This window comes from Ursus arctos, unplaced genomic scaffold, assembly GCF_023065955.2.
Source record: "Ursus arctos isolate Adak ecotype North America unplaced genomic scaffold, UrsArc2.0 scaffold_4, whole genome shotgun sequence".
In the NCBI taxonomy this organism is placed as follows: Eukaryota; Metazoa; Chordata; class Mammalia; order Carnivora; family Ursidae; genus Ursus; species Ursus arctos.
The window spans coordinates 51,893,455-53,046,887 of record NW_026623056.1 but is presented as its reverse complement, the minus strand read 5'-3'; the positions used below and the strand labels follow the sequence as shown (position 1 = coordinate 53,046,887).

The window sequence follows — 1,153,433 nt, the reverse complement described above, 5'->3', positions numbered from 1 at the left end:
GAAGCTCTTACTCTGGTATCAAATAATATTAATTCAGTATTTTAATTTGAAACAACATAAGTAGCAGATTTGGGTATCATTTCTTTGGTTATATCAAACAATTTTTGTGCGTAGTCATAAAGGTTATAAATCACCAAAATAGCATTTAGTAGTAATTTGTTAAACTCAAATGACTGAAAATTTAACATAATATATTAAATTTAGATTTCACATTAATAAGTGTGAAATAAGTAGATTAGTTATAAAAATATATTGATCACCTAACAAAAAGGAAAGCTTTGCTACTATTCCATCACTAAAGATGCTTTTGACACATTAAAACTGAAGAAAAATTCTTTCATTCTGAAGAGCTTATCATTGATTTCCTTTGTCAGCCTTTTCAGTTCAGGTTTTTCCCAAACCTCCATAAAGCAATAATTGATATCAAAGGGATTCCTTTTGGTGCCAAAAGTCAGCTATCAAACATATGGCTTTGCCGTGTAAATATGTAATTAACTTTTTTTTTCCTTAAAGCATCACAGAAACACATAGCAGTAGTTACTATATATTTTTGAGCATTTATAAATTCTAGAATATTTTAAGGAAATGTAACTGACAAATTATGCCTCTCTTTTAGTAGTTCTTTTCATGTTCCAATTATTTGGATTATGAAGAAAAACACTTCATTGTAAGAGCTTCCAATGTACTCAAGTGGAAATATATTGTAATGAAAAAGATAAGTCCACATGTTATGAATTGGTAACAGCTGTTCCACTTTCATCCTATGGGATGACAGAGGAACAGAAACTGGAACACCTTGATGAATATTAAGATGCTAAGAAATAGAATACTGGCACAATAATTCTAAAAGTATTGAATTCTTTATGGTAATATCATTAAACCTAATGGCAGAGTGATAAGATACCACACCACACATTACGCTTCCCTGAAAATTGAAAAATGTCAATCAATCTAATAGTGTATATGTGTATGTACCTAGGTAGTTTCAATTTCTTTGAGTTATTTTACTGAATTAGGGAGGTGTCCCAAAACATTATAGCTACAGTCTTAGCAAGGGCATATGTGTAAAACTTAACATCAGCCAATAAAAGTCTTTTCTAAAAGCTGAAATAGATTTTAGTTAGGGTCTTTATCATGTAATATAATAGCTAAAATTGTATACCCAATGAAACAAGGTGCTTCAAGAAGTACAGAAAATTACATATTATGCTTTTTTTATGAAGTAGTCTTGTGCTATAGGCCCAATAAAATTTGCATCTGCCTAACAATAGCTATGAAGCTTTGGTATTTAAGGGCACAGGATTTTAAGCCAGATGCCAAGAGCCAAATTCAAATTTTACCATCAACTAGTTGTGTAACTTACTGAAAGTAATTTAAACATTCTATGCCAAAGTTTAATCATCAACAGTAGTATGGAGATTTATCATGCTAAGTATCATTAACCTCATCTGGTACATTGTGATTACTCAAATATTAGGAGTAACACTTCCAGCTGTAGGGGACATGGATTGAGTAAAACTTAAAAAGATGATATCTTGGGTAGATTTTATGAAAACATTATAAAGACCTTCAGTTGTAGATTTTGGATTTTTGGTAAGACAACTAGTAATCACAGAATATTTTAGGTTAGGCAAATGTTATCATTTGACTTGATGTCAGAAAGAAAATTCAATGAATTTATAAGAAAACTTTGGATTACAGTATAGTTATAAGAGAATTATAACTAGACATCTGGAATTTGATTGCTTGATATCAAATTAATTTAAGCCAAGGGCAGTAAGGACTCGCTTTAAGAAGAAAAGAGATGAACGGCAAAGGAAGGCCAGGGGTTTGTTATGCACCAGTATGAGCAGGATTTGATGACCAGGTATGAACAGAATAGCCAAATATAAGGCTTACCTTAAGATTTAGTAATTAGGAAAACAACAGTCCATTAACAGAGTCAGCAAGTGTATGGAAAGAAAAACTGGGCTAAATGGAAAGAAATAACTTAAAGGTAGCTAGTTTTATGCACATGGTCTTCTAATGAGAAGATTCTAGATAATATTTTTTCTAGTGTGACTAGCAAGTAAATAATTTTAAACTATTATATGTATGTATCTCCCTGGAAATAAAAATTAATTTTTTTTCCGATGAAGAATTTAAGAATGATGTTAAAGCCCACCCTTCCAAATATTAATATGATTAAAGTTATAGTAAAAAGCACAATGTCAATTTTTTATTATTTAGTGTTATGTCAACTCTAGCATTTTTAGCTGTATCATTTTAACTTTAACTTTTCGTCATAACTTGATCTCTTGTAATTCCCTCAGCCATCATTATAACCAAGCAAATGTCATTTTAATTATTTTTCTGTCACTACAAGTGATCTTAAACAAATAGTACCATAATGTTTATTGATCTAAAATTTCAATTTATTATGAAGACAGGCATTTATATAACATGGCATTTAAATATATAAACAATTTTATTAATGCTCTCACTGGGGGCATCCAGGTAGAGTAAAGATGAGATAAAATATGTTTAATTTTTACATTGGGAAATATTCCACTGTGTCCTCTCTACTCGTTCTAGTTATGAAATAGTTGGGTTGAGTATGGATAAGTTAACAAGTCATTTTATTTTATTATTTTAATTTTTATTTTATTTTTTATTTTATATTATTGACAAGTCATTTTAGAAAAAAAATTCAAACTGTAATGTCAGGGAAGTGTTCAAGGAGAAGATTGAACTTATAGGCAGTCTTGTAGGAGGACATATTGGAGATAGGCAGACAAAAAGGAAAAAAAATAATTTGGACAGAGGAAATGTGTATATTTAAAAAAAATGAGTATTTCTACCATTGCAGAACTATTACATAACACTATTGTTGGAATAGAGTATTTGGGTGGGAAAATACTGGGGTATAAAATCAAAAAGTGCACTGGGTTAAGAAGAACCTTGAATGATACCGTACTTATCAATCCTGTCCATCGTTGTTGCTATTTATAAGGGAGTTTCCCAAGGATTAGTCTAATTCTGTCATGGTTCACATTCAGTGTGACTCTTCATGCAGCCACATACACAGAAGGTATTCAAAAACCCTCACCTTGTTTTAGGAGAATTTACGATAATCCAGGGTTCTGGACCAATTGGTGTTTGAAAAATGATGAATTGGTGGAGTAAAGTGCAGGCAAAACTCAGAAACAAGTCATCTTCTGAGTTCCTTCCATTCATCTCTTTTTCTTCTGAAATTGATATCCTTGCCCTTATCCTCCTTCTCCCACTGTTTCTGGTGGCCATTTTGGTTTGTCTTACCTACTTTTCCAAGGAATAACTTATTTTAATTACCGAAAGGAGAAAAATGATCCCAATGGAAAGTCTACTATTTTGGTACTAAAATGGATAGATTTTTTGAATTCTTATTTTATTGAAAAATATGTCTCAGTATAAAAGTGACAGAGAAGAAGAAAAGGGGCGTATACATAGAACTATGCAATGAATATACCAAGATATAACCCTGTTTCAGTATTATAATAAGATTAGACTTTATCCTCTATGTAAGGAATGATTCTTTGTCCTAGGTTGTATAATGTCCTTACCCCTAAATGATGTCCTGAAAAATCCTGAGAACCTGTATATGTTATCTTACATGTCAAAAAAAGACTTTGCAATTGGATGTGATTAGCTAAAGGATGTTGAGATAGGAAAATTATCTAAGATTATTGGTGTAGGCCCAATGTGATCACATGGGTCATTGTAATAAGAGACAAGGTCATAACTGGAGAAAAAATGTTATGACAACAGAAGCAGAAAAAGAGAGAGAATTTAGAAGATGCTAGTCTAATTCCTTTAGAGATAAAGGAAGGGACCACAAACCAAAGAAGGCAGGCAGACTCTAGAAGCTAGAAAAGGCAATGGAACGTATTCTCCTCTAGAGCCTAGGGAGGAAATTCGATCCTGCTGACTATTTTAGACTTCCGACCTTCAGAATTATAAAAGAGCTGGCAAGGGAGAACATCTATAATTAGGTAGAGATTAAGAGGCTGTTATGAAGTTATCAATGTGGGATTGTGAAATCCTAGACTAAAGGAATTACCAATCAAATAGCAAGAAAGGGTTAGTTATAAGAAAATTTTGGATGGAATACAAATTATTTTTAGTGCTAAAGAAAAAGAAACAGTTTAAAACATATCCTTGGTTTGGGTTTTGAGCATGGGTGAATAGGATTACATAACTGAAAAATAGAAATTGCAGAAAACAATTGTGATTGGGGTTAAAATTGGTGAGTTTAGCTCTCTGCTAAAGATTCACAGATCACAATTCACAGATTCAGTTGAGTGATAACTCACTCATTTATGTATGTCATGTCATATTAGGATAAAAAATAATGGTCAATACTGTTTCAGGTAATCATAAAATATTGAAGTTGAAGGGGCACCTGGGTGGCTGAGTCAGCTAAGTATCCGACTCTTCGTTTTGGATCAGGTCATGATCTCTGGGTCATGAGATTGAGTTCAGTGTCGCGCTCCAGGCTCCACACTCAGCAGAGAGTCTGCTTGTGATTCTCTTTCTCTCTCTCTCCCTACCCCTCCCCACTCTCAAATAAATAAATAAATAAATAAATAAATAAATAAATAAATCTTTAGAAAATATTGAAATTGAAGATGGTATTTGAGTATTAAGAAAATTCACCAAAGATTTCTCTATATTTTCCAACTCATCCTGTGCTCTTTATAAATGCCAAAGACAATGATACTTTCATTTTACTTGGTTTCTATTTTAAGAGAGGCAATATGTATAATCCCAAAATAGTCATAAAAATTATAAGATTGCAAGATATATATTTACTGTATACTCATCTAGTCCATGAAGGTATAGGATTTGATTTAAATTCCTTAATGCTCAGGTGAGTCCACAATGCTTTCTTAACTATTATCCAAATGTGCCTAAGTCTTATTTTAATGTACAATCAATAAAAAGCTCCATTATAAAGGGACACTGGCTGGCTCAGTCAGTGGAGTGTGCTGCTCTTGATCTTGGGGTTGTGGGTTTGGGCCCCACATTGGGTGTAGAGTTTATTTAAATATAAAAATTTTTAAAAAGCTCCATTATAAAAATAAATCCAAAATAAACCTCAAAAAATATTTTAAAGGGAATATAAATAATATAACAATTTCTTTTTATAATAATTTTTATTATGTTATGTTAGTCACCATACAGTACATCCCTAGTTTTTGATGTAATGTTCCATGATTCATTACTTGCAATATAACAATTTCTTACATACCTAATGTCTTATTCCAATAATGCATTTATAAATGCATGAACTACAAAACAATTTTTTTACAGTATTACTTGCAAATGAAAATATAAGTATGCCTAATCTTATCCAAATATCTGAATGTATATTATTTATATTAAATCTCAAATTCACATTTGTCCTTTTCGTGTTATTCAATACAATAACATTTATTACATTCTCAGTGATTATCAGGATTCCTTTTCAATTACTTATCACATAATAACTATATAGACTCTTTTCTATCAGAAACCTTAACACCAATGCATATAAAGAGGTTGATTTTCAAATTGTTTTAAAAGAAAAATATTTAAAATAGTGGGATTATAGGCATTTAACTTTGCAAAATTAAATATGAAATAAATGTTTGCTACTTTTAGAAGGGATACATAGGCATTTATCAGAATGTTCATTAACTTTCTGTATTGTTTTCTTTTATGAAACTGCTTAGCAATCCCCAATGCAACTAATTCTAGCTTTCCACTAAAATTATCTAGAAAGAAGAGGAAAATAAGACACCAAAAATAGTACTGAAAATTTCTATTGAAATATTATCCAAATTTAGAGTGAGATTTCAGAATAATTTGGATTGAATACTGATTTTTTATACCCAGGCTTCTCCTCACCATAAAGAAGTTACCAATGATTAAGAAAAAGCTAGCAATCTAACATTTGTTTTAAAACATTAAAAAATAATTTAGAGGGGCACCTGGGTGGTTCAGTCAGTTAAACATCTGCCTTGGGCTCAGGTCATGATTCCAGGGTCCTGGGATTAAGCCCCACGTTGAGCTTCCTGCTCAGCAGGGAGGCTGCTTCTCCCTATGTCTCTCCCCCTGCTTGTGCTCTGTCTCTCACTCCGTCTCTCTCAAACAAATAAATAAATACATCTTTTTAAAAAGGAATTTAGAGAAATTACAGCAAATTTTATTTTTTCCATCCCATCTCCTTCCTCACTTCCCTCCTCAAATTAATGGCCTTCAGTGCTTTCATGACAATTGTTTTGGCCCATGAAGAAGATCATACCAAAGTACCCACAGAGAAGAAATAAATCAATTAAGTCTTTAAATAAATTTTAGAAACATAATGAGACAACTAGATTTTTAAAAGCTGAGTTTTTATGGGTACATTAATTCAGTGTTTGCTCCTTAGTCTGAGTTTTAAGTATCAAGATTTAGGGGGCGTCTGGGTGGCTCAGTCGTTAAGCATCTGCCTTTGGCTCAGGGCGTGATCCTGGCGTTCTGGGATCGAGCTCCACGTCAGCCTTTCCCACTGGGAGCCTGCTTCTTCCTCTCCCACTCCTCCTGATTGTGTTCCCTCTCTCACTGGCTGTCTCTCTCTCTGTCAAATGAATAAATAAAAATCTTAAAAAAAATTTAACGAACAAAAGGAGCTGTATAAAAAGTCTACCTACAATCCTAATTAACTCAGGAAAGTATGGTAGAAGAACAAGAGTACATTTGCCCTGGGAAATTCCTGATTCAAGATTGGACTTGGGGAGCCAGAAACAAAGCAGTGGGGATGTGTATAGATAGACTAGATTTATGGAACTGGACTTCAAGAGACAACTTATACAAGAACAGGAGAGATATTGAACAAGACATTAAACTTAGAAGAAAGGTCAGCTTTCCAACATGGGGGAAGATATATATATTTTTAAATATGGCATGAGATCACTCTGGTGGGTTAGAAAAGATATTTAATGTTAGTATAGGTTCCCTGCCACCTCATCCCCTTAGATTAAAGTCCTTAAGTGGGCTACTCTCACTTGAGAGCCTACCTAATATTAGCAAATTGATCACAACCTTATTTATTTATTTGTTTGTTTGTTTTTATAAATACTATCTTTTATTTCCTCAACAAAGCCCTCTAACAGTGACTCTCTCAGCTTTTAAGGCCCACATTTTCTACAAGGATGAAACTCATAGCTCTTGGCATTGTCTAATTTACTTGACCAAAGAATTACAACTATAAACCAAAGCTTCCTGCTCATCCCTTTACGTGCTGACCTACCTCAGGTCTACGGTGGGAGGGCAATGAAATGATGGGGGAGGACAGACAACCAGTTGTATGCGTGAGATGCAGAAGCACCGACATTAAGGGAGTAAAAGCTTTGGGTTGGGGCTCAGAAGATGCATCCCAGATGTACTTATTAGACAAAACAGGTCACCTTCTCACACTTTACAGGCCTGGGCTTCCACCTCTTCTGCTCCAGCATGAAACAGAGGGTTGTTTTTCCCAGAGGCACTGCCAGCCCAGGGTCCTAGGAGCCCATGGATTGGCCTCTGTCACATTTTAAATGCCACCTCATGAAGAGCAGCATTTGACAATAGAAATTACCCAGTGGTGTGCTCACTTTGGCAGCACACACACTAAAATTGGAATGCTAGAGAGAAGATTGGCATGGCCCCCCATGCAAGGATGACATGCAAATTTGTGAAGCATTCCATTAAAAAAAGAAAGGAAAGAAAAGAGAAAGAAAGAAAGAAAGAAAGAAAGAAAGAAAGAAAGAAAGAAAGAAAGAAATTACCCAGTGGTGTGAAGTCAGGCTCATGCTGCCCATCTCCACACTGCTTTCTGTGAATCCTGCCCTCCCCCCCCCCACCACACATGTGATTGCAACTTTATATATAAAGAAAATATAGTGTGACCAAATAGTTTATACAAAGTATGCAAAAATCAAGAAATTGAATGCACCAAGCACCAAGTTATTAATGTAGAGCCTCAAAGGACATCTTGAATCAACAAAGCATAGGTCATGGTCTTTAAATGACACAACAGACAATTGGATTTAGTCTAAGTCTCTTACAAACATGTGCAGCCACCATGCCTTCATGTCAGTGTCAGTACTTTCATATATGGCAGAGAAATTAAACTATCTCTTTACAATCACTGTTACTTGGAGTTACTTCTGGTATATGCAGCCAAAATTAAAACTAATTAATATGTGTAGAGGCAACATTATTTTCTATTTGACTTCTCTACCACAGAATTTTAAAAACAATTTTATTTATATTAATTAATTAATTACTCATAAAATAAATATACATAAAAATAAAAACTATTTTTACAAATAAAAATTATTGCAAATCAGTGGCTAAATATCAATATCCTGATGAAAAATATATATGAATAGATTTTAAAAAAAGAAAAGACAATGTATATGAAAGTATACAAAGATAATTTTAATATATTAGCATTTAACACAGTATACAATGATAAGTCAATCATATCTCAAAACATGGAAGAAAAAATAGATGAAAAAATTTTAAAAATTAATTGAGGTAGTGTATACCATATTTTGGAAACGATCATCTCTCACTGATGATTGGAATGTGATCAGTATAGTATTTTGCAAGAAGAATTTGTTAACATGTATTGAAACCATTCAAATACGAATAATATTTGAATCAGCAATTCAAGTTCCATAATTTATGTTTTATACTTTATTTTCATAATTGTAGACTTTCTCTTTTTTTTTTAAGATTTTATTTTATTTATTTGACAGAGAGACAGCCAGCGAGAGAGGGAACACAAGCAGGGGGAGTGGGAGAGGAAGAAGCAGGCTCCCAGTGGAGGAGTCTGATGTAGGGCTCAACCCCAGAACGCTGGGATCACGCCGTGAGCCGAAGGCAGACACTTAAGGACTGAGCCACCCAGGCACCCCGATTTTCTCTTTCTTTTTGGTGTTTCAGGTTCTCCAGGCATGTGTATTGTGCAAGTACAACTCAGAAGCCCAATTTTGTTTTTTCCATAACCCAATAATTTATCAGAATACTTTTCTTTTGGATGAATTCAGCTAATCTTCCATTATTAATGGCAACACTTGTTTTCATGTTTTGTGTTGTTTCATACCCTTGTTCAGATGTGTACAGATTCCTTATCAAATATTGAACAAATATAACCTCTTTACCTTTCCTGCCATCTTTGTTTTTCATAATTGTAAGCCTTACCAATCAAACATCTATCAGAGTTAGAAGAATCAAGTTAATTAGAAGTTACAGAGACAATGAAATTCCAAATAGTAAGCATGTTTTCTCTTCTTAACACCTCCCTCAAATTTATCCCTCCGCCATACTTGGAAAATACTCATATAAGTAATTCTTTGATAGAGAAAAAGGTAAGGTGAGTTGGTAATATATACCATAATTTCACTGGAAGCCAACCCATTACACATTACTTCAGCCGGGACATAACCTGAGAACCAGAAAAGCATAAGCCCTGGATACATTGTAGGCTAAACCCCAGCTTTCCCCCTTGACACAATGGTTTATGTGCCACTTTTCTTGTAGGGTCTCTCAACATTGAAATGAAATGTTCATAGTATCTTTGTGTGTTCTTTATTAGTAAACTTTACTTAAGATCAATAAGCACACTATATTAATAAAAATGGCATGAATGAAAATGTATTGATACCTTGAGTGTATTTATTCCATAAACTTGGAACCTATAAAATTAATCAAATAGAAAGAAATATTAAGAAAACTAAGTTTCTGCATATTAGAGATGTTAACTATCATCTCTTTTACAATAATAAAACAGCCAAAAGTGTTTTCCACATAAAAATGGATGGACTTATTGTTTAATACTACTGTATGATAAGGAAACTACACTTAGTTACATACATAAATATTTTCATTCATTGTGAAAACATATGGGATATATGCCTTCAATTTAGACTCCCCCAAATTAAAGATAGGACAGCAGTCATAAGAATATCACTGCATCATTTATACTGCCTTGTTTGCTAATGGGTCAATTTTGAGAGTGTTTCCATTTTTAAAAAATCACCAAGATAGAAAAAATTGCTTGGTATTCTATTTATATTCACCAACTTCTTTAATAAAATTGAGAGTAGCCAATGTTTATTTAAATGATAATAAATAAACATACTATATATTTTAACTATGACAGAATAAAAAATGGGTAAAAAAATTGGGTTTTGATATTGCTATTGTATTTGTTGCCTAAGAAAGTTACATATTACTATGTTAAAAGTATAGAGCCTCGTACATTTAGGCTTTCACAAAAGCTGTGGATACAGATCTGTCACTCTTCTTGACATAGCACTGACAACAGGCCTATCCCACAGAGTGATGAAAACCTAATGCAATAAGAATTTCTAATCTCCCTGCAATCACATATTCTTTCCTTGAAGCTCTGCCAGGAAGTGTTTCCTTTGAGAACAATGCTCAAACTTTTCATTACAGAACTCAAAACCACTTAAACTCGTAGAATTTTAGATACCCACATTTGCATTAAACTTGAAAGTTTGGAGTTGAATTCAGATGGGGGGGGGTCCTCTAAATCTTAACTAAGAAATTACCACCACTTTTTTTCTGTCTTGAAAATTAAATGCTCCATGGATGGAGATCATTGGTTTTTTATCAAGTTTGATTTAGCTTTCCCATTTCTTTTGGGATGCTATGCTTTTGTGGGATGTCATGAATACCTGAGTAAAAGGCAAGAATACAGACAGGAAAACTTGCTTAGGGCTCATTGTTGATAGGGAAAGTATGTGCCTGAATGTGTGTGTGTGTGTTTATGTATGTGAGTTTATGTGTGTGTGTCTATATACTTATCATTCTGTAGAAATTGATTTACCCACTATATTATTAGGGGATAACATTTAAGATTTATTGTCTTTTTTGAGATTGCTTGAGTACATTCAGAGAAAATGTTGAGCTCTTCTTAAAAAACTCTTGAAAACAAACTGAACTAAACCCATGTTTAACATGTTTCTGTCTGCCCTGAAAATCCTAATGGAAAGTGACTTTTAGGAAGTTATCATTCGGAAAAATAAATAAATAAATAAATAAATAAATAAATAAATAAGAGCTTCTTTTGTAAAAATCCAACACTGCAAATGAAAAATTAAAACTTATCCCCATTTCCTCAAGGAATCACTCAGTTTTTTTTTACCTTAGTTTCCAAAACAATATTATAGATCAAGGGTCATTACAATTGTTCTGTAAAAAGCTAACTAACAAATATTTTTACACTTTGTGGGTCAAATGTCTCCATTCCACCTACCCAACTGTGCATGAAAGCAGAATGGTTATATGAAGCTTTATTTAAAAAACAGGAGGTGAGCTATATTTGGTCTGTGGGCTCTAGTTTGTCAATCTTTGTCTTAAAGTATGAACATATACAAATTAAGGTGTGAAATCTAAATATTTTCGATTAATAATAGATTAAAGTATGCATGTATAATAAAATCTATTCTTATTAATGATTATGTATATTCACATTGAAGCCTGTTGGTCTGAAAATGATTCATTAATATTTTTGACATTCACTGAAAATCACTATTTATAACAATATTTCCATTTCATTTTTTAGAAAAGATAAAAGAGCAGAACAATGTAGATGGAGCTAGAGTGTATTATGCTAAGTGAAATAAGTCAGTCAGACAAAGACAAATATATGATTTCACTCATGTGGAATTTAAGAAACAAAACACATGAACATGTGGAAGGAAAAAAAGAGAGAGGCAAATCATAAAATAGACAACTATATAGAACAGACAGAGGATTGTTGGAGGGCAGGTGGGCAAGGGGATGGGTTAAATGAATGATGGGTATTAAGGAGGCCGCTTGTGATGAGCACTATGTGTTATATGTAAGTGATGAATCACTAAATTCTACTCCTGAAACCAATATTACATAGTATGTTAGCTAACTAGAATTTAAATAAATACTTTAAAAAATAAAATAATAAAATAAAATAAAACAAAATAAAATAAAATTGAATGAATAAAAAAGAATGATTACTTTTATTAGTTACTTTTTCTGCACTGAGGGTGAAAACAAGGAAAATTTCTCTCTCAAGATCTTATATTCTAAACGTAATATGAACTAGAACTGTTAAAATAGAAATGTATACCAAATACAACAAAAACAGAAAATGTAGGAAATAAATTAATCTGTGAAAGGCAGAAACGCTTACAAGACTAGTTACATCTGTAGTGGGATTGTTCATTCTCTTCTTATCACACAGCAATTCAAAGGCATAAGAATGTAATCATGCTTTTTGGATTTATTGAATAATAGTACATTCTAGAGCAAGGAGACCACATAGCAAACATATTTGTTTCAGTATGTCAAATAAGATTGTTACGGGTATGATTTAATTCAATGGTGGGTGAATGAAGAATAATGACCTATGAAAAATATCCAGGTAGTAAAAATTAATAGAAGTTAATGCCTTATTAGATATGTATGTTGCAATGGTGAAGGACAGTAGTAGTCCAAAAAAACTTGAGGACTGTAACTGGGGTGACTAAATGAACTGGCTTATCATAAACTTAGATTTTAATATAAGAAGGAGGAGACACAAGTAGTTGATAATTTAGAACAACATATAGCTGAGATTCTTATAGCTATTTATGGAAAGGCCATTGGGTCATTAAAATTAAGTGTTTGGGAAAGATAAGCAGCCTTTTATTTATTTATTTATTTATTTATTTATTTATTTATTTATTATTTATTTGACAGAGATAGAGACAGCCAGCGAGAGAGAGGGAACACAGGCAGGGGGAGTGGGAGAGGAAGAAGCAGGCTCATAGTGGAGGAGCCTGATGTGGGGCTTGATCCCATAACGCCGGGATCACGCCCTGAGCCGAAGGCAGACGCTTAACCGCTATGCCACCCAGGCGCCCCAAGCAGCCTTTTAAATACCAGTGATGCATCCCTAATCACATACTCCAGAAATTATCTCATTAAACAAGTGAACTGGATCATAAACGTATTATGTCCGTATTAAAATCACAGTTTTGGAAAGACTTATGTGAACATTTAGATGGATGTACTTCACAATTCTATCAATTATATATTATTATTTTTTAATTTAAATGCATATTTTGCAGTTAACTTATTCATGAATATTCTGAGATGTCTACTTCTTCAAAATTGATTCAATTATAAGAGTCATATAAAGGTGGAAAATAGTTTTATGGTTTTTCATAACATCACCTACCCCAAGGTCAATTTTTTCATCATTTATAATTATCATTTCAGGGATTCAGTTAAGTAATTGCTTGAATACATGCATGAAAGAAGAAGAACTTTAAAATATTTTAGTCCTTTGAAGGTATCCATCTGTCCAGTACTTATGAATAAATGGAATAGTCTCTTAGTAAAACAAGTACAGAGTTCAGGATCCTTAATTTTCAAAAAGCAACATTATTTATTTTTCTGCAACCTGTTACTCAGAAAACATAAACATCACTTCAGTGAGAAACATTGACTATATTTGTCTTTGATAACTTCTGGTAACATCAAGTATCATTTATTTGCCATGAACCTATTCTGATACTTCAGAAGATACAAAAAATTGTAATGATAATTTGACAATTATCTCTCCAGTTGTGTTGAACTATGTAATTAAATCAATCTATATCATCAGAATGCTGCATAATTATGTTATTTCACCATTTCATCTTCTCCATACTTGACATTCTAATCCACTACTGCACTGGTTTTCTTAATAATAAAAATTGCAAATATTTATTCAAAATTAATGATGTGACAGATGTTTGGCTCAACCTTTGCATTAATTAACTCATAACTCTCCAAAATCAGTTGTTTCATCTCTAGAGGTATGGAAAGATTTCTAAAGAAAATGTGTCTTGCATAATTTTAAAGGATTCAACTCCAGGTACACAACCTTCAAATATAATAGTCTCTAAAACTGTTATTTCTTTAAGCATCTATATTCATGCTCATTCCCCTATCTTCTCTGCTCTTTCACAATGAATCTTTCCCATATTATGGGTGGAATAGCAGAATTTGCCACTGATCATTAACCCTACAGATTCACAAACAGGAGATTTCAAAAAACTTGTTTTTATATTGAGAAATGAGAATATAGTAGCAAACTACTGATTAAAATAAGTTTCCAAATAAGATAATGTGCATTTATTGTTTTTAAAACATTTTGAAGAGAGACCTAAAAATTGTCAGCTAATATTATTAAAAATAATAATTGAGCACTAGAAAGAGCTTTTCTCCCACTACACATAAAACAAATTTAGATACTCAACAAAATCATAACTTTTCCTTAACTCATTAAAGAGTTAAAGTCCTAGGAAGAAATCTATCCAGAAATTGAAATAAAGGCCATATTCTGTCAAGGAGAGGTGGGTGGCAAGCATTTACTCATCTGGGGTAGAGCATTGGAGGAAGAGATGCAAGACACCATAAAAGCTGGTAAGAACAATGCAGCCAAAATTGTTAACAAATTGATAAAGGTTGAAGGCAGGCTAGTGTGAGGCTTTAGAAACCCTTGGAGGCACAGACAAAAGGGAAATTCATACTCACTCACAGCCTCCTCTCCACAAACCTCACCACTTAGAAGAAACTTAGAAATCCTCCTTCTTGGTGCAGACCTGGGAGAGAATACCATCAGCCACTGCGGGGTAAAGAACAAGCTACAGCTCGTATCCTTCACTAACATTTTCCCTACAGAGCCTTAAAGCATGAGTCAGCAAACTCTGTCACCCTAAAAGCAGTGTGGAAAGATCTATTTGACTGACAGGAGGATAAAACAAAATACTTCTGCTGCTTGGAAGGGGCAGAAAACCCTCTTTGGACCAGATAATTGGAGGTATTCAACCATTGTGTAGGTGCAGGGTAAACTAGAGCCCCTTTGCCAAGACTCAAGAGACATGGGCTGTAAATACATCTGAGGCTGAATGAAACAGAAAACACCTTACCCCAAAATGCCTAGCAAGCACCAGGAAGCATGCAATAGCAGTCTACCACCAGTGGCAAGACAAGAGAAAGAAGAGAGAATCTTTCTGAAGAGTGAGCTCGTAAGGAAAGCCTAAAGTAAAGGATAAAAAGGGAACATTAAGTAAAACTCTCCAGCAATGAGCCCCCAACTAAAGCACAAAGTAAAGCTAGAGGATTTTAATTTGGTGGTATACTGAGGATAATCATATAAACAACCAAATCCATACCCAGAAAATCTCATTTGTGGTATTCTCCAGCTAAAGTGTCACTTAAAGGGGGTCCCTGAGTAGCTTAGTCAGCTAGGTGTCCAACTTGGTGTTGGATCAGATCTTGATCTCAGGGTCATAGGATGGAGTCCCATGAAGGGCTCTGTGCTCATCATGGAGTCTGCTTGAGATTCTTTCCCCTCTGCTCATGCACTCTCTCTCTCTAAAATAAATAAATAAATAAAATAAAATCTTAAAAAAAATACATAGATAGATGATAGAGATAGATAATAGAAAGATAGATAGATAGATAGATAGATAGATAGATAGATAGATAGATAGATAGATGATAGATAGATAGAGGATAGATAGATAAAGTGTTATGTAATGGTTTAGTCTAGATACCCAGGACATTAATGATCCATTACAGAGAGCTGGAATTGAGAGAAACTCTGTGTGTCTTAAAGGTTAATGGATCAAATCCAGCTTGGCTATATGCTTTAGCCAGTACTTGAGTGATTATAGTCAGTTAGTAAACTCAAGCAAAGAGTGACTAAGGAGGCAAATATGGTATTAAGTTAGAAGCCTTAGACATAAAAAGATTTAAAATTTCCTGAGACCATTTTTAGAGAAAATAAAATAAGAAAATAAATAAAGAATGCAGGTCAAAGCACAATCTATGATCTTGTCCCAAGGACCTTGGGTGGAGGTGGTTTCCTTTTGAAGGCCATTTGCTTTCAAGGGATGGGAGTAAGAATCTCTGCTTGGGTTCTAGAAGTGGGGACAATTTTCCAGTACTCTGAGTATTATTTATGCCTCTTTAATTGAGAGAGATGAATCCAAGGACAAATTCCTTTAGTTATCACTGCCTTATTGCTATCAATACCTGACGGAGTTCTTTCCACAAGGATGTGAAACTTTACTCTGATGTTTTCTCCAAAAGACCAGATTTGGGTTTTAGGTCATTCACAATTGCTTATGAGAAGATTGAATAGAGATTATTAGCGTATCTTGAAAAGAAGTCAAGGTGTATTGGATGACTCCTCACAATATCTGTCTATGTCTACCTGTTACAGTGTGGAGTATAGATTCAGGAGTGATATTCCTAAATGCATAGGCCAATCTGTCACTAACTCATAGGGATTGGATCTCACTGTCATTAAATCACAGACAGACAATAACATATTAAACTAGAACTTAATAATAGAAAGATATTTAAAAGGTCCCATATATTAAAAATATATTTCTAAATAATTATTTGATCAAAGAGTAAATAGAATATTAAATTTGAATTATATAAAAATACAAGTGCAGTGTATTAAAATTTGTGATGTGAATTTAAATGACAGCAGTAAATGCTTACTTAAAAGAGAGGCCTCATGGGGCGCCTGGGTGGCACAGCGGTTAAGTGTCTGCCTTCGGCTCAGGGTGTGATCCCGGCGTTGTGGGATCGAGCCCCACATCAGGCTCCTCCGCTATGAGCCTGCTTCTTCCTCTCCCACTCCCCCTGCTTGTGTTCCCTCTCTCGCTGGCTGTCTCTATCCTGTCGAATAAATAAAAAAATAAAAATAAAAATAAAAGAGAGGCCTCATATTAATGACCTAAGCTTATTTAAAATCTATAAGAAAATAGGAGTAAATTAGCCCCAGAACAAACAGAGGGAAAGAAATATTAAAGAACAGTCTATTAATGAAACTAAAAACTAAAAAAAAGACCAAAAAAAAAAAAAAAAAACACCAAACAAACCACCTAGGGAATCAATGAGACCAAAAGCAGATTTTGAAAAAACCACCAAAATTGATAAAATTCTCATCATAGTGAACAGAAAAACATACATACATAAATTACAAATATTAGGAAGGAAAGAGGAGAAATCACATCATACTTTACCATATTACCGTATTACCAATATTAAAAGTATAATAAGGAAATATTAGAAATTTATGTCCATAAATTTGAATATTTAGACATGGTATAATTATTGAAAGATCCAAACTAGTAATCATCATTCAAGAAAAAGTAATAATCTGAATAGTTTTATATTTGTTAAATATATTGTATGTGTAATTAAAAATGTTCAAACTAAGAAAATCCCAGGGCTTTCTGGTGAATTTCACCAAAATTTTATTTATTTATGTATTTATGTATTTATTTATTTATTTATTTATTTATTTTTAAAGTTTTTGTTTAAATTCCATTAGTTAAAATACATTGTAATCTTCATTTCAGGTGTGCGATATAGTGATTCAGTGCTTTCATATAACACCCAGTGCTCATTACATGTGCCCTCCTTAATCCTCATTACCTATTTAACCCATTCCCTTACCCACCTCCCCTCTGGTAACCATCAGTTTGTTCTTTATAGTTAAGAGTCTGGTTTTTGGTTTGCCCCTCTCTCTCTTTTCTTTCCCTTTTCTAATTTGTTTGATTTCTTAAATTTCACATATAAGGAAATCATATGGTATTTTTCTCTGACTGACCTATTTCACTTAGCATAATACTCTCTAGCTCCATCTATGTCATTGCAAATGAAAAGATGTCATTCCTTTCTTATGGCTGAGTAATATTCCATTACCACTTCCTCCTTTATCCATGCATCATTTGATGGACACTTGGACTGTTTCCATAATTTGGTTATTGTAGATAATGCTGCTATAAACATTAGGGTGCATGTATCACTTTGAATTAGTATTTTTATATTTTGGGGGTAACTATCCAGTAGTGCCATTGCTGGATTGTAGGGAAATTCTATTTTTAACTTTTCGAGGACCCTCTGTACTGTTTTCCAGAGTTGCTATACTAGTTTGCATTCCCACCAACAGTGTAAGAGGGTTCCCCTTTCTCCACATCCTCCCCAACACCTGTTTTTTCTTCTGTTGTTGATTTTATCCATTCTGACATGTGTGAGGTGATATCTCATTGTAGTTTTGACTTATATTTCCCTGATGATGAGAGATGCTGAGCATTTTTTCATGTGTCTGTTGATCATCTGTATGTTTTCTTTGAAAAATGTCTATCCATGTCTTCTGCCCATGTTTTAATTGAATTTTACCAAAGATGTAAAGAAGAAACAGTACCAATCTACACAAACTCTTCCAGAAAACAAAAGAGGAAAGACTCATTTTCCAAATTATTTCAACAGACTACCATTTGCTTAATTCAAAACTCAATGACCTAATGAGAAAAAAATATATAGACTAATGTCTTTCATGAAAAAACATACAAAATTCTTCACTAAAATAGAACAATATATAAAACATAAGATCCAGCAATACGTAAAAAGTACAACATAATACATCATAGCCAATTTTAGTTTATCCCAGGACTGTAAGGCTGGTTCAACATTTGAAAATCAAACAATGTACATTACCATATTAACAGACAAAAATGAAAACACATATCTTAATAGATACAGCAAAGTTCTCTAACAAAACTCAACATTTATCCATGATAAACACTCTAAGGAAACTAGGCATAGAAGAAAATATCCTCAACCTGATAAACAGTATCAAAAACAATAAAACACACACACACACTACATTGAATGTCACAACTAAATGTGAAAAACTAAGCTTAAAACAAGGTGAGGATGTATAGTTTTCCATATCATTACTGGAGGTCCTAATCTGTGCAATCATGCAAGAAACATAAATACAAGGAGCACATACTGGAAAGAAAAAAAAATAAAATCCTCTATTCACAGATAACATGTCTATCTATGTAGAAAATGCCACAGAACCTACAAAAAAAAAGTTATTCGAACTAATAAGTAAATTTAAAAATGTCAGCATTGCAAGGTGATTATGCCAAAATCAATTATATTTTAAATACTAATTGAAAACTTAAAATTTTATTTTACAATTTTACATAATACAAAAATATGAAATAGTTATAAGTCTATTAAGATATGTACAAAGATCTGTATGCTGGAAAGTACAAAACACTGATGAAAAAAATCAAGAGACCTAAATAAATAGAGATATGTACTATGTTCATGGAGTGAAAGTCTCCACATTGTGAAGGTGGAAATGTTATCAATCTGAACTATAGATATATTACAATCCCAATAAAAATGCAGGCTGAATTTCTTTTTATAGAAATCAACGATTTCTTCTAAAGGAACTAGAATAGGCAAAATATATTGAAAAAAGTTATAGGCCTTAAACTACATTATTTCAGTATATAATTGAAAGCTGTAATAGACAGTTTGTATTGGCAAAAGGATACACATATAGATCAATAGAAGAGAATAAAGAGTATAGAAATAAATCCTTACATGTGGTCGACTGATTTCCAACAATTTTGCCAAATTCTGTCAAGGATGCAGAGTAACTGAAACTCTCATACACTGCAAGTGGGAATGCAAAATAATACAATCACTTTGAAAACAATTTAAATGTTAATTAAAAATTAAACATCCACCTAACATATGACCTAACAATTCCTCTTCTAAATATTAATCAAGTGAAATGAAATTTTATGATCACAAAAATCTTGTATGACAATGTTTGTAGCAGATTTAGTAATAATTGCCAAAAATTGCAAACAAACCAAATACCCTTCAACTGGTTAATGGATAAACCATTAAGGTACGTCCATAAAACAGGATTACTCAATAACAGAAGCAGCAAACTACTGATACATGCAACATAATTGAATCTCAAATATATTGCGTTGAATGACAGAAGTCAGACTAAAAAAGGCTGTATATGGTATGATCCATTTATATGACACATAGGAAAAGGCAAAACTTTACATTAAGAAACAGATCAGTGCTTGTCATGGTCTGTGATTAGGGGAATATATTACCTACAAAAGTGCGCAGGGAAATTTGTGGGGGTGAAGGATACAGTTGTTCTATATCTTGTAGTGGTGGTTACATGACAGTGTATGTTTTTCAACACCCACAGAACTATACACTAAAACCAGTGAAATGTTACAATCTGTAAATTATGCTTCAATTAAAAATTTAAAAAATAATATTCATTGATAAACTAATATGTGAGCTTGGAAAAAGTCATGGAAGGAATTCAGAGAATTATGTGCTGTTGCTATAATGAAATCCCTTTCATTTCCATCGACTTATTTATTTGAATGTTTCTTAGTGCTTACATTATAAAATAAAATATAGCAAACAGAATTTTACCTAAATCCATCTCCCAGAATTAAGTGATAATTAGTCGTGAATGCATGAGTTAATTGTGAAGCACAAGTTTTACTTCATCTATTCATTAACAGATGTATTTCCAAATAAAGTTTATTTATGTGCAATGTTTATCAAAAAAGCAATATATTAACAATGTGAATATGTTAACGTCAATGATGCAAAAGAAATTATCTTGTATTTGAGTTTGCTTTTAAAATAAGCTTATATATAATTATTATATATGATTATTAATATAGCAATATTTAAATAATATGCAATATTATGCATTGATAGCAATATATACAATATAGAATACAGAAGGTATAACAGTGTTGTCCATATTATACATCACTGTATCATATTCTTTTCAAATTTATGATATATTAATATATACATTTTAATGTATACAATAAATATATATTACTATATAAATACTAATTATATTATTTGTCACTATATCAATAGAAAGACATACTATCATAATAAGTGAGAGTATTAATCATAAAATATGACATTAGGATAAAATTTTATTGAAAGAGCGGAATGCAAGAACAAATTCAATTTTGAAATTAAAGCAAAAAAAAATCAAAACAAAAGCAGAGGATTAGAGAATTGATTGATTTGACCATTATCACTTAGTTGGTAGTGGACAATGCCAGAGTAATCCAGATCTATGTAATACTACATTCATGTTCTCATGTTCTTCTCTGATATACTGGCAGAGTTTTCACAAACAATCTATATAGAAAACATACATAAATGTAGGTACTTTTGTTTTTTGTAGCTAAAAATGTTCTTATCAATGATATGCTTTGCCTTATCTTCCAATGCATCTTACATAAAAAGTCCTTCACTGCTAATTCTTTTCAGAGTTGACCTGAGTAAAATATTTTCCTGTCTTAATCAAAGTGTTGCCTCTACTTGGCTTCCTTTTTTTTTTTTTTAATTAGCATACAATTGAGGTTATGTAAACTTTCATTTTCTTCTTTGCCTTTTCTTATAGGAAATTTGACGTGAAACATAAAGATAAGTTGCTAACAACTGCTTCAGTTTGAGTTGTGGATGTTCCTCGCTGTATAGATATTTAATACATGCATGTACGTCCTTCTGTATTTGAAAGACTTATAAGAGACATACATAGTGTCTTATTTGATAGATTTTAATTAATTATTACATAATCTATAAAGGAAGTATTCTTTTATACTTTAAATGGTAAATAATATCAAAACTACTTTTCAATATTCTTTATAAAATGACCGTTTAATTTATCCATATTGCTAGGTCAATTTTATGTTGAAGTTTAACGATAGACTACTTCAAATTATTTTGGAAGTGGAAAACAAATAAGAAAATAAAAGACCTTGTGACCCTTAAACTACAACTGAAATTTGAAGCCTTGAAAGTGGGTAGAAGGAGAGAAAATACTTTGTTTTCAACATTATTTTGATTTGTTGTAAATATGATGTACGGATCATAATATGCTATTACAATAGGCTGAAATGAAATCTGTTGGTTTATGTCAAATTTGAATTTCAAAAATAGACCACTTGCTGAATGTTGGAAGTTGATATGAAACAAATGTAGAAAGGTCTTTCTAAATGTCAAAGCTATTCTTTTCAAACTAAAATTAGATTAGTTTAGCTCATTAATAAACTGATGACATTTTGCACAGCAACAATTTGTGTATGGTATCAAAGTCTCCAGTGCGTCAAGAAGTAGAAATATAATTTTCTGGTTTTTTTTAAAAAGTGAATCATTATATTACATATTAATTGCCTCTTAAATACTTACTTGAATAATAAAGAAGTTCCAAAGGCAATAATTTCTTAAAGCTACATATCCCTAACCATAAACTGTGACAGAAAATAACCATTAGTAAAAGCAAAAATAATGTTTAGGGGAACTTTAGATTTCTTGTATTGATTCCTTTTTTGGAGAGATTCTAGAATTATTATTTTTCATATATTCAAAAGCATTCTGAATTAATTTGCTTTTATTTCCCAACTGTTTTAAAAAGCATGTAAAGCGAAAGCTGTGAACATTAGTTAAATTCATCATGGCTTGTTTCACCATTTGCACACTTTGACCAAAAATTACATATCACACGCATCTTAATTGAAAAGTGGAAAGATTTTGACATAAGCGTTATACAAAACATCCCTGGGACTTTATATAATGTTATTATTTTAATTCATTTTCATAAAATATAATTGATATTTTAGTCATTTTGTCCTACTGAATTTATTATTTTTAGGAGAAATCCATTATCCCAATATAACTTAGAGTTTTTAGGAAGAAACAATTTTTTTCTCCATTAATCAACCTAAAACTTTATTATTGCAAAAGCAGATGATTTTTCTAAGAAAAGCTTTTATAGAATGTAGCTAATTTCTGGGATAAAATAATGACAAGAGAATCAGAAGGTAAGAAAGTGACTTAAAGGTCATCCAGAACATCTCAAAGGAGCTAATGACTTTACAGGCATTTTCCCCTCAAGTGAAATCAACCTCTAATTGATCCACACATTTGTGTGCACTTGATACAAAATAATCATTCCTATCTCTGTTGTGTAAATGACAATCTTGCCTTTTATGCTTCTAAACATTCCAAAAAAAAAAAAAAAAAAACCACAACCCAACAACAACCTGTATGTGAATCAACCATATATTTTATTTTTTATTTTTCTAATTTTTTGTTATTTTTTAAATAATTTTTATTATGTTATGTTGAATCAACTATATATTTTAGACCATAACTTTCATTAGATTTCTTATTTCAAATGCCTATAGTTACAGTGATTACTTATCATATTCTATGATTATGAATTTTCTTACAGATAGTTGTAGCTGAATTTGGTTTATTATTTTTCTATGCCATATCTATGTGTAACCTAAATGTCTATCAAAGGCCACCTCCACTTAATGTATCTGGAAAGAGAGGAGGACCCAAATGGTACTATCTACTAGATGAGTGTTTTCCAAACTTTCTGTCCTTTTCTACAAGTGGTCATTGGTATTTATAATGTTCATTATGGCATAGACAAAGAGACTCAAGGTTTATTAGGCTCAATGTCACTACTTACACAAATGTCCCCTGAGGTTAGAGAAGAAAAAACTTAGAGCAGGTTACACTTCCCTTTATGATTACTTTTCTCACTTCCATGAGCATATAAACTTTTTCAGGTGTTCAGACCGCATATAACCACTCAAAGGAGAAAAAATTAACATTATGTGTAAAATGTGAGGTGTCTTTGAGAAAAAATAAGTGAGGTGTCTACCCCACCCTAATAATAAAAGGTAAAGACCTTCAAAGAATAAAAACTTGAAAAAGCTGCTCTCTTGGGTCACTCTGTGGATTCTAACTTTATCTTCTGGCCCTAAGGTTTGCACCTATCTGCAAAGCATGCTTTTCTTTAACCTCAGTGTGACTTTCACTACCCGTAAGAGTTGGTCTTAACCTTAAATCCATCACCTGGAAAGGTAGAAGGTAATTATTCTTAAAAGAATTGATCCAAAGATTCCAGAGAGAGAAAAAAAGTTTGTGGTCTTTGGAACAGAGATCAAAACTGTCAGGACGGTGAGGGAGAATGGAGGAGAATTTGGCACTGCATATTTTACAGAAGAGTTCCAACTGGGCCCCATGGTCTAAAGGGGGTATACAGTAAGAAAATCTCAAGATTTATTTCCTTTGGGGTCTTCCCACCAGGCTGATTTGCAACTACCTTTTCTTATTCTTTGATTATTCATCAGGATTAATTTTAAACACATACACACACACATTTGTGTAGATACTTATGGATGCCTCAGAAATATTGCAATTTATACCATATTGAAGATAATAATTTTTTTATAGAGGGATTATAGCTGACCATGCTCACAACAGAAGTAATATTTAACATTGTTATGCATGGCAATTAGATATCAATAAATTGTTTTATAAATCTTCCAACAATTATCTAAAAATGTAGTATTTCTCTCTACTCATTCAAATCTGGTTTCATAAAATTCAGTCACTATCGAAAATATAGCCATCTGGGGGTGCCTGGATGGCTCAGTTGGTTAAGTGTCTGCCTTCCGATCAGGTCATGATTCCAGGATCCTGGGATGGAGACCCACGTCAGGCTCCCCGCTCAGCTGGAAGTCTGCTTCTCCCTCTGTGCCTTTCCCCTGCTCATGCTCTCTCTCTCACTTGCTCTCTCTCTTGAGTAAATAAATAAAATCTGAAAAAAAATATACAGCCATCTGTTTAAGATTTATAGGTTGATGTTTTAAATGCCTATTTTCTATGAGGAATACTAGCTAATTATGGAAACTATTTTTTTCTTAATTTGTTTTCTAGGTTGTTACCTCATTTACCAAGAGAATGTTGATTCCAACACAATGGTTAAGGATACAAGCTTTATATGGAATAGCGTAGATTTAAATACTTTCTCTTCCACTTACTGTTCTAGTTCAGAGCTTCCATGAGGCAGTGGGTGGGAGGGTAGGGGAAGGCTTATATTGCTGCTGAAAATACATGGATGACTAGATAAACTAATATTCTATTTTTGTAGTTTATCGGTGAGGATTTGATCACAGAAATAGAACCATGAGTAATGGTATAAAATAGAGGATTGACTATGGAGATTTGACCTTATAATATGTAGCCTTACAAATCATTACACAGATTACAGTCATTTCTTCTTCTTTAGGTGCTGGGTCTGAGGTCTGGTGAGCAAATGGCTACGAAAGATGAATGTGAAATGGGGAATAGCAAGGACAAATGGAACAGGCAAGGAAGAGCTAGAGCCTGCGCCACAGTCTCATTGCCTCCCAGACTCTAGACTCATGTTACAGGTGACCTGCAAGAGAAGCTTTCATCACAGAGATAAGCACCTGTACTGGGATCCAAATAAAATGAAGGAAGAGATCCAGCAGGACAAGGAGAAGCTGAGAGCCTGGATACTGCTGCCGCAGGTTTGCATACCCTGACCTAGGACTCAGAAAAGCTAAAGGAATAAGTCCAGTGGGAACTGGAGGAGCTATAAGGTGAGCTGCTGTCCCATGACAACCAAGCGAGCTAGCAGATCAGTGACAATGTGCACAAACTGTAACAGCACATAGTATCTTGCACCAACCTTCGGAGCATAAGAAGAATATGGTGTACAAATAATGCACAAAATGTCTTTTGTGGCACATACTATCCTGAAACTATACAGCAAAAGTTATTTCTACAAAATGCAGTTCTGGTTCAACTAGGTGACACATTTTAAAGGTGTCACAGCCTACACTATTTCAACATGCCATCTATATACTCATTGTTTAAAACATACTTCTAAATAAAGACAACAATGAAATCACACTTCCAGATAACACCAATACAACTATCTGCTGCAAACTAAAAGCAAGCTAACTCTCCTCCCAAAAGAACATTCAGATTTTTTATGTATCTTTGGTGATTATTAACTCAGCCTCTGAAGGGGTTGCTAAGCAGCCAGTGCTGTAACTGAGTTTTAAAAAGTCATTTCATGGCTGATTCTAGGGCTGGTCAGCAAAAATACGGGATGAGCTTGGAGCATCTTATAGTATAAGAAAGAAAGAAAGTGCTAAAAATACAAACACAAAAATGTGAGGGCATGTCAAACAACCCAGGTGCTTACAGGAAAGAGCTCCCAGTGGCCAGTGTAATAATTTAAATGAAAATTGTAATGCTGGAGTATAGCCTATAGTATAAGAAGAATATACACGAGTTCATACGATTATAAATAAATGGTTAAATGAATGAATCTATGGAGAGAAGGGAGAATTTTTCTGGAAAGAATAATATATGTAGATACTCTCTCCTCCAGATGGTGAATCTTATCTCCCAGAACTTTATGGTGGGCCAGATATAAGCTGGAATATAGAAAAGAAAAATAGTAACTTTACAGTAGGGAAATCTTCAGACATTATCTTAACCAAACGATCAAACTTAACCTCACCATGATGTCACATAGACGTCATGTGCTCCCGATATGATGTAAGAACAAGGGTACTCCATTTCTGTAACAATCTTTACCACAACCTGTAACTCCACTCTAATTATGACAAGAACATCAGACCAGCCCAAAATGAGAGTGCTTCTACAAGATAAACGACCAGTACTGTTTTTCAGTGCCAAGGAACACTGAGAAACTGTCACGGAAGAGATTAAGGAGACATGACAACTAATTGTAATGTAGTAACCTGTGTTGGATACTTGGTGGGGGGTGGGAAGGGGAAGGACATTAATGGAACTGCTGATGAAATCCAAATAAAGTCTGGAGTTTAGTTCATTATAAATGTACCAATATTGATTTCTTCGTTTTGACAAATGCATCATAGTAATGTGACACAATAACATCAACTGAATGTTACATTAACTGAAACTGAAACTGGCTGAAGGATATACAAGAACTCTCTGTACTATCTTTGCACCTTTTCGGTAAATCTAAAATGTACCAATAAAAATTTTATTAAAAAAGTAGGCATGCCCTGATTCTATTAGGGTAGCTAATTCACAGTGATAAGAACATGGTAAAACCCATAAGCAGGAGCCCCTTGTCAGTTTGTTTGTGGTCAGAAGTAGTACTGTGAGAATAGCATGATTGTAACACATTCTAGAGATCTGCAGGTGGTGGTTTGGGCAGAAGCACTGAGAGTAAAGAGGGCAAATCCATATTACATAAGGGTCTATTCCATGAGGATGAAAGGGTTCATAGGTAATTAGTCCACTACCAGGTTATACCAGAATTATGCCATATTGAGAAGTCACCTTTGGTCCCTCCAGTTGACAGGCTAGGCAGGCAGTGATTCTAACCAGACAAACCCGAATGACTGCAAATCCATGCTGTTAAACCCATGTGCCTACTGGATCCCTGTTGCCAGGACAACTTTATTCTTAGGCTTATTGAGCACGGACATTATTGGCTGAGGAAAATAGCTTACTGATACCTACAAAATGGGTTATCCTATACACTTGAGTATAAGATCCTTGTTTACTGATATTTGTCTTTGATGAATATTCACATTAGATACAAATATCACCATACCCTTTTGGAAAGTTCTATCTACATACCTATTTCCCTCATTTTCTAATTATGTTCTTTCCATATAATTGGCCATTCAGCCAAACCATTAGCCGTTGTGTATGATGCAGGGTAAATCTATACCTCTATCTCATCTTCTGTGGAAAATAAATAACACCTTGTACTACTTGTTCTACCCACTGAGAGGATTTTGCCTCACCAGAGCCACTTAAGTGTGTTGCATAGTGCCTTAGCTGTACACTTTCATATGCTATCAATAAATCAGAACCATTATTCTCCGTGAATCTATAGAGGCGGTTGATAGGGAATATGCTATGTAGAAAGAATGAGAACCATTTGCTTCTGGGCAACATGCTCAGAAATTCTGTGCCTTCAACTCTTGCTTGAAATCACACTCATATATACAATATGCAGTTGATAATGCAGTGCTGTTAGCAAACTCAACATTATGGGTTGGTGTGTTATACAAAATACAGTTCATAATGGACATCTTAGATTGCATATTAACGCGGAGGCCCATAATCTAGCATCAACTATTATACTCAAGACCCAGAACAGCTACATCACCACAGGAATTTGTCATGGAGCCCTTTGAATATATACTTTTAGAAAGACACAATTTCCGATAGTGATAAAAGTTATTGTGATAAATTAGAATATACTTCCTGGAAGTACAATACTTTATTGAGCAATATTAATGAAGATCTGAATAAAGGAAAGTATATACGTTGAACATGGAAATGAAGACTCACAATTTTAAATATGACAATTACCTCACATCAATCTAAAACTTCAATGCAAATCCAACATAAGGTCCTTCAGAGTTTTGTCTGTTTTGTACATTGAATGTGGCAAAACTGATTCTCTAATTTATATGGGAAAATAAAATCTAAGAACAAAAAGTATAATTTTTAAGAAATATAACAAGTTTTCAGGACTTGCACTGTTAGATATTAACACCAAGTGTACTTAGCTGGTTCAGTCAGTAGAGCATGCAACTCTTGATCTCAGTGTTGTGAGTTCAAGCCCCACAATGGGCATGGAGCCTATTTAAAAAAAATTAAATTAAAATTTAAAAAATGACAGAATATATTCACCATGCACAAATCCCAATCCATAACATGTAATATTTGAATTGGTATTATCACATATCATAAATATACTTAATACATTAAAGCATTATACTGGTTCTTAATTCATCACATATACTTAATACATTTAAGTATTATACTGGTTCTTAATTCATTAAAGTAGTATACTGATTTGTCAGATTTTCCTGTTAAGGTTATGCTAGTTTTCTAATTGAGCAGGATCCCAATTTTTCCAAATATTTTATTATAAATAGTAATATATTATATCAAGATCATTTTTAGCATCTATTAATAAGATCATTAAATTTTCTAATTGACTTAAGATGTGAAATATTATACCAGTACATTGCCTAATTTTATACCTCTTTGAACTCCTGAAGTGTTTTATTTAGTTACAGTAGGAAATTATTTTTTAATGAGCTATTGACTAAAATTTTCTTTTTTGGTTAGGGTTTTTATATAATAAGCAGTATTGAACTAAATTTTTTCTACATCTGATGTTTTCTAACAGAGAAATTCTACGTTTATAAAATATATTCAGGAGTTTTCTTTGTTTTTATGTAATTTGAAAAATAATATAGCATGAAATATCTATGAACTTTGAAATCTGAAATAACACACTATTATTCTTTCACTATTTCTTTCTCCTTTTTAAATTCAATTTGGAAATAAATCTTTCCTTCCAAGGCATCCATTTCATCCTGTACAATTTATGAGTGGTATGTATGGCCCAGTTTGTAAAATTTTTCTGATGTTTGAACTAGGATATAGTTTTTATTTTACACTAATAAATTCAATAAATAACTACTAATTCAACTATACAATTATAACAATCAAGATTTCTACATACTAGGGTGTCTGGTGGCTCACTTGGTTAAGCGTCTGCCTTCCGCTCAGGTCATGATCCCAGGGTCCTGGGATCGAGCCCCACATCAGGCTCCTTGCTTGCCTCTACCTCTCCCACTGCTCCCTACTCATGCTCTCTCTCTCTCTCTATCTCAAATAAATAAATAAAATCTTTAAAAATAAGATTTCTATATGCACAGGTATTTGCTCTCTTTAATCTATAAAAGAAGATGAATGTCATATTAAAATTTCTTTTTTTTTTTTTATTTTTAAAGATTTTATTTATTTATTTGACAGAGAGAGACAGCCAGCGAGAGAGGGAACACAGCAGGGGGAGTGGTAGAGGAAGAAGCAGGCTCACAGCAGAGGAGCCTGATGTGGGACTCGATCCCGGCACGCCAGGATCACGCCCTGAGCCGAAGGCAGACGCTTTAACGGCTGCGCTACCCAGGCGCCCCATATTAAAATTTCTAACACTTTCTTTGGTTTCTACTTGGTTTTGATTTGTATATGATAGATGGTGCCTAAAGAATATAAATAATATTTACATAATTGACCTTTTTCTCAAAATAAATTGACCATCTATTTCTGTTTAATGATTATTGCCCTGTATTCTAGTATCACTATAACAATATTTCTTTATGTTTGTGCACTTGGCTTATAAATCTTTATTCATATCATCATATTTGACCTTTCTTTTTATGATGTATTCTCTTGTAAAGTGCACATAGATAAATTTTTTAATTGAAACTGACAGTCATTGATTTAAAGGTTATTAATAAGGTTATTCACTACAGTGATTACATATATTTTCATGGCTTATATGTTTGATAGTCAGCCATATTAGTATGTACACTCTGTTCTATCATCTTTGTCCTATGCTTGATATTACTAATAAGAAATAATTTGGGAACAGAATAGAAAACCCAGAATAAACCCACAATTATATGGCCAATTAATCTTCAACAAAGCAGGAAAGAATACCCAATGGGAAAAAAACAGTCTCTTCAACAAATGGTGTTGGGAAACCGGTCGGCTACACACAAAGGACTGAAACTTACACCATATTCAAAACTAAACTAAAAATGGATTAAAGACCTAAATGTGAGACCTGAAACCACAAAATTCTAGAAGAAAGCATAGGCGGTAATGTCTCTGACATTGGCTGTAGCAACATTTTACTAGATATGTCTCCTGAGGCAAGGGAAATAAAAGCAAAAATACACTATTGGGACTACATCAAAATAAAAAGCTTCTGCACAGTGAAAGAAATAATCAACAACAGTAAAAGGCAACCTACTGAATGGGAGAAGATATTTGCAAATGACATTGCAGGTAAAGACTGGCAGCCAAGATCTGTAAAGAAATTCTCAAACTCAACACACAAAAAAAATATAGTCCAATTAAAAAATGGGCAGAAGATGGGAACAGATATTTCCCCAAAGAAGACACCCAGATGGCCAAATGACACATGAAAAGATGCTCGACATCACTCATCATCAGGGAAATGTAAATCAAAACTGCAATGAGATATCACTTCACACTTTGTCAGAATGGCTAAAATCACCAACACAAGAAACAACAGGTGTTTTGCAATGATGTGCAGAAAAGGGAACCCTCTTGAACTATTGGTGGGAATGCAAACTGGTGCAGCCACTGTGGAAACTGCTATGGAGGTTCCCCAGAACATTAGAAATAGAACTACCCCCCAAATATAAAAACATTAATTTAAAGGGACACATGCACCCCTATGTTTATAGCAGCATTATTTACAATTACCAAATTATGGAAGCAGCCCAACTGTGCATCAACTGATGAAAGGATAAAGATGCGGGGTGTGTGTGTGTGTGTGTGTGTGTGTGTGTGTGTACATTATTCAGCATAAAAAAGGATGAAATCTTGCCATTGGCAAGGACATGGATGGGGCTAGGATATAATACTAACCAAAATTAGTCAGTAAGAGAAAGACAAATACCATATGGTTTCACTCATATGTGGAATTTAAGAAATAAAACAAATGAGCAAAGGAAAAAGAGAGAGGAAGGCAAACCAAGAAACAGACTCTTAACTGCAGAGAACAAACTGATGGTTACCGGAGAGGAGATGGGTGGGGGGATGGGTTAAATAAGTGATGGGGATTAAGCAGGGCACTCGTGGTGAGCACCAGGTAATTTATGGAATTGCTGAATCACTATATTGTACACCCGAAACTAATATAACACTGTATGTTAAGTATATTGGAATTAAAACTTTTCAAAAAAGAAATGATTTGATCTCATGTACTGACTCCAGTCATTTGCTTGTGCTTTCATGGAATGCTATGTCGAGAAGGATTCTGAAGAAATGAATGGATGAATACCTGAGTTACTACACCAGACAAGCAATACAAACTATTTGACTTGCTGGCTAAGTGTAGGGAAATCTGAAACGGGTGTTGGAGATGCAAGAGTACAAATATTAGTTAAGGCCACAAGACCAGTGGAAGCTTTCAGCAGACAAGGTAGCTTGGTTTGATTACCTTCTTTAAATATCTTATTAGAATTCCAACATGTCACTCTTTTAAGAATCCAAATTGCATCCCAGCATTTGAGGATCAAATTATGGCAGCATTTTCTCACAGAAGATTCAGGTATAATAAGAAGGTGGTATGAGTTTTGAATAGTGCAGGTATAGTCTATATACTTCTCAACATTTGGTCAGCCCTAGTTTCCCATTGGCCTCGGCCAATTAGTGTATTTCTTGGCTAATGATAAATGCCACAGTTGAAATCCTTATAACCATTGTCATTGGCTCTATATCTAACACCACTGCCTCTCATACTGTTTCCATGGCAAGAGTCAGGTTTCAGTACAACTGTCACTATCACAACAAAGTTGGAAGTCACTGAAACTCTAGCGTCAAGGTCTGACAAACCCAACTCAAGATGTGCTGAATAACATAATCCTGAATCAGGGGATTTCTGTCTGCTAAGAGAGGCCAGATAACAGGAGTCAGATATGGTGAAGTTAAAGTGTCACAAGGTAGACGTTTAACACTGAGAGGCAGAGATAAAAAAGAGCCTGCAGATTATTTGCTCTTTCTTCTGGTCCACATGGATGGTTCTGAGGTCTCATCAAGGAAGACAAAGGTGACCAAGAAAACAACTAAGTTTTATATGACTGTTTCATATGAGTCTTTCATATGAGTACTTTTTATTCTGGTAACAGTATGAGTCTGGGATGAACTTAATAATACAATGCACTGTATTTTCTCTCCTTCTTAAATTATAATACTTCCTTTCTTCAATCACTCTTGCTTCACTGGATTGTAACCAAGAAAGATGAAGCACGTGAGTTTTGCCTTAAGTCAGGTTTTAGGGAACCTATGTGAAGACAGTTGAGTGCTCAAAAAATGAAACTTTGGTTAGATATTTATTTATTTACTTACTTACTTATTTATTTATTTTCATTTCAGAGGTAGAATTTAGTGATTCATCAGGTGCATACAGTACCCAGTGCTCATTACTTCAAGTGCCCTCCTTAATGCCCATCACCATTTACCCCATCCCTCCCATGGCCTCCCAGCAACCCTCAGTTTATTTCCTATAGTTAAGAGTCTCTTACAGTTTGCTTCCCTCTCTGTTTTCATCTTATTTTTAGATATATTTTATTTATTTATTTAAGATTTTGTTTATTCATTTGAGGGAAGAGAGAGAGAGAAAGAGCACACAAAAGCAGGTGGGAGGGGCAGAGGGAGTGGGAGAGGGACAAGCAGACTCCCTGCTGAGCAGGGAGCTTGATGCAGTGCTTAATCCCAGGACCCTGAGATCATAACCTGAGCCAAGGACAGAAGCTTAACCAACTGAGCCACCCAGGCACCCTGGGTGATATTTATTTTTAAATTCAAATATTCTTATTTCAAATTTCTACACTTGATTTCAGCCAAAAGACTGAGAAGCAATCTTATCTCAAATTTCTAAAATTATCTCTTTATTTCTGATGTGTTTCTATTGCATTTTGCTTATTATATTTAATTATACCACACTTTTTAAATACATTTCCTACTTTTGCTTAAAGGATCTATCCTATCATCAATGAGTATCACCACTACTGCATTCACTCTCTTATTTCTAAGTTTGTTTAACTTTCTAATTGTTGCTACAATATAGTGATCCATAAAAAAATATAAATCTCATTGAGATTGTGTGAAGCTATGAGATAATATATAAATGAAGTAATATATTAGCACAGAGCATGGCACATAATAAGCACTCCATAAATTTAGATACCATTTTTTTTTCTATTTCCATTTGTGCTAGGCTAAAGATGTCTCCCCCACCAGAATATCAGGCACTAATCCCCAGAACCTGTGGCTATTATATTATATAGCAAAAGATGTTATTAAATTAAGGATCTTGATAAGGGATAGTATCCTGGAATATCTGAGTGGACTGAAAATGCAATCCCATGTGTCCTCATAAGAGAGAGCAAAGGGAAATTTCACAAAAATGGACAAGAAGACACAAACAGGAGACAGCAATGTGGCAATGGAGATATAGATTAAAATGATACAAGCATATACAAGTTAAAGAATGACAGCAACCACAAGAAGCCACAAGTGGCAAGGAACAGATTTCTCTAGAGCCTCCAGAGGAAGCACAATGCTTTGGACACCTTGATTTTGGGCCAGCGATACTGATTTCAACTTTTGGTGCCCAGAGCTTTGAGAGAATAAATTTATTTTGTTCTAAGACTCCAGTTCTAGAAAAAACCATTAAAGTATAACAATAGATGCACTATCTATAACATGGTAATCAGACTTTTAAGATAGATTTTCTTTATTCTTTTAACAAAAATTTTTTAAGTAGCAATGATGTTCAGTTTTCTGTGGAGTTACATGTGTGGAATTAAAGACAAGTATAATCAGGTTTTTTAGGCCATATTTAGCAGTAATGATAGAAATGGAAACTTCCTAAATTTATCAGGGTAACCTCTCTTGAATAGCTCAAGATATAGTCTCAGAATCCTTGACAGGGCATCCAAGAAAACCATTATCAAGTGATAAAAGTCAGCACACATATATGACCTATGTACTATCTTAAGCAAAAAATTGTAAAATGTGAAAATAAAAGAAAGTAAAATTACTATATTTTTCTCACTAGAGGTTTTGTTCTAATTTTATTCTGACTTTACTACCCTTAATTCTTTAAGTTTCTCTCAGTCATTGAGGTTAAAACAGTAAAAAAAAACAAAAAACAAAAAACAAAAAAAAACCTTTTCTGGAAAGATGCGTCATTGATGTACTGTTTTGTTGAATACTTGGAATTATCTTTCCGGTTTCTAATGAATGATGTCTTGGCTGAATATGCATTTCTAGGGAAATGATATCTTCTTCTGGAATTAAGATACTATATCATTATTTCTTATGTTAAGAATTGCGGAAAATTAACTATTCAGCCTGAATTTTATTCCTTTATATAAACTATATTTGCTTTTAAAAAAATTTCACTTTATTGGGTTCATTATAGTGAATATTGTCTTAATTACAGGAGACGTCAAAAAAAACCCCAAATACTCTGTGTATCATGTGGATATATGAACATTGTGAATCCTAAATCTATAGGCTTGTATAAAACTGAATATTAAGTAATGAAGGGAGAATTTTAGGTAAAATCTGCTATATTTTGTTCAAAGCTTATGGTTTGAATATATATTATGTTATGGTCACAACATAATATAGTGATTAAGATTCTGAAGCTAAGTTCTCTTCATTTGTATTGCTCTTCTGCAACTTACTAATTATGTCTCAATATTCTCAATATTTATTGTAATATTTAACGCATGGAAAGCACTTACAATATTCCCTGAAAACATAAGAAACTTTCACTAACTTTTATTGGTCTTTTACTGTTATGCCAACCTTGAATTTCTGGGAAATTATCTTGGAGGGGAGGGACAGAGGGAAAGGGAGAGGGAGATAGAGAATCCCAAGCAGGCTCAATGCCCAGCATCCTTAGGGCTCGATTTCACAACCCTGAGATCCTTACCTGAGCAGAATTCAAGTGTCAGGTGCATAACCAACTGAGACACCCAGGTACCCCCTGGGAAAATTTTTTTTTGTTTTATTGCCCAGAAGTGTAAGTTTTATTTATCAATACACTACAGAGCTGAGGCATGGTATTGTTGCTTCCAAGAGTTTGAGAGGCAGGAGAAACAAATCTACTCAGTCATGATATAGTATCCTTTTTCTAGCTTGTTTGGCTTGTTAATATCTTTAAAAGACTTTTGCCAATAATCATAAGGATTATTGGTCTGTAATTTTATTTTTGTAATGATTTGTCAGATTTTCCTATTAAGGTTATGCTAGTTTTCTAATCGAGTAGGGAAATATTTCCTCCTTTTCTACTTGAAGAAAAAAAAATAAGATTAATGCCATTTCTTACTTGAAGAAAAAAGTTAAGATTAATGTCATTTCTTACTTGGATGTTTGATGGAATATATCAGAGAAGGCCTCTGGGCCTGAAGTTTTCTTTTAGAAAGCTTTTTAGTAATAAATTAAATTTATTCAACAGGTACAGATCTATTCATACTTTGTCTTGCATACTTCTTATAAATTATATTTTCAACAAATTTAAACATTTGTATAAGTTGTCAAATTGTTGACATGAGGTTCTTGTATAGTATTCTGTGATTATCATTTTAATGACTGTACAATCTTTGCTGACAATAGCTTTATTTTATTCAGGCTAATGTTCATTTGGGTTTTCTGTGGGGGAAATTGTCAATTTTGTCAATATTTTCAAAGAATCAGTATTGGCTTTGTTAATTTATTTTCAGTCTTTTATCTATTGCATTAGTTTCTGCTCTTATCTTCATTATTTTCTTCCTTCTACTTGTTTTTGTAAGTTTTCTCTCTCCTGTTGTACCATAAGGTAAAATTTTAGGACACTGATTTTCAAACATTTCTTTCTCTAATATAAGCACTTAAAACTACAGCTTTTCCTCTAAACCCTGTTTTAGCTGCATCCTAACAAATTTTCGTACAAATGCATTCTCATACCAGCTCCTTCTTTTATGGTTGCACAATGAAATTATTATATACATAACTTTATGAGAAATGTCACCTCTGCTTCCCTTCCTGCCTTAAAGGAAACTTTCTTTCTTTGGCCCTGTTGCCCTACCCTGTTCCATTTGGATTGTACTCCCTGCAATGTCTCCATAATGTGGAGTTTTGTCTTGGCAGGGTATTGAGTTGTTACTTTAGAGTGTTTACAGGGTTCAACTGTTCCTACACTCTAACTCCTGCATTACTCATAAAATTAATCTGGAATAACTCTTTCTGGTTTTCATTGCTTTTTCAGATTGCCCCAACATACTTCCCAGTAAACAGACATTTCAGCAGAAGTCATGTTTAGTTCTTTGTGTTTCTTTCCATAGATACTGACACAATCTAAGTCTTGCAGCTGCCAGTGGCTCATTCCCCACTCACTGGTATTAATGGGTCTGCCGCAGTATATTCTGCCACCAAGTTTTGCTCCAGATATTGTCAAAGGATCTTAGTTTTACTATCCTAGCAGCTTTGTTTGTTTTTATTGGAGAATTTGGAAAAAGAAAATGAAGCAATAACTATGACCATGTCATCCCCATCTTCTCTAAACCCTTTCTTTCTGTAACTCCTTTTTTTTTTTTTAAGATTTTATTTATTTATTTGAGAGAAAGAAAGAGAAGCAGCTTCCTCATTGGGCAGAGAGCCCAATGTGGGACTTGATTCCAGGACCCTGAGATCATGACCTGAGCTGAAGGCAGACGCTTAACTGGCTGAGCCACCCAGGCAACTCTTCTCATAATGCTTTTTATCCCATTTTTATATAACTGACATTTATGCATCTATGAGTTATTTTATAAATTATCTTATAATCTACAGCTATTAAAATGGATATAGATTTTAATATACATAGGGCAAAAAATTTTAATTATTCCAAAGAGTAGTCATCTGGTAACAGATCAATTTCTAATCTTCCCCAAGAATATGAAATACATATTTAATAAGCTTACTGCATTTCAGCTTCTTTTGAACGTAAAACCTAGATGTCAGATGTATAAAATATTTACAGTGTCAGCTTTGTTTTATACAAGTACCTTGACAAGGTTTTTCAGGGAATTTTCTAGGTAAACCATAACATTGATTTTGTAACAAGTATACAGCACAGAATAATTTCTGAAACTAATACCTACTCGTTTCAATGTAGCAGAAAATCAGTTGGGTCAGTGATGATGCAAAATAAATAAACTGTGAAAACAAAATGGTTTCCCTGCATTGGGTCTTAACTGCCGTTAGGGTTTTACATGTTTTGTTAAATTGAAATTTCATACAGTAAGAATAACTCCTGATAGCTCTGTAGCTTCCTAATCCCATGCTTTTCTGATAACGTCCTTTCTAGAATAGGAAAAAAAAAGAGAAGTTAATTGCTTAAAGTCTGAAAAATGCTTTTCTTTGAACTCAATGAAGCACAAAGATAAATAGTGTATTACTAAAGGGAATTTAGCTCTATTTACTACTGCTTGTAGTGTGAAATTGGCTGTTTGTGATCTCTAAAGACTTGCTTTCTTTTCAAAACATTGTATGCTAGCTCTGACTATAGAGAAAGATGAAAATGTAAAAAGAATTTAGATTAAGGGACATTCCTTTAGTTAAACAGTTTTTAAATGGTTCTGTTTTGGTGTTTTGGTGTTGTGGATTTTATAAAAACCTTAATTGATGGCTTCCCAAGTAATAATATACTCTAGTATATTTCACCATGTCTTTTTTTCCCATTCTTTCATTTATCATCCATATACTTATTTAATGATTATTTATTGTGCTGCATTTTTTTTGTTTTCATTGTCTATGTGTATTTTGAAAAATTTTAACTAAGAATATACAATCTCTTTAAAATCAGTATTTAGTTTTATCACAACCCTCTAGCCTCTAAACATGGCTCTTGACACGATTTAGAGCCGAAAATATATTTTCATATGGTTTTGTCATTGAGAAAAACACAAAATGTGTTTTACAAATAATATAAAAATCTTACACAGCTGAAATATGTTTTGAAGTATTTATTTTACTATATAACAAGAATGATCTTAGAGGGGCGCCTGGGTAGCACAGTCATTAGGCGTCTGCCTTCGGCTCAGGGTGTGATTCCCGCATTCTGGAATCGAGTCCCACATCGGGCTCCTCCGCTGGGAGCCTGCTTCTTCCTCTCCCAGTCCCCCTGCTTGTGTTTCCTCTCTCGCTGCTGTCTATCTCTGTCAAAAAATAAATAAATAAATAAATAAATAAATAAATAAATAAAATCTATCTTTATATATATTTAAAAAAAAGAATGATCTTAGAGTACTTATGTACGTTTTTCTGTGAATTCTAAGTTGGTGATAGATATATATATAAGATATATATATATAACATATATATATATTTAATTAACCATGGAGATAGGAAATCAGTAGATTACATCTTTTTAACCATCTGTATATTGGTATTCCATCAAGTGCAAGATTAAATGTTATTCCCTTTAGCTTAATGTTGCATTATTGTGTCACTCTTTTTAGTTCCTTGAAGAAAAGAATTTACCACCTTTCTTTGTTGTCCAATGTTTCTTAGGAAAAAATTTAAATACATAAAAAAGTTAAAGGACTGATACAAAGGTCAAACACTATTTTATACATATACATATATATATAATGACTATCAGGTTTATATTTGTCTATAGGTAGGTTGACTTATTTGAAAGCAAATTTCAGAGCTAAGGTGTACATAAAATGAGTTGCTTCTGCCCATGATTGAATAACTGACATCTCCTACAAGCAAGACTTTATGCTAGGCATAATACAATATAACTACTGAAAATCAGTGCAAGTTTAATTTAACATATTAAATTGGTAATTATGAATATATAATTCAAATTTTAATACTACCTTCACAGGTATGACATAGTCCTAAAAAATAGCTCCTGTTTATTATTTAAACCCCTAAGACATTCTTTTATGCCTAATCATCATCACCTATTCCTAACTATCTAAATTCTAATGTCTGATGAAAAAAATCTATGATTCATCCATAGAACTCGACTTCTTCTGTTTCCTGTATCATATATACTTGCTAGAATTTATTTCAAATATTAAAAACTTATATTGAACAGCTTTGCTTTGTCTCATAAGTTATTATCTACTTTATGGTGAAAATGAACTTAACAAAATCAATTTATAAATAGTGGAGAAAATACATAATAATATATACTTACAGGCATTGAAATGGGACAAGTGCATCCACCTATGCAAGGTATCAATTTGAGTACATTTCCAACTGTAAGAATTCATTATATTGCATTGAGAAAGAGCCATTCAAATGTCAACTTCTCTTAAACTCAGAAGCTGAGTAGTTCCTAAGAGATTTGACAGAAGTGGGTAAAAGAGATAAACAAAATCAAACAGACACACAAAAAAAGTCACAATCAGGCAGCCTATAAATATTATTGGAAAAAAAAATCTAGGTCACTGAAGAAGTATATTTTCTTTAGGGTACTGAGTCGTATTTCTATTTCTCAGTGGTTATAACAAATAATGATAATAAGGAATACATGCATTACCCAAAGAATCCATTAATTTTCACAAATAAATTTGGAGTACTATACTAAATAAATTTTAAGATGTGGATTACATAAAATCAACTTAAATTTCCAACCTTGAATAAAACTGTCAAACCAAATAGAAATTCAAAATAACAACTATAAAAAAAGAAAACAAAGTAATTATAGAATCAAGTGTACTTTTGCTTATCATACTATGTTACAGAAAACATTTATTTAAGAATAAACAGATGGGAAGGCAGAATCTCAACAAACCTGGTGGGACAAGAAACACTTAAGTTTTAGTCATTATTTTTCTAGCAATTATTCCAAGGCATGTTTTATTTTTTTTTTATTTTTTTATTATTTTTTAAAGATTTTATTTATTTATTTGACAGAGATAGAGACAGCCAGCGAGAGAGGGAACACAAGCAGGGGGAGTGGGAGAGGAAGAAGCAGGCTCATAGCGGAGGAGCCTGACGTGGGGCTCGATCCCACAACGGCGGGATCACGCCCTGAGCCGAAGGCAGATGCTTAACCACTGTGCCACCCAGGCGCCCCGGCATGTTTTATTTTTAACACAGTAGTTTTCATGTTTAGTGATTTCTTATTCTTTTTTACTGGGAATTTGGAACACTGAGCTTCAATCTTCTTCCACTGAATAACAAAGCTGATTAGCCAATCATTTCAATAAGAAGTATAAAACATGGAAATTCTTTTTATGTAATCAAATGTGTGGGAAGAATTCAATGTCTGTGGTAATGGATGGTACATTTTGTTTTTAAAAATTTAGGAAGCCATAAGATGAACATGTCCGGTCAAAGTTCAGGAAATGTGTGCTATGGAAAAGCTGGCTTTAACTGAGGTAATCAGATACATGCATTTATACATGCTTCCATATGTAACACTGAGGAATACAATTTAACTGGAAATTGGAATTAAAAAAGGAAAAAATAGAACCGAGCTGGATTTTGAATCTGAACCATATCTTGTTCATTTTTTCTCTTCAAAAGAGGAAAATTTTAAAGAAGAGTTATTTTAAGCTAAAGAAACTATCAAATTGAAAAACTCAGCCACTGAGGAAGAACAATTTTCCCTGAACAGAGAACTGTGCTTTGTCCACGCTGGATGTATGATTTGGGGGGGGTGTGTGTGTGTGTGTGTATCTAAGATCTGCACTGTAAATATAGACATAGGAGACCATTGGATTTGAAGAAAGATACCACCAGTACAGAGAAAGAATGACCGAAAAACAGAATGGAAAGTAGTGTCAAAAGTTAAAAAGGGAACCATATATGATATAACAGAAAAATAACTTTGAAACATTTGAGTTAAGTGTCCAGTATATAAACATCCATGTGATTTCAGGCTGTTTTTACTGAGAATCACAGACACGCTAAGAGGTGCAACCACCTATCAAATGCATATGTCTTCTTTCTGCAACATTCCTGCTTTATATTTGAAAACCTTTGGTGATACCAACTTGTCACTCCTCCACCCTTTCCAGTAGGATGGAAAACAACTGTCTTCATGGATTGCCAAAAATTGGTTAGTTTCTATAAGAAAGATTCAAAACAAGCTGAAAGACGGTGCCATCACACGGAAAAGTCTGAATCTTTGAGAAGACAGGTGTTTCAAATTACACATACAAAAGTTTTTGCAACTCTCCATATTCAGGTGTGTCTGTTTTCCACCTCTACTGTTACTCACTGTATTAGGTTCTCCAGAAAAAGAGAACCAACAGAATGTGTGTACATGTACACAAACACAGAGCAGGGCGGTTTGGGGCGGGGGGCAGATATATTAAAGTGGTTCGTGCAATTGCGAGGCTGGCAAGTCTATAACACACAGGCTGGAGACCAGGAAAGACTCAATGCAGCATTTCAGGACTAAAGGCCATCTGCTGGTAGAATTCCTTCATTTTCGAGAAAAGGTCAGTTTTTGTTCTATTAAGACCTTCAGTGATTTGGACGAGGTCCACCAACATTATGGATAGTATCTGCTTTACTCAAAAGTCCACAGATTTAAACATTAATCTCATTCAAAATACACCTTATAGAAACATCCAGAAAAATCTTTGATCAAGTATCTGGGCAACATGCCAGCCAAACTGACATAATATTAACCATCGCACTCCTCTTATTCCACTTATTATCTTTCAGAATCATAATTATATGAATAGGGGAGTTCGATCTATTATTTAGTAGATTTGGAATATAATTGAGAGTTGTTATTCTAAGATAATGTTTTTTATCTTTTTCCCAACAGCTCAAACCCTCAAAGCATGCCAAAGAGGAAAACTAAAAGTGGTGTCCTGATATCTGCACTCTTATTTACTCAACAGAACAGGAAAGCACATCAGGACAACACTGGCCATCTTATTTTTCTTTGGGTCATACTTTGACTCACATTTGTGTGATTTCCTTCATATAATTAAACTGGGGAGATAAAGTAATGGATCTCAATCTTCTTACAGAGTTAGAGAATCTTTTTGTTTTTTCTACACCTTAATATCCTTTTCAATTTTTTCATTTTTCTCCTTAAACTCTCTTATGCTAGCTACCATTAAAACACAACATATTGTTTCTCCTTCTTCGTTACTGATTAATACTTAATATGTGCTAGTCCTGTCTTCTCTAATTTCTAAAGATTGAAGTATCTCAGAATTTAATCATGAGTCTCCTCTTCTCACTCATCACTTCCTTCATAAGAAATCTCTTTTATTGCCATCATTTAAAATTCCATCTACAGAGTAATTCTAACATTACTAGAGCCAGAATTATCTGTGCTTCTATGCACCATACCCACAAAAACAATAGCACACTTGATGTCAGCACTTGGTCATCTCATAAATATCTTAAACTTAACATGTTCGCACATTAAAAATGCTTCTTGGGGCACCTGGGTGGCTTCTGACTCTTGGTTTCTGCTGGGGTCATGATCTCAGGGGTGGTGGGATCAAGCCCTGCATTGGGCTCTGCCCTCAGAATTGGGTCTGCTTCAAGATTCTCTCCCTCTGCCCCTCCCCCCACTCAGGCATGTGTGCTCTCTCTAAAATAAATAAATCTTAAAAACAAATCTCCAGTCTCCCAAACTTCAAATAGATGCTTCATTTACTAGCTAGTGAAACATATTCTTGACACCTCTTCTTCATTTCCCCACATTCAAACCAACACCAACTTTCCCTGAGTTTCTACATCAGTTTATAGATAATAATGATAAATTACCACAAACTTAAGGGCTTAAACAAAACAAATGTATTCTGTTACAGTTCTGGAGGTCAGAAGTCTAAATGAAGTTTCTGGAGGCCGGAAGTCTAAAATCAAGGTGTTGGCAAGCCTGTGTTGCCTCTAAACACTTCATAGAATTCATTTCCTTGCCTTTTCCAGCTTCTAGAGGCTGCCTGCATTCCTTGGTGGGTGGCCCCTTCTGTATCTTCCAGGCTAGCCTTGCAGCATCTCAAATCTCTCTCACCTCTGCTTTCATCATCAATCACCTTCTCTGACTCTGTCTCTCTTGCCTCCGTCTTTTCCTTAATAGGACTCTTGTGAGTTAATCCAATAATTGACTGAACCGCCCAGATAATCCTAGATAATGTTCCCTCTCAAGATCCTTAACTCAATCAGGTCTACAAAAACTCTTCTACTATGTAAACTACCATATTCACAACTGCCAGGAAATAGGATGCAGACGTCTGGTGGGGACGCATTATCCAGTCCACCACAGTCCCTCCGAAATATTTCTCTATCTCTCCTCTTTGTTCCTTTTTACTTATATTTTCCAAGTCCAAGATACCACCACCTTTTCCTGGAATGACACTGGTTTCTGGTTACCATTATTAATTCTTCTAGCACATTTCCCACTTAGTGACCACAATTGGTCTCATTAAAGAAAAATATGATCACCTTACCCTGCTTAAAACTTCTTAACAGCTTGCCATTGCATTTAGGAAAAATTCTGTGAACTTCACCGTGGTTTTGCATAATCTGGCTTCTACTGAAAATCTCATACTTCATCTAATGCTCCTGCTCCCTTAATCACTACACAACAGCTACCTGCCTTCCCATTTAGCCAAACTCATTATATGTTTTTGCAAATGTTTTTACTCTGTAATGTCTTCCCTTGACTCTTTATAATGCAATATGGTAGTGCACAATCTATATTATAAAAACATAATGAAATTACAAGGTCTATATTATCCAGGAGATTTATACCTATAACTTAAACTGTATAGTACTTTGAAAAGAGCTCCAAATGTTTTCCATGTTTCTTCTTTCTTTAAGTTCATTTCAACGCAAACGTAAATCTTCTATAGCAGCACTTTGTCTTCTGTCTTAACAGATGAGCCATTCATCTGCCTTTGTTTTCAGATTCATTCTCCATTCCTCACTTACTGTCCCGTATGGTATAGAAAATCATTCTCCTGATTGCTTTGCAAACTACTTTCCAGCTCTATTAAGTCAATCAGCAGTCCTGGTGGATGTATTGGAGGACAAGAGGAAGGAGAAGCTAAGGTGTTCTTATGCATTACATTGGATAGCATGTTTGGCAGAGACTGAGTCTTCTCCATGGTTCTAGCTTCTATATTTAGCATCTCCATTATATGATGTTTCTGCCAGGTATGTTTCTAACTTCAGTTGTATGACACCAGATCCTGATTTCTGTTAACATTACGTGCTCCTCTTGTTCTTCTAACCATAGGGATAAAGACAGCTTCATTACTGATCATATAAGTTAGGGTTCTCCAGAGAAACAAAATCAATAGAATGTATATACACATAAAATGGATATTTTATATATATATATATATATATATATATATATATATATAATGCATGTATATATACATATATATGTGACATGAATACACAAGGGTATATATAACAGGGGATATATGTATATCCCCATAAAGGCTGACAAATCCCAAGATCTGCAGGTTGAGTTGACAAGCTCGAGATCCACTAGAACCAATTGTATTGTTCCAGTCTGTCTGAAGGCCTGGAGCCATGAAACTCAGAAAGAACCAATGTTTCAGTCCAAAGGCAGGAAAGAACTACTGTCTTATTCAAAGGCCATCAGGCAGGAAGAATTCTCTCCTACTTAGGGGAGGGTCAGTCTTTCCGCTCTATCCAGGCCATCAACTAATTGGGTGAGGCCCACCAGTTTAGTTAGGGCAATCTGCTTTACTATCTACCAATTTAAATGTTAATCTCATTTAAAAACACCCTCACAGAAACACCCATTATAATGGGTCCTTTGTGGCTCAGTCAAGTTGACACACAAAATTAACTATCATACTGCTATTAGTTATTTTTTGGTTTCCCTCACCTTATACTCTTTGTATTTGCACGTCTTCTTTCACAAGGAAAAAAAAGGATTACCTGATTTAATTCTTCATTTTTACAAATATAGAATAGTTTTAATTTTCCTGAATAGATCTTGACAGATACAACAGGTTTCCTTTTAAAACGGGTAATTTCCCCTTCCGTATGTTCTAATTACCACCAGCATCTATATTTACCATAATTTATTCACCCTTTTGAAAATGATCCATAATTTGTAAATAAGTGTATAAACATTATTTACTCCTCTTCCCAATTATTTTCTTTGGCAAATCAAGGTATACATTTATGCATTCATTGCCCTTTCCCTCAATGTCCCTTCTTTCTAAAGGAACATTTTGTGTATTTTAGGTTAGGACTCAAGAAACCTTTCTAAATAGTTTCTTTCCTTTTTTCAAAAAAGTCTATTCCTCTGTTCATAAATTGTCTTATCAAGACAGTTGTTTTATAAATTAATGAGTGATTGCTAAGAAAAGTAGCGTAAGTTTTTCTAATAAACTGCTAAGTTCATACACCAAAGACTTGCAAAACCTTAAGTGTTGTTTTATGATAGTATTGTTTTGTTTGAAGAAATGTCTACAAATAAAATTCAGACATGGTAAAACTAGCATCCTAAATTATGTGTTTTGAAATGATTCAGATATAGTTAAATAGAAAAAATTACTCTTTTAATAATACACTTTATCAAAAGAAACTTACAAACAATAAATTAGTGCTATATGTTAAATACATGTAGAATGTGAGTTAGTAAATACAATAAAGAAATGTGATAAAGTTTGGGTTGGCCAGAAAGCTTCTAATTGTCAATGATCAAAACCGTAGTTTTAGTAAGAATTTACTTTGTATCAGGAAGAGGTCACTCATGTTTGAAGTTCAAAAAAGCAATTTTGTATATAAAACAGTCTGAATAGCATGGGATCCAGAAAACAGATTTAACTAGATGTTATCTATAAACAGCAAACATCCAGAATCCTTCTCACAATTAGTAGAGGGCCCACCTGGAACTCTGTTGGGAAGCCTCTTTGTAAATAAAATTCTATAGTAACCTGGTGATTCATAATTATCACATAAAATAAACTCATGTGGAATTGCAATATCATCTTCTAGGCTTAATGTTTTTCAGATTAAATTGTTTATTAGAGATATAGCTAAGCCCAGATGGGCAGGAAAATAGCTGTAGTTCTATAAATACCTCTCCTTATATAAAAGGGTTAAACACTCCTCAAATACTAACGCCTTATGATAGAAATACAGAGTTAAATCTAAAACCAAATCTATTAATATTTGAATAGAAATAATTTGCTCCTTGTACAATTATAAGATTATTGAAAAAAAATTTTTTTAATATTTTAGGTAATTTAGACCATCTTAAAGACTCCCTATAAGTTTTCTATAAAATGTTTTATGAGATACTAACATGATTGGAACATCTATTTTTCTGACAATTGAATGAAATTATCTGATATCAGTAAATCTGATTACTAATTAAATATATTAATATTAATCAGATTTTTTCATTTCTTGACTAATGAGAAATTTTTAATTAAGCTTTTACTTTCTTACTGATTTGAGCACCATTTTTTCCAAGCACATCCTCTAAGGATTATTTGAATACCTGCCATCATATCTACCTTTCTAGTTTCATGTTAATCTTCCTAAAATCAGGGAGCATCCAATGCTCCACAATTCCCATACAATAAGTACAAATTTTCAGTGATTTCTACCATGGGAAATAATTCTTCCCATTCCATATAATCTGTTTCCTCTTCAACTTTTGCTTATCCTCTATCTCTTTATCCAGTTTTGAACCAGGAGTCTTTGTGAGACATATGATAACCAGGCCTATCTCCATCCTTTTCCTTTCCTACAGAGTACCTGACACCTGCTGGCTACATCATGTTCAGATTTTATATCTTAACCCAGTTATGGTTGCAGTAAAATATGAAAATTAGTAAAAGCGAGTCTCCTTGTACTGTCCTGAAGAAATTTGCATCTAGAAGATGAGAAAATAACCTCATATAGGAAGCAATATGAAAAATATTTAAAATAATAGAAAAGTGGTTGACAATGTGTGCCCTGTATGCCCTAAAGAAGCTCAAAAAAAGTTCAAAGAACAAGACAGTTATTTCCTTCTACTTCCAAAAGAAAATCAAAATTTAGATTGACCAAGAAAGGAGTTCAGTTCTAAATAAGGAAGAAAGTGTGTGTGTACATTGTTAAGGAAGGGATATGTATTCAAATACCCACAGTTAAAAGGTAACTGGCAACCAGTTACATGCCCAAATACCTTCTTCCAGCACCCAAATAGTTAAGTGGCATCTAACTAAGCAGTCTTTTATTTTCACATCTAGTCTAAACATTATTATCTAACAATTCACTTCCTATAAAATATCATCACTATGAGTCAAGCTTTGATTGGGCTACTGAAAGCCAGTTAAAAGATTCACTGTTGATACATATTGTCAATTTGCCTCTCAAATATGTTTTATAAAATAGGGATGATTTTGCATTTGATGATGACTTTTTAGATACAACTTCAAAAAACAATCAATGAAAGAAATAGATTAGACTTCATTAAAATTAAAACTTCTATTCTGTGAAGATGTTGTCAAGAGAATGAGAAGACAAGCCGCAGACCAGGAGAAAACATTTGCACAAGGCATATCTGATAAAAGGCTATTATCCAAAATATAAAAAGAACCATGAAAATTTAACAATAAGAAAATAAAAATCCTAATTTAAAAAGTGGGCAAAAGATCTGAACGGATGCCTGACAAAGAAGATATACAGATGTCAAGTAAGCATATGAAAAGAAGCTCAACATCAGATGTCATTAGGGAATGACAAATTGAAACAATACTGAGATACCACTACACACCTACTAGAATGATCAAAAACTGAAACATTTACAACACCAAGTGCTAGCGAGAATATGGAGCAACAGGAACAATGTTCACACAAAAACCTACACACAGATGTTTAGAGTAGTTTTATTCATAATTGCCAAGACTTGAAAGCAACCAAGAGGTTCTTCAATAAGTGAATGGATAAATAAACTGTGATATATCCAGACAATGGAATATTATTCAGGGTTGAAAAAATGATCTACCAATCCATGAAAAGACATGGAGGAAACTTAAATGCACATTACTAACTGAAAAAAGTCAATCTGAAAATATTACATACTACATGATTCTAACTATAGAGCTTTTTGAAAAAGACAAAACTATGGAGACAGTTAAAAAAAAATTAGTAGTTTCCAAAGGTTAGGAGGGAATAAGAACCCAGAAGTTTTTAGGGCAGTGAAAATACGCTCTGGGATACTATATAGGTGAATGCATGTCATTTGTCAAAACCCACAGAATATGCAACACAAAGAATGAACCCTAATGTAAACTACAGACTTGGATGATAATGAAGTGTCACTGTAGCCTCATCATTTGTAACAAATATACCACTTTAGTGTAAGATATTGATAGTGGGGGAGGCTCTCAATGTGTGGGGTTAGGAGGAATGTGGCAAGTCTTGATTTGGCTGTGAACTTAAAACTGTTTTAAAAATAAAGTCTATTTTAAAAAATTAGACCCAAACTAAGTGAGTTACTATCTCCACATACTGAACTCTCTAGTGTGATTTTTCTTGAAATATATGGACTATTGATAAAAAAAAAAAGTCATAATTATTAAGGCATTCAATTTATGATTTCGGCCTAACCAAATGGTGACTGATATGTGTGAACGAAATGTAAATGCATTAAAAAAAAAGAGAGAGAGGGAACCAAACCATAAAACTGACTCTTAACTATACAGAACAAACTGAAAGTTGCTGGAGGGGACATAGGCAGGCAGATAGGCTAAATGGGTGATGGATATTAAGGAGCGCACTTGTTGTGATGAGCATTGAGTGTTGCGTAAATGATGAATCACTAAATTCTACTCCTGGAACTGATATTACACTATATGTTTACTAACTGGAATTTAAATAAAAACTTGAAACTAAAAAAAAAAAAAAATTAAATGCATTTTTAGAAATAAATGTTCCAAATAGCTAGTCACTATGAAAATAAATTAAACTAATAATATCCAAGTCACACATTGTAATTTTGATAAAAAGAAATATAGAACCAGTTTGTTATTGTTTGTGTTTTCATGGATTGATGCTAAATATTTGTTTGTTTTTTCTTATTAAGACATTTATTCTTAGTTTGTGTTTGGTCTACTTTCATAGTTTTCCCTTGGAATATGATTAACATTTTGTTATCCATACACTTCTACTATATCTGTATTTATTGTTATTGATCCATTTTGTCAAAAGAAAGTAATTCATAGTTGGGCTTGCTTTTCCATGAGTGCTTTTTCCTTTTCTATTGTTTCCTTTTCTCTCATCACTCCCATTGTTTTGTTTTTTCCTTTGTAATCTGAATTTGTATATTCAGTTGTTCTGCAAAACTTTCCCTTCCTCTCTCTCTCTCTCTTTCTTTCTTTCTCCTATTACAATGGTTCAAGTACTTCTGTGTCATCTGTCCAATCAAGAAAATTATGAATCGTACTTAGAGGACTCCAGTGCAATGGGTGAGTCCTTACCCAAACATGCCATTTAGTCCAATCTGTTAACAAGCCTGTGCAATCTACTAGAATTTCTGATTAGCTTCTTTTTTTTAAAAGATTTTATTTATTTATTTATTTATTTATTTATTTATTTATTTATTTATTATTTGACAGAGAGAGAGAGAAAGAGAGCACAAGAAGGGGGAGCAGCAGAGGGAAAGGGAGAAGAAGGCTCTGTGCCAAGCAGGGAACCCGATGTGGGACTCGATCCCAGGACCCTGGGATCATGACCTGAGCTGATGGCAGACACTTAACAGACTGAGCCACCCAGCCGTCGCTCTGAATAGCTTCTAATGGAAACATAAATAAAAGTGGACAGACCAGGATTATCAGCTTTCTGAGGAATATCTGTAATATAAAAGAAAGAGAATAAAACCAGCAAGTAGAAGCAATGGAATTCTAAGTAAATAGATTTAATTTAGAAAGGAAAATAAAATTCTAAATAAATATATAACTAATATCACTCTACTGAAAGGGTATATGTTGAGCATATACGCAACATCAGTGATGTTCTAATAAAGCAACAAAGAGAGTCAAAAAGAATTAGAAATTAGAAGCAGGGCAGCAAAAATAAAACATTAATAGAATGAGGACCTCCATTTCCAAGAAGAAGGAGCTGATACACATTTTCTTATTCTACCCTCTAAATACAAATGAAAAGTCTGAATATTACCTAAAAGAAAAATATAAGAAACCATTGACAGGTGGACAGAAGATGAAGGAATCTAGGCCCCCAAAAGCAATATGGTAGGGACTTTTCTTTCTTTTTGCCTCCTATACTTCAGATTTGATACTGACGAAAGTGGAAATTCAGAATTGGGAACAAACTAAAAAAAATTTTAAAGCCCCAACAAAGCCAAAAGATCTGGGAAGTGGTGGTGCAGAATATTTTTAAGAATAACTTTTAAGAATAACTGTTCTAGCTAGCTAAATACCACAGGAGGAAAAACGGTGTCTCTGTTTATAGCCATACCAGCAAAGACTAAGGAGGAAGATTAGACTTCCACACTTACCAGGCTGTAACAAGGAGCCCGAATCCCCTCACCTCCAAGTATGGTGTCAGTGAAGGTAGAGTGGAGAGCTAGGACTTTCATCCCCAGTGGGCTATAACAAGATACTGAGGAACCAGTAGAGATCATGTAGAAGCCTAGATTGCCCCCCACGTCTGGGAGAAAGGAGGGGTACTTCCCTTTCCCTCTGGGGTCATGTCAGAGGGATCTAAAGAATGTGCCCTCACCATTATCCAGTCCTAAGAAGATCAGTTCCACCGTGACTCCTCCCTCTGGTGTCAGGGAAGGTCATGTGGAGACCTATAATGAGGCACTCCTAAACTTCCCAGTAAGGGAACTGTGGGAAGAGGCCTAGTGGTAGGCCAGAATTCTTATCTCACTGATCAATAATGAGGACCCCTCCCTTAAGGTGTCAATAGAGGCCAAGTAGGTAAACTAGCCTTCTACCACCACTTGGCAGTAATAGGGTAGTTACCGCTGCCAGAGATGTGACAGAGAGACCAGCTAAAACAGAAAGGTTAGGGGTGCCTGGGTGGAGCAGTCGTTAAGCGTCTGCCTTCGGCTCAGGGCGTGATCCCAGCATTCCGGTGTTCTGGGATCAAGCCCCATATCAGGCTTCTCTGTTGGGAGCCTGCTTCTTCCTCTCCCACTCCCCCTGCTTGTGTTCCCTCTCTCGCTGGCTGTCTCTCTCTGTCAAATAAATAAAAATAAAAATCTTAAAATAATAAAATAAAATAAAATAAAATAAAATAAAATAAAATAAAATAAATAAAACAGAAAGTTTAAATAAAATCCAGAGTTTTATAACACCCAAATGTCCAGATTTCAATTAAAAATTATTTATCAGACACCAGGAAGATCTCAAACTATAATTTTTTAAAAAGCCACAATCAATTATATATAAACACTAAGATGACAATAAGATTAGAATTATCTGACAAAGATTTTAAAGCAGCTATCATAAAAATGCTTCAGTGAGCATTTATGAACATGCTGGAAACAAATGAAAAAAAAATAGAAAGTCTCAGTAAGGAAGTGTATTATATAAAGAACAAAATGAAAATAAAATAACTGACAAACTAAATTTTAAAAATCTCAAAGGATGGGTTCAATGGCAAAATGAAGAAAACAAAATAAACAATAAGTAAATTGGAAGCTATAACAAAGGGAATCATCCAATCTGAACAATAGAGATAAAAATAGAGGGGAAAAAATGAAACAGACACAGAGATCTGTGAAACTATAACAAAAGATCTAACATTTGTGTTGTTAAAATCTCAGAAGAAGAATGGTAAGAGGACGGGGCTGATAATGTCCTGAATAAATCACGGCTGAAAACTTCCTGAATTTAGCAAGAAATGCAAACCTACAGGTTTAAGAAGTGAGCAAACCCCAAACAAGATAAACCCAAAGAAATCCATCATAGTTCAAGACGAATCATAGTCAAACTTCCAAAAACTAAAATAAAAAGTCGAGAGCAGCAAGATGGAAATGCCTCCTAATAAAGGAGTAGCATTTCAAGTAACAGCAGATTCTTCTTTAGAACTATGGAGAAAGTATCATCAGAGACAGAGAAGTAAGTGACATAACATCTTTCAAGTGCTGAAAGAGAAAAACTAATAGATATTTTAGAAAGAAAGAACAGAGACTAGGGAGTGGGTAGTTATTTGAATAAGTAGTTGAGATGTGTACAATGCGGAAGGAAATGTATGAAACTTTAAGGAGCTCTGAGCAGCTGGGACAGTGAATGTAAAATTATCAACATTAGGCCTAACAGGGCAAAATGTAGAACAAAAAAATAAGAGGAAAATTCTAAATCCTTCCACAAAAAAGAAAGAAGTTTCATATGTCAATGATCAGATATCAGAAGAGCATGAGTTTTCGACACCTATTTTCAGCATCTGTGCCAAAACAAGTAGCTGTATTTCATTTAATGTTTCAAAATAAACAAACAAAAAATTTCAATCACATAAGAATAATAAGCTCACTCAGAAATTAGCCTTCTTAAAATTGCAATTTTTAAAGACCCTTAACCTAAAGTATTATACAGTGTAAATATCTTATAGTTTATTTTTAAATATGGAATTAATATTGTAAATAAGCAATGAGTTATTTTGCACTTTGTAAACATTAGGCGTTTGCTTTATTTGTCAGAAATAAGGTAAATTTGAATATTAAAAAGGTAACAGGTATGATGAAAAATTACTATGACATTTACCCTTGGCAAACAAAGGTAAAGAATACTATTAAAATCAATCGGACGATCAATTCTTATACAGCTATTAGAAAAATAAAAATCTATCAGTTGGAGATAAATGTCATGTCCTAAGGAAGCAAAAAAACATACAATGGTTGAACTTAGTTTATTTTGACTTTATAATTAGTCTTGGGAGCCGAAATTAATGGATTACACTAAAGAAGCCCAAACAAATGCTTAGTCTTAAAGGGACTAAACATAGTTGATAATTAACAGACCAAATAGAGGCCAAAAGACATAGAGCAGAGGTACAAGTGTAAATGACATAGCAATACATTAACATTTTCTTATTTTATATTTATCGTTGCAGTGATAATATTATTGGCTACAGTTCATTTATTTTGCAGGAAACATGTACTCATTCAATAAGAGAACAGCACTGAACATAACTTCATTTAACACTGTTTCAATGATATAACAAAATGAATAGAGAATGTTCTTACTACTATATTATCTGTCTATTCTTTTTGCTGATTTTCCTTTCAAGAATACCTCGTGTTGCTTTAAACACAGACATACATGTATACATACACACATCAACAGATTAACTTACTGAACAATGCAATTGAATTATTGGGAAAATGTTTGCAAATTCTATATTTCATAAAGGGTTAATATCCAAAATATACAAAGAACTCACACAATTCAGTAGTAAAGAAGAAACAGTCTAATTTAAAAATTAGCAGGATATTTGAATAAGCATTTTCCCAAAGAAGACACACAGATGGTCAAAGGCACATGAAAAGATGTTCAACATCACTAATCATTAGAGAGATATAAATCAAAACCACAATGTGATATCACCTCACATCTGTTAGAAAGGCTATTATCAAAAAGATAAGAAATAAGTGTTGGTGAGGATGTAAAAAAATAGTGAACTATTTTGTACTCTTGGTATGAATGTAAATTGGTGCACACACTATGGAAAATAGTCCAGAAGTTGTTCAAAAAATTAAAAATAGGGGCGCCTGGGTGATTCATTCAGTTAATCGGCTGGCTCTTGATTTCGACTCAAGTCATGATCCTAGGGCCCAGTGTCTGGCTCTGAGCTCAGTGAGGAGTCTGCTCCTTCTCCCTCTGCCCCTCCCTCTGCTCTCTCTCTCTCTCTCTCTGTCTGGCAAATAAATAAATCTTTTTAAAAAATTACAAAATAGAACTACCATATGTTCTAGCAATTCAATTTCTGGATATTTATCCAAAGACAATGAAAATACTAATTTGAAAAGATATATGCACCCCCACATTCATTGCTGCACTCTTTGCAGTAACCAAGATGAGGAAAAACAACTTAAGTGTCCATCAGTGGATAGATTGATAAAGAAATTGTGTGCGTGTGTGTATAAGAATAGTCTCTCTCATATGTAGAATTAAAAAAAAAAAGCTCATAGATACATAGACACCGATTGGTGGTTGTCAGAAGTGGGGGAATATGAGGTGGGAAAATAAGTGAAGGGGGTAAAAAAAAACTTGCATGTCTTTGGCAAAGAAAGGAAGAAGAAAGAAAGAAAGAAAGAAAGAAAGAAAGAAAGAAAGAAAGAAAGAAAGGAAGGAAGGAAGGAAGGAAGGAAGGAAGGAAGGAAGGAAGGAAAGAAAAGAAAAGAAAAGAAAAGAAAAGAAAAGAAAAGAAGAAAAGGAAAGGAAAGGAAAGGAAAGGAAAGGAAAGGAAAGGAAAGGAAAAGAAAAGGAAAAAGAAAAAGAGGAAGGAAGAAGAGGGAGGGAGGAAGGAAGGAAGAGAAAAAAATAAGAAACCTAGCATTGCATTTCTTCCTCTGCTTTGAATGTTTTTAACTAACTGATGCTTCAGTTGTGAAAAAGTTATCTATTGGTTTGTCAAATGATTTTAACAACTAGAATTTCAAATAAAATATAAGGGCAACAACCACTCTTCACATTTAACTTTTTGTTATTAATAAAAAAAAAGAATACTTGGTGATGCTTTAAATACAGACATAAGTGTACACACACACACACACACACACCCATAGATCAACTTACTGAACAGTGTAATTGCCATGACATATTCCTCACTCACTTTTTTGTTTCAGAGGAGCAAACTATATAAAAAGAAACCTATTATTAAGCCTTAAAAAATAAATAGTAGTGTATCTTCAAAGTTGACTTTCCTGGGATTATTGATTCTGGTTATAAAAGGAAAAAGAGAGAGTAATAACACACTTTTTGTGCCAATACTGCAATAGTCAACAAGATATACCGCACGCTTTTTTGTTTCGGAATGTTTTTTCATGTCTTTTTTCCATGTCATGGTCAACGGAATTGGCTGGCATAGCTCAGAGAGTCAGGGATTCAAATTTGAAAGCACACTGCACAGCTAGGAATCAATGTTGCCTGGGCAAGAGGATAGGAGGAACCCGATGAAGGAATTCACTCTAAGGAAAAAGTACTTAGAATCTCACAGATTTGGTTCATGATCATTATGTCAAAGTTGAGAAGAAGGATAATTCAAACAGTCAAAAGTGTTTATTGTCTCCATGTCTGTCCTCTAGATAAGTTTTCATGGGCGCATATTTCCGTCACAATGTAAGAATTCCGTATAAACGGAAATAAAAGAAGAAAAACCAAGATTCGGCACTTTGAGTGTTGATGCATCATCACTATTGGTATTAGTAGATTCACTACCTGTGAGAGACTTCTAAACTCAGGCATAGGCATCCTCAACATCAACCGGAAACAGCTGCATCACTACCTTAAATGGATATTCGTGCCACTGTTACCATTGTTACCATCAACATCAGCAGCATGAAAGAACGATTCTGCCTCTGTAGCCTCACACAGAAGACCTAAGGAGTGACAGATATACAGGTATTTCCACATTTTGAAAGCCTGTGTTACACCACTTCGCTTCTATGGAAGACCTACGTTAGTACTTGTTTTCCTTAACTGAAGGAAAGCTGAAGAGGATTTTGATTTTATGAAAAGGAGTGAAAGCAAAAATAGCATTCAGCATTCGTTTTGCAACAAGCCCTTATAGAGGCAGTGCACATCCAAGCAGCAAGAGTGGCCCCGCCAGGCTCCTTCCCCAGAAACTGCACTCAGCATCTCAGCATCAAGCTGCCATAGTTTTCAACTGTGTCAGTTGAGTATCTGGGCTTTATCTTGATTTATTTTGTGCATCTGTGAACAAGATGTGTCCTAAGGTATCAGAAAAGCCTAAGAGAGGTTATTTTGGGGGTTGGGGAACACTCAGACATTTTTCCATATAAATTAATGGTAATTGCTTCCACACTTTATGCTATTTTGGCTTATGAAAGTTTTCATAGGAACGATCTACTTTCAGATAGCAGGGGAAATCTGTAATATGGCAGGTGAGAAAACTAGATCATGAAGCACAGGTGAGTTATGGTTACAAGTTTCTAGGAACAATTTGTAATATTATCTCCTAACTGATACGTACTGGGAATAAAAAGGAGTACAGTGAAAAATTTGAGAAACCTGGATTTGTTACCTGGTTCATTAAATAAGAGCAACGATTAACAACTTTACTTGGAAAAAAATTTCATGTTTTCTTGAGCAGTCAGTGAAAAGTATGACTTCATTACCCAAAATGTACCTGAACATCAGAAAAGATCTGAAATACATAGTAATTATAAACTGGTCAAGATAACCAAGGAGGAGGCTTAGCTCAAAGAAAAGTATATCAAAATGACTCTATCATAATGATATTGTTACCCAGTAAAAAAGGCATTCTTTTTTCTTTCTTTTTTATTTTACTGGGGGGGGGGGGCAGCCAAGTGTTAGAATTCTAGGAATATATTACAAAATAAAACATTAGTAACAAAGCATATATATATATATAATGTTCTCATGTGGTAAAGCATTTCAAATCTGTTTAGTAGTGCACAGATATGAAATGTTTCACTGGCTTTCCAAATCTTTGAATTATCAACTCTGTTCTGTTAACACAAGAAATGACCATATGTTATAACTGTGAACTTTTAAGAATAAAACTGGCTTCCACCCTGCTTATCCCCAACTCAGTCACATACATATGACAGGCTACTTTCTGTTACATACCCCCATCCTTGCCAGTGTCAACCTAGCAATCATAGATATTTTCTTAAGCATCTTTCTAAAGGACTAATGCTGGGCTGATAAAGACAAAAAAAAATTGAACTGCACATATTCATATCATTTTGACCTGAGCTAAATTAGTAATCATACCTTAAAGGTTTCATCATTTCCAAGGTCTCTGCTACACAATTGTTATTTGTGTTATATTATTCTTATTTTCTTCATATTATATTGGTGAAATAACAAAATAACAGACTATTAAAGCATTTATCCATCCACCTTTCATTCAAAATAGATTCATAGAGCTTTGAAGTTTTATGAAACAATTACTTTGTTCAGGTGTTCATACAAAATATAAGTTGAAAACATATATATTAGTTTTACTGTCATAAATATGCTCTGGAAAGAGATAAATCAGCAAGTATATCTGGATACATTTTATAAATTATGGACTATTTCATATATAAAGTGTTGATCTCACTCATATCTCTATTTGCAAAGAAAGATGAGAAATGTTGTTCTTTAATCTTCAAAATAAAATGCAATAAATCACAAGGAAGCTTGTGCAATGTTAACAAAATTTTGTGATTTTAGATAAATTAGATAAAAATTTCTGAATAAATTTCATCAGAAATTTGAACTATATTTTGGTGGTATTTATTTTTAAATCTCTGACAGCAAACTCATAACCACTTTCTACTCCTAATCATAATGTGCCCAATCTTTTAAATGCCAGACTAAGTTTCAATGAACCACATCAAAATAAAATGGCATTAGTTTGAATTCTGACCCTAAGGAAATGCCCTTAAAATGTGATTTTAGGAGCTTCCCCTCATTAGTTTAATGAGTGCTACTGCACTTTGTCTCAGTTGACTCTTTTCATAAATAACTCCTGCCCAGCTTAACCCTTTCTTGAACTACCCTTCAATCATTTGCAGGCAGTTAGTGGCTTTAACTCCTATTTTTGTCACTGATGATTAGTACATACCGCTGAGCTTAGCCAATTAAGCAATGATATATTTTCATGAATCACCAATTTCAATCACAGTATATGCTAAAGGAAAACATTATTTTTTATATACTTCATTACACCACAAAGTTACCAGTTTTAATATTTAAGTTTTGGGACTTTCCCATATATTGTAAAAAGATGGCTATTTGTATGTTTATTCTTTTACATCTTACAGGAGTATAGACAAAGTGATTTCAAAAGATTCATAAAAAATTCCATTCTTTCCTACTTCGATGTATCAATAACTCTTATCAAAAATATACTGTATTTTTATCATGTCCAAATTCAATATATGTGTTGGAAAATGCCAACATTTTCACACAATGCAAATATCATAAAAAAATCTAAAGGTTCTTGCAATGAAAGTTTAAACACGTGGCTTTTTGAAGCAATGACCACATTTTATTTACTCTTACTAATTTGCCCAATAAGACTAGAACCAATACTTTATGCACCTTTATTTTATGGAAACTGAGTATAAAAAGAATATAGATTGGCAGAGCATTTAAGGTGACATTTGAGAAAGAAATAAAGAACAAACAGCATGAGGACAGAAAGAGTTTGGATACTGAGGGAAAATAAAACATATTTAGGTAGAGAATGTAAGCAAGGGATAAAATGGTAGCAATTGAACAGGTAGGCCAGTTGAATCTCACTGATCATGATACGTAGTTTAGTTTTTTTCTTTTTTTGTTTATTTGTTTGTTGTTGTTTCAAATATTTTATTACTTATTTTAGAAAGAGATAGAGAGCATGAGCAGGGTGAGGAGCAGAGGGAGAGAGACAAGCAGGGCTCAATCCCACAACCCTAAGATCATGACCTGAGCCAAAATCAAGAGTTGGACACCCAACTCACTGAGCCACCAGGTGCCCCTAGTTTTTTCTTTTAATCCAATGAAAATCCATTGAATAGGATAATAACATAAATTGATTAACATTCTACAAATATTTTAGGGAATATCTAAATGTAATTATTTCCCTGTGATTTTATTTTGGGAAATGGTCCATAGGACTTCAGGAGAAATGTTAAGATGGCCTGGATGAATTAGAAGGTTGGAGAAATGGCAAGCATAGAAACAGCAAAACAAAACAAAATAGAAAACCAGCCTGAAAGGTTACTACAGTATATAAGAAATGAGATCATGATAAATGATACTTTGGCCTATCATGGTGGCATCAGAAATAGATAGAAATGGATAGATTTAAAAAATATTTTTAAAGTAATGACAGAGGATTTGCTAGTAGGTTGAATTTGGAAATGAGAAAAAAACTCAAGTATGACTCATAGATTTTGTTGTGAGCAATTGTGTGGTGACACTTATGAGGTGTTCGTTCTTTCCATGCATTTCATACAAAAAAAGTTTAACTTGACATTTCTTTAAATAAAAATAGAACAGAGAAAATAAGTTTTGGGGAACAAAATGAGATAATTTATTTTATTTTTCTGTATTCTAAAATGATCAGAACGAGAACAATATGATCTGATATGATGATACTCAGATTCAGTTTATTCTGATGGAATTATCATATCTCAATTAGCACAGTTGAGTTAGCTAGAAAACAAATAAATGTATCTATATACAATGGATGTAAATCTGTCAAGTTTTTTCAGTCACACATTCAATCATTTTATATTGAGAATCCAATAATCATGTGGTTCTTTCCATTAATTACTGAATTTGTATTGCTCTAAGAAATTTGCAATTACCTTTAGGTTATTATTTTTCTCATGTTTCCAAATAGGGAGAAATCACAGGTGCCAAGAGGTATTTAATTTTAAGTGGGGAATCATGAGGGAGAAACAAGAGCTGCTAGTTGGAAAAAGAATAGAAATCAATTATAAAGTTAAATGTTAATGCACTTAAGTAGAGGAGATACAGAGGAAAGTCAGAGACGAAGAAGGAAATGCAAAATTTTTAAAGAGCATGGCGATGGGCAGTTAGCAGCAGTCAGGTTTCACACACAAAAAGATGTAGACTATAACGATGATGTGCCAAAATGACAGGTGTGACAGGCACAAATCAGTAATGGAGATATTTAGAGAGGTGTATTATAGCTGTAGGCAAAATTTTGAAATAGGCCAAGTTGGTTTCCAGTGCCCTTTCACCTCCCTTCCAGCATCCCTGGGTCCAACTTGAAGCACTCAGTGCCCTCAGCCTGACCTCTTGATATATATGCTTTCCCTGTTCCGATGTCCATGCAAGTCAGCAATTTTTGGTCAACACTCCATAACTGATGCAGTAAATTTACCTAGCTTCTGTTACATTCATTCATGCCCCGACCCTTTCATGACCAACTAATTCAGGAATGTACACCTATTGTTGCTAAAAGCTGCATGTGTTAGCAATCTAAACATCTTATTTCTGTCAGGCTTCACATATCCAGAGACAAAATAATAACTGGTCTTAAAGAATGATGATTAGAGCAGGATATGAGAACAGAATGTCAATCTAGCTGGTGAGATTATCTGTAGCAGGCTGGCTTTTGGAGAATGCAGGAATTATATCAGCTAGATGTTTGCTGAGTATACATGTACATAACAGTAACCAATAAAATATCATCATATTCCATTGTGTACCTGTCCAATTAAGGACAATTTATGGCAAAGGTGTAATTTGTAAGTTCTACTTTTTCAATAGTCTATCTGTGGTAAAATGAATTAATGAAAAACACAGCAATAGAAAGGATTAGTAGAAATTTTCCTAAGGATAATCAAAGTATATTCAGAACTTTTAAGAAAAACTTCATTTGTACTAATCCAAATGTATCATTTTAGTAAAGATCATATTTTACACTGAAACCATTTATTTAATAACATGTATTTACCAAGCAAGCATGTAATTCCAAGTTTATTTTCTCCAACTATTGTAACATAATAACCAACACTGAGACACATGTGCATAATTGAATAAATAAAATAAAATCGTACGTCAATACCTTACAGAATAACACATTATGTTGTGCTAAGAAACCCTGTAAATACTATTACTGTGCAAATCAAAATATAATTAAATCACACCTTTAAAAATGCATTGTATATGGATTTCAATATAGTAGTGAAGAAAACAGACATTATTAAATAAGTAAATAAAATTTTCATTAACTGTAGCAAAATAGAATAAATATGTTAAATATTTGACAAACTATAATGACAAAGTCAACATAACCATTATATAAATTAGCCTTATCTTTATCAATAAATTCTTTTTTTAAAATCATAATAATTTAGTTTTAAAATTGAATTGTCCAATTAGTTTGAGTTCTTTATTATTTAAATGGTTCTACAAAATATAAAGCTATAGTACATATTTAGTCCTTAGAAACTGTTTCTTACAAAATTTAACGTATTATTCAGATAAGCGTTTACATAAGCCTCAGTGATCTATTCATAATAAATGAAAAACAGGGGAGTGGGGTGGGAGAGAAAGAAGGAGCTTGTGTAGTGGCAGATAGTGTGTGATATAATTTGCAAAGGAGAGAAATACTTCTTAAAGTAGTGTGTGATCTAGATAAGGATATTTCCAAGCAAAGTGTTGAATGTGCCACCTACTTTCTTCTTGGTTATAGTAACATGTGAGAGAATGATTTTTAAAAAGAAAAAAAAAAAAAAAGATTTGTTGAACATAAGGGAACAACTATCTCCAGGTTTGAAAATTCCCAGGCTCTCCAGGTGGCAAAACACATTAAAATTAAGCAGTTTCATCTGAGCAGAACAAAATCCAAGGCACATTCAGGAAAACACATTGTATTAATTTTCTATTTCTGCTGTAACAAATTACCACAAACATAGAGCTTTTAAACAATACAAATTTATTATCTTACATTTTGGAGGTCAGAAGTCCAAAATGGGTCTTACAGGACTGAAATCATGGTGTCACCAATGCTGCATTTCTTCTGGGAGCTCTACGAGATAATCTGTTCCTTGATTTTTTTAGCGTCTAGAGCTGTCCACTGTTCTTGCTCATAATAGCTACATCACTCTGACTTCTCGTTATGTCATCACATCCCCTTTTCTGAACCTGACCCTTCCAGATATTTTATAAAAACCTGCATTATTACACTGGGCCTACCAATATAATCCAGGATAATCTCCCTATCTCAAAATGTTTCACTTAATCATGTCTGCAAAGTCCCTTTTGCCATGTCAAGTAAGATAGTCACAGGTTTCAGGGACTGAGACAAGGACATTTTTGCAAGGTGTTATTCTGTTGTCTATTAATATACAGTCTAATAATAAAACCAAGGATCTGACTGTTAAATCCTTTGTTAAAATCTCAAGCACACCTAGGGCAATGCCTCTGACAACTGATATGACAAGTAGTAGCTTCTAAGAATGCAAGGCAGTATTGCTCAGCAGCCTAAGCAGAAGCACATGTGGAAATGTATTGATCTTAAAGTGATTTGCAGGTGTGGCTTTTGTTTAGTGAATTTAACCCAATAACATTCACAAAAGACCCATTAGAGTTTTAAGAGAATTGCATTGTACTGCCAGCTTAAACTGAAAGAGACAGTGACAGAACCAGATGAAAAAATTCTACCAACAATGCAGAAGGGTTTTCTTTTCTCCATATCCTCACCAATACTTGATATATCTCATTTTCTTGATGGTGGCCATTCTAACATGTATGAAGTAATATTTCACTGTGGTTTTGATTTGCATTTCCATGGTGATTAGTGATTTTGAACATCTTTCCACGCACCTGTCAGCCATTTAGGTGTCTTCTTTGGGAAAACGTCTATTCAGTTCCTCTGCCCATTTTTAAATTCAATTGTTTGGTTTTGTTGTTGTTGTTATTGAGTTGTATTAGATCCAAATATATTTTGGACATTAACCCCTTATCCAATATATGAATTGTAAATATTTTCTTCCATTCTGTAGGTTGTCTTTTTATATTTTTTTTTTTTTTTTTTTTTTTGCTATGCAAAAGCTTCTTAGCTTGATACATGTGATGAGCTAGAGGTGTTAGCTATGGCAGTGGTGGTAATCATATTGCAATGTATAAATGTGCCAAATCAACATGTTGCACATCTTAAATTTACACCATGTTATATGTCAGTTATATCTCAATTTTAAAAAAGAAAAAAGTCTGTTGGAAACAAAAAATTCTGTAGGTAGTAAGCAAAATGAAGAAAGCCCCTCAGCAGCAAACATGGGCTATATTTCATATAAAAGGAGAAATTACTCAGAGAACAATTCCTAAAGCCATAGTATATCATTCTCAAACTTTTGAGCCCTAATCTAGGAAAGGGTAATATGTATCATTCTGGATTTCAGAAAGGAACAGTAAAGCGTTGTGTGTTTCCCATTTTCTCCCTTTATTAATAAGAATGTCTATGGCAGTAATTCTTTGCCTACTCCACTATTGTATGTTGAGTTTATGGGGGACAGGATGGAGTGGTGCAAATAACTTGTGTCCTTAGGTCACAAATCCTCAGATCAAGAGGACTTGCACTCTAAGGACCATACCTGAGATGTTTCAACCATACCTGAGCCTGATTTCAAAGACAAGATCCTGTATTTGAGCTGACGATGAAAATAGATGTGAATTTGGGGAAGGGGACTTTGGATAAAAACGATTTTGCATGAGAGGTGGACATGCAGGCGTGAATCAGTGGGAGGCCAAAAGATGGATTGAGTTTACCATTCTCCAATCAGTCTCACCTCCTTGTATTTACATGTGTGTGTAGTTCCTTCCCTCATTGAGCAAGACTGATTTGTGGGCCAATTAGATATTGCGGACATGATGCTATGTGACTTCTGAGCATAGGTCAAAAAATACATTAAAACTTCTGCTTTCATCTCTTGAATCACTCACTCTGGGATAATGCATCCAACATGCCATAAGGACATTGAAGCAGTCCTGTACAGAGGTCCACTTGTGGAGGAACCGGGACCTCTCACCAACAACAACACCAACTTGCTAATCAGATACATGAGTAAACTTTGTAGTGGATTTTTCAGCCCTAGGTCAATCCAGAAGAAGACTATAGCCTTGGTTAATGTCAGTGAGCAATAGGCCAACCCAATTGAATAACTGCTCAGACAAGATGCTTTAGACTTGCAAAAATTATGAGGGATAATAAATGTTTATCATTATCTTAAGTCACTGGTTTTGAATAATTTATTATACAGTCATAAATAACAGACCATGCAGTTTTGTCTCAAGATGAAAAAGTGTAATTTTATTTCCCATTATGATTTTCACCAGTTTTTGTGCATGCACATAAGTAAGCAATTCCATTATATTTCCCTCATAACAGAGATATAACTCATGCCAGAAAACTATTTTATATGGCATAATAATGTTCTCTGACTTCAGCAGTCCTACCACAAAAATCTCCTTATTTCGAACATGTAAGGACATGTGATGACCAGTTTCATGTCCTTGCTTTATACAAAGCTTCAGTTTCAGAAAACAATTGTTTTTGATATATATTCAACTACAGTTCTATTTTCTCTTATCCAAATAAAATGTACAATTCTAGTAATGATGTCCTCCAACATGTGACTCAACTAATTTCTATAGTATGTACCTCTAGCCAAGGGTGAACTAGCTTCCACTAACTCTCTAGTTAAACATAAACAGATTCAGAGCACCTGGGTGGCCCAGTCAGTAAGCATCTGCCTTTGGCTCAAGTCATGATCCCAGGATCCTGGGATCGATCCCCACTTCAGGCTCCCTGCTTAGTGGGGAGCCTGCTTCTCCCTTTCCTTGGGGCTTGTGCTCCCTCTCACTCTCAAATAAATAACAGATAAAATCTTTAAACAATAAAATATAAACAGATTCATCAAGTATCTATCAAAGAAAAATAGAAAGAAGGCCACTCTGCAGCACACACAAGTATATTTCTTGAAAATGGAGAAATTACTCAGAGGCCAGGTACAAGAGCTACAGCGTATCATTTCCAGATTTTGAGCCCTAATCAATGAATTTCAAAATGCTGCGTTCAGAGAAGATTTCCCATCTTACCTTTTTATTGTTGCAGTATACCTGAAATGAACTGTACTCTCCCACTTAAGAAACCTGAGCTTATCATGTTTTTTAACAGTCGGTAGATGCTTCACTGATGATACTAGTAAGAAAACTGTAACTTCTATTATTTTCAATTTTATCCATTGAGTATGTCTAGGAGAAGTTGAGGTAATAGAAGAGTTGATGGAATGATCTAGGATTCATGAGATTTCACTGCACATCAAATTTCAGAAACCATCAAATTATTTGCTTTAAGATATAACATTTAAAAAAATTTATAACATGCTTATATTATTTGCTTTGTAGGCAAATGCCAGGAATTAGAATGAGTACAATAAATTTCAATTTGTGAAAACAGGATTTTAAAGTTGGTAGTAGAATTTATATGAAAATGAATTTTTACTGTCTGCATATTGCACAAATGTTTATATAATATGTTAATTAAGGAGGGTTTCAAGGCAACAATATGAATACTGTTGATTTTCCTATCTTTTTTAAAGGCTCAATTATCTCACATAAAACATGAAGAAAAAGTAGAATTTTCTCCTGTAGTTCCTATGAGAATTAAAGAATTTGATGTTTGTAGCCTAATGTTAAAGTAGAATTTTAAATAAGAAAGGTAAAACCCGTTAGTTAGTTCCAGAATCCTCATATCCTTTAGTATTTCACAGTCCAAAGTTTTGCCCTAAATCTTCTAGACACTGACTTTTCTCACAAACTAAGAATATTTCTGTTTCTTAGGGATTGACCTGCTTTTTTAAAAAAATATTCTGGATTGACATATAAATCACATGCCAAATTATCCATAATCAAGAACTGCAAAGTTATATTTTCAAAGGAAATCTGGACGTAAGTTTTCCTGCTAGAAAATTTTCTCTTTGTGGGTATTTTATATGAGCAGTCAATCTGCAAACAAAAATTTATTTGGGGAGAATAGAATCTGAGTAAATGGAGATAGTAGAATAATCTGAAATTTTATTATCATCAGGCTTACAAATTCTAAGGCTTCCATCTGGAAAATCAGAATGTATTTGCCACAGCAAGCAAAAAGGTCAAGTTCTTGGTCCAGGGCACAATATTTTGGCACACATTTTATATTGACAAATTTAGTTTTCTTTCTTCTGTGATTATTGAGTGGGAAATTGAGATCATTCTGTGTACTCAATGTCGTATCTGGAATCAGAATTATTGGGTAACAAATGATTAACATAAATTTTTAAAAACTCTAAATACTGATCAACATTTTCTAGACATTTACTCTTTCAGAGATCAAACTTGAATATAATCTGAAATGTTTTTTTCTGTTTTGTATGTAAGCTGGTAGCTTTTGCACAGTTGTATGTTGGTAATTTTTTCCTTTATCATTGTAACTCGAAATATAGTGCATGATTCTCTTTTCACTAATTTTGTCTAGATTCAGTAAGCACTTTAGGGATAGCAACCAAAGTAATTTATCAGATCAGGAAGTTGCTTTTCTTCTATTATATTTGATTTTTTTCCCCTTATGCTACTAGGCTAATATAAGTTTGTGCCTTTTTTTCTTTATCCCCAAGGCCAACCATCTCATTCTTAGAAAGTTTGTGTTATTGGCCTTACTCTTGATATTCCAGGGGAGGTTCTCAAAATGTCCTGAGAATCACTGTTGCAGTTTTCCTCAGTGTGTTCTTTCCAGCCTCTGAAGTGAATGGATCATAATTTTGCTATTATATTTTCAATCGTGTTTTAGTTTCTCCACTTTCACTGAAATACCTGTATCTCAATAGGATATTATAAATCTTTGGTCTGCTATCATTCTTCCAGATGTTGCTTTATGACTTCTCACTTTAGCTTCATAGAGGTGTCATTTCCTTACACCTTTTTAAGAATATAAATCTAGTATCTCTAATTATTTTTCCTTTATTTGATCAATTTTCAGCAGCTGTTCCTACAAATCTGTAATACGTATTTTCTTTTATTTTTCAAAATATAGTCTACATTCTGGATTTTTAAAAAAATTTTTTGCTTATCTTTGATAAAATATAGGGCCAAACAGACCCAATGTTTGCCAAGGAAGAAAAAATGAGACTATTCCTCTGCTATTGCCACTATTCATCTGGTGCTTATAGCATCCTGCTCTCCAATCTACAGCCTGAGATGGATGAATACATCTCTTAACATAAAGCCTGACATCTTCAGTACCTTTATTCAGGACAAGTCTCCCAGACTGGGGTGCTATTGCTTCACTAAGGCCTGCCTTTTAGATATTTTAATTTGAAAATATATTGCCCTATAGCTCCCTTAGATTTTGTTTTTGGTTATAAATCTTAGGTGGTGGAGCTTTAACTCCCAGAAGAAAACCATGGCCAGCAGTACCTACTCAACATTCTGATAGATTGAATATAAGTGAGGAAGTCTCAGAAAGTTTTTGGAAAGGTATAAACTGCTAAGTATGAAAGTGTACTTTATTTCTAGTTGCCCAGGTTTTACAGTAGGCAAAATAGGGCATCTCTAAACTAGAAAGCCGCCATCTGCTGGGAAGGTTTGAGGCTTTGTAGCTAATTCCAGGGAAACCATGCTTCCCTGATGGCCATTGTAACATCTATGAGTCACTAGTTACATGTTACTTGTTTTTACCCAGTGAAAAGTCTCAGATTTTGGAAATAGATTGGCCATAGTCTTAGTTTTCACCAATTTAATTGTATCATTTTCAGTTGTGTTATTTTTCCTGACAAATAGGTATTTTTCTGGGTTATTAAGAGAAAACACACTAGGAATTCATAAAAATATCTTGCAAACCATTGATTAAACTTCAATTCTTGAAAATTTCACTAACAGTAGGATTCTTATGCATTTGCCTGAGCCATTTTCTTTGTTTTATATTAGCTGACAAAATTGAGTCGATATCAGCTTTCCAAAAGTAGGCAGCACCAATATTTCTAAATAGTTAACTAGTAAATAACTTGCATAGTAGGCTTAAAAGCTGAAAGATCTATTTAAACAAAGTTTATACCAGAGATATCTATTTATCTAGAGAAAATGCATCAGTCATGAGCCAATTACCAAGCTTTTTTTAAGCCAGACTTAAAATTGAAGTGCCCATAAAGATCGATTAATTGGAAATGACATCTACAATATTCTGCAATACTTCTGATGAACTTCTATTCAATATTTTTAAATATTTTTATATATAATGAATATTCATGCCCTTTAAAAGACAGCAATGAATTTAACTCACTGTTTTGTTCACTGATATATTCCCACAGACTAGAAATGTGCTCAGTAGATATTTGGTGAAAGAATAATTCTATAGACCATATGGATTATATGACAAAATCATTCTCACTAGGTCAGTGCTAGACAAGAGTGATTTGCTGCCTGATAGATGACCCTAAGTTTCTTTGGGGGAGACCTACAGGGGAAACTATTTTCATAATAATACTAAGGCATTACTTGCCTTTTTTTCACTATGCTAACATTTACACTGATGGTCCAAAAGCAATGGTGGGTGAAATTTTTGGCAATGACACCAAACTGCACTAATTGTCACTGCATTCTTCAACGTCATCCACTTACAGGAAAATAAATGCCAGTTTCACCTTTGAAATGTCTACTAAAACATTGTCATTAATTTTATTCAGTTTAGTACACATCTTTTAAAATATTTTATATGATAAAACGGGAAGAATACATAAAACACATATTTTTTTTTCTTTGTAGCATCATTGTTCTTGAAACGACTGACAAATCAGTTATTCAGGTTTGGTATTGCAGGGGATAGTAAATTAAAATATAGCAATAATATCAATATTTGTCAACATTAATGAAAGTAAAAGAAAATATAGGACAATATCCAAATCCAAAAAAAGAATATGGTATATGCTAAAGATAAAATTTCAAGATCATCTTTTTTTAAAGATTTATTTATTTATTTTAGAGAGAAAGAGAGAGAGAGAGCATGCAAGTGGGGGGAGGGACAGAGGGAGAGAATCTTCAAGCAGAGTCCTCACTATGCACTGAACCAACCTCACAACCCATGAGATCACCGCCTGAGCCAAAACTAAGAGTCAGACGCTTAGCCAACTGAGCCACCCAGGTGCCCCCATGTAAATAATTTTAAATATCTTGTTAACCACATAGAAGAAGGCTCTTGTAAAATTGTTTTCTAACTTAGAAACAAGTTAAGGTCTACAATAAGATCTGCTTATCAAAATTATGGAATATTAAGACTATTAGTATACATACAACCTTACAAAATGAAAATGTAGTTATATGCTTCTTGATAGAGAAAGAGTATTTATTTATTTAGTAAATATTTAGTAATAAATGCAGATTATAGAACAGAGTGTGTTGTGATGCCAGTAGTGTATCAACACAAAATCATGGGGAAAATATCTGCAAGAGTTTATACAAAATAATAGGAGTGCTTACTTTGTGTGATTGGATTTAGGGTGATGAGGGTTTTTTTTCTTTTGTTTTTCTTATCTGTATTCCCTGATTTATTTTTAATATAAGAATGACTTAGTCTTGGTTAATAACTATGTAGGGTGAATAGAAGAGTACATATTCAAAGAATTTCAGTGTCTGGTTTCCTCAATCTTGTGAATCCTAGGCAGTTGAGAAGAAGGTGTGGTAGCAAAAATTTTGAAGACTTTTTTGGTAGACTTGATGTACTCGTGAAAACCTTAATTGAACTCTGCATTTTGGGGCTTCATTATAATCACATGATTAGCTAATGTTTTAATTGGCAAAAACAATTTTCCTTCATTTCCTAGGAGAATAGTCATCAAATATAATAATGAATGGAAGAATGGCACTCATAAAGACAGATAGGCTAATCAACCAGTAGGAGTTTTCTTAATGTCTATTAGGTGTTCATTACTTTCCCATCAAAACATTGTTTTTCTGAAATCTGAGAGGAGGCGTGCCCTAAGGTTGCTGAAAATTATGTGTGTTGCTAAGTGTTTCACAGAATACAATATGAAAAGATGTCAAACAGCTCCTTCTCCCTGATGAACATCCTCTTTTAAAGGTAATGTAACCTGAAATGATTATTTTCCTTAAGTTGTACACTGGTGTGCATTAAATAATATAATTTCTGTCAATTGCTAAAATAATCTCTATAACTTTAGGTATTTCTAAGGAAAATGAATTATTCCATAGAAGAACCATGTTGTTTAAGGGACTTTTATTCAGATATACTTGTCTCCTCCTTACATGAGTCTAGCTATGTTCTGAAAAAAGAGATAAGGCTGTGATTATATTCCTCAAACCAAATAATGAGAAATACATTCAGACAATGGGCAGCATGACTGAAATTGAGGTGGCCTCATCACTCTATTTATGGCCAACCATCCAAATCCAACACGATTTTCCAAATTATTCCAAAATATTTTGAGATATTTTCAAATGGGGCTGGAATTATTATAAAACAATGTGAGTGGGAAGAAGGGACACCCTAAAACCTCTCCCTTGTCCTTTATTCCCTAAAAAACATAGAGTTGGTATAGAGTTAAAATTATAATATCTGTTTTTGCCTTCAACCTAGAAACTGTGTACCTGTGACTGTGATCTAGTTTGGGCGACTAAGAGCTGGCTTGGGTCAGAAAGGTTAAGACGGACAAATATATTTTTGCGGCAAGTAGTATTTTCCTAGCAAGAGGTAAGTAAAAGCCTGGATGACAAATAAAATGTTCAGCAATTATATGAACTATAACCCTTCACAGTCAGAAACTACAATGACAAGCTTTCATATCCCGAGGGCTTGTCTCACTCAAGAGGAGGGTAGTGAGCAGACATTTCAAAATTAGAGTTCAGTTAATTAGATGACCACCATTTGTCTAATTAGGGAGCATATCTTGAGAGCAATGGATATAGAAATGGGAATAGAAGAAAGGTAATTTTTCCTATTTAAAGGTAAATTTATCATTTGAGAAAAATACATTCTCAAGGAAAACAAAAGTATAAAGTTGTAATGCGGATGCAAGAAAAATGTTTAAGAAATTAAGAATGCGGGGCGCCTGGGTGGCACAGCGGTTAAGCGTCTGCCTTCGGCTCAGGGCGTGATCTCGGCGTTCTGGGATCAAGCCCCACATCAGGCTCGTCCACTGGGAACCTGCTTCTTCCTCTCCCACTCCCCCTGCTTGTGTTCCCTCTCTCGCTGGCTGTCTCTATCCTGTCGAATAAATAAATAAAATCTTTAAAAAAAAAAAAAATTAAGAATGCTTTTAAATATCAATGCTGACCATTGGAACATCTTCAACTGGTAAGGAATACATAGTACAAGTAGACAGGATATAGAACAAGAGGATTTTTAAAAAATCATTTCCTAATATAATGAAGTCATGAGAGAGCATAATATAGTAGGAAGGGCAAAATCTGAGAGTGAAAAACCAGTATACCATTATTCTAGGCTGTGCCACTAACTCGTTTTGAAAATTTAGCCCAGGATTTCTTTTTGAGTCTCAAAGCTTTCCTCTATTACAGCATTAAATGGTAGGAGTAGATAACTTCATAGCCTCTGAATTTTTTTTTTATGAATGCCTGTGTTTGTCACTAAAATAAAAACATTTTTTTCTCCAATTATGTTATTATTAAGATAATTTTTGAATTTCTTAGATAAGAGAACTTAAAAGTTAATTATAATCTACAACTCAATATTTAATATAATATGATCTTTAATGTTTATAACATACAAATACAGTATGAGGAGATGATGAAGTGTCAAAATAGACCTAAACACAAGCACTTTTTTCATGAGGCCACTATAATGTCCCCTTAAACTTTTAAATTCAGTTTTCAATCCTCCTTCTTACAAATGATGCTGATGGAAACATATGTGTTTTGTGTTTAAACTTTTAATAAGTATAACAATGGAAGTGTAAGACCAAAAAGTAGGTCACTAACTACATTTACTTGGTATATCACAACTCTATATGTTATATTAAAGTATGATGACAATTGTATTAGGAGATAAAAAGCTAAACAATGGCTTCTAAATTTCATAGCTTATCAAAAACCTTTAAAAATAGATTGATTAAAGAGTAGGCAACTTCTCAAGTTATTATGAGTATCTAACATTTAATTAATATGATACTCTACCTTAAAATATTTTCTTTTCAAAAATTTTTAAAAGGTTTATTTATATAAGAGAGAGAAAGAGCATGCATGGTGGGGAGGAGCAGAGAGAGAGGGAGAGAGAAACTAAAGCCAACTTTGCTAAGCTTGGAGCCCAACACTGACCTCGATCTCACTACCCTTGAGAACAGGACCTGAGCCAAAAATGTGAGTTGGAAGCTGAACCAACTAAGCCACCCAGGCACCCCAACCCTAAAATGTTTTCTAAAGAAAATTTATTTATCATATGCTTTATCATAAAATGAAAAAATTACTGTAGGTATAAAGATGATAATAAATTCCAACTAATAAACTTTTATTATTATACTTAAAGCTAAATTAATCAATTCAAAAACAAGTTTCTTAAAATATTTCCATTTTTATAAGAAGAATCTCAATCTCTATGCATCAGATTAAAAAAACAGAGACAGAATATAATTCATTACACTTAAGAAATATCTTAATGTCACATTTTTTTTAAAGATTTTATTTATTTATTCGACAGAAATAGAGACAGCCAGCGAGAGAGGGAACACAAGCAGGGGGAGTGGGAGAGGAAGAAGCAGGCTCATAGCGGAAGAGCCTGATGTGGGGCTCAATCCCAGAATGCCGGGATCACACCCTGAGCCGAAGGCAGACACTTAACCGCTGTTCCACCCAGGCGCCCCTTACTGTCACATTTGAGGAGGTTTTACATCATTATTAGGAGTTCAGTCTTGGGGCACCTGGGTGGCTCAGTCAGTTAAGCCACTGACCCTTGGTTTCAGTTCAAGTCATGATCCCAGGGTTGGGAAATCAAGCCCCATGTCAGACTCCACGCTCAGCGGGGAGTCTGCTTCAGAGTCTCTTCTCCCTCTCCCTCTGCTCCTCCACTCCCCGCTCACTCTCTCTCTCAAATAAAAATTACTTAAATCTTGGGGTGCCTGAGTTGGTCAGTTGGTTAAGCATCTGCCTTTGGCTTGGGTCATGATCTCAGGGTCCTGGGATCGAGCCCTGCATCAGGCTCCCCGCTCAGTGGAGAGCCTTCTTCTTCCTCCCCCTCTGTCTCCCAGGTTGTGGTCTCACTCTCTCTCTGTCAATTAAATAAATAAAATCTTCAAAAAAAAAAAATTCCTTAAATCTTAAGAAAACAAAAAAGAGTTCAGTTTCTGGTGTCATATTGTTGGCTTAAACTTAGCTCTAATATTTACTACTATGTGATCGTAGATTAATTATATAACCTCTCTGCCTTGGTTTCCTCAGGATGCTAGTAATATCATATAACTCTATTATTCTGTTGCAAAGTACCCCAAACTGGGTGGCTTAGAACAATAGACATTTGTTGTCTTATAGTTCTGGAGGCAAGAAGTCCAAAATCAAGGAGTCAGTAGGGCTGTGCTCCCTCCAGAGGCCAAGGAAGGATGTGGTCCAGGGCTCCCTGTTAGTTTCTGGTAGTTCCTTGACGATAGCAGCAAAACTGCCGCCTGCACAGGTTGTTCTCCCCGCGTGCCAGAATGTCTCTTCATATGGTGTTATTTTATAAACACCAGTCATCATTGGATTAGGGGTCCATCCTGCTCTAGAATGGCATCTAAACCTAATTATATTGCAACAACCGATTTCCAAATAAGGTCACATTCTGAGGTACTGAGGGTTAAAACTTCAAGCCATGAATTTATGAGAGGGTCACAATTCAACACACAACAAACTCATGGGGATGTTGTAATCATAAAATGGCAATGCATAAATACCTATACATTTATATAGGAGAACATTGGCATGTGGAAAGCACCCAGTTGAAAATATGAGCAGGCCTCTACTTTTCACAGACAACCAGAAATCAATTATGGTATCCAAGCAATGAAACAGTAAGAGACAAACATCCGTTTCTCTTAATCTCTATGAAAATCATCCGAATCTGCATCACCATTTTTTTTAACCCATAACCTACTACACCTCTTGCTATCTCCCTACTTTTATCTATACAGAGTTTCCTATACAAAAAGCAATGAGAGTAATATTTTTAAAACTTAAGTCAAATCATGACCATTCCACTACTTAAATTCATGCAATGGTTCTTGCCACACTAAGAAAAAAATCAGGTTTCCCACCATGCTCTACAGGGCCCTTCATGAATGGTCCTTACATTACATCCCCCACTTTATCTCAGATTTTTGCTAAAAGCATACTAATATCACCTTTGTGACTCAAAAATGCTCTTGTTAACTCAAAAACTTCTCAGCTGTGACTTTACATGCGTATTTTTATTTCGGTCTTTACACAGCTGACTTTTCCACCCTCAGATTTCGGTTCAAACGTCCAATCTAATAAGCATTGTTCCTAGAGTCTTAGAATTAGCAATAGATAAGATTTATTGACCACTTATTATCTAGTAGCTCTCCATGCTCTATTTTAATTGAATCCAGTACAACACTACAGGTTACATTCTCTTGTTGTTGCCATTTCACTGATGATAAAGCTGAGGCTTCCTTAGATTATTAACCAAGTTCCATGGTAGCCCCCGTACTCAAACTCAGATATTCTGGACCAAAGCTTGTATTGTATCAATGAGTATTGGATACTAACTTTTAGTTACAAGAAGAAGGTTAATTTGGTATTTTCTCATTGAAGAAGATGCCAGAGGTTCTGAAAAACTGGTACAGAATTTGCAAATCATAGTTTAGGGGCTTTAAGTGTAGGAGTAGACAATTTTATATACCTCAGTAATTTTAAAGGTATTTTATTTAAAAGAATGCAATAACATCTATAATTAACTCTTGAGCATTAAGAAAAAGTTTTCATTGGTACATTTTCTCCATAAAGGCATAAAATAGTGCAATTTTAGAAAAAAGCCTATGTTAAAATAAATGCTAAATTTGGTGCTTATAGGAAAATGTTCAGATAACTTGATAGTTACTCCATTCCCTGATTTTAAAAAAAGGAGTGAATAAAATGTTTGCCAGTTCAAGATCAAACTCGCTTTTGTAAATGTGTTTTCCTCTAAAATCATTCACATGACATAGCTCACGTGATAGCATCTTGTGAGAAATACAAATGTTAGGAAGAGGAAATCCAGATCCAGATTCAACATCTGCAATGGAAAGTAATGCAAGGGGTTTTTTTGTTTGTTTTTCTTGTTTTTTTTTTTTTTTTAAGGCATAATAATGTCATTAACATTTGACTCTATTTAATGTTTCTAAAAGAATACACATTGAGATAACAATTTGTCCTGCAATATATAGTAAAGACAGATACCTAATTATGGTTAATATAGAAGTAGAATTTTAAAGTACTAAGTAACACAAGTGTGTAGGAAACACAATGAAAGACATATTCTTTGTTAATTAGGAAAGAACGTATTGTAAGACTTTACTTTCCTAACATAACCTGCTTAGGTTCCAAGAGTCAGAACTCATCCCACAGTATGCAATTTTAACAACATCAAAGATCTTTAAAATCTGTAGCCAGAACATGTTGATCAAACTGGTTCAACTTATATAAACCCAGTTCCGCAATTTCATAGGAATCTAAGGTAAACAAGGAAAGGTGCGCTTGCTTTCCTTCTAATAAAATTATGTTATTTAATTTTATTTCAGAACTTGTTCTCTTATCCTTGAGAGTATGGATTATTAAAACATATTTTATTTTGTTGTATTTGTAAAATAATGTCAAAGTATGGCTCTTTCTAAGGAACATAATCATTAGAAGGGATGTTTGGTCCTATTGAAATTTCCTGGTAACTTTCCTACTAAACATAATCATAGCCTTGTTTTTTTTTTAGAAATATGTATTTCTTTCCTTGTTGTTATTACCATTTGGCAGTTCTTAGAAAAGCTACAAACTCATGTCTTGCCAAGTAGGTACTGACAGTGTAAAGCTAGACCTACACCAGTTCAGATTGCTGTTGTTATTGGCACAGCTGAAAGAGTAATATCCTGAGTTTTCAGCTGAAGTAATAAGCTTTTACAAATATATTTATGACTATATATTCCATTGCCAATTTTGTTTTCTCTTGATCCTTCTCAGCAACCTTATTACAATACGGTAGCAGTGACCTTTATTTAGATTAAAGTCGTCAGGGAGTTGAAGCTTGCAACAATTTTACGATCTTTTAAAATGGGAAATCTTCCTTTTATTGAAAGGCCCCATGGGCAAATCATGGAAAACAAATGCAATTCCGAAAACTATTTCATTGATGGGATTTTAATGACAATGTTTGATATCTATTTGAAGGGAGTTAGTCAGCATATCTACTCAGTTTGTGAAAGTCAGAGGGGAAGAGCACCCATAGCAGACAGTCCAGCTTTCAGTCCCAGAGAGGGTCATGAGGGACTGAAAAGAATGAGTTTGTGAAAATGGCAATGTCAAAATGGAAAATAAAGTACTTCCCTTAATGGTATGCAATACCATCCTTACTGATCTAAAGGAGACAAGAGGTGGGTTATAAAGTAGACTAAATTCTGAGATGTCTTCTATTTCCTCCACAGTCTTTTCATCAGTGCTGGAATCCTTATAAAAATCGGTACAGAAGACCTTGGTGAACAGTCATGCCCACACTTTGCAATATTAAATTTATCCACCTCTATATTTCCTTCTTGGTGAAGACTGGGGAAGTACAACGAAATAAAACTAAGCATAGTATCAGTGTTTTTATAGACAAACGACATAAGGAATACTTTCTGAACTGGATACTGCCAGTTAGAAAAAAAAATCATGGCCTATAGAATTGTCTAAACTGAAGTTTTTCGTGGAATAACCATGGATTAATCAAATTTAAACATCTCAAATAAGCAGCAGCATACTGTTACCTCTCATAGGTGTTTCAAAGAGAACTATCAAATGATAATTCACCCATTCAGAACTCAAGTATGGCTTCCTTCATCATGGCTGAAATTTAAGGAGGAAAATTTAGCCTAATAATTATACTTAGAAATATATTTACATTCTATAATTAAAATTAATCAGTTCTTCTTCTAACAGCAATTGATGGCATGATGAGCTCAATTAGAATACAGTGGTTGTCAGAAGAGTAATTTATTATGGATAATCCACAGTGTGGATATTATAGTGTCAGAAACAAATTTTATTAAATATTGTTGAGTGATGTTGTCTACTGCAGGCAAAAGATCCACTTCAGTGGGTGGAAAATCATTCATAGTCTTCTGTCAATGTCTTTGTTATCAATGTTTAGCTTAGGAAAAAAACAAAGTTCTAGCTTGCTGTCAAGAGGCAGGTTTATTTTCTGAGGCAAATCACTTAACCTCTTTAAACTCAAACATCCGTATAAAATGCACGGGTTGTCTACTTGAACTCTACAGCTCTGCCAGTTACTAAGGACTCAGAAATAAATAAATCAGATTTTGCCCTTATGCTATTCACAGACTGGAGAATGGCAGAGATGTAGACATTTGCAATCCACTGTACAATCTAAGCTAAACAATGTAAGCAAAGAGTTGTGAGAGGGAAGAGGTGTAATGATGCAGAGCGTGTGATCTAAGCGCATCCCGGTAAAAAAGGATTGGTGATATTTTTGCCACTAATGACAAATTTGTTTGCAAATTGACACACATTTCAAAACTTACACAATGAAAATTTGAAATAGCTCTTTTCAGCAACAGGCTTCTCAAATATACACACCAATATTCTACATCTGACCATTTTGCCATATCTTTGCAGGCATAGCATGTATGTAATAGTACTATCTGTTAAAGAGTTGGTTAGTCCTATCTTAGTAGATGTTTAATAATTAGGGAGTGAAACCATTACACAATGAGTTCCTAAAATGACTTTATTACTGTGGTTTAAAAAAATCTGGCTGTTGTCAAGTATTTCCAGTTTTAAAAATACAGAAAATGTGTTTATATGATTAAAAGAATATCAAAAAAGAATGACAGTTAAGTCAGTTCTTAAATGGTGGGCATGATTTGAACTTGCAGAATGGAAGTAAAATGTGATGCAAAAGGGAATTGTGAGGTACAGCTAGCAACAGTGTGGGTGAATATAAAAGTAATTTTGAGTTTGTACTGGGCCGGTGGCTATCAAGGAATTGCATAAGTGAATCTTTGAAACCCGGACGTGTTGCCCCCATAGAAATAATTTAATTAATTTTAATTATTTAATATTTAAATGATATAATTTAAATAATTAAGTACTTAATTATTTTAATTATATTATAGTTGTAACTTAAAATTATACCCTAAAACACAAGTACCGAAACATATCAAATACTGTAATTCAAGGCCTCATTAACTCAAGAGCTTCTAATAAAAGTTTTAAGTATTTTCTTCCCAGCATCTCCAGCTCCAAAAGCAAGTTTAAATGTAAATAATTAACACTGTGGTAGGTTTAAGGTTGATATGGTGAAGATGATAGAACATGTAAATATTGGGTGGGTGCTGGCATTAGCAGTATTCATTAAAAAATTACTTTGATTTTTACCTGTTTTGATATACTGCTAGACCATCATTCCAGCTACTATATTGGTGATCTGATATACAATCGAAGAGAAACCTATTTGTTCCTAGATGAAAAAAAATTGTAATTGGGCCCAAAGAACTAAGGTTCCTCATCAGAATTGCATGCTTAAGACCAAAAAGACAAGCATTCTGATTCCAATTAATTATCTCTTCATCCTCATTTAGTGCCTGCCTTTCATGTCAAGTGTACCTTTGACATAATCTCTGACAAAAGAATGAAGAGATTTTAATGAGGAGAATCCCTGTAGGATTTTACCTTGTGAAATATGGCTACCTGCTTTCACCTATTCAAATCGAGCATGCACTGTTGTGTGCCTCTGTGCAAAGGGATGATATAAATTTGGCAAAAAAAGTCGCGTAAGACCATAACAATCTAACTCAGGTCCAAAGACAGGAAGTTTACTGCAGTTGGTAGGGAGAGGTAAAACTCCAGAAAGGACAGGTGTTTTAGAAAACAGTCTCCAAAGCAGCAGTCAAGCCGGAATATGATAACCTCCCTGCTGAAGGCCATAAAAGTCAAGAAGGCACCCTCTAGGCCCAACCCAGGCAGAGGGACCTGCCAAAAACGGCAGAATGGGAAAGCTGACAAGTGTGTTTGGTGCTCTGTGCAGATTTATTCGGCGGAACCTAGAAAATAAAAATAGTGACTAGAAGAGAATGGTTGTGTGCATAAGCCACAATTGTAGGACTGATTATTACAAGTTAGAAATAGAGGGACTGAACATTTTTGGTACACATATCAGCAAGTGATTAATCTAGTTGAGGACCTGAAGTAAATAATTCATACAAAAACATAGTAATTCAAAATTAGGAAAATTAAAAAGTAAGTCAGGACAAAGAAACTACTCTCCAGTTTAAACTTTACTTTAGGCCAGGCATTCTAGTAATCTGGCTCTATCTATATATAGATATACTGGTTACGCATGTATGGCTGTATGTGTGCATATACAGACCCATCGATACAAATATAGGCAACTGATGAGTACAATGTATGAATGACATATACACGTATATACATGTGCATATGTGTATATATATGGTATGTGTATCTATACACACACACACACCCAAGTGTATCTGTACTCATGGTAACCATACTGTCTTATTTTAAGATAGGAGCAACCAGAATATATATTAAAGAGGAATCAACTGTTATCCCAGATTCTCACAACCAATAAAATATTGATTTTTTTCACATCTCCTAACTTAAATTGCTTCACTGTCATTTAGCAAACTTGTTTATTTTTTGTGGCTTGCAATTGTTTATGTGCTTTTCCTATTTCCCCTGGAGTTAGGAACTGTAAATTCCTTAAATATCACTTAATCTTATTCACCTCTGCATCCCACCTGTCTTGCTTGTTTCCCTGGGAAGAGTGGGTTCTGGCAAATTCTTTTCATAGCCCAAGTTGGTCAAATTCCTGAAACACAAAAAGAACGTTCCTGTTGTATTCGTTTCCTAGAGCTGCCCGTAACATAGTACCACAAACTGATTGGTTTAAAACACAGAATTTTATTTTCTCTGGAGGCTAGAAGTCTGAAATCAAGTGTCAGCACTGCCTTGCTCCCCGTGAAGACTCTAGGCACCCTGGACATTCCTTAGCTTGTGGTAGCATCACTCCAATCTCTGCTTCCATCTTCACGTGGCCTTTTTCCTTGTGTATCTGTGTCCTTTCCTGTTCTTATAAGGACACAGGTCATTGTATTTAAAGTCACTCTAAATCCAGAATGATTTAATCTCCAGATAAGGTCACATTCTGAGGTTCCAGGTAAGCATGAATTTGGGCAGGACACTATTCAACCCACTGCACAAATAGGAATGTTCCTATTTGAAAGTCAGTAAGTGCATCATTTCTTCATCCAACAAATATTGATTGAGCTTATGATGAATCAGGTGAAGGAAAATACCAGTGAACCCAACAGGCGGCCCTCCGCTCTCAAGGCGCTTCTCACTTTAGTGGAGTGGAGGGAGGAACAGCAAATATACTTAGGCAGACAGAAGGACGGATACATCTACATGGAAGTATACAGAGAGAGACAGATACAGCAAAAGAAGTAGAGTTAGAGCAGAGAGGTGACGAGTGCAGAAGAAAAATAGAGCAAGATAAGGAAAATGAACATTGCATCATTAAGGTTCTACTTCTTGGATTTGTGTTAGCAAAGTCTATATAAGCCTTTAAGTCACACTTTGAAACAGAGTCAGTCTGTTTAACCTAGTATTACTGTAACTTCAGTGGCTCTTCAAAATGAATTCTTCTAATTCTCAGAAGACCCTTTTGTGCAATGAGGTATGGTAAATATATGAAAGAGTTATAATTTTTAATATTTATTCTTGAGGAAAGAAAGATTTTGGCATGCTATTTTCAATGACCTTCCATGAAAACTAATAGAAGGTTTTTAAAGAAATGTAGTTCAAAAAGAAAGGAGTCACTAAGAGTGGTAGAGACAAATCACAAATTTCCCTTTTAATAACTATGATGTTTAGATTCAGCTTCTTTATTTAAAACTGGGTACAGAATAGATCCTTCAATAGATGGTTCTGAGAATTAAATGAGATAGTGTCTGTGGGGTGGTCACCTAGCACATCATCCAGATCATAGTAGGTTTTAAACAAATGTTAGTTGAATCTGAATACCTTTTTACTCTTTCTCTTAATATTTATCATAAAAATGTAATACAATCTTTGCTATCATCATAGCACCATTGGCTGTTTTATTATAATTGAATTGAATGTATGTCTTTGCCTAAAAGAATTTTTATTAAGAAAACCTGAAAGAGGCCAGAAAAATAGCATTCTCCATTAAAGTGTACTTTCCAGGCTCTCTTTTAAATTATTTTAACCTATTGAATTCAAGTCTTCCTCTTAACTATCTAATGGTATTCCTCTATGAGTTAAACATATTACGAGGTAAATTATTTTAATGCAGTAGGCCGTTTTATCATCTCTCCAGGAAATTAATTCGCCATACAAATGTCATGCACTGCCTCTTCTGATAGTCGCAAGCAAACGGATACTGGGTAGCATCCTCAGTAGTGCCCCCATACTATGATAAGTAGCTTGTTTGTGAATCATGTGCGTAATCAGAAGAAACAGCTGCATTAATTTGAGGATGGGGGATGGTGCCAGTCTACTTTTAAAATTGTGTCAGTCCTTTAGACTGAAAAACTGCTTTTGATTAAGAGTGAATGTTTCTCTCCCATCTCAACTGCTTTTGCTCTAATCAACCTGATGCCAATTCTTTTATTTTTAATTCAAGTCTCGGTATTCCTCTATTTACTGTCAAGAGATTTGGATGAAGTATCTGCTCCTTTTGCAAGAACAAACCTGTAAGAGTACTTTCCTTAGTTTGTCATGTAGTATTTAATAATTCCCTCCTTGAATTTAGAGTTTCTTGAAATGGGCTGAAATCTAAAAATATTTCTGGCAGAAGCAGTTATACCAGACATCTTAATTATTATGTTTCCAAGGAAATGACAGGCTATGTAAGGGAAGCTGACATGTCTCCCTGCAGCTATGTGCTTTTTATATTGGAACTTGAGGCTATTATAAATTACCTAGGCCTGAGACTGGCATGAGCACAAAGCCTCAGATACAAACCAGCTGCCACATCATGAAGCTGGTGTTAACCCCTTCAGATTTCCCCCTTTTTGCCTTGTGGTACAGTGGCCAAATACAACACTTCCAGGAGCATACAGATTTCTAAAAGGGCAGTAAAAATACTTCGTTGTCTCATTTTCCCTATTTTCTTGAACGCTTGCTGTTTATTGTCTGCCCGCTGTTGGAATCATTCCTGAGGATCCAATCGAAGAGGAGAATGGAGTAAGCTGGAGGTGAAGAGGTTGGGATCCGAGGAGTGCAGAAGGTTGGCAGTTGTTCTGTAGGGCTAATGCTCTTGACAACTATTGTTTGATTTGAGTCCCTGCCTACTCTGCTGAATGCCATGTTTCCACATCAGGAAAGGAACTTGATCTTTGCACCTGCTGCCTCCTTGTCAGAGGGGAGGGGAGAAACATGTGCGCCATCTTTAAGTTAAGCAGCTGATAAAACAGCACTGCACAGTAAATGGAACAGAGCAAACATGTTAAGCTGTTTCCAGTTGGGAAGGTCTTTTGAATTGTACTGCCATGCTCTTTTAGCTTGGTTCTTGAATTTGGGCCACTTCAGTAAGTATTATTCCATTGCTAAAATCCTCAGCCAAGTCCAAGTCCTGCTGCTAAGGACTGAAAAGGCAGTAATTAGCAAAATTGTCATTCTCCAAATACAGGGAAGGATCAAATGGGGCCCACTTAACTTTGTGTTATTAAGCCTCTAGGATTATGTGACTGATCTATTTCATTCATAAAATGAAAATAATGCTATGTATTTTTTACAAACGTATTTGTAAAATGCTTTGTTATCTATTGAGAGAAAACACTGTAACATTATAAATGCCAAAAGACTTTGGAGATATCAGGAAATGGGCTAGAGCCTGGTTTTGGATCTAACACGTCCTTTCTATATTGCCTTGGATATATTTTAATGTCTGTTTTTCACCAAAAACTGTAAGACAAACAAACAAACAAACAGAAAAACATAACACAAACAAACCAAAAATCCAGACATGGTATGCCCTGCCAACTTCATTCTGCAGTTGCAAAAATCAAATGAGAGGAAAAACGTGACAGTGGTTGAAAGATTGTTCAGTACTATAAAATGTACATTTTTATCAGCATTTCATGGACTTTCTTTTATTGTTAGAAATTGCTCTGGGAACACAAATTGGCAAACACTGTATGGATGAAATAATGAGTGGTATGATTTTGGTAACAAGTACCTACTTGATTAATCTAGAGGAGAAGGACCTTCATTCACAATAGAGCGTCTTGTTGGTCTCTCATTACAAATAAAATCCAGTGAAATCCATCAGGATACTGACAGAAGCTGTTAGTAGGGATTCCTGCTTATAGACAGCTGAGTCTGATTGATGAGTTTAGAAGTCCAGCCTCTACACTGCGTCTTATGTTTTATAGGTAGTTCATCTTAGCATAAGCCTTAGACATAAGGGAATATTATTTTCAAATAAGATTATTAACAAAATTATACAAATATGTCATTATAATCAATAATACTTCTTTGCATTCATGTAATATTTTTTTCATTATGTAGACTATTTAGTTTTTTACCCCAGACAATTTCAAGATGATTTCAATATTACCAATGATTTATGCACTTACTAGAATTAAATATTCTCATTGCTAATTATAGTACAGGTAATAAAAATCTTGATTATAAAAATAAGAAAAAATTACCATGTAAAATCATTTTAAAATATATTTAACTAGTCAATTCTTAATTGGGAGATAATAAAACATATCCAGTATAAATATTTCTATCATTTTTTGAAAAAATAAAATATCAAGTACCAGGTAGATTGCACGTTCTGAAACTGGATATCAATCTCAAAACCCAGTCCTTCGCACTTGCTGTGATTCACTTGTAGCAAGGTCACGCGTCACCTTCTCTGAGCCAATGCACCTATTCCCCAGTTGCTGTGAGTGATAATGGCTAATGGCTCACAGACTTCCCCCTCTTTGGAAAGTTGTCCTTGGCAAAATAGAACCTGCCTCATCTGATAGGTTTTGCCCACCCAGAGGAAACACAACCAATGACTGACTAAAAGGGGAACACAAAATCCCAGTCCACTCGCCAGAAGATGGGATCAATTTTGTGTTACAATTCATGCAATTTAGAATTCAGCTGAGACCACATCCTTGCAAAGCTTTCCAATGTGTCATCCTGCTTTCTTTCATTGATAAATCTTGTGCTCCCAAATATTTGTCTCAGTTTCTGCTTCTAGGGAACCCACCCTAAAACAGTTGTTGGTACCAGGATTGGCCCTAAGAAGCAGACTCCAGGGATTCTAAAGTTTGTTCTCTTGCCAGCTAGTGAACAATGAGAATCCTGGCACTCCATAGTTGGATCTCGATGTTTCTTCAGATCCTATACAATGCAGGGGCGCCTGGGCGGCTCAGCCATTAAGCGTCTGCCTTCGGCTCAGGTCATGATCCCAGGGTCCTGCGATCGAGCCCCACATGGGGCTCCCTGCTCTGCGGGAAGCCTGCTTATCCCTCTCACACTCCCCCTGCTTGTGTCCCCTCTCTCGCTGTCTCTCTGTCAAATAAACAAATAAAATCTTAAAAAAAAAAAATCCTATAGAATGCAATTGCTGAGATACTTACTGTGGTGCCCTGGGGGAGAGAAAGGAGATGAACTGGCTTATCTCTGACATGAGAGAGGTCCAGGGCAAATGACGGTTATAAGTAAGGACTGCTAAACTGGGTGCCTATCATGGAGTAATACCAAAGCTTTGAAAAGAGAAGATTACCAGCTTAAGCAATTAAATACCAGTTAAAAGAAAAGTGTGAGAGCCAGGGGACCTCCAAGGAAGCATTTTAAGTTAACTTCATAGAGTACAGCCTGAAGGCAGCTAAAATGTGGACCAGGATCAGGACCCAATCTTAAGAGTAGCAGAAATGTAGACAATTTTAAAATCACAGATTTGGCAAGTGTCCAAGTATCCAGGACCTTGATAAGAAAGGAGAGGGAAGCTTGGGGTTGGAGAGATTTTCCTGAGCCTTTTAAGATGTAGAAATTGTCAAACCGTTCTCATTAGGAAAAAGCGCTCTCCCTTCTTAAAAATTATTGTAAACTTCATATGAGGACGTGTCTCACCAAATGCTTTCCAGCTTAGGATATGCTCCTATGTGCCCTCCTGCTCACCAAACTAATCACTAGCATGGCGTGCCTGGGGAAGGACTAAGCCAGTATGGAAGGGAAGGTATTACGAACTCTGCAAGCCATAAGTTCTGGCTGGTAGGTACCAACAGGAACCAGAGACATATGCCTAGGAGTGGATAATGAGGCTTCTGGAACAAGGGTGGCATAATAGAAAATTGAATATGTGAGAGTTTATCAATAAGGGGACCTTCTTTATGACATAAGATTTAGCACCCTGGCAAGAGCCCCAAATTCAAATTCCTAGAATGCTCATGGTTTGATTTTTGAGTGTCAGCCCTCCTTCATTATCTACAATTTGAATCCATGAAACCCTGGTAGCACTTCAGAGTTAGGTCTCTGCTTGATCCTCTTCCAATTTGATTTGTCATCTCTGTGACCCATTTCACCTTCCGCACACCGTATCAGAGGTTTCTCGCCTGCACACCTCTTTTCTATTAGCAAGAATGCTGGCTTTAACACAGTAAAAATGAATGCATTTTTATACTTATGAGCCAGGCATTGCAATGTCACCCTATAATGGCTGCCAATGGTCCAATGCCCACAGTTCTTATATGGTTCCCAAGTTTGCTTTAGAACCTGCTTGACAGATCCCACGGGATCAGGGACTGCTGCTAGCATTATCACTACCACATGATCTGTTTATCATCCTCTGCTGGAGAATGATTACCCCTTATGTTCTACTGAGCTGGTGCCTCCTCCAAACTATCTGATATCTCTGGATCTTATTTATAAACAATATTGTTAAGAGAAGTTTCTTCCTTGTTCAGGCAGAAAAAAATAGCTCTCTGAGCAAAGGCTCAGTAATATCACAAGCTTGACGAGTTATTCCTGGTTTTGAGGCTGGTTAATACTCCATTTCATTCCTCTGCATGTTATGCCCAGAGCCAAGTACCTGGAGAGAGTATACATCAAACAGTATAAAAACTGTGATATGGAAGCCTGAAGGTAGGTGCCATGGGCAGGCTAATAATTAGATTTATTCTGAAATAGATATTCTTTCATTATTTTTCCATATTATACTGAATGTATTCAATATTTTAAGAATGGAAAGAACTCAATATATATAAATAAAAACTATATTTAGAAATAAATTTAATTATTAACTCATAATTGATTCATAGAAAAATATCATAAAAAATTAGTAAAACATTTCACATTTCTGGAATACCTGATTATTCCCATTTGTGTGTGTGTGTGTGTGTGTGTGTGTGTGTGTGTAAATGTGTATGTATTTATTGTAGCTGAAGCATTTCCATTTTCTTTTTGCAGGTTAAATAAAGAATTGCTTATAAAACCTACCGTTAAATGGCACTGTATTGTAATCCATTCCCTTGATGTTTTAAAAACCTTTATATATAGTCACCATAGGCAGTTACCTGTCTGCTCTACCCAATCAGCAGGCTCAGGATTAAATGGCTTACAAAAGATGTAAAAGAAAATAGAAAATCTAAGAAAATCTTGAGGAACCTCCATACTGTTTTCCCTTTCTCCACAGTTGTTCATGTATCCAGCCCAATTATTTTTTATAAATGTTCCCCATTGTTGAATTTTTTTATTAGAAGAGAGTAAATTATTTAAAGATTATAAATTACCCAGAAGTGTATTAGTGATTCAATAAATACAATGACTTTTATTTACATATACAAAAAATATATTAAATGAGAACTTGCTTGAATAATTGTAAGGTGAATTTGCCTTCTGCATTTTTAGAGTATTGTTAAAGCTTCTGGTTCAGCAGCTGTTATTGTTACAGTCATTCATCTTTTCCTCACTGCAGTTTTACTCTTCATCAATAAGGGACTGAATATAGTTTCCCCAAAACAATACTGAATTTTAATACCTTGGTTTATAAAATCTATATAGGAATAAGTAGGAAAAAATTTTAAGTAAAGTTTTCTATGAAAATATAACATGCATAAAGAGTACACGAACAAGAAGTGTGCATATACATGAATTATGACGAAACTAATACACCCAGTTAACCTCCAAACATGATAGAAAACAGACAATTATCTATATTTCAGAAGTTTCTCATGTAAACCATCCAATGACCTCCATCTTTCCTCTCCAAAGCTTAATCATATTTTGACTTCTAATATCACAGACATTTTTATCTACTTTTGAATTTTAAATAAATAAAGTTTATGTCTAGGTAATTTCACTCAACAATTTCTTTGGAAGACTGATCCATGTTTTTGTATGTAGTAGTTCATTTTTATATATTATTGTATCATATCCCACTGACTATATAATTATATATTCTTCTCTAGATGAACATTTGGTTGGTTTCATCTTCAGCTATTACAAAAGTATGCTGCTATGAACATTTCTGCACATGATTTTAGTGGCCATTTGTATGCATTACTCTCATGAATATACATAGGAGTACTAAGTGAATTTTGAAAAAATTTAGTATACAAAGTTAAAATACATAAATCTATTGCATTTCTCTGTACTAGCAACAAAAACTACAGGATGAATATTTTTTTAAAAACTCGTATGATGCCATCAAAACCAAAGTAGTTTGGAATGCATTCTTCTTTAAAGATGAGTTAGACCCACACTGAACTATAAAATATCACTAAAGGAAATTAAAGAAGATCTAAAAAAAGAAGGGATACACATGTTCATAAATTAGAAACTGGTATTTTTTAACTGTCAATTCTCTGAAAATTTCTTTATATAGTAAAAGCAACTCCAAAACTCATCTCAGCAGTACTTATTTTTTTTAGAAATTTTAAATTTTAATCTAAAATGTACACAAAATGCAAAAAAAAAAAACCCCACCAGACTATAAATAGCATTCTTGAAAAAGAACAAATTTGAAGGTCTTATATTACCTGTCTTCAAACATAGTACAAAGCTACTATAACCAAGCTACTGTCATAAGGGTCAACAGGTAAAGAACCCAGGACTAGATCCAGACTCATACAATTCATCGATTTGTAACAAAAGTATAAAATTATCCAATGAGAAAAGGAAAAATTTCTTTTGTTTGTTTTTCTTTTCATTTTTGTGCTTCTTTTTTTCCCCCCAAATATTGATTTAAATTCTAGTTAGTTAACATACAGTGCAATATTGGTTTCAGGAGTAGAATTCGGTGACTCATCACTTACAAACAACACCCAGTGCTCATCACAAGATCACAAGTGCCCTCCTTAATCCCCATCATCCGTTTAGCCCATCTCCTCATCCACCACCCCTCCAGTAACCATCAGTTTGTTCTCTATAGATAAGAGTCTGTTTTTTGGTTGGCTTCTCTTTTTCTCCCTTATGTTCATTTGCTTTGATTCTTAAATTCCAAATTTTAAATTTTATAGCTGAGTAATATATATATATATAAATATATATTATATATATTATATATTAATATATATATTATATATATAATAGATAGATGATAGATAGATAGATAGATGATAGATAATGTCACTATAAATGTCAGGGTACATGGATTCCCTCCAATCAGTGTTTTTGTATCTTTTGGGTAAATACCTGGTAGTGCAATTGCCAGATCATAGGATAGTTCTATTTTTAACATTTTGAGGAACCTCCATACTGTTTTCCAGAGTGGCTGTACCAGGTTGTATTCCCACCAACATTGTAAGAGGGGTCCCCTTTCTCCCCATCTTTACCAACATCTATTCCTAATTTAAGCAAATCTGAGAGGCGTGAGGTGATATCTCATTTTAGTTTTGATTTGTATTTCCCTGATGGTTAGTGATGTTGAGCATCTTTTCATGTGTCTGTTGGCCGTTTGTATGTCTTCTTTGGAGAAATGTCTATTCATGTCTTCTGCCCATTTTTAAATTAGATGATTCATTTTTTGAGTGTTGAGTCTTATAAGTTCTTTATATGTTTTGGATACTAACCCTTTATTGGATATGTCATTTGCAAATATATTCTCTTATTCTGTAAATTGCCCCTTGGTTTTGTTGATTAGTTCCTTAACTGTGCAGAGCTTTTCATTTTGATGTGGCCTCAATAGTTTATTTTTGCTTTTGTTTCCTCTGACTCAGGAGACAGATCTAGTGTGAAGCTGCTACTGCGAATGTCGAAGAGGTTACTGCCTATGTCTCCTCTAGGATTTTGATGGTTTCTAGTCTCCCATTTAGGTCTTTCATCCATTTTGAATTTATTTTTGTGTATGATATAAGAAAGTGGCTGGTTTCATTCTTTTGCATGTTGCTGTCCAGTTTTCCCAACACCATTTACTGAAAAGACCATCTTTTTCCCACTGGATAGTCACTTATGCTTTGTCAGAAATTAACTGATCATATAGTTGTGGGTCCATTTCTGGGTTTCTATTCCACCAACTATGTGTCTGTTTTTGTGCTAGTACTTATATTGTCTTCTTCACCACAGCTTTAGTAATGCAACTTGAAGTCCAGAATTGTGATTCCTCCAGCTTTGCTTTCCTTTTTCAAGGCTGCTTTGCCTATTTGGGTTTTTTTGTGGTTTCTATACGAACTTTAGGATTGTTTGTCTAGCTCTGAAAAATGCTGGTGATATTTTGATAAGGATTGCATTAAATGTGTAGACTGCTTTGAGTAGTGCATTTGTTCTTCTAATCCATGATCATGGAATGGTTTTTCATTTCTTTGTGTCATCTTCAGTTTCCTTCATAAGTGTTTTATGGTTTTCAGAATACAGATCTTTTACCTCTTTTGTTAGGTTTATTTCTAGGTATCTTATGATTTTGGGTGCAGTTGTAAATGGGATTGATTCCTTGATTTCACCTTCTGCTGCTTCATTATTTGTGAATAGAAATACAACAGATTACTGTACATTGATTTTGTATGCTACATCCTCACTGAATTTGTATATCAGTTCTAGCAATTTTTTGGTGGAGTCTTTTGGTTTTTCTATATAGAGTATCATGTCATCTGCAAATAGTGAAAGTTTGACTTCTTCCTTGCTGATTTGGTTGCCTTTTATTTCTTTTTGTTTTCTGATTGCTGAGACTAGGACTTCCAGTACTATGTTAAATAACAGTGGTGAGAGTGAACGGTCTTGCTCCTGGCCATACACGGAAAGCTCTCAGTTTTTCCCCACTGAGGATGATATTAGCTGTGGGTTTTTCATATATGGCCTTTATTATACTGAGATGTGTTCCTTCTAATCCTACTTTGTTGATGGTTTTTATCATGAGTGGATGTTGTACTCTGTCTTGTTTTTACTGCATCTATTGACAAGATCATATGGTTCTTATTCTTTCTTTTATTAATGTGGTGTATCACGTTGATTGACTTGTGAATATTGAACCACCCTTGCAGCCCAGGAATAAATCCCACTTGATTGTGTTGAATAATTCTTTTAATGTCCTGTTGGATTCAATTTCCTAGCATTTTATGGAGAATTTTTGCAGCCATATTCATCAGGGATATTGGCCTGTAATTCTCTTTTTTAGTGGAGTCTTTGTCTGGTTTTGTTATCAGGGTAACTTTGGCCCTATGGAATGAATTTGGAAGTCTTCCTTCCATTTCTTCTTTTTTTGGAATATTTTGAGAAGACTAGGTACTAACTCTTCTTTAAACATTTGGTAGAAGTTCCCTAGAAAGCCATCTGGCCCTGGACTTTTGTTTGTTGGGAGATTTTTGATTACTGATTCAATTTCTTTGCTGATTATGGGTCTGTTCAAGTTTTCTACTTCTTCCTGTTTCAGTTTTGGTAGTTTATAGGTTTCTAGGAATTTATCCATTTCTTCTAGGTTGTGCGATTTGTTGACATACAATTTTTCATAATATTCTCTTATAATTGTTCATATTTCTGTGGTGTTGGTTGTTATTTCTCATCTCGCATTTGTGTTTTTATTTATTTGGGTACTTTCTCTTTTTGATAAGTCTGACTGGGGTTTAAAATTTTACTAAGTTTTTTTCAGAGAACCAGATCCTGCTTTCATTGATCTGTTCTACTATTTTCTTAGTTTCTATATCATTTATTTCTGCAAATAATATTTATTATTTCCCTTCTTCTGCTGGCTTTAGACATTGTTTGTTGTTCTTTTTCTAGTTACTTTAGGTGTAAGGTTAGGTTACATATTTCAGATTTTTCTTGCTTCTTCAGGTAGGCCTGTAATGCAATATACTTCCCACATATGACTTCTCTTGCTGCATCCCAAAGGTGGTTTGGAACCACCTATTTTCATTTTCGTTTGTTTCCATGTATTTTTTAATTTCTTCTTGGATTCCTTGGTTGACCCATTCATTCTTTAGTAGCATGTTGTTTAAACTCCATGTATTTGTGGTCTTTCCAATTTTTTTCTTGTGCTTGACTTCTAGTTTCATGGAGTTGTGGCCAGAAAATATGCATGGTATGATCTCAATCTTTTTGTACTTGTTGAGGCCTGATCTGTGACAGAGTATCTGGTCTTTTCTGGAGATTGTCCCATGTGCACTTGAAAAGAACACAAATTCTGCTGCTTTAGGATAAAATGTTCTGAATATCTGTTAAGTCCAAGTGGTCCAGTGTGTCATTCAAAGCCATTATTCCTTGTTGATTTTCTGCTTACATGATTTATCCATTGATTTAAGTGGGGTATTAAAGTCCCCTACTATTATTGTATTATTATCAATGAATCCTTTTATGTTATATATATATTTGGGTGCTCCCATATTGGGGGCAGAAGTATTTAGAATTGTTAGATTATCTTGTTGGGTAGTACCCTTCATTATGATATAGTGCCCTTCTCCATCTCTTGTTATAGTCTTTGCTTTAAAATTTAGTTTCTCTTATATAAGTAGGGCTACTCCGTCTTTCTTTTGACATCCATTTGCATGAAAAATATTTCTCCACCCCCTCACTCTCAATCTTCAGGTGTCTCTAGGTTTCCAATGAGTCCTTTGTAGGCAGCATATGGATGGGTCTTGTTTGTTTTTTTTTTTTTTTTTTTTCCATTCTGACACCCTACATCTTTTGATTGGAATGTTTAGTACATTTACATTCAGGGTAAGTATTGATAGATGTGTATTTAGTGCCATTTTATTATTTCTTTTGTCATCGCTTTTGGAGATTTTCTCTGTTCCTTTCTAGTCTTTGTCACTTTTGATCTTTCCTTTCCCACTCAAAGAGTCCCTTGTAATATTTCTTGCAGGGCTGGTTTAGTGGTCACAAACTATTTTAGTTTTTGTTTGTCTAGGAAACTTTTTTTAATCTCTCCTTCTATTCTCAATAAAATACTAGCTGGATAGAGTATTTTTGGCTGCAGATTTTCCCATTCAGTTTGTTAAATATATCATGACACTCCATTCTGGGTTGCCAAGTTTCTGTGGAGAGATCTGCAGCTAAACTTATTGGTCTTCCCTGGTAAGTTAGGGATTTCTTTTGTCTTGCTGCTTTTAGGATTTTTTCTTTATTGCTATATTTTGCAAATTTAATTACAGTATGTCTTGGTGTTGGCTTGCTTTTGTTGATTTTGATGGGAGTTCTCTGTGCCTCCTGGATTTGGATGTATATTTCCTTCCCCAAATTAGAAAAGTTTCCAGCTATTATTTCCTCAAATAAATTTTCTGCCTTCTTTTCTCTCTCTTCTTTTTCTGGGACTCCTATGATACAAATGCTATTACATTTGATGGACACTACGTTCCCTAAATCTATATTCATGATCCATAATTCTTTCTTTTGTTCAGTTTCATTATTTTCCATTATTTTATCTTCTATATCACTCATTCATTTCTCTGCTACTTCCATCCATGTGTTCATTACATCCAGTCTGTTTTGAATCTCAGTTATTGCATTTTTCATTTCTGTTTTTAACTCTTTTATCTCCATGGTAAGGGCCTCCCTGAAGTCTTCCATTCTTTTCTCAAGCCTTATGATTGTCGTTTTAAGTACTTCATCAGGCATATTACTTATATCTGTTTTGATTAGATTTCTGACTATAACCTTTTCTTGTTTTTTTCATTTGGGATGAATTCCTCCACCATGGCATTTTGTCTAAGTCTCTGTCTTCTCTGTGTTAGAAAAGCCTGTTCTGTTTCCTGCTCCTGAGAGTAATGGCTTTATGAATAAGAGGTCATATGCTGTCCAATCCTGGAGTTTCTGGGAAAGTCTCTGATGTGTGCTGTGTGGGTTCTGATGTTGTGTTGTGGCTGCTCTATACTTCAGGCCAGTTATCTGAAGAGGCTTTTCTTGCCTGTAGTGGGAAGTGTTTGGATCTTGGCAGGTGTGTTTGTGCTTATGCTGAGGAGCAGGGAAGGGGAGCAGGGAAGGGAAATGATGCCTACTGGGGTTTTCTTGTCCCCAGAAAGGCATCTTTGAGAATGCCACCTCTCACAGATATGCTCCAAGAAGAGTGAAGAATCTCTCTCCTGTGAGTCTTAGGCAGTCCTCAAATTGCACAGACTGCCCCTGGTTGCTTGCCTGTCTTCTCTCCAGGAGCAGGGCAGGGCCCTAGAACTCTATCACAGCCAACCCCACTGACCTTTAAAACACCAGTCTTCAAGCCCCACTGGTTGCAAAAAGTCATGAAAATCAGCCATTCTTGTTTTCCCTGCCAACAGCTTTGGGAAAGTGTTATCCCTGTGTGATTCCCTCTGTACTACTCTCTCTTGTGCCTTTCTCTATGACCAGGGCTCCCTCCCCTCCACAGCACCCATGATCCCTTTATCCCCCAAACCAGTCTCTGCACTTCCTAACTTCCTTTATACAGCCTCTTTCTCCCTCTAGCTGTAGTTTGTTCTGTCAGTCGTCAGGTCAATTTCTTGGGTATTCAGAATGATTTGATAGCTATGTAGTTGTTTTTTGGAGATGAGATGAGCCTAGGGTCCTCCACCATTTTACCTCCCCCCACCACCTGGAAAGTTTTTCTCAAAAAGATGCCAGAATAGTTGAATGTTCATTAGAAAAAATTTAACTTCTTAATCTTTCTCACACCTTATAGCAAATTTAATTTAAAATGAGCCATATCTATGCATAAAAGCTAAAACCATGAGGTTACAAGAGAAAAGATTTCTCAAAAAAATATATTTTGACTTAAGTAAATGAAAAAAAAATTAGATCATAGAAAGCAATAACCATAAAAGAAAAATTGATAAACTGGATATCATCAGGTTTAAAAACATCTTCTCACCTAGAATATATTACCAACTCCTGAAACTCAATAATAAAAAGACAACTCAATAAAGATGGGCAAAATTTTGAACAGATATTTCACAAAAAAACATGCAACATACAAGAAAGGTCAAAAACATGTTTTAAAATCCTTAATATCATCAGGGAAACTCAACGTAGAACCAGGATAAGCTATCACTACAAAATTTCCCCTTCATGAATGCTTGTGAACTTCCTCCTTATGAATTTTCACTTTAGATTCAATGTTGAAATCAGGAGGATCCCAGGCTATTTTCTGAAACTCTTTTTCTACATTAGTCCCTTCTCTCTGTTATTCTCTCCCATAAATTCCAGGCCTCAGTTATTACAAAATGGATTTCCATATCTGTCACACAGAATACAATTTGAAGTTTGACTTTACCAAACATAGGCAAGAAGTGGAAAATAAAAAATATCATCCATTTTTGGGGGTAATGTAAAATGATGCAAACACTTGGATAAAGTTCAGGCTGACAGATGAAGAGCCACAGGTGCAAAGCATGTGCTCTCCTCTTCCACTTCTGCCCCAGGGTAACTCCTAGACTCAATACATACATTGGCATTGTGGGTACAGCCCCCTCTCCCCATGGAGAAAGGCTGCCATGACAGTTCCAGTACAAACCTTGTGGGTTCAAAAACTCCCCCTCCCAACCTGTGGGAGGAGTCCCCTAAATGATACGAAGCAGTCTCCATTAGAGACCTCTCCACTGTACATCACATTCCCAGCCCAGAAAGACAATAAATATCCAATCCCCAAACAACCTAGGGCCAATTCCATCTAGGAGAACCTACCTGCTCTCCCACCTTGAGAGTGTACTTTCCCTTTAATAAGCTGCTTTGTGCTTGCTATTTCCTTTGGCTATCTTTATTCTAGAGTGAATCCCCATGTAAAACTCCTTGTGGGGAATCCAAGGACCAGAGACCTCCACTCAACACAACACAGACTCTCCCACCACTAATAGTTACATATTACAGAATAAAAGATCAGTAACCTTGAAAACATAACAGTCTCAGTGGCCCTCAGGACAGTATTAAGCCACCTAACATACATATATTTGGGGTAAAAAAGGAAAGAAATGTGGAAAGAAAACATTTTTTTGAAAAAGTCTCACAAATTTTCCATATTGAGGCAAATTTTAGACCTACACATCCAAGAATGTCAATGAAACCCAAGCAGGACAAATAAAAAACTCTACTAGAGCACATTAAAATCCAATTGCTGAGCACCACTGATTAAAAAAAAAAAAAAAATCTGAGGGTGCCTGGGTGGCTCAGCTGGTTAGGTGTCTGCCTTTGGCTCAGGTCATGATCCCAGGGTCCTGGGATTGAACCCCACATCAGACTTCCTGCTTAGTGGGGGTCTGCTTCTCCCTTTCTCTCTGCCCCTTTCCCCACTCATGCTTTCTTGTTCTCTCTCTGAAATAAATAAATAAAATATTTTTAAAAATCTGAAAAGTAGCCAGGGTAAAGAGATGTATTATATACAGAGAACAACAACAACAACAAAATTAGAAAAAACCCAGAATCTTTATCAGAAATTAAAGAGACATGAAAATGGAACAAAACCATTAAAGTACATACTGAAGGACAAATATTAAAATGAACTAAAATGCTATACCTAGCAAAAATACTTTTCAAAATTGAAAGTGAAATAAAGATGGTTTCAGAAAAACTAATGCTTAGAAAAGTCATCAAAGGTAGATTCTGAACTACAAGAACATAAATGAAGTTTTTCAGATTGTAAGGAAATGATAAAACTTTGGTTTCACCACCGACATGTAAGCAACTTAAAGTTGTCACACCCACTCTTACAAGAAGAAAAAGAGGAGCAAACTGAAATCAATATTACTTGGGCTTATCAAAAAATTAGGCTTATAAGAGCAAATCACCATCTGAAATCTGAAGAGACAGGCAAATATAGAGAATCACAACTGAGATCAGTTTACCTGAAACTGAAGCCTCTTGGGCCATAAAGTGAGAGGAACCGTTAAATGGTAGTTTTGATCAATTAGTGGAAGCTGAGTGTGAGACTGAGAAAATCCTGGGGACTGCAGTTTTAGGGAGTCTCTCAACTTTCATGGGTTTTACCTCCATGTTCCCCACCAAGCTATCATAGTAAAGACCTGAGAAAGAGCTCCTTATGGCCTTGGGAGGAAGAGGTAAATCTTAATCATTGTAAAATTTAAAAAAAAATTAAAGAAAATATCCCTGCGCATTCTCCTTAAAAAGTTCTATACTCCAAAAAAGATTTTAACAGAGCCTCATCCACATGGAGGAGAAAAGAGAATTCCACACACCCTATCCTCTCTAACCTTACTATCTCACCCAAAGGAAGAGAGCAAAAAAAAGGTATACCACTGAGTAGGTCACAGCCAAGAAACACAGGTACATCAAAACACTGAGACTGTATAATCATAATTATATAGATTATGTCCCCTCTCTCATTTTACCACCACACCAACAGAGCCCCAGTAATGAAAATAGCAGACTGCAAACAACGAGCATTTTTTTAGAATGTCGCTCAACTGGGATTTATCTTAGGTTTTTCTAATGATTACATAGGAGCTAAGACAACCACAGAGAAAAAGCGCCATTTTTATTACATCATATCGAAAGTTATCATGATTTATCTCTAGTTGAGGTTGTGTTTGTCAGGTGTCTCTACTGTAAAGCTACTCTTTTTTCTTCCTTTCTGTACTAGACTATTTAGAACATGCTTAGCCCACTTTTAAGGAGTGGTAAGTTACGCCTCACCCCCTCGAGGGCAGAATATCTACATAAATTGTATGTAGAGTTGTGTATATACATATATAAATTGTATGTATTTTCTTCTACGTACAATATCTGTCTCCTTTCCCATACATATTTATTTATTCAGTAATTTAAGTATATCAGTGTGGACTCATATTTATTTTGTATTTTGGCTTACAGTTTTGCAGTAACTGATTTTACCTTACCTATCCAATCATATCTCCTAATTATACAACAGAAGCCTTTTCCATGAGCAGAGTAAATCTTTAAAATGCTATCAATATCTATCAAGGTCACATTAGCTGTCCATGCTCTTTTTCACATCCAAATGTCCTCATAGATCTTCTATGCCAATAAAAATACATCATTTCTTAAAGATTTATTTCATTTCTTAAAATTTTCCCCAATTCCTCAATGTATCATCTTCTTCCATCTACAAACTAATTTTTCTTTCTCTGAATTCCTATGGAATTTCCACTTTACTGTACTTGGAAGTTACTCGGTCCCACCTTTTAATTTTTCTTAGATAATTCCTTTATACTTATTTTTAAAACTAGATCAAAACCCCTAGGATTTCCAAATCATTTTTTTTACATACCACACATGAGACAGAGCTGATGATGAACATAGGAAAAAGAGGAGGAGACTATGTTTATGAAAATATGATCATGAAGCTTTGAACAGCAAATTGCATTATTGTTGTCAACTATTCAGTCTTCCTTCTTTATAGGCAGATAATACAATCCTACTCCCATTGACTTCAATCATTAATTGCTTTTCTTTTGCACAATTACCTTGTGTTAGCTACTGGGAGATGTATGCCGCATCCAAGCAGACATTTTATTTATTTTTATTTTTTTAAAAGATTCTTTATTTATTTATTTGACACAGAGAGAGCACAAGCAGGGGGAGCAGCAGAGGAAGAGGGAGCAGCAGAGGAAAAGGGAGGAGTAGGCTCTGCGCTGAGCACAGAGTCCGATGTGGGGCTCGATCCCAAGACCCCGGGATCATGACCTCAGCCAAAGGCAGACGCTTAACTGACTGAGCCACCCAGGCATGCCATCCAAGCAGATATTTTAGGAGACATTGCAAGTTTCCACCTGCTCTTTTGTTCCTATGACCTGGGCTATGGGACGAACATGTCCCAGAAAGCTCTGTCCATTGGGGCAGTAAAATATGAAGGTATATTGTGCAGACCCCAATCTGGACTGCATCCCAAAGCAAAGTCATAGCAAACAAAACTTCAATGAGAAATATCTATTTGATGTTGTAAATCATCAAGAATTTTAGGTTGTTTATTTTATAGCATGACCTAGCAATATCTAATAGACTCAACTCCAGCATTTAGAAGACATGAATAGGCACTCTTCCGAAATAGACATCCAGATGGCTAACAGACACGTGAAAAGATGCTCAAAATCACTCATCATCAGGGAAATACAAATCAAAACCATGATGAGATACCACCTCACACCTGTCAGGATGGCTAAAATTAACAACACAAGACACAACAGGTATTGGCAAGGACGCAGAGAAGGGGGAACAATCTTGCACTTTTGGTGGGAATGCAAGCTGGTATAGCCACTCTGGAAAGCAATATGTTAAAACATTTTAACGAAATGTTAAAAATAGAAATACCCTACTATCCAGCAATTGCACTACTAGATATTTACCTAAAGGATACAAAAATACAGATTTGAAGGGATACATGCACCCCAATGTTTATAGCAGCATTATCAACAACAGCCAAACAATGGAGAGAGCCCAAATGTCCATCAACTGATGAATGGATAAAGAAGATGTGGTATAAATACAATGAACTATCAGCCATCAAAAAGAATGAAATCTTGCCATTCGCAACGACATGGTTTGGAGCTAGAGTGTATTAAGCTAAATGAAATAAGTTGGAGAAAGACAAATACCATATGATCTCATATGTGGAATTTAAGAAAAAAAAAAAACAGATGAACATATGGGAAAGGGGAAAAGAAGAAAAAGAAAGAGGGGAAACAAGCCATAGGAGACTCTTAATCATAGGGAACAAACTGAGGGTTGATGGAGAGAGGTAGGTGGGGGATGGGCTAGACAGGTAATGGGTATTAAGAAGGGCACCTGTTATGATGAGTACTGGGTGTTGTATGTAAGTAATGAATCACTGACTTCCACTCCAGAAACCAATATTGTGCTATATGTTTACTACCTAAAATTTAAATTATAAAATTTTAAAGTTAAAAAAAGTCCTTGAAGAAAACAACTTTTAAAAGCACATTTTCTTCATCCATATATAGGGTAAAACAAGTCCATCCTGATGTAGATACTTAGGAATTGTCGTGAAAAGCATCAGGTGAGATTTTTAAAAGTGTGGTGACTCTTTTGATTTCGTTTTTGACATAATGATTTAGTTTTGACATATGTAAAATTCTTAAAGTAGTTCATGCCCTGAAGCAAATATTTCAAGAAGTTTAAAGATAAAACACATAAATTATAGAAAACTATACAACTCATTTATTATTTAGATGGTATTGAGAACCCAATAATATTATCTTAATTTGACTTAAATTTTTGTTTGAAGGGTCAAGGAAATTTCAGATTATGAATTCAAACCCAATTCTCAGTTAAGTATCTTATTCCTTTATTCTATTGACTCTGTCTTTTCCAGAGTAATAGATGTTAAATTGTGTATGAGAGGCAATATTGGCCATTGTTAATGACATATCTTGAACCACTTTGCCTTCACAGTCTGCTTTGAATTTCCTACAGAAGAATGCCCCAAATCATATATAATTATTAGGAGAATTAGAGATTTAGGGGCGCCTGGGTGGCTCAGTCATTAAGCATCTACCTTCCGCTCAGGGCGTGATCCTGGCATTCTGGAATCGAGTCCCGCATCAGGCTCCTCCGCTGGGAGCCTGCTTCTTCCTCTCCCGCTCCCCCTGCTTGTGTTCCCTCTCTCGCTGGCTGTCTCTCTGTCAAATAAATAAATAAAATCTTTTTTTTAAAAAAGGAGAATTAGAGATTTAATCATGTGTTTTTCATTATATTTAGCTTTTTAATACACATTTTCATAGCACTTGGCCAGTACAACACTATGATCAAGAAAATTATAAGATTTACCAAATTCTGCCACACCAATTTAAAAAAGAAGCAATACAGTAATAAATGAGAACCCTATATAGCTAAAGGTCAACACTGTTTCTTAATGGCAGACATTTTTAAAGGTATGGTGGTAAGCAAACTGATATAATTTATTATTAACTTCCATAGAAGCTTCCTTTCTTCAAGATTTAGATTTTTTAATTGCATATTAAATATGATTTGCAGTGTTAGCTGAGATCACACCAACATCTTTGGTGGTATTTATTCAAGAGATGACCTATTACACATTTTTGTAAATAACCAGTTGATCCCCATGATATTTTTTTTTATCTTAAGCAGCTTAAAAATCTAAGGCCCAGAAGAAAACATTATTAAAAGAATCTTTTCCTAGGAAAATAAGGATATCACACTTAACAAAAGCAAGGTTGTGCCACATTTTTTAATCATGAGGTTGAAAGTCTAACAATTTGTAAATAAAACAATTATATCAATTTACAAATTTATCTAACATTTAAAAAATTTCCCCAGAAAGTGATTATATCTAATGTAGCTATCTCTATTTATTCTTGTCGGCAAGGAATACGTGACCCACTAAGTATATATTAAGCAGGGAGATTGCACTTTGATGTAGAAAGAATGAGAGACAAATATTCCTTCTATCAGTAGAGATACAATTTAATTGTCCTCCTAAAATCAATTCTTATTTTGAATCTGTTAGAAATTCATAAAGTTTTAGCAATATTAATCATTCAGTAAGACTGATATATAATCTTTTAGTTCACTTTACCTGCATCATTTAGCTCACTTTACATGAAAACCAGAAGAAATAAAATGTAATGTCCCTGCATATATGAAGTATGACAAAGATTTTTTGTTTGACCAAACTTTAGTTAGGCCCCTGAACCTTCTCCTAGGCTCATCTATCTGTTCATTTCCTTGTAAAATCTAGTTGTAGCAAGAAGCCTGATAAGTCAGTTTAATCGGAAGCCCTCACTTTCCACACCTGATTACCCTGGCTACCTGAACAGGTTCCTCACCCTCCACATCTCCAAGGCGATGTCTGATCACTCTGGCCTGTCCTCAACAAGAATCCTGTTAGGTCAGCTCAGTCAGAACCCCCCTTATCCCTGCTGTTTCCTAATTTTCTATTCACTGACCACCCTGAACGCGGCTCCTTAGCTATAAATACCCACTTGCTTATGCTGCATTTGGCATTGAGCCCAGTCTCTGTCCCCCACTGTAATCTCATCGCTGAGGTTTCTATACCTGTTGCAATGGTCCTGAATAAAATCTGCCTCACTATCTTTAACAAGTGTCATTGAAAACATTTTTCTTCAACAAATTTATGAAATACATATATACCTACACATAATTGATATATCTATTATAAAATTATTCCGTGTAAAGAATTAAAAATATTATCTTGCCCATACTGAAAAAGAATAATAGATCTAAATAAGTCATTAATTCGATGACAAATATCAATTAAGCACTTTCTATGAGGCACTGTACTGAGTTTATTAACAAAGATTCATCAATAAATGAAACCAATAAAGAGCTCTTTGAAGCAATATTATTCATAGAATGTTTTTTAGACCACCTATAATTCTTCATAAAAATGTAAACTAGATGTCACATATTACACGTATTATGTCTGCATTTTGGTTTTATAATCTCAAGAATACAGGTGATTCAAAGGTGCCCTAAAGTTTCAGAAACACTACGGTAATTTTGAAAACTCAGAGATGCTGATTCATAAAATAGGAGAATGACTCTAGTTATCTACGTTTCTAACAACACCCTGGTGATTCTAACACAGGTAATCAATGGAATACACTTTGTCCACAAGACTAACATAGCACAACAAAGATTTCTGTTAACTCCAAGACGTATTTGTTATCTCCCCAGTTTCTCTTCTATATTCTTCGCCCTCACTGTTAGCATATCTTAAGGCCACAGAATTCTAATTACCTGGAATTGAAAAACTGGTACAGATTTTTAAGCGTTAGATAGTCTTATGTCATTAGCAGAAATACAGAAGTCATGCAAAATTATTTTTACCATAAATTTTGGTACAACGGTTCAGTTATATTCTAGAGACAGAGCTGGGGCACCAAAACACTGCACCTTTTCCAAGTGCATTCTTGCTTATGGACGGTGACTTATAAGCCCATCATAAAAATCAACATCTATGGTGAATCTGCTGCAATCAAACCTCCATGGAATACTACAGATGATGATCATCCTTCTTCAACTTCTTCATTTTAAAGATGAAAAAATAGGGTGCCTGGGTGGCACAGCGGTTAAGCATCTGCCTTTGGCTCAGGGCGTATCCTGGTGTTCTGGGATCGAGCCCTGCACCAGGCTCCTCTGCTGGGAGCCTGCTTCTTCCTCTCCCACTCCCCCTGCTGTGTTCCCTCTCTCGCTGGCTGTCTCTATCTCTGTCAAATAAATAAACAAAATCTTTAAAAAATAATAATAAAAAAATAAAGATGAAAAAATAGATTATAGAGATTTTTAATTATTCAGAGAGGCACAGGCTTAATCTTATATAATAAACTGAATCTACAATCTACTCAGAACAATATTTTCAATTTGGAAATGACTCTTGGTTTCCTCAAATCTGTTAGATTTTCTTCACTTTTGCTATTGTCATAAGGATTCTAAATGCATTTCTAAGAAGTATTATTACGTATTCTATCAATCAGCTTTAGTTTCATAATAAACTCTAAAAGTGAGTGGCTATTATTTTCTCTTGAAATACAGAATTTTATTTAGAAACTGTTTAAAGTAGAAAAAAACTCTGTCAAGAAAGATCAGGTGGAAAATGGGTTCCCAATAAAATGGAATTTTAGGGCAACAAAAGTCTAAAACGCCAGAAAAGAGAAATACCATCACCGTTCTTTTTAACAATGGCTAGTTACTTGCATTTCTTGGCATTGTCAGTCACTGAATCTGCGTATTCCTCTGAATTACACAGAAAGCATACACTACACCACAATTGTATCATAAAATTCCTGTTTTCTACACACATTTTAGGACAAACTACCACCAGGCACAAATCAATACAAATACATCAGGTGCTGAATAATCTCAGTAGTGAGTAACACACATTTTGCAGATTTCTGCCAAACAAAGGAACTGAATAGGCTAGAGGTGAAGCAAATTAGGACGAGTTGAGGAATGAAATATTTTAAATATTAATAATTAATTCAGACACGGCACTGTATTTTCTGGAAAAGAAAATTAACATTTAGTAACACGCTAATGAATTTTCCCTCCAAAGAGATTAGTGCACTTGCAAAGCATTGCAATAATAGTGGAGGGCTGTGGACGGGAGGTACTGAGAACACCCAGCCTTACAGATCCCGAGGTAGCAATGGCCTTCACTTGTCACTCTGTCTGCCATAGATCCAGAAAGAACTTGCAGTGTGACCACCTGCCTGCTGAACGTATACTCTAAGCCGCAAACTTTAAGACAAAGAGGACTCTCCGGTTAGCAAGGGGAGCAGAGAAAAGATACAATGTAAACTTAAAAGACAGTAAAATGGGACACAACCCCCATTCAAATCCCAGAGACGCGCGTGTAAGTTTCCAAAAGTAGTTGTTAGATTTCAAAACTGGAAACACCTCGCTTCCCAAAAAACACAACACAGAACTTTCAGGGATAACTGGAAAAATAGAGTAATGTTCAATGAAATTCAATCTCTTCAACTCAAATTTATCTCAGGGCTTGAAACACACCCTCTATTCACACAGGCAACAATGCCATGTATTTCTTGAAGCAGGGATAAGATTGGTCAAGGACATCAGATAGCTTTACAGAGCAACTTTGTTTAAAGGATTTTTTATTTATTTTTAAGTAATCTCTACACCCAACATGGGGCTCAAACTCACAACCCAAAGATCAAGAGTCACATGCCAGGCGCCCCTACAGAGCAAAATTTTAAACTTTCTTTTCGGACCAAGGTCTAGGCCTGTGAGGATTCAAGCGGCCCTGGAAGGATTGTGAACAGCAGATTCCAAAGGTCCAGAGATCTGGCCCCTCCTTCCCAGACACAATGTCAAATACATAAAATCTCCGGTCATGTTACATTTTATATTTTGAAATAGGGAAACACTCAAATACTCTTAAGGCGTTTACTCATTAAAACGTTCTCCGCCAAGATTTCACATTAGCTTAAAATTCAAATCAGCCTTTACTTATCAGTAGGAGCTCTCCACCTCAGTGTATTACATAAAAACACCTTCTCTGGCAATCACTGTTACCAGCGACCACCGACGAGCCCCACGGTCAGCCTCTTTGTTCCCTACGTGAATGTTAATACCGCCCTGCTACAAAACTCCTAACTCAAACTCGGAAAAGGAGTAAAACTTCTGCAAAGTGCGCTTTAAGAAGAGGTACTACTTTTTTGCTGAAGGAAAGAAACCCGTGAGTCCTCTAAGAATAACAAAAGGGAGTGTTTTATACTTGAGCGCGTGATTTGGAGGGAAGAATTCACATGTTGCTCTGCTGGCCCAGGCTGTTGACACTCTTCTTGTTCCTCCTGTGGGTCCCCTTCTTCAGGTATCACAAAGCAGTGGGCTCTGGCATACAGAATGTGCCCAGTCCTCTGCAATACAGAGTTGTTTTCACCCTCGTTCTCCTGGCAAATCAATTCAATGTTCCTTAGCTTCCCAAAGTCGAAATCTCTCTTCCTCAAAGTCTTTGACAGTAAGTTTCCACACATTGACCTGCTGCATGAATTCAGCCACTTCGTCATCCCTGTTGCCCACACCAGGATTCTTTCACACCACACACGGGCAGGCCTCCAGGGTTGCAGTCGTTCTGTGTGTGGCAGTGGGCCTCCGTGGAGCTCACTGCTAGAGCCGAGAGGTTTCTTTGGTTTGTTCAGAGCCAGAGCAACAAGAGAGGGACCGACTGGCGTTTCTTCACCTTGTCTGGCAGCTACAGGGTCATAGTCTTTTCCATTACAGTTCGCATCAGAAAACTTCTTGAACCACTGAACGAATTCGAAATTGTCCTGAAGCTTCCGTTTTACTAATTTGTCCACAGGAATTATTTTGTCAACGCCCATTCTTTTAAAATCTGCTTGTAGCATTTTCAAGTTTTGGATGTACTCGTGTTCTAGCATAGCCTGGAACTTCATTTTCTTCACGGCAACGGAGCCAGGGAGCAGCACGTCCATAAACTGACAATAGGCAGCCCTTGAACACAACTGCTCAACCTTCGTCAGATTCAGCTGCAGAGAGACTCATTGATCCAGGTCGGCAAGTTATGGGGACTCAGGTTATCACCGGTGACTGACGATGAGTCTACGTTGGCTCACTGCCTTCTTCGGCTCTCAGCAGGACGGCATCCGCTGCTCGCTGCTCGTGCCCGTTTTAGTTCAGTCTTTGGTTTAAACCTCCCGATCTGCCTACCAGCCCATGCGATAACCTCACACGCACTCCCCTTCCCTGCCCCGTTGCACACCAACCTACCTAAAAGTGAGTGCTTTAAAGATCAAAAGTTTATTGGCTAATCATTCTGTGGGGTAGCAAGTTGTCTTGGGCTCTGATACTCTCAGCTGGGCTCACTCTGGTACCTGCAGTCAGTTCCTAGTGCGATGGAGAACTGGTTGATTGTCCCTTAGGGCACATTTATTTTCTGTGGGGCCTCCTGTCTTCCAGTAGGCTAAAGGGTAAAAAAGGAAAAGGAGTTAATGGAGCCTGGAGTCAATTAATACAGCTCTCTCATGTGTAGCCTTAGTAGGATGTAATAACTGCAACAAAGTTTGAATTGGGAGATATACCCAATCTTTATTCTCTTAACCTCATACTTCATGCCAGTGCCTGTTAGCCAAAGCAAACAGGGGTCAAAGGGCAAGAATGCCCATGTAATGTCAGCCTTGTGGGAATAAAGAACAGGGCAAAGAAAGGTCGTCTATCCAGAATATGACAAACAGAGTAAATAGCATAGAGCTTATAAACTTGTTTATTGTTGTTTTAATGGTTATTACGAAGATGAAAATTTGAATCTTGACTTATTCTGGTCTAAGTTAACCACAACTTTTGTGCTTTATTCCAGACAGAGCAAGAAATTTCAGGCACTTCCCCTCTCTTTGTCCTTCCCAATTTCTATGCACTGTTCTTATGCATTTTAATTGTGTATTTAAACTCATCAACACTTTATCATTATCACTGTTTTGATAGAAGCAATATTTATTTGGACTCACCAATATATTTAGGCTTAATTTCTGCCTGTATCTCCTAGCTTCTATACCCTCACTGTTTAAAGAGCAATATTCGGTGTTTTCTTTAGCTCAGCTCTACTATGGTAAATTATTTCAAGTTTTGTGTATCTGTAAATGCGTTCTTTCATATTCATTCTGAAATAATTTTTTTCTAGCTTTAAATTCCTAGATTGACAGTTATTTTACTTCAGCACTTAAAAAATATAATTTGTCTTTTAGCTTTTATCATCGTTGTTGAGAAAATAGACTTAAGTTCTGTTGTTGTTTCTTTGAAGGTATTATGTTGTTGTTTTTCTCTAGGGGCATGTTAAAATTTCTTTTGTCTTTGCTTTTCTGCAATTTTACTCTATTGTGTTACTATATAGATAAATTTTTAAAAATTTTACTTTGGAGTCTTGGATTTTCTTTAACATATGGCTTATTGTCTTCATCAGTTTTGGAAATTTTCAGCCATTACCTCTTCAAAATTTTGTTACCACATTCTTTCTCTTCTCCTTCTGAGACTCTATAAACGCATCCCATCACAGATTCTTACCACATTCAAGAGGAAGGGACCATAAAATGTGTCTATACCAGAGCGGGAATCTTGAAGGACATCTTGCAATTCTAGCTATCACCAAGAGCAATATTCTTAACAGTTCTGGCAACATCATTACTTTCCATCCTGTAGTTTTAATAAGCTACTATTATGTTCAATACTAGTGACTTAACATCTGTATTTTTTTCTAGAAGAGAGAAGGATATTCTAATGGTAGAATTCCCTTTTAATGAGAACTACTGTTACTAAATTAGAACAAAAATAGGGTAAATTAATACACTTTTGTACGAAATCATATGTAGTAAGAAATGTAAGAAACTATTTTGGATAACAAGAGGAATGAAATTTCTTCCATGTCACTAAATAAATTACAACTTCAGAACTGATAAAATTTTTAACGATTACTAAGTTCTATATATTCAATATGTGGATAATACCAATCACTCTCTCATTTTCCCTACGCCTTACATTTGAGTATGCTTAGTGTAGAAAAAGTGTATCAGGGAGAAGGGAAGGGTAGAGGAGATACTGAAATATGGTGACTTGATAGAAGCTTGTATTAGAGTACTCATTTTTTTTTCCTTAAGGGAAAAATAGAAATTACAGAAAGAAGTCAAATAATGTAAATATTTATTGGTTGCCTACTACTTGTCATAGTGGTCTTTTACTGATTACTTTTGTAAGTGACACAACTGTGACTATAAAATGGTCAACCAATATCACTCAGAACTTGTGCAACATCATTCAACATTATTCCTTGTCACCATCCATCATAGCATCCATGAATCATCTGTATAGTAATCAAGTTGTTTCTCTTTCTCACAAAGTAGACTAAAATCCATCCTATAACCCCTAGTAAAACCACAAGGCAGTGATTATTCTCCCCGGTCTTGTACATAGAAGCCAACACAATCTATTCATTAATTCTTGATCAGCAACAATAAACTCCAGCACCATTTACAGTCATCTTTCCAAATGTTCTTTCATTTTTGCTTTTGGGTTTGACCCCCTATAATTCAATCCAGTTTTACCTATCATCACCCAGCCTTTGCTTATTGTTCTCTGATTTGTCTTCCTTCTTCTGCTGGATTTGCATGCTAATTGCAGATTCCCAGCCTTGATTTGGGGTTCCTCAAGGCTTTTGTTTCAGAGCTTTTCTCTTTTCATTCCTGGTGGCCACAGATAGACCCTCCCAATAAATATTAATTTTAACTTTCTGTGGAATGATGCTTTGTTTTAGGGAATAATTCCTTTATTTGCTCCGTTTGGGTTGGGATGGTCCCATGACTAGGTATATTTTAGAAACTCTTAATATTGATATAAAGCAATAAATGTAATTAGGGATTCATTAAACAAATCTGTTTTCAGAACTTTGAATTCATTTTTGTTATTAAGATAATTTTAAATGAAATAGAATCACAGTGATCCAACACAAATGACAGTCTGTCAATACAAATACGCTTATTACATGTTATAGATGTTTATATAAATATACAAGTATAACGTTAACTTTCTCTTGTTTTTGTCCTTGTGTTTTTGTCTTGTTTTTGTCTACCCAATAAAATGTTACACACATCGTATCATGCTGATATTGCTCTTGCTTTTTAAGCTATTAAGAATTCCCTTGGCCACTGTTAGGTGGTATAATGATTGAACTTTAAATAGATATTTAATTTGGGGCTCTAATAACAGGTTTGGAGGTAAAATATCATATTATGAAGAGTTACAAGGTACAAAACAGGTATGGCATTCAGATTTTACAATTACCTCTCCTGAGGATAAGGAAGTTCAGAAAAATTTTAATATTCAGTTTTTTTGTCTTTAAGATCTACTTTAATTTCAAGTGTGTAAAGCAGCTGCTATCCTTTCCATTTTATTACAGTATATAGAATATAGTAAAAAGGATACAGTACAAGAGAACCAGGATCTTGTTGGTTATATACACGCGAGTTGAATCTTACATGATAGAGGCATTCAACATACACCCACATTTCAATTGTTCTGTCTTGCAAATTAAATATCTCATTTCAAATCACCTTAGCCATTTCAGGTCATGAGTTCTGATTCACAGTTACCAATATGACCTCATCTATGAACACAAAAAGTTGACTTGTAAATACCAATTCACGTATGAATATTATATCACTTATTAGAAAGTAATCCAGAATTTGTAGGTTGTCTATGTAACAAATTCATTTCAGAATATAGAACTAGAAAAATATTAAGATATTTCTGCATTAGTATAGAATAACAGTAAGAAGAGAAGAATTATCTCAGTTAGACTGTCATCATTTCTTTGTAATCCATGACTGATAGAAATTTCACAATACTTAAACATTTTACCATTTGCTGTCCTTATGGAGTAAGAAAAAGATAGTGTCTAAGAACTAGTTCCCCCAGATAAAAAATTATTACAATTTATAGCATATTTTGGTGGAAATATTGAAATTTGAGGGTAAAAATGCTTGTGTTCTTGTCCTAATTCTATGTCTGTGATTTCAATCAAATCATTTGATGAACTTCAGTTCTTTCACATTTGTAAAGTTATGTAATTATTTTTTACTTTACTAATTAACCTTGTAAGCTTTGGGAATCAAATGAAATAATGTACATAAAATTACTTTGTATACAATAATTCTAATAAATTTAGCTATAACTATTTTTAATATTATAAAAATTATATTATACCACTTCTTAAGACATGTTAATAAGCCTTAATTCAATATATTTGTGAAAAACATTGTCATTAATAACAATTATTTTTCCGTCTGTTGAAGGAATCTATTATATGACCAGTACCTACCATTTCCTAGATCCTTTTAGTTATTATCTAAATCAATATTTAGATTTGTTTGGTAAACTGTATTGTATACATTTTACAAGGAAAGAAATTGAGACCTAGACGAAAAAGTAGTTTGTCCAAGGAGCACAAATAATAACATCCAGAACCTACATTTACTTCCTGTTTTTGAATTTGAATTCTCTGAGTTTGAAGTGAAAAGCCTTGAGACACCCACTTCTGCCTCACTAATTTACTAATTGAAATGGAATAAACAGGTCTTATGCAAACAACTGAAAGTAAATGTTAAGACTTAGAAATTCCATTATAAATCAGGCATCATTCATATTTTATGAAAGTCCATGTGTATACATTCTGTATATATGAAGAATCATCAACTCTGCAAAATAATGCCCTATTCAACAGGGAATTGCCATTTTAAAAGAATGGTACTGTTTCCCTGAACATGCAATCAAAATGTGTAAGTTAGCTTGGGGAAAGGCTACTTCAGGTCAAGAAACCCCAGAAGCCTTAAGCTAATTAGTATTTACTTGTTCCACTAAGTGGCATTGACAGGCACAATTTATTGGCTGCATAAAGATAGAAAAGAAAAAAAAAAACTAGTAATGGAAGAAAATAAGAGAAGCTATCAATACCTACTAGCCTCAATGTCAATAGTTTTCAACCCAACTTCTAAAAGACGCATTTATAATAATATAGGACATTTTGATATGTCTAATGAGCCCCATCTAATGTAAAAATGCTGGAAGTTTTGCTTCACTTTTTTGTTCTTTGTCAAATCAAATAACATGTGCAAAATACATGTTTAAATTCTATCCCTTACCGAAATCTAAATCTACGGTTCACATAAATTCAGAATCTCATTTTAACCTTGTATCAAACCCCATTTCTCCATCTCCATCTTTTAGTTGCCATATATGCGATTATCAGGGTAGATTGATTTGACCAGGTTTACGGATGAATTCCTAGATGATTAAATGCAGTATGTACCTTGAGGAAATAATAAAACAGAATCAGATGGGGTGCAAGCCTTAGGAGAAGGTTATGGTAAAAGTTAAGGAGGATACATGAAAACACCAATGATATCACAAGAGTCATAGTTGAAATAAAGGTGTTGCTGAGTGGCTCAGTCAGTTACATGTTCACCTCTTGGTTTTGGCTCAGGTCATGATCTCAGCGTCATGGGATTGAGCCCCACGTCAGGCCCCACAATCAGTGTAGAATCTGCTTCAGATTCTCTCCCTCTCCTTCTGCCTGGCCCCTGCTCAAATAAACAAACAAATCTTAAAAAAAAATAAAATAAAATAAACTGAACCAAGACTACTTACTCAAAATCCAATATTCCTTTAAGTACCTCCAGTTGTAAAGACATTTCCTGTTATTATTGAAATGTCCCTACTAATGTTGATAGAGATTTGGATTTGACAGACCTAACAGACTCAGATGAGTCTCAGTTCTTTTACTCTATCTCACCCGCACGATCATCCTGGTAACGTCAGTTTTCTAGTACCTCACGTACATGTTGCTGGCAAAAATCATAAAATCACGTAAAAGCATTCACACAAACTAAATTCTACTATCTTTGTACTCAAATTCCAAGGCCCAGTCTAGTAACACTTTAATCACCTGGCTGTGGATTACCCATCGTGCAGATTTTCTGTTACATGGTTATATCTTTGGCTAGTTTCAGTAATATTCTCTTCTCTTAGTGGGTTTAGTGTTTACTGTTAAAAAGATCTCATCATAAAGTTAACCTCTTTTTTTAGCAACTGACCTTTCTTTTATTGGAGGTAACCCAGAGCAAGTTCTATAGCAAACATGGAGGTAAATTGACAATAAATCATGTTAGAGACATGAACTATGGACAGGAACTAAAATAGCATTAATTCATAGAAACTTAAGATAGCCAGGGAGGCTGGGGGTTATGTATTCTAAAGCAAAAATCCTCTTCATGACCTTCCTGACAAGGGACTATTATAGGTTTTCTCTTTGAAAGATATCTTTTTTATTCCACAGCAGGATGAGGAAATTTCAAAAAGAATCTATTAACTGTTGTAGAGAGATTGCCTTCTAAAAGATACAATCCCAGCTCTCTAAATTCTATGCCACTCCTGGCAGAAATGTGGCAAATATGGCTTTGTGGGTTTCTATGAACAGCTTTTATTGGAGAGGTTAAGCCATTGTTCATCCATGACTCTAAATCCTCTCAAAATGAACACATGCTTCTGAATTGATCTTTAGTCAGTCATGTATCCTAGCCTCTTCTACTTTAAAAAAATCCATGACCTTCCCAGGGTGCATATCAGCATAGAGTAATGTTTCTTTCATATATGATTTTATACATTTTAAGAAAAGTATACATTCAGAACAGACTTTTAAATGCATGGGAACTAAGTCAACTTATTCTCATAAAATTTCTATTCCTTTTAGCTTTAAAAACTTATTTATATTTTATATACATTCAAATATGGATTGGAAGTTAAAATAAAAATTATTTTATATAAGAATTTTACTTTTCACAACATCCTCAGCATGAAAAAAAGAATGTTGTCTCTGAGAAAAGCAGAACTCTGCTCAGAGTGGTTCAAATTCAACCTCTCAAGGTCTAACATGTGTTTTCTAGAGAAAGAGAGACCTGTGAATAGAAACTTAAAAAATGCTATTTTCGGGGTGCCTGGGTAGCGCAGTCGTTGGGCGGCTGCCTTCGGCTCAAGGCGTGATCCTGGCGTTGCAGGATCGAGTCCCACATCGGGCTCCTCCGCTGGGAGCCTGCTTCTTCCTCTCCCACTCCCCCTGCTTGTGTTCCCTCTCTCGCTGGCTGTCTCTCTCTGTCAAAATAAATAAATAAAATCTTTAAAAAAAAAAAAAAAAGATGCTATTCTCAAGGGTGCCTGGGTGGCTTAGTTGGTTAAGTGTCTGCCTTCAGCTCAAGGCATGATCCTAGGGTCCTGGGATGAAGCTCTGCATCAGGCTCCTTGCTCAGCAGGGAACCTGCTTCTCCCTCTCCCTCTGCCTGCTGCTCCCCTTGCTTGTGCGCTCTCTCTCTCTCTCTGACAAATAAATAAATAAAATCTTTAAAAAGAGAGATTATATTTTCAGATAAAAATGCTATAAAATCCCTGGTGTAAAATTTTTAGTCTATTTTTTCAGCAAAATAAAAATAAGAAAGATGCTGTTTTTCCACATTGTCATATTTAGTAGACACTTTAAGGACTTTAATTCAGCAGCAGCATCTATTGAGTCTGTTGTATCCCATGCGAGCTAACAGATTAGTTTCATAAACTCACCTGGGTCACTCAATTTCTGAATAATCAGAAATATTGTAGAAAATATCAGTAAGGTCCTAAAGAAACAGGTGGAGATTATAAGCAAGAAATATGAGCTACTTACGCTACAGAAACTCAATTTTTACTAAAGCCTAGTGTGGCCGATGTTACATATAAACATTACAAAGAGCATTAGCCTTTGTAACTTTTTCTTCCGCAAAGTCAGATATTTCCCTGTGAATATCCCTTCAGTTGGTAAAACTATAAAATGACTTTTGCAAAGTGCTCTGAACTGGTCTTATACATATAGGGTTAATAAATGATAGCTATTAATATATAACATGAGGAGTTTGCATGGTATTTTAAGAAGTTTGTACAGTGGAATCTTTAGGAAGATCACCATCGCAGGAACAAGGAAGCTGGACAAAGGGAAAGCAAGACAAGCAATAGGGAAGTCAGTTATGAGGGTATTTGAGTCCTTAGGTAGAAAAAAAAATAGGGTAATGTGTAGAGTTCTGGGGAGAGTTTGCAAGGCAAATTCAAGAACCAGTTGGGAAATCGAATCAATAGAACCTGTTGACAGTTATCACACTGAACAACATTTGCCAGGGGCTGTCATGCATAATTTTCTCAAATTTCTCAGTCTAGCATGGAAAATATAAATACAGATAGTTATAAATATGTGACATTATGCAAAGAAGTCATGAGACAATATAGCAGACACTGTAAATTCCATGCCTTTATCAGCTCAACCCATCTAAGTTCAGCTACAGCTATGGTCCAAAGTATCCAGCAGGCTGATAGCTTCATCTGATATCCTTTGCCTCAAGACTTCCAGCACTTTGGGAGCTTACTCCACCTAACACTGCAGGCTCAAGGTGAAAATGGGGAATTAACACACCAACACCAGAAGAAGCCTCAACCAGTAGGAGCTGGTATTGGTAGTCCTGTTTTCCATTGGGACCATTGTGATGTCCATCCCATAGGGAGTCTCAGAGTGTCCCCATTGTTATTGCAGCCCTGTTTCCCACACTGGTAAAATGACTGACCCATTCTTTTCCTTACTTCATTGTCTCACTTTACCACTCATTTGTGCTTCCTAAGACTACTTCCCAAATTAAGAAGCTGCATTTGTCTCTGTTTCACCATCTTTTTTACTTTGGTTGAGGGGTGAAAGGCTTACAAAGTAAGAGAGTTGGAATGAGAGGTGGCATTAGAGGGCAGTCTTCAGAATGAGCTTTGGGAATTGTGTCACTTGGTCAGATGTCAACAAGGACTACACTGCTGTGGTAAATGGGGTGGTGACAACCCCTGGCATGGTGCTCACCTTTGGCATGGTGCAGCTTCCCAAGTGACTAAGATCCTCACCATGGTAGACAGGGATGAACTACGGTGGAAGCACACTGGCATATACAGATTCTCCAGCCCCTGAAAAACATGAGACAATAAAAAGCATGGTGGAGCTGACTGGTATTTTCTGGACAAGTCTTAACAAGGAAAACAAACAATAAGCTAGCCTCCTCTTGGGGAAGAAGATCACTGACATTTACTTGGAAGAGATGAATATATGTAAAGCCGTTAAATGGAACTGACAAAAGCAAACATTTCAATAGTACAAGTGAGAAGCATCACTGTGTTGGGGAGAACTATAAGCAATTCCTTGTAGGCTAGAGTGAAGGGGTTGGTGACAAATCTGGTCAAGGTGTCCAAGGCCAGATCAAGGAGGCTTTTATGTGCCATTTTAAGAAGCTTGGATTTAATCCTATAGGTAACATGGAGTGATTCTTGAAGGCTTTCATAACTCTACCAAACCCGGAAAATGATGTGACTATTTTATCAATTTTTTCAAGAATAGAACATAACATGTACCATTATAGATGCATAGGAAAGCAGTTAATTTTTTATATTTAATGAATGCTTAAGGACATTAGGGCTTACTTCTTACAGAAACCTATCTGAGAAAAGCTGAAGGTGTCATATTGGAGCTTACTACTGCTTTAGTTTTAAATATGCTACTGTTTACTTAAACTTGGATTCTTTGATGTTAATATCAAATTGAATGGGACAATGTATTTTTCATTCACCATTGTTCAGAGAGAGGATCAAACTAGACTCCCGGAGACAAAATAGAATTCTTAACAAAAATATCTTACATACGTCATGAAAGATTACTGTACTGTCTGAAATAACGAGGAAGGAGTTCATGTCTGCTATTCCTTTTTAATTTTGCATCTGACCTTCAAGACAACAACTCATACACAAAACATAGTTTCTTAAATCATGTTCAATTTTAGTTCTTTAAAATCGAATTTTTGGTTGTGAATTGAAAGTTGGAATTTTGTCCCAAAATTATGCAGCAAATGAGAAATTTGGTTTTCTCTTTGATTTCTGGTTTTCTCAGTGGCTATACAAATTGGTTAACCAGAAACTTTGAATAAGGAACAACAGGATGACATTGTTATTGTTAAAAGAATTTTAATTTTAGATATGAATGTTGAATATAACTGTAACTAAATTTGCAAACTTTTTGTTAATCAACAGGTGAATGTATGGTCTCTCTGATTCCATGCTAGTTATTTAAACATTATGCTAAAATATTATGTTAAGTAAGTTAGTAGCTACGTGTAGAACAATAAAATTTATATTTCACTTATTTATTTATTTATAACTCATTTTTAATTACATTTTTATAAACTAATAAGAAGGAAATTATTGGATCCACACCAGAAACAAAGTGTACATAAAACAGTATTATATTCAAAACTCTTTTTTCTATGATTAAGAGACTAAATTAAAAAATAAGATGAAGACTGTATTTCTTATTTTTTCTTTCCTTTGTATTTATGTGTGTGGCTAGGTTCTAACAAATGAAAGCTGTCATATATTTCTGTGTCTATCTGGTTTACCTCCTTTTGACTTCTTCTTCTTCATCCCTATCTTCCTACCCTTCCTTCCCAACCTCAATCACACCACCCCACCATCCCACCCCCTCACCATGAAACAGTCAGTTGGAAGGAGCCTGAGTCTATGAGGACTTTATGGAATAGAACCATTGTATAAAATCTTCAGTTATGAAAGAAATAAGCATCTCTCTTCTTTAAGCTACTGTTACTTTTAGTTTTATGTAAAGTTTAGCTTCACAGAATCTTAACTTGATATAAAACACCTCAAAGAATTATTGTGGAAATTAAATAATATGTATTTAGCATGCAGCCTTTTATTTGGTAAATGTTATTTAAATGTTGCTTCTTTTAATAGTTGCTTAAAACTTCGGGGCGCCTGGGTGGCACAGCAGTTAAGCATCTGCCTTCAGCTCAGGGCGTGGTCCCGGCGTTATGGGATCGAGCCCCACATCAGGCTCCTCCGCTGGGAGGCTGCTTCTTCCTCTCCCACTCCCCCTGCTTGTTTTCCCTCTCTCGCTGGCTGTCTCTATCTCTGTCGAATAAATAAATAAAATCTTTAAAAAAAAAAAAACAACTATTTATGTGAGTCCAAGAAAAAGAGGCCAATTTAAGAAACATTTATTGATAAACCTCTCTTTCTAAGCCTTGAAGTAAAGGACAGAGAGCCAAGCTTCTACTCTTAATCAAAAAAAAAAAAAAAAAAAAAAAAAAAACAACTTTGGTTGGGAGTAAATACTGGAATAATTATACGAAAACAATAACTTAATCAACTTTCCACAATTCAGTTATAAACTAGGTAATTCTGTATGCATTAAGAGGAGTTTCAGGCAATCATTGTTTCACAGACAATTTGTCTGCAATTTAAAATTCTAGAACAAACTTTGTAGACCAACCGGCTGCAATCACTTTTTACAACAAAAGACTTTGTCAGATGTATATACCTCTTTGATTGATTATAGAATTTGACATTTGAAAATATTTTCTTCTGACCCTCAATTTTAGACCAATAATAAAACTAGCTGTTGACTTTCAAATTCAAATTCAAGCATTAAAGATTCTCCTTCAAATAAAAGCTATAACAATATATTTAAAGCAAGTGTTTTTCTTCTGAAAGATTGATTTCAAAAGATGAAATTCTTCCTCATATATAAGTCACAGATCTACTTGCAACAATATACTATAGTAACCCCCAAAATTCAAGATTGCAAATTTTAAGCATTTGCTGAATTTTCCCATATAACAGGTTTTTCATGGTCTTATGCTGTTTGAGTGCCAATTGCCAACGGAAGTCAGAGAATGTAGTTTGGACCCCGCTTTTGTTTATATTTATTATTATGCTCTACTTATAGTAAGTGCCCGGTATTCATTTTATTATAGGATCATCAGTTTCTTCAAAAATAAAGTGCAACCAGCCAAAATTTACTCTTAATTAAAATTCCAAATTTATGATATTCAAGTCAATGATTATATTTTTTCCATTGGAAATGATGTATTTGTCAATAAATCTTTTAAGGTAATGGTCCAAGGCAAACAAAATGATCAGATTAGGTGGGACACTTATTCCTCTTTATTAACCTTTAACTAAACATATTGTAGTTAGTGTTAATTGATAGTTTAGACTACTGTTTAGCTTTTATAGTCAAACTAAAATTTCAAAGCTTTTCCAAGTAAACACCCCTATTAAAGTTTATAAGGTGACATAAACTCTGTAATAATAAAAATATAAAATGATAAAATATCTAAAATATGTGTATTTTGACCTAAAATATGTTAAAAATACTTGAATTTTTATGGGTTTTTTTTTTCCTGCTAAGAATAAGCAACAAAAAAATGTCTAGGAGACATATACAAATAAGAAAAATATCAAAGAATCTAAGATCAGTTTATTCCAGTAAGTCTGGTGATTTTATGAACAAACTGAATTACACATTTGTTAATTCCCTATCCAACAAAATATTTGAAAGTGTTTTTGAATCTTTCAAGGTAGGCTCAGGTCATTTTTAAATACTGATATGTTTTTTTAAAAGCTTAGAAAGTAACATTTTATCATTTGCTTTCAGCAACATTTCCATTCTCAGAGACAAAGAAATGTAAATACTTTTAAAAGGACTTTAAAATGCATATTGATTATATGTGATCATAATAAATATTAGCAAAATATAGTCATAGATTTTTTCCATTGTATAAGAAATTGTTATTTTAAAATTCAGCCAAATTAAAAATCTGTCTCTTCTCTAATTTTGATCCCTTCTACCTCAAACTTCCTATTTTAAGAGGGTTTGAAAAACAATGAAAGGGGCTATTTCGATTTTTTTTAAAGATTTTTTTTTTATTTGAAAGAAAGCAAGCACAAGCAAGGGGAAGGGGCAGAGGGACAGAGAGAAGCAGACTCCCCGCTGAGTGGGGAGTCTGACTTGGGACTTGATTCCAGGACCCCAGGACCATGACCCGAGCCAAGGGCAGACGCTTAGCCAACTGATATACCCAGGCTATTTTGATTTCTGGTTGGATTCTACACAGTGGTGTATCAGAGTGAACATAAGGTTCAACCCTCTTTACCCAACAACATATGAACTTCTTTCTTCCAGAATTTTGAGGTTGTTGAGAATAAAAGATAAACCTGGCACCATGTAAACTTTTCAACTTCCTTGTTAGAATAAAAAAAAAAAAGAAAGAAAGAAAGAAAAGGGGATTACACTTCCAACTGCTTGTGTAAAAATGTATCCAAAACAGCAATGGGAAAAGAATGGTGAGATATATAAAAATATAGAGGGTATGAATAATAGCAAATAGGTAACAAGAACATTCCTTCAAATCAAACAGAATAAAAGATACGATTAGTAAGTACATTTTAATTTCTTGAACATAATATGCCTCTCCATTTTAACATTATTTTAGAACTGAGTATTTCAAGTCATTAAATAAAAGGAAGGAGGAAGAAAGTCTCATTTATAAATCTGATTTTGTGCTGTGTATTTATTTTATTTTTATTTTATTTTATTTATTATTGTTCTACAATAATGCTATATATGAAGAAAATGGCCAAGATCTTTCTAACTCTAAAGTCAGGGATCATGACCACAGTTCTGTGCTATCTTAAACATACTCACGTGCTTGCATGACACTTTGCAGAGTTTCATTGTGCCACTACTAACCCTCTAAACTCGAATTTTACATTATTATTACACCCAATTTTAGAAAGATGAAACACCCCCAGGGGTGCTAAATGACTTTTCTGAGTTTATCAAGGTAAATATCCAGGATTTCTGTTTTTCCACTTATTTAAGGGTTTTAATCATTTTATGTTGAATATCATTATAGGACTTTTGCTCTATGACTTGTTACTAGGCATGTATATTGTGACAGAAAATTACATACAATTTAAATGACTATTTTAGGGGCGCCTGGGTGGCACAGTCGTTAAGCATCTGCCTTCAGCTCAGGGCGTGATCCCAGCGTTGTGGGATCAAGCCCCACAGCAGGCTCCTCCACTAGGAGCCTGCTTCCTCTCCCACTCCCCCTGCTTGTGTTCCCTCTCTCACTGGCTGTCTCTCTCTGCCAAGTTAATAAATAAAAAATCTTTAAAAAAATAAAAAATAAAAAAATAAATGACTATTTTAGATACTTTCTTCCTTCAAAAAATAAAATAAATAAATGAGTATTTTAGAAAATAAAACTAAGAAAATGGGCAAATATAAAAAATATAGAAAAAATTATTAATGGCATTACTAGTCCAACTAAACCAAATTGTTATTAATATTTTACTGCATTCCCATTTTTCTGTTCCTATTTTATTTCTAATCATACTAGAGTAACATTTTGGGTTTTTTATTTTTAAATATTATTATTGATGTATAGTTGAAACAATGTTATATTAGAGTCAGGTGTACAACACAGTGATTCAGTAACTGTGTATGTTATGGTATGCTCACCACAAGTATAGCTATCATCTATCACCATACAACACGATCACAATAGCATTGACTATATTCCCTATGCTGTAACCTTTATTCCAATAGTATTCATCCCATAATTGGAAACCTGTATCTTTCCAGGATTTTTTTTTTAACAATTTCAAGTGTATTCTTTTCTCCTCAGTGAGATTTTTCTCTTCAATATATAACTTGTTGAAAAGAAAACAAGTATTCATTTACATAGCTTATTTTAACATGTCTTCATAAAAGGGATGTTAAATATTTTTTTGGTAGAGGGCATTCATTCTATTAGTCTCCAACGTGTGACAATGTTTTGCTTATCTACCATATTATTTTTAATAAATGAAATCATGAATAATACTCAAATGTTGCTTCAAATAAAGCTGTCCTTTGTTTATTATATTCCAAAAATAATAATAAACTTCATTAATTACAGACATTGTTACAAACATCTTAGAACAACACAAGTCACTTGTTATATGGGAGACTTTTTACTATTCTCTAATAAAAACTTTAAAAGCTGAACTTTGGAGCATAAATCCTTCAGAGTAATTCTTGATTCTTATCCACATCTATTTGAACTTTTTTATGTCAACTTTCTCTGTTTGTTTTATTTTATATGTTGTCTTAGATAGACTCTCAATGTGTGATGAGAACTTCATTCTCTGTTTAAACTGGAAAGAAAAATGCTTCTCTAGGTAATAAAAGAGATCCACTGCTAGGCTGTGTTTTCTCTGACCAGTGTTATGGCCGTGGCTGACCAGATGACTGATTGCCTAGTTTGACTGATATATCATAGCCCGACTATTAGGTCACAGTGGAGGGAGAAATTATAAAAACAGCCTGTTTTCTTAAATGGGATTAGTTTATTTTAGCTCTTTTTTTTTTAATCTATTGTCCTTCTACTCTTTAACTATGGAAATTAAAAGTTAATCTTAAAATTAGAGTCAGTTCATATAAGTAACAATATAAAATGAACCCTTCAGCATTTAGAATTAACTGTTACATAACCCCTTTAATTCTGCTTGTTGATGTATTCATTTTTAAGCAAGTCTTTCTCTTTTGGTCTTCCGTGGCTCTCTTTCTGGATGACCAAAAGTTCCCACAGTCATCCTCAGATTACGGACTAGATTTCCTTATTATATTTCCTTTTTTTTTTTTTTTTTTGCAAAAATAACATTTTTTAAAATTTTTCATATATTGCTTCTTTATGTTAAATGAGCTCAACTATTACAAAAAATTTAAGAATTAACTTTAACATCTCCTTCAATAGTACTGTATTAAGATTTTCACAATTAACATTCTAGAATAAACCTTTTATATATTTTAATGTATGTGCATATATGTATTTGTGTGTGTGTGTGTATGTGTGTGTGTAAATTTTCCAATCTGAAGCAACTCAACTTTTAATCATATAGTAATGTGTACATACATTTATGTTTATTTTGTTCACTTTTCACTTTACAGAAGTGGGATTTTTTTTTCCATTTTGGCGTAGTGAAGGCATTAGGGGTCATATAATATTTCACTGAGTGGATAAACCAGGATTTATTCAAGCATCTGTTAATGAATGGACATTCACTATGTTTCCAGATTTTGCCTGTATCGATAATGCTGTAATAATCATTGTTTTGTACATATTCTTATGTTTTGGTGTTTTTATCTATGAAGCAGATTTCACAAGTATGTTTGTTGGGTCAAAATATGTGTATTTATAAAAATATATATTAAGAAGCTCTTTTCCAAAATGACTAAAATTTGCATTCCTAATAAGTAATCTATGAGTTTATTCATTTGTCATGCCACTCAACATAAACTATTTTAATATTATTTATTCCTTCATGCATCGATGCATGTATTTATTTATGCTTTAGGTTAATCTGATGAGTGAAAATAATATCTCATTGTTTCTTTAATGTGCAATTCCCTAATTACTGGTAAATTTGAGCATTTATTCACATATTTGTGAATATAGATATTCTTTTTATTGAAATGCTTGTTTCTATACTTTCCCACTCTTCCATTATCTTTTCCTAATTAATCTGTTATAATTTGTTATAATTTGTTATAATTTGTTATAAAGTGTAGATGTTATCTTTTTATTTGCTGTATTATCTGAAAATATTCTAATTTGAAGTTTCTGAATTATTTTATATTGTATATTTCCAAATAAATTTTAATTGTCACCAAACTTATCTCTCAGAGTTACATGTATTAGCTAAAATTACCTATCACTGCTAAAATCTTAAGATGTTTATTTTATACCTACTCCTTTAATTAAATCTGACAACTGAAACTACTTACCTGAAATTTCATTTTGTTTGTGGTTTGTTGTAGACATGAATTTTTTCTTCCTGGTAAATAACCAATTATTATGGTCCCATTTATTATGTAAACTCACTTCTCTCTGATCAATTGAAATACAAACTTGGTCATATAATAAATCCTCATATATAATCAGATCAAATAGTCAACACTTTTCTATATTCTTAATCTACTTTTCTCTTCATAATGCAATATCTTTATATTTTAAATGTGGGTAGATTTACTGCAATATATAATATCTGGTAAGCTCCCCACATTTTTCAACTTTTTCATCGAGTTAATACATATTATCAGATATTTCTCCTTCCATATAAAATTCAACATTGTAATGTAATATAAAATCCATTGTTGTCATTATGTTTGAATTAGAATTAAATTGATCAAATAATAATTTAGGAAATAGTCACATTAAGTCTTTCTAAGGATATTTATATACACATCATTTATTTGGAAGTTCTAATAGAATTAAATGGCTACTATTACTATAAGTGAAGTTCTTAGAATCTGTACTTCAAATTCTATTGCACATCCCCATATTGGGACAGATCCTGAAAACCTCTAAGGTCATGGGTCAGCTCAGCCCTGATCAATGGGAATCACTAGGTTTCAAATGTTATACGTCAGGAATTTTCTGAAGATGTAAGAACCTGTTCCCCCAAAACACTATTGGTCTAAAATGTGATGAATGATTCAATGATGGCAAAATAAAAATCATCTCTTGTGCTCATGAATAGACACATGAGCATGTGAAGAGGGTACTCTAAATGTTCATAAGTTATTAGATAAGCATTTCACTGGTAACTGAACTTAGAATTTCCATGAGAAAGGAGTTCTTGTTTTAAACATATTATGGGGATTATACTAAAGCTATTTTAATATGCGGGCTAACAACTGGTTAAAGAGATCTCATTCAAAATTTTTGGTTATAACAAAATATTTTTACTAAAATTATTTGTTGGATCACTGGTGGATCTAACTGAGTTGGGTCAAACTCAGATTGGTTGAATGAAAACGCTTTATATATCCTTCAACTCTCCCTATGTTTCTCTTAAAGAATTGCAATAATTATCCATTAAGAATTTTTCTAACTTCATAGCCAAATATACCCTTGACACTCTACGCCTTTTACTTAATGTTATCTGCAAGATTGTAATAAAAATTTTCATTTCCTCCTAAGAAAATGGTGAAAATCTTAAAATCTGACTGGCTTGTGAAGAGTCTCTATGCCAATCAAGTCCATATTTTTCTTCATCTTATAATCCACATCGTGTGAATTGTCTGTTTTTGTGCCTCAATAACTATTTAATCAATTAAATTTAAATTTAATAGTGAGTAGTTCTTTTGTATGAAAAGAGTAGATTTCTGGATTAGTGAAAGTTTCATTTTGCTATGGTTTAAGTTTATATAATATGGGAATTTGAGAGATATAAAATTTTAAGTAACCCTATCTACAAAAATAAAAAACACTCCATTTGTTAGATATTAGTCTCTGGAGCTAGATAGGTTCTCATTAATACTTCTCTAGTTACAAGCCATTAGACCTTGGACAAATTAGTTATTTTTTGTGCCTTCAATTTTCTTATACTGAGGATTAAATGAGTTAGCCACACAGGTAATTCCTTATAAGATTGCCAGTATGTTAGTTATCATTATTGTTTTTACCTGAATTTTGAATCGTTAACTAAGAATTGCACTTACAAACACATGTAGACACAGGTGCAATAATTTACATCTATCCAATCAAGAAGCAGTCATGTCCTATTATCAAACCAGGGTTTCTTGTTTTCTTTTCCAATTCACTTTCACACACTGCGGCAGCCAAGTTCTATTTGTGTATATGACATATTTAAAAAAAATCAAGCTTTTGAGAATGTCATGTTGAGGGAATGGTTATGAGTCTGGACATCTGAAGTTTTTATCTTTTTTGGGAGAGATAGTATATATTTTACTCAACCATCACTACTTCAGTGCTTATTATGTTCCAGGCTCTATACTATGCTCTGGGAAGAACTGATAAAGTTCGGTCCCATTTATAAAATAAGAGTTTAGATTAAATAACTGCCAACGATCACTCTTCTACCTCCCAAACTAGAATAGTTTATGTGTATTATATCAAACTAAAGCTTTGAATACTTACAGTATGGCTATGGGGGAAATTAATCTCATTAATAAATTAATCTTATTATAAATTATCCTATTTTAAAAACAGTCTAGTAATGTATATGTATGCATTTATGTATATGGGTATATACACACATATATAATAACATGTAAATATATATAAAATACGTAAATGTATATATTTTTCCCATAAGGCAATTTCCACAATTCAAGACAATATTTCCTAAGTATAATAAGCACGTATTAATTGACCAAACTTTATGGGTTTGAATGTTGGCTCCATGAGTTAATAGATGTGTGACTTTGGCCAATTCTTTTCATTTCTTTTGCCTCCAGTTACTAAATATAAAGCACTGGAAACATTATCTGAAGTATAATAAGTGTTTTGTAAGTGTTAGCTCACATATTTTCATTACACTTAAATAAATTTGATCAATCTATTAATTTCCACTCTGTCCTGATAAAGGTTGCAACAGGTAAACACAACCATATCTTCCTATCTTCTTGATCTAAACAAAACTGATCAAGAAAAATCATGACTAAAAAAAAAAAGAAAGAAAAAGAAAAAATCATGCACTAAGTTCTCACTACTCTAGATCTTCTATTGTCTAATTTAAAAGATTAACAGAAAGGTCCCCATGCTTGAGATAAGACTCTTCTTTTCCTAGGAAGAATCAAGATTGAGTCCTACATATTCAGATAAGACCTTACCTACCCACGTCTCCTATATTTATCTGCAGGAGTCTAGTCACATTCCTTTCCCTCACTAACTTTGCCTCAATTTGTCTTATCACTGGTGATACAAGTATCCACATAAACGATTCTTCCAGCATTTTGATCATTAGTACTTGAGCTCTCTCATCCCATTGTATTTTTCCTCCGGCTTTAATTACCCATTCTCTCCTATGGTTATACACTGTATTTCATGATTACCACTAAATGGAACCGTCTCTATAAGCCCAATTTCAACTGTCTCAACTTCTAACCATTACCACCTGTCTGTCCAGATCACTCTTTCTGGTACCCTAACTCCAATACAACTTTCACCCTGATGCTAAGGTCTGTTAATCCTCTCAACTTTTCATCATTTTTTCTTCCCTTTATATCTTTCCTTCTCCTTTTCTGGCTTACAATTCATGAAAAACTTTTATAAGTATTATCTTGCATGTCCATTAAATTGTCATTTCTTTATAATCATGGAAGAAAATTCAATCCTGATTTAACTCATTGTCCTCTGGTTCTTAACCTATCCCCACACAGCTGAAAATAGCTGGAAAAAACACAACCACCTTGACACATGGTTAAAACCATAACATAAATCTCAAATTAATCCTCAGTGCTGCTTGGCAATTGAATTACATTTGTCTAATCCATCCACCCTCTTCATATCTTGACCATTACTCATACTTTATACATTCTTTTCAAACATCAACCATCTATTCCCTATCTTCAATCTAAACTTCTTAATGCCTAAGAAAATCAAAGCAATAAGAAAATATAAGGTTCCACTTTCACATCCCTAGCATCTTTTCATACCTGTGTCCATTTTTCTGAATTCTCTCTGTCACTCAAATTGAACTGTTCATTGGTGCCTAAAGCCAATATATTTTCTTTACCTTTTCATTCTCTCTTTCACAGGATTCTGGGAATTCTGTCATCTCTACTACACAATCACATTTTTCATAGGTGTATCAACATGTTATTTTTCCCATCTTAAAAAAAAAAAAACCATCTCTAAAACTTATCCTTCAGTGACCCACCATCTCTCTCTAGCCCTTTTATGTGAACACTCCTTAAATGAGTGCTCTATACCTTTGCTATTCAAAGACTTGTTCTTGAACCAACACCATTACCATTATCTACAAAATTGTTAGAAGTGCAGAATTTGGACTTCCCAGACCAACTGAATCAGGATCTATATTTTAACAAAATTCCCAGGTGATTTATATGTACATTAAAGTTTAAGAAGCATTGGTTTATTCTTCTGTCCAATTTTATTTTTCCATTCTCAAATCCGTCCATTCAAGATTTCACTCTGAGAGCTTCACTGAGCGTCAATAATCCACTGTGACAATTCTGGAGCCCTGTTGATGTTGTGGGAAGATGAATCAGATAGGATGTGTTCCATAGTCTTCTTATTAAATCTAAGTGTTTCAAGAGGGCTGTGTCTCAGCTGTGACTTTCACAAGTGTTTCTCCTATGTATAGCTCTGTTTCTCACTCCTTAGGTGTTACAGAAAGACTAGAGGGTACTACAGTGTGAGGAATAGCTCTTTCCCAGCTGGAATAAGGGTCTGGTAAAGTCTTACCACTAAAGAATAGGTCTTTGTCATGGAGAATATTCTGGGCTTAATTCATAATAATTACTCTCCCCATACCTTTGCCAGAGCTATGAAAGTATCTTTTTGGATCTTCACTGAGAACCTAGTGTGTTCCTAGAAGTTAAACCAATGAGAGTTTGGGACTCCCCTTAAGACCCCATGCCCAGGATATTCCCAGACTCAGGCTAGTCCACACTGAACCTCCAGCAACTGACCAAAATTACCATTTTCTGGATCCACTGGCTTTTGTTCCAGGTAACCAGATATCACCTATGATTCTCTATGTCTCTCAATATGTCGTAGATGATGATTGCCCTGAAACCTCAGTTCTCTGATGATTTTAAGAAAAATAATTGATTTTCTACTTGCCCAGCTTTCTATTGTTGCAAGGATGGGTGTGACAGCTTCCAAGTTCTTTATATGCTGAAGCAGAAACCAAAAGTATCCTTATCACTTATTACTGATTCTTTTTTCTACTGAACTCTACATGTTGGAGAACAGTAATGCTATCTTTCTTCTTTACTCAGTGAGCCGCTCATGCCTTGGAAAATGCTAAAGAAACTCAATAACTGGGGTGCCTGGGTGGCTCAATCGGTTAAGTGTTTGCCTTTGGCTTGGGTCATGATCTCAGGATTGAGCTGCGCATCAGACTCCCTGCTCAGTGGGGCGTTTGCTTCTCCCTCTCCCTCTGCCCCTCCCCCTATCCATGTGGTTTCTCCCTCTCTCTCTCTCAAATAAATAAGTAAAATCTTTTTTTAAAGAAATTCAATAGTTATCTGTTGAATGTATTTATAGAATGAATTAATAAATGAAAACTGAACACTTCAAAAAGATGTTACTTTCACAAAGAATTTTTAAAGCAAAAAATTCTATTTGAATTCCACTTTTTAAATAATTAGATAAGAATCTCAATGGAGTTAAAATCATTCATGGTCTTGTGGAAAAATTATTTTAAGTCAAGATTTATTATTTTAACTAACTCCGTTTAGCTAATATAGCATCTTAAATGCTATTTCTAAATGTGTTTGTGTTTTTATTAATAATTGCCAAAGTCCATAGGTAATATATGAATCACTGGGAAATATAGTCTTTTTGGAGCTGGATCTACTAATTTTTCATGCTACAGAAAGGCCAGTTGGTCATAGACTGCCTATTCTTTATCTTATTTTGAACTATTTGTATAAAGTAATACAACGTTTTTCTTTAGATCACACTCTCAGTCTTGGAGTAAATTTTCTACCTCTTAGAAAAAGTTTTTATGGGTTTATAGTTGTCTTTCTAGGATCTTTCGTTCTCTTGCCCAACTTTGAACCTGTCTAGTGTGTGTTATTGGTGGAAGTGATTCTTAAGCCATAATATTGTTCAGAAAACACCTAAGTGAATTGGGAAGAATATTGGTTTTGTACTTTCAAGCCTGTTTTAAAAAGTTGACTTTCCCTCTGGGTACTTGAATAACCTTGAACAAATTGTTATTAAACCTGTAAACTTCATTGGCCTGCACTGTTAGAAGGAATAGCGTTATTTGCTTGATGTTTTGGTTCTAAGTGGAGTATCTCGTGTTAGAGGATGCTCGATAAAATACAGCGTACATCCTTTTCTTCCTCTTTGACGGCAGCACGTGAGGCTTATTTACCTCTTAACTATTTGTATTTGGGAGAGATGGTTTTCTACTTTAGGGAGGACAACTGCCTACTCTATCCAGGCTTCAAAGAAGGTTGGCTGAAATTCTGTAAATTAATTTTCCTCTGGTACCCAGCCCCTAAATTCAATTTTACTAAATAATTAATTTGTATCATTAGATACTAGCTCAAGGGGTAAAACAACAAAATCACACCAAAGTTTAACAATTAAACAAAATTCTAGTTTACTATAAGAAACCTAAATATTATGCCAGAACTGTTGAAAAGTATATGTTGATAGGAGGCAAAATCAGTTGTTGAGCTAACAGGGGCACCTGGGTGGCTCAGTCAATTAAGTGTCTGCCTTGGGCTCAGGCCATGATTCTGGGGTCCTGGGATCAAGTCCCTCATCAGGCCCTACTATGTGGGGAAACTGTTTCTCTCTCTCTCTCTCATGAATAAATAATTTTTTAAACAAGTATTGAGCTAACAGTCAATAAAAATGAATAGATTATGTATCTTTGTGTCTCCATTTTAACTAAGAACTTGAAACTAACTTTCTAGGTGTTTTGGCTCCTTGGGCAGAATGGCAGAATTTGGGTAACTGTTTCATGCTTTTTTTTTTTAAATCTATGTTGACTAGCTACTTTCTGAAACTTATTTTGTTTTCAAATAATATTCGCTAAAGTCAAAAAGTTTGTCATTTTTAAATTCATTATAATACTGAGGCAATATCAAAGCCATGTTTCAGATCATCACTATAAAGTCAGTTACACGTCCAAATGAGAAATTTGTTATATATTGCTTAAAATAATTTCACAATCAATGGAAATCTAATCTCCAAAGCCCCAAATAAACCATAGGCACACTATACATTCATTTGATTATGCACACTGCAAGTATTAATTTTAAAAAGTGGCTGCTTTAACCATGCTGGTAACAATAACTTAGGTAATGAACACTGGCTTTTCTTTATAGAAAGGTTTTTTTTTTTTTTAGAACTCAAATTCACTATATATTAATACAAAATTATATATTAGGCATTGTTTCTCAGTCTGTATTTCAAATGTGTTGTTTTTGTTCCTTTGCCCTGCATTTCTTATTCCCCTCACTTTCTGATTCCATCCAATTGGTAACCTCATAATTACCTCTAAAACTAACCTCCTCTCCAGCTCCACTGCTCCTGCCTTAATTCAATCTTACATTGATTTTTCCTAAGAACAATTTTAATGTCATCCTAATTAATGTATTTCTATCTAATATTTTTCTAGTAATTCTTTCACATAATATTAGAGTCATCATTATGAAATCCAAAAACCTTCATCCCTTATTTCAAATTACTTTTTTGGCTGATTTTCAGTTCTCAGAATGAGGCATGGATTTTCAGAATCACATAATATTTTTCTTCCTAGTGTTTTCCCACTTTAATATTAAATAGTTTAAGGTCCAGTTCAGATGTCACATCCAAATATAAGCCTTCTCTGATTCCCAGGAAGATTTTTTCTCTTGTCATATACTATACTGGATTGGCTGACCTTGGTCATATTACTTAAGCTTTATAACTTGTAAAACGTATGAAATAGATGTAAATATGTTATAAAAGTGTCTGGAACTTAGTATGAACTATGTCATACTAACTTCGTTGTTATTATTATTATCATTATCATTATTATATTTGTTATAGCATCATTTTGTTGGTGTGTATTTCCCACTAAGCTGTTATATTCCTAAATTTGGGAATAAGTCATCTTTTTGATCTATAAAATCAATCACAATGCTTGCATTCAAGTGTCCAGAAATATATGAAAATGAATAAAGGAAAACTAATGATTTAACACCAACTAAGAAGAAATTATGCAGGGAGAGAGTGGTGAAACATGGGATTTCACCCTGAGTGAGGGGACATAACAGTGACTCCGTGCCATACTTCAAGATTTGGAGAAATTGGTAAAGGAAGCATTCCCTGGGGAGAAAAAGGGAAAGGAAAAAGGATTCAAAAAAAGTTTAACAGTGGTCATTTTGCCAGAAACTGGCATCCTCAGTAAAAAAAAGGGAAAAAAAGAGAATTATTGTATTAGTAATCTATTAATCTATCAGAGTATGGTAACAGACCTCAAAATTTATTAGTTTGAAATAATCAAAATGTATTTTTACTAATGATTCTGTAGGATGACTGCGTTCAGCTGCACGGTATTGTTGCAAGTTATATTTGCTGAAGTCACTCTGATGAAGTCACCTAAAAAATGCCCGGGGATGGACTATCCAAGAGAGCTTCATTCTTAGGTCTGGCCCAGTTTGGAGTGCTAGAATATCTAGAATCTGGCTGGTTCTTTCTCTCTGTCTCTCTCTCTCTGCTCTCCGCCTGTCTCTTTCCTTGACCTCCCATTATTCATTAGTCTAAACCAATCTTCTTTACATGGTGCCCAGATCCCAACAGGATGAAATCTATAAGACCTCTTAAGACCTAGGTGGAAAAGTCACACAGGGTAACTTCTATTGCATTTCATTGGCCAAAACAAAGCCTAAGGACCAGCCTAGGTTCATAGGAAGAGAAATATCCTCCATCTATTCATGGGAGCAATGGCATACTACTACCAGGTAGAAGGTATTGTTGGTGGCCATCATTGCAGATGTCATCTTTTTGGCAGCAGAAAATCACACCTGTTGTGATAGATATTTATTTTAGGGGAGGTGAAGATGATGACGGAGCATTGTGAATTTCTTTCTTTCAAGTTTTTTTTTTAAATAGTTCCGAAAATTCTTTCTTGAGTGTAACTGCCAAGTAATTATACATGGTCAACCATTTTATATAAAATATTTAGAACATAGAAAAAAATTACACGTAATAGTTGAGATAAACTTTCAGACCTTTGATGTTTGTCCGTGTCATTCCTCGTTGTAGCTGCATAAAGTCTCATCCCAAATGTCTAATTACATCTCTCCTCCTAGATCACATGAATAAACTACTCCAAATTACCCAAAGGTACCCAGCACACTCCTTCATGGACCACATAAATATTTATTAGTATATATGATTTTATATATGATGTATTTAGCTAATTAGTTTTGAATTCATTCGGTTGATCAAGTACTGTAGAATCCAGTTTGACACTCCTTCGGAAATGGACTGAGTACAGTTGGCTGAACCCACATCAGGTCTGGCAAAGAGCAATAGAATTGCTGCTATAACTAATAGAATGGCTGCTTCTGAGAAAGTAAACACCTGAGATCTCATTTGTCATTTTCAATGAAATGTTTATGTCCAATGCCATAATTAAAGTGCTGTTGATAAATAGTTATTGAGATATATTAGAATTTGAGTTGGTAAAATCTCTCAAGTTTTTCCCCATTGGTCAAGTGGAATTGTCAAGATGCAAATAGATAGACTATAGGAGAAGCACAGTCTCTCAATAATCGTATATTCGCTCAATACAACTAATCTATTCGGCTTGTTCTGCCATAGAGTAAAACAATTACAGTGAAGGAAATTCACACCACTAAAGTAACAGGGACTTAATCAGTGGTGAGTAAATGACCTGTAGGCAAGAAAAGTCCAGATACAGCAGTAGCTACAACATAACAAGAGCTACAAATTTTGAGAGCAAGAGAAAAGAAAATTAGGGAAGAAAAAAAGTGAAGAAGTATAGTTTAACATAGTTTTGTCACAGAAATGTAAGCTTCTACAGTAACATTTAAAAACATGAAAAATGTATGATGGTATGGCACCTACAGGAACACGGAAAAACAAGCAAACAGAACAAGGAACAGATGTTCTGTACAAAATGGCATAAAAATTAAATAATTATTAAACACAAGATTGGTAATATAACATAACTGATACAATCTAGATTTCCTATGTAGGTTGCCCTATAACCAAAGTACACCAGAACATTCCCAGAAAACAATTATGGTCTGTCCATTTCAAATAGACCTTTCAGCACAGACCTTGAATAGATTTTATTTTCCTAGGTGGCACTAGTACTAGGCTTTCATTTCATCATAAACACATTTTGAAAGGTTGAAACACTTTTTGTTACTATTTTGTCATCACTATCATCTGACAAGCACCAGTGACTTTCAATGTTTCTTCCACACCCCTTTCTAGTTCTCTATCTAAAGTATTAAAGTTTTCTGAAATTCAAGCTATATTGAACAAGTCATTTTTCTTTCTGTTCTTTCATTTCAAAGATAGTATGAAATGCTGAGAATATAAAGACTTTAGAATAAAAGAGAAATGGCTTTGAATCCTTAACACTTACTGGTATTTAATTTCTTACCATCATACTATGATGCCCTTATTTACAGTTTTAGGTACAAAAAAATCTCAATCTTCACCTTCACCCAGTGATCCAACGAATATAATTAGGTCTTTTAAGTGGTGAAGAAAATTCAGGCCCCTTTCTCCTCCTTATTCGGCCAAAGTCATTCAGGTGTTTATACAAAGACAAATGTCATTTTATCTGTTTCTCGTTGTTTGAACCATGATTTAGAATAGTCACTTCCTGAAAATTTGGAAGTTCATAATTACTACCATAAGCAGGTGGTTCGGAGTGAAGTTCTGCATTGCTGGGATAGTCACAAAGCTGGAGGCGTCCAGAATGTTGACCGTCTAGAGAAATTTCCCTCAAATGCTGCTATTGTCTTTCTCTAGTCAGGTAAAGATCACCCTGGGTGTTCCTGCCCTAAGTCCAGCACTGATTTCTCCTGTTATAGCATAGAAGTGGAACTTCGCTCTGCCTTTTGAGATTGGTAGACATCTCAGCTACCAATAAACTCCCCCATGCTGCTGCAGGTGTTACCAAAGGCAGTAATTGTTGAAAATATGATATTTGGATATAATTTTCTGTCCAACACTATAATGGCTGTGAGCAATGAGTAAGTTGCCATCACTGCTATCAGTGTCCTACAGAAACCTCATTATACCTCAACATAAACAAGACTATTGCATAATAAAATTGCTTAGAATATTAAGAGTTTTAACCTTTTGTCTTCACCGACTCAGTTATTTTCACAAAGCACATTCCTTCTCAGAGAAGGACTGGTCAGGCAAAGTTCTGAGGTCTGCTTAATTTCCACAGTGAATTTATCCAAAGGTCATTTGATTGCATGTTTCCCTCCATTGCCTTTGGCTTTACTGACAGATTTCTGAAACTAAATTTCAGGAACCAGTGATTATATACCAAGACCATTCCTGCTCATATTTTCCCTGTATGCTTCATGGAAGCTTGATTCTTTCTACTCCAAAAAGCTCAAAAATTTGTGTTCTTAAAGTTTCTTTCAAGTTTTCACTTCCTCAACAACACTTCTACACTAACATCATTAGAGCCTCCACCATCATTTTCAGCAGCAGCAGCTAAGGAAGCAGCTGTCATTATCTCTACAATAGTGATCAGGGCAGATATGTTTATGATCTCTCAACTCTAGCAGTCATACTTTGTTCATACAATATACTTTGTTCAAGATGCTAATAGCCTTAGATTCATCAGACAATGGGCTTTCTAGTATAAAATCAATGTTTTCTAATTAAAAAGTATTTTTAGGATAAAAATGAAGTAAATAGCAGTGATTATTTTTAAAATTATTTTTTTTCACTTTTTGTACATCTTTTCATTCACTTAACATTCACTTTTAATTCACATTTTCAATATTTTTTCCTTTCTAATTGCCTTACTTATATAGTGGCTTATTCTTCATAATAATGATTCAGTAAGTCATATGTTGACACATTAACAATGATACTATGCCAATTAATAAGTCCTTTTTTCTCATGTAGAAGAGTAAAATAAGGATCTCTTTTATGTTTTAAGACAACCAAATTCCAATACATGTAAAGGGGACAAAACATTTTATAAGCCCCCTATAAATTTTAGAAATAATAATTATTCAAAATTTTATGTATTCCCCTGCTAATCTTGTGTGATTTCTAGAACAAAATGGTTTTTCTCCCAAATATGTCATCAGTGAATAATCATTTCGAATGGTATATCATCATACACAATTTAACTACTTAAAAGCATAAAGAATAAACATTTATGGTTCCATTATGGCTTGAGAAAATCAAATGCATTCAAAGTAGATTAAAATAAACTTTTAGAAATAATTCTTGTGGTAATTTGTTTCTTTTCTTAACAATATAATGTGTATAAAACAGCACTATCTGTTCTGTTTCACATTCCAAACTCTAGAAGATTTTAGGGAAGCCATCTACAAATGCTAATATGGCAGGAAATTAGAATAGTTTCCTTTCTATAAATATTTTAGTGCATTTCTTGTATTTTAAAGCGTATGGTCTGGCTATAAATACACTTTGTATATACCACAAAATTAGCTCTTTTATGAGCATGGTCTTTGAGAAAGATTCATCTTACTGTGAAAGAGATTTCCATTTTCAAGTGAGGGCTTCTATTTTGAAGAATAGCACATGGATTTTGGAAAACACAATAACATTGGTTCTCTATAGTGTACTTGGTTACATATTTAAAGACCAAAGGAGATGGACCATGTATAATCAGTTAAGTATGTACTCCAGCTATTATAAAAACAGAAGGAAAATGAAAAGTTTTGTGATTTTCTTATCAATGTGTAATTTAATTATTCATTTTGAACATGCATCAATAAGCACTGTCATTCTCTGGGGTCAAATTGTGTTTCAAACAAGAAAATATGTTCTATTTTATTTTTAAATGACACTTAAGGATCTAGCACTCCTTTTCATAGAGCTCAACCATGCACAATAGCAGGAAATAACAATAACAAGGCAAACCTCACTAAAGTGCCGAATGTTCAGGTTTTATGGAATAATAGTACATTTAGCTCCCATTTCATAACAAAGGCTCTTGAAAAGTCAGTATGACATTGAACATTTGGAGAGAGGAAAGGAGTAGAGCAAAATACAAGATTTTGTTGAAAATTTTTGTGTGATTTTTTTTTTGCTAACACCAATTTAGAAAGTCCTGTAACATGGTGGTATGTGAAGCTTCTTTCAATAACAAAAAAGTAAAACTATATCTATTGTTCAACATTAAAGCTCTCCATCCCTTCAGAGAACGTCAAGGTTATTTTTTGTTCTGTTTATTTTCCTTTGTTTTACAGTTTTGTTTCACTAACAGGTAAAACTTTATTTCTGGTCTCAATGGCAAAGACTTGAAGTTTCTAAATTATAATAAAATCCTAACAGTTCCAAATCAGTTTTCTCATGCCAAGAAGCAAAACAAAATAAAACATTCTATCTATTGTAATCAACTCTGCACTTAGTGTCCATAAATCAGAACCTTGCCAAAAAAGAACTGGAATTTTTGTGTTCCATTCACATTCTGTTATGAAAACTTACCAGAGCATATACCCTTATAAAATGTTATTTTATTTGATATAATTCAATTTATGAACAAACAAAAGTCTACCATTATAATTACAGAGCATGATCTTCAAGAGGTTATCAATTGGGAAATATTCCAAACATTATAACATTACAGGAATATATCTCCCAGTCAGCAGGGAAGTTTAGCCTAGGCACATTCTCTTCACTATATGCATGCAGAGATAAAAGAAGTGTTATTTCTTTGAATAAAGGCAACGAAGCTAACACGAATGGCTACCTCAATTACCAGGTGATTTGGGGATGAACTATGAAAGAATATACAGCAAAAGGTGCTATCCTCTCGTAGGAGGACAAGTTACTATTAATCTTGAGAATATGTATGTAAACAATCATAACTACCTAAAGGGATGTATAGGGTAGAATTTCTGTCTTTTTATTTTTTTATTGGATTGTCTACAATGCACACTGTAATCTGATTCAGTGCTTATTCGATAATAAAAGTTTTCCTTTCCTAAAAAAACCAAACCAAAACAAAACAAAAAAAACCTTACAGGAATAAAGATTATGTAAGAGCAAATCATGCTACTTGCTGATTTAAAATAATATTTTCATATTTGATACAAATATTTGTTTCCAGAATAACACAAAATAGAAAAAGAAATCTGAATAAAATGTTACTCTCTGTTCAGGAGCTCTTCAAAATCCATGTACCTATCCTATACAGTTAAGTTTAAGACCTCTGTTTTAGAGCTTTGCCATGTATGCTTTTTCAAACCAAGATCTCTGAAAAAAGGAGCTGCCTTCCCTGGTTAGCTTTATTTAGAACTTCAATTTGGCCTAAAATAGACAGTTACAGCTTTGGGGTTAGAAAAAAATGTCAATTCACCCAAACCCAGTGTGTTTTTTCACTAAAATTTTTATTGGTTTGTTTTAGTATATTTTAATAGCAAAGTTGGAGAAACAGCACAAAAAAACAACATTAGAACAAATATTGCAAGAAACAGCTCAGAAAATCATAGAAAATAAATTGAATTAAATCAAAAAACAATGAACAAACAAAAATTTGTTACAGTTAATATGAAATTTGCTATTTAAAGAATAACCATTTTAACATTGAATTTCTAAAACTTATTTCCTTAAACATTATATTGGTATTTCATTTTCATGATCCTACATTTATATTTAAAAGTCTTGCAAAAATTGAAACTGAAAGAATCCTCATCTGCTCCTTATTTTTTGCATTGCAACCATCTATACAGGTATAGAACTCCATGAGTTTTATTTATTTTTTTTAATGGAATGTTAAAACTTCCAATAAAAAAGACATCGCTACTATAATTATTCAACAGTAAATATTTCCTTTCTGACCATGCTTTATGGCCACTGTCAGTTGCAGGAACCTAAATAAACCTATGGCTTTTTCAGTTTGGCAAAGAAGCTCAATGAATAGAGCCTTCAGACATACACAAATAACACTGTGAATTCAACTGCAATGGTTCTGATCCACTTCCACTGTCCCCTGACCTGGAAATGGCTCCTTCTTCCATCACAAGCAAGGTTTTGCTTACACTTAAGATAATCTTGAACATGATACAAATGGCTTGCAAGGAATGTATGGACTGGTTCATTTTGGTTAGAATTATATTCAACTTCTAACTAAGAAACCAAAATAACAGTGTCTTTTAAAAAATTAGAAATGTATTTAACTCTCATATTCATGTACATATTTTAGAGTCTATATGTAAAATTCTGTCCTGTCAGGAAGATTCCTGGCTCCTTCTGACTTTTTTCTCCATAATGCATGGCCTCTTGGTCCATCTAGTTCAAAAAAGCTCTTCCAGTTCTAGCTATTACATCAACATTCCAGAAAAAAGGAAGAAGAGATAAGAAAGGGCACAACTTTATAGACACATTACAGAATTGGCACACATTACCTCTGTTTAAATTCCAATGACTTGAACAGAGCCACATCGAGGCATAGAGCTAAGAGATGTAACCTTTACACAGCTAAGTACCAAGATGAAAATTGAGAATCCTACCACAGGTATTCTTCTCCAATTATTTTCCCAATTGAAGAAAGCTCATCTTCTGCAAAATTCCTCTTAAAAGATAAGAGATCACAGTAATTCCTGTGTTCTTGCCTATAATAAAAACTGATCTTCTGGAGACTTGTTAAATGAGGACATCTTGGAAGGTTATTCAATTCTTGGCGTATGTTTTAGTGCCCTTGAGTTCCTTGAAAATGCCTCTCCATTTTTCTCCAGCTTTATATGTTGCTGTCAAAGTTTTGATGTCAACTTGATTTTTTTCTCCTTTGTTAATTAATACAACTTTTCACCTTGACCAACTCATAAAATTAAATCTTTACCTTTAAGTTCCAAAAGTTTTACTTGTATATTTTGAAGTAGACTCTCATATCAAATTTCTCAGAGACAAAGGGCTCTGAGGAATCGTTAGATGAAAAGATCCAGGATCACTTAGCTACCCCTGTGTGTAAAGACAACCCAGAAAAACTTATGAAATGGACTGTGCATGAACAGGAAATGAAATTTTATTATTTTAACACACTAAGATTTGGGTTCACTATCATTAATGATATATCAATCTACCCTGACATATCAAAATTGAGCAAATTTATTTCAAAGACTAAAAATATGAAAATATGTACTCTGAAGAGGCAACACAAGCAACAAAATTTCACAAAGAAAAAGGAAACTGCTATTGAATATTCCTTATGAACATAGATGCAAAAACTGTTAATGAAACATTCCATATAAAATCCAACATATGAAAGGGATATGTTTCAACAAGTGGCAATTTCTCCAGGAATGGAAAGTTGATTTGATGTTAAAATATCAAAAAAAATATAATCCATCATATTAATAGAATAAGGAAGAAAACCCATGAGATAGATTTATGGATAGAGAAAAAGAATTTGAACAAAACGAAGAAAAGGAAATTTCTCAACCTGATAAAAGGCATATACAAAAACCTACAAGTAACAACATACTTGACTGTGAAAGAATGAATGAATGGCTTTCTCCTAGGATTGGAACCAAAGAAAGGTTGTGGCCTTTCATGAAGTCCATGAAACACTTTTTTGCAGGTTCCAACAGTGTAATTAAGCAAGAAAAAAAAATAAAAGAATTGAAAAAAAAATTGAAAATGCAATGCTATCTATATATGGTCCCCACTTCCCCCAACACACATGCCTTTACAAGCTTAGTGTGATAAAAGCTTTACTCCAGGTAGGTAAAGCTAAGGAGACAGCTTTCCCAAGTTCTCAGTAAAGGTCTATGGTTTCACCCTGAAGAATAAGGCCACCAGCATCTCACACATCCCTCCCATCTCTATATTTTAGAATCCCTATAACAGCCATTTGCAGCCAAAAAGACTAGTGTTCCTTTCTCCACCTAGCTTCCATTCAAAGGACAGAAGCTCTACCCATTGCATGATAGGATGAGAGCACTAGAGCCCAATCACCTCTACTTCAGCTCCCTGTGAGATAGAGATTCCTTGCCAAAAGGGGCAAGTCAAGACCAGGTGGCAAGACCCCACACCTGACATGTAGATTATGGTTATCAACTGGGAGAATTATAACACAAAGATTCTGCTAGTGGGGAAAGGCAGATTTTAGGAGCAGACAGCTCCACAGCTCCAAGAGTTCTAAACTAATTTCAGAACTTGGAGAACTCATGCCCTAAGGGCATTGTTGAAAACACTGGAAATCGTAGAGGTGAGAAATTAAAGGGAGGCTGGTAGTTCCAAGGTATTTTAGCAATAAGAAAAGTGGTAGAACAAATAAAAGTTTAATACGGACAACCAGGGAAAAGAAATGAAGAGTCTTCTTGGGGTTCAAAGAAAGCCTGAAATTGGCAATACTATCTCTGAAAAAGGATCTAAGTTTAATTAAATCAGACTGTGAAGTATGATATTGTGATTTATCATAAGAAATATATATTTGGTCTTTATCCTATTTTCTGACACAGAGCTTTTAAAACCTAAAATTTCCTAAATTATGAGAGTGAAAAGGGATCTCTTGTTATGTTAATGAGGTTACTTTTGGAGAGCTCCTAAGGATGAGGGCTGGTTGCTAATAAAGCAATTAGAAGGTTGGAATTTCATTCCCACCCTGGGACCTGCAGGGAAAGGAAAGGGATTGAAGATTGAATTCAGTCACCAATGACCAATGATTTATTCAACCATGGCTTTGTAATAAAGTCTCCATAAATACCCAAAAGGACAGGGTTAAAAGAGCTTACAGGTTAGTGAACACATGGAGATACAAGGAAAATGGGGTGCCCAGAGAAAGCAGAGAAGCTCAGCCCTTTTCCCATACCTTGTCCTATGGATCTTTTCCATCTGGCTGTTCCTGAGTTATACAATTTTTAATAAATCTGTGATCTAACAAGTAAAATGTTTCTCTTGCATTCTGTGAACCATTCTAACAAATTAATTGAAACCTCTGATCTATAGCAGGTAGATCAGAAGCACAGGTGACAACCTGAACTTGTGACTGGAGTCTTAAGTGTGTGTGTGTGTGTGTGTGTGTGTGTGTGTATAGGGGAGTGTTTGGGAGGGCGATGGCAGGCACTCTGTGAGAGAGTCTGCATTGTTTGAGTGAAATTCTTTGGAATTGAACAAAATATACACAGGATCTATACACGAATTATAAAATCTTGATGAAAGACTTCAAAGATCTAAATAAATGGAGAGAAATGCCATGATCATGGATTGGAACATAATATTATTAAGATTATCATTCTTGCTAACTTGACCAGTAGATTCAATGCAATTCCAATCAAAATCCATGCAAAGTATTTTATAGATACTGAAATACTGATTTTAAAGTTTAAATGGGAAGGGACAAGACCCAGCATGCAGAAATAAAAAATAACAATGTTGGAAGACTGACACTGTATAACTTCAGTATCTATTATAAAGTGATAGTAATCAACACAGCATGGTGTTGGTGAAAGACTAAGTGCATAGATCAATGGAACAGAATAGACTGCTGAGAAGTAGACCCATACAAATACAGTCCGTTGATCTTTGACAAAGGAATAAGGCAATGTAACAGAGAAAGGACAGTCTTTTCAACAAACAGTGGTAGAACATGAAAGAAGGAAAGAAAGAGAAAGAGAGTGGGGAGGGATGGGAGGGAAGAAGGAAAAAAGAAGGAAGGCGGTAAGGAAGGAAAAGAAAAAGAAAAGAAATCTAAATACAGACTCTACACCTTTCACAAAAATTAGCTCAAAATGGATCAAAGACCTAAATGTAAAATGCAAAATATATTCATCTAGAAGAGAACATAAAAGTAAATGATTTTGGTTTTGGTGATTGGTATTTAGATGCAGCATCAAAAGGACAATCTATTTTTTAAAAATGATAAATTGCAGGACACCTGGGTGGCTCAGTCACTCAAGTGTCTGCCTTCAGCTTAGGTCATGATCCCAGGATCCTGGGATTGAGTCCCACGTCAGGGTCCTTGCTCAGTGGGGAGCCTGCATCTCCCTCTGCCTGCTGTTCCCCTGCTTGTGCTCTCTCTCTCTCTCTCTGAAAAATAAAATATTTTAAAAAATGGATAAATTGGACTTTAGTGAATGAAAGTAAAAACCTTTGTTCTGCCTAACACTGAACAAAAAGACAAGGCAATAACTGGGAGAAAATATTTGTAAAACACCTCCTATAGAGGACTTTTATTCAAAATATGAAAAGAACTCTTAAAACTCAACAAAAGTAAACAAACAATCCAGTTTTTTTAATGGACAAAATATCTGAACAGATGTCTCCAAAAGAATATGTGGCAAGCATGGCAAACAAATACATGAAAACACATTTAACATTATTTGTCAGTAGGAAATAGCAAATTAAAATAATGTGTTGGGTATTAAGGAGGGCATGTGTGGTGATGAGCACTGGGTGCTATACACAGCTAATGAATCATTGAACACTACATCAAAAACTAATGATGTACTAAATGCTGGCTAACTGAACATAATAAGAAAAAAAATAAAAATAAATTAAAATAAATAAATAAATAAAGTGACACCACTACATAACTTTAAGAATGGCTAACATCCAACCAAAAATTGACAATACCAAATGTTTTTGAGGATTTGGAGCAACAGGAGCTCTCAGTCATTGCTGACAGACATACAAAATGGTACAGCTAATTCGGACAATTGAAGACAATTTCACGGTTTCTTGCAAAGCTAAACATAGTCATACCGAATGATCCAGCAATAATTCTTCCAGGTATTTAACCAATTGAGTTGAAACTTCTTCCCACACAAACCTAGATGTGAATGTTTGTAGCAATATTATTCATAGTTGCCAAAGGCTGGAAGCAACCAAGTTATACTTCAATAGATGAATGGATAAATAAATTATTATACATCCATATAATGGAATTTTATTCAATAATAAAAATAAACTATAAGCCATGAAAAATATAGATGCATCTTAAATGCATATTGCTAACTGAAAAGAGCCAGCCAGAAAATACAACATACTATATGACTCTAATTATGTTAATTTCTGGAAAAAGCAAAACTATAGAGTTAAAAAAAAATCAGTGGGTGTCAAAGATTTGGGTTTAGAAGTAAGGGAGAGTTGAATAAGTGAAATACAGGGGACTTCTGACAGTGAAACTATTCTAGATGGTACTGCAATGAAGAATGCATGACATTATGCATTTGTCAAAACCCATGGAACTTTACAGCACACAGTGTGAACCTAAATGTGTGCAATTATTTAGGAAGTTGAAGGATCCCAAGATCGAATGAAGAATGTAACCCAGCAAGCTAAGTGTATTTTATATGTATGAAACAGCCTTACTGAAGAGGTCAGGGCATGTGCACAGGGAGATGCGGTGACACAAGTAACTTTGGAAACGAGTGGGTAAAAGAAACTGTAAAAAAGCACTATATTCTAGCTGATAAAGTTTTTCCCATGGAGAGCAATTCCTATACTGCCATATATATATATGCTGAAATTGAGCAGATAAGCAAATGTATGGTGAATGGAGGAAGTCAGGTTCTTACTGTTGAAGTGGGAATTTATAGATAAACAAAAAGAGGCTAGAACCATTCACAAGGTAACAGATTATAGTTGTAACCATCAGTATGAATTCATATTCAGCTTAATACAGATGCAGATGGTTAAAAAAGAAATATTTATATGTATGTGTGTATACACATGTTAATATACACACATGTATCTTCTGTCAGCTGAGTTGGTCTGGAAGCAAGGAAACCCCAGTAGCAAAGAGTATACATAATACCCGCATCTTTGTTTCTCATACCATTCCCCAGGAAAAGAAACCAAGCTCCTTGGACAAGTGGCTGACTCTAGGACATGAGCAGGAAATATAAGTGATGAGACTGCAACATCTTGCTGAGTCAGATCAAAAACCAAATAAACAAACCTATATTTATGGGGTGTGAAAAAGACACAGGAGCAGAAAGGAACATTTCCCAATGGCCAAAGTTGCAACATTTGAGCAACAAAATAAAGGAATGTTAAGGTAGAACCTAAAGTATAAAATAAACATCCATAAGTCCATATTCAACTGATATACATAAATGATTGAATATATAAATAAATGGAATAGAAAAGACAAATCTCCCATGCAAAAGAGTTCTGAATAATTTATGAAAACTACATGTAATGTAGTATCCTAAATGGGATCCTAGATCAGAAAAAGGAACAGGAGGTATAAACTAAAATAATCTGAATAAAGTATCAGTCATAATTAAAGATAGTATATCAAAACTGATTCACTAATTGTAACAAATATATCATATTAATACAAAATGTTAATAACAGAAAAAACTAGATGTAGAATATTCAAGAACTCTATACTATCTCTTAATTGTCCTGTAAATTTAAAACTATCCTCAAATGTGTCAGTTTAAAAGATAAGAAAGACTGGAAAAAGATATCACAAAGACATTAATTTTAGAAAAGCAAGAGTGGTTATATTAATATCACATAAAATATAAATTCAATTTATTTCGGACAGTTACATTTATGAATAAAGCTCAAGAAATGAAAAATATAAGGACATTATGACTTTGCTTCATGCTCTCTATTCACTAGAATCTCTTCTATATACTACCTTGAAATCAACAAATTACCTCCATAACATGTTTCCACATTACGTTGAAATTCTAAAGGTTAGATTTCATGATGAAATGTTCATTTCCCCATGTATTCTCTCTTTTATGTTCTTGCAAATTTTCCAAGAAAAATGCCTGAGGCTCATGCATTCAGAGAAAATAAAAGCTGAAATACTGGGAATTTGAAGCAAAATTGGCTATTTTATGTGAAAGAGTAAAAACTTAGTTTCCCATTTGCAGCAAGATATTTCTTACACTCAAAACTCAAGAAAAAGGAATTATCTGAGTGCAGAAGCCATGGAAAATGATAACAAAGTCAACAATTTTTTAAAAACCCTTTTTAACCTATTCACATATAAGATTATCATATTACAATTTTTCTCACATTAAATATGGCGCTAAAGGTTATTGCAACAGCCAGCCAAGAGATAATTCAAATCGGTATACTATGTCCTTGTGTCTCCTCAAGATATTATGGCATTATTTTTCATTTCCTTTTATAAATTACTGGAAAAAATATTTTAACATCATTTTGTTTAATGATTAGCAGCTTCCAATAGGTCTTTGTCCCATAAGAAACTATTCCCCATTTCTACTTTAATAAGTAAAAATAAAATAACTTGTCTATAATTACCTAGATTTGATATTTCTGTCAATAGGTGAATGTGTTTTTTAAAAATCAGTATCAGTATGTTCAAGTGTAAATCAACACGAATGGTATAATCTCATTCATTTTATTTAAAATATCATTGCTTCATGAATTATTGATATTTAATCAATGTAAATTTGAGTTTCTTTAAAGAATGGGCATTCTTCTTACATTAACTCTTAGTTGAATACTCTGCTCTATGGTGCAAGCTGAAATTATACTCTGAAGTCCTCTCACTGTGACGGTCTCACCATGTGAACACGCTGAAGCCTCCCATCCATCGACTCTCAGGAATTTTCTTATGTCCTCCTACCAATTCCAGTTTTCCTAAATTCAATAATTTAATAAGTAAATAAAATTTACTTAATTTACAATGACAGTAATATGAAAAAGGAAGTAACAAAATAAGCCAGAAATATGAAAATGTACATGGAGAGTTATCATAAAAATCCATTAAGAGACGTAAAGAAGGATAAAATAAGTATATAAAAAACATTCTGTACGATATTTCAAAGGAAGGAACATAAATTCCCAACAAATTAGTGTGGAAATCCATTGTGATGCTTATCAGAATTCATTTTGTTTATTTTCTTGTTTTGCTTAGTTTAACTTTTATTTTTCTAGATTTTTGGAAACTTAATAAATGAGTATGAGATTTTATCTAGTAAAATAAATATTTGTAAATGCCAGGAAATTTATTTTTTATATGTTGTAAAGGGGTCATACTACATGAGCTACTAAAAAAGTATTATAGAATTACACTCATTAAAATTGAGTAGTAATGGATCATAATTAGATTTAACTGAAGTAATCAGTAATTAATTTCAAGTAAAATGAGTATTCATTACCCACTAAGTAGTATGTCACTGAATTCTTTTTCAGTTCCAAATGATTGATACAAAATGACTCAAACAAAAGTTAAGGATAACTCAAACAAAAGGTTAAGGTTGACTAAAGGCAGGGTTTAGAGGGTGCTCAAACTATATCTTATGCCCCCAAGAAAAGATTTCCTATCTCTCTTTCTCATCTCCTATCTCCTCGCATAACTCTCCTTATTCAGCCAGTTTTCCATTTAAGATAGATATTGTAGCATGATATCCTATTCCCTTTCTCATTTAAGTTCAGTTGGAAAATCATAAGAATTTCTTTCCCAGAATATTTAGCAAAAAAAGTATGTCATTTTGATCAAATGGCAACACTGAGACCAATTAATGTGCTAATTGACAGAAACCTGGTTCATTTGTTCTATAGATACAGTTTGGAGGTAGGGTTTTACTAGTAAGTCATACAAATTAAGTATTCTCCATGTGGCTGTTTCCTAAAATAATTTCTGTCCCTATAAATGACATGTCTAGCTTTTTAATTCATACATTCTAATTTTCAAGTTTAATTTTATTATTTAATTGTTAAAGAGTAAAAAGGCTGAATTTCTCTCATGAAGAGAATGTTACAGGAAAAACCGGCATCCAAAATGAAGGGGGCTATATTTGTTTTGACATTTCTTCTATAAATAGAGCAATGGGTAAATACAGAAAAAATTTGGTGGTTGGAAGTAGAGAGAATATTTGCTTAAGGACCTAATCAGGAAGAAAGATTACATAATGGAAGTAAAGAGGAAATGATGAGGTAAAAATCTTGAAAGAAAGAGTGAAAGGTACTGAGAAACTAAATCAGTACATGATGGAGTTGATAGTCCTCTTGAAACTGGAGAACAAAAATTGTCGTATCTAAGCGCTTTATTATTAGTTATATTATTTTATCCAAAAGTAACTTTGAGTTACTACCTTGGAGTGTTTGCAGTCTGTTCTACAAACCCTGAACAGCTAAACAAGTGGGTAGAAAAGGCAATAGAATGGAGTATAATAGCACAGACATTAATTGATGTCATAGGTGATGGGATCTGCGCTGGATAGAAAAGAAAAAGAAATTTGAAATGAAATAACACATAGAAAAGGAATTGGAGATCTTGGTGGAACTGAAAAGATGGTTATTAATATTGAGAAAGTGATAGAGCAGCAAAACTTTGTTCAAAGAAAGTAATATTGATTTCACAGCTGGAGAGACTTCAGGAAATGAATTCTGTGTTGTGACCATGGGAATGAGCTTGTTAAAGTGACATGTGAGTAAAGACCATTCAAATTTAACTGGAATGTGTGTAAGTTTTAATGTGTCTTCTCCGGGCTTACCCAAGTTTACCCAATGTTGTAATGGAATGGTTCTATGAGTACGGGTCAGAAGAATTTGATCTATCCCTAGATTCCTCATGATCTGTTTTCCAATAACAGACTTGGAAACACTAAACTGGTGTTTAAACTTTCATTCATGTATGTGATAACTCACCCACTCATTCTTTAAAAAACACCATTAAGGATCTTATTTGTCAGGCGTTGTTATATACATGAGTGATATAAAAATATGACATGGTCCCTGTCTCAAAGAACAAAATGTATAGTATGGACATTATTATGGAAGAGGACACAAGACACCATGGGAGAAAGATGAGAGAGTAGAAGCTACGGATGGGATATCATAGGAAAGCTCCATTCTCTAAAGTAACTGAAGGAAAAGAGAGGAAGAAAAATAGATGTTTTACTCCCCAAAAATCTTCTAGGGATGGGCTTTAAAACCACCAATTAAGATGAAACCCATAATCCTCTTAATCAAAGGGAAAAGAAAATGCTTTGACTCTCTGAAACTATCCTAATCAGGAAAATTACTGGAACTTCTCTGATTAATACCATATTCAAATGATTATTAACAAGGAGCAATGTGGTGCATTAGCATAAAAATTTGAAATACTAAATTCAATGTATTTTTATATTCTTAGAGATGAATATGGGAATTTACAGGATTTATATCTGGGAACATCAATTTAACTCAAACTTAAATGCTGACATATGCTATAAAAACTATTAGTAAAATAATCCGTATAATTCTAGAACATGTATGTTACTCTTCATTTGCAGTATTTTTCATCTACTGTGTTATTCAAAGAATGATAAAAAGTTATCCCAACCAAGAAATCATGAATACTTTAACATGTAATTTCTAATTTTACATGAACTGAGGAGACCTTCCAAATCTAGCTATTATGCATTTATGCAAACTTTTCATTTACTAGTGTTCATGTCTGTAAATCAGCTTGTCTTTGCTACGCTAAGAATAATAAATTGTACCCAAACTTTGTTTGCTGCTAAGATCCAGACATCTCTGGATATGTTTAATTATCATTATGGGAGCTTCTGTTTATACAGAGGTCTTAGGATAGAAATAGATAGATGAACTTAGCCTAATATCAAGCCTTAGTGTTCTGAGTTAAAGAGAAATTCTGTGTATGATACAGTAATTATCCTACAGATTTATTATTTGGCTTAGCAGTCAATGGAGTTATCCCTCAGTCCTATGGCAGGTAGAGAACAGGAGTGAAAAGCTGAAAAAAAATATATACAAAACTCTTTAAAACCTTTGGGTATACTCAGAACTTTTTTGAGATCTTTCTAATAATATAATTAAAAAAGAAAGAAAAAATACTTCCCCATATACCTTTCAAGATAAGTAGGTTATGCTTTGTAACAGATTAAATACAGAAATCAGTATGATGTGAATTGGGTAGTCTTTGTTCAATTTACAACTAGAATACTTGGATCATATGATCTCCTGGGTCACAATGTTGGGGAAGAGAAGAGGCCTGAAAGAAGGCATACTAGCTCTCAACAGTCTTGGCCCAGAAGTGCCTCTTATGACCTCCACTCTTAATTCAGTTGCAGTTTCTCAACTAACTTCAGGGGAAGCTAGGAAGTGAGGTGCTCTCAGGAGCCCAGAACCTCAATCAAGCAAGCAAGCAAGGAAGAAAGCAGAATTTGGTGAAAGCTGGCCTCATACCAACCTGTCACATTGATGCAGATTAATGTCTACTGTCAGCATTAGCTGTCGGGGTGTCGGCAGTGTTTCCCAGGGTGCAGTGGGTACTAGGTTAGCAGGGAGCCAGTGGCAGAGATTAAAGTACAAAGCTGAGCACCACTGGAGTAACAGCTGAGCTCTGCAGGAGCAGCCATACCTCCAGGAGGAAGGGAGACATCCCCCTCCAACAGACACAGAGTGGCCCACAGAAGAAAAATTCAGATGCCTGGACTATGAACCACAAGGAGTCTAATCAGCACAAGCAGACTTGTAAGGGATCTCCCAATATGAAATTAATGAAAATATGCCAGAGAGGAATGGAGATAAAGTTACCCATTTACTTTGTGCTTTCTCGTATTTCTACTTTGGTTCAATTTTTTAAGTAGTCCTACTTTTAATTCTCAGTTTGGTACCATCAAAATAAAAGTATTGGAATTTTAAAGTTTTTATTGGTGAACTTAAGATGAGTCAGATTTAGGCAGTTTATCTTTGAATTTCCAGCTTGGAATGCTCTTGTTGTATTCTATTCTATTATGTTCTGCAAATATTTGTTGCTTCTTTTTGTGTGGAAAGCATTACTAAAGGCACTGAAGGAAATAGAAAGTTAAATAAATGTTTCTTCCCCCAAGGAAACTCAGACAAATAGAACAGTGAGTTAAATTCACAAAGAATTATGAAACAAAACAAAGAATGGTAAGTGCAGTAAATGTGGTACAGTGATGTAGGAAATGAACAAAGAGAACACATCTAGTTTGGGAGGAAAGAAAAACTGAAAGCCAATCTTCTAAAAAAAAAATTATCCTCTCTTTACATTCCCATCCTAACAATTCTCATGAATTTAAACATAAACTTTGTAGGAATTAACAAATCAGTTCCTGACCTCTCTAACCCCAGATAATCCCCCACTTCCTGTTGGACACATCCTCCTGACTGCTACTAGCACCACTGTTCTTCCAGTCAAACTGGCTTATAACCAATTTGTTATTAACTTTCCATTATGTCTCATTTTCTATATTCAATTAATTGAATTCACTTTTTCCCCTTTATACTCTACCTTATCATAATTTGGCATTACCTCCCTGCCGTATCTTACTGTAGTATTATTTCTCTCTGTGCTCCGTGGTTCCTCTCTTCATGCTCCCTCTTGATGCATCCTACAGCACGGCAGTCAGCCACCAATTTGCCCTTTCAATGCCCTATCCTCTCTTTACCAAATGGAATGTTAAATTATTCAGAATCTATTTGGTTTACCATGCTTTATCCTATCTAATGTTACACTGTTTTGCTTGTTTCTTTTATTATTAGCCCCACATATATTTATCTGCCTAAAGGCAGGAACTGTGATTGACAATACCTTGCACTTATTAGGTACATTCGGAGCTGAAAAGAATTCTCTAAACCACCACTTGACATTGAAAGAGAAAGTATGAAGCCAAAGCAAAAGATGCCAAAATACTTTTTAAACAGTTTCTTCAATATTCTTGATTGTATAATTTAAGTAATTATAATTAGATAATTGATTGTATCGGTGGTGTATTTCCAATTTAGTATATTTCTCATTGATAATACTTCGTAATAATACAATTTACTAGAATGATAGACTTGGTCTCCAGAAAAAAAAAAAAAAAAAAAAAAAAGGAATTTTTCTACTTAGACCCGATAGTTTCTTCCGGCCCTTCAAAATTATAGAAGTTCTAGAAATAGAAAAAATATTCCTACTTACCACTTTATAACAAAGAAATGTTGTAACATTATTAGCTCTAGGACAGCTTGCCGAGTCCCATCAGACCTTTAGGAAAGGTCAAATTATTTATACATTATTTTATGCTCCAATACTAGTAATAGGTTAAGGGGAAACAACTATTTAAGAAAAAAAATAGACCTTTTAAAGATCTCGAGTGGAAGTACTGCCAAGGAAAAAAATTATGGGATCATAGAACTCTAGTAAAAATGTCAACTTGCCTGTTTCAGTGTTTTATACATTGGTTAGTAGTTGTGCCAGGATATCTTTTCACAATGGAAAAGAATAAATTATGCCACCATTATGTGAAATATATGGACCCCCACAGAGAATGCTTTCCTTTATAGATCCTGGAGCACTGCGGCCTCAGTTCAGCTCATAAAACATGGAACTGTCAAAACATCTTATGATTAGTAGAGAGGTCTATTTTGAGTATTTCAGGGGGGAGTACTTGGTTTATTATTCAGAGTAAAGATAATATTTCAAGAGAAAATGTCTAATACTGGCAACAATAAAATTATGTTGTATGATGTTATATATTGTCTTTTTGGCAGAAAGTAGGTTCATTCATTGTCTCTCTCTAAACATATTTAAAATTTTATGAGATTATTATAACAATATAAAACACAAAAGCCTAAATTACCAAAGCTTTTAGTTTATAAAAAAATGAAGAATTCCTTTTATCTGGGTTCATGATGTTAACCACTTTAAGACACTATAATTAAAGGATGTTATAATTGATAGTTCATACATATATATGTATATATACATATATACACACACACACACACACACACACATAAAAAAATCACTATTCAGTCAAAAGTCAGTAACAGGTAGAAGTTGACAGTGGCAGGGACTCTGTCAAAGCAATGGACAGGATCCTAAATGAAGAACTGGCATCAAAGAGAGCTATAGGGACCCACTTATTCCTTAACATACAAATATTTCTGGAACACCAACTGGGTACATTTCACTTCTTGAGGTAGTAGGGAAAGAGTAGTAAATAAAACAAACAAAAAAATGCATTCTTAATGGGGCTTACATGGCACTGAAGAGAAAGTAAACAAACTTAAAAATATATACTAAATATCTGGCAATAATAATACTGAAAAGAAATAGAGCTGGCTAAAGGATAGATGACTTTCTATTAGTCCCTGTGAGTCAGGGATGCTGGAGGGGACTGGAAGACTAGAGAAGGAAGCAAGGTCAGGCTCTTTTCTTCCTGTTTCTAATAGCATGAGCTTAACAGTGGTTGTTTATCCTGTAGTGACGATTGAAACCACCAGCAGCAGCTGATCCCAGTTTGTTGTCTTTCCAACAATCCCAGAAAAGGTCTCCTTGGGTCCCCTCAGAGACAACAGTACCACAACTAGCATCTTCTACATGGTCCTGTCCTCACATGGCCCCTTATAACAAAGAAATGTTGTAACATTATTAGCTCTAGGACAGCTTGCCGAGTCCCATCAGACCTTTAGGAAAGGTCAAAATTATTTATACATTATTTTATGCTCCAATATCAGTAATAGGTTAAGGGGAATGGATCCTGGAGCACTGCGGCCTCAGTTCAGCTCATAAAACATGGAACTGTCAAAACATCTTACGATTAGTAGAGAGGTCTATTTGGAGTATTTCAGGGGGAGTACTGGGTTTATTATTCAGAGTAAAGATAATATTTCAAGGGAAAATGTCTAATACTGGCAACAATAAAATTATGTTGTATGATGTTATATATTGTCTTTTTGGCAGAAAGTAGGTTCATTCATGATCTCTCTCTAAACATATTTAAAATTTTATGAGATTAACTTCAGAACACTAGGACCAGCCAAACAAGTCTGAGATCTGTAAGTCTGAGATCTAGCTTCCTGGTGTCCTCCCCTTTGCTTTTAACTTTTAATAATTCCGAACTTTCCCATTAGTACCACAACCCCAGCAGGAAAAGCTGCTTTCTGAAGTTACTACCTCCATGATATCTCAGGATTATTTTTTTGGCCTTTCTTTTGGTTCTTCAAAATCTAGTTAACATTCTTTCATTTTTTCATATTACATTCACAAAGTTAAAATAACTGGAGCTACTTCTGTCTTCTAACTGGACCTTCACTGATATACTTCTAAAACAAACATATAATTCCCAGTTGCTCCCTGTGTATATGTATACACACAAATATGCATACAAATGCACAAAGACAAAGACACACACACACTTGCACACAAGGTTGCCTCTTCCAGGGCTCTCTATCTCAATTCACACCATCATACAACCAGTTTTGCAAAGAAAAACCAGGACATTTTTCCTGAACACTTTACTCCCACTAAAATGGTTAATTTTCCATGGGGCACCTGGGTGGCTCAGTCGTTAAGCATCTGCCTTCAGCTCAGGGCGTGATCCTGGCGTTCTGGGATGGAGCCGCACATCAGGCTCCTCCCCTGGGAGACTGCCTCTTTCTCTCCCACTCCCCCTGCTTGTGTTCTCTCTCTCCCTGGCTGTCTCTCTCTCTCTGTAAAATAAATAAATAAAATCTAAAAAAAAAATTAAAAAATGGTTAATTTTCCTCTTAAATATCACTAAACTCATTTTTTCTTTATCTTTATTCCCACTTCACTAATGTATGCCTCCCATTTATATATGCTCCGCACTGTCCTTTACCTGGTTCACAGTAATGGCAACCCAGTTAGATGCTTTTATTCACTCTATATCTATCTTTAATCCATAATGAAGCCATTTAATTACCTAAATTCCGTTAATGTAATCCTCCTCAATCCTCACTCCCTTCCTTATGATACAAACTTAAATCTTTAACATCATCTCTAAAAACTTGCAGCATCTGATCCTTGCTCATCACTGCCAGTTCATCCTTCAAAATGTCCTACCTACATTTTGTACTTCACCATGCTTAATCTTCACTTGATTTCTAGATTGTTCCAGGCATCATTCAGGGATTCTGTATATGCTGATTCTTCTGCCTGGAATGCACTTCAATTTTTAAATGCTCAACTAATTATCCATAACTTTATCCTGCATATCTTAGCTCAAATGCTTCTTCCACATTGAAGCCTTTTCTGAATCCCCTCATTACCTTTAGACTTCCTGTTAAAGTCTCTCATAATATCACATATATTTCTTCTCATTCCTACTCATTTCTCTCTGTTCTAAGTCTCTAGATTTGAGTCCTTAGTCTCTGCATGGAGCAGACTGAGCTGAAATGCCAGGAAATTAATTCCTCAGAAAAAAAACCCAAACGATGAAAGTTGGTGGTTAAATAAATCCACTTTTTTGCCCTCAGGTTGGACAACACTTATATTTTGAAACCTCCCAGAGATCTTCAACAAGAGTACATCAAAATTGTCCGTAATCAGAATCTGCTCATTAATCTAACCAACATGCTCTCCCCTTCTTTTTTCTCAGTCTGTCATTCCAGTATCAGTATTTCCTTTGAGCATCTTGCAAATAAACCACTTGCACTCAAATCTTTGTCTCAAGTTTGAGTCAGAAAGAATGTAAAACTAAGACATTAGCTACTGTGGGGTCTTTGCACAAATGTCAGGATGTTGTTGGTAGTCAGTTCACACTAAAAGTAATACCATAAATATTGATGGGAATCTCTGCTTGCGTGAAAAATACTTTAAAGAGGTGATGCTCAACTACAGGTGATTCTGCCTCCCAGGGGACAGTTGGCCATGTTTGGAAACACTTTCCATTGTCACCACTAGTTGGGGAACTACTAACATATACTAAGTATAGGTCAGGAATGCTGCTAAACATTCCACCATACATACACACAACATTCTGCTCAAAATGTTAATAGCGTTGTGTAAAGCAAGCCCTTCTTTAAGTAATATGACTGGGAGTCAATCATATTGCTGAGGTATTCACAAATCAATAGCTTTAAAATGATTGTATTAGAAAAGAAAGGTTTAAAATCAAATACCTTAAGTCTTTCCTTAAGAAGATTAATAAAATTATATCCAAATAACATTAACAAAGCCAAATTTTCTCTTTTAAATATATAAACAAAATTAATAATCACTTAGCTCTAATGATCAAGAGAATAAGAGCAATAACTAAAATTAGTAATACCCAGAATGAAATCAGGGCTATCATTATATCTCCTGTAGACATTAAAAAGCTAGTAGATAAATATTAGGAAAATCTCTATTCCAAAAACATTTTGATATTAAATGAAATGGAAATTTTTTCCCAATGCAATTTATAAACATTGTTATATGAGGAAATAGAAAATCAGAGTACCCAAGTTACTATTTAAGAAAATGTACTTGCTATCAAACATGATCATATAAAGAAAACTCCAGGTCCACATGATTTCACTGATGAATTCTAACCAGCATGTCTTAAACAAATTTCACTAATAGAACAGACTCCAGAAAATAGAAGATACGGAAACACCACCAAACTTATTACGTGAGATCAATATTACCTAATACCAAAATGTTAACAGACATTAATTTTTTTTCAATTGCAGGCTGATATCCCTCATGAATGTTGATGCAGAACTACTTAACAAAATAATAACCAAAAAAAACCAGTAAAAAATAAAAAAGATAACAAACCATGAAGCCAAGTCTGCTTTAACATTTGAAAATCTGTGCTCGTGAGGCATACCATTAAGAGAGTAAAAGGGAAAAGTCATATAGCCATTGAAGTAAATTAAGAAAAAGAATTTGTCAAAATGCATTATCTATGCATGAGAAAAATTCACTCTTAAGAACAGATAAAGCTTCCTTCCTTTGATAAATAACCATTCATGTAAAACTTACAGACAATATCACAATTAAAAGTTAAATGTTGAATAATTCTCCTCCCATAACCAAAAACAAAGCAAGGATGTCTGTTCTCAGCACTTTTGTTCAGCCCTGTATCGGAGTCCTTAGGCATTTCAATTAAGCAAGAAAAAGAAGTAAAAGGCAATCTTAAAAAAGAAAGAAAACAGAACTCTCCCTTCTACGGTTAGCAATTGTTTATGAGGTAAATCTTGAAAATTAATAAAACTGCTGCTAAAATAAATAAGTGAATTGAACATTGTCATGGGATACATGATCCACACAAAAATAAAAACTTTGTACTTACTTTCAGTATCTAACAATTGGAAAATAGATGATTTTTAAATTTCCATTTACAAGTAGTACCCCCCAAAAACATAAAATACTTAGCAATATATTTAATCAACCATATCTGAGATCTCTACACTGAAAAAAACAAGACATTCCTAAGAGAAATTAATGACAACAAACAAATGGAGAGGTGTGCCGTGCTCAAAGGCCAGTAGGCACAATATACTTCAGATACAAATTCCAAATTGATCTATAGATGTAACACTATCCCAAACATCTCAACAGATTTTTCCCCAAGTATTCAATGAACTGATCCTCCAAATTTGCAAGCATAAAAAGGAATATTAAAACAATCCTTTTAAAAAAAAGGATGAAGTTAGAGGACTTATACTGCGCTTTAAGACCTGTTGTAAAGCTATAGTAATAGAGACAATGTGGCCCCAGCATAAAAATTGACAACTAGGTCACTAGAAAAGAATAGGGAGACCAGAACTATATCCACATTTTTATAGTCATTTGGGGGTTTTTTCAGCTTTATTGAGATATAACCGACATACAACACTATGTAAGTTTTAAGGTTTACAGCTTGTTGGTTTGATATGCATATGCTTCAAAATGATTGCTGCCACAGTGTTGCTAACAACTCCATTTTGTCACGTAATTACCATTTCTTTTGTGTGTATGTTTGATGAGAACACTTAAGATCTACCCTAGTAGCTACTTCCAAGTATATAACTCAGAATTATTAACTATAATGACCTGTTGTACATCAGTTCCCTAAAACGTACTTATTTTAAAGCTGGAGCTTGTATCTTTGATGAACATCTCCCCATCTCCCCAGGTATTTGTTTTTTTAGCAAAGATGCCACACAATACAATTATTTAAAGAAAAGAGTTTACAACAAGTAGTGCTGCAACTATAGAATATATGTAAAATAAAAATGAACCTTGACTCATAACTAAGGCCATAAGCAACAATATGAAATGGGTCATAAATCTGAAAGTTAAGTCTATAAAGCATTTATTTATTTATTTATTTATTTATTTATTTATTTATTTAAGAGAGAGAGAGTGTGGAACCTGATGCAGGGCTCCATCTGACAGCCCTGAAATCATGAACTGTGCCAAAATCAAGAGTTGGATGCCTAACCAACTGAGCCACCCAGGCACCCCAAATCTGTAAAGCTTTTAGAAGAAAGTGTATGAGAGAAGCACCTGGTGGCTCAGTTGGTTAAGTGTCTGTCTTCAGTTCAGGTCATGATCCCAGGGTTCTGTGATCAAGACCCACATCAAGCTCCCCGCTCAGCAGGGAGCCGGCTTCTCCCTCTCCCTCTGCCTGCTGCTCTTTCTGCTTGCACTCTCTCTCTCTCTGTCAAATAAATAAAATCTTTAAAAAAAAAAGTGAATGAGAATGTCTTAGCTATTGAGAATAGGCAAAAGTCTATGAGAGAGAACTCAAAGTGATAACATTAAAAGATAACATTAAGAAAATGAAAGATAATCCAAAGACTGGGGAAAATGTTCACAAAATACAGAGTTGATAAAAGGTTGGTATCTAGGATATATAAAAAGGTCTATACACCTCAAAATTTTTTTAAAAAGAAAAAATTATTGTGATAAATACCTCAGAAGGAAGAACATACACATCGTCAATAAATATCTAAAAAATGCTCTACCGCATTTGTTATGAGAGAAATAAAAAATAAACCCACAATGAGATCTCACTGCACACCGATCAGACAGTCAAAAAATAAAAGCAGACTAACATCACTAAATATTGGCAAGGATGTGGAGCAATCAGAACTCTCATATATCATTGTTAGAACTGGAAAATGTCAAACCACATTTAGAGCAAGTCTGGCAGTTTCTTTTTAAATTTTTTTTTTCAAAACCCTAACTAAAGCAAAACAATCACACTAACAAAAAGCCGTTATCTTATGTTACAGAAATTCCAGTCCTAGGTATTTACTCAAAGAATGTGAAACACATAATCCCAAAAGATTTTTACAGGGTTGTTCCTCGCAACTTTATTCAAAATAACAAAACACTGGAAACATTCTAGGTGTCCATCAACAGAAAAATGGTTAACATAGCTAAAATGGCTAAACAACTATGATGTATTCATACAGTGGAATATTATCAGGAATATAAAAGAACAGACTATTGATACATGCAACAAACAGGATCAATACACAAAATATGTTGCATGCTCTATTAACTAAAACTGTATAGCACTGGCACATGAACAGACAAGCAGATTGTTGGAATAGAGTAAAGGTCCAGAAAAAGATACAAGTATATATAGAAATTTATTAGATATCTTATGCTAAAGGTGGCATTTCAAATTAATAACTCAAAGAAGGACATTTTAATAAATGGTACAGGGACAATTGGTTAGCCATTTGAAAAAAGATAAAATTAGATCCATACTTCACCACCATACTCAAGAACTTAATTCCAAATGGATCGTCAATTTAAACATAAAAAAAAAAAAGGAGCGTACAAGTACTAGTAGAAAACCTATATGAATTCATCTTTAATTTCAGCATCAGGAAAAGACTTTCTAACCATAAGTCAAAAGTCAGAGACCTAGAACTGGCAGCAAATTTTACTACAACAAAACAAAACAAGAAAACCCACCATAAACAAAGTCAAAAGACAACTGACAAACTTGAAAGTATATATTGCAAGCGTGCAATAAATACATACCACAGATGAAGGGTTAATAGTCCTAATATGTAAAGAACTCTTAAAAGTTGAGAACACTCGATCAAATACCCAATAGAAAATTTGGAGGCAGATATAAAAACAATTCGTATTAAAGGTATAAAAATAGGGGCTCCTGGGTGGCTCAGTTGGTCAAGCATGCACCTTCAGCTCAAGTCATGATCCTGGAGTCCTGGGTTCAAGCCCTGCATCAGGTTCAGGGAGCCTGCTTCTCCCTCTCCCTCTGCCTGTCACTCCTCCTGCTTGTGCTCACTCTCTCTGTGTCAAATAAATAAATAAATAAAATCTTTAAATAAATAAATAAATGTATAAAAATAGCCCTAAACATGTGTAAAGATATTTATTATCACTCACAGAGAAATATAAATGAAAACATCAACAAGACAGCATTTCTCGTTTATCAGGTTGATGAAAATTAAGAATGACATCCTGTTCTGTTGACAAGGCTATGGGAAACCTGACACTCTCATACCTTGCAGTTAGGAAGGTAATTCTAGAACCCTCTGGAAAGAAATTTCCAATAAACTAACACAATTATATAAACACTTATGTGTATTTTTTGATCCAGAATTCTCATTTCTAAGGATTTACTCTGTTTATACACACCTTCAAGAGAAAAATGCATATATACAAGGCTATTCATTGCAGCATTATTTATAATTTAAAAATTTTGAAAAGAATAAAAATGCCCACACCCAGAAAAATGGTTAAACTATGGAACACACACAATAGAGTATTACACACCTGTAAAAAGGATGAAGACTATCTCTACATACAAATGTGGAGTGGGGTCCAAGATAGATATATTGTTAAATAGAGAAGCAAAATACAAATTCACGTGTGTAATGGGCTAGCTTTCATGTAAGAAAAAAAGGAAGTAATAAAATATATGTCTATCTGCTCACTAATGAAAAAAAGATGACAGGAAGAAATTAAACTGATTGCCTGAAGGGTGTGAGTGAAAACTGGGTAGGAAGACTGGGGAATGCAAACAGGATTATTTTATCTTTTCCTCACTTAAGTATACGTAATTAATAATCATAGTTTTCTATACAAAATCTAGGAGCAAACCAATTATTAACTAAATGTACTTTCTCTTTTCATCTGCTAATATGATAACACATATTCCAAACAGAAAGTAGAGTTTACCTTCCTTATTTATCTTCTCTGTCTTAAGTAAATCTTTAAATGTCTGTTTGACTTTACTGAGATATTTTAGTTTTCTTTTTTTTTTTTCTAGAAACCTCAATTCATTCCTTATAGTTTTATGGCAAAAATTGCTTCCCTAGTCTGTCTTACTTTTACAAAATATGGATTTTTAAATAAAGGCTCTGGAGTCAGACTCCCGAGTTTGAACACCGGCTATTACATAGGACCTTTGTTTTCTTCATATGGTGTTTGGAAGATAAGTTAAATGATATGCAAACTACCTAATACTCAGGAAAAGTACCCAGAAAATGGTTTTCCTGTCCTTCCACATTCCTTACATACCTTAAAGAGTTAAATAAGTGTAGGAATCTCAGCAGACTTGATCACTAAATTATTGCCTGGATTCTTTAAGTAAAATTCATTGGATATTTTTTTAAATTGTAGTTATTTTGTCCTAACAAAATAATTTGATTGAAAATATGATAATTGAGAAAATTCTTAAATATTAAAGCCAGTATCAGTTGTGTTTAATCAAGTTTTTAAAAGAGCACAGAACAGAATGTTTAATAAAGAGAACTTTCCAAAGATGTTTAAGTTTTACTTCCTATTTGGTCAAGTTTTTAAAATTTTTCTTTTTTTTAGTAAGAGCAGACTCAACTCTGAGAGATTATAATTTGTGTCCACATCTATTTCACAAATTCCTTCATTCTTAGGTCAGTAATGACCACTACTTGTGAAAGAATATAACCACTCTTAGTAAATCACCTGACTTTATATGCACACTTTAAGAACATGCTCTTAAGGTGCTTCTTCAATATTTCAAGTGGGATTTAAGTCTACTGCTCCTCAAGTAAGCAAATAGTCACTTGACAACTGAGATTACTTTTATGGACATTTCATTTTCGGCTAAGTCTTACACATCTGTTCTACTCACAGAACACAATTTCAAAATGATCATAATTCAGAATTTGACCATAAAAGAGTAAGAATAAGTAACTTAAATGTATCCATATGACCTTTGTTCAATGCAACATATATTTATAAATCTTCCTCGGGTTTAAGGTGTAAATTCTGATATATGTTCTCTTTATGTGTAAATCAGATTCACCATAAAAGAGTCCTATGATCATTACATATTCGTAACTACCCAAACATCAGTGTAAGATTACACCTAAGATCAAATTTATTAAAAATGAACTACCCAAAAATGCAGAAAAATTAATCATTCTTTGATCTTTCTCTTGTCTATAGCATCATAAAAAGAGGCTGATTCACATCACCAAAGGGAAAAAAATAATTGAGATGACAATGATCCTTTAGCCAATAAGACTTCAGTCTGCAATGGCACTTACACAAATTGAATTGTTCTAAAATTTAATTTGTAATATAATGATTTCTGAGAGATGAATACTTCATTTAAGCTATGTTAATTAACTACAGAATTTTGCCAGTAACCAACTGAATGAGTAAGTGATGAGATTAATATTTTTTTCATGTATAAAGCTGCTTCTACAAATTTTAAAAGGTATATACTTCTAAGTATTTTCTGCTTCCTAGAAGGAGTTTAATCACATATTGTAGCCAAATCCCTTCAATAACATGGAAAATAGTTTTTCATTATTTAGTCTTCACCTGTAACAGCCATCTGTTCAACTAGAATTCTACTCCCATATGCAATAGATGTTTTCCTCTCAAGTATAAAGTTAGCAACATGCCACTTCATGTTTTCAGGGAGTATAACAAACCATGCAGCACATTAAAATCATAAAAACATGTTTCATATCTAAGAATAACACATTACCAATGATATTATGAGGAGCTCAATGACATTTTAAACATCAGGCAAACCTAACTAATAATTGTGTGTGTGTGTTGAATGGTTTCAAAATATTTTTTTTAAAGATTTTATTTATTTATTTGACAGAGAGAAAGACAGCCAGCGAGAGAGGGAACACAGAAGGGGGAATGGGAAAGGAAGAAGCAGGCTCCCGGCGTAGGCACCCAATGTGGGGCTCAATCCCAGAACTCCGGGATCACGCCCTGAGTTAAAGGCAGACACTTAACAACTGAGCCACCCAGGCATCCCCCAAAATATTTTTGAAAACTTAAATTCTATGGATGATTTTATTGATAGATGGATATTATAGACTTTAACCTGGAATTTAGCTCATCTTTGTGAGATGGAAAATAGTGATTTATATACATCTGAACTTACGAATATAGGAATCAAAGTATAAATAAAATCATCATTTCTGAGGTATAGAAGAAACCTCTAAAACTTCTTTTTTTTTTAAGATTTTATTTATCTAGAGAAAGAGAGTGCACGTGCAAGTGTGCACATGCAAGCATGGGGGAAGAGGGACAAAGAGAGAGGGAGAGAGAAAATCTTAAGCAGACTCCATGCTGAGCATGGAGCCCAATGCTAGCTTGATTTCATGACCCTGAGATCATGACCTGAGCCCAAATCAGGAGTGGGATACTTAACTGACTGAGTCACCCAGGCACCCCAGGAACGTCTGAAACTTCTAACATAATTCTCAATTCAAAGTTTCCATCCAGGGGCGCCTGGGTGGCTCAGTTGTTAAGCGTCTGCCTTCAGCTCAGGGAGTGATCCCAGGGTCCTGGGATCAAGCCCCACGTCCGGCTCCTCTGCTGGGAGCCTGCTTCTTCCTCCCCCACTCCCCCTGCCTGTGCTCCTTCTCTCACTGGCTGTCTCTCTCTCCGTCAAATAAATAAATAAAATCTTTAAAAAAAAAAAAAATTTACATCCAGTCTGGAATATCTCCAACAAGTATTTAACAAGCCTGTTTATGAACCTGGATATATAGGAACCTTATCTTTCCAGCCAGTCAGAGCATGATTGTGTAAAGCTTAATTTTTGAAAGCACAGATATGACATTCAAATCTTAGTCACACAATATGTAAATGCATGTTAAATTGAGTAAACTTTTCTTTATTATAAAAGTGGGAATGTACTTAATATTGTCATTATTCATTATCCAAATAAATATGACAGATATATATGCCTACAAAAGGAGGCTTTGTGATTGGTCAAAAGCATAGACGGGCTTTTTCTATTCTTGTGAGGATTCAATGTGTAAGAAAAGTTACACAAGCTGTCCTCAATTTATAGGACAGTTGTTTTTAATTCCTCCAAGAATTGGGTTCCAATCTGAATGATATCAAGTTTGCTGACCCACCCATCTGACTACATTATCTTCAATTTGCTTCTTTATATCAGGAAAAAGATCTTTAACTGAGATAGAAATCAAGAGATTTCTATGTTCTAGATTTAGAGCTGTTTATCTTTGGAACGTTTTTCCTTCCCTCTCAGTGCATAGTTTCATTTTAGCTTAGGGGAGATGTCCAAAAAAAAAAAAAAAATTCCTATCAGGCTTTATTCAACTTTATTCAGCTTCCAATTTGGCCAACTTCTGACTATAGCATTACTTAAAAAAAAAAAAAAAAAAAAAAAAAAAAAGTCTTTTCAAATATCTTGTCACGTTTCAGCCAGGACCCAAAGCAAATATTCCTGTCGGTATTGAACAACAACAAAAGATATTACCTTCCCAAGATCCAGAGCTACTCCCAAAAATAGCTGAAAGAAAGAAAGACTTAGAAAATCTGCCAGAGAGCTGGCAACAGTTGGTAGGACCCTAGCGGCAAATGAACTGCAACCCTCATTTCTGTCCAGCCATATTTTGGGGGTCCCCAACCTAAGAGTGGACCTGCCTGTGCACACAGGAATGGATGATGTGCATGACCCAGACAGGCAGAAAACTAAGCCAAGTTCTCAGTACGTTAAATGAAACAAATAAGAAGGAAATAGCTGCCCCTGAGAGAGAAAGGATCAATCCCAAGACCAAATTTAAAAGAGTCTAGGTTTGGAAAGGAAAGGATTTGAAATTTTACTTTCCTTTCTTGACCTGGCACTTCAGAGATCTGAAAGAACTAACTCTGGTAGAAATTCTGACCTTTCCCTGGCTTCTGCTAGCTTTCTCAAGATTTCATCTGCAGGCACCTGAGCATGTGGGTTTAAAGTAGAGAATACAGCCCAGATATTTACCAGAATTTGCAAAATTTTCCATTAATTTTAATTTTAGTTTTCTCCCTGGCTGTAAGGAAGTAACTGGTAGCAGTTCACCAGTGAATCTCTCAGAGTTCCTACCAACCCTAGGAGGGGCTCATATGAGGATCACCTTTGAGGGTAGATATGAGGGCATCTGAGTTGGTGTAGAAAGATTTGACAAAATGATCAAGGACAATCACATATAGGAAGATTCAATATCATAAATAAAATAACATGTCTGCAAAATGAATCTTTAACTTCTGTCCCTTCTATTATCTTTGTAGAATTTGAATTTTGATACTGAAATTATTGGGGGGGAAACTATGATTTTTTTTAGAAATATGTCAGGTTAATTCTCAGCAATCCAGAAAGGTCTTTCATGCTGCCTTCATTTTTCAATGCATCCTTTATTTCTGTGAGTATCTGGTATCCCTCTAATATATTGCTTATTTGTATTTAAGTTGGCCTGAATTGTTATCATTTCTGTAACTCAGAGAATTTTAATTAATACACTTATTCGAGTTCAAACTATTCATTTAAGTGCCTATTGCTCAATTTCCTTACCTATAAGAAGATATTGCTGAATATTTTCCAAGTTTCCCTCAAGCACTCAGAACCTTTTTTTCTCCTCTCTATTATATATATGCAAAGGACAATATATGTTCATTTTCCTAGCGTCCTAGTTGATTGCAAATGAGACACCAATTTCTGGGCTGGTGTTTTGATTATGGACTCCTAGGAGTGTGTGACAGGAGAGGTCCAAATGTTTTAGGTTTCTGGTCTCGGAGTTGTTGCAGCTGTGATACCACTAACTTAGTGGACTTTTGTTTACTGTTTTATAGTCTCTTCAGATTAGAAAGACAATTCAGACAGAGGATCAGTAAAATGAGTGCTCAAGTAAAGTAGGATAGAGGGGAGTAGTGTGAGTCACATCACTTTTATATAGTCTTTTGTTTTAGGGTACCTCCTGCGTCTTTAATTTTTTGTTAGCCTTTTACAATGAATTTTTTAATGAAGCTATTTTTGAATATTGAAGCCTCTTGGATGTTTCTGCATGCCAATTAAAATAGGTTTCCTACTCTGTTGATTGATTTGAGAAACCTTGCTTTCAAGTGCTCTTCTTACATAAACAATCCTACCTAATTGGAAGGTTCCCTGTAATGACCATTGTAATTCTAGATTGTCTTAGTAAGATTTTGCATTTTTGTAGATATCTACAGCTTTCAGGGCCACAGTCCTTAGACATAAAATAAGCAGCTGTGCCAGAATGTAGAGCACCTAATGCTTTGAAACTTGAAAATCCCATTTCATTAGCTAAGCCTTGGATCTCTGGAAGCCAAATTCATACCTAAGGGAGATGGGTCCCTGGCTTGGGGATTTTGTGGTGTTTTGTAGTACAGTGAGACCTCTTTGCATGGAAATTTTCTTGAGTTTGGTGGGTGACTAAATGTCAATCTAACCTGTTCCATAACCAACTTATTCTAGCACAGAAATCTAAGAGGTAGGTGGTGAGCCCTCTAACAGCTTGTAAGTGCTCACCCATACCCAACAATTTAGCAGCTTTGGCTTCCAAGGTACACATTAGAAAAAGATCTGCTATTCCTATCACAAGATTTATTTATAGATTTGTAGTGGCAGACGCCCTGACAGCTTTTAATGTCTGACTTGTACCTGGTTAAATTTTGATTATGATGGTCAAAACATTCTGATTTCTTGTCTTATTTCCCCAAGTCCCCCAGTGATTTATGATGTAGCCTTACCTCGAGGCTTTGTGAGTCACCTAACAACTGACACCCATTACAGACATTGGATTTCCTTCTTGATTCCCCTAATGGCTGCCTCCCAGCACAGACTCCCAATATAATTATCCCCAGGACCTTTTCAGGATGACCAGAACCTTTCTGAGAGTTATTAAACTACAGAGCCTTTTTAGGGTCCCAGAGTCTTTCTAGTAATCTTTCTAGGAACGATATATGTATATATATATAAATGTTTCAAATAAAGTTTGTTTGTATTAGAACTGCAAGCAAGGAAGCAGAGCTCAAATCTGAGAGTGCCTTACCCACAGCCTTCAGTAATGATGACAGGGAAATCAAACTTAAAATGTTCACTAGGCACGACACCTGTGTATCCAGTTGTCCTGTAGGCTGTTAGAGGCCAGTTTCAGATCCAATTCCTTATCACCAAAAACTGTTAAAAAATAATTAGAGACAATTTAGATGATATAAACAAACTTTATTTAACATTCAGGAAGTGGACAGTCTCCTTTCAGAGAACTGCAAAATGGGGCAGAAGGCAGGAAGCTTTATAGGATGAAGAATAAGGAACAAGAAGAAGACAGACAGAAAATATCTAACTGGAGGAGCTGCATAGTCAATCCTCTTTGGAGTGAAAAAATCCAGAGCTGGCTTGTGTTTGGGGACTGGATGGACGGAAATACTGTGTTTCTGGTAAAGCAGAGTATTTATAGGGACAAGAAAGTTAACTAAGTTTTGATTTGCTGATGAGACCAGCACTCTGGGCAGGAGCAGTTCCATTTTGAGCCTAGAAATGTATCTCAACCCTATCAACAAAAGCAAATGATTCTTAGTCAAGAAGGAAAACCTAAAGAAACAAGAAAATATATATGAAAAATGGAACACACATAAGGAATCTCTTCACAAAGATAATACCACGATTACATAATATATTACAGAGGTAATATTGAAAGTTTAAAAAATGGATAAACCCTAACTTATTCAAAACATTGATTTACTATTTTAAAAGACAAGTAAATTACAGGTATTTTTATGTATCTAGTTTAATCAATGGTAATAACAGAAAAAAGGCATTTGTGGTGGATAATTTTTTGTATCAATTTGATTATACCACAGAGTTCCCAGACATTTTATCACATATTATTCTGGAGGTGTCTGTGAGTGTGTTTTGGAATGAGATTAATACTTAAATCAGTAAACTGAGTAAAGCAGACTGTCCTCCCTAATGTGGGTAGCTTTCACCAATCATCTAAAGGACTGAATAGACCAAAAAAGCTACCCCTCCCCCAAGTAAGAGAGAATTCCTCCTGACTGCCTTTGAACTGAGACCTCAGCTTTCAACTCTGAAACACCAGCTCATCCTGAGCCTCAAGCCCGGACTGAACTCCAGTGTTGGCTTTCCTGATTTCAGTAAACAGACTAATAAACTACACTAAAAGATAGAAAAAACCAGTATCATAAAGATAATCATAAAGATAAAACGAATCTTTAACTTCTGTTACTGCTATTACCTTTGTAGCATTTGAATTTTGATCCTAAAATTATTGGGGAAGAGAAGGAAACTAGGATTTCTTTAGAAATATGTCAGATTAATTCTTAGCAATCCAGAAAGGTCTTTCATGCTGCCTTCATTTTTCAATGCATTCTTTATTTCTGTGACTCTCTAGTATCCTTCTAATATATTGCTTCTTTATGTTTAGGTTGGTCTGAATTGTTATTATTGCTGTAACTCAGATAATTTTAATTAATATATTTGTTTGAGTTCAAACTATTCATTTAAGTATCTATGACTCAATTTCCTCACTTATAAAAAGAAATTTTACTGAGTATTTTCTAAGTTTCCGTCAAGCATTCAGAATCTTTTTCCCCCTGTGTTATATATATGCAAAGGGCAATATATTCTTTCTTTTAAATAAAAAACATCTCTCTTAGAAGAATTAAAACTACTTGCTAAGTGCATCCATTATCTCTGGTGTAGTAGGCAGTCTTATAAATCCCACTACACTGAACCCAAGTTATTTGCCTTTCACATATGAGTGACATGTATGTTTAGGGCTTTTCTAAGACTATACAACAAAACACTGCTGAAGAATACAACAGTACTTAATGCTGGCTGTAAAATCACCGTAGCAACAGAGCCCAGATCCAGCCCTGAAGGCTTTTTCAAAGCATGCATTGTTTCCAAGATCAGTAGCCAAAACTACCCATTTTTATCTGGAGAAGAATTCTAGGAGAATAAAAAAGAAATTAAATAGATTTTGTTATGCTCTGTTGAAAAAAAAAAATTGGCAACACTAATGTCACCAGTGGAAAAGTAAACTCAAAATTTTAGTTGGACGTCAAAATGAACATTTGTTTTCTTTCTTGAATAACAAGTTTTTGTTTGCAAACTAAGTCTTCCTTTTGTATTAAAATAAGTCCTGAAAAGTTTTAAAAATCCGAAAAACAAATATAAGCACAAAAAGGAAGTATAAATGATACACAGTCCTCTCCATGACTCCGATATTTATTGCTTTAATTATTTTTCTTTTTGAAGAAATGACACAACCTTTTGAAATGTCTAGGTTAAGGTTTGTAGTTCCAAGAATTATTATATTTACATGTGGAGGATTTCATTATTCAAAAGTTTTAAAAGTATATCTAATAATTACTTAAATGTGAATCTGTAGTTTTATTTACATTAGTCTCTGACAAGGAATTCTTTACTCCAAAGCTAAATACTCACTTAGAAAAATGTAATGAAAGCAGTAAGAAAGCAAGACATTAATAAGCTGACACATCTTCAGTGATAAACAGCAGCCAAACATATATATTTAGCAGAGAATAATCTCCTTATTATTCGCTTATTAGCTTATCCAATGTAAATCCTTTTTACTTTTAATTTAACTTATAAAGAAATCTGGGCTGATTCCTAGGACTTTAAAATTTTGTAAAATTTCTGCTTTAATGCCTTATTAAGCTATTTAGATATTTTAAGCTTCTATTTCTCTTCCTACCAGCACCAATTAAGAGATGCAAATGTAATTTACACTTCTTTATTAGCGTTCACATATAGACACTACTTACTGAATGCACTGCCTGGAAATTAATGCTTCAAAGGGCATTCTTTTGTCAACTCTATTGAATCACTGTGTATTCACTTTAATTGAGAACGTCTAATAAATATCATAAAAAGTGAAACATTGAGAGATGCTCTGGTTTTATGTTGTTTCCAAAAGATTAAACACACACACACACACACACACACACACACACACACAAACACACACAAAGCATTGATAATTTAGTGTGTCTCTTCAAAAGAATAACTACTCGGTATTTCAGATCAAATTGTTATGCAAAGATTTTTAAGTCTCTGGTTTATGGTGAGCAAGAAGGAGCCCATTACAGCTTTATCCTTGACACAGCATATCTGGATTATCAAGCATCCTGCAAAAATACCACAATTACATTGTGCTATAATAAATCTCAACTTCATCAATAATAGCCCCAAATCCATGGATGCAATAAGTGTCATAAAGACTTTAGAACCTGGCTTTCTTTAACTCATGCAAATGCTCTTGCCAAGATGTCTTTGAATTGAATACCTTATTATTAATTAGTATTTTTATATAAGTAAAATGTAAGACAGTGAGATAGAATCGTTAGCTCACTTGAAATTTCTAAAGTATTCATCTCTTCTCAGTGAAATTTTGACACTATTATATGACCCTAATGTTTATCTAAGTGTTCCACTTTTCTTGTAAATGTAGTTTCCTATTTTAAGTTTGAGTAAAAACCCTAAAGTTCTATTATAAATAGTGATTTCTGTTTAGAGAGCATGTATTTTAAATGGAAGCTAGATGACAGGAGGAAACCATTTAACCATTTATCTTTTCATTTGAAAATATTAATGGAATTCTGTGTGCTAACTCTGATAGGCACATAGTTTCCATGGAAAGATGAAAAAGAGAAAAAGGAATTTCTCCCTTGAAGTAGATATTATATATATGTGTTACTCAGTATCATTCATAGAGCTGGGTGCCATCATTTAAAAGCAAAATCTGAAAGTTTTAAATAATATAGATTTTTACTATGGTTTTCATTGAAAGAGTAGAGTTTATAAGGCTCATTACATATCAAATGTTCTTAAAAATCTTTTTTTTTTTTTCAAATATTTCTTTCTTTCTTTCCAGTATTTCCAACTTATAGCAATTACTAAAACTATTTCTCTTTCATACCGGTACAGTTCATTAGTTGCCACATTGCTACAGATCAAAGCCCTCCTTCATCTTCTCTCTTGGTATATATATATCCAAAACCTGACAAATACTACCTGCCAAGTACAGACTCTGGAAAATATGGATTTCCTTCCACTCTACCGATTTTCTTGTGAGACTAAGACACCTCTACCATCATAATATCCTCATTACTCACAAGGTCTGGGAAATACAATTCCATGTAATAGAAATTTGGAAACATTTGATGAAGCAGTTGGCTTACTGAATGCTGATATTTTCTATACAGCAAACATGTGGTCCTGTGACTTCCTATGTATGTGACTGGCCTTGTTCTTATATTGGCATTAATAGAGTCAACTCCACAATTCTGTGTGCTCCTACATGAAGAAGAAACCAGTTCGAAGGCACTATACCTACTCTGACTTCCATATCCCCATAAGCAAAACGGAAGTCAGAGTGCCTGGATTTCATTTATTTTGAGTAAGACAACAGTTGCTTGGCTGCATTCCTGCAGCAGTGGAAGTGAAGACAAGCATAAGAGATCTGCTTTTACCTGGTGAACTTCTCTTTCCTGCCCCAACCAACAACCACTCTTGCAGCCTCATATCCACGTCTCATTTTGGGCTCATGGGAACTTCCCTCTTCATGCAAATTAGTCTAGTCATTGGCCGCCAAAGGGACCTGGTCCACACAGCCCTGACTCCCAATCTCACATCTCCCGAACTTCTCACCCTTGTCACTCTCCCTCTTGTAACTCAACAGTCCTTCATAACCAGAATCACTTCCGTTTTCAACTTATTTGATATTATCTTCACTGTCCTTCTTGCTTTTAACCAAGAACTGGCTCTATCTTATGAACCACAGGGACCCTCTCAAGTTAAATTATCTTTAAAGAATGGTCATTTTTATACATCATTATGGTGTCCAAATCATTCTTCTTCCCTCCTCCCCAGAATTCCAGTTTCAAGTTACATGTTACTCTGCTTACTTCAATCATAATATTTAGTGATATCACATATCTACATAGATGACCTTCTAATACTCCGGAAGTCTTCAGAAAACATTTAATACTCATAAAAACCCTATGAGGTAGGGGCGCCTGGGTAGCGCAGTCTTTACGCGTCTGCCTTCGGCTCAGGGCGTGATCCTGGTGTTCCGGGATCGAGTCCAACATCGGGCTCCTCCGCTGGGAGCCTGCTTCTTCCTCTCCCACTCCCCTGCTGTGTTCCCTCTCTCGCTGGCTGTCTCTCTGTCAAATAAATAAATAAAATCTTAAAAAAAAAAAAAAAAAAACCTATGAGGTAAATCCCTGAAAAGTGAAATTCCCTGAAAGCACTATTTATTCTGAATTTCCAGTTACTCTCCTTCACTTCTCTGTTAAATCAATTCCAAGATTGATTTTCCTCTTCTCCACAACATGATGTTGACAAATGTTCATCTCCAGTCAGACCCTTCACTCTTGAATTTAAGGAATATATGCAACTAATTATCTAGCACTCTTATGGACATCTCAAATTCACCAGGGCTAAAATTCTTACCCCATCCTGCTCTTCACATGACTGTCACATCATAATAAATGGCAAGTTTATACTTTTAGTTGCTCAGGTCAAAACTCCAGAAGTAATTTTTGATCCTTTTCTTTTTCTCACAGCTTTTACCCAAGCCATTAACCTACCCTTTTAGCAGAGTTTTCCAAATATAAAGATCATGACCAGTTCTTATCACCTCCAACACTATCACACTAGTATATGTATGGTCACCATAAAGTTACTATCTCAAATGATACACTTTGAGGAATGAGAAACTAGGAATTATTCACCAGAAAAAAACAAGAATAAACTAGGACTTTTCCACCAAAGTAAGTCATTGTGGTCAAAGGTTTTCACCCTGGATCGAAGCCACCATCAAATTCTAGCCTATGTAGTTGCAGTAGCCTCCTAACTGATACCTCTGTCCCCTCTACAGTTAATTACCACCCCCACTTACAATGTAAGCCAGTCACATCTCTTCTCTGCTTAGGACCATTCAGTGGTTTCCCACCTCCGTCAGACTTAAATCCAAAATTCAACAATTGCCTAAAGGAACAGATGATCTATCTAGCCACCACCACCCTCCCACTACCTCTTTAACCTCATTTTCTTTGCTTGTTTAATACTGCTGTAGCCATACTTTCACCTAATGATAGAACATGCCAGGTCATTGTACTTGCTGATCACTCTGCTTGAAATGCTTTCTCCAGATATTCCCTGGCTTCCTCCTTCACTTCCTCCTTCATTCTCTGCTCAAATGTTACTTCAATACAAACTGTTTAAAAAATAGCAACCCCAATTCTCTCTCTATTTCTGATTTGTGTTTTCCATTAACACTTAACACCATCTGATGTATTATAGTATACTTAATTATTTATTGTCAGTACCCCTCCCCCCACTGTTACGTAAGTTCTACGAGATCGGTCATTATTGTCTTTTTTAAAAATAATAAATTTCCAAAACTCAGATGAAGTTCTGGTATATATTAGGGACTTGATAAGGATTTGTTAAATAATTTGATAAATAAACAAGACTCAGTAGAAATTTGATCCAAGAAAAATGGAAAAGATTTCTGCAAGTATTTCCATATTCAATGTGTTTGATATTCATTAAGTCAGACCTATCCCTTATAAATGCCCAGAGCCTTACACCTAAATTCTTCTCAAGAAGGGCATAGCCAATAAAAATCAAAGTTGATGTTTCTGCTTTCATTAAGAAAAAGTTAACTCATTTTGATAGTCTGGACAAATCTTTTTCCAAAAGGATTACAAATTACTTATATAAATACTCTATTCTCAAGGAGGTAGAACATAACTCCCCACTCCATATGTGGACTATGCCTAGTAACTTCCTCCCAAAGAGTACAGTATGGAAATGGGGGAAAAGCATAATTTTACAGCAGAGAAACTTGACACACACCACCTTAGCCAGGCAATCAAAATTAACATCAACAATATTGGGTAATTTAATTGAATATAACCTTCATATGATATGATGAAAATAACATTTTATGACTGTGGTCTTTCTTTGAAAAACCCATAGTTCTATACTCTAATCATGATAAAAACATCAGATAAATGCTAGTTGAGAGACATTCTACAAAATATCTGACCACTACACTTCAAAATTGTCAGGGTCATCGAAAACCAAAGAGAAATAGTTATAGTCACAGGAATCTAAAAATACATTAAGACTAAATGTAATGTAGGATCCTGGATGGGATCCTGGAACAGAAAAAGAACACTAGGTAAAACTAAGGAAATCTGTGAAAGTGATGAACTTTGGTCCTTTAAATATTATTAAATAATAATGTATAAATATTAGTTCATTAATTGTGACAAATGTTAATAGTACAGGAAATTGAGTGTGGCATATATGGGAGCTCTCTCTATTATCTTTGCAACTTTTCTATAAATCTGAAATTATTCTAAAATTAAAAGTATATTAAACGTACAATACATTATAATTTTTATATATTAATATTGTCATTCTTTTAAAAAGTTATCTATTCCAAACTTGATACTTCATCCAAAGTTCACACAACAATGATTTAGAGCAGTGCTTTTCAATAGAACTTTCTGAGATGATGGAAATGTCCTAACTCTGCACTACCCAATATGGTACCCAGAAGCCAGATGTGACTATTAAACATTTGAAAGATGCCTAATATGACTGAGAAATTTAATTTTTAATTGTGCTTAATTTGTATTACCACTAAAGAAAATTATCCCATATATGTAGCTATTACATTTTAAATGGTGCAGATATAATCAATTATACATTGGTCACAGAAGTTTTGAAGTTAGCATGATTTACTAGATCTAGTGTTAATTCTGGTGTTGTTTTGTTGTTTTACTTTACAGGAATAATGGCTTATTTTCCTATAATATACAAAAAAATTACAGATATACATCTGCCTTAAATCATTAGCTCTTATGCAAAAATAGCCTAACATAGAAAATAATATTTACTTCTGAATTGGTATAAAGGTGATTATTAAAACTGTGAAAATACTTCTATATTCTACAGTGTTATATACCTGGTCAATATAAAGTTGACAAGAGAAAAGAAAAATTAGATAAATATACAACTGGGCTTTCAGTTATAAAAAGGAAAAACAAGGATCAAATTTATTAATACATGTATGGAAGTCATTTAATATCTCCAGCTCTCAATAGGTCCATGACACAGTTCAAAAAGATTAGGAATAGAGAGAATGCTTGCTGAAAAGAGTTTCAAACGATAAGAAAGACATACCTGAATTTGTACAGACCATATCTTTATTAGGGGGCAGGCATATAACCCTTGAAGACATTCTAATGTAAATAAATACTACAAGAGCAAAATGCTAGGAATGCGCAATAGAAATACTTCATAACAGACATACAGGTGGTGTTTCCAATAGCTATGATTTTTATCGTATTCTAATTTAAAGTGATTTGTTAAAAAGTTAGCAGCATTTCCCTGAATATAACAAATTTTAGAAAAGTGATCATTCTTTTTATCTCCCTTCCAGTGCATACTTAAATTTTTAGTAGCCCATACTGGAAAATAGATAAAATTCAATGGTGCATTCTATGGTTGTATCTACATTGAGCAAAGGTTACTATTATAGTCAAACAACTACTATTATAGTCAAGTCATCACTTCTTTTTCTACGGAATTTGAATAAACGAGCCCTGAAGAATAGTTCTTGAGTGAATTTTATTAAAGATTAGTTTTCTAGTGATTTTTTTTATTGCAAGATCTCTCTAGTGTTTGCTCTTCTGACATCTTTCCATGCCTGAAATTTTGAAAGAAAATCTAATATATTCTCAGTTCAGAATATCATAACTTTCTCACCCTCTCCTGTGGTTAAAACATATTATTCATTTAAGGTCAGCATTATGAACATAATCGAAAATATGAGACCTGGGAACAATGATGTGAACCAACTATAAAATATATCAAAAGCAAGAATAGGCATATTTATCTCCTAGGAAAGTCAGTTTTTATTAAACTATCTGCAGAGGTACTAGTATATATATTTTTTCTTCCTTTAACAAATCAGTATTTTTTCACTATTACCTTTTCATTATTAATTTCGTTTATTATTTGTGGATGTCCTACCACTTAGAACAAGCAATTGCTAGGTAATTGTAAGGTATTTTTGCCTTGGAATAAAACTAATTTCAATGAATTAAAGTTTTTGTCATTAGTTTCAATTAAATGGATATTTATATTTAAATAAGAATCATTCTTAATATACAGTTACAATGATTCTCTTTCAACTTAACCAGATATTTTATAATAATTCAAGTGCAAACATAATTTAAGCACACATTTTCCTTGCTATTATTGATAACTTTTCAATAAGAATCCAGCATAAATCAATCTCAATGTACAACTATTAATCCAATAAAGGTTAAACTTTATGTATTCAATACATTTTGCTCTAACTCAAATTATAGCATTCCAGGATGACAGAGGAAAAATGAGGCTAAATACAGTAATTATGTTTTCTTCTCTACTAATTTGAATTGACATTTAATGTGACTAATCATAAAAGTAAAACATCAATAATAGCAATATTAAAATTAAAGGAAATAAGCAACAACCAATTTATTTCATTCAAAGATAAAAACTGAATTTATTACACCAACTTTGCCATCACTTACAAACTCAAAATAATGTTCTGTGGCAAAAAAATTGACTCAAAATTGAACAAATTACATTTATTCCATAGTTCATAGACTACAACTTCCAGCCCTCTAAATTAGGATAACTTGGAATAGTTTGCTAGAATTACCTCCACAGATTTTCAGGGAAATTGAATTCAGGAGATAATAAAAATATTTTTAAAACAGGAGGAATAACTGACCAAACCAAAGAGAGACAAGCCATAGAGAGACTAGAGGTGCCTGGCATTAATTCTTTCATTGCTGGATAGAAGGGCAGTTCTATGAGACGGGCCAGATGGCTTGGAGTTAATACTGAAATAGTTCAATATTTGAACAATCAATATGGCTACAAAAGTGTAAATCACCCAAACATAAGTTCTGTTTCTAACACAACCCTACTTCGTGGATGTGCCTATTCCAAAACTCAAGTCTACAAAAAGGGTCTCTCACAAGGGTCTGCCACAGATGTTAAAGAACTTGAGTATTGACAGCAAAAGCATTCAAAGTTATGTATCTTTCAGGCCCATGGGTTCTATGGGCAGGGTAGGATTTTTTTTTTTTTAATTGCCCTTTCCAAATTTCCTTTAGGACAGTGACTTGTACTACTTTATTTATTTTTTATTTTTTATCATTTTTTTTTAGTTGCTGTAATTTCTACATCACTTTCCATATGAATGCTCCAAAGCTCAAATACTTCAATTAAATATTGAGCTGATTTGATCTGCTATTAAAGCAATTTGACTGTCCCAGTGTTTTGGGTCCATCCATGCCGCTGTTCTCAGGAGTTTTAATGTCTTACCAGGACTTTATATACTTTAGGACTTCTCTTCTACTTCAGTTCCCTTCTAAGAGCTTGGTGATAAACAGCATTTTATGAAGTGTGATTGTAGTATGTATCAATAGCATTTTGCTAAAGGACAATACATTTTTTATTTTTGCTATACCTGCTTACCATTTGCCTTTCCATCTAGAATGTGAGCTCATTGAGCCAGACACTTCTCTTTGATTCCCAATCACTTAGAACAATATTTGACACATAGGCATCCTATATATATTCATAACAAATGAATGAAAAAAAAAACCTCCACAAGAATCAATCTACAAAATGGCTTCCATAATAGCAATCCACTTAAACTTTATTCTCAAAGATAAATAATAATCTTCTTTATGTATGTATTTTTAAAAGCAAATAATCAGGGGTGACTGGGTGGCTCAGTTGGTTAAGCAGCTGCCTTCAGCTCAGGTCATCATCCCAGGGTCCTGGGATCGAGCCCCACATTGGGCTCTCTGCTCAGTGTGAGCCTGCTTCTCCCTCTCCTGCCACTCCCCTTGTTTGTACTCTTTCTCTCTGTCACATAAATAAATAAAATATTTTAAAAAAATAAAAAATAAAAACAAATAATCAATCATCAAAAAACAAGAAAAACTTCCCTTGGTCCTCAGCCCACTTCATGTCTCCAACCACATCTTCATCTCCTTCCCTTGCCACTTATTCCTATTATTATCCCTTTGCTTCCATAACACAAATTCCTCTCTTTCTCTCTCAATACCTCTCTCTTCTACTCCTTTCCTGTTTTTCATCCTCTCTTAACTTCCTGACTCTGGGCAATTTTTAATAGTTTCTTTTCCTCTGCTTGACATCAAGTTGCAAATGCTCTGCTAAACTCGCTCTTTCATTGTGCTTCATTTTCTTGCCTTAACTATTGTGGTCATACCCTAAGTTCCCAGACTGCAGTGTGTCTTGAACTGATGATCATTTCAGTGACTTACTAGACTTACCAAGCTAAGCACATTGCATTTAATTTATTGTTGTTTGGGAATACAAAGCAAGATGCAAAATCAGAAATCTGAGCCAATGCCACTTTCAAAGAGATCAAAAAAAAAAAAAAAGAATAGAATACATAAAATAATTGAACTATTACAGAAAACAAAATATGTAAAATAAAATGTATAAGCTACACACTAAAAAATACATGGTTAAAAAAGAATTATAAAATAGTGACTAACCATGAAGTAAGAAATGTGGAGATATAAAGAGATGAAAAATAGATGAGAAGAGACTCTTGAACATAGGCATATGGCTAACTAATAGAATTTTCAGAAGAAAAGAGAGAATGAAGAAAAGTAAGTGTTGAGGAAATCATGACAGAACTTTCCAGAATTGAAAAATATATGATTCTCAGATTAACAACAACAACAACAAAAGCACTGATGTTCAAAATAGGATTTTAAAAAATCCACTTTAGAAGTTGGATGTTTTTAAAAATAGATTTTTTTCTTTAATGAAAAAACAAACAAGAAATTTTCAAAGTCAATGCCATTAGTGGCCAAATTCTTCATAGCATTATTAAATACTACCTAAAATTAACAATTAGATTCAGTTAGGCTCTCAGAGAAGCCACTATATACATGTTAAGCTGTCTGCTTCTAATGTCAGCAGCACAGATTCACACCCCTGCTCCACCATTTACCAACTGTGTAGCCATGAGAATATAACTTAAACTCTCGCAGCTTCAGTTGTATCAATTATAAGATGGGGATATTCATAGTATCTACATTAATAAAGTTATTAGGAAGATAAAATTATATATGTGGCACAGTATCACGAGAAAAAAGGTCCATAAGAAGTATTAGCAATTCTTATTTTAAAATGATTTTTATCTATAAAAATTAAGTATACCCTTCATTAACTTTTAGTAACTCATGAATCATATGTAAAGCAGAATATTTATAACTTTCTAAATTTTGTTTTTTTATAATTAAATAACTATATGATGTTTCATCCAATATTAAGTATATAATTTATTCAGATCAGGACCTTCTGAGAGTAAAGGGGGAGGTTATTAATGATTATACCAGAACTATCATGGAATAACTCTGCACTTTCCAAAGAAAGCAAGTTGTGTGATCACTTTATCCACAATAAAATTGGTTTTCAATCATGAATTTTACATAGCTAGATTGAATCCTGTAATCATACAGAAATTGGTGCCTCTGAAATAGAGGAGCAGACCCCATCGGTGCCATATCTACATCTGCCACTAAATTGAATTCATTGAAGAGATAACAATTTATACTCTCTTCACATCCCAAAATATAATGCTATGTCTGCCTAATTCCAGTCCTGCTGAAATTATAGAATTCTTTAACTCAATGGGAACACTTCTCACAAATTCATATTGTATTCTTAATACCTTAAGAACCATTCTATTACCGTAGACTCATTCCTTGTTTGGTGCTAATCTAGAAGCAATATCAAATGCAACAGAGAGTGAATTGAAAACTTCTTTTGAAAAAAGTTACCATACAATTAGAAAGAAACCACGTAAAATCTTTTTCACTAATCATTGAGAATGTACTTCTTTAATGTTTCTAACTCTTCAAATTTGAAATGCTGAGTAAAGCTGAAATTTCAACCTGATAGATTTTTAAAGTAATTTGGACAGTAAATTAACTTTGTTTGAATTCCATTTCCCCAGGATAGAGATACATCAGTTATTTTTTTAAAAGTCTAAATGATATAAAATTGAACAAGGTATTTTGCTCATTAAACAATGCAAATAAAGATTTGTAAATTTTGGCAAGAATAAATCAATGAAGACAATTTAATTTAATTAACTTTGCTAAAATATAACTTTGGTCCTAGGTCATACTTGACTTTTACACTGATCAACTTACTTAGATTAACATATTGCTGCTTTTTCCTTTCCTTGTAATCAGCAAAGCATAATATTAGTGGATGCATTTTATAAAAATTATCTGCTTAAATAATTCATGAGTATTTAAATAATCAAAAAAATGAAATAGGAAATTTATTCAATAAATATTTTCAGTCTTCTAAAACTCAAAGGAACTACAATATGATGCATGCCTCTTTCCTACAGTGAAGCAAACAAACCCTTTATAACAAACATGATAAACAGAATCACCTGTCCATAGAGGAATGGCCCAGAATGGACCTATACCACAGTAAAACTTACTAAATATGTGTATTGAAAAGACAACTGTGGGGACGCCTGGATGGCTCAATCGGTTAAGCGGCTGCCTTCAGTTCAGGTCATGATCCCAGCGTCCTGGGGTGGAGCCCCACATTGGGCTCCTTGCTCAGCAGGAAGCCTGCTTCTTCCTTTCCCTCTGCCTTCCTCTTCCCCTGCTGTGCTTTCTCTCTGTCTCTCTCTCTGTCAAAGCAATAAATAAAAATCTTTAAAAAAAAAAAAAAGAAAGAAAGACAAATGTGTTTTCTCTGGCTATTGGAAAGAAGTAATACTAGAATGCACTGAATGGATATGAATCTCTAACCATGTCAACGATAAAAATTTATAGATGTGAACTGAGAATAAGAGGAGTGAAAGAAGAATTGGACAAATGGGTCTCTTCAGGGGAAAGGTTGTCATTCTGAAAGTACCTGGATTTGAGAATAAAGTCTCTTCATGCCCAGTTAGTGAGTAAGGAGTAGAACTTAAAAGGAGCCCCTTGTGGATTCCTCAAACAACATTGGACTGCATATAACTTGAGATGAAAAATGACCTCTATTTTGCAAAACATATAATGTGTTCATTGTGATGGTCAGCTGACATTAATAGTATGGGCTGTTCTTTGTAATAGCTCTTTCTTGTCATCAGTATTAGAGTCCGAGTAAGAGACCGATGGGTCAACCACAGATAGTGTTCCATTTGAAATATTCATACTTACTGAGAGAATTTAAAAACTAAGGAGGTGGATGGAAGAAGCAAAAATTTCAGAAGGAAAATCTTGATGTGGTATATGGCAGGGACTGGGAATGGGAACATGCTCATAAAATTCATTTTGTTCTTTCTAGACACAGGTAGATTTATATTTCCTACCTTCTTTTGCAATTAAATGTGTCCAAAGAGAAGTTCCAGTCAATAGTGTATGAGTAGAAGTGGGAAAACCACGTCTAAGTCAGACCCTAAAAAACAGATATACAGTAGTGCATCCTTTTTACATTTCCAACACCTTTATACAGAACAGTGGCATATGCTAAAAATGGTAGAACCACAAGATGGAAATGACTGAGTCTCTGTCTCATGACTTGGAAGAGGAAAGCCACAGGCCAAACAAAAACTCTCATTTGGGCCTTTACAAGAATGACAAATTAATTTCTATGATGTTCAAGACATTGTTTATGTTCAGGTTTATTTACTACTGCACAATGGTCACCTGAATAATACAAAAGTTGTGTTTGGAAAGTGGAGTGCTTCAACTGATTTTACTCACCCCTCTTCTTCTTTGAAAATAAGCTATTGGATTTGACCATTAAGTAGTCATAAAAGAAGAGTTCAGGAATTAAATACTGGTATTGGGTGCAGGGAGGATTTTTTTTTTTTTGCAAAAAGTTCTATAGTCTGGAAATATAACTAAGAATTTAACCATACAGGAAGGCAAGAATAATAAAAAACCTTGATTTGTCTTTATTTTTAGAATAAAGACAGCTTGAAAGCATTTATAGTCCATGGAAATGAACAAATATAGAGGGAAAAAGTTATGTTATACAAGAAGGAAGGATAAAATTGATTAAGCAATGAATTGGGTTATGCAAAATTGGTAGCTCTGGCATGGTAGGAGAAATGTTAGACATAGAAAAGAAGTAAAGATGAGCAAAAATACATATACATATTCATATACAAATATATATACATGTATAATGTAGGAAGTGAAGATATGGCTGGAGATTCTTGGAGATATATGAGGCTTGAGGAATACACAATACAGAGTATAAAAAGAGGCGTGCCTGTGTGGCTCAGTTGGTTAAGAGTCTGTCTTCAGCTCAAGTCATGCTCCTGGGGTCCTGGGATCAAGCCCCGCATCAGGCTCCCAGCTCAGTAAGGAGTCTGCTTCCCCACTGCCCCTCCCCCTACTCATGATCTCTCTCTCTCTCTCTCTCTCTCTCTCACCCTTTCCCTCTCAAATAAATAAATAAAGTCTTTTTTAAAAAAGAGTATAAAGAGAGCAGAATAGGAAAAGCTCAACATATTCAATGCACTAAACAAAACTGCAAAACGTAACTTTGCAATGCAATGGACATTTTTGAGTTAAAAAATGTAATAAGCTATCATGGTTTTGTTTTTAAAATAAATTTATACTCTAGTGTGTATTAGTCTTCTGCCAAATACCATACATTATATCATCAAAGAAGCAAAATCGCAGTCAAAAATGGCAGATTATATTAGCATACATTTTATGTCAAATATATTTCACTGCATTCTAATTCTTTGAAAATTCATAATGTATATATAGATTATACTATAGCTCTCAGTTAACCAAACTAATTCCAATTTACTATTCTGTGTGAACAAGAGTTTACTGTGCATTAAAATGCATAACTAATCTGATTCAATGGTCTATGAAAATGTCAATTATTTTCGGAACAAGCTTGAGGAATGTAGACTGAGGAATGTAGTCGCCTCAAGGACTTTATAATTGTAGACATATTCTGGGAAATGTACTTGTAAATTCATAGTTCAAAATTGCTCATGTTTTTAAGACTCATACTGATGCACCTAGAGAGTAAGAATGAGTGGATAGTTTTCAAGAATTAGATCAAATACCTTAGTACTTGCAATATACCCTAAAGGCAAATATTTTCATCATAATGCTCCTAAACTCACAACATAATTTTTTATTTCCTGTCTATCATTTCCTTTCCTGTAGAATTGTTTTGGAAATAGAATTTTTCTTATACATAACCTCTGTAATCATGGCATTAGTCATTGTATATGCCCTTAATAAAATATTTTAAAATTATCCAATAAATCTTTTCTCAAATGTATATATGTGTTGCTGTTTTCTAAATCTCTCAAAATAATCTAGGAAATTAATTACTTAATAATTTAAAATACGTATACAGAACAGCATATAGAATTTGTCAAGTAGATTATGTCTTATCACACATATTTTTATTTTAGAACTATGAAGCTGTGATTCCTTTCTAGTTAGTTTTGTATAACTTCCAGGAAAATTGCAAATTTCCCCTTGGTTATCTCTGAGGCATATAACCTATTATTCTAAAAATGAAGTTGTAAAGATATTGAATTAAAATGCCAATTCTTCAAGTATGGGTAAGGTTTTTGGGTATCGGGATATTTCTCTAGCTATGACTACATATTGGAAAATGTTTTAAAAGAGAACAAACGTGTTTTGAAAGTATATGAATCTGAGCAGCAGTACCTCCAACGGAGTGTGTTCCCCTAGAGAAATATGTCAGGGGCATGCTTCTCCCAAACTGTTCTCTTTGTTATATGAAATAGAGATTTCCCCACCAAAATACTGTCTTTCTCTAATCTAAACAATTAGAATGATCTGCCTTTTCCCTCAAACGAACAGCACAAATGCTTGACAACAGCATGTGTGAATTTGAATCAACGACTCAAGAAAATGCCTCAGCAGTTGTCCTAAACAAACTTTCCAAAGTCCTATAACACTCTATTAATTGCATAAAGACAGTTATCTTCTCCGGGCACCTGGGTGGCTCAGTCAGTTAAGCATCTGCTTTCTACTCAGGTCATGATCTCGGGATCCTGGGATGGAGCCCCCACATAGGGCTCCCTGCTCAGTGGGGAGCCTGCTTCTCCCTCTCCCTCTGCACCGCCCCACCTGCCCCCACTTGTGCTCTCTCTCTCTCAAATAAATAAATAAAATCTTAAAAAAAAATTAGTTGTCTTCTCTTCATCTTAAACAATCAAGAGACTACTGGTGTATAGCCATTTGAACAGAAACACTTTTTAAGCTAATATGGAAGAGGTTAGGAGACTAAGGATTTTTAATGGTAAAACACAGAACTGCTTCAATATAGCTACAACATTCTCCTGTCTAGGAGAATTTCTCTAGAGAAATTCTCTAGAAAGAGAAATTCTTTCTGATTTACAATTTATATTTACATAGCATAGACAAGGCACATGGGTCAACTTCCTTCAGAACCTTACATCACTGTGTGCACACTTTACATCCATTTAAAAAATCGTGTAAATATAACCTGAAAAGCCCTGTATATTATCATAAAATACATTAAGTATCATATTATGAACAGTTACTAGGTTCTAGAATCAACAGACATAAATCCTGTTTCTGGTTTTTGATAATTATGTAACTTATCTTCAGTTTCCTATTACTAAATTGCAGTACTCATATAAAATAAGATATAAATGAATGTTTAACCTCCTACAATATGTTAGTTGCAGATATTACAACAGGGTTTACATATTAGCCAATTTACCTATCCCAATTGCTTCGTTTGATGAAAATTAAATAGGAAATATTTATAGCAATATGCAAATGTGTTTATTTGAATGACCAGACCTTTAAAAAGATAAGGATCTCCTCCTGTACTGTAACTTAATTTGCTCTAACTATAATTTGGTAACTTAGAAGAGCTAATCAGATAGCTAGAAAATGTATGTGTCTGTGTATATTAAAACATTTTCCTTTGCCAAAGTCCCCTACTTATTTTTACTTAATGGTTATCAGGCAAAATTTTAAAAATAGATTGTAAAACTTCTAACATATTTCATGCATTTTCTAAAACATTATATTTTTTTCATTTGTTCTGTTGAGTATCTACTATACTTCAATCAAGGTCTACTCCTAAAAGAGAAGAGAAACATAAAGCATTTATCTGGAAAATTTAATCCCAGAAGAATTTGACTACACTATTCAATAATGTATTCTATTTTTCCCCCATCATCTCTGTCCTCCTCTATCCTCTTAGCAATGTCCACATGTAACACACCTCTGTGGATACACCAATATCCAGTTTTAAGACAATTCTGTTTAAGCATAATGCAAAAGGAAGCCTCCTACACACCAACCCTGTGCTTTTAATTTAAGTTCACTCCCTCAATCTAAAGGCTGGTAAATTAGCTTTGACTCAAGGCTCCTAAGCACCTATCACAATGGACGTCGCACTGCCCTGTGGGTCTGGCTCCAGCCATATCCAGTCTGTGCTTCACTCAGTCCCTGGCTCCAGTCCCTGGTTCAGCTCCCAGTTGCAGTACTCCACACTCCCTTTATTCCATCATTCATTCCTGTTCGTTGCAATTTTATACCAATTTCCCACCCTGTTGACTATCTGGTAGTTCTGCCCAGTAGACCAATCACTCTCCAGATACAAAGCTAATGTACCTCAATTACTTCCCACTAGGCTTTCTCTCTCAATGCCTTAGTTTTGTCTCGATATTCCACTTTTGTCTCTGGATCTGTTTTTAACAAATGGATTCATCAGAAATTACTTTCTCTTCACATTTTGCTCCCCGTGATGATAAACTGGACTTGCCTCAGCTGTGCCCTGCCTTATTTCACATTGTCCATCCCAGTTGCAGCGGTGGCTCTTTCTTTTCTCCACCTTAGACTTCATGTTCCATCTCCTTTGCCTGTCCTAAAGCTGCTGGCTTTTCTCCTTTTTATTATCTAGTGCTGCTGATGACCCATCATAGCTGTGCCACCTTCTTTAGCTTTAGTTTTGAGAGAAATTCTTTCTGATTTACAATTTATATTTACATTTATTTTGATTTGTGTAGATACTGCAATTGAGTCCTTCCTTAATATTTTAATTACTTTCATAAAGAATGTATATTGGAATAAAATACTCTAAAAATCAATGTAATCCAATCTCATAAACTAATGTAATGTAATGTATCTTCAACACAACTCATTTCACGGTCGTGCAACTGGGCAGGAGCACAGACACACCATGATGAGGATTCCATGTTTGGTTTAATGCTATGCTGTCACTATCTTGAAATTCATTTTTTTTAAAAGCTTTAATGCATTTATTTGAGAGAGAAAGAGCACAAGCAGGGGAAGGGGCAGAGAGAGAAGTAGACTCCCCACTGAGCAGGGAGCCCCAGGTGGGGTTTGATCCCAGGCCCCCAAGATCATGACCTGAGCCGAAGAGAGATGCTTAACTTACTGAGCCACCTAGGCACTCCACTGTCTTGAAATTCTTAATAATTTCATGTTTAAACTTGTGTTTTGAAGTGAATTCCAGTGGAACAAAGGACAATGCACATAAGTAGAGAGGTTACTTGTAATACGCATGTCTGCTGTTCTTTGTCACCCTATTCCCGTATAATATCTGAGGTCCCCATAGCACAGAATTCCTCTGGAATCATGACACATGGGACTTCAGTGAGTCTCAGAGTGACTAAAAGATAAGCCTGCTTCGTCTATAACCCAGAGAGGCCACACTTTTCATCTGAACCAGAATTTGCTCCAAATACAGAAAAGCAAAGGCAGGTTAAGGAACACTGATGACAGAGGAATCCTTTCTTACTTGTATAGTTATTTCTCCCTATTAGCCAGCTACTTATGCCAACGATGATCACACAGAAGGAAAGGGAAAGATGGGCAACCCATAGTTCCTTTGCTTGTCAGTTCTTCCTTACTTTCCAGTAAGCTGCAGGTAGAGGTCCTAAGTAAAATCTGCATATATCAAGGAGTGAAATGAAAACAGTTTAGTGCAGCCTTTTCACTATTGTGGTAGAATGAAGTACATAGGCACGTACAAGGTATGATACATAAATGGTGTAATTTCAGAAATTCCGCGTATGAATTCGATGTTCTAAAATTTGCATTTAAAACTAGACAACTAGACTTGCACACTATAAAGATCGATGGTAAAATCCATACTAATGACATATATATATATATATATATATATATTTTTTTTTTTTTTCTTACTTGGAAATTAAGTAAAAGCACCAAGATAGGTCAAGGGAAAGACTATGGAAGAAATTGTAAAGTTTCAAATTGTACCTTTAATGGAATTTTTTCCTTCTTTTTAAGCAAATGACCCTCTGTTTTCATTTTGCACTGGATCTCTCGAACAATGCTGCCAGCCCTGATCCTTAGTAACACGTTTGAATGTGCTACTCAGTCTGCAGCTGATTAATCTTCTTGTATTTTTAGTGGTCACAATATATTGATTACAAGAGTAAGTTTATTTTGCTTCTTCTCTGGGGATGTCCACAGTTGACAAACATATACTTGTTGGTTTCTATCCTCTCTTTTATTTTCATCTTCCTTCCCCCTCCCCCAGTAGACTACTATATAAAGCTTAGCAGTGTTTCTCCTTGATCAATGAGATGTCTCCCTTTTCCAACAACATTTTCTATAGCAGACTCTGTTCCCCAGGGACTTAAATACATTGATGTTTCTATTCTGCTATTTTTCTTCATTTAGTATCTCATCCTTAGAGAGCACAAGAGGATAAATAGATTGTTTATCCAGGTGTGGTATGACTGTTGTTACACATACAACATGCTGACTCTCTGTACCCTTCCTATACTCACTGGGATAAAGTAAAAAAATATCCCAGTATATGTTTCTCTGCTGTTTCTTTCCAAGTGTTTATTGCTGACTTTTCCTCTATCTATATAAATAATCTCACAGATACCTGTAGGTTTAGAGTAAAAATTAGGTTCTAGAATGGACTTCTTATCAGGTGGCCTTGGCTTCACCTTTCTGATCCTGGGAAGATCCATGCTGTATAAGTCTTGTCCTTGGGATATGACTTTTAAAATGAAATTAATTTTCCCCACTATTCTCCACTTAAATTTCAGCATTTCACATGGCAATTGTAAGATGTTTTGAAAGGTTTTTTAACATGCATCATCTGGTATCTGCAGTTTGTCTGTTACTGCATTTATATTAGAGTAGTATTTGAAACATTTGTTTAAAACTTAACATGTTGTGCCTTATGGATACATAAAAATAAATTAAGAAAGGAAAGAATATTAAATAGCAAATAAAATTTTCTAAAAGCATTATAAAACTTTTTTTGGTCTTATTAACCAAAAGATAAAATTAGTTTCTGAAATGTGTATATTTCTCAATTATATTAAATTTTTAGAGTGACCTCTACAGTATATAGTAGATCATGCAGTTAACCCCAAAGAGACAGTGAAATAAACTTACATAATATTTTAAAAATTTAAAAAGTAGAAAAATATACCTATTGAGTAAAATAAAATAGTGTAACTGGTATTTCCTCAGAATGTATGATTTTTTTCCAATTATTTTAATAGTTGAATTTTATATCACACTATAAAAGACAGAGTACTGTGGCAGGTTCTAAGAGAAGGTTATAGATAACCAGCCTAGCTAGGCTGTAATCCAAGCTCCACCACTTTGAGTGCAGTAAGAATTAAGCAGAGTATTGAATTCGCTGTGCCTCAGCTTCCTCATCAGAATATAGGATACTAGAGCTGATCTCATAGGTAGCTTACATTTTCTAAGCTGGGCTATGTTAGCTGGGCTAACATTTCTGAAGTGCTTAGAACAATTACAGGTATATAGGAATTGTTAGATGTGTTCGGGTTTGTAAAATTTAAGATTAATGTACTTTATGGTACTAATAATACTTTTTATGCCTAAATATATCATCAGAAACCGGTAAATAGAAATAACTCCAAAAACTGGTGAGCCTATGAGAAAATGGCATTCAGATACTGTTTCTGGTGATATCAAGATTTTATATTTGTGAACTCATTTTTCCATAGAATTTTAGCACCTGCCTAAATGCACAATGTAGGCACAATATATGTAAATTTAATGTTTTGCAAGCACACAAAAAGTTAATTTCAATTTTAATTCAATTACCTAAATATTTGTAATATAAAGAAACAGAATGCCAAAGAAGCCTTTAGAAAAGGTAGCTGAACCATGAGTCATAAGGCTGATACATGTTGCACCTAATAATATTAAAATATAAGCCAGTCCAGTATTGACTTATTGCTAAACTGTTTGCCTAGTTATGCTGATTTCTAGATAGTTTTGTCATAACCAAAGACTGACCCAGCTGATCAAGGGAATATTCTGAAACTGATTTCCAAATCCATATAAAATCATATACCATCAAATTGATTTTGTTTGCTTGGTTGTTTTTTTTTTAAGATTTTAAAAATTTGTTTATTTATTTATTTGCCAGAAAGAGAGATTACACAAGCAAGGGGAGTGGCAGGCAGAGGAAGAAGCAGGCTCCCTGCTGAGCAAGGAGTCCAATGCAGGACTACTGGGATCATGACCTGAGCCAAAGGCAGATGCTTAACTCACTGAGCCACCCAGGCATCCCTGGTTTTGTTTTCGTTTTTATGCAAAAGTAACTAAACCTATAGAGTAAATAAAGGGGTCCATTTTTAAATTAATAATTTTGCGTATTGCTAAATAATATTGCTAAGATAAATTGAATACATATATAGTTTTAGAATTTTTTTAGTAGAGAAATCAGATGGGGAATTGGAAAAATTTCCTTCACTACTGAAGTCCTAACATAGAGACTTTTGCTGGACATTCTGAAGTCTAGACATTCTGAAGTCTAGACATTCTGAACAATTTTTCAAACTTGACTATAATTTTATGTCCCAATTCTTTTACATAAGCTGTTTCAGATTGTCTTCTGTTCAAAATCCAAATTAAAGCTTAATTCAAATGTTGTCTCTTGTCTGAAGTCATGATGATCCTATTTTCAAAATGAATCTTTCTCTGAGTTGTATTGCCTCTTCAATTTTTCAGTTTTTTTCTGCGAACGTTTTGTCTTATGTCAGAAGGACTTTCCTATGACAGAGGTAAAAATTTATTCTTCAATCTTTGGAATTATAGAAGAAAATATAAGGGCCCTAAATATATTCTAATTTTTTCCTCAAATACTGTAGATTTTTTTAAATCTATGTTTTGATACTTGTTGAAATTAAGAACTCATTTTAATGTTTCTATAAATAAGTTAAGAATTGTCCCAATTTTAAAAAAAGAATTATTCCCATTTTACTAATTAAATATTCCATCATTTTCCTCAATTTGAAAGCCACTATTACTACATACTAAATGTTCATCTACTCGTGTGTTTATGTCTTGATTTTCTGTAATGCTGCACTGCTTGATTTGTCCTTCAGTTCTGATACTGTTTTCATTACAATACTTGAAAGTTTTTTTGATAGCTGGGAGGAAAAGTTCAAGTACTTTCACTCTTTCCAGCCTTGCATTATCTTCTCTCTACAATTAGTCTGGCATATACTTGCTGACAATCATACTTCTATCTACAGATGTAAGAAGTATTCAAGACTCTGTTAAATTTCCAAAAAAGAAACTGTTGCAACTTGGATTGGGAGAGTAACAACTTTATAGACTAACATGGATCACAACTGGTATCTTTAAAAGTTTTGTATCTTTTAAATTGGTTTATATTTCTATTCACTTAGAACTACTTTTATTTCTTTCAATGTGCTTTACAATTTTACCCATAAAGGTCCTATGCATTTCTTATTGGGTATATTGCTAGACATTCCATAATTTTTTCTCAATTGTTTTGGGATCTCTATTCTATTACATTTTCTAATTGGTTACTCTTGTAGTGTAGGAACACTATTGATTTTCTTATTTTGATCTTGTTTCTGGCCACCCCACTAGACCATCTTAAATCACATTGTTAGCTGAGTATATTGAGTTTTCTATGGAAACAAGCACATCATCTGAAAATAATTATAATTTTAACTTTCTCTTTCCAATATTTACACTTCACATGTCTTTTCCTTTCCTTAAAGTATCTGTGAGGAACTCCACTATCATCTTGAATGTTAGTAAAAACAGTTGCATCTTTTTCTTACTCCTGACTTTAATTAGAATGATTCTATTTGACAAATACACTTAATGTAAATTTCAGCTATGTATGTTTTCTCAAAATTGTGGAAGTTTATTTATATTCTTTCTTTCTTCTTTCTTTCTTTCTTTCTTTCTTTCTTTCTTTCTTTCTTTCTTCTTTCTTCTTTTCCATTCTGGTGGATATGAAATATGTCATTATGGTTTTAATTTGCATTTTTATGATGACTAATGATGTTTCCAAATGACTAATGAACACCTTTTCATGTACTTTTTGGTCATCCTTATATCTTCCTTTTTTAATTGAGACATAATTGACATATAACATTATATTATTTTCAGATGTACAACATGGTTCAAAATATGTATATATTACAAAATGATCACCACAAAAAAGTATAATTAACATCCATCACCACACATTGTTATTTTTTTTCTTATGATGAGAACTTTTAAGATCTACTCTCTTAGCAACTTTAAATATACGATATCATTAACTATAGTCACCATGATGTATATACATTATATCCCCCAAATTTCTTATTTTATATCTGTAGATTTGTACCTTTTGGGGCGCCTGGGTGGTGCAGTCGTTAAGCATCTGCCTTTGGCTCAGTGCGTGATCCTGGCATTATGGGATTGAGCCCCACATCAGGCTCCTCCGCTATGAGCCTGCTTCTTCCTCTCCCACTCCCCCTGCTTGTGTTCCCTCTCTTGCTGGCTGTCTCTGTCTCTGTCAAATAAATAAATAAAATCTTAAAAAAAAAAAAAAAAGATTTGTACCTTTTGACTACCTTCACTCATTTCCCACCCCCCAGGCTGTGGGAACCACCAATCTATCCCTGTATCTATTAGATTTTGTTCTTATTGCTGTTTTTAGATTCCACATATGATTGAGATCATATGGCATTTGTCTTTCTCTGTCTGACTTATTTCACTCAGCATAATTCCCTCAAAGTCCTTCCATGTTATGGTATGGCAGGATTTTCTCTTTTTTTATGTCTGATTCATTGTATATATGTATATATACTACATCTTCTCTATCCATTCATTCATCACTGTACACCTAGATTGTTTCTATGTCTTAGATGTGGTGCTGCCGTGCATATGAGGGTGCAGATATCTTTTTGAGTTAGTGTTTATACTGCCTTCTGACAAATACCAGAATTGGAATAGCTGGATACTATACAGTAGTTCTATTTTTCAAGTTTTTGAAGAACCCTTTTTTTTTTTTTAAGATTTTATTTATTTATTAGACAGAGATAGAGAGCCAGTGAGAGAGGGAACACAAGCAGGGGAGTGGGAGAGGAAGAAGCAGGCTCATAGTGGAGGAGCCTGACGTGGGGCTCGATCCCATAACGCCGGGATCACGCCCTGAGCCGAAGGCAGACGCTTAACCGCTGTGCCACCCAGGCACCCCGTTGTTTTTTTTTTTTTTTTTTTTTAAGATTTATTTATTTATTTATTTGACAGAGAGAGACAGCCAGCGAGAGAGGGAACACAAGCAGGGAGAGTGGGAGAGAAAGAAGCAGGCTCCCAGAGGAAGAGCCTGACGTGGGGCTTGATCCCAGAACCCTGGGACCACGCCCTGAGCCGAAGGCAGATGCATAACGACTGAGCCACTCAGGCGCCCCAGAATCCTTGTTTCTTAGAGCACTACCAATGTACCTTGAATTCTGTTACTGTCTTGGGAAATCCATGAAATTTATCAAGTTTTATGCTTTTAATCCCTTCTGCAGTGGATTACATTAATAACACCTTCTAATATGGGTCGATCTTGCATTTCAGATAAATGCTTACTTCTTCAGGATACAGTTTTCTTTTAAAGTATTCTTAATGTGAATCTGAGGATACTTTATTTAGGAATGTTGAGACTATATATACAAATTAATTTTATCTATATTTTAATTTTCTTTTGCTATCTTTGTAGAGTTTTCAGAGTTTTCATAGCTTAAAAAAATAACTGATTAAGTTTCCAACTTTTCCATTCTTTAAAACATTTTTACATTGTGAACTATCTTTTTTTAAAAGTAATCTGGATGTGTAAATCATTATAATCCTTATGTTTTTATAAAGATTATATTTTTATAAACTTTTAATTTCTTTCACTTATTACTTTATACCTATTTTTCTCTCTGAAAAAGCTGGATTGTATATTTTCTCATGAAAATATTTATTTCCTAGTGTTTTGCATAGATAAAAATTTTATACAAATAATAGGAAAAACTCTGATAAATTTTAAATAATCTCTACTTGTAGATATACTTTGTTTTTTCCCCAGTTTTATTGAGATATAATTGACATTTAACATTGTGTAAGATTAAGGTATACAATCTGATGATTTGATACACATGTATATTGTAAAATTATCACCAAAATAAGGTTAATTAACACATCTATCACCTCACATAATTACGATTTTTGTGTTTGGTAAGGACATTTAAGATTTTGTTTGTGGAGAGAGCATTTAAGATTTACTCCCTTAGCAATTTTAAAGTATGTAATTCAGTAGTGCAAGCTATAGTCACCTAGATGAAAATTGGATCCCCAGAATTTATTCATCTTATAACTGGAGTTTGCTCCCTTTGACCAATACTTTCTCATTTCCCCCACTCCCAGTCCCTGGAGACCACCATTCCACTCTCTGTATGAATTTGGCTTTATTTCACAGTCTACATGTAAATGAGATCTACAGTATTTGCTTTACTCTGTCTGACTTACTTCTCTTAGCATAATGCCCTCAAAACCCATCCATGTTGTCACAAATGGCAAGATTTCCTTTTTTTTTTTTTTTAGGCTGAAAACATTCAAATATATATATATATATATATATATATATATATATATATATATATTGCTTCTTTATCCATTCCTCTGTTAAAGAACACATAGATTGTTTCCATGTCTCAGCTATTGTAAATAATGCCTCAGTAAACATGGGGGTGCAGATATCTTTGAGACAGTGATTTCATTTCCTTTAGATATATACTCAGAAATGAGATTGCTAGATCATATGATAGCTTTACTTTTAACTTCTTGAGGAAAGTCCATACTGTTTTCCACAGTGGATGTACCAATTTACATACCCACCAACAGTGCACTAGGATTCCCTTTACTCCACATCCTCACCAACACTTACTATCTTGTTTTTCATAGTAGTCATCCTGTCAGGTGTGAAGTAACATCTCATTGCGGCTCTGATTTGCATTTCTCCGATAATCAGGTGTTGATCATCATTCCATGCACTTGCTGGACATTTGGATGTCTGCCTTCTTTGAAAAAAATGTTTCCAGGCCCTCTCCCCACTTTTTAATTGAATTATTTGTGGTTCTTTACAATTGAGTTATGAGTTCCTTATATATTTTGGATATTAACACCTTATCTGGTATATGGTCCACAAATATTTTCTCCCATTTCAGAGCTGTTTTTTCATTTTACTTAGGCAAATGCTACACTGATTTTGCTGCCTGTGTCAGAATGTTAATAAGGAAACTCAAGGTCTGTGTTGGGACTATAACCAGATGAGTCCTCCAGATAAAGCTATTTGGGGAAATATTCATGGGCCCTAAAATGTGGAACACACAATGTCAATGCTATGCAATGACACAAGAGTCAGCAACCAAGAGAAGAAAGAATATTCAAAAAAGGTAAATCTCTCTTATAATACCAAATAAGGAGTGTTCTTCCACCCACAAATTCCTCTTGGAAAATAATTTACTTCTTTCTTTTTTAAAACCACTTCTAGAAACCTACAAAAATATCTCAAATGCATTAACATGATACATACAAAATTCTTACAATACAGTCTCCCAAGATCATGGTTTCCTTCAGCTGATTTTCCCTACTTCCTCCTGCTTCACCATGGCAAATTGTTTGCAAAATTGTCACCGTAACTTAGTATCTCATCCTCATTTTTAAAAAGTCATCTATACTGACTCAAGTTCGGTCATGTGATTGCTTCGGGTGCTGGGACTTTAAAATAAACACAAGGATAAACAGAAATATGAAAGTTCTTGAACGTTGGAGACTGCCCTGTCTTGTATTTGAAACTAGCCACAACATAAAGTGTAGTTACACCAGAAAAGTTCACTGAGGAACTTCTTCCAAAAACTCTCATCTACATCTGGGCTTGATTTAGATGATGAATTCATAAGATTCAACTTTTAAAGGAGGGGGAATACATTTTTCACATGAAAGAGATAAAAAAGAGTGCATCCAGAGAGTGAAATGAGACATATTGCTCACAAGATGGCCATCATAATTCATCTTCTTGCTCTATGCCCTTGGGCATTTATTCTCACCGACTCTGCGATTGGCTATGTGACTTGCTTTGGTCAATGGGACTATATTAAATGGGACACAAGGAGAAACGAAGAATGTTTCCTCAGTGGCCCTGCCTCTCTTGTAGCATGGGAAATGCAATCACCATGTGAAATATTCAAGACATCCATAAGAAATAAGAGAGTTCACCTAAGACTAAACAAAACCTTAGGAACCCAAGAGCTAATTACAGCTGCTTGAGTGAGCTAGGCAAGGTCATTAGAGGAATGGCCCAGCTAAACTCAGACCAAATTCCCAAACCAAAGAATCATGAGTCGATAAATGATGGTTGTTTTAAGCCACTAAATTTTGGGATGCTTTTTTATTTTTATTTTTTTTTAAAGATTTTATTTATTTATTTATTAGAGAGAGAGACAGCCAGCGAGAGAGGGAACACAGGCAGGGGGAGTGGGAGAGGAAGAAGCAGGCTCCCAGCGGAGGAGCCTGATACGGGGCTCGATCCCATAGCCGGGATCACGCCCTGAGCCAAAGGCAGACGCTTAATGACTGAGCCACCCAGGCGCCCCTGGGATGCTTTTTTAAACAGCAAAAGCTAATCGATGTAACCCAAACTCTATACTTCACCTTGGCTAGTCCATAGTATAACCCTGACAATAACTGCAATTAGAGACTAGCTTTGTGTCTTTATGAAAAACAAGAATTATATACAGCATTTCTATTATTTTGGACTTATTCCTGAAAAAATAATTTAACAATAAACATTTTACACATAACTGGAGAAAATACAATCTCCTAAAATCGCTTTTATGGACACTAATTTTTAATGCTCTGTATTTCCTTTTTAATTAATGGTAATTGAAAATGTTTCATACTGAGAAAATGTATGACAATTTACAGTAAAGTCAATGAATAAACAGATCTTTAAAAAAATAAACGCAGTGCTATTTCTCCAATAGCTGGTAAACAGTCACATAGATTTCCACACATCTATTGGATTTTCTAAGAAAACAAGTTACCATAGCAACTCTAAAAATAATATATATTTTAGACTATTACTAGTCACTAATATTTCTTCAAATATGAATATGTGTATAAATACATCAACTCATGATTAAACCTACCGATTCATAATAACTTATGTTTTAACATCTGTAACTTTGCTGCTTTTGAAATAAACACAATATCCTGAACCAAATATTTTAATCTTTTCAACTAAAAAAACAAGTATCTAGAAATCCAGCTATATAATTGATCCCAGAACCCTAATGTTATACAAAAACTCCACTGATTCTACTATCTCCATATCAAATATTGAAAGAAGGTTTCAGACATGCAAAAAAAATATATTAAATAGGAATCCTTAATAAATATGTGAGAACCTGGACCCCAATTCCCACTTCTCAACCATTAGTTAATGAAAAAGAGACAGCAACAAGTATAGATGTAGGCAAAGAAGCAACCCCAGTACTGTAACTCCAATTCCCTATTGTTGAATACAAGAAGTTGAAAAAATGGTGTCTTAGAATCCTCAGGTCTGGACTTAATGACTGAAAAGTACCTTCAAAATTGTTCTAGGGGGCTCTTCTTGGTTGGACAAAGGGTTTTCCAAAGGTTTAAATATGGATTTAAACTATTGATATGGTCTCCTAACCATTCTTCTTGTCTATAGCACTTCCCAAACAGTCCATTCTCAAATTGTCATCAGGATTGTTTTCCAGAACTTTTATCATACCAGGCACATCTCAGGCTTCAAAAGTGTTCCTACTTCTCCACTGTCTGTATGATAACGTATACACTGTCCTTACCACAGTGAAGAACCCAACTCCTGCTTATAAAACTCTATGTGATTTTTCAGGCCCAAACATAGGCAATTGCAAGGACTTTACCTGGCAGGCCTCACAAAAGAAAGCTGCTTCTGCCTACCCCAACCACCACTACCACCGCGTGCCAAACTTGGAGCACAGCCAAAGCACTGCAGTCCCTGAAGGAACTTTCAGTCAAAGATTCAGCCTCTACCCTCCCCTCCCATGACTGGTCACACTCTTTGCAGCCCTGCATTCCTAGCTCAAGTGTCTTCATCCTAGATCTCTTTGGTAAGGCCTTGGGCCAACATCCTTTTCAGGAACCTCTGCAGAGATCTCCTTATGGGGAAGAGTAGAGAGAAAACTTGCAGATATTTTCCTCTACTCTGACCCAATACCCAATAATTTTCCACTCCAAACCCTCCGCTCTCATCCTTCCCCTGACTTTAGGAGTCTTTTGTTGGGGCTCCCTTGACAGTGAGATGAACCCCTCCCACATCTGCACTGATTCACCTGACCCTTGACCTGTGTACCATTCCATGGGGGAAAATGGAACAGAGGGAGTCCACAATTTCTCTAGTTTTAGCTTCTTGCTTACATCATCACAATAAGTGATTAAAAGCTTAACTCTTTCATTTTGGCTTGTAGCTTTAATCCTTTAACCAGCTACTCAGATACCTGACAGCTCAACTCTCTTGCTTTCAGCTCAGTTGAGCACCAGACACATGAAGCTCAGCCTTCCAAAGTTTGCACCAATATATCTTCAGGGTACCTTTCCCATCCACAACTCCTGCCGTACCTGAAACTCAGCCACACTGTACTTGCACCAGTCTCCACTCTTATCTTTTCTTTTTTTAAAAAAAGATTTTATTTATTTATTTGGGAGAGCACAAGCTGGGGAGAGGGGTAGAAGAAGAAGCGGACTCCCCACTGAGCAGGGAGTCTAACGTAAGGCTCCCTCCCAAGACCCCGGGATCCTGACCTGAGCTGAAGGCAGAGGCTTAACCAACTGAGCCACCCAGGCGCACCCACTTTTATCCTTTCTAACTCAATTGTTTTGAACAATTCTTTGTCTAGAACTCTCTCTTTCTCCCTGCCACTGAATAGGGGTTACTTTTATGCTTTCTCAGATCTTGTAAGAGCTTAACCACAAGTTTATACATACCAGGTTATATTGCACTTTATATGTCCACGTATTTCTTCTTTTAATAATGATTGAGCTCTTGGCAGTCACGGACTGAAACACATTTTTGTTTATATTTCTGGTTCCTAACCCAGGGTTTTGCACATCAAGGGTGCTTGCTAAAAACTGTAGATCCTTAATGAAGATTCTTAGATTTCATCATAAAAGTAAATTAAAACTTGTGTTTAGTAATGTGTTGAACATGAAGATGATTGGAGTAAGGAGGAACACTTGATTTTGATTATTTAAAACATCTGTGTTAAGCATATGTGAATTTGAATTAGTTTTGCTCACTCAGATTGTTATATAAAATTATAGTTCTGACATTCCTGTGAATGAATATAATTGAAAAGCTACACAGTGAAAAACCCTTCCCCTGTTAAAGAATTTCTATAATGCAGGTAATACCCAGTAGAAAATGAACTGAGGGCTGAATTTCACACATCAATGCTATGAATATTGCTGAAATAAAGCATGATATTCATAAAGACTTTGTTTAAAAAAATAGTGTTTTTTTTATTTTTTTGTAAGTAAAATAATTAAAATTATAACTTTTAGTCTCAACAATATAAAGTAGTTTTGACAAACTTTTGGTGTTATGTAAAGCCAAAACTTATGCTAAAATAAAATGTAATCAACTCTACTTTACTTTTCGTTTTTAAATAAAAGAAACATGGACAGGGATTTTTTTTTTTTTTATTCCTGTACACTGAACCATTGTCACATTTCTCTTACGCCAAACCCTATGCATTTGGTTCTTAGTCTCAAACCTCATAATTTTTTCTCTCACTTTAAGATTTTGATATATTCTAATATTTTTAATGTTTTCTGTCCTTACCACTCTATTTAGTTCTATCTATTCCTCTTTTCCTCTCCTCTTTTGTGCTCAATATGTAGATAATCAGTTACATTTTGGAAAATCACACATGATTATACAAGGTGATATTTTTATGTAAAAGCTTATGTTATTGGAATGGCTTTTTTTAGCCAACCTGATAATAAATTTCCTGTTACAATCTGAAATAGTTTTAAAGTTATATCATATAGGAAAATATATTCTCTTCCACATTTGCCATTTCTGGTTTTTGCATGTGATTCTAACACTTGTTCTTTCACTTAGCTAATATTTACTGATCACGAAGTGTAAAGTCAGGAATGTTGTTAAAAAAAAATACTGTTCTCAAAAGTTTCAAGTTTAGGAAGCTAAAATCTGCATAGTGAATATTTGTCACACCATGATAAGTACAACTCAAAAAAGAAGGACCTTGGCCTCCAAGTCCTCCTGAGGCCTGAAGGATGCACTGAAGGTTGTCAGTCACTGAATATGAATCCCCTAGCACCTTCCAGACCCCAGACTAGTTGTTAGGTATCCAATGGTAAACAAAGCCAACATGTTTCCTACAGGTTGAGCTGGAATATTTATCTGCAAAGATGGAAGATAAAAGAAAAAGAAAATCAAGACCAAGGCAAGGACACATTCAGAGTTGTGGAGCCAATGCAAAGTATGGTATATACAGAAAAGAGAAAGATCTTTTTTGCTTCTGTCTGTTTTGTCTTTGTTTCTTTCTGGGCGGTGGGGAGCTTGGAGCATGACAGGACCCCTAGGTAGATGCAAGGGGGAAAAAACTGGAGAAGTATTCAGTAAGCAGTTCTTAAAAGTTTCTCTAGGGTGAAGGAAATAGTTGGGTTTTTTCCCTTACTGGCAGTCAGCAGTTTGGACTACTGGTGCAAACTTGATAAGCAGAGTGAAAGAGAGATGAGATCAAAGATGGGACAGTCATAGTCCAGGACAGGACAGTTCAGGCGTCGTACACACACGCATCTCATAGTTCCTAGTGCTCCCCTGGACCAACCAAACTCAGCTGCAGTATAACAAACACTACAAAAAAAAAAAAAAAGTTAAATAAGAATTGTACAATTAGTTTGACTTTTTTTTTTTCCCTGAATGGGTAAAACTGACTTTCAAATTGATTTGAAATATATTGCCTTAGAGTGAGTCATCTCGTTTCGGGTTTGGGTCTATCTAATTGTTCATTCTTTTTTTTTTTAAGATTTTATTTATTTATTTGACAGAGATAAAGACAGCCAGCAAGAGAGGGAACACAGCAGGGGGAGTGGGAGAGAGAGAAGCAGGCTCATAGCGGAGGAGCCTGATGTGGGGCTCAATCCCATAACGCCGGGATCACACCTGAGTCGAAGGCAGACGCTTAACCGCTGTGCCACCCAGGCGCCCCAGGTCTATCTAATTGTTCATTCTTGATTCACTCAGCAAATATGCTTTAAGCCCTTACTATATGATGGTCTTTGTTTTTCATGTTGAATCTTCAGCTAAGGCTGAAATGGAAGTAAGATAACTAAACAAAATATATAGTGTATCAGATACTGATGTTTTCTAAAGAAAAAAATAAATCAGGAAAGGAGAGAGAAATTGCAGTGATGAGGGTATAATATTTTAGACAGAGATGGAGAGGGAAGGTGTTGCTGTGGATACAACTTTAAAACCTGAAGGCAAAGAGGGAGTGAAATGTGGATACTGGGGAGAAATGCATTTCAGGCATATGAAAGAGCAAGGAGCAAATGTCCTGACTCCTGAGCTGGCCTGGCAAGCACAAAGGAATAGTAATAAGGACAACAGGACAGGAACAGGATGGAGGAAAGGGGGCAGATTTTTATCTAATTTACAGTAGTCCTCTCTTATCGGCAGTTTCCGTTATCCACAGACAACTGTGATCCAGAAGGAGATGACAAGGTGTCAGAATAGTAGCCTAATGCTAGGTCACAATGTCTACATCATTCACCTCACTTCAGCTCATCATATGAGCATTTTGTAAAAAGATTTTATGTATTTATTTGAGAGAGACAGAGCACGAGTGGGAGAGAGGGGTTGGGCAGAGGGAGAAACAGACTCCCTGCTGAGCAGGGAGCCCAATCTGGGGCTAGATGGCAGGACCCTGGGATCATGACCTGAGCCGAAGGCAGACACTTAACCAACTGAGCCTCCCAGGCGCCCCATCATCACATGAACATTTTATCATCACAAAAAGGTGACTATACTACAGTAAGATATTTTAAGAGAGAACACATTCACATAACTTTTATTATAGCATATTGTTATAATTTCTCTATTTTTGTATTAGTTATTATTGCTAATCTTTTACTGTGCCAAATTTATAAATTAAACTTCATCATAGGTGTGTACATATAGGAAAAAACATAGTATACATAGGGTTTTGGTACTATCCGTGGTTTCAGGCATCCCCTGGAGGTGTTGGGCCCCATTCCCATGGGTGGGGGCTATGCTATATATGCAAACTCACTGTAGAGTTTGAGCAGGAACGATGTCATCTACCCTGACAGAATTACACTAGCAAGGGTGTTGCGTGTAGACAAAAGGAACGAAGGTGGATGTAGGAAGAAGTAGAAAACTATTACAATACGACTACAGGCAAAAGATGAGGGTGGCTCAGACCAAAGTTAAAGAAATGCAAGGATGCAGAAAAGGCTATTTTCATCAATGTAAGTAGCCAACTTGAATAATAAAGTCCAAAAATCCGATTAAGTGGCTATATTGATAACATTCAGAGAAATAATTATGAGCCCTATGTCACTTTCCATGAGAATGGTCTAAAAACATTACTCCTCTTCTTCACTTAGAAACTATATAGGAGAAGTTAGGCTAGGCAGTTGGTAAAGTTAGGCTTTGTGATTTATCGATACAATGAGAGAAACCCTTCCCCCCTTTTTATTTAAAATAACTACCAAATACAAAATAAAAAGTTGAGTCATGAAAAGATGGCTTCCAGAATGATAAGAAATGAAGGCATCCAGAATCACAGAGGCTGTGTTACAGGTCATAGGCTGTCCAGTGCAGAAGGAGAAGCAGGGACTCGAGCCAGACTAACTGGGCTTTATGACTCTCTGCTGTATGACTTTGGAAAAGTGACATAGCATCCCCTTTTAAATGGAGGTAATTATGACCCACAGCAGAGGGCTGGCAGGACTAAGCAAGTTAATATATGAAACCATTAGAACAATGTCTGGAACATGGAAATAGCCACTTGACTGTTACCTAGAATTTTATCTTTCCTGAGGCTAAAGAGAAAAGCCTCATTGTTTAATTCATTATTTTCTTCTGGGATTCAATTTATATTAGACCCCAGAAGAACACTATCCCTAAAGCACAGGCTAATTTAGCAAAAGAGGAATTTAGGACTAAATTGCTTGAATTCAGAGATCTCACTGGAGCAAACTACAGTATGGAGTTGCATAAAAATTTCCAAAATATATGAAATGAGAGTAATAATGAATAAAGTATTTAGACCAGTATCAGTAGTAAATACTCAATAAGTACCTGTTTAATGAATTATGTTTCATAATTTCTTAATTTTATTTAATATATACATCCATAAGACATTGATTTGATATTAAAAACTCATTCTGCTCTTAGATTCTCAAATAAATGATTTACTATAGGTTTTTTTAAAGATTTTATTTATCTATTTGACAGAGAGAGAGAGCGTGCAAAAGCAGGGGGAGGGGCAGAGGGAGAGGGAGAAACAGACTCTTAGCCCTACGCAGGGCTTGATTCCGGAACCCCAGGATTATAACCTGAGCTGAAGGCAGATGCTTAACTGACTGCTCCACTCAGCTGTCCCACTATAGATTTTTTTTTTCCTTAAAACTTAACACTATGGGAGTTGATTCTATCAAATAAACAAAACTACTAGTTTAATGTAGTCTCAAAAGGTGTGACTGATATAGTATTTATACTGGACTTAAAATGGAATAATGTTTTAATGTGTTTATTGATTCTGATTTAAGAAATGGAACTGTAATATTAGAGAAGTTGGAAATACAGTCTTTTATTAGATGTCACACGCATCTGGTTCATGCTGATTTTTCTTTGGCTCTATAATGACTATGAGTTTAGAACCGAAGCAGGGAAACATCTGTTTAGATTCTATGTAGTTTCAAAGTGTCATGTTCCCACGAGCAGACTAAATGTACTTTTGTCTAAATTGTTATTTGTTTTTCCATTCTTTGAGCAGTAAAGCAACATGTTGGGTACCTTTAGAAGATAGTTAGAATGTTGCATAGTTAGAAAACTACATGGTACTCATATCACTTATTATTTACTTTTATAATTAACTTCATATGCAATAATTTCAGTTGGCTTTCAAATAAAAAGTTAACTAGAAGAGACAAACTAATAGAAAAGGCATTTCTACACTTCACTCTTGTCATGGAATCACTTAGGACGTGTTTACGTTAGCAGTCTAAAGTACGGCTGAGCCACTGATTTATAAAAATAAATTTGTAACTAGAAAACTGTAAGAAAATCAGATACTATGGCTCTCTGGAATAACTTTTAAGAATTTACTCTGGGTTTTGTTGCTTTTATTTATGCAAAAGAGAAGGCCCTTTTGGGCATTTAACAGAACCGATTTGATATTTATACAAATATTTATATTTCCTAAAACCTTAATCTCACCTTAAAATAATTATTCTGGTGATTGCACTTCAGTATTGTAGTTATCATAGTTAAAGATAAAAAACTGGCAGAAGTTTAGAAAAGGAAAGAAAAATACCAAATTTATACATAAAACACTTGATATTTACATCTATTGTCATTTAGAATATTTTTTTTTATATAAATCGGTTTGTCTTACCTTCATCATTCTGCCAAAAAAAATACAGGCTATTAAAATTCCCACATAGTTTGAAATTTGCATATTTATATTTATAATTACTGATTCAAACTCTATTTATATTTTCACATATCTTCACTTGCATGGAAAACAGAAGCATATCTAAGTTAACAAATTACATCATTCACACCAGAGCTATATGCAAAACTCTCTTACAGTGATTTTTTTTTTTTTTTGGCTTCTAATGAAATTAGTAATTTTTGATGTGGAGAAAAAAGGCAAAAGAAATATAGAAAAAATTAACTTGCCTTTGCAGCCCACTGACAAGTACTTAAGATAGGCAGGGTGAACTTCCACAGGAACTCAACTGCCTCAATGTTAATAATTTGCTCAACTGCCTCAATGTTAATAATTTGCTAGAGGAAAAAGGCAACCTTAGCTTGACATTAGCGGAACCGCCAGGATCATGTCTAAGCCTTCTTTTACTATAAAATCCCTTTGAAAACTTCCCTCCGCCAAGATATATGCTAACAATCATCCTCCAAGCATATGGCCACTGATACACATCTGAAGGATCTCAGGACTAAGGTTTTACGAGACAATAGTAAAATGACCCCTCAAAGTCCTGGAAAACTTGCTTCCAACTTCTCTAATCCCCTTCCAACTGGAAAGTATACAATCAGTTGCTCCTCACAATCCCAGGGCAGTTCTTTCTGCCCATGGGTCCTGTCCCCGTGCTTTAAAAAACCACCTTTTTTGCACCAAAGACATCTCAAGAACTCTCTCGACCATTCATAACCAAATCCCAACATTTCATATCAATTCTTATTTCACTTTAGCCCTATCTACAAATAAACATCAAAATTATTGTAGAGGGGATCAATTTATGACATGACAGTATAAAGAAGTGCTGTTGACCCACTTCTCAATGAAACTGATGAAAGCTTAAAAAAAAAAATACAACCACTTAAAGTCTCTGACAATGGTCCTAATGGTGATCATCAAGTGAAGGAATATTGGTTCATCAATATCTTTTTTCCCCATTTTTAAAAATTTAAATTCAATTAATTAACATATAATGTATCATTGGTTTCAGAAGTAGAGGTCGGTGATTCATCAGTCATATATAATAATACCCAGGGCTCATTACATCACATGCTCTCCTTAATGTCTATCACCCAGTTACCCATTCCCCAACCTCCCTCCCCTCCAGCAACCCTTAGTTTGTTTCCCATGATAAACAGTCTCTTATCGCTTGTCTCCCTCTCTGGATTTGTCTTGTTTTATTTTTACCTCTCTTCCCCTATGATCCTCTGTATTGTTTCTTAAATTCTACATATCAGTGAGAATATATGACAATTGTCTTTCTCTGATTGACTTATTTCAGTTAGCATAATACCCTCTAGTTCCATCCACCTTGTTGCAAATGGCTAGATTTCATTTTTTATGGCAGAGTAATATTCCATTGTATGTATATACCACATCATTATTATCCATTCATCTGTTAATGGAATCTAGGCACTTTCCATAGTTTGGTTATTGTGGACATTGCTGCTATAAACATTGGGGTGCAAGTGTCTCTTCAGATCACTATATTTGTATCCTTGGGGTAAACACCAAGTAGTGCAATTGCTGGGTCATAGGGTAGCTTTATTTTCAACTTTTTGAGGGACCTCCATACTGTTTTCCAGAGTGCCTACACCAGCTTGCATTCCCACCAACAGTGTAAGGAGGGTTCCCCTTTCTCCACATCCTCACCAACATCTGTCATTTTCTGACTTGTTAATTTTAGGTATTCTGACTGGTGTAAGGTGGTATCTCATTGTGGTTTTGATTTGTATTTCCCTGATGCCAAGTGATGTGGAACATTTTTTCATGTGACTGTTGGCCATTCGGATATCTTCTTTGGAGAAATGTCTGTCCATCTCTTCCGCCCATTTCTTGATTGGATTATTTGTTCTTTCGGTGTTGAGTTTGATAAATTCTTTATAGATCTTGGATACTAGCCCTACATCTAATATGTCATTTGCAAATATCTTCTTCCATTCTGTCAGTTGTATTTTGGTTTTCTCAACGTTTCCTTTGCCGTGCAAAAACTTTTTATCTTGATGAAGACCCAATAGTTCATTTTTGCCTTTGTTTCCCTTGCATTTGGAGACATGTCTAGCAAGAAGTTGCTGCAGCCAAGGTGACAGAAATTGCTGCCTGTGTTCTCTTCTAGCATTTTGGTGGAATCACATCTCACATTTAGGTCTTTCATCATCTATTTTTGTGTATGATGTAAGGAAATGGTCCAATTTCATTCTTCTGCATGTGGCTGTCCAATTTTCCCAATACAATTTGTTGAAGAGACTGTCTTTTTTCCATTCAATATTCTTTCCTGCTTTGTCAAAGATCAGTTGAACATAGAGTTGAGGGTCCATTTCCAGGTTTTCTATTCTGTTCCATTGATTTATGCATCTGTTTTTGTGCCAGTACCATACCGTCTTGATGATTTTAACTTTGTAATAGAGTTTGAAGTCTGACATTGTGATGCCACCAGTTTTGGTTTTCTTTTTCAACACTCATTTGACTATTTGGGGGTCTTTTCTGGTTCCATATTAATTTTAAGATTATTTTTCCAGCTCTGTGAAAAAAGTTGATGGTATTTTGACAGTAATTACACTGAATGTATAGATTGCTCTAGGTAGCATAGACATTTTAACAAAATTTGTTTTTCCAATCTATGAGCATGGGACATTTTTCCATTTATTTGTGTCTCTCTCAATTTCTTTAATGAGTGTTCTATAGTTTTCTGAATACAGATCCTTTCCCTCTTTGGTTAGGTTTACTCCTAGGTATCTTAGGTTTTTTGGTGCAGTTGTGAATGGGATCAACTCCTTAATTTCTTTTTCTTCTGTCTCATTGTTAGTCTATAAAATGCAATTGACTTCTGTGCATTGATTTTATATCCTGCCACTATGCTGAATTCCTATATGAGTTCTAGCAGTTTTGGGGTGGAATCATTTGGGTTTTCCATATAGAGTATCATGTCATCTGCAAGGAGTGAGAGCTTGACTTCTTCTTTGACAATTCAGATGCCTTTTATTTCTTTTTGCTGTCTGATTGCTGAGGCTAGGACTTCTAGTACTATGTTGAACAACAGTGGTAAGAGTGGACATCCCTGCCATGTTCCTGACCTTAGGGGAAAAGCTCTCAGTTTTTCCCCATTAAGAGTGAAATTCGCTGTGGGCTTTACACAGATGGGTTTTATGATATTGAGGTATGTTCCCTCTATCAGTACACTATGAAGAGTTTTAATCAAGAAAGGATGCTGTACTTTGTCAAGTGCTTTTTCTGCATCTATTGAAGGGATCATATGGTTCTTGTCCTTTCTTTTATTCATGTAGTGTATCACATTGATTGATCTGATAATGTTGAACCACCCTTGCAACCCAGGAATAAATCTCACTTGGTCATGATGAATAATCCTTTTAATGTACTGTTGGATCCTATTGGCTAGGATCTTGTTGAGAATTTTTGGATCCATGTTCATTAGGGGTATTGGTCTGTAAATCTCCTTTTTGGTGGGATCTGTTGTCTGTTTTGGGGATCAAGGTAATGCTGGCCTCATAGAAAGAGTTTGGAAGTTCTCCTTCTATTTCTATTTTTTAAAACAGCTTCAGAAGAATGGTTTTAATTCTTCTTTAAATGTTTGGTAGAATTCCCCTGGGAAACCATCCAGCCCTGGACTCTTGTTTGTTGGGAGATTTTTGATTTCCCCTTCAATTTCCTTGCTGGTTATGGGTCTGTTTAAGTTTTCTATTTCTTCCTGTTTCAGTTTTGGTAGTTTATATGTCTCTGGGAATGTATCCATTTCTTCCAGATTGCCTAATTTCTTGGCATATGGTTATGCATAATATGTTCTTATAATTGTTTGTATTTCTTCAGTGTTGGTTGTGATCTCTCCTCTTTCATTCATGATTTTATTTATTTGGGTCCTTTCCCTTTTCTTTTTGATAAGTTTGGTCAGGGTTTTATCAATCTTTTTTTTTTTTTAAGATTTTATTTATTTGACAGAGAGAGAGACAGCCAGCAAGAGAGGGAATAGAAGCAGGGGGAGTGGGAGAGGAAGAACAGGCTCCCAGCTGAGGAGCCTGATGCAGGGCTCGATCCCAGAATGTCGGGATCATGCCCTGAGCCAAAGGCAGACGCTTAACGACTGCATCACCCAGGCGCCCCATGGGTTTATCAATCTTATTAATTCTTTCAGAGAAACAGCTCCAGTTTTGTTGATCTGTTCTACTGTTCTTTTGGTTTCTATTTCATTGATTTCTGCTCTAATCTTCATTATTTCTCTTCTGCTGGGTTTAGGCTTTATTTGCTGTTCCTTCTCCAACTCCTTTAGGTGTAAGCTTAGGCTGTGCATTTGAAACCTTTCTTGTTTCTTGAGAAAGGCTTGTAGTGTTATCTACTTCCTTCTTAGGACCACCTTTGTTTCATCCCAAAGGGTTTGAACAGTTGTGTTTTCATTTTCATTTGTTTCCATGAATTTTTTTAAATTCTTCTTTAATTTTCTTGTTGATCCATTCATTCTTTAGTAGGATGCTCTTTAGTGTCCACGTATTTGAATTCTTTCCAAATTTCCTCTTGTGATTGAGCTCCAGTTTCAAAGCACTGTGGTCCAAAAACATGCAGGAAATTATCCTAATCTTTTGGTACTGATTGAGACCTGATTTGTGACCCAGTGTATGATCTATTTTGGAGAATGTTCCATATGCACTCGAGAAGAATGTGTATTCTCTTGCTTTTTTGGGGGTGGAATGTTAGATCTGTGAAGTCAATCTGGTCCAGTGTGTCATTCAAAGCCTTTGTTTCTCTGTTGATCTTCTGCTTAGATGATCTGTCCATTGCAGTGAGTGAGGTGCTAATGTCCCCTACTATTATTGTATTATTATTGATGTGTTTCTTTAATTTTATTAGTTGGCTTATATAATTGGCTGCTTCCATGTTAGGGGTATAAATATTTACAATTGTTAGATCTTCTTGTTGTATAGAGTCTTTAATTATGATATAGTGTCCTTCTTCATCTCTTTTTACAGTCTTTGGTTTAAAATCTAATTTGTTTGATATAAGGATTGCCACCCCAGCTTTCTTTTGATGTCCATTAGCATGATAAATGGTTTTTCACTCCCTCACTTTCATTTTGGAGGTGTCTTTATGTCTAAAATGAGTCTTTTGCAGATAGCAAATCCATGGGTCTCGCTTTTTTATCCATTCAGATACCTTCTGTCTTTCGATTGGGGCATTTAGCCCATTTACAGTCAGAGTAGCTAGATATGAATTTAGTGTCACTGCATTACATGTAAAGTGACTGTTTCTGTATATTGTTTCTGTTCCTTTCTGGTCTATGTTACTTTTGGGCTCCCACTTTGCTTAAAGGATCCCTTTCAATATTTCTTGTAGGGCTGGTTTGGTGATCACAAATTCTTTTTGTTTCTGTTTGTCCTGGAAGCTTTTTATCACTCCTTCTGTTTTGAGTGACATCCTAGCTAGATAAAGTATTCTTGGCTGCATATTTTTCTCATTTAGCACTCTGAATATGTCATGCCAGTCATTTCTGGCCTATCAGACCTCTGTGGATAGGTCTTCTGGCAGTCTAATGTTTCTACTCTTGTAGGTTACAGACCTCTTGCCCAGAGCTGTTTTCAGGAGTTTTGCTTTGTCTCTGAAATTTGCAAGTTTCACTATGATTTGTCCGGGTGTTGTCGATTTTTATCGATTTTACAGGGGATTCTCTGTGCCTCCTGGATTTTTATGCCATTCCTTCCCCAGATTAGGGAAGTTCTCGGCTGTAACTTGCTCCAATATACCTTCTGCCCCTCTCTCTTTCTGTCCTCTTCTTCTGGGATCCCTATTATTCTACTATTATTCTGCTTTATGGTATCACTTATCTCTTGAATTCTCCCCTTGTGATCCAGTAGCTGTTTATCTCTTTTTCTCAGTTTCTTTATTCTGCATCATTTTGTGTTCATCACTAATTATCTCTTCTGCCTCATTTGTCCTAGTAGTTAGAGCCTCCATTTTTTATTACATCTCATTGATAGCCTTTTTGATTTTGATTTGGTTAGATTTTAGTTCTTTTATTTCTTCAGAAAGGGATTCTCTAATGTCTTCTATCCTTTTTTCAAGCCCAGTTATATCTTTGTAATTGTTACTCTGAACTTTAGTTCTGACATCTTACTTATGTCCATGCTGATTAGGTTCCTGGCAGTCAGTACTGCCTTTTGTTCTCTTTTGAGATGAGTTTTTCTGTCTTGTCATTCTGTCCAGAGAATAGTTGAACTCGGAGAACAAAATACCAAAATGGCAACAATGACCACAAAGAAATATACACTAAACAAATCAGAGGAGACCTGAAGCTTAAAAAAGAAAAAATTTTTAAAAAGAAAAGAAAAAAAAAAAAAAGAAAAGGAGAGAAAATAATCATACAGGTGAACAGAATAGATCAATACACTGGATCCTGTGTGTATTTTGGTCTGTTAGAAAACTAGATCCCAAAATTGTAAGGAAAGAAAAACTTATATATGTACAAAAATAAAATCAAATACAATGAAAGGGTAGAATATAACTGTAAAAATGAAAATTAAAAGACAAGGAAAAACAAGAGAAAAAAACAACAACAACAAAAAGGAAGGGATATAAACAGACCGGTGAAGAGAACAGAGCAATACACTATATCCTGAGTGTATTTTGGACAGTTTGTCAGAAGAAACTACATCTCAAAATTGTAAAGAAAGAAAAACTTTATATATATATATATATATATATATATATATATATATATATACAAAAATAAAATTAAATACATTGAAAAGATGCAATGTAACTGTAAAGATGAAAATTAAAAAAAAAAACTTTAACAGAAGAAAAAAAATACAAGGAAGAAGGAAGAAAAAAAGAGAGAGAAAGAGAATATGATCAGACAGATGAATAGAACAGAACCATACACAAGATTTTGGGTGTATTTTGGTCTGTTAGAAGAAATTACATCCCAAAATTGTAAAGAGAGAAAACACATATATATACAAAAATAAAATTATATACAATGAAGGGATAGAATGTAATGGTAAAAATGAAAATTAAAAAAGATTTTAAAAGATTTGATAAAATAAGAAATTGGTTAAAAAAGGAAAGAGAAAAAAATAAAAAATTAATTAAAATTAAAAGACTAAAGAATCATTAACTCTACGTGCTGTATTCCCCTAGGGCTGGAGTTTCATGGTTCTCATTGTTCAGTAAACTTGTTCTTGGCTGGAGGTTCTTGCTGATCTTCTGGGGGAGGGGCTTTTTGCTTTGATTCTCATGTGTCTTTGCCCCGGGTACAATTGCACCACCCTTGCCAGAGGGCCAGGCTAAGTAATCTGCTCTGGTTTGCTCTGTGTGGCTTCTGCTCCGTGAAGGTTTTCTGTCAGCTTTAGAGGATGAGAATGAAAATGGCAGCCTCTCAATCTCTGGTCCCAGAGCTGAAAGCTTGGGGCCCCACTCCTCAGTGTGCCCTCAGGGTAAAGCAGGCAATCACTCCATCTCCCTGGTCTCAGTCCGCACTCTGTGCTCACCCGTCCTGTGACAGAGCGTTTCTATCTCAGGCATGCGACCCCAACTATGAGTCTCCAAACCCTGCAGACTCCTGTGGTGTTGTCCCACGCTACTCCTCCCAGGGGAGGAAGGGAGATCTCACTGGTTCTGCCACTAGTTAGGCCCCTGTTCAGAGAGCTGTCGCCCAACCATGCCATGATTCATGGTTTATGGCAACCTTGAGCTGAGAGCCCACTCCTGGCCTCACCGTTTGCAGCCAGCTTCCCCAATCTGATACCTGAGAGCTCTGCTGCACTCAGGCACCCCTGGTCTTTCTGTGACCCAGAGGATCCTGAGACCACACTGTCCCAGCTAGGGTTCCACCCCACACTTAGCCACCTGAGCGATGTCCCTCACCAGAGCAATCTTCTAAAAGTTCCAATTTTGTGCTCAGGTGCTCTATCACTTGACAGTAGCCAGCTGATGGAGGCTCCCTCCACCTGCAGTTTATCTTCCCATATATCATCTTGGATTCACTTCTCTGAACCTCATACCTTGCAGAAAATGGTCACTTTTGTATTTCCAGAATTGCAGCTATTCTTTTCTTAGATCTCCAGTTGAGCTTACAGGTGTTCAGAGTGATTTCATAGCTATGTAGCTAAATTGCTGCGACCAGACGAAACTAAGGTCTCCTACTCCTCCACCATCTTGGACTCCTTCCCTTTGTTCATAAACATGTATGAAAATGTGTTAAGAAAGGCATAGCCATGTGGTATTGGAACCAAGAGCAATCTCCCAACACGATGAGGTGGAAGAGACACCACTCCAGATTGCTGCAGTCAAAAACATAGGTCTCCCTCTATCTCTGGCACCTGAATGGAGGACTTCCTTAAAGGGAGGAATAAGACATCAGCATTTCTCATCCTGCCCCCAGCTATCTGTTCCTAAAGCTAAATCCTAAGGGAGTGCAGCTGAGAAGTGGGACACTTGTGGAACACAGGCTCTACTTTGTATGGATGATGCTGAGAATACAGAGTTTCTAATGATTATTACCCTGACTCCTGATAGTTGTTTCATGTCACAAAAGGCAAGTGAGAGAACTCAGGGTTCTGCTCCCCCCAGCTCTATCACTGGGCTCCTAGAGCAGGGAGGTCACTGAGAGAGAAACTTGCTATTATCCCCATCCTTTGTTACAGAATTTTGGCTCAGAGACTTTCCCTGGAGGTAAAAACAGAGCATAAAATATACAAGTTTCTAATCTCTTCCTGAAGGAACTGACTTCATTTACAATAGAGAGTGAAGAAGTTCAAGTCTAAAAGTATTCTTAGTACCAATGGAGGTTATGGTGAAAGGCAATTGGGAAGAGATTCAAGATACAGGCTAAACTGTAGGTGGAACAGGTTTCAGAATATCTATCAGGGAATAAAACAGGTGAGAGGAAGTCTCCCAGGTTCAGAACAAAATCAAACATTGACCCAAGAAACTATTGCTTCAAAGAAACCTTAATTTGGTTGAATTAGTATGTATAGTAATTTATGCCCTAAGGCATGTTGAAAACAATATAGCAATAGTTGGTAATTAGTTGGAGTTTAACACCTGGTGTGGCCAGGGAAAGAAAGAGAATCCTATTAACGCCACATCCATCCCAAGGTGACTATTGGCATGCCCAAATGTGCAATTCCATGAGGAACTACCTGAGGGTCTGAACACTGTGTGGTAGAGGTTGGGGGGAGGAGCGGGCAGAATAGAGTTCACTAAAATAATCCAGTCATTGAACAAATAATCAAGTTAATAAAAATAATAATCCTTCAGGGGGAGAGGGACCAGGGCCCAGAGTTGCTCTAATATATTATCTATAATGTGCAGTTTCCCCCAAAATTCATCAGACATATAACCTACAACCCATACACTAAAAAACAAAACAAAAAAACCCCAAAACAAAACAAACAAACAAAAAACACATGAGACAGACCAGATGTCAGAATTATCAGAAAAAGATTTTCAAGTAACCATTATAAATATGTTCACAAAGGGGTGCCTGGGTGGCTCAGGCGTTAAGCGTCTGCCTTCGGCTCAGGGCATGATGCCCACGTTCTGGGGTCGAGCCCCACATCGAGCTCCTCCGCTGAGAGCCTGCTTCTTCCTCTCCCACTCCCCCTGCTTGTGTTCCCTCTCTCGCTGTCTCGTTCTCTGTCAAATATACAAATAAAATCTTCAAAAAAAAAATTCTTAAAAATAAATAAATAAATTCACAGAACTAAAAATAAATAAATAACAAAAAACCATGATCGATGAAGTAAAGTACACTGATAATGTAGCATCAAATAGAGAGTATCAATAAAGAGATAAGAATTATAAAAAAAGAACCAAATGCAAATTATACAGTTGAAAAGTTACAAGAAATGAAAATAAAAATTCACTAGAGAGGTTAAAGAGCAAATTTAAATTGGCCAAAGAAAGAACAAGTGCACTTTAAGAGAGATTAATAGAAGTTATGCCAACGAAGAGAGAGACATGGGACATCAACAAGAACAACAACGTGCATGGAATGGCAATGCGGGAGCAAGAGGCAAGCTGAGGGCTGGCTAACTGACACCCAGCAAGCCCCTTGCCCCGGGTAGAATATGTGTAACATTCCTCAGGCACTCCCAGCTGCCCAAGAACAAAGGAAGGGGGAAAACAAATTTCAAATGATAGAGATCACAGTCAAGAAGGACAAGAATCTCCAGCAGCTTGCAACTGTCTTAATGATTTACAAGAAAAAGCAATCTTACCAATAGCCAGACCTCCAGAAGTCTATAGACTCAATTTCCTGGGGCCCTAATGTCACCCTCCCCTTCACCGGATACAAAATCTTACATAATCAGTCACTTCACACACTTAATATGTAGTTCTTTCTACCCACGGGTCCTGTCCACCTTTTTTGCAAGGAAAACATCTCAAGAATTCTTTCTTGACCATTTGCTCCCAAACCCCACGCCAAATCACATCATTGGGAACAGCAGAAGGAAAGGAGAGAGCAGGGAGGGGAAAAAAAACTCAAAGAAATTATGGCTGAACCATACCCAAATTTAGTGAAAAATGATTATCTACACATCCAGGAAGCTCAAAGACTACAGATAGCATAAGCACAAAGCCACCCACAAACGGATACATAATAACAAAAATTCTGAAAGTCAAACACAAGAAGAAAATCTTGAAAATTGTGTAATTTCTTCACAAAACTCTTTTTGTCTCCAAAAGATCACAGGGATAGAAGTCAAAGTTCTGACTTCAAGTGTGAACTTGCCATTTATTTTTTTTCTTTTCTTTCTTTTTTTTTTTTAATTTTTTTTATTATATTACGTTAGGCACCATACAGTACATCCCCGGTTTCCGATGTAAAGTTCGATGATTCATTAGTTGCGTATAACACCCAGTGCACCATGCAATACGTGCCCTCCTTACTACCCATCACCAGTCTATCCCATTCCCCCACCCCCTCCCCCCGAGGCCCTCAGTTTGTTTCTCAGAGTCCAGAGTCTCTGGAACTTGCCATTTACTAACCAGGTGAGCTTTAGCAATTACTCAGCGTCTCTGAGTCGCCAGTGTCCTTATGTTTTAAGCAAACAAAAAACAGTTTTAGACTCAATGATTTAATATATGTGAAAGCCTTTTGAAAATAACAGTCGTAAGCAAATATAAAATGTTTTTTTAAGAGAACACGTTATGGGAACTAAAACTAAGCAACTAGATTATTCCAATTCACCTTTTAGAATTGCTTCACTCTACAGAACCCAGCCTAATCAAGACAACTGGCAAAAATAAAGAAGGCCATTTTCTGTGTTGTAAAAATTATTATTCTTTTTTTAAAAAGACACAGTTTGCACATCAGTACAGGCAAAGAAAATGTATTAGTGATAGTTGAACAAGCACTAGATCAATAAGCTCTAAATCAAGCATTTGAGGGTTTATTAAGAATGTTAATATTACCAATGCAATTATAGAACATGCCAGAGGTTTCTGAAAAGCTGTTCTTATATTCATGTTGATCAGTTTCTTTAGAAGAGAAGCATACATTTTTGTATATAAAACTAGTAAGAAAAATAAACACTATTCTGAATAAACATAATTTATATTGATAATACTTTGAGATTAACTTACTATTACCCATAGAAGTGACTTGCTATGACCTATGTTTAATGTATATATAAAAATTTGGGATAGAGATGAAATAGTGATGGAGACGCTGATTCATAAACACAAACTAGGTTATAGTTTCTTAGAATTGCTGGAAATCATGATTCTGTTTGGGCAAAATAACCAAAAGCTTACAGAGATGGTTTTAATTCTGATAGAGACATAGTTTTAATTTTTTATTTCCTGAGAACAGTGTGATGTGTTTTTGGAATGTTGGTAAGGTCCAGAGCCAACGGCCTAGAAAGAATTCTTGAGACATCTTTGGTGCAAAAAGGTGGTTTTAGTGAACCACTGGGACAGGACCCATGGGCTGGAAGAGCTGCTGCCAACCGCTGCCCGCTGCCCGCTGCCAGGATTGTGAGGAGCAAGGGATCATACTCTGGGGTTGGGGTGAAGAGAGAAACTGCCCAGGGCAGGCCCAGGCCGGGAGGCCCCAGAAGATGGAAAGTTACTAACAATAAGCTAGAGATAACCGGAAGCCCTACTGGGAGCAAGAGATAACCAACCCTTTCTGCCTCTGTAAACAGGCTTCCCCGCTGCAGGCTCCCTGCACTGCTGTTCCTGCCTAAAGCAGCCTGCACTCCCCCAGTGCAAACCCACCTACCAGCAGTCAGCACAGCCCTTGGAGCCTGACTACCTGCAGTGCCCTATAAAAGCTCTGTAACCCCATTGCCCGGGGCCCAGAATTTGGAGCAGGAGCTCATCTGGGCCCGCCAGCGTAAAATGAATCCGAGTTCTCCTACTTCTCCGAGCGTCACTTGGTCTCTCACCGGTCTGATTCTTATTTTTCTGCAACAGGGGGAAGTAAAGATAAGGGAAGTTCCAAAAGGACATTCATATCCTGAAGAAGACTCACAGGATCTTGGAGGCCTCGCTATTGTCAAGTTAAGGTTGTTTTGCCCTGTGACAAGGCATTAATATTAAGACAGTTGGGAGCTCCTGGAGGAATGTATTTGTCAATGGGCTACAGGTTATAAGGATATTTAATTTTATCTACATTCCCTTCTCCCTTTTTCCCCCCACATCAAGTGTACCAGCAATGTTTGTGAATAAAAGTAAAAGAGACTTAAAAAAGTTTTTGAGGGGGTTAGGATTTTTCCTTACACAAAAAGGAATTTGGACATAGACTGTTCCATTCATTCCATTCATGCAGTCTCTTAACAATACCATGAGGGTTCTACATTTTTCTCTCCGTCTTCTTTTCCGGTATCTTTTGTACTATGGTTGCAAGCAGAATTCTCCAGCCCCTAGAATGAAGACTGATGAAGAATTTCAGAAGCAGGGATGGTGTGGGGCCAGAAATAAGTGGGACTTTTATCTCATTTATCAGTGAGAGTAAGAAAAGTATCTATAGGCCTCTCAAGCTGACCTCCCCTTACATGTCCTACTAATATGCCAGGACTGGAACTCACATGGGAGACATGAAAAATTTCAACTAATGTCCTTAACAAAAAGTTTCTGCCAACAACTCAAAGATTATATAATTTGTTCACAGATGTTCAGTGCTCTTATTCGAAGAGTATTTGCACTTTTCCATCCCTTTGAACGCAATCATTTTTTGACCCACTGCCAGGTGATTTGTAGTAGGAGAATTCTTCCCAGGCCCAGTGAAGTGGGGCTTGCCCATATTAGTTTTTATCAATGGAAAGATGGACTGAACATCTGATCAGAGTTGTAAAAGGCATCAACATAATCTGGCCTATTTCTCTTGTAATTTTTCTGGATAAATACATGGAATACAAATTAGTTTATTACTTAATATTAGCAGAAAATTTTAGATTAACTTCTTAAATATCAATAAGCCAATGCTTAAAACTACATGTAATTCTTATAAACAGTCACTAATTATCACCTGACTACAGTACGTCCTAGGGGAGGCATCCCCATCCAGTTGAACTCTAAGGAAATACATCTAGGTACTTAGTACAGATAGAATATGGCTGACAGAACCACAAGGCCATCCATACCAGCTCCCTTTCTGAGGGGCATTTGTTCAGGGTGGAGAGAGACACTCAAAGTTTGGGTAAGAGAGTGGTGAAGGAAAGTCATTGAGTGCAGTGGCTGAACTGTTTATGATGGTAATTCTGGGACAGTCTATGAAGTATTTCTCCCACCTGTCCTCATGGTAGGAATTAAGTCTTGCTCCAACTGGCAGCTTGTTCTCATTATGGCCAGGAGGCAGAGAGCAAGCTGAGAAATTCTAGGACATAAATGTTAATACAGTCAGAAGCATCATGATCCTAATTGAGGCATTGTCAGAAAACCTGGGAGTAAAGACACTTTACGAATATAACCTTGTGTTCTTAAAACGCAGGCTTGTTTAGAGGCAAGGGCCTTTATCAGATGACCTCCTAAATAACTACCTACCTTGAACTATTTTTGATTTACTATAGTCTGTACCTTCAAATTACCTCGCATTCTCAATGCCTCGTTCTAGATAACTTAAGAACATCTGGAATAATGGGGTTCTAAATTACTGAAGCTGGAGAGCAAGGTTCTTGTCTCATGGAGTCGAAGAATGAATCTCATGGCCAAAGGAGAGCTAGTAAAGTGACAGAGTTATTAAGCAAGGATACAGAAAAAGCTCTCAGGAGTGAGAGAGGACCCAACAGGATTGCCACTGAGGGCTTTTAGTGTTGGTCTTTATTGAAGGCTGACTAGGGAACTTAAATCCTTTTAACATCTCTATTGATAGGCCATTGAGTAAGATTAGTGATAACATCTTTAATGGCTTACTTCCATTTTTTGGGGGGAGGGGTCAGGTAATTCTTTGTTGGTCAAAAATAGTTGTTATAACAAGACCCCACCTCTGATACCTAGGACAGGATGGTCTGATTTGTTTCCTTACTTCTGGTTTCCTTACACCTTGGCATTTTTGGCATTTCTGTGAGCCTGCTCCTGTAGCTCCCTACCTATCTCTCCCTACGTAGCCCCGCCTGTGCCTTACTCATTACCGTGAAGGTATTACTTTATTCCTTGGAAATATATACTCCTTGGTAAATTCTATTAAATTATTCCTCAGTCGACTATATTCATTTAATGTTGATAAATACTAAGATTAAACTATGTATGTTGTAATATTATTTTAAAATTGTAAACATTTAAAAATAAATATTTATAAGAACACCGAAAGGAAAAAGGAAACAAAAGGTTGAAAGCAACAGTAACAACAGAACCTTTATAAGTTTTTGATGAATTTATCAGATGCATGTAATACGTTCAAATGAACTACATGTATTTGACATAGATACGCTGTGTAAAATCTTGGCTAACTAAAAGTATAGTTATATAAAGGCTGAATAAAAATGGCCTACCCAGGGGCACCTGGGTGGCTGTCAGTTAAGCATCTGCCTTCAGTTCAGATCATGATCCCAGGGTCCTGGGATCGAGCTCCATGTTGGGGGGGGGAGGATCCCTACTCAGCAGGGAGCCTGTTTCTCCCTCTCCCTCTGCCTCCCACTCCCCCTGCTTGTGTGCTCTCTCTTTCTGTCAAATAAATAAGTAAAATCTTTTTTAAAAAAATAAAGGTCTACCCAGAGTAACAAGTATCATTACAGAAATCCTATGTATCAGGAAGAAATAGCCAGCATTGTTTTTTTCTATTACAAGGACATTTTTCCTGTCAAGTCAATCATAATAAATTTGAGATAATATATATAAATCTACAAGTCCTTTATTTCATAGGAAAGGAACTATCTGTGAGGTTCAGTAAAACTTCAAGGATGTTGATCAATGTAATGGTCTAATTCACTACGTGTCTCTTTTGTTTTTCATTTACATTTGAATGTGTAACATCTTAGACTCTTCTGCCAGTTCTCACTGAATTAGATAATTTTGCTTATGGAAACATGATGATAATTATAAAAATAACTATTATAGCAAGTGTCTAACCTCAGAAAAATATTTAATGAGATGCTTCTGATTTGTATCAATACTTTATTTGCCTTAGGAAATAGGATTTTTTGGGGGGGCACCTGGGTGGCTCAGTCGTTGGGCATCTGCCTTCAGCTCTGGGTGTGATCCCAGAGTCCTGGGGTCGAGTCCCACATCAGGCTCCTCCGCTGGGAGCCTGCTTCTTCCTCTCCCACTCCCCCTGCCTGTGTTCCCTCTCTCGCTGGCTGTCTTTATCTCTGTCGAATAAATAAATAAAATCTTTAAAAAAAAATAGGATTTTTTTGGTAGTGATGATGAGTTGCAAATTTTATTCAGCATTTTATTCTGAAAAATTCTTTGCTCCCTATTTATTCTAATATGTGTCTAGGGAACAATATGTTGAAGAGTAAGAATATAATATATGGGTTTGAGGAAGAGATAAAGATCATACAGGTCTTGTTTGTAACAAAAGAAAATAATGTATCAAAGTGTGACTAAATCAATAACTAATTGTAATATATTCATTTTATAACAAGTAAATATAATACTTTACAACTGCAACTAGTCACCTGTGCACCATTATAAATTAGTTAGAACCATAAATCCACTAACTTGATGGTTCTTATCGATTTTCTTTACTGACAGATTGGTAGCCTGACTATAATCTATTTAGTCATTGTCAGTGATAAAATATTCAAGTAAAACAGCTTATATGATGCAAATTTTGCTTTATTACTTAAATTTGAAAGTAGAAGTTTTTGTTGCCTTATTAGGAGGAGCAATAGAACAAAATGGTATAAAAATTACAGATACATTTAGAGGCACCTGGGTGGCTCAGTTGGTTAAGTGTTAACTCTTGATTTTGGCTCAGGTCATAATCTCAGGGTCATGAGATGGAGCCCCTTGTAGAGTTCTGCACTCAGCAGGGAGTCTGCTTGAGATTCTCTCTCCCTCTGCTTCTTTTAAAATAAATCTTGGGGGCTCGGGGATGGGATAACAGGGTGATGGGCATTAAGGAGAACATGTGGTGATGAGCACTGGGTGTTATATGAAACTAATGAATCAGTGAACACAACATTAAAAACTAATGATGTAATATATGCTGGCTAACTGAACATAATAAAAAAAGAAAAGAAAAAATAAATCTTTAAAAAAATTGAATAGATCTTGTAAAATAAATAAATTTTTTTTAAAAAATGACAATTACACTTAAAATACATCATATATATCTTAATATATTGGTGCTAATGAAGATCTCTGGAAGCTTGGTTATTCTTCTAAAATCACCATCATTTGAGTGTAGAATTTTTAAAAGGCATGAGATTAAACTGTGTCTGAAAATAAAAGTAAAAATTAATGTATCTATATATTATACTAATTTAGCAGGGTTTTGTTTTGTTTTGTTTTGTTTTGTTTTATTTTCCCATGACTATAACTAGCATTCACTTTAGCCACAGGCCCGGTTGGTGATCTCAGTGATAAATATCATTGCATCACACATCTCACTTTCATCCCTTATCCTTGGTATCATTGATCTAATCATCTCTCCAAAGAAAGCCAAGTGGACAGTTTTCTATTTTAACAAATGTGGAATAAAATCACTAAATGTTATTTATTTCAGAGCCGAAGTTTGAGGTTATGCTTTATGCAACAAAACCATAGTCTTACAGCACAAATAAACATTGGAAAGCTGCTCACACACATGCAGACACAAAAACCCTGCAGCGCTGAGTTCTGTGTGTAAGGAGAGTATATACAGAAGACGAGCTCACTGTTACGTGAAGACCAAATCAGAAAGGCCTTTGAATGGCTCACCAAGGTGTTTAGGCCTCATTTTTCAGGCAATGGGAAGCAGCAGAAGATTTTTAAAGCACTGTAGTGAGAAAACAATCTAATCTTAAAAGATTACCCTGCCAGAGTATTAATAGATGAATTAAAGATGATAGAGGATAGAGGTTCGAGACAAAGACTGGAAATGATGCTGAGGAACGTATTCCGTGAAAGAGTTTGAGATGATGAACTGAAGCATGAGAGTGTGGGGAGACAAGTATAAAGAAATATAGAGACGAGATTTCACAGGAGAAAGTAACTGAATGGATGTGGTGATACAAGGAAGAAGCTGCCTAGTCAGACACTTGGCTGCTGCATTTTTGGTTCTTGGTCACACATAATCTCTGTTGTTGACATTCCTTTCGAGCAAGCAGGGATTGAGGTGGAGACCCTGGAGCCAAACCCCTCAATGATTCAAAGAAGTGATTTGGAAATTAGTAGCTGTTGGAAGGTAGAAAAATAGTAGTATAATGAGACAATTTAATCTTCTATTGGAGGGATTTTTAAACAAAGGAGAAGTAAAACTGATTGGAAAATGCTACAAAGAGCCAGAAGAATCTTTTTAATATGTTTTTTTCATGATATGGGAATACAACACAGAATCTTCCATTTCTAAAGTGCAGTGAGAGTTTCAAAGATAAATAGGGGGAGAGCATAAAAATTCTAGGAAAAGTTTATGTTAGGATATTTATTGACAACTGAATATATTTGTTAAGTGTATAAGTGAAATAATTAGACACTAATTCAGAAGATGGGTGATAGTCTATAGCAGGTGTACTCAACCGTGTCCATTTGGCCATCCATCGGACATTTGGCAAAATCTGGAGGCACTTTAAAAGAAATTATTTATTTGAGAGAGAGAGCACAAGCAGGGGGAGGAGCAGAGGGAGAGGGAGAAGCAAGGCTCCCCACTGAGCAGGGAGCCTGATATGGGGCTTGATCCCAGGACCCTGGGATCATGACCTGAGCCAAAGGCAGATGCTCAACCAACTGAGCCACCCAGGTGTCCTGGAGGCATTAGTTGTCACAGCTGGGGCCCAAGTATAGGGGAGGTGCTAATGGCATCTACTGAGTAGAGGCCAGGATGTTGATAAATACTCTACAGGGCAATCCCCCACAAAAAATAATAATCTGGCCTAAAGTACCAATACTGCCAAAATTGAGAAAACCTAGCCTGGGGATTAGTTTGGTAGCTGTAGATGAAAATCAAGACAGGAAGAAGTGGTCTGAGAGACTGAAGCAAAAAGAGAATGGAATTAAAAGCCTCAAAAGAATTGTTCTTTTTGGACCTTGTCCACCTCAAATTCAATCCTAATTTAAGTGATTTTCTGAAGCATAGGGGAAAGCTTTGTGTCAGTTTTTTAATAAGTGCTTTAAAACTTTTTTTGCATGTTGAATTTCACAATACCTTAATTTTTTTGTTTGTTTGTTTTGGTTTGTTTAATAATGGTCACTGCCCCAGGATAAACCACTCAATTTCAGAAGAAATAAAGGATAAGAATTAACATTTACTGAGGTTTACACTCTTAACATGGGCCTCATCATTTATTTTCACATCACTGATAACCTGTCGACGAGAAAATTTAAGTAGTATTTTATTTTTCCCAAGAAGTTAATAAATGTTGGTGCTGCAGTTTGGTCTCAAATCTGACTAAAAAGCCTATATTCTTTTACTGAAATCATAATGTGTGTTAAAACACTTCTCCAACATAAAAAACAGATTGCTAAATTAAAATGTTAGCAAGGGGCACCTAAGTAGCTCAGTCAGGTAAGCAGCTGACTCCTGATTTTGGCTCAGGTCATGATTTCAGGGTCCTGGGATGGAGCCCTGCATCAGGCTCCGTGCTCAGAATGGAGTCTGCTTGGGATTCTCTCTCTCCCTCTTCCTCTGCCCCTCCCCCAGCTCACAGTCACACTCTTAAAGTAAAGTAAAATAAAATAATAAAATAAAATTTTAAAAAATGCTAGCAAAATCCTGGTATAGCTATTGAATGATAAAGAGAATTGAAATAATCCATCCTAGAGTAAATGGGGTTTCATCTTAAGGGCTAAGAATGGGTTTGAAAAATATTCTGAAAATCTTGGTTCAATACAGTAGGGAGCTGCCTTACTCCTAAACTGAAAGGACTACTGAGACAAATGGGTATGGTTTCTTTTCCCATTGTATTTGTGTTTGCATCCCTCAGGTTCCCAATCTCCATTATGTTGAACGTCCCAAATCGTGAAATTGATTTGAGGTTCCGAAGACTCTTGCATTTGGCATTAACAACACAAAGATTCTACAACCCCCTGAACACTTGCATACACACACACATAGAGAGCTTCCTGGAGAAGTTCCTCATTATTTCCACCTTCCCTCGCTGTCCTTTTTAATTAATTAATTAATTTATTACATTTTATTCTCATATCTCACTCTCAGTCCTTTCTTCCACGCTCTAGGCAATGACCTTAATAGTTTTATGTATATCTTCTGGCTTATAGACGTTCTTTAAAATACATGTTGTATTTTGAGCATGAAATTAAACTTACATAATTGGTATTGCGTTTTGCATCCCATTTTGTTTTTTGCTGTTTTCATTAAAGACTATGTGTCTTATTTTGTGTACAACTGGAAAACACATAATTCAGTTGTTTCAAACCTCTGCATAATACTCACTCTAAGGGTTGAAATTAGGACAATTTCCCTGCAGATGGACTTTTAACTTACGGAAAGTACAAATGATAGAACAGTGAACATCTGTACATGTGCTCATTTATGGTATTGCATTAGAATTTCTACTAAATACTACCCAGGAGTAGAATACTTACTGAATAAGTCCTAGCGAGGAGATGCATCTAGTGTGACTTGGTAGGTGCAAGAGTTTGTTCCAAAATGAAATGCAAAATTGCAGGATCCGGGATTACTTATAATGCTCTATCCCCACACACTTGGCATTATCCAGATTTCTGATGTTTTTCAGGCTTAGAGGTAAAGAGATATTACGTGGTTATTTTAATTATCACTTCCTTAATTATATTCAATATTTTGAGATTCCACTTCCGTGAATTTCTACAAATAACTTTTGACAATTTTTCTATTGTTGTTCCTGCCCTCTGTTTTCTAATTTGTAAACATCCCATTTAGATTGCAGATACTAATCCCTTCTTAGTTTCAGACAGTATATATATCTTTCTATTCTCTACCTATTAACTTTTTCCATAATGTTCATGATGCACTTTGTTAAATAAAACTTTCGAATTTTAAATTAATTAATTTTTGCTTATGGTTTCAACTGCTTTTTAAGAAATTTATTTTTTTTTAAGATTTTATTTATTTATTTGACAGAGATAGGGACAGCCAGTGAGAGAGGGAACACAAGCAGGGGGAGTGGGAGAGGAAGAAGCAGGCTCATAGTGGAGGAGCCTGACGTGGGGCTCGATCCTCTAACGCCGGGATCACGCCCTGAGCCGAACGGAGACGCTTAACCGCTGTGCCACCCAGGCGCCCCAGAAATTTATTGAAGTATAAAATGCATACAGGAAAAATGACAGTCTATTCAATAAAGATACTGGGAAAAATGGAAGACCATATGGAAAAATATGAACCTCTTTTTACACAAAAGTTAAAGTGGATCGTTTACCAAAAGTAAAATGCAAAACTATAAAATTTCAAGGAGAATATGTAGGAGAAAATCTGTGTAGCCTTCCGTTTAGTTATGAGTTTTTAGGCACAACACAAAAAGCAAAATGTATGAAAGAAAAAGTTGGTAAATTGGACTTTATTACAATTACAAATGTTTGTTCTGTGAAAACACTGTTAAGAGAATCAAGAGAAGCCATGGACTGGGAGAAATATTTGAAAACCCCGTATCTGAAAGAAAGTAATTCTATCCAGAATACACAAGGACCTCTTTTAATCAACAATAAGAAAAACAACCCAATAAGAAAAAATTGGGCAAAAGATCTGAAAACATACCTCATCAAAAAAACTGTACAGTTAGTAAATAAGCATATGAAAGGATGCTCAACATCATATATCATTAGGGAAGTTTAAATTAAAACAACAATGGCATACCACTACATATCGATTATGATGGCTAAATTGCAAAAACTTGACAAAACCAATTGCTGGTGAGAATTCGAAGCAACATGCCACTTTAGAAGATAGTTTGGCAGTGCTTATAAACCTAAATATAATCTTATCATGTGAGCCAACAATTTCACTCTTAGGTAACTGCCTAACTGATTTGAAAACTTATGACCACACTAAAACCCACATGAGAACGTAATAACCAAAATAATAATAACCAAAATCTGTAAGCCACCATGATTACCTTCAACAGGTTAATTAATAAACAATTTTGGTATATCCATACAGTGGACTACATTCAGTAAGAAAAAAGACTTAGCTAACAATCTGTGCAACATCATTAATGAATCTTCAATTCATATTGCCAAGAGAAAGATGCCAGTCTGAAAAAGCTACATGTTGTTTGATTCCAATTGTATGACATACCAGAAGAATAAAATTAGGGAGAAGATAAAATGATCAGTGCTTGTCAAGGGATTGGGGTGAGAGTGGTGAATACATAAATCACAGAGGATTTCTTAGGGTGATGAAACTATTCTGTATGATCCATTATAGTAGTGGACACATGACTCTATGCATTTGTAAAAACCCACTTCATAGCACAAAGAGTGAAACAAAACTTTTAAAAATCATTTGGGAGTCCAGTGAATCCCAGGATCACTACAGGAACTCATCATGCTTCATTTAAGTCAATACCCCTACATCCCTAAAAATAAAAACCATTATTTCTATCTGGTGATCTGGTGTCATTTTTCTTCTGTCTTAAGGACTTCTAAGATTTGTAAGGACTTAATATTTCTTGTAGGGTGGATCTGTTGGTGATGAATTCTTTCAGGTTTTGTATGTCTGAAAAAGTCTTTATTTTACCTTTGTTTTTGAAAGATATTTTGCTGCTTGGAATTTGTGGCTGGTTTTGTTTTGTTTTTCAGTACTTTAAATAACTGTCTTCTGACTTGCATTGTTTTTGATGATAAATCTGTTGCCAACTTTATCTTCGCATAACATGTCCTTACTTTTTAGCTGCTTTAAGATTTTTCTTTATCAGTGGTTTTATTTGATTTTTTAAAAGAATTTATTTATTTATTTATTTATTTATTTATTTATTATTTGAGAGAGAGGGAGCACACAAGCAGGGGGAGGAGCAGAGGGAGAAGCAGACCTCCCACTGAGAAAGGAGCCTGATGTGGGACTTGATTCCTGGACCTTGTGATCATGACCTGAGCCAAAGGCTGACACTTAACCAACTGAGCCACCCAGGCATCCTTATCAGTGGTTTTAAACAATTTGATCATGATGTGCCTTGTGTAGTTAAATTCCTTTCTCTTGTGCTTAGATTCATTGAGCTTCTTAGTTTTTGAGTTTAAAATTTTCAGCACCTTTGGGAATATTTCAACATTATTTCTCTAAACATTTTTTTTTCCTGTTCCTCCCTCTCCTTTCTCTCCTCCAATTACACATATATTATTAGGTCAGTTAAAGTTGTCCCATAGCTCACTAATACTCATTTTTAAAAATTCTGTTTTTCTCTACATATTTAAGTTTTCATAGTTTTTGTTGCTTATGATGTGATGTCATGTCATCCACTAATTCTATCCAGTGTTTTTTCATCTCATATATTGTAGTTTTCATCTCTAACAATTGATTCGGAATTTCTTTTTTTATTTTCAATGGCCCTACCTAACTCTTTGAACATATGGAATACAATTATATTAGGTGTAAATGTCCTTGTCTGCTGATTCTAACATTTCTTAGTTCTAGCACTGGGTTGGTTTTAGTTGATTTGGGGCTGATTGTGTTGCATTTTACTGCTGCTTTGCGTGTTTGGTAAGCATAACTGGATGTCAGACAAGCAGAATCCTAACCTTGTTGCATTCTATATAATTTCTCATTCATATAAATACTCTTGCGCTTAGTCCTGTGTTGCAGAAAAGTTACTTGGAAAAACTTTTTATCTATTTCATTCTTACTTTTAAAACTTGTTACTAATGACTTGAACAGAATTTAGTTGAAGACTAGTTATTTCCCACTATGGATGCAAAATTATTCTGAGTACTTGACTAAATTTGTCTGTGAATTATAAGACTTTTGAGCCTGGTATCATTTCTTGATAAAATATTTGGAAGAATTCATAAGGGAATCTGCCTTACTCTGTTCAGGCTGTTATAACAAAAATACCACAGACTAAGTGGCTCAAACAGTGAACATTCCATTTTTCACAGATCTGGAGGCTAGAAAGTCCAAGATTGAAGTGTCAACAAATTTGGTGTCTGGTAAGAGCCCACCTCCTGGTTTTTAGATGGCTTCTTCTCCCTGTGTCCTCACATGCCACAAGGGTTGAGAGAGCTCTCTGAGGTCTCTTTTATAAGGGCCTCAATCCATTTATAAGGTGCCCACTTTAAGTGACCTAATCACCTTCCAAAGGTCCCACCTCCCAATACCATCATTTTAGAGGTTAGGATTTCAACAAATAAATTTTGGGAGGACACCAATATTCAGTCCGTAACAGAATCCATCTAGGCCTGTATTTTATTTTTGGTTTAGTTTTTGCACAAAATTATGCATTAAATTATGAATTTAATTTAGTTAAATATATAAGATAATCAGATTTTATAGGTTTCTCACACATAAATGTTAGCTAATTCTGATTTCACAATAAAAGTATCTGTAACACACAAGAAAGTGTAAGCCACTATGAGCAGAAGACAGCAGAAATATAATAAACAACAGATTTAGGTTTTTTATTAATAGCAAAGACTAAATAGTCAAAGCAGACCCATACAAATCATAGATTTTACCTAACACCTAACTTTACTAAGAACTCAACATAGATAAGCACTAAGTATAGACAAAACTTCATTTGGAAGGAACCTGAAACTCTCAGATACAACTTGCAAGAGTGTTCCCTTTCTCCTGTATTATACTGTATTTTGTTTTTGGATTAACAGGCCAGTTTTAAACAAGGTATGTGAAAAATTTTCTCAAGGAAATTCATTTTGGTCTGGAGGCATCTCTGCTTTACTCTCTCTTGTTACACAGATAAATAATTTGGCTATCCATAATCTATAAATTCATAAATGTATATTTTATTGATAATAAAAAATAAAGATTAAATATATTCTGCTAATATATTTTTCTAATAAATACCATTAAATTGTTTTTAAAGATTTCTGGTCAAAGTCACTGATATTTTACAAGGTAGTCTGGTCGAGGCCATTCATTTTCTTAGATATTCAAGTAGGGAAGGAGTGAGTTGGAGGACCACTATGAACCCTTTCTTTCTGAGGGAAATACAGATTTTCAATTTGGACTATAAAATACAATCACCTAGAGAATAATTTAACAATAATATGGCCAGTTTGAATATATGTTGTAGAGTTAAATACATACCTTACAATCCCATGATTTTACTCTATAAACAAGTGAGTTCTCACACATGTACAGAAGGAGATATGCACAAGAGTATTAGAGCAGGACTGTTTGTAAATAGAAAAACCATATTATATAAACTGCTGAACAAAAAGGAAGAACAAAGTAAAGAGCTTAATAAAACTTACTGTTCAATGAAAAGGAATAGAGTTAAATGCATTTTGAGATAGACATACAAGTTATACTATATAGTAGTAAAAGTGAATGAAACAGAGCTATATGTATAAACATGAATAAATATCACAAAACATCATATTATGCAAACAACAAGTTGAAAAATGCATACAGTGTATCTAGTCATACAAAAAAATGCAGCATTGCAGAATGTATAGGGATCTGTACATATATAAAAAATTACAAAGAAATGTATGTGAATTATAAACACCAAATCTGTGGTTTTAGCTATGTCTAGGTGGGAGAGAAAGAAATGTCTTCAGAAGGGCTAAAACATATTTGAAAATTGTATTATTAAGAAAAATAATGGGCCTTTTTCCTGGATTATAAGTAATCTATACTTAAATTTTAAATGTTGTTACCATACATTTTTTATAAACTAAAAGGATAAAAACTTGTCTGTGAGGAGGCATAACTGTCAAAAAACAAACATTGTGATGGTCCCCATTAAATTATAATAAATTATATGAAAAATAAAAATCCTACAATTCACTAGTTTAAAATCATAAAGGAGTTAGTTTATAATCCAATGAGGACAAAGGAATGGGGGAATTCACAAAAGTAAACAGATAGAGGATATCTGATAAATAGAGTACAGATAATCACAAAAATAAGGAATATTTTTATCTACTAGGATACATTAAGGAAATCAAAAGTGACAGCAAAGGCCTGTGTTGGACACACTCTTCTACACTACTGTACACAGTGTAGAGAATATAAGAAGAAAGAAAGAAAGAAAGAAAGAAAGAAAGAAAGAAAGAAAGAAAGAGAAAGAAAGAAAGAAGGAAGAAAAGAGAAGAAAGAAAGAGAAAAAGAAAATAGGCTGGATGGAACAGAAATAATTCCTTTAGTTTTAGCTAGATATGGATTTCATCAATTTCTTGATTTGATAACATCCTTGGCACCATGTGTCAATATTACATTAACAAAATAGAAAATCATTATATATTGTTCTCTATCTATGGTGCAGAACAAATCATTCTCACCTAATTTTTAAATATCTTTACAAATTTCCAATTTAAGCAATCTCTTCCCATAGTGTTTAGAAGAGATCTGAACTAGTTGATTAAGACTAAAATCTGAAGTCAAGGTACCGGTGCCAACAGTGGGCAGTCCAAGTAACCCAGTAAGCACTGATGCTTAAAGCAGCATTTCCCACATTGTAATGAGTGTCCCTATAGCTGCTAACGATTATTCCTGTCTTTATTTTTTTTAATATTTTATTTACTTATTTGTCAGAGAGAGAGAGAGCACAAGCAATGCGAGCAGCAGGCAGAGGGAGAAGCAGGCTCCTCACTGAGCAGGCAGCCAATGCAGGAAGATTCCAGGACCCCAGGATCATGACCTGAGCCGAAGGCAGAAGCTTAACCAACTGAGCCACCCAGGCATCCCAATTATTCCTATCTTTAAAAAGGATTTTGGCCACATGCATTTAGGAAATTTGGGTTAAACCAGTTTTGTTTTGGGATACAAGAATTCTTGAAACCTTTTGTATGCTAACTCATTTTAGGAATTAGTGAGTATAGGATAACTCACCAAGAGCATGTGTGTTTCCCAAACCTATTTTATAATGGAAACTGTTTTTATTAGTCCCCTATTAACCTCTGAATTTTGTCTTAAAGTTTACTTCTAACTGGATGTAGACATGCATTAACATACCAAATATTTTAAAAATTAATGAAATTACAAAATAATGACCTTTATAGCCACTAAGATATTTATGTAAAATGTTGTATTTCAGCTTGCACTCAAAGTAAAAATAACAGCTTACCCTTATCTAACATTTTTAACAAAATGAAGCATTTCATCTCTTTCAAACATCTGAATGTTAGCATTATTTCTTTAGCCTAAGTTTAACTTGAGCTTGTAGAGAAATAAGATAAGGTATGAAGAACTTTTCACCTGCTAGAACAATGAAATAGACCACACTGAGAAACAGAATTCTCTGTTGCTGAACCTTTTTCAAACAGCAGCTGAATGGTTCCCTCTAAGATATATAAAGAGTATTCTTGCATTGGGTAATCCCGAAAGTACATTCAATGTCTTGGTGTTCATAGGTGACAAGAGGTCATAAAGAAATTGGGTATCTACTTTGTTAATAAGGGTCTAAGTCAGGAAATGATCGGAAGCCATTCAACCAGACGATTATTAAGTCTTTTCTCAGCTTGAATGTCTCTGCAAAAATTTACCTTAGTGTTTGCATTATACAGTAATGACATAAAACTTACATACCCACAGGGCTTAGGTTGCTTTAAATGTATTCAAATCCTAGACATAGCTGTTTTACTGTCACATAGAAAGATCTCAAACAAGACTAAACCATTCATTCTGAAGTTGCCTAAGTATAAGAAATGCTTAGGTCTCCATAATAGGTTCAGGAGGCTTTTTACATAATCTTTGAGGAATGTGTTTAAATTTCTGGAAAGATAATTGACTACCTCCATCATAGCAGCATATCTCATTTAGATGAACCAAGCTATAAGGAGTAGCATTGTTTAAAATTACCCTGGAGTGAAAAAGCTATTGCAGTGAAACACAGTGCTATTAGTTTTGAGAACTAACATTGAATATTGGTACAGTCATGTGGATAAATGAGGCAGACATGAAAAAGCACAATTAAGGAAATAGTAAGAAAGGTAATAACTAATGATTTATGGTAAGTCAGCGTAATGTCATGAATTTTAGCATTATGAGTAAATAAATGAAGTTGAAAATAACAACAGAAATCTTTGGTATTCTTCCATTTATAAAATAGATTTTTTAAAATAAATAAGGTCAATTGCCTAGAGGCAGACTCTTGCAGTAACATACCTTACATACCCTTACCCAGAAAAGGAAGATTTATTAACATATCCATACACAGGTTTGTAGTAGCAAGAAATAGAAAAGGTGAAGTAGAATTGTAGCCGTCACACATACAGATTTTACCATCATCATCTCCACACTCTAGAGATGATTACAGAAAGAGTTTTCTTTTTCCTTACATCTATTTAGTCTGAGCGCAGTAGTCCAAGAGCTGCTAGAATAGCCTGACTTTTCTTTCTAAAGAATGTAATAATAAATTGTGGATAAAAGAAACAAAGTAATGTGGATAGAGGGGACCTGGGGAAAACAAGATATAACCTGCACATGTGGCTCACATAGGATTTGAGAGGAAAATAATCACATGCAATAAATGCCTGTTGGAGAGCAAAGAGCAATGGACTTACTTTTCCCAATTTTAAAATAAGAATGAGAAGGATTGCACAAATAAATTTTAAAGCATTTTCTTCTTTTTTGTTTTAATTCTAAGTTCTTTCTTCAAATTACAATGGTCTTTATGTGTGAGTATGTAGGTGTGTGTATGTGTGTGCTCTCTCTTGCTGAAATATTCCAAGAACTAAATATACTTAGGGTATTAAGAGTGCTGCATCCAATTCTAATGTGTACAGGGGTTTTTCCCCACACCAAGGACTTCTCTGACACCAGCTGAATTCAACTCAGAGAACTGAATTGAATACCCAGAGATAACTTCAGATCCCACAGGTTAAGGGCTCAGTTCTGCAAGACAGCACCCTCCTCCCACACCACCACACACACACACATTTCAGACACCAATCACAAATTCAGGTTGTCACTTGTGTTTCTGACCTACCAGCTGTAGATTGGAGGTTCCAACAACTCCCTTCTTAGGTTCAATTGATTTGTTAGGGCAACTCCCAGAACTCAGAGAAACATTTTACTTACTAGATTACCAGTTTATTATCGAAGGATATAACGCAGGAACAGCCAGATGGAAGAGATACATAGAGCAAAGTATGGGAAAAGGCCTCAGAGCTTCCATGCTCTGTCCTGTTGAGTCATTCTCCCAGCCTCTCCATGTGTTTACCAATTTGGAAGCTCTCAGAAGCCTCTCATTTTGGAGGCTCAGTTACCTAGGCATGACTTTAAACTCCAGCCCTTCTTTCCTCCCTGGGAATCAGGGGGATGGGACTAAAAGTTCCAACTCTAATCACCATTGGTTTCCCTGACAACCAGCCCAATCCTTAGGTGCAGTCCAAAAGTTTCCTTATTCACATAACAAAAGACGCGTTCATCATTCTCTTCACTTAGGAAATTCCAAGGATTTTAGGAGCTCTGTGCCAGAAATGGGGATAAAGATCTAATATGTATTTCTTATTATAAATCAAATTATTGCAGGTATACCAAATCCATTTGGTATTAGGTAGAATGTAAATAAATTAAAGACATTTCAACCTTTAAAAAGCCATGCTACAAGGTTCAGTTAATCTGTGTTAGATGATTTAGGCAATGGTCAATGAGTGATTTATATACACTTGTTAAATTTTACACATATTTTTGAAGATAATTAAACCCTTAAATACCTAAAGTAGAAGAGAGACTTATTTTTCTGTAGGGAAAAAAAAAAGTTCTAGATATGATCTTAAGAACACAGTCTTTCCAATCTAGGTGGCTCCAGACATACCTAGTTAGCGTTTTTCTCCCAAGGAAAGGATGTAGCTAATATTCCAGGAAATAATGTTCCTTAGGCTCAACTTCAAGGATCTAATCTTTCATCCTCGTAGAAAACCAGAGAAATAGTGTAAAGTCTCTGTGCTGCATTCTCTCTAGAAAAATGGATTACCAACAAACAATAGTCCAGGTATAAGATCAGAGAAATGAATTTTTACGGTGCTCTCTCCTTGACAGCACATCAGCCCCCCATTACAGTATGGCTAACGTCTTACTGGTAGTTGTCCCCAAATGTTGTCACATCAGAAATACGGGGATCGCCACGCATTGGTTAATTATCTTCTAAAATCCAACCAAAGGAGACTCTAATTTATATAAGCTGTTTCTGCAGGAATGTGCTTGGACACATGGCATATCTAAACACATATTGATTGGATTGTACTGACCAGTCCCTTGTTAACTCTGAGTATACATGTTCAATTAAATTATGCTGACCAGCTGAAGCCCGAAGTTAGAATAGCAATATTTCTATTTGCAAAAGGAAATAAAAACTCTGTAAGGATAAAATCCTATATATACTGCTATCTAATTTAATTTCCTTCATTCTGAATAATGTTAAATATTCACTATCTGAATTTATTAAATCTGAAATTTAAGAAATATACTATACAACCCTTAAAGAGCCTTTTAATGTATTCTATGTCTGGAACTACAAATGTTTTAAAAGATTGGTCCATAAGTATGCGATCTTTAACATAATGCCATCTCTCCCCCACTATTATCTTAAAGTATATTGTTGGCAGGTTATTGGTAGGGTAACTGAGATTGGTGCACTACAGTTCAATCTTTGCTAATGTTTGCCCTAAATCTTTGATTTCCAAAACTACTTAGCTCACTGACCCTACTCTAATGGTCATAGACACATAAAAGTAATATACACTTGTTCTTTGGGATCTCATTTACTAGGACAAACTTGCTGACCATATCATTCTCTTCCTGTTACATTTTATTATATTTAAGTTTCAATAGTATACTTTAAATTCCTATTAATTAAGCTTGATACTTTTTTTCTGATACAACTGTCTCACCTTCTGAACATTATTACCCAACACAGTTTGCTATCTAGAGAGATTTAATGCTCAGTAGTTAAAAGCGGGAACTTTGAAATCAAATAATCTAACTTCTCCATTTTATCCTCCTAACTGAACTATTGTGCAAATTAAACCCATGTTAAAATACGGGCATACTGAAAGTGTTCAATAAATATGTTGTTGTTTTATTACTTACAAAGAGGACTATTTAGGACTAAATATATTAGAGAGAGTGTAGTCTTCAAATAGTTCAATTTAATTGAGTTCCATTTTGTTGCTTGATGCCAAAACCCCAGATGATAATAAAATATTGGTTTTACTACTATTTGACTTCCTAATCATTTCCATATGCATATATTTATCAGTATATATTTCCAGTATAACACACATTCCACAACAGCACAGAATTTTTGATCATTGCACATCCGCAACATCTGAAAGTTGCTGCATATACTGGAATATTGATAAATATTTCATTAAATAAGAAATAATTGTTTTTCCTAAGAAACTTGCATGTAGTATGGGTGGTCAGGCCTAGAAAAAACTCAGGACACTCCTAGGTGACAAGAAATTTGGGCCTTCCTGCTTTTTCTTCACAAAAGAGTATCATAAAACCATCTGATAACATTCCAACTCAACCTGATGAAGAGATACATAAATGGATGTAGATGTTTGCTAAAATTCAACCAAGGTTTAATATTGGGTGGTAAAAATAAAAGTTAGATTTTTTTTTTTTTGGTTTAGTGATACTTTTTCTAGTTTCTACAACAGGCAAAAATTACCTTTTTCAATAAAAAAAAATATATTTTAATGAGTTAAAAGATAGACAATTATTAATTAGTTATTTAACAGACTCTAAAATTTTAAAAAGTAAACACTGAAATGTGTTGCTATATTTTTTGTTTGTCAGATATGTGGAATTGAGATAATATTTGGTATCCAGGATATTGAGAACACTCAGTAGTCCACATGTCTCACAATACAGATCCTCCAGGTAGAAAAGAATATGCCATGTGGCAACATATCATTGACTACCTGATGGTATTCTTTCCCCAAAGTCACTGGATTCTTTTCTAGAATATATGAGGAACATCATTTGATAAGATTAGACATGACGGAGCAACACCTACCCTTTCCTTCCACGCCCACATTCCTTGCACAAATGACAGTTACATGAGTGAAAGGAAACCAGTATGAGGAAAGGGAAAGCAAATGAGAAAAAAAGAATCCCTCTCTAAAACTTAGCATGTAAGTAGCTAATTTGCACAATGATTTCTTTCTACATTGGGAAATCCTGTGAACTGAAACAAGTCATGATTATTTAAACCCTTCTAACACACAAAGAAGAAATCATCCCAAAATGGTGGATGCAAAATATCTTGCCATTAACCCACGTATATCATGTCTCCCCTTTCTTTAAAAGGAAGGATATAGGAAATTGGAAGAAATTCAAGTCTGCAGTCCATTGTTCTTTATATTTCTGTTAAAGCATTGAAGTATTTCTGTTAAAGCATTGTGTATTTTGTGTTTACTTGAATATTACCTATTTTTTCACTAAAATATAAGCACCATAAAGGCAGACTATGACTTAAAATATATTTAATAATTATTTGTCAAATAAGCTTCTTCAATTAACAAGAATAACATGAATTTAATGACTAGTAAGCTTATAGAGTTCTTTATATGTACTTATATAAATGAGTGTGTGTGGGTGTGGGTGTGTGTAAAAGATCCTCATAATTCAGCCTTCAACATGGCCTATGATGATGGACTACATGACCATTCTTTCATTTGTCCTCTCTTACACTGATACTGCAGCTATAACCCTTCTAGAGTTCTGTAGACCATATACTATACTTCTAAGCTTATGCTATAACAGCCATGTGCTAGCTCACTGACTTCATATGATATTCATGGTTCTATTGCTGCAAGATGAAGATAAATGTGTATCTTACATGTGTTGGCTATAAATCTCTCTTGTTCTTTATCTCCTTCTGCTTTCACTAATCAAAACAGAGAAGTACCACAAATCTGTGAATGCTTTTTCTCTTTAGTCAATCTAGAATCCTTTGCCATAGTGCTTTCATATTATAATAAAGACTTTTATGCCTTATTTTTAAAAATTTTTGTTACTGCGGTCATTCCCTTATTTTAGATTTCATTCAAATTAATATCATAAGCAAAATATTCCCTTTCTTATTTTATGTTCACTGTTATGATCTATCTTAACTTTGCAAGGAAACTTTTGATACTTTAATATGGATAATACTGCAATGAATATCATTGTTTATTTTTGTACAACAGTAATAAAAGAAATTCTATTCAAGAGCATTTGCATAAAAGCAGCAGGAGAACTTCAATGTATTGTTAATAATAAGCATAAAAAAATAAACTTAAAATCTCCTCCATAAAACAATCTAGGCCAGAAAAACACAATATGGACATACCTACCTTACACCAATAATTAACTTTGTTAACTATATAACTTGGATATAACTAGTAACTTGTATACTATACAACGAAAACACATCATGCTAAATTCTTTCTCTGATAAAACAATGATATACTTTATTATTTGGAAATGTTATCTAACTATAGATAACATTGACATGAATGTCAAAGCTTAAAGAAGTACAATTTCAAATGACTTTCTAAGCACTTTAAATTCAATTTATTTCAGTTATTTTTCTACCATGTTTACCATTACTTTTTTAATGCTTTATGTTAAAAATACACTATATTGCCACGATGTGTATAAGCATAATGATTTTCAGAGATAGCCATGTAAAAACCAATAAAATTAAATCAATGTTTTCATAGTGAAAAATTAAGAAAATAACAAGCCCTGAAGAGATACTTTGTTAAAAGATTCTAACTAATTGGACATAACTATGATTTTACAGAGGCATTTATATAATAACATCAATAACAAACAAAATTATTTTATACTATTGACAAATAACTCAATAAACTTATTTCAAAAATCAGTTTAATATATTTTCTCAATCACATAATTTCATTTAAAATAGAAAAATGAATGAATTTGGTATTTTGATATTTTTATTAACAAAAATTATAATGTAACATGATTAATGACTGATTCAGTTAAATATAGGCATTGTTACGATTTCTTTACAATATTATACACCAAATATAAGTTCAATCTGAAAGTATATGTAAACTTTGAATAAGGTATTATATAGGCATTTTGTCATAACTGCTTTTGAGCCATCGGTGACCAAAGGTTTTTGCAGACTAGGCATTAGATTTACACAGACCCAGCTAGCTGCACTTTTGTTCTTCAGTCTGTTTGAAGGAAGAATGTTGTTTTAGAGTAATATTAAGTTATAATATCAGACTACATGCCTCAGCAGAATATTGATTTTTTTTTTTTTTTTTACAAAAACAAATAGTATTGACATCTGGTTTTAGCTCTGACATGTGAAGACCTTGGAAGTCATCACTCCCCTCTTACAGCCAAGCAAAAGCTGAACAAACTAAAAATCAATGACTCTAATTAGACTCATCTGAGAATTGAGGTCACAGGATAAAACCCAAACCAATATCTGTAGAGACAGGAAAATACAAAGAAGCACAGGCTACATTAGCTTATCAGAAGTCACTAGAACCAAACTGGTGGAAATGCCTAAATGATAACTGAAAGCTGATTCTTTGAAAGGACGTATAAATTTGACAAACCTCTAGCTAGGCCAGCCAAAATAAAAAGAGAGAAGATCCAAATTACCAGTATTAGAAATGAAAGATTTATGATTACTAGTGATTCATGAACATCAAAATGATAATAAAGAAATATTATAAACAGCTCTATGCTTGCAAATTTGATAATTTGACAATTCTTGAAAGAAACAACTATCAAAGCTCACACAAGGACAAATAGATAATCTGAATAGGTCTGAATATCTCAAAGAAATAAAATCTATAATTAATATCCTTTAAAAAGAAAAGCCTATATGGATTCACTGGTGAATACTACCAAATATGTAAGTACAGTTCTCTACAATCTCTTCTAGCAAATAGAAGCAGAAGGAACATTCCTTAATTCAGTCAATTGCCCAAATACCAAAACCAGATAAAGATAATACATATGAGAGAGAAAAATTACAGACCTATATCTCTCATGAACATAGATACTAAACAAAATATTAGCAAACTGAATCCAATAATACGTAAAGAGTTATACCAAATAGAATGACCAAATAGAATTCATTCCAATTATGCAAAGTTATTTCAACATTTTAAAATTCATTAATGTAATTCACAGTATCAGTAGGTTAAAGAAAAAAATGCATATGATCATATGCAGAAAAAGCACTTAACAAAATCCAACACCCGCTTATAACAAAGACTGAGCAAACAGGGGCTGGAGGGGAACTTCTTCAACTTGATAAAGGTCGCACAGAAAAATCTTACCTGCTAACAGTGTATTTAATGGTGAAAAGCTGTATGTTTTCCTCTAAGATTCGGGAGGACAAGACAAAGGAGAACTCCTCTCACTACTGTTTTTAAACAGTGTAATGAAAATCCTGGCTGGTAAAATAAAACAAGAGGGTAGAATATAAGGTATACAGCTTCGAAGGAAGAAATAAAATTGTGTTTGTTCACAGATTATATCTTTGTTTATTAAAAAAATCCCAAAGAATCAACAACAACAACACAAATTCTGGCACTAAGAAGTAATTATAACAATATTAGAGGCTGCAAGGTTAATATACCAAAGACAATTGCTTTCTTATATACCAGTAACGAACACTTGGAATTTGAAAGTAATGTGAGTACTTTCAATACTTCAGCATTACAATATCTCTCAGAGGTCTACTGAGACCTCCTTCCAACTCTATGTCACAGGGGATCCAGGAGGAGACCTTGGAGAGGTCTTCTACTGCTGGAGTAGAAGAGACAGGTTATGATCACTACCCTCTATCTCTGGATCAGTGGCTCTCCATTAAGGGAGATTTGTCTCCCAGTGAACATTTGGCAATGTCTGGAGACATTTCTGGTTATCAGAACTGGTTCAAAGGGTACTACTGGTGTTTAGTGGCGAGAGAACAGATATTCTGCTTAACATCCTACAATGCACAAGACAGCCTCCAGGCCCCCCAGCAAAGAATTGTCTGGTCCAAAATAATGACAAAAAACTCTGTTCTCCATAGATACACGTGCCCAACTCACACTTAAACTAGATGGTTTCAACCAAAGTGAGAGGAAAGATTTGGGGTTGCCTGAGAGATAGTGATAGATCCAATCACACTGGAATAAATTAAAATAAATTTAAAGTTTAAATTTAAAAATAATAATATACATATCATTTTAATATAATAGATATATTCATGTAATATTCACCACAGAGAAAATGAGGGCATTTTGCTTATTTTTACAAAAGAAAAGTAAGCAAATAATTTTTAGTAAAATTAAACCAAAATTGAAATCATGATGCTTACATATCAATTTTATTTTAGGCAGAGGTATTCACATAGTTTATCCCTTGGCGATAGGAACTTGAATGTATCTTTCAAGAGGAAGAAAAAGTACATTTTCAGGGTTGTCTTTGTCATTTATCAATAAAACTGGTATTGCCTTTGCTTTGGGATTTTTAAAATTTTTTTTAGAATTTTGGGGCACTTGGGTGGCTCAGTCAGTTGAGCATCTGCCTTTGGCTCAGTCATGATCCTGGGGTCTTGGAATTGAGCCCCACATCATGTTCCCTGCTCAGCTTCTCAGTCTCCCTCTGCTGCCCCCCCTGCTCGTACTCTCTCTCTCTCTCTCAAATAATTAAATAAAAAAACAATCTTAAAAATTTTTTTAGAATTTTGATAAAAAGCAATAGCCAGAGAGCTATTTTCTAAGAAAAACCCACTTTCATTTTTAAAATGTTTAATCAAAGAGTTGTAAGGCTGCTAATAAATTAAATAAACATAGAATGTGTTGAGGATCTCACTATCTACCCATCTCTCTCTTTTTTTTTTGTGAATCCCCGTAATTAGAGAGGGTTATGTGGCTGGCACTCCAGATATAGTAAGACATTGCTTCCAGCTAGGGACTAGTGATTTCAAATGTGATAGATCTGTCACTAAATTTCAAAATGGGATTCAAAAAGCAGGAAGAGCGTCAAACTGTAACAGTGATGACCTGTCTCCAGCGAAAATAAGGAGCATATTGAATTGCTTATTTAAAATGCTGAGGGATACTGGGTGATATATAGAATTGTTAAGTCACTGTGTATACCTGAAAGTAACATAACACTGTATGTTAACTCTATTGGAATTAAAATAGAAACTTAATTTAAAAATGTAGAAGAAAAGTAAATTTGATTGCCTTGATTTGTTTTCTCATTTTATGCAGAGATTTATAAAGGGAAAGCTAATATCTTGCTTGGAAAAGATCTTTAAGACACTCTATAAATGATTAAACATTTAAAAACTATGTGATCACTTTTCAGAGTATACATTTTTAATTGAGGAGCAAAATTATATTTCACATTTCTAATGCTAGGAAAAAACTAAAATTACTACATGATTGTCAGAAACAATAAATCCAAGTTTTTGTGCTCAAAATAGGTCATGACACTGCTTTCAAGAAGCATAAGAAGCAGAAACAGTGATAATTAAACAAATGAGACATATTACACAAAACTCAGTTGGTTAAAGTGTTCTTCAATGTTGTATTTTCCCTTTATTTTCCAAAATTCAAGAGCATATTTGGCTGATTTCATTTCAGTACAGTGCTGATAGATTCTTTGATATCAAAGTTTGTATATGTCTTGTTTTAAAAACTTAAGAGTCTCTGAATGTCTTAAATTTCAGCAGGTTTTAGGCTCATTTTTAACTTAAAGTATTTGAAAATTTAACACACAATTATCAAATTATAATTATGTTTAAAAGAATGCATTACTTAAATCTAATACAATAATCATTAAGTTTTTAAAAAATGAAATCAGAATGTAAATTATATTTTCTTAGACTAAAAAGAATCTTCAGCTCTATGAGTATAAAGAAAATAATGCCAATTTCTTTTTTCTTACACTCCCTCCTCCCCACTCCAAGCTTCTTATTAAATTGAATTTAAGGAGACATAACATTTACTTACATTATTCATGTGAGTTTAAACCTTGGCCTTCTTTTACTAGCTGTGTGAAATTGATCCCTTTAGTTAAATCAACTTTTCTAAGACTCATGTTTCTCAACAATCACATTGAAATAATAATAGTACCCATACCTTAGGATTGACTACATGAAACATGGTACATAATGTAAAGGTCTTTGCAAGTAAGCATGGGTCCTACTGGCATTTTGGTAACACCTGAACTCAGCTTGCTCTGCTAATATCCATGGTCCAGGTTTTGGAAGTTCATTTAATTAATATCATGTTCAGAAACTTGTCCAGGGCCTGAAGTTGATCCTGCCCTGATAGGTTCAGTTCCGCTCCGGATCAAATCTTACTATGGAAACTTCGTATAGCCTCTGCGGCAGTCACTTACTGTTTGCCGTGTTAGGCCTAAAGGAAGGCCTGCTAGAGTTTTACTCAGCTATCTTCCCATATTCATCCATACACTAGAAATGTGGTCAAGTTAAACTCCTTCTCTTCCCCTGCTGAACCATGGTTCGAAGGCAATATTTTGGTGCTGGCACACCTCCTACTGAATTGGGGTAGGAGGTATTGGTAGGGAAACCAAATATGTCATACCTTCCAACAGTTCAAAACATGAATAAGGACAAAAGGATCTGGGAGGTGCATCTCCACATCTATCCCTGTGTACCCCTTGCATCATAGGATCGACTCCATACATATTCAGAAAGCAGGTCTATCTCACATGCCAGGGTCCAAGCTTTTCCTATTCAGAGCCCTGACTGCGGTGTAATTGACTTGCCTTGTTTGAGCATTTTGCCTTCTCAGTTGTTGGGCATTTAACCACTTGGTCTTTTAGGTCCTGTACTTGATATTTGGCTTTCTCTGCTCTGCCATAGAGATGATAAGATTGCTTTATAGGCAACCAAATAGACCTCTGGCTTTCATAGTTGGCTTTTGGTTGCTTGTCACCTCAGCTCTTTTCTTCCTAAATGGAGCATCAGTGGCCCTTAGCCATAGTCACCCCGTCCGGTTATCCTTACACCTGCTAGTTCCTCCCTAAGTCGTAGCACCTGATCTTCACCTGTGCTAATGTAGTCCCCCCTTCCCTGGTATGCCCTCCCAGTTTACCACTGGTAAAGCATTAACTGCCACCTTTCTGGAGGAATGTCCTTGACTTGCCACCAGTGATGTGTCCTCACTGTCTGCAGGTTGCTGAGTGAGCTAGCCCCAGTGCTCCATCTTATGACCTTACTTGGACCCCATTTCTGGGTTCTCCAGGAGCCGAGATAGAGCTTGGTATTCAAAGTGTTTATTAAGGATCAACTTGTTTGAAAGGGAGAAGAGGAAAAACCTGGCTATGGAAGTCATTGAATTGCAATTAAGCCTCACAAAACCGCAAAGAACTTGGCAAGGAGCTCTGGAGTGAGTAATGCCCACCAGAGCGTCATATCAGGCCCAAATCCCTGGCACTTTTTACCTTCACCTTGCTCAGTCAATAAATACGGTCTCAAAAATGATGTGACCTGAAACTGAGGCAGCTCCTGAAGGAGCAAAGAGCTAAAGTCTCCCTGCTGAAGATGCTGTAGCTTAGTGACAACTTCATCCTTAAAGAGATGCCTCTGGGAAGCTCCTGTCTGTGTCCACCACGGAACTCATGGGTTGTGTTTTTTGTTTTTTTGTTTTTGTTTTTGTTTGTTTTTGGAGGGGGGCTCAATAAGTACATGTGTACAGAGATAAGTAGATTTTTGCTTTTAATATTTGTCATTTCAATTTCTGGAAATTCTGGTCATCTTTACCATTTAAATCAAATGCCAGCTTTCTAAACCTTCTTCAGCCTCTTAAATTAATCTAGTCTTTCTTATTTATGCCTTCACACATGAACATTGTCTTCCTCTGCCATACTTGTAATGAGATTATGGACTAACAAGGACAATACTTGTGAGAAATTGCTTTATATAATTTGCTTACTAGACATTTGAGCACTGATGTCCTCCTATGTTGCGAACAGAAAAATCACTCTAAACAGAACCAACCCAGTTGTACCAGGGAGATGGGATGGATATCACCAGAACTATGTAGTCATTCCATCACATTAAAAATAGTAACTTAAGCACTTCTGAAAAACCATATATTGAAAACTCTCCATCTTTACTAGAGTGACTCTTTATGAAGGAGATAAAATGGCAAGTAAATAGAATTCACTGGAACAAAACACAACATAAACCAAATTAACTGATATTTCCCTCAAAATTAGTCACAAAGTATATTCTAGAAATATATTGGTAGTAAGAAATGAACACAGTAAAGATAATAGCATTATCTTAATTTTTATTAATGATATAACTAGGAATGGAGTTCATTATCAGCAAATTAGCTATTTTCAAGAAAAATATTTCCTGTAAATTCTTTGATTTCCTCCAGTAATTTCTTTAATCATGAGATATGGTAGTATTTACACTGGTCATTTCAATTCATCAGTGGGAATTATTTTGAGTATTTACAAAAACCACCTTTACTCCATACATTCAGAAACTCACAATTCTTTCTGAAAGAATGACCTAACAATACAACTAACAATTTTTTCCACCAAAAGCCCCATGATCTGAACCACTGATTTACTAAGCCCCCTATGCTAGAAATCAAATCACTTAGGGTGTTCACTTGTGTCCTCACATGTTTTAATAAAGATGATATATTAGTAGATTCATCAAGTATGAATACACATCACTTTCTTTGGATAAGGGCACAGATTGCCTCCTTGTGAGGCAGTAATTGTGTCCAAGACTATAGCCTTTCTCATGAGAGAGATTTCAGGGTTTAGTAAAGACAGATTTTGCCAGCTGTCACTTAAGGCTTCCTGGGTGAATGCAGTAAGGGTTTCTATAAATGCTGTAACATCCTCCAGGCCAATAAAAGGAACAAAGAAGGTGGCCAAATGACTGTACTGGTGGAAAACAGAATGTGCTTATCTGGCCTTAAGGAGAGGGAGATTGGCAATTGTGGTTACTGTAGGGCAGATTCTTGCCTGTGCCCAGAAAAAATCCAGGGTTCAGTAGCACACCACCCAGGTGGAAGGCATGGCCAAAGATTTGTGCCACACAACACTGGATTCCATTACGGGCCACCCAGTAAATGCCTGGATAGGGACACCAGTCAGTGCCAAACCAGATGCTATCTTTCATGTGACAGAATAACTACATAGTCCCAGCAATATCCATCCCATATTCCCAGTACAATTGAGTTGGTTCTGTTCAGAGTGATTTTTCTGTTCCCAACATGGGATTGCCTGGGATCTTAAATGTCTATAACCCAAAATAAGCCACATGAATCCATCCCACATCTGGGTATAGCCACCCATGTTCTAATGGTGCTATTTTTAGGATCTTTCCAGTCACCATTTTGACAAGCTGCCTGTGTAGTTTGATTGACAGAAAAAGAATACCAGTATTGGTGATAGTGTGCATGCCACAGGCCAGGCCAGTTTTCTGGATCAGTATTGGTAATATCAGACAAATTAAGAATGCTAGTCCTAGCTCATTCTTTACTGGGGTTAATGTAGAGCATGAAATCAGCCATAATACCTGGTTTGCTAAAATGTAACACAGAGGCCGCTGGGGGAGATGAAAGGTTTCAGAGAAGGGCATAGGCCTTTGGAATGCCAAGACCTGAGTGACCCCTCTGCCGTTGGAATGCCGCAGAAAGTTGCCTTCCCTGAAGCTTCTGATTCCAAACAACCACCCTGTGATCTAAGAGATGTCTGCATTGTCCCTTAGTCTATGTTTAGCAGAACTCGTAGAACAGGTAAAACACGCAGATGACCATATTGTATCTTTCCCATAAATAGATCCTCCCAGTTTCAGTAAGATGCCTTGTCACGTCATGCTCTTGAGAAACAGTGATAAGGATTTGTGATTATCCTGAAGGACCAATAAAAGTGGGAGCAAAGAAGAGAAAAGGGTCTTCACCTCTGAACTTTGACCCCCTTGCCATCTCCACTCTTTCACAGAAAAGTTTGGAGTCATCTTTCATCCATCGGTACGGGGATTGCTGGCCATCCCAGCAATTCTTCCTTAATGTACCTTTAGTGCCTTCCAGTTCCCTCCCTGGAATAGTGATACCCATCATGGTAATCCTGATGAGCCAGAAAAGGGCAGGTGCCCACAATGATTCCTTTGCCAGGTATATAATTGGGTCCATTATAGAAAGATATTTCCATCAGCTGCTCATCCCATGACTAGGTGTTATAGGAGCAGCAGAAATCTAAAAATTCCAAATATTTGAAAAGGCAGATATTTAGTAGGAAATTATTTGGGAAACTCTTCCCCTTCTGTAAGAATTACACTCATAGCCTGATCCTTTGATGCCAATGTAGCTGCAGCTTTAGGAATTTTACCTGGTTGTATATACCACGCATGTTGGTTGTAGGAGGCAGCACTGGCAGGCAAGAGAAGATGGACTGGGGGCAGGACATGTCAAACCTGGACCCACCTTGTCTCCTCTTTCAGTGGTGTGTGTGTATTTCAAGTATAGAGTGTTCCAGCAGGTCCAGTTTGCAGAAGGACGACAGGATCCCAGTGCGGACTGTGTAGTTCCTCTTCACTCAGGGGTGCAAAGTAAATCACCCCTTTCAGCAGGATGTCCCAATCCAAATTCCAGTAAATAACACCCTTCCCAGACATGAGGGGCTTGGTGTTCTCAGCAGCATAGCACATTCATCTATAGTGAAAGTCAGGGCAATGGCTGTCTCTCATGACTTCCATACCTTTATAGGAATGGATGTCTTGGTAGGGGTCCCCAGTCTGGCATATGGGGCAGCAGGCCCTACTGGTTGATTATTCAAATGTATTAAAGACTGAGATAGTACTTTAGTCCACCTGGTCAAGGTAGTTTTACCTGTTTGTAATTAAATGTGACCCCTGTATCTCTACATGGTATTTAACTCTCTAATCCCCTAATAGTGGCTGCTTGGTTAATGTGGAGACTGGGGAAAGCTTGGGTTAGGCGAGGCACAGTGTCTACACAACCGAGGCATATTTAGAATTCTCTCTTGATGGAAGGGGGCCAATATAATCAATTTGCCAATCCTTTGCTGGTTGGGAATTTCAGTGGATGGCCCCAGGCTCCTTTGGCAGTTGTCTTGGGTGCTATTTAGAGCATACAGGATATGCTATTATTACATTAACCAAGTCACTGCTTTTCAAGAGCAATCCAACATCCCTGACAATATGCCATCTCATCCAAGCTCTATGATGGCCACTCTTCCTATGTACTCAACTGCTATATCTACTGAAGGGGCAGCTACATCAATAAACTCAGTGGGCATATATTTTCTCATCATGAACATGCCCTGAATTGGGGGCTGCCCTGCTGGCTGGGGTTGTTACTGTGCTTTTGCTTTTCTTTGTGTTAGGGGTCAGATAGCATAAGGCGCTTTGTCCTTTTCACTGTTATCACCACAATATCCTCCTCTTCACTCTCCCCACTTTCCTAGTAATTCTACCTGTTAGCATCTCAATCAGGCTTTGTTATAAGCACTCAGATCTTAATCCCTTCTTTGCCCCAGTGCACTGTGCACAGTTCTTTGAACAAGTGCATCAAACCAGTTGGTATTTTCGGGGTGTCCCATACTCACACAGTAATCCATAAGCATCTAACATACAGGCCACCCTTCCTTACATAAAATGTTGATGGCCAACTTGAGATTTCCTTAATGAACACCTCTTTCCCAAGACCCATTTCTTTGATCTCCTGGCTGGCTTGCCAATTGTTGGCAGTTCCCCACGTGGAATCCAAAACTGGCCACTGTAAACAGAGGGCAAGGGGTATTAAAGAAAGAAGTAGACTACTCCAGAGTGGTAGGTGGTAGTTTTAATAACCAAATGAATTCATATATTAGGCTTGTCTTGGGTTGCCACAAGATGAGTAGATCTCTGCCTCCAACTTGCTAAAATCATGAGTTTATATAGAGACCTTAATAAGGTTCAGTTACATATACAGTCCAGATATTCTCAACCTCAAGGCTGCATCCTTGAAGAGCCTCCTGGTGTGAGAATAGTAGGCAGAATGTACATTCCAGGGACAAGGAGGGGGTAAAGACCCTCTGATTGCCTGGGTCCAGCCTGCAGGGCAACCAGAGGTCATGTCCTCTCAATGATCCCTCCAACATGCACAGAGTATGATTGTAAAGACAAAGTAAGACAATGGTTACAAAATACTGAGCACAAAGCCTAGCATACAGGAAACACTCCAGACCAGGTCTTTTTGTGAAGTATTTATTACTTCATCTCTAATAATCCCTGCCCACTGATATCTCCCTTATTCAGGCTGTAATATCTATTGTCCTAGGAGACTACTACTAAAGGACTTGGTATAATTTTACCAAAGCAAAGGCATTAAATTATTGTACTTTAACATGAATTATTAAAAGCCAGGACCAGATGTAAGGCAGAAAGGTTTGGAAAAATGCTTACCATACCAGTGTTTCTCACCTGAAAGAATGTAAAAGCTACCATGAGAATGGATAGGAAAAGAAGCTGGAAGGCAAGCAAAGTATTAGAGGTCTGTTAAAGTCTTTGGGAAGCTGAGATTGAAGGGAACCAGTGCCGTCCTCCCATCTGGACCTTTGGGAGGCAGCAGTTTCACTAGTCGCTGTTCCATTCCAGGGGCACTAAAATCGAGCTGCTCATGTACAGGCTGAAGCCGGAGCAGGGAGAGGCTATCCTTGTGAACATCCTGGGAGCATGTTGTTGTTGTTGTTGTTTTAAGATCTTCTTTATTTATTTGACAAAGAGAGAGAGAGAGCACAAGCAGGGGGAGGGGGAGGGAGAAGCAAGAGCCCGATGTGGGGCTCAATGTGGGGCTCGATCCCATGACTCTGGGATCACAACCTGAGCCGAAGGCAGACAACCGCTTGAGCCACCCAGGCACCCCTGGAGCACAGAGTTTCAGAGAGCAGTCAAATATTTCTGATTTCTGAAGAAATGAATAGATGTAAGTTGAAAGGAATAAAGTGCCTCTAGACTGAAAGGATCTCACAATTAAAATGAGAAAAAGAACGAAGAGTGGCCCATTTGGGCTATATATATGCAGGGCTGGTTAAGAGCAGAGACATCCCAATGCGTGCTAGCTGGATTTGTAAGCGTGGCTAATAAACTCTTAACCAACATAATGTCATAAAGCTATCTTAGATCAATAAATCTTAAAGGTAATCTGGTTATGGGAACTAAATAACAGCCATAGTATAAATATAAATATAAAAATATACATATAAAATTCCAAGTTTACTTGAAATTGACCAAAATTAGGTATTTTTCCTTAAAACATTGCCACATTTTTACATATCTGAAATTTGAGGTCTCCAGTTGTGAATCTAGGTCACTAAATAATAATTATTATTTTGATTATTAATTAACAGTCATGTCAGAAATCCAACAGAGTTTTTTAAACGCAGAGAAGCACAGATTTTTAGAATGATCTTATTTAGATATAGCAACATGGTTCTTTCCCTCATATTGAAAAATTAGTAATCTCATTAGTCTCTCCCAATGAGCTCTAGCATGAAGGAAGATTTACTTAAAAGCAGAGAACGGGATCCTGTAGCATGAAAGCAATCTAACATCAAATTTAGCACTGCAATTAAGTAACAAAGCACTGATTGGTCCCTGGAGTAGCATACACACATAGATTATGTGTCAGGATTGAAACATGGGCAAACCTAAGAAGGTTTATACCACAATATAGCCACAGCACCTGGCATGCCAAAATTAGTTAACTTAAAAAGATCTGTGGTTGGAATTAATTTATTTAAATTATTTTATGTTTCTCTTTGTGCATGTCATTCAATAACAAGAAAAATCATTTTATTAAATGAAAAAAAAATCTGACATAATACATGAACTATTAAAATGAATAAATTCTATACTTATCTCATTTGCCTAAGGATAATATATAAGCTGTAAGTACTACATTTGATTTCTCTGTTAATCTGTATAATTTGTGGACCAGACAAACATATATTATCAATAGTAAATTTTGAAGCAGAAATGTCTTCCAGAGAATATATAGTACATTATATACATTTAAAGGGTTGATTCTGTTGAGACTTGAATCCTACCAGCTATGCTGCTTCAGGGACTGAATAACTAGCACCACATCAAACAACAGCACAAAGACTATTTCCTAGTTGCCCCACACAGACTACACAGTGTTTTCTAATAACAAATTATACTCAACAATGTATGTCTGGAGCCAGCCGCCACTTGGCCCTGATTTTGTGACCCAGTAGGGAGTCAGGCTTATGTATAATAGAGATATGAGATCTCTCCAAACCCTCCCAGACATTTCCTTATGTCTCTCAATTCCTGGTTACCTGCTGTGCTGACTAATTTACTATTCAGTTCCTCATTTCATATCAATATCTCATCAAAAATACTAATATCATTCACAGGCTACATCTTACAGGATGCAAATGACCATATCTGTGCAATGAGCTTTCCACTTTGAGATTTCAGCCATTCCATGATATTAAAATATAGGGCAGGATTTTCTTACTGTATTTTGTGTGACTGTCCAGTACAGATTAATTTTTCCTTGGTATGTTCCCACATTGGCCTAAACTATTGAATTCACAAATAGAGAAATTTTTATTTTATAGTTCATAAAACCATAAGTACTTAGCTATTTTTATTCATTTTTCAGATGATTTGAAGGAACAAAATACCAAGTGCCTTAAACAATAAAGGGTGTTTACTAGCTTTGTTAACTAAAAAGACCAGATGTAGGTCAGGTTTCAAAGTTTGATCTGAGATCCACCTTAAATTCTCTGTGATAATGCCTATTCTGAATTGCGCATGGTGACAAGATATGTGGCATTAGCCTAACTGACTTAGACCAATAAGGACCCAACTCTGAAGTTGAGGGTGGGGTTAACTCTACCTAATCACTTATATAATTTAGTAGAGAAGAGTAAAATGTTGGGGTCTACCCAACATCTATTCATAGCTTATAAACCTATGATGGTTTATGAAGGTATTTAGACATACAGAATTTATAGGAAGGTATATTAACCTTTTGAAATGCCTGAGCAATTACAAAACCAATTCATTTTCTACCCAAAAAGAGACAACCTGAAGTTTTGAATACTTATGCCTTTATGCTCAAGTCCAGACTCCCCAGGGATATTCCATTCTTTTTTGTCAGGCCCTCTTCATGTGCATCTTTATGGCCTAGTGATATGTCATATGGTTAAATGAAGGTTTATCTTCCTACAACATTTGCATTATCCCATGACAATAATTACATGACTAATAGATCAACTTTGGAAATGAGAATAATTATGGAGAATATATAGAGTCTATTGGCTAAAACACACATTTTAGCTAGACAGTAATACAAAGATTCTGCTCTGGAAGTTTAGTGAGTTTTTTGGTCATTCTGGCAGCTTCCAGTTTTGCTTTCTGAAAGAATAGCTCTTGTTTACTGTTTTCCATATCCATAGCTGGTATAGGCACAGGCACAGTGGTTTTCTGGGGACTGGATCGATTTAACAATCCTCATATTAAAAGAGTTCTTTAATCCAAGAAATGGAAATAATCCTCCAGCTTGCATCACTCTTGCTTGAAGATATTTTAGCAATGTAGTCTGCTATGCTAAGATGAAATTACTTTCTCCCTTTCTTTACTCCTTGTTTTATCTGTGCACTTTGTCACGTGACTTTGCAGGTCCTTCCACGTGAGGCAGTGTACATATATTCATACCTCACTAATTTGGTACAGTCATATGACTTGATTGACCAATGCTATGTTGGTAGACATGATTCAAATAGAGGATTGAAATGTGTCTAACTATTTGAACTTGCTTTCTGGTGCTTCCCCCCACCATCATGAAATCATACCTTAAAAAGTCCATTGATCACAGAAGGATAATCAAGACAGAAACCCGTGGCTTGGAGACAACCCAGCTGAGCCTAGCTTACATCTGCCTTATCCAAGCCAAACCACAGAGATGTGAGTGAGAAATAAAGGCTTTTTATTGTATGCTACAGAGTTTGAAACTGTTTTCTTACAAAGGATTATTGAGGATATAGATGGCAGTGACAAAATTGGTACCCAGAAGTGGAGTACCGTCACACCAAAAATGTTAAATAGATAGCATTGTCTGTGGGGCCAGAAAAGGGGAAAGTAATGGTTGTAGAAGATTAAAACTTAGAAAAAAAACTTAAAAGATTTTTTAATGTATTGTTGGGTTCAGTTTGGTATATTTTGATGAGGATTTTTGCATCTATATTCATGAGAGATATTGGCTTATAATCCTCTTTCTTTGTGGTACCTTTATCTGGGTTTTGGTATCAGGATGATACTGTTTCATACATTGAATCTGGAAGTTTTCCTTCCATTTCTATTTTTGTACTAGTTTGAGAAGAATCAGTATTAACTCTATAACATTTTAAATGTTTGATAGAATTCACCTGTGAAGTCATCTAGTCCTGGATTTTTGTTTTTGGTGAGTTTATGATTGCTGATTCAATTTCATTGCTGGTAATTGTTTTGTTCAAATTTTCTATTTCTTCCTGTTTTAGTTTTGGTAGGTTATATGTTTCTAGGAACTTACACATTTCTTCTAAATTGTTCAATTTTTTGGCATATAGGTTTTCATAATATTCTGTTACAATTATCTGTATTTCTGTGGTGTTGGTTGTTATTTCTCCTCTTTTATTAGTGATTTTGTTGATTTGGGTCCTCTCTCTCTCTCTTTCTCTCTCTTTTTTTATGAGTCTTTCTAGAGGTTTATACATGATCAAGTGACACTTATTCCCAGGATGGAAGGGTGGTTCGATATTTGCAAAACAATTAATGTGATATGTTACATCAATAAGAGTGAGGATAAAAACCATATGATCATTTCAATAGATTCAGAAAAAGCATTTGACAAAGTACATCTTCCATTCATGATAAAACCTTCAGCAAAATAGATCTAGAGGGAACATACTTTAACATAATAAAGACCTTATATGAAAAACCCACAGTCACTATCATACTCAATGAAGAAAATACTGAGATCTTTTCCTCCAAGGTCAGGAGCAAGACAAGGATGTCCACTTTCACCAATTTTATTCAACATGGTACTGGAAGTCCTAGCCACAGCAATTAGACAACGTAAAGCAATAAAAGGCATCCAAATTTGTACAGAAGTAAAACTCTATTTACAGATGACATAATACTATATATAGAAAATTCTAAAGACTCCACCAAAAAAACTACTAGAACTGATGTATGAATTCAGTAAAGTTGTAGGATACAAAATCAATGTACAGAAAAAGAAGAAGAAGAAGAAGAAGAAGAAGAAGAAGAAGAAGAAGAAGAAGAAGAAGAAGAAGAAGAAGAAAACTGGTGATATCACTATTCCAGATTTCAAGTTGTATTACAAAGTGGTAGTAATTAGGACAGTATGGTACTGGCATAAAAATAGACACATAGGTCAATGGAATAGAACAGAAAACCCAGAAATAAAGCCACAATTGTATGGTCAATATAACTTCAACAAAGGAGGAATGAATATGCAATTTGGAAAAAGTCTTTTCAAAAAATGGTGCTGGGAAAACTGGACCAGCCACATGCAAAAGAATGCAACTGGACCACTTCATTATACCATATATAAAAATAAATTCAAATGGAATAAAGGCCTAAAGATGATACCTGAAACCATAAAAATCCTTGACAAGAGCATAGGCAGTAATCTCTCTGACATCAGCTGTAGCAACATTTTTCTAGGTATGTCTCCTAACTCCAGGGGAGGTTGGTGGGAGCAGGGGTGGAATAGGGTATGAGGATTAAAGAGTACACTTATCATGATAAAAAATAAAATAAAATGTTAAAAACTTACAAACTGAAGAAATAGAGACTTCTGTTATATAATGGCCAAACATTTGTAACAGCTATCACCCACAACAAATTGGAAAACAAGAAATATACCTAATGATCTTGTGGCCTTGCAGAAGAGGATTACCAGGAAGAATGTTGAAAGCTAGCTTCTATAGCTGTATTTGATAAACTAAATAAATAAATAGGAACAAGTTCTGTGGGAAAATGGCCAGCTTGTAAACAAAATTGAGAGAAAATGTAGAAGTCTCAGAAATCTGGAACCTGGCAGGTTGGAAAATAAAAAAGACTTAATTTAATATAAATACTGGAGGTATAGTTCAAATCAAAGGTGGTGTGGCCATCCCTTCTAAGAGAATTCAAGTGGTGCTACTTGGATCTGGTTCTCCAGAGCAGACTATGAGTTAAAGTTTCAGGGTAAGTGATTTATCAAGGAAGTGCTTTCAGCAAAAAGTAGCAAGGAAGTGTAGAAAGTAAAATAATGGAATGGATGAAACCAAGCAGGATACAATTTTCAGTCTCAGATTTATCCTGATATCATCCTCTATGCATAAATCAGCCTTTTGAAGTTGGTTTCATTTCAAGGCAAGGGATTGGGCTTTTGTATGCCACTGAAATATGAAAAAATCTGTTATACCACATAAATTTAGATTAGGTTGAGTAACATATTTACTTCAAAATTTGGTACCAATTGGTTATCAATTCCATCACATGATACCCAAACGAAAGCTAGTGCTCCCGTTGATTTATTGTCCCTGAATCTACTATTAACAAATTTCAATGTTCTAATAATCTCTCCTATAGTCATTTTAACCATCATTGAAAAATCTAAGAGAAAGTACAATATTTGGAATAGAAGTAGATTGTTCTTTCCCTGCCTCAACTCATAAATTCTGCTATCTATTATCTCCATGCACTTGCTTCCATGTATCTTGTTTGGAGCAGAAACAAGCTGGTCCATACCTACTCATTCCAAATTCTGGGCTTGCAGCCATTTGGTGATTATAGTCCTTAAGCAAAAAGTGCTCTCTTAGTGATGTTAGAAATACTGCTTTGTGTGAGGTTAAATATCTTTCTTCATAAAGTCTAAATCAAGTTACCCCAAACCCTAATTTTCTGAATTTTTCTGAGGGTCCTGTTCAATATTGTATTATATGATTCAACAAGACCCACAGATTATGGAAAAATAATGCCATCATGACTATTGTGGCTTTAGTAAAGTAGTAACGTGATCAAAGGAGAGAATTTTTTAGAAGATTTTATTTATTTATTTATTAGAGAGAGAATAAGAGAGTGAGCATGAGCGGAGGGGTGGGTAGAGGGAGAGGGAGAAGCAGACTACCAGCTGAGCAGGGAGCCCGATGTAGGGCTCCACCCTGGCACCCTGAGATCATGACCTGAGCTGAAGGCAGATGTTTAACCGACTGAGCCACCCAGGTGCCCTCAAAGGAGAGAATATTAAAAGATAAAGTCAGATATATGAGTTTTGTGGGGAAAATGGGGAGGAGTAGTGTTGCCAAATAAATGAAAACCATCCAGTTAAATTTGAATTTCAGATAAATGAAAACTTTTTAGTATTAGTATATCCCGAATATTATATAAAATATATATATATATATATACATATTTAAATTCTTGTTTATCTGAAACTCAAATTTAACCGAGAGTCTATTTTCTTTGTTGTTTTGTTTTGTTTTTGCTAACTTAACAACCCTGGGGAGGCAGGGGGGATGGTGATGAAAGGGCATATTTTGTTGACTATTATAGCCATGTCAAGGTCTTAGTCTTCTACTTTAAGTGAGATGAAAAACAATGAATGGTTTTAATCTAAGAAAAGACGTAGGCTGTCTTCCATTTTCAAAGAATTTTTCTGGCTATAGTTAGGAATAGCCTGAAAGGGAAAAATGATGGAAGCACAGAGAAATGTTAGCAGAATTCTCCAGCAATTCAGGCAATAAGTGAATTGTATGAATGTTAATAGTGCTAAGTGGGTGATTCTGGATTTATTTTGAAGGTGATATAGTCAGGGTATGCTAATGGATTAGTGATGAAGTATAAAAGAAGACAAAGATGGATACAGTGGGGTTTCCCGCCCCCTTGCCAACTGGAAGAAATGAGTTCCCATATGCTGAGATGAGAAAGATTGCAGGAGATACAAGTTTGGTAGATGAAATGGGTAGTTCTATTCTGGACATGTTAAGTTTGATAAATTTAATGTACATCCAAGTGGAGCACACAGTTGGATCTGAGGAGAGATGACCAGGATGAAAATAAATATTTGAAAATAATATGCTTATAAATGATATTTTGATATTTAAAGCCACCAAACTAAGTATGATCATATTCACAATTATTTGGGAGGTTATGGCTCATCCTCCTGAGCCAAAATTTATACTTGTTATCCTGAAGCATGCTGAGATCTGACACTAGTTATTGGTCAAATAGCCACAAAAGGTAGTTGGTTTTAAGAAAAATATGTGTTCTCCTTGCCAAGAAACAGCCCTAGTGAGATTACTCTGAAGTCTTCAATAAGGGAGGCTTAGTATCCTCAGAACATTGCTATAAAAAAATTTCTGGTGAATTTATAAATTATCTATGAGATAAAGAAATTTGGTACCAGGGAAATAGCAGCTCTACCAAAACTGATAGTTCTAACTAAGATCTCATTAATATGTAATATCTCTCATAAACTGAGCTTCAAGAAGACATTGATTTTACCTTAAAATGTTTCTCCACTGTTTATAAATTTGAGACAGTAACTGTTTTAGAGCAGACAAAGTAGCAATAATTCATGCTGTTATATTAATATAATTTTCACCTGTGCTTTAATGATGTGTAGTTTTATACCCTGAGAACTATGATCCTTCTGTGCTAGTTTTTACCTGGTCCAAACGCCTCTAACTTTATTATATTTTCATATGCCAAAGAGGAAAAAAAACCTTAAAAATGTAATTACATCATTAAAATTCAAAATTATGATTTTAACCAACTTCAGGCACTTAACAAATCAATAATATTCAAGTAAATTCATGATGATAATATACCCCTGGTAACAAATATCTGAACCAAAATTCCCTAAGGTTCCGTAGGTTATTGATCATGAATCTCTGAAACAGTCTTAAGTTTAAGAAATATTGAAAATATAGGAACTAGATATTTTTTTTTCTACTACTTCTCAAAGTCTGCAGCATGGTAATGTTCTCTGTGAACCTGAAAATTTTCTGAGATTTATTTGGATGTTATTTGTAGCACACACTTTAGGAAGAAACCTTCTCTGGATATATACTGTTGATTATGTATATTTTGCAAGCAGATTACTAAAGCAAAATTGCAAAAACTAATAAAGGAGAGGAAGTTGTTTTTTAAAATATTGATCTATGGGCCATACTAATACTCAACTGTGATATGCAAAGAGACAAGATATAGATAGATAAGTAGATAAATACAGAGACAGACATGTAGATAAGGATATACTGATTATTAAAACAATGGAGTGTGATCGTAGCTATAGTATCAGAAAATAAAAAAGAACCATGTTTAACTTAGTATAGAAAATTTATACTGTGTGTTTATATTTTGAATATGGTACATAACTTGACCTACAGTATACGTGAAATTGGGATGTGACAATAGAATTTTAATGTTCAAAAAAATCACAGGTTATTCCCATTGTACCTTGCAATAGGGAAATGATCTTTATGATATCTCTAACAAGTTATTATTCACTCTTTATCATAACAATATACTACATAAAGCATATATTAACATGCTTAAGTGCATACATTGTTAGTAACACAAATCTGAGCTTAAATTTCAAATACAGCTTGAACTTGGTTATATAAACATTAGTTTCTTTACTAAAATATAAATAATAGTATATACTCATACAGCATTTTAGAGGATTAAATGACAAACTATATAAAGTACAGAACTTTAAACAAGTTCTAACACATATTTAATACTACTATGACTCTTATTAGCATTTCTATGAAATGATAGAGCAGTACCTAGAGTTTCCACCATTCTTCCCAAATCTCTCAAATTAAATTAGAAAACTAATTTACAAAGAATGTTATTAAATAACTGGAAATAGATGTAGCTAACATTATCAACTTACAACTTCATACCTTATTCTAAGGGACTTATGTATATTAACTCATATAGTTACTGCATACTATTGTTATGTCCATTTTACCTGTGAGAAAACTGAGGCACAAAGATATTACCAAACTCCAAAAAAGTAGTAAATGGCAGAGCTAGAAATTGAACCAGCAGCTATTAGGCTCCAGGATATCTGATCTTTATTCTTATCATATGCTGTCTCTCTAGCTATAGACAGATGACAGGTAGATTACATGGCTTACTAAAAAATATAAATGAATTAGAGAATGAGATGAAATAGATGAGAGAACAGGGGTGGGAGAGACTTGGCCAAGAAACATGAGTGTGTGACTCATCTAATATAGAGTGAAGAGTGATAACAGACCTAAACAAAGCCTTTACCAACAGATGGGAGATTGGTAAGTAAGGCTGGGGGCAAAGAGGTAGTCAGAGAAAAGATATATAACTAGTGCTCAGAATTTCATAGCGGGGCAGATCTCATAGCTTTCACGCTCTACCTGGAATGTGTCTGTTTAATAGGGTATAACACTAGGTTACCAAAATAAGTTACCAATAAGTATTTGAATCATGTGATACCTTCTCTTAAGTCTGATTCCATTAATTCATCATTTTAACATTCAGTGCCTATTGTAACTAGGCATTACTGGATACACTTGCAATATAGTGATAACCCAGGCAGAGGGGTTGATTTTCTAAAACACTCTACAGTTTGTACAACTATTGGAAAAAGTCAATTCCTCCACCCTTGAGCCCACTTGGTAGACATCAAATAAGTACTCAGAGGCATTCATCCAAATAGGAAAAAGGACATATTTCTGATCATTTGGAAAATGAATCTAAGGTGGGGGGGTGAGTAAGACATGCAGGGAGAGTGCCAGAAATTAGTCTTTTTATGCATAAATGCCTTCAACCATCCCTTCACTTCCAGAAAGGCCCCTACAACTCCTGAAAGCTCAAAGGAGACTGAGATTTTACTCATTCTCCACTCGGAGATAAGAAATTATGACACAATTAAAAATTCTCATTTCTCCTTGAAGCCTGTACATGAAGGGCCAGTTCCCATGAAAGTGGGAGGTTATAAACCAAGAGGAAAGATACGAAAGCCATCTTACATCTCAACTCATTTATAATGCCCCAAAGATTTCTGGGGAAGGTTTTAAATACCCATACACAAAACCTGTCCACATTAAAGAGATATTACATATCCTCCATTAAAACACTACTCAATTTTACATCATCCTTCAAAGATTTGCTACGTATTAGAAAGTATTTTAAACCTGCAAAGAATTTATAGCAGAGCAAGAGTATAATCTTGATGTGGATCAAAATGGACCTGCTTGATGCAGATGTAAATAGAAATAAGAAGTAACCTAACCGTGATAGGCATGAAAATCCCTGGGCATTTCATTTTACTCACAGGGGAAAACAGGAGTTGTCACAACCCTGGACTGACCTAATAGAGCTGGACACTCGGGAAAGGGAGAGGAATGGCCAGGATGCCCATTTCATGCTTGACACAAGGGGAAAAACAAATTATCTCCAGCATAATTGACACTGAGCAGGACAGAAACCATGGAGAGGCTTTTCATCTTGGTAAGAATTTGGTCATGATCAAAGCACCACTGTGGGGAGCAAAAGCATGAGAGATAGTGCCCAGAACATACCATAACCGCCTCCACCATAATTCTCTAGGGGTGGCTGTGCAAGCATCTGCTAAGTATTTATTAAAGTATGAGAGTAAAGGACACTCTAGTGACATTTTTATAGCACTCATGAAGCTAAAATATAAAGCCTGTAATATTTATCTAGTGCAATTTATAAATACATTTTTTATAATCCCAAACAATTGAGAAGCTTGGCAGCCAGTAAGCTCAATTTGAAAAAGACAGTTTTAGCTAAGAAATGCTTTTAATCATTAAAAAAGTTTACAACTTCGTAAATTTGGGCTGCTTATCTAAATCATCTGAAATTTTTGCAAGTATGGCTTTCCTAAATATAAAATATTCTTCCCACTACTGCACTTTATCTTATTATAGTAGCTGGAAATGTATTTTATTTTATAAGAACAACCATTTTATCTGTACCAACGCTATGAAATATCTTGAATTGACCCCTGTATTGAATTTATAAAATGTTTTTCATTTTTGTAATTGATTGAAATTTTAAAATCATAGCCATGTTGAGATTTTACACCCCATAGAATTTGTGTAGAAAAAAGTTGAGAGTTCTGCAGTTTTGTTAACTCTCAGAATCTAGATCCAAATGTTAGCTTAATTAGTGAGTTTGGCAAATCTTATTATAGTTACTGTAGTAGAAAATGTCTTAAACATATGATAAGTGGGCCCAATAGATATTTTAAAATGACAAAATATCTAATATAAGAAACATTTCCATAATCTGAAAAGAACGACCCATTCTGGTTTAAGCACAAATATATTCACTCATTTGTCTGTGCATTCAAGTTACATACATACATACATTCATTTAACAGATATTTATTGAGCAGATAAAGTGTTTTAATGTGCCCTGGATAAAAAAGGTAAATAATAGACAGTAATTGTTCTTCTGAACTCAGTGTGGAAGAGAGAGAAACATACCCCCTGGTTGACATTCTGTGGGTTATCATTTCATACTAGCCAACAATCATGAAGTGAGAAAAAAAAAGCCTTTAATTCCTGATTTAGACATTTCCTACTTGTGTGGCTCTGGTTAAGTTACTCAAACTTTCTAAGTTTTAGTTTCCTCTTCTATTAGAGAAGTTTCCTCTGCTTTTAAATAGTTACAATAATATTACTTAAGGATTATAAAGATTAGATGAAATAATTTATGTAAACTATAACAATACTAGCCTAATAGTTGTTTTTATTAATTTATACACAATGAGAAATCCAGTAGTACAGTGGTCAATTTGAATGTAGTGATTATTCTGCTCAATTATACCACTATTACCATGGAATAAAAATATACACATTTATTGCTACTTCATAGTTTTGCTTCCCATACTACAAAAAATGAAAGATTGATAAGCACTATTAAAAGCTAAAATTAAAGTAACAGCTAATTGAAAAATTAACACATTTTATACGTGAAACATTAGACACTCTGGAAAAGACAAGCTGGGTCCGTACACAAGATAGCACAAGGTATCTGTGGCTGACGCTGTTCATTAGAGTTTATGGCTTTGGAATCCTTTCACGTCACACTCCTTTTCGTATACACTGATCTTATAATGATGCAGTGGTCTTTATAATTGAAAGAAATTATAATTTCTTGGGTGGTCCCATAATTGAAAGAAAAAGTACATATAAAGTCACAGAACATTTTCCTCACCTTTTTGTTGTAAGAATGATATTTAAACTAGTCCCATTTATGTGTCGAGCATCTGATCCTTTTTTTACTGACATAGGTGAATATATTCGGGTTTATTTCTGCTTCTTCACATGTATTCACTTACGCATAATGATTTATAGCCCAAGATTAAAAACATGTTATATTTCATGTCATCAAACTATTATTCTTAAAGTTAAAAACATCTATTCTTTCATACTATTTTTCGATGAAACATCAATTTCTATCAATTTCTAAAAACAACAACAACAACCTAGTAAGATAGATAAAATAAAGACCCCTAAAAGGGGATCAAGGAGGGGCAAAGAAAGAATAATGACAGCAGTAAGAATCCCCTTGATGATGAAGGAGTGCAGCAGAAGGTGAGCGTAGCTGGGTACTTGCTCGGACAGCTTTTGTTGTCTCTTAGGAGCTGGAATCTGAGAGTACTTAGAGGTTGATCACCATTGCTACAGAAAACACACATTTTGCAAAGAGCTAGGATTTCCTAAGCACCATGCAGCATAGAATTAGGTCTTGAAAATGTTAATTTTTATTAGGTTACAAGTCACTGAAGCCAAGAAACTTGGTGGGAGATGACACACTTAGCTCACTAATCCAAGGAAATACTGCACAAACCAAGCTTCAAACCTCTGTGTTCATATCTCTATTCAAGATTTCGGATTACCAGGAACCAGGCTGAAGGAGGTTGTAGCAGGAGTTTTCTGCTGGGTCATTCTTATATCTTGTCGTAACTTGGGGGTGGGTCCCATTAACATGTGGCTGCCAGAGGCACCAGGAGTGTTTTTCTAGGGAAGAAAAGGGAATTGTTAAACACCTAGATGCTATCCTAAATGGCAGTTACTATAGAACTGGCAGTGTTTAATCAATTGATCAATTTTACCATCTTCAGACCAAGAGGCAAGAATAAGAAAAGATGTTGTATACAGAAAAATAACTTCCTCTCTGTAACTCAGATCCCATGCATTCCCAGAATGTGTGCACATGAAGTTCTACTTAAGTACTGAAATAGCTATAAATATTTGGTACATATATTAGGGTACTGGTTAGGCTGCTTTAAACAGGGGTGATATATACTAGTCACTTCAATTAAATAGTAGTTTATTTCTAATGTTATAGTTTTATTTCTTTTATTTTTTCTTTTATTTTTAAAATTGTTTTGGAGAGAGAGAAGCTGAGCCCAACATGGGGTTCAATCTCATGACCTTAAGTTCATGACCTGAGTTGAAATCAAGAGTCAGATGCTTAACCCACTGAGCCACCCAGGCTCCCCATTACAGTATTATTTCTAATGGTAGAGTACAACAGTAAGTGACCCAGACATATTAGAGTAGCACTGTCATCTTCAGGGTATGACTTCCATGTCTGGATCCAAGCAAGCTACTCCTTTTTTTATCACCTGACAACTAAGGAGATGGGAAAAAGGAATTAAGAAGCACATGCTTATTCCTTTTAAGGAGATCTGATGATGGCTGAAAGCACTTCTGTTCATTTCTCCTGATCAAAACTTAATAAAATGTCCACACCTAAAATGCACGAGAAGCTGAAAAACTGTGTCTAATTCGGTCAACCATGTGGCCCATTTATAACTATTGTTACGGAAAAATGGAAGACTGGGTGTTGATGACAACAAACAAGCTGTCACAAAACTTTAAAGAAGCTCAGAAATGAGGCCGGCAAAATAAATTACGAATTGAAATCGTAACAAAGACATAACAAGGTCAGAACTATGAAAACTTAATAATTCTCAAATAACCAAAGTGGCATGGGATTTTCCAAAAACAGAGTCCCCAAGTTACAACAGAGATTTCAAGCATTTGTTGAATCCCAAATTCCTGGAGTGAATGTAAAAAAGTCTCAGTTTCTTTTGACTCTGAAAAATAGTAAAAAAAAAACAACCACAACATATGATTTTGATCTAATTTGATGCTTACAGCAAAAGCTCATGAATATAACAGTTACAATACAGATCCAGCTTTTTTAAGTACTTATGTTTTTCAATTTTGGTTTTAAATGATAATATTTCCTAAAGCTTATTATTATAGGAGTGATTTTTATTTGTATTAAAAACTACTATTGATAGTATTTTAAGTTTCATCAAGGAGAATTCAAGATTAATGCGTTAACTAAGCCTTTACGCCCATATAGATCCTCCCCATCTAGTGGCAGCTTCTTGAATTACATGGGGTGTCCTTTAAGAAAAGCAACATTCAAACCATGCAGTATGCAAAATATAATTCTTCTTGAGTTATATTTATTTATCATAGAATCTTATCAGACACTTCTGGAAATAGAAGTGCCATATGTCTCATTGGTTAAATGGCAATAGATAATTTGCTTTTGGAGTTACCTATGTGTACGTGTATGCATATGATAACTGTCCACATTAAAGAAAATATGACTAGGTATTTCAATCATATATTAAAAACCAAATATTCCACACTGGATACAGAGTGTTATCTCTAAGACACCTCCGCTATTCCAATCAGATGTGACTACTGGAGACAATAATCAACAAAGATTATCCACACAGGACAAAAACAAGGAAATTTAATTGGCTGGCTGAAATACTGGATCCACTTACGTATTTGATTATTTACTTATGTCATTAAATTAAATATATATTGATTGTATTTTATGTATATACTCACAATAATTCATTTTGTTTTATGGTTTAAAATCAAATTCCATCTTTATGGACTTACTGTTCAAATTGTTCCAGCTTTGATCATGAGGAGTTTCTCATGGTTGTCTTCTGTGTTCTATCAACAGGTATCCATTTTTATTAAGATTTTCCATACTTTGTGGCCAACATATTTGAAGATCATATTATATTTTCCCTGCCTGAGCCCTGGAATCAACTAGTTCTTAAAAAAATCCATGGTTCCTTTTATTGGAGAATGGTGTTTAAAACCAAATCTGGGAGCAAGGTATGCTCATTACTGGGAGTCATTGCCTCTATATGCTTTCAGTGGACCTAGCCTGGAAATATATTCATGTACACTAAGCATAAGCACACATCTATACTTCTTTATCTACCTGCCTTCCTATCTATCTACGTCCCTATCCATCTATTCATGAGACACATAATTACTAACTAGATTACAGCATTTATGTTCAGTGCTTTTTGTAATTAGGTTTCCAGTCAAGATACTGGTTTCCAAATTTAATAAAGTTATTTGTTTTCTTCCCCATCTACTTCAGTATGGTTTTGTTTTTACCTTTTAATCTAGTTAGGTTTATTTTTTAGTGTTCATATTCTGTTTTTATTCTCCCCATATCCTGGTTGGTTTTGTTTGTTTATTTGGAAAGATACAAAGAATTATGAGACACATTACTATGGTTCTAAGATTCAGAGCCGTACAAAATGATATACTCAGAGAAATGTCACTTCCTCCTCATTGCTATTATCCTGATCTTATCTCCTTTTTTTAAAAATCCTTTTCATACAACTTCTAATAGAATGTACATATAGAAATCACCTGAAATGTCCATTGCTTTAAAGAAAATTTATACTTTCAGTTCTTATATAATATATATTATACACACACATACACTTACAGAGAGAGAAAGAGCTCCTGTACATTTATTTCATCTCAAATTCACCACAGTTTGTACTTTCATGTTTTCGAATGAGCAAGCTGATCAGAATAGTTGATAACAACAAGTGTGAGTCTGTTTTACCTGAACAGTCTAGGGCTTGGTGAAAACAAACCCAAAGCCACAGTAGAAGTATATCCTAAATATTTCATAAGACATATTTACCGTTACAATATTTTGTTGCTTATCTGAAATTTAAATTTAACTAGGTGTTCTGCATTTTATGTGATAGCCCTATCTGAGCAGGGCAGAACTGGATCAGGTCAGAAGGTGACATTTCACGCACACCTAAAGGTACAGAGTAAGAGTCAAAGGTTCTACACAAACAGGGAGCTTGAACACATTCTAATGAATATATGCATGGAAGTTGTTTTCTTTTATTGCTATAAACTCATAAATATCTTAAAGTTTCAACATAGTTTCTGGCAAAGCCTATGAAAATCCAGGAATCAGGGGAAGCCTCCCTGACTGGTTCCTATCACTGCCCGTATGCTTTGTAGTAAGACCGGGCTCAAAGATCAGGAACAATTATGAGAGGCAGTGTGGAAGCTGCTTTAGTTGCCTACAGGGTTTGGAGTTAGGGAGGAAAAAAGCAGTGTCTAGCACTGGTAAACAGAGGATTGAGTTGCTGGTCTCAGCCCCTTTCCTCTGTAGAGAAAAGGGTTCAGGGCATCTCAGTGGGGAAAGTTTCAGAATCAGAAAAACCTCACTTGGTTGGATCTGTAAACTGAAATTTAGGAAAAGAAAGAACAGGATCCAGGCGCATATTCTTAAAGGAGTTTTTCTTTGATTTTTTCCATTTGGAATTTTTTTGGTGATGTTTTGGTATTCCTATCAGAATCATATTCAGAGAAAAAAATTATCTACCATTTGAGAAAGGGAGAGAATAGCTACAAAAATGGTATAGGAATAGCGAGCGGTATGAGTGAAAGTCATAAAATAGGATAATTTTCAGAGGGCAACAAAAGTTGCTGTCTTCTGTATTCATCCCTCAATTATATTTTGCCACTAGAGCTTGTGTTACAGTACAAATGGAAAAATATTACTAAGTGCATGCATTTGTTGTCCTAGTTTATGAAAGATCATCAGTGTTTTCAAATTCTGCATAAGTAAAAGTAAATTATTTAACCAAATTATGTGGGGAAATAGCAAAGAAAAAAGGAACATAATTATGTTTAATGTATTCTCCAAGGTAAAGCATAGTAATTTGTTTCTTGTACTTGTAGTACATAGGGCTATTTCTAATAGGTTTTCTTCTAGGTATTTATCTGCCAATCTCCAACTCATTAACACTAGTTATTAATATTTGATATGGAAGCAAAAGCTTGAATTTGTAACGTAATTTAAACCAGATATTAGCCAGTATTTATGCATTTCACAAAGTATCGGCCGTATGTAAAAGGGCAGTACATACAGGGCTGTGCAAACTGACCAGGACTAAAGGGTCTTACTAACAATGGAGAAAACTATAATACATAATCCCAAGATCTTTAAAAATGCTCATCAAAACATTAAAAACTTTCTTAAAAATAGTAAAACTGATATTTATTTTGTACACTGTAAAACAGTAGAATCATGAAGAATTAAAGTGTTTTTATTTCTCTGTAAAAAAACACATCAGAAGTTTGAACAGTGCTTCCTTCTTCTCATGTATCTTACAATATGGAGCAAGTATCTTTTCTATGACTTGGAAAACTGCCTTCCTCCTAAGTTTTGATCAACTTCCAGCGTTTATCCTTTCTACTTTCAATGTCATGAAATATCTCCAAAGTTCCTTTAAATGTGAAGTTTTTGGCCAGTGTCAGTTCCTCTGAAACACTGTGATCCTTTTCATCACAAACACTTCCCTCATTTACACTGATGAATTTGCCTCACTAAATTCTCTTAGAGGCTCTCTCAAGCTTTTCTAGAATTTCATTTACACGAGATTCTAACTCTACTTCCAGCGTTACCACTTTTTGTTTCTTTACTGCATTTTTATCTTTTGATTATCCATCTTTGTAAAATGTCATCTGAGTTTATCAGGGAATACAAAGAGGCCATGTGACTATAGTTTTGCTTTCTGTGTGTGAACTGAATAACGCACACACACTGGCCAATCGCTGACAGACCCTGAAAGAAGTGACGTGATTGGTCGCTGATTCTGATGTGCGACAATTATTTCCATGGAGATTTGTGGGCTGAAGAGGTAGGAGCAAAGTTGGTACTTTACTTGATGACTCACAGTTAATACACCGTAGTAACTGAAATTTGAATCATGTTGTCAACAGTCTGGGGTTAGTTAACTCAAGTGTGGTGAATGAAATTTGTTCATCTCAAAATTGGAAAGCTAGGATTGTATCTACTGCAACCAGAATTAGGCTGGTTGTTAAATTTAGTTGGCAGTGAAGGCTTCTCTCATTGATCAGGGGGCTCAGCAGAGTTAACAACACAAGGCTAACTTAGAAAGGACTTAGCTTTGCCATAAGCCTCAAAAGCACCCCCAAACACACACCAGTACCCAAATACAAAATATAACTGAAAATAGCATGCTTATCATGTAAACACGACTTCAAGACCAGTGCCCTTGTTGCTCTGACCATATAGACACACATAATCTTCTCATTTACAGATATTCCTCTATATCAGATGCTATCAGTGATTAAGCCCAAGATAGAAAAAAATTACTTTATAGAGACCAGCATTCAACTGGAACTTTGAGTTCATCAGTGTCTCAATAATCAGCAAACAGTGCTTCTACTTTCTCTCCACAAAACTGTTGGCCTATGAGTCTGCCAGCTCATGTCCCTTATTATTGTCATTATCCATAATTATTGGCATAATTTGGCATAATATCTAATCCCATCATACCATATTGCACTTTGGTCCTATAGAGATCACATCCGTTCCTCCAACTCAGAATTGTTCCTTACCTATCTGAGCCCTCATGCTCTGTCACATGGGCTCTCTGTTCTAAATACTAAGGAATTTGCCAAATTGTGTGTGAATAATATGTTCACATTATATACAACCATAGTTATGTACATTTCTTCTACCAGTTCATTCTCCTTCCACGAGGAAAATAACAAATAACGTAAAAATGAAAATATATATACATATTTATATATAAAATAACTTATTAATATACATATTTATATATAAAATAACTTATTAATACATATAATGTATTTTATATATAAATATATATAATATTATGTATATTCTGAAAATTTATAGAGAATTTACAAAGCCTGAAAGAAAGTTCTTAGCATAAAACAAGTTTTAATGGAGGAGAGATAAAAGACATCTTTCCCCAAACCATGGATCCTTTAAATTTTTTTTTTCTATGAAAACAAGAAAACGTATTTTGTCTTGTGGCAGATACTAAAACTCTGTGGTTATGATCTATAGGAAAAGAAAGCCCTAAAAAACTTATTCTCAGTAGTCAGGAGCTAATGTTAAGTTCCTTTATCTGACATTACCAGAGTTCAAAGATTGTTGTAAATGTCAGTAATCAAATCTACAAAGGATGTCTCTGAGGATGGGATTAGGAAGCAAACCCATCCTGAAGCCAACTGTTAACCTCAAATTATCCTTTTATACTCCAGCAAAACATCAAGGAGATTAGAATCAAGGAAAAACCATGCTAATTGATACTTACTAATAAAGGTCAGCCACAAGAAGTAATTAGACCTCTATGAAAGCCCTGGGGGCCTAATCCTCTGCCTGCGTTGCAGTCTCCAACTGGAAGCTTTTAGAAGACACTGCCTCACTGTGAGTGAGGGGCATCCACAGGCTGTGATAACATGAAAGTGTTGAAGATTAGCAAAGCCAGGCATGAGGATATGGAATTGGGAGAGAAGCAAGTAGGACATAAGAGGAAAGAATCAGCAAGTACACCAGAGCATCATTTTCAAGTTAAGATCAAGTGAGGAGTTAAATCTCAATGTCATAGTCAGATGGGAACAGACAAAATTTTAGAACCAAATGACTCATTTGGAGTGAAGAATTTTCAGTTAACATGCTGAGCCATGTAATCATGAGATATGTAAGAGAACCATCTGACCAAAGTTTGGATATTAAGCCACAAGACTTGAGCTAGTGTTAGATGTCTAGAGCATGTATTTTCCCACAGCACGTCTCTTCTAAAGACTTACGATTCAGACTCTTTACCCTTCTTTCTTTTCCCTCAAATTAAAAGCATGTTATAAAATACAACATATAAAATAAAAGTACACTCTGATCACCAACAGTTTTGGAAACACTCTGCCCTTGGGCAGTGAAATATTTGATTTCCAAAGACAATGCCTCCATGAATTCAGAGGCTCTGTGGTGGACATTTAGTTATGAAAATTATTTCGTTCCCTCACATTCTTGGGTATTTGTAGTTAAATAAGGCCTAAAGAGTTTGTTCTATGTGGCCATAGTGAAATTTCCACTTCACTCAAGTAACATAGATCATTACCCTTCCTTCCTTCAGTCCTTCATTCAAAGATAATTATTGGTGACCTACAATGTGGCAAGAGCTTTATTTTCTATTTATTAAAAATACAAATATATGGGGAGCCTGGGTAGCGCAGTCGTTAAGCGTCTGCCTTCGGCTCAGAGCGTGATCCCGGTGTTCCGGGATCGAGTCCCACATCGGGCTCCTCTGCTGGGAGCCTGATTCTTCCTCTCCCACTCCCCTGCTGTGTTCCCTCTCTCGCTGGCTGTCTCTCTGTCACATAAATAAATAAAATCTTAAAAGAAAAAAAAAAGAAATACAAATATAAATAAGAAAGAGTTCCTACTTTTAAGAGTTTAGATTCCAGAGAATCTCAAAAGATGGCAGGGAGATGGAAGCTGAAGATTCTAAGATCTACTTTTGATTGTATTAAAGTATAGACTCAAATATTTATTCTTTCTAGAGAGGCAATTCCAGTAGAAGTTGGTAAATATCCTTAGCTTCATACAGGCAGAAACTTTTTGCAAATCGTGTCAATCAGCACATAACATTATTAGATATGGGTTTAAAAGAAGATAGTGTTCAGGATATTGTGGACTGTACAAAATTGTCTGGTGTGGTTATTGATCTTCACAATTGCAGTATATGGTAATGATATTGTATAATATCAGGGTTGGCATTATTTTATTTATATTTATTTTTTGTATTTTATTGTGTATATATTTATGTGACTATATATTTATATGTATTATATTTTGTAATGTATTTTATTCATTTGATTCAAATTTCTTGTAGTCTACTTACTTAGTGGATGTAAGTTTTCCAATGTCAAAAAGAAGGTAGTCATTTTTTCCATTTTATTCTTTGCTATATTTCTAATATTTGCAATTTAATAGATGCACAATAAGTATTTGTTGACTATTGTTTCATATAACAGCAGGAGTAGGGGTCTAATACTGGATTTTTCTTACCCTCTACCTGACAATGCTATATTCAGAGAAGTGCATCTTTGAAAGGTAAAATCACAAGTACTGTCTATGATTTGACACACTTATTTTATTAGCCCATGGAAAATTACCATGCCTCCAATAGCCATATGGGATATAAACATGAAGGAAAATACACCATTTTGTGGAGAGATTAAAATTTTATTGTGTTATTATTGCTTGATAATGACAGTTATCCTATACAGAAGTGTTTTTTGCAATGAGAGACATGTGCATAAGTTTGACGTGCATTAAATACTGAAACACGTAGACAAAAATTATCCAAGCATCTATCAATCTTCTGATTAAATCAAAGATAATGTCAGTGTACTGTTATTAAGCCTTTTGTACCTCACTTATACTTGCTAATCTCCTTTTTTCAAAAATTTTATTTATTTAATTTGAGAGAGAGAGAACATGAGCAGGGGAAGGGACACAGAGAGAAGCAGACTCACTGCTGCTCAGAAAGCCTGTTGGAGGGCTTGATCCCAGAACCCTGGAATCATGACCTGAGCTGACTGAGCCACCCAGGCACCCCGCTAATCTGTTAATCTCCTTTTATGGAAGAGAAAGCAAGCTTTGCTATTACAGCATTTGTTAGGCAACAATATTTGACTGGAATTTTAAAATCTTGTTTGTTTTGAATTTATTTTGCATAGATACCTTCTATTATAGTAAGTGATAATGTTTTAAAAATAATGATACAAAGTTTTAAAAAAATTATGTTTAAAAAAGTTGATTTAGTCAAAACTAAACAGCCTGACAGGAAGTAATTGCATGTGGTTAAAGTTGTAAAGATGATATGAAAAAAGACTGAAATTTGGAAAACACCAATTGAAGTCCAAGGAAATAGAATTGCTTTATTATTTGCTTGAAGCATAATGGAGATATCAAGACCAGAGCTTGACCTGACCTTAGAATCAAGGTCTTCATAATGGTGTATTAAGATCACAAAGAGATTGTCCTAGAAGGAATTTCTAATTCCTCTTCCCCAATCTCTGCAGCTCACATGGCTTGCTCAAACAACAAATTTATTGTCTTCGACTTTCTTAAGATTTTCTTATCTTGATTGCCTGCCTGGTCTGATCTGTGACCATTGTGATTATCTACCGGTTTTCATCCTTCAATTCTGACTCTGAGACCAATACATTCTAACTTGCTCCTGAACTCCAGCTTTACTATAATTTTTCCACATCTTTGTAATGCCTTGGGCTAATTTCCTCCGAAGAATAATACAGGTCCTGTGTTTTCAAACATACTACATACATTCTGCCTAGGTGGAGTTCTTTACGTTTATAAAGATGCAACCAGGGAGACAATTCTGTTATGTTATATACCTCTCTTCAGAAATGGATTTACCCTGACAGCAATGAAATCTAAATATCACCAGTGAAGACAGCTTTCAAAGCCATGTACCTAATTGTTTTCCAGAATTTTGTGTTCTTTTCTAATAAGACAGCAAGCAACATTACATAAACTTCAGGCCACATAAAATGTGGATTGATGCCAGCTGCAACTATAACAATAAGAACAATTTAGTAATTTCTGAAGCCAATGTATAAGAATATATCAACTATACTTCAAATAAATAAATGAGTAAATAAATACAAATTTCAAAAAGAATGATTCAGGCATATTAGTAAAATAACAAAACATTTGTAAAGAAATGATGGGGACAATTATAGCTTGAACACTGAGGACTGAAAGTACCTACCCTCTCACAAAGCATATTTTCTGTAATAACATGATTAGTCCATTACCTTCACTAGCATAATTTTACTATTCTATAAGACTCTTATCCAGGTAAACATACTTATTGTTTAGTAGAGGAACTTCATGAAAGACCCATAAATGCTTCAATATAAACCATCAATCGTTTATATCATTAAGATTCTTTGAACCCTCAGCCCCAAAAGCCTTACGTTGCTGTTACTACCAATCTTAGACTGATATATCCTGATTCTTACACAATCCTAATCAATCTCCCTCACTCTTCACATTGAAATACTACCTTAAATCAAACTGTAAATACTCAGTAAAGTAGAATCTTGCCTACCCTTTATGGGACATTTGCCCAGTTCTGTTGAGATGTTTTTCTCCCTTACTATAGTAAGCAATGAACTCAAATCTTTTTTTTTTTTTCTTCCAAATCTGTCTTATGAGCAGACTGTGTTGGGAAGCCAGCATACAACAGCTTACAAGCCCTTTTATGTATACATATACCTGCAAATAATCATTTTAGCTGTAAACTTCTCTAAGTTATGGCCACATCAATGATTAAGAGAATATATAATTTGATAATAGAATATATATATACAATGATAAGAAAATATATATAAATTTATATATATAAATATAAACAGATAAGTCCAACCTGGTGGTATCCATGGTTACCTTCATTGAGTTTTTTCGTCATCCTTTGGAAGATAGAAATCAGAATTTTAACATTTAAGCACTGAATCTGAATTTTCTGCAATTTTTAAAATTCCTTCTGAAAATATGTGGTCTTCTGAAAGTAACATTTGGTTATTTTCTATGGGAAACAAATGGAGCTGAGTGAATTTTTGGAATTGATTAAATGTGATTATGTGCAGTATTTCCTTTTTTTTTTTTTTTCCATCAGATCTCAAGTAAGAGTCTTAAATGACTGAGCTTTAATCCCAGAGATAGGCGAGACAGAAGGTCAAGTAAAGAATTCTCTGGTCCGCATTTTCAGTTTATTCAATCTAGTTTCTAAATATTTGTGACTCCTTCTCCTTATTTTCCCTATCAAATGCAATGCTAGTTGCAATGACAATGGCTCAAGTCTGCATAAAAGGAAAAGGAGACAGCATGATGACACTACAAAAATAATTATTTATTATTTGAAAATAATTCATTCATCTCCATTGACACAGAGACAGAGCAGAAGCCCTCCACCCCATTTCGCTTTTGCAGCCACAATATCCTGCTTCTTCTTTTCCGCTCTTGTTGGCCCTGATGTTCGTTTAAACCAATTTCATTTTTGCAACAGTATGTTTGATAATTATGTGGGGAGGTAAGAAAGACGATGCATGAAAATCGAGGACCCTGCATTTAAATAGCTTCCTCGGGGATGCATGCAAGAGTAATAATCTTGGTAATAGTTCATATTTGTGATATTTGCTTTCAAGATTGGACATAATATATTACCAGAGAGGTAGAAAGAAAAGACCAATAAAGGGTAAGGATCAATTTGTTGGAGAAAATGAGAAATGTGAAGAATCTCAGGTTATGTCAAAAAAATACGTCCTGAATCTTCTATCGGCAGCTCTTTATGAGCTAACCATTTACTTTTGACCTTTCCTGAGGGGAGATATGTAATCTTTGCTTAAAGAAATGTGGAGGCTGGCATCCTCCTGGCTGACCTGCACGTACAGCTGGGCAAGCACAGCCTGGCCTCGTCCACCTGAGAGCTGTTTCAGATGTGACTGCAAGGGGCGGGCATCTTTGGGTTTGGAATGCACAACACAGGGATCAAACACGACATCTATTCACATGATGGCACTGACCCTGTTGACACCCGTGGGACCATTCTTGAGTGCTCCAAGTTTAGCAACACAGAGGTGTTCCAGGCAGTGCAGGTGCACCTGGGCTGCCTTGGTCAATCTCATCATCACCCTGCAGTGTGTGCCCCAGTTCTACTTGCAGGAGATCTCCCTCCCCTCAATCCTGAAAGAGGTTCTTGACAACCTGGACAGCCACCTGAAGAAATCTGAATACTTTCACTTCCTTTGGTTCTCACACAGTGAGAACATCAGCATCATCTACTGGGACCACGCCAAAAAGCCCCCCTTCTCTTCAGCCAACTGGTTTTGGGACTATGCCATCAGATTCTATTTACTGAAGTTCTTGCTCTGGATCAGTTCCTTCTGCTGGGCCTTTGTCAGCCTGATCAACCGCTTCTTCTTCTAGCTCCTGTTCATCAGGAAGGAGAGTAGCAACGTCAGCCACAAGATCTTCACCCATGAGTGCTGCTTCAAGCAGCATGTCCAGGACAGGGCCATCCCCAGATAGAAGACCAAGGAGACCCTGCTGGAACTGAAAGCCATCCTGGAGACCTGCCCCAAATGATGGCTCACTACCCCATAGAGGCACTTCATCTCCGGGAGATGATATCTTGCTGAGTTCCTGCTTCCAGAGGGACAGCTGCTACATGAACATCATTATGTGCAGACCCTATGGCAAGGAAGTATCACAGCTGGACTACTGTCTGGCCTAGGAGATCATCATGAAGACAGTGAGGGGCAAGCCCCATTGGGCTAAGGCCCACAAATCTGCCTGGAGGGACTTAGAAAATGTATCTAGCCTCTTCGTAGTTCTGTGCCATCTGAGAAAGCTGGGATGTTCCTGAATGGTATCTGAAGGTGTTCTACAGAAGAAGAAACCAAAAATAAATTGAGCCTGCCCCATTCTAACCCCAGGCCCACCTCCAATTAGGTTGAAGGCTCAATGTCCCACTGGCCTGGTGGGTAATATTACCTCTTTCTGCGGGCCTTCTGCTGCAGCACTCACAGCTGCTCCTACCCACAGTGATGAGCCTGGACCTGGACAGGTCTCCCTGCCCTCCTACGTCCTTTCTCCTCACAACAACCCCATGCAAGGAAGAGCACCCAAGTCCCTATTTGCATTTCCATGTGGCAGCTCCTTTTCCTGAACCTATAATCACCACAATTTTTTTTCCCAGGAAATAGAGAAACCCCAAAATGTTATGCTTCTTTAAGGGGCCAGGGATTCAGTCATTCACAGGTTCACCTGCCAGCTAGGTGTCTGTGGCTCGGGGACCCCATTAAAGGGTTTGGGCACAGTAGTCATTTGTAAAGTGCTCTCCCTCCTTTCACACATGAGGGTTTTTCAAATGCTCAGGTGAGTGCCCACCTGCCCTGGGACTGCCTTTTTCCAGTTTCTACCTGAGTTTCTACCTCTCATAGCCTGACCTTCAAATATGTCTTTTGCAGGGGTTATTTGAGGAGTGGGATTCTCTTTGCCTTCTTTTAAATAAAGACCAAGAATTGAAAAAAAAAAAACTTGTAATATCAAAAATTTCAAAATAAACAAAACCAAACATAAAATAGGCTTGTATAGCAAAAAATATAAAGGAAAAATTATAGAGGAAAATGATTTTTCTAGATTTTTTCCAAAGAAATGAGTAGGCATACATCAAGTGATTACACCTTCATATAAGTATGCTAATATTATATAGTAAAAATAGCCAGTGTGAAAGACTGTCTGTTTCTATCTTAGTCTGTTTTAGATTGTAAGTTCTAACAGGTCAAAATCTTTGAATTCTCCAAGTTAGTTCAATGTGCACTAGAATATTGAAATATGTGACAAAAGCATGAGCTAAGATATTCATTTTCAATTAGAGATATTATCCTACAATTTGCTCTTTTAGAAGGTTGTGTCACTAAAATACATGTATTTGTATTGATTTGTATGCTTCACTCTGAGTTAGGCATTTGAAATTGCAAATTTACTTCTTTATCTCTTGTTACTGCTCAAATTAAAACATTTATTAGCATAATCAACAATCCAACACAAGAGAAAAAGGTTTTTCTTAGAACAAGTTTGTTTCTTGTTGGAGTGATCTGTAAGTCATATTCCAATATTCCAAATGCTTAAAACTACGTCCCCCCCCCCCCACAGCATCATTGCATGGCAGTATCATAGTGCTCTTCATCCTATTAAGGAAAAAAATGGTTCACAAGTGACAAAAACAACAAAATAAACCTCGTCAGCTGTCTCTGCAGAAGATAAAAATCAGGAAATAATTGTCTCTTAAGTGTTTTTTCCTCATAGTCTTGATGTATCCCCCAGAATGTGTGTAATATCAATATTTTCCCTCTTCATGAAAGTTGAGGGACAGATGATTTTCACCACTGCTTCTCTCCTTGCTTGCAAATATTTGGAGGAGGAAATATAACTCATTTTGAAAGTCTTTTGGATGGCAGCCTTTCTATTTTCAAAGAAAATACTGGAGTCACCAAACCTGAGACTATGGATTTGGATTTCAACTTATCAATTAGAGAACCATTCATTTCTTGATTCCACTACAGCAGCCAGATACCAGATCTCAGAAGACCATGCAGCAATGCTGAAAGAAGGAAAATGCTATACTTCCAGTCTGCAAAGGCCAACAAAAATTGAGACTATATATTCACTGATATATAAAGTTATTCCTGCTGAAACAAGGTCCTTTCCACTAAAAAAATCACAGTTCTCTCTTTTGACACATTTGGAATTATTACTTTGCTTTTAGGGAATCATGTCCTGGAACAGGGGCGATCAGTCAAATAAAAATACTTCTCCTAGGATCACACAAATCTTTTCGTTTACATAAATCAATATCATTCTATCAATGTCTCATTTGGAAAGGATCAAAAGAACTCTTTTGCTAAAGTCAAAGGAGTGACTTAGGACAAAATTTTTACAGTGGATTTTCTGTCAAATGTCAACACCATACAAAGAGGGAAGGAATCCTGACACAGTGGTTTGTCCAGCCACAACCCACATGAAATTAATTCACACCTTGGGAAAGAGCCTAAGTTTCCAGTCCACCACTGGTACATACAGCACCCTGGAATAATTTCAACACTTCCCACCTTGGAGCAAATAATGTTCCCCAGAGGGACATGGCTTTGGAAGCAGTGAGCTACAAGTCAGCCTTCTCTAGTTCTCTCAGCCAGGTACCTTTGTGCTATTAATAAACAGTACAACCATATGTGATAGCCTTGGGCCCAACAAGCAGCTTTGCCTCATCTGTGCTGATGGAACTCTTCTTGTGTGTGTTTGATCCGGGCCCATTGTATTGGAGAGTTGTGTTAGTTAGGTACAGAATATATGAACTATATTTCTATATAGACCAAGTAACTTTTATGTGTGTCACTCTCCTTATGAAGAATTTCATTAGTATAAATCTAGATGTAAATCATTACTACAATACTTTTATTAAAAATTATCTTAATACCTGCTTATGATTTAAAATTGACTTATAAGATTAATATGAGCTCCCAATAGTACTATTAGTTATTAAGACAAAAATCAATAGGGTCTACAAAAATAGAAAAAATAATAAAATAGTAAATTATGTCAATCAGGTATGCTCACTTATAAAATTATATTGGTTTATACTTTTATATATATATAAACTATCACTTTATCTTGTCTCAATATCCAGATGAGTGATCTAGTCACAAAGTCAGACCTCATGAAGATAATCAGCTGCTGTGTGCCATCAACACAAATGGTATTTATTATCAAGAAGACAATTCTAGATGTACATAATGTAGTGTCATTCAGAACATAATGTCAACTATCTGAATTACTTGTGGCAAAACCTTCTTTGCTGATACATCTGTAATCAAGGGACCTTTGACACTTGCGCTCAATCTCAGCTGATGTTTTGAAAAAATTCAAAACTTCTATAATTTATTTCTCCACATACTCCTTCTTTCCACTTTATGGCAGCCAGAACATGACTAGACCTTCAGATAAAACTCCCAGGAATTTACATATTAAAGAAATAATTCATAATACAAAAATGATAGTCAAAGAATGACTCAATAGGATGACTATGGCAAAAGTATGGCCAGCATGGAGTTGACAGTTTGGCAACATTGACTGCCCACCCAGCCAAGCATCCAAAACACTATTCCTTGGCTATTTGTGCAAACTAGATTCTGAGATTCTTGTCATTTTCTGAGCCCAATTCTCTTGCTTTTCCACTGATTCCTGAGCTATTTGATATCCCTTCAATAAATTCATTTTTTGCTGAGTTCAAACAGAATTGGTTTCTATTGTTCTCAACCAGGAATTCTGAGTGATACAGGCAACATAGAAGGAATTATATCAGTGAGCGACTTTTATTCCCTGGGACATTTTTATTCACAGTGCTGCTCTAATAACTATATAGCTTTATAAAAATGCCTTGAATAGTCATAATGAAATTTTCAGGTTGGGAGAATTTGCTAATGGTCAATATTTGCTGAAATCCTGAGAGAGTTCTCCAAGGTTCTGCCTCTTCAATCTGAGAAACCTAATGACATTTCTGTTCTCAATTCTGAAGTGATAGACAGCTATACCAGAGTATAGCATGTTTAAAATTATAAAATTTTCCAATATGTTATTCCGTATATTTTTATTCAAAAGTTAATTTTGGTTTTTATGAATGTAATATAACTCACACAAGCATGATTTGGACAAATAATCCATTTTCTAATCAACCACCAAATACCATTATTTTCCATTAATTTATAACACATGGCTTAACTACAATAATAATGCATGTGTTTTTATACACTAAATGTGAATTCAGATCAACATAAATTAATAATTTGAAGGGTGTTTTATCAGAAATGATGTCCAAAATTCTACTCTGTGTTAAAACAAGCTTCCACATTATCTATCTGAGTAAAGTTAACTCAACATTGTACAGAAGTAGAACACAGTCAAAACTTCTAGAGTATGTGTATTGCTTGGCAATCTAACTCCTAGAATAAAATACCTGTTGGTCATTAAGTAAGAAGAGAGGAGAGCACAGACTTGCCTTAAACATATATATGTATGTATTTTTTTTAAAGATTTTATTTATTTATTTGACAGAGACAGCCAGCGAGAGAGGGAACACAAGCAGGGAGAGTGGGACAGGAAGAAGCAGGCTCCTAGCGGAGGAGCCTGATGTGGGGCTCGATCGCAGAACGCCAGGATCACGCCCTGAGCCAAAGGCAGACACATAACGACTGCGCCACCCAGGCACCCCTGTGTGTATATTTTTAATTGGAATTGACTTATCCCAGAACAGAGACCTCTCTATAAAACATAACCACAATTAAGCTTTTCTAAACATTACTAAATGCTCACCATGATAAATGTATTGACTATATTCCCTATGCTGTACTCTTCATTTCTGTGACCTATTTACTTTATAACTGGAAGTTTGTACCTCTAATCCCCTTCACCTTTTTTACTATATACTATTGACTATTTTACGTTTTTTGAAAAAGATTCATTTATTTGAGAGAGAGATTGGGGAGGGGCAGAGGGAGAAGGAGAAACTTAAGCAGAATCCATCCTGAGCATGGAGCGCAACACAGGACTTGATCTCATGACACTGAGACCATGACCTGAGCTGAAACCAAGAGTTGTATGCTTAACCAACTGTGCCACCCAGGTGCTCCTTGACTATTTTACTTTTTCATAATTTTATAGTAGCTCATTAGGAGAGCAAGGCTGTTTGAGAGTAATCATGTAGACGTATTTGTGAAAGAGCTAGTATATATGAAATAACTGTGATTAGATACTTATAGTATAATAACTATCCAAAAGTACAATTGCCTGCTATATAGGTCCAATTAAAATACTGTCATCTAAACGGTGGACCTGCATGATATTCTCTAGAATATCAAGATATTCAAGATCCTTTCTATGTATATTGTGCCTACCATACTAAAGAGCAAGAGATTAGCATAGTCTTAAAGCTATGTGTTCGATGTAAATGTAAACTGCCTTAGATCCTCCTCCTTGACCAGTATCAAAAGTAATACATTTTCCAGATCAACAGGACAAATCAAGTACCAGAGGCTATGTTGGTCTGTCCTAGTAAAGATACCACCTCCTCACAGAGACTGATTACACTAACCTTGGTTCAATTTATGGTAGTCCATTAACAGTGACCATGGTCCCTATGGTTTTCTCAGGAGTTATAACAGTGAATTAAAATTTTTATGAGGGATGCCTTCTTTAAATAATTGAGAGTAGCACCTGCATGCCTTAAATTTTTGAGTGTGTCATATACTTTTCTGCTTCTACCTAGGTTCTAATATGGTTCCTTATTTACTATCTTGTCCAGTAGCAACAGAGTCACATGCTTCTTCGCAGACTTTCCTTCTGTAATAGCTCTTACTTTACAAGACAGAGAACCAATTCAAGTAGCCTGCTAGCCAATAATTATATCCAGCCTGATTTTGTACTCTGGAACACAGCAAGTGACTATAATATGGATCTGTGTCCTATAAGACCCACTATGATATGAACTGGGGCCAGGTTGTCATTAATAATCTAGACTTTTTACAACCTCACTTTAACAAGGGGCTATGATAGCCTTTTGTGTTCTCTGTTGTCAATGTCAACTGAACATCCAGTATCCAAAGACCTTAAAAAGATATTGGTATCCCTCTTTCCCTTATATATGTCTAGTTTTTCCTATGAATATATTTAGGCCCATTTGGCAAAGCTTTGGGTGAGTAACTACTGAATAAGCTTATATGGCATTTCAGCCTTCTACTTCAATGGTGATGGCTTCCCTTTTAATCAATGGGCTTTATGTCTAAGAACTAACTCAGTTCTGGAAAATAATAGAGTGTGATTTTCTATTTTGATGTCTGACATCAATCTTGTGTTTGTCTCGATCACTTTGGGTTACTTAAGTCAAGCAACATACTTCATGACTGTTCATCTGTCTTGTCCTTAGGAACTCCTAGCTAATGGCAAGGCCTTTCTGACCTTATAGCCCTTATGCAATTATTCCCAGGTCCATATTCTCTAGGACTTCCTAGAGAATATAATCAAATGGTATAGTCTCTGGTGTTGTATATAAATCAATTCTATCAAGTTTAATTTTCTGAACCTTTTGAGCTCTTCCTCAGTACACTACCAAGGCAGTTCTGCAATCCACCTATTTAACCAGAAGTCTTCTTTTTTTTTTCAATCTAAATTTCCAATTGTCCCATTTCAACAGCTAACAGCATATAAATAGACAACATGTTCTTTTGCCAGAGTTATTGGAGAATTTTAAAAATCTGTCTTTTTTCCAGCTCTATATTCTTTTCTCTCTGGTCCAGTATCTATAAGGCATATTCCCTAACACGTTATGGTGGTTATTGCCAGTATGTTAGCCAAATGCCACAGCCCTTTCACTGAATGATCATTTTCTTCCAGCAGCAGTGATAGCACTCCTCTCTAAAGGTTTTATAAACATTTAACTAGTTATCACACTAGAAACAATGCAAACAGTCTGAGGTAACATATGAGGAACACAAGCATCATCATGTAAGGTATCCACTTCATGTGAAGCCTTTGCTTAATTTCAACCAATGGGCAGATTTTCCTTAATGAGCAAAGATTTATGATCCCATGCCTTAAGAAGTATTAAAAGCTTCCTTTTACCTATCTTGTATATATCCTGGGTAGTATTGGTCCCAGTGGAATTAGATACACACGGAACAGACTTGAACCCACTCACAGCTTGGAGCTGAGCTACTCAAGCCTAGATCAGATGAGTTGCAAGCAACTCACAGACTAATGTGTGTAAAATTAAATGGTTTGCACTCAGATCTCCTGAGTTTGGGAATGGCTTGTCATGCAGCAATATTGTTACAACAGCTGACTGTTATAGAATAGTATTCACTTCAGAAACTGAGCCATTAAATTAGTATATATCATTTCATATTTTCTCCCAAGAGTCTGGTTATGTTCTTATTTTAATATTTGCCAAACAAATGTGTCTATAAATCTTGAACACAGCATCTGTAGTTGTTGTTTATAAGAAGTACTATTCCCATAAAAATTAATTTTCAACCAGCATATATTACAACAGAATGAGAGTACAGCAATGATTTTTCCTAACTTGTTTTAGATTCTGACCAAATAACTAACCAACCAAAAAAAGAACTAAATAGATGGATGAGTGAATGAATGACTGGGTGGAATGTAAAAGAACTTTGTTTCTCTATAGACTTGCTTTTAAGTGTTGATCTACAGCTATTTAGTTTGTTCATTTTAGCAGACTGTGTAACTCAATGAGATACCATTTTCCAACTCTATAACAGGAATAATCATACCAACTTCCCCAGAAGTGGTGTGATGTTATAATGAGATATATATATAAATTTGCATATCACATTACATATCACAGAATCTGGAAAGCAACAGGCGTTCAATCAATGCAGGATTTCCCCCCCTTCTCTTACCCCTCCTATCACTATGTTTAAGGAAGAATAATACTAAACACTGGTATTTATATTATGACTATCTTCATAATCTTTGTTCCCTTAAGAAGAGAGAGAACATACATAGTCATTTTGATACCCCTATCTTAATTTTTGTTAGACTTGTCTAGATATATTTTTAGTATGCTGTGCTGGCTTGTCTTATATGTATGAATAATTTGGGAAATCAAGATTCTTAAGAAAGTTACAAGGAAACCATCCACGTGCTGAATGCCAAAATGACAGATATTCTAGAAATGTGCACATGGATGTTTATTTTGAAGTATTTAGGAGGGTTTTTTTGGCACTTTACATTGTGAAATATTAATCCGATTTTGCATGTTTTAAAAGACATTTTGGATAAACAATGGATATAAAATTGAAATGGAAACTCTAGCCAGGAGTCTAAAAGGACATTTTAAAAAGTGATTATCCATTAATTTAGCTTTTATAAGCGTTGAAAATAGAATAAAATTTTTGAAAACAAGCAAAATTACTGGTGTAGACACTTGTTGGTTCTTCCCTGACATAGTTTCTCTCCTCTCCCACCACTGATATTCGGATTTCCTATTGACAAACTCACTTTTTCGTACTCAGCCACCGGATTTGAAAGATTGTCCCCACCCTCAGTTCCAGAAAGGGGAGAGAATGAGGTTTTTGAGTGGTTTTAGCCTATCAGCAGATTATGCTACTAAGGCAACCAAGGAAATCTTTACTGGTGCTTATAGGAGAAAAAAAATTTCTTCTTTTTAGGAAGTCACTGCAATAGACTCTCACTACATGGGAAAGAGGATTTGACCTGGAGTATTCTTTTGTGAACCCAGGATAAACCTGCATGAAAATGGAATGAACCCAGAGAAAACAGAACCAAGAAGTTGAGAAGGAGGGACTGAGCCCTGGTCATATGTCTTGAGTCTGGATCTAGTCTTACCTGAGGTCAGAGGTTTCCCTGGACTTTTAAGTTTGTTTTTTTTTTTTTTTTAAGATTTTATTTATTTATTTGACAGAGATAGAGACAGCCAGCGAGAGAGGGAACACAAGCAGGGGGAGTGGGAGAGGAAGAAGCAGGCTCCCAGCAGAGCAGGGAGCCCAATGGGGGGCTCGATCCAAGGGACCTGGTATCACGCCCTGAGCCAAAGGCAGACGCTTAACGACTGAGCCACCCAGGCGCCTCTGGACTTTTAAGTTTTCTAAACCAATAAATCTGAGGCTTGTTTTCTGTATCTTGCCGCATAAAGCATACCGACTGATTTTTTTTTAAAGAAGCAACTTATTTATTTTTTAAATAATTACGTAAACTTTTTGTAGTCATTTTGAGAAACTCAACATAACATATAAATCTGTTTCTGGAATCTTTTCTGTGTGTGAATTCTGCTTTTGCTGTTTGATAGTTGACCTTGGATAAGTATCTCAGTTGACGTGCTATAACAAAATATACAGACTGAGTGGCTTAGAAAGAAGAAAAAAAATATTTCTCACAGTTCTAGAGGCTAGAAGGGGAGATCAGGGTACTAGCATAGTTAGGTTCTGGTGAAGGCCTTCTTCTGGATTGCAGACTGCTGACTTCTGGTTGTTTCCTCACATGGTGGAAAGAGAGCAAGCTAGTTCTCTGGCCTCTTATTATAAGGGCACTGATCACATTCATGAGAGCTCTGCTGTCATGATATGATTACCTTCCAAAGGCTCTACCTCTAATACCTCTAATACGCCAGGGATTAGATTTCAAGATTTGAATTTTGGGGGGACAAAAACATTCAGTACATAACAGTTAGTAAATGAATATATGTGGTCATCAGTTTTTCCATGTATATCATAGAGATAAAAGTACCTGCATCACAGGGTAGGGTTAAATAAGCTAGTATATGTAAAGCACTAATAAGATATGGTATATAGCACATCCAATAACTGGTAGCTATTATAATTATCATTGCTTTTAATAATTAGAACAATGTTTTACCGTATATATTGAAAATCTTTTGATTGAATTTCTACATAACGTGAGCATAACATATTCTCTTTAAATAAGATAAAATGTTAAAATAGATATCAATCCAAATATTCAAAAATTTCAACTATAAAAATTCAGTGAACCACCAAAGGAATTTAAAAAAAATTTCTTAGCAAGACTATTGTATCATCAATACAGGAATATGTTAACAATAAGTAACTTCACTGGGTTGCACACATAAAAGTCTCAATATAAGGAAAAAGTGAATTCCTGAAAAGTTATTAGTGATTCTGTATATTGCATTGACGTACATATTAGTAAAAGGCAGGCTAGGGTATATTGAAGCAATTTCAAAATATCATGGGCTAAAGCAAACAAAAGTTAGATTCTTGAATTTTCAACAACTTTTTACTGGCCCACACAACTCCCTAGGTCAATTGTCCTCTATAAGGTGACTTAGCAAATTAGTTTGTTTTGATCTCATAGCTTGAGAATTTCAGTGAAAGTCCAACACACTAGTTACAGTGAGGAAAAAGAAAAATTAGGAAAATGTCACTTCCACTTTCATTATATATTTCATAACTAAGCACATGATCCTACCTAATAGCAAAGCACCTAAGAAATTCAGTCTCGCTTATGCCACAGAAAGAAAGGAGAATGGGATAGTTTCAGCACTAATTTACATCTATGAATTAAAAGTAAAAATGAAATTATTTATAATCTCTAATGAAAATGCAATGTTTTATACACTACAATAAAAAGCTCATAATTTTAGAATTACAAATTAAACATGATCAATATAAATATGAATGAATAATCCTATATCTGAAAATACCATAATTTGTCTTGAAGAAGGTGTAGCTTAGCTGCCTAAGCTAGAGTCACTATTGCTTAGAAATTTGCTATCATCTTTCCACCCTTAATCTTTTTTGATTAACTGTTTTATTGTACCTTTCACAATTCTCTTCTTTCTTTCCTTTTTCAGATTTTATTTATTTATTCCTCTCTCAGAAAGAGAGACAGAAATAGCACAAGCAAGGGGAGCAGCAGGCAGAAGGAGAAGCAGGCTCTCTGCTGAGCAGGGAGCCCGATGTGGAACTCAATCCCAGGACCCTGGGATCATGACCTAAGCTGAAGGTGGATGCTTAACTGACTGAACCACCCAGGCGCCCCAGACAATTTGCTTATTTCTTAAAAGAGGTTTCCTTCAAAATCTTTGAGCCACAATATCTGATAAAATTGTTTTAATTTTTTTATTAGAACCTCTCTGGGAAGGCATCAACACTACAGATTAAATCAGTAAATTCTAAGACACAATAAAAGATGTGTAGTTCATTATCATAACTGAGAAACAAGAACAAGAAGTGATAGGTAATCCTGGAGCAAAAGAGGTCATGCTCTGAACTCCTTGGCATCTAGGATTCTACAAGAATGAGTACTTTTTCTATCTGTTGGTCTCAAATATACACTTAACAACAACCACAGTCAAAGAGGTTTTTCTTCTGACCATAGCTCTAACCTCTAATTTGGCCTGGAGAAGAGTTGATGAAAGCTGAAAACTCTTAGCTTGAGGTTTCCATTACCAATTTCAAATTCATTATTTACTCAGAATTCCTTTAAAAACATTTGAGTCCCAAAATGATTGAGTCCCAATATGGGACAGAGTCACTGAAAATTTTATTAACTTCAATTATTTTATAATAATTGCAACACCTATAACGTCATCTCAGTTCAAAGAATAAAAAGCACACTAGAATAATGTCTTTAATTTTCTTTTTAGCATCCACACTCTAAAAAATATATATATTTACTATCACAGTTTTCTAGAAGAGACAATTACGACACAATTATTTTCCTTTTTATTTATATATTTTTTTAAAGACAATGAATACATAGTTTAAATTTATCCTCAGTCAAAGATAGGACAGAGTCAATGTTTGACTGATGAAATCTTCCTTCATCAATTGACAATGTGACACCAAAACTCTAAAGCAAAAATTGGAACATTGATTCTGTATAGTTATTGTTACTGACAATGACAGGAAGGTATATAATACAGAATAAATATTTTTATAGTGAAAGGAATAAAATACTAGAATTTTTTCAGAAATATGGAGGCTTGAGTTTGACATGAATGAGTAATCCCCCCTCTGTAACATAAAACAGTAGCCAGAGGAGGAAAGCTAATAACACAGGAAGGCTTTTTACAATAATAAAAAATTATTGCAAATGACAGAAAACTCAACATTTTAAAAGTCTTTAATGAAAATACCAGTGTTAGCAAAACTGTGGAAGAAACAGAACTCTCATGTATTGCTGCTAAAAGTGTGGATTGTTACAACCATTAGAGAAAATTGTCAGCAACTACTAAAGCCGAAAATGTACCTATCTTTTGACCTGGTAATTACATGCCTAGGTATGCTCCCAACAGAAGTGCATACATATGTTCACTGAAAAACAAGTTCCACTATGTTTATAGAGCATAACTATAAATAATAGCCTCCAACAGAAGCTACCTAAATGCTTATCAGCAGAAAAGTAGATGAATAAACTGTGGTATATTCACACAATGGAATCCAGAATATCAACAAGAATAAACAAACTATAACCATACATGACAATATTAATGCAGCTCACAAGCAAAATACTGAACCAAAGAATCCCAGACCAAAAAATTCACATACATTCCATTTATATAAATAATTATTAATCTACACTGTTAGACTACAGGACAGTGGTTACCCTTGGATGTTACTGATTAACTAGTAGGGAGCATAAGAGAAGCTTCTGGAGTAATAAATGTTCTATTTCTTGATCTAGACTCAAGTTACACAAATTTGTTCAGATTGTGAAAATTCATTTTTTGTGAAAATTCATTATTTATGATATTTTAAAAATTAGTTTTTAAACCCTTTAGGAAAAGAGTATTGGTTTACAAACTGACCCCTGTACATGGAGGGAAGGAGAGACCAAAGAAGGGGCAGACCACTCCATTAGTAGGTGACAGTTTTAACAATCAAGGAAACTTACTTTTGAATTCTGTCTTCCGCAGCCTGGAGATGAGTAGATCTCCACCCCTGCTCATGAGAATCTTAAAAGTTTATACAGAGGCCTTAACTAGGTTTAGGTGCACATACCATTCAGATGGTCTCAACAATATTTTACTCTCTCAAGGCTGTGTCCTTGAAAACAGCTCCTGCTGTGGGAATGGTGGGCAGAACATATATTCCCAGGGCAGGGGAAGGGTCAAGAGGAGCTTCTGAATGTTTTGTCTGGATTGGCTCATGGGTCAACCAGTGGTGACATGCTCTTGAGGACTTTTTTCAACAAAGAGGCATTTATTATGTCACATAATCAAAAACTTCAGATGTAACACAGGCTTCAGATGACCTGTTTCTCGGGTACGCAAATTACACCCATTTTTCAGCTGTTTTCTCTTCTGTGTTGATTTGTAGTCTATGCATGACGTGAAGAGGACTTCCTGCCATTCTAGATCTTTCTTTGAAATACAAATTCAGTGGCAAAATAAATTTCTCATTTCACAAAATTGCCTTATGCCTAAACAGACTGTACTTTACTCTGTGACCATTCTTTGAGCCAATCAATAGAGCAACCCTGGGCACCTGGGTGGATCAGTTGGTTCAGCAGCCTGCTCAGGTCATGATCTCAGGGTTGTGAGATCCAGGCCTCTGTGGGGCTCCCTGCTGGCTGTAGAGCCTGCTTAAGATTCTCTCTCTCTCCCTTTGCCTCTCCCCCTCCTCAAAAAAGAAAAAAAAAAAAAAAGAGCTAACCAAAATAGAATGTGCTGATGACTACTGTTTCAGTCAAATTACTTGGACTGAAAAGTGGGAAAGAGGGAAAGAGATTTTCTATCTATAAAAACAAACAGCCAAACATTTCTGGTTTCTTAACAAAAATAGAGTGAATGGATGCCGTGCATCAGAGGTCAAGATAACTCTCAAACAATAGAGAGCAGGTTTGGTTTGACCTTGAGGAGCCTGGAGGACCATGAATAGCTGCTTTGGTGGGTTGAGTTGTTCCCAATTCCTGTGGTGGCTGATGTAAGCTAGCAAGGATGATTATTGCCTCTGATGTCATTGTGTTTGAAAACATGAGCAAGCAAAGAAACCAGTGAGAAAATAAAAAACACAGGAGGAAACAAAGAAGAGCCATCTCACAAGAAGTCGAACTAATGGAAGTGCCAAATGAGATAAATAAAGTAATAGAGTCTCTCAAAGACACCAAATATAAAACAATTTGTGGGGAAACAACAACAAAACAAAATGGATTTTCAATTTAAATTTTTCAATAGTTAAACTAAAAAAAAAATAGTTATGGTTGAAAGTTAACTTGACCAGGAATATCTACTGAAAGAAATACAAAATATAGGAAGAGTATAAATGACAAAAATCAGTAATGAAAAGATGAGTTATTGAGGGCATAGACAAGAGAATTCTCACCTTATAAAAGGAGTCCTGAAATTAAAAAAAAAAAAAAAAGGAAGTGATAGAAGAGACGTGATATTTAGAAAAATGAAGAAATTTTCTTTTATTTAAAGAAAGATTTGTTCCTGAAGATTGACAAGACTCCCTAGGTCCCAGGGAGGATTTATTAAAAAGGTCATTTACTTAGATATATTCTAGTGAAAATTTTGAATTCCAACAGTAAATATAAAATCTTATAAGCTTCAAAAAGAGCAAGTAACTTTTAAAGGAAAGAGACTGACTAAATCTGACTTATTTATAACATTAAAACTTATCAGTCAATGAAATATAATCTACTGAGACCAAAGCAGTCATACTCAACTTACCATTCACCTGTCAGGGAAAAGAAATGATATTTTCAGATAGAAATGGATTTAGAATATATATCACCCATGTGTTCTGAAGAAAAAAATTATGAAAATACAACAACCAAGTGACAATTAAATCAGAACTAAGATATTATAAAAGATGAGGATAATATTGAGGAAAGAGTGGTAAGTAATGACTTACAATTTACATAATTGACTCTAAATGGATAATGTTATGATGATTGGGAAATTGTAATTGGGCTGTAAAATAAGGTTTCTTAAAGAAATGAGACAAATTGTGAGGGAAACCCTAAAACTAAATCAACAAAATCCAGGACCATGAAGCTATAAAGAGTGGAAAAGGAATAAAAGCATTTTAACTGTCACATCTAGAAAAAGGATATGTGACAGAAACTGTTCGAAACTACCCAATATCCATTTTACTTCTCTTCCTTAGTAATAGATACGCAATGTTACTCATGGCATGATGTATCCAATAAAACATGACATTTTCTGCCATGTCTTGTAGATGGAAGAGCTCTGTGACCAAATGCTAAGCAATAGATACATGCGGAGGTTTTGGTGTGATGGCTAGGCGGCTACTAAATGGTTGCTGACTGAACTGGGATAGAGGAAGGCCCATTTTGCCTTCTCTCTTTCTCTTCCTTGATGCCTGGGACATGAATTTAATGGCTACAAGTCCTTGAAAAAAACACTAGAGAGTCAAATTAAAAATACACAGCCATGGGCACACATGTACCTGTGTGTATAAAAGGAGAAAGAAAATACCAGCAGCAATATGAAAGAGGAACTTATACAAATTATGAAAGACTAATGCATATCATTGGCAAGAAAAATAAATAAAATCTAGGAGATATGGATTATTTACATGCAAGCTATAGAAGATCAAAATTGGCCAGGAAGTAGAAATCATAAACATATTGTAGGAGAAACTATAAAAGTGATTAAATGTTGAAAGACCAGATCAATGTATTATTTTAAAACCCATTTTTACTGCAGCATTTTTTCTAGTTAAAAATGAAAGGAAACATCCTAAATATCCATTTATAGAAGAGTGGTTAGATAAACTATAGCACATTCATATTATGAAATATTATGTAACTCTTAAACAAAATGATTTATATCTCTATTGATGAGATCAGATTTAAATGAAGTATGGTGTGAGCAAAGCAGTTTGTAGTATTGTATTAAGAAAATATTAATTAATTTTATTTCATTTTGTTTAATATTATCAAATAGCATAACTGTGCATTGATAATAACAATACTGGTTTTCATGAGACACTGAATCCAATAGATTCATAAAAGATTTAGGGAATAAATAGAGGCAGAAAGGAAACATACTTAAGAGACAACTGTATTTGTTTTCTTTTCTGCAGTGACAAATTATCACAAAGTTAATGACTTAAAACCATAGAAATTTTCTCTTTTATAGTTCTGGAGATCAGAAATTTAAAATCAAGATATTATCAGAGCTATATTCATTTTAGAGCCTTCAGGAAAGAATCTATTTCCATGTCTTTTCTAGTGTCTAAAGGCAATCTGCATTTCCTGACCCATGGCGCCTTTCTTCATCTTGAAACCACATCACACCAAGCTCTGGTTTAGACATCATATCTCATTTTTCTGTCTTTGATCTTCCTGTCTACCCTTGTTATTACATCAAGTACACCCAGATATCCCAGAATAATCTCCACATCTCAAGATCTTTAACTTCATCAAAGGTGCAAAGTTTCTTTTACAATAGAAGTTACGTATTTAAAGGATCTCTATATTAGGATGTGGACATGTTTAGAGGGCCATTCTTTAGCCTACCAGATTTATTAATAACTTCATTGCATTAATACAGTACATATTATACAATAATACAACAATATTCCCTAGCCTAAAATTATTAGTAAATCTACTTTTTTTCTACTAAGCTGGGAAATTCTATGTAATTTGAGTATTATATACTCAAGCTACAAATGAAGTCAGAATATATAGTTAGAGCAATGTTTTTGCTCTAAAAAACTAAAAATAAATATTCTTCTAACAGAAACATTAAATAAAAACAATTATAGTCATATAGGTGATTCAAAAAACAAAGAGGAAAAGAAACTAGTTCAGCATATTTTCTAATTAATTGTGCATAATAAAGGGAAAATAACTAGTAAACTAGCAAATGCAAATTAAGTGTAAAATTTCTACCCTTCACTGAAATTATGGTATGACATGAAAGCCACCTTAATCATGTTAATTACATGTCTAAGTATATTTTGATTGACTAGAGAGAGAGTATATAACTTTAAATGCATCTAAGACTTTAATTTTAAGGAAAAGACAATCTTCACTTAACACATCAAGTAAAATTTGTAATTGTTATTATTTGTAAGATTTATATTAATAGTTAAACAAATAAATATTTTTATTACAAAATTCAAAACCATAATCAAACTGCTAAATACAGAAGTAAATTATATGATGTTTTAGTAAAATGAGAGGGAGATCCTTTCATCAAGCACCTTGCTTATAATTCTTCTGTTGATATCTTCCATCAGGAAATATAATACATAGACTGACAATTTTGCTGTTGGAAAAAGACTGGTGGTTATTCAAGTAAATGTCTTCACTTTACAAATCAGCAGAATAAAGCATAGAATTCATTGATTTATTCAAGACATGCCACTAGTTAGTATGAGAGAAAAAAAAATCTCAAATTATAATGAAGGACTCATATAATAGAAATATTTTATTTTTGAGCATATCATAAAATCCCATTGTAACACATTAGTGTTACATATGTGTCTGGGGAGTTAGTTTATAGAATTGTTTTATTCTATATTAATCAAGAGATTTTTCTCATATAATAGTTGATTTATGTCATGAAAAATGTCAAAGTGGCAAGCTAATCACCTCTTAATTAAAAAAAAGTCTGTTTATATGCTAAATAACATTAAATTTTACAATAGCCATTTATAATTTCATAGAAAATGAATTATACATGACAAAACATTTAAACAACATATATAGCCCCAAAATGGTTCAATGTGTGATGTTGATGTTAAATATTGCAATTGCCTTGATAATTGCCGTGTATTTAGAAAAGTATTATCCAGGGGCTCCTGGGTGGCACAGCGGTTAGGCGTCTGCCTTCGGCTCAGGGCGTGATCCCGGCGTTACGGGATCGAGCCCCACGTCAGGCTCCTCCACTATGAGCCTGCTTCTTCCTCTCCCACTCCCCCTGCTTGTGTTCTCTCTCTCGCTGGCTGTCTCTATCTCTGTCAAATAAATAAATAAAATCTTTAAAAAAAAAAAAGAAAGAAAAGTATTATCCATAAGCAATGGATATGTAACATATCACAATTGTTTTATTTATTAATTCCTTATGCTTAATGAAATGTCATTTTACAGATTGAGAAAGTTGTTTCATTGATTTGCTATAAATGTTCACTATGACAGAATAAAAATGTAAACTTTTGCAATGAAATAAATGCTTTTGTAGTAATGAAAAACCAACTAGAAGATGATCACTGTATATAAAATATTCTCATGATGGGTGTCTTTTAAGTAATCCTTTGGGCAATATCAAAATACATATGTTCAATACATGTAACTGAGAGACTTGGTAGTTAATTTTAAATTAAACTATCTAAAGTTTGTTTGTGATACTTTTGTACAAATAAAAGTATCTGATCCATTCAAAAAGTGTTTTTAATTCCTCATAAATATGTTATCTACCAATATTTGAATTGATTGTATAGTTTTGTAATTTTATTGACTTTATTGTTTGATATAGTCCAAAATGTCTAAGACATTAAAAAGATCCTTTAGTAGAAATAAATTTCATACAAAGGAAATCATTATGATTAACTTTGTAAGTTAAATCACTAGCTTAGTTTATGTTATCATAAGACACAATTAGGAAGAAAACCAATTTTCTCTTCGTCGTATGATTCAGAATTGTTCTGAAAAATATATTGTTGCATTACTTTTTCCTCTGAAATTTGAACCATTTTTCTTGAGCCTATTCCTTTAAGCCCAGATGAATATGTTAAAACAACTAATTATATAACACCTCATTATTGAGTATTTAAGCTGGAATGAGATACAACAAAAAATAGAATCAGTTTGTGAAGAAGAAGAATAAGGAAGAAAAGGGGAGTGTAAAATGGAAGAGGATGAAGAAGAAGAAAGTTGGGGTGAAATTCACTAATAGATTATAGATTGGGAGAAATTGATTAACTGATATTTTTACTTTTCAACTAATGATATCAACATTGTGTCAAGAAAGGCAAAGTCAATTCTCTCAAATCATTTGTACATAACATACTGCTTTTTAACAGATCTCAATAATTATTTATATAATTTATTTTATTTATTTATTTGTAATTCAGTGCAAAATGTTGAAAAATCTCATTCAGATATAATGCATAATAAATTGAATGAACTAACAATTGATATAGCAACATATAGCTGTCAAGGACAAAATGCATACATTGGAATGTATTTGTCAAAACCTGTCCCCACGATAAATTCAGATGTATTGTACTTCTTATAAACACTCATAATCTGTGAAGTGAATCTCTCCTGCCCTGCTTTATGGATCCCTCTCTTTACTCAATGATTCCTTATTACTGTGACCCCCCAAAGCTACAAATTTCTGTATCTCTAAAATGAATTTAATAATAGTTACTATTTCAGGAGGAGTTTTAAAGATTAAATAAGTCATGTGTATGAAGAATTTAACATCATATATGGTAGCTATGATATATTTAACAATTTTTTTCTACTTAATACCTAAGAATAAATTCAGCTGTTTGTATAGTTTCTGAGATTAGTAGATATTTGAAATTTCATTAGCCAGTGTAATGATGTGAAAAATATACCCAATTAAAACAATGAATAAACATATGTAAACCCATAGATAGATGATTGATGGACAGATAGAGTTGGGCTTTGTCCAAATGGGCTTTGCTGTTTCTTTTGAATCTTAGAGATGCTCTATCAAATATAGAAATAGCATTAGCAACTCAGCATCCATTAATGTAATATAACTCTTCTTAAAATTTTTAGTGAAATATTTATCTTGTTTTGTTTTCTTATTATAACTTTTAAGTGAACAACTTTTCATTTTCCTGTAACTATTTTATAATGAACTGAAAATAAAATGGGAATAAATATATAGAAAATTCCTTTAAACTCATTGAGAGCTCAAATGTTATCAAAAGACTCTTATATTCAAATTTATTTTCTAAGGGAATCTCTTTAAATTCAAGTATATTTGTATAAATTTGTTGTTAGTCCTCTCATAAGAATACCTCTCAAAACAATAATGTTTGAATAATTTTAGTAATTGGCATTGATTTCATCTTAGAAAGCAGTGTTAAAGTGACTTATTTCAAGTACAGTTCTCAGATTTGGGACAATTTAATGTACCAAAATTGTAACATCACTTGGTCTTGAAGGATTCTAAGCCCTAAAAGAGTGAATTCAATTTTCAAAAGTTCTTAACTTAAGGTCCCAGGGAGTATTGGGAAAAAAAATATATTATTGAAGTTACATAGCTGGTCAATTTTTAAATAAACATTTTTAGGAACATTTTAGATTTATAGAAAAATCGTTCAGATCATATGGCTAGATCTTATATACCCAACACCCAGTTTTTCTTACTATCAACATCTTACATTAACATGGTACATTTATTACAATTAAGAAACCAATGTTGATAAATAGATATTCTTATTTATTTATTTATTTAAAAGATTTATTTATTTAAGAGAGACAGAGAGAGTGTGAGTGGGGAGAGGGTTCAAGGGAGAGAAACTGAAGTAGACTCCCCACTGAGCACGGAGCCTGACAAGGGGCTCCATCCAGGACCCTGAGATCATGATGTGAGCCAAAATCAAGAGTTGGACGCTCAACTCACTGAGCCACCCAGGTGCCCCAATAAATAGATATTTTTAACTAAAGTCTACATATTGTCAGATTTCCTTAGTTTTTATCTTTTTTTTAATTGTTTTCATTTAACCCCAGGATCCATCCAGGATGCCACACTGCATTAAATTGTCTTGTCTCTCTAGGCTCCTCTTAGTTGTGAGAGCCCAATTCTTGATATTTTCAACTGATATTCTAAACATCTGATTTTTAAAAATTTTACTCTTTAAATACATTTTTCCTTTTGGGATATTAAAATTTATAGGAGTAGAAATACATTAATATTCTTAGGAGTATTTGGGGGACCCTACTCCATATTGATCTTGTCTTTAAGATTCTACCAATTAAATCTCAAATTTATTTTGTCCAAACCATTCTTCACACAAATATCTGTGCCACTGAAAATTAATTAATATTCTTACCTTTTAATTCAGGCTAGTTCCGTTATTTTGTTTCTTGAATTTTTCTTGAAATTTCTCTTGAAATTTTTACTGTCCCTGATGAAGAAATAACACAGAAATTATTTCTAAATTATCCATGGACACAGATACATCTCATTACAATACAATAGTATTTGTATTGGAATATAATACAGATTCCTATTGAATCTGTCTCAGTTCTAAGTGCAGAAAACTGAGTGAAAACACTTATTTTTGGTAAAGGTCATTCAAGAATTTGCCCCTTCATAGAATATGTTATACAGGACACATAACAGGAAGAAGGGCTTAAATTTGGATGATTGGCATAAAAAATCACTATGGAAATATCTTTGCAAACAAGTACATTGATTAAAAAAATGTAAATTTGTTAAAATAGATTTACATATAACTTTATAATAAAATGTGGTGGTCTCTAATAAAAACAATTCTCTAATGGCTGAAAGAGTTGAAGAAGTACACAAAATCATCTAAATTATTGCCTCTATTAGACATTGCACCAAAAATTTCAGCCTAAAATTTGTAGAAAAATATAATTAAAAATTCCTGGGAAATAGCACCATACCCAAGAAGGTCCAACATCTGGAGAAAAAAGCAATATGAACAATCAGAATATATTCACCATAGAATCAAACTGTTGAAAAGAATTATTTGAATAAAAATATAATAATTCTTAAGGAATTACAAATATACATAAACACGCATACAGATTTCCACATCTTTATAAATAGCTTCTATAGCTGATATCTAACTTTTTATAACAAATAATCACAATGTTATTTTAAACACCATTTCAAGAAGTCATTATAACTTTGATTTCAAAATCAAATTAAAATAGTACAAAAAATAGGGGCGCCTGGGTGGCACAGCGGTTAATCGTCTGCCTTCGGCTCAGGGCGTGATCCCGGCGTTATGGGATCGAGTCCCACATCAGGCTCTTCCGTTATGAGCCTGCTTCTTCCTCTCCCACTCCCCCTGCTTGTGTTCCCTCTCTCGCTGGCTGTCTCTATCTCTGTCGAATAAATAAATAAAATCTTTAAAAAAAAAATAAAAAATAAAATAGTACAAAAAATAAAACTACCAATCTCACCAATGAACATACATTAAAAATATTAAATAAAACTTTAGGAAATTAAATACAGTAATTTATTTTAAAAAATATTATTCTAAGACCCTCACAAACAGTTGTCATATTAATGGCAGGTAGCACCTCTGGAACATGTGTCTTCTATTTTGGTAATTTCTCACATTACATAATCCAAATCTCCATTTAGAAAGCAGAAGTTACCTGCCAGCCTCCCTTCTTTCCACCTGATTCAAAATCAAAAATACATAGAGGCCACTGTCCTCCGGGGCCGGGAGGGTGCGAGAAGAGATTTCAAGTTCTAGAGTCAAAGGTGCCTGAAGTCCTGGCAGTAAGTTCCTTTTTCGGTGTCATCCAAACATATTTTTCTTCCTCTGTGTCTGTGTCCAGCTGCATTGGACTTGCACCTGTCAGCAGTATGTTGATAAAGTTTGTTCATTTTTCAGTCTGAGAAGCTCTGAACCCTACTGGAGATATACTGAATTGCTGATATACTACAATAAATCCATTTTTTGCTTAAACTATTTAGAAGTGCTGTTTGCAGGAAAGAATCATGACTGACACAGTTTATAACAGTATTTCTGTATTTCAAAATTGTAGCAATATATCAGTAGATATAGTTCATCAACAAATTAAGAGACAAACATGATTATTAAACCTGTGCCAAAATAATACTGGATTATAGGATAAATGTCACTGAAGACATGTGCAATAAAAACCTAAATAGCATGTAGCTAGACTTTTTACCAAAATTTAATGACAATGCAGTCCAGGGACGCTATCTTATAGATGTACCAGCAGTCCATAAGGATATATCCATAAAGATATATACTGTAGTGTATTCATAATGATAAAAAATTGCAAGCAAAGTGAATGTCCCTTAATAAGAAAATGGTTAAGTAAATGATTTTTTTATCTCAGACATGTAATATTATGAAGCTATTACAAAGAACGACAATTCTAGTTGATTTGAAATGATTCCATCAGTTATTGTTGCGTGAAAATAGAAAGACACAGATTAAAGTGTTACAATACAATCTTAGTTTTTAAAATCAAAACATGACCAAAGCATATTCCATGTATATAATATATACATAAACATGTGTATAAGTTTACAGGAGCCAAAAGGAGAGAAGGAAAGAATAAACACTTGGTTCTTAGCATGGGTTAGAGCTTTGTCAGGGACATGATCAGATTAATGGCGGGAGCAGTTGTGCTTGGAGTAGATAGAGGACATCAGGAGAAAGTTTTCAGAAAGGAAAAGCAGAGAGATAAAACACAGAAACAAAAGAAAGCTAATATCAAAACAAAGCAGCATGTATGATATGACTCCTGTTACGTTATTTGCATGCATGAAAATGAAAGACACAGTTTCTTTATAGCATAAACATATGGAGGTAAATATCATGAGAGATTCTAAAGTGGAGAGATGTGCCTGAAGGGAATGGGCCATGGTAGGGAAGGATCACCACAGAATTACCATTCATTGCTGATTTTTTGTTGTTCATTTGTTTTGTGTGAGAATGAGAGAGTTCTATTCTCCCAGAGCTGAAACCTATGTTCTGCTATGTTCTAAAAATGTAGTTTTATGTGAACGGAATAGAGCTTGGGGAAGTAAAAAGAGGACCAGATTCTTTGGAAATCAAAAAAACCTTAGGAGAGCTTTTACCTGAACCAGGAATGAAACAGCTGTTTACGTTTTAACTTCGTACATATTTACAGAGAATAATTCTCTTGTCAGGGTACCCTGAATCGTGGTCCAAGTGAAGATGACCACCCTAAAGTCTGTCCATGAAACCAGGGAATGGAGAGAAAAAGTTTGTTGGTTGGTTTGTTTGTTTGTTTGTTTGTTTTAAGAGTTTTATTTTGGACTTTACTATTAAATTTCAAATTCCTCAAATTCACAGGCAAAACAAGCATAAACTTATGAAATGTGATCTAAATTTCAAAATAGTTTTTTAAAAATTTTTTTGAAAGACTTTATTTATTTGAAAGAGAGAGACAGAGAGAGAGGGCACAGAGGTAGAAGCAGGCTCCCCACTGAGAGAGAGCCCGATGTGGGACTCGATCCCAGGACCCTGAGACCATGACCTGAGCTGAAGGCAGAGGTTTAACCCACTGAGCCACTCAGGTGCCCAATAGCTTTGTTTTTTAATTGAGATATAATTGGCACATAACATTATATTAGTTTCAGGTGTACAACGTTATGATTTGATATTTGAATATATGTGAAATGATCACTAAATAAGTCTGGTTAATATCCATCGCCACACACATTTGCAGTTCTTTTCTTATGATGAGAACTTTTAAAATCTACTCTACTAGCAATGTCTCTTTAGCAACTATTTCTTTTTATTGTTTTTTGTTGTTGTTTTTAGCCTTTAATGCCATTTGACAATTTAAAGTAGATACATCTATTGCACTAATAAAGTAAATTAATACAAAATAGAATTAAAAAGGAAAATCAAATGCTTTTCATGTGGGCCCTTTGTCTTGTTTTAATGTCTTTTCTCTATTTAATTGGTTACTCAGAAACATAAACCAAGAAAAAGAAGTTATAGAAAAAAATCAGGCTCACAATATTAAGAATATTTCAATTTTTACCTTTTTAACTACACTGAAAAAGTAACATACACACACAACTTTTTTTTTTTTTTTGGCAGAAAACATGTAGTAAGCCCAGCAACTGTTTTTACACTTCAAAATATTTTTCTAGCTAAGCAAACTACACTTTCGCATAATTTCTGTTTATTTTTAACAATATATGCTTTATCATTCAACTATCTCACATGCCATGCCATCTCCTTCCTTCAAGCTTTCCTGGATCTTCTAAATACGTACTTAGTCTTTTTTTTTTTTTTTTTTTTGTAAAGCCCTATAGAACATTGCTTACACCTATACTTAGAATTCAACATATTATCACAGACAGCAATTTAGTCTTTATTCCTTTGCTGAATACTCTCCTTTTGTCCCTGTAGATTCACCTTCTTCTACCCTGAAGACTGCTCTGTCAGTGAGCTGCAGAATGGGAAGCCCTAGCAGATAAGGAGGGGGAAAAAAGAGAGGTATTTTTCCTTTCCTCTATGGGGGTCATTTTTGGCTGGCTATATTCCTTGACCTTAGATCACTGCTCCTTTCCAGATTGTCTCCTTCATTGGACTCTATCCTTCTTTAATTGCTTCTTCTCTTCCTTACTGCACTCCTGAGTTACTCACCTTGAGGTTTTTCTATATTAGGCCCACTACTTTTTTTAAAAGTAGCTTCATGAATTAAATATCAATTTATCCTAATTTGAGTATGTTATCTCTTCAATGCCTTCAATGTAGTAGATACTTAATAAATATGAAATCAATTGTTTCAGATATCATCCTGAGATGACTATATTACAGAGAATTCCACGCATTACATATAATCTTAAAAGAACCACTGATTTAATCTTCATTTAACCTACTGTGGAAGTATGTTAAGAGTTTATTTTGATACTACAGTGCTTCCAAACTGAAAAAATAAGGCAAAGCTCCCTAAAACACTTTAAAGAGGTCCCTTTTTAGCAATAGATCATACACAATACAAACTATTGAAGGATTGTTTCCTAACACATTTTTCATTACTTAAAATTGAGTGTGAGGTATAATAATTCTTAATAATACAATAAATACCAATTATTGTGAAATAATGTCTATAGAAGTAAGATGAATCAATGCAGGAAAATAGTTTTTATTTTTCATAAAATGTTGAAATTCTAAATCCAGAAATCATTACGTGGCATTTTCGATTTAATACACTTTACTCTTACATTTTCTACTGATGCTTCTGAAAGACACTTCTGATAATACAAGTCCCTCTAGTGGCATCTGAAGTGAAATTTGTAATATAAGTAAAAAGTCATTGTTCTTAGTACTTAGAGAATACATTAAGAAATTTAAAAATTTATTGATCAAATTTATTTAGAAGTTAGGGTGCCATCGGTCATTTATTTGTTGCAATGTTGATTCATTGTGATATAGGATATATGTGCATAATGTTACATGTTTATTTAGTGACAGAACATGGGGTTCAAGCATAGTTTTATCTAATGGTTTTTACTACACATTCCCTTAAAATAAAATGGTTTAAAAATGAAGACAAGCAACCAGAAAATTTTGACAGCTAATTCTAAACTGACAAGTAGAAGGGCAATTCTAAGTTGTGAGAAGGTGAATGGGTCAAAAAGAGGTTTTTAATCTCTGGAATTCTAATGTAATTAAATTGACTCTCACTCTGTCCCATATTTTTCTTTTTAACCAGATGATAATGTCTTACTGAAAAGTAAATTGATAAATATCTTGTTTCATTTGAAAATGAAATTTGAAATTTGATCACTTAGCTTACTGTATTTATAATGATTATTCACTCTCTGATTTCTATTGAAATTATGTGAGATACTTCATAGTAAGCAATGTCATTCCACATCAAGATTGAAAATAAAATATACAAAATTTATATAAAAGTACATTTCCTACTATAATCCTGATTTTTAGTCTATAAAACCAATATAAAGAAGCATAGTTGCATAGGAGTTGGGGAACACCTATTTTGGAATTTTTACCCCCAATTTTCCCAGAGAAAACTACAAAATATCAAAATATTGACAATTCTACTTTATTTCTATTTTAATTTAGGTGTAATCTCTGAACTGTAATCATAGTATTAGTATTCATATTTCTAGATCTGGTTAATATTTTAATATTATGTGTTTATAAAAGCAAATTTAATATTTGTCCTTTGCTGACCTCAAACTGGCACTTCTTTTAGGCAATAAAAAAATAATTCTAGTATTTCCATGCTATTGTCTAATTTAATCTACCCTTGTGATGCTAGCTCTTTCTCTATACTTGGGATCAAATCTCAGACAAGACTCCGAGTTAGCTCCTAGTCACAAAAACATTCTCATTTGACTGTAAAAAATCTGATACAGATTGTCCCTGGATGGGACAGATGCTTAAAGCTGACTTTTCCCCTTGAGAGCATTTTCATGGACATAGAACAGGTAGGGCATAGAGATCCTACATGGCTAGTGATCTTTCCCTAAAGTGTCTTTGATTGATGTGCATCTTCTCTGGCTGTTAGCAGATAATTTCCTCCTTCTTCTCTGGACTTTTAGCATTACAAATCCAACCTCTCTGCAGTCATCTCCCAGAACATCCAGGTGGCCATTTTGTTTTGTGGGAAATGCTCACATTTAACTTGCTATCCTTGGAAGTGCAGAGATTCTCAAACCTCAGCTTTTATTCAGCTGACCCAAGCTGCTTCAGCAGACCTTTCAACCTTTAGATACCAGATTATTGTTTTCAATAAGACCATCAGTCTCTCTATTTTTGAAACCCATACCCATTTCCTTGAAAAGGAGGGAAAGCATACATTTGACAGAATACAGTGATGACAACCTCCTGTCACTTACTTTTTTCTACCTTATATTCCCCAAACTGTAGGTGTTAAAATTCACCACTTGTATTGACCAGAAACTGTGTAAGCTGGAAAAATAAAGATTATCGGCCTCCAGTTGAAACAAGCCCACACTGGGGGAGAAGGAGTACTTTAACTTCAGATGAATTTCCAAGATTTTGAAAATCATTCTCAGCTCATTACTCACACAAATATCTTTTGAGAAGAGTCTGTTCAAATGTTTGTTCATATTTTAATATTAGATTGTCTTCTTATAACTAGTTTTTCATATATCATAGATTTAATTCCTTTGTCATATATGACTGTAAATATTTTCTTTCAGTTAATGCCTTACCTTTTCAATTCTTAAGGATGTTTTTCAAAGAACTGAAGTTGGTTTTTTTTTTTTAATTTTTTTAAAGATTTTATTTATTTGAGAGAGAGAGAGTGAGGGAGCACAAGCAAGGGTAAGCAGCAGAGGGAAGGGGAGAAGCAGACTCTCCCGCTGAGCAGGGAGCCTGACACAGGGCTCGATCCTAGGACCCTTGGACCATGACCTGAGCTGAAGATAGTCGCTTAACCAACCGAACCACCCAGGTACCCCAGAACAAAAGGGTTTTTTGTGGGTTTCTTTGATGATGTCTAATTTATCAGATTTTTTCTCTTTCATGTTAAGTTTATTGTGTCTGCTATAAAATTCTTTATGTTTTCCAATCTTGTCCCTACACATCAAATCTTTAGGATGTCAGCTAGAAACTTTATAGGTTTATTTTTTATTTTCATGCCTATGACTTATTAAGAATTAAGTTTTGTATATAAAGTCAAGGATAAGATTTGTTCATTTTCATATGAGTATTCAGTTGTTCTAGTACTCATTTTTGAAAAAAAATAAAACTATCATTCCCCACTGAGTAACCTTGGTAACTGTCAAAATTCAATTGTTCATATATGTATGGGTCTATTTCTATTTACCTTATTTCATTAATCTCTATTTACATTTATGCCAACATCATAGTCTCTTGGCTTACAGTATGTCTTAAAGTCACTCTTTTAGAAATGGATACTGTCCCTGCCCATGACTCCAGAGCTGTGGCACAGAAATTTTGCCCAATGAGAAAGAAAGACTGTATAAACAGAGTTTATTTAAATCTCTCCCCAAAGGAACTGATTTTATTTGGAACATAGTGTGGGGAATTTCAAGCCTAAAGTTCTCTCAGAAATCAATGCATATTTTGAAGATAAGTAATTAAGAGGTGTATTAGTAGATCTATGAGAGCAACAAGGTAAACCTTAGGTAAGCCAGCTATTTTATCAGAAAGAACAAGAGAAAGAGACTTCTGAGAAAATCTTTCCTGGTATCAGAACAAACCTCAAAGATTTACTTCTAGAACTACCCTGGCAAAGCATTTTTATATTTATATTTATTCAGATCACATTGTATATATCAGGACACTTTTGAAAATAATAAATCAATCAGCAACAATTAGTATAGCCAAACAGCTGGGTGTGATACCTACTGAGGCACACAGCTTAACAGAGAGATCAAGGAAAGGAACAAAGAGCTCTGCAAAAGCCATTGTCATCTCAGGATAACTAAGTACATGCCCAGGCTGAGCCTTCTAAGGAGTGACATCAGAAGCTTCAAATTGAAGGGTAAATAAACTTCATTATAATAGTCCAACTAAGTTACTAGAAACAAACAAAGCCCCAAAGTAGGATACTCAGTAACTAGAGTTGCTACAATATATCAACTGAAATGTCCAGTTGTCAACCAAAAATTGTGGGCCAAGCAAAGACACAGAAAAATGGGGCCCATATACAGGGGAATAAAAACAGGCAACAGAAATCATCTAGGAAAGGGACATGATGTTGGAGTTAGAAGATGAAAGCTTCAAAGCAGCTATTACAATTATGTTCAAAGAAACTATGCTTAATGAAGCAAAGGAGGATATGATGACACTATGTCATAAATAGAGAATAACAATAAAAACATAGAAATTATTTTTTAAAAAAGGACTCAGTGAAAATCCAGGAGTTGAAGAGTAAAATAATTTAAATAAACAATTCAGTAGGGAAGTGCCTGGCTGGCTCAGCTGGTGGAGATTGCAGCTCTTGATATTGGGGTTGTGAATTCGAGCCCCACATTGGATGCAGATATTATTTCTTAAAAGAATTCACTAGGAAGATCAAGATTTCAACTGTTTGAAGAAGAATCACCAAACATGCAGATTGACTGATAAAGATTAAGAACAGAGAAAAAAAGAATGAAGAAAAATGAAAAAATCCACAGAGAAATGTGGGACCCTATTAAGTGCACCACCAAAGCCCTAAGAGGAATACCAGAAGAGAGTAGAGAGCAGAAAAAATGGTCAAAGAAATAATGACTGACACACCTCAGATCTGTTGAAAATCATTAATCTGCATACCCAGGAATCTCAACAAATTCCATTTAGGATAAGCACAAAGACAGCTATACTTAGACACATAGTAAACAATTTAAAAGACAGAGAAAATCTTGAAAGAGCAAGAGAAAAATGACTTATTACATACAAAGGAACCGCAAAAAGATTAACAGCCAGTTTCTTATCACAAATTATGGAGGTCAGAGATAACGGAATATCTTTTTAAAGTACAAAAAAAACTGTCCACCAAAAATCTTATATCTAGCAAAACTATCTCTCAAAAAAAAAAAAAATGAAGGCAAAATACAGACATTTCCAGATAAATGAAAACATGGACTATTCATTACTAGCAAACTTTCCTTGAAAGAAATAATAAAGGAAGCTTTTTAAGCTGAAAGAGTCACCAGACAGAATTTGAATCCACACACAAAATACAAAAGTACCTTGAAAGGTAATTAAATAATTAGAAAAGAAAATATTAATGCATATTTCTTCCATTTTCTCTAAAGTGTTTTAAAAACAATTGCATGAAATAATATGTATTATTAAGCCTATAACATATAAAAATGTAATAAATTTGACAATAACAGCACAAAGGAGACAATTGTGAGCAAAGTTGCTTTAGAGTAAGAGGATGATGCCAGGTTATAATTTGCACCCATAGGAGTATATGGGAATAATGATTCTGTATTTCACTGTAATTAAATTATTATAAAAATGAAGTAGATTCTAATAAGACTGTATGTGGGCCTTAGAACAACCACTAAGAAAATAGCTCAAAAATATTTTTTAAAAATCATTAAAAGAATATATTATACTAGAAAATATTCACTTAATGCAAAAGAGCAACAAAGGGACAGAAAAACATGAAACATATAGAAAACAAAATATAAAATAGTGGATGTAAATCCAACTATATCAATTACAACATTAAATATGAATAGATTAAACAATCCAAACAAAACACAGAAATTGTCAAACTGGATAAAAAAGAAAGATCCAACTACATGCTGTTTACCACAGAGATCCTTTAGATTCAAAGCTACAAATAGCTGGAAGTAAAAAGATATATGTAAACAACAACTATAACAAACCTGGAGTGGCTGGCTATATTAATATCAGACAAAATAAACTTTAGGTCAGAAAGTGTTAATATGTATAAAAAGGGATATTTTATAATGGTAAGTGTGTCAATCCATTGGGAAGACATAACAATAAAAAATATATATGCACTAATAACAGAGCCCCAAAATACATGAAGCAAAAAGCAAAACTGACAGATTTATAGGAAGAAATAGACATTTCAACAGTAACTGTTAGAGACTTTAATACACCATTTCAATAAAGGCCAGAAAAATTGTGTAGAAGATCAATAACAACTTTATAAACCAAGTAGACCCAATAGACATCTAATAACAATAACAGCAGAATACACATTTTTCTCAAGTAAACATGGAATATTTTCCAGGATAGACAATATACTAAGCTATAAAACAAGCCTCAGTACATTTAAAAGAATTGAAAACATATAAAATATGTCTTTAACCACAATGGGATCAAATTCAAAACAGCAACAAAACAAATTGGGGGAATTCCAAATATGTGGAAATTCACACATTCCTAAATGTCAAATGCATTAAACAAAATAAATCAAAATAGAAATTAGAAGACACATTGATATGAATGAAAATGAAGACAAAGTATCACAATTTATGGGATGAGGCTAAAACGGTACTTAAAGAAAAAATTATAGCTGAAATGCCCATATTAAAAGATTGTAAAAAGGTGTTTCACCTCAATATGATGGAAAAAGAAGAGCAAACTAAACCTACTGCAAATAGAGGAAAGGAAATAATAATTTAAGATATGAGCAGATATTAATAAGAAGATAGAAGAACAATAGATAAAAAGCAGTAAACCCAAAATTTGGTTCTTTGAAAAGATCAATAAAACTGACAAATTTTTAGGTAGACTTACCAAGGAAGAAGGAAAGAAAACTCAAATTACTAAGAACAGGAATAAAAATAGAGGACGTTAGTACCAATTTTACAGAAACAAAAAAAAAAATTATGAAGGATAATATAATCTACTATATGACAATAATTTAGATAACTTAGATTAAATAAGCAAATTCCTAGAAAGACTCAAATTATAGAAACTGATTCAAGAAGAAATGAATTATCTAAAGCAACCTAAAATAAGTAAAGATATTGAACAAGTAACTTAAAAACTTCCCACAAGACAAGCCCAGGCACAGATGGCTTCACTGAAGAATTCTGCCAAAGTTTTAAGAAGAATTAATGACAGTTCTTCACAAACTCTTCCAGTAAATAGAAGAGGGAACACTTCCCAACTCATACTATGAGGCCACTATTTCCCTGAACCCTAAAGCAAACAAAGACAACACAAGGAAATAAGACTACAAGCCAATACCTCTGATGAATATAGATGCAAAATTCCTCAATAAAATATTTATAAACCAAATCCAGCAACAAATAAAGAGAATTATACACCATGACTGGTGTAATTTATCCCAGGAATACAAGTTTGATTTAAAATCCGAAAATCAATTAATCCAATTCACTATTTTAGTAGAGGATATAAACCACATGTCATTTTAATAGACACAGAAAAAGCATTTGACAAGATGTAATATCATTTTATGGTAAAAACACTCTGTATAGTATAAAGTGCCCCTTCCCTGTGTCAGGAAAAAAATCCCAGGATTTCAGCCTCCACCTACTCTCTGGGCTGGGTAACTTTGGGCAGTGCAAAAGCTATACAAAGCTATAAAACCATCATGCCTGTAGTCTGGTTAGAGACCTAAATATGTTGGAAAGATTCGACTGAAGCAACAGACGTATGCTTTGCATGGTATGCTTTCTGTGCTATGGAATACCTAAGGCACTAACTGAATAAAGATATCCCTATAGAATTTTCCATGTCCCGGAGTAGACCTGGAGTAGCAGAATGAGTTCCAGGCATCCAGGAGTAACAGGGGCATAGTTCAGAGAGCCACCATTACCAATAGGATCTTTAGGAAAACAATAAGGATTGGGTTATCTAAAACCATAATGGACAGACAAATTAAAAAAAAACCAAATAGAGGGTATTTCGTCTGAAGCTGGTGTGAACTAGTAACACTGAAGCTAGACTCCCTAACCCCAACACTGAGATTTGATGTCCCTAATGACTACCAACAACAATAACAAAATCTGTTGACAAATAAAAGTCATAACCCTGGAGAAAGGTGTGTGGAGATCCCTTAAATAAATAATGAGGTGATATTTCTGACAAAATGGAAACCTGAAATTAAAATTAATTTGAGTGATAAGAAAATGGTGTATTTCTTGAACTTGAGTTTGTGGAATTAGATGCGTATTTGCTAACTTAGAATAACAGATGCCATAAATACTTTCATAGCCAGGCCCTGAAAAGAGTTCTAGAAAATTACCTTGCTTGACTGACATTTCTACCACCCAGCAAAGTAATATCTGAAATACTGAGAAATAGTTGAATATGATACATCTGAAACGATTTTAGAGAGCTCTGTAAAAATTAACAGGATAACACTAGTATTGACTTGGATAAACTTTGGGAAATAAATTGAATAACTGGCTAGATCTTAACCTTAACATTTTCAACGTTATTGACATTGTAACCATCCAGACTTCACAATATACTGGATCATTCTGCTTAACTTTCACCTGATTACCCACACAATGGCAAATGCTCACTTCTCTCTATGAAAGTTAGAAAACTAGCATTATTGCCAGTATTCACTTTCCTAACTCAATGAAAACCTTATCCCTAAGGCATCCCAGTCTGTTGTTGATCACCTCACCTGATCCTAATCTCATCACTCATGAATTGTCATTCATTTCATCTTTATGCCATTCAGTTACTCCTTTTTCAAATGTACCATGAAGACTATATTTTCCTCCATTCTAGGGACAAATACTCTACATTATTATCTTTATGAGTTAAGATTGTCCTAACTTGGTAATATTAATAAAAATCACTGTGGGATCACACAACCTTAAGATTCAAAAGCAAAATATTGCATTTTATGATCCCAATGGGTTTATTTATTATTTTAGTAAACTTACCAATAATTAAGCTCCTTGCCTGAGATGCAGCACAGAGTAAAAAAATCTGACCTTCTAAACTTCCATTAATGCTTTTTCAAGTTGTCTACAATAACCAAGGCATTAATAATATGAAGTTTTTATGTGTAAAATCTAATTGTTAAAAGTCAATTCTGAAATATTTGGTTTCAATAACGGAATATATTCTTCTCAAGCCCGAAGAAACTTGCTGACAAGTTGGCCTGGTTGTATCTTCTATACCCATTATCTACAAGAGCGTTGTTTACTCCACTAATGAGCACAGAGAGCCAGCAGATGTGTAGAACCATTTGGCTGCTTCTAAACTTTATATCCATATTGCAAGAATCCATTAGCTGAAAATAATTTTTAGAAACTTAAATGTCAGAATCCTGCCAATGCTTCATCCATAGGAAATCTAGAATTGGAAGATCCCATTGTTAAAAAAAATATTTCTCCCTGAAAAGCAGCTGAAAAGATGAAGCACCATCTGAAATATTCACACGGCATCATCAATATCATAGTTAATACCTTTAAATTTTGCCAGCATTCTTTAACTTAAAATATTGAATAATTTCACCTGTGTATCATCAGCTCTTTCAGTGACTGGAGGTGGGAGTGACAGAGAGGAAGATTTGTAGCTTATATCTTCATAGGCCTTATCATAATTAGGTTTTCTATGGAAGTCACAGGGTAGCAAGCAGAAAACTACCCTCAGTTTTCTGCTCCTGATCCAAACTTATCGTAATCCACTATTTCTTTAAGTGCTTGGGAATGTTTTAAACTATTTTCTAGGAAAATTTCTGCTTCACGAACTCTTCTGATCTAACAGGATAAAGAATAGGACAGGCATTCACTTGAGAGATAATGTACATCAGACTTCTAAACGGCATGGTAAGACGTTAACTCTACCACCTGGATATTATTTTGAACCATATTTATAGTTAATCATGTAAAATACAGCACTCCAATTACTTGTGTTAATTATATCGGACTGACCGAAAATTGGTCCTTGTCATAAACTCTCATGGAATATTCATAATGGAGAAAATTCTCTTTAAGGGGCACCTTTTTCTTTCTTTCTTTTTTTAAATGTTTTTTTATTATATTATGTTAGTCACCATACAGTACATCCCTGGTTTTTTATGTAAATTTCGATGATTCATTAGTTGCGTATAACACCCAGTGCACCATGCAATACGTGCCCTCTCCACCACCCATCACCAGCCTATCCCATTCCCCCACCCCCCTCCCCTCTGAAGCCCTCAGTTTGTTTCTCAGAGTCCATAGTCTCTCATGCTTCATTCCCTAAGGAGCACCTTTTTCTTCTCTGTTTTGTACTAGGATCTTTATAATATTGTTAGGCCAACACAAAGCTACTTACCTAACTGCATTATCAGAGTTATACAGACATACATTTTCTAAATTATAATCTAATTACATGACGTTGGTGTCTTTTATGTGATGAGACAAGAAACATCCATTTGAAGATTGATTCAGTACCTCTTTATTTTACAAAAACATATTGAGGGCCTACTGAATGCCACATACACTGTATAGGGGCTGGGAATAAAAAGTCAAACAACCAAGGTCAGATGCCCCTATGAAATTTCAGCTTAATTAGACAAATAGACATATACATTGTTAAAATATATAAATACGCAAGTTGGTATATGCAGGGATTGTGATATGTCTGTGGTGCTATGGGAGTACAGAGATGGACCCCTTAATACTGTACTAGAATACAGTTTCAATTATGTTACCTAATATCCCTTATACATGGGAATCATGTTTATTTCTCCTAGAAGTCAATGAAGGAAAGTGAATTTATTTCCACAGAGAAATTTTATGCTTTATTTCATTGTATTATGAGAGCTAGATAGCCTAAAGTAATTTGTCTTTTCATTTTGACTTCAATTCATTGCTGTAACTCATACTAAGTGTCTGATACAGTTTTAAAATATCTTGTCCAAATTAGCTTTTAATGTTTACCTTGTAAATGCCTTGTATTACACGTTTTTGATTGTGCAATTTTAAAGCAGCAAGGGTAGGGGTTAAAAGGTAATCTATTTTAATCCCCTAAAGTTTCAAAGGGATTAATTTAGGCCTCTAGATTGTGAACCAAGATTACATATCTGGTTCCTTGTGGAATTTATATTAGAACGTGGTCACCTGAATCTTAGTGCCTTGCTTTAGTTATGTCATCTTTCTAGAAGATAAAATATAAATAGATGGTGACAAATCAGAAAATGAGAAATGGATGAAGGGAGGAAGAAAAGAAATGAAGGAAGAAGGAAAAGAAAGGCAAGAAATTAGAAAGGGTTTAAAATTAAGTTTTCTCAAAATTTAGATATAAAATTTTAAAAAATGCAAAAGTCAAAAATCTCACCATAAGCGGAAAATAGTATTCTCAGAGAGACATAGACATAACCCAAATTCAAATAAAATTTATAAAATGAAGCAAAACATGTATCTTTCTTCAGGATCATTGATATAGGATATATTTTAAGTTGTAAACATGAACAAGCCTATTTGTCCAGACACTTGAAAAAAACAAAGAGAATCAGTTACCTCCTTTGCAACATTTCCTAAAATAGATTGGTGTTTTAAGGCCTAAGTGCTAACAGCTCAGGCCTCTGCATTAGCAACTTAACATCTAGCTCACTATGGGTTCTTGATTCATGAGGAGAAACAGTTTATTAATTAATATAATTTAAATTCCTCCCTAAAGTATTTATAAACTGAAAAACATGATTTTGTGTGTTTGTCACTCTGAGTTGTAAATCAGGAAAGCAGCATCATCTGCTTACAATTAAATAGGGGTAAACCTGTCATGCATGTCATGATTTTTTTGACCAAAACACCACCTCAGCTTTATATCAGTTTGTTACTGTTTGGAGAAAAAATTCACATACCTTGGATACCAAACAATGTGATCACTGAGAATTGTTTCTGTTTTCTATTGCTGCATAACAAACTGCCAAAATATTAGTGATGTGAAACAGTCTATTATTCTTTCAATTTATTGAAACAATTTTATATATGCTTATTGTGTATTATTATCTATGGTCCTATGGGTTGATTGGGCTCAGCTGGCAATCTTTTTCTCAGGGTCTCTCATGCAGCTGGGGCTGGAATCTTCTTACAGATTAACTGGGGCCAAACAACAAAGATGGCTCACCTACATGACTGGCAGTTGATACTTTACCTGGGAGCTCTGCTGGAGCTGTGAACCAGCACACTACAATGGCCTCTCCATGTGACTTGGGCTTCTTATAGTATGGTAGGCCATGTTCCAAGAAGGAGAATCCCAAACATTCTAAGAGGCCCAGGAAGAAACCAAAAGGCTTCTTTCGATCTAGTCTCAGATGTTCCAGATAATATTTCAATTGCATTCTAATGGTTCAAATTACTACAGCCAGTCTAGATTCAAGGGGATGGGTAATTAAATTCTACCTTTTGATGTGAGGAAGGAATTGATAGCAGCCATCTTTGGATATTATGTTCCCAAAGAGGTCTCACACAAGTAAAAACTCACCCACTGAGTGCATGGGATGGGCTACAGGGGACACATCACACCAAAACATCCTTCAATCAGCAATTACAGAGCTGTTCAAGTGTGTAAAAAAATTAGGATTTAAATGCACATGTGCCCACAAGTTTTGCTCTAAAGAACCCAGTAAATATGAATTTACACTTCATATTTTAAAAATAAATTATTATATCCTGTTTACTTTCCCTTTAAAGAACCTCAACATTGCTCTTTTAATATAATGGAAATGAAACAGAAATCAGTTAATTATTAACTTTTTTCTTTAGTCATTGTATTTTTCTTAATTACCTTTGTATTTTCATTATTGACCACTTATTTTCGATTATAAGAAGACTGTCGAGATAACTATTAGCTGACATAAAACTGTCACTGAAAAAAGATATATTAAGCCTATATTCTGTACAATGCTGATATTAAAAACAGATTGATGAACATCCCTTTTTGCACATATGGGTTTTATTTACCATATACTATTAAGTTTATCTGAATGTTTTCTCAGGTGCAAAGCTAGAAATAACATGAAGTATAATCATATTGTACATCCCAGAGAGATTTTATTACATTAGTATTTTAAGAACAACCCATCATATTTTACACAGCTGCCCAGCAAACAGTAATACCTTCAGTCATAATAACACTTCCTTTGCTTAGTTATCTTGAAGATCTGCTGTCCATATTAATATTTTTATCTTCCAAACATTGATAGAAAATCACAATACCTTAGGTTCACATTATTTGAATCCAAGGGTGTTATCAGTTATTGTTAAGAACATCATAAGTCTCTGTATAAGAAAATGTTTTTTGGTAGGCAATTCTATTAGAATTCTCTTTTTCTGCATCATACACCTACAAATAGTCTCACTTGGTCATGCTATCTTCCCTTTTATTAATTATTAGCAAATGTATGAACCCTTAAAATGAAAATTAGCATGGCTATTACTATTAATTTATGAAACTAGCTAAATTTTATCTTATTGTTTTATTGGCATGATATTAACAGAGTTGTTGTTTTCCATTAAATTCAAAACATTTCCACAAATGCTTGCAAACCATTTGAATGAATCCCAGAAAGGGATAACTTTTAGATTGCTTTGGATATTCTTCTAATGCTTCTGTTGTTATCAAGTAACCATCTGAGGACTTTTGTTCCAATTCTTCAACAGGATAACGTCACACCTATGGACCTGCAACTCTAACAACAATGCAGAAGTCATATAACCTCAGTTGCAGCATCTGGGACTTATCAAGGTCTATTCCAAATTTCATAGATCAACTCTAGCATAAAGTGATGTCTTGATACATGTGAACCAGTTACTACCTGAAAGAAGTTATTATTGTCCTACTAGGCATCACCTAATCTGGAAGGAGATGGTGAGGCAGGGATTTCAACAGAAAATCAGCAAGATCAGAACAGAAGTTCCATTTCTGAAAAAGAAATTACAAGACTTTGAGCAAATTGGTTGGGAAGTCTGTTGTTGAATATTCTGTATTAATCTGACTGGGTATTTTTTGTTGGGATTGAAGTTTATCAGAGGATGCATGTTTTCTGTCCTTGCTAGCAAAAAAAGAATAAAAGTGTGTAATTTCACAGATGTATTATTAACAGACCATTGACTGGACAGAAATATGGATGAATTTCTGGAAGACTGATAGGCCAGAACAAAGTAAGCCACATGTAAATGGTGTGTTAAACATATGACTCATGTGATGCCATCTAAATAAAGATCTACTTTGATTTCTTCCTGTCTCTTTCATTTTTTTCCAGTGGGGAAGAAAATCTTTCCCAGCACTATAAATCTGGGCATATCCCCTGAGTATTCTGTTTTAGACAGGGGATAGTCAGTTAACCTCATAATTGTAAACTCAATTTAGAATACAGAATCTCCATCAAAATACTAATTAAATACTAATTAATTCAAGAGTATAATTTCTTACAACATTTTTCTCCTCCTCTAAGTCTACTTTTTTAAACCCTGAGAAGCTACCTGTTTTTAGGTTGAGTGATATAGTTGGTTTCTACTTTCTTTCATATTCAAGGCTTTCCACATTAGCTGTGGTTTGATCTTTGAGGGAAAAAATTTAAAGGGATAGGAAAATTTTTACTTGCATTGGTGACTTCCTTGTTTCTGGTTCTGGCAGAGGTTTAACATTGATTTTTTTTTTCCTTTATCATGAGTTGCTATTGTAAATTTTTTTAGATTTTTCACATCTGTGGCCATCTTTCTCATGCCATTCCTTTGAACTGAAAAGAGGCATCTCTATTTCAATTGGACCCTTATAACTCATTCAATATTATCTATAAACCTAGTGTTTATCTCCCAGTTTTAAGACTTTATTTTTTAAAGCAGCTTTAGGTTCACAATAAAATTGAGGGAAGGTACAGAGATTTTCCATATACCTTTTCCCCCACACTAATGTATAATGGCATGTATCCATTATTATGGTACCAGAAAGAGTATTTTCACTGCCTTAAAAATTCTCTGTGCCCCATCTACTTATTCCTCCCCACCCAGGAATCCCTGGTAGCCACTGATCTTTTCACTATCTCCACAGTTTTGCTTTTTCCAGAATGTCATTTGGTTGGAATCATACAGTATGTAGACTTTTCAGATAGGCTCCCATGTCCATGTCGTTTCATAGCTTGATAGCTCATTTATTTTTAGTGCTGAGTAATATTCCATTGTCTGGATCTACCAAAATTTATTTATTCATTCATCTACTTAAGGAAATCTTTGTTGTTCTCAGTTTTGGCAATTATGAATAAAACTGCTATAAACTGGTGCAGGTTTTTGTGTGGACATAAATTATCAACTACTTTAGGTAAACATCAAGGAGCACAATTGCTGGATCATATCTTAAGAGTATGCTTAGTTTTGTAAGAAACTGCCGAAGTGTTTCTTCCAAGTGTACCATTTTGCATTGCCACCCCTGTTCCTATTGTTCCACATCCTCACCAGGATTTGGTATTTTCAGTGTTCTAGATTTTGGTGATTCTGACAGGGGTGTAATGGTATCTCCTTGTTTTTTTAATTTGCATTTCCTTGATGACATACCTCCTGTTTTTTACTGCTGGAGTTCTTCAGCCTTTTACTGTCTCTTGAGACTGAATTCAAAATGGCCTGATTGAATATTCATTCTCATATGTCCCATTCATTCCTTGCTCAACAAATTGAGGTTCAGGCTGCTCCCACTAAAGACCTCTTCTTATTTTCACAAACTACTTAGGCTTTCTCAGGCATGATATATTTTTCAAAACGACCACAAGATCTTGCAGCACACATGCTCTTCTTACGTTATATTCATATTCCTTCAACTGAGATGTGGGGACTACATTCTCTGAAGAAGCCTGAAGCATGGTGGAGAGGTCAAGTGTAGAGTTCTTCTGTAAATGCACATAATAATCTGGTTTTGCTCTATCTTGGAATCTATTCACTGTCAAAATGTGAATTTTAACATTTGTTGCACACAGTATAAAGCATCCATATAAGTTTGGAGCAAAGATGAGAGATGTTCCTCCTGCAAGGCTCCAGAGACAGGCTTTATACCACTCCCACAGAGTGACCAATGATAGCAATATATGTCCCAGGACAAATTCAGGGGCCCATCACTAAAGAAATAGAATTGAATTTCTGGAGAGGACAAGGGTAAAAAAATGGGTTTTTCTTTCCTCAGAGTAAAGGGTTTATTATTCTGGGATGAGGATGGATCCAAGTCTAAGTAGACTGACTGCTTCCTGCCCAAAGTAAACTTTTGGTCAACCCTTCAATGTTGAAGAGAGACCTGATTTACAAAGAGAATTAATATAACAGATATCCACACTAGCTAATTTTATTAATTATTACTTCATTTAGAAATATGAACAAGAGCAAAAATAACTAGACTTTTAAAAATGTTTTTATTTAAATCCCAGTTAGTTAACATACAGTGTAATATTAGTTTCAGATGTACAATATAATGATTCACCCCTTCCATACAGCACCTGCTGCTCATCACAAGTGCACTCCTTAAGCCATATTACATATTTAACCCATCCTGCCCAACCACTTTCCCTCTGGTAACCATCACTTTGTTCTCTATAGTTAAGATTCTATTTCTTGGTTTCCCTTTCTCTTTTTTCTTTTTTCTCTCTTTTTTTTTTCTTATTTGTATTGTTTCTAAAATTCCACATATGAGTGAACTCATATGGTAATTTGTCTTTCTCTGACTGACTTATTTTGTTTAGCATAGTACTTTCTAGCTGCAACCATGTCATTGCAAATGGCAAGATTTCATTCTTTTTTACGGCTGAGTGATGTTCCATTGTATATGTGCACCATCTCTTCTTTATCCATTCACCAGTCGATGGACACTTGGGCTGTTTACCCAATTTGGCTATTGTAGATAATGCTGCCATAAACATTGGGGTGGATGTATCCCTTTGAATTAGTATCTTCATATCCTTTGGGTAAATACTTAGTAGTGCAATTGCTGGATCATAGGGTAGTTCTATTTTCAACTTTTTGAGGAACCTCCATACTATTTTCCACAGTGGCTGCACCAGTTTGCATTCCCACCAACAGTACAGGAGGGTTCCCCTTACTCCACATCTTTGCCAACACCTGTTGTTTCTTGGTGTTGTTGATTTTAGCCATTCCAACAAATGTGAGGTGATATCTCATTGTAGTTTTGATTTGCATTTATCTGATGATAAGTGATGATGAACATCTTTCTATGTGTCCATTGGCCATCTGTATTTCTTCTTTGGAAAAATGTCTGTTCGTGTATTCTGCCCATTTTTTAATTGGATTATTTTGGGGGGGGTTGTTAGGTTTGTTAATTCTTTATGTATTTTGGATACCAAGCTTTTATCAGATAAGTCATTTACAAATATTTTCTCCCATTCTGTAGGTTGCCTTTTAGTTTTGTTGATTGTTTCCTTTACTGTGCAGAAGCTTTTTATTTTGATGGAGTCCCAAATTTGTTTTTGCTTTTGTTTCCCTTACCTCATTAGACATGTGTAGAAAGAAGTTGCTACCAACTAGTCTTTTATGGAAAGTGAATCTCCACTTCTACACTGTCCCCCAAAAAAGAGTAAGTTAATTAAACAAAGCTGCCAACACAGGAAAAAGGAGGTATTTAAGACTGTATAATAGTTATTCTTCTAATGAACTGTGTTTGCCTGACCAGCATCCTTTTTTTTTCTTCTTTGAGAACCATCCCTCTATTGCTTTCAACTTGCATGGTTCTCATAGTGATTAACTTACCCCCTGGTATTAGGAATAGATATGTGAACCAGTTCTAAGCAGTGAGAATTCTGAATCACTCTGGCAATGGTAATTTGTTAAAATTTGTCCACATGAACAAAATTGAGCTAGTAATAGCCAGTGAGTGTCATTCTCCTTTTCTGCTTAAGTCAGTTGGAAACAGGTTTCTGTCATTTGAAACCAAAGAAGTCTGATTCATAGATCACTCATCAATATCAAAGAAAATATTACTGTATAAAACAAATAACAAAACTGAACTTTTATTAAAAGAGAGTAATCAGATACTCAGAAAGAGTTTTGGGAATTAATATGATTAAATTTTTCCAGTAACAGGAAGTACAGCCAATAAGTTCTTCAAAATTTGGCCAAGTAGAAAAAGGACTGGAAAATAGAAAAGAAAAATTAATAGACATAAAAAAGCAAACCAGGAAGTCTAAAATCTACATAACAGTATACCAAGATAGAAAACAAATAAAAAGAACGATTACCCAACATTTGCAGCAATATGGATGGGCCTGGAGGAGATCATGCTAAGTGAAATAAGTCAAGCAGAGAAAGACAATTATCATATGGTTTCACTCATTTATGGAACAAAAGAAATAGCAGAGAGATCAGTAGGAGAAGGAAGGGAAGAATGAAGGGGGGGTAAACAGAAGGGGAAATGAACCATGAGAGACTATGGACTCTGGGAAATAAACTGAGGGCTTCAGAGGGGAGGTGGTGGGGGACTGGGCTAGCCCGGTGATGGGTATTAAGGAAGGCACATATTGCATGGTGCACTGGGTGTTATACACAAATAATGAATCGTGGAACATTGCATCAAAAACTGGGGATGTACTGTATGGTGACTAACATAACATAATAAAAAATTACTATAAAAAATAATTCCACCTGAAAAAAAAGAAAACAAATAAAAGTACGTCTGAATATAAATAGTGAAATAATATTTTCCAAAGACAAATACAGCTCTTATTTTTATTTTTTTTAATAATTTTTTTTTAAAGATTTTATTTATTTATTCGACAGAGATAGAGACAGCCAGCGAGAGAGGGAACACAAGCAGGGGGAGTGGGAGAGGAAGAAGCAGGCTCATAGCGGAGGAGCCTGATGTGGGGCTCGATCCCAGAATGCTGAGATCACGCCCTGAGCCGAAGGCAGACACTCAACCGCTGTGCCACCCAGGCGCCCCAATCAGCTCTTATTTTTAAAAATAGACTTTATTTTTTAGAGCAGTTTTAAGTTTACAGAAAAATTGTACAGAAAGTACAGAGCATTTCCACTTTTCTCCCTCCCCTGGCACATAGTTTCTTCTATTATTGACATCTTGCATTAGTATAATACATTTATTACAATTGATGAGCCAATATCAATACATTACTATAGACTCATAGTTTATATTAAAGTTCACTTTTTTGTTGTTGTACAGTTCTATGGGTTTTGATAAATGCAAAAATGTGCCATTATTATTATTTTTTTATTTTGAAAGCTTTCATAAAAGCTTAGCATGAGGAACAATTAAGAAGAAAAATATAATTCTAAACAGACTATTTTGAATTTAAGCACATCAAATATAATTGGAAGATCCTTACAGTTTTCAGAAAGAGAGAAAAATGGAGGTCAGGGTCATTGAAATGAAAATCGTTAACATCAAATATCTTATTAGCAATCATAGGTGACAATGGAGAATGATTGTAAAATTCTTCTAAGAAACAATTTTTGACCTACAATTATACACTCAGCCAAACTGTAAGAGAATAATAAAAATTTTCTGACATGTTAGAGTATAATAATTTTAAAAAATAGTCAGCTTGTATCTCATATGTTCTTTCTAAAGAAATAAGCTAAATTGGTGATGGACTAGGAAAAAATATTTTAGGCCAAATGGAAATATTATTATTAAATTTAAATATTAAAACAAAGAATTGAAATATTTTTAAAAGTCCAGCTTAACAATTGTTTATCTATCCCAGAAATAGGTCAGTGCTAGATAAAATCTTACTGATGATTTAAAGAGGATAATCTTTATCAACAAGGAATAAATACCTTGTAATTTGAAAAACAAATAGTCAAACAAAACATTGAATTCTAAAGGCATTTGACAAAGTAATACACAGAATGATACTGTAAAATTAATGAAGTCCTAGAGAAGTTTTCATTTAATCTGAGCCACTAGACCATTATGCTGGCTCAGGATTAGTCCTTAAGATTCATTTCATTCCCCATAGATGTAATCATCAATGTTTCAGCAAATAATATTTATATAATACTATAATGAACAGAGTTTATTATCATAACTGACACAGAAAATATGGAAGACTTAATCATAGTTACTAAACAGAAAGTATACGTTTTAATTAAACCTTTGTGTTGTAAAACAATAATGGTAGTGGTAATGATCATAATAAGAATAATAATGTTATATTTGACAAAGTTATGGTAAGTAGAGAGAGAAATGTAAAAGGATATAGACTGCTCACTTCAAAACCTTGAAATTTGGGGAGTGAAGAGGTGCTGTAAATAAAGAAGAATTAAAGATCAATGGTGAATTAAATACTTTAACAGCATACGGAGACAGAGAAAAATAGTTAAGTTAGTGTAGGTGAGCTTAATTCCACATTTCATAGTGGGGAGTTAGAAGATGGTTTTTAAATGTGATAAATCAAAAAAAAAAAAAAAAAAAAGGAATGACGTTTCACCTAGAGCTGTACTACCCAATACAATAGTCACTAAACCACATGTATCCAATAAATTTACATTGGTTAAAATTAAATGAAATAAAAATGTATTTCCAAGTTACATATTTCAAGAGCTCAATAGTCACATATGGCCAGTGGCTACCCTATTTAGGCAATGCAGAATAGAACATTTTTCTCATCTTGGAAAGTTCTATTGGAAAACACCAATCTAGAGTAATGAAATTGAATACTAGAAAACTAAAACAGAAATAGGTGGGTTAAGTCCAAGGATTGGCACTTAGAGCTGAAAATTGTTAGAGATTTTTTTATTTTATATATAACTGGGAAATTTGGATCTGTATTTCTATATAGCTATATTACTTTTAAAATAACACAATGACTATAATACAAAAATGAATAATCAATACTCTGTCACAAAAATGCTCGTTATTAATTTTTAATAAATTAGATTTCACTTAAAACTACACAAATAAGTAATGATAGAGATCAGGAAATACTCGGTATTAGCCAAAAAACAGGTTGAATGCAAAGAATATGAGCAAATACTGTGCTATTTATTACCTGTGTAACTCTGGATAGTTTATCTTTCAAGCCTCACATTCTTAAATGCATATCATTGGTGCTGGTATTGTTGAATTGTTGGCTGTTGATAAAATAGACCAGCATGGCTCCAATTTCACATATCATAAAAAAGATTCTTTCACATTGTTTTTTGAAAGGCAAATAAAGAAAAAATTGAGTTATCAGATTAGTTGTGTGTCTGAAAGGAGGGATAGTGCACAAAGGAAATACTTAAAGACAGGATAAAAGAAATGGATTCTTTTAAATTATTTTGCATTTTTGCCTAGAATTTACAATTTAGGGAATTATTGTCTTATTTCTGTCATTGTAGCATATTAAGACTTTCTTTAGGAAAAGAATTGTGCTTTTTTCCCCATCAGGTAATATTACAAAATAATTTTATATACTAAAAATACCAATTCATTTCAACACTTTGAAATTCTGCATCAATATTATATATGTTAATAATACTGAATAGTTTTTGAAAATCATGCAACCTACCAAAATCCTATTTGGCTTACAATATTTTCATCATCTATCTCATGTACCAAGGCCTTTCTTTCCTAGTTATTTTCATATCTTTTTATGTAATCCACGTCACAAGACAATTTGTATATAAATAAATCCTAAATTCTTTAAAATCAAGCAACCAGTGGAGAAATTGAAATGCAACATAAATTTGAATGCATGATCCAACTTCAACCATGTTAAGAGTATGTATTTGAGAAGGGTAAGGTTAAGATGCTTGAAATGCCCTAAAACAACAATAGTAATTACATTACAGTAGTACAATAAAAGAGAGTTATTTTTCTTTTCAATTTCCACATATTCTATTATATTGTTATGCTACTTTTAAAATTTAAAAGGATAAGTTAAAAAGATAAATATGTTTTACCTTTGCAACAAAGTGTATCAATTGACTCAAATGTCCTTTTGATTTTTGGCATAAATGTAACCATTTTCATAATGGCAAGAGGGTAAAATACTCAGGTACTTTATCCTTGAGGTTGTTTTTTTTTTTTTTTTTTTTTAAAGCCTCTCATTCACATATAGTACATTTGTGAAATGGTCTTTACACTCACACAGAATATTAACATTTAATATAATCCTCCTATTTGTTCTTTCTGGCTGAAAATTAGGGATTATTTTCGATGAGGATTTGAGTTCCTCATTTTTGGTGGTGTTTAAAGTATATTGAATGTGGATTACTCAGTCCCTGCCTAGTTGATAAATACATGATAAACTCATATCTAGCTTTAGAAATGATCATTTCTTCAGTAGGAGAGTTGATGCTGGGCTAGGACAACACAGTAACATAAAAGATGAATATGTTTTGATGAATCATGAGACATATGACTAATTTATGTAAGGTTCAAAGTTAGTTTTTCTCATTTTTTATGAAAATAAATGTATTCTAAACTAATTCTTGAATTAACAATTTCATTATGCATTTGTGTATAGTTTCAGAACATAGAATTAATGATGTATTTAAAGATTTGGAGTGATTCGATCTGATTTTCTGGAAGAAGAATGAGGACAGAAATCTAGGTATGATTTGAGAAAAGACAAAGTTACTTCAGAAAATATACAGTTGGGAAGCTAGAAATATTGCTTCAAAGTCTCTTCAATAGCTCAGTTTATGGTTTGAATAGACTTTTAAAAATATACATTTGTTTTCTGTCTAATTAGGCACTTCAGCCATTTCTAGGCACTAATGAGATAGCGTGAACCACCATTCAAATCATTAGGAAGTCTATTCTTTCTATCTTCAAAGTATATGGGAAATCCATCCACTTTCTCCTCTCTGTCAACATCCTAAGACAAACTGCTATTAGCTCACTCCAGAATTACTGCCAAAACCTCCTATTTCTTCTCTCTGTTAATGTTCTTGCTGACATTGTAATTATTCTAAAATGTAATAATTATTGCTCTGCCTCTTACTAGCTTGTAATCTATATGCTTTGGCTTCATCATTTGTAAATGGGTACAATAAAAGTACCTACCTTATAGGGCTGTGAATGTTAATGGACTAACATGTATAGTGTATTTAGAACAGTGTGAGACATACAATAGGCACTTAGTACATACTAACCCTAGAATGTAAGTTCTGTGAGAGCAAACTTTTTTGTCCATTTTGTTCATCACTTTAATACTCAGTGCCTAGAGAAAGATGCATTCATGGAATGCAAAACATAAATATGAGTTAGTAGCATTGGGAGACAGGTGCCATTTAAGAGAAAGATCTTAAGAAAAAAGAAAAATTATCCTGCAAGAGTCAGCAAGTGTAAATGTTGGGCCATGAGAAAGAAGAATGAGGTCATTTGGGAACAGTCAAAATTGGGAAGGAGATTCACTGAAAATACTCCACAAACTGAACTTAATTTTATAGAATTAGATAAATTTTACATAGATAGATACACAGATAAATGGAAATAAGTATGTACATGCTTGTGTATATTTGGGTCAACATGCAAGGATACAAGAGAGGCAGAATAGCAATGAAAGTCATAGCTTTCAGATTCAGGTTGCTTGGGTTCACATCCTTGCTTTACCACTTACTGGCCAGGTAACTGTGGCAAGTTCTGTGTGCCAGCTTTCTAATCTATAAAATAAGGATAATAAAAGCAACAACTTCAGAGTGTTGTTTTGAGTATTAATGGAATTCCTATTTATAATTAGTATTTATAATTATTATCCGAAATTATTGTTGGTACTTGGATAGTACTGGCACATAGTAAATATTATGTAACTGCTTTCTAAGTAACAGAAAAAATAATACTTTTTAGGGGTGCCTGGGTGGCACAGTGGTTAAGCGTCTGCCTTTGGCTCAGAGTGTGATCCCGGCGTTGTGGGATCGAGCCCCACATCAGGCTCCTCTGCTATGAGCCTGCTTCTTCCTCTCCCATTCCCCCTGCTTGTGTTCCCTCTCTCGCTGGCTGACTCTGTCTCTGTCAAATAAATAAATAAATAATCTTAAAAAAAAAAAAAGAAAAAATAATACTTTTTAATTATAGTTCAAGATTTCTTTAGGAGATGACATTTTTATTGGATTTTTTTTTCTTTTTTCTTTTTTTCTTTCTTTCTTTTTTTTTTTTTTTTTTTTTTGCTTTGGTGCTTATGACAAATTAAAGTTACTGAAAGATAGCATCAAGTGACAAACAGGATATGATATAAATGAAACAGTGGTAAACAGATTCTCAGGCTTTCCTAAGAATCCTCATATTTTAAAAAAATCTACCAACATGAAAACGGGATCCTGCCAATATTTTTACATGCAAATCTAAAATTAAAGAGGAGAAAGAAAAAAACCCAAAACACGAAGACAAACATATTATAGCATCTAAAGGCAAGGCAAAAATCTTCCTGCTTCTTTAACAAATCTCTGGGTAAGGTTATTAGTTTTGGAACCTCCACTACTGTTATTGAGTCTCTCCGGTCACTGTAATTTTGTGAAATTCTGGCCGTGCAACAGTCACAGTAGGCATAGCGGGGTTGATGGCAGCTCCTGAGCCTTTATTAAAATTGTAGCATACAAGATTAGGCACACTGGGCCAGTAATTCTATTCAGAATTGAAATAATTTTAAATATTATGGATTTCTATCAAGGTGACTATTTTTAATGTCTTCTGATCAACTCAATGTTATATAAAAAAAGCACATCATGTCAGGCTAGCTTTGAAGACAGTATAAGTACATGTACCAGCAGAGTTATTGTTCAAAGTGTGCTTCATTTTTGTTCATGATAAACATGACTGTGTGTGACAGAATCGCTGTAGGAAGAATAGGCTGTTCTTGTAAAAAAGGCATACTGTGTGCATTCAAGGTTTATATGGTTTTCAAATCCCTTTCTTATTTCCCCCAATCATAAACATGGAAGTATTGAAAACAAAACGAGAGAGAGAGAGAATAAACCAATATCTATAATCATATATATATAACATGTGCTATCGAATGTGGTAGCCACTGCCACACATTTAATTTTAAATTTATTAACGTTAAGAAAAACTAAAAATTCATTTCCTCAGTGATACTAGACTATATTCAAACACTGAAAAGCTCTGTGTGGATGTGGCTATTGGCTACTGTATTGAACAACACAGATATATAGTATCTCTCACATCTCACTAAGTCCTACTAGGCAGCAATAATATAGCATCTGTTTTGGATAAATCACATATAAGCTTGATATTTTATTTGAAAATTGTACATATTCTCAATGAACAAGAAACTTAATTTTTTTCCATTGGATTGAAAATACTCAAAAATAAGCATGAATATACTTCCAATTTCTTATATATTTTAAACCATGATGCACAATAAATCAGGAAGAAATAAATCAAGAATAGTCTTTGACTATATATTAACAATAATCAAAGTTAACCTAGTGTTTATGTTTGCTTTCATTAATATATAAAATTTTATTTTTACCTCTAAAAATAGCAAAGATATTACAATCAAATTCCAAATACTATGAACATCAGTATACTTCTAATACTATGGACCATGAATCGAATTTAATAGTGGGATGCTTAGAGGAGTCTCACATGGGCTCCAAATTGGGGTTTACATCCTGAGTAGCACAAGTCCATTTTCGTAACAACTCAGAATGGGCACATCATATATGTAATATATGTTATTCACACATAATAAGTTATAAAGTTATAATGACTCAAGTATTTAATGATCTTAAGCAAACAGAAAAAGGGCAAGTAGGTACTATTTTTTAGTTGAAATAAGTAAGATTTCAATTATCTTTAATGAAAAGATTAATAAAGATGGTAAATTTGACTAAAAAATATAATTAGTATTTAAATACAATTATTTATTTTTATTTTTTATTTTTTTGTAGAGATGTAAAAGAAGCATTCTCTGCTCTAAAAACTGCTCAAGGTTCTTGGGAAGGCTGTATATGTGTTCAAACTTAGGCAAAAATATGAAGGACCATACGTTGTCAAATGATTGGTATAAGTGAAGTTACATATAATTTTTAACCATATAATAATTATAAGATGATACTGAAAAATGTTTATATTCCATGTAAACATTTAACAGCCATAGTAAAGAAACACACTATGATTAAAATGATGTGGAACCCCTGACATAAAAGGTAAATATTAGGCATGTTAAGTTTTCACTGGGTTGTTATAGGTCACTTGGAAATATAACAAGACGTCATTCAGGAATTGTTATTGTATTTTTTAAAAAGTTTAATATACACCAAAAAAAACAGAATTTCAAAAATGCAAACATGGTATCTACCTTCAAACTAAACTGAAATATTATAAGAAACATTTTTACAAAAAGAACCTTACTTACAAAATCCAGTTTGAGATGCATTAATCACTTCTTTTCATCTGACACTTCTAATCTACCTCTAATTTGTAGTAAGAAAACATGTTTTGCATTATTTGTATCAAGATAATTAAAATGTTTAGCTGATAATGATTATTAACATGGATAATATTATTAATAAATTTAACATTTAACTATTTGACATACCCAAGAATTTGTATTACAAAACCTAGCTTTGTCTTTTCCTGAAGCAGGGCATGAATGTCTTAATTCATGTATAATAGAAGACAAAATAGATTAAGGCTGTTTTGATAGACTAATGCTAATACCTGTATAGAAATTAATAACAGTATTCCTGTGATATTTTTATCTTATTTGTTCTGATGGAAATAGGTGTATTTCAACATATAAAGGCTTTTTAAAGGTAGTTTTACTTCTATCATAGCTGTTCTCTTTTTGATATTTAGAATATGCTCTTTAATGATATTTATTATTATTCAATAAAAACGAAGTTTTTCATTCAACTGGTCATGAAAGATAAATTGAATTAAAATGTTACTAATAAAACTGAAATAAATTAAATAATTAAAAAAATTCTCTACATAATTTAGCTAAAATTAATTTTTGTCAATACTTGATACCACACAGACTGTTGAGTAAATCTCATTAAAAAGGCAGGTAAGTTTAATCTGGTTGACTCATTTGGCCATTCTGCATAACCTTTAGTTTTGTATTTGCCAGTAGTAAAACTTCTTGAGTTAGCTTTCAGAGGATAAACCAATCCTTACCAAAAGTTTAAGCAAAAGTAGTAATGTTAGAGATCCATGTCTTAAAGGGTGAGGGTATGATTCCTTTCCTCTTATTTAACTATAATAATTTGAAACTCCACTATAGGATAAGAGAATGCTTTGTATTGGAAAAATTCATATGTCTGTAACTTTAATATAATATAAACTTCTGATGGTTACGAACTAAATCCAAGTAATTTTTGTACCTTCCCCATAATGCTTAGCGCAGATACACGTGGAAATCTCACTTGGTAAATGTTACTGAATTAGAAAAGTACTAGAGAGAAGGCTTTCATTGAATTACAAACACAATCACACACATTTTTATATATCTATACTTAACACATGTATGATGTATGTATATATTTGTACATATATTTTATTATAAAGTGTAATATAACACAAAAATACAATGCAACATCACAGCAGAATAAATCATCGTGTTTATCTAGCCTCAAGTTGATTCTTTTTTTTCTGTGAAGTTTTTAGGACTTGATATGCTAACAATAAAGTAAAATCCCAGCACTGTTTTGAATGTCTTCTTGCAGAAAAGTATCCTAATATCACCTCCTAATATCAAAGAAAAATTTCTGAAGTGTGTTTTCCTTCTGATTACATATTTTGTTAAAGGAAAAAGCTTCAAATTAACTGTATTTGACTTTATGGATTTTTTTTTTATTTTAGTGGTCCACATGGTGAAACATAAAACTTAAGCTTTTAATGAATTTATACTTTAAAGTCGATGACATGACAGCAATAATAGTTTGCAGCATGTCTCTAAATTTTATATTAACAAAAAAGACTTGGACTAATTATACCTATTCAAAGTTCTAAACTAATATTTTAAGACCTGATGTTTTGACATACCTGAGAATCAACATTCTTTATTTATGTTGCTTCTACCTTGACCTTAGAAAATGCAAATTACAGATATAAATGGATTAATTTACTCTTCTACAAGAATAAAATACCTAAGACTTTCTCAAGCCTTGAAACATGCTGAGTATTAAACATGATAATCCTTCTTTTTTTCCTCAAAGGGATTAATTGCAGGTTAAGTCTTCTCTTTCATCTTTTTAAAAAGCAAACAGTATTTGTGAATACTATTATTTCTATTATAAATGAAAGCTTAGACTAGTTTTAGTGTTATATATATATTTTTAATTGAACTGTGGTTGACATACAATATTATATTAGTTTTAAGTGTACAACAAAGTGAGTCGACACTTTATATACATTATGAAATGTTCACCAGGATGAGTGTAGTTACCATCCATCAGCATACAAAGTTCTTACAATATTATTGACTATACTCCCTATGCTGTACTTCTCATCCCTGTGATTTATTTATTTTATAAGTGGAAGTTTGTACCTCTTAATCCCCTTTACCTCATATATTCTTTATTTAATGAAATTTTAATCATTTAATCATTCTTACCTGAATCCGGACCAGGTGTATATACCATATATCATGAAGAACAGCAGTCTGAGAGAATACAAAAGAATTCTGAATATACTACTGAAAAATGAGACATGAATGCTTTTCTGAATATGGGTATGATTCAAACAGACAAGTGCAGATAAATCTACATGAATATTGCATCTAGTTCACTGAGTGGCTTATAATTTTGAAACTGTCACATGTAGCAGATATATCAACACTGTTAGAAAATCAAAAAGGAAGTACATTTTTGTTAAGTGAAATTGCTTCTACCTCATATAAGATAACCATGACTATATTTTAAATAAAAACTTAGCTTCTAAAAAATTATTTTTACTTATATTATCAACTCTTCTCTAAGAGAAGAGAACTGAGCACATAAAAGAGCTCAAAAAATATTTGAGAATGAATATCCATATATACATTGTGTGTGTGTGTATGTGTATATAGAAATATGTGTGTTTATATATACGTATACTGTATAACACAATGGTCAAAGAGTTATAGTCATTCTTTTGGAATCTCAGTTTAGTCAAAGGTCATGATAATTATATTTTCATTCATGTTCTTTGAGATGAGGTTTTACTTAAGAGGTCATTATCTTCTAGACTTGCAATTGAGAATATCTAAATATATATGCGATCAACAATATCTAAATATTAAAGTATATTTTTATTTTAATATTGATAAAAATCTTGTAATTTTTTTTCCTTAAAAACCAAAACTAGAATGTGACTATCAATTACCTGACCAGGTAAGTAATATATGTCACGCTTCACTATGACTTATTTAAACAAACAAAAATTGTGAATTGTAGATGAATTGTAGGTAAAGATAGAAATCCAGTTTAAAAATTGAAATCTAACTTTAAAAAGGTCATGAAAATATAGTGTTTGACAGTAAATGAAAAGATTGGGCAAAATATCAGTATAACGAATCATTAACACTTCTAACAACATTTATTTAGACATAACAACTTATATTATAATGCAGCCTTTTAACTTCACAGTTTGCAAATTATAAACTGAGTCTGCAAATGCCCATGCGGTCAGTCACTATTAGTTAAGAGTGGTAAAATCAGTAGTAAAATCAAATTTTACTCCTTTAAGTACCAATACATAAACTCCATACTTGGTTATCTTTTCAGAAGTGATTTGCATACATTTAAATTGGCGTGGACACCTTTAAAGAGAGGCAGTGTTTGAATTCGTAAGGAGAGTTAAAGTACAGTCACCAATCGGAAACCTTCCTTACATCCTCAAAATCACTTGCATTTCACATTTCTCTCCACGCAGCTGAAGTAAACGTGGGGCCTCTTTTTTTTCTGTTCTCTCCGCTTTCAGTTATTTTAAGCCAATAACTGAACTTCAACTACCATACATGACACAAACGTCTCAGCGTGGAAACACATCGAATGGGAGGATTCCTTCTCTTCCAGAATTCTGTAAGCGTCGAACGCTGACCCTTTGCTCCTCGATCTACTATGTCCCCAAGACTTGCCACTGTGCCATTTCCCTCCCGTTGCCCTCTGTCCACTTTGAAAATATCGTTCTACCCTCTATAATACCGCTCCTTTCTCTTCTCGGTTCAGCTTTCTCCATTGCCATAAATATTTCTTTAAAATACTCAGAGTTTTGAGGTGGGCTTTTCAACCTCACTCGACTGTGACAGAAAGAAAATGATGATGCTAATAATAATAACAGCTAATAAACTATAACAGAACGCCCACACTAGCGATATGGGTTATTCGGCGCCACCCCCCCCCCCAAAAAAAAAACACCTCAAGTTTAGTCTGAGAGCATTCCTCCTTCCTTTTTCCTTCCTTGCGTGAGGAGTCGCCTCCACCTGCGAGCAGTGGAGGCATTTTTGTTGTCGACTAACCCCCTCTAGCGCCGAACTGGTAGCATCCGAGCCGCGACTGCCGGGCGGGCCGAGCGCAGGGCTTGGCGGAGCTCAGGAGAGCTGGCGGTTCCGGCCCTGCCCTCTGCGCCCGCCTCGGCCGCGGGGCGAGGGCGCAAGGGCCACGGACACGAGACCTCTTTCTGTTAGCACTGCGTGTTGTCCCGGCCCTGCGCTGAGACGCGTGATCCCACCAAGTAGCCAGTGAGTCTGCGGCTTCCCACCGACCCGAGCGCAGGGAGGGAGGAGGTGCCGCGAGGGGGCGGCTTGCGTGGGGAGAGCAGTCCGTTCGCCGCGCACTCGGCGCCGCCGTGGACGTTGCTGCGCGCCGCTCAGCCCTCGGGCTGCTCGGAGCGCACAGTCCGACGCCGCCACGCCGGGGGCACGCCAGGGGCGCTCCGGGCCCGGGAATCCCAGCGCCCACGACTGCGACAATGCTCGTGACCTCCACCGCGAAGTCACCGCCGCACGGCGACGCGAAGACTTCAGTGAGCCCCGGCGCCCGCCCGTATCCAGCCTGATGTGACTCTCCTCAGCTGCTTGCTCTTTTTGATTTACTAGGACTCGAAGCAGCGGAGGCGGCCACAAAGTTGACGCGCTCGCCCTCGTGGGCAAGTTTGGGCCATCCGAGCTGTGGAGTGGTTAGGTTGGCGGCCGCTGCCAGGCTCGCCCCAGACCGGGAGCGCTTGGCCACAGCACTCACCCCCTCCAGCGGCGGAAATATGAAGTCAGAGGGAAGCGGTGTCAGGGGCTGACTAGCCCTAAAGCGCTCGGCGCTGCTGCCGGGAAATGGGGAGCAAAGTGTTTGGGGGACTAAGTCCGGCCTCAGAGATGCTCCGAAAGCGGCTGCCAAGGCCGAGGCGCACCGCTCACGCGGCGGAGTTGGAAATGTCCGCTGTGCAAGCCGCTGTCGTCGCCACCTAGGCGAGGGGCTGGGGGCGCAGCCCGTACGTAGCTCGCTCGGACCACTCGCGACCCCGCGGAGCCACCTCGTTTGCTCGGCTCTGGCCACACCGGCCGGAGGAGAGCCCGCGGTTCCCCCGCCGCTTCACAGCTGCTGTGCCTCTTCTTTTGGCTCTCCAAGTGCCCACCTCAGTCCGGAGAGGCGCTCGGGCCGCCTGAACTGCCCGCCGCACCTGGTCGTCCCTCCCCCTACTCCCCCCGTGAGGCGCCCTCCTCCGCCCCTCGCTCCCCTCCCCCAAACCACAGCCCGAGCTCGCTCCTGCGCGCGCGCTCTCCCGGGCCCAAGTGAATAGTCCTCGCGCGAGCGGGACACGGTGGTGGATGCAATTCCGCTCGCTTACAGCAGCCAGGAGCTCCCTGGCGCCGCAGGCAGCGTCCTCCTCCGAAGCAGCTGCGCCTGCACCTGGGCAGCCTGGACCTTCGTGCCCTGCCCCCGGGGCCTCGCGCGGGGGGCGCCCCGGGACACCTCCTGCGGACCGGGTGGAGGAGGAAGAGGCGGAGGAAGAAGACGTGGACCGGGACCCCTACCCTACGCAAAACACCTGGCCCCGCTGCTGTCACTTCTCTTTAAGTGAGAGAAGAAGAGAGCCGGGGAGAGTCATGGGGGGCTGCGAAGTCCGGGAATTTCTTTTGCAATTTGGTTTCTTCTTGCCTTTGCTGACAGCTTGGCCAGGCGACTGCAGTCACGTCTCCAACAACCAAGGTAAGGGACAGGGCGGAGAAGGGGGTGGGGGCGGGAGGAGGCCGGTGCTCTGAGGACCGGTGCATTGGTCGCCTCCAGGTAACTTCGTCCCGGGGTAGGCTTCCCCGGGCTCACCACAGGAAAGGTCGAGAATGTCCCCTTACTAGAGCGCCTGGACAGGCGACCTCAGGAGTTGCGGTCCCTTTGGCTCCCATATGTCTTTAAACGGATGCGTGGGCATCAGCAGCAGTTGGGTCCCACCGCTCGCGGTCGCGGGACCGCTCCCCGCGGCGCTGTCTCCACAGGAGGTCAGGCTCTGTGGCACGGGTTTAATGGACTTCTGGCTCTTCGCGGTTGCTCACAGCACGGTAACATGTAGGTTCTCACTTGCCTTCATGAAAGCACATAGCTCCGCTGTACTCTGTGACCAGATACCAACCTTTTGCCTGCGGTAGCTATGCTGCCCTCGCCCAGCCGCAGCCACCTTACCCCATCCAGACCGAATGTGGACTTGTTTGAAATTATTCCTGGACCAGATGCCCAGATTTTTGTGGTTTCTTTCTTGAGATGGTAGGGGTGGGGGTGGGGCGCGGGGAGACAAACGTTAAGTGTGAATTTCCAAGTTGTGAATATCCTATTCATAAAGTCGAGTCACTGACACATTTTTTCTTAGGAAGAAGACTTTGTTTCAATAGGTAAAGTGGTAAAGTGAAACTGAATAGTATGTGAAAAGTGAGTCAGGTTTACCGAATGGGAAGCACTGGGAATTCTTGAACATTTTATTTCTATTCAACAATCTTTATAAGACATATCTTACTGGATTTCTGCTACGAATATTTAAGGATCTATAAAAATATCACCTGCATAATCTAAATTTCTTGAACTAAGCGGCGAACAACCATAAAAGTTTTCCAGCATGTACCTGGCTGGATGCTCTCATTGGCGCTGTGATGACCATCAATATGTCACCTGTTATGTCACACTTTTCTAAAGACCTCAAATGTAAAACTTTATAGTTACCATTTAATGTGTAAGTCCTCGAAATAATTTGCAGATATAAAAATGGAGGTCAGATGACATGGAAGTGTGCACTTGCTTTGTGAGGATGAGAAGGTTAAAGGAGAAGGCAAGTAAAACAACACACCCTTCTTTTTTGTCATAAACGTATGACCATTTTATTTTACTTGGAAAGATAATTATTCAGAATCAGTATTCAGTTCTTATTTATACAGCTGGTACCTTTTCCCTAATTATTTGTGTGGTTTTTTTTTCCTGCCAGATTGCAATCACAAATGCATATGTAAATTTGGAAATCATACATAACTCTCATGCCTTAGAAGATATATCAAATAAGTGCCACCCAAAGTGCCATACTTGCCTGTGGTGGTGTATTACCTCCACACACACATTCCTCATCTGTTTTCAAGGGCTATTGGCATTACATATTGAAGGGGTAGTTACTTAATATACCTCTGTGAAAATAGAAGATTGTAAAAGATAACATAAAATTATTTACTTGCACTTTTTTTTGCAGGGAGAGAAAAACAAGTTTTAATAATCAGAAAGTCAAACATTTATATTGTGCTATATGTTAGTATTTAGTATGTTAATACACATCTCTTTAGTAGCCTCATTAAAAAGAGAGTTGTTTACTAGAAATCTTTAACAGTTATTTCCATGCAATAATTTCCCTAAATCAACATTTAGTTTCTCACTAAGTGTCTATGATATACCACTTACCATCCTAGGCCCTGGGGAAACTTACATAAGTAAAACACGTATCAGAATCTTCAAACGACTAAAGTGTCATTCTACCAAAATGTGTCAAGTGTTAAAGTATGACCTTTCACATATTCATATTAAATTTAAGGGCATAGAGGAGTTATTTGTTAACCTCTTGCAATAATTTTTATTTGTTTATTGTAATGACTTTTCCATACTTTTTAAAGACATCTTACCTAAAATATTTACCAAATATATATAATTTGTGTGTTTTTATTAGTTAGCTTAATTTAATGTCTGTGAATGAATATTACTCGGTTTACCCATTCATGAAGTAGGATCATTAAAGATAGACCACTTAAACTCTCAATTTGAGTTCTCATTATTGTAATGGAAACACAAGCTATGCATAAGATTACGCTTGACTAATATAGTACCTAAAGGCTAAGTTGGGTAAAATTTCGAGGAGTTCTTCAGCACAAGAATGTAGAGAAAATATGCTCAGATATTTTTATTGGCACAAATGATTGCTTATAAAATGCTTTATACAGCCTGAACTCATAGTGATTAGAAATTATGCCTTATGATATTTTGGGATAACTTTTGAATACTGAAATCATCACACTAATGGTTAATAAAATGTCAAACTTCAGAACATTATTATTAACACGTTGGAGATATTTTCTTAGTTTGTAGTTTCATAAATAACATGAATCAAAACATACCTTACCGATTTTTAAACATTGAAAACATGGGGTATTACAGTGTGTATACAATATAAAAATAATGTAAAATATAAATTACATTTGGTATACACATGATAGTAAGTATTAGTAATATGATTACTATTTAATTTTAGGAGATAGCATTTGTTTTCCTAGTAACTTGTCTTAAGAGTTAATGGAATTTATGTTTTAGTTTTCAAATTTGAGGGTAAAATTTCATTTTTATATAACTTGTTTTCTGATTAAGGATATTCGCAAATTTTTTAATGTTATTTACCTGTTTTTACCAAATTATATAAAATCCTTCATGGTTGAAATGAATAGATTACCTTCTTCCCCTCTCCTGTTTTCCATACTTAGGCAGGGTAAAATGATGATAATGACAAAAAAGTGAACTACCTCATTTTTAACATGGTGCTTAACAAGGTACTGAGAGTAAGTTGACTATAGGAAGCATCTCTTGTCCTTTAACTGGCTCTGAACTCTGCACTGTAAAGACAAAATAAATCAATTTGACTCTTTCTTCCTATTACCTAAACCTCCTTGAATCGATCAGAAAGTAGAGTTGCTTCCTAGATCACTTCATCTGATTAAGTAAGTGAAAACATGATTTGTGTTCAAATTTCTCTTATTCCATTAATTTTCCCTCTATTTAAAACCACAATATTTATTAAGTGTTGCCAATTTTCATTTAAAAATAACAGATTTTACCTTCTCTCTATATAAGCTTTTATTTCTGTACTGCACATTTAGGTGAATATAAAGCATAATCTTGTTTCATATGTAAGTAACCATGTATATCAATTACAGTGGTTGGTAGCCACCAGGGGTCCATTTATTCAAAGATACTCTGCTTTAGCAAATAATACTGTATAGCCTAAAAGAGTTGATTTATTTGTTCAGGTCATGTTTCCAAAAATAATCAGATACTAAAATAATTCATTCAAGCAAAATATGGTTTGCATACAAGAGTCTAGTGAACTCATTTTATTACCAACGTTGTGTGAATTCTTTTGGTGTTTTTCCATGGAACTCAGGGCAAATTAAGTAAACAAGAAAAACAGTAGTCTGACTTGTTAGTTTCATTGAATTTATTAATTTGAATGAATTGAATGTAAAATCTACTGAGTTGTATGTGAATACAGGTTAGCATACCTGAGCAGAAAAATATCTCCTTAATAAAATTCATAGCCTAAAATTAGTTCAACTTCCATAAGTATTGTTCATGAATTATAAAACTAAATATTGTTCTTATATTTATAGAAAGGGACTAATTGAAAATTTTTCAGAAAGTTCAAGTGAACTTTACTGAAAATATTAAAAACTTTGCTAAATGAGAGAAACTGGATGATTTACAAAGTATATATCTAAAAGACATTTCACTAAGATAAAATTTTTAGGGATAAACTATTCATAGTTGTAAAAGTGCAAGAGATTGTAATCACATGCCTTCTTAATTAACTATAGGTATAAAAATAACCTACAAGGTAGTTTTATCATATATTTACAAATTAATAAGTCATTGTACAATTAGTCATTATAATTAGTACTCAACGTAGAAAGATAAAATGTCATTGATATAAATTGATCCTGTAAGTATTGTTTGCTCTGGGTTTGGGATAAAAGTATATCTAAAAACTTTTTAATGTGCAAAAATTATACAGTGTTCTTTAAGAATCTCTTCAAACCAGAAGTAACATGAATAAAGCAGTTTTATTTGGATATTCTTAAGAGGAACAATATATATCTAAGGTATAAGACAAAATTAATGTTTATATCTTTTAATTTTTTTATATTTTCCAACTTTTCTGTATGAATTTCCTTTACTTTTCTGTTACAAAATTAAATGTTAAGTAAAATAGAGTAGAAATCCTTTTGTTTCTTCACTAATCATTGCCGTATAAACTAGTACAAAAAGCATTATAGATTTCTTGTATTCCTTCTCCCAATCCTTTTTCCCCATCACAGGCACCATGTCTCAGTCAGTCTCTCTCTTCACACACCTGAGTACTTCTGACTACATACTGCCTTTGTCCCAAATGGTGAAAGAATAGATTGTATTTTTATCCTGTACATCAACCAGACTCTAGCAGTAATAGAAGTTTTTTCCTTGTCTTTGACTCAACACTTTTTGGGGAATATAAATATGGTGGAGATCAATACATATAGTTAAGTAATCAAAATGAGTTGACTTTGCCCAAAGTACAGTCAATTATAATTAAGCTAAACTTATACATAGGATTAAATTGTTTATACACCTATCATGTTCTTTTTTTTAAATAAAAATGCATATTTAATGTGTGCAACATATTTGATATGCTGGGCCTATCGCATTTTGGTCAATTTGCAATTTCACTAGAGTGGGAGGTGACATTCGAGCCACATTCTAGGGAGGAGAAAGCTGATCCTAGATTGGGAAGAATTGCATTCTCGGTATAGGGAACTGCCTGGGCAGTGATCTTGAAGGGAAATGAGCTTGACACATTTGAAGAAATGTGTACAGTGTGACTGGAGCTTACTGAACACGGAAGAGTAACATAATGTAAGGTTTGAAAAATGGTTAGGAACCAGATCCCACAGAAAAGAAAAGGAGTCATGGTAAGGAGTTGTGTTTTAATATTATTCTAGGTAAAATGGGAAACTGTTGAGAGATTTTAGCCAATTTTCATTTTTAAGAGCATTATGGCTAGTGAGCAAAAAGGTAATTGGAAGATGGCAAGAGTAGAATTAGGAGTCTTGCAGTTGTTCAGGAGAGGGATTATGTTGGCCTGGCTTAGAGTAGTGGTAGCAGAGGTGGAGAAAAAAAGATGGATTGGAGGTATACTTGGGAAGTAGAGTATATGGGACCATCTTATCTTTACAGAGAAGTAAAAGTAGATACTCAACATTTATATCATTTTTCCCCTGTGGGTCCCAAACAAGTTTTTCATTACTCCCCGTAAAAATTACCTTGCTATAAGTACTGATAATTGATGTGGGATATGAAGGATGGAGTGAAATACCCATTTTCTACTTTATTCAGCACCAACCATGATTTGAAATATAATCTTAATAGTACGGTTTTGCTATTTCAAGTGGTTGTACATAATGTACATTCATATGGGATCAAATGACATTTGTTAATGCATTTCTGACGTAACTTTCCATATATAGTTATTTCTTGTCAAGAGAGGATAATGGCACGAGTGGGGACATCTTCACAAAGCAGTATAGTAACCCAACAGAATCTAGTTTTTAGCTAAAAAGAGCAATATTTAGAAGTTTGGCTTATGCACCAGTTTTATTCTTCTTTGTTAGGATCAGATTATTGGTATTGGAAACAAAAAAAATCTAAGTGATACTAGATCTAAAATAGGCGTGTTTCAGATATTTTCCATCAGTCTTTTTTTGCCTGCATTTTGTTAAAATGAAGGGAAACGTATGTTCAGAAGTTTCTAAGAGACACAGAAAATGAGATTTTAGGTTATATGACATTCTTGGGGGCAGAAATGAGGGAACAGGCCTTCCACTAAATAATAGTAAATTTCATGTCATTTAAAAGATTTCCCTGACTAGTTAATTACCATTACTTCGAGTTGTCTTTTAATAATATTGAGTGCCATTATTAAACATATAGAAGCATAGAAAGTCCTAACTTAACAATCATATACTTACTGTATACTTAGCAAATTTATACTCTTCATTTAAACATTTCTAGATATTTTAAAATATACATTCAAAATAGTAAATCTTACATTTTACTTTAGTGCTTAGAATGTTCTGAAAAATGCTATTTTTATAGTTATTTCTGTTTGATAAACGTTTTGACTTCTTATGGAATCTACAACTTCAGTTTTCAATGGTAGATATTCTAAAACTGAATGGAAACATCCACTCTTAAACATGTATTTATCAAAGGCCTATTATTTGATAGGTAGTGTACTTACCATATGTAAGGGTTCAAGGAGAAGTTTCCTTCCTGGAAGATATGATCCAATAATGAGTTTCCAGTCTCTTTCCAGATCTGGCAAGAAAAATTTGTTTCTTTAAAATTAGATACAAAATCAAGTAGAAAAACTTTAAAACACATTTGGTATGTGATAATATATAACAGTACTGATGATAAGACCTCATAATATAGAACATTTATGTACCACTTATTTCAAAGTAATATCTAATATTACATTTTATTTCAAAGTTAAGTCACTCAACAATTGCATATTAAGCATTTTAGGAATTATGCTAGGTTCTGAGGCTACAATGATGATTATCATACAGTCTGTTCTTTAGAAAATCAATCTGGTCTGTTGATGTTTGTATATCCTTGAATCATCTTTAATTACTTGATGATTTTTATAAGATTAATAATTTTACAGTAAATGGGATTATGAAAGAGAAGGAAAGGAGAAAAGAAATACTACCAAGTTTTTATGCATTTTATTTAGGATTGTTTCACAAGAATCTTCTAATTTTTTATGATGGGTATATATTTAATTATATGAAGAGAAAACATAAATGTGAATCTTAAAAATATATTCAGGGTACAAAATATATTTCACATATGTAATGGCTTTCCATGGACTGACATGTGGAGTGAGCTTTTGTTCAAAAGATATTAGATTAGCATATTTTGATGTGTTTATTTAAGGTGGATTAATTGTTAAAACCTAATTTATGTTGAAGATGCAAGTTTCCAGTATGAAAAAGCAACAAGCATACCTTTTAATTGAACTTTGTAGTTAAGAATTGAGGTTAAAGTGTGTATTTTCAGTCCATGTCCTGAAAAATACATTTAGCTACTTTCTTAAGATACAGCTGAGTCCTCTAGCTGTTGGCCTGTTTGATAACCTGTTCTTGGTTATAAATGAGAAGTCATCGCTCTTCCTCCTATTTCATTTCATAACTTTAGGTGTAAAAGTCATACTTACTTTCTGATCATGGGAGATATAAGATAACAGCTCCTTAAAAACTGGATGTTCAGGAGGTGGAAATAATTAATGTTATTTTTCTCTTATAACGTTAAGTATCTTTGTGAATATCTGGAGCTGATAAAAAGTAAGCATATGTGTAAATATATACATTACTTATTCATTTATTATGTTAAGTTAAAAATAACAGTAGGATAATTATATTTTCTTTAAGGTTGGCTATAATGTATTATGATACTTATATTTTGTGGTACATGAATACTGCAATGAGAAACACTTTCTTAGTACATAAGGAATAATATCTAGAATAAGGAAAAACATTTGCCCACAATTTTTTAAAAAATCAACATATCAAAATTTGCCTATCTATGATGATTATTAATAGGTATACTTTAAGCAATTTAATGAAGATAAATACTTTGTGTACTAAGAAATGAAAAGGCATTACATTTATGTATTCCAGATAAGAATTATCAGAAACTAATAAACGATTGCCCTAAATTTGAGTTGAATTATATCTTAATATCACTTTAATTTTTACTTTAAAAGGCAGAAATTTGTTCCTTGTGTTGCTGACAGATGATATTTTAATATTGCTGAAGATAATAGAAATTAAATGTATAGAGAATTTAAAATGTGCAGAGACCAATAAATGTTATTCTAAAAATGGATAGTTTAGATAACTGAAATTTACTTATAAATATGATGCAGTTGCTAGGTAGCTGTACAGATACCAAAATGAAAGAAAAATAGAGCTAGAAGAAAGAGCTGAATTATGGTACTATTAAAAATTGAACCTGTTTGGTAAAGGAGTCTCTCATTATATATCTTGCGTAAAATTCTGGTTTAAGATTCCTTGATCTCTGCAAGCATGGAAGTATCCATTGATGAGAATCTTAGCTAAAACTTAAACCCAAAACTGCAAATTTCCTTCCACATGCCCTCTGGATTTAAGGAATACTTGGATAATGTTTATTTTGTGAATGCAAGTGAAAATAATTCGTAGTTGCCATTAAGTATGACAGGAAATAGCTGAGCAAACTAGTAGATAGCATTTTACAAAATCATAAGAGTTTTGTCAGTTTCCAAAATTAAATAAAATCTATACATTGGTCTGCTTCTTAACAATTAGTATATCTCACCGAAAAACCAAGAGTGTAATAGGACAATTTTAGGATACTAGAACGTTTAGTGAGGAAGTTTCACTCTTACCTTGGCTATTTTATATGGACAGTTGAGGGAGGGGCCAGTCAGAAAGAGATCTCAATTTTTTCTGAAAAAGAAACCCAAAATTTCAGAAGTATATATTGTTGGTATAATATATTGCTTAATATAGCTCAAAATAAGTAAAAATTAACTTGCTCTAATTTTATTGTTATATTTATGACACTATATTAGAGCAAAAAGGTACTTATGGTAGGTACAATAACTTACTGTCTTACATTGTTATAGTATAATAACTTTATTTTATAGGTTAGAAAAACTGTAGTTCATCCAGGTTATTAAAAATATCAGTTTGGTTCTTTAATAAAAATTAGATGTGTAAGAATCTTTATAATATTCACTAGTTTATGATCAGAAATCTATGTATGCATTGTTTTTTCAAGAACTCTATTACCTAGTAAAGCAGAATTAAAATTTAAGAATTTATTTTAAAGGTTAGATTTCTAAAGTTTTAACATGCTTATTAAAGCTAAATGAAGTTTCTTTTTTTCCTAAAAATGCAACCAAGCCTTAAAATCAGTTAAAATTGTTAGCCTGTTTCTATAATAAAGTTCTCAAATTCTTTTTCATTGCAATATAGCAATAGTTACCTTTGGGTTTTTTATTAGTTCATTTTTATTTTTATTACTTAGATATAAACACTTCATTTCTTAATCTATATGGTTTGTTTATGTATTTTTTCTAGAATTCTCAAACTAGTCCAACAATAAGAATACATTCATCCAATTTTTAAATGAAATATATTGATACAATTTTTTTTCACTGTGCTGGGCACAGAAAATACAAAGGCAAGTCATTGCCAGGAAGCTCTGAAAGACTAAGGTTTAACTAATTAGGCTATTTCTATGTCAGTGAATAATTAAAATGTTAATTTATATATCAAAGTAATATGGATTAGTTGTTGCATAGATAAGTTCACATCTATGTACTATTGTTTACAGAGATGAAAAGATAAAAGTACTGTTGTATGAATTAATATATGGAGACACTGAGAACAAATATTCATTCAGTATATTGGCCATGACTTTGTGTGACTGCCAGAAGTAAGATAAGTAAGATCTGCCTCCTGACCTTTAAGGCAGTGTTATGAAATGGAAGATATATTCCTGACAGTTAAACGTCAGCAATATATTATTGCAAAGATAAAATGAAGGGAAATAACATAAAATTTTGTAAACAAATCTTGAGTTACACATGGAAAATGAAAATGAGCCTCACATTTATCAGGATTCATCATCCTGAATATATGAAACATTTAATAAGAGAATTAAAATGAATAACTCCTTCAGAGACCTCAATTTTTAAGTTACGTTGAATATTCTGTGCTTAAAGAATAAAGTTTATTCTGCATGTAAATACAAAGTAAATATCCAAGAAAGTAATGTCTTACATTGAAAATAGAACTTTGAAGTAAGTGGTACAACTTGGCTTTTTCTTGAAAAGTTTTATCCGGTTCTTTAAAAAATATATTTAATGATGGTAGCTGCTTTTACCAAGAAAACCCCACAAAATCTAAATTTTAATGGATTTTATGTGATTTTGTCTACTGGATATTTTACCTTTAGAAGAAGGTAGAATTGGCAATACGTGTATGGTTTACATTATATTTAATTTAAAAATTAAAATCTTTCTACTGGTTCTTGCCATCTCCTACCATGTTAATTTCTTATTTTATTATAATTCTCTTTTCTAACTCTGTTAAATGTTTTTAGCAGTGTTTCATAACTTTGAAAATGCTGGTATTCCTTAATATCTTTCTTGAGAAATTTAGGTAAATTGCTGTTTGATCGATCCTGTATTTTCTATTTGAAAAATGTGCCCGTAGAAACACATAGAGATAGAAATTGCTGCCAGAACTTGATATTTTTAAACAGAGAAAAATCAATAGCAGATTATCCATGATTAGCTGTTGACATTTAGATTTGTACATTTAGAATGTCAAAAGCTCTGAAAACTATCAATTTAGTTCCTAAATTACAATAATATTCTTATTTTCAAATCTAACGTTTTATGGTTCTCATCCTCCCTCCAATATAAAGGTGTACTTAAAAAAAAATAATTGAAATGATTACAGATGTCTTTACAAATGGGATTTTAATTGATTAATTGAAAAAATTAGAGATCTGCCAATAAATCTAATGGATTACCTATATCTTTGCATGCATCTATGTTTATTGTTGTTATTATTACAACATGCTGGTGCAGGCATTATTTCTATCTGATGAAAATAAATATCTTTTTAAGGCATACTATAATTGGTTTAATATATTTCTTCTCCTTAAAAGAGTCATTATGTGATACCTGGAATATGGTTACAGCTGTGTCACAAAAATTATTTTAATTCTATGCCAGAGTATATATCATAAGTCTTTAAAATATTTTTTCCCATGAAAGATGATTAACCTAGGCTGTTGGAATCTGACTTTTTGCCAGACTCTACTACATTGATGATATTTTTCGAGGCTTAATATCTTCATTGTTAAAGAGTATGGCTTTATATACACTGCACCACACACACATAATGCTTATAACATGAATCCCATTCTCCAAATGCACCACTAGCTTGGTGGAAAGTTCTATTCCTGATGTGGTACCGGGATTTACAAAGCTTATATGGTACCTGTAAAACTAAGGAAAAAACCCACAAATTTCCTCTTTAATATATTTGTTCCTGATATATTAATTCCCCAAGTCCAAGATGATTCTGTTCAGTGCAGTTGCTCTCAACTTCCAACTCAAAAATTTTACTTAATTCCATTTCAGTGTAAAAATGGGAACTATTCCATGTGCATTGGTTATGTTTAATTTATCTCTTAGCTGTTAAATTGGAATGATTATGATTTTTTGTTATGTCTAAGTTCTTTATATGCTGTTTACACATGTCATGTTAACTTCCAAGTATTTCCCTTAAGTTGTCATTAAATAAGTGTATTACTGTTTGGATATCAAGATTGGCTTTAACCTCCCAAATTCCCCGGCTTGCCATTCCTTTTCCTCTAAGATTTGCTTCTGAAGATTCATGCACACATTGATCAATGTTGCACGCATGCACAAGAGTGGCGGATACTTACCTACGTATAGTCGGAAAAGAGGGCAAGTGAAAGGTAGGCTCAGGCAGAGGAATGTTTATGGAATGGAGTGAGGCTGACACAAAAGCAGGTTCATGTGTATTTACTGCAAGTGTGACTTTATCTTGAATCCACACGTACATATACAATCTCCTAATATTGTCTAGCTCTAAAAAACTTCTCCTTGGGTGGAAAAGGCTAGGAAACTGTTGAAAGGGGGCTAAGAATTTGAATAAGAGCTGAGGCTAGATCTTTAGCTAAAAGCAAGAAGTTTTCCTTCCCCAGCTCTCATTTCTCAACAGTTAATATTTTTGAAGGAGTTTACAGTTTTATGGAATTATGTCTATTGATCTTTTTCTCAGTTAATTTTCTGAGTTCTTTTTTTTTTAATGTGTGGAGAATCTTTGCACATCCTATTTAACTGTATTTTCTAGATATGTTATGGCTTCAGGTTAGTATATGATGCCTCTGAGGATTTTATGACAACAAACATTTCTTTTGAAGATATAAAATTTTCTAGAAAGCAATTAAGCAGAATATTGAAACATATTCATACACTCAGATCCATTAATTCTACTTTCATGAATTTAGATTCTAGGGAAATGCATCAAGACAGGCTAACATTTATATACGACAATTTTTTTCTCGGTTTTATTTATAAAACTGAAAAATTGGAATCAAAGTAAATGCCCCCAAATAGGAGAATCTTTATAGAGACTTAACTTCCTTTATTTGGAAAAACTTCTTGAATGAGGGCATGTGAATCAACAGGAGTCCCAAATTCCTCTGTGTGGGAGAATGGAAAAGCTTGTTTCACTACTAAAGAGAATGTGGGAGATATGGTAGGAGAATCAGAAAAGAAGGCTTACAAGAGAAACAGACCAATGGAGAATCTGAGGTCAGTTGAGAGTAGTCAAGAGGGCAGTTTAAAAATAATGGTGACCGCCCTTCTAGTTGAAGTTGTTTGCATGACTGAGGTCTAAACGGATCCCCCCATCTTCACCACAATTTTATCAAAATCTGTTTTACTCCAGAAAAATGAGAATGGAAAATAGAAGTAAAAATTGTCTGAGGAGAGAAGAACAGTTAGGTCACCACCACCCCCCAAAATAAAAACCTGAAGATACAAGGTTTAGCTATTCAGCTAAATGAGGTTCCCCAGGAACTTGGCCCTATCCTTGTAGGCAGTTAAGAACAGCAGCTGGGTCAGGAATTTTCTTCCCATCTAGTCCTAAATGAGTTTCTAATCCCTTCAGAGGAGGCAGCATGGATCCATCCAACATAACAGCATTCCCACAGAAAATTCATAGAGGGCAAAGAATTTAGAAAAGGAAAGAAACAACACTTCCTGTGTTTGCCATGTGTGCTATTTCTCTTATCAGGGAATACAGATCAAATGTATAAGAAATGGATTTTAGAGAAGTAAAAGGAAAATGGAATCTTGTTTTGTATGCTTTAAACACACTAGCTTCACTTTCACTTTTATGAGTGCATACAATAGATTGGCCACCTGTTCTTTGCTCATGGAAATGAGCCCTAAAGTCAGGGATTTGGCTATAGTTTCCAGCCGAAGTGAAAATGGGGAATATCTTAGCAGAAATGAAGGAAGAGGGCTCTGTTTGCCTTCACCCCCTTTTTCCTGGATGATAAACACTATATGATTTCCTAACACCCCTATAGCTCCATCATGCTGAGTTTTCAAACACATTTTGCAGTGACAGCCACCAATCCTATTTTCTCCCTGCTGCCTGATATCCAGCCAAGAGCTGACTTTACATGCTCTCTGATTTTTAGCAACCAGAGGATTAATTTGATCACATGCTATCACTGACAAATGACTCTCTAGCAAGGGTATATTTTGAATGGCAACATTTCCAGATTTGGAGAAAATGTAAAATAATAGTAATAATAATAATAATAATAATAATAATGATTCATACAAACTGGTTGGGATTACCAGGGTCAGGAAATAGATCCCTGCATCATCTCATAAGCAAAGCTTCAGACTCAGATTATATTTTTGGCTATGTTTTGGAGGTTGCAAACTATCCCAGCCCAGCTTTATAGTGGTTATAAAAGAGGGCACACTGTGGCATGCACACCACTTTCTCTTAGGCTAATAATTGTCATTTGTTTATCAAGAATAATATTGCTTAAAAGTTATAAATGTCCCTTTTTAAAAACACTTGATGGAGTGGTGGCATCATTGCTTTCAGTTTTGGCAAATTTATGAGGGGAAAAAGAGTCCACATAGTACAAAAAGAAAGGAATACAATTAAATACAGTTATTTCCTTTTACTCTAGGCTGTTTAATTCCTGTCAGTAATCTGTGCCCTTAAGCACTGTGTGATGCTCCCTTTCTAATAAAACCCTACTAGAAATAGCTGGATTAGAAGGAGTCTTGTGTCCTTCAGAAGTACTCAAAGGAAGAGAGGTGTGGTCATTTGCTTGCTCTCCTGTTCTTGGAAACTATTGATAATTTTTAAGCATATTGGCAATTAACGTCTATTTCTTCTTAAAACTAAGTATATGGTAGTCCATTGCAGTGTGAGAGCTATCCTTCTAATCTCGTGGGGAAATAAAGATAGCGTCTGCTTCCTGTCACCTTGTTCTTTCCAACATGGTGATTTGATGATTGAAATCCTGTATTAAGGGGTGCCTGAGTGGCTCAGTTAGTTGAGCATCCAACTCTTCCTTTTGGCTCAGGTCATGATCTCATGGGTCTTGAGATAAAGCCTTGCCTGGGGCTTCGCGCTCAGCAGGGAGTCCATGTGAAGATTCTCTCCTTCTGCCCCTCCCCCCACTTGCTCTCTCTAAAATAAATAAATCTTTAAAAAAAAAAGAAATCCTGTATTAAATGCTTATGGCTGTCATACATAGGAAATGGAATATATTTGAAATAAATATGTTAAGCTTGAGTTACTATATTTCATGTAAAAGCTTAAAAATAGTTTACTTAGCTATTACTGTAACTCTTATAACCTGTTAGCAGATATTTCCACTCTGTCTACACACATGCACAGCCTGAAACACAATGCTATTTGCTCTATAAACTTTTTTTCACTAGCGTGCAATGGTTCACATAATTCCAAGTATCTCATTTTAGTGCCGTAATGAAAAGAACTATAAATTTAAAGTGCGTGTACATTTTTATCTTTTTGACTGTATTTCAGTTCATATTACATTAAGTATTCCAAATATAACCTGCTTGAGCCTGTAGTTATTAGGAAAATCAGTTCTAATTTAAGTTCAAAATAAATGGATAGCATCTTTGTGCTTAAAGAGGATATTTCTCTGAAAAACTCAAGCATGTTTTACATTCAGCAGTCTCTCCCATTAATGCACATATAAAAATGTATCTCCAGTTGATGGAGGATTTGACATACTAGGAAAAATAAAGAAAAAGACCAAATGCTTTTCAACTATGTATATTAATTAAATTCTATTACTTCATCTCTTGTATTCCACCTCTCTAAGGTGAGTAAGCAGCATAAATTACTGCACTTATTTTACTAATAGAATTTATATGGACGTTAAGTTACTTGGCAAAGCTGATAGACCAAATTAGTAACTACAAAAGAAAAGAAAGCAGATCTTAAGCCTGTTAGATCAGTGTACTTTCTAAATGGGAAGGAGAATTTCAAGTAACATCTACAGTATTAAAAATGCAAAGATATTAAATTTAAATATTGTTTCTTAATATTAATGTCTTGAAAATGTTTAAAATCACTGGACCTATATCTCTAATAAAATAATGATAATTTGTATTAAAAGAATAGAAGGATTGTTTGGAAAAAAAATCTTTATAAAGAATCCCTGGATGGGCTGCCTGGCTGGCTCAGTTGGTAGAGCATGTGATTCTTAATCTCAGGGTACTGAGTTCAAGCCCTATGTTGGACATGGAGCCTACTTTTAAAAAAAGTTCCTGGATTATACAACTTTTTTTTTTATTAGCAGTTAATAGTATGAATTTAATGATATTTTTATTTTCATTTTCTTTATATATTTTTGTTGCTATTTATTATTTGTTTCTCTGTTTACTAATTTGTCTTGATATGTTTAAGCCATCTGTATAAGCAGTCTTGATTAATGAGCAATAATGATGACTTAAGTACCAAATGAGAAGCTGAATACTTTGAGTCTTCAGTTCCTGGTGCTCCTCCACATGGGTTACTTTTCATTTTCCTTTAAATCAGACCTAGCATAGCGGCTATTGAAGAATTGCTGCAGAGCTTGTTCAAGTGACAGATTGATGAGCCTACCATCAATGAATTGGATTTAGTGTTTGAGGTACAGTTTAAGACTATTTATTTCTAATAAGTACCCGACAAAATTTAGATGGAAATGGTTTGAGAAACCCCAACTTAGAGATCCCCATCAACATCCATTCTAGTTCTTTGTTTGCAAGCAGTAGGAATTAAAGTTAGCTAAAATAAGCAGAAAAGAAATTTTAAAGATGTTGGATAATCCACAGAATCAAAGAATCCTAGAAAACAAACTTTAGAAGAAGATAGGAACCAAGGCAGCACCTGGGATATAGGCATCAGGAATTATTAGCCTCATTGGGTTGAATTGATTTCAGCCTTTTTTTTCCCCCTGTGGTTTTATTATTCAGCTAAAAATCTTATCCTTGCAAGAGTCCGATTGGCCTTGATTGTGACATGAACACCAGCATCATTGAAAGAGTAGAACCCTTTGATTGACAACATTACCATGACAGGACACTATGTGGGACAACTAATTTCTTAAAAATGCTGTCACTAAGGTCAGGAACATGACAGGGATGTCCACTATCACCACTGTTGTTCAACATAATACTAGATGTCCTAGCCTCAGCAATCAGACAACAAAAAGAAATAAAAGGCATCCGAATTGGCAAAGAAGAAGTCAAACTCTCACTCTTCACAAATGATATACTTTATGTAGAAAACCCAAAAGACTCCACCCCAAAATTGCTTGAACTCATACAGGAATTCAGCAATGTGGCATGATATAAAATCAATGCACAAAAATCAGTTGGATTTCTATATACTAACGATGAGACAGAAGAAAGAGAAATTAAGGAGTCTTTCCCATTTACAGTTGCACCAAAACGCATAAAATACCTAGGAATAAACATAACCAAAGAGGCAAAGGATCTGTACTCAGAAAACTATAGAACAGTCATGAAAGAAATTGAGGAAGACACAAAGAAATGGAAACACATTCCATGTTCATGGATTGGAAGAACAAATATTGCAAAATGTCTGTGCTACCTAGAGCAACCTGTACATTCAATGAAATTCCTATCAAAATACCATCAACTTTTTCCACAGAGCTGGAACAAATAATCCTAAAATTTGTATGGAACCAGAAGAGACCCCAAAGAGTCAAAGGAATGTTGAAAAAGAAAACCAAAGCTGGTGATGTCACAGTGCTGGACTTCAAGCTCTATTACAAGGCTGCAGTTATCAAGACAGTATGGTATTGGCACAAAAATAGACACATAGATCAGTGGAACAGAATAGGGGGATGGAGCAACTGGGTGGTGGACATTAAGAAGCGCATGTGATATAATGAGCATTGGGTATTGTATAAGACTGATGAATCACTGAACTCTACCTCCGAAACTAATAATACACTATATGTTAACTGAAATTAAATTTTTAGAAAAATTTTTTAAAAATTAAAAAAATGCTGTCATTAAAACAAGTGGAATGAATAATGGTAACCAAAACAGCACATGTCTAATCACTGGTCATGTGGTATAATTATCCAAATAACTTAAAAAATTTTTTTAGCTCTTCTGTAACCCTCAGTTTGTTTCCTGGAGCCCAGAGTCTCTCATGGTTTGTCTCTCTCTCTCATTTCTTCCCATTTAGCTTTCCCTCCCTTCCCCTGCAGTCCTCCACTATTCCTTATGTTCCACATATGAGTGAAACCATACGATAATTGTCTTTCTCCGATTGACTTATTTCACCTAGCATAATCCCCTCCGGTTCCATTCATGTAAATACAAATGGTGGGTATTGATCCTTTAGGATGGCTGAGTAATATTCCATTGTATGTGTATACCACATCTTCTTTATCCATTCATCTGTTGAAGGGCATCTCAGCTCCTTCCACAGTTTGGCTATTGTGGACATTGCTGCTATGAACATTGGGGTGCATGTGCCCCCCCCTTTTTTTTTTACTACATCTATATCTTTGGGGCAAATACCTAGTAGTGCAATTGTTGGGTTGTAGGGTAGCTCTATTTTTAACGTCTTGAGGAACCTCCATACTGTTTTCCAGAGTGGCTGTACCAGCTTGCATTCTCACCAAGAATGTAAGAGAGTTCCCCTTTCTCCACATCCCTGCCAACACTTGTTGTTTCCTATCTTGGTAATTTGTCCATTCTAACTGGTATAAGCTGGTATTTCATTGTGCTTTTGATTTGTATTTCCCTGATGGCTAGTGATGTTGAACATTTTTTCATGTGTCTGTTAGCCATTTGTATGTCTTCTTTGGAGAAGTGTCTGTTCATGTCTTCTGCCTGTTTCTTGACTGGATTATTTGTTTTTTGGGTGTTGAGTTTGAGAAGTTCTTTATAGATTTTGGATACCAGTCCTTTATCTGTAATGTCATTTGAAAATATCTTCTCCCATTCCGTGGATTGCCTATTAGTTTTGTTGACTGTTCCCTTTGCTGTGCAAAAGCTTTTTATCTTAATGAAGTCCGAAAAGTTCATTTTGCTTTTGTTTCCTTTGCCTTTAGAGACGTGTCTTGAAGGAAGTTGCTGCAGCCAATGTCAAAGAGGTTACTGCCTATGTTCTGCCCTAGGATTTTGATGGATTCCTGTCTCACATTGAGGTCTTTCATCCATTTTGAGTTTATCTTTGTGTATGGAGTAAGAGAATGGACTAGTTTCATTCTTCTGCATGTGGTTGTCCAGTTTTTCCAGCACCATTTATTGAAGAGACTGTCTTTTTTCCATTGGATGTTCTTTCCTGCTTTGTCAAAGATTAGTTGACCATAGGGAGGGGGGTGGGAGGATGGGGTAACTGGGTGATGGGTATTATCAAGGAGAGCGTGTGTTGTGATGAGCACTGGGTATTATATGCAACTAATGAATCATTGAACACTGTATCAAAACTTATGATGTACTATATACTGGTTAACTGAAAATAATTAAAAAATAATAAAAAATTTAGCCCTTACACTAGAAACTTAATTATGAAGTAAATACAGGTTTATATACTTAGAGTCTATAGAGTTTGCAGGTTCACAGAAGGAAAATTAGGCATCATTTTTGCTACTGCCTTCAATAGAGTATTATTAATTTAGGGGGCATATTTTAATAGAGTCATGAAGCCAGTCTCCCAAAAGGATAATTTGTTTGCTTTTATCTAAGTACGATTTGAAACATCCCTTGTTATGAAAGCTGTCATTCTGCAGTATAGAAGACAAGTAAATGTATAGGTGGCCTGAACTAATCTTTGCTTTACAAGACATTTGATTTTTAGTGAATTGTTTAGTGCTGTGTCCAAACTTTCAGTGTGTTAAAATATTGTACAATATTTTGGTCATTACCATTTGCCTGATTAACATGAGAAAATTTGTAACGCAAAGTATTGTGCCCAATATTGATCCAAACTACAGAACAAAATTGATATGCTTCTAAGCCTTGTATTTTTAAAATATCCAGGAACTGGCATTTAAGGAGCTTGGATTTTAAAATTGTTAGTGTTTGATTTTAAAATAATTACTTTTCTATGGACCATTTTCTCAGAAATAGCTGCTCAGTGATATAAACTGAGTTTTTGAGTGTGTGCTTCTTGCTGGGAACCATACTAAGTACTTTAACATATTCAATTATGTAATCCTCACAACAATCCATAATGTAAACATTATCATTATCATCCCCATTTTATAGGTGAGAAAATCAGGACAAAGAATAGGTTAAGTAACTTGGCACAGTGTTAGTGGGTGTTAGTTACAGAGTGTGAAGGGTTCATTTGTGTACCCCCCAAAATTCATATGTTTAAGTCTTAACCCCATAGTGCCTCAGAATATGACTTTTTTTTTCCAAATAGGATTCTTTATTTATTTATTTTATTTTTTTATTTTTAAAATTTTTTATTATGTTATGTTAGTTACCATACAGTACATCCTTAGTTTTTGATGTAGTGTTCCATGATTCATTGTTTGCATATAATACCCAGTGCTTCATGTAATATGTGCCCTCCTTAATACCCATCACCGGCCTATCCCAATCCACCCCCCCCCAAAGCCCTCAGTTTGTTTCCCAGAGCCCATAGTCTTTTGTGTTTCATTCCCCCTTCTGTTCCCCCCCTTCATTCTTCCCTTCCTTCTCCTACCGATCTCCCTGCTATTTCTTATGTTCCATAAATGTGTGAAACCATATAATTGTCTTTCTCTGCTTGACTTATTTCACTTAGCGTAATCTCCTCCAGTCCCGTCCATGTTGCTGTAATGTTGGATAATCGTTGTTTCTGATGGCTGAGTAATATTCCATTGTATATATGGACCACATCTTCTTTATCCATTCATCTGTTGAAGGGCATCTCTGCTCCTTCCACAATTTAGCTATTGTGGACAATGCTGCTATGAACATTGGGGTGCATATGGCCCTTCTTTTCACTACGTCTGTACCTTTGGGGTAAATACCCAGTAGTGCAATTGCTGGGTCATAGGGTAGCTCTATTTTTAACTTTTTGAGGGACCTCCACACTGTTTTCCAAAGTGGCTGTACCAACTTGCATTCCCACCAACAGTGGAAGAGGGTTCCCCTTTTCCACATCCTCTCCAATATTTGTTGTTTCTTGCCTTGTCCATTTTCGCCATTCTAACTGGTGTAAGGTGGTATCTCAATGTGGTTTTGATTTGATTTCCCTAATGGCTAATGATTTTGAACATTTTGTCATGTGTCTGTTAGCCATTTGTATGTTTTCATTGGAAAGGTCTCTGTTCATATCTTCTGCCCATTTTTTTGATTTGATTATTTGTTTCTCATGTATTGAGTTTGAGAAGTTCTTTGTAGATCTTGGATACCAGTCTTTTATCTGTAGTGTCATTTGCAAATATCTTCTCCCATTCCATGGGCTGCCTCTTGGTGTTTTTGACTGTTTCCTTTGCTGTGCAGAAGCGTTTTATCTTGATGAAGTCCCACAAGTTCTTGCAGACATAATCAGTTAAGATGAAGTTATACTGGTATAGGGTGGGCCCCTAATTCAATGTAGCTGTGTCCTAATAAGAGGAAATTTGGACATATACATGTACACAGGGAGAAGCTATGTAAAGATGAAGGCAGATATTGGAGTTACACGTCTATAAGGCAAGGAACACCACAGATTGCCAGCAAATTACCAGAAGTTAGGAAAGGGCCATGAAACATACTCTCTGGCAGCTCTCCCAAGGAACCAACCTTGCTGACATCTCCATCTCAGAATTCTGGCCCCCAGAACTAGCATAATACATTTATGTTATTCTAAGCTTCCCATTGTGAACTTCCCAGGAGACTAACAGAGTAAAGGATTTGAATTTAGACATCATGGCTCCCAAGTTTATGTTCTTCACCAGCACATTATATTGTCTTCCGAAGGGTGAAAGAATTGAATAAATACATCATCTCTTAGCATGTGAAAGAGGTCTAGACTACCAAAGCTAATCTAGACTAAGAGGGCTGGTAACATTTCTTTGGAGTTTGAAGTGCCTCTTTGCAAGGACATCAGATGAGAAAGGAGCCTGAAGTACAATTTACCTTCAAAACTGATAACAACAAAGAAACAATAACTGATTAAATATGGCTGGGAAAAAGCATGATCTGAGAATTTAATTATAAATTTATCTAAATTAAGTTTATTTAATACATAAAAAAGTATCCTTCTTACTAAATGTCTAGGGAAAGATAGAAAATCTTCAGGAAGATCTCCATTGTTGTTGTTTGACTGATAATTGTTTTTACATATCTCAGCTTACATAGAGTATGACTTTTGCATAAACCTAGGCCTTGATTACTAGTGAATTAAGCAGGAAAAAATGTAGAAGAAAAATATGATTCTTATTCTACAAACAGTAATGGAGAATATGCATGGCCTTCTGCCCATAACTTTTTCTAATTAAAACTGACAGCTGTGGAATAAAGAACAAGTCACGCATAACCTATGTTTCTTCTGTTCAGAAATAAATGCAATGAAAGGCAAAATGAGAGTTAGAAGTAGGAAGTACTTAGAAGGTGTATTGATACCTCAACTCTGAAATAGTAGAACTGATAATGAAAAGCTCAAAATATCAGAATGCTCTGAATTGCCAAGAATAGAAAGATAAAGGTCTAGAAAACTTGATTTTTTTTCCTTCCAAGAGATTAAAGATGAATTAGGGGAGTTTTATGCTTGTATCCAGTAAAGGAGATGGTAGTTTATAGAGCAGAGATAGCTTATTATTTAAGTTTCATCAGCAAGGTGCTTGATTTGTATCTCCTTATATTTATTTTTTACTTTGTTCAGAGCTGCATAATCAAATAAGCCTGAGACTGAATCCCAGTCCTGTGTTTCATTAAGAATTAGTTTCTTGGGGGCACCTGGGTGGCTGTCAGTTAAGTGTCCAACTTGTGATTTTGGCTCAGGTCATGATCTCACGGTTTTGAGACTGAGCCCTGTATTGGGCTTTGCACCGGGCATGAAGCCTGCTTAAGATTCTCCCCATCCCCCTCTGTATCAGCCCCCCCCCCAAAAAAAACCTCTTTAAACAATAAGAGTAGGTTTCTTGGAAACTGGCTTAATCATTTGGCCTTGCTTTAACCATTTATAAAATAGCAAAAGGAACACCTTATTAGTTTTGAGAATTTATAGATGTGCCTGACTACACAATCACAATTATATAATAGCTAATATTAATCAAGTTATTAGTATGTTTTAAGGAGTTTAGTGCATTATTTCATACCATCCTCTCATCTGAATTAGAAAGTAGGCCATATTGTGTATTCACATTCAACATTTGAAGAAACTAAGTCAGGGTTTGGGGAGTTTGCTCAAGGTCACAAGCTAATAAATTATCTAAAGATTCTGGAATCAAATCTAGATCACTACTTTTGAAATAACACACACAGTGTTTATTAAATATATTACTAGTGTCTCTGTATCAAGAATACTATGAGTAAACTTAGTTCTTTGTGAATTTACTAATAGGAAGAGACAGTCAAATGGCTGGAGACAACTTGCTATAGCTGTGGTGATGGAAATATGTGCAAGTTATCAGTTGCTTCAAAAGAAGAGATGGTCACATCTACTTTCAGGCATTAAGAAGGATTTTATATAAGCAGTGAAGCTGCAGCTGAGTGTTGAAATATAAGTTCCTATTCATCAAGTGATTAGTGACTACAAATCATTCCAGACAGAGGAAGTAACAAGTACAAGGGAATGGAGAACACATATGATAGCATTTTGTGGGGGACCAGTGAACAGTTAGGAAAGGTAGAAACTATGAAAAAGAGTGAGGCAGGAGACTAAGGAAGAAAAATAGATGGGAGTCTGGACATGAAGGGCCTTGAATGCTGTGCTAAGTGGTTTGTACTTTGTCATGAGAACCCAGAAGTTCTTAACCCTGGCTGTTCATCAAAATCACATTGGGGGCTTTTGAAAAAAATATCCAAATATAATGAATTTTTAACATCTTTCTTCCTACTCTTTTTAAGACTCATTAAGCATGTAGTAGGCTCCTAATAAATATTGGTTGATTGATCTTAGTAGTTAGCTTTTATTAGCTATTACAGCCACCTCAGAAATATTTTTAGTTATTTCAGTGAGCGATGTGAAGGGAATTTTTCTTCATTAGTAAAAAGTTACCTTTTTATAGGGATGTTCAAGAATAAAAGAAAGAAGATATTAAATTAATTATGACCCAATAGCTATCAATGTGATATGTTGATGTATTTATTGATGATTTACTGAGAAATAGCCAAAGGGTACATTATTTTGTGAGCTGCACATTCATGTATTCTTACCCTACGCATACCATATTCGCATGATATAAAACACACCGACTGCTTTTTTTCTGTGATCTTGAAGCTGACAATCTAGTTATTTCCCTATTTCAACTTATAATAAAGAATCAATGTATTAGCTATTTTTTAAAAATAATCCTACATGCAGATTTAGCTTGTCGTTAGTGCTTCAAACAGAAAAAAATGAAACTAATGTAAAAGTTACCTGGGAATAAAAAGAAAAATTATTCAGTTTTACATATAAAGAGATTGTAATAAGTCACTAAGTCCTAACAATCAATATAAAAAGCTGAACAGACTGAAAAATAAACTCCTCTTGGATCTATAAAAGAGGGAAGGGATACAGAGCAAGTTGCTGCCCCCAAGATTGGAGGGAGAGGTTCTCAGAGCACAGACTCATGTCTGGCTGTCAAGAAAAAAAAAAAAAAAAATACGAGGTATACCAAAAGGCAAAAAACACAATTTGAAGAGACATAGCAAACATCAGAAGCAGACATTGTTGGAATTATCAAATCAGGATATTTTTTCTTTTGTGTTTTAATTTAAATTCCAGTTAGTTAGCATATAATGTAATATTAGTTTCAAGAGTAGAACTCAGTGACTTTTCACTAACATGTAACACCCAGTGCTGATCACCAGTGCCCTCCAATACCCATCACCCATTTAACCCATTCCCTCACCCTCCTCCCCTCCAGCAACCCTCAGTTTGTTCTCTATGGTTAAGAGTCTCTTTTATGGTTTGCCTCTCTTTTTTTCTTCTCTATGTTCATCTGTTTTGTTTCTTAAATTCAAACGAAGAATTTAAAACAACTATGATTAATATGCTAAAGGTTCTAATGGATTAATTATACAGCATGCAAGAACAGATGGGCAATGTAAGCAGAGATGGAAATCCTAAGAATGAGAAAAAAAGATATGCTAAAGATAAAAAAAGAGAAACAACAAACACAGAAATAAAGAATCCCTTTAATGAGCTTATTGTTAGACTGGAAACAGAAGAAAGCTCTGAACTAGAGGATCTATCAATAGAATCCCGAAAAAATCCCCAGAATATGTAAATACTTATGGAAAAACTACAAAAGGTGCAACATACACATAATGGGAATGCCAGAAAGAGAAGAGAGAAAGGAACAGATGGAATATTTGAAGTAATAATGTTTAAGAATTTCTTCCAAATTAATGTCAGATACCAAACCATAGATCCAGGAAGCTCAAAGAATACCATGTAGGATAAATGCCAAAATGATGATGATGATGATGATGATGATGATGATGGAGAAGAAGAAGAAGGAGAAGGAGAAGGAGAGGGAGAGGGAGAGGAAGAAGGAGAAGGAGAAGGAGAAGAAGAAAAGAAGAAGAAGAAGAAGAAGAAGAAGAAGAAGAAGAAGAAGAAGAAGAGGAGCAACAACAACAACAAGAAACAACAACACTGAGACATATTATTTTCAAACTACAGAAAATCAAAGAGAAAGAAAATATCTGAAAGAAGCCAGAGGCAAAAAATAACTCACCCATAATGGAACTAAGATAAGAATCATATCTGTCTTCTTCTCAGAACAAGTAAGAACGGAGCAGGATGAAATATTTAAAGTGTTAAAAGAAAACACCACCAACCTATAATCCCGTACCCTCTGAAATTTCTTTTTTTTTTTAATTGAAAGTGAAAGAAAAAGACGTTCTCAGACAAAAACTGAGAGAATTTGTTGCCAGTAAACCTTCCTTGCAATAAAATTTAAAAGCTCTTTAGAGAGAAGGAAAATGCTGTACATCAGAAACTTGGATTTACATAAAGTAAGGTAGAGCATCAAAGAAGGAATAAGTGAAGGTAAAATAAAAACTTTTATTTTTCTTGTACTTGATCTAACAGAAAACAGTTCAGTTCTTCAAAACAATTATAGCAACACTGTATTCTATTATATATATGCACATATGTTTTTATTATATACTACTGTATATGTAATTGTGTATATTCCTGTATGCATATATATAAGTGAAATAAATGACAGCAATAGTACATGGGTCAGGGGAGGAAGTAGGATTATTTTGTAATTATAAGGTACTCTTCCTACAAAGAGGTATTGTTTAATTTGAAAGTGGACTTGCGTTAGTTATAAATGTATATTTCAAACTCAAGGGCAACCACTAAAAAAAGTAAAAAAAAAATGTTTAACTGATACACTAATAAAGGAGAGAAAATAGAATGATAAAAAAGCTTAATCAAAATCACAAAAGACAGAAAAAGAGTGAGGACAAAAATAGGAACAAAGAACAAGAGCAACAAATAGAAGACAGCAATGAGCATTTGATATTAATCTGATTATATCAGTAATCACATTGAACATCAGTGATCTAAATGGAGCAGCTAAAAGTGATTACTGCAGTTGATCAAAAAATAAGATACAACTATATGTCCTCTTCAAGAAAACCACTTTAAATATAAAGAAACAATGGAGTAAAAGTAAGTGGATGGAGAAAAAGATACCATTCTAACATTAATAAAAAATATGAATAGTTATGCCAATTTCAGACAGAACAGACTTCATGGCAAGGGATGTTAGGGATAAAGAAGAGCATTACATAATGATAAAGGGATCAGTTCTCCAAGAAACTCTCTCCAAGAATTCCTGAACATGTATGTGCCTGACAACAAAGGATCAAACTTTGTAAGGCAAAAATCGGTGGAACTGCTGGGAGAAATAGATGACTACACTACCATAGCTGGAGTCTTCTTCAGTATCCCTCTATCAGAAATGGACAGGTCCAGCAGGCAGAAAATCAGTAAGGACATAGTTGAACTCAACAAAACTATCAATGAACTAGATATAATTGACATCAGTAGACTACTTCATCCAACAATAGCAGAGTACATATTCTTCTCAGGCTCACATGGAACATTCAGCAAGGTAGACCCAATTCTGGACCATAACACACTTTAACAAATTTAAAAGAGCAGAAATCATACAATCTCTGTTTAGACAATGGGATCAAACTAGAAATTAACAGAAAGATAACTGGAAAATCCCAAAATACATGCTATAAATAACACACTAACCAAGACTGAATCATAAAGAAATAGAAAATCAGAAGAGAGCAGTTGATATTAAGGAAATTGAGTCAGTAATCAAAAACCTCCCAACAAAGAAAAGTCCAGGACCAGATAGCTTCACTGATGAATTCTACCAAATATTTAAGGAATAGTAATACCAATCCTTCTCAAATTCCTCTGAAAAATAGGAGGGAACATTTCCAATCTCAATTTATGAGGCCAGTATTACCCTGATGCCAAAACCAGTCAAGGACACTACAAGGAAAGAAAATCGCAAGCAAATATTTCTGGTGAACATAGATGCAAAAATTTTTAACAAAATACTAGCAAAACAAATTCAGCAGTACATTAAAAAGGTCATACACCATGATCAAGTGGGATTTATTCCAGGGATATAAAAATGGTTCAACATTTAGAAATCAATGAATATGATACACTGCATTAAAAAATGAAGGATAAAAATCATATGATCATCTCTATAGATGCAGAAAAAGTACTTGACGAAAAGTCAACATCCATTCGTGATAAAAACTCTCAACAAATTGGGTATAGAGGGAACATACCTCAACACAGTAAATACCATATATGATTAAGCCCACAGTGGCAAAAAGTTGAAAACGATTCCTTTAAGATCAGAAGCAAAATAAGGATGCCCACTCTCACCATTGTATTCAACATAGTAGTGGAAATCCTAGTCAGAGCAATTAGTCAAGTAAAAGAAATACATTCAAATCAGAAAGGAAGGAGTAAAATTATCTTTATTTGCAGATGACACGTTATTATATATAGAAAACTCTAAAGACTCCACCAAAAATTGTTAGAACTACTAACCAAATACAGTAAAATTACAGGATGCAAAACCAGTATGCAAAAATCGGATGCATTTTTATACATTGACAACAAACTGTCAGGAAGAGAAACTAAGAAAATAATCCCATTTACAATTGCATCAGAAGGAATAAAATACCTAGAAACAAATTTAACCAAGGAGGTGAAAGATCTATACACTGAACACTATAAGACCTTGGTGAATGGAATTTAAGAAGACACAAATAAATGGAAGGATACTTTGCGTTCATGGGTTGGAAAAATTAATATTCTTAAAATATCCATACCACCGAAAGTAATCTACAGGTTTAGTGTAATCCCTATCAAAACATCAATGTCATTTTCATTGAAATAGAGAAACAGTCCCCAAAACAAAAGACTGAATAGCAAAAGCAATCTTGAGAAAGAAGATCAAATATGAAGGTGTTACCTTCCCTGATTTCAGACTATATTACAAAGCCTTAGTAATCCAAACAGAATGGTATTGGCATAAAAACACACACACAGATCAATGATACAGAATCAAGAGCCCAGAAATTAACCCATGCATATGTAGTCAATTTATGACATAGGAGCCAAGAATATACAGTGGGGAAAGAAGAGTTTCTTCAATAAATGCTGGGGAAATTTGACAACCACATGCAGGAGAATTTAAGTGGACCCCTCTCTTATATCATACACAAAAATCAACTCAGGATGGATTTAAGACTTAAATATAAAACCCGTATGGTAAATCTCCTAGAAGAAAACATATGGGTTAACCTCCTTGACATCAATCTTGGCAATGATTTTTTGAATTTGATACCGAAAGCAAAGACAACAAAAGCAAAATAACAAGTGGGACTACATCAAACTAAAAGGCTTCTGCACAGCAAAGGAAACCATCAAAATGAAAAGGCAACCTGATGGAATGTGAAAAAATATTTGCAAATCATTTATTTGATAAAAGGTTAATTTCCAAAATATATAAGGAACTCACATAACCAGCAAAACCACACACAATCCTATTAAAAATAGGGAGAGGAAGTGAATAGACATTTGTCCAAAGAAGTATAAATGGCCAAAAAGTATATGAAAAGATGCTCTAAATCACTAATCATCATGGTAGTGCAAATCAAAACCACAATGAGCTATCACCTCATACCTGTTATAATGGCTGTCATCAAAAAGACAAGAAATAACATGTGTTCACAAGGATATGGAGAAAAGGGAACCCTTGTTCACTGTTTGTAGGAATGTACATTGGTGTAGCCAGTATGGAAAGAGTATAGAACGTCCTCAAAAAATTTAAAATAGAACTACCACATGATCCAGCAATCCTACTTCCAGGAATTTGTCCGAAGGAAATGAAAACAGGATATCAAAGAGATATCTGTACTCCTTGTCCATTGCAGCATTAATCACAGTAGTCAAGATATAAAAATAACCTAAGTGTCTGTCAACAGATGAATAGATAACAAAGATAAGGTGTGTGTATATATGCAATGTAATATTATTCAGCCATGAGAAAGAATATGAGAATGAAAAAGAAGGAAATCTAGCCATTTGAGGCAACATGGATGGACCTTGAGGGCATTATGCTAAGTTAAGCCAGATAGAGAAAGGCAAATATTGCATGATATTGCTTGTATATGGAATCTTAATAAAAAAAAAAAACTTAAACAGAGTGAAGAAAAGTGGTGGACAAAGGTGGGAAGTTGGGGGAGTTGGGGAGAGGTTTGTAAAAGTATACAAACTGTTAGCTACAGGATGAATTAGGCTTGAGGATCTAACGTGTAACATGGTGACTATAGTGGATAACAGTGAACTTTATAATTGAAATTTGCTAAGAGAGTAGAACTTAGATATTCTCATAAAAAATATACGAGGTGGTGGATGTGTTAATTAACTAGTTGGAAGTAATCCTTTCACAATGCATATAAGATATCAAATTATCTATCATGATGTATCACATTTTAAAATATTTTATAATTTTATTTATCAATTGAACCTCAGTAGAGCAGAGAGAAAAAAAAAAACTGAAAGTGTAGTAATTGACTTATAGCAAAAATTATGTGTTGACCTTAAACATAGATCTAATAACAAGCTGCTTTCATTCAAGTATTGTTTCCCTCTGTATTTTCAAATATATGGTACATCTATATATTATATCTGAGGTATGTTTTATTCTCCATAATATAAAAGTGCTAACTAGGAAAAAATTTGTATTTTTATTATAAAAGTTTTCTCTTTGAGTCAAAGTATTTTTATTCAATTAAAAAGTTTTAATATTAATATAAAATTTTAACTTACAAGTGGTATGTTTTTAAAAATTGGGCTTTTTTGATATTTTAATCATAGAAATATAGCTATAACTGATATTTTGATTTCTTAATGTAATCCTGTCCTTTCTTTGTATTGTTTATATTTGTATTGATTTATTTGGGCAACTGGGTATATAAAATAGGAATTTAGAGGTAGATGGAAAGCCAGAAATCACTAGCAAAACTCTGTAATTTTGATTTGAGTGAAATGAGACTGAAAAATATTAACTGACTTGTCCATAGTCATTTAGCAGTTATTGGCAAAATGAATACTAGAACCTCTACAACACACTGAAACTTCCATATAAGAAATAAAATGGATTTTCATTGATTTTCCTAACAAGTGTGATGGGATAGACCCTGTCATTTATAATTGGAGATACACAGCTTTGGGGATGAAAACTATACAAAAAATGTTGCTGAGAATTTCACAGTATTAAGGGAAAATAAGTGTTGATGATTATTTCTCACACTGCTTGTATAAAATTTATCTCATTCTATATTATGGAGGTAAATTCTATAGGAAGAAATTCAATCTAGAGACTGATTAAAATAAACTTCTACTATGTGAGCTGTGCAGCAGTTGACAAAGCAGTTTTGATCTCTTTTTCCATAAACAGAATAGTCTTATCCTCTCTCATTCCCTAAAGTTACACAATCACTTTTCTTAGTTATGGTTCTGGTGCATGAACAACTATCAGGAAAAACCATTTAGGCAATTAATATTTAACCCAGATTTTGCTAATTTATTGAAATCATGGGAAAACCTATGAATAGTTTAAGGAAGTAAAAACCCTTTTCCCAGGCACCACACAGACTAATTAGGTTGGGTAGCTGATACTGGCCTTTTTGTGGCCATGGGCAATTATATCCATCTCTTTGAGTTACAGTTTTCTCCTTGGTAAAGTGCTGATAATCCTTGAAGTTTCATTTTAATTTGTTGTTGTAATAAAATATTGTTTGTCAAAATGTTTTTTAAAATGTGAAGTGCTACACAATTGTATTATTTCGTTACTGTTGATCAGCAGTTTTGGAGGACCTTTATGCAATGTCGATCAAGTCATTTGATCATTCGTTCCACATTTACCGGACAAACACTAATTGAATTCCAGAAACCATGACTCATGTTGACATTAAAAAGATGAACTGTCTTGCCTCTCTTTCAAGTCAAGAGGAAGAATGGTAGGAGAGGGAGGGACAGGTGAGCCAGTTGTGTTCAGGTACTATCACCATGATTGTGCCTGGGCGTACTTCAGCCTAGCTGCAGCACACGACAGTGTGCATTGGTCTGTGCTCTTAAGGTAATATACTGGTCCTAGATTATCAAATTGATACATTGTAAAAGGGGAAAGGAAGTCTAAGCTTCTGCATAGATTATACAAACTTAATGTCCTTTAAATCCTGGGAGGTAAGTACTATTACTGTGCCCTTTTTTAATAAATGAGGAAACTGAGGTATAGTGAGGATAAATAATTTATCAAAAACCACTCAGATAGGATGAAAACATAAAAAGCAATGTGTGAAAGCATCCAGATTGGGCAATATAAAATGTGGAGGCCAAGAGGAATTCATTGGCATGAAGATAAAGGGAGCAGTGACTTTTCATATCTGCTGTTGTACAGCAAGTACAAGGAAGATGCCCTGCATCTTCAAATTGTAATCTAGAAACAGATGGGAATAGCTTCTTTAATTAAGCTCAGATTTCTTGAGCACAGAATGGAGAAATATTAAATTAGTAATTAAATATGGTAAATATTTTCTAGTAGAAAAATGCACACGATTTCTTGGAAGATGAAGAAGGGTGGTGTGCCTTACTCTGTATGGAGGAATCAACAAAAGCTTTTCACAAGAAATGCTTGTAATTTGTATGTGTGTGTGTGTTTGTGTGTATGTGTATGTGTTTTTTGTGTGTGTTTGTGTGGTGAAATCCATATAACATAAAACTATATTAACCATTTTTAAGTGTACAGTTCAGTGGTATTAACTGCAGTCATAATATTGTGCAACCATCACCACCACTTATTTCCTGAAATTTTCACCTTGCCGAACTGAAACTTTGTATCCATTGAATAGTAACTCACCATTACCCCTCCCTATTACCCTTCAGCAGCTCCTGAAAACCATCATTCTACTATGTTTATTTCTTTTTAAAAATCTCCCCTTTTTCCCCCATGCCCCAGCCTTTGGTAACCACTGTTTTATTTTATTGTTACTATGTGTTCAGCTTTTTTTTTTTTCCTCCCCACATATAAGTGAGATTATACGGTTATTTGCCTTTCTCTGCCTGGCTTATTTCACTTGGCATAATATCCTCCAAATTCATACATGTCATCGCAACTGTTGGATCTCCTATTTTAAGGCTGAATAATATTCCATTGTTTATATGTACACCAACATTTTTTAATGAACACCTTCTTTATCCACTCATCCATTGATGAACATTTAACTCTTTCCGTATCTTGACCATTGTGAATGATGCTGCAATGAACAAGGGATTGCCAATATCTCTTCAAGATAGTGATTTTATTTTCTTGGGATGTATACCCAGAAGGGCAATTGCCGGATCATATAGTAATTTTTTTTTTAAGGGAAAACTCTATGTCATTTTCCATAATGGCTATACCAATTTACATTCTCACTAACAATGTACAGAGGTTCCCTTTTCTCCCCATCCTTTCCAACACTTATCTTTTTATTTCCTGATATGAGGTGATCTCATTGTGGTTTTGATTTGCATTTCTTAGTGATTGGTGATGTTGAGCATCTTTCAAATACCTGCTGCCATTTGTATGTCTTCTTTAGAAAAATTCTTTTCAGGACCTTTGACTTTTCTTTCATTGAATATTTGGTTTTTCTTGCTATTGAGTTCTATCCTTATATATTTTGGATATTCACTTCCCATATATGGTTTGCAGATGTTTCCTCCCATTCCATAGGTTGTCTTTCATTTTGTTGAGAGTTTCCTTTGCTGTGCAGAAACTTTCGTTTGGTGTAGTCCCACTTGTTTATTTTTGCTTTTGTTGTTTGTGCTTTAGGTGTTAATAGTCAAAAAAGCACTGCTATGACCAATTTCAAGGAGTTTTTTTTCTGTTTTCTTCTAGTTTTCAGTTTCGGGTGTTATGTTTAAGACTTTAATCTTTTAGTTGATTTTTGTGTATGGTTAAGATAGGGGTCCAATTTTATTCTTTTGCATGTGGGTATCCAGTTTTCCAACACCATTTACTGAAGAGACTAGCCTTTCCTGTTATGTATTCTTGGCACCTTTGTTGAAAATCAGTTGACTGTATATTTGTGGGGTTTTTGTAGACTCTCTATTCTGTTCCATGATCTATGTGTCTGTTTTTATGTGCAGAGTTTTGAATGACATTTTTTATGATGAGGGAGAGTCAGCAGAGAAGAGCTTTTCCAAAAGATTGAAGAGGCTATTCTAAGACATGGAGCTAAAGAGCTTGGTATTTCTGTGAAAAAGCAACTAATTTGGTATAGTTGACTCGGGGGGTGGGGGGGGGGGAAGGATTGGAGATAGAGGACAAATTGAAAAATGAGGCGATTCTGAGCTTTTTTTTAGATCAGCGTGCTTCAATAATATTCTACTTTCGTACCCTTTTCGTAATGTTATGGTATCTCTAATACCTTTAAATAATTGCTCATTTAAGAATTTTTGGTGTAATATGACAACTTCAGATAAAGATATTTTATTTAGATTGTTATAAAAGTATAGTAAAATTAACTTATAATTAAATAAAAGTATAAGGCAGAGTTTCACTTCAAAAAAACCCTGCAGTATAGTTGACATATAATGTTCTGTTAGTTTCAAGTGTATGACATAGTGATTTGACAGTTCTATACTTTATGCTATGTTCACCACAATAAGTGTAGTTACCATCTGTCACATATAACATTATCACAATATTGTTAATTATATTTCATCTTTTTGTTTGATAATTAATACATACTTTAAAATTATTTAATGAATAATTATGATCTATATATAATTCAAAAGTATATTTTAATATATCAGTTAAAATGCATCTACTTAATATAGTATAAAAATCTCTTAATATTTTGATATTTGAAATTTATCAAATTTTCACTAAAATTCTCTGTGGCTGATTTTTATGATGTTCATATTCTAGTTCTACATGATGAAATAAATAAGAGGTGAAATTGCAGTTTACGTACTTATCTGCAAATAACACATTTTGTGTGTTGAAAACCTCCCTCAAATAAATCATCATATACAATTTTTACCCCACATTTTATCTTTTTTTAAAAAAAGATTTTATTTATTTATTTGAGAGAGAGCACGCACATGAGAGAGCACAAGCAGGGTGGGGTGTTGCAGAGGGGCAGAGGGAGAGAAAGAAGCAGACTCCCCTCTAAGCAGGGAGCTTGATGTGGGGCTTGATCCCTGGACCCTGGGATCATGACCTGAGCCTAAGGCAGATGCATAACTGACTGAGCCACCTAGCCCCCCCCCCATTTTATTTTTTTAACATAACTACATCAGTATTTTTCATAGTTCCTCCTTTAGCTGGTCATCACTTATGGGATATTTAGTATTTAATATGTGATATTTAATATATGTGACTGTGAATGAGCAATTTCATATATCTGTGGAGCCTAAGAGAAAGGTTGGTTGAGTGATTGCTTTATCTCTATAAACTGCCATTAATTTGCATCCCTGTGGTTTTCATTTTAAAGGGAAAATTTTGAATCATTTTATCTATTAACTTTTTAAAAAAGCAACTGGAAAGCCAAAATTAAAAGTTTTCATTTGGACATTTAATACTTAGAATCAGAGACCCAAGAGTTTTAGTTAGAAAACATTGTAATTGATTAGAAATCATTCTTAGAGTTTAAGAAATAAAGAGTCTATAATGTAGGGGCGCCTGGGTGGCACAGCGGTTAAGCGTCTGCCTTCGGCTCAGGGCGTGATCCCGGCGTTCTGGGATTGAGCCCCACATGAGGCTCCTCCGCTATGAGCCTGCTTCTTCCTCTCCCACTCCCCCTGCTTGTGTTCCCTCTCTCGCTGGCTGTCTCTATCTCTGTCAAATAAATAAATAAAATCTTAAAAAAAAAAAAAAGAGTCTATAATGTAATTAATATTTTAGAATGCTCTTTCTGGAAGTGATTTAAATGTTGTGGAGACTAGAGCCAGTGGTGTCAGTTAAAAAATAGTTGCAATAGACTAGGTAAGAGGAAACCATGACTTGTAAGAACTTTGTAAGCTCAAGATTTGATACCTTGGTCCTAATGGTTGGGTTGGGTTGGGTTGTTGATTTTGTAGGCACTTACTAGGCAATGGTTGGCACAGTAGTGAAATGATTGGCAGGTGTTAAGGGGGATAAGAGTGAAATAATCCAGCTTTATTTAAAAAATGATTATTCTGGTCCCTGAATGAACAGTGTTTGGAGAGGGCAAGAATTGATAATGGGGACACTAGTTAGGACACTATTGCTGTTATTCAGGGGAAATGATGGTAATTTGGACTAGAGCAGGGGCAATGAGTGTTGAGAGTGGATATGGATGTGAGAGGATCTTATACCAGCCAGTGAGTCCTCCAGGTCAGAAGTAATGTGTGACTTAGCTCACAGCTGATTGGCCAGAGTGAATTATGTTGTTGGGGCCCAACCATAAAGGGATAAGAAACACAAATTGTACCATGTGCCTGGAAGTTGAGATCTATATATATTTTGTGAGCAGCAATAATGATTTCCTTAGTTTGTCCTTCTGGTAACTGAATACCTGACTCATTCTGCCTCTTGTCAACAAAATACACACTCACCTTGTGGTGTTTGGGAAATCTATTATTTCTCCACTTCTAATTTGTTCAGAATTATCCCTTTCTCTTCACCTACACTGTCAAGGGAGATTCCCCAAAGGTACTGCTATTTTTATCTTTATTAACAAGTGTGTCAGTGGTCCAAACTACTCTTGCAGAAAGTTTAAAATGCCTTGTTATTCTAAACATTGGACCCATTGTTGTGAGCAATACTGATAGCAGCATTGTTTTACAGATCTGAGTGGAAAGTGCAGATCATAGAATTGGTGGCAGAGGGATGACTAGGGGCATGAATTGCTTGCGGGCTGACTGCTGCCTGTGTATGGGATGATGGTAATGATTTCTTTCCCTAACTCAGATTGATCCATTCTTATGGGTGAAGGTAGAATATTGAGGAGGGCAGGAAAAGTAACAATTCAGAAGAAAGGAGAATGGAACCTTGATTACTGGGTAGTATTTTGGGTGGGACAAATCAGAACTTTTTCAAATTGAGTCATTAGAATGACTGTTTAGAGGAGAAAAAAGGAAAAGTACTTCTTTTGGCCTCATGTGGCAATCAAATCAACAACACTGAATTTTAAAAAAAATCAACTTTTATTCTAAGTTTCAGGGAAAACTATAAAAGTAAAAACAAAAATTATGGTAGTAATTAATGTCATTTTTATAATATTCCTGGCTCTCTTTTTCAGGCATGTAGTAGGATTGCATTTCTTAGCCACCTTTGGTTGGGTGAGGCCATGTGGCTAGTTCTGTCTAATGAGTATAGATCAGAAGTGATGTGTGTATTGCATTAAGTGCCAGGTAACACTCTCTAGAGGCTCATTTTCCCTCTTCCATGTCAATGATCACTTTGATGGCTTCTCATTCATCCTTGAATTCTAACTACCATGAGTAGAGCCTCCCTCCAAGATAACAGTGGAGCTTATTGAACTTTTGGAGTTTTTTTCCTACATCATAGCCTCTTTTAGCCTATTTTAAGTATACCTAACAATAGTATATATTGGCATACTTTTTGATCTTTCTAATATGTAAAACTTAGCATTACACTTTTATTTTTATTTATGAGGAATATTTAATATCAGATGCTGGCAGCAGTGCCATGAGAGCACTGAACCTGCTGCTTTTGCCACTACCACTGAAATTCTGCCTATGCTTCCTACCATCACTCACTCCAGGTTAAAAGTCTTGGGCTGGAAACATTCCATTGAGTGCTCTTAGGTCATGGTGCCTGTGAACCACTGCCAGGAAGCCATATAGCTGCCCTCCTTCAGAGTCTCTGGTGAGGGGCAACCTCCCATCTAGCCTGAGATTTCTCCCCAAAAGGAAGATAAGCTATGGGCAAAGGCAATACTCCAGGTCTGAGAGCATAGGCATGAAAATGTCATCTCAGGAAATCTTAAAGCAGGAAGAAACCAGCAGTGCTATCAGTGTCATACAGGAAAATGGGGACCCTTATCCCAGGCCTCAGCATGAATTAATGTTTACACCAGCAAGAAGTAAGATTATGTCTACTAAAGCAAGAATAGGTGTTAGCTGACCTTTCCTTGGTGTGTTATCTTCTTGTAATCTATGTGGAAAGACAGCAATAGAGAAAAAAATTAAAGGTGATATAGCTCTCTCCAGATGATTCTATCTGGGAGGTTACACTTTCTCCAAAGTGTTGCTCCCCATCCTAACCCCTAATTGTTTTTTTAGCACTACATTTTAACTCTAATCTTATAAACAAACTTAGATTATTATCTTATTCCTTTAAAATACAATGTAAATTTCATTTTTATGCTAACATTCTCTCAGTAATTAATCCATTGCATATGGTGATGGTATTCAGACCTTTAAGGGTTTATTGCATCTTAATTGGTTTTACTTTCCTTTTAAGAAAATCTTTAATTTTATTCAAGTTGTACTTTCCTAATATTGTACTGTTTTTCAATATAATTGGAGAGAATTCCCCAGAAAATAAAATTAGCAACTTCACTTTGTTCAGGTTGGAATGTTATGTCTCCAACATTTTTATTTATTTAACATCTTGAGTTGAGGGTGGTTTGGTTTGCATGGAATAGCTGTTTACTCTGATATATATTTTTAAATGTTTATGTCAGCCAGTTTTCAACTCAATTATCTTTAAAATTTGGTGCAATCATAAAATATAAAGTGGTGTTCTCTATCAAAACCCTAATTAAAAAAAAATAAAAGTGCTTTTATCATAGTAGAATTCATACTTAGCTTCTACTGAACATCTCTGTCCATGTGTAAGAATTTCCTTTGTGTAAGTCAATACACATTCTCTGTCATTTTCAACTTGTCAGAGTAGAGCTGTCAGTACCTAGGATTGTCACTGATCTTGTATTTTAGCTAATGAGAATATAATGTGGAGAGGTTGAATTGGACAAAATATTTTGACCAAGCTGCTGTTATCATTACCTATTAACCTGAGTTTTGTTTTGCTTTGTTTTTTGTTTTTTGTTGTTTTCTGTTTGTTTTGTTTTTTAATCTTGCAAGAATAAGGATTCAGTGCTTAGTTTTTCACTACTAACGAACTCTTGGGGCACCTGGGTGGCTCAGTCTGTTAGGCGTCTGCCTCTGTCTCAGGTCATGATCCCACGCTCCTGGATTGTACCCCGTGTCAGACTCCCTGATCACTGGGGAGCCTGCTTCTCCCTCTTTTCTCCCTGTGCAGCTCCCGCTGCTTGTGCTCTCTCTTTCTATATCAAATAAATGAATAAAATCGTTAAAAAAAAAGTACATTAATGAAAATACTTGGGGATGGGATAGCTGAGAGCATACGTGAAGACGTATGTGAAGACATATGAATGTCTGTATGATGTATGTTGTTTGAAACACATGTTCATTTAAATAATACTCTGATAGATTGGGGATATTTATAGAACTTTTTCTTTACCGAAGTCAGATTTAGTTTTGGTTAGTTAGGAATAGAAGGATGTTTGTCAATTTTATGAGGCAATTCTGTCAGCGAGGTGGCAGTGAGCAAGTAGAAAGGGTAGTAATAAAGTTGGGTTTTAATCTTTAGAAATCATGAACTCTTTTTTCTAGCAAGGGAAATTTGATTGTGAGTGTTCAGAATAAAGGGATTACATTGGAGTGAGGAACAAGGGATGTTTGCGAGTACAATTATCACTTGGATTGACAACCAGCTAAAATAGACTATCTTGAGGGCATATGAATTACCACTTTGAACATACCCTGGCCATTGCCTTTGTTTATGTGACACATTGATAAAAATGTGTACTTTAACAATAACAATACTTAAACATAATAAGAAATTTTATTTTTTTGTCCACTTCTCTAAATTTTACTTTTCATTATTTTTAATTTTTAATTTTTTTTATTTTTAAAGATTTTATTTATTTATGTGACAGTGAGATAGCCAGCGAGAGAGGGAACACAGCAGGGGGAGTGGGAGAGGAAGAAGCAGGCTCCCAGCGGAGGAGCCCGATGTGGGACTCAATCCCAGAACGCCGGGATCACGCCCTGAGCTGAAGGCAGATGCTTCACGACTGCGCTACCCAGGCGCCCCACTTTTCATTATTTTTTAAAGAGGAAACCAGTGTTGCTCAGTAGATATGCTTCATGTGAACGTATACATATTTATATAAAATGCACAAAGTGTATTGGAATCATATGCTTTTCCACTCAGTCCTTCTTTGCTTGAACCTTGACTCATTTGAGTCCCATGTGTCAGTATACTTCCCATTCAGGAGGCTAGGAGTAGTCTTGACTTAATAGAAAAGGTTCAGTAATCTTTAACACTGCAGCAAAGATTACTGTATTAGGTTAGTCTTGTATATTAGGTTAATCTTGTATATTCATACTAATCTCTAGGTTTCTCTGTTTTTCCCTAAGGTCAAATTTTGGACTAGTGATGGAAGCTCTGTGCTTGGCTCCTTACTTGTATCTATAAGCTTGATCCTCAACTAGTGTCTGTGGTCTGCGCTGAATACCTATAGTTAAACTTACCGTGACTGGCCCTGTGACTAGACACAAAAATGTATGTCACAAATTATTCTTCTGACCTTCTCATTTAATTCATATTTAAATTGAGACTAGCCTCTGGATATATATTACGCTCTATAATTATGCTTTGACATTCACTGTTTTTACCTCATAAAGATATAGGTCTTGCTTTATCTGGCTTATCATATAGAGACATCAAATATGATGAAGCCTTTATGAGAAATTACAAATTGAGTTTATGTAGGTATAATGAAAAATATCTAGAAGAAGATTGGGATATTTGGAAAATATTTTTTGTTTAAAAGATTACATTTAAAAATATCTGATTTTGAGTGATCGTAAAATATCTTTGTATATGAAGCCTGAGTTACTACTATACCAAAAGCTATTTTGCTATTATTGGTTTATTTACTTTTAGAAAATATTTATTTATTTGTTTTAGAGGGAGAGAGAGAGCATTTGCGGGGAGAGGGGCAGAGGGAAAGGGAGAGAAATCTGCAAGCAAATTCCCCACTGAGCGTGGAGCCCCAGGACTCTGAGATCATGACCTGAGCTGAAATCAAGAGTCAGACACTTAACCGACTTGAGCAACCCAGGTGCTGCAGTTTACTTTTTTAAGGGAAAGTTAATTGACTATCTGGGTTATGATTAGCCAGTTCAGAGTTGTGGAACAATTTTTATCAAAAAATAATAAATTTATGATGAAATGTGTGTCAGATCAGCCCATGAAGAATAAATAAAAGTAATTTCTCTAAGCAACTGTGGGATACATCTGATGATAATTCCAACAGAACTTGACCTGTGAAAAAGTGAAAGGCAAATATAAAATAGAACATGGAGGGAAGACGTATGGTGCATGAAAGAAATCAAGACAGGTAGTAAGAAAGGAGGAACACCAATTAAAATAAAATCAACCAAGTTGATTCTAGCTGATCTTCAGTTCATCCAATGTGAGTGAGACCAAATAATTAAATGAGATATAAAGCATAGGCTAATTAAAAGAAATGTACATTCAGTGAAGGTGCATCTATTCATTATATTCTCTACTGTCTCCATAGCACTTAGCACAAAAACTGGTATAAAGGCGAGACAAATGTTTTTGAATAAATGAGTGAAATTTTTTTAAATGAGGAAAGCCTAACTTTAAGAAAGTAGCTTTTATGATCAAAAAAGAAAATTTATTTCCATGTCTTAATGGATTTCTCTTCTTTAGATAGTATGATTAAATGGCAGCATGTAAAAAAAATATAAGTTATCCAATGAAGACATACAAATGGCTAACAGACACATGAAAAAATGTTCGAAATCATTAGCCATCAAGGAAATTCAAATCAAAACCACACTGAGATACCACCTTACGCCAGTTAGAATGGAAAAAATAGACAAGGCAAGAAACAACAATAGTTGGAGAGGATGTGGAGAAAGGGGATCCCTCCTACATTGTTGGTGGGAATGCAAGTTGGTACAGCCACTCTGGAAAACAGTGTGGAGGTCCCTTAAAAAGTTAAAAATTGAGCTACCCTATGATCCAGCCATTGCACTACTGGGTGTTTACCCCAAAGATACAGACGTAGTGAAGAGAAGGGCCATATGCACCCCAATGTTCATAGCAGCAATGTCCACAATAGCTAAATCGTGGAAGGAGCTGAGATGCCCTTCAACAGATGACTGGATTAAGAAGTTGTGGTCCATATATACAATGGAATATTACTCAGCTATCAGTAAGAACGAGTTCTCAACATTTGCTACAACATGGACGGCACTGGAGGAGATAATGCTAAGTGAAATAAGTCAAGCAGAGAAAGACAACTATCATATGATTTCTCTCATCTATGGAACATAAGAACTAGGATGATTGGTAGGGGAAGAAAGGGATAAAGAAAGGGGGGGTAATCAGAAGGGGGAATGAAACATGAGAGACTATGGACTATGAGAAACAAACTGAGGGCCTCAGAGGGGAGGGGGGTGGGGGAATGGGATAGACCGGTGATGGGTAGTAAGGAGGGCACGTATTGCATGGTGCACTGGGTGTTATACACAACTAATGAATCATCGAGCCTTACATCGGAAACCGGGGATGTACTGTATGGTGACTAACATAATATAATAAAAAATCATTAAAAAAAAAAAAAAAGAAATATGGTAAGGCCCAGTAGGGAAGTTTCCAGGAATAAATGAAATTTATAGAAAAAAAATATAAGTTACATTTATCCAAATGTAATCAATCTGTTAGAATTCAAGGTGGAGGTGTAAAGGAGATTTATTTAATTTGGTAAGCAGTTGTGTTAGGATTAGTCACCTGCTGTGTCCAATTAACTTTCAGCAGTGTAGTTCAGGTGCTATAATACAAAGACAGTGTCTGGCTGAAAATGAAAATAAACTCATGCCTCTAATGTTGATGCCTCTCTGCCGATGTTGGTTCAGATGTTTCGGTGATTGCTCTCAGTGGATTTCTAACACATCTTTTGCCTTATTTCCCTATTTGTTTTGCCTGCCCTAACTTTCTGACCACCATCAATGAATTCTCATTGTGAATTTCTAATCTTTATCCAGAGCGAAAACTATTATCGCATCATTTCATAAGGTCTTCCTTGATTTGAGTTAACCAGGAAAAGGAAACCTAGCACATTTCTGTATAACCTTCATAGATCATAGGTTAAGGAATTTGTTGGTGTAAAGGGTAAAGTTCTACTGGACACACTGAATTTGTAGCATCTGTTCTGTTCTCCTGATTCAGAACTGGCTCTACTTTGCAGTTCCAATATATATTGTGAATTACAGGGCTAGCTAAACTTGTGCTGCTACAAAAAATAGAGTATTGCTTCTCTTAAGAAGAAACATACCCTTTTAGAACTGAGTGAACATGTCCTGCTTAAATAAATAGATATGGGAGTATGAATTATAGTCCATGAGATGATGAAACATTTAACAGAAGATTCTTGAACTCTAGGATTATAGCCTGTATGAAAAGAAAATTCTATAAGAACTTCTTTTTGCCAAGTATATTAGGTGGGAAATTATATGAAAAACTGCAATATTTATGTACTTTTAGACATCTTAGAACTGTATAGTATCTTAGGAAGCCAAAATATAATTTTACCCCAAAAGATATACAATAAATTTATTGCAAGCCACTTACAACTTGATTTGACTGAGTAATATAGGGGCAAGTATAGTGGAAGGAGTCATGTTATTCATTTAGTACACATTATTGATTGCTTATTAGATAGTATATCAAATGTCAGTGTTAAGAAGATGGGAAATTTTGCTGAGATATGTTTCATAACACGGGTTTTCTTGGATATAAAAAATAAAGGCAACTTTGAAGTACTATTAGCAATAGGAAATATATTTATTCATTCCACATGAGTATGGAATTTAAAAAAATCATCTTTCAAGTTGGTTTTATTTTTACATGTACATGGGCGAACATTCTTATGTGAACATATATTTCATTAAATTTGTGTTGCAAGTCAGATTTTTTTTAAAGATTTTATTTATTTGAGAGAGACAGAGATAGTGACAGAGATAGTGAGAGAGAGCATGAGCAGGGAGGAGAGGGAGAAGCAGGCTCCCGCTGAGCAGGGAACCCAACATGGGGCTTGATCCCAGAACCCCAGGATCATGACCTGAACCAAAGGCAGGCATTTGACTGAACCACTCAGGCACCCCTGCAAGTCAGATTTTACTATTAGTTTTTAATATTTGTTTTTAGCTTTTCTCCCTTATTGAAATTTTACTAATGTGTATTAAAATTCTAAACAGATGATAATGATCATAGATTGTTACCAATTATTTTTAATATTTCTACTTTAATGAAAATTTGGTTCTAATTTTTATCTAAGAATACCCAAGAAAATATATTAAAATAAAGATTTGTGAAAACTATTAGTGACCACATTAAATTTTATCTGAAAATTCAATTGACATGCTTTACTATGCTATATAATACTTAATGGTTTTAAAAGGTATTTAAGAATTTCTTGAGATGGATAAATTGGTCATTTTTATATCCTTAAAAAATAAGATGTATTTTAAGCCAGACTAGACTGCATTTGTTGTTACTATTCTTAGATCATCTGAATAGCTTTATTATGTTTCTTTTTTTTTCTTTTTTTTAATGTTTTTGTATTATATTATGTTAGTCACCATACAGTACATCCCTGGTTTTTGATGTAAAGTTCGATGTTTCATTAGTTGCGTATAACACCCAGTGCACCATGCAATATGTGCCCTCCTTACTACCCATCACCAGCCTATCCCATTCCCCCACCCCCCTCCCCTCTGAAGCCCTCAGTTTGTTTCTCAGAGTCCATAGTCTCTCGTGCTTCATTCCCCCTTCTGATAAGAAAGGGGGGGGGAGCAATCAGAAGGGGGAATGAAGCTTTATTATGTTACTTATAAACATTTCCAAGATTCATAACCCTGTTTAGACACATTAAAAAATATTGGTGTTCATTTTATTTTATTTTTTAAAGATTTATTCATTTTTTAGAGACAGAGAGCATGCACAAGTGGGAGGAGGGGCAGAGGGAAAGGGTGAGAGAAAGCTTCTCAAGCAGACTCCATGCTGATCATGAAGCCCAATTAGGGGCTGGATCTCATGACCCTGAGATCATGACCTGAGCCCAAACCAAGAGTTGGACGCTTAACTGACTGAGCCACCCAGGCGTCCTGGTGATTTTAAATGGTGTAACTGTGATTTTGCTTTCTGGACTACACAACACACACTTAACTACTTTTCCCAGAACAATTTTGAGAAATGGAAATTTCCTAGGAGAAAATATATGCTTATCAAAAGTTAGGGCTGTCTTCTTGAGCAGCCTTCAAAGCTGAAGTAAATAAAACATGAAGTTTAGCTTCCCAGCAGGCTTTAATTCACAAATTGCTGACCAAATACTAATGTCCATAGCCTTCTGTCATAAGATTTGTTCATTACCTTGGTCCAGTTGCTTAGATTAGGTGTGAAATATTATAAAAATCAAAGGGAAATGCTTTAAAAAGTGCCAGTTTAAGTATTTTATTGTTCAATAGAAATGTGAATGACTCTGGCTGAGTAGTTATTCATTTCACACTGTGGGAGATTAGGCAGTAAATAGGACTCCTTATAAAATCAATTAAATTTTAAATCAAGTTTCATGATATTTATTTCTAAAATTTTAAATAAATATAAAGTTAATTATTTTGTTGGGTTTATGTTAGAAAGGACCTGTATAAAATAATGTAAACTTTTACATCTTGCTGTGTTAATTTTTTATAGCTGCTTGTTAGAGTCCTTAAATCAGAAAACCAACAGTGAAGGATCCCTCTAAAATCTCTGTCTTAAATATCACGTTTTCTCTGTCACTTTTCTTGCACTACAGCCTGCTCCATTTCCTGTTCTCTTAAATTTCCTGTTCTCTTCCTTGATAAGATCTGAGAGGCCTTAGCCTAGTGGTTAGGTCCTTGAGCTTTAAAGCAAGACCAGCTGGCATTAAATTCAAATGTTTGTGCCTCTTAATGGCTTTGCTTCCTGGAGTACATTTGTTTCTTTACCTCTTCGGGACTTTGCTTTCTTAACTGGTAAAGTGGAGGTAGTAATAGGAACTTGAAAAAAAAAAGCTTGAAATAAATAACAAATAAGGTTATTCATGTAAAACATGCTTAGCCAAGTGTTTGACTCATAGGAATCATTCAACAAATGTTAGCTAAAATTATTATATTCTAATACAGGATTTTAAAACAAGACTTGTAAACTCATCTGAAATTCCAAAGCCAAGAACAATATTTACCAAGACCTACATACATGGAAGTGAAGTATTAGACCATCCCCTTTGCATCTCATGGCTAAAGGTTTTTAAGAACCTATTTTTCTAGCATTAGAGTTGACCAGTTTCAAGTATTGTAAGTGATTAAGTTGGGGGAGATTGGAAGGAATTGCATTTGTGGGTTACAGAAGGGATGCTTTAGTGCAGGAGGCATTAAAGGGACAACCTAAAGGTTAATATATGTTCAGTATAATCTGGAAGGGGGCGTATAGGATAGTAGAAGAGACTGTGACAAGGTGGCCTGAGACAAGAGAGCAGAGGCAGAGACAGGGCTGCACCAGAAGGGAACTACAGAGACTAGTGGGTGGGGGTCAATGTGTGGACCATTAAGAAAAGAACTGTTCTGGAACCTTTTAGAAAGGGTATTGCCTGGTGGTTTCTGCGTAGGATGATGATATAAACTAGGAGCTGAGGAGGAAGTTGAAAATAATTAACTGGAAGAGACAGTGTTTTCTTAGAATTGGAATTTCCAAGTATGAGAATTTCCATAAAATGGTCATTTAAGGTAAAGTCACTTTTGACCATCTTCTAGTCCCAGAGAGCACCAAAGCCAGATGAAGACTGAACTGAGCCAGTCATGAAAAACTGTACCCTTCTCTACTTAATTGCTTGGCTTGACCCCAGTGAGTCAGAAATAGCAGTCAGTGAGTGACAGATTATGAAGGAAATCTAAACACATATTCTTTCTGTACTGTAAGCTTCCAGGCCTTAAGCAAAATCAAATTGATGGAGAAGTGCAAAGTTTTATGGATTTTGAGTTTGATTATTTTTCTTGAACTAAATATTTAACATTTTTGAAATACAACATATTATGACTAAAATGGCATGGCAGAGTAATGTTACCTGTTTGAGATTTCACTGGTGTATGGGATAAAACTAGCTCACAGAAATGTTTTTGAAGGGTGGGTGGCAGAAAATTAAAATCAAATAAAATTATACATAAAATAAACCTAACAAATAGATACATAAACTAAAATAAAAATATAAATAAAATTCAGTTCTTTCAATGAAATCATCTCTTAATACACGTATGCTCTTAACTATATGTAGTTACAGGAGATACACATCTTGCTGCCCTCTGGAAGCACAAATGCTGGTTATGGGAATGTAATTTTATGGTGTATTAGGAAAAACAGTATACCTGGTGAGAGATAAAGATTTTTTTATTGAAGTATAGTTGGCATAGAATATTATATTAGTTACAGTTGTACAACATAATGGTCAGCATTTATTATACATTGCAAAATGATCCCACCAATAAGTGTAGCTACCATCTGTCTCTGTACAAAGTTATTAAAATATTATTGAGTATATTCCCTATGCTGTACTTTACATTCCTGCGACCTATTTATTTTATAACTGGAAGTTTGTACTTCTTAATCTCCCTCACTTATTTCACCCGTTCTCCTCACACCCCTCCCCTTTGGCAATCTCCAGTTCTCTGTATTTATGAGTCTGTTTCTATTTTGTTTTGTTTATTTCATTTTTTAGATTCCACGTATAAGTGAAATCATACAATGTCTTTCTCTGACTTATTTCACTTAGCTTACTACCCTCTCAAGGTCCATCCTTGTTTACACAAATGGCAAGATTTCATTCTTATAGTTGAATGGTATTATGTTGTGTATACATACCATGTCTTCTTTATCCATTCATCTATTGATGGACACCTAGGTTGCTCCCATATATTGGCTATTGTAAATAATGCTGCAATGAACATAAGGGTGCACATATCTTTTCAAATTAGTGGGTTTTTCTTTTCCTTTGGGTAAATACCCAGACGGGAATTGCTGGATATTATGACAGGTTTTTTAATTTTTGGAGGAACCTCCGTACTGTTTTCCATAGTGGCTACATCAGTTTACATTCCCAGCATAAATGCATGATGGTTTCCTTTTCTCTACATTCTCACCAACGCTTGCTGTTTCTTGTCTTTTTGATACTAGCTGTTATGACAGGTGGGAAGTGATATCTCATTGTGGTTTTGATTTTTATTTCCCTGATGATTTGTGATGTTGAGAATCCTTTCACGTGTTTGTTGGCCATCTATATGTATTATTTGGGAAAATGTCTATTCAGCCTATTTTTTAATTGACTGTTTTGTTTTTTTTTGGTGTTGAGTTGTATGAGTTCTTATATATTTTGGGTGTTAATCTCTTGTCAGGCGATATTAACCCCTTCTATCATTTGCAAATATCTTCTCCCATTCAGTAGTCACCTTTTCATTTTGTTGATGATTTTCTTCATTGTGCAAAAGTTTTTAGTTTGATACTGAATGCAGTGTTTATCTTTGCTTTTGTTTCCTTGGAAGGAGGCAGATCTAAAAAAAATTTAGGGGTGCCTGGGTGACTCAGTCGATTAAATGTCTGCCTCAGCTCAGGTCATGATCCCATGGCCCTGGGATTAAGCCCTGCATCCAGCTCCCTGATCAGTGGGGAGTCTGTTTCTCCCTCTCCCTCTTCCCCTCCCCCCATTCATGCTTGTTCTCTGTTTCTGTCTCAAATAAATAAATGAAATCTTTAAAAAAATAAAAAAATTTAAAAATTAAAAAATTTGATAAGACTGATATCTAAGAGTTTCTTGCCCTTTTTTTGGCATTGCAGAAATATTTATTAATCAATTAATACATAGTGTATTTATTATTTATAACATTATATAACATATACTGCTATTTATTACAATAATATGCCCTCTAATGGTAGCCTATCATATTTTTATTAAAATATAAAAATAAAGCATGCAGTAAGTAAACAAGTGAATAATAACAAGAGTACCAATAGTCCTGCCTTTTTTTTTAAAGGAGTGTTATGGTTTCAGGTCTCCCATTTAAATCTTTAAATCATTTTGAGTTTATTTTTGTGCATGGTATAAGGAAGTGGTCCAGTTTCATTCTTTTGCACATAGCTGTTTAGTTTTCTCAATGCTATTTATTGAGGAGACTGTCTTGTCCTCATTGTGTATTCTTGCCTTTGTCATAGATTAATTGACCATGTAAGTGTGGGATTTTTTCTGGGCTCCCTGTCCTGTACTTTTTATGTATGTGTCTGTTTTGTGCCAGTACTATACCATTTTGATTACTATAGCTTTGTAGTATAGTTCAAAGTCAGGGAGCATGATACACCTCCAGCTTTGCTCTTCTTTCTCAAGATTGTTTTGGCTATTTGGGGTCTTTTGTGGTTCCACACAAATTTTAGAATTATTCCAGTTTTGTGAAAAATGACAGTGGTATTTTGATAGAGATTGCATTGAATCTACAGATTTTTGGGGGTAGCATGGACATTTTAACAATATTAATTCTTCCAACCCATGAACATGGTGTATCTTTCCATTTATTTGTTTCTTCCACAAGTTCTTCAGTATTTTACAGTTTTCAGAGTACAGGTCTTTTACCTCCTTGGTTGAATTTATTTCAAGGTATTTTATTCTTTTTGATGCAGATGTGATAGGGATTGTTTTCTTAATTTTTCTCTTTTTTTTTAAAGATTTTATTTTTTTACTTGAGAGAGAGAGTGGGAGAGAGAGCAAGCATGCACAAATGGGGGGAGGGGCAGAGGGAGAGGGAGAAGCAGGCTCCCTGCTGAGCCTGATGCAGGGGCTCCATCCCAGGACCCTGGGATCATGACCTGAGCCAAAGGCAGACACTTAACCTCCTGAGCCACCCAGGTGCCTCTTAATTTCTCTTTCTGGTAGCTCATTTTTACTGTATAGAAATGCAGCTGATTTCTGAGTATTAATTTTGTGTTCTGCAACATTACTGAATTCTTTTATTAGTTTGAATGATTTTTAATGGGGCTGTATGGTTTTTTTAAAAAGTAATATGTCACCTGCAAATAGTGACAGTTTTACATCTTCCTTACCAATGTGGGTGCCCTTCCTTCTTTCCTCCCTTCCTCCCTTCCTCCCTTCCTCCCCTCCCTTCCCCTCTCCTCTTCTCTTCTCCCTTCCCATCCCTTCCCTTCCCTTTGGTTCCTTCAATTCCTTCCTTTCCTCCTCCTCCTCCTCCTCCTCCTCCTTCTCCTCCTCCTCCTCCTCCTCCTCCTTCTCCTCCTCCTCCTTCTTTTTCTTCTTCTTCTTCTTCTTTTTTTTTTTTTTTTTGATCTGATTGCTGATTCCACCTGTTGAGTAAATGTGGTGAAAAATGGGCATCCTTGTTCTGTTCCTGATCTTAGAGGTAAAGCTTTCAGCTTTTTATTACTGAGTATGATTTTAGTTGTGGTTTTGTCACATTGCCTTTATTATGTTGAGGTATGTTCCCCTCTGTAGCCACTTTGTTGAGAGTTTTTATCATAAATGGATGTTGAATTTTGTCAAATTTTTTTTCTGCATCTGTTGTGCATCATATAATTTTATCCTTCATTTTGTTAATATGGTGCATTATATTGATTGATTTGCAGATAGTGAACCATCCTTGCATCTTGGAATAAATCCCACATGATCATGGTGTATGATTCTTTTACTGTATTGTTGAACTCAGCATGCTAATATTTTGTTGAGAGTTTTTGCATTTATGTTCATCAAGGATACTAGCCTATAATTTGCCTTTTTTTGTGATGTCCTTGTCTGGTTTTGGTATGAGGGTAATACTGGCCTAATAGAATATATTTGGAAGCATTCCTTAGTCTTCAATTTTTTGGAATAGTTTGAGAAGGATAGGTGTTAACTCTTCTTGTAATGTTTGGTAGAATTCACCTATGACAACGTTTGATTTGTAGGAATTTTTTGATTACTGATTTAATTACATTACTAGTAATCAGTCTGGTTTTCTATTTCTTCCTGGCTTATCTTGGAAGATTGTATGTTTATAGGAATTTATCCACTTATTCTAGAGTATCCAATTTGTTGGCTTATAATTGTTCATAGTGGTTTCATAATATATTTATATTTCTGTGATAACAGTTGTAACTTTGCTTTCATTTCTGATTTTATTTGGGCTCTCTCTTTTTTTTTCCTCTTGAAGAGTCTGTCTCAAGGTTTATCAATTTTCTTTATCTTTTTAAAGAACCAGCTCTTGGTTTCACTGATCATTTCTGTTTTCTCGGTCTCTGTTTATTTCCCCTGTGATCTTTATTATTTCCTTCCTTCTACTAACTTTGGGCTTTTTTTGTTCTTCTGTTTCTAATTCCTTTTAGGTATAAGATTAGATTGTTTATTTAAGATTTAAGGTGGGCCTGTAACACTAAACTTCTTCTCTTAGAACTGCTTTTGCTGCATCCCATCAGTTTTAGAACATTGTATTTCTGTTTTCATTTGCCTCGAGGTATTTTTGATTTCCTCTTTTATTTCTTTGTAGACCCATTGGCTGTTTAGTAGCATGTTGTTTAGACTCCACATCTTTGTGTTTTCCTTTTTTAAAATTGATTTCTAGCTTCATATTGTTGTGGTCAGAAAAGATTGTTGTGATTTCAGTCTTTAAATTTATTGTGAGTTGTTTTGTGGCCTAACACATGATCTATCATAGCTAATATTCCATGTGCACCTGAAAAAAATATGTATTTTTCTGTTTTTGGATGGAATGTTTTGTATATATCTATTAAGTACACATGGTGTAATGTGTTATTTAGGCCACTGTTTCCATATTGATTTTCTGTCTGGATGATCTATGATGTAAGTGGAATGTTAAAGTCTTCTACTGTTGCTGCATTATTGTCAGTTTCTCCTTTTAAGTCTGTTAATATTTGCTTGACATATTTAGGTCCCCCTATGTTGGGTACATATTTACAAAAATACAACTATCTTCTTGTTGGATTGACTCCTTTATGTTATATAACGCCCTCTTCATCTCTTGTTACAATCTTTGTTTTAAAGTCTATTTCTTCTGATATAAATATTGTTACAGCAGCTTTCTCTTTTGTTTTTATTTGCCCAGAATATCTTTTTCTATCTCTTCACTTTTAGTCTGTATGTGTCTTTAGGTTTGAAGTGAGACTCTTGTATGCAGCATATAGATGGGTCTTGGTTTCTTTATATTTTAAAATTTTTTATCCATTCAGTCAGCCAGCCCATGTCTTTTGATTGTAGTGCTTAGTCAGTTTACATTGAAAGTAATTATTCATAGGTAGACACTTAACTGCATTTTATTGTTTTCTGGCTGTTTTGTAATTCTCTGTTTCTTTCTTCTCTTTCTCTCTTGTGATTTGATGACTTCTTTGGTGTTGTATTTGTCTTCCTTTCATTATTTTTTGTGTATATGCTATAGGTTTTTGCTTTGTGGTCACCATGAGTTCATATATAACAGCCTATTTATATATTTATATATTTTAAGTTGATGGTCACTGAAATTTAAACACCCTCTAAAAGCACAACATTTTTTACCCTTACACCACATTTTATGTTTTTGACATCATTTTTTACATCATTTTTTTTTGTGTGCATACCTTATGTAGTTATTATAGATATACTTAACTGACTGAGCCACTGAAGCACCCCGGTAGATATACTTGTCTGTATTACTTTTGTACTTCAGTTTTGTAAGTGGTTGATCCACTACTTTTACTGTATGCTTGCTTTTACAAGTAAGATTTATTTTCTTTCATAATTTTCTATACCTTTGTTATGGCCATTTATTTATATATTTGAAGTATAATTAACATACTGTGTTATACTGTTTTCAGGTGTATGATATAATGATTCAGCAATTCTACACATTGCTAAGTGCTCATCAAGATAAGTGTACTCTGGATCCCCTTTATCTCATATACATACATACACATATACATACATACCACATCTTCTTTATCCATTCATTTATTGATGGACACTTGGGTTGCTTCCATATTTTGGCTATTGTAAATAATGCTGCAATAAACATAGGGGTGGATATATCTTTTCAAATGATTGTTTTCATTTTGGGCGGTAGATATCCAGTAGTAGAATTATTAGATCATATGGTAATTCTATTATTAATTTTTTGAGAAACCTCCATTCTATTTTCCACAATGGCTGCACCAATTCGCATCCCCACCAAAAGTGAGTGGGGATTCCTTTTTCTCCACATCCTTGCCAACGCTTATGATTACTTGTGATTTTAATTTTCAACATTTTTACAGGTGTGGGGTCGTATCTTATTGTAGTTTTAATTCGCATTTCCCTGATGATGAGTGATGTGGAGCATCTTTTCATGTGTCTTTTGGCCATTTGTATGTCTTCTTTGGAAAAATGTCTATTTAGGTCTGCCCATTTTTTAAAGATTTATTTGAGAGAGAGAGAGCAGGAATGTGTGTGAGTGGGGGGAAAGGAGCAGAGGGAGAGAATCTCCAAGAGACTCCCTGCTGAGTGCAGAGCCAGAGAGCTCAATCCCAGGACCCTGAGATCATGACCTGAGTTGAAATCAAGAGTCAGTTGCATAACCAACTGAGCCACCCAGGTGCCCTTCTTCTGCCCATTTTTAATCATATTGTTTGGGGGTTTTTTTGGGTGTTGCATTGTGTAAGGTCTTTATATGTTTTGCATATTAACCCCTTATTGGATATATCATTTACAGATATCTTTTCCCATTCAGTAGATTGCCTTGCATTTTGTTGATGGTTTCCTTTACTGTGCAAAAACTTTTTATTTTGATTTAGTCCTAATAGTTATTTTTGTTTTTATTTCTTTTGCTGGAGGAGACATACCTAGAAAAATGTTTCCACGGCTGATGACAAAGTGATTACTGCCTGTTTTCTTCTATGAATTTTTATGATTTCAGGTCTCCTTAATCTATTTTGAGTTTATTTTTGTGTTACGGTATAAGAAAGTGGTTCTCTTTCATTCTTCTGCATGGAGCTATCCAGTTTTTTTCCAGCACCATTTGTTGAAGAGACTGTCTTTTCCCTATTGTATATTTTTGCCTCTTTTGTCATAGATTAATTGATCATATACACATGGGTTTGTTTCTGGGCTCTCTATTCTATTGCATTGATCTATGTATCCGTTTTTGGGCCTGTATTATACTGTTTTGATTACTACAGCTTTGCAGTATATCTTGAAAATGGAATTGTGATACCTCTAGCTTTGTTATTCCTTCTAAAGATTGCTTTGGCTTTTGTGGTTCTACACAAATTTTAGTATTATTTGTTCTGGTTCTGTGAAAAATGTTATTTTGATAAGAATTGCATTAAATCTGTAGATTGGTTTCGGCAGTATGAATATTTTTTCAGTTATTGGTTCCTCCAATCCATAAGCATGGAATATCTTTCCTTTGTGTCATGTTCAATTTTTTCCATCACTGTTTATGATTTTCAGAGTATGATTCTTTTACCTTCTTGGTTAAATTTATTCCTAGGTGTTTCATTATTTGGGGCCTTTTAATTTTGGTTTAAAGAAGACACTTTAACATTTCTTGTAAGTTTGGTTTAGTGGTGATGAACTCCTTTAACTTTTGTTTGTCTTGTGAAATGGAGGTTGGTTGGGGGGTTATTTATTTATTTATTTATTTATTTTTCTTTCAGCACTTTGAATATATTGTGCCATTCCTTTCTGGCCTGCAAAATTTCTGCTAAAAAATCAGCTGGATAGTCTTATGGGGTTCCCTTATAAATAACTAGTTGCTTTTTTCTTGCTGTTTATAAGATTCTCTTTAATTTTCAACATTTTTTTTGTCTTGATGTGGACCTCTTTGGGTTCATCTTGTTTGGGACTCCGTTTCCTTCCCCAGGTTAAGGACGTTTTCAGCTATTATTTTTTTCAAATAAGTTTTCTGCCCCATTTCTTTCCTCTTTTTCCCTCTGGAACCCCTGTAATGTGAATGTTCATATGCTTGATGTTATTCTAGGTTTTCCTTTAACTCTCCTCATTTCAAAAATTATTTTTCCTTTTTTGCTGGTCAGGTTGGGTGATTTTCACTACCCTGTCTTTCAGATGAATGATCCAGTATTCTTCATCCTGTAATATGGTTGATTTCCTCTAGTGTACTTTTGTTTCAGTTACTGTATTCTTTATGTCTGATTGTTTCTTTTTTATATTTTCTTTATCTTTGTTGACATACTGTGTTCATTTGTTCTTTTCCCAAGTTTGATGAGCATCTTTATGACCATTGCTCTGAACTCTTTATCAGGTAGATTGCTTATCTCTATTTTATTTAATTATTTTTCTGAGGTTTTGTCTCATTCTTTGCTTTAGAACATATTTTTCCAATGCCTCATTTTGCTGGATTCTCTGTTTCTGTGGTTGACATATATCAGTTTCATTTCCTGATCCTCAAGGTGTAGCTTTATGTAGAAGGTGTCCTATGGAACCCAGAAACACAATTCCCCCTCCCCGTCACCAGAGCCAGGTGCCCCAGGGCTGTCCTCTGTGTTGGCTCTGTGAACCCTCTTGTTGTGGTTAGACTGCAGCTGCTCCACATACACTGGTGAACGGGGCTGGTCCTTCTCAAGTAGAGTCTCTTTGGGGAGTTGTTGGTCCAGGCTGAGGTGCCTACTGGGTGCATCAGGGTAGAGCTTGCTTTGGCAGGGGGTACTGGTTCCAATCATGGCCATGCTCTGGGGGTTTGGCGGGGTGGGAACCCTTGGGGTAGCCCAGATCCAGACAAAACTGCCTACCAGGTGGGTGGTGGGTCAGGAGCCAGTTGCATGGGGAAGGTGCTAGATCTAGATGAGGTTGCCTACTGGGTGTGGTGGGAGGAAATTGCTCTGTGGGGGAAGGGTTATAGTCCTTGCTGAGGTCATCCATTGATTATGGCATGGCAGGAGATATTTTGGAGGGGCATTTGTTGGGTGGGTATGTTAGGAGGGGCAGGTCTACAGGAGAACAATGGGGAGGAATGAGTAGAGCTGGAAAGATAGATGGAGAGTGTTAGAAATGGCACCTATCAGTGTAGGGCCAGCTAAGAAGGAGAGTATGAAAAATAGAGCATGCCAGCACTTCCATTTCTGGGGGAAGTTCCTACAGATCCTTGCTTCTCTGACACATGCCGTAAAATTGCTCAATAAATCTCCTTCATATATGGTCCAGGATCTTTTCAAACTGCTGCCGCTGTGCTGGGTCTTGGAGTGAGTATGTAGCCCTTTAAGAGTAGAGTTTCAGTTTACTGTAGCCCTCTGGTTCTCCTGCAGCTAAGCCCTGCTGATTTTCAGAGCCAGATTTGACAGGGTCTTGTGTTCCCAATGCAGATCCCCAGGGTGGAGTGCCCAGCATAAGGCTTATACCCTTTGCTCCCCAAGGGGGACCTCTAGTTTGTGATATGCCTCCCACTTTTGGGTTGCTGTGCTGGAGGTGTGGGTCCTGACTAGATCATATCTTTGCCCTTTCTACTCATCTGTGTGGCTTTTCCTTTATGTCTTTAGTTGTGAAAAAGCTGTTCTTCTAGTCTTCAGGTTCATTCTGAGTTTTTCTATATGCAGTTGTAGTTTTGGTGTGTCTGTGGAAAGAAGTGAGCTCAGGATCTTCCTACTCTGACATTTTGATCTTCAGCTCAGATATGGATTTTAATCTGGTGGTAACACTAACTACCTGAGTGACCTTTCATAACTCTTCTCACATTTCTGGGTCCTATATTCCACACCCATGATATGAAGTTATATGTAAATAATATAAACTGACATATGGTAAGTTTCTAAGGAGAAGCAAAAATTAGCTGGGATACTAAGTATATTTAGAGGGAGTAGAGTTCACCATGGGAGAATTTTTTATGCTAAGGCTATTATTATTTCTCATTTAGACTCTTAATGATAGCCTTCTGATAGGTCATTCTACTAGGTCCTAGAAAAAGGTTGCTGAACAAGGTGACTCTGGTCTCTAAACTTACGAAACTTATTCTCTTCTGGGAAATAAATGATTGAATACTTACAGTAAATAGTTACATGCTTTTCAGTTATAAAATATGCATTAGTCTAAGGATGCCCATTAAACATGACACTTCCCCATCATTAGGTAAAAGAGGTCAGGAGAGCCTCCAACAAGAACTGCCATGTAAACTGAGATGAAGGGTGAGTAGGTAATCACCAGGGTGAGATGATATTAGTTTGTAAGAAGGTCCCCCAAATTTGAGGTTTTTGAAAACATAATATAAATTCAGTAAGGCCTAGAGCACTGGAGTTGAGGGATAGAGTGCTAAGAAAAAGGCTTGAGATGAATGTCAAGATCCAGTATGACATGTTGGCCACTTGAGAGTTGCTCAGAATTTTTGTTGAATTTACGGAATACTGGAGAAGATGTCATCTTAAAGAGAAATATAATAAAGGCTTAAGTGAAGAAATACATACTTGCAAATTCTGTTTTGTTCCTTAAATTGACTCAATGTTTTATCTCATTCCCATTATTTATGCTGGTCTGGTAGGAACATTTCCTTGTAATGTGTGACATTTTGGAGTTGACCTGGAGCAACTAGAGTATTAATCTTCTAGAAAAACTATCAATTCCGGTTATTATCAACATGGGTCCAATACTGTGTCAAGAGAATGTTCATCGAAGTTTAATCTTTTGGATAGGATGAATTCAAAATTGTTTCCTTGTCACTTGGTTTCATGAGTTTGGGTCAGTTTACAAAAAGTTCTCACTCTATTTTTAAGAATTTTATGTGGTACAGTATATTATTTAGTTTTTGAAGTATTTTGTTCATCTCACAAAACATTTCCTAATGCAAAATGGTTTATGTTCCTCTGACCTGTTCCACTCCATTTCATATATACTCGAGTCCCTTGCATAGTTTTTGGGTTTACTAAATACTCAATAGATGGTTGGTAAAAGTGATGATGAGGAAGCAAATGACTATGGTGTTTCTCACATCAGTAGCTTACTTATCTGGGATTGGGGCCTTAGGCAAAACTATCCCTACTGATTATTGTCAGTTTGGCTCCCCTGTTTAAAAAAGAAAGGACCCTTTCCCCAGTAATAATGTGAAATCTTGCAGGGGCTTCCATACTGCCTTATGTCCACAGTTTGCTTCTCTAAGACACAAAGGCATGTTATCAAAATTTGTAACTATATCTTAGAGCATATTAGGTATGGAGATTTATTAATAATCTGTCTTATTTTCTGAGGTTTCAATATATCTAGTCTCTAATAAAAATAAATTTACTGGAAGCTTGAATTTACCTGAAAACCCAATGAAAAAGGGAGGCTCTATAAAATTGTGGTATCATTCTGGCCACTTCAAGATGAAAGTGTCAAATCAGTAGGATTCTTATATTTAACTTCAAAGATGTTCTAGCAACTTCTATAGCTTTTAAAATGCATTTTAATGCTATTTGATGTTCCTTTCCTTAGCCATTCTTCAATTCCAGTGGCCATAATACATCAACTTTTCTTTATCAGGAGCACCAACTGATTTATTTTATTGTGCATAGATAATTCCTCTTGTTCATAGGTGTTTTTCCCTTACCTTTGAGTATATTCTTTCAGATTAGTTATTTACATATTATTAATTATAAGATTATATATATAACTGATATGAAAAGAATATGCTCGACTACTTCAAATATACTTTATTTTATATATATAAAATCTGTTCTATTTGGTTTCCACTGAAATTTTTTTTTGCTTAAATACTTGATACTCCTATATCACTATGATTTCATTTCAGTAGTAATTTTTGTTCTTTCCCATAAGATCAGGGTTTCAGGATTATTGTTGTGACTTTGTCAGTGCTTCAACTCTGCTCTAGTAATTTCTTTTGTAACAATCTGATAGAAAAGCACAAAGTTCTTTTATTATTTATTGCTTTTGGTCCATTGGATTTATAATCACAGGACCTTAGCTACTCCCTCTCCAATGTACTCCAATGTACTTTATAGGTACTGAAAGTGTACTATATATTTTCTTTGTGTACTCTGTGTTGTCCATTTTTATTGACATTCTGAGCCATTTACTAACTGTGGCATAATATGTATCTAGTGTTTCTAAATTTCTCATTTATTTATTCTCATTTTTCTAATCTGTTTAATTATTCATTTGTAAAATAATCAATATTCAGGAAGATTGTGGGGGTTAAAATATATGGTTTTGGTCTTCAAGGATTTTAGATTATATGGAAGAACAGTTACACAAAGAAAAACTTATATTGTAGTAAAATAAAGTAAGATAATTACTGTTTGTGAAGTATGTACAGATTTCAATGGCACATGAGAATAAGAGCATCTACATCATTGGGGGATGAATTTAGGAAGGTTCTATAAGAAATCACATTTAGGCTAAGCCATAAGTGATGCCTAGGAGTCTTTTTCCAGGACCTTTCCAGTAAGAAAGGAATAGGATGAAATGTAGAGAGGTGAGAGGATGATGGGAGTTTGAGTATTACCAGTATATCAGAGTAACGTAGAGTAGGAATAGGGTACTGCCGAAGAAGTAGGACAGATAGATGAGATCAAGCCAGGAAGTGTTTTGCATGCAGTGAAAAGGATTATCTTAAAAGGCAGCAGTTACTTTACAGTGTTTTCTTGAACATTTACCATAGAATGTTAGAGCATATTCAGTGACAAAGAAGTTCTAGCACCAAAAAAATGAGAGAAATACTGGGTTAAAAATACTGAGCAATACCTTATTTCATGTCTTCTCCAGTTCATTGTTATATACTTCACATCATGAATCTAAAAGGAATATAGAAAATAGTTCCACTCTATAATCATGACTCTCTTTTTAGAGGCTTTCTGTGAGCCTAAAATCTAAATTAGATTCATAGCATTTCTCATAACATAGTTATATATTTATTTTATATTTTGTGTATTTTCTGTTTTTCACATTAGATTATAATAACCCTGAAGACATGGGCTATGTTTATTTTGATTCACCTTTATACTCAGAATCTGATAGAATGTTAATGTATATATTATGAAGAAATAAGTGCACATTTATAGCAAATATTTTGGGAGAATTTTCTAAGTGATAAGGTGAACCACTGAGGAATTTTGAACAAAGAATGGAAAAATCAGATCCCTGAGGCTGCATTGTAGAAGTTAAATGAGAGGAAAAAGACCAAGGGACCCTGGTCCAGTTGAGAGATGAAATAGGTAGCAAATAGAAAAACTGATAGATTTGAAGATGATTTGGGAAGTTTAGTGTGTTGGTTCTCTACTGCTCTTGTAATAAATTACCTTCAATTTTGTGGCTTAAAAAACAAAAACTTATTCTTACCATTTTGTAAGTTAGAAATGGGACATGGATCTCTTTAGGCTAAAATCAAGGTGTCAGGGACGCCTGGATGACTCAGTCGGTTAAGCATCTGCCTTTGGCTCAGGTCATGATCCCAGGGTCCTGGGATTGAGTCCCACATCAGGCTCCTTGCTCAGTGGGAAATCTGCTTCTCCCTCCTACTACTGCTCCCCCTGCTTGTGTGCTCTCTCTCTCTCTGACAAATAAATAAATAAAATCTTTAAAAAAAGAAAGAAAGAAAGAAAGAAAGAAAGAAAGAAAGAAAAGAAAGCAAGCAAGCAAGCAAGCAAGCAAGCAACTTATAAAATCAAGGTGTCAGTGGGACGGTGTTCCTTTCTGGAGGCTGTAGGGAGGAATCCATTTCCTTGCCCTTTCCAGCTTCTGGAGACTACCCACATTCCTTGGCTCATGTTTACCTTCCTCCATCTTCAAGTCAGCAAGGTTGTATTTCTCTCTGTCTTTCTTCTGTAGTCACAACTTCCTCTGACTCTTTTCTACTTTTAAGTACCTTTATTGATTATTACATTGGAATAATTACATACTGGATAATCTGGGATAGTCTCCCTATCTTAAGGTCAGATGATTAGCAACCTAATTCTATCTGCAACCTTAATTTCCCTTGCTATGTAACATAGCATATTCACACATTTCTGGAATTAGGACATGAACAAATTTGGTGGTGGTGGGGTATCATCATTTTGCCTACAACATATGGTTTGCAAAATGATAGATGAGCAGTGATGGATGAATCAAGGATTGGATACAGATTCCTAATTTGTGTATTTGGGCAGAGGCTGGGTATCAATAACTCAAGTCAGGAAATTAGGAGGTGGTATCTGTTCATGGGAAAATAATCAAGTCAGATGTGTACTTGTTAAGTTTGAGGGGTATTGGAAGTGTTAATCAAGAAGATATGGCTACCAGTTGACCCATGACCTGGCTCTGGGTAATCAGAGGCTTCTCATCCTGTCTTCTGTCCTTGGAATATACAGTTCTGCCTACCATTCTTGCAGTGGAAGCTGTTCCAAAGATACAGCCTGGAGAGAGTGAGATGTTGTTGAGACCATCTGAATGGTACACATGAGTGGAACCAGTTGAGGCTTCTACAAACTTAAGATCTGGCAGGCAGGTGTGGAGGTACACTCATGTTGTGGCTGGCTACACAAGGCTTTTAAGCAAGTTCCATCCATTGTGTATTAAAACCTGCCACCTACCAATCTGAAATGTTTTCCCTCTCTTTCTTTGGTCTGTCCTTGCCTTCCATGTACAGCAGCCAGTTTGTGAAGAGGTAAGGGACCTCTGAACTGTGTCTGATGCATTAAAGAGATTTATGCTGGAGATACTGTTTTGAAGATTGATAACATTGAAATAATAGTTGAAACCCTCAAACTGATGTTTTTTTCTGAAAAGCTTGAAGACAGAGAAAACAAGAAGTAACAGATTCCTGAGAACATACAATCGTGCATTTTTCAGAATATGGCAGTTTTGGATTATATGATCAAATAATGTCATCGAGGAGTAAGCTATTAAGTTTCTCAGAAAATTTCTACATTGACTAATCAATGGTTTTAAGTTTTTTAAAACTCTTCTCATTCTTGGTTGATGAAAACATGGACTGCAGTAAAGAGCGGTCTGAGACCAAAATAATCTGTCTAACCAGTTGTGGACTCTATGCCTAAAAGTTTAGATTCTAAAATCGTGCAGCATGGTCACAAATGTTATTCTCTGTCCTTATTTGAAACCATATAAAATTCAGCACTTGGGATTTATTTTACTCACATGGAAGAATCTTTCTTGGGAAAAAACAAACATACAAACACATACTACTTCATAATTAATGAGAGTCTACACATAGAACCAGTTTTCTTTCCAAAAAATAAAAATTAGTCCTTCCAAAATTTAGCCGATAGTAGATAGGCTACAACTATGGAGACTCTAATATACCGTATAAATAATGTTTGAATAGTGGCTTAAAAAACAAAAATTTATTCTTCTCAATTTATAAGTTAGAAATGGGGCATAGATCTTTTTAGGCTAACTAAATGCCCAAGTTACAATAAGTTGGCAATATGTATGTTTGAAAAACAACTTTTTAGAAGTAAAAAATTTCTTACTGTCTTCGGCACTATTCAAAGTTAGGAGCTTTAAAATGGGTAGGTAAAATTGTTAATTCCTTTCATGGAAATAGAGGATTGAAAAGCAAAACAGGGTTACTCCTTTCCAGTAATTTAGTACTTTCCTAGAAATCTTTGATCTATAATTTAGTCTCTTGAATGTGTTTACCTGCAAGGAAAGAGATTCCCTGGGGAGATAAATCATCAGTGAATAAATCATCCTTATTTATAAATTAGTCTCCTGTATGTCTGATTAGCAGGAATCAATCTCCTAAAATATGATCATTCCTCCTTGGAAGGATAAAAACTCTTCTCAGTCATGGCAGCTGAGGATGGAGTTTAGATCCTAATGACCTCACCAAAAGAATTTCTCAACACTTTGTATTTCTTACCATAATCCATGTCTTGGGTAGCAATAAATTAAAATTCATCAATGTCTTATGAAAGCCTGGATCTGCTTTCTTATATTTAATTACGCTTGGGAAACCTGTGTCGGATAAAATAGTCTCCATTTGCCTAAATGTTAAAGTGCCATTATCATCATTATTGCATTTATTTTATTGCACAAGATCCTGATGATAAACACTTTCACAATAGCACTTAATGACTTGCCTTCCCTTCAGGATAATGATGATAATGCCTATTTTTTGTTGGTTTTTTTTTTCTTTTATTTTTTCTGCCAACAATTAAGTGTCCATCTGTCATTCTTTTCTATATACTGAAGCCACGCTGCTCTTGGCATGGGTCAGATTTGTAAATGTTTCATTTATGAACCATTCCTCTTCCTGACTCGTCTGCAGTGCAGAAATATGCCACAAAAGATCAGCTGTCTTACAGTTCATGTGCCTCTAAATCTGGCATCACATTTGCTCTGTCATTTCCTCAGTAGTGTCAGTAGGAAGTTGTCCTACATAATTCTCATGACTTTATTTATCAAATAATTATGCTAAGAGCTGTTTTATGTGTAAATAATATGACAACTAGTTGTCTTTATATTTCGTCTTCGTATTTTTCCTGCCCATTTCTCTCATTACAGACTATTCTCTTCCACAGGCAATATTACTTACTAAAATCCTCAGTACAATTCAATTTAGTGATTCAGGAGACAACACACATTTCTTAGGCAGCCAAGGATGATGAAATTATGGTAAAAGGGTTAAAAATTACATTTTATTTAAATTAGTCTTTTGCAGCATCTCTCCCAAAATATGTATTATTGTATGAACTGATTATCAAGTTTTATGACATGACAATCATGTTTCATAAGCAGCTGACTGTTTAAGTGTTCATGGACAGTTTAGTTAGCTGCTGTAGAGAAGAGTCTTCAGTTGGCAATTTGGCTGTATCTTTTTTAGAGATTAAAGCTAGAGTATGGATGATATTTCTGGAAGTAGCTGGAGAGAGTTGATCGGGAAATTTAAGGAAAAAAAAAAAATACTGCTCTTAGCTTTCTCTTAGAAGACTCTTGTAGTAGATCAACTAACAAGAGAAACTCAAAGGACAAAGAAGAGACAATCATGACCCATGACGCAATAAGCAAACTTGTGTGTTATTCTTGTTTTCACATACTAAGTCTTGCATGCTACCTGGAAAGAGTGGCTAAAAAGATCAGAGTCTGTCAAGAGCCTGATTGGGGTGGATACTAAAAATTAGAGAATTGCTTGGTTCATGGCAGAGCAATTCCCAACAATTGGTAGAACAAGAATTATGACTTGGCTAAGTCTACACAGGCACACAATATAATCTAAACAGAGGGTAATTTCTTTGGATATGATGGAAGTTGGAGTTTTAGAAGTTCTTTTTCGATGCAGTTCTATGAGGAATTGCTTATGTGATATGATTTTAGCTATGCCACGAAAGAGTCCCAAGTTCACTGTCACCCAAAGGGTGCTGTAATCAATTCAAATTTAAGTTGGATAAATAAATAATGTAGGAAGGGATAAGGGGAAATGAGTATTCATAAGCACATTTGTGTGCTATTTTAGTGAAAATGTTTTCTTGATGAGTGTTTTCAGTGGGGCAGCAGAGATAAGAAGGGATCGTTTGAACACTGTGCACTGTAAGAGTTGGAGATAGATGCCTGAGAGCAAGCAATTGAAGGGCACTCTTTGATGAAAGGATTGGGGCAGGGTGGAGCAGAGAAAAGGACTACAAAAGTTACAGAAAGTGTTTGTCTCCTAACAGTCCATTCTCTGCTCAGAACAAATGCCTACTTTGATTTTATTATTCCGAAGACCACTTTGTTCCTTAACTACCTCTTAGAGGGCCATTGACCTTCTACCTTAAAAAATAAGCACAACGGCCACTTAAATTTTGTCCAGTGCCTGCCTTCCCACTAATCCTGCACTGCCTTTTCAGTAGTTGGTTAAGAATGTTTTTTCCCAAGATGTGAGTTTTTTGCCCATGTTCCCTTCCATTCATCTGTTCATTCGTTCATTTATTCATTTTATTCAACAAATATACACACACAGCCCCTGCCCTTGAGGAGCTCGTATTGTATTGGCAGAACTAATTTTTAAATTAAATATTGATAATTATACCTTTTTAAAAAGATTTTATTAATTTAGAGAGAGAGTGAGAGAGAGTGAGCATGTGACTGAGGAGGGGAGCAGAGGAGAGGGAGAGAGATAATCTTCAGCAGACTCTGCGCTGAGCACAGAGCCTGAGGTGGGGCTCTATCCCAGGACTCTGAGATTATGACATGAGCTGAACGGAGAGTTGGAGGCTCAACTGACCTAGCCACCCAGGCGCCCTCATAAATTATATCTTGATTTGGCTATAATTTCAATGGACAAAAGGAGAATATTGTCCTTTCCAAGTTTTTTAATATATGTTTTTCAAAATTTTAACGATACAGTTATGATTTTTTTTACCTGATAATATTTTATAGCTGATGACTAAAGCTTGGATTAGTAAATGTTTACTTCTAGTAATGTGTACTTCAGTTTTTTAATTTCTTACTTTAAGTAAAACAGTATCTTCTGATAAATTTAGCAGATACTTCTTGTATTTGGGATTATTTTGGAAAGTATTTTTCAGGTAGAAAATTATTATTTCCCTTACTGTTGACTACTGGGATATATTTCTAAAATCTATTCATCTTTGGCACATCTATAGAAACTGAGATAAATGGTCCAATTACTGACAGTTTTATGGAGATGTTTATATGCTATTGGATGTTTGCCCTTTTGAAACAGCAGTTTAATTCTACACATTCTTCTAAATAGCTGCAACCTTTTCTGTACCTTCTGAATAAGGGCATTTTAAGCTTTTTTGCTATATATGTTTGAATAAACTGTGGCATGTGAGTTGACACAAAAATCCTAAAAGGGGGAGTGAAAAAATGACATCAACTACTCCTTGAGGCTACACATAGTATCTTATAAACTTCCTATACCCTGCAATAGCTATATAGCATCTTAAATATAACAGACTCAATAAATGTTGAAATAATGTCAAAATGTCTTAAAGTAAAATCAAGTAACATTTTTGTGACGACATATGTCCTAATGAAGGAAGTTAAAAACGATTTCCATTATGTCCTTGTAAGTGCAGGGGAGGAAAAAAACAATATTGCAAGGGAGAAAAAAAAATTCCCTTCCATATTCCAGGGGAAAAAAAGAAGTCTTTCTTTTACTCATATACTTTTTCTTATACTCTAGTAAAACTCATTATTTCTTTCTCAATGCAGAGCCAGTATTATTTCTTTTTAGAGTAATGGTTTCAATAATTTTTTTAGACTGTTCTTCCATCATGTAGAAATAGTTTTACATTGAGATGGCCATTATACTGTAGATAAGACTAGATAAGACTTTCAAATAAGTAGTCATAATCTGTTTTTACCAGAGCTATAAAAACAATATTTAAGTGCATTTAAAACCTTGAGTTTCATAATATTCTTCCAAGAAAAAAAAAAGTGTCCAAGCCATGGAAAACAAGTGAAAAATATAAGAAAAGAAAGTGCTAGAAAGGCAAGAAGCATCTCTGATGCTGTGTAAGTGGTGGGGAGAAGGTTCAATGGTTTGGGCTAATTGGGGAATATGTAGTAAATGTTAGTTTCTGTGACAGATGAAAAAAATCACATTTATTAAATGTATGGCTAGCAAATCTAAAACCAAAGCCAAATAGTCTTTCCTACCTATTTAATCTCTGTGTAATTGAAACGAATGGAAATAATACAGGTCTTACACAACACTACCTCATTTACAGATCAAAGTGCTGAAGATGCCAAAATGGAAGAATCATATTTGCTATTAATTGGGAACATGCCAAATTTCCTTTTTTTTTAATCTATAGAAATAACTGAACAGTTTGATGGGGAAAACATAACTTGTGGGGTGACTCACTGATAAGTCTTACCTTACTCAGGAGCCCAGGGGTGCACCTGTCATTTGGTGACTTTATCATGGATCAGATCCACATCTGGGTTCTCCTTGGGTCTATGGGGTAAACTTTCCTGTCTTAATGGCAAGCTTTAAAAGTAATTTAAAATTGAAGCAAACAGAGCTGTGTCATGCAGGATAATGATATAGAGGTTCTTTTGAGCAAATTAGGAAGGTGCGGAAGTGAGGATGAACACTACTAGTTATATTTTTAATCAACTGCTATTGATAAGGTTTTCAATGAAGGTTCTTAACTCCAAGCATAACTTGCCTTCTAAGTAGCAAACTAGCTTGAATTTTTTGCTTTTCTCTCTATTTAAGGTGATAATGAAGGAAAATAATTTCTGGTTACTATAGCTTATTTTTCTATCAGAACTAAAAAAGAATGATCTGTTTTCCAGAAGGGACAGAGGCAGAGAGGTTTGAACGTGCTTTCTGAAAAAGATACCATTTTCTAGTAGAGTGGAAAGCTGAAGGGTATGAGTTCAAAAGTTCTAGCCTTGATTTTATTCTCTAAATTTGAGAAAGCTGTTTAATGTCACTGTGTTCATGTTACTTTATCTTTCAAATAGGATTTTCCAAACTCTCACAAGGGGTAGAAATATTAATCATGAACAATACCTATATTAAAAATTGGCAGGCAACCACAGAATTAAGAAAGGCATGATAAAACAAAATGCTGTAAGGACACCTAATGAACAAATATTGATCTCAGTTTCTAGGTAAAAGTAGTTTCGCTATTTTTAAGAAGGGGTGATTCTCTTTGGAAAATGTTGGCTTAAAATAATACCAATACACATAGGGGGATACTAGGGGTAAACATAATAATCCTGTGTTTATTTAAAGCAATCTGTGTTCGATTTTTTTAGGAATTAAATATTGATTCTGACTTTGTGCAAGGGTAGATACCCATAGTTATACAGATCTGGAAATTGCAGCTGTGATTTTTATCAATCAAAAATATGCAATTATGTCAAAACTGAATCATTTAATGCCATAACGTGAATTCAGTTTAAAGCAGGATCTAAACAGGATGACATTCAAATAGAAAAGTGCTAAAATATAGAAATAATATATGTATATATACGTGTATATATATGTATATATACGTGTATATATATGTATATATACGTGTATATATACATATATATACACATACATATGTATGCACATGTTTATCTATAATTTGAAGTATTCTAAACCACACACAATTTTCCTATTAACTTTTAGAAATAAATTTCTATGTTATATCTGGTCATGATGTCAAAAATACTCCCTTTGTTTATTAACTAGTTAGTTTGGAGCTATGGGGGTTAGTAGGGTATGTTACAGTCAGTGAAACATGACTGGAATTAACTATCAAAAGCCTCTACTACTATGTTGTTATTAAGTAACTTAGTAACTTTACCTCTCTGGAATTTATTTGTGAAGTAAAGGCTCTAAATTGAATGAGTATAAGAAGAAATGCCTTGTTCTTTTTCACATGAAGTCTACTAGAAAATATTGGTAAATCTTTGGGCTCAGTTCACATGCCATTAACTTGAATTTTTACAACAAAATTATCCTAAAAGAATAAATACTTTCTTAGTGGGTTGATTGATCTCTTTTGCTTAATTTGTCAAAATAATGTACAAATAAAGTCCTGTCCTTTTTCTTATTGTGCAGTTGGAGTAAAGATGACCTATTGTATACTATAAACCTATATGCTGTTTTAAAACAAATATCTCTTAAGCTTATTAAAAGGGATGTAGATAAAGACTTGATAAATTATTCAAGGGCAAGAAATTAGCATTGAGCTTTTTAATCTTAGGTACTCATTAGTCTCATTTAATCCAGTACTATCAATCTTGTCTTTATCATTTAATACCTTCCTTTAGAACATAATGAAATTTTATTATAATTTCCAAAAGAATGAATAAAGGGAGTACTAAAAAATTAAAGATATTTTCAGAGAGAAATACAATATGCTGGAAATTTATTTCTAAAAGTAGGAAAATTGTGTGTGGTTTAGCAAACATATTCTATGCATTATGTTGCTTATTAAACAAAACAAACATATTTTCAAAACTTTATTTTGATACCACCAACCTACTACTCCTTACACTTATTTTTGATTTATCCAATTTCTTATCGATTATATGAATAATTATATTTTCATATGTATCCTTATCTAAATAATAGGTATTAATCGTGCTGTATTTAAAAGCTTGCCATTAAATTAAATATAAAGTATTGACTTTTTACTGAAGTTAATGTCAACATAGTGTTTTTTTTCCTTTTTAAGTTTAACAGTGTTTTTGCACTCTGGTAGGTAGGGACGAGATAACTCTTGTTTAAAGCCAGCAGGAGGAGCTCTCACCTTGCTGGGTTCCATGCAATTAGTGTGCCTGAAAGGCCTGAATTTGTGGGGGTTTTAAATATGAAACAAATAGTAAAATTTAAACATTTATCACGTGTAATGGTATTAAAAATCTCAAATGCCTTAGTTTTATTTTAATATCAGTTTATCATTCACTTGTCAGGAATGCACATTTGAAATTTTACTGTTCTTATGAATTTTTAAAAGTTATGATTTCAGTTTAGAGAGGAAAATAAGGCAATTATATAAATCTTGCTTCTTGATGCTAATAAATAAAAAAAATTCTAGATCTACACTTTTGTAGGTAGATACATATTTTCCTTTTTTGTTTGTTTTGAAATGAATATACTTCACAGTTTATAAATGGTAAGTATTGAGAACCAAGCAGTCTAATAGTGTTTTAGAAAAAAATATCTGTATCAGCTAATCAATTAATTCATTTGCCAGTCTATGAAAAATGAATCTGTGTTGGTAATCTTCAATATTAGAGATTTTTGAACACTCTGCTCCAATAAACCCCTTGATTTAAATGGTGTGATTTGTATGTAGTACTGATAAAATTTCTGTAGAAGACATTGATGAGAAAACTAGGATAAAAGATTTTGGACCAGCAAAAGAAATAGTAATGTTTCTCTGCAACTATAAAAGTAAGAACGAGGGATGGGGCGCCTGGGTGGCTCAGTCGTTAAGTGTCTGCCTTCGGCTCAGGGCTTGATCCCGGAGTTCTGGGATCCAGCCCCACATCAGGCTCTTCCACTGGGAGCCTGCTTCTTCCTCCCACTCCCCCTGCTTGTGTTCCCTCTCTCGCTGGCTGTCTCTCTCTCTGTCAAATAAATAAATAAAATCTTTAAAAAAAAAAAAAAAGGGTGAAAAGGAGGCTTTAAAAAAAAAAAAAAGTAAGAATGAGAGGCAAACCAAGAAACAGACTCTTAACCACAGAGAGCAAACTGATGGTGACCAGAGGGGAGGTGGGTGGGGGATGGGTGAAATAGGTGATGGGGATAAAGATGTACACTTGCTGTGATGAGCACCCAGTGTTGTATGGAAGTGTTGAATCACTGCATTATACACCTGAAACTAATAATACACTGTGTGTAAACTGACTGGAATTCAAATAAAAACTTTTATAAAGGGTAAGAAGAAAAACACTTAAAAAATTTAAAGGTTTTAAATGTTTTACAAAGGACATTCTAGCATCAGTCTCCTTGGTTGGAATCCAAATCTGTTTCTGATCTCAAGGAAAACTACTTAACCTTTCTGAGGCTCAGTTTTTTGATCTGTTAATTGGGTATTTAAAAAAAGAAACAACTTATAGGACAATGTGGAGATTACTTGAAGAAGAAAATCCATAGAAAGTTCTTCCTACAGTGACTGTGAATTAGTATCATTATTTTGCCAGCCTGCAGGGAAATAATGATGTATTTCAAAAGTATAAATGTGCTCAGTGGGTTACATTGAACTTCTGAGTACCCAAAACTCTGTACTGGTCTTTAATACTTCTGATTTCTTTTCAGTAGCATATACCCAAAATGAAAATAACTTTCATTTGAAAATGAGATAAACTTATAGCTTTGAATATTTGTTATAATGATATCTTCAGCTTTTTTATCTAAAATGTGAGGTTATTTTTGTTACACTGAATGAACCCAAATGCCATCAAAATTTTTGTATAATTGGTGTGTATGAGAATGTATATATGTGTGTGTATGATATATATGTATACACACACACACACACAGACAGACACACACATCATCCTTATTGTACTTTCTTTTACTTCCAGGCTTGTTAGAATTGTATGTTAATAGAAAGTAAAGGAAACTATAAAGAAACACTTTTAAAAAGCTCTAGCCCTTTATGTGTCCTTTTTTCTCTTTAGGTGATGTTAGCAGCCATTGAAAACCATTAGCTAAATATATTAATTTGTTAGGAGTAGAAAATGGGATAGCCTAATTCAGTCATTCCTTCTTCATTTATTACCTTAACTATTTCAGTAAGAGAAATGTTCCTTCATTAACTATTTCTTTATTCATAAGTAGTTTATATAGAAAAAGCAAAATAAATGTTTTATTGTTTTCAGATTATTTACCAGTTTTTAAAGTAATGCTTTCCTAGTATTCTGCAAAAGTTATCAGCAGGTATATTTTATCATTATGAATCATTACGAATGCATTAACCTTGTGTGTATGATCAGATTATCCATTTTTGACCAGTGGAAGCCTATGAAAGTTGGTTCCCAATTCTTTTTGACATGACCCTAGTAGACATTGGTATGTTCCTTGTAACTTTATAAAAAATAAAAATAAATGGAACTTGAATCTGATCAAGCTACTAGATCTACCAATTTAAAGAAAATAAAGGGAATGGGGAAGCATGTTCAATGGTATCTCACCAGTAGAAAAAGCTAGAATGTGGGACAAAATAACCTAGTTTTTTCAGTAAATTTGATTGCAAGTAGTGAAAAAGATAACTGGCTAGTCATTAAGGAAATATATTAAAACAACAATGAGATACCATTACACACCTCTTGGAATGCCTTAAAAAAAAAAAAACTGGACAATGCCAAATCCTGCTGAGGATGTGAAGCAACTGGAAAACTATATTCTGCTAATGCTATTTTGGAATACGGTTGGCCAGTTTCTTAAAAATAAACATTCTCAGGACTCCTGGGTGGCTCAGATGGTTAAGCATCTGCCTTTGGCTCAGGTCATGATCCCAAAATCCTGGGATGGAGTCCCACATCAGCCTCCTTACTCAGTAGGGACTCTGATTCTCCCTCTGCCTGTCACTTCCCCTACTTACGCACTCTTCCCCTCTCTCTCTGACAAATAAATAAAATCTTTAAAAAAAAAAAAAAAAAAAGCATTCTCCCTATAGCCCAGGAATCCCTATTTACCATGGGGAAGTAAAAGCATAGGTTCATATAAAAATCTATACATGAAAGTTTATACTGGTTTTATTTATAACATCCCCAACTGGAAATAGCTCATATTTGCCTCACGTAGGGAATTCCATATAATAGAATACTTTCAACAGTAAAAAGTAACTATTGGTACATGCAATAACATAGATGAATCTCAAATGCATTATGCTACGTGAAAGAACCAGGCTCAAAGTCTTCATGCTATGTGATATCATTGATTTGACATTTTGGGAAAGGCAAAATCTTGGGACAGAAATTAGATTAGTGGTTGCCAATGGCTGAGCTGCGCAGGGATTCACCGTAAAGGATCACAAGGGAAATTTTGGGGTCGATGGAAGTATTCCATAGCTTGATTGTAGCAGTGGTTACATGGATGTGCGTTTGTCACAATTCATAGAAATGTATATTTAAAAAGGGTGATTTTTATTATTGTAAGTAAATCATACCTCAGTAACTCTAACTTAAAAAAAAGTTAATGGGGGAAGTTATAGATTAAAAAAGCAAAGAACAATGTCAGCTCACTGCAATGAATAACACTTATTTGAAACTTGATTTTTCTGTTCAAGTAAGTTGAGACAATAGGGATATTAAACACTGGGTATTTGATGACATTAAGGAATTACTACTTATAGTAATAAATTAAGATATTGTCGCTGTCTTAAAAGGAGTCTTTATCATAGAAATATATACCGAAATTTTTATGGATGATTATTACTGGAATTTACTTCAAAGAAATTCTGCAGTGGGAGACAGTAGGTAAAGATACATAGATGAAGTAAAATTGACTATAAGTTGGTAATTATTGAACCTGGATGATGAGTACATGAGGGTTCATTTTACTGTTTTTTCTGCATTCTAAATATGTTCGAGAATTTTCCACAATAAAATTTAAATAATTACAGCTCCCTTTTACAAATGTATATTTAGTAAACTGATTTTAACAGTACTGAAGGAATATTCTACAATGAGTAATTAGAGTTCATCTCAGAAATTGATGTATGGTTTCGTACTTAAAAATTAAAGCATAGTGATTCAAATAAGAAAAACCACAGAATCCTTACAATAGACACCAAATAACATACCTTCAGTGGAACTTTTTTAAACTACACAAATAGAAAACTCCACTTTCTTGACTATGTGAAGATCTAAAACTCATGATGAAATACCAAAGCATTGTTTCTCAGAGTGGGATCCATGGCCTACTGGCATCTAGGGGACTTGAAGGTAGTAGTTAAAAATAAAGATCTGAATCATGGGCCCTACACATTTACCTACTGGTAGCACCACAAAAATCCTCCCCATTTGATCTCTGTATTTCCAACCTCATTTCTGTCCTCCTAGTTCCCCAAATCATCCCCACTCCTAATCCTGACCCCAGCAACTGGTTATAGCTCAGTTACTTTCTTCTAGTTATAGCTCATTTACTTTATTCTAAAAGTAAACCATTTGTTTCTTATCACATCTGATTGAAAGACCCCTTCACCCTAGGTCAGCTCAAATTGCATCTCCTTTGTGAAATTCTCCCAGACCTCCCTACTAACCTATATAATCCTCCATTTTAAAATTTAACAGAATATGTTCTAATCATTTGTTTTTATGTCTGCCTTTTGACCGGATTTTGAGTAACTTTTGCTTTTGCCTCAGATGTCAGTATACCCACACATACAATAATACTGTACTCTATACTTTAAGGATAGTAGGTTTATTTAAAATGAGTTGTTTTCATACTTTGCAAATCATATATAAGGGCATTTAATAACATAAAAGAAGCTACAGAAGCCTCCCTTAACACAGTTTTTCTTTCTTTAATATGGTATAGAAAAACTATATATGAAAGTGGTGGGGAAAGCAAAGGTGATTATTTCATTGTTGGTCCACGATTTGACCCCCTATTCACGCAGGCCAAGAGACTGCAGAAAGAAGCAGACCACTCCAAATTGGTAGGTGGGAGGGCTCATAAGCAAGGGAACTTACTTGTCTTGGGCAGCTGCAAGATTTCCACACCCATCCACCAGAATCTTAAAGTTTACATAGAAGCCTTAACTGAGTTCAGTCATGTATGCTATCCAGGTGGTCTCAACAACATGTTACTCTCTCAAGGCTATGTCCTTGGAACAGCTCCCACTATGGAAACAGTAGGCAGAGCTTACATTCTGAGGATGGGGGAGGGAAGTGAAACCTATTGCCTGGTTTCAGCTCAAGGGTCAACTGGCAGTCACATCATCTGGATTACCTCCATCAACATTTATCAGTTTTAAAAGCCAGCTATTAAAAATGGCTGTTAATTCTGTTGCTCAGTTATCTATTTTATTTAGCATTGTTAAACACAAATTACATATTTTGAAAATAAGTTATAACCACCTAATGTATTTTATCATTACTTAATATTATTATTATGTTAGTATTTAATATACACAGTTAATTTTAAAGTAAGTAATGCAGCATATTAAAACTAATGCAATAGTAGTAAAGGCAGTTGACATTAATGATTTAAATAACATTTTTGCATCAATTGAGAAATTCATGTAAGTTTTTGTGTTTTTTTTTTAAATTTAATTCCAGTTGTGTTGCTTGATACAACAACAGTGCTGGGAGAGCTAGGATGGAAAACATATCCATTAAATGGGGTAAGTTTAATTATGTTTTTAAAATTTTCATCCTTGCTAGGTTTTTTAGGACCTATTATAATAGTTAAAGGAACAGTGGATTTGGCCTCTAGTTAGTATGAATTTTAGCATATAACTAAAATCCCATAGAAAAGATTAAAATACAATTAGAACTTGTAATCAATGAGAATGTTGTATAAAAACCTTTGCTTTCTTTTAAATTAGTCTTTCTTTAATATAGTGTTTATATATAGTAACATGAGACCGTCTCCCATATAAATGTTTTCTCATAGAAAAAATTTCTGTGTGTAAGTTCAAGGCAGTTTTTTATATATAGGTCTATTAAATTTGGTAACCTCAGTGAGTATTTGTCCATAAACAAACTTTAGATTATCTTAAGTGGATTTTACAGATATTAACAATTTGATTTTTATTAGAAAATATGAGTGTACTAAAGTAGTATGTGTTTTTTGAACTTGACAAAAAGAAATATTATGATTAGGTTTCTGTTAGCTGAGAGTTCTTGCTTTTGAAAGGCATGTGTAATTTAAGGGTGTGTAATTTACAAACTACAATTTTTCAAGTACTGATACCATTTTAGCTGTGGTTATAATTGCTTTTTAATATGGTTTAATGTATTTTGCATCATTTTGATGTTGCAATGTATTTCTACTTCTTTTTTTAAATTTCGAGTTAAAATAAAAGGGTGGTTTTTGAAGCTTTTTATTTAGATTTTGTCTAATTAAGCAGAATTTTCAGTAATGGAGGTAGTCAGCTGTTATTCAGATATACTTGGGTTAGCTTTTCTTCCTTTTTTTAGAAATTGTATTTTTCTCATTCATCAGATTCTTAGTTGATATTTTTGCATCACTTTTTCCATTACATCTGCAGATTTAAATCTAAAAGAAGTTGACTGAAAATGTTTTATTTTTTAGAATCATTCAAATAATTGTTTAAATTTGACCTTTTATAGCAACAGTTACTCGTTTAATGTGTGTTTTCAACTATAAATTTCTGTGAAGAGTTTAATCTTCCTTTTTTCAACAGGCTATTTGTTTCTTTAAATTTGTTTTATAGACTGATTTTATTTTTTCTTAAATTTTCATTTTTTTCTCATAAAGCTCATCAATTTCTGAAAATACATCTTTGTATCTTTATACATTCATCATCTTATTTTCATTAAACATCAGTATTTATTGAGTGTATTAAGCATGTCAAATTTATTAGTTACTTTCAAGAAATGAATGAAACATTTTTTTAAAATTCTCTTCCAAGATATATATACATGTTTCCTTTCTCAGTATACAAAGTAATTTATAAGAACTTATAAAGTGTATAAGCACTACTTTTCCATTGTTTGAAAAAAATGACAAAAAATATTAGTGATTATATTATCACTGGCCTCATGTAGTTATAGCCGGATAATCGTGTGAGGAACAGAAGGAGTTACATCCCTGCTCCAGCGACTGGAGTTTTCTTGATCAGGCTGCATTTCAAAGCAAACTGGTAAGGAGGAGACACAGGGACTTACAGAGTTATAAATAAACTTACTGCTATTGTTTTTTTTACTGATCTTGTCATAGGTGTTGTGAAAGGGAGATTTTTTTTCCCTTACTATTTCTGGTTTATGATTTAGAGAAGGTGCGAAATTGTCTGAAAAGTAATGCTTACCCAATAGTTTTCTATTTGCAGACACGGCACTAAGAATTTTACACTTTATTTTTATGGTAGCCTGAAGAGGTATATCTTAGTTCTGTTTCCCAGTCGGAGAAACCTCTCCTTAAAGAGTATAAGGAACAGCAAGTTATAGGCTAAGTAGTGAGTGATGGGATTTAATTCAAGCTAAGTTATTTCTGACTAAAGCCTGCCTCTTTATCATGGGACTGGTAACAGAGAGGAGCATTGGAAACTTCATGAAAGGCCAATTACTTATGTTGTTATTTGCATACTTGATTCAGATTTCTTTTCTCCCCTTGATAAACATAGTACTTGACTGAGATGAACATTTTGGACACCAGCCACGGATTTGCAGGAGGAAAGAGAGAAAGAAAAAAGGAAGGAGAATACAGGAGAAATAATACAGGAGAAAATAAGTAGGATAGAATAAGGTGAAAAAGGAAGAGGTGGTTAATACTTATCAAGCATTTACCATATGCTGGGCTTTGTTCAGAGCAGTTTATTCACATGAGTCCTAGAAATCAAGAGTAATTTTACCGAATTGAAAGATATGGAAATCGAGACTCAGGTACATTACATAACCTTTACAAGGTCACAGAGCTAGGAATTAGTGCAGCAAAAATTCTAAGCCAAGCAGATACTAATCTTTAACATACATGTGAGCTTTTTATTTCCTGTAAGATTCAACCATGTAAATATAAAGGCCGGTGACCAATATGTATAAACTACAGAAGGAAAAACTGCACAGGGATTCAGACATTAAGACGTAAATTGAATGCTCAGTTACCTTGGAATGCCACTGTTGGAATGAGCTATATTACTTTTAGATTACCCCTCAAATAGTAGTGCATACATAGCAAATGAAAGCAGTAGGAATACTTGAAAATGAGAGCATATGGGCATAGTTTATAATAGATACAGATGAAGCTACATGAATTAGGTGAAACAAAGGTGAATCCAGGGAAAAAATAAAATGGATAGATGATTTACGTAAGTTTTAAAGGAAACATACAGTTTCAGTTTCTCTTTGAGTGAAGTGGGTATATTACCGATAAGAATGACATTTACTTAATACTCCTTATAGGTTAAAACACGTAAGGAAATAATCAGTAAGGGTGAAAGACTTTGAAAAAGTCTCTAAAAATGGTGAGAATGAAAATCATCTAGACATCTGTATTAGTTAAATAATTTAAAATCTATAGAAACTGTTAATCAGTTTATAACATTTTAAAAAGAATATTTATTGAGCACTTTCACATCTTAGAAACTCTGAGAATCATTATTCCCAAGTTACAAATGATGAAGCAGAGATTCAGAGTGTTTAAGTAATACATCCAAGTTTATATAGCTACTAAATGAAAAACTTGAGGGTTAAACTTTGTTCCACCCGTGTCTGAGAAATGTTGCAATATTCACAAAATCCTTCACATATGCAAAGATAAGGGGGGCTATCACTGTTTTGATTTCTTCCACTTAAGCCCTATACTTTAGAAGTATATTCTGTTAGAACAAACTATAGTGTTGCTGATCACTAATGTCTTAGAAATTATTCAGCACTTAATGTCCATAATGTTCCTAGTAACCAAGTAAAATGAAATTTTAAAGTCTTTCTATTAAATCTGTACAAAAACATTTATAATCCAATGAATAGCAGTATTTGGGTACCTTAGAAATATTTTTTGGGGGGTGCCTGAGTAGGGCTTTCACTTAAATGTCCAAATCTTGGTTTTGACTCAGGTCACGATCTTACGGTTGTGAGATTGAGCCCTGCATCGGGCTCTGCACTCAGCATGGAGTCTGCTTGAGACTCTCTCTCTCTCCTTCTCTCTCTCTTTCTTTCTCTCTCTCAAATAAGTAAATAAATCTTTTTTTAAAAGATTTTTTGTGTTTCAGTTTATAACATTTAAACTACCATTTATATCTGTATATTAAAATTGTAATTATATCTGTTTGAAATTGTATGACTTTTTTCAGGTTGTCAGGTTTATTGAGCCATGCTAATATGAATGGCTATTTTAACTAAAGTTGATTTTTTTTCAGAGACACTAATTCAGTTGGTTTTACAAATATGCCATGGGTAAAAAAGACAGCTAGATGATAAATTTGGCAAGTAATTGGTATTGCTCTGAATGTTTTCTAGGAATAACTTTTCCATTGATAAAATTTTTTTCTATAAAGACTTCAAGTAAGAAACATTTTTGAAATTATATACTATATAAAATGTGTGATTTAATAAATGACTTTATAGTTTTTTTGTTTTTTACTTAAAACAGCCATTCCACCAGTAGTACGCTGATGTAGTTACAGCAGTACACATTTACAGTGTCTGTGAATAAAACCATTACTGGTTATTTGAGTAGGAGGTAAGCACCTCTATGGTTAGAAAACGTGGAACATAGATGAGTGTGTAGTCAAGCAAATGTCTACTTAGGCTTGCAAAAATGAAAAAGAAATGTATATATTTACTGAAATGCTTCCTTGTCAACTCATTTGCACCAACACTTAAAATATGTGATGTCCAGAATTCAATTTAACAAACTTCCATTTTATGCTCTTTGTGCCAAGTACCTTGTTAAGTGCTTACATTGCTCCAGAGGCCTCATAGTATAGAGATCATTCTGCACAATCACAAGGTCAGAGTGTTTTCAGGTAGTTTTGCATAATGGTTTATGAAAGAATAATGAATGGAGGGATTAATTCTGGTTAGGGAAAATTGGTAGTAAGATGTGACATTTGCTCTTTCTGATAAACTGTGAAGGAATCCCATATGGGCTGGACAAGAGGGTGGAAAGCATCTGTTAGGCAAAGAAAAAAACTTGAGGAAAGGCACAGCATTCTTAAATGTGTGATTAAGTCTTGGGAATGTTGAAAATAATGGTGGTTGGAGTGTTGGTTTTGTGGGAAATAAGACAGTGATTATAGCCTAACCAAATTGTGGAAGACTTAGAATTTCAGTGTCTTAATTGACTTATATAGTGTGTAGTTCAGCCCAAGTAAATAGAAGTAAAAGTAAAAACTTTCTGGATTCAGTTAAACAAACAAACAAAAAGTATTAAAGTTTTCTTTTGTTTTATATAATAATGTAGACCTGTGGAAATGAAAGGCACCTTAGAAAATTGTTATGAAAAGGATATTCAAAATATAAGTAATATGACATTATTGATATATTGAGAAGGGAGTGAAATTGAATACTTATACTTGCATATATAATGAAGCTTGATTTTAGAAAAGAATGAATATATCAAAGGTTTTGGTAACCAGTGGTTATAATTCTTAACACTGTGCTTTCATGGTCTAATGTCAAGAATTTTATGTCTACATAATTTAAAACTCTTAAGAGCTTTATCCTATAAGCATCCCTTCCATCCTTGATCTGTCAATGTAATACACTAACATAATAAAATTATGATGATACAGCAGAGTTGCTAATAGTGCCATGATAATCAATGAAAGAATGCTGCATGAATAAAAATTTTCACATTAACACTATAGAAGTTGTTAGTGAATACTGAAGAAATGTTTTCATAAATATTAAGCATAGGCATATGCCCTGGATTTTTCATTTGCTATAAATAACTAATACCTGGTTAATACTAAATCTTACTCCTTGCAAAACTGAAAGACCTATTTAATTTTGAAAATCTCCTGGGAAGAAGATAGTCTTTAAGATGTCATGCCATTTTAATGCTAAGGAGAAAAAAAGAAACATGAAAGATACTGTTCATGCAATAACTTTGTACAAAAGAAGAAATTAAAAAATATATATATTTCTTGAGTTTGTTTTCATAGTCTGAAAAGGTGTTAAAGAAAAATTATATAAATTTTCTTGAAACATTTACTCATGTTTACTCATTTCCTTTGATATTTTCATTCCAATTTGGTTTTAGTCAATATATAATATTGTAGATGAAAGAGAATAATTCAAGAAGATCTGTAGTTGAATGTGACATTCAAAATCCTTAATAGGCATTACAGATTGGGTCCCATTCAATGCCAAATAGCAGTGGGGTATGTCACATTGGGGCACCCTGGCTCAATATTAATTCTGACTAATAAAAAGTAACTGCTACTCACCAGAAAAATGAAAGACTTCATAATATAAAAAAGGAATTCCATGATTAAAACTTACATTATTTTCTTTGAGCTTTTTAAATTATTTTTGATACTACTTAAGATGTAATAGCCATGTGGCTTTTTTGTTTTGATACTGTAATTGAAAAGATAAATGACTGTTTGGGTAGCTGCATACTGATTATTAACAGTACTTATACCTAATAAAATCTGATAGTTAAAAGAAAACATTTCATAATAATAATAATAATTCCATAAGGTATTATTTGGTTTTACTTAATATTATAAATACTTAATGTTGATACAAAGAACTTGTTTTTTAAGCACTCCATCAATTCGCTTGAAATATTTTCACTATTTATTTTTATTCATAGTAATATTTTTAGCAAGAAAATGAAAGGTTTGCTTATCCCAGATATTTTTCACCCTACCCTCTTGTTTTGGCTACTTGTATACATGGTAGATCAGATCTTTGTTACAAAGTTGTAGTGGACATAGATATAGGGACTCCAATACTCAAAATCAAGCTTCCTTTTCAACAGTGAAGTACACTTTAATAAAAAGAATTAAGAGAAAACTGAATGCTAGTAGAAAAAAAGTGCCTTTGGATATTAAGTTGTATTTTATATTAATTATGCCAATTACAGATTAGAAAACTCTTTCTCAGATGGCATATATTGATTTCAAATATCATGTATATATTTTTTGCGTGTTGTGGCTTAGATGATCTTTGGGGTTTGAATAATGCAAGATGATACAAGATATGTGATCTTATCTGTTAAGCATAGTGAATTGGTATTAGGAAATTTACCCTGAAGTAGTTGGAATAGTGATACAGGTCATTCATGTCTAAATAAAACTATAAATGAACATAGTAATTCAGTTGCTAATGATTTTTATAATAAAAAATGATTTTTATAATGAAAGAGTCTTATTTACAATTAAACTGTGTGGAAAGGTACTGTATTCCATGTATTAGAGACCATAATTTCATAATATCATTGTTCCAAAGTTGAAAAACCAAAGATAGAATGGAATACCTACTGATAATTAATTTCCTTTTTTGTTTGTAATTTCTGTATTTCATATAATAGGAACCAATTTATCATAGCAGTAGACTTTAGTATAGCATTTTGATTCATTTTATAATACATTGAAGTTATCCAAAACTTACATGTATGTGTTCAAATTCTGAAAATACAAGTTTTGGTTATAACATCTGTTAAGAATGGATTGTTTCAGTTACTGCTTTCAAAACTGATATCTAAATAGTTTTTCTTTTGAGAAACTTCTCAACTTATGTCATAGTTTCTAAATATCCATCATATTAATTTCATATTGTTTCACATTTGAAAGAAATTGCTCTTCAGTTTTGGAAGTTTCTATTGTCATATCCTCAAACTCAGAGATTCTTTTTTTTTTTTTTTTTTTTTTTGAGAGAGAGAGAGTGCACAGGAGTGGGGGGGGAGGGGCAAAGGAAGAGGGTGAGAGAGAGAATGTTCAGCAGGCTTCACACCCAGTGTGAAGTACAATGCAGGGTTCAATCTCATGATCCTGACTGAGATCATGACCTGAGCCAAAACCAAGAGTCAGACACTTAACCGACTGAGCTACACAGGAACCCCAAGGGATTCTTTCTCAATTATGCCCAGTCTGTTAATGAGCCCTTCAGAAGCATTTCTCATTTCTGTTACATCGTTCTTGATCTCTTCTATTTCTTTTTGATTCATTTTAGGGTTCCTGTTTCTCTACTTCCATTGCCCATCAGTATTTGCACATAGTCTTCTTTATCTATTGAAGCCCTTAGCATATTAATCATAACTTTAAAAAATTCCTGGTCTGATAATTCCAATATTCCTGTCATATCTAATGACTCTGGTTCTAATTCTTTTTCAGTCTCTTCAACTAGTGTTTTCAGTTTTGCCTTTCAGTACATCTTGTAATTTGTTACTGAAAGGTAGACATGATGTCTGGGTAAAAGAAACTGAGGTCAGTGGGCCTTTGTAATATGGTAGTGAGGTGTAGGGAGGTAGGGGAAGTGTTCTCCAGTCCTATAATTGGGCCTCTTTCTTTTGGTGGGCCTGTGCCTCTGGACTCTGAACTTCACCATTAGATGGGTTAGCATGGCCAGAGGCAGCTGGAGTTGGGTATATTCCTCCTCCTACATGGAAGGCTAGAGCCTGCTGGAGCTGAGTATTTTTCTTCCTTCAAGTAGGTTAGGCTCTGATAAAATAGTTTCTCCTGGGGGCAGGCCTTGTTAGGAAGAGCTGAATGCTCTGGCATATTTTGAAGTGGTTCCTTACATCTTCAACTCTCACAGACATTATATAATTGGCTGAAACATTTGCTTAAACCGTTTTGCAAATTATGATTTTACTTAATTTTTCCTGCCTTCTGATTTTATGCAATGAATGGTCTAAATTTTTTGCTTTCCCTTCATTATCAGTAGTGGTTGGCTTTATTTTCAAGTTCATTTAATCTAGAAAATAAATCAAATTTTCATGCCTCTGTTTACCTGACATTATTGCTATTATTCTTTACAAATCAGTAAAGGAAGACTTCAGAGCTTTCCTGTGGTGTGCAGGTTGAGTAGTAAACCATGACACTCCTGGGAACTCTTAGAAATTTAGTTCTGTGTATCTTGGTTTCACAGGAGACCCAATGAAAATTTCTGTCTCAGAATGTTCAAATTATTAATGTCATGGGTCTGCAATAAGAACTGTGCTTAAACATTTTATATACTTTTTAATTTAGTCCTACTAATATCTATGTGAAGTAAATATCTTTAGTAACATTTTTACATGAGAAAAACATTTTATACTGAGAAAAAATCATATAACCTACCTAAGTTTGTGGTGATATTGACGGAAGGAGGTATTAAAGCCAGGGTAGCTCAATCCCAAAGCCAGGATTATTTGTCATTCAGTGTACCTACAACCATGGATTGGTTTCAACATCACAATTGATGCTGTGGAGGGTAAAAAATAACCTATAAGGTTGTTCAAGTGCAGTCTTAATCTAGTTACAGTGTTGTTAGAATGACACAGATGTTGTTTAAAAACATATGTAGTTTTTTGAAAAGTGCTGATAAAAAGATAAATTCGTCTTTGAAGACCAAAGGATATCCCAAAGCAAAGGATGGTTAATTATTAAATACAGCTTTTCAGTTAGTGGCATAAGAATATTTGGTGCATGTTTAGATTATTATTTTTTTGATCTTCAAACTTATATTGTATTACATCTGCAGTGCCTCCATTGGCCAAATCAAATCATAAAAAGAACCCAATGGGAGGGCACTGCAAAGTTGTATGACAAATGGCACAAGTATAGGAAGAGGTGAAAGATTGAGGACAATAATAGCATACTTAATAGTACGAATCTGGCATACATGCATGCTTAAATGGCATAAATATATGTCAAAAGATTTAAGTAGTATATCCAGGTGATTGCAGAATTCAGTCTATAGATGCATTTACAAGGCTTTTATTTTTATTTTTTTTAATTCTGTACACTTTATTTCTTCATTGTTTCTACCTTTGAATTCTTTTGCTCTTAGGGTACTTTTTAAATTTTCTTTTTTCTTTTTCTTTCTTTTTTTTGATATTTTTTCTCTTGGAAAGAACTAGAGAAATATTCCTTTAGTGTATTTTGGGGGGGATTATCCCTTTGTGTCTCATATCTTTATACATGTTGTAAGCCAATTAGGTGTAAAATATGGAGTAATGTAATAAAAAATAACCTCATAGAAATAAGTTTATTATAAATGTTAGAGAAAAAAATAAGAGAAATGTTAGAGTTTCTTTTAATAGAAACTGTCTTTTAATAGAAGTAAATTGACCCAGAGGCTTATTGAAGGTTATCCATTATGGTTAGTGTCCTACTCCCTTAACCATATCTTATTGGGACAGAGGTGCTCACCTCATCAAAAGACATCCAGTTCATTGCCTAACCAGCTACCTCTCACCTCTTATGTATGATTTCCTTTAATGACTAAACTAACCAGATTCCTTTTTAGGAATTTAGGAATTTCCTTACAGGAAAACAACAATCTAAAACTTCTTCCATAAAGATACAGTGAAAAATACATAGAAAAGGATTAGAGCAGAGGGGCTGTAATAAATCAAACTCATGTGCAAGTGCAAGTTCTAAGAGAGCAGAAAATAGTAGCAGTTAAAGGAGAGTTAAAGGAGCAGAAGAGGAGAACATAGCACATGCAGAGAAAAAGCCATGAGAAAAAGAGTGGGGTCTTCAGCACTTGTGCAGCTGACCAGGTTGCTGCTAAATATCCAGATCCAGTTACTGGGTATTCTTAAATGAATTCCCTTACTTGAGCTATCTAATTGTAAAGGCAGATTGCAAACCTGATGATGACACTGGTGGTGGTGGCAGCGGCAGCAGTGGCAGCAAAAACAAGGCAGTGAAACACTGACATTGTTTTAAGACTGGCCAGGAAACATGAAATCCGTGGAAGGTAGAATTTCCTTGAAGGGAACACAGCAATATGAATTATCCAGAGCTGTAAGCCCTCTTTTATCAACTCATGCATGGAGAAATGATCTCCCCTGTGTGTAGGCAATGTGAGGAGACCCGTGAATGAATATGCACAGTTTATAAGAATGCATAAATTTTAAAATATTTAATATCTGAGCAACTGTGATTTCTTTTTTTTCCCAAGTTTTTATTTAAATTCTGGTTAGTTAACATACAGTGTAATATTAGTTTCAGGTGTAGAATTTAGGATTCATCACTTACATACAACACCCAGTGCTCATCACAAGTGCCCTCCTTAATATCCATCACCCATTTAACCCATCCCCCCATCCACCTCCCCTCCAGCAACCCTCAATTTGTTCTCTATAGTTAAGAGTCTGTCTTGGTTTGCCTCTCTTTTTTCCCTCTCCATGTTCATTTGTTTCATTTCTTAAATTCCACATATGAGTGAAATAATACACTATTTGTCTTTCTCTGACTTATTTTGCTTAGTATTATACTCTCTGGCTCCATCCACATTATTGCAAATGGCAAGATTTCCTTCTTTTTTATGGCTGAGTAATATTCCATTATATACATATGTTTATACCACATTATTTTAACCAGAATTATTTGAGATATTTACAAACTATTTCATTTATAAACAGAGAGTCTATATCTAAATCTAAAGCAGGCCCAATGCAAAAGCTAAATTCTCTTATAAACTCTAAGAGATTTTTGGTAAAGTATGTAACAACTAGATGAAATATAATAGGCCAGATATTCTTATAAGTTTGTTTGTATTTTAAGTAATTGACTCATCCTTAACCCTACAGCCAATCACCAAATCCTGTTGATTCTACCTCCTTAAAGCTCTTTCAAATCATTCTCTATCATTACTGCATCAGTTTGACTCCTCATCATTTCTTCTTCAAATCACCATGGATGTGTTTTAAATTATCCACTTGCTTTAGGTTTTTCTCCAGCGCCTTCCACCAACCTTTCCAACCCATCCTTCGTCTTGTGGCCAGAACTGATCTGAAATTAAAGATCTATTCTTGTCCCTATTTCACCCCAACTCCCCTTATCTACAATTTACCTGCAGCCCACAGCTGCTTCTCCATTTTTACCTTCTGATATTCTCTGCCCTTCAGCCATTCCTGCCTTCCAGCTTTTTCTACAGAGACTTTTGCAGTTTCTTCTATGTAATTTGTTCTCTTTTTCTGTATATAAGACCATGCGGTTGAGTTTATCTAGAAAGTTCTCTTGCCAACCAATCTTATTTTCTCTGGGTTTTTCCTATTGGATTTAAAAGCAAAGATTTTCCATCTTTTCTGGGGAAACTTATACTGCAGAACATTGAATTAGGAAACTCCTTTTTTGGGAATACCTAGAACTCAGTGCATATCACAGCATTTATTTCACTATATTTAAATATCTGTCTCCTACCAGATTGTGAACTCTCAAGTGGATTAGGTGTGTCATCTGTATCTGAATTAGGCAATACAGTGATTGCCATATGACAGATGTTGGATAAAAGTTGGTTGGATAGCTAAATATACAAGTAGCAAATTATTTTAGATAAGATATTGGTTAAAGGCTGCATTTTGCAACTCTCATTGGGCCTGAAACAGTTCGTTATAATCTTTGGGCCGAATCATCTGTGAAGAAAAGACTAAATGGTTGTGAAAATTGAACTGAGCTCTTATTCAGCATTGGATTGAGTACAGGGAGAGTTTATACACTTACTCTCATTTTTGTATTTTAGACAATCCAATCCATTTTCTCATTATCAGTTTTCTTTCACTAAAATTAAAGTTGAAAAGTGGGTGGGAAAAATACTTACCTATGAAATAAAGGCTATAAAAGAGCTTAAAAGCTATTTAAGCAACCCCAATCAGGACTTAATATACTTTCAAAGAATTAATGACTGGTTTAGAACAGTTGATGATCTGAATCACATCTGGGAAGTATTAACCCCAGATGGTTATTAATCCTGTGCTTTGTTATTAAAGATGAGGATAAAAAATAGAGCATATGGATTTTTAATGGTTGATAGATGGACTGCAAATTTTAGAAATTTATATTAACCAGTCAAGCTTCAAAAAGCAGAGGTCAGCATTAAATGTTAAATAGGTTTTTGTAATCTGTATTCCATGCAATTAGTATTTTGAATTAATGTACCATTCATAGTAAGCAAAATAGGTGCTTAAAATGGTTTAACTTTGTTTTATTTTAGCAAAGCAAAATCTGTTGTGCCCATAAATGTAATACTTATCTTAGTCTTCATCTCCCCCATAATTAGGTAGCAATGTATAGCAAAATATTTCAGTGTAATTTAAAAAGTCCTTCAAATAAAAGCATGAAACTAGGATTTAAATACATATACACAAGCATACACACACATTTTTTTCCTTTGAATGTTCACTCATTCTATAGACCACATTTGGAGACATAAAATTAAACTGTATTGTTGATTCAGATTGCTCAATTTAATAATTTTATTCATTTAATCAAATTATATGCTTTCCTTAAATGCAATGCTTTCTGATGCTCATTAGAAGGGATTTCTTCATAGTTGCTATTAAGAAATGCTCTAAGAAATACCCACATTGGGGTGCCTGGGTATCTCAGTCAGTTAAGCATCTGCCTTCAGCTCAGGCATGATCCTGGAGTCCTGGGATTCAGCCCAGTGTCCAGGGAGCAAGCCCAGAGCCCTGTGTTGGGCTCTTTGTTATTAAAGAGCTCAGTGGGGACTCTGCTTTTCTCTCTGCTTCCCCCCCCTCATTCTCTCTCTTTCACTCTAATAAATAAGTAAAATCTTTAAAAAAAAAAAAAAAGAAAAATACACATTATAGATCTTACAATAAAAAAATAGGTGCAGAAAACATTTAATAGTTATTTTTTACTCTATTTAAAAACACCGTATAATTGCTTGGATGATCAGTCCTGCTTTGCCTGGAATGCCCTGGTTTGTTGTTGTTGTTGTTGTTGTTGTTGTTGTCCTAGACTCATTATTAATTGTGTCCCATTCATTTTTAAAAGTTTCCTTGTTTGTATGGCTAACATTCAGGCAATGTCAACTGCATTACAAATAATGCCCAAGTGTATAATTTAAACACAAAAGAATATTATTCCCGCTGTCGTAATAGTCTAAAGTGAGTATTTGCAGTTGTCAGGAATTCCTCATCCTTTTCTCCATGGAGAGGATAATCCTTCTTCTTAAAAGTTCAGAAGTGGCACATAGTATGTCTCCTCATATTTCATTGGCTACAACCCATTCACATTATTATACGCAATTACAGGGGAAGCAGAAAATGTAAGTTAGCCTGGAAAGAAGAGACAATGGATTTTAGTTGAATGGAGTAAACTACATTGTCATATAATATCCATTCTCCTTTTTTACTCTCATTAACAGAACCTTTATTTTGAAGCAGCAGTATATCCAACTAAAAAACTCTGAAGTTTCTAGTGTATTTTGCAGCCAATTGTGAACCAAACATTATGTTCTAGCCAATGAGATGTAAATGGAGGTGTAAATGGAGATGCTTTGTGGTATTTCTAGGCTGCTTAAAATTAGCTCTGTCAACTTGAGGTCAAACCTTTTTGATTGATGCATTCCCCCTTTTGCTATCTAGAATGCAGATATGATGTCTAGAGCTTCCAGCCATCTTGAACCTCAAGGTGAACTTGAGGATGAGATCACATGTCAGAATGATGAAGTTGCATATTATACAACCATTAAAATTATATTTATATTGTAGACATAAATAACATTGGAATATTCTCTTACATAATACTGAGTGAAATAAAGAACAAAAATTTCTAATCTTAATTTTAAACTGTGCTAGAACAAAAAATCATGAAAGGAAATAAAACAATAAAACCACTTATTAAGAATGTTTTTCTCTAAGTCATGAGAATATAGATTATTTGGTTTTTCATTCACATTTTGTTTTTTGCAAAATTCTCTACAATAGGTAACTATTTCTTTTATTACTAAAAAAGAAAACATTTGTTAAATATATATTTATGTTCGAAGATGTATTTTATTAATTTGTAATTACTCTGTAATTTTAGAAGTATTTAGTGTGATTTAGTATCGATATTTTCCCAACAATCATAAATGTTATCAGGAAATGACTTCAAGTTACCTCTGAAATCTGGAGTTAATATATAAAATTAATATATACTATATGTATGTAGAAAAATAGCTTAAAAACTTACTGTATGCTTCCTGAGATTAAAAAGAGGGAAGAATAAGCAGAATGTGGTTTTATTAGGTATTTAAGAGATGTTACCCATAACTGATATAAAAAATATAAAAAATAGGAAAGACTTGATACAAATGATAGAAATTGTGATTCAAAAAAGAAATTGGTTCAGAGAGAAAAGAATTGCCAGTGTTTATTCAACCAAGTCATTAATTTGTCTTTCTATCTATCCATCCATTTAGCAACCATTTATTATAAGCTATGTTCTTGGCTATACGACTAACATATTAAGCAAGGATATGGTCCTTGTCCTTAAAACCAGTGGTAGGAGATAGATATTATTCAATAATCGCAAAATATGGTAGATGTAAGATTTTAAATCTGATAAGTATAAATGTTATGAAGGAGAGATGCTATTGGAGTTTATAATAAGGGATATGATCTGGTCAGGAAAATCAGAAAAGGGCTTCCCTAAGTGACAGTGGAGGGGAAACAGAGAGTAAGTATGCTGGCAGGAGAAAAGAAGGAAAGAAAGCACTTCTCAGGATGTGGGAACAGAATTTGCAAGTCACATGAGACTAAATGAGTGGGGGTCTTTGTGAGTAGAGGTCAGAGTGAGAGAGAGATACAAACAGAGAGAGAGGTTGGGAAGGAGACAGGTTAAGCAAAAAGATAGAAGCAAAAGGTAGGTCAAGCAAGAAGAGATAGAAGGTGAAAGAGGCTGTCAGTATTATTTACAAACAAGGCCTTGTAGGCCATGGCGAGGCATGTTATCATTATCCTAATCTCAATGTAAATTTATTGGACTTTAGTAAGTAGATTTACATTTTGAAAAGATCACTCATGTTGAATGTAGGCCAAGTAGTTAGAAAGCTTCAAGCCAGGGACAGGGACTTAACAGGCTAGTTTTAGGGTAGTATTATTGTGAATATGGCTGAGAAGCTATCACTATCTAATGCCATTAAATATTATCACATGTCTGCTGGCTATGATTTGTCTGTCTAGATATAGAAAAGTTTATATCATTCCAATAATGGTTTCTCCCATATATAATATTACTAAATGATGGTTTCCAATAGCTTTTTAAGATTTGAAATCTCTGAGCATCCAATCAATTATAATCCATTACCAAAGAGTAGGAATAAAATTTGAATGGTGAAAAACACATAAAGTAAACCTTCACAAATACTGCCTACCTTATTACTACTTGATCCCCGGTATCTAACATTAATTTCTAGCACAAAGTAACAGTTAGTAAATATTAGTTTAAGAGAAAAACTGAATAAACTGATGTATTATTTTTAGTATGTATTAGCATTATTATGGAAAAACATACTTCATAAATTTTCACTTGCAGAGCAGTTAATATGGTATTAGCTTTGTGCTTTATTTATACTGATATATTACCTATCATTGCATTTAAGGCCTTATAAGACTGTATTATTATTATTTCAGTGAAAATCTAAAAAGCAGATAAAGCTTTCCTTAGATGAGAACTATAAATATACACTTAAAAGTGTGCTGTTCATAAAATTCCTTATTTCATTAAAGATCCATTTTCAGCATTCTGCCTTTGTAAAAGAAATGAGGATAAAATTCAATGAATATAATGTCAATATACAAAAATCAATTTTATTTCTGTACACTATCAACATAAAATAAATATTTTTAAAGTATCATTTTTAGTAACACCAAAAACTATAAATACTTAGACATAAATCCAAGAAAATATATGCAAGAACACTTTATATTGGTAACCACAAATAGTCTTTAGAGAAAATAAAAACTTACAGAAATGCAAAGTATATATATTTATGGGTTGAAAGAATCAGTATTATATGATAGAAATTAACCATCTTAGAGTGAATTATTCAGTGCAACCATCACAATATTATGCAACCATCCCTTCTATCTAGTTCCAAAACATTTTTGTAACCTCAAAAGGAAGCCCTCCCCCAGCACTGGCAAGAAGCAATCTTTCTGTCTCTCCGGATTTACCTATTTTGGATACCTCATAGAAATAGTATCATCCCATATGTGACCTTTAGTGTCTAGCTTCTTTAACTTAATATAATGTTTCTGAGTTTCATTCATGAGCTTCATCTATGTAGCATGTACCAGAGCTTCATTCCTTATTATGGCTGAGTAATACTTCATTGTATGTGTATATAACAATTGTTTATTCATTCATCCATTGATGGGCATTTAGACTGTTTCTACTTTTTAGTTGTTGGTAATAGCTCTGCTGTGCATGTACATATATTTAAGTATCTGTTTTCAATCCTGTGAGGTATGTCCTTAGCAATGGAATTGTTAGGTCATATGGTAGTTTTATGTCTAACCCACAGTGGCTGAAACATTTTACATTTTCTTCTGTGATGTTACAAGGGTTCTAGTTCCTCCACGTCCTCATCAACACTTGTCATTTTCCATTTAGTTTTCTTTTGTGTGTGTGTGTGGACATTGATAAGCAAATTCTAAATTTTTTTACAAAATCAAAGGATAGCCTAGAAAATCTGGATGATAAAACATTGAGACATTTATAAAACAAAACATCAAAACTAATTATAATGTATAGTAATTAATACAGTATGATATTGGTACAAGTATAGACAAATTGGACTAATAGACTAGAAAATTTAAAAATAGATACACCATGTATTAGATTACCTGATTTATAATCAGTTTACATTGCAGTAATATAAGAAAAATATTTTTCCAATAAATGGTTCTGGGATCAATTGAATATCTATATGGGAAAAAAATGTATCTTGAGCCTTCATACCATACACAGAAATGGGCTAGAGCTCTAGATGTGAAAGATAAAATTATAAAGCTTTCAAAAGGAAATCTTTATGAGCTTTAAGTTGGCAAATATTTATTAAATGTGACACCAAATTTGATGAATAAACAAAAATGTAAATTGAAGTGTATTCAGAACTTTCATTATTGAAAGAAACCATTAAAAATGGGAAAAAGTTGGGGCACCTGGGTGGCTCAGTCAGTTAAGTGTCCAACTCTTGATTTTAGCTCAGGTCATGATCTCAGGGTTGTGAAATCAAGCCCCACGTTGGGCTCTGTGCTCAGTGGGGGGTCTACTTGAGAATCTCTCTCCCTCTCTCTTTGCCTCTCCCCCCACACATGCTATCTCTCTTTCTCTCTCAAATAAATAAGTCTTTTAAAAAAATGGGAAAAGGCAACTTCCAGGTTGGAAGAAGGTATCTGTAATACAGCCACCTAACAAAGGATTCATCTGCAGAATATATATTTTAAAAAACTTCCTACAAACCAACAAGAAGACACTTGACAGGAAAGAAAAATGTGCAAAAGGCTGGAATGGGTATTGGAGAAACAAGATAGCCAAATAATCAATAGACATATGAAAAGGAGTTCGATTTCTTCAAAATGCATCAGAAAATGAAACTTGAGATAGATAGAGGGATTGATAGATGATTTTAAAAAGGTGTAGTAGAATGTTAAAGTACCAAAGTGGTGGATATATGGCTGTTCATTGTAAAGGTCTTTGAACTTTTTTGTGTGTTCATTGTTATAGTAGAAATGTTGGAATAATAATAGCATAGTGAGTTTTTAATATATACATAACAGAATGGGTAAAATGTTTTAAAAGTCAGGTTTTAGAAAGGATTTGGACTCATATACTACTAGTATGAAAATTGTTATAACTACTTTGGAGAACTGTTCGCTAATTTCTACCAAATTTTAACACCCATTTCCTACCACCCTACCTCTAGATATAAATGGAACAGAACTGTGTAACATGTTCACCAAGAGATAGGAATGAACACAAATGTCAGTCAAGAGTAAAATAAATAAATTGTGTTCTAGACCCAAAACGCAATTCTACAAAGCAATAAAAATGAACAGCAGAATGGATGAATCTCAAAATATGTTGTTGAATGAGAGAAACTAGAAACCAAGGAGTATATACCATGTGATTGCATGGATATAAGATTCAAAACAGGCAAAGTTAATCCATAATATTAAAAGTCAGGATAGTAGGGACATGAGGCAAAAGAATGGCTTCTAAGATGCTGGTAATAGTCTGTTTTTGAATTGGATGATGGCCACATGGATCTGTTCACTTGGTGAAAAATCCCTTGATCTGTACATTTAGCTGTACACTTGGTTCTATTCCCTGGGAGAAATTCCCTGGTTTGTTTTGTTCTGTGATCTCTGGCTCTGCCCTTGAGCAAGTTTTTTCTCATCCATAAGCACAACAGAGATGTCTTGTGAGGTACACAGGTTTCATAGTCTACTGGTGTAGTGTTAGAGGCTCACTGCTTTAGAGCCATGAAGACTTACTCATTGCAGGTATATCATTTATTTGAAGCACTGGGTGCTTATATGCAACTAATGAATCACTGAACACTACAACAAAAACTTATGATGTACTACATGCTGGCTAACTGAACATAATAAAAAAAAAAGAAAACAACATTTTCTTTTAAACTCTTAGGCTTACTTAGGTCAGTTTCTTGTTTGAGTAGCTACAACCAATGATCTCAAATAGATGGTACATCATAGAAAGGGGAGAATTCACATCCGCACACTCCTCTGTCATAGTTTTGGCCTAAATGTGACATATCCCTTCTTATTGTGCATTCACCAGAACTAGTCACATGCCCTTGGCTAATTTCAGTGGGAGTCAGATACGTAGGGAAGCTCATGAAATGACTGTTGAGCATTGTTTCTCTGTAACATCCTGTCATTCTCAGAATTTACTTTTAATGTGAAGACTCATGGGTTTTTTTTTTTTTTTTAGTTGTTTTTTTATCCTCTTGAAGAAAATTCACAACTATTATCTTCTCAGGTATTCTATTTTCTTGTCATAGGACAAATACTAGAACCTTTCAATCTATTCTCTGTATTTCTTAGCAGGTCTGTCATAATTTTAAATTCTTTCAGTAAATCAGGATAAGTTACTAGTATTATGTTTCAATGTAAATTACAATATGTTAATCATTTTTGTCCAGTCTAGTGAGTAGCCTGTCTCCTGATTTCATATCAGTTAGTATATGTGTGAGTCTGTGCATATTTATGATAATTTCTTTTTGTAATCCTTACCTTTTATTTCATTTCACTTTGTTTTTGCCTACTCCTACATTTATTTTTATTCTTCTTATAATGAAAGTTATTCCATCATTTATATCAGTGACATCTTAAACATATTTATAAATCTTTTTAGACTATACTGTGAATCTACTTTCATCCATGTTTACTTTGTGCTGTTGTGTTTTATTGACTCATCCTTGGCATTTGATTTCTTCAGCTTGGTTCAATTCTTTGTTGCCAAACTGGGCCAGCATATTGCTCAGCAACTATGTCTGTTTTTAGCTTCCTTTCCTGTGTTGAAGTGGGCATGGAAATAGTGTGAAAAGTCAGGCTTCCAGCAGTAAGCCTGGCCTCTGTCTTCAGCCTCATGTGAATGATTTTCAGTTCTTTGCCCTGCCCGAAGAGTTAAATTACCAGCCACCAGTGCTTGCTTTCACACCAAGGTCTCAGCAGCCCTGTGAAATCAGGTCTCCGTATTGCTTTGTACCATTGTTCACTTTTTCTTCCAAGGAGTTCTTAACTTGTTTTTTGCCTTGGCTATGATTGTCTAGTCTTATATTTTATTTATGACTTTTCTATGTTGAACAGAGATGGGTCATCAAAGCAAGGAATTATGATATCATCTTGGCCAGAAATTCAACATAACAAAAGTTGACTCTTCACTTACCTGATGAATAGAGTACCTTTTATATAACTGTTAATGTTTTGTAAGCTTTTTCATTTATCTATTAAGATTGAATAGTTTTTAAGCACAAGTCATCTATTTAAAATTTTAGAACCAGCCCTTTTTCCAAAAGGCATTCAAGCTTGTATTTTTTTAAAAGTGTAAACAATGTTTCTGTCCTTTGTCTTGTTAGTTATTAAAAAACTACCACGAAATTAAAATAGCAATTTCCCCAATTACATTCATAGCATTTCAGGGGAAAAAAAGTCATATAGAAATACTTGTTACGGTTTCATTGGAATAACAAAATAGTATGATTTTTAGAAATGTAGTTTACTCTCAGTCACCAAGAAAATTTCTACAAATACCAAAACAAAGTTTTTGTGCAAGTACCAATTCCATCCAATGCCATTTACCTTTATTTTTTGTGTTTTATACTAAGCTTCAGGTGAATTCTCTCTCTGTTTATCAGATTTCTTAATATTGAATAGTGATTTTGCTGTATGTTTGTTAGCAGACCAAATTGCTTCTCATGCAGCTGTTGACCCATTATCTAATTCGCTTTCAAGCAGATCTTGGCAGGTGCTAGAACCAGATCACACTGGATAAAGAAGGAAGACAAGCTACTCTTTGCTTCTGGTTCTTCAGGTGTATACCTAGGAAGCAGAGAGGATGTTATTCAACCAGAAGTGCTTCTTTCTGTTTCTCAGTCCTGGACTGTCTCTTCTGTTCACAGACTCACTCTCTCTTTAGAAAAGCAGTCTTTACTCAATGTCTTCAAAATGTGCTCTTTTGCAGCCTTTTCCCTCTATATAAAACTAAATGTATCATTTGTCCCTGACCAGATGTTAACAAACATAATCATAAATTCTGATATGGCTACATATATAGAAAGAACAGCAAAGTAAAGGGGGAGGGATGCCAATTAAAATTAAAACATAGTGTAGTGACTTCATTGTGTAAGAATTTTTCCAAATGGGTTCCAAAATTCACAATTTTTTTGTTAGTGTGCTGATTCACGTTGTGAATGATGTAATAGAAATCTTAACAAATTTTGGCATCTCGGTATATAAAGTTTGGTAATTTCTCCCTTTGTCCGTAGAAGGTATAGCATGGGGGAATGAACTAGTCTTCCTTGGTAAACTAGCCATGCTTCCACTTAGTGCTAGGCGGTTCTCAAGATAAAACATTTTCCCCTCAATCCATAATTTTTTAACCCTAAAACCTTAAGACTTCAAAACCTAAAATGAATGAAAAGGAAAACTATTAGTTTTATAAACTTTAACATTACTTGGGTTTTAAGAAATCAGTGTTGTTGTGGTTACTTGTTTGGAAGTAAATATTGCTAAAGAAGGAAAACATCTGTTGAAACTAATGGTACATAATTGATATTTAACTCTTTACTAGGGCATTGACTAGAAGTGAAGTGCTGCCTTTGCATGTGTTATTTTTTTATATTCATTATCCAAACTATTGTTAATATCAAAGCATTGACATGTGCCTACATAATTATTTAATATTTGTAATGTGACTTAAATATTGTTATTGGGACCCATGCTAAGGATAAGATATAGATTTATATTGAAATGGGAAAAATATAGCTAATAGAAGAAATCTGTCATTGCATGAAAAGTAGAGAAAGATAAGATTCCCAACCACAGTAATACCTTCTAGTCTTCATCTCCTGGCCCTGACTTACCACCTCTTACCATCTGGGAATTCAGAGTAACCACTTAAAGGTTCAAAGGATTCTCCTATTCCCAGGATTTCCCCATTAACAAATTACTCAAATAACATGTATGACCAGTGAATCTTTGTTTCTATAAGTAAGAAACATAATTTATTAGACAATTTCAGTGCCCAGTTATGACAAGTTAAAAGTACAGCCTAATCAGGAATTATTACTATATATTATAGCATCTATTATATCATGTATTAGTTTCCTAGGGTTTCTGTGACAAATTTCTACCAAATGGTGCCTTAAAACAACAGGAATTTATTTTATTTTCTCATGATTCTAGAGACCAGAAGTCTAAAATCAAGGTGCTGGCAATGCCATGTTTCCTCCAAAGATTCTAGGAAAGAACCCTTCCTTGTGTCTTCCAAGCTTCTGGTGTTTGCCAGGTAGTCTTCGGCATCCCTGGGCTTATAACTGCATTTCTCCACTTTCTGCCTCTGTCTTTGCATGGCTGTCTTCCCTGTGTGTGTGTCTGTGTCTTCTTACAAGGACACAAGTCATTGGATTACAAAATATTTGGATTAACTTGAGTGCATCTAAAAAATTACATCTCTGTTTCAAAATGAGGTCATATTAACAGGTTCTAGACGGACATGAAGTTTGGTTGGGGGAGAGGCACTGTTCAACCCATTACATGTCAGCATATTAATTTTCATAGTGGTGTAAAGGGTATACTCATGATTTAAAGTAGAGCAATGTGACAAATACAGAGACTGATTTAATATGAAGTCAGTACTGTTGTTCAGGGTCTGTCTCTTTCTTCGAGGTTAACATCTGACATTTTGAATAAGTTCATTCTCATTGAGGAGTAGTTGGAATCCTAACAATATTTGATAGTTATTCACTGGTAGAATAATTGCCCTGTGTCTTCTGTCTTTTAATATTTCTTTATAAGCAGAGTCCTGTTGCCATGGAGGATTCTGTCTTGAGTGAAATCTGAAGAAACAGTTAACAGACAATAAAGGAACAAAGGGATTTGAGAAATTTGCAAATGTTTTTTGTAATTTCAGTAAATAATCTTAATTCATAATTTAGATATGGCTTCCAACAGCCCTTATATAGATCTTGAAAAAGTTTCTGAAATGAGAGAAATATTTAATCATTTTCTATTAACTTGTAGTGGTTTTATAAGTGTTTCCCATTGTCAGACTTTGGTCTGCTCTATACTGTGAATCAATGGCAGTTAAAGTAAATTATTATCCAAACTGTTTTTCTTTTGGAAATGAAGCGAGCAGTATTAATAATTACTCTAGGACAATAGTAACAACAGTGCATTCAGTCTTGCTAACTATTTACCAACCTACTGATCTCTTTATTGGTAATTGGAATAATTGTGTCTCTCACATGCCTCTACATAGAAAAAAGTAATGATCAAACATAGCTTCTCTCAGTTTTAGTTAATATTTCATAGTCCTTGAACTAAGGAGGAAGATGGTATTAATTTAGTAAGAGTGTGCAAATTGGTGTTACCTGTTTTGCATAACTCCACAGAGGGAAAAAACATATAATTTGGAGGAAAATCTAAAAGCTACTGTCTATTTAATTTAAAATTTCACGTGTAACATATAACATAGTATTCTTATATACATGTCTTTTTTATCCCAAGTGCTTGGATTACTGCAAATGAAATTAAATGGTATTGAATATCATTAGATTATCATTGTAAATGTTCTGAAGGAGATTTAACATTTTTTAAAGCACCATAATCTTGGTGACACCTTTTTTTGGGGAGAAGGATCAGAATTTTCTTTTTAGGATCCTCAATTTTAAATAACTTCGAATTCAGTTATGGAAATTCATCTGTTGAGTCTTATTTATAATGTAGATATGTAGAAAGATAGAAACTTCAGGAATATGTGTTTCGGTGTTCAGTTAGAAGAAAAAGGAAAAAACAGGAAGAAGGAAGAAGATAGTGAATACAGTGAACATAAGAATATAGGAATTGGGGAAAGAAAGAGACAGGACTTTTGAGGACTAGAGCATATGGCTGTAATAGCAAGCATGGAAAGAAATGTTTGGTGTTTGGAGTTGTTTATTATCTACAGAACGTTACTGACTAAGAAGCTTTACATGGTGTGCTTTTGCCACAGCGATAGGCTCTGGCATGTGCCAGTGCGATTAAGCATCCTATTCATCTCTGTCAGTCGTGGCCCTTCAAAGACTGATTTCAAAGAATTGCCTGTTATGAGAGGGAGGACATGAGGAAACATTTGAAAGAACAAGTGATTAATGGCATCATTACTGAGTCCTGTAGCTATTATGCAAAACCTACAGTGTTTGTGTGAGCAAAATGGAAAAAACTGAAATATCCTTGGATTTCCACATTCTGAATCTTTGACCCAAAATGCATTAACATAACAGGCTACAGGTTGAAGATAAACTTGACTGCCTGGATAAATAGGAAGTGGTGATCAGTGCTGATCCTAACTACACATTTGACTGGGAGTAAAAAAGAACTAATGTTATTTTTGTTGCATGAATTATGACATTTGTTGGCTAGAGGCAGCATATTAGGGGAGGCTAAACCTCATGGAAAATGAGACCTTATCAATTCATGAGACTCTCATCAGCCAAGAGATGCTGGAGCTCTCTGCCATGGACACCATAGGTTAACTCAGCCGTATTCATGTGGCTTGCAGCAGGCCTAAATGTTTGAGTATGCAGATGAGGGAGCAGCACATATACTGGCTGTCAAAGAAGAAAAGAGATACATACCTGCAGACTTAGGAGTAGCCATGATGTGTATATGATTGAACGAAAAAAGCTGTTTCAGGACTTTTTGTCTAATGCTACCTCAAAACAGTGCCTACAGGGGCACCTGGGTGGCTCAGTAGGATAAGCCTCTGACTTCAGCTCCGGTCATGATCTCAGGATGCCTTGGATCGAGCTCTGCGTTGGTCTCTGTGCTTAGCAAAGAGCCAGCTTGTCCCTCTCCCTGTGCCCTCTCCCTGCTTGTGTGCTCTCTCTCTCTTTCACATAAATAAATAAAATCTTTAAAAAAAAAAGTACCTACAAAAATTATTGGCACCATAAATGTATGCACAATATACATACAATCATAGAAAAATATTTGGCGAGTGACTTCCAGTTGGTTATATTGTGGTAATCCCAATTATCTCCCAGATTCAGAATTGGATTGAGAGGACTCTGGAAGAAGATGACTTTTATGTTTTTATTTTATATCCCTTTGTAAAAAAAAAAAAAAAGTAGAATTATACATGATATTCACGTACATTTATTTTTGTTATACTTTTATTTTTAACTTTTTTATATCACATTCATTTTTTGTGCTTTTATATAAAGCAAGGAAAATGAGTTTCTAAAAAGGCGCAATCATTGAGGTACCTGGGTGGCTCAGTCAGTTAAATGTTCGACTCTTGATTTTGGCTCAGGTCATAATCACAGGGTCTTGAGATTGAGCCCCACTTTGGGCTCTGTGCTCAGCAGAGTCTGCTTAAGATTCTCTCCCTGTCCTTCTGCCCCTCCACCCCCCCACTCTCTCTCTAATAGATAAATAAATAAAAATAAAATGGGACAATTATTAAAATTTTGGTTGTCATGACAGATAGAATAAAAATAAAATCACATGATTTGTAACTTAAACTCACATTGAGGGAACCACAACAGCCTTCCTGTGTTGCCAATGGATGAAAATGGTGTCTTGTTCCTTAGGGGAAAAAAGTAGAGGGGAATGTGTTACAAAATTCCTGTTGCCAAGAGAGCAAAAAGGATAGATCATGCTTCATTTTTTGGCTAAAAGTCTGCAAGCATAATTATGATTTTTAAGAGTTTCCAAGTAACCATTAGCCACCCTCCAACAAGTCAAAGAAATTGTATTATAAACTGTTTGTATATGCAGTCATATCCACGAATTATTCATTAGTGTGTCTATTCTGCCAAACACATATTAAATATGAAGGTTAAAAAGTATCAAAAGAAAGGTTGAACATTGTCCTGGAGGGTATTTTTTTATTTTTATTTTTATTCCATTTAGTTAACATGCAGTATAATATTAGTTTCAGGTGTGTGATATACCAATCCAACAATTCCATACGTCACTCAGTGCTTATCACAAGTGCACCCCTTAACCCTATCACCTATTTAACCAATCACTCCACCCACCCCGCCCCCCGGTAACCATCAGTTTGTTCTCTATAGCTAAGAGTCTCTTTCTTGGTTTGTCTCTCGCTCTCTCTATCTTTTTTACCCTTTGGCCATTTGTTTCTTAAATTCCATGTAGGATTAAATTATATATATTTGTCTTTCTCTGATTGACTTATTTCACTTAGCATAATACTCTCCAGCTCCACCTATGTTGTTGCAAATGGCAAGATTTCATTCATTTTATGGCTGGATAATATTCCATTGTATGTATACCACATCATTTTTATCCATTTATCAATAAAATGACAGTTGTGCTGCTTTCATATCTTAGCTATTGTAGATAATGCTGCTATAAACGTAGGGATGCATGTATCCCTTTGAATTCTTGTTTGTGTATTCTTTGGGTAAACACCCAGTAGTACAATTGCTGGATTATAGGGTAGTTCTATTTTTAGCTTTTTGAGGACCTCCATGCAGTTTTCCACAGTGGCTGCACCAGTTTGCATTTCCACCAACAGGGCAAGAGGATTCCCCTTTTTCCACATCCTCACCAACACCTATTGTTTCTTGTGTTGTTGATTTTAGCCATTCTGACAAGTGGGACATGGTATTGCATTGTAGTTTTTATTTGTATTTCTCTGATGATGATTGATGTTGAACATCTATCTTTTCATGTGCCTGTTGACCATCTGGATGTCTTCTTTGGAGAAATCTCTGTTCATGGCTTCTGCCCATTTTAAATTAGGTTATTTGTTTTTTTGGGTGTTGAGTTGTCTAACCCTTTATCAGATATGTCATTTGCAAATATCTTCTCCCATTCTGTAGGTTGCATTTTTTGTTTCCTTCACTGTGCAAGAGCTTTTTATTTTGATGTAATCTAAATAGTTTTATTTTTTCCTTTGTTTCCCTTGCCTCAGAGGACTTATCTAGAGAAAAAAGTTGCTACAGCTGATGTCAGAGAAGTTATTGCTTATACTTTTCTAAGATTTTTATGGTTTCAGGTCTCACATTTAGGTCTTTAATCAATTTTGAGTTTATTTTTGTTTATGGTGTAAGAAAGTGGTCCAGTTCCATTCTTCTGCATGTTGCTGTCCAGTTTCCCCAATATCATTTGTTGAAAATACTGTCTTTTTCCCATTGGATATTCTTTCCTGCTTTGCTGAAGATTAATTGACCATATAATTGCAGGTTTGTTTCTGGGTTTTCTATTCTGTTCTATTGATCGATGTGTCTATTTTTGTCCAGTACTGTACTGTTTTGATTGCTACAGCTTTGTAATATAACTTGAAGCCTGGAATTGTGATGCCTCCAGCTTTGCTTCTCTGTTTCAATATAGCTTTAGTCATTTTGTTCTTTTGTGGTTCCATACAAATTTTAAGATTGTTACAGTTCTGTGAAAAATGCTGTTGGTATTTTGCTAGAGATTGCATTAAATGGGTAGATTGCTTTGGGCAGTATAGACATTTTAACAGTGTTACCCCAATTCCTGAGCATGGAATGTCTTTCCGTTTCTTTGCATCTTCGGTTTCTCTCATCAGTGTTTTTTAGTTTTCTGAGTACAAATCTTTCACCTCTTTGATTAGGTTTATTCCTAAGTATCTTATTATTTTTGGTACAATTTTAAATGGGATTGTTTTTTTAATTTCTCTTTCCGCTGCTTCATTATTGGTGTATAGAAATGCAACAGATTTCTGTTTGTTGATTTTGTATCCTGCAACTTTACTAAATTTGTTTATCGGTTCTAGCAGTTTTTGGTGGAGTCTTTGGGTTCTCTGTATATAGTATCATGTCATCAGCAAATAGTGAAAGATTTACTTCTTCCTTGCTGATTTGGATGTCTTCTATTTCTTTTAGTTGTATGATTGCTGTGACTAGGACTTCCAGTACTATGTTGAATAAAAGTGATAAGAATAGACATCCTTGTCTTGTTCCTGATCTTAAAGGATAGCTCTGTTTTTCCCCATTAAGGATGATTGATTTTAGCTGAGGGTTTTTCATATATGCCTTTATTATCATGAATGGATGTTGTACTTTGTCAAATGCTTTTTCTGCGTCTATTGAAATGATCATATGGTTATTACCTTTTCTGTTATTACCTTTTCTGATATATCACGTTGATTGATTTGCAAATATTGAACCACCCTTGCAACCCAGGAATAAATCCCACTTCATCTTGGTGGATGATTTTTTAATGTATTATTGGATCCAGTTTGCTAGTATTTTGTTGAGGATTTTTATATCTGTGTGCATCAGAGATATTGGCCTGTAGTTCTCTTTTTTAGTGGTGTCTTTACCTGGTTTTGGTATCAGGGTAATGCTGGCCTCATAGAATGAGTTTGAAAGTTTTCCTTTTCTATTTTTTTTGAATAGTTTGAGAAGAATAGGTATTAACTCTTCTTTAAATGTTTCATAGAATTCACTTGTGAAGCCATCTGGTCCTGGACTTTTGTTTGCTGGGAGTTTTTTGATTACTGATTCAATTTCTTTGCTGGTTATTGGTCTGTTGAATTTTTCCATTTCTTCCTGTTTCCAATTTGGTAGGTTATATGTTTCTAGGAATTTATCCATTTCTCCTTAGTCATCCAAATCATTGGGATATATTTTTTCACAATATTCTCTTATGATTATATTTCTGTGGTGTGGGTTGTTATTTTTCCTCTCTCATTTGTGCTTTTATTTATTTGAGTCCTTTCTCTTTTTTTATTGATAATTCTGCCTAGAAGTTTATGATAATGTTATCGATTTTTTCAAAGAACCAGCCCCTGGTTCATTGATCTGTAATTTTTTTTAGCTTCTATATCATTTATTACTGCTGTAATCTTTATTATTTCCTTCCTTCTGCTGATTTTAGGTTTCGTTTGTTGTTCTTTTTCTAGTTCCTTTGGGTGTAAGTCCTGGAAGGTATTTTTTATTTGTTGTACTTACATGTAACTATGTATGGAGACTTAAAGACATCACTGTTATTTCCTACAGAGAGTGGGATGATTATGCCAACATCACAAAACATATTGCTAATTTAATATGTCAGAGTATTATATTACCAATAGGACAGAAGATGGGAAAAGACCATGGAAAGGGCTAGGGCAGTGGAAACCTCTTGGCATTGTTTAGCACCTTGTGAGATTGCTACATTGGAAGAGTGACCATATTTGCTGTTCAACTGAGCAGCTATTTGGCAGAAAGTTATTTTTAAAGCAACGGGTTAGTCTTGTCTAGTAGGAACACAAAAACCTCTCTAAGTAATTCTAACACAGGAATTAAAATAGGAAATTGTTTTCAAACATGTTGGAAGGAATGGAGGCATAAAAGATGGGAGTAAATATGCTTAAAGATCAGTTATTGCAGGAAACTACTATTACCTCTAGGACTGGAGGGGCAAAAAAAAGTGATTATCCAGAGTCCCGTGACGGAATGAGGCTGTGGCCACTTCTTTTGTTGAAACTCCTGACCGTCCATTTTTCAGCAAGCCAGGAGTCACACATCTACTGATACTGCCGGAATTTTGGCGAGCACGAGCTGGCCGAAGCTCTTGGATTCATCTGTAATGTGGCTGGTGTCCACTTCAGTTGCTGCTGCTGCATTGCCTCTTGCCAGAGCCGGTGAAGCTGTGCTGCTGGGGACTGCTGGACTTCCCGTCCTCTGCTGCCAGGGCCAAAAGCAGATTAGGGGAGCAACAATGCCTTTTCTCCTTTTAATCTCCTACCAGTGTCTCTCACTGACAGGATCCAAATGGAAGTTAGGCAGTGACCGATTCTGGGAGATTGCCACTACTTTGCTAATTATATTAATTAATTTAACAAATAGATGTGGAACATTTGCTGTGTGTCAGATATATTTTAAATGCTGGGGACTCAACAATGAACAAAACAGATGAAACCCTGGCCTCTGTGGTGCTTACATTGAAGCAGAGAGAGAAAGGAAATAATTGCCTATGTAAGTTACTATAAAAGTGGTGATAGTGCTAAATAAAGTAACGAGAGAAGAGTGACAGACCAATGGTGAAATGCTGCTGGAGTTGGAACATATCTCACTGATAACATTTGAGGAAAACTGAAAAAGAAAAAAAGGATGGTGAGCCATGTGGATATCAGAAGGGAGACTCTTGTTAGGAGAGGTATCATCTAGTGCAAAGCCTTTCAAGTTTGGATGATTCACAAGGATAAGGAAAAAACATGGGAGCTGGTATAGCTAGTGCGAAAGGGCAAGAGTGTGAGGTATCATTACCCCCCCCCCTGCATTAATAACAAGTAACCCATTTGACTCAGATGTTCTATGGAACTCTTTTTGAAAAGCTCTTTTCAGAAGGTATGCAGAAATTTATAGTTATTTGTCAGGTTTCCAAAACTAGCAGTACTTCTAAATTTGATGTACAGGATGTTCATGAAGTTCCTGCCAAATAGCTCTCAAAAAAATGAAAACCATAATATTTTACTTGTCAAATTAAAATTGTAAACGGACAATAACACTGACAAAAGAGCATTAAAACTAGTGTTCGTATTCATGCTAATAGCACTGTATATATTGGAAAGCAGATAGGTACCACAAACCATAACCAGTAACTTTCTTACTTAGTATTACCATTTATGAGAATCTCGACTAGGGGATGCACAAAGTACATGTGACATATGCTTGAAGATGTTAATTGCCTAGTTATTTAACATTTCTAAAAGAACAAAGAAAAATGGCTTTAGAATTCAAAGTACATTAATATTTATGATAGTACAAATAGTTTCACTAAATCATAGATGTTTTATAGTGACTTGGGTCTATTAAGAACCCCAGGGTCTTAAGATTTTTCCTGTTCTGTGAATAATTTTATAGGAATATTTAGTTTTAAAATTCTTTGAAAATTATTTTAAATAGGATATAGAATGTTCTTCCTTTGTTTAAATTTTTTAACTGCAATTTTAATGTTCAGAATTATTAGTCTGAGCATAGAGGACTGAATTCACCTAATTAGGTGTGAAAATACAGATTTTTAAAAAAACATATGGAATATTATCATATCTTTCTACAAGGAAAATAAATACAAAATTAAATTAAAAGTTGTTAACTAAACTAAGTATTTTGCAGTTCTGTGAACACTGGATTCTAGAATGGTAAATATACTTGAACCAAAATACCTTAGGTGTTTTGCTACTTGTAGAAAAACTTGTATCTTATAGAAAAGCTTATAGCATGTAGGAAAGAAGACTGTTAATTATTCTCATCAGGTTTTACTCACTATTATAGGAATCACCAAGAGTGGCAGTCTCTACAGATGCTAGAGAAGCGAAATTGGTTTTAACTTACCATATGGATCTTTTAAATATAGTGAACTTTTACTCTACAAGAGTTATGACTTCTATCATAGATTACTTACATTGTGTAGAATCTCATATTTAAAATGTTTTAATTATAATAATTTTGTAAATACATAGTTAACATACGTGGGGATGTGTATGTGCGTGCTCACATGTATGCACACGCACACACACTTATAGATTAGTACCTCAGAATTCAAAATTACATCTTGTAAAATCTGAACATGATAGGTCTTCTGAGTATAAATCATACTAAGAAATCATTGAGAAACCCTAGTGAATTACCCCCAAAAAATATTATTTTTCCCTTAAAAAAAAAAAAAAAGCTGAATTGTCCAGATTCATTTACCAAGTGATTGCTAGGCATAAGTGTAAGAGAGAGAGGTGGCAGGCAATACAACTTCCATTCCCCCTACTTTCTCTCTCTCTCTCTCTTTTTGTTTTTACTTTTATTTCTGCAGATCCTGCAGTCTCAGATTTCCACTCTGTTCTGACCAACACTGTATGTGAAGTGGGTCAAGTGTCAACCATCTTTGGTAAGTTTCACTGAAGCCCAGGCTTTTATCTTCCCTGGTTCTCAGTTCCTTTAATTCCTGGACCCCTATTCCTCAAGCTCTAACACCTGCTTCACAATGTATCAAGACCCTCTTGTCTCACTTGTTTACTCATTGAGCATTTGGAACGTTTTGACCACAAGGGAACTCATATCAAAGCTATTCCAGTTCATACATCCCAACATGCCATGTGCCCTTGTGCTCTGTCATATCTTTTTTATTCTTTTTAAAGAATATCTTTGTGTCCTTTGCACCTTTGTCTACAGTTTCTAGTTACAACATTTGTTCTTTGTCTTAGTTTTCTATGCTGCTTCTTGTGGTCTTCAAGACTACATAGCAGCAGCAAAATTCTACAGTAGTTGGCTTAGAGCAACCATTGAATTAGGAGGTAAGGAGCTTTCAAGATTTATTTTTCTTGAGAAAGTTTAGAGTACAGAAAGGTAGTGCAGAATTTGGATCACTGAAAATAGAGAAGCTAGGTCGTGGGAAGGTTGGTGATAAGAGAAAGGACAAAGGGGTTTCTGGAAGGATAAGATTATCAGGTCTGGGTTTGTAGGACAGTGAGATAAATGACTCCTGGATTCCTGGTAGGAGTGGTAGGCAGCAAAAGAGGAAGGAATTGGATACTGAGGAAATGGGTCTACTTTGGGTTTATAAATATTCTAACTTCTTGCCACTTTTTTTACTCTTGATGGAATCTGACGGAAGGTGATAATTATAAGATCTGTAGGAGTAAAATAAAAATAGTAATAAAATTACAAATTATGTGTCTCTGATTTCTATGATGAATCACTCATTAAAATATGTTTAACACTTTCTTGAGAATTTACTATAGATACCTTGAATGCAAATATTTGAGGGTTGACCACTTGAATAATTCACCTTATCTCCTTATTAATATTAATTGTGCATCTGTTGTGTTCAAGGAATTGTTACAGATGTTATATACTCTACTGAAAAAAATGTTTACTTTTATTTCTTTTTATTCCAATTATCTGTTCATTATGAATATGGAATAGTTGCAAATAAGATATATTAGCTTCTGATGTCGTGCAGCTATTTCTAAACTTTTATCTATTTTTGATAAGGGAAATATTTTGATATTTTCCTCCTGCTGTTGTTTTATAATTACCTTATTTTTTTCATTTTTTGTTTGCATTGATATAGAATCCTTTGTTTGCATTGATACACTTAACTTAGTATCTTGTATATTCAATAAAAGATGTCAGGTTCAAGAGCATATACGGCGGGGCACCTGGGTGGCACAGCGGTTAAGCGTCTGCCTTCGGCTCAGGGCGTGATCCTGGCATTATGGTATCGAGCCCCACATCAGGCTCTTCTGCTATGAGCCTGCTTCTTCCTCTCCCACTCCCCCTGCTTGTGTTCCCTCTCTTGCTGGCTGTCTCTATCTCTGTCAAATGAATAAATAAAATCTTAAAAAAAAAAAAAACAGAGCACATACAGGGATATTTCATGTTTTTTACTTTCTGTAATTAATGATTATTTTATTATTAATTTTAAGATATCCAGTAGTGCCTCCCTAAAGTCATATATTTGGTATAACTTAACAAAATGGTATACAGTATATTTTGAGATATACAACCTTGAGCAAATGTCAAAATACAGTATCAAACAAGTTTTTTTTTTTTTTTTGCTTTCTCTTCTATTGGTCTGTAATTCATAATTTCATTCCAAATACTTTCTATTTTCTTCTGCGAATACAGGAATAAAATTCAATAACCAAAGAATTTTGCAAAATGTATCAGATCTTCCACCAGAGGTTTTCCATGTCCGATCACCAGTGATAGAGTGTGGTAAAATAAAATTCTGGCTTATATAGCTTTTTTATAAGACTGAATTTTCTGTTGCATGTTTCTCATACTTTGTGTACTGGGATAGCTTATTTTTAGTTCTTAGCTGAGGTCCATAGGTAGTATAAAAATTATATTTCTTCATTTTTTTATTCAGATTTTAGCAATTTCACTTCATATTCTGAGATAACAATATTATTAATTAAATGAGTCAATGAAGTACAATAGAATCTAGGGACAGCTGGGTGGGAGAGTTGGTTGGATATGAGATTGTTGTAGAGAAGGAGAAGTAAGCATTTGAGTTGTTTTTAAAATTTTACAATAAAGCCAACATTTTTCCTGTATTCTTATTGTTGTAAACTGTTGATGACTTTGAAAGCAAAAGCTATTTGAGTTTATTTGGAGGCTCTAAAATGAAAGGATCATCTTAATCCAGTCTTAAGGGGATGGCTTTGTTGACATTAATCTACTATGAGCTAGAAAGAAAGTTTTCAGAGATTGTAAAGTAATTGAAACACTGGGAAAGATAAAAAACAGGAGCCAAAGGTTTCTCTTGCTTTATATTGATTCAGTTAGTGACCCATACAGTCTTCAAGATTTCAGCAATAGATGTAGAAAGGTGTAGACAGACTTTTGATGGCAGATAGGATATTTTTTCATGTTCCTTTAACTGATTGTTTTTTGTTCTGTTCTTAAATTAAATAGTCTAGAGAATTTTTCAGAACAGAGCTAAATTATATATTAACTTCCTGAAGAATTAGTTTTTAAACTAATTTGGTTAGTGTAGATGAGAATTATTTGGGTATTAAAAAAAAACCCAATAATTATTTAAAAATTTCTTAGTCTGGCCCACTAGATTCATAATCTTTGAATTAGTTTTTAAAAAAAGGACCATTGAAAAATTCTGGCATAAAAATATAATATGAATTTTCACAAATATCTTTACTTGTTTGATTAATATTTATTCTTTTCTGCTATCTTCCTCCCACTGACATTTGGGAATGGCTAATATCCACATGTAAGATCTTAAACCAAATGTATAGTGTATGTATGTTTGTAATAAAAATAACAATATATCTGTCATTTTTCTTACCAAGTTTATTTATATTTTACCTCTTTCCAGGAAAGATATGAGGCAACTGATCATAACACTATGCTTTCTATGTAAATTAATTTATAACTTTGAAAATAAATATGGAATAACTTTTTAATGTATTCTAAATATTACTACATCTTAAGAAGCCTACACAGTAACTTTTATGTTGAGGGTACTCAATATATATTTTTTATGTAAATGAATGGAATGAAGTCAAAAGACATTATAGATCTCCAGTGAATTGTATAACTCAACAGTTATATAACTGGAATATCATGGCCTAAAGTCTCACTTTCTTTAACAGGAAACTGTGGATGGGAGTTATGAATGTTGATTTTGCTGCAGTGTATGCTTACTCTTGAACAAGATTTTGTGTGTGTCCGGGCATATATTTCTTCAACCGTATAATGTGGGAATTGGTCTAGACATAATCTAAGTTTCCACCCTTCCATCTGGTGTCTGTGAATAGCCCATTTGGGCTTATACCCTCCCATAAATAGTTAGGTTATTGATTACTGAGTATGCCTAACTCAATTCTTATACTGAGCTAAAATCTGTCTTCCTAAGTTTTGTGTTGTTTATAAGTGCTGAGTGTGCCTTCAGTATATTCATAAAAATCATTGATGAAAATGGTTTGCAGAACTGGAGAGGACATTGTGTTATGGTTACTTTTTTTAACAACAAGAACAAAAATTTGTCAATCCATTTTTAATCAGTACCTTTTGGACATGGCCATTCAATTAGTAGTAGTTAAATAATCGTCCTTGGGTTCCACCAACATTTTTCCATTGTGCACAGAAGGACATCACAGAAACTTGACAGATGCCTTCAAAGTCCTAATCCATTTTGATGGCTGCATATTCTGAGAAGGAAGGAAGTATGAAAGGAGGGAGTAAGGAAAGAAGGAATTCATTTACATAGATAAGACTTACTATTAGAAAATCCATAGGGTTCTTCTTTTTTAAGATTTTATTTGTTTATTAGAGAGAGAGAGAGCACATGAGCAAGGGGAGCAGCAGAAGGAGAGGGAGAAGTAGACTCCCCACTGAGCAGGGAGCTGGACTTGGGGCTCAATCCCAGGACCCTGTGATCATGACCTGAGTCGAAGGCAGATGCTTAACGGACTGAGCCACCCAGGAGTCCCCATAGGGTTCTTTATATGCAAGAATTTTGCTTTGCAAATATGATTCCCTCTACATGTTCAGGTTCTCCATGTGTAAGTCATGAACCAATTACCAATCAATAGTGGAAACAACAAATATATCCTAATGAAATTTATAGGCTAGGAAGAGATAGAGAAAAGTGAAAAGGGAATTCCAATATTGTGAGATAAATGTGTTGATGTGAAAAATACTGGGTCCTGTGAAAAAAATAGGGGAAACACCAACCCTAGTCATAGAGGTTAAGTAAAGCTTCTTAGAAAAAATAGCATATAATTGGAGACCTGAAGTTTGGGTGGGATTTACCCAGGCAAAAAGTGGAAAGGCAAAATTTTTTTAGAAATAATCAGAAGTCCTTAAGCAAGAGTGTGCACAGTGATTTAAAGAAAGGAAATATGGTTGAGTATTCTAGCAGCATGGTTTTTGAGAGAGGGAAAAACAGTATAAGATGGAACTAGAGAATATCCAAGAAGAGTTTTAAAAAAAAATTTTATTTATTTTTATTTTTATATTTTTATTTTTTTAAAAGATTTTTATTTATTTATTTGACACAGAGAGAGACAGCCAGCGAGAGAGGGAACACAAGCAGGGGGAGTGGGAGAGAAAGTAGGCTTCCAGCAGAGGAGCCTGATGTGGGGCTTGATCCCAGAACGCTGGGATCACGCCCTGAGCTGAAGGCAGACGCTTAACGACTGAGCCACCCAGGCACCCGTAAAATTTTTTTTATTGAAGTATAATTAACATATGATGTTATATTAGTCATAGGTGTACAAAATATCAATTCATCAATTACATATGTTACTCAGTACTCATCACGATAAGGATAGTCACCATCTATTACCATACAACCTAACAATATTATTTACTATATTTCCTATGCTAAGCTTTTTATCTGTGTGACTTATTTATTTTATAACTGAAAGTTTGTACCGCTTAATTCCCTTCATGTAAATTCCACCCATCACCCCACTCACTTCCCATCTGTCAGCCAGGAGTTTGTTTTCTGTATTTAAGAGTCTAGGGATTTTGTCTGTTTCTCCTTTTGTTTTGTTCTTTGGATTCCACATATAAATAAAATCATATGTATTTGTCTTTCTCTGACTTATTTCTCTTAGCATAGTACCCTCTAAGTCCACCCATGTTGTCACAAATAGCAAGATCCTATTCTTTTTAATGGCCAAGTAATATTTCATTGTATACGTGTGTGTGTGTGTGTGTGTGTGTGTGTGCGCGTGTGTGTGTGACATCTTCTTTGTCTATTCATCTGTGTATCTATCTATCTATCTATCTATCTATCTATCTATCATGGACACTTCTGATGCTTCCATATGTTTATCTATCTATCTGTCTATTTGTCATGGGCAGTTCTGATGCTTCCATATGTTGGCTGTTGTAAATAATGCTGTAGTAAGCATAGGTGTGTATGTATCTTTTCAAATTAGTGTTTTTGTTTTCTTTGGGTAAATACCCAGTAGTGGAATTACTGGATCATATGGTATTTCATTCTATAATTTTTTTATTCAAGTATAATTTAAATACAGTGTTATATTACTTTCAGGTGTACAATATAACATATAATATGTATTTTAATAGATTTAATATATCTTTAATTCTTTGAGGAACCTCCAATACTGTTTCTCACAGTGGCTGCATGAATTTATATTCCCATCAGTGGTGCACAGGGCTCCTTTTTTTCTGCATTCTCACCAATTCTTACTATTTCTTGTATTTTTGATTCCAGCCATTCTGACAATATAAGGTGGTAGCTCATTATGGTTTTGATTTCCATTTTTCTGATGTTGAGTGATGTTGAGCATCTTTTCATGTGTCTGTTGGCCATCTGTATGTCTTTGGAAAAATGACTGTGCCCATTTTTAATCAGATTATTATTATTATTTGTTGTTGTTGTTTTGGTGTTGAGTTATAGAAGTTCTTTACACATTTTGGCTATTAACTCTTACGGGATGTATCATTTGCAAATATCTTCTCCCATTCAGTAGGTTGCCTTTTTGTTTGTTGATGGTTTTCTTCACTGTGCAAAAGCTTTTCATATTGGTGTGGTCCCAATAGTTTATTTTGTTTTTGTTTTTCTTACCTAAAGAGACATAGCTAGAAAATGTTGCTATGGCTGCTGTCAAAGAAATTACTGCATGTTTTCTTCTAGGAATTTTATGATCTCAGGTTTCACATTTAGTTCTTTAATCTATTTTGAGGTGTGTGGTTTTTTTTTGTTTGTTTGTTTGTTTGTTTGTTTTTTGTGCTAATGATGTGAAAATGTGGTCATGTTTCATTCTTTTGAATGTGACTGTCCAGTTTTTCTAGAAACATTTATTGAAGAGACTGTCTTTTCCCCATTGTATGTTCTTGCCTCCTTTGTCATCGAGTAATTGACCATATATAAGTGTGAGTTTATTTCTGGGCTCTCTCTTATTCCCCTGATCTGTGTGTCTGTTTTTGTGCCAATACCATAGTGTTTTGATTATTACAGCTTTGTAGTACAGCTTGAAATCTAGGATTGTGTTTTGAAAGGCCTTGTATATGTTACATTAAAGATTATGGATTTCATTCTAAGGGAGTGACACAGTCCAATTTACATAAGGAAGGTCACTGTGGCTGCAGACCCTGCTCTGTCTTACTGCGTATTGCATACTTTAAAACTTTTAGTAGGGGAGAATTTCCTAATTTCCCAAACCTGATCCTATCCCCCTTGCATATGTTCTTTAGCACTGTGCACTTTGCCTGCAGAGTGCATGTTATAATTATAATAGGATAATAAATTATGGGATTAGATGTCCATTGTCATAATCTCTGGGTCATAGTCTCTGAGATAGTAGAGACCAAACTGTCTGGTATATTGCTGTGTATCATCAGCATGTCTCTGTACCTTTTATGTAGTAGGTGGTCAATAAGCATTTTTTGAATGAATGATCTATAGGGATTTAAGTACCATGAATAAGAATAACTTAGTTAAAGAGAACCAAAAATCAGTGATGATTTTAATCTCTTTTCTTCCTCATTCTTATTTCCCTAATAAGACAAACATTTGTTAAGGACTTTGCTGTGCCAAGTGTTGTGATAGAAACTAAGGAAGATAAGTGATGTGGTTGGTATGTGAATAATAAATATTTTAAAAATTAATGGCTACAATTCAGGCAAGGTGTATTGTAGAAGTACAATCAGCAATATTAAATAAACAACTAAAGGTATAGATTTCTTCCTCTTATTACAACTTAAAAAAATGTTTTATCTTGTATAGATCTCTTATATACCTGAAGCTGCCTGTTAACTTTCAAATGTTGTTTTATACCCAAATAGAAAGAATTGCCTGAGTAGAGCTTCTTTTAGAGTATAATTACAGACTTGCTGTTAGTGATTTGTTAACAAAGATAAAACAGTAGTCTAAGATTTTAGGAGATATTGATAAATTGGAAATAGCTACCTTTTTGCTGTTCTTAAAAATCTACTTATGTTTTTTGATCAATGATAAGTTAAGTGCTCATCTATTCAGGAAAGTTTTAAATTATGTAAAAATAAAATGTATTTTAGCTGCAAAAGTGAATATAATTTGAGACACTGTTTGTAATTGTTTTTCAAAAGGCCATTCTAGTTATGAAAAGCAGCCACAAATGTACTGATAAACGTACTTAAACTCAAAAGGATCTGTGTAGAATTTTGGCTTCCAAAGCAAATATTGAATTGAAAATTTTCTGGCAAAATTATTTTCAGCTCTTAAATTTATCATTTGTGGCTTAAAAAGAATAGGAATTGTAGAGAACCCAACTCAGTGAAATTTATGCAGTGTGTAAAGAACCTACTTCATAATTTTCGGCAGAGTTGAATGGCAACATGTCAGTTTAGTAGAGAAACCCCTAGCAAAAGTTATAGGTATTAACCAGAAAGAAAAGAAAGTTGGGAGAATCTTGTTTGCCAGGGAAATAAGATTTATAAATATTCTGGAATAAAGTTCTCTGTTTTGATTCCCCTGCCCGCACTCTTTCTGATATTGAAATAGAAATTAAAAGTATGTTGAAGAAGATTATCTGAATTCTTTTGTGAGATTGTGAGAAAGTTGTGAGGTAAAAAAAAAAAAAATTCAATTGACCAAAATTACGTATACAAATTAGTGAAAAACAGTGTTTAGAAACAAAACCTTTAGATAGGTAATTCAATTGGATCATTTTTGTCGTTAGTATTTAAACATTAAATATGGGTACTATGGATTGAATCTGAAAGTTTATGAAATTATGGGCACATTAAGCCATCAGGTTTTTAAAAACTGCAGAACTGTGAAGAAATAAGATATGTCTTCTTTAAAGGAAAATGAAGGAAAAGGAAGTAAAAGTCAGCCATAATAGCTACCAATTATAGTTTGATGAAAGGAAAATGTCACATATATTCAAGTATTTGTTTCTTTATATTGCTTTAAAATTGAGCATTCGTAAGTAATGAATCATTGAACACTACATCAGAAACTAATGATGTACTATATGTTGGCTAATTGAATTTAAAGCAAAAAAATTCTATTAAAAACAAAAAAATGAGCATTCCTTTATTTGTGTGTTTTAATTATTTACATTTTAGTATTAATAAGAAGCTTTTTTTTCCCTGTAAGTAGTACATAAGTAATTTAGGCAAATGCAGTGTATCTGTACCTGAGAAAACTGTTGTTCCCTAATGAAAGTTATGGAATTACTGACTTAATGTACAGGAGTGGTTAAATTGTTATTGTTTGGCTAGAATGGGAAGCTATTAGGGGAATAAATTCCATCTACTATGTACCTAATACTTCACATTTATTTTGAAATTAATTCGTATAAAAATTCTTTTATTAATTGCTATTCTCATTTTATAGATAAGGAAACTAAAGCTTATAAAGTATAAGAAAATTTCTTTTTTTTTTTTTTTTACAATTTTATTTATTTGAGAGAGAGCATGAGCAGGGGGAAAACATGAACAGGGGGAGAGCACAAGCAGGGGTGGGGGTGAGAGGGTGAGGCGAGTGCAGAGCAGGAGCTAGCATAAGGAGAGGCAGACTCCCTGCTGAGCAGGGAGCCCAACCCTGGGATCATAACCTGAGCTGAAGGCAGACACTAAATTCACTGAGCCACCCAGGTACCTCAGTATAAGGAAATTTCTTACATAATACCAGCATTTTTTTTTTCCAGGGAGTCAAGATTTAAATAAAAATCATGTCTCACCTTAATCCATGTTCTTCCCTTTACACTACAATAGCCCTCCCACATGGTGTTGATAATGGTAACAATTGCAGCAGCAATAGTAATAATAATAGTAAAAGCATACATTTACTGGGCTTACTGTGTTCCAGACATGTCCCCAGAACATTGTATACGTTAATTCCATTTAATTTGAAAAAGAACTCTAAGAGGGACGCCTGGGTTGCTCAGGCGGCTGAGCTTCCAACTCTTGATTTCAGCTCAGGTAATGATCTCAGGGTTGTGAAATCAAACCCCACATTGGGCTCTGCAATCAGGGGGCAGTCTGCTTGAGATTCTCTCTCTCCTTCTGCCCCTCCACCCCCACGCATGCTTGTGCTCTCTCTCTCTCTCTAAAATAAATGAATAAATCTTTAAAAGAAAAAGGACTCTATGAAATTTATCCTGTCCTAGTTTTACAGGTGAGAAGAAGTAATTAGGAAATAGGAGAAACCACCATTGTACAATATGTGTAGGTTTATGTGATCCTAGAGATGCAGGTAGTGAAATGCAGGCCTTTAATAAATTAAAATTTTATAATACTTTGTATTTCAATGTGGTTTTAAATATATGTCATCCTTTTAATAATTTATGGTTTAAAAATGCTGATAATTGAGTCCTTGAAAAGGTTATAAAGTATTCAAGTCCTAAGGAAAGAGAAATGCAGAATAGACCTATTCATATTTGTGGCTGGGTAAAAGAATGATGTGGGTATATTTGAACTTCTTAGTCCCAGGGTTGCCTAAAAGGCATAATTAAATTTGCTTTTTGATTTAGGAGTTTGAGAATAGAACTTCAGGGAACCAGTCCACATTGGTCATCTGTAAACATGTGTCTAACTGGAGATAGAAATGGTGATTTTGATCTCTGTAGGGGTGAAAGGAATAAAAACATAATTGATAATTCTCTTAATTGAAGTGCAGGGAGTAGTTGAAATCCTCTCATAGGCTTTTCCTTATATCATCTTTACCACATTTGGTAAAAGTAGCATAGTAGTGTTATTGGTATTACTTGATAGGTTAATAAATATCCTGCTGTACTTACAAAAGTTCTGAGGGGGGAAAATGTATGGAGTAGTCTTGAGAGGATCTTAGAAGAAACAATGAGTTCCAGTGTGGAATAGTTGAAATTAAGTTGGGTCTAACATGGCAGAATGCATAAAAGACTGTCTTTTGATTAAAAAACTTAATACTACCTGAGGAGACTATTATTATTACAGGTCTCCAGAATCAGGGGGTCAGTAAGTTCAAAACATTGGGCAATCAGAAGATATAAGAACACCCCCCTCAAATTGCAAAGACCCAATAACTCAATAAAATTTGCAAAATGAGAAATCAATATGTTTTATTAATTAACTTGTGTAACCTCATACTTAGTAATCTTCAAAAATGTGGAAGATTTAGTATTTGTGAATATCTACAGTGCCATTAAGTCTTCAAATTTTAAAATTGCAGGTAAAGAATTATTTCCGATAGGACTCCTTTGATTCTCTCCTATATGGTATCTTTCAAAGGTTTTTTTGCCATAGACAGTGTAATTTTTACATTGCAATCCAGTATTTTAGAAAGTCATAAAAATAATACTTATCCTTATTACTTTCTATTTTACTTTTTCTAGTCTCTCCTACCCCTCCCGCTGCCTCCATCTCCTGTCCCTCTTTTCTTTTCCCCCATCTTGGTAGTCATGGCCCACTATATTATTTTTATGATCCAGTCATGATTGAGATTTGCAGTGCATGGAGATTGGAGCACAAAGAGATTATGAGTTACAGAGAATTATTACTAAATTTGCATATATGCTAGAGGTTAAAAAAGGTTTAAGGGAAAAACAACAAATGGTATATTTTTCCAAATGGATAAACTTGCATTTTAAATTTAAATATTAAATATTTACAGTCTAATGTTATGAAAACATGAAAGTATCCTTTTAACTCATTACCTTTAAGATTTTGAAAGTTGTGCTATGATGGAACACAACTATATCACATATACTTATATGTAAAATGGATAGTCAGTATGTAAAACGTGTATTATACATATACATGTATTTAATGGATAGTTAATATATAAATGGATAGTTAATATATAAAAGCATTGCCTCATGGCTAAAATTTCTTTGCCCATTCAGTGATGGAAGGCAAAGTGCAAGACAGCAAGGAGATATGAGTACGTATTAAAAATCATGTACAGTATGAGTTTATATTTTGGGACCTTACTTTATAAGGCTTTTTGAAATTGTATTTTAATAGAATTTTAAATAATTCATATTTGGATTTCATGTTTTGTTAGTAAAAACAAATAGGCATTTCACATTATAAACATGGATTGAAGTGTGTATAAAACATAAATGAAGGTACCACCCTAATTTAAAAAAATTAGATATCAGATGCTTGGGGTCTATTTATGGAATCTAGAAATAAGTCAAACATGTTCTAGCAACTCTTTTAAAAGAGATTTTGAAACAGCATTTTGTACAGGTTCCCATTAAGAAGGTTAATGTTTGAGCTGATAAAGCAAATGACCAGAACCCTACAATGAGAAATCATTTCTACCCTACTAGGAAGCAATGTTTATGACTGTAAAACTTTTAAATTACTTATTATACTATCACTGAAACTATGGTATTTTATGGAATGTGTGACAGGAAAGGTGGAAAGCTAGTCAACTAGTTTAAAATCTTAAAAAATAATTGAATATTTCATAGAGTTAGGCGAAAGTTGTCTTGATTTTATGAAATGTGCTTTCAGAAAAAAAAAAGCATTTTTAGAGATAGTTTAATTCAATCTATTATACAGTCTTTCTTTGAATTATATTGCAAGTTATTTAGTAATATTTCTTTTTTTTTTTTTTGATGTTTAGATTCTAGCTTATATGTGAGGGATGACCAAAAGCAATTGTAGTGATTTGAAAGCATAGTATATTACTTTTGATTCATTATTTTATTTCACATTCTTACATACTTAAGTTTCTGACAAATAAATTTCTATTGGGGGAGAGAAGTTTCTTTAGTTTTAATACTACATAATGAATTTAAAGTGTTCTTGAACTAAGTTTTTAAATAAATCAAATACATAAACAAGGAAATATTACTTTAATAAGACATATGTCACAATTTCTTAATATTGGCTGGGAAATTTTATAGTTAACATAAAACAAAATCTAAGTTATCCCTCTTCATTCTACTACATTATTAATAAATAAGATATGGCAACAATAGAATATGGCCATTTTTAATAACTATGTATTTGACAAAATGTCTGTTCTTTGCAGGGTTTAAGGATGTGTTGTATTTTCTGCATTAATATCAACACTAAATATTTAGATAATCCATTAGAATACTACAATTATCATGATTTCTCTCATCTATGGAGCATAAGAACTCAGAAGATCGGTAGGGGAAGAAAGGGATAAAGAAAGGGGGGGGTAATCAAAAGGGGGAATGAAGCATGAGAGACTAAGGACTCTGAGAAACAAACTGAGGGCTTCAGAGGGGAGGGGAGTGGGGGAATGGGATAGGCTGGTGATAGGTAGTAAGGAGGGCACGTATTGCATGGTGCACTGGGTGTTATACGCAACTAATGAATCATCGAACTTTACGTCAAAAACCAGGGATGTACTGTATGGTGACTAACATAATATAATTAAAAAAATTTAAAAAAAAGAATACTACTGTGCAAACCAGGAGAAATTTGAAGTATGAATTTCAAAGTTAGAGAATCTTTTCAGGAATGACAAAAGCTCATAGATTCAAGTTTGAGAACAAGGATTAAATTTACACGTCTATACATAAAATACATAAAAAAGAAGATTTAAGAAGAATTCAATTAAAGTTTGTGGCAGGATAATAGATTCCATATAAATTCATAAAAGTACATTAATATTATCTACAAAGGAATGTTATGTTACCTGTTGCTTAAAATGATTCATTTCGGCACTTCATTTAATTTAGCTTTAGGGAATTTTTTATATTTATGTCTATTTCAATAAGAGAAACTATCTTTTTACAGTCTACCGAGGCAGGGTTTTTAATTGACTGTAATAACTTTTAGGTATTGGATACTATTTAAAGTCTCATAGATGTCTAAAAGCCTATGCCTATGGCCAAAGTAGAAATGTGTGTCCATATCTAATAATACTTTTCTTAATATTTCTTCATTTGACAAATCACTTTGCTGCAAGCTCTTTGTGTTAATAAGTACATTGTGGATTTTTTTCCCTTTATTTTACATTCTGTGTTGTCTTAGTATTATACTACTTTATAGAAGAAGAAAAGGAGTGCATACAAATCATACTACGTCTCTGAGTCTAAATCTGTAATTTGTAAAGCTCTCCTTTGGTAATTACCCACTTATTTGATTTAAATACTCATTAAAAAATAAATTTTTAACTAGTAGTATGTGTAACAGCTAAAACCATAAAGCTTCTAGGAAACAAAAACAACAGGAGAATACATGACCTAGAAGTAGGCAAAGATTTCCTAAGGACTACTCAAACTACTTGCATTACAAATTAAGTTAAGGAGACAAGGGAAAAGACAACAGAAGTTGATTTTGTCTTTTGCTTCTCATCATAATAAATGTTTGGTGGAAGAAAATAGTAAAAAAACTTGCCAGAATAGTTTTGTGTTACATAAATTTTCTTTATCAATAAGTGGCATGTTTTCCTATGACAAAAGATGTTTAAACTTAAACTTTAAATTAAAATCAAATTAATTGATGTAAAAGGTGATTAAGTGATGGAAAAATGCACAAGATTTAAGGGTATAATTTTCATCTACCTATCATAAATTCTAAGATTCCCTTTCATTACACTACAGTATAGAGAAAGTAGCAGAAAATATTGAACAAAATGAAAACATGCTTAAATTTATTCATTCATTCAGTTCACAGTATATTTAGTGAATGTTTATTTAGTTCCAAAGACCTGCTCTTCAGGAGTTTTTAAGTTTCTCTTGAGCAATTAAATTATATTTACAAAGACAAACCAGCAAACACATTTCCACATAGAAAACTATCCTTGTGTTGATAGGTAGACATTTCTTTTGCAATTTAATTACTCCAGAGACCTTTGAGGAAGACTTCCTGTATGGTTTTCTTTATGATTGTGTGTGTATATGCTATATTACATTTTAGTATGCATATAAATTTAGTATGCATATAAATTTTAAAATATCAAAAATGCATATAGTTGTGCTTTCAGGAAGACCTCCCATTTTTTAAAAAATAAAAATAGCTCCATAAAATGGCTTCAACTTAAATAAAATTTCTTGTTCTCTGTAATAGAAACTTTTAAATAGTTAAAACATAAATTGTAGAATAAAAAGAATTTGTTTCAGTTTTGAGTAGAATTTGAAGTGCTAATTTATGTCAGCTTTAAGAGAAAGAAAGCTTTACTTAATTCAAGATTTTATGGATTACAAAAGGGCATTAACTTTAGCCATCTTTTGTCCAGGTTCTTTAAGAACATTATCTATATAAGAAAAAGAAATTAATTCTGATACAAATATCCAACAAAACTGTAATTTGTTTGGATTAATTATGTTTTACTTTAAGGTTAAGGATTATACATATAATTTTATCTAAAAAACCAGAAAAATATATAGTAAAAACTCACTGATGACAGTGTTATATGTGATTGTAATTTTCTTTGTGATTAGCACTACAATGAGAATTTTACTCTATAAAAGTGATTAACATTATGTGATAATTGAAAATCAGTGAGCACTTTTTTTCTTTTCCAGATCATACATAAATAGAAGGATGTATTAGTTAACTACATATATCATTTTGCATTTTACTTTTTGTATTATTACAGTTTTTTTTTAAGTATGTATATGTTTGGTTAAACTTTTTAAGCTTCAAAAATATCCAGAAAAATTGAATGTATCATTTCTAAAATCATATATTTTATGATTATTATTTTTCTCCAAATGTAAAATAATTATGATTTTAATGAATTGGCACTGGCTATTGTCTCAATGCCTTCATAAAGCTCTTCAATTAGGATAACTAAAGAACTAAATAAATTAATTTACAGATATGATTTTGAAATTTATTGAAAAGTCATAACTGTTAATGCACTGTGTGTCTATTTGTGATAACATAGAAATCAGGTTAATGGAGCTTCTGTTGGTCAAGATTATGAAAAAAAAAAAAAAGACTAAAGTTGATTGAAACATATTAAGTCTACCTTGATGTGAGGGAGAAAACAGAAAAAAAAGTCTTATTATTTGATAACTATTTTACCAACTCCTTACTCTGAAAATATGCAATTTAAGAAAAGAATTAAGCATTTATGCTCATTTTCTTATAACAACTCTATTTCTGGGTAACCAGTCGCAGTTTATGAGGGACAGCTCTTCATTACAGAAAATGCCTCCAACTAAATAAAGAATAGTAGTATTAGAAAAATCACCATTTTTCAAAACTTAATGGAATATTTAATTCAGCATATGTCAAGGGATATTAAAATCACCACATAAAATATTTGGGGTAACAAATTGTTCAGATTAAAAAAAATAAAGTCATAATTAAATACAAGATATAGACCTGTATTGGATATATCAGTATATTTGAAAATAGACTATATCTGTATATAAAATTAAAGAATCAATGTTAGTTTTATTAAGTACTATAATGGTATGATGGTTATGTAGGAAAATATATCTTTAAAAGAGCCTGACTAAAGTATTTATAAGTTAAATGTTATGATGTCTGAAATTTTCAAAAAAATAAAATGATAAAAAAGGCTATCTGTAATTAAATCTGAGTGATATACCTCATCCAAATTTATATCCTCCCTTATCTTTTGTATTTTAGGGGAAAGTTTTCCAAATAAAATATTTTAAAAACTATTATAGAGTGTACATTAATTATCTAGCTTACCTTTTGCATTTTATTACTTTATCAAAAGTCTATAAAAAGAAAACCTTTTTCCTAGTATTTAACGTATTTCACATTACTAAAACCACATGAATTAGAAATAAGGAAAAAATGATGAATGTTTAATAGGATTAATCTGCTGTATTTAGAAGGAAATTAAATTGCCTTAGTATATCTCCCTCTACTAATGATATATTTAATTATTGGATCTCCAAGTTTTAAAAGTTGCAGACTTTCCTTTGTTATTCATCTATTATTAAATTTCTTTAACTAAAGACATCAAAAACTCTAATTTAAATATTTTTATACTTTTAGAATCTACACTTTACCACAGACAGATATCTTGATAGCAAATAGTACAGCTTCTTAGAATTCCACTAGCTCTATGTTCGTTTTTAAATTTCTCCAATTGAAATTAGTTATGTTGTAATGTAATTTGCTTGTAATTCTACAGTTTCATTAGCACTTTGCAAAAAGTGGGAAAACAGGAAAGATTCAGGATCAAGACACAGATCATTATGACAGTACAAGTGTATTTAGGACATGGAAGTTTTTTGGAAGAGAAGAATTTAGTGTGGAATTATAGGGATAAAGACTTTATGACTATAAAGTTTAAATTGAAATTGGAGGAAAGTTAAATATGTGAAAAAAGTAATTGTGGATTGATGAGTCAGACAAGGAAGGGAGTATAGATATTTGTTTCTATTTTGGGGTATCATAAATAATACTGTGATGATCGTTTTGTTATACAAAGGGAAATGGCCAGACAATAGTTGTCATTCTTTTTCTTTTCTTTTCTTCTCCCTTTTTTTTTTTTTTTATTGTAGAGAGAGAGAGCAGGGAGGGGCAGAGGGAGAGGGAGAGAGAAAATCCCAAGCAAGCACCACACTAGGCGGAGGCCTGGCACCTGATGCAGGGCTCAATCTCAGGACCCTGAGATCTTAACCTGAGCAGAAACCAAGAGTTGGATGCTTATCTGACTGAGCCACCCAGGTGCCCCCCAGTTGTCATTCTTTATAAGAAATGGCTTTATTACTGTAGTATTTTGTGACGAATTTTTTATAACAATTAAGAAATAGGCTCTGAAGTAGTATTTTAATGTAGAGAACAAACAAGTTTAAGATTTTTACATTAAAAGTCATATTACTTGTTAATATTTTTACAAATATCTGAATATTATGGCATTTTCTTTCCCATACATCCCATTCTTCTGTATACGTTAGTATACAGTGTGGATTTAGTGTGGATTATTTCTATTAACTGGCATTTCACTGATTCCTTTTCTGTTTTGTCCAGTATGTTTTTAATCTCAACTAACGGATTTTTTATTTCAGATATTGCATTGTTCAGTTGTTCATTGTTCATTGTTGCATTGTTCAATTCCAGAATTATTTCTTAGTTGCTGTCTGGTTAGTCTATTTATTTCAATTGACAGATTTTTCTCTTGATACTGTGCCTCATTTTCTTGTTTTTTCACATGTTTAATAAGTTTTCTTGTACACTGGGCATTATGGATGATATATTTTAGAGACTCTGGATATTGCAATTTTCTTCTGAAAACTTTTGAATTTTCTTCTAGCAGGCAGTTTAAATTACTCGCAGATTACCTTGTTTTTTGAGATGCTTAAGGTTTTAGGCTTTGTTAGAGAGAATCCAATCCCTTAGTCTGTCAACAAGGAGAGCCAGAATATTTACAAAGTCTGAATTTGTTGAGACTTAACTGGGAACTCACCTCCCTTGGGGTGGGCAGCTGCTAAAATCTCTACTAAGCTCTTTCAAGCTTTCTGTTGTTTTCCTCTGAGCTTCTTTTAGCCTTGCTTGGAACAAGGGCAGTTAGAGTGGTATCTACGCGCAGCTTTTGGACTCCGCCTTCTTTGACTCTCCACAGTCACAACCCCCAGCCCTAATTTCCAGCTGCTCTGAAAGCCAGATTTCTCCATAGGGTTTCAATAACTGCAGCTTTCTACTTGAGCTCTTTCTATCCCCTTCCAGCTGCTCCACCCCCTATATTAGAGACAGAGGATGCCCTCAGTATAGATGGGGTGTCTAAAATCTGACACAGCACCAATGTAATACTTTTCTTTCAAGAATCTCATCTCCTTTAGTTTCTCCCTCCCGTAAGTTTCTTCCAGTTCTCTCCCCAGAATTTATTCTTATTTTTAGCAGAAGACAGTTCATCATAAGCTAAGCTGCCTATATCAGAGGCGGAAAATACCTCCTTATAGTTTTTTTAAGCCTTTCTAACCAACTCATATCTAACAGTAAAATTTAAAACCATGGACCTGTGAAATTTTATTTATCTTTTAAAATTTGTTTTGTCACTCTTATGAGGCTTATTTTTGAGGTCACCTTCCCCTTACTTGCCATCCTGTCATAGCTTCGTTATGTTTACCTTCTGCCAATATTATATGTAGATATTCATATATGTATATAAACATATATATCATATAAGAATAAGATATATATATATGTATATATATCTTAGATATATCTCTCTATATATACATATATATGTATATATATCTCTAATTTCTTCTTTTCTGGACAGTTCTGGGTATCTTTAATATCATGCTATACAAGCAAACAAAATTTAATCTTAGAACATTTTTCTGCTTTATTTTTAAGCCAGAAAACCAGTTCACCAGGAGTTCACTGGAGTTGTTCTAGGATGGTATATTTAGAGTAGAAGATTCCAGGGTTCCGGGGATATTGCTGCACCCCATCAGCAGTATCCTAATAGGGACAAAAGGTGGGGATGGATTGATGGCCTTTCATACCTTAGACTTAAGGACCTAACTATGTGTACACGTGAAAGCATCTCAAAACCAGCAAGCACTTTTATAAACTCTTACCCCTACCTATTACTAAACTTAGAATCTGTCTATTGAGTTATATTTGGAAATTTACTGAGGGAATCCCAGTATTTGCAATGGCTACTCAATAGAAAACTGCAGTTTTTCTACCATAAGTCTCTCCCATTGCCATGTATTATACTTTTCACTACAGGCCAATGTTATCTAAAGTGTACACTGGAGAGAAATGTCCCATGACCTGTTTCACCAAAAATGGAAGCATATAGCATACCATTCCTGATAGGTATTCCTAAGTTAAAATAGCATTTTAAAGACTGAAATAGTTTTAATTACAAAAATAAATCATCTAACACAAGCATGCACACAACATTTAAATTTGATTCTTAGGCTTCCCAAAATTTGTTGCACTGAAGAATTGTTTTGTTATTACAGTTTTCTCATTTCTACCTGCTGCTATGCAAAATTATTTTGTGTGTCTTCACTAAATTCAGGTTAGGGGCACCTGGGTGGTTTAGATGGTTAAGCATCTGCCTTCAGCTCAGGTCATGATCTCAGGGTCCTGGAATCAAGCCCTGTGTCAGGCTCCCTGCTCAGCAAGGAGCCTGTTTCTCCCCCTCTCTCTGCTTCTGCCTTTCCTGCTCGTGCACTTGCTCTCTCTCTCAAATGAATAAATAAAATCTTTATAAATAAACAAATAAATAAATAAATAAAATTCAGGTTGGCCTCAGTCCATTTAACCTTACTAGTTGTCTTCTATTCATTCTTCATTGCTCTCTAAGCTAATTAGATACAGGGAACTTTAAAACCCTTTATTTAATAACTAAATAATTGTATTAATCTTTATTTATCCTGTGATGAAGTTTGTAATTAACGGTGTTCATGAGCTTGCTACCATTGTTTTGCTTTATTTGCTTACTCATCTTAATACTTTGAGGATCCATTTACTTAGAAAATTTCACCTTTTTTCTTTAAACCGCAGTTTGTACTTCATCTCTTATAAGGTACTGCCTTACATCTCCCAAACAATTTTATATTTAATAATTAGAATTTATCTAATATTAATTGTGTGTGTGTGATATCTACCTAGTTATTTGATATTATCATCTTCCAAGTAGACAAAAGGAATTTGACATTTTTTTCCTGTTATAGCACCTGTGGCTTTTGAACCCTGTATTTCATTACTAAATTATGGAAAATGAAGTTTTTACTAGTTTCACCTCTATAATATGCCTAGTTTATCTGTTATACCTTTGAAAAAGTTTCTCTTATGCTGTGCTTTTGATCAGCAGCCAAAATTTTCCCTGGTTCATTTTTTTCTTTCATACTTTGCCTTTTTCAATTTTGAATTCTCCTTGCTTATGTAAAGTGACAACCTGTTGGCCAGAAATTTGTGAAAATTAAACTAATTTTACTATTATTGTATATTTTAACTTTGATACCTTCATATTTAAAAGATATATTTAATATTGAATACTTCATGAACACTTGGGAACTCTGATGAACTCTTATTTTTGTAGATATCTTGTAAAGATTTCATTTGCTTATGTTACAGCTGATCTTGAAGAAATGCGCCTTCTATTTTGTAGGGTTTTAGTCACAGCAAGCTGTCTCTGAGCACACTTTTCAGTTTCACAGGTTTTCTTATTGTTCATAATTGGGTGTTCTGTTTATTATTTCTTTAAGTCTTTGTAGTATCTATTGGTGAACATTTTCATCTTAGAAATTTCTGTCATTAAATCATAGGTTCCCCCTACAATATTGTACTGTTCATGCTAAATTATTAATAGAGTTTTTCTATCAAAATGTGAAATACATTTTCCTGTTTTTTAATGAGTTTTTTTCCACAGGGAGAAATAAATTTGTACATACTTAAGCCACAAAGACAGTTGTTTGTAAATAGAATACCTCTCTTTGACTATTTTGATTTTTAACTCAAATTTAATTCACAGAAGTCAAGATTAATTTGTATCAGATTTCCCTTCCTTGAAGCTTTGGTCTTCATTTTTGTTTTTAGAGTTTACTCTTAAGGATCAATTCTAATTTTATCCTGGCATTATTATTAAAGAAATTATATTAACATATTTATTTTTTTAAATCTTAGTTGTAAATTATCATTTGTTTTTTAAAATCAGCTTTTAACTGTGGTTTTAAAATAACCAAATACAGATTTCTAAAAAATCTGACAAAGTATATCAAGCAGAAATAGACATTTCTACTGATTTTGTGTTTCAGTAAGCAAACTACATATTGTGTAACTATAATTTCACTGTATGTGTATGTCATAATCATATGGTAAGTGGGTATAAGAATATTTATAAAAATTAATTTGTAACATTTACATTATTTTACAGTGCTTTCAAGTATTAGTGAGGTTTAGGTAAAGTTATAAATTTAAGAACGGGCAATTGGAAAGGCAAATGAAATTGAAATAAGTGTTAACAAATTAAAGACCATAAAACAATCAGATAATTCAATGTCTTTTTCCTAAAGGTCTATCTATCTTAAATATGAAAACATGGGATAGGAAAAAAAGTCCTCTAACTATGATAACTTTAAATATTATCTTTGCTCCTAGCACTATAAGAGTCTTCTCCATTGCTTGTTTTTTTAATATTCTAGCACCATAAAAAACGGTAATACTGTTTATATCCACTCAGTTGTATTACAGAAATTCAAATATTGGTTCTCTAATATCCATCCAAGCCTTGTAAAGTTTAATCCAGTAACACTGAGTATTTAGATTAATGGTTACTGTTTTAGCAACATCTCTTCTTTAAATATTTATTACTATGTTCATTTTCACTAAACCAGAAGATACTACATAAGCAGCATTTTATGGATTTTAGAAAACAACTATAACTAAATCATCAATAGTTTTACTACATGTCAGGTAGTTAATGCTGGGGAAGAATCAAATCAAAATATATTTCTCATGTTGTAACTAATTATGCTGATCGTTTCAACAAATTAAAGATGATATATATCTGCCAACATGCAGTCTTATTTTTTTCACTCAAAATTAGTAATATAATTAGTGATATTTTCATTTTTGGTGAACACAAATATATAACTATTTCATATATATGTGACATAAATATCTTAAACTCTTCTATTAGTACACATGGAAATAATTCTTATTTATACTCATTAAACAATGCATTTCATTTTTCTGGACTGTACAAGAGCAATATAATATTTAAATATTTTTTAAAATCTAGCTTATAAGGATAGCATATCAAAAGACATATTGTCCTAAAGCATCATATTTCATTTTGTATAAAGGATACCATCCTAAATAGTTCCGTTTTCCTTAGAAATCATTTTTATGTTTGTGTAGTTCTAAGGATGCTTCTGATCCGACTCACACAAGCATATTTTCAAATATAGCCTGATTTGAATTAATGCAGTATAATTATATTTTTCTTGAGGATATTGTTAATTTTACATGGGAGGACTCATTAGTGAAAATGAATACTTATGTCATACCATAGAACACCTTCACCATGAAAAGTTGCTAAAACAGTATGGAAAAAAACCTCCTAAGGAAAATTTGATATAGCTTTCCTATGCTTTTCCAGACCTATTTTCAACACTGCTAAAAGGGGGGAAAATTCGAGAACGCACTGAAGAGACCACCTCACCAGACCCTGATGTTACTTCTCCTCTGGATGTACATGCTGCAGCTCCATAGGAGCCAGGTTGGAAAAGTTTCTAGGAAAACAACATATTCCTTAATAACATATATTTTTAAGTAGAAAGATTTTTTTCTATGGCAGTTTGTCTTTTTAGGCCCCAGAGTTAAGTACATGAAAAAGTCTATACTTTTAGTTTGAACTTCACATTTATTTCTTAATTGTTATTAAAAAATACATATATCCGTGACGAACATCTGGCTTCTCGAAAATATTTTTGGAAATGTAATGGTTTTAAAGCATGCAAAATTAGCTAATTAAAAAATCACGATTCTGTTTTATACATACTATAAAAATATCAAGCTGTTATTAATCCATTATACTAGAGTTTGAAGTTAAATGATTATAAAAATGTATATCAACTTTTTCAAGCACTTCTGTATATACTACGTAAATGAGGAGGTAGTTTCTATATGGTCTTTTTTCTATACCTCAAGCTCTATATTTATTATTGTTCTTGAGTCTAAGTGAAAGTTCAAAGGTAATTAAATATTCATATAATGTTGTTAATTCTCTATACTTGGGAGGACTCTGGAGAGACAGGTCAGCGAGTTAGCAAAACAACCTTAAAAGGGCATTTTTTAAAGACTAATTTCAAAACCTAAATTTCAAATTTTGTGTATTTTGAAATATAATGACTCTCCGCTCAGATTATTGAAATGCATTGCAGTAAAGAGGGATGATAGTAATTTCATGAATAGAGGTTGCACATGGTAATTGTAACTGACGTATTTTTTTTAAAACATAGTTATTTGCTTCTTGGCCTTTTGGCTAAATCAAATGTAGTGTCTGTTCTTATAAGCTTAATATCTGATATGTCCTCTGAGTAAGTGGGTTTTTGGAGCAGGGAGGTGGAATAGTAGCTTGCTCCATCCATTTCCATCCATTGACCTGGTATTGCAGTACTTCCAGGAATCGTGTACCTCTACACCATACACATCAAACCACAGTCAAGACTTTTAAAAGATATAGTTAAGTGACTATAGCAATAATAAAAAATATGCAAATGAAGACTGAAAAACATAATTTATGGGAACATAATAAATGAAGTTAATTTTTAAATAAAAGATATAAGAAAAGCAATATTTATACCACTGACAATTTAATTCTGAAATGATAAGTGCACAAAAAGTAGGAATTATCTTTGCATGTGTATAAGAGCTAATTGTTATAGTAGTATATATTTACATGTCTGCTCAATCCAAGCGTGACACTTCTAAAGTTTAAGACACCTAATTGTTTAGATTTTTTTCTTTTTCATTTTTCACAGAAAAATTCACTTTTTCACAGAAAAATCTGTACTCGATTTATAGCCTTTATCACATTTGCTTTGTATTATCATTATTATTTCAGAGAAGTGTGTTTTATTGCTCTTATTCTTCTTTCCCTAATGTTCAGTTATAAACTCCTTGATAGAAGTGATTGTATCTCAATATATCATTATTTCTGTCTCCTATGAGGTTCGATAAATTGATTTTAAAATATTAATTACATAGCAAGTTTGTCGATAGAACTAAATGTACAAGGTCAGACATTAAAAAAATATATTCTTGGTGGGGTACCTGGATGGATAAGTCGATTAAGTGTCTGACTCTTGATTTTGGCTCAGGTCATGATCTTAGGGGTTGTGAGATTGAGCCACCCATCGGGCTCCACACTGGGCTGGGTGTGGAGCCTGCTTAAGATTCTCTCTCTCTCCCTCTCCTCTTTCCCCCTTCCCTTACTTAAAAAAACAAAACAAAACAACCCGAAAAACTTGGCAAAAAAATATGCTTTATAGATAAAATAGGCTATTGGTTCCTAATACTTTGTATTTACTAATTTCAGAAGCATTTATAAATCCATCTGCCTGGAAACTGTAAAGCAACTTTGGCATATGTGGCTAATGTCTTTTCTTACTGGCCTAACACATTGCTAATTTGGACAGACTAGAATGGTGGTCCAAATTGTATTTTAAAAAATTCCAACTTTTTCATGTTGTATTGAGTAAACACTCAATGAGAATGAACTGATTAGTTATCAGTCTAAATAAAGTCAGCAATAATAAACATAACACTAAAGTAAGAAATAACATGGACTTCTTTATTTTTTATAAATGAGAGCACTGTTGGCAATTTAGCTGGTCTAAGTTCTGTACAGTATGGATCAGCAAAACTGAAAAGAGACAGGCAACAATTGTTAAGATAAAAATGGACCAAGAACAAAATTTTCTGACAGACTGACATAGAGAAAAAACAATGTCATTAATCCTGTTAATAAATAATTTTAATTGAAGTGGTAAACATTTTTTTTTCAGTCAAGAAGAAAGGGTCATAAATAGATCAGATTTAGGAGTTCATAGTGACAGGTGAAGTTGAGCAATAGTGCTATAAATAAGTGCTCCCAATAAATGAAGCAAATCTCTGGAGAAATTGTATGAAAGGATTATAGTCCTTTAAAAACAGTCAGGGGAGTAAGAGATAATTTAGTTCAAACCTCTCATTTTGTCTCATATATCTTTATGTGAGTATACACCTATGTGTGTCTCTCTATATATACACACGTATGTGTGCATACACACATCATATTAAAAATCGTAGGGAAAAGATGGGCTAGCAGCCTATATTTTCCTGGGGAATACACTATAAAAATTTACTGTTAAATTAAAATAAAGGAGAAAACAAAAGTGAATTTAAGATTTTGGAAATTATCATTGAAATGTAAGAAAGGTGAATCATGTAATTCATGATGCATATTCTCTAATATTAATAATGTTAATCTAGTGCATCATCAGTTATATTATATACGTCAGCATATAAATATTGCTGCCATATGTTCATCCCTCTTCAGGTACTACACGTTTCTCTAAAAATATTTCCTTGAAAAAATATCTGTATGTTGTCTTCATTACTTCTCCATCTAAGAGCTGTCTGTATTTCCCATCTTTTCTCACAAAACCATTCCACTTTTGTCCAACCATTCTGCCAGAACAACCCAACTCAAGATCACCTACAATGCTCACATTGTGAAATTTGGAAGTCAATTTTCAGCCTTCATCTTATTTGAGTTATCAATAGCATTAATCAAATATAATAGCTACCCTCTTTTTTGAAACAATTATGTCAGTTGGTTTCTATAACATCACTCTATTTTGGTTCTTTTCTTACCTTTTCTATTTTCTTGGTTGATTTCTCCTCCAAGGATCAGTAATTTGATTCTTATATTGCCATTTACTCTTCATGTGGTTTTATTCAGCCTCGAGATTTTATATTAACTGAATCCTGAACATATATTCCAGCCTAGATTTCTCCTCTGAACTCAGACTTGTACATCCAGAATTGTGCCTGCTCAACTGGGATGTCTGTCAGGCATCTTATATAACATATCCAAATCTGAACTCCTTATTAACCCACCTCAACCTGTTCCTTCCACAGTGATCATTGTTTCACCAAATGGAGATCCCAGTATTCCAGTAACTCTAGACAAAAACTTGTTTTTCTTGACTACACTTTTTCTCAAACTTTATAATGGGTTCAATGGCAAATTTCTGTGGCTTTCCTTTAAAAGTATATTCATATTTTTTTTCTTTTAAAATGAAATTTTAATTTTATTTATTTATTTTTAAGTTTTTATTGAAATTCCAGTTAACATACAGTCTTAGTTTCAGGTGTATTATATAGTGATTCAACACTTCCTTACAACACCCAGTACTCATCATAACAAGTGCATTCGTTTATCCCCAACACCTATTTAACCAGTCCCCCAACCTACCTCCCTTCTGGTAACCATCAATCTGTTTTCTATAGTTAAGAATCTGTTTCTTGATTGCCTTTTAAAACTGTTACTCTAACCACTCTGGTCCATGATACCATCCCCTTTCCCTTGGATTAATAGAATAGCCCTAAATAGATTTTGTGATTCTATGTTTATCATCTGCCCCAAGAGTCTGGTTTCCTTTATAGACCTGTGTTGTCCAGTATGGAGCCCCAGAGTGGATGGATTCCCTGAAATAAAATAGTCTTCACTTACCCCGTGTTTTCTGAATTGCACATCTGGACAAATTGAATGAGCCCCTAACTCATATATGACCAAGGCTAATTTATTTTATAATGCAGTATTTCATAAAGTGGCTGTGTTAATTTACATTTTACCAGCAATGGATAAGAGTTCCTGTTATTTCACATTTTTATATACAACTTTATATCTTCACATCACATATAATAATAATTAATTTTAGACTACTTAACTTTTACCAGGCCAGTGGATATAAAGAAATAATTTCAGGGTATTTTTAATTTGCATTTCCTGTTCATTTATGAGAGTGAGTTTCTTTTCATATTTATTAGCTATTCTTTTCTCCTTTTTTGTTCAAGTATTTTGCTCTTTTCATTTTATGTTTTCTTTTTCTTGTTGATTTTTGAGAATTCATTATATAGGTTTTGAATATGTATTCTGAACATATTTATTACTTACATATGTTGCAAGTATTTAAAGTTTATAATTTGTCACTTTGTAGTTATCTTCAAAATATAGAAGCTTTATATTTTAATGTAATCATATATGCATTTTTCCACTTTTGTATTTGTATTTCTTTTTTTTAAAGATTTTATTTATTAGAGAGAGAGAGAGAGAGGACACGAGCTGGGGGGAGGAGCGGAAGGAGAGAGAGAGAGAAAGAAGCAGACTCCCTGCCGAGCAGGAAGCTCGATGGGAGCTCCATCCTGGGACCCAGAGATCATGACCTAAGCCAAAGGCAGATGCTTAACCAACTGAGCCACCCAAGCACCCCTGTATTTGTATTTCTTACAGAAATTATACATGTTAGCAATAAAATACTCAAATAATAGCAAAGTCCATGAAGCAAAATATGAAGTTTTTAGCTCCCACTTCCTCTCTAAAGGAAGTTAACTATTTCCTTAGAGTTAACTGCTAATTAAAACTTGATATTGCTGACAGAAAATGAACAAAACTTTTGGACTTAGAGAGAGAGAGAGCTTCATTCTAGCCCAAGTTAGGACAGCTGCCCAGGATACACAGTTTTCACAAATAAGAGAGTTATGTACATTTTTTATATAAAAAGTTACAAATTATTAGACAAAGAACTTTTCAGAAAGTTGAGACCTTATCTTAAATTTCTAGTATATGCAGGGCTTTACTTTAACATATACATATACTTTCTAGTATATGCAGGACTTTAATCTTATGGGGGTCAGGAAAGTTTCTTACTTTTTCTTCTTTTCTGTTCAGAATGCTCCTTTTGGTTACTTTCTTGAAGCAGATTTACAGCCTCTGCTTGGGGCAGAAATAGAGCCCGTGGTTTGAGGTTCCATGGAGTCATTTTGACTTTGCTAAGTGATAATGTATAGCTTCCCTGGGAACAGGAGCAGGCCCACAATTAAAAAGTTGAATGTTTCCCTTATCAGTATCTATCTTTCCAGGCCTTTAAAAAAATAAAAATGGTCCAGTTCTACAAATTTTTATGAAATTTTCTTTGCTCTCACTTGAAAATATGTCATTGGCAACCTTCTATATTAGCATGTGCTGACCTATCTCATACTTGCCATTTTCTCTTTCTCTTATACCCCACCACATATCCAAATCATTAGCAAGTCCTATCAGGTCAGTCTTAAAATATATCTAGTATCATTTCATTTACTGCTGCTATTATAGTCTAGACACTATCTCCTCTCATTTGAACTATTTTAATAGCATATTAACTGTTGTCCCTCCCTCACTTTCCTTCTGCAGCCTATTATCCAGATAGCAACCAGAATGACCCACTTAAAATATAAGCCAGATCTCATCATTTCTCATGACAAAACCTTCCAGTCATTTGAAATCTTATTAAGAGCAAAAGTCAAAATCCTCACTACAGCCTGCTTGAGTCTTAGTGATCTTTCTTCTCAGCTATCTCTTTGAACTCATTTCTTACCTCTGCCACCCTTACACACTGAACTCTAGTCACACCGGCCCCTTGCTGTTTCTCAAATAAGTTACACTTGCTCCCAACTCATGCCCTTTGATTTATTTCCTCTTCCTTTAATGCTCTTCTCCCATATTTCTTCTTGTCTTGCCCCCTCAGTTAAGTTTCAAATATCAGTTGATTATCTTCTATAAAAGAACACCTGTCTTATTCACTCACAGTTCCCTTACCTTATTTCACTTTATTTTTCTCTATAGAACATTTCACCGATGATATTTCATGTTTCCTCTTAATTTTCTTTAAAACAAACTATCACCTAATAAATATTCTGTGAAAGCAGAATTTGTCTTACATTTTCACTCGTGTGTGTCCTAAATAGAACACGATCTGCCACATAACAGGTTCTTAATACATATTTATTGAATGAATTATTGAATGATTTGAATGATTAATGAGCTATATTAACAATTCTGTGTAGAGTACAGATGAACTGTAATTTGCCCATTGACCTATTGTAGACACTTTGTCTCTAATTTTTCACTCATAGCAGTACTTTTCAGTGAACATTCTTGTATTTCTATAGCATATTTCTAAAAGCAGACATACTATATCAAAGGGTATAAAACTTTAAATTTGATGTGTGACAAGGTGACCTTCAAAAAGATGGATTATATCTATCTTTACAATACTATCTTTATCCAGGGACTTACTATGTCTGTTACATTTATTCAGGTTTCCATGTATTTTAATAAGTTTTATTCATACATGTGAATAGACTTGGTATTTATTCATACTGTTTATGGTTTTTTCAGTGTCTATGCAGGAAATATTTAAGGTATTTAGTACTGCATATTTTCCAATTAGGCAGAAGGGAAGCAGTTCTTGTATGTGAAGAATTTCCACTTAAGTTGTGGAAGTTAAGATTGGTTCTGTTTACTACATGTATAAGTATTCCCAGCCTTTTTTTTTTTTTTTTTTTTGGACTCATTTTTGGTAAACTTCAAGATTAATGACAAAAGGAATATGTGACCTAAGAAAAAGATATTGTGATGTGCATTTATAGAAGCAGGCAGAAATTTTAAGAAATAAGGGTTCAGGTTGGTACTTTTTATTGAATAATCTTTATTTTAACCTTCACAGACAGAATTCAATGATTTAAAAGGATATATAATGAACAACACTCACCTTATTATCCATGTTACTAAGTCTCGTATTTCCCACCTTCTTACACATTATGCTAATGACTTTTCAGATGGATGCACTTTAATTAAAATATAGGAGTCATTCGGAAAGTGTTACAAGTAAGAGAAATACAAACTGTGCTTGTGTGATATGAAAAATGCTTTGAAGAAATGCTGAAGAATCATTCGCCGGTATCTCTAAGGGATACAAATGTTTAAAACACATGCTTTTCTCATAGTTATGTGAATCAGTATTCAGTAGGAAGTGGAGTAAACATGTCCTCTACATTTCTGAGCAAATGTTTTAGCAGGTTAGTGTCAAAGGTTGCTAAATGGAAAAATGTTCTATGCTGTAAAAAGAACACGAAAATAAATTTTAGAGCATTTTTCAATACATATGCATTTCTTTACAAGTGTCTTCCTAAACCTTCTGAAGAAATAACAATTCAGACACACAGAAATGGCTTAGAGATTGGTAATTAGAAGTAAAATTTCTCTTCTTGAAGTTTATTAAGAAACTGCTAATAAGAGGTTACATAGGTGATAGTAACTAATCCTGATGAGTGAATCAGAAAGTTTAAGCATATCCAGATAGCTATGACCCATTGAACTGACTAGATGGCTTCTAACCCAGCATAACTCAAATGAATACAAATAATGCACTTAGCCCAAAGCTGGAAAATAACTAGGATAACCCCAAAACACAGGTTTTTGAGGTTCTGGGAAGAAATCTGATGGAATTTGTTGCCTTTTTTAATTCCTTCTAGCTGAGTGCTATGACTTTGGAATGAAAAGATATATTAAGTAAACAGCAGGTTACAGAGCTTAGGATTCTATACAGAGGGGTTCTTGGGAAGTTAGATGACACGCTTTGCAAAGATCTGAATGAATTAATTTAGCAGGAGAATTTTCCTTATGATCAAGATGGCATTAAAATAAAATTTAATAAAAAGGAAGAAAAAGTTGTCCAGATAATTCCACGTACCCAGTATAAGAGAGAAAATAAAAGGTGTAGAAAATCTGAATCACAGTGATGAGAAAAGTAAAAACTGAATGAAATAAAATACTTAGAGACTTAACAGTTAGTATATTGAACAGAGCAGGAATAATGCGCAGAGTGATTTGAAAAATGACAAGGAGTCATTAAAAGTATTTTGGATAATAGCAATGCAATGGCATTTGGGATGAAAACTTATTACCCAAAAGGGAGAAAAATCTGTGAAGTGGTAGCATATTTAGAGAATATAAAAAGGAGAAAAAATAAGTGTTGGCAATGGCTAAGGATATTACCATAGTATACACAGAGATTCTCAATTTAATTTTGAAAATTTGAACCAAATAAAGATACAAAATGGGGCCTCTGTCTTCTGGATCTTTTCACATATGCAGAGCCATGCTTTACTTAATTTTAATGACACTCTCCTATTTCACAGTGTAAAGAGTCTGTAATTGGGAATACATCATAGACTCGAGAACCTTGTAACTACAAAGAATAATAGAAGTTATTAAATTTTAATCCCTTGTTAAATTCCTGTCAACATAGCAATAAAAGGTGTTGTGAAAATAATGGAATCTTTGGGAGTAAATAAATAAGTTACATTGGAATTTTCACTGGTTAAATGAAACAAAGGGGTTGGAAAAAGTAACAATTTATTTCTGTTAATTTTTACTTAAAGAAAACTCTAATGATGCACATGCAGGGGCTGTCCCCCAAAACTGTGCTACTGCACCAAAAAAAGTAGAGAAAATGTAAAAAACCTGTGCCTCATAACAACTAGTTTAAGACAGTCTGAAATCTCAGCCATGGGGCTTTATAAGTCTGTATTCTATTGTTCTCCAATAATGTGACTCATCTACTCATTGAATATTAGATTTCTCCATTCTTTAGTATTATGTTTCCATTAAGATTTTGATTTTTTAAGTTTGGCTGTTTTCTAGTTCACTGATTTTAGAATATGTGAATCAAATTCTATAAGACTTTATCTCCTTACATGTAAAATGTAGATAATAATATTACCCACCTTGTAAGATTTTTGTGAAGACTAAGGTGATATTGCATGTAAAGTCTTAATACCATGGTTGTGCTCATTCAATAAATACTAGTAATAATGTTGATCAATACTTTAATAATATTGGTAATGATATTTATTGAATGATTTAGATTTTCTTGTACTGGCATTTTGCATGGCATTCTTACTATATGTTTGTTGGAGGAAGAGATGCATGATAATGGACCATTAACATGAAGTATACATTGTTATTTCTCTTGTTAAAATTCAGTCTTTGTATTCATATTAGTGAGTCTCCCCCAATAATTGTTTTATATTTTTAAAGGGTCATTTTTGCTCCACTATGATTACTAAATGGATCATGAAGGGGCAAAAGTGAAAGTAGGGAAACTAGTTGGATGACAATTGCAATAGCACCAGTTAGAGATGAGGATGGTTTGAACTAAGTTGTTGGCAACACAGATGGAGAAAAATTGGTGTATGTTGGATATGTTTGGAAAGTTAAGTTAATGTGACTAGGTATCAAATTGTGCGTCAGATATGAGGGGAAAAATAAGTGAAGGATCACTCCTAAACTTTTGTCTTGACTACCTGTAGATTATGGTTGCATTTGCTAAGATGAGTGAGACTGGCAGAAGAGCAGAAGGGGGGAAGTGTAGAATGAAGAGTTCTTCAACCATGTTTTGTGATGTATATTAGACATCTAAGTAACTGTGTCAAAAAGGCTATTGTATATATGAGTTTGGGATTTAGTGGAGAGGTCAGGGTTCTAGATGTAAATTTGGAAATTATTGGTGTGAAGATGATATTTAAAGTCACCAGACTGGTTGAGATTACCTAGTGAGAGAGTGTAGACTTAAGGTAGTAGTGGGAATAACTCATAGTTTCAGTTTCTCCCAGTATCTAATCCCTTTATAAACTAAACTTCCACATTGTTCTCATAGTCTTTATAATCACTCTATATAATAAACTTTCAGATTTAGTTCCAAATGCCAACTGGTCCTCCCACCCATAACTCACCCTGCATTCCATGTTTTTTAGTTCAAATTTCTAAAAAGGAATATCTGACCTACATCAATATAATGGTTCATGACAATTAAGTTGAGGGCTTACTTTCCTTCACTAATCTGGGTGACTTTCCTCTAGACTAGGAACCAATATTTTCAATATATACCACGTATTAGGTCATGCTATGCATTGTACATGAGTTATCTCATTAAATGATTGAAATAAGCTAATTGATAAATACCTTTAATTTTATTACATTAAGAAATGAGAGTCAAAATAATTTCCCAGATCACAAAGCTTGTAAATTATGGAGTTGGGATTTGAAAACAAACCTAAATTTGTTTAACATAACTCCAAACAAACATAACTCCAAAGTCTAAATTTAAGAACAAAAAGTTATAAGGACTTAAGTCCTGAGCTGCTTTCAGCCACGTTTATCTGTCTGTGAACAAACTCCACAGACAATAAGGTGGAAAAAGCCAATAAACAAACACTGGAGAATAGGACTGAAAATTCTAACATTTGAGTTTGGGAGTCCATTCTTCCCTATGTCCCTGCCTTTTCTGTGGTGCTATAGAAACCAGTCAATTCCACCTTTTTATTTAAGATTGTTCAACCGGACTGTGTTAAATAATATAGACATGCTGTACAACGGAGAAAGGGATGAATATTATTATTAAACACATTTATCAATGAATATGTTATTTAATAATAAGGATATAATTAACATATTGTAAAACTCATCCATTCTAAGTGTACAACTCAGTGACTGATATAGTCATGGAGCTGTGCAACCATCATTTCAAAGTTTAGATCCCATTCATCACCCCAAAGGAAACCCTCTACCCTCAGTAATTCCTCCTTATGCCCTCATGCCCTTCTCAGCTTATCTCACCGCAACCTCCATCAGTAGGCAAACATTCATCTACTTTTTTTTTCTATAGATTTGCCTATTCTGGACATTTCAGATAAATGGAATCATACAATATATGTGATGTTTTGTGACTGGTTTCTTTTTCTTAGCATAATGTTTTCAAGCACAATGTTCTCAAGATTTATCCATGTTATAGCATTTTTTAATTCATTTAGCATTAATTTATTCTTTTTTATTGTCAAATACTATTCAATTATATAGATATACTACATTTTATTTATCCATTCTCCTGTTGGTAGATATTTATTTCCTCCACTTTTGGCTAGTATGATAATGCTGCTATGAACATTCATTTGTAAGGTTTTGTGTGAAAGTGTGTTTTCATTTTTCTTGGGTATGTATCTAAGAATAGAATTGCTGGCTCACATGATAACTCTATGTTTAACATTTGAAAAACTGCCACACTGTTTTCTAAAGCGTCCATGCCACTTTATATTCCCACCAGCAATATATGAGGCTTTCAATTTCTCCACATTTTCACCAGCATTGATTGTCTGTCCTTTTGCTTATATCCATCCTGGTGGGTGTGAGACAGTTTCACATTTTGGTTTTGATCTGTGTTACCCTAATGATTAGTGATTTGAGAGCTTTTCATGTGCTTATTAGCCTTTGTCTGTTTCCTTTGAGAAATTTCTGTTTAAATCCTTTGCCTATTTTTTATTTGGGTTGTCTTTTAGTTGTCTAATCGGAAGAGTTTTTTTACACTGGATACAAGTCCCTTATTGTTTATATGATTTACAAATAGTGTCTTCCACTTGGTGGGCTGTTACTTTCTTCCTATATTACTTGCAGCACACGAATTTTTAATTTTGAAATCCAAATTATCTGGTTTTTCTTTTGTATCTTGTTCCTTTGGTTTCATATCTAAGAAACAACTGATTAATCCAAAGTCACAGAGATTTACTCCTGTGTTTTCTTTTAAGATTCTTAATAGCTTTAGCTCTTATATTTAGGTCTATGGATCATTTTGCATTAATTTTTGCATACAGTATGAGAAAGGGATCCAACTTCATTCTTTTGCATGTAGGTATACAGTTGGCCTGAATATTATGTTTTTTTCAGCAGTAAATATGTTGCTCATGAAACAGGGGGCAAAACTCTAATGGGGGTGATTAGAGAACCTTTAATATGTAGCATTTGTGGATTTCCTGAAGTATAAGTAGAATTTGGATCAGTAGAGATGTAGTAGGGGAGAGAATGACAGGCATAGGTGGAAAAGGGAAAGGAGCAAAAAAGTTAAAATAGCTATTTCATTTCGGCAAGGTTTGGAGAGATCTTAGAACCCAAATATCAACAGTCTCTGAGATAATAGTTCAAGTACAAGAAATGCCTTTGGGAGGTACCTTGGCTTTATCTGCCACTGGAGGCAAGTGAACTGTTATATTTGTAAACCAATTTTCTACAAACCTTTGGTTAAGGACTGCTTGGAGTGTGTGTTAATTCCCCAGAGCTTGTGGTACCCCCTCTGGTATTTTAGATACTTTTCTCAAGGGACTTGGCCTGCTATTTAGTTGATGGGCTTGAGGTATATGTAGGGCAGAATGTGGGTCTGGGATAGTAATTTCACTGTCAGCACTGATATTAGCTTTGATGTGTTCTGGTCTTGAAATTCTTTGGTTTTGAGGTCCAGCAGTGCTGTCATTAGTGTCTCAGCTATCTCATGTTTTGGAACATCATGATCTTTTAGCCAGTGCCACACATCCTTGTGTGTCCATTTCCTCTGGTTGCTATTCTAGCCTGGCTGCCCATTTTGACACTTAGAACAGTTATGTCCACCTTTCACCTTACATTTAAGTGTTGCTATCTGTCCTCTGCTATTCCAAATAAGCACACCTCCAACTGCACTTTCAAGTCTGGTCTATAAATCACAACCTGAGTTTCCCAAGACAGGGCTGTTCTCGTTAGCACATTCCCTTTTGCTGGAGGGAAGTGTGTCTTTAGGGCCATCCCAGGAATATAATCAATTGGTGGATTCTTTAGTGTTGTTTTAATGCTAGTGTTGTATACTTATCTCTCTGAAGTTTTGATCCCCTCATCAAAACTTGGCACAGGTATTTTTACCTTTTTTACTTTAGATTATTATCACCCCCTCTGCCAATTCCTGCTTCAAAGAAGTATCCTAACATCTGGACAGCATGTAATGACTGCCCTAGTTGTCATTAAATTCTGGGTTATAGGTGAATGGTCCTATATCAATCAACTCTCTTTTATCTGGCCTTATGTTCTGCCTTCCCTTGTCCAATAGTCTTGAGATCCATTCCCAAGCATCGTTTCACAGTTCCTGCTTATACATATTAGCCCTTGCAGTTCTTTTGATCAGTAATCCCTTCCCTCCCAATGAAGGGAGAGTACTTCTATAGTTGAGTTACACTGAGAATTAACTGTACTTGTTGGCCTACAAGCCTTGAAAAGGCAGAGAGAGAGATCTTGAAGAAAGCTGGCCAGATATTTACCTGAGACAAGGCCACTGCATGTCTCCCAGGCAAAGGGAGGAGGTTGTCCTTTAGCAAAGGCGAATGAGCCACTTCTCCAGACCCACACTTTTTAGAGAAATCTGGGGATTCAAGTTCTCAAATATTTCCATCCCTCTCCATTTCTGAGTCTTAGATCTTTCCATGTACTTGCCTGACTTTATGCAAGAGACATAACGAGGCTGTGAATTCATTCTTCTCTGCAGTTTGGTTTCTTGCACAGGCAGATCCTAAGCTTGGTTTGCATCCCTAACTGCTTTTCCACTGTAGGAGACTAGTGTACCTATAAGTGCTATTTTTAAAAAGTCCTTTTATTTCACTCCATGCTCTGAGTTGGGTGTTGGCTGAGTTGTGTATATCATTTTTTTTTCAGTGCATTGATTGCATTTAACAATAATCACTCTTTTTATAATTACCTTTGCTACTGCAGTGTCACTTGAATCCTGGAGGTATTACATAAACTAATCCAACCCCTCCACCTTATGATATCCTAGTTCACCACAGGTAAGAATGTTAGCAATTTAGATATTCTGGAATTCTAGGGGTTATCACTGTTCCGCTTACTGCCAGTAGTGGAATCCTTGTTGCCATTTGACCAGTGAGTAATCCATTTACTGAATCATTTTTTGTACCAACTAACTTCATTGCAGTTCCTCTATAAGCTAATGTTTATAGGTAGTTTTTTTGGGGTCAGAGTTGAGAAGGAAAAGTGATATAGAAAAAGGATGGTAGGAATAAAGCAATAATAAACTTTATTAAGCTAGTTAATACCGTGGATAACTGAAGCTTAATACCTACTGGGACATTTAGGAAAACAGTATAAAACACATTTCAAAGCTTAAATTCGATGAGTTATTTGCTGAGGGCTTTTCCCCTAGGGATGTTAATTTCTCAGCACTTCTGACCTGATGTGTACACAGACAGAGCTTCTGTAGTTTTGGGGAATTAAAAAAAACAACCCTCATGCACAAAGTTGATGTTAGAACATTCTGAACGGTCAGAGGAAATGGGCAGAGCACTGACAGCATCTGCTACAGGGAAGAAGAAAAATTAAGGTTAATTAATGTCAGGGTTCAAGATGCTGGCTTAGGAAGATTCTGAACTTACTTCCTCGCACAGACACAACAAGTATGTAGCTATATGTGGACTAATTCCCTCTGAAAAGAACCTGAGAACTAGCTGAACACCTGCTCCATAACAAAAGATAAAAGGGACTACATCAAAATGGGTAGGAGAGTCAGAGACATACTCTCAGCAGAAACCCCGTGCTCAGTGTGGCTGCCCACAATGGGGAGGGATCTCAAAAAATACAAATAAATACAAATGGAGCTTCTCCCTAAGGAGAAAAAGGTTTATGTCCCATACGAGGCAACCCAACCCTGCACCAGAGAGAGGAGCCCCTGAAATGTCTTATTTTAAAAACCAATGAGGATTATGTTCAAGGAAAATGTAGTGCTGTAGGGAACAAAGATTTTGCTTTTAAAGGGCTCACATGCAGACCTGCTCACTCTGGGACACAGCACAAAAAGCAGCAGTTTGTCAAGAACCTAGACCATAGGTGAAGGAGATTTACTTGCTAAACTTAAAGCATCTGCCGGAGGGGCACAAGTCTGTTGGAACTTTCTCTGAGGATGAAACACTGGTAGATGCTGTCTTTATAGTCTCCCCCTACCTTGCTGGTACCAGCACTCTCAGGCATCATTTTTTTTACCCTCCTAGTAGCGCTGGGTGAACAGCCCCACCTCTACCGCCACCCTACTTGTGCTGCTCTGATGGACACACAGGCCTACCCTAACCACTTGCACAGCCCTGACAGATATAGCAGGTGAGCAGCCCTGCCCACCCCCCTACCACCACCACCACTTTTACAACCCTGCCTGAGCCAATGGGCATGTGCAGCCACAGAGGAAATGTCCTTTGAGTGCTAGGCTCATGTTGCCAAGGAGGGTTGTGATTTTTAAACTCCATGGGTCTGAAATAACTGGGGAGACAGCTCAAGAGACAATGAAGAACTAAAGTAAGGTTAAAAGATTAGGTGCATGCCTTACATAGAACCACTCCTTCAAAAAGGGAGAGGAATAGTTGTTGCACATAATACGTGGAAGCATAGAGAATGAAGCAAAATGAGGAAACAAACAAACATGTTGCAGCTGAAGGAAGAAGATAAAACTACACACACATACACACAGACACACACACACAAACCTTAATTAAACAGAGATAAGTAATTTACTTTGTAAAGAGTTCAAAGTAATAGTTATAAAGATGCTCACTGAAGTTGGGGGAAGAATGGATGAACACACTGAACACTTCAACAGAGGGATAGAAAATAAAAACAAAGTACCAAACAACTCAAAATGTTGAAGAATAACTGAACTGAAAAATACACTAGAGAGTTTCAACAGCAGACTAGATGATGCAGAACAGCAGACCAGTGACTTGGAAGAAAGGGCAGTAGAAATCACTCAAATAGAAAAGAAAAAAAAAAAGAATTAAAAAAAAATGAGGGTAGCTTAGAGATCTGTGGGACTAAAGTGAGTGTACTAACATTTGCGTTATAAGGGTCCCAGAAGAAGAAGAAGAGGGAGATAAAGGGGCAGAAAACTTACAAGAGGAACTAATGGCTGAAAACTTCCCTAACCCGGGGAAGGAAACAGACATCCAGTTCAGGAACCAAAGAGAGTCCCAAACAAGATGAACCCAAGAGATCCAGTCAAGTCATATTATAATTAAAATGTCAAAAGTTATCAAGATCTTAAAAGCAGCAAAGGAAAACAACTGGTTGTATACAACGAAAACCCCATAAAATCATGACCTGATTTTTCAGCAGAAACTTTGAAGGCCAGAAGAAAGTGGTATGATACATTCAAAGTGCTGAAAGGAAAAAAAAAATTCCAACCAGAATACTCTACCTTGGAAGATTATCATTCAGTAATGAAGAAAAGATAAAGAGTTCCTTAGACAAGTAAAAGCTAAGGGAGTTTATCACCACTGAACTGACCTTATACGAATTATTAAAGGGAATTCCTTAAGCTAGAAAGAAAAGGCCCTAAAGAGAAATAAAAAAAATTAGGAGAGAAAAAAAATCTCACTGCAAAAGGTAAAACAAAACAAAACAAAACAAAACAAAACAAAAACCAAGAAGACAGTAGGGTAGCCTAACCACTTATAAACCTAGTATGAAGGTTAAAAGACATAGTTGGTAACTAGTAAAATCAACTGTAACTACAATAATTTGGTAAGGGATACACAAAGTAAAAAGATGTAAAAGGTGACAGCAAAAACATAAAACATGGAGGGGGATGGAATAAAAATGTAGTGCTTTCAGAATGCGGTTGAACTTAAGTGACCATTAAAATAGACTACTATATATAGGTTATTTTATAGGAATCTCATGGTAACCACAAACCGAAAACCTTTAATAGAAACATACAAAAAATGAGAAAGGAATCTAAACATAATACTAAATGAAGTCATTAAATAACAAAGAGACAAGAGAAGAAGAAAGGAGCAGAGAAAAACTAAAAAATACAAACAGAAAACAATTAACAAAATGGCAATAAGTACCTACCTATTAATAATTATCTTAAATACAAATGGACTAAATGCTCTAGTAAAAAGACATAGGGTGGTTGAGTGGATGAAAAAACAAGACCCATTCATATGTTTCCTACAGGAGACTTATTTTAGATCTTAAAGACATACACAGACTGAAAGCAGAGAGGTGGAAAATGATGTTCTGTGCAAATGGAAACAAAAAGAACGGGGGAGCAATAATTAAACAAAATAGATTTTAAAACAAAGACTATAACACAAGACAAAAAAAGAGCATTACATAATGATAAAGACATCAGTTCAGCAAGAGGATATAACATTTGTAAATATTTATGCACTCAACATAGGAGAACCTAAATATATACAACAATTATTAACAGACCTTCAGAGAGAAATTGACAGCAATACAATAATAGTAGGTGACTTTAATACCCCACTGATATCAATGGATAAATCATCTAGACAGAACATCAATAAGAAATTTTTAGCCTTAAACACATTAGACCAGATGGATTTAATAGGTATATACAGAACACGCTGTATAAAAAACACCAGAATACGTGTTCTTTTTAGAATGTTCTCTAGGAAATATCACGTTAGGCCACAAAATACGTTTCAATAAATTTAAGAAGATTGAAATTACATTAAGCATCTTTTCTGACCACAATGTTATGAAACTAGAAATCAATTACAAAGAATAAAATTGGGGAAAAAATCAAACACTCGGAAACTAGACAATATGCTGCTAAATGACAGTGGGTTAATGAAGATATCAAAGAGGAAATCAACAAATACCTTGAGAAATGTAAATGGAAACACAACATTCCAAACACTGTGGATGCAGCAAAGGAAATTCTAAGAGGAAAGTTCATAGCAGTATAGGACTACTTCAAGAAATAAGAAAGATTTCAAATACACAATTTAACTTTACACCTAAAGGAAGTAGAAAAAGAAACAAATGAAGTCCAAAGTTAATAGAAGGAAGGATATAATAAATGCTGAAATGGAAATAAATGGGATAGAGACTCAAAAAACAATAGAAAAGATCAATGAAACTAAGAGCTGTTTCTTTGAAAAGATAAACAAAATTGACAAACCTTTAGCCATACTCATCAAGAAAAAAAAAGAGAGGGCCCAAATAAATAAAATCAGAGATAAAAAAGAAGTTAAAACTGATACTAAAGGAAAATAAAAGATCATAAGAGACTACTGTGAATATGCCAACAAATTGGAAACCCTAAAAAAATGAATAAATTCCTGGAAACACACAGTCTTCTAAAACTGAATCATAAAGAAATAGAAAATCTGAATAGACCAACTACTAGTAATGAAATTGAATCAAAAGTCTTCTAGCAAACGAAAGTCCAGGACCAGATGGCTTCACAGGTGAATTCTACCAAAAATTCAAAGATTTCATACCTATCTGTCTTAAATTGGTATGAAAAAATTAAAGACTTACTTTTCAGTGCCAGCACTGTGCTTATCCCAAGATACCACAAAAAAAGAAACCTACGCACCAATATCCCAGATGAACACAGATGCAGAAAATCCCAAGATATTTGCAAACCAAATTCAGCAGAACATTCAAAGGATCGTATACCATGATCAAGTGCTATTTATTCCAGGGATATAAGAATGGTTCAACATCTGCAAATTAACCAATATGATGCACCACATACAAATGAAGGGTAAAAATCATATGATTATCTAAATAGATGCAGAAAAAACTTTTGACAAAATTCAACAGCCATTTATGATAAAAACTCTCAATAAAGTAGGTGTGGACAGAATGTACCACAACATAATAAAGGCCATATATGACAAACCTACAGCTAATAACATCAAGCTCAAAGATGAAAGCTTAACGTTTTTTTCTCTAAGATCAGGAACAAGACAAGGATGCCTATTCTTACCACTTTAATTTAGCGTAATATTGGAAATTCTATCCACAACAATTAAGAGAAAGAAAGAAAAGACATCCAAATTGGGAAGGAAGATATAAAACTCATTACTTGGCAGTTGATTTGACAATATATATAGAAAACCCTAAAGAAACCACCAGAAAACTTAGAACTGATAAATGAATTCAATAAAGTTGCAGCATATACAATTAATATGCACAAATCTATTATGTTTCTATAAACTAATCCTGAACAATTAGGAAGAGAAATTAAGAAAACAATCTCATTTACAGTAACAAAAAGAATAAAATACCTTGGAATAAATTTAATCAAAGAGGCGAAAGACCTGTACTTGGAGACTGTAGGACACTGATGAAAGAAAATGAAGATGACACAAATAAGGGGAAAGGTAAATGGTGCTCATGGATTGAAAGAATTAATATTGTTCAAATGTTCATACTGCATAAAGCAATTTACATATTCAATGCAATCTATCTCAAAATACCAATAGTATTTTTCACAGAGTTAAACAAATAGTCCTGAAATTTGTATGGAATCACAAAAGTCCACAGATAGTTAAAGCAGTTTGAGAAAGAGGAACAAAACTGGAGATGTCATGCTCACTAATTCAAACTATACTACAGAGCTGTAGTAATAAAAATATGGTACTGGAACAAAAGGAGACCTGAAGATCAATGGAATAGTGTGGAGAGCTCAGAAAAAAACCCACACATATATTATCAATTAATCTACAACAAAGGAGGCAAGAGTATATAATATATATAAAATAGTATATAAGAAAAGACAATCTCTTCAATAAATGGTATTGGAAAAGTGGGACAGCTTCATGCAAAAAAAAGTGAAAATCTATAAGCTGCTATGTTATACCACATATAAAAATTACCTCAAAATGGATTAAAGATTTGAAAGAAAGACCTGAAAATTTATAAAATTTATAGGAGAAGACAAAGGCAGTAAGCTCCTTGACATGGGTCTTAGTGATATTTTCTGGACCAGACTCCCACCGGCAAGGTCATGGAAAGCAAACAAACAAATGGGACTACATCAAATCGAAAAGCCTTTGCACAGTGAAGGAAACTATCAACAAAACTAAAAGGCATCCGCCTGAATGGGAGCAAATATTTGCAAATCATATATCTGATAAGGGGCTAATATCCAAAATATATAAAGAACTCACATAATTCAACAGCAAAGAAAATCTGATTTAAAAAATGGGCAGAATATTAAATAGACATTTTTCCAGGGAAGACAGATAACCAACAGGCACCTGAGAAGATGCTCAACATCACTAGTTGTTGGGAAAATGCAAATCAAAACCACAGTCAAATATCCCCTCAAACCTGTCAGAATGGCTAGTATTCAAACAAACAAACAAATAAAAAACAACAGGAAATAACAAGTTGAAGATGTGGGAACAGATGAAGATGTGGGAACCCTTGTGCACTGTCAGTAGGAATGTAAGTTGATGGAGGCCCTATGGAAAACAGAATGGAAGTTGCTCAAAAAATTAAAAATAAAAATACCATGTGATCCAGCAATTCCACTTCCAGATATTCATTCAAAGAAAATGAAAACACAAATTTGAAAAGATATATGCACTCCTATGTTTATTGTAGCTTTATTTACATAGCTAGGATATGGAAGCAACCTCAGTGTCATATAGATGAATAGATAAGGATGTGCGCACATGCATGCTCACCAGCTCTCTCTCTCTCTTTATACACGTGTGTGTGTGTGTATGTGTGTGTGTGTGTGTGTGTATAATGGAATATTAGTCATAAAAAGAACAAAATCTTGCCATTTGCTATTTGCAGCAACATGGAAGGACCTTGATGGTATTACATTAAGTGAAATAAATCATACAGGGAAAACCAATACTGTTTGATTTCACTTATATGTAGCATCTAAAAAAACAAATGAATAAGCAAAACAAAAGTAGACTCATAGATATAGAGAACAGATGATAGTTGCCGGAGGAGATCGGGGATAGGGGGTGGGCAGAATGGGTGATGGGAATCAAGAGGTATAAATTTCTAGTTTATAAGATAAATTAGTCATGGGGATGAATTGTATAGCATGGGGAATATGGACAGTAGTACTCTTAACTTTGTATGGTAACAGATGATAACTAGACTTCCGGTGATCATTTTGTAATGTGTATAAATATTGAACGACTATGTTATATACCTGAAACCAACATAATAATGTATGTAAATTATACCTGAATAGAAAGAAATTGAGTCAGATCTAAAGGGCATCGAATGCCATTTAATGAAGTATTTATTCTTGATTATCTCTTGAGTAAAAAAGTTACACAGACGTAGATTGGGGAACAGAGACTTAATTGGGTAGTGCAGTGGATGGGGAATGTGACATGATGATATTCCTCCTATTTCAGTTCTGATCAGGACTTACACTCAGTTCTAATACTAAAGTCACATTTAGAAGGCTTCACTAGATAGAATAGCATTCTGGGTGTATTTCAGCAGTGATACTTCCAGATAAAATGAGATTCCATTCTTAAAAAAATTGGGAACTTAGAATGCAGACAAATATTCCCAAGCTTACTTTTCTGTTTTCCATTGTGAAGATTCACAGAAAATTTTACACTCACTTTTTTTTAATTTTAATTTTTTTTAATTTTGGTCCCTTTTATTTAATCTTTAATATGTTACCCTCACTTTTAAATATAAATATTTTGTTTTAGCTAAAGCAAATTGGCCTTATTCTAGTAGAATCAACTTTGTGTGGAGAGAGGCAACATGGTCGATACCTGTGTTTCCTAGTTAACTGCGTTTTTGTCAATGACAAGGGACAGAAATCATATGCATAAAGAAAAAAAAAACAAATGAAAAAAGAAGAAAGTGCTGAGGAGCACTTTTTGGAATAATTTGAAACCCACGTAGAAACAGAAGAGTAAAAGCTAGGAAAGGAAAATGTTTTTATACCTTAATCACTAATCTAGTAATAGTTGCATTAATTTGTCATCTCTGCATAGAACACCAATAGGCAGAGTCAAAATAGGCTGAGTCAGGTCTCCACCCACTCATACAAACTCCTGCAAATCCTTGGCCACTTCACCTATTTCTGGGATATTTCCTCAGAAACTCTCCCTTACAGCTAAGGTTGAGGATTTTGTTACTGAGTCTACTGTAGGTTGGCTTTCTCTTTCTTTTGGAGGAATTCTCTACTGATTTTCACAGGTTATTGCAACAAATCTAGCGAAAAGGCTTCTGTAGGGTACGGCAGATTGCCAGACATGTTTGGGTATTTCTGTGTCTATAACGTAGACAACTTAAGTTCATGTCCAGAAAACTCAACACCTGTCACACAGCAGAGTTCTGGTGTTTCCTCCTTGTTAAACAAAAGTGAAGAGATGTGCAAAAATATCAAGTAGTCGGAGAGAATAGTATAGTTTAAACAGTGATCTCTCCTACACATGTTTATGTAAAATGAAAAACAGCATCTGTGGTAATCAGTATATATAAGCCTCTAGCTTTGGATAAAATAATACTCTCATATTTCCAAGATATTATAACCCTGTTGCCCAATTTGTCAAGATTTGGAAGAACCATTCTTTTCATGTGTCTCTTTAACATGTTTCTCTCCCAGATCTCCAAATTTTTAGAATGGTTTATTCCTGTATAAAAAACGAGAGACTCTTGACTTTGGGAAGCAAACTGAGCAGTTGCTGGAGGGGAGGTGGGTAGGGGAGTAGAGCAACAGGGTGATGGGCATCAAAGAGGGCACGTGATGTGATGAACACTGGATGTTATATGCAGCTGATGAATTATTGAACACTACATCTGAAACTAATGATGTACTTACATGTTGGCTAATTGAATTTAAATAAAATTTTAGAAAATTAGAAATGAGATGTTAAATCTTCTTACTTTCTGGAAGAGAGGAGCCTCTTGGAAGAACCGAATTATGGTTTCCTCTTAATTCTGACTACTTACTTAAATGACACATTATCATCATTACTCTATGTAAGTCCTCTCTTCCTTTATTTATTTAATCCCGCTTCCTATTCATATTCCTATTCTTTTACCATAGACTATTCTGTTGTATTTGAGGTGAAAACCTTTAATTTGTATATGTTCTTAGACATGTAAATTATCATATGAATATGTTATTTGGTTTTCATAATGATAATATACCATAGATCTCATTTTGATCCTATTTTTTATCAGCCCTATGTTTTAAGATCTGTCTTTGTTGCTCAATGTACATTTACTCTTTCAGTACTAACTGCTGTGAACATAGTATGTCGCTGTTTGGTTCCACTACATTTTACTTAACTCTAGTGATTACCTCTAACTTCCAATTACCATAAATCATGCTATGATGAACATACTTATACATTTCAAGTTATGGACCTGAATATTTCAGTGTGGTTTGTGTATTTGTGAATGTGTGTATGCATGTACATGTCTTAGGGTATACACATACTTAAAGTGTCACGAGATTGTCCTTTGTAGTAGCCGCAAGAATCTGCTTCCTCATCAACAATGTATGAAGTTTCTTCCTTGCCTACCTCCTGACAATACTTGAAAAGATAGAGCTTTTTCATTTTTGTCAGTCTTAATGAATCTAAAATGTTATTTCAGTGCTGTTTCAGTTTCTTTAAGTTTTAATAAGTTTGTGAATCTTTTCATATACTTGGCATTATTCTGTGTCCTCAGGTATTTTTTTATTGGGGTTGCTGGTTTTCTATTATTGATTTGCAAGAATTTTTATGTAGTCTGGATATTGTAAGTATTATCACTGCAAAAAATATATCCAGTTCTGTCACCTACCAATTTTGACCATGGTGTCCTTTGCTGAGTAGAAATCCTTATTTTTACATAATCAAATTTGCCAGTTTTTCACTTTATATTTTGTACTTTAGATTATTGTAAAAGAAGTCTTTCCCGAGCACAAAGATATTTGTTTACACTATATGTTAACTTTGAAGTTTTGCCTTTCATATTTAGATCAGTTGTCTTTGGGGATCAACATTTTTATGAGAGATTACGTAGAAATCCAATTTTATTTTTCTTCATATATTGAGTGAGTTTTCTACTGAACAGTCCATCAATTGCACTGTGATTGTGTATACACCCATTGTTTGATATTTACTTCCCATATGAATGTGGTCTTTGAACTCTGTATTGTTTCATGATCCATTTGCCTGTTGCTGTGCTAATGTACGAAATTTTATGACTGTGGAATTATAGTATATTGCAATATCAATAGGGCAAGTCACCACTCTAAGACCTTTTTTTTTTTAAAATAATTTAAGTAAGTGTTCTTGAAATGTTATCCTTTCCTATATGTTCTAGAATGTTACTGAGTTTCCTAAAGGTAATGAGCTAGTAGTATTTATATTATAATTCAATTTAATTTATAGATAAATGTGAGTAAAATTGAGATCTTTACCCTATTAAAGCATTCCTTCACTATCACAGAGTGTCGTGTCCCATCCAAGAGCATTAGATGCTTTTTATTTATTTATTCAGAACTTCTTTGAGACCTTCACAGGGAGCCACCTGGCAAAGCAAAAATGTGATTCCAAGGGTCCCAGTCCTAGTACCACAAAGCAAAGTACAGAGGGTTACCTCTAAAGCTGAGAGGCAATACTTAATAATGGCTCAGATAAGAATGAACTGTTCTTCAAATTTGGTTGAATTTATTTATATCCATTAGACTAAGGATTTGAGGCATTGGCATTTCTGCTCTCAACTTTGACCCATATTTCTGTTGTTGCTGTTGCTATTACTTTTTTTTTAGGAGAGTAATTTGTTGATATTTTGTAGTAAATAAGATTGTTCTATTTTTATTATCGGGAGTATATGAATTAATTAGAATTAAATAGGAACACTTTTGAAACTAGGCTTGGAAACTATTTTCAATAATAATTTTGTGCTGACACATGGAATATAGATTCCATTCCATATATAAGCATAAAATTATGGAAAATTTAAAAATTCATAAATCATGAAAAGGAAAGTAAAATTAACTAATTCCCTTTTTGAGAAATAACTCCTGCACTGTTATTCCAGGGTTTTTTTTTTAAAGATTTTATTTATTTATTTGACAGAGAGAGATAGCACAAGCAGGGGGATCTGTGTGGGTACCTGTACTTTCTCTGTGAATATGTGAATATATATGTAAATACACACATTATTATTATATAATATTTTGTTGGGTTAAATAACATATAATATATAATAAATTCTATAAAAATTATTATATATTATATATGTATATATATTTTCAAAATGGGAGCTATAGTTAACTCATTTTATTTTTAATTTTAATTTTTAAGCATATTTGTTTTTTAGAAGTTTTTATTTTAATTCCTGTTAGTTAATATACAGTGTTATATTAGTTACAGGTATATACTGTAGTGATTGAACAACTCCATATATCACCTGCAACTACTAGGGCACTCTATAATTACCATCACCAATTTAACACTCCCCCCCCCCCAATCTCTGGTAACTGTCAGTTTGGTTCTCCATAATTAGGTCGATTTCTTGATTTGTCTCTTTTTTCTCTTTGCTCATTTGTTTCTTAAATTCCACGTGAGTGAAATCATATCTCTGACTGACTTATTTCACTTAAGATTATACCTTCTAGCTTTGTCCATGTTGTAACAAATGGCAAGATTTCATTCTTTTTTATGGCTGAATAATATTCCATTATATATTATTTAGTAAATATCACATCTTCTTTATCTTCTTAATATTTCTTTTTTCATTTTTTTCATTTTTTATTATGTTATGTTAGTCACCATACAGTATATCCTTAGTTTTTGATGAGGCGTTCCATGATTCATTGTTTGCGTATAACATCCAGTGCTCCATGCGATACGTGCCATCCTTAATATCCATCACTGGCCTATCCCAATCCCCCACCCCTCTCCTTTCTGAAGCCCTCAGTTTGTTTCCCAGAGTCCATAGTCTCTCGTGGTTCATTCGCCCTTCTGTTTATCCTCCCTTCATTCTTCCCTTCCTTCTCCTACCGATCTCCCTGCTATTTCTCATGTTCCATAAATGAGTGAAACCAAATGATAATTTTCATTATCTGCTTGACTTATTTCACTTAGCATAATCTCCTCCAGTCCCATCCATGTTCCTGTAAATGTTGTGTAATCGTTCTTTCTGATGGCTAATATTCCGTTGTATATATGGACCACATCTTCTTCATCCATTTGTCTATTGAAGGACATCTCGTCTCCTTCCACAATTTAGCTATTGTGGACAATGCTGCTATGAACATTGGGGTGCATATGGCCCTTCTTTTCACTATGTCTGTATCATTGGGATAAATACCCATTAGTGCAATTGCTCTATTTTTAACTTTTTGAGGGACCTGCACACTGTTTTCCAAAGTGGCTGTACCAACTTGCATTCCCACCAACAGTGGAAGAGGGTTTCCCTTTCTCCACATCCTCTCCAACATTTGTTATTTCTTGCCTTGTCAATTTTTGCCATTCTAACTGGCATAAGGTGGTATCTCAATGTGGTTTTGATTTGAATTTCCCTGATGGCTAATGATTTTGAACATTTTTTCATGTGTCTGTTAGCCATTTGTGTGTCTCATTGGAAAAGTGTCTGTTCATATCTTCTGCCCGTTTTTTGATTTGATTATTTGTTTCTCATGTATTGAGTTTGAGAAGTTCTTTATAGATCTTGGATACCAGCCTTTTATCTGTGGTGTCATTTGCAAATATCTTCTCCCATTCTGTGGGTTGCCTCTTTGTTTTGATGACTGTTTCCTTTGCTGTGCAGAACTCCCGCAAGTTCATTTTTTCTTTTGTTTCTCTTGCCTTTGGAGATGTGTCATGAAAGAAGTTGCTGTGGCCAGTGTCAAAGAGGTTACAGCCTATGTTGTTCTCTATGATTTTGATGGATTCCTGTCTCACATGGAGGTCTTTCATCCATTTGGAGTTTATCTTTGTGTATGGTGTGAGAGAGTGGTCAAGTTTCATTCTTTTGCATATAGCTGTCCAATTTTCCCAGCACCATTTATTGAAGAGATTGTCTTTTTTCCACTGGATATTTTTTTCCTGCTTTGTCAAAGATTAGTTGACCATAGAGCTGAGGGTCCATTTCTGAAGTCTCTATTCTGTTCCATTGATCTATGTGTCTGTTTTTGTGCCAGTACCATGCTGTCTTGGTGATCCCAGCTTTGTAGTATAGCTTGAAATCTGGCAACGTGATGCCCCCAGCTTTGTTTTTCCTTTTCAACAATTTCTTGGCGATTCGGGGTCTTTTCTGGTTCCATACAAATTTTAGGATTGTTTATTCCAGCTCTTTGAAAAATGTCATTGGTATTTTGATTGGGATGGCATTGAAAGTGTAGATTGCTCTGGGTAGCATAGACATTTTAACTATGTTTATTCTTCCGATCCATGAGCATGGAATGTTTTTCCATCTTTTTGTGTCTTCTTCAATGTCTTTCAACAGTGATCTGTGGTTTCTAGAATATAGATCCTTTACCTCTCTGGCTAAGTTAATTCTGAGATATCGTATGATTTTTGGTGCTATTGTAAATGGAATCGATTCCCTAATTCCTCTTTTTTCAGTGTCATTGTTCATGTATAGAAATGTAACTGATTTCTGAGCATTGATTTTGTATCCCGCCACATTACTGAATTGTTCTGAGTTCTAGTAATTTGGGAGTGGAGTCCTTTGGGTTTTCCATATAGAGTATCATGTCATCTGCGAAGAGAGACTGTTTGACTTCTTCTTTGCCGATTTGAATACCTTTTATCCCTTTTTGTTATCTGATTGCTGTTGCAAGGACTTCTAGTACTATGTTAAACAATAATGGTGAGAGTGGGCATCCTTGTCCTGTTCCTGATCTTAAGGGAAAGGCTTCCAGCTTTTCCCCATTGAGAATGATATTCACCGTAGGTTTTTCATAGATGGCTTTTATGAAATTGAGGAATGTACCCTTTATCCCTACACTCTGAAGGGTTTTAATCAGGAAAGGATGCTGTATTTTGTCAAATGCTTTTTCTGCATCAATTGAGAGGATCATATGGTTCTCGACTCTCTTCTTGTTGATGTGATCTATCACACTGATCGATTTGCGAATGTTGAACCACCCTTGTATTCCAGGGATGAATCCCACTTGGTCATGATGGATAATCCTTTTAATGTACTGTTGGATCCTATTAGCTAGGATCTTATTGAGAATTTTGGCATCCATATTCATGAGGGATATCGGTCTGTAATTCTCCTTTTTGATGGGGTCTTTACCTGGTTTGGGGATAAAGGTAATACTGGCCTCATAGAATGAGTTTGGTAGTTTTCCTTCTATTTCTATTTTTTGAAACAGCTTCAGGAGAATAGGTATTATTTCTTCTTTGAATGTTTGGTAGAATTCCCTGGGGAATCTGTCAGGCCCTGGACTCTTGTTTTTGGGGAGGTTTTTGATCACTGCTTCAATCTCTTCATAATTAATCAGTCTGTTTAAATAATCAATTTCTTCCTGTTTCAGACTTGATGGTTTATAGGTTTCCAGGAAGGCATGCATTTCTTCCAGGTTGTTTAATTTATTAGCATATAGTTGTTGATAATAGTTTCTAATGATTGTTTCTATTTTCTTGGTGTTGGTCATTATCTCTCCCCTTTCATTCATAATTTTATTAATTTGGGTCCTTTCTCTACTCTTTTGAAAAAGTCTGGCCAGTGGCTTATCAATCTTATTTATTCTTTCAAAGAAACAGCTTCTAGTTTTGTTGATCTGCTCTACTGTGCTCCTGGTTTCTAATTCATTGATCTCTGCTCTAGTCTTGATCAACTGCCTTCTCATGTGTGGGTTAAGCCTGTTCTTCTGTTCCAGCTCCAGCTTCTTGAGGTGAGAATATAAAAACTGCATTTTAGATTTTTCTATTCTTCTGAGTGAGGTTTTGATGCCTATGTATTTTCCTCTTAGTTCCACCTTTGCAGTGTCCCATAGGTTTTGGACCGATGTGTTTTTGTTCTCATTGGTTTCCATAAATTGCTTAAGTTCTTCTTTAATTCCTTGGTTTACCTAATCATTCTTAAGCAGGATGGTTCTTAGTTTCCAAGTGTTTGAGTTTCTTCTAAATTTTTCCTTGTGATTGAGTTCCACTTTCAAAGCATTGTGGTCTGAGAATATGCAGGGAATAATCTCAGTCTTTTAGTATCAGTTGAGACCTGTTTTGTGACTCAGTATATGGTCTATTCTGGAGAAAGTTCCATGTGCATTAGAAAAGAATGAGCATTCTGTTGTTCTGGGGTGTAGTGTTCTGTATATATCTATGAGGTCCATCTGGTCCAGTATGTCATTCAAAGCTCTTGTTTCTTTTTTGATTTTCTGCTTAGGTGATCTGTCTATTGCTGAGAGTGGAGTGTTGAGGTCCCCTACTATTAACATATTATTATCTATATGGCTCTTTATTCTGGTTAAGAGTTGGCTTGTGTATCTAGCTGCTCCCCTGTTGGGGGCATAGATATTTATAATTGTTATATCCACTTGTTGGATACATCCTTTAAGAATAATATAGTGTCCATCTGTATCTCTAACTACAGTCTTTAGTTTAAAATCTAATCTGTCCGATATGAGAATTGCTATCCCAGCTTTCTTTTGAGGTCCGTTGGCATGAAAAATGGTTCTCCATCCCTTCACGTTCAGTCAAGATGTATCTTTAGGTTCAAAATGAGTCTCTTGTAGACAGCATATGGATGGGTCATGTCTTTTTAACCAATCTGCAACCCTGTGGCATTTTATGGGAGCATTTAGGCCATTCACATTGAGAGTGATTATTGAGAGATATGATTTCAATGATGGCATGCTGCCTGTGAAGTCTTTGTTTCTATATATTGTAAATGTCTGTTTTGTATCACTCTTGGGGTCTTTTTACTTTCATAGAACCCCCCTTAGTATTTCTTGTAGGGCTGGGTTGGTGGTCACATATTCTTTCAGTTTCTGCTGGTCTTGGAAGGTCCCTGTCTCTCCAACAATTCTGAATGACAGCCTTGCTGGATAAAGGATCCTTGGATGCATTTTCTTCTCATTTAGTGCTCCGAATATGTCTTGCCAGGTTTTTCTGTCTTGCCAGGTCTCTGTAGACAGGTCTGACGTTATTCTGATGTTCTTCCCTCTGTAGGTGAGGATTTTCTTCCCCCTGGCCGCTTTCAAGATTTTATCCTTGGATCTAAGATTTGCGAATTGTACTATTATGTGACGTGGTGTTGGTCTGTTCTCATTAATCTTGGGAGGGGTCCTCTCTGCCTCTTGGACACAAATGCTTGTTTCCTTCGCCAGATTAGGAAAGTTCTCAGCTACAATTTGTTCAAATAGCTCTTCTAGACCTCTCTCTTTCTCCACCCCCTTGAGGATGCCGATGATTCTGACATTGGAGCATTTCATTGAGTCAGTAATCTCCAGTAATCTACATTCTTGAGATTGGATTTTTTAAGCCAAGTTCTCATTTTTTCCTTCTTTTCTATCATCCCATCTTCCAACTCACTAATTCGTTTTTCTGCCTCATTTACCCTGGCCGTCCGAGCATCCAGTTTAGACTGCATTTGATTCATAGCATTTTTTAATTTCTGCCAGATTCACTCTCATTTCTTCCCTTAGAAATTCTATATTCTTGTTAATATTTTCGTTAATATTTTTTTCAAGCCTACACATCATCTTGACCATTGTTACTCTGAACTCCATTTCTGATAATTTGGTTATATCCATATCCATTAGTTCTGTGGCAGAGGCCACAGTCTCTCTTTCTTCCCTTTGTTGGGGATGCCTCCGCCTTGTCATTCTGATGAGGAGTGGTTGCAGGGATGTACAGAGCCCAAATTATTGACCAGGACCCAAACAATGTGCACTTGTTTTATAGGGACCTTAGGGATGTGGGCTTCTTGATTTTTCAGCCTGCCTTCTGGGTGAGGGGCCTGCTGCGCTGATACTCAGGCAACCCTGTTTGGGTAGAGTCACCCTGCCCCTGCGAGGGGGTTGGGGATGGGCACAATGTGAGCTAGTATTTCCTGGCTTTTGTTCTCTGGCGATTTTCCCTGGTTGTTTTCTGTGACTCTTCTGAGAGTCAGAGCAGCAGTGGCCATATCCAAGCCTCTGTCTCAGAACAGAGATCACAGTCTGCTCACCACTGAGCTTTCCTGGCCACTTTAACTGTGTTTCTATAGGTGCTGCTACAAATCCTGCAGCGTCCCGAGTCATGCACCCCATAGCCGCTCTCCCAGTCCTTGCTCCCAGGGCTGGCAGGTCTCTGTCCCTTGTGCTTCTAATACCGCTAGTTGCCTCTGGTTCCCGCATGTGCTTCTGAGCTCCTTGTTTCACTGTGGTTTGAGTGAGTGCTCCGGAGCTCTGGTTTTCAGTCTGGTTGCGTGCTCTGGAGCTCCCAGTCTCAGTCTGTTTTCTCGGAGGCCACCAGTCCCAGAGTCCGGTGCTCCCCAGTGCAGGAGGCTACTGCTTCTTGGCGCCTGAGCGCCTCGGCTCCCTCCCCCTTCCGTTTATCTTCTGATACCTGTGCACGGCTTCACGGCTCCCCGCTTCATACCTCAATACTCAGGGCCGGAGATGTTCGTTTGTAGAGATTCAGATGTATCTTCCTACATCTCAGGCTGATTTTGTGGATGTTCAGGATGATCTGGTAGATATCCAGCTCAATTCAGGGGAACAGCTGAAAAAAGGTTCCCCCGCTCCTCTGCAATCTTTCTCTCCTCCAATATCACATCTTCTTTATCCATTCATCAATCGATGGACACTTGGGCTGCTTATATGATTTGGCTGTTGTAAATAAAACTGCTACAAATAAGGGTGCATGTATCCCTTTGAATTACTGTTTCTGTATTCTTTGGGTAAATACCTAGTAGTGGGATTGCTGGATCATAGGATAGTTCTATTTTTAAGTTTTTGAGGAACCTCACACTGTTTTCCAGAATGGCTGCATCAGTTTGCATTCCCACCAACAGTACAAGAGGATTCCCCTTTCTCCATATCAGGGAAATGGTGGCCTCATAGAATGAATTTACAAATTTTCCTTCCTTTTCTGTTTTTTGGAATAGTTTGAGAAGAATACATATTAACACTTTTTAAATGAAGCCGGTGAAGCCATCTGGTCCTGGACTTTTGTTTTTTTGGGGAGTTTTTTGATAACTGATTCAATTTCCTTGCTGGTTATTGGTCTATTCAAATTTTCTGTTTCATCCTGTTTCAGTTTTGGTCATTTATATGTTTCTAGGAATTTATGTTTCTTCTAGATTGTCCAATTTGCTGGCATATAGTGTTTCAGAATATTTGTTTATAATTTTATTTTTGTGTTGTTACTTCACCTGTCTCTCCTTTTTTTTTGATAAGCCATGGCTAGAGATTTATCAATTTTATGGATTTTTTTCAAAGAACCATGTCCTGGTTTCATTGATCTGTTCTATTGGTTTTTTTTTTTTCTTTTTTTCTTTAGTTCCTATATCATTTATTTCTGTTCTCATCTTTGTTACTTCCTTTCTTCTGCTGATTTTAAGTTTTGATTGTTGTTCTTTTTTTTTTTTTAGTGATGTCTTTTTTTCTGGTTGTTGTTCTTTTTCTAGCTCCTTTATGTGTAAGTTTAGGTTATTCATTTGAGATTTTTCTTGCTTCTCGAGGCAGACCTGTGTTGCTATAAACTTCCCTTTTAACACTGCTTTTGCTATATCCCAAAGTTTTTGGATCATTGTTTTCAAACAACATTCATTGTTTGTTTCATTTCATTTTCCAGGTTGCCCCATTCATTGTTTAGTAACTTGTTATTTAACTTCCATATATTTGCGGTCTTTCCAGATTTTTTTCTTGTGGTTGACTTATAGTTTTATAGCATTGTGGTCAGAAAAGATGCATGGTATGATTTCGATCTTGAATTGCTACGGCTTGTTTGTGGGCTAATATGGACCTATTCTGGAAAATGTTCCATGTGCACTTAAGAAGAATGTGTAGTCTCTCCTTTAGGATAGAATCTTCTGAATATATATTAATCCATCTTTGCAGTGTATCCTTCAAGGCATTGTTTAATTATTGATTTTGTGTTTAGATGGTCTGTCTGTTGATGTAAGTGAGTTTAAAATCTCCTACTATTATTGTCGATTTTTTTTCTTTTTATTATTGACCGTTGTATGTATTTGGGTGCTCCCATCTTGGGTGCATAAGTATTTATAATTACTATATCTTCTTGTTGGATTGGCTCCCTTCATATATATATATATATATGTTCCATCTTTGTGTCTTATTACAGTCTTTGTTTTAAATTCTATTTTGTCTGATATAAGTGTTGCTACTTGGCTTTCTTTTGACAGCCATTGCATGATAAATTTTTCTCCATCCCCTCACTTTCAATCTGTAGGTGTCTTTAGGTCTAAAATGACTCTTCTGTAGGCAGCATATAGGTGGGTCATGTTTTTTTTTACCCATTCTGTCACCCTGTGTCTTTTGACTGGAGCATTTAGTCCATTTACATTCAAAGTACTTATTGGTAGATACATATTTATTGCCCATTTATTATTGTTTTGTGATCATTACTGGATATTGCTACTGGAAGAGAGGCTCTGCAATACTCCCAAGTGGGGAGACAGAGTGTGAGCAGGGGTTTGGGCAGGTCTTCTGGGGGAGGGGACCTGCCACGCTGGGACTGAGGCACTTCTGCCCAAGTGTGGGGGAGTGGTGCTTTGTATAAGCAAGTTAGACAGGAAGTGTCACTGCCATGCTGGTTCCAGTAGGGGCTCTGTGCTTATGTAGGGGAGTTGGGAGGCAAATGGCAGATAACCAGTTTCTTTGTTCCTGAAGGGGTCTCTCAGTGAACACTGTCCTTCTGGGATGCTGTCTGAGAAGAGTGAATAACCTCCCCACTCTGTGACCCAGGTGCTCTTCAGATCACTGTTTCCATGTTCGTGTCCATGGGTTGTTTGTCTGCTTTCTCTGCAAGAGCAGCACAATGCCCTCCAGGCTGGATCCCAGCCAGCTCACTGACGTTTATGCCCCACTGGTTGCCAGAAGTTACAAAATTTGGTCCTTCCCGTTTTGCAAGCCAGTTGTTACGGGGATTCATTTTCCCTGTGTGCTTGCCTGTGTGCTAGTGTGTTTCTTGCCCTTCTCTGAGACCACAGCTCCCTCCCCACCACAGTGGCTTTGTCTCCCAAACTGCCTCCACACTTCTTGCTTTCTTTGATGTGGCATCTTTTCTGCTTTTAGTTGTGGAGTTTGTTCTGCCAGTTTTGAAGTCAATTTCTGGTTATTTAGGATGATTTGATATTTATCTAGTTATATTCACCGGTCAGGGTGAGTCTACAGACCTCGTACTCCGCCACCATCTTCCAGCCTAGTTAACTTGTTTTATAATTCAATTTTTCCACTTAATATATCATGGATATTTTTCTAAGCCATTAAATGTTCTTTCCAAAATGAATTTTAATAATTAAATGGCATTCTTTCATTTCACTATTGCACAGTTGTTTTTTAAACCTTATTAGGATAAAATTCTAGGAGTGGAATTGCTAGATCCCTGGGTTACATACTTTCTTAGAATTCTTAAATATATTACCAAGTTTTTCATATTGGTACCCATCAGGCCAGTATTTTTTCTGGGAAGTCCTTTTACTCCTAACTTTTTAGTGTTATGTTGTATTAGTTGTTACTCTTATTAGCAACATGCAGTTGTGTGACAGTTACTCTTTCGTGTGGGTTGTGTATGTCTTAGTTTTTGGAAGATAGTTTGTGTTACCAAGTAGTTTTATATATTTTTTGTATTTAAATTTGGAAACAGAGGTGACAGAGTTGGGCTGAACACTCTAAATAGTGAAAGAAATTAATGTGCTTGAAGAAAATTTGAAAGAGGGACTGTGGGTTACAGTTAGATTTTGTTTATTATAAAATCCAGGAATCTTTATTTTTAAAGTAGATATTTAACAGTTACTGTTTGATAACTGACATGTATATTTTTGTCTTCTGTACCTTCTATTTATATGCTGGTTTATGATTTTTTTCTTTTCACTCCCCTTATGGCTTTTTTTTTCTGGAATTTTTTCTATCTTCTGCTTTACTCTATTTCTGTTTTCTCAGACGAATAGGTTCATTGATTATTTTCTATTGACTTATAAGCTGTTGCATTTGCTTTAAATTATTACTCTAAATATTGACTATTTTAAGATCTTTTAAGTAAATGTTAGAGATGATGCTAACTTTGAATGTAAGCTTTTAACTGTGGGAATCATATCTATTTAAGTATATGTAGTAACTAGCTTAATTCTATGTCCTTTTGATTTTTATCTACTTAGGAAATATGTAATGTTTTGCCTACTGGGTTTATGAATTATATATTTTCATAGAAAGAATGTAATATAAGCAAACACAGAGACATGTTTACATTTTCGTGTATTTCAAGAGTGTATCCATATAAAAATATTTCATAAATTTTTCTTGATAATACCCTTATGTTCTTCTGTGTCTTAAAAATACTTAAGTAATCAGAAGTATACATGATAATTAACATCCAATCATTTTTGTCTTTTACAAAGCACCTAAGTACAGAAGCACCTAAGTTCATTGAGTCCATATAATATATTTCAGAGCTGAAAGATTTATGTTCCCAACATGACCTTAAAATTCTGTGTGATGCATCATAAGTTTTATTACTATGCTAACAGCAATTTTAGTTTATTATTCTGTAGAATATAATATGTGATATTCAGGGATACTTTTTCTTTGAAGTTTGCAAGGTGAATGGTTGTTAAGCATTGTTATTTAGTTAGCTTCAAATATTATTTTGCTTTTTTTTTCTTTGTCCTAAGAAAAGATTAATGGACATTTTCTAAAGGTTGTTTGAAATAACAGGGTAAGTTTATTACACTGTCTGGCTTATTGCACAGTAATGATCGTGTCAGATCCTATATAAAGGCATGCAGTTCTTTTAAATAGTTTTACAGAAAGGATATAATACATGTAAACTATACCGTAGGTCGTTAATAATTTGAAAGATTAAAAATAGGGTGTAGGGGAAAATTCTCAGCTTGTCGCAGCAATGTAAAACTTTCCTTCTAATTACTACTAACTTGTTATTCTAAAATAATTTTTTAATAATGGGAAATCAGTCCCACAGAGTTATTTGAAAAGAATAGTGCCTGTGCTTTTATACTTTTTCCACTCTATAGGCACTTATATGCTGTGTTTAAGAATCATTGAATACAAATATGCAAAATTAATGAGTGTAAACTATTATAATTTTATTCAAGTCAGACATTCATGTATGGCACATGTAATTTATATCTTTACACCAGTTAATTAATGCAGACAAGTGTGTTTGAAGCCACTGGAGTGGCAGATGATCATTAGACATAGTTTTACATGTAGGACTTTGATGTCAAGTTTTGACCTACCAGGAGCCATTCCCTTGGAAATGTAGTCCTGGATAGAGTTTTAGTTTTAATTGAATTGTGGAGGTCTAATATATTTTGAAAAAAACAGTCAAAATCGATATTTTTGTGAAGTGTTAAACAACATATGGACCAGAACATAAACTAAGAAGATATGTACAGAATCATCTTCTTACTTTGGAATGATCTCTACAAATTTATTTTACACATTACATGTCTATAATAAGAAAACACTCTTCTCCAGATTTCCACATGAAGACTGTGCCTCTGCCCACATTGGCACTGCAGCAGAACTTTTCTTGTCATAGCTGCCATAACTTCTCTGTTAACAAATCCAGGAGATATAGGGCTGTCTTTATTATACTGGACCTTTCAGCAGCATTTGATATGCTTAAATACTTTCTCTTTCATTTATCATTTTCTTCTCTATGTGTACAGAACACCACTCTCTTGGAGAAGTTTCTTCTCCCAACTTGCATTCACATACACAGTTTGAATATTCATTTATTTCATACTTTGTGTTTGTAAGAATTACCAATTCATAATTTAATATACTTAAATATTTTATCTTTCAGTTAAAATAGAAAACTAATCAGAACCAGGGTGACAGACTTTATGAGTAATTGGAGCAATGTTAGATGGCTGGACTGCGTCAGTGAGTAGTCCTTTTTATATGAAAGTCCTTCTCTATTGAAGGATACCTTCTAAGCAGCCTGGGTATTATTTCAGAGTTCACTCTCTCTTCTAGTGCAGACACATATTCCTGATACCATTTTCCTTTCCTCCCTCCCTCTTGAAAACATACACACACATATAGAAACAGAGTACCTCTCATTTGTGAACCTGAGTCTTCATCCTAACTTAAAATTTTGTGTACTAGCATAATGCTGGCTGATTCATCTGATGTTTGCAGGCTTCAGTTAAGTCATCTGATATTTTTATGTTCAGCCAAGTCATTATGAAAGCTCTAAAATAAGTTGATTAGTTTAGGAGATTGCTCAAAATGTGTATATCTCTCAATAATGTGTGATATTTAGAATCCTGATTTAAGAAGTAATAGGTCTCCCATTAGTGGACACATTCAGAATTGGTTTAGAATTCAAGCCTTCTGTTATTCATGTATACATTCAACAGATACATAGAACCTACTGTAATCCTGGAGTTGTATCCCCTGGGACTAAGGATAGAGTGATGAACAAAACAAAGTGCCTGCCCTCACAGAGAATACAAGCTACCTAACTTTGTTTTAGTTCAAAGGCTCCATAGGGACCAATAGGACTTTTCAGATACTTGTGGTATTGACGCTTCTATTTTCTTTGTAAACTTAAAGAAGTCAACTCTCTCCCTTTCATAAAGCGTCCTCATACATAAAACCAGGAATTTTATATGTTTTCTATATTTACAAAGTCCTCTGGAAACTAGTAAGGTATTCATGTATTGTTGAATATAAGACAGAGTAATTAAGATGAATATTTACCATATCTTTATTATAGAAATCATATGTAAATATGATATTTACAGCATCTTCATTGCAAGGGAAAAATCTCAACTTTTTATATCAATTAAGGCTTCAGACATTCAGAAGATAGACTCTAAGAATTTTTAATCTTCGTATGACAATTTTTTATGGGAAGAATAATTTCTTCTTAATGGAAATTATCTTTTTTTCCTATAATATTTTGATCCTGCTAATAGGACAAATGCACCAAAAATAATAAATTTATTTATAAAACTTACATAGTCTCAGCAGTTGTCTTCTAGACATGCCATTGATTTGTTCTTTTTTTATGAAGTATCTTTGTAGTGCTAATAAAAAAGTTTTATGTTTGCCCAAAGTGAAATAGAAATGTATCTGCACATGATACATTTTGCTTCTTGCTTTATTCTCTGAAAGTAGTTATCATTTAAATGCAGAGCCTTCACTTTTTTGCTGCAAAAACGGATTTATGTTATTAACTACATGCCTAGCAGCAGAATTCAGGGTACTAATTTTCTAAGTTTATGTCAGTATATTGACTCAAAGTGAATATTTAAGTGTTTCTGAGGAAAATATCATATTAGAATAAGAAGGCCCCTTTAACAAGCTTTCCTCTGATTGAGGATATTAGATGCTTATGATTTAAAAATTAAGCCACTACAACGTTACGTAGAGATGCCTATGAGCATTCGACAACTTTAGTTTATTTGGATTATGCAAGGTAAGAGGTAGAATGTTTGGAACAAATCAAATATGTGCCATTTTGCCAAATGAAGGCTTGTCTTCATTCTCAGCTCTTCTATTTTTATCATTCTCAGAATGATGCTGAAGGTTTTCCTCCCGTCTCCCTTTCTCATTTAAATTTAGCTCAATCTTGAGGAATAATTAGTTACAGCCACATCATACTACAAAACACTTGGTAACAAGGTATACATGGAAAGTGAGAATTAGAGGTTTATCATGATTTTTTTGTTTGTTTTACTTTACTCTATCTTTAGATTATCTTTTACCTTTAGATTATCTTTACTCTATCTTTAGATTATCTTTCAGAAGTCTGAAAATAGGCTATCTCATTTCTTTATTAATTAATCAACTGCCAGTGTAATGGTAGCTAACTCAAAAAGCCTTTGCTCTTTTGGATTCTATATCTTTGAAATGATCTTTTGTTATATTCTATTTTCTTTGTATATCTTTTCTTTGTGTATTTATCAAAACCGCATTTTAAAGAAATAAATCAAGAAAAAATATTTGTCACCACATATTTATCTCCCTTTTAGCTTATAGCTGGGATCTGTTGCAGATGGAGGCAGAAATAAATTTAAGACTTTTACTAATTTTAATGTTAGAGTGTCTAGTAGTATTGTAGTATGTGATTTTTTAAAAGGCAGAGAAAAAAGGGAAGAGAGAAAAACAATTTCATATGCATATAAATAAGTACTTATTCATTTGGAAGGTACAGGTTAAAGGTGAAATCCAAAATATTTCTTTTATAGCTATTCATTCTTGAGTGTTTTTAGAGTGCATACTTCCCTAGTCCCTACAATCAGCATATTTAACTTTGGTTTTTACTGATTTTTTTCTTTTTTTCCATAAAGCAGACCAGCCCTGAAGCTGTTTAGGGTCCTAAGGTATCTAGGATATGACCTTTCCCCCTCCCTTTTCTGTCTGGAGATACAAAGGTGAGCATGTTAGTATGAGGACAATTCTCTTCTCTTCCTACAAGTTTTCTTGAACTATGGTTTTTGAGTAAGTAATCAGAACTTAACTACTGCTATTTGAAATTATAATTAGCTTACCAACAGCCTTTTCTATGGTGAGAAACACACTATCTGCTTTTATTTTAAAATCTTAGGATTTATATTTGAAATAAATGTTTACATTCCTGAAGAATTCCTAAGGTTTTCAGAGTGAAGAAAGTATAAATTTGAAAGATTTACATCAGCAGTTTAGATGTTTGGGTCAACTTACCAGCAAATTGTCTGAGTATTCTTGCCTAGAAAGGCTATTTGATTTCCTTATTTTGTTCTCTGAGAAAAGAAAGAAATCAGATTCCACAATGACTGTAGTTGCTTTAAGAATTAATTTCCCTGTTCTAATTTTCTGTGCCCAAAAGGAATCCAGCTTTTTGGCCTAGTTTATTTAGCTTGCTATGGAAACAAAAATTTGCGCTGTGTGGGTGGGGATGGGTTTTTAGAGAACATCAGGCATAAATGGATTAAGTACTGTTCATAGCTCTTTAGACTTCCTGTCACTTCTAAGAAACATTCACTTTAAATGAGGCTGCCCAAGAGATCCATCAGTGGAGAAATATTCTTAGGTGCCATAAAGCACTAAGTCGTGTGTGTGTGTGTGTGTGTGTGTGTGTGTGTGTGTGTGTGTATACATACATACATATATATTTCTGAAGACCATATTATGATTAAAACATCATACCATGTCTATATCTGCTTATGTTAATATTTTTAGTAAACTTCATAGTCTTTTAGATCTTATACCAATATTGAATGTATATTCTTGTTTTAATTAGATTCAAATTTAAAAATCTAATTTCAGTTGCTTTCAATATTTTTGGGTAAGATGAAATTTAACAGTTGATCTGTTCTAAGTATTTTGGTACTCAAATCTAATTCTGACTTCTTTCTTAAAAATTAAAGAGAGAAGAAATACTACTGACCATTGAATATCACAAATTTAACCCAGAAAATGATGAACCATTTTTTTTAAAGAATCTTACAGAGTGTCTTTGAGAAGAACCACCAGTTCTCATTCTCTGTGTATATTTTGTCATTTCCTCGTCCCTTGATTCAGATAACTTTTGATTCAGCGAATGTATGTTATACTGTTCTCATTCCTGACCTTTCTTTTCATCTAAACATTTTTTCTCCAAACCCATACATTTTTAAATAAAGATATGAAATGATTTCAGAATTTTTTTTGTCACAAGAGGTGATTTTTGTCACAAGAGGCAATTTAGTTTAATCTCATATTTTGGGAGAATTGGTTGTGGTGAGCCTGGTTAATACTTTTTATTAATATGAAGGGCTATTGTGTGAAGGTGTTAAAATATAATTACTCAAACAGAGTTTATTGAGAAAAAGCTCCATACTTCTATATGAGCAGGTAGAGGAAGCAGTGTAGGCCATAATAACTAACATGCATTTCTTGAGAAACAAAATCAGTTCTGATTAGAAAATTTTCTAAAATTGGAATAATCCTTGATTGAGTACCTCAGAGGTTCTCCAATGGGTAAAATCCTTAGAATTTTGGATACTGATTTTGGTGGTTTACAGATTTTATTATTTGCTTCTTTTTTCACTGCTTATATTCTGAAGGGTTAGTTTGCCTTTAAAATGAGCAATGATAGTGCTGGTTTGCCTTAAATTTAAGTGTAAGAGTTAGATAAGACCCATGATCACTAGGATGAAAAACATTTAGGTGGGTAATTGCATGTATCTTCATGAGATTATTAGATAATTCCTATGTTTATCAAGGGTGTTTTGCAAAATTATATCCACAGTTCCAAAGGAATTTACTGTTTCTCCTGGAAAATATCATATGAATTTCAAGTTAGCAACTTATAAATGAAATTTTTAGATGCAGATTGTTTTTAAGGTTGCATGATAACATAAATTCTTTCTTTGTGGAAATGTACAGTAGATATTAAAAGTGGTTAGTGTCATAACTGTCCTGTAGACTGAAGAAAGTAGCCATTCTATTGGAAACTGCTAATTGAAATTCAACTAGTCTTGATTAAGTGACTCTTTACAGCCAATTAAAGTAAGAAACTGCAAACAGGGTGTGTTAAATAATCTTATTATAAATCACTGAAGTATGGTATTAAGAAATAAAATACTTAATCACTATAGAAAACAGTTTATTATTTCCAGAATACTTGAATAGAAATGAAAAACTATGATGACTCGCATGTTCTCCCAAAAAGGCTATAAAATTACCAGAATGTTTTTTTTTCTTTTGAAAATTATCACTATTACTATACAAATAAAATACAATTACATTCTCAATTTATAATTTGGAATTATCAATATTTAGATATGTAAATACTGACAATGCCAATTTATTTCAAGGTACTTAGAGATTTTTATTAAATCTGTAAAAAGGGATAAACAGTTTTCCTATGCAAATAAATGGCAGAATGCTCAATGTCAACATGTAGAAGTGAAGATAATGCAGTGATGCAGCTCAAAGTAAAAGCCCAAGTGCTTAAAATGCTTATAAAGGCTTTATTTTTGTCCTTTCTCTCTCTGTCCTGTTACCTAGTGTGCTTCCAGTGCCCATTCATACTGTTCCTAAGATGTACCTGTATACTCCTGACTAAGTGTCTTTGTACTTACTATTTCTTCTTGGCAAGGCTCGCTCCTTCACCTCCATGGCATTGCTTAAATGTCACCACCTCAGAAGGCATTTTCTGGCCACCCTATTTAAAATGGCAACCCTCTTCTCCATTTCCCTGCCTTAATCTTTCCCATTGTACTTTCTACCATATTTTTCAATTTACTTATTTACAGTTTTTATTGTCTCTCCTCATTCGAAGTAAGCTCCATAAAAGCAGGGTTCAGCTAGTTCACTGCTATATTCCCAGTGTCCAGAATAGTGTCTCATAAATATTTCTTGAATAAATCTATGGCCTTATTTATGTCTATTTTCTGTCAGAGAGACATGTAAATATTTAATTGAATACTGCTAAATATATCTCAATTTGTGGCAAATTGGATATGAAGGCAAGTGGTAACCACAGTGTGTTCGTCATCAGTCTATTTATTTTGATCATATAATGGATGCTATTTTACATTCATATAATGTGCCAGGAACTATTTACATTGCTTTACGTATATTAAGTAACTTATACCTTACAAAACCCCTGTGAAACGTACTATTATCAGCTGCATTTTACAATTAAGGAAACAGTTTAAATTAAGTAGCCCTTGATCATTACAACTAATATGTAGGAAAGCAAGGTTAACAGCAGGACAGTTGGTATGTCCAGAAGCTACATTGTTAACCAGAGGTTCATGGTTAAAATCCTGCTGCATTGTTGCTTTGAATAGCTTTATTCATATCCTTTTTATTTATATTTCTTTGCTAAAACAGAAAATTTTGGAAGTAATCACATCTGTTTAACCACTATGGTTGTATAATCATTTGATTTATTTTTTTTCTTCTTGCAGTGGGATGCTATCACTGAAATGGATGAACACAATAGGCCCATTCACACGTACCAGGTATGCAATGTAATGGAACCAAACCAAAACAACTGGCTTCGTACAAACTGGATCTCCCGTGATGCTGCTCAGAAAATTTATGTGGAAATGAAGTTTACATTGAGGGATTGTAACAGCATCCCATGGGTTTTGGGGACTTGCAAAGAAACATTTAATCTGTATTATGTGGAATCAGATGAGTCCCATGGAATTAAATTCAAGCCAAGCCAGTATACAAAGATTGACACAATTGCTGCTGATGAAAGTTTTACCCAGATGGATTTGGGTGATCGTATCCTGAAACTAAACACGGAAATTCGTGAGGTGGGGCCTATAGAAAGGAAAGGATTTTATCTGGCTTTTCAAGACATTGGGGCATGCATTGCCCTGGTCTCAGTCCGTGTTTTCTACAAAAAGTGCCCCTTCACTGTTCGTAACTTGGCTATGTTTCCTGACACTATCCCAAGGGTTGATTCTTCTTCTTTGGTTGAAGTAAGGGGCTCTTGTGTGAAGAGTGCAGAAGAACGTGATACTCCTAAATTGTATTGTGGAGCTGATGGAGATTGGCTGGTTCCCCTTGGAAGGTGTATCTGCAGTACAGGATATGAAGAAATCGAAGGTTCTTGTCACGGTAAGAAAGAAACATTAGATTTATCATGCATTTAAATGACGTTTTTAAAAGGTAAATTTGTTTTACATTTATTTACAAATAATACATTTTCAACTGCTATTACTGGTAGAATTGATTGTGGAAGAAATTATTAACTGTAAGATAATTTCTTAGTATTTTGCCTCCTAGGAAGGGTATATGAAAATGTAAAATAAATTGTATACTATGACGTGTTTCTCCATATTGACTTTAGTAAAGTAGCTAAGCCATATGAATGGCTGTATTCACCTAATTTTTATAAAGTAAAGCAACATCATAGCAGACGCAAAAAACAGAAGGGATTCAAAGTGGACGTTTGCTCAACTTTCATGTTTGATGACTTACAGAGAATGTGGCATTTAAAGATAGTTTGAAAATAATTCTTTCTTTCATGTTGAATTGTGGTAATTGAATAGTACCTAGATAAGATGAAGTTATATTTAAATAAGTGAGGAATTCACATATGTTTAAAAAACATACAGGATAGTTTATGTGGGTGTTATGTGTTTGGTGATTGAATACTGACTGTGTTAGAGCTTAATTTATCTTTTGCTACTATTTTTCAAGACTTATTTGGGAGAGAGAAAGCGCATCTAAGCATGCGCACGGACAAACACGCATGTGTGCACATATGCACCTCAGGGAGGGGCAAAGGGAGAGGGAGAGACAGTTAGGATCCTGGACTCGGAGATCACGACCTGAGCTGAAACCAAGAGTTGGACGCTTAACAGACTGTGCCACCCGGGTGCCCCTATCTTTTGCTACTTAGTATGTACAATTTCCTGACGTATAATAAGTTACCTTTTAGTTGTTGTAAATAGTAGTATTTGTGTAAGATCTGTCAGGAAATATTAACACAATGCTAATTAAGTTTAGAACCATATCTTTCACATTGTTATTATAATCAAATACCTATAATTTTCAAGATGGAAGATTTTTTTTCTTTATATGTGAATCATTTTGTGAGAGCTTATTAATCTAATAAATTTATGCATTTAAAAAATTTTGCATAAAGAATATACATCAGTTCTGGTTTGATTTACTTGGAATCAAAACACAAATATAGAAATGAAATTATGGCTTGATAAATAGTAACATAATACAGATACTTCCCTCTTAATGGTAGATGATTTATAAGTTTGTTTTCTGTAGCACCATATTGAATTTATTGACTTCTTTGTTGGTGCTATATTCATGTTCTTTAACAAGGACAAATAAGAATAAATAAGAAAAATAGGGAAAAACATACTCGTCATCAAAAATACATGTGAATTTTTAAAGGTTTTATCTATTTATAAAACACTTGGGTTTTTGAATATTGAAACTCAGTAGAGTTTCCAATGATGGTTATGTTTGGTTGTTTAAAAATATTAATATTTGCATAGAATCTGTATTATAATTTTTATAAAGCATGAACCAGCTTTCCTCTACTATTTAATTACTAAAAAATGTTTCATTACGGTTTATCAATATAGATTGAATTCAAAAGTTTTATTCAACCATAACAAAGATTTAGAATGGAATAATGAGAAATGATTCTTTGAGGGGGATTTATAAAACATTTCTATACATTGGAAAATAAACTAAAGAAAAATTAATATATGTGAATAATCAGTGGGATTAAGAGGATAATAAGAGCTGAGGATAAAACATTACACATACTAACCAAGTAGTTTTACCACATTTGAAATTAGGTAGAAGCTGGGCATGAATATTGGTAAAATCAATAAAGATTTTAAATATGCAAAGAATAATTCTCAGAAAGTGTGATTAGCTTTTATTAAATATTTGTATTTTTATGACATTAATCACAGAATAAGAGGTAGTGACAATTATTGATGGCTAGATGTTTTCTCTTAATATGTTTACTCTGTGAATTTCGTTCTTATTTATATGCCTTAAAATTCTTTCATTTTTTGGATAAGGATGATTTTGGACAAATGATAATCATTATCATCTTGTGTAGAGCTACTGGTGTACTCATCTGTTTTTATGGCTTGTTATCTTTATTTTAATTTATTTGATTATAGAAACATGAGAGAGTGAGTACTTTACAAATGTTCATCATCTTCTTGTAGTGGATGGCAGAAATTGGAAGAATTAAGCTTGAATTCTAAATCCATGGCTTATTAACTTTGAAATCACAGTTTCCTTATCCATAAATAAAGTAGTGGTTCTAATCAACTCATGATAAAGTATATGGAGAACTAATAAAAACACGCCTTTCTGCTTGGTTCCAATTTAATACAATAAATTGCTATTTACAAACACAGGGGAAGCCAGAGTGGATGTAGAGACCTCATTTTTAGAAAAAAAAGTGTCTTGCAATACCACCAGTCGTCATTTCAGAGTACTTATTTAAGTATCTATTTTTAATGTTTTGTATTGCTTTTTTATTTCCTTTGATAATAATTTTTATCAGATTCTATTGCCATCTGTCAACAACTCATTTCACAACCAAATCTCTGAATTACATGTAAGCTAAATGGCCAATTATTTGGAACTTATATGAATAAAATCATAGCTCAAATATTATATGGTCACATATATAATGTGAGGGGTGTGTGTGTGTGTGTGTAATTGGAGAAGAAAAAACAGTAGCTCTGTATCATTTCTTCTGGTCTGTTTTGTTAGAACATTTAATTTATTTAAGCTATTAACATTTTTGAGTACCTACTTATCTGTTAATCACTTTGGTAAGTGGTAGAGATAAATACAAATAAACCTTATGTTTCAGTTATCTATTGTTATTGAGATAAAAGAGCCCAAAACTTACTAGCTTAAAACCACACTGATTTATGATTTCTCAGGGCTCAACTGGGTAGTTCTTTTGCTTTAGGGTAAGCAAAGGTCACTAGTGCAACTGAATTCAGCTGTGAGGTTGACCAGAGCTAGAATGTCTAAGATGAGCTCTCATCTTCCAGAATTTCTTTGTATGTGGTATCTCATCATTTAAAAATCTGGTCTAAGATTTTTTACAGTATAGTGGCTGCCTTAAGAGGGAGTTTTTCACATGGCCAAATAGAGTGAGTATATGAGGGGGTGCCATACAAGGGGGTGAATACCTGGATGTATGTTTATAGAGAGCTGCCAATGTGATAGTGTACCTTAGTCCACTCTGGAGTGTCATGATTAATGTCCCTCCTTCATGCACAAAACTCCACATCCTCCCAAACATTTATTCCATTATGTCATCATGTTAAGTCCAGACGAGCACCATTAAAATTCAGGTCCAGATGTAAATGAGGCTTCATAGCTCAAGTTCCTCTTGACACGAACAACTGAGAACTAACAAGCTAAGTTATTATTCCTCACACACACAGTACACATGGGATAGGGACAGAATAACTGTAAAAGATTCTCCCACTCCTTAGGGCTAGGAACACAGCAGTCACTGGTCCATTGTGATTCTGAAATCCAGATGGATGTTGTCACCATCTCTTATAATAAGGGCAGGGAATGCTCTTTGATTGGATCCTGGTTCTACTCCCTGGGATTGGTTCTCTGTGGTTCTTGGCTTCCTTCTGTGGTTCTTGGGTAGGCCCTCTGAGTCATCCCATTCCTTCCTTCCTTCTTCCCTTCCTTCTTTCCTTCCTATTTATCTTTTTATTTATTTTCATCCTCCTTATTTATAAGAACTATGTATATGTCTGCTTCACCAGGGCTGTCAGATAAAGGAGGAGTATTTTAAAAATATGTGTATAATCAAGGGTAAGAAATTTATTGATATGAATGATCATAAGGCACTGAGAACCAAGCTCTACTTAGTACTTAAAGGCACTATAGCACACTATTGGTATACCTACAGAGTGCTTCGTTTCTTCTCATTTCTGTGAAATAGGAAAGGTTTCTTCAGGATGGGTTGCAGTAGATCTGGTTGCTTTAGATCTGGAAAGTCCTAAAAAAATATCTTTATCTGCCTTCGGCTCAGGGCTCAGTTCATGATCCCAGGGTACTGGGATCGAGCCCCACATCAGGCTCTCTGCTCAGCAGCCCCACATCAGCTTGCTTCTGCCACTCCCTCTGCCATTCCCCCTGCTGTGCTCTCTCACTCACTCTCTCTTTCTCTCTTAAATAAATAAAATCTTTAAAATATATCTTTATCCCTCATTTTATAAATCAGGATACTAATTTACTGAGAACAGACTTTTATTCCCTGGGGCCACTCAGAAATTGATACTAGACTAAGAACTAAAGCCTAAATATCTTTTAGTCTGGTGTTTGTGTTTTCCCTCCCTATTTCCATCTTTTCTCTTGTTCCTCAATTTTCTCTTTCTGCTTCTCTTTCATTTCCTCATTCCAGGCATCCATACCTTTATCTTGATTATTTAACTTTTCCTGCCTATCCACCAGTGCAGAGGAACCCTAAGTTATTGATCACTCATTAGGCTCTTTTTGTCTGTGTTTATTTTTTGGAATCTGATATGAACACAATTAGAACAGAATCTACATGTCTTGTCTGAAATTCAGGCTACTGAGAATAATGTAAAAATATATGGACTTACTGGAGCTTTGATGTAAAATATGATAAATAGGAAACATTATAATGAGGTTTTAGGGATTTTGATAACTTACTTGAATGGATTTGAGAACTCTTGATCTGCTATGTAACAAAAACACAATAAGCTGGTTTAAAATAGAATTAATCTGTGTTTACCCATACTATCAATATGTTATGATTAATGTGTATTTATTTGAATTTAAATAATTTATCATTATATTTTATCCTAAAAGTTGTACTACTGAATGTTAGAACATGTGATTCATTTCTCTGTAATATTGTGAAGGCATATCTAACTAGATACAAATTCTAGAAGCGTAGAAGAGAGAGGTTCTCTTATTCTTGCTATCAGGTTTAAATAGACATAAATATTACATTAAGCAGATATGCTAAAATTTAAAATCAAACACAGTAATTTAGGTTATTCTGTTATATGTAATAAGCAGTGTTTTATGCTTGGCTCAAGTCTCAACTTATTTTTCATAACTATTTTAATTTTATCTCATAGGTTTATAATTAAAACTATCATACTTGGGCATATTGGTATTACAGATTTTATTTTTTTAATTGTCTTAATCTATTCCATGAAGGATTTAAGTTAAAAAATAATGTTGATTCATAAAACATTAATTTATATCAAATAGTCTTTCACTGCTATATATATTTAAGAATATTTTAACACTATGGAAGAAATAGTTGGAAACAATTAACATGAAAAAATTGAATGCAGTTTTGTTCAGTTGTGAGTTTTGAAGTGACATGAATGTCTAATAAATTTCTCTTCGGTATTAATTGAAAATAAACCTCATTAAGACAGTGGCACTGTACTTAGAGATAATAGTTAGAGTTTGGGTTTTTACACCTGCTGGGAATATAATATACGCACATATATACATACATACTGCAAGGATATATTCTTTTTTTTCTTTTTTAAAGATTCTATCTATTTATTTGACAGAGAGAGACAGTCAGCGAGAGAGGGCCCGCAAGCAGGGGGAGTGGGAGAGGAAGAAGCAGGCTCCCAGGGGAGCAGGGAGCCCGATGCGGGGCTCAATCCCAGGACCCCGGGGATCATGCTCTGGGCCCAAGGCAGACGCTTAATGACTGAGCCACCCAGGCACCCCATATTCTTCAAACCTTTAAGGATCACATAATATATTTTACCAAATTAACACTTGACTATGGGAAAATAAAATTTCTGAAACATTGAGGATTTTTTAAAAACTCTTCCTCTTTCTAGGTATATGCTTTTATTTATTTATTTTTCTCTAGTGCTGCTTTAAGATTCAGGAGGAAAGGATGGTAGCGGTTCTCAAACCATTGCATTATTGTTCACAGAGGTGAATGAGATACACAGGGCCTTTGGTGACATAGCTATTGATTTGAGTTCCTGAAGAGTGTTGTTATTAAGGCTTCATGGCTCTGTCCTCTGCTGCAGTTCAGAAACACTTATGCTCTGTGTTTATGATCTTCTGTCTAATCATGTTATCAGAGATGATTGTGGAAGCAGGGAGCATAAAGAAATTTTGAGACACCAAGATTGCTGGCATTAAATAAAGGGGTTTGAGGATATGATGGAAAGCCAAAAGGTGAGATTGGGATCAGAATAAAAGGGCATACTTATTGGCCCAAATAGTATTTTCACTTTCTAAAGGTTCTCAAAACTAAATATAAGCTCTTACAATATAACCTTCAATTCCAAATAAAGCTGCTTTTTCATGAAGCAATTCCTGACTTTCATCCAGCTTCAGAAGAATATGAAATCAAGAGGCTCCAAGGAGTCTAAAAATAGAAAGTATTATTTCCAAGAAAGACAGAGTAAAGTTAAATAATTATATTTTGTTCTTTGTCACAATTTTAAAAATAGGTTAAAACATAAGCTGGCTTGAAATGATCATTTTTAGTATATTATTTTAACCAAATTTTAACTTCAATTTTAGTACCTGTGTTACTCTCTGCTGACTTAAATGCTAAGACTCATATTTCTATAGAGGCTATCCTTAATTTTTAAAAATTACTTTCTTAACACAAATATTTCAAAAAGAAGATAAAATTATTTAGCATCTCCATTCACTTTTCAAACATGGTATGCCATGCCACCCACTGAATTTGCTACCAGTTTTGAAATTTAGTACTGGCTTTTAAAGAAACAAATTAAGAAGTTTATAAAGTCAACACTTAGAGACACCAAGATATGTTAGGTTTTTATGCTGGCTATTTTTTTCTCTTATTACCTCCTGTTACCTGCGCTCAACATTCTATTTGCTGAGATATATTTTTTGATAGATCTTTTGACAAGGTGTTGTAAGTATTTAAACTCTCTATTTAGTGGATATCTAAAAATATCTTTATTTTAACCTTCTTTTTCAAAAATTGTTTATTTGGGTACAGAATACTAGGTGTTTATTATTTTTCTCAACATTCTAAAAATATTATTTCCCTGTCCATGAGAATCTATTGAAACCATAGTTGCTAATGTTCTTCTGACTAATTCTCATTACTTGAGAATTAGATTCCATATATTTGGTCTTCGGTTACATCATGATGTAACTGGTGTGCCTTTCTTTTTACCTGATTCACATTTTTTTAAACTAAGAAAGTGTGTGTTACATTTTTCTGTTCTCTGTTTCTAGAATACCTATTAGATATTTGTTAGAGACTTTCAATATCCTTTTTGTCTCTGATTTTTTTTTAATATTTTAACTTTAGCACTAATTTCCAGGTTATGAATTTTCACTCTGACTACACCTAGTTAAGTTTATCTCATCTATTGAGTTATTTTTATCTTCACTGATTTTTGCTATTCATTTTTTTCATTTCTTGCTTTTTTTAAATTTCTGCCTGGTTTATTTCATAATTTTTCTCTTTTATAGATGTTATTTTATTCTTTAAGGATCTTAATTGCACAAATTAATTTTTAAAGCAATTCTGTCTAAATTAATCTCCTGATCTTAATTCATTGGCTGTTTTTTAAGCATTAGGGTCAATTGTGTATGTACTTTGGAATTGTTACTTATAGTCTAACTTGTTTTCTGTTTCTGTGTCTTTTTTTTTTTTTTTTAATTTGGAGATTTTATAGTTGTACTAATTCTGCTCACTGAGGCCTTATATAGAGCAAACTTAAGGGCACTAATAAATTTACCAAAGAATTCATGTTGGTATTCCTGATTGATAGGAGTTCCACCCAATGCAATGATTCAGGGGTGTAGCTTTCTTGCATTTAGCGAACCAACCTATCTCTTAAGAGTTTTGTAGTTATCTGTGTCCAGCCCAGAAATTGTAAAAGGAGATTGAAGAAGGCACATGTGCTTTTTAACCAACTCAGATGTGAAGAGACACATCATTTCTTTTCACATATCAGCAGTGAGAACTAGTTATATGGTCACAACCACCTGCAGATAGGGAGGGATAAGATGTTAAATGCTGTCCCTGTTTCAGTAGTAGTCACTTTCCAACAATGGTTCTCTGTCATGGAAGAGGAAGCCCCAATTTTTGTAAATACTCTGTCATGTCTGTAATAATCTGCCATTTCACCCACAATACCTGTATGTTCATCCTCATGTATCTGGTAATACAGAATTTTTTCCATCAGGTTAAAATATGTCTTCTTGTCAACTGGTAATGCACAGATTGAGTGAAACGCCACCTACCCCTAACAAAGTATATAGTGTTTGAAATAAATAGAAAACTCCCATTGAGAAAAGAGAGTAAACACAGCCATAGCAATGATGGGCAGTCATTGTGAAGAACCTCGGAACAGATATGACATTAAATTCACAGAGACACTCTTACCCATTGTTCTTGATGGCCATTGACTCCACTATCTGTGAGCTTCTTTTATCCTACTGACAATTTCTGAAGTAGCTATTGGTGGCCAAACAGCTTTCATACCTGTTTTATGATAATCGGTTTTGAGAGCTTGAGGGTCTACGACCATAGCACCCTGAACATGCCCGATCTCGTCTGAGAGCTTGAGGATCATTTTATAGCTATAGACTCTTTTAGACCAGACTCATGATTTGTTGGCAATAAAATTTACTAAAACTCAAAGTAGACTTTTAATCTATTTGTCAATTCCATGTGCCAAAACTACACATAGAAGTCCACACCCCAATGTTCTTTCTTAGACATAATTTTCAAGTGTGTCTTATTTATTAATGTATCTACTTGCTGCTTCATTCACATGCTTCTCTCAACTTAATGGCAACTAAATTGAGGTCATTATAAAATAGGATTGAATAGATCTTAGACACGGAGCTGACTCTCTTTGTTTAACTATGATGTCTTAATTTGTTTTTGGTGCTCAAGATGTTCTTTTCTTACTTTTGTCTCCATTTGAAGGGACAGAAATCATCTTTTTATAATCCTGAATGTTCTATACTCATCTATTCCTTTTTTTTTTTTTTTTTTAAATTTTCAATCCAACTAGTATTGCTTGAGCTCATCTGTTCCTGGAACTATCTCATTAGATGCATCAAGTTTCAGTCAACACAAAGAAATTAGCACTTGACCTGCCTTCCAAGTTATTGCAGATAAAACTTTACCAAGAAAGTTACTACTGTATAAAGTAGGTTTCCATCAGTCTAGTCTCCTATTACAGTTTTACATATCATTTGCCTTCTGACTGTTAAGCTAATGCCACATGTTTTAGGTTTTTGTTTTGGGTATGTGCCAATTGAAAAAGATATATATTTTTAAGAGGATATATATGTATATTTAAAAGCTGAGAACACAAAATTCCAAATTCTAAGCCTCAACATGTAGTTTATTTTTCACTTACATTAGAATCTGAGGTGTTCCTGGTTGCTGACTGCTTTCCTTCATACAGAGAATAGTAGAATTCTACAGTTTCCACTTGCAGCTTCATTATCACATATGGCTTTATAGTTATCTGTATCCAATGAGTGGGAGAAGGAGAGCATATAGAGTGCATACCTTTTCCTTAAGAGTTTTGGCATACAAGTGACTTAAAAGTTTTACCCACAGTTGCCACACTTGTAAAAATTATATAATCCATAGAGTAAAAGCTTTTTAGTGTGAATTTTAATATTAAGCTATGTATGTCCAGTACATATAATCAGGATTTTTTTATCAACAGATAAGCAAAAGCTATGTAACAATGTTACATCAAACCAAATAAAAACTGAGCTAATCATGTTAAAGTAAACATTAAAAGAAAAGTTACTCCAGGGCGCCTGGGTGGCTCAGTTGGTTAAGCATCTGCCTTGGGCTCAGATCTTGATCTCAGGTCCAGGGATCAAGCCCCGAATGGGCTTGCTGCTCAGCAGGGAGCCTACTTCTCCCTCTGCCCCTCCTTCCCACTTCCTCCTGCACTCTCTCTCTCAAAAAAATAAATAAAATCTTAAAAAAAAAAGAGAGAGAGAAAGAAAGAAAAGTTACTTGAATAAATCCAAACCTATTTTCTTTTCATGGAAAAAAATAGGATTAAACTATTTTGAAGGGGCTGATTATTTCTACTTCGCATCCACAAATAGCAGAGAATATTCAGGATAAACCTCCCACTGGAATATTATGTAGTGCATTGAAGACATAATGACAAAATTTTACCAGAGAAGAAAAAGATCACACTTTTCATTTTATAGAAATACAATGTAATAATAAAATATTGTATTTATTAAATCTGTACATAATTCAGAGTAAATCATATTCCAAGCATCGTAACAACTATAAATAGTAAAATTATAATATCATACATCTTAAAATTTAGGAATAATTTTATGTTATAAATTTTTTCATTATATATTCATAGCTGGCATTGGAACTACAGAGGTATGATTGACTGTATTCTCCATATGAACAAAAGTGTAGTAATTTGCATTTTCAGATATTTACATATTTAAGCTCTAGGGAAGTATATTTCAAAGGACAACATAATTCTAAGAAAAACAAGCATCAAAGGAAACACGATGCAGAAAAAGGAGTGGGTAAAACAAGGTAGAACAAGGTATCTGATATAAATACATTTAATATGTTTACTTTGGTGTAAAATATCTTGTGATCCTTTGTGAGAAAGGCATTCTTGATTTCATTTATTATAGCAGTTACTATAATTACCTGGGAGTTAGTTATAAACTCAAATACACATTGTGATGATAGGGGGAGACATCCTTAATATTTTGAGTCCTTTGAAATAATGACGTAGAATTAAATAGATAACTGGTGTTCTAGCCTTTTAAAGAATAAGTCTTTTATTGTACTTGATTTTTTCTTTTTTACATATAATACTATACAGTAGAAAAGTTTAGTAATGACATAGCTTCCTATCATGATTCTGTATGAACAATAAACTTTGATAACCAGTTACTATTTTCAATCTGAGCTTAGGACAAACTATCTGTTTTCAGAATGAGCTCCAATAAATAAGGAATATAGTATTTAGTCTCAGTTTTACAGGGAACTGTAGAGTGGTGATAAATTTAAAGGGATGGAGATTTCCGATTGCCAGTTGCTATATACAAGGACTATCACCATATAAAGAAGCATGCAGTACCAAAATTGATGGGAACTCTGGGAGCATAAAAACAAGCTCTGCTTTCTCTTCAGCGGTGGACAAGGAGAAAGCATGATTTATTCCTGTTATTTGACAGCATCAAAAGTGACTACTATAAAAAGTCATGAAAACCTCTTGAAAGATGCAAACCCTGTTTCTTTGGACAGAGATAAACAACCATTGTTTTGGATAGAATTCTTTAAATAGAACTGTAATTTATTTGTCTTTTTATTAAGGTGACTAGGATCCTTATTTCTTTGTTTTATTTCTATTCCTGTTTTAAAGTTAACTACAATTCAGGGTGGGTGATTTTTTACCCTACCACAGTGAAAAAGCTTATAATCTTTAGTGCTATGTTGACCAATTAAATACTTTTAATAAAATTAATTATAAAGATTTTAATTGGTAAAACTTTGAGATGGCAATGACTATGGATTATGTGAGAGCTTTCCTAAAGATTTTTTATAAATTTACTAATTGCATTATGACCAAGAGCATACTCTTCTTGAAGTTTAATTATATGTGGCTACATTCACAAGTAATTACAGATTGCTTAATGTGAACTAATTTGCCATGCATATGAAATACTATATTTAATTGTATACTTTCCTAAATTTTTCTGTAAATATCATACATTAATTAGATAATATTTTTATTCATAATGGTTGCTAAATTTTTTTAAAAGTTCTTTGGCATCTATTGAGGTGACCATAAAATTTCTCTATAAACCTATTTAGGGGTTATAATAATATATCTCCTTAGATGACCCATCTTTGATTCAATAAAGTAGTGTTATGTGGTCTTGATGCATTTATTACTTTAATGTTGAATTATACATTTTTCTTTAATTTTTAAAATGTTGGCAAGAGGATATTCTGCCTAATGCAATGAAGTACAAATGTATTTTGAGTGATGTAAAGAACAAAATAATTCTTGGATGAGAAACTGTGTTCCTGAATGAGAAACTTAAATATTTGGAAGATATAAATGTTAACTTAGAATTTTGAACAAATCACACTCAAAATTCTTAGAAATCATTGTTTTAGTCACTTTGAACTCAGTAGAAATAATTATAAGTTTTACATGAAATAATAAATGGAATGACATATGGATTATTTGAAAAGAATAGTAAAGGTGAGCAAGAACCCTGGCAGATATTAAAATAGATCAAGGGAAAATATTTAAAATATGTAGTATTAACTCCCAAAGAAAATTATTTGTCACTGGTACCAAGTAGAAATGGAAAAAATAGACTAAATTACATGAAATAGTTCAATCTGTGATAAAATAGAATTCACTAATGGGGAAAATAGGTGGGTTAATAAATACAATAGTTCTTACTTAATAGGGGTTGAAATTGGGGAGGGGAGAGCATTAATGATTTGGGTGTAGGACCCGCACTACCACTTCTTACTAAGTCCCCAAGAGTTTCTTAACTGTTGAGATCATCTATCTTTAGAATGTGTGTAATTAACCTCCACTGTACTTTAGTTTAGGGAATCTGTGGAAACAGGAGTCCCACAGAGAATTTCTTGCTACAGTAAAATGAAACCTAGGGCAAAGTTACAACTAAAAGATGCTGATTTGTAAGACACAAATTAGGATTTTCATGGAAATTCACAATTATGCTGAAACAGTATTTTTTGAAGAATTTAAAAAAGGCAAAAGAGTAACATTACTAAAGTATGAAAGGATGAGACATTATAGCCAAAATTGTTTTTGTTTTTCATTTGTTTTTTTAAGACGGCATCATCTAGGTATTAAATATGAAGTTTGGTCAATCAAAGGAAAATCTTAGATTATTTTTGATATTGTTAAAGAAAAAATTATCAGACACTTGTTAAAGAACTATAAGGCAGACTTGATTTGAGGGACTACTACAAAGGAGTTTTGCAGAAGAGGAGAGGAATTGAGCTCAACTATGAACTCAACAAAGAAAAGTGGAAATTTATAGCCAAGCAGTAGGGTGGAGGTCAGCAGATGGAAAATTACTAAGAGGAAACATCACAGGTAAGGGATGATTCCAGCTGAACTGATCTGCAGGATTCTTGCTAATGCAGCAGACTAGGGTGATCAGATATCAGGAGATAAGGAAGTGGCCAAATACTGAGGTTGAGGGATTCTCTCTAAATTTAAGACTTAACAAAATGCTTGTGAAAACTAGACTGTATGAACAGAAACAAAGCCCATAGCTGGGTCTAGTTGAGCAGAGGGCTTAAAGCAGCCTGACTAAAAGTTAGGTCAAGAAGAGAGACTGTCAGTATCACATAATACCCTATAGTAGGGATTGACAAGCTATAACCTGCCTGCTTGGCATCCCAGCCCATTTTTGTAAAGTTTTTTTGGAGAACAGCCAAGATTGTTCATTTATATTGTCTGTCACTGCTTTTAAGCTACAAGAACAGAGTTGAGTAGTTGCTTCAGATACCATATGGCCTATAAACCTAAAATATATATTTTTTTACAGATAATGTTTGCAAACCCCTTTCCTATAGGCAGATTAATGTGTCCTTGAGAAACATAAGTAAAATTATCAAACTTGTCCTTTTTGTTACTGAAACCCAAGTTCAGCTGCCCATCATTCAAAAGGCCAATACTCAAGAGAAGAGTTTTGATTGGAAAGGAATATGAATTTTATTCAGGAGGCTGGCCACCTGGGGAGAGGGCCAAATGCCAACTACAGAGGTTTCTGCCTGGCCTAGGGTTTTTTTTTAAAGGAGTTTAGAGTAGTTAATAAAGGGAGTACAGTGGTCTGTAACATTTCTTGATTATGTGCAGACTCGATTGTGCCAACTACAGATGTTATCTCAGTGCTTGAAGGTTGTGCAAGGGGGTCTGGTTCCTTAGTGCCTGGGGGTTGTGCAGAGGTGCTCTGTTCTTTCTAGAAAGCATGCGTGATCTATAGATACACAGAAAAAGGTTAATCAACCACGTAGGCTAAGGGTGCTTGCTAAAGCTCAAGGATGGCTAGGTTGGCCAGAGGGGCAGAGGCTGCTTCATTTTGAGCCACTTATTAGGGTATAACATTTTTGCAATTAAGCATAGAATAAAACCTCTAGTGGAACTGTTTTCCTCCAAAGTTAGCCATCTTTTTATTCAGTCGTTTATTGAAGCATCTGTGCCAAGGAATATAATTTCAAAAGCATTCATAGGGGATTTCATATTGATCTATTTTGAGAAACAGAGTTAGATTTTTATTAAAATCCAGAAATATCTGAGAGATAAGATCAGTTAGTAAAATATGTAGGATGTGTGTGTGTGTGTGTGTGTGTGTGTGTGTGTGTGTGTTTGCACTAGAGGAGTATTGGTTCAGTGTTGACTTTTGGTTTTTAAATCCTTTCTCAAGAACTCTCTTTGATACCAGCTTCTTAATCTCACTTAGCAATATCTTGACTAGTTGCCATACTAGACACTGAAAATGTATTTGTTAAAAATTAGTGAGTTGATAGTTTATATTCTTGTATAAAATAATATGCAGGAGCAAATGATAAGTAAAATTCAGATTGTCTTTTATTTAAAAATTACAAGAAAACAGATTTTATGTGAACTATAAGATTCAATTTCCAGGAGGTTCCCATTTTTTCTCCTTACTTTCAGACTTTATTGAACTTTCAGCAATGTTGGATATGTGTTTATTAATGTAGGCCATAACCTTAACATTTATTGCATACCTATTACATCCTGGGAACTGTGAATTGTTGTGAATTACTGAGATCTCTGCAGCTCAATACATGCAGACCTTGCCATACAATACTGTTTAAATAATTGAGCTGTTGCTTTTACACTTACACAAAGCCCACAATTTTATATATTTTGCTTGTTATGTTATAAAATATATTTAGAATGAGTATTTAAAAAAATTCTCCCCAATTTTTGATAATTCTGAAGAAGTGTCTTTTTACAAAGATAAAATAAAAATACTAATATACTAAAATACACAATAAATTATACTGGTTTAAGGTGTAGTAAAAACATTGGTTTTCAGCTAAAGTAATAGTTTTAAATTATAAAGCCTGTTTGTACAATGCTTTATGTATGCATATGAATTTTTTGGGATATATATATCTTCAATAGTGCCCCCTTGCAAATTTATTATTACTGTATTTTGTCATTCATTTATTTTTATGTTTCTCTTTCTTGCTGTCTACCCTCTACCTATCTCTCTTATTTATGCCTTTGAAGAAATCAACATAAGCTGCATAATGAATATTTTATCATTATGTTCATTATATTTGAAATTTCTTATACTATGTACCTAATTAAATTTTTCCATAGAATTTTGATTACATTTATATCGTTCGTATTCTTGTCTTTTAATATAGCTAGATATAGATAGATATTCTAGTCATTTATTATAATTCACCACGACTAAAGATTTGGAAAAATCATTTGGCATTTAATCTTAAAATGTATTTTCAGTATTTCAGGGTGAGCATTATCATCTACTTTCTGAGGAATGTCAGTCTACCTCGTGCTATTCACTGTTTGAATAGAATCTTGCTCCTCAAATAGAAGAGCTCTTCCTTTCCTTTCCTTTTCCCTCCCTCCTCCATCTCTCCCCCAACTCTTCGACTCTTCTCTCTCTCCCTTCCTCCCTTCTTTTAATAATGTCCTGGAGTAAATACACAAAAACTTGGTTGGAAGAAATGGAGAAATAATTGTTTAATACATGGCTTTCTGTTAAGATTCTTTTTTGTGTGTATACCTGGCATTCTTAAAAAGGGACTGTGATCTTTGAACTGTAGTTATTAGTGATACTTACACAATTTAATGGTCTGACTGCTAAATGGGAAACATATCATACAATTCTGCCTATTAATGAAACATTGGAGAGAATCTAGCATCGCATCTGAAATGTATCTTTAAATGAACATTACTTCAAAGGTATGATCAAAGTATGTAAGAATTCCTAAAGGAGATAGCAATGCTTTTTTGAGAGAATTCCTCTCAATGTGATAACAATGATTGTTTATTTATTTACTGTCTGGTGGCCATGGAGTAGTAGTATTTCATGAAAAATGTCTTAATTTTGCCATGACAATTTGAAGTCCCACGTGGCCAGCATTTCAAAGTTCGTCTTACATACTTATTCATAAACATGATTGAGGTGTTAATTCTAGTTAAAATGATGCCTAGTTCATTAGTAGGTCTAATGAAGCCTCCAAGGATAAGTAAATCAAAATTGAAGATTATTGACAGAAGTTTTATTATTAGAGAAAAAGCAATTACCAAATCATTGGCTTTGTTGGTTATTTTCACTCCTTTTCATGGAAAATCTTCGTAAAAGTTAGGAGTTAAAAAAGAAAATATCATAAAACATCAAAAGCATTGTAGAAGAAAATCTTACTACTTATGAAACCTCATGTTGTGAGACAGGCAAGGGTGATGTTTGTTAAATGGGAAAAATTAGTGCAAAGATAAAAACTCAAAATTATTTTTTTTCCAGCTCTGCCACTAAAGAAGTTCTAAAAAATATCAGTGGAACTTCTCCCCAGAAACATTACGTACATCTATATTCTTTCCTGAAATATCTGGGAGGGCTTGGATTACAGCTGAATTCATTTCTTAAGACAGAGGACCATCAGGCTCTGTCTGGACCATCTTAAATGCCAAAATAAAGATGCTTTTATTGTGTTTTATTTAGTGTTATAAGGACAAAAATGTCATTCAAGCTCTTCCCATCTCCAAGTTGTAACAATTATAATGTTAAAAGAAAATACATATATCTTATATAATTAATTATATATATTTATCTATAATATAATATAAATTATATAATAACATAATATATATATAATTAATTAAAATAAGTTGTGTTTGTGAAAGGCTATGAGTTCATGATGATAATCAAAAGAGATAAGTTAAAATAACCACATGTAGAATGGAAGGGGCCAGGGAGAGGAGTGGACACTGCTAGCAAGGATGGTGCTGGAGAGCATGGTCCCACATCCAAAAAGTGCAATTCCCCAAGTACCTTAAGTGGCTCTGAGTCACTGAGAGCATTACTGGGCTCACTTTACTCACAGAAACAGGCATTTTTTTTTTTTTTAAACTAGAGAACAGCAAGGTTTGGAATTGCAGTCCCACAGGACTGCAAGATAAGAAGAAAGAAACAGACAGAAACTATAAAAACAACCAGAAAACAATTAACAAAATAGCAATAAATACGTATCTGTCAACGATTAAATGTAAGTGGACTAAATTTTCCAATCAAAGGACATAGGGTGGATTAATGGATGAGAAAATAAGATCCATCTATATGCTGCCAACAAAAGACTCACTTTGAATATAAGGACATGCAAACTGAAAGTGAAGTGATGGGAAAAAAAAAATGTTTCATGCAAATAGAAACCAAAAGAAAGCTGAAGTAGCTAAATTTACATCAGACAAAATAGACTTTAAAACAAAGATTATAATGAAAGACAAAGATGGGCACTACATAATAGTAAAGGGGTTAATCCAACAAGAAGTTATGGCAATTATAAATATTTATATGCCAACATAAAAACACCTAAATGCATAAAGCAAATATTAACAGACCTAAGGGGAGAAATTGAAAGCAATAAAATAGTAGTAAGGGACTTAATAAATATAGACAGAACATTCCTTTAAAAATAGCAGAAAAACCTTCTTTTCAGGTGTACATGGAACATTCTCCAGGATAGATCATATGTTAGGCCACAAATCAAGTCTCAATAAATTTAAGAAGATTAAAATCATATTCAGCATCTGTTCCAACAATGTTATGAAGCTAGAAATCAATCTCAAGAAGAAAACTGGAAAGCTCACAAATATATGGAGATGAAGCAACATGCTACTGAACAATCAGTGGGTCAACAGAGAAATCAAAGCAGAAATACAAAAAATACCTTGAGCAAATGAAAATGGAAATACAGCATACCAAAATCTATGGGATGCAGCAAAAGTAGTTACAAGATGGTAGTTTATTGCAATATAGGCCTGCCTCAAGAAACAAGAAAAATCTCAATCTAAGCTTACATGGGGAGCCTCGGTGGCTTAGTCAGTTAAGTGTCTGCCTTTGGCACAGGTCATGATACTGTAGTCCCAGGATAAAGTCCTACAATGGACTCTCTGCTCAGCAGGGAGTCTGCTGCTCCCTCCGACCCTCCCTCCTCTCATGCTTTCTCTCTATTATTCTCTCTCTCTCAAATAAATAAAGTCTTGAAAAAAAATTTTTAAATAAACTTAAAGAAACTAGAAAAAGAACAAATGAATCTCAAAGTTAGTAGAAGGAAGGAAATAATAAAGATAAGAGTGGAAATAAATGAAATAGAGACTGAAATAAAAAGTAGGAAGGACAATGAACCTAAGAACTGGTTCTTTGAAAAGATAAACAAATTTGACAGACCTTTAGCCAAGAAGGAAAAGGAAGGAAGGAAGGAAGGAAGGAAGGAAGGAAAGAAGGAAGGAAGGAAGGAAGGAAGGAAGGAAGGAAGGACCCAAATAAATAAAACCAGAAACAAAAGAAAAGTTATAAATGATATCACAGGAATACAAAGTTCCATAAGAGACTAGTATGAAAAAATATTTGCCAACTTCAACAACCTGAAGAAATGGAAAAATTCCTAGAAACATGCAATCTTCCAAGATTGACTCATGAAGAAACAGTGAATCTGAATAGAATAGTTACTAGTTAGGGTAATTGAATCAACAATCAAAAACATTCCAACAAACAAAAGTCCAGGACAAGACAGCTTCACTGGTGAATTCTACCAAACATTCAAAGATTTAATATCTATTCTTCTCAAACTCTTCCAAAACATTGAAGAGATGGGAATATTCCCAAACTTATTTTATGAGGCCGGTCTTTCCTTGATACTAAAACCAGACAAGGGCATCACAAAGAAAGAAAATTATAGGCTAATATCCCTAGTGAACACAGATACAAAATTTCTTAATAAAATATTAGTAAACTGAATTCAGAAATACATTAAAAGGCTTATACACCATAATCAAGTGGGATTTTTTCTGGAGATTTAAGGAGGGTTCAACATCTGCAAATCAATCAACGTGGTACACCACATCAACAAAATGAGGGATAAAAATAATGATTTTCTCAATAGATTCAGAAAAAAACATTTGACAAAATTCAGCAGCCATTTATGATAAAAACTCTCAACAAAATAGGTATAGACAGAATGAACCCCAAATAAGAAAGGCTGTATATGACAAGCCCATAGCTAACTTAACAGTGAAAAATTGAAATCTTTTCTTTTAAGATTAGGAACAAGAAAAGGATGCCCCTTCTTATCATGTTTATTCAACATAGTATTGGAAGTTCTAGCCAGAGCAATTAAGCGTAAAAAAGAAAAGGCATCTAAATTGGAAAGGAAGAGGTAAAACTCACTTTTGTGGATGACATGATTTTATATATAGAAAACCCAAAAGACCACCAAAAACTGTTAAAACTAATAAATGAATTAAGTGAAGCTGCAGAACACAAAATCAATATACAAAAATCTGTTGCATTTTTATACCCTAAAAATGAACTATCAGAAAGAGAAATTAGTAAAACAATTTAGTTTACAATTGTGTCAAAAAAAAAAAATACCTAGGAATAAACTTCTCCAAAGAGGTGAAAGATCTGTACACTGAAAAGTGTAAGACTTTGTTGAAAGAAATTGAGGAAGACTCAAATAAATGGAAAAATATTCCATGCTTATGGAGAAGAAATAATATTGTTTAAATATCCATATTACCCAAAACAACCTACAGATTTAATGCTATCTCTTTGATAATGCAATATCATAATTTTAAAGGCATTTTTTATTAAATGAGAGCAAACAACCTTAAAATTTGTATGGAATTCTTTTGTGAAAGACCTCAGAGAGCCAAAGCAATTTGAGAAAGAATAAATCTGGAGACATTATTCTCCCTGATTTCAAGCTATATTAGTAAGCTATAGTAATTGAAATAGCATGATATTGGCATAAAAACAGACACAAAGATCAGTGGGACAGAGAGCCCAGAAATAAACCCGTCCATATATGGTCAATTAATTTTTGACAGAGGTGGTAAGAATGTATCATGGGGAAAGGATAGTATCTAAAATAAGTTACGTTCGGAAAACTGGACAACCACATACAAAAGAATGAAACTGGATTGCTTTCCTACACCGTACACAAAAATTAGCTTAACATGAATTAAACACTTGAATGTAAGACCTGAAATCATAAAACTAGAGGAAAACATATGCAGTAAGCTCCTTGATATTGGTCTTAGCGATATTTATTTGGATCTTCCTCCAAAGGCAATGGAAACAAAAGCAAAAATAAACACTTAGAACTACATTAAGCTAAAAAGCTTCTGCACAGTGAAAAAAACCATCAACAAAATGAAAAGGCAGCTTACTAAATGGGAAGAGATATTTGCAAATCATACATCCAGTAAAGGGTTAATATCCAATATATAAGGAATTCATACACTCAATAATACCAAACAATCCTATTTGAAAAATGGGCAGAGGATCTGAAAATAGACATTTTTTCAAAGAAGACATACAGATGACCAACATGCACATGAAAGATGCTCAGTATCACTAATCATTTGGGAAATGCAAATCAAAAATCACAATGAGATATTACCTCATACCTGTCAGAATGGTTTTTATCAAAAGGACAAGAAGTAACAAGTCTTGTTGAGAATGTGGAGGAAGGGGAACTCTTGTGCATTGTTTATGGGTATGTTAATTTGTTTCCTGTATGTGGACAACAATGTGAAAGGTTCTCAAAAAACTGAAAATACAACTACTTATAATCCAGCAATTCCACTTCTAGGTGTTTATCTGAAGAAATAAAAACACTAATTGAAAAGAAATATTTACCCCTGTGTTCACTACAGCATTATTTATAGTAGCCATGATATAGAAATAACCTAAATGTCCATTGAAGGGTGAATGGATAAAGATGTGGTACATGTATCCAATGGAATACTACCCAGCCATAAAAAATGAAACCTTACTGTTTATGACAACATGAATGGACCATGAGGGTATTAAGCTATGTGAAATAAGTCAGACAGAGAAAGATTCTGTAGATTTCTCTTAAGTGTGGAATCTAAAAAACAAATGAACAAACCCTAAAGTAGATACAGAGAACAGATGGGTGGTTGCTAGATGAGAGAGAGGCTATTGAGGGGGTTAAATGGGTGAAGGGGATTAAGAGGCACAATCTTCAAGTTATAAATAAGTAGCAGGAATATGATGTACAGCATGGTGATTATAGTTAATGATATTGTATTGCAAACTTGAAAGATCCTAAGAAAGTAAATCCTAAATATTACTATCACAAGAAAAAAAAAATTTGCAACTTTGTAGGGTGACAGATGGTAACTAGACTTATTGTGATCATTTCCCATTGTATACAAGTGTTGAATTGTTATGCCATACACCTGAAACTAATGTTATATATCAGTTGTACTTCAATCAAAAATAAAGATTTACCATCTTAGAAAAATGATGTTAATTGCATTCTCAGGATAAAATCCCTAGGATAAAATCCCTCTGTCATGATTTAATATCTTTTGTAAATATGGTTGCATTTCATTTCCTAAAATTTTTTAGAGTTATTGCATCCATGTACCTTAGGGCTATTGACTTGTAATTGTCTTTTCTTTTACTATTTCTGTCTGGTTTTGGTATCATATTAATATTGAATTATAGAATGCATTGGTTGGTATCTCCTACTTTTCAATATTTTCAAAGTTTTTGTTCAGAATAGGTCTTATTTATTGTTTTTTAAATATTTGGTAGACTAGTGAAGCCATTTGCGTATGGATGTTATTTTCTTATATACATATGTTGATCATCACTCAACTAAGTACTCAAGGGGTCCCTCTGCAAATCTTAGAGTTTTGTCTTTTTTCACCAATCTCCTCTCCAGTTATATATATGTACATATATGTAAATATGTATATGCATATATATGTATATAAACACATATATCTGTATATTATGGATATGGATATACACATATTTATTACATTTTCATTTTTTGTAATAAGTCTGTGTCTATCATAATTAGTTATACACTTTTTAAAAAATTTGAGAGAGTGCACACGCATGCTAGTGGGGGGAGGGGCAGAAGGAGAGACATCTCCAGCAGACTCCCCACTGAGCACACAGCCTGTCACAGGGCTTGATCTCACAATCCTGAGATCATGACCTGAGCCGAAATCAAGAGTTGGATGCTTAACTGACTGAGCCATGCAGGAGCCCCAATTAGTTATACACTTTTTAAAAATCTGTGTTATTAGAGAAGGGTGAATACAGGTGTGATATATGAATATCGGTGTGACAAATTGAATTATTGTCCTCAATTCTTAACTCCTTGTATTTAAGCTCAGTCCCTCATAACAGAATAAGAACCTAAGGTAAAGTTGCCACTTCCGAGTCTACATCTCACAAGGCCTAGCTTGGGTTTTGTTCGTTTTCTTGCACCTTTGCCAATACCATGAAAAGCTAGTATTTGCTGGTGTAGACTGAACCTAGACTATAATGAGGAGCCAAACCCAGCCAGATCTACAGATTGAAGCAGAGTCACCCTGCCAAGTCCAGGCTAGATCAAATGATCTCAGCAAAACCCCAGAATAAACACTAAGAGATGAATAATATAGATATAGCCATATCTATTGGCAATAATAAGATATGAATGCATACAAAAAGCTAATATATCTGGTCATTATCTCAAAATGACAGGATAACACATCATATAACCCTGGCCAAACTAGAAAAATATATCATTCTAGGGCAGTCCAGTTTACAATAACCTGAAATGGGCCTGCACAGCACTCAGTTTGTTGGAACATGGATAAAGGGTCAGGGAAATGCAGGAGGGAGAGACAAAACTATAACAATTAATGCTGACAAGGATAGAAACCAAAGAATTATATTATTGTTTTCAGTCATTGGGTCCTGAAGTGAGAAATACATATTCTGTTATCTAGACTTATGGAAAAAAGCTCTGTGCCGTCCATAGGAGAGGTTTCACAAGGCGAGATTGACACTCGTCTGATATGGTAACTTCTAGTCACGTGGATAAGAAGTTACTTGCCGAAGGAGATCTGATGAAAGTATTAAGACTCACCTTTAGGGTTTATTTTTTAAATTGTCTTTATGTAATTTGAATATAATCTTTATACAAGTTTGTGTTTAAGTCATTGTCAACAAAACATTTCTCTATTTTAATGAACCATGAGCTGGCATAGATATCTAAGTCTTGTGGTTCCTGTTTGACTGTTAGAATGAGTAAGTTTGCAGCCAGAGTGGACAAAAGCAGGAAACTGACTTTTTATTTTTCTCATTAATTCATCAGCAAGTTCCATAGATCCTACCTTCAAAATTTACCCCAAATCTCTTCCCTCCTCTTGATCACTGTAAACTTCGTAGGTCAAATCTGGACTGGAATAGCCTAACAGTTCCATGTTTGAACTCCAATAGTCCATTTTCCTAGGAGCAGCTGGTCTTGTCTTTTATCTTTCATTAACTTTATGGTATCTTTAAAATAAAATTCCAATTCATGGTCTGGTCTGGTAGTCCTTCCCTGCCCCCATGATCTAGCCCCTTGCCTATCTCTGCAGCTTCATCTCCTACCTTTGCCATACTTCATGTGCGTACATTCCTACTCACATCACTTGATTTGTAGAACTCCCCAAACTGCTTCTTTCTTTAGGGTCTTTGCATTATTTGTTTTCTCTGTCTTAAGTATCTCCCTTTCTATATTATTCTTCTAGGGCTGCCATGATAAATCACCACAGAATAGGTGGCTCACACAGCAAGAATTTATTTTCTCATAGTTTTAGAGGCTGAGAATCCAAGATCAGGTTGCCAAAAGAACTGGTTTCTGGTGCGACATATCTTCTTGGCTTGCAGATGGTTATTTTCTTGCTGTGTCCTCACATGGCCTTTTCGCTATGCATGTACACTCCTAATGTCTCTTCCAACAGGAACATCAGTATTATTTTACTAGGGGCCTACCCTTATGACTTCACCTCCCCTTAGTAACCTTCTTGAAGGCTCTATTTCCAAATACAGTCACATTGGGGGTTAGGGCTTCAACTCATGAATTTGGAGGACACAATTCAGACTATAACACCTTCTCTCCTTCCCCTACCATTTAGATCATAGCACGGCTGATGACTTTCTATAGATCTTATTTCCAATATCACTTCTTCAGAGAGTTCCTCCTTGGCTGTGGTTTATCCCCAGTGTAACATAACAGTACAGGAACGGATATATCTTACTCTGTTCACTCATCACTAAGATCACATGTAATTAGAATTTTTCTTGGTGCATATGAGGCATTGAAAAAACATCCGTTGAATGAATCTGTCTTTCCAATGTGCAGGTTTATGGGGCAGCATAATTATTCCTGGGTGTGCTACACACTTGAATAATACATTTATTGTGCCATTTCTCAGAGATAGAATGAGCTTCATGATCCATACTGTTATCCAGCAAGATAGAACACAATAATGTTATTCTAAGTGTATCATTGAATAGAGTAACTAGTTTATTGAGGAGTTACAATCTATTATTACTTAAATAAGATAATTGTTTTACTTTTTTCCAGTAATTGCTCCTAGCTGTGTTATAATGGAACGTCTCCCCTTTTTTCCTCACTTGGGGGCTCTTCTTGACTCTTTCTTGGACAGATACCATAACTATTCACTTGGGTTATTAGTTTATTCTATTACTTATTCATTTTAAAATGTCAATTTTGGTTATTAGTTTATTCTATTACTTGGGTTATTTATTCTATTATTCATTTTAAAATGTCAATCTCAAATTCCAATCAAAGCTTTTCTACACATTCCATCTGTGCAGACAGCTCTTGTGCTTTGAGAGTACTGGGGTGTGGGTTGGCTTCCAGACACCCCTTTTCTCTCCCACTTGTAGATAACCAGCTCCATCTGTAATATGTCAGGAGCAGAGAAATGTGTTTTTACAGGACTCAATGAGATTGCAGTCTTCTTTTGGTTGGTTGTTGCTGCTGCTTAGGCTGATACTCACACTAGATAGCCTCTCTGTAGCTGGCCTCTCAGGGCTAGTGTTTCCCCCGTGTGCTGTGTGCTTTCCTCTGAGAGTTATGTCATTGGTGTCCCATTTCTAGGATCACTGAAAAGGCAGATCAAGATTCAGCTTCAATTTTTTTTTTAAAGATTTTATTTGAGAAAGAGAGAGAGCATGAGTGCAGGGGGAGGGGCAGACAGAGAGAGAAAAGCAGGCTCCCTGCTGAGCAGGGAGCTGGACTCGATCCCAGCACCCAGAGATCATGACCTGAGCTAAAGCCAGACGCTTCACCAACTGAGCCACGCAGGTGCCCCTCATTTTTTTTTTTTTTTTTTTTTTTTTTTAAGATTTTATTTATTTATGTGACAGAGAGACAGCCAGCGAGAGAGGGAACACAGCAGGGGAGTGGGAGAGGAAGAAGCAGGCTCCCGGAGGAGCCTGATGTGGGACTCGATCCCGGAACGCCGGGATCACGCCCTGAGTCGAAGGCAGACGCTTTAACGACTGCGCTACCCAGGCGCCCCTACCTCATTTTTTTTTATCTCTTTATTCTTCACTAAACCTCCAAAAGACTACTTGTTAGGTGGAATAACTATATTGTACACCTGAAACTAATATTACACTCTATGTTAACTAACTGAAATTTAAATAAAAACTTAAAAAAAAAAAGAGTACTTGGGGGCGCCTGGGTGGCACAGCGGTTAAGCGTCTGCCTGCGGCTCAGGGCGTGATCCCGGCGTTGTGGGATCGAGCCCCACATCAGGCTCCTCCGCTATGAGCCTGCTTCTTCCTCTCCCACTCCCCCTGCTTGTGTTCCCTCTCTCGCTGGCTGTCTCTATCTCTGTCAAATAAATAAATAAAATCTTTAAAAAAAAAAAAAAAAGAGTACTTGTTAAGGTGGCTTTTCCTTGTGGTAACTTGCTTGAGTGGGTATTAGCGGGTCTGCTTAAGTTCAGGAGACATATATATGCGTGCCATCCAAGGAAAGCTCATATCCTTGCTTTATCAAAGAATAGGAAGACAGGTTACACATTAGAGCTTCTTGTCTCAGCACCTCCCTCCCTCTATTTTGGTCATTCTTTTCACGGGTGGGCAGCATTAAACCGTCTATGGACCCGAGGGCTCACCAACGTTTTAGAAGAGGGAATAGATCTGATTTAATAGATTAGAGGGGATATTTTAGGCTTTTTAACCTGTATTTTAAGGATATTTAATGTTACATTTATGAAGGATTCTTTTGACTGCCTCACTTCACATTACCCCCAAAGACCACTCTTTTTCATCACTCATTATTGTTGGGATGACTAAGGGCATTGAAACTGGTAAATCCTGATAATCCAATTTTTGAGGTAGCTGGCCCCAAATGTTAAAGTTTGTGAGTTAAGAGTATATTCCTAGAAATGATGAAATCCCAGTTGGCCCTTTGTTGGAATTTCTGGCTGTGGAAAAATTCCCATTTAACATTACATTACAGTAGCATTTTACAGCCTAATAGGCTTTATAGTATATATCTTACCTAAAATGAGTATATGAAAAAGTTCTCTACTTTTTCTCATTTTCTATTTTTATTTTACTTGTAGTTATTCATACTTACAAGTTTTGTAAGATTAAGTTATATAAAATATTTTTATATTTTTCCTTTTTAATTTGTAATTTACATATTAAACATTTTACATGTTTTAGTTTACACTTTAATTTTATTTTGCCGTTATATCTATTTTTTTCAAATTTGAATTTCTTAGAAGGAATTCCTCATAATCAGAACCCTATTTAGATTTCAAGGACTTTTATTCTTATATTACTTATTTTTATTTTTATAATTTGTCTTCTAAAACTCATTTTTCATGTTCTGATATTACTACATATTAACTTGGTGAAATGTTAGATATAATATAAACAAGCAGAATTAAAAACTATTGTCAGGGGCGCCTGGGTGGCTCAGTTGTTAAGTGTCTGCCTTTAGCTCAGGGCATGATCCCAGAGTCCTGGGATGGAGCCCCACATCAGGCTCCTCTGCTGGGAGCCTGCTTTTTCCTCTCCCACACCCCCTGCTTGTGTTCCCTCTCTCGCTGGCTGTCCCTATCTGTCAAATAAATAAATAAAATCTTAAAAAAAAAAAAAACTTGTCAGAAAATACATTTTTCAATTTTGTATTATATAACCTTTAGAAGTAAATTCTTAGGGTTTTTAAGAACTTTTTTATAGTGTTTCTCTTAAAGTTATTTTCTACTTATATTCATTTAGATAAAAATCCTCAAATAGAGAAATATCTCATTTTCTCTGCTAAGGAGTTATAAAATTCAATTATTCATAAAGACAAATATCAGCCTGAGTAAAGAATCATCTGTAAGACTAGCAGAATGAATCTATTGCAACATTTACACTTTATACCCTGAAATTGATTTTTTATACATTTTAATGTAGGCAGTATTTTGCATTTGAGTGCATTACATCAGAAAGTAAAATGTCAAAGCTTATCCCTCTCAGAGTTCACAGTCTCCTCTCTCTCTCTCTTTCTCTCTCTCTCTCTCTCTGGTAGTTAGAGGAATTCTCTTATGAGACTATCTGGCGGTCAGTTCATTTCTCATTCCTTTAGATCAGAAATTTGCATATCAAAATCATGATACAAGTAAACATACTCTATCACGGTCCCATCTGGTTTTCTCATTCTACCGAGACCTAGTGTAGGAAAAAAGCAGTAGATGGGAGAAGACAGCTAATTTTTCAACTATATGACATTTTCTTTCAATGGCAAAATATACAAATATTGGCCATATGTTTAAAATTTTACTTCTTTGAAACCGTTAGAGCCAAAATATTGATCTCTGTCATGGGTAGGGGGTGGTAAGGTGTAATTAGCAGGGCCTCCAGTACAGCTTGCAATGATTTCATATAAGGAGCATTATCATTTTTATTACTATAAACTTATAAGCATTATAAATAAATTCATTTTTAGGCTTTAGAATTAGCACACATTCTGACATATTTTATTTCTCACTGATCTGAAAAAAAAGTCTAAAATTAAACATCTTAAATTTTCAAACATGAAGAGTTTGAACAAAGCATGAAATAAACACAGGATTGTTTATTGTTTATGTTTTTTTTTTCTTTGAGGATCTAAAACTTAAAATCTAAAATATAAAAAAATCTAGTCCAAATTTTCAAAGTTCAAGTTATTGTTTAAAAGATTCATTTAACTCACTTCCTCTGCAAGCCAAGTGTTACATTCAGAGATACCAAATAAGACACAGTCTTTGCCAGCAAAGAGTTAACATTTGCAGAGCTGCTCACTAATTGCTTCCTATCTTTTCTTCCAATTTTAGTGTTCGATTATTTTCTCAGTGACTAGATTCTGATTGTTTTGTTTGAAAAACTGTCTAAAAAACCTAGAAACCAAAACCACACCAGTATTTAATGACAAGTTTTCTGGTTTCTGAAATCACTGCAAAATAGTTTTTTTTTTTCTTACTACAAGCCTTTGTAAGAAATTGGTTACGTCTTAATTGGAAATGTTTCTTCCATAGGTATAATTTTAAAGCAAGGCAGTATAGTTTAGTGATGAGGTATGGAGGCTCTGGAGTGAATGAGTTCAAAGTTCAGTTCTGCCACTCACAGAGGAAAGAAGCTATTCAACCATTATAAGCCAGGGGAGAAAGCAGTGACTGTCATGTGGTTTTGTGAGTATTAAAAGAGATAATGTATATACAGGATTTAGCATAGTCTCCCTGACATTATAAGTATTTACTATGTTAGTTGTTATTGTTATGCAAATTTTCAAAAAAAAAGTTTTAACAAAAAATAATTTAAAACAGGGGAAGAGGGAAAGAGAGATTAAATGAGTGAGTGAGTTGGAACTAAAGAGAGAGGATTGGGGAAAAAATGACATTAGTGGTTTGAAACTGGGCAGAGAAACTTTTTATCTACTTCTGACAAGTGAAGGTGTTGATGCTGCTTGAAGAATATTGGTCTCAGTAGAATTTTAGCTATTTTTGGTCTGTTAAGAATTGGCATGAATAAACATTAACAGGTTAATGAAACCTCTGTCTGAAAATAAGTGAATCCAGTTGCTTGTTTAATGTACCAAAACCCAACCTTCTAATGCTTTATAATGTTCTCAGTTCCTGTTAAAACTGTGAGGATTTCCTTCCGTCCCAGAGGTATACTGCCTTTAAAGAAAGTCTATTTTTATTAACATCCCTTTGCGGCCATAACTACTATTATGCGGTAGAGTAAAATATCTTGCTGATGACCCATTTCTGTTTCTAATAGTTCTTAATCAAGAATGATATGTAATATAGACACAAATTTCTTTCCTCCATACTTACTCTTAATTCCCATATCCTGATCCCCAAAGTGGAATTAGGTGTCTAGAATTCCAGTTAAAGCTGTAAGTGGCCACATTTTTTTTTTTTTTTTACTACCTAGCATTTTAAACATGTTTAACATCATTTCAGAGTTTTGATTAAGTTTTATTTTGGTATTCCAAAATGGAATATAAAAAAAGAATGTGGGGGTGCCTGGGTGGCTTAGCCGGTTAAGTGTCAGCTCAGGTCTTGATCTCGCTGGGCATAGAGCCTACTCAAAAAAAAAAAAAAAAAAAAAAAAAAAAAAAAAAAAAAAAAGAGAAAGAGAGAGAGAGAGAGAATTTAGAGAGGATATGGAGGTAGGATTAATGATGTTTGATTGTTCTCTCCATCAAGGAATGATTAAAGGAACTGGTTTATTTTACATAGGGAAAAAAAAGCTGAAGAAGTGATTTAGTGACTATAGAGAGAGCAGAACTAAACTGCGGCTTTCATTCCCTGGGTGAACTTGTGGAACTTATTTAACCACTTTAAGCAACGGTTTCCTAGGTTGCAAGATGAAGATAATACTTCTCCTTTATGAGTGTTGGAAGGCTTAAATGAGACAGTATAGATTAAATGTGAAATACAGTATCTGGTAATAAGGGGAGCTCAGCAAAAATGTCTTTCTTTCTTTGGTCTTTTTTATAGATAATGTGGTCACTGTGAATATCAAAATAGGAAATCATAGTTGTGATTACCCAAACCTTCAGGATTATTGTGCTATAATGGTTAGCTGTGGAGTATTTCCTGCTCCCCCTTATTCTCTAAAGAAAAAAAAAATGAAAAATTGATTTTTTTTCTGGAGCAATTAAAATGTTCTTTACAATTCAGTTACTTCTAAAAGTTTTAAGCTTAAAAGTAATGATGACAATTTTCCATTTTATTAAAACTGTATTGTTTATAGATGTTATTTGATTTTATGTTCTCAAAAGTGCTGAACTGAAAACAGTGTAAGTTAAATGTAGTTTCTTATATAAGTGAACACAACCAATTAATAAAGTATTTGTATTCTAATAGATCATAATTAAACATAAACTTATGTCATTTAGTGATTTTGTTTAATTCTTGAACTGATAAAGCTTTTTCCTTAAGTCTGAGCACTTACCTCAGATCAATGTCTTTTTGTTCCCCTTTAATTGAGTGTTATAGAGTCAAACATTTAAAAATAAATAAAATACTGCAGTTTTACAAAATAAAAACAAAAATAAAGACTAGAAAATTGATTCCCATATGTCACAAGTAGAGCTATATTACACTTCTTGAAAATTACAGTAAAACTCGAGAATGCATGGAACATCCTACTTCACTTTTTGACTGAATGTGGACAGAAGAATGAGTAAATATTTACTTCCCTTAAAGTACTGAATTATCTAAATGTAAATATGATTGTATAATTTTATAAAAGTATTTTACAAATTTCATTCTTATGGCCTCTAATTTAGTATTTAGTTACTATAAGAGGGGAAAGTAGTAACATCTTGTTATTTTAAAAATACTAAAATTCCATCTGATATCTTTAATGAAAATTTAATAATGGCATATATTGGAAAAGATTCAAAAGTAAATGAGAAAAAGACTGAAGATAATTTATATAAGAGAAATACTGATACTAAATTCTCAAAAATTATAATGCTAAATGAAAGAAGTTGGGAGAGTACATACTAAAGCACAAAGAATACATAATGATATATGAATTTTTAGAGTGTAAAGTATTCTATTCTGATAGAAGCAAACTGGGGGTTAACTTGGGGCCAAGAAGGATGAATTGCAAGGAGGCACAGAAATCAGTAGGCATGATGATAAGATTTTGTAACTCTGTTATGGTGGTTTCATCAAATAGCACACTTTAATTGGCTGTAGTTCATTTTACAGAAATTATATCTCATTAAAGTTGTTTTTTTAAAAAAGAACAAAGACAGTAGTTTCGCTTCACTAGTTTTGAAGTAAATAAATATAAGAAATATAAGGCACTATTTTTTTGCGAATTGACTAAAACATGAAAGATAAACCAAACAACAATAATGGTATCATTTAAATCTAGCAAGGATGTGATGACTATGGCAATGTTAATTGGTCACACTTTTGAATAAGCAACTTGGCAATGCATTTCCAGGGTCATGAAAAATGTCCCCATCCACTGACATATCAGTTCCACGACCATGAAATTTTCAGTGGGAAAATCCAGAAAGATAAAGTGATAAACAAAAAGACTTTCTTTTTAGAGTAGGTTATTTAGTGGTTTTGAATCTTAGTCCAAATATTTATGTAATAAATATCTCTTCCTTTCTTTTCCTCACGTCAATCTAATTCTATTCTTGAACCACCTTTCTACTGAAGAGGTAGGAATTCAACCTGAAGTTGTTATTACTGACTTCACCCAGTTGTGCCAAGTTGCTGAAACCTAACTCAATACCTGTGAATCAGGGACACCCCTCAAATTATCTGCCATTGTTCTGCACTGGACTACATCCTGGGCTGTACCATTCGGGGGACTGCTACTTCGTGATACTCTCTGTGCAAGGCTGTCTTTGGAGGGAATGAGGCACCCTCTGCCTAGAAGCTAGCCTCTTTGGCACCCAGATAGCCACCCATTTGATGTCTTACTGTCATTGAGAGTTAGAACCATGGAACAAAGCTTATATCCCCCCATGACTTCTGCAACCCCTTTCAGTCTTCTAACATCTTTCCAACCCCCTTCTTGCCCCTAAAAGTTCTCCTAACTTCCCTTCCCCTTCCAGAGCTTCTGGTATAGTCTTTTCAATGAGTTTGGCTGCTTCTTACATCTTGGGTATTGAGATGTGTGTAGTGCCTAATTATTACCTCTTAAATTACCATGACAGATTCATTTTACTGAAAAATTATAAGCAAACTAAATATCTAATAGTCAAGGAATGAGTTAGAAAAGTATCCATTAGATGAAATATTATGGTTATGTTAAATTTTAGAAATTGAAGCCAAATAGAAACTTGTATAATGCAACTATAAATATGATTTCATAAGAATCATGTATATTTATTACGATGAGAGTATTATGGGAATTTTCCCATCTTTTTAAATTACGAAATTGTGTGTGTGTGTGTGTGTGTGTGTGTGTGTGTGTGATTTATTAGGAAAAGTACATGTGCATTATTTAACATAAAAAAATATGATGTGGCCAATTTAAATCCAAAGTGCTAGAAAATACTGATGAACAGTAGTTACTAGGTTATCCATATTACGAAAGTTGTGCAGAGTAGAAGGAGGGACTGAGAAACCTGGAAGAAAAGTTAAGGGGTTCTTAGGAATGTGGCAGTTCCTCTACCAAAGAACATGGAAAATCCTAAACTAGGAGTTATGTGAGGAGGCCACCAGAGACTCAGTGCATGTTTTCACTAAGGATCATATGAACTGGCTTTAGGAAACAACAATTTAAGTTTCAAGTTGCATATTTAATCACAGTGATTGTAGTTAAAATGTTCTAAGTGTGCACTCATGTTAATCTAAGTTGAAGAAAACTTGTAGATAATTATATGTACAAAATTTAACCTAGGAAAAATTGCAAAAGTTAATTTTAATGGCCTATGTGAAAAGGTGGTCATTGTGTCACCACAAATAAACAATGTAGTAACATCTTCAATTCATCACCACATATATCATGAATTTTTAACTTCAATTCTAGAAGTGATAGTCAAAACAGATTATTCAAAAATCACTAGTGAGCAAACAAATAAAAACATTCTGATTTTAACCATAAAAAGTAGTAGATTATATGATGGTGCTTGGCTGAATACAGTACGGTAAGACTGAACATATTTTTTAGAAAATTTAACATATTCTTGACTTAATAACTAAAATATAAGATTGTGAGAACTGTCAAGTCAGACCAAGACAAAACCAAACCCTTAATTTCTAAAAAAAAATAAAATAAAAATGGAATACAAGTGAAAAATCCGAGTTATTAATATGGAAATAGCATTGAGGTTCAATGAAACTGCACTAGAAAAGAGTCCCAAGTCAAAGCTGGATAGTTCTAAGAACACACAGAAACTTGCTATTTTGCCTAGTTACCTCCCAAAATTTTAATACATATTTTTTGAAGTAATGAGATCTTGATGATAAAAAATATATATATATACAAGTATCTATGGTGGCTTTATAAATCAAATAACATTTTCTAAGAATTATTATAAACTAAAACAATTTTTTTAAAACTCTGACTTTGGATTTCAGGGGGTTTACTTTAGTTGTTGTCTTATATCATTTTTAAACTTATTGACCACAATTCTCTTCCTTTATATCATTCGATAATATTGTATCCTAAGTCTACAGTCCAATCCTTCTACACTGGCACTTTAAGAACAAAAAACACTTTCTCGGCAAGTTTTAATCGAGCATTCTTTTCCTAACTAACATAATCAAGTTGCTCCAGCTGTTAAAATGAAAATATAATTCATTTCTGAATTATAATTTCATGTTTGTATGAAAAAAATCATCTGATCCTAGCATTGAGCTTTGTACTTCTTGACCCCCAATGAGATGTTAATGTGAACAGATAGAGCAAACTAAAGGGTTTTACGATCTTCATAATGATCAGTGCCGTGACTGTACATGATCACAACCTCAATATTTTCATTTTTTTATTGACTTAATATATGAAGTTATTTGTTGTCCATGAAAACACCATTTAGTATAATGTGAATAGTTCATCTAATTTTCTAAATAGAAGTTTGTCTTTCTATTAGAATCTCTTTTAATTTCTGCATGCAGCAAATGTGTTGTTTTAAAAGCATGATCCCTTGCTTGAAGTCACCTACAGAAACATTTAGAAGTCAGCTGTGTCTGAACAGATGGGTTTTCTTTTTACTTTTCCCTTACCTGATTGCTTTAAATCTTTCAGATTTAGCTATTAATTTTGGTAGATTACTTGCATCAGTTGTTTTCAAAGTGGCATAAGCAGTCTACTAAAAATAATATGCACACGCACAGAGTACTGATTTTTAGTATCAAATTGGATTGTTCATGGAACTACAATATGAACAGTTACATGCAGAGGTTCTCTTGTTTTTCATTTTGAACTTTTCTGGAACATCAGCAACTAGGGTTCCTCAATATACGGTTTGGAAACTTCGTTGATCATTGTTGTACAGTATGCCTGTTAAAAATGCTTTTGAAAGAAATAGAATTACGGCCATATCTTCACATGCAGCTATATTTTCAGAGTATAATATCAGATTTCTAAGAAGAATTTAAGAGTAAATGTAAACTCCATTCTTTTTTTTAACACCCGTTTCTTGTTTTGCTTTCAATTAAGATTTAGAGTGTCCACAAAATCCCTTAGAAACAAGTGAAATGATCCTTTATGTAGTTAATTTCTAGAGGTCCAAAGCACTCCAGCCCCCTCCCCCCCAAGAAGAGCATAAGCATTCCAACACTTTTCACTGTTATTTTGGCTTATCTTTCCCAGGTTACTTTTCCCATACCTTCCTCCTCCCTTTTTCTGATGCTAGAGCAAGCACTTTACCTTTTCAGCAATTCAAGTCCCTCAGTGGGATGCTTTGCAGATAAAATTTCTCTTTTGTATTGAATACACAGTGAAGAGGTAAGCTCTAGAGGTATATAATTTTTATAGTCACTAGCACTTTTTACATGATGCCCTTTTATCATCCTTCTCTTTCTTAATATCTCCCCAAACGTATTTTGAAACAGTGATATGCCTTTTCTAGTATTGTAAGTATTACTTGTTCTTTGGTATTTAATATTTGATTCATGTATCTAGAAATCTTATGATAACAGCCCTTAAGATTCCATTTTAAAAAAGGAATACATTTATTTAAAGGAATAGATTGTGCCTTAATAAAAGTCTTCTCTATTTTTAGTTCTGTTGTTGGCAATTTAGCCTTCAAAATTACATGATTTTTGTAGCATAATCCATATTCCAAAATAACTTTCTTTATATTTTCGGGGCACCTGAGTAGCTCAGTCGGTTAAGAGTCCAACTCTTGATTTCGGCTCAGGTCATGATCTCAGGGTCCTGAAAGCCTCTGCATCATGGCAGGCTCCCTACTCATCAGGGAGCCTGCTTCTCCCCCTGCCCCTCACCTCCCTGATTGTGCTCTCTCTCTCTCTCAAATACATAAATAAAATCTTTAAAAAATAATTTTCCTTATATTTTCAACTTCTTATGTATAAAGATGGGTTTTTCTTCATTTGTTGTCAGAGATTTCTACTTTTAGAGTTATATCTATTTTTCAGTCACTTGCTATGTGTCTGAATTTTTCTTCACTTGTTATGACAAAATATATGATAATGCTTTGATTTATTCCTTACTGTATTTCAGTAATTGGACTGATTTTAAAAATAAAGTGTGAATTATGTCATTAAGTTTTTTATCACTTTCTGAGAGATTTTTGTTCTATTTCTTTCATAAGACATTTGTCCTAGAAATAAAATCATTTTGTTATGTACAGAATTAGATACATCAATTTATTTTGCCAGTGGTGTTGATTAGTTACAGAATCTAGTCACTACATAGAATATAGTATCAGGCTGACCTGGGTGCAAATCCAAATATGCAACTTCTTGGTTTATGACTTTGAGCAGGACAAAAATTTTATAGCTTACTTTTTCATTTATTTAGTAGGAATAACAATAGTATCCATCTCATCAGCCTAGGGAGTATTGAATATAATAATAACTTCAAAGGTATCAACATGATTATAAGCTGATGTAGCAAACACCAAAAAGATGCTAGCTAGTACTATCCCCATTATTAATTAGGTGATTCTCCTAATGGTGAGCAGAGCAAAGTCATTATTCAAAACTGAGTCTTCAGTGTTTTTACATTTTAATCTTTTGTGTGTATGTGTCTGAGTGTGATTTCCTTACCTAATTTGAAAAGATGTCATTGACAAGTAAATCATTTTTTCTGTCCTCTAGCTAGGAGGGTCTTCACTCCCATAAGGATCTCCTTTGCATATATAAAGCAGGATTCAATGGGTAAAGGCTTGGTTTTAGAGTGAAAGTCCTAGATTTCATTCTGGGCAGTATGCTGCACTGGAGTTTTCTCTTGAACTAATCATTTAATCTTTTACATTTAATTTTGTCATCATAAAATAGGGATAAATAATAATCTTGTTAGATGAGCATTTAAATGAAAAAATGTATGTACTAGGACTGTAGAAACTTTGTCCAAATCCCATTTACTAAGCAAGTGCAACTGTCCTTTAACTGCTGAATATTGGCCACTAATAGCTCACAGCTGCCCCTTCTCCATGAATTGTCCTTGGCTGGGAGCTGCTTGGTCAGGGAAGTTATATCTGCGGCAAACCTCTGGAGAAACCCATAGCAATTCATGCATTGGCAAGGGGTTTCAAAAGGCCATACCTCTTCCCTTGAAGTAAGAAAAAGTCTGATATAATACACATTCTATAACTCCTTGTAGGATTCAACTAAAGCAAGATTGCGAGACTACATCCTTTCATAGCTCTTTTCCCTGTCCTATTCAGATTCTTCTGCTTTCTTTGGAAACACATTCACAGTACGTTACATGTGTCTAAATCTTTGTCTTAGACTTTGCTTCTGGAAAGTAGACTTAATCAGATATATGTGAAATGCTCTGCCATACTGTCATGGTAAACACTTTTTGAAGATAAAACAATAAACCAGCAGGAGGTTTTTACAGAATACCTCCAATACTGAGATTTCTTAAATAACCAAAGTATTTAAACTTTTTAAAAAAATTAAAACTGCCTCAGAATTAAAAACTGTATTTAAACAAACTAAATGTTAGATTCCTTAACCAAATTTATTGAAGTACCTGCAATGTGCCATATCTGTGCTAGTTACTAAGGGGGGAAAAAAGATAAATAAGACAGACATGGTCCCTGTCTTCAAGGACCTTGTATTTCCATAAGAAAGTTATACACACACACACACACACACACACACACACACACGTACATGAAAATCATAGTAACTCTTGAAATTTTCTATGAAATATAAAACCAAGAAATAGAGAAAAAGGTAGGTAGTAGAATATTAAAGGTGTAGGTAGTTTTGTCTGATTTCAAGTATTTCTCAATTTTGAGCATTTTCTTTTTAGTTTCATATCCTGAAGAAATAGGATGGTTTTAAATGGGTGTTTATACACAACTCACTTGTAGCAGATATTAAAGAGTTAAGACAAAAAGTGGCAGCTGTTTGCTACAAGTTTACAGCTTTTGATCCTGGCTGTTTTGTTGCAGCCAGGGGACATTTTGAAGTAAGCTGTTAGGCACTAAGTCCTTGTAATATAATTGGATACTGAGCAAATTGCAGCCTCAGAGTGTGCCCTGGTAACCTTTATACTACTAAGTTCAATAAAACTGCAGAAGACGATGAAGAGGAAACATGACTCAGAAAAGAGAAAGAGAACAGAACAGCCTAATATTTGATCAGCCTGTTGTTTGATACTATAGATTCCAGTGGGAAGGAATAGTAGTTAAAAAGAGAACCACAGCTGTTAATGATAATAATAATAATGCTTTATTACAAATATATACATTTGTCAACACTTAATTCTTGACATCCATTTGGAAAGGTAGATCTAAGCATTCTCAACTCATATTTTCTTGATTATTAATAATTTTCAGATACTATCCAATTGGGTCTCAAATAAGTGTGTGGAGATACAAATTAAAATATTCATCATATAAATGAGCTAATAGTATACAATGGGAATTCTGATAAGGACTTAAATAATATTCTAAATGTTGGTCATATTTCATAACAAAACAACTTTATTTTGTCTGAGATCTTATATCAAAATAGGTTGTTAAAGTAAGCAACAAACAAAAGATACTAGATTTTGATTAAGGTGTGCAAGCCATTTTCAATTTATCATGGCCTTTGCTCTTAAGGATAGAAAAGCTTATTATGAATTCTTCATGTTATGGGAACTGGAACTCCTTGGAGTGTTTTCTATATTATTATTTCAACTCTCTTTCTCTGATCAATCCTAATTGATTTTAACATGGTTATAAAGATCCAAGGATTCTTGTTCTCCCTGGAGATGATTCCTGAAATAAAATAATTTAATTCTTTGGCTGTGTCAAATCCTTTGGAGATAATTTATTTTATAATCAGTAACACCAAAGAAGTGATACAGTTGTTTACCACAGAGTGGGAAAATTAAATTAACTGTTTGTTCTCTGCATCTTACTTGTATTTTATGTATGACTATGGATTCAAAATTTCATTGGTAAATACATTGTATTTCTGATGTTTAAATCATTTAGTGCTGACAGTTTTGGAAGGGATATAACACCAAAGGACTGTTGACTCAAGAATTCAAATAACCTATTCGGATAACTTTCTTATTTTCTTTTCCTCCTTCTCTAATTGCTTCTTGTTTCTACTTTTGCTTGTTCATAAAAAGTGGAGATGAATTAACATACTATCTTTAGTTTCTTTTCTCTGTACCAAGAGTTCTTAGGCAATAGCATCCAAATAGATGAATCAGTCACTGTTGGACTGACTGATTCTCTCCCTGCTCCTCTGCAATCCTACAGAATTACATTCATACCTCCTTTAGGGTATTTGTTCCATGTTTTTGTGTTGTTAATTGCTCCCTGACCATTAATCCTTGAAATACCTTGAAATACAGATACCCTCCCGGTTCTTGCCAATCCTTGTTCCTCTGATTTAATGCTTGAGGATTGCAAATGGAACTGAGAATTTTGAGTGGATTGGACATTACTCCCGGAAGCCCTGGATACTTCCTTGTAATGATGGATGTGTAATGGGTGTGATGTGAATTATATCATTTGGGAGAACTCTGCCCTGTTAAAACCCAGATATAGACCTTCTAGGAGAGGATGCCCTTTTCCATGACCACCTCTTCCCAAATCTGACCCTTTATCTGACTTCATTTCAGTCCTGATGTTTGCCTTTTCATTTACTGAATGAGTTGGTATATTACATCTTAGGGAGCACAAACTTTAATGGCCCTGGACATATAAATAAGTCAGACTCATTCAGGGTCTAATGTCAAAGATTCCAGGTCCCTCTCCTGAGTTGGTCTATCTCTTCTCTCATTTTACTTGAATTCTTGTTATTTTATACCACTTCACTCCCATGACTGAAGAGGAGTATGCCCGTTGCTAACATTTGTTACACATCTCCATGTCTCTGAACTCTGTAGGACTAGAAAATCAAGGCTAAGTGTTTGTCTTCCTGTAGATCCATTCTTGGGTCCAGCTATTAGAGAACTCCCCTGCTTTCAAGCAGGCAAGGTTACTCAGCAGGAGGGACTGTGAACTTCTTGAATCTCAGACTAGGCTCCGAGTAGAAAAACGTACACTTGTCTACATCCAAATACGAGCAGTAAGATCAGATGTACTGCCCTGTGTACAATCAGATCAAACTACAATCTTGACAACCCCTTTACTCCTCACATTCTCTGCAGCAGGCAATCTAGGGCCTGGTGTGATGACTTGGTCTAGCAGTGTAGATCTCTCTGCCAGCTTGATCTCAGCAGGCGAGCCCTCAGAGCAGACAGTAGGTAGCAGAAAGGTAGCTGTAATAGCAGACTGGCAAAGTGAAGCAACTCCCTGCTGCAACCACTGACTCACATGAATACTGCTTTGATCTTGTATTTCATCCTTTTTGTCTAATCCTAAAACTTTTTTTTTTTCCATATAGCAGGCTGGTCTTTTATACATTGTTTTTTAAATTCCTTCATATATGGAGTTAACCCAAGAGTCTCATCTTCTAGAAAATCATGAGCCAAAGGCAAGATCGCTCAGGCCTCAGTCCTATGTTAGAATCAGAGGGAGGTTGTAATATCTCAGCAGCAGTTCTGCAGACAGGGCAACTCTCCCTTGGCAGGGGCAGCCAGTCAGCTGTGTCTACCCAGATCAGAGCCGCCTGCTCTCCCCTTTTGGAACTTTGTTTAGCCATATGTCCTAGAGGAATACTCTAATCCTCTGAGCAGGAATATAATAGACATTTGTAAAATATAAGTGAGTCATTCTGTGTCAAGAACCCAGGAATACCTTTCCAAGAATAGAGGTATTTTCCATGCTGGTGCTCCTCAACAAACACTGGGAGAGCCCTAACTGACCTTATACCAAACTGCAGGAGCTACAGTGAAATGCCCCTTTATAAAGCAGGCTCTTCACCTGGATCACTTCACTTCCACCCCCACACCCTGGGTGAGTTGTTTACTCCGGTTATGACTCTTTCATTTATCCTTATATCCATTGCTTTTTCCAGTGTCCAGTCAAAATAAGAATCATCTAAATTTAGCAAGTATAAAAATCCAAACCTTTATTATAAGATCTATATAGATATTTCCAAGCCTTTTTAATATCCTGGAACATGAAAATATGTCTGTTTGGTACTCTGGAGTCAACATGCCTCTGTTTCTAGAGGTGACTGATCCCAAAGGATGCCCCCAGGCCCTGCCAAAAAGCCCTGATGGCTGAAGGGATCAGGATCAACACTGGTTGGAAGTTCCTGGTTTATATAAACAATACTCACTTCCTTAGCATGACATTCATGCCTTTTCACAGACTATTTCCTTACATCATCTCACTACTTTTTTGAAGTACCCTACTCTCCAGCTACATATAGTCTCCATACATTTGTAATAGTTTTAAGGTCCATATATTTGCAGATGTTTTAAGCTCCATACATTTGCTTTCTGCACATGGAATACCTGCCCAGTCTTTCTTCGTCTCACAAAGTCCTACTTAGCCTTTAGGATTTAGCCAAATATTCATAACCTATCTTTTGGAGAAAGATTTAGCCATTCCTTCTTTGTTTCTTTAGCATTTTGCTCATAACAGCATCTTAAAATGTTTCACATTGAATATAATTATTTCTTTGTTACTCATTCTGAGCAAGAAAATGAAATTAACTTTCGATTAATCAACTTCTATATGCCAAGTATGGTGCTTTGTGCTTTTATATACATGACTGAATTTAATCCTCTAAATTATGTAAGTTGTGTTGTCTCAAAACAGTTTTCCTAAGGTGAAGGGTCTGTAAGTGATGAAGAAGGGATGTTCTGAGACTTCACTGGCAATGCCCTCTTACCAACACAGTTCTTTACAATGCAACCTAACAAGAAGATGTCAGTTAAAATGCTTAATGAGTAAAAGAAGGAAGGAAAGAAGATAGTAAAGGATCAATAAAGCAAACCCATTACAAACTACCCATCAAAAACCTCTGGGCTTCTATGTAATACACAGACTTAATCAGCTTTCGACTTTCAAATAATTGTTGGACTATACTTTAGGGATACAGTAAATATAATGAAAAATTGGAGTAAACAACAAAGTGTTTGGTGGCTCTACCTTTTTTTAATTAAAGTGTATATATTACATCCTTAATGCCCATCATCCATTTAGCCCATTCCCCGTCCACCTCCCCTCCAGCAACTCTCAGTTTGTTTCTCATAGTTATGAGTCACTTATGGTTTGCCTACATCTCTGTTTTTGTCTAATTTTTTTTCCTTCCCTTCCCCTATGTTCATCTGTTTAGCTTCTTAAATTCCACATATAAGTGAAATCATGATATTTGTCTTTCTCTGACTGACTTAGCATAATACATTCTGGTTCCTTCAACATTGTTGCAAATGGCAAGATTTCATTCTTTTTGAAGACAGAGTAATATTTCATTATATATGTGGAATATATATATGTATATATGTATGTATATACATTTGAATATATACAGTATTCCATTATATATATATATATATATATATATATATATATATATATATGCAATATATATGTGTCTGTGTGTGTGTATGTATGTGTGTGTGTATCACTTCTTCTTTATCCATTCATCAGTCAATGGACTTCTGGGCTCTTTCCATAGTTTGGCTACTCCTGATATAAACATTGGGGTGCATGTATCCCTTGAACTCATCATTTTTGTATCCTTTGGATAAATACCTAGTAGTACAATTGCTGGGTTGCAGAGTAGTTCTATTTTTAACTTTTTGAGGAAGCTCCATAACTGTTTTCTGGAGTAGGTGCACCAGTTTGCATTCCCACCAGTAATACAAAAGGGTCCCCCTTTCTCCTCATCCTCGCCAAATTTGTTGTTTTGGAGTTCTTAATTTTAGCCATTCTGATAGGTGTGAGGTGGTATCTCATTGTGGTTTTGATTTGTATTTCCCTGATGATGAATGATGTTGAGCACTTTTTAATGTGTCTGTTAGCCGTTCGTATGTCTTTGTTCAAGAAATGTCTGTTCATGTCTTCTGCCCATTTCTTAACTGAATTATTTATTTTTGGGTGTTAATTTTGATGAGTTCTTTATAGATTCTGGATATTAACCCTTTATCTGACATGTCATTTGCAAATATCTTCTCCCATTCTGTCCATTGCTTTTTAGTTTTATTGATAGTTTCCTTTGTAGAGCAGAAGCCCTTTATCTTGATGAGGTCCCAATAGTTCATTTTTGCTTTTGTTTCCCTTACCTCTGGAGACATGTCTAGTAAGAAATTACTGCAGCGGAGGTCAAAGAGGTTGCTGACTGTTTTGTCATCTAGGATTTTAATGGTTTCTTATCTTACATTTAAGTCTATCATCCATTTTGAATTTATTTTTGTGTATGATATAAGAAAGTGGTCCATTTTCATTCTTCTTCATGTCGCTGTCCAGTTTTCACAGCACCATTTGTTGAAGAGACTGTCCTTATTCCATTGGATATTCTTTCCTGCATTGTCAAAGATTAGTTTACCATATAGTTATGGGTCCATTTCTGGGTTCTCTATTCTGTTCCATTGATCTGTGTGTCTGTTTTTGTGCCAGTACCATACTATCTTGATGATTACAGCTTTGTAATATAGGTTGAAGTTTGGGGTTGTGATGCCTCCTGCTCTTTTTTTTTTTTTTTTTTTTTCAACATTACTTTAGCTATTTGAGGTCTTTTCTGTTTCCATGCAAATTCAGATTGTTTATTTTAGTTCTGTTAAAAATGCTGGTGCTATTTTGATTGGGAGTACATTGAGTGTATAGATTGCTTTGGGTAGTATAGATAAAGATAAAGAGATAATTCTGAAAGCAGCTAGGGACAAAAGGTCCTTAACCTACAAGGGTAGACATGTAAGGTTAGTAGCAGACCTGTCCTCAGAAACTTGACAGGCCAGAAAAAGATGGCATGATATATTCAACATGCTAAATGGGAAAAATATGCAGCCTAGAATACTATATCCAACAAAACTGTCATTCAGAGTAGAAGGAGCGAGAGTTTCCAAGATAAGCAAAAACTAAGGGAGTTCATGAACACTAAACCAACCAAGAAATATTAAAGGAGACCCTTTTGGAAAGACCAAAAGCAACAAAGACTAGAAAGGAACAGAGGTAATCTACCTGAACAGCGACTTTACAGGTAATGGTACTAAATTTATATTTATCAATAATTACTCTGAAAGTAAATGGACTCAATGTTCCAATCAAAAGACATAGGATGTCAGAATGGATAAAAAAAATAAGACACGTCTATATGCTGCTTACAAGAGACTTATTTTAGACCCAAAGACATCTCTAGATTGAAAGTGAGGGAGTGGAGAACCATCTGTCATGCCAATGAGCATTAAAAGAGAGCTGGAGTAGCCATACTTATATCAGACAAGCTAGATTTTAAACCAAAGACTATAATGAGAGTTGAAGAAGGGCAATATATCATAATAAAGGGGTCTATCCAACAAGAAGTTGTAAATATTGTAAATATTGATTTATTATAAATCAATTAATAGCAAACTTAAAGAAACTCATTGATAATAATACAATAATAGTAGGAGACTTTAACATCCCACTCACAGCAATGGACAGATCATCTAAGCAAAAGATCAACAAAGAAACAATGGCTTTGAATGACACACTGGACCAGATGGCCTTAACAGATATATTCAGAACATTTCATCCTAGGAATTCTTTTAAAAAGAACTTTTCTCATGTGGATAAACTTATAGATGAATCCTTTGTTGTGAATAAATTTATCTAATTTGAATATGTTGAAGTTTAATATGTAGTTATGGATATATTTCAATATCTAATATTGTATGAATTGCATATAATTTATTCCATGGCTAAATTTGGATGCAAACATTTTAGTAAATTATGCTATTTTTAAGATTTAATGTGATATCTAAAACATGTGGTGATAATTAAATTCAGTAATGCATAGTTAAAAAATGTAGATTGTCTTTCTCAAATGTACAATTTTAAAGAAAATATCTAATAGTGATCTTTCATACCCTGTAGAGTTCAATCAAGATTATTTTCCTGGCAGATGGCTACATGCAAAGCTAATTACAATATGATTAAGAAGGGTTAGAATGTCACAAAATGATAAATTACTGTAAATAAGATAGAGAAAAAATCACATAGTCAACATTTTTCTGACATAGCCTTTCTGTGAAAGGTATGAAGCACTAGTTTGTTTTATTTCATTTTCCTTTGACTTCTTTGATTTTTCTTCTTCTCAATAAAAAGATGGGTAGTCTAATACTCAAAATAATAATATCATAAGTAACACAGAAAAATAGAGATAAATCTATCGTAAAATTCTAAGATGCCCAACTTCATTGTTTTCTGATTAAAAAGGAATACAGATGCTTTTTTAGAAATTTTATGAATGACGAATAGTAAAAAACCAGGTTACCTATAGTCCTATTACACAAAGACAATATGTTTTGTCTGTACATTTTTTAAATATTTATAATGTAAAATGACCATGTGTTTATCAGCAGTATTTGACTTACTCCCTTTCTTGAAAGAAGATGGGTATAGATGTATTTATATGTGAGTACCTGTGATGATGGATAATCTCTTTTGATTGAGTTAATTTCAGTAATAAAATAAGACAGGGTAACTATCTGAGAGTGATAGGAGATGGAAATGTTGGAGATTTGAAAACATAGACAGTATGAAATAGACATCCAGGAATCTGGAAATGAATGTACTAGGGGAGCACAATGTGATTTCTGCAAAGTGTTAAAATCTTTAAGAAGGTAAAATTCCATTTTATGCAAATTCTTCCATTGATTAAAAAAAGGGACTTTTCCTAAAGCAAATATAACCTTAATACTAAATCTACACACGAGTAGTATAAAAAAGGAGAGATCAAGCCATTTTCATATTTGAACAAAGACATCACAGTCCTAAAGAAAACTGGAGACTGAGTACAACAATGTGGAAAAAGTAATACAGTATGACCTAGTTGGTTTTATCTCAGGTATTCAAGGATATTTTAACATAAAAATCTTTTAATGTAATTCATTGCCTTAGCAGGTTAAAGGAGAAATATGATCATCTCAGTAGATGCAGGAAAATCCTTTGATAAGATTCAACACCTATTCATGATAAAGACCAGTGGCATAGGAGGAATAGAATGGAATATTAACACAAAAAAAGAATTTTTGAATCAAAAACATGCTTTATTGTGAAACTCTAGAAAAGTGAAAGACTTGACACGATACCCACTGTCTTTATTTTGTCCTGCATTTTGCTAGATCCACTCATTCTAAAGATAGAAAACATTTAAAAGTGGAAAGAAAAAATAAAGGTTGCTATTATTCAGCAATATTGTTATCTGTATAGGAAATCCAGCATAATAGAGCAATAATCTATACAAATCCATAAGAGCTCAGCAATATCACTGAACACAATCAGTTTACAAAAACAAGTATTGTTTCTACCTACCAACCAGAAACAATTAGAAATTATAATTGAAAGGAAGATTCCATTTTTATATCATCAAAAACTATGGGAATTCTAGGAGAAGATTAACAAAAAGTCCTGCAAAAATTTTAGAAAATAATTATAAAATTTTATTTAAAGTGTGCCTGGGTGACTCAGTTGGTTAAGCAGCCAACCCTTGGTTTTGGTTCAGGTTATGATCTCAGGTTCATGAGATCCAGCCCCACACTGAGCTCCACACTATGGGTGGAGCCTGCTTAAGGTTCTCTCTCTCTCTCCTTCTCTTTCTCCCCCTACCCGCGTCCACTCATGCACTCTCTCTCTCTAAAAAAAAAATTAAAAAAACTGTAAAGAAAACTGTTGAACATAATGATTTAATCATTATATAAAGTTCTTTAAGAATATAAGAAACCATTTAAAAAGTAAAAACACTATCCACATTCTAATTGAAGAGATTTGTAGCTCATATCACATGCCTGAAGTCTAGAGGTAGGAAAACTATACAGATTACTAAAATAAATAAATAAATAAATAAATAAATAAATAAATAAATAAATAAATAAATAAATCTGCAGTGCAATGTACTTGAATCTAGTATTAGTAATATAGTAGGATGGGTTATTAAATAATTGGTTTGTCTCATGTCAGTTGTAAGGAAAGAAGCAGTAGTCACTGGGAATATAAATTCACTAAAAACAAGGATTATCAAGGTAACTTAATTTTCCTTCTGAAGGAGTTACTGGAGAAATGCTATAGTTGGTATCAATTTCAGCAAGATGCTTGGCAGTCATTCACAATAGTCTTATAAACAAATGAAGAAATAATCAAGTTTTAGGACTGCTGAATTGTGGATCAATGTCTACTTTAATGGAATTCTCTAATGGTTGTTCCTAAGCCTTGCTCATAGAAATATCATGTTTTAGCTTGATCAATACAGTTGATAATGATATAAAACATGTTTTGTTAAAGTCAAAAAGAAAAAAATATGAAACATATAAATAATTCAATAAAACAAGCATAATGACTACCTAAGATGAGGATTTACTTAGGTAAAGAGCTTGTAAATTAATATGTAAGCTAAGACAAGTAGATTTAGTTGTGCTATGGCTTAATTTGTTGAAAGGAGAAAATTATTTTTGGCTGGGAGAATAAAATACTAAGAATGTGGTAACTGATTGTAGTGCCTTAATGGTAAGGTAGAGTTTCATAAGCAGGACTGGAGTAAGAGCTGTTGCAGGTGGAGGAAACTGTCTATGAGCAAAGGCATAGAGGTGAGAAATTATGAGATGTAGTCACAAATGGCTTGAATATGACATCTAGGGATCAAATTAAAGGAATCTTGAATGCCATATTATGGAGTTGGTGCTTTATTTGTTAAACAATGGCAGTGAAGGTAATTGAACATAAAGATTATTCTTACAGCAGGATGGTTGTAGGATTTATTGAATTGGTTAGAGATCTTGTGAAGAAAACAGTAATTCCAGTAAAATATAATGTCATTCTGAGCTGTGACATCAGTGGTAGATGGGATTGATGGAAGAAAACCTGTAGGGATCAATTCATTAGAATTCTGATATTTATACATGGGAAATTCATTCATTTGACAAATACTTATTGATTGGCAAATACTGAAAATAAAACAGTGAACAAAATCAGGCAAAAATCTCTACTCTCAAAGAGCTTACTTCTAGTGCGGACAGACAGGTAATGAACAAAAAACACAAATGTAATATATAATAAGTTAGAAAATAGATTTTATAGAGAGAAACAAAGCAGTGAAGAGGGGATAGGAAGTGTGGTGATGACGGGAGTGAGAAATTTTATACAAGGTGATCAGAAATGGCCTCATTGTGTGGGAGATATTTGAGTGAAGACATGAAGAGGGTGAAGGAAGCAGGTAGAGGAATATCTTGAGGACAGTTTTTCCTAATAGAAGGAGTGGCAAAAACAGATGCCCTGAGGCAGAAGTATTTCGGAAGAACCTGGGGGGCTATTGGGGCTAGGAGGATTGAATAAATGGGAGATAAAATCTGGAAGGTACTAGATAGCTGTCTCCTGTATAAAACCAGAGTAAGGGCTTTGTTTTTCACTCAGTGGGAGATAGGAGCCATTGGACAGCTTTGATCAAGGAAGTGTCATGATCTGACTTGTATGTTAACAGGACTCTCCTGGCTACTGTGTTGAAAATAGATTGAGGCAAACAAATTGGAAATAGGGAGATCAGTTATAAGATTACTAGAATAAACACTGGGAGCAGTGAAACATTATCCTGCCAATTTAAGTTGGAGAAAGTATGGCTGTCAATGGGTGAATCCAACAAAGCAATTAAGAGGAATGGCAGATTTTTGGTGAAGATAACAATGCTGGTGTTGGGACAGGTTGAATTTTAAGTGCTGATAATGCTTTCAAATGGATTTATTAATCTAGATTTAGAAGTCATCTGTGGTCAGGGATTATTGGTCAGGACAAAAATTTTTGAAAAATGTACTTTAGTAAAAAAACATTGAAATTTCAAAGGAGTTAAAAGAAGATCATTAAGGGTAAGGAAAACTATCTTTAAGTCATTTGAAAACTGTCAGACAGAGGTCACATCAGATATTTTCTTCTGCTAATCTCCCTTTCGTTGACAAGTGATCTAGGGCACTGGACTCAGCCTAGGTCAGCTATGAGTCACAGCATCACTGAGATGTTGGGATGAGAACCCTCCAAATAAGTGTTAAATACAAATGACTCCAGGAAGAGAGAGACTCTGGATACGAAAGCAAATATCACATCCAAGAGATCTTGGTTAGTGAGATTTGAAGCGGAAGGTGAGAAACAGACATGCCAGAAGTTATTCATTTATCAATTAGTAGATAGACTCAGTTACTTTTTATCTGCTCTTGGACTACATGGGACTTGGGCTGGGATGTGTGTCAGAACGTTAAAAGGCACAGCCAGTAGTAAGGCTAGAGGAGACTATAAAGCTGAAATATGTGGGTTATTAGAAAAGTTCATTTGCATACCAGGAAGGACACGTTTCCCCAAAATGGAGTATGTTGCTTTGAGAAGCATTAAAAATTACCATTAAGCTGAAATGGGGGACCCCGCATTGGAGAGGTTTTTCTAAGTGGAAATTCAAGCCAAGGGAAGGTAATAGTGGTAATGATCTCATATTACTCTCCAATTCTAAAAATATATGATTAGGATACTGATACTTATTATTTGGAGCACAAAGATTTCCTGTGATAACTGCTGCTTTTTATGATTCTTCCTTTATTTGTCTGTTTATAACTTCTCGCAGCCTTAGACAGAAGAAACTAAAAGATTGCTGCTCATTTGTTGGGTACTACCCATGCGGAGGACTTTGCCATGGAGGCATCAGTATTCTATATTTCAGCCTGACTTTTTAGGAATAAAGTAGACTTAATAATGTGATCCTCAGCAAAACCTTGGAATTCACTCAATAAATTTATGTACTAATACAGAACTTGAATTTACTTAGCCCTAGTATGAAGAATCCTTTTGAATGAGGCTTCTATTGATTGAAAATATGGATCTTGTCAGAAAGAATAAGTTTATCCAGGAAACATGTCCTATGATACTATTTCAGACAGGCTTGTCAGGACCCTCAGAGTATTGTGGAAATTGAGAATGGCAATACCCTACTGGAGGCAATCTGTTAAACAATTAATAAGCTATGTATCACTCATTCGTTTATCACTAAATAGCCTGAATAATTTTATTTCTGCTGACAAAATATCTTAAAAATGACATGGGGCATGTAGAGTTTGGGAAGTATCTCTAGAGAGCTGCCTTTTTTTTCTCTGATAAATTGAAAAAAGAAATACTTATTAAATCTCTTCTTTAAAGCACTATAATATGTGTGTTTATGTGTGGCCCAGGGTTTCTGGTGCTGACGGCCTGGCCCCTGCTCTCTAGGAGTTGCTATTTTGTAGAAGAGGTAAAAATGTATGTAATGATTATAACACAACATATACTATATGTTAGATGCCATATAAGTGATGTACAATGTTATGGGAAATGTGATATGCATGTCACCTACATCAGAATAAACTACAATACTTTTTAAAAATAAAGATCCCTTGGTCCTATCTAATCTAAAGCCATAAAAAACAAAATTCCTGGCGTGAGATTTAGGGATGTATATTTTTAAAGCTCATTGGATATTAGATATGGCACCCAAACAATACTTGGTAGTTTCCTGCAAGAAAATCCACTTCCAGTTTTTCTCAATTCAGTCAAGTTCATTAATCCAGTTAGTGGTCTCAGTCTTGGCTTCACATGCAGTGAGTTGGAAAGCTTTACCAGTGCTTAGGTCTCACCCACAGAGATTCTGGAATTATTCCAGTTTGCAGCCTGGGCATTGGGATTACACACAGCCAAACATAGCAGATGATGTATTTCAAACGTTATAGCCTGTTTATAAGGCCATTCATGACATACATCTTACAATCTATCTGCTAGCCTTAGTGAATACTTGCAGACTTCAAAATGATGATGATGTTAATAATATAATAGTGACAGTCAACATTTATTTTGTTATTAGGTGCCAAGTATTCATTTGTTTAATCCCCATAAAAATACAGTGAGGTAAATTGCTGTCATAATTCCCATTTTACAGATGAGAAACAGAGCTAAAGTGACTTTCCTAAAGACACACAGTTAGTAAATGACAAAATTGCCTTTTGAACTCAAGTAGTCTGGACATAGAGTGCTCACTATTAATACTAGGTCATCTGCACATGTGTTATATGCCATTCTCATATCGTTGAACTATGTCATATGTGTTTACACTGCCTTGAAATACCTTCCTCCAACCTCTTATATGGTGATTTTTCACCATTTTCAGTTCGCATCTTAAATGTCACCTCCTACAAGATGTTTTCCCTACCTCCCTACCGTGAGAGTTGATATTCCTATTGTAGCTGTTGTCAGAGTCTTTTATTTACTTATTCATTTGGTCTGACACATTGGTGTGAGCTCCTTGAGGGAAGGGAGTGTGCTGTTTTTATTGTTCCCTTAACAATGTCTAGAATGTAATAACTATTCAATACATATTGACTGAGTGATTAAATGGGGGAATGCATCACTGAATGTATGGGATAGCAAGAGTGTGTTTTAGTCTCATAAGTAAGTTAAGTTAATTTAATTGATTAAGAGGCAAAGCCAAAAATGTGTCAGAAGACATTATAAAGCTGCTTGAATTCCTGAATGAGGTGTTTGAATTTCATTTGAAGTTAGTGGGGGACTATTGAGGATTTTAAGGAAGATAAGCATATGATACATCTTATTTCCACAAAGAGGACTTAAAAAAAATTACATGGACCAACTGGGAAATCCTGTAAATAAGTCTTATCATTCCACATCATCCTGGGTACAATTTTATCTCTATCCAGGGAGGCCTACCTCCGTCTAACCAAAGTCAAACATGCAATGATTTGTCGTGGGGGATGGAAGTGAGCAAAATCTGAGGAATGAAGGAATGGTGCTAAGCCCATATCCAAGAGGTGGGATAAGGCCATAAAGTGTAAAGGGAGTTGCAGTCCAGTGGTCAGGAAAGCAGGGCATGTGTTGCAAGAGAAGTATGAGTAATTCAGAACAGAAGTCAGGAAAACTGACCAGGAAAAAGGTTTACATTTAGCTGATGCTTGTTGAGTGGTAAAGAGGAGAGCCTGGAGGTTTAAGGAACCCAGAATTACTAGTAACAATGAAAAAAGTGTTTTCTAGACCTGGCAGTAGTGTGCAAGATAGTCTAGAGCAAGGATGGGCAATCTGGAGAGCTAAGAATGATTTTTAGTTTTAAATGGATGGAAAAAAAATTAAAGATTTATTTATTTTTTATTTATTTACTTATTTATTTATTTAGAGAGAATGGGGGGAAGGGCAGAGAGAAAGGGAAAGAAAAATGTCAAGCAGACTCCCCACTGAGTGCAGAGCCCCACATGGGGCTCTCTCTCACAACCGACCCTGAGATCATGACCTGAGACGAAATCAAGAGTCAGATGCTTAACCGACTGAGCCACTCAGGCACCCCCCAAAAAATTCTAAAGAATATTCATGACATGTGAAAATTATACACAATTCAGGTTTGGGTGAACATAAATACAGTTGTATTGGGATACAACCATGATCATTCATTTAAGTATTACTTATGGCTCTTTGGATTGCACTACAGTGGCAGAGGTCTTATAGCAGAGACACATATCACCCACAAAGCATCAAACATTATCTCGCCCTTCACAGAAAAAGTGTGATAAGACTGGAAAACTTAAAAGTGAAATCGATTAGGAATCTTACTTAGGATATTACAATAGTCTAGGAATGAAATAATAAAGATATTTTTTCATGTAGTCTTTTAAAGTTGAATTTTTTGAAAGTAATGTCATCTCAGGGAATAAATTGGAAGGGTGTGGGGGCATAAGAGAATAGTTAAGAGTGGACTGTTATGATTAGGGTAAGGGTTTTGTATAGAGTAGACATGTGGGTGAGTCTGGTCTGGAGAAGGACTAGGAAGTTGAATTTGAGCAGAGCTCCAAGACCAGGAATACAGATTGCTTTGGAATGGGAACATTTTGTTAGTATGAAGATAGAACCAATGTATGAGCCAGAATTGGACTTCAAGGAGAGGATAGGGATTAGTTTCTTGACCACAGTAAGCATTCAATTATTAAATTGACTAAACTAGAACTGATAGGGCAGACAAGCAATGGAGAGTAAGGCACTAAGACCCAAGAAAGGCAATGCAAAAGTGAGTATGTCCCAGGGAACCTAGATTCAGGGTCTAGCAGCTGTCAGCCTTAATACTGAGCTCCTATATCCTATACAATTTGCATTTGCCAAGACACTCAATGCACTTCCACATATGTTACTTTATTTAAACCCCTTACAACTCATCTGGTAATATAGGTTAGATTTTCCCTTCCATTTTACATTTATCGTAATGGAAAATCACGAGTATCTCTCCAGACACAGATTTATCATTAGGGTCCCTCATTTTCATGGGTCCTATCCCAGGCCCTAGTGTCTTTATCTTAAAGGAAATCTCAAATTATCTAATTTCAGGATTAATAAAACCTTGATCTGCCCTTGTGTTTTACCTAACCTAGATGGAAGTGGTTGGGGCTGAAACTTCAAATCCAGTGTTTTTTCTGTTACACCTTGCTGCCCACTGGCTGTCTTTTGTATTTTTCATGGCTTGGAGGTAACCAATTCCTGTGGGGCTCACACTACAGATGAAATGACAAAATTCTAAGCAACCAGCAGATGGAAAAATGCATGTAGACAGGGAAAGCAGCAGTTCCTGACATAATATTTGACAACCAAAAGCAGATGAAAAAACTGCCTGCATCCCTAAAAATAAACGTTGCACTAAGGCCTGCAAATTTAATATTCCTTTAGAATGATTTGTTACATGAATGGCTAAAACTAGGTTTCCAGATGCCCTCTGTTATTCGCAAACACATAATTATTTTGAGGCTACGAACATAAATAATAGTATAGAGCAAAGAATGTTTAGGTTAGCTTACAAAACAACATCTCTATTCCACTTCCATTTATTTTCCCTTTAAAACAATTTAATAATTGCATCATTACAGAATGGTATAAAATATGACAGAATAGTCACTGAACTGATTTAAGCAACTGCTTAAATAAGGGAAGGCATAAATGTTCACTTCGTTACAAGTAGTTTTTTATTATGTAACAAAATGAGAGTAAAATGTTTGCATTTCATTTTGAAGAAATTCTTGAATGTGACAACTATCAATGATATGAAAGAAATACATCTTCTAATTAGTACTTCAGAAAGGTATTATTCTCAGAAAAACAAAATCCTTTTCTGATTCTTACCTCACATTTATCATTTTATTTATATGACATTTAATTCTAGTTTCTTTGTGTTTTGTTCAAGAAAGATATTTCGGTCTCCATAAAAATCTATTCACATGTGTCTGTGCATGTGTCTTCTGCCCATGTTTGTGTGTGTATTAAATGTTTCCAGATTTCAGGGTACCTGGATGGCTCAGTCAATTAAGCATCTGACTCTTGATTTCAACTCAGGTCATGATTTCAGGGCCCTGGGATTGAGCCCTGCTTTGGGCTCTGCACTGGGCATGAAGCCTGCTTGGGATTCTCTCTTTCGCTCTCCTTCTGTTGTCCTCCCCTCCCCCTGTGCACATGTGCACACGTGTGTGCATGCGCTCTCTTTCTCTCACTTTCAAAAAAAAAGTTTTTTCAGCTCTCACTGTGACTGAGTAGCAATTGTGACTATTTTTTTTCTTTCTTTCAAAAATCTTTCAAGGATAATAAGACTTTTACCTCCTCTTCCTGTTGCCCTGTCCACCATTTTCCATTTGTGTTACCCTATTTCCTCCCTCTTTGGGAAATAATGAGGATGATTCTGCTTAACTGTGTTTCTGAAAAACTGAATCTAAATTGCATATATACTTACATGATTCTAAGTAGTTGAACAGGAACTGGCTGACACATTTAATTTACTTTGCTTTTATAAAATGTTGCAGAATAACTCTTAAAAAGCACCAAACCAGAGAAATAGTTTAGGGTGACCTTCAACAGAACGATTTGGGTTACTTGTTAAAAATGCAAGTTCCTATGTCCTAGCCAAAACCTCCTAAACTCGAACATCTGAGGTTGTAGACTAGGGACAGGCATTTTTAGCAGACTTCTCAAGTGATTCTTATTCACATGAAAGTTTGAGAATATAGGCTTATATATAGCCTTACCTTATTTAAGTCCTAGGAGTGTTGCAAATGGATTATGATGCAGTTGCTAAGAATAAAAGGATATTCTTCATCCATAGAGGGAACTTGGGAAATCTTAGTTTTAAAACCTCTAGCTAATTAAGATTCATGAGTAGAAATGGTTTGTTTATAGAAAGACTTTTGCCTGGGTCATTAATTTTTAGAAAGGTTTATAATCTTTCAGGAATTCGATTCATCTGGAAATACACATGGGTTTGCAAACTGACACTAAAATGAACAGCTGAGTGCTTGAGTATGCTAAGAGACATTAAGGAAACAGAATGAGTTGTTAGATAAAATGTAATGTTGGGGAAAAACTGTCCTCCAGGCATCTATTTCCTTATAAAATGCTTGAAAATGATTTTTTCTAATAACAAATCATCTATGCAGTTTTTTTAAGACTGTAATTATACTAAATATCACTCTCATATTTTTTTCCCTTAGTGTTCCTTTGATTTCTCTATTTTTAAATAAAAATAATGTATTTCCTAAGGGATGACAATAATGAAAAATTGTAATACTTAAAAATATAGCAAAGGTTAAGAATAGAGCACTCCAGAAAAGTCAGTTTTGCATTTTTAACTTGGGAAAGTTTTGATATGACATAATAAAATATGATATTTTAATTTGCAAATTTATTTAATTTCCTATGCAACAGAAGGCATATTCTGTACTTACAGTATGTTTTTCCTAGAATTATTAACACTTTCTTTTACAAAAGACATTTGATGTTACTGTAACCAGAATACCACTCCTCCAGCACCTCAATCATTTACAGAAAACTGAGATCAGTACTTCATACAAATATTTGGAAATATTCATCTCATGAGAACTAATATCATCAGCAGAGTAGATGATCTCAAAACTTTGAGTACTTAAAACTACCTTAAATCCATTTTCGTTATTGTGTAATCCAATATGTCTGGGATAGTCAAAATTTACACCTGTTATTTACACCAGGTGTAAAAATTTACATCAGCCTCCTTAATAGTAGTGCCCCCTTCACTCCCAGTAAACTGATATAGATAATAAGTTTTATGCTGATTCTAAATTTGACATTTTTATGTACTGGTAGGTAAAAGCCATTTCTCCCATTTAAACATTTTCACAAAGTCTTTCCTTTATCACCATCTTATTATAGGTGGCAGAAGCACTACCACAAGAGATGAGGGGGTAGCTCTCCCAGCTTGACCTTCTCCCTCAATTTGGAGATGTTTGTGCTCACAAGTGTCATTTCTTGTTGGGTCCTAGCCTCTTGTGTTGCATAGCACCCTCCCAGAATTGGAAAAAATATCTAGAAAGAAGTGTGCTACTGCTATTCTGATAAAAGGAGAATTTCTTGGACCTGGATCCGGTATCAACAGAGCCCTGTGTCAATACTGCACCAGTACTACTACCAATATAAAAAGAGTGAAAGTATTTTAGCCCAGTGGTTGAAAACTTAGCCTCTGGAGTTAAACAGATCTGAATTTGCAAACCGGCATCCTCATTTACTTGCTATGTGATCTTGGACAACTCATTCAGCCTGTCTAAGCTTTGCTTTCTCTGTAAGTGGGGATATTAAAAGCCCTTTCTTCCTTTCCTCACAGGTCTGTTGTGAGGGATGATTGCATTAAGATATTTATCACAGTGTAGTATACATAGTACATCTTATTTTGACTGATACTGCCACCACCACAACTACTGCTATCAATACTCTTGCTTCCTCCAGATAAATTATACACTTCTCATAGGAAAATAGAAGAAACATCCTAAAGACAAAAGGGATATACATGACCACACTCCCTACCTGTTGCCTTGGTCAAAGATTGAAAAAAATGCAGGAAGTTAACCCATTCATATATTCAATCAACAAATACTGCTATGAGCTAGAAATAATAAAAAAGAAAAGAATAGTGACCAAAATATTATTTTACTTTAAACACCCTTCTTTTCAACTGGATGTCCAGGATACTTCATCACAATTATTTTTAACTATCCACCCACCTTTTTCTTTCTGCATACATATTAATATTTAAAATAGAGAACTTTGATAACTATATCTTATCTCATCCTGCCTAATGAAGGCAGTATTAGGAACAATCCGTTATCAGTTACGTGTTAGTGGCCTCACTTGGGCTCACTCAGGGTGGCTGCATACAGCAGAGAGATCACCTGGGGACTGGGCTCAGCTGAGGAGGTTGGGGTAGCTGGGTCTTTTGAGAATGCAGTCTTTCCTTCCAAGAAAGCATTATATGGCAACAGCAGTGCTCCCGGAGGGCAAATCCCAACATGAAGGGATATGTTAGGCCTCTGCTTAGGTCATGTTTGATGATGTCACATTGTTCAAAGCAAATCAGATGACCAAGCCCAGAGTCACTGTGTGAGAAAAATACAAAAAGTAGAAGTATCAGGAGGGTTAATACATTGAGAGTCATTAATATAAGTACCTGCCTCAACTATCACATAGTAATTTTTTTGACAGAATGGAAATGCCCCAATATGCACATAAGAGTAAGTTACTTTCAACTATTATTATAGCTGAGCTAGATATTAATTCCTTCATCTACTTGAGGCGTGAAAGAATTTCTTGTCTGATTTCTTAGAATGGAAGGGAGAATTGAGCATTCTTATAATGCAGCCTTAAATTTAGACCCCAAGCCTTAATCATTGATAAGCACTAATGTTTCTATCTCTGTACAAAAAGCAAGATGAATTATCTAGTTTTATTCTGTTCTTGTGCTTATTATATGTTGTACTCTCATTTTTTCCTAAATAACGGTATTGACTTTTCTATGGATTTCCTATTTTAATTTAAACAATGTTTGAATCACATATTTTAGTTGTAAGAAAATTAGAATAATTTGTAGTATTAAAATGCATTGCAGCAGAAATATTGGTAATGATTTTAACTGTCACCCTAAAATTTGATAATCTGGATTTGTTCTTAAAAACATTGCCATATACCTCTACATGCAGAAAGGTATGCATGTCATTGTTTTTAATATAGGTATTCAAATGATCAAGGGATAATTTTTGACGGCCTTACTAAATCAATAGCTTAACTTCTCTTATATAAAAGGCCAAATAAGTCACATACTGACTTTCTCTTTAATCATTTTTAGCTTGAAACTGGACTTTTAAAAATCATTTAAAGATCTGTGAATCAATTCAGCTGGTTTAAAGAATGAACTAATAAAGGTAGCTTGAGCAAGTCTTCTTAGTGACATATCAATACAATTGTTTTTATATTTTCATATTTGAAATGATTTCCCCAAAACACAAAGTCCTCAGAATAATGCTGGAAAGAAAATGTCTGATCTTAACTGAAATCTAACCTCAAGAGCTTGGGTTTTTCATTTTATAATGGGATGAGGGGTTGGTGGGGAGGAAGAATTATCTCTGTCTGAACAGTGAAGTCTTTAGATCAAATACAAGGAATAGGAGATAAAAAGATAAGCCTTAAGTAAAATATACAAAAGTGAAGCAAGTGGAGTATAAGGAAACTATTGTTTTCATGACTGTAGTGGCAAAGAGAAGGGACCCCAGAAGACAGGGAAGCAAATAAATACCCCTGTCCAATTTTCAGAGTTGTTGATCCTGGTATCTGAGAATCAAATTTTTCCTCTCAAATGGCTTTTCTTTATAATAATAGCCTATGCAAGGTAAAACCAGCTGTCTCAGAGGAAAACACATTTCTTTCTCTTGCATTCCAAATACTTTCATTTAAAAGCAAACCTTGGACACCTTAGGGCAATCCTGTCTCTTGGGGAAGATAATCATTTTAGGATTTCATAAAAGTGTAACATCCATTGCAATTCCTGCAAGATGTTTCACTAGTACAGGGTCTTATTTTTTCAGTCATTAAAATGAATACATTCTTTCAGGTTTATTCTCATCAAGAGTGTTATTATGTTGGGAGCACAGGAAGATCTCACTTTTTACCTACATGCATTTCTGAAAACTAAAAAAAAATTAGGTCATCACAAATTGGCTCATATTTTCACCTTAACAATTTGATTGTTGGAAGTTTTATTCCTGATCCAGAGTTTAGCACCAGATGTAACTAAAAATAATTGATAGACTATTTAGATTGTAATAAATATTCATAATTATTGAAATTAATTTCCATAAAATTCATACCATAAAATAGACAAATGTGATGAATATATCTATGGTAAAATAAGAACTCATATTTATCGAACATTCCTGTGTTCAGAATAGTATGTACAATACTTTTATTATATCATTGAGTCTTCTGTTAGATGTTATCCTCTTATTATAGATGAGAAAACTGGAAGTTAAATAACCAATATGGAGTTGATAGGAATACCTGAATTAATGATCTTAAGTACCTTATTATACTCTGTGGCTTACAATTTAGGAAAACTAATATATTACAGAGTATATATACAGAACATAAAATACTTTCATCATTTCACCAAATAAGCATACATTATTATAATAAGAACTTATATGTAATTAACCACAGTTTTGCTGCCCTTCTAGAAGGAAAAAATACCCTGGAATAGAGAAGCAGATAATGGTGGCTTGGGTAGATTAGAGATTCCAATAGAATGAAGAGTGTGGAAACTTGGTAACAGACATTAGAAAATTATATGAAGAAGTAGCTAAAGGTTTTTGTCTAGGACCCAAACCCCAAGAAATGAGGTAATAGGAATTAGATGTGGAATGTGGATTTCAGAACAGGTAGACATAGACAGGAATCAGATGTAGGGCAAGAATTCATCCAGAATGGGAACTGTGTAAGCTCCCTTCTCAGCAATAGGACTAAGATCAGAATGCAGTTGAGAAAGAGATTCAGAGTGGGGAAAAGGAAGAGCAGTGAACTGGAGAGCCACATGAAGGTCACACTGCCTCTGCCACAGTACATGGTCTTATCCAAGACTCTGCAAAAGACAGAATCTGTGCTTTGGGCTCAGAGTCTTCTTCCTCTTGTCCTTTACCCTAAAGAAACCCAAAGAAGCTCGATAAGTTGCAAGGAAAGCTCAGTCCTGTGTGTCTGGATGCTGATAGAGTTGGAAAGCATTCCCAAAGAACAACGTAAGATCAGTTAAAAATGGAAATGACTCTGCCACTCTGTTTACGGCGAGGGGAGGTGGGGAAAGTACAAGGAGATGAGAAGGTGAAAAGAAAGAAAACTGAGCTTTGGATACCCCATCTCTGGAAGTCAGTACTTCCTGGGAAGGAGCCAAGATTAGACAGGAAATAGGAAAGAAAAAAGTAATTCATTTTAACAACCTTTTAAATGCTTCCACTATGTACTGTGTACTCTGCTGGGTGGTGGAAATACAGATCAGAAAATGTACATTGTCTGCCTTTATAATGCTCCTGATCTAGTTGAGGAGGTAGAGACGTATACCAAAAATCATATGGAGGTGCTCTAGGAATCATGTAGAGGTAGTCATAGGATGAATGGGTAAAGAAAAGAAGGACACTAGTTCAGCCTTAGTCCTTGGGGAGTGGAGAGGGGAAAGGAGGTGAAGACTCGCAGAGAATATATTCTGGGTTGAGTCTTGAAAGTTGAATAAGAATTACACAGGTGTATAATGAAGACTAGGTATTCCAGGAAGGCAGAATGACAAATAAAACATCCTGTAGTTCTGATGTAGCCTAGTATATTTAGGAATTGAAAAGATGGCATTGATGGATGTGTTAGTCGGGATCCAATCAGGAGACAAAAAACACAATAATTTGGACAGGAAAAGTTTAATATGAAGCATTATTAACTATAACAGGATTTGAATAAGTAGGGATTCTCTAGTAAGTAAGAGAGCTGTAAAGGAATAGCTGATGTAGGGAGTAGCTGCCACTCCTAGAGCTGGGGGGAAACTCCTAATAAAATTCCTCCCCTTCCCTGAGCCCTGTTCCTCCAGTGCTGAGATCCAGGCCTTGCTAGAGAGGGCATGGCTGTGGATAAATTACTGCATGGCAGAGAAGTTGCTGGAATGCTGAGCTGATGGAATTTGCTGAAAATTTTCCCTCTGAAACTTTACCACAAATTGGTCCTCTAAAGTATCAAAGAAAGGTGTTCACAAAGAAATATCTCACAAGGCTTCCAAACTACCTAGGGGAACATGGGGGAAATGCTGGCTGCTGCTGGCCATTGTGTACTATGAGGGCCAAGTGCTGGAAAAGCTCTCTAGGCTGTAAGAAGCTGATGCTGGACAAGGAAACTTCTAGCACTGTAAGAGCCTAAAGTTGCAACAGGTCCTGGACAAGTTGCATACCTACTAGGAACAGTCCAGAGCATATACCAGAACCAGGAATGAAAACCCCTTCCTCCTCTAGTGCTTCTGCATCACCCTGTACTGACAAAGATTAACTTCATCACAGCTGGTAAGGAAAACTTAAAGGGCTCAGCTTCATTTTCAGAAAGCAAACAATGAAGAATGAAATTTGAAGCTGAAGGGCAATAAATGGATAATGGCAAAATGGATTACATAATGCTTGGAGAAATTGTGACTGGTGTTGGAGAAGGAAGCCAAGGTCAGGTGATTACGTTCACACGGAAAAAGCAAGGGCTTAGGGAAAACCGTAGTCCATATTCTATAATGTATGAAAGAATCTTGGCTCTGGTTCCAGCACCTTATGAAAATAGGTACCCAAATGCTAAATTTCTGCATAAATCTTGAGACGGTAGAGTGTAATCCAAAGAAGAAAACTTATACTTGAAATTTGTCATGGAATTAGTTCTATTTTCCTTTGTCAATTCATATGGAATCCTCAATTTCTTAGAACCATGTGTGGCATAATACAAATATCAGATTTTACCATGACTTGGGCCACATAGTATAAATAAAATGAGCAATGATTAAAGGTCAAATTTTCAGAAAAGCTCAACCCCAGCCAACAATTCTAAACAGATTCTTTTCTAACAAAATACTCCCCAAAAGCCAACTCCCCTTCCTTCCTGGGATTTATCTTAATTTATAATTATATAGTAATACACAGTATTTGATTGAACCTGTATTCCCCACTAACCTGGAAGCTTCAAGAGGAAAGAGACTATTTTTGCTCTCTGAGTAGGTTGCGTAATGCTTGGCACATATTAGGACATCAATAATAAATGCTTCTTGAATGTGTAGTTGAACAAATCATTTTAGATTTTGCTGTGATTGTCTTGATAACCCAGAAAATTTTCTGTCTGTTCTTCTCAGTCCCATTCAGATAAGAACATCTTCATTAGTCTCATTTAAGTCTGGAGAGCTTTTGATACCAAGAAGTGATGCTTGTCAAGGGTTTTACTATTTAGGTTTCTTTCCCTTTTTCTTTTTAAGATTTTATTTGTTTATTTGAGAGAGAGAGAGAGTGCACTAGGGGTACGGGGTGCACAGAAGGAAAGGGAGAAGCAGACTCCCGGCTGAGCAGGGAGCCCCTGAGCCCACTGCAGGGCTCCATCCCAGGACACCAAACTCAGATGTTTAACCAGTTGAGCCACCCAGACACTCCATTATTTAGGTTTTTAAAATTACCTATCAAGCATTTTTATTTCCTCCTTATTCTCCACGTTGTTGTTACCTCTGCTTCAGCACTGCGCAGCTCCCTTTCCTCCAGCCACACTGGTTTCACTGTGATTGCTGTGTTAGGCTTCCTCTTTTAATGGCTGTTCTCTTCCTGGAAAGCAAAGAAATGGGAAGGAGAAAAGGCTTGATTAAATTATCCATTTTTTTTCATAGTTGTTTACTGCTACAACCTATTCACAATAGATACAGTCACAATTTAGGTAAAGTATATTTGAGTTTGAAAAATTTACTGCCAATCGAAAATATATATCTGGTATGAAAATTAATACCTTGAGTTGTGACCGTCAAAATTCTTTGAACTAATGGGCCTTTACAGGGAGTGCATTATTCGGAATAGTTTAACATATGCAAACAATGCACAAGGAGATTCATAAAGCTATAAAATTATTCTAAGCCAGAACAAAATTTCCCTGATCCTTAAAGAGATTTAGCTATTAATTTTTAAATGCTGAACATAGTTGACATTTCAAATTGAATTGTTACTGAAATAATCAGATCGAATTTCTTGGTTAAATGTTGAAAGTAGAGCCCATGAAATATGCATGTTACCAGATCAAGGCAAAGGGACTTTCTTCTGAATACATGATTTTTATTTAGATAAAATGTTAGATGCTTTTTATTTAGAAATAAAATAATCTCTTTAGAGTAAGATATGCTTACTCTTTTAAAAAAAATTCTACTGTATGGAACTCAAGGGGTTTATGCAGTGTTTATTCTATAGTTAATTTACTGTGTATCCACTCCTTTTGAGAAACAGTTTCTAACATCAAGATAATTAGACTCTGATGGTTAATACTGGGAAGATACACTGTCCGAAGGCATTGTCACATGTCAGTAATATTTCCCAAGACTAAATTTCTCTAAGTGTGGTATGTATACCTTTGTTGTCACATTAAGTACGTTTATGTGGTACATGGATGAACATTTTATAATTTTGTTCCATTTTTAATTTTGTATGCCTGCTTTCCACTCTATTCAGAGAATATACTAGTTTATGTTTGAGTAACCATATAAAGTTTACTTTTTATATAAATATAAGTTTGCTAAAGCAACATTTTTAAAAAACACATATAATAATACATATGGAACACAGATGTTCACAATCATAAAGTGATTCTCTAGGACTAATGTTTGAGAAACAACTAAAAATTCTCATGGTAGGTGTTCAATAAATATTTGTTGAATGTATGAATAAATGAGTAATTGTCGTTTTAGAACTTTATAGTTCTAATAAACAGAATCAAGGAGGAAGTATATTTAGTGTATTTATTTTTCTAGCTAATTCTTTACAATCTATTCCTAATCAGGAATGTTTCTCCACCTACCATTGTCAAAATGCCTCATTTTCAAGGAACTTCTACACAGTTTGTTCTGCCAGTGGGATCTCTCTTGTAGAATTAAGAATTAAGAAAATATGACATTTACAAAGTAATTTCAAAAGTGAAAATTTATTTAATAAAAACTAGATGTAGGGATTGCTCAATACGTGAATTATAAAGTTACTTTCAAATATATTTGAATATCAAAAAATCACTTATACTGTTGACTTCAGTTATAAAACAGACTGTATGTCCTGGGATTTCTAGGTTTTAGGAATCTTAGGAAATGGAAGGATTTGATAAAATATTCCCAGGTGAATCATGCTAGTGTTCCAATTGGGATAAGTTTCTGTTGATAAGACACAAGAGAAGGAGATAGTTTTACCTTATCAAAACAGAAGTCTGTGGCTCCTGCTTTTTCATACATTTTGCAGTAAGCTGACTCATTGGAGCCTTCTCAGCATGTCCAGTCAGCTATGTCGGGACTGCAGAGATTTTAGGGTATAGATTACTTACAAGTATGTGTTTTCATTTTCATTAGTTTTGATGAAACTAATTCAAAAATCAAGTTTTTATATGTCTGAGCTCTCAATGTTTTCTGAAGTATGAACCAAATCAGTGTAGTAGGCAGACTCATCCAGGGATTAAAAGACAGAATATGGAGCAGAGACCTAGTTTAGCAATTTATTAGGCCAAGAGGGAAAGTTTGCCTTTGTTTTTTGCATCAGGACATCTGAGAATGGTATTTAACACTGTAGAGTTCTCTATACAGACTATTTCTTCTTTAGTGTACATCTTCATGTTGGAATTCTTCCCTTTTTTGTCACTTTCAGTAAATAATGATAAATTTCAAAAGTGTGCATTTAATTTATGCCAACTACCAATGTCCACCTGATTTAGCAAAACCCTAAGTAGCAAACTCTACATCATAAATTTACATCATGTAATCTCTTGAATGTTAAATTTGTTCAAATATTTATTCAGCATTTGCCGTGCACTAGGTAATATCATGTTGCATCAGAAATACAAATATGAACAAGATATAATTTGTGATCTATGGAGCTTCAAATTCAGGAGGGGAAGCTAATGTCTTCCATCTTATACATTTTAATTGCAAAATGAGACAAAAGAAACTGTGTGCTAATAATGTATTTTCTATATATAATTATAATAACAGTGTTTCTAAAGAGTGCAGCCTACTTCTGTTTCTCCAACATCCCTAGCTCTTTCAGAACATGTGGTCTTGTTCTTGCTCTTTCCTTTTCCTGCAGTGCTCTGCTATGGATGTGGCATGATGGACAGTCATCATTCTTATCTCAGACCACAGGTCAGGAAAACTTCCCTTGACTGTCTGATCTGAAAGAGCTTTCCTCCTACCCCACTACTCACTCCATTGTATCTCTTGGTTCTCTTAAGAACTTCTATCATAAACCAAGGTTACCTTTGTCATATGTGTTGTTTGTTTATTGTGTGTGTCTCTTGATTACCATATAATTCTAGGAGGGTGGATACTGTGGGCTTGGAATATCACACTAAATAAATACCAGTTAATTAATGAATGAGAAAAATTATATAATGTGTATTCAGTATTTTATAGTTGGCAATGTGCTTGGCTAAATGAATTCATAACATGCATCATTTTCCTAAAATGGGGCTGCTATGTCAGAGAAGAGGACTTGGAATTAGGGGAATTGGGATGAGGGGAGGTCATAGGGGCTACCAAAGCACTTGTGTTCTCTGAAACAAAGGAAATCAAACTTGACCTCTTGGTACACTGGTTTGTCTACATCAGTTGTGAGGCACATTAAAATCAGTGTAATGTTAATAATAAATGATTGATGTTTATGAATGACTTTCTTATAAAATATTGTAGAGCTAACAGTATTATCTCTACAATGTCCTTCACGTATTCCTGTGTGGGAGAAAAAGAGGTATTACAAGAATCAGTATAGCATCAGTGACTATTTCTCAGGATGTTAATATGATGATGATTTTGAATTACTATAATGTTTTTACCCTAAAATTTTTTTGACATTTTAAGAATAATTTATATATGTTTCTGGGAATGTTTTGTGCACAGTAGGAGTATCTTGCGTGTATGTCAGAATAGAAAACAGTTTGAGAGCTGCTGCTGAAAGTTACCTTTGTAGGGAAACAGGTTTTCTGAGTAGGCTCAATAACTTAAGCTATAATTTTGTTGAGGGGAGAGATGATCAGTGTGTCTTTGTGTCCACAGTGTCTTATCAATGTCTAATACACTGAATATGAGCTCAAAGTAATCTGTCAAATAATAGAATTGATTAATAAAATAGGTAAGTGATATGATTTAACTGGCATAACAAGACCCTATGAGACATTTGAAATCAATTGACAGAATTAACTTTGGTAGTCTAAACTTTTAAAAAGTGATTATGGTGATTATTTTCTCCAAGTACCCCATCATTAATTTAGGCATCTCCCACTAGAAAAATGGGATTAGATCTACTCTTTGTTAATGACTCCAGCAAGGTGGGGAGATTTTCCTGAGTAGGTATTGTGGTTTATAATAACCTAAGCCATTCTTTCCAAACTTAATATACACTCCTATTCCTTCTTTGGCTTATACCCTTTTCACTCCCTACCATTCTCTACTCCCACAATAAAAATAATTGAAGTAAATGATGTTATTTATAGGAGTTTCTTTCCCCTCCAGCCCTTAGGGACTGTTATGTGTTGAATTGTGCCCCACATAAAGATGATGAAGTCCTAATCCCTATTACATGTGAATATGACCTAATTTGGAAATAGGATCTTTACAAATGAGCAAGTTAAAATAAGATCATTAGGATGGGCCTTAATCCAGTATGACCCATGTTCTTATAGAAAAAGGATTTAGACATAAAGAGGGAGGACAGTGTGAAGACACAAGGAGAACACTGTCTATAAGCCAAGTATCTAAGAGGGAGACATGGAACGGATTGTCCATTATAGCCCTTAGAGGGAACCAGCCCAGAGCTCCTTGGTAGCTCAGTCAGTTAAGTGTCTGCCTTTGGCTCAGGTCATGATCCCAGGGTGCTCCCTACTGGTCAGGGAGTTTGTTTCTCCCTCCTCCTCTGCACCCCGCCCCTCACGTGCTCTCTCTTGATCTCTCTCTCTCTCAAATAAATAAAATCTTTAAAAATTTTTTAAAAAAAATTTAAAAAGAAGGCACCAACCCTTCAGACATCTTGATTTTGGACTTCTAGTCTCTAGAGCTGTGAGACAATCTATTTTGGTTGTTTAAGTCACCCAGTTTTTGATGCTTTGCTACAGCAGCCGTAGGAAACTAACTAGTGAAGGGACAGAAATTAATTGAGAATCATGGGTTAGGTAATATAATAACTGATTGGAATAATTTAAAAATATTTAGTTAGTTATTAGCAAATACTTTATTTTGATATAAATTACTATAGACAATGTGGAGAAGAATGCCAGGAAATATAATCTGCCCACAAGGGGCAGCTTGTTGCCTCAATGTCAACTGTTATCAAACACTAATTAATTTAACCTTAGATTTTCCCATTGGGCAGGGTGCCAGTCTGCACTTAAATTAACCATGAATTTTTTTCTTGGGTTCAGGAACTTACTGTGATGTGTGTTTTGCTCTCAGCATATGGGTCTTTTACTCCAGGCTTCAGATTAACTTTGACATCAAAAGCCCTATAACTCCTTGCAAAATAGTAAAGCAATGTCCCCTCTTCTATTATCCTATCTTCTGTTATCTCTTTATGAGGAGAGACTGCTTTCTCTTTTACATAGGGCACTCCATGCCACATGTGATGTAGATTTATAGCCAACATAAAAAACTATGAATGTCTGATATTACCTCTGCTATATGAGAGTGTCATTTTTCCCTCGCTCAGTACAAGGAATCATTGGCAGCTGAATCGTGTATCTTTCATCAAATACATTCATTCACTCAACTTCATGTTTCTTTTTGATAAATGCCATATGAAGTGAAAATAATTTCTATGTTGAAAATGCTGTAACCTCTCCCTTAATTTCTCCATAATCTGGTTTCTTTTGGTTATTACCTGTTTTATTTCTGAACATTTAAAATGGCTGTCAAACAAGAGATTTGAAGAAAAGAATATAGACTTATTTCTTGAAATCAAGGCTAACCGAAACATCTCTTACACTCAAATCGGAACTTCTAACCATTAGAAAGATTCCTTTGCTTAAAGGCAAATACTACTTGAAGGAGACTCACGAACAGGTGGTATCAGGAAGGAAAAAAATTAACTTATTTAGTCCTATTAGTTTCCTAGGATCACCATATATTTAGATCAAAACCAGGAATAAATATAGTCTAAAGTAAGTACTATGGACTGAATGTCGCTCCTCAAAATTCCTATGTTGAAGCTCTAATCCCCAGTGTGATGGCACTGGGAGGTAGGGACTTTGGGAGATGGGTAATTATGTCATGAAGGTGAATCCCTTATGAACGGGCTTGGTGCTCTTATAAAAAGATAGGGGAGAGATGGTCTCATTCTCTCTATGTATGGGAATTCAGCATGAAGGTTACTATAGACCAGGAGAGGGCCCTCACCAAGAGCCTGACCATGCTGGCACCTTGATCTCATCCTTTTAGCCTCCAGAACTGTAAGAAATGAAAAGCCATCCAGTCTTTGGTTTTCTGTGATAGCAGCCCGAACTGACTAAGATAGCAAAGGAACCAAGAAAGACATTGTCCTCTTCTTATTGCTGAAAAGAAACTTCAGAGATTTTGCCACACAATAGATTCTGTTTTAGGAACATTTACACAACTGATCTTGTTATGTTAGAAAGATGCTACTTTACTTTGCACAGGGGGAGCTGCATCTAATAATTTCTGTTAATATCATGGCGATTGATTAAACTTTTTAGAAAATTTTTTTAAATGTTAGTAATAGCTGCTCTTTATAAAACAAAATCCAAATAATTCAGAAGGGCATATTGTAAAATAAAATATTTCTCTTTCATCTTCATATGACCCTATATCTCTCTCATAGAGATAAAAATTGCTGAGATTTTTTGGAATATCCTTTGGAAAATATTCTATGCACATGTAAGTGTATGTAAGAAAGATTATTGCTGTTAATAATCCATTTATGCATAAGCATACTTGCCTCCCCTTTGGTGATTGTTTAAAGTATTATTTTAAAGCAAAACGTAGGGCAGAATCAGAAAAGGAAAAATCAGTATCTCACTATTAGATTAATTTACATTTATTTGAATCCTAGCAAAATTGTGTTTTCAACATGTTTATTGGCGATTTATATTTTTCTTTTATGGGTGCCTGTTCATGCACTTTATTCATTTGCCTATTATTGATTTTTTTATTGTATAGTGAAAAATATGTACTATTTTATGTGAATTGAAACAAAGTATAAATATATACATTTTAAACTTGGGTCCGTTTCCAAAGTGTACAATATATATTTGCATTTTATGAGGGTGCATCATTTATTTTGCCAGTCTCCCTCTTGAAAGGCATTTAAATTGTTTCCTTTTTCCCCTTCCTATTGCAGATATAAAAAAAATCAACACACTTGACTTTGTGCACTTATTTGATTACCTGTGTATAATATTAGTGAAATTGTAATTGGTATGTCAGTGAGTACGTGCATTTCAGATTTTGATAGATATTTCAAGTTGTTCTTCCAGAAATTGACAGCAGATTACATCCCAATAGCGGTATTAGAGCATGCTTGTTTTTCCATACCTTAAGCAACCTTTAAACACCATGATGTATCTTATTCTTGAATAACTCACTAATTTAAAGTGGTGGGTTAGTGATGTTTTCATTTTTAAAAGTAGGAGTATGATTGATCTTGAGATATTTTTCTTTTAATTTAAATAAAACAGACTCACAAATTCCTCTTTTGAGTAATTACTCCTGTAGAGTCACAGGATTTATTTTAATTTTATGCAAAGAGAAGAAAAATCTCAAAACTTTTATTTTTTTCTTACACCTTTAAGGAAGCAGAGATAAATATGATTACTGAGATTAACAAATAATGGAAAACAGTAAAGCAGAGTTGCAAAGTTTTAGAAATTTTCTTTACACAACTCACAGCATTATTCTCTGAATTCTATCTAAAAATGGTTCTCAGTCCAAATAAAACTTCCAAGTCCTGTGTAATGATTGGTAACAGAAAAGGGTTATACATTTTCATACACATCTCCATAATGGACTGGAGAGTACAGTAGACACTTTTGGGATGTTCTCAATATACCACATTATCAGGACATATTTCATGATATAGAATAGTTTCTTTTCTGCACCTTTGGGGGAAAAAAGTTTTTTTTTCCTTAGTTTTCAGAAAATTAGGCAAAATACCAGAATTACATTTATATAGAAGGGGGGAAATGAAAACAATTCTGGGAGGCTTAAATTATACATAATCAAGAAGGGCAAAAGAGAATTTTAACATAGGAAGTATGAAACATGATCTTTTACATCTATGTTGCTCTTGCCTGTTTGAATTTTTTGCTCATTTAAAAATTAAAGGTAATATTGATATGTATGTTAGGAAAACTGGGTAATTACATGTCACATGTTCCAAGTTGTTTTTTCTAATTTTTCACTTGGACTTTGATTTTTGTAGTTCATATTTTTACTACTGCAGTAATTTCAATTTTTATGGGGTTGTGTGCCACACTTTTAAAGGCAATAATGATATGTCTAACTTTTAGGAAATGTATAGCACTTTATCTTATATTTTCCTATTCCCGAATGAATACTAAAGATTTTCAGTTTAACATTTATTATTAAAAAACATAACATGTATAGTGAATAGCAAGCTATACTTCTCCCCTTTTACTTTTATTACAAAGGGTCAGTTAATTTACCAATGCATATTATCTGCCACATTTTAAAGATAATATAGTCTTCCATATATATATATATTCATAACATTGCAGCTAATGAAATAATGTGACCTTCTGAGACATGGTCATAAAATGGATAAAAACTCGGTGGTACTGAAAGTGATCATTTTGTAACTGAAGCTGCAACAGCTTAATCTGTATGCTTTTGTCCGGGGCTTTGGGTCAGGAGAAGATCAATGGCAGGATATGGAGGCTTTAATATTTGGTATTTTCTTTGTAATGAGTCATTTTTCCAAACAAAACTTACCTCAGAAAATATTTTTTTTCATTTAAAACCAAAAATCTCTCTAGAGTTGCCTCTATTACTGTTTTTGCAAGAGGCATCCAGAAGAGAATATTCCAAGAAGGTATACAATGAATCTAAACTCAGGTTGTATAAAAACGTGTAATAATAGTAAGAATAGAAATTACAGGGTCTATAGAAATACAGTTGATGACCTCTAGGCATTTCATAAATTGAACCACAAAAAACAGTTCACACTGAGAAATGAACATTCTCCCAAACGGTCAATTTAAGAATATGTAGTGTTCATGTGTAAGGCATAGACATATACATTTATAGGCTTAATTTTATCATTTGTGACAAAAATACATAGACATATGCATTGTATATATTTTATAGTTATATTTTCTGTATATGGTGAGAAACAGGCTTAAAAAATAATGACCTCCTTATTTTATAAAAACTGGAGGTGTTTTATTGTAGTTTTGTGCCACTATTTTTATTAAAATAAAATTACATTTTTATTAAAAAGTAGAGGGGTTTTGCTGCGGCTTTGTTTTATTTTCCTCAATAAAATGCCACTATCATATATAGAAAGAAAACATTTCTGTCACATTGGCACTAAAAAGAAGGCCTAAAAAGCAGAATTCAGAATACTCTTGATCTAATCAGGATTTCAGCAGATATTAATGTAGAATTAATATCTCTACATTATTATCAATGATGTTAATTATTGGGTCTATTGAAATAAAACACAAGCTTACAAAGAATTTTGAAATATCTTGTGAAAATTATAAGAAAAGTTAAAAATAAATTATAGCTTTAAAGATGAACAGTTAAAGATTTTAATATGTAAAGGGCTTTTATAGACTATTTTAAAACACTACTTTCCCAATAGAAAATCAGGCAAAGGACAAAAACAGTAGTTCAAACAAGCTTAAAAAAATAAAAGCAGCTATTATGTATAATAAAAATGCTCAAATTCACTATAATCAAATATAAATTAATACCCATTGAGATACGTATTTTTCCTTTTCAAGCTAATGCGTATTTTTTTAATGATTATATTTTTATTTCTGGGCAGAGTATATTGAAACTAACACACTTCTATACTTCTAATGTGAGTAGGCATTGAAACAGTGATTTCGGGACAGTATAGTTCTGTGCCAGGATAGCAAGAGACCTTCAGTAGTTCATATACTTTAACCATGTGATTCTACTTCTACTCTAAGGATATATGCACACACAGAGTTTAGAACTTATGTTTACTATAATACTATTTTAAAAGAAAAAAAGAAATTATCTGTATGTCCAGAATAATAAATTATCAAGATTATGAAATTTCATGCATATTTTTTTAAAATAGATTTTAAAAATCATATTTAAAAAAAATTTTTAAATGCTGCTTACATCTTGATAAAAGAAAATTTTAGGGAGGAAAATTTATGTATAAAATCTATTTTAAAATTTGCATCAAAAATTCTGAAAAAATCATATTAGGTGTTTACCTTTGTGTTTTGAGATATTATGTAATTATTTCACATTGTATACATTATTTATTTTCAGCTTTCAGAATGAGTACATATTATTTTTAGTATTTGAAAAATACAGAAATACTATTATAAAAACTTCATGTATTAAATATGGGATTCGCACATGTAGAAAGCAGAAAATAGTTTATTGATTTCATTTGATTTTTAATATCATTTATGTATAATGACATATACATAACTATAATGTATATAATAATTGTAATCATAATGTGTATAACCATATAATTCTTTTTACATAAATATATACAACTAAAGTAAAAATATTCACTAAATAGAAATTACTTTTTACCATTTTTTTAATATTTAGCTATTTTATTTTTTTCTTTTTCAAGTTTTTAATTAAATTCCAGTTAGTTTACATACAATGTAATATTAGTTTCAGGTCTAGCATTTAGTTATTTATCATTACATACATGACCCAGTGCTCATCACAAGTGCCCTCCTTAATCTCCATCACCCATTTAATGCTTCCAGTCCCCGACCCCACGCACAGCCCACCTCTTCTCCAGTAACCCTCAGTTTGTTCACTGTAGTTAAGAGTCTGTTTTCTGGTACTTTTTACCATTTTTAAACTGTTTGCAGTATCAGTTTGTCAGCTATATTCAATTTTTCCCCTGCTTTCATTTATCAGTATCATATATTGTTAGGGTGTTGACCATGCATATAGTCCTTTTAAAACTTTAATTTAGAAAACCTGTATTCAATTTCAACACAATGAATTTACAGCTTGTCACATTAGTATAAAATTCTATTTATGTTTATTGATTTTGTCCAAAATCTGTCAGTTGTTTATGAGAATGGGTGACCATGCATGTAGCATCTGTAAAATAAAAATACTCATGAAAACTTACTCTAATCTTTGGCGTGTGGCACAATCAGTAAGTATCTTTATTTTTTCTTTTATCTTCTGTCAAAACTGCCACTACATACCATTAAATTTATTCAGTATTGACCAACAACTTTTTTCACATTTTTAAAAATGTAATAAGCGTTTATAGTCTTCTATAACTGTATGTTGAGAGCAGTCTGGTAAAATTTAAAAGCTCTCACTGCCTCACTTTTCTTCTCATGTTACAAATATTTGAATTAGAAAATGCTTTGGCTTTATGCTCTATAATAAAATATCTCCAAATCCCTTTTTGTCCATTCTAATTTAATATTCCATTCTATAACTCAGATCTACCACATGAGAGCAAATCATTTCAAGTCCAGCTAATTCATGTCATGAGAATTAATAATTATTTTGTGCTCAACCTCCTTTAATTTATTTCAACAAGTGTCTTTTATGAAGATAGATGCTGTCTCAAATCTACTTTTCCTACCATTACCATACTTCTTTGGAAACACGTTTCTACTTCCACTTTTCTATCTCTGCCTGGCCATTCCTAATTTATATCTTCATCATGAGTCTTTTACTAAAACTATTCCTCAATGTGACAGTGAGTTCATGGCTGATCTCAGTAACAGCCTCCCAATACACACTTCTTTTTAAGAATAAAGACTGTTGAGGGCGCCTGGGTAGTGCAGTCATTAAGTGTCTGCCTTTGGTTCAGGGCGTGATTCAGGCTTGGCTTTCGGGATCGAGTCCCACATCGGGCTCCTCCGCTGGGAGCCTGCTTCTTCCTCTCCCACTCCCCTGCTATGTTCCCTCTCTCGCTGGCTGTCTCTCTGTCACATAAATAAATAAAATCTTCAAAAAAAAAAAAAGAATAAAGACTGTTGACTTTTAATAATCGAAGATCATTATCCAATTGTTCATTTCGTTTCTCTTTAGAATTTGCTTCTTGGTCACTTATCTTTTTCAAATGACAAACTTATTATGTTTGTCATTTATACTTCTACAAAACTTAAGAAACATGGCATAACAAAAGTTATCCTTAATCTCTTACCTTTGTATTTCTGCCTGCCACCTTTCTCTGTAGTGCTTTTATTCGGCTATACTTATGTTCATAATTCTAGGGTCTTCTTTCTATTCCTAAACATTTTCATTCAACCAAAATCTATACGTATGTTCAGTACTACCCACAAACGAATGTTTACCACCACTTTAAATCTTTCAAATATAAAGTTCCAGCCTTTCCACTTTTAAATTTGTTCAACAATCATGTTCAAATCTTCAAATATAAGTACACAAAGATAATCACAGAATCAATACTTGTGATCGTTAGATGAAAAAGATCTAAGAATTTCTCAAAAGAAAAATAAGAAAATTATTGTACAGGCATACATTGAATTCTGTTCAGCCATTAAAAACAAACAAACAAAAAACAAGGTAAATCTAAAGTTGAAAGCTGCCCACGATATGGAGCAAAGTGAAAAAACAAGTAACATAACAGTATAACTAGTATGAATCCATTATTGTTTAAAATAGAAATTGTATGTGTGCATTATGTGTTTGTAGTGGGTATAAATGCATATAAAAATGTCTGACAGATGCACGTCAAACTTTAAAATGCTTCTTCAAGGGCTTAAATAGGAATGGCCTTTTTTTAGAGTTCTTAAAAATACATATGGATATATGTACACATATCCATATATATGCTTTTAACATAGATGTATTAACATAGACACAAGAGATCCTATTATATTTATAGTAAGGAGAAAAAAATTCATTAGAATAAATTCTCTCTCTTTTTATCTATAGTATCCCTATGGAAGAAATTTTATCCTACTTTTCATCCGTTGCAAAATCAGTTGCTAAATTTATTTGCATCATTCACAACAAAAATGGCAAAACCAAATATCTGATTGTTTTCAGGTTAGCATTCTCTGTATAGTTCTTATACGGTGTATACACACACTCTGTCTCATATACTCACACACTTCTGCCCCAGAATAACACAAACTCTTGCAATTTTTCATTATTATACTAGAAATGTTTTCTGTGGAAGTTCGCTGCCTTTTGCTTTCTGCACAAGGTTCTTTTGTCACTGAGTCTAATACAATTGCAGGCTGTACTTTAAATTTGTCTAGACATCCTTCATTCTTTGAAGTTATCATTCTTATTATCTGAGATACCTCTCAGTTTCTGTTTGCCAATCATTTGCTTTTCCAAACAATACTCATTCCATCAAAAAACTTTCCCAGCTACTCCCAGTTAGTTCCAGTTATGTGATTTGTGCTTTCTTTGTCCTTATTTATATGTATTTTGAGAGTGTTCTATTTTAATCCGTTTTCCAGATGATCTTGTCCTGTTTTCTTTTTTGATTGTAAATTCTTTCATTCTAATTTAAAATTCCGTTTCTTAATCAAATGTATGTTGTTATATTTATAGGCAATGTTTATTATAGGATATTTTTTAAAAATCTTTTATTAGTTCATAAGATGCTCTAGAGCATAGACTTTCTGAAATAGATGACAGTAACTCCATAGTGTCTGACATAGTTTTGTGTGCTCATGACCACAGGAGAGAGATGTGATAATAATACAATAAGTGTGAGAGTAATGTATATACCACATTTCTTGGCTGTCATTATTTTTAAAACCTTACTTATCTAAGTATCACAAAGACCACTTGTAAATCTAATGGTACTTAAGAAAGCTCTTAAAATCATTAGTAAGATAATGTATTTCATGATTTGAGTAGTTACACAGAAATACTTTTAGCACTTCAAAATTTTATGAATAGTACCAGTTTACCATTAAAATATTTTAAGATCACAAGACACATGATTGCTTCAAAATATTCTACTTTGAAATGACTTCCAATAACACTTTTTAACTCACTCTGGCACTCATAGCATGACCAAAGAAATCAAAATTGTATAAAGAAATAGTTCTTTCACCAGACAACAATTTGCACATGTTATATATATGGTCAGAATATGAAAGTTTAATTCTACTGTTAAACATAATTTCACAAACTCAGTCCTCGGAAATACATGTCCTCTACTTGCCACCTCTCTTTTACTCTTAGAAAGTGATAGTTTGAGTTCTGGAGTTAAAGAACTTTGACAAACTGAGTCATGCAATTTGTATCAAACTTGAGGTGATGATGCTATAAACATAAAGTGACATAGCACACGGCCAGCATGCTCGTGCACGTGATTCTTTGAGAGAATGGCTGCATATGACCTTAAGGAAGTTACTTTGAGTGTACTGAAGAGTATCTAGTGTTCTGTGACATATACCTTCTATGAGTCAGATATCACAGATGCTTGTTGATAGCCTAATATATTTCACAGATTTACATTTCATGTATAGACCATTTGAGTGTTATCAAAACAAATTTGCTATACAAATTCAGGTAAAGCAGAGTGATAGTATGAGTTATATATTACGATTGGATTTATTGTTTCTGTTACATTTATACTTTACTATTTATTGTAGGCCTCAGAAACACAATTGAGCATTGATTTTATTTTTATTTCTTAAAATACTTTTCGTCTCCTTTTAGTTAGCCAGACTGAATGTATTTCTTTCATATCAATAAAATAAATCAAGTCCTTTCTTTGAAATTGGTAGAATAAAATTCCCGTTTGATAGCTATGTATATCATCATATACATATTATAAACTAAAATTATTTTAACATTCTTTGGAAATTATTGGATTAGTGCATAATTAATATGTAGTAACTATCTTAAAATCTTGAGCTATAATATTGTCTTCATGCTGAAGGTTAATACTTCTGTGTGTAACAAAAGGTTTCATCTTTTTCAGTGTTTATATTCAATTCTATTTACGTGCCAAACAAGCATTCCTCAAATTATCATTGATCTATACTGAACTTACTATAAAAATTTTTGATTCATTGATTTTAAACAATATTGAATTTTATAGTAATGCAAATATTAAACTTTATATATAGTTTATCAAGTTTTTAATTTAGTTGTACAATATTAAATTTATTGTCTTACTCTCCTTACTGATACACTTAGAAAATGGAAAGGTTATTAAGTTACATGGGCTTACTAGGAAATATAAATATAAATATATGTACAAACACATAGACATACATACATATATGCATACCTACATTGGCAGTTGAATATAGTCCAATAGAAGAACAGACTTATGTTTTGTTTTCCTGTGGGCATGTTGCAAAGGAGCCTTGCCTTCTAGCCAGCCCTGCCCTTGCTGGAGGGCAAACTTTAATGGCTCTTTTTAGGGATGTCTAACCTTTGGGAAGAAAAAGACCTGGATGGCTTAAAAGAGCAAGAATTGTGCTGGCCCCAGATGAGATGGATTTTTGGAAATTGAGGGCAGTGGTGCAGGAGCGCCTGTGCATGGAGTCTCTGCAGCAGGCCCTGAAAGAGCATCATGGAGATACTTCTGATGGAGGTGTGTTTCGACTCAAATTCAGGAGCTTGGGAATGACAGCAAAGGTTCCACTGAGTAAATTTATTCTAAGAAAGTAGGCAAGATGATCAGACTAAGGAGACATCGATAATGAAAATCTCAGTTGCACCGAAAACTCATCTTTTTCCCCAAGGTTTCTGGACTATGAAAGAAACTAGAGACACTTTATGACCTTCACAAAGGGGAAAGAGCCTGCCAGGTATGCAGGTGAAGTATTCTGAGCCAAATTTAATTGATTTAGAAAATGGAAAACTATAAGTTTAAGTTATTTTTCACCTGAGTACTGGGATACAAATTGATACACATTGCAAGGGTCTGCATAGTCAAGTGGAATGTGTTGATTATTTCATCAGAGCTTCATCTCAGATAATGGTAATGAGTAGTCACTCACCTATGTTCATTCCCTCCAGACCAAAATGGAGTTTTAACTAGCAAGATAAACTCAATGCAATCATTATTGGCATAGCTTTTATTGATTGAATGCTGACCAGTCCAAAGCAATTTTAAATTACCTGTTTCCTTATTTCCCATTAAAACCTTTTTCAGTTGAGGAAACATGTTCAGAGAAGTTAAGTCATTTCTGAGGTCACAGAATTCGTGAGTGGAAGCCCTAGGATTTGAGTTGAAGTTTATGTGACTTTTAAGTTCATATTGGAATTTCAGTCACTATAACTTGTTAGATGATCTTTTTTAGATTTTATTATTTATTTGACAGAGAAAGCATGAGCATAAGCAGGGGGAGCAGCAGAGGGAACAGGAGAAGCAGGCTCCCCATTGAGCAGGAAGCTAGATATGGGGCTCAGTTCCAGGACCCTGGGATCATGACCTGAGCCGAAGGCAGACACTTAACCGACTGAGCCACCCAGGCACCCCCTTGCTGGACAATTGATCTCATCAGCGTTTTTTTGGTCAATACTAAGCAAGGATCATACATAGAAGATCATTCAGGCTTGTTGGAACTCACCTGTCTCTATTCCTAGATACCTGGAGCTGTTCTGTTGGCCTGGTCTGTCAGGAGCTCTGGAGAAGCACGCCTGAACTCTAGCTGCATGGCTAGCATGTACTTTCCCACTTCATTTCTGCCAGTCTTGTTTTTTCACATCTCTGCATCTGATGGACACAGATTTCTTGGAACACACAGTGCGTTTCTTTTTAGTCTCTCTGCCTTTAGTTTTAGCTTCTCTATTCCTCCTGCTCTTCTGGATTGTTCCCCACCTTAGATCTCAGTGTCTGCTTGGGAGAGCACTGGGTTTTCTCCATCCCTTTTTGCTTTGATCGTCAGTCCCTAACATCTCTTCCCAGTGTCTGTGTCCTTGGATTCCCTCAAATGCTAAACACCAGCTCATGCCATCAACATTGGTTTGTTCAACATTACATATGGAAATGGTCTTAGCTAAAATCAATATCTATCTGTGATATGTCAGATACTAAGAAAGTTTGGGAAATGGATTGTTGATGGTTTAGCACAACATCTTTCCAAGGGTGGATTCGGTATGTTTTATAGCCAGTAAGGTATGGAATAGATGCTGGCTTTAGTAGTAGTGTCCTTGACACCTTCTTTTTTTTTTTTTTAATTTTTTATTATGTTATGTTAGTCACCATACAGTACATCCTTTGTTTTTGATGTAGTGTTCCATGATTCATTGTTTGCTTGCATATAACATCCAGTGCTCCATGCAATACATGCCGTCCTTAATACCCATCACTGGCTTATCCCAATCCCCCACCCCGCTCCCCTCTGAAACCCTCAGTTTGTTTCCCAGAGCCCATAGTCTCTCGTGGTTCATTCCCCCTTCTGTTTACCCCCCCCTTCATTCTTCCCTTCCTTCTCCTACCAATTTCCCTGCTATTCCTTATGTTCCATAAATGAGTGAAACCATATGATAATTGTCTTTCTCTGCTTGATTTATTCCACTTAGCATAATCTCCTCCAGTCCCATCCATGTTGCTCAAATGTTGGGTAATTGTTCTTTCTGATGGCTAAGTAATATTCCATTGTATATATGGACCACATCTTCTTTATCCATTCATCTGTTGAAGGGCATCTCGGCTCCTTCTACAGTTTAGCTATTGTGGACAAAGCAACTATGAACATTGGGGTGCATATGGCCCTTCTCTTCACTATGTCTGTATCTTTGGGGTAAATACCCAGTAGTGCAATTGCGGGGTCATAGGGTAGGTCTATTTTTAACTTTTTGAAGGACCTGCACACTGTTTTCCAAAGTGGCTGTACCAACTTGCATTCCCACCAACAGTGGAAGAGGGTTTCCCATTCTCCACATCCTCTCCAACATTTATTGTTTCTTGCCTTGTCAATTTTTGCCATTCTAACTGGCGTAAGGTGGTATCTCAATGTGGTTTTGATTTGAATTTCCCTGATGACTAATGATTTTGAACATTTTTTCATGTGTCTGTTAGCCATTTGTGTGTCTTCATTGGAAAAGTGTCTGTTCATATCTTCTGCCCATTTTTTGATTTGATTATTTGTTTCTCATGTATTGAGTTTGAGAAGTTCTTTATAGATCTTGGATACCAGCCTTTTATCTGTAGCTTCATTTGTAAATATCTTCTCCCATTCTGTGGGGGTTGCCTTTGTTGTGATGACTGTTTCCTTGGCTGTGCAGAAACTTTTTATCTTGATGAAGTCCCACAAGTTCATTTTTTCTTTTGTTTCTCTTGCCTTTGGAGATGTGTCATGAAAGAAGTTGCTGTGGCCAGTGTCAAAGAGGTTACAGCCTATGTTGTCCTCTATGATTTTGATGGATTCCTGTCTCACATGGAGGTCTTTCATCCATTTGGAGTCTATCTTTGTGTATGGTGTGAGAGAGTGGTCAAGTTTCATTCTTTTGCATGTAGCCATCCAATTTTCCCAGCACCATTTATTGAAGAGACTGTCTTTTTTCCACTGGATGTTTTTTCCTGCTTTGTCAAAGATTAGTTGACCATAAGTCAAGGGTCCATTTCTGGGTTCTCTATTCTGTTCCATTGGTCTATGTGTCTGTTTTTGTGCCAGTACCATGCTGTCTTGGTGATCCCAGATTTGTAGTATAGCTTGAAATCAGGCAACGTGATGCCCCCAGCTTTGTTTTTCTTTTTCAACATTTCCTTGGTGATTCAGGGTCTTTTCTGGTTCCATACAAATTTTAAGATTGTTTGTTCCAGCTCTTTGAAAAATGTCATTGGTATTTTGATCACGATGGTGCTGAAAGTGTAGATTGCTCTGGGTAGCATAGACATTTTAACTATGTTTATTCTTCCAATCCACGGGCATGGAATGTTTTTCCAACTTTTTGTGTCTTCTTCAATGTCTTTCATCAGTGTTCTGTAGTTTCTGAAATATAGATCCTTTACCTCTCTGGTTAAGTTAATTCCGAGATATCTTATGATTTTTGGTGCTATTGTAAATGGAATCGATTTCCTAATTTCTCTTTCTTCAGTCTCATTGTTCATGTATAGAAATGCAACTGATTTCTAAGCATTAGTTTTGTATCCTGCCACATTACTGAATTGTTCTATGAGTTCTAGTAATTTGGGGGTGGAGTCGTTTGGGTTTTCCATGTAAAGTATCATGTCATCTGCAAAGAGAGAGAGTTTGACTTCTTCTTTGCCAATTTGAATACCTTTTATTCTTTTTTGTTGTCTGATTGCCGTTGCTAGGACTTCTAGTACTATGTTGAACAATAATGGCGGGAGTTTGACACCTTCTTCTATCCCAGGGTTATTTGCTGGATCTTGGAGAAGTTAGAAAAAAGGGAAACCAGGGTAGACACCAGTGTAGCAGAGTGGTAACTCGTGAAGTTTGGACACCAGGCATTTACTAATTGGTAAAGAAGTACTTCATGCTTTACCAACCTGTAATGTTGTACTAGTGAGTGCTTGGCTCAATATAAGCTCTGACTCTTATCATCTGAAAAACAAACAATTTAAAAATTATTATTAAAAACAATAAATATCAAACCTGCTAACGAGATGCTGAGTAGTATATGATCTCTTCACAGTCCACTTTTCTAAGTATTGATGGCATAATTTAATTTTTACAAATTTAAATAGTACTTGAGTCATTGGTCTACAGACTTATTTTTCTGTAGTAACTTTTATCCAGTGATGTTTCTAATGCTGGAGTGTCAATAATCTGACACTCTTGAAAAATAGGTTTCCCTTAACTCCCCTACAAAATGAGAATTTTAGAGTCTCAGAAATGTATCATTTTCTACTTCTGTACATTGTTTTCAAAGAGAACTACCCAAAACAAATGGAGGTCAAAACTATTCAGACCTATTGTTTGGATCCGAATATCAGACGTATCTGAATATCAGCTTAGAACCCTGTGATGTGCAAATGGTAATAAAATCTGTCACTATTCACAGCCTCCACAGCAGGGTCAGCTTCCCTCTTAGGAATTTCCAGAAGTAGAAAAGTAACTTTTCTAGAGCATTTGGTAAACCCATCAAACTACAACCACTTCGAAAGTTCAGTGATTCATGTTTTTATGACCTCCCTAGCTTCAAAAACTGATGTAAAACTGATGCAATGCTGGTTTAATTGAAAACACACAGTGAGATTATTTTCACCACTTCCTGAGTAAGGAACAGAGCAATATAAATTATATTGAAATTTTGTCTGTGTGTTTAATTGCTGAGTAGAGTACTGCAATTGATAGTTTAAGTACTAATTATTTTAATGTAATTATATTTAATTATTGTAATTGCTATTCATATCTTATGTCCTAATAGACATCAAGGGCCTTTTTCACAAAATTATTATGTTCTCTTCATGCTAGAAAGCGGAATAGGGAATTTATCTTAGTTTGGTTGAAACAAGCTATTTGCTACTTCATTTATTTCAAAATGAAATAAGTTACTAATTCTTTTGCCTTTTTGGTTAGATTATTTGATGAGGACATTTTATAACAAGTGCTGTGAAACCCTTTGAAATAAAAACAAAATAGTGTGGATTCTTTGTATGTGAATCATGGCTTTGAACATTGTATATACATTTACTTGTAGATCACACTATAAATTCACATCTTTTTTTCTCCTGTCAGGCATTACAGTATAAAGAGGTGGTTAGACATTGTGAATTTCTTTGTTTACTCTCAATTTATAATGTGCAGCAATATATTCAGCTCAGTAAGTGTGTAAATTATAGTATATACAAGATTTGAAAATTCAAGAAATGGAAGGGAAAAGGCATTCTACAGTAACTAAAAAATAAATTCTAATTTATTGCCTCATATGACCTGAGTTTAATTTGTTTACATTTCACAAGGGAAACACCTATTTACCATGTTCTCTTTGATATAGTACATATAAAGCTGAAATATTGTGTTTCAGCTTGGATAATGGAGTCATTATCTCAATTTTAAACATTCTGTACCTGAAATTGGGATTCATGATGGACTCATTGGCTAAACAAAATTACCACAAGTGAAAACAGTTTCTAGAAACTTAAGGACTTGAAACTTACTTTTAAAATTGATTTCTTAGATAATATGGGGAAGAGAAGTTGGGGAAATTAGAAATATTATACTTCTAGAACCAAGAAAAATATAAAATTATATGTTACAGTGAATAAAAGAGTTAGATGTTTGTAACACCTGGCAAAAGCCACTAATAATTATAATAATCTCTAACATTTATGGTGTACTTAGCAGGTGCAGCCATTTGCCAAAAACTTCACATGTATTATTATATTCAATCCTCACAACAGCCCTGTGATTAAAACATTGCTCTTTTTCCATTTTACTGGGACAACAGACACAAATACACTGTCCCAAGAAAATTGAGCTATATAGTTTCCTATTTTGACCAAATTTCAGATAGTGGAATTATTTGCAAAACAGATTGTCCCTTGATCTCCCCGTCAAAATGTGAAAATAGTCTTAGAAGTCTTTGTCATTTTCCACTCGACACATGGTTTCCAAAGAAAGCTACCCAAACTAGTGGAAATCAACAACATTAAGACCTTTTCTACTATGGACCAGAGTGTCATAACCATAAGAATGGACAAAAATCTAAGGAAAACTATGTACACTGGATCATGTTTTTCAGATGGGCACAGTCAGAGCCAGCGTTGCCCTCAGAATCTAAGTCAGTTGGACTATGCAGAGCAAGAGTACAACTACTTGTGTTCTATTGCGTAATGACCCCGTGGTGTTGGGAAATGTATTGTCTCTCTAACCTTCAGCTTTTCATTCTGTAGGACTAAGCTAATACCTGTGTTAAAGAATTATTGTAAAGATTAAAGGAAAAGAATGGCCATATTCTGCTTAGTGTGGACCCATTACACCCTCATGGAATAGTAGCTACATTTAGTATTTCAATATTTTAATGATATAGGCTATATATTGTTATTTCTGGATGGTTTTCAGTCTGGTTGTCATAGCATCACTTGTGGTACTTTAAGAAAAACAAGAAATGCGGGGCGCCTGGGTGGCTAGCTCAGTTAAGCGTCTGCCTTGGGCTCAGGTCATCATCACAGGGTCCTGGATTGAGCCCACGTTGGGCTCCCTGCTCAGAGGGGAGTTTGCTTCTCCCTGTCCCTCTGCCCCTCGCCCCTCATGCTCGAGTGTGCATGCTCTCTCTCTCTTTCAAAGAAAATCTTTTAAAAAAAATGTAAACCTTTAAAAAAGAGAATTGCCTAGGTTCTTTCTTTTTAGCTTCTGAGTTAGTGCTGTGGTGTGCTGGGGGGGGGGGGGGGTGGGGAGGGGAAGGACCAGTTCATTATGATGGGGGATCCACTATCAGGAAATCTTGTCTCTCAGAACACTCTGAAAAAAATGCGTTTTTTTTTTTTTTAATGTATTATTTGGGCAGCAAGGTTTTGTGTGTTTGTTTTTTAATCATCACCACCACCACATTTAACTAAATGAATTATAAATAAAACTTACCCAGAAAGGCAGAGCTTTGATTTTACAAACCCTTACCACATTATTCTTCCTTTAATTTAGTATGTATAAATCCACATCTTGTTCTTATGCCAAGCAATGGGGATTTCATTGCTGGAATGGGAGTGATGACAGCAGATAGTTATAGACAAAATATTAATATTAATACTCAAATGAGATCAGATAGCTTCTATAAATTGTCTTGGAGGATAAGACTTAGACTTAAGCAAGAAGAGACCTGATACTTCTCCTTACTTACAAATTTTGGGGTCTGTTTTACTAAATGAATTTTGTAGGCAAAAGTATGTCTACAAAGGTGTCTGAGTCAATTTTTTTCAACATATCTATTATTGTCATCATCATCGTTAATTCTTTAAGAGTTACTAACATTCTTTTCTAGAGATACATAAAAAGCTTGTTACTAATGTTATTGGTGCTTTGTTCTGTTTGCAGTGTGACTCCTTTGTGGAAGAAAATATATTATAATATTAAGCAATTCATTCAGATCTGTCTGGGAACATCAGGAGAACATATAAGGGCCAACATGGATCTTGGAATCAGACAAGTTTAGGTTCTTTTTCTGTTTCACAAATAACTGGCTATACTAGTTAGAGTTATACTGTGGGGAAAATAAAATACCAAATGTCTGTAGCTTAACACTATAGAAATATACTGCATCTATACTACACAAAATTATTTAAGGCCCCACCATCTCATAGCTCCACATTCATTGTAGGGCCTCAAGATATTCCTCATCCAGTTGGTAGACAGGGTAAATTAACATGAAGAAGGCCCACTAGCTTATTAAATCTCTTTTTTTGGGGGGGTTCATAAACTGATTTATTAGTTTCAAGTATAAAAAATAGTGATTCAACAATTCCATCCATCACCCAGTGCTCATCACAGCAGGTGCACTCCTTCATCCCATCACCTATTTAACCCATCCTCCACACACCTCCCCTCTTGTAACCATCAGTTCTCTACAGTTGAGAGTCTGTTTCTTGATTTCTCTTTTTCTCTCTCATCTCTTTGCTCATTTGTTTTGTTTCTTAAATTACATGTGTGAGTGAAATAAGATGGTATTTGTCTTTCTCTGACTTATTTTGCTTATTAGCATTACATTCTCTAGCTCCATCCATGTCATCACAAATGACACAATTTTATTCTTTTTATGGCTAAATAATATTCCATTTCATATATATATTATATGTATAATTTATATATATATATATATATATATATATATATATATATATATATATATATAATATATATTCCATATATATTTCATTATATATTCCCCACCTCTTCTTTATCTGTTCATCAGTCAATAGATATTTGGACTGCTTCTGTAATTTGACTATTGTAAATAATGCTGTTATAACATAGGGGTGCATGTATCCCTTTGAATTACTGTTTTTGTATTTTGGGGTAAATATCCAAGAGTACAATTGCTAGATTGTAGGGTAGTTCTATTTTTAAACTTTTGAGGAACTTCCATAGTGCTTTCTGTAGTGGTTGTACCAGTTTGCATTCCCACCAATAGTACAAGAGTGTTCCTTTTTGCCCACATCCTCATCAGTATCTGTTGTTTCTTGTGTTATTGATTTTAGCCATTCTGGCAGATATGAGGTGATAGCTCATTGTAGTTTTGATTTCCCTTATGGTAAGTGATGAGGAGCATCTTTTCATGTGTCTTGGCTATCTGGATGTCTTCCTTAGAGAAATATCTGTTCATATGTCCTGTCCATTTTTTAATTATACTTTTTTTGGTGTTGAGTTTGATAATTTCTTTATAGATTTTGGATCCTAACCCTTTATCAGATATGTCATTTGAAGATATCTTCTCCCATTCTTTAGATTGCCTTTAGTTTTATTGTTTGTTTCCTTTGCTGTGCAGAAGCTTTATATTTTGATGTAGTCCCCATAGTTTATTTTTGCTTTTGTTTCCCTTGCCTCAGGAGACCTATCTAGAAAAAAGTTGCTACATCCAGTGTCAAAAAGGTCACTGCCTGTTTTCTCTTCTAGGATTTTTTATGGTTTCAGGTCTCACATTTAGGTCTTCAATCCATTTTGAATTTATTTTTGTGTATGGTGTAAGAAAATAGTGAAATTTCATTCTTTTGTATGTAGCTGCCCAGTTCTCCCAACAGCATTTGATGAAGAGACTGTTACTTCCCCATTAATATTCTTTCCTGCTTTGTCAAAGATTAATTGACCATAGAGTTTTGGGTTTATTTCTGGGTTTTCTATTTTATTCTATTGATCTACGTGTCTGTTTCTGTGGCAGTACATACTATTTTGATTATTACAGCTTTATAATATAACTTGAAGTCTGGAATTGTGATGCCTCCAGCTTTGCTTTTCTTTTTCAAGGTTGCTTTGGCCATTCAGGGTCTTTTGTGGTTCCACACAGATTTTAGAATTGTTTGTTCTGGTTCTATGAAAAAAATGCTGTTGGTTGATAGGGATTGTATTACATGTGTACCTTGCTTTGGGTAGTATAAACATTTTAACAAAATTTGTGCTTCCAGTCCATGATCATGGAATGTCTTTCTGTTACTTTTTGTCTACTTCAATTTATTTCATCAGTGTTTTATGATTTTCAGAGTACAGGTCTTTCACCTCCTTGGTTAGGTTTATTCCTAGGTATCTTATCATTTTTGGTGCAATTATAAATAGGATTGTTTTGTTAATATCTCATTCTGCTGATTCATTATTGGTGTATAGAAATGCAAAAGATTTCTGTACATTAGTTTTGTAACCTGCAACTTTACTGAATTTTTTTTATCAGTTCTAGCAGTTTTTTGAGGGAGTCTTTGGATTTTCTTTTTGTAGTATCAAGTCATGCGCAAATAGTGAAAGTTTGCCTTCTTCCTTGCCAACTTGGATGCCTTTCATTTCTTTTTGTTGCCTGATTGCTTAGCTAGGCCTTCCATTATTATGTTGAATAAAAGTGGTGAGAGTAGACATTCTTATCTTATTCCTTACTGTAGAGGAAGAGCTTTCAGATTTTGCCCATTAAAGCTGATGTTAACTATGGGTTTTTCATATATGATTTTTATTATGTTGAGGTATGTTCTCTCAAAACCTACTTTGTTGAGGTTTTTTATCATGAATGCATGTTGTACTTTGTCAAATGCTTTTTCTGTGTCTATGAAATGATCATATGGTTCTTTTCTTTCCTCTTACTGATTTGATGTATCACATTGATTTGCAAATACTCCTTGCAACCCAGGAATAAATTCCACTTGATCATGGTGAATGATTTCTTTTTTGGATTCAGTTTGCTAGTATTTTACTGAAGATTTTTGCATCTTTGTTCATCAGGGATATTGGCCTGTAATTCTCTTTTTTAGTGGTGCTTTTATCTGGTTTTGGTTTCAGGGTAATGCTGTCCTCATAGAATGATTTCAGAAGTTTTCCTTCCTTTTCTATTTTTTGGAATAGTATGAAAAGACTAGGTATTAACTCTTCTTTAAATGTGTGATAGAATTCTTCCATGAAGCCATCTGGTCCTGGACTTCTGTTTTTTGATAACTGATTCAATCTCCTTGCTGGTATGTTCAAATTTGCTGTTTCATCCTGTTTCATTTTTGTCAGTTCATATGTTTCTAGGAATTTATCCATTTCTTTTAGGTTGCTAGTTTGTTGGCATATAGTTTTTCAAAATATTCTCTTATATTTGTTTGTATTTCTGTGGTGTTGGTTGTTATTTCTTCTCTCTCATTTGTGATTTTATTTATTTGAGTCCTTTCTCTTTTTTTCTTGACAAGTCTGGCTAGAAGCTTATCAATTTTATTGATCTTTTCAAAGATCCAGCTCCTGGTTTCATTGACTGTTCTGGGTTGGTTTTTTGTTTGTTTGTTTGTTTGTTTTGTTTTTTTTGTTTTTTTTATTTTCTGGTTTCAATATATTTTATTTTTGCTCTAATTTTTGTTATTTCCTTTTATCTGCTGGTTTGGGTTTTGTTTGTTGTTATTTTTTTAACTCCTTTAGATGTAAGGTGAGGTTGTTTATTTGAGATTTTTTCTTGCTTCTTGAGGTAGACTGTATTGCTATAAACTTCTTTCTTAGAACCACTTTTGCTGCATCCCAAAGGTTTTGGACCATTGTGTTTCATTTTCATTTGTTTCTGTGTACTTTTCTACTTTTTCTTTTATTTCTTTGTTTACCCATTCATTGTTTAGTAGCATGTTATTTAACCTCCATGTATATGTTGTCTTTCCAGATTTTATTTTATTATTTTATTTTATTTTATTTTATTTTATTATTTTATTTTATTTTTTTGTGGTTGACTTCTAGTTTCATAGTATTGTGGTCAGAAGAGTTGCATGGTATGACTTCAATCTTTTTAATTTATTGAGGCTTGTTTTGTGGGCTAATACATGATCTATTTTGGAATATGTTCCATGTGCATTTAAAAAGAATGTCTATTTCTCTCTTTTAGGATGGAATGTTCTGAAAGTATTTGTTAAATCCATCTGTTTTGGTGTGTCATTCAAAGCCATCGTTTCCTTGTTGATTTTCTGTTTAGATGATCTATTGATGTAAGTGGGGTGTTAAAATCATCTGCTATTATTGTATTATTATCAATTATTTCCTTTTTGTTTGCCATAAACTGTTTTACACATTTGGTTGCTCTGATATTGTGTATATAAATATTTACAACTGTTACATCTTCCTTTTGGATTATCCCTTTATTATTATATAGTGCCCTTCTTTGTCTCTTGTTACAGTCTTTGTTTTAAAGTCGTTTGTTCAATGTAACTATTGCTACTCTAGCTTTCTATTGACAGCCATTTGCATGATAGATCTTTCTCCATCCCCTTACTTTCAATGTAGGTGTCTTTAGGACTAAAATGAGTTTCTTATAGGCAGCGTATAGATGGTTCTTATTTTTTTATCCATTCTGTCACCCTATGTCTTTGGAGCATTTAGTCCATTTACATCCAAAGTAATTATTGATAGACATGTATTTATTGCCATTTTATTACTTGTTTTGTGGTTATTACTGAAGATTTTCTCTGATCCTTTGTTGTCTTTCTCTCTTTCATGGTTTGCTGATTTTCTTTAGTGATATATTTGGATTTCTTTCTCTTTATTCTTTGTATATTTATTAGTGATTTTTGTTATATAGTTACTATTAAGTTTGTGTATAACCTCTTCTGCATATATTCAGTCTATATTAAGTGGATGCTTGCTTTACTTTGAACCATCCTTTACTCCTCTTCTTCCCACATTTTAGATGTATGTTTTTATATTTTATATCTGTTATTTTGTGAACTCCTTGATTGCTTTTTACAGAAATATTCATTTACTGCTTTTTTGTTTCCTAACTTCATACTGTCACTTTGGATCTCTCCTTCCACTCAAAGAGTCCCCTTTAATATTTCTTGCAGGGCTCGTTTAGTGGTCATGAACTCGTTTAGTTTTTGTTTGGCTGGGAAACACTTTATCTCTCTTTGTGTTATGATGATAGCCTTGCTGGATACAGTATTCTTGACTGCAGATTTTTCTCACTCAGCACTTTGATTATATCATGCCACACTCTTATGACTTGGAAAGTTTCTACTGAAAAATCTGCTGATAGACTTACGGGTTCTCTTGTATGTTACTATCTTCTTTTGTCTTGCTGCTTTTAATTTTTTTTCTTTATCACTGTATATTGCCATTTTAATTACAATATGTCTTGGTGTAGATCTGCTTTTGTTGATTTTATTGAGGGTTCTCTGTTCTTTCTGGATTTGGATGTCTGTTTCCTTCTCCAGCTCAAGGAAGTTTTCAGCCATTATTTCTTCACATAACTTTTCTGCCTACCTTTCTCTCTTCCTCTTCTTCTGGATTCCTATAAAACAAATGTTATTACATTTGATGGAGTCAGTGAGTTCCCTCTGTTATCATTTTGCATAATTATTTTTTTTCTCTTTTTTTCAGCTTGATTGCTTTCCATTACTACATCTTCTAGGTCATTAATTTATTCCTCTGCTTCTTCCAGCCTGCTTTTCATTCCATCAAGTGTGTTTCTCATTTTTTTTATAGAGCCCTTTTTCTCTCCTATGTTATTCCTTATCTCTGTGATAAGGGTCTCACTGATGCCTTCCATTCTTTTTTCAAGTCCAGTGAGTATCCTTATGATAATTGCTTTAAATACTCCATCAGACATGTTACTTTTATTTGTTTCACTTAGATTTCTGGCCATGGCCTTGTCCTGTTCATTCGTTTGAGATAAATTATTCTGTCTTCTCATTCTGTCAAAGTCTCTGCCTGTTTCTGTGTGTCAATAAAGTCAGCTACATCTCTTGTTCTTGATAGTAACGGCCTTATGAAGAAGAGATCATGTAATGTTGCCATGTAGTATAGCATGTTCCCCAGGGCCGGGCCCTTTTCCTTCAGGCAAGTCTTCTGCAGAGGCCCTTTTTGCTTGTTGTGGGCATGGTTTGGTCCCTGGCATGAATGTGGCCCATTTTAACTAGTTGCACTCTGGTCTGCTTGTAAAATGAGACTTGTCATCACCACTGCTGGAACTGAGTCTCCGCAAAACTCCCCAGTTGGGAGATGCAGTTGGAGTAGGAGTTTGGGCAGGTCTTCTGAGGGAGGGGGCCCGTTGTGCTGAGACTGAGGCAAGGGAGACTGGGAAGGGTGGTTCTACCACAGCATGGGGAGTGAAGTTTGGTATAAGCATTTTAGGTAGTGAGTATAGGCTCTGTGCATATGCTGAGGGGTGGGAGAGGGAAATGGTGCCTGCCAGTTCCTTTGTTCCTGGAGGGGTCTCTCTGTGAATGCTGTGTCTCTGGGATGCACTATAAAATGTGCAAATAACCTCCTCTATGTGCCCCAGGAGCTCCTCAGATCACTGTTTCCAGGCTGTATGGCTGCAGGTTGTTTACCTACCCTTTCTCAAAAAGCAGCACAATGTCCTCCAGTCTCTATCCCTCCCATGCCTGTTGATCTTTAAAACTCCAGGCTTTTGGGGTGCCTGGATGGCGTAGTCGTTAAGCGTCTGCCTCTGGCTCAGGGCATGATCCCAGCATTCTGGGATTGAGCCCCACATCAGGCTCCTCCACTGGGAGCCTGCTTCTTCCTCTCCCACTCCCCCTGCTTGTGTTCCCTCTCTCGCTGGCTGTCTCTCTCTGTCAAAATAAATAAAATCTTTTTAAAAAATAAATAAAATAAAATAAAATAAAATAAAATGAAATAAAATAAAATAAAATAAAATACTCCAGGCTTTAAGCCCTGATAGTTGCCAGAAGTCATGAAATTCAGCCACTCTCACTTTCCATGTCAATTGCTATGGGCTTTCATTTTCCCCTGCACACTCCCCTGTGTGCTAGTCTGTCTCTTGCTCTTCTCCATGACTACAGCTCCCTCCCTACCACAGCAGCCATGATTCATTTATTTCCCAAATCTTATCTCTGTACTTCCTACCTTCTTAAACTTCCTACCTACCTCTTCTCTACCTTTAGTTGTGGAGTTGTTCTGCCAGTCTTCAAGTCAATTTCTGCGGTATTTAGGATCATTTGAGTCATGGGACATGGTGAGCCCAGGGTCCTTCCACTCTGCCAGTATCTTCCAATCAGACCCATTTATTAAATATCTTGACCTAGAATTGACACAATCACCCTCATTCATTGGCAAGAATCAGTCAACATACCTACCTTCATAAAAAGGGGAGCTTAGAAATAAAATCCCTAGTTGTAAAGCTACTTCCTATCTTCAGTAATACATTTTGAAAAGGGGAGTAAAAATTTTTGGTGCATATCCAGGCATCTTACCAAGCTAACTGTATGACTCAAAAAAAATGAATTTCTGTAATTGTGATTCCTCATAGAAAAAAGAGAATAATACCTCTGAAAGATCAGTAATGAAGATTAAAGAATAAGGTACATAAAGTATTTGATATATGGTCAGGCATAATATGAACTCTTAATATATGGGGCGTGCTATAATCATTTTCATCATCGTGTGCTCCATGCTCCATATACATAAGATGATCACTTACTCTTCTCTCTCTCTTTAGTGATGTAATATTTCTATCCCATTTATTATAAATAGTGAGTAAATCTCATAATTTTATAAAGTTACAACTATTTGTGTCCTTATTTTATGAGCATTCTTTCCCACAGGCTTAGTAATACCAAATGGATTCTTTTTACGGCTAAGGGCTCTGTCAGGAGCTACTTTTCTGGAACTGAAAAATGGCCCTTTTTGATCAATAACTATGCAGCTTTAGACAGGACATGTGATATCCAAAGGAGTGCCCTCTGGGCTTGGCCAGACCACCCTCGATGATGATGACTCTTGCAGCATTGGAAAACCTATGCCTGTCATAATATAAGGACTGCTTTGTAGCATCAAATTGATTTAGGCTTTCAGTAAAGTTTCTTTTATTCTGGGTTCTAAAATATATGCCTGCTGTTAACACTTTGCTACATTGATTATGTTAGATTTATCTTCATATCTGTAAACTGCATAGCATCTTTTTATTTTCATATGGAAGTTTTAAAATGCTGGAGCAAATCATCAGATAGTTTCTGTTATTAGAACTCTGGCAATAAATATTTCTAAAACATTAGACAAAAGAGTCAGTGACTTGAATAGAGTTGAATATTCTGATCACAATATCAAAAGTAAACAGTAACTTTTAATCACTTTCCACTCTCATTATAGTTCCTGTCATAACAACTATTTTCTCAGTTTTTTAATGGAAGAACAAGCAAGCAACAATTTAATGTCAATTGTCCTAGTCTCTTAAAGATTGCAATGTCACATTAGTTTAACTTCAATCAAAGTTTATAAATATTAGTGCTAAGCAGTTATTTATCTTGAGTTATTAACATTTCTCAGTTATTAAAATCCAGTTACTTCTTTAATGTTTCAATGATTGAAATATAAACAAGGAATAGAAGAAAATGTCAAGTGTATCTTATTCTGATTAGTAGTATAATTGTAAAGTTCTTTTAGCCTTGCTACATAAACTATTATTTTAGCTTTTACATTTTAAAAGGCTTCAACGTTTTTATGGGCAAGATTGGCAGGAAGAAAATATTTGGGGAGACAGGAAAAGAAATAGAAGCTGAGGTATTATAAACATTAAAAATAAAGAGGATGGCCTTCAGTAAATAAATGTGATATAATGTAAAAGGTAAAGGATTCTGATGGGGCACCTGGGTGGCTGGTCATTAAGCGTCTGCCTTCGGCTCAGGGCATGATCCTGCCATTCTGGGATAGAGCACCAAATCAGTCTCCTCTGCTGGGAGCCTGCTTCTTCCTCTCCCACTCCCCCTGCTTGTGTTCCCTCTCTCACTGGCTGTCTCTCTCTCTGTGTCAAATAAATAAATAAATAAAATCTTAAAAAAAAAAAAAAGGTAAAGGATTTTGGGTAAAGGGACCTGATTTCTAGGTCTGACTTTTCCTACCAGTGCAGGTATGTCAGTTCCTGAATAAAAAATTTATAATTTGGAGGTCTGTTTTCTTATCTTCCAAATGGGGACAAAAGTGATCCCCATTCTTCATGATTAGTATTTAATTTCAAAATTGAGTATGAGAAAAGGCTGCCATTAAAATCAATAAAAACCTGGTTAGTCAAAAACATTATCGTGTCCTAATAAAAGTAGAATTTTTTGTGGGGAAAAAAACAAACCAAAGCACAACTTCCTACTTCTCATACTGTGGTTCCCCTCTCCACCATTCTTTATATAATTATGTGGCACAGGCTGATAATATTTCCCATTATTCCAACTCTCCTTAGACTAATGAAATCCCTGATTTTTAGCTGGGCTTATTGCTACTGAAAATAATAACTACATTCCCTTGCCTCCATAGCTACGTGTGGCCAGGTAACTGAGTTTTGGCTAACAAAATGTGAGAGAAAGTGCTGTGCATAAATTCTTGGATACATCCTTTGAGCTTGCTTCAAACCTTAATGTGCATCATAATCACTTGTTAAAAAAACAAACGGGGAGGGGGCACTTGAGTGGCTCAGTCAGTTAAGCCTCCAGCTCTTGATTTTGACTAAGGTCATGATCTCAGGGTCCTGAGATTGAGCCCCCTGTCAGGCTTCATGCTCAGCAGGGAGTCTGCATGAGATTTTCTCCCTCTTTCTCTCCACCTGCTTGAGAACTCTCTCACGCACTCTCACTTTCTCTCTCTCAAATAAATAAATCTTAAAAACGAACAAACAAAAAACAGCTGGGTACTATCTCAGAGTTACAGATTGAGTAAGTCTGGAGAGGAGCTTGAGAATTTGTATTTCTAGATCGGACTCCCTCCCCTCCCCAGCACCAGTGATCCCTTTCTCCCCCAAACCATGTCTCTGTACTTCCTACCTTCCTCTATGTGGCCCCTTTTCTCCCTCTAGCTGTGGAGTTTGTTCTCAGTCCACAGGTTGAGTTCTTGGGTATTCAGAATGTTTTGATAGTTACCTAGTTGTGTTTGAGGGATGAGAGGAGCCTAGGGTCCTCCTACTATACCACCAATTAGCTTCCCCACTGAGAATTTGCGTTTCTAACAGGTAGCTAGGTCATGCTGCTGCTGCTAGTCCAACAGCTACACTTTGGGAATCTCTACCTTCTTGTCCTTTCTTCCACTGTAATGCTTGGAACATGAATGTGATGGCTAGTGCTGTATCTGGATCCATAAACTTGAGGGTCTCATCCTACAAATACAGTTAAGAAAGCTGGAAGCCTGCTTCCAGAAAACTGCAGAGCTACTCTATCAACTATGAATTGCCTACATGTATATTTTTCCGTGAGAGAGAAATAACTTTCTTAATTGTTAACTTGTATTTTTTTATTAAATTCAAACAAACCTAATTCTTAATAATGAAATGTATTAAATAAAATTGAATCATCACTCTCCCCCTTTCCTATACTTAAGTTTCTGACAGTGGTCAGTGTCAGTCTTTCACCCAAACACTTGTGTACTATCAGGGAACTTTAAGCCTAATACCTGTTCCAAAACTGAGGACTGAGGACCCAATATGAAATTCATTATATAGTGATTAAGACATCTTTGAGCTGGTGTAATGGGTTTTGATTGAATTCCTGTTATTTCTAACTTTGGCTTAATAAAATGATTTTATATGTATCTGATTATATGGAGAAAATGTATTTGTAAAATGTGTGTTTGTGTGTTTATATTTACCCTAAGGAGATACAAATATATCTTTGTACTTGAGTATTGAATTTTTGTAGCAAAGCTATATTTAGAGTAGTTTAAAAGTATGTTATTGTATACATATATTTTAAACCTATGAGCATTTTGTAGCAGTACATAAACATGTTCAAGGGTAATGATTAATAATGAGATTTACTGACTTCATAAGTTTTGAGAGTGTTTGACCTTTAACCTCATGCCTTATGATTTTCTAAACCACTGACTATAACTCAAAAGAAGACTATAACCTGTCATGGGTTATGCTGACCAAGGCATTTAAATTCTCAGTGAGACATGTAAGAATAGACAGTATATTCAGGTATTTTTAAATGCTAAAATCATTGGTAAACTTTGGTCTTTTTTGCACGATCTTACATTTCTTAAGGTTTGAATAATCAGGAGTAGTTTTAATGTTAAAAATGTCTATTTTAATTGAAAATTGAAAGCCAGAAACTAGTACTTAATTCAATATAAAGGATTTAGAGTAAGCTGCTACTTTTGTATGCTAATTTAGACCTATATTGAGAAAAAGAAACAAGTCAAATAAAACCTTTATCATCTGTTAACCAACTTTTTAAATTATAAGTAACTCAAGATTAAATTCCCACATCTTTTAGTGTTTTTCTTCAGTGTAGTTCCCTGAAAATACGTACAGTCATAAATAATCGCTTATATGAAAACTCAAATTCCAATAGAAAAAAATCCACCTTTCAGACATTTCACTAGTGTTTCTCACTAAAGCAGTTATATTTTGATATAATGAGAACAAACAAAGAAAAAGAGAAAATATAGTTTAAGAAGCTATAAGAATTCTTTATAGTATAAGTATTGAGTATTCAAAGTTATATATGTGTTTTACGAAGAATTAGGTGATTTATAAAACTAACATATAAATAGGGATGCCTGGGTGGCTCAGTCCTGTAAACATAGGACTCTTGATTTCAGCTCAGGTCATGATCTCAGGGTTTGAAGATCAAGCCCCTTGCAGGCAGGCTCCGTGCTCAGCAGGGAGTCTGCTTGAGATTTTTCTCTCTCTCCCTCTCCCTCTGCAACCCCCCCGCCCCATTCATGGGCACATGCTCTCTCTCTCTCAAATTAAGAAATAAATATTGTAAAAGAATAACATACATAAATCAGTAATAAAAGAGAAATAAAAATATATAAAAGGAAAAAGAAAGCAAAGTATAAGCTTTCAAAAAATGATATAAAGAATAATTTAAATGACTGAACCATCAAGATTGACATCATTGTTATATTTTGTTCCTTGGTAGTCAAAGCAAACAGGTCATAACCAGTTACATAATTGTCATTATTTTTCTTCTGGGAAAGGAGATATACTAGCACTTAAAAAAAAAAAAAAAAGAAGAAGAAAAAAAGAAAAGCTCCAAATTAAAAGCATTGAATTTGAAAACCAGAAAAAAAATTGGAGATGTTAAAATGTTACTTGTAGCTGAGTGACCATTTCAATATAGATAAAATCACATTGGTTCTTTTTTTATAATGAAATTACCAGGTGACACTTTTAATTTATTACTTTATAAAATAGTTATTTGATTAAAATTTACATCTTTACTGCCAGACTGGAAGATTCTAAGTTCTGAAGTATGTCTTGTATTTTGTGACACATATGTCAAATGTCAAACATGTGTTTACAATAGATAGATGTTTTTTTTTTTTTTTTTTAAAGATTTTATTTATTTATTTGACAGACATAGAGACAGCCAGCGAGAGAGGGAACACAAGCAGGGGGAGTGGGAGAGGAAGAAGCAGGCTCATAGCAGAGGAGCCTGATGTGGGGCTCGATCCCATAACACTAGGATCACGCCCTGAGCCGAAGGCAGACGCCCAACCGCTGTGCCACCCAGGCGCCCCATGATGTTTTTGAGTAACTGATGAATTATCAAAGTTTATGCTAAGAAATATTTTCATTACATATCAGATAAACGAGAAGAATGCATACAGCTAATATGTCTAAAATGAAAATTCAGTTTAGGCAGTGGTTATTAAATTAGATTTGTGGATGTGGATGATATCGTTAAAGATGCCACATTTCCCTTCCTGTCAAATTAATATTTTCCAATAACAGTGTAAAATAAATCTTAAGTTTAAGAATTTGAATTTGGAAAACTAATACGTAATATTAACAATGTATTTAGGAATTTTCCAAGTGTTTCATATATAGAAATTAGCATATTTCTCGCAAAAATCTTTTGAGATGGCATCATTACTATCTTCATTTGGTGGATATGGTCACTGATGTGCAGAAATATCACGTTTACATAGCGAGCAAGTGGTAGAGCCAAGGATTGAATCAAGTCTGATTCCAGGGTATATGCTGTAATAGGTCTTTATTCCAGACCTCTAAAGCATCTAAATAATTCACATTATTTTTTGCATTTATTTCAAATTATTTGGATGTTACTCAATTTCTAGGACTGTTGGAAATTACAAACTTAAATTTTTGACTTAATTTTTGATTTGTAGGATTACTTAAATCTTCCTGCTTTTTTACATTACCTTTCTTATGCATTACACCTGGGTAGGCAACACAATTTATGGAAGAAACAAAACAATTCCAGGCAAAGTAGGGCAAGATAAATTAAAACAGGGAGCTGAGTAGATTTTAAACATGACTCAGTTGATGTCATATGATTATGGTATATTATGTGAAATATCTTTGCTTAAGTTATGATGAAAAAGTAGTTGGGCCTCTTAAGACTGTTTCTAGGGTTGCTTATGATAAGTCAGTAAGGTGGGAAAAGATCATACTTTTGCTATAGATCTATGAAAGGAATGAGTTATCTGGAACACCTTGGAGGCTACATCATAATTTATAATAGTAGATTTTACTATATTTATCAGGAAAATAGAGATATAATTGTTATGTTGTTCTGTCCACCACTGATAAATCTGTTTGCTGCTGTTTGATGATTGCTAACAAATTGGTGGCTTCTGCTGTCGGCATTACTATCAGAGTGCAGTTCTATTATATTCTCATTAACATAATGATAAAATTAACATTAAGAAAACACTTTCAGTAAGAATTTATGAGATTCTGTGCAATTAAGCATGTAACAATATGGACAGAAAATTTGCAGAAGGCTATATAATAATAAAAATTTAAAAAAATATATTTGTAGAAGTAGTCAGTGACCTGAGACTTTAGACTGTTGATTGCTGGCTTGTTGATATGTTAATGTGAAGTAATTATTCCAGTGAATTGAAGCTGAAAGTCAACATGTATATTCATTAATTTAGTTTAAGCTTCCTTATTGTTAATCACAGTTGGGGAATCTATTTTCAGCAAACTGATCCACAACTTTCCCATCATGCTTTGCCAACCATAATATTTAAACATTCTCTCCTGTCAACTTTATGATTTCTAAGAAATGCTTTTTTGATTATTTAAAATGTTTAACACTTGTTTGTCTTTAAGAACCAATTTTTGTCAGAAATCTGTTTAATATTGCATGTAATTTGTGTTTTGGTATTCACAAATATTTTTTTTTTCCGTAAGGATGTTTATTTATTGAAGCATTAGAAATTTCTTAATAAGTATCTCTTACCAATCAGATAGTGTATTATGTCAAAAACAATGCTATGTGTTCATCTAATTCTCTTTTTTTCTCCTCTTTATCACCTATCTGGATGAAATTTTCCAGCATGCTTACAGCTGGGTGGGTCATGTAATTTTTCTGGCCTCTAAGAAGATTAAAGCAGTATATACCACTTCCAGGCTTGACCCATTAAGTGGCTTTCCATATTATCTGCCAGGCTCTCTCTTATCTTTCATCTCACATCCTAATGACAAAAATCCAGTGGAGAACTCCATGGCACCAAGAGTATGGAGAAGCACAAGATCAAAGTAGCTTAGATCCTTGAATGGTCATATGAAACAGAGTTCCTCTACTGACTACACTGAACTGTGAAGTGACTGAGAAATAAACCTTTGGGGTTACCAAAGAAATTGGTATAAAAAATGAGTATAGAAAATTCACCATCCTTATATCTTTATATCTTTGGATCTACCAACTGCCTTGCCCATTCTAGGTACTCAAAGATTGAATGAATGGATGAATGAAAGCACTAGTCTCATATCACACTACTTTTCAGGGTTCTGTATATATTAATACTATATTTTATATAAGTAAATATTGACAACTATATGACAGTTTCATTGAGATGTATTTTATATGTGTGTGGGTGGGGGTGGGCATGGAATCTGCCTGAACAGCCAAGAAGTTAATAATAATGAGAAGAGCAATTTCATCTGGCTTTCTCAAACTGGTTTTCTAACCGGGGTCCCTACATCCATTCCTATTTTCTTCCACACCCAAGTGTTCTTGGATGACACTGTATATTTTTGTTTTATACCACTTTCCTCATTTGACTCCTTTGTTCAAGATAATGTGTTGTTTTCCTGTTGTCCACTGGATCAAGTCCATACTTCTCTACTTTTATTGAAAGGCCTTTCATAAATTGAGCCTATTTTCTCTCTAACTCCCATAAGATTAGTTCTTTGTAATTGGCTGAACCTCATGTCTGTTTCCAATACTGATTGTCCTAACCCTGTTTGCATGCTTTTGATTATGCTGTTTTTGCTCAGGAATGCTAATCTCCAATCTTATCCAATCTTATTTCATGTTCATATAGTCCCTAAGGATTTCCTTGATTCTGACAGATTATGAAGGCTGAATTTCTAGACAGTAAATAGAGTCTATACATTATTTGTCATTTAATTCATTTAATGAATGTTATCTTTTGGTGTTCCTCCTTTTTTTTTTTTTTATTTTATTCCCTCAAGTAGATTGTAAGTTCTTTCAGCCAAGGGATCTCATTTTACTTGTTGCAGGTCATTCCCTTTAAAGTGAATTACGTATTGTATATTTTAAACATTTTTTTTTACGGCTTACGTTCTCAGGTTTTCAAATAAAACTACATGATACTTTTCAAGTGCCAGAACTGTTATTGTACATAAGAGACCTAAGTTTCCCTCACTAAGTTTGGCCTCATTCAAAACATAGCAGGATACCTTTTCTTGTCTCTGAAACCTTTATAATTCTAGCTGGTACTTCACATATCATGTGGTGCAGACCTAGGTAAATTGCATGCTAGGTAAAAGCTGCCATGGTGTTACCCACAACAGGAAGTAGTAAGAAAGGAGTGTTAGTGGAAAGTCAGTGGCAAGCTCAGTAGGAAATGGAACACATGAAAACAATATGCTTGTTATTATCAATAGTTAAAACCAACTAGATAGCAAGTGTTCCCATTTAAAATCAATCAATGAATGTCAAAATAAGCTTAGTCAGCATGAACCATTGATATTTGCAGATTTTGTTCATTCTAACTCTAGTATAGGATTGTACAGGAAACAACAATGAAGGAGCTTTAGGAAATGGCACAACTTCATTGCATTTATAGACCCTATATGTCTATTTCTTCAAAATATGGCCATATTGCCAAGAAGGAAAGCAAATACATAGGAAAAGAACACAATGCTTGGACCAAAATACATGTGTGATGCTGCATTACATGACATTGTAGACTCATGAGATCTAAGAGTTAAAAGGAGTCTTTTTCAATAAGCTTACTCTCCCACTCCATACAACTGTGACAAAATCACTGCTTGAGAGGACACAAGCAGAGAATTCACCATCTTATGACTACGGTAGGCTATCCCATTTTTAAATAGTTTTCTTCCATAAGCTATCCCAAGAATGGTGAGTAGACAGGGTAAAAATTAGCAAACTAGTGAATTTCTGGTATAGCTCTTACCCCATTTGGGATTTGACTTCTCCAAATACTCTAGGTTATTTCTGGAAATTTCTAAGAGTTCACATGGATGTGCTCTGAGGACTCTTTTTCATGTGAGCAATATTGTAGTCAACATTTTCCTTTCTGCTCTAACTTCCAGTGTTGATGTCTAAGGCTCTGATGAATACCAAATATAGGAGCCATTCCAGTGGCAATTATAACATTCCTAGAGCTGAGCATAGGGCAACCAGGATGACAGATGACAAGTCAATACTCATAACCACCTCTTTGTCCTATTGCACTTGGTACAATAATTTTAAGGAAGTGTAACTATTGATTTATTGTCAAGCTTTTCCTTTAAATTATGAGATGACTGAGATCAAGAAATATGATTTATTTGATTTAGTTCACAAATATTTGTTGAATGAATGAACAATTCTCATCTTCTGTCCTTAGCCAAAATTAGGCAATACTCACTTTTCTTTGGGTGAGTTCTTTTTCCAGAAAAGGCTGCCTAATCAAACATGTAAATGGAGCTCTTGCAGTCTAGCTTTTTGTAGACATGCATGGCTCAAATTTAGGGTGAAGGCTGTTTTGGCTTAAGGTAAAAGGTAGATTTATAAAGTTAGTTTTGGTGTAAAATAAAACCATTTCCCATGGGCCTAGTTCAGTCCAGTGGAGCTAAATAGAATAAAACTTTTACTCTTGTTGGCGAAGAATAGTGGTATTAGCATCTCAAATATATAGCTTCATGAACACTTTCAAGTTAAATTTTAAGAAGACTTGGAAAAATAGTTGTCAATAATGCTATTACTTGTAGTTTAAAAAGTGAAGATGCTAGGAGCTATTACTTTTTCAGCTTTTATAAAGTATGGGGAAGGAAGCTAGGAGCAAGTCATGAGAAGCAGAGACCTTGGAGATGGGGATGTCAAGAAGATGTGTAGCATTCATTCATTCATTTACTGCAGAATATTTATTGAGCAAAGGTAAGGTACTGTGACAGATGCCAACAGCAGTGAACTGGATGGACAAATGCTCCTGACCTTATGAAGCATATGGTCTAGTGGAGGAGAGACAAAAAGTTATAATTATTTCAAATCATTAATGACAGTTGTGATAAGTACAGACGCGATCATATGGTAACCTAACAGTTTCAAACAAAACAATCATTGGCACTGAAGGGCTCGTGTATATGGGAAGCATCATGTGGAGAAACATATCTTAGATCAATAGAAAATGAAATTTTAGGAGACATTAAGGAACATTGAAATATCCTTCATTACATTTCTTCTTGAGGAAATGGAAAGGTAAAGTAACCTTATTTTAATGTTTACCTATATGAGATAGATACTTTACATGTTGATTACATTTTCAGTTAACACTATTCAGTGCAAAGGTGGAATTACCTTCATGCGTGGGAATTAAAGCGAATAAAATATTTGTAGGTGGGGGTGGATGATGGGCACAAATTACTTAGACATGGTAATGGTACTACCTCCATGACAGTAATTTGCCACTTACAAAACTCTGTCTTAGGAGAAATGTCAGATAACTGCCCACAGTTACACGGCTAAATGGCAGCTGGAAATCAAACTCAACTCTATCTGATTGTTGTGTCTGACTCACTTTCTTTTAAAAAATTTTTTCCATGTTAAACCACATTGTTCCAGATTTCACTCATTACTGTTGTTGATTTAAATTAGAAACGCAGAAATATTAGATCACCAATGTAAGCTCTTCATTTTACAGAAGAGGAAATTGGAATTCAGAGAGATAATGTGACTTGCTCTGAATCTTACTAAGATTAGATTAGAGTTGTCATAATTTGTAGGAATATATGATTACTATGTATATTTATATTTAAATGGTTTATATGGTAGTAAGAAGGCAACGTTTTTCCTGGAAATTTTATTATTGGAGACTTTAGAAAAAGGTTTGGAGAGAGCTTTACATAGAAAAATGATACCATTTAGTGTGCTTCTGCAACTGTTAGCGGAAACTCCCCCAAACTCAGGTAGGGATTAAAGTCTCTGAGTTACACACCTAGAGATTTTCATCATGTACAGACTTAGAGGTTATGTACAGCAGCAATGATAATCCACTTATAAAGGTGGAATTTTCATGTGAGAAAATTTAATTTTTATTCATGAATTTCTTTGTATGTTATAAAATATATCCTTTGAATTAAGGTCTTAGGATCTATTATTGCAATGTTCATTTGTTGTGAGTGAATTTTTAAAAAATTATATTTGACATGTACCTAGTTAAGTACTTGTTTTCAGCTTTTAGCATAATAAGCAATATGTGCTATCATAGCTTCAATTTTCCTGCCAAGTAGAGAGTGACAGCTGTGTGGCAATATGTAATGCATATTTTCATCTACAGATAAATTGGAAGGAAGGAAAAACAGCTTCTGGGTGGGCAGGTCACCATCATTTAAATGAATCGTTAAAATTATATTTTTCCCTAGAAACAAAAATGTAATTGCGTTTCTGGTTAGATGCACACTGAAAGACCTTATTTATATTATTGTAACATATTTTCTTGCAATTTACAATTTTCCCAAGATCCTTTGGATTCTTTCATTTTGTTACTCTTTTTCATTCAAGCAATATGCACTTATTTCTTAGAAAAGCTCCATGATATTTGCTTAAATTTATCCCTGAAGGACAGAATTGCTCAGTACATAACATTGTAAGTGAGACCTTGTTCTTCCACATTCATCTGATTGGCAAGCGAGGGAATTTAAGCTTTAACTAGACTGCCACTTAAGGAAGATTCTCATGCTCATCTTGACTGAAGAAAGGTTATAGCCCCAGATTCAGTATTTTAAATATGCTATATTTTAAATTAGTTTCAAAGTAAAAGAAGAAATTTTGTTTGTTTATTCCTTGTTTCCATTTTGTAATTTTAAATTTTATCACTAATTGAGATACCCTTCCCTGACTCCAAGAAGGTATTAGAGTGCCTAATATATTTCCACATCATGTTTTTAATATTCCCTCACCAATATTTCACTTTACAATATGTGATTTGTAAAGATATGGCATTCATTTGATGATTTGCATGAATAGCAAACAAAATTTTAATCTCTGTGTTTTCCTACTCTTGTGTATAAGTGATTTTTTTGTTATTTTATGTGTTGGCATGTCTTTGTTTTAAAACTTCTAAAAGGTTAGCTTGGGATAATAACTTAGGTGAAAGCTATTGCTTACAAAAACAGCACAACTATTCATGAGATCTTTGATATTCTGAGTAAATTTAATTCCACTTTGGAGTTGAATGATATCATTTGCAATTAAAAGAGTATTAGAGAAATAAGTCCATTATCTTTGGTGATCATTTCTACAATATTTAGGCCTATCAGAGTAATCACATTTGGGGACACTAACCAGATTTGGGGACTTTAGAGAGGAGGAGAAAAGCTAAGTGCTCTTTCTCCAGCTTAAGATTTGAGAATTGTATTGGTTCGAAGTTGGTAGGAGTTTCCGTCATTCCCTAAGTGCATGAAGAAGTTAACTTTGTATGTGAAGCTGAATCAACGTAGTCTATCTTTCTGGCGGAAACAATACACCATAGGGGAGTTTCGTCTAGCCTAGTCTGATGCTTTACTAAACATTTGAGAATTTTCTTTGCCTAAGCAATATTTCATAGGTCTTTTTTCAGAAAACTCGGGTATGGATCTGTGTCCCTTTTATATGGGTTTCTTAATGCATGTTTCTGTCAGGACTTTTTTCCCCTTCTCTTAAAGTTTGCACCATAAAGCTAATACTGCTGTCTGCCCCAACCATCATTACAAATAACTGACAGGACAGCTTCTGTATTTCTTTAATGATTCACATGAAAATTGTTGTTTTTCTCTATATCCAGTCATATTTGTGAACCTCAGAGTTCAACATCCTAGCTTACTGTCCTTATACATCTAACATACTTCACTTGCTTTTAGTTACTCATTCCAAAACAGCTATCGATTGGAGTCTCCACTATGCATCAAGCCCTTGTCTCACCTACTTTTGCTTCCCTTAGGCTCAGCAATATCCTATAGATAATGATTATCTAGAATGGTTATATTTCTACATCATTATGCTCCGAAAATTACCTGTATAAACCATTGCTTTGAATTTTAGTAATCCTATCTGAGGTCAGATTTCCTGGAAATAGACCTAGAAGCAACATTTGCATTCAGGACATTTACTAGGGAGTCCTCCAAGGAACAACACCTGTGAGGGAGTGAGGGAAGTATGACTGGGTGGATGCAGAAGCTAAATTGAGATGCATTTGCAAAAGTGGCTTCAAACAGATTGCTGTGGAACTAAAACGGCCATTTAGAATTGTCCCTAATTGAGACAAGAGGATCCCTTTTGTTCCCCTCATAAACAAACCATTGATATGAGCTGACACCACACCTTGTATGAGCAGCTCCTCCTTTTCTCAAGCAAAGTTCACAAAGAGATACTCAACTGTGTTCCATCAGCAGCCAACACTCTTTGCAGCTGATGTAATGAAGGGCTCAGTCCACAGAGGGGTCTGTGTGGCGTACTATAGTACCTACACAAAACATCTTCCCTGGCTTTTCTCTTTTATCCATCTGGAAGTAATACCAATCAAAGTCAGTCCCTCCCCTCCCCTCTCCTCCCCTCCCCTTCCCTTCCCCTCCACTCCCATCCTTCTCTCTGTTTTTGTATCCCCCTCCCCTAACCCCCATAGCATTTCATCTATATTTCTGTTGTGACATTTATTGCATTTTATATTTTATTATAGTTTATCTAGTGTATATAAGTTAAATCATAACTATAAGGTGTGGGTACTTTTAAGGTAGAGGCTGTTCTAACTATTTTCTATTGCCATGTGCATACAGTTAAACCTTTTAAAAAATATCTAGTGGAGGGGCTGCCTGCGTGGCTCAGTTGGTTGAGCTTTCAGCTGGGTCATGATCCCAGGATCTAGGGTTGAGCCCCTGCATCCAGCTCCCTGCTCAGTGGGGAGACTGCTTCTTCCTCTCCCTCTGCTGCTTCCCCTGCTTGTGCTCTCTCACTCTCTCTCTGTCAAATAAAATCTTCAAAAAAATATATATCTAATGGAAAAATGTTCCATAGACTTGTTCTTCATAATTTACCTCTAAAGAAAATAAAACATATGTATCTAGAAAATAAAACATATATAAAACATATATATCTAGAGTCATGAGAGATATAAGAGATTTAATCACTTTTTATTTCATTTATAGATCAAGTCTAGGCATTCTCTACCCTAGAATTCTGCAGAAATATTATTGGTTTTTTTTTTTTTTTTAAAGATTTTATTTATTTGACAGAGATAGAGACAGCCAGCGAGAGAGGGAACACAAGCAGGGGGAGTGGGAGAGGAAGAGGCAGGCTCATAGCGGAAGAGCCTGATGTGGGGCTCGAACCCAGATCGCCGGGATCACGCCCTGAGCTGAAGGCAGACGCTTAACCGCTGTGCCACCCAGGCGCCCCAAAATATTATTGGTTTTGTGTGTGGTATCTTGGGACAGATGGCCAGTTCCTGATCACCATGAGGAGGTGATTACTACTTCTATCATAACATCTGCTGCTATTATGCTATTCATTCAGAATATAAAAGTGAAAACTGGATGTAGCAAAAGCAGTATTGTCACAGAGGAGCTCCTTGATGAACAAGGTCCCTTGCCCTCCGTACCTTCAATTACATTATATAAACCTGAACCATATTTAGAAGAGCTTGTCACATCAGCTACTTTTTAATAATGATTAAACTTAATTTACATCAAAAGGAATCTAAAAATTTCGCTATGGACTTTTCAAGTAATAACAAATGGCTATTTTATAAATTGGTATGGAAAATTCCTTGCAATTAAAGATTTTACTTTTACCAGCAAATACAGCTGAATTTAATATACATTAAAATTGTTGATTAATTTCAAATGTCTCTTCTCATGGTTACATCACAACAAAATCTTATATATTAAGAGCATCTGTGTAGATTATTGTCTGCTGTTTTATTATTTTACAATTTCAGAAATGTACTTTGATGATTCTAGGTTTAGTATAATTTTATTTTCAAATTGTCTCTTCTCAGCAAATAACAAATGATAATCACTAGGGTCCTTTATCTTCTCGTTTAAGATATATTTAATATTCTTATACCTCTATAGCTTATAATTTTCTTCATTGATTAAGATCATAAGAGAAAAATATCTTTTTAAATTAGGAATCCACTTACTCATTTAAAAACCATTTTGGAGCTGTTTTGTATACATCTGGGATTGAAAAATGAATAGGATGCTTTTTTTCCCAAATTCTCATAAGTGTGTGGAAGATGCTTACATACATGTGCATCTAATGCAATTGGATAAAAGCTCTCTGGCACTGTGAAGAATGCTATTGGGAGCACTGAAAATAGAACTAATTCTTAACAGATTTACTAGAAGATGAAGCGAATGAAGGAGGTTGTGTTTGAGCTGATCCTTGTCAGATAAGCCTGATTTCTGATCTACATAGAGTATGCATGAAAAATATTTCCAGTATAGCTGGAAAATGGGCTACATGACTTGTAGTAGAACATGACAGGGGCCAAATTAAGGTCAGGTATTAAACAGGGTTAAAATAATTTTACCTATAATTAACAGATAACTATTTAAGGATTTTGTTTTGTTTTGTTTTGTGTTGTTTTTGAGAAAGGGAATGACTTAATCATATCTTTATTTCAGAAAGGAAGTTTTGATTGTATGTATAGGATACATTATCAATGGAAGTCTAAATGAGAGGCAATTTAAATAATCCAGGGATGGAATCATTGCACTATGAATGAAGGCAAGGAAAACTGTCAGGTATTTATTGCCAGCCAGATAAAGAAAATGTAGGAGAGGAGAAGTGGGGCATTTACTGGAGTTTCTAGCTTGACTGACTGAGTGAATGATGATAGAGTAATTAATATAAGGTATTCAGAAGAAGGAATTGAGAGTGGGAGGAAATATTAATTCACCTTTGAAATGTTGTCATCTTCCATGTGACTTTGGCACAACCGGATCTGTTTATTCTGTAGGAAGCTGCAAATTTGCATGTGTAACTCAACATCATGAATGGGAATGCTGAGGGGGTGGAGCAGGATGGAAAAAAAGAGAATGAGAATAAAGATTAAAAAAAGAGTGAGGACTCCTATCATATTCTTTGTGGGCATATGTCCCTTTACATAGTTGCAGTCATTGTATGCACTCGTTTAACATTATGCCCTAAGTATTTTCTCATTTTGTTATAGAATGAAAGGCCTTTTAGGATGCTGGAGTTAACTATATTATAGTGGCAGTGCCTCTATATTTTATCTAAATGTATCAAATAACTACTTATAAAAGGCACTTTTAAACAGAATCACCCTATTACCTAACTCCCTGAAAAAGAATCACAGTATCTAATGGTCTAGTTTCAGAAGATGATCAATTATATAAAAAGTTTTTGAGTTTTGGCCCAAAGGCAAACAGGAGGTGAGTCAGCACTGAAACTTTTCTTCTCAATTTCCTTTCATTTGTAAGATTTTCTTGTGCAGTGAGAGCATATAGAGTAAAAGGGGAAAAACTAGGAAACCTATTACTTTCATGTATCCAATTTAAAAATGCTAGCTAATTTTAAATATCTTATTTTTGATTAGAGGATCATGCTCTTTAAATCAGGGTTGCATTCTTGACTATGTTCATTTGCAATCAACTACATGTGTATATCTCATAAGATTTAGAAATTAATTGGTCACAAGGAGAAGCCAAGAGTTAGGTGAATGGCACAGCATAATTATTTTTAAAAAGACATTAAAATGTATTTCCTACATTTGGTAGTCACTTCATATACAAAGAACCATGTATTATTTAATATTATGTTCATCTCCTTTCGTGTTTGGCACAATGTTAGAACACAATGTCTCTTTAAAATTTTCTATGAAAGAAGCATTATGTGTTATAAACTTCATTTTGATCTCCAAATACTGTATCAAAAAAGTAGGATGCTAAGAGTTCAAATTCATTAATTTGAATAAAATTGTTAAAAGATTATACTGGATTAAGATTTAATTTTAAGTTAGTGGTCCAGAGCAATTTTATATACAAAGGATTATTTCAGTCTTCTGTTTCTTTCAAACCCATTTCAGAGTACCTGTCAACTTCTGATTCAGATGCTGTGTAGACTCAGTATGCATATTACTAAGATGTGCACTGGAATATCATTTATCTTCTTTTCTCATACTTAAGCTTTCTGCCTCAGTTTTGGAACCCTGTCAGTCATAAATATTCTAGAACCAGAGATTCTTTTAGTTAAAAAATACATTAAAACTACCTAGTCCAAACACCTGCCTAACGGGTACAGGACACTTCACAAATGTTCATTCAGCTTGTGCTAAATCTCCCAGAAACTAGCAATTCCCTCTCTTTTGAAGTACGTCAGTATAAAGATCTTGTCTAATATAAATCTTCTCTTGCCTTAATATGTTAGTTCCTTTTCTGTTTTGGTGGGGTAGTGGCTTCTAGTTTCCCCACCACATTCATTTCAGTTTGAGTACCCAGATCCATTTGAATGGTGTGAAACCCGTAGGTTTTAGAATCATATACATATGACTTTAAGTACTATTTCTAAACTTTAGTACCTGTGATCTTGGGAAATTAAGTTCTCTAACATTCAGTTTTCTCATCTATAAAATGGCAATAGCAACTAATATTTTGAAGAGGTTGTGAGAATTAAACATGAAAGTGTCTAAAATATTTCCAGGGGCGCCTGGGTGGCTCAGCCGTTAAGCATCTGCCTTCAGCTCAGGTTATGATCCCAGGGTTCTGGAATTGAGCCCCGCATTGGGCTTCCTGTTCCGCAGGAAGCCGCTTCTCCCCTCCCACTCCCCTTGCTTGTGTTCCCTCTCTCGCTGTCTCTCTCTGTCAAATAAATAAATAAAACCTTTTAAAAATAAATTAAATTAAATTAAAAAATAAAATATTTCTGCACAATACCCTCATTGTTTAATACATTTTCATTTCCTTTTCTAACCTTTTATGGTCACTGGTAGATCAATACTATCACTTCAAGTATTCTAGATATGACTAAGTAATACAAAGATTGCATTAGCTTTTTGGCAGTCTCATGCTATTTATTCACAAGGAGCTGTCAAGGAAAATTATAAATCCTTTTAGTACAAGAGTTGCTAGCTTTCATATCACCCTCATGTATACATTTTTTTTCTCTTTTTTACATTATAATTGGTATAATGCTTTATGGTAGAGTCTGCCTGTGGTTCCAACTTGTTAAGCAGTCTTTTGGAACCCTAATCATTTAGCCCATGTATCTATCAGCTAGGTTCCCAAATTTGTCTTCTGTGGGTTTGATGATAATTCCCCCTGAATCAGTAATGAAACACTGAAACTAGGTGGGGGAGCATGTGCAAGCCAGGCTACCAGGAAACTAGGCACCAACCCATTACTCTGCACCTTTCATTCTTGCACCTACTTCCAATTCCTCTCACCTTAGCAACATCGAACATATTTCTTTATCTGCATATCATATGCAAAGTTACCATGAGGAAAAATCAGCAACTGCCTTGCTGAAAAACAGAATGATTATACCTGTTCATTCCTCTGGGCACAGTTCAGGACCATCAGCTAGTGGGCCAGTGATGATAGGTGGCAGTGTCTCCAAGAAGACCAGGAGCAGGTACAATAAAAAGCTGAGCCCAGAATCACAATCCTTATGAGATTTCAGACATCAAAATCATAGAAACACTGTATCAGCTACAAGAGCAGGGCTAAAATCCAGAGAAAAATCAGGTAGCGGTGAAGAAATGAAATGATTCTGAGTGATTATTATTAATGGAGAAAAAGAAGTATTTTTGCTTTTCCTATGTAAATGGAATTATCTGAATTTGTGAAAAGGGAAGAAGCAGAATGAACATGCATACATAGTTTCCCATATTTTTGTAGTAGTTTAGTTATTGACTCTACTTTGAATCAGGGAAAGTGTTTGGCTGTCAAATGATCTTTGGTAAGACCAGGTTGATTCTTTGTTTGCTACCCTTACTCTGCAGAAGCTCTTAACCATTCCACTTGTAGGAAATTTCATTCAGGATCAACATAAAGCCAGTTGAAGGCTGAGACTCATTTGCTCACTGCAAGTGTTGCAGCCTTGTCCCCAGTCTCACTATTTCCCAGGGGTCGTTGATGAAATCAATGTATGAGACTCACACACACATCTCCATGTAACACTGCGATGTACTTAGTCTGTGTAAGAAAACTCCAACTAAATTAGAGTAGTTAGATACCTGCTTAAAATCCCTTACCCATTTGGGATTCAAATTCCTTTTTTGTCAGTATGTCAGATATTTCTTTTGGGTTCAAAAAATGTTCTTTCTATATGAAACAAAATACTAATTTAGATACTTCTTTTGCATTTCATAAAATTAGTGCTTTGATGAAGTAGACATCCTGTTTTTAGTTTATAATTTGTATAATTTTAAAATCATAGCACAGTTCTTGTTTTCTTAGAAATAGTAATTCTTCTTAGAAACTGGGTACAGGTGAGTTTTATAAAACTTAATGTGCAAATGTTATATGTTTTTATAAAAAAAGGTTTATAAAACCTTGTGTGGATATTGCTTGTACTGTTTAGTCACTCAACTTTGCATGATTATGAAAGTGCAGAAGCATGAAAATTAGTAATTGCCCAGGCAATTTAGACAGACAAAAAGATAATGAACTGACTCAAATCTGCTAGACAAACAGCTAACATGTAGAATGGGTTTAAAAAGTGAAATATCTTGGTTAAAAACCATGATTGTTTACTAAAAGAGTATTATTATTCATTGCCATGTTTATGTTAACGGACAATTCATAGGTCGTGAGATTTGTCTCATAACTTATCTTTAAGCTGACCTAAAAACAAATGTGTTTAAAGAATGTTATTTTCTGTGTCATAACACCATGACTCTATGATCTGGTGGGATTAGTGAATACAATTATTAGTTTTTACTATCACTAACCAAATAGCGTTTTCAGCATTCATGATATATTAATTAGTAAGTATAAACATACCACAGTACATTGGCCCCAAATGATTTTATAGTATAAATTTTAAAAACCACTGGCTTCTAAATAATATTTAACATGTGAAAGATGCAATTATTCTAAATTGAGATGATAAATACCTCTTCTTAAATGCTTATCAGTTTGGAATTTTATAAATCACAAAATAGATTCAGAGATGTTATATCCTGCCAAGATCATGTAACTATTGAGAGAAAAGGGAGTTAAACCAAAGTCCATATTCTTTTCAGTATAATAAACTGCTACAAATAGAAGATATACCCATCTCCCTTGTTACCAATTTAAAGAGTCCTGATGATCTCACCCAACTTCACAATGTCCTAAGAAAGTAGTTTCCAATTTTTTGAGATATAAACACCTTAGCAAATCTGATAGAGAGCTATGTACCCTTGCTCCAGAAAATTCACAAATGCCCATTCACAAGCTGGATTTAGTAGCGGCCTGCTGAGCAGTTACCCAAAGTGCTATTGGAAGAGTAGCGCTAACATGACACTAGGAGTATGTTGAGATAGAGAAGGATTGCTCTAAGAGAGTTCTTCTTAGCAATAATCCTGTATATAGCTGGAAAAATTACTTTCATAATTCTTGGGAAAGGAGAGGGGATGTCAAAGATTTAGGCCACATTGGTGCATACTCCTGCCTTTTAAGTGGATCCAGTTACTGTGGTCAGCTTCAGGAATCTAAATACAAACCGATTTTCCACATTTATTTGTCCTCTTGGCTGGGTGCCATTGTGACCAGATCTAGAGACCTTGCCCAAGGGCTGAAGCCCGGGTAGCAACAGAAGGCTTTATAACTGGCCTCTCAAGAGGTTGGATTCAGTTAACAGCAAGATTCAATATTTACTGAAAGGATTATACTAGGTTAGGGCAGCAATCCAGGACAGAAGATAAAGGATGACTGTTGCTGCCAGTGCTTCATTTCTTTACTTTCCCTGAAGCAGAGTAATCTGTCCCGGCTCCACAATAATGCTGCACAGATATATTGAGAATATATTGAAGGACACCAAATCATCAGCCTACTCTACTTTTCAAACTCTCTGGGATGTTTAGGAGTATTGGTCTGAACTGCACATTTATTAAATATTTTCTATACACTTTCAAGGAGTTTACAACCAAGTGATGCTTACAGATGTTGCTATGTCTTTCTTCACGAATTATTTATTCAGTGAGAACATAGTATGTGCCAGGAATTAAACTTGTTTCCAGATATGTCTTCAATAACAAGTGGAATAATTAACATATTTGATAATATTAGACTTAGGTTATAAAGTAGAAATTATTTTAAAATTCACATGAATGTCTCATTGAAAAGAAAAGAGAAAAAAAAACGGTGAATAGAAACTTATTTGGTCCTCTCTCATTTTGAGCTATTCTCAATTGCTTCTCTGATGTCATCAAGCTTTGTGCTTATACGAAGAATCAGCTTGAATTTTGTGTGTCTCTGTACTTAACAGTATCATCTCTCTGACACATAATCATAAATGAAATGCTTAGGCATTCAATTGAATTTACACATATTTTTTTAAAAATCAGACTTTTAATGGATTTCAGAATGACTGGCTGTTATACATCATGTTGATTTGGTAAGCTTGGAAATCTATTGATTTTATGTGTTCCAATTTTCTACTGAGTGGTTAATCCTTTTATAAAACAAAATGTATTTCAGTGGGAAGAAAGAAAGCAGTATAAATATCTTTAGGCTGACGAAATTCTCCTAGCATCAAAGAAATTGAGTGATTCATTATTAGCTTGCATACAGCATTTCATTGATGGATACCCAGCAATGATAAAAGGCTAAAAGACTGTAAGAGAGTGTTTCATCCAGATAGAAGATATATGGTTTATGTAACCAATAGCCTTAAAAGCCACTAAGGAATGGTGTTAATTGTTTAAAATTATTTATATATGAGCCTGTAAAAGTGGAAAGCGCATAATAAAATCATATAGTTAAATAAAAAATATATATGTATAAAGTATATATGTTATATATTATTAAAGTAAATCCTACCATTTGTAAAAATAAAAGGTATGATGATGTTATTTGATGTTGTATTTGGAAAAATATTTATAACTATCTTATTTATATTTCTTTGAATACAAACCATTATTCTTATTTATATGTAGATTTTTCCCAGAATATTTTTCTTTTATCTGATTTAGAAATAACTGTAAGATATGCTGCTTTAAAGTTTGATATCAAAAGGAATGCTAATGTTTGCGGTTATCATTTCATCATTTATCCAAGAGCAAATGAAAATCACAAATTGGGTATAAACTCACAATATTTTTGATAGTTTAAACATGTAAAATAATAGCACATGTAGCTAATACCACTAGTTATGTTTATACTTGGATTGCAATGGAAGGTTCTTCTCTTTAAAAATTCAGTAATATATTTAAAAATTCACATGTGCAGCCATAATATACTTCCATAGCTAACTATTTATGTGTACAATGTCCTAGCTTCTCATATTCTTTTTTCTCCTTGTATAATGGTATTCCAAGAAAGGAGTTCAGTCCGCCTTAAATAGCACTCAGATTTTGGATATATATTGCCCAACTTTATTGCCATAAATACCAGAGTCTCCTTTCTTTAAGTTTAGCAACCCATAAGGTATAGGCTAATCCAATGAGATAACTCCTTGAAATATTGAAACTAAGAGCATAGTCATTGAAATGTTAACCGATGTAGAGATGGGGCTGGGATTCTCAGGCATGTGAATAAAGGTAAATCAGTATAGAAAGCAGTCTTCAAGGAGAATCAGGATAGATCAAACATAGAGAGAGAAAGGGTCAATAGACCATCGTGGCCTAAGCAATAGTGTACTGAAGTCACCTTATCCCATTTCGCAGGAACCAGTTGCTAAATTTTAGGGTATTTTTGCAGGCAGGTTGACTTCAACTGGTAGTTTGAAATCTGCCATGGTGTTATATTTACACCATGGAACCTGGCAAACCCCCCAGATCAGAGCTTCCCTGTCCCTCAGAGCTGGTGGTTATACATTTAGCCAACACTGACAATGCCACAAACACTGACAGACAGAGAGCAAGCAGAAGAGTAGTTCTCTACATGACTGACAGGTTCCTAGTTCCCAGTTCTAAATCCTTGCTTTATGTCTGTGAAATGCTTTGATAGCTTTCTAAGAAACCCCACATTTATGTTTATTTTATTTTATTTTAAGATTTTATTTCTTTATTTGTCAGAGAGAGAGACAGAGAGCACACAAGCAGGGAGAATGCCAGGCAGAGAGAGAAGCAGGCAGATGGAGAAACATGCTCCCTGCTCAGGGGCTGGAACCAGGACCCTGGGATCATGATCTGAGCCAAAAGCAGAGGCTTAACTAAATGAGCCACCCAGGCATTCCTATGTTATGCTCATTTTACATAGTTTGTACACACACACACACTTGGACCAAGATGCCTTAGAAAAGGAGTATCCCAAATAATCAACTAATTGCCACAATTCTATTCAATATAAATGGAAGATGTAATTTATCATATGTGAAATGTCTTATATGTACACATGTGTAAGTCTCTATGCTTCCTTATTGACCTCGTATAATTTAGATTCAGCCCCACCTAACATTGAATGGCAACTCTATTGTATCATGATGAGACATTTCTTCATGTGCGTTTTATTGTTAATCTGTTCATCACCAAGAGAAAATTTAAGGAGGGAGGAATAAAGAGGATGAATGTAGTATCCCAAATGATAATAGAGTATTTTATTAAGGACTCTGTTCTCTTTAATAGAGTGCTGAAGCCAATTTCTACCATCACAGGCATAAGGAGAAGTTGGATTTGATAGGTTGGAAAGTCAGCCCGATTTTTTTTAAAAAAAGGAAAAAAGAATGATGCCAATAACTTGGTTTGCCTTTCTGGATTTTTCCAAGTCTTGCTTTCATACCACTCCCTCTATGTCTTTTAGATTAAAGTTAGTAAATGTTTTGTCACAAATTACCTTAAAAAGACTGTATTTAGACATTATTTTGAGGAGAGGCCAGCACTCTCCATTCTCCCTGTTCTATTACCACAGCTAAGGTTCTGGGTACAGATAAAATGTAAAATTCAGAGATACTGAGACAATACTATTGATCTTGGCAAGACATATGCAAACTTATGTGCTTGATCCTAGGAGTTACTAAAGCCCAGTAACCACGGCAGGTCCTGTCTTTACTGACCTCAGAAGTTTTAAAGTTAAGGTATCAAATGTCAGCAAGGGACATTACCAGTACCAGATCTACCTTTTGACTTGCTGGAAGCATCTTTACTAAAATAAAGTGACTGACCCACTTTTTAAAGGCTTTGCAAATCTTAATTGGGAGCAGCTTGACCCCTCCAAGTGCCAAAGGAAGAATTTTACCTCATTAGAAGAAGTCCAGCTGTATTGCTTAGAAAAATTCAGGGTGTCATAAAGGACTCTTGGAAAAGGACATGCCTTTGGGCTATCAGATTTAAAGACAGAAGAAACCATTGTTCTGCCTCGTTTTGTGTTTTGTTGGTTTTTTTTTTTTAAATGCCACCAGAAGAGACTATTATTTCCCTCTTTGAACTTAAAGTCAAATGATGTTTTAGGGCAAGTGTTAACCTTTAGCTGAGAAAATATTTAGTTTGGATATTTATTGAAACACGGTTCTATTGATTGTTTCTGGCAAAACGCATAAAGTACAGAACATAGAAGGATTCCTATAGAAGTTGACCCAATTTGACAAGGCTGTTTTTTTCCCCAGTTATATTAGTATGAAATTGTAATTCTCTACTACTATATAAATAAGTAGAAATTTTTCTAGAAAATTTAAGATCACATCTGTTATTGGGTTACTTTTTTCCATTAATGCAATAATATGGGCAGGTATTCATTAGAAAGCAACATGGAACAGTATAATTTGTCTTTGGGCTTGTAAGAATTTAAGGCAGATTACTTTTTGGTATGGTAATTATTCTCAATTTAAAGTAGGTATCCAGTTATTCTTTCCTTCTTCCAAGAGAAATAGAAAAATGAATATAAAGCTCTTATAGTTATGTTGATAAATAAATGATTAAAGTGAAAAAAGTATTTTCAGACAGTATTACTTAAATATGTAAGTGGTTAAGTTTTAATTATTAGTGGAATCACAGGCTGCTGATCAATTGGCCCAGAAATTAGCTCCCCCACCTCACACACACAGACACACACCTCTTTCACTGAATTTCAGACCCAGTTATAAATGCTTTCAGATTGTTTTACAGTATTCACTCCAGTTGTAATAAGGACATAAGTAAAGGCTATTGATGTAGTTCATCTTTGTAGAAGACTGAGAAACGGCTTCAATCAGAGTCACACTTCCCACTGTGCTTTGATTTAGTGAATGGGTTACAAAATGAGACTTATTCAAGATCAAATGGCAAGCAGGCTTGCATCCCAGGGCTGTGATTATATGACTAAAGTCTATCTTAGTGCAGGCATGGGATTTCCTACAACTTTAGAAGACAACTTTTTTTAGCCTTCACAGTATTGCTGGTCTCTTAAACTTTTGAAAAGGCGCCGGGGATTCTTTCCTTGACCCAGGCTTGAGATTTATTGATTTAGATCCGGTGGCCACGTTAACAAGTTATTACCCCCACCTGATTCTAATAGCCAGGGGATTGCAGTTCTGTTTTCTCTGAGCCCACCACAGAGGACTGGCAGCTTGGAGCACAGTCCATGCATGCTAACTCCAGGTGTGAGACTTTATCTGGCATTCCCTGAGTGCTGAAGAAAACAGTAATTTTCTTGCTTTTCTGAACAGCTTTTCAGTCCAAACACGAAAGAAAAAAAAATCCAAGATTGCTTTATTTTTTGCATTTAGCACAAATGACAATACAATTTCACAAAACTACCTCCAAATAATTACATAAAAAACATAGTAAGAAATAATTAACTCCTCACTACTAAACAATTTTCTCCTGGGAATCAAGATACTGTTAAGAAAGAGACACTGTTAAGAAATACTCCTTTTTTATTTTTTTTGACATAAAACATGCCTTATAGAGTTGATGCATCTGGAGTAAATCACATATAAATCAATAAGGGATGAAGGGTACGGAGTCCAGGGATGTATTTATATTTTAATGTTGTTACTGTTTTCAAATTCTACTATGGAGTTTTCTAAAGAACTGTCTGACAAGTCCATTCATTGAACACCCTGACTTCATAACAGACAGTGTTTTCCATCATCAGCTCATTTGTGTCCTCTGCCCATAGCTCAGGGTCACAAAGTTGGTGCATCTGGCAGATAAGCTTATAGAGGTAGAGAAAAAGACATAGTGTAATCATGTCAGCCTGTCAAATGTCTGGCTCAAAAGAACAAAAGACAGACTGGCCAGCTTTAATTGACCCAGAAATAGTTTGGGTTTTTGTTTGTTTGTTTGTTTTTGTTTTGGTTTGGTTTTTTGTTTTTCTAATCTGAAATCCCTCTCAGGAGAAAAAACTTTAAAAATCTGGTTGTTGGTTGCTATTATTAAAACACTCAAAAAATGAGTATTTCCAGTTTATTGAGGACTCATGATGTGCAGAGGCCCTTCCATTTTTACTCTTTACATCAGTTCTTTCTAAAATATTTTCAAACTTAGTTTGTAAGTTCATCAGTGTCTGCGTCTATATTTAAAGGGACCTTCCAGTTCCTTATATAATGTTTGGACTTCTATTACAGGGCATCATTTTTTTGTTGTTGTTGTTTTACATTACTATTAGGACATAATATAATAAAAAAATATTAGAAAAAAAGAAGGTATCTGTAAATACCTCAGACACCAAAGCCACTTGGTGTGAAAGATAATTTATTTGATGTTAAACTCTCTACAATGGTCACCTCAGTCTCCTGCAGGTACTGGCATGAGTGGCTGAAGCTTGTTATGATGTGGCCATCTGCAAGAAATATTTTTAAGAAAGAAAAAATTATGACACTTGTTAAAGATGGTAAGACAAACTATTCAAGGAGCATTATTGTGATAGGAATGCTGGGGTTTACTACAATGGGGTTTTGTAATAGGAGAGAGAAATTGGGTTCAACTCCAAATAGCATAAAGAAAAGTGGGAATTCATAGCCCAGGAGAGGGTCGGGAATTTAGTAGATGGGAAATTATTAAGGGGAAACATCACGGAAGGATTCCGGCTAAAGGCAGGGTCAAGGTGATCATATGTCACCTGGAGGATGGTGTAGGATGAGGAAAATGATCAGACATTGAAGATGATCAGATACGGAGGGTGGGGAGTTCTGGTTAAATTGACTTAGCAAGATTCTTGCTAAAATTGGACAGGGGGAGCCCAAAAGTTGGGGACTAATTGAGAAGAGAATTCAGAGAAGCCTGAGTAGAGTTTGGTGACATAAAGAAACTTTGTTGATATGGCACACGAAAAGATGGAGGATTACTTCCCATGACACTCAAATCACTGCTACTAGGTTTTTATAAATGTTCCATCTGTTTTTGCATTGCATTCTGTACTAAGGGACAGTGGAAATTAGTCCTTACCTGTGTCAAAAAGTATTTGAATTAATACAGGATAACCAAATTAAATACATCAGAACTGAAACTAGTATGTACATCCAGTTCTGATGTTTAAATGATCCATACTAGTTTATTGAAAATCAGTTCATTAAGAACATAAAGAAGAGGATGAGCCAAGGGAGGAGGCATAAGAAAAAGCAAAAAAAGCTGAAGATGTAGTTGAGAAAAATTAAAACTAAAACAATGACACACAAAAATAATAATAGAGAAAAGTACCATTCTGTAATAATCTTGAGAAAGGATATGACATTCTATAATTTACTTTGCCTCTACGCCCCTCTGTTGGGTTATACTACTTGATAATTAACTTGTTGGATATAGAAAAAGTCTAAACTCCAAATACCAAAAAATACAGACTTTTATTTAGATATTTTTACACTTTCTTCTATACATGAATTTTTATGTCCCCATTGGAATCACCAAACTATAATTATTCAGAGATAATTTCCTGAGTGTCTATTTTGTGCAAAGGTACAGCGGTAAATTATGCATTAACAATGTGCAGTGAAACTATAATGGAACTTCAAGGTCTGTCATTTGATCAAAATGAATATTATTTGGTGTCTGTCAAAGTGGATTTTGTTAGTGAAATTATTTCTTTTCCTTGAGTGGTAGTACATGGAAACTATCACTAATTTCCTGAACCAACCTTTGTTATTTTCTTGTCAGGTTATGCTTATGTCTGCAAGTATTCTGTTTACCCTTCCTACATTTTATCAACATGTCGAGTTTTTTTCTTTTTCTTCATTTGTTCTCTACCTGCCATCTGTCAAACTGAATTTACAATTCTTCTACATATACATGGTTATATATAATTTGCCTTTATTGTAAATTGATTTGGCCATAATTCAGATATAATATAATTTTTATAGAATCCTATTAACTTTTTTGTTTTGTTAACAACTATGCCATATTTGATTATACAGGTATTTCTAGTTGACTCAAATTTTCTGACTCTGTCTTGAATGCTACTTTGTCATCCTTCTATTTCAGTTAAAATATACCCATTATCTTAGATAGATTTTACAACATGAATTTCAAAATTTTCACTCACATATATCCTAATTTATCAGTTTCCTTGCGTATTCATGTATCATTCCAGCTTGACAAATTCTTTAGCTATTCTCATGACAATATGGACAATAATTAATTCATCTGACATTAGGGGAACATTAAGGAATATAGACATGAACAATGCTATGACTACATACAGCTTCTAATAAAACTGTCTCTTCTAGGCAGTGTGTGCATCCCGAGAACTGTTAAGAGTGAAAGTATTTCAGTTATCCTCCCTGTGATTTGCCCTGGTTATAGCCAAACTGCCTTTTTTTCTACTGAAAAGGGCTAAATTTGTTTCTGAGAGGATATATTGCTGAAGTTTATTGTTACCATGATTATTTTATTACAACCATTCATATGCCACTTAATTTACACAAAGTGATGTTTAATCATTTGGTAGTTAATTCTTTCATGTTTCCATGGGGGGAAAATCAATAGCACAGTTTATTTACACCTGTGAAACTGTGATACTGGAATGGCAGATTAAAATTACCATAGCAGAGGAGAAAAAGAACTAGTATTTCGAGAAACCGTATTATGTAAATTAATACCCAAATGTGTGTTTTGCTTAATTTTTAGACACATATGAAGTAAAATACACAGAAGTCTCCATTATATGAATGTAATAGTAGTGTCATATATGTAGGAATTTTAAAAATACAAATGAAAGCAATAATATATATGTAAGTTTGTATAAATATGGATAGATAGATGAGAGAAAATAGATCACTAGGTAATATGTACTTGTCAGTATCCCCAAAGAACTGTATAAAAATAAAAACAGATCAAGCCTACTTAAAATATTTCTTAGTCATAATAATGATTAAATTGAACTACAGCAAGAATCTAACTATAATACTAAATTTTTGGTGACAGATTCCATAGTAAAATGATTAAGTTAAAGATGAGATAGGAAAAATCTGTGAATTTTATAATATTTATTTATTTTTGCACAGTGTTATCACAGAAATATAGTTCCTTTCTTCCTCTGAGAGAGAACAATCATGTACACATGACCTTATTTGCAAATGGAAAGCTAAAAATGACCCATCTAGATGCCTGGTGTAATATCTAGGACATCTGCCAGGATATTGGCAGCAAACAGATAACGGATCAGAAAAGTTTCATTTCAGTCAAGGCATGTGGAGTTATTGTACTCTTATTGCTAAAAATAATAAGCAAGAGAGATGCTTTCTTATCAAGGATGTGGCTGTCTGCTTATACATTAGTATATAGGCTGTGTGTCAGCAAATCAGCCTCTGGAGGTAAACAGGCTGTGGTGGTTTCAATTATAATATAAATGACCTGCCATGTTAAGAAACAAACTGAGGGCTTCAGAGGGGAGGGGGGTGGGGGAATGGGATAGACTGGTGATGGGCAGTAAGGAGGGCACGTATTTTATGGTGCACTGGGTGTTACACGCAACTAATGAATCATCGAACTTTACATCAGAAACCAGGGATGTACTGTATGGAGACTAACATAATATAATAAAAAAACATTAAAAAAAAAAAAACTGATATGTTTTCCACCAAAGATTTTAAAAAATTAGGCAAATTTAAAATGTATAAAAACTATACATTACATGATACTAGAACAATGTAATTTTACCCATGTGTCAAAAATCTGTGAATGCCAATGTACTATGCAAAGAAGCTAGCCCTCAAAACAGTTCAATAATAGTGAAAGAAAAAACTATATATAAATATATGTTTAATTAGTTAAAGAGTTAGCAAACTAATCAGAGCCTTTGCTTTATAGAGCCGCCATCCATATTGTAATCATATTTATTAATTCATAAAACAGATAATGGATAAGCACTTGCCAATGTGTCAGGGACTATTTCAGGACCTTGAAATACATGCAGTACTTTCCAAGAGAAGTACTTTCCAAAGTACAGGAGGTGGAAAACTGTTAAATCATTCACTCAACCTATTGCCTTTCTTAATTTCTTAATCTGCTGCTGTATTAAAAAGCCTTGTATTTGTCTAGGTAGTTGGTTCCTTTCATAATGGTTTTTAAGGATATACTGACATGTTTTCTTGCTCAAAACAATCTCTCACCTGCTTATTTCCCTGCCTTAAATGGTGCAGTAAATAAGTATTCTCTAAAATCATAGCACACCTTGCAGGACTTGACACATCAATCTCTTATCAATTATATCCTACAATCCCTAAGATATTAGTTTATCAGCTTACTTTACTCTTAGCTAATTGAGAATACAAAGCTGAGCAAAGGCACAATTACACAACATCGGCATCACCTGGAGAGTGTGGGCGTGAGTGAAACATTGTCATGTAGAAAAGTAGATAAATGGATACTCAAAGTAAATTTACAGAGAGTAATCAATGTATCCTTTCTCCCAGGGCTAAGCTTGCTGTTGAGTTCAATAGGTATAAAATAACAAAATAGAGAAAATATTATTTGCCCTTGAGAATATTATACCATAGCCACTCAAGGCAAGTTTTCCTTCTTGTAGCACAGTAACATTATAAAATCACACACACACACACACACACACACACGCACACACAGAGGCAAAGTTTTAAAGTAGAATATTAAATAATGAGCCCATAAACACTGACAGAATAGAGAAAATATTACTGATGTTCTTAAGTCTTCCAGTGATTGGTAAAGGTTGAGACTTATATTAAAAGATAGTAGACATATTGTAGAGGCATGATATCCAGTGGGAGTGAGCAGCCAGTTTACTGTGACTGAAATAGAGAGGTGGATAAAGTGGAAAGTAATTTCTGTTGAGCCTGGAATACTGGAGTACTGGAATAAGTTATGTATGTTTGGCGAGGTCAACTTTTGACAAAGTTGCTCAAATCTTAAGTAACAAATTTTAAAGCATTTTCAGATTGAATGAGTAAATTGGTTTAAGGTAATTATGACTAAATTTTTCAGATGTTCTTACCTGCTTTGTCTTCTGTTTTCCTAGAAAAAATAAGTTATCAGAATCCTTATTAAATATGTAGGAAAAAGTACAGTTGACAAAAATGTTCAGAATGACTCTGAAGACTCTAAGTATTTACATTAAGTGTTAGAAGATGGAGTTACAATTATCAGGAAATATACCTATGTCTAATGCCAATTTGCAAACAAATCATAATGTATTTTGTAAAATATCTCTGAATATACAGACTAAGTCTTGGAATGGCATAATGGTGTTCCCTTTTGGAACTTGTAGTAAAATTTTTAATATTAGTAATTGAGACTTTAACAGTACAAAAATGATTAGAATGCCATAGGAATGCCTATACCACCTAGGAGATCAAAGAGGTCAGAAGTGTCTTCTCTAATAATGAGTTTAATTTTTTTCCAAGAGGGAATTCTAAACTTTATCTTTTTAAGTGTATCAGCATAACTGAAGCTGTTAATTCTATAGTAGATAAATGATACTGAGTATGATATGTAAAATTCTATTAGCAGCTCAGAGGGTGATTTTAGAAAAGTAACCTTATATTTGAACTAAAGAAAATTGCTTTTGCCCTGGTTTGTTTTCATGAAATTATCTCTCTCTCTCTCTCTCTCTCTCTCTCACACACACACACTGCAGAAAATAACTAGTCAGATATCAGTTAAAAACAAATGAAGAATGAGTTCATATAGGTTTATATTTCATATGCATTATATTTAGTTATCCAAATGAGGTTCTCCCACTGGATAGGTGTTTTATCAACATAAGAAATTAACAACTCTTTTAGTAGAATTCCATTTCTGAAGCTATATATTTAGACTGTTTCTTTGATATTTTTTCAGACAGAACTATTTTTTGATACTTCAAAGAATAAGATAGATCAGTGGTTTCTAAGTCTAGATAAATGTTAGAATCATACAAGGAACCTTAGAAAATACTGATATCTGTGTCCCACACCCAGGAGATTCTGAGATAATTGATGATGTGAGTGTCTTAGACATTGTATATTCACAAATCTACCCCAGTGATTCTTTTTTTTTTTTTTTAAGATTTTATTTATTTATTTGACAGAGATAGAGACAGCCAGCGAGAGAGGGAACAAGAGCAGGGGGAGTGGGAGAGGAAGAAGCAGGCTCATAGCAGAGGAGCCTGATGTGGGGCTCGATCCCATAACGCCGGAATCACGCCCTGAGCCAAAGGCAGAGACGCTTAACCGCTGTGCCACCCAGGCACCCCTACCCCAGTGATTCTTGAGTGCTGACAGGACTGCGAACAATTAAGAGAAATCAAGTATCATGTATTCTGAAAAGCAGGTAAATATTTGGAAGAACTTAATATTGAATTTGATTTTAAGATAATAAACCAAGTGATATTATCTATTATTAAAATGATTTCCCTTAATACTACTTTTATGCATATTTTTATCACTAAAAACTGAAAAATCAACAAATACATCCTGAGTTAGGAAGAAAAAATCACTGCATTATAAGAAAATGTATTAATATAATGAAAAAAAGTAAAATAAAATATCAAATTTACTGATTTTTTTACTATATTTAATTAAATAAAAAGAAATTAAGAACTAGGCTACAATGAGAATAAAGGAAGAAAGAAATTTGAAATAATAGTACTGAATAAGTAATGACCCACTTATTTGAATTTATGTGTATATGTTAAAAGAGGTTTCAACTTAACTGAGCACATGAATCACAATTTTAAATATTTAGATTTATTATTTTATAAAATAACAACTTTAAATGTTTAATCAGACATTTAAGAAAAAAAATTGAATGACATGTTTACTGATGTTTCACAGAGCTTAGTATTGCATTTGAGATGAAAACACATCAGTCTTTATAGCTTTTCACTTACCAAAATACAAATGACTAATTCATTTTGCTGTCTTATGGATTAAGTTTACCAAAATACAAATGACTAATTCATTTTACCATCTTATGGATTATTTAGTTTGTCCAAAAATACATTTTTGAACTGTGTAAAAACATAAAAAAGAAATGGGAAAAATAAATGTTGGCTTTGTCTTTTGCATTTCATAAGAAATTGGGTGTAAAATAAGTACTTCTGTTATTTCCCAATAAGTCAGGAGAGAGTGCAATCAGAAAGGTAAAACTTGCATGACACTTAAAAACTTGAAAAGACACGTATTTGTGTTTATTCAGCCTATGCCCAGCACTCAGGAGGATATGAATGACACTTGCATTCAAAACTTGGCTTTTTCAGTAATGAGCTGCATGAAGCTGAGAAAAATCACTTAATCTATGCAAGCCTATAAATTTCAGATCCAGTTAAAATTTCTAATCCTAGATCCTAAAACTTTATTGATTGTATCTCAGCACCCACCCACCCTCTACCCCCTGTCATTTCTCTTTGGAACCATCGCCATCAGAAAATTTGAAAAATCATTTCAAAATTTTTCCTTACACACCAATAGCAGGTATTGAAAAGTAAACTCTGATTACTAAGTGAAACTTGGAGAAAATTCACCCAAACTTCAATTTTTGTTCATTCATTCTTAAAATATTTAAGATATAAGATACTTAATAAGTGTAAGGGTCTGTTAGAGCCATGAGTCTTGAACTTTAAAGTGAATTCAAGGGGTGCCTGGGTGGCTCAGACGGTTGAGCCTCTGCCTTTGGCTCAGGTCATAATCCTGGGGTCCAGGGGTCAAGCCCCAAATCGGGCTCCCTGCGCAGCAGGAAGCCTGCTTCTCCCTCTCCCTCTGCCTGCCACTCCTCCTGCTTCTGTGCACAGTATCTCTCTCTCTCTCTCTCTCTCTCTCTCTGTTAAATAAATAAATAAAATCTTAAAAATAAATAAATAAAGTGAATTCAGGTTACCCAGGAATCTTGTTAAAAATGCAGATTCTGATTCAGAATGTCTTAGGTGTGACCGGAGAGTCTACATTGCTAACAAATTACCCAGGTGATGCCAATGCTTTTGATTCTTTTACCTTATCTTAAGCAGCAGGATATAAAAGGCCGTGTGGATAAGTAGACACCCTGAGGGAACTTTTTTATAAAATTCAACTAGATCCCAAATGAAATGCAAGTACACGCACACACATCCTCAAAGGGGGATTAAAGTGATCTCAGTTGAGTAGTATCCAGAGACTCCCTGAAGAATCATTTGTGCATTTCTATTTAGGAAAGCATTCCCAGTTATGCCTTTAGGATTCCCACAGATGACATTCAATGAAATGTGGGCTCTTAAACTGAAAGTATTCAAAATTCATAGAACCAAGCTATCATGAGTCAGCAGAAATAAAAATAAAAATCAAGCAAACCTACATGGACAATGGCCTAGATAATATATAAAATACCTGAAGAACGTAAAGACGTATTTTTTTTAAAGCAAGATGTGGTCCATATATACAATGGAATATTACTCAGCCATCAGAAAGAAAGATTACACAACATTTGCAGCAACATGGACGGGACTGGAGGAGATTATGCTAAGTGAAATAAGTCAAGCAGAGAAAGACAATTATCATATGGTTTCACTCATTTATGGAACATAAGAAATAGGAAGATCGGTAGGAGAAGGAAGGGAAGAATGAAAGGGGGGTAAAGAGAAGGGGGAATGAACCATGAGAGACTATGGACTCTGGGAAACAAACTGAGGGCTTCAGAGAGGAGGGGGGTGGGGGATTGGGATAGGCCAGTGATGGGTAATAAGGAGGGCACATACTGCATGGTGCACTGGGTGTTATATACAAATAATGAATCATGAACATTGCATCAAAAACTGGGGATATACCATATGGTGACTAATATAACAAAATAAAAATTATTAAAAAAAAAAAAAAAACAGGGATGCCTGGGTAGCTAAGTCAGTTAAGTGTCTGCCTTCAGCTCAGGTCATGATCCCAGGGTCCTGGGATAGAGCCCTGCATTGGGCTCCCTGCCCAGAGGGGATCCTACTTCTCCCTCTCCATCCGCCTCTTCCCTCTGCTTGTGCTCTCTCTCTCTTTCCTTCAAATAAATAAATAAATAAATCTTTGTTTAAAAAACTTAAAAAAAGCAAGATTAAAATAAAAGCTCAATAAATAGGTTGAATAACAGAATAAGATAAATAGAGAAGTGAATGGGAGATAGATTTGAATAAATTTCTCAGAATGTAACACAGACAGGTAAGTAAATTAATACAGAGACATATAGAGCAGAATGAGAAGTTATACTATCTAACTATATAGTGTCCCAGAAGTACAGAATGTAGTAATTAAAAGTACTTAAAGGCATAATGACTAAGTATTTTCCATAATTGATTAAAGATACAAATCAACAGATTCAGGAAGCTTCTTATATAAAAAGCAAAATAAGTATACACAGATGCACTGAGAAGAAATTCACACCAAAGAGAGATCTTCAAAGTTATCCAGAGAGGAAAAGTGCATATCATCTACAAAAGAATGACTATGGACAGATAGGAAACTTCTAAAAGCTTTAATGTAAGCCAGACATGCACAGAATGATATATTCAAAGTACTAAGTGAAAATAACCATCAGTCCATTATTTATTATGCAGCAATATCTTTAAAGTGGTAGGATTAAATAAAGATACTTTCATATAAAAAATACATGAATTATGACACCAACATTTCTTCATTCATGGAATTTGTGATGGTATTCTTCAAGAAGATGATAAATCATATTGGAAAGGACACCCTGAAAAAATAACATAAAAATATCCAAATCTTAATCTTAGTCATGATTATATGTAATAAAATACCATCAAAAGAATTCCTGTATTACATGAAAAGAATTCTATCTGGAATGTAAATATTCTTTAAAATTTTTAAAAATAAAATTTAAAATATAAAAATATCAATACATAAAAGTAATTTAAAATTTTATATGTTATATAAATCAAAATTTATGAATTCAGTGTGGAGACAGGTGGCAAAGACTCACCCACTTTTCAGATTACCTGGAGGGCTGCAATTTAAAATATGTTCCTGCCTTTTGTACGAGTTCAGAAAGTTCCTGCATCTTGCTCTTTTGGGTCTCAGATTCTCTATTTCTTACAATCTCTCTGCCTTGTGGTTGCTTATTCTACAGTTTGTAGAGTTGGCTTTTACTTGCCAAAAATGTAGTCTACAGTCAGATAGCTTGGATTCAAATCTGGATCTAACTTTTGAACTTGGACAATTTACTCTCCCTTTTTCAATTTACACATCTGTAAAATGGAGATAGTAATTGAATCTACAAAATTGAGGTTGTTTTGAGGATTAATTGAGGTGTAATAACATGCTAGTACTCAGAACAGCCCCTGAAATATGACAAATGCTCAATACTGTTTTCTTTAAGTCATGATATTTCAATGTCTTTAACATAGAAATTAATTTAGCAAAAGTTTATAAAACTATAATGGTATTTTATTGTGAAAAAGGAGTTAAATCGTTTTCCAAGTGCCAGTAGTAGAATAGGTCTAGAAACATGTTTTACTTACTATCTACTTCTTCATCTACATCTTTATGAGTAAGAAAAACTACCTGCATTCTTATGTTTCAGCACTTATTAATAATCAAATAATAACTTCCTTAAAATATAAAACAGTTACAAAATCAATTTAAAAATATTGTGTAAAGGTGGTTACAGATTGTACCATATTATTTTATGGTGATATATCACAGGGAAGAAGTTTTCACTGTATCTGGTCCAATTCTGTTGTGCGCCTTGGAGAAGGTACTAAGAGAGCTGCTCATAGAGCTACCACACAAGCCTGCCAAATTCAGATAGCAAAATTATTTTTTGAACAGTTCAAAATAGTATTCACCAAAAAGTAGCATGTTCTAGAAGTATTACAATCTTATAAACATGGTATCATTATTCTCCATGGTTTAGTCAATGGTTTACTTTGTGTGATATTAGAGAATATTTTTCTAGTGTCCCCATCAATAATAAGTGTTAGAGAACTTCCCATTTTTGTCAGCAGAGTGGGTATAGGTGGTCTCATGCTTACTTTACTTTAAATTTCTCTGATGAACAGTGAGTTTAAGTATCTTCTCTTTTTTGGAATTGTTTTTCTATATTTTCATTTAATACACTTCACATTTAAAATTACATGCAGAAACTTTAAAACATATAGGTAGGTAGGTAGGTTTATAGAAAGAAACCAGCCCCTATCACCCCCACCTCATGTCTTACCCCAGTATCTGGAGACAATCATTTTTCTCTTTTTAAGCATTTTTTCTAGGTTTTTATCTGCATATATTTAAATAAAATATATATGCCACAATCTCAATTTTAGACATTATTTATCTATTATAGTAGATTAACACTTGCAGTTAATTTTCCTTTTCCCTCCTCAAATGTTGCTAAATCCATACTCAGTATTTCTGTTGTTATAATGCTATAAATATTATTGTTCACTGCTGGACCATATAATTAATGTACAAGGAAATGAAAATTTTTCTTCTATTTTTTTCTAAACTGGAATTAACAATCTCTTCATATCTTTTTTAGTGTATCTTTTTTTAAACATGAAAGTAATTTACCTGCATATCCTGTGTGCTATATTTTAATAAAATTTTTTCCTAAATAGCTCATATATTATATTTCTTCTTTTTTCCCCTGTAAACTTTTCTTCTGTGGATCCCATTTTGTTTTTGCTTTTGTTTTAATGTCCACTGAACAGTTGCTCTCTTAAGACTACCTTTTGCTCATTCTTGGGTTTCCTTTGCCTTTTTTCTCTGATGAATCCCGGTTTTGAAATGTTATGTAGAGCATTTTTCTGTGTTAATACTCTTCTATTTTTATGGTCTGTATTTTCTCAAAGCTTCTTGAGTTCCTGAGAAAGAAAGTTATGAAACATAAATGTTTAGTCTTTGTATATCTGTGTTTATACATAGAATGCTGTATTGAATAGGAATAAAAAACATCCTTTTAACTTAATGTTAAGTTTATTTTTTTCCTTAAATTTTATTTTACTTTGAAAATGTATTCACTGTATATGGTAAATAAAATCAAGCAATAGAGACAGATGTGAATGAAATGTAACTCTCCCACTCTGAATTTTTAATGCATGAAGGAACTTACTCTAAATTTTCATTTGTTTTTCCAATTTAATTATATCTTACAGGTCTTTAGTAGTATGTAGAATATAACCCTCATTCTAATGCATCTTCAGATCAGGCCATTGTCAAGAAATTCTTGACAATTTAATTCAAAATTAAATTGGTCAGTACTTTCCAGATATTCTGTGCTTTTAGATTTGATTTTCTCCATGATCCAAATGGGTTTTATTTTTCAACTTTTTAAACAAGAACATTTTTAATGTTTAAAATGCTTATTTAGAGTTTTGGTTGCCCGTTTTCCTTGCATATGAATTTTTCTTATCTATTTTTATTTCTCTTGATTTTTCTAATTTTAATTTTAAGATAGCATCTTTAGCTTTGGGAAATGACAACAGTAAATAAAACATTTTAACGTAATATGCTAATGTCCTATTTTGTGTTTATATTGCCACTTCTTCTCATTTTAACAAAGGGCATTTCTTTTTAAAGTAAGTTGTAATTGGAAGAATTTGACAATTTCTAATTAGCCATGGAATTCTACTGCATAGGTCTTTTATTTTGTATCAAACCACATTTATTGAAGGATTTATTTTTTAAATGTGAAGGTTGTTTTTGTTAGCTGAAATAAATCCATCAAAGTGATTTGTTTTTAAAAAGCAGTATTTTGGGTGCAAACAGTAGCTTAAAAGAGAATAGCAAAGTGCAACATATAAAAACTTGAGCACTTTCCAACAATTCCAGCAATGTGTTGGTTGTAAAATTCTTGTTATCTGCTTTTTACCAAGTCGGAAGATTTCTAGTACACTTTGGTGAATTTTCTAGCACTGTGATCTGTTTTTAATGGAAACTCTCTTTGGTTATTTGAAGCATTGCTGTGGAGTACATGAAAAACATAGTGGTAAAATGGTGAAGTGTGCAAAAGTTGCTAAATACTAGTTTTTCCATAATTTTATTCCTCTTAAAGATTTTTGAATTGGCTCATTCTCATATATTAGCAAATTTGTTCCAAAACATTTAGCTTAAGATATAATGTCCTATATATTCTTTTGATTGTTCATTTAAAATTAACAAGTATAAACATCCTGTGAAAAGTTATTTTAAAATAATATATCTGTATTGACTGACATTGTTTATAGCTTTGGCACTGTTCACTTTTTCTGCTTTTCGAATCCCTGTCCTTGAATATTGAGCCTCCTTCCTGGTTTCTGTGAAAAAGTTTTCTTGGTTTTACTCTACTCTTCCTTGGCATTCTTTCTTAGTATCCATTGCCGGTTAGTCTACTTCCACCCATGCATTAAATGCGGGTGCTTTCTGAGAGTTCCACCAACAGCCTTCATTTCTCATTCTATATGCTGCTAGAGAATATCATCTAGTTTTATTAGTTTCAATACCATCTATATGATAATGCCTCCCAAACTGTATTCCCAGCCTCTTTCCTTAGCTCTGTTTCCAATAATCACCAGCCTATTGGGCATTTCTACATTATGTGCTCAAACTCAGGCATTTACACTCGATCTGTTCAAAACTGAAATAATTCTCCCATCTCCCTACCCCCAAATTCTTTGCCTCTTATATTCCTTATCTTAGACAACTCACACCAGTAAGTCACCTCATCAGCTAAGTAGAAATTCAAAAGTGATACTTCTGTCCTCTTATTCTCTTACTTTTCGTATTCAATTTTATACATGTCTGGCAGATTCTACCTCTTTTAAAAGTTATTTTAGTTAGATTAGTTCCTAATCTCATTATTTTGATTATACTAGCAGTTTTCTGATAATTTCCTGCTTCTAGTTCCTTCTACCTCCAGTTTGCTTTCCACATTGCTGCCCAGATATTCTTTCTAAAATGCAAAGAAGTTTAAAAGGAAATGAAAAGAAAAAAATTGCAATATGTGGAATGACGTAACTTGCTCTGTTAATAAACTGAAAAATGCAAATCGTATTTGTTAAGCTGTTACTTAAAATCAGTAGGGAAAATAATCCTCTCTTAGCCTTCCATCTTCATTGCAATAAAATCCAAAAGACATTGTCAAAGCTTGCTAGTAGTAGGTAGCATCATAGGCTCCAGCCACACTAAAATATTTGCTTCCTTTCATAGAACTCTTTTTGTCTACTTCTTTCCCTGGTGAAACTTCTATAAAGTTCATTCTACAAAACTTATCTTGGATGTTACCTCTTATGACTGAACAGATATTTTTTTAATATATTTTTCAATTGAGTGAAATGCAGATAATATTTATAAAGGTGATGAGATATATTAGAACACATTTGATTATTTTATAGTTATAGGTATCTGCCTTTGTGGATGTTACAGTCTCTGTGTGTCTCTGACATTAACTCCCACCCAGTCTGCCACACTCTCTATGATAATTTTTTATTTATTTGATTATCCCCTTCCTTGACTATGTCCTCCCTGAGGAAAGACACTGCATGTTTTATTTTTATGTTCTCTCTGCAGAGCACAAGTCCAGGCACAAAGTAGGCATTCATTAAATACTTGATGATTTAAAGAATCACTCTCATCCTGATTAAATTTCTTCTTACAAAGCTATTTGACTAGTAGAGAAAATTGTAATAAGCCTTTCTGGAAGGACAACTGCCTTTTTATTAACGAAATAAAATGTTCATTCACTTGTTCATTCATGCCAATGATTAGTTATGTAACAATTATACTTCACCAAAACTATACAAACATGCATCAAATTGATAGGATTAAAAAGCAACTGTGAAAGCCCATATTGGGGACATTCTACAGAATATCTAACCAGTAACTCCCTGAGACTGTCAAGGAAAGTCTGACAAACTGTCACAGACCAGGAGTGACATGACAACGAAATGCAATGTGGCAACCAAGTTTGGATCCTAGAAAGAAACTGAAAAACTAGTAGAATCCAAATAGAGTCTGATAGTAAATAGTAATGTACTAACATCAGTTTCTTAGTTTTGACAGATGGACTATGGTAAGATGCACTATGGTATAAGTGTGTTGACATAGGAAACTAGGTGAGGGTATATGAAAACTAACTTTCCATACTATATTTGCAACTTTTGTATAAATCTAAAATTATTCCAAAATAAAAGTTTATTTTCAAAAATGCAATTATAACTTAACAAATTGCTTAATTGTTAAAGTAATACAATATACAGATTTTCTAAAGAATATGAGCACTGAGAACACTTGCAATAAAAACATATTTCAATTTTTAAAAATGCGATCTTTTTCAAAATTTTAGTGGGAAGTTGTAACTGTTAAAAATGCAATTTTTCTTTTATTATAAGGTACTTGCTGTAAGATTGATTTTAAATTGAGGTGATCTAAATGCTTTTATGATCACATACTACAGTGTTAATGATCTGTTTTATATCAAAATTTGAAGACATTATTTTTCACCTGTTTTTGTCAAAATTTTGTGTAAAACTCTGACCTTGAAATCAATGGAAATTCATACTGACTTTTCTCTACCTAAATATTATGGACCATTTTCAATTTTTATATTTTTAAAATCCCTCACAGCAAAATATGTTTGAGCAATTGGTCTTTTCATCTATTACAAAAATAAAACATCCATTTTCGGATATCAGGGGACTTATTTGAGGGGTGGGCAAGCATACATTTGTTTTTCCCTTTTATTAATGTTTTGCTGGAGGGCAAATGTCAATGTAGCCACTTTCATTTTTTTTACCCCTCTTGCTGAAAGCTCCTGTAGGGAAATTCTGCACATGGGTTTCTTTGATGGTTCTTTTCATTTTTATCTCCTGCTGTGACTTTGACAGTCAGACTGGCAGTAGAAGACAGAAATAAAAGAAGAAGCCTTAAAGAAATGTTATAGCCTCGTGCTGTGAATTTAGAAGATGACAGGGTTTTTTGGCTTGCTTCCTCTGGCCCATGACTAAAAGAAGAACTGTCACCAGGTTACAGTGCTAAGGGGAAGTAATGAGAACATATTTTCTCATGCAGGCTACCTAGAGGACTTTGATGCTCATGGCCCGCCCAAGTCAATATGAAACCCTGAGGCTAAAAACTGCTGAGGCTGGATCTAAAACCACATTACTGGAAAAGAGGCTTGACAATTCTCTATGTACAGCTTCCACAGAGTAGACTGTAATAAGCATTCATTCATGATAATGGCATGTAAATTTACCTTTCACACCATTGCAACAGCAAAAGTCTGTGATCGGTCAGTTTGTCTATCCCTACTATAGATAATGTATTCTTAAAAAGAAATGATGAAATCAGTGTGGTGGGTTTGACCTTCTCATTTTCTGTAGAAAGGCATTTCCAACTCTTTGTTAACCAGCAAGGGATTACTATTTCCATTAATGAGGATCCTTAGGGCCATGCAATAGCTAATAATACTTCTAATTAGAAAATTCAAGAATTGCCTATGAAAAGATTTCAAAATGTGAAATTCTTTAAGCTTATAATAAATCTTGAGAAATAGTATTAGCCTCTGATGGATATAAAATGATCAAATTTATCTTTTTAAGTAAAATGATATAAAGTGATCAAATTTATCATTTTAAAAACATATTTTTAGGTAAAATGTGATTAATTTTTAAAGGATTTGGTCCATAAGAATGATATATATTTATCTTTAATTAGAAGGATTAATATGCTCTCTTTCAACTGAAATGTAGTCAACCTTGTTGATTTTTTGGGAAAGTTTAAAAATGTATTTGTAAAACAGATTCTAGAATTTCATGAAATTACATACATATACACATTCATATATATATATGTATATATATATATTTAAATGTATGTTGTAAAAAGCAAAATGGGATGTTGTCCTTTACATATTAAAATATGCAAATCAAAATTTGAAACTGCAAAAATGTAAAATATGTTCCACAAAAAGATGAAATATTATCTCCTGAATATAAATTTTTTAGAGTTGGGAGCTATGCAAAGTTAAAGAGAACACAGTCTACTCAAGACTGCCCTTACAAGTTCAGAGGTTCTCCAAACCACCATCACCTTAAAAATCACTGGAGAGATTCACAGAAATCACTGAAAGCTGCTATACTCATGATCAGAGTTTATTACACCTAAAGGATACAGACTAAGATCAGACAAGAGAAAAATGGCCTAATAGAGTCCAGGAAAGTTCCAAACATGGAGATTCCATTTGTCCTATCTCCAAGGAGTCAAGACATCATTACCTTCCCAGTATCACTGGGTTACAGTACACACAGGGTATTGCCAATAAAGGATGATCACCCAATTTTGATGTCTAGAGTTTTAACTGGGGCTCTATCACATAGGCATGATTGATTTTCAGTGTGACTCATATCAGTCTTCACTCCCAGTGGATGTCAGCTAATACCAGGTGACCCAAAGCCCACCCTAAATCACATTGTAACTGGCTGGCTGGCCCAAGGCCCCCACGTAAAGGTACTCCTGTCAAGCAGGGCATTATAAAGACTTAAAGATAACCTCTCAGAGACCAGGTACAAAGGCCAGATCTCATTTTGTGTAAGGCTAAATTCTTTGCCACAGGACTTAATAAGTGTGTGTTCATGTTGCTTCTGTCTTACTTTTTTAAAGTCACTAGTATATTCACAGCTCAGAACAAAGCATATTGACTGATTTTTTAGTTTATCTGATAACAGAATTTATTCATCCTTTTTTTGCTACTTAAGTGTCTTTAATTCCAAGGGTGCCTGAGTGGCTCAGTCATTAAGCATCTGCCTTCGGCTCAGGGTGTGATCCTGGAATTCTGGGATCGAGCCCCATGTCAGGCTCTTCCGCTGGGAGCCTGCTTCTTTCTCTCCCACTCCCCCTGCTTGTGTTCCCTCTCTCTCTGGCTGTCTCTCTCTGTTAAATAAATAAAATCTTAAAAAAAAAGTGTCTTTAATTCCAATATATATATATATATATTCATATTTGTCAAAGATGATAGAAACTCTCCTTAGAAAGGTTTTGAATAACCGTACCAAATTCTGTGAATTTAACTCCCATCTTCAAACTTTAGGAGTGTTCAATTCTGACTTATAATTTATTCTTATAAGAAGTCAACATTTCCCTCCTGAGTTATGATGAACTCTGGTATAGAAGCAATAAAGTAATTATCTTTTCTACTAGTCTTAAAAAAAAGCAATATAACAAGAAACAGTCTCTTTTTCTAGTTATAAATTTGATCTGCAGACTAAATAAAAGCACAGAAGCCTTCATGAATATGGTGATTATTTGAATGTAATTTTCACTACCACGTCCTAATTCAGGCCTTCACTACTGGGAGACAATTCCCTATGGATCTCTCATGTTTCTGCACATCTTTTAAGCTGTCTTTGTTTTGGACTACCTTTTCAAGGACGTTTGTATAGTTAACAGCCTTGGATGAAAAAGAATGCATCTCTCCAGAGCGTAGAGCAGCTTTGTTTACTTTACAGTATAATAAAGTTCATCTAACTCTGGACGAAGTTTTGTCAGCCTTACTGCTTTATATAAAAGATTTAGTTTCCTTTCCTATAATGCAGCCCACTGAGTATGTATATGCCACCTATCTTTGTGGGAATTGGGGCTTAACAAAACAACACAGATACTGGTATTGGATACCTCTGTTGCTGTTAGCAATAAAGTCCTTTGCCTCTGATCCAGGAGTCTCTTGTCTTTTGCCAATGTTCATAAAACTGTGGCAGACAAATATGTAAGCTTGCAAGTAGGATAAGTCTCAGCCCCTTCATAGTTCCTGACACTCAGATCCTCTTTCCTCAGTCATTAAGAGTGTTTCCGTTTAGTCTTAATTTCTGACCTCTTTAACTCATCATAATATACCACTGATCATGTCCACTTTTGACTCAAATCTCATGGCTACTCATTGCTTACTGATTAAGTATAAATTTTAATTAATTCACTAACTTATTCATTTATCAAAAATCTTAAAGCATTTATGACTCAGTTTTTAGGCACCCGTGATAAATGATGGGCAAGTTAGTTATGCAACTGGTCCCCATAAGCTTGAGGATAATTGCAATGCATTAAGCTGGAACACTCCAGTATTTTGCCTTCCTTGTCTTATTTTATATTTTTCTCCTCAAAGAACCTATATTCCGGCAACCTGGATTGAACCCCAAAATAGATCCCCTGACTTCCATCCCTGTGCTTTTGTCCATTCCTATACCTAAAGTACTGTGCTTCTGGATCTACACCTATTAAAAACCATGCTCTACATCCCCTTTTAATAACAATTTCTTTATAAATATTTCCCTTTTAACTTTACTTAGAAATGATCTTTGCATTTGTCTCCTTTTATATGTCACTCATTTATACTGTAACCATTAAATCCATTCCTTTATCTTGTACCCGATAATGTCCACTTGAGGAAATATAAAATATCCCGTGTATCTTTTATGCCTTGCATTGCTTCCTACTTAGTAGGTGCTCAATAAAATTGGAGTAAGAGACTAAATACAGGCATGAGAAATACCCAAAGTCTCACAAGCCAAGCCAGAAATTTTCTTTAACTACCATCATCTGCCAACCAAATGCAACTTATAGATATACTTTCTCCCTTCAAACTTGGCCATGTGAGCACGAGCAACACAAAGGATAGGTCTGCTGATCTGAGTTTAGCACTGTCTGGGCCTTATTTACATCATTTTTAAGAACTAGATAAACATTTTAATTAGAAATTTCTGCCTTACTGAGAAGCCTCAGAGCTCCTGACAAGTAATAAATAACCTAAAACATAAATCTAGACAATCATTGCATGAGAAGTTCCATGCCAAAAAGTGAAATAATTTATTTCCATTTAAATCAATAAAAATAAATATAACTGTGACATCATTATTAAAATTACTATAATTCATATTGAAAAGATTCTACAATTAATGTAAATTATGATTAATTTACATTAATTTTATAATATAACAATTATACGATTATATTTTGTATGTTTATTAATAAATAAAACTTATTGCCTACTGTGTGTCAAACATTATTCACTGCTTTATATACTCACAGTATCTTCAATAGGTAGATTCTATTATTATTTCCATATGTAATGTGAAAAAGGAAATTAAAATCTAGAGACATTAAGTAGCTTGCCTGGGGACACAAGTAACCTTTGAAAATTAATGGCCATAAATATGGAGAAACAAGATATCAAGAATCAAGTTTTATTTAGGAAGTATGTTCTTTTACAAAAGCTGTGTTTCATTAAGTATAATCCTTGACAAGAGAAGCAGAGAAGAGTTATGCTAACAGATTTTTCAGGGGTGTTTCTCCCAAGGTTCATTAAATTAGAGAAGAAAAATAATAGTTTGTATTAACAGAGTTTGTATTGATAAAATTCACTACTGCAACAGTTCTATCTCTTTAGCATTTTTTGAAGTTTTTATTTAAATTCTAGTTAGTTAACATATAGTATAATATTAGTTTCAGGTGTACAATATAGTAATTCAACACTTCCATACATCACCCAGTACTCATCACAGCAAGTACCGTCCTTAATGCCCATTACCTATTTAACCTGTCCCCTCCTCCTTTTGGTATGATTAGTTTGTTCTCTATAGTTAAGAGTCTGTTTCTTGGTTTCCCCCTTGCCCCCTTTCTCTCTCTCTTTTTTTCTCCCTTTGGTGCATTTGTTTCTTAAATTCCATATTATCAGTGAAATCATATGGTATTTGTCTTTCTCTGACTGACTTATTTCACTTAGCACAATACTCTAGCTCCATCCATGCCGTTGTGCAAGTGGAAAGATTTCATTCTTTTTTATGGCTGAGTGATATTTCACTGTATGTGTGTGTGTGTACACACACACACCACCTCTTCTTTATCCATTCATCAGTTGATGGACATTTTCCATAATTTGGCTATTGTTGATAATGAAGCTATAAACATCAGGTGTGTGTGTCCCATTCAATTAGTATTTTTGTATCCTTTGGGTAAGTACTTAGTAGTGCATTTGCTGAGTTGTAGGGTAGTTTCTATTCTTAACTTTTTGAGGAACCTGTATATTGTTTTTCAGCAGGGCTGCACCAGTTTGCATTGCCACCACCAGTGTAAAATGGTTCCCTTTTCTCCATATCATCACCAATCTGTTGTGTCCTGTTAATTTTAGCCATCCAGACAGGTATGAGGTGATATCTCATTGTAGTTTTGATTTGTATTTCTCTGATGATGAGTGATGTTGAGCATCGTTTCATGTGTCTGTTAACCATCTGTATTTCTTCTTGGGAGAAATGTCTGTTCATGTCTTTTGCCCATTTCTTAACTGGATTATTTGTTTTTTGGGTGTAGAGTTTGATAAGTTCTTTATAGATTTTGGATGCTAATCTTTTATCAGATATGTAATTTGCAAATATCATTTCCCATTCTGAAGGTTGCATTTTAATTTTGTTGATTGTTTCCTGTGCTGTGCAGAAGTTTTTATCTTGATAAAGTCCCCATAGTTCATTTTTGCTTTTGTTTCCCTTGCCTCCAGAGTTATGTCTAGCAAGCAGTTGCCATGGCTGATGTCATAGAGCTTGCTGCCTGTGTTCTCCTCTAGGGTTTTGGTGGTCCTGTCTTGCATTTAGGTCTTTCATCCATTTTGAATTTATTTTTTAATGTTGGTCGTTATTTCTCCTGTTTCATCTGTGAAAGCAGAAATAAATGATATAGAAACAAAAAAAAAACACAATAGAACAGAGCAATGAAAACAGGAGCTGGTTCTCTGAAAAAATTTAAAAAATGATTAACCTCTAGCCAAACTTATCAAAAAGAAAAGAGAAAGGACCCAAATAAAATCACACCTCCACAAACAATCTTTATTGGGTGCCCTCTAGATTGGCAGTTCAAGAGACATAATCCTTACATCACATGGGATGAATGATGCTGTAGCCATCTGAATTAGTTTAGGCAATTGAACTAAAATACACATGATTCATTCACGTTATTAGACCACATTTGAATATGTAAAATAGATGACTATATAAGGAAATCAACCTAGTTCTATATAAGATGCATTTGAAATAGAGTTTATACGGCATTGCACTGTTCTACATGTTTTCTCAGGAATTTTAATACTTTGAGGTTTTATTTTTTTTATTTATTTTTTTTAAGATTTTATTTATTTATGTGACAGAGAGACAGCCAGTGAGAGAGGGGAACACAGCAGGGGAGTGGGAGAGGAAGAAGCAGGCTCCCAGCAGAGGAGCCCGATGTGGGACTTGATCCTGGAACGCTGGGATCACGCCCTGAGCCGAAGGCAGACGCTTAACCACTGTGCCACCCAGGCGCCCCTACTTTGAGGTTTTAATACTATGGTTAACTTTTTTAAATAGCTGAGGGAAATTTTTTTCCTCATCTTAAAATAAGAATAAATAAACATTAAGTAAAGATTATTTTAAGGGGCCAAAAAAGGTAGTATTAAGAAAGAAAATTCCAACTTCTAGTGTTGCACTGTATTAACAATACTGTCAGGTTCTCTTTTTTGTTAGAGTGAAGAGCTTAAACCCAAACCTAAATGACCTAGGTGGACTCTGTCCCTTGGCAGTATGCCTAACAGAATCTTCCAGAAGTCATTCAATTTTTCTGAGACCCATCCTACTTATTGAATAAGCAGCATAGTAATGCCCTTCCCAAATAACTTGGATGATTAGAAATAAACTTCATAATAAAGATGAAAATTGCCCAATACAAAAATATTGTAGTACTGTATAGTCATTTTCTATTTCTGCCATAAAAATATTCACAAATTTAGAAGCTTTAAACAACACAAATTTTTAATATCTTAGTCCTATTACATCAAAAGTCCAGGTTGATTGGACTGGTTTCTTGGCTCTGTGTTGCATAAAGTTAAAAACAAAGTGTTGGCTGGCTTGGGTCTTATTGAAAAGCTCTAGGAGGAGCTGGAATACTTCCAGCTCATTCAGGTTGTGGGCAGAATTCAGTTCCTTGTAGTTGTAGGACTGACGTTTCATTAACCTGACTACAAAGGTGGGACTGCCCTTAGTTCCTGTCAGACTTGAGTGTTTACATTTAGGATCCTACATCTCAGAGCCAGCAACAGCATGTCAAATCCTTCTTATACTTGGAAGCTCTCTGACTGCCCCTTATGCCACCATTTTCCTATGCCTTCTCCACTCTCTATCTCTTATGCTTCCAGCTAGAGAAAGTCCTCTACTTTGAAGGGCTCATGTGATTAGATTAGGTACACTCAAATAGATGGATAATCCAGAGCAACTCCTTATTTTAAGGTCTGTGGACTTAATTATATCTGCAAAATCCCTTATAGCGTGTTACCTTATAACATATTCATAAGTTCTGAGGATTAGGGCATCAACATTTTTGGGATGCCACTTTCTGCCTACCGTATACTGTAATACAAATGTGAAGCTATTTTATTAGTTTTTGAACGGAAATAGGAGAATGAACTTGGAGGATTTAAACAATATTGATCACAGTCAAGGGAGTATTAATTTTAAGACTGGAGTGACTGAACAACTTTTAATCCAACATGAGTTTAATACAAAATCTTATCGAATGCTTGAAAAAAAGTGGTCTTGTGGGATAAATGGTCACAGCTGTAGCAGATTCCATATTAGAGACTAATTCTTAACATTTTTTTTATTTTTATTTTTTAAAGATTTTTATTTATTTATTTGACAGAGATAGAGACAGCCAGCGAAAGAGGGAACACAAGCAGGGGGAGTGGGAGACAAAGAAGCAGGTTCATAGCGGAGGAGCCTGATGTGGGGCTCGATCCCATAATGCCGGGATCACGCCCTGAGCCGAAGGCAGACGCTTAACCGCTGTGCCACCCAGGCGCCCCTTAACATTTTTGATACAAATAAATATACTTAACAAAAATTTCCCTGAAAATGTAATTTAATAAAACTAATGTTAATTAAGCAGATGATATAAATATATCATTTATTATCTGTTGTGATTTACTTTGATTAACAGAGCTCATGATCTTAATTTAAAACACCCTTGATTAATGTCAGGTCAAAATGTTAGAACTGAGTATCAGAGGTATAATGAAATGAAATGTTGATAAATTTATTTATTAGTAAATGTATGTCATAGCTAAAACTACATATATGCACTTACATGCAGGCAGATTTGCATATATGCAGACAAATTTGTTTCCATATGGTTTTTAGTTATACTGGCATTAACAGAAATGCTTTATTTATATTTTAAGTTATGTAATAGGGAAAAGGTCATCCACACTTCTTACTATTTAAGAGCATGATGTTTTACTCTTATCTGTTTTTAATGTCAATTTAATATTTTTTTATTAAGGGAAGGGATTGAGTAGGACCATTTCCATTTTGGTATTCCAGTGTTTTAAAATACAGCCCTATTTTCACAAACATTTTAAATGTATTTTCTTTTGTTAAAGATGAAGAACGTTAGTGAAAAAATTAATGAAATTAGTAGCTGTGTGCTTAATATTTAGCACAGCAACTTAAAGAGTTACCACTATTCTTGCATGAGACAGTTTCCTCTTGAGGAAGAATAGAGCTTATTTTTGAAGTAGAAAAAACTATATTTCTGTTGCAACAGAGTGAATGTCTCAGCATCCATGATGTAACCATATAATTTATAGAGAAAAGATTAAGTTCTAGAGTGTTCATCAAGTCCTGCAATCTTATTCAATCAGTATAACTTTATATTATCACAAACATATTACCATGAAGATAGGAAATGCTGGCTTATTATAGTGAACATTAGTCTTTATAAAATAACACGTATTATTACTCAAGTTTCCAGATGTTGAGAAATTACAAATTTTATTACTTGCAGATAATACCTATTTTAAGAATGAGATATTTATTGTAAGGAATTAGCTCATGTGCTTATGGAGGCAAAGAAGTTTGAAAATCTGCAGTTGGCAAGCTGGAGACACATGAGAGCCAATGGTATGGTATTCAAGTTCAAAGGCTTGAACCATGAGTGATAACGGTTTAAGTTCCAGTCCAAAAGACAATAGATTCAAGACCCAAGAAGAACTAATATTTTAGTCAGAGTCAGAAGGCTGGAAAAGACCCAGCATCCCATTTCAAGCAGCCAGGGAGGAGGAGTTCCCTTTAACTCAGCCTTTTTGTTCTGTTCATATCTTCAATTGATTGGATAAGACCTACCCATATTAGGATGGGCAATCTTCTTTACTCAGTCTACTGATTCAAAATCTTAACTCATCCAGAAACACCCTCACAGACACACCCAGAATAATGTTTGACCAAATGACTGGGCACCTCATAACCCAGGAAAATTGAAACATAACCATCACAGGTCTACCCCTTATTAACTTGGCACTCATACACTCTTAATCTCCATATATAGATAATAATGAGGTCATAATTTCACCTAACACTCTGTATACATCCCAAAATACACTTACCCCTTTCCCAGAAGAGGAAATAAAGTCCTTGAGTGATATTTACTCTTCTTCTTTATATTGCATAACTTAAATACTACCATGTAAAGTCAATATATTTTGTTACATGGTAAGAGAATAAGAGATCTAAGAAACAAAGATATTTGCTATACATAGACACATATTCATTACAAAATAATGAGGAAACACTCATGATAATTATAGTCCTTGTTTCTGTAACTTTTCCCATGGTCATAATATTTATAACTACTTTGTTATACTACCTATTCTGTATTCCTTTTGTTTCAGCAAGAATCTCAGCTGATTGGAGTTCTTTACCTGGTGGGATGACCCAAGCCTTCATTCCTGGAGTCTGGGCCATCAATAGTCCTGCCTGGGTGGGATTGTTGTAGTTTTCCATTGACTTTAATCACAGGGCATGGCAATACTTTGGGATTCCTAAGGGATCTCCTGTATTCCAAGCTTATTCTTTCTTACATCCTTTGTGGAGTAGTAGTCCAATTTTCCCTTGGTAGTCAGGATCAATTACCCCAGCCAGCACAGTAACTCCCTTCCTTGCCTGTTGATGGAGAGGTGTGAGGAGCCTGAAGTGGCTGGGCTGTTATCTTAACTTCTAGTTCAGTGAAATCATTGCTGTGTTTCCTAGTATAAGCATTCCTCCTTTTGGAACTAAGACTTCTAGGTTAGTAGAGCATCAGGTTGTAGGAACAGAAAACAAACATTTTTGCTAGTAGGTCACTAGGGATAATAATGAGTTGTACCACTCCCATTCCTAGGCTCATTTCTAGCTGTGGGAGAAACAGCATCATATTTTGGATGCTGATTCAGAGTATTGACACCCTTCTGGACAGCCTGCAAGGTATTACCATCTAGCTGGTACTGTAACTGAGTTTCCAAAAGGCCATTCCGCTGTTTTATCAAGCCATTCAGAGAGGTCTAACCACATACCTTTCCCTAAATTTTCTTGTCACTAATTTTCTAATCATGCACCTTCCAACGTCCCTGACTACCCGGTCAAAACATTAACCACAGCCCATGAATCAGACAGCTGGCCATTTTTCTTTCCAATGAAGTGAAATCCAGGTACACTCTCCTTCAGGGTTGTGTCCTTTACTACTGTCCTTCAGTGATATCCCAGAAAAGGTCTGTAGTGCTATAGCTGTCCACTTTCGGGTGGTGCCTGCACATCATAAAAACCAGGCTCTAGTTTTCTCTTCTTCTGTCAACTGATTGTAGGGAACTCTTCATTGGGCCATAGGTGCAACCTAGGACAGATAAGGCAGTGTATCAGGAGCAGGAACCATGGGCATTTGGGTCACTCTTTGTGTAACTTTGCCTTCAGGACCTTCTCAGACGTGGCATATATGTTATCACTTTGATTTTATGACAGAGTGTTGCTGTACACATCCAACTTTATGGCTTGGTAGGTCAGATAACACTCATTTCCTGATGGTCAGCTCGGAATGCATGGTCACATGGTGGTTCATGTTTAAGGATTCAGTCTCTAATAAGGCCTAGTATCAGAACAAGAGCTGTTTCTTAAAGGAGGAGTAATGATTCAGAGGATGGTTGGATATTGTTCCAAAATCCTAAGGGCCTGCACTGTGTTTTTCCTGAAGGGACCTGCCAAAGACTCCAAACAGCATCCCTACCTGCCACTAACACTTCATGCACCATTGGATCTGCTTAATCGTATGACCCAAGTGGTAGAACAATTCACAGTAGTCCGGATCCATTGCAGAGGCTTTTCTTGTCTGCACCCCACTCAAAACAAGCTGCTTTTGAGTCACTAAGTAAATGGTCTGGAGTAACACATGCCAGTGAGGCAAATGTGGGACCAGATGCAAAAACTTACCCTTAACATTAAAGGGAATATCTTAACATTCCCTGCAACACCACTGGATCCCTAGAAATTTCACTGAGGTAGAAGGCCCCCGAACTTTTGTCAGATTTATTTTTTACCCTTTAAAGTCCCTTACCAGTAAGTCTAGAATAGTTGCAGCTTTTGGCTTAGTAGGTCCTGTCAGCATAATATCATCAATGTAATGGCCAGTGTGATATCTTGTGGAAGAGAAAAGCTATCAAGATTCCTTCAAAGTAAATTATGACTATGCACTGCTGGCCTTGCCAGATGAAAGCTAACTGCTTCAGGTGGACCTTACTGACAGGGATGGAGAAGAAGGCATTTAGCAGATCAATAGCTGCATATCAGATACTGGGGATGTATCATTTTGCTCAAGCATTAAAACCATATCTGGTACAGTAGCTGCAACTGGAGTCATCACCTGGTTAAGTTTAGCCTAATCCATTGTCATTCTCTAAGATCCATCTGTCTTCTGCACAGTGTTACCGGGAGAATTTGAATTGAGGGTGTTGTGGGAATCAGCACCCCCATATCTTCCAAGTCCTTGATGGTGGCAGTAATCTCTGCAGTTCCTCCAAGAATGCAGTATTGTTTTTGGTTTACTATTTTCCTAGGTGGAGGCAGTTCTAGTGGCTTCCACTTGGCCTTTCCCACCATAATGGCCGTAGCTTCACAGGTCAGGGAGCTAATGTGGGAATTCCACCAGTTGCTAAATATATTTATTCCAATTATGTATTTTGGAATTGAGGAAATAACCACAGGAAAGGTTTGGGGTGCCCCTAGGCCCACTGTGAGATAGACCTCAGCTAAAATTCCATTGATCCCTTGACCTATATAAGCCCCTCCTCTGATGGATGAACCACAGTGATGTTTTGGGTCTCTTGGTATTAATGTTAGTTCATAACCAGTTGTCCAGTGCTCCCCCAAATGTCTGATAATTTCTATTCTCCAATTCACAGTTATCCTGGTAAAAGGCCACAGATCCCTTTAGGAAAGTCTGGGAGAAAGATTAATAATATAAATTTTTGGCAGTGCACCAGGGTCTTCCCTCCAGGGGACCTATCCTCCCCTTCATTCTAAGGGTTCTGGGTCTGTAAAGTGGCTCAGGGGTGGGAATTGATTGAGGGATTATGACTCTTTTTTTTTTATGATTCAGGCTAGACTTTTGTTCGTTTGACCTAGAATTTTTCTGATTATACAGATCAATAAGAATTTAATAGGTTTCCTATCTGTTTCCCTTCTAGGAATATATGGTCAACTATCAAAAAGTCTGTGAGAGTCACACTTTTCTAATTGCTGCTTTGACTTTGCTGTCCATTATAGTAACTACTCCTACCTTGATTTGGCAGTTGAGTGATGCCACTCAGCCCCTGACACCAAAGGGATCCAACCTCTTCCATTGCATTTATGTTTCCCAATTCAGTGATTGCAGTTCTTACTGTAAGGTTTGCCTACAGAGTAGAGTGATGAGAGATCATTTCAAAGGATGTTGGGCTCTTCTCACAAATTTATTTCTCATAGTCATGGTGAAAGGTATGTTTTCTAGACCTTTCCATTATTGGCATGTAGGTCTTAAATGACAAATTCACTCTACCATTCCAGTCTCCCTTTGCCTTTGAATTCCTTCCTATGCGTTAAACCAAGGCCATTCTGACATTTCCAGCTTGCTCACTCTGGGCCATGTGTTGGTCCATGTTTCAACCAACCAAACAGAGCCCTTTGAAACTTGCTGAGCTGTAAATTCAGAATTTTTGAGTAAGCCTATATCAATAAAGTTAACCTAACACAACATTATGTTCCACAATTATCCCACATTCTTTACATTTATTCTTACAGTGTTCCCCAGATTTCTGTTTGTATAAATCAGAAAGTTCAAGTAGTTCTTTGGAGTATAGTATACCTTGTCATGGGTCACACTTTTACCTCACCTCTAGGGTCCTCCTGAGTTTTGAGTACAGTTACAGGTCTAGAAGGAAAGAAGGATGGTGAGGGTGGGTCCTGAGGAGACTCTGCATTGTCTTGCACAGCAACTGATTTGGGGTAAGCCATTATAGTTTCCTCAGGCAGTTCAGGGTTAATTTCCTCAGATGCAGGTGGGGAGGATACTCCCCATGGGAGTGTAGAGGCCTTTCACTGGCAAAGAAGACAGCAGAATTTAAAGGTTCAGTGTCCCCAGCTCTTCAGGGTCTTTCTACACATCCCTATTCCAACTTACAGTATCCCATATTTTTTTCCCAATCAGTGCCCTAATTTGAACAGAAGATATTCATTAAGGCTAGGAGTTCAACCTGCATTGTAATTGAGGCAGTGATAGGGTAAGATTCTGAATTTTACTTTCAGTAATCTCAGCATTGCAGGTAGAGGAGTTAAGACTCTGAGGGCTCACATAGAAGCTTTCAGGTCATTTATGTAGTACTAGAGCTGGGAATTTAAATTTCTGAGCTCATCTTTTTCTCTCCCCATTTTGTCTAATGACATTAGGAACAACTAGCCATTGTATTTGCCAAAAATATTCAAAGTATCATATAATGACAACTCAGACCTTTGCTTCTTATAATTAGTTGCTTATGAGTATCCAGTGGAGATGTTTTTGCATATCTCCATGGCCAGATCAATGCTCTCTCTACTACTAGAAATAGTAGTTTTTAAAACCTAATCAAATCATTTCTTGTGTCTGTATGTTCCCACAGAGCCCATTTGGACATAAATTCAGGCATTAGTAAATACAGATAACCAGTACTTCTTGTGGATCTCATTCTAGGAACTATACATTTTTTTGGTCACCCAAACTTACCATCTTACTATTTTTTTCTTTATAAACAATAAGTCATACAATTTAATCCAAATTCTGAAAGTAATACTACAGCAGATATGTATCCTATTTCTGAATTTAACATATTTCTGTTAAAATGCATTACCCGTTACATATGCCTTGTTTTCATGGCAGCTCTTACCTGACACGTATATAGCATATCAAGTAAAATGGGTTTTTTGGACCAAACATCACTGAAATCACCATACAGTCATTTTTTTATATTAATAAACTAATAAATATGCTTGCACTAGTAAAGTATCTACTATTTGATGTGAATTTTGCCACTTAGGACATTAATGAGAATAACATAACTTCATAAACTTCTTTTTAAACATTGAATATGTGTCTATTAACTTTTTTTCTAGTATTGTTTTGGGTCTGCTTGTATCTGAGTCCTCTTCTTAAATGGTAGAGCCTACTTCTGTAGAGATGTTGAAATGCTAGGTTTTGGCTTCTCAAGATTCCTTCTCAGCTGGAGTATGGCATGATGTAAGTTCTGAAGAAGAAATTGGCCAGGCAGCTAAATCTGATTTCCAGAGAAAGCAGAAGCAGCAATTCTATTGGCAGTATCTAGTGACCCATGTTGGTGGTGCTGGTGTTTCACACTGTGACATCTCATGTCCAGGTCTAGTTAGAAGTTTGGAAGACATTCTGTGCTGTGGTGTTGGACGGTGGCCTCTGAATCCAGTTCAGTCTCCCAAAGATTCTGTGATCTACACAATATTCTTTTGTTAAATTATTGTTCTGCTTGTATCAACCACATTCTGTCACAGCACTGACTAAGCCCACTCCACACACATTAATAGAAATTGTGTAAAATGACCTATATAAATATTATCATCATTGACCATTATTTTGGATGATTTTGTTACATGTTTTGCACAGACCGTTCAATTTCTGTAAGTTTAACTACTTGTGTTGCTTACTTTCTTTCTTCCTCTGTGACCTTTTAGTGTTATTGTTTCCCTTAAAGTCACAAAAGAAGTACAGGCTTGGTTTAAATACTATTTAAAATTGAAAACTGGAAACACTAAGTATTTGGTCTTGAGGATATATTGTATTCATGTGGTGTATATTGCTAGTTTGGGAGACAATCTTCTCTTCATAATGAAGTAATTAACTCTACTCTTAGTTTCTCTCCTCTCACAAACAATTAGTTGTCAGATCCTATTGGCTCTTTCATGATGCCATTCGCATATCTTTATTCCTACTACCACCATCCTATCTGAGGGCCTTATTAACTCTTTCTGGAACTTTAATGACTCTTTATTTCTTCAATCAGTTCTGCCTTCAGTCCACTGTGAGGCTGACTGAATCTTACAAGAACAGACCTCTTGGCAATAATCTTTATTTCTCACCACTGCCAGCTAACTTGAATATGAAATCCATAGCTTAACAGGTAAGACACTATGGCCTCAGTTCACCTTCTAAAACACATTTGTTGCTGCTCTCCTACATATACAAAGCTAGAGCAAAACTGGCCATTTTATTCTTAATTAAATGGTGTTTTTATTTTTGTATTTGCATCATTTCGCTTGTGCTGTTACCACTGGCTGTTACCTCCTTATACCTGACCTGTATAGTCTTTTCCTTGGAGATAACCATCTGCACACCAAGATCTCCTCAAATGTCTCTTGACTCTCCAACAAAATATAACCTTCCTGTCCTCTGAAATTTCACAAGAGTTTGCCTAAAATCTACTTCAAGGATTCATAATGGATTATATTTCCAATATCAGATTGCACACATTTTTTTAAAGATCTTATTTATTTATTAGAGAGAGAATGAGAAAGAGAGAGAGAGAGAGAGAGAAGGAGCACAAGCAGGGGGAGGGGCAGAAGGAGAAGCAGACTCTCCACAGAACAGGAAGCTTCATGCAGGGCTCAATCCCAGAACCTCGAGATTATGACCTGAGCCCAAAGCAGACACTTAATTGACTGAGCCACCCAGGTGTCCTAGAGTGCACACATTTTAATAAATTATCCCCAATAGTGTATCTTCTGCATATACATACTGTGTTAAGCTTACAAGGTACTTAATAAGCATTTCTTAAATTTTATTCATTGATATAAGTGTTTGGTAAGTTTCAGGTTGCATAATAATCATGGGAAATGGAAATCAGAGCAAATAAATTTATAATGTGTGGCTCTAAGGAGGAATAGAAAATGTCTGAGGCTGGTAATGAGCATAGAAGTCAGGGCGTGTGGACTGAAGTGAAAAAGGCTAGAAGTGATTGTTATTGCCTGGGATCATTATGACTCTGCCAGTTAAGTTTTCTGTAGAAGGAAACGAAGCTTTCACTAGCATCGATGAGCACCATTGGGTGGAACAAATAATCTAGAAAGTAGTAGGTAAAGAGCTTCATACTGGAATGGTATTATCTTTTGATGATTAATGATTTCTTTGAGAGTGTATTTTTATGTGTTCAAAAGAAATTGCAATGTGTCTTTTGTCTATACAAAGCAAGTTTGCAGTGCACTCTGACACATACAGACACTTTTGGTTTCCATTTAAAAGACGTGACTAGATTTCTTTACACCTGTGAAAATATATCTATCTCTTCCTTCCAAGATTAATCTTGCCTTCCAAGGGACCTCTGTGTTTCTTTAATATTGAATTTGGGTGATTGTTTTATTGCAGAAAGCAATTACTCTCCCAAAGGAAGTTTTAAATTTAATGGAACAAGCATTTGGTAATACCATCTGTTGTTATTATGTGCAAATATGTAAGTGCTGCTATGAAGGACACGAGATGTGGCTCTTAGTCCTGATTCCTTACATACTCTGAGCAATTAGTTTTATCTTAAATCTTTGTAAGCAAAACAAAAAAAGTAATAATAGTTAGCAAAACATTTATGTTTTCACCCTTTGTAGTTAAGGTAGAAAAGCTGAAAGTATGTACTTTTTTTTTTTTTTAAATCAAAGCAACAAACTTGTGAATATTGGTTTCTGTACATAGAAGAAACCCTGCCTGGGATCATATATATCCTAAGTATATGGATTATCACATTAGTTTGGAAAATTAAATTAGAATAGAAATTGAGAGTGTTTTCTCATGATTAAAAAAAATCATATTTGTTCAGATTTGGCAGATGTTTTAGAATCACTGGTTTTAAAGAATCTTTGAGAAAAATATTGAGTTAGAATGCAGTGCAAGGGCTGCTGTGAACAGTTGTTCAGGCTACAGACTGCATGACTTTAAGGGCTTCACGTACCTTAGAATAGCTATGTAATTTTGCAGTAACTAATGGCCCCTAAATCAGAGTGGATTATCGTAACGGTTTTTTCTGTTGCTCGTATTATATGACCAGTGCTAATCCCTTGTTCCTCTGCTGAATGTCACTTTCATGCAGGTCCTAAGCTGAAGATATATCTTTTATTATGAATTTCGGGTCATAATGAAAGGGGCAGCAGGGACAGGGTAGCGGGGTGGGGGGGGGCGAGGAAGCAAGGTAAAGCACATGTAGGCTCCTTAATCTTCTACCCAGAAATAATAGAGAAACTTCTGTTTATATTTTTTTGGACAAAGTAATTCGAGTGACTACAATTCACCAAGGCATAGAGGGGTATAATCTCACAAGATAAGGTAGGGAATTTTGGAGAACAATAATAAAATCTACCAGAGGCTTTTTCATATGAATGAATAATGAGGTTTCTATGTTTTCTGTTTCACTTAGAACCTGAACTTTTTATGTTTGAATTCTCTCTATATATTGATTTTAGCTTAATTTCTTTAAAAATCTTACTATATGTTGAGGTATGGATATTCATATTTTAAATTTTTATTTAAAAATGATCTCTATCCAAATGAACTAGAGAATTGACTTAGACACATTATTCATTTTGAAGTTCAAAATCCTGACTATTAATAAAGAAACTAGCCAGCTGATATCTCTTTTTTGCTTTAAGTTATAAGGTGTCATAAATGATTACTTTTGTTCTTTTTTATGTTATCAGAATTTAAAGAATTTAAGCGTCATTGGGATGCTTTTCATGAACAACAGCCCAATTTATCCAAGTCATATTAGTATATAATCTGTTTAAAATCAACATTATTTATTAATAATTAATTCTAATAGATAATAAGTTTTGAAATATATATTGAGGCCAGAAGCTCTTTAAAAAAAAGGTCTCTCACAACTCTCATTACTAGTTCCATAGCATCAATTTTAATCCTATGAAACTTTATTTACTTATTTTTTTACTATATTAATTAAGATTTTAGACTTTATCTCTCTCCTTGGTTTCAGAGATAGCAATTTTTAAATAGTAGTTGTAGGTTGTAATAGAATTCCATTTTGGTTGAATTTATTCATGAAAATACACTCTAGATTTCATTTTTAAGGTAAATAAGATCTATTGATTCCATCTTTTTAACATTATGGCATATACCCTTAAAATAATTAATTCTGTTTATAGTGTTGCTACAGAATTAGAAACGTTATTCGGTACAAAGTCATTAAAAATAGTTATCATATTCTTTTTTACTGCACTCAAAATACTGTGTTCATAAATTCTGACAACTACTTTTTCATTTCATCAAAGATTCTAACATCTGTGTTCTTAATTCCAAAGCTCTTTTATTGTAGTATACATGGAGAGGCATCTTTACATTGTCAGCTTATTATATACAGCCACCTTTAAGTGCCAAATTGGACACTGCCTTATTCTCTCTAAAAATGTCCAACACAGTCAGGTTTTCCTCCAGCACTGAAACAGTTGTTACTTTGTCATTTGAGCTCCATATGAAGTTGTTTGCTGGTGGTTAGTGGCCCTTATGGGTGAAACATGCACATTTTCAAGGGTTCAAGTCACATGCAGCGTGGAATTACATTTGCTGAGGCTAGATATATGACAGTCATGTGGTAGCTTAGCCAACAAGACACATGGATGCAATAGCAGGTTCTCTTTTATTTCATGTTCAATCTAGAATCCACATTGATTCAAGGCAACAGCTAGTAGAATTATCTTCTGTGTTTAAATCTGCCTTCTTCTCTTATCTTACCTCTCACCTCCTACCCCTCTTTTTCTTCCCATCTGGTTTAAATATCTCAGTATCTTGTATGTTAATGTGATTTCATTGAATACATGTTTAGATGCTTATTATGGCCTCTCTTAGACAGATTCACTCTCTGACACATCTTCCCATTTCATTTTAAGGTGTATAGAATCACTGTCAAATTAATGTAAGTGCTCAGATACGTATTTAGACACTAGTACTTCATAAAATGCAGTTATATATTAATTCTCTGCTTATCTTTCCTCTTTCCTCATTCAGCCTCATCTTAGACCTTTCATTTGAATAAATGAATTGACTTGCCCCAACTGAAAGTTTATAGAGATTTTAACCCTATAATGTACTTACCTAAAGTAGATTTCATATGCAATTCAGAACGTAGACATGAACAAAAAGGCTGGAAAGGAGCTAGAGTGGAAGAAAAATGCAGATGTTATTTATAAGCACCTGCTAAATACTCTCAGAGACTTCAAGAATTAAGTGATAGCGCCCTATATGGGATGGAGTTGGGAAGAGGGACAGTTTTATAGCTGAAGGTAATAAGCAAGTGAAAATTATTACCATTAAAGCCAACTTTTTTGTACTTACAACTGAATCAAGAAATCCACATTATATAGACTGAGACCCCACTCTTAAGAAACTTCTATTAACACCTTAGGTATCATCTACATGAATGAGCCCTTAATGAAGCTATAATCATGGATAAAGTTGCTAATATATATAAAGCTTATGCTTAGAAGAGAGTAGGAGAAATGGGACTAGGTCTGAAAGAGGTGAGAAAAATAAATTCCAAGGAGTGACACATAAGCACTCTGCGTATTGCTGATCAGAGGACCTGAGAGCCCTTTTATTTTCTTGAGAATAATGCAAAAAAGAGTGATAACGTCACTATTAGGATCAGAAACTAACCAGGACAGAATTCTGTCTTAGCTAGAGAAAAAGATATTGAAACACAGGAGTTTAGTACCAGCTGCAGATTTGTAAGAGATAGAAGGCATTGATTTTACCTAGTATGGTGTTATGGTATGAAGACACAAAATGTTTAATCAGTGTTTGTTGAATGAATGAATGAATGAATGATGTCAAAAATTAAGTACAAACAATTATTCCAAAGGCATAGAAATAAATTATCTACCGTCTAATTAAGTAAAGGTGAGAGATGTAGAAAAAACTTAAATTTTGTTTCAATCGTGGAAGAAGTAGGTAGTAAGATTAATGTGTAGGAGAGTGATATCAGTGGGTAGAATCTGGAAGAGAAAAAGATGGCCAGGAATCTAATCAGCTATGTGTATAAGAAGTAAGAGATAATGAAGATAGAAAACAACAGGCTTGGAAAGAAAGGCAGACATGCAAAAGATAGTGCAAGGATAGAGCCAGTGGATGTTTGAATTGGTTTGATGTGGTGTCTGAGTTGGAGGCATAGCCAAGATCCAAGATCCAAGTGTTAATGATTATGAGAATAGTAGCTCTGTTACCACAATCACAGCAAAGTAGAGGAGGAGCAGATTTAACTAGACCGGCATATGGTTAGTGAGGAGAGGGAAAATGGTCAGTTCAGTTCAGGACATAATGAGTTTAAATATCCATCTAGTAAGATGGCCAGAAGATAATTTGTCCTAAGGCTGTGTGATCTGTGAGAAGGCAAAACCATGAAAATCTCCAAGAATCAATTCCGGAGGGGTCCCAAGAAAACCTTGGAGAACTAGGGATTAAAATTAAGGAGTAGTTACAGAAGAACAGGAAGCCCATACCATCATGCAAGTCAAAGCAACGAATCAAGAAGGAAGCATTTCAACATTGCCCAATGCAATATTTACATGGAGAATTGAGAAAGGCAATCTGTAACTTGTTTACCCATAATGCAGGTTTTGTGAAATGGTAGGAGGCAAGTCCAGGTTGTATTGGGCTGAGGAGATGGTGGGTGCTGGCATAAGCATGGTATGTATACACTGCTCTTTTGAAAGTTTGCTGTGAGACAATGGTTTGGCAGAGTATGTAGTTAGCTACATGGGGTATACTGTTCAAGAAATGTGAAATATGCAGGAGTAGGAATTATATCTTAGCTATTGTATATCTTCTGTGGAGCTTTGCAGTTCTTGGTACAGAGAAGTCTCTTAATAAATAAGTGTTGAATTAATAAATAAGTGAGCAAGAAGGCCTGCTGGAAAGCTGCTTGCTTTCCTATCCAGAATCCTGAAACCTTATCCTTGCAATTATTTCAGAAATGGATAGCTTAAGCAGAACTATCTAATTGCAGTGTGATTCTTACTCATTCTAAAATCCCTGACTAGTACATACACATAGAGGAAACATGAATTCATACTTTGATACCACTTTAAACAAATAAAAATCAGTCATAGAGTTAAACAAAATACCAAATCTTTTTTTTTTTTGGACTGAATTAGATTCATTTTTAAATGTTGCTTCTGAGGCATGAATATTTATCACTGTAGGTCTGTATACATCTGCTTTGATCAGAACATTACAAAAGTGCCATGTCTTAAAATAAAGGAATTGCACTAAAACGTAGACATGTACTTACTGCTATACTATACATCAATAGCTCAACTAGCTTTCTTTGAATAATGGCATCATCAGTCTACTGCCCTTTTGCTCAAATGACCAGTTACCTAGCACAACCAAACCGTTGTATTTGCACGGAACCAAGAGTGTTTCATTTTTATTGAGCAAACAGTGACCTTGGGTAATTGATGATCTGAAAAGTGATTTGTAGTGAGCAACAACAAAATTATTTCATATACATATTTCCATAGAATATGATTTGATATTTTAGTCGAATGTGTTAGATTTTGTCATTTGCTATTACTTCACATGCCATATGCTGTATAAATATATGAGCATGTTTTGAAATGTCTCAGAGGTTTTGATTAGACCTAAGACTTAAATGTTGAGAAGTTAAATAAACTACTAGTAGTAACAAATGTCAATATAAAATGCCATAAACTCCTTTTGAAATGTATTAAAACTTAAATGTCAAAGGTGACATGCTAGCATATTCTAGAAATAAGATTTGTATTACATGTTTTAAAACATTATTTTCAAGATATTTAAACAATTGTGAGCATGTTAGTTTGGTCAGGCTGCCATAGCAAAGTACCACAGACTAGTTTAAATCAGAAATTTATTTAATCACGGTTTGGGATGCTAGAAGTCTAAGATCAAGGTGTATGGAGGTTTGGTTTCTTCTGAGACCTCTCTACTTGTCTTGCAAATGGGCCTCTTCTCCCTGTGTCCTCATTGGCCTTGCCTCTCTGTACATCCCTGGCGTCTCTCTGAATGACCTCAGCGCCTTTTCTTATAAAGACATCAATCACATTGGCTTAGGGCCCACCCTTAGGGTTTCATTTTAACCTAATCATCTCTTTAAAAGCGCAGTCCCAAATACAGTTACATTCTAAGATACTGGGGGCTAGGGCTACAACGTATGAATTTTAGGGGAACACAATTCAATCCATAACAGCGAGCTATTGGTAGAAATTTCTGGTCATCCAAAACATTTCCCAGGGTTCATACAAATATAGAAAAATATTATGAAATTCACATTTGGTAAACCCATTTTGGACAAGGAGGCATTGTAGTGGTTAAAAAATTAGACTCGTAATTTAGATTATTTGGATTCTAGTTCCCAAATATTCCATGATATCAGGGTCAGAAGATTTTTAGAAAATTAAGTTGAATTACTGTTGTATCAGAAAACACAACATTGTCTAGAGTCTCAATTCTACAAGTATTCCCAGCAACTTTCCTCTTATCATCATAAAATTATTAGTCTACTACTTATTCAGGCAAATATAGTCCTTAATTCAAACAGGAGGTAAAAATAAAAGTTCATTAATCTAAATGCATAAACTTGGAAATTATTAATTCCTGTCAAAGTCACATATGATGCATTTAAAATTTTTTTTTTTTTAAAGATTTTATTTATTTATTTGACAGAGACAGAGACAGCCAGCGAGAGAGGGAACACAAGCAGGGGGAGTGGGAGAGGAAGAAGCAGGCTCATAGCAGAGGAGCCTGATGTGGGGCTCGACCCCGGAACGCCGGGATCACGCCCTGAGCCGAAGGCAGACGCTTAACCGCTGTGCCACCCAGGCGCCCCAACATATGATGCATTTAAATGCAAACATGTACTAAGTTTACTTTTCTGTGTTTATAGACACTTTCTAGATTGCAAAATAAATCATGCAGGTACTATGCACAATAATACTATTTTAAAATTCTATTTAATAAATTTGAAGTTATCTAAAATAGTCTATTTGTAATCATTAGAATATCTGGTAAACTGATTTTGAAGTATCAGTAGTAGACAAACAATAGTTGATGACTCTTCTTAAAAAGGCAAATGGGAAAGCTAGATTTATGGCAGGGACACCAAATCTATTTAAGCAACCTAAAGTTTTATCTCTTGAGTATCACCTCTATTCAGATGGCTCCGGTGCACAGTGACTACCCCAGGCACTGGGGCTGTGCTTTTGACTCTGACCTCTAACATAGTGTTTTATCCAGGAGCAGGCACAGCTGGACCAATTAGAACCCTCCTCTTCGAATTAAAACTTGGAATGGGAGAAATGTAACAGCCAAGAGTTGAGGAAGATGAGTCATGCTGGTGACCATACCTCAGAGAAAAGGCCCACTGACCTCTGCTATAAAAGGTCCTTAGGAGGTACCCGGGCCTCTCTCTGACCTTCTGAAGGTCAGCTAGGATGTCCCAGTTGTATTTCAAAAAATTGGACCTTGTGTTTCTTTCTTTCAATTTCCTAGTTTGGCTTATGTTGTCTATGACTCAAATAACATTAGTATATCGTTCTACTATATTCTTGTAAAGCAACAATTTAAGATTTTCTTGAGACAAATAGTTGTTTCCTCCTGAAATTCCATAAGAATACTTTTTTCCCCCAAATTTATCATTTAATTCCATATTACAGACTTGCTTATCTAAAGGGGAACAATACTGAAAATAAATTTAAGAAATACACAGAATTGTCAATTTTACATTGACATTTTTTATAGATTGGTTGTTATCAATTGGCTGTTCAAAGCTATAATTTTTTGGTGGTTGTTAGCTTATTGTGGTTTCTCTCCTGGGACATAAGCAGCTTTTGCCTTTATGGAAAATTAATGAAGTCAAGATAACTAGGTCTAATCTTGTCAGAAACAGAAGAAATCAAGAAATCAGTCTAGTTTCAACCAGCTTTCATGTTTTTATGCGGAAGTAGCTCCAGGAAGTCTATTCTAGGAGAAAGTACCTTTAAGAGAGTTAGCAATTTTCTTCATTGACATTTGCAAACACTGTTACTTCCCACATGGCTTCATATCAGAAAAGACTATAAATTTAATTCAATGTCTTAAATAAGAAAGCTTGAATTATGCAAGTGATGAACCTAAGGCTACAGCCTTTGTTTTTCTTCAAAGTGGGACCTAAAGTGCCTGGGACCCAATAGCCAGAGGAAATAAAGACAAAAATTTATAACAGAAATGTTCAGATATGGCAGTTTTCCACTTTGTTTTTATGGAGGAAGGGTACATATATTTTATTTATTTTATTTTTTTAAAGATTTTATTTATCCACTTGAGAGAGAGTTTGCGCCTACTAGGGAGTGAGGGGGTGGGGGTGGGGAGTAGTCAAAGGGGAGGGGAAGGGACAAGCAGATTCCCCGCTCTGAGCTCAGAGCTCTCACCCTGGGTTTGAGCTCAGGACCCTGAGATCAAGACCTAAGCCAAACCCAAGAGTCTGTGCTTAACTGACTGTACCACCCAGGCACCCCTATTTCACTTATTAATGCTTTGCAGTTGAAATCCATAAAGGATTTTCATATATATATATATATATATATATATATATATATAACTTTTATGTATGATCTGAGTAGTAATCATGTTATCCCCATTTTCAAAAGAGGTGTGACCAAGTAAAGTCAATGTAATTTTCCAAATATCATGCCACTGACTTAAGTTTAAGTAAAAATTAAATACAATTCCATAACCTTGGAAAAAAGTTGATTATCACAAGAAATAAAAAAAATCAAATTAAAATAATGATTTACAACTTTAAATTATAAATTATTAATTGATATAAAAATAGGGATAGTAAGCAGCAGGAAAATTATTCCTTTCATATAAAACTATTAGAATCAGCAACACCTTTCCACTGGCAATTTAACAAAATATTGAAAAACAATGTAATTGCTTACCATTTACTCAACAGTCCCATTAGAAATTTATCCTAAGGGTGCCTGGGTGGCACAGCGGTTTAAACCTCTGCCTTCGGCTCAGGGCATGATCCCGGCGTTATGGGATCGAGCCCCACATCAGGCTCTTCTGCTATGAGCCTGCTTCTTCCTCTCCCACTCCCCTGCTTGTGTTCCCTCTCTCACTGGCTGTCTCTATCTCTGTCGAATAAATAAATAAAATCTTTAAAAAAAAAAAAAAGAAATTTATCCTGAGAAGATAATCCTGCATGAGTATTAGCTATTTTCAAACAAAATTATTTATCTTTTTATTAAAACTGTAAGAAAATAGAAACCACATAAAGTGTAATAGGAGGAAATTGGCTAATAAATTACTGTACATCATATATTTAAAATATTATCCAACTGTCAAAATGATTATGTAGAAATCAACTTAACACAGAAAGATGTTCACATTTTATTAAATGAAAATAATGGCTTATGATAGAATGTATATATATGTTCATAAGTAAAATTAAGTGCGTATGTATAAAAATATTTCAAGGATATATATAATATTAGTTGATGTTTTTGTTAATTTAATTGATGAAAAATTTTTGCTTATCCATACTCTCCATTTTCTGCAGTGAACATGTATCTTCTTTGTTATTACTACCATAACATTTAATTATTTCACTTTTGTATAAATATAGATATTTTTATATTATTTCATTTGAGTGCTGTGAAGAGTGATGACTTAATAACTACAGATAATTTCTGAATATCCAGAATGGGAGTAAAAGTCTTAACATCAGTAATTAGTATAGCTTTATTTAAAATTAGAACATTGTGATAGATTTGTCAGTATCTTTTATCTTCTTTCATTAAAAGTGATGACTTCACTTTACAATGTTAAAAATGTTAGCCATTCTTGGCCGTGTTGGTTCGGTGTGTGTAGTGTACATGTGTGCACACACATGGATATGTATGTTGTCCTGAACATAACTTCAGGTAAGATCCTGTCAGTCAGCATCATAAATTTGTTCAGACTCCAAACCTTCCTTTTTCATTAAATTAACCAATCGATGTCTGAGGCGATCAATGGATTCTGCAGCAGCTGACATGCATTCAGCAGCAGCTCAGTAGCAGGATTAGTTCAGTTCTATGGTATAGTTTAAATTGAGTCAGCCATTTTTCTCAAGATAATATAATGAACTCACTATCTGAAAATTTTTTAAAAGTACCACTAAAAAATAATATGTTATATATAGTTTTATAGATAGAATATAAAAAATATACCTGAAATAATTTTCTGTATCATTATTTTGGAATAGTAGAGATCGACCTTTGCTATGGTATTTTATTTTACAAACCACCCCAATACCTTTTTTTTTAACATCTTGAGATTGACTATCATTCTTAGAAAAAAAAAGAGAGAGAGGTCATCAAGGTTTATTTTAAAGCAGTGGAAATTAATACAATGTGGTATGTTTTCAAAAGTAGGGAATTGTTCTTTCTTTTTAGGTTCTACACCCTGGATATAACTCCCCAGTCTGTTTCTATGACCCATGGTTTCAAGGGAGGTCTGGATCGTCCTCCCTTTCCCAAGATGTTCCTTAGCTATATCTGAAAGTGAATGTTTGAAAACTATGCCTTCCTCAGGAACAAAACTGGCCTCTCAGTCTGCTTCCTATCAGTAGAATTTGGGGCCCAATATTTGTTTTTAAGTTTTTAACTTTTCTAATCCAGACTGGTAGCTTTTAATGCAGTATAGCTCACAACTCTTAACAACTTGGTTATCTTTTCATCCATTAAGTCTAACCTGTTCCATGTACTAAACTCATAAATCTTATTCAGGTAATGCCTCTCTCTCAATTTAATTATCAGTATCTACACCTTGGGAGAGCCATGCCTTTAGTATCTTTTCCCTTAACCATTTTGTCCTAAAGGATTTATTGGGGGGCCAAATTCAGTTCAAAAGTTTTAATAAAGTGTGTGGTAGCCTAGCCCTTGAGTTAGTTTCTCAGCCTTTGCCACCGAAAACATTTCTCAATGGATAGAGATGAGAAACAGTCGATTCTTTCAACCCTACAAGACATAAATCCTGAGTATCTATTCCCTTCCATTGCTCTTTGCAAAACAGCCAATTCCATGTGTGTGTCTGTAAGCTTATGTTTTCTTGCGACATTGTCAGATATAGCCAATAGCATTTAAGACGCGTTAGTAACATTTAATTTCCCAGTCTTTTTGTCTAAAACTATATGCCATTTTGGCGCGTTATCAATTTAGCAAGTGTTTCACCACTATAAAATATCGATTACCATCTTCCCAGCTCTGTAACTGTTCTGGAACCTGGCCTAGGAGATGATACCACATATTTTAGTTTAGTTTTGTTTTGTTTTTAAATACAAACACCATATTTTCATGCTAATTCATGTAATAAGTCTTCTACATTAACTAGGTTATGTTTGTGAAAACAAATGGCCCAAAATCTCAATGGTGGCTTCAACAATAATTTTACCTTTTGTTTACACTATATGTTTCTACTGTGGGGCTTAGCCCTATGGCTCTTCTTCATTCTGTAATACAAGTTGAGGACCAGCCCTTTTCTAAGATTTGTTGTTGGGAGGCAGAGGGAAAGGAGAAATGGTAGAATGCTGCGATGGCTCTTGAAGCTTCTACTTAGAAATGACATATATCATCTGTGTCCCTATTACATTGGCAAGACACAGGATCAACCTAATGTCAGTGGGTAGATAGGGTAAGGAGATGCAGTACTCTTATAGTTAGGGTAGTAAATGATTAGAAATAATTATACAATCATCCACACCCTCCCTCAAAATCAAGAGAATGCAAATTAAAATGTATAAAATACCATTTCATACATTCCTGATTGGCAAAAATCCAAAATGTTGATTATACCATCTATGTTGAAGATATGGGGAAACAGGAGCTCTCATTCACTACTGTCGAAACTATAAATTGGCTTAATCACTTTAGAGAAAAATTTAGTAGCATGAGGTAAAGCTGAAGCGTATGTAGTCTATGATCTAGAAATTACATATTTTCCAGTATATTTTCCTACATGCATACCTGATAACATGTGCAAGGAGGTTTATCACAGCATTATTTTTAAAAGCAAATAGTTTTATTTTTTAATTTTTTTAGATTTTATTTATTTGAGAGAGAGTGAGAGAATGAGCTTGGGAGGGTGGGAGGGGAAAAAGGAGAAGCAGACTCCCCCCTGAGCAGGGAGCCTGATGCGGGGCTCAATCCCAGGACCCGTAAGTGACCTGCGCCAAAGGCAGACACTTACTTGACTGAGCCACCCAGGCACAGCAAAAAGCAAATAGTTTTAAATAACTTAAGTGATCAGCAATATAAAAATAGACAAATCATAGCATTTTCATATAATGGGATGCTAGACATCATTTGGAGTGAATCAACTACATCTATATATTTTAACATGGATAACTCTTCCGAATATTATTTGGGGAAAAAAACAAATTTCAGTGTTGAAAGTTATCTGCCACTGTGACATTATTACATTTTATTTTGCTAAGGATATGAGAAACTCTTCTACAGGATGTCTATAAAGTCTGGACATGTGAAAATATAACACCATCAAGGACAACTTCTATCTGTAAAAAATAAATAATATTATCTATGTTTTCAGACTTCATGGGCACTCTATAGTATGAGATGCAGCAACAAGTATGAGTGAAGATTATCAGTATCACAACGCTTTTTAAATACTTGCCTTAAATTGTTTAAGAAATATACCTTGGCAAACACAAGCTTGCTTTCAGAACGCAGAACCATGAAGGTCCTATGAAAGTTAGGTCAGGTAAGGTTTGTTGCCTAAAATAATATTATTGTTGCTTGTGTAGGGACAGTGAGCAGTGAAATTAAAAACAATCCTATAATTTTTGTTATTTATTCAATTTCTCAAAATTATAATGCTTTTTAAATGTATGGGCATTTCCATGTTATGATTTAGGTAAAAGGGTAAAGTAAAATAGAATTCTGATTATATCTCTTTAGAAAGATGAATGTAGTCTCAAAGACGTCCTGTATCTCTACCCCACTTTTCACCACAAAGTCCTTTTACTTTTAACCTTTATATCCTTTCGACTTTGGAGATGGGAAATTATTAGGGTTTGCTCCAAGAGAAGCTTATAACAATCATACGTCCACTGTTTGCATTTCAAATTTTAGGTCATTGCATGGTCTCTACTTAATTCAGGAATTTTAGCTTCTACCAAATAAGCCATCACTACTTTTACAATACAAAAAAATAACCAATATTCTCAAGATGCCTATAATTTGCTGGGGGGAAAAATCATGTGCTATTCTAAGAGTTCAGGGTTTTATAATTTGGCAGAACTTCCTACACTGTGGGTGACAGTGTATAATATGTATGTGATAAATGAAGATCCAATTACACCTGATTGGAAATACCAGAATCCCTCATAAATTGACCCAAGACCTAGTGATGGGCAGGTCAGTAGAGACTGCCTAAGAGAGTTTGGGTAATTTGAATATCCTCCTAGGCCCTAAGTGAGGACATACTGTGATTCTGAAGGGAACAGTACACAACAACCAAATCTACATTTATAGCAGGTGCTATCATGTTTCATCCTTTCACTCTTACCACTTCAGAATATACTGACCCTTGAGGCTGGATTTTACTCTGTGGGGAATTAATGTGGCGCAGGAGCAGCCTTCAGTGAATGACTGATGAGAATTGGTATGTAAATATCCCAACTTCCTCACCTAGTTGGTGGGATAATTCTCAGGTGCCTGTTCTACTCTTGGCTCTTGTAGTTTCCCAGCTGGATTAAACTCCATAATTTTCCATACTGGTATAGCTGGCTTAAAAGCATCTTTTTAAGGTGCTGCCTTCCTTCCTTATCTCATTACCCACCCACCCTCCAACCCCACCTGGCCCCCTTCACTTTCTAAATAAACAACTTAGACTGGATTTTTATTTCAGAGTCATCATCTGAAGGAACCCCAATTAAGATAACAGTATTGCCTTCTGTATCCCAATTCAGCTTCTAAAAACAGTTTTAAAGGATTTATTATATTTCAAAGAGAAATAAGGGGACTCTTTAGTTAGAAGACATCTTTAAGTGTCTGAAAACATTGCTGGAGCTGTAAGGACCTATACAGGAGGGGAAAAAAATCTGTGTGTGACTGTTTAAATTCCCGTGGTGCTGTCCTCCAGAGCTGGCATACGTTTGATTCTAGATTCAGCATAGTTCCTATCTCTCATCTGCTTGCTGTTCCAACTTCCAGCTTCTGAATTCTAGCCCAATAACTATAGAACACCCTATCCCTGGCTTCACTTTTGCCAAGTGTGCATAGGATATGACATAAATAGCACTCAGGATTGCTCAGCTGCTTCGTAAGAAGACCTAAGAGGATCAGGTGAAACTAGTGAGCACTTTCCTTTGCCCTTTTTAATTCCTAAGATTTTCATTTGGCTGAAGGAACCAAAACCAAGTCTACGTAGGGATAAAAACCAAATTTAACAGAAGGGAGATTTTCTTACTATTACTTCTTTCCTTTGCCTGATGTTCTTGAAATAACAGCGCCATTTATAATGAAAAGTCATTAAACCAAAGATTTAACATTGAAAGTGCCAGTATCTGAATACATTTGGTGGAAGAGTGAACTCAAAATTAGCTTGAAAACAAAATAGGTTTTGGTGGTTTGAAAGTTGATATTTATGTGTATGTGGTTTCCTCCTCCACCTTGGATGGTGACAGTGGCACAGAAGGGTCTGGCATTTCCTCAGCCTGCTCTCACTGCTTGCTCTCTCCCCAGCTGACCAAGCAAGACTAGTGCTCTTGTTTCCTAAGAGTTTGCTTACATACAGTTGAGCTGAGTTCACTGGCCAAGCAGACACCAGAGCCCTGAGGCATTAGGGTTGATGGTTTGGCATACAGGAGACAAAGAGAAAGTTGGAGGAGAGTTCTCCTTGCTTCTCTTCCACCTTCGCTAGTGGCAAGCATCTTGTCTGAAAAGAGTAACATAATGATGACTTTGGTTTTTATTATTGTTAAACCATTAGTGAGCCATGGCTGGAAGCTATGGCTGATTTTTCATAGAATGGGACATGATCTGGAGGTGAAAGCAAGGCAATTTTCTGGGTATTATTTTTCCTAATTTCATTCAAAAATGTAGAAATGTGTTACGGGGAACACATGTCCTGTCATGGTACTTGTCAAACATGGCTACACATTTGAATAATTAGAATAACCTTGCAAACTTTGGGGAATGCCCACACCTACACTTCTCAGAGATTCTGATTTAATTGGCCGGGGGCATGACTAGGCCATCAATAACTTCCAGAGTTCCTTAGGTGATTTTAATCTGCTCCTGGGGTTGAGTGCCACCTATTAGAGGATTGAATTTAGAGAAGACAGTATGGATTCCTCCTGGCTCTGCCATCTTTGTCAGTGTTAACTTCTGTGGAATTACATTAGTTCTTTAAAGAACTAATGCTTAATTTCAGATACTGATATGTACTTTACAATGTAAAAAATATAAATATGAATCTAGTAATTGTCTCTGACCTCAAGGAATTCATAGCTAGTGTAGGAGGCTGGGGATGACTAACAGTTAACTTTAATATGGAGCTCAATGGATGCAGATAAATCATGGAGAACAGTGGCAGCAACAACTGTCTTTTAGATAGAAAAATCTCAATCTCATGAAGAAACTGTGATTTGATGCCAACTTTGAGCGGTATTCTAAGTTAAAGAGTAGTATTTTCAAAGGCTCTGGAGGATGTAGAGTATGTTTGGGGAACAAAAAGTAGTTTAGGGTGGCCACATTAATTGATGCAATAGGCAAGAAGTTATGAAGGCTTCCCAGGACCAAATTGTGAAGGGTCTTAAATAGCAGGCTCTCATTCAAATATAAGACAGCTAATAGCAATTTGATAGCAATGTCAAAAAATGTTGTTTTACATTTTGAGAAATATTTCCAAGTTACCATCTAGGCTCCTCCTACCATCTGTCAGTGCTACGGAGTGGTTTTAATAGGCAAAACCAGGAATCAAACTCAAGTCTGAAGCAGAATGCATTAAGTCTTAGCCATTACACCCTATTGCCTCCAGGTTCCACGTATATAGCAATGAGATAAATCCTTCCTACTTTATAAAGTGGCTGTGATTCATTGAATGAGATGGTGCATGTATGGTGTTTTACTGCATACCTGATACATATTAAGTGCTCAGTAAATTATACATTTCTGTCCTATGATGTTTTCAATCTGGCAGCCTCTGTGCCTGTGTTCCCTCCGGCAATGCAAGCATGCACACTCAGCATTTTCCTTTGTGCTGCTTAGTTACACAGTGACTGACAGTCTCCATTACCCAGATTCTTAGTATAATTTCTCAGTCCTCTCATCCAATTTTATTCAATAAGTATTTACTGAAAGCTTACTAGTGCTCAGCAGACCATTTAGGAGGCCCGCTGTTGGGTATAAGAGGATACAAAGATGAATATGGCATGCTCTCTGCACGCCAGGAGCCTGCAGTCTAATGGTTGAAATAGGTATATTCATAAACACCTAATACAAGGCCAGTGTGGACATAGCTTTGCTTGCCTGCTGAAGGCAGTGATAGGGAAGTTGTGAAAATCTGAGAGTTCTTTGCAGTTTATTTTTTAATTAGGCCAAAGTATAATGGCTGGTTTAAGTTGGAAACATTTGGCAAAAAGCCTGAGTAAGGTACTGTGGTTCAGAAATTACACATGAATTATAATCAAATTGCATCTTAGGAAATAGAAGAAAACACATCTAATTGCTCAGTTTGTGAATTTTATCTATTTTTCAGTAACCAAAAAATAAAGGCTAATTTATCAGTTAGACATTTGTACTTCAACATGTGTGTTGTTCAAGATATCAAGATATATTTTATAGAATTCAGTAAATGAGAATTTCATTTCTGCCAATAAATTATCAAGCAGCAACCCTTGTCAGTTTCTCTAAAGTCTCTTAACACAAATCATTGAAGTAATTTACTCATGAAATACATCTATAAAAATGACAACACAAAAAATTGTCTTGGGGAGTATTTTGATTAGCATTGGTTTTATTTCTTTAATCTTTAATATTTTATAAAATATTTAAATTCTTTCTCATAGTTACAGTTAATATAGGAAAACTGGAATTTACCTGAAGCCTAGAATCTATTAATGATTTACAAATCTTGAATTCTTAATTCAGGTACTTTTATTCTCTTCACACTGTGCAAGTCACCTGATTCACATGAGCTTACCTCCTAGTAAAAATAAAAATATACAACCATTGGGGCATTATTTATTATTAAAGAAAAGTAAACATGTCTAAAATATTACTTAGTTAGGAAATATACTTAGAAAGAAAATCTGCAGAAAGCAAATATTAAGTTCTTTTCAATAATTTAATAACCTTTTTTTTCAAGTTAAAGGAACAGAATTATCTTTTATAAAACAGTAAGATATTGTAATTAAACTGCTGGCATCGTTCATCCTGCAGCACTGCCTCAGTGTTCTCATCTGTAAGGCAATAATACATATTGAGTAAAGCTAATTCTGGCTTCCACTCTTAATTAAGAAAGTGCTGTTATATGCAGTAACACATAGCCCTTACATTTCCCAATACCCAATACCCAGTGAAGACATAAATTCCTCACTGCCTGAATTAATACTGGCACACAGGCACATAAGGACCAGAATCTTCATCACTAGCTCATAATTTTTGATTGCTCATCGTTGGCAATTTACTCTAACTAGGCACTCTAATGGGTACACACATCACCAAACATGCTGACGCTGTTGGTTTTACATCTGAGGGTTCCATGCAGGCAAAAGAAGAAGCCTCAAGGAGATGACAGAGTAATAGGGAAAATTGCATTTTATGAAGTAAGGAAAATTACTGAAAGGCTAGAGACATAAATGAATATTGCCCCTCAGATAGAACTCATATATACTCTTCATGCAAGAAACTCTTTTATGATACTCAAAATAGACTCTCTTTCTGTGAACAAAGATCATGTTTCTTGTAGAAGTAAGAGAGAACTGTTGAAATTGATCGAGAACACTCTGAAGAAGTCCGAGGTCCAAGCTCTGGTAGGAGATCTTGAGGGTATGTTAGGGAAAGAATATTAAGGAATATATCTTCTCTAGCAAATAGTGATAACAATTTACTGATATTTGACCCGGAAGATAGTTGACCCTATATTGACCATAAGAGTCATAGTCACCCATTTAACAAATACTGAGTAAACGTGTATTGCCAAGTTCTGTTCTAGGCACAAGGGATAAGTCATAAACAAGAATGATGATCTCAAAAATAGCAATAAACACTAATTAATGAACAAAATAAATTAATATTGTAGTAATATTATGTAGAGCATAAGAACACATGATGTGGTAGAGACTAGTTAGAGGATCAGTTCTAAAGCACAAATATCTGGTATATTCCAGAAGAAGCAAAAGGACAGTATGACTGGGACAAAATGAGGGTAGAAGAGAGGGATTGGAGAGGTAGACAGGGGCCAGATCTTACAGAAGTGCACTTTAAGCTATGTAAGCAATTTAGATTTTATTCAAAATATAATTCTAGCAATTAGAGGGTTTAAGCAGTGAGGTGAAAATATTTTACTCTAAAGTCTCTGGCTGTAAATGCTGACTTACATCTTTAAGAAATTGCCCTGACTATAGTGTCAAAACCTTATCTTAAGGTCCTGGGTGAAAAGTGGAATCATTGGAATCATTTAGGCAAAAGATGATGGCAATGTGGACTTGGAGATAAAGGGACAGAACGGGATCCATTTAAGAGTTAGAGCCACAGGAATGATGTGGTGATTTGCCAGCTGAAGGCAACGTTAGGAGGCTGACATAAGACGTTTGATGTTTATACAGTTTGTTCGGAAGAGTGGGGAAGTTGCCACAAAACAAGTCATCATACCCAATTTTGAACCAAACCATAGTGTCTCTACTCCAAAAATACTACAGGTGGCTCTGATTATGATACTTGAAGGAGAAGGAAAGAGATAAGAGAAAGCTAATGAAATATTTAAGGTATAGAGATCTGAGGCATGATTGTGGTGTGGAGGAAATCTTTTCTCCAGGAAATCCAGGGAGTCAGAACGCTTGAGCTCTAAGTCCAGCTCTGTTTCTGTCCCAAGGTGAAATTCTGAGGAATGAGCTGTATCTTTCTAAAGTTCTGTCTCCTTTATAAAACAGGAGTGCTGTGGAAGATTATTTTATAGTCACTAATAGCTTAAATATTTCATAGTCCCTATTATATTAGTTTTTTGCTTGGAAAAATGATGGGTGAGGGGCACCTGGGATACTCATTCAGTTAAGCATCCACCTTCAACTTAAGTCCTGGTCCTGGGGTTCTGGGATCCAGCTCAGTGGGGAGCCTGCTGCTCCCTCTCCCTCTGCCCCCACCCCCACCCCCCGGCTTGTGTGTGCTCTCTCTCCCTACTCTGCTCTCTCTCTCAAATAAGTAAAATCTTAAAAGAAGAAGAAGAAGAAGAAGAAGAAGAAGAAGAAGAAGAAGAAGAAGAAGAAGAAGAAGAAGAAGAAACTTAAAAAAAAGAAAAATGATGGGTGAGAGATATATGAAAAAAGTATATATAATTGTGTGTTCTTAATAATTTTTTAAAAGATTTTATTTATTTATTAGAGAGAGAGAGATAATGAGAGATAGAGCATGAGTAGGGGAGAGAGGGAGAAGCTGAGCAGGGAGCCTGATGTGATCCCAGGACCCTGGGATCATCATCTGAGCCGAAGGCAGATGCTTAACCAACTGAGCCACCCAGGCACCCCTTAAATAATTTTTTAATCAAATTATAGACTGTTTTAAACCTTGGAAACAGTCTAGAACTTTGAAAAGAGTAAATTTTATTCATATGAAAGGCAATACTGTTTTGTTTAAGAAAAGATGAAATTATGAAATATTTGCCTTATGTATTGAATAACTATCCATTTTCCAAATAGCAATTTATGTCTTTTTTTAAAGACTTACCTATTTTTTGAGAGAGAGAGAGACCACACAAGTTGGGGGAGAGGAAAAGGGAGAGAATCTTCAAGCAAACTCCCTGCCAAGCATGGAACCCGACAAGGGGCTCAATCCAATGAACCATGAGATCATGACCTGAGCCAAAATCAAGAGTTGGACACTTAACCAACTGAGCCACCCAGGTGTCCCAATAGCAATTTATTTCTCATGTGTTAAGCTCCCAAAATATAAAGATCCTTTACATGATTAGATAAAATCATGTATAAGGGAATCATTACACAGCACTTACTGTGTGTGAGATATTAACTAACTTTTCTAACGGCACATAGTTAATAAGTGGATGGGTCAAGATTTTAATCCAGCATATCTAGCACTAGGGTCTCTGCCTCTAGATGTTACATATCTGAGGTTGATAAAGGAAGGCCCGTGTTCTTGAGAATTTAATGTAAAGAAACAGTTCTTGAATTCCTAGGATAAATTATTCCCCATCATCATGAGGAAAAGAACAAGACACTCAAATCCCATAAAAGGAATTGAGAAGAAATGAAAAAAGAGATTTTATAATCAAAGACTTTTTATGCACTTAGCAGAATTGATTGAATAAACTAGCACACAGTGTATGTTTGTTGAGTGGATTCTCACTAGCATAGGTTTTAAGTGGATTCACTTAAAATAGGTCTGGTTTTCCCTACTAATGTTTAAGATGAGTTGATTAGGGTGGTTCAGAAGATACGATCTTCCTAAAGAGGTAAGAGGGAAAAGGGAGAAATGTTTGTTGGCTATGTTGTAGAGCTATCTACCAGGCTCATATTTTTCTTAAAAGTACATGTAAAAATTGGGCAATTCTATGTATATAACTCTATTGTAAATCTTAGACTTCAAACAACTAATTAGGTTACCACAAAATTAAATTCACTCATCTTAAACAAAAACTTTTATTCTGCTGAGTTGGAAGATATGGAAAGACTTCCTTCTCCTGAATTACCTTTCTGCCACAAAGCAAACCTAATCCATTTTTTTAGATTTGGTTTCAGTTTATTTGATCTACTATGAGGAAATATAAAAGTTAAAAATATTGAGTATGAATATTTGTATAAAATTTAACATTGCAAAACTTAAACATAAGTTTGTTAATTCCTAAAGTGCTTTTTTTGATTATGTAAGAATATACTTATGAAGTATAGTTACAGTAGTATACCATGCAATTAAAATTTCACTTATTGGAAAATGGAAATTCATCTGTGATATACAATGACTGGGATATTTGGTTAGCCATCACAGCTGTTTTCCTGACTATTTAGGATACAGGAGAGTTTCTCTCTTGGCAGTATGAATATTGATGGGCTGATTGACCTTAAAACACGGATTTAGCCTTCATCCATTGCTCATAATAGCCAGGCATCAGCTTAATACAATACATACATTATACTGTGCATCATCCCCACAGAAAGGTCTGTTCTCATCTCCATTTTACAGATGAGTAAATTCAGACTTACAGGAGTTAAATATTAACGTAAATAAACCTAAGGCAACATATATCAACCATTGGGATTTGAATATAAGATTTCTGTGTCAAAAGCCCCAAACCCTATCCACAGTGATGGAATCGACATCATTAAGTATACTAAATATATTTAATAGGTATTTTTAAAACTATACTTAATCTCTACCTTGTTTTTTGTCCACATCATTTAAAAAATGATTTTTTTTCATAATGTCACATTTTCCTCTTTTCACCACCACCATCCTTGATGTTAAATATTTCTTCTCAAGATCAATTTCTTGGTCTCCTACTCGGTCTCCTCCCTTCTTATCTCAGACTTCTCTAATAGATTTGATACGCTGTCAACAGATTACAGTTTAAATTAAACTTGTGTTTCTTTGTTCAAACACTTCTGTGTTCTTTAATGTAAATATGAAATTCTTTAAGCTATTTTATAAGTCTGCCGATTACCATCCCCCATTAACTACTTTATATCTCCCTTTCCACTGTCAGCTGTTGATTTTACACAAGCTGGTTTCCTCTCTGTGTTTAGGAACTTTGATACTCATTTTCATCTTCACATCTTTTTTTCTCACTCTTCTTCCCATTTTACCTTTCCATAGAAAAGGACCAGTTAAAATGCCACATCTTTTGGCTGATTTTAGCTACTTCACTCCCTATTAACATGTTTCTTCTTGAAACTCAGGGCATTTATTATCCCTACCACTCATGAGGTATTTAATCATATAGTGTCTAATATTACCATATAACTTGAGGTGTATACTCATTACCTCTTCACTGCATCTTACACAATCTCTATCCACGACTACTCTATTATATGCTGAGTGAATAGTAACTGCAGTCAATTATGCATATACCAAAGTTGTTCCACTTGAGAATAATCAAAGGTGATTTTACTTGAAAATGCAGTATCAGCTAAGGGGTTTTTGCAATAGCACTGTTATTTTTATATTAATTTTCCTGTTTGTAAAGGTGAAAAAAAGGAAAATTACACATGCATTCAAATTAAAATATGCAGTCCAACATGGAAGCTGAATATATTTGTCAATATGGCAATTTGAGACAAAAGTTCTAAAATTGCAGGCTTCAAAATAAAAGCATGTATTACAATTTGGGATTAATTTTCTAAATCATCAGTGCTTGAATATAATATTTCTTTGATAACAGACTAAGTAAAATTTTATGTTAATTCCCGGTATCTTTTGCAAGTGTTCCTCCCTCCTCAAAGCTGTATCAGAATATTTCTAATTTAGTAATATTTGCTGTATATGTAAAAATTGGTTTTGTAAGTCAAAGAATATCAAAGACCACAAATTTTTTTGGTTATCCATTTAGTGAATATTTATTGAGCACCGAATATATACCAACCACTGTAGTAAGAAAATGAGAATTTTAACACAAAGATAGTTTCTTCTCACAAGTGCTCCCACAGTGGTGTTGAGGTGACCCTGGAATCAAAGCACTGTAAAAACAAATACCTGCTTTAATGGAGGCCCGTGTAATATATGCTTGCAACAGACATGAGAGACAAATTATGTTGATAATGAATTCTTTTTGGTTCAATACCTATTTACCTAGCTAGGTATCTAGAGTATGTCCCAATTTAAGGAAATCTTATATGCAGATGTATAAAATAGATTAATTAGAGAGTTCGGAGCTGCATAAAGGAAGGTCTGCTAAGAGTTACTCTACCATGTTTAAAATATTTACACACGCATAGATATAAAAGACTTACACAAAATTTGTTAAGTATAAGTTAAGCTTCTGATTAATGAGATTTATAGCTAAAATAGAAAACTGCCCCTATGGTTCCAGATTTTCCAATGGAAACACTTATTGTGGGTTCATGAAATGCTATAACTGGTTTTTCAGAAAAGTTCCTGCTTGTTGTGAAAAATTGGATTATCCAAAAGCAGCTTACAGATGATCTGCCTAGGTGTTAAAGAGTGGTTGGGAAATTCAGGCTCAGGCCAATGGCATTAATATATGGAGTGTCTCTACCTGTTGGAACTAGATATGAACCAGATTAAGAGACCATAATGGTCAGAAACCTCACATCTGTACAACCTGCACATCATAGTCTCTGCTGACTGCACAGTCACATAGAGCTATTGCAAGCAGTGCATTGGAGGTTCTGAATCTTGACTGTCTGCTGTTGCTGCATGCAGCATCCTTGAACGTGCCTCGAACAGATGAGAATCTGTTATACCTAAACCATGCTGGATCAGTGTAGGTACTCTACTTGTACTGGATAGAAGATGCTCTTCCAGTTTGCTTCAATTTAGTATTTACAGAACTTTCCAATGAAATATAAACCAAGGTTTCAATAGCCTGTTTTAAAATGATAACAGAGGGACACCTGGGTGGGGCAGTCGGTTAAGCATCTGACTCTTGTTTTGGCTCAGGTCATGATCCTCATGGTCCTGATCTCATGGTTGTGAGATGGAGCCCTGTGTCGGGCTCCGTGCTCAGCGTGTAGCCTACTTAAGATTCTCTCTCTCCTTCCCCCTCTGCCCCTTCCCACCATGCTCTCTCTCTCAAATAAATAAGTCTTAAAAAAATAAAATGGTAATAGAAATGTGATAAAGCAACTACTGTTTAGTAACACCATTAATTGTTATTCAACATACAAACATTAGTTGTGGTATTGAATACAAAGTAAAACTCAAAGTGTAAGTATGAAATTCAAGCTCTAGGGTTTTACTATAGAGGGCTACTTATGGTGGAAATACATTGGAAACACCCATTCACATTTCAACTAATGATAAAAGTAATCTTTTCGAACATCTACAGGGACAGATATTATCTGAATATTTACTAATGGAGAAATGCATTCAATGAAAAAGTTTAGAAATTTTAAATGATATTGTAGTTTTATCTTTATAGTTTTTAGGAAAAGAAGGTGATGAATATTTTGAATATCTACTCTGCCAAGCTTTATTCTATAATATCTCACATAATTTTGACTAATAAGTATGTAATTATGTATAAAGGTAGCCCATACAGCTGATACTTGAGCTTCCGCTATGTCTGCAGTATTGTCCCGGTGCAATAGCATATACAAAAACCTTTCAATAATTTACAACATAGTTCTTAAATGAAATAAGAACAGGTGTCAGATTGTGGACTGCATATGATAATTAAAATGGTAGGTTACTTAGGAGGAAATAAATATGTGTAGGTATTGCCAGGAATATCTTCAAATATCTAACATATTTATATATACACCTATATAGGTGTATGTGCATGTTTGTGTATATACATGTATATTCACATAATGACAAGGTATTGTCTCAAACAAAATTTGGGCTAAAGACTCAGAGAGACCTTGTTTGAAATCCTGGCTTGCTCATATAACCTTGAGCAACTGTTAAAGCCTTCATCTCCTTATTTGTAAAATGAAAATGTTAATACCTACATCATTGGATTTTTGTAAGAAATAACGTTTGTGAAACACCAATTTGTTGTGGACAATAAATTGTGATTATTATGTCAATTATCAATATGCTTAGTAACTTTATAAAAAGAAAATGTATGCTTTTCTTGATAGTAAAATTTTTATAGTGTATAATTCAATAATTTTTACATAGTTTTCTGCACTATTCAGCTACAGAAATGCCACAAATACATGACAGCGGGATGTTCACAATTGTCAGATTGAAGAATGGATTATAAGTTTGTTGCTAAGCCAGCAGAAGATATGGTTGTCAAATTTTACTGAGGTGTCAGAGTACTTGAGACTTAGCGCAGTGATGAGTGAGCTTGCTCACAATGTTCAAATCATGCATGCATGCAAGCCATTTTATGATGCGTCTCTTTTATAATTCTAGGTTGAAAAATAAAATGTCTTGCTTATTTTTTTCCATAAAATGAGGTTGTCACAAAAGCATTTTTTATGAAATAAAAGTTGTGAAATACATTTTTATTTCTAATGGCCTGAATAAAGATATACTTGTTTTGCTTCTTAGGAAAAAGGTAAATGTCTAAGAAGACGTTAAACCATTAGTTAGAACCCTATCTGTCAATTAAATCCTACAAAAGAGTATTTTTTATTACAACATTCATTTATAGTCCAAACACTATCACCAATTGTCCTTTAAAAGTTGTGGTTCACTCCTTCACTGCTCTGGATTACAGAATAAATATGTTCCAGATATAAAGAGTAACCAGTATACTCTATGATGAGAACTCAGATTATGGATTAGAAAGGATTTGGGTCTTAACTTTGGCTCTCCTACCATATGACCATAAGCAAGTCTTCCAGTTACTCACATTTCATAAGAAAACACTCCTAAAATTTAATGCCTTAAAATAACAACTATCGGGGTGCCTGGGTGGCGCAGTCGTTAAGCGTCTGCCTTTGGCTCAGGGCGTGATCCCAGCGTTCTGGGATCGAGCCCCACATCAGGCTTCTCCACTAGGAGCCTGCTTCTTCCTCTCCCACTCCCCCTGCTTGTGTTCCCTCTCTAGCTGGCTGTCTCTGTCAAATAAATAAAAATCTTTAAAAAAAATAACTATCATTTATTTTGCATATAAATGTGAAATGTTGACAAAGTTCAGCAAAGACAGCTCATCTCTGCTTCATGCAGCATCAGCTGAGGTGGTGATACAGGGGCCTGGTGAATCTACATTCCAGGTACCTCCCTCACCTGGCTGGCAAGCTGGTGATGGAGTTCAGCCAGCTCTGTGGGCCAAGGGCCTCAGTTCTCCACCTGGCCTCTCTGTGGCTGCTTGGCCTCACTCCTGGCATGGTGGCTAGTTTCTAAACATAAAAATCCCAAAAGGAGCAGCTCTATCACCTTTTATGACCTGGCCTAGGAAGTCATAGAGACTCCCTGTAGTCACAAGCACACCCAGATTCAGGAGATGGGGAAGATGGACCTGAATTCTTTGTGGAAAGAGTGTCCATGAGACATTGTCAGAAGGGCGGAGAGTGGAGGATATTGTTGAGGCCGTTTTTGGAAAACACAACCAGCCATAACAAGTTATTTAATAACCACTTAACTTCAGTTTCCTCATCTAAGTAATAATATGCTAGGCACCCTTCTGATCACTTTACACATGGTAATTCATTAAATTCTCACACCACCCTCTGAGTTAGGTGCTATCATTTATCCGTATTTTCCAGACAAGGAAAATGATGCACAGAAAAATAAGTTGCCTAAAATGACAGAGTTGGTAAAATACAGGAACATTCTTTATTATCCTTTTTAACCGATTTTTATAAGAATAACTAAAAAATTGTATACGAAGTATTTTGTACAATTATCTGACTCAAATGGTTTTGCTGTAGCTATTATTACAACTATCTTACAGTTAATCACTGGGTATTTTCTCTTTGGGATGGTTTTTCTTATTCATTAAAGTAAATTTAGGCTGGGTTAAGGAGTATACAGGGAAGGAATATTGAGGAGAAAGTTAGAAACTGTCATTACAGTTGGGTGTTTAGAAAAAATAAGGAAGTAAGAATAAGACTCTCCAATTAGGGAAAAAAAGTTAAATGGAATCTCATTTCAGAGTATCTGGAAATATGGTGATAGATGCAACAAACACATTTTTTAAAGTAGTGCTAAATATGAAGGAAGTAGTAATAATAATGTAGGCTTAAGTTTAAAACTAAAATATACCTAGGGATAGCAAATTAATTAAAAATCACATTAGAAGATGAATGTTCGAACACTGAAAAGGTGTTCTGTTATTTATAGGAAAAAATGGTTAACTTTTAATATTGTGCCAGTATTATTACCAGATTGCTTTCTAAATGATGGTAAGTGGCAATAAAATTAAAAATTGTGTCTAATCATAAAAACTGCTAATATAAACCTTTTGGTTTCCATACTTCCAGTACCTTTCTCTCACACGAGAAACATCGTTAGAATTTTAAGTTTGCATGTCACAAATCTCAGACTACTCAAGACTTCACTTTCCAAGTAATGTCCTGTCCTTGACAATTATCCACCTCTTGAAGGAATGTGCTTTTTTCAAATCATCTTTAACATATGAATTATGAGTATATGAATGAGAAAAGTGGTGGAAGATAAAACTAAGATCTAACATATCCACTTTATGCTTGTTAATGGCAACTTATGTGGATTTCTGTATATATCTCTATTTTATACGTCACTATGTCACATAGAAAAAAAAAAAAAAACAGTGTTTAGTTTCTAGGTTTTTCTTTACCTAACCAAAAGTTCAAAATCTCACTGCTAGTCTGAGACCTAAGTAGTAGTCTTTTCGTTCAGTCCTCAAAGTCTTTTGTATGTTAAATAGAATCAAATCCACATATGCGCAGTTTGGAAGTTTACCCAGGAGTTCATAGACAAGCCTATAGGATTGATTTTTCAAGCTCCTCTCTCTGCATGTTCTTCCCAGTACTCTCTGGTTCACTATTTCTCCTCTTTAAGGTCTTTTGGCTGGAAGGCTGGCTGAATCTTCCCTTACCCCTCTCTGCTATGCACTTCTTCAACTGGGTATGCATCCAGGGCCAAGTGAGGCAAAGACAGAGAGAGAGAAAGAAATGCAGTTGGTGGGAGTTGACTCCATCCTCTCAGAACTGCAGTGTGAGAGGAAATTATCCCTTCTTAAGAATTTTGGCTCCTGTAGGTTTTCATTACTGTCCACCACCACCACCCCCAGCACCACTTCCACATGATTGCTTGAGGGACAGGCAGGAGAGAAAGGAGAAAAGAAAGAGAAGCAAAGGGGGAAGTGATTTTCACATTCTCTTTTGAGCATTAGGAGTTCTGTTTTTCACTCCCAGAATCAAGATGAGCAGAGCTCATGTCCTAGAGCTCTGTCTGTGACCTGGTGTCCACTTCCAAGTGTTCCGTCTATTCAGTCCAGGCTCCAAGTGTTGGGCGAGGCAGGAGGGAGGGAAGGGAGAGAAGGATGTTCAACTCATCACCAACTCAGTAGTACTGCACATTTTGATCTTCTCCAATGTACCTGCTTATGCTTATGTTTCAAAGTCCTCAAAAATCTCCTGGGTGTAGAATGCTCAGATTTTGTAGATAAGCAGGAAAAAGAGGACACAGTTTCTTTATTCCATCCTTTTCAGAACCAAAACCCCTTCCTCCAATTCCTTAGGATAAAAGTTATATAACCTTCAATATGTTTTTCTAGGTCTGATGGTTTTTCTATTTGTTTATTCAAAAGAAAGTCCACTTTAAACATTTCTCTGATGGAAGTAAGAAATTTGAATTAGTAATAGGAGAATTTATATACATTATCTCATGAGGACTTTATAGTAGTTTCCTGCAAGGAAAGTTAGGTTGAAAATTTTGAAGCACAACCTACAAGTTTAATAGACTTGCATTTGGTCTTGAGGTTTTCCTTGGGTTGGTAGCAATAGATTATTCTGATGAAACAAGATATTCATGGTTATTTACCCTTAGATTTTAGGTTTTTCTTTTCTTTTCTTTTTATGCTTTAATTCCCTAATCTCTCCTGCCTTCTCTGCTTGCATGACAGCAAAACTTAATTTTCATAACTGTAGAAACAGCATTTAAGAAAGCAGTGATAATATTGCCTATTCCAGTTTCTTAAATGTGTGAATTCTAATGTTTTGAGAAATGATGCAGATCACATATTTTACTGATAAGTCATTCAGGTTTATCTAAACTTACAGACTATTGAACACTAATGTGGAAAAGGCAGTCAATTATATTAATATCAGTTTCTGTCACATAAAATACAATTCAATATTTCATCAAATGATGAGAACTGTATGATATTCTGACTAGGATTTCTTATGGTCCTTTGTCTTAGAGTTCTCTTATAATAAGGATAAACCCCCAAAACATTGCTAGCATTGTATGCCTAACCATTCCATTTTCAAAATAAAGTATGTGTAGAACAGGTCATATATTTCTTGATTTTGTTTTAGCAGAGATAGTGTGTGTATGTGTGTGTGTGTTTATTTGTGTGTGTCTCAAAGTACTCTCAAACTATATTTCAATAATACCCAGAGATTTCAATTTTCTAAACACAATGAATTTTCAAACATTTATAAGGGAAATTGCATAGCAAGGTATGTACTTCATTAATATTAGTGGTAATTTAGTAACTATAACTCATATTGAATGTGCCCTTAATACATGCTTTTTGTAAAAATTATTTTGACCTTATAATACGTATCACTTCTCTTTTCGTTATTTTAAGCAAACATTTAAAGTTCCTCAAATTAGGAGCAGCACAGCATTCGACTCTTGATCTCAGGGTCATGAGTTCAAGCCCCATGTTGGGCAAGGAGACTACTTTAGAACTAAATAGAGTAAAAAAAAATTATAATAAAATTCCTCAAATTATAAACATGTTTTTTGAAGTAGAAAACTATGTTTTAACTTGCATTATTTATTATATAATTTTATGAGAATACTCATATATTTTACATTTTATAGATTACAGTCATCAAACTACATTGCATTTGTAGTAGCACTCTTGCTACTTTTATCAGTAGGTACATGGAAACATGAAAACAAATATTTCATAAATAATGGCTTGATTGTAATTTGATTATTTTTGACAAAATGTATTCCAATTCTATGATTAGAAATTTAGTAAAGTGTAAACTTTTTTGTTAAACATAATTGCGTGAACATATCAGCTTACTTCTATTCCCTCAGGATACTTCACCAAAATAAAAAAGGGAGTATAGAAAGTCTACACTAATGAGGACAAAGCAGGGGATGAAGGGAGTAGAAAATACCTCAGGTGAGAAAGATCAATATGTCAACAAAATTACAAAAATTAAAATCAAATGGAAGGGCGATAACTCACTTGGCATTGGAATTTGGTATGACGTCTGCAGTGGTAGAAACTGCTTTCACTCTGTGCTATTCTGTTGCATATATGCCAAGGAATAGAATTGTTATTTATCTATAGTAAATACTGTCAAACAGTTCCACAAAGTAGTGGCACCAATTAAAACTTCTCCAACAATGTAGGAGAGCTTATATTGCTCCATATCCTCACCAACATTTAGCATTGTGTGTCTTTTTCACCTTAGGCATTCTGGTAGGTGGCAGTTGTATTGTACTGTACTTTGAAGTGAGTTTTTAAAGCATGTCTTTGAGAAACTAAACAAATGAACTTAGATAGGAGAAGAACATTTTAAAACAGTGAAATAGGGGCACCTGAGTGGCTCAGTTGGTTAAGTGGCTGCCTTCTGCCCATGTCATGATCCCAGGGTTCTGGGATCGAACCCCACATTGGGCTTCCTGCTAACTGGGGAGCCTGCTTTTCCCTCTCCCTCTGCCGCTCCCCCTGCTTGTGCTTGCTGTCTCTTTCTCTCTCTCAAATAAATAAACACAATATTTAAAAAGGTAAAATATGAAGACAATTAGAAAAATAAGAATTTAAGATGATTAAAACAGTCTGATTTTTACTTGCAGCCAAGATATAGTAACTACTGTTGCCTAAAAAAAACCTAGAAAACACAGGTAAAATATATGAAAAAAAATCATTTTAAGACAACGCATCAGATAATGAAAGACAGTGATCCCTGCTAGATGGTAAATAAAGGAGGAGAGCCCTATAACTGTTCCCACTTAGTGTCTTGAGAGAGTTTGCAGGTTATGGTGCAGGGAGGGAGGACCCTGACAGAAGCCAGTAGACTCCTTCTGCAGATTGAGAAGACAGATATGAGAGTCCTTGTAGACCCAGACAGCCAGATATCATAAAACAGAGTATGAAAGAGGAGAGTGCTTCTGTGAAGGAGAACTCCAGAGAGCTGTAGAAGTTCTCCAGGAGTTTGCTCATGAGCAAATAAACCAACAGAGGAGATTAAACGAGATCATGAAAAGGATGCAATTATTAGAAGAAAAAAAAAGCAGAAAAAGGAAGAAAATGGAGCAAAGAATAGATGGGACAAATGGGGAAAAAACAGCGAGATAGACTTAAACCTAACCATATCAGTAACCACATTAAATGTAAACTGACTAAACATCCCAATTAAGAAAAAGAAGTTGTCAAATAGGATTAAAAAAAAAAAAAAAAGCAAAACTCGGGTATGTTCTACCTAGGAAATGTACTTTATGTTTAATTTAATTTAATTTTTTTTAGAGAGGGAGGGAAGGGCAGAGAGAGACTCTTAAGCAGACTCCATGCTTGGCATGGAGCCAGACATGGGGCTAGATTTCACAACTCTGAGATCATGACCTGAGCCAAAATCAAGAGTCAGATGCTTAACCGACTGAGACATCCAGGCGCCCTGGAAATGTACTTTAAATATAAAAATGCACGGGCACCTGGTTGACTCAGTCAGTAGAGCATCAAACTCTTGATCTCAGGGTTGTAAGTTCAAGTCCCATGTTGAGTGTAGAGATTACTTAAAAATAAAATCTTTAAGAAAAATTAAAATAAATAAATATAAAAATGCAAATAGGTGAAATTAAAGGGACACAAGGAAACTTTTGGGGTTGATGGATACACTATCTTGATTGTGGTTAAATATTCATAGTTGTACACATATGTCAAAACTTAACCAATTGTACACTTTACAAGCAGTCTTTTCATGCCAATTACATCTTACTAAAGCTGTTAAAAAATAGTACGGTGGTGTGGAGAATGGGAAGAAGTCTAAAATTTATGTAGCAGTGGGAGGTGGGTTTGGAAGAATAGGTGTGAGCTCAACTGTGAAGCAGTTTAAATGCTAAACTGAGTTTGGACTTTGTGCTAGAGACCAGGTGTTAGCAGACATTTTCTGTAAAGGGCCAGACAGTATACATTTTAGGCTTTGCAGGCCAAACGTCAAAATCAATGTTACCATATATGTGTAATCATTTAAAAATCCAAAGGCTATTCTTAGCTCACAAGCTGTACAAAACCAGGCGGTGGGCCAGATTTGGCCAAAGTGCAATCGTTTGCCAACTCCTACACTAGAGAATAGACAGTCTCACGGTCATCTCTACTATTTAGAAATATAACTGGCAGTAGCTATGCTGTAGATTTGAGCAGGGAGAAAGCAGAGGCAAGCAGATGAGATGAATGCAATAGTACAGGAAATGTGGATTTACATAATAAGGTTGTAGTATTATGGATGGAAACTAAAAAATAGAATCACTATAGATCTTCTTTATCCATTCATCTGTTGACAAGTACTTAGGACGTTTCTGCATCTTGGCTATTGTGAATAATGCTGCAGTAAACAAAAGAGTGCAGATATCTTTTTGATATCCTGCCTTCATTTCCTTGGATAAATACTTAGAAGTGGGATTGCTGGATCATATGGTAGTTCTGTTTATCTTTTGAGGAACTATATTGTTTTCCATATTGGCTTAAACAATTTACCTTCCCATCAACAATGCAGAAGAGTTCACTTTTCTCTACATCCTCGCTAACACTTATTTTCTGTCTTGTTGATAATAGCCATTTTGACAAATATGAGGTAATATCCCATTATGGTTTTGATGTGCATTTTTCTGATGATTAGTGATGTTGATCATCTTTTCACGTGTCTGTTGGCCATTTGGATGTCTTTTTTGGAGAAATGTCTATTCAGTTCCTATACCCTTTTTTTTTATCCTATTACCTTTTTTGTTGTTGAGTTGGATGAATTCTTTATAAATTTCAAATATTAGCATCTTATCAGATAGATGGTTTGCAAATATGTTCTCTCCTTTCATGGTTTGCCTTTCCATTTTGTTGATTGTTTCTTTTGCTGTGCAGAATCATTTAAGTTTAATGTAGTCCTACTTGTCAAATATTAGTTGACCATATATGAAAGAGCTTATTTCTGGTCTTTCTGTTCTGTTCCATTGGTCTGTGTATCATCTATTCTTATGCTAGTACCTTACTGCTGTGATGACTGTGGCTTTCAGTATAGTTTGAAATCAGGGAGTGTGATGCTTCCAGCTTTTTCTTTTTTAGAATTCTTTTGACTGTTTGGGGTTTTTTGTGGTTCCATACATATTTTAGGATTTTTTTTTCTATTCCGTGACTAATGTCATTGGAATTTTGATAGGGATGGCACTGAATCTATAGATGGATTTGGGTAGTATGGACATTTTAACAATTTATTCTTCTGAAGCATGAGCATGGGATATTCATTTGTTTGTGTCTTCAATTTCTTTCATCAAAGTTTTGTAACTTTCACTATACAGATCTTTCACTTCTTGGTTCAATTTGTTCCTATGTATTTTATTATTCTTGATGCTATTATGAATGGATTGTTGTCTTTATTTATTTTATGCATAAAATCAATATAAAATTGATAGAAAAGCATGTATAATAGAAGTGATACATGTAATTTTAATATTGCTAATAAATAGCTCTTACAAATTAATAGAAATGACAAACAAGGATATAAAAAACAATGCATAAATGAGTATAACTAAATGACCAATAAAAATGTGCAATATTACTGGCGGTCAGGAAACTTCAATTAAAGTAACAATGATATTTAACTTCACATATTTTCAAAAAGTAAAATATGATTTATATTAGTTAGAGGGATTGGGGGGGTACAAGTTTAGGATGCTCTTTTACATTGTTGTCAGTTTTTAGAAATGTTATGTTAAGAAAATATATGTTAAGAAAATAATAAACATACCCTAATCCAGAGTTCCCACTCTTGAGAACTGAAATGTAAACATTATCACAAGGATGTTTACTGCAGCATAGTTTAGAAAAGGGTTCCCTCAACTGGGAGATTGTTGATAGAAATACGATAGGTACATTATAAAGAATTAACTCATGACCATTGACCTGGAGATATTTTCATTATATAGTAGTAATTAAGAACAAAAATCTCTATTATATAGATATTACCCCAATGTTATAAAATTAATAAATTCTTGTGATCATACATATAAGTACACATACCTACCCATCAATGTGTTGGCATTTTAGGGAAGTTATTTTTGAAGAAAAAGATGGAAGAAAGGTAGATGAGGCCAAATTTCTAAATTACATTTTAAAATAAATGTCCATACAGAGTATGCATGTTATGATCTCATTTATGTATCATAAACGTGTTTTTTTTAAAGATTTTATTTGTTTACTTGAGAGAATGAGAGAGAGAAAGGATACAGAGGGAGAGGGAGAAGCAGACTCCCCGCTGAGCAGGGAGCCCAACACAGGGCTCAATCCCAGGACCCTGAGATCATGACCTGAGCAGAAGGCAGCCCTTAACCAACAGAGCCACCCAAGCACCCCTCATAAATGTTTTAATATAGAAGTAAGTAGGTACTTAAAATAAAGAATCACTGAAGAAAATGAAAGTTTCAACTGAACATCTATATTCAAATAGCTTTTTCTAAAAGAAACAAATTAGAAATCACTGCATCAGATAATCTTTAACTTTCTAACAGTATTTTGTGCAGTATTGACATACATTGGAAAATATTCTTATCTTATGCAGGGTGGTTTGCTTTTGGAAATGAAGTTTACATTCCCTATAAATAGATAAATAAAGAAGTAATAGAGAAGAAAAAGAAAATTTAAAAATTCTCAAGACGTAGGTACTGATATCCCATTTATAACAGAAATACAAACAAAATCTAAAATCACTAACTGAATAGATGTATAGAATGATTATTACATTTAGAGTTCTAGTAATTTCATACTAGATATTAGTGAATTATTTGCTTATTCACTCATTAAATTTTTTAAGCATGTGTAAAAATGAAATATATACTTGAAATATGCTAAGCATTATGGATATATGCCCAAGTAATTGAGGTGATAAATGTGACAAGTAGTTATAATCTCATATGACTCAAGCTAAAAAAGAGGTGTACGTGGTATGCCATTAATGTGTGCTACATAAAGAGAATGTGACTACCTAGAACAATGGCTATCTAACATTTTTAACAGTATAATCCTATGTTTTGAAATGGAATATTATACTAAAAACCTTAATATTAAAGTAGGGTAATATTTTAACAACCCAAATGTATTTTATAAGTTCCAACATTTTAAGATTTTTAAAGGCACACAGACATTTCAAATCAGAGGTAAGGTTGAGAATTGCAGTGCCAATATCCAATTCATATTTGTACTTTTTGTGGTAGGCAAAATAGGCAAAATATTCAAATTCAAATTCATGTAAATAATTTCAACTGGAAAGGTTTGTTGTTTGTTTGTTTTTTCCTAACAGCCAGCTCACCTTGAGCTAGTAGAATAGTTTTGAGTTGCAACTGAATCACTTTCAAAATCTTTATTCACTGTTTCCATCCATTACTTATAGCAATTTAGCAAGCCAAAGACAAAAACAAAACCCATAAGTTTATAGTTAGATGAATTATGCTATGATCAGAACATACACTGAGTAGAAATGCATTATCTTCTGCAGGAATTTAATTAGCAGAGTACTCACACTCTGTCCTATTCAGTGAAAAAAAAATATGTATTGAACACCTACTTTATGATAATCACTGTTACCAGCCTTCCCTTGAGGAGCCTACAGCCATTAAACAAGTACTTGCCAAGGTGTTGCTGAAAAAGTAACACAGAGGATGCGAGTACCTCCAGTTAACCCTCGAGCTGAACCTTAGCAGTTGGAAGCTCCTCAACTGCTTTTCTGTCCTTGGACTCTATGATCTGCCAACCATTCCCACTGTGGGAGCTGTTTTCAAGAACAGAGCCTTGGGAGAGTAAGGTGTTGTTGAGAGCATCTGGATAGTATATGTGACTCAACCCATTTAAGGCCTCTATAAAAACTTTTAATATCCTGGAGGGCAGGTGCAGGGAACTGTTTATCTTGCAGCTGCCCAGAACTAGCCTCATACTCAGTTGCCCTGCTTGTGAAACCTGTCACCTGCCAATCTGGAGAGGCCTGCCTCTTTCTTCTGTCTCCCCATGCCTTCCATGCACAGCGCTAGTTTGCAAACCAACAGGTATGCTATTGCTGAGAAGTCACAGGTGCTTGGAGAAACTACACTAGTCTAGAAAGTCAGAAAGAAGTGGGACCTGAAAGGGGACTAGGAGTTAGCAAGATGATTGGTTCATGGGGTGGGATGGAGAAAAGAGATTTTCAACAGAAGAAAAGACTCAAGCAGAAGAAAGATCATGGTAGATTCATAGAAGTTAAAGGAGACCTTTAACAAGTCATTCATTCATTCACCAAATACTGAGGAAGGGCCAAATAATGCCTGGTGCTGGTCTAGGCCCTGGAGATACACCTCAGTAAACAAAAGAGACAAAAATCTCTGCCCTAACAGAGCATGCATTTTAGGAGGAAATAACTTAAAAAAAATATCATGTGTCAGATGTTAAGTTCTTTGTAGATAGGAGAAAGAGTGGAGGGTAATATAAAATACTGTGGTAGGATGTAGCAGGAGGTGCAATTTTAAAAAGGAAATTAGGCTTCATTAATACAATAACACTGTTACAAAGACCTGATATAAGGGAGGGAGCAAACCATACAATAGGTGAATAAGAACAAGTGTTAAAGGCCCAGTAGCAGGGGCATGCTTTCATGCAAGATTCTGAGGGAGGCCAGCATGGTTGGAGCAGAGTACCTGATGGAAAAAGCGTTGATGAAGAGTCACAGGGAATGGGTAGGGAGCAAAATCATGCAATGCCTAGTAGACACTTAGTAGGGCAATGGCTTTACTGTAGGAGAAATGGAAAGCCACTGGAAGCTCAGAGCCCAGTGATAATGTGATCTCATATATGTTCTGAAGAGATCAGAACTGGGTTGAGAATAGACTGTAGAAGGGCAAAGCCTTGATCAAGGGCATGTGAAAGGGAAGTAGCTTCATGTGATGTGGTTGAAGCTGCAGGCCGGGTCAGACCACAGGGGAACTTGGAATCCAATCCATTTTAAACTTTACCATAAAGATGGTGGGAAGTCATCAAAGTTTTTTCAACAGGGAGATAAAATGAACAGATTTCTGTGTTCAACACTGCACTATCCAATGTAGTAGCTAATAGGCACATGAGGTGAGTAAGCACTTGCAATATGGCTAGTTCGAATTGAGATGTGCTGTGAATGTAACATACTTACCAAATTAAATAGTACAAAATACCCAGCACAAAAAAAAACAGATAATGTAAAATATGTCAAGAGCTAGTTTATATGCTGAAATGATAATATTTTGGATATAGTGTGTTAAATAAAATATATTATTAAAATTAATTTCACCTCTTTTAGCTTTTTAATGTGGCTCCTACAAAATTTAAAATTAATTATGTATATTAGTTTTTAGTACTATTGGACAGAGCAGGCTTAGAAGATCCTTCTGTTTACAGAATAAAGTAGGCAGGATTGGGTGCTGAGACCAATTAGCAGCCTGGTCTCTAGAATATAGTTTGAATATCACTAAGCTATTGTAAGTATTTTAAGAGCTGCTTTAAGCACTCAAAAAGTCTAAAAGAAGGTGACAAATTAGCTGAAAACATTTCAGATAAGAAACTATCTAAGTTTTTTTTTTAGTTACCAGAGAAAATAAAGGTAGTAGTGTTTGGCTGCACAAAATGAAGTTTTTGGCAAGCTACTTTATATGCTAAACAGGGTTTATGACTGAGATTTGAACGACTGATAACAGAAAGGAAACAAAGTTTACAGCTCTTGTTTACGTGTCTTAATAGGTTTTGTATCTGCACATATAATAAACTTTAGTATAGTTCTATTGTGTTCACATTCCTAATTAATTTATTTCAAAATGGTCTTATTTCAAAAAGCCCTTATAATAATATTTAAATTATATTTAAAATAATATTGTACTATGCAGAATGCAAGCTCCACATTTAAATTTGTACATTCTCTATAAATTGTGTGGTTTATTAAACTTATAAGTATTGTAATAGATGAGATAAAGATTTAAATTTCTAATTGGGGTCAACATTTAAAATTACTTGCCGGAGTATTACAAATGTGTTCTATGGAATATATTCAGTTATTTTAAACTTCATAATTAAGTAGAAAATAATTACTTTATTGATAAAATACATATGTTAGATTTATTACATTTTTAAAAATACATTGTCTTGTAACTATTATATCATAATTAATAAATTTAGCAATTACATGTTTTTTAAAGAATATTTTATTTATGAAAATGTTGGGGTTGAGTATATATTATTTACATACTTTGAATTTTGACAGGCTTAGAGAACTATTTTTATGATACAGTGTTTTTATTGATTAGTCATATAGTATTAGTTAATTTATCAGCAAAAGAGACTGTGGTTGATATTTATGTATCACCGTTAATACCTTCATTGATAGTGAGTAACCAACTTTTTAAAAGTAATTTTACTGTACGGAATTGCTCATTTTACTTCTCTTGGATTTCTAGGTCATTTATATAAAGCAGTATTATAAAGCAAACATAAACTATCAAAAATAATCCAGTCATCGCAGATGTGCACACCCACACGTGTGTGTGTGTGTGTGTGTGTGTGTGTTTAACGCCTCGTAGGGGATGAGTCAGTGGTACATTGTATACTACCAGTATCAATCGAATTGCACTTAGATCTGTAGGAACATTCATTAAAATATGTACCTAGGGAAAGACAAATAGTTATTTTGTTGGGACTCATTTAGGTAGGAATTAAAGTTATCTTTAAAAAGAGGCATTTTTTTTCTTTCTTTCCTGAATATATAAGCAGAAGATAATCAAGGGATTACTGTTCATTATTGTTGATTATTGTGTATTTTTAAATAGAGCATTTTGTGAAAATGTGTTAGATTAAAATAAAGTTTGTTAAAACATTTTTTAACATAATATATGTTACTGGACAATTACTCTTCCTTTATTTTGTATAACAGTGTTAATTTAGAAAGTGGTCAGCAGTGGTTTCTTTGAGACCAGAAACAGCTATCCCCTGGACATTCAGGACCATGGATGCATACTGAGTCTAGGATCCTTTTTTCTAGGTCTTCTACCCCTGTAAAAAAGTACCTTGTAAATGACAACATGGGTTTAAGCAAAGAGAAAATGTGATCTAATAAAACATTTCATAACATAACTTTTATTATTTACATTCATTTTCATAATTTTTTGGTGAAAATTTGGTTATTTGCTTACAATTTTCATGGTTCTTGCTGTATGTGTACAGCACATATATCTTATTTACTTAATATTTTGTCTACCCAATTTTGAAATTAATTCAAAATTTTTAAATGAATGTATTCCAATATAATAAACAGAAAAAATTGTTTGCCATAAAAAATAAAGTGATAAAAATAAAGCAGTGTTATCAAATGATAGGTAGATCTTGCTAAAGTCTCTGAACCTAAGGCCAGCTTTCATTTTGTTAAAAAAAAAAAATTCACCAACAGGACAGTTGTTAAGATATATCAACACCACACTGGGCCTTTCTCCTTTAGTACTCAAGAGGACTGAAGGAAATGAAATGCAAATACTTTTTACACAGTGTGATTCAATGTTTTTAATGCTATCTCCTAGAACTACACAAAATCATTTTCCTTACTGTCAGTGAGGGGCATCCCCACACTCTGGTAATCAGTTGTTTTGTGTATGTGTATTTCAGGTATGCTTTTCAAAATTAGCAACCTGAGCCTAAATGTGACATCACCATTATGTTACTGATTTTGAATAACTAATTTCATTATTAATATTAACATATATATATACTTTTCTGTATATGTGTGACTCTGAACTCTGAGATCAAAATGTGTATCAATTAAAACGTTGTATATGTACAAATAAAATAACCCAAGCAATAATAACAATAAAAATATCTTTCCTGTTTTTACAGCTTGCAGACCAGGATTCTATAAAGCATTTGCTGGAAACACAAAATGTTCTAAATGCCCTCCCCACAGTTTAACCTATATGGAAGCAACTTCTGTCTGTCAGTGTGAAAAGGGTTACTTCCGAGCTGAAAAAGACCCACCTTCCATGGCATGTACCAGTAAGTCTATATATTTTGCATTTGGAAATCCTGTTTTCAACCCTTTGGTCTCTTTATTCTTAAATGTTTTAAAAAGTAGATATACAGGGGCACCTGGGTGGCTCAGTCATTAAGCGTCTGCCTTCGGCTCAGGGAGTGATCCTGGAGTTCTGGGATTGAGCCCCACGTCGGGCTCTTCCGCTGGGAGCCTGCTTCTTCCTCTCCCACTCTCCCTGCTTGTGTTCCCTCTCTCGCTGGCTGTCTCTCTCTCTGTCAAATAAATAAATAAATAATCTTTAAAAAAAATTGATATACAAAATTTTGTGGCAATAATGTATTTGTCTTTGATAACAGTAAAGAAAAAAGTTTCTCTTTCTCTCAGCATAGTTACTTTTCATCTGCTTGCAAAGGAAGCGCCTATTCCTCAAAATTCACATTGATCTAGGACATGCAATTCCCAGCACTGGTGTGAGGCCCTGGAAATTTTTCCAAACCATAATCTGTCCTTAGGACATTAAAGCAATGTAAGGCTACATAAGAATTTATAAGCAAAACTTGTTCTTTGTTTCACCCTTGTCCTTTTAAGGCACATCAATTTAGGAACATCAAGTTTAGTGTGTTGGGGAGCTTCCAGATGGAACTTCAAAAGTCATCATGCTATTGTTTTGCAGAAAAGTTCTAGTTTTCCTTGACATTTGTCTTTAAAGGAAAGTGTTTTTGAGTTTGTCCACATTTCACCTTTCACTTTCTCTCCAGTTTTTGGGTTGCAACCAATAGAATATTAAATTTTTAAATGTGAAGGTCATTTTAATGCCTGCACCGAGAATTTTAAATTATTTGTACTCTTATTATAAAGTATTATGAAATATCTGTACATTTAAAAAGTAAAAGTGAATCTATTAATGCATTGCTAAGCTATGCAAAAGTAAAATGTCACCTCTTAGGTAGCTATAAAAGTCTTGTTAAAAACACATAAATAAGATATTACAGTGAAAATTTGCCCTTCTGTTTGATGAATTGGTGCCAAACTATTGCTTATCTTATGTAATTCCATAAAGGCAAAAATAGATTGAGAATTATGTTACATATTCCTTGGAGACAATGGTGATGTCCCATTTCTTTTAACTGAGGCAGTCTGTAGATTTATCTGCATTGCTGCAGACTTTAATATAAAATATTTTCATAGAATAAATTTAATAAAAATGTAACACATTCATGAGTAGATGTAACTTTTGCTTTCTTTTTTTTTTGAATATATGCAATTCAGTGATAGCAAATTAATTTATTTAGTACTTTTTCCATTCCATATCATCAGGAGGATTGATTTCAACTTTCCTTTTACCTACATCAGACCAGTTGGTACTCAAAACTATACCACCAGACTCGATAAATGATTTGTTCGTAGCACGTTTCACTTCATCAGAACCATCTGAATAGATCTGCTGAAATAATTTGTTTAAAGCGGCATCTCCCTCCAACTTCTCATTTTTTTCTTCTTCTTTGATCTCACCAACCAATTTATCCCAATTTCTTGTATAGTGAGATGATGATGGATATAAGTTCTTTACATCTGCTATGAACTGTTCTGGTTTAGGCACATCTCCTTGCCCCTCTAGCTTTTCCCATCTCACAGCCTCTGTCTTTTTCATTTTAATTTCAATCTTTGTTGAAAGTACTTTAAATGTGCTCTGTTCTGGTATTATAGGATGAAGAAGTCTCAGTTTCAAATTGTAATCCTCTCCAGAAGGAAGTTTCAGCAAAGCAGACAACTCTTTTTCTGAAAATTCCACATATACATTATTCTTCTGAACATTCTTGATCATAAGTGTAATGATTACTTGAGATTCTGTTTGATACCATCATACTTGATTTTTGACTGATGAGTCCTCTGGGATGCAGACACCTCAGATTGTGATCCATTCTGAGCCTCTTGACACCTTTTAATCCAGACAGTGAAATCTGGATCTGTACTATCTAATTTCTGTCCTTCTATAAAAGTTTCTAAAGCAGCGGCATAGTTTTTTTCATGGTATTTACATATCCCTTTTCTCAGGATAGCAGTGGAATTATTTGGATTAAGTTCAAGAGACTTCTTTGCATCAGCAACAGCATCACAGTAATTCCCAAGAAGAATGTGACAATAAGCTCTTTGACAATATTGTGCATCATCTGGTTTCTGTTCCAAAGCCTTAGTCAGCTCCTCTAATGCCGCCTGGGGGTCCTCCTCGATCAGAGCATCTGAGAAGCTCCGGGAAAACTTCTGGGCTGTTACAGGTCCTGCTGCAGCTGCTGCCATCCCTAAAAATCGCTATTGCTGTTAGAGCTGCTACCACCAAGGTTATGAGTTACGCTACTACCCTAACTTTTGCTTTCTGATTGTAAATGCTGGGTAACCATTTTCTTCTGAAAGTTGCAGCCTCGGAAATTATTACCTGGCATTTTTTTCATTGGGAACATATTTTAATTTAATAAACAGAAAAAGGAAATTTTGAAATATAATTTCTCACCTAATTATGTAAAGAGTTTTTAACAAGAAAACCTTGCTGTTACTATATACATGTGATCCTTCTTGCATGGTTACTGTATATTATTATATTATATTGTGGGCAGCATACTCCAGCTTTGGTAAATGGTGGTATTTCAAATGGCTACAGCAGTGCTAGGCAAGTATTTCTCAAAACCTGTATCAGAAACTGAGTGGAACTTCCTAGGTAAGTGATTGAGGAGAATTTTTCTTTTTGTTTTCTTAGGAGGCCATATATAGACCCTTGACAAATTGAAGGAATAAATTGGTTCCCATCAATCTAACCCTTCAGGAAGGTAGCAGGGTAGGCTTGCAGTTCTTTGGAGTGAGAGTCTGATTAAGGAAATAAATATTGGATGCGACAGTGTCCATGAACCTGGTAAACTATTCAGTCATTGAATCAGATATGTATACTTATCAGCTTACTGTTTTATGTTTCTTGGATTTTTCTTTCCTCTAAAAAAAATTCCTTTTTTATACTTGGTATTATAAATTATGTTTTTATGTTTTTTATCTTTTGTATGTTTTAATTTTATTTTAATCAATAGATAGCATTTACCAGGGAATTCTAATTTTCTGTCTGGTCTTTCACTATCTTTATTAATCTCTTGTTCATGGCTGATTTATTTTCTTTTTATTTTATTATATTTTATTTTATTTTAATTCCTGTATAGTTAACAGTGTTATATTAGTTTCAGGTGCACAATATGGTGATTCAGCAATTCCATACATCACCCCGTGTGCATCATGGCCATGCTAGCCTGCAGCTATACTAAATAGAAGCAGAGAAAGATTTGATTATGGTCATTGTTGGGCAGTTTAGACAGAGAACAGCATCTTGTGTTGCTGTCAAATATTGAAAGAGAAAACCCTCCTAAAAAAGATGGAAACTTTAGTGAAAGTTCCCTAGTCCAGCCTCAGGACACTCCCCTCTCGAGGCTTTTCTGTGCTACTTTCCTAAGAACCACTGTCATGTTTTAACAAAACTTAGCACAGAGTATTGTAAGTTAATCATCTTTTAGAGTCAAATTATCTGAGTGTGAATCTTGGTGTTGGTTCTTAATAGCTATGTAATTTTGGGCAAATTGTTTAACCTCTCGTAACCTCAGTTAACCCACACATAGTGATAATAACAGTATATATCTCATTCTGTAGCTACAGTGATTAAATATGTTAATATTTGAAAAGTGCTAAGAACAATACCTAGCACATAGTAGGTGCTACATATATGTTTGTTTAACACAGTAAGCTATTCTCTTATAATTCATTTTGAAATAGTTTTTGATCAGCTAGTATTCAAACTGTTATACCCTTTATGGTTGATACGAGTACACTGGGCTCACGGCTCCCATCATCTGCCTTCTTACAAACTGAAAAAAATAAAATACTGAATTTTTGACCTTTTCTCAAAATATATTAAGTCCTGCACCTCTGTTGCCTATTTGAGATCAGTCAGCTTTTCTGAATTATATACTCTGATTAGGGTGAGAGACCCTCGCAGTTATTACAACATATGCAGAAAAAATAAGGACCATAATCTCCAAAGTATCATTGCTCCTGAAAACTGGAAAATGAGATTCTTGGGGAAGAAAAATCAGAAAAGTGGCAAGTGAGGAGGTCATTGAACAATTAGACTTCAGAGGACCAGGGTAAGTTCACTGAGATATAGAACTTTTGAGGCCAAGAATCAAACAAGCAGTCAGCCTTTTCTGTCTTTCATTAACTACAAAAAAGAGCCAAGTTGTAATAGATACATGCTCTCTTAACTTCTAGATCATGTATCTATGAATTAGACATTCTTTATCACCATTGTTCCAATAGTGTGTTATCTAAAGGTCAGAATCTGGGTCAGTTAGCAGTCAGTGCTATCACTTCCTGGTGTTTTTGTCAGTCTTAGCATTTGAAACTGCTTTCAGAGAATCTTCCAGGGACTTAAAAGGAGGCAGATTTTTCCTTTAATATCAGGGGCATAGAGATTTTGAATGTATGAGTTTAAAAGAAAGTGAAGGACTAAAGTATTGGAAATGACAAACCAGGACATTTGGCTAGTCAATGGCCTAGTAGGGAAAAATTTTATATATAGGGATATCATGTAATCATATAATTGATATAATTTTAAGGGCCCCAAGAAGTCTTCCCCTGCTCCTTAGTGCCATCATCAAAACAATAACAACCCTTAAAAATGTAGTTTCACCATTAAGAGTTTTATGATTTCTTTGGGTTTTTACTGTAGAGATAGGTATCTTTTTATTTCATTTTACATCATATGTAAGATTTGTTCACAGAAAGTTTTTATTAAGACTTTATTCTTTTAGAGCAGTTTGAGATTCACAAACAAAATTAAGAGAAAATATAGAAAAGTCTCATGTACCTCCCTGCTCTCAGATATGCACAGCCTCCCCCGTTATTAACATCCCCCACTGGAGTGGTACATTTGTACAGTTCATGGACTTACATTTGCATATCACAGTCACCTAAAGTCCACAGCTTACATTAGGGTTCACTCTTGGTTTTGTACATTCTGTGGGTTTGTATAGGGCATGTATCCATCATTTTAGTATCATACAGAGTATTTTGTCTGCCCTAGAACTCCTCTGTGTCCCACTAACCTTTGGCAACCACTTATCTTTTTGCTGTCTCCATACTTTTGCCTTTCCCGGAACGTCATATAGTTGGAATCCTATAGTATGCGGACTTTCAGATTGGCTTCTTTCACTTAGTAATATGCATTTAAGATTCCTCCATGCCTTTTCATGGCTGGATAGCTCATTTCTTTTTAGTGCTGAATAATATTCCATTATCTGGATGTACCACAGTTTACTTAGATATTTACCTACTGAAAGACAACTTGATTGCTTCCTAGTTGTGACAGTTAGGAATAAGCTGCTATAAACATGCATGTGCAGGTAGATACCAAGGAGTATGATTGCTGTGATCATATGGTAAAAGTATGTTTAATTTTGTTATGAAACTACCAAACTACAATTTTGCATTCCCACCAATAAAGAATGAGCGTTCCTGTTGCTCCACATCCTCGCCATCATGTGGCGTTGTCAGTATTCTGGACTTTGGCCTTTTCTGATAGGTGTGTGGTAGAATCTCATTGTTCTAATTTGTATTTCCCTGATGACATGTGATGTGGAGCATCTTTTCATATGCTTTTTGCCTTCTGTCTATCTTCCTTGGAGAAGTGTTCACATAAACATTTTTAGGCTTTTCAAATGGCTACCAGTAAAAAAAAAAAATAAAAGATGCCTCATATTCAAAGCTAATCCCCCCAATAGTGGTGGGTGAGAGGGTGACCTATCTTCAATCTTCTGTTGGGCCTGGCTCTTGTTAATTTGCTTTTCTGACATATTGTTTCCACTAACTCCTTTCTCACAACCTATAAGTATATTCCAACTTGTCTCGTTAAAAGAATACTCCAAGTCCAATATTTTTTCTCTTCCAAAAACAAAATCTTGGAAAAGCAGTCTTTATTGGCTGTGGTTCCTTCTTTTTTTTTTTAACTTTTTGCTCTACTGTATTCAGATTTTTGCTCTTCACTCTAGGAGGGTCATCAGATTTAGCACTTCAAGTAAACTATGTCAGAAAAATTCACCAATGATCTTTGCCATTTTGTGTTGGAAATTTTTTTTCTAGTTATTCATATCTAACTCTGTTGATCATTCTCTGTTTCTTGAAACTATCTGTTCCCTTTTATTCTAGAACATTGTAATCTCCCCTTCACCCTGTTAATTTTCTCACCATTGTATTTGTCACCTCTTCTTTTCCTTACCTGTTAAATGTTAGTTTTCATCACATTCCTTTCTTTGCTTTCTTGTCTTTTCATATGTTCTCATTCTCATGGCTTCAAACATTACCTGTAAGTAGATGGTGCCTATATTTTTATTCATATCCTGGTCTTTTCTCCTAAAGTCCAAAGTTGCCTAGCCAATAATTGTGGGATTTGGCAACCTAAATGTCCTGTGGAAACCTGCCCAAATGTCTGACCTTACATCCTACCATACTCCCTTTGGTTATTAAACTCATGGACTTCCAAAATGCTAAGTTTGTTCTCATCCTTGGTGCCAGCAGTTTCTTCCACTTGAAATACTCTCCCTCAAGGTGTTATGATTGTTTTCTGTTTGCCCTTCAAGTTCAAATGTCAGCTTTTAGGACAGGCACTTCCTGACAAATCATTCAAAAATAGAATTCCTCCCAGTACTCTTTTGCTTTTACTTTTTTTTATATCAGTCTTTAAAATTTCTGATTATTTGTACACTTGCTTCTTTATCATCATCCTAGCCATACTAGACTGTAAGACCCATGAGATCATGGATGTTCTTTCTCTCCTGTATCTCAACACTAATAATAGTACCTAGGTACTAGACACTAGGTCCTAAATGAATATTTGATGAGTGAGTAAACTAATAATTTCTCATATCAAGCTACAAAAGCCAGTTTATTGTGTTTTCTCTCGGCCTGCTTATTCACCCCAGCTTTATTTCCTTATCCTGGTGAATCCTCATCTACCCATGTATCTAAGCTAGAAAGTTTGGAATCATAATTCCTGCCCTGACCTTAACATGTAGTAGTCACAAGTCCTATCAGTTCTACCTCTTAGCATTTCTTCTGTCCATTCCTTCCTGTCAGTTCCCGGCCCTTTAATTTTTAGTTGATGTCTTCAACTCTCCCTTGGGCTGATTTAACGATATCCTGGCAAGTCTCCTTCCTTTAGTCTTCCATACCTCCAAAACATTACGAACTGTTAGAAACAAAATCATATCGATCATATTATCACTTCTGCCTAAGGTCTTTCAAAGCCCGATCCCTATGTGCCAGACTCATCTGAATCAATCCAAGGACATTCAAAGTCCTGTCTTGACCTATTTCTCTCCCTCTAATTTTAACTATATTAGGATCTCTTAAACAGCCTTACTAACCAGTTATATCAGCAACATACTTGAATTTAAGCCTTCTTGATTTTTAAAATTCCTTGTGTCTTTTTTGCTTGAACTACAAAATATATAAAAGAAATTATGAATAAGAAATTTAAAATGAAATACTGAATATTTTCTCTAGATTTTTAATCTACTTCATAAACTCTTAACTTTATTTCTCAGGTGACCAATTAATGTATATTCTGTGCTTTAAAAGATGAGCTGTGGAGGATATACTCCTTTATATCGGGTCTTGGTCAGTTAGGGCTGCCTCTGAGAGCAGTTGAGAGCACAGGAGACCCCACTGCCTACCAAGAACTCTGTTATCAAAATAACCACCTAAGGCCTTTCCAGGCCAGAAGGGAAAAATACTAACTGAGGTTAAAGAAACAAAGGAAAATAAGAATTACTAAAAAAGTACTTATCCAGCAGGAAAGGCAGAGAGCATGAAAGGATCAAAAGAAATGGAGGGTCTAACATATGGCTGCATGAAAAGTTAGACAAAATATAATTACACTGTCATAACATTTTTAGTTTGATGTTTCTCATGTGTTTAAATCAATAGGATCTTTTAAAGCTACTGAACAGGTGCTGGAAGATTAACACATTCAACAAACATTTGTGTTACCCATTTAGAAAAGTCAAAACATAAAATGTAGATCATATATGTGTAGATCATATATATATATGTATACGCACATATATGTGTAATTCTAATGGACATCATTAAGAATTTCTCTTTTTCAAGTATCTTGTGAGTAAAACCAGTTTCTTTAAACTTCATTCGTTTTTTAAAAAAAGATTTTATTTATTCATTTGAGAGAGAGAGAGAGAGCTCAGATTGAGAGAGAGCATGAGCAGGGGGAGAGGCAGAGGGAGAAGCAGACTCCCCATGGAGTGGAGAGCCCAAGGCAAGGCTTGATCCTAGGATGCTGGAATCATGACCTGAGCCAAAGGCAGATGCTTAACTGACTGGGCCACCCAGGCGCCCCTCAAACTTCATTCTTAAGCAAATATCATGTGTTTGTACATTTGTATTTGAAATACAGTGACCGGGATTGACATGAACGTATAAAAGTTGAATTTACATTGGCTCCAGCTAATATTGTAAAATGGCTTCTTTACTGCTGGAATAACTGGCAACTTAAAAAAAGTCTTGATTCTCTCATTCTTATTTTGAGTATAGAATAAACAGTGTGTAGAGATGCAGCAGGACATTTCAGCTTCCTTACTCAGTCCCCCATTTCTGGGTGGGTACAGGATGTTCACACCCAGGTACCTCTGCTCTGCTTGCTATCTCTTCTTTTTTTTTTTTTTTTTTTCTCTCTCTCTCATATCTTTAAGGCTTTTTCTTCTCTTTCCTAAGCATGTTTTGCATGAAGAACCCATTCTGGTTCCTTTCTTTTCTATCTCACAACTGAAATACCAAAGTGTAACTGATTGGATAGGTGGCTCATTGTAAACACAATGTAGGAACCACAGTTTTGCAGATAGCAGAATGGGAGAAGTTGCAAAGATGGATTGTGTTACTTCTAGAAGGCTGTCTTATGTAGAAGAGAACTTTAAATGTTCACTCCCGCTATTGCAATGGTATATTTTTAAAACTAAAATGACCCTTACATTATGGAATAAATACCTGTATGCAATGAATCCCAGTTTCTCCAATAATGGTCACTGATGTAGGATGTCATTTGAGCTTCATGGAGTTTCCTCACTGTAAATACAATCATTTTTATTTCAGCAGAGGAGGTTCTCTTATCAAATCACCTGGGAAGAGTTCCTCTATAGGAAGAGATACTAAATGGTATTACTGCTGATGCTGGAGAATTGAGTTACCACTTGCTACCAGGGCTCTACAGTTGGAATTCAGAGAGTATTTTCCCATTCAATATCATCTACTTGTACACAACAAACCAATTATCGAGAAGCATCCATAATTTGAAAGATAGCATTCATTATTATCCCCACAGTGTTATGCATTTTGAGAAAGGTTATTAATTTGCTTTAATCTATTCATTTATTGTTTTGTTTTTCCTCCCAAATTATGACTGTGCTTAGTCTTTTCATATTTCTCTTTTCTATTTCTAATGAGCATTTAATTAAAAATAATTGATTTAGACACAGCAAGGGCTGTATGTAGGTGTGCATATTTTTTTCATGGTATTAGGTAACTGGATGGTATTTGACTCAGAAGACCCAAAGCCAGCCTTCTCATTATTTCATTTGTATTTTAGTGTGCTTTTATCATATATGTTGTTTTGCCATTTAACTCTTGAGCTGTACAGCTATATACATTTCTGTAATTCATACAAGTAGTTATTTTATGGGTTTATTTTTTTTTTCTGAAGTGATTAGGGCAGCCTATAATCATTTCTTAGAATTTCCCAAGGTAAAATTATATGTATGTTCTATAGCATAGAAATTTGGGGCCACAAATGTTTACTTTTCAAGTTTTTAAGTGTCCACAGAAATATATTTTGTGAAGTTTTGGGGTTTTTTGTGGGGTTTTTTGTTTATTTTTTGAGAAGTTTTAAATTCCTTCCCAATGGATAGAGAGATGGGTGACTACCCTTTTTCCTGTGGGTCTTTATTAGTTAATCTCAGTTACCGTAATATAAACATTCCCTTCTGCCTCTTAAGTGATTTTCAAGTCATATGAATCTATCTGTAACCAGTAACACCAGGCTCTTGGAAAGATTATAACCTCAAACTACCTGCTCTCCAATATTTGTGAAAATTGGCACTATTTGAAAAATAATTCTTGGAGGATTACACAAAACCATGCATTCTATTTGTTCCCTTAGTTAAAGCACATATTACCTCTGGATCAAGCTGGACCATGATAGGCTTATATAGAGTGATACAAATATTTCAGTGCAATGTGTACATTTGTTAAGTGTTAGTCACATCTTCTATAAAATGGTGATTAATAGCTACCTTATGGGTTTATCATGATAACTGAATTAAATAAATCATGTGAAATGTTAAGTACACTTCTTAGAATAAAATTAGTGCTCAAAAATGTTGGCTAAATTTTTTAAAATGATACCTATAAGGTATAAAAGTGCTCCTTTCTGCCTGAGGACCAGTAGAGAAGTGTCACAAAGGGGTAACACCTAAATTGGAACATGAAGGATGAGTAGGAATCTTCCACAGAGCAAAAGGACATAAAGGAACAGCATGCACAAAGGCACTGAGATGCAGCAAAAGGAAGCAAGAGAATTGGTTATAAAGACACATGGTGACAAGGTTGAGAGGTTTAGGTTTTATTCTAGAAGTGAATGCTATCTGGTCTATTAGATTTTTGTTTGTTTTCCTTAACAGTGAGTTTCAGAAATAATGGAGAATCTAAAAAGAATTATCTAAGTCATCATTCACAGTACTATTAATGGATAGCAAGTCTTAATTTTAGCATCAATTTTAGTTACTGAAAGAGGTGTAAAAATATTGAAGAAAATGAAAATATGTGGAATGCAGAGGATTTGAAGTGTGCATGCTATTGTATTTTGAGCAATATTTATGTTGAAGATTTAATTTTCAGTTGCTCTTCTGTATATAAAATTATTTTTAAATGCTCTAAGATAACATTATTAAAAAGAATCTGTCATTGGAAGGCAATAAATTTCTCATTAATTTGTATGTTTTGAAATTTTGTATTTGACAATACTCTCAAGCAAAACACTATAAAATACTTCAAATATTTATTTACCAGACATTTTTTATCTATAGGAAGAATACACTTAGTAGAGTTAAAAAAAATTCTAGGGGCGCCTGGGTGGCTCAGTCGTTAAGTGTCTGCCTTCTGCTCGGGTCATGATCTCAGGGTCCTGGGATTGAGCCCCACATTGGACTCCCTGCTCACCAAGGAGTCCGCTTCTCCCTCTCCCACTCCCTCTGTGCTCTCTTTCTCTTTCTCAAATAAATAAATTAAATTAAATAAAAAATCTAATCATAAGAAGACCTAGGTATCATCTGACCATGAATATAGTGCATTACCTTGACATAATTAAAATACTTTCCTGGGCCTCATTTCTTTATCTGACTAAACTGATTTATCTTCTGTCTGGTGAGATTGAAGCCCCACTTTTGGGATTACTCAGCATCCATTTCCAAATATACAAACATTTTAGGAACAAAACTTAGAGCACATAGTGGCTTAGAGAAGGAAAATACAAAATTCTGCTTACAGTTACTCTTATTAAATACTTTTTTGCAAGATCATTTGGGAAGGACATTAGATTAACAATATGGCCATAGATAAAAGTTAAAATTAATAATGGTAATTCAAAAAATGAGATGACTTTTAGAGTTTTAAATTATGCCTATATGCAAATCTGACAACCTATATTTTTAGTACATTATTAAAATCTAGAGATGTACTTTTCATTTATTCTTATGTATTTATCTTTCTTCAGTAAAATTTACAACTTACTCATTGCAAAGCATTTACCTAAATATCTGTAGATGGTTCATTATATTTTTTTAAATATTCTCTTTGTCATAGATCAACATAGAACTATTTTTCTCTCATTTGTAAACTCATAAATAAGAAGAAATTTCCTTTTTATTAAGAAACTAAGCTACTATATTTATGATAGTCATTAAATTAACAAATACATTTAAATTTTTGCCAAGTAGTGACTAACTGGTAAAATACAGTTCAGTAAACAGTAGTCTTCCATGACTTGATATCCTCAGTTATTTGGATCAAATTTTCATTGTTCTTAAGGTTAGAAAATGCATCTGCAAGCACAATTAGCTATACAGTAGGTCAATAATCAGTCTCTAGTTAGTATGAATAAGACCCCGGTTTATTTGTGAGTTAGCATATTTCTATGATTGTAGTCATGAAATATAAATCTACAGCAATTAATGTAGTAACTGAAATGTGATCCTTAAGTTTTCTCTCCTTCTGTGTCAGCCTGTAAGAGTGTTCTGCAGAATGCTAGTATTCCTATAGATGCTTCTTGGAAAATAAGGTTCTATAAACAAATGTTCGGGAATTTTGGATTCAGCAAAGAGAAGCAAATTGTGTTACTTTTGTTTCAGTGTCAGTTGGCCAGAGGAGTCTTAATTGGAGTACTAAACTCATTTTTTGTGTGATAGCTTACAGCACTAAAGACACTGCATAGGATATATTTTGGGAAATGCAGTTCTGTTTAAAAACATTTTACATAAAATGAAATAAAACAAAATAAAAATTGTAGCCTACTTGGCCTCTGCTACTCAGAGGAAGATGGGGACTGCAGGCTCAGATGCTTTTCTGGGAAGAGAAAAGACAGCACTGCCCCCAGGCTTCTCATAAGTTTGCTATTAGAGCACTATTCCTTTATTCTTTAAAAGTGTAAAGGGGGAATCCAAATTGAAGCAAACAATAAAAAGAAGATTAAAGATATATTTTCTAGGTATCCTAGTAGAAATAAAATTGTATATTTAATGTAAAGTTTTTATATGATGGACTTGAAAAACATCTAGTTACAAATCAGAATAATTGCCCTTCTCTTATGAAGTCAATCTGGAGGGTGAAGTGTGGATATTGCTTTTCTTCTATGTGAATTACTTGTTTCCTTTAAAGAAAAAAAAAATCAACATAAGGAAATCCCTAAGAGTTTTCAATACAGATGTCTTTAAAAGGGTTACTGCTGCCAAGTTTTTTTTTTCCCAATGTCACATAATCTTTGTATAATTTATAAACGATAACAAAGCAATCAGGCCACATTCATAAAAGCGCAGTGACACATAATTTAGTTGAATCTGAGGATTAGAATTAATTGTCTCTCTTTGTTCCAAGTTCTAAATCTTAGCAAATGATTCACTGCATGTCATTACAGCTTAATATTTGCATGAAATCACAGTTTAGCTGGCATAATTTAACAGCAATTAAAAAGCTATTTAATCGTCATGCAAATTGGTATGAGGGCCCTTGAGTAAGAAGGGTGTCTGCCTTTTTTTTTTTTTTTTAAGTATCTCCAGGCGGACAGTTATATACTTGCAGACACCCATAACATAATTGATAACATTCTTCCTATTCATAAAAATATAAGTGAATTATAATTCATGTTTTCCCTTATAAACAGAAAAGAGCAACAATATGAATATGTCATTCTGTAGGAAGACCTTATTATGATAATGATAATGTATCTTTATCTCCCAGGCGTAGTCTAGGTGGAGGTAAAAAGCTACACATGTCCCTGTCCTCTAGCTTATAATGCCTTCCATATTTTCCTTTCTGAAGAAAGACACTTCTGTAACTCTCTGCAACATGAAATGGCATAAAGCAAAGTATGCAGAAACCTGTTAGAAAAGTTAACCATCCCATTTCTAGGTCAGGCTTTAGGTAATATACATACAGAGACTGAGGCCCCTACCCATCACGTTGTGGTTATCAGGATCCAACAAAAAGAAAAAGGAAAACATAAAATAACAATTCTTGATATCTCAAACCCAATACATAGTCATGTAAATTTATGAGTAATGTTGTGCTGTGTAACACTGTATAACAGATCTCACTAATGAGTTCCCTGCACTTATTCAGACTATTCCCTACACTGCAGCCAGAAAGCCAGAATATTCTTTTTAAAACACATTATCTCCATATATAAATTCTCTAAGTCTGTTCCTGTTGTGCGTAGAAAAATATCCAGACTCATTACAATGAGCCTAGGAGTCTCGCGCTTTCCAACCCCTTCCTCTTCCTTAAAACTCACTTCTTACTTTTTCCTTTCGCATTCTAGCTGTAGTGATTATCTGCCAGTTCCTTGACTATTTTAAGATCTTTCTTGACTAAAGAACCTTCTACCCTTAATACTCTCCTCACTCCTCTGATATCCTCTTCCTCACCACCTCTATGAGGCTTTCTCAGAATGTTTTTCAGATTGGTCCTCCTGATAATGGGAGTTGTTTTAAATTTTATTTATTTATTTATTTATTTATTTATTTATTTATTTATTTAGAAAGAGAAAGAGCACATGAGTGGGGGGAGGAGCAGAGGGAGAGGAACAAGAAGACTCCACACTGAACGTGGAGCCCCATGTGGGGCTTGATCCCATGACCCTGAGATCATGACCTGAGCTGAAACCAAGAGTCAGACACTCAACCAACTGAGCCACCCAGACACCCCAGTCCTCCTGATAATGTTTATTTCACCTCCTTTCCTTTTGATTTTTGCAATTGTACTTACTATAATTTGAATTTTATTCTTCCGTTTAATGTGTTTATTTGCCTGCCATTCAACTTAGATGTATATAACAAAGTAGGAATTTGTTTGTTACATTCACACTGTAAGTCCAAGATCTAGCAGGTTATCTGGCATGCATAGTAGTCAGTTAAAAAATATTTATTTCATGAGTGAATGACTGTATCTTGAGATCAAAAAGGACCCTCTACCCAAACTGGAATTTCTCTCTATGGAAAGAATGTTGCAGATAATACTATCCCACCTTCTAAGCGAATTTTCTTGATAGCAAAAATTTAAAGAATTGTTTTAGATTTCTTAAAACTAATTCTTCTAAAATATGACAGGAATGTTATTTTATTATATTTATGCAATGAATCTATCAAAAGCATAGTCTTTTACAGAAAGGATTCTGTATTATTTCACATTTCACACGTATGTTATGTGTGAAGTAACCTTCAGTTAAGGTTTATGCAAGGAATGATACAAAATTAGGATTTGAAGTACTCATATAAGTGTAAAAGACTATTGACAACAATTTTAAGAAAAGACTGGAGTAGTTAAAGGATATTAAGTACTTTATGCAGTGTGATCCATATGGAAAAATAGAGACATGTTGTGTTTCTATATATGTATGTTAGTATTTTTCAAATTTTGAAAATGGTGATATAATTATTAAAATGTAATTAAAACCATCACATAATTTAAAACAATGTTTGCTTATGATATATTCCAATAAGCAAATTTTCTAAGTATAATTATCGTATCTTTTGGAGACTTTTGGCTTTTGATATTAAATATTCACATATACTAAATATAAATATTCATATACCAAAAGTTAAGATATAGACCATCTTCCCCCTCAAGACTCCTTTCTTACTAAGCTTAATCAGATATTTTTACCATATTTCTTTATGGCTCCCATCAGAAGAGCTCAAACTAATGTACAAGACAAATGTTTACTGATGAAGTTTTCAAGTTAGCACTCTTCTAATTCATTGTCCTACACATGTACATTTGTTTTTTAATTGCTTTTCTCTAGGGCCACCTTCAGCTCCTAGGAACGTGGCTTTTAACATCAATGAAACAGCCCTTATTTTGGAATGGAGCCCACCAAGTGACACAGGAGGGAGAAAAGATCTCACATACAGTGTAATCTGTAAGAAATGTGGCTTAGACACCAGCCAGTGTGAGGACTGTGGTGGAGGACTCCGCTTCATCCCAAGACATTCTGGCCTGATCAACAATTCTGTGATAGTACTTGACTTTGTGTCTCACGTGAATTACACCTTTGAAATAGAAGCCATGAATGGAGTTTCTGAGTTGAGTTTTTCTCCCAAGCCATTCACAGCTATTACAGTGACCACGGATCAAGATGGTAAGTTCCATCTGCTGTTCTCTCTAAACAAACCCGTAATTCCCTTTTGATGCCTAATATCCCTGGTGGACCTCTATTCACTGAGGTACAGTTGTATACTCTGTACACTAAAGAGGTGGTCTTCTGGTTGTTGTCCTTACCATTTTCTAAGGTCCAGGAAGATATTTTTTATATTACTTATTAGTAAGGTTAATTAGATATAATGCTTCTATCCAATGTTTATGCATTGCTTTAGATATAATCCTATACAAATACATCTTAATGAGCAAGTCCATATTACTTACCAACAAATATCGGATATAAAAAATGTTGGTAAAAAAAATGTTGCAAAGTGAATTGAAATTCAGTTACTCCATTTATCCTGCCATTCCTTTTCCCTATCAAATAAAGCAAATAATAAGAATTCATGTTAATTATAATTCATATCTATGTTGTAAAAACATTGCAGCCTACATGCTTAACTGTGATCTACTCTTAAAAAAATAGCAAGAAAAAAATCCAGAAATATATCCAAATGCTATTGTACCATTTGTAAAAAGTTGTTGAACGGTCTTTTTAAAGAATCCAATTGCTTTCAGTTAAATGTTCCCTTAATAACAGTATAGATTTTTACTGCAACATAGTTAAGCACGAATACCCCTATGGTTTTCGTAAGTATATATTCTCTTTAACTCCCTCATAACACGATTTATTGCAGTACATGATACAGGAAAAGCATCATAAAAAGATTTTAAAAATTCCCTTTGAGAAGCATTCATAAATTATGTGAACTCACAAATGATTGTCTTATAGCAGAAAGTATTGTTGTATATGAGCACATATATATGAGACAAATTTATAAAGATAAAACTATTCTTATGCTGTAACAAATGCCACAGACTATGTGGCTTAAACAACAGAAATTTATTTTGTCAGAGTTCTAGAGGCTAGAATTCAAGAATAAGGTCCCAGCAAGGTTGATTTCATTACTCAGCAATAAAAAGGAACAAATTATTGATACACACAACTTGGATGAACTTGAAGGGCTCTATGCTGAGTGAAAAAGATAATTTCAAAGGGATGCATCCTGTGCGATTCATTTATATATCATTCTTGAAATGACATAGATATGAAGAATAGATAAGTGGTGGCCAGAACTGGGGATTGGGGGAGAGGGATATGGCCATGAAGGGCAGGAGAGAGTCTTGTGGTGATTATACAGTAACATATCTTGATTGTTGTGGTAATTACATGAAGCTACATATGTGATAAATTGCAGAGAGCTACACACACACACACGCACAAGGCCATGGATTTTACTAATGTAAATTATCTGGTTTTGATTTTGTACCATAGTTATGCAAAGAGTTATCACTGGGGAGGCTGAGTAAATGGTGTATGGGATCTCACTATATGTATTTTTGTGAATCTATAATAATTGCAAAATTTTTTAAAAAGTTGCTAAACCTATAAAATGTGTAGAATGAAGCTTTAATATTTTATTTAAAACTTTTTAAATGAATGTGACTTTTATTTAAATTATTACACATAAGTTCACCTTGCTATCTTCAGAAATACATCTGATAAATAAAGCAAAGCTAAATACAATCATCTTGTATTTACCATGCAATTTTACCCTTCATTTAGCAATAACTACACATCATAGAATTTGCTTTATGGCTTTTAAAAAGGAATTCCTATTTCCTCTTTTTTTTTTCCCCTTCTTTCCCATAGTATCAACAAAATCTGGTCAAATATATCTTCAGGATAAAAGAGATTAGCATCTTCTGTTCCTCTCTGTGTTAGCAGATTATATCTCAGGGCTTTTGGCTGCCTTTGGGTCAAAAAATATAACTCAGAACAACCATTCTTAAGTATGGAGGATAAAAACAGTATATCACTTAAAAATATATATACCTATCTTTACATACTTTCATACATATTGCATTGAGCAGCCTTTCGTTCTAGGATTAAAAGAGAGTTCATTTAGTCTACTTTTCCACTTAGCCAAGGACAGAATATTAATTGTTTCTCACTTTAAAATGAGAGAATTCATTATAACTGATTTGCTTTGAAGACAGAAGGTTAATTAGGCACAAAATAAAATACAGTATCCGTATATTGAAACTATACATTCTGGAAGGATAATATTATTAAGCAGTCCTCCCCAGTAAATTTCACTTTGTTGAAGAATATTAAGAAACAATTATTCTTAACTGTGTTTTAGATATAAATAGTAAGAAATATCTAAATATATTTAAATTCTATTTGAAAAGTACACAAAGGACCTACCTGAACTAAAATATTGCCACAAAAATTAATAAAATACGACCAGCGGGAACAAGACAAGGATGTCCACTCTTATGACTTTTATTCAACGTATTGCTAGAAAATCTAGCCACAGCAATCAGACAACAAAAAGAAATAAAAGTCATCGTAATCAGCAAGGAAGAAGTAAAACTCACTATTTGCAGTTGACTATTTGCAGTGATACTCTACATGGAAAACCTGAAAAATTCCACCAAAAATCTAGAACTGATAAACAAAATCAGTAAAGTTGTAGGATACAAAGTCAATGTACGGAAATCTGTTGCATTTCTATACCCCAATAATGAAGCAGCAGAAGGAGAAATCAAGGAATCACGCCCATTTACAGTTGCACCAAAAACCATAATATACCTAGGAATAAACCTAACCAAAGAGGTGACAGACCTGTACTCTGAAAACTATAAAACACTGATGAAAGACATTGAAGACAACACAGAGAACTGGAAAGACATTCCATGCTCATGGGTTGGAAGAACAAATATTATCAAAATGTCTATATGACCCAAAGCAATCTTCATGTTTAATGTAATCCCTATCAAAAACCACCAGTATTTTTCACAGAACTATAATAAACAACCCTAAAATTTGAATGAAACCACAAAAGACCCCAAACAGCCAAAGCAATCTCGAAAAAAGAAAAGCAAAGCTGGAGGCATCACAATTCTGGACCTCAAGTTATATTACAAAGCTGTAGTGATCAAGATAGTATGGTATTGGCACAAAAATAGACACATAGATCAATTGAACAGGATAGAAAACCCAGAAATGAACCCACAACTATATGGTCAATTGATCTTCAACAAACAAGAAAGAATATCTAGTGGGAAAAAGTCTCTTCAACAAATGATGTTGAGAAAACTGGAGAGCAACATACAAAAGAAGGAAACTGGACCACTTTCTTACACCATACACAAAAATAAACTCAAAATGAATTAAAGACCTAAGTGTGATACCTGAAACCATAAAAATTCTAGAAGAGAACATAGACAGTAACCTCTTTCACATCAGCCATGCAACTTTTTTCTAGATAGTCTCCTGAGGCAAGGGAAACAAAAGCAAAAATAAACTGTTGGGACTACATAAAATAAAAAGCTTCTGCACAGTGAAGGAAACAGTCTACAAATCTAAAAGACTACCTAAGGAATGGGAGAAGATATTTGTAAATGATATATACAATAAAGGCTTAGGATCCAAAATAGATAAAGAACTTATAAGACTCTAACACCCCTAAAACAAATAATCCAATTAAAATGGGCAGAAGACATGAATAGCCATTTCTCCAAAGACATCCAGATGGCCAACAGATACATGAAAAGATGCTCATCATCACTTACCATCAGGGAAATGCAAATCAAACTACGATGAGATATCACCTCACACCTGTCAGAATGGCTAAAATCAACAACACAAAACCCAACAAGTATTGGTGAGGATGTGGAGAAAAAAGAACCCTCTTGCCCTATTGGTGGGAATGCAAACTGGTGCAGCCGCTCTGGAAAACAGTATGGAGGTTCCTTAAAAAGTTAAAAATAGAACTACCCTATGACCCAGCAATTGCACTACTAGGTATTTATCCAAAGGATACAAAACACTGATTCAAAGGGATACACACATGCCCATGTTTATAGCAGCATTATTTACAATAGCCAAACTATGGAAGCAGCCCAGGTGTTCATGTATGATAAATGGATAAAGAAGATGTGGTGTACATACAATGGAATATGATTCAGCCATAAAGAAGAATGAAATTGTGCCATTTGCAATGACATGGATAGAGCTAGACATTTTGCTAAGCAAAATAAGTGAGTCAGAGAAAGACAAATGCCATATGATTTCACTCACATGTAGAATTTAAGAAACAAAAAATAAATGAGCAAAGGGAAAAAAAAGAGAGAGAGTGAGACAAACCAAGAAACAGACTCTTAACTATAGAGAACAAACTGGTGATTATCAGAGGGGAGGGAAATAGAGGGATGGGTCAAATAGGGGATATTGGTTAAGAAGTGCACTTTTCATCGTGAGCACGAGGTGATGTATGGAATTGAATCAGTACATTGTACACCTGAAACTGATATAACACTGTATGTTAACTAACTAGAATTCAAGTAAAAACTTTAAAAAACAACAAAAATAGTCCTTTATACAGGATGGCAGTGAGCCACTGAATATTAAAATACATTTACCTAGCCCTAACAACAACAACAACAAAAAAGTATTGTTATCAGCTTTACAAGTATGAGTGACTATCCCCACATCACAATTTTGAGACACCAAGAAGGCCTTATCTCACTGTGCTGAAATTCTGACATTAGAATATCACATCTTTAAAAATGCAAATACTTTAAGCAAGGGTAATGGTATAAAATAGCTCAATCTGTGCATGTATCAGTTATGCTTTTAATATCATATCCTAGTGTTGGGTAAAAAAAAGGGGGGGTTTATAGTAACTGGAGTCTTCCAGAACCAGACTTCAGCTGTTATAATGTGTGCCAGCCTTAATAAGATAATAGTTTTACTGTTGCAAATTGAGGAAGGCATTTTCCATCATCTCACTTGGGTATCTTTGGAAAATCTCTTTGAAGCAACTTGAAAGTCACTTTCCAAAAGTTATCTGTAGATAACACATTGCAATTTTGTTGGACTGAGAGGACCACAGTCAAAGATGTTTCTCATTATCAGTAGGTTATATATCATTGTTTTTAGGCTAAAATGGAAAAGTGAAACATGCTCTTCACAAACCTTTAATTTATTCAACATATATGCATTGCTGAGTGAACCTTTATGACCCTTACACTCTGGTGGGGAGGCAGATAATTAAAAAATAATAATTTGACAAATATATACTTACTATGTGATAAGTCCCACTAAAGAGAAGAGCAAAGTGCTCTGAGAGCATGTATTCTCTAAGTCTGGGGAATAAGGTCTTCCTGAGGAACTGGCATTTAAATTAAGTTTTGTTCTGACAGATGAGTAGGCAAAAAGAGACTGGGACAAGGGAAAGGATTCTGAGCAAAAGGAGCCAAGCATATGTTGAGCAATTGAGGGATTAGGTACTGATGACTAATGTACCAAAGGCATGTAAAAAGTTGACATATTGCAGAGGTACAGCAGAATGTGAGCTGAAGACTTAACTTAAAATTTGGAGAAAGGAGTGGGTGTCTATAAAATAGCCAAGAAAAGTTAGAGAATCACCCATTTGCTGAAGACACTGCTATATGATCAGGGCCACAAATAGGGGAAAGATCAGCAAAGTAATAATATTGTTCATGAGGTGATATTTGTATAAATAAGGAAATAAAATATGAGAGACCAAAATATATAGATAACTATATTATGTTTTTACTACTTTTTGTGTGCACAGTGGAGAACATGGAGATAAAGAGGACATTTGCATTGAAGTGCCTTTTCCTTCATGTAGTTGACTAATATGTATATATCTTTCCTCACATTTAAGAAACATTAAGGAAACCATATTGAATAACCCTGACTTAATTGTTTGCTATCTGTTTATAATTAAACAAATATAAAAAAATTTCCAAATCACTTACAACCACTTAGCTGTAGTTAGGAGAAACATTCCTTGATTATTCTGATTCCAGTTGGATAAATAAGATTATAGATTTAAAACTATGACTCTCATAATTAGGAATCTTTGCAATAAACCTTAATTAACTGACTTCTACAATCCCTAAGAGCTATTTTTGCAATCTTCTATTTTCATAGTTTATTCAAATGGTTTTTAAAGGTGTTTCATTTAGAAAGCAACACCTAGAAAACATTTTATTTTAATCTTCAGTGCATGATAGGAAAACTAAGGTGTGTAGTTCAGTAAAAGGAATTATTCAGGTCATAGACAGTAAAGGAAAATGTTAATCATGGATACTCAACCTGAAACAAATTGTGTTTGTAGATATCCTGACATGTGCAAAAACCTTTAGGGACCATGTTCAAAGTGAAAGAAATGCTAAATTACAAACCAATTCTGCTGATATTTGCTAACGGGTCTTTAAGGCAATTATCATCAGAACCAGTTTGTCTAATTCCTTGGTTTCTTAAAATATATATTTAATACTCCCATCTCTGCCATTGGGTGACTATTCTATATAGGTCTTGCCTTAGGCTCACATTTTGATTGGAGATTTCATATATTTGCTCAGGGAGCAATAATTAATTGAGCTAACATTGAAAATAGATTTAAATAAACAGAATTTGTATGTATTTATAAACTTGAGATGTCTATATGATTTGTAGTTCACTGCATTTTGGAAATACAGTCTATTTCAAAAGCCAACCTTTTATACATTGCTGGAGTAGGTAATTAGGGACACTATAAATATTCATTTGTCTTTATATCTGTATTTTAAATTATTTTATCTCTGGATATCTCTCACAGTCCTGTAAAATTCTTGACAGCAAATAATTATTTTTCCAAAATCTGCACAAGTCTATTCAAAGTAAGAAAAAAATCAGTATAAAAGTTTTAAATGCTTACTAAATATACACTGATTACAATCCAATGACATAAGTTTTTTTTTAAAGGCAATAATGATCATTTAAGAGAGATGCTGTATTATTTGTATATTTCATTATTTTTTAAACACAAGAAGATTGCATATCAAAAACTACAACACCTTATATCGAAGTATAAAATGTTCCTATCTCCATAGGAAGTATTTCTGCTCTGAAAAGTGTGCTGAATATTTTTTTATGGAAGATAATTGAAATATCGGTCTAGTTAATCATAACTAAATAACTTTATGGTCCAGCCAAATATTAAATTATAATAGAGTTTGGATGATTGCAAACTTTTTTTACTCCTGAGAAATGTTAAATTACTTCCAAGTCTAGTGTCTTTTTGTGGCATGCATCCTTTGAGTAAATGAATGATCTAGAAAAGTCCCTTAGACTTTAGCAGTTAATTTGCTGAGATTAGTCAGTGGCTCAGCTCTCAGTCAATGCGTGCAGAAATTGAACTGCTCCCAGTCAGTTATGTTCGATAGCACACATGTTTCTATGTCACTGAACCATAACCAAATATTTTTTAATATTTTGCTTTTCCAACCAATATGTGAGCTTTTTGAGAGCAAAGATGATGTGTTTTTGACTAAGAATATTCTCAACATCCATTTTTTCATTGACTTGCACTAACAGAAATTGGAAATGGTTTGAATTATCTTTGATTCATTCATTTATTAATTCATTCATTCAAAAATATTTATTGAATATATACTGTGTGCCAGGAACTCTTCTATGTAATAGAGGTATAGCAAATAAAGGAGAAAAACAAACAAACAAAAACCAGTTAAGTGCCCCTGCTTTTGTGGATACAATATTCTAACGGCAAGTAGTGATGTCCCATGAAGAAGAACCAAGCAGAGTAGGAGATTTGGAAGAAAAAGAAGCATTTTACATGGGGAAAGCCAAAACTACCTCTCTTGATAACATAACACTTGAGAGAAAACCTGGGCATATATAAAAGACTATTCCAGGTAGTGGGAATAAAAAGGGCAAAGCCTTAAATTTAAGCAGACATTTGTCTAGAAAGTAACAAGAAAATATTATTGCATGTATTTTCTTTAGCACGTACTAAATTTCATGCTGACTAAATCCTCTGGTGCTGTGCTTAGAATTTTCAACAAAAGTTTTAATCAACACTAACCCATCCTTTAATAGCAATCATGGTTTTTCTTGGTGATCATACATTGCTGGAAAAATGTGTTTAATCCTGAACTTCATTTTAAGCAGTTGGCTCTTAGAATTATCACCTGTTTCTCTGAAGAATTCTCATTTGCACATTTTGCAGGAAAGATGACCAAGTATTTTCTTTAGTATAAACTAATAAGATCTTATTGCTATTATAATGCCTCTACTACTACATTAACAATGTTAATGGCATTTGTTCATAGAAATTGAAAAGTAGTGGTAGAAGATTGTTTAGTAAAATATTTTATAATCCTGCAAAAACAAATGTGGTTAGCAGTGAAGGTAAATATATATGATTGTACCATGCAGAATCTGTATGTGCCATAGGATATAAGGCTCTACTGTATGGTAGGCATATGTGTAGCCAATTATTTGCTCATTTCCAATACAGTTCTTTGATTGGAGATGGAAGCCAATTTAATTTCATAACTAAACTCGGCCTACAAAACAAACTGGCTGATTTAGATAGCTGGTTTTTATGAGATTTTGAAAAATATTTTTTCCAAAAGCCTCCTTTGTTTTAAAAATTATAAAGGATTGAAAAAGCATTAATGTGTAAGATTTAAACTAAAAGATTTTCAAGGTTGACAGATTATCCTGATCATTATTGAAAATGTGAAATGTCCTCATACTTAAGTCCTCTAATTTATAAAGATTGAAAACAAATTACTGACCTTTTAATCAGACTGAAATTCCATATAGAATCTTTAGATTAAATAGCTTTTTCTTTTTTCCATGTATTCCTCAGCACTTTTCTATTTGGTTTGGATTCTAAACAGTCAATTCCAGCTACATAATTTGTGATGCCCAGTGAAAAATGAAACTGCAGGACCCTTTGTTCAAAAGACAGGAAAAAAGGGTCATTAAAGGTACTAAAATATAAAGCCTTTTCCTTCTGCAATTTCTCTCTTAACTTGTCATGGTGCTTTTTAATTGCCATTTTATGTCCTTATAAGTAACAAAAAAAAATACAATTTCAAACTATTAGCATAAACTTTGCCATTCATCTTTATATTGCTCAATGCCACCTTTAAATTCAAATATAAAAACATTTAACTCATCTGCGGAATCATCAAAATCATGAAATTCTTTTCCTGTAGTCTCTCCTCTCCCATCATAGTCCCTAAAGTTTTCTCAAGTAGACCAGAACAGACAAATGTAAGCCATACTCAGAAAGGTTGGAAGGAGGGAGAGAGGTCTCACCAGGCACTGAGCCAGTCCAGTGAGTGGGCACTCCCTCTGCACAGGGATTCTTTTAGGAAGAACGAAGACACCCCCAGGTTCCCACGGCTTCCCAGTCCACAGTGGAAGGAAGAGCCTCTAAGGTCTCTAAACTGCCTTTCCAGAAAGCTACCTGCATAGGGTGGTGGGTGAGAAACTTGCCCCCAGAAGGACATGGCCTGAGAACACAGACGGCCAACACACACACGCACGCACACACACGCACAGATTTGCACTCCCTGGGGCTAGTGGACCTAACCTAGATCCTGCCTGCGCACATGTCCAAGTCCCCACTGGAGACAGAAGATAACCCAGAAATGTGATCCTGCCTCCTCAGTGGTCAACACAATCACCTAACCCAGCTGGAGGGTGGCAGCAATGAAGGGGTGCGGCAGGAATTGGAAGACTACATGATGTAGAGCAGGGGAGTTTGCCTGGAAACACACATCTTGGAGGTGTGGGAAGGTGACCAGAGGCTGGACCTTGCCTAAAGCCAGGGCTCCAAGCCCCAGGGTGTACTCATTGTCCTGTCACACTTCACTTACAAAACATGAGTTCAAAGATAAAATTATTAAGAATTTCAAGATGGCAGTTGCTGAGCATTAAAACCCTAAGTGGGGAGAGGGAACTGTGCGGGTGGGTAAGTCACACATTCATGAAGCATGCCCTGAACACATTTTACAAAATAATAATGTCATTGTTTTTCCCATCTACCTCTATGTGTTACTTAGCAAACAAATATGCTCAGTGCCGAGGCTGTGCCCAGGACTGCGCTATATGCCGGGTAGTGAAAACAAGCTGCACATTTGAGTGTTTGAGACGGTATGCCCACCGTGGAGCAGCCAACACTCAGTCTTTCGTTCTCTGCTTTAGAAGTGAGAGCTCACCTAAGTAAAAAAAAGATTAGATGATATCTGATTCAATATACATTTTCAAGAACTGAGTGCCTGAAATATTACTTAATAGACAAGTCCTTAAAATATGTATAAAGTAATAAATGATTAAATAGTGATATGAGAGGGAGTGGATGTTGACATTTCACTTGTCTAGTTTTATGAAAGAGAGCCTAGTTGTTTGACCACACATTTGTTCTTTTAGGCACTGAGCAAAGTTTTCAGTTATGAAAGATTAAAAACAAAATAATTGAAAGTTCCATAATGTACATAATACTATTCTAATTATTTTGACGTTCTAATTGACCTAAGGGGAGACTCCATGACTATGATACCTTTATGCTCTGCTATATATTGTTACACTGAGTCATTTCCAAAGTATACCCTAAGATAGAAAATTTTTCCTCCAATGATTATGACATGATTTGAATTATATGCATTCATCTTTTTAGTAATCCAGCTTATATATTTCTTAAGTGATCTTTCATTAAAGCCAGTTAATGATATGACAAGGATGATAAATATATCTATATGTGGATAGAAGTGTACTTTTCATTCCATTTTATTTTACCTTTAAAAAACTTATTTAACTCCTCTACTCTAAGATATGTATTACCTTTTACTTTGTAACGCTCATGTGAATTGCTGACCTTTCTTTTTTACTTCCTCTCTCAAGACTTCTTTATGTAAATAGTGAATGATTGACTATTTTCTATCTCTGAGTTTAGATTATATTTTGACAAGTTTATTTGATAGTTATATCCTATCTCATAATTTTGTATTTTTAAGTTTTTAAATTACTTTTCATAAAGATAAGTATGTTGGTCAGTTGTAGATATGAATTGCACATTCAGATTCCTAAAATTTGGAAACAGGTTCCTCATTCTATTTTTACAAGAAGAAACACTTAATTTGCTGAATAGTTTTGAATATTTAAAAGATTCAACTGCTGTTTTTATTTATTTGTTTTATAAAATATGAGATACTTGTATTAAGAGCAGAACAATTAACCTTATTTCAAATGCTACTTAATTATATATTTAAATTTAAACTATAACAGACATGCAAAATTATTTCCTAAAATAAACAATTTTTCACCATCCGAATTTTATTAACCTAACTGCTGCCATCTCATATTAGTTTTACACTTATTTTATAAGGTGACAATTTTCATGTGCCTTAAAGAATCTCAAGAGACTGTAGACTTCAACTACAAGTCATCAGGAAGGATGCAGATATAAATCTTATATAATAAATAAATATATTTTTTTATTTTTATATTATAAATAAATGCTATTTTATCCCATTTCAAAGATCTCTAAGAAAGATTTCCAATCCTCTGGTATCATTTGACTGACTCTTTTAGCATGGTTTTCCATGTATTTCATTAAAATCTTTCTTCTGCCTGTTAACCTATTTAAGAAAGAAATATAAAAAAATAAATTGTACTTCAGGAGATGGTAGGTCACCATTCTCTGCATCATCACTGTCTGTAGACAGGAAGACCATCTGTAGAACATTCTAGTTGGGTCATCCCTACTTATTTCATTTGCAATTTACCCTCCAACCCAACTGCTTCTACTGTTCTCTAATTCTATATGTCTAGTAGACTGGAGAAGTATTGTGCATTCATGGTCACAAATCTTAAAAGAACCACAAGAGAAGTGACAGTATATCTGATTAAAGAGTCTTTAAGAGGTGCTCTTGGATGCATTGTCAAGGTAATCTGAGAGCCTCACAGTCATTCTCTTATATGACCGCTAAGCAATGTTAAGCTCTAGAGAAAACTCCTCTCCAAAAGGAAAATGAGAGTCATGGAATCATCAAGAAGCCTTTTCATAATCTGAATACTTCTGCCGTTCTGACACAATAATGGTGCCTCCAAGGAACATTTGTATAAGGAAAAAAGAAAAAAAAAAAAAAACTCTAGTGTGCAGTTACTATAATGAGCAGTTAGTTTATTTTTTTTTTTAGATTTTATTTATTTATTTAAGAGAGACTGAGAGAGAGAGAGTAAGCACACAAGCAGAGGGAGTGGGAGTGGGGGCAGCAGGCTCCACACTGAGCAGGGAGCCCAATATGGGGCTCAATGCTGGATCACGACCTGAGCCCAAGGCAGATGGATGAGTAGTGAGTTTAAATTCACTCTTACAGCTTAGTATATTAACGTTTTCATCTCAGAACCTTAAAACAGGGAAGTGTTCTGTAAAAATTATCCATTTTTTAAAAAGTTTATTTTTGTAGAATCCACAATAATGAAATTTCATGTTAAAATACTTCAGGGTGCTTGCATCTTCTTTTATATGACTAAGCTAAAACTATGTGCTAAGAACACATAAAACATTTTGACGTAGTCAAGTAATTAGAACTTTGAATGTAGCATAAATTAAAATCAAAGGATTATTTGTTTATGCCAAACTTAAACAAAATATGGGGAAAAAGTCTTAGAGTTTCATGTTCAAATCTTATTAAACAGTATTGCCTTAGGTTATGATTTAATAAAACTATAAGACTAGTTTCTTGTAAATATCATGCCATATAATTTATTGATATTTTAAAGTAAATATTAGTTATAACTAACATGAAAAAATAATTTATTTCTGTGTTAGAAATAAAATTTTTAAAATAAATTTTTAATATATGATTTTTTCTAATTTTCACAATAAAAAGTCCATTATAATAAAAGAAAAGTGAAAAGCAACCAAATTGCATTAACCTTCTAATAGAACTTTTCTTTAGTTGTATCCTTGATATAAGCTTTTTCTTCACTTATGAAGAATTACATGAAGTTTTAATGAGCTTTCAAGGCAGAAGTCCTCATTCTTATACTATGATCTAGACCTAGGTATTTTTCTCTAAACTGTTTTCTGCAGTTTTCTACAATCTTTTTTCATTTCTCTTATTTATATTAATTTAATTTAATTTTGACTTTAATTTCATATTCAACTTCCATAAATTTTCATTTTCCTCCATTGGTGCCTCACAGTCTCAGAGGAAGGAATGAGATGAGATACTTTTTAAACCCATTATTGTTTGTCAAGGTATGAGAAGCATCACAAGCAGAATATGGGAAAAGTTACCCATTATTTGACATAAATTTGGCCAATAAGGACTTGATTTTGAAGGGAAAACTATAATTTTAGAGTCAAAAGATGCTGAAATTATTGTTGCCTACTTATGTATTAGTTTATTAGACAGCTGAGAAGAATAAATGTTTGGGATTTATAATAACCAGACAAAAACTCAGATTCCACACTGTCTAAACTTAATGTATAAACATGGCAAGCAGATGGTGTCACTATATAAGATTTTGCATGAAAAACCCTTTATTTTCAAATTCTTATTTTTCAAGAACTAGGTACTTCTCTCATGATTCTATTTCTTCACTGAAATTTTGCATAATTTTCTGTGTAAAAGTTTTCTTAGGAAGTATGCATCACATTTCCATAATATTTTCCAAAAATTTGGTGCATTGTGTTTGAGTACTGAAAATGTCATCTGTTGCTAAGATAACGGTGGTGTTACATAAATGCAGAATATGTAGGATATGGCATTTTTTTAATGGATTCTCATCCAAGAATATCCCCTTAAAACATGAAAAGTATATTTAGTCAAAATCAACTAATAAATAATTAGCTTACGTTTCAGGAATTAATTTGTTTTCTCAAGAAGATAAAAACAGTTTCTGATCAAAGGAAAAGAGGAGATAGCCTTGGAAAAAAGTTCTTAAAATGCAAAAAAAGATTTAACATAGAATGAAGAGTACATCTGAAATTAATAGGGGAATATATACGTCATTGAATAAAATTTGTCAAAGGAAAATAATTATTTAAAACATTTCCAGTTAATCCTCAACTAAGAAAATACCCTTAAACAAATTCCAAAGGATTAAGCAGATAAGTGTTAAATACAAAATTTTAAGAAAAAGTAAATATAGGTAAATATTGACTAAGTAGTGAATGGAGAAACTGAAAAAAAATTAATTACAAAGCAAAAGATAGATGAGTTTAATAGGAATTTTATACATCAAAGTCATAAATAAAATGAAAATAAGTGATAAGCTGGGTAAATACTTGTGATGAATGGATCATGGTAAAAATGGGCAAAGGCAAGAGCTCTCAATTCTCAAAAGAAATGCAGTTGCCTAATACACATTAAAAAAAAAATTCACTCTTGCTAGAAATCAAAGAAATGAAAATTTAAACAATGATAGGTAATTTTCTTCTAATGAGATTGGCCTTGCTTTTTGTGTTTTGTGGGGTTTTCTTTGGTAAATGGCAATGCTCATGTCTGTTTAGGGCATGATTTGGTCAAAACTTTCATACTTCTACAAGACTATAGGAGTAACTACAAAAGTATATGGTAGTGTGTTTCTAACATCTTAAAATTATTATACTCTTTAAATTTGCTATTATATGTTAATGTCTAGGAAAGATAAGACATGTAGAAAACTATGTGTAAATATGCATTATACATAATAAGGAAATGTGTAAATATCCTAAATGACCAACAAAAAATAATAAGTAAAATGTATTATGTCTGTAAGGTGGAATGTTAAGTTTAATGAAAGAGAATAATGCTAATAATAGAGGCTTTCTATATATTATCAACTAATTATATAAATAATTAATGTACACATTAGTCATAAGAAAATGTATAGCAGAATTTTCAGATGTTGACCCTGTTTCTCTCTGTATGTTGGGATTATGGTTGATGATTGCTCTAAAGTGACTTCTAAGGTCCTTCATGGTGCTGATGCTGACCTGATTGTCCTTTTATAGGTCCTTATATTTATCCTGCTACAGTACTTATTACCATGCTCTGCATTTCAATTGCGTGTCAGTTTTTTCTATTGGATTGTTGATAAATATTTGGATCCCCAAGGCTTGACATAGTGCCTTTCATCTAAAATCTATGTGTTAAATATTTACTACGTAAATTAGTGAATTAAGTATGTGGATATATATACATACATATATACGTGCACACACAAGCACACAAAATTCTACAATACCCAAAGTGAACCTTTTAAAGCTTTAATACCATGATACTTTTGTCTCTTAGTCTTAAAGTGCTCACTAAGGACATCAACAATAAGTGTCCTATTCATAGGCTCATTGTCCTAGAACAGATATTAAGAAGACATAGTGCTCAGTTGTGTAAATCTAAGCAGGAATGCCCTGAAAATATACAGGAGAGATTATTGTCCATTTGGTTTTATGGATCTCTAGGGCCTGAAATTTCATATCCGGTGTACATAGTTTAGTCTGCTATTTGCCATGTGCATACTCATGAATGTATAGCTCGTAATGTCATTTTTTTTTCTCTTGAAATGTCCAGTAGTTTAGTCATATAGAGAGATAGGAAACAGCGGGTCAGAATCTGATCAACTCTGAGTTCTAGTCCCTAAACTGCTACTATCCAGCTGTGTAAATTTAAGCCAGTTATTTAATCTTCCTGGACCTCAGATTTTTCATCTGCAAAATGAGAATATTGCATTGAATAACATGTTGAGCATTCTCTGCACACAGTCCCTTCTATTTAAAATCAGTTTTCCGTCTTAATCCCAAAGACTTGGTATAATAAAATAAGAATATAACATAGTTGATAAAGATGCGGAAGTATTTTCAATACCTCCTCTAAGAAGATACCTCCTCCTTAAAGTCTTATTGTAACTTGCTAGGCATACAGCTCCTGCTGTAGGTCTTTCCACTGTAATATTTTGCAGTATTCTTCAAAGTTCGCCATGGTATTTTCACGTTGCAGTTGTTTTTAGAAGGTAAAAAAACAAAAAAAGATATTTCAGTAATATCTCCTCCTATGTTCAAGTCCATGTCACTTTGCACTCAGAAGAAATGAAAGTTTTTATGGTTACTAGAAAGTAAAAATATATGTCACATTAGAAACCAGAGAATGTAAATAGAAATAATTATCATGGTTTAAGCATAACAGGAAGAAAGTCTCTGTCTCCTCTTCTTTCCTTTTGTTTTATTTCATATTTTGTTCTCTGTCATTTTCAACCTTTTTGTTTTTGGTTTCCACTTGTTTTGATCATGTGTTTATTTCCTAAGACAGTACCTAAATCACTTTCAAGTGGCTTGTGTGTGTTCTTTATTCTGTCGCTTAATTCCATGATGTAATAAATTCCAAAAATAATTTGGTCTTTCAGCAATGGAATTTATGCTCCATGAGGATGTACTTTTTCACTGTATTTTATTGGTTGGTTCACTTTATCCATAGAGCCTCAAACAGTACATTAATAGCGTACTGAGCCATGAACAAACATTTATTAAGCCATAATGCGTCCATCATACGGTCTAAATAAGAAAAGAAGAAACTGGTGTGGCTTCCTCATATGCCTTACTTTAATTGGGGAGGCAATGTTAGCAGACTAAAAAAGGCCCACAAAGAAGAAAAGAGAATATTTTTTTAAGTTAAGTGCTTAAGTGATAAGATACAGATTGTTAATGCTTTAGTTCAGAGGAGAAAAGATTAATTGAGGTGGAATACTTCCTGGAGGAGCTTTACCTTAAAGGAGAGCAGCATTGGAATTGGCCATACAAGGAGGGTTGAGCCTTTAGATGATGGAGGCATGCGGGAGGAACAAGTTTTCACAATTTGTTTCTGGCAGGGTTGTGGAAAATCCTAATTCTTCTCACACATATCTGAAGAAGCCTTCACTGAATCAAGATTTACACCACAGTCAGTCTTTGATAAGAAAATTATAGAATCATGCTCATTCAATTTAGGAAAGTATTTTGTGTGTGGTATTATGGATTAGGTCTTAGTAGCAATATCATACTCTGCTTCCTCAAATATGAGCAATTCTGGATAAAAAAGATTTGAATATCAAAGATGAGATTTACCAGCCGGGAAAGCTTACTTTTGGGGGTGGGGGTTGTTCTTTTAAGGAAGTAGGCTTAGCAAAAAATAGTTTCCATCTGGGAGCAAATTTACATGGCACCGTTACAAGATGCACAGTTTTGATAGTGATTTATAAACAGCCATTAGAGTGGGATACTCGTTGTCTTCCCACAGCAGCATCTCTGAGCACTAAGCACTTTTTGGTCAGGCCCCTAGGATTTAACTGCAGGGCGTTCAGTTATAAAACCATTTTTCATCGATCTGAGCTGTTGAGTTCTTAACTGTAGCTTATTTTCACTTTGATTTTGAAATCCATAAATGCCAGTCATAGCGTTTAGGAACTAAAATCATTGGCACAGGAATTTAAATGAAGAGTGATAAATCAAGGCTGCCAGTGGCTACTGCCTCAGCCAGATGCAAACACCACAACCACAGTTTTTAATAGCTTTGCATGCCTAATTTCAAATTAAGTGTGACAAATTAAGCAGGAAGTTAATTACTATCTTGAAACAAATAGTCTGATGTTGATTGGAAAGGGCATCATAAAGCTGTGTTTTACCTTAACAGAATACCCAGAGGAAATATTAGAAAATAGAGATGTACAAATAACAATTAGTTCAGGTAAAAAAAAAGGGGGGGGGTGATTATTATGCATTAGATGAGTCCAGGTATATGAAAAGAGGACTTCCTCTGAGAAGAGCTTTACTGGTTTAAAACAGGAAGTGAGTTCACACATACATCAGAATCTTGGTACCTACATAGTGGATGAGGGAAGAGGAGGCTTAGGTATGTGTATCTGTGCTACTGCTGACCAGATCGTTAGAAGGCCTGTCAATTCTTCTCATGGTACAAGTGCTAAAATGAACAATGGCACTTAAAGTGACTGTGACCCTAAAAGCCTAGAGATGTTATAAATCACAAAATTCTTAACTAGTCCCTCATTTATTTTTCTGGGCCCGCACCCCATGACTCTTATTGTATTTAAACATTTATGGACAACTATTTATTCTGTAAGTGACTTCCTACTTAATGATTTTTTTAAATATTTTTAAGAGAGAAGGAGTGTGTGCACACAAGCAGGGGTGAGGGGCTGGGAGGGGCAGGGGGAGAGGGAGAGAGAGAATCGTAAGCAGGCTACACATCCAGTGTGGAGCCCGACATGGGGCTCGATCTCTCAACCCTGTGAGATGATGACCTGAGCCGAAATCAAGAGTCAGAGGCTTAACCGACTGAGCCACCTAGGTACCCCTTGACTTAATGGTTTTTAATGTTGGAGGGACTGTTTCAAGAAAGAATATGTTCTTTGAAGTTCAAATGAATTTTAAGAAAGATAAAGTTCAACCTTCATTTATTGCAATAAAGTTACAGATGACTTCCTGTGTCAGACACTGTTTTAGCACTTAACATTCATTCATAAAATAAACCAACCCACTAAGGTATTATTCTGGGTGTTTTCCAGATAAAGAAACTGGCACACAGAGAATAAGTAAAAAGTCAGTTATCACGCAGTTGGGCCATGGACAAACCAGAATTTGTAACCAAACAGTCTTGGTCCAGAAGTCTGAACTCTTAACCATTAGGGCACACTGCCTTTGGAAACCTGGGCCTAGAGAGAACTGCAGTAGTTAGAAAACTATTTAGTCACATCTGCTTCTCACCAGTGTTTTTGCTTCTCTGCCTATTGCAGATGAGAAACATATGCTCATCAGAAAATCAAGATTAACAAAGATTAAGATAGCCTTTTGTCAGACTCTTTAGAAAACGGGGTGAGCTACCGCAGTAAATGTATAGACTCCAGGTGACTTTTGAGCCAGACTTTTGAACCAGCTTCGCTAGCCACTCACTACGTCTTGCCTAATTTGGAGGAGACCATAGTCAAAGGAGGATACTGAACATTAAAAATTACTCTTCTTAAAAAGACAGTGTTCTTAGGTCTTTCAGAATATTTTATCTTGATTCTGATACAAGTGTTTTTCTGTTTCTTAATATCCATATGCTCATAATAAAGCATTTAATAAATTTTAGAGAAAAAACAAAATTAAAAGATATATTTAATAAGGATGAATTTACATTTTAAATGTATATATTCTCTGGTATACCTGTACCTATACATGTATTTTATCAATTCAAATTCCACGTAGAGCAGGACTTCTGTAATGTTGATTTGCTGTATTCCCAGTGAACCTGCCTCCTATTAGGCACCCAAGACATATTTTTTGAATAGGTGAATAATTGAATAAGTGAATATTTTTTTTAAGTTAGCTTTATGGTGATTTATTAACCACTTTCTAATTAGTCTAAATATGTCTATAAATTAGAACTGATAGAAAATTCTGTAACGAAACTAGCTAGTATTTACCATTCAGATATCTTTTATTTTGATATTTTAATTCTAGTCAATTATTAAAATACTCTGTATAATCACCTTTTTTTTTTTTAAAGGCAGTGTTAACTGCTAAGCAGAATCAGTTTATGTTTATTAATGACCATGGCTTAGTGTTCCTCAGATGTGTTTCTGAGGAACTATAAAACATAGCAAAATTATTTTAAAGGACCAAGGTTTACAGGTGTTACCACAGCCAATCTAAATAATTTCTGCTTTCTAATTAAAAATAAATTGAATTCATTGCTGTATCTTCAGGACCTAGTATAGTGCCCAGCACCCAGAAGGTATTCATAAATATTTGGTGAATAAAGGAATACATGATTAAATGAAGGAATGCACTTTGAAGTTAAATTTTTATGATGCTTTACTAAAATGACTTCTACTTAAAGTGGTTATGTTACCTAGGTGAACAAGATTTGTAAAGCAACAGTACAACTACTTTTCTTCACTTGTGATAACTTCTAAAATGTGTGAAGATGTAAAACTTGTTATACTTCAGAAATAATTTCAATAAGGAATTTAACAATTTCTTTTTCTTGCTTTTTAAAATTGTTTAATTTTATTCTGTTTTGGGCTTTTTGTTTTGTTTTATTTTTTATTATTATTATATAGCCAGCATATAGTACCTCATTAGTTTTTGATGTAGTGTTCAACAGTTCATTAGTGGAGTATGACACCCAGTGCTCATCTCGACATGTGCCCTCCTTAATACCCATCACCCGGCGACCCCACCCCCCTACGCCCTCCCGTCTGAAACCCTCAGTTTGTTTCCCCAAGTCCAGAGTCTCTCATGGTTTGTCTCCCTCTCTGATTTCTTCCTGTTCAGTTTTCCCTCCCTTCCCCTGTGGTCCTCTGCACTATTCCTTATGTTCCACATAACAATTTCAATTTACTTATTAATGTGTTTGTAAAAGATGTAGAATAAAAAAATCTTCAAGTTACAGTTTTGCACGATTGTATCAAAGCTGTTTTCTAAGTTATACAATCTTTTGGTATAATTTTGACACACAAAGTCAACAAAGTTAAAAGAAGAAAAAATGTAAGACAAGGTGTGTGTTGCTAAAGATATGGTAGATGTGAGATGTGGTCGATATGAGACTGAGGGCCCACAGTTCCTGGTTCTCATTCTGATTCTGGACACCAGATTTAAGTGAAATTGGAACATCACTGTAGTGTTCTCTACCAAAGTTTCTTGGTGACATAAATGGGATAGTTTATAATAATTATTCCAAATTAAAAGATGTGAAGATTCTATATAGGTAGATTCTAGATCTGTACATTCTATATAGGTATATTCAAGATCCCTACAATCTAACTTTTTTTTTTCCCTGCAAAGGGCCAAATAGGAAATATTTTCAATAGTGCACATCATATATTCTCTGTCAGACTACTCAGCTCTGCCCTTGTAACAGGAAAGCAGCCATAGACAATACATAAATGAAAGAGCATAGCTGTGTGCTAATAAAATTTTATTTATAAAAACAGCATACATGGTTTATAAACCCATGCCCTAGATGATAAAGCTCTTATGTTCTTAGATAAAGTAATTGGATGCTTTTGATTAAAATGTTCATAACTTTAAAAAAAAAAGAGGTTTAAAAGGGCAACTGGAAAAAAATATGCTCATAACTTAAAATCTATAGAAAGGAAAAATGATTCTCCAAAAATCTAAGATGGTTTTCTCATTTAGAAATAGACATTTTGGGGGGTGCCTGGGTGGCTCAGTCCAACTCTTGATCTTAGCTCAGTCCTCAATCTTAGGGTTGTGAGTTCAAGCCCCAGCATGGAAGCTACCTTAAAAAATAAAAAAAAAATTAAAAAAATCATTTTGAAATCTAAATAGCTGGTAATTTTATTTAAAAAATTAAAGGGGCATAAAAAAGCGTTTTTGTGACTTTTAGTCTTCAGAAAACAGTATGAGGCATTGTTAATCTTAACTACAAAGAAAAATTATGATTAAGTTTTATATAACAAATGTGTACTTATAATAATGCTATTTAAAGAAACTTTAATATTACCTAAACATAATCCCCTCAGTTAGCATGGGGAATAATAAAATTTTATAATTCTTTGTTTCCTCCAATTCCAGATTCCATTTAAGGGTGAGCAATACAAAATGAAATTAAATTTAATGGAGAAAGGTAAAATGCTAATTTCCAAGTTAACAGGAATTATTATCACATGAATATTATTTACAGAGGTTTTACATTAAAAGCAAAACAAAACTGGACTTCTGTGGAGATTTCACTACCACTAACAAAAACAACTTATTCCAGCTATTTAGCTTTCATTTTATTTGATTATTGCTTACAAATTTAGTAAATCTAATTCAAGAGCTATTGGCAAAAGGCTAGGTAGACTGCTATAATATGAGGGGACTGTAACATTGAACTGATTTGTGCCAACAAGATAAGTCTTACTTTCTCCATCTAACATTTTTCTTAACCTTGGCAAACTGCACGAAACCTCAGGGAAACTAGTAAGAATGAGCTAAAAGTATGATACAAATATAATACAAAGAAGGGTGAGAATTAAAAATCTGACATTCGGATTTTAGTTTTTTAAAGATGGGCCTGTACATAACTATTTCACCAGAGATTTCCATGAGATTATTTGCATATAGATAAAGTCATTTATGTATAAGGTCAGTTTATACTCCACTCTCCATTAGAAATAAACAGGAATAAAGAGGTGTTGTCATGAAATAGAACCAGAGGCAGAACTATTGAGATCTGTAGCTAATGTTTTGTGACCACGCTAATTTGTTCTTTTAATATTGAAATATGAGTTTAATCTGCTGTTAAGAGAAAATTAGCTGATTACATTTTTTTGTTGTGTTTGTTTGCTTATTCAGATTTCGAGTATGGGTTCCTATACCTGTGAACATTCTGTTGATTTTAAGAAGCAATTAAATGACAAATGATTCCACAGTCAGTTTAAACAAATGTAATATATTTGCCTTCTTTTTCTTCTTAATACTTTTTTTCTTCCTATAGGCTCTATATTGGTAGGAAATCACTTAATGTCCTTTTTTTCTGAACACAGATGATTGGTCCTCTGTGGTCTGAGACACTTTTTTGTGCCCACTGAAAGAGAGAAATATAATCCAATTTAGATCCACTTTCATAATGCTTGTCAGAGTCAGCCTGTATTAGAATAACAGTTTAAGATCAATAGAAAGGAAGGAAGGAAATAACACTAAAATATCATTCACCACATCTTTCCTGAGATACAGTTTGTGTCATATAATAGACCTTCAAATAAATGTTGCTTGATTGACTAAATGATTGAATGAATAAATCAGAAAAATAACTTGTGTTTATATTTACTATCTCTTTTCATATTTTAAATTTGAAGATTACTTACTTTGGCTTATGAAGTTTTGTTTTGTTTTGTTTTTGTTTTTTGTTTTTCCTCTCCCTTGACCCAAATGGAAGAAGATAAAGGCATTTAAATCTAAAAATCACCAAACATGATTACAGTGGAGTAAGGTTAAATGGGGATGTTCTAAGTCCAAGAAAGGGTTGTGGAAGTGTTCCTCTTCACTCTTTTAACTAGGACAAATACTCAATAGTTGTTTTTGTTTTCTGAGCAATAGAGAGGTTCCGAGGAAGTCATGCCTGAGAATGGAGAAAGTGAAGATGAGTGAATAATTCTACCAGTTAGGAATGCATTTGGGGGGCGCCTGGGTGGCTCAGTTGTTAAGCGGCTGCCTTCGGCTCAGGGCATGATCCTGGCATTCTGGGATCAAGCCCCACATCAGGCTCCTCTACTGGGAGCCTGCTTCTTCCTCTCCCACTCCCCCTGCTTGTGTTCCCTCTCTCGCTGGCTGTCTCTCTCTCTCTGTCAAATAAATTTTAAAAATCTTAAAAAAAAAATGCATTTGGCTAAAAGTAACAGAAAACAGTTTCTTAAACAAAAAAGAGGGTGCTTTTCTTTGTTTTTGTTTTTGTTTTTTCATGTAACAAGAACAGAGGTAGAATCTTGGTGGAGGTGGTAAAACTATTCGGTGATAATTCATGGTTTTAGGATCTTTCTATATTCCTGCTCTATCATACTGAGTGTTGGCTTCTTTCCTCCTACAAAGATGCTAGCTGCACATGCAGACAGCATATCTTCTTTCAAGGCACAAAAAAGGATGTACAACAAAATGACAGTAATAGCCCTGTCTGTCCCTTTTCATTGGGAAAGAAAAAGCATTTTTTAACAAACCATAACTAGCAAACTTCTGTTTAGATTCCATTAGTCAGACTGTGGCCCTATAGCTAACTTCAAGGTAGGCTGTAAAATCAAGTTTGATACATTTCATTTCTTTTTAAAAGATTCTGTTTGGGGTGCCTGGGTGGCTCAGTTGGTTTAACAACTGCCTTCGGCTCAAGTCATGATCCTGGAGTTCCAAGATCCAGTACCCCATGGGGCTCCCTGCTCAGTAGGGAGTCTACTTCTCCCTCTGACCCTCCCCCCTCTCATTCTCTCTCTCTCGCTCACTCTCTCTCTCTCAAATAAATAAAATAAATAAATAAATCTTTAAATAAATAAATAAAATCTTTTAAAATTTTTATTTATTTATTTGACACACCCATGTACAGAGCGAGAGGTAGTCAGAAGGGGAGGGAGAAGCAGGCTCCCCACTGAGCAGAGATTCCCGATGTGGGGCTCCATCCCAGGACCCTGGGATCATGACCTGAGCCAAAGGCAGACACTTAAACAACTGAGCCATCCAAGCACCCCAAGTTCTGTACATTTCAATCCCTACAAAGAAAAAAGAATATCAAAGAACACACCTGAAAATGGTCATTAAGTAGGCTAACCTATATTGTGTGCCCTGAAAGTTTGTTAATTGAACTATAGATCCTGAGAAAATTAACCAATATGACTATTAAAATGAGTTATAAACAGCATTTAGATCATAATTTTATTTCTAGGTTTGGAAAAAACAACTGGGAGGCTAAATACTAGAACCACTAGAAGTGGGTATTCTGGGAAATGGAATGATAGCTTTTTTTTTTCTTTTTGCTGTTGCATTTTAAAAATACTTTAAGATATTTTATTAAAAGAATAAAGAATAGGTTTTCTAGGAAAATTACTATAGAGAAGTTAGAAGTTTTTTATACTTTAATGTTGATTATACTTAATAGTTAATAATTCTTCTTTTTAATATATTGGAAATTTATTAAACCACTGCATGATCAATGCTACATACAATCAACTAGTTAGTGTAGGTAAGAAAAGAATAAGATATGGTAGCCTACCTCAAGGTATTACTACTCTAATTGAGGAGGTCTTTACATTTATTTAATCTACAATACACAGTTGAGTTAAATCCATATATTGTTGGGGCTGACGATAAGAAAATGATTTCAAATTCACAAAAGACAGGCATAACTACTTGAATTTGCTTTGTTTTTAGACAGATATACTCCATCACATTAGCCGATCATACTTATTTTTATTGTACTTTATCTTGTGGCTAATCATCCCCTCTTCATAATCATGATTTCAACCCCATAATCCTGTTTTAAAAATCATGTTCTAAACTTCATGGTATTAAAAGATAAAAGCACCCTCTCTGTATATGTATATATACATGCAACATACTTAAATGTTCATGTGAATCCATTAAGTAATTTTGAAGAACACATAGGCAAGTTTTATCTGATCTAGAGGACATAAAGTTTTAGGAATGCAAAACACAATAGGAAAATTTCAAAAGCTAGGGTCAAATGTTACACACACACAGAGATTTAAATTCTCAATATATCTAAAATAACAAAAGTAGCTTTAAAAGGCACAATTTTTTTGTAATAAGCATGAAAATCGGTGAATCTTTCCTAAGCTATAAATATAAACCAATCAATATTAGAAGCACTAAAATCATGATTTTGATGGTCCAAACATAATTAAATAATTTTAAACAGAAGAAATTAAAGTTACTTACAAGTTATTTAACAATTGCTCTCATTAGTAAGAAAATAAATACAAAAATTACAAATGGGAACTTTTACCTATGAAATTAGTAGTGATTAAAAAATACATAATTGATATGGTGAGGGTATTGCAAGATAAAACTCATATACTGTTGGTGGGATTTAATTATGTTTAAACTGTTTAAAAAGCATATTAAAAATCACAAAAAATGTAGAAAAAATAAATTAAAAACATAAATATTTAACAAAAGAAGAATGGTTTAATAAGTTATGAACACTTTTGAAATAAATTATTATGTACTGTAGAGGAAGAAAAATTTTCCCTTCTTCCCCTTCTAGGTTCTTTGGCTGGTAGTAATAACTAAATTGACACAACACAAATTAACAGGAAAAATAATTTTTATTTTGTATGTATGAAAGCCCATGAAAAATATGAGACAAAGAAGTGACCAAAGCAGGAAGTTTTTATACCTTTTAGATAAAGAAGCAATGAATTTGTGAAGAATTGGCAAGACAAAGGGGTTTGGACTAGGGATAGTGAATTGGTAAACAAGTAACAAGTTTTGTCCATATATCCTTCTAGGCCCAGAACTCCCTATTTCTGGTCATAAGAATGCATTCCACCCTCCTAGTACAGGGAGGGTACCTTTTACTTGGGAGGTTTATCTCCTGCTTTCAGCAGGGACAAAGGAGGGTCAGAATATCCTTCTTGCACCAGCTATTTCTCAAGTACCTTTAATTCAAAATAACCAATATACCAAAATGGCATATTTTGGGGTGGCACTATTCTCCCTTTCAGACCAAAGTCACAAGTTTACCAAGGGGGAGAAACATTATATTTTGTATCCTTGTCTCCCTTCCACATCCTGTTGGATAAATGAAACAAAGTATAGAAGAAAGAAATGGTAGATATTTATTCATATTGTTCAAGTAACAGAAAACTAAATAAATTAAGGGTGTTAATTCACTAACTTGGCTATCTATTTTTATAATATAACTTTTAACTTCTCTTATTTTTGTAATTATCTTTTATTAAAGTACTTGGCTCTTAAAGTTTGTATATCATTAAATTCACTGTTAATTTCACAATCCGGTATTACATGGACATGGAATATACTTTCTAAATCCATAGTTTGAGTTTTGGTTGCCTCAGCATTTTCAATAGGAGTGTAATTTTCAGAGAAGGCTAAAAATAATGATTGAATTGAAAAGCATCAATATTTAGATTGACTTCACAATTAGAAAAAACAAAACTACTCAAACACAATTTGAAAAAATAATGAAAATATTTAGTGAAAATCATCATTCCTATTGATTCTCCTACAAATGCTCTCAACTTTGTTTCTACATCTCTAGTTCTAGAATATAAAAGAGGGGCCAAGAATATGTTGATCAAGACTCCTACAGGGGATTACTTTTATCATTTTTACCCTGCAGATTTAGAAATCTTTTTATCTTCCTGAGATCTTTGCTTAAAGCATATTAGCAGTCTTGCCAAAAAATTAATGATATGTGTAATCTTGGCTTGCTATAGAGTATATTATTGCATTTCTAATTTTTCATGCTACAAAAGAATATACTTCCTCTTATAAAGCGAGTCAGATTTGCATTAGACAACACAATTCTGAGCAATTCCATTTCCCTTCATGACAGAAATGCTTTCAAAGCTTCATAGCATAACTGAATTAATTAGGTCATCTTATTACAGCCAAAACAAGGCAGAAATTCTTCAAGACTGGTTGTTTTGTTCAGTTTTCCCAACCCCTTTTTCTCTTTCTAAACATTTAAACTCAAGTAGCAGGTTTGCCACTTTTAGAGTAGAAAGTCTTCATTATACTCTCCAGTGCAAACCCAGAATGTTTCTTCTTCTTCTTTTAACTTCTTTACTCATGGACAAGTATGTAATCGTACAAACATGTGCAGTAAATATCATTGCACAACAGAGAGCCTATAGACTATTCCTTAAATTCTCAGAGTCAAAAAGTAATCTATGGCTAATAGTTTAATTTGCCCAAACCCTATGGGTGTCTAAGAGCAAGAGCCGTTGAGGATTCAAAAGATGTATATAGCCCTTCAGAGCATACCTTATGTTTGGGAATCCAGGCACTCATTAATCCTCTCAACTGTGACAATTAGAGAATAATGGCCAGATGATGGGTGATCAAGGACTAAATTGACTAATATACTTTATGTCCAAACTGGGACATTTCTGAAATGAAAGAGGAAGCTCTTTATAATCATATGCGTACACCAGGCATTATCTTGAATTGTTCCAGGCAAACCTAGATATAAACAAATATACTGATGAAATGAATGAGCTTCTGGACCGACACACTTCTGAATGTGCAACCATAACAAATTTGTGGTTCCTCTCCTGAATTTATTCAAATAAATAACATTATTACATACTAAATATTTTACTGCCTTTTTTGTGTGCCTTCTGCCTTTAAATTCCTCTTATGGTTTTTAAAGATACAAGAAGTCCTCCAGAGTTTCTCTTAAAATTTATACGATATTTGTTTTGGTACAATTTAAATTAAACCAATTAATGTCATAGATATGTTCATAAGTTTTCATAAATAGCAAGAAATCAATGGCCACTTCTAAAAGGATGTTCATTAAGCATTCATTTAATTTCTTTTCTTATTTTGATTTCTCATAAGTTTCTTTAAAGCAAATATAGTGAAAATTAAAATCAGCGTTTAGACCCAATGGCTGCTACTTTCCTTTTCCTATTTAATATTACAGATCACTTTGTATGAAAGAATAACACTGCTTTGAATTTAGGACTAGTAATTTTATTCTGCTACATTAGACATAAAGATATATCCAGGATAAAGAGTACCCCTCAATTGGTAATTTAGTGTATACAGTTCTTTAATTTTTACAAAAATGATGCCAGAAAATATGTTTTAAAGTTCATAAATAATGAATCATGGAATACAACATCAAAAACTAATGATGTACTGTATGGTGACTAACATAACATAATTAAAAAAAAAAGATGAAAAAATGAAAATAACGTTCATAAGTTGAATAGTGCCTTATAAGTGAATAAAGGGATTCCTTGAGAGCTACATATGTTACAAAATATTGAACTGTTTTTCTATAAAGACATGGTTTCCATGAGTCCAGTCAAATCCAAACAGCTGAATGAAAAATCTTTACAGGTTACCAGAAAACAACAGGAGAAAGTCACTAATGAGTCCCAAGAACTTCTCGAATGCCTTTCAATTAGGGTACCTCTCCTTTTCAGTGGCCTATCACTATGGCCAAACACATGGTCAGGCAGCCCAGACAGATCCTAATCACCAAATGGAGGGCTCTATACTCACTCAGCTCATGAGGTATGGTAGAGAAAGTCTATATTCTTTTTGCCATGAGAAGGGCCCTCCTCATGATTTTCTGAGTATTCCCACTTACCAGCCTATCAGCAACTAAGAGCACTTGGTCATCATCTACAAATCCTGAATGATGGGGCGCATAGGCGGCTCATTGGTTAAGCATTGGACTTTTGGTTTTCAGCTCAGGTCATGTCAGGATCTTGAGATCAAGCCAACGTCAGGCTCCATGCTCAGCTTAGAGTCTGCTTGAGATTCTTTCCCCCTCCCTGTTCCTCCCCCTCTGCCCATCCCCCAGCTCGAGGTCACTCATTCTCTCCCTTTCTCTGTCTCATAAATAAATAAATAAATAAATAAATAAATAAATAAATAAATAAATGCTTTTTAGAAACGTGCTGAATGAGGATGGGCAGTTGAGGAGGAAGAAAAAGAACTGGGAGAATGGTCACCCACTAGAGGTCATGCAATCATGAATTTTCCAAGGCCTGACTGCCAAAGATTCCTGATGAGGGGAAATGTGGGTTGAGTCACAGAACTGGGAAAAGCAACAGAGAATCCTTAGCTTGCTTGGGGTCGAAGGTATGGTGTTTTACTAGGCATTCTCAGAAAACTACTAATTTGTACAGTAAGGTCTAAAAGTATTGCTGTTTTCTACCTTGGTGACCACCCGGTCTTTGGTCCTAGCAGCCATCCATAGGAATTAGGAATTAGATATCAGTTAATCAGAGAAAGACAAATTTGATTCAACAGTGCTTTATTCCCAATGCTAATGAGATACCCTAACGAATGGAAAATGTGAGTGACTTCCAGGTTAAATTTGTTTTACTCTAACCCTAGAAAAGATTAAATCACTAATTAAACAGTTTGGATACAGAAATATTAAAGTAAGCACAAATTGCTAGTTTGTTGTTCATTCTCCATGAACAGATTACCAACAAGCCATTTTTGTTCTTTGATAGAGAAATATGAATGATTCTAAAGGATTGAGTTTTAAAGCACTAAAATAATCTATATTACATCTACATAACTTCTCAGTGGATCTTTTTTAGACATTTTAGAATGTCTATTACATAGTCAAGTCACAAAATGAGAACACAAAAATCACAGAGTAAGAAAAAAGAATATCTACCCTAGCTTTGCTATTACCTTCAATATATTTTAAAAGTATTTGTTTGAAAAGAGAAATATGTTATTTTTAATCTGTTGATATTATTTATGATTTATTAACAGTGTTCTTACTGTGAATGTTAGAAAAAATATTTTTTAAACCTCATCTTATTAGAACTCTCTTACCAAAAGTGTGCTATTTTATAAAAAGAAAATGTCACTCCAACAAGTGTGACTCAGGGGGAAAAAATGAGCCATCATAAGCATCTTTTGAGTGCTGTCAGATTGCTCAAATGAGGAGAATAGGAAACCTATAAAGTAAAGCAGGTCAGAGCAGGGAAAGTGCAAATTAAAATCAGGTAAGGCTTAAGCAAAATGAAAGAGCACTTTACAAGAAAGTCCAAATCTAGTTACACAATACATCACAGGCAGGAAGCCAAGCCGAGAATCAATGAAAACTGGTTATGATCAAGGTGGATTCAAGGATGGAAGAAGATAGCAAAGAGTAAATGTTTGACGTTGATTTTTACTGAGGACATGAATGACATTTTTACTAGCAAATTTTCTTTAGAAGAAAGGTCAGAGATATTAGATCAAACACTATCCAATTCATAGGTGTTGTTAATCCTATTAAAGAGTAATGAATAAATTATATGCTTGCAAGCATTTTGAAGTAAATTTAAAGATGAAATTGTGAAAGTGTTGGGCTAAATATTAGGGAAGTAGCATAACTGCTGGATTTCCTTACCTGTAAATTAAGGGTTGATAATAGTGTCCCCCTTGAAGGATTGTTGTGAAGATTAAATGCAGTGACATAAGTAAAATTCTCAGAACAGTCCCTGGCATGTTGTAAGTGCTTAAATAACATTATTTTTGTTAGTTAGCAAACCAAAAGAATATTAAATATATATATGGGATTATCAAGAAAACAAGAGGTGAAACACAATAAACATGAGAAAACTCACTAATATGTACATCACAGCCTTTGCCGTCTGCATGACCTTTTCTCAAGGCACTTTATTTTTCTGGACTTGTATTGTTTATTTATAAAATCAAGAGATTGAACTAGAATATCTCTATGGTCTCTTCTAGCACATTTATAATTTTTAGGACCTCATCAATAATCTTAACATTTTTATAGAGTTATATTGCTAAACTCTTTTAGTATTTATATTTTGCATATGTATTTCTCATAGGATTGTGAATGTCATACATTATACAAACATGAGAGCAAGTTCCAATACCAAAATTTTCTGGGTGTCACTCTCAAAGCCAGTCTTGAGTTAGTTCTATATCACCCTTTGATACATAACTTTAAGCACATTAAACATGTCCCACAAGACAAGAAATTTGAACCCATTTCCCCCTCTCAAACAATAAACCTAACAGATAATATAGTCCAGATTTATAGTCCAGGTATTCCTCTAAATACTAGAGAAATTTTGTCTATTATCAGTGCATTTTTTATCTACATAATTCAGTCACTTGGCAATTACTGCACCATTTTAAAATTAAGCAAACCTTTTTATCAGGGTTGTTTGGAAAGAAACAAAATTGACTTTGATTGACTTAAGCTATGTAGGGATCTCACAGAAATTAAGAAAAAAAATAGAAATATGGATCTAGGAAAGGATAAGAAGTAAAGCAGTTTAAGATCTAGGAAACTTAGGTGTTCCTTAGCAGCATTGATGAGACAACTAAGCTCTAATTACCTTTGTTCTCCATCATTCCTATCAGGTTCAAATAAACAAAATAAAGACACTGATAATACTAGAATATGCGTGGGGTACCAGCAGAGCATTTGGCATATTACCCCAACAACTCCACACACAGTGATGGGGAAAGGTCTCCCGAAGGAAGATGGACCAGAAAAGTTAGATGTTATCAGATGATGGGGTGGGGGGCGGTTTATAAAAAAGGAAGAAGAGTTTTGTTTTCAGATTGTAAAGATAAGATATAAATTGCAATAATTAATTCTAAAAGTGTGTGTGTATATGTGTGTGTGTGTGTTTTAAGGTCGCTGCTTTATTAGAATTTTCCATTTAAATGCAATTAAATACAACTTCTCTTGAATCAAAGAAGCATATCTGCCAAAGAGAAGGATGGATCGCATTTTAATTTGTATTTTATTTTACATTAATTTTACTTTTATTTGCATTTCTCTTTAAGTAAATGTAGACATTTTTCATTCTGTTAAGGTGGAACAAATTTTTAATCTCCTTAATCAAGTGTGCCTATTGCAATCAATTTCTTACTCTGATTTCAATGATTTTCATCCCATACTATAGAAAATTGTGTAGAATACCCAAAAAGAAGCCTGAAGAGACTCAAACTGTAAGCCTAATGAAATAAACTGAGGTTATAATAATAACATTATCAACATAATTATGATTGTGAGTTAAATTTACCCAGTGCTTTCTATTGGCCAGATACTATTCTAAAGGCTTTACATATATTAATACATGGGATCCTTGCAACCTGCCTTAGTGTGGTAATAATTATTATCCTAATTTTATAGCTGAACAAATTAAGGCACAATGGAGTCCTTAGGGTCTGACAAGAATGAGGGGGCACACTCAAGGGGAGTCAGCTAAAAAGAATTTAATGAAAGAACAGTTTACAGAGGGGTAGGAAAGGTTAGGAGAATGGATGGGGATGGGGATGGGGATGGTGAAGTCTGGGGCACTAGCACAGAAGGGAACTATTGCCTTTGAGAGCCTGAAGGAGAAAGAGGAAGGAACTCTGCTCCTGCAGGAGCTGTAGCCCTGTAACTTTAGAGAGATACAGCCACCAAAAGTCACTGGAGGGGCACGAATGGAGCAAATGGGAACAAATATCCCAAGCTGACTCTCCTCTTACTTCCAACCCAGGCCTCCCATAGGTCCAACCCACTGGAATCCAGAGGGCAAGGTACCTCAGATGTTGTAGTCCATATGGATCAGCTTTCTGGGGCATCTAACAGGGCATAGATGGGTGAAGAAAGGATAAGGTGAAATCAACCTAACCAGCACATCTTAATTACTTGACCTGAGTTGTGAAACTGAGTGTGGATGCAGGGATTAAGCTGGTGTTCTGACAAATTGTCTGCCATGGTAGCCACCTACATCAGGACTGTTAGGACAGTTTGCTCAAAAACAAACAAACAAACAAACAAAAAAACATCTCATTAACTCCCACTTGTTCCAGGATATGGACAGCCACAGAAAACCCTCACTTCTAACATAGAACAATCCTTCCTCTTTGGAAAAATGCTCAAACTTGCTTGTTTATACCTTTGCTGCCAAAGACTACCAAATGTTCCTAAAGACCAAAGAACACTTACAAAAACCTCACCTGACAGAATGCTTGCCAATCAGAGACTGTCTCAGGATTTTCTCTTTTTATTCTACAGCACTATTCTCTTCTAACACTTTGAAGCCTTGCTGAAGTACAGCAAATAGATTCACTTACTGAAAGTTTATGAATAAATAGCCTTTGTTAATTGTATATCTGACTTAATTTTGCCTTTGACAATTCTTAACTGTAATATTATACTACTTCTCTAGACTGCTGGTGCTACAGAACTAATAATTAAAGCAAAGAATAGAATAAGGTACAGGTACGTACTGCATTGGCCATATTGAGATAAACTTGAAAATCAAAAGAGGTAGATGATCACCTATTGAATAAAATAACTGGTGAAGCTATACTGACAATAAAGGTAAACAAACAGGCAAATAAGTAAAATAAATGAGTAAAAAAATAACAGTAAAATGTAACTTACATAGTAGAATGTCTTCTAATAGAAGATATGAAGGACTTAAAAATCAGCGTTTTTCAATCATCCTAGTAAAAGTATATTCAGGCATAAATTATCAATGAATATTAAATCTGGAGGATAAGTGTGATTTGATGAGGAATGGGTTGTTTATATGTTTTCAAAGAATATTCCCCCAAATCCTTAATTAAAAAAGGAAAAATTATAACCATAAACTGGATAAAACAGACAACACCTCAACAGAGTGATGAAAGTTGTCATCCCTGATCAGGGGTAAATTGACGTTGGGTGCCTTGGGATGTGAGAACTCAATGTCACTCTCTGACGTTGAGATTTCAACACCATGTATGTATTATCTCAGATAGCAATGCATAACCTAGATGCATAACCAGAGGGAGTAATCAAGTGAAAACTGAGAGCATTAAACTAAAGAAACTAGGGGGAAAAATACGTAAGAAGGAATTCATAAGGACAAAGTCCAAATAATACACTTGAAAACAGAAAAAGCCCTGACATGTATAGATCAATTCTATGCCTGATTTTGAAGAAAAAAATACCAATAACTTGCAGGTAATTTTTCTTCTCAATAATAGAGATTAAATTGAAAATTAAACATTGAATTGAGGAAGTTAGCACAGAAAAAGAGGTATTATAAATTATCACTAACAGAGTGCATCATAAAACATATATCAAGTTTGAAAAACTGGATGAAAAATATGATTTTCTAGGAAGACCAAATATCCTTTACATGAGAGAGAAATTAAAAATAGACAAACTTGGATGAAGAAAATTTTATCAGAGGCCTGAGCACTGTCAGATTTAGATTTTTTTACATATTTAAGAAAAAGATAATACATGTTATTTATAGAGCATAAGGAAGAAAGAAAATCTTCCAAACTACTTGAGCCAAGCCAGAATTACCCAAGGGCTTACGATGACATTAAAATATTTAAATGAATTATGCTTATGGATATCAGTGCTAATATCATAAATATGTTTGCTTCATCCCAGAAATGCAAAATTATACAATGTTAGATAATCTTTTAATAACTCAAAGGAGATAAAAAAAAAATGACCATCTTAAAGGATGCCTCCAAATCTCCAGACAAAATTCAGTATCAACCCAAGCTTCAAAAAGCAGAATTAGAAACTTTTGGTAAATTATTGACAACATTTAATATGCCAGTCCCCCCAAAACAATATAATGCACAATAATGAATCTTCTGCCAAGGAAAAGAAAAGGAAGAGAACTGATTTTTAACTCTATACCCTTAACTTAGGTTTGAATTATTTTTTCAATATTTTAGACTAATTATCTTTCAAAAATAACTTAAAACATATTATGAATACAGCAGAAAAACTTAGAAAATATCACCTGGCATTTTTAAAATGTGGCACACATAATAAGAGCTCAGTATGTTGCTGAAGAGGAATTTCAAGTCAGTATATGATTCTATACTGTGATAACCAAGGAATGTTTATACATGTAGCAGTTCAAAAATTGAACACATTTCCCATTAAAATTACATTTTTTATGATATTTACAGTATCTTCATAGGCTTGTTTCCTTATCAAGCTTTTTGCTTGATACATTGAAAGACTGGCAATTTCAGTAAATACTTAGACATTTAATGTCAGTCATTATATAAACAAAGTATGCTATTGGAAGATTAATTTTTAATAAAAAATAAACTAAGACATACTCCCACAATCACAATTCTTTGTTGAAAATTCTCTGCATCATTCCCTATTACTAACTTGGAATATGAATTTCCAAACTAACAAATAATGGTATTAAAAAGAAAGAGAGCATAACGGTAGGTGAGTGAGTCTACATTATGTAAAACAATAACAAGTCAAATTAATTTTGAAAATATTTTAGTCATATTTTATAGATTAATATTTGAAGTATAGGATATCATTTTGGGGGCATTGACACAAATAGGAACAAATATCTCACAAATTATGAAAAATGAAAATATTCATTGAATAATGTAATCATACCAAATATTTATCTTACATTTACTGTAACTTTGACTTGTGGTCAAAGTGTCTAGGAAAATGATAGGATATAGTTCTCGCAAATAGACTACTATATATTCAGTATGGTTAAGCAATCTAAACTTAATATATTAAATAAAATAATTAACATAACTATTAAGTAATAACACATGGCCACATTATTTGTGATAAATAAAATTTTGTTATGAGAATACAATTAAGTTCTGAAAATGGCAAAGCATAAACATTCAACTAGAGACACAAACTAAGTTGAATTTAGTTGAATTTACTTGAATCTAACTTAAGGTTATATTTCAAACCATAATCTTTACTTAGAAATATAATAAATTCTATGATCTCATAATCCTATTCTTCTAATCTTAAAGAAGTTATTTCAAGAATTCTTTATATATTTCTGTTACCCATTGCATAACTCAATGCATAGCATGTGATAGACAATTCATATTGGAATAATAAATCCCTAAATCAGAAATGGATAGCCCTATAATTTTTTAAATAAATGTTTTTAATATTTACTCTTCATGACATTGTACACCTACTTTGCATTAAAGTAGAGTGAATGCTCTTCACAAATACATATTTAATCCTTATGGTTTTACTAACTTTTAAAATCTGTGCCCTTTTTTTACTTTTGAATAAAAAATCTCTGCAAGTTTCACTTTAGAATTGATTTTCCTCCATTTTTCAGGGAGACACAGGCTGTTAGTTTAAGAACAGTTTAAGACCTCTCATTTTTTTTGTAATCTTTAATCTCATTTTGAGAACATCTTCTAACTTGAAATCTTTACATTTTCTTTCTTTTTCTTTACCCATGAATCAGTCCTATTTTGCATTTCCTCTCTCATTTCTTTTGTTTACACATTTTAATTGTATGCTCCATATAGTACCTCTACTCCTCTGCTGAATCAGCTTTTCTAAAAACAGCATCTTCCAGATATGTGACTGCATATTAAGGCACTCATTGCTGAAATGCCAGGTCAGCAGTATGGAGTAGAAGTACTGAATAGCATGACATGAGAAGTAGTGGACTACCCCAGACTGCACCCTATTGTTACAATAGTGACTCATGACAGTTGCTATTAAGTTGGGAGAAACAAATCCCCAAAGGCATTCACCAATAAATACAGATCTTTCAAATCCTTAATTTGGATACTAGTATAATAATTAGAGGGATGGGTATACATTAATTATATCATTAGCACCTTTTACTTTAACATTTTTATAGTTTATGTGTTTATCATTTGAATGATATTAAGTGTAATAGTTTAGGGGAATTTTTTTGCCTTTTTAATTTCTTTTTTTTAATTGAAGTGTAATTAACATAGTATATTACTTTCAAGTGTACACTATGATTAAACAATTCTATACATTACTCAATGTTCCTCAAGAAGTATATATTCCTCATCACCTTTATCTATTCATTCCTTCCCCACCCATCTCTCCTCTGGCAACCACCAATTTATTCTCTGTATTTAAGAGTCTATTTTTTTGTTTTCCTTTTTTTTCTTGGTTAGTTTGTTATGTTTCTCAAATTCCACGTATGAATGGAATCATATAGGTCTTTCTCTGATTGACTTATTTCATTTAGCATTATGCCCTCCAGGTCTATCTATGTTGTTGCAAATGGCAAGATTTCCTTTTTTTTTTTTTTTTTTTTTTTATGGCTCAGTAATAATCCATTGTACACATACAATACTCCTTTATCTAGTCATCTGTGGAAGGACACTTGGGCTGCTTCCATATCTTGGCTATTGTAAATAATGCTACAGTAAACATATGGGTGCATACATCTTTTTGAATTAGTATTTTAATATTCTTTGGGTAAATACCCAGTCATGGAATTACTAGATCATACGGTGATTCTATTTTTAATTTTTTGAGGAACTTCCATATTGTTTTCCACAGTGGCTGCACCAATTTGCATTCCCACTAACAGTGTATGAGGGTTCCTCTTTCTCCACATCCTCATCAACACTTATTATTTCTTGTGTTTTTTATTTTAGCCATTCTGACAGGTGTGAGGTGATATCTCCTTGTGGTTTTGATTTGCATTTCCTGATGATTAGTGATGTTGATCATCTTTTCATGTGTCTCTTGGTCATCCGTATGTCTTTTTTGGGAGAATGTGTATTCATGTATCTGCCTACTTTTTAATTGGATTATTTGGGGGGGTTTTGTGTTGAATTGTATAAGTTCTTTATATATTTTGGATATTAACCCCTTATTGGATATATCATTTACAAATATCAATAGTTTGCCTTTTTGTTTTGTTGTTGGTTTCCTTCACTGTGCAAAGCTTTTTATTTTTATGTTATTCCAGTAAATTTTGCTTTTTTTTCCCTTACCTAAGGGGACATATCTAGAAAAATGTTTCTATTGTCAATGTCAAAGAAATTATGGCCTATGTTTTCTTCTCGGGGTTTTATGGATTCAGGGCTCACATTTTAGTCTTTAATCCACTTTGAGTTTATTTTTGTGTATGGTGTAACAATGTGGTCCAATTTCATTCTTTTGCACGTAGCTGTCTAGTTTTCCCAGCATCATTTGTTGAAGAGAGTCTTTTCCTGAATTTTTGACTATGTATCTGTCAAGAAATTTGTCTGACCTATGGGATGTTGCCATCCAGTAAACCACTGCTGGTAGTAACTGATTTGGCCACACAGTTGAAATTTAAAACACAGCCACTATTCATCTTTTAAATATAAACCTCAGAGACATCAGTGATGGTTAAATATCTCAATATTGTCACATATTTAATTACACAAAAGTATGACTATAATTAAATGAGTGTAAGATATTCAGTACATAGAGTATTTTGTTTAGGATGTTCAGGATTTTTTCTTGTTTTTATCATTATTTATAGCAAAAAATGAGAAACGTAACTTCATTTTATATTTGTAAAATATCTAATACACTTACAAGACCAGGTAGAGTAGAAAATTAAATATGCCTAGATTTCTACAATCAGCATACTTTAATATAATAGTTTCAAAATATTAAACCAAATACTTGGGAACACACTTTAAGAAGAATCTAACATGTACAATAAATTAACATAGCATTAAGTCATAAGTTAAGTTGCAACATTATTTTAAATATAGAAATCCTATTAATAAATTATAAAACTTAAGATAATTATTAGGAAAAATGTACAAGAGTATGCGATAAGCTTGTCCAAATAAAAATACTCAATTCTGTCTCATAGGTCAACAATTTACTCACTTAAGTGGCCCTGTTTCATTCATCTTCTAAAATATTAGCATTAAACAATATATTCCAATTGTTTTGCATTCTAAAAATATTCCAAAAACATATTCATATACATATATACACATATATGTGGAATAAAATATATCCCAAAAATATATGCATATTAAAATTGGGATTAAAATGCTTAAAAGATTCATCCTTTCTACCTAATATTTGTGATCATTCTTCAATCAACAGCAGTATTAACAACTACTTTTGCTTTCTGCTTAAGTTGATTTTTACTTTTGATATCAATTTTTAAGCACATATTTTGTCTAGCTCTAGATTTTGAAAATATTTGAAACTATTTTTCATATTGTAATTGCATAAAACAAATGGGTTTAAAAGCAACAGATGACATAATACTAATGTGAAGGCAGCAAGAAAATATAGCAAATAGTAGTAGCTTTCCATGTCCATATCGTGAGATGCATTAGTGTAAGGTAGCATACTTAGCATCTTGACATTTATATTTTAGCATTTTTGTATCCTTTTTAACATCTTAATAAATGACCTGAATAATTATTTAAAAACAGTTTTAAACACAACTATATTCTATTTTTTTTCCTCTCCCAAATCCCTTGACAGATCTTGTATCAAACATAATGCCAGATCTGCCTTATCTGATGGTTCAGAGTTTTACCAAAGCATTTAATTTCCATTCCTGTCATTGTCTCCTGAATTTGCCCTACCAATGAGAATTTCAAACCTAGGGATGGATTGTGATCAAGTTTTATGGCTAATTTCGATAAGGAATGACAAGGTTAAGACTTCCACAAATCAATCTTAGTATGGCTATGACTGCACTTTTTTGTGAGCATAAGCAAGTGTTAGGTAGCAATTATCACTGTGCTGAAGGAATCATGGCATTTCGTTTCACTCTTAGTTGCTTGTTTCTAGGATATAGAAAGAACCTAGTAAATAATTAATTACAATGTGAAAGCTACTACATCACTTGACAATTTCTTTTAAAAATGAACTATACTCTTGGGTCCTTCTTTAAATAGCTTTCTTATCCTTGACACACATCTAAATTACCTATAATGCACTAGGAATGCATGATTTAATCTCAGTTACTAAATATATAAAATAGAAACACATTTTCTGTTCATCAAAGATAAAATAAAGATTATTAGTCAGTATTAGTATTAGTTAGTATTTGTTATTTAGTAATAAATGTAACCCTTATTCACAATACTCCACTCATATGTTAAAATATTTTTGGATTGATTTGCTTCTAAACTACATTTTCCACCAAAGCTCAATAAACACAACTGTAACCGTTAAAACTTTTTTCTGAATGTTCAGCAAGAAAAAAAAAAAAAAAATCACACATGTACACCTAAGAAAAGATAGAATCTGATTAGGAATTTGAAATTTAAATTCTTACTTTATTTCAGGCTTCCTGATTAACTTGGGGAAAACACTCATTGCATTTTTTTCTACTCGGTTTTTTTATTTTGAAGTGGTTATATGCATTTATTTAATATGCGTTTTAAAACACTGCCAGCTGATGATCTTCTAAAAATTTTCTCAGTGCTTGCAGAATATAATATTTCTTGAAACAAAATTTTACAGATTTGGGGTTTATTATTATTAAAATAGAAAGTTATTGTATAATCTACCAAACTTTAGTTTCTCTTAAAATCTTTATAATTATCCTTTGACTGGATAATTTTCTATCGCTGATGTGTGAGTATGTATGTGCATTTTAGATCCCATTGTTTTCCTACTCAAGGAATATCTGGCCATATGAAAACATATCCTTTTATTATTTAGGTAAACTATCTCTTTCAGAACTCATGAAAGAAAAACAACAATAACAAAACCTATTTAGGTTTCAGCCTGATGCCTCAGGATTGAAAAACATGCTTTGTCTAGAATCAGTACAAAAAGGGAATAAATGAGAGAGATTTTGTTTATATTTAAGGTGGAAGGATCTTTTCATATTACAGAGCTTCATAAGAGACCTGAAGTAGCCCTTTGAGAAGAGTAGATGAGCATTTTTCTTGTTGTTGTTTATTTTTATCAGAAAGGATGTTTTAAGAGCACCGAGTGTGCATTGGCATTAAAGACATTATAGGGAGATCAGAGGAGACAAAGCCCATGATGTAGTATATTTGTATGACTTAAAAAACTATGTAGAGTTGACCCTTGAACAACAAAGGGGCTAGGGGTTCTGAACCCCCATAGGGTTGAAAATCCACATATAACTTTTGACTCCCCCCAAATTTAACCATTAACCTACTGCCAACTAGGACAAGTATTTTGTATGTTATACCTATTGTATACTGTATTTTTATGATAAAGTAAGCTAAAGAGAAGAAAATGTTATTTAAAAAATCATAAGGAAAATACTTTTACAATGCTGTATTGTATTTATCAAAAAAAAATCAGTGTATAAGTGAACCTGTGGAATTCAAACTCATGTTGTCAAGGGTCAATTGTGTATGGTTTTATATTTTTTTCTATTTAAAAGGAAAATTTATCTCAGGGAATTTTTTCTCCAAATAAATTGCCAAATCACACATAGATTCCTTGAAACCCAGAATAGCAATTATCAATTTGACTTTTAAGTTGTGCCTAGGTTGGAAAAGAAATCTTTTATTCAACATATTTCATAAGGAACACATGGCCTTTAGGGAACTGAATCTAGTAAATAATTGACTGCATAACCTTGGATAATTTATTAGCCACCTGTTTCATTCTTACATTATAATAGGAAAATTAGGATTCCATCACTACATATACAACATTTTGCACTCCGAGTATTCAGAAGAACATTTCAAATCAGATAAAACCTCAAGAGTTGAAATTAAGGATGACCAACATGCATAACTTTGGAGAAGATTAGATATAAATTCAATCTTTAACATTTTTCTTTATTATTCTCTGTATCATGATAGTCTTTTATTGCAAAAATCTAAAATAAATGGAGAAAAATTACACCAAGAATTTTTCAGATCATGGATTGGGTTAACACCAATACGAAGAGTTACTGCAGCACTTGAAGCTTTATTATATCTGCCTACATTGAAAACAACCATGAATTTCAAAAATAATTATAATTTAAATGAAGACAGAAAGTTTGTGGGTATCCTGGATAAAGGATGGTAACATTGTCAGACATTACACTTGATTTAATCATTCTCCTCTAATCACCCGTACCCACCACACAGATGATCACTTTCACTCCCCCTCCCCACACACAAAACTTGAACATACTTACACACACACACACATATGGTAGGCAGCAAGTCAAACGTGGTAACTCAAGAACATGTTTAAGATACATGTCAATCAAGTAATGGGATGTGTCAAGAGCTTTTGATACCTTATTTTGCAGTTCTGAATATCAGATTTCGCAGAGTCAGAACTGTTCTATGAGATGCATTCTACAGTGAATTTGGATGAGCTTGGGCTATGGGAGGGACAAAGTTTAGGGCAAGAAGGCCAGTGTAAGCTTGGAAATGGTTTTGAATTGAGAGTTACATGACAGTAGGCTTGATGCATGACCTTGCACGCTCAAGGCACGCCAACATGAAAAAAAGAGTAGTACCCTCTCTGCAAATTTATCATGGCATTTAGAATGTGCCTCAGTGAGATTTTTACTAGAGATTACATACTATGAGAGCTCCGAAATGATGTGTTCCCTTTTATCAAGCCCCACTGAAAATACAATGCTTCTTATAGCATGTGACCCCTAGCCATCTAAAATCCATGTCTGTGAGTTAAACCAGCCTGCCCAGCCTTTGAGATTCTAATTTCCACCTTTTGTTGATCCAAATAGCAGTCCTAGAAACAGCCTCCAGTCTTGGCAATGACCTCATGTCCATCCTCTCCCTCTACTTTTAGATAATCCAATCTTGGCAGAGTATTTAAAAAAGAATAATAAATGCTAGGTAAGAAGCATGTTTTAACTTTAATTATTTTCTATTTTCCCTATTTATCCTATAATTAAGAAAGTTCTCCCCTGTTATTTCCCTGCTGCTTGTCTTCTAATGAATTCAACATGATAACCAACCAGACTTAATTATTACCTCCTTGATTATTGATTGTCTAATATTAATCAATTTAACAAATACATAGCCCTCACTATGAGTCAGACAGTGTGCAAATTGCTTTACAAATATAAATTTACTTTTTTGTCACAATATGAAATACTATTTTTCCTGTATAATAGGTAAGGGAACTGAGGCAGAGAAAGAATAAATACCTTGTCCATCATGGTTAAACAGCTCATAGGTGTTGGAGCCAGGTTTCAAACCCAGGCAGTCTGGTTCCAGAGTCTCTACTGGCAGCCATTTATATCTGTTGCTCTTATCACACTATATCCTGACAATCTGCTCACATCTTTCTCCCTATTAATATTGACATGACTAATCAATATTTATTAAATAAATGAAAGCTCTGATATGCATATCTTTGTTTAGATGACCTCACAGTATGCTTTAAAACACTAAAAAAAAAAAAAAAAAAAAAAAAAAAATCATCCTACAAATTAAAGTTTAACTTATACTATTGAGGAGGGAAATTGACCAGAGCAGACCCAGGCCAGGAAGCCCCAGAAGATGGAAAGTTACTAAAAATCAGCTAGCGATAATCAGAAGCCCTACGGCGAGCAAGAGATAACCAGCCCTTTCTGCCTCTGTAAACAGGCTTCCCGCCACAGGCTCCCTGCACTGCTGTTCCCGCCTAAAGCAGCCTGCACTCCCCCAGTGCAAACCCACCTACCAGCAGTCATCATAGCCCTTGGAGCCTGACTGCCTGCAGTGCCCTATAAAAGCTCTGTAACTCCGTTGCCCAGGGCCCAGAATTTGGAGCAGGAGCTCATCTGGGTCCGCCAGCGTAAAATAAATCCGAGTTCTCCTACTTCTCCGAGTGTCACTTGGTCTCTTGCCGGTCTGATTCTTATTTTTCCACATTTCTGGAGGCCCCAGCGAGATTCCAACCGTTCTGGCCCCTTGAGCCACCGGTAGGTGGCTCGACTGCACCGGAGCAGGGAGGAACTCGGGATTGAACAGAAGTGGTGTGCCACCCGACACTGTTCCAGGTCCTCCTTCACCCCAGAGTTCCAACCCTCCAGGCAGTCTTGCCCCAGCCAGACTCCAAGGAGAAATGGACCAACTCACCGGGCAACTCATCTGGACTCGGTAAGCATCCTGGGAATCTGTATTCAGTTCCTGTTCCAGTGAGCATAGGGAAGCCCAGCCACCTTCCAGGAATTTCCGAAAGGAATTCCACAGGTTGAGGGGCCTCTCAGAGGGGGAGGTCCCACAGGACAGGAACTTCCCGAAAGGGGGGAACAGGAAGAAATTTCCAAAAGAAATTCCGCAGGTCGGGGGCCTCCCAGGCAGGGAGGTCCTGTAATAATAACTTTGTGTGAATGCATGAGTGAATGAATGGCCTGTTTGTGTTTGTGGCTCCACAGTCTTGAGACTACAGAGTCTGAGTGGGCCCCGACCTGTTTCCGTGGTGACCTCATAGAGTCTAGGGCAAGCCCTTTTGGGTGCCAGTCTGGGATTTATATGGACTCCCTATGGCTAAGAGTATGGCTCTCTGGGAGAGCGGACAGGTGAGCATCTGATTGGTTTCTTCTTGGAGGGACATCCACACTTGTTTGTCTTTGCGCCACTGAGGCAAGGAGGGAGCACTTAGGGCGGGCAAGAGAGTCCCTGTTCATCATGGGGTGGAAGCTCTTCAAAACCTACAGTCTTAGACTGTATGCTCAGAATTTTAAGAAGGGATTTTCAGGAGACTATGCGATCAGAATGTCTCCTGGAAAATTACACACAGTATGTGAACTGGAATGGGCCACCTTTGGGGTCGACTGGCCCTCCGAGGGTGCCCTAAGATCTACCCACTGTCCAGGTCATTTACAAAATTATGGTTGGGACTCTCAGACACCCTGTCCAATTACCATATATTGATTCTTGGCTCCTGATAACCCAAACTCTGCCCCTGTGAGTCAGATTCTGTGCTAATAGAAAGGGCGAGAGTAGGATATTTGTAACCCAAGTAAAGAGCCCTAAGGCTCTAAGGAAGCAGCAGAGGCAGCAGTGGGGACAAGGGTGAGCCTGTCAGGAAGCGTGGGGACTACCATTCTCCTCTGACTCGGGGCCTGAGGCTGAGCTGCAAAGAAAAGGAAATGATAGATGGGAAGGAAACTAAGATTTGGAAATATTTCTTTTAATTGTCAATAAGACTCTACGTGAAACAACGGTTTTAGAAATCAGAATAAAATACAGCAGAATGCACTTCTGACCGGAAGTCACATTGTGACTTAGTAGTTGTGGATGAAATTCTTATATAGCTGATTGCATTTCAAAGGAGTGGTGAAAATATTGTTAGTTTCCAAGATCTACTTGCTCTAATGAGAATTACAACCTAATTTAAATGAGTCCAATGAACCCTCCTATAGAGGAAAGAATCTGATTTCATCAAAATGGATTCAGCCTTTGGCATGCTCTGTTTGCATGTGGCCCAAGTCACAGCCCACTGGGAGTGGCAGCCCCTGCCATCAGTGTCAGTCAGGGTGCAGACATTTCTCTCTTTGCATTATCGAGAACTCCAGGCTCTTGTGCCAGTCAGACTGCACTGAGATGCTGACAGTGAGCTGCTGCACAGACAGACCAGGGAGAGGCTCTCACTCTGTATTTAAAGGGCCCAAGAGTTGCAGGATGAGAGTATTCCTGCTTCTTCCAAGTGGCGTGTGTGAAGAGATGACTGATTTAGCAGCTCTGACAGCCCACAGGAAACTTAATCTAGACTGAAACAAAATGTAAAATAACAGGAGCTCTCATCCTTGAGTTTAAGAAAGAGACTAAGAGTTCTGAGTGTCTCTGATAAACCAGCCATTATGTTGAGTGTGTTAAGTATATACTTTAATTTAATTTCCCAAAACACCATGTATGTTTGTAGAGTTTAAATAATGTAACTTTGGCCATCTAGTAAATAAGTAATGCGTTAAAAAAAAATCTGATAATCTGAAGCATGGATTCAAACACAGGGAGGAAAAGTATGGGTTCTGGAATCCTGCAACTTGGTTTCAAAATTTGTTTCAACCACTTCTAGTGATGAGGCTTGAACAACTTTTCTAACCTTTTGTGTCTTGGTTCCTCATCTGCAAAATATAGGTAGTGTTTACATAACAGAGTTGTAAGATTCAAATTAGATTATCTCTATTAACTGCTTAGACAAATATCTAATGTTTAATAACTCCCCAGAAAATGTTTGATACTATTTTCCAATGATCTTCAAAGTCCATGATATTCTATGAATGTCACACTCTGAGTGTGACAATCATAACACCCATTGAAATACACTTTTCATGTTTCTATTAAGATTAGTTAACCTTAATTGTGGTGATAATCTTATGCCATTTGTGGACTTGTTAAAACTCAACTTACTTTACCGTTATTGTTTGAATTGATGAATTACAAGTAATACGTTATTAAAAAAAAAAAAAAAACTGGTAGCTTAGCCTTAGGGATTGTGAGTAGAGAGGCAAAGAAAGCAGCAAGACAGTCAGAGCACAGAGCCCAGGAGGAGACCCAGTAAGAAGAAGGGACTAATGGAAACTGCCCACCTACTAGATGTGGGGGCTTCTCCCTCACTCATTTCCTGGGTTAAAGGCTGTAACTGGAGATACCTGGGGTTAGTCCCCTGGAACGGAGATTTTAAGGAATATTCCCAAGCAGCTGACAAAACTCCCTATGTTTCGGGAAAACTCCCTGTCTTCTCGGGCCTGACATGGACTGCCTATTCCCCCTTGATGGCGGGGAAACATGGCGTCTGCTCCTGTTGGAGCTGATGAGCTCTAAAACCGGGAACCTTTTTTCTGCTTTCTGGCAGCACTCTGCCTCTTCTGTCTCCCTCTCCCCCTTCTGTTTCGGCACCACCTTGGGTGTGGCCTGCACAACTGGCTTCTAGACCGTCCTCAGTGCCTCAGGTACCATGGCTCTTTCTCCCTTCAGTGTGAAGGAGTGAGAACAGCACCCCCTGGACGGAAAACCACCCACTCCAGATTTCCCTACCAGTGTCTCAGGTAAAAATTGACAGTGGGGAGGCTCCAGGTGGAACATAATTCAGTATTTAAACTAAGTTAAGTTTGTTAGTTTAACTAAGATAGACATGTCTTTTAAGTTATCAGCACTAAATGTGAAATTTTTATTCTACCGAGATTTACTGAAGGCCAAATAGACGCATGTTAGCTATGTTGCAATTTGTTAGCAAAAGATACTAAAATAAAATTCGTTAGTCATCTAGGTCTTTTCCGAAGTAGGATAAAGTGCTAAATCATTGATAACTAGACAAAGGTTTGTGCTTTGACTTGTTACTGCAAAGAAACTAAGGATATATAAGTCTGTTGGTAAACATGTTTTGTGCTTAGTTAATTCATAAATTTGCCATCTAAAGAATTCTGATCTAACAGTTCACAGCTGGTTACTGATGAGGTTGTGGGATATAGGTGAGGTTCAGTGGGGTGGTCGGAGCCGACAACCAAGAAAGAATTCTTGAGAGGTCTTTGGTGCAAAATGGTGGTTTAGTAAGGCACGAGGACAGGACCCATGGGCAGAAAGAGCTGCTGCGCCAGGTTGTGAGGGGTGGCTGATTATATACTATGGGGTTGGGGGAGGTAAGGAAAAAGGGAGGTTGAGAAAATACTTATGTTAAAGAAGACTCACAGGATACCTGAGGCCTTGCTATTGTTAAGTTAAGGTTGTTTACCCCTCTAGTAAAGCCTTAACATGAAGATAGTTGGGAATTTCCTGGAGGCTGCAGATTATAAGGACATTTAATTGTATCTACATTTCCTTCTGGAAGCTAGATTATTGATAGAAATGCTTTGTCCTTGTAGACTGCTAAAATGTAAACTGAGGGAGACTCAAGTCTTGCAGGATTGTGGTCTCTATAGGTTAACTGTTTCTTTTTCCTTTAGGGCAGCTAGGAGTGCCTGAGGAATGTCACGTACATCCCATGGCGGGGTGGGTTCGGGTGTCAGTTTCTGCTTTGTCCTCAGCTTGCCTTCTGTTCCCTCATCAGTTACTACTTAGTCTTCACTGGAAACTAAGGTTTCTAAGAGTGCAAAATTTCGCTAAATATAATTGAGACTGATGGAAATAAGGAAAACAACTCTGTATGTAGAAAAGTAGAAGATACATGGGAATGCACTTTTGTTAAAGGTAAAAGAAGGTAATTTTGTCCTAAATGAGACTGGTTGTTTAAAAGAAATGGCTTGGGACAGGGTCTAAATGCAAAGAAAGTTGTAGAAGATCTGTAAAAAAAACTTTGGAATGAAATTTTAGGTGTGGTCAGGACAGGTTAAGATTAAAATAAATTAAGTTTTACTAACAACTATAGAACCCTACATTATTTGCTTCTAAAATCTCTTATTGCTTCTAAAATCTCTTATTACTTCTAAAATCTCTTATTGTCACCTTGGTAAAATAAAGTGAGTTTTGTGTTATCTGTAATCCTGTTCGGGCATGTGCTAGAATTTAGGTTTTGAGAAACCTTCCCAAGATTTAAATTGTAAATGAAGTCTCTTTAACTCATTAGACCTTTTACTTGGTATGCTAAGTTACTGGGGAAGTACTGTTAAGCAAATGATAAGCCTTGGCTTACATTTGAGTGGGTGCTATAATTTTTGTGGAGGAAATGTGCAGTTCCTAAAGTTTTAATGTACTAATACAAGATCACCACTCCATGTTCTGGCTATTGAAGTGTTGTGTGTCACAAAATAACTGAGTTTCCTTGTCAATCATATCATGGTGAACTCTCATATCAGATCATTGGCAGTGTCCATTTCTGAGCTTTTTTGGGTCATTTGTAATTGTTCTTATTGACTTGCAAAATGAGTTTCATCTTCAAGGAAGTTCGTATAGAGGATTTTTAGGACAAAAACAGGTATTCAGTATCTTTAAGATTAAAGCTGAAATGAGTAAGAATTCCCAGAACTAACTGAAGCTGCATTCAAACTAAACCAGAATTAGTAACATGGGACTAAACGAACTAAAAAGATGATTATAGCATTGTGACTCTTGTTTGAAACATTGCTGGTTCTCTGATGTTTACTCCTCCAGATTAAGGAAACTTTCTCTTAAGATACCTGTGATTTACAAAAACATGATAAAGTATTCATTTCTGAACAAATTGAAGCATTTTACTTTTCTCTCTACCTGAACCCTCTGAAATTCAAAAGGTCTCAGTAAGTATTCTTTCTTCCATGGCAATCATTGGTCGTTTGCATAAGTTCAATAAGAATCTGTTCTTGTAGCAGGACACCACTGGAAACATTGGTTATTTTACCAAAACTTTGACTGGAATGTCATATTTTAGAGAGACACGCACAGACTCAGATATAACCAAAGACATTAAGGAACTAAGGTTGACTTTATGAAACGTGGAGCCATAACGCGCCTTGGAAATGTTGGCCTGATACCTTGCTTTCAGAGTTTCTAGCAGCCTCACCAGGTGAGTAAAGAATGTCACTTCCTGGCAGGTGCAGGAAACCTCAAGATATATTGGGGACCTCATGAAGAGGAATCCACCCAAATCTACAGTTATTGCAGGCATGTCTGATGGCAAATACTTGGCTTCTGGCCTGGAGAGGCTGCTAAAAAGTTCAACCTAGAGATTCCTTATGAAAGTTCCAGCAAAGCAGATTCTAAAAGATGTACATAATCAATCATTCTTGCTGAGCTTATGTAAATAATTATGCCATTTGTTAAAACTGGACTTGTTTTTTAAACAAATTAGTCTTATTTGGCTATCTCTGGAAATGAGGCTTATTATAGAGAAAAATTTTGTTTCAATAACACACCTTTGTGGATGCTAAATTCTGGTTCTGATTGTCTTTGAATGCTGTTTACCTAAGCTAGACAACTTGAGGTAAATTTAAGAGAAAATTGCACAATAGCTCATATAGACAATCTTTGTACTTTTTATTCAGTGGGGATAATAACAGGACCCCATGAGCATATGATTATTAAAACAACTGGAAAACAGATTGATTCCCCAACAATTGTATAACTTAGCTAGAATCTTGACCAATTCTAGGTGGCTGTGACAATGAAATCACTCCATAAAAGCCAGAGCATGCCCCACTCAATAGGGTTAACTATGGGCTTATGGAAATAATGGATGACTCCACTTTCTTTATGATTGGGTTGGATGATGTACTAGGGGATGCCCTTATCTCTTGACAAGTCTCCTCCCACTTTCTTATGATTCCTTATAATTAGAATATTATTAAGGCTAGACCTCAAAGGGCTTCTTGATGGATTTCATCCCTCATAGTGTATCTATCCTCTTGAGGTACAATTGTAAACAAAGGTTTTAGCCAAACACATAACAGCTCTCCTGGTAAAAAGAGCCTCGAAGAAGGCAAGGGCCCCTGCAGACCCTGATGGTTGGCAGACAGCTTGGGACCTGACTGACCCCCTCAAGTTAAAGATCCAGAAGACAACCGAGCAACCCACAACCACCAAGAGGGCCTCCAGCCCAACTTGACATCCTAAGGAAACCTGCAGCTCCCCCAGTTAAGGAGTCCACAACCTTGCTCCAGTCGCAAACCTGGAGGCTGACTGGTCAGTGCATGGTGGAAGCTTGAGGAACTCAGCGGAGAACCATTTGGACACTAAAGTCCCAGTGCCGTCCTATACCAGTAATAATAGTGGAACTTGTGACCCCAGTGTTCTCTGTAGGTTTAGCTGAATCAGCCCCAGGTGACTGGAATTGGACACAGAAAATTGCTCTAGCCATAGTCTGTATAGGTATCGTGAGTCTGTTCTGTAAAATCTGCTGATAACTGAATACAGACCTCTAGACCAGCAAGACACCCAATGGTAATTATCAATGCCCATTCTAAGTTAGACAAGACATCCAAACGGGGAATGAAGAGGGAAGTTGACCAGAGCAGGCCCAGGCCAGAAGGCCCCAGAAGATGGAAAGTTACTAACAATAAGCCAGAGATAACCAGAAGCCCTACGGCGAGCAAGAGATAACCAGCCCTTTCTGCCTCTGTAAACAGGCTTCCCGCCACAGGCTCCCTGCACTGCTGTTCCCGCCTAAAGCAGCCTGCACTCCCCCAGTGCAAACCCACCTACCAGCAGTCATCATAGCCCTTGGAGCCTGACTGCCTGCAGTGCCCTATAAAAGCTCTGTAACTCCGTTGCCCAGGGCCCAGAATTTGGAGCAGGAGCTCATCTGGGTCCGCCAGCGTAAAATAAATCCGAGTTCTCCTACTTCTCCGAGTGTCACTTGGTCTCTCGCTTATTTTTCTGTAACACCATGAACCTGATATTTGTCTGATAATACTTACAGATACTCATATATATATTGAGCAACACGGCTGCTTATTTGACTTACATTTGAATCATGTCACCTAGTAGACAATGAACATGGAAGTTATAATAAATACTTGTGGTAGAAATAAATAACTAGTAACTTGCATATTCCCAGTATACTTTTCATGGGGTTTGGGGAATATAGGTGAGGTTCAGTGGGGTGGAGTCTGGAGCTGACAACCAAGAAAAAGTTCTTGAGGCGTCTTTGGTGCAAAATGGTGGTTTATTAAAGCGTGGGGACAGGACCCATGGGCAGAAAGAGCTGCACAGGGGTTGTAAGGGGTGGCTCATATACTATGGGTTTGGGGGAGGTAAGGGAAAAGGAAGGTTTCCAGAAAGAACTTACCATAGTTAAAGAAGATTCACAGAATACCAGAGGATGCCATTGTCAAGTTAAGGTGGTTTTTTCCTCTAGTATAGCATTAACAGTAAGATAGTTGGGAGCTTCTTGGAGGAATGTTACATTCCTGCTATCACAAGTCCTTATCAATGGGCTGCAGGTCTAAAAGAAATTCAGTTTTATTTACATTTCCTTCTGCCTCAGCCTCCCTCAATTTTATGGAGGGCCGGGTCATGTTAGGGCTTCAGGAAACTGATTTACGAGTCTCTGGAAGTTAGACTATTGATAAGAAAGCTTCTTCCTTGTAAATCACTAAGACATGTGCAAACTGAGGGAGACTCAGGTCTTGCAGGATTGTGATCTCTTTTATAGTTAACTATTTGTTTTTCCTTTCCTTAGCTTTAGGGCAGCCAGGAGTGCCTGAGGAATGTCGGGGTTTGGGGGAGGTTGTGGGGTGTCTGCTTCTGCTTTGTCCTCAGCTTGCCTTCTGTTCCCTCATCACTTTTATTAGCAAATTTTACTTCCATTTGCCAATTAAGTCATTTTAAAATGAGAATTATTAACTACTTTTCTTGCTCTCGGTTCATGTTGAATTGGGTGTGTTTGATCAATTCAACATCTGCTAGTTAATGAGCCTGTTTCCTTTTCCTACAGTATTTTGGAATAAGAGCTATTGATAATTTCGGGCCATTTTTTGTCAGTGACACGTACAATTTAATGATTCTCTTTGCAAAAAGGGAATTTAGTGTTATGCTACACTTTAATTTTTGAATTTTGTTTTGTTCTGCAAAACCTGTCAGATGTAGAAAAAAATGAACAGCTCTTGTCATAATACAATATTAAAAATTAAAAAAAATGTTTCTAAACTGCTATGTATTATTTTGTCTACAGAGATTTTCCTAAGTGTTCATATTTTTACACAGAGATCTTAAGTAATGATATTTTTAACCACAGACAATTCTTTTTAGTCACTTGTCAAAAGTGACAACTACCTTTAAGTAGTGTATATTGTCTCAGCATAGGAAAGCAACATATCTAATGGCTTATGACATTAATTATAGGTACCAACATTTTAAAAATAAAATGTCATAAGTGACATCACATTGCTTACCTCCACAATATTTCTGGTTGGCAGGCAGTTTGATCTGCCTGGAAAATTAAAGACTCAGTCAGCAAGTTCTATTGCCTTACCTTTTTTTTTTTTTTCCTCAGAGAATGTGTTACCTTTCTCATTGAAGAGAAGAAGGTATTTTCTTATAATATCTTAGAACTTTCTATATGCAATGAAATATTGTTGATTTTAGCTTAAGTCATATTGTGGACTCAGAAAGAGTAAGCATTCATGCAATATATATGCCTGAATTTTTTTTTTTTTTTTTTTTGGCTATATGCCCGATAGTATATAGTCTGATTTTTCAGGAAATAATTAAATTAGGCAAAAATGTTATAATTTTTATGTGATAAAAATAAGGATTTTCATATAAATTAATGTTGAACTAAATGGAATATTCACCAAAATAATAAAACCAAGAGATAAGGAGGGACAGAAAACCAAGAAGAGAAGGATGAGCATTTGTTAATGAAATGACCTGTAGAACATTAAAGAAAGTTCCTTTCTAATGTTAAAAGAATGAAATCTTGCCATTTGCAATGACATGGATAGAGCTAGAGTATATTATGCTGAGTAAAACAAGTCAGTCAGAGAAAGACAAATACCATATGAGTTCACTAATACGTGGAATTTAAGAAACAAAACAAATGAGGAAGGGGGGAAAAGAAGGAGGGTCAAACCAAGAAACAGATTCTTAACTATAGAGAACAAACTGATAGTCACCAGAAAAGAGGTGGGTGGGGGGATGGATCAAATAGGTGGTGGGGATTAAGGAGTGCACTTTCTGTGATGAGCCCTGGTTGTTGCATGGAAGTGTTGAATCGCTAGATTGTACACCTGAAACTAGTATTACACTCTATGTTAACTAACTGAAATTTAAATAAAAACTTAAAAAAATAGATTTTAATGATGGAAAGCTAATATCATAAAGATAATTCCGAATTAATTTAGAATTTTGATGCAATTCCAATGCAAATCCAAAGAGAACATTATTTAAAATATAGAAAATTAATTATGAAGTTTCTCTGGAATAATACAGGGGCAAAAAAAAAAAAAAACAAGGAGTTTTGAAAAAAATAAATTATTTCAGATAAGGTATATATTGCAAAATAGAGAAATTCAAACAAAATTTTAAATGATTAAAAAATATATTGATCAATGAAGGGCACCTTGTTGGCTCAGTCAAGTGTCCCACTCTGGATTTCAGCTCAGGTCATGATCTCAGGGTCATGGGATAGAGCCCTACATTGGGCTCAGCCCTGAGCATGTAGCCTGCTTAAGATTCTCCCTCTCCCTCTGCGCCTACCCCACTCACAGGCGTGTATGTGTTTGCGCAAGCTTCATCAGTGAAAACAAAATTTGTAGTCTCCATTATTTATAAGATAACTCATGATTAAAAAAAAAAAAAAGCACCACTGACCAGGAAAGTTAATAATAGAATATGTTGTTGTAACAATTAACAATTCTGGAAATAATCATATGTCATAATTTGTGCTTAAGCAAAGTACAACTATATAACTGTGATGGTTAATTTTATGTGTCAACTTGGCTAGGCTGTGATGTTCATTTGCTTAGTCAAACATCAGTCTAGATGTTGCTGCAAAGGTATATTTTAGATATTATAAACATTTAAATCAGTAGACTTTGAATACAACACATTTCCCTCCATAATGTGGATGGGTCTCATCCAGTCAGCCGAGAGACTTAAGAGCAAAGACTGAGGTGTCCCAAAGAAGGACTTCCCTTCAAGACTACAATATCAACTTTTTCCTGAATGTCCGGCCTACCTGGGTGCCCTAACAATTTCAGACTTGCTAGACCCAAAATCATGTGAGACTGCTGCTTAAAGTAAATCTCAATCTTCTGTTGAAGAGAGAACCAATATGTATCGTATTGGTTCTCTCTTCTGGAGAACCCTGATTAAAATAATTACCTTTATATATATTAAATTATTGAAAATAGAATTAAACACTTGTCAAAACTTCTTGAAGTAGATGAAATGTCTGTGATTTAAAAAAACCAAATAGAGATGACTACATAAAAATTTAAGACTTATTTATGTAAAATACTGGAGTAAAAATAAATAATTTGGGGAATGTATGTATTCTGGATACCCTTTTCTTTGTTGCTTTTACCACTATACACCAAAACTGGAAACTTGGGATTTATCTTCAACTCCTTGTTTTTATTCTTGGTACCATTAACCTGTAAATTTCTACCTCTTTATAATTTTATAAATTGTGGTCTTTAAATATGTCCTGGCCTTCTCCCTTGCTAAAGCTACTCATTACCTTAGTTCAAGTCTCATTTCTATAATTATGATAATAAACTATAATCCCTTTTTCCATTCTTGTTCCCCTCAAAACTTATCCCTTTCAAAACTGCCAATGTGAAATTCTAGCCTTCAAATAACATTTTTAAAAAGCTTTCAGTAGAAACCTATCACCTATAAAAAAAAAGCAGGTACTCCAAAATCTATTAGCTTTCTACGATTTGATTGTTCTTCCATCCCTTGTATTTTACAAGCTAGTAACACAGAAGAAATTTGACATTACTTCAGATAATTTCATTGCTATTTCATGTATCTATTGTTTTTCCACAGAATCCCTTTCACCGTCTTATCCCTCTGTTAACTTCTTTGCATCTTTCAAAACCCAGCTCAAGCTTGACTTTGTGTTATCTTCACTGATCCACATGGAAAAATAAAATGAACACTCCTATGAACTCTGCTATATTGTATACAAACCTCCACTCCAGAAGTTATTTCACTGTTTTATAATTGTTACTTTGAATGTGTAACTCACTTGCTGCGATATTAATAATTTATAAATAGCAATTATTCATTATTTGAATCTACAGCCTGGCTTCTCATGTGTACTCAGTGAATGATTCTGAACTGTGAAGCACAATAGTTTGACTATTTCAGACCCATAAATTCAGAAAGAACTTACAGTGAAATGGAAATTAACTTTGTGATTTGTTTCAAAATATGTGAGCTTAAATCAGTATGCAAAATTAGGGGTGTCTGGGTGGCTCAGTCAGTTAAGCATCCCACTCATCATTTCAGCTCAGATCATAATCTCATGCGTTGTGGAATCCATTCTGAGTCAGGCTTCATGCTCAGCAGTGAGTCTGCTTGGGATTCTTTCTCTCCCTCTGCCCCTCCCCCCACTTGCATGTGCTTTCTCTCTCTCAAATAATCTTTAAAAAAAAATCAGTATGCAAAATTATATCTGCCACTTATTTTTTTGACATTTTGCTTTTGTTATTTTGTATGGCAAAATTAAAAACAATTGTAATAGTCCTTGCGTAGTTGATTTATAGGTGATTATTATTTTGTATATAATTTTTGGACATTCACTTCAGAAACTATGAAGAAAGCTAGAGGAAGTTTTGATTGACTATATAACGTGTATTACAAAAATACTCTTAATATTTCTAACAAAAAGTCTGACTACTCTATGTCATATAAAAACATAAAAATATTTAAAGATTTATTTTCACCTGACAGTATCATAATTTATTAGAAAGAGTACTGGACAATTTAGTAATATCCTTGTGTACTTGTCTATATGAAGTTAGGCGAAACACTATTAGTTTCCCAATCTGTATGATTGGTATGGTATTGTACAAGAGACTTCAATGATTCAAATGTAGTTATTAAAATAATTTAATAACTTTAAAACTAAATACAAAATATTTAGTAATAAGTACTAAGCATTTACATCTAAATAAGTGTAAAACTCTAATGTGAAAATTTCTTATTTTACTTAGAAAATACTTTTATAACAGAAATCAAGTATCTATTATCTATACACTAAAAATAGGTGCTGAAGTAATTTAAGAATTGCTATTTTGTTGGAAACATATTCAAGCACTTCTTATGTATTTAATTATCTCTTTTTATTTCCTTATTCCCAGAACTACTGCACTAATTAGATGATAATTTTTAGTATAATTTCAATAATACTCAGTATAAGTTCTCAGAAAGAGGTAGAATCAGCAAACATATTTTGACAGAAAGAAACCCTTGGGGAAAATGTCTTATAAAATCTATGATGAACAAACAAAATGCTACTAGTAAGCACCTTAACAATACAACAAAATAAAGAGATTAGCATTTTTTGAAAGTCATTGGTTTAACTGTTTACAGTAACTACCATAAGTCACTGAACTATCAAATAATAACTTCACATTTTACTTTTGAAAACTATTATTTATTCCAAAGGCCATTAATAAATCTTCAGAGAACAGATTAGTCATGTAATTTTTCTGGTCAAAAGACTTTGGCAACTCTTCATTTTAGGATAAGCCAAACTTCTTAACCCCACCCTACTTTCTTCTGAGGACTCTATAAAATCTATCCCTCCCTACTTTTTCAGTACCATATCACAAGTGTTTATATTGTAAATGTCAAAAAACTCAACTCTAAGTTTATTCAGTAAAGAGAATACTTTCTCACAGTTGGTTTGCTAGGAGGCAGTGGGTGTCATGAAAGCTTATACATCAACTTGGAAAGGATGAGCTCTCAGTCTGGAAAAAGCAAGCCACAACTGACCACCTAATCTCAAATGTGGTAAAATTTATAAGAGAACCATTGAAAAGTTTGAAAGGAGGAAGCTGAAATGAAAATGACCTTCATGAAATATAACCAAGTCTTGGATAACTTGAAGGCTCAATATTATTTCTTCCTGTGGGGATTCGAGAACAGCATGTATAATCTGGTAATCAGTGTTGCTCCAAAAATTAATACTTTATCAAAATATGACTCTGATCACACTACCTTGGTTGTTACTGCTACTCTTGGTAAATTTGAAATCAGTATCTTAAAGGAAAAGCAGAGCATTGACATGCCCTTCAAGCTTAAAGTCCTCAACAAATACTTATCTTCAACAGATTATTTTTATGTATTCTCTCCAGACTAGAATACAACTTAATTTGCTGTACTCTTTTTGATCCCACGAAGTGTCCAAGAAGAGTTTAAACATAGAAATCTCCCATAATTATTTATTGTTTCTCTTTGCTATGGTCAAAGTAGTAACTTTGTCAATCTTTCTCTGAGATCCATCTGTATAGTCCCATGACCATTACAAAAATCTATGTTCTATGCATAGCTAACCTTGGTATTTTTCATGTAAAGTGTCTGCTTCCTCTCTGTTTTCCCCTGGAGACAGCTTGAGCAACTGGATGAGCAATCTAGACGAAAAGAGTGGTGGTATCCAGTGCAATGGAACCAGCTCTCCTCCCAACTCTGGTGAATTGGATGCCTTTGCAAGCTTGGATGCTGAAGTACCAAAACTAGGAAAATCTATTCTTCTTTTCCATGCTGAAACATAGGAGTGTTGACAACATATGGTCTCCATTTCTTAATGATGGGAGCTCTAGCAACCAAAATCACTTTTCTCTGGGATAAAGTGGTTAAAAATGGATGATTCTAAGCACACTTTCAAATATATTTTTGAAACACACTCTATATAAGTTCCCTCTCCAATCTGTGTGTCTTCCTCAGGTTCTCATAATTGTCTCTGGCTGCTCTAATTTCTCTGAAGGCTTAATCATACACAGCCAGTTGTACTCAATTATCATTTAGATGATGCTTTCACCAAATAAAATTGATATCCGTTCTGGGTCAATGTTTATTTTTTAATTTTTTTGTGGTTTCCATACAGGTATCAGATTGCTTCTGCATGGTTTAGTGAAAAGAGTTTCCTTCCCCTTTTTGATTGCATTGACAACTTCCAAGATATTTAAAAATCCAAATGACTAAATTGTATTTGAACTGTTTCATTGGTTTGTCTTTCCTTATGCCAGTACCACACAGACTTATTATTGTAGCTTTATTATAAGTTATGAAATCTGATGGAATGTTTCACAATCTTTGTTCTTTTTCAAGATTAACTTGGCTAGTCTAGGTCCTTTGCATTTTTATATCTGTTTTAAAATAAGTTTATCAATTTCTACAAAAATAAAAGATGCTCACTAAGATTTTGAATGGGAATACATTGGGCCTACAAATCAATTTGGAGAAAATAAACATCTTAATAATATTGAGTTGTATTAGTCAGGGTTCTTCAGAGAAACTGAAACTAGTGGGCTATATAGAGACATGTAAAGAGGACATTTGTTATAGGAGGTGGCTCACCTGGTTAAGAAGTTCCACAATCTGCTGCCTGCAAGCTGGAGAACCAAAAAAGCCAGTGGCATAATTCAGTCCAAGACCAAAGACCTGAGCTTAGGGAGACACTAGTGTAAGTACCAGAGTCAGAAGGCTTGAGAACTACTGAATCCAATGTCTGACGGCAGGAAAAGATGGCCTCCCAGCTCAAGAAGGGAGAGAACATTTGTTCTTTGTTTTTGCTCTATTAAAGCTCTCAATGGATTAGATGGTATCCACCCACAATGGTGAGGACTGATAGCTCTACTTGGTCTACTAAATCAAATGCTAACCTCTTCCAGAAACACCCTGACTGACACACCCAGGGTTAATGTTTTACCCACTAAGTGCACATCCTTTAGCTTAGTGAAGTTGACATGTTGAATTAACCATTATCAGAGAATTTCAGTGACTCTGGTCTCTCTTTATTTATTTATTTATTTATTTATTTATTTATTTATTTTTTAAGATTTTATTTATTTATTCGGCAGGATAGAGACAGCCAGCGAGAGGGGGAACACAGGCAGGGGGAGTGGGAGAGGAAGAAGCAGGCTCATAGTGGAGGAGCCTGATGTGGGGCTCAATCCCATAACGCCGGGATCACGCCCTGAGCCGAAGGCAGACTTTTAACCGCTATGCCACCCAGGCACCCCTCTCTCCATATATTTAGACTTGAATTTATCTTGGCAATATTTTGTAGATTCAATGTTGAGGTCTTTTACATTTTTCATTTAATTTAGTCCTATCTAATTTTTTTCCAGTTCTTTTTGCCATTATATAGAAATACAAATGGTTTTTTATACATGGACCTTGTATCCTACAACTTTGCTAAATTCACTTGTAAGTTCTAAAATTTGAAAGAACACGTTTCCACCCATATACACAATCATATCTGCAAATAAAGATAGGTTGACCTCTTCCTTTCTATGTTTATGTATTTTATTTCTTTTTTTAATGCCATATTACAGGGCCTAGGACCTCAATAAAATACAGAATAGATGGTGATAGTAGACATCCATGTTATGGTCCTGATTTGGGGGAGGTGGAGAGACATCACTGTTAGGTATCATATTAGTTATATAATTTTTGTGCTTACCCCTATTAGATTGAAGAAGTTTCTTCCTATGCATAGATTGTCTGAAAAGTTTGCATTTTTAAATAAATGGTGTGGAATTTTATCGCTTTCTTTTTCTGCCTCTATGATATGAGTTTTTTTCTCCTTTATTCCATTGCCAATGACCAATTTTGAACCTTTACCTTGCATTACTGATTTTTGACTGCTAAACCAACCTTTCATTTCAGAGATAAACCCCAGTTAGTTGTGATATATTATTATTTGTATTTATCTCTGGCTAATATTTGCTAAAATTTTGTTGAAGATCTTTACATTTTTATTCAGGCAGAATTCTGGTCTCTAAATTTCTTTTCTTAGAACGTCTTTGTCAGATTTTGATAAAATAATTGTACTAGCCACGTAAAGCCATTTGGGAAGTGTTTCATCATTCTCTCTATTCTGAAAGAGTTTTCATTTTGGTCTTGTTGTTGTCATTTATATTTGGTAGAACTCTCCAGTGATGCCATATGGTCCTAGAGATTTCCTTGTGGATATCTTTAAATGAGAATTTATTTATATAAACATGTATAGAATTAGTTAACCATTCTGTATCTTCTTGTGACTATTTCAAGGTTATGTTTTTCAAGACATTTTTTCCATTTCTCCTAAATTGTCAAATTATCAGCAGAAAGTTATTCAAAATATCTATTGTGCTTGAAGGATCTGTAATTCAGCAATTAGTAATTTGTGTGGGGGTGGAAATTATTGGCAGAAAGTTGTTCAAAATATCTGTTGTGCTTGGAGGGTCTATAATTCAGCAATTAGTAATTTGTGTGGGGGTGGAAATTATTGGCAGAAAGTTGTTCAAAATATCTATTGTGCTCGAAGGATCTGTAATTCAGCAATTAGTAATTTGTGTGGGGGTGGATTATCTTAATATTGCTAGGGGATTAGCTAGGGTTTTCTTTTTTTTTAAGTACTACAGTAGTTTGGGCTTAGTAAAAATCAATTATTTGTTTTTTTATGTCATTTATATCTGTTTATATCTGTAATCCTTTCTCTTTCCTTGGGAATAATGTGTTTTTATTTTTTTTTTTTTAAAGATTTTATTTATTTATTCGACAGAGATAGAGACAGCCAGCGAGAGAGGGAACACAAGCAGGGGGAGTGGGAGAGGAAGAAGCAGGCTCATAGCGGAGGAGCCCTATGTGGGGCTCGATCCCATAACGCCGGGATCACGCCCTGAGCGGAAGGCAGACGCTTAACCGCTGTGCCACCCAGGCACCCCATGTGCTTTTATTTTTGTTGATGGTTCTTGCATTGAAGCTTAAATCATTTTTTAATACTCTCTTTTCTACTATAAATTTTATTCTAAGCACTGCTTTCATTACAGTTTATAAATTTCCATTACTATTCAGTTCTAAACATTTTCAATGCACGTATTAATGCACATATTAAAATCTTAAATGCATATATTAAAACTATAACTTATTTAACTTGTGTTTTCTCATTATTGTAAGAATGATAGTCTCTACATATTTATTAGTGGTTTTTGATTTGTAGTTACCATTAAGTTTGTATATAATGTCTTCTGCATGTAGCAGTCTATCTTAAGTTGATGGCCATTTAAATATGAATCTATTTTTTATTCCTCTCCTCCCCACATTTTGGGTATATGGTGTCATATTTTACATCCTTTTATTGTGTGAGTTCCTTGACTACAGTTTTTACACAAATACTCATTTTTACTGCTTTTGTGTTTCCTAACTTCATACTGTTGCTTTTGGTCTTCCTTTTCCACTCAAAGAGTCCCCTTTAATATTACTTGTGGGGCTGGTTTAGTGGCCACAAACTCCTTTAGTTTTTGTCTGGGAAACTTTTTATCTCTCTTTCTATTCTGAGTGGTAGCCTTGCTGGATAGAGTATTCTTGGCTGCAGATTTTTCCCATTCAGCACTGTGAATATACTATGCTACTCCCTTCTGGCTTGGAAAGTTTCTGCTGAAAAATTTACTGATAGCCTCATGGAGTTTCCCTTGTATGTTACTGCCTTCTTCTGTCTTGCTGCTTTTAGAGTTTTTAATTTTTTTTCTTTATCACTATATTTTTTCAATTTAATTACAATATGGTTTGGTGCGGATCTGCTTTTGTTGACTTTGTTGGGGGTTATCCTTCCTCCTGGATCTGTATATCTGTTTCCTTCCCCAGATTAAGGAAGTTTTCAGTTATTATTTCTTCAAATAAATTTTCTTCCCCCTTTTGTCTCCTCTTCTTCTGGAACTTTTATAATATTAATGTTATTATATCTGATGGAGTCACTGAGTCTGTTCTCATTTTGCATAATTCTTTTTTCTCTCTTTCGTTCAGCTTGATTACTTTTCATTACTCTGTCTTTTAGGTCATTAATTCATTCCTCTGTTTCTTCCAGCCTGCTGTTCAGTCCATCAAGCATATTTCTTATTTCATTTATTGAGCCCTTTATCTCTACTATGTTATTCCTTAGCTCTGTGTTATGAGTCTCAGTGGTGCCTTCCACTCTTTTCTCAAATCCAGTGGGTATCTTTATGATTATTACTTTAAATTCTCTATCAGGTATGTTAATTATATCTGTTTCACATAGGGCTCTGGCTATGGCCTTGTCCCGTTCTTTCATTTGGGACAAATTCCTGTCTTCTCATTTTGTGTAAATGTCTGTTCCTGCTTCTCTGTGTTAGGAAACTCAGCTGCATCTCCTGTTCTTGTGGGTAATGGTCTTATGAAGAAGAGATCCTGTAGTGCCCTACTGTGTAGCACCCCCTGTTTCCCAGGGCCTTGTTCCAATGTGTGCTGCGTGTGCTCTCCTGTTTTGTCCTGGCCACTTTTTCAGGCCAGTTATCTGCAAAGGTTCTCTTTGCTTGTTGTAGGGAGTGTTTGGTCCCTGGCCTGAATGTAATGAATTTTAACTGGGTGTCTTCTGATCCGCTTGTGAAATGAGACCTGTTGCCAATACTGCCAGAACCAAGGCCCTGCAAAACTCTCAGGCCATGAGACATGGTGTTAGCAGGGGCTCAGACCTGTCTTTTGGTGGAAGGAGCCCACCACACTGAGACTCAGGCAAGTATGGCTAGGAAGGGCTGTTCCACCAGAATATGACAGAGTGGAGCTTGGTGTAAGCAAGTTTGGTAGGGAGTGTCAGCACTGTACTGGTTCCTGCAGGTGGTCCTGTGCTTATGCTGAGGGGTGGGGGGAGGGAAATGGAACCTGCCAGTTCCTTTGTTTCCAGAGGGGTCTTTCTGTGAAGCTGCCTCTCTGGAACACATTCCAAGATGAGTAAATAACCTCTCCACTGTGTGTTCCAGGCTCTCTTCAGATCACTGTTTCCACACTGTATGTCCACAGACTGTTTGCTCTACCTTGTCTCCAAGAATAGCTCCAGTGCCCTCTGGGCTCTGTCCCACCCAGGCCCACTAACCTTCAAAACTCGAGGCTTTCAGCTGCCCTGGTTGCAAGAACTCACAAAATTCAGCCCCTCTTGCTTTCCAAGCCAATTGCTATGGGGATTCACCTTCTGTGTGTGCTCCCCTATGTACTAGTCTATTTCTTGCCCTTCCCTGTGACCACAGCTCCCTCCTGCCACAGCAGCCCTGATCCATTTCCCTCCAGATGTTGTCTCTACACTTCCTACCTTCTTCGATGTGGCTTCTTTTCTACCTTTAGTTACATAGTTTGTTTTGTCAATCCTCAGATTGATTTCTAGGGATTTAGGATGATTTCATAGTTATCTAGTTGTATCCATGGGATGAGACAAGCCTAGGGTCCTCCTACTCCACTGCCATCTTCCAGGGCCCCTCATACTGCTTTACATTTTTAAAACAGGAAAATATTTCATATGTAAAGGCTATAATTTTTAAAAAATATTAAAGTATTTTTATATCCTGAGCTGGACTAAAGACAAACTACATTTTATTAGGTAAAAAGTAATGAGACAATTAAAAGTTTTAAACAAAATACAAAATGTGACGCCACTAGTTCTGTCATGATTTTAGGGGTTGTTTCAATATTTGAACAAGCAGTTAATTATTTGAAAACTTTTGACAACTATGGAACATCAATCCGTTTTCACAAAATTTCATTTTAAAAACTTTCTCTAAAATCAAGAAGAGATTTGCTTAGTCTTCCCCCCCCAACACACACACATTCACATCCTTTCCTTTTCTATTTCTTTTTCTCTACCATTGTCATTTTGTTTCAAAATTGGCATTGGTTTATAATAATCTTAACCACACACCCTCAGGAAATAAAATGTTATCTAATTTCAGAATGGAGAACACAGAAATATTTAGTAAAACAAATTTCATTAGAAAACTTAATCTCAGATTAACTAAGAATGGACATTTGTAATGATTTCTATTCCGCATTTAAATGGATGCATTTTAAACAATAAAGAAGAGTTATACTGGAGTAACTCTCCAGTATAAAGAAGAGTAATTTTCTTTCCTTTCTCTGTCAAACTTAATAGAAGTTACAAAATAGAAGGCAAATCATGAAGAAATAGAATGTGGCCTCTGAAATATACTAAATTGCTAACTTTCTGCTGGTGAATCTATTGGGTTTTCTCTAGAGTGGAGTAAAGGTTTGGATCTTTTCCTTAGAGAGACAGTGAGTAAAATTATCGTGATAAGAAACATGTTATCACCCTTCCTCTTTAAAAAACTCAGAGAGGGAAACTCACCCAAAACTTGTCCAAAATCTGTATTCCTGTTCAACTGCATGGTACTTACCCCCTTCAAGTAGATATGTTTGTAGGAGGTATGGAAGAGCATCCAGCATAGTCTGTGATTTTGCTGACCCATGGCTGAGAATTGGGAAGGAGAGAGACAAGTGACACTCCTTTGGACCCAAGGGATGCTTCTTTTTTCTGGGCTTACAAACCTAACATAATTCTGACCTTGAAGGGGCAGCTTATTTACCACATCATTCTGTGTTCTCAGGGGGGGAAAGTATGAATTTAATTATATCCTTGTCAAGAGGTAATTCCATCTCAAAAATTAATTTTCAGTGCTTTGGAGTTATTGCACATTAAAAAATATTGTCACACAAAAAACATGGGTGGCCTGTCACAAACATTATGAAACTATTGACCTTACATAGCTTCATCAGCACAACTATTGATTTTTTTCTGTCTTTATTTTGACATTTCATATGATTTCATCTAAGATTCATCACTGTGGAAATGTCAGGTTTAAGGGTGTGCTTTTATTGTTTGGGAAGAGCCATCTTAGAAATGGTTTACTACTTATCTGTTAGAGGCAGTAGGCTGGATTCATCAATGTTGAAATGATTCAGCATCAAGTTATCACACTTATTTTTCCCAAGGTTTCCAGATTGCTCTTTTTTCCCCCTCAGGGGAAGTGAATTGGGTTGTCACTTTGGGTATTAGATGTCAATAATTCCTAACAGGGCTTTAAAACACTCTTAATTTAAGGACTTCCTGGTTTGAGTGATACAGTTGTTAATACAGTTTCTGTTTGTTGGGAAGGTGAGGGAGGCTTTAATACATTTCCAAATACCAATTATTCAGGACATAGTCAGAAATCAATATTTTAATGCAATTTTATCATAAAAATGTTTTGTCATGTCCACGTTTTCAAACTAGATTCTTCATATTGTCTTTCCCCAACCCCTATAGGATGTGAATAAAGTTTTAAAGACCCTGAACGGGGTCTGTGACCAAAGTGTCATCTGAAAATATGTGTCTCCTTTTTGCTTGGCTAACTTTTTCAAACTGACATTTGCAGCACGTTACAAAATAAACTTCAAATCACCAGTGAATAATTTATGTGTAAATAGACTGACTTTTATTAGTATAAAAATTGGAAGAAGAGTCAACAATTATTTGTGTTACTATAGACTAGTTTTAAACCAGCCAACAGCATGTAAAAAAATCCTGTTTCCAGGCAGAACCAGCTACATAATTTGCAAGGCTCAGTGCAAAATGAAAATGTAGAACACTTTGTTCAAAATTAAGAATTTCAACAGCAGACATTAAACTAAGTGCAAGAGCCTTCTAAGCATAAGACCCTGTGTGACTACACAGGTTTGAAGCCTCTGAAGCCAGCTCTATTTCCAGTTCCTATCCATGAAAATGTAACTTTTTGATTCCATTTGCTAATGAAGAAGAACTTGACCTTCACTACAGTTTTCCTTCCTAAAGAAGGCAACCTCAAACTGAGATAATCTATATACAGATTTACTAAAATACCATTAGCTAACTAAAATTTTAAAAAATAATAATGCTAAAGTATACAAAATAACATCTTGCTTGATTATGTTTTCCTTAGTCTCTGGATTAATGTTTTTAATTTTGTATAACTGACTAAAGTAAAAACAACATGAAAATAAAAAATAAATAAATTTCACTTAATCGGTCTTATGCTAGTGTTTCCTTTTTATGGAAGGTAATTCCAAAAGGTTTAAGTATCTTTCCATCTGTCGTCAGATTTGCAGAGAAAAGTACTGTTAATGAAAATGACAGTATACACAAGGTGACCTTTAAAAGTTACCCACTATTCTCAAAATGACACTGCTTTCCACGGCAGATAAGAAACTATTATCTGAGTTCCATATTCTCAACCACTTGTTATCAAAGCAGTAATGATTTAAAAGGAAAGAAAGCATTACAATATGACTATATCTCATTTATTAATGCAATATTTTTCTGTTGACTAGGAAAAAATTGTTACAAGGAGAAATATTATGCATAAAATATATTAGGAAATTTATTCCATACGATTTTTGAATCCTAAGTTTTTATAATGATTTCAAACCAATCCTGCTCTACTACAATGCAATTACATTTTTAGTGGCACATGTTTTTTTTTTTCTCTTTAATTGAATGGAAAAACTAAGATTTTTTTTGAGTTGTTAATGTTTTAATTATGGTATTTGATTCAGTGAAGAACAATTCTCCTAATGAGAGCTGGCCTACTTAATGACATTGCTCAGTGTATTATTTAACTAATCAGATTTTTCCTTCAATCCCAGCATTTACTACTTTCTTTTACATATTCAGAGCAGACATGCTAGCATGTGTATTAATGTTAATTGAAGTTATTCAGGTGGATGACAAATTAGACCCCTCAGGGTGTCATATTCCCTTGTAGTTTTTAAAAAAAAGCTTTCAAGAACTGCGTATATAAAATTGAACAAAATACCTTACTCCGCATGCCACTTTAGATTTTCTAAGCATTTGATCTTACAGCTGAGAATGTCCCTAGCAAGATGTATGTCCCACAAAAAGAGATTAAATAATAAAAATGGGCCTATAAAAAGAAATACCACATAAATTCTGAAAGGTAATTTTGACTATAAAATTATAAGGAAAATACTTTAATAAGCTCATTTTTGTTGAGAAATGGTCATGTTTATAACAGTTCTCTGATCTGTTTCCAAATCATGGGACTTAAACAAAAACAGTATGCCCATGAAACTTTTAAGATATTTAAAATCTTTTAAAAAGCTCTAGAAATCTCTCTTCCAAAGCATGTATTTAATTCTATCTTCAAATCCCCACCTAAAAAATACTTTACGAGGTTTGATAAAATTGCAGAATGTAAATGGGATCTATTGACTTTAAGCAGAATAAAACTAGAAAGAAAATAAAGTCTTTCCCCCAGTAGTACCACAGGGAGAAAGAAAAATAGTTTCAAAGCACAAGAGAGATTACAGATAGCAGTATTTTAGTGAAACTATAAAAAGCCCGAATAGAACTGAGAAACAGTGTTGCAACTTAAAATTACTTCTTAGGGCGCCTGGGTAGCGCAGTCGTTAAAGCGTCTGCCTTCGGCTCAGGGCGTGATCCTGGCGTTCTGGGATCGAGTCCCACATCGGGCTCCTCCGCTGGGAGCCTGCTTCTTCCTCTCTCACTCCCCTGCTGTGTTCCCGCTCTCGCTGGCTGTCTCTCTGTCACATAAATAAATAAAATCTTAAAATAAATAAATAAATAAATAAATAAAATTACTTCTTAAAATTATTAGATTGAGAAAGATTCTGATGGAAATGTAAATCTGAAGTCACTTTTCATTTACTTTGTCTATGAACTGAAGCAGTTTTTCTCTTTAGATTAAAAAAAGAAAATGCAGGCTCTGTTGGTTGAGTGATCCTTCATACCAAGCAGAAAGCCTCAGGAGTTCCCAAGAATTTTTTAATCCAGTTCCACTGCCTACCTCATCTTCATTTTCCAACGTGTCTCCTCACAGACCTCTCCTCTCCTCTTTCACGGCCTCCTCCCTCTGTGCACATGCAGATCCCTCTTTCTCCCATCTCCACAGACTCTGAACCACAGGTATTCTGAGGAACACTTCAGAGGCCACCCTCATTTCCAAGGCTTTCCCAAATCTACCAGAGCAAAGGGATACCCCTTCCTCTGAATACTTACAGTCATTTTTCACAGTTTGGGAATGTATTTCATTCTTTCTTCTAACTTGTTTCTTTACGCATGTTTTTTTTCCCCTCTATTACCGGATTTTAAGTTTTTTGAAGGAAAAAGAGAGGGTGTATTTACACTCCTACGTAAATATGTCATTTGCACGTACACATTTAATAAATGTTTGCTAGATAAATTAACGGTGAACCAATGAGTTTTAACATTCCATTAGTCCCTAAACTGAGCCACCTGTGTTCTGAATGGTATTAATCATGATTAGCTATGTTGCTCTAGAGGCAGACTGGCTGGGTGGAATTCCAGGCTTTTATTATATTCGTTGATATATGATTTGGGGCAAGTCACTTAACATCTCTCTGTTTCAACTTCTTCACCTGTGAGATGGGCATAGTGATACAGGGGTATTTTGAAGGAGAAAGAGGTTAATCCATTATATTAGTTTGCCAGTGTTGTCGTTACAAAGTACTACAGACTGAGTGGCGTTATGAATACATTTATTTCTCACAGTTCTGGGTACTGGGATTCCAAGAAGGTGTTGACAGGTGTGGTGTCTTCTGTAGCCTCTCCTTGGCTTGCAGAGACTGCCTTCTCCCTGTATGTTCACACAGTCTTTCCTCTGTGCACACACACCTATCCCTAGTGTCTCTAGGTGGCCAAAATTTCCTCCTCTTAAAAGGACAGCAGTCAGATTAGATTAGGCCCCATTTTAACTTAATCCTTTAAAGGCCCAATTTCCAAGTAGTCACATTCTGAAGTCCTGGGGCTTAGGGCTTCAACATACAACTTGAAGGGGTGAGGTGCAATTCAGCTTGTAATATTCTGGTAAATCACGTAATACAGTACCTGCCACCATAATACTTGGTTGGTAGCTTGGTAGTAGTGGTGGTGCTATTTCTCTCATTTCAGCCTTATTCTCTTTGCCTTCTGATCATTTGGGGTATCTTTGTCTTATTCTACCAATGAATATTTTCTTTTCCTTGTAATTTAAAATTATTTCAAATCCAGATCCCTGTGGCCACTTTCCCTATGCCTATTTACCTTAAAAGCAACTTACGGTCTGCTAATATAATAACTATAAATATTTCATTATTCCATCATATTTAACTGAAATTTTAGACTTCCAAGAATCTCCTATTTTCTCAACTCTGCTTATTAAAAACTTTAGTGTATGGGGGCGCCTGGGTGGCTCAGTCCTTAAGCGGCTCCCTTCAGCCTTAGGTCATGATCTCAGGGTCTTGGGATCAAACCCCACATTGGGAGGGTGGGGCTTCTCCCTCTCCTCTCTGCTTGTGCTCTGTCTCTCAAAAATAAATAAATAAAATCTTTAAAAAATTAAAAAAAATAAAAATGTTAGTGTATGTTGCTTTAAATTGTAAAGGATTTTTCTATACCATAGAATAATTGAAGAGATAAGAATAACTGAAGTAGAAGAGATTCAAACAGTTTGATAGAAATGGGTATAAAATACCACATATATTGCATGTATATTATACTGTATGAGAAAGACAGTGATTTGAGCTAATAGTGAAATATGGAAGTTAGTTTACCCAAGAGTCACTATATTCAGAATAATCTGTCACTCTGGAGAATCCATATGGCACAAAAATTGAAATAAGTCAATTCATAGACATATTATAATCTAGAAATATTTACATGGAAATTCCTTCAGTTATAAGTGTGTCCCATGACTGAGTTTTATATAATGTATAGACAGGGAAGGCAACTGCTGCTAGTAGCTTTTTGCAGAATTTTATACAATATTTAGAGTACTTTGGCTTTGACACCATAAATCAGCCACTCTTTTTTCTTATTTTTGGCATATCACATTAAACAATATAAATCTTACATTTTTATTTTGAATAAATGGTTCTAGCTAGCTTAGTAGTGATCAAAAAGGAGGAAAAAAGAATTAATCAGGAAAATAATCTGACCAGGATGTGAAAATTACCCCCTCTTCAGAGATTTAACTGCCCACAGCCCATTTCTGAGCAAAAGTGAATTAAGGATACTCCCTTAGAAACCACTTAGAACTTAAGAATCTTAAACTTTTATAACTTGAGGCAGAAATGTGTGCTCTTTACAGAAGCTTCAGTTTTTTAGTCTTCAGTCAAGCAAATGGTATTGGCGGAAATTCGAAGGACACGTCATGAAACAGCAAAAACCTTTCCCACAGCAAAGGACAAAATAATTTAAAACAAACTGTTGAACTGTTGTAATTGTAGAAGAAAGCCCTGGAAATCTGATGAGATTTCTAAGAAATATGATTTGCCTCATTGTGGAGCCTCTGAAATTAAATTTGAGAAATGTCTGAATTTGCGTTAAAACTGCCCAACCAATCCACTGATGCTCTTTAGCACAATGTTGTGTATCAAAGTTTTATGAATTCAAACAAGAACTTATGTCATTAATTTCTGTGTTATGGAGTAGCTTCTCAGTGGAAAGTAGTGTTCAGTGTTCCAAATACCATGAATAACACTCTCACCATTGAGGCTATCAGACTTTGTTTTAGGAGGAAGTTTGAGTCTAGAACTCTTCTGTCACTTTTAAATTCTGCTACATTTTGAATGAACCGGGAAAGTTCATTGATAAAAGTAATAAGCAGTAAATTATATTACAAAATATAAGTATACTATGTAGTGCAACCAACCCTCCTCTATTTTATGTATTTACTAACTGTAAGTTTGTATATTGCTTTCTTTTTTTTTTTTTAAGATTTTATTTATTATTTGAGACAGTACAAATGGGGAGGATGATCAGAGGGAGAGGGAGAAGCAGACTCCCCGCTGAGCAGGGCCCAACACAAGGCTTGATCCCAGAACCCTAAAATCGGTACCTGAGCCAAAGTCAGGCATTTAACCAACTGAGCCACCCAGGTGCCCCTGTATATTGATTTCTTAAGTGCAATTCTTCTATACCTTTCCAGAAAAATAATTGAGGAGATGTCTTCTTTGATATGCATTTGCAGGTTTAACTTTGTACATCTTCACAGAAGTAGAGAGTGTTTGTAATAAAAGATGTTTTCCTCTTGTTTTGTAAACATGAAGTGAAGATGAAAATGCATATGAATTACTTTACAATTTACATGCAGTATTCCTTAGTATAAATAGAGAAGGAAGTAAATGATGACTAAGAGGATTTTCAGGTTTATTTTTTTAATATTCACTTATTAGTCCATTTAATAATAACAGCAAACTCACTATATGCTATCACAAATAATATCATTATAAAAACATAATTTTATTTTCCAAAACAACAAAAAAAGTATTTACTGAGAAGAACAATCTTATATTTTTAATTGATATTTTTATTGAAATGATTGTAGATTCACATGTAGCTATAAGAAATGATACAGAGAGATCTTTGTATACTCCTTGTATACTTTGTCCAGTTTCCTTCTCAGTGGAAACATTTTGCAAACCTGTAGTATAATATCACAACTAGGATATTGGCATTGATATAATCCAATTTTATTTAGCCTTCCCCACTTTTATTACTTGTCCTTATTTGGGAGTGCCTGTGTGTGTGTGTGTCTGTGCGTCCGTGTTGAGTTCTATAAAATTTTATCACCTCTGTAGGCTTGTATAATAAGATACCAAATAGTACTAACACCACAATCATCCCTGGTATTGCCTTTTTGTAATCAGACCTCTTTATCCCCTTTCCTCTGGCCAATATTAATCTCTCTTCCATTTCTAAGATTTTTGTCACTTAAAAATTATTATATAAATGGAATTATACAGTATGTAACCTTTTGGGACTGGCTTTTTTTTCACTCAGCATAATTCCAGCTAGAGATTCATCCTAGTTGCATCAATATTATTATATTCTTTTTTATCGCTGAGTAGTATTCTATGGTGTGTGTGTGTGTGTGTGTGTGTGTGTGTGTGTGTGTGTATCTCAGTTTGTTTTATCATTTATCTGTTGAAGAACACCTTGGCTGATTCCATTTTTTTTGATATTTCACATAAAACCACAATGTAAATTTATTTACGGGTTTTTTGTGAACAAAGTTTTCACTTCTCTGGGGTAAATGCTCAGAGTGGAATTACTGAACCCTATGGTAATTGCATGTTTAGGGATATAAATACTGCCAAACTGATTTCCAGAGTATTTATGCCGTATACATTCCCACAAGCAAAATCTGAGTGACCCAGTTTCTCTGCATCCTTGCATTTGATGTCACACTATTTTTTTGCTTTGACCAGTATATTAGGTGTAGCTACATCTCATTGTAGTTTTAATTTGCATAGCTAATGATGTTGAATATCATTTCATGTGCCTATTTGCCATCTGTATGTCCTCTTGGTGAAATGTCTTTTGATGTCCTTTCCCCATTTTCTAATTTGATTGTTTTTTTACTGTTGAATTTTTAGAGTTCTTCATATATTCTAAATGCTGTTCTTTTGTCAGGTATGTAGTTTGCAGATATTTTCTCCCAGTCTGTAGCTTGTCTTTTCATCCTCAGGACATGGTCATCACAGAGTGAAAGTCTTTAGTTTTGTTAAGGTATAATTTATCATTTTTCCTTTTCTGGATCTTGTTTTGGTGTCAAGTCTTAGAATTCATTGCTAAGCCCTAGATCCTAAATATTTTCACCTCTGTTTTTGTCCTAAAAGTTTTATGCTTTACATTTAAGTAAATTTACATGTACATTGTATGTAATTCAGTTTGAGCTAGTATTAAGTTTATGCTGTGATTCTTTTTTCTTTTTCTTTTGTCTGTGGATATCTACTTGTTCCAGTGTCATTTGCTGAGAAGACTGTATACTACTTCTTTTATTGAATTGCTTTTGCATCTTCGTCAAAAATCACTTGAGCATGTTTGTGTGGGTCTATTTCTGGAGTCTGTTCTGCTTCATTGATTTATATGTCTGTATTTCCTTTAATACCACACTGTTTTGATTACTATAGCTACAGAGTAAATCCTTATTAAGTAGAATATTTCCTCCCTCTTTATTCTTCCTCATCAAGACTGTTTTAGGTGTTCTAGGGTCCGTACCTTTTCCTTATTTCCAATAGGCTTGTCTGTGTCTTCAGAAAGGTTTGTTGAGATTTTGATTGGAATTGTATTAATCCTATATATCGATTTGGGGAATAATTGACATCTTTACCGTATTAAGTCTTCCTGTCCATGAAAAAAAGTATATCTATCCATTTATTTAGGTCTTCTTTGATTTCTTTTTCCAACATTCTGTAATTTTCAACTTGCAGATCCTGTACATGTATTTTTTTTTTAAAGATTTTATTTATTTATTCGACAGAGATAGAGACAGCCAGCGAGAGAGGGAACACAAGCAGGGGGAGTGGGAGAGGAAGAAGCAGGCTCATAGCAGAAGAGCCTGATGTGGGGCTCGATCCCATAACGCCAGGATCACGCCCTGAGCCGAAGGCAGACGCTTAACCGCTGTGCCACCCAGGCGCCCCTATACATGTATTGTTAAATATATGTGTATTGCATTCTATCTGGAGCAACTAGAAATGTGATTGAGTTTTTCATTTCATTGAGTTTCATTTCAGTTTCATTTCATTGCCACATTTTCAGTGGCAACATATAGATATGCAGTTGATTTATGTGTGTTGGTCTTATATGCTGCCATCTTGATGAACTCACTTATTAGTTATAGAAAGGATTTATAGGCTTTTTAAAATATATTCCTTAAGATTTCTTTACATAAATAATCATGCTATCTGAAACCAGAGATAGTTGTATTTCTTTCTTTCCATTCTGTATGCTTTTTCTCTCTTTGTTGTGTTACTGGAGAGACTAGAACTTTCAGTACTATGTTGAATAAGAGTGGTGGGAGTAGACATCCTTGCTTTGTTCCTGATAGTGGGAGGAAAACATTCAGTTTTTCACCATTAACTATGATGTTATCTGTATGTTTTTGTAGATGCTTTTTATTAAATTGAGGTAACCTCCCTCCATTATGCTGAGTGCTATTATGACATGGATGTTGGATTTTTGTTAAATACTTTTTCTGTGTTGATTGATCGTATGATTTTAATTCTTTTACTTGTTGATGTAGTGTGTTACATTAATTGATTTTGAAATGTCGAATCAGTCTTACATGCATAGAATAAATCCCACTTGATCATTGTGTGTAATTCTATACACTGCTGAATTCATTTTGCTAATGCTATGCATTTGATTTCACAAGAGACAGTGAGTGTTTGTTTGGTATTGTGTTTGTCTCATTGGTCTTAGGGTAAGATGGGCATTATAAAATGAGCTGTGAAGTGTTCTTTTCTCTTCTGGAAGAAGAGATATTCTGAAAGAGATTGTATAAAATTGTTGTTAGTTTTTAAAATTTTGTATAATTCCCCAGTGAAACCATATCAGCCTGAACAGTTATTTTAGCAAGATTTTAAATTATGAAATCAACCTTTTAATGGTTAAAGGGTAATGGTAAGGGCCCTCTTTCTGGCCTGCAGATGGCTGCCTCCTCACTGTATCCTCACATGGCAAAAGAGAGAGGGACAGAGGGAAAGAAAGACAGAGAGAGAGAGAGAGAGTTTACTGATCTCTTCTTATAAAGGTGTTAATCATATTTATCATGAGGACCCTACCTTCATGATCTTATCTAAACCTACTTTCCTAAGACCCTATTTCCAAATACCATCATGTTGAGGGTTAGGCCTTCAACATAAGAATTTGGGAGGAACAGTTCAGCCTTTTGCAGGATACTTGAATAAAGAGTATTCTGTGGGGGCATCTGGGTGGTTCAGTCCATTAAGCATCTGCCTTCGGCTCAGGTCATAATCTCAGGGTCCTGGAATGGAGTCCTGCATCGGGCTCTTTGCTCAGTGGGGAGCCTGCTTCTCCCTCTCCTTCTGCTGCTTCCTCTGCTTCTCTGCTCTCTCTCTTTCTCTCTCTCTCTCTCTCAAATAAATAAATAAAAATTTTTTTAAAAAATAGAGTATTCTGCTGTTGTTAGATGAAATGTTCTATATATGCTCCAAGTTTGTTATTAATCTTCAATTTCTATAAAGGAATATAGCAGAACTAACCGAGAATTCTATCTCACATTTTATCCTTGTTGGACTTTAGTCCTATATTTGACATAAGACTAATGTATGCCTATATAAATTGTTTCATTCTAACAGATATCAGACAGGCCAGGGTATTAATTCTTTTAGAAGATTTAATTTTGTTTCTCCTGTCTACTCTTCTTGAAGTGCTTACAAAAGTTTTGTTTTCCATTTTTTGAGAGAAAGAAAAAGATACAGGAATTAATTCAATTGCATCTTACAACTCTTGTCAAAGAGAGTTCAGTGTCTTAGAGATCTCTTTCTATATGACCTACATGAAATAATAGCTGTTTATAGACAGAGAAATTAATACACAAAAGATAATCACATTCTTCGTTGTCACATATACAAGAGGCAAGGCCCATATATTTAACTCAGATCTGGGAAGTAGATTGGTGCTTTTTTGTCCAGATTATCAAGGATGCAGCAAAGTTCAACAGTTATTGTAATAGGTCACCAGGACTACAGGATAAATGGAAGTGGTAAAAATAGATATTTAACAAGAGTTCTCATTACATAGTGTTCTCTTCACATCTCCTTTAATACTTTAAAAATTCCAGAATATCTCAACATTTTAAAAACTTTTATAAAACACAAAGAGAGACGATAGCTTGAGTTTTTGCATCACAGATTGATGGATTTTACTGGCATTCCAGAGGATGAAATAGGCAAATTGTAATGCTCTACTTTTACCTGCAGGTGATGTACCTGATCTCTGACTTATTATAAAGCCAATTTGCAACTTTTTGAAATCACTGCTCATTTCAAAGAAAAATTTTCAAATAGTAAATTACATGTTTAAAGACCTAAGTGACCTTAAAAATTCTTTTCATTAATCCCAGACACTCATTATTTTGAGGAGTGCTAAACTTTAATTGGTCTGACCCATTTTAGTAAGTCACTCTATTTCTCTTCTTAATCATTATTTTTCCCTTTCTCCTCATTTTAGTAGACTAAGAGAATAAAAATAAATAAAGTTAATTCTACTTTTTTCCATGCTAGGGTTTATCCAGGACGTATTTCAAGAAATAAAACCCAGAGGATATATGACAAACCAACATTTATTGCCACATGCACTTTATTGGTGTTTGTGCAACATTTGTGGTATAAACTTTTTCCCACCTGTGGTAGAAAGTGGTGAAGCTTATTTTCAGGAATGCCACATATTTACTACTCTTGAACTATAACTGGGGAAATGAGTCTATCAGCCCAGGAAGCTATACCATTTTCATTCTAATACGCATGAGAATTACAAAGTTCAAAAAGATGTTTTATTAAAATAAAATAAAATGTAAAGGTTTAGTTAATAAACCAGTAGGTATCACAATAATCATGTTTCTACTATGAGAATGTATCAGCTCACTCTTAGAAGAGGGTATGAATGTACTCCTCTGCTTGGGGTAACTTAACCATCTAAAAACTAAGAGGACTTGATCAATTGGATGAGGGGAAGGGGAGAGATTAAAAGAGGAATCAAGGGTGACTCACAGATATTTGACTTGAGCAACTCAGTGGATGGATAGTGTAGCCATTTTCTGAGACAAGGAATACTGACAGGGGAATAGATTTATTTTGGCCATGCTAAATTTGAGGTACCTCAGATTTCCACGTGTAGATGGACATATGAGTGTGGAGCTCAATGGAGAGACTAAAACTGGGGAAATATGAGGAAAGCTCAGATAATAGTTGTTGCTTTTTTTTTTTTTTTTTTTTTTTTGCCCCACAAACAGGTAAAATCAATTAGCCTTTGAAAGCCTATCCCCTAGGATCCTCTTCCTTCATAGCCCTCCCACATTATACAATTCTACTTGATTTTCTCAGACTGGATCTTATGCCAGTCAGACCTAATCTGTGTCATAGTCACAATATCTGATTACAGTATATATTATATATTTTATATAGTAGGCATGCAATTATAGTAGGCGTGCAATTAAAACTCGATGAATGAAGACATGAACTATGTCCATTTTGTTGCAACTTCGATATCTATTATGCCTAAGATAAACTGCTTGGCACCTGTGGCATCTCTGAAATGCATCGTTACCTTAAGCTCTTTGAATATCTACCCAGATCACATGACTACATTTTTATTTATTTTGTACTGTGTACCCCTACAGCCCTTGTTTGAACACTGAACATGTTCACTTGTGGCCTTGCCCTGAGGACACTAGACTTCTGTTTCAACTCAAGTGAATCATTCTCAGTCTGAGAAACTAATGCTGCCAACTCCATTATAGCTGACTCCAAGTATTGCCACAGCCTAGAAACTCCAGAAGCCTTAACATCACACATCATATCAAATATCTGGGATTTCATCACTTGTCCAGTTTGCAACTTTATCATATGAGTTTGGAAACTGGTTTGAGGTGAGGGTGTTAGCTGTATTACTCAGCCCCTGGAATTCACTGTAGTAAATAGTATTTTGGTTGTAAGTGAGAGAAATGCAAAAAAAGAGTAGGTGAGACTTAACGGAAGGGCTCTGGGGGCATTTCACTTAAACAAAAGGTTTGCCACAGGAAACAAGACTATTCTAGAGATCTCAGGGATTGGAGCCAGGAACTCAACTGCCTCTGATTATCTCTCAATCTCTGGCTTTCTCATTTTTCTCCACCCATTCTTACTACCATATACAGTTTCTTTCTAAGAACTTGGAAACGTGATTATCTATGGATCCAGGTTTAAATAATCTCTGTTTAGTAATCTCTGAAAGGAGAGGCTGACCTCTCACTGTCTTCAGTGAATAAACAATTAGTGGATGGCCTGACTTGATTAACATATCTACTCCTAGATCATTCACATAGTTAAAGCAATGGAGAAATGTGATGGGCAGTCCTATCAGAATCACCAGAGTGTGGAGGAAGCTAGAGGATGCCACTATAGGAGGAATGGGAATAGGTATACTGGGAAGATACAAACAGAGACCTCTCTGATGTCCCAGCATAACTTCATGACTGGATCCCTACAAGGTCCAGCCATCTCTTCTTCACTCCTTCTTCTTCCCTCCTTTAAAGTCCTTTTTATCTTATCCTGGAGAGAAAAGAATTAACAGTATCTGAGCATCTCCTCTATTGTGTAATATTTCACAATGGCAATAGATTGAAGTATTTAACAGTACAGGCTTTTGGGGTCAGGCTGATTTGAGTTTTTATCCTGACTCTGCCACTTACTCTCTTGATGACCTCAGACAAGTGACTTCATATCTCTGTAAAACAGGGATACTGATACCTACCCTAATAAATTGTTAGGATTAAAAGACATAAGAAGGGCTTTTCACAGAACCTAGGACAAAAATCAAATTTGTATTGCTATGGGACAAGCTACAAAACAGAAGAAAAACAACACATATTACAGAGGCAAATAGCAGCTCACAGCTAGCTTCCGGGCACCCCAGAGCTCATGACCTGCCCCAAGAGAAGCAGCCCACATCCTGAACTGAGTGACAAAGGCTATGAAGTGAACAGGTGGCCTTCACTGATGCCACAGAACCACATACAACAGGATGGATTCTGATAGCTTAGCTCCCATTGAGCTGTTTAAGAACCAAAATTTTATGCCAAGAAAAGTCACAGGCTGGGCCAGAGCCAGCTGGCTTGTCACAGGGCTTGGGGTCTGTGTGAAAACAGTGATAGTCGAAATGTCTTTTCCAAATGAAATTTTAAAATAGATCAAGAATTTATGAGATGGATATTTATAGTCTATTAAGGACAAGTGCTACCAAAGATAAGACTCTTATTCCAAACAAGGTAGCATGAAGGGTTTGGGTTACACATTTAAAAGTTTTCCAGTGGTAAAGATTGTTTTCAGGCAATTCCTAACCAAAAGCCTTTGTGTCTATGTAGACAGTCCCTGTGGTTCCTGTAGTCCCACACCCACGCATAGTTGGGAGGTATCACTGTCACCATCATTGGAGCGCTGTCAGTTGGGATATAGCAGGTAGGAAACCAACTAAGTGACAAGCTGGGTGGGTGGGGAGAGTCAGGTTTGCTTTATGTAAGAGATCAGTGTAATCATCAAGGAGCCAAATTCTTTCTCTCCAACTGTTGTCCTCATCCTGTCAGCTTTTGCCCGCTGGCTTTTTGCTTCATGAACTCAAGATATCTGCATAGTCATATCCAAAACCTGGACAGAGAGAGTGGATGTTTCCCTTAAGTATTAGTCGGCTTGAGCTGCCATAACAAAGTACCGCGGACGGGGTAGCTTAAACAATAGACATTCATTTTCTCACAGTTTTAGAGAAATTAGAAGTCCATGATCAAAATGCTAGAAAATTTGGTTTCTAGTGAGAGCTCTCTTCCTAGATTCTAGATAGCCATCTTCTCACTACCTTCTTGTGCAGCATTTCCTCTGTATTCCTGTGGACAGAATGAGCTCTGGTGTCTCTTACTGTACTTATGAGGACACTGGCCCTATTGGATTAAGGCCCTACGCTGTGACCTCACTTAACCTTTATAATCTCTTCAGAGGTCCTCTCTCCAAATACAGGCACATTAGGATCAGAGCTTCAATATATGAATTTTAGGGGACACAATTCAGTCCATAACATCTGCTCCCGTTCTTTTAAAGTGTGGGGAAAATCTTTCCCAGAAGCAGAATCGACTTCTCCTCAATTAAGTCATTCACTGGTAAAGGGAATAAAATTACCCTGGCTGTTTACCTGACAGAGCCAGAGTGAGCCAGCCTCCCCTTAGGCACCTGACCATCCAAGGAGTGACTGAAATCTGACTTGGTTAGCAAGGCAGAAGAAGAAGATGCCAGTGTGAAGGTAACCAACAACATTGGGCATAGTGGCTGACGTAAATATGATTTGGAACTTCAGAGATTTTGTACATTTAAACTTCAAGGGAAAGAAGGGCCTGAGAGAAAAGAAAACCACTTAGAAGAGCTAGCTCAACAGCTGGAGATTCTTGTCATGCTGTGGTGTTCTGTTCAGACTAAAATATTAGTGTTTTCTCTCTCGTTGATTGATTTTAATACATACTAAATTTAATATATATTTATATAATATTAAAATTTATAAACATATTATAAATAATTATAAAGTTTATTTTAATTGCTTTGACTTTCCTTGATGATGTGGCAATTAAAGATTAATTTTGAAAAGACACACATTCTCTTTCCCTACGTATCTTCTTGCGTTCCATGCTTTTATATATTTGTATTAATTCAACAAAATCAGTTTTTCCAGATACATTACTGAGAAAAAAATTCACTGACAGAGATTTTCATTTGAGAAGAGTTTGAGACAGTGGGCAGCTGTGAAGAACATAATGCTTTAGGACAAAAATGTAGACATACACAGAAGACACTTGATGCCGAAGACATCAAGATGTTCTAAAATGTTCTGGAAGCTAGAGCGAGGAACAGCAGTGTATAGACAGAAATAAAAGAAGAAATGACTTCAAAGATAAATGCGGCTCTTTTAAAAAAAATTCCCTATTATTAATCTTAGGCAAAGAGCAGAGAAGTTCTTTTTTCTTCCTTCTGCTTCCTAATCCATATAGTCCTATGTTCGCAGGATCAGAACTCCAAGCAAATGTAGTTTATATATGTGTTGTTTTTTAAAAAATAAATCTTACCTCTGATTCCCATTTTTTTTAGAGTGAGGCACAATTTACACAGTAAAATTCGTCCCGTTTTCGTCCTAGTTTTGTGAGTCTTGACAGATGTATGTAGTTGTGTGGCCATTACCACAGTCCAGATACAGAACACTGCCATCAACTTAGCCAAGTTCCTTCATGCCCCTTTGCCATCAACCTCCTACCCATAACCCTAGCCCTGGCAACCAATGTTCTAATTTTTGAGTCTATGGTTTTGCCTTCTCCAGAATGTTATACAAATGGAGTCATACATTGTAGTCTGTTATGCGTGGGTACAGTGCCTTTGAGATTCATCATGTTGTTGCAATGTACCTGTAGTTTGTTTCTTCTTATTGCTGATCAGTATTCTGTTGAATGGATTTCCAACAATTTGTTTATCCACTTAGTTCAATTGCTAATGGACATTTGGAGATTTTGTTCCTCAATATTTGGTTATTTTGAACAATATTATTCATAATGTGAAAAATAACATTAACATGAATAATAAAACACTCAAATACAGTGTTTATACATAAGTTCTCAATTCACTTGGGTAAATACCTAGAAGTGAAATTGCTGGATCGTATGATAAGTGTGTATTCAACTTTATAAGAAACTGTCAAATTGTTTTACAGAGTGGCTTTATCATTTTGTATTCTTGTCAGTTGTCTTTGAAAATTCCAGTTTCTTCATGCCATTGTCAGCATTTGGTATTGTCTTTAAAATTTTAATTATTCTAGTAGGTATGTAGTGGAATCTCCTTATGGTTTAATTTGCATTACCTATTGACTAATGATGTTACGTGGATCTTGTTTTTTTAGCTTGGAAAGAATATTATAGATTCTATAGGAGAGAGAGAGAGATTGAGGGGGTAGGGAAGGAAAAAAAGGAAAGGAGGGAGGGAGAAGGAGGGGGAGGAATGAAGGGAAGGAGGATGGGTGGGAGAGAGGGGAAAGAAAATGATCTGATTTTTGTGTTGGAGCCAATGGTAAGTTTGAAGTAAATGTTTGAAGCTTAACGAATAATATAAATTTGGCACCATTTACTTCAGGAAAGTCAAATAGAAAAGGGAGAGAAAGTAAGGAAGAATGCTCAATGAAGAAAAAAAAGTTGGAACATGAATACTGTTAGCAAAGTACTTCACTTGTACATAATATCAAAGATATGTCAAAATAGTGAAGCAAATAGAGGTATGCATTAAATGTAATTAGCATAAATTTTGATACTGTGGAACTGAGAAACTGATCAAAGAAAACTGCTTAGAAATTGGCATCATGAATACAGTCAGGACCAGTCATGGAGAAATTAAAATGTAAGCCAGAGAGGAAAGCAGCAAGAGTAACTCCATGCTGATGTGAAATACTTTTCTAAGAAATCTTATTCTTGCCTTTTTTCTTCTCCTGTGCCTTCATGTAAGGCTGACACATAGAAGGATTCTATGAATGAAAAAGAGGCAAGTCTTCCAGGTGGGTTGAAGCAGATCTGGAAATATGAGGCGATCCAAAGAGTTTATGGACAGTGTATTGATCTCTAATAAGTTACATTATTGGTGACTGCTAAGATACTGACTGGATGACATTTCAGTGTCTAAAATCTATGGGATTTTAATAAATCCAAAATTATTATATATAAATATATCACATTAATAATTTTTGAAAGTAATATTGGATACCTGTTTTGTGCTTAGCAATAAATCCTGAGTTCCACAAAAATATATAACACATGGCATAGTCTTTACCCACAAAGTATTTGTAACTTAATTGAGATCTTAAAAAATGTAAGCCTTGTTAATCTGGATGGCTCCTCCTACAGTAGCTTTAGCTGCTTGGAATCTTGAGTAATCAGGCAAAAAAAAACGGGAGTATTTTGCTTTCCAAAGTATTGGTGGATTTTATTGATGGCCCAATGCCTACTGGCATTGGGACAACAGGTCATAATCTTTCTCAAGACTATCCTGAGAAACACTTACAAAAATTGTATTAAGTAAATCCTGCCCCTTATTATATTAATACATTCTGCCAATTCTGTTCCCTCCTCTCATTATACAAATCCATCTAACAAATGGATAACTAGTGAGGCTTCTGATATTTTTCTTTTTTTTTCTTCAGGGAAGTTGGGGGTCTCCTATTGCATTCTTTTACCTTGCATAATCCACTTCATCAACCAATGAATTGTAATCTCCTTAATGCCCCTGTATTTTTCCCTTCAGAGTCTACAACTACATATATAAAATGCTGAGATCCACAGTTTTTATATAGCAGGCTGAGAAAAATAAATTTCCTTTCAAGGGAGTCATTCATTAGCATTGAAAAAAACAATTAAATATAGAAAGATATATTCTAAAACACTTAGCTAGGAAACCAAAAGAAAAAAAGAAGCTTATTACACAAAATTATTAAAAAGAAACCTAGGTATAATATAGTACCATTGAGATAGTTTATCCCTCCTTTACTGGTCACTTTCACATCCTCACATCTTTATCTCTGGGTACAAAATGACTGCTTCAGCTCCTACCATCACTGCCCATTCCATTAATTAGTAAGAGAAAAAAAGGAAGGGAAATCCATAGAACATACTCTTGTTTTACAAACATGACTCAACTTGCATACATCATTAAATTTCTTTGGCCAAAACCTACTCAAAGGGGGCTGGGATACTAAATGTCTATCTTACATTTTTATTATTGTCAAAAAGAAGAAGAATGGTAACTGGAGAACTAAGTGGTGATCCTTGCACTGTACCATCCACCTAAACAAACAAAATTTTTAAGAGTTATCTTTAATACTTCAATTTCCCTACCTAGGAGATTCAAGCCATCACAATATCCTGGAGGTTTTACCACCTAAACTTTACTTATTTCTTCTATTATCTCTTCATTTTAGCACCCGTTCTAGTATAATCTACCAATGACTCCTGCTTAGATCCATAAAATATCCCCATGATTATTTCCTTACATTCACTATGGTCTCTCTATAAGCAGTTCTCTATTTTTCCAGGGGAAATTATCTTTTTAAATTTGGATATGTCTGTTATCAATTGATACTAATTTTTATTAGATAAGATAAAATATCATTTTATGTATTCTTAGATAAGATAAAATGTATCATTACCCTTCAGGTAAGCTAGGATAGGTGTTTGTTTTGCTCATTATTACATCTCCAGTGCCTATTACAGAGTAAATATTCAAAAAAATACTTACTAAATGAATTTGATAAATAAAATCATTGAATGAATGTTTTGATTTTTACTTTGGATGCAGGGAAGAACAATGCATTCACACAATAGTTCTGGGAAGGGTAATACAGTATATAAAACTGACTCAGAGGAACAATGGAAATGTATTTGAGGCTGCCTCTACTAAATTCCCACTCCAGAAGCAAATATTTGGAGGGGAAGAGAATTGTGGATAGAGTCAAGTTTACAGATTAAAGTAGTAATTCTTAGAGAAAGCACAGTTGTTAGACATTGCCTTTGACAAGCTTCAGTGGTGTGGCAACTTCCTGACTACAACTTTCCATGGTTTTGTGAAGTATTTTATCAATTGAAAACTCTTTCCTTAAACTTCAGTAGCTCAGGAATGAATTTCTATAGTGAATACATTTATCACACTTAAGAACTGAATTAAAAATTGAAGCTTTTTGAGAGCCATATATCATGACAAGATATTTTTAATTGAAGAAGCATCAAGTTACAAATGCAAGTTCATCACCCTAAGGTCTTACCTAATTTTCTAAAATTTTATAGTAACAACAAAATTGCTGTCCGGTGTTAAAGGGACCAATAAACATTTTAAACTTAATTTTTGAACAGTTTTATTTTTGTTTATATATGAAAGGAAATTGTTTTATATACATTGTTTTTATGCTAATATTACAGACTAAAATAGTATAAAATGACAATGTAGCATAAGATAGTATATGATTCCTCATAAAGAATAGAATGCCACAGGCCAAATATTGTTTCTAAGATGCCACATTTATTTTTCGAAAAAAAACATAAATCTGATAATAAATACCACCCTGATATTGCATTGCAAATTTAATAGATTATTGCCGAAGAACAAAAATTCAGTTGAGTAAATTTGAAGGTCTAGTGGGCTTTTTATTCAGTGATTCGTAAATGGAGTAGCATCCCATCTAGTGAGTAGAGAGGGGCAAAGAGGAACTGAAGAAAATGAAATGTTTTTATAGGATGAAAGGTGGGGCAAGGAATTACTAGCAAAAGAAAGGAAAGGATTGTTCCAAGCCAGGACATGTTCTTTTGGAGGGATGGAACCAGCAAAATTTGTATCATGCAGATTACCTCACTAGTGCTGACCAGAAAATTTCAGATTATTAAAAGGTCACATTCCTGGGATAGATTGAAACTGTAAGTCTCACTGTTATGGAGGCAAATGACTCTATTTTGGATTTGTTTCTTTTTCAACACTATGATATCCATATACTGATCTGGTCTAATTATTTTATTTTATAAATTATTTTTTCTTGTCTACCTTCACCAAGTAAATGTGAATGAATATTAAAACTTGGCAAAAATAAATATCAGATCCTTCTAGGTTTAATCTTACTTTCTTCCGAGTTATTTAAACATAGGCTTGTTTCCACATGTGAAGTAGAGTGATTATTTTTTGCTTATGTAGTAACTTTTTCAGGTTATTTGGGAATCATTACTATACTTGAAAAGCTAATTTATCATTATCATACTCAAAAAGCATTTATTAAGCAACTAATTGTGCATAACTGGGCTAGGTGAGCATAAAGAGAGTTACATAAGTATAATTTATGAAATTAGATAAATACAGGAACATAAGAGTTAGATAAAATATTAAATATATTAATATCAGGAAGGTTTTTCACCATGTGCTGATCAAAGATATATTGTTTATGATAAGGTGGGTCATAGAGTGAGAAGAGTCTGGAAGCATACACAATTTGGATGGGACTCAGATGAGTAGGCATAGGTATTTTTCTCTGATGGATAAAGGAGTAGTACTTATAGAAGTATTGAAGTGAACCTGAAGTCCTTTTCAGGTCTAGTGACAATGGTAATATAATTTTACCAAATGGAACAATTATTAGAAATAATTAAAACACTTTAACAAATGAGTTCAACATTTTAGTAGCTCTTTTGAGTACTTTCCTAACAATAACGCTTTTATACTGACTATAAAAATAGTTTATATATCCTAACATTTACTTAGTACTTATCTGAATATGGGAGCATATTTCCCATCACTGCTTCATGTAGCTTTAATATTGATCTTAGTTTAAGTTTCCATGTGTTATTAAAATCCCCCTTCAATTTATTTTATATCAAAATTCCATTTCACTCTTATAAAGGGTTTTAATAAAAGTGAGAAATATTACTTTTAGACTTATCTTTGATCAGGATTTTAGTTTTGAAAAGCATCAAGCATGTATTATATGAAATGAAACAAATCAAAGTTCAGGCTCATGATAAACCTTTTGGGTAAAGTTAACTTCAAATATGTGAATAATGTTTTGGCATTTATAATCACCAGATATACTTACTTTTCTCTTCAGACTAATCTATAACCCCTCATACATGCCGTTGCCAACATCATCAACCAATATTTATTGCAGAAATGTAAAGCACTATGCAAAACAATAGCAAGACAAAGTAATATATAATATCTTCCACAAGGTATTTACAGTTTTATATATGCCTTTGCTTTGTAGTTTCAGAGTTTTATAAAAATAAAGGAATGAGTCATGGAGAGAAAGCATAAAAATTGTGGCTGGAAGAGACTAAAAATAATTGTCCCTCTACCCTTCTAGGTTCTTGGCTGAGATCCTCTTTATAATAAAAGATTAGCAGGAGAACAAGCAAACAGAAGTTTAATAACATGTGTACCTCTTGTATACATGGGAGTAGCCAGGAAAACTGAATAACTCCCTAAAATGGCCCAAGCCATTACCTTGAGTCCCATCTCTAGATAAAGACAGAAGATGTTGAGTTGGAGGAGCCCAGTTATGGGAAGTTATCGGGCAATGCACAGTAAACAAGGGTATGGCTGTTATGCAGATTTAAGTCTAAGCTTTCTTCATTGATAAGAGTTTTTTTGATCATCTTCCTCTCCCTGATATAGACAGGGAGACGCCCTTACGAATGGAGATTTTTCTTGTAAATGGAAATAATCTCTGACAAAAGGGTAACTTTTACTCTGTTTTCAGAGCTTTTCCTATGTCTGTTTTTTTTTTTTCTTTTAAGATGTATTTATTTTAGAGAGAGAGGGAGAGAGAGTGAGCAAGAGTAGAGGGGCAGAGGAACAGGAAGAGAGAATCTTAAGCAGATTCTGCAGTGAGCACAGAGTCTAATGCGGGGCTTGATCTCAAGACCCTGAGATCGTGACCTGAGCCAAAACCAAGAGTCAGACAGTTAACCAGCTGCACCACCCAGGCACCCTCTATGTCTGCTGTTTCTTAAAAATAATCAGTCTAAAATAATCCTTATGCCGAAGAGGCATATTTTGGGAAGACAAACTCTGCCCCCCTTCATGGCAGACACAATTACTTGTCCATCAAAAAGCAAACTTTTTTTTTTTTTTTTTTTTTTTTTTTACTTACAGCCATGAATGTAATTTTGTTCAGGCCATAATGTGCCTAGCTCCAAGGGAAGGTATTTTTGCCTAAGCTAGTGCTTTCAATGAGACTTTGGAAGCACAAAGTGTTCATTAAGCACAACTTTCTGCCACCAGCAACATGTTTACTATTCTTGGCCCCTACAATTCAAATTCACCTTTATGTCCCAGGCACAGTAACAATTAAAAAAGCTGTCAAATTTTTACAAATATCCCTTAGAGAGTGGTACCACTCCTAGCTGAGAAGCAATTGTCTAAATTAATCTTGGTAATCCTGTTCTCCTTCGTAGTTTTTGATCCAAGAACTGCCATATAACCTAGTTCTCACTGATGGTAGTACAAGGTGATTCTTATGCTTGCTTCTGGGAAATTTTTTACTTCATGACAAAAGACATAAGCACTGGCGAAAGAGTTTTACCTTGTCCCTTCCACCCTCCCAGGTCTGGATACTACTGAGAGAGGATTGGCTCTCTGGAATATTAGTAGCAATCTTCTTACACTGAAACAAAAAAGTCTGATTGTAAAAAGTCTTTATGCTGAGAATGGTGTAGCCAAAAGATAAAAATCCCTAGCCTTTACAGACATCACTGAACTGCTGAAACCCACTAAGAAGATATGTAAGTTTTTATTGTTTAAGGCTTAATTAGTCAAGTAATCAGTTACTGCAGAACAATTTAAAAGACCTATCCAACATATTTGTCATATAGAATATTTTCTTACATATTTCATTTTTAGATTAGTTTACAAATATAGGGACCCCAACAAACATATTTTAGAAAGGCCTCAATGAAAAAGGAAATAAAACTGTTTTAATGTGTCATAAAAATCATATTTTTGTGTGCAGCAAGTATGCCTTAAAGGACACTTTGGAGGACAGCTCAGCACACATCTAATAATATCATCCCCATCTAATAAATAACCCCTATCATTTGCTTCATTTTTTATTATAACCACCCCTTTAAATGGTATAGCCTCAGCCTGTACACATCCATGAATATGGAACTTAACCTGCAAGGCATCCTATTGCATTTTGGACAGCTGTCATCATTAGAAAATGTGCCTCAGTCCATTTCAAATTAGGGTACCTATTGTTTCCCCTACATTGGTTCCATGCTTAAAGCCTTATAGAAAAAAAAATCTAATCTCTCCTTTCTTGCTAACAGGTTTTAATTAGACAAGGTTAACAAGGAAGGCAATGATAACCTGTGGGATGAAACTGAAATATGACATGTCAGAGAATTCCAGCCTGGCATATACGGGCCTTGCTAAATGACCTTGTATGTCTCCTGCTAAGCTTATTTGGTCTTCAACTCACCATCCATTCATTGCTTTTTAGTGCCATTAAACCTGCCATCCTCAAACTCTAAAAATGAACAACACACTGCATATGTTCATAGCTATTTTAGTAAGGACCAAAAAAGTGGCAGAAGTCCATCCTTCTGTTCATGCCAAAGTGCAATTTGTCAATTGAAAGATGTTAGTGGATACAGTGAGGATGGGCAGGAAAAACTCATTTGGCATGCCAACGCAGCTTTTATACAATGATTTCAAATTTTAAAAATAGACCGGCCAACTTTCAACTCAGAGGTGACCTGCATCTGGTTATTTAATGCTTATAAAATAATGACTAAACATATCATCAAACAAATCCTAAATCCTGAGCAATATTCATGTGGGATTCTTTTTTTTATATACTTTTATTTCTTACAGTAGAAAATTATTAGCAATCCCAGAGAGATATATTGTAACTCTTGCCAATTTGGGAAAGAAGAAATTGAGGTCTTATATTTTATCATGTTCAAATTTTTGGAAAAATACGCATTGAGGGAAATTATTGATAAAAACAAATCTGTTAAAACCGTTTGTTCCATCCCTGAAATGACTCATAGTTTTCAATGACAAATAGAGCCAACTTACTCTGATGAATTTAAAATTAAAAATAGAGGTGGATCTTTAGCTTGAAGTAATTACAGTAGCTATTCTGGGATTAGAAAATAATTCAAAATCATTAGAACATGATTATATATGATACAAGTTGGCTTAGTTTTTCCTGAAAAGAATGTTAACCTGTAAATAGTAGAAGGAAACTCTTTTTTTGTTGTTGTTCATGATATCTGTGAGTTGGGGCTATGGGTTGTGGGAGAATGGAAAGTAGCAGTAAATATTAACCATTAGCAATATAGTGTGACTATTGTATCTTATATTGGTTTATAATTACAATTAAAAACATCATTACATTTGAAAGAAATATTTAGTAATGTACATGACTCCCAGTATTACTGCAACTATGTATAGCATAGGTCATGGAAACAAGATTGACAAGAAAAAAAAATCACATAAATCAATACAAGGGTCTAGAATCCTATGCTAGACTTAATTAAGAAAATGCTCAGGAGAAGTCTATTGGTTAGATACTGAGCAGGTCAATTTAATTGCTCTAAACTTTCTAACACACTACAAGTTTGTACATACAGTGTTTGTTTTATTCAGTATTTGCACGTTTACTTTTATCAGAACAGTTATTTACCCTAAGACCATTCTGTGTTTATTAGATGAAGAAATAAATGAATGAATGAGCAAATCAATGAATGAATGAGAAAAAATGTGCATTAGTATTGTGGATTTTAAGTTATCAGTAAGAACAGCTCCCTTTTTATTATATAGCTGAGTAGGGGTGCCTGGGTGGCTCTGTCTGTTAGGCATCCAACTTTTGATTTCAGCTCAGGTCATGATCTGAGTCATGAGATCAAGCCCAATGTCAGGCTCCATCCTGGGTGTGGCGCCTGCTTAAGATTCTCTCTCTGCTCCTCTCCCTCCCCATATATATATATTTATATATTATGTATATATAAAAAATAGCTGGGTATCCTCTATTTGACCAATTGTTCCACAAATAGCAACTGTAAACACTGGATAAAATATTTTTTAAAAATTTAAAACAACAACAAAAATAAAACACTACCTGAAGGTTCTGGAGATCTAAAATGAGGCAGATACTGGCGGGGGTGGAGGGGTGACCTGGAGGAAGGAAGCTAACTGCACTGGACAAGTTCCCATTTTTACAGTTTTTGTTTCAAATCAGCGCCCAGGCTGTGCCAGGCTGAGCACCTAAATTGGGAGAGAAAACCCTCAGTCCTACTGGCATACAGAACTTGAACAAGCACAGTTGGAAAGCGAAGGATAAAAAAGAGCAGAAAAGAGAGAACCACAGAGGGGAAGCCCTAAATTCTATGTATAAACTCCACCCCAATCTCTGGCTGATCCCTGAACTGGATGTGTGGGGGGCAGATTCCAAGAGCCATACTAAGGCTGAAAGAAGTATACTGAGATTTCACATGATACCCCACCACAAAGGAGAAAGCTTGCAGTTTGAATTCAACCAAGTTATCGATTTCAAAAAAAAAAAAAAAATTGTTCAGAGGACTGTAACAGAATACACAGCTTATAATCAATCATAATGTCCAAAATACAATCCAAAATAAGTTGACATAAGAATAGCCTGATGTAGCTTAAACTCAAGAGGAAATATAATTCCTGGAGACATGTCCCAGAATGACCCAGATTTTGAAATTAACACATAAGTATTTTAAAGCTATTATTATAACTGTGATAAAGGGTGTAAAAAGATCCCAATAGAAATTATAGGAGAGAAAAAATATATGAATTTAATTATTCACCGGTTGGGCCTAACAGTAGATTGGAAATGACAGGAGGATTAGTGAACTTGTAAAGAGATTAATAGATGGTATTCCAATCTAAAGAACGAAGGAAAAAGAAAAAAAAAAAAAAAGACTGGTGCCTAAGGGCCCATGGGTCAATATGAAACATATTTGAGTCTCAGGAGGATAGGAGAAAGAAAATGGGACAGCAAGTGAGGGAAAAAATAAAGGCAAAATTTCCCCATATTTGGTGAAAAATAAATTTATAGATTCAAGATGATCCACAAATCCCAAGCAGAATAAATACAAAGAAAGCCAAATCTTGGTACATTATTTAAAAAAAAAAAAAAGGAAAATCTTCAAATCATTGGAGAAAATAATTTGCATGCTGGACTATAAAACAAGTGTGAACATATTTAAATAGATTGAAATAATGTAGCAGATATTCCCTGACTAAAATGGGACTAAACTAGAAACCAATAGCAATAAAATACTCAGGAAAAAAAAAATTACGTGAAAATTATACAACACAATTCAAATAATCCAAAGAAAAAATATCAAGGGAATTACAGAATTTCTTTTCTTTTCTTTTTTTTTTTTAGATTTTTATTTATTTATTTGACAGAGACAGCCAGAGAGAGAGGGAACACAAGCAGGGGGAGTGGGAGAGGAAGAAGCAGGCTCCTAGCGGAGGAGCCGGATGTGGGGCTCCATCCCAGAACGCTGGAATCACGCCCTGAGCCGAAGGCAGACGCTTAACAACTGAGCCACCCAGGCGCCCCAGAATATTTCAAAGTGAATAATTAAAACACATCAACCCCAAATTTGTGAAATACAACTGAATCAGCACTTAGAGGAAAATGTGGAGTTTTAAATGCTTGGAATATACAAGAAAAAATGTCTAAATCAGTAACTTAAAGTTAAAAAGCTAGAAGCATTGGGGCGCCTGGGTGGCTCAGTTGTTAAGCGGCTGCCTTTGGCTCAGGGCCTGGTCCCAGGGTCCTGGGATCAAGCCCCATATCGGGCTCCTCTGCTGGGAAACTGCTTCTTCCTCTCCCACTCCCCCTGCTTGTGTTCCCTCTCTTGCTGGCTGTCTCTGTCTCTGTCAAATAAATAAATAAAATCTTAAAAAAAAAAATCTAGAAACATGACAACTTCTTTGAAACCAACGGAAGACTCTCTTGTTTTCTAGTCAACCAAGAAGGAGTCTTATATAACCCAGTGTGATCCCAGGAGTGACATTACATCATGTTTGCCATTTCTGTTGACTAGAGGCAAGTCATAGGTTCTGCCCACACCTAAACGTAGGGGGATTACAGAAAGTTGTGAATCACTGGGGTCGTTATAGAGTTCTGCCTATCAGTTCTCAAATATTAGGCATTGCAATGTTTAAAATAGTAAAGGCTAATACTTTTAAGGGTGAAATATACAGTTACATTTGTGTGAGATAATTTTAGATGATTTTTCAGACCACAATAGGCCATTTTCAAATACTAAAGCTAGTTTTGTAAAAATTTCCCATATTGACTAGTTGTCTTATATTAGGCTTGTCTTCCAATTTTAGAGATTTTAAGTGGGAAAATTTTTAAGTGAGAAAAAAAATTCTAAAATACAAGGGCTCCACAAATTTGTATGAAATCTTTAATCAACTTTATTTACTCACATTTTATTAAATAATACCCCCTGGAAAATATTAATAAATTTTTAAATATCTTTTTTACAGATTTGATGAAAACAGACTTTGAACACTGGTTAGAAGAAGAGATGAGGTCACATGTCTTTTTTTTTTTTCACATTGTTAATCTAACATTTTAATCTTTCATGTTGTCTAATCTAAGATTATGACCACATGAATTTTGCTCTGCATTATTAACTCAAACTGCATTTGGTTAATGTAACTTGAGAAAATAAAATTTATTTGAAAGACAATGTATGAATCTCTAAATGAGATCAGAGGAATCAGTGATATAGGACATAATCTCAGATAGTATAATTTATAGTGTAAGGAGAAATGTAATTATGTAAGCAAGCAATAACATTTAATCTGCTGTCAGTCTTTACTATCTCCCCTTATGCATGCTCTGATTACTTAGCTGGTGTCTACACCAGAATGCATCTATGTATGCTTACGTTGGCCCTATTAGCTCAATGAAGCACACTGAGTGACACATCTCTGTAGGAGACATTACTCAGCTCCCTTCCATCAATAAGTAGTGCTCTTTTGAGTTGTTTTCCCAATACTGTAATTGTGATGCACCATACTGAGTCTTCCATCCAATGGGGAGCAAGGATTGCTTTGTTGTTACACATCTACTAGGAATCTCATTGTGTGTGTGTGTGTGTGAACAGCACAAAAATTTCACAGGTATGCATAATTTTTGGCACAAATTAGGCAACCTGCCTCATTAATGTGCACATCTAGAGTCGCTGTAACTATCAGTAAGAAACTGTTAAGTAATCGGCTTTGTTTTTTCACCTGCTAGGCTCTAATAGCATCCCCAAAGTTATCTTGGTCTAACAGCTTGAGTCTTTTGCAAAAGCGATCAAGTGATCAATTCTTCTTAACACTGAGAGGTAAACTTCAGTGTTGTGCAGAATGCCAGGTGCAAGAAGAGTTGCCATGAATAACAGTAGAAATTTAATATGAGTTATACAATTTAGCATGGGTCCCTGCTAACTGATTTTTTTTTTTAAGTCATTACACCCTGTCTGAAAGAAGTGAGGCAGGGAGTCTAAAGAAAATCAGATCTAAAAATATGTTTTTATTCATTCAGAAAATTGTTCTTAAACATCTAAAATGTGCCAGGCTGTGCTAGGCATTGATGATAAAGCAATAAATTGGGCAGGTTGATGTGGTCACTGCTGGCATAGAATGCACATTTTGGTAACGGAGAGAGATAAATATATGCAAAAATAATAATTTAATTAAAATTTAATTATCCTGTGATACAATAGGGTATTTCAGTATGCAATGAGAGCAAATAACTTAGAGATTTGGATGTATTTCATTTTCACAGAAACTAATGGATCTGAATAACTTATATTTGAGTTTGATAAAGATGTATATAATTTTGTTATTTGGTATTGCCAATCAGCATATCTAATATATGGGCACATATGTTTGTAAAAGAATTCCTTTAAGCCATGTATCTATGACAAAACCATGATACATTATATCTCCAGTCTTTATTATATTTTTTTTTATTTTTCATTTTTTTAAGATTTTATTTATTTATTTGACAGAGAAAGAGAGAGAGACAGCCAGAGAGAGAGGGAACGCAAGCCGGGGGAGTAGGAGAGGAAGAAGCAGGCTCCCAGCAACCAGTCTTTATTTTAAATAAACCCATCACATGCAATATTTATAATTAAAATTCAGAAAATGAGAAAATTAAGATTTTCATAATATCTGATTATCATTTCACATTTATTATTTATTTACACATACTTAGGCAAAATAATAATTTAAGAATATAATTCATATATATTTATGGGCTTAAGATAAGATTTCATTTTTATCATTTCTGATATTTTAATTTAATTTTATAACCTTAATATATTGTATTAATTTCATTTAAAGGAAATGTATCTGGGCATTTTTTAAATATGAGTGTACCTTGTTTCATGCTGTTTTATGAAAAATACAGCAACAAGAACCCTATGGGTTAATTGAATCCACAGTCAAGTATTCACACATTAATTAACTTGAAGGAAAGTCTATTGAAGTATGCAAACTGCCAAGTCAAGGTGTCAATTTCATTTTTTATTTTAATCAGATTGTCCAATCAGTGAAGGTGCTTATGGTCCTAGTTAGTAGAGGGATATGTGGAAGTTCATTAATATTGCTGTAATGCTTCTGAAAGAAAGAACAGAACCTATGTTTGAAATGGAGGTAATTTAATTATGTATTTATAAGATTCAAGGAGAATTCACTTGGTTCTACTTTGTAGACTTTGCTTTTTGTGTGAGTGTAATTTATTTAGTATAGGAGTTAATTTGGAGGTGTTGATCCTAAGGTTAAGAATTCTCCAGACAGCAGCAGTCCTTAAACTGGTGCCAGGTTATTTTAGTAGAAGGTATCAAACACCAAAACAACCCACATTGCCCCTGCAATACATATAAGAAAAATCTCAGGTGCTACAAAATGAAAATAAATTATCTCTATAGGTTATCCAAGCTTATTTGTTTTTCTAAAATTGTAACAAAGTCTTAAACACCAAATTAAAGTATTGGTTTGTAGGACCATTGGCCTGGGAATCAGGATACCAAGGTTTGCACATTCTCACAAGTTCCCTGGAATCAGGACACCAGGGTTTGCATTTCATTTTAAAATAATGAGGTAGGTAAATAATTAACTTCAAGGCTCTTTTAGTATGAAATTCTACAATCTACAGTGGGTGTACAAACTTGTCTTTTTTCCTTCTTTTGATTTTTATATATTCAACTTTTTTTTTTAAGCCCTGAATTAGCTACAGAAAACAGGATGGCAGTTTTCAAAAACCTAAAAATAGAATGACCAGATGATCCAGCAATTTCACTTGTAAATATATATCCAAAAGAATTGAAAGCAGGGACTCGAGCAGGTATTTGTGCACTAGTGTTCATAGCAGCATTATGTACAATTCAAAAGGTGGAAACAACGGAAATGTCCATCAACAACAGATGAATGGGAAAAACAAAATGTGGTATGTACATACAATAGAATATTCAGCCTTTCCAAGGAAGGAAATCTGACATATGCTGCAACATGGACAGACCTTGAGAACATTATGCTAACTGATGTTTCCACTTATCTGAGGTACCTAGATTAGTCACATTCATAGAGACAGAAAGTAGAATGGTGGTTGCTAGGGACTGAGGAACGGAAGTTATTGCCTAATGAGTATGTAGTTTCAGGCTGAGAAGATGAAAAGGTCCTAGAGATGAATGGTGGTAATGATTGCAAAGCAATGTGAATGTACTTGATGTCACTGAACTGTACATTTAAAAATAGTTAAAACAGTAAATTTGGGGGTGCCTGGATGGCTCAGTCCATTTAGCATCCGCCTTTGGCTCAGGTCATGATCCCAGGGACCTGGGATTGAGCTCAGTGTCAGGCTCTCTGCTCACTGGGAGCCTGCTTCTCCCTCTCCTCTCTGCTCGTGTGCTCTCTCTCACTATCTGTCTCTCTCTCAAATATATAAATAAAAATCTTAAAAAATAAAAAAGGTTTAAAAAAATAAAGCAGTAAATTTTTTCTTACATCTGTACTTTACCATAACAAAAAAGTCCTGAATCTATGGAAAATTTTTGAGAAAAATTATTAGGACAATTATGAAAGGATAATATCCAGTATTATTCTTTGGGGGGATTGTATTTTAATATGGTAGATAATTTTAGTGTTGCCTCAACCAGTTTTTGAAATTTTAGTCTTTTTTCTTTCACAGTTTACCTAAAGAGAGGTTTTCTCCCTACTCTAAGTCTTTCAGGAGGTATCAAGAAGGCAGGGTGAATTTGCGATGTGGGAAAGAATGGAGTGGAGGACTTTTTTTAATGTGATAAGAGTTCCTTAGAATTATGCCACAACTGGCAAAATTTTAAAGAAAGAAACTAATCTTCATGATTATGATTGTATTTTAAGGGAATATACAAAGCAGTTACATATAAAAACACAGTTTATTTCTATGCTACTCTGGTGCTTTGAATTTATATGAATATTAATTTAGTAAGTTACACCAGAGACGGTCATTATTTGCCTAAGCAGAATCAAAAGCCACTGATTCAAAGGGAAAAAAAAAAGAAAAGAAACAAAAGGAAAGAAAGAAAGAAAGGAAGAAGAAAGAAAGAAAGAAAGAAAGAAAGAAAGAAAGAAAGAAAGAAAGAAGAAAAAAAGAAAAAGAAAGAATGAACATCCCTTCCATATAATGTATAATTTCTTTTTAAATTTGTTTGGCATTTACTTTTGAAAGTAAATGGGCCTGATTTTCTTGGAAATCACTTCAAAAGATCAATGAAGCACACACTGAAGACTTGAATTTGATATGTCCGTCTTAAACTAAACCTCCATGAACTTTTCCATTTCAAGAAAATACCTTTTTTCAGGTGTAGGCTTTAAACAGAAGGCAAAATTAACATGTGGGTTTCGAAGAACTCTACTGAATACAAAGAAAAAAGGAAAATTTTGTGCTAACAAGACAAGATATTAGCAATATCTTGAAAACTAGATCTAACTGACTAAATCCTTGATATATCAAATGTATTCACAATATTGGGTTTACTTAGAGACTTCTTAAGGACATTCCTTCCTTTGAATAAAGATGTTCTAAAGCAGTTGAAGGTTAGCAGTGGATGAGCCTCAGGTTCTATAATGTTCTGTTTTATTTCTTCTAAACACTACCGTAACCTTCAATAGAAAAACATTTTAATTACTATGATAGAAAAAAATGACTGAGACATTTCAAAAGATTGTATTTTCTACTCTAGATCTAGGAGTAGGCACGGGCTTCTCCTCACATTCCTGTGGTTTTCACATAAAGAATCCCTGACTGAATTTATTTATTTATTTATTTGTTTGTTTATTTGTTTATTTAAGATTTTATTTATTTATTTGACAGACAGACAGCACAAGTAGGCAGAGTGCAGGCAGAGGGAGAAGCAGACTCCCCACTGAGCAGGGAGCCTGATGCAGGGCTCGATTCAGGGTTCTGGGGATCATGACAGGAGCCAAAGGCAGCCACTTTAACCTAACCGAGTGAGCCACCCAGGCGCCCCCTGTGGCTGAATCTAAAAGATTGTTTTAGGTTTGCTTGGTTTTGTTTCTGGTGTGTTTGGTTTGTTTTGGTTTGATTTTCTCTAGTTATATCTGTTGTATTTGCATTATCTTTAGGTGACGGGTTTTATGTATTTATTTATTTATTTATTTATTTATTTATTTATTTATTATTTTTTAAGATTTTATTTATTTATTTCACAGAGATAGAGACAGCCAGCGAGAGAGGGAACACAGGAAGGGGGAGTGGGAGAGGAAGAAGCAGGCTTCCAGCAGAGAAGCCTGATGTGGGGCTCGATCCCAGAACGCCAGAATCACGCCCTGAGCAGAAGGCAGAGGCTTAACGACTGAGCCACCCAGGCACCCCTATTTTGTTTTGTTTTTCAACAACTACATTTCGCAAGATAAGAAAGAATCTCACTCGTTGTGGGGAGTAAAATTCATTCACTCAATGGAATAAAACTCTTACTTGCTAAAATCTGGATTTAAAACCTACCATTGCATCATCAGCATTTCTCTCTCACAGCAGTTATGGAAAGGTACTGAAAATTCAGGAGACTACCTCTAAATCGGTCTGGGAAAATTCAGTATGGTGGTGTTCTTTTGGCTTATAGTGAAAGGCCACATTGAGAAAGGCCTTTCAACCATGGAAACTCCACATTGTGACATTAATCCTTCTCCATCTAAATCTAGATATTCTTTTCCTGGACTTCTACTATTGTAGGCAGTTTAACTTTTGTATGTTAATAACAGCAGTATGTTAGGTGGAATACTTTATTAATTAGTTAATTCAGCAAATATTTATTCAGCAGCTACTATGGACCGAGCAATATTCACAGTGCTGACATCACTGCCTGAATAAATCCCGGAAGGAACAGTTTATAATTTTCCAGTGGTAGACCCCTCTTTTAAAATTAATAATGAGGGACACCTGGATGGCTCAGTCGGTTCAGTGTCTGCCTTTGGCTCAGGTCATGATCCCAGGGTCCTGGGATCGAGCCCCACGTCAGGCTCCCTGCTCAGTGGGGAGGGAGTCTGCTTCTCCCTCTCCCTCTGCCTGCACCTCCCCCTGCTTGTACTCTACCTCTGTCTCTCTCTCTGACAAATAAATAAAATCTTTTAAAAAAATAAAAATTAAATTAATAATTAGATTGAATCATTTAGATAACTAAGAGAAATGGCACTATGGCCATTATACATGTGTGCAAATGCTACTTCGGAGCTGGTTGATAGTTAATAGAGTAATCTCAGACTGGAGTGAATAGCAAGCGACCATCGAATGTACTATTATTTCTCATTACCCTGTGAAACAGAGTGGGGATAAATAGTAACTGCACGTGATGGTGAGCAAAGCCAACAAAGTGTATGTTTGGGAAAACTAAACAAACAAACAAAAAAGTCTACCATGACTATGTAATTATGGAGAATATGAAAAGACTTGTATCCTAAGTTGGAACTTGGATCCCATGCTACCTGTCACCCTTGTTTGAAAAGTGTATGGCCTTAAGTCCCTTGAGTTCATTGAACTTCAGTTCTGTCCCTGTGAAATGAAAACCAGAGCTGGCATTTATAAGCACTTCCCACATGCTAGGAACTATTTTCAGCACTTTAAATGTATTGATTCATTTGATTCCTCACAACACCGCAGGAGGAGATATTATTACTGTTCCCTTCTTACACATGATGAAATGATGGTACATAAATTAGAAAATTGTCCAAAATCACACAGCTCATGAATGGGAAACGAGATTTGAATCCAGGAAGTCTCACTCCAGAGCCCGTGCTCTTAACTTGTATTGAGTGTTTTTATGAGGTTACACATGAGATAATAAAAATGAAGGAGCTTTGCAAGCTATTGTGTCAATAAAGTATAGTAATATTATTATTAAAGTGTGAACGATGAACACTTATCTATCTGTGTGAACTCATTTTTAAAGTAAACAGAAAGTAAGTTAACTGCCCAAATCAGGTAAAACCAGGTCATGTGCTCAGACTTGGCCCACTAAGACACTGTATGGGAACAGCATGGAGAGTGGGTCCCAGTATTTATTTTCTGGCTCTCTTCCTTCCGGGTTATTTCTGGCTGGCTATGCCTCTGGGTGGCGGGTCACTGCTCCTTTCCCAGCAGCTTCTCTCTCGGACTTCTTGCCTTGGCTTTCTGGTTAGCTGTTGGCTCCCTTCTATTAGACCCAAAGACAATAAGAGTTGTGCTTTAGTTTCAGGGCTATTGTTTTTTGTTTTTGTTTTTTTTCCCCGTTTCTTGCTCTGCATTATTCCTATGCTTTCGCTACACCCTGCACATATCTTTGTAAACTATCCCTTTTATAAACCCTCCCTAAATTACCGCCAATTTGAATGTAGCATCTGCTTCCTGTTGATAACCTAATTGGTATGGTATATTTGCTCTTAGAAGACATTTGGGGCAGGGGGTGTTTCAGGTATTACTGGTAAGTTAATACAACTATTAACAAAAACATCTATGTTAAAGAATAATAACAATTAAAATATTCCAGTGGAAAGTCTATCACCACCTTAGAAATATAGCCTCTTAAAATAATTAGTACATTTAAAATACACAAAACCAAAGCCGAAAAGCAATATAGCATGCCTATGCATAACCAGAGCCTGACTGTGATTTTTTTTCTAACTTACTTTCTTACGTAACATAGCATTACTTTCACACTTCTTAAATAATTCATACATACTTTCACAAGTTCAATGGCACTGACTGCAAAACTCAAAATTTACATATTCTTTGTTTGGAAACATTACCGTATGTTGGTAAACATGAACCTATCTGGAATATTTTAAGCCTTTCCCTAATAATATTATAAAGAATCAAATGCCAGAAACTACTTATTTTTCTGAGACAAATGTCAGTTAATCTCAACCTGAAGACATTTTACTTTCTGTCTGTGGTCTTCATTATATTTTATTATTTGAAGAAGAAAAGTAGGCTAGTCGACATTGACAGTTTAAAATGAGAAACTATATCATTTCTGCCACTACTAAAATATTGTGTATGGATAATTTTGAAATGTATTTACTTCTTTACAAATATATATACATCAATATGGAAAAAGAAGTCAACAGTACTTCATCATGTATAAACATACTAAATTTGAAAATATAAATGCCTACACAAAGATAAGTAGCACTTTTATTTTCATGAACCACATTGCATAACTAATGCTTTCCTTTTTTACCTTGTAAACCATATATAATAGTCAAAGCAAACAAAGTATTTATTGGATTTATATTTGCTACATTTTTATTCATTTTATTCAACATGTGATAAGTAAATGAAAAAGCGTTTACTTACTGTAATCACTACTGTAAGGTAAATAACGTGGTTGCTACAAAAGATAAGTTGACCTATTCCAGATTCAGAAGTCAAATAGGGTCTCTTTAAGGAGTTGACACCTAGACTGAGGTCTGTAGGATGACAGTAACCCAGCCATGTGAACAGCATTCCAGAAGTAAGAAAAACCATACGACCCTGAGCTGAGAAAAAAGTTTTCTCTGTCTTGACAGAGGGTTAATTGTAGCTGGACTCCAGTGAATGGATCAAAGTGTCATGGTATAATGATGGAATTTGGGGCTCTTTGGAGCCAGAGCATGCAGGTGAGAAGTTTGAATCATATTTTATGTTCTTTTTGGAATATATTGAACATTTTTGAACATTAACTGAATTACCTCTTTAAAAGATGAGTCTAGGGGCGCCTGGGTGGCACAGTCTTTAAGCGTCTGCCTTAGGCTCAGGGCATGATCCTGGCGTTCTGGGATCGAGCCCCGCATCAGGCTCCTCCGCTGAGAGCCTGCTTCTTCCTCTCCCACTCCCCCCTGCTTGTGTTCCCTCTCTCGCTGGAGGTCTCTCTGTCTGTCAAATAAATAAATAAAATCTTTAAAAAATTAAAAAAAAAGATGAGTCTAGCTACAATTGTAGGGAAGGGACTGAATGGGATCAAGTGTGAAAGGAAAGCAGTCAGTTGAAAGACTATTTCATTAGTTCCATCAAGAGATAAAGGTGGCTTAGACTGGGGTGGTGGTAATGCAGATGGAGAGAAGTGGGTGGAGTCAAGCTATATCTTGAAAGTAGAGCTAACAAGACTTGCTGACAATGGTTTGGAAATGTGGGATCAAGCAGAAGGGAGGACTCATGGTTGACTCTCGTTTCTGGCTTTAGCAACTGTGTAAATGGGTTCCAGTTACTGATATGGACAAGACTAGGTGACTATGAGGAAATGACCAGACTGGCATTGGTGGCTAGCATCAGCTTCTTGCCTTAAGTCTGATGTGATTCCTACCTTGGCTTCTATTCCTTGCTCCTTGGACTTCCCTGTTTTATATGATCCACAAGTCCTACTGATTGATACAGTGATAGATTTCATGGCTGTTATTTAATTTATCTGTCTTCTTTGTAACATTTATATACTAATAATCAATATGTGTCCTTCCTATATTTTGTAAGTTATAAATAATTTCTAGAGTTACAGCTCCTTTTATTTGTCATATTTCAAATATGTTACTTTTTTTTTTCCAGGCTGCTAATGTATAACAATTAACCAGATGAAAAAATAATTTTTTTCTGTCTTCTATTCTCTCAGCAAAGCAGGGACTTTATATAACAATTTGGGCCTCATGTTGCCTAACAGTAAGAAACAAATAACTTTTTGTTGATTTGGAACTGAAAGCAAAACATTGGAGTGATCCTTTCACCCTCCCTACCCCTCACTCCTCTCCACCCCACCACCCCACTCCATTCCCACTTACAGCCGTGTGACATTTGCAGCTGGTATGGTAGCCAGCTCAAACCAAACTGATGTTTGGAGCTTATCAGTTGCTACATGTGATAACAAACTGGTACACGAATAGAGAATTTAGTGCTTTCATTTATGAAGAAGGTGATTTGATTCTGCCAAGAGATGCTTTCCATCTCACAACTTTCAGTTTTCCTGAAAATTAGCACAATAAGAAATACTGATAATTGTTTCTTCATTCATTCATTCTGTATCATTCTCTGTGATACAAGAATGCTGACTATGTGACGATTTTAGGAATATAAATATGAATGAGAGAAAATTTTTGATCCCAGTTTATATTATAAAAGGGGGAAAGTATAGTACTGATACATCTGTCTGCTACTTTTTTCTTTGCCACTCTTATAAATAGCAGTTCTATATTATGGACCTATCCAACAAGTTAGCTGTACCTTGTAATTTGTATACCATGTAAAGCCAAAGTATTACAACAGTGAGCCTCAGGTTTCTTATTAGGCAATATTTGTTAAATGTTAACTAATATCATAGTATTAGTTTAAATTAGTTAAATACTGCAGACTCTAAGGAGTGGAGGAAATACATTTGTTCCTATTATATATTAAGGGGCATTTTATTTTAATTTATTTTATTATTTTATTTCATTTTACTGGCTTTAACATGACGGTTTGCCCTGCTCCATACAGGATGATGAACGAACGTTTTCTAGTAATTACTCTATACTAAGCATTGTGCTTTGTGTGTTAAAAACATAATCTGATTTACATCTTTGAAGCAATAGCATAAGACTGCAATTGTAATCACCATTTTTCAAAGGAAAAGCTGAAGCTCGGAGAGTGTGAATAAGTTGTGCAAGATCATATAGTTCATGAGAGCTGGAACTGGGATGTAAGGCAGTCATCTGATTTATTTCCTCTCTTAGGAACTAGAGAATTCTAATTCCTTCTATTTCTGGGATCATAAGTAAGGGTGAGAGATCAACAGCCTGGTCCCCTTTATCAGCTGAATTTTATGTAGCTAAATACGTTTAATCCATGCAAGAGACCCATAATTATTTGAGGGAGCCCTGGGTCCTAAAGTCTTTTCGTTATAAATACAAAATTCTTAGTTAATATATTTTATGTTAAAGGAACAATAAATTCAAACTTTCTGTCACTTTTTAAACTTGCTTCTTAAAAGTAAGTATATAGAAGATGTAGGGAACTGGAAACCTTAATACATTCTGAGGGAGCATATAAATTGGTACAATCCCTTTGGAGAGCAAGATGAAGGAAGATTTGTATATACTTCCTATTATCTAGCAGTTCTACTTGCGGATTCAAACTTGAAACAAATTCTCGTATGTGCCCAGGGACACGGACTCAGATTTGTTCAATGCAGCATTGGTTTCAATAACAATAATTTGAAAAGGACCTGTATATCTATCAATAAAGGAATAAGTAAATAACTTTTGGTATAGTCATGCCATGAAATATTATCAGTAGTTGAAGTGAATGAACCAGATGTACATGCTTTAGTATAGATAAATTTAAAATTTTTAAAATGAACCATTGAGTTAAAGGCATAATACACATAAAATAATTCATTTTAAGTAAAAATTAAAAACACTCAAAAAATATTGTATTACCCTATGCAGTATACTATATTTCATATCATGCTGTATAATATATAATGGGTGTTGTATTGTTACATCACATATAACATATTATTCATTTTAAATTTATAAATATGTCTATAGTAAACATATGAAAGCCTAGATGAAAAAGCTGCATACCAACTTCAGGTTGATGGTTACTTTGGGGATAGAATATGATTAAAGAGGTTACAAAAGGGACTCATTTATCTGGAAAGTTGTTTTTGTTGTGTTTTGTTTTTTAATTACACAAAACAGATGGAAAGCACATCCTTCAAATGTTTCCATTTGTTAAAACTAGGTAATAATGTATGGATATCCATCATACAATTATACTTTCTGTTTGTGTGTATGAAATTGATAATAAACAGAAGGCTTGCACTTGAAATGTTCTTCATAAGAACACATTTACATTATAAAATGTCCTTTATTTATTTTATAAAGAGATTCATCTCTCCATTTTTTGTTAGTAATTCCTGTTTATGAAATATAATTTTGGAGTGAAAAGTATATGTTCAATCCCTCGTTGAAATGTATGCTTTTATATTAAGTGGCTATAACAAAGTTAAGGACAAATATTTTGGCCAACATAGAGTTATTTTTCCTTTTTGCAGTTTTAAAAATGTACCCTATGATCTCACATTCCTGAAATTCAGCCTTACAATGGAAGCTTAGTCATAAAATATCAATCACAACAACAGGCTGAGGAAATAAGCTGGTGACACTCCTCTTTTCCGATGAGTTAAGTACTTGAAAAATCTGTAAGTTCTCAGCTACTGTGATCATATCCATTTCTTTGTTAATAAGGAGAGTAAGTCAGTTTTAAAGGTAAAATTAGAATATTATTTCACAAGTCATTTACTTTTGAAGATGGAAAATTGATCCAAGAATGGCTTGTTATTTGAATTCATCAGCCAAAGTCAGTAACTATTCAGCCTTTTAGGAAGTAGTACCTGTAATAAGAAAAACTGCTTTTGAGATACTATAACGTGACTTGAAAGATAGAGATGATGATTTTTAAAAGAAAATGCCATTTGACTCTGAACTTACCTTTTTTTACTATCTTGCTTTATTTGACAAGACTTCATATAATATTGTCAATTTAAAAAGCCATACAACTATCTCATTCTGTACCCTTAGGCAACACAAACTTTTTCTCTACAAAAATTCTTGTGCCTGTTTTTTAAAAATCAGTTGTGTTTTCTGTGTAAAATAATTGAAAAATGATTTATATGAAGCATTTGTTGGAGATATAATTCTTAAAACAAAAGAAAAAAAATTTTAAGTTGTTTTATGGTTAAATCCATTACTTTTATTTTGAACTAGAGGTAAAACTTTTCAGATCTTTTTCAGAGACCAAAATATGTTCTCAAATTTTCTTTTTCTTTATTTAGGGAAATAATAGGTATTTCAACTCCTGCTTCTCTCAACATTTCCTATATTCTAGGCTCATTTTATATTTTAAAGGGCTAAAGTAAAAGTTTTAAGGCAAAGTTCCAAACCTTATATACCTCTCCATTCCTATTTACAAATTAATTCCTGCTTCCAGCTTCCTATGTTCACGGAGCCTATCATAATTCTCCCAGTCACCCATTTTCTACATTTTCATCTCTTTCACCTTTAGCATTCTCACTCTCTTACCTACCAACCAAGAATCAGTTATCAAATTAACCATCCCCTTTTGGTACCTCTTATTACCAGGCTTTCCTAGGCTCCTGTGGCCTCAAGTCTAGATTACTGCAACAGTCTTCTAAATGTTCCCCTTGATGCCATTCTCTCCTCATCTTGACAACCCACTCCCATCATACTTTCCTTCCACACTTCACTACTGGGTTTAAATGTACGATCTGTTCTCTAATGATATTTACAACTTCTTGGTCTCTGGCTTTTGAGACTTTGCATGGTCTTGGTCAACACTTATTAGAGCTAATGCTGGGACAAATATTTATTGTGCAGCTGCTATGTGTTACATGTGTTGTGTGCGAGCAGTAGATCTACAAGAGTGAACAAAGCAAAAAATGATTCTTAATGTACCACCCTCTTTAGTCTTTATTTTTCTTGTTTCTCCACAAAGTAAAGAGTATCTCTCATTCTCCAATGAACAAAGTCTGATAACTCATGAAGTTTGGAAAATACATAGTATGACTTCTACATACACTGGTCATCCTGTTACATAGGTCTTTATTTTTCTCCTTGCATCATAAAAGGGAGGGTATTTGGCGGGGGGACTGTCTTAATTATTAATCTACCCTACCCACTTCTGTTGTTTCTGATTTAAGTTTAGTGTCTTTCACATCACTGAAAACATATCAGGGAATTTTCATCATTATTGGTATTTAAACTATGTAGTTAAATGGAAATTTTACTACGTTCTGTTCCCATCAACTCCTGGGTCAGTGTGAGTGGAGGGAAGGACTGAGGTGGTAAAAGCTGTTGAGTAACATGTATTAGATATACCTTTCCTTCTTTTATTTATTTAAGCCATAAAGCAAATTAATCAGTTTTTTAACTTTAAGAATAGAGAATTAAGGACATAGTTTATGAAAATAAAAGATGATCATATCTTAGGTACTATTTCTCTGCTTAATTTCCTGAGAAAATTTAAGTATCGTGTTAATAAACAAAATTGTCTTTAAATATGTGAACCATTACTACAGATATAAAATTAATGCTTGAATAAGTTAATAAAGGAATACTACTCAGCAGCTAAAAGAAGAAACTAATAATACATGTACCAAGGTAGATGAATCCCAATTTATCATGCTGAAAGAAAGAATCCATGCAAAAAAAGATTACATATTGTATGATTCCCCAGGTGTATACATATGTCAAAACTCACCAAATTGTACAATTTAAATATATACGGTTAATTATATATATGGTATACCTCAATAAAGAGGAAAATGTAAATATTAGAGAGAGATACCAAGATAAATATCCAGATTTTTTCCCAAAAAGGTACTAATTTCAGTAAAACAAAGGTATAGAATTACTTTAAAAAGTAGATTGACCTACCTGTGGAAGTCTTCAAAATGAAATAAGCAGGCTTCTGATTGAAAGATCATCTGGCTAGTAGAACTGGTTGATCATGTGTTCCAGTTTCTCTTTAAAATGTCTATAAAATACATCTGAAAACAAATTAAAAAAGAATATTCACAGATACACAATCAATTAGGACTAACAGTATATTGGCAGAATCTGAAAGGATTCTCTAAGTCCCTAAGGTAGAAAGAACTGGATTGAATAAGCTTATCATTGGTTTATTTTTCTGGAAGTAAAGTTTTCAGCCTTACTCACTATCTTTGATCTACTCTGACAATATCTGTCTTTTAATTGATACAGGTCGACCCTTGTAATTCAAAGGGAATACTGGTGTAGTTGGATTAATATTTACCATATTTGTACTGTTTTCTATTTCTTGTTGTTCTTTGTTCTTATTTTTGTCTTCCACTCTTTTTTTTTGTTTTTTGTTTTTGTTTTTTTTAAATAATTTTTTATTATGTTGTTAGTCACCATACAGTATATCCTTAGTTTTTGATGTAGTGCTCCATGATTCATTATTTGCGTATAATACTCAGTGCACCATGCAATATGTGCCCTCCTTAATACCCATCACCGGCCTATCCCAATCCACCACTCCCCTCCCCTCTGAAGCCCTCAGTTTGTTTCCCAGAGTCCATAGTCTCTCATGGTTCATTCCCCCTTCTGTTTACCCCTCTTCGTTCTTCCCTTCCTTCTCCTAATGATCTGTTGGGGTTTTTTTTATTAAGCATTTTATGTGATTGCATTTCTCTACTTTTTTAACATATTGATTATACTTCTTTAAAAGTTTTTTTTTTTTTATTTAATGTTTTTAATTTAAAAAAATTGATGCAGGGCTCAATCTCACAACCCTGATATCCTGATCTGAGCTTAAACCAAGATTTGGAGGCTCAACCAACTGAGCCACCTAGGAGCCCCATATTTATCATACTTCTTTCTTTACTTTTTTAGTGGTTGCTCTACAGTTTAAAATATATATTTATAGCTAATCCAAATCTACTTCCAAATAACATTATACTACTTCAAGAGTAGTGTATCTTATAATAACAAAATAATCTTAATTCTTCTCTTCTATCCCTTATGTCATCATTGTCATTCATTTTACTTATATATTACATTACACACACACACACACACACACACACACACACACACACCAGCATACATAATTGAATAAATTGATAGTATTATTTTGAACAAATTATTATCTATTGGACAAACTAAAAGTAAAAAAATAAAAGTTTTTATTTTACTTTTATTTATTCCTTCTTTAAAGTGTTCATTTCTTTATACGGATCTGAGTTTGTGACCTATAAAGAATTTCTCCCTAAAGAACTTCTTTTAACATCTCCTCCAAGACAAGTCTACTGATTTACTGGCAAAAATTCCTTCAATTTTTGTTTGTCTGACAAAGTCATTATTTCTCATTTGCTTTTGAGGGATAATTTTGCAGGATATAGATTTCTAGGTTGGTGTGTTGTTGTTGTTGTTTTCTAAACACTTTAAATATTTCACTCCATCTCTTCCTGCTTGCATGGTTTCTAAGGAAAAATCAGATGTAATTCTTAATCTTTGTTCCTCTATAGGTAAGGTATTTTTGGTTTGTTTTTGTTTTTATTCTGCCTTCTTTCAGGATTTTTTCTTTATCTCTGTTTTTTTATAATTGGAAAATGACATGCTGAGGTGTAAGGCTTTTTGGCATTTATCCCACTTGGTGTTCTCTGACATTCCTGAATCTGTGGTTTGGTGTCTCACCAATATGGAGACATTCTTAGTTCCTTTTTCTCTTCTCCTTCTGGTATTCCCGTTATACTTTTGTAACACTTTTTCTAGTTTTCCCTCAGCCCTTGGATATTCTTTTATTTTTTCCAAGTTTTTGTTCTATTTGCATTTTGGTTTTCAAGGTTTATATTGATACATCCTCTATCTCAGAGATAATTTCTTCAGCCATGTCCAGTGTTCTACTAAGCCCACCAAAGACGTTCTTTATTTCTGTGACAGTGTTTTTTCTCTCTAGCATTTCTTTTTGGTTCATTCTTAAGATTTCCATCTTTCTGCTTACATTGCCCATCTCTTCTTACGTGCTGTCTAATTTATCCATTAAAGTTCTTAGCATATTATCATATTTTACTTAAATTCTTGGTCTGATAATTCTAACAGCCCTGCCATGTCTGATTTTGATGCTTGCTCTGTCTCTTCACAGTTTGTCTTTTGACATGCCTTGTAACTTTTTTTCTTAATAGCTGGACATGATGTACTAAGTCAAAGAAACTGTTGTAAATAAGCCTTTAGTAATGTAGTGGTGAGGTGTGAGGGGAGAGGAAGCACTCCATAGTCCTATGATTAAGTCTTTCAGTGAGGCTATACCTCTGGAATGTAAACTTTACAAGTGTTTCTCAGGTTTTTTTATCCCCCCCTTAGATGGAACAGGATGCCTACAGTGAGCTAGAATTGGGCATTTCCCTTCCTCAGGTCAATTAGGTTTCGATATACTCCAGCCAGTTAGGCTGTGGTTAACTAGTTTACATTGAGGGCAGGTTTTATTAGGAAGAAAAGAGTGTTTTGACACATTTCTAAATAGTTCCTTTTCTCCTACTCCTGCCTAAAGCGTGAGGGAATTTTTCTCCAATATTATTTTTAAGAACCTGGCCAAACTCTTGGAGGTAAAACTTACAAAGTATGGGTGTCCTCTTATGACTGAGACCCCATGGAGTTTTAACTTTCAGACTTGTCCACAGTGATCCCCTAGCAGTTTGTCAGTTATAGCTCATGTTTTCCTTCCCCAGCACTAGTTCCCATAGCAGTTTCCATTCATGAGTCTCTGTTCTGGGAAACCATGATTCTCTATATTTGCCTGTCTGTCTCTCCAGCTTTGAGGCACAGGTTTGCCCTATAATCTCGACTCTTAAAAATCTGAGAAGAGTTGTGATTTTTCAGTCTGTTCAGATTTTTACTTGTTATTGGGATGGAGTGATGACTTCCAAGCTCCTTACATGCAGAACCAAGCCCACTATCTTTATTTTGATTTGGAAATGCAAGACCTGAACCAGAACATTGGAGAATTGTTTCTGCACTGCTGGGTGCACTTTTGGGGGGACATCCACTGAGAGATTTGAACTCATCAGAAAGCCAAGAAGTAAGAAGAAAAATGCCATTCAGTATTTTTGGGAAATAGAAAAGTACTTAAAGCAGTGAGACAAATTCATGGGAAGATTGAGAGGAGCTTTACCACATTGATGCCCCTTAGGAAGTATCCAAAAGAACAAAGAAGAAGCTGTAATTGAAGAAAAACCTGAAAGAGTCATCCCTAAATTTAATACCTGATCTGTGCAATGAGAAACAAACTTCTTCATTTATATTGTCTAGACATGATCTGGAAACATGTTTTGGTCATATATTTTTTTTCTTCAACATAAGGATTTAAAAATATATGTATCTTGAGGGTTTTGTGATGGAAAAAAACATTATTGACATAGTCAGACCTACACTTAGAATAAATTCTGTAAGGTGCTACCTACATGTGAACCTCTTTATTTTCTGCAATCACCAACTACTTTGAGAAGTGCACATGCACATGTACTTATGTGCACAAAATTGTGCTTCCAGTTAAGGAGATTCACAGTGTGCCTGAAGTACACCCATGGAACTTCTTTGCCTTCAAAGTATACTAGGTATCAAGGGGAAAATATCATGACAGACTTTCGTGCCCAGACAAGTTGCATTTCTTATGTGAAGGAAATGAAAAGAGTCTGAGATATTCAATGTTTACCCATATACTCTTAAAAGAAAAAAAGTACTTACTGACACATTTCAGCTATGAAGTGGATCAAATATAAAAACTCAAATGGTTTAGTCACAGAATATTTAAAAAGCATAACCTGAGAATCCATTATAAGGCAATAATTCCAGTTGATTTATGTAACAAAATACCCATCTTGGTAATATTGTAATAATGAAAAATTTTAAATTTCCTTTTTAAATGTACTATCTGAAATTTCCCATCATTAAAACAACAATCTGCTTCATAACGTTGTAATTTCAAAGATGGGTTAGTTTTCTTTTAGCATCTTTTTATTTTATTCATGATTATACAGGCAAGTTCCTCTTCATATAGATACTTTATTCTCTTCAGTTTAGTCAATTGTCCTTTCAAGATTGTGGCATTTTCTTCCCGATCTTTATTATTAATTTTAGACTTTTGGCTTTACTATGACTAGGAATTCTATTAATTTTCAACACTTTCCAATCCTCCCATAATATAGATATTATAATTAGCTAATATTTGCCAAATCAAAATAATCAAAAAAAATTTCTAATGGAAAGATACCCAAAAACATTTGAGGTAAATAAATTACATAAGATAATTTTTTTCCTCAAAATATAGCTATTTAACATAAACTTTTCTGAAAAGATTTGTTAGCATAATAAAAATAATAGCCTATTTATTTGCTATTGATGCCTATTATATCCCAAGTACTGAGCTAGTCACTAAGAAGATTATCTTCTTAAAGATACCAATACACCAACTGTATTAGATAGATGCTATTAGTTTTAGTTCATAGATGAGAAAATGAGGTGCAGAGAAAATAAGTGAATTGCCAAGATTAAGCTGCTGAGCCAGAATTCAAAGTTAAGGAAATCAAACTCCAGATTTGACTTTTAAGAATTCTACATTATTCACCCCTATTAGTAGGCCACATTACACTTACACAATAGTCAAATTAAAGAGACATCCTCCATTCACTCAATTCTTATGTCTTCTTCATGAGAACAATCATATGAGTACTTGAAAATAATCTCTCTTTTTCAGAAAGTGAGAATGCTATCAGGTTTATGTATATATTATATGCAAATGCAACATTTTGTTAAAACTTAGAAATGTTAGAAGTATTCTGGAACATCAAATAATCAGGCCTAATTAAATTTAAATTTAAAAACTTTAGTAGGTTATGAGCTACCACCATGTGGAGCCCGAGACTGCTTAACACTAGCTTAAACATTGGAAGCATTTGTAGAGAAACTCTGTCACTCATTGTTTTATTGTTATTTTTCTAGTAGACTCTCCGATTTATATTAAAACAAAATTAATATTATGTATAAATACAACAAAGCAGAATTTGATTTTATATAATATACAAGTCTATAATGTTAACTATTTAGAAATGTTTTAGAAGAACTATTGTATGGAAAATAAGCATGTTTTAAATGGGAGTCTGATAAGCATCTTAGCTAAATATTTAAATTACAGTAACTGATTTTGACATCCTCAGTAAATGCCAAGAAACATAGCTTTTACAGCAAGTTCATGGAAATGTTCATATAAAATATTCATGAATTCTCTACTAAAAGAAAAGCCTCTTACGGTTTTGTTTGACAGAAGATGACCTTTGCTTCAATAAGTTCCAATCTTTGCTGTAACTTAGTGTTTAGATGCCCTGCTTAGATGAATAAAACATAGCATTTTGTTCTTTGTGTTTTCTAGTATATGTGATAATTAATAGAAAGGGAGACTTTGAAGTTTTAAAATGAAGTAAATGGGTTAAAAAAAAGGCATTAAGAAATCTTTGAAGATCAATTTCCCAGCAGGAAATTTGTCAAAGCAATTAGAATCCACCCTGACTTGGGCAAACACAGTAGTGCTCAATTGATGTGCTCTTTCAAATAACTAAAGCATTTTTAACTTTAGTGATCTGGGGTAGTCATATAGTCAACCACCTGATGGTTCATACAGAGATAGATCAACAACTGAGTTATGTACAAAAAAAAAAAAAAAAAAAAAAAACCTTTAGGAGGATGAAATCAGACAAATATACTATAGCTTTTATTATCATGAAATTAAAACAGGGAAACATGAATTGAATCATTTCCAACCAGATTTCCTGTAGATTCAGTCTAGTTTCAATTTTAGTATTTGTGCTTCTAGTTTTAGTTTTTGTATTCCTTGAAGAGATAGACAGTATTGTTTTCTACTGATAATATATACAGAAAGTAGTAGCAGTTAAGGTAAACAAGAAGTCACCTACTCATGTCCTAAAGATTTAAAAGTTTGCTAAAACAACCATCTGTTCCACCACACCCTTTTAGGAAATAGGGTATCACCTAATTCAAAGGGAAGCACCACAATAATTTTTGTGGCCGTAGGACAACATTGATGCATTTTTTTTTAAGATTTATTTATTTGTTTTAGAGAGAGAGAGCAAGCATGTGAGCAGGGGGAGGGGCCAAGTGAGAGGGAGAGAAGCAGACTCCCCTCTGAGTGGGGAGCTGGACAGGGAGCCTGAGATCATGACCTGAGCAAAACTAAAAGTCAGTCGCATAACCAAATGAGCCACCCAGCCACCCCACCAGTGTTGCATTTAATCAGTAATTTATTTAATGGCCAGACCCAGAGGTAGGAGTTTATTCTCTGGTATTGAAAGATTAATTAGAACCTCAATATGTAGATGTAGGGAATAAAGTGTGGATTCATATTTTTATGATGATCTCTCTGTAAAAAGGATGTGAAAAATTGATTTTAAATAGAGACATTGACATGACGTGTCTCTGGACAAGAGGTAATTGCACCTCTGTTGTGGGAATTATATTTATCTACACCAAAAAACTCTAACATGTACTGGACACATCCAGAAACACAGGAAGAAGGGTATTACCCATATTTGGTTAATATGTGCTTGAGGAATTTAAACAAATAAAATGCCAAATTCATATTATTGAAATCGTTCACTGAAAACAGATGTCCTAAAAATAAGATTCTAGCGTACTGTCATGATTTCTAGCCTGGTGTTTTCAATTCATCACGTACCAATGAACGATATGAAATTTATGTATGTTCATTGATATACAATCAATATGATCCTGGAAAATTCCAAAAAGGTATATTAGTTTGAATAAATGTTTGAATTTCCTGGACTTAATATTCTAGATCACCTGTCTCCAAACATATTTCTATACAAAATTAGTCCTTGACATGCTTTCAAAAAAGCTTTTCCTTGGTCAGTTGAATTAAGGAAAGGTGCATACCATATGACCTTCACTACTTACAAAGCAGAATAACACATTAAAAGCTCTGATAATATCTTTAATAAGGAAACTTTTGGCTTTTTTCAAAATCTAATGTTCCAAAAATGTATTTAATTACAAAATCCTTTTGCTCTGCAACATTTATTAAAATCTTAAACATAAAATTTTCAGAAAAAGGATTCCCAAGGTAGCATTTACCAAAGACATTCAAATTTAATAAGTATCCTTTGGAAGATGTTTGCCAAAACTCTTCATACATGAAGAAATAAGTTGTTTCCCTCATGGCTTTTTAGCATGTGGGATATGTAAGGTTTTCCTAGATTTGTGATATTAACTATTACAAAATCTTTTATAGGATTTATTAATGAAATTGTTCTTTTTTTGTCTGCAACAATAATAATAGACATTTTGAGTTCTTGCAGTGTGTCAGGAATTATTTTAAGTGCTTCAAATGAAATAACATATGTAATCCTCACAACAGCCCTCAGTGATGGATATTATTATTTCCAATTTTTAGAAGAAAAAATGAGGAAACAGGTTAAGTAAATTGATCAATCACATGACCAGTGAATAGCAGAGCTGAGTTTCAAAGCCAAGCAGCCTGTCTCAAAAGCCCATGTGTTTAATCACAGAACTGTGCTAGCATTTACAATGAGAGCCTGTCCTAAGACTCCTGATTCTTCCTCTATCCCTATTCATTTGTAGCTGTAGCTTTCTCAGTGAAGAGGATATCTCAGTGAAGAAGAAACCCAGTTTCGCTTCAGAAGCTTAAGACACTTTACAGTCTTTCTGACACATGCCAGCAAAAGGGCAGTAATCAATACAAATTCTTGAGCCAAAGTCAACAGAGTAAGTTTTTCAAAGGTTAGGCTAACATTGTTTCCAAAAGTAGTGTTGTAGCATTCTGATATTTTATGAACATGGTGCCAGTAAAAGTTTTTAATTTTAGATAACATGAAATAAGAGAAACATCACACTCTTTTTTTTTTTGGATATTTACAGTAACTTTATTTAATCTAGCATATTCCAAATTTATTTGAAGATAAAGAAAATACCTTCTTCATGGCACATCTATTAACATCTTGAAGAACAGTGTTACAACCACCCTAAGTTTGGTAAACTAAGTTATGACCAGTAATATGCTAGTGTTTAAAAACTGGCTCTCCAGGGCAAGAAGGAAAGGAAGGAAGGAAGGAAGGAAGGAAGGAAGGAAGGAAGGAAGGAAGGAAGGAAGGGAGGGAGGGAAGAAGGAAGGAAGGAAGGAAGGAAGGAAGGAAGGAAGGAAGGAAGGAAGGAAAGGAGGGAGGGAAGGGGTAAGAAAGGAAGGGAAGAAAGGAGGGAGGGAGGAAGAAAGAGAAAAGAAGGAAGGAAGGAACTGATTTATAGTGTTGGAATGTTGAATAGTGATAAGATGGGCACAAAAAGTTCTGGCAAGCAGATGAGAGCTGGTCCCAGCATATCATATGTTTCTCAGTCTTCTCAAAATCTAGCATTACTTCTTACATCATCATAAAAAATTGCATCTCTTGATGTGGAGGCAATTACACATAAGAAGCCAAGAGGGATTTTGAAGGATTATAATTAAGGGTCTTATCTGAATGATTTTGTGTGGACTCTTGACACAGGCATGTGAAAAGTTACATTTGGACTAAGTCTCTACAAATATGCTTGTGAACCCATAGGCTTTCTTCCAAAATTCCAACATTAGATACATATCAAAATTGCATATATCCTCATAATTCTAGATATACCTATTTAAATATGCTCCCACCACAAAAAAGGTATGATAAAAGAGCCTATAATAAGAGACATAGTATGTACCTAAGCAGGAAAACCCTAACGGGACTAACCATAAAAAAAAAAAAAAAAGGTGAGAAATTTAGACCCAGGTTTATTTCAATAATCCACTGTCTATAGATCTTTGCTTTCTGAACTGTGTGCCCTGTGGAGTTCCTTCTAGTTCCCTCCAAATTTCCCTTTATATAAACTCCCTTTATACATTACCATAAAATGATACATTGGTATGTATAAGCATTTCAGTCAAGCTCTCATCAAACTTTTAAGCCAAAAATACCATCCACAATTATGCTACTATCTTTGAGGTCATGCCCTTGCATTGAAATTGTCAGGGAGGAAAGTCTTTTTCTCTACCCTCTTTTGTTTATTGTTTGGAGGCCTGCACATCAAATTGACAAAAGGCAGATTACCAAGAGAAAAGATAGATTCTAGTCATCCACATACATAGGAGTTCACAGAAAAACATGTCTCAAGGAGAAGGTTAGAATTTGAGACTAACATATCTTGAAGGGAAGGGGAGGGATATAAGGGTACTTATGGGATAAACAAATGATTTTCAGAAAAGATAAATGGGCTCTTAGAATACATGAGAGTTAAGATAGTTTTGTGACAATGTCTTTAGGTGATTTCTTATTTTGGTGCTAACTTCTTCTCTCTGGTGATTCTGGTAGTCTTCTAAATGTGACACCTGAAACTATAAAATTCCTAGAAGAAACATAGGCAATAATTTTTTTGACAGCGGCCATAGCAACATTTTCTAGATATGTCTCCTCAGGCAAGGGAAACAAAACCAAAATTAAACTATTGGGACTACATCAAAATAAAAGTTTTTGCACAGCAAAGGAAACCATCAACAAAACAAAAAGGCAACCTATGGAATGGGAGAAGATATTTACAAATGAAATGTCTTATAAGGGACTAATTTTCAAACATATAAAGAATTTCTACAACTCAACACCAAAAAGAAAGAAAGAAAGAAAGAAAGAAAGAAAGAAAGAAAGAAAGAAAGAAAGAAAGAAAGAAAGAAAGAAAGAAAGAAAATCCAAAAAAATAGTCCTGTTAAAAAATGGACAAAAGACCTTAATAGACATTTTTCCAGAGAAGACATACAGATGCCCAACAGACAGATGAAAAGATGCTTAATATAATATCACTAATCATCAGAGAAATGCAAATCAAAACCACAGTGAGATATCATCTCACGCTTATCAGAATGGCTAAAATCAAAAAACATAAGGAATAACAAGTGTTGGCAAGGATGTGGAGAAAAAGGAGCCCTTGTACACGGTTGGTGGACTGCCTGAAACCACAGATATTCTGTTTTTTCCTATACATACATACTTGTGATAAAGTTTAATTTATAAATTAGGCACAGTGAGAGATTAACAGAAATGATAAAATAGAAGAGTTATAGCAATATACTGTAATGAAAGTTATGTGAATGTGTGCACTCTCTCAAAATATCTTATTGTACTATATTTACCCTTCTTGTGATGATGTGAGATGATAAAGTGGCTATGTGACGAGGTGAAGTGAGGAAAATAACATAAGCTTGTGATACAGGATTAGGCTACTTCTGACCTTCTGAAAACACATCAGGGGGATTGTCTGTTTCTGGATCACAGGTAACAGAAACCACAGAAAGTGAAACCATGGATAAAGGAGGACAGTGTGTGAAGTGTTGAGGGTAGTAGAACAACGTAACATGTGGGGAGATAGTGACTGAAGTAAGGAAAGTGATCTGAGCAAATTATTCTCAGGTTTTTCTGAAACATAGCTTCAGGCAAGGAAACATCATTGTGGGTGTCTGGGGAAAAGTGTCCAGCAAGCAGGGGTCATTTCTTAGTGGCTTTACGATATGGGCCAATTTTTGCCTGATAGGCTACTTCTCTTTGAGCAAGGATTTAGTTTCCCTAAGAAGCAGGCAAAATTATGCAACTAAAGGCTGCAAATACAAATCAAAGAGAAATATACACAAATTAAAAAAAAAGAAAAACCCTGCCCATCAATTGGAATTGATTTCTAAGTCAAAGCAGAAAACCATTATAAGAATTACAGTAAGTGACATAATTCTAAAATTATTAAGTGCAATAGTACACAATTCAGGGTGACCCTCAAAATACTTTAAAATATTGTGGCATAGGTATCAACTGGATAGAAGACTGTTGGCTGTAAACCATTGATAAGGCTACCATGGTGTCTGCCTGCTGATTGTCAGCATTTCAATAGCAGGTCTTCCTCTTACCTAATATGATTTAAATATTCAGAAATTACACATTGCTGAATTTCAGTATTTAGTTTTTGAAATTAATATTATACTTTATGTTTCATATATACTGTACCATATTGTAACTTAATGCTAAGAAAACAAATACTAGTTGGTTGCATAAGCTCACCTTGCAAATGTATAGACTAAAAGAAATTGATTTTTATTGACATACTTCTTTCCCTAGAAAGAATTTAGGAAAACACCAACAAGATTATTTAGCATCTCGTATTACATTTTAAAAGAAGTATAAAAATGTGGCAAAGATTTGCACTGTTCATTATTAATAATAATTTTTAGTTTACAAAATCTTTGTAATATTATTAACTTCTATAATATATATGGAGCAATGCCATTTGGCTTGTTAAGAAAGTAATGACAAAAATTGAGGAGAAAAGGTATAATATGCATTGAATGCCTTTGAAGGTACTGTGAGAAGGAACATGAAGTAGAAATTATGAGCTAGCAGCCAGTACAAGAAAACACAGGCTTTTCCTCCTCATGCAGTCAGTGATTTGTAAACAACAATTACTAACTAGAGAAAATGAGAGGAAAACACAGAGCTCAGCCAGGTGTTACTTTACGTCAGTGATTTACTCTGCTATTTGATCAATGATGAGAACAAAAATCACCCATATCCTCAGGAAGCCATGAATGTTTCAAAGCAGCTGTGAGAGCACCTGGCTACTTGTCCTACACAAAAATTACCTCCATCAAGGAGGAATCAAGATTTATTCCTCTTGGCTTCAACCAGAAACAATGCCAGTGAATCTGCTGTTGCATCGCATTATTTCTTTAATGAGAGAACAAAAGCAGTTTTACCGGTCCATTTCTGGTGACTTGGCAGGAAGACACTTGCGTTGTGACGGGATCATTCAACATTCCTTCAAGTGGCCAGCAGTATGAGTACTTTTTCCCTTTCTATAGCTTCTGGAAATACACACACACACACACACACACACACACACACACACACACACACGAATATAGCTCTCACTTTCAAAAAGTAAGAGAGAAAAGAAATCCCCAAACACAGCTTTTTAAATATTTTACATCTATATTTTATAGAAAATATAGAATCTTAGGATTATAGCCTACAAAATCTATGGAATCCAGCAGAATTTTACTGATGAAGATGTGTCGAACTGTGGCTAGGGAAAGTGAGAGCACAGTTTATGGGGTGGAGCAGGTCCGAGGATGAGAAGGATGCCTTTGGAATTAGTGAAAAAGCAGTTGATCTTGGGAGCACTCTCAATAACCAAATAACTCAGAATAGTTTGGTTTTGCTTTTATTTCTTAATCTAAATGCTTTTTTTTTCAAATAAGACAGTTAAAACAATGGAAAATATTGAAAATTCAAGAAACTAAGCCAGGATGGATTTTAATATTATACAGTTAACTTACAGTATATCCATTTTGGTCAACACCATATGTTCAAACTCCTATCACTTTGCATCTTTACTTATTTTCTGGTATTATTATATGTTATTATTTTTCTACATTAATGTACTCTCATAAAATGATTGTCATATGCGTGGAGTATATGAGTCAATTAGACAGTGCTCCTATGGTACCATAGAGGATTTCCAGAATGAAAACACTAAGGCAGGACAATTGTCTGATAAGCCTTGAAACAAGATTTAAACAAGTTTTGAATAAAAGAGATATTCACATAAAAGTTACTTGATGTGTTACATGGCACTGTTCTAGGTCCTATGGGAGGGTCAGATCCTGAATGCCACAATCACTGAGGTTCTGTCCATAAGTACAAGACTTAGTCTGGAGTCTGCTCCTTCTATTTTACATAATTATGGGCTGCTTCCTGTTTGATCCTATGTTCTCACTTTTAAAATGAGAATAACTGCACCTACAAAGTTACAGTGTGTATTATGTGATGTGATGTGTGGGAAAGAGTATGGGAAGTTGTAAAGTGAAGTATAATATATTATTATATATTCTATAAAGCAGAATATCAAGAGCTTATGATAAAGGCAGCCAATGAGGAATAGATAATAAATCTTTTAGGAGTTCAGAGATCAAAATCAATTCCATCTGAAGTGATTAAAGAAGTCTTAAGCTAGTCTCATGGTTCTATCTTAAGGGGAAAAAAGGTAATTGCTGCAATTTTATCTTACATCATGAACAATTCCTTAAATGTGAATCTTTCTTCTCAGATTACCAAGGTTATCCATGAGTTGTTTCACAGCCCCAAAATAGGACTGAAATTTTCTTGTCTGTTTATGCACCTTGTGTGTCCAACAGCACAGAAAATGATTCTTTCCCCTTCTTGAGATATCCAATAAGCAAATCTGTAACATTTTTAAAACTAATTTTCATAAAGCTTCTTGGTTTAAAATACTTTGGAAGCCAATGTTCTTTCATCTAGCTTCCTCTGCAATTTTGTATCATCATATAAATTCCAGGATGACAAAAATACAGGGAAAGACTAAAATTTGATGACTCCTCCATAAGCCACATGTATTACTTTATGGTCAGAGCTTATAAATCTATTTGTATTTGGGTTTAACTTTCTGAAATTTATTAACATTTTAATTATATGCTTTTTAAAGATTTTATCTGAGAGAGAGAGAGAGTCTGAGCATGAGTAGGAGGAGGGGCAGAAAGAGAGGGAGAAGCAGACCCCCTGATTGGGGAGCCCCACGTGGGACTCGATCCCAGGACGCTGGGATCATGACCTGAGCCAAAGGCAGACACTTAACTGACTGATCCATGCAGGTACCCCAAATTTTGAATTATATATATTTTTTTAATTTCAGAATAGCACATTAGCTAACACTAAGATTAATTGGGCTTTTTGAAATAAAATCATATTCCTTTTCAAGTAGTTTCAAAAGTTATGGATGATATAATTTGTTATTGTAATTTAGAAATCAGTAACTATTGGTCAATTGTTAGATTTGTTTCTGTTTTTCTCTTATATCTAGTTTTCCTAGGCTAGCATGAGAAGCCACTATTGATAGCTTGATGTGATTCTATTTAAAAATGTATATATGCATATGTATATATATTATGCATATACATGCATATATATTCATTATATTTTTAATAGCCCAAGGTTTGGTTTTATTCAGAGCAAAGGGAAAAAAAAGCTTGAAACTCAGCCATAGGTTTGGAATCTGTACTCAAACTATGCATGCAACGGCAACAGTACTGTGCTAATATAATTGATTTGCTTCTTCATTTATCTACTGTTTGTCTAATGTTAACAGTTTTAAACAGAACAGTTCAGCTAGTATTTAGAACAGTCCTTCCAGCGTTAGTGTCAGGTACAACATTACACTTCTCTTCATACTGATGGTTCTCTTTGCCTACCTGAGCTTCCTCTTCTTCAATAAAGTTATTTTTGATATTGAAGGCCTTGCGGATCTCCTCGTTGGTTTTCCTCTTGATCATATTGGCAACAGTCTTGTATGTCGCATCAAGAAAACCTTTGATGTCTAAGTATTTTGTAGCCAGAATAAGTTCAAAAAGCCCCCATTGGTTAACTTCCAAGAATTCTTAGTCCCAAACAGGGATATCAACTATTTGCTTTTCTTTGTTCTCATCATAGGCTCAGAATGAGGGTCATCTTTCTGGTAGATGCACCAGTGAATGACCTTTTTTTTAAAAAAAATAATATTGCTGAACTAATATTTGGTAGGGAAACTAGGTCATCATTTACCTCATCATCCATTCCCAGATCTTCCAACATAGTCTTGGTAGTTATACAGTTTGGTTATACAGTAGTTATATAATTTAGTTATACAATTTGGAGGTATCTGCTATTTAGAAAAAAAATTTAATTATAGCATGGGTGTTGATGTACAACTTGTTTTTGTCACTTTAAATATTGTTTTCCTGTGCCCTCAGATCTACTTTTTTCTTTTTTTTTTTAATTTTTATTATGTTATGTTAGTCACCATACAGTATATCCTTAGTTTTTGATGTAGTGTTCCATGATTCATTGTTTGTGTATAACACCCAGTGCTCCATGCAATACGTGCCTTCCTTAATACCCATCACCGGGCTAGCCCATCCCCCTACCCCCCTCCCCTCTGAAGCCCTCAGTTTGTTTCCCAGAGTCCATAGTCTCTCGTGGTTCATTCCCCCTTCTGTTTACCCCCCCTTCATTCTTCCCTTCCTTCTCCTACCGATCTCCCTGCTATTCCTTGTGTTCCATAAATGAATGAAACCATATGATAGTTGTCTTTCTCTGCTTGACTTATTTCACTTAGCATAATCTCCTCCAGTCCTGTCCATGTTGCTGCAAATGTTGGGTAACCGTTCTTTCTGATGGCTGAGTAATATTCCATTGTATATATGGACCACATCTTCTTAATCCAGTCATCTGTTGGAGGGCATCTCGGCTCCTTCCATGATTTAGCTATTGTGGACAATGCTTCTATGAACATTGGGGTGCATATGGCCCTTCTCTTCACTACATCTGTATCTTTGGGGTAAATACCCAGTAGTGCAATTGCTGGGTCATAGGGTAGCTCTATTTTTAACTTTTTGAGGGACCTCCACACTGTTTTCCAAAGTGGCTCTACCAACTTGCATTCCCACCAACAGTGTAAGAGGGATCTCCTTTCTCCACATCCTCTCCAACATTTGTTTCTTTAAAAAGGCAGTCTCCTTAACAAACGGTGCTGGGAAAACTGAACAGCCACACGCAGGAGACCGAAACTGGACCACCCTCCTGAACCACACACAAAAGAACTTATCAAACTTGATATTCAAAAACCAAATAATCTGTTTAGAAATGGGCCTAAGACATGAACAGACAGCTCTCCAAAGAAGACATCAAGATGGCCAATAGGCACATGAAAAGATGCTCAACATCACTCATCATCAGGGAAATACAAATCAAAACGACGATGAGATACCACCTCACACCCGCCAGAACGGCCAAAATCAGTGCTCATCACAAATGCCCTCTTTAATGCCTATCACCCATCTGGCCCACCCCCACCCCCCCAACTCCCCTCCCTCCATCAACCCTCAGTTTCATCTCAGTCTTTAAGAGTCTCTTATGGTTTTTTTCCCTCTCTCCCTCTCCGCCGCTAGTATTAATGCGTTTTCTTTCTGAAATTCCACATGCAAAGGAGACCATGTGGTATTTGTTTTTCTCTGACTTGTTTTACTTAGCATGGTACATTCTAGCTCCGCCCATGTCATTGTGAATGGCGGGATTTCGTTCTTTTTGATGGCTGTGTGTTTTCCATTGTGTGCTACTTCGTCTGTATTCGTTCATTACTCAAGGGACTTTGGGGCTCAATCCATAGTGTGGCTATTGTTGATAGTGCTGATATGAACATCGGGGTGCATGTATCCCTTCAAATCAGTTTTTTGTGTCCTTTGAGTGGATCCCTGGTGGTGTGGTTGCTGTGTTGTAGGGTAGTTCTGTTTTTGAGTTTTGAGGAACCTCCATACTGTTGTCCAGACTGGCTGCGACAGTTTCTGTTCCCACTGACAGTGCAGGAGTGTTACCCTTTCTTAGCACCCTTGCCATCGCCTGTTGTTTCCTGTGTCAGATCTACATTTTTAAAACAGCTTCATAAAATCTATTGTGTGGAGTTCTTTCAAGTGTCCAAACGTTTTATTTTTAAATGTAGCAATAAAATTTGTGAAACTTTATCCATTCATTATATTAATTTAAAGACTTATGTTTTGCAAGTTTTATCACTTAGGTTCTTCCTTTCCACAATATTAGTTAAATTGTTTTAGTTGTTTATGAATAAATGACTTTCCTGGTCACTTTTTCTTTTTTTTTTTTTTTAAATGGTATTTAAGTGGACTTATTTTTTTTTTCTTATACCTGGAACATGATACAAACTTTTTTTAAAAAAAATATTTTATTTATTTATTTATTTGAGAGAGAGAGAGAGTCAGGGGAGGGGAAGAAGAGAGAGAATCTCAAGCAGACTTCGTGCTGATTGTGGAGCCTAACACAGGGCTCAATTTCAGGACTCTTAAGATGGTGACCTGAGCCAAAACCAAGAGCCAGCCACTCAACTGACTGAGCCATCCAGGCGCCCCTGGTACAGACTTTTTGATGAATCATCAGAGGCCCAGAAGTTACAAATTATATTCAAATATAGCTATAATATTCTATTTTAAATCTATTTATATAATTTTCATATATCATGTATATAACTGTACAGTTCAAATAATAGTACTTTTACCTAGAAAAATTATAGAAATCAGGATTCCTGATTTTAATATAATGAAATGTTATGAATAAGGAAATTGTTTAAATTTAAGCTGAAAAGGGACATACTCCTGATTTTTCTATAGGGCCAGGCCAACTTTGAGATTCTGATGAATAGCATATGCTAAATTCCTAGAAAGTACTGGTACAGCATATATCTTTTTAGTGAAAATTGACAGGTAATAATAAGTTCAGCAGGATCTCAGACTGGTCTAAATTAGGGATTTTTTTTTTTCTTTATGGTTCAAAGAAACTGCATTTTATAACATCTGTCATATAAACAATTTTTCAAACATCCCTGGAATGATATAATAGTCAGTAGAGGTACATGATATAAATTACTATAAATAGCAGCCTAAAGACAAGCTTAACATTGAGCACATTAAATCAGCCAGTCATAAGACTAATAAAATAGAAATTAAAAAGGCACAGATAATGCAGAAAAGAACTTTAAAGATAATGCTTCAGGTCTTACTCTATATAATTAAGTGCTGACAGTGCTGTACCACTTTGAATTATTAATAATCAAGTGGTTTTTCACTGTGGCCTCCACAGGTAGTGAGAGATTTCAGTGCAAGTATTTCCACAGTTTTTCACTTGTCTTGTCAAGCTACCTACCAACATCACATTGGCATGGTAGGAAGAAATAGAGTGAGCAAGCTTTGTGTTACATGATGTTAGTATTTCTTTGGGAAAGACTTGTTCAAATTCAAAGCAAAGGGCATTTTAAAATATAGAACAACCTTAACTTTGAGGAAAAACTGGAAAAAAATTAGCCATGTGTCACCAATAACTTAAGGTGGTACAATCAGAAAGAGGAACATCTCTCCCCTTTTTAATAAGAAGGGCAGAGAAGAGAGAAACCTGACAAATTGTAGCTTAAGTAAGGAAAATCTTTAGGACCAGAGTATACAAAATATTTTTTTCAAAATGTTTTTAAAAGAAACAGATTGAATACTTTTTTAAAGTAGTAAATATATCAAATGAATTAGGTAATTAAATAGATGTCTTTTTATCACTGTTCTAGAAACTTTTTTTTTCTTAGAAACTTGTTTTTTAAAACCCACCCACTTTCCCTACAGAACCATAAATGTATCCCAAATTAAGGTCTTTAAAGTGAATCGGTTGAACCGTTGTAAGTTTCCTATTGCTACTGTAACAAGTTGCCACCAATTTCCTGTCTCAGGAACAGATATTTATTATCTTACAGTTCTGGGTGTCCGAAGTCCAAAATGAGTCTTACAGGGATAAAACAAAGGTTATCATGAGGGCTGGGTCCTTCTGGAAGCTCCAGCAGGAGTTCATTCCTTCCCTCTTCTAGTTTCTGTGCATTGCCTGCATTCTTTGGCTCACAGCTTTCTCTTCTGTAGACAAGTCACCTCCTGCCTCCTCCTTATGACACTTGTGATTACATTGGGCCCACCTGGATAATTCAGGATCATCTTTTCATCTCAAAACCCTTAGTTTAATCTAAACTGCAATGTCTCTTTTACCAGAGAGGAACATTCACAGGTTCAGGGGATTCGATGTGAACATACTTGTGAGCCATTATTCATCCTGTGACAGCTGTCGTAGGCTTAGCATACTGCAGTGTTATTCCCAGGTATAGGAAAAAGACAGAAATTAGAAAGAATATAAAGATCAATTCTGCCTTCAGTATGGCATGCATATTTCAAACTCATAACCACATTTCAACCACATGGGGAAAGTGGGTGACAATATATATTACCATTAAACTCTGATTGCAGGGGGAAACATCAAAAGAAAAGCACATGAGGAAGATACTGTTAGGATATATTATGTGTATAAAGCACAATATATTTTATAAACATTTCCAAAACAGTATATAGATCAAAAATAATTTGAAGTACGCTCTCAGGTTTCAAAAATGTCAATTTACACGATAAAATCACATTTACACAACTTCACAAGTAAAACTATGGCATTGATCGTAGCATATCCCTTTCTTGAACATCTACAGAATGAAGCACTCCCCCCTGTGTTTGCTTTGCAACTCTACCCATTGGTTCATTAGCAAAGAAAAAGGGAAAAATCATAGTCTGTTCTGATTTGCACTTTCTGGAGTACAGTAGTTATTATGTTATTGTTCTTTATTTACATTTCGTTTTGTCATTGATTATATTTCCTAACAGGTGCACACGCGCGCACACACACACACACACCCCTCTCTGAAAAGAAGCACAGGGAAGAAAAGAAAGGAAAAGAATTAAAAGAAAGAGACACAGTGAAAAGCACTAAAAAAGGAAGAAAGAAGAGAGGAAGGAAGGAAAGGGGAAGGAAAAAGGATAGGAAGAAGAGAGAAGAGAGAAAAGAAAGGACAGAAGAAAAAGTATGGTAGATGAGCAAAAGTGAAGAGTTAATTCTGTTACTGCTAAAGGTCAGAACCAGGACTGAAGTTGAAGTTACAGGAAGAAAACAATGATTCCGTGTAAGGATTTCTTTTTAACAATTAGAGATTTTCAGAAAGAAATGGGTAGCCTTATGAAGTGGTGTACTCTTTACAGCAACCGTTGAAGCAAGAAGTGAACAAGGATATGCTGAGGGATTTTCTGCATTGCTGAAAAAATGTGTGAAATGACTTACAAGGTCTATCCCAGTACTAAGATTCTATTATTTACATTCACTGTTAAGATTTTCATTGTCACAAACACATGCGTGGGAGTGTGCTCTTGCTCTCCCTCTCTCTCTGTCACCTAACCGCACACACAATATCTTAAAATAATTTACTACAATAATTTACTATTCTTTCGAGTATTTCCATGTAAGCATTAGAAAGTAACATTCATCCTAATGTGGATAAAACCTTCTTTGTTCACTAACTCCACTGTGTACTCTTCTGTTTTCCATGTAATTCTTGGTAAACTATTTGAGATTCAGAAAGTGTAGTAATCAGAAAGGTTTGTATTAAAACCATTTTCACAAATGTGGTAATCTATTCAATAATCATTTATTTTGAAGGTCAAAGCTAAGATTTTGAAGTCTTAAGAAAGCATGTATATCAGAAATACAATTCTACTGAAAACTATCCTGAATACACAATTCTGCACTCAGGAAACATTGCCTGAGACTTCAAGTCTTTCAGTTAGTCTCTGATCTGACAGACTCCAGAAGATATTATTTCCCTATTTATTTCCTCCTCTGACTTTTTAGAATCAGAAGTAAAAATCAATAGTTGCCCTCTGTGTTCTAAAACTAGTTTTTCTCATGTGGAGGAATAAATGTATTTTCTCCTGTAATTTTGTTGGTACTACGGTGTTGTCACAATATGCCAAATTCAGATGTTACATAATCTCAGGTTATTAATAAAACAAATTTATTAAATATGTTCAAAACAAATTCTTGAGGTTTCATGCACTGAAGCTATATTTTAAAATAAAATTCCAAATTGTGCTAACCTCCTCAAAAAATAAAAAATGCAGCATTTGGGGTCTATATTGACCTATAAATTGTTTCCCATATCCTCTGCTTTAACCCATTAACTGTTTAAAATGTGTGCCTAGTGTATATTGTGCAGCTCTTTTCAAAAATAATATATTAATACACAGTATGGCTCAGAAAATCCAAATTATATAAAACACTTTTCTCTGTAAAATAATTTAACAAAATCAAAAATGTGTGCATGAAGTGCAAGCATTCTAATAAGATAATATTGGAAGCTTCAACATTAGAGGAATGATCTGATAAAGTATAAACATAATTGAATATTTTATCCATTAAGGTAATAATTATGAAGACTATATCAAAATATGGAATATGATTTCAAATATATGGTTAAAAATAGAATTATCTAAAATTATGTATATTTTACAACTATGTAAAATATGGATGTTTACATATGAAAGGGATGTACAAAAGTGATAAGATTTTAGAGTTTATATAGTTCTTGGACCCTGAAGTCCATGTATAAGTGAAGAATCTATAACTAAATTAGTTAGAGAATGGTGTAGTTAGTAGTACTTCCCAGGTAGTTAGGGAATGGATTTTCTTTATTTCTATTTTATGGAAGTATAGAAGAGGATTCATAAAATCTGGGTGATATACTTTTACTCTTAGTTAACCAGTGGAGAATTAGAAATAGAAAAGATAGTACCTATATGTTAATCAGTAGTCATTCTAATACGCTGCCATAATTGAATTTATTATCAGTTTTGCAAGGATTATACCATTTGACCTTGAGTGCTAAATAATTATGTGGCAAAATATAGTATACTGGTAATATTGCTTTGTGATAATTGTACATTAAACTGAAAATTAACCATAAGATTGTATACATGAAAAGGAAATTTTTAAAAATTACAATGTGTAAATTGATATATTTAAGGCAACTTCTAATTTGTATGATTGACCTTAAAGTTATGATTTTTCCATAAAACTCCATTTAATATATTATTATACTATAATTCAAAAACATTAATGCAATTTCCAACAGGGATAAATTTATTAATGGTAGTTTATTAGTAGTGAATATGATTCAGTTTAAATAGTGAATTATCTGAGCATTTTTTCGTATTTACCATGCTATCTATTTCCATTTTAGCTTATAGAACAAACTTTTCTATTTTTTAACAACTTCTGTAATTATCACTCATTTTTAAGAATATATTTTAGTGCAATGATAACGCTTTCATTGAACAGCTAGAAAGGTTTTAAATATAATTTCTAAAGCACTTATTTCCTTAGGGGAACCAAACTTGTCATTCTCAAGAATTTAAGAAATACTTTATCCCTATGATACAAAGGAAACATTTAGAAATAAAATACCAAACTTAATCCCAGAGTCTTCTGAGAAATTTAAAGCACATGTGTTACAATCATAGAGAATCAGTTTTTTCAAATTCTGTTCTCACCTGCAATTGGTTCATTTGAATAGATTTCTGGAAATGAGTTGGAAAGACATTATGAGTTCATAATGATAATTTTAATTTAAGTTTATCATTACAGAGTTTTTTTGTACCTCCATTGATCTGATATCTGTATCCCCATTTCCCATAGAAAAAACAAACTGACCTAGTCCTCAATAACACCAAAATAATTACTCATTTGCTTTAACTCTCAACATATACACACAGATTCAGAATTACTATACTAATATTACCAACAACGTCATTACTAAAAATAATTTAATAATTTTTACAGTGTTTTTTTTTAATCCTTAAAATTATTTCTTTGGGATTTATGGTAAATTACTATGTTTTACAGTACTTTTAAGTAGTTACTCTTGGAAGTGGTGCCTCAATACACAGATTTCTTTCATTTTTCTTTTCTTTTTTTGATATTAGTTTTTTAAGTGCTAATTTGATTTCTAAACATTTAACTATTTACAGAGTTCCCAAAGCAAATCTTCAAGGGAAGGCAGGTTCTGAGACTTCTATCTACAAACCTTATAGTGCCCATCCTATTGCCTCCCACCCCTGAGGGTATCCATTGTTATCGTTTTTTTTTCTATTCCTGGGTTTTTCCTTACATTGCTTTTTATACATTTTTCCACCTTACTTTTTCCACTTAAAAATAGATCCTGAAAAAAACTCCATTATAGTATTTATAGATAGCCATAATTCTCTGGTGGATGTAGCATAGTTTTTCAACCAGTCCCTTTTTGACAGACAGTTAAATTGTTTCCAATCTTTACAAATAAATCTCAGTGAGTAGTCTTGTAAATATGTCACTTTGCGTTTGTTCAGTGTATCTTTGGGATAGATTCCAAAAAGCCCAAGAGTAAATGAACATATAATTTGCCTTAAATTGTTGAATTTCCCTTCATAAAAGTTGTACCATTTTGCATTCCCACCGACAATGTATTAAAGTGCTTTCCCCCATTGCCTAGTCAGCAGACCCTGCTGTCAGATTTTTGGATTTTTGCCAATCTGATTGGTAAGAAATGGTATCTCAGTATATTTCATTTTTTATGAATTTTTTATGAATGAATTTTAACTTCTATGTAAAAACCTGTTGTTTTTAAAAATTAGAATACTTTAAAATGAGGGGTATTTTGTTAGAGAAAAGAATTTATGATATACACATTCTAGGGAAATTTTGGAAGTTTAATGCAAGATTAGGTTAAAATTGGGTTGTTAAAACAGCGTTTTATAGGGGGAAAAAAGACGATTCTGAAAATAAACTTCGGAAGTTAAATGTTTCAATTTTATTCAAATGTCACAGAAACAATCCAAAAGAAATAATTCTTATGTTGATATGCAAAAATTTATAGTTAAGAAGTTTGTGTTATAAAGTTTTATAAAGTACTAAGACTTTAAAAGTACTAAGACTTTATAAAGTACTAAGCCTTGAGGAGAAAGAAAAGCCTATAAAAGATCTCATAATTGCAGAGTATTTTTCTATAGCAGACTCAGATTTGATAAAATATAATATCCAAGTGTATTGTACCTCATGTCATAGCCTAAAACCAAAGCCAGTTTAAAGGAAATTGTCCTGTATAACAAAGACTTAGATGATGAGTTTTGGCTCTCATTGGACTATTTGAGTTTTTCCTATGTTCCCTAGTAGAGTTTCTAAATATATTTTAATACTATATTTGGATTAAATAGAGTAGATCCTAGGGCTTTCTTATTAATCTGACATCAACAATTGCTACCCTCTACAACAAGAATTATATTTTCCTTGAAAGACAAAATAGTAAAGAAAGGATTATGGAGAATGATTCCTGCCAATTAATTCTTAGTTATTTTCTTTCCTTTCAGCACCTTCCCTGATAGGTGTGGTAAGGAAGGACTGGGCATCCCAAAATAGCATTGCCCTATCATGGCAAGCACCTGCTTTTTCCAATGGAGCCATTCTGGACTACGAGATCAAGTACTATGAGAAAGTAGGTCTTATTTGGAGCTTCCTAAAAAACTACATATACATATATGTGTATATATGTATATATTGAGCATGTTGTTATATTATTTTACTTTAAAACCTGTTCTTTGACCTAACCTCATACCTACTATGTCTTTGAAAACTCTCTAATTTACTATTATGCTTATACTTTCTTAATTAATTTGTTTCGTTTTATGTCAGATTATAAAGTAGAAGACGCAAGATGTTCATTTCTGTCATGACTTACTATAGGGATTTTTCCAATATAGTAAGAGGTAGTAACTCCTTTAGCTTACAGTTAGTTGACATAACATTGTTTCTACAATTCACTTGGAAGACATGGTAAAATAGAATTGCTATAACCTAAAGAAAGAGTTTGTGTGGCCCATGTTGTTTGCCAGTGAATTTAAAGTTACAGTTCACTATAATTTGAAAAACATAATTTAAGGGATAAATGGAAATAGCTGGATTAAATTTTTTCTTTACATTTAGGTCAGCTGTTTTACTTTTTTAAGAAGCTAGCAAGATAAATCTCGTTCATAAATCACCTTAATCTTAATTTACATTTTTGTCATTTTAAAATTGTTCTCAACTACATTTTCCCAAACTATATACTTCCTTACCTTTATTGTAGTCACATTCTTCTTTATGTTCTTCCTCTTATTCCTCAGTAGTATGATATCGTGGCTATAGACAGTATAGCAGACCACACAGCAATTCTGATATGTCTCATTGTGCTACTACTGCTCTGGAATATTGATAAAGGAAACATTAAATTAAAAAAATCAAGTAAAAATCATACATGATTTCTAGTTGTATACTACAGTAAGAGGAACTTCTTGTATTTCTGTAACTTACTAGAAACAAAGGAACATCACAAATAAATTTTGATTTCTTCTGAAGAAATACAAGACAAGAACAGAAATAGATGTCTGTCTTTGTCTATTCTATTGCTTCTGAGCCAATATAAGTTTGAAAAGGGAGAGGTAACTCAGTAGTCTGCCCGTATCCAGTTTTGACACTCTAGTTAAATTTCAGCATTATGTAGTCAATGAGAACTGTCATTATCATGAACCAACAGGAATAACTCCATAGTCTAAGAAAGGGGAAATTGACTGAGTTTTAATTGGATTGCAGATTCTGCACATTAGCCAGGCCAGCATGTGCCAGAAATCCTGTTGAGCTATCCTTTCAAATCTTACAACCTCTAGCATGCTACCACAAAATATACGTATTTTCTGTCTACTTATTTAAATAGATCTTTAGGTATGCAAAATCTTCATTATTTAAAAAAGCAATGGGCACATATATAAGCAACTTTTCAGAATGAGAATCCTCCTCCTTGTTTTATGAAGGCTGTATTTTGTACACAGAAAATCATTCTCATTTTATAATCATTTATACTTCATATGTTTGAAGATGAAGATAACTTGCAATATTTCCAATTAAGGACAAATCATACAGATTCTGTAAAAAGGGAACCATATTCATCCAATCAAAATTTTAGAAATCATAATATTCTGAAAGATGGTAATGGACATAATTTCCGTGTTTTAATGATAGAATAGATAATGTTATGAAGGAGCCTATTTTGTAAGAAAATGGCAATGATCCAGTGCTAATGGAGTTACCACACATGTAGTAAACATGGAGTTGGAAGCCAAGGATTCCTAATTCATGTTCTGATTGTGACTCTCATTACGCTTGTGGCCAAGAAAACTCAATTAATCTCTCTGTGTTTCACGCTTCACATTTACAAAACGGAAATGTAGGTATCAACTCTTCTAGTGGATCGTAAAGATTAATTTTATAAACAGACCTAAAGATGAAAAGCACATTAAATCAGTATTAGAAATCATTTAATTTAAGAAAGAATTAAGGAAATATTTGATACACCACACAACATAGAACCAGTATGCAATAGCATGGGAATTGTATACAAATTAATAAAAATCATTATCTTCTTATATGTAAATATACAACATATAGGCAACTAATCAAAGATGTTAGAATATCGAATCTTTCAGAATGAGCATAAAATGGTTGATAGGATTAAAACTGTTTCCCACTATGGCTTCATACTGTAACTGTGCATTTTACCTGTATGCATCTGTAACATAATTTCTGCTTCCAAGCAAAGACTTATGTAAAATTTATAACTAACACCTTACATTAGAACTGTTTTGGTTTTTTTTTAGGACTATTTATTTGACAGAGAGAGAGGCAGCGAGAGAGGGAATACAAGAAGGGGGAGTGGGAGAGGGAGAAGCAAGCTTTCCACTGAGCAGGGAGCCCGATGTGGGGCTCCATCCCAGGACCCTGGGATCATGACCTGAGCTGAAGGCAGACGCTTAATGGCTGAGGCACCCAGGCGCCCTACAGTAGAACTCTTAAAGTGCTAATTTCCTTCTTTATTAGGAACCTAAATACTGTTCAGTAAGAAAAGCAAGATACAAAGAAATATATGTACAAATGATCCTAATTTTGGAACACACATATCCTGCTCTATGTGTATATGTATATATGATTATATAAGTATAGAGAAATACAGAATGGAACAGAGTGTACCACATGCCGTCTCCAGTGTTGCTTGTTGGGTTGAAGTGGGACGGAGGACCGAAGTACATGGATGGAGGCAAGGAAGAAAGGGAAGTAGCAAGCACAGATGAATACGGATGGTTGGAGGATGGATGGATGGATGGATGGATGGATTCAAAACAGCTTTGCTTTTTATCTTCTATCTAGTTGCCCATAAGCAAACCCTGAGACAGGATTTTGTAAGCAAGTGATTAATTTAGAAAGCTCCCAGGAAAACTGATAGAAAATGGGGAAGCAGGACTAGGAAAAACATGCCAGTCAAACTCAGAGTGACCAAAGGGAGCTGTGGCATATACATGACATCTCAGAGTTCATCCTTTGGAGAGAAAGAAGCTGAGCTGCCATACTTGGCTCCAGGCAATTACTGGCCACAAGTTCTAATGAGGTGTACAGAAAAAAAAAAAAAAAATCAGCATCACTCTGGTTCTCTGTAGTGGTTTTAGTAACCCACATTTGGATCTATAAAGAAGGTGCCAGATACAAGCCTTTACAGTCAAAAAAACAAACGCTGGGGGAGCGGGAGCAGGAACTGATAAAGGTGATCCAAGGGAGTCTGCTGGTGCACCAAACTATGAACTAAGGCACTTCGGTGCTCAGGGAACTGGGAAAGAATTTTAAGCCTCGGCTCGTTATAATATTCATGTTCTCTTCAGTCTTTACTTTTGGTGCCACAGTCTTTAATCTATGGCATTTTAAACCTACCATTTCCTTTTAATCAAAGTTACTCTGTATTGCTAACTCATAATTAATCCACAAGCGATCAATATTTATATCATTCTTTCAGGAATTCATGCTGTTTTATTATATTCTCCTTAAGAGCGTTAACTCTGTAAATCAGGAAAGAAGTTAAGCTGCTTAGAATGTGAAGTGTCTACAAATACCTGAGGTCAGACAACAAACATACTGTTGTTACCAGTGACCTTTTCTCAGGGAATGTGTAATATTAGAAAAAGGCCCTGGCCTGGGTGTTCAAAAACTTGTTTTTGGCTCAGATCTTAACTTTCTTAGTTGTTTTTTTAATCTGTAAAAAAAAAAAAAAAAAAAAAAAAGTTTCTAGGAAGATAATCTCTAGTCCTAGCTGTTTCAAAATGTAAATCCATACGGTTTATAGATAACTTTGTCCCATAACTCAAATCATTATAGTTTTTCATTTATGTCTACTGAAGTTAAATGCACACCCACACGTATTAGAAAATATTTTACCACAGGGAACAGTATTCTTCACATTATAATTATATATAAAAATCAAGACCCTACATTGTCCTTTGTCTGTGTGTGGTGGGAAGGGTGTGAAGAAGAAAACATATTGCTTGTTGATTATAACTAATTAGATATTGTCTGTTCAGGTAATTATACCTCCCCAATTCTTAGTTACTTTTTTTGTACTCAAGAAGTGTTTCTTTTTTTTTTTTACACTTAAGTGAATAAACTTTGAACATGAAAAGGCACTTAAAATAATGAAGAAAGTCAGATATGTTACCCAAAAAATCTTTCGTATTTACTTACTAACAAAGTAGAGCCTACTCATAATGAGGGAACTGTTTAAAAAAAAAAAAAAAGACAATTTAGATGATACAAACACACTTTATTTAACACTTCATGAAGTCAACAGTCTCAGAGAACTGCAAAATCGGACAGAAGGCAGGAAACTTTTAAACAATTTTTCTCTTCTTAATTGAAAATATCTGGCTGAGGCCACATATTTCATCTTATTTGGGGTGAGAAGAAAGGAGAAAAAAACGTGTAGAGTTGGCTTGGCATTTGGGGACTGGCTGACTGGATATACTGCATTTTTGGTCAAACAGAATTCACAGGGATACAAAAATCATATTTGGTTTTCTGTGGCCCCCCAGGTAGAAGCAACTCCATCTTGGGCCTGGAAAGTTATTTCAGCAAAACTAAGACATTATCTGCTTCCACCCCCTCAGTTTCTATCTCTAAAATTTGCAAACCCTTTTGCAGTCACAAAATATCAAAAATTCCATTGAATATCAAACATTCCCTTTCCTTATCTGTACTCTTCCCTCTCTCTTTAGCCTTTTTGTTCTCATTCATAATTTTTCCTCTCTTTTTGGCCTCTGCCCAAGGCACTTTTCTTTCTCCTGCTTCTTTGTTCTTTTATTGTATTTATCAAAGTTAGTCTTTTTCTTTTAAAGATTTATTTGGGAGACAGAGAGAGCACAAGCAAGGGGGGGCAGAGAGAATCTCAAGTAGACTCTGTACTGAGCCTGACATGGGGTCAATCTCATGACCCTGGGGTCATGACCTGAGCCAAAACCAAGAGTCAGATGCTTAACCAACTCTGCCACCCAGGCACCCCTCAGAGTTGGTCTTGATTAGAGTCATTTATGTGTGTATCTGACTCTCTCACTAGTTCGTGAGCCCCTGAAGAAAGGAGACCATTTCTTGTTTGTCCTTGTCACCCCACGTTCAGTCAGTGCCTAACACTGAAATACTGTTTGCTTTCAGTCATATTCTAAAGAAATTACTAAAAATCTTCTTCTTCTTCAGAACTCATTGATGGGAAATTGAGAAAAGTTACCCAGCCACCGTAAAATTACCCCAGCAATTGGAAAAAAAAAAGAGAGAGAGAGAGAGAAAGCCGCCAGAACTCCTGTTTCTACCTGTTCATAACAAAGACCCATACACATATGTCCATCAGCGAAAAGGATGTTCTGGTAATAAGTAGAATGTAAGCCCAGAAGGGCATGGATTTCCTCTCTACTTTCACATCCCCAGCACCCAGAAAGTCACACAGTTAATAATTCATGGACTACAATAGTTGGCTAGTTACATGCTAGGTACTTTTAAAAGTGTTTTTCGTGGATTGAATAATTCAATCCTAATAACAATGCTTTGAGATAAATACTATTCCTCTTCCCATTTTACAGATGAGGGAACAAGGAAGGTATGTAACTTCATCAAAATCATGCAACCATTAAGTGGTTGTTAATACTGGCCTTGGTACTTGCATCACAATTGGATGTCTCAAAAAAGTCAGTGCTTTCTGCTGATGCTGATTTTCTGGGTTCCCTGTGGCCAAACACTTCATTACTCTCCAATGCCCATTTTGCATCTGTAAAATGGCAGCGATAAAACATACCTGTTTCACCAGGGTGCTGTACAGCTCCACTAATTACCAACGGGTAGCTCATTTTGCAAACATGAATCCCCCATAACAGTTCATTATTCTTACATCCAGTATTTAAAGGCACTGTGACTGGTGAAGTCTTTTCCTTAAAAGTTCTCTTGTTAATTTTTACCAGAGTCAGCAGTTTTTAGAATTTTTTTTTGTTCAAGAGAATTCATCATGAGAAAGGAAGCACTTCTTATGTCTACATGGTCAGTACTATCTATGTAAAATAATTGATGTATCTACCACTATTTCACCTAGTTTACCAATAAAGTACCTATAAGTTTTCTATAAAATTTTATAATTTCATGTCATGAGAACAGTGTATTTTTTTTTTTAAAAGGTGAGATTTGTGGGAAATTTTTAATTATGGGAAATATTTTCATCTCCCAGGGATGATTTAAGGGAGACTCTTTTGAGAGAAGGTTGCATTTGTGGTGTCCTTTATGAAGTCACATACTTCTCAATACCAAACTTTATACAGGCCTCTTTCTTTCTCCCCACCTCTCTTATTCTACTTTCTCAGGATAGTTTTTCCCCAGATAACAATTCAATAAATCTTGCTCTTTCTTCCTAAAGATATATAATCAGTAAATCTGCATCTTCATTTGATTAAAAATATATGAAGAAATTATTGAAGAAATAATCAACTGAATACAACTTTTGTTGTATTTCCTTCACTTTGGTGTTTGCCCAAGGGAAGAAGAGAAATTTCTCTTCACTTCCATAAATGCTACTCTTACCTTCATCCACTCTTTGGGTACAGAAACATATCTCCTTCATTCTTTGCACCCTCCTTCCCCTGTGGCCATCTCTAACGTGTACATTTTTTGAAAAAGATTTTATGTATTTATTTGAGAGAGAGTGCACAGTGAGAGAGAGAGAGAGAGAGAGAGAAAACAGGAGCAGGGAGAGGGGCAGAGGGAGAAGCAGATTCCCCATTGAGCAAAGAGCTCCATCTCAGGATGCTGGGATCATGACCTGAGTGGAAGGCAGGCTCTTAACACACTGAGCCACACAGGTGCCCCTAACTTGCACATTTTGTAATCTAAATGTAAACTTGCATGTAAACCTAAGTGTGGTTATTACACAGGAACTAAGGAAAGTGGGATTGAGGAGGGCATAAGGATCACCCAGAGCACATGAAGAGCTTTTTGAAATGTGGACTATGATTCAGTTGACTGGAGGTGGGTTGACACCATGGGGAATAGGGTGAGGATTTACGTTGGGAACAAGCTCCCAGGCAATGCTAGCAGTGCTGCTCTAAGGACCAAGCTTTGAATTGTAAGTTTCCAGAGGCCCTGATTCTCTGTTACCTCGGGGAATATAATCACAACCCTTTAAACATACTCATGAATTTAGACATTGCACCATCTTTGTAACTGGCTAAGACATTTATAGATGCTATACGATGCGTATGATATTAGAACCTAAAATATTAGTTTGAAGGAAAACACAGTAAATAAAGGACAAGTCAGTTTCAGATACAATCGAGTGCTTCTATTGAAGTCAGCAAATTCCTGAGCTGTTAAATAAAGTTTTGTGTTCTTTTTTTTCCTTTCTTTTTTATAATCCTTATTTGTTGCGGTGTCCACCACAGAGAAATTGGATATGAGCATTTGGTACTAATTAAAACAACATTACCTGATAGAAAATGGACAACAAGGGAATTTACTGATACAAACACTCATTATGGAGATTTCATAGCCAATTTCCGTGTTGTGCAGCAAACACCACACTGCATAGAAGCCTGTCTAGTTTAGTGAGCCCAGGGAGTCCCATGGTGCCTGGAGCAGAGATTCTCGTGATAGCAAGCCTGGGACTGGTGCCAGCACTGCATCAAACGCAGCATCTGTATGGTTTTCACATATCAAAATAGAAAGAAATTTAAAAGCACAGAGTCTGCATGCACATGAAAATTACAAGTGTCTACTAACTATTCTAGCTCTAAATTCTGTCCATCTTCCTAAGAGTTATACTATCTTTATCTTTTGATTGCTTTGAAAAATGAATTCATTTGGAATAATAGAAGCTGGGCTTAGTATGTGTAAGTTCTGGTATATCCAAAAAAGGGAAAAATTAAGTGGGGAGAACTAAGTACTCTTAACTATACTTCATTCAAAACTTTAGAATATACCTCAATCTATGGACTGAAATAAAAGTTATAAACATAACGAGTGTCAAAAACGTATGTTCTGTTTCCAAGAACAATCAAACAATACTCCTTCCATCATGCTCAGAGGGCCTGGGATTCTTTTGGTGAAATAGTCATCAGAAGTACAATTGCCGCCTGATGTTCTGTGTAGTACTAGGTAAGGATGCACATTCGTTAGCCACACTTCTGCCTGCTTCTTGTGTTATATTTCAATCAGCTCTAAGCTCCACAGCATTGTAATTCAATTTCACATCCTAAAGTCAGAGTCAGTCACTTTGATATTCCTGGGCATCCTTTTCTTAAACTGCTTCCTCATCACTTTCCTGAATTTCATGTCTTTCTTTTTTGATGAGGTTAGGGTAAACTAAGTTGTTTCCCAATTCCGAAATCCCATGGTTACATAAGCTTATTATTTTTATTGTGTCTTGCTTTGCTATGCAATGTGGTAGTAGATAATCAGAGTAATGAAAGAATGAGAGATTTAATGTTTCTGATGAAAATATGAAATATTTTTAAAATTATGGAAAAGTATGTACAAACCTTAAGGATGAAAGAATCATCCAATCTCTTCAGTAGTCTATAAATCTATATATTTTACAATCAAGTTTTACATTTCTTTTTTTTTTTTAAGATTTTATTTATTTTATTCGACAGAGATAGAGACAGCCAGCGAGAGAGGGAACACAAGCAGGGGGAGTGGGAGAGGAAGAAGCAGGCTCCCAGTGGAGGAGCCTGATGTGGGGCTCGATCCCACAACGCCGGGATCACGCCCTGAGCCGAAGGCAGACGCTTAACTGCTGTGCCACCCAGGCGCCCCTAGGTTTTGCATTTCTAAGAGAAAACTGTGACTATTTAAAAATGATTAATTACTCACATATATTTCTACCTCCTCTTAAAAATTATTGTTAAGAGGGGAAAATAATGCAGTTCAACATACGGCTTAGAGTAGAGGTTATAGAAACCACCACAATATCAAATTATCGGAGGATCACAAATGTCCCTACGAGTTGGGGGTGGGGGTAAGGTGGTGGGAAGGAATGCTAGAAACTATTCTAGGAAAAATATTTGCACTGATGCCTACCAAAATCAGTGTAGTCTTACGGTACGCAAAAATAGTATTTTTCTATTATATTTTTATTCCTTCAGAAAATCCCTTCTGGGGAATAACAAGAACAAATTCAAACTCCTCTAAATTTCTGATCTGGTTTGGTGAAATTCATACAAAAATATCACTGACAGACACCAATTTTTCTAATGTAATGTTGCCTTGAATTCATATTGCATTCAGCCTTCAAAGCACTACTCTTCCATTAGCAGAAAATGTAAATATAATGTTGCTACTTTTGAAAGTTAAATATAAAAGTCAGACATCTAACTTTCCATCCCAAAATGATGAAAGAGTAAATACTACTATATAATGCCTGAAGGTAAATCTTGCCAGATTTTCTAATATAGATTTTAAGCTAAGAGCTGCAATTATATTGTGTTATCTAACCCTTAGCAAGTTTTTCCTTGATCACTGGCCTTATTAAAATGTTGACTGAATTGTATTCCCTGGAGAGGAATGTAAGATTTGCTTATTTTAAAAATACAACCATATTTTTGCCTGTTCTTTAAACAATTACAGTGTGGGGCCAGAAGTACAAACATAATTACCAATTCATAAATTTACCCTTTCTCTTCTGATACTCTACTGCTACTCTCTTTCATCCAGCACTTAATAAGAAGATCTACACATTGAACATAGAAGCATTTATTTCTTCTGAGGATTTTGAAACCTGTAATTATATGAAAGATGCTATGAAATTATCTTGAACTACTTCCCATAAAAGACGGGGTGGCGGTTTACAGAATACCTTGTTTGGCTCCATTTTCCTTGAGGGATTTATTTAAGGAATATCGCTGAGGAAATTTGGACCATACAGAGGGTAAGGCAGGATAGTAACTTTTCTTGGTAGCCAATCAGGAATTTGGTGGGCTTTCCTCCCAGAAATAGCTCACTTCAATAAATACTTTTGTGAAGGGTGTATATGTGTTTTTAAACTCTGCATATTTAAGCACTGTTTTTATAAGGCTCTGTAGATTCCAAAATATTGTAATATTATAAAGAAAATTCAACATTTTAATAGAAATTTTCCATAAGAAGTATGTGAGCTGCTCCATGTCCCTGCTGCCTGACTTGATTCGCAGATTTTTTACTGCCAGAGGGGAAGTCTAACGTTCAAGATTTGTAGTGTATCCAGAGTTAGGAAACCAGCCCTTATTCACTGCAAGACTAACATTTGATTTCTGTCAGATAGATTAGAAAAATAAAAAGGAGTTGGAAGCTGAAATGTTTGTACATTTCTGATCCTTGAAACTACTTTTAGTAGAGAGTAGAGTGAAACTTGACTGAAAGTAGAGAACAAAGTCTTGGTGTTAATAATTAAATTAGATTATGAAAAAAAAACAAAAATAATACTAGCATTTGCTGAATACGCTACCTATACTAACTCATTTCAAGCCATGTTGATTAGCTGCTAGCTAATGAGAAGCATCTACCTACTTCATGAGTACAAGTTAGATTTCAGCCTCCAGCTGGCCACTTAGTAAGAAACTGTAATAAAAATATATTTATATATTGATAAAACATTAAAAGTGACTAGACTATTGTTTATTTCATTTGTCTTCTATTCCTTAGTTAATTTTTGGTGCCTCTGTGGTCAATTCATCCTGATATTTATGAAATAAATTTTTGACCCATAAGAACAAAAATGTACTATAACTGAAAATCATAAAGCAATTGAAATGAAACTAAACTGGGTAGTTCTACTATCAACGCTGCCTCTAACTAGTTGTAGACCTTGGACAAGCCCTTAAACTTCTCAGTTTCCCTCAGCCAAATTGAAAGTGGCCTTAATGGTATTATTTTAAAACTCCCTCTCAGCTCCTACAATCAAAAGTAGTAATACTCTATCTAGTCATAGTGCATTTTGACAGATCTGTGTTAGAACTCAGGCTTTGACACTAATTGACTGTATGACCATAGCAATTATTATTTCCCTAACCTTGAATTTCCTCATTTGTTAGGAGAGAAATGATAACAACCAAAGAAGCTATTATGAAGAATAGAGTAAATGATACTCTTAAATATAAACCATCTTACTTACTACTTGGCAAGAATAAGTATTCAATACATATAACATACTAAAATTGGTATTAGTTAAAATATTGGTACCAGCTTGGGTTTCAAATGGTTTCAGTTTCACATTAAGATCCTAAATTTTTGTTATCCAAACAGAATGACATCGTATCCAAACTGCACCAAAAGGATTATTCTGTTCTATGGATAATACGGCAATAAGACAAACAAGTATAAAGATAGTAGCTAATACAACTATGTAGTAAACTGCAGAGCAGAACCAGTTCCTGCATTTAAAAATACATCCACATTAATGTTAACCAGTTGATACTATCCCATAATATTTTTGTATTGTCACTGAAGAAGTTTTAGTATAAGCATGATAACATTTTAATTTGGGAAATCACAAAATCAATTTCTTAACGTGTGAATTTACATATTCTTCAACTGTAAAACTTTTGACATTAAATAAGAAACAATTTTTTTCTTACAAATTAGATATAAATGTATAGTAGTATGGGCAGAAACATAGAAAAATAGTTGTATTATGATTATGCCTTCCAAATGTATATTAAATATATTGGTGACAACTTAGGCTGTATTTAACTTTGATAAAGGATTCTTGCTCTTCTGTATAAAACAAGTTTTTAATATATGAGAACAATTCTTTAAGCATGATGGTCTACTTATTTTGGCAGATTTTATTATTCCGATACTACCTAGTTGGGGTAAATAACTCTAACGTGTCTGCCTTCTCATGTCTTCCCTCATGGTTCTTGTTTCTTTTTTGTCTTTCTTCTTACTCCATAAGGGCCAAAGTATATTGTGCACAGGATGTGTGGCAGCCAAACATTCTCTTTCCCTCATCTACCATCCTTGCAATAGTAGTCTTCTCTCTTTATTAATCATTTATGAAAATAGATATATATCAAAAAGTAGGCAATATAGTGGTAAATAAAGATTTCATTTGCAAACGGATTTCCAAACTGAAAGCATGAAAATCCTCTTAGAATTACAGAATTTAAAAATACTAATGGTCATTAGGGCAGATTTAATCTAGCTCTGATGTATATTAGCATGCTAGACCCAGAATAATTGTGGCTTCTGTGACATTGGCCAAGACCACAATACAGGTATCCTGAATGCAAGGCCAGCTCTCTTCTAATATTCCATATTGTCTCAGAAAGCACCACCATTTGGAAGATGTTATTTAATATGCTACCCTTATAGGAAAAGATACTGAACATTAACCTCATCTAAAGATCAACTGTATTAGTTTTCTGTTACTGTGTAACAAATTACCCAAATGCTTAGCAGCTTACAATAATGAATATGTATTATCTCACCAAGTATCCAAGAATCAGAAATCCAGGAGTGGCTCAGCTGCGTGGTTCTGCCTCAGGGTCTTCCGTGGGGTTGTAGTCAAGTTATTTGGGGCTGCAGTCAGCTGAAACTGAGGTTAGGGAACACTTTTTTCAAGCTCATTGATGTGAGAGGAAACTTCAGCTGTTCATCAAGTGGACTTGATCACATAAAAAAAGAGTGCAATATCTTTTATAATCTAATTTTAGCAGTTACTGTCACCTCTGTCATAGTCTATTGGTCATACAGACCAACCCTGGTAAAATACGGGAGGGGATTGCATAATGGGGTAAACACTAGAAGAGGGTCAATCTTAGAAGTTGGTCACTGTATCGGTCTTGGAAGGATCTGTAGTGCTTCAATTTGGCTTCACCAGAAAATTGTGAGGAAATGCTGTGTAACTATTCTGAAATACCATGTCTTTTAAAACATTCTCTAGATAGCTCAATGATATGGCCATTATATTTTTTAGAATTTTCTTAGAAGATTTTACTATGCTGTCCAAAACTCAACATATAAAAGCCCAACTTCATACATATAACAGATCTCTTTTTTTTCAAATAACTCTATCATGTCATTTAAGTAGCCTATGTAGTTATTTTTCTATCTCTAAAATAAAAGTAAAATAAAAAAAACTAACTACATTTCCAAGTAAACAAACCCATTCATAATCCTCACGATGAAGCTTAGGCAGAAAAACTTATACCTTTGGCCTTATATTCGGCTATAATTAAGGATATATGTTGCTTTGACTCTTGCAAGACCTTAACAATTTCTGATAGTTCAAGTAGATCAGATCCCATGAAAGCACAATTCCCCTGGCCTTTCAAAAGGATAAAGCTGCCCTTAGAAACAATAGAAGCCTTTGCTCACTATATAAATACTCCTGGATAGTAAAGATATATAGGAATGTAGTTAATATTTTCTAAATAACTAAAAATTTAATTTATGAAAGAGATCTCTAAACTTGATTTTACGAACCAACCAGTGCCTTCTCAGGTCATTAAAAAATAAAATATTTGAACTTTTTCCCAAATAAGTATTAATTAAAATATCAAAAAATATGTCAAGTGCTGTGCCACATAGCTCTTATAAGGAGCCGTGGGAAGATAATAGATTAACTCATCATATGGAAAAAACTGGTCAAAAGAGTTGCATGAATCTGTGTGTGTGTGTGTGTGTGTGTGTATGTGTGTGTGCAAATATAAAATTAAATCAAGAAAGGTCATTTCCCAAGAAATTTATATTCTTGGGAATATGTCTATATTAGATTTATATTATCTGATATATTCAAATAAATGTCTTAATAAAGACAAGGCTAAAAACTGAGGCATTTCTCTGCTTCAACCAATCCTCTAAACTCTGATATTTAGCTCATCTTTTCTAATTGTCAATCAGTACATCTCTTTACAAAGAACTTTTGTTTGAGAAATGCCTTACTTTCTTAATTTAGAAAGATACTTAACATCCTCAAGAAATGCATCAGACCTTTAAAATTTAGAAAAAAATAATTACTACAAAAGTGCTCTGGGAGTTAAACTATTACAGCAAAATTCTTTTAGCTTATTCCCGCATAGTAAGCGATGTGTAGTAAGCTGCTTCATTTCCCGGCTCTGCTATTATTATCCTGATTCCTCAGGGAAAAGCTTAAGTGTCTTAGATTCTCAAATGAGGGGGAAAAAAACCTAAGTCTGTTATCTGCTTCAAATAAGTAGAAATAATTATGAGGCTTCTCTGACCAGATATAATATTTTCCTTGGAGAATAAAGCAAGGTCCCTTGCAACAGCCATTATTAATGGCACTGATATAATTACTATTTGAAAAAAGGAAATCTGCCCAGAAAAATCAATTATAAACCACCAAATGTTCCTTGGACTTTTCAGAGAGATTCTCTGCCTATTGTCCCTCATGACCTCTCCATTAAGAGAATGGTTGGCTCTACTCCTAATGGTTGCCTTCAATTATTTACAGGGGATTTCTAAGCTTTGGTATTTCATATTAAAATGGCCTGGAGAGCATTTCCTGATTGTCTTTCTTGCAGAACAGAAGAGTCACTCTGGGGAAAGTAGTAATCCAGGTGGCCTTGCTCTAAAAAAGGTGACTCGGAACCCTCTCCAAATAACACTGCTTGTCGTGCAAACATTGGTTCTCATAAAATGAAGCAAGCAATGTATGGTGATGTTACTGTCACTGAAAAGTTTCAGGAAAAAATAGTTAAAATAGTCATTAGGAGTAGTTATCTGTAATCTAAAGAAAACCTGGTTTTTGTTTGTCTGCGTTTGTCACCTCCTTTGTTTTTAACTAGTCACATTCCACTTCCCTCAGCATCAGCTCAGAGTGTCCCATTACCATCATCCAATATTAATTAGTCTCCTGATGTGACTGGTGTGTTGTAATTCTGTCTTGTCTATTCTTTGGCACCTTGAAGTTTGTAAAATTTTCTAGAAGAAAATAAAGCTGAAGACACAATTTGAAATAAAGACAAACTGTATAGAATCATATAAAATATATCCCAGGCGTGATACGTGTTGAGGTCAGGATATAACTTTGTGGAAGGGTCAAAGAAACTTGAACTCATTCCTTGTAATGGTCACCAACTTGATCATCTACATCTTTTAATTACAAAATCCTACCATGTTTTTTTGACAAAGGCTATAGACAAGAAGTATTTTTTGTTTGTTTTATTAGATGAACTTATTAAGGAAGTGGTCTTTGGATTGAATAAGATCTGGGACTTGTAGGAAATTCATTTAAGGTGTTTATTTGTAGCAGACCAAAAGACATTTCAAAACACATTCATGTACAGTCTCTGATCTCTATCCTTTGTTAAATTAGATGATCGTAAACAAAGAGTCTGCAATGCAATATATAAGCCCATATTCTGTCTTCAAAACAACTTTGGTTGACATTATTGTCTACTGATTTATTCAACAGCCTTTATTTTTAAAAGCACTCATATTTTTCTACTTGAGCAATATTTGAGGAAAAATCTAATTTTCTGACTTTAGTGTTACATAGTTTATTGTCAAAAAATAAAATATATTTCTCAATTTCACTTAATTGCCAGAACTTTTGCACCTAATTTTTGGCCCAAGTATGGTAATCTGCAGAATACAGAAATCTAAAATACCCACTCCTTTTTTATTCTTACAAATGAACACTTTGCTTTGCATTAATATTTTGTTTTAATATAGGACAAAGTGAAGAATAAAGACAGGAATGGAAAGAAGAAACTAAAATATATTTTATGCCCCTGAGCCTGACATTTTTGCTGCCTGTCTGGCAGCAAATCCAGAATTTCTTCTTTCACACCATGCTACACCCTGAACATTAAATCCAAGACTCTTTTGCAACTAAAGTTACGTTAGAATTTAGAGTTAAGTGAACTTCTGTAATAAAAATCCTTTGTGGATACAACTTTAAATAATTAAAGAGATAAAACATTTTCATTTTTGGCTTAGGTACCAGCCCATAATGGGGAGACACTTAATATTAACAACTGTGGCAAAATGGGAAGACAAAAGCCTTCTAGGCAAAGAGAATACTTTTGTGAAAACCCAAGACAGAAGAAAACCCAAGGAAGTTGTCAGGTTCAAGGAAGAGTTTACTAAGTTCGAATACATTAAGGGGGAAGAGGAGATAGGCTTGGAGTGCAGAAGCAAGCCAGGTCCCCCGCCCTCTCCTCCTTCCTTTCTTCCTTCCTTCCCTCATTGAACAAATACCTATCAAACATTGACGTGTGGAGCTGTTTAGCACTGCAAATTTGGTTTAAGGATGATATTAAATATTTTAAGTAGTGTTTTATTAGATTTGGTTAAATATGCTTAAGATATAATTAACTGTCATTAGAAATGTCATGTCTTTCACTATTATAGAATATCTTTATGTCTTTCATTAATAGCATTTAAACTTTCAATTATTTTTACCCAACCCATCACTCAGGAAATTAATTTTATACCTCTTATCCACTTACTTTCCTTTTTCAATGCCCAAATCAAGAAATGTGTTTATAAAATGTCTTTCTTTAACATGTTTGCAATCACAATAGTACAACTGATTCATAAATTTTATTTCCCAAAATATTTAGTTTGGGATGAATTCAAGCAAAATATTGCATTGTTTCAAAATAGAAAACATTTTAGGAACTGTAGATCTATGATCAGATGTGTATCTTAAAAACAATTATAGTTCCCATATATCTTTCATTGCAATTTTATTTTATTTTAAACATATGTGTCAGTTACAAAGTAAAGACGATTTTTGCAGGGACAAAAGGGAATCGCAAGTTACTGCAGACCTTTTTGTGACCATGCATGTCTCCACATGCTAGATTGTGAGTCTTCTTGAAATCCTGTTTGATTCAGTTTTACATCTCCAGCATTTAGTACTTGGCCAGATATAATGTAATAATATGAATGAATGATTTGTTACTCCTAAACTTCCACTTTCTTTTCTCCTATGTTTTTGGGGATTCTATTGAAAAAAGGCTCTATGTCACTTAGTCTTGGGAGAAAGAGACTTATTGTTTTCTAGAATGATGGCAGACTAAGTATTCCTAAAGTCTCTTTCTTGGCAAAATAAATAGGTGTGTATAATGCATACTCTTCATGGTTATTTTGGTCTCACAAAAGCTAAAGGTAAATTTCAAGTACTTGTTTCTGCCTGTCCAAAATAATAATAATAATAATAATAATAATAATAATAATAGTAATAGTAATAATAGTCTGAGAGTGGAGGAGAAACACACTGTCAGTCTGGTATGATGGGCTTTCCCAGAGAGCAGATTTCTCAGTATTCTGAAACACCATTATGAAAATTAGAGCATGAGGCCACCAGCTAGGAGGACGAACTCATCCTGGGTTTCCTGTGCTGAGCCAAGATGCTCAAGGAAAACTGAAGTGGCACCATTTCATCAGCAGCCCCCTGCTGCTCACAGACATACAAGTAAGTCCTCTCTGGAGAAAATGTAGGACTCAATGACACCACAGATTATGATGAGTCAATAATATCATAATCAAAGAACACTAAGCACAAGAGAAAACAAGAAGACAGGAATGAGTCATCAGAAACAGTCAGCGACTGATTTAGAATCACGCAGACTAAATATGTTAAAGAATCATACATAGAACAGTTATATATAGAATGTTAAAAAAAATAGCAAATGCAATCATGAAAATGAGAGAGAGACGAGAAGAATAGGTAGATTAGGGGAAAAAGGGACTTATAAAATGAAAATATGTGATTATTGTAAGAAGAAACGCAACCAGTGGATTAAACATTTATTCATTTATATATAAATGATATATATGTCTATGTATATAAGATGCATATGTATATAGGTATACATATATAAAATGTATATATACACATATGATAAACAGTAAGAGGAGACATTTAGTAAACTTGAAGATGTATCTGAAAATGTTGCCCAGAACTCAGCCCAAAGAGACAAGTTAAAGGAAATTTTATAAAAGAGGAATAAAGGGATGTGAAAAATAGAATAACGAGATCTAATATACACTAAACTGGATTCTAAGAAAGAAAAAACAAAAGGAATGGAGAGCATGCAATACTTACACGCATAACGACTATGAATTATCTAGAACCAGTGAACCCACAAAGTATAATATATTTAAAATAGGAAAAATAACTCATGTCTAGAAACTTTTTAGTAGAACTGTAGAATATAAAGAAATAGACAAAGGGGACAATTTTTAAATTAGTGAGACTTATTTGTCATTCTGTTGACAAAGGAAGGACAATTAGAATTAAAGCAGACTTCTTAGCAAAACAGAAAGCAGAAAACTGAAGAATATTACCTTCAAATTTTTGATAGAGACCATTCGTCAACCCAGAATCATCTATGAACAAGGGTAAAATAAAGACATTTAGAGATAAACAGAACTTTTGTCATCAAAAGACCTACCATGGAGGAACTCCTAAAGGATGGCTTCAGTAAAAAGGAAAATTTTTCTAAAAGGAGCATATGAGAAGCCAAAAATGAATCAATTAAATAGTAAATACACACATAAATCTGAACAAACATTGTGTGTAAAAAATAATATTTCAATAAGAACAAGTATTGGGTAAAAATAGCATTCATGGGTCAAAGAAGAAACGATAAAGGAAATTAAAGTACTTCTAATGGAACGGTAATGAAAATATTACGTAGCAAAGAGCATGCCATATAGTGCAAGAAGTACAGAAATGGAAATTCGTAACAAGTTTCCATATTGTAAAATAATAAATTCCCCAAATTAATGTGCTAAGTATTCTACTTATGAATTTAGCAGAAGAAAAAAAGGGATAAACCCAGGGAAAATGGAAGGAAAGAAGTAATTACAAGAGTAGAATTAAGAAAATACCAAAAAAAGATACTAAAGAGAAGATCAACAAAACCAAAAGTTGAAGAGATTAATCAGTTATATAAAACCTGAGATAGACTGATCAGAGTAAAAAAACAAACTAAAAATCAATGGGAATAATAGTGGGGATAAAACAACAAATATTGTAGGGATTGAAAAGATAATGAGTTTACTAAGATCAACTTTATGCAAATAATGTAAAAACGTGTGTAAACTAAACGAAAGTTGCATAAAAATATTATTTACTAAATATAATTGAAGTCAATAACTTGAATAGTGATTTAACTATTTAATAGGTATATTAGTTACTTAACTAATAATTTGAATAGGTGGATAAAATTGCTTTAAAATTCAGAGCTTCTGGTTTAAATAGTTTTAGAAGTCATTTTACCATCTTTCAAGGAGCACATCATTCCAAACATATGCAAACACTTCCAAAGAACAGGAAAAAAGAGGGAATTCTGTGAAATGCATCCTATGTGATCAGAATAACCCTAACTGAAAGAGAACCTCAGGAGAAATAATTACAGGCAAATCTCAGAAACATAATTACAAAATTCTAAACTAAATGCTAGCTAACTAATCAAGCAGATTATAAAACAAACAAACAAAAAGAGTAGATTTATTTCAAAAATGCATGAGGGCTTTAACAGGAAATAATTTATAAATATAATTTATGTTAGCAAATTAAAGGAGGAAGTTCTCAATAGATGCAGAAAAAGCATTTGATATCTAATACCTGTTCTTGAGTATAATTCTTAGAAAACTAGGAACATAAGATAACTTCCCTAAGGTAATTAAAATCAAGAAAATATCCTTCTTAGGGAGAAAATGTTAAAGTAAATCTCCTAAAAACAGAAACTATATGAAAATGCCTGCTATCATTGTTTCTATTAAATATTATAGGTTCTAGCATTTCAATTAGATAAAATAAGTAATATAATCATATAAATTGTAATCTGTATCTCAGATTATGACTTTCTACATGGAAATTTTCACCAAATATATATACAAGTTGTTTAAGTAATTAGGCTGTATCAAGGTGGCTGGCTATAAAAATTCAATTGCATTTCTACATACCAGCAGCAAACAGCAAACATTTAAGTTTCAAAGAAATTACAATTGTAACAGCAACATAATCTGTGAAGTATTTGGGAATAAATCTAAAATATATCTCAATATATACAAAACCATTGTAAAACTTTACAGACATTTAAAACACTCAAGTAAATGGAGAGTCTGCATTCATGGATCAGCGAGACTGTCATAGAAAGGTCATTTTCCCTCAAATGATGTGTAGACTCAATCCAATTCTAACAAAAACTCTCACATGTCTTTTTGCAGAAATTGACAACTGACTCTAAAATTAATGTGGCAATGAAAATAAAAGAGGGACAATGGGAGGGGCGCCTGGGTGGCTCAGTCAGTTAAACGTCTGACTCTTGATTTCAGCTCAGGTCTTGATCTCAGGGTGGTGAGTCTGAGCCCCATGTTGGGCTCGGCATGGAGGAACAATGGATGAACAAGACATTTCTGATGAAAATAAGTCAATTACATCCCTCGACAGACATGAAGATTTACTCTAAAGTTTAATCATTAATGCTAAGTGACGTTGCTATAGAGTGAAACAACGTGATGAATGTAACCTAACAGAGAACCCAGAAGCAGACCTACATATGTATGGACCTTAAGCATATGACAGAGGTATCACCGCATATCATGAGGAAAAGAATGGCTTATTCATTATACAATGCTAGGCAATCTGTATTGGAAGAAAAAAAGAAAGAAACGAACTGGATTGCTAACTCAAACCACCTATAAAAATTAAGTCGAAATATTCAATGGACATAAATAAGATTAAAAAAACCTTTTTAAAAAAGACTTTATTGATTCTTTTTAGAGAGAGTGAGAGAGAGAAAGAAAGAGAGCATATGGGGGAGGGGCAGAAGGAGAAGGAGAGAAAGAATCTCAAGCAGATTCCCCACTGAAAGTGGAGCCAGACATGGGGCTCAATCTCATGACCATGAGATCATGAACTGAGCCAAAATCAAGAGTCAGGCACTTAACCGACTGAGCCGCCCAGGTGTCCCAAGAAAAAACTTTTAAAATAGAGTATTTTTAGAATATTTTAGAAGAAAAATATGGAATAATATTTTTCTCACCTAGAATAAGGAAAAGATTTCATAAATGAAATGCAAGTCATTATGATAAAAGACAAATTGATAACTTTAATTAATTTATTTTAAGAACTCTTTCTTTCAAAAGACCCTCCTAAGATTGTAAAAAGATAAGCCTAAAGTAGAAAATATATGCCATATATATATATATATATATATATATATATATATATATGCTAGTATATATATATATACTAGCAAAGGAATTGTTATTCCTAAGATTGTAAAAAGATAAGCCTAAAGTAGAAAATATATGCCATATATATATATATATATATGTATATATATGCTAGTATATATATATATATATACTAGCAAAGGAATTGTTATTCAAAATATATAAAGGGGCACCTGGGTGGCTCAGTTGGTTAAGCATCGGACTTTTGATCTCAGGGTTGTGAGCTCAGGCCCTGCACTAGACACCACACAGGGTGTGGAGCCTACTTAAAAAAAAAAAAAAAAAAAAAAAAAATATATATATATATATATATATATATATATATATATATATATAAAGAAATCCTATCAAACAATAAGAAAAAGTACAACCTAATAAAAAATATCAACCTATGAAACTTGAAACTAACTAACCAAATAAATAAAATTGATATTTTGAGTAAAAAAATATCAACCTATATTTAAAAATGCTCAATTTCATTAATAATAAAGAAAATGTGAATTGAAACCACAATGAGATAACATTTTATACACACTAGATTAGCAAAATTAAGAAATCTGATATTTTTAAGAATTGAAGATGATGTGGAACAATAGAAACTCTTATGTTGTTAGAATGGGTGTAAATTGATAAATCATTTGGGGTAATATTTTATAAATTTCTATATTTTCATATCCAATGACTCCACAATTTCACTGCTATGTATATACCATAAAGATCTTACATGTGTGCTTAAGACAATATCCTAGAATCTTTAAGGAAGCATTTTGTTGTTGTTGTTAGTTGGGTTTTTTTTTTTTTAGGTTTTTATTTAAATTCCAGTTAGTTAATATACAGTGTAATATTAGTTTCTGGTATACAATATAGTGATTCAACAATTCCATACAACACCAGGTTGTGTGTGTGTGTGTGTATGTGTATATATACACATACACACACACACATATATATATATATCACATCTTCTTCATCCATTCATCAGTCTATGGACACTTGGGCCGTTTCCATGATTTGACTATTGTAGATGATGCTGCTATAAAAGATGATGCTGTTGGGGCACATGTATCCCTTTGAATTAGTTTTTTTGTATTTTGGGGGTAAATACCTGGTAGTGCAATTACAGGATGGTAGGGTAGTTCTATTTTTAACTTTTTGAAGCTTCTCCACGCTGTTTTCCAGACCGGCTGCACCAGTTTGCTTTCCTACCAACAGTGCAAAAGGGTTCCCCTTTCTTGTTTTAGGAAACATTGTTTAAAAAATCAATTTCTGCTAGAAAGGGACTAAATTATAGTATAGTGGGACATGAGTAATGTATAGTAGTGAAAATGAATGTATAAATATGCTTGAACATAATGTACAAATGCATGGTATGAACAGTGTAATGTCACAATATGATAAACTTAGAAACATAATGCAGTCTCAGAAGACTACATACAGTATAACAATATTTGTAGAAATTTCAAAGACCTGCAAAACTAAATACTGTGGTATTTATGCACTCCTACAGATGTGATAATACTTCACTTTTTAAGCAAGGATATGCCAGGCAGGCCTTTCTTGACAAATGCGGAACTCTTCTAACAGACAATGTTCTCTCTGGGGCTCCTGAATGCCTGGCCAAGACTTTCAGAATGGCACTGCCATCTGAGACATTTTCACCCAGTCCTGTTTCTTCACCTCTTTTTTCAGAGGAATCAGACCCTCATTGTGCATTGTGTTCTGAAAGCTCTCCTTGTCTACTTGGTGTCTTTCCCATTTTACCTACGCTTGTAATGCTGTCCATAAATATCTTCAGTTTCAACTTTATTTTGAAATGATGATGGAATGATTTGTAATCTGCTCACCAGAAGACCCAAACTTTCGCAATGATAAAACTTTTAAAAAAATTTACCCAAACGACATATGTTCCTTGAAAATACTGTTCATGGAAAAACCTTTGGGAAATGCTATTTTAAGCCAAACTTTATTGCTGCTGAGTGTAGAAATTATAAAAACATAAATGTTTGTTTTAGCTCATTCAGACTTTATAGTAAGAAAATATTATTTTAAAATGATACATGTATCCTTTTTTTCCTCTAAATTTTTTTCTTTATTTTCAGAATGAGGGCTGTAGAAAAATAATACTCATTGCCACAGTAAATCACTCCCAATATCTTTATTAAGTAACTGCCCTTCTGATGTGTAGTTTTGTTTATTTCACTGAAGCATGAATTTGAAGCAAGAGCTCTAAGGAAGAAAAAATAAGAGTAAATGTTTTTGTTCTATTTTTATTAAATTTTAAACATTACATAGCTCTGTAGCTAAATCAAATTAAATAATTTATTATGAAACTCTTATTCAAACTGCTGAAAAAACCAACAAAGTAGTTATAACTCATTGAGCATCACAAAATATTCTATGCCTCACAAATAACCTATAATCAGAAATATTTTGACAGCCTCATTTTTTTATTTCTGTGGATGAAAATAGTTCCGATAAACTAATAAAACCAAAACCCTTAGACTTTTTTTTTTTTAGCACTATGATAAAGTTCAAATTTTCCAAAGCAGTAGCTAGAAATACATAAAGAACTATAAAACTTTTCATACATTTTGACCCAGTATTTTCACTTGGAGAAAACTCTTAAGATAAAACATACCAATTTTTGGAAAGATCATTCTGTACAATTATGCCACCATCACAATTCTAATTGTTTTTTAAAATGGAAATAATTCAAAGACCTAATAAGAATATTATTAGCTAATCAAGCTGGGAATACCATATGATGAAATTCTAGAATTCAAATGTGGGAAACTATCAGAGCCTTAGAAAAATGTATGTGGAGTAATAAGTAAACTTTTAGAAATAGTTTAGAAATAAAATATTTACAGCTGTATAAAATATGACAAATTAATCATATACCTAGAGGTGACATCATAGGTGTTAAATCACAAATAATTTTTACAAAGTGAGCAACTAAAATGTCAACAATATATAAAATATCATTTCATAATAATAAAGAAAATGTGAATTGAAATCATTCATTTATTAAAATCACATTCATTTATTAAAATAGGCTTATTAAACTGTCAGGTGACAGACACCTGTGTTAGGTATTATAAGTTTTTATTGGAATAAACCTCAAATTCTGGAACTTGCAAAAAAATAATCTTAGAATTCATTTTTCAAGTACTTACCAAGACTAGAACATATTTGGTTTCCAAATTATGATTGTATTTTTATTTGGGGCAATTAAATAATTCTTTTGGATAGGCATTTTGAAATCAAGAAGACTACATTCATTACTTTAATGATGTAAAGTTTAAATGAACCTCTCTTCATAAAGCATTCATACTGGATACTTTTTAAAATACATTTGTCTTAATGGTTTCAAATGTCCTTCCTTGGTACTCTTGTAAGAGAGGCTGAGTTAACAGCCTATTATTATGTACTCCTTACTGGGCTGTTAATAGCTTTACAGTCTTTCAAAGAATACACCTGCTGCTCATAAAAACATTTATGTTGCTACAGAATTTGGCTGTGTTTTAATATCATGTATTTGCAGTGACCTTGTAGAATCCATACTAATCTGATTTTTTAGGGGAACAAACAAAAATAGAAATCTGTCCATTTACTTGGGTATCTCAATGGAAAATTAGAAAATAATTTGATTATTGTAAGGGCTTTAATATCTGAAAAGTTGTTTTTCTTTCCTGGTTTGAACTTCCTTGGTAATTTTATATACTATTTGAGTTTGCTTAGATTTTTATTCTTGAGATTTTGTCATCTCAATTTTATGTATGTTGAAAAAGGTTTATATTCCTATATATATATATCTGTATATTCTAGTTAGGAACTGGTGACTTAAATACTATTAGAAATATCAACATTTCCACAGATTGAAAAAAAAGTATTATAATTAATTTAGATCCTCCTCCAACCTTTAGTAATAGAAAATCATAAGTCTGTAATGAGGAAATGTACAGTTTTAGCTGAGGAAATATTCTGCAGTTCATGGTTGAATGCAATATAAATTAATTGTTTTTGGCCAAGTTTCAGTTGGCAAAGGCAAATTGCTCCCAGAACCTGTGTTTGATCCTTCTATTTCACACAAGGACATTTAAAGAAGACAATCAGTGCAATCATTATTTCCATATGTCCCTTGATTCTTGTGATTTCGTGGGTATATCACAGCAGGTGGATGGATGAAATCTTTCTGTCCTAATTTAGTTATGCCTGAATGTGTCTAGCTATTACAACTGCTGCTATAAACAACTCCTCGGTAATTTTCCTCCTATTTAGTGAATTATGCATCGTAACAGTTTTTAATCTTAGCATGTTTAACAACTTTATATTTTAACAAAAAGACCATGTATAGCCTTAGTTCAATTTTTGGTTAGCATAGTAATGAAGGTCTTTTTTTGCTGCCCAGCAACAACATGGCAGGTAAATGGAGGTAGTTGGCAGATGTATAATCCGTCTCAGCTCCTGAAACATGTCACATTCAAAGATTATTACAAATCACTCTTTTAAGTCTCAGATTGGTGTCCTTGTACCAGTGAAGACAACATTAACTAGTCAACGGGTCATGTCCACAGATGCAAGGAACTGACTTGAGGCCCAAGTCACTGACTTTAAGAGAGGAGCTGTCATTTAAAGAAATCTGTCGACGTTAGTGTTATTCTTGCATATGGGTCTCACATGCACATCGAATCACCTAGGGCATCAGACACCTGGGCACTTGGCTGACCTATCCTACTAACTTTCTTGACACTGAATTGAAAAATGAAAGTTTGTGTGGTTCTAGGTGATTAATTTACTAAATGACCAAAGCAATTTTCATTCACTAACACAGAATGTAGTTCATTATTAAAATTATGTCTTGGGCACCTGGGTGGCTCAGTCTGTTGAGCATCTGCCTTTGGCTCAGGTATGCTCCCTGGGGACCTGGGATCGAGTCTCGCATTGGGCTCCCTGCTCAGTGGGGAGTCTGCTTCTCCCCTCTGCTGCTGCCCCTGCTCGTGACCTCTCCCTCTGTCTCTCTGTCTCTCACTCTCTCTCTCAAATAAATAAATAAAAATCTTTAAAATAACATAAAATAAAATAAAATAAAATAAAATAAAATAAAATAAAATAAAATAATAAAATAAAATAAAATGAAAATATGTCCTACTCTAAGTGATGGATGTTTCTGGAAACTACATGGACATCTATTTAATAACATCTACAGCAACAATAATCATTCTATCTCACATTTGAAAAGGATGTTCCAGTTTAGAAATCACTTTCATATACATTCTTATTTGATCCATCACAAAGAATTTGTGCAGTGGCTGGAGCTGAGGTTTTTATGTTCATTTTTTCATCGTATTATACTGTGGCTCAGTAATATTATGACATGCTGAAGATCGTTTGTCCTGTGAGTCACAGAAAGATGGCCTTGCGTCTCTGCATCCGATCCAGTGCTTTAATCAGCAAGATCACTCGGTTTGTCAGTAAATGTAGAAGGTCCTGTTGAAACTATAACAGAATTAGAAATCCTCATTTAAAACCTAGAAAAGCTTTTATCTTCTGATTTGTAGCATAGGTATCCTCCTAAACTCACTGTGATGAAGAAATTGAAAAGAAAGAGCAAATAAAAGAAATTAGTTTGGCTAATTCTTTCTAGGTTGCCTTCATAGGTGAGCTGAGATACACAATTTAATTGTTGTGATAGAAGAAATAACAGTTTCATTCTTCCAAATGATCCTCTTGACTTACGTAAAAAGAGAGAGCGAATGTGTCTTAATCCCACTGGCAGTAATAAATGCCGTAAAACAATAACAAAATGTAATCTATCTCAACCTTTGTTAGACTAAGTACTTTGAATTTCAGAGGTTCATATACTATGGTCAGGACTGTGGATTATATGATATATAGAATCTAGATTAACTGTTTCTTTACATTTATGTTTGTAAATATATTAATTAAAAAGAAATATAATATCTAACTACTTAATATATAAAATTCTTAGTGATATATGGCTTATTGCAATACTTGATATTGGAAGCTACATAGTGTAGTAATACAGACTCCAGAGCTAGACACCCTGGATTCAAATCCCAGCCCTACCACTAACTTCCCGAGTGACCTTGGGTAACTTACAACATCTCTGTAAGTCTTGTCGTGTAAAACCTACTTCATAAAGTAGCTCTGAGGATTTTCTGAGTATTGGGAGTATTTATAGAGCCTGCCACAGAGTAAGTACTAACAAAGCATTAACACCAAGAAAAACAAATTAACTGCATTATGTTCTGTTTATACTTTCAGTTGTTTTCTTTTGACTAATTTAACCTGTCATTTCAGGCTAAAAATTCATAAATCCTTCCAAAGAATCAGATAATTGGGACGTTTAAGTTGAGTAAATTTTATATGTTATGATAGAATCTTCAAAATACCATCAGCAAATCTAGTGACAAAAAAATGGGATCAATTAACTATTCATATAAGATTGGGGACTATGAAATGCAGATTAATGTTCACCCTACTTGTTCTGGTTACCCATTACTCCATAACAAAGTGCTCCCAAAATGCAGTGACTTTAAAAATAGCAATCTAGGGGTGCCTGGGTGGCTCACTCGTTAAGCATCTGCTTTGGCTCAGGGTGTGATCCTGGAGTTCTGGGATCGAGCCCCACGTCGGGCTCTTCCACTGGGAGCCTGCTTCTTCCTCTCCCACTCCTCCTGCTTGTGTTCCCTCTCTCACTGGCTGTCTCTCTCTCTGTCAAATGAATAAATAAAATCTTAAAAAAAAATAGCAGTCCGTAAGTATTATATCTCATGCATCTATGGATCTGGAATTTGAACCAAACACAATAGGGGCAGCCCATCTCTGCCACACAGTTTCTGGAACCTCAGCTGAGAGAATAGAAAATAGACTAGGGACTGGAACACCTGGGGACTGGCTTTGCATCATCCTCCCCTTATTATCACCTCTCCCTCATCCTCTCTCTTCCTTTGTACTCCCTCTTTCTCTTCCTCCCCTCACCTCATGACCTTTCCCTCCAAGGGCCCTCCACATGGCTTTCTTGGGATTCCATGAAATTCAGAAGTCTCAGCCTAATCCTACTTCCTAGAGTGCAATGGAGTTCCAAGACAAAGTTGAAAATGGCCAGTTTCCTTAGAGGCTGAACCAGTAACTGGCAGCTTATCACTTCTACCTTACTCCCCAAATCAGTCACAGGCTAGACCAGATTCAAGGGGAGGGAGCAGAGTCCTGACTTTTCAGTGGGATGAGTGTCAAAGAGTTTGCAACCATCCTTAATTTGCCATACTACTTGATTTTAGACCTGCATAATATTGCATTATGTGCTTTGCTTCTAATTTATACTAATTTAAAAAGAATATTTTTCAGTACTGGGCCAAAGCAAATTTGTTCATTTTGAATATGTATGAAATGATGAAAATTCAAAATCTATTTAAATAATCATATCTGAAAATATTGCAGAGCAAAAAAAAAAAATCATTCATAGAAGTAAAGGAAAAAAGAAAGAAAACTTCCACATAGAAGTTTTTCCAGTTCTTTGAATCTGAACTATATATTGTGTTGTGCCAGTGTATTCATTACAAATAAAATAGTTACACAGATCAAATTACCCAAACTTGGAAATAAGGAGATATCTGCTCACCCAAGGAAAAAGCATCCATTACCGGTCCACCAAGCCTCCCAAGTACAAACTGCGTGAATATTTAAAATGAGCAACCTCTGTGGCCACAGAACGGTGACTGCCTTACTATGGTGGGATTATTCTTCCCTTTACCCTCAGTTTAACTTACTGCTTCATCATACGTAGTTTTCTCTCATTCTGACTTGATTTCGATACTAGTTTATGTAGATGAGTAAATAAATAATATATATCCACTGTTTGATAATGATGCAGATTAAAATAATGTTACTGGGAAATGAGTTTGCTTTGCCTTCAGTTACGCCACATTTATTTAACACTGTTAGTGGTCATTGACATATTTACAAGTTCCTTTGGTTTCAAATACCCACATTGGAAATAGAAGAACGGTGTGTGTGTGTCTGTCTGTCTGTCTGTCTGTCTGTTCTGTGGGAAACTCTCAACTACAGCAGTCTGTTTATTACTATTATATTACTTATTTTCTCTCAGGGATGAAATATTACTTAGTTTTCAGTCAGAGTACCTGGATAAACTTACATTTTATTATAAATCTTGAGGCATTCATTTGATGCACATTTTAATATTACCAGTCCTCTGAGGAAATTCAAAATCAATGACTGCGTTAGATCATTAACTGAGAATATTGCGTTATTTAGAGTATAATGTGATAACTTTTCAAGTCAAGATGATATCACTTCTAAAGAAAGTTTAAAATCTTTTGGGGAGGTGGGACTATGTTCCTTGAAACTTAAATTATGCGCTGTAGCTTTGTAGATAAATCTTTGTTTTAATTTTGAACAAAACAAATATATCTGTCATCAGATCACAATTAAGAACATAAACAAATATAAAAAAAATTAAAGTTTCATCATGGTGACAAAACATGTTTAAATGGAAAAGATAAAAATGAAAAATAAATCTGCAGAAAGTGTTTCTGTCTTATTCCAGGTGAGGTTAAAGAATTCTCATGCTTGTATTTAAATGACTTTCTGCTTTCTTTTCAATCCAAGAAGCAGCCCTTATATCATGTTTTGTGGCCAATTTGGACAAATGTAAGACTTTAACCGATATTCACAAATGATACTGTTTCCAGTAGAGGCTTTTGTACAATTTTTTTTTTCTTATTCTGCAAGCATTCTCACTCTAGGGAAATTCTACCCATCTTAACTTCCTTATTATTTGCTTCCATTCTATTGGAAAATCTAGCAACCATGAGATAGTTTTAGAGGCCAGTCACCTGTATTTGCTCTAGTTATCTCATTTTCAAAGATTTGTCTTTTGCTATCCATTACTTTTCATACCTATTATGTATTTCAGTAGCACTATTGTGAAAAAAACTGCTTTATATTTTTGCTTTTTAAAAAACAGATTCTCTTTTCTAGCTTTATTATTTTTTAAATCCGCGTTGCACACTTAGATAGAATTAATCAAGGCACCTTGCTTGAGTTGCCTTTCTAGTTTTATGCCACTCCATTCAGCCATACTGTTCTAATAATTTAACTTTTAAAACATTCAGTTTGACATTTGAATACCATTTATGTTTGAAGAAGTCAACATGTGTGTATTAATGTTTGCAAAGATATGTAGTGTTCTTTTTCTCTCTAGGTGGCATTTAATACTAACTTACCCTAATTTTATCTTCAAAGTTGTTTTTAGCTAGCTTTTAGGTAGCTGTTTTAATACTTGACCTAAACTACAGACTTCAGAAATTTGTAAATTTTTCTAAAAATGTTTAGTTTAAACTAAGTATAATCCTTAAATATTGTTATGATTATAATTTTTCCTTCTCATTTCCTCCCTTTAGCTAAAATAACTTTATCAACCTTCAATACTCTAATACATATGGTTTTTTAATGTTTTATTGTTACAAATATTTCCTCCATTTCTATCTATATATGTATTGCTATGACCCAATTTACACTTGCTTTTAAAACTAAGACAAAATTATCAAAAACATTAAGAATTAATTACAAATTTAAAATTATCTATGATATACTTTCAGAAAAATCATTAAGGACTTTTGAGTGGGAGACACTTTCTTCAGAGACAGCTATTGAACTTTAAACATTTAATTTTTGCTTGAACACCCTTATAAATATTTTTAAAATCATAGAGCTAAAAAGAAAAGCCTATATCCCATCTGTATGAAGGTAGGTTACATGAAGACAGATGGGAACGTTAGAACAGAATAAATATTAAGAGATACGTATTAACAGATACTTCAACACAAATCTTAGTTTTTTATAAGCATACAGTTTTGCAAAATATATTTTGGCAAGTAAAATCTTGGATATTCTCCACAATGTTCCAAAAAAAAAAAAAAAAACCCAGCTATACTGACATAATATTATTGCTTTTGATTGTGGAAGTACTAGAAGCCTGCAAAATAATTTTTCTCATCTCTCATTTGAATTGTCATTAATTTGTTTTCTCATCTCTCATTTGAATTGTCATTAATCTGTGCAGACTGATTTTAAATTGCTATAACAATAAATAGAATTTAAAATCTAAACTTCTAGAGCATTAATTCATTAATTTCTCTCTTCAGTCATTTGGCCATTATGAGAGCCTATGATATTCTAGGTATACTGCATTAAGCAATGGGAATTTAAAGGTTAAAAGGGAAACAAAACACACACAAAATTTTTTTAAAGACCTCTCACAGCATCTGCAGAATTACCTTAAGGCACAAGGCTATCATTGCCCCGGATTAATACGGATTAATACTAATACCAATAATAGTCCTAAAATAAAGAAATTGTGCTATACTACACATCTGCTGGAGCCTATAGAAAGGTTTTACACATTATTTTGTTTTATCCTTATAATAAGCTTGACCCTTTGAGGTGATATAACCTTCCCAATTTTCATAGATGAACTGGCTACAAGTAGGATCCCATTGGTCTCATCCTAAGACCAGTATTTTCTAAAGATCATACTGTAATAATTTAGCCATTTCTCCGAACAGTATATTTAACCACTTTTTCAAGCAGTTAATTATCTACGTATGTTGTCTGTTTTCTGAAAATCAATTATGAGTGTTTAATTCCAGATCAATATTCTATCATCAGGTGTCCATTTGTGCCATCTCCTACTATTGCTTAACATGTAATGTTCAAGGAATGCATTTAAGTTTCATTGGAGGTGAAACATGATACATATTGGAAAGAATATAAGAAAAAAATCGTGGATGCATTTCAGAATGATTTGGGTTTACCTCCTATTTTGGATCACCCGGGCTAATCAAGAGTTGATTGTCATAAATTACGGCCATGATATGCTAAAATGATACTTCTCCAAAAGTGCCGTCAGAAAGTAGTTGTGTACTTAGAATACCTACTTCTACGTTTTTCTTACTTATGCATCATTTGTGATTTTGTGATAGCAGTGGCCAGTTTTTACCTTAGAAAACATGTCAGATCACCCTACCCACTAGGGTAGAATACCCTTCTAACTAGCTTGTTAATCCCTTCTTTTACCCAAATTAGAACTCTGTCTTATGTACTTCAATAAATATGAGGAAAGAATAATCATTCTAGCTTGCTTATGTCTCTGGGGCAATCACCTTTGCTGGGCACCAGGCCCATCTTCCCCAGCTCGTGGGGTTAACTTCAGTCTGCTCACAGGAGAATCCGTGTGAGCTGGAAACCATCCCTTGTTGTGCTCCTACTTGGAAGCAACAGTTTCAGTATCCAGTTCCCAATGATATGTGAGCAGAACTATAGCAGAGACCCTCTGTGTTGATGATTTAGGTATTCATCTGTGGGTATCAATCACTAGACGTATTTTAAACCCTAACTATGCATCCAGCCCTCCTTTGCTTTTTTGGTTTTGTTTTGTTGAGGGAAATATAGACCACATGTCTGAAGGAATTGCAGTTTACTTAGGGATATATATTGACACACACTGAAATAACTAGAGGAAGGGACCAGATTGTATAAAATTATTCCATGATTCTTTGAATCATTCTTTGAAAATCATGCAACAAAATAAAAAAAAGTTAAAAACCTCCCCAACTCACCCCCAAAATTTATTCATTTGAAAATGTAAAATATAATCTTAAATATCACTTATTAAAGGGTAAGAAACTTCAATTATAAATTATTTTAAAGTGAAAGACATTGACATACACATACATCCAAACCTGTGTAATATGACCAATGCAGGGCAAAAGAGTGTAGAAAGAACGGATTAACAAGTATAAGATTTTTAAAAATTAATTAAATTGAATCAATAAAAGTATCTTTGATTTTAAAAAATCAAAACCAAGTTCTTAAAAGACATAAAATAAACAAGCTTGCCAAGAAGGTGGAAAGTGTTACTTATGAAAGAGATTTTTAATGATGGTTCAAAACCAGATATAAATTTACAACAATAAATGTAAAACTTAAATTTAAATTTTCTTAATTTATATAATTAAATATATAATTTATATAATAATAATTTTCTCTTAATTACCAAAAATAAACTAGAAGACAATCCAAATATAGGATAAAATAATTTTAAAAGATGGCTAATATCTACTCCCAAAACGGTCCATTTCAATTGTTTTCAAAGAATAAATAATTCCCATGTCCTATAAATTATTCCAGAACATAAATAAGTGGAAACTTTCATAACATATTCTCTAAATACAATCAAATCTAAATATCACAACCAGAAATTGATAATAAAAATGGAAAAATATAAGAAAACTCTAGGCCAAGATCACCTATAAACACAGGTTTAAAGATTCCAGTTGAAGTGTTACCAAACTGAATCCAAAATTGCAATAAAAATTATAATACTATATTGTGAACAAGAATTAACTAGTAGAATTTATCTTAGGAATGCAAAGATAGTTCTTCATAAGTATATACGTTAAGATGAAAAAACATATAATGAATTTGAAAATACAGATAAATTGTAACATTCAGAATCCATTTCACATTTTAAAAACACAATACAAATGTAATTACAGTATAAGATAAAAAGAAAAGTCCTCACCTGGTTATCTACCAAAAACCTAAGTTAGATGTGATTATGTTTAACAGTTGCACATTAATAGCCATTTCATTAAAGAACGATGGAAAATAAAGTTCCTGCTTTTACTTCTACTATGCAATATTCTACTAAAGGTCTTAGCATTGCAATAAGGGAAGAAAAGGAAGAAATTTTCCCTTTGTTTTCTACAGTAAAATGTTATAGATTTATTCATACAGGTTTTGCACAGTTTTTTGTCATATACTCAAGTATTATAAGGTTTCTGTTGATATAGTAACTGGAATATTTTAAAGTAGAATTTTAATTGGTCATTGCCAGTATATAGGGAAACCACTGATAATTGTATGTTGGCCATCTAACTGACTTCACTTATTAGTTGTGAATCTTTTCCGTTAATCCTCTAGGGATTTCTAGGTAGAAAATCATAAATGGCAGATAGAAGGTGATGGCTTATTAGTTCAATCATTAGAAGAGACAGTCCCACATATTAAAAAAAAATACTGCTTTCAGGTTTCAGTAAGATAATTAAGTTATGTTTCAGGAAGAACCTTTCTGTGTACCTTATGGTTTGGCTAGAGTAGAATAAGATTCTTTCTCTCTATAGATCTGTTAAAAGAGAATAGGTCAGCACTTCACTGGGATAAATTAAGGCAACTAATAAAAGAATGGAAATGGATGATTTTTTAGTACTATGAGCTCTTTTATGATTATGCCTATTTTGCAGGCTTGCTATAATTTCAATTCCTGGGTTCACACAGCTCATTCTGATTCTCTATTTTGCAAGTCCTGCAACTACAGTGCTTAGGAATTGATAATTTTCTAAGAGATTGATTCATTTCAATTAAATCTGAAAAGAAACTGAACAACCAATCAGAATGTCCATGCATTAATTTCATGGAAGTCTGTTCTTTCCAGGAACAAATATATTTATGTCTACTTCTACAGCACTTGGGAATCCACATCAGCAATCAGAAGATTGCATCATCAAAGTGAAGATATGAAAAATCTTAAGAAATCTTTTGTCCAGGGTAGAATCTATAAGGACCTGCCTCCATGTAGGGCTCATTCTTATAGGGACCTGTGAAATAAAATCCAGCAGATTCAGTGTCTCTCTGCTTTGGGAAGTAATCATTACACCCTGAGCAGATCTAGTCCTCAAGCTTTCTGTTTCCTAAGGTCATGTGAAAGAACTTTCTTTTCATCAAGTAAAATATTTTCAGGATTTGCAAATATCATTGTTTAGGCAACAGGATTCTTTGATAACCATTCAAACTTTGTGTTTAGGCCACACAATTCTTGATTTGTCAGAAAAAAAAAATCCTTCTGCAGATAGTAAGTCATGTTCTAAATATGGTTTTAATTTGTTTAGTTTTGAGAGGATTGTTGTGGAGATGTCTCCCGTAGGCTTCTATCATGTATTGTTTAATGAATGTGTATATGTGTTTGCATCTGGGACTGAGAGGGTGAGAAAGACAGACACAGAAATGGAGAGAGACAAGGGATTAAAAAATGACTTAGGCAACTCCTGGCAGAGCCATTAAAATCCACTTGCAATACTATTTTATTTTCTCAGGAATCTATAGCCTCAGTCTGCTAGCCAGTAGGACAAGAATTTTACCTTTGGCTTAATTAGAACATAATCATGATAGCAGTAAATAGTAATAATAATGATTGTGATAGTAAAGTGCTATTTTTTTTTTTTTGCCTATTTCTGATCATTTTACATTTGGTGTGACTTGAAAGGATAAAAGAAAATCTAGCAGTTCTTTAATCTGTCCTCTTAGTACTGTTCTATGAATAAAGCCATTCACGTTGCTTCATACATCAAAAATTCTAGAAAGATCTCCTGGACCTTATCAAATAAATTGTATTTCCAGCCCTGAACAAGAATAGTTTATGTTCCATGCAAGATTAGTTGAGTTATAAGCCCCCTGTATTTCCTGGAATCTGTCTACATGACGCACTGTAAAAAATAGAATGAAAATAAAGGCAGGATGCATGGATGTGTTAACTATAGTAGAAAATAATTTTATCTTTGAAATAACTAGTTAAAACCTTTAAAGTTGAGAATTGTCTCTGTCATTGCGGAGGTATTCTTATACAAATATTCTGGTGCCATCAAATCATTACTATCTGGCTCACAGGATGTCTTAAATTTAAAGTTATTTCTAGTTAATAGATGATCAAAAATGTAAATGTAAAATGTAAAGACATGACCTTGGCTCAGAGTCTAATCTATAAGCATATTTGCCCTGGACATATCTGCCTTAACTGTATATAGTATAAAAGCACAACTTGAATGGAAACTACTAACTTTAGTTATGTGACTTGCTTTGGTAAGTGACTACTTTCTTGACCAGTTTCATCATACATTAGGTGAGAATAAAGATATTATCGATTCTTCTTGCTTCACAAAATTATTAAGAGTACTATGTAAAGAATGTGTATTGTAAAGCATTACATAAATCATGGTTCTCTAATGATTGCTGATCTATTGTTGGATTTAAATGTTTGTAGAAAAAAGTCTACAACATTTTTAATCACACATATAATCCAATTAATTTAAAATTAAATAGTAGAACAAAGAGGAAACATCTTATAGAAGTCTCACTAGACCCAAAGATTTTAAGAGAAAGCACACCGGCTAAATGATGACCACTTTGTGGGCCTATTGACTCTACTTCCACTAGTAGGAGTGGTAAACCGAGAGTGAGATAAGGTGGGATGAGAATGAGTCACAGTAGAAGAGAGAGGACTTGTATTTCTGACATAAAAATAATTATAGAATTTAATTGCTTAGCTGGAGCTTTGGTGATTATGTAACATACATCTGTTAGAGTGCCCTAGAACCCTCCTTAAACATAGTGGGTATTCAGTGTCTCTGGAATGAATAAATTTGCAACATGAGTAAATCAAAGTCTTCAAGGTGACTTACCAAGATACGTAATGTAAGTAGAACCAAGACCAAGCACAAGACAAGAAAATTCCAACCTAGAATTCTCTACATGCTGCCCTTTATTGAAACAGGCCATGCTACCACTGATTTTAGAACGATGTAACCATATGCACTAGGCACCTTAGCCTATTTCTTTTCATTGTCATAGTTTTTAGATTAAATGCTAACAAGATCCAGAATCTGGTAAGAACATCCCTTTTAGTTACCGTGAAGAGTTGACGTCTACAGAGATAAATATAGATTCAGTAGTTTAGGTAAGCGAAAGGTTGGATGTTATAGTAGGACTAGACTCCCCCAAAAGCATTAATTCTCAGCAGCTGGAAAGGAGCAGTGTCTGAGTCTAAGCTGTAGGAGCTACGCATGGGAAGAGAACGGTAAGTGCAGGTCAACATCTCTAGAGATCGGTTCATGCACATTCTGTTTGACAATGCCTCATGTTCACGCTAGTTGGTTCTGAACTATTTTTAAAATATATATATAGATATAAATATATAAAATGGAAATTGTATATATATATTTTTAAATGGTACTTATAACAATATATTAAGCACGTCATTACTGAATTTTTTTCCCCCTCACAACTGGTGCTATTACTCATGCTCATCCAAGGAGAAACAGTGCAATGAGCTGTTTTACTTTCAGCAGCAAACATTAATGCAGAAGATGGGCTGTGTGCTCAGTAATGAGCATCCACTGTCTTATCCATAGTTCAGTGCAACCACTGGGGTTATGCTTCACTTTATGCCATTTATTTACTGCTTGACAATTTCTCTTGAACCATAAAAGTGTACAAGTGACAATCCTAGATTTGTCTACCACAAAGAATTAAAAAATCATATAGTTTTGGAAATTAGTAAATACTTAGAACTGTTTGGCAATACACCATATGAAAAATTATAGGTAGTGTAGTACTTAGAGTGAAGCTTGTAGACTTACTTTGTATATTTGGAATATACTGACAATGAGTTAAGCATGAAATGCAAGAAGTTAGAAGACTGCATAGTTAACACAAAGAAAGTAGAAAGAAGAAGGAAAATTTATAATAAGAGCAGATATTAAAAGTAATAGAAAACAAAGATGCAATTAGATAAACAAAGCCAAAAGTTGGTTCAAACCTCTGGAAAGCTTGATCAAAGGAAGAAAATACAAACTAAATAAAATTAATAATGCAAAAAGGATTTCACTATGGATTTAGTGAAGATGAAAAACATATTTAAGAGTTTTATAAACAACGGGTGGATTACATAGCAAATTGAACACATGCATGTCATAAAACCAGCAATCCACTGTGGTACAAACTCCAGAAAAGCTTACACATATATCCCACTTAGACATGCCCAGAATTCAGCCTGTGGGGTAGAATAAAGAGGTCTAGATGGCTCTGTGGCAATGAATGGTCTCTACTTGGTGACAGCTACTTCAAATTGATGTATCAGCAGAAGCAATTAGCCGAAGTTCTGGGACTGTAGGGCCCTATGGTTGTAATGGGTAAGCGCTAACTTGGTTTCCCAAGAGCTTGGAAACACCAGGAAAGAGGGCTGCTGTACACTGGAAGGAGGAAACCCTCATGAGTGCTGTTTTCTGAGTCCTCCTCCTTGGCATGCTGTGAGGCGGCAAGATGGTGAGACAACAGTCACCACCGCACTGCTGTGATTTAGGCTGAGGACCCATGTAAGCGCGTTTCCTACTTGAGGATTTGTATTCCAGAGATGGAGTAGCTACAGTTACACTTTTGCATATAACAGCAGAAATGCTAAAAGCTGTTTGCAAAAGGTGTCCTTTCCTCCCTGTAACTTAAGAAATTACTATTTAGCTACATTTTGATGAAGCGACAAAGTATGTCATTGGTGTGCTGCCGTTCTAAAAGTAGATTTTTGAAATCCATGTCTTCTCCCTTTAAAGATAAGACCAAGTTTATTTTTTCAGGACTTTAAAAATTTTCTCAGTCATCATTTCATATTGTGAACTACTACTCAAAATACACCGTAAATCTTACATTGCAAGAAATTCTGTAAGAGATGGACTATTCTCTTGTATGAGATTGAAAATCCAAAAAGTTTTGCAAATTTTTACCAGAAACAATATCATCTCTTCTAATAGTGCACAAGCATTTTTTTTCTCTACAGTATGGGTGTTAAGCTGCCTAATCGTAAAGTCCTTGATCTTAGCTGCTTCCTTTAGCACTTATTGATTACTACCCTCAGTGATTTTATAGACTTTATTTCTGTGGATTTTATGCTAGGTAGGTATTTATTTACCTTCTAAACTCAAAATTACTTAGAGATAAATATAAACTGCAGTTTGTCAGTGTTGTCTTTTTTAGTCAAAATGTTGCTATTGTTAGCTCATTTATTCTTTGCATTTTGTGTTCAATAAATAGTTCTACTTGGGGTATAGATGGCAAATTCGATTCCTTAGCTAGACTCAGATGTCTCTGTAGCATATAATGTTCTGACAAATAGGGCCATAAAATTTAAAAATTATCTTTAAGATTAGGATATTTTCCTCAAAAGTAGCTTAAGGGACATGATTTCCATAGTTCTAAATCTTAAAGCATCCCCAGTAAATAAATGGAGTTTGACACATTCTACACATGTGTAGATTTTTATAACTTCGTTTGTTAATCTGGGAGATCTCCTGAACAACAGAGATTTTCAGGCAAAGGCTAAATGAAATCTTGATGAGAATACTATGGATAGAATTTAGGCATCAAATGAGTGATTCAGTTAATGATCTTGAAAGTCACTTCCCTCCCTGAGAATCTCTATCATTAAATTTATGAGAATAGTGGAGAATTAACTTAAGGACCTGGTGGCCTGCTTTGACTTACAAATTTAGAAGAGTTATTCATACAAATAGAGGTTTTTTTTTTCAGCTGCCCTATTAAAATATCATTATAAAGTTATTGAACAGTAACCCTGTACAAAAACAGTATTAAATTTAATTTGTCTCCACCACCAGCATATTGTGGACAGTCCCTTCTATGTGTGGGTAAAATGAACTATCCTGTTCTGAGCTGGTGGGCAAGAGAGTCCCCTTGAAAGACCCTGACTGACTGGATCATTGAGTCAGCTGTGGTAAACCCTTCCTGCTAGTGAGGAGAGGTAGTTTGGCAGTTAATTGCAGGTGACTGGGAACCTAGCCTCCATCCCTGCCTCTGATTCTTCCGGTGTGGTAAGTCTTTCATACCTTTCTGTGTCTTTGAGGCGCCTTCGCGGGCAGACTGTTTTAAAGTCTACCTCACGATGACTGTGTAACTTGTACATCTTTAAAAAATAAACTGTGATATCTGGGGGAGGAGTCCATTCTCCCTTAAGGGAAAATTTTCATAGTTTTATATTTCAAGGTGGACTCAACTTGAGTTGTTAACTACTGTGGCATCACTGAGTTTTGGAACAAAGCAATTAATTCAGGGTAACATATTTCAAATTTTAAAAAACAATTAATTTATTTTTCCTTTCACCCACAGGTCTACCCACGGATAGCGCCGGCATTTTGGCACTACCTGCGGGTAGAAGTGAGTAGCGGGTACTTGAATTCTCCCACCCTTGCTCCTTGCACTCTGCTGGTGTGGTCTGATCTGATGTGCCCATTTTGCTCCCGGTGCAGCTGCCATTCTGTGTAAACGTGTTCTCACGCCACCACCATTCCTTAGAGTTGGATCAGAAATCCAAATCACCAAAAATCCAAGTGCAAGTTTATATAAGATAATCATCTTTCTTAATAAGTTTCCAAATCAAGACCATATCATATGCATCATAGTGATAAACAACTAAATGCTAAATTTTGGAAAACCATGCTTACACCTCTTTTTAATCAGTATTTTTGATATTCAGAGCATAATTCCTCAGCTTAACTTGGGAATGTTTCTAGGAAAAAGTGGAATAACGCTGCTTCATTTCCTTTCTCCTCTTCTCTATCCCCAGGAGCATGAGCAGCTCACCTACTCCTCCACAAGGTCCAAGGCACCCAGTGTCATCATCACAGGCCTAAAGCCAGCCACCAAGTACGTATTTCACATCCGAGTGAGGACTGCAACAGGATACAGTGGCTACAGTCAGAAGTTTGAGTTTGAAACAGGAGATGAGAGTAAGTTTTACACAAACATATAAAATAAGATGTTAATTTAGTACTATTCCAGTCTGACCTGATAGTTAAAAATCTAATGGCCCCAATAGTGAATAATATCATCAAACAGGATTCTGTTCATGTAAATACTCATACAGTCATTTCGGTTAATGTTTTGGTGCTATCGTTAAATACCTCCATGAAATGCCTTACTCTCCCACAATCGTAATGTGGCCCAAATACATCTCTTTATGCAGAATTCATCATTCATGCTATAACATAATCTCAATGGGCGGTGTTAGCCTAATTGTTTGCCAGTCTTGGCACCATAATATGATACTAATGAAAACTTGGAAGAGAATAAAGCCATGAGCAAATGAATTTAGCAGTTAGTTCAAAATTGCGCAGTTTTGGCTTGTTATCTCAGATCAATAAAAAACAGTGGTCAGGAGAAAAACTACACTGAAATGTACATTTTAAGTTTAATATAGACACATGGGCTTAATTAGAAACTCAAATTAGTTCCATAGCTTCGACATGTTGAAAATCAAAATGGGAGATGGAGGGAGTGAGGTGTTCCAATGTCATGTAGTACAGGCTTTGAAATGTCTTATTTAGTTTAAATCCTGCTGTACCATTGAATTCGTTTTTTGCTTTTAGAAATCTATGTTACTGCTGTCTTTGTAAAGATAATATGGTGGCTTTCTCAATGTTTCTCTATGGAAAAATGTCCAAATATCTAATTATAATAAAAACCTGTTCCCATCATTGCTAAGATACCCATATTTGCATGAGAATTCAAGAATAGCAAATATATTATAAAAATTCTTTATAAATAACAGTAATAGCTGCCATTTATTGAGCTTCTAATAAGTGCCAGAAATTATGTATCTTATATGTATAATTCCATTTAAACGTTTCAACATCCAATGAGACCAATAGGATTTTCCTAATTTTATTCACAAGAAAACAGAAGTCTAGAGAAATAGAGCAATTTGTCCAGATATATGCAACTAGTAAGAAGCTAAGCTAAAATTTGAAACTGACGGCTACCTTCTTCCAAGGCCTGTGCTCTGAACTACTCCATCATCCTGTCAATTTCTTTCATTTGAATTATTAAAAAGTGTTAATGGTAAGATCAGGAAACAGGCCACAATCCCTCTAGTTGTCACTCCCTCAAAATGAAGCTGTTTGGATTTCAAATTCTGTGACGGAAAGAGTGTTGTTGTTTTTACATTGATGAACAATATCAATTCATGAGAAAGTCCTCGTTGCAACTATATATAGTTAAAAAGTGGAAGAGCACCAACACAGGTAAGAAGGAGCACAGCTTCGGGAGAGAGAGTAAACTAATGAATAAAAAGAACACTTATAACCTGGGTGTGTAATATCAATGATGATCATTTATAATCCTGCTGGAGACTATTGACTTCTCAATCTCGATATGAAATTATTGGGAGTAGAGTGTAATTATCACAAAACATAGCTCCAATATTAAGAACAATATAAAAACACTCAAAATGCCATCCCTGCTGTGTCCTGTTAGCTCTTTTTCCCCTGCACATCTTAAGACTTAGCCTCAGTGCAAAGCCAAAGGATGCAATTCAAGGAAAGTTTGGTCCCGGGAAGAGTCCTGTCATTGTGTTGTTCACGCTGTGTGTACTGCTTCCCTGTGTTTCAGTTCTCTTGCTTTCTTTCACAGATGAAGAAATTTATCTTTTTTAAAAGCGTGACAATTTTGAGTATTACATCATTAAGTCAAAAATATATTCTCAGACAGATTTATGGGGCTAAATCTAGATAAGTCATTTGTGTTTATCTGGGACTGTTAGAAAAAACAATCTAGTCTTATTAAAAAAAAGTTCTGATCTAAATATGAAAAATTTAATTTGGTTTAACTCTAAATTTCAACTCATTGTACTTTCAGGACTAGAATTCTTTCAGATATTATAGAAAAGAGAAGTACTTTGGAATTCCTCATCAGAAAAGGTCCCACGCTCATCAGTGACTCAGTATAATATTTATTCATCCAACAAAAATGTATAGGACACTTAATATGTGCCATTCTCTGTGTGAGTCTCTGGGGATGAAAAAGTAATAATAAGACCAACAGCCTTCACATAATTTATAGTCTCTATTTGTGGGAAGAAAATGAAAATTTAAATAAAAATTACAAGGTTAGTGACATGTACTATCATAAAAATATGCAAAGGGTGCTGTGAGAGCATAGAGAAGAAATCCTAGTTTAGCATGAATGGGTCATGAAGGGATCGGTTGGAAGGTGAGAAGCTGGGGCTCATTCTTGAAAGAGGAGTAGTAAAGGAATAGCAAAAACACTGAGGCCTGAAAGAGCATGAAAAAATGCAAAGAAGAGAAAATAATTTGGTTTGGCCGCAGTGAGGAGACACAGAGGTGAAATGGTGGGAACTAAAGGCAGAGAGTTAGACAAGGGCCAACATGAAGGTGTTCTTTTCACCACATGAAGGATACTGAGCCTTCTGATGATACTGAGGAGCCCAGAGAGGTTTTAATTAGGGAGTAACATGAACGATAACAGGTGCAAGACCCAATACTGAGCAATTTACACAAATTATCTTTTTAATTCTGACAAGATTATTTCTCCTTTTAGAAACATGAGTAGCTTTACCAAAATCTGATAATCAATATGAATGGAAGTGCTGGATTAGAACCCTAGAACCATCTGACAATGGCCGCCACAGACAGCAAAAAACATGTTCTGAATCACTGATTCATAAATGACACAAAAGTTACTTTTATAAGATCCTTGAAGAGACAGAATGTCTGAGAAGATTCTGAAAACTGTGTTTGTCTAAACCTGGAATTTGGGTAAATAGAATGGCTCCCAAGTCAATTTACAGCCTAGGGGGAAAATCATTTAAAGGATCATTTTTTATCTGGTTAGTTTTAAATTGCATTTTCAAAGCATGCTGTTTATATCCAGAAGAGAATTTCAGTGAATCATGTCACAGTAGGATATGGGCAGGTTTACTATAAATTCAGGTATATAATGATATGAATCCCAATCTACAGCATCAGTCTTTGTCCCTTCATACCCTCCTAGCTCATCCTTTAATTTTTGTAGCTTTTGTTTCCTGAGTAGTGCCTGAACAAAGTTCTCTCTTGTGCGTTCTGTCTAAATAATGAACTTTACAATACATGCATAGAGATGGGGGTGGGTTGGGGAAGAGAGATGAGGTTCTCTCATTTGATGGGTTTGGTTCAGGTTTTTTTAAGTAAGGAAAGTGAAGCAGTTTGCAATTTACTTCTCTCTAGCCATATCTGTTTTACTTGGTTCAACTCTGAGTTTGCCAACAAGACAGCAATATAAAATATGAAAAAACTCCTTTTCAAAATCATAGTATTCTTAACCCACAAGTGTTCTACAAATACAGTGGCGTGTGAGTAACAATCCAGTCACCTCTCTTGCTCTTACAGACCAGCAACTGGATTTTTTCCCAGGGTCAGATTATGTAGTGGAAACTGGCTAAACAAATGTAAAGATCACTAATTATGATCGCTAGCCTACTTGACCTAGACCTGTTGGTTTTCTCTCCCCCCCAGTCTACAGAATAACTTTATTACATATGTGTTAATGGAGAGATAAATAGATGGCAGATAGATAGATGGGTAGATATAGGTAATTAACTGATTGATAGATATATACATGAATAGGTACATAATCACTCCTATATAGTCACCAAAGACTTTTCTGTTTTAATGCTGGTATTTCATATGTCTGCTAATCTCTCTTTGACAAAGAATGTACAACTAAATATTATGTTCACTAACAGCATTTATTAAGTACCTATTGTGCACTGGTCTTTTTATAAGGTACTGTAATTGATTCTCCCACCTTTTTAGAATAGATATAACAACACTACAATAAACTATAGAATCAGTAGTAAGAATATATAAACATTCCATGTGGATCTTCTTGAGACAGGTGAGATATTGATGTCAGAAGCTAATATAAGAATTTTCTCAGTATTAAAGTGGAATTCATATTAGTCCCAAAACTATCAAACACACACACACACACACAGATTAAGTACAGACCTTTTTGACTTATGTGAATGAAACAACAGGAAATTTTAACCACCTTAGATTTATTATAATTTTGTCCTTATTTCCTCGAGAAAATGTGCTTTTTCAATGGACAAAAAGTAACAATTAAAATTAAAACATTATCTACATAGCCAGTAAGATCCATATCCTTGCAAACTTCTCAAAAAAGATGTTTGATTTAATTTTTAACAATAGTCAGTTAAAATTATACCTACATTTTTTTTAGAAAAAGAAATAAAAATAATTTAAAGATAAAGAAGTTAGCCATTTGGTTATTTAAAACACCAGGACTTTTTAAAAAATATTTATTTATTTATTTGAGAGAGTGAGGGAGAGAAAGGTGGGGGAGGAGGGGGAGGGAGAATCCCAAGTAGGCTCCCCACTGAGTGCAGCGCCAGACACAGGATTCAAACTCAGGACACTGAGATCATGACCTGAGCTAAAATCAAGAGTCAGATGCTTAACAGACTGAGCCACCCAGGGCCCCTAAAACACCAAGACTTATCTAATATTCAAATGTATTTTAGAGTAGCAGAAAATAATTTCATGTGTACACTTTTAAAACCCAGATAAAATATATCCTGCTCTATTACAGCCAACTTGAACATTTTACTAAAATACTGGAAGAGAACTTGTGAAGCTATCAAAAGGGTGCAGAATCCATAGCTTAAAGCCAATTTTTGAAAGAAAGCTGGAAATTTACACATAGTAATTAGCAGTTTACCTCTCCCATTGCTTTAATGGTTATCCAAATGACCCAGGAGAAGTATACATTGCCAACATGGAAGCAGTGCATTCTTTTCCCCTGGAAAGATTAATTATATGCTAAATTTTAGCAACATACAAACTTAGGTTTTTACCTCTAAGGTACATAAAGCACTTATATCACACAAAAGCCACATCTGTCAACATTTAAAAATGTAATATTTACCAAAAGTAGTAACAATGAACAAGGTTTATATCATATAACGTGACCACACAGAAATCATCATGATCAACGTTAACTAACCAAACAATTACTGAACCATAGTAGGTGTTTCAAAATAGAATCTTGTATTGTGTCTTACACATGTATACAAAAAGTGTTAGTGTAGATACAAAGGGATGAATTTAATCACTTCATTATTTTGAAACATCCATAAGAGTTAGCTATTTTTAGTATGGTTTCATATTTAAGCAACTTGATTAAGTTTAACAATTTATAAATGGAAAATAATGCTGGAAATTAAGGTTCAATATTGTGTCTCTTGTTTCTTCTTCCCTAAGTTGTTCTTTTTGTCTCCGTTGGACAAATTTTTCTATACTCCACTCTGTACACTTAAGAACTCCAAATCATTGAGTATTCTCTACCACACAAAATGTGACTTTCTCAACAAATATTCAAGTCTCCCTCCAGTCCTAATACAGACTGACATCATTCCTGTCCCATCTCCCTCTAGTTAACACAAACTCTGAAAAAAATGTATGGATGCTTTATACATGAAATTTTCTGAATCTTCACAATTTCTAAGCTTCTTCTATGACTTCCAACTGGAAGATTCAGAAACCTATCACAGTACAAATGGTTGGTCCAGCTCATCTGCTATCCCTCCTGAAATGTTCTGGATCAGTCCAGTGAAAAACCGTCACTCTTTCCTCAGACGTTCTATATTTTATTGTGCAAGTGCTCAATTATTTGGTAAGTTGTTAGCCCTTTGAGGTTAAGAACCATAGCCAGTGTATCTTTGTGTCTTGTGAAATGTCTTGCTTATAGTTTCCAGTACATATTTAATCAAATAAATGAATAACACACAATTTTTAAAAGGCTAAAAATGGGAGAATAGCATGTTGCCTGCCAGTCTAAACAGAAAGAATCAAATATTTTTATTTGACACAGATAAACATTTTAGCTTGCTTTATTTTGGCTGTCAGGCTGTAACTGGCTTGAGTTATATAAAAACCTGATATGTGGAACTTCAATTACAAATTATTAATTCTAAAATTGAGGGCGCTTTAAGTAGAGTTAAATGATATTTTTGTTGTTGTGCAACATATTTTCTTCCTTAGGCTTCCTTTTTAAAAAAATCTCTATTATGTTTTAAAAAAAGTCTCTATTATGTTTGATCTGGTCTGTTGGTTGAAGCCCAATCTGTACTGCTTCAATTACTTAGGATGAAATTAGCATCATTATTAACAGCAGCCAGAAATTTGGGGACGGTTATTAATGGTGAAGCATGAAGCAGAAAGAGGACCGGCTGACCCTGGTGGAGTAATAAAAAAGTTAATTAATCAAGCAAGAGGCAGATTTCATATTTATGAGTCTACCCAAAGGAGGATGAATTCCAATATGTAAGATTTTAATTTGAAATAATCTCCAATCAATAGAACACTTTTTTCCCCCAATCAATAGCACAGTTTCAATGTTGGCAACCATACTATCTAAACGCAAACGTCAGTAGGAAAGAAGAATTTTCTAGCAGTTAGGTTATCCAACTATAAACTGGCATACCTTATGAGGTAATGAATGCCTCTCATGATAAGAATTTGTGCTGAAACTAGCTGGATACTTATTCTGCATATCATAAAGGAAATCCTTGCTTTGTTTAGGAGGTTGTGATATAAGTTTAATGTAACTTCTAACATTGAGATTCTATCAGATAATATTTATTGAGTTCTAATTATTTTCCAAGCACTATTCTATTCTTTGTAGCTACTCATCTTTGAAGTAGATACTATTATCATGGCCATTTTATGGATCAGGAAACCGAAACACAAAGAAGCTTGGTAACTTACCACATTCCCATAGCTAGTGAGCGTTGGAATGGGCATATTATGGCTATATTATATAATATGGGGATTGTGTTTTTCATATTAACGCTCAGAATTAGGACTGAGCTCCCTTTATACCCATTCAGTGTTCTTACTTTTCTTATTCAGCTTGGTCATTACCTCTGATTTCCTACATGATTATTTTTTATTCTTGCCTCCAATTCTTCACCCTCCCTTAACCAGTTATATTCTTCCCTATCATAATGTGTGTTTGAATATAAACACAGATTTTCAGAAGACTATAATTATATATAAATGACCATACATCAAGTTCAGAGAGCTATGTGTGTTTTAATACAGATTTCTAGACTAATGCACACATGGTAGACCAAGTATAACTCTAAAGGAACAAAATAATATTCTTAGTCTGATTTACCTTACATGAGCAGGGACTTGATGAAGAGTAATTATTTGCATAGAAAATGGAATTCTCCTTTTAACAAGATTTTGATTAAAAAAAAAAAAGTTATTTTGCTTCTGTTTTGCCTTGATCAAATAAAGACTTTAAATGACGGGAACCAGGCTCACGTACTGTAAGACAGACCGAAGTTTCCAATACAAAAAATATTCATCATAACTTCACTAAATGGACTGGAAAAAATCATTAACTATTAACAGGTACTTAGAAATTATACAGTGTGCATATTAACATGCAGTGTTACAATTTGTTTCATATCAAAAAGGGAACTATAAAGTAACAGTGGATCTATTTCTAAAAACAGAATATAGATTTATTTTAAGCCAATAACCTACAGCAACATATACAAAAATATGATTTCTTTGGGATATCAGCCAGCATCCTTTGACTGGAAGTTTTGTGAGGTTTTTTGAGATCAGGAACCATTTCTTACTCATTTTTGTGTCTCTTATATTGCTTTGCTGACACATAGAAAGCTTTTAGTGAATATCAAATAAGTTGATGTTACCCAGTAAATACTCAATTAACATGCATCTGTTATTTCAAACAAATTACATGCATTTTATTATCTATATATTTTCAGTTTCTTATGTTTTTGTGCATATATATTAATTACAGTATGCTGAATGCTGGTCAAACGATACAAAATGTCAGTTATGCAAGATAAACAAGTTCTGAAGATACATTATTAATGTAGCAGGGTGACTATAGTTAATGGTACTGTATTGTGTATTTGAAATTTTCTAGGAGAGTAGATCTTAAATGTTCTTAACACACACACACACACACACACACACACACACATGCACAGTAACTACGTGAGGTGCTGGATATATTAATTAGCTTGATTGTGGTGATCATTTCCCAGTGTATGCTTGTATCCAAACATCACATTGTACACCATAAGTATACACAATTTTTATTTGTCAGCTATACCTCAATAAAGATGGAGGGAAAAAAAAAAAACAAAGGTAAATAACAAACATTCTCTGTCTTCAAGAAGCTCACCACTAAGCCACACCAGAGACTCTTCTAACAGAGTTTCCTCTATATGCCATCCTCAAAGTCTAATTTTAATTTGACTTGATTTGAGAGGACATGGATTTTTTTTTCTATCAGCTATCATATAAATTGCCTGAATTTTTCTGCCAAGTATTTGACTTTACAACCTTAAGTTCTTCTAGAAAGCAAAAATGTTCCTTAGACATTTCAGATCACTTCACATTTACTGAAAAATATATTCCCTATATAATACATGAAGAATTACAGCCATTCTTCAGACTACACAAATCAGCTTTATTGATTTGTATTTGAAGTGGCTTTTTTAAATGTCATATTCTAGTGGTTAGGAAAGCATTAAGGGCAAAGTCAAGAAAACCTAATCTCTTAATATAACTGCATATAGCGTATCGAGAACTGCTGGTGGGATTCTTAATTATGGCTGACCTCCTACTTCCATCTGTTGCACCACTATGTACTCTGCCCGAGACAGGATAAGGAGTACTGTGCTATTCAGTAGCTACTTCTTTTTTTTTTTTTTTTTAAGATTTTATTTATTTGACAGAGAGAGGTACAGCGAGAGAGGGAACACAAGCAGGGGAGTGGGAGAGGGAGAAGCAGGCTTCCAGCTGAGCAGGGAGCCCGATGTGGGGCTCGATCCCAGGACCATGGGATCATGACCTGAGCTGAAGGTAGATGCTTAATGACTGAGCCACCCAAGCGCACCTCAGTAGCTACTTCTGGAATGGTATTCTAAAGCATGGGGTGGGGGCAGTTGTAGCTAGCTGTGGAATGATGCCCAGTGGTGATACATAGCTGTGGTTCTTACAGGGAGAGGGCAGAAACACCTGATGCTGGGATGAAATTGTCCTTTAGGAAATCCCAGACTGCAAGGATGACACAGCACAGGGCTTGCTTTCTTTTACAGCTTGATTTCCTACTTCCCAATGGAATTCTATCCATATGGTAAGCCATCATTTTTAAAGCTAAAAAACTTGAGAGTTGAATGAAAGAGTTGTCAAACTGTCCAAGGAGGGTGAAAAGCATTTTATATAAAATATATAAATACTAAATATTATCTGCCTATGTTAAAACGTAAAGGCATAATTTGAGTTTTTCTATTTGTATAGTACCAGGATGCAATAAAAAATAAGTTTAAATTATCTAATGTAGCATCTTTTAAATTTGTATTAACTCAGTGCAAGACGTCCGTTTTTGCTGTACCTCGCTGTGAAGTCACAATACTGAATGGACAGATGTTTACAAAATAAACCCAGCCAGCTCTACCAAACCTTGTTTGAGGAATTAAGGAACAGCTTAAGTATTTGCATTACACTTTACTTTTTCAAGGGAAACAGTAGTTCAGTGAATTTAAGTTAAATAACAAGAATTCTTGGCCAAATAGCAGGAGCCCTTTAAAAGATGGAGCTGTGTGTGCACACACCCGAGCATGACATGCGTGAGCACATTCCCGCACTGTGAAGATAGGCAAAGTAGCAGAATATGGCAACTTTACCACCAGATATAAAATAGCTGATTCACAACAAACTGAATTTCATATTCTCTTACGCTTTTGGAAAACTGAGCATCCTTTATAAAATGCTCTTGCACTATAGTTATTTTTAAAGTAAATAAATCTTTTATTTGCTGGATACAAAACCAGAAAGCAGACTAAATGGTTTTTTTCAACAGTCATTTTCAGCATTTCTGTAAACAATTAACAGTGCAATATTGCTTACTGAATTTAGCATACATATTTATACATACATACATTCATGTAATACATATATTCTGCATTCATGCACTCTTCTATTCTCATTTTGCGATGACGAAATGAAATTGACAGTGTCTTCAGTATTGTTGCTTAAGTTGTTATCCTTGGCAGTAAAAGAGTGTATTTCTAAATCTGATACAAAGTTTGTTTCTAAATTTGACGTAATGAGAGAGAAAGTGAAGAGCATGGGAAAGGAAGCAGCAAAAGCTAAAGCAAGCAGAATGTTTAATTGTTCAATTTATTCATTCACTCTTTCACTTGGTTTAAAAGTACTAACCCAGAGGCCAGATATAAAAGGAGGTGCTGTGGACTCAAAGATAAAAAGAGTAGATTTGTTCCCAACTTTCACAAAAGCTTGTGAGAGGTTCAGAAAATTAAACAAGGTTACGAGGTTGTACGTGACATTTTGGGGAGCACGAGGAGAAAAACCCAGACAAACTTATGTCAAGGAAAGCTTCCAAAAAGATGTGATATCTTAAGGAAACTTTAAAGTTAAATAAAACTTGGCCTTGCTAGTGAGGCGGGTGGAGGGTGAGGTGGGGGGTAAGATAAGAGAATTGGGGAGCTTCTGTTCTCTCATGTGTGCAGGTATACGAATGAAAGTATGGACCCTTCTAGTAACTGAAAGAATTTTAGTGTGGCTAGAACCATGGTTTTCAAAATGTGGGCCTTAAGCCAAAATCAGCAGCAACACCTGAGAAAATGTTAGAAATACAGATTTTCAGACTTGACCATATACCTGCTGAATCAGAAACTGTGGGGGTGAGCACAGCATTCGGTTTGAACAAGCCCTCCAGGGGATTCTGAGGCACTCTCTAGTTAGAGAACCAGCGGCTTCAACAGAGGTAAGGAGTGTTGAGGGTGTGATCTTGGTACAGAAAATACAAGACATGTGGCTGGAGTCATAGATAGGCAAGGGCCATGCAATGCCAGGAGGCTGAAACCTTCCGGAGTTTTCATTTTTCTTCCCTTTATCTGTAGTTTGGAGACAGGCAAGCCAATCAAAATGAACTTCCCATAGCTTCTCTGGTGCCATTGCTAACACATCTAATTTTCTCACCTTCATTTTAGCCACACTAAAAATAAAACCTTCCAAATATCTTCTTCATTGTCACTGCTATAGCTGTCATAACTTCCAAAATCCCTAGAGACTATTTTAGCTTTAGAATTCACCTACTGAAGGTGCTGGAACCTTGGGAATTATCAATTTAAATTCTAACACATGCTTGCTCTCTGCCAGCATGTAAGCCTGCATATTTCTCCTTGACAGTTCATATTTGGTCTCTGGACTTTCAAGACACAGTGAATTATGACCTGCTCACTAGAGCCTCCTGAGAAAACTGGAGGTGAGCCATCTCATGCCAAACTTTCATCGAAAGTTGGTCAGTCGCAGATGTTCTGGAAATTAAGTTATCTGGAAAACTTCATGAATCTAGATATCATAAAGGTGATATGTTAGCAAAGCAAAGTTAGACACCAAGACTAATATGCCACACAAGGCTCTCATGGAATTATCTTTGGCTAGGTTACTTGGTTGGTTCGTCTAATTGGTAAAGGCAATGTAAGACTTTGTATCTTGGCTCATGACCATTCTCCACTCTAGACATTAGTTTCTCATCAATAAAATAAAGGGAATGTGCTAAATGAGCTACCCTTGCTCTAAAAATGGAGAACTTCTGAGTGAAAGGTTAAGGATTTGGGCCAGACCAAGCTCTGCCACTTCCTAGGTATTAGGACTTAAGGAAGGCCATTTAGTCTATGTAAGCTTTGGTTTCCTTATCAGAAAACTGGAACTTTATTTATTTGTTTGTACACTAATTTATTCAAAGAATATCCGTGAAAACACACTCTGTACTAACTACTGTTCTACGTGCTGTGGATATAGCAGAAATAGACAAAGATCCTTGGTGTCCTGTCCTAGAGTTTATGTTCGAGAGAGGAGGGAGACAATAAGCAAGCAATGAGTGAAATATTTAGAATGTTAAGTGATGCAGAGCTCTGGTGTGTTACCTAGACCTCTCCTTCAGGACCCAGGCATTTACTTAATCTCTTAGCTAGTGGGTGTGCTGCCTGCCAAAGGCTCCTGGCCGAATTCCTTTCCAGAGGTTGCCTCTGTCCAAAAGAAGCTGCATTCCCCAGAGTCATTTCCTCCTTCCAGAGGTGGGCAGAATCCAAGTCTGGTCATTGTGAGGTGCAAAGATGAGTCCCAATGTTCAATTCAAGACAGCTGTGAAGGGTCATCTCAGCCCTTGAGATCTGCAGAGGTCTTTGTAGCTACCACATGGCAGTTCAACTGCTCCATTTTCCTATTTCTGTTCCCCTCACTTCCCAACCTGTCCATGCTGAGGTCACTCCTGAGGTCACTCCTTACCTGCTACCTGCAAATCTGCACTGCAGAATCTGTCCCCCAGGAAACGTCCCCTAAGACAGGTGATGAGAGATGCTCTGGACAAGAGTAAAGCTGAGAAGGAGGATAGGGAGTGCCTATCTCCTAATGTTATCCTTAAATGTTAACTATCACTATAATTTGAATTATTGCTATGAGCTAGGCAGCTGGCAAACACTTTGTGGAGGAGGGCCTTAACCTTGGCCTTGAAGAAAAGGGAGGATATAAATAAGCAGAAAGAACAAGGAAATTTTTCATGATAGCAGCTGATTTGTGCAATTCAACTTGGCAGATACTTCACAGATAAATAGAGAGCTAAAGAAAACTAGTGAATTTTAGTTAAAAGTTCAAGCTTTGGACTTAACGCTGGATTTAGATTTTGACCCTATCACTACCTCTGTACAAGTCAGCTAACTACTCTACGCCTCAGTTTCCACATCAGAAAAAGTACAGATAAGAATACCACCTACTGGGGCGCCTGGGTGGCACAGCGGTTAAGCGTCTGCCTTCGGCTCAGGGCGTGATCCCGGCGTTATGGGATCCAGCCCCACATCAGGCTCCTCCGCTATGAGCCTGCTTCTTCCTCTCCCACTCCCCCTGCTTGTGTTCCCTCTCTCGCTGGCTGTCTCTATCTCTGTCGAATAAGTAAATAAAATCTTAAAAAAAAAAAAAAAAAGAATACCATCTACTTTCTAGTGTTCTTGTGAGTATGCATGGGTTCAATGCATGTGAAGTACTTAGCAGAATATCGAGTACTTGTGTGGTTAGGGCTCAGAAATGTTGAGTATCAATACTGACATTATTGGTATTAATTTTCAGCCCTAAAATTCCATTCTAGAAATTTCAAAATTATATTTAGAGAATGAAACAATATTCTTATCTTCTTGCATCTAGACACTCTTCTATAGCAATCACGTCATTCTGATTCTTCCCTTTGACATTTACTTGTCATGCGCATTACATTACCTTACCTTAGCCTAGTCTTGGTGTCAGTTTTTGTTTAATTTTTACAGGTGACATATAAGGGTGAGTGGGAGTCCCCAGATGAGTTGCCCTCCCAGTGCCTAAGCCCTGGAGTGGTGGACAAGGTAGCTCCTCACTTGAACTTCTGAGATACCAGAGCTTAACCAGCACAGTTTGCAAGTCAGGGAGTCTCCTCAGTCCCATTCCAGCAACATCACCTTGTGGACCCAGAACCACTGTCCCTCCTGTTTCTGTGGTAATCAGACTATGTATGGGTTGGGCCACTTTTCTTTTGAATACTTGAATCATGAAAGATTTCCACACCAACAGACAATAGAGCATAAAGGTTAGAAACTGCAACTCTGGAATAGACTATCTGTACTTAAATTTTGGTTCTGCCTCTTCTATCCATGTAACCAAGGCAAGTTAATTAAACTTTCTGTGCCTCAGTTTCTTCATCTATAAAGTAGATCCTAAAATACATGTGACATATTTAGAACTGCAGATGGCACATGTGAGCACTCCAGAAGTGTTTGTTAGAATAATGACTATCCTTCTAAGGGAGAGTCAATCCTGTATTGGGTCCATTATGATTTTTTGTATGAGCCTGTGCTATAAATCAGCTACTACTCATTTCATAAGGAAGAAAGAAAAAATTTTTAGAAAAGGAAAAAAAATGTAATTCTAGAAAGAAAACTTCCTTAGGGACTTGCCGTGGAATTCGCAGTTTTCAAGTAGAAATGACCCCCAGCAACCTATCCCACAATAATTTTTTAATTAAATAAATAAATAAGTGATTTCCTTACGCAGAAATAAGCAGTCCAAAGAAAATTTAGCTGTTTATTGAAAATTATATTTCAGCTCAGAATAGGTATTAGTTATACTGTAAGTTCTGTAAGTAATAATCACGGAATATCTTGTTTGAGGAAGGATTTTATTTTTTCAAATTATGGAACAGATACAGGTTTGAGAATATTTGAACTTTTATAGACACATTTTTACCTTGCATAATGACTGGAAAGAGGGCTCGTCCATTCTTTCCCAAATTAATCCAAGTTGCCCAGCAGACAAACAAGTGAGAACAGGGAGACTTTGAGTTATCTAATTGCCTTTAGCACATTCTTCTTTTTTATGTCACATTCTGTACTGCAGCATTCAAAATGCCTTTTGAGTCCTTCCAAATCACTTCTCACTGTTTGTATTTATCCGTCAAAGAAGCAGCACCATTTTAAAACGAGCGAGCTTTTTGTCATTTTTCTCCCTCTCGTCCTGCTCAAATGTCCACTGGGATGATAGATTTCAAATTGAGTTAAACAAAAACATGTAAAGATACCCAGTTAATACCCATGGAGATTTTTTTGAAGACTTTATTTATTTACTTGACAGAGAGCATGCTGAGTTGGGGGTGGGGGAAGAAGCAGAGGGAGAGGGACAGACTCTGAGCTGAGCACAGAGTGAGCCCAACACAGGGTTCAGTGCCATGACCCTGAGATCATGATCCAAGATGAAATCAAGAGTCAGATGCTCAACCAACTGAGCCACCCAGGCGCCCCACCCCCCAATGATTTTTTTTAAGTTATGTACCTTTACAATGGCTGTTTGCTTGATTTTAGCAATATTTTTAAGCATTGTAAAAGTATATCATTCATAATCATACTCTACCATTACCCTTGAGGTAAGATAAATTTAATGAATTTTAATTAAAAAAACCCACAAACTTCTGTACATGAGACTGTGTCTCTGTCATCATTTTTCAAGTGCTCTTACTGCTTAAGATGGAGGGAGAAATTCTTTTCTGGAAAGGAAGGTGAAAAGTGAGTACATAAGAGATTGATGGGGTAATTGTACCTTTACATTGATCAGTGACCTATGCCTCTAAGGCACAAGGACTTACATACAGGAGGGGAGATGGGGGTCCATGACTGTGAAGATAGTTAAAGGAGTTTTATATGCACCTTTACCTTAAGACTTCCAGTAGCTTATATTGTGGAAATTGGGGCATCAGGACAGGTGAAAGATAGCAAAGCTCAGTTTGGAAAACAAAAACAATTAGAAAAATACCTTTTGTTAATATCAAAAGAGAAGCAGCGTAGGAAACCTCCCTTGAAGCTAGATGTGTGAACCTCCATTACCCCTACCCCCACCACCGCCAAAATAAGGAATGTAACACATGAATTAGTCAAGCCAGTAAGTATGTGGAATTTGGAAATTCTTCTCATGTTTTAAAAGGCGATAGAAATGACCTCTATTACAGTTTTTGTTAATCATCCAGAATTATTTAATCAAGAATTTTGTTTAACAGAACATGCCCAAACATACATACAGCTAATCTAAGTCATTGATACCTATTACTGGAGATGAGAGAGTATTACAAGTACAGTCAAGTTTCATGTTCTAGGAAGAAAGCTAAATGCTTTAAGCAGTAAGTAGCATGATTTTTCCGTATATATGCTAACTTACCTAAATTGCCCTTAATTTTTATAGAGATGCCTTCTCAGAAAGTCTGATTAACTAAACAGAAGAATGTTGACTTTTATTTGCATTTCTCTTTTCCCTAAAAATGGTTGAGGCGGTCTAAAACACATTTACAAAACATTTACTAAATTAGAACTAGAAGTAGAAAATGTGATCCATAAAAACGAGGGGGAACAGAATCTCATTTTGAGGAGTATTACTAGAGGTGCACCACATGTACATTATCTCTGTCTCTGAGATTTCTAGAAGCAGCCAGAGAATAGAGAAGTCCTCATGCTCTTGTGATATGAAGCAGAAATGTTGTAGGAAAGACAGAGGAGGAATTTGAAGATAATGGCCTCAAGCAGAGTTTTTTCAACAAATGCAACAGTGTGTTTTTTTAATGTGGTCTTTTGTGACCCAACCTTTGATAGAAGCAGACCCAAGGTAAAGTGTCACTGATGGAAGGAGATTTCCATGCTGTGAATGAGATGAGGGAGGAAGGTTACTTAATATGATTCCTTGCATACAGACTTCAAAAGAGCTAATATACCTGGGAAGCGAATGAAAAGGAATCACTCTTTATTTTCTAAATATTTGTTCTTTGATCAGAAATTAAAAATCAGGAGACCCTAAGGCCATTTGATTGCAGGTATCAAATATATCATGAGCTAGTTTCAGCAAAAAGAGATTTAAGAATGTCCCAGACAGGGCCACCATGGAAACCTGGGGAGTAAACATGGGTAGGCTTCAAGAGGAACTGAAACAGAAACTAGAAAACTCTTGAAATGAAAGGCGACTAGTCTTTTTTTAGTCCGCACAGCCACTTATTTCCATTTCTCTCTCCTAGGACTAGTTTTACCTGTGTATATGTTCATTTAGGAAAATACATCTCTGTTTCGTGGCTTGCAAATTCACACCTCCCGTTTATTCCTACCATACACCAAAACCACCAAACTGACCGTGAATCCTAATTCCAAATTCTGGAAAGAGAGATCATGTTTGGGCCCAATATGAATCAGGTCTCCATTCCTAATCCAATTCATGTGAGTAGGGAGCAGAGACAGAGAGGACAATTTTGCAGGACCCCGCTGTGGAGGCAGAGGCCGTTTTCAGAGACAGGGCTGAACAGATACCTCGGAGGAAACTTACAAAGAATTTTGACGTTAGTCTTTAAAGAGAGCTTAGAATGTAATTTCTCTATTTTCATAATGTTAGATGGTACAAATGCTTTAAAAATAAGGTGAAGAAATACAGAAATCTTTCCACTGTTAAAGGCAAGATACCCAACCAATATTCTTGCCCATTCTTCCATCTGCACTGAAATGGGTTGGAAACAAAGCAAAGATTGTCTTTACGAAGCAGAGTTGAATTTGCTCCAACAATTAGGCATACTCTGGATTGAAAGCCCAGAGTTCCACACCACTGGATACTGTGAAAAAAGATGATTCTGGCCTGGAAAATTTTCAAAGCAGGTGTTCTAAGTCATCAAAAAGAAACCCGAGGAGTAATGCTCCCATGGAAAACGTTATATTGAACTGCATAGTTTTGCAGCATGCTTTCTAGGATAAGCTGTGGAAAAAGTATGCTCATACAAAATGGAATAGGTTGTCTTGTTTTGTAAAGTTTTGATCAATCACCTTTTGTGAGCCAAAGAAAATAATTTTAGTTTTGATAAAGTTGATGACATGCAATCCCTTCTGGCAGCAGTAGGATGGCAGAATTATTTGTATCCAGAAATCAGTTCTAGTTGTTGAATATTAAACCCATATCATCAGCATATAGGAAAAGGCATATCTTTCTAACAAGATGACACATGCCCAGTTTGCCTATAATCAATATCGTATCATGAAAATATTAGTGTAAAAGATGAATAAATAAAACACAGTACTGTTTTATATAACATGAAATTGTGAATGGGTGTGTCAGGAAATTTTTCCGCTTCAGTTTTATTTCTTTAGGGGTATTTACTCCACATTTTCAGAATCACAATACTAAGCCTCCCTTTTGAGTTAACTTGATTCCCTGGGCAATGAACCCAAAATTTAGTGAAAGATCAACAGGCAAAGCAAACAATCTTATTTCTTGAAAATAATAGCAGTAAGTTGTAGGATACTATTGTGCCTAAAACCCTCTTCCTTCTAATACAAAACATTTAACTTGGAGACTTCATGCATAGTTCAAGGGAAAGCATAACATAAATAATAGAGGGAACATTAAAAAAATTGATGGAGTCATAGTTTTGTGGGACAGCAGGTTGGCTGTCTTTGAATCTCTGCAGACTTGATTGCGGCGATCAGTTAGAAGTTGAGGTAAATAGTTTGCAGGCTTCAAACAGTTTCAAACAATGACCCAAGAACTTCCTTTAGAACTTATTCACTTTCAGGGGATAATCAAATGAGTTTTGGCATAGGGAGTAGCAGGTCCCTGTTGGATGCCAGTGATCTCATGTATTTGGAGCACTGTGCTTGGGTCCATAAAGCTAAGAGAAATTGCCCTCCACCACCAATGTTGTTGGTTTGGTGCTTCTGTAGACTTCTACTGAAGCCACGTAAGAGACAACTGTAGCCTCAAATCTGTTTTGTCATTAACTGTCAAGGTTAAGCAAAGGTCTTCACAGGAATTTGTTTAGCTCCAGATTTGGTGGCAATGAGTTTATAATTAGATGGGTTTAAATTGGGCAGATTCTTCCACAATCTGATTGTAACATGCTGTCTAGCTAACGTCACCAGAAATGTCTGTTCATTTGTTTTTATTTTTGGTCTGTTTGTTTTTACAATCATGCAGTTTTTATTAGATCAATACGTGAGGTCCACAGAACTAATTTCTCTCCTCACCAATCAGTCAATTAAAGAAAAAGAAAATGGGGTCTCTCCAAGCAGAACATTTGGTATTCTTTGCATAAAGAAAGGTTGTTTTATCAAGGTAATGCCCACACACCCCATTTTTGCTTTACTCTTCCAATCTCATCTATCCAGTTATTGAGGCAAATGGACTCAGAAGGCTGTGTTCAACATAGAAAAAATTTTAAATAGTAAATGGAGATTAAAAACATCTAACTCAATGAGAAGTTATTAGTAGCTAATTTGGAAATATAAAGACCCACTTATCCTCCCTCCCCTCATTATAGGATATGCATATGGACCTTTACAGCCAAATTTTCTCCTCTTTGTTTCATTTTATTAAGTAGGACTCTCAATTTGAAGTGACAAAAACCCCACTGGTTTGATGAAAAGTGGGACTTTATTACTTTATGTAACTGCAAGCTCAAGGAGTCATGTGAGATTCAGGCCAAATCCAAGCTCTCCAAACATGGCCTCAGTACTTTCTTAATCTCAGTTCTGTTTTTTGTTTCATTTTGTTTTGTTTTTTTGTTTTTTTTCCTCCTCCGTTGGATCTATCTTCTGGCAGTTTCTTCCCATATTAAAAATTGCAATTTTGAGTAAACTCTCATCTCCATCTACTCCACTCCTGAGAAAAACATAAGCGTGCTGACTGATGTCACTGAATATTCATGATCCATTCTCTCCACCTTCCTAGCCTATAGCTCTTGTTCCTATTCTGCCTCAAAGTGCATGTAAAAAACTCCAAGAAGATGTGCTGTTTCATGTCTCCATATATACGTAATGTCAAATATCTACTTATCATTTTGGTTACTTGCAAATTTTTTCTGATTCTTTCAGATTTGGCTTAAGAATCACTCCTTTTTAAGCATTCCTTCCCTTCTTTCTGTCAAGATTATCATGCTCCTGCTCTTCCCTCAGGACCCTCACACATGCCTCCATTTAGCAACAGTTTCACTATATTACAGTTAAGGTTTGAGTGTCACCCTCACTAAAGAAAAACTACTATGAGGATAGGAAACCAGGCTTATTTGGTTTTCTTTGTCTCCCTAGTCCCTATATCACAGTGTTTAGCACATTCTAAATGATTACTAGTTTTGTTGTTTTTGATGAATGAGAATTCACTCAAGAAACTTTCTAAAACTTTTCTAAATAATCAATGTGTGCTTTTGTTTATTTTTCTAACTTTTTTATTTAAATTCCATTAGCAACATATTATACAGCATTTGTTTCAGATGTAGAGTTCAGTAACTCATCAGTTGCATATAACACCCAGTGCTCATCACATCACATGCCCTCCTTAATGCCCATCACCCAGTTATCCCATTCCCCCACCCACCACCCCTCCAGCAACCCTCAGTTTAATGTGTGCTTTTAATCAGGATTATTTTCTTTACATATTTTTCTATGAAGAATAGATTCTAAAGAAATCTTTGAGTTTATAAGCCTTAAGAAATTTGTGATCTCTAAGGACTATACATTTAATTACAAAGCCATTTACCTCAAGCCACACTAAATGTTACATAGAGAAGCTATAACCTCAAGTGTGTGTGTGTGTATATATATATATATATATGACTACCAATATGCAAATACTCACTATTAATATTATATATATATATATATGCCTACCAATATGCAAATACTGTTAATATTATGGTGCATGTTGAATGTCGTTTGAAATTGAACATCATTGGGTCCAGGGAATTTGTGAAATTTGTAAGGAAATTCTATTCTACACTGGATCTTAAAAAGAAAAAAAAGAGATGAAATATGCATGTATAAAGGAGTAAGTGTTTCAGTTGCAAAATATGTTATCAAAGACCTATCTCAACTTCAAGTAACAGTATGAAATATAAAAGATTACAAATTAAATCCTTGACATTTAGAATGTTAACAGTAGTTCCAGGTGTTTAAATGCCTCAATCACTTCTCTTTGTTCTTTGTCACCTGAAGCCTGCCTGTCAAGGCATCTTGACCGTTTATCAATGCACACAAGAATCTTTCAAACAAAACAAAATGTGTTTCATGCTGCACTACCTGCCTCTGCTCTGCCTCTCCATCAAGTTGTACCAAACTCACATTTTCCAATTATCCCTGTGTCATTTGGCATTTTTATCTGACAAGTAAATTAAGGTCATCAAGAAGAGTGAATCTTGAAATCTTCTCTGTCCCAATGTAGCCACAGTTTGATGTACTGAATTGCATTGTTTCTGGAGAACTGGCAGACCAGAGGAGGAAAATACAGCAGTGAAATCACTTTCTGAAAAAGTATAATCCCAGCTAAGGGTCCCTACTTCGGTAGATATGATCCATGAGGCTTTTTTTTTTCCGTCCAACTGAGAATTTAGTAACTGGTTTACTTGAGTGGAACAGAGAATCTCTTGCCTCTGCCTCTCTCTCTCTCTCTCTCTCTCTCTCTCTCTCTCATCTTAGAAGTATTTTTCCTATTGGTAAATGGCATCAAATATTGAATGAATGTAAAAGAAACATGCTAATACAATACCATGGCAATACTCTTCCTTTAAATACTTACTTCATTCAAAGCCTAAGCAGGGGTATTTGAATAAGAAATCTTAACTCACAGTATTTTCTATTAATTTATCTCTGCACATATTAAATACCAAAGTACAAATGTGTAAGGGGTCGTTTGTATAACTAGAACATTTTTAAACAGGAACGTTTCCAAATACATCATATATGAAAACTCTTCTTTAGCCAGGGACATTTAATCCTTATATCTAGAGTGTGTTCCTTAGCTCTTCTTCATGAATATTTATTAATTCCTAGATTGTGTAAGGCACTCTACTAATCCCATGTGATATAGAAAGTTGAGAGATATTATTTCTGCCCTCAAGAAGCTTATAGGATAGTTGAAATGAGCCAAAAACCCCTGAAATCCTCAGACATTGAATCTTTTTTGACAGTTAAAGTTTTCAGACAAAAGTTTGGCCTTAAAAGCACTATTTTTATTATTTTAAAATATTTTGCAGAGACATTGTTTTGTAGTCATTCATCCACAGACTCTTGGCCTGTTAAATAAAATATCTTGAATGTAATTCAGCATTTTGTAATTGACCTTGTATGATCATATTAATGTTTGGAGTTATAACATAGTGAGTCCTTCTACGCTCCCTGAATTTTACAGGGATGTTTGATCCTAACTTCATGACTCCAGAATAGTGTATATTTTGGAATCTTATGTCAGATTTTCAGTTTTCCCAGTTCTTCTGGCAGTCAGCCCAGCAGTGTGCACTTCCATTCCATTCCTTCTCTTTAGATATCTCACCCCTGGCCTCCATTTACTTAATTTACTGTTACTCTACTGTTTTGTGAACTTGGCAATCAATGAACAGGTCTGAAGTAATAGTGTGAGGCATCAGACCTGTTTTATGGAGTAAACTACGCGTTCTTTAGTATGTGAATCTCTGTCAAATGTCTCTTCAGAGGCTCTTTTGGTCCATCTTGTTATTGTTCCTCTGCCTTCCACATAAATGAAGTTGCCATCTAGCTGAATTCAAATACATGTGATGAGTATCTGAATAGCTGCGGGAACAGGAGAGAACGGGGATCTATCTAAGAAATACTTAAAATGTAGGAACGACAGAATTGATGATTAACCTGAAGGCCAAGGAGAGAATCATGGGAGGGCTGAGTCCAAGGTGTCAGGTCTGGAGTTCTCTAAGAATGGTGTCCCCACTGCGGTGGGATGATTTGACCCCCTAGGCACTGGGGAAGACTCTGAATATTTTTAAATATTATTTTGAAGAATAATCCTGTGGCCACATCATGTGAGATGGATTGGGAAGAAATACTATAGAAAGCCAATTGAATAGAAAAACATAAACATAGCCTAATCATGTGAGTATGAAGCCTGAAATGAGGCTGTGCCGTGGTAATAAACACAAGATAATGTCAGACATGATAAAGATTTGATTCTGGACGTGAAGTTGTAGGGAAAGGTAGAATCAGAGATGACTGCACATTTCAAGTCCAGGTAGCCAAGAGAGTAACAGCATCATCTACAAAATCACAAGATTATGTTTATCTAGGAGAAATGTACCCTCAGCTTTCACTCATATGTCATACTCATATGTCTATATAACCATATAGTGTTGAGGTTTTACAGATTAGTCTCCTTTATATATTGCTAAATCTTTATATAAGTACCTCATTTCATAAGGTTAAGCCAATCCTGATTACAGTATATGACCTAAAAGGGGAATTTTTTTTTTTCCTGAAAATAAAAAAAAAATGCTAAGGATTTCCTGTATGGTCTGTCAGTAAACCTTAAGATTAATTAACTGGGTACTGTCAATCCATTACATTTTTGAGATTTCTGCTGTGCTTTAGAAAATCATTTTGGTGAAATGGTGAGATAATATCACTTGAAATTTTGACATTTCATCAAGAATTGGGAGTCATAAGTAAAACATGTAAATATAAAACAATATATACCACCATTTATTTCCCCAGGCAGCATTTGAAAAAAACTTTACTCAAAAAAAAAAAAAAATCATGTAACTGCTGTCTTCAATAACTTTAAAAAGATGTTCATAATAGAAAAGAGTTAACTTTAAAAGCTATTCCACAGAAAATGACACAGCATACAAATAACAGATTTTACTTTGAAGTGTAAATATAAACTAGAATAATCTTGATTACAGAGAGACAAAATCATGTCTCAGTAGAAGAAAATTCTTTGGTTAAAAATAGCCAAATTGCTTTTCTCTCATATTTTCCTAAAGACATGAAATTTATTTTTTAAATCTATTTTTTAGAAGTATTTGGATTCCAAGTAAAGAACCTCACTTTTTTTTTTCTCTTTAAATAGAAACAGCTAAAGTAAACCTCACTTACAATGGCATCCTGACTTACGCCAAGCATTGGCTAGGTGCTAAGCTCTTGTTCAGGAACAATTTTGCATCTCTTTTTGGATAATTGCTTCCTCTTAAGGAAGTGTGTCTTTTTTCTTTTTTTTTTTTTTTAAGATTTTATTTATTTATTCGACAGAGATAGAGACAGCCAGCGAGAGAGGGAACACAAGCAGGGGGAGTGGGAGAGGAAGAAGCAGGCTCATAGCAGAGGAGCCTGATGTGGGGCTCGATCCCATATGCCGGGATCACGCCCTGAGCCGAAGGCAGACGCTTTAACCGCTGTGCCACCCAGGCGCCCCAGGAAGTGTGTCTTTTTTCAAACCATACAGTGAAATAATTATTTTAATATACTTGTATTTTTCCAAGACTACAACCTTATTCCATTAAGCGAAGGGACATTTCCAATCAACTAGTCGCAAATAAATTTCATTTCTTACCTGGATGTCATTATTTCTTTTTTTTAAGCACAGGTTTGCTCTCTAGGACGTTATTTACATGAGTAAATGATATTCATTTTCTCCTACAAAACTAATTAGAAATAATCTTTTTAGGGTTGAAAAATGACAAATGGTGCTAACAGACAAGTTTTCATGCATGACAGGAGAATTTGCAACTATACTGTACTTTTCTGGAATCCATTTGGTAGATAGATGATTTTATGGTTTTTTTGTCTAAGTGTCTACTTAAATAAATCAGGTTCTTGAGACCTCTAACCAAGGAACAAGTCCTCCTCTTTCTCCTCCTTTCTTCCTCCTCCTCTTCCTCCTTCTCTTAACACATGTAGTTGACCCTTGAATAACACAGGTTTGAACTGTGCAGGTCCACTTACGCACAGATTTGATTTGATTTTAATTTTTTTTTCCTGCGAAAGTTTTATTGTTTTCACTTGGTCCAAGACTTGGCACAAGGCTCAAGAGTGGTTAAAATGCTGCATAGTTGCTACAGGGAGAGGTTCAGGCAGAAGCCCTGACATCACTGCCACTGGGCTCCAGAGGCTCATAGTTGCACATGAGCCTTTTTTTTTTTTTTTTTTTTTTTTTTGACAGAGTGAGAGAGTACAAGCAGGGGGAGCAGCAGGGAGAGGGAGAAGCAGGCTCCCACGCAGCAGAGAGCTCCAGGCGGGACTCGATCAGAGGACCTGAGTTGAAGGCACTCAACCGACCTAGCACCCCAGGTGTCCCGCGCATGAGGCTTTTAAAGAGATACTGGCCTAGCCCAGCCTGGAGCCAGCCGGCCTGTGGAGGTTAGTCAGGTGGTTGCCATCTTCTTGATGAGTTTCACCTCCTCATCCAGGAAGTGGTTCTACAGGAAGTCGCAGAGACAGGGGAGTTTGTGAGGCGAAACGCCGGGCAGGCAGATCTCGGATCGCCTGGTTCAGGTTCTTCCCGGGACCATAGCGGCTTCTATGGCGTCCAGGGTTTTACCTCCTCATCTTGGGACAGTTTCTTCCTGTCCTGGAAGAGGGTGTGACCTTCCCCGCTAGTTTTGCATCTTCAAGAGCCCTTCCTCACCGCCCTCCGGCTTCTCCTCAGCCGCCTCACAGAAGAAGGCGCCGACGCCCTCAAGAGGCATTATGGAGGGGGAGATGGAAGCCCGAAGAGAGGTAGGTGCAGGAGGCCTGCAGACGCGTGTTGACCAAGTGGGCGGCAGCAGCGTCCAGCTCGGTGGCATAATTCTGATGAACCTGGGAGTTCATGGTTGATCAGCAAGAAGGAAATAAGCTCTAAAAATGGTGTTGGCAGATCCCAGAGGCAGATGATAGCTGAGATTATGGTTCCAAGTTTGGAGGGTGGCTGGAGGCTGGAAGAAGGGATGTCCTGGGTCTGTTCTGTCCAAACATTGTCCAAGCAAGACAGGTTCACAGGACCACTGTGAGCACTGCCCATATGCATATTTTTTACAGTACTATAAATGTATTTTCTCTTCCTTATGATTTTCTTAATAACATATTCTTTTCTCTAGCCTAATTTATTATAAGAATATAGTATATAATACATATAGTATAACACACAACACGTGTTAATCAATTGTTTATGTTATTGGCAAAGGCTTCCAATCAGCTATTACTACTCAACAGTAGTTAAATTTGAGGGGAATCAAAAGATATACAGTGATTTTCGACTGCAGGGGTTGGCACCATAATTCTCACATAGTCCAAGAATCAGTGCCACTCTGTTGATTCATTGCTAGGGGCTGCTTATTCTTTTTCCAGAGCAACCCCCATGTATACCTTTTGTAAACAGTTCTTACACTTGTAATTATTTGTTCATTGTCTATCTTTCCCATGAACTGTAAATCCAGGAGGGCAGTAATGGTCTTTTTTGTTCATCACTGAAACTCCAGTGTTTATTTCAGTGTCTGCGATGTAATAGGTGCTCAGTAAATATTTGTTGAAGGAACTGATGCATTCTTTTTTTCTTTTTTTTTTAAGATTTTATTAATTTATTCGACAGAGAGGGAGAGAACGAACAAGCAGGGGCAGAGGCCGAGGGAGAAACAGACTCCCCGCTAAGCAGGGAGCCCGATGCGGAGCTCAACCCCAGGACCCTGGGATCATGACCTGAGCCCAAGGCAGCCGCTTAACAGACTGAGCCACCCAGGTGCCCCGGAACTGATGAATTCTTAACCTTAGATTCACATTTCTAAGCTTAATCAACTTAAGTTGATCACATGTAGAAGTCTGTACTTCGAGCAGCTTCTGCCTTCTGGAAAGTATTATCTCCAAGCATACAGAATAATTGGATTCTTCTGATTAAAATCATGTTGGGTAGACTTACTTCACATACATATAGCTACCTTCAGGGTAAATCTTTACCTATCTCAAGTGGAAGGTGAGGATATGGATTACCCTAGGTTAACCTAACTTTTTTTTTTCTTTAACCAGAATCACCCAGTGCAAACCATCATTCAGTCCATTCCCTCAAACATTTATTGAGCTACTACTATGTATCAGGCCTTATAGGCTGAATACTGTATTAGTTTCCTAGAGCTGCTGTCATAAATGACACACACAGCAGAAATTTATTCTCTCGCAGTTATGGAGTCCAGAAGCCTACCCCTTCCTAAGGCTCTAGGAGAGAATCCTTCCTTGCGTCTTCTAGGTCCTGGTGGCTCCAGGCATTCCTTGCCTTGTGGCTGCATAACTCCACAGTCTCTGCCTCTGTCTTTACATGGACTTCTCTTCTTTGTCTTCTTTTTTGTCTCCTTATATGAGACATTTGTCATTGGATTTGGTTCCACCCAGCTAATACAGGATGACTGATCCTTAACTTACTTGCACCTACAAATTCTCTCCCTCTCTCCATCTCTCTCTCTCTTTTTCTGTAGGGGCAAGGAGAGGGGTAGTGGAGATGTCATCATTCAACTTAACTATAGATACAATAGTGAATAATAAAATCCCTACCCTCATGGAATTTGTAGTCTAATTAAAAAATAAAGATTACAGAAGAAGTTCTTTCAATAAAACATGATTGAAATTTATTGGTAGAGGTAGTACAAGGCTCTGTGGGAACATAAGTCTGGGGACCTAATCAAATCTAAACAATCAGAGAAATCTGCCCAAATGATGTGATGTTCATGTAGGAGGGGTGACTAGGAATTGGCCATGGATGAGAGTTTGGCATTCTCTTTTAAGCAATTGGAATAAATTCAGCATAGTTAGAGAATGATAAGATATTAATCTGGAAATACAAATTTAGAGCCATTTGTAGAGAGCCTTGTGAACAAAGTTAAGGACTATAGCCTTCATCCTGAGATAGTCAGAACTTGGTGACTGGCCAACATTATTATGACAAGAGGGCAGAAATTATCCCCATTAAGGACCAAGAGCTGCAGCACAGATCATGAGTGTCCCTCTTATTTTCATCTGGCAAATCTTATTCTTTCCAATATTTGTAGCCTTTATGGTTAACACAATATCATAGTAAAATTGCTCTGAAAGGTTGTGACAAAGACATTTAATTCAACATTCTCATTTTACAGACCTGACACCAAGGTCAAGCAAAATAGATTGAGGACCCATAAAAGCACTGGATCTAGCCATTTGTTCTGTTAGTGAAAATGGTCATATAAAATACTGGCAATAGCATGGGCCTGGAGCCTAGCAAATTGGATTGGATTGCCAGCTTTCCTGTGAACAAGAAGTGTGACCTTAGACAAATAATATAACCACTTAAACTAGTACTAATAGTAGTACCTACCTGTTAAGACCATTGTGCAGAATAATTTGATACTGAATTTGAAGTACTAAGCATAATTCTCAAGAACAGTTTAGTATGAAACAAATAGTGGTTGCTGTTGATGATGATGATGTTCCTAATGTTTTCATAATCATCCCAGCCCCATAACCCATGGCATTTTACTCCCAGTATAATAGGGCATCACCTTATATGCTCTTATTTTCAAATGACTTATATATTTCTATACAGTTGAGCATTAAACAACATGAGGGTTAGGGACACCAATCCTTCCCACTGCCCCATTCAGTCAAAAATCCACATATAACTTTTGACTCCCCCAAAATTACTAATAGCCTACTGTTGACCAGAAACCTTACCAATAACATAGTCAATTAACACATATTTTGTATGTTATATGTATTATATACTGTATTCTTACAGTAAAGTAAGCTAGAGAAAAGAAAATGTTAAGAAAATCATAATAGAAAATGCACTTACAATACCATACTGTATTATTAAAAAAAGAATTGTGCATATAAGTGGACCCATGCAGTTCAAACTTGTGTTGTTCAAGGGTCAACTGTATGTTAATCTCCAAAGAACAGTGTTTAGGATTTCTGGTCCAGAAGTTAAGAAACAATTATACAGGCATATGCATTTTTCAAAGTGTCACAACTTAATATTCTGTTATTCAATTAAAATTTTAATTGAAGCAAAGTTCATAAATATGTAATTACAAGTGTGAAAAAGAAGATATATTAGTAAAACTGGCAGTTTGCTAAGTAATTATTTAAGTTAAACAACACCGTGTTCTGTAACAAAGTAATCTGATTTTCAAAAGACCCAGTTACATGATCTTCTCCTCTATCTGCACTTTGAATATACAGTCCCAATAAATCATTTGCTACCTGGCTATTGTGAAAATATGGGCTCCAATTTTAAAACTCTTGAACTATATTATATATTTTACAAATACAGCAGTTGCTAAGTAAACGTTTTCTTTTTAAATGCCATCTTCTTTATCTTCAAAAAGTTAGTGTTGTTTTCTGTAATATCTATTCCATTTAATTTGTTATTCAATAATTTTCAGTGTGAAAATGTGACATTTTAGAGCACGCATTAATTCCCACAATATCAGTGCTATTTTGAAGATTAGGAAATTCATTGAGGACCTAATAAAAAAAATCTTCAGCACATTATTTATTGGATAAGATGCAACTCTTCAACTTGTATCTGCGCAGATTATAAGCTAAAAGAAATAGATGCCTGAGTATATCTTAATTAAATCATAGTGACTAAAATCTAATTCCAAGGTTTAATAAATCCCTTACTGAAAACTGAACATAAATGATTTTTGATTTTATTTACATGTGGGTTTCTCAAAAAGCCTCTTAAATGCTGTAACTGGTTTCTTACTCAACAATAGCTTTTAATGTTCAGATATTTTCTAGTAGATAGGTCATTTTTATTGAGGAAGTTATTACTCTGGTTATAAATTTGCACATAGTATACTGCATACTTGATTCCCAGAAGAAGATCTACTTCCGTGAAAGTCTTAAAGTAGCCAAGTTTAATAAATGTTATGTTAGAGAATTAAATGTTTTTCAGTTATATTGTTTCTTTGGTTATAATGTTGGAATAATGTTATATTCTTTCTTTGGTTCAGTTTTCTGTGTATAAATGCTTTGATTAATAGATTTTTACAGTAATCAAAATAAAAATCAACATTTATTCTAGCTAAAGGATATTAAAGGGACTGATTGACTCAATATTTTAGAATATTGATAATTAACTGAATTCTTCATAAGAGAAATGAAACATAAATTGGAAGCTTGAATTCTGGTGATGGTCATGTGTGAAGTTGGGCAAGTTCTTTACCTTCTTTGGGCCTCAGTTTTCTCACCTCTGTTCCTAAGCAATAGTTCATATCCCATTCAATAAAAAATATATCTGACTAAAAGTTCAGTAATACACAAAATAAGTGCTAATGAATTCATTGAACTAATGTATTTTAAAAGATTCCTGGGAAGTAGTGAAACATGCATCCAATACAGGTTTAGATACAGTTTTGTCAATGAGAGAATTAATATGTTGTTACCATATGTTATCTAGTCTTTTCTTCAAAAAAGGAAGCTTTCAAATGTTAGTTTTTAAATTACTGCTAGACATCTAAGAACTTACACGCTTGTGCTGTAGAGTGTGAATTCTTAACTTTAGTGTTTGAATTAAGCTCCATGAAATATAAAAAAGCTCATTCTTAAGCGAATTATGCAATAGTTTTTCCACTTTTTAAAAATAGACACCAAAACAGTGGGTAAAGCCTAGTCTGTTGATTAAAGTGTTTAAGGAAATAAGTTAGCAGTTATATAAACAAAATCCTTTAAGTCCATCTGCTGATTTAAATTTGCAACAAATACTTAATCCTAAAATGTGGGATACTAAGAATTCATCTATTCTATTGGTATTTTTGTGGAAAAGGAGAAAGGGTTATGTCATGGGTTATGACCTCGATCCTCAGCCCTTATTTTAAGTTTGCATCCTGTGTGCCAAATAAAGGCAAATATTACAGGGATTTTTGGTGTCCATTACCATATTTCAAGCATATAATAAGTTGTGAAATAATTTTGGTGTGAAATGTCACCCAGGGAAATTCTAATTTTGTATTTGTGTTTCAGCTTCTGACATGGCAGCAGAACAGGGACAGATTCTCGTGATAGCCACTGCAGCTGTTGGGGGATTTACTCTCCTCGTCATTCTTACTTTGTTCTTCTTAATCACTGGGAGGTAACTAAAGCATACCAGATTACTACCAAGATTTGCGAATAACTGTTCTCTTATATACTTTGTATTCATATGCTTTTCAATGTAACAAACTGTGTTTGAGAGAAAAGGGGATCAGGGCAGATTCTGCTCTGACTGAAGTTTATGTAACAGAACCACCTGTCTAGTTCTCTGTATCAATAGGCTTCTGAATATGAAAGCAACTAACGACTTGATAAACACACTTTGAAAGCTAAGAATGATAAATTCTTAATAAGTTACTTCTGAGTTTTTCCTTTGCTACATTCAAATTATCCCATGAAAGAGATTGTTCCTGGGGGAAAAAATAATTCAACAGAGAATTTATGTAAATCTTAATATTATAGAATATATTATATTTATTCATTAAATAGTGAAAGGATCTATATTAGAGTTATATTAATTGGTTTTATAAACCCGGTATTTCTCCACTTTAGTGTAATAAGGATGAAAATTTAGAGTAACAATAAATTTAACAGAGCAAAAGACCTAGATTGAAATCCTGACTAGCTGGTCAAAGTGCTTCACCCATCTAAAACTTAGATTTCTATTTTTGTGCATACTTTGTGTAACAATGAATCAAAACCATTTACTGATTTTTAGATATATTAGATTGTTACCATGAGCTGGGTACTGACAATACAGAGACGTGAGTAAAGATAATATGTATGAAATCACAAAAAAGAACAAGTAGTATTTCTTATGTAAGCCTTGATATTAGGCCTCAGCTCTTTGTCAGATATTGTCAATATATTAGATCATATTTTTATTCCTACAAGGGGAAAAATAATTCCTTCTAGATTATCGGTAGGGGCACAAAAGAATACCTCAAGAGTTTTCCTGATAATCTGAAAAACACACATACTGCAAACAACCAGTGTCATGATTTAAAAGTGCAATAAGAATGCCAGAAAAAGTGTGCATCCATGATGACATCAGCCAAAGTATGCCATCTCAACTGGAAAATGTTGATATTTGATAATGAGCAGAAATAACAAAGAGCTACCTTCGGGCAACAGTTCAATGAGCTATAAACACCCTTTGTTTTGTTCATTTTAAAACTCTACTTACATATCAATATTTTATTAAAATTAATTCTAAAATTATAGAGGATATGCATGCATGGAAAATTATTATCTATAATTTTAGTGCAGGCTAAAGGTGCAGATCAATAAATTCACAAGTACTTAGAAGGCACTTGTCAAAGGTGGGTCCCTGCCTGACTGCAGCTGCTACCTGTTGAATGAAGGTGTCAGATTTAGTTGTAACAAACCCACTTTACAGAACTTCTCAAGGAGCAGAGAAACACGTGAGTATCTTAATGTGGTTGAGTTGAAATGGTGACTTCTTTATGAAATTAATTGTAAAAGGGACACATTTATCCCATGTGTATTTAAAATTTTTTTTGTATTAATAGACCTAGCATTGCTCTTGTGTAATAAATAGAAAGTATCTCAGAGTCTCCAGTGTTGGGAGGCTGATTAGCTGATAGAAAAGTCACAGCTATAGTAATAAGAAAAAAAGAAAAATATCTAATGAAAAAATGCAGGAAATACTGATAAATTAATCCTAATAGAAAGGACTAGTTTGGACTTGTCATGGTGCCCCCACCAGATACTGTTGCCAAGCACTCTTCTGTTTCTCTGTCCCTTTATACCTCAGGAATGTCTGACAGTTCCTGCCATCATCACAGCTTTGGTACAACCATCTTTTATAGTGGGAAGAAAACAAATTTTGGATTCTCTAAACCAACTAAACATTTAGTTGAAAGCAAAATATTCAATATAATATCCTACAAATACCAAACATGACGTACAAAATCCTTAATCACTAGCAGGGGAGAACTGCTTACAAAAACAACAGAAACAACCAAACAAAACCCTATGCATCCTGGTAGAGGTCTAAGCTTGTTTGCAAAACAAAACAAATCAAAATCCCAAAAATAACAGGTTGGAGTTCTTCTGATCCTATCTAGGACTGTCTTGCAAGAAGAGGGATTAAATACAATTTTGGTGCATGGAAAGGCACAATGACAATTAGGTTAAAAAAATAAGCATGCCAATACTTTATGTGTTGCTGTATGTTTAGCAAACCTTTAGCCTTTAGGCTAAATCAGTTTGCCCTAATGAACTTGAGAGATGCGCTCAAATGTTATCTTTATTTGGGATTTCTGAAGCAGAATTTGAATACCACTTAAAAAGAGAATTCAATGATGAAGAAAAATTTGTACTAAATTATTTTCAGTTTTTACATTCCATGTTTGCCCATTTATATAACATTAGGAACTACTTTAATATTCTACATCCTGGGGAAGACAATTTCAATTATACAGGATAAAAAAATTCATTTTGAAGTATCCCTTAAGCACCTTGATAGGGGAGTATTCATTGGAAATTGTTCTATAAAAACTGTATGACATTTCTGAATAAATACTCAATTTGCCATAGGGTTTGAGGATAAGTTCACATTGAAAGATTGGATTGTATACCACAGATGTATTCTGTTTAACCATTTGGAATTAGAAATTTGATGAACTGTCAAATCATATGGATGCTGATGAATTTATTCATGTTGAAGAAGTCATGCAAGATAAGCATCTCCTCTTTCTTAGAGCACTATCATCCCAAGAGAGAACAGAGCATACCTCTACCAAATTTCTGACATTAGAAAGGAAATCATGCTCTTTAGCAATGAAACCAGTAGACAGTTGTCTAAATGTCTGAGCTTTTGACTCAAAAACATGCTCTCATTTTGACTTTTAATGCTTTTACCAACTCCAGCTATTAGAAGTTATATAAGGAAGGACAGGATGGTTATTTCTGATTATAGAATATTCTCTAAGATTCCTATCATTTGGATCAATCAGTCCACTTGAGAGCATTTCGTTCTTATCTGGAGTTAATTTGGATATATACGAAAAATGTCATATGGAGTATTTTCACGTGTTATCAAGATTTTCTTAAAAAATGGCCTTTATGATAAGAACTTTGCCTATGGGTGATAGGTATTTTAGTTGGTTTTGATTCTCATTCAATTCTAAAACTAAGATTCTATTTACCCTTTTTAAAGATGCCAATGGTACATAAAGGCCAAAATGAAGTCAGAAGAGAAGAGAAGAAACCACTTACAGCAGAATGGGCATTGTAAGTAGTACAGTGACTCTTCCATTGTTTTACATTGTGCCAGCCCTTGAGAGTTCGTTTTAAACTTATATCCACGGAGTTGAGAAAATCTGAAAAAGTGTACTTCCAACCTTTCAGTATAAGAGTTTTCATCTGGTTTCCAGGTTTGTTTGTGGAAACTGCACCTGCTTCTCATTAAATGATAGTACTTTTTTTTTTTTTTTTTTTTTTTTTTTTTTTTTTTACTAATTCTGCTTGCTGGAAAACACGAAGACTGAATATGCTAAAAATACAAGATGACTGCTTATATCTAGTTATTTACCATTCACAGTGGCTCCTGAATGTGATTTGGTTTTATTTAGTAGAGCATTAGCCATGGAAATATTAAGGAATTTTTATTCTTTCTTGTAGTGACTGTCATTTAAACACATAACAAATCAATTTACAATTCATTAACACTAAAAAAGAAAATCAGCTCTTTAACTTTTAGAATATGTATGAAATCCTTGAGCTGACTACAAGGTTATATTCATTTGTAGAATCTCTTCCCAAGCAAGCTATAATTACCACTATAGTTGGTTTGATAATTGCCACCCTCTCCTCCCCAACGCCCACCTCCACCTCCACCTCCAAATGGCAGACTACTTTGTCAAGACAGTTTCTCTGTCGTGGGGCTGAATTACCAAGAAAGGGATGTTCTCTAATTAACTGCACTATAGAGATAATGTGTGAGGCACGTTGTTTAACTATTTAAACTCATCTTTACTTCAAGTTGAGCAAAAGGAATAAGGGACTTTTCAATCTATAACATTCTCTGATGGGGCAGAAAGGATTTAAGTGAGGGTATTATCAATTAGAGGGATGGGTTAGGACTATTTCTAGGCTCACAAGATTTTCCAGTGGTCTACGGACTATCTGCATTAGGATGTTCCATCCTCACTCACCGAAGTTCTGACTCAGAAGGTCCATGGTAGGGCCACGACATATGCATTTTTAGCAAGGTCTCCCTAGTTGCTCTTTTTTTTTTTTTTTTTTTTTTTTACAATACATTTGAGACTCGCTGCATTGGCAGAGAGCAGAAAGCTGAGACAGCCACTACCATCCATGGGATGAGCTGGGAACACTGTGAACAGTTGTGGAAAACTGGATCCAAACACCTGGACGGATGACATATGCCGAGCCACCTTAAGATTGACTGCAGGGCATTTAGTACTGAAATGCAGAAGAAAGAGATGCTTCTGGGGTATTTATTATCTGTTTTCCAACTAGCAGTTTACCATAAACTAAACCAGATGGGCCCAGCAAGAAGCAGTGAAAATAACCTAAGGCAGCCAAAGAAGTAAAAGAAAAGCAACAAACCCATGTTTAAGAAGCCATGGATAAGTTAAATAAGTAACTAGATAGTTAAAATTGGAGCTAAGTTTTTTTTTCCCCTATACTACATACATTGTGTTTACACACACACAAGAAAGTAATATTAACACCTTAAATCCAGTTAGATACCACTAATCATCTAGTAGTAGCCACTGTATTTGCATTTAGATTTTTCAATCTGAAACTACAACTCCCATTAAGTTATAAAAATATCATAAGGAATATGGACCAGAGGTAAAGATGATCTGTTCTCTTTTCCTCCAGTCTAAACTTTGGGAAGTCAAGAAAAGCACAGTATTTTAGAATCATTATCAGGCCTAAGTATACCTAGAATGCTTTACTGGCGATATTTTGGGAAGTACTAATCTCATGGGTGCATATCTGGTAGCAGGAGATAGTAGGCAAAAAGTAACGAAAGAAGGCAACAGACATACAGAACTCATGAAGCAAATTCTGCTAATGGCATTTCATCACCTCCTCTAAACTCACTTTATCACTTTTTCTTTGTTTGCTTTTGAGATTTTCTTGCAAGAGCATGTTTCTAAGGAAACCTAGCCAACACTTAACTCAGGGTATCGTATGGTTTTCAAAATCAAAAGCAAGATAACCAAGTATTATCCATCCTCTATGCCACGAATTTGTATTGATCTTTTAATCCCTAGTAATTCATATTTAATAAAGGTTTGCTGTATGGTTATTACCTATAAAACCATACCTAAGGAATTTGGAAAGATAAAAGGTGTATAAGAGATGATCTATCCTCCAGGCGCTAGCAGTCTAACCTGGAAAACAAAAACCAACCAGCAAAACCAAGGAATATCCATCCACAGGCAGTCTATGACTTCTTCAGATAGTGGAAGAAGTTGTGGATGAATATATAATCACACCTTCAAGTTTTCCAGCCATCCTTATTCATCATTCTAACTGTTGGGCTGTGAGCACTCCGCCCCTTTCAAAGAGAGTAGCAGCTACACAGCCAGTGACCAGATTTGGACCTTAGATTCCCACCCTTAACTCCAGGATCGACAGGGGGTCCTGTCCAGGATCATGTGCAGCCTGGCTATGAAAGCAACCCCAAGAACAGGAAGGGCTGATGTCCCTTGTCATTGTCCATCGCTGTGCCATGGGATCTGTTCTTTACTGCCCGAGAGTTTCTGGACTGAGGCATGATTTTGGAAAACCCATTGCCTAGTGCTAGTTCGAAGGGTCCAGGAGGGACACTAACAGGCTTGCTTGTTTGGAGGGAAAGGCTTATGTTTTTTTCCCCCATGTCCTAAGCTAGATCCTGTATGAAATGTACGGGTTGTTAGTGAATAAGCGAGCTGATTAAACATTTTACAGAGATATAATAAATATGTTTTCTGGAGTCTGTCAGCTCACTCTCTATTAAACCACCAGTTCATTTTACATTAACAGGTAAATAAATTCTTGACTCTAAGTACTCAAAGCTTTAATGGGGGGTGAGGAGGAGTGGGACAAAAAGAGAAGAGAATTAAATTTAAATAATTAACAAGAACGACTACTTTAGTATGTCAATCCTTGTTTTAAACATACACAAGATGTGTAATTACTAAAATATTTTAAACTAAATCAGTCTTCTATTTTGTTGCAGTACGTTTCCCAGGAATTAAAACTTACATAGATCCAGATACATATGAAGACCCATCCCTCGCAGTTCATGAATTTGCAAAGGAAATTGATCCTTCAAGAATTCGCATTGAGAGAGTCATTGGGGCAGGTAAACACAAAATCTGTACTTTTGAAGATAAGATTCCTTGATGGTTTTGTGACTGGTTTATCAACATAATATTTTAAATCTTAGAAGTTTTAGTCATTGAAAATTTTTCAGAAATGAGAAGTAAATTATCTTCTATATGTTATTTTTTTAAGTATTGTAAGCACGTAAATTCATTTTCTAAGCAATGAAAGAATTCACAGATGTTATTTTTAACTCCTGTAGTCTTCTTTCAGTATGAGATAACTTACAATGAAACTAGAGTGATGTATGAATTTATTTTGAAGATACAACTTCATGAGTTTTTCATAAGTTATCATAGATTGACTCAGGCCCCAACATCTATAGACATATACTATAATAAGTATTCATATTGATGACCTTGAGGCTGAGCAAGATCCAGAAGTGTTCTGGAAATCAATGAGGATAAAATTAGCTTCAATATAATGTTTTATGTCATTTCAATGCTAATTAGTGATTTTCCCTATGTAGAATGTTCAAACAGAGCACTATTTTATTCAACTGTTCTGGATAAATACAAATTTATTGTGAATTAGCTCCCAAGAGTTTACTCTGTACATTACTTAGGGCAGAGGCTAAGCTGATGTAACAAAGAGACCCCAGAATATTTATTCCTCTTTCAAATCCTTGACCTAAGGTGTATGGTCCATGTTAGCAGAGGAGCTGTTATTCAGGAGGTTTTGACAGGATCCAAGTTCCTCTTACTCTTTGCTCAGCCTTCCCTTAGTGTGTCATCCTCCTCTGAATGGTCAAAGCCTTCCAGCCCGTGAGAAGGAGAAGGAAGAAGTTTGGTCTTTTTTAGCTTTGTCTTTCAGGCAGTAACATGGAAATTGCAAACATGTCTATTCACATCTCAGTTGTCCAAATGCAATTACGTGGGCACCAAGAGAGAGAATTTGAAATATTTCCAGTAATCTCTGACTGGGCAGCCATGCCTGCAGCTAGGAAGGGGAGGGAGAAGTGTAAGTAGAGAAGGGAGACTGGATCCTGAACGGGGGAATTCATCTCCCCTAGATACTGGATACCTGTGTAATCCTTGGGAGTGAGCAGAACATACCAAAGCATGGCCATTCCAGCCAGGCGTCATGTCTTCGCAAAGACCAAAGAAAGCAGCAGATTATCCTTTGTCTCTTTCCAAAGCCCTTCTTCACCAGAGGACGAGCTGCATAGTTTGCAGGGACCAATGCAAAATGAATATGTAGAGTCTCTTGTTAAAATGTTATTAAGAATTTCAAGACAGTGACATCAGAACTTTAAGCAAATGACTAGGCCCTTCTAAACTCAAGACTCTGTAAGACTAGTCCCATTAAGTGGACTTTGTTCCCCAGATACACAGAAATCTAGCACTATATGAGAATTCCAGAGGCATTTGGAGAGAGCCCTTCCTTATATCACTTTATTCTTTATGTACAATGGATCATCTCATCTCCTGCAAGGCCAGATCTCCCTTTGAAAGCTGACACAAGGGGCCTGTACACTTAATCCTGATGCTTACAGCTGAAGAGGCTGTCTTATCAGAAAGATTAAGAACCTGGAATGAAACCAGATTCTCTACTCTGTTCTCTTGAACATAAAGCACATCAGTGGGCATTAAAGGTATAATTCAAAGAGTGATTGAATTATATTCATTTAGTTTGGGTATTCATTTACTTAAGACAGCAGAGGAACAGAGGTGAGAGGAGGCCAAATAATTCCATTGCACCCTATATTTGGCTTTCATCCTCTGGTGCCCAAGAAAAAGTGGCATGTCTTTTTATACTTTAGTGTTCAGTCCTTATGTAGATACAATAGAAGCATTTTCCATTATAGCCCTTTGTGCATAAAGTAAATGCCAGTGTCTGAAATCATGTTGAGAAATAAAATCAAATGTCTAAGTGTTAACAAATAAATTATTTTCATTTTTAGCTTTTAGGTTTTTTTTTTTCAACCAAAATGTAAATTTTGCCCTAAAAAAGTATAATATATTGGGGCACCTGGGTGGCTCAGTCGTTAAGCGTCTGCCTTCAGCTCAGGGAGTGATCCCAGAGTCCTGGGATAGAGCCCCACATCAGGCTTCTCTGCTGGGAGCCTGCTTCTTCCTCTCCCACTCCCCCTGCCTGCGTTCCCTCTCTCGCTGGCTGCCTCTCTCTCTGTCAAAAAAAAAAAAAAAGTATAATATATTGCCAAAGGACACAGTAACTGTTAAAGAGACTCTTTTAATATCATATTCCCCCTACCTTGTCTAACCTCTAATAAGTCGTATTGGGATTCCTCCAAAGACAGACTGTCTAAACCATGTAGTTAATCCTATACATCAGTGTTTCCTCTTTGTATTTATTCACCTTTGATTATTTCAACTTCCAAGCAATATGCTGTGTTTTTATTGTCCACCTTCAGAAAAGTCATAAAAATGCTTTATGAGATGAAGTTGTAACCTAACATTCCTCTTTGCATTCCTGGCCAGTACTACTTTGTTAATGAACTCCATTATGTCACGTTTCTAAAACTCTATTTGTAGGTGGAAAAAATTAGTGAGTATGTGGACATTTCTCATGGCAGCAGTGTGAAAAAAGCACTGTTTGGTCAAACTAAAGAAGAATTAATAGAATTATGTTAACATCTATGACATAATTACATAACTGGTTACTTGCCCAACATTTTACTGTAAATACTTTCTTGGGTTGTCTCATATCCTCTATTTTTTCCTATTTAATTGTTTCTTCTCAGACTCCTACTTTCTCATCATATGTGTGCATTAGGTATTCCCCTTGGAAGTGTAAATTAAATGACTTAAGTGTTAGTATAGACACTGGACAGAGGTATGTTGGAATGGGGGAGATAGGAGAGAAGCAAGATATCACGTGTTAGTAATTGTCAGGGGAAAGACATTTAGGTCTGATTATGGCTACTCTCTACTCTCAGTGCTTTAGAGAGGATACCTATGTGGAACCCACATAGAGGATATCTATGTGTAAAAGGAATTCATGATTCATTACTGAAGAAAAATCAATAAGACCTACATGGCTCTTGGTGAAAAAATAGTTTAAAATGCTGTCCTGGGGTCTGTCCAGAGTAGTGAAGTGTTCCAACTCTATGCAGAGAAGAGCCTGCAGAGGTGCGGTGGGTAGGCAGCAGGTATAGTCAGTAAGCTTCTGAATTCTGGGGTCCCTTAGTGGGATTAGACTATAGATGAAAGAGGGAAAATAAGCTGAGGGTTGGTAAAGACTGTGCTCCCTACAGGCTCATGCTTTTGATTCAGGTCAGGTCTAGATAAGGGTGAGTGGTCCAGTTTGAATAGTTCCCAAAGGTGACTTGAGTTTGGAAGTTAAGTTTTGAGTCAAACAAAATAGAGTTGAGTAGTAATTCTGCGATTTTAACAGTTGCATGATTTGGGCCAAATGCTGGGCTTCAGTTTCCTCATCTGTAAAATGGGCGTATACTACCTACCTTCTGGGGTTGTTGTCAGGCTTAATTGAGATAAATATGTATAAGCACCTGGCATTCAGCACAAGGGATGGATGCAACAAATCATCTTGACCTATCTCCTCTAGAATGTGTTATTGTCAAAGCCTTAATATAAATAGATATCTCCCTTGTGAAATTGAATTTTAACCTTTGGTAATGATAATGCTTTCCCTAACTACTTCCCTTTGGAGATTCTTTAATTCTGGTGATGATGATGATTAAAACTTGTTTTTTATTCAGTACCTACTAAAGGCCTGGCCCTGTGTTAAGTGCTTTTCATGTATTTTCTTATGAAATTGTCATAATAATCCCACGAGGTAGATAGTATTCTCATTTATGATGAAGAATGAGGTGAAGAAAGATTAAGTGACTTGCTCAACATTATAAGACTAGATTAGTAGAAGACCTGGGGTTTAAACCCGGCTATGGCCAACTCCCAGGGCTACCATTCTTAACCACCGTGTTATATTGTATCTATGCCATTCATTTTATTCTCCCTCAAACGAAAAAATTTTGCGTCCAGAAAAGGTATCAAAATGTGCTTTAAAAGGCAACCATTCCCAATTTTTAAAATCTTAGGTAGTTTAAAGATATTTAATATCTTATTGACACAAAAAATTTAATTGAAAGATAATCAGGAAATCATTTTGATGAAAGAATATTGAATTTCTTATTCTGTATGGATATTTAGAGAATATATTTTGTGGAGAAAAGAAAATAATTAATACTTAAACCAAAGTCTGGAAGACCCAGTTACAGAGATATTTACAATCTAGAAATAATTTCAGTTGGTAAAATTTTATTATTAATATTTTATCATTCATGAAAATGAGAATTTATAGACATGAAAGCTTGTTCATATTCTTTTAAGATTCTAAGTATTGCATTATTTTTTGTGTAAGAATCCAAAAATTATATACTTACATGCTCCCATATCACAAAACATGAGAATAATGGATAAATATGAGAAATTGGAGAATATGGAAAATGAAAAACAATCCAGAAATTAAAGTAGACAAAATTATTTATGAGACCAAAGAAATAATGCTTCAAATAAGTAGAGGCAAACCATTGAGCGTTTTCATGGTGGGGGTGGGGAGGCACTTTTATGTGCAAGACTGCTGCTGGCCAGAGGGGCCTATTAGAATTCTTTTCCTTGTGTTTTGCTCTAAAGAACCACTGTCATTCTAAGGCCAGTATTGTCAAATGACATTTATTGCTTGTATTTACATTTCTAAAATTTGCCTTCTCTTTCTTAAATAAAGGTATGTCTTTCTAGAATATTAAAAGCCCTAATTTAACTAATGATAAGATTATTCAGAATAAGTAGGGCATCTTTGAACAATTGACTTATCAATGTAATTCAAATGAACTGTCTCAGAAAAATTAGCAAATCTCATGTTGGTGCAATACATAGCATCTTTTCTGGTTTTTTGCTTTTTTTTTTTTAAAGAGTGCTTTCCAGGCTTCTAATTGGGAGACATAGTATATAATCATTAAATATTTCTTAAATTAGTTGTTAAAAAATAAACCCCAAAATAGCTACATTAAAGTTTTAAGAAAGAGAAAAGCATGGGAAATGATATCACACTTAATCTGTAACATTTCTTAACATGTTCACTGAGAAATGTTTGTTAGCTAGCTAATATCTACTTATAAAAGGCACTGTGTTAATTGGTTTTTTTTTCATATTAAGTCACTATGCTTATCAAAAACATATGTAATCAACCTGTCTTCCACAACCTTTGTCTTGGGACTTTCAGCTTTACCCAAATGTTATATGACAAATCCTTAGGAAACTTATTCAATATCTAGGCTGAATACAAACACACACACACATTTATACACACACACACACACACACACACACTTAAAATTTCTTTCACTGTAAATTTTTTTTTAAATGAGTTTTCTAGGACACCTTTTTTTTTTTGTATATCACTATTCTATTTAATAGTGGCAGCTTATCTTTGTTCATCAATACAGGCCTGAATTTCCATGAAAATGCACATTTCCATTTAAATGAAGTGAGCAGCTCTGTTGCAAAGGAGACTATCAAGATCATCTATCTTCTTTGACTTTTTGCATCATAAAATGAAATACTGTGGCCAGAGGACTGTAAAACAGAAATTCCCAGGCTAAAAGAACCAAGTCAGATTAGGATAGAATCATTATTTTACACATATCTTGAGAGATAATGAGAAAACTGGTAAACTGAATTTTAATCATGGGCCAGAAAAGGTCACTGAAAGGCTCTCCCTTTTTCAGGGCAGTACTGAACCTAACCCATTATAAAAAAAAAAAAAAAACAACAAAAACCAAAAAAACTTGCCTTGCTGAGTATCTATAATTTTGAAACATTATTCCGTTGAAAAAAATCATTCTTGTGTCTCTAAACCCATAGGGCACCCTCTTTTATTTGACCTTCCCTCTTTCCCTAGTCTCAGCGGAAATGCATAATATCTCCCCGTCATTCATATTCTGTTCCTTTATCTATACAGAACTCATTATTGCCTCTACTATCAGCCTTCTCTTCTCTTGGCTTAGTGTCACCATATTTTTTCTCTTCCTAGAATAGTCCAGGAAGTTTTAACTGTTGGTTTCTCAGCAATCATCTGCAGGTAAAAGAAAGTCAAAAGGACAACAAAAGGGGTATAAAAAGTGAATGACAAACCAGTGATTTATTCAGCCTAATATTTTGTTCTGTTATTGCCATCTCCTTTGAGGTCATAGTTGTACTTGCTAATGTGCAAGGCAAAACGCTTGCTTTCCGGGCCACTCCTAATTCTCTGCAGCCATCACCCAATTAGCCTTTCTAGAATCTGTTCTTTCTTCAGTTATCGTAAAGGAACTCTCTCATGCCCTGTATGATTTTTGTTTCTCTTCTGCAACTATATTGTATTTTTTTGCAACATGACACGAGGAGTGTAGGCAGTGTTCCAGATGTGGTTTCATAATTCAGTTTTTATAAGAAGAAACTTGAGTTTATGGCCTGTTTTCTCCGTATTTAATGAGATGATCTTCTCAAATGCAAATGTCTTTCTTGTCCGTCAATTGAAAAGATTTATGGTGGAGGTCAGATTAATTTTCTTTTCTATTCTTAAAAACTCCGTTGTCCAACCAATTAGACTGAAAATAAGATCAACAGTAGATTCTGGCAAGACTTTTGTGCCTTTTACTCAAGAATTTCATAGCATTCTAAATCAAATGATGTAATGAAAAATGGGCTTTATCCATTCTCCCTGGACATTATAATATGAATAAAAGGAACAGACAAGAGCCAGACAGACCCAGGCTTGAATCAGTTTTACTTTTAATTCACTCCATAACCTTCAGCAATTTAGTAATATCTCAGAAATTTGGTCTGCTCACCTATAAAATGGATTCATCATCATAATAATAAGTATCTTGTAGGATTAATATAAAATTTAAAGATGACACCTACTGAGGCTCTGGCATACAGTAAACACTTAGTAAAAGGACAGAAACAGGACTATTGGGTTAAAAATACTTTCTATATTCAGTGAAATGGCTAAGAAGAATGGCACTCTATACGCAACCCTTAAAATACTTTTGATATAATAGCACCTGCCCATACAGAATTCCATTCCCAATGCCGTAGTAACTGGAATGATATATATGATTTTCTGAGTCAGTTGAAAATTAGCAATTAAAAATGGAGTTTTATTTTTGGCAGTATATTAAGTGGTATGCCCATATGAACAAATTCTTTCCTTTTCTGTTTTTCTTTTTAATTAAACCCAAAACTTATTTCCCCCTGTAACTTATGAGGTTATATTGTGTGTGTGTGTGTGTGTGTGTGTGTGTGTGTGTTTATTTTTACTTTTAACTTAACAATCATATGATGAAATGACTTTAACAAAACAAAATTTACTTCAATATCTTAAAGTAAAACCATTGTAAGCTAGTCTTATCAGTTTATTCCCGGAACATCTAAAAAATTAGTAGGTTGATTTATCAAAGATAGGACTATATATCAATTTTATAGACTTTAAGTTAATTTTATTTACTTGTATTTCAACACTCCACATTTTATTTGGGGGGCCATTTAGTGTACATTTGCTATCTTACATATGCATTTCCTACTCGTGCAAGATGCCTCATCCTAGTAGCTGTTTGAGAAATGCTTGTAAATAAATAAACAAGTGAGTAATTAAGTGAATGACCAGAAGAATATAGAATAATTTTTAAGTAATTCTTTTAAATGACTATGTCTATCTGGTAATCAGCAAAAATGCTAATATGGAGGGTAAGTTAAAGCACAACACAATAATATTATATAAAATCAAACACATAATATATATAAAGGAAAAATAAGGGGGAAGAACAAATTTATAGAGGACAATTGTGAATTATAGTAGTCGCAATACTTTATGTTAATAATTGATAAATCAGACCAAACTCATAGAACTTATTATATACCTTTGCATTTGCATAGTGAAATATAGAATTTTACAGAAAAGATTACATTGTAATTTTACTTTCTATTGAGCTTGTGTAACACGAGGTAATTTTGAAGAGTTTTTTTTATTACTTACAAAGAACTTAGTAATTTTCCAAACGATAAATATTTTGATAAATATTGATAAAATATTTGGCAAAATGAAGAAAACTTGGCATCTGTTTTCAGAAAAGCACTCCAAGGAGATTGGGGAACTCTGGGTACATCTTGTATAGAAAAAAAAAAAAAAAGGATACATTCTCTTAAGGCTAAGGGCCACAAGAAAACTGACACATCATCAACAACTTTTGGCCCTTATATTTCATTAGTTATCTCTTGCTACATAACAAATCACCCTAAAACTTAAAACAAGAACATTTATTATCCTAAAGTTCCTATGGGTCAGGAATTCAGGCACTGGTTGCTGTGAAGGTGTCAGCTAGGGCTATTGTCTCATCTAAAGGTCTCATCTGAAGCTCGGATGGGCGAAGATATACTTCCAAGCTCGTTTATATGGCTGCTGTCAGGATACAGTTCCTTGAGGGTTATTGCACCGAAGGCTTTAATTCCTCACTGCCTATTGGTTGGAGAACACCCTCAGATTCCTGCTATGTGGGCCTCTCCAACAGGGTAGCTTATTTCATTAAAGCCAGCAAAAGAGTCTGCTGTCAAGATAGCATACTACATTGGTGAATAATGAGATGTGAATTAAGATCATAAATCTTATTATATGATTTGCTTATGTCATACTGTAGTGCATTTAGCATGAGGTAATTAGTTCATTGTTCCCGTAGTGATACTTGTGCTCAGTCTATGTATTTAACTAATGACTTCTGTCTTTGTAGCCTGTCCAAGTTATCTTTTGCTATGTGACAAACCATCCCAAACTAAATGGTTCAAATAGTAATCATTTCATTTACTCATAATTCTCTGGGTCAGGATTTTGGTTTGGGTTTTGCTAGAGATGGGGGTTGTCTTCTGGTCTTGCCTGGGGTCACTCCTATGAATGAAAGCTCAACTGGACAGTATTGCTGTTAGGTGGTTGGTCTAGGGGGATCTGGTTCCGTATGGCTTCTCCCTCATCAACAGCCTAGGTGTGACAGTCTCAAGGCAAATGTTCTAGGCACATAAGAAAAAGAGTTGTAAAGTTTCTTTAGGCTTTGGCCCTGAACTCCTATGACATAATTCTGACACTTTATGTTGGTCAAAGCAAGTCATAAGGCCAGTCCAGATAACAAGGTGGAAAAATAGATTCTACCTCTTGATGAGAGGAATGGCAAAGTCACATTACAAAGGGCATGCATACAAGGTTGGGAAGAATTTATAGTCATGTTTTACAATCTACTGTAGAGATGATTATTTGAAAAAAAAAATGAATCATCATTTGGTAAGCCTAGCATGGATAACAGCTTATGAATTTATTTGCTATTTTCTCTCTATGCCTACTTTTGCTTTGTACTCCTAATGAACGATATTCGTGTTTTCCTTACTTAGTGACTACTAGGTAGTCTGCATTGGGTTAGGTACTATGAGGTCTACAAAAATGAGTAACAAAGGAGCTCAGACTCAAGAAGGACATGAAGGAGGGGCATGTGGGTGGCTCAGTTGGTTAAGTGTCTGATTCTTGATTTTGGCTCAGGTCGTGATCTCAGGGTCATGAGATTGAGCCATTCATCAAGCTCTATGCTGGGCACAGAGCCTGCTTAGGATTCTCCCTCTCCTTCTCCCGCTGCCCCTCTCCACACCATTCTCTCTCTCACTTTCTGTCTAAAAAATAAAAGAAAGGTAAAGAAAAGAAAGAAAAAAGAAAAAGACATGAAAGAAAGTATAATACATAAGGTAGAACAGAGAAGTAGAAAGGGGGTAGAAAGAAGAAGCATCATAAGTGAACAAAACATATGTGTAAGTCACTATTGAAATACAAAGAATCTAGAGATCACTGTGGATTTAGCAGTTAGATGCATTAGGAAGATGGCATTTGAAAGATAAAAAATGCCAAGATGAGGGAACAGCAGTGTAGACAGGGAAAGAGCAAAGTGGTAGAAGAAGCGTGGAGATTGTAAAGAAGAATTTTGGAAAATTTCAAGAGATTTTAAAGTCAGATGTCACTGGCTCTTTACTTTTTCTAATTTCTCTTCAAAGCCTAGGCTTTTCCTTTTTCTTGACACAAATATAACTCTAGGCCTGTTTCTTGGCTGTTAATTGTAATGGCCTTGTTAGTTTGGTGACTTTTTAGTTTTAATGACTTATAAAGTTTAAAATGATTAAAGAAAAGAGGAATTTTTGCTTTTATTGGGCGAATAATAAAAATAAAATAAAATGTCTTTGCTTCATCCTGACTGTCTTGTGAAGCAAATGAGATAAAGTTGTTTCTAACTGACCATCCAACCTTTATCAAAACATAACCAGTGAAACTGTTCACTGCCCCTCCAGGCAGCACATTCCTTCAGGAACAGTTCTAATAAACCGAGAATCTCTGCAAGTAAAAACGTGCTTCCTTATAACACCGTGTATAACCTTAGAACACGACCCACTGGTACTTGTTCTGCAAAATTGAATTTATACAAAGTAACTCCAATCCTTCTCCTCTACTCCATGACCCTTCAGATGTTTGAAGATAACATGTGAACCTCATAAATCTTTCTCTTCCAGTCTCAGTTGTCTAAACCTTTCAACCATTTCCATCCGACATGATTTCCAGATACTTCATCATTCAGATAACCTTCTCTGGGGAACTAGAGTTTTTCTCTAAGTCTTTTTAGAATTGAACCCAATATTCCAAATATTTTTCTGATTAATGCAGAAGACAAAGGGCTATTTCCCTTCCTGCTGTGCTTCAATTAATGCAGCCTGAGTTTGCATTTTGCTTTTTGAACAGCTGCCATACACTGTTGGGAGAGGGAGCACTTACTGCCAGCTTATCCCCAATGGTCCTTCTCAAATGAGTTGCTCTTATGCCAGACTTGTTTCTATACATGTCCAACTGATTTTAGGATGGTGAGTGCAAGGCTGTGTTTTATTTATACACCTCTGCTGTATACCTATATAAATTATGTATATTCTCTAACCAAACTGACATATATTTTCTCATATTCCCATTTAATAAATATTCCTATCAAATCTTATCACATTTGTATAGGTGGATTTTCCTCAGCTCTCCAGGTCTTTTTTCATCTCACTTGGGTCAGCCTGCATAATTATGCTCCTTTCCCGTATCATCTGACTTTGTTCTGCTTAGCAAGTCAGTTATACGTCTTTATCATGACTGAGCTCGGTGCTCCCTGTGTGGCAATGTTTTAATATACTCTCTCATTTTCTTCTTTGTTAGGATAACTGTGTTTGCATTGTTGGAATTCTGTATTTTATGGACACTTATCCCTCCCGTTTTATAGAATCTCTGATCATGGAATCCAATCCAATCCATGTACAGTTTAATGAAATGTAATATCTACAATTCTGGCTAGGGCTTTTTTCTTAAGCTTTTAGGTATCTTAGAATGAAAACAGCCAGTTTTTTTTTTTTTAAAGATTTTATTTATTTATTTGACAGAGAGAGACAGCCAGCAAGAGAGGGAACACAAGCAGGGGGAGTGGGAGAGGAAGAAGCAGGCTCCCAGCGGAGGAGCCCGATGTGGGGCTCGATCCCACAACGCCGGGATCACGCCCTGAGCCGAAGGCAGACACTTAACGACTGCGCTACCCAGGCACCCCGAAAACAGCCAGTTTTGGGGCCCCTGCATGATACAGTCAGTTAAGCATCCAAGTCTTGATTTTGGTTCACGTCATGAGATCAGGATTATGAGATCGAACTCCCCACCGTGCTCAGTGGCAAGTCTGCTTGAGTTTGTCTCTCTCCCTCTCCCCTTGCTCCCCTCACTCCCTCTCTCTCTCACTGAAATAAATAAATATATTTTTTAAAAAGTTTAGAAGAAGATGGTCAGTTTCCCCAAGTTTCCAGCCCTTACATTTCATACATCTTTATTCAGAACTAGGTCTGAATCATAATTCATTGACTTGCTGAAAGATGGAAACAGCAGCAAGGCTGGTATTTATGATCTTTGTAGCCTCTTGTGTATTGCTTTCATGATGGAGTAAATACGCTCACAGGATGAGAAAGTGTGTTATGGAAGGATTGCTTAGAACTTGCAGCAGCTGGGCTTTCTGTGTTGGCCAGTGCAGTTCCTTGTTTAAAGGGAAACGTTTGGTACTCTGTCCCTGCCAGAGTCTTTTCTGTGGTTCCCTATCTTGCGTCATTCTATCAAGAAAGGTAGTCTCTCTTTGATATCAATAGTAGGCAAGAGTTACTAAATGTTTGCATGATTGAAGCAAGCTTTACATGTATTTATCATCTCTTTGAGTCCTCACAGTGCTGAGAATCACAAAAGTTACATATGTCCATTTTACAGACAAGGAGATTAAGACCTTAGAGAAATTGAATTACTTGGTCACAGTGAACCAGCTAGTAAGTAATAATGCCAGATTCAGCTCCAGAGTAGTCCGAGTTCAGAACCTGTGCTCTTATTAACTTTATTACAAAGAACCTTTTTATGTTTGTGAATCTACACTTTCCCCAGAAGGCTAGCATCTTTTGTCACTTGTGCAAGCTATTCCTTAAACTACGTTCATTACCACAATCTCCACATATCTTAGGTGAATTCAACTCTGTTCCTTGCTTTTATCCCAGCCATCTGTCAGTCTGTCTGTCACAGGTTATTTTTTAGGATGACATCACAAATTTCCATCATTGGAAGAATGGTTCACATGTTCATATATGCTATATCAATCCTCAGCTAACCCTGTCAGCTCTACCTTCAAAATATATCCGAGAGCCAATCATTTTTACCACCTCACAGCTACAATCCTGCCCCAACCCACCAACATCTCTCCTGGCCTCCTTCCTCCCACCTTGCCCCTCTGTGCTGTGTTCTCCACACGTACCATGGAACGTATACAAATGTAAATCTGATGGTATCACTTTCTGCTCACCACCCTCCAATCATTGCTTGACTCATTCAGAGTAGAATCCTGTTCACCTACTAAGCTACCTCTTCAACTTCATCTCCCACAACCTCTCCCTCGCTTACTGCTCTTTGGAAACAATGAATTCCTTGCTCATCTTCAAACATGGCTGATGCATTCCCATCTCAAGACCTTTGTACCTGATGTTTCCTCTGAGTCCAAAGCACCAGCTCTAGGAACACCATGGCCGTCCTCATCCCCTCACTTCTTCCAGCTTCTGGGACAGTGTTACTTTATCAGAGAAACCTGTAAGGACGTCTATAAAGTAGCAGTCTTCCTCCCACACTCTTTCCCCCTTACCCTGCTTTTTCTCTATAGCAGTTATCACCAAGTGCCATTTATTCAATGGCACTTTGTTTTTCCTATCATCTGTCTTCCTCTGTCTCTCTTATTCACTGCTATTCCCTTAGCCCTTTAAACAATACTTGGCATGTGGTAAGTGCTACATAACCTTAATGAATGGATAGAGAATTTATAACGCACAAAAATGATGAAAGTATTTATTCATCCGTAAATGACTTTTATCCTCAAAAGGGTGTAGGATTGGAGGGAGGGGAATGAGATAGTAATTCACCTTATACATTCCCAGGGTTAAGTGTTGTGATGGAGGTATGATAAGGATGCATCAACCTCTCCGAGGAAAGGCATACAAGCTAAACTGAGGGATCAAGGAAGGCTGACCCAAGAGATGACTTCATCCTGTAGAGACTGGAAAGCAAGTAAAGAATGTTAGAATTATGCAATCAGATTTACAATTAAAACTATCACTCAGATGTCTTGTGGAGGAAGAATTTCAATAAGCAGTGACTGGCAAGAGAGTAACCAGTAAGGATGCTGGGATTCATGAGAGCAGGGCACACAGAGCTAGTCTCAGTTTTCTGACCAGATTGACTAAGATGAACACAGGAATAAACAACCAAACACAGGGATATTTAGAAGATTTAGAAGATTTAACATGTTGAAATATGTGTAGAAGGATCCAGTAATTTTCTAGCCAAGAATGAAAGTCTGGGCTCTTTTGATGTTGTTTTGTTTGTCTTTTTGTTTGTGGACATAATCAGAACCTTCTATTTTAGAGTTTTCCGTTCTATGTGTGTAATTGTGTTTAGATGTTATAACAATGACTTCTACAAAAAGGTGAAAGTCACTATGCTCTTTACTGTAGTAAATAACATTTCTTTACCCCATTACCTATACTTCCTATGAAGATAAATAACTGGGACATTATAAAGAGATTAATTATAATATAGAGCCCTACCCTATGGGAAACAAATCCTCAAAATACAATGCCCATTTCTAACTATTCATGACCAGGTCAGTGAGAGAAAAGGGAAAAGTGAAGTTCTTCCCAAAGTAGGCAGAATGTCTGGCTTGACAAAGTTGTAAACAAAGTCCAGAAGGTGTTGCTCAGCTCCTTGTTGAGTAGTGGGCCCAGATTTTGCGGACACTAATACCTGGCTAAGGATAGAAAAATAAAGAGGTAAGGGAGGAGAGTTAAATTTTATTTTTTAAATATTAAATATGAAAAAGAATAAGTGTGCTTTGTTGTCTTTACATTTGATGCATTAGTCTATTAAGCTTCACTTGCTGATTGATGGAACAAATGTCCATAGTACATTTAGTTCATAGTAGACAATAGCAGATTTTACTTTGTTCCGTGAAGCTTAACAGCACTCTCCACAAAAGCAGTAGTCAACAATTTTAATTTTTAAAACCCAAATGACTTGCACATATATAAAAAATTAAAATAGAAGGGCTTGTAATGAAAAGCACAAGCATACTACCCCTTCTCTTCACCCCCATCTAACTCCAAGTCCTCTGCATCCATGACAATACTTTTTAATGGATTGTTGTCGGGGTTTTTTTAATTTTAATGGTTATGCCTATATTTATTGTAACATTAGATGTTATCTATTGACTTCTTATTATCATAGATAAAGATTTAGCTTCCTTATAACACCTACCTCTCCTTTACTATTTTTAAGTCTTTATCTATTGTTCCAACAAATATAAGTACTTAATTTTTATACTTAAAGTTTTTGTTTTTAGTTTTTTGTTTTTACCTATGATCACAATGCAGATATAAAAACAGCTTATTTTTGAAGTGCTATATTAATGTTGTAAATGTTTTGGCCCTTTCTGCTAAGATTACTGATATGGGAGCTCCTGGTAGTCAGATGTTAGTTTTTGCTAAACTGGGAAGACAAAAAGGTTTAGTCTTTCTTAACCTGACTGCTGAATTGTGTAGGTCCTTTTAAATTATGCCACCTTCTCCAGAGTAGGTTTATTCTTCTGGATCCTATTAGCAACGCTGCCAGAAATTCATGACTGAACTTCTCTAGAGCAGGGTTTCGCAAAATATGACCCACAGGCCAAATTGCCTATTTTCCTGGGATGCAGCTACACCCATTTGTTTACTCATTGTCTGTAGCTGTTCTGATGCTACTGCTGCAGAATTAAGTAGTTGCAACAGAGTCAGAATTATCCAGAAGCCTAAAATATTTATTACTTGACCACAAAATTGCCACCCCCTGCTCTGATTGCTGCAGACTTGAGCATCATTCAGTATATCCATGCTCTGCCACTACATTCCTATGAGGCCTGCTCTCCTGCTTCCATTCGGACTGATGCTTGAGTCTCATCCTTTGTTCTGGTCACTTAACTAAGTTGGATCCATTATTTCCTGTATCCCATGATTTTTCTCTCTCTGGATTTACTAGCTTCACTTTGTCACTGACTTCCTAATTAATAGGGGAAAGTTTGTAGAGTAATCACATTTTCTGGATTCTTTTATATCTAAAAATGTCTTTCAGATAAACACAGTAAATAATTAGTCTGGGCGTAGAATCATAAGTTAAAAATATTTTCCCTCTGAATTTTAAAGGTACCGCTCTGCTGTCTTTCAGCTGACAGCACAGCAGCTGACCAGTTCCATGCCTGGAGGCTTCTACCTTGCAATTACATATTAATGTGCTACACACATACAGGCTCTTTCAATCCAGAGATGCTAGCTTTTTGAAAATATTTAGTATTATTTTTCTTTTCTTTTTCTAGAATAAATTATGTTCCATCTCTCCTATTTGAGAGGGCAGGAAGATGTGAATTCCATTTAGAAAGATTTCCATCACAATTTCTTTTTTATTATTATAGCCGACACCTAATGTTACAATAATTTCAGGTGTACAACATAGTGATTCAACAACTCTATGTATCTGCTATACTCATCACACGTGTAGCTACCATCTGTCAGTATACAATGCTATTACAGCACCATTGACTGTATTCCCTATGCCACACCTTTCATCCCCGTGACTTATTAATTCCATATCTGGAAGCCTGTACCTCCCACTACGCTTCATGCAGTTTTTCTCACCTGAGCTCTATTAGTTCATTAGTCATTTGCAGAACCCCTGGTTTGAGTTTTTGCCATCTTAAGCATTAAACTCATGTATTTGGTGTTTGGGTATGTTCTTTGTAGGTGCAGATTTGTTCTATTTTTAGCAGACTTTCTTCAACTATATCTATCTTCCAAGACTTCTATTGAGTACTTTTTTCTATCATTGAATTCCCCGATATCTCTCATTTTTTAATTCTTTCTTTCTTTCAACATCCAGATCTTTCTTGAGGGATGAAATATCTTATAACACATCATCACTGCTTCTTTTAGTTTCTTTGTTTCTGTTTTGCTATTTTTGCCTCTCTTTCATATTAGAAACTCTTCTCACATGCCCCGTAATTCCTGACTTTCCATTCATGTTCACTAATAAGGCACTTTTTGTGAGAATGTAAACATGTCTGCTGTAGGTGTCATTTTGGGTGGTTAGGGGATTATTTTATTGGAGATACTCAAATGCCAATATGTGATTTGTATTTTCCTTGGGAGTATTAATCATTTTTTCTAGAAAAGAATCTTCTGATAGTTTGTGGGAATTAGTGGTTGACTCTTCCTTATAAGATGTCCAAGCTATACCCTTGCCTCTTTGGGGTCCTATGTCTCACTCCTGCCCTTTGCCATAATGGGTGCATCTAAGCCAAGAGTCCATCTATGTTTCCACCATGTGAAATTTTCTCAACAGAGCAACCTTGTCTCCCTTTCTAGGACCCACTGTACCCATTAATATTCCTCAACCACTTTCTGTCTTTAAAAACTGGCTTAACTCTCATCCACTGGAGTCCCATGTTTTGTCCTTTGTCCTCGAGGGTTTATACCTAGTGCTTTCTTTTTCTGTTATTAGAGAGGCCTCATAGAGAAAAAGGAGATAAGCATATAGTATACTAGTATCTTTAACCAGAATCCAGGCCTGCTATATTTTCACTGGTCTACAAATGAGATAAGCACTGGAAATACCTCAAAAATATGTTGATTTCTAATGTATTGATTTCTGACTTTCTCCCTTATCTTTAACCCTGAAACCTCTTCTGTGTCATTTTTCACAACATGAAGTAAGACTACTAGAATTGCTTCCTATGTGTCTTCCTAGATAAACTTTAAACATTAAAAATAAATCAGTCTGTATTATTCAAAATATTTAAAGAACATGTTGTGCTTATTTTAGATTAATAAAACGCAAGTGGTGGATTGAGAAATAGGCTGCTCTGTTTTTATCTCAGGAGAGCAGCTACTGTATGGAAATGCCAGTTTCATAATACGTCAAATAAAAGCTTCTCTATGTATGCAGACTAAAGGCAATATATTTTACTCTTTAGTTGTTTTTTTTTTCTGGTTGTTGTTCTTTTCTAATCAGAAGAAACGTAGCAGCCATGACAAGTGACATATAGCTTTCATTTTTTCCACTGACATGAGCACTGTCACATTCATGATTTTCCATGCAACAAAATCCAAAGCTATCATTTGACCTTCCATTATTTAAAAAAAGAACAAAGAAAAGTAAACAACAATGAAAATATTTAGCATCTTTCTTTGTTCTGCTTGCAGTCTTATACGCCTTCACAAAATGCTTTTTAGAAGTTTCTGAAAATTCCGTTTATTAATCTCAACTTCAAAGAGTTATATGATACATATTCGCAGTAGTACAAATGTATTTCTCTCTCTTTTTTTTTTTTAAAGATTTTATTTATTTGACAGAGAGAGAGGCAGCTAGAGAGGGAATACAAGCAGGGGGAGTAGGAAAGGGGAGAAGCAGGCTTCCCACTGAGCACGGAACCCAGTGCGGGGCTCGATCCCAGAATGTTGGGATCATGACCTGAGCCGAAGGCAGATGCTTAAAGACTAAGCCACCCAGGCACCCCCAAATGTATTTCTCTTTACTTCTATCTTCCACTGGCCTAAATGTAATGCTTAAAAAAAAAAAAAAAAAAAAAAAAACTATTTTCCAAATACTATGTGGTTAAACTTAGGAGATACTTGAGACATGGTAACACTGCAGCTGTCAGTCATTTCTTGAACTTTTAATCTAATAAATAAGACTAGATGTTGTTTATGTGGCTTTAGTAGATGCTCTTGCAGAGCTCAGATAGTAGAGTTGAACCCATTATATTCCCTCTCCAACGTGAGAGGTGCCATCTAATCTTGGGTTTCTACTTATATTCATGACTAATTTTGAGACATTGAAAATAAAATAGCCTTATATTTGGAGTTGCAGATACCATACCAAAAGTATAAATTTTAAATGGATTAAGAATCAAAGGATCTGCTTAAATATGTTCCAAGAATGCCGTATCGGTAAGAACTTTCTAGGTCCGTGTACTATTTATATTCTTAAGGACAACAGGGTTATCATACTGGATGAGTGTAGTAACCACCCCAACAATGAGCATGGTCCTCATGCATGTAATGGAGAAGCATGTGTTTGTCTCTCACTAAGATTCCAGAATGTATGGATGTTTTCTGGACATCTCTGAATTAACTAATTCTATTATTATCAGTGGCTCATTTAAACAAGCTTGAAGGTCCTAGTATTTTTAATTTTTTTTTAATTTCATAATTAGTTTAGTAATGTGTGAATCACTTTATATGAAATACTTAAAATTGTACCCAGTACCTACTTAGCTCTTATTATTTTCACATAATAGGAAGCAATGAGTAAAAGTATATTAAAAAACCCAAGTTTTTCCTAGTTTTAAAATAGCCAGACTGAAGCTGAAGTTTTACCTATGCTAACACATTGTATGCAGTATTTTCATAATTTTTAAGGTGACATTCAGTATTAGAGATAACAATTCTGGACTTTTCACTTTTTATATCTCTCAACAATGAGATGTATAAAAACATATTCCAAACAAGGAAAGCAAAACTTGACAGTAGTAATACAATCAGAAATTGAAAAAAAAAATCTGCCGAAGTAGTAGGAGTTTTTAATACACTTCCTTTAATAATTGCTTAGATCAACAAGAAAAAAAAATTAATGAGGCTAGAGGATGTGAGCAATACAATTAACAAATTCTACCTGATGAATATATAGGGAGAATAATAAACCTAAATTTGCAGCATCCCATTCTCTTCAGTTACACAAAATATCCATGAAAATTGACTATGTACTAGGCCACAAAGCAATTTGCAACAAATCAGGTTTTATGAAATACATTTGTAACCAAAATACAATTAAGTTAGAAATAAATAATACAAAAGTAACTTTAAAAATAAGAGAGCTTAAAGCATACTTTAACATAACTCAGATTATTTTAATATAATTAAATAGGATTTAAATACTTCATGAGTTATTTTATATACATTTCAAAATCTCTAGAACTAAATAATAATGGTAAGGAGGTGGATGGGGAAGTGGTGTAACTGGGTAATGGGCATTAAGGAGGGCACGTGATGTGATGAACACCGGTTGTTACACACAACTGATGAATCATTGAACACTACATCTGAAACTAATGATGTGCTATATGTTGGCTAATTGAATTTAAATTGAAAAAAAGAAAAACTACATCTTAAAATGTGTGGGGTACAACTAAAGCACTTTCAATCCACTTCAAAGGTAGATATATACCCTTAAAATGCTTAGTTTAGAAATGAAGAATGCTAAAAATCAATGAGCCAAATAAGCATCCATCTTAACAATTTAGAAAAAGAGAAATACAATAACCACAAAATAAGTAGAAGAAGGGAAATAGTAAAGGAAAGAACGAAAACAGTACAATAGGAAACAAAACAGCAACAAAATAAAAGTTTCCTTAAAAATATTAACAAAATTATTAAGCTCTGAAAAAATAGATAACAAATATGAGGTATAGGTAAACAATATTACAGATAAAAAAAAGATGCCACTACTGATAAAACAAATATTTAGAAAGCAATAGGAAAATATAAACTTTATGACAATAAATGCAAACACTAGATAAAGAGACAAGTTTCTAGAAAATTGTACAATACAAAAACACAGGAGGAATAGGAACCTAAATTGTCCTATATATTACTTAAACTGTATCCATCATTAACAATTTCCTCCCCACAAAGGAAATTTTAGATCCAAACTTTGAGGTTTTAGAATGTTTCACCAAACATAAATTCAAAAAACAGATAAATCCAATTTTACACAAACTCTTTAATAGACTATTAAAATTTTACTCCTCAGACAAAACTGAAAAAAAGTTTGATTTGTATTTTGGGATTAATGAAATAATGTGCTGGGCATTTTTCTTTGGCTGAATATATCATTGAACAAAGTATTTTTTCACTTCTTTTGACTTTGTTTCAGTAAGAATATTTTAAGTGCTGGGCGCCTGGGTGGCTTAGTCAGTTAAGCAACCAATCTTGCCTCTAGCTCAGGTCATGATCTCAGCATCATAGGATCAAGCCCTGCACTGGGCTCTGCCCTGGGTGAGCTCTGTGCATGCACTGGGCATGCAGTCTGCTTAAGATTCTCTCTCTCCCTCTCCCTCTGTCCCCCTCACCACAGTCTCTCCCCCCCCCAAAAAAAAATACACACACACACACACACACACACACACGTGTGTGTATATATATATATATATATTTAATCTCAAGTGCTTATTCAGTTAGTGTGATGGAGTGAAATTTTAACTAATTTTAAATCGCAAAAATTTTGCTCTATAATGCTTATAATAAAAAATTGATGGTAAAAGCTTATTTAAAAAAGTAATAGAAAAAATTGGGACTGATTTCAAAAATCTTTAAAAAAGGATTTATTAAAATAAGTTATAGGATATGTAATAGCATGGAAACTACATGTATAGTCGAGCCTTGAACAACTTGAGCTGCACAAGTCTACTTATAAGCATATTTTTTTATAGTACAGTACTATAAATGTATTTTCTCTTACTATTCTCTTAATAACATTTTATATTCTCTAGCATACTTCATTGTAAATGCACAGTATATAATACCTATAACATACAAAATACGTGTAATCAACCATTTATGTTGGTAAGGCTTTCAGTCAGTAGTAGGCTATCAGTAATTAAGTTTTGGGGAGTCAGAAGTTGCATGCAGATTTTTGACTGTGTGAGGTCGGCACCCCTAAGTCCCATATTATTCAAGGGTTAACTGTACTGTAATGGTAAGTGAATATGAGTCTTAAGTATATACAGAAAAATCCTATATATTATGACTACAACTTTATGAAAAGAAAATTTAAACTTTATGCTTAGGAAATAGATTAGAAGGATATATACCAAAATGAGATTGCATTCCAGTTATTTGGCCTAAGAATTTCTTCTCTTCTTTCAAGTTTTGGATCAAGTAAATTTTCTCATTTTAATATCATTGAATTTGGGTTGCTTCTTACATTTGATAGCATCCATAGTTTAATTAGCAGCAGTATTTCCTTCCTAGATTGTACATCTCGTACATTCTGCAGTCTAGGACTGGGTGAAAACTATCTTTTGAATAAGTAAAATAAAGAAGCATAAACTTTTTAAAATGATAATTATGATGAACGTTTTCTGAAAGACAAAAATGATTGAATAAAATTTTACCTAAAAATAAGGTTTACAGTAGTGAAAATAGTACTTTAACATGAAAACAAACTCTCTAAATGTTCACTGTTTTATTACAATGTCTGCCTGTTATTATCCCTTGAGAGTAAATAAAATCACATTAAAATGTCCAGAGTTCTGAATCATAGTTTAATTTACAGAGGTATAAGTGATTATGCATATTTTCTTTAGTTTAAAATAAAATGATCCAATATTATAATTTTATTTATCAACATTTATTATAATAAAGCTATACTTCTATTGCTATTAAAAAGATTATTTTTAATAATAATTCAGGACACTTACTGGCTGTTTTAGTCAAAATAGTTACCTATGAATATTTGGAAAGATGTTTTTTCTCTCATTTGTGAAAACATTTTGACCACTACAGTTGACAATCCACTAGCTTCTCTTAGTCATGCTTGTCTAAACACAAGCCCTCCACTGTGAATACTGATCACTTTTATTGCCTGACTGCATTCCAAAATGTCTTATTTGTGCTGGTGCAGGAATTCACACAAACTGGGGTAAATGCTATTCTCTCATGGTTCCTCTCTGAACTAACACTTGAAAATGTTTAGTGCTTATTTTCACATAGAGAGTTAAATACTGATGAAGGTGTCTACTGTAAGGATGTTGACTCATGCATTCAATGACCATGAGTTACCCATGGTGTTCCCTAGGCTAGACACGACTTTGAAATGAAGACAAAACCCCTGTGAGAGTATGAGAGAAGTGATGTTAATAGAAGAGTGTAAAACGGTGCATTAGAGAGTGAAAAGAAATTACACTTAAAAGGAGGATATTATCCAGGTAAAATGGAAGCTAATATTTAAGAACTCACTCTATGACAAGCCTTGTGCTAAGAGACATCCATGTATTATCACAAATTAGGGGCTTAAAAAGCACACAAATTATTTTTCTGTCAGAAGTCCAAAATCAGTATCACTGGGTTGAAGTCAGGATGTTGACAGGACTGATTCATTCTGGGAACTTACCTGTTTCCTTGACTTCCAGCTTCTAAAGGTGACCTGTATTCCTCGGCTTGTGTCCCCTTCTCCATCTTCAAAGCCAGCAGCATAGTATCTTCAGATAGCTCTCTGACCCTCTCAGCTCTGTTTTCATCATCCCATCTCCTTCCCTGATTGTCCCTCCTGCCTCCCTCTTCTAAAGAGCCTCTGTGATTATGTTGGCCCCACCCGGCTAACCCAGAATAATCACATCTAAGATCACGAAATACATCTACAAGGTCCCTTTTGCTGTATAAGGTAACATGTTCTCAGATTCTGTGGATTAGAAAGTAGGGAGCCATATTCAACCAACTAATTAAGGGATGAAGATGGGAAAAATGGGTTTTAATGCTGTTGATTGAATCGCACCCCCCCCCCAAATTCATATGTTGAAGCCGTAACTCCTGATGTGACTGTATTTGAAAACAGGTCTTCTGGTTTTAATGAAGGATAAGTGAGGTGGTAAGTGTGGAGTCCTAATCTGATAGCTCTGGTGGCTTTAGAGGAAGAGGCAGAGAGATAGCTCTCTGTTTGAACTCATCAAGGAATGCCGATGTACAGACACAGAACAAAGATGGCCGTCTGTAAGCCAGGAAGAGAGCTACAACCAGGAACTGAATCGGGTGGTACCATGCTCTTGGACTTGCTCAAGCCGACTAATACAGAGGATGATGATAAGGTGGCCCCTGGGAAACTTCCAGGTGATTATACAAGTGTAAGAGAGAAATCTGAGCTACAAGTTTAGATTTGGAACTTCACAGCCAAGAGACAGTACTTGGAGGTGGTGAAAGACATTACCCCTGGTAGATAGTGTATATACTGAAAAGAAGATATAGATGAGTAAAGAACCATTTGTTTCTGGTAACATTGTATCCAGTGCAAAGTACTCAGCAGCCTCACTGTGGGCGGAGGGACTGGCAGATGGTTGAATTGGTCATTTGTAGGGGGGCAGGGCAGTGGCCAAAGGGCAAAGGGAAATGCCAGGTACCTTTACTTCCCATAACTCTGCAAAACATATAGTTAATATTTTAAAGATAAGGAAACAGAGACTTGATTCCAGATAAGGAAACAATGACTTGAAGACATTGGGTAACTTTCTCTGGGTCACAGAGATTTTTTAATTAGATTTTATTTCTAACGTCATTCTTTTTTTTTTTTTTTTTTTAAGATTTTTTTAATTTATTCATTTGAGAAACAGAGAGCAAGTGAGAGAACAAGCAGAGAGGAGGGGCAGAGGGAAAAGGAGAAGCAGATTCCCTGCAGAGCAGGGAGCCCTGTGCAGGGCTCAATCCCAGGACCCTGGGATCATGACTGGAGCCAAAGGCAGACGCTTAACTGACTGAGTCACCCGGGTACCCCAACGTCATTCTTATGATGCCAAAATGGAGAATCAATTTTTATCATTGTGCTGCGGAGTTTTGGAATGCCTTTTTTTTTTTTTTTTTTTTTTTTTTTTTTTTTTAGTCCAAAGAGGAACTCTTTAAATATCCCTTTAGGCAAGAAATGAGGTGGTTTGAGAGACCATCTGGTAGAGACTAATACAATGGATTAAAAAGGTGCTCTGGGGTAGAGGTATCAGTGAGTTTGAAAAGTCAAAATATTGTGAATAAGAGTATTCAGTAGGTAAGCAATATACTGGACTTATGATGTCAGAATTAGAGCAAATTTTAATCTCCTTGAGGACAGTGTTGCATTTGGGAGCATGTTTCAGAGGAAAAGAATAAAAAGTAGGAGGTAGAGACTTCCAGTTATGCAATGAATACGTCACAGGAATAAAAGGTACACAGCATAGAGAATATAGTCAATGGTATTGTGATAGTGCTGTATGGTGACAGATGGTAGCTACACTTGTGGTGAGCATAGAATAACACATAGACTTGTTGAATCACTGTTGTACATCTGAAACTGATGTCACATTGTGTGTCAAGTATACCTCAATTAAAAAGAATTAAATTAAATTAATAATAAATAATCTTGTGCCTGAATCATGCAGTTAAATCCTCAACACCTCCTTGGTGATGCACACATAAACTTCAAGCATATGGCAGATTCATTCATTCAACAAATTATTGAGTGCCTCTTTGATGCCAGGAATCTTGCTCGGTGCTGATGTATAAAGATCAAAAAGATATAGTCTGTGTCCATTCATCTGTTGATGGACATCTGGGCTCTTTCCATAGTTTGGCTGTTGTGGACATTGCTTCTATAAACATTGAGGTGCAGGTGCCCCTTCGGATCACTACATTTATATCTTTGGGGTAAAGAAGATGTGGTATATATATATATATAATGGAATACTACTCAGCTGTCAAAAAAATGAAATCTTGCCATTCACTCAGCAACATGAGTAGAACTAGAGGGTATTAGACTCAGCGAAATAAGTCAATCAGAGAAAGACAGTTATCATATGATCTCATTCATATGTGGAATTTAAGAAACAAATCAGAGGATCATAGGGGAAGAGAGGAGAAAAAATAAAACAAGATGAAATCAGATAGGGAGATAAACCATAAGAGACTCTTTATCATAGGAAACAAACAGGGTTGCTGGAGGGGAGGGGGGTTGGCGGATGGGGTAACTGGGTGATGGACATTAAGGAGGGCATGTGATGTAATGAGCACTGGGTATTATGTAAGACTGATGAATCACTGACCTCTACCTCTGAAACTAATAATACATTATATGTTAATTAATTGAATTTAAATAAAAAAAATAAAATGGGAAGAAGGGCAGTCTTGTAGTAGTACTAAACACTTAACCTGTGGGATCTGACATTATCTCCATGTTGATAGTGTCAGAATTGAGTTGAATTGTAGGGCACCCAGCTGGTACAGAATTGCTTGGTGGTGTGGGAAAAGCTCCACACCTTGGAATTTGGAGCAGAAGTAGATCATAATTTTGGGCACTCCTGCCCTATTTCAGATGCATCATGATGCTACAAAAAGCATATTGTCATGTAAATAATATTTGTTTTTAATACTAGTTTTTAGTGTGATATTCCTAGCGATGTTTAAACATTTTCTCCTGAACCCAATCATTGCAATTAATACTATCATTTTAATATATCATGTAAATTTTAAACACAAAATAAAAATTTTAAAAGATGAGATATAAAAACATAAAAAAAGATATGGTCTCTGCTATTAGGATGTTTAAAGTTAGTGAGGAAAAACATGAGTTAATAGTTGAAACCATGAGGTACTAGCACTAGAATCATAGTTGGTCCAGGATACAGAGAAGCATGAAGCAGGGAGCAGTCAACTCAGCCTTTTGAAGGTATGTTTATCGAACAAGCAACTTCAAATTCTTTCTTAATGAATCAGTCAAATAATATTTTATTGTCCAGTTATTGCCAGCCTCTTGACTCACTCCCATGTGTCCTAATAAGAAAGGCAGAATTTTATTAAAAAGCAAGCCCTGTAATACAATGAAAGACCCCCTTTGCCTCAAGTAAATAAAGACAAATTTTTATCAAATACAGGGCTTTGTTTGACAGCAATAGATGTGTTTGCTAGTAGACAGCGTATGTGCATAAACATCAAATAATGTTTGGAAAGTGCATTGAGAAGCAGCACTGCAGGCATGCCTGTGATCAGAGAGTCTGGCCACTCCTGACAACTGACTGGGCTGTGAAATTGGAGGCTGATTGTGAACAAAAGGACATGTCAGCTAGGAAGTTAGTGTAGAGAAACACTTCAGTGCACAAACAAAGTATTAAAATACAATGTAGCTCTCCAAATATTGGGGCAGGGGGCAGAGATGAGTGCGCTGAAGTCATGAGTCAACTTTTCAGGCATCTGGGATGATTACATTCTTCATGCTTCTGGATTACTGGCTTGCATCCACTTCTTATATTCAAATCAGAAAAAATTGAAGAAATTATGTCATTAAAAAAATTAAAAAAGAAAAACTTGCCCAGAAAGGAAAAGAGGCTGTCTAATATTTGGAATGTGGTTTGGGAAAAAAATGGATAATATAAGATAATGTGTTACTTAATTCATTCACTGAAAAATCCTTACCCATTGTTTGATGAGGAAGTTAAAAAATTCCTTCTTGGGTGTTAAAGAAATCCTGTTTCCTGACCTAGACTTTAAGAGCCTCGCCACGAAGGATACTTAGAATAACATATTTAACATATCTTCTGTGGATCCAGCATAATTTGAAAATATTCTGTGGTTACATGGAACCTTTTTAGGACTCAAAAAGATTTGCGAGTATTTACACATTAATCTTTATCTCTCAAAAAGTAGCTAGGTGGTAGGTATTTAAACCACCTCTCTCAATGATACTAAAGCAGGAAAAAAATAATGTGACTTCCTCTGACACCACAAAACAAATTGGTGAAGGTGGGCATAGAAGCCGTAATTTCTAAGAACCTGTCCTCTCCCATGTCTTAATCAGTTCTTCCTACTGACAAGTCTGGTTAAACATGAGAAATCTTGCATCGTGTTGAATCTTTCTGTGAAGTTGAATCAGAAGCATTCAATATCAAATATTTCAACTGGTGTGAAATTACAAATTTTCTAAAAATTGTTGTTCTCTTTCACACGTAGAAGGTGTGCTATGTATCGGGAAGAAATCCAATAGAATAGTCACAAGTCCTTGAATACAATTGGGTAGGTGACCCTTATGATAACATTAATAATAATGGAATTTAACTTAAGACCTCAAGAGACTAATACAACTCTCTAGAACTAAATTAAAAATTGGCTATATGTTTTTCCTTCATGCCTCTTCTTTTTTAGCACTTTCTTTATATGACACTTAAAAATATTCTTCCCTTTGCCTTCACACTCAGGAAGGAAAGTGGATTGTGCACAGTGAAGTTTTTAAAAAAACTGAATACAGAAGATATTGAGGTATCTCTATACTGTACACAATGAAAAGAAAGAAAGGAGACTGTATAATTTAAAAAAAAAAAAAGTTACTATATTGGAAAATCCCTGTCTTCTAAGATATCCCAACTTGGGTCTAGCGTTTTTTCCCCCCTCATGTATTCATTTTGTTCATTCAACAAGTATTAAAGAGTTGTTTATTATGTCCTAGGTACTGTGGATACAATAAAAGATAGAGATGTCAAGGCCCATGCTTTCCTGACTTAGATTATAGTTGACCTGGTCAAGGGGAGATTTTTGAAATGTAGCAATACGTACCAAATATATAATATTGTTAAAAATGCATTTCAGAGAAATTACAAATAGTCAAAAGTGCTTTACAGTAAGTATGTTATGCTAATACTCTCAAGCCAAAGATCCCAGGAACACACTATACTTGAAAAAGTTGGGTTTATTGTTCATTTCCACAAGGGAAAACAGCATGTGGAACTGTAGTGTGTGTCAGTAAGGAAATGTTAGATGAAACCTATTACAGAATTTGGGCTTTGATTGGGTGATGTGGGCAATCTAGGAAGCAGGAGTTTGCTCTGAGATGCTGTCAGAAAGCAGCAACAATTGTGTAATTGAGTATGTGTTTTGGGTTTTTTATATTAAGTATTTTTTATTCTATTTATTTTTATTGACGCATAGTTGACACACAATGTTACATTAGTTTCAGTTGTACAACATAGTGATTCAACAACCTTATACATTATGCTATATTCACAAGTGTAACTACCACCTGTCACCATGCAACACTATTCCAGTACCATTGACTATATTCCCTGTGCTGCACCTTTCATCCCCATGACTTATTCATTCCATACTGGAAGCCTGAACCTCCCACTCCCCTTCACCCCTTTTTGCCCATCTCCCCACCCACTCCTCTTTGGCAGTCACCAGTTCTCTGTATTTATAGGTCTGTTTCTGCTTCTTTACTTTATTCATTTTGATTTTTATAGTCTTCATATAGATGAAATGATGTGGTATTTGTCTGTCTGACTTATTTCACTTAGCATAGTATCCTCTGGGTTCATCCATGTTATTGCAAATGGCAAAATCTCATTCTTTTATTAGCTGAGTAATACTCTGTTGTGTATATATACCATGTTGCCTTTATGCATTTGTCCATCAGTGGGCACTTAGGTCGCTTCCATATCTTGACTCTTATGAATAATGCTGCAATGAAAATGGGAGTGTAGATATATCTTCAATATCCTTTTTTCATTTTTTAGGGGGTAAATACTCAGTAGTAGAATTCCTGAATTGTATGGTATTTCTTTTTTTTTTTTTTTTTTAATTTTTGGGGAGCCTCCATACTGATTTCCATAGTGGCTGCACTAATTTATATTCCCACCAACAGTATGTTACCCTGTTGATGATATAGGGATTCTTACCCAAGGGCCATGGGATGCCAAACACACAACACCTTACATTAGACAAATGAGATTGGAGGATATTTATTAATTATATGTACTCACAGACGAGGGGGGAAGAGGATACAACACAGGGCCGGATAGAGGTTACCCTCGGGAACCTAGCAAACAACCAGGGGGCTGTAAAAGGCAAGCTTTGTAGCAGGATATAGAATGAGGTGCCCCCTGGTTCCCTTAGGAGGATGTGATTGGCTTGTTTGAATCATTACACAGACTGGCAGGAAAGTGAAACCTGCTACACATTTGATAAAGAGGGATGTTTGGCTGGAGGACCTGACGTATGGGAGCAGAGTGGGAGGGAGAGCCTTTGGGAAGGCTATTTGAACCTTTCCCAATTTCTCCCAGATATTAAAGCAGCACATAATATTGGGCCTTAATTTTAGGACTTACACTACAGTATCTTAATGAATTTTATCTACATGGAGGGGAGACCAGAACAAGGATAAGGTTATAATTGGTAAAAAAGCAACAGTTACTCATTTTAGCCAAGAGATGAGGGAATATTTAGCATTTTGGCATATGACCTTGCCTTTGTCTGTGCTTAGGCAAAATTATGCAGTGACCTTGCTCTGTCGCATTTTATCATGGTCCCAGGGTGACCTTGTCAAGTCTGGTATACTGTGTGATAGGAGAATAACATTGTCCAGCTCTGAGAGTGAGGCCAGGTTCTGATGTAGGGCTGTTAATTTTTTCTTTCTCATTTGGGAAGGAACTGATAGTAGTGGGGGATTAAATTAGATGGATTGATCAGAGAAAGTTTTCTGAAGGAGGGACTTCAAATCTTGGCCTTCACTGCTAATAAGAAGCCATCCACATAAAGAAGGACTGAGAAGGATGGAGACAAGGGAGGAAGGGAGACAATTTTTGAAGAGCGTTCCTGTCAGAGGGAAATAGCAAATGTGAAGAACGAAATACCTCATTAGACCTGAGAGATATGTTCTAAAAAGCCATTGGGACTGTGGTTCTTTGCTTCCATGACTCTCAAGGGGTTGGCGGTAGGGGAGAACCAGAACTTCGGAACATGGGGAAGAACATTTTGGAAAGCCTCCAGGGGACTGAGAGGTGATAATCATCCAAGATGGGTGGTTCCTCACTACCTCCACCATTCTCCCACAGTTTTAACTTGGTTATGTAGAATCTATATGGAAAAGCCAATACTAATTATTATTATAGCCTAATAACAAAATGTTAATGATAATAAATACTGCAGACAACAAAGAATAGTGGTTATAAGCATGGACCCTGGAACCAGACTTCCTGGGTTCAAATTACAGTTTTGCCATTTTCTAGCTATGTCTCCATAGACAAGTTACTTAGCTTAGGTATCTCAGCTTCTTCAACTGTAAAATGGGGATAATAATGGTACCCACCCCAAATGTTTGTTGTCAATGTTAAAATATATATTTAGTTTTTAGACCCAACTCATGGTAAGCACTGTATAAGGGCTATCTATGTAATATTGATGGTGACAATGATTGGTAAAGAAAAAAATCTGTAGTTAACAACATTTTTCTATAGTCACGAGTTAATGATGGACTAACCAGGATATATAAATATCCACACATCTTATTGAGGAATGATTTAGCTTATTTGTGGTCATGTATAGGGCCTCCACTCTTGCTGCAAGGTCTTTGGCAATATCTGAAACTATGCATTTAATTTAAAATATTTTTTCCTCTCTGTCTGATATGTCTGATACAACCAGCCCTACCACAGATAAGGGTTTTAATACATTCTGTGACTGAATTTTTTGGACTTTGCCTAAAGAATGCACTAGGAGTCTCAGATCTTTAATTGAGGCAACCATATTTAGTGTCACTGAAATAAGTGTGATAACAGCTTGATCGTGCAAAGTTTGACATGAAGAAAACTCCTGCCTGGTGATAATAGGATACATGAATTTCAGACAACAGAAAACCAAAGAAAATTACCACTCTACCTGCCTTGATCAAATAACAACAGAGTTTTCTGTTTGTTTCACTGTATCCAAAAGTTTACTTGGATTACTCTGAAATGTTAACAGAAAATCACTTGGATTATGGGCTTGTGGCAGGTGAGGAGTTTTAAAATATTGCTAAGTTTTTATATTTACTAGCAGACTTATTAAGGCAAAAGAAAAGAAAAAGAAAAAAAGAAATATCTGTTTTGTTCTAGATATTCATATGATAAACCACAGTGATCTGAGAAGGAATTTCAAGCATCTTAGTAGGTCTGGGTGTATCAGAAATTAACTTAAATGTATGTACATACCTTTTCTCTCAAGGTTCAGAGCCCCAGTAGAAAAATGTGGAACATCTCTATCAATTGCCTTTTTTTATGTCTGAGGGAAAATCTTTTGAAAAATAAAAGAAACATTACAAACAAAACTGGAAAACTGTGGCTTCTTTTTCCTGTGAGCATAAGAACATTTAACCCCCAACAGGTTGAGAATATCATTAAGTAAAAAAGATTTTTCTTGTTTTGATGTCAAATTAAACAAGATTTGTAAAAGTCCAATTTCATATGCACTGAACTTAGGGACTCCATTGTAGTCTGTGTTTTCTGTTTGCTTATTTGTTGGTTTAACATATATAGAGTAACCCTCTTGTTAGACTGTTTTCTATTTCTTTTTTTTTAATTTTATTTTAATGTTTTTTTTTATTATATTATGTTAGTCACCATACAGTACCTCCCTGGTTTCTGATGTAAAGTTTGATGATTCATTAGTTGCGTATAACACCCAGTGCACCATGCAATATGTGCCCTCCTCACTACCCATCACCAGTCTATCCCATTCCCCCACCCTCCTCCCCTCTGAAGCCCTCAGTTTGTTTCTCAGAGTCCATAGTCTCTCATGCTTCATTCCCCTTCTGATTACCCCCCTTTCTTTATCCCTTTCTTCCCCGACCGATCTTCTAGTTCTTATGTTCCATAGATGAGAGAAATCATATGATAATTGTCTTTCTCTGCTTGACTTATTTCACTTAGCATTATCTCCTCCAGTGCCGTCCATGTTGCAGCAAATGTTGAGAATTCGTTCTTTCTGATAGCTGAGTAATATTTCATTGTATATATGGACCACAACTTCTTAATCCAGTCATCTGTTGAAGGGCATCTTGGTTCCTTCCACGATTTAGCTATTGTGGACAATGATGCTATGAACATTGGGGTGCATATGGCCCTTTCTTCACTACGTCTGTATCTTTGGGGTAAATACCCAGTAGTGCAATGATAGGGTAGCTCAATTTTTAACTTTTTAAGGGACCTCCACACTGTTTTCCAGAGTGGCTGTACCAACTTGCATTCCCACCAACAATGTAGGAGGGATCCCCCTTCTCCACATCCTCTCCAGCAATTGTTGTTTCTTGCCTTGTCAATTTTTGCCATTCTAACTGGCATAAGGTGGTATCTTAGTGTGGTTTTGATTTGAATTTCCCTGATGGCTAATGATTTCGAACATTTTTCATGTGTCTGTTGGCCATTTGTATGTCATCATTGGAAAACTGTCTGTTCATATCTTCTGCCCATTTTATGATTTATTTGTTTCTCATGTATTGAGTTTGAGAAGTTCTTTGTAGATCTTGTATACCAGTCTTTTATCTGTAGCATCATTTGCAAATATATTCTCCCATTCCGTGGGCTGCCTCTTAGTTTTTTTGACTGTTTCCTTGGCTGTACAGAAGCTTTTTATCTTGATGAAGTCCCACAAGTTCATTTTATCTTTTGTTTCTCTGCCTTTGGAGATGTGTCATGAAACAGGTTGCTTTGGCCGATGTCGTAGAGGTTGCTGCCTATGTTCTCTGCTAGGATTTTGATGGATTCCTGTCTCACATCGAGGTCTTTCATCCATTTGGAGTTTATCTTGTGTATGGTGTGAGAGAGTGGTCAAGTTTCATTCTTTTGCATGTAGCTGTCCAATTTTCCCAGCACCATTTATTGAAGAGACTGTCTTTTTCCCACCGGATGTTTTTTCCTGCTTTATCAAAGATTAGTTGCCCAAAGAGCCGAGGGTCCATTTCTGGGTTTTCTATTCTGTTCCATTGGTCTATGTGTCTGTTTTTGTGCCAGTACCATGCTGTCTTTGTGATCACAGCTTTGTAGTACAGCTCGAAATCCGGCATTGTGATGTCCCCAGCTTTGTTTTTCCTTTTCAACAGTTCCTTGGCAATTCGGGGCCTTTTCTGGTTCCATACAAATTTAAGGACTATTTGTTCCAGTTCTTTGAAAAATGTCATCGGTATTTTGATCGGGATAGCATTGAAAGTGTATATTGCTCTGGGTAGCATAGACATTTTAACTATGTTAATTCTTCCTATCCATGAGCATGGAATATTTTTCCATCTTTTTGTGTCTTGCTCAATGTCTTTCAAGAGTGATTTATAGTTTCTAGAATATAGATCCTTTACGTCTCTGATTAAGTTGATTGCAAGGTAACGTATGGTTTTTGGTGCTATTGTAAATGGGATGGATTCCCTAATTTCTCTTTCTTCAGTCTCATTATTCATGTATACAAATGCAACTGATTTCTGAGCATTGATTTTGTATCCCGCCACATTACTGAATTGCTCTATAACTTCTAATAGTTTGGGAGTGGATTCTTTTGGGTTTTCCATATAGAGTATCATGTCATCTGCGAAGAGAGACATTTTGACTTCTTCTTTGCTGATATGGATACCTTTGATCACTTTTTGTTGTCTGATTGCTGTTGCAAGGACTTCTAGTACTATGTTGAATAATAGTGGCGAGAGTGGGCATCCTTGTCATGTTTCTGATCTTAAGGGAAAGGCTTCCAGCTTTTCCCCATTGAGAATGATATTTGCTATAGGCTTTTCGTAGATGGTTTTTATGAGATTGAGGAATGTACCCTCTATCCCTACACTCTGAAGGGTTTTAATCAGGAAAGGATGCTGTATTTTGTCAAATGCTTTTTCTGCATCTATTTAGAGAATCATATGATTTTTGAATTTTTCTTTCTGGATAAAATCTAAGACACGGATAGATTTGTGAATGTTGAACCACCCTTGCATCCCAGGGATGAATCCCACTTGGTCATGATGGATAATCCTTTTAATGTACTGTTGGATTCTATTAGCAAGTATCTTGTTGAGGATTTTGGCGTCCATATTCATTAGGGAAATCGGTCTGTAATTCTCCTTTTTGAGGGGGTCTTTGCCTGGTTTGGGGATCAAGGTAATATTGGCCTCATAGAATGAGTTTGGTAGCTTTCCTTCTGTTTCTATTTTTTGAAATAGCTTTAGGAGAATAGGTATTATTTCTTCTTTGAATGTTTCGTAGAATTCCCCAGGAAAACCATCCGGGCCTGGAGTTTTGTTTTTTGGAAGCTTGTTTATCACTGACTCAATCTCTTCATAATTAATTGGCCTGTTTAAGAAATCAATTTCTTCCTGTTTCAATCTTGGTAGTTTATAGGTTTCCAGGAAGGATTCCATCTCTTCCAGATTGCTTAGTTTATTGGCATATAGCTGTTGATAAAAGTTTCTAATAATCCTTCCAATTTCATTGGTGCTGGTTGTGACCTCTCCTTTTTCATTCATAATTTTATTAATTTGGGTCCTTTCTCTATTCTTTTGGATAAGTCTTGCCAGTGGTCTGTCAATTTTATTGATTGAACCAGCTTCTAGTTCTGTTGATCAGTTTTATTGATTGAACCAGCTTCTAGTTCTGTTGATCTGCTCTACTGTACTCCTGATTTCTAATTCATTGATTTCTGCTCTAATCTTGGTGAACTGCTTCCTCGTGCATGGATTAGGCCTGTCCCTCTGTTGCTACTCCATCTTCTTGAGGTGAGAATATAAAAACTGCATTTTAGATTTTTCTATTCTTTTGAGTGAGGCTTGGATAGCTATGTATTTCCCCCTTAGGACTGCCTTTGCAGTATCCCATAGGTTTTGGACCATTGTGTTTTCATTCTCGTTGGTCTCCATAAATTGTTTAAATTGATTTTTGATTTCCTCATTTATCCAATCATTCCTGAGCAGGATGGTTCTTAGTCTCCAAGTGTTTGAGTTTCTTCCAAATTTTTCCTTGTGGTTGAGTTCCAATTTCAGAGCGTTGTGGTCTGAGAATATGCAGGGAATAATTTCAGTCTTTTGGTATCGGTTGAGACCTGTTTTGTGACCCAGAACATGGTCTATTCTTGAGAATGTTCCATGGGCATTAGAATAGAATGAGTATTCTTTGGTTCTGGGGTGTAGTGTTCTATATATATCTATGAGGTCCAACTCATCGAGTATGGCATTCAAAGCTCTTGTTTCTTTGCTGATTTCTTGCTTAGGTGATCTGTCTATTGCTGATAGTGGAGTGTTGAGGTCCCCTACTATTAACATATTTTTATCTATATGTCTCTTTATTGTGGTTAAAAGTTGGCTTGTGTATCTTGCTGCTCCCCTGTTGGGGGCATATATATTTATAATTGTCATATCCACTTGTTGGATACATCCTTTAAGAATAATATAGTGCCCTTCTGTGTCTCTAATTATAGTCTTTAGTTTAAAATCCAGTCTGTCTGATATGAGAATTGCTACCCCAGCTTTCTTTTGAGGTCCATTGGCGTGAAAGATGGTATTCCATCCCTTTACTTTCAGTCTGAATGTATCTTTAGGTTCAGAATGAGTCTCTTTTAGACAGCAAATGGATGGGTCATGTCTTTTCATCCAATCTGCAACCCTGTGTCATTTTATGGGAGCATTTAGGGCATTTACATTGAGACTCATTATTGAGAGATATGATTTTAATGATGCCATGTTGCCAGTAAAGTCTTTGTTTGTATTGGTTGTGACTTTCTGTTCTGTATCACTCTTGGGGCCTTTTTACTTTTATAGAACCCCCCTTAATATCTCCTGTAGGGCTGGTTTCATGGTTACGAAATTGGTCAATGACTGGCAATTCTGGAAGGTCTTTCTTTCTCCATCAATTCTGAATGACAGCCTTGCGGGATAAAGGGTCCTTGGCTGCATGTTTTTCTCTGAAAGAGCTTTAAAAATGCCCCCCCAACCCTTTCTCTCATTCCAGGTCTGTGTAGACAGGTCTGACATAATTCTGATACCTTTGCCTTGGTACGTGAGAAATTTCTTTGCCTTGGCCACTTTCAATACTATATCCTTGGATCTAATATTTGCGAATTGCACTGTGATGTGACGTGGTGTAGGTTTGCCGTGGTTGAGCTGGGGAGGGGTCCTCTCTGCCTCTTGGACACGAATGTTTGTTTCCCTCGCTAGATTAGGGAAGTTTTCAGCTACAATTTGTTCAAATATCTCTTCTAGACCTCTGTTTTTCTCCACCCCCTCGGGGATGCCGATGATTCTGACATTGGATCGTTTCATTGAGTCAGTAATCTCCCGTAACCTACATTCCTGAGCGTGGATTTTTTTGAGTCCAGATTCTATTCTAGCTATGTCTTCTACTAACCCATGTCCAATTCGCTGATACGTTCTTCTGCCTCATTCACCCTGGCCGTCAGAGCCTCTAGTTTTGACTGTATTTGGCTCATAGAATTTTTAGTTTCTGCCAGATTCACTCTCATTTCTGCCCTTAGAGATTCTATATTCTCATTATCATTTTCGTTAATACTTTTTTCAAGTCTACACATCATCTTGACCATTGTTACTCTGAATTCCATTTCTGATAATTTGGTTATATCCATATCCATTAGTTCTGTGGCAGAGGCCACAGACTCATTGTCTTTTCTTTGCTTGGGGGGATTTCTCCTTCTCGTCATTCTGATGAGGAGAGGTTGCGGGGTTGTCCAGAGCCCAAATTATTGACCGGGACCCAGGCTGTGCGCCCTTGTTTTATAGGGATCTGAGGGATGTGGGCTTCTTGATTTTTCAGCCTGCCTTCTGGGGGAGGGGCCTGCGGCACTGATACTCAGGCAACCCTGTTTGGGTAGAGTGTCCGTGTCCCCTGCAAGGGGGGATGGGGATGGGCACACTGTGAGCCGGTATTTCAGGCTTTTGTTCTCTGGCGGCTTTCCCTGGCAGTTTGCTGTGCCTCTTCTGAGAGTCAGAGCAGCAGTGGCTGAATCTCAGCCTCTGTCTCAGAACAGAGGGATCGCGGACCGTTCTCCACTGATGTTCTGGCCACTTTAACTCTGATTCTGTTGGTGCTGCTCAACCCTGCAGCATCCCGGGATGTGCGCCCCACACCTGGCGTCCCAGCCCTCACTTTCTGGGGCAGCGCATCTCTGTCCTTTGTGTTTCTAACACCGCCAGCCTCCAGCCCCCCCCCCCTCCCCCCCGCACACTCCCGGAGCTACCGGTCTCAGTCTGGTTCCAGTGATCGCTTCGGAGCTCCGTTTCAGTCTGGTCTCGCGCGTTCCCCAGCTCACGGTCTCAGTCCGCTCTCTTGCAGGTGCCGGGTCCGTGAGTCCGCCCGCTCCCTCGTGCAGGTGGCTACCACTTCCCGGCGCCCGAACAGCTGCGGCTCCCTCCCCCTTCCATTTATCTTCCGATATCTGTGTGCGGATTCATGGCTCCCCACTTCGTACCTCAATACTCAGCGCTGGAGATGTTCATTTGTAGAGATCCAGATGTATCTTCCTGCGTCTCAGGCTGATTCCGTGGATGTTCAGGCTGGTCTGGTACCTATCCAACTTGACTGAGGGGACCGGCTGAAAAAGGGGTTCCCTACTCCTCCGCCATCTTAACTCCCCTCTGCTTTTGGACACATTTGCACATAATTTAAGAAGCAGCATTTTGGCTTGTTTCCTTCCTAGGTTGTTTTTGTTTTTGTTTTTTACTTAAACAATATCTTAGCATTCACACCAAGAAGTAGTTAACATTGATATATAGTCAACATTAAGTTGACTATAATGAATTGGTTCAAAGAAAATACAGATAACTGAAATCTGTGGTACTGCAAAAATTTAATTTGGTCCTCTACACTTAAATTTACATTGCATTGAACTATTAGCCAGACCTGCTAGCTAATAAACGAATTGAGGATAGTTTAATTTTCATTTCTTTGATCCTTCCAAAGATTCATATAACTCATTTCTTTGACTCTTCCAAAGATTCATATATCTTAAAGCACATGAATAGCACTTTACAGTTGATAAGGACTTTTTCTTTTATCATCACTTTTGATCTTCCCAATATCCTTATGAGGAAGGGACATTACAGAATTATGGAAGATTTTATTATTATCTTCACTTTCCAGATTAATAAATTGGTGATCAAGTATCATGCTCTTAAGTGAATGCAGGTAATTGGCCTCAGGAAAGTTAAGTCTGGAATTTTAAGCTTTATTGAACTTACTGCATTGCACTGAGAAAACTTCCAACCTTCTTTCCCACAATAATCCCTCTAGTGATCCTTGTGTCTTTATGGCTTCTAAACTTTGAACCTTTGTCTTCACTTTTCTCACTCCCTGTCTGGAATGTCACTGCTTTTCTTGAATATCCAAACTACACCCATCGCTCAAGGTCCAGCAGAAGTTTTACCTGCTCCAAGAAGTCTTCTGATCCCAGTGTTCTTACTTAATGAATACAGTGTTTGCAAAGATTGGTTCTTATGTTCTTAAGCGTTTTATTTATGTTCAGCTAAATTCTTCTACTTGACTATAAGCTCCTAAGAACAGAGACCAATTCTTATACTTCTTTGAAAGTCACAGCACTCTATTACTGGATATATGTGTAGTAAATTCATCATAAATATTTGGCTATTATTCCTTACTGCCCAGTGAAGCCATTGCTGAGCCATACGTCATCTTACTATATCTGTATTCCAGCCATAACTTGTAATTTAGTTTGTATAATCACCTATTACAGTTGAGTTCAGTGTAGTCATTTCAATATGTTCATATACCAATTGACCCGAGCATTGACTTCTGATGGTAGTGAAGCTCAGGCATATGGCCTACAGGGTCAAATCCACTACACATGCCTGATGGATTCACTGAATAGAGAGACATTTGGCCCATTTATCAGTATTAAGAACAGGAACAGGAAATGTTATGCAGTGATTGCTTTTCTATAGAATTACATTAGCATCACCCATTCTGCTAGTCATAATTTCTCTGCAGATCAGGGAGATCTATCAATGGTAGTTCCTGTCCTACACCATAGGAAAATGCATTCCGTTATTCATTATAAATGATGCTGATCAAGCATATTGTCATTACGAATTTAATTTGTAAGAAAGAAATCTCCATGTGGAAATGACACCCTTGGCAGTCATTATGTTAAAAAACAAAAAGATGGTACCATATGACAATTCAGTTCTTCTGGAATATAAGTGTTCTGTTTAAACAAATAACTGCTTTTGTTTATATTTTAAGGAGAATTTGGAGAAGTCTGTAGTGGGCGTTTGAAGACACCAGGGAAAAGAGAGATACCTGTTGCCATCAAAACTTTGAAAGGTGGCCACATGGATCGACAAAGAAGAGATTTTCTAAGAGAAGCTAGTATCATGGGTCAGTTTGACCACCCCAACATCATTCGACTAGAAGGTGTTGTCACAAAAAGTAAGTACTCATTTTCTTCATTACTTCTTTTGTATATCCCTATCTTAGTTCCTTAAAAATAAACAAAACCTTAATAGCAATACCACAGCCATTAAGGGGATAATTTAGTTTGGATGTCATCTTCTGATATCACCCCTCAGAGTCTTGATATTAGGCTACAACATTATCAGAGTTTGCATTGGTCACCAAACAGCTTTGAAATGGTATTTATTACCTATAAATCATTTGCTAATTCAATTTGAAGTAATGAATCAAAGGTAAAGGAGTATATATTTTTTCTAATCTCTGTAAGCTATTCACTTCTGCAGCTGCTAAAATTTCAACATTAGTAGAAGAAATGGTTTAAATATTTTGTGTCGTTAAGGTAAAATACTTCTGTTTGGAAAAAAAATCTCACATACAAATATATATGCTTTGTCTGAAGTAAGACTTTTAAACATGGAACCCATCTACATAAATGCCATTAGAATTAAATTATTTTAATTTATAAAAATGGATAAAAGAATTACAACTTCAAGAAAAAAATCCAGTTTTTAGGGAAATAGTGGGATCAAAGCCATTCCTTTGAAGTTTCACAAAAATACAAAATTAATCTCATACTCTAAGAAATAGATTGCTATATAATCACTTTTATTTGAAGAATGATAGGACGTAAACTTTAACTATTTCTCCTTGTTTTATTCACTAATGAATTATAACATATAAAACCCAACAGAGAATGGCATTGAAAAAACTCATAAAAACAATTTATATCTTTGAGAAGCATTTTTTTTCATAAAACTGAAATTTCTTTTAAAACCATGTATACAAAATTGAAATTTCATGTCGTATTTAAAAGCAGGAAAGTATAAAAGCTTACAAAAAACATTAATTAACTATGTGTTCCTAAGTCCTTCTTCACAAGGCATTGACCAGCATGCTGCCCAAGGGGAGCAGAAGATTATTCACAGCCTCAATAGTCTGAAAGACACAAAAGTGCTTTTTTTTTTTTCTTTTTATGGTTATCTCTTTTTTTGTTGTTGTTTCAAGTTTTTATTCAAATTCCAGTTAGTTAACATATAGTATAATATTGGTTTCAGGAGTAGAACTTAGTGATTCATCACTGACATGTAACACCCAGTGCTCATTACATCAAGTACCCTCCTTAATGCCCATCCCCCGCCAACCTCCCTCCATCAACCCTCAGTTTGTTCTCTATAGTTAAGAATCTCTTATGGTTTGCTTCCCTCTCTCTTGATGACAGCTGTTGGAATGTCTGTTACTTTAGTGACCTTAATGGGGCCTGCCTCTATTTATGCCCTTCTGTTGTTCTCTCCATTGATTCTGGTCTTGTCCATGTGACTGGCCTTGGCTAATGGGACAGTAACACGTGTGATGCAAGTGGAAGCATCTTACATGTCTGCACTTTGGAGCCTATCCACTTGCAATGCTCCTTGCTGTAACCCAGCCTCCAGGGCTGAGCAAAGCCAGTCCATTTGGTGAGGCTTCAGGCAGTATTGCAGTAAGGAGGAAAATTAGATGTCTAGTCGACAGCTTAGTCTGAGATCCCTGCAGACAGCCTGGCTTGCGATAAACCGTCTCAGACATTGCAACCTCTCCCCATTATCACCACCAGCAACACCAGATGGCTGTAGCTGCTGTTGCCATCTTGTAGAGAAAGAGAACCACCCAGCTCAATCCAGTCAACCTATAAAATCATGAGAGAAGATAAAACGACTGTTGTTTTAAGCCACGAAGTTTTGAAAAGTTAGAAATCTACTCCTGCCACTTAAGACTTGTGCAGCTTTAGGTAAATTATTTACCATCTCTATCCTTGACTTCCACATCTATAAAAATATGGCCAAAATAACTTGTACTCCATAGGAAATACTGTAAGTATTAATTTTGTAAATGTATAAAGCACCTAGCATAGGATGTGTCCTAATAAGCCACATTAAATGGTAGCCATTATTGGTGCTTTGTGCCAGGCACTCTACACATATAGTTGACCATTTCATTTCACAGCAACTACTTTGAGTATCATTATCCACTGAAGCTCTGACAGGTTAATTAACCTCCAGAAAGACCTCTAACCCATAGTAAGCATGGCAGGTATTCAGGCTGAGGTCTTTTTGACTATAAAGCCCATGGTGTGTGTGTGTGTGTGTGTGTGTGTGTGTGTGTGTGTGTGTTGTGTTGTGTTTTTTTTCTTTTTTCTATATCTGCGGTGAATGAACCAGTTTTATGCTTTAATTAGCTTTATCTTATCTGAATTAAATAACATTAAATGGCAATCTGAATAAAATAGTACTACTTTTTAAAATAAAGAAAACATTTAGGTTAGTGAAGTAAATTCCTTCTAAAATGTAAAGTTTGGAAAGATCCAGCTATAACACAATAGTTAGCAAAGACTATAATCTAAAAGAGAAGAAAGAGAAATAACATGTTAATTATTTCATTTCTATTTTCTGACTTCCTTGTCGTTAATTTAGCATGAACTTTTCAAGTCATTCCTTCTGTCTTATTGCTCTCTGAAAGGAAAAATATAATTTTAAAGTTGGGTTATGAATCTTTGCAAAGCATTTAAAATAACAATTTAAATATAATGTTGAAGTCTTCTTATGCGTATTTTTGCATGTAATTTGGAAGTAAGTGTTGAATAACAGATTTAGAGGCTGAAAAGTATTAGATGTTTCTCTCCCATTGATGAATAACATTATATGACTGTGTCATATATTCCTATGTGTTTTATTTACATATTGTCATATATTTTATATGCATATATATGCATAAAAGTATATGGCAAGGAAAAAGATTTATAACCCTATGAAGTCATAAGATTTATTTATCCTAAATCAGCTGAATAGGTTTAATGAGATAGTCTGTAGCACTTGTCTGCCAGTTTGAAATACCCCATTTATTTCACATAAACATGCAAACAGCTGACACGGTGATTGTTTCACATCTCTGACAATCTTGTCTAAAAATGGGACCAGTGACCTCCACATAGCCAGATTTGTATGCACCCTAAGTCAAGGTCCTTGTTCCATTTCAAGAAAAAGGAAGAAGTGGGGGCAGCAGGGAAGGAGGGAAAGATAAAAAAAGATAATTGAGAAAGGACAGACTAAATATGCTTTTGAGTGGCAATCATCATTACAGTTTTAACTTGTACAAGTGAGCCCCATATAAGGGTGTTGTGCTGCTGCTGAGGTGGGTGGCAGAGATGGAGAAAGGAATAATTCACACAAAGATAAGCGGGCATATTTATACTCTTATCTTCTTGACTCCAGTGCTATGAGATTTTTAAGAGAAAGGCAATAAATAAATGAATGCCTCATTCCCATAAATACATGGTAATTGTTCCAAGATTGCCCTTAAGTAGCTAAAAGATAGCTAGCAATTAATGCTCCCTAAGGACTACCGTATTGCATAAAAGATAATACTGACAAAGATAAAGATGCAGGATAGGTTTATGCAGTCATGTTAGTAGAGTATCCTGGGGTTCTGAGAAATAAGCACACTGATTCTCAGTTGAAAGTAATGCAAAATTATAGATCAAAATCTTCATCAGATCCTTTTATAAATTCTTAATATCCATACTTTTTATCTTATGTATACGTTTTATCTCTGAGAGATACATATTACAAAGTTCTTGGGAATACTTTTGCTCTTTCATATTTGGGCATATAACTACTTTTATTTTAAACTTTAAAGTTAAATGATGAAAAGCTGTATTATATAAAAAGTATGTGTGATAAAAGTTGAACCTATTTATTTGATACACATCACAATTTCATTAACCTGTTAAGATAAAACTGATATAAAAAGAGATTAATCGAGCTAAACCCTATGTTCAGCACATACTTTTTCTCCAAGAAGCAAGTAGAAGCCATTATTTAGAGAACAGGCTTGTAGCCATTAGTAGCATGGATAGTAGCAATTTGTAACTGGTAAGGTATACAGCAGTGTCATTAGTTACATAACCAAAAGAGAAAGTGCTACTCTTCTATAAAAAGATAAGAATTGTGATGGGGCACCTGGGTGGTTCAGTCGTTGGGCGTCTGCCTTTGGCTCAGGGCGTGATCCCAGCATTCTGGGATCGAGTCCCGCATCGGGTTCCTCCACTGGGAGCCTGCTTCTTCCTCTCCCACTCCCCCTGCTTGTGTTGTGTTCCCTCTCTCGCTGGCTGTCTCTCTCTTTGTCAAATAAATAAGTGAAATCTTAAAAAAAAAAAAAAAAAAAAAGAATTGTGGGTAGATAATAAAGCAATACAGTGCTGTAACCATACTCCAGAAGACCGGCCCAGCAGTTTTTGTTGTTGTTGTTGTTGTTGTTGTTTTAAAGATTTTATTTATTTATTTGACACAGAGAGACAGCCAGCGAGAGAGGGAACACAAGCAGGGGAAGTGGGAGAGGAAGAAGCAGGCTCCCAGCAGAGGAGGGAGCCCGATGTGGGACTCGATCCCAGGACCCTGGGATCAGGCCCTGGGCTAAAGGCAGACGCTTAACAGCTGAGCCACCCAGGCGCCCCAAGCCCAGCAGTTTGAATCATGATGATAGAAGACACGAGAGAACTAATGAAGTTCCCATCTCCCAGCTTAGTAGCTGATAATTAAATTTAGATAGAACAGCTATAGCTCTAACAAATCATAGATCTAGAAAGGAGTAGTACAAGCCAATCAGGATAGCAAACTCCCAAACGTAACTTCGTTTCATTGTTGGACATCCCTAATGACTCTGTGGGACGGTACGGAACCTACAACAGGAAGTGCTGGGCCTGCCCAAACCCCTTTAAATATGCCAGAATGTTGTGGGTTCCTTCCAGACAGTTTCAGTGGGTCCGCACAGCCTCTAGGACAGAAAGCAGATTCCGGTCAGTCAAATACATTGTACAGTAAGTGCGCAAGAACTGCCTCTCTGGTCCTAGAATTACATTCTACTTGTCAAGTAATACATTGTCCAAGATTTTAACTATTACTGTTGCCACCAGTATGATACCTGTTTCTCCACCAGGTTGTGTATCCTACTGCCTGTTATAGAGTCTCAGGCAAGTCACTCAATGTCTTTAGGCCTCAATTTTTTTCCTCTGCACAAAAGATTGGAAAGAGCAGATTGGACTAGAAAACACTAAAGGTCACATCTAGCCCTAATATTTTGTGTTCCATTCGTTTGCCAAAGGAAGAGAGTCATAAGATGTTGGTGAGGAAAATTCATACTGTGAAAACTTATCACCCCATGTCTAACTTTTTTTTTTTAATAACTTCAGGTTTGTATCAGTGATCCAAAGAGAAGATAGACAGGTTCAGGAAGAAATAAAAAGTACCTTCAATTAAGTTTTATCTTTAACAATCTGTGAAGAGAAAAGTATAGGTAAATTTTTTCCTGTAAGCAAAATTTTTCCTGTAAGGAACTATATGGAATATACACTGAAGGGGTAAATATTCTGCAAATCTGATTCTAATAAAATAAATTAGATGATTATCACCCCTACCTCTGGAGTTCAGCTTCTCTGCCAGCAAAGATAGGTTGAGAGTTTTGTTTCACTTTGTTTTCCAAGAAACATTTACTGAGTCCCACTAGGTGCTAGACATTATTGCCGAGCTATAGAAAAGAAGCCCTCCGTGCTCTTGAGAAACCCACTTGTTGGCGTCAATCCACTGGGAGCAACAAACAAGTAAGCCAGTATTTCCCATATGATGTTCGTTATTTTAGATACAGTTATTGTTAATTTACTCATTCACTTATTCAGTGAATATTTATTGGATGCCCAGTCTTCTAGGCACAGGTAATACGGTATTGAAAAAGAGCTGCTCTCTACTGGAGGAAACCAAAAGAAATTAAATATATGAATTTAATTTTAGGTAAAGAGAAAAAAACCTGAATGAAGTGAAAGATCAAGCCATGCCAGGATTCGGTAGGCGAGTTTTCCAGGCAGAGGAAATAGCTTCTCAACCCTCGTGGCTAAGAAAGAAGTCATGATATTGCAGGCGTCCAAAACATCTGGAGCAAAGTGATCACAGTACAGATTACATATGGAAAGAAAAAGCTATAGGCAGGCAAAGCAATAGGGAGGCTAGTGTAGTAATCCAAGTAAAAAATAATGAGAAAATAGATTAAGTAAGTAAAGATAAGAAGAAGGGAATAGAGTCAAGAGCTGTTTCCAAGGCTAAATTGGGAGACTTTAGTGACTGATCATACGTGGACAATAAGGGAATGGGGGTAATTTCAGATGTCTTACAGGTTTCTGGTTTAACATAAGTAAGGGGATGGAGAGAAAATTCTGGAGAAATACAGATTTGGAGATAAAATAATGAATTCTAGCTTAGATATGTTGTTTTTGATGTGCCTGGGACATTTGGAGACTTCCAGAAAGCCTCTGGAACCTGGGTGGATGTCTGGGCTGCAGGTGCAAATCCCCAGATGAGCAGTGATTAGTAGTTGAAGCTGTAGGGAGGCTGAGCTTTCCTACAAGGTTGAGGAAAATGATCTTTAACAGGCAGACTGAAAAAGAAAAGCTTACAAAAGAGACAGAAAAAACAACCTAGAAGAAAACAGGTTTCTAAGAATGGGGGAGAGATCCATAGAACAAAATGAGCTGGGAAACCAAGTAAGATAAGGGTTGAGAATCATCTATTGGATGAGGCAATTCGGAGGGCACAGCCCATTACAGCATATCTGAGGATGGTCAGCTTGCAGTGGACTGTGAGGTGTGTGCACACAACAGTCAGACAATAGGTTAAAAATGCAAATTAGATTTGTTGGTTTCTTACTTACATTCCAAATGCTTAGCATTCTAGGTTATTAATTCATTCAAATAATATTTATTATGTGTGTAACCACTCTGTGCCAGGCACTTTAGTAAGCATTAGGTATTTGGCAGGGAATAAGAAAGCCAAAATCCTGTCCGCCTGGGTCAGGTCCACGCATCTCCCTCCTCCGCTTTCATTCTTTACCTGTCTCCTGAATCCTAGAATACATTCGTGCTAAATGACAAAGGCATCTTAAAATTTACTTGCATTTCTCCCATGTGTCTCTTCCTCTTCCAAATCCCTGAGGAGCTGATGGGTACATAGAGAACTATGATATGGAAAGGATGTGGGTACCTAGAAGGTCCAGACACCTCTGGGGTTACTAGCCTGCTTTTTTTCAATCATGTAAGAGGCACAATCACGTGGTGAAGGGATAGATAGAGGGCTTGGGGTATTGGTGAATGTTTGAAGTAGCCCCTGAGAAAAAAGTGTGAAAGAAAACTGATCAGGAAAAATTAGAAAGATTGTGAGCATCACTGAGGACACAAGAGAACTTGAGGCTCATGACAGGGCTCCTGCCCCAAAGAGTGCTGTTAATGAATTGGGGCGGGGGGGCGGTGATAACAGGAAAGTGGAAAGATGTGCAACCCAGGGGAAAAGAAAAGATGAGAGGCAGCACAAAGAGAAGAAATTGTGAGTTTCTATATTTTCTCTCTTCTAACATCCTTAATATTTACTATTTGCTGTTACTGAGAATAGTGATGAATTATTCTTGTGCAATTTCTGGAGTCTGTGGATTTTCAGGGTATTTACTGCAAAGTATTTACCATTCTAAATTATTATGTATACATATTGATAAACAGAAAATGAACAAAGTGTGACTATAACAAATAAGGAACAAAATGACGTACTCTGGTAGCCCTGTGTATCTCACTCTGTTCAAGCAGCACTGGGGCTAATTGGGATCACCAGCTTATATTCTGCCGAGTGTACTTCCCTGTTTACAACAGAGAATATACTTCGTCTGTATTCAGGAAGAATTTATCCTTGTTCTTCCCATGTTTAAGTATCTGGGTTTTCTCAAGGTCATCCCGTCTAATCACCTTCCTAGATCTGCCTCTAACTTAATGTCTCCTTCCTGTGGCTCCCTCCTCTCCCTAACCAGCCTCCTAATTATTGGGTAGACTGTAATAAGATGTAACAGGTTAAAAACTCTAGTAACAAGTTGCTGGATGTGAAGATAACACTGTAAACTATAAGAACTAGGAGAGAGAAAAGGAATATAAATACAATTTTATGCATACATAATGTTGCCTTTTAATAGCTTGAAACCAAATTGAATAGAATTATCTGCACAGTGAAACCTTACTCATTTCCAAAAATAAAAATTCCTTCCAGATCATTCATGATGCAATTTTTTTCTGGTAAAAAGTTTGATGATGCCAAATTGAAGAAGGGCTATGGATAATTCTATCTAATAGACGTGAATTTGCATTCATGAACTCAGGAGAATAAGAACCATTCTGCCAGACTGGAAGTTCAGGCAATCAGTCATTCCTCAGGAACCTTCACCAGGTTCCTGATGGTCTTAGGTAGAACTGGATAAAGACCGGTACAAGTCTTTATCACTGAAAGTGATTATAGGTTCCTTGAATATGTGACTTCTAATAAAAAATTATCCATAAACTTAATGAATAGAAATCTACCAAGTTCCTTATTTAATCTCATGATGAATATTTTAATACTTATTTTGTTGTTGTTGGAATATGTTACTGTAACTTTTCTCCAATTTTCATTTTGATATAATTTCAGACTTACAGAAAAATTTGTAAAAATAATATAATTCCCATATAAAATTCACTCAGTTTCCTGATGCTAGTATTTTACATGATCATAGAATTATTATCAAATCAAAGAAATAAATATCAGCACAGAACTATTTATGAAACTACAGAATTTTATTCAGATTCTGTCGGGCCTTTTCACTACTGTCCTCATCTGTTCTAGAATCCCATCCAAGCTCCCACATTGCACTTACTTACCACATCTCCTCAGTGTCTTCCAATCTGTGACAATTCTTTGATTTATCCTTGTGTCTCATGACCTTGGACACTGTTCAAGAGCACTAGTCAGTTACTTTGTAGAATGTCCCTCAGTCTGGGTGTGTCTATTGTTTTTCCATAATTTGATTTGTGGTTATGCATTTTTGGCAGGAGTATCCCATAAGTTATGTACCTTTCTGAGTGCACTGTATTGGGGGAAACATCATGTCCATCTGCCTTCCTAGGATGTTAACATGGATCACTTGGTTAAGGTGATGTCTACTAGATTATCTACTGTAAAGTTACTTTGCCCCTTTTGTAACTAATATATGTATTATGTAACTAATATATATAATTTGCACTATACAAATATCCTGTTTCTCCTCAAACTTTTCCCTGCTAATTTTATCATCCATAGATCTTGTCTGCAAGAATTATTACTGTTGTATTCTAATGATGATTATTCTGTTTCTTTATTTCTTCTACATTTTTTAATCAGAATACTTCTTTAAGGAAGAGTTCTATTTCTGAATGTTCTATAAGCGAAATTATATAATATGAAGCCTTTTGAGTCTGGCTTCTTTCTTGTAACAGAATGCACCTGAGCTTCATTCACATTTATTGTTGTTATTGTTGAACAATATATCTTTGTATGGATGTACCATAGTTTGGTTATGCATTCAGTGGTTAAAGGACATCTAGCTTGCTTCCAGTTTAGGTGATTATTAATAAAACTGCTCTGGGGCACCTGGGTGGCTCAGTTGGTTAAGTGTCTGCTTTTGGCTCAGGTCATGGTCTCAGGGTCCTGGGATTAAGTCCCGCGTTGGGCTCACTGATCAGCAGGGAGTCTGCTTCTCTTTCTGCCTGCTGTTTCCCCTGTTCGTTCTTTCTATGTCTTGCTCACTCTCTCAAAGAAATAAATAAAATCTTTAAAAAGTTAATCAACCAATCTGTTCTGAACATCTATGCACAGGTTTTTGTGTGAACATGTATTTACATTTCCCATGGTATATATGTATACCAAGGTATAAGGTATAAAAGGTATAAAATGACTAGATTAAATGGTAAATATGTGTTCAATTTTGTAAGAAACTACCAAAATGTTTTCCAAACTGAGTGTACCATTTTACATTCCCACTAGTAGTTATAGGTTTCAGTTGTTCTGTGCTATCAACAGTACTTGGTATTGTAACTTTTTAAAAAAAATTAGCCATTCCTGTGAGTCAATATTGGTATCTTATTGTCATTTTAACTTGCATTTCCTAATGACTATTAATTCTGATCATCTTTTCATATGTTTATTTGCTATCCATGTATTTCTTCTTGGTGAAATATGTCTTCAGATTTTTACCCATTTTTTTCTTTGGGTTAGTTTCTTCTTAATGTTGAGTTTTGAAGTTTTAAAAAATATTTCCTAGATACAGTCCTCTGTCAGAAATGTGATTTGTAGGGCACCTGGGTGGCTTAGTCAGGTAAGCATCTGCCTTCGGCTTGGGTCATGATCCCAGGGTCCTGGGATTGAGCCCCACATCAGGCTCCCTGCTCAGTGGGGAGCCTGCTTCTCCCTCTCCCACTGAAGCTCCCCCTGCTGGTGCTCTCTCTCGCATACACATTTTCTCTCAAATAAGTACATAAAAATCTTTAAAAAGAAAAAAAAATGTGATTTCTAGATACTTTTCTAGATCATAGCTAGTTCTTTTTTTTTTTTAATTGTATGAATCGTATCTTTAACAGAGTATTCTTTTTAAGATTTTGGTAATATATAATTTATGATTTTTTTCTTTTATGGATTATGCTTCCTGCTGTGATACCTAAAAACTTTACCTAGGTGCACCTCAGTGGCTCAGTAGGTTAAGCAGTTAAGTATCTGCCTTCAGCTCTGGTCCTGATCTCCTGATTCTGGGATTGAGCCTCTTTTGGGCTCAGCACTCAGCAAGGAGTCTGCTTGTTCCTCTCCCTCTGCCTCTCCCCCGCTAACTAGCACCCATGTGCTCTCTATCAAATAAATAAAATCTTTCAAAAAAATAAGAATAAAGAAATCAAAACTTTACCCAACCCAAAGTCACAAGGATTTTCTCTTCTGTCCTCTAGAAGTTTTACAGCTTTGCACTTTACATGTAAGTCTATGATCCATTTTGAGTTTATTTTTGTATGAAATATGAGGTATAGACCAAGGTTCTTTTTTTTTTTTTCATATTGACCATTTCATCACCACTTGTTGAGTTAGAGTTTTTTTTTTTTTAAATGAAACTATTTTTACTCTTTTTTAAAGCTTCCTTCTTTGCCTAAAATCCTTCATTGGCTTTCCTTCACCCTGAGGACAAAATTAGAAATTTAGAATATAGAAATTCAGGGGGGCCTGGGTGGCACAGCGGTTAAGCGTCTGCCTTCAGCTCAGGGCGTGATCCCAGCATTGTGGGATCGAGCCCCACATCAGGCTCCTCCCTGGGAGTCTGCTTCTTCCTCTCCCACTCCCCCTGCTTGTGTTCCCTCTCTCGCTGGCTGTCTCTATCTCTGTCGAATAAATAAATAAAATCTTAAAAAAAAAAAAAAAGAATATAGAAATTCAAGGTTCTGTATGATTGGCCCTTGCTCACAACATATCTTTAGCCTTATCTCCTCCCTTTTCTATCTTTTAGCTTATATTGCATTAACAGTGAAGCATTAGTAATTCCCCCAAAGAGACCATGCTGTTTCTCACTTCACATATTTGATCATACTTGGCCCTCTTTATGGAAAATTCTCCCTCTCCCCTGCCTTCATCACCCTTAACTCAGCCAGCAAATCCGACTTACAAGGGGATGACTCAGCTTATCTCTGTAGTGCGTGAGACATCTGCATTGCACTTACATGTTGTACTCTAATCACGATTTATATGCATGGCCCAGAAGTCTGCTGTATTCTTAGCTCATACACCATAATGTTAGGCCCTAGCACCCTTTTCCAATGCCCCTGAGGTTTTTTTGTGGGACAGTCCCACCTGTCTGTTAGCTGTTACCTGTGGGGGCTCACTTTTACCTACACACTACCTGCCACAGCTCTTGCAGAAGCTTCCCCAGCCCAGCCACTGCCCATCAGTAGAACAAAACTATCCTGCATTTATTCATTTATCTGGGGTCTTCAAATGCCCATAATTTTGCTGGGCACTGTGCTGAATGAAGCAAGGAAAGAGACTTTCTTTATCTCTTTCGTCCCTCAGTGTTTCATTTAGATACCAAAACTGCACTCGTGTTTTCTGAGAAGCCAGAATCTCTCTGGACAAGTTTCGTTTGGTTTATGATGACTCTTAATTTCCTGATAACAAAAGGTTAAGCTGTATACCAGCTACCTCATTTTCTCCACTTAATTTTCTATCCTAGCTCTACTCCACTCTCCCCTTGCTCTCTCTCCTCCCAAATTTCTAATATATATCCCCTCCTATATATTTTAAACATATTTGCTTTTGAATAGAAGGGGAAATCCTTCGTATTGGAATGGGCATTTGGGGGAGGCCATGAGCTGTTGAGGACAGTCTTTATCTTATTTATCGTGGCACGTAGCGTGGTGCTGAGCATAAACAGTAAGTATGTGTGGGTGAAAGAAAATCGTAAGAAAAGAGGGAAAGGAAGGAAAAGATAGGGTAGAAGGAAAAGAAGAGAAAGAAGAAAGAGGTAAAGAAGGAACCTAATTTTTCAGACATCAAGCCGAATTCTAAATTTGAACACTCTCTGATGTCAGTCACATTTATATGAAATGGCAGCTTTTGTCATAATTGTGCTTCTCTGTTTTTTGGTAGTTTCCCCTTCCTCTGAAAAGCAATCATATTTTTTAGCTGTTCTTGTCCTCTGAAATGTTAGCTACTTACTACATTATATTATAATTATTTAGGTGCATGTCTTTTTCTCCTAGAGACCAGAATCAATTTGAAGGCAGGACCACAATTAATTCTTCTCTATGTACCTCTACATTTTCTCGTCTGAGTCTTCTGTGTTGTAGTACTCAGTCCCACCTTTGAATGGATGAAGAAATACACTAGTGTGTTTTCTCTGCCTGAGAAATAAAAGTAGGCATGACTTAGTTCACTCGTGATTGAGATACAGCAACAGAATGATGTGAATTTATTGACATTTTTATTAGGTTACATCAATCACTGTGAGTGAATTTATTCATCTTCCACTCATCACAAATGTCAACCAAAGACATCAATGAATTTTTTTTCTCCTTTTCATTCAGATGCAATGGCTATTTCAGGATTCTTAGGCCTGAAAGTAATGCATTGACCTTTCCCCTAAACATTAGTGGCATGATTTTCTTGAAATAAGTTCAGTTTTCATTTTGGCATAGCCATATATTATATGAGACATGCTATTGTATTCGGTACAGCAATCCATAAATACAAAAAGCGATAGCACCTCCACGACTCTATCTCCATTTCATGAACCTAATCACTGAAGTATCCCATTACACTGGAATGGAAGTATACAAAAAGGCCTTCCATTAGCTACAGTTTCTGTGATTTAATGATTTCTTTAATATAGGTTATATATCATTGCAAGAAATCCCAGGATACTCCCAGGGGGGAAACAGGTCTAGAGAGGAAGTGGAAAGCTGCTGGAGAAACTCAGGCATTGAGAAGGGCCACTTAAAGAAAGGAAGAATCAAGGGTGAGCCTAGGGGGATTTACTAGTTAGTTCCAAAAAAAAAAAAAATGGAGAAAGTAGTCATTTCCCTAAAAGAGGATTTATAATTCATATAATTTCTTCTTACATTTTAGCTAAATAAATTTACTAAAACAAAAACAAAAGGTTCCCTTATGTCAAGTCCAATGTTCCAAATTTGTCTGCCTAAATGAAACAATATTCCTCAGTCGTAGAGTTAACTGGTAACAGATTCAGAAAATATTTCATACTACCTCCAAGTAAAACATTTGGAACACTACATTTATCACATGATGGAAGCTTTAATTGTACAACACGGAAAGCTTAAAATTACTATTTTTTATAAGATGGAACAAATGAAACAGTTCCTGTAGTTAAAATAATGCTACCAGTCATGTGTTATATTCGCAAGGTTTTAGCTACAGGGAGATGCTCAGTTGCTAAAGAGACCCACCCTTCAGTCCAACTATAGATGCCTACCCTTCTTACTAATTAAGAAATTGAGAACCAGCCAGGAAAGTAGAAAGAAAAAAGATTGGTAGGGAAGCTAGTATGAATGGAGCAAACCTCTCTCCAAATCAAATTTGAATTCCTTCAGAAGCCTATGAGGAACCTAGTTGTAAATGTAATGATCAAAGGGTATATTTTTTGCTTGTGTTAAAGATGTCTCCTTTATGATAGGAAAACAACTTCTTTTAAAAAATAATATGTCATTCACAGACATTATGACAAAAGGCACACTACAGTTGAGAATCTTGATATCAATCATGGAAAGACAAAGCAAATCTACATCAAACATTAACTTCAATGGGGACCATTAGAGGTGGGTATGGTCGTAAATACGAGTTTTGTAGTTTTGAATATTTTCTTTAAGATTTTATTTATTTATTTGACAGAGAGAGACAGCACAAGCAGGGGGAGCCACAATCTGGGGAGGAGAGGGGAGAGGGAGAAGCAGGCTCCCCTCCAAGCAGGGAGCCCGATCTGGGGCTTGATCCCAGGATCCTGGGATCATGACCTGAGCCAAAGGCAAACGCTTAACCGACTGAGCCACCCAGGCACCCCTATAGTTTTGAAATTTTGTCCAGAAAGCACCTTCTCATTGATGCAGAAATAATAAAACACTGATTATCTAGTTGTAAAGACCATGTGCTGATACAATAATAATGTAAATGTTTCATAAAAACAAAGTGATCTATCGCGAACTTTTGGAAAGAAGGGATATTCTTTGCTTTACACCATTTCAGCTTTCAAAATTTTTCACAGGAAACCTCTACTTTCTGTTAGTGAGGGAAACCTGTATTCTGATTTTCAAAAGCTGTCACACCTTTCTGTTTTTGTAGATGTCTCATAACCTTTTTATTTGCCCAAATTGAACTTCGTCTAACAAAAACATTGCTCTCAATGGTCAAGTTAGATAAAGTTAAAGGAACACACTAGGGAACATGTTAATACCTACTTTGTGACTCTCTCATACTTTAAATTAAAGCAGTCTTTCCTTAACTTAATGCAGTTGCCTCGTAACTACTCTTCTTGCTTTGTTGCCCTTACCAACCCATTTTTTACAGCGGAGTGATTTAAAAAAAAAAAAAAAAGTGCAAACTGCACTTAGGAAAAAAAATACAAAGTCTTTACTTTGGTCTGCAATGCCTTTAATGATCTAGACTCTGCTTAGTTCTTAAATGTTGTCTTCTACTTCTATCCCTTCCCACTGTGCGTAGAACTTGTAGGCCATTGTAGGACCATCCAGACCATCTATCTGCCTTGAACACAGCAAGCTCACTGCTGCCTCAGGGCCCCACCTGTTCTCATTCACAGTTATGACATCCCAAAATCCTCACCGGACTGGTATCTGAAAACCTGAAGACCCTACCTCCTTCCCCCAGACACTCATTATCCTCTATCTTTATGTTCTTTCCTTCTACATATAATTTTATAAAATCATGTAGGCTTCATCTGATGTGCTCAGAATATCTGCACCAAGGAAAGTTCTGGCATTTACAGAAGTACACACTTAATAGAGAGTTGCTTTATAAATTAATTGACCATTTTAAGCAATGGTATCATTAAAACAATACCGTACTAACATTTCTGGAATTCCCAGTTTTACTCATGCCATTACTTTGGCATGTTACCAAATATAGATTGTTTAGACCAAATAGATTATTCAGTCTAAAACTTAAAATGTAGAATAAAGCATATTCTGTAAAATATTTTTATAATATATCAAATTGGATATAATAGGATTCTTACCTGTTTATAATTATTTATAAACCAAGCATATAATTAATAAAAATACTCTGGAGTTAGGATTATGTAGTAAATAATGGAATTATCAAACACTGCATATGTTGAGAATTATTTAAAGAAGTCTTTCCAGTTTGGATGGATTACCCTGTTTGCAATTTATTTAATAAAAATGAACCTCAGAGAAAAGCTTAAAGCAGGACATTTTTAAAAAGTAAATTAATTTTACAAAGCATATTTATTGGAAAGCAAGGTGAATTTTTTTAATTAAATGGTTTTCCAAAATAACAAACTTATCATTAACTTAATGGTTTTTTTGGTCCAATAAAATATTTTCTAAACCAAGTTTATTATGTGAGAGAGAACATACTGAAAATATAGTGGTGTTTATTTTTGGATTACAGCTTTAGAATAATTTTGTTTGTTTTCATCTTTGTGTTTTGCGTATTGTCTGTGCTTCCTAAAATAAACAAATATTGTGTTGGTATTTTGTTTCTAAGCTATGATGAAAAATATCTTTATATTAAATTGAACAATCTTATGAAAATGTTACTTTTGTAGGTGAGAAATTATTGAATGTAGGACATTTCATATGAGTCTACCTAAGAGTTAGGTTTCATTTCTAATAAACTCAATTTGCAAGTGAGTTTGCCAAGTTATAAATGGGATGTTATGTGTATGCATAATTTTTTTTATAACTGAGTCCTTGAAACAATTGAAGGAAACATCTCACCAAATAAAACAGTGAATTAATCCGTGACATAAACCCAACTCATCCTAATTTAAGGAAAAACAAAAATAATTTGAGTCTCATACCTGAAAAGTGTAGTAATCCAGGAACAGCTAGATGCAGGAGCTCAAACAACAGTGAAATCATTGATTGATCGATCAATTGATCAATAGATAAATAGATAGACGACCTCTACTTTTCTTTGCATGCTCCCTTTGGCTTCCTTTTTAAGCAGATTCTTTCTGCTTGTTGGAAAGATCTATTGACTATGTTGCAGATCTGTCGACTGTGTTGTCTCTAGTTGGGCCCCATCCCCATCTTTGATGTAATTGTGTCCAGGTGGATGGGCTGCTCCGGCCACACTGTGTCACAGACCTCGCCCTCTGAAAGAGACTGACAAGAATAGCTTGGAACCAGCAAAGGAGATTTCCCGAAAGGAAAGACAACAAAGAAGCGATTGGTGTTCACTTCATGGATTTTTAAAAAAAAATCTCTAGAAAATTAATTTATTTGGTTTTGATAGTTACGAGCATAACTCTATGTACATATAATCTATATATACCAGTAGTAGACACTATCAGATTTGCAGGGTGATTCATAAAATAACAGACTGGGAAGAAAGTCAAATATTTTAGGAAAACAAATAGTTAACAGCAATTTAGCATAACTATGAATACGTTGTTCATTAACTACAATTTTATGTTTTCTTTCAATAGCTGCTTGTAAAAGGGGCTATGAAAATGGATCTCTTTGCTATTTAAATTTATACTTAAACAAAATTGAAAATATAAAGAGTGACAATAAATCTTAACCTGCCATTTAAAAAATTATTAATAAACATAAAATGTGATTATTCTTCTGCCATCCAGTTCTCTCTCCTAGAGTTAATCCCCATTAATCCAGAGATAGGCTTCCTAAATTTTCTGTACATGTATATGCCCGCATCTCTATCTGTACCTCTCTGTATATTGTTTTGTGCACAAAACTGGAATCATGCTATGCAAGTTAGCTTCAATATATTTTAATTAGCCATTGTATTATTTGGTATTAGGTCTGATGATGAGTAACTGAACAACTCTAATCATGGTGGCTTAAATTAAGAGAGAAATTTATTTCTTCCTCACATAAAAGTCTGACGAGACAGTACAGAGCTTTGTGACAGTTCTGCAATCATTAGGGAGCCAGTTTCTTTCTCTTTCATTTTTCCACTCTCCTCAGCATAGGACTTCAATCTCACGGTCCAACATGCTGCCCTAGTTCTACCTGTTCTGTCTACCTCTAGCCAGCAGGAGGGAGGATGCTGTTAAAAACATTCCATAAAAGTGCTGAGAACAGCTGCAAGGGAGGCTGGGAAAATGCAGTCCTTGTCTTAGTGATCATGTTATCTATATTAATCATGCTTTTTTAATTTTTTATATTTTCTGATGTTTTGATGTCTGGGACTTGCTTGTCCTAAAGAGACTGTCCCTCCAGGGCAACTAATCCCTGGAGATTGTAGAGGACTCACTTGCAGTGGGCCTTTAATATGCAAGTCAATCAATACAAAGCCCATACCCCAACCACCTCCTTCATTGAGCACTCCCACCCCAAACTATTATCCCCCTGTCCTGATCACCCTAGAGGTAGGTATCAGACAACTAGGGGCAGCCCCTACACCCTGAAGCCCCCAGAAATCATTTCAACTAGCCAAGTATGAACTTGCTTGGCCAGCTTACATTGCCTTGCCCATTCCTTCCTGCTAAAACTGCAGCAAAGGCTCTGGTCCACATTTTCCCTCACTCTTGTTCCCTCCTGGCCAACCCTGGTGCTTCTGATATGGCCTGTGTGGTTTGCTGTGCCTCTTAGTTCTAGGAGTCTTTGAGTCTAAAAGCGTATTCCTGCATGACTGTCATTTTCAGTCTGTGTCTTATCACACCTGATCAAAGCAAATCCTGGGTACATTTTAAAACATTACCAGATAGTGTTGAATGTTACACACCAGTAAAATCAAAGAATTAAAATCCTTTAAAAAGGTGAATTTTAGGGTATGTAAATTCTATCTTAATGAATTTTTTTTTAAAAAAACAGTGCATTTTTTACAGTAGAAAAATGAAATAATAAATATTGAGGGATTATAGCCATGCTACAACGATATTACGTTCCAGATTAGTGTGTATAACTATCCCTCTTTTTCATGTCTGCCCTAAGTTACATGGTTGTATTTTCTTCAGTCTTTCGTTTAACAGTAAACACATAGAATGCTTCCCTTTTTTCTTCTTATAAACTATGCTATATGTCACATATGCTTTTATTATCATAGGCAGATTTCTAGAAGGGTAATTCTTAAGTCAAAGGGTAGGTGATACTCTTTTAAAATAAGATACTGCAAATTACTTTCCAAAATATTATACCAATTTAGGATCCTCTTAAAAGATTGAATACTCATTGATTTTTACTTAATTCTACCTCTTATTCATCTTTTTAAATAATTTTTACCAGCCTAATTGGTTATAAAAACACCTCATTGTTTTAATTTGCATATCTTTGACTGTATATGTTAATCTAGTATTACCATTTTCATCTTTCTCTGACAATTGCCTCTTCGTGTCCCTACCTCTTTATCAACCTGGAGTCTATAATGCATTATTAATCAGAGACATTGATATTAACCTACTATTTCTGTCTGGAAATGTATAAGATAGTCTCTTCATCTTATATGACTTCAGTATATGTCTGAGAATATGTGTTCTTTACATTATCCTGACTGGCTCTCATGTGCCCTTGAGAACCAAAATTCATTTTTTTCCTCCACTTCAGGGTAGTTATCTTCAGTTGTTTCTTTGAAAATTCCTCCTCTTCAATTTTTTTCACTCCTGCTGGAACTCACAGAATATGCACATTAGATAACGTGAATCTAGCCTCCTTTATATTTCCTATCTTAACTCAAGATTTTCCATTCTCATGTGATTTTAAGAGAGTTCTTCCTGAGACACCTGGGTGACTCAGTCAGTTAAGGGTCTGACTGTAGGTTTTAGCTCAGGTTATGATCTCATGGGTCATGATCTCATGGATGATAAGATTGAGCCCCACCTTGGGCTCCACACTAAGAGGGAAGTCTGCTTGAGATTCTCTTCGCCTGCCCCTCCCCCCATGCACATGCTCTTTCCCTCTCTCTAAAATAAATAAATAAATCCTTTTAAAAAAAAAAAAGATAGTTCTTCCATATTTTTAAAAATGAGTATTGAGGGGCGCCTGGGTGGCACAGCGGTTAAGCGTCTGCCTTCGGCTCAGGGCGTGATCCTGGCGTTATGGGATCGAGCCCCACATCAGGCTCCTCCACTATGAGCCTGCTTCTTCCTCTCCCACTCCCCCTGCTTGTGTTCCCCTGGCTGTCTCTATCTCTGTCGAATAAAAAAATAAGATCTTTAAAAAATAAAAATAAAAACGAGTATTGAATTTTCAGTAGTGTCTTTTTAATTCTTTGGTGTATTTTCCCTTTTCCTTTACAAGATCCTATTGTATTATCTTAAGAATTCCCAGCATACATTTTGAATTATTCTTCTATTTCATCAACTGTAGCAGCTTTAGAAGAGCCATGTGTCTGGTTGTTCAGCTTCATCTCTTTTTTTTTTTTTTTTTAAGATTTTATTCATTTATTTGACAGAGACAGCCAGCGAGAGAGGGAACACAAGCAGGGAAAGTGGGAGAGGAAGAAGCAGGCTCCCAGCAGAGGAGCCTGACGTGGGGCTCCATCCAAGAATGCTTGGATCACGCCCTGAGCCAAAGGCAGACGCTTAACGACTGCGCCACCCAGGCGCCCTTGGCTTCATCTCTTTTGTTCAACTACACTTACCTCTTCTTTACTGATTCCTGTCAGAGAATCGGTTCCCTCAACAAGTACAGAGCAAGAAGTAGTAGATTTGGCAATTAATAAGATATTAATTGGGCTTTCTTTTCCAGTATAGAGCTTATCTACTGAACTGGAGGGGACAGAGTAAGAGACACCACTTGATTTGTCAGAGGGTTCTGCCGCTGAGCTGAGAGGCTTTTTTCCAGTTGGCTGAAGTCTTCTCAAACAGGCATGGCCGGCTTCTCTCACAGGCATGGCCGGCTTCTCTCACAGCTTTTCCAAAGGCCGCTAACTGCCGCAGAACTTCCTGGCTTGTGATAAGAGCATCCACTCAGCTCCTGGCTCCCACAGACAGTGTCAGGAGTGGGAGTCTTCACTTCAGGTTCTGCAGAGAGCTGAGCCTTTTATTAGGCCACTGGCTACTTTTCGTTCAGTGAGTAAAGCTCAGACATTACTGACTTGTTTCCCCTCAGGTGTTTATTTTCTGTCTCTCCCAGTGCCATGGCTATTTGTCTTTTGTCCTCTTTCCGCTTTCCTGTGCTGTCTGCTGCACTTCTGTCTTCTGTGTACATAAGTATATATTGCCTACATATACATGTGTAAGGCAGTATTAATGTATCTTAGAAATGAAAGATGGAAGTAAAATCGTATTTTCAAAGGCTTTGATAAAATATATCTAAGACTTTAATCAGAAATGTATAAAACTGTGACCTCTGAGGAGCAGGAGGATTACTAGGTCTGGTAGACTTCATGGCTTTTGTTTAATACCATTTTGAAGTATTTGTAGTTTTAACTTTATGCTTGTCATGCTTCCTAATAATGACAATTCTATTATATAAGCCTTATAGTTATAAAGCATTATATTACTCACTTAAAATAGTATATTAAATATTGAATTAAATATATTAAATATGTTTATTATACTACTTACAAAATATTAGAGTATATATAACATATTACCATTAAGTTTTCTTCACAGTAAAATTTAAATTGATTGGGGCACCTGGGTGGCACAGTTGGTTAAGCGGCTGCCTTCAGCTCTGGTCATGATCCCAGGGTCCTGGGATTGAGTCCTGCTTCGGGCTCCTTGCTCTTCGGGAAGCCTGCTTCTCCCTCTGCCTCTGCCTCTCTCTCTCTCTATCTGTCATGAATGAATAAGTAAAATCTCTAAAATAATTTTTTTTTTAAAGATTTTTTATTTATTTATTTGACAGAGATAGAGACAGCTAGCGAGAGAGGGAACACAAGCAGGGGGAGTGGGAGAGGAAGAAGCAGGCTCATAGAGGAGGAGCCTGACGTGGGGCTCGAACCCGGAACGCCGGGATCACGCCCTGAGCCGAAGGCAGACGCTTTAACCGCTGTGCCACCCAGGCGCCCCTCTAAAATAATTTTTAATTGATGGGCAAAGTTCCACATTTTAAGTGCTGGCTACATGGTCCAATTTTTTTTTATAGACACTTTGTTTACTGTATGTAACCACAACAAAACATTAAAAATAACATATTCACAAAAATGGGCCATGAAGCCAGTTCAGCTAAAATAAATGCACATTTTTCTAATTTTCTCAGTACCTCCAGGCCCAGGATATTGCTGCATGGTACATGGTTGACATTTAAAGAAAGAATCAATAGATTAAAGTTGCAATTCATGTTAAGTATTAAAAACCATGATACCTAAGTCATGACAAAAATTGCCATCCAACATTTTCTTTTCCCAAAAGGTAAATAATTCATACATATTGGATCATGTAAAAGAAAAAAAAAAAAGGAAGAAGAAAACAGTAACATTTTGTTGAATTTGATCAATATAGAGAATTACTATTAAATGTGCAAAGATCTCTGAAGCTAATGTCGAGTGTGAAGAAGCCGTCAGCAGCTGTTACACCCTTTAAGACCAGTTGCTGCATAATCAGAGGCCATAGAAGAACGGAAGCTTAGGCATGGTCCACGTAAATGCCTGTCATATGCAGCACCTAGAGGCGGGGAAAATATCATTCCCAATGTCAGAAAAGAGAGTAGAAAAAGGATAGAGGTGACTTGCATCAGCATGGGATGATATCCATGATATCCAACCTGTATACTGAGAGAGAAGTGGTTTACAGACAGCAGTGAGGACCAGAAGAGAGCCTAAAAAGTCTCCTGCCAAAATTCTTTTTTTTTTTTAAAAAAGGACAATTTTGTTTCACAAGTATATAAAGAAATCAATTGAATAAATATTAAAAAGAATCTGAGCAGTCAAGAACAGCTCCTTGAAGTCCACTACATTCATCAGATGCCATGATTTATAAAGTTCATTAGAAGGATCCAAGGAAAATTAGCTTAAAGAAAAAAATCAGGTAATTCTGCATATGTAGCAATATTAACAATATTATTCTTACAGATGATTATTATAACCTATAATTATAGCTTTCAAAGAGAGAGGACTATATATAATGGAATAACTGTGTATGATTTATAAATTCTGAAGCAAAGTTTTCAAATTCTGCTTTCTAAATAATTCTGACTTCAATTAAGTAAGCTATGATGGTAACTAAATATCAGAATGTAATTTGAATGTATTAGATGTATATAAGATATCAGAATTTATAAATTATGAATACAAATATACAGTCCCACACGTTTATTAAGATTTTTAAATTTTCAATTCTTGCCACTGGAAGACATCATAAAGATAAGAGTCTTTATAGAATTTATCAAGTAAATACTAGAAGACAATTTCATTGCTAAACTTATTAGCCCAGCCCCCTCCATTTCAATGAGAAACCTGAAACTCTAAGGAATGATTCTGCTAAAAATCATATACTTAGTCATTACTAAATTTAGGATTATTTTGGAAAGTGATGACTTGAAGTCAATTTTATATGTTGATTATTCAAGTTTATTTGCAAAAATAAGGCAGTTTTTGTAAGAAGTCACAGAAAACCAATTCATATTGTCTTAATCCAAAGAGATTGTGTTGACTTTTATAACTAGAAATCTAGGATCATTTAGCTGCAGGTATGTCTAGATCTAGGATTAAAAACAAAAATTGCTTTCAGTCTCTTGGCTATGCTTTATTCTATAATGATTTCACTCTCAGGGTGAACTCTTGTTATGTGGCAGCCCCCTGTATTTTGAATCCCCTACCTACTTCGATTCCAATGAATGGTTGTCTTTATTACCTAATCATTGTAACAAAGTCCTGGAATGAGCTTTGTTGACCTGACATGCTATAGGCTCATCTCGAGGAGGGATGGATTAAAACCCCACCACTACCAGCAGAAACCACATGAAATGAGAGAAAGGAAAGGTTGTTTTTAAGGAAAGTCAATGTGCTCCTTTAAGACCAAAGGAAAATGGATTGCAGGCAAAAGCAGATGTCTACTATAGTCAGTTTGGGTTCATTTTTTATTCTTAAGATGACATCACATCTGGCACACTTAATATTGTAGTGTTGTGGACAGAGTATTAGGAATGAAGGCAGAAAGATCTAATTGTATGACCTTGATTGGTCACCAAGCCTTTCTGGGTTTACTTTCTTCATACATATATTGTTAAAAATACATTTATCGTTGCAATTCTATGAATGATTTGATGAAGAAAAAAAACTGGTAAAAAAGGCTCATGTGCCAAAAATAAATTCAGGCCTGCTATATTACACAACTTCCAAGGACATTATTCACACAGAATACAATAGAAGAAATGTAGCAATGTTGTCTATCAAATAATACCTTCTTTACAGAGTGCTATGAAGATTTAATATGATAATGTGTGAAAGTGTCCAGCTAATGCTAGCCACTATTATGGATTGAATTGTGTCCTCTCTGCCAGTACTTCAGAATGTGACCTTATTTGGAAATGGAATGGTGATAAATGTAGTTAAGATGAGGTCATATTGGAGTAAGGTGGGCCCTTAATCTAATATGACTGGTGTCCTTATAAGAGGAGAGAAAGACATACAGGGAGGAGAATGCCATGTGAAGGCACAGAGACAGATAGGAAAAAGACAGCCATATGAACGTAGAAGTAGAGACTGGAGTGATGTATTTACAGCTAAGAACACTAAGGATTGACAGCTGTCTCCAGAAGTTAAGATAGAGGCATGAAAGAAATTCTCCCTCAGAGCTCTCAGGAGGAATCAATAGTGCCAACACCTACTTTCAGGCTTCTAGCCTCCAGAACTGTGAGAGAATAAACTTTTGTCTTAAACCACCTAGCTCATGGTACTCTTTATGTCGTCTTGTAGGAAACTAATGCAGCCACATTGGAGTCAGCATGATTAGTTAAACTTGAAAGTATTTTCATGTTTTTGAAAGATAGTATTTCTTAAAAATTTTAAGTCTACTAATGTTTTAAAAATAATATTCAACAACCATGTTATTAGTATTGGTCATCTCGTTAGATCTCTAGAACACTTGCCACTTTTGCCTGTTCCCTCCTAGAAATCTGTCTTGTCCTACTTGATACCCTTCTCTCCCAGCTCTCCTCCTACTCCTCTATTTTCTGGCTTTATCATGCCTCCTCTTCCCCTGCCCTTCAGTGTTTGTGGAGTCCAGTATTTGACCCCCAACCTTCTTTTTACTGTGGTCATCACTGACCATTCTTGCATTACCAAATTCAGGTAGAGCCAGCATCTCTCCCAGGAGCTTCAAATATGCAACGGCTGGTTGCTGTTCTCTATCTAGAAATCAAATACGTAGTTCAGAGTATGTCCAAAACAGAGCCATGATCTTTACTTGATATACTTCTCCCTCTTCATAAACCCAGGAGTCATCATAGATTGTCCCTTTCCCTTACTCTTCACATCTAATCCAGATTCACGCTCTCTTGCTTCTACCTTCACTAATGTCTTTCTCCGCTTGTTCATCTCCATTTCTAACTTGTTTAAATCTCTCATCATCTCTTTTCTGAATTAAAGAGAATCATGTAACTTGTATCCCTTGCCTCCATTTTTGCCGCTCTTAAACTCCTTCTACCCAGTGCTGCAGGAGTGATCTTTATAAAATGCAAAACAGATAAAATTAGTCCGCTGCTTTAAAATTTTCAAGTTTCCCCAGTTTAATGGAGAAAGTTCAAGTTCTTTAGCAGAGTATTCAAGGCCCCCTTTGATCTGGCACTTGCCTCCTCTCTAGAATCATTTTGCTAATTGCTGTGGATGTTCCAGCTCTATTCAACCACTTAAAGTTACCAGACAGCACCATGCTCCCTACAGCAGCTCCGTCTGCCTGGAATGTTCTTCTCTTCTTTCTTAGTATCACTTTTCTCTTTTGGGTTCAAATCAAGGCTTCCCTACTTCATATAGAAATTTATTTCCCACTGTACCCTACTCAAATATCTAACATAGCATCTAAAGTGTCATGTTACCTTTATTATTTTATATACATTTGGCTCTCCACCTCATGAACAGGGATTCTCCTTGATATATCTCAATATATGGCATATAATTAGTGCTTGATAAGTATCTGCTAAGTTAATGAACAGAAGGGAAAAATAAAGTAACGAATGAACAAATGTTAGGATTACATATTGAAGAGCAGTGCAGCAAAGAAACATTTCACTTGAGCATAAATAAGTGCTTGGTTCTGTATGCATTGATGATGGTTAAAAGCACAGATTCTGTTGTCATGTTGTTTAGATTCCCTGTTCTGTCACTTAATTTAGGTGACTTAGAGCAAGTTACTTCTCTGCAAAAAAACACAAAAAAACAAAAACAGCATGTAATAGTTCTTTCTTTATTGGACTGTTAAGAAAATTAACTGAGTATTTGTCTTGTTAAGAATATATTTATGAAGATTAAGAACATAGCAAATGTTATACACGTTGTTAAAAATACTTTTCATGACACAAGATTAGAGTAAGACTTTTGTTTTAATTGGAAAGAATTCTTATTCTTGCTATCAGCATATAATGAGAACACTGAACATAAATTATTATAAACAGTATTTCTGTAGCTACTGGTACTTTCCAATATGCATGTAAAACTATACCCACTTATTTAAAATAACGAAGTTCTTTCGTTCCTGTTGCATATTGAGCAAATGCTTGCTGTGATCAGCCATTACTCCCTAATGGTTTTTCTCTGTACAGGGATGCAGAACCAGAGGGGAATTATGTAAGTCACCATGGCTTTTGTGGAATCAAACCCTGTTGAATTCTATGCGAAAAAAAATATTTTAGTGTGCAGAATGCAGTGGCATTGCATTACTTTTATTTTACCCAGCTGCCACCAGCAATTTTGTGGTTGAAGTCTACATAAGTAGAATAAAAAAATAAATGAAAATAAAATAAAGGCATGATACAAATACAAATGTGAAGGAGTCAAAGAGGTGAGTGATCGGGAAAACTCTATGGACGAAAAAGGCCAGGAATTGAAAAGTAAAATGTGTCTGGGATTTGAACAAGCAAATAGGTGGTATGGCAGGAATTCCAGGTGGGAGGAGCAGCATGAGCAACGGCACAAAGACAAGAACATTTCTGCATTTTAGAGACGGGAAGCACCTCAGTATATCTTAAGTATTAGGTTTATATGATGAGGAATTAGGATAGAAATCCAGAAGGTAAGTTAAACCATATTATGGAAAGTCTTAAATGTGAAACCATGATATTTTAACCCTACCCAAGATGTAATAGAAAGTTTTTAACAATAGAAAGGCTTTTTGAAGGTTAGAAAGTTTTGAAGAATAGAAGATGATGGGACTTCCTGAAGGGGATGGTGTACAAAATTGCTAGAATAAGCTAGAGGTTAAATTCCAGCCAGACTGCAAGGAAATAATATCCTTCCACAAGCAATTGTAGAGTCTAGAAGCCAGAATGTGGCAGCGAAGAAGTCATCTTCAGATTCTGTTAAGAACTGAAGACGGGTCAGCAAGAGAAAGGTCAGGCTGAAATAGTTCACTGATAGAGTCAGGGAAAAACAGTTTGAAATAAAAGCCCAAATTCAGGGGTAGAGTCTGGGATGAACGGAAATGGAACATTGTAGGCAGAGCCCAGGTGAGATTATGTTATCACATATAAACATATCACATGTGTGTAGTAGGGAGTGGTCATCTGGGGCAACAGTCTCAGTTGTTACAAAATATTGCTGCCAGGTCAGCCCAGGAACCTAATAAACCCTAATAGGGAAAGAGTAGAAGCAGAGGGACCAATTAGCGGCCTGTCGCAGTAGTCAAAATTAAGGGCAGTAAGGGCCAGACGTAAAGGGGTTGACAAAAAGAAGATTCAAGAGAAAAAAATGCCTTTTCAAAAAAAGTTCTAAAGTTAAAATACCATCTTTTGAAGCAATTGCTTATGTCAGGTAATTTCTCTAAAATGTAAGTGCTAATTGATAGATTCTAAAGCTGAGTTGAAAGCTAAATTCTTGTACTTTTGGAAAAGTCACTCTCTCGGTGACCTGGCTACTGCATTATCATCTCAAATGCCATTTTTTCTTATTATTTCATTATGATGTAACCTTCAAAGGACAAAAATTACCTGTAAGTCATAAATCTTATTTCCCTAACACCGGAAGAAAGTCTGCCTTGAAACTCAAAACTCTCTTCTCTATTTCATAGTACACAACAGATACCCATTTGACCCCAATTTTTCTATTACTCTGACTCACCATGAATTTGCTGTTAAATAGCTTTTAATTGAGATCGAACATTAAGAACCTACAAAGAAGTGAATTCTCAGTTCACAAAAGACTAATTGCCAAGCCCTGCAGCATTTGTAAGCATCAAGGTCAATGTGAAATGTAGAAGGTCAATGAAACTTGCTTGCAAAAGAGCTCTGGACTCAAAACCAACATTGCAAAGTGTAACACACTAGCAGTTTTCCAGTATATCTCTGCTGCCACTTTCTGTTCATAAAACCATAAGGTTATTTTAATCCAGTTTTACTTTTTTCCTTTAGTCAGCGTGTTATCCATATATGGAAGCTATTCTTTTAATCTTGGCAATTTATTTGAAGTAGAAGCTCTCTTGGTCCAAAAATCTATATGGTTCTGATTAATGCCTCTGTGACCTTAAACGCTAATCCCTTAGTTGCTCCTTTTTCCTGTTTTGTGTTTTATGCTGATATTTTAACATGCTTGTTGGGTTATAAGGCACTCATGGTAATAGAAGACCTTAGCCTAGTAACATAATCATAGTAAATGATACCCCACATGGTTCTTGGCCTTCTGGTTCCCAGATTTTAAATCTGAAGGCAGTCTGAATGTGTAAGATTTATTTTTAATTTTAGGAATCCTTTGTGTTGTTATATAGCTGACTCATGAGTGACCAACTTTCCCGAAAGAATTTCCTTCTCATTTGCCTGTTGATTGCCCGTTATGTGCCAGATGCTACACCACGCGTTCCTCATACATAGTTTTACAAATCCTCACAAACATGACAAAGCTGATTATTATTATTTTCCCCATTTCACAAATAAAAAGATTACTTCAAGGATGTTAAGTAACTTGTGCAATATCACACAGCTTGTTGGGTGCAAAGTTAAGCTCTGATCCACGTCTGTCTGACTCCAAAGTTTATGCTTTTTCATTATGTTAGGTTCAATCTTCTTTCTGCCCACATCTTCATAACAAAATCCATATAGATTATATTGCACCCCTAGAGGTAGGATACTGCTGAATTAAGTATAAGGCAAGAAAATACCTGAGTTTCTTAGTAAAGAATAATTCCAGACTCACAGCTTTTTAGTAACAACTGTGTCTGTATTGAATAACTGTGCCTCCCAGTGACATGGTTTGGAAATTGTTGGACTATTTAAAGGTAGATGGTGCCGATGAGGTTCTTAATCTTTTTACTTGTGTACAAGGAATTCACTGTGCCTGACAAGGGCCAAAACAAGCAAGAACTTAAGGAATAAATATCAAACAGTATGCTTTCAGATTATATTAAATAGAATAAGGCTTTAATGCTGGTCAGCTGAAAACGCCAGTGGATTTTTGTTGGCCACAAGCTCAGTAATAGATTGCAGTGTGACATGGCTATTACCAAAAAACTAATTACATTTTAGGTTCCATTGATATAAGAAAAGGACCATTTTGAAGGACTGAAAGACTCCTTTAATAGTCTGTATCTGGTGTACTGTGATCAGTTCCATAGGTAATATTGACAAAGTATATTTTTTCTAACAGTAGGGTAACTAAGATGGTGAGATTTTAAAATAGGCATCTAATAAATCAAGGTGTGTTTATCCTGCAGTCAAAAATGTAGGAAGAAAATGAAAGGAAAATAATAGGTCTCCCCAGACATAATATGTGTTGTTAAATACAACTATTAAGACCTATAGATGGAAGTTGCATGAAGGCAAAATTTGTATTGATTTTATATTAGTTCGGAAAGCCCAACAATGAAACAGACTGACACAGAGTATACTCACAGAGATGAAAATAGAACAGTAAAAGAATTTCTTCTCAATTCTAAGATACTTTGGCTGAATAGTACCCATGATTTTTTAAATTTTATTTATCAACCTATCAGATAATGCACACCAACTCACCTTCACCCTCTTTTTATTTAAACAACTCAGAAGAAAGTACTTATTTAATTGCTTTGAGAAGAATTGTGGGTTTCTCTTGGAGAAATCCAAATTGCATTATCAGATAGAGGAATGGTTTTAATAATTTATCCTAAAGGCTGAATTTATAGAGTCATTCAATCAACAAACATATTGAGCAGTTAATAGGATTCTAATACAAATAAGGCTCAGGCTATACTCCCAAAGAGTATATAAGTCTAGTAGAAGTGACAGAGATGTGGAGGACAATTACTTGAGTGCAATAATAGGTAATGGATGAGTGAATGAGGGTCAGGCTCAGCACATTAGCTCCATCTAAAGAAGTGTAAGACTAAAAGAAACTTCCTTAGAGGAAGTAACACTTAAGCAGAGTCTTGAAGAATGAGTAAGAATTAACTTGGTTAGAAAGGTGAAGAAAGGATATATTATTAGTAGAAAAACCATGTAGGAAGAAGCTACAGAAGTGTGAAACAGGTTAATAGGTTTACAAACCTACAAGCATTTTCTTATTGTGAGAGCAAAGGGTTATTAGAGTAAAACAATTTTGGAGGATGTGGCCAGAGAGATTGACAAGGTGAAAAGTAACTGATAAAGACAAAAATTGCAATATTTATTAAACAAATGATTAATATGGAAATTGGATGATAAATTTCTACAAATCATTTTTAAAAGACCCCATTATATAAGAGCAAAAATACAAATAGCCAATTTGCATAAAAATAAGTATGATCAATAAAAATAAGAAAATACATTCAATCTCACTATTACTCAAAGTAGGAAAATTAAAACCAAATTAAATCATTTTTACCTAGCTAGCAAAAATTTTAAAGATTGATAATATCAGTGCTAGGAAGGGGTGTCGGAAAATAAGAACATACCTGTCATTCACTATTCATAAGAGTATAAATTGACAGAGACTTCTGATGGACTGTTTGAAAGTATTTATCATATTTTAAGATTAACATACTGCTCAACTCAAACTCCACAATGATGTAACTATTCTAGATACACACACAATAACCTACACACTCACTAGGAAGAAGATGGTTAGATAAATTATTGCATATTTGTACTAGAGAATATTATGGTGCAGTTAAAAAGAAGGAGGTAGATCATTGTCATGCAGGGTCTCCAAAACATGTAGTTGAGTTTAAACATAAAAAAAGCATATTTGTATATCTATGTATGTAAACATATATAGCATACAAAAACACCTCAGAGGCACGCATCAAAATGATAGCAGTAGAAGGCTGGGATTAGATGAATGATAAAAGGGAATTTTCACTGTTCTGAATCACTTAAATTTTAATAATATCTTTGTGCATTACAGCATAATTTAAATTGTAAGCATTATTCTTAAATCTGTGTGGAGCTCTCAAAAGTTTTAAGCAGGGAAATCATATAAACACATTTGCATTTTAGTAATATCTTCCTGCCAGCTGATGTAAGAGGGACTGGAGGGAAGCTAACCTGGAGACAGGGAAGTCAATTAAAAAGTGATTGCAATAATACAGAGTAAAAGTAATGGCGCACTTAACTAAGCTGTACAATTGCAGTGAAGATGCAAGAAGGAGGTGACTGAGAAAAATATTTTCTATAGGAAATCCATAGGACATGCCCCTGAGGACCTGAAGGCAAATGTGAGAAAGGTCTAAATGATCCTCAAGTTTCCAACTTGGTAATTAGTTGAATGGTCAAGTCCATTCACTAAGTGAAGAGATAGAGAGGGGTGGAGGGGGGAGAGATTGGGGAATGAATTATAAAAAATATGATCCTTCGATCATTGCTGTCCTGAGGAATTGGGGAGGAGGGGTTGACTAGGAAGGCTATCTCAAAAGAGATTTTCTCTGAAATCTTTGTTTCCAAGAAAAAGTACCCACCCTCCATAGAAGGTGTCAAAGGCAAATGAGTTCCATCAAAATATACTAGCTTCCTATAAAGCTTCAAGAAATTTCCAGAGTCCACAAAAGTTGTTCAGTAAATGTTTCCCTCCAGTGATCCAGGGAGTAGCCACACCTACTTGCGATGTGTATAGTAACATTGTGAGGGAAAGTGTATGGATCTCATCCACTAAAGAGTTGTACCCCCTCACATGCCCTCCATTCCACTCACCAACCAGCCTGACCAGCTGACATTCAGGGGGAAGCACAAACTTTGGGGAATGTCTTCTGTCAAAATGGCCTATGTATACACTGACATATACACCTTGACAAGCTTGGATTCTTTGGATCAGAAATAGTTTTTGCCCTCAGGTTGGTCCCCATAGTTAACAGAAGTTAAAGTGGAAGAAGAATTCTATTCTGGCAGGCTACTTGTTTTTCTCAATTCAAAACATACCACCTTTATTTAATCTATACACTTTGTTTTACTGTTGAAAGATAAAAATAGAAGCTCATTCAGGTACAAAACTGTGACATTAAAATTAGATTAGAAGTGACTCATGGGATGCTTGCATTTATTAATCAGTATTCATTCTTGTCAAAAGTAAAAGGCTTAGATCTAAAAATGGTAGAAAATATATGATAAGAAAGATTCCTTTAGTCACTTATCAGTTTTTAAGTGCTAGGGATACAGTGAAAAGACCACATGATATTGGCCTCATAGAAATTATCTAATGGTAGACATGTACAAGAATAGTCTAGAATAGCCAAAATGATAATTATGAAAGCTGTTTCAGAGTATGAGATAAAGTAATCATAGGATTTTAATGCAGTTAATTCAGGGACCAGGCATGTTAATGGAGCCAAATCAAAAATCAGTTTAAGGTTAGATTCTGTAGGGAGTAACAGAAAATCCCAAATAACAGAGTAAAAAATTATTTCTCTCATACAGAAGCAGCTTCCCAAGGTAAGCAATCTATGGCTAACAGGAGGGCTTCGTGATTCCCAAAGACCCAAGCTCCTTCCTGAGTGGCTGTCTTCAGCACACCGCCCAGGATGGTTGCTTAAGTCCCAGGCTTTGAGAAGGAGAAAAGTGTAAACACCTGCGTATTTCCTCCTTTTAGGTACACTTACTCTTACTTACATTACTTAATCACATAGCCTCATCTGGATGCATAAGAAAGCTGGAAAAATGTGGTCTTTATTCTGGCCAGCCATGTGCCAGCTGAAAATCAGGGGTTCTAAAAGTAGGAAAAAGAAGGAAACAGATACTCAGTCTTTGCCAGCGTGAGGTCAGATCAAGGTCCTACACTAGGGATGTAGGACCTTCCTCGGTCATCAAGAATGAACCGAGGTTGTTCCTTTTGCGGAATGCCAAGCATACGATGTAAGGGGCTGATTTAGTCTTTTAAAGTTGTTTCATTTGGGATCTCTTCACATAGTAAAGATTATTCTTATGTGGTTTTTTTTTTTCATGATACACATGTTATAAATTAAGGGAAAAAATCTCAGGAAAATGAAGTTTTTTTGTCTCATTCAAGACTGAATATTTGAAAAATCTCACATTTGTTCATTGGATGAGATTGTGCTTAAAGTTTGGTAAATCAGTACTTTATAAACACACTCACACATATGGACACAAACATGCAACTTTTTATCTTTATGCGGCCATTTTTCTTTGATCTATATATGTCATTTAACCAAAAAATCTATCTCCTCTTGTTTATTTATTTATTGACAAGCCTTTTCCACTCTCCATTATTTATCTCTGCCAGCACTACTTTTCTATGAATACAGTTTGCTGGATTATACCTAACTCTATACTTAAATACGAACTTTCTGGGACTCTCTCCAAACTAAGAGTTTGTGATTACAATTAAGCAATGATATTGTCACTTGCTTTTTCCTTTCCTGAAAGTACTTCATCTTCTTAGGTCACTGCCATTCGGTGCTGTGAAAATGTGATTTGAAAAGCAAGTTTAAATGGAGCTTTCTAATTAGGCTGCACTCATTTATACTTTCCCAACCCTGTACCCAGGTTACCCTAAAGTTACATGCACCCAATTAAAGAACATTCCATTTGAGATCTATATGCCTTTGAGTATGAATGGGTAACTCTCAATGATTGAGCTTGATCCAGCTGCTCATTCAGCTGAAGTGAATTAAGTCTTCTAGGGCACCAGGGTGCCATTTAGGAAATTACCTCCGCCAGCACACTAAATTTCCCTCACATGGTTGAGCAGCATTCTTCCGGGGAGTGGTTTCATCACCCCACTTCTGCACTGGCCCAACCTTATTGACGTGAAAGGGTGATTCATACGACACAATATTTACCCACAGCTCAGACAATAAGCCTACACAATGATCTGCTCCATTTAAGAGCCCATGTGCCGGTATTTAAAGGGTAAAATGAGAGCCGTTTTGTTTCGATTCTTTTATAAATCAAATATAAAAGAAAGTGCATCATTGTTCCCTAAACTCTGAAATGGTAACATTTGGTGATGAATTCACCACCATATAATAATTTGGTCCCTTAAAAGTATCAATAAACAAGCATCTTTTTCTTTATTAACACAACATGTACACAAAATGAAAATATCTAAATAGCAATAAAATTGAATGTAATACTTAGAAGGCAGGATGTTTTTATTTTTCACTTACAAATATAAATGTCCTTTTAATTTTAACTCACTCCGGTACTTCTCTTAGATATTAACTCCAGATATTTATTGGTTCCGCTTTTGAAAACTAACATCCAGAGCATAAAATACTTTTTGTGGTGCCATAATTTGTTAAATAATGCTTTGAAAGTGGCTGGGTGCCCAAAGAGTCCATGCAGAAATAAAATGCATGCAAACTGCTTCCAAGTGTTTTCCTCTCCAGATATATCATGTCAGAAGCTGCCGTTCCTCCCACACTGTTACTATATCCAAGAAGCTATAATCATGCACCACCACTAGAATATCTTAGCAAACTACCCAAATTTATATCCAAGCCAATATTTAAAATGTAATAAAAAGCATGTATGTTAAGTGAACCAGTAATCTAATAACACAAGAGTCTGAAATTACTTTGGAATTGGCTCTGAAAAATACATTAATGGGGTATTTTCAACAGTGAACAACACCTGCTAGCTCTCTTTTTCTCACTTTCTCTCTTTATACAACCCATGAATCTCCTTCAGCAATTCTCATAGAACAGGATGTACCTGGACCCTCATTTTGAACTCAGTCTAATGGCCTGCCAGGGATAGCCTAATGGTAAGCAGTAGTGAAAATGGTGGCACAGCGAGGGGCTGGCAGATTGTCAGTGGAGATATGATTTTAGGCAATCTGGACATGTCCAGGTCATGTAGCTTAAGAGTAATAAAATTAGGCTTCTTTGAGCTGGTTTCTATTTTTCTCCCTTATTATCAGCAATGAGCGCTACCTCAGATCAGTCTGGAAGTTAATATTGTTCCCAAAGGCATCACGCTTAAAAATAGGAAAAACCTCAATAAAAATTAAGAGATACATGAAACTGAGGAAGGCCTGACTCTCTTCAAGCCCATTTCACACTTATGATCATATTTGGAGATAGATCCCAACACACCGTAATTAGTTTGCTTCAAGCCACAGTCGAATTTGCTGGCTCATATCTAGGAGAATTAGGCCCACAGAGAACGAATGGTGAGTCAGTCTCTCCCTCAGAGAACATCATCTCTACTTCTGTGCCAGACTTGTCTCTTGGACTTAAGCAGTCGAGATTGAGATCTTCTCTTTGTCCCTTAAGTACATAAATGAGAGGGCACATTCGGAAAACCAAAAGAAATGAAGGAGAGGGTATGTATGGAGGCTATGTGTCTGGCTGCTTGTGTCATTAAGTGTCCATCTGTCTGTCTAAGAATAAAGAACATATGAGCTAGAGAGAATGGCTTTACAGTTCATGACATTTTTATGACTAACTCATTAAACCAATTGTATGGATTTGGTCATTCCACCCTTAGAAGTTGCTGTCAAACCATCAATAACATTGCCATGAGTCAGGGAGACGTGGATATGCTTTATACTTCCTATGTTTAAGCTACCTTCACAGTTGACCCCTCTGTGAAACATACCATGCCAAGTTCTGTCGGAAATATAAAAATGAGAAACTCTTTCAGGAACTTATTGTAAGCTATGTCATGAACAGAAAGAATTATACTACAAGGAAAAATGTATTACTATATAACTGAAAAAAAGAAAAGAGGCAAATGTAGGTAGGGAAGACTTGTGTGAGTGACTGCTTTGTACCAGACATTTTTTAAAAACAAAACACTATCTTGTAGGGGTGCCTGGGTGCCTCCCGTTGGTTAAGCGTCTGACTCTTGATTTTGGCCCAGTTCATGATCTCAGGGTCCTGGGAATGAGGCCGGCATCGTGATCTGCACTCAGGGGATTCTGCTTGAGGATTCTCTCTCCCTCTGCCACTCCCCCTGCTCTCTCTTTCTCTCTCTCTCTCAAATAAATAAATCTTTTAAAAATTTTTAAAAAAATAAAACATTATTTTGTATATTGTCCTCATAACAGACTTTTCCACCTATTACCAAAATGGGAACTGAGGCTCAGGGAGTGAAGTATGGATGCATAAGGTCATCCAGCAAGCGAGGGCACATCAAAGTCTTGAAACAGAGTCCCTCTGACTCTAGCACCTGCATGCTTTCCATGGCAGCTTTACTGCCTCCCGACGGAGCACAGATGAAGCCAAGGTTATTCCAGCCATGAAAAAATGGAAAGCCTCTTAAAAGAGGTGGCACTTAGGCAGGGCATTTAGAATGGGTGAGGCCAAGATAGGGCATTCTTACTTTGTGCTGGAAGGAGTGAGCGAGACATTTAAATAACAATGAAAATTCTAGTGTGTTTGTAGTAAAAAGTCAAGAATTTTTTAAACCATTTTTTAACAAAAAATATATTAGTGTAATCAACATGTGAACATTACACTTGGTGAAATTCAGGTTACAAATGTAAGATAAATATCAACTAATATCATACTTTCAGTTTAATAGAAATCCTAACAGTTATGACAATCATGCTTAACACCTTGGTTAAGAGAGAAATGGGCAGGGGTATCATAGAAGTATGCAAAGATTTTACTGTTCAAAGATGCTTAGCCCTGCTGAGAAAAATATAAATGGGAACTATGTGGTAAATATTTCTATAATGTGGTGGTTTCAGTCCATTTGTGATCATCATGCATTTAAAATAACTGCAGTTGTTTTTGAACGCAGAAAACTAGATTCAAAGTCTTTGCTCAACACGCTAGCATAGTATGAATCCCTTATATTTAAAAATATAGTTTAAATTTGAAAAGTTTAGGGTGAAGCATTTTTGTTTTTACAATTACTTTTAGATATAATGGACACTATGCTACATAAATAGGTATACTGCTGTGAGGTTAATTCCAGTGATTCTATTTTGTATTTGTTAGTCATCGTCAGCACAAATTTTATGCTTTAGAAGAAATAGATCAAACCAACAAAACGGTTATATTTAATTTTCTTTTAAAGACAGATTAACTAAATTTAAGGAAGAATTGATATCTCATTTTCAAATTACTGGTACAAAATTACCAGAAAATAGTTATATATTTTGCCCAACATCAAATAATGTGCAAAAAGCTTCCAAGATAGATGCATTTCCTGTTCAATTCCAAAACTAAATAAACACTTTTTAACTGAAAGCATTTACATTCCTGGCTCTCTAAAGTAAACACTAGAAAACAAAGTACAAAAAAATGATCTCTCAGCTTCTGAATAGCCCACGTAGTTACATAAAGTATTTTCTGTCCCAACACTTTCTCAAATTCAAAAGATATTTACTGCCCAAGCATATGACAAAAAGTCTTCGTTTCAAATCCGTTGGTCTGTTTCCGTGGCAACACTGTGGGAATCCCTTGGCTACCATAAGTCTCATTAGGTGACTATAGAATTTCTCAATTTTCTTTGCATCTTGAGCTTGGTCTGTTCTGTATACCAAACAAACGAAATCATTTGTTTTTTAATATACAAACTCCCATCAGAATGTCTATATTTGGGAATCACAAGTGTCTTCATAGGACTGGCAAGGTAGAGTTTCTTTGCCAAGAGATTGATTTCCTGCCACATCTGGTACTGCAGCATCATGAGTCCATGGTGGAATGGGAAGAAAGTCACGGCCTGGACTGGAGGCACTGCAACCTGGCCCACCTATCTTTGAAACCATACTTATTCCTTGGGTTCATATTCAGCAATAGTGAGATTGTGAAATTTTTTAAATGTGGAGTAACATGATCTGTACTGGAAGGGCTCGGAGAGGTGTCTACCTAAGTGTATGCACTATGCAGGTGGGGATGTGGAAGGAAATCCCACATATGTACCTCAAGCACAAAGTGGCTACCTGGAAAAGTGGACATGTCTTGGCCACGACCACTACCATTATAGTGCCACACTGATCATACATTTATGATATCAGAATTGGTGTAAAGTCATTAGGGTCTTGATTAGTTTTGTTCTGTATTGGCTGCTCTCAATTATTTTCAAGACTTACTGTGTTCCTAGATTATTTCCCAGACCAAATTCTCAAGATGATAATTACTAAACCAAATTATCCTGCCGTCTAATCCATACCGTATAGATGCCAAATAAGTACCATTCTTTTTTTTTAAGTTTTTATTTAAATTCCAGTTAATGAACGTATAGTGTAATATTAGTTTCAGGTGTACAATATAGTGATCAAACACTTCCGTATGTCACCCGGGGCTCCTCACAAGGGCTCTCCTTAATCCCCATCAGCTATTTAACCCATCCCCCACCCACCTCCCTCTGATAACCATCAGTTTGTTCTCTCTAGTTAAGAGTCTGTTTCTTACTAATGAATCATCGAGCCTTACATCGAAAACCGGGGATGTACTGTATGGTGACTAACATAATATAATAAAAAATCATTATTAATAAAAAAAAAAAAAAAAGAGTCTGTTTCTTGGTTTGCCCTTCTCCCGAATCAGTACCATTCTGACCTTAAAAAGCTAACAAATCTTTGAAAGGAATTTATCTTAGCCTTAAATGAGACATGTTTGGTATGTTTTAACACGTTTGTTTGTAGATAAGACTACCAACAATGTTATCATCAATACCTGGAAGTGAAACTAAATCCAGAACATTCTCTTTCCTACTTTGTACATGAGAGACAACAACACAGCAGGGTACATGCTAGCAACCAATGGCTAGTCCTGACTGAAGGCAGCCATGGAAAATGACAAAAAGGCAGAAGCAGCCTTCCTCATGACCTCTTTATCAAGTATACTAAAGGTACAAACTTCCCTTTAATAATGTGACAGATATACCCACAGTTCATAAATATTAAATACATAGCACACTTTGGCTGTGAAGCTAAATAGATCTACACTCATACACATTGATAAATGCTGCTTAACAGCTCCTTAGCTGACACCTTGGCACCTGAGGTGTAAAAGCATTTTTTAAAGAATATATAGTTTTAGAGTCTGAGCCCAGAAAGAGAAGGCTGACTAGCAATTTGCCGACCAAGGCCCTGTGTGGTGACTCAGTCAGGAAGACACGCTTTTCAATTTCAGGTCATCCCTTCACCATTTCTGAGATAAAAGAACTCAAGAATTTAATTTTTTTTAGAATTTTAGTTGTCCCTGGTTCCTAAATACTGGCTCTTCATAAGCATTTAAAGTGGAAAGTCAGAAATCTCATTGAACTTTAATAATTATACATGTTTTGAGGATATTCATAATATTAGAGTATAGGTGATTTTAAAATCTCTGACATCAAGAAAATTCAGTCTGCTATATGTCCAGATAAAGCCAAACTGCCTTTAAACTACTCATATAAATATGATTTTAATTCAACTCAATAAATATTACAGTGAGTTCTTACTATGTGCAAGCTCTAGGACTGGACGTACAGAGGAGAATAAGACATGCGTGACTTGTCTCTGTTCTTAAGGGATCAAATCCTAATAGAAGAGACAAGCATATAAACCAGAAGTCATCTGATGGCAGCCCACAGGCTGAAGTCAGCTAAGAGGTGTGTTTTATTTGATTTCTACAATGTTCTTTAAAACATCTGAATTTGTTGCCCTTAGCCAGAACTTTCACCTTTGACTCAAAGCCTTTGTCATCAATTTTTGTCATCAATTTGGTATACTAATTTATTGCACCTGATGGGCCCTTGAGGCATTTGCATTTGGTATCACAAAATTGTAAACCAGTGAATACTATATCTATGATAGTGTTCTACCTCTATTCTAGTAGCTAAGATTATATGGGGGCACGGAGGAAAGAATAGTGAGTTCTCCCTGGGTGTGTCAGGCATGTTTTGACAGAGACCAGAAGTCCAGAAGGGCCTTCCAAGAGGAGATATCATGGAAGCATGGACACATGAAGTGCTAGGTCAAGTTTAGAGAATTAAGGAAGATAATATTTATCCCTCATTTATTGAATACTTATTAGCCACTAATAGGCACTTCCCATATGGTCTGCAATAAACCAATATAAGTGATGTGTTTATTATTATTTCTGTTTTTCAAGTGAAGAAATTGAGTATCAGAGAAGCTAAATAACTTACCCAAGATGAATCAGCTAGTGAATGGTAGAAACAAAATTCTGGTCTCAAGCCTAGGCATTGTCACTATTAAAACTGGTGGAAGTACTAGCTACTGCAAATTTAGTCAAGACACTTTTTTGGTAATTAAGGTTCCAGGTCCCACCACATGTAAACAAAGGTAAGACCACTGGACATAATCCATATTAACAAATGAAAATAAAAATTATACAAACAGACTTTAGGAACTTAAAATTTAGGGACGTTCTAGTCCAAGTTCATCATTTTACAGATGACGAAACTCAGACATTTAAAATATTTGTTTTTAAAAAGTCAAAGAATGTCTACTTTAAATATAAATTAAAATGTATTTTAATAAATGTCTAATTTTGATCCACTTCAAAATATCTTAATTCTCTTTGTTAATACTATAGTTTTTAAAAAATTACAGCAACCATAATTTTACCATACATATCCTACAAGTTTAAAAATAACTCAGGTAAAGATGAAAATTTCTTTTTAAAAGCACTGCAGAAATAACTCATAAAAAACTAGCCATGAAACTGCCCTTTTTGCTTCAATACTTTATTGTGACCTATTGAACAACAACAGGATGAGAAATCTATAAAATTCATATTGCAGTGACCTGAACAATAAAAAAAAAAGTCAAAAACAAAACAGTAATGGTTGCATGATCTTTAATTGTATTTGGTGCTGAAGAATCTTCATGGAGATTAGCTGTGTAGTTAGCTAAGCAGGAAAATAGTAATATAATTGTGGGCATATTTCCATTTATAATAATTTAGGAAATGGAAAAAATTCTGTAATTATAACTTTGGCTTAACTTAGTTAGAATCATTTGGGGGGGAAGAATCATTTCTTGAAAATAATAGTATCCTATCAAAAATTTATTTCCTCTTTTTGGACTAGAAATATGTGTTATAGTGCCAAGTTTAAAAAAAAGAAATAGGTGCTCCAATAAGTATTTACTGAACAAACGACTAAGTCTATGAATGAGTTATTTATGAACGTAATGGTTCTCTTTCGCATGTTAAGCCTAATTGAAAATTAGCTCTCATCTAGTCATTAGAAAGTTACTATTAGCCTAGGAAGCAATTGAGCAGGCTGAGTACTTCCTTAGATCCTAGCAAGATATTTGCCTAAGGAGCAATTTGTCACTTCTCATTTCATCATTCTTTCAGTCCACTTATTCACCTTGCCTTTATTGAAACCCTACTCTGTGCAGCTTCTGATCAAGTTAGAGCAGACTATGTTGGGGTCCCAGCCGGCCCACCTCATGGCATCATGGTAAGATAGGAATCTTTTCTCTACTAAACTAGGCACAGCAGCTTAGTTTTTCCTAGACTATATGTTATTAAATAAAGAGACCTAAATAAAGGTTTCTATAGAGTAAAAATGCATTCTTTTAATGCCTTACATGAAAATGGCTCTACTCACTGTTGCTGGTCTTCCTTCAATGGTGATGTAACTCAGAGTCTGAGGCTTCATGTACCATCACAAAAAATTAGGAAGCATGTGTTCAGACAAACAATGGGCTTATGGTTTTCTTTCACTTCTCTCAGTGGAGGAGAGAATGTGTAATCTATGAATTATTGTAACAGAAATAGAAGAAAACCATACAGGAGAGAAAACCTGAGATACACAACGAGTAGAAGGAAACACACTGACAGAGGATGAGGGAAATTGATAGATAGATAGATAGATAGATAGATAGATAGATAGATAGATAGATAGATAGAAAGATGATAGACTGGGAGAGATATCTATAAATAGAGAAAGAATAGAGAATCTTTGAAGGTTCTGAAGTGAGCATTACTCGGGAAAAACAGCCCTTGACATAGCATTTGGTTTAACACACTGTGTTATCATTAAACTTTGAAGTTATTCACACTATAGCTCAGAGGTACCATTATTAATCTAAACCACTCAGCCATGGAGTAGCTACTATGTGCTAGTTAAAGAACTGAATACTGGATTCTTAAAGCCGAAGAAAGGATCTCTACTCTGAATGCATACATATTCAATTCTCAGCTCTCCAAAATTGTAGTCATGCCCCTGTCAGTAAGCAGGTTTGAACCCAAACTCTGAATATTAATTTACTTATAAGTTGTATATATTTTCTGTTTTACTGTGTTATATTTTTCTATTTATTCTAAAATACAAAATATAAAAGGAATAAAATTAAAATATTTTGAAATAATATTCATTTTATATACTAACAGTATAAGATAAATCTATATAGGATCTCTTTACAAGTTCAGCTTATTTTGATACTTGATTTCAAATAATAGTCATACCACACAGGCACAATATACATTAGATGCTATATATTTAGGACTTTTTGTGCTCTCTTTTTATATCAGATTAGATCATCCTTGCATTTTACGTTATAGCTGACAAAGAACTCTTTTTAGGAGTAGAAAACATAGATTTTCTATTTTCTGTGTGTTCTGTGTATTTGCTTGGACATTTAATACCTATTTTCTAATGTATATCCAAGGTCGAGAACCACTGTGTAAGGAACAGCATGAATTCTGGGATCAATGCCTTGGGCCGGGTGAAATCAAGGCCCTGCCCTAATTGTTCAAGCTCGCGAAGTAACTGTTTTACTTCAGGAATACGTCAGCATTTTTCTCACTGTTTTATTGTTTAAACAAGCATTCTCCAAAATGCTCTGATCACACACCTCTAACAATGAAAATGTTTTGAGCATCTTCCACAGGGAGTATTAGGAGTATATTTTATTTATAACTTATTTGACACACATGTGTGCATGTGTTTTAAGTTTACAGTTCTAAACTGTTTGTCTTTAACTGAGTCTGGATATTCTTTGTCTACACATAGATCAGATTGGGTATCTGCAAAAATAAAACCAGGTGGAGACAATTTGAAGGAACCACATCTCAAAAAATTCATATTATAGGGATATTGCCTTTATTAAGCTTTTCAGGCAAAATTAAATTATTGGTATATAATCTTCAAAGAAGGGATTTCTTCCATTAGGTTTTTGTCTATGTATGTGGGGGAAGCAGGTAGTTCTGCACTAGAAAAATTTAATCAGTCTACCTCAATTTCTCAGCCAAAGAGGTTTCTTTTTTTAAAGCATCAGGACTATTGGGGTGTGTGGGTGGCTTAGTCAGTTAAGTGTCTGACTGTTGATTTCAGTTCAGGTCATGATCTCAAGGTTGTGAGATCGAGCCCTGCATCAGGCTCTGTGCTGGGCATGGAGACTGCTTAAGATTCTTTCTCTCCCTCTCACCCTCCCCTGCTCGCTCTCTTTAAAAAAAAAAAAAATAGGGCCATCTAATAATATTGTCTTATATTTATGATTATTTACTTTTATTTAATCCTTACATACAGCCCCATTAGGTGGGGTCAGTTATTACTTTAATTTTATGTATGAAGATATTAAGGCATGAAGAGTTCAAAGCCATAGTCATCATTTTACACAAATTCTTAATGATATCTAATTTCCAACGTAAAGTTATTTCAAAGAGATTGCTGCAAATCAAATTGAAAATGAGATTTCATTTCACTGAGTTTAAGTGTTAAATATATTTTATTTTAACTCTTTGAAAACTGGTTATTCTACAGGCCGTATTACTTTCAAATAATCTAGGTAATCAGAATCCTACATTAATTTATTAAACCAGATGTCAGAATTCAGGCTGATCATGTTAACTTCTGTTTTTTTTTTTACATTGTGGTCACTAGCAACCAGTTTTTTTTTTTAGGATGCTTTGTTCTCACACAGTGTTTCTCAGTAGTGCTGCTAGCATTTTGAGAGGAATTCTTTGTGCAGGGAGTATGCCAGTTATTACAATGCCTTTAGCATACATCCAGACCCTCACCCACTAAATAATGTCTCCCCTTAGTCATAATTTGCAGTACTCCCTAAGGGACATCAACAACCACTGAACTACTGCAGGACAGATAAATCATCAACTCCTGCAGAAGTGAGTTATGTTAATTTACCTTATACCAGTAGTTAATAGTGTCTTTTGTGAGTCTGATACTCAACGGTGTTCGAAATTATATTTGAGTAGGGTTGTCAGATTTAGCAAATAAAAATACAGGATGCCCAATTATCTGGCAACTCTGCATTAGAGACAATATAATGCTAACATCCTGTTAATGGTGTCTCTTTAACACACTGACTCATATTCACTAGCAAACTGGAAACTCACTTATTTGAGATTAGAAAAGCGTATGTGAAGTGGCACATCTTATATTTCAAACTTGTAATGAAACGGAGGAATACTGTCATCAAATAAAAGCCTACCAAATGCAACTAAAAACAAATACTGATGGACATTTACATTTATCCTGCAACAGATACTAGCTGTTGTTTGGCTACAGTATAATTAATAAGTTCTATGCTTGCTTATTTATTTTGTTGTTTTCTTGTTTGTTTTAATTCTAGTACAGTGTAATATTCATTTCAGGTATACAATATAATGAATCAACACTTGCATACAACACCCTGTACTCATCACAGCAAGTGCCGCCCTTCATCCCATCACCTATGTCCCGTACCCCCACCTCCCCTCTGGTAGCCATCAGTTTTTTTCTCTGTAGTTAAGGTCTGTTTCTTCGTTACAATTACTTATTTAAAAAAAAAATGAAAACAGCAAGAGCCAGCAATTTAAGCAATACAGCAAACCAGACTAAAATTATTTCGTATCCAATCCCAAAAGATTCCTGAACTTAATTTCTTGTAGATTAAGAGATAAGAGAATTATAGCAAAGAATAAATTCAGCTTCATTATTGAATTTTGAAAACAGAGCTGTAATGTTTCATGCAATCTCTACTGACACGACTGACCCTAAGGAGAAAAATGATAAGGCATTATTAACACATAATATGATATTTCAACTGAATATGTATTCATGTACACTGACTTTTCTGGTGGTTTGTTTCATATATAAAAAAATGACAGTTCCTTAAGGAAGCGATGCCATAATAAATGAAAGACCTTTTAACCCACAGTAAAGAAACATAACAAAGCCATTATGAATGATGCAGCAAGTTTAGGAAAATGAAAGCTATTATTAAATATGACAGGCTGTCACAACCACAAAAATAGTAATCAGTGTAATCATAGCAATAAAATAATATTTGCATTTTGTTTCTTTTAAGGAGTTAAAATAATGGACATCTTTTGGAAGTTAACAGTTTCAAGTAATATGGCAAAAATAGCAAACACAAAGATAAAAATCTCTAAATGTGAAGCATATTAACATTATTTAAAGTCTGCTCTACATGCTTTTGTTTTTCTTCAAATTTCCTGTATTATAATTATATTCCTTTTTGTTTCCTGCGTATGATTATGTTATTCTTTTCCTTTGCAATCTTGGATTCTTGAACCAAGCTTCCTGTCACTTGGCTTCAATAAATTCATAATCAGCTAGAATTGGAATATTTCTGTTTGTCACAGCCTGTAATACAATCTGAATTTCTTATAATTACTTCCTCTGAAGCAAAATCACCATTTCTTTTGTAACTTTAAGAATGCAGTATAAATATAAATATATCATTATCGGTACCTGGTAGTCAGTGATGCTCCTTGGCGATGACTATGTTCTCAGACAGTGTTGGAACATTGCGGTGTGGGATGCACGTACATGAGGGCACATTTTTGCTCAATGGCATATACCCCCATGTAGTAGAAATTAGATTCACTGTTCATCAAAATTTACCCCAGAACACTTTCTGGCCTGCTGCTTGGCACTTTAGCCACATCTCTTAATGTTTAAGGGACTCAAACTCTACTGGACCTTTTTACCAAAGCCTCATAAAATCAACAACAAAACGAGTTCATTTACAGTATATGATTTTCTTTCTATGCTTTCTTTAATCCAATGTACAATGAACAGGCCCCACTCATTAAAACATCTCTAAAGATCTAAGAAATGCCAGCTTTCTTTAGCAACAACTTTCTCCATACAAGCAAGTTGTGTAGAGTGTGGGAGGTATACGAGGTCCCTTTAATCCTGGTCCAAGTTCAAAGAGGCTTTCAATTTTAACGTATCTTAGGGGCAAAATTTGTGTCAAGGAACAAAATGAAGTGTCTTCAAAAATTCAGGACTTGCTAAAACTGAGCGTGGGAGGATTGATCCCAGGTCTCTATCTGGACACTGCCCTCCCCGTTGGGGTTTCAGAGGCCCTGAATGATATGCATTCTGTACCACCATCTGTGTAACTTGCTTTTAGGGTATTATTGTGATTAAACTTAGATCTACCATATCAATTACCAGTGCTGCCCATGCACTGATAGTGCCTGTATATTACATTTTCTTCTGAATGACTTTAGTGTCTTTCAGGTCATTGAGACACCAAATCGTAATGCTATTATTCCAAACTGCAGGGTTTCTAATTCATATTCAGAGAATAGCAATCTTCCAAATGGGAAGTGGCTCATTATTTATTTTTAATCTGTAGTGGAACAGTTTTGTCCTAGGAGTCTGCAAGCTCGGCAGCATTTCCCCTTCCCACACCTCAGTTTGCTGGTCTGTAAAACAAGGATCTGGATGATCTCTGATGTCCTTTCGGGCTCTGACAGTCTTTTATTCTACAATTCATGATATAATCTTATGGATAAACTTCCAAGTAGTTTTACTTTTTGTTTTTTGGGGGTTTGTTTTGTTTTTGTTTTTTGTTTTTGTTTTTTTGCTTCAAAAATAGCGTTCTTGGGGCGCCTGGGTGGCACAGCAGTTAAGCGTCTGCCTTCGGCTCAGGGCGTGATCCCGGCGTTTCGGGATCGAGCCCCACATCAGGCTCCTCCGCTATGAGCCTGCTTCTTCCTCTCCCACTCCCCCTGCTTGTGTTCCCTCTCTCGCTGGCTGTCTCTATCTCTGTTGAATAAATAAAATCTTTAAAAAAAAAATAAGCGTTCTTGAAAATGAAAAAGCATATGGTTCTGCCTTTGCAAACTCTCATGTCTTCTCCTGAAAGGTATAACAAATTAAGAATTGTATATATTGATTTCCTTGCCACTATTTCATAATTGCTGTACAGTATACAAGTTTTCCTCGTGTTCAGTACTACTGCTGACATACGTAAAGCAAGGCGCTGGCCCTTTCAGTGCAGCTCCGATGTCCCATCCTGCTGTGGCTGTCCTCTGTAACTCGTGGGGATGTGCATTCTGCAAATAGACCACCTCAATGACTTATTTATATCCACTTTGTCAAATGGGGGTTTAGAACTTTTATCTGAGCCGTGTTTGATTGTAACTAGTTAAGAGTAGCTTTCTTTTCAAAAACTAGGTTGTTTTTTTTAAGATTTGTGAATAAAAATGCATTCTATTCCTTTTCATTTTATCACTTCTTTTAAGGTTTGATGTCTTTATTAATCACAGGCTTTTTTTCTTCCCAGTTAAATGATCAACAACTTTTCCACAAAGAAGATTTTGATTAATGTCCATTTTTATCTCTTAAAAGGATCCTTCCCGGCCATTGGGGTGGAGGCGTTTTGCCCCAGCTTCCTGAGGGCAGGGTTTTTAAATAGCATCCAGGCCCCGCATCCAGTGCCAGGGGGAGGATCTCTGCCCCCCAGGATTCCTGCTGGTAGGTATTTCAGGTGAAGTTTTCTGCCATGCAATTGAAAGATCCACGAGACAAAAATAAATATTTCTGTATTGCTGAAAGGAAATGCAAGTGGCTTTTCTCTAATGCAGGGACCACATTTAGGATATCTTCTGCTTTGGAAGTAGTGGAAGGAAGTGGAAGAAGCGTCCATACCTGAGCACCCAATTAGCATAATGCTGCTGCTTCTTCTAGAATAATTTTTACATGAATAAGAACTAGAGCTTTAAATCCCAAATTTTGTAACTCAAAAATAAAAGTAAAGATAAATTTGAGCTACTTTGCCACTTGGAATTGGCTAGCAAAGAGAATTAAAAACAGCGTTATTAACAGAAAAAGTAATTCTATATTTGGATGAGTTTATAGAGGTTTAATTAAAATTTCATTTCACTAAAGAGAAATGATTGGAAAAAATGCCAGAAAGTAACAAATTTGGAAGAACCTTTTGAAAAAGAAAAGTAATACTCAGTTTCCCCTAAAAATATCAATCTGACCAAAGCTGTGTTTTATTAATGAGAGAAAATATAGGAATTGAGCATTTTAAAGTGCAATTTCAAAGTTTAGTATATCACTTTTTGGATTATCCGTGGTGCTGTTTCAGTCACAAATTGTTTTTTCCCCTCTCATTTTTAAGATACCCAGCTGCCTTCCTCAGTTTTATGAAGGATACAAACCCGCTTTATGTTTTATATGTGTCTTAGCAAAATAGAAATAAGATATTGTTGCTTGGAGTTTTATTTATCATAATTCTTGTGTTTTTTAATAATAATACTTATGCCACAAGTTATAGTAATAACACCCATGTATTCAGGAGGGTCTGGCCCAGCCAACCAATACTGGGAACATTTGAAGACACTAGGAAATCCAACAAAAACAAAATTCCAACGTGCACGTTTCTTGCTTTTCTTGACAAAATTATACCAACAAAGCCTAAGATTATTACGCTTACATTTTTCTGTTGCTTTTCAGTTACCTTTGCCTGTTTAATTAAAACATACAAAATAATAAACCATAAATATGCTTTGATGTAATTTGGTTTTATCATTGGATAATTACTGATTGATAATGGTTGGACACTTTATGGCCAACAAGGCCACTGATAGAGTAGGAACCAAAATTATGTGAATTAAAAATTAGCAATTTTAATTCTAATGAGTGCCACTTTTTTCCTCTGTAGAAACAAAACTGGTATCAATTGCACAGAAATGTTATCCTTCTTATTGTTGGTGGCGAGGGTGTTGTTGATGTGAAAGACTAGAAATAAAATCTATATAAGCTAAGCTCTGAGTTACCTGCAAATATAAAAAGGCAGTTTTCACATATATTATTAATATCTCAGTGATTGGAATTGGAGAATGGATGATTTGTACTTTAATGGCTTAATCCTTAATTCTTAATGACAGATCTTGGTAGATTTAGGTATGTTTGGCAGAAATGACGTTACAAAGTTCAGGAGAGACTTGAATTATTCAGCATCACTGGTAAAAATAAATAAATAAATAAATAACCCTTGTCATTTAACCACTGAGAATGATAGAAGAAAGGTGATGTTTCTCTAACACATACACAGAAACAACTTCCTAGAGAGAGATCTGAAAGAACACTCTAGCACTCTGTTCTTCTCGGCTTTAAGCCAAATTTGCCTCCAGCTTTCATAGGAGAGAAAACTCAGTTCAGTTTTCATGACTTACATACAAATCAGGTGTAACAAAATTGCTTCATAAAAAATTTATAGATCTAAACTTGTTCCTGTTCCCTCAAACTGAAATTAACTCAACTCACTTTTCCTGGCTTATATCACTTTGATAAGTGATCCCTGTACACTTCCTCTGGCACTTCTCAGTAATGACTGCTACAATTTCAAAGGTAATTTTTATCCTCTTCCATTCATCTACAGCTTATTTCCCAAGAATTTCCTTTATGATTTTGTGTAAAGAGGAATGAAGCAGTAATCATGAGAAGTGTTTATTCTTTCATATTTTTAAAAAGTATTTGTTTGCTATCCAATAGATGACCTCATAACCCTTCAAGTTTAGGACATCATCAAGAAAGCAGCTCCTCCCTTGACCTGTACCATGGTCTTTTAAGCAGTTAGCCAAAGGTTGATGGCCACAGGGCAGCAATTACTTTGCTTTCTCCCAATTGATTGTATTTCACAGTACTTTGAGGGTCTCAAAAAACATTAGCTGTGTCATTCAAGGAATCACGAAACCTGTTCTAATGATGGAGCTAATTTAGTTCCCAGTATCTTATCTTAATCAAATTTAAATGAGATATGTGATGCTGTCTAGTGTAAAATAGTTTCTTCGCATTCATGTCACACTGTGCTATCAAGGAGCAATGTTTTTATAGTAGTTATTTTTACACTGACTGCAATAATGAGAGAATCGTTGACTTATGAGACCCAGAAAGCAGATAAACCTGAAGTTGGTATTTATGTAACTGTTGTCAATTGTTTATACTGTTTATTATGACCTTTCTCTTTTCTAGAAAGGTCATAATAAAGAATGATTATTCTTAGTTCCAAATAGAGAAGAACACCAGAAAGTAATTGGCTGAAAATTGAATAGCAAGTATTATCATATATTTAACAATGCCTTTCATATAGTAGTTACCCAGTGAAGTAAGAAAAGTCACAGGAGAGAAGAAGAGAGGAGAGGTGAGAGGAGATAAGGGAGGGAAGCTGAAAGAGAAGATAGAGTGACGTAACTGCTATTATAATTTTTTTAAATCAAAGTCCTCCCCGCTGTACTCTTCCCTGTTAAAATCAAATTCTACCTCCCTGAAAAGAATTGATGTCCTTCTTTTAAATGTGTAATCAGGCATATACTCTAAAATGATAATAAGTTGCCCTCTTTGCTCAATCTAGTAATTTCTTTGATTTAATTCTGTAACCAAACAGTATCTGAAAGTGGGATAGAACATTTTTATATGCCACAGAGTACTGGTTACACATAGGGTCTTAGACTCCTGGCTTACCTTATGACAGACTCTGCCTCTACCCAAACCCTTTCTGTGTTTTGCAATTTCATTTCACATACCATATACAAATAAAAGCAGCATAATAAAGTCATTGAGAGATAACATTATGCAGTTATAATGATGGGGTAATATATGGAAGTTTCCTGATTTAGTCTTCTCTGTCATTGCACAGCAATAACTATCTAACGTCATGTAATATCTTAAATTTATACTAAGATCCAAACATTGCAATGTGTCTTAAAAATAGACTTATTAGTAAAATATAAAGGCATATTCATTATCTAATAATTACTCAGAAAATAATATTCTAGGTGGGTATGATTAGATCAACAAAATTCTAAGTTACATTTTTCTAGCAGTTTTCTGTCCGTTATGGGAGATGTATTTTTCACTAAAAAAGTAAATATTATGGGGTGCGTGGGTGGCTCAGCCATTAGGCGTCTGCCTTCGGCTCAGGTCATGATCCCAGGGTCCTGGGATCGAGCCCCGCATCGGGCTCCCTGCTCAGCTGGAAGCCTGCTTTCTCCCTCTCCCACTCCCTCTGCTGGTGTTCCTGCTCTCGCTGCCTCTCTGTCTGTCAAATCAGTAAATAAAATCTTTAAAAAACAAAAAGTAAATATTATATGTATTATTATATATATGATGATTACAACATATATATGTGATTCAAAACCAAACTAAAAGATATACTTCAGACTAACATGATTTGTCAATTATAAGCAAAGTCTGTGAAAGAGAAAATAAAGGAAACAGGCAGCATGTGGGATTTAGAAACAGATAAATTCTGAAAGAAATCAATGTCCGAGATCTTCCTAATATTTCCTTTGTGGTTAATCTTGGAAGCTCTTTAGTTGTGGGGGGACTCTTCTTCTGAAACACCATCTCAGTTTGTCTGCCTGTTCTTTAAATACAATGCTGTATATAAAACACCTCTTTTGACATTTTTACCTGAGCTTCTCTCCATTGCATTCCATGTGTTAGGGTCAAAATAAATGGCAACGATGGAGAGACTCAATCCTGTGAGACTCCCTGTCTGCTTACACTGAATCAGATAACGAGAGGTATATGAATACGTGGGGACTCAAACACCAGATTTGCAATCATTAAATGTATAATTGATAATGATATGTACTATTAATTATTTTTTTACCATTTGAAAAAAGATCTGGATGAGTCTTATACTCAAATAGCCAGATTTTTTCATATCTTCATGAGTGTCCCCTGACTCACAAAGTTAGGAAATGAGTTCACAATCCAGTTTTCTATAAACTGATAACAGATTCAACTAGACCATTTCTATAGCAAAGGCCTTACAGAGCTGAGCCAATATTAAAATGTCTTCAAAGTCCATTAACCATGATTATCAATATTTTCCTTTCCATATTTCATGTGAAAACCTATCTGATATGGAGTTAGGGCAAATATTACATGCACTGTTATTCAGGCAAAAATTTTTCTTATTTAGAAGGCATATAGTTTAAATGGTAGAAATAAGTTAGGAATGCTAAGTAAGGTTGAAACTGCAGCGAATCTCAGTTCTAAGAGTATAATATTATCAGATTTTGATGCATACAGAGGACTGCAGAAAAGCAGTAACACAAATATATAAGACTAAGTGGCAGACTTGGAAGGAATATACAATAAGGTAAGGAAAGTTGGCATTAACTCAGTATGCCAAGGGAAATCAACAGTGGAAAATTATATAACTTTTAAATACAATCAAACTGCAGTTCAGAAAAATCAAAGTAAACCATTTCATTTTTTATATGTTTAGGCATTCTAAAAAAGGTCAGTAACTTTGCTTGAGATCCATAATTTGACATTTCAAAATTAATCATTTCTGACTAAATAATTTCTATAGTTTGGCTATAGTTCATCTGAGGATGATTATTCTTTTTGTATTTTTCTGTAGTATGTATGACAATTGACCTTATTTTATCTGTAACAAAATATTTTTGCAATCAGTGTACATAAGGTTAAGAGATGGTGGTTTACTTTTTAAGTAAAAGATCTTCAAGGGGAAAAAGCTCTTTAATTTAAGGGTTTATATTTTCTACATTTCTGCAGTTGATAATGTTGCCAATTACCCTGAATGAGGTGTGTGTTAATGAGTGTTTGGAAGTACCTACTTAAACCAAAAGCTAATTATAAAAGATATAGAAAAAACTGGATTAAATGTGCAAAGTAAAATCCTGAATAAATGATTCAAAATGTGAACTATGGTTAAAAAAAAGGAAAAACTTTCATTTGGATTCCTAACTCCTGGTTTCTTTATTCCTTGTCATTTGAGTGATTCCAAATAGGATCCAATAGGCCTTAATCAATACTCATTTGTGCAGTTCTCCCTAGAGAACTCTCCTCCTCGAAATTTTGTGCATCTTCAGGCTTCAGAAGGAAACTCTGCAGAGCTGCAACTATTAAAAAAAAAAACTAGGATGCGGAATCTGGGGCAAGAGTGGGCAGAAGACCAATATGATTCTATTTCAGGACTGAGAAGTGGCCTAGAAAAGAGAGGGTCACTGATAAAATGACAGAGAGACCACACCCAGCCAACAGAAGCACAAGGAAGGTGAAATAAGTGATTGTATTTCTAGTCATACACCAATAAACAACCCCTTTAAAATATTTTCACACTGTTATTGCTACACTAGAGGGTTATTTAAAAACACCTTGTGGGATATACTGATAGTTTCCAAAACCTGTGCAAGAGGGGCTGGCCAGATAATGTCAAGGTTGCGTTCAATCTGCTTCCTCCATTGCTTGACGCCATTGGTTCCAAAGACCATGGTTCTTTGGCTTACCTGAGGAGAAATACCCGAAAGATTAGAAAATAATTTAAAACTTTAAGGAAGACAACTTGAAGATAACACTTGGGATAAGAAAAGTTAGGATGGGAGCATACACAAAATTGAAGGTCTAATTCCAACTTTCAAGTAACATTCAGTTTATAAAAACTTTAATCTATTGCAATTTAGGAGTTTAAGGACTCTTATGGAGTCCTGATGTTGTAGTAGGAGAGGTCATAGACTCAGATTCCTAATGGATTATACTTTGTTTCTTGGCCAAAGTAATAGACTCTTCACCAAGAAAATTGACTTATGATCATATATGTAAATATTTGCATATTTCAGGAGGCCTCTGGACACCTTGAAGTCCATAAATGAAGAATCTCAGGTTCTTAAAAACTCAATGTTTTTACATAAAGTTATGTTTAGTTGACATAAATGAGCATCATTATCTTTATGCAAAATTGACAGTGCATTTAAAAGAAAAAATTTTAAAAACAGAGCTTCAGGATGCATTTGATATCAAATTCTTGAATATTTACAAAGAGAATTTCTATTTTTTTTCTTCCAGAGGACGTGAAAAATATTAAAAGAATCTTTAAGTGATCTCCAGATTTTTTACTAGTTCTTTTTTACTTCGTCTTTACTAGTACTTTTACTATTTTCAGATTCTTTAAATAGTTCTAGCCTTTGACCTTAGCTATGCATTCTTAATAGCATAAATGTTTCTTTTTCTTAATATCATTTGAAGAAGTTTGCATCTTAAAAATCTGGTCCTTATTTATATGACTGTTTAAATTCTCGGTTGCGAATATATATCTACACCCTAGAGATCTTCATGCTTGCTTTACAAATTGTGTCATCTATTTTTTATGCTATTCAAAGAAACTGTCAACACTTCCAAAAGATTCATCCCAGAATCATTTTCTTTTCACAAAGAAAAATTCTAAAAAAAACTTTATACAGCTTGCTAAATTAGTTGAATATCCATATGAATCAGTGTTTAATCTTTGTGTTGGTGGGAATTATTGTGTCTGTGTGTGTTCACCTTAATTGGAAACATGATAAGTAACCGAGCTGCTCAAATGCCTTTTCCTCTCCCACACGGCTACATGCATGGCCTCATGGGCTGCTGGGCCACTTAAGAACGAACATAAATAAGTGGGAATAGACCAGCCCTGTTATAAAACATGTCAAATCTCAGCATTCATTCTTGTGCCTTGTAGGAAAAGCATGGTAGAAGTTGCTTGGTGGCACAGTGTTTGCTTTTCCCAGTTCTGTACATGGAGGTCTTAAAGAAAGTGTAATTAGCAAAACTGAACTTTCTTTCTTTTTTTCCTTTTTAATTAAATCTCTTGTAAAAATTACAGAAAAGACTCAAAAATAAGTAGAAAAAAGGAAAGTAGTTGGTAGTTTAGCTTATATGATAGATGTGCTTCATTTAGTAAGTGCTTTCCGCATTATAATTAAAATTTTGCCATAAATAACCTATGTAGTTGGTATTAAATATATCCTCTCTAGACATTTGCTTTATTTTTAAATTTTGTGTTGATTTTCTTTTGATTAGTGAATGACAGATAAGACCAAAAAACAATATTTGATTAGTTATGTAACCGTAAGACACTTCTGAAGCCAGAAACGGAAGCATAACATTTGAAACGCTCTTGGAAAATATGATACCTTCTCTCAAAAGCTCCAAGACTCTCTCCTAAAACATTTCTTTGTAAAGGAACCTCAGAATCATTATCATAAATTGATGTGTGAGGATGTGGAAAGCAAAATCTAAAGGTTTTTCCAGCAAGTTTCCTTAGCATGTATTTCCTGTTTCTATAGAATATTACAGTGCTTTAGGAGGCTTTAAAATCATAGAACTTCTCAAGGACAAAACATCTTTGGGAGCAACACAGTGTCCAGTCCATAATAATTTGCAGGATGTGTTTCTAAGATGAGGGACAGACATTTAGGGTAATGCTTTATGTCTCTAAATTACTAATGGAGACGCAAGTACCATTTGGGGGTGTAACAAGATGGTCAAGCACTCAGACTCTGGAGCCAATCTCCTGGCTTCAAACCTTGGCTCTGTCGGTTGCTCACTGTGCATCCTTGGACACGTTGCTTAAACTTTCAATGCATCTGTTATCTGAGCTGTTAAATTGAACTAGTAATTATATTCACCACAAGTGTTGGTATGAGGATTAAATGAGTTAGCACATATAAAACTCTTAGAACAGTGCCTGGCATATTAGAAAAACTTATTTTTTTAAAGCTAGTCATTATGTGGTAAGTTAAATGTAGTATCTATTGTTAAATTATCTACACAAAAGGTTTTCACAGAAAATAAAAAACAAAGGCAGCATAAAATTATTTATTTGACATGTGGTTTAATTTTTTTTTAAGATTTGTTTATTTATTTCTAGAGAGACTGGAGGGAAGGGCAGAGGGAGAGGGAGAGAATCTTCAAGCAGACTCCCCGCTGAGCATGGAGAATGACTCAGGGCTCGATCTCATGACCCATGCAATCATGACCTGAGGCCAAACCAAGACTCAGATGCTTAACTGACTAAGCCATCCAGGCACCCCTGGTTTAATTTGGTTTTGAACTTAGATATTACACTATATTTCAAGTCGTGAGAATTGTCTGATGCATTTTGTTCTTCGCTACCTAGTGGTAATTAAATAATTGATCATACAATAATTAATTATATACAATAATCAATTAATTATTGTATAATCTTTTCTTTCACAATGGTTGAAAGCAAAAAGTCATACATCAGATAATTTCTAAACATGTACTTTTAATTTGATCATTGTCATTATAATACTTTTGTAAATATGGATGCAATACAAAATCAAGAAAGCCATTCTTAAAAATGCATATGTCATTAAAATTTTGCAATATGGTTAGTGTCTTATAGTGGAAACAAAATCTAACATTAGGCATCTTTGGCAGTAACTTTCATTGTCAACAAGACACTTCTAATTAAGGAGAAGTCTTTTTGCCCATATGGTAATTTTCAGTAGAAAGGCTAGTACTGAATATTACTGAAGTTAATTGATGCAGATGGTATGCCACAGCTCTCTGGAACTGGCAGGAAAATTACGTTTCATTTCTTTAGCCTCACACCTTTCATTTACTCTGAAACAAATCTAGATTAAGAAATGCCACAGTTTTCATAAATGCAATCCCTCCTCCTAATTTCTGCTCAGCTGTTTTACCAGTGGATAAAATAATTTATTCTTTAGCATTTCTCTCAGGGCATTTGGATCATACCTAAATTTAAAAAATGAAATAAAGAAATTAAGACAAAGCATGGAATCAAATCAACATAGTTATAGAGATTCAGGTGTTTCAAATAGCTTTAAGGTTAAAATCAGTTCCAAGTTGGGGCACCTGTGTGGCTCAGTCGTCAAGCATCTGACTTCGACTCAGGGCGTGATCCCAGAGTCCTGGGATTGAGTCCCGCATCAGGCTCCCTGCTCCGCTGGGAGCCTGTTTCTTCCTCTCCCGCTCCCCCTGCTTGTGTTCCCTCTCTCACTGGCTGTCTCTCTCTTTGTCAAATAAATAAATAAAATCTTTAAAAAAAATCAATTCCAAGTTAACCATAAAACATATTGTTACAGGTACAAATATGTAGGGTACAGAAGATGCAACATGGCTTGTTAGATAGGAATAAGAATCTATTTCTTACACTAGCTATTCCCAAGAAACTGTATGTTATAGTAAGTCATTTAAAATAAGAAAATACCCATTTTGATTATGTTACTCTACTCTAGGAGAAACCATTTTGTTCTTTAAAGCAACTTTGAACCTGTCGATTCCAGGTGTATAGGATTTTTTTTATTATTATGTTCAGTTAGCCAACATATAGTACATCATTAGTTTTTGATGTAGTGTTCAGCGATTCATTCATTGCCTATAACGTGCGGTGCTCATCACAACACGTGCCCTCCTTAATACCCATCACCCAGCTACCCCATCCCCCCGCCCTTCTGCCCTCTGCAATCTCAGTTTGTTTCCTGGAGTTCAGACTCTCTCATGGTTTGTCTCCTTCTCTGAATTCTTCCCATTCAGTTTTCCCTCCCTTCCCCTGTGGTCCTCCGAGCTATTCCTTATGTTCCGCATATGAGTGAAATCAGGTGTATAGGATTTAAATAGACTTTTGAGACCATCAAGGAAACTCCTAAATATACTGATTGTAGTCATTTTCGATTATGAATCTTTTTAACTCTGAAAGCCACATCTTAATTTAGGATACAAAATCTAGGCCAGTAAGGTAAGATGTGATATTTGCATTTATCCATTCATTCTTTAAGCAGTTACTGGGTGATTCAGTATTTAGTATAATGTACTATTCTCTGTGTTTTAAACACATCATCTCATTTAATCTCACATATAACTCAATGGCAGAAGTGTTATTATTATGTAATAATATGTAATATACAAATATATAAATGCATATGAATATGGAGACAGGCAGTAACATAAGTGAGTTATGAAAGTTCACTTGTCCAAAGTGCAAAAGCCTTCAATATTACATTGTCTGACTCTAATCCCACAACTTCTAATTGCACTGTGCTGAGCACACAAGGGATAATGTAACCAATCATCCAAATTGGCCTGAGACATGAGAATTTCAGTGCTAAAACTGGGAATTTACTATATTACATAAAATGTGTAACTAGTGATCATTTTTACTTTGCCATAGGATATAAAAGAATTTTCATGTCAATACCAAACTACAATAAAATATGGAAATGATCCATTTTTATAAAACTATTTTTTGCTACATGACGGACAAATATAATAAGAAGGAGGAAGCAGATAATTGTGCACAAAAAGGGAAGCAAATGTACATCCACATTTTTAAGTGCCAACAATTGCCAGATGCTGTGCTAAGTATACGTTTTCTCATCTAATTCTTTGAAAACCATATGTAGTAGGGAATATTATCCTCATTTTATAAATGCAAAAACTGAGAGAGTGAAAATAACTTGCCCAAGATCATGTAGCTAATAGGCAGCAGGGCTAAAACTTGAAGTTTTCTTTGTCTTCAAATCCATATGTTGTACAAGGCAAAGAATTTAGAATTTATTAATTTGCCATTCTGTTATTTCAGTAACTCTTTTCTTGGTCTAGAATTAGTCATAGAGAACATCTTTATGTGTGTATTCCTTCTGGCATTCCATTTAAAAAAAATGAAACTCAGTACCTATCCTGTGCCTAGTTCTGTGCTCAACACTGAATTTGCTGAGAAGAGCTATGCACAATTTCTGACCTCAGGGCATTGTAGAGTGGGGGGCAGACACCTCCATAGTAAACACCAATACCATACCATAAGTGTGTCATATTACTGTTTGATTAAGATGTAAAGGGAGGAGAAAGCAAACAACCAAGTCTTCCTAAAAGGGAAAGAGATTCATAGAATTGACAGTGGAGACAGTATTTAAGCTGTACTTTTTCCTTGTTAAGTATATGATTTTACAGTGAGAAGGCAGTCTTCCAGGGAAGAGAGGGAGGTACAAGTCAAGTCACACTTCATGAATTGTAAGTCCCCTAGAGAATGTGAAAAACAGGAAGTAGGGGGCTGGGGGAGGTAAAAATGACACTAGAACATACGTAGAGGAGAGATTGTGAAGGATTTTATTGCCAAGCAGTTTAGACTTTAATCCTGCAGCATACAAAACAATAAGTAAAACAGGTTTTTAAAGGAGGAGATGAGGCATTAGCTCTTTATAGTAATTGACTGTTTACCTATTTCTGTTCCCCTTTCCACTATACACTCCATGAAAGCAAGAATCTTGTATTGATTGAGGATTTGTTTTGTTTTGTTTTGTTTTTAGAGAGAAAGAGCACAAGCACACATCCGAGGGGGGAGGGGCAGAGGGAGAAGATGAGGGAGAGAATCTTAAGCAGACTCCACGGAGCCTGATGCAGGGTTCAGTGTCATGACCCTGAGATCATGACCTGAACCAAAATCAAGAGTCAGACACTTAACCAACTGAGCCACCCAGGCACCCCTGTTGGAGGATCATTCTTTGGAAACCAGAGGAGTACTTGATATATAGTAGGCATTAAAAAAATGTTTGATGCATCACTAAATATTTGAAATAAAGGTTATATAAGCGTTAGCAAGTATAACCAGTAACTGATGATTGTAATAAGTGAAGCAAGAGAAGACAAAGGCAGAATATGGGCAGAGATAATTTTATATAGAACCAGCACAACTTAATAACTTATGGACTAACAGGGGTTTGATAAAGTGAAAAGTCCAATATTACAGTAGGATTTCAAACCTGGGTAACTAGATGGATGGTGATGTTTTAACCCCAACAGGAATATAGGAGGGAAAAAAAGTTAAGAGGAAATGTTAAAAGATTTGATTTGAATTCACTTGAGCATAAGATTCCTTTGGTACATGATCTGATAATGGACCAGGCAACAGTATAGGGGAAAAATCATTCCCCAATTTTAGGACTTATCTTGTGAATAAAAATAGTTATTTAAGGGGCGCCTGGGTGGCGCAGTCGTTAAGCGTCTGCCTTTGGCTCAGGGCATGATCCCAGAGTCCTGGGATCGAGCCCCGCATCAGGCTCCTCTGCTGGGAGCCTGCTTCTTTCTCTCCCACTCCCCCTGCTTGTGTTCCCTCTCTTGTTGGCTGTCTCTGTCAAGTAAATAAATAAAATCTTTAAAAAAAATAGTTATTTAATATATTATAACTTTGTTCAAATTTAGGTCATCCATATTTTGAATGCCTTAGAGGGATAAGAAAATTATTTATTCTCAAATCCATTTGAGATCATAATTATAATTCACTATCTCTACAGCAGAAAGGGGGGAGGTAGAAATAGGTTAAAAATGCAACCTGTCAATCCAAGTTATCACCACAAATTTTATTACATGGTAGACAAAATAATGACATGATAGAATGTTAAATAAACCAGAATTGATTTAAATCTGTAATAGAGTTTGGAGGTCACTGAGATTTCTTTAGATTCTTGATATCACTGACAGCATATTAGAAATGGCCAAGCTATTTGATACAAAATACTACATCCAGCAAAAACTCATTACTTTTATGAAAATTTTAAATTTCTGTAATCCCCTTCTTTCACAGATCTTCTTGAGGCAAAAAAACAAAAACACTATTTCACTCGCAAAATATTTTCAAGTTTCCTCACAACATTTGGAGAATGCTTTTCTTCTCTTTTCTTTAACAACACAAGAAAAATATACTCTTACCATCATGTGTTTTCTCACCACCACCCATATCAAAATCATCTTAAGTATTGGGCAACTTCAAATTTTTCAGGAAAAAAAAAATTAGTCAATAGTCCATTGAAGTCCCAATTAAAGAAAATAATTTTCTCTATAACAGAAAAAGATCATCTGGGATTTCATGATTCCATGTGTTCAGGTTATAAATAAGTGATTTCTTCCAAGGTTTTGATTCCAATGCAGTGTAAGATATACATAACCATTTCTGGGCTATTTTTGAAGGAAAATGAAAGAAATTCAGTTTTTGTGTAGAAGTGCTTTTCTTTTTTTTTTTTTTTAAGATTTTATTTATTTATGTGACAGAGAGACAGCCAGCGAGAGGGAACACAAGCAGGGGGAGTGGGAGAGGAAGAAGCAGGCTCCCAGCGGAGGAGCCTGATGTGGGACTCGATCCCGGAACACCGGGATCACGCCCTGAGCCGAAGGCAGATGCTTAACGACTAAGCCACTCAGGTGCCCCTAGAAGTGCTTTTCAAAATTTCTTAAATTGATGAGGCTTCTAAAAAAGGTCTCGGAATTTTGAGACTTGACTAACATTCAAGAATCTTGGAATTTGTCCACCGACTTCAGTACAGTGCAAATACTAAGTTAATTCTGTGATTCTGTGACATGAGGCCTTTGGGAAACTGGCTAAAATTGTAAAAAAAAAAAAAAAAAAAGGTGAGAAAAGCTGAAATATTTTGAAAATATAAAAAGAATTAATCACCTCCAAATATATTTTCCAAGAGCAATAATGTATTGTGTAATTTTTACATATTTGAAAATAAGACAAAGCACTGTTTACCAATAGACTTCTGTCACCTAGCCACATTTTGGAAGCCACAGGCCATCCTGTCATAATTTCCCTTATACTTATCTATTTTGGTAATAAAATGTGATCATAGACTGTAAAGTTGCTTGTAATCCTCACAGTGTAGCTAACCTCCCTATAGAAAACCACTAGGAAACAAATTACAGGTTAGATGCCAGCAGTATTCTAATAAAACAGCTCCTTAGTTTAATAATAGCAGCTCTAAACTGATGTTACTGCACAAAATACAAAAGATGCAGAGCTTAGGTGTGAAACTTCTAATTCACAAGAAACCGGGGGAGTCTTCATTTGACTCTTTATTATCTTTAATGAGAAGATGAAACTTGTCACTGATGAATTTCAAGATTGCATAAAGTATCTCCCAAGGAGTTATAGATAGAACTAATTTCAAAGTACTTGGTATTCACATATATTAGAATCTTGCTCAAATACTTAAGTGTTACTCTCTAAGGAATTAGGAAAATCGTTGAGAAAAATTAACTTGTTACTATAAAGCACCTACTCTGCTCTTTTACGGGACGTTGCTTTGAGAAACCTAGTGAACGGGATACATAGCCTCTGTGGGAAGTTAAGAGAGAGAAACAACCTCACATAGAACCAGGTACAACATTTCATAATGCAGACAACAGATGTGATGGGAATGCCACTATAGGAAATATCACCATGATGGACTTTCAAGGAAAAGGTGCAGTATATAAATTCTGGGGAGATGTGAGATGAAATTAGGGAAAGAAGCAAATCGGTAGATAATCCTGGGAGGGGAATACCAAAAGGAAAGAGGAGACAGGATTGAACCAGTATAGATGATAATGACAGCTATTGGAACAGGAAATGGTAGGGCTAGTTAGGAGAGATGAGGTCCAACACAGAAGGATGAACCTTACAGCTTTGATCTATAAATTATGTCTGAGAGGCACCTATGGCATAAAAGTTAAGAGCTTAAGCTTGGAGACACTCTGCCTGACACTGCCACTAACCAGCTGTTTGACTCTGGACAAGTACTTTAATTTTCTACCCCCCAATTTCCTTATCTGTGTAATAGGGCTAATAATAATTTGTATCAATACAAGGGAAGTGCTTGGAAGCTCTTTTTATTGTATCAAGACTGACATTCTTTGGGAGAGGATTTTTTGTACATATATAAACAAAGTATGTTTCTCTGGCAGCAATGGTCAAGGTAGATTAAAAAGATGTGACTGTGGGCACGTGAACTCAGGCAGTCACTGTAGTAACCCAGTGTTTCCCCTTAACTTCCATGATCCATTATAATTGAAACTGGAATATTGGTCTCAGAATTTTCATATTTAAGTATAAAAAATGATCTTTTATTTTCTCTATCTTGCTAACCAAGTTTTTGCATCAGGCTTCTGTTTCCGAGCGCTCTAAAACCAATAGCCAAATAAAAGATTTCATGACAGTCAGATTTAAAACCTGAATCTTCTAGACCTTGCTACAATAGTGCTGACAGTTCATTTGACCTCAGTATTTTCTGATAAAGTTCTGTATCTGTATTTGGGTGAAATTAATGACTTTGAGGAACATTATGGAAATCCACCAAAATAGAAAATTTCTTTGGATTCTAATACTATGCATGATAAATTGGGAGTTTTATTACTACATTTAACCTTTAGCACATCTTTCTTCAAAATATAGATTCAAATGTAAAATCTAGCATTTGCAGACATTGTACTAATTTGTTACCGTCACCCTTTTTAACCCATAAGGCTTTGAGTTCATAAAAGGGACATGAATTACAATATGAGATCTAATATTTCCATCATTGGTACACATAATTTCTTTCCAGATCTTTTTTTTTTTTTTTGTACTCATGAGGGAAAACCTCTGTGCACAGTGCAGATTCAATTGCTAAAAATTTCAATGAGAAGCAAGAAATACAGAAGTAAAAAGTAAATGTGTCATGCATGTTTATTTCAGGTAAATATCATTTTCCCTTCATCTGAAATGAGTTTTATCTTTTAAACTTGAGCAATTTGGCAGAACAAATAGAGTCTTTCTTTGAAACAAACCTAAGTTATTTATGTCAAATATTCTACCTAATAGAGGTATTGGGAGCTGTAACAGTTGCAAATAGATATGATAAAGAAGAAATAAATGATGTTCAGTTTCTGATTTTAGCTTCTAACCGGACTACAAAATCAGTTACTTATTTTTCATGTCCTGCCGTCATTGTTATGTTGATCTAATCTATGTCCAATAAAGACATGATCAAGAACCCTTGCAAAGCCCACCAACTTTGCAGCATTCATCAATCTGCTGACATTTTTCCACTTAGAAGCCCTTAAAAGCAGACTATGACTGATGGTTTATAATTTCTTAAAGAGAATTTATACATTTCTCCTCTCTCCTTTGCCTTAGGAATAGTTCAGAAACGCTCGATCTAACGTTTCGAGACGTTGTACCACAACTATGAGAGCAGCCTCAGTAGCTGCGTAAACCCTCACCCTAGCTTGTTGATGGTCTTTTAAGGAAAAGCTCAGGACAAAGAGAACATAATCTAAACAACTGATGGCAGGGCTTTGGAAGAGGAAATGCTTAATTCCTTTGTAATTCGTGTTCTTTTTATGAACTCAACAGAAATAATGCTATAAAAAATGGAGAGATGCCTATGTATAGTATTAGCATGTTTGTAAAACCATGTTGGAAAATGAAGTTCCTATTAATAAAATACTAATAATTCAGCTGCCACAGCTGGAAATCTCTAACGGCAGCACATCTTTCTGTAATTGCTCTAATCCTTGTGTGTTCTCTTGCTCTTTTTGCAGGCAGACCAGTAATGATTGTGGTGGAATATATGGAGAATGGATCCCTAGACTCCTTTTTGCGGGTGAGGTGTTCTTTTCTGATGGCATTTAAATAAGTTATTCTGAGTTCTAGATTTAAATCATTTATCATAAATTAATTTTTGCATAATGTTATTCATGGATTTTTTTCCCATGAAGAATAGCAGTATTTTCTCTAGGGTGCATTTCTCTGAAACTGTGATACATTAGTGTGTTACTAACGGGAGGAGTATATACACATAATAATATAATTGATTTCTCCTATAAATTCACATGCCATATTAATATATATATCTCAAACAATGTTATAAAGAGATTAAATGAAACTCAGTGGCCTCACATAAACATTCATTTTGCTTTTATCACATTTAACTATTCAGTATGATGTTTTATGCATGATCTAGAATGCCGAACCCCTTAAATTGATGTATATTCACCAGTAATGACTCAATTTCATATCAGAAAACTGGTTTTATCCCTCTTAAACTCATTTGCCTGACTTTCAGAAAACAAAAGAAATACAACAAAACTCTGGCAGAAATCTGTTTCCAAACAAAAATTTTTAAAGCACTCTTCGTAAAGTGACTTATCCTAGTGCTTGCTTTAGCAGCACGGGTACTAAAGTGACTTATCCCTGAGAATATGGTGTGTACAAAAACCCTTTGTCTCGTATAGTAGTAGAGAATAACAGGGCTGAGAAGGCACCATGAAGTTACATTTCAAATGTATTTATAATGTCTTTAATATTTAAAAAGCCATCACAAGCTACAAAAATATTCATTGATAATAAAAAAAAACCCAGAAATATAAAAAATAATCACTACAGTAAATATTTTTCATCCCCAGCAGAGGTCACATATTTGAATGTCACTGTATTCTTAAATATTTATCTATCTGCAGAGACATGATCATTTTTCTTATAACATGACTGAACTTTTGCTATTTGGAATGTGTTACACTATTTTTTAAATTTTTTTTATTATGTTCAGTTAGCCAACATATAGTACATCAGTGTTACACTATTTTTTATCTTCCTTTTCATGTGATAAAAATGGTCTTGAGCATTCTTCACTTTATTTTTTGCTCTATGTTACTTGATCAGGTTCTGCATCTCACCTTTCTTTTTTGATCTCATTTTCATTTATTTTTCTTGAGTTCGTGCCCTCTTCTTCCAACCTCTCTCAACATTAGCAGTGATGATGTATTTACCCTGCGACTGGACTTGATGTCCAGATTCAATGCCAGAAGCTGAATTCAGCAAAATCGCCCAGTTATTACAGAGCAATACTCCTTGTACAGTGCAGACTCTCAACCAAGTATGCTCTTTAAGGCGAAATGAAATTCATAGGTGTTTGGGGACATGAACTATTTGGGTTTTTTTTTTTTTTTTCTGTAGCCATTCTCAGAATGTTATTTTATCGCTTGTATTCATTTCTCCTGTAAATGTGCTAAATTATTTTAGAATAATTTATCAGGACCACCTATGGTACTTTGAAATGCATATATAGTTAGGCCCTTCCATTCTGTTTATTCCAAAGCTCATTTTTATCAGACACATACCAAAAAGACTTATTCTCTAATGATGCTTGGGATATGTTTTGGGGTTTTTTTTTTTGTATCAGCTATATCCTAGAGCTGAATATAATGGCAAATAATGTAGCACATACTCAGTCTAAATTGCTGCTGAAAATTGGATCAAATGACTGCCACAGCAAATTAGGAGAGAATTGGTAGCTTCAGATATACTTTTATCCTGCTGAATCCTGAATTAATTAAAATACGTTATAAAGAAAAGATAATATGTTCTCAATAAAATATTTATTTATAAACATCCTACTACATGTTTATAAGTGGTATATTTCACGATTTAAAATTTAAGAACTAATACTTTTCAGTTCTTATGCATTATGTAGGAAGCCACCATACAGTCTGGGAAAGAGTAGATGTTCAGTTGATGGTCGCTATCATTACCTCTGCTATGAGAATCTTAATATATGTTAGCTCACCTTGGCTCTGTCACTTTTCAGCAGCGCGACCTTGTGACTTGGGCAAGTTACTAACTTGTCTGTACCTCTGTTCACTTAACTATAAAATGGGAATATTAACAGCATCTACCGCATACAAGTGTCGTGAGGATTCATTGAGTCAATTATTGTAGAGCCTTGTAGAATAATACATGACATATTGTAAGTGGTAGAGTGAAGATTCAAACTCAGGTCCCTGACTCAAAAAGCCATGTTCTCATATACTTTTTTTTTTAATCAAACTACTTATTACTTCTTTTTATAAGTTCATTGCCATCTCCCCATGTGAACTTGTGTCCCATCTGCATGGAGAATTTCTATTAAAATAAAAATCATGTGCATGAGAAAAAAAAATCCACAGGGCCAAATACTCCCTTCTTACCCTTTTTTAATATTCTTACCTTTCTTTGTAATCATATCTCTTTTATCCCAGAAGCTCAAAGTGCTATATAAACTTTATGTCAATAGCAGATACTCAACTCCCCATGGCAAGCAGAAATAAAATTTATAAAGATATATATCCCACAAATTCTCAAAAACGAACTCATTTTTCAAACTACTGCTTTAGAATTTGATAATGGCAGCTTCTGTGAGCACAGACAGAGGAAGTGGCTAAGTGCATTGCATTGTAGGGAGGCTATCCATGGCTCATTAATAGCATTCTGTGCTTACTAGAAGCAGTAAAGATTTCCCTTTGGTCTCCCACATATTTGAAAATCACTTCAGTTTACTGTTTTATATGAAAGAGTGGTAGCAAGACTAAGTACAAAATTACGATCTAGTGCCAGTGGTGGTGGCTGGCTGGCTGTGATATTGCACTGGATTCATAAATCTTCTACTGTTCTGGATCCTTATGGACATTCCTCCAGATACATTGGCAAAAGGTGGTGTGGTTAAGTGCCTATGTTTGTGTGTGTTTGCATGCACTTGTGTGTATGTGTGTGTGTGTGAGCATATGCGGAAGGGATGTGGGTGGGTATGTAACCATACGTGTGTTTTTAATTTTAAAATAAAATGCATCCTGACTTAGCAAGCAGAGCATCAGCCCTGCTTCCCAGAATGTATGACCTCACTGATGTGCAACTAGTCCTAACTTTTCCAAAGAAATATGCTAGTGCAAATTAAGTGTAATCTTGACTATCATCTCTCTACAGTCTCTCTCAAACTATGCATATGAATTTCATAAACACTTTTTGTGGCACTTACCTGACAACTGCTTGCCCTTAAATCTTTGGACTTCCATTTTTATAACAATATTAACAAGCAATTCAAATAAAAACAGTTATAAAATACTTAAAAACTTTAAGATACCATATGCCAACCCCAAAAATTTATTCCTTCATTTTGTAGCATTTGTTGAATGTGGATTGGTTTATCAAATCACACAATTCAGTTATGCAAAAATATAATACCACTGGTTCCAGTATGTTATAGTGAGTGTTCATGCTATGGCCTCTTGCTGCCACCTCAAATCCTTTGATATGAGAGAAAAGATACAGATACATTATTTGCAAAGCACGATCACCTGAGCAAACAAGGAATGTCATCCATATACAACAAAAAATGTGGGGGGAGATTAATAAAAACAAAAACCAACAAGATCAGATTGAGTAAGGATACCATATTTCAAATCATAATCGGGAAAGGATGCCTAGGAGCAAGAAGAATGTGTGGAAGGAGGTGCTACCAAATGATTTGAAGATACAGAGTAGTAATAGGACAGGCTGGTCGTTGGGAGATGATGAGCTTCATTTGGGTCGTATTCCATTTGAAACGTCTATGGAACATGCAGTGAACGTGTCCAGACAGCAATTAGAAATACAAATCTGAAGCTGAGGAGAAAAATATTGACTAAAGTTTAAGATCTGGTAGCCAGCAGCATGAAAGTGGTTATTAAATCCAAACCATGATATTTTCTAGGAAGAAGTTTTAGAGAAAGGCAAGGAGCTAAACAAGGTTGGAACTCTGTGGCATGCCAACCTGAGGAGGCAAGCAGGATAGAGTCTCCAAAGGTGACTAAGAATCAGTGGTCAAAGAGGAACAAGAAGGGAAATGAGGACATGGAATCCTGCACACCAGGCAGGAGCAAATAAGTACTTGTATCAAGTGCAGCAGAGAAGTTCAGAAAAACAAAGACTGAAAAGCATTCATGGGATTTACCACTTACAAGGTCCTCAGTGATCTCCAAGAGCATGTTTAATGGGTTGGTCCCTGGCAGAAGTCAGAATACATAGGGCGAAATGAGAATGAAAGATGAATCGGAGTTGGTAATAGAGAATTTTTTTTTTTTTTTTTTGGTAAAAAGTGGGTGAAATAGCAAGGCAGGAGAAAAATCAGATGCTAGTAGACAAAAAGAATCATGAAGGGTATTTTTTTAATAGAAAGAAATTTAGACAATCTATGCACTGGGGGATAGGGAATTAAAGAAAATGCATTGGTAAGGCAAGCTATCTCAGGAGATGGGAAGGTACAAAATCAAGGACCCTGGTGGAGAATTGACTTTGTGTAGTAGAGGCCTCCACATCTTCCAAGACTAATGGGACTGTGTGTTGTGGGTCTAGAGAGATTTATGAGAGACATTAAATTGAAGGAAATGATACCTGATGTTGTTGCATTTCTTTGTGAAATAGGAGGAGAGTTTATTTGGGAGCTTGAGAACAAACGTTCATTTTAGGTGAATGTTTAGGATAATTGCTGAGTTAAAAAGAAAAGTAGCTGATCACTGATAAGACCAAAGGGAAAAAAGGGGGTGGGCATCAAGAGCAGGTTCTGCACCAGGAAGAGTTTTTTCTGGGCTCCAGCAAGGGCAACCAGCTAAAAATTGTTACCAGTGTTTTTAATGATAAGGCAACCCTCAGTGGCCAGAAGTGGATCTTGGACTGCTGGTCCAGTAATTGTCATTAGATACATGTATTCTTCCTCCACTTCTGCCAGACCACATCTTTCGTCCTGGAGAAAGTAAAATAATTAACGAATGCTGACATTCAGCTGATGCTGGAGAACTTGATTGTGTTCTGGCAGTGGTGTACATGTTTCCATGATTCTCTGTAGGAACACCCGGCCCCCCAGATGTAAGAATAAACTAACGTAGACAGAATTTATGTGTGCTTTCTATGAATCAGGTGTTATCCCAACCCCATGCATTTATTAATTCACTAGGTGCTTATAGCAACATTATGCAGTAGGTGTTAATATTATCCCCATTTTACCAATGAGGAAACTGAGGCAAAGCATAATAGGTAACTTGCCCAATGTGAAACAGCTGACAAATCATTCATTCTTTTTTTTTTTTTTTTCACAAATATGTGTTCACAGACTATAGTAGACCAGATACTATTCTGGGGAATAGAATACAGAAGTAAACAAAACAGAAGCAAAAAAATCTAGTGGGAAGAGAGAGAAAGAATTCAGCGAAATATATGGTACATCAGATGGGGAGAAAAAGTAGGAGAATTGAAGGTGGAAGTGAGATTAGGTTTCAGTATTAAATTGAATGAACGGGGAAGGTCTTATAGAAAAGTGTCATATGAGTAAAGATGGAAAAAGGTGAGGGAAAAAGCCAAATGGATACCTGGGGGGAAATATTCCAAAGAGTAAGAATAGCAGGGGCGGGCCAACACCCTGAGGTTGGAGCATGTTATATCCAACGAACTACAAATTAAGCCTTTATGCTTTATGACCAAATGCCTGTTTTGCCTAGAACAGTGCTAATTCATGCCTATTGCCTCTTCATAATTGTTAATATTGACCCTTTTACCCTGCAGTTGAGTTAATAAAATATGCCATCACTATGGTTATGGCTAGAATAGAATATGTAAGGGGAAGGCTGGTAGAAGATGAAGTCAGAGAGTTGATGGAGGCAGAAAGGGGCCCAGATATTGGAGGGAAATGATTCTCAACCTTGGCTGCACATTATAATCCTTTAATTTAGAGAGCTTTTAACAATCCCAAGTTCCAGCCTTCATCCCAGGTGGATTAAATCAGAATCTCTTGGTGGAACTCATGCATTCATACTTGTTCAAAGGTCCCCCAGTTGAGTCTAATATGCAACCACGTTGGAAAAACACTGAATTGGGGCATTGTAGGCCATTGCAGTGTGTTTGAGTTTTCTCTAAGGTAAAACGTGAAGCTATTATAGGGTTTGGGGTAGAGATATAACATAACCTGACTGTGTTTTTAAAAAATTGCTCTTGTTGCTATATTCAGAGACTATAGTGAAGTACAGATGGATGGAGAGAAATTCGGAGGCTTTTGTAATAAAAATCCAGGTAAGGAGATGACAGTGGCTTAGATGAGGATTGTTGTAGTTGAGCTGATGGAAAATACTAGATTCTACGGTGTATTTTGAAAGTAGAGCTGATAGAATTTGCTGTTAGATTGGATAAAGTGTACAGGCAAAAAGGAAGATTCAAGGACAGCTGTCATCCATAAAATAAGGTGAAGAATAGGCAATAACTACTTCCCACAGTTATTGTGAGTTTTATATAGTATTAAATGGCTAATAGACCTACACTCCTAGAATATGTGTCTAGGCACATATTAAAGTCTCTATAATATTATCTATTATTATAATGTATATCAGAAGATATCACTAAGAGTTTTAAAATTGTTTTCCTGTTACTTCCTGGTCTGTTTTTTTTTTTCTAGTGGCTAAAACTGTTTTAATTTTCACCATTTAAAAAAAATCTAGATATACATCAAGAATATGAGTATTTAAATAATACATATCAGTGCATATCAGCCTTTCGAAAGCAATGTGAGTCATTTGAAGAGTTTCCTTGAACAAATGCAAAGCAAATATTAATTTAAAAAATTAAAGGGATCTTTTAAATATTTATGTAGTCAAATTATAAATCTAGTAAAGATGGCATTTTACCTTATGCCGGTTATATAGTAATAATGAGAGCTGTATTTTATTAGCACACTTTCCTTGTAAATTGTGTTGTGTGGAATTATATTTGTGCTAGGGTATGAGAGCAAAATTAATCTACATCGCATTCATTTAATATTCAACAGTGAAAAAAATGAAGTTACATTTACCTACCAATACCTTTTTTTAAACCATAAAAGTTATAGTTGAATTAATCCCCTTAATCACTTTTTCAAAAAAATATATAAAACTTCATGTAGACGAATGTTATTATTTATCACGTCTGTGCCAGCTTAATGCCAAATACTATTCTAAAAATAATGTGACAGTAAACATCCAAATATATGAAAGCAGGGTGTACTTGGAACCAAGCATATGGCAGGCTGAACTTTATATTTTAAAATAAGAAGTTAGAGCGTCACCTTCCAAAAGCCTGAATTTATCTCTTAACATTATAATATCATAAATGTATTGTGGTATGTGTAGTACCTGGTACCATGAAATTGTACTATAATTTTCCTTACTAATTCTTCTTTAACATGCAGGTTTTTATGCTGATTAATTGCTGTGTAATTCATAATTATAGTGATGAACAGAGATATCCCATGCACTTTCCTGAACTCCTCTGTGGTCAATCCTATATCCCCATTTGTACCATACAGGAGATTTTGGATTTACAGAACTAAATATTAGACTCGAATCTTGCAGTTCCTAACCATGCCTGCAAATCAGAATCACCATTCTAGAGAGATTTTATAAAATATAGATGCAGACTCAAGCAACTATATTTTGCAAAGCTTCCCTGGGTAATTTTAATGCGCTCTAATGATGCTTCATCAAGACTTTGGCACTCTGTGACACCCTTCCCCAGATGTCAAACAAAAAAAGTTTCAATTTTTTTGGCTTTACGTAAATGAAGCACACAGTAGCTAGTGTAGATTACATTCACATAAACCTAAGCAAAAAAAAAAAAAAAAGAAAGAAAGAAAGATCAAATTCAGTTGTAAGCTTTGTAAACTGAGGCTATATTATATTCAGACTCACTTTAAACTCTTAAAATGTAATTCTGAAATCCAACTACTGTGTTTCACAAATCCATATCTACTTTTCTTCCTAGATTTTTTAGGTATATTAGAAATGACATTTTTAGTTTCCTTATGATTGAAATTTCCAGTTCTGTTATTGGTGGCCTCTCCCTTCTATAACTAAAAATATAACTCTGCCTAGCTTAAGTGCAAATCCACAATGACTACAAAAGAAGAAGCCTTGAAGGATTTAGTAAATATTCTACAGGAAATTATAATAAGATTTTCAACAGGGGAGGCCACAAGAGCCAAGACTTCAGTATAAAGGAGATATTGACTCTTACATGTTCAGTGGTTATTTTAAAACAAAAATGACTTAGTCTTTTCAAATCTATAAATAACCTTAGCCATTTCTTTTTCAAATTCAGGAGCATTTTTAAAAGTCACAGCATGGTCAACTTTCTGATTTAGAAACATAAAAACTGAATGTTAACTTTAAACTTAAGTTATAGAAGTAACCCTCCAAGGTCTGTTTTCTGCAAAGTCACTTATAAATCAATTGTTGAAAACTCAAATGCATTTTCCCATAAATATTTCTCTTAAAGATATTGCTTATGTCCTTAGGCCGATCCATAAAAGCCTCTTTAACTCAGACCACAGCTAAAGGATGTAACTTCCAATATGGAAGGGGGCCAGGAGTTTCCTTCAAAAACAAAAAAGTGTTTTCCTCCCCTCTCTACATGACTTGCCTTGGGCAAAATTTTTTTAAAGGCCATTTTTTCTGTGGCATCCATCCCTTTCTTCATGTCTTCTTCCTAGGTCCTCAAATATTCAACTTCTACAGTTCCAAATCCCATGTGGCATACACTCCCCATCTCTTCTTAGCCACAGGTTAGGACTTCTTCCACCACATAGAATCACCTATAACCTGCAACGCCCAGCACACCCTAATCTAAGCTCCCATTCTCTTATCACCACAGGTCACAGGTCTTAGTGGGATATAAGGTGAAACTAACTCATACTATCATCTGTGATTCACAAATCTATTTCACTTCCTCCAAATGACTTTGCATCTTTTACATGGACTTAGGAACCCAAAAAGAATTTTTTTAAAAAATTTATTCTGGAAGTAACACAACACGAGATCTACTCTCTTAGCAAATTTTTAAGTGTACAAACAGTATTGTTGACAGTAGTTACAGTGTTGTACAGCAGATCCAGAGAGCTTACTCATCTTGCTCAACTGAAACTTTATGCCTGTTGATTAGTAGCTCCCCACATTCCCCTGCCCCTGGCAATGCTGAAGGAGGGGGACTGGAGGCTTACAAAGTCCGCTGTTTATATACCTTAATCTTTTGTAAACCACTTAGTGAGGTACATTTTTGCATTGCCATCTTATAACTCGAGTCAGCATTTTAGAAGTAATCATTTTACAAGGCTTCAGCTAACCCTTCTGTTTGTGTCATTCTGTTTTGAAAGGCTGGTGCATTCCTTATAACTCATGGTTAGTGAACCAAAAATGTCTTTTGACGTGCATATGAATCAAAGTTTCATTACTTCATTTTAGGGCATAAATTGTCATTATCTAATAGTGTTTATTATGCCATATTTGTGAGGAATCTTTGAAGTTGATTTATTTACTGAAGGTAACCAAGGCACTGCATAGTGAATTGGATTCTCTGTAAATGTTTGCTAAATGATTATGTGCAATTTTTATTAATTCTACTCTATAATAGCAGCTTATCATTGACCAGCTGTAATATTGTTTATCACTCATATGTATTTCAGGACACTGAATCACTATAATTATTTACTGTATACAAAGGAGTATAGCACACTTTCAACAACAAAATTTTAGGACAATTATTTATATTGTGGTCCATAGACCTTTGATAGTTTATAAGGCTATTCTGTTGATGGGCTCAACATCATTCTTCTCCAGTGAATACCTACAAAGAAATACAGTAGAAATTCATATAACACATTTAGCCCCCTTTTCCTTACTCTTTAGTGAAAATGTAAGAGTCTGATGGTCATAATCAGAGTCAAACCAGAGTCTTATCCTCAGAAGTAAGGATGGTTGCAAATGTAGTCAATACTTCTCATTTACTCATTATTTTCACAGAGAATCTCTTACAGTAAGTCTGACTTTCCAAGAAAAATCCTTCAAGAAAATAGCCTACTACTGACTAAAAACCTGAAGTACTTACACTCCATTAAGAGGAAAGTAAATTCAGTTCAGTTCAGTTCAATCTGGCGAATATCTCTTGAATATCTGTCATGTCCCAGGCCTGATTCTAGGCCCTGAGATTTCAAAGATGACCAAGACTGTTGCCCTAGATGAGAGTGTGTTCAAGGCAGTTTGAGAGAGAGAGACACATACACAGATGGTTTTAGCCAGTGTTGGTGTAGATGGGATGCTTTGAGAGCAATGAGGAAAGAAACTTGATCCAGCTTTATTCCTCTACTTTCCTGACCAGTCCCAACCTCCTTCCAGTCTAATGTGGGTACTGCTAGCTGTACCTTGAAAATAGATCTCAAATGTGATTCAAGCCACCAGTTTCTTTCTTCTGTGTTATTCTAATAGCTTCCAAATTAATCTCCCTGCTAACATTTTCATATGCAAGTCAGAGTGTATCACTTCCCAATTAAAATTCTTCTCTAACTTGCCATTACTTTTAGAATAGATTTCAGACTATTTGCCAGAGCTTACAATATTCTACCTGATTCTGCCTGTGCCTACCTCTCCAGTCTCCCTCTCACTCAACAAGTTCCAGCCTCACTGGCTTTCATTCACCAAGCTTGTCAAACTCGTTCTTGGCTTAAGCCATTTGTACCTGCTGGGAGCTACTCACAACCTCCATCAGATCACCTTCTTTCCTAGCACTCCATTTTATTTATTTTATAGTTCTTCATTATTTAAAAGTATCTTATTTATTTCTTACCTACTTATTTTCTCTGTGCCTCCAATTAAATGTTGGTGCAACTAGAACAGGCACCTTTCTCGTTTGCTTCCCACCCTGACTCCAGCAATTAGAGCAACAACTGACCCATAGTAGATGCTCAATGAGTATTTGAAAGAAAGAACTTGGAGATTCAGCCAGGACTTCCTAGAAGACATAATACTTCTCATGAAAAATTCAGGTGACCAAAGACCAGGAGGGCATTCCTGGAAGAGGGAACTATATGAGCACAGCATATCAGACATGAAATAACATGTAGTAGGAGTGAATTAAACACACACAACAAAATGAATCAGAGTAAGTTACATGAGCTAGAGATAGAAGCAGGGGCCATGTCTTTGTATTGAATACTACACTGTATTATTCACTGCAAGTCATCGAAAGGTTTTAAGGGAAGGGGTGATACACTGATATTTGTGTCTTCATAGAATTTGAATGAATATATATATATATATATATATATATATATATATATATATGTTTTTAAATAGACAATAATGTGATGACTTCAGCACAGCCTAGCACTCGAACCCTACGTTTGTCCTCAGCACAGGCTAAGTACTTGAGCTCAACCTAAGATGATTGGACTCTGAGAGGCTCAAAGTGTTCATGCAGCACCACGTATGAGGCAGGGCCTTGGAAAACATCATCAAGAGTTTGTATTACTTGCATGGTGAAGACAGTGTACCATGCCAACGACTGCTCAGATCGGGTGGCACTCTGCAGTTTTCGGAAGTAGCAGGTGTTATTATGTATGGCTTTCAGAAACCATCTTCCAGTGGGGCTCAGCCTCTCTGGCACGTGGAGGTGAAGCTCCATGTTTCTCCACAATCAGGCTGAGAGAGCAAGGAAAAAGAGGGATGAAGACAAACTGAATTCTAGCTACTAAGCTCTGAGATGCAGTGCATAAATATGCCACATTCACTGTCTTTCATTTGAATCTGCCTTCCTGGGGAAAAAACCATGTGTCTTAAAAAAAATTCACAGTTTCTTTTTGATTAATCACTAGTAGGAAGCCCAAAGATATTAAATCTCAGTGCTCTCCCATTTTTCTCCTCCCCTCATAAACAATTCAATTCAGTTTGAATTAATATTTATCGAGTGCTGACACGAGGCATGGCAGTATAGTGGATGCTGTGATGGAACTGCTACATAAAAGAGAGAAAACCTGTGTCCTATCTTAAGAAAAGAAAACAGCCTTTTTTTTTTATACAAGACAATAGGAATAATACAGCAACAAAAACCAGTGCACTACAAGATGGTATCAAAGGTTGTTCAACTCAGGCACCATTTATTGACCATCCACCATATTCAAGATAAACAGTATGTCTTAAACCACGCTCGAGGAGGCGATGTTGACAAGGACTAGCAAAGGGAATATAGATTTTGTGTGAAGGAGAGAGTCGCATCGTTTGTAGAGAAAGAGGTTTGTGCCGTACCTCATGTGGGAATAAATAGGACTGTTCCACTCAGCGACATAGATAAATAGATTCTCATTTGTTGGCTTATCTGGAGTGTTCTTGTTTGTTTGTTTTTGGTTTATTGGTCTCGAAGCTCTTTTATACGTTGCTGGATTACTCCAAATTATGCTGCCCAAACTAGGCCAGCCTGGTTCATCATGGCAAAGTTGGGGTCAGCTCTTTTCCAGACAACTCCAATTGCAAAGAATACAGGCTCTGGAATTAGAATGCCTGCATTCAAATCCTGACTGCACCAGTTAGTAGGTTATTAAATATTTTTGCCTTTCAGTTTGACCACCTAGAAGGTGGAGATAAAAATGACACTTATATCACAGAGTTGTTACAAACATTGAATAAGATGATAATAAAAAGCTTATAACTCTATCTGGTTTGTAGTGTTTAAGGAATGTTAGCATCCCTCCCCCCCAGCCCCTATAATAATGTGGCAATGATAGCAGTATGAGTTCCTAAAAGAATATAAAACTATATTTGGCACTTCTCTTTCATCAAGTGCACATTTTATAAAAAACTGAGAGAGAAAGAGAGAGAGAGATTATCATAGGTTGGGCACCCAGGGAAGCAGATTCTAAAGGAAGAAACACATGAAGAAACTTCACTGGGGAAAAGCATCAAGATCATCTCCCTAATTCCTATAAGTTCTAGAATTTTGGCAGCTGATAATCCTTAGCTGAGTCCCTCTCTGGGAAATGGCCTTGGCTAGAGAAAGCCATCATACCCCAAATCTGGCACCTTTACAGGAGCAGCTTGTAGCCAATGATTGATTGATGTGGCCGTAATAAGGACCCAGCCCCTTTTCCTCATTTTGAATCAACTCTGAAGGATTATCCCATATCCAGGACATTCCATGAGGTATATTAAGTTCTTTGTTGTGAATGCACTGCACTTTTAAGTTCTCCTGCTGCCCAGTCCTTCTTTTTTCTATCCCCCCCCCAGATGTTGGTCCTAAGAGTATGTAATCAGGGATTAACATTTAGCAAAATTAATAAATTTTACTGCTTTGTCAAATACATTCTCATTCTTATAAAAAACTGTCCCCTTTTTGTTTGTTTGTTTAGTTCATGTGGCAGAGAAGAGGAGGATAGAGGATACTAATACAGTTTGGTTTGGTGCTACTCCCTTGATCCTTAATTTGTGTTAGGGTCCTGCAATTGTCCCACCAGAGTCTTGTACTGTGGTACAAATATCAACGTAGTGCAAAAAAGGCAGATGTATGTCTTAGTGCTAGTGTAAAAATGGTTTTGACCTCATGGACCCCTGAAATGTCTTCGCTGTGGGAATTAGAAATACATATTCCACATTGTATAGTCCCATGACAGAGCATGGAGAAAGTTTATCTTCTTTTCAAACACCAAAATCTCATTTTTAATGAGGTCACTTACTGTTCTTGGAACTGTAATTGCTATGATGCTGAATAAAAGCAGTTAATTTAAGTCCCTCCAAACACTGGCAATAAGAAGAGCTAAAATAATTTTGAAATAATTTACATGGAATACAGGAGGAGGGAACACTCCCAAACTCATTTTACAAGACCAGTATTACTCTGATAACAAAGCCAGACAAAGACGCTGCAAGAAAACTACATGAGATATCACCTCACACCTGTCAGAATGGCTAAAATCAATAACACAAGAAACAACAGGTGTTGGTGAGGACATGGAGAAAGGGGAACTCTATTGCACTCTTGGTGGGAATGAAAACTGGTGCAGCCACTCTGGAAAACAGTGTGGAGTTTCCTCAAAAAGTTAAGAATAGAACTACCCTAGAATCCAGCAATCATGCTACTAAGTATTTACCAAAAAAAACCAAAAATACTAATTCAAAGGGATACATGTATCCTAAAGTTTACAGCCGCATTAACTACAATAGCCAAATTATGGAAGTAACCCAAGTGTCCACTGATTGATGAATGGATAAAGAACATGTGCTATGTATACACAATGGAATATTACTCAGCCATAAAAAAGAATGAAATTTTGCCTTCGGCAACAAAATGGATTATAAAAAATGCAAGGGAGTGTTGAAATCTGCTGTGGGTATTAGCATAATAACATTTCTTTCTGAAAAGCAATTGGGCAGCCAACGTCAAGAGTTTTAATAATGTTGTCTTTGATGTATAAATTCTTCTGGCATTTATCCTCATGCAAGGGTGGATATATGTGGATATTTACTGAAGTTTTATTAACAATACAAAATTGAAAATAAAACGATACAGGAATATGGTACATTTATATATTAGAAACTATATTATCTTTGTAAACAATATTTTATAGTCTTTAATAATATGTTATTTTCATAATACACTGTTAACAATATGAGATTAATTTTAATAACAGAAAAACTTAGACTACCAAATGATGGGTCTTAAATATGAATGAATTTTTATCTCTTCTTTATAGTTTTCTGTTGTATTCTAAAATTTTCACAATGAATTCATATTACTTCCATAATCAGAAAAATATCTTTTGTTATTTGTATTTGCTTTTATTTTGTTTTGTTTTGGTTTAGTTTGGTGTAAGAGTTCAGTTTGAAGCAAGAGCAGTTGATGTGTTCAGCAGTCAAGCCCCATATGAGGAGACTCAGTGCCTAAGCTCAGGTTAATAATTAGAATAAAATATACAGATAATGGATGCTCCTCCCCCCTATGAAGCTGGATCTGAGGTAATAATTTGACAAATACTTGGTGACCCTCAAAAGTCATCCTACCTGCATTCTAAGCCCAACTCTCTCATTTACTTACCTTGGATGAATTGTATACTTTACTGGGACTCAGTCTCCTCTCTGTTAAACTGGAAAAGAAGAGATATTGACTAGATCAATGGCTCCTTGGTTTTTTTAAGTCAGAGACCTATTTGAGAATGTGGTAAAAATTATGAATCAACTGCATATAAACATGTAGCAGTATCAAAAAGAATGAAATAACTACATTTAGTAAAAGAACCCACGATTTATATACTGGAAAATACAAAATGTTCTTTGAAAAGATGCTGTACAAGTTTCTGAACCAGTATCAGGCTTAAGAAATTGGCAGCTTCAGCTTCCTTATGTCTTGGAACATTTATTCTTAGATCATGCTGTGAGGAAGCATAGCGTCTCTGCAGAGACGTCCACTTGAGGAAGAGCCAAGGGCTCCCAGCTGCAGTCTCATTTGAGCTCTCAGTCAATGGCCAGCCCAAACTTGACAGACGTATGAATGAACCATCTTAGAAACTGGATCCAGGCCCAGCTGAGCTGCCCCAGTTGATGACTTCTGACAGTTCATGATGACATGAACTGTCAGAGCCAACCCCTAACCAAGTTGCACATTGTGACCCAACTAGGTGATTGTTATTATTTTAAGTTGCTAAGTTTGGGGGATAATTTGTTATGCATCAAGAAATAACTGGGACATTTCATAAATGTTGGATTGATTGTATTGAGCTAAATAAAAGACTTACCTTAACCCCAAACCTTTCAAGTAAAACACTTGTATTGGCTTTAAGACCCATTTGTGTTTTGACAAATTTTGGACTTCCCTGAACTTGGATATGGATGGTTATTTGAAAATGGTTCTTCTTTTGGCAAACAAAAATTTCATCTGCTGGCAAAAAATTAAATCCTTTGGGACAACTTATAGCCTATATTGGGTCTATGAAAAAAGGGATCAAGAAACAAGTTTAACAAGTATTTTCTACACATTTTCTTTCATTAACAATATTAATGTATAAACATTTCAAGAAAACATATTGTGGAAAGTTACTTTTGCTATATTTAATCAATTTTTGCTGAGGAAGTGAAAATGCTACTTCAAAAACACAAATGTCTCTCTCACAGCATTTTATCTTCTCACAAGGAAAAAGCACAATTCTTGCCAAATGGAAGCATTATTTCCTCAGCCTGCCTTTTCCCTTTGTACTTTTTAGAATTCTAATTTGACTCCCCCATACAATAGAAATACATAGTCTGGAAATTGAGAAGTCACCAGATTACTCAGACCTGTAAAATATCTGGGATAAAATTCCATCTTTTTCCTCCTTAAAAAAAAAAAAAGGCTCTAAATTTCATCAGCAACACTACACTCGAATAGTAAATCAGATGAGTGAATATTCAGTCTACTCGTGGTCATAAGCAAAAAACAAACTGGTCAGAATTACCAGGAATAGCTTTAAACCAGACTAACAAGAGCCGGTCAGAATACTGATTGAAAACCTGTTTTTACTAGAGTTTGGTCATTTCATTTTTATCCTCCTGATCTGGTAATAGCACTGAAAACCTACTATGCTGGTTACTTCTGCTGGTAACAGAAGTGGTGGAGTAGCTAATCAGACTCTTGCTTTATTTGTCTTAGCAAATTATTTTCAATAACAATGCTTTGTGTATTACGTGTTTAATACATTTTATGCTGTACTATTTAATACTTTTAAATGCTAATTAAAAGAGAAAACTACATGCCATTATTGCTGATGAATGTAAATGAAAAATCTTCAACAAAATATTAGCCAGCTGAATTCAACAGTGCATTAAAAGGATCATACAATGTGATCAGGCGGGATGCAAGGATGATTTAACAAAATGAAGGATAAAAATCATATGATCATCTCAATAGATTTAGAAAAAGCATTTGACAAAATTCCATATCCATTTATGATAAAAAAACCTTCAACAAAGTGCATATAGAGGGGAACATACCTCAACATTATAAAGGATATATATGAGAAACCCACTGCGGACATCATACATAATGCTAAAAAAGTTAAACCTTTTCCTCTAGTATCAAAAACAAGACAAAGATATCCATTCTTGCCACTCTTATTCAACATAGCATTGGAAGTCCTAGCTAGAGCAGTTAGTCAAGAAAAAGAAATAAAAGGCATCTAAATCAGAAAAGAAGAAGTAAAACTGTCTCTGTTTGCACATAACAATACTATGTATAGAAAACTCTAAAGATTCCACCAAAAACCTGTTAGAAATAAATAAATTCAGTGAAGTTGCAGGATACAAAATCAATATACAAAAATCAGTTGCATTTCTATACACTAACAACAAACTTTCAGAAAGAGAAATGAAGGAAACAATCCCATTTAACAATTTTATTGAAGAGGAATAAAACACTTAGGAATAAATTTACCCAAAGAGGTGAAAGATCTGTACACTGAAAACTAAAACATTGATAAAAGAAATTGAAGATGACACAAATAATGGAAAATTATCCTCTAGTCATGGATTGGAAGACGTAGTATCATTAAAATGTCCATGCTACCCAAAGCGATCTACAGATTCAGTGCAATCCCTATCAAAATTCCAATAGCATTTTTCACAAAATTAGAACAAATAATCCTAAAATTTGTATGGAACCATAAAAGACCCCAAATAGCCAATGCAATCTTGAGAAAAAGAACAGAGCTGGAAGCATAACATTTCCTAATTTCAAACTATATTACAAAGCTATAGTAATCAAAATGGTATAGTATTGGCATAAAAACAGACACATAGATCAATGGAATAGAATTGAGACCCAAAAATAAGCCAATGGGCATATGGTCAATTAACTTTTGACAAAAAGAGCCAAGAATATACAGTAAGAAATGATAGTCTCTTCAACAAATGAGAAAAACTGGACAGTGACATTCTAAAGAATGAAACTGAACCCCTATCTTATACCATACACAAAAGTCAAAATAAAGACTTTTCATTAGACCTGAAATCATAAAATTCCTAGAAGAAACATAGAGGGTAAACTCCTTGACTTTGATCTTAGCGATGATTTTTTGGATAGACAGCAAAAGCAAAGACAACAAAAGTAAAAATAAACAAATGAGACTACATCAAACTTAAAAGCTTCTGCACAGCAAGGGAAATCATCAACAAAATAAAAGGGTAATCTGTGGAATGGGAGAAAGCATTTGTCAATCATATATTCAATAAGGGGTTAATATCCAAAGTATACAAGGAACTCACAACTCAATAGTAAACAAACAAACAAAAAATTTAAATGGGCAAAGGACCTGAATTGACATTTTTCCAAAGAAGACCTACAAATGGCCCAACAGGTAGATGAAAAGATGGTTAACATCACTAATCATCAAGGAAATGCAAATCAAAACCACAATGAGATATTACCTTACACCTGTGAGGATGACTATTATCAAGAGGACAAGAATAAAAACACTGGCAAGGATGTGAAGAAAGGGGAATCCTTGTACACCGTTGGCAAGAATATAAATTGGTGCAGCAAATATGAAAAAACAGTATGGAGGATCCTCAAGAAATTAGAAATAGAACTATCATATGATCTAGCAATCCCACTTTTGGTATATATCCAAAGGAAATTAAACCATTATTTCAAAGAGATATCTATGCTCCCATGTTCATTGCAGCATTATTCATAACAGCCAAGAAATGGAAATAACCTAAGTGTCTGTCAATGGATGAGTGAATTAAGAAAACCTGGAAAATATATAATGGAGTATTAATCAGCTTTTAAATAAAAGGAAATCCTGCCATTTACCACAGCATGGATAAATCTGGAGGACATTATGCTAAGTGAAATAAGTCAGACAGAGAAAGACAGACATTGAATGGTATCACTTATATGTGGAAACCAAGAAAAGAAAAAAAGGTGAACTCATAGAAACAGAGAGTACAAAAGTGGTTGCCAAGGGTGGGGGGAAGTAGAAGAAATAGAGGGGTTTGTAAAAGGATGAAAACATTCTGTTGTAGATGGATAAGTGGTGACTATCAATGATAACACTGCATTGTAGAATTGATATTTGCTAAAAGAGTAGAACTTAAATGTCCTTACCTAAAGAAAGGGGGGGGGATAAATGTAACCAAAATATATATATTGCATGATAGCCAAAAAGTGGAAGTAACTCTAATGTTTATCAACTGATATATGTATAAATAAAATGAATAGAATATTATATATCAGTAAAAATAATATAAAATACTGAATGAACCTTGAAACATTATATTAAGTGAAAGAAGACAGTCACAAAAGACTATGTACTTTATGGTTACATTCAAATGAAATACCCAAAATAGGCAAAACTATAGATAGTTAATTAGTAGTTGCCTAGGGCTGGTAGGGAAGTTGGGGGAAATGGGGAGTGACTGCCAGTGAGTATAAAGTTTCTTTTGGGAATCTTGAAAAAGTTTTAAAGGTGATTAATGGTGATGCTTACACCAATTCTGTGAATACACTAAGAATGATAAATTGGTATAGTTTAAAAGTATAAATTGTATGGTATGTGAATCATACCTTAATAAACCTGTTAAAAAATAACTTGGAACAAAATATTAGCAAATCAAAGCCAACATTGTATAAAAGATTTACACCCTACAACCAAGTGGGTTTTACCCTGGTATCCAGGAACAGTTCAACTTTCAAAAGTGAATTAATGTCATCTATCACATCAAATGACTAAAAAAGAAAAATCACATGATCACATAGATGAAGAAAAAGATATTTGACAGAATTGAACACCAATTTATTATAAAAACTTTCAGTAAACTAGAAATAGAAAGGAAGTTCTTAAACTTGATATAAAGACTATCTACAAAAAAAACCTATAGCTATCATACTTAATGGTGAAAAACTTAAAGGTGTCTCACAAAGATCAGGAACAAGGCAAAGATGTCACTCTCCTTACTTTTTCACTATCATACTGTAAGTACTAGCAAGTGTAATAAGACAAGAAAAGACAGGGAAAGTATACAGATTAGGAAGGAAAAAATAAAACTCTTTATTTATAGAGTCCTTATTCACAGATAACATGGTATCCATGTAGAAAATCTGAAAGAATTGACAAAAAAAAATTAGACTGATAAGCAATTATATACCAAGGTTGCAGAATACAAGGTTAATATACAATATACAAAAGTCAGTAGCTTTCCCACATATCAGCAATGAACAAGCAGAATTTGAAATTAAAAACACAATACCATTTATATTAGCACCCTCAAAAATGAAATACCGAGGGATAAATCAAACAAAATATGTACAAGATCTATATGAGTAAAATCTAAACTCTAATAAACAAAATCAAAGAAGAACTAAATAAGAGGAGATATAGTCCATGTTCATAATTAAGGAAACTCAATATCATTAAAATGTCAGTTCTTTCCAATTTGATATATATTTTCACTAAGTTATTTTGTAGATATCAACAAACTGATTCTAAAGTTTATATGTAGAGGCGAAAGACCTATAATGGCTAACACAGTACTGAAAAAGAACAGGGTTGGAGGACTGATACTACCCAACTTCCAGACATAAACAGGAATCAAGACGTGCTATGGGTGAAAGAATAGACAAACAGGTCAATGGAACAGAATGGAAAGTCTGTAATAAACATAGTCAACTAGTCTTTGACAAAACAGCAAAGGCAATACCATGGAGCAAAAATTGTGTTTTCAGCAAATGGTGCTGGGACAACTAGATATCCACATACAAAAATTAAAAACAAATAAAAAACAAAAAACTAGACACAGAACATTACACCCCTCACAAAAATTAAGTGAAAATGGATCACAGGCCTAAATGTAAAACACAAAATTATAACACTCCTAGAAGATAACATAGGAGAAAAACCTAGATGATACTGGATATTGCAAAGATTTTTTAGATACAACTACAAAGATACGATCCAAGAAAAAAAACCTGATAAGTTGGACTTCATTAAAATTTAAAACTTCTGCTCTGCAAAAGACAATGTCGAGAAAATGAGAAGACAACCACAGACTGGGAGAAAACATTTGCAAAAGACACATCTGATAAAGGCTTACATACAAAGAATTCTTACAATTCAACAATAAGAAAACAAGCCAATTTAAAAATGGGCCAAAGACCTTAACGGGCACTCCACGAAAGATATACAGATGGCAAATAAGCACATGAAAGGGTGCTTCACACTATGTGTCATCAGGAAAATGCAAATTGAAGTAATGAGATACCCCCTATTAGAATGGCCAAAATTGCTAACACTGAGGATGCTAAATGGTGGTAAGGATGTGAAGCAACAGGAACTCTCCTTCATTGCCAGTGGGAATGCAAAATGGTGCAGCCACTTTGGAAGATAGTTTATGGGTTTCTTTTTTTTTTTTTTTTTTTTTTTTTTTTTTTTTATTATTATATTATGTTAGTCACCATACAGTACATCCCCGGTTTCCGATGTAAGGCTCGATAATTCATTAGTTGCTTATAACACCCAGTGCACCATGCAATACGTGCCCTCCTTACTACCCATCACCGGCCTATCCCAGTCCCCCACCCCCCTCCCCTCTGAAGCCCTCAGTTTGTTTCTCAGAGTCCATAGTCTCTCATGCTTCATTCCCTCTTCTGATTACCCCCCCCCTTTCTTTATCCCTTTCTTCCCCTACCGATCTTCCTAGTTCTTATGTTCCATAGATGAGAGAAATTATATGATAATTGTCCTTCTCTGCTTGACTTATTTCACTTAGCATTATCTCCTCCAGTGCCGTCCATGTTGCAGCAAATGTTGAGAACTCATTCTTTCTGATAGCTGAGTGATATTCCATTGTATATGTGGACCACAACTTCTTAATCCAGTCATCTGTTGAAGGGCATCTCGGTTCCTTCCACAATTTGGCTATTGTGGACAATGATGCTATGAACATTGGGGTGCATATGGTCCTTCTCTTCACTACGTCTGTGTCTTTGGGGTAAATACCAGTAGTGCAATGGCTGGGTCATAGGGTAGCTCAATTTTTAACTTTTTAAGGGACCTCCACACTGTTTTCCAGACTAAACATACTCTTACTATGTGATCAAGCTACTGCCCTCCCTGGTACTTACCAAAAGGAATTGAAAACTTACATCCACACAAAAGCCTACAGCTATAAACATGCTAACATTTATAATTATTTATTTATAATTGCCAAAACTTGTAAGCAACCAAGATGTCCTTCAGTAGGTGAATGGATAAATAAAACTGTTGTGCATACAGACAAAGGAATTTTATTCAGCAGTAAAAAGAATGGAGCCATCAAGTCATGAAAAGACATGGAGGAATCTTAAATGCATATAATGAAGTGAAAGAAAGCAATCTGAAAACACTACCTATTGTGTGATTCCACTGTATGACATTCTGGAAAACGCAAAACTATGAAGAAAGTAAAATGATCAGTGGTAGCCAAGGTTTGGGGAGGTGGGGATGAATAGGTGAAACAGAGGATTTTTAAGACAGTGAAAATACTCTGTATGGTACTATAATGGGTTTATGTCATTATAAATTTGTCCAAACCCATAGAATGTAGAATACCAAGAATGAACCCTAATGTAAACCATGGCCTTTGGGTGATTGTGATGTACCATCAGGTTCATCAGTTGTATCAAATGTACCCCTCACTCCTGGTGAGGGAGTGATAATGGGGGAAGCTATGCATGTGTGGGGGCAGAGAGTATATGGGAAATCTCTATACTTTCCTCTCAATTTTGCTATGAACTTAAAAGTGCTCTAAAAAAGTAGTCTTGGAAAAAAAAAAAAGAACTTGGTGCTTCATGTCACTCTCAGAATAGATAGGAAATTAAATTTCAACCTGGAATTAAATAATGATTTCCTTTTATGATGTAGGAGTTTATGTTGCTCAATTGATTTTTCAGGAAAGTGGGAGGAGAATTATCTGACTCACATTAAAATTACAAGAACTGCATGTAATTGTAATACAACAAGGTTTTATTTAATAACTATTATTAAAATAAGTCAGGGGCTGCGCTATGTGTTTTGTATGTGATATTCCCTGCACCTCTGAGTTAGATTATTCTATTCTCATTGTACAGATAAGAAAACTGAGGCATTCCTTAGTTTTCAGATGGTCCATTAACATTTCCTACCATGCGCAAATTCTGCATTGATGAGAACTGTGATACCAGGCAACTTCATTTCTTTTTTTTTTTTTAATATTTTATTTATTTATTCAACAGAGATAGAGACAGCCAGCCAGAGAGGGAACACAAGCAGGGGGAGTGGGAGAGGAAGAAGCAGGCTCATAGTGGAGGAGCCTGATGTGGGGCTCGATCCCGTAACGCCGGGATCACGCCCTGAGCTGAAGGCAGACGCTTAACCGCTGTGCCACCCAGGCACCCCCCAGGCAACTTCATTTCTAATAGGTAAAAGAGCCACCTCCTTAAATTTAGTGTAATCCTTTCTAGGCCAAAAGAATTTATGCTTAGAATTCTACTCAAAGGCTTTGAGAGTCCTAATAGAGGAGAGGTAGGTAGGGTACATGATAGAAGAGGCAGATTTCATCTCATAGTGTACTGTCTAGGAAGATGGATTGGAAACATAAAGAGCTAATAACACCAAAGATTTTCTTCACTAGGTTATCTTTTGTACATTAATTATACAGAAGAGCCTGCTTAAATAGATACTCATACTATAGAATGTTTCTTTTAAGAGACAGTCCTTTTCCTTACTCTGCACTTGAGTTGGGAGATATTATCAGAGCTCTATCAGGGAGATAAGTTGATACAAAGACAAAGTTTATTTCATTTGTAGTATAAGCTTATTCATTTAATTGACCAGTGAATCATTGTGTAGGATAGTGTGTCACTGTGATACAGTCAGATCACCCCTGTAATTAACCCATGCTATAGTTTTAAATCAGATATCCATGAAAACTGCTGTAACTTTGCAAATTTTAAGATAGCTTTTATTTATGCATCTACCTCACTGTATAAGTTAATATAACCCAATTGTCTTTTGCTAGATATTCACTTTAATAGCATTCATAAATAAATATTACCTAGTGTATAAAACCAGCTGGAGAATCTTTCATGTTTCTCTATAACGCCATTGAAGACAACTATCCCCAAATAACTATGTAGAGAAAAATGCATTATTTTTCAAACTTAAAATATTTTTATTTTTCTCTAATTTTTAGGTGCTGTTTGGTCTTACTGCTACGCACATCTTGCATGGATGACAACTGAATTTTTTCCTTTAAAAAAAATGTTCTTTTTAAATCAAGATGGGAAGAATAAGCAATCAAGGGATTGACTGCTGCATACCAGTGCTGTGCCTTGTTATTCATATGATTTCATTTAATCTTCCCAACTGGGAGCTAAAATAGTCCTGTTTTCAGACAGTTGCCAACAACTTCCTTTCTATTCGCTCTCTGTATAATGAAAGAATGGGAAAATCTAGTGTTTGCATGTATTTTTTTTCTCTCTTTATAGCTTCCCTAAACTTGTTTCTTGTTTATGCAAACAGGTCCTCTTTTTCCTGAGTAATTGTTTTTCACATTTGAAGGTATTACACAGCTGTTATCCAGTCCTAGGTTTTGCTATCCTTCCACCCACCTGTACAGCGGGAGCATAGGTCACAATTACGGAAAGTGAATTCTGTTCTCTTGGTAGTCATTGCTGCTACCTAATTTGACTTAGGTCCCTCTCATTACTTAAAAGTTTCTGAAATCAGTCTTTCTGGAAATTAATTTGGTTGGTTCTCTTCTATCCTTTGTTTGTTCTCCTTCACCACTTCCAGCTAGATTTTCCTTTCCTTTAAATGTCAAACAAATTCTTATATTTCATGGTCAACAAATTTGATGCTTGTATTCATTGGATCCAGTAAAATAAATTCAACAGTTTTCCTTAATGCTACCCACACATGTGCATGCATGCACGCATGCTGCATTAAAATAAATCAATGTAAACAATTGTGATTCTCTTTCAGAAACACGATGGCCATTTTACAGTCATCCAGTTGGTCGGTATGCTCCGAGGCATTGCATCAGGAATGAAGTATCTTTCTGATATGGGTTACGTTCATCGTGATCTAGCAGCTAGGAATATATTGGTCAACAGCAACTTGGTATGCAAAGTTTCTGATTTTGGTCTCTCCCGGGTGCTGGAAGATGATCCAGAAGCTGCTTATACAACAACTGTAAGTTTACATGTTCTTTTCCAATATAGGTTGCTTACTTATATTGTTTTTAATATTATAAGAATAATTCTGTTTTTGCTTTCCTAATTTTCTGCTTGCACTTGTATTTTCCAAATTTAACATCATCATTCAATTGAGAAGTATATGCTTTATCTGAGTGCTTGGTCAAAAAAGCAAAACAACAACAACAACAAAAACCTTCTTGTATATATGGTTGTTTTCTTTCTTCCATTGTACTGGGACTTTAATATCATGCCTGAGGTCCAAGTCTTGATTGCCACAACAAATCTGCCTTTGCTCGAGGTATTCTTGATGCGTAATAATTATCTCTTTTAAATGGAGTTCTGTATAGGCCAGTGGTGAACCAGTTAAGTTAGTGCTAGTGAAAAACCAATGATTATGAAATGACTTTTTTTTTTTCCTCATAGCAAATGTTACAGAATGACCTGATCATACTTACAAATGAGCAAGATAGGTTTCTATGGAGATATATAAGTAGACTCTCAACTTTTTTCTGAATGATACTTGGGGGGAATTTGAGCAGGAATAAAAAGCTAAAACTTTAGGACCAAACTATCATCGTATATTATATGATCTAAACTTAATTCATGAATAGTTTAAGCATTTCTGAATGCCCCAAAACCAGTTCATTCCACTGACCTTTTTGGTTATTGTTTCAAGGATTTCAATCTCCGAGTCTTTCTTCAGCTATCCGAAAGCTAATAATTTGTAAAACTATACAACATTCTGTTATTTTTTCAAACAAAACCTTCACCATTGACTCATTTGACAGTCACCTTCAATGAAAAGTAAGTCAGTAAAATTATTCAGGATCTTTTTATCCTCTCCTCTTTCTCCAACCTTACACATTATTGTAGAAGAGGCAAATCCATTGTTTAGTTCCCTTTTATTTCATTTTCTATTAGATTGTTTTGAAATTCACTGTATTCAATTACTCTGGAAGAGATACAGGTTTAATATTATGAGTAAAACATATTATGCCCTTACTAAATTTGCACTGTAAAAATGCTCTATATTACTTTATTGATGATATTTTCACTAATTTTCCAACAAATAAATTTAGTGCTAAGGAAAATAAATTAATCTCTGAGAGCCTGACATATAAAGTAGCAGTATCTATTGATCTTTTAGTTTGACCAAAAACCTTCATAAAAATAAAAGTCTAACATGTCTGAAAATAAATTGTTCATTTCAGGAAAAGCAGTATTTCCAACTCCATTTTCTAATTGGAAAATGTCATAATTTTTTTCATTTTTTTCAAGGCCTTCTTTTCTTTTTATAAATGTATAACTTGAATCACCTTCTCAAGTTACAGAACGATGTAGATAAGATTTTTCTATTACGCATATTATTTCCAACATTGGAGAATAGTGTTTAAAATTATTATATAAATTTTATACAATATAATATTAATAAAAATTCCAACAATATGACCTAAAAGAACAAAATAATATGGAATAAAGCATAAAATAGGAAATAACTACTACACTTTTTGTATCCCTATATGATATAATGGAAATTACTATTAAATAATATTTTAACTGCTTTTTAAAATGGGAAGCTCATAACTAAATTTACATACTAATAAAACTGTCAGGGTAACCCAGATGTTGAAGAATATATAGGTTTTATTGTGTCAGATTTGAAATCCAGATTCCAGGCATGTTCTTCTGTCTTATATGATTATAGAGACTGAGAGGCCTAGAACAGTGTTATTTTATATAAATCTGACTACAGAATTAAACATCAAGCTAGGTAACCAGAATATTAATGTTCCAGAAGTGCCTCTTAAAAGCTATAGATTATGTCTTAATTAAGAAATAAGCTTCTGAAGTTAAGAGGCATCAGTTGAATGGTAAATAACGTAATTAAGCACTTTTTAAAAATTATTTTTATTTATTTTTATTCCACTATAATTAATGTACAGTGTTATATTAGTTTCAGGCATACAATACAGTGATTCAACAATTCTATGCATTACTCAGTGCTCATCACAATAAGTGTACTCTTAATCCCCTTCACCTATTTCACCCAACCCCCCACCCACCTCCCCTCTGGTAACCACCAGTTTGTGCTATATATTTAAGAGTCTGTTTTTTTCTTTTTCTTTGTTTTGTTTCTTAAATTCCACATATAAGTGAAATCATATGGCACTTGTCTTTCTCAGACTGACCTATTCCACTGAACATTTTACCTTCTAGATCCATCATGTTTTTGCAAATGGCAAGATTTCATTGTTTTTTATGGCTGAGTAATATTCCATTGTATGTATATACCACACCTTCTTTATCCATTCATCTACCAGGGGACACTTGAGTTTTTTCTTGGTTATTTTAATTAAGGTGGCAATAAACACAAGGGTGCATATGTCTTTTTGAATTAGTGTTTTCATATTCTCTGGGTGAATAACCAGTACTGGAATTACTGGATCATGTGGTATTTCTATTTTCAGTGGCTACACCACTTTGCATTCCCACCAACAGTGCACAGGGGTTCCTTTTTCTCTACGTCTTTGCCAACACCTGTTGTTTCTTTTGTTTCTGATTTTAGCCATTCTGACAAGTGTGAGATGGTATCTTACTGTGGCTTTCATTTGCATTTACCCAATGATGAATGACGTTGAGCATCTTTTCATGTGTCTGTTGGCCATTTGTATGTCTTCTTTGGGAAAATGTCTGTTCATGTCTTCTGCCCACTATTTGTTTTTTTGGTGTTGAGTCATATTAAGTTATTTATATGTTTTGGAAATTAACCCCTTATCAGATATGTCATTTGCAAATATCTTCTCCCATTAAGTAGGTTGTCTTTTTGTTTTGTTGATTATTTCCTTTACTGTGCAAAAGCTTTTTATTCTGATATAGTTCCAATAGTTTAATTTTGCTTTTGTTTCCCTTGCCTTTCTAAACATATCTAGAAAAATGTTGCTATGGCCAATGCCAAAGAATTATTACCTGTGCTCTCTCCTAAGATTTTTATGGTTTCAGGACTCATATTTAAGTCTTTCATCCATTTTGAGTTTATTTTGTGTAGGGTATAAGAAAGTGGTCCAGTTTCACTCTTTTGTATGTACCTGTTCAGTTTTCCCAACACCATTTGGAAGAGACTGTAATTAAGAACTTAAAAAAAAAAAAATCTCAGGAATACCTAACCTTTCAAAGGCTCCTAAAGTACAAGATATCATATTTGACTTTATAATGAATTTGACCATTTAATATTTGAAACAGCAGCACTCATGCCTTCAAAGAGCTTACGCTTTCACAGGGTGGATTCATGCTTTCTAGCTATTCAGCACATTAAATGTTAACATACAGGCCTGAAAAAGAAATATGGAATTAGGAAAAAGCAGAGGTCTGGAGAAGACTTTACAAAAAGCTAAAATTTGAACCAAATATTAAAAACTTTCATTAGACAGACTGTTAGGGAATTCAGATAAAGGAAACAGAAAAAGGAAAAAAGATACAGAAATTTGGGGAAGTAAAGGGACATGTTGATGGAAATGTGGACAGTTTGGAACAGAGGAGAGGAGCAGTAGACAACCCAGTTTTCTAAGGGGTAATTGCGAAGTTAGTTGGGTCGCACTTCAAGAAATTGAAGGTTTTCTATAGCAATTAAGAGACAGACATTGATTTATTTAAATAGGGGAATGACAAAACACATGCATGTATTAGAAGATATTATTGATGAAGGAGGGAAGGATTGAAGGACAGGAGGAATGGTTACAGGAAACCAGTTAAGGCATTATTGCTATAGACCAGAAAGGCCATATGGCTTTAATTAGGGCAGTGGCAATTGGAATAAAGAGGAGGGCAGAGAATTGAAAAATATACTATGGATATACAATTTACAAGACTCAATAACTAATTAGATATGAGTTATAAGAAGGAAGAAGGATTTAAAGATGACACCAGTATGTTTAGAAGAAACAACTAGTTGGTTGAGATGCTATTAATCAATTCAGAGGATCCCTGTTAGAGATGGCCTGGCTAATGGCATTAGATTACAAAGCAAAATTATAACAAAGGGTCACAGGCACTCTGATTCAAAGTCATCAAGATAATGGCAGATTGAGAATTGGCATTCTGTTGCAATTGTGTGTAAAATGTTTAGGACTTTATATAAATGTACTTAGACTCCAAATTCTTTTTCTCTTTCCTTTTAAAAGAAGGAGATGCTTAGAAAACTTCATTGCCTAGTGAAGGCATACTTCAATTCAAACAAACCCTATACAACAAAATACAGGAGAATAGTCATTTATATGAAATTATTCTTTGTTTTATCAAACCATTTACATGAAAATAACTGTAAAGTGCAAGCTCCCTTGATACATTTTTAAAGTATAATTTTCTTTTTTAAAGTGTTATCTATAACTTTCTTAGAATATATCTTTTATCTTAAATGATTTTGACTTTTTCTCTTACTGCGTAACTATAATTTTTACTTCCTCGTTCTTTATGAATGTTTTTATGATCTGCATCAGGAAGAGTTTGGAGGAGAGGGAGCCTTGTGAAGGGTTTTAAAAACAGGAAAACATCATGGATAAAGATCTTTTTGTAGTCTTCAAGAAAATAATTCTTAGAATAAAAGCATGCTACATGGAAACTATCCCTTCCTAATCAAAATAGGAGCAGAGTAAATAGATATTTTCCAGTAAGATGACTTTGCCAATTTAGAGAGCCACATATCAGAGCAAAGAGCAGTAAGAACTGGTTAAAAAAAAAAAAAAAAAAAGGCTGGAAAGCTAGAGTGACCAGTGTCACCCATAGCACTGACCTGATCAGCCCAGGGCAGATGAGCAGAATGGCCACTGGAGCCAAAATGACCGGACCAGAAAGAGATGTGACAAGAGAGATTTTTTTTGCCAACAATTAGTAAGTTCATTAGTGCCTTATTTCGAAGACACATACATGTAATAAATAAGAACATATTATTTACATTATAAAATACACTAAAATAAAGAAGAATGAGATTTATGACAAATGTAAGTAGAAATTCTAGTATGTCTTCCTACAACTTAAGAGTGTTTTGCATGTTCTGTTTCAGATCTAAGACCTATTCAGTCAGCATGTATTCAACAGAGTTTATTATGGAGTGAACATATTTAAGGTCCATATTAGTCGAGAGCCAATAACCAAAAATAAAGGGATTCTTGAGAATGGATAAATGACTACCCAGAGAGAGGACCAAGAGTAACCAAATACAGTAAAACATAATAAAACCAATAGGTGTGTGGACAGCACGAGTGGGCAACGCAGCATGAAAGGCAACAATAGTAGTAGCAGATTTTCCTGGTAAGCCCTGAGCTAAAATACATCAAGCCTTTGCAAAGGGACCTTAAGAACTGGTAATGGCATGAAAACCAAGAAATGTGCATGGAGGCTAAAGACAGAAGGACAAAAATGTACGAAAGTAGGATCTAGACGAGGACTAAGTTCTTGTTTTACATCCCAATTCTATGAATAGCTTAACAGGCATTTAGTGAGGGAAGATTGCTGAATGATTATTGAACCACACCTGACAATACGTACACAACTATTGATATGTGGCTAACTTAATCATACACTGTTTACTGAGTTTGAGTTGTTCTCATTTGATTGCAAGGTCTTCTGCCTGTTAATAATTTAGGTGCTGAGAAATCTCTTCCTTTTCTGAATCTTGATTCACATTCACATGGACAGTTGTTTTGTATCCAGTTCCAGGGGAGGGACTCTCTCTCATAAGCAACCAGTCTTAAACTTACCTTGAAAATGTTAAGACTGTGCTCCCAATTATGGAAATGAGGTCCTATTTACCTAAAAAGAACATTAAAAGATATGTTACGGCTCACACTGATCTGTTCTAGGGATAGGTTTTATTTCAAATATAATGGCAGTCACAGTATGAATTTTTTTAAATTATAATGAGTAACTCCTTATATTTTAAAGATCAACATAAAATGGAAGAATTATTTTATCACAGTATCTGCTAAAAACTCTGAGATTCTTTGACTCTAACTTCCAATTGTGTTCATTTTATGTTATCCAAGGCAAATTTTGCTTTTGTCTTTGACAGCAGCAATTCCATATAAGTACTTTCTTGGTGGAAATATGGAGACTCACAATTGACAAAACATAATCTACCTAGTCACAATTCTGTTAACATCTTAAATCTATTTACTTTGCATCCATAAGACTTCTTCCAAGCTGCAACTCTTAAATTCCCCTATTCTATGTAAGATATGAGAAAAGTCAAATCTCCTCTTGATCTAAAAAGTCATGGTCTATACCCAATGTGGAGCTAATTATAGCAAATAATGGAGCAGCATGAGGGGGACTTATTACTGTGTATTCCAAAGTTGGGGAAAATCTAAATAACCTTCCTCCTTTACCTAATTCAAGTGCTTACAAATTGGACTTTCTGAAGTGAATTTTTAAATCTTGAAACATGTTTTAAGAATAAATATTTTTGGTAAAGGTGAGATAAAAAAATCATTTTTGATCATATGCTATTCTGCCTTTAAGTGCTTTAATACAAGTAATTAAGATTTGCCTGGAGATCATGCTTAACCTGCTAATAAAACATGCTCAGAGTTTCCACTCATTTTTCTATATTTTAAATAAAAGATTTACTGTAAAAAGTTTTGCAGTAGAAAAATTTTAAATGCTCTTACTTAAAATCATATATGTGATGCACCGACTAAAAGAACTTGTATGGAGAATGTTTCTAATTTCTTAGATTTTGAAAAATAAAGCTTCATCTTTAGAAATCCTACTACTCTGTCAAGTCGTGGATAGTAGAGGTGACATTATGCTAAGATATTGCATTTGGTAAAATGCATCGTATACTAAGTCTACCCAAGATGAACCAGGGCCAACCAGAAGAATAATTTTTATTTCAATTGTTCCTTCAGATTGAGCCAAGCTAGAAATAGAGGGGCTATGACTGCTTCAGACACAAAGGCAGACCCTTAGGTAGGTGATTGTGAAGCCTACTAGCCCCCCAAAAAGCAACATATAGTAGCATAAACAGAATATAAGGACAGTCTCCTGCACAGAATTCACTGCAAAATTAAAGGAAATGGCAGTTTCTTCTAGGCAAATATAAATTCAGTAGCCTGAGTATAAAGGAAAAAAGTAACAAAAACAGCAACATTATCAGAACGCTGTAACATGAAGATTTAAATAACTCTTTTTTCAATAAAAAGATGATGAACAAATAAACCTGGGAAGAATGAAAAACAATAAAATCCTGGTGAGAAGAACCAAATTCATCACTAAGAAAAGAATTATGCCATTTGGAAAAAACAACTAAATGACTCTTCACAAAAAAATAGTTCCCGCTTGGCAGACACTACGATAGCAGTCGGTCAAAATCAATCTAATACAGAGACCGTTAACAATTAACTGAAGAGGAAGAAATCAATGTGCCAATATTGCGTTTCCTAATTTCAAAGGAAAAGACATGCCCTTGAACCAGCAAGTGCTTGATGGACTAATTCATGAGAAGAAAATCTGACAGTTTTTATTTACCTTTGTCAATATAAGCTTTTTGTAAATTCTAATGTTCTAATGTGTAGAAACTATACTCTCAGAAATGCGTGTCTCTCCACTTTGAGTCGAAATGGCCAGAAACCAAATCCCCAACGGTGGGGATGAAGGGCAGCAAAGCTTTATACTAAACCAAAGAGAATATGTGTTAAATGCAAAGCGAGGGTCTTCTTCAATAACTGTTCAAGAGGTGAATGCCACACGCACCAGCTTGGATCACAGGCTCAGAGACCCAAAATCTGAATGAGTTGTCTGCAGTGGTTGTATCAGAAGGACACAAAACTTCTTTGAAATGTACTGCTTGGGTGAATTGACAACGGCACATCTTGAGCATAATATGGAAATGGCAATCAACAATACCAGAGGAAATTAATATTTAAAGAATCATTTCCTGAAAAAGCCTCATCTCTGAAGCTTAGGAAACAACAGTTTGTGATCATTACAGAGCCCTTTGTAGTAAAACAAATGAAAAAGATTTGAAGATTATTGGACGCAGAGGAGAAAAGTACTGAACAAACAGATAGCTCTATCAGAAATCTGGAAGACAGAGAGGACCATCTAGCTAAGTCATGCATCCCATTAAGAAGCCAAGCCATGCTTTGGGAAAACCTCCATTTGCCATTTGTGCAAAGCATCTACAAAAACATGTGCTCTGTCTTTCCAATATGCATTTTAAAGAAAAGACCCTAAGGCCTTAGACCTGGAAAGGCATTTTTTTTTTTTTTTAATCTAGAAAGGCATTATTGAAAATAAGAGACCACTGAGAAACTTTCTGTTTAACATTCAAGGTTTGGTGTGTGACTTCCAAGTAATTTTTGTTTTGTTAAAGTGATGAATTCCTTTAAGTGTGCATAAAACTCTGGAGAACATGAGAGTTATCATTTACATTTTTCAAAGGCTTTCCAGCACCTAAAATAATATTTTATTTAATGGCTTCTTTCATTAATTGCTGATAATTAAAACAATAAGAAAAGGGTAGAAAGTGACTGAAACTCTAAGAACATTTTTTCAGTAAAATTACATGTATTTCTTCTCCAATATCACTGTTAATCACAACCCTTCACATAAGTGAACCTAAAATAATCTTTAACACATCAGAAAGAGATGAGAAAATTGCAATAGAAAGCAACAAATGTAACAAACAGCGAAGCACTTACAACAAAGAGTCACAGAGGGGAAAATTCTGTTTTAAAGTCTCTGAGCACATCCTGTTGAAAGCTTTAAGCACAAAAGGATGCCTACAGCATAGATAAGATACAAGACAAATGGTTCATAAAATCACATAATACATAAAATGTTAATACCTACAAACATCTGAAGTACATGCAGTCCTTCTAACTGCTAATCAATGACGAATAATCAAATGTCAGTCACAGTTCTCAAAGTATTCAACATACACCTGATGATTAACCAAGAACCACAGGAAATACCAGGTGCTGTTTGTTTTTGTGTTTGCAACATCCAACACTGTCTAATTCAGAGTTAGTCTCCCTGCTCCCAGTGATTTTAGAACAAACCCGGACTAAATGGATTTACTGAGAAAGATCAATCAGCAGATGTTCAGCAAGCAGAAAGTACAGAGCTCACTGGCCCATCTTGCTTGTGCAGAAAAAAGACAAAGTAAGACAGTAAACACAAAGCTGCTGACTTTAAACCTAGAGTTTCAAAGATACCACTTGAAGAAATAAAGTCATTACTAATGCTTAATTGTGGGTTTCATCTCTGATGTTGAAAGAATGCTTTTTTGTTGTTGACAATAAAAACTAGAAAGAAAGATGTTACAAATGCCGGATAAATCACATGAAAGCTCTGTGGAAAAGCTTACTAATTCCCAGTGTAAAAAGCTTCCCATCAATGGCAAATAAATTGAATAAGGTTATCAGTTATTTATACTGTTTGTAGTCGACCCCGTTAGCTGCCTACTTGACCTCTCTTGTCATCTCTTCCTTGCTAATAAAATCTTCAAATTTGGATGTTTTTAATGAGCTCGGGTCTAAGAAATAAATCATGATTTAGGTAAGCCAGTTATATTTATACTGTTCTCCTTTGACACTTAAATTTTACACTTTGGTCACTTAAAAAGAAAGGAAAGTGAGAATGACAACTTCGGGAAAAATTTCCAGTTGAGGTTTACCAGAAACAATATTGAATTAAGAGCTGTGTAGTACTGGCCCTTGCTTTTCTTTATTGCCTTGAATATAGTTTTGGAAGGACATCGTGCTTAGAGCTGTGACATGTGGCAACAAGCTGAAGGAGACAAACCCAGAACTGAGGATGGCCAAGAAGGGAAGTCAGAAGAACCGAGTTCATGATGTAGGGATATCGTACAGTAGTACAGTGTCTGACCACAAAGGGCCTGGTTCTCTGATGGAACTGTTGCACTTCTGTATCAATCCAACCATTTGTGATGTACAAGTGGAAACCACTACTCCAGTCATTTGCTTATAATTTAATTAAATGCCTTATTTGCTTGAGTTCCTGAGAATTGGGCATTCTATAACTCTATGACTTGTAACCCAAAGACATTCTGATACAGTAATCAATAGAAAACCTCCATATTAATAGAGAACGTAAATAGAAAAATGACAAAATGAACGTTTAAGTAAAATATCACCTCAGTCATACAAACTGAATAGACTAGGCAGACTGTAAATATACAGTTAGTTTGAAGATGCAGTTATAACTTATTCATTTCACATTTATTTCTTAATATTATTAGATAACAAGTTGGATAATAGAGCTAAAAGTGCTTAGGATCTGGGAAGAGAACAGACATTAAGTATTCATGCTATTGAATGTATAGTTAAAATCTGAGATTTATACAGCACATGTTTACTGAGTGTCTGCTACGTGCCCAATACTGTTCTAGGCATGGAGATATTCCAATAAACACGCTTTTCTCATGGAATATACAGTCTTGAGCATGGCAGGAACAAAAATAATGAAGTTATTTTTTAAAAAGGGAATCTCATTTCAGATAGTGATAAATACTGGATATATAACATACTTTTTCATTTTTTTATAATTTTTTAAAAATAAAAGTGAGTAGCTACCTTGGAAGGCATGTTCAGGAAATACCTCTTTAATGAGGTGGTATTTGAAATGAAACCTGAAAATTATAAGGCTACAAGCCAAGGGAAGATCTGAAGCCAAATGTTCTAAGATGGAAACAAATACAGATCCTAAGGTGGGGACAAGCTTGGCATAGTTTAGGACTAGGAATAAGGCCAGGATGGTTGACATATTGAGAGGTAAGTAAGAAATAAAGACAGAGGGCCAGATCCTACAGAAACTCAAAAGTCATGGAAAGAAGTAGATATTTATTCTAATTGCAGAGGGAACCCACTGGAAGATTCTAAGCAGATGATGACATAACAATTTGTGTTTTTAAGAGCTCACTCTGCCTATATGTTGAGAATGAATTAATTGTAGAGGGTCAAGGGGAGAGAGAGCAAGGAGAATTATTCATACCACCTTAGACAGGTAATGATGGTAGCTTGATATAAACTGACCATAGAAAAAATGAAGAGTGGTGGGGAGACTTGGGACATCTCGTGTCAATAGCTTTGCCTAGATATGTGTGTGTGTGTGTGTGTGTGTGTGTGTGTGTGTGTTAAACAGATAAGGAAATTGAGGCTCAAAGAAATTAAGTGGTGTACACAAGTCACATGGCTCTTACATTGGAAACGATGTCAATTAACCATTGCAGTAATGACAAGTTAAGAGGAAGTGTCTGTCCCACAATTGAATCTTCCTCCTCTTCCAGTACTTCCCACTGCAAATTCTTTTCTCATTTGCACACTCTGTCATTTGCACACTCCCCTCTATCCCTTATCTCTGAGACCCATGCCAAACGCAGTAGATAGTAGTAGTTGAAAGTCTTTGAAGATTGAGAAATAAAGAGGTTGATCTCTTAGTCTTTGGTGATCCATCTTTTGCTTATCAAATTTTTAAAATTATTCTGCAATGAATATTTTAGTTTTATGATAAAAGAAAAAAAATGTTATAAAAATAGAGAAATAGTTCCTGGCAGAGTTCCAAATATCTTTCTGATCAGTATATTTAATGTTTCTCCATGGTATTATTAGTGATGAACAGTGTGTTTGTGCAATTGTTTGAATGCAACTTCTCTGATCAAAAAGATGGCTGAAGGTCGTAACACTGTGCTACATTTATTTTTAAATGAAAAAGAAGATTAAGGAAATGAAAATTATGATTACTGATTTTTGAAATGGAATTCTGGGCAATATTCCAAGAAACCTCAGATTCTGCCTCAGGATTTCAAATTCAATACCTATTTGTCTTTGTCACCCCAGGGCCTACCATTAAGACCCACAGTCATCAACTTTTCCAAGCCTATAAACAATCATTAAGAGATCAAAAGCTAGAGAAAGCACTACAGAATCTTGGAGTCTGCTTTTAAAAGACATAAAATTGAATTTCAAACATTACAAAAATGTATTAATACCCTTGTTAAGAAAATGCTTTTTCTCCCATTTATTCATTTTCTCACCTGGCTATCCCTTGCTTTGTTTATGCTAGCTTACTTATGATTTGGGTTTTCATAGGACAAACATTTGCAGCCATGGCTCATTACAGGAAAGCAAAAGAGGACCACTGAAAAGGTGGCTGCAAAGAGTTTTCCCCAAACTCTCTCTTGGGCTTCTCTCTGCAAAGATTAGCTCTGAATGCATCCACGATCCATCAGTATTTTCATATATTCAGATCATGACTTGTTCAAATTAACATAAAAACAGAAAGTTTCACTGTACCTAGCTTTGCCTCTTTAAACTTGCAATAAGAACAGGGTGTTATTATATGAAGCATGCACATTATTCAGTTGTTTAACCATGCTCTTAATCAGTGTATAATATGTGTCACAAATAGGCAGCTGCTAGATGAATTATACATAAAGATAATGTTTTCTAGATTACTCTTGCCTGTATATGTTGCATAATTTAGGTCCCAACACATTCTGGTCCTTAATTCTCTTCTTTTTATAGAAACCGAATTATTACCTTGTTCTTTTTAGTGGTTCAAAAGTTTATTTTTCACATATGCTATACAAGTAAAATCTCTTTAAGGGAAGGCAACATTTTTAATGTAAGTGTTTATACCATTTATTTTTTATAAAAGCTGAGATTTCTTTTTCTTTAGAAAAGTTTTCTGATTGCAACTCCTAAGTTGCAAATACATTTGCTTTTAAAGATAATTGCTACTTAAAGAAAGACAGATTCAATAGAACTACGCTGTACTCTAACATAAAGTAGTAGCTAACAAAGTCAAGGGGTAAGCTGTGTATTCTTCATGCCACCCTCCATGGAGTTCCCTAATCAAGGCATTTCAATACACCAATGTGTATATGGAATCATTAAGTATGGAGAAAACGCTATAGACATAATATGGTAGAAAGACAGTGGATTATCAACTTGGAGCTGTAATTTTAATCTCATTTTGGCAATAATTCAGTGAATAAACATGGATCATCAATTTAAAATCCTCGTGCCTCAATTTCCACATCTTGAATAGAATTAATAAAGCTGTCCACTCTCCACTTCATAGAAATGTTGTAACAACCAACAAGATAATGAACAAACTCAAGTGGGGAGCCTGGGTGGCTCAGTCAGTTAAGCGTCTGCCTTTGGCTCAGGTCATGGTCTGGAGATCCTGGATCCGGATCCCTGCTCAGCAGGAAGTCTGCATCTCCTTCTCTCTCTGCTCCTCCCTCCCCGCCTCCCGCCCACCCCACTCATGCTCTGTCTCTCTCTCAAATAGATAAGTAAAATCTTAAAATAAATAAATAAATAAATAAAAATTTTAAAAAATAAAAATAATTACACTAAAGTATGGGTGGTAGCCTCTTTTGGGATTAACAGCATAAAAATCACCTAAGGCACTTATTTAAAAATGCAGACTCCCAGTTTCCAGCCTCGGAGATTCATTTTCATTCAGTAGGTCTGGGGGAGGAGTAGCAAGGTATGATCTGCAAATCTGGATTTTTAATAAACACCCAGGTAATTGTGAAATGAGTTATTTAAAGGCACCATCTTGATTAAGTGCTCTAATACAATCTAGGCAAATATCCAATTATTTCTTCCACCAGCCTTACTGAAGTCACAGGCAGGTAAAATATTTGTCAGCACAGTGGGAGAGGGGATGGGAGGGGAGCGGAGGGAAGAGGTGTGGGTGATGGGAAGTTAGAGTTGTGGTTCCACTAATAAGAGAATATACCATACAACAACAATTAATAGCTTCTCCGACATTATTCTTTGAATATGTATTCCATGTAGCACAAGTATTTTGTTTAAAGTTTCTCATAGAAGATAGTTTCCAGGGGCACCTGGGTGGCACAGTGGTTAAGCGTCCGCCTTCGGCTCAGGGCATGATCCCGGCGTTCTGGGATCAAGCCCCACATCAGGCTCCTCTGCTATGAGCCTGCTTCTTCCTCTCCCACTCCCCCTGCTTGTGTTCCCTCTCTTGCTGGCTGTCTCTATCTCTGTCAAATAAATAAATAAAATATTTTAATAAAAAAAAAGAAGATAGTTTCCAGTGTAAAACATGGTTAATAATAGAAAGTGGAATACTTAGCTCTAGTGTTAATTTTACTCTCTGATACTAAGTTGGTTTTGATGGATTCAGTATTCTCCACTTTTTGCTACTTTGTTGCAGTTTCTTCTCTTTAAGATATCTGTGAGGCTTATTTCTCTCCAGTAATGACTGATGTAGAAATGTATGCCCCTCTCTGGGCATTTATTGAAGACCTGTAACATTTTGCGAACATACTTTAAACTATGATATATAGTAACTTGTGGTCAAAACATGAACAATTTTTTTTCAGATAGGAAAGTCATTTGGTTGCACCAGATGCTGAATTTTATCTCAGTCTTAAAACAATTGTGCATTTTTCAAATTATGCCATTGATTGTTTAATATATCTAAAGTCGATGGGGTTTGAAGACACTTGGAAATGATTAGGTTTTACTTGAACTCCAGTATACCTTACAGGAACTAGAAGAAACTGCTGGAATTGCAGTTTTTAGATTTTGACCTAGAATATTTCTTCTGGTTCTAAAGTGAAATTCATTCTCCACACTCAACATTAGAAACTACAGTATTCTTAGGATCACTCTATAAAAACTATACGTGCTAAGAAAAAAAAGACATAAAAGTATGATAAAAACAAAACAAAACAAACTTTCATGAAGGCATCATCAAATGATGCTTCCACCGGGAAATGATGCATTTGTATCGACATGCCCCCTTGTGGTGAATGAATGGGACACAGGGCATTTGAAAAGTTTTCTTGAAATAAGAAAAAGCAACTTTGTTTTTCTTGATTTAATATTGTCTGAGATAGAAGATGTACATTTTAATGAGCTCTGATCTACAGTGATTTTACTGATGTGTTATTGATTAAAGCTCAATAACTCTGAACCATTTACCTATAAGAACAGAGGAAAGATCAGAGAAAACTGATTGAATCCTAATATTTAACTGAGAATTTTCTCAGATTCAAGTTGAGACAAAAAATGTAGACTTTAAAATGACTTATCATTGTTCTCCTCTATAAAATCTAAGGTATAAGTGGAAGCATACAGTGAAAAAAATCAAATGTAAAATCAGAAAAAGGAGTTGCTAAAGTAAGTGAAAGCAATGTATATTTAAAACAAATCAGGTAGAAGACAGGGGTAGAGAAAAACTTGATGAAAAAGAAAAGAAGACATCAGACTTTTCATTGACATTTTTAGATGCCAGTGCTAAGTTTTCTTGCATATGAGTGAAATTCATAGTTTTGAGAATATTTAAGAGACCTTGAAGAGGCCATTTCATTAAAGGCAAGAGTGCAATGCAATGATTTTAGGAGGAGATTTAAAGAAATGAGAAATTCTACAAATTTGGGCTCAGTAGCTTATATCTGATTGATACATAGAAAAATGTAGTTAAAAACCCAACAACCTGATCAAACTCTTATTAATGAAGAGAGGAAACAGTCAAGGGTTAAACTTAAAAAGGATAATAAAATATAAAATACTCCAGGGGATTGTCTGTTGAGTCGGGAATTACCAGAAATAATAATAGCAATTGCAGGCACTACTTTGAAAAATGGTACTGATTTTATGGATATGTTTTCCCAAACCTGTTTTGGGTATGAGGATAGTAATATATAAATTAATTTTTAATAAAACAATTCTAAATTATTTTCCTGCATTACTTCAGATTATACTTTAGGTTATATAACCACAGAATATAGACCACATTTATTCAAGTAAGAATTTCCCCATCCTACCAACACTATTACAGTTTATTCAAGTACTAGAAATAGCCCAGAAAAATATAAAGCATTTTAGCACCTAGTAAGCTCATAGGGGTGTATTTGCAAACAGTTACTTTTCTTATCCTGAAATGAGAGACTATAAGGAAGTCTCAAGATCAAATCCATTTTCTGTGATAATTTGAATTATGTTTTAGGCTAAATATCTCTATATTTTTTTAATTTCTACTCTTGAAAACTTATAAAACATTGACAAAAAGAGGATTATAATAACAATCTTAAGATATAATACCACTTATTATACTCCTTTTGGTATTTTGCACTGTTCTCTGGGTTTTTTAAAAAATATCACTATTTACTCATTTTTCACTAATTTTCTAACTTTGAATTTTTAATGTGAATCCAGATCACATTTCCAATATAGTCTCTAATAAAAGTTTTTAAAAACTCCTCATATCCCCTACCGTCTAAATTGTAGCCATCTTGCCATTCACACTGACAGGAAACGCACCACAAGTGAATCAGAACTTTGGAATTTGAAGGGTGTTGGTACTCTCACTGTACATAGCGTGAATTTAGTTTGCCTGGAACAATGCAAGACAGAAGACAGGATAAGTGAAGTGGGCCAATTTACAAGAGATAGGCAAACAAGAATGAGAAAAACAAAAATGAAATATGAATGTGGCAGAATGTGACAGAAATGTGCCCCATTAGAACAGGATGCTGTGGGGTGTAGTGCCTGCCTGATTTTGCCTGCACTGTCCCAGAATCTCAGCTGTCACATCAGGGAGGGTCTGCCAGTGAGGGTATCAACAGTTGACAATACCTGGAGAGTATTCGTCAATTCTGGATTCTTTGGGATGACCAAAGGATTACTTTAAAAATCCTGAACCCAGGTGATGAAAATAAAAAACACTTTACCATGTATCAAATGAACCATAGATCCGTTCAGCATATAAGAAAATAACATCCTGATATTAAATCCCAAGTTTTTCCTCAGTAAAAACATATGTAAACAGTTGCTCTGTTTTGGTCTATTCTGAATCTTCCAGTTTTCAGTGATGCCTTTTTGTATCTTGTTGTTTCTATCACTACAGTGGCTCTGAGTTTACTTTAGGTGCAGCCTCTTTCCCTGCATTTCTGAGGTGAGTTACTTCCTATAATAAAGTGGAAAATACTAGCTCCCTGCTGTCTTTATAAATCCAAAAATAACATCTCTTTGTGTGGTGCCACAGCCCTGCCAGTCTCTTTCTAGTCCTCACACTATGCACTGCATTTTTCATATGAATGGAAAATAGGGATAAAGAGGGGTTTTTGTGGACCATTATCAGGAGACGTTCAGAAGGGAAACGATTGTAGTTAAGACGGGGCTCCCTAATGTTGGTCAGCTCACTTGGGGGCGCCTCAAGCCCCTACATTCATTTTAAGGAAGATATTAACATAGTGTAAGTTCTCCTCCACTGGCTCCAAACACTCAAGACACTCTATAGAACACTGGAGTTTATGATGGATGGGGCACTATTACTGAGACAATTTATAGTTCATAAAACTCCAGTATTCAAGCAGCAAATCCTACAATTTTTAAGTAGTATAATCAGGTTCTCAGACATCCAGACTAAAATACATATTAGAAATTTTCTCGACCTAACTCTCTCGGTCATCTTGGGCTGCCATAGCAAAATACCATAGACTGGGTGGCTTAAACAGCAGGAATTTATTTCTCACAATTCTGGAAGCTGGAATTTCACCCTCCAGGGGCCAGCCTGTTCACTTCCCCAGTGAAGCCTCTTTCCCTGGCTTTCAGACAGTTGCTCTCTCAGTGGGTCCTCTCGTCTCTCTTCTTCTTATCGGGACACTAATCCCATCATGGGAATACTAATCCCCACCCTTATCACTTCATCTAAACCTAATTACCTCTCAAAGATCCCCCCTCTAAATACCATCAAATTGGGGGTAAGAACTTCAACTTATGATTTTTAGAGGCACACAGTTCATCATACTAACCAACTCCCGAAGAGCTGAACCCTGGGAGAAGGGTAAAATTCTCCCTTGAAAGGTGATCAGTTTGTGTTTTCTGTGGTGGTTGTTGAATGTTATATGGTTATTTTTAGGTCAAACCATCAAAAGGGAAATTCTCATACTTGAGTAAAAGGATCCCAGAATCGAAGTTGTAATGAGGTTTGCTTTCATTTCAGGGATTCTCCTTAAGCATTACTACCCCGTCACATCTCTCAGAATTTCTCAAATAGGCACAAGTTGGAGGGTTTCACAGTTGGAGGTCCTCTCATGGATGTGCTCTAATCTTTGTATGCACAGCACATGTGCTGCATGGACAGAATCAGCACTGCTCTCACACTGCTGCTCAGCAGACTTGTGAAAAGCACTTTGCTTTTTGGGTGGAAAACTGTATTTCTCCCCTTCATATATGTCGAGATGTCAGAAGCATTGTTTATGTATGATTTAGGATGCCATCCTATCCCACAGGCCTTCCATTTAGGTCCTGTAGATCATCTGGAACTCAAATAGAAGATAGAAATCTTTTCAGTATTTCAAAATCTAAGATTGAGGTAGGGGGGGGAGATGAGAAAGGAGGAACAGATACCAAGCCTCTTTTGCCTTGGGCTTGGGCATTCAGCCTATCCCTTTTTGCAAATATCTCCTGATTTCCACTTAAAAAAAATAACTTAATAAATATTAATTAAACAAGTGAGGGAAAAGGTAGTAAAGGTGAAACATATGTTTCAAAGCATTAAACAAAATAGCCAAGTTTAAGCAAACTGTAGACTGGAAAGTTAAAAAGGGATTGGAAGCACCCTGGAGAACAGAATTCTTCTTTGATAGGGTATCTTAAGAGGCCTGGACACAAGCCCCGTCCTCACTGGCAGCAAGGATCCCTTGCCTGCAGCACCCAGACCTAAGGCATCAAAGCCAGCTGCTCTCTGTGAGGAGTTCTAACTCATCTCTCAGTTCCCTTCATCTCTGACAATCCAGAATAAACAGTCTCCCTCCCTTCAACTGATTTTTCATACAGAAGAATTTTATGGGAGATTTATATTACTTCTTAAATTGAAAAATAAAATAAATCTTTAGGGAATGTTTGAAGATGCCTGTGTTTTATGGTATACTCTTAGCATCTTCTGTTAAAAACTGGAATGGGGCAGCTGGCTAGCTTAGTCGGTAGAGCATGCGACTCTTGACCTCGGGTTTGTTTAAGTTTGAGCCACACGTTGGGTGTAGAGATTACTTAAAAACAAAATCTTTAAAAAAATGGAAGTAAGATCTGCTTGAATTAAATGGCCACCAACAAGAAAATAAAGTGTGGTACGTCCATGTGATGGGGCACGTAGCTGACAAGACAGCATGCTTCTCCTGTTTTTTATCTCCCTTTCCCATCTTTATATACACAAGCTCCCAGTATGCATTTAGTCCACCAGTCAGCACCTGGGGCTTTGTCAGAAGGCTGCTCTAAAGACTGCTGGCACCCACTTTGCCTGCAGGCAAAAAGAATTGGGAAGCAATTTTAGAATCAACATGCCCTCAGGGACAGCCTTGGACCAATAACTGGCAGGAGCAATTTTACTGGTATTAAGACTTGAGCCTTCTTGCCTCTGATCTGGATGACTCAAAAGGGGAAAATGAAAAAGAATGCAGGTGAATGGTAAACACCCAAGTTCAGAGTAGGAGGTACCAGGGGGTGGGGAGTCAGGGGCAGAAATGATAACTGGAAGAGGAAACCCTGGGGCTTAAACTATATTAGAAATGCTGTATTTTTAAAGCCAACCAGTGTATATATAGATGATCGTTGTACTGATCTTTATGTGGCTTTTATGTGTCTGAAATATTTTACAATATTTCTAAGAATTTTTGGAAATATTGACAAGATAACAACTACATGCTTTTCATTAGATTTCAGGACTATATTGGCATATTTAAAATGTTTTAAAAAAAAATCCAGTGTCACATTTATCTTCCAAAGAGAGTACATTTACCCAAATCTAGAGCTAAAAGAGAAGTCTTTAAAGGAAAATTCTATAACCACCTAGTCTTCCACTTCTCCCACTGACCCTGCTTTTGCTGTGCTTGATGTAGCTCATTAATACATACCTTTCCTACACTGTTTTCCCTCACTTGTCTTCCCTGCTTTGATCTCATGGCCATTTCAAGACATTAATGCCTGTCCCCTTCATCTTCAACCTCGTCAAAATTCAGCCCCATGTAACATACATTTTCCCTTTTACCTATTTCTATGTCCAGGCTCCTGATGTTGCTATTTAAGTGACAAAACTCTACCAATGGGATTCTCTACTTTAACACTAGAACAACTGATGGTAGGCACTTTGAGGATAGAGATTTTGTTTTTAGTGTTATTGCTATCCCTGTATTAATTAGCTAGGACTGCCATAATAAAGTACCACAAACTAGGTGGCTTAAGAATTTATTCTCTCAGGAGTACAGGCACTCTGATGTTTATAGCCCCCTTATCAGCAATAGCCAAACTATGGAAAGAGCCCAAATGCTCACAGACTGATGAATGGATAAAGAAGATGTGGTATATATTTATAATGGAATACTACTCAGCCATCAAAACTAATGAAATCTTGCCATTTGCAACAACATGGATGGAGCTAGAGTGTATTATGCTAAGCAAAATAAGTCAATCAGAGAAAGACAAATACCATGTGATTTTATTCATATGTGGAATTTAAGAAACGGATGAATATTCAGGAGGGGAAAAAAAGAGAAAGGGAAACAAATCATGAGAGACTCTTAACTATAGAGAACAAACTGAGGGTTGATGGAGGGAGGTGGGTGGGTGATGGGATAGATGGGTGATGGGTATTAAGGAAGACACTTGTTATGATAAGTACTAGGTGTTATATGTAAATGATGAACCACTGAACTCTACTCCTGAAGCAATATTGAACTGTATGTGAACTAATAGAATTTAAATTAAAAAAATATATTCTCTCATAGTTCTGGAAGTTAGAAGTCTGAGATCAAGGTCTATACAGGTTAGTTCTTTCTGAGGGCTGAGAGAAAGAATCTGTTCCGTGCCTCTCTCCTAGCTTCTGGTGGTTTGCTGGCAATCTTTGATGCCCTTGGCTTACAGAAGCATCATCCCTATGTCTGCCTTCATGCTCACATAGCATTCTCCTTGTGTGACTCTCTATGTCCAAATTTCCTCTTTTTATATGGGCACAAGATGTATTGAATCAGGGACCCACACAATCCCAGTATGACCTCATCTTAACTATTTATGTCTGCAACAATCTTACTTCCAAGTAAATTTATATTCTGAGGTATTGGGTATTAGAACTTAAATATAGGAATTTGGAGGAGATACAGTTCAACCCATAAAATCCACTATCTCTGAGATTCGAAGCAATGAGAGGCTCTCTTTCCTTGAACTAAGAATAGCCCTCTGGAGAACAGGCTTTAGTTTGTTACCCAAGAATTATTCCTTGAACTCAAGTGAAAAAAATTGAAGACATTGTCATTTCTCTTTTGAAGTGAGAGCTTTACTTCAGTGTCCTGTTGTAATATGCAAAATTCTAACAAGTTTGTGTTTTAAGTATTACCTACCTCTTTTCATTAAACAGGAGAGCATTATTTTCACCCAATATAGCCTTAGAACACTACCATATTAGTTTTCCTAATGGGTTATTCTGACTTACAAATGTCGGGTTTATTTTGGCTTACTTATGAAGTTTGATTGCATGCATTCATAATTGAGTTTCCCTTTTGGTTTATTAATCAGAACCATCATATCATATCTCAAAATGATAATTAGCTGGCAAGTTGTGGCAAACATATACAAAGTTATTTATAGGTATCTCTCACTTTCTCCCTGCATGTTAACATTATTTAATAAATCATATAACTGTAAAGGTGAGAGAATACCCAGACTAAATCTCCTACTTTTATTGAAAGTGTGATATTTTAGAGTAACATTCTTAAACATTCACCATGTCTATAGCTTAATTAATCTGCTGCTCCATAATTTGATTCTTTAATATGTTTAAATGACCTCATAGATATGGTTACCATTCAACATGAAAGGGTATTGTGTTACATGTTCTGAATTTATTTAATACAATATCACCTCTGAAAAGATGTTGCTGTAGATATATAGATATAGATATAACATTTCCCTTTTCCTATTTACAGTGTCACTTTTACTGTAGAAAACTAAATTATCATGCAACACATTGAACATTTTCATATCTGAGTGCCTACAGATAAATGTGAATGGTATTAACTGATACAACTTCTTTTCTAGGCAGATATACTGAAAGCATCTGATTACTTTAAAATATTAAGCAGGGAAAATTGAGGAACATATAACTAGAGCTTCCTGATTAGCTTTCATTCTTTTTTTTTTTTTAAACCAGCAATTACTTGGGGGTGGGGGGCAGTTGTGGATTGAGACATTAAGAATAAGAAGGGGGAAAAAAAGTATCTCTTTTAGAGAATAGCCCAGGCAAGATCTAAAATAACATGGAGATCCTGGCCCAGTAGAGAGCACAATGGACAAATGTTTGAAAGGGCAAAATTCTATCCTAGCTTCTCATCTTTGCTCTTTGTCATGGAGTGAATGACCCAGTAGAAGCTGTTTGCCTTTGAACGCCATTTCTACCAAGACTCTGTTGACCCTTTCATATCTTTTTGGGACCAAAAGAGCAGGACAATGAATAGAGAAAACACAAAGAGTAGGTTGCTTTACCAGTTTTTCTCACAAGAGAAAGATCACCAGGAGAAGATTCACTAAATTTCTCTCGCATTTGAGGTTTTACTTTTTCACATTTGTGTGAGAACTGGTCTGTGCCAAGTGGGTCATGGCGACTAACTGGTAAAGTCTTTTTAGTAGATAACTGTACCAACCGAAACACTTGAGGTGACTTAGAATGAGCAGCCACCCTCATGAACTGGCTTGAAGTTAAAATTAGAGCAGGTCAGAACAATTCTGCCTCATGTATCAACATTTAATATACAGATATTTATTAACAAACCAGTACAAGACATACATACCATCTGTTCTGTAAGATCAATGAAGTTCTAACTCTCCATTCTTAGAAGGGATCCCTAAACACCTTGCCTGAAAAACTATCAATTAAGGAAGTCTAGACAACATCCCAAGGCCAAGATTCTGTAGCCTTGTAGGTCAGGCAATCAGACAGATTCAGATTCACTGTCTGAACCACTTAGAGATTTTTGAGAGATTAGAATCAATCCCTTAGTGGACAGGCGAGCTACAGGTCTGTCTGCATTTCCATACCCGGATTATGCAGGAGGAAGAAGTTAATCACTAAATTAGTTTAGCCAATCTACATATCTTGAATGCCATTAACTTCACCACTTCTAACACCCATTATGCTGGTTAAAAAGCCACCAATTTAACCAATGAAATTTCTTTTCTGACTTTCATTATACTGTTTATTGAAGCTTGTGGTAAGATCCAGTATAAATAGCTGCATCTGTTGTATGGGCCCCCTCTGGAGCCTGGGCTTCCTTTCACAATGGTAGTGAGTCATAGCTGAGAGAAGGCAGAAGCTGTTCACATCTAAGGTGTAACTTGCATGAACTGTAAGTAATTCACAGTAAATTTGAGATATTGTAGCATTATAGCAAATCTCTAAGACACTAAGATCTTTTGTAATACCATTATTTAATTATCTAGCCTCCTTTTTTTTTTTTTTTTCATTTTCTTTATGCCCATGTTCTCTTTTTTGCAAATAAGCATTCTCTTTGGCCTCTTCTCTCTTCAATTCATATAGGTCAGTATATCTCTGATTTCTTATCTTGTGCCTTCTAGGAAATAAACTTTTTTCTGTCACTATCTACATTGATAAGTTCTCCAAGAGAAGTCTCTAGACTACCTGCTTCAGAATCATCTGGGGTAAATTGTTAAAAATGAAGATTCCTGAGGAATACCTCTGAGGTTCACCTAGAAATCTGCAATTTTAACAGACACACTCCGCTCATTATTCTTATACACACTGAAGTTTGAAACTGCACTCTGTTTTGCGTGTTCCACTCTAGTAGTAAGATCTGTATTAAATATAAACTGTGTGCAGGTTGGTTTTATTTGGTATTTTTATTTGGCACATCTACTTTCTAGCACATTGTGCAACCTTCATAAATATTCAATTACCGGAAAGCAAACTCTCAATTATTCAGGTGTGAATTAACTAACTGATGGATTATCTCGGCTCTCAGCTTCTTCTGCCTTCTCCTTAATGCATTTTGGCTATTTCTCTGGGGAACAATCACTCATCTGTTGCAACTTGTTAGCAAGTTTGATGAAAAGTCCACTTTCTAGGCATATTGAAATGTAGTTGGGGGATTTTCTGTGCAATAAACATCCTACCTAAGAGGACCATCCCTTCTACAGATAATGAGGAGCTAGCTATAATACACATGAATCAAACAAGGGCAAAAAAGACCTTACCCATTTCCTGGAAATAAAATACTTCATAATTAGCTTTACAAGTTATAATACATATTGCTAAATATCCACATAAAACACCATAAATACAGCTAGATTATGGGGTAATTAAATATAGGATAAAAAATGTTTCCCAGAAGGGTCTGAAAATGCCATTGACTGGTATCTTTGGCAAAAATTGGGAAGACATTAGACAAAAAGAGACAAAGATAACCCTTTCTTCTTAGATAGATCCACAAAAATATAGTGGAGGACAGAATATTTGATCATCTCTAGTACCTAGTACAAAAAGACTTACCTACTTCACCACTTTTTCCATCTCTTAGGCATCTTTCTTTCCATAGGGTTTTCTCAGGTCTCCTGAGATGTTATGCCAAACCCAGGCAGACCTGTTGATTATAGGCATATCAAGTTTAAGGACCTTTCCTACTCAATGGCAGTTTCTTATCTATCTGCAAGGGTCTGGTCCTGCAGCCTGCAGGGCATGAATGACTACTTCCAAGTCATTTATGGACAACAGAATATGGGGATTCATCATGCCTTTAAACAGGAGAAAAAAAACTCTCTTTGATTTGAACAATATCTAATATCTTATTGAATTTTTAGCATGTGGCACACTCATTCCATTCTAATATATTCCCTTTCCACAGAGATCCTTTGTAAACCATCACTACCATATGCGCAGTTCTGTTCCTTTATTCAAAACAGGTTTTGTGAAGGCATCTCTGATTTTTTTCACTAGCCTACCACTATTCATCTTCTCTGGACTCCTAGGCCTTTCACAAGAGGGTTTCACTCGTCAGTTCTGGGAGCTGTGGGATGATAAATAACCTCTAAGAACATCCGAGTTTAAATTATCCTAGAAGATCTTCTAGAAGGTCTATATTAGTTTCTTTCAGGATCCTTGGTGGCCTATAAGTGGTGTCAGCTCAGTTACTGACCATACATTTTTTAGTATATCACCCAGAGTCTGTTTTTCCATCTGTAAAAATGTAAATGATACCACTTCTATGGCTCATTCTACACTTGGCCTGTCTATATCTCAAAAGGCCTCCTCGAAACAGAAACCTGGCTGAGACTGAAAGACATGGGGTTTAACAAGTTTACAAATAGCCACTCTATTCAATCACTGTCTCCTTCTCTCCCTCAATTCTATTATCCCAGAAGGCTGGGGCAAGGTAGGGTTGAGGGAAAAAGGGAATACTGACAGATGACAAGACATATGGACTTTTATAATATGTTCATAAGGAAGAAGCAAGTGAGATAAATTCTTACCCAGTCACTCTAATACTTTCTAAAAAGCTGGCTTCAGTCTGTTGTTGCTTGATTGCAGAGTAACACGTGAAAGCTCTGTGTTGGAAAGTATGGGTTTATGAACACATATTTAGTTGGATTATGCAAGTGGCCTAGTCCTTGATAGAAGTCAAATATAATATGCTTAATTCACACATTGCCTTATTATTCTTTAATATCAAGTCTCCTTGCTGTAGTCTTGGTATTGTTTGCATGGAAGATGGGACTTGAAAATACCTTTTACTTTGGATAGACTCAGTCCAAAATGATTTAATGCTCCTTTTTTTTTTTTTAAGTGCCCTATGTAAGCAGGAGTTATTCAAAAACTGCTGCAGAAGTCTTAGGGCAAAAGATGGAATCCTAGCATAGATTTCCAGTGTCAAAAAAAAAAAAAGTAGGAATAGAAGCTATGATTCAGATCATTTTCTACCCAAAAGGTTTAACCTTTTTCTCTATGCACAAGGCAAAGCTGTTTAGATTCTCATTTCAGTTGGAATACCTTCACTGCACCACTGTGGCTGCTCAGAACTTGATTTAGGATACACTATGCACTATCGGATTATGCAGTCCATCACTGTTCCTGAAAGGATGAGCACTTCATGCTTTTCAGATGAAAAATGGAAAAGTTTCAAAGAATCTAGTTAAATCCCAATTAAATTTAGATCCAAAATTGTATTGTTCCTTTCCTGACCAAAGGGACTAAATTATATAATAAGTCTTTTTCAATTCCAATTTCAAGTTCTGGTTCTTACCTATTAAATCACCCAAAGCACTTTTACCGGTCTACCAAATAATACTCCAACTTCCAACTCTGAAAAATGCTGCTTTCTTCTGCCTTTATAATGACAACCCTAACACTTTTCTCCCTGAATCTCCTCTCTGAACACTATTTGGCTATGACCAGTCCTTTTCCAACTATTCTTATTTCTTCAAGTTTGGAGGTTTTGTTGACTTTCAAGACCAGGGGTTTATTTACTGTAATTCTTTTTACATGTTATTGTTGGGGGTTGGGAGGTAGTTAGGGGCAGTTCAGGTAGAAAGCAAGAATTTCACCATCAATGGGTAAGAACACCTGTGAAGGTCACAAAATGGCCAAATGCATGGTGGAGAGTACAGCTTCCTGCTGCACTCCCAGCCTACCATTCTTTAGGTTTTTGTTTGTTTTTTGTTTTGTTTTGTTTCAAAAGATTTTATTGATTTATTAATTTGTCAGAGAGAGAGAGCACAAGCAGGGAGAGTGGCAGAAAGAGAAGCAGGCTCCCTGCTGAGCAAGGAGCCTGATGTGGGGATTCTATCCCCAGACTCTGGGATCATGACCTGAGACCTGAACCCTGAGCCAAAGGCAGCTGCTTAACCAGCTGAGCCACCCAGGCATCCCTACTGCTCTTTAGTTTTAAAAGAAAGACAGAAAGGGGGGAAGAAGAAAGAAGGAAAGAAAAGAAAGAAAAAGAGATAAAGAAGAAGGAAAAAAATAGAAGGGAAAGAAGGGAGGACCAAAAAATACCTTTGAATATGTCAGAATAACTCCTTAAACTGTGTTAAGATTGATTTTATTGTTACCATTTTGCCTAAGTGACCACTCTCAGGATCATGTGAGAAAAGAAACTTATTTCTTACTCTAAAATACTAAACTATATATTTTTCCTTAAAATTGATTTTGCTAAGATGGATTTTTCATATTGCAACCTCAGCTTTGATGTCTTTGCATTCTAAAGTGAAATGATCTGCGTAGTGAGAAAGAAATGAAAACTTCACTAGGTAACACGTCCTCATGCCTCACAGAAGTATGCAGAACCGAGTCTCTGTAAATCTCATACCTGTACACCTGGCCGTAAGTAAAGGCCCTAGGGAGACTGGCTATTATACAGAGCCTGGTGGAGAATGAAGAAAAACAAACCTCTTTAAAGATTAATTATGCTCACACCACTTCCTCATCACTAGTTTTTGTTTCTCTAAAGTCAGAGTTGCATGTATTCAGTTTGCAAAAAAACATTTCTGAGCTATTATTTCAATAACTTTGGTATGAAAAAGTCTAAGGGAAGAAGGGAAACAGAGACAAGAAGAGGGAGACAGAGAAAAAAGAGGAAGAAACAACTGGTATTACCCAGGACAAGGAATGGCATGAATAATCCTATAAATTCCAGACATAGGACAGGGGAGAAGAAGAGATGAAACTATTGCCTTGAGTGGACAACATCCCTATCCACCTTTCACTGATGGAAAACAAGCTGAATTAGCAGTTATTGGAACATTACCGCTTCTGTGATTATCTAGCTGAGTTCTGGGATGTCTTGCCAGCAGTCTCTCGTGATCTGGTGGAAGGTAGGTTAGTATCAGGTTGAAGCTGTTAGTCCCACTCTAGGTCATATGCAAGGAAAGGTTTACTACAATTTGAGGACCTCAAAACAAGCTTTCCCAAGAAAGGCCCCCCCAGTCGGGGTGAACCTTGTTCCGTGGGCATCTATAGACTGGGCCCATTGACCAAGTCCATCTTTTTCAAAATCTGTTTGTTCAGGATTTGATGTACTTCTGAGTACAAAGGGAGCAAAGGTCAGGTCAGGGCCATTTTAATCAACTTTAGCCTGAAATATGTCTGACTTATCCAACAAAAACTGCCTCTTGCTTCCCCTGCAATAATTTTTAATTATAGTTCTGTCTACTATTAACAAGAATATATTTTACCCTTGATTTAAATAGTAGAGTATGAAAGCTTTTCCAGAGAATTCTTTTTTAAAACATTCCAAACGAAAAGAAATAAATGGGACTATATTAAACTAAAAAGCTTTTGTGGAGTGAAAGAAACCATCAACAAAATGAAAAGGCAACCTACTGAATGGGAGAAGATATCCACAAATGATATAACTGATAAGAGGTTAATATACAAATTGCATAAAGAGCTCACACAACTCGACATCAAAAAAAACAAAAATCCAGTTAAAAAACAGGTAGAGGATGGAATAGACATTTCTCCATAGTAGACATACAGATGACCAACAAACACATGAAGAGATGCTCAACATCACTAGTCATCAGGGAGATGCAGACCAAAACCACAGTGAATTATTCCCTCATGCCTGTCAGAATGGCTAGTATCAGAAAGACAAGAAATAACAAGTGTTGGCAAGGATGTAGAGAAAAGGGAATGTTGATGGGAATGCAAAGTGGTGCAGCCACCATGGAAAACAGTATGGAGGATCTTCCAAAAATTAAAAATAGACATACCGTACAATCCAGCAATTCTACTTCTGGGTATTGATTCAAAGAAAAAACACCAATTTGAAAAGGTATATGCACCCCTATGTTCATTGCAACATTATTTACAAGTGCCAAGATATGGAAGCATCCATCAATACATGAAAGGATAAAGAAGATATAGTATATTTATACAATGGAGTGCCACTCAGCTATAACAAAGAATGAAATCTTGCCACTAGTGACAACATGGATGGACTTAGAGGGTTTATGCTAAGTGTAATAAGTCACAGAGAAAGACAAATACGGTATGATCTTACTGAAATGTGGAATCTACAAAACCAACCAAACAAAAAAGAAACAGAATTGTAGATACTGAGAACAATCTGGTGGTTGCCAAAGGGGTGGGTTGGGAGATGGGTGAAATAAGGGAAGGGGATTAAAAGTTACAAATTTCCAGTTTTAAAATAACAAAGACACAGGAATGTAATGTACAACAGAGAGAATATAATCAATAATATTGTAATGACTGTGTGGGGACAGATGGTAGCAGATTTATCATGGTGATCACTTCACAGTGTATATAAATGTCGAATTACTATATTGTGCACCTGAAACTAGTATAGTATTATATATCAACTACACTTCAATTCTATATATACATATACTATATATAGTGTGTGTGTGTGTATATATATATATATATATATAGAAAAGCAGCATTGGAAAAAGCAGCATTTTCTAAGAAAGAGCTATACTTGAAATGATGTGTATGCAGAAAAACAGAAAGAAACCTACAAGCTAAGCACAACACTATACCAAGAAAAATAAAAACCTAGATGATTAGGTAGCGATTCATTGCCCAGGAAATAATGTCTATGTGAATGGTAATGGGAGCATATTAACAATGCTGTGCTTCTTTCTATGTACCAAGAACTGCATTCCAACAAAGTGCACATATTGTCTCAATTCTATGACCCACCTAAGGATTTTAATAAGGCTACATTGATCCACACTGGCTCTCTTACTAATGCTTCATAACATGCTCATGCAAGAATAGTTACAATGTATTTCTTTTCAGCGATTTGGTTTTTTCCATTTGAGCTTGCAGTTTTTAAGAATATCTGGGGACTTCTTGCTATACAAAGTAATTTTCTCTTCTTAGGCAATAAGATAATTTACCTAATCATTTTATTAATTAGTAGACCCATATTCTGCATCTTCAACTGAAAGAGGATGAAAACAAAATTTTCGTTAGACAGGACCAGCTTCTGCTAGTTTCTGCTAGCGTGACTCAGAGGAATCAGGAAAATCCAATTACAGAGTTTGAATCAAGTCCTCAGAAAGTACAGTAGAATATCTTCTGCTTATTGCAACCACTTTAAGAAATGGTTATTTGAGTCTAATAACTGACTGATTCAATTAAAAGGAGACAAGAAAACCATTTGCTGAAGCAAGCCACTGTGTTTGTTATTCAGTGCTGTCATCTAAAGCACATCTCAGAAACCACAACCTTGTAAGCCAGTGGGCCTCCTTCTTTTCCGGTCCCACTCTATTCGAAGGCTATGGCACAACCGTTTTCTATTTACTTCATCACTGCTCAGCCAGGAGATGGGGGTGTGCATCGGAATTTGGGGTGAAATTACATGAGCAATTAGAACTTGCCAGTATTCTAGTATGTCAAGGCATACAGCCATATGGGGATTCATGCTCCCAACCAGAGGAAAATCACATTTCTGGGGCCTATGCTTTGCAGGAGACTAAGAAATAGCAGTCCATTGTGATTCATTTAATTCACAACAAAAACAACAGAAAGCAATCAGAGACCTGCTTCAGTTCTGGTTTTATGGTTAAACAAAACCCACAGGCCTTGGATTGGGAAGTTAAAGAGCAACCAAAACCCAACAGAAAGTGACATCCCAAAGACTGTAAATAGCGTAACTCCTGCTTTGGACCCTAGAAGAACAAAACCTCATCAGCATAATTTAGGAATTCCTTTGATGTCACATAGGGTGATAACTCTATCTGAAACATTTGTTCTCTATAATCTCTGAATATGTATTTATATACCTTACAAAAATGAAAAGTAATTTACTTCCTCCAATCTTTTTATTGAACTTTCAAGAATGTGTAGGCACATAGATAAATTGAATCTTACATCAGAAATAGACTATTGTTATGATGGATGTCAGCCTGTAGTCTTTCAATTTAAAAAGTAAAAAAGTGACTGCCTTCTCCAAATTCTAAAATGTTTGAAGGAGTTAAAAAGAAAAACGGAGGTGACTACAAGTGAGCCAATTCTCAGTGTATTCTTAGTGTAGAGCCAACAGCATTGCTGTAGCACAGATGTGAGGGAAAAAATAGAGAAAGGTGGAGAGGAAAATTCCAGGGCTTTCTGGGCAACCTAAAATGGAAGAGTGCAGAGAGGAGTAGTTACAGAGGGAGGAAGAAGTGCTTGATGGATGTGGAATGCATTCTGTGGTACTGGTGGGCATGATAAGCAAGGTTGCAGGAAACTGTTTAAAAGTAACACGAAGTATCTCACGCCTGATTAATGTACTATAATATGGCACACGCTTAATGAAAGAATCATTAACTGGAGTATAATTAGATGTTTAATTCAGTCCCTAGTCAATCATTTGCTTTTAAATACACCTAAGAGTAAATAACCTCAGCTATTTTGGTTTTTACCTTCATCTTGTCTTGAACGTGAACAGAGGGGAATCTGTGGCGTATACTTGGAGGTACCAGAGCCCTTAATATGCCAAAGCATCTTTCTTTGAGAAATGCTTCCCCAGGAACCCCGAAGAGGGTCTGTTTTTAAGTAATTTTAGTTCTCTGTTTCTCTGTTGCCAATTCACCAAGGCACATTAACTTATGAAAGGGCCTCAGAAGGCTCAACATTAAGACATTTGTCTAACCCTTTGTGACCTGAAGTATTTGACCGTACGATCTTTCGCTTGCCTTACACTAGCAATTTATTTTCGGTGGCACCTATTATGGGAAATGGTGCTGCATGATTTTCTGCTGTGGAATGGTTAGAGGAGTTACTTTTACTTCTTCAGAGTTACACTTGATTACAGAGCTCCCAAAGTACTTGTATCTTTGTATCTTGTATCTTTGATCTCTTTTAGAGTTTTAATGAAATATCTCTGTCATTTGGAGTTTTGACTCCCCCTTCCTCTTTCCCTGCTCAAGTCTACAAACAACTCAACTATAAACCCAATGGTGGGGATGGACCAAGAAATTACACCCACAGGCACAAATACTGAGACTCACCTCCATTCTCTGATATTTAAGGATTCATTCAACACGTCAGTCTCATAATGCTCACTCCCTTATCCTGCGTTGTGCTTTCTCTGAGAGTTCCCTTGTAGAAACAGACTTCTAGCAGGCTGGGCCCACAAGTGTAGACTCGCCCAACCATGGCCCGTGTTCTCTGGGATCTCTGTACAAGTGTGTATGTGACTGTCTCTCTGCTTAGACTCCCAGTTCCCTGAAGGGGACATCTAGTAATAACATACGTATTTGTATGTATCTACTGTTTGCAACAGAGGTACTTGCGTGTTGCTGAATGACAAATGTGAAAGTGAAAAATGGTTCGGATCCCCAACTTCTCAGTAATTTAAGTAATTTCAGATAAAGGCATTGAACCTAAAAATAAAAAGACATGACTTTAATTATACTGTCATGGTTTGTTTACATTTCAGTGTCCAAATATTTGCACACTGAAGTGTTTTTTTTTTCATACTGCACATTAAAGTGTTTTAAATGAAAGGAGACATGAAATTAAAACTACTTTCTACAGAAATGAAAAGTAAAAAGTCTTTGTATTTTTACTTTTGTAATGAAAATCTGTTAAGCATTCTTTTAAAAGATTTTATTTATTTATTTGAGAGAGAGACTAAGAGAGAGCAAGAGCAGCGGGAGGGACAAAGAGGAGGAAACACATTCCCCACTCAGCAGAGAGCCCAAGGCAGGGCTAGATCCTAGATCTTGGGATCATGACCTGAGCTGAAGGCAGACGCATAACCAACTGAGCCACCCAAGTGCTGTATTAAGCACTTTTTATAACTCCTCTACCACACACATGCATGGAAAATATACAGAACCAGCATCAGGATTAACAAAAGGCGGAGGTAAATAGGTAAATACAAAAATGATAAGTCATTTGGTTCATGGATCAAGAGAAAAAAGCAAATAGCCAATAGCAAAAATGGAAAAGAAAGAGCAATTCATGGAAGATGAAATACAAACGGCAGTAAATATGAAAACTTGTTCAACCTCACTAGTAATCAGAAAAATGCAAACGAAAACAACAAGATTGTATCTTCAACCATAATAGTGGCAGAAATTTGAAAGATTTCTAATATTCAGAGCTGGCAGTGATAAATGGAAATAGGCACTTTCGTACACTATTGATGGAAGTATAAATTGATATATCTGTTTTGAAGAGCATTTGGCGGTATCTCAAAATTTCAGTTTGCAACTCATAGCTAATGAGGACTCTCTGCAGAAATACTTCCACATGAGAACAAGGAATTACATACAGGGAATTGATAGCAGCATTGTTTGTGATAGAGAAAAATTGAAAGTAAATTAAATATCCTCCAATGCAGGAATTTTAAATTAATAATTATACATTCAACACTTCTATACAACACCCTGTGCTCATCACAAGTGCCCTCCTTAATCGCCATCACCTATTTTACCCATCCGCCCCTCCACCTCCCCTCTGGTAACCATCAGTTAGTTCTCTATAGTTGACAGTCTGTTTTTTGGTTTGTCTCACTCTGTCTTTTTTTCCCCTTTTGCTCGTTTTGTTTCTTAAATTCCACATATGAGTGAAATCATATGATACTTGTCCTTCTCTGACTTATTTCACCTAGCATAATACTCTCTAGCTCCATCCATGTTGTTCCAACTGGCAATAATTAAACATTCATACTATGAAATACTATGCAGACATTAAGAATAATGAAGCAGACTTTAATGGATTGACTTGGAAAGATCCCCAAAACATATTGTTAAAAGAAAAAATCAAAAGCATATTGAAAATTTAAAATGTGAGCATAATACTATTTATATAAATTTGTGTATGTTTTTTGAATGAATGAATCTGTGACTTGCAAAGGCTTTTTAAGCTACTCAGATATGTGATGCACTGATCTGTTTTGAATGAAATACTACATTACAGATGAAGAAGCAAAATATGCTGAAACAGAGTTGGTGTGATACTCACCAAGCTCAACAGTTGTTACTTTTTTTTTCAACAGTTGTTACTGATGGGGAGAAAGACGAGGAGGAACTAATGTGTTTTACTCTACACAGTTCTGTAAAATTTGAATCATTTGTACCAAAAATATATTACACATGTCATTAAAATATATTTGGCCTCTAGTAATCATAAGATTTGTTACAGCCAACATATAAAGCTTCCTCAGCTTAAGACTTATATGCCTTGCAGTTGAGAGTTTATAATAGCTCATTGCACAGGTGTGAGCAATATTACACACTGACTCTTAAGAGCAAAAAGTGGCCAAAATGTTTCCTAATAATTATCAGTACATCTAATTCAATGATTTAAATTATATGTCTGTTTCTTTCCTTCTAACACAGACTACTTCTCAGGTCACCTGGTAGGTTGTGAGTCAGTAGCCAACTCTCATATACAACTCTGATCTATCAGAGGAAGGTGAATGATGGGAGGAAAGCCATCATAACTTTAAACAGGTCAAAGGAGTGGACATGATGGTGCAATGTCTCAACTCTGATAGATCATTTTGCAGAGCACCATTGGAAGCTAAAACCAAAATGATTCAAGGAAAGTAAATAATCCCCAGGGATTAATAAGGAAATCTATAAGTGTTAGTATTTACAGCCCACCTAACGCATGCCTTTTTTTATCGACCCTTCTACTTATTGACATAAAGAACAATCGATCTCTATCTATACTGCCCTACAATTCTACGATGCTGAGCAAGTAACATCTCAATTTCCTCTGGCTCTGACTCCTGACTGCTTATCTTGAAAATCCTTTTGCAGAAGTAATGATCTCCCTATTAAATTGTGGTTGAATCATTTGTGCTCAATAGAGGGTGCGTTTAGTTCAAGCAATACATTTTCCAGCGGCATGAACACTAACGCGGAAGCCCACTGTGCACACCACACATGTCGCAGGGCTATTTTTCCAGTGAAGGACACTGAAAAACCATCTAAGAGCTCATTTTCCCCTTGGTCTATCATCTGTATACTCTATGGACAGCTTGTCTGTCAGCACTCAATTGTTCAAAACAAAATGCATTCTCTCATTTTGGACTGTTACAATTTATAAACACAGAGATGACCCACCTTGTTACAAGTAAAAAATGTAACAAATGTCAGCATATATATATATATGGCTATAACCTGACTACATCTTAATAACAAACAGCAAAATCTTCCCTTCCATTCTGAGTTCATTCTTACAAGATTTATATAAACTTATTATAGCACTTTCCCAGACATCATTTTTATTAGCTGTATCTGCATTTTTCGGTCACAACCCTTTAGAAAAATGTGTTTTCCCTTTAAGAAAAAAAAAAGGTCTTAGAATATTTTTAAAATAAAATTTTTAATTTAGCTAAATTCTCCTAATATGAGAGAACTCAGCCTTTATTGACACTATGCTCTTGTGAATATGTACAATTTTAATTGCATTCAGGTGATATTTTAGTTCCTGTCCATTGTATAAAAAATAGACCTTTTCTGTAGTTGTCTGCCTTATATCACTACACATTCTCTGATGTATGCAGTAACATTCATTCAATGAAGATAGCTCCTGGTAATAACTGTTAATTGGGAAAAATTATAGAAAATAAACAGCGTAATAACCCCCAAAACATTAGTGCAGATGTAGTAACTATAAAAAGGATAATCAAATCACCCTCTGAGGCATTCAGTTGCTTTTCATATTTGGACCAGAATTAAAGTAATGAAAAATGAAACTTTACCATTTTACAGAGAGGAGAGTAGCTGGCAAAAAATAGCTTGTCACAGTTTAATTTGAAGTTTTCTAGCTTATTAAAAAATTTTCTTTTGGAATTCTAAATTCCCAGAAGCATTGTCAGTCCAGGGGCAGGGTAGCTTGAGGGTTGATTAATTGGGCCGCTCATCAACCCCACAAAATGCCTTATGTACTTCTTTCCACATCACTGCTCTGCCTCTCTGTATTCAACGTCACTGTCTTTCTGGTTTCAAGGAGCTGCTGCAGTTCTAGCCAGAAGAAGAATTTTTCACTAAGCATTCTCAGAAGCCCCTCAGCTGACTTCCCCTCACATCATGCTGGCCAATGCCCATTCCTAAATCCATCGCAGCACAGAATAGAATCACCACCAATGGTTTCGTGAACATGATTTTCTGGAATAAGGTGGATTACCCAACACAATTCTAGTTCAGCTCAGAAAGGAGAAATCATTTGGTGAATGTTTATTGAATAGACATTAAATAGTATCTGCTACTCCCTGGATTTACTGCTCGTTATGAACATGGCCACCTCTCCATGAAAGTGTATGCTCACTAGAAACTAGTTTACTTCGTGCTAGTTTACATTCGTACTTTTATGTTCAATGCATGTTAGATAGTCAGTGAATACTTTTTAATTAATGAACAGATGGATGAATGAATATAAAAACAAATATTTAATCCATAAGAATAGAAAAACTTTTATGAGATGTTAACAAAGGTTAAGCTTTAGAGGTTCTTTGTAAGAACCTAAGAAGAGCTATAGAAATATGTTCTTGTGATCATCTATCACAAAATTTGCAAAAGTAAGACGTATTAACTGCCGTTGGTTAAAATCGCTGACTTGACTCTGACTGGCTTACCTTCCATTAACATTTCTCCTGGTGTTGTGGTGACCATGAGCATTTTGGGAATTCAGTTACCAGTAAGTTGAGTCGGGGATACATTTGTTTTTAATTCAGTGGGATATATTCATGTGTTTCTCAGTCATTTCCACATATGGTGATGTTATTGCTAGCCACCTGGGATAGGAATGGTTTCCAGAAATACCCCTCCACCCACCCCATACTGAATCACTGCAAGATGATACAAAGGTGCAGGGCCAGAACCATTATCATGATTAAACATGCTTTACAGTACCAGGCCCTGAAAAAATGTTAATAGCAAAAGAGAAACAAGGATTGAAAGGGAGGAAGCCAAAAACTAGTCTATACAAAATTTTTCAATCACCAGATATGTAACAGTTTAAGTATTCAGTTCTTATCAAGGTCCAATCGGAACAGAAGTTCTCTCCTGTCAAATATATTTGAGGGGTGCCTGGCTGGCTCAGTCGGTAGAGCATGGGATGCTTGATCTCAGGCCATTAGCTGAAGATCCATGTTGGAAGGAGAGCCTACTTAAAATATACATACATACTTATTTGATAATGCAGCACATACCTTTCTTTTGCTTTTAACGGGTATTTCATGAGACAGAATTTATCAGAATTCCTGTGTTTGTAGGACACAATTCTGTAGCACTACTGCAAAGAACAAGCTTTCCTATAATAGCTAATGTATTAGAGAAACATGATAGGTTTTCTTAAATTTAGCAGCCATCACAAAAATGTACATCATATCACCCACAGAAGTTATGAAACTGAAAGAAAATTTTTCTAAACTAATAAAACCAAATTTTAACCAACCACACTAGGGGAAATAAATTTCCTTTGTACTCTCTTTATAGAATTACAAAACTATTGCCAAACGAAGAGGTGAGCAAAGTTATGCAGCCAAAAATGCAGCTAATGGGTATGCCATTCCAATGCAGCAACAGCCTAAAATAAGAATAATCGCTTATTCCTGTGGAACGCTTTCTAAAGACGTTGCATGTGTTTACTTCTTTAAATGTATTTACAATAACTCAGTGAAGTTCTGTATCATAGCAGAATGGGCCACATTATACACCAGTGACCTATAACCCTCCAAATCTCAGTGGCTTAATACAGTGAAGGTTTATTTCTTGCTCACTCTTTCATATCCTGTAGCTAGAAATTGTGCTCTATTTGGTTGTCACATAGAGACTTAGTATGATGGTGCCTCCACCAACTGGAATATATCCAGTCACTATAACAACAAGAAAAAAATGACAAATAGCATGTTGATTCTTAACGGCTTTGACTGGGAGTGACACCCATCATTACTACTTAACATTTTGTTGACTGAAGCAAGTCCTATGGCCATGCCTAACTCCAAAGAAGCGGGCAAAAATGATCTCTCCATTTACCTAGAAGAAGAAAAGATATTTGTAAACAGCCAGTAATGATTCTTGCAGGTACTATTATCACTAGTTGGCATATAGGAAAACCAAAGCATGGAGAAAATTAAAGTAACTAGCCAAAGATTATATAAATAATAAAATACAAGGTTAAGATTCAAATACAGGCTCCAGAGGCCACAAGCTTAACCCTTATGCCTCTTCTTCCTTTGACGTACATTCTTTGGTAATCCTTGAGCTCTGGAATAGCAAATAGTATTACCCCAAGATTTATATTCCTGCTAAAAAATTATGACAAGTAATACAAGCAAGATCCACACATTCTCTAGTTTAATGAGCAATATAGCTTATACTCTCAATCATTACATTTATTCAACAGTTCTAAAGCACATTCATAAGTTATAAATGAATATAGTTATTCATTAATGATGTGTCATCATATCAGTTTCATGGAGAAAGATAAGAGGAAGAAACTCCTCTAACACTGACTAGAGGAAGGAATTATCTGGAGATTAAGGGCCATCTATTGGACATCTAATAGCTGTAATGACTCATCACTAATGATCAATACCCCGCCTTTCCAATCTGCCTCCTTTTTTCCTTCCTTTCTTCCCCCATTTCCCCTCTTTCCATTACTTCCATATTCTCTCCCACAAAACTGTATTGCATTCCTGGTAAATGGCAGGTATTTGGAATTGGAGAGATAAACAGGAATAAGACCTATCCTCGGTCCCCAAGGAACTCACAGTCACAGCCATAAATGAGATGCACAAATGCAATAGAAGATTCAATGAGACATACTGAAAGTCTTTTGAAATTCAAACTCTAAACATACGCCTGATTTTATAGGGGCAGGACCAGACTATAATTTCCCAGGATATGTTTATTACAGCTCTCAGTCTGTGAATTTATTAACATCTCTCTAATGCACAAGACCTTTTGGTTTCATTCACTGTTATGTTTACAACTGACACGCACTATCTTTCCTGGCTTTTGTACCCACATTTGTTTATACTGACACAGGTGCCTATAGCTTTATGCGTAGATAGGATTTCAAGTGTTTTCCCTGAAATCACTCAGAATTATAGTAAAGAGATGCATTTATAACCATCAGGGAACTCTGGATCTTGGAGTCCGTGCTCTTTGGCATCTGTTAGTAAATATCTTCCTACCTTCCCTGGCTGTAGGGTATGCGTTGTGTACCTGTGGCACAGCAAAAACTACCTCCCATATTTTGTGGAGAAAATTCTGTGTCTGACTCTTATGGTTCTGAGCGTTGTTTACAGCCATCTGGCAGAAAGTCTTACTTGCACTTCACCTGCAATGATTTGTGTGTCAGACTTTTTGTCTCTTATGGTGCATGAAGAGGACAAATGAAAGTCCTTTCTCCTGCAATATCTCTCCTGCTCATAAAAAGTTATTTTTCCAAACTTTAATTACTGGTGTGATATCCTGTCTCCATTCTTTCATGTCAGAGGTCTTATTTTGCTTGCTTTTTCAATTACATCTTTTTCAAGTGCCTTATGTATTTTAGCCTGCCATAGATCCTTCACTGTAAAGAGCAAAGATAACATTTGTGCTCTGTTACAACTGTCTTATCTCTGTGTCTTCAGTTTTCTGTATAGAAGTACCGGTTCTGTAGTTGTTAAAATATTACTGGACACAGTGGCCATAATGAAGTTTGTAAACATGCTAGTGTTTTCAAGAAGTTCAAACTGGAAGCAAGTATTTTGTTTCGTTTTGTCAGAGATCATAATATAATGCGATGTAATAAGCATATTCCCTGTTTCAGAATGAGACTCTGAGGACAGCTGTGGAAGGATCTTGAATTAAGTTATTTTGTACTGTATTTTCCTTTCTGGGCTTGAGATACACCTTTCCACATAGTTTCTTTCTTAGCAGATGCTGTATAATTATGTTGACATTATTAATGTTGTTAGGATTCTGGAAAGCTTAGGAAAAAAAAAAAAGCTAGTTTCATAATAATGCTGCATAACAAGCAGTCCCCCCCCCCACCCCTGCCGTGGCTTACAACAAGCCTTTATTACTCATGAAGCCACAGGTCAGCTGTGGTGGCTCTGCTTAAAATGTTAGTTAGGTTCAGATTTGCTCCACATTTCTCATTCTGGGACCCAGGTTGAAGGAGCAGCAGCTCTCCAGGGTATGCCCTTCTCATGGTGTAGGCAGGAGTGCCAGGGTGATGGCCAAACACTGCAAGCATATGAAGCCCTGGTTGGATGTGACATACGCTACCTTGAATTGCATTGGCCAGGCAAGTCTTGGGCCAAAATCAAAGTCAGTGAAGCAAAGAATTGTGCTTTCTCCCTAACAGTGATCCATGGCCATGGCAGGTAGGAAAGGAAGACTTGTGACCAAATAACACAATCTACCCTGAGTATCAATTATGATTCCCTGTCTTCCCCATATGGAATATGGTAATTTCCAGTGGAGATTTATTTTAAAGATTTAATTATTTTTAGAGAGAGAGAGAGAAAGAGAAGACAGAGCATGAACGGGCAGAGGGGCAGAGCAAGAGGGAGAGAGAATCTGGAGCAGACTCCCCACTGAGCATGGAGCCTGACAGGGGTCTCGATCTCAGGACCCTGATCATGACCTTGAGATCACGACCTGAGCAGAAATCAAGAGTCGGACATTCAACCGACTTAGCCACCCAGGCACCCCTGCCAGTGACTTCTAATCATGGATTTCAATGTGCTTTAAAAAAAACACATTTTTTGGAGTATATCTCTTCTGTCATTTGATAGATGGTTCTCTACTTCTATTTGTCTTTCATGACTTCAATTTAAGTCAAAGAACAGTATGTGTTTCTACCATCATTTATTTAAATCAATATAAACCACCTAATAATATGGTTCTTTTCCAGATGACATTATCACTTAAAAAAAAAATAACGTGTACTTCTACCTTCTTCTTTTCTAAATGAGATTATAACTTTTTTAAAAACTAACTTATGCCTTGGCCTACTTATAAATATAAGAAAGAAATAATTATTTCATTAAAAGAGTAAAGCTCCTTTATATTGTTGTTTTTCTGAGTTTTTACTTAAATTCTAGTTAGTTAACATATAGTGTAATATTAGTTTCAGGATGAGAATTGAGTGATTCAGCACTTACATACAACACCTAGTGCTCATCACAAGTGCCCTCCTTAATACCTATCCCCCATCTAGCCCATCTGCCATCTAGCCCACCTCCCTACCCACCTCCCCCGCCTCCGCTGAATGACCCTCAGTTTGTTCTCTATGGTTAAGGGTCTGTTTTCTGGTTTGTCTCGCTCCCTTTTTTTTTTCTTTCCCCTATGTTCATCTGTTTTGCTTCTTAAATTCCATGTATGAGTGAGATCATGTGGTATTTGTCTCCTTTTATCCACAATAGATCCCTACGTTCTATCCTAAATGAAGATGTTAAAATATTTTCTGTATATTTAAATTTTAATTCATTGACTAAACCAAATACATAGATTACATCAAATTTTAAATGCTGTAAACAATTTTACTTTTATTTCTTCTGAGTTCTCTTTCCCTGTGAATCTTGACATGCCATGTATTGCTGTAATAGTTCATAACTTAAAATAATCAAAAATTTTAAAAACTTTTGTTTTAGTTTACATGCATTAAACTCATAACAACAAATATCATTTGAAGTAAATGTATTTGCCAAATAGTACATCTGCAGGTAATGTGGCCTTATGAAGTCATATGAAAGTTCACAGAATATAAAGTAAAGCTTGATATTTATATTAGAGATTGGCCAAATGGTTTGTGTTCATTCTAACATCTGTGATCTTTGGCTTATTCATAAGTCCCAGGAAATATGGTACAGCCAACAATTGGTCCTTCCAGGGTCATAGTAAGATGTATGTTCAATTCCATTAAAATCAGTGATGGGCTGAAAACATTTTTTATTTTGGCTAGATATAAAAAATTAATTTTCTTCTGGAGGCTAGGAATTTTTTTGGTCCTGGTTATGGTGTTGGTTTGTCTTTGCTTTTGTTTTTTGCATACCTGCTTTGAGAGGTGAGACCTGTGAGGAAGGTAAGCAGGCATCTCCACAGCTGTGACTCCAGGTGAGGCTGAAGCCTCCATGGTTCCACCTGGCATTCCACTCTGGGCTGCAAATGAGCAGCTGGAAACTCAGAACCTCATTCCAGGGGCTGAGTGAGCCAGTCTTCATATTGCTGTGTTCTGTTTAACAACTTTAATGGGATATAATTTATATACCACAAAGCTCACCCATTAAAATATACAAGTCAGTAATTTTTCATGTATTTGCAGAGTTGTACAACTATCACCATAATCTAATTTTAGAACATTTTCATCATTCACAAGAGAAACCCCCCTAATCCATTAGTATTCACACTCACCCACAGCCCTAGGCAGCCATGAATCTAATTTCTATCTTTCTATATTTGCCAGTTCTGGACATTTCATACTAATGAAAGCATACAGTATGTGGCCTTATGTTACTGCCTTCTTCGCTAAGCATAATGTTTTCAAATTTCATCTATGTTGTAGTATATATCAATACTTCATTTCTTATTACTGACTAATAATATTCCATTATATGGGTATACCACCTTTGTAGCCAATCATCAGTAGTGAACATTTGAGTTGTCTCCACTTTTGGGCTGTTGTGAATAATGGTGCTATGAACTTTTGTGTACAAGTTTAAGAGTAGACATATGTTTTCATTTCTCTTGGATATATATTGCTGGGTCATGGTAGACTTAAACATGGTAACTTTGTGTTTAACTTTTTGAGGAGCTGCCAAATTGTGTCCCAAAGTGGCTGTACCATTTTACAATTCCAGCAGCAGTGAATGAGGATTCGGATTTCAGTACATCCTCAGCAACATCGTTATTGCCTTCTTGATTATAGCCATTCTAGTGGGTGTGAAATGGCATCCCATTATGACTTTGGCTTGCATTTCCCTAATTACTGATGATGTTGAACATCTTTTCATGTGCTTATTAGCCATTCATGAATCTTCTTTAGAACAATGTGTACTTAGATCCTTTGCTCATTTTTAAAATCAAGTTGTCTTTGTATAATTGAGTTGTAAGAGTTCTTTATATGTTCTGGATACAATTCCCTTAGCAGATATATAATTTGCAAATATTATTTTACATTCTGTTAGTAGTCTTATCACTAACTTTTTGATGTTATTTGAAACACAAAAGCTTTGGGGTGTCTGGGTGGCTCAATCAGTTGAGCATCCAACTCTTGACTTTGACTCAGGTCATGATCTCAGGGTCATGAGATCAAGCCCCATGTGGGGCTCCCCACTCCGTGGGGAGTCTACTTGAGATTCTCTCCCTCTCTCTCTGCCCCTCTGCTTGCTCTCTCTCATAAATAAATAAATAAATAAATAAATCTTTAAAAAAAGAAACAAAAGGTGTTAACTATTATGAAGTTAAATGTATGTATTTTTTTTGAACATCTGTGCTTTTGGTGTTGTGTTTAAGAAATCGTTGCCTACCCCAAGGTCACAAAGATTTGCTGTTGTATTTTCTTCTAAGATTTTTACAGTTTTGACTCTTACATTTAGTTCTGTGATCCACTTTGCATTACTTTCTGTGTGTGGGTAAGATAGATGTCTACCTTCATTCTTGTGAATGTGGATATTTAGTCGTCCCACACCATTTATTGAAAAGCTATTTTCCTCATTGAATTGTCTTGACTCCTTTGTCAAAAATCAACTAACCCATAAATATTTATTCATGATAATTTATTTTTGGTCTCTCAATTCTATTTCATTGACCTGTGTATCTTATTTTTATGATAGTACCATACTGTCTTATTATTGTAGTCTTATAATAAGTTTTAAAATCTGGTAGTGTGAGTCCACTAACTTTGTACTTTTTCAAGGTTGTTTTGACTACTGTGGGTCTCTTGCAACTTGGTTTGATTTTTAGAGTCAAAATGAAAAGCTCTTTTAGCCCATTTTATTTTTTTGTTGTTGTTTGTTTTTTGCCTGAATTAGACATAAAAAGCCTGATAAATTGGGGCGCCTGGGTGGCACAGTGGTTAAGCGTCTGCCTTCGGCTCAGAGCGTGATCCCAGCGTTGTGGGATCGAGCCCCACATCAGGCTCCTCTGCTATGGGCCTGCTTCTTCCTCTCCCACTCTCCCTGCTTGTGTTCCCTCTCTCGCTGGCTGCCTCTATCTCTGTCAAATAAATAAATAAAATCTTAAAAAAAAAAAAAAAGCCTGGTAAATTATCTCATAAAATAAATGCTATGGGTGTGATTAAGGGAAGGGTTGTTGACTTTTATACATATACATATATTCACGTACTAAAATATCTCCAAGCTTTAGATATCATTATAAAATTTTGCTTAAGGAATAGTAGATACTTGAATTTCATACTCTAATAATCCTAACACCCAATTCATAAAGCAACTTATTTATCTTCTTGTACTAAAATATCCACTGAAGCAATAGTTGTAAATTAACATTGATGTGAACATGATTAGGTTTGGAAGGGCACAAATCACATGACATCCTGAGCAAAAAAAAAAAAAAAAAAAAAAAGGAGAAAATCACTTCTAGCCCTTTCTGAGATACTTACTTTGAACTTTTAACTATATAATTTGTTTCATAAAATAACAAAAAAAAGTGACCATTTCCTTAAAACCAGAGAAGAGCAGCCATAGAAATGATTCCTAGAACTGGGGAAATGACTGCTGGTTTCATGCTTTGCCCAACAATCATGATCTTTGCTGGATCTGAGTTTATTTTGGTGGCAAAGGTGTTACGGAGACACTTCCACAGTGGGCATGGCTCTGAGAATTTAATACACTGACCTGTCCATTCCCAAAGCTAGAGAATTGATACTATAAAGTATTGAATCCATTGTCAGCACATCTTTCCTTGGATAGGAGTTTCTTTTTTATTTAGATTGTGTCCTACTGCCAAAGTTGTTAAAATAAATTATTTTCATCCATCTTTCCTCTTCTTGTTCTTAATAGTTATGCAAAAGTTTTCTGGTTGAATACAATTAACTCCCTTATTCCTTATGTAAGTCTTATTCAGTGATAGATTATTAAGGGGTACTTCTGGCACATGTAGTAAACCTTTTGCAAATGATCAGTATTTGATCGGAATTTTTGAATAGGTACTTGGAGGGCATTTCAAAAACAAGGTTTTGGTGCCTTTTTTTTCTTTTTTTTTTTTTTTTAGCTTTTAGTTTTTTGCTTTTTTTCTGACTCAGGCCTTTTTATGGTAGAGTTGCCAGAAATGCCATAAATCTCAAAAAGGTCATTCTTGTCCTAAACCGATTGACCCTTCAGTGCTGAATCCTCAGTTAGCTCAGGCGTTCTACTGGACCTTGCTGCCATTTTCTGAATAATTTATGTGATTTACAATGCCTTGTAAAAAGCACTGAAACATCTCTGTGTGTGACTTGTTTGCTTTTGATTTACAGTGACATCTTTTCATATTAGTCCAAAGTTGTTGAAAAACTTTTCTGAAACATTATGCTTTTCCATTCATACTCAGATGACTGTAGCTCAGTTATCAGTGACCTCAATTTTCTGCCCTGTTGTTTTTCAAATTAAAAAATACATGTGGGCACTTTCTTCATAAAATCACACATGAAAGTGCTTTTACCCAATAGATCATTCTCCTGTGTGCACTCTGCCATTCCCAGTGGTTTCCTGACCTTTAGAAATAAGGAAAGCATTATGAGCATCTGTTGAGAAATTAAAAGCTGTAATATTATTAATATTTCTTAGGGTCAGCTGGAATGTTTACATTGCAGCTAAGACGGCGACTCAGAGAGTGACATGTATGGTTGGTAAGTGGTCCTTGACAAGGCTCTATGATGGCCTGATAATAATAAAGAAGGTAAATGAGGAAAATACTGTCTGGTTCAGTGAGATAGGCATTTGTAAAGAAGATTGAGCACATATGAAGTGCTCTTCCCTACACAACATAAGGAGATACAGAGGACCTGCCAGTGTGGGTGCCTTATCATTTAAATCAGGCATCCTGGGAAGATGCTAACCAGAATCAGCTGAAGAAGGAGAGGCACATAAATTGTTGGCAGGGAAATTCAGAGGCTGGGATCAGCAGCACCAGTGTATGTTTAAATAAAGTCGATTTTCTAGAATACATAAAACGAGATCATGCCTTGTCTTCTGAGGAACAATTTTTTCTACTGTTTAGAAAATATAACTAGGATGATTTCATGGACATAATTATCAGCAAAAGTGACTGCATCAAGGACATATGAGCCTTGTGTTCTTCACTGTTGAACAAGGATTTTGTATGGAAGAAAAATGATGTTGATAAGATTTAAGATCATGTATGCTGATTTGAAACCATTGTTTTCTGGAATCTGTGTTTCATAGCAAGTGTTTAGATAAACTGAAAAGACAAAATAAGGTAATATTTGCAAACTGTCTATCAAAGTGTTCAGTAAGCATTCAATAAGTGTTAGCTGTTCCCACTCATCATCATTATCATCATCATCGTCATTGTTTTCTTCTAGTGGATGGTTACAGTTGTGCTTGGTCACGTAGACATTGTTTTGATGAAGGTCTTCATCAAAGGTAACAGAAATAAAGAACTTGGTTCAGCATATTAGTCCCCCACACTTGTACCCTAACTTAGCTATTTCAATTGCAAATGGTCCACAGTTACCTTTGATTATTTTATATCAAGCACTGAAACAGTTATCAAAAAACCTAGTTTCTAGTCTTACTCTACCGCTCACTTTCATGTGACCTAAAGTGAGTCTTATTCTCTCTAGGTCACAGAATAGATGCTATCTATGAGTCCCTTTCATATCTAATATTCTGTGGGGTAGCTTAAGGGGCAAAATTGCAGAAAAAGTATTATAATATATTGCATTCACTTTTAATCTGTCCTTGGAAGTCACTTCCCTTCTGCCCCAAGCAAGCTCCACATCTTGTTTAAGAGTGTCATTTCCCTGAGTAGTCCTGCAGGCTGCAGAAACTTCCATTGCACGGTGTCAGTGCTGTGGATATTAAATATTTACTAGGGATAAAAACCTGCTGTAGCCTACTTGAACTTTTAGAAACAGTTTTCGAACAGAGAGATAGATACCTGTTGTCTTCAAACTGTCTTTTACTGTTTGTAGTGCGCTTGACCTTCACGTGGATTCTATAGCAAATGAACTCAAACTTCTTTCAACTGTTTATCCCTGGGCAGTACCGTCTGATATGAATAGTATTCCATCAAAATGCATTTTTTTCCTGAGGAAGTCTTGCTGCAATACATCATCAGAGTGACAGCCAGTGTATTATACATTACAATAAAACATCCCCAGAGCAAAGGTACATGTGATGATGAATTATGCTAATATGTTATTGTCATTATGTTATCAGCGCTCAGAGAGTGATTCACTGAGATACATCATCAGCGAGAGATTATCTGATTCCATATTACTCAAAAAATGACACCATCGTGGAAAACCATAAGGAGATTCAGTTGATTAATAGGGTTGGTGATATTCTAGTGCCAGAACTCATGTATAGTGGTGTATTAAAATGTCCTTTGAAACTGAAAACAAGCTAAAGAAAAATGAGTCCATGAGGTGAGGTTATAAAAGCACTGTCAATTTAAACACTATTCCTGTAGACAGAGTGGAGAGTTAAGTGTAAACCAGAAGTCATCCTTTTTTCTTTATTCAAACATGTGACAGAGATTTAGTTCTACCTAATTGCTTAGAGAAACTGGAGAACTTCTTATAAGAAGCTGTCCGTTGTAAGACCACTGGTCATCCTAGATATCTACAGTCTAGAAGTGACACTTTATAATGATATATGCATTATGTCCCAGTCACTGAACCAGCCAAACAGATCATGAAACTCTTGCTGAGCGGCAGTTTATTCAGGACCTAAGTGGGTCACTTTTGTTACAGCATCTTCTTGGACACAGAACCTTGCAACATGAAACACTCAAAAGATACTTGCTGAGTTGAACTGATGAGTTTCTTAAAGCTTTCTATATTCAAAACCACCAAATAACATCTGACACTAAATTGTTAGATTAAAAGAGCAAGACATCGTGGGTTGCAAATTAAACAACAACAACAACAACAAAAACAAAAACAAAACTTCATTTTTCCTGGCCCTACTTGTTCTATTGCAATCACAAAAGGTAGTACTTTTTCTTCACAGCTTTCATGCTCAGGTCTCTAACCCATTCATGGTCAGAGCGGGTATGGGGAAAGGAATAGGTTAGCAGCAGGGTAGCTCTCACTTAACTGGTATGTTCTCCATCTCTTAACAACAATCTGAGCTTGCCTGGTAATTGTAACTGACTTTTTTCTCATGGAATACTTTCATGGGTTCTTTGAGGACCCCCTCTCAATTACTATATATGTCTCTTTCCTGAAGATTTTCTAATAGTCTGTGCCTTATAGAGCTTACAATCATTTCTTTAGTCTCTCTTTTCCAGCTATTCACCTGTCTATTGTCATCTTACATTTTTGGACAAAGTCCCTTTAAAAAAAAAAAGAAAAAAAAGACCAAGCCGTCCCCATTCCAGAAGATCCCATATCTGATCCACAGGAAATATACTCCTCTGCCTGTTGTCGATGAAGGCACAGCTGGATACTAATGTAACAATAATTACAATAACTAACTTTTGCTGAATGCATACTATGGCCAGGCATTGCTGCATGTATTAACTTATTAAACTTTCCCAAAAAGGAAAGGGTGGTATTTTTACCCTTGGTTTACAGTTGAAGAAACGGAAGCATAGGGAGATTGATTTACCCAATGTTGCAAGATCCAGGGTTGAGAACTAACACTCAAGACTTGGTGGTCACAGCTTCACTATGCATGCTTCTAGCTATGATGTTAAATTACAGGTTTAGAATTAGCACCAAATACTAAATGCAGTTTTAGAACTGCGTACCAGTGTTCTCTCATTAGAACAGGCACCAACCAACCATCTTTAAGCTTTTCCAGGCATGGACTCAAAGCAAGTGCCTTGAATTCCCCCAAACTCCAGTGGCAAAAATTCTCTCAGTGTTCCTATCAAGATCCCTCACTAGATTTGACAAGAGGGTTGCCACAACGCACCAACTACATTCTCCAAAAGTAATTATTTCCATACCAGCCGCTTCTACCTCAGTGACCTAGATACTGAGCAACAAGTCATAAAACCGTTGTTTTTGGTTTTTTGCTTCTACTATACTTTTCAAATCTGTAATAATGTAGGAAGGGTTTGTAATGTACAATACTTACTATGTACTTTTTTTCTCCTTGGCCTTTCTGGGCCTCAGCTAAAATGGAAACAGAAAGAGACAGAAATGATAACATTCTTCTACAAAAATAAAGGCCATTTTCTGTCCCCTAAAAGACAAGGATACGAGAGGGTAAATAGCTTCTAGGAACGAGTGGGTCTGTCTCCTCTGTCAGTAGTAAAAACCTGAAAAGATGAATGTGTTCCAGACCTCAAGAAATGTTTCAGGGTCATGAAAGGGGTTTTACTTCAACTGATTTATTTGTGCAATTTCAATAGGGTGGCCTGTTCTAGAGTGCTTCCAGGGATCCACTGGTTAGGCCGTGATGAAGTTGGTATCAACCTGTCATTGTGCAATTTGGTTTGGAGGTGTGTTATCAATTTCCAAGGTATCTAATATCCTCACCCGAACCAACAGCATGTGGGGCGCTCTGCATTCTGGCGATCATTGTGTCAGTCTCCCCCACAGGTGAGGGTGCTGCCAGCCCTCCTCCCCAAATGGCTTCCCTTGAATGCTTCCTAAGAACACTCCCAAAAGAGGTCCAATGATATTCTCCCCTCTTAGATACTGTCTGGCCTTAGTTAATTGGCATGTTAATTGAAGTAAATTATTAATGAAAGTTTAAGATAAAAACAAAGCATTAAAGATAGCCAGGGTGTGTTTGTTTGATTCATCCATCTACTAATAAAGAGTCATTGTCTTAAGGAGAAACCAACAACGACAACAACAAAAATTAGTGACAAGCAAGCCATTTCACAGTCAAATTCTTGACATCAAGGTTTTTTGTAAAACTGTTTTGCCACCTAAAAACTCCTCTCCCTAATGGGAAATGTACGTCCACTTGTCTTTTGCCTCTAAAAGTTGAAAGAGGAAATTCTAGTGCCTAAAAAAGTGAAATGGTAAATTGCAAGGTAATAACCCAATATAATTAACATGTAAAGCTCTTTACATTATGAAATATTTTATCCATAAGACTTTATATAATTTTGACAAAAGTAGATCAGTATCATATACTAGGAAAGGAACTGGTTTGAAGGCAAAGGCCTGTGTCCAAGTCTCAGATCGGACACTTTCACTGGCCACGTCACCCTGGACCGTTTTCACACCTCGGCTGACCTCCCTTTTCTTTGTCTGAAGACAGTGGCAACTGTTTTTATTAGTAATAAGTAAGCTGAGTATAAGATCTTTGTCTTACTCATCTTTGTGGCCACAGGTCCTCGTCCAGCTGCTGGCAGTAAATGCTTCGTGATAAGTAAATAAGTCTGCAAGGGGTTATCGTCTTCCATTTACAGGTGCGCAGAGTGAGTCCCAAAGAGTTTCCATGGCCTCGTGTTACACAGCCAGTAAGGAAAATGCCATGGTAGGTTGTAAAACAGGATCACATTCTGGGACTTCTGACGTATGTGGAGTCCAAAACAGAAACATTAGTCACTATGGAAGAGAACGTCCACATGTATATAGAAAAGTCAACCCCAGGAGCACAGACTTCAGGATGTTCTGCTGGGGAGCAAGCTCACCCCCTCTTCCCAGCAGTTCTCACAATCAAGACCAGACGCTACGACGCCAGCCCTCTTGGTGTAGACAAATAGATAGCAGGGATACCACGTTGTTTCCCATTTTGAAATGACAGAAATTTTCCTCATAATTATATTCTACAGTGTTTAGCACAGAGACTAAATGTAAAAGGAAATAACACTAATAATTACTCTTATATGAGCCAAGTACTGCGGCAAGCATTTTGGATGCATTCTCGTCTTTAATCCACAAAACGGCCCTGTAAGATACTTAAGATTATCTTCTTTTTACAGGTGAGAAAATTGAGGTACGGGGAGGTAAGAAAATTTGCCAAAAGGCACAGAGCTCCTGAGAAGCAGAGGCAGGATTTGGATCTAAACCTTGTGACTGAAGGGCCTATGCTTTTAACCTCTACACTTCACTGCCCCAGATAGTAAATAGAGAAATATAGGACACACAAAAAAGATCCTGATATGCAATTTCCAAGTCCAACACAGAAGTTAAAACTTAACTCAGCAAGAACACGAGGCCGAGAAGAAAATTAAAAAAAAAAAAAAAAAAAAAAAAAAAAAAAAAACTGCCTCACAGAAAGACCAAAAAAAAGTCTTGAAAACATATGGAAATTAATTCCTTTTTGCCTCTATTTCTCTTATGCAACAATTTTCTATAACATGTGTTCAGATAAGCATTTAACTAAATATATTTTGTCTAAACTTGCATATGACTAGAATAAACACCCTGAATTTTCAAGGGTGGCAGAAATATTGATTCTGTGGCAACTGTCTTAGCTCAGGTTCCCTAGAAAACAGAGCCTCAGAAAAGAATTTAGAATGATGAAGCTTTATTTGGGAGGCACGAAAGCAGGGCACCTAGACTGAGGGGAAATGGAAGCGAGGCAAGGAAGAGTGTTAAGCGATACCACTCCTTGTTACTGTATTTGCTCTTTCCACAAAACAGCAGTAAAGAGATGGGTCCCCTAACCATGCAGAACTTCTCCAAATGGGCCGTATGGAGAAACCATGCTTTGTCATTCATGGAAAGAAAGAAAGGGATTTCGCTATGCAACTCCTTCCCACCTCCTGTTTCCCAATGGCCAATGTTTGCTGAATTGTGAGAAAATTCCCCCTTGTTTCCAAGTTGAGTGGCCTGGCACCTTCATGGCCATGTGATATGCCAAGTTTCACATCCGTCAGTTTGGTAGATCCAGTTCAGAAGTGAGGGAAGTCACAAATTCTGAGCCTATAGCTAATGGACCTGAATGAGTGGAGGTGAACTTGGCATTCTCAAGGCAAGTGCCCGGCCAGCCCTCAGGGGCGGCAGCATGGTCCAAGAGGCAGACAAGGCTAATAGAAACTGACACGTTCCTTAACATTGGTGTAACTTTTAGGAAATCGACTTTAGCTCAAACAAACAGAATCTCAAGTCAAGGCCACAAAGAAAGAGCCATCTCCTTTTTAAGCTATGGCAACATCTAGGGTGTAGGCTATCAAGGAAAAGAAATACACACAATACACATATAATATATACATACATATGTGTGTGTGTGTATATATATATATATAATTTCCTTCAAAATCACAAAATATTCAATATTGCATATTATAATCCAACCACAACCATTGGATTTTTAGAAATATAATTCTGAAAAGATGTGGGTACTCAGAGCCCATATTCTATCAGTGATAGATCAGGGCAAGCCTAATACAGCAGGAGGAAGAGTAGAATATGAGGAAACCTTACACAGGCTACATCACAGGCCAAAGACCAGGAAGCAGGTGGGTTGTGTCAGAGGGTGAAGAAGAGGGTTTCCCTACTGGTGGGTGCAACGTCATATCTAGAGCATCTGGCAGCAGATAGTGGTGATGCAAGAAGGCACAGTCTGTGCTAGACATAGTTTATAGATTGTAGAAACAAAAATTCTATCGCTTTATTCTGATGAGACCTATAAACGTATGAGAAGTGGACAGGGCTTGAGCTCAAATAACCAAGCAGGAGCTAAAGGACAAGGACACCCACAAGGCTCATTCAGTTTTGAGTCTTACAGCGTTAGGAGCTCCCCATCTAAGGGTAGCAGCAGCCCCTGGCCTAAGAAAGAGCTTAGTATGCCAGTGATGGCTGGTTATTCCTTCTTGGGGAGAGGAGGGGACAGTGGAGGGCAGTGAGTCAGATTAAATGGCCAGGCCACTTTCCTGAATTAGAGGATGCTAACAGTTAACTAGATTCTTTCAGCAAACATTTACTAAGCACTTATATCTGATATTTAATACATATTTCAGACTAACAACAAATACAAACATTCTATAATTTGTTGATTTTGATAGTCTGCTTTAACATATCTCTGCGTGAACATGTTTCTCATGATCATAGAATATATCTGTATGTGTGCATATATGTATACATATATATAATTTTCATTTACTATTACTATTTGAATTTATCCAATGATGGCTACCTATCTTCTAGACCGTTGCACAGTATAATTTGTACTTATCTGGCATTCGCATTCCCCTGTAATCCTTCCTTCTTCCTTCCCATCCCCCATCTAGCATAGTGCAATCAATTCCTGAAGCCACTGGTGATGGAAATAATGTATAGAGGTACCTACCTATTTCCCCAAATTTATAAATTGGGTGCCAAGTTGAAAATAATGTCAGGTATCTGCATTTCTAATTTAGTGTTCTCAAAGGTAGCCCTCTGACAACTGGCAAAAGTCTCCTGCTCTGACAGCCTGACCCTGACACTCCAATTAAATATAAAAACAGATCTGAATCTTTTTCACCCAGTTGTACTGTCAAGGCTAGTATAACTTGACTGTCACATAGAGCTCTTTAAATCAGGCTGCCAAGAAAATATGATTGTAGTACAGATTTTAGCATTCAGAAATATTCACTCCCCTTTCACTTACACAGATTTTAAGGGTCAAAGCTATGCATTTTTATCAGATATTTTATTATCTTTCAACCTTTGTGAAGACCGATGTATTAGAATAGAGGAAGAACTTTTTCTCCTTTACTGCTGAAGTGATTTGGTACAAGGGAAATACTAATGAGGATTTTTTAGTACTTACTAGAAGTTCCCATTGGACAAAATGAGAAAGTTTTATAAGGAAGATGGATGCAATGTTTAGATTCCATAATACTTTTGGAAACTAAGCATCGGGTCAAAATGGATGAGCATTTAGATAGAAATATGATGCTTCCAGGTTGCAACATGTTTCAGCAAAAACTGAAACCATAAGAACCCTGACTTGTAAGTGTAAGGAAAGAGAAACTTTTAGAAGTAGGTTTTTCCATTTATTATAAATGCCATACAGTTATTATAGGCCTAATAATGATCAGTTTTTAGCATTTTTCCGTCCTAGGATGGATACCACCAGTTAATCACTATTGCCCTTATCATTGTCATCCCACTGGTTACACTTCTAAGAGGTGGCATTCAAGTCATTCTGCTTCAACTCCCATAGGTTGATTGAATCACGTCACTTTACAGGTCCCATCGTGAACTTCATCATTTAACAGAAGTGTCTAGGATTTTCTCTTCAAACAAACAAAGATCCTAATACAGAAATCCAAACTTAATACAGTTAGGCTATTATCCCAGGTTTATCATCAACAACACGAGCACTCACCGTACTCAGTATGTCTCTTTCTCCTTAAGTTAGGAAAGTTACTCTTTGCTTGAGAAGAGCTACAGGCAAGGGAGGGTGGGATCATTTTAGGGTTCATGAAAGTGGAAGATTGACAGCCCTGGCTGAAGTCAGGCAGAAAGCAGTCAGCCCTGGGGAGGCGTTGCTGACAGCTACGCTAATGCACTACAATGCTGACTTGAAACTTCCTCCAGATGCCAGAAAAAAAGCCATTTGGGAAGAGCCTGTCAATAATGTAAAACTGGGCCAAATAGTTCTGGTTGTGGACTGCTAGCAAGTGTCTACCCAAGACTAATTGGAGATGACCAAACTCACATTTCATACGAGAACTATGAGCAGAGCCATCCTCAAATGAAAGGAGCTTTCCTGCAAATTAGAATGTTATTTGTTAAATAGTATTATTGGGTTTAACATTTCAGGTATTTTTCTACAAGTAGATTTTTTTTTCTTCTTGAATTCTCTGGGCTCTGCTTTAAGTTCAGTTTTGTTTACCAGGAAGATATGAGAACAAGTTTAATGCTGTGAAAGATGTTTTACTTAGAGCAATAATATGACAAGCAGAACTGAATACATAGCAACATGCACATCACATAAAGCTTTCCAGCCAACGCTGGCTTTAAAATCACCAGCGAACTAAAAAACAAAACAAAATATAAATATCACGCTCAAGGTATAGATGAAAAGCACCATGTCAAAAACACAATTAAATAAATTATCTTCTTCTGTGCTGAAATAATGGAGGGAGGTTATGGCAAGCCGAATTGCTGTTTTGTTGCCTTGAATTGCTTCAACAACTTGACCTTGGGTTGAATTCTCTGGAGTATAATATTGAGCCCATATGAAGTCCTTTTCCCTGAGCAAATTTGTTTTCAGAGGGGGGAAAACAACTAAAAATTGATCCTATAGAATTTCATAAATGACAACAGTGAAAAACAACCTTTCTGAGTGAATTTTCTTTCTTCTACCCACTACACATATATATGTGAGAAAGCAAGGGGGGGGGGGTTGAACACTTGTCCTTCTTCCCCTTCAGATTAACTACTTAAACTATAAATTTAACAAATCACACAAAATTATTATGGATTAAATGGGAGAAGATAAACTGTTTTTTAAACATGGCATTATTAATTTTAAATATAAGCAAGGTTTCTAGTCTAATTAGCAGATCCTTAGAGGATTTGTTCTAATACATAAATGTAAAGTGTATGTAAATGATGCTTCCATAGTGCATGATAGTCCTTGAGAAGAGAATTCCCAAAATTAGTTTTTGAATATTCCTCCTCTAACTTTGTTTACATGATTGATTTGAACTCTCCATTTCAGATATGTTAAGCAGAGTAAATGCCATCCCATTCTTCTCTGGAATATGGCAAATATCTAACAAGAGGAATTGAAATAAATGCTTTTAATGTATAAAATATGGTGCCATATGTAACTATTACAGAATGATTAAATAATGTTACTAACTCCCTAGATGTGGCAAGTTTTCCTGCTTTTACCCTTCCCTCTCTTTGTCCCCTAATCCCCCATCAGCAATTCGCAATGCAGCCAAAGTGATCTAAAAAAATAGCTAAACCCCTGATTTTATCATCCCATTGCTTGAAACCTTTCAGTGCTTTCCCATTGCCGTGAGAAAAGATCCAGATTTTTTTAAATGCATTGGGAAGCCCCTCACGATCCCATGCCCTGCTAGCTTCTCTAGCCTCTGTCTCTCCCCAGCCCCCATCTCCTACTCTATTCTTTACTGCAACTTCTGTCAATACCTCTAAATCTATTATGTTCTCTCTTTTGTACCTGTTCTCTCTAACTAGACCAGTCTTCCCTACCTCCCACCCCTGTTTTCCTCCTTTCTCACACCTCTTTTGTTTAACTCCAATCTTCCATAAGGTCCAAGCCTACACATCATTTCTCTTGCGAGCCTTCCCTGCTTCTCCCCTACCTTGGCACCTATCACATTTCACAGCATCATTTATTATGTGTCATTATCATCCATTAGATGATAAGTACTGTCATGATCTTATGCTACATGTCCAAAATTCCTACAGCTAATATTAACTGAGTACCTACAATGCTCAGACTCATTTCTAAGCTCTGAGAAAACAGCAAAGAACCAAGCAAACAAAACCCCTGCCTCAAGGAGCTTATATTCTGTACATACAGCAAATAGTTACTAGCAAGAACAGAGTAAAAGAAAGCAGGATGATAGAGAACAAAAGGAAAACAGATTGAGAAGAACGCACAGAGCGAAGTAAGAAAGAGCCCCTGACATTCAAAGTAAAAATGGAAGGGACTTATAAGAATGCAGGTTGATCTCTTAAAAGACCCCCCCCAAAAAAAAAGACCCCACCCCACAACTAGATAGGCCCTCTTTTATCTAAAACTTTGCCATTGGCTTGTGATATTTGAAGATGATAGAGATCGTGCCTTTTTTCATTCTACCTGCAGCCAAGTATATCCAGAGTCTGTCATTCAGCATTCCAGATATGTCCTCCAGAGCCATCTGCTGTCCACAATGAACAAGGCTTCAGAACCCAAGTGATATACTTAAGCCTGAGCAAAACAAGCTGAAGCTTATTTTACAAGCATTGCTTCTCTAAAATTTATTCACTGGGAAAATCTGCTATAGAACAGTGAATATGTTATGCAAGTAAAATTAGACCTTTCAACCTACTTGGTATGATGCATGATTACACACACTTACTGCAGGTGATTCTGCAAGAAATAAAAGTAATTTAATTTTTTTTTAGACATTCAATATGAAAGGTCAAAAGAGAGGTTTAGGATCCCTATCATCCCCTTATACCTAAAAAATTAAAAGAACTTATTTACACTTTTTACCATGTGATTCAGATCTTTAAGCCACGATAAAATTAGAGTGAAAGCAAAAAAAATCAGACCAAAGTGTATATCATTTTGCATACAAAAATAGTGAGAGATGCATCCCAAATTAAAAAATCCTGTGCCTTTGAACTCTGTTCTTTCTGAAGAGATGTCCTGGCCTCTTTGTCTCACTAGTGAAACTCCTACTTTTCTTTTAAATTCTACCTAAAGCTTACGTCTGTTATGTCACCTTTCTGCTTCTTCCCATAGCCATCCCAAGCAGCCGATCCTCCTTTTTTTGCTGTCAAATGACTCTACTACAGACTTCTGTTAGAGCCCTTACCCTCTGTGCTGCCATTGTCTGTTTACATCCAAGTCTCTCCTACTGCAACATGGTCTCCCTGAGGACAAGGAGGATGTCTTTGTGACTCAAGCACCCGGCCTGTGAGATGTGTTAAAAAAAAAAAAAAAAAAAAAAGTTTGACCAAAAAGGAATAAAAAAATGATGAATGAGTAAATGAAAGCCACCAGTGACCTTCAGTGCCTCTCTGGGTGAGGCCATTTATAAACTGAAAATTCAGATTGAGAAATTGCCCTTTCATCTTTTCCTTATCATTAACCAAGTTCATAATGATGACTGAGAAGGAGCTAAAAAGTGAAATTTGAATTCCATTTATACAGTATGGTTCTGAGACTGTGCTTTTCATTTTACATCATTTGCCTAATTCATCTCATCTGGTCATCCCCTCAGCAAATAATCATTAAATTCTGTTATAATCATAGCACCAGGCAAAATACCGTAAAGTAGGTTACAAAGAAGAATAAAAGACCCTTCAAGATTTTTATAACCATTCTGGGAAGACAGTACAGTTTTAAAAGCCAGGTAATAGTACATAGAAGGTACATGGTGCTACGTGCCAAATGAGCAAGGCAGACAGTGGGCGTTACAGGCAGACGTAAGAGGAGCAATCACTGTAATCATGAGTAAAATAGAAGCTAAAGAAAACACTGACAGGGCAGCATTCCATGTTGGAATAATGGAATGGACAAAGGTTTGTGTAGATCTCCTCAACTAAGATGCTGAGGACATAAGACAACTGTCCTCCATATTGTATTCAGTTTATCACAAATTTAAAACTTATTCAAAATACTAGAATTTTAATAATTCTTTCAGCCAAATTCTAGTTTCTAAATAGATTTATCTGTATAAACATTTTTTGGTATTTCCAGGTCCAGGTACTTCCAGACTTTTCTCAAGTTCTTACCCACCTTTGGATGTGAGCCCCTCAGCCCCGTCCTTTCCATAGAGTAATGCTTCCTCAGTCTTCCAGAAGATTGTGCCCTCTCCTCTGTTGAATGACTGGTCCCAAACAGACTGCCTCTAAAGATGTCATTATGTCATCTTCACTCCCCTCCTTGGCTTACGCCCAGAGCTAGCCTTTTTGACAATGGGTAATTTGAGGTCACAGGGCCACTCTGAACTGATGTATCACAGCACTTGATGAGACAGCAGCAAGAGAGGACCTGCTTCTCAGATACGTTCGGTCAAAGCACTATGGGTCTGTCACAAGAGTCTGATTTAATGGATAAAGTGCCTATGGGCTTAATAATGATGCAGGAAGCCACTGAGCTCAGCACTAACCCTTTTTGTCTATGTTTCTTTAGACAGAAGTGGAGGTTGTCCCTTCTGTTTTAACACACTAGGGTTTTCATGTATTAACAAATCATAGAATATTAAATCTTCACAGGAGCTACAAGATCACACACCAACCCCCTCAATTTACAGAGACTCTGTAGCTTGTCCAAGATCATACAACAAATTAGTGGGGGAAAAAAAGAGGGATTAGAAGCCACACATTTGGCTCCACGGTCACTTTCTCTCCCTATATTTGCACAGTCTCCTTCCAAAGTAAACACCCCTGGGTTTATGAAAATCACCACTGTGTATGCCGTGTGGTCCTATACACTTTCTCCATTCTTTTTGAATATTTGTTTTCAAATAGGGTTTGTAAGTAATACTAGTATAAAAATAGACATACCTCATTTTATGTAGTCTCTTTTCCTAAAATTCAGGATCGAATATTTCCACAAATAAGTATCAGATTATGGAAGTAGATAGATGGCGAAGTATTAATCACTGCTTGTTACTAGTATTATTCTTACAGGGCAACTTGATAAGAAAGCAAAGTATTGACTCTTTAGTGGTATACATCAATTTGAGGCCATTCAGATAAAAATGCTTTGTAGATATTTGTGTTATATACATGAAGAATTATATTATTTTACATATTGTATTAGCATTTAAAGTATTAAATATCTCAGTATTAATAGCCCAAAATCTTTTATTCCCCTTTATGATTTATGTAGTACATTTTTTAAAACTATTACTTCTATGTTAATATCCATAGGTCTTTGCCATTAGTAGTATAGATGAGAAGCTTAAGAAAACTTTGTTAAAATACACTGGGGAGGGAGCAGAACAGTAGCTAGTCTTCTGTATAGCTGGATTAGAAAGAAAAAAATAAGAGAGACGGACAGGAGAGAAAAGATATAGGGTAGAGTGCTACTGTCCAGGAAGGGAGGAATAGGATTTTTCACTTTATTAGTGTCCACTATCCCCTTTGGACCTTACTACACAGTATATTCACAAAACCATAATGAATGATAGGTTGTTTTGAAAAAAATTACCTCTACTGTCAGTGGTATTTAAGTTATCAACACTCAGACACAATGGCCTCATAATAATGTATATGTTTAATTCTAGCACATTACATACCATTGTGTCCTTTATCTGCCTTATCGGATGGCATCGAAAATCTACTTTAACAGACGTCCCCCAGAACAGTGTTATTCACTTAATGATGTAGCACCTATGTTCTCGTCAAAAGAGAGTACTGAGAAATAGGTGGCAATGAATTATTTTCAGGAGCAATTTAGGAGGAAGCGGGTGAAAAGGATTCTAATTCTTGAGGCTTTGAATAGCACGATAAGCACTGTTTTATTACAGGAACAAAAAAATTAGCATTCACTGAGCTGTTTATGCATTTAGACAATGAATAGAAATGTAGTGTAGTTCCAGGTAGATAATGTGAGGAGAAGAAAATGAGAAAGTCTTTCCTTCCATAGTTAGGAATGTTTTTAGAGAGTAGAAAACAAAGATGGGGACTTAGCTATTCATGTTTATTTGAAATCGTTTCTCATCTGGTCCTATTCTTTATGAAAAACATGGTCTAAATAAATTTCAGAAGTAGATCATTGTTCGTTTCATAACGAGAACAGGGAGGTTGCGTTGAAGTTCAAGTCGGGGAGGGGACAGCAGTGCCTACAGGAGCCAAGAGGATGATGGAAATAGGGCAAGTGTGTCTGAGGAAGATTCAGTGAGATGGTGGAGTGGAGTGGTGGGGCTCTGGAGAGCCCACGCCCTGTTTAAAGGCATTTAGAGACACTGGGGGGGAGGGGAATTTAGCCATGGAAAACCTAACTGTAGGCCCATTTCAGCTCAAAGCCGAACAGTTGGTCAGCTCTGGATTCAGTAAAATCCAAGACCCTGAGACCTCAGTGAACACCCACACAAAGGTCCTTGGCACAGGGAATAAAGCCTGGAACAAAAAACAGCTATTAGGAAGTCTTTGTCTTCTACCTTATATACCTTATATAAAGGTATAAAAATGGTTGTTTCATGTTTGTGGCCTAAAACAGTGCTATTTACCATAAATTTCTACAGCGCTCATCATCCTATAAAAATTGGTTATTAAGAACCAGTGACTTACATTTTTAAAATACTATGCAAGAAGGGTCTTCTGCTTACAGCAAGAGTGTCTCAACCTGGCATTTATAAATCATGTGGTACTGATGCAACATTGTGTGTGTGTGTGTGCGTGTGTGTGTGTGTGTGTGTGTGTTTCTATGGGTGCATTAGTGAGGAGGGAAGGTTTGTAACTTATCCACTGTATCAGACCCCACAAAGAGAAGAGAAACACCCAGGAAAAGGCAAGTAATCCTTTGAGAATCATTATCAGGCAGATCCAGCTGTAAACAGAAGTCTGGCTGCCAACATTCAGCCATAGATAGTGTTCTTTGATGACAGAATTATACCTATGAAAGAATGAGATGAATGAGATATGTCTTCTGTCTTGGGAGGGCACTGGTGGTGCACTCGCGGGAAGGTAGGCATAGAACAGAACTCAACCAAAATAGACAGATTTCCTCAAACTGGACAAGATAAGTCTATATTAGAAGAACTGAGTCAGAGCTTATCTATCAATGATTGATTTGTTTCGCCTGGCTCCTAAAAACTCTTGTGTGAGAAGATCACCCTTGAGTCTGGCACTGTAGGGGGTGGGCTAGTGACTCCAGATTGGAGAATGGGGATGCCAAGCAGGTCCACATAGGAAACATTTTAAGTGCACAAATTAAGAAGAAGTAACATTTCCTGAGTGCCTACCGTATGTTGGCAGCTAAGCGGTGCTTCGTGTATACTATCTCATTTAATCCACTTAATAAATCTTATCCAGAAACCTATAAGATTTCTCCTTTGTGACTACAGATAAATTCATTCCATCATAGTCCTCCGTCTTTCTTCAAAGAAGGACAGGTATTATCCTCGTATTTTAGAAAAGGATAAAACTTCACACTGTACCAAAGTTGCCCTAGATCATAAACTTCAGTGAAGGAGGAAGTACACATCCCTCTGAGAGGGAGCGGGGATGTCGTTTTAAAAAGGCTTACACAATATAATGTAGTTGTGCACAATAATATTATGATTTGTTGATTTGGGAATACAAACTAGAGATGGACTGACCTCTCAAGATCAGTAATTCTCAAGAGAAAGAAGAATAACCCACCAGTGAGGGTTGTCTGTGTGACCAGCATGTGAGAGAGTGATTTGCTCTGACTTCCCAGGGCACCATATTGAATTACGGCAGGAGACTTCAGAGTGCCAGTTCCTCCACCATTGCTCCCCAAACCAGACCACCACTGCCACAGATAATCCCACTGACAAGAAATGTCCATGTAAAATGACATTTCAGGAAAGAAACTAATGCCTCTTTTCATCTGACATCAGTAAGTGTCCATATAATGAGTTTTCCAAATAACCAGTGGTTGCTCTTTAAGTGTATTTTAACCCACTAAGAGTACAAAGCAAAAAAGGGGAAAAGTCAATGTCCTGGTTTCATGCCTTTCTAATATGTATTTTCATACGGTTGCCTTCTTAAACGAAAAGTGATTAAGTTATTTTAACCCTTCCTTACTACTCAGGATGATTCCTGTGACCATGAATTATTGGTCTGGGATGTGAAACTGCGTGTGCTTATCTCCTCTACTGTCTGTCATCAGGCTGTTTGTTTACATGGACTAGGTACCAACTCAGATGGCCTGTCTACCAGTTTAATGGGAGCCAAGAAACTAGGCACCTATTGAAACTCACTAGAGTTTATTATTTTATGATCATTAATTCAAATCCCCTCATTTTTCAGATCTCAAATTTAAGACTCAGTTAAGACTTGCCCAAAGTCACACAATGGATTATAGAAGAGTTCCATCTCACTTAGGATTTGCAGCTCATGAAGAAAAATATTTAGTTAAAATCATCATTAGAAATTTCTTAAATTAATCTTTAAGCATAGTATATACGTTTTCTTTAGTATGATTATATTCCTTGACGTTTGGGTACCACCGAGAGAGATTAAAGAAAAAAGAAAAAGGAAGTCTGCAGGCAGATTGTTGTCTATTCAAACCATTTGCCTTTAAGATAACCGTCAAATCCAGTGAACAGGAAATGGAGAGAGACTTGAGTGTTCTTGTTTCTCAGTGGACGTTTTCCATTTGGTTTCAGTATTAAGCCTTTGTAACCTTACTATATTTCAATTGATTGTCTCCACTGAAATAAGAGGATCAGGTTCTAAACCTCAGATGTTAAATTCAACGATAATGCAACTCTCCTCAGGGGTAGAGGGTTTGCCAGTATAAAATGCAGGGCTCCTGGTTGTGTCTTCAGCACTTTTTCGCTATGACCCCACTTTAAGACAGCAGGCTGTGTAGGACTTAAAAAACAGGAAAAAGGGGTTGCTAACAATCTTTTCAGTAGCCATCCCGATTCAGTTTGCTCACTTCCTGTTTCTCCTTTGTTCCCAACGTGATTCAGCTTGCCGCAGAAGGGAAGTACCCGAAAGTGAGAAGTCTTTAGAGTTACATTCAGTCATTTTGATTAGTATCATTGGTAACTTTTTTCCCTCATAAACATATGGTAAAGCAACGTGTAATGTTCCAATGATTGTGATTTCAAATCTAAAGTACTATTTGTTCATTCCTGAAACCTGAAACAAACATCTGGTGGTTAATGCTTTGAGAAAAAAGTAATTTAGTGCATTACCTCTGTCTATGATTTGAGATCATGGGCAAAAATAAGTAGCTGAGATTAAGCCACAAATGTTTGTTGGTCCATTCAATTAAAAAAAAAAAAAAGGAAAGGAACTAAGCTTCTGTGTTTCCTCTAAAATAGGAAGGGGATAGAGACCATACGGTAAACTGAAGGACCTCTTCGTTTCAGCCCTATCTTGCACTTAGAGATCAACTATATTCAGTCTATATCCTCCCACTAGAAAAAAAGATTTGAAAGCTTCCTTATCTCCATCCCATATATGCTCAGAATTATTGAAGCCCGTGCATACTGTCAGGTTCACGTTACCATGCATTTTTATTAATTAGAATTATATCTCCTACCTTAAAACTTCTGTGATGATTTTCATCTTTAAGATTTATTCTAGCTCACACTTCCCACTTCTAGATGGCACTTGGAATAGAATTTGAAATAAAGATGTACTGTCCATTTTGCAATGTTGCTCATCCTAGCTAAAAATTTTTGGTTTTTATAAGGGTGGTGTATTAGTCTGCTAGGGCTACCATAACAAAATACCGGAGGCTGAGTGGCTCAAGCAATAAAAATTTATTTTTCACAGTTCTGGAGGCTGAACATCCAAAATCTAAATGTGGGCAGGCTTGGAGTCCCAAGGTCTCTCTCCTTGGCTTGCAGATGGCCATCTTCTTGCTGTGGCCTCACACGGCCTTTCCCTGTGCCTGTACACCTCTGGTGTCTCTTCAGCTTCTTAGAAGGACAGTAGCCGTATTGGAGTAGGGCCCACCCTTATGACCTTATTTAACTTTGATTACCCCTTAAAAGGCCCTACTACCAAATACAGTCACCTTGGGGCTTAGGGCTTCAAAATATGAATTTTGAGAAAACACAATTCAGTCCCTAACAGATAGCAATGCTGTTAATCAAATATTCTGTAATATCTTCTCCTCAAGGGAAAAAAAAATCTTAGGAAAGGGAAAGTTATTATTTACATGTGATTTCAACTTACATGAAATATAAATTTATGTGTGAATCATTTTTATGAGATATCATTTATAAGTGAATGCACCTAAAATAACCCTTAACTACATTTTTTAGGCTGTCTTAATAAAACTCACAAAGATTCAGCAAAGGAACTGTTCCAGCAGATTAGCAATTGTTTGCCAGAGAGACAAAGAAAGATCCAGAGTCAGAAATGTCAAATGAGACTGCTGTTCTTGCATCTGTTCTGAAGTCAACGCTACCAATTTGGCCTTCATTCTCTGGAAGTGTGGCTTCCATATTGGAACAAACCGGAGTCTGACTTAAGTGGTTTCAGAATGCAGAGTCACGGGACCAAGGTGCTTTAGCCACAAATAGACCATAAAACAAAGGCTGCTATAGGACTGGTGGCACAAATACAAGTCAGAGTGTCCTTGTCCCCTGGTGAAGTAGAGACCATACTAGTTGTTGTTGTTGTTGTTGTTTTTTCAGAACACTAATGTTGTGTTGGATCATTTACAATATTTCCATTTCTGAATTATTTTTTCATGTTCTGTGATAGGGTGCTTGGTTTAGTAAATAAAAATATAGGATGCCCAGTTAAATTTGAATTGCAAAGAAACAATTTCTTCTAGTGTAAATGCCTCATGCAATATTTGGGACATACTTACACACAAAAATATATTCCTTTATGGGACATAGACTAAAAAAAAGTATTTGTTATTTACCTGAAATTCTAATCTGACTGTGAATCCTGTATTTTATCTGGCAACTCTACTCTGGGTTTAGAAATGAATCCTCCTCTTGCACCTCCCTTCCCCCACCCATCACCCTCTTAAACTACTATCACCAACTTTGTAAATTTAATTTCCTGGCCTTAATTTGGTACTGACACGAAGCGTGAACAACCCAGACTTGGAGGTTTCTGGCTTCCTTCCACTATACTATGATGACATAGGATTATCAGATGCTCAGTGTTAAAACATTAAAGTTCGTTTGGCCCAGCTTTTCCCCCACAATGAAGTATTTACATCTTTATATCCATACCCCATAATACTAGTATGATAACATTAGTAGACATTATGTATTTAGTAATGTGGAGAGGAATCTCTAAATCTCTAAAGCCTGGGTTCAGTCACTCACCTGTAAAATCAGGGGATTGAATTCAAGGTATTATCCCCAAGGTTCCTTGCTGCAAGTCTTTAAAATGAGGATTCCATTAATGCTCTCATTTGCCTGGTGAAACCCAATTATTCCCATTTCGGATGAATAGCTTTTCTCTTCAAGTGAATGCTTAGATTACGAAAAAAGTAGTGTTTAGATTACTCGATTCATGGCTTCACCTTTTAAAGGTGTCAGACCTAACTTCCTTAAGGGCCAGAGAATGCACCCTCTATTGCCTCCCACCCCTGCTCACCCTCACACCAGGCTTTGAGCGCCGTGGGTGATCAGATGATGTGATCATGGAAGTGCTGGTATTGATGAAACAATTCCGTCGTCGTGGAGCCTTCTGACAGTCCAAGATCTGTGTTGCCCGCTGACTCCTTCTCCACGGTGCGCGAAACCGCGGTCTGGGCGCAGCTCGTTGTTCTCTTCCGCCATCTAGTGGCGTCAGGGGTGCTCTCCTCCGCTCGACTTGCTGTTCAGAGCAGCGAAGATTTCAAAGATTGTAAATCAAATGGATGAATTGTTTTATTCTTGTCATTACAGTAGAAAGGGATTTATAGAGTGTTTCGAGAGATAAAATGTAATAAATGTTGATAAAAAATAAGTATAACACAATAGCGGGCTTTAATACCTGAACAATATAGATTAAATTCATGCAATTTCATCTCTTTAATATGTTCAAATGTGAACTTGAACACTGAAGAACAAGAATATAAACTAGCCTAAAGTGTTCTAAAGAAAAATTATCCTTCTCAGGTGCTCTTGTGTAATGTTAAAGGATTTTTTAATTTAAAATAAATGTAATCGTAGGTAAAAAGGAAAGAGGGAAAGTTCTGATAAACATTGAATTGCAGAGAATGTTTCAGTTCTGTATTTAACCATTTATCTTCAATTAAGTAGAACTTATTCTCATTATTATTTATACATGTAATACAATGTTTAATGAATGTTGAATGATACTTAGTTTTAATGTGCTATAATCCAGAACTTTCTTCAAATGGCATGATAGTGAGTTTAATTGTGTGAATCTAAAGTGAAAATAAATTCCTCCAACGAATGAAATAAAATATTTCTGAAGTGTGACTTATTTCCCATTAAAGTTGTTTGTGCTGAATAATTATTATAGGAAAAAATATTTCTGACATTTAACATTATTCTGGTTCTCGTATTTTTGTTTAAAATGCCAATGGTATCATGCAGTATTTAGATCTTTCTAACAAAAGTTATTTAATTGGACTGCCACTTCATTTTTTAATACACTTGTGAGCCAGCTGAGAGATCTCCAATTTGTCTTCCAGGGTGGGAAAATTCCCATAAGGTGGACAGCCCCAGAAGCTATTGCCTACAGAAAATTCTCCTCAGCGAGTGATGCATGGAGCTATGGCATTGTCATGTGGGAGGTCATGTCCTATGGAGAGAGACCTTACTGGGAAATGTCTAACCAAGATGTAAGTGCCAGCGATAGTTAAACTGCCATTTTGTGAGTATAACCACGTTAACATTGAAGAGTACATGTGTCTTTTGCCCTCACTCAGATTAGCCCTTCTCTTCCTGAGAGTTGTTCAGGGTCTGCGGCTGAGTTTGAGAAGCTAAGTAACCTTTTACTCTGAGCTGTTCCGGTGTCAGAGGGGCGAGCTGATGGGCTTTGTCATGGGAGTACCTGATCCACATCTTACATCCGAGGCGCCTACACACGTGGCTCTAATGCAGCATGACTCTGCTCATGCAACGGTCTTGGCCTACAAGTAACAGAAAGCTAAGAATAATGTTTACCTTTCCTTGCCTCCTGGGGGCAATGTAATGCGCCACTGTAAAAGCAAATTAATTTAAACTAGATATTACTTAGAAGAAAAAGAGCAAGTGCTTTCAGGCAATGCATTATCAATATGACATTTGATGTGGTTCTTTTCAGATATGTGACCCTTTATGCAATTTCTTTTGTTTCTGTTTTACCTATAAAAATTACCTTGATGATTAATAATATTATACAACAGGGAAGTAAACACACATTTGATCTCTAGGACCTCCAAAGAGATAAAAATGGTAGTCGGAAAATGTAGGTACCCTGACAATGCAAATAAGTATACTGTCATAACTGAAAATATATTTTATTTTCACACTTTCTCATCTCAGAATTTGGACTTTGTCCCCTTACTTGCCTTCCTCAATAATAATGGGAACTCACCTCTAATGTGCTTCTGGATGTTCACAGGTTTAAAAAAAAAAAAAGACAATTTAACTATAGAAAATCCCCATACACAGAGTAACACTATTTTCATCTCTTTTTGTTTGTTTTTATTTTTTTCTAGTCATTTTCTTGGGCATTCCCTCCATACCTCACACCTCATTCATTACTCCATCCCAATCTCAAGTTGTGCAAGTATCTAAAGGACTTAACCAAGTAACAAACAAAGTTTTAATACCGGGAGTAGAGAAGACTGAGTTTTGGTTAGCTCACCACGACTATTGTTTCTCCACGTCGGTGTGACTTTAGAAGCTGAGTCCCGCTCCGGCCTATGGGGGCCTGTTGACTTGGCAGAGAATGCTGGGTCTAGAAACTTACATGACAGCAAGTTTCAGGTCATACACATTGTTCAATCATTGCTCTCCTAAGCACATCATCAAAGTGCAGAGCCCATGTGGCTAGGTCCTGCAGGGCATCTGCCCTTAAGTATAGCATGTGCCCTAACCCACGACCCTTGCTCCACTCCCAAAACTTAGACTTTTGGATCCAGGTCATTTGCCAAGAGTCCACTATTATTCAGGGAATTTTATTTGAAGGACTTCATTGCTCTTTTCTGCCCCTGGGCCTTGTTTGGGACAACTTGTGACTGCCTCTCCAGCTCCTCTTAAAATTGAATCTCAGAAGCAGAAATTTACCCCTTTAATAAACTTAAAGGAACTCATTTTTTTTTAAACCTGTTATCCAAGGTAATGGAAGCCCTGTATTCAGTCACCATAGTTCCTGCTCTACCCTAAGCCCAAGATAATGCTTGCCTACTTATCCTGCTTTCTCATGACTGAAATAGGCCACTCAAACAAATCTCCAGAATAAAAAATCCTTTCCCCGGTGAGTTACAGTCTCCACTGCACAGAAGAGCCCTCACTTCAAGTGCCCTCTTTCATTAGTACCCCACTTAGCCCTTAACTAGTTCCCCCAGCAGACTTCAAATAAAAAATGCCTAATTCATAGGCTCCAAACATTACAAATAATATACCCTTATGGATAAAAAGTTCTTGAGCGTTCGCAGCTGACATACATATATTTGTTTGCACATCATGTACCAGTACTACCATACTAATATATTCATTTAAAAATATTTGTTGGGTGACTTCTCTGTTCCTGGAACTAGAAATAGAACAGAGAACAAATATTATACCTGGAAGGGACCAAAAGATTATCTAGTCCAGCCCAATTCCAACTTGCTTATGAAACTGAGGCCCACAAATGCAACAGGATTCCCTAGAATCATATAGTAAGTGATTTGATGGTGGTCTTAGAGGGCATGCTAATAAACTTCTAGAATAAGACATGGGCAAGGAAAAGAGAAGAGGAAATAACTGCTTCTTCCTTAGTGGTTTGGTTTACAGTCCATGTAGCTCCCCATGGAGGGCCAGTGATGTCTTGCCCTCGTGGCGCTCACATTCCAGCGGAGGGGAGACAGACTGTAAACAAAGTAAATAAGAAAAAAACTAGTATTGTCACTTGATAATCACTGCTTTGGGGGAAAAGAACATAAAAAGAGGATAAAAAAATGCTAGGGGTTGATTTTGGAATACGTCATATATATTGTCAATTACATTCTCATAAAAGTCATAATTAGTTATTCTTCTTAAACGTTTATACATAATCTTTCTTATAGTAGGATGAGATTAAAAAAACATAAAGAGAAGTTCCATTATTTTTCCTTCCCCTTGGGTTATCATCTTACCAGCTAGGTTATGCTGTACCGCCAATTAAGTAACCATGGCCATCATTATGAAGACTATAATTCAACCATGAAAGCCACTTAATTTTCAAAGCAGCTAAGCTTCATGACCAATAAATATAATAAAAGGACTGGGTTAGGTGATTTTTAATATCCCTTTTAACAATAAGAAGCTACGATTTGTATCATCTCTGGAAAAATGGTCATACTTGTCTCGGCAAAGGAATGATTCAGATGGTTCTTTTCTGAAGTTTAGCACATTCCTGAATCTCTGCGGAGGGACCGAGAAGGAGCTAGGACTTCCACAGAACACAGCGGGTACACGTTTAAGATACCGCAGCACAAGACAGATTTTTTAGGAGAGCGGCAGCCTCTGAGGGGAAAAGGTCCAAATCTGTAATTTCCAACATAGACTATGATGTAAATCGTTCTTATTTGTTGCCTAGAGAGTTCCCAGCTCTGTTGTCGACCCCTCCCTTCTCGGATCTCGCCCAACAACTGACCCAGCCATTCTGGCCACGGATATTGATGATCTGTGGCCAAGATGACCATTTAGAGAATGATTCTGTCTATTAGACCTCATCTGGCCACAGAGACCATATCTGGAACCAGAAGAAGCTGCGGCTGCCAGTAATAAACTCCCAACATTAAGGCCATTCTCATTTGCTCAGGATTGCCAATGCCTACAGCCCAGGGCTGAGCGTGAACGCGCCCTCCACCCAGAGCTTGATTGTTTTTTGAGGGCCAGGTAGGCACTAAGCTGGAAATTTTCATTGTCTCTGAGTGGTTACCAAACAGTATTCAAGCAAGAATCTGAAAATAGGAGAACAAAAAGTTCTGGGTGGGGGAGGGATTCAAACTCTTGAGGTCCTCAGATCAATACAAGACCAGAGCAAAGTGGTAAGAGCTAAAATCTTTTATGTATCTCGTGACTATTTTTTGCTGCTGCTGTAAAGAGTTGAAATTCTGTTTAGCTTAACATATTGGAAGTCAGCATATCTGTGACAGATCCTGTAACCAGAATTTCTGTTTGGAAGCAGAAATAGCTTAATCAAAACTTTCCCAGCTGCTCCTCTCCAAATACTGGTTATTCCCTATTTGTTCTGCATTTCTCGTTTGTTTGGTCAAAGTATAGTCTTTTGTTTGCCAAGGTGCATTTTAAATAAGGAAAGTAATATTCTGGACAATAAAAATCCAACTACGTTCTGTTTGAATATTTTATATTTTTACTACATTTTGGTGAGTTTAAGCTATGGGCTTAGTTGAATACAGAATGTTAACATGTTTTATGATTTTAAATGAGTTTAAGAAATTTCAGATCGTTTTTATGAAAGAGTCCCTCTATTCTGTATACCATGGCATGTTTTATTACAGTGAACAATTCTGAGTTTGTAGAATCTATTTTAGTGAATAATATAATGAGTTTCCCAAAGGTCAGTGGTATCGTACATGAGGGAAAGGAAATGAGAAAAGAATATACAAGATTAGTCCATAAAAGGCCTAACAAACATAACAGCAGGTGCCATCCGCTTAGCTCCTCAGCAGTCACTTATTAAACATGTGCCAATCACTGGGCCAGGTGCGCCTGTGGGCGGTGAGGGAGAACTAGAAAACCCAGGCCCCGCTCTCCAGGAGGACACTGTGTAGATGAGGATATGAAGTTCTGATATTCCTAAGTCCTAGCCCTGCCCCCAAGGAGAATGTGCATTCCTCAAGGGTAGTCCTCATGCCTTCTTTTTTTTTTTTTTTAAATAGGCAACACTCTGAACGGGACATAATTGTTGGGGTTTTTTTAATATATGCCAGAAAAAAGCATGCATACTCTATTATTCAGCATTCTTTTGATTATAAATGACAGAAACTCAACATAAACTAACTTGAGTAAAAATTTTTTTTAAAAATTTCATTCATAAGACTAAGAATTTTAGTGGTGCTGAATCCCGGGGATCATGCAGGGTTTGTAGTGCTTCCCTGGGTCCGTTGACCTCCTTTTCTCGTACTGCAAAGGTCCTCTTTGTTGTATTCTTCACACTCCAGGGCTCAGCATTCCAGCTTAGCAACCTCAGCAGAATGAAACCTTTTTCCTCTGTGAAAATTCACCTACCAATCCCAGAGAAGACTCTAGTTGGCTCTGTCAGGGTCGTGCCCAACCCTGAACCAAAACCAGGCCGGGAAGATGGATACTGTGATTGGCCCAGCTAGCTTTATGTACCAGCCCGTGCCTTTAGAAGCCAGTGGAGCGCTGTCATTGGCATTTTCCCCATAACCACATGCAGTGAGGGGGTAAGTCCCCGAAAGAAAGCAGTCGTGTTGCCAGAGAGATACTATTTTGTCCTTTTTTAGTACAAATTGTTTTTCAAGAGCAACTTTATTTATTGCAGTATCAAAGGGCACCAAGACATTAACATGGCGCGTCACTGTATTCTAGTGAGGCAGCTGGTATATTGGCAAGTCATGAGTGCTTTGGAGCAAGGTTTCTCAAACTCAGAACTATTGACAGACTGACATATTGGGCTGAGTAATTATTTGTTGCGGGGGGTGGGGGGGGGACTGCCTTGTGCATTGTAGGGTGTTCTGTATCATCCCTGGCCTCTATCCACTAGATGTCACTACCACCTTCCCTGACAGGACAACCAAAATGGCCCCAGACATTGCCCAGTCAGAGATGGGGTGCAAAATCACTGCCAGTGAAGAGCCACTGCTTTAGAAAGAGCTGGATTCAAATCCCAGCTCTGCAGTTCACTGGCTGTGTTATCTTAGGCAGGGGGGTTAGGCTTTCTGAGATGCTATCCATAACAGGATTCAGAATACTCAACTGCCGGATTCAAAAGAATTAAAGATAATGTATGTGAAATACCTGGTCCGTAGAAGGTGTTTAATTAATCAAATGTAATAATCATAGTTTGCATTTTCTGAGCTTATTATGAGCCAAGTATTTTAGATTATTAGCTCATTTAATCTTCAAAATAATTATCTAAAATAAATACTATTACTCCCCTTTCTAGATAAGAGAACTGACACTCTCTAGAAAAGTTTAAATAACTTACCCAAGGTTACTAGCTAGTTAATAGTAGAACTAAAGTTCAAGCCCCTTGCTTACTCCAAAGTGCACGCTTTTACCCTCTAAGCCATATACTGTGAAGTCTAATTTTCAAAGGACTCTCTATACCACAGAGGTTCTGCATAACGAAATGAAAGCATCTTTAATTATGTATGCCACTCTGTCACAAGAGAAGTGTTTTTGTTGTTTTCTATTAGCAAAAGAATGCAGATTGACTCGCTGTTGTTTGGAACTATAAATCTTTCTCGTAGTGTTCCATGTCTTGATATTAAAAATTTATGAAATGTACCATATTTATTACATTTCTCAAAAGTATATACAGCAGTAGCTGAAAATCAGATTCTAATGATGGACAAATTTAGCCTACTACCAGAAGCATGTCCCAGATAATGTTGAAGGTGTATAGCTCCTTGCTGTTTCCTAGCTTTTTTTCTTCTTTTCTTAAAGGTACTGCTGGGTAATGTTTTATGTTATTTTCACCCAAATTCAAAGTAATTGTTGTTTATTATACGATGGGAGTACAGTGTAATGCTAGGAGCCAAGCAAGTTCCAAAGATGACACCAAAGGGCACTGCGGTTCTTCCAACACTTACACTGTATAATGTGCTTAACAGAAGAAAATAGAAGCAAAACATGAACAGCAGGCAACATTAAATAACCAAATCCCCACAGAGCTAATATGTAGGGAAAAAAACTAACACCACATAAATGAGAGGCGACTTGGCTCGAACTAATGATCTGAACACAAGACCAGGGTCTTGGGTTTTGTTTTGTTTTGTTTTTTCCCTGACGTGATGCTGTTAAAAAAAAAAAAAAAGCAAAAAAACTCCTTGAAGCAATTTGAAACCCAAATTTCTCGTGGGTATGGTGTCATTTAGGCATATGCTACTAAGCTGGTTCATTTTCCCAAAAAGAGAGCCAGTATTAGGGAACATCTCATTTGAGGCTTACTAAGAAACATACTGCTGCCTCAGTGTTTCTGTGGGGTTTAGTCTCCTTAGTTTTTGAAAGCTTTTATGGAATAATAATCTTGCTTTAAATTGCTTTCTGAAGCTTACCTGAAAAAAAAATTGGTTAATACTTTTTTCAATTCTACTCATCATTTTGACCATCGTTACTCTGAATTCCATTTCTGATAATTTGGTTACATCCATATCCATTATTTCTGTGGCAGAGGCCACAGACTCACTGTCTTTTCTTTGCTGGGGGGGGGCTTCTCCTTCTTGTCATTCTGATGAGAGGTTGCGGGGTTGTCCAGAGCCCAAATTATTGACTGGGTCCCAGGCCGTGCCCCTTGTTTTTATAGGGATCTTAGGGATGTGGGCTTCTTCTTTAAAGATTTTATTTATTTATTTATCGGTCTCAGTCCGCTCTCTCGCGGGTGCCGTCCATGAGTCCGCCCGCTCCCCCGTGCAGGTGGCTGCCGCTTCCCGGCGCCCGAACACCTGAAGAAAAAAAAATTGGAGTTTATCTTCAGGGTTTTCTTTTTATAGGCGATGTGATTGAAAAGAACCTTTTTACCTTATTGGAATTGATTTCTTTTTTCAAAATTTATAAAGGAAGAAAATAACCTTTTACCGTATTTCTTGTTTGTCCTTATAATCCTATAACCTTTACAATTATAGGTCAGTATTTCAGCTAAGAGTGGTGGATGGGTAGAATCCACTTACCTAGAAATGCAGTATGCTTTTATGACTCAGAGAGTCCAGTCATTTCCAATTTTTGTCTCTGGTTAGATTTTCCAAACTCTTCTTTATTATGTAATGGTCTCTGTGAAATGATCTGTGTAAGATATAGGAAATTGCTAAAGGCCCAGTCCCATTATTTCAACCTTTCCATATTACTGAGGGAACTTTTGCATTTATTTGAATATATACTATATCAAGGCAATTGTCAAAATGGCCTTCCTTTTCTCAATTTTTCAATAACTTCTATCGGTACATAGGCAATAGCAGTATTTTAATCAAATACGTACTAATTAGACTAGCATGATGCATGTCTGCTAGAGTCAAGAGTAATAGGGGATATTATGAAAGGCAATCAGTCACCGTTGTGAATAATTCAAATGGTTAAGTTCCAAGTAGAGGAAACCAATAACCAATATGTTCTTACCACAGGGTAATTTTCAAGGGAAACCTTTTTGTAACTAAATGACCACAAAGCTAGAAAATGTATACATGCCAGTAATGTTTTCATAAAAAATTAATTATACCTTCAATATATTTACATATTGAAATATATTTATAATCTTTAGCTCTTAAAATTTTTATTCCATCTTTTGCTGTCTTTGGAGCATTTACAAAGAGGACATTTTTTAAAATCCCCCTTTTCTTTGTCTCATAAACTATATTTCCATAGCTTCTTAGTCTTAGTTTGCCAGCGTAGTCTCTGGCCCTGTCTGGATTTTTGTCTCCTGCATTTGGAACTCTGTGGGATATAGTCCTTTTCCATCAAGGCCAAATCTAGACTGGAGGTTACAGAACCTGAAGATGTGGAGATGTTACCGAAGGCCCTGCAGATGCAGACTTCAGTTTGCAGACTTCAGTGACTCTAGAAACAGCTTTTTGAGCTAAAAGGTACTATTGCAAGCGCTGAAACCAGTTCTTTTTTCTTCGTTAATGAGGAGACAGACACCTGCCCAACCAATGAGTTTGTCCGTGACAGTTTCAGACTTTGATACAGTTCAGGGGACTCCTTCACTAATGCTCTTTGCGTGACTTACAAACCGAAACATTCTTACATTGGAAGTGTTAGTTATCTGTCACAACAAGTGTGACTTTCAACTGTTAGGGGTAAAAGATTTTCCAAATGACAAATCTTATCAACAACTTCTAACCTCTGAGAGTCCTACACTTCTATTATTCCCCATTTTGTCCTCTCATTCAACAGTCTCAAAGGTGGTAAGCTACTGAGGACAAGTACTCTTCATTTTAAAAAGGTCCTTGACATTCTATGGTGAGTTCCAGAAAGTGAGGTTTGGGAACTGCCTTAACTGTAGACTTTTAAGAATTTTTTTATCTTCAAGTTAAAAAAGAAATCTTAGGTTTCCATGCCCTAATGATCTACAAATTACAGATGAGCCTCTGAAAAAAAAATGTTTTCTTCCTGTACCTTTTTCTTTCACTACTCTGTACCCTTTTTTCTTACTGTACCCTGAATTTCATTCTTGATCGCATTTCACTGAATTTTAAATCCTGGATGTTGAAAAATACTGAATAAGAAAATCCGTATAAGATTATAAACATTATTTCCTTATAACCACGTCTTTCCTTCCTTTTTCTTTTTTTTCTCTCCCATGTAGACACAACCTTTATATTGCATATCAGGAAAATAGATTACCAGTGTTTCCAGTATTATTGTATTACAAATCAAATATCCTATTATATATAAGTAATCATTATCCTAAAAAGGAAGTGTATACTGGGACCCTTTGCTTCACCATCCCCATTCTACCTGAGAGTATAAGTTTTCCACAAAGCCATGACAAATATTTAGAGGGAAGATAAAAATAAAATCATTTCACATTCCATTTACTAATGTACATTTCAGTAGACTAAAATTTTGAGACAGTTTCTTTTAAAAGAAAGTATGAATAACTAAATTCAATATGCTTCTTTTTGGAGATACTTAGCAGTCTTATAACATAAAAATGTGATTCCCTGCACAGCCCGAGCAGTCCTTGTTCAATGGTATTGTTCAGGGATGTCTCAGCGTCTTTATATTGACTGTCTACTTCTTGTTTGCCTGATTTAATAAAAGGTGCACATTGCCTGCTTTGATTCAGAAACTGTCAACACAATTGGAAAACTCATCAGATTCAGCAAGAGCAGAACAGTCTGCTACGTGCCCCAACTGAGCCTTCTGTTGATTCTAGGCTGCTAAAAATTGCGGTGTCAATGACAAGGAACCAGTACGGTCTATCTAGAATAACCAGCCAGGTTTTAGATAATAAATTCTGACAGAATCTAATTCCTTCTACCTCTGCATGGAAATTATTACTGTAGTCATTTTCATATTTTTTCACTTTATTTTAATTTTCTTCTTGCATTTTTAAATAAGGGTTTAACCTTATATAACTCTTCTCCAAAGGATGACAGCCTACAACTATCATAAACCAAACTGTTATAAAATTCACTCTAGTTAATTATCACCCCTTCATACCCTAAAACAACAAACCTCAATTAGTCTTTTAGACAAAGCACCCCATATGCTTCCGGCTCCTTGTCAGTCCTTAACTAAGAAATCAGAAAATACCTATAAAACAAAGCTGCTCACAAAAGACATGTTTATGAAGATAAAGGTTAATATAGGTTTTCTCAAGCTGCCCATAAAATACAGTTTTCCTACATCACATATGTGACCATTGAAGCTCCTTTTTTGTACTTGACAAGGCATTGTGCTAGATGCTGGGAACATACAGGAAAAAGAAGCAGTTGCTGCTCCTGAGGGGGTCCAGCTCGCCCAGCTGAAAGAGTGAGAGTGTTCTTTAGTGACCACAGCCAACGCCTGGATGCAGCCAGAGGTGAGGACTGAGAGCCAGGCTCAAGGCACCCGCTGCAGAATTTCAGACATGGGAGGAATGGGATCACAGCGCGACCTCAGGATTGCTTCGGCTGCACTGTGGGAGATGATTGGAGAAGGGAAAGGAAGACAAGTAGACTAGTTAGGAGGCTGTTATCAAAATGGGAAAGAAATCATTTGGAGGGAGAATTTAAAATAGCATATTTAAAATATATGAAGGAAGTAGAATCAGCACGACTTCAGTTACTTTTGAGCTTCAGGGAGGAGGGAGACCCAAACGACTCCTTGAGTTACTGGAAGAACAGTGGTACCCTTTGCAAAAGACGGGAATCCCAAAGGAGGAATGGGGTAAGTTATGAACAAAATAAATCTAAGGCGTCTGCATGACAACCTCATAAAGTTCTATATCCTGTAGGTGATAGATCTAAAAACCTGCAGAGAAGGCTGAGCACGAGCCGCGGCTGTGGCCGGCATCTGCAGGGAGGCGAGAGGGCAGCATGGAGTGTACTAGACGGTGAGAGAGGCTCGGGGTCTCATTCGGAAACGTCAGGGTCTGGGTAAAGACTCAGGACTGATGTTCACTTCCACTACCATGATCCAGAGGCTATCGAGATGATAATATCAGTCTGTTTTTCAGGGAATTATTAGCTATGCAATACTGACCCAATCTATTTATCAGTTTGAGCTTCGGCTTTCTTACCTATAAAATATGCATAACCATACTCACATAATAAGGTAATTTGAGACCTAAATAAAGTGAGCTAGGCCAGAGCGTGGCACATAATAAGCTCTCAAAGTTATATATGTTACTTGAATCCGAAACCAGAAAGCTCAAACGAAATTGAACTCAACATCACTCCAGCACCCACATTGTTTCTTCTCCTGTGGCCTCTGTCTTTACCAGTTGACCAAGTCAAAAACCTGTCCTGCCACACTTAACCTTAACCCTATCCTGTGTTTCCATCAAATCAGTCCACTTCATGTATCCCACAGCCACTGCCTCCAGTAAGGCCATCTTGATCTCTTGCCTGAATCACTGCAAGCCTCCTTCCTGGCCTCCCGCTCCTTCCAATGTGCTCTCCACACTGAAGCCAGATTGAGCTTCCCAAAGGCAAATTTAATGTCATTTACTTGCCAAAACCTTTTTCCCTTTGCAAAAAGTCATTTGTAGCATACAAAATCATTCATGATCCTAAGAAATATAATTTTTACTTAACCGTCCAGCCTCAAATCTTGCCATCCCTCTTTTTGAAAGCTCTATTCTAGCTGCACAAATCTACTTTCATTCCCTGATCAGATCACATCTCCTCCCTTCAATCTGTCTAGTTGACCCTGCTACCTTCTACATTTCCTGTAAGCTCCAGCTCACCTCCTCTGAGAAGCCTTCCCAAGGGTAGGTTAGGCACTTCTTCCACATGCACCCATTAACTCCCTGTTCTACCTGCATTTATGGTATTCAAACTCCCCAGTCTTCTTCACTAGATTATATGTTTCCTAAAGACAGATATTTCTTAGCCATTTGTTTCCTCTTATACATAGCATGCTCAATAGTACATGTTAAATGGTTAATATATCTCTTTGGATGAATAAATTTAAAAATCCATTAGAAAGATGTTGTCGTTTAACCATTTTGTGGATCAGATTGCTTAAATCTCTTCTTTTGGCTTCCTTGAAACCAGAATTTTTAGGGGTGGAATCTTGAGCAAGTTAAACCTCTCTCTATTTACATTTCTTGTCTGTAAGATAGGGATAACAATAATGCGCACCTCACAGGGTTATTCTGAGGGTTACAAGAGTTGATACATGTTAATCATGTAGAACTGGTACCTGAAAGTATCCAAGAGCTCTCACTAATAGTTAGCTCCTGTTGTCATTGTTGTTACTGTTGTTACTATTAGCCTACAAGGACCCTTCATACATGACACCTGAAATGATACAGGGCTCAACAAATTTTACAAGGTCACAAGTTAAAGAATTAAAGAAATGTAAAAGTCAGAGGTCAGCAAGAAGAAAAGGCCACTGTCTCCACAGAAGAGCATGCTGGGGCCAGAAACACTGCTGAACTCATTAGGGATAAAGGTTCCAGACAAGGGACCCCACTCTCCTTTTACAGGACAATTATGAGAGCCATTTTGTCAAAAGAGAATATGAACAACCCACTTGGCACCAAGCAGTCTGCATGGGGTGTTAATTATTTACAGTTGTCATCTAGCAAAGTCAGCTAAGGACCATGAAGCCACTGGGAAATAGTAGCCCCACTAGACAGGAGGAGGAAGCCACCAGTCTTACAGAAAGCTGAGTTTAGGTCCAGTCCTTCTCTCCTGGAGAATAGCAAGCCCCAGTCTCACCGGCTCATTGTCCAAGCAAACCAAAGTGAGCTCATGAGATCATTTTGGAGAATGCTCCTTCATGCACCAATTTTTGATTAATACTTCCTTCAGAGGGGATTTCCAATGCTGCCATGCTCATACTTTGAATCCATCTTGGGTAGTTTAAAACTTCAGGCTTTCTAAGAATCTGCTGCTCAATCAAAACAAATCCAGAAATTTCTTCTAATAGCTTTGGTTTTGTTCAATAACATTTATTAATGTGTCAGTCACCATACTAAATGATGAGAAGGTAAAATCTACAGACATAATTCCTGCTTTCAAGTATGTATAGCCTTAGCAGAAAAGCAGAGGAATAGTTACAATACAATGTAATAGATACAATAATAGAAATGTGTACAAGACTCCAAAGCATTCAGAAATGACTCTGTTCAGGCTGAGATAACATTTTGCAAACTGCAAAGTAAATATGTGTTTGATTTACCCAGAATATAAAATTGAAGATCCAAATAAAAACAATGAAGTCAAATTACCAGGTGCTATGACAAAAGGTAACATGGAAATCACTCCTAAAATCCTGTTAATTGATATAAAATTGGAAAGGAAGGTTTATCATGAGAACTGAAAAGCATTTCTGGGGAATGGTCAGAGAAAAAGTTTGGAAGCTAATGGAACTCAATTTAAATGCTAGGTCTGCCATCTATGCTGTGTGAATTTGGGCAATTTTCTTAACCTCTCTGAGTCTTATTTATTTATTTATTTATTTATTTATTTATTTATTTATTGCTTAAGAATAAGGACCAATAAGGGGCACCTGGGTGGCTCAGTTGGTTAAGCATCCAACTCTTGATCTTAGCTCAGCTCAGTTCTGATCTTAGGGTCATGAGTTCAAGTCCCACGTTGGGCTCCACTTTAAAAAAAAAAGAATAGGGATAACGACAACCATCGTATTGAGTTACTATAAGCAGTCAATGAAGAAAAAGATGCAAATCACCTAGCACATGATAGATACTCAATAAAAGCAGCTAATTTTTTTTTCTCAAAATATAACCTCATTTGTCATCTATTTGATTCTATGCACCTATAATTAGGTAACTATAGCAGATCAACTGGAGTGCTCTCCTAGGGTGGGATTTTAAAGTCTTTTTATAATGGAATTCTATCTTATTTTTCTTGGCTACTTTTCAGAACTAGCCACAGTAGTTTTGATTTCTAAAAAGCATTTTACACACATCCTGTTTTACTAAAATGTGTTGCAAAAAGTCTTAAAATCCAAGCCTAGTTAGTAGCAAAAATAATCAGAAAACAGATAAGAAAAAATCCTGTTCAGTAAGGCATGAAATGAATGCAAAAATGCTACTATCCTGACAGGTTAAATTGTTCTGGTCACAGACACTGATGGGATTATGAGAAATTCCCTGCTACCAAAAAGCTAAAGCTTAGCAGTTAAGAGGTTCTTGTAGGCATATTATTGCTCCTTTTGGCAAACTGCCTCTAGCATGAATTATGGACATTTCAGAGTCCTGTCAAATACTGTCAATTAAAGAAGAAATTAGGATGTGTTTTTACAAATTACAGAAAGTGCGTAGCTGATGCTACAATAAAGAGAGGTCTCGGGTTAACAATCTTAGCACTTGCATTTTTGTGTTTCTGTTGTTGATGGAGGGCAGGCGTGAGGTTGAGTTGTGCCTGTCTTTAACAATGAGTCTGTTCCTCAGCTTCCCACCTCAAAAATGTGGAGTAAACCCTTTCCTTTTTCTTTCTCCCAGAGATGATATAAGAATAAAGGGTCACATAATGGGGCCCCTGGGTGGCTCAGTTGGTTAAGCATCTGACTCTTGGTTTCAGGCCGTGAGATCGAGCCCCATGTTGGGCTCCCCACTCAGTGCAGAGTCTGCTTCAGATTCTCTCTGCTTCTCTCCCCGCTCATGCTCTCTCTTTCTCTCTGTAAAATAAATAAATAAATAAAATCTTTAAAAAAAAAGAAGATAAAGGGTCACATGAATACTTTGATCATACAAAAAATAAGCTGTATAAATTCAGAGTCGATTATATTGCATTATTACTAGATTCCCAGGTGGCCCATATATGAAATAGATGACTCTCCTGCCTTATCTTATATATGATTTCCTGAGTTCGAAAACAAAACAAAACACGCCTTATTGTCATCATGTTGTTACTCCTAACTTCCGCTTCTTACAGAGATTCCTTTCCCTAGAGCCTCTCTGTCCCATATAGTAGCCACTAGCTACATGTGGCTATTTAAATTTAAATTTTAATGAATTAAACCCATGAACTAAATGAACTAAAACCCAAAATTCAGTTCCTCAGTCTTATTAGCCACATTTCAAGCACTCAACAGCCACATGTGACTACTTGCTATCATGGTGGACAGAGGGAACAAAGAGTTCTATTGGAGAGTGGCCCCAACGACACTCAAGCTTGAATACTCCTGTTGCTGTGTGGCCTTCAGCCAGCCACCGAGAGCATTTCAAGGATTGAATGACCTTAGGAGTTCTGAGACGACTTCCTAATCACATTAGGGTCAGACTAAGGGAAAGGCAGAAGTAAGCAAAGAGAAATTAAATAGGCAATAAAGAAGAAAGAAGAAATTATAGCCAGCAAAAGAATACACACTAACATTATTATAAAAGGATAAAAAATGACTCCGGAGTTCAGTGCTTCAAGCAGAGGTACAATTTTACTTAACACATATGTCACACGTGGTTTGCACAAAACTCATCAATCTTATGCTGACTTTCTGATGCCCTAATTGGGTTTTGAGACTTTCCAGCAAAATCACACAGGATATTAATGTAGAGACTTGCAACTTTTGTATTTACCTTTGTTTGGGCTGTTTGTACCCACCAGTTTTCATGCTTACCAATATTTTGGCTTCTACATCCTGTATCAGAAGGAATTATAACTTAGCATATATTGTGTTATTGGTCCCAAAAAGTAAGAGACTAACATGTGTGTTTGCATTTAGGTCATTCTGTCCATTGAAGAAGGTTACAGGCTTCCAGCTCCCATGGGCTGCCCGGCGTCTCTACACCAGCTGATGCTCCATTGTTGGCAGAAGGAGAGAAACCACAGACCAAAATTTACTGACATCGTCAGCTTCCTTGACAAACTGATCCGCAATCCCAGTGCCCTTCACACCCTGGTGGAGGACATCCTCGTGTAAGATGCTTGGTGTTGATTTTTTCCCCTTGATAATCATTTCCCTCAGGCTGTAGACAGTACTAACAGGTAGAGAGGAGAGACTTTACCGTGATAACTGTCTAGTTGCCAACCTTTTAGAATATGTTATACAAACCATATTTTATTTATCAGCTGTAAAAAGCAACAGTTAATGGTTTTTTTTGTCTTTAAAAAAACAGGTTCTCCTTTTGTCCTCTCCATATCTAATTTTTCTGAGTTGCTTTTGTTATATTTTCTTCTCGTGGGGGTCTTTGGTGTTCGTATATCCTTTATTTACCGATCCTGCCTTATCCTCTGTAAGTAGAATTTGTGTGTATCACAGCTTCTTTAATTTTCTTGTCCAGTCTATGCTCTGTCCCTCTGTTTGAAATGGCAAGCAAGACAGGGGCAATTTGTGAATCAGCCAGGAGTGAGGATGTTTCCCCGCTGATATGATCACACCCAGCTGTTGTTACTTTCCATTTCTAAAACTAGAAAAAGACAGATGACAAGACAAGAAAATTAAGGCACTCATATACCATTTTATAAAAGTCAGTAGAGTTGAGAAGATCTACTCACCTCTCTCTAAAAAGCAATTATAAGAAGGGGAGAGTAGAAGGGAAAAAAACACTATTACCTATTTCTGAAAAGATTACATTTAAAATATTATCAAATCGAGAATATATGTATTTAGGCCAAATTGGACTTAGAAATAACTAAAGCATTTCCAAAACTCACTTTCCTGACTCAGGGGACGGCCAACAGGATATACAGATGTTCAACTGTAGGTCACAGGTTCAAGTCAGTGCAGGTTTTTTTGTGATAATAAGGCCAAAGGCTCTTCAAGGACTACTTAAGCAGGCCTCAGTTCACTGCAGAGCACATAAGAGTTCACCTCTAAATCACTAATTGGCAGCCTCAGTAAAGTGAAGCCAAGCATGAAATAGCTAGAGATTAAACTATTACTCTAGCCCATCTTCCCTAAAGCAGTCCAATGGAGGAAGCAGTAAAGGACGAGGGCGACTTAGGATTTTATCATAAAAGGGCACTCAGTGAAGGATTTTAAGCAAGTGAATGGCAGGATCACATTTGCATTTCTAAGAGATCACTCTAGAGCTGATTTAGACTGAGTGAAAACAAGGAACAAGACTAGAAACAGAGACAGTTGTACGTTTACAGAAACCCAAACTAGAAAAAATTAATACCTAACTCATGAAATGGGAATAAGTTTGGGGTCAGCGGGTAAGAGGATGGATTTGTTCTCAGGCAAGGAGAACAATGTGTCTTGGTCATTGATTGAATATGGAGTGGGGAGGAGAGAAAAGAGTCAAGGATTCTGTCAAGTTACTTTCTTACACAAGCTGGCCGATAATATTACCGCTAAGAGAGAGAAGAAGGATAGGGTTTTGGAATAGAAATGAGACCATTTCAAGTAAGCTGAACTGAAGATGCCTGTGGGGCAGGTAGGTGGAGATGTTCAACAGGCAGTTATATTTTTAGGTTGAACCTCAGGTGGAAAGATCTGGGCTAAAGATTTGAAGATCATCAACATAGAGACGATAGCTGAAGATTCCCACATAGTTGAGATGACCCATGGAGACTATAAGGTATGAAAATTAACAGAAGGAAAGAGGTTAGGGTGTTCTCTGGAACACCAAGATTTAAGAAATGAGCTGAAGGAGAGTACCCAAAGGAGACCAAGAAAGAAGAGCCAGACTGGTAATATTATGAAAGCCGGGAAAGAGCAGTGTCATAGAAGTCAAAAGTGGGGAGAGTTTCAAGGAGTGTAATGTCCGAGTCTTCACAAAGCTTCAGCAAGATGAGAAGTGAAGTGGGTCCCTTGAATTTAGCAGCAAAGTGGTCAGGTTTTTATGGGCAGCCTTAGCAAGAGCATTTGAATAAAAGTGTGTAAGACAGATTGCAATGGAGCAGGAATAAATATGAGGTCAGAGAGAAAAGTACTCAGGAGCCTGTCTCTGAAGGGAAAGAGAAGTAGTTACAGAAAATGTTTCTTGGTTTTTGTTTTTATATGTTTTATTGAAGAGATGGACATGTGTTGACATTGAAGAGACAGAGCTGATGCAGTGAGTGTGTGGTAATGGAAAAGAACTTTGGTTATCTATAAACTGAACTCATTTAATCTGGGCCTCTCATTGTGGTATAGGGTTAACGGACCCCACAGCCAGTGCCCACCAGCAGAGCTCTCTAACTGTTCTATGGCTGTAGAAGCAAGCAGGTAAGAGCCTTCTTTTTGAAGAAAAGCAGATAAAACAATTTCTTTCCTGCTTTTTCAAGATTATGAATGTTTATCATAGCTGGAAAATACTGATAAAGACTTTAAGATGAGAAAATGCCAAAAAGTCAAAATGATCCAGAGGTAAAGTCAACATGAGGGCTTATGTCGCGAGGCCAGAAGTGTATGGTTTAATGGGATGTGCAGTCTTCTGTGGACAGGCCAGTGCATGGCAAGTCAGTGATGGCACCGCCATACATGGGCAAGAGTTGGATACTTTATATAAAGTTGGCAGTTTGATTCGATTCTGAAGTCTAATATCTGGGAGACCAAATGGAAGTTTCTGTGACTGATTTGCTATCCTTGTTTCTGACAAAGATCTATGTGCTGGTGTTTTTTGCCTTTAATAAATACTTTTCTTGGAGAAACAAAGGAAAACAGAATTCTACGGGTACCATGCCTGAACCGCTATCACCATTCTTATTTCACAGCAGCCTGAGCAGATTACCTCGTCAACCCCTTCACCTCCAATGCCATCCACCCACCCTGTCCCTGATCCCAGAGAACTGAGACTGTTTAAAGGGAAGAGACATGGTATGAGGGATAACGATGTTAGCTGAAGGATGTGTGCTTTGTTTTATGCTTATAAAACAGTGGCACTGACCATCCCCCAAGTCCCAAAGCCCAGTCTCTATCATAGTGTGATGTTGGATTAAGGAAACATGACAAAGAGTAGAATTTCAATCTCTCCGCCCATTTATCTCTCGAACAGGTAAAGGAGTTTAAGTGTATAATCCACAGCAACTCTGATTAAACTTGCCTGTACTCTTATTAGACTCTTGAGTATCCCCAGCCTCCCAGGGTTGTCTCACACTTCTATACTGACATAACTCTCTCATCCACTAGGTCCCCGTGGTTTTTATTCCACTCTAATTGCTTTTTTCTCAACAATTCACCTGAGAAGCTTTTATCCTTTCTCTTGACAGAATAGTAAGAGGGGAAGAAATTAAGGCAACAAAGGGGGAATGAGGAAAGCTGCAAAACCCACAGCTCAATAACTTTATACTAGCATATTAGAAATTTTATAAATCTTGGGGCGCCTGGGTGGCACAGCGGTTAAGCGTCTGCCTTCGGCTCAGGGCGTGATCCCGGCGTTCTGGGTTCGAGCCCCACATCAGGCTCCTCTGCTATGAGCCTGCTTCTTCCTCTCCCACTGCCCTGCTTGTGTTCCCTCTCTCACTGGCTGTCTCTATCTCTGTTAAATAAATAAATAAAATCTTTAAAAAAAAAAAAAAAAAAGAAATTTTATAAATCTTGTATCTGCAATTTCTCTTCTCACAAGACAGAACACCCAATAGAAAAAAATGTTGATCAGAGAAAGCTTTCATTGGAGCAGCTGTTCCAAATAATGCTGATATTCTTGTGCCTGGCACACTCCCGTGGGAATATTCAGAGCTCTGTACAGTTCTTACCTTCTGTCCAACTCAAGAAAGTATGTGGATGTATAAGTGAACGTAGCAATATTATAAGTATAATTTTAAATCTAATTGACTTAAAAATAATTTGCAAAAGTGCCTTATTAAAAAGACAGTCATCCTTTCATAAACGTGAATTTCAAACCACCTTTATTTTTATTCATTCTACAATGTTGCCTTATAACCTGCTTTTTAAAGAAGTATTGAAGCTGTCACATGGTGCACAGCCCCTGGGAGAAAAGGCCCAGTTTGAGGCCAAGTCTATGTGGAGAATAGCATCAGGAGCAGGGCCTGGCCATGACCTTTGAAACACCTCTCACTCCCTTTCTCCTGACCTTCATGATAAATGCCATAGCTACTCTCAACCCCAAGTCAAGCATATTCCCATGGAGCCAGGGTTACATCTGAGGTCCAGTGCTTTAATAGCATAAAGTAGATTGATGACTATATGAGTGTCCCTTCACCCAGCCCGACCTTCCTCACCCCTCCCACATTATTCTACATATTAATTCTCCAACCTCTTCAACTCCCACCCCTGATTCCTCCACACACTGCAGCACTAAGGCGAAGTCAGCTGGCCAAAGCCTTTTTGGACAGTGTGGCCATGTAAGGGGAAAATAACACTTCTTTCTGGGGCGCCTGGGTGGCGCAGTTGTTAAGTGTCTGCCTTCGGCTCAGGGCATGATCCCAGAGTCCTGGGATCGAGCCCCACATCAGGCTCCTCCGCTATGAGCCTGCTTCTTCCTCTCCCACTCCCCCTGCTTGTGTTCCCTCTCTCGCTGGCTGTCTCTGTCTCTGTCAAATAAATAAATAAAATCTTTTAAAAAATAACACTTCTCTCCAGTCCCTGCTGTAGATCCCCAGCACTGACAAAAATTTTTTTACAGATTATGGGCTCTTTGATGACTTCAGCTAAAAAAGTGGCATCCAGGAATAGGCAGCAATTGACCAGATGAACCAGTCCATGATAATTAATCACTTCAGAAATCATGCTCTGCCCAGGTCAAGACACTTAGGAATATTCTCACTACCCACTGGGTCATAGTTAGGGATCTTAAAATATTTTAGCTTTTAGGAACTGGAACCACCTCTTTCCATAGTACACATAAATCTATTGTTGAACTTTCAAGTACTTGGCTACCAGTAATGTGTGAATCATGAAGGTAGGGGAAAGTTCAAACCAGTATCATAATGAAGAACCTCTGCTTTAGAGAACCACAAGTAAACATTAAGACTAAATGGTACTACCTCCTTCATCCAATTCATAAAGCACCTAAATGCTGTCTTCTGAGGGTAGTAACTTTCAACAATTGGGTATGAATTTTCCATTCATTTGGAGAAGATCTTGCTCAACGCTGTCTAGGCTATAGATAATGAGCACTTGCCTGGTTGTTTATACCAGGTCATAGACAACTTGTTTTAAGTTCTGTAACTAGAACTTTTCGTGGTATTTTCCATGAGAGAGAAATGAATGGCTAGCCAAAATCAGTGTTATAATTGATTGATTAGTAAAACTTTGTGGAAGGAAGACAGAATATTAAATATTAGTCAGGAAGTGTGAAACTTCTACCTGTTAGAAAACTAAATTTAATTCACATGAGCTGTTGGCACAAGCTAATGGTAATACTGATGTTAATACCAATACTAATCCTGATAAAAATTCCAATATATATCATCAATAATAACTATTATTGCCATTGGTTGAAAGCCTACTGTTTTTCAGTTATTGTACTAGGTACCTTTATCTGTAAGGTCATTTAATCCACACTATTATTATCTCCATCCCTCAGATAAGGAAAGAGAGACTCAAAGAGTAAAGCAAGTAATTAGTGGATTGGGCATTTTAACAAGGTCCTCCCACTGCAAAGCCCTTGTTCTTTCCACCACATAGTATACAATCATGCAAAATGGCAAGATTCTTCCCAACACAGCACTGTTTCAGAAATATGATTATAGGGGGCACCTGGGTGGCTCAGTCGTTAAGCGTCTGCCTTCGGCTCAGGGCATGATCCCGGCGTTACGGGATTGAGCCCCGCATCAGGCTCCTCCGCTGTGAGCCTGCTTCTTCCTCTCCCACTCCCCCTGCCTGTGTTCCCTCTCTCACTGGCTGTCTCTCTCTCTCTGTCAAATAAATAAATAAAATTAAGAAAAACAAAGAAATATGATTATAGGAAAAGTACATTTTTTTTTACATTTCCACATAGAATTTTTCTGGACTAATCCAACTTCATAGATGGGGTATATTAAAATCGCCAGGGGCGCCTGAGTGGCACAGCGGTTAAGCGTCTGCCTTCGGCTCAGGGCGTGATCCTGGCGTTACGGGATCGAGCCCCACATCAGGCTCCTCCGCTAGGAGCCTGCTTCTTCCTCTCCCACTCCCCCTGCTTGTGTTCCCTCTCTCACTGGCTGTCTCTATCTCTGTCGAATAAATAAATAAAATCTTTAAAAAAAATTAAAAAATAAAAAAATAAAATCGCCAAAAGAGTTTGTAGTGGAGCACAGCCTGTTACTTTCTGTTCTACTAAGCAAACACAAGGATGTAGAGTATATGCCCTCATTCATGGGAATAAGTAGCAAACACAGTCAATATATCCCCTCAACATCATCCTACAATGTTCAGCCACTTGAAGAACATTACTTGGAAAAAAAGAAAGTAGTAACTACAACAAAATAGAAAAATGAGGAAAATATGGGAGTAACACAGTTCCAGAATTACATCCTCAGGCATTTTGTAGATTGAATTTTTCCAGTGTTGGCAAATCTATGCTTCCCTTCTTTTCCTTGTGACGGCAGACATTACTAATCATCACAACACTCTTCCCAATGAGCCCAGATGCTGCCGGCAGACATTACTAATCATCACCCAATGAGCCAGATGCTGCTATAGCGTCCTTTTTCAGACCATATTTTGACAACCACTGCCGATGAATTGTGGTTAGCATGTGGTAAGAAATCCATTTCTGTCCTTACATTAGTTTCTCACAAAAATAGGCTTTCCTTGAGGTTCAGTGATCAGTCACTCTGGCTGTAGGGACAATGTGCCAGGTACTCAGAATTATGGGAGATTTTTAAGCGGTATTATTCCTACTCTGTGTCTATCCCTCCTTATGTTCAAACACATCTACAATTTAAAAATTTTCATTCCCTCCTACTTTCTGCTAGTTATCATCCTTATTATGAGAATTAAATAATCATATCAATTTAAAAAAAACTTGAAGACTTACTGAAAATAAAAGGCTGATGAAAAATAATTCATTCTCCCAATTTAACACTGTGGAGGGTCAGATCGTTTAGAACCATGAGATATTGCCCACAAGCATAAAATAGTCGCAGAATATATGGTATGGTTCTATGCATTTGAGATTTTATAGCATTTTGAGGAAAATTATACTTTAAAATTTTAAGAAGAATATCAAATTTCTTTTATTAATTTAACTCGTGCTCAAGTTTACTATTCAGCCTAACTGTGGAGAAGGCAATGCTTTCTTTTGTATCTGATTAAACAAATTCTCCCTTCAAAGCTTATGTAGTTTCTATATTATTTATGGATTAACTGAATAGTGTGAAGTGTGATCCCTGAGTTATGAGAGCAGAAATGCATGTAAAAGCAGTTATATTGAATAAGTTGAACACTGCTCCTGTGGGTTCTAGGTCCCTTCACCTTGGGCTACCTCATCCCACCTATAGCTGCCTCTCTCTCTCTCCACTCTGCAACCTACAAAGGCAGGGATAAGCAAACACCATCAATAGGCACTTACTCTCAATTTAGGAAACTAAATGAAAACAGATGATTCATCGTAAGTCAGCCGTTATGTCATGGACCAAACTTTTTTATAGAGAATATTCAAGTCTGAATCATCACTTATTTAATAAATTGCTATAATACTTTCAGCATTGTGCTAAGACCTATGGAAAATAGTAAGATATGTGAGATATGGTCCCTGCCATTAGGGAATTTTAAGTTATTCTTTCAAAAAATTCTTCTGGCTTATGGATTTTTCCCAAAGAAGTAATTCAACTGAAGCAAAAAGATACATGCTATAAGATTGCATAATCATCTGTAATAAAAGAATGTTGCTAGCCACCTAGGAGCCTAACTTCAGGGAATTAAATTATTAAGCATCAATATATAGAACATTATACACTCATTTGATTATTAGTTATGAATACTACTGAAACATGAAAAGTATTAATAAATAACTGAAATAAAGGCAATATAAAATAGAATGAACCTAATCACATATAAATGTAAGAGCTAGGGGAAAAAAGTTATGTTAGAATTGTAACAAGAGAAAAGACTTTAAGCATGTCATGGCTTCATATTAATACAAGATCTTACTTTGCAATAGTGTTTCTCAAAGTATAACCTTTCTTGAATCATTTTTAATGAATCTGTTACTATTACATTTGCATGATAAATTCAAAACATGGAAAACTTTGGAGGATAAAAACCTTCTTGCTTTTTACTGGCAATTTCAATATCTATTAATTACCTATATAAGAACTTCCAAATTAAAAGACTAATACTGGGGCACCTGGGTGGCTCAGTCAATTAAGCATCCGACTCTTGGTTTTAGCTCAGGTCATGATCTCAGGGTCCTGAGATCAAGCCCCACGTGGGGCTCAGCATTCAGCAGAGAGTCTGCTGGAGATTTTCTCTCTCTCTCTCTCTCTCTCTCTCTCTGCCCTACCCCTGCAGGTGTGCTGTCTCTCTAAAATAAATAAATAAATCTAAAAAAAAAAGACTAGTACTCTTGTGAGTTCAAAGGTCTCAGAGTAAAAAATCATTGGCTCTATCAGTGCTACTCATTTTTATATATTTTGATGTATTACAAGTATATATTTATTGAACCTTAAACTGTGTCATTATATTCTACCTATACTCCAGCCCTCTCTGTAATCTAAATTGACCATCATTTATACATTTAGAATTTCCAGGTTTACCCCTTCCTCATTTTCCTGAGGAAAGTAGTAGACCCTTGACCTTCTGTTCTACAATATGTACTTTTCTCAATGTGAGCTGCAGATTTTGCTGTAAAGACATTTCTCAGGTGGGCAGCTCCCACTAATCACCAAATAGCACAAATTTCTATGTGCTCAGCAAATAGCAGACTGAATTTATCATTGTACATGGTTGATAAGAAAGGGCATTTATTGTTTATTAGGTAATATTCCAGAGAATTCATGTGAAGGTGATGGTACCCAGCCCTCGAAGCCAGAAAATAGCAGCATTTTTCAACTTCGTTATAAGATAAGGTGAAAGAAAAGTTATTGCCCAGTGGCTGTGAACAATGAGGGGACCCTGACCTTACTAAATCAACTGCCAATGCAGTCATAGAAAGGCCAAAGAGTAACTAGGTTACTAAAGATGTGTGGAGAGAAAGGGAATTATGGTATTGAAACATTCTGGGAGCAAAGAGTGAATGCTTTTCAACAGAGAAATAGGCCGGTTAAGTCATTTAGTATATAGGATGTCCTTCCATGACCTTTCTGTACTAAGGACATAAAATTAGCAAATTACATTTCCATTCACCAATTATATGAAATTGTGAAAGCTCGAGAGTTATTCCAGAGTTCTCTCAGGAGAGGGAAGTGGAAGTCATCTGACACTGTCTGCGTATCAAGTATGGCATAGCAGTATGAAGGGAAAGTCACTTAAATACATTCTTTTAATTTTGTTCAGTCTCAACAAACTTCTTTGACAAGTAATTAAAGATATGGGAACCACCTTGTTTTAAAATAGGACATTCCGTTTTCTAGCATGTGTAGCTTTATGTTAATAAGCAGTAAGGGTACCATGGTCATTTTGATATTTAAACCTAGTGAATTTACTACAGCAGTATTTGTTAAAGTATGCTTTATAGAAACTGGTCAGATAATTTAGGAAAATAATGCAGATGCTATTGCTAGTTCTCTTGTATGTTCACACTGTACATTAGAATAGTGAAGACTTGGAGAAATGCTCTAATTAAAAATCCTATTTAACTCTGCAGTGGATACCTTTATTGTTTTATTATCTTATATGAATTTTTGCTTATTTTATAATACTTATGGATATGAACATCTCTAGGAAATAACAAATATAGCAATAATAAAGTATTTATGATAGGTTTTCAACCATTGGACATAACTGATCTTTGTTAGGGTCAAATCACAAATCATTCTGGTATTAATTGGAATGAATCAGCCCACAATCAAAATAGCATTGCAATTTATTGTACAAGAAAAGAGCATGTAGCTCTTAACGGCCTCCCAATTGGAAATATAATAACAGAATTGAGTACTAGTAAAAAGGACACAAGTCACTGTTAAGGATTACCAGACTCAATATGGAGCACTACATAGTCACAAGATACATGCATATAATTTATGCAAATTTAAATTCTATATTAAAAGAAAAAAAGAAACCTATTTTTTCCTCATTATCTGTCTCCACATTCATCCCCATCTTCAACTAGACTCCAGTTTAGAAACAGGGAAGTCAGTGTAGCAATCAAAGAAAAACCAAAGACACAAACTTGGGGCCTTTAGTGGGGACTCTGTCCTGAAAAATTCCAAGGTACCCCTTTCAGAGTTTTCAAGAGTTGTACAGTGTACAAGTTGATGGCCATGCAGAATGTCTCTGAGTTTTGTGTTCCTAAAGACCGAGGGCCTGGTGATTTAAGAGTAATTTAAAGGATTTTTATGGGTAATTTTATTATTAGAGATTTTTATGTTTCACCTTATGCACTAACCTTACAGCCTAACTCCCATTCTCATATTTTTAACAGAACAATACCAGAGTTATATAGCATGCACTCTAATTTCTGCTTCACAATGGAGGAATTCTTATTTCATGTGGTTTCATCATATGTGTTCATATACTATCGGTTTCTAATTAAAGCTGAAATAGTTCAAATATCAGTGGTAAATACTATGATAATGAAGTATTCCAAATATGAATGTTAAAACTGTAGATCTAGTTAAGTCTGTATGGACTCTTCCGTTCTTTAATTTTATGAAAAATTAAAAGTAAAGTAAATGAAATTTGGATTAACCTTCAATATTCTAATAAAAATAATTCAATGATTCACTTCTTTTTTTTTTTTAAAGATGTATTTATTTATTTGACAGAGATAGAGACAGCCAGCAAGAGAGGGAACACGAGCAGGGGGAGTGGGAGAGGAAGAAGCAGGCTCACAGCGGAGGAGCCTGATGTGGGGCTCGATCCCATAACGCCGGGATCATGCTCTGAGCTGAAGGCAGACGCTTAACCGCTGTGCCACCCAGGCGCCCCCAATGATTCACTTCTAATGGGAATATTTTCATTACTTAGAAAATACTGATTTGACTCAAACACCAAACATAAAAAAGGTTACTGCTCTACTATTTAATATAAACTCTAGTCCTAATAATTTTTAAATGATGTGTTTATTACCCTAGAGGGCTAATAACATACTTATAAAAGCACTTTTACTGCCAGGTAATTTGTAAAACCATATAAAATATTTTTAACAATTTTCATGTATTTCTGTAAGGAGAATAATATAGTTTATTGCCAGAATCAGTTAAATACACAATTCTTAGTTAATTTTACTATAATTTCTAAAGGTACTTCCATGTTTATTCTATCTTTAGCTTATATGAAACTATTCTCTGTATATATATGTACATATATACATATACATATATATGTATGTATTTATGTATGAATACACACACATCTGTTAGCCTTTCCAAAATAATACCTTTATATTATTTTTATATTAAAAGTGCAAAAATATGGGGCTCCTGGGTGACTCAGTTGGTTAAGTGTCCGACTCTTGATTTCGGCTTAGGTCATGATCTCAGGATTGTGAGATCGAGCCCCACGTCATGCTCTGTGCTGGGCATGGAGCCTGCTTAGGATTCTCTCTCTCTCTCATCTCCCTCTCCCCCCACCCCAGCCCTCTTGAAAATAAAAAAACCAAAACCTACAAAAATATCCCCAACTGCAATGCTCTTTCCATTAGATATTAGGAACAAAAATACAGATGTCTGTATCACTTACTTTAAGATCCATCAATGCTGGATTCTTTTTTCTTGTTAACCCAACCTTGCATTGATTTTGCTCTGTTTCTTGCCATATTAATATCTGTGCTTTGGGCTGTCTTACCCTAGGCTTGGATGTATGTAAATCTTATTCATGCAACTGAGCGCTGGAACAACAGAAATTATTTTTTAATAAATAATAAATTCTTGTTGAATGAGAATAAATAAATGGAGTCTTGATCAACAAATTCACTGTGAAAAGGAGAAGGGACTATCTTAGCAAATGTAAAAAAGGCAAAAGGGCAAGGATTCGGTGGCAGGTTAGAAAGACTAAGAGTAAACAGCCTGTGGCTACTTACTGTCCTTTGGGGATGAGGACTGGACTATTCCTCAGGTTTGAAAACAATTGTATGCAAGAGGAAAACGTAAATAGCAGTTCGCAAGACGTGGGTTTTCTCAAGATATGTCTAGTATAAAACCTAGTTAGTGGCAAAAAGCAGAAAAAGACAACTGACAAATGAAACCGACCAGATAAAAGCAGCTGATTTGAATATAATGGAAAATTAGAGACTTTTTTTAATGGACTATGAAAACATTACAGGTAAGGATGTTGTAAAAGGAAAGAAAGGAAGTTGTTACTTTTTGCTTTATCTGACTTTTAAATGGTCTCCATGGGTTTTTTCTTGTAGAATGCCAGAATCCCCTGGTGAAGTTCCAGAATATCCTTTGTTTGTCACAGTCGGTGACTGGCTGGATTCTATAAAGATGGGGCAGTACAAGAATAACTTCATGGCAGCAGGGTTTACGACTTTTGACCTAATTTCAAGAATGAGCATTGAGTAAGTGGTCCTGGGTTTTTTATTATGTTTAGCAGTCCACTTAGGAGGTTACAAATTCAAATACTGGATCAGCAACACCATGATTCAACTACATTTCCTAATGCCAGTATGGCATTTCCACATCTTTCCTCACCGTTTCTGATTATCGCTCTAGTGGAAATTGAACATTACACTTTTAACTATTTTCCTTTGGAAGAATATGTTTAATTCAAATAGCTATTTTAAAAATTTGTAAATGCTTTCTGAAATGAATACACTCTCATTCACATCCTAGACTTTACATCAGCACAGTTTACCTAAGCAAATTACTTATGACTCACATGTGCTAATCTTGCATGATCGATTCCTATTACCTTCATCAAATGTAATAATTATAATAGTACATTATCATCATGTAATTTCAGAGCTCCTTCTCTATATTACACAAGTTGGACATTTTTCCATTGTCTCAAAAATTATTCCTTGCCTGGGTGCAGTAAAATGTTCAACATGTGCTTAAAAGGTAAATACTAGGGGTGCCTGGGTGGCTCAGTTGGTTAAGCATCTGCCTTCAGCTCGGGGCGTGATCCCAGGGTTCTGGGATCAAGCCCCACATCGGGTTCCCTGCTGCCACTGGGAGCCTGCTTCTTCCTCTCCCACTCCCCCTGCTCGTGTTCCCTCTCTTGCTGGCTGTCTCTCTCTCTGTCAGATAAATAAATAAAATCATTTTTTAGAATAAAAGGTAAATACTAAAACTAGTTGGTTGAATCATATGAAATTGCCATTATTTTGAAATAGTGATGGCAATTTCATATAATTCAACATAATACAACGGCATTTTATTCAGATTATTGAATGACCATAGGGCTCAGATACAGTCCACATTATACCTTCTACCCTATATATTATTTTGCTAATATTGTTGAAAATTTATGTCATTATCTAAAGTGTATACCTGGGGCACCTAGGTGGCTCAGTTGGTTAGACGTCCAGCTCTTGATTTCAGTTCAGGTCATGATCTCAGGGTCGTGAGATCAAGCCCCACGTCAGGCTCCATGCTCAGCAGGGAGTTTGCTTGAGATTTGCTCCCTCTCCCTCTGCCCCTCCTCTCTCTTTCTCTATCTCTCTAAAATAAATAAATAAATCTTTTTACAAATTGTATTCCATTTAGGTCTATGGAGTGTCTGAACATTATGTTTGTACCTGAATTTGAAATTTTTCTTTGTATCCTTAAATTTGAGGTAGACTAGATATATTATTTGGCACCAGGGAGAAGAAAAATGTAACAAAGTCTGTTCACTTATATCTACTTAAACTCTCATTTTACCAGCTATATACTTTTTGTTAAATTCATAAAGCAAATCTGACTTGGTAAATATTTACCATATGCAAATCTTCATTTCCTGTCTCCTTGTACTTACCAGATCTAAATGTTCATATTCTCTCTCCTCCCCCATCCCCATGTCTATCTCTTTTTCTCTGTCACAGTGATATTAGAAGAATTGGAGTCCTACTCATTGGACACCAGAGACGGATAGTCAGCAGTATACAGACTTTACGTTTACACATGATGCACATACAGGAGAAAGGGTTTCATGTATGAAAGTACTACAAGCACTTGTGTTTTGTGCCTCAGCATTTCTAAAATGAAAGATATCCTCTCTACTACCCTCTCTTCTGATTCTCCAGACATCACTTCACAAACTGCAGTCTCCTGTTCAGACTACGGGCACACACCTTTTGTTTATGCTTCCAACCTGGATTTTAAAATTATGCCTCATAGCTCCTCTCTGAATAACCTGCAAATAAACCCCTGGCCCACTGCAGATTATCACTACACAATGGTAAATAACTCAGCATGGATGTGTAACTTTGTACAACAGTATTTGGGAAGTGTTCATGAACTTAATCCAAAGGAATTTGCCCAGGTGTGGCTTCCTTAATGATGTATTTAGAGTTTGATGGTAAATGAAAAGAAATAGTTGAACTTTCTTTCATGTTTTGTGATCAAATAGCTTCCAAACTGACATGAATATTGTTAGATAATTATATTCAACTCTATGGATCATATTGTTACTTTATTTAACTGTTGATGCCTGATGTTGTTAACATTATTTGCAGAAATAACCAATGATGTCATTTGGTGAATTCTTGTCAGGTGTGACTGCCATAAGAAGGGGGTTATCAGGGAGGGAGAGGGAGAAACATACTGTGCTTTTCAGTCTTCTAAGGCTGGGTTTGTCTATTTTTTTTATAACTGTATAGTGTCCTACATATTTCATAGTAAGTGGTAGTTTAGAGGCTTTTCCCTTCTAAGTTTTACTAACTATAGTATATTTCTCTCCTACCTTATGAAGATCAACCCAGAAAGATCAAGAGTGAGTCCAGTGTTCTAAAGGCTCTCATAGAGTGAAGCATGAAATAAAACCATGTCTATTCCCTTGGTTCACCTTCACAAGTTTGCAAAAGCAGTTATCAAAGCACTGAGAAAATTAGTTATTTTCAGTAGAATTGCTTTGAATAAAAGATCTAAGATTATCACCTTAGATTTAATGAGAAAGAGTAATTAGTTTAATTTAAACACAATTTTATGATAGCTGTATGATGGCCCCAAAATAAACACATCTAACTGACTGTCCGATATGGATGCATTTTGCAAGTTTAAGAATTTTTATATTTTGTTCCTAAAAAATAAGTTACAGGAACACGCTGAGCTGTTTTCCAGACCTTTCAGGAGACAACTATACCACTGCATGTTCCAGAGAGGGTATGAACAAACCTAACACAGGAGCGTATATAAATTGTGTGTCAACCTGGGCCCATAACACAATAACATAAAAATGTGAACACAGCTAGAGTGTGTTGTCATAACTGTCTCAGAGGCTGCAAAAAAAAGGCAAATGTATTTTTCAGTGAATTAAGCTGAGTCAATTTATCAAAACAGTGCTGCTTTATGAGTAAGTTCAATTATAAAATCAGCTGTTGTCTATAAAAGTACAGAATGGCTCCTGTGCTGGGTGTGGAAGAGTAGGGAGGATGTGTTGAGAGAGAGAGATTTTAAAAAGAGCAGGTTGTCTAAAGATGCTTATTTAATAAATCAGTTTTTCTTTGATTTAAGACCTAAAGGTGCCCAACCCACATTCTCCAGTTCCTACCTAGATTACATTTTTTGGTAATAGCAGCTGTTTTGCTATCAAAGGAGACTCACTTTCTTTTATTCTTTTAAGATTTGTTTATTGTCCCATTAGACTAGACCCTTCCACATACATTCTTTGGCTGATTTATCTCCTGATTTTTGTCTACCACAGCTTAATTCTTTTCATTTCAAAAAAAAAAAAAATTCGTATAGAGCTAGAAGGAAGAGTCTTTAAAGTATTCCTTAAAGTATACTAAAAGAGAAAAAACTGAGAAATCCATCACTTTTTAAGTAAGTGTGTCAGAAATAGCTAGCAACATTTTCTAGCCACCACCTGCATGGTCATGCATCACTCATAACTATCTGCAGTTTGCTCGATACATTTACACAAATCTGGATACATGTAGAGGAAATATAAATTTCCATATTTACCTGTCTTCAAATATATATTAAATAAGAACAGATGAAAAACAGATTAAATTTATTAATCATATATATTTATTTTTATAATACAACAAAAAAGTATTTAGAAAAATAAGGAATGAATAATTATGGTCTTCCATAGGACTCTGTCAGCAACATCTGTATACTTTGATGAAATAAATTCTATGAAGTATTTAAACTTCTATAAGATGGGCATTCAGTACTTGCAAGATTAAAGTTCACTGTTAAGAATTTTTTTCTTAAAAAAGTACAGAAATCTTTTTCTATATCTGATTAATTTATATATTTTTTTCTTCCCTAATGTCTTCGTCCAATATAATAAAACTGCCTTTCCCCTTCATCTCTTACCCCAAATGCTCTTTAAAATTTCTTTAGAATTACATTTATATTGTTCAGAACTGTAAGCATGATAATCATACGTGTAATTTTGAACCTCATCATGATCAGAAATGATGTGTGCACATGTGGTTGAAATATTTGTGCACAATTAAACTGAAACATTAATAAAATAGGGATATCTATTTCTTAATCACCTACCAATCACAGACCCCTGATCCCAAGGATATTATAAGATCCAGGAATATTAACAGTTAAATTGCCAAATTTATTTGGAAATTTTACATGAAATATTTTGAGATTTACTAGTGCACATATTTAGTAATAGAACTATTTAATATGCATAAGTATAGAACTTAATTATAGAAAGAAAATTAGTAACTTACATAAATCACAGCCTTCAGTAATGATTTTTGATAACTTCAATATGCATAGGCATTCATGTACCTGCTTTACCTTAAATTTGCTAATCTATACCCCTGAGGAGCTTTTTGGATTTTGTAAATCAGACAGTCGAAGAAACCATTTTCATTTTATTTCCTGGGTGGTCAGTTTCCAGTCTATAATCAATTCATTATCTCATAGTATAAGGCATATTTGGGAAAAAATGTAAAAACAATGCAGTCAAGATGAGAGATTAGGTATGTAAATCATTAAAAAAGAAATTAGAAATTGCAAAGCTCTTGGCTTAACAGGAATAAAAAATTACAGCACCTTTGCACTGAGTTATAGCTATTGATAAGTAAGTTATGCATGCCATAATAAAGAAAGATGTGTATAACTTTAATACTCTGCAGTCCTCTTTAAAACCTATCCAGCTATCACCTGAGTAAAACAGCCTTCTAACTACAGTTCTGAGACCTATCTTAGCCCTCAAAGGGAAAACAAATCCAAACTCAATTCTTGAAAAGCAGAGTTTTTACAGAAGTTCTTCTGAAGAGGTGGTGAAGAATTCATCTCAACCACATTGCTTAAAAAAATCCATTTTTTAAATATCTTTCCCTACCTAATTTCTACTTTATAAATCATGCGGTTAAATCTCTTATCCCCAAATTTTCACCAACATTAGGTTTCTTTTTTATGTTCCTTCATTAAATTTTCTAAAACTTCCTTCCTCAGCCCCCTCTGTTCTCTCTTTATTCCTCCATGGCATCTCTTTTCTTTTCTCAGCTTCTGCCACTCCACCTGATCCCTACCGGCAAAAGAAAGCACAGAAAAATCTAAAAAGATCTTACCACTCTCTTTAGAACAGGCTGAAGATGGAGGGAAGAAGGGAATGTTGCAGAAGTCATACATTGGCATTTTGGGTCCCACCACATAAATGGGAGCATTTGCACTCACAAAGAGGGAATGAACTCTGGCTTTTTATTAACTGGAAATTAAGTGCTTTGGAAAGTAATTTCAAAACGGATGATGATGATAATCCTTTTCTATAGTTTTAGATAAGTAAATTTATTATTAATTTTAAAAATTTGATTTTAAGAATCAAAAACCATTATCAATTCACTGTTGGTGTACATGTGTTTATGTAACAAAGAGGCTAGAAGCAAATATATCACTTCTTTTAATATTATCACCTTAACTTTTCCAAGCTCAGATTCCACATAGTAGAAAAGACTCCTATCACTTCTTGTTCAATCTGAAAATATTTTGATGCTTTTATATGAGGACTCCAAAAGGTAGAGGAGTACACTGAGTCAAATTGCCGTTATTCTTTCATTAGGACACCAGGCACTGAAGTCACCTAACTTTTGGTTTTTATGATCAACATTTCTAGCAACTTTCAATCTTTATAACGTTCAGTAAAGACAGTATAAACTTTATTTAGTTCAATTTAACAAGTATCTATGAAGTGTCTCCCATACACGTTAAGATTTTTATGGCAAAGATGAGTTTGGCTGTACTGTCCTTACCTTCAAAATAACTCTTAAGCTTAAAACTTTGAGGTTGGAGCCTATTTGCTATGTTTGCTGTGATAGCCTAGTCACTAAGGGCCAGCTCTTTCCATAGAACAAAAATACATTAAATAAGTTAATAAAGCCTTGTCCAGTGTGAATTGGGTTTGTAATCTTTATGGAGAGAAATTTATTTTGCACCTCAGATTCTCATAGAACACCCCACACTTCCTCTAGCAGAGAAGAGCATGCTTGCAGGATTCTCTTAAGACAATCTCTCCTTAGGGGTCACAGATTTGTCTTGTCCAGTGGCAGACTTTCTAGTTCATGTGTAGATTCACTACCTCAAAGGTGACTCCTCCAATTAGAAAACATTAGCCTTTTTTCAAAACAACTGGAGTAATCTCTTGCCCAAGACAATTCACTGGTCTTAGTAAACATAATAATTATGAACCTGCAAGGCTGCATAAAATCCTTTCAAACATGATACATTTAACAAGGGCAAGAGGTTTACTCATGCCTAGATCTAACATATTACTAGATGAAATAAAGGAAAGGAAAAATCTTAAGTTGCAGAGGCATAAATCCCCCCTTCCACTTACTGTTTCCTTAAAAAACAAACTATTAGGCAGATATTTCAAAGATTTCACAGGATAAAAATAATTTTTTTAAAGATTTTATTTATTTATTTGACAGAGAGAAAGACAGCCAGCGAGAGAGGGAACACAAGCAGGGGGAGTGGGAGAGGAAGAAGCAGGCTCCCAACAGAGGAGCCCGATGCGGGGCTGGATGCAGGGCTCAATGTGGGGCTCGATCCCAGGACTCAGGGATCACACCCTGAGCCGAAGGCAGACGCTTAAGGACTGAGCCACCCAAGGGCCCTGAGGATAAAAATAAATTTTGAATGTTATAGGGGATGTGACACTTCCAGGAAAAAAAGGTCCACGGATCCAGAAGATATAGGTCATCAAAATATAACTTTAATTCTCTTTCTTCTAATAATTAGATTTGAATTTCAAATTAATGTGGATTTATATAAATGTGTAAAAAATGATGTTTACATCTTAATTGAAAAACTTGGGGGACACCTGGATGGCTCATTTGGTTAAGTGTCTGACTCTTGATCTCAGTTCAGGTCTTGATCTCAGGGTCGTGAGTTCAAACCCCATGTTCCAGCTCCATGTTAGGCATGGAACCTACTTTAAAAAAAAAAAAAAAAGACTTGGATTCTTTGTTTTTAATTAGAAACAAAAATTGGTTGTTGGCATTTGTTTTTTATGATTTTAGAATAGATTTGAAAATCTACCTTTAGCTTGTCAGTGTTGATTCAAAATTACTGAATTTTAAAAATGAAACAAAAAAATAAAGAAAACTTCTCATTTACTAAGGGTAGAAAAGCACTACCAAATGAATATAAACTTCATCTTTTAAAAAAAATCTGGCAAATACAAAGTTTTGTGTGTCTCTTAATTTTATTATATTTTGCACTTTCCTGTTGAAAGCAGTTTCTTTCTAAACAAAACAGAAAGGTTCTCGCTTGAGTTTCCATGCTGGTTAACTAAGTACCAGATCTCTGCATCATTAAGAGAACTTCTGATTTGTTTCACTTAAAGGGAAAAATCTCAAAGAAGAATTCCACTATCCTTAGACATACCTAATTCATACTTAAAGAATAACAAAGGCATTACAGAAAAATTACCTGACAGATGAGGATGAAAGATAGCTCTCAAATGTAGTATAAAGAAGTGGTTCCTACTTTCAATTAGAAAATGAAGTACATATTAACAACACAATTTCCTGGGGGTTGTAAATTAGAAATCAAACTCAGTGAAAAATCTTCTCTTAAGTAAAACTCTTTCCTTACCCATATTTCTCCACTATTTTTTAACCTCTGGGTGTCTATTTTGTTGTAAACTCACTTTTGGTCAAGATAATAAGTTATCAATTGAAATAATAAATCAGAACAACTGAGATACGACTTTAGAGTGTTCTACAAAATAATGAAAGAACAACCACCTACTTCAGGATTCCTATTTAGTTAGCCCAGTCTCTAGCTCATTAGCCCTCATTGAAGGGAAAACTGTCTTTATCCCAAAATGATACATTATCATAAAGAAAAATTCAGAGTATGAGAACCTTCATTTTTTACATATCCAAATTTTATATTTAGGCATTATTAACTTTGAAGATAGATATCCTTGTTTTCATAACTTAAATATGAGCTTACATGCAAGCAATATTGATGTAAACATTTCTATGAGTTTTGCCACATTTATAGATTATCATCATCAGAACAGTCTTCATTTGCCTGTGTTCTAGAAAGATCAAATATCATTTAACTTTTTGAAATCATGATAGATGGAGTGAATAGTGCTAAATCATAAAGATGAGTAAACAATGCACTTATAAGATTTTTACCTAATTTAAAATGTCCTCTTCTATAGCCTTTATAATAAATTAAATCTCTCTTCTACATTTAGTAATTTATAGAATTAAATGTATGCATTTAGCTAGAAATTGCTTTTGTTAAATTTTCATTTAAACACATCTTCACTCAGACACTAGAATATAATTCATTCTGTTAGCTCATTTCTCGTGCAAATTAGTAACTTTTGCTCTCTTTAGAATTATTTACCCAGTAATATCATTATTTAGGTTGTAATAAAATTTTTCTTTGTACATGCTTTACTTGGTGCCACATATTTTTAACTCTGAAATAAATCTGCTTAAAATTGTGGTCTTTAGAAACTCTATGGCAAAATCAATGGCTACTCATTTGCTAACAAACTTATAACTGAATGAGATATTTTTTCTGTCCATGTGATTGATGTGATCATTGTTAAATCTAACTTATTTGAATATTCATTGGTATTTTATCTAGAGCTATTATTTCAATATCTTTAAAACTATCTTTAAAACGGTACTGAATTTCATAGACAATATGACAATAAACAATGATTGGAGATTTTTTAAATTCCTGCACTGCTTGAAAAATAAGGTTTGATGTGCGTAAATGTTTATCATTGAAGTTTTTAATTTGCTTTACTGTGATGTTTCTTCCCATGTCATATGCGTTCAAAGAAAATTATATTAATATATCTATACTATGCAAAAATCTCATCTTCTTCTTACAAATACAGAATTTGGATTTTTTTAGGCCTCCAAGAGAAAAAAACATGTGAAATGGGCGTTTTGTTTTGTTTTGTTTTTGGTGGGGCATAACATTTGAGTGGTCCTAACAGATATGCATAACATTTGATTTTAAAGATTACTGTATGTGCTTTATTTCTGATACATTATTAATCATTTTCTTAATCACATCCTATCCTAAATTATGTCATTAAAAATCTGAATAACTACAGGATATAAATGTCTATGGACATTTTTCATAAACTATACTTGAGTTTAATTTTGTATTCAGTACAAAACTTTGACAGCTTAATTTTTATTTTAATAGTTTCTTAACAATGTTTTTTAAAATGTTGGTTATATTATACCTTCTATAATAACCTTATTTTGTAAAACTCAGAGGCAGACCATTTATGCAGAACTTGGAAACAGACCAATTTCCATTAAAATTGAGGAAAAAAACAAAAAGATAATACAAGGAGGAGTTTTTTTGTCAAAACTAATAATTACCATATTTAAAAAAAACTGTTAGAAAAGAGTGATTAAAAATTCTGTCATATTACTCTTTCAGTAATTTTGAAACTAAAATGCATTTTGAGGATGGGAATCTCTAATATAAATAAGTCTATTAATATTTGTTAAAATATATAGTGATATATAAAATTAGAAATTTTGCCAAAATATCAAAAATAGAAATTTATTTTTAAAAATTTTATTAATAAACCAAATGACCACAATTATTAACATTTCTGTATTGCTCATTCTTTTGATTTCTAAGACCTATATATAATAAAAGAATTTGACAAAAAGTACATTGAATATTGGACTGTCAAAGCATTTTATACATATCAACAAATCACTGTCATAGATAAGAGTTTTTTCTCCTGATATTATTAAATGTAAAAAGTTTATATAGTATGCAGATAAAAAGAATTGAGTTAAAAGGGTAGTCTTTTAAATCAATTTATGCTTTTATGCAATTATGTAAATTTTACATAGTTTTGAATGTTTTAAAAATGTATCTACATATTAATTTTATATGTTATGATTTCAAAGTGCTTATATTCTTTCAAGGAGATTGCCTTCTCTTTGCAGTTGTTTTAAAGAAAGAGCCGCTTTATATCTTATATTTCCATTCAGTCTCATAATGCTTACAGCTTTCCAGTTCTCAGTGAGTTGAAGCCAAATGCCAAAACACGGTGGCTAGAAGTAATTGCTTTTGAAGTTACTCTTTTTTTTTTTAATCTAATATGGGTTAGATGTCTCATAAAGTCTGCTGGCGAAAGCAAACTCTTACTTTCTCATGAATGGGATACAAAAAGAAAATCCTACATTGGACTTTATGTGTTCAAAATAGTGAACATGTATTTTTGTAGTTATTTCTCACTACTTACTGTTCATTCAATTTTTAAAATTTCACCAGATGGGATACCTCAAACAAAAGTGAAAGGCCATTCCATTTTTGTATAAACTGCTCTCAGAGTCTCCAAAAATCCCTTTGAGGGAGCAAAACATTCCCTTTTCCCAACTTATAACTTCTCTATACCATTAAATGAAATAA

General features: G+C 34.9%; 2 protein-coding genes, 1 long non-coding RNA gene, 1 other non-coding gene and 3 pseudogenes across 4 annotated transcripts; 4 read left to right on the top strand and 3 right to left on the bottom strand.

Annotated features, from left to right (window-relative positions):
* Nucleotides 1–7,626: 7,626 nt before the first annotated feature.
* LOC113257293 (U6 spliceosomal RNA) lies at nt 7,627–7,734 on the top strand. The gene has a single exon (XR_003316916.1). It is a non-coding gene; the product is annotated as a U6 spliceosomal RNA (small nuclear RNA).
* Nucleotides 7,735–38,454: 30,720 nt separating this feature from the next.
* On the bottom strand, nt 38,455–62,095 carry LOC130542631 (uncharacterized). The gene is made up of 3 exons (XR_008957301.1): nt 62,014–62,095; nt 39,611–39,751; nt 38,455–38,615 (listed from the first exon to the last, which is right to left on the bottom strand). It is a non-coding gene; the product is annotated as an uncharacterized LOC130542631 (long non-coding RNA).
* A 42,720-nt stretch (nt 62,096–104,815) lies between these two features.
* Nucleotides 104,816–105,750, bottom strand: LOC113271156 (microtubule-associated protein RP/EB family member 1-like; annotated as a pseudogene).
* A 161,138-nt stretch (nt 105,751–266,888) lies between these two features.
* On the top strand, nt 266,889–328,266 carry LOC113271220 (L-gulonolactone oxidase-like; annotated as a pseudogene).
* Nucleotides 328,267–329,391: 1,125 nt separating this feature from the next.
* Nucleotides 329,392–1,144,954, top strand: EPHA6 (EPH receptor A6). Its single transcript, XM_026491624.4, has 18 exons — nt 329,392–329,782; nt 403,536–403,600; nt 501,139–501,802; nt 693,284–693,439; nt 709,081–709,416; nt 840,699–840,823; nt 881,417–881,579; nt 912,020–912,128; nt 915,213–915,286; nt 918,252–918,377; nt 957,822–958,007; nt 1,005,604–1,005,729; nt 1,022,386–1,022,447; nt 1,047,438–1,047,647; nt 1,114,674–1,114,823; nt 1,130,203–1,130,396; nt 1,142,804–1,142,953; nt 1,144,421–1,144,954. The coding sequence occupies exons 1-18, from the start codon at nt 329,401–329,403 to the stop codon at nt 1,144,533–1,144,535; spliced, it is 3,393 nt and encodes a 1,130-aa protein (XP_026347409.1). The 5' UTR covers nt 329,392–329,400; the 3' UTR covers nt 1,144,536–1,144,954.
* On the top strand, nt 458,864–459,040 carry LOC113257141 (U2 spliceosomal RNA; annotated as a pseudogene).
* On the bottom strand, nt 694,674–695,763 carry LOC113250313 (protein SGT1 homolog). The gene is given in 2 exon segments (XM_044381256.3): nt 694,674–695,279; nt 695,282–695,763. Coding segments are annotated over 2 exon segments (1,008 nt in total). The 5' UTR covers nt 695,715–695,763; the 3' UTR covers nt 694,674–694,704.
* Nucleotides 1,144,955–1,153,433: the final 8,479 nt, after the last annotated feature.

Coding starts and splice junctions, on each gene's coding strand:
- EPHA6 (XM_026491624.4), top strand. CDS start 329,401: ATGCAATTCCGCTCGCTTACAGCAGCCAGGAGCTCCCTGGCGCCGCAG. Junction 403,601..501,138: donor AAACATATCCATTAAATGGG/GTAAGTTTAATT, acceptor TTCTTCTTGCAG/TGGGATGCTATCACTGAAAT. Junction 918,378..957,821: donor TGAGAGAGTCATTGGGGCAG/GTAAACACAAAA, acceptor TTATATTTTAAG/GAGAATTTGGAGAAGTCTGT.